The sequence below is a fragment of the Pleurodeles waltl genome, chromosome 2_2 (genome assembly GCF_031143425.1).
Source record: "Pleurodeles waltl isolate 20211129_DDA chromosome 2_2, aPleWal1.hap1.20221129, whole genome shotgun sequence".
Taxonomy (NCBI): Eukaryota; Metazoa; Chordata; class Amphibia; order Caudata; family Salamandridae; genus Pleurodeles; species Pleurodeles waltl.
In genome coordinates this window covers 635,569,821-636,665,013 of record NC_090439.1, presented here as the reverse complement: position 1 = coordinate 636,665,013, position 1,095,193 = coordinate 635,569,821, and the positions used below count along the sequence as shown (strand labels likewise).

At 45.0% G+C, this 1,095,193-nt stretch overlaps 1 protein-coding gene across 4 annotated transcripts; it reads right to left on the bottom strand.

Moving 5' to 3' along the window:
* Positions 1-128,280: 128,280 nt before the first annotated feature.
* LOC138282505 (acyl-protein thioesterase 1) lies at positions 128,281-687,048 on the bottom strand. Of its 4 annotated transcripts, XM_069220173.1 has the most exons (17): positions 686,836-687,037; positions 622,214-622,245; positions 540,187-540,252; positions 495,828-495,875; positions 480,177-480,247; positions 439,841-439,914; positions 411,161-411,262; positions 393,839-394,015; positions 239,801-239,863; positions 219,573-219,678; positions 203,617-203,704; positions 172,700-172,848; positions 172,186-172,242; positions 170,226-170,380; positions 168,702-168,848; positions 147,356-147,427; positions 128,623-128,908 (listed from the first exon to the last, which is right to left on the bottom strand). In XM_069220173.1, exons 1-17 carry the CDS (start codon positions 686,902-686,904, stop codon positions 128,900-128,902), a joined length of 1,485 nt encoding a protein of 494 aa, XP_069076274.1. In that variant the 5' UTR covers positions 686,905-687,037; the 3' UTR covers positions 128,623-128,899. The 4 variants fall into 4 exon arrangements, with proteins under 4 accessions (XP_069076271.1, XP_069076272.1, XP_069076274.1 ...); XM_069220170.1 differs by lacking the exons at positions 393,839-394,015; positions 411,161-411,262; positions 439,841-439,914; ... (3 more) ...; positions 622,214-622,245; positions 686,836-687,037 and adding an exon at positions 269,984-270,248 and having other exon boundaries at positions 128,281-128,908; XM_069220171.1 differs by lacking the exons at positions 239,801-239,863; positions 393,839-394,015; positions 411,161-411,262; ... (4 more) ...; positions 622,214-622,245; positions 686,836-687,037 and adding an exon at positions 269,984-270,189 and having other exon boundaries at positions 128,281-128,908.
* Between the last annotated feature and the right edge of the window lie 408,145 nt (positions 687,049-1,095,193).

The following is a 1,095,193-nucleotide window of genomic DNA, read 5'->3' as shown; positions in this document are numbered from 1 at the left end:
CCGTGGTGACGTAGGCAGTGACGTGGGTGCCTGCTCCGTCCTGACATAGGTGTAGGTGTGGCACGTGGCTTGTGACATCATGGGGTCACGTGTTAGCCGTGTGCCTGGGTCCTATCCCATTGTATCTAGGTCTATGGGCTGTGTAAAATGAGGGTCTTGATGGTGTGCAACCTGTTTCAGAGCCTAAAAGGACAGGTCTGGACATGTCAGACATTCAGGACCAAGTGGCTGCTTGGGAGCCTAGTCATAGGGCGGACCATTGGAAGTGCTGTCCAAACCTTCTCACTGCTGGCTAATCCAAAAAGAGGGGTGGGCAAATACTGATTGTGTTAGAGCCAGCCAATCAATTTAGAAATGCAAGCCTAAAACAGATGTAGCCCTAAGAGAACCCAGACGTGGGTTCAAAGATGCTCAGCATATGTCAGAGTCTAAAGTGACCATGCAATTAAAAAAGATTTGAAATAAACAAAACACATGCATCGCAAGCCTAAAAACAGATGTAGCTCTACGAATTCCCAGACGTGGGTTCAAAGGTGTTTAGCAGCTGGCATAGTCTAAAGTGACCATGTGATTAAAAAAGGTTTTGAAATAAACAGAACACATGCATTGCAAGCCTAAAACGGATGTAGACCTAAGAGTTCCCAGGCCATGGTTCAAAGGTGTTTAGCAGCTGGCATAGTCTGAAGTGACAAGGCAATTAAAACAGTTTTGTAATATACAGAATACAACACTGCAAACCGAAAACAGATGTAGCCCTAAGAGTTCCCAGGCCATGGTTCAAAGGTGCTCAGCATATGTCAGAATCTAAAGTGACCATGCAATTAAAAAAAGTTTTGAAATAAACAGAAGACAAGCAATGCCCCCCACTCCTAAAACAGATGTATATTTCTAAGCTCAGCCCCCCACAAAAACCTATGCATAATCAACACAGTGTGGTCCATATAAAAACACCCCCACATTCACAGGGTTCTTTTTCTGAACTACATACGGGACGTTTACAGAGAGCTTAGGTTTCCAGAGCACGTCAAGGAAAAAAATAGGAAGGGCACAGCACAGACTGGTGATGTTAAACCTCTTCTACTTAAGGTCTGCTATGTGATGCTTGTATATGTTCTATTGTAGTTTAACATAGACCTTAGCCCCAACCTTTTTAAACTATACCTCGCAGGGTAAAATGCACATGTTTTTGTACAGGTTATTTTGAGACATACATTTATACTGTGTTTAAAACAGTTGTTTAATATGTAGAGGTGTACATTACGTTTAGAGGCGTAAAAACAATGGTTGTGGTAAAAATAGAAGTGTCTAAATTTATAGAACAATATACAAGATGATTAAAATGTTTTTAATATTGTAATTCTTAGCTATGTAGTTTAGGCCAACACAATTTTATTACTCTGTTATTTTTTATAAAATAGGTTTATCAAACACTGTGGGGGTCATTATGACCCCAACGGTCGGTGGTATAGTGGCGGTAGTACCGCCAATAGGCTGGTGGTACATACCGCCATATTATGACTTTGGCGGTTTGGCAAAAGCCAAATCGCCAATGTAACACACCGCCCACCACAGCGGTAACGGCCGCCGGGCTGGAGACTACAGCCTTCACTGGGCCGCCCACGGGAATATGACCCCGCCCACCACCATGGTTTCTGTGGCCTTCTTACCGCCATGAAAACCATGGCAGTAGGCACAATCAGTGCCAGGGAATTCCTTCCTTGGCACTGATAGGGGTCTCCTCCGCCCCCCCTCCGCAGAGTCCTTATCAACCCTCCCCCACCCCCTTCCGACACCCCTCGACATACACACACCTACATGCACAGACATACACACACATACACACACACACATACCCACATTCACCCATGCATCCATACATCCATGCACGCACATATCCACACACACTTACATACATACTAGCACACATGCATTCACACAACACAACATACATGCACACTCACATCCATTCATGCACACACACATTCCACACGCCCCACACCCGCATGCACGAACACACAAACAGACACACACACACCCACACACACACACAACACACCACCCCATCCCCTGTTGGAGCACCCAACTTACCTGCTTGCAGGGGGTCCTCCGGCAGACGACAGGATGGGACGCTGCTACCAGCAGCAGCGACCGCCAGCAGAACACCGCCAGGCTGTATCATGTGTCATTATACGGTCTGTGACGGTCTACTGGCGTGGCGCTGCTGCTGGCAGCAGCGCCACCTTACCGCCATCCGCCGCCATGACCATAGCCGGAATTCCGCCAGCCTTCTGGTGGAGTTCCGGCTACGGTCATAATATGGTGGTCGGTTGGTAGCCACAGCAATGGTCTTTTAGCGGCCGTCGCCATGGCTGTAGGCGGCATTTACCACCTATGTCATAATGTGGGCCAGTATATTTTTAAAAGGTTATTAGCAGTGTCTACTTAAGGGTTGATGGTGATGTGGACAGGGTGGCGCAGGTCTCAGGAATCGCAATGTTTAGCAATAACTTATGAACCTAACAATGTAAAAACACATACTATAAATTATCTTTAGGATGCATTTATAATGTTAAGATACAGCTTGTAACTAACGTTCAAGCCTGAGTTTTGTTTAGAGGGTGTGTTGATGATTTGTAAAGTAGCACAAAGGATTAAGATGCAGACTGCAAAGAATTGAACTATATGCGGATAGTTGAGCGGCTAGGTAAAGCCTGCCTTTACAAACACTTTTTAAAATGATATTAATGTATGTTGGAGGAGGCCTGTGGCGAGATGTGGGGGTTCAATGTTTAATTTGTGCTTGTTGGTTCAGGTGCTAAGCATTTACACCTATTTTTTGAGGGTCTGCACTTATTCTGGCGGGTGGATGCATTATTTAATTTGTACTTGTTGGTTCTGGTGCTGATCATTTGCACTTATTTTTTAGGGTCTGCACTTATTCTGGAGGTTGGAGGCAATGCTTAATTTGTACTTGTTGGTTCTGGTGCTGAGCATTTGCACTTATTTTGGAGGGTGGAGGCATTGCTTAATTTGTACTTGTTGGTTCAGGTACTAAACATTTACACCTATTTTTTTACGCTCTGCACTTATTCTGGCGGGTGAAGGCATTGCTTAATTTGTACTTGTTGGTTCTGGTGCTAAGCATTTACACCTATTTTTTGATTGTCTGCACTTATTCTGCAGGTTGGAGGCATTGCTTAGTTTGTACTTGTTGGTTCTGGTGCTGAGCATTTGCACATATTTTGGATGGTGGAGGAAATGCTTAATTTGTACTTTTTGGTTCTGGTGCTGAGCATTTTCATGTATTTTTGAGGGTCTGCACTTATTCTGGAGGTTGGAGGCAATGCTTAATTTGTACTTGTTGGTTCTGGTGCTGAGCATTTGCACTTATTTTGGAGGGTGGAGGCATTGCTTAATTTGTACTTGTTGGTTCAGGTACTAAACATTTACACCTATTTTTTGACGCTCTGCACTTATTCTGGCGGGTGAAGGCATTGCTTAATTTGTACTTGTTGGTTCTGGTGCTAAGCATTTACACCTATTTTTTGATTGTCTGCACTTATTTTGGAGGTTGGAGGCATTGCTTAGTTTGTACTTGTTGGTTCTGGTGCTGAGCATTTGCACTTATTTTTGAGAGTCTGCACTTATTCTGGAGGGTGGAGGTATTGCTTAATTTGTACTTGTTGGTTCTGGTGCTAAGCATTTACACCTATTTTTTGATTGTCTGCACTTATTTTGGAGGTTGGAGGCATTGCTTATTTTGTACTTGTTGGTTCTGGTACTGAGCATTTGCACTTATTTTTGAGAGTCTGCACTTATTCTGGAGGGTGGAGGCCATGCTTAATTTGTACTTGTTGGTTCTGGTGCTGAGCATTTGCACTTATTTTGGTAGGTGGAAGCAATGCTTAATTTGTACTTGTTGGATCTGGTTCTGAGCATTTGCATGTATTTTTGAGGGTCTGCACTTATTTTGGAGGGCTGGAGGCCATACTTAATTTGGAATTGCTGGTTCTGGTGCTGAGCATTTGCACCTATTTTTTTTTTTTTTTGAGTGTCTGCCCTTATTCTAATGCCACAAACATTTATTGCGAGCAAAAGACATACAGGAAAGATGAGTGGGGGGGAGAATAAAACAAAAAAGAGTTACAATTGGAGAAAGTAGAAAGCTGCAAGAGTGAGCTGTAGGAGCTGGGAGCGGCTTTAAGTGGATTGAAGAGGTCCAAGATGGGGTTAGGATTTCTCTGCCCCAGTATTCAGTGTTTGCACATTTAATTGTAGCAGCCGGCTGATTAAGAGGAGGGGTTTGGGCGCGGTCACATTTTTATTTACAAATTAAACACCGGGGTCCCAGAACCGCACAGCACTCGGGGACCCCAGTTATTAACTTAACAGCTATGCTCTCAGAGACCGCGTGGTCTCTGAGAGCATAGGTGTTAAGTTAATAACGAGAGTCCCCTCGAGTTCTGTGTGGCTTGTGGACCCCCGTTATTAACTAAACAGCCATGGTCTCAGAGACCACGCAGCCTCTGAGACCAGATCCGTTCTGCTGATAACGGAGGTCCCCAGAGACGCACAGCTCTCAGACCTCCAACAATCAACATCGTCTCTGCTCTCAGAGGCTGCTGGGGACACCCCGCGGCTTCTGAGAACAAATCAGACGGTTTAATAACAGAGACAGCCGAGCGTGTTGCAGCTCTGCAGTTTCTGTTATTAACCCTTCTGACATGCTCTCAGAAGCCGCACGGTGTCCCCGGCAGCCTCTGAGAGCAGGCCTCTTGCCACCACATGGTGGCTTAGAAGATGTGGATGGCACGAGCTGTGGGCCTGAGGGCCGAGCCTCGTGTGCTTGGGCCCTCAGGCCCTTACAGTATCAGATAAGGTTGGGGTCCTTGGGGCCGGTGCTCCCAGGGGCCCACATGGCAGCATTTTTTTACAATGTGAAATAAATAAAATAAAAAATAAATACTAAATAATCACACACAAAAAACAACTAAACAGACAATTACTGGGGGGGGCTACAGGGCAGAGGCCACAGAGCACACTGTGTATGTGTGTGAGTTTCCACGTGTGCTCTGTGTCCTCTGCCCTGTAAACCCCAGCTCCAACCATACAGCTTATCTGTGGTTGGGTGCATTGAGCAGCAGGCTCAGTTCCCACAAACCCCCAGCCACTCACCTTAGGTCAGGGTCCTGTTGTCCTGGGTTGGTACTGAGAAAGACGCAGGGACCCTACATGCTGCCTCCACAGCCTGCAATTTTTTCGAAAAGAATGTGTGTAGGGTGTTGGAGCTGGTTCAACCTTTCTGCTTCACCCTGGAGGCTGGAGTTTAGATTGAGCTCTGCCCCCACACATAGTTCAGAGCATTGGAGAGCTAGGGCAAAAACATGGCGTGGATCATGGGATCTAGCTTCCAGTCTATTGTACTTTTATAAATTCAATGAACTGTAACGTTTTTAAATTGTGTTGAGTTATATATTTTTATAATTTGTGTAATTATATGACATTATAAAGACCATAGGTGGCATTGTGATATGAGGAGTAAAATAAGGTTACGGAGCCCTTGGAATTATATAAATAATGATTCATAGAGAGAATCCTAGAGCTTATGTTGCGGATGAGCGCCGCTCTGTGGACTTTCTTAATAAACAGTGTATGGTTTTTGAGAAAATGTGAACAAATGGCTTTGTGTATTGTACCTTCAGAGCATGGGGGGCTTAACCGATGGCATCTTGAGAGACTTTTTTTTTTTTTTTTTAATAACCTTTTGCGAGATTTTATGAGTGGGTTATGCATGTATCATTAAATGAGTTATGCTTAAAGTCAATTTTGTCTCTTTTGTACGTAGGATCCCCAAGAGCCTGCGATGTCCCCAGAGGAAATGGAGGCAATGCAACAAGATACGGGTCATCAGCCGTTCTAAACAAAAATGTCATGATTGTTATTTTTTTATTTTACCATTAATGGTTTCCTATGTGTTTGTGTGCTTTTACAGGTTATGATGCAGAACTACAGCTTGCGGTTGGTGCTCTGCAACAAATCTTCCAGGCTCAAGATGGTCCAAGCACAATATCTCAGGATGCAGCTTTTGCAGGTAAATAAAAGGAGTCCTTGTGTAAATGCTGGGAAAACCTAAAAAGCCCCCATAAACACAGCATCGAAGGTACCCTGAGGGAACTTGTATAGTCTGTGTATTACATTGTAAATGGAACATTTTAATCTTATTTTTCTCCAGGCCCCCATGCGGTACAAGCGACTCCTGTGGTAACAACCCAGAATGTGATAGGGAGCGTTAAAAAGGTGGTCCGCAAAAGGCAGTCCCCAGCGTCTAAGGAAGGTCCACCTATTAAGAAAGGTGCCTCACAATGGAACACCTCAGGTGAGTTTTTAGAAACTGTAGAGCCAGATGAATTCAATCCTTAGTGTGTCTCAAACCTCTTTTATCACCATGGTATAGGGGATATAACAACACCTAATATCGATTTTGTTATCTTTACGTCCTAGAGTCATCACAAAAGAGCTCTGGAGGAGTCAGCCATCAGGCTAATCGGACGGCGTCGTCTTTAAAGGTCAACAACATGACCCTTCAAAACCCCATGGCACCAGCTGCATCCGTGAACATCGCAGAACCCCATGACCAACTGTGCATCGGCTCTACAGACAGCGGTCATGGCCCAGGTACAGCTCGTAACTACACCACATCAACAGTAATAAAGGATATGCCTAGTACCGCAAACACTACTACAGCAACTACCTATGTGCAGGAGCTTGGACACTCTGACATTGTCACGCTTACAACCTCAGACACACACCATCCTGTACCATGTAAAACCTCCCATACTTAGGGGGGACCCTAAGTAGTGCAACAATCCTAAAATAAATTGGTTGTCCTTAAAGAACCGTAAGAAGAAGCTACAGAACCCTGAGCTACAAGCCTTGTCTTTAGACCTGTCTTTTAAAAAAGTTGTTAAGGCTTAGACTGCTCCACCTAGCCCCCAACGTTCTAAATGTTCAATGCTTTCGGAGTCTAATACAGGAGGGTCCGTCGGCGACCTAGCACCAACAACCTGTATAACTATCCCTCATAGTCTTTGGGACACACAATTAGAAAATGATCACCCCATAGAGGATCCTTATTCCAGGTATATAGGACTTCTCAAGGCAGCAGTGGGTTTGGTAGAGAGTTCTGACGCCACAGCAAAGCGCTGTGACTCTTCTAATGCGTCCACCACAGCGTTGCAATCAACAGGGTCTCAATCACCATCAGCCATCTACAACACTTCCTTTGCATCCGAGGCCTTGAGTTATTATGACCAGCATTTAACTTCCCCATGTCTGATGTCACCAGTTACACCCCCTGGAGAGTACGACCCCACCAGCCAGACACCAAGTGCCTGCGCGCAGTGGTCTTCACCCTCCTCCTCAATATACCCTGCCAGCAGAACAGGATGTACCGGTTCACAAAATCAGAGTTTTGGAACACCATCTAGCGATAATCAGGCCTCCCAAACACCTGGGTTGTTCACATTGGAGCCCTGCTTTTTTGACCCGTTCCAGTCCATCCATTCAGAAAGGTGGTAATAATGTTAACCGGGGACCTGTAGCTGGGGCGGCTCAGAGAAATGTCAATCATCCACCTAATGTCTCAAGTAATGACCCAGAACATGGCGCTTCGGACCTAATAGAGTCCAGGACACATATATAAAAGAAATACAACAATCTGTTAGACAGCTAAAATTCAGACTACATCTAAAGACTTTAAAACTGGATAAGAACGGACCCAATACTGTGCCCTACAGAGCTACTGTGAAGGCTCTAATACAGAGGTTGGCACAGTGTCGAAACGAGGTGGTCCAATCTTGCGATTCAGCAGTTGTAGACATAAGTAATTTACCAGCGTGACTATGCATTCAGGTCAACCTTGGAAATGTAGGAGCCCACTTTTATAAATACTGGTGTTCTTAGGTTTAAATATGAAAAGAAGACCCAGGATGTACTCAATAAAGCTCTACGTGTTTCTACGAGCACTCAAAAGCCAAAAGCCAAGAGAGCCAGCCCCTAACTGTTTAAAACTCCTAAAAGCAGAACCCTCAACACCTAAAACACTCTCCATAAGGCTTCAAAATATAAAGTTAGGAGAGAATATAGGCATTTACAGGGCCTCAAGGGGTAAAGACCAGAACAGGCCCAACCCAAAACATTCTGAAGGATCCCCACCCGTATTAGGAGAAATGTCAAGGCCACCTCTTGTAAATATCCCAACTATTGTTCAAATAGGCTGTGGTTGGTTGCCAAAAACCAGCTGGGTTCTTAAGAAACAGAAGAGGGTTAGTAGCGCTAGAAACCGTAAGCTTTTAATAAGCAAATTAAAGAAAGCCAGACTAAGCGTTACAAGGAGGCATAAAAATACACCAACAACGAACCGTAGTCAACTACCGTCAGATGATACACTGGGGAGCCCTCCAACGGTCCTCAAGCTGAGGATTCAGAACCGGTGTTTTTGGAAAGTGTAAGAAGGTACAGTCGTACTGTAGAGAGGTTTAACGCTACAGAGCACTATGAGGAGTTTAGGTTTGTTAACATGTACCGTCTAAACTCCTCCAATCATGGTGGTATAGCTATAAACCAGGCAGTGCAAACGCTCATAGAACGATTGTTACACGATGTGGGGCCTAATGATTTCTTTCAGATGCGTTTTCAGGGACAGGGTCTGAATAGTCCACTGTTCACAAGACGGTCATCTCGAGATGTGTTTGATGCTGTGACGTTTCTAGAAAACCTGTCTAAGCTTTTACAGAGCAAGGCTGAATTACTGGCATACGGGACCTTCAGAATCATCGCCCTCGTTGTTAGGGGTCCTGAGGGCAGTGCTTCCAGAACCTTAAAGAGCGCAATGTACAGTAAAATCATCTGCAAAAAATATTGATGGTTGCTCAACTTTAACACCAGAGCAACCAATATGTGTTTGACGGTGAGCATCGTGGGGTTGTTGGTGGACCGTGCTACCCCAGACTACTTCATTATGTCTATGACGGAGGCAGCCCATGAAGCGCTTCAACTACCACCCGACAGACTGGTTGGTTTTGGGGACCTGACCCTTTTTGAGAACTATTTTTCCATTACGGTAAAAGTTTTGTACCACAGCGGTTCTTGGAAGTTCTGAAAAACAAGACCGTTTATGTGCTACATCATGAAAACCACTTTTACGGTCTCTCGAACCTGAAGAGTTTTCTAGGAGCAAAGCATGTATGCGAACATTGCAACCACATATACAACAACCGAACCAGACACCAGTGTGAAATGCACTGTAAAACGTGTCAGAGGTACGGGTGTGTCAACGATGATGCTCAGAAAGTGCACTACTCGACGTGTAAGATGTTTTGTCAGTCGCAAGACTGCTTGAACATACACACCAACCTTGCACAGTGCATCCGTAAATCAGACTGTAGGGCTTGCGGGCGCTACAAGGCTGACGACCACGATTGTAAATGTATGCAATGTCCCAGGTTTAAAGCGTATTCTGTAGTCGGAATAGCACACGAGTGTTACATGCTTGAAGGCTTCCCCCAGAAAAAAACAGCAGACTATATTGTATTCGATATAGAGTGCACGCAGGAGACGGGTGTGCACCAGCCTAACTACATTTACGCCCATCATCTAACAGCCGATGAAATCTGGGAGTTTGAAGGCCGGTTGTGCGTGAATGATTTCCTCAACACGTTCATGCAACCGAAATACCACGAGTATACAATGCTGGCACACAACTCAAAAGCATACGACACGTTCTTTATTATCTGGGACCTGATTCATGAAAAGCTGGTCATTGAGCTCACCACCCAGGGTTCCAAACTGAAGCTGTTAAAGGTTGTGCCTTTTGAAATTAGATTCATAGACACTTTGAATTTTCTGCCTGTGAATTTGAGCAAGTTGCCATAGGCCTTTGGTTTTGAAGGATGCAAAGGTTATTTCCCTCACTTTTTTAACACATGGGCTAATCAGAATTACAGCGGTCCTATGCCTCCACCCAACAGTTATGGCATTGAGTAAATGATGCCGTCTGAAAAAGAGAGCTTTCTACAGTGGTACGATGAAAACCGTGAAAATTGGTTTCATTTTCAAACAGAGTTGAAAGTTTACTGTCAGGCGGATGTCATGATCTTGCGAAAAGCGTGCAACCTTTTCAGAGACGTTGTGGTTGAGATGACGAAACGGGTCAGGATTATCAAAACCAAATCCCATAAGAGGAAAGAAATCGTGGAATACCTAGACCCATTTAAGAACATTACTCTGGCTTCAATGTGCATGTCTTTTCATCAGCACATGTTTTTAAAACCTGAAACCATATCTCCAGTACCACCTGACCTCTATAACGGTAAACAGAATCATTACTCCACCCCGTCTATTCAGTGGCTCATGTATGTCTCGGAAAAAGAGAACATCTTCATTCAACACGCGTTGCAGGGCGGCGAATACCACCTGGGCCGCTACTACCTAGACGGGTATGTGTTAATTAATGGGGTACCGACCGGCTTAGAGTTCAATGGCTGCTTTTACTACGGGTGTCCGTGTTGTTACAAACCCCATGAGTTTAATAGTCTGCATCGTCGTACTTTGGCGAAGGCGCAGTTTATTGAAAGCAGCCGCTTTGTTTTGAGAACCCTCTGGGAACACGAGTGGTTAGACGAGCTAACAAAAGATGCGGACTTGGGCACTTTAATTAAGAGCCGGCAGTTACCATCCCCGATGGAACCCTGCAACGCCTTATTCGGCGGCCGTACAAACGCAATACAGCTGTATGGGGTCGCTGGTGAGGGTGAGAAAATACACTACTACGACCTCACCAGTCTGTATCCTTTTGTGAATAAGGTGAAGTTGTACCCAGTGGGGCATCCTAGGATAATATAGAGGAACTTTAACCCCCTCGATGAGTACTTTGGGCTCGTTAAGTGTCAAATTCGCCTTCCGCGGAAGCTTTACTTCCCGGTGCTTCCGTACAGAGTCGATGGCAAGCTAATGTTCCCCCAATGTCGAACATGCGCTGAAAATAAACAGACTAGTGAGTGTAGACATAGTGATGAGCAAAGGCTTCTGGAGGGGACATAGTGTACCATCGAGGTGCAGACGGCCTTGGAGCAAGGTACAGTCTTGGTAAAATACAGGAAATTTGGCACTTTCCACACACCACAACAAAACTCTTTTCTGAGTACATCAACTTGTTTCTCAGAGACAAACAGGAGGCATCGGGGTATCCCGAGTGGTACGTCAATGAGCCCTCTAAGCAAAAGTACATAGCTGATTACCAAGCTCACAAGGGTATTACGCTGAGACCTGAATTCATTAACGTTAACCCCGCCAGATGTCAGTTAGCTAAGCTCTGTCGCAATTCCTTGTAGGGAAAATTCACACAGCGTACCAATTTGTCAAACACATCCATCGTCACAGATCCAGTCGATCTTTTTAAGTATCTATTTGCCCCATCTTACGATGTGCCCAATTGTGAATTTTTAGACGATGAGACGGCCGTTCTATGCTGGAAATATGCCAAAGAGTACCCCCACAACGTGTAACAATGAAAACATCTTCATAGCCTGCTTTTCAACCGCTCATGCTCGACTATAGCTTTACAGGCTGTTGGATAAGCTTCAGGATCGTTGCTTGTGCCACAACACCGACTCTGTTATTTTTTTGAGTAAAGAGGGTGATGAAGATCCTCCGCTGGGTGATTATCTAGGGGATTTGACCAGCGAGCTCGAAAAGGATGAGTACATACTTGAATACACTTCCTCCAGACTCAAGACCTATAGTTACAAAACCTCTAACAACATGGTTTGTTTGAAAGTCAAAGGTATCACTTTAAACGTCAGCAATATGGTTAAAATAAATTTTGACAGTCTGAAGGGTCTGGTGCACCAGTACTCTGCATCGAACGATCACAAAAATAGCAAAACAATAGTAGTAAACCACCCTAGCATAGTCAGGTCCAAAAAAAGGTGGGAAATTACAACACAGCCGTTGTATAAAACACTGCGCGTAGTGTTTGATAAACGGGTCCTCATCGAGGACTACAAAACACTGCTGTACGGTTATTAAAAGACATTAGAGTGGCAAACCCCAACCACTATGGACACCAGGCTGCAACACCCATTCTCCTGCGTTTTAGCAGGTCCCTCAAATAGCGGTAAAAGTTATTTTATAAAGAAACTGTTAAAAAACGCTCCCGGTGTTTTATCTCAGACACCCAACAACATTGTATGACTTTATTCTTGCTGGCAAGATTTTTACACGGAACTCTCCCTAAAGTTCCCACACATCAGATTTCAACGATGACGACTTGTTACCTAAACACCTTGTAAACAGGGTTGTTGTGGACGATCTCATGCGCGAAGGCGGGGACCACCCTGAGATCGAGAGGGCTTTTATTCAATATTCACATCATTGTAATCTGAGCATATGCTACATCGTGCAGAACTTGTTTTACAAGGGTAAAAGCAGTCGTTCTATAACTCTCAACACCTCATACATGGTCTTATTTTTTTTTTTAAACCGAGACAAGCTTCAGGTATCAATTAGAGCTAAACAGAAGTACCCCGGAAACACCCAGTTTTTCATGGAAGCGTTTAACGATGCTACCGCAAAACCCCAAGGCTACTTACTGGTAGATTTAAAACCCAATACTCTAGAAGACTACAGACTACGTTCCAGTATTTGCCCCCCCGACTTCCCAGTCGCTTACATGCCTAAAACAGTCCCCAAAGCCTATAAAAAGACCCCTTAAAAATACTTTTATAACATTTACACTCTAAACCTTGTAAAATAGGGTCACTACATGTCTGCGTGGCTACAGCGTAATTTAGACCTCCGAAAAATGCTGGTCACAGCCAGCCCCTGAAAAAAAAGCTATCCTGTGCGCTGCTGCGGACGATTTAGTGGCGGCCATTTCAGAAATAGCCCTAAACACCCTAAAAGGTAATGTCCCGATAACAACGAGCCAGTTCTGCATGCTGAATAAGCGCTGCATTACTAAGAAGCTCAGCAATAAAAGGGCATTGCTCCTTTCTAAAAGGAAACTGGTAAAACAGTCTGCAGGTTTTATAGGGGCGCTGCTGGGTATAGCTATACCCCTAATAACAGGTCTCCTGTCGAGGACATGATGGAGCACTTCCAAAAAATGTACCTTGTGCCTCCCCACCAGCTGGAACAGTTGGGCCCTTCTACCGCTGACGTCTATGATATCCACTGAAACGAGATGCAGCGTCTTGATGCTGAGATCAAAGCCATTTTGAACCGAACCAATTTAAAACCACACGACAAAGTGGGGCTTTACTCAGGAGCCCTTCAAAACTTTTTACAGTATTACAAACAATTAGCATCTGAAAAAAAAAAATTGACTCTGTATACCCCTGCCTCAGAACAGCCGTCAGCAGACCCCATAGTCCCTCAAGACCCAGGCCCCCAGTCCCCATGGACGCTGTTGTCAAAGACCTTTTAAAAAATATAAGTCAGAGGTAAAATGACTGCAACTAAAGACCTGAACTCTTGGAACAACCGGGGTGAATTCGTTTACAAGGGCCAACCGGTTGCTGGATCACACATGTACGATTTGGTCAGAGGCCTCACGTACAGTAAAACCCTATCAACAAAAAAACGGTCCTAGAGTACGCGCTGCTGTGGAACTCAACATCCCCTCCACGATCGTCGGTAACGCCGAACACCGGCGAAGGCTTGAAAGTTTGAAAGATCCGACCCCTAGTGTTTTTACCATGAGTCCCACTGTGCCGACATCGCCTTTCTTTCCTCAGCTAACATTGTCTAGGAGCAGAGACTGTTGGATCCTAAAAAGAGACTGTTCAAATGTAACCATGAAATTTGAACCGTTGTACAGCTTTGTTAAAAAGGTTCACATCTCGAAAGACTAATACTTCATTTATTTCTTTACCCGTGTACATGTTTGTGCTGAAAACTGTTTGTAATAAACACTTATAACTTTTTAACAGTCGTCAGTCATCTTTTTAAAAATGTTTTTTAAAAATGTGTGGTGGGTAAATAAAAATGCATAGTCTGAATTTGTGTTTAAAATGTTTTTTTATTGTGGTAAAACCATCAGTACAAATAGAGGCTTTACAAGGCCTTACACTTTTGACAATCACTGTATTCTGTTTTAACAACGCACGACATGGGCCTAGTGTTTTCATTCACATATTTCATAACAATACCCTTGTTGTTTACTAGATCAGCAGAATACAGATTTAAAAAAATTCAAAACGTCATACCTCAGACAGTTTACTAATAAAATATATACAATGTTCTCCACATGTAATGGCTGGAGAATCCTGGACATGCCGTTTGTTATACTCAATCACGAGTGATGCTTTTTTTTTTTTTTACATATTTGAGGATTGGTTTTTTATAAATGTTATGCTCGGGGAACCACGCTAAACTGTCAAACACTATAACCTTGTCTACATCCAGAGACATGGCTGCCCAGTGTGTACCACCCTTGTAATGCGGGTCGGTGTTAAGATTAGGGGGGTGTCTTTCTGGGCCTATCTTTTCAGGTAGTACGTCGCTAGGAAATACACCTAAAAAGTATTTCTTAGCATATTTATGCCTGCTTAAGAAGTCACGTATCTCTGCAGTGTCCATTTTACAATCTTTTAATGATAGTCAAACATAAGCTGTCGGGCGTGATTGACCTGGATAACGCTGTTGAATACCGAGAATGCAACCATATTCACGTTGGTAGCCAGCGCCTGGGTAAAGAGTATTTCAACTTTTAGATTTCCGTTTTTGATCAAGTTGTAGTGGTCACCATCTCCCAGGTCAGGAGTCAGGTCAAACCCAAACAACGTGTAGCCGGCCTCATACCCCTCTCTTGAAGCAACGACTCCTGAGTCCCGCTGATGTTTCCCCGTTATCGAGACCAGACCGATATTCCCTGACAAAATTGGATGTTCCAAAACTTGGAGTGAACAGTTTTGCGGGGATAACAGCTCCCTCGTGCACCAAAGCGGCATAGTTGATGTCGTAGTCTTTGAAGTTGAAAGGGTTAGAGGTATAGAGCCCGCTAAAAGCTGTATTGTCCACAAACCCTATGATGATGAGCTTCGGTAGTTGCCCCAGAAATAGATTCTGTTGCTGGGTTAATCTAGTACCGGCTGGGATGCTGAATATCTTCAGAGCCACTCTTTCAATGGCGTACTTGGCGTTCAATAGTTGTAAAGCTTCAGTGTGGCCCAGTCTGACGCTCGGTGGCACTTTCACTCTCTTTACAAACAAGCGCGCGGACAGTATAACCAGTTTATACTGCTCTGCATTGCCGCTGATGAGACAGAACGCATCCTTGTTGCGGTTGAGTTTGATCTTTAGATCAACACCGTTGACTAAAAGCTTATCTTGGAAGAAACGGTCTGAATTATGCGCCCCAGGAGGTCAAACTGCCTACTGCCGGCGGCAAAGCTGCCTCTTTTTTTAAAACCATTGTTGCCCCCGTCCAACGCTGTGTCCTCAAAATGTGCTTCAGTATCTTTGTAGAACAGTCCATCTGAAAGCTGTGTGTCCAGGGCTTCATGACTGTAACTTAGAGTACTCTCTATGTAGGCCCTGTAGGTGTACATGTTATCACTCTGCGTAACGAGTCGATCGCCCAGGTTAATGTCCACCTGATTAAACATGGTTGCGATGGGGTAGGCGATCAGTGCCACTTTAGCATTAGCCTCGATGTTGGTGCCGTTCGCTTTTGGTATTTTGTAGACGAGGTGTAGCAGAGTGTTGTTGAGATCCAAATACATATCCGTGGACCCAGACACATAAAACCCTATCGGCTCCAGAGGCGTCAGAGCTGCTAGAGGCGCTACTTCCATGAAAAAACTGTTCTCTGTGCTGGTCTGTGTGGGTTTAAGTGAAAAAAATCTAGCTCAGATTTGGCACATTCACCCAAGGCGCAGTGTACGAAGGCCATGATAGCGGATTTAAAAAATATTCGCACTAGAGAGTGGTCTCTTCTTCTTGGAAGATCTCCTCGGTCTTACAACTCTTCTTTTGTGTGGGCCTTTTGAAGAAGTCCTCCATTTTTTATAGGGCATTGGAGGGCCCCTACACCTTGAAACCCTTTGCTTCCTTTTAACACCTGCACGTGCCTTGAACAACAACCCAGCTCCTTCCTGGGGCTGTTTGTTCATGCGCTCAGCAACAACCGACATTACAGAGCCCACAACGTCATGGGCTATGTTCGTAGCAGTCGCTGTAACGTGAGGTTTTGCAATTTCGTATCCTCTTCCCAAAAACGGCATGGCTCTTCTAAACAAACTCCAAAAGAAGCCCTCAACCCAGCCCTGCACATAACGGGGGCACCTTGAAAGTAGGGCGGTAGGTAGTAACCGTCCTGAACTCTATAATAGTCCCTGTACATAGAGGGATCCCTGTATGTTTTCATAATGGCCATTGCAATTGCCAAATAGTCACCGTCGCAGTGCGGCGTGGCCTTAAATGAAGCTTAACAATAACTTTCCTGTATTTAAAGGCCACCGGCTCTGACTGATCGTCATAGATCATGATAGTTATAGTGTCAAAATGTTTTTTCGAAATTGCCACGTAGTCGGGTTTGTGATGTTGTATATTAACCATTGTGTTATTTTCGCCCTTTTCCGGGACCCATCTCAACAACGGCGAATAACTATCCCCTATCCTCTGAGGTTCTACGATGTCGCTATACATGTAGAGTGTATAAAATCTGCCATTAATATTGGGGCACGTAGGGTCTGGATCCACCTGTCTTTTCACATGTTGTATGGTCCCTAAAACCCTTTGTAATTTACCGGTACAGGTAAACCTGTTATCGAGGTCCGGGGCTTTAAGAAACGCTTTTCTTCTAACGTTATCCAACACCAGATGTATATTCGCATACTGTTCAATGCCGGCTATGGCTCTGATGATGGCGTCGACCACCGCCGCTACAGTGGTGTAATACCCGTATGGGAAACTCACGAGGAAGCTCAAGAAGTCCTGAAAGCACTTTATATGAAAGTTAGCCTCGTGCTTTGTAAATGTATTCCATGTTCTAGGGTACTGTATCTCCGTTAGGGCCACCTCCCAGGACCCTTTCAGGTCCACCGGTTTCGCCAGTTTCACCGTATAGTTAGAAATCTGATCGTCTGGAAACATGTCTTTCGAGGCGTTGGATGGTAGCGTAATATAAAAAGGTGAGGTCTCCATCTCTGCGCTTACAGCGTAACCTCACACACCATGCAGTGAGCTGGCCAAAACCCAACTGTTACATTTCTCAGGCCACCCCCTCCATTTGACCAGCGCCTGTCTCATAGCTCCGCTGCCTTTCTTTTTTAGAACCTTTTCAACCCTGTACACCCTGTTCGGATCATAGGGTGCCTTTTTTAACTCTTCGTTTTAAAAGACTCCCATTACCCTTTCCCCGTCGTAGTCCTTCAACTTGTAAATATATACCCCTTCTTTAAGCTCCACACTTTCCACTCTGAATGTCTTATCGCTAAATGTCTGTTGGTAGCCCTTGGTGAAGACGCCCTTCAGCTTTGAAACCCAGACATGATGACCTTCGCCTCGAGGCGACTCCTGTACACAGTTCTCCACACCATTAACGAATTATGCGCCGTTACCTCCACGGGAGACATTTTGATGGTCCTATGGTAACTGGTGTGTGACGGGCCGTTGCTACCGCAAGCGGACCCGCCATATCCAGCAGAGGAGAACTACACTGCCACTTCCGACCCGGAAGCGCAGTGCGTGACGACCAATCCCCTTGCACATCTGGGTGCTGAGGGGGAGGAGAAGCCGAATCGCGCCATCACCCGGGATCAAAAGGAGGAAGAGTGGGAGCAGACGGGGAGAATGGGAGAGAGGAGGACACGGAGCGGGAATACAAGAGACGAAGATGAAGACCACGAGGGAAGCAGCAGAATCTCCGATACAGGCTGCCCAGCAGCAACCCACATCGAAGACTGGACGTCCCGAACCAGCGGCGCGGGAGGCGCCCAGCACAAGCTCCAGCCACGCTTGGGGAAAAGCGTGGCCCCTTCAGGTGCGTGGCTGGCATAAATCTGAGGGGGGAGGGAAAGACAGGGGAGTGAGGGAGTACGGGAGGAGGGAAAGGAAGGGGTTTAGTACTTTGTTTTGGGGGGTGGTGTAGCGGCACCACTGAATTATAAGGGTTACGGGATATTGTTGGCCATTTTGTTGCATTTTTTTTTTTCAGGATCCAGGAAACCAAGGCAGGGGAGAGACATAGATATACACGGAGGGTATATTTAGATATCCATCATCTGACCCAGAGAAGAGGGGAGGGAACCAGGATAGAAGAAGGGACCAGAGAAAGACTTGCCCAAGCACTATTGACAATAACTGCAAAGGAGTAGAGAAAGAGCCCCATGCGTAAGAGAGAATAGGGAGGAATACGGGCAAACAGACAGACACCCTAAAGACGAGAAGACTATGAATAGGGAAGAAGAGGTAAAGAGGACCAGGAAACCTGTATAGAGAAACCAAACGTACACCGAAGAAGGGAGAACAAAAGAGGAGAGAAAAAGGAGGAATCAGCAAGTACAGGCAACAGAAGAACCAAAAGAGAGCCAGCCTGAGACTAAGAGAGGAGGAAGGAGGAAGGAGGGGAGGGAACAGAAAGAAGTAGCACCAGGTAAAGGACAGTACACTTACCTGTATCTGTTTTCGCTCTTTTCCCCACATGCACCTCATGGGAGCCCTGTAAAGAGAAGACGAAGAGAAGAATTAAAGGAACAGTCATCATATATACGGGAAAACACAGAACTAAGTGGAAAAATCCTTACATCTAATAAAATTCACCATATCATCTGACCACTGGCTATTTGTCCTCATTGCGCCACCCTGCTACATGGAGTTATAAACATCTATAAAAGCCTGTCGAACATCCACTTTTCTGTAGGTATTGCTGGCTGTGAAATATCGCCACATCTTAGATTTTGAAGTTCTGTTAAAACGCTCTACAACTGCCTCTTTTACCTCGGTGTGCATTGCAAAATGGTGAACAGCGTGCTGCTTTAATAATTTCTGAAAAGGTTTGTTTAAAAATTCCTTTCCAGCGTCTGTTTGTAGTTTTTGAGGTACTCGACCTCTCGCGAAAATGTCCTTAAAGGCGGCGGTTACGCTGGTACAACTTTGATCATTTAACGCCTCTGCATAGGCGTACTTGGACAATATGTCTATGACTGTTAATATATACATTACGCCATTGTTACGTTTTGCTAGATCTTGAAGACTGATTATGTCCGCCTGCCACTGATAATCTAGCTGCGCTCTAACAACTGTGGCCCTCCTCTTAAAACGTCTCCTGGCTGGTTTGTGGAGTGCATACGCCTCTTCCCCCGCTAACCAAATCTTCACCCTTGATCGGTTTACAGATTCATTTTCAACTCAAGCCCTTCTAAATAGAGCTTCGGAGCCTCCGAAGCTTCCAACCACTTGTGTTTCGTAATAAAGCTTACTTAAGGCAGCCCCCGTCATGCTGTCACACACCGCAACCAAGCAATGAAAGACATTTGTTTTGTGTAAGGTCATTAATTAAACATAAAAAACAATAAATAAAAGTGGGTCAGCAGTACATAAACACCGTGTACTTGACATTTTGTGGTACATAGCTTATAGCTGTCACATCTGCTGGACATCTTGAGTCCTTTTGACTACATATACATAGTATAATACATGTTACACATATTACTCAGAACAGTTCCTTTTACTAGGTCTCAGCATCACAAGCTTTGATAATTTTATAGCTATACACTCAATAGCTCTAGACATGACTTCCTGCTCTCCCCGCCTGGACGCTCAGGATACTGACAGCATTCAATAGTTCATACAGTTCTAGGTTGTACAATACAGGACCTTTATTTGTGAAATAATCTTCAGTCAGGAGTTCCAAAGCACGGTGTAGCCCAGTCAGTGGTAAAGGTCTTAACTCACGTGCACGGTCTTGGGCCGAGCTCCAGGATTTATCCGCTGCGGGTAGCCATGGGTTGATACACCAGTTGGCGATACACACAGGGCTGTGGCACTGCAACGTAGCCGGAGGTTCCGTAATGTTGAGATAATGCAGAGTCACAGGGTGTATTTCAGCTATTCTTTCTTTAACCAGCACATATATCAATCTCCCAATACAGATGTAGCCTGGGTGTAACTCATAGACATCTTACACCGCAAAACTCTGATTCTCGTCCTAAAATGTGAATAAGTATGTAGCGTTAAGTAACACTGTTATAGTCTGCTATCCACGACCTCTGTTTTTTTTGTTTTCAAACAACTTTTGTGGGGCTAAAGACGTCATTCTTCTATTTTTATAATAAATATCACACATTCGTCTTTCTATGACCCTTTCTGTCAAGCTTTTGCCGAAATAGGTACACAACCCCTGCATACGTTTGAGTTTTGAGCAGGGCTCTCATTGACAGCTGCTGCCAAGACATTAACCATATCGACGTGGACACCTTTCTTCACAGCTGACAACCCGTACACCACCCTTAACAACTTATATACCTTGTGTGAGTCTAACCGGCTACATATGTGTTGAATTGTTCTTGCAGTGTACGACTCATATAGACAGTCGTGAGCCTCCTGCTGTGGCTCATTAATTTTATGTCTGTATCACAAGTTATAATAGTCACGTTTAAAGCATTTGTGTTCCCAACGGTCGCCGCAAAACCTTTAACAGGCCATATGGCGTCGTAGGGTATGCCCGGCGTTTCCTTTTCAAAATTGGTGCTATTGTAAGTGCTGACACATTTCTTACGCGGCTCTTTGTTCTGGCTTGTAATACTTTCAGACTGTCTGGAACAGCATAAGCAGTAAAAATTTATGTTGTTAACCTTTGGCGTAGACCCCTCTAGAGCATCTCTTTCTGCAGTTGCTTTCCACGGTTCAAACAGAAAGCAAAAGACATACTGTTAGTTAAAAGTATGATATCGGCGTGTGCACGATAATTGTCTATAAAGTTTTTACTAACCTCAGCATTTTCCCTACACTCAGCGGCTGCTCTGAAATCTTGCAAGTCGCACAGGTCTATTGGTGTATAAGCGGCTTTGGATTTTACATTTGTCGGCTGTACCATGACTGCCTCTGGATCAGGGTCCTCCTGAAAGCCCATGTCTTCATAGATCGGCAAATTCGGTGGTGCTACACCTTCTTCATCATCTTCAGTGTCGTTGAAGTTGATTGCATCATTCAACTAGTCATTCGAGGCTTCGCTGTCGCTGCTATCAACCTTGATGGGGGATACCAGTTGTGGCAAATCCTTGAGGCTGACCTTTTCTAGCTGCTGGCAAAGTTCCTCTTGAAACCCAGTAACATCGGAACCCCTTTCTTTAGGGGCAGTCTGCTGTGCATGCTCATCCAACACAAGAGGTGTTAGGGTCCGATAATATCAATTGATAGGGTTCTGGGCCCCTGAGGCGGTGGCTTTTCTGATGAGCAGATTGTATCTCTTCATATTGCCTAGACAACCTATTTCAGCAGTGGTTCACGGTTTGGCATGCTGCTCTAACCAACTCCTTATATGTATTCTATGGCTCAAAAAGGGCGTATGCCTCAACAACACATAGCGGTCACATGCTCTCCTTGATGGCTGTAATACGCCGCTGGGGTTACACGTAGTGCTAATCACATGTCACAGCTTTTGCAGCATTTGCCCACCCCTCTTTCTGGATTAGCCAGCAGTGAGGAGGTTTGGCCTGCACTCCTAATGCTCCGCCCTGTGAGGAGGCCCCCAAGCAGCCACTTGGTCCTGAATGTCTACATGTCCAGACCTGTCCTCTTAGGCTCTGAAACAGGTTTCACACCACCAAGGCCCTCATTTTACACAGCCCATAGACCTAGACACAAGGGGCTAGGACCTTGGCACATGGCTAACACGTGAACCCATGATGTCACAAACCACGTGACACACCTACACCTACAGGGAGTGCAGAATTATTAGGCAAATGAGTATTTTGACCACATCATCCTCTTTATGCATGTTGTCTTACTCCAAGCTGTATAGGCTCGAAAGCCTACTCCCAATTAAGCATATTAGGTGATGTGCATCTCTGTAATGAGAAGGGGTGTGGTCTAATGACATCAACACCCTATATCAGGTGTGCATAATTATTAGGCAACTTCCTTTCCTTTGGCAAAATGGGTCAAAAGAAGGACTTGACAGGCTCAAAAAAGTCCAAAATAGTGAGATATCTTGCAGAGGGATGCAGCACTCTTAAAATTGCAAAGCTTCTGAAGCGTGATCATCAAACAATCAAGCGTTTCATTCAAAATAGTCAACAGGGTCGCAAGAAGCGTGTGGAAAAACCAAGGCGCAAAATAACTGCCCATGAACTGAGAAAAGTCAAGCGTGCAGCTGCCACGATGCCACTTGCCACCAGTTTGGCCATATTTCAGAGCTGCAACATCACTGGAGTGCCCAAAAGCACAAGGTGTGCAATACTCAGAGACATGGCCAAGGTAAGAAAGGCTGAAAGACGACCACCACTGAACAAGACACACAAGCTGAAACGTCAAGACTGGGCCAAGAAATATCTCAAGACTGATTTTTCTAAGGTTTTATGGACTGATGAAATGAGAGTGAGTCTTGATGGGCCAGATGGATGGGCCCGTGGCTGGATTGGTAAAGGGCAGAGAGCTCCAGTCCGACTCAGACGCCAGCAAGGTGGAGGTGGAGTACTGGTTTGGGCTGGTATCATCAAAGATGAGCTTGTGGGGCCTTTTCGGGTTGAGGATGGAGTCAAGCTCAACTCCCAGTCCTACTGCCAGTTCCTGGAAGACACCTTCTTCAAGCAGTGGTACAGGAAGAAGTCTGCATCCTTCAAGAAAAACATGATTTTCATGCAGGACAATGCTCCATCACACGCGTCCAAGTACTCCACAGCGTGGCTGGCAAGAAAGGGTATAAAAGAAGGAAATCTAATGACATGGCCTCCTTGTTCACCTGATCTGAACCCCATTGAGAACCTGTGGTCCATCATCAAATGTGAGATTTACAAGGAGGGAAAACAGTACACCTCTCTGAACAGTGTCTGGGAGGCTGTGGTTGCTGCTGCACGCAATGTTGATGGTGAACAGATCAAAACACTGACAGAATCCATGGATGGCAGGCTTTTGAGTGTCCTTGCAAAGAAAGGTGGCTATATTGGTCACTGATTTGTTTTTGTTTTGTTTTTGAATGTCAGAAATGTATATTTGTGAATGTTGAGATGTTATATTGGTTTCACTGGTAATAATAAATAATTGAACTGGGTATATATTTTTTTTTGTTAAGTTGCCTAATAATTATGCACAGTGATAGTCACCTGCACACACAGATATCCCCCTAACATAGCTAAAACTAAAAACAAACTAAAAACTACTTCCAAAAATATTCAGCTTTGATATTAATGAGTTTTTTGGGTTCATTGAGAACATGGTTGTTGTTCAATAATAAAATTAATCCTCAAAAATACAACTTGCCTAATAATTCTGCACTCCCTGTATATCAGGGCCTACATCAGCATGGGGCGGGGCGACCCACGTCACTGCCTATGTCACCATTGGGCATGGTACCTCTCAAAAGCTTGATGCAAGGTATCCCCTTATACTACTTACATACACATATATATGTATATACACACACACACATATATATATATATATATATATATACATATATAAATATATGTCGGCTATTTATTATATTAAATGTATTAGATTGTGTTGTCATTTTTAGCAAACAGATGAAGACTGTGATTTTCAACCTTCAATTAAAAACTGATTTTATTATTATGTTTGTAATCTGAGTTATTTTTCTAATGTTTTGTGAATAGATAGTTGGAAGCTTTAGAACTTTCTTTTGTTGTTATGGCAGATACTGAAACAATAAAATGTTATTTGAATTATTCGATGAAAAGAACATGTACATGTCCAAAAACGCAATGTCCTATTGGCTAAATATCCAAGACAGGCTGAAGGTGTCGCAAACGACATTGGTCGACTGAAGAGTTACCCAAGCATCAAAGTGAATTGTAACTTAAGTGACCTGCAACAGTCCTCTTTCAGATTGTATAATAACTATTGCCATATTCCAAAAACTTTGCAGTGTTGCAAAGAAAAACAAGGATTGCCCTTTTGTGCTATTTTGCTGCTTGGCTAAAAGTTAGTGGAGAATACACACAAGAAACAGTTATTAGCTAAAGGCCAAAGACTACAACATGCAAAAGTGTACAAAATTGCCAGACAGCTTAAGCTTTTGCCCGACATACCATTCAAAGAGTAATTTTCCTCTGAGGCCAAGAAAAAGTCGCTATTTGATCAACTGCAGTGCAATCTTTTTTAGTAGAAAGCGGATATGACGCAGAAACCACCAAAGAGCTGAGATGGAGTTACAGTAATTCTGCCGGGGGCTATCGTCAGTGGCCCCACAGGACAGGTGTGATGCACAAACATGCAGCACGAAGAGTTCCTTGCATCTGGGGAAATGCGTGCACCTGCTAATTTACCTGATGGATCAGTGCAGTGAAAAAAGAGATATGTTTTCCACTGTCGTAGCCTGAAACCCCATTAGTACAATTAAGAAAAATCTAATTTGTTCCAACGGCAAACTACGTCAAGAGACGAGCTGTTACCAAGCAAGATGATGACAGTAGCAGCTGTGGCCGAATAGTTTCCAGCATGAACGTTTACAAACAAGTTCTCTAGTAGAGGAGTGCGCCATACCATGCTTCTTCACCTGTTAATGCCTGGTGAGACGTCGTGTGCCCCATTGATTGATACAAAAGCTTGAACACACCTGAACCATCAGAAAAGGCGGTGGCGGGGCAATTTCACTTAGGCCCCGTTCTTTCAAAAGTTCGAAGCGGCACACTATGGGAATGGATGTGGTATATTTCACAGTGCGAGGCGCTGTAGCCATAGCCCAAATTACGTAACAGGTAGTGCCTATGCTAACAAGTTGAACGACCGCGTAGGCCTTGAGAATGCGTTCCCAAAGGCGTCAGTTCAGCAAAATGACAGACATCCACGCCATTTGACCTTTGCTTCGACTCACACACCTGCTTACACATACACACATATTAAAAAACTCTCACATTTAAACGCACTCACAAAAATGCTCACGGCATACACTTAAACACATTTTTGCTTACCTTAGCTGCCAGATAGTGTCATGTTCCAACTAATTGTGCTTCATTTTTATTACACTAATAGTAAATAATAATTGAGATTAAAAAACTGAAAGGAACGTGGATCCCAAACCAATATCCATTAGGACTGCCCCTATGTTTCAGACACTGATTTTGCCACCTTTGAGGCCAGGGGTCGGAAAGGCAAGCACGATCCACCCCTAGTGACCCCTAAATGACATCCATGTGCATTCCGCATGCCCCATACACAAAGATCTCCTGCCTCACTAACAGCAACAGTAGGGCATTGGTAATGAGGCCAGGTCCAGAGACGTTTTAAAGCATAAGCAATTGCGCAGGGCCTCCACCTTCAAAGCACCCCCCCAAAAAAAAAATGAAATTTTTTTCAGTAGACCTCTTTCTAGTGTAATTCTCTATCTAAACCTCTCTCTCGGTCTGCCTACTTCTATCTCTGATTGTCTCTCTAAACCACTGCCATCTAATGGCTTTTTGGGGTTTTGGAAATACATATTTAAACTCTTGTATGTGACCCTGTTACAGTTTGACATATACAATTCTATTTTATTCCGTACAAAGGCCCCGAAAAATTATTTTGCTCTGCCCCCCGCCCCCCCCCCCCAAATCCTTAAGATGAGTCTGGCCATGTCCTATAATTCTCGTCGCCCCATCTGTGATGGATCTTGTCAGAAAACACAGTTCAGCGGAGGCTGAGGAAAACAGTTCTTAGCTCATCCTCGTGCCCCTGCACTTCTGCAAACGTTTCACTGCTACATTATTTATAGATTATGTATCTATATCTAAAGCTAAAGTCATAATCAATACTGCTAAGAGCCAATCTTGTAATAATGTAGAAGTTTGTCTGCTGCCCGAACCTATAAAATCTCTATAACATGAATGCTAGTACTGTTTTTTAGCCTGCTTGATGAGCCTGAAAAATATTTATAGATCTGATGTCTACAGACAATTGTCACTAGTTTCACCACATCAATTAGCTTCTTCCTTTATGAGATATTAAGTTAATATTTTTCCCTTTTCGTCATTTGGGTTTGGACTATGCATTCAGCATTCTTTGAAATGCATTGCAATTTTCAAATAGATTTATCTGTTTTCTGCATCAGTGTTGAAAACATTGCTGCGAACTAAGGGGATAGTATCTGCTACAGAACAGCTAATGTAGGTTTCAACATTCCTCTATAGAACGGTTCCATCCCTTCCTCTCCAAATAAACCTTCCATCCACCCCCCAAGCTTCCTAGAAGACCACAGCCCAAGATAAACTACTACCAATCAAAGTGACCCGCCATATAATTGCTTCTAACTGCGTTGCAATCATCTCCAGAGTATTAGGCTAAAGTTTGTGAGAAAGTGGCCATCACCCTCCATGTGGGTGGAAATGTGAGTGTAGGTTTGGATCAGTGAGCCCCAAGGTGTTGATCAGGTTTTCCATGTCCAAGATCGCCCCTTGTCTACAGTAGCAATGTGTAATACAGGTGGGCGGTTATTTTCTTCCAGAACAAGGCTACTGCTGTGTTTGCCATTCCCAAGCACTGGAGAGCAACATACCACTATAACTTAGAACTATGCTTATACTTGTCAGGCCTCACCGCAGTATAAAGATTTTCAGTTTGAAAGTAAGTGGGAAAGCCAAAATCCTCCTCAACGTGTGTGCTAAATCCTTCCAAAAAGGTTGTATTGTGGGCATCCCCACTGTTTATGAAGGGTACCCCATGTTTCCACAACCACTTTTGTAGTGCCTGGTGACATTCAAGTACATTCTGTGAATTCTTACAGGACTGAATTGCATATCGTGTATAGGTTTATGGTGTATTTCATTGCTTTTCACACTCGCTGAGTTTTTGCTGCGCATCCCTTCTGAAAAGTTCCCGTTCTCTGTGTGTAACATGAGTGTTCAAGTATTTATCCTATTTATTCTTATATTTTCACCCCTCAGCTGAGCTGTGCATAGTGCAGTGTCTCTACATCCTTCATGTAAAATTTGGTCTTATCTTGAATGAAAGATTTTATATTAGCACTGTAGAAAAGATCTGGGATCATCTAACAGCTTTCCTTGCTCCATTGGCTAAATGCATTTCGATCTAATATATGTGAGGAAGTCCTGTTATAATAAATAGTAGTGTGCGGGGAGAGAAAGATAGTGAGGTTAAGTCTTTCAGATATGGCACCCCAGATTGCTAAAGTTGTCCCTTTTTGGATTGAGAGATAGGCATTTTGGGATCTGTCCTGTTTTCGGAGCCAAATCAGATCCCAAAAGAGTCCATCCACTATTAAGAGGTACATGTGCACCAATACATTGTCTGTTTCCATTTTTGACCACTTGGGGTACTACCCGTGTTGAGGCTGCCCAACAATATGATTTGAAGTCTGGTATTATTTTGGAATGTTATAACATTCTAAGAGGAAGGAATGGTTTCTTACCTGTAATCCCAGTTCTCTCTCATGGGAATCTCCATTGAAGTCATAAGCACTGAATAGTCCCGCCCAAGTCGGGGATCCCGGAGCACTTTTCCATAGTATGCTTTCTTAAATGTAGATATTCGCCTTTCTTCAGGAAATCGCGTAGAAACACTTAGAATAAGAACATTATGCTGCCTCTAAAAAAAGCTACAATGGCCACATTCTGAAGATTGTACTTAGAAAAGGGTAACAGAACCCATATATATGTATTTTTAAAGCCAAATATGTTTGTAGAAAGTTTAAATCTCCTTCACAAACCCCTTTTTGCAAAAGTAGAGAGATGAAGGATTGAAGGACAGTGTTACCCTATAGGCTGACATTATGTGAGTGTAAAAGCAGCATCCGTGCCTTTAGGGGCCCAGAGACCACCAGTATCCCATCATGCACCACCGGTGGCAGTTGCTTCAGTACTTTTTGATGAGGGGTGACAGTGATAAATAGGATCAATAATTGTCCATGTCATTTCCACTGGAGATTCCCTTGAGAGAGAACTGGGATTACAGGTAAGAAACCATTCCTTCTCTCTCAGGTGATCTCCATTGATAGTCATAAGCACTGAATAGTGAAGCAAGCCCATCCCCACAAATAGCAGTGGAAAGGACAGAGGAACGACCAAGGAACCAGATCAAACAAATACATTTCTCAGGGCATAGCATCTGTTCTAGCATATGAGTCCAAACAATAATGTTTGATAAACCTGTGAACAGATCTCCATGTAGCCACCTTGCAAATTTCGGCTATAGTGACATTTCTCATCAAAACGGCAGTAGCCACTTTCCCCCTTGTAGAGCGAGCTTTAGGTCTAGCAGGCACATTCTTATTAGCTTTTTGGCAGCATAATAGAATGTAAGATACTATCTACCAGGAGATGGACTGTTTGGAAGTGGCCAGACCTGTATGGACCGGGCCATAATTTACAAATAATTGTCCGATTTACGTGTGTTTAGTGTTTTATCCAGATATAACTTTGAGACTCTTCTAACGGCTTGGGAATAGAAAGTTCTTTCCGCAGGTGTGGAAGGATGCTGAAAGAAAGTTGGTAAGGAAATCGTCTGATTGATGTGACAATCTGAAATGGCTTAAGGAAGGAATTTTGGGTGAATCCTCATCACTTCCTTCGAATGAAAAACAGTGTTAGGTTTGTGAATACAAAATGCCTAGATTTTGCTAACCCTACGTGCTGATGTGATAGCTATGAGAAAAGCCGTTTTCCACGAGAGATGTTGCAAGGACGATTTGTGAGTGGATTCAAAAAGGTCCTGCATGTGTGAGAGAACTATATTGAGCTCTTAGGGAGAAGTAAGATGTGTAATGGGAGGGTAAACTCTTTTCAACCCTTCTAAAAAAATCTTTGATAATGGGTAATTTGAAAAAAGAGATTTGTGAAGGCCATTTTCTCTAAGCAGCAACAGCTGCCAAATACATTTTATGGAAGAGAATTCCAGATTTTCCCACATTAAGTAAGTATGGGAGAATGACATCTTGTTGGCAGGGTATTGGGTCCATGTTCTTGTTAGAATACCAAATGCAAAACGTTTTCCATTTAAATGAATAGGCTGAACGAGGTGACGGTTGTTTAGCCTCCTTGAGAATGTTTTTGCATTTTTGTGGCAGGTTTAGGTGTCTATACTGAATTAGCTCAGGAGCCATACTGCCAAATTCAAAGAGGAGAGTTTGAGGTGAACCATCTGGCCACTGAAGAGCCAACCTGACTGGTAGTTTGAGATGTAGACGCACTGACCGGTGAAGAAGGTTCGTGAACCTCCATTGACGTGGCCACTCTGGAGCAGTCAAGATCAGTCTGTCTCTCAAGTAAGACAGTTTGATGAGGACCAACAGAATCAGAGGGACTGGAGGAAAGGCATTGAGAAATTTGCCAGACCAGTCAATCCAAAGGGCATTCCTCAGTGTCCGTGGTTGAAAGAACCTCAAGGCGGAGCGTGGGGATTTTCTGTTTTCTGCTCTGGCGAACAAGTCAATGTGCGGAGTGCCCCACAGCCTGAAGATGTTTTGCACAATGTCATTATAAAGGACCCATTTGTGATTTTCCTGCAGGGCTCTGCTTAGGGAGTCTGCTTGAACGTTTTGAACACCTGGGAGATGAGTTGATATGATCTGCAGGTCTCTGGCTATCAGACACTTCAAAATTGTCTTTGTCTTCTGGGATAAAGTTCTGGACGTCATTCTCCCCTGCTTGTTGAGTTAGAACATGTTTGTTGTGTTGTCTGTCTGAACAAGCAGGGATGGAGTCTTGAATGATGGGAGAAAAGTCTTCAGTGCCAGGTGAACTGCACAGAGCTCGAGGAGATTTATGTGGTGGGTCATCTCCCCTGGAGACCAGATTCCCTCGATTTAGAACTGATCCATGTGTGCTTCTCATCCCAGTAACAAGGCATCTGTTACTATGGTCTGGGAAGAAACATCCTGATGAAATGGCACACCAGAAGTAGATTTGTCAGAGAGCACCGCCCTTTCAGAGACAGTGTTGCATGAGGGGAGAGTGTGACCCTGTCCTCCCAATTGCCTGTGAGTTGGTTCTGGAGACATTTCTGAAGAGGGCACACGTGGAGACAGGCATTCTGAGTAAGAATGTTACATGAAGCCATCAAGGTGAGAAGAGATGACACTGTCCTCAATAAGGGGTGAGAGGCTTTCAGATGGATGTTAACAGTCTCTCCTCCGAAGGACAGTCTTGCTCAACTGGTGTCAATGGAGGCCACCAAATAATGCAGTGCCTGAACAGTAGACGTTGACTTGCTGTGATGGATATCCAGTCTAATCTTTGAAGGAAATCGCTTGTCCACTGGTAATGCAGATGGGCTTCCTGAGGAATCGACCCCTTGATGAGCTAATCGTCTAGGTAGGGGTAGACAAAAACTTAATGCTTCATGAGATGGGCAGCTACCACTGCCATATAATTCAAGAAATTCTGGGGGCTTATTTAAGGCTAACTGAAGCATTTTGTACTGGTAATGGTATTGCCACACAACAAATCTGAAGAATTTGCAATTATTCTTGGTTTTTGGTATATGAATGTGCATATCTTGGAGGTCTATTGAACAGAGACAGTCTCCCTGGTGAAACATGGGATAGATCTGATTTAGTGCCAGCATTCAAAACTTTTCTCGTTTTCTCCACTTGTTGGCCAGTTTTAAATTGAGAATGAGTCTTAACTAGTTTCTGGGAACTTTCATTTTCACCAGAAAGTATCAGGAATAAATGCCTGTTCCCAGTTGTTTGGGAGGAACAGTCTCCAGCGTATTCTTCTGCAGAAGAATGTTGACTTCTGAGCACAGCATCTGTAGATGGTGATTGGATGATTTTGGTAAACTTTTCAGTGGAGGATTGTTGAGCCTGAGACAATACCTATTACAAATAATATTTATTACCCAAGTGTCTTTTTTGATGGTTTGCCACTCAGTCAGAAAATGTTAAATACTTCCCCCTACCAGAGTGGGTAACGGAAAAGGGGGGAGTAAAGATGTATGGCTTGGAGACTGCTGTAGGCTTCCCCCTGGAGCAGGCTTTTGAGTTGCTTTCCCTCTACGCTGTCACTGCTGTTATTGCTGGGAAAGTCTCTGCTGTTGGGTTTGCTGGTGACCTTGGTACCAGTGATGAATTTGAACCCTCTGAGGGAAAAAACACCCTTGGTAAGGCTTGTAGGGCCTTCGTTATTCCTTTTATTTTTCAAAGCCTACTGCCTTGAGGGGCTTCATGTCAGACTTCATCCAGGCCATTTCGTCGTCCGTGTGACTGCCAAAGAGTGTGGATCCTAAGAATGGAAGACTAAGGATCCGTTATTTGGGATTCATTCTTGAGGGCTGTGAGACAGAGCCTTGAATGTCAATGCCACCCTGTGGCAGTACTCGTGGGCTGCTAGCAAGGATTAATCGACTGCAGCACTGATGATATGGTTGGAGACCATCAACCCCTCATTGCCAACCTCAAGGAAGTCCTCCCTTTTATCTCTGGGGAGGTAATTGGCAAATTTCTGCAAGGACTCCCATAAGGCCCAGTTGTTCCTGCCCAGAAGAGCCAATCCACTCGCTGCCTTCATGGTGGTAGTACCTGTACTGCATACTTTCCAGTCCACTGAATCCAGCCTCCTACTTTCCTTGTCTGGTGGTACAGTAGATAACAGAGTTGTAGAATGATGTTTTTTGCCACCAGGATGACCACAGAATCCGGGGGTGGATCGGAGTGGAAAAAAAGTGGGTCCTGCTCTGGAGGTCTGTATTTCCTTTGTAGACTCAATGGAGCAGATTTAGCTAAAGCTGGAGTAAGCAACAAATCAATCGCTGGTTTCGACATACCCAGAACAAAAGGAAGGAGAGACCTGGACACTGATTGGTTGTGAAGCGTCTCAAATATGACCACATTCTGTGGGAACTGACAACAGGATGTTTACCTTCGCAGCTCCTCTCACCAGGACCTCCTGGAAGGTAGCGGCATCATCCACTGGAGAAACCTGTGGTTGTGGAGAGTCTGAGAACGTTGTCCCTGTGTGTCTTGACTTTGTATGTGACCTAGATCTAGACCCGGATGCATGATGATGGTGAGAACGTCTGAATGATGGTTGAGACAAAGAGCACTGGGACCTGTAGCAAGATCTGCTGTGGCGCGAATGATGATGAGTTCTCAAACCTGATTGTCATGGAGAAACTCTAGGCCTGGGAAGAGGGGCTTCCACAGGTTGAGGTGGACGTGGAGGAATTGAAGCCAGTGGAAGTGGTGCCGGAGGAGGTGAAGGAGGCAATGAAGGCAGCAGTGGAGGTGGTGGTGGTGGAGGAGATGGAGGAGTAGGCATCTGGTAGCACTATCAGAGAAGATGGAGAGTACACTCTGGAGTATTCAGAGCTGGGAGATGATGAAATATATCATTGCCTTGATTGGTTTCATTTTTCTGCATGCCTAGATGTTCTTGACATTGACACATTCCTCGTTGTCGACCTTCTCCTATGTCTTGATGCTGACACACTGCTTCACAGTGGCATCAACAACTTTTTCATGACATGAGACTCAAGTCCTATCAACAAATCAGCAGGGGTATTCAGCATTATATTACTGATGGATAGTCTTGGACATTCTGGGGGTCATTCTGACCCCGGCGGTCTCGGGAGCACCGCCGACAGACCGGCGGTGCCCCGCAGGGCTTTCTGACCGCGGCGGTTCGGCCGCGGTCAGATGCGGGAAACCGGCGGTCTCCCGCCGGTTTCCCGCCGGTTTCCCGCCGGTTTCCCGCCGGTTTCCCGCCGGTTTCCCGCTGGTTTCCCGCCGCCCTGCAGAATCCTCCATGGCGGCGGAGCGCGCTCCGCCGCCATGGGGATTCTGACACCCCCTACCGCCATCCTGTTCCTGGCGGGTGCCCGCGGGTGCCCCTCTTACGGGGGCCCCTGCAGTGCCCATGCCATTGGCATGGGCACTGCAGGGGCCCCCGTAAGAGGGCCCCACAAAGTATTTCAGTGTCTGCTATGCAGACACTGAAATACGCGACGGGTGCCACTGCACCCGTCGCACCTTCCCACTACACTGGCTCAATTCTGAGCCGGCGTCCTCGTGGGAAGGTTGATTTGCCCTGGGCTGGCGGGCGGCCTTTTGGCGGCCGCCCGCCAGCCCAGGGCAAATCCCAAAATACCCTCAGCAGTCTTTCGACCGCGGAGCGGTATGTTGGTGGGGGAACTTCGGCGGGCAGCCTCCGCCGCCCGCCGAAGTTAGAATCACCCCCTCTGACTTTAATCTATTCCTTATAAATGCATCAAGATGGGATCTCTATATGATTCTTATGTGATCAGAAATTTGGGGCCAGATGTAGCAAAAGAAAATTTTGCGAGTTGCAAATTGCGAGTCAGACCGACTCGCAATTTGCAACTCGCAAAATTGTATGCAGAAAGGTGTCTCAGACACCTTCTGCGACTCGCTATGGGGTCGCAAAGACCCACCTCATGAATATTAATGAGGTGGGTTGCTATGTGCGACCCCATAGCGAGTCCCTGCACTCACAGGGATGGTGGCCTGCTGGAGACAACAGACCTCCATGTCTGTGACTGATTTTGTAATAAAGCAGTTTTTTTTTTTTTTAATTGCAGCCCGTTTTCCTTAAAGGAAAATGAGTTGCAATACATAAAAATAATGAAACCATTTGGTCCATTGGACCACTGCCTGCTCTGAAAAATTATTTTTAGTGACATTCACAAAGGGGAAGGGGTCCCTTTGGGACCCCTTCCCGTTTGCGAATGAGTTACCACCCACTTCAAGTGGGTGTTAACTGCGAATTGCTTTGCGACCGCTTTCGCGGTCACAAAGCAATTCTGCATCGCGGTGCGAATCGCAAATAGGAAGGGGACACCCCTTCCTATTTGTGAGTCGGGTTCACATTCTGCGAGTCAGTACCGACTCGCAAAATGTGAATCCGACTCGCGATGGCCGTTTTGCATGGCGCAAACTGAGTTTTTCGCAGTTTGCAACATGCAAAACGGTTCCTACATCTGGCCCATGGTCCCTAGCAGACCATTTAATTGGAATGGTGTTGTAAGAAATGTGGTTATTAGTTGCAAGGGATGTGAATCCTTCACAAGTAATAAGTTTGCAACTTCTCCTTTACTGGGAACGAAGCACCCCATTGTAATGTTTGACTCTCTCAGGGTAACAAAGCAGAGGAGTCCAGGAGCTACTGAGGGGCGGTGGTGTGTGCTAAAAACACCAGCTCACTAATATACAATAACACTCTATAAATAGTTGTCCAGTCAGTTCTTTTATTACATACATTCTACTAAATATTACACATTCAATTACAAATATGTGCAAACAGGTAGCTAGAAATAACGTTGGTGACACCATCATCACATGTCACAAACCTAGTGGGTTGTAAACCTTATAGTCTCAATACCCTCCACCTATGCTTGATGTAATGTCATAATATAAGGCATTACCAATAAGGCAGGCCTACTGGTTTTGTTGAGGTGTGTCACCACATTGAATTCACCAATGTAACACCACTGAAGTCATTGGGGACAGTACCAATATGCAATGCATGTTATGACCCACCACTGATGCGAATGTGGGCAATACCAACATTTATTATCAATCATTATATGATAACACCTTGCATTGTTAAGGATTACATTATCAATAAACATTCAATTGAATAAATGGATTTCAGAGTCTTTCTTATACTTTTACTATGCCACCAAAACAACTATAGGAGCAACAAACAGAAATCCTCACACTTCAGAGCCCAAGAGCAAAAGCTCCAGCTCCATGAATACTTTGAAATTAGAGCAAACCTCTCCTGGGTACACAGATTCAATCCCCTGGGAGAGGTGGGGTCAACATTCTGTGGGAGCGGCTGCACTCCTTACAGATGTTGGTGTTGCCTCCTCCCATTCTTTAGGTACCCCTGAAACACATATGTAAAATTTGACCCCTTTACAAGGGCATATGGACATTCTATTCTCCTTGGGTATGCATCTGTAGCGAGCAGCTTCCCACCACTCCAGGATCCTTGTGCAGACTTTTTAGATATTTTTTGTAGGCTGGGTGATCCTGCACCTTTTATGGGGCACCCTGCCATTTGTGAAGTCTGAGCAGGTCGGGGGGTGTCACTCCTGCACTGCCTGGCCAACTCCACCTCCAACTGACGCACTCTGTGCTGGTACAAGAGCTGACATGTTTCTTCTTCTGCCCGTAGGCAGAATTCCTGCTGCTGCTGGGTGGGGATAGCGAAAGGTGTGCACCGTTGCCCCCAGGCACAATCCTCACTCTCCTAGGGAGATGGGGTCTCCAGGGAGAGGTTGTTTTTTTGTTCAGCCCCATAGGATGGGGCCAAAGCTTGGTTCTAGGCTGGAGACTCCTCCCCAGGAGAAGGATATTAGGCAGATTGTGTCGACCCCAGGGGCTTAGCTCTCCCCAGATGGGCATTGTAGAGATATGTGGTGAGCTTTAAGTGGTTAAATGACAATGGCTTCAGTCCTGTAGGGCAGATATGGATGGTGTGGGGCTGCTTGTGCTCCTAGTGGCCAGCCCTAGTTACCAGAAGATTTTGTTCAGGCTTTCTGGTCTCCAAAGGTCACCTTTCCTTTAGAACTGTTTTCTGGCTCCCTGTGCCAATGCTGTCCTCTTACTAAGTTGTTTTCTCCAGCTTGAGTGGGCAACTTCCAGGGCCCCTCCACAGCCACCTAGCAGAACACCCTTTCTCCCAGGCTTGCCAGATCCCTCGCCCTCCCTGATACTTGCACGGTGCCTTTGTACCACTGGAGTTAAGGGCTAATCCATAGAAGTCCCAGGGAAATCCTCTAGGCCCCCCCAGCAGGTCTGCTCCTCACTGGGAAAAAGGGGGCCAGCACCACTGGCCTTGGAGAGAGACATCCTAGTCCTTGGGGTAGCTTTTCCTTCTATCTGGGCATTTGTTCACTTTTGTCCAGCGTTTTCTCATCTGTATCTCCTTTGTGCAGGCGTTTTTAAGTGGGGATTGAAAGCTCTATAGGCCAGACACCCTTGGCCAATACTAGGATGTCACTTCAACCACAACCTCTATCCCAACCCTCCTTCACAGCATTCTGGGACATTTCAATATCGCAACTTCAAGTTGTCTGTGAAAAAAGCTTTCCTGGGATGTTCAGCTCCACCCGTAGCTGACACAGTTGCCTCATCCCTTTCTACTAAGACTTCAAAGGCAAGCCCTGCCTGTGCTGGTCTCGAGAGTCTCACCTTCTTCCTTTTTTTCTAAGGTCCTGTGCTGTCCCTGCCCAGATGCAGTGACAAGCTAATTAACAAATGTAATTTCCTCCTCACCCCTTACTTTCCCAGGAACTCGATTAAACACTATTAACTGCTCTTGGTGTGGGGACGCCTTTGATCCTCCTGCTGAGTAATTAACTTGGCCCATTTAGAGGGGACAAAAGCCTGGAATCTGATTATCAGCTTGGCCAGGGAAATATAACGGTTCTTAAAAAGAAGTGTTCATATGATGTAAGTGACTGAGAATGTGTAATCTGAGTGCGTCTTTACCTCTAGATTGATAACCTGTTTGACCCTGTAGGTTCAAGTAGGACAAAACTGTACTTTAGTGCAGATTTCACTTATAGTGTGTAATACAGTTTAAAGATCACAGACCATCAATAAGCACTACAGATCTACACTATGAATGTCCAGTCGCATTACAAGGCCTACCCCAGTCCAGTAACAATCCCTGAAGTGTCCCTTCTGTAATAGGTTACCTGTTTGCAGATACCAGGCAGCACAAGACAGTAGTCTCACATGCCCAGCCAGCACACATATGCTTATATGTTATCTGCCCAGGGCCCCTTACCCTAGGTGTTGAGCGGGGGCCTTATCTTAAAAGGCAGACATTGGAAGTTAGTACTTTCAGTCCATTTACTGTATATTGACTGTAAAAGTCCCTATACCAGGTAGTCAAAAGCAAAAATCTAGAGGGATTAAATGGGCAAAACCTATTTGCTACAGGAGTATTGTATTAAATTAGGATCAAAGAGAAGTTCTCCAGTAGCATCTAAAATATCAGGAGAAAAATGTACTTATTGTCAGTATCCAAATGGTATTAGAGTTTTCATACTTTTTGTTGATGAGAGAAGATTAGCATAACATATACAACTATCATGTGGAACTCATTCAGGTGTGAGGAGTTGGGCAAAAAGTCCCAAAGCTCAATAACTATTTGATACAAATGCCCACATCCAGTAAATGACAGAAAATTCTAATGCACAGTGGGTATTATATTATGTCAAAGAATTACGAAACTTAGACATGCTGGTTTCATCAATTCTGCAAATCTAGTGGCACATAATGTATAATAGATAATAATATATACAGTATGCAGGTGTGATAAAGTGAATGAAACAGTGCAGACAAAGCAGTTCTCACAAAATATACAGAAGAACAAATACACAAATATACACTCAAAAAGGTCCTATAATTCACTACATTTCCCACTATTAGGATTCAGAACCAAAACTAAATGGGAAGATAAGTTGACGCTTCAACCTCATATAATATGCAAGGTCTCCTCAGGACACCATCATCAATCAATCACACCTTGTACTGTGGCATTTCATTACGCAGTGTGCTGAAATCTACTCAATTATGCCATCAGAAAAAGTACCTCCAACATATACACAACTTTCTATATCCAACTTGAAGAAAGCATACCCCAGTATCTTCCTGTGTGTGAGCACAATCAAAATATGTCAGCCGCAGAAACATATATCAAATATCCGTTCGCTGTCTCAGCAACTCATCAAGTCCATGGTGTGCATTAACTCATCTGAGCCTGTATGTCCTGTGTAACCCTTTGGATGTTACACAGGACAAACAGGTGCAGATGAGTTAAAACAAAAAAGAAACTTGTTACCAAGGACTGCCCTGAAATAGACTAAGCCTTTTCACTAACTGAGTTGTAGAATTGTAGATAAAAGCATAGAATTCTGTTTAAACGTTTGTTCCTACTTGTAAGAAATTGGGTTATTGGTGGAGAGGGCAGGAAGCCCCACTCAAGCAACAAACACAATCCTTGTCAGAAGTCACTAAATTAATTTGCACTTAACCCTCTGGTAGCGTGGTACAAAAACAGTCAGGCCTAACTTAGAAGCAATGTGTAAAGTATTTATTCAGCACACAAACAGTAATAAACTGAAAACACAAAACAAGAAACATCTCAATCCAATTTAGAAACATAGGGGGTCATTTTGACCTCGGCGGTCTTTTTTAAAGACCGCCGAGGGACCGCTGTGCGGAAGACCGCCAGTGGTGGCGGTTTGCCGCTCGGCCTATCATGACTGTTGGCAGCTCTCCGTCCTTTTACGGACGGAGAGCCGCCAACAGCCATACTGGCGGGAGGCGGGGAAGTGGAGGTTGCTCCACCGCCACGCCAACAGATCACCGCCCAGCTAATCACGTCCTGTGATTCGCCGTGGCGGTGTTCTGTTGGCGGTGTGGTATCGGCGGAGCTGCCCCCATGGCTCCCGTCCCCTCCCGGAGGATCGTCGGACCAGGTAAGTCGATCTTCCATGAGGGGAGGGGTGTGAGGGGGGTGTTGGGTGTTGTGTGGGTGCATGGGGGTGTGCGTGTGTGTGTATGTAGAGGGGGTGTGTGAGTGCTTGTATGCCTGCGGGGGTGTTGTGTGTATGGGAATGAGTGCATGTATGTCTGTGGGTATGTATGCATGGATGTGTGCGTGTATGTTTGAATGTGGGTGTGTGTGTATGACTGTGTGTGTGGATGTAGGCATGTATGTCGGCGTGTGTGCGTGTAAGTATGTAGGTGGTGCCTACGTGCGTGTAGTGTGGGTATGGGTGAAGTGATGTTGGGGGTGGGGAGGGGGGCCCTGCCACCTTTGGGGGTGGCAGGGGTGGTGGGGGGGTAGGAGAGGGAGTCGGGGTGGTGGTGGGGGGTGGGGTAGACCCCTATCAGTGCCAGGGAAGGAATTCCCTGGCACTGAAAGTGCTTATCGCCATGGATTTCATGGCGGTTCAAACCGCTGGAAATCCACAGCGGTAAGCCGGGTCCAAATACCGCCGGCAGTATAGTGACTGGCGGGCGGAACGGAGAACCGGCAGATGACCATGGCAGTAACCGCCATGGTCATAATTCCACAAAGTAAGACTGCCAGCCTGTTGACGGTCTTACTGCTGGTTCTCCGCCTTCCACCAGGTTTAAAATGACCCCCATAGTGTAAACCTTAATAAATACAATTATACCAAAATGACAAAAATCAAATCAGAAGAACTAGAGATATGAAATTAAAAAGATTTAAGTGAAAATATCACCTAAAAGGACAAAGTGCCACTCACAATAATCTTGTCAAAGTAGACTGGGGAAAGTCCCAAGTTCAGGCCGACCACGATGGAGTGCAGGTCGGATCCAGGGACCAGGTTAGTACCACTGAAGAGTTACCTTCTCAAATCTGGCATGAAGAGTTCCATTTGAGTTTAAGGAGGCTGAGAGGAGCAGGTCAAGGGTAGCTGCTGGCTGTCGTATTAGCGTGAAGAGCAGGTTGGCCTTGTGGATGGTTGTTGCAGTAGCACAATGAACCGGTCAGGTATCGCAGATGGTCGTTGCTGTAGTGGGAAGTGCAACTCTCACTTTCTCCCTGGCAGTCACCACGGGCGTCAGAGTCTTGAGGCAAACAGGCCCTTTCGTAGTCACAAAGAGCCTGAACTTCAGGATTGCACTTTTTTTTTATAAGGAGCTCTACTGACACCAGCCAAGTGACCAGAACCTGGGGGCACTTCTTGGGGATCAGGACTCACTCCAGCAGGAAATCAGCAGCATGGCTCAGGTCAAGTTGCAGCAGGTCAGCTGGGCCGTTGCAGGGAGGCCTCTGAAGCTTGTTGTGTTCCTTTAGCGCACATATAAGGTGTGCCAACTGGCCCTTGGAGTCATTTTGGGTAGTCTGGGGGTGAAGGCAAGCAGGTGCAGTCCTCCTTCAGACATCAGGGCAGTCCTTCAAGCAGCAGGGCAGTCCTCTGGCAGTACTTTTTCTGTAACTTCCACAGATCCAGGAGAGTTCTGATGAATGGCTCTGGAGGACCATTATTTATACCTGGTGGCAGCCTTTGTGTGGGGGAATTCCCTGTCCTACACCCATGTCCGGATGTAGTAAGTCAAGGCTGTAAATTGTCTGGTGGTGACAAAAGGCAGGGCAGGCCTTGTGTCAGGTTCCCTTATGTGTGATGTAGGCAACCCCTTTGAACTGCAATAGGGCTGGATACTGCCCCTCCACAATCATTCTGTCAGTATGGCCCATCCTGCCCAAACCTAAGCCTCCTCTGTGTTACTGTGTGAAGAAACACGCAAACCCCAAAAGCTGAGCCATTCACAGTAATGTGACTCCGGATCACCTGGCAGAAGGCACAGTTGTTTAGCATAAGAAAATGTTAACTTCCTAGATGTGGCATTTTCAAATTGTAATTTAAGATCCGAATTCACCATTGAAGAGGATTTTCAATTAGAATTCATGTGAGTGTAATTAGCATATCTATATCTGCTCCCAATCTAAAGTTAGCATGTATTAAATGTAATAAGGTAACCTAATTTTAATTAGTGGGAGCGATAGGCCTTACAACAGTGAGAAATGGCTTTAGGAATTTTTCACTGCAAGGATATGTAAAACTTAAGTACACATGCCCTACATTTAAAATTCAATGCTCTGTGCCCAACAGGTGTCTACTTTAGAAGTGATTTATAAGTATTAAAAAAGGAAGTTTTAGGCCTGGAAGAAGTTTTATTTTGTCAGGTCGAAATGGCAGTTTAAAACTGGAATAGTGGCAGAGTGGCAGGCCTTGTGCTAAGTTTTAAAAGGCTATTTTAGTGGATGGCAAAATGAGTGCAACTGTCCACTAGTGGCATTTAATTTACAGGCCCTGGGTACTGGCTATTTACTAGGGACTTATGGGTAAGTTAAATGTGCCTGTTAGGTACAGTCAAGCTTTAACATGTTTGAAAGAGAGCACAACCATCATAGTATTTGGCAAAATGTTCTTCTTTAAATATTTGAATTTATTTTAATCAACTGATCTTAACTGACTTTAACTGTGGGTGCCCTAGTGAAAGTGTGGCGTTTATATATTTTCTGGACACTTCGAGCTGGAGTCACTTCCGGAATTGCCATTAGTTTGACTAGATCTGCCATTTTGGTAGCGCAGGCTAGTCGTTTTGGACTAGTCTGGCCTGGTATTTAAGGGACACTGTGGTGCATACGTGCTGCGGTGGTGCTCCGAAGGCAAACGCATCTGAGCCCACCTGAGTACATTCCGGGCCAGGAGCCAGAAGCTCTGCACATTTCAAATGGGTCGAGTTTGATCCTCAAAATAATCTAATTAACAATTCCATACAGAACAACTGCAGAGAATCAATATGAGTGGATAACCCACCCTTAGCATGTCAGTATTGTAACTGGAAAAGCAGTTTCAGCAGATTCTCCACTAGTAAGGCTAAGGGTGCTAAAGCAGAGGTACACCCTCACAAATTATAAGGGTATCTCCTGAATTGCAGGTGTCTCCCCAAACACAGTGCAGTTTTTCTGTTTGTAAAGGAAAATAGGCCAGACACCATGGCCCTTATTTATACTTTTTGGTGCAAAACTGCACTAACTCAGTTTTGCACCAAAAAGTTTAGCACCGGCTTGCACCATTTCTGTGCACCAGCCGGGCACCATATTTATGGAATGGTGCAAGCCGGTGCAAAGGGTAGGCTAGAGTACAAAAAAATGACTTTAGTCGGTTGGGGCTGGCGGTATAGAAGAAGAAGGTTTAGCACCAAAAAATGACTTTAGGCAGGTTAGAGTAAAAAAAAAATGACTCTAACCAGATTAGCGTCATTTTATGGTGCTAAACCTACCATGCCACATGTCTCCTACCTTGAAAAAGGCAGGAGTCATGCCCACCACCCCAATGGCCAGCACAGGGGACAAGGGTCCGCTGGGCATGGCCATTGCACCCTGTGCCATGTATGGGGGCCCATTTCAGGCCCCCCTATGGCACTTTAAAAAATAAAATGCAATACTTATCTGTACTTACCTGGGATGGGGTCCCCTATCCTCCGCAGTTCCTCTGGTGTGGGTGGGGGTGCCCCTGGGGCGGGCACCTGTGGGCTTATTCCATGGTGTCCCACCATGGAAATAGGCCCACAGGTCCCCTAACGCCTGCCCTGACCCAGGAGTTAAAAAACGGGGCAAAGCTAGCTTTGCACCATTTTTTGACCCCCTCCTCCCTTCTGTGCACCATTTTTGCACGGGAGTATTAATATGGCATTAAGGCCATAGAGTAATTTTTTGCACAGGAACGCCTACCTTGCATCTCATTAAGGCAAGGTAGGTTTCCACTTCCAAAAAATGACTTTAACTCCATAAATTTGGTGCTAGACGGGTCTAGCACAAAAGTATAAATATGGAGTTAGTTTTGCACTGAATTAGAGTAAAAAATAAAATTATGCTAATTCGGTGCAAACAGAGTAGAAATATGCCCCCATGTTTTTAACAAAAACCTGGCTGATGAATGAGTCTACCCCAGATATTTTCATGGCCCTTCCATCTGGCTACATAATGGCAAACCAGAACAGAGAAGGTATAGGAGGAGGGGGGGTAGCAATAATATACAAAGAAGAGTTCAGGGCCACTTTTACTTCTTTTAACAAATTGGGATGTGAGAGTCTCCAATTCGCGCTAGAAGTGAGCTCAACTTTCTTTGCTTTCTGGCTTCATAATATACCGCCCTCCTGGATTACCTTCCCAATTTAGCGTAGTTCTCCTAGAATTAGTAGCAGAAAATAGCTTACAGAAATCCAATTTTACTATACTAGGTCACCTCAATTTCCACTTTGAAGAGCTGGGTTGTGAAAATGCAACACTACTGATTCAAGACATTGAAGCACTTCAAATACACCAAATTGTAAAAACATCTACCCATGAACAGGAACATCTTTTACATCCTGTGTTCAGAAATATAAATAGGTTGGTTGCAGATGTGGCCTTTCCTATACCGTGACCCTATCACTTCATAGTCCCCTTTGGGATTGAAGTCCCAAATTCAACCTAAGAGATTGTGGTTTAAGTTTAACTCAAGGGAATGGCAGGACGTGCTGAATAAAACAACTTCCAATTTGATGGGTGACACATCAGACAGATATAACAGTTTTGAGAACTGTCTTACTAACACACTTGAGCCTCAAGTTTCCCAGATAGTCCTGGGATCCAATCAAACCAAACGTAGGCCATATGGTATACCCCAGAACTGACCACACAGGGAAATATTTAAGGTTGTAAAGAATTCTTAATGAGCCTCCCTTCTTGTTCTATAGCCTCCCCCCAACCTTCTACAGAACGATGAACCTTGTTAGCAAACTTTTTCATGTAGAAAGTTAAGAAAATTCTAAACTCACTGCCATCGCCCACTGCCATTGAGATGTCTCCAGTAGGACAGAGGTTAGGCCCCACCCTGTTGTTTTTTCCTGTTTTGAGTCAGGAAGATTTGGAAAGCATCCTCAGATCTATCAGATCTGCATCTCCTGCAGATCTGGCCTTGCTGGATGTTTTCGTTATTGGTGGTCCTAACCTTTTGGCCACTCTTGTTGAAATACTTAATAATTCCCTGGAAACTAGCTGTATTCCACAAAAAATGAAGCATGTAATGGTAAGACCATTTAAAATAAATAAATAAATATCAACAGCAAATCCTCTGTTAGCAGAGAGCTATAGGCCAATCTCCTTGCATCCGGTAGCCAGCAAAATACTATAAGAGCATGTTGACAAGCACCTGTCTAGTTTCCTTGAATCCCAGCAGTTTCTTGATCACATGCAAACAGGTTTCAGGGCAGGGAGTAGCACAGAAACGGCTCTGCTGATAGCGACTGAGGAACTCAGGGCAATTTTATATCAGGGAGGCTCAGTGGCTATGATCATGCTGGACCTGAGTGCGACATTTGATACTGTATGTCACCCCACCCTCATACAAAGTACGGAGGACGTGGGAATTTATGAAGATGCCATTAAATGGCTGAAAGCTTTCATGACTGACAAATGTTTTCAAGTGTGTGATAGTGCTCTACACTCTTCGATTCAATCCCTACAGTGCAGGGTCCCTCAAGGATCCTCTCTTAGCCCCAAACCTTTTAACTTGTATGTGTCTCCTCCTGCAGAAATTGTACGTTCACATGGTTGCACCATCACGTCATATGCAGATGACACTCAAATTATTATAGCCCTCACACCCATGTCCAGCTACTCTCCTCAGGACGTCTTAAAGAGGTAACAGAGTGGATGGGTGCAAGTAGTATAAAATAGAATGACAAAACTGGAAAAATGGCACAAATGAGGTGCTTGTGGTTGGGAATGACAGAACACGAGGGATAGAAGCTTACCTGGCCAGTACAACTAGGAGAATTACCAAAACCAGCCCAGGCTGTAAAAAGCATGGGTTTCTGGATTGACGAAAATCTCTAAATGGAAACACAAGCGAAGGAACCAGCCATCTCATGTTTTGGAGTTCTAGATCCCTTAGAAGACTCCTGTACCTACTTCCTAAAACCACAAGGAGAGTGGTTGTGTAGGCTCTCATAAACTCAAGATTAGATTATGGAAACTCCCTCTTCTTAGGAAGTCCTAAATATGTGATAATAAGACTGTAAGTGATACAGAACACTGCAGCCAGAGTACTGCTCAAAATACCTAAACATGAATCAGTGGGTGAGCCCTGGAAGCGCTTCACTGGTTTCTGGTCTAAAAATAATCTATTTTAGGGTTCTCTGAATTACCCATAGGGCTTTTATGGAACAGGCCCACCTATTATCAGAAACCTACCTATTGCATATGTCCCGAAGAGAAACCTCCATTCAGGCAGTTTAAAACTCATGGCAGTACCTAGGCCCAGAAAGGGAAGTTTGCTCCTTTTCCTACTTGGCACCAAAACCGTGGAATAGCCTATCTCTGACTCTCAGAAGTCAGGAATCAGAACAAAGTTTTAGAAAATAGCTAAATACACACCTCATTTAACTGTTATTTATGTACTGTTTCTGTTATAATCCGTTGGTGGTTGTTGCATTCAAGCACTGGGAGGCCTGGTTGGGTAGCCATACAATATACAAAACTACCAAACCAAACAAGCACTTTAGTACTGGCTAAAAGTACCCTAAAGACATCAAAATCAAGTTCAACAAACAGGTGTGAAGACAAAAGGTGGAGGAATACCATGCAAAAGATGTCAAGTCTACCATGAGTCCCCCACAGTTTAAGGGAGTGAGAACTACCAGCCCACATGGAAGTTCTCATAGATAAGGCAGAAGACCCTGGAAAGACCATCAGCTTTGGCATGGGCAGTCCCACAGTGATTTTCCACCATAAAGTCCCTTCCCTGTAGGGAGATGGACCACCTAAACTGTTTGGGATTCTCACCCCTCATCTGCATTAACCATCTGAGGAGTCTGTGGCCCGTCTGACCCTGGAAGTAAGTCCAAAACAAGTATGGTCTCAACTTCTTCACTATCCAGACCACTGCAAAGGCTGCCCTTTCAATTGCACTCCACCTTTGTTACCTAGGAAGTAATCTACTGAGAAAGGCTATAGGTTGGTTTAGGCCCTCATCATTCAGCTGTGAGACCACAGCCCCAATGTCAGGCTCAGATGCGCCTGCTTAGATGATGAACTCTTTGGAGAAATCAGGGGCCTTGAGCACTGGTGCTGTGTACATGACCTTCTTCCAGGTGTCAAAGGCATTCTAGCATGTCCCCGTCCAGATCACCTTCTTGGCTGCTTCTTGGAAGTCAGCTCTGTCAAGAGGTCAACAACAGTGCCATATCCCTTGACAAATCTCCGGTGAAATGCCTCACCTCATACTGGGTCTTGGGAGGGTTCCCGAGACAGAATGGTTTGTATCTTGGGCTGGAGGGGCTGCTGCTTCTCCCCACTGACTTGGTGGCCCGTGTACACAACAGAGGCCTACCCTATCTGGCTCTTACTTGCCTTGATAGTGAGGCCTGCATTCTGTAGGGCCTGAAGCACTGCCCAGAGGTGGTACAGATGGTCATCTCAACTAGAGCTGAAGACTGCAATGTCATCCAAACAGGCGGCACTAAAGTCCTCCAGCTCAGTTTCAGACCCATTTGTTAGGACTCGCACTCACACACGCACATTCCTTTTTGCACCCTCACAACATAAATCAGCATGTATGAAGAACAATGAAACATGTCATGAATGTGTTTACAGCACAGCACTTCCCTGTAACTTGTGAGAAACACTACATTGCATGTTTGTTTATATTTCTAAAAGCAAGTGTTGTTCCATTTGTGAACTGTGTTCCAAGTGGTTTATAGAGACATCGAAATTCCTTCATATGAATCATCAGAAGTGTTTGATGACTCATCACCAGAATTCCTTCAGATGAATCATCAGAAGTGATTGATGACTCATCACCAGCATGTGTCTGATGACTCATCACCAGTCTATAAACAGAACTGCCAAGGTGTTTCCTGTGCTTGGCTTTGAGTCTTCCTTCGCTCACAGGTGTTCTTGGTTCAGATGGAGTTTCCGTGATTCTTTCTGGTGTCATCATTTCAGCGCAAGGCTTCATCGGAGCTTCCCCCTCTGGAGCAGATTACTTTTGCAGCAACTGAATTTCCGAACAGTATTCCATCTCCTTCAAGTAATTGAAAACATTCCAGGAGAAGTTGTTTCATGAGTAATCACCCTCTTGTTCCCCTCTTTTCAACCTTCTCGAGGTTAGTGATCTTTTGGTGCATTATGAAAAACATTCATAGATGCTGAGAAAACAGTGATACAAGACTATTTTCCAAAGACAGCTTGAGAAGTTTTTTTAAAGACAGCATTGAAGTTAAGTGTTGTGAACTCCTGAAAGCATCGCTCGATATCTATTCTAAATTAGACGTTTATTCTGATTACTTTTTGGAATGAGTCTATTGTGTGAAAGCGAAACACAAAAAACAAATTCATAAGTTTGATTTTATAATGATTTTGTTGTGAGTTACAAAAGCGTGTCTAATAGTTGAGCATTTAAGTGCTAATAATGATTGTGATTTTGCTGAAAGGCTCGGTGATTGCTCAATCAAACGATAATAATTATTGTTATGTTGATGAAAGTAGTTCAGTTGTTTTTTATTTGTTTTTGGTCTTAGAAATTCCTGCACCAAACCCTGAGGCAACTTTTTTAGAACAGTGGCGCTCCTTTGTGAACCAGTGTTTTTGTTTCTTTTCCCTTCCCAAATCCCTGTTCCCTCTCCCTTTCCCCTAGAGACTATTCACTCGTTCCCTGTTCAGTTCAGATACGAGAGAATAGTGTTTAGGGTTGAGGGTTTTGATTTCTTCGTTCCATGGAACCTGAAATTCAGGTGAGTGGACATGGTCTTGTCACCAGTTGACCAAACTTTGGAAGGTGGCAGGGGCATTGCTTAATTCAAAGCCCATTACACAAAATTAGAAGTGGCCCTCTGGGGTACAGAATGCCAAGCTCTTCTTAGCCCTCTCGGTCAAGGCAATCGGCCAGTGCTCTGGTGCTAAATCAAATGTACGCAGGAACTTGGCTGCTCCCAACAGGTCAATTAGCTCATCAGCTCGGGGAATGGGGTGAGCATCAATCTTAGTGACTGAATTGAGCCCCTAGCAGACCTCACAGAACTGGAGTTCTGATGTGACACTCAGTGGGGTGGAGTTGGAGACCAGAACCACTAGACTGAACCAAGGGCTGTTGGAGTGCTCAATCACTGTAATTCCAGCATCTTGGTTACTTCATCCCTAATGCTGGCCCTCACTTTGACAGACAACATGTAAATCTTGTTTTTGACATGCATGCTGTTTCCAGTGTCAATAGCATGGGTGCACCAACTGATGATGCTTGGAGTAAGTGAGAATAGGGAGGCGAACTGCTCTAGCACGTGGTGATAGTCCCTCTGTTGTTCAGAGGTCAGGGTAGGGGAGAGGACAACTTCTTTCACTGACCCATACTGCTCTTTGAAAGAAAGGAGATCAAGAAGAGACCCACTCTCCTCTACTTCATCATCTATCACAGGAGCATTTTTACCTCAAAACGTGGGGCTTGAGTTGGTTTGCATGCAGGACTCTTAGGTGGATCCTGGATGTCTTGAGGTCCACCAAATAGGTGACCTCACCCTTCCACTTCTTGTCATCATATGTCCTGGTCTATTGGTCCTTCAGGGTCTGGGACTCCACAGGCTCAATAAACCACACCGTTTGGCCAGGCTGGTAGTCCACCAGAGTGGCCTTCTGGTCATGCCATTGCTACATCATCTCCTGGATGGCTTCCAAGTTTCTTCCAGAAGCACCTTGTCTGGGACCTGAGTACCAACATGTAGCTCACTACATCTCACAGGATTTCATGGAAGCTTGCTCCCAACCCCTCTTTGACTAGACTGAGAAGTACATGCACTGGGTGGCAAAACAGAAACTCAAAGGAACTGAATCCAACTCCCTTCTCAAGCACTTCCCTGTTAGCAAAGAGAAGGCATGGTAAGAGGATGTCCCACTCATGCCTCATGGGTTGTGGTAGGCCCATAATCATGCCCTTCAGGGTCTTGTTGAACCTTTCATAAGCCCATTTTTCCGGGGGTGCTATGGTGTAAAGAATTTGTAGGTTACCCCCACATTCATCCTACATAGACTTCATGTAGGTATTTGGTACTTCAATCTGACACAACCTCCTTGGGGAAGCCCACTCAGGTAAATATCTCCAACAGTAGCCTGGCCACAACAGGTGCAGTCAACGTCCTCAGAGGAATGGCCTGCGGGTTCCCATGTGGCATGGTCCACCAAGACTCAGAAAAACCTGTTTCCCAGGGCAGACTTGGGGTCGAGAGGCCCAACAATATTGTTGCCCAGTCTCTCAAAGGGTATTCACACTATGAGGAGTGGAAGCAGGAGGGTCTTTAGTTTTTCCCCCGACTTGCCACTGGCCTGCAGGTTAGACAGGACATATACAGAATGCATCTGAGGCAGCTCACATCCTGGGCCTTTAAAATGGATAACCAATCTTGCAAAGGTTTAGGCATGTCCAAGATGTCCTGCACGGGTATGTCATTAGTCAGTCCAGTAGGAAGGCCCTGTAGCACTGGGGGACCACCAACACATATGTTGCTCCAGGCTCAGGAACTTTTGGCTCACTATACAAGAAATCATTCTCCAAATAAATCGGGTGGTCACCGTAGGTGTTGCCAGCTGCTTGAGCCTTGGATTGTTGCTGTAGGCTCTCAAGAGTAGGACATTCTCTGCTTTGCTGAATTCTACTCCTTTCAGCTGCAGGTCCCGCAGGGTAGCAATGTCCTCCCCTATAGGCTCAGGGGCGTCAGTCTCAGCCTCCTCCCTGACTATGGGAATATCAGGACTAGTTTCCCATGTCCCTTCCCTTTCCTCTATTTGGTAGGTACCTGAGACATTTTTCCAAGCTTCAGCACTTTTGGCCATGTGATCAGGGACACCCAATGAGGGTGCTCCATGTCGTTACTAAGCAGAGACAATCCACTCACAGCTGGACTCACAGCTCCCCTTAAACAATCTGAGACCAAATTCCCCTGTCCCATTGAAAGGGGACCAGAGTCATTGGTAGTGGCTCTTGTGGTTGCCAGCTACCACAACTTGGTGGAACACCCTTTGGGAATCACCTGCTTTGAGGACACCATATGACCCCGACAGTAATCATGCTGACTCCTGTTGTGTCTGTCAGAGCCTCCACCCGCTACCCCTTTATGGTGACCCACTGCCTACGATTTTTAGTATTGCTAGGAATGTGAGCCTTGCGTACCATCTCTCTAGGACACTAGGGTAAGCTGCACTGCCCCCAATACTAACTGGGTCCAACTCCTTCTGAAGCACTACACTGGCAAACCCTTGTGTCTGCCCACCAGTGGGAGGAGGCTGTGTTTTAGGACTGTGGGGGACCCCTTGATGTGTCCATACCTGTAGCACTCTTAGCATTTAGGGAGAAAAACATCCTGAAGATTTCTTTTGGTCAGGTTGGGACTGGAAGCCAATCCCCCCCCTCCTGAGGACTGTTTTTGAGGCCTTTGGAGACCTCTTTGTTTTTATTTTTATCTCCCCCTCTCTTTCTTCTGGTGGGGACCCTGTCCACTATTATGGTGATCCCTCTCAGATACCTTCTTGTGGATCCTGGTGCTGGCCAGCAGTCCACCTCCTTTGCCTGCTCACTGAGATCAGTGAGACGGAAATCTATCATGCGTTGCTGCAGTTCTGAAATACAACTTCTGAACATGTGCACTCTTGCAATCGGATTGTACAGCTCATTGTAATCAGATCACTGTCTTTCACCCAGCCACCCAGTGCCTTACAAAAGTAATCAATGTAATCCACCCAGAACTGGTGGGACAGCTTCTGGACAGCAGTGAATCCCTCATATAATTGGGTATATAGCTCCAGAGACATGCTCCCTAATCCACCCTATGCATCTCTATTGCTATTTCATGTGCTTCAAACCACTTGGATAGGTCATCCCTCCTCCAGAACATAGTGAGGCTTTAAAACCTCGGTGATGTGGACCCTTCTGTTTCCACTAGACACTGGATGTTTGCTTCCACAATTGCAGCTATTCCCAGAGATTTGTTTAGCATTTAGGGCCAGCTCCTTCAGGCTCATTTTATGAGCCCACCAAAGTTTCCTTTCAACCATGGTAATCCGTGCAGCAGCCATCTCTCTGATTGCTTCTAACTTTTGCTCTGTCACAGCCCTCTTTGCAGCAGCCTCCTCCTGGGTTACCTCTGAATTTTGTTCTCTTCTGCAGCCACCTTCGGTGTGGTCAGCTGTAGTCCGAATTCCTTCTCTCCTCTTCTGTCCTCCAGTCTCTCGGAGAGCAAGTTACGGCAGAAGATGCTGCTGTCAGGATCGCTGTCCTGTGGGCCATCCCTTCTTCACTGAAGCCTTGGTCAGGAGCCTTTCATCCTCCTCTATTTCTTCTTCCTCCTGTTCCTCAACAGCCTCATCTTCATCTTGCTCCTGTACGTTGATAGCAGTTGGTGGGCCTCCTCCCAGGCCCAGAGGGCTTTCTGAAGCTGAAGCCTCTTAGAGTGCCTTGTTACTGGTAGCCCCACTATCCCTGATAAATCCTTTCAACTCTGCCACAGTGTAGCTTTCCAAGTTGCTGCAATCTATTTCCATGCACGAAGGCAAGAGTTACAGGTGCACGAATAAGGCAGGAATTACATTTGGAGGCAAAAAAAGGTAAAGCAGCCAATCAAGGAGGATTTAAAAAAAGAGATTGAATCTGATCTGTTTATTCACAAAGAATGTTTAGTTTTGCACTAATCACTGAGTGGCACTGCACAAACACAAGTTATGGATCCCACCACTAAACACGAGTGTAAGAAATTGGGTTATTGTGTGTGTGGGGGAGGGGTGTGGGGGTGTTGCGAAAAACCTATTCAGGGAACAACCACAATCCTTGTCATGATTAACCAAAGAAGCCATTAATGTAACCTGTGCTTACCCTCTGGTAGCTTGGCACAAAAGGTGTCAGGTTTAACTTAGAAGTAATATGTAAAGTATTGATGCAGCACACAAGCAGTAATAAAGTGAAAATACAATGCAAAAAAAATCTCAAACTGTTGGACCTGCCACCCTTGGCATGGTTTGCCTTCTGTCCTGTTTTTGCTGCCTTTAAAACTCTAGCACTGGTAGCAGTGGTAAAGTGCTTGCACTCTCTCCTTTAAATTTACTTAACTTGGCTTATACCCAATGGCTTGGCTTTGCACATTTAATTTACTTGTAGTGTGGGAGCATAAATTTGATATTGAACAGCTATCCTTCATGTTGTTGTTTTGTTGTGATTTAATGAAGTCTGTAGCTGTACAGAAACTGGCTTTTGCAGTTAGAACTAGGAGGGTAAAAGGCCATGAACAGTTTATTCCCGTCAGCCTCTCCTTGAGTTTCAGAAATGAAGGATTTATGTAATTAAGAAGGAATAGTTTCTTGCCTGTAACTCCAGTTCTCTCCTAGGGGAGTTTCCATTACAGTCATAAGCACTAAATAGAGTAGCAAGCCCATCCCTACTTAAGGCGGTGGAGAGGTCAGAGAGGGTAACTTTGTTGAGTTTTAAGCAAATAGATTTCTAAGAGATGTTTGTCCTACTTGAGCATCTGCTCTGGCATCAGAATCCAGGCAGTAATGCTTGGAAAATGTAGGAACAGATCTCCAAGTGGCTGCTTTGCAAATATCTTGAATAGGGATATTTCTCAATAAAGCAGCTGTAGCTTTACTTCTAGTGGAGTGTGCTTTAGGCTTAGCTGATAGTGTCTTGCTAGCTTTTTGATAGCACGACAGGATGCAGGAAACTATCCATTGGGAAATGCATTGTTTAGAAGTGGCCAAGCCTGTACGGACCGGACCATAGTTAAGGTAGAGGTAGCATTTCAAAACTCTCCTCACATCCAGGGAATGAAGAGATCTTTCCACTGGAGTAGAGGGATTCTGAAAGAATGTTGGAAGAGATATGGTTTGCTTAACGTGAAAGTCCGAAATAACTTTAGTGAGGAATTTTGTGTGAGTTCTCATAACCACTTTGCTAGAATGGAAGGCTGTGTATGCTTTATGAGAACACAGCACTTGGATCTCTGTAACCCTGCAAACTGATGTTATTGCTACAAGGGAAGCTACCTTCCAAGAGAACTATTGCAGGGAGGCTTTTTGAATAGGCTCAAAGAGATCCTGCCTAAGATGAGAGAGTACAATGTTAAGCTCCCAGGGAGGTGAAAGACGCCTAATGGGAGAGAAAACATTTTTCAAACCTAACCTTCTATGACGGGGATTTTGAAAACAAAAGAGGTTTGTGAAAGACATTTTCTGTAAGCAGTAAGGGCTGCCAGGTGAACCTTTATAGAAGAAAATTGCAAGCCAGATTTTACCAGATGCAGTAAGTATGGAAAAATAACATCTTCCTAGCAAGAAGTGGGGTCCACGTTTCTAGAGGAACACCAAATGCAGAATCTCTTCCACTTGAGGAATATGTGGAACAGGTGTAAGGCAGCTTAGCTTCTTTGAGTATGTCCATGCAATACTGCTGCAGATTGAAGTGTCCGTACTGCACTAGTTCAGGAGCCATGCCGCCAACTTCAAGGAGGAGAGACTGGGGTGTACTATCTAGCCTCTGAATTTCGTGAGCAGGACTGGTCTGCATGGCAGCTTACGATGTGGACGGACAGACCTGTGAAGTAGGTCTGTGAATCACCATTGATGTGGTCATTCTGGAGCTATTAGGATCTTCTTGGCTCTCGAGTGGGACAGCTTGATGAGGACTGATGGAATCAGGGGAACCGGCGGAAAACAGTAAAGAGAGTTGTTGGACCAGTGGATCCATAAGGCATTCTGACTCTCGTATGAAGTACACTGTTCCAGCAATAGAAACACATAAACAACACAGGGGAACTCAATGGCCAGGAGCAAGAAAGCCCTCTCACACCCAATAGGATGTCAAGCTTCATCACTGGGCAAGCTCCTCGTCAAACCAGCACTGCAATGCCTGACGGGCTCCCCTTGAAAAAGGGGGGCTCTTAGCCGGAGATCTTTTTACCAAGAGTAGTTATGCCAAGAATGAGTGCTAACTATAGGTGTAATCAGGAGAGAAGAGAAACGTAGAAGTAAAATTGACTCTAAACCAAAACCATCATATTTAATAAGTCAGAAATAGGTTTAGGCCAAGGCTAAAAACAATATAAGGAGTGCTGATAGAGGTAATGCTCATATACACTCTCACTTGCTGTGAAAGTAGGGAAATGGATAATTTCCTATTTCCTCTGATATCTGGTTGACATGTTTCGCGTCTCAAGGGTCACAAAGGATCCAGCAACGCTTCATCAGGACCAAAAACATAAACGCTACTACTCCTAAGGATACTACATTGACCGTAGTAGGACTCAGATTAATAAGTGTGCTCCGGTCACTTACTCACACCAACCTCACAAAAGCGCGATGCTGCGGGAGCGCAGCGGACACGCGCAGAGGGTGCGCCAAAGGCAAGCCCATCTGCGTCCGTCCATGCCAGAACGGGGCCAGGGGCCTGTCCCCCTGGTCCGGTCTTGAAATTTTCCATCTCTTACTTCTTCGAAGCCCTGCTCTCGCTTAGATCCCCCTTAGTGGAAGCTTGCCAACTCTTCCCAGATTTGAGCGACCGTTTATGGCACTGCCCATTCTCCCCACATTAAAGATTCAGGTACCCTTTCTACGTTGATGCTCACACCTCCTTTCTTTTAGCTAATTGCCGGTCCCTGCCAGCCCACAAGTTGGATAGTAATCATTTGCTTACTGAGGCGGCCCCCATAACCCTGTTCCTCACTGAGACATGCCTGCATGACGCCTGGGCATTGGTTAGCGAATCGGAATACCTAGCAAAGACACTGTTGGATCATGCGCCATTGAGAGTAACACTGAATTGGGGAAGGACACGTCAGGCAGTCCCCACTTGGAGGTTCCAGGCGGAGGCATTACAGGACCAAGCATTTGCCGAATCACTGAAAGAATCTAGAAGCCAGTACTGGGATATAAATGCTATGTCCGCAGCAACACGGGCAACAGAGTGGGACGCCCACAAAGTAGTAGCACGCGGAGTATGTATGTCCACCACGTGGGGAGTGAGACGCTCTTTACAGGCAGAGATTGGTAAACTAGAGAAGGAACTCAGGGCAGCGGAAATAGCGGCAGCACTAGGGGAAATCCCCATTACTGTCCTAAAAGAAAAACGCTCAAAATATAATGACGCAGATAGCAGACTCCGCTGCCATGACTACAACTATTACTTAACCAGGTTGCAAACGGAAGGGGATAGATCAAGCAGAATGCTAGCATGGTTGCTCCGCGAAGATAGACAGCAAGCTCCAATAGGTGCCATCCGAGTGGGCGCACAGGATATGGCTACCACACAAGTAGAAATAAACGAGACATTCAGGAAATACTACTCAAACTTATACACCAAACGCACCTCATGCACTGCTACACAACTCAAGGCTTTTCTCGCCGATTCTCTCCTGCCCCAACTATCACAAACAGATAGATATATAATCGAACCCCCCATGACAATAGATGAAATAGAACTAGCCCTTGCACAGCTGCCCAGGAATAAAGTGCCTGGGGCAGACGGCCTCCCATCGGAATATTATAAAGCCCACTCATCCTGTCTGAAACCCCACCTGCTTGGAGTATTCACAGAAGCGTGGACTAACGAAAGTTTGCCCTTATCCCAAAGGGAAGCTATGATTGTGGTACTCCCTAAACAGGGCCGGGACCCCACGGATGTCAAATCCTATAGACCACTATTGCTTCTAAACACAGACTGCAAAATATTAGGCAAAATACTAGCTAACAGATTAGCTCCCCTCATGCACTTACTGGTACATGCAGACCAAAATGGCTTCATCCCTAGGCGCAACACCTTCCTAAATATTTGCAGACTACTGAGCATAATGGGGGACACTCCCCGTGACGCACAAGAGGAAATGGTGCTCTCACTAGACATTGAAAAGGCCTTTGATACGCTTGAGTGGGATTACCTACTGGCCACAATGGCTCGCATGGGAATAGGCCCCAACTATATTCGCTGGGTCCGGACACTGTATTCCAATCCAAGCGCGAGGGTGAAGACGGGAGGGGTGATCTCTGACAGCTTCTCGATCTCCCGGGGCACACGGCAGGGCTGCCCCCTATTCCCGCTATTGTTCGCCATAGCAATGGAACCGCTAGCGGCAAGAATACGTCTCATGGAACATGAATGGGGAATAATCAGGAACGGGCTACATCACACGATTTCACTATACGCAGATGATGCCTTAATATACATCAGGAACGGCCGCGCAGTTATTCCCTCAGTAATATCCTTATTGGCTGAGTTTGGAGACCTGTCAGGCCTTGTGGTGAATTGGGAAAAGTCCTGTGCGTTTCCCCTGGTAAAGAGGGCACCCAATAATCAGGATGCTCCTCAGATAGGGCGCCTTAAGTGGTGTCCGGCAACATTTAAATATCTTGGGATAAACATATACCATGACACAGAAGATCTAAGAGATGGGAATCTGGGGAGGGCACTAACCTCCATAAAAGGCTCATTACAGTTCTGGAACAAGCTCCCGCTTTCGCCGCCAGGTAAGGTGGCGATCGCCAACATGTTGATCCTACCTAGGCTGCTATACTATTTTGCGGCCTTGCCGATAACTATTCCCAAAAGCTTCTTTAGCAATTTAAACACAGCTTTGCTGCAGCTCATCTGGGGCGGTGGCAGAGCACGGGTGGCTCTAACCACGCTGCAACACCCGGTGGACAATGGCGGCCTGGGTGCCCCTAACTTTGAACGATACTATGCAGCTGCACAACTTCAGTGGGTCCAGAACTGGATCCACAGACCTGAGCATGCAGAATCCACGTGCCTGGAGCCCCGGCTGAAGGGGACCCCCCTGATAAGATGGCTGACATCTAGGATCCCCAAGACAGAACAGGTCAACCCACTACTTGCAGTTGCGCACGCATGCTGGCCTAAATTTGTGCAAAAAGGAGAGGATAAGCTTCCTTACTCCCCACACATACCACTGAATTATCTATTGGCGGGGACCACAGCCGGAATGCGAGCTGTGCGGGCGTGGAGTGAAGCAGGAATACAGACAGTGGGAGATTGTTTTGAAGATGGCAAGTTAATGTCATTTGAGGCCCTCCAGGCCCTCACAGAGATAAGCCCCGGCCAGTTCCTGACATACCACGCTATATGCCATGAAATTAGAAAAATATGGGTGGCAGGTGTCTCGGAACCGGCGATCTCCCCTGTGGTTCACCATCTTTTTCAACATAATGACCAAATAAAAATAATATCCAGCCTTTACAAAACCCTCAATAAAGCTCCCGGGCCAGAGGCGGGGAAGGCCTGGGTGAGATGGAAGGCTGTACCCCCCGCCCCGATCCCACAAGTGGACTGGCCAAAAGCTTTGTCCCACGCCCGCGGCGTGTCAAGGAATCCCAGATTTAGGTACACCCAATTCAATTTCACGCATCAAACATATCTATCCCCAGCCAGGATAAAGCCAATGTTCCCCAATTCTGAGCCAGTATGCCCTAGATGCAAAACACCGTCAGCACCCTTCTATCACATGGTATGGGACTGCCCCAATATACAAACTGCCTGGGCGGAGGTGGTAGGTGAGATATCCGAGTTAACGGGGCTCATGTTGACAGCAGACCCCGGATCCTGTCTATTGGGTCTGAGAAAAAGACCAAAAAAACAAGGATAACTGCACAAGTTTGTAGACCTAGCCTATTTAATGTACAAAAGATTAATAGCGATACACTGGAAAGCCCCCAAAGCTCCTGATTGTAAATCTTGGCATTCTCTAATACTACGTTGGGCTCGCACTGAATATCAGGTACTAAAAAGAATGGTGCGTGAGGGGCGACAACACACAGGGTGCACCATCTGGGAAAATCTGGTAACCAAACTGGAGGCCAAAAATGACGAGATGCCCCCATGAACCAGGGAACACATACCTGTAATAACTGCAATATAAATCTCTCTGCTTCCCCCACCACAGAGACATAACCCACAGGGCGCCCAGGCACTACAGCGCATACACCTCACCCCCTACTCCCTCCTGTAGTAACAATCCACCAGCTCCCTAACATAAGCTGACCAACGACGCATGGGGCGCAGCATCACCCGGGTAGTCATCCGTGCTCACCAATCTGACTGGAGCCCCCATTAGGCGGCCAGGAAACTAAAATAGGGCCCACACTGGTCACTAGCGAACACCCTAAAAGATAGATAACAAATGATAAACTCATGGCGAGTGCAGCTAGAAATGATACGGCAGAACTGGAAGTGTTCCGGGTTGTGTTTATTGGGGGGGTTTGTGATTGTTAAATGGTTTTGATATTAGATAATGCTCTGGGTGATCCTGTCGTTGAAAATTGAACGGTTTGTATTGCATATCTGATACATAAAATCAATTTTAAAAAAATATTTTTTTTTTTAAATGCCTGCATGACGCCTCAGGTCCCGATATCGTCTTAGCCTTACCTCCGGGTTACGCTATAACTAGGCTGGATAGATCCACCTCCAGAGGAGGAGGTATTGCTATCATATATAAGGAAGGCATCAAACTTACGTTAAGCCCTCTACAGCTAACTGAATGCGAGAGTCTGTCCTTCTCCATGTCCCTTAATCCTCAGTTTACCTTCTCAGGAGTCTTGCTCTATCGTCCTCCAGGGTCCCCAGACACATTTTTGAACTCCCTTTCAGATCAACTGGCTGACCTGATATGCAACAAACCTAACCTCACTATTTTAGGTGACTTTAACATTCAGGTAGACAAAGAAGAACTAGCTGTGACCAGCCACCTGTTGGCAGACATGGAAGCCCTCGACCCATCACAATTGGTGAGGGGCCCCACACATGTAAAGGGACACACTATTGATTTAATCTTTAGTAACCTTGAACTCTTGACTTCTAGCTCCACCCTCCCCCTGGCATAGTCAGATCACTTCCTTATTCCACTAAATCTAGACACCTCCACTGTTAGTGGATCTGTCCAGCCCCTATTGCAGTGTGCCAGGCAATGGCATAAATTGAACCCCACGTATTGGACCAGTACTTTGGATATTCATAAATCCATCTTTCCAAACATAAATGTGATAGGATCCAATCACTTTAATGACTGGATATCCAATTCATTAGACTCCCTACTTCCCCATAGGACTACCACTAGGGTGAATCGCAGAGCAGGTGCCAAATGGTTCACTCCCCATTTACTCCATCTTAAGAGAACCTGCAGAGGCTTAGAGAGAAAGTGGAGAAAAACCTATGACCCTACAGCAAGGGTGGAATATAGGAGGGCGATCAGATCTTACCATGCTGAAATAAAAGTTGCACAAGGGATATTTTATGCCCGTAGAATTGAACAAGGCTCTGGCTCTCCCAAAGAGGTGTTTCAAGTATTTAAAGAAATTTTACGCTATCCCACTAATGGTGACACCACTGAAGCCTTGGTAGAGCGTAGTAATCAGCTGGCCAGGTTTTTCCAGCAGAAAATTAATTATATTTATCTGAACCTGGCTAAGAGTGAGGCCAAGGTGGGGGTTCAGGCTACTCAAGCCTCTAATAATACGACCTCTCTACCCAATTTTTCTCCTCTTTCCCAGGCACAGGTTGCCTCCCTGCTATCATCCTTAAAGTCAGGCTCTCCATTGGATCCTGCCCCTCTGCCCGTATTGGCCCTGGGGTCCTCTGTTATGGTTCCAGTCCTGACAGAACTGTTGAATTCCTCTTTGACCAAAGTCCTTGTCCCCTCCCATTGGAAGCATGCGATAGTTAAGTCCTTGCTAAAAAAAAAACTAACCTGGACCCTTCTGAGTTCAAAAACTACCGTCCTATCTCACTACTCACTGTCATTTCAAAGATACTGGATAAATCGGTTAACTCACAGTTATCCAGATTTCTAGAAGACAATAATATCCTTCACACTTCTCAGACAGGGTTCAGGCCTTCCCATAGCACCGAAACAGCTCTTATAGCTGGTACGGAAGAGGCGAGAAAACGGATGGACCAAGGTTACACAACTGCAGTGATACTTCTGGCCCTAAGTGCTGCCTTCGATACAGTAGATCACAGTGTTCTGATTAGCAGGATACATGAATCGGGCATTAATGGTACAGCACTTATCTGGCTCTCTTCCTTCCTTGAGGACAGAACTTTTCAGGTCCTAGATCGGTCCCATATCTCAGACAAGTTCCATTGGAACTGCGGGGTGCCACAAGGGTCATCGCTCAGCCCTACACTGTTTAATATTTATATGGCCCCCCTGGCAGATCTGGTGGAATCCTTTGGTCTGTCGCTTGTATCCTATGCAGATGATACACAGTAATGTCTTTCTCCACAAATACTGAATTGGAGAGGCATTCTCTAGCCTCCTGCCTAAAGGCAGTCTCCGGATGGATGAAGAATAGCATGCTCCAACTCAATGGAGATAAAACTGAAATAATGATTCTGTGCCAATATCCTAGCCCCGGTACTAATCTTCTCCCTTCCAGTGTCTTTGAGGAGCTGCAGCTCCCCAAGGAATACATAAAAAGTCTGGGAGTCTGGTTGGATCCCCTACTTACGCTTGATTATCAGGCGAAGAAACTCTCCGCCACTTGCTATGGTTTGCTGAGATTATTAAGGAAGGGTGTGAGACTACTTCCTCCACTGGCCAAAAGGCTTATCGTTCAAGCGATTATCCTGTCCCGCCTAGATTATGGCAACGGCCTATTCCTTGGTTCACCTAAATATGTGACGAGGAAATTGCAGGTAGTCCAGAACGCGGCAGCGCGCCTCCTATTAGATATCCCTAGACATGCCTCAGCAAAACCGGCCCTTACATCACTGCACTGGCTCTAAGTGGAGCAACGTATTAAATTCAAATCTCTTTGTGTGATCCACAGATCACTACATAATAGAGGTCCTCCTTTACTAAGCAGGACTTGGCAACGTTTTACAAGCCTACAAGAGACGTTAGGTCAGCAACCTCTGCTCTTGCAACTATCCCTAAATTCAAAAAGACCCGGTGGGGTGGCTCCACGATGACTTACTTGGGCTCAAAACTGTGGAACTCCCTGCCTCTTAGGATTAGATTAATCAGCCAGGACTTAGATTTCCGTAAAGCACTAAAGACCTGGTTGTTTTAGAGACTCTTTCACGCCTGCCTAGTCGCTGGTTTTGGTTTCAGCGCTGGGAGGCCTCTCGGTAGCCATGCGCTATATAAATCCGGTTAACATAACATAACGTAACATAACCTCACGTCTGGTCAGTCTTGTCACATCGTCGCCCTGTGAAATATAAACAAAAATAATAACACGTATACACAAAAAAGGCATCCGAAATTGCTAGATAGCAACAAAAGTCACTATTAAATAATGTGCTAAAAAACAGCGTTAGCCTACTGACCAAAATTATTGTTATGGCTCCATAGGAGTGCACGAGCCCACAAACAGGTACGCAGTACTGAATACAATATTATGAAAATACAAAAAACAAATTTTCACTATTAGGGTCTTAAGAATCCCAAAATACACCTGTAATAGTCATAATTCTAAAACAAACAGTTGTTCAATCGTGAACACTATGATTCAGCCGAATTGAGGGGATCGTGTATATAAAATATTGTCAAAAACTAGCAGAACTCTCAAAAATCCATCACTTGTTGAAAGGAACGTGGAAAGTGTCAAACCGGTCATTAAGAAAAACCCAAAGTGTGGCAAGACAAACGATCGCCGTGTTATAAGAGCAAACATAGATTGCCATTTACAAGATCGAATGTAAGGTGCAGAAGGCAACTGTCTTGTTACCTTGTTGGCGCAGCACCAATGCGGAGACAAACTCGAAAGCAGTGTTATGGAAATACTTTAAAAGAAGAAAGAAAGGCAATCGCGAGACACTACTTACTCGCGTTGTTCCTGTAAGCAGCCAGGAACCTACCCTGGGGCCGCGTTCCTGCAACGTGCAGACCAACGCGGGTACAGCAATTTTAATAATGAAAGGAAATCGGGTTCGGAAACAGAAAGAGTTTCCGACGTTCTGATTGGTGGGGATTCCAGTAACGTGAATGATCAAATGTCATCGTATGATCCGAGAATTCCAGACACAAAAGAAGGATACTCGCACATGGGGAGGCAATGGCAAACACTGACAAAGGATGTTCCCTTAAATTAATGGTTGGAATAGCCTGAAATGGTATAGTCGACGTGCTGTGCCACTTAGTAAAGTTTCAAGGGGTCAGCTAAAAAAATATAAAGAAATGCAGGTTCAAACCAATGTGCTGACATCCATGAAAAGGTTCTAGGAGTAGCAAAAATATTTAAAAAATCATTTATGCCAACTGGTCAGGTTTTTTTAAAAGAGCAAAATGAAGGCATATGTGCAAGTAACTGCAAACATAGGTCAACACACTGAAAGCTACTACAAAAAAAGGGGAGGGGAGGGTGGAACATAACAAGAGGGTGGATAATAATGGAACCCCCGACCTCAAATACAAATGGATACTCACATCAGCATCGTCCTGAATACCCAAACCAAGTCAATGGTTTAAGAGTGTCCATGGAATGTCATCATTAAGGCCCTGGATGTGTGTTTTCAGTCTAAAGACCCAGCGTTGTTCAATTCTAAAAAGGGACCTGGAGTCATTGCTTACATGTCTGGGGCTTCAAGTACCACCCACCACAGTTCATCAGGGCCATGTCGTTCTTCCGAAAAGTGTACACTAAGTCTAGTGGTGGCACGTGCACATCTTATATTACTTTGGTGTTCATTAATCCTATTTTTAACAGGTCTAGTGGTCATACCGACGTATCGCAGGTCACATGGATAAGTGATCATGTAGACACAATTGCTTGTATTACAATTGGTGTGCTTGTTAAGATGCCATGTACCTACTGGATCCAAGTCTAGTTTCTCCAGACGTCTGGTTAGGGGACAAACGTTACATGTGCCACAAGGAAAGTGGCTAATGACAGGCGGGAGATTCCATAGAGTGGTTTGGTTTGGCATTTCGCAGCTTTTACGTGGGCAGGTATGCACCACCATATCTCTGATATTCATAGTCCTGTTGAATGCGAACATAGGTTTTTGAATACATGTCCCACCACTCAGTAGGATCGACCATCTTTTATTGATCAACTTTTTAACAGCATTTGACAAAGGAGTATATGTTGTAATACACGTCAAACGAGCATCTGACTCCTTCGCAGTGGGCATCAATAATGCATCTCTGTGGTTATTGCGTGCCCTTTTATAGGCAGAATTAATAACATGAAGTGGATAGTGCCTCTCATGTAATCTAACCTTAAAATCATTTGCTTGAGTCTCAAATGACTGTATGGTGCTACAATTACAACATAGTCTTAGGAATTGACCAAAATGTAAATTGTCGCGTAAGGCCTTCGGATGGTGGCTCTCATAAAGTAACAGACTGTTACGGTCTGTACTCTTGTAGTGTGTGCAAGAAGTTAGTTTGCCATTGTCAATCCTAATCATGAGGTCCAAAGACAACGTCGCAATTGTAGCAGTGTCTTTACCATGATGTTTCTTTGCTGCTACTATAATCACCAAGTCTGGTGTAGAATCTGTCTGGAGGAAAGCAGGCCCTTGCTGTGGAGGGTGATATTTCTTTCAAAGCCTGGATGGTACTGGCTTAACCGAAGCTGCTGTCAAGAATAGGTCCATAGGAGGTTCCGGAAAACCTGGTACTAGAGGTAGCAAAGGTCTTGATGCTGACCTGTGTTTTAGAGTTTCAAAAATGACTGATGTTGATGGTGTTGGAGACGACATAGGGATGTTAAATTTCACTACTCCCCTCACCAGGACCTCTTGAAGAGTTGTGACATCATCCACCGGTGATATGCGTAGTGGTGGAGAGACCAAGAGCATTGGGGCGTATCCTCCAGTAGAATTGGAAGACTTGTTTGTATGATGACATGCCCGAGATGATGGCGGGATCACCTGAAAGAGGTGGAAGAGCACAATGGTGTCTAGAATGACGGCACGATCTGGACAGAGACCTGGGGTGTGGAGTTACCAGTGCTGGTGGAGTTGGAAGTGGTGGTGGAGGTGGCACAGGAGGTTTAGGAGAAGACTGTGCTGGAGGTGGAGAACCTGGTTGAACTCCAGATGAAGGTGAGTACGTTCTAGAGTACTCAGAATGTGGCAAAGAACCAATTCATCTTCTCTTCCTTCTTGCCTCCTGTAGCCTAGACAACGTCAAAAGGTTTCTCTCGATGTCGACCTGCTTGTTGATCCTTGGAGTGTGCCTTGACAGCATCAATTTGGATTTCAACAGTGACAGTCTTGATGGCCTCGATGTCGATGGGCTCCTTGACGTCGTACAAGGCCGCCTGCTCAACAGTGGTGTGATCGCCATCGATACTCCTAGTCTTGACACTAATCTGCAGTGCTCCCTCGACGTCAACCCATGGATGGACGGTAAACAGGTAGGTACCATACCTCTCTCTGACATCAAAGCTCTTGACCAGGACCTATGACGTTTTTCTGCTGTTCTCTTCCTGGAACACCCTCCAGAGACAGCCAACAGAGCCCTGGTAGAGGTCTGACCCTCTCCCGACTCGGAGGTCCCACCTTCAGACTGCATCTGTTGTCTTTCTCTCCTCGGTAACATGGAGGCAAATCTTCTCCCTGTCCTTTAGGGTGCACCTAGATAATTTCCTGCAGTGGCGATAAGTATCAGGAACATGACTATCAGGGAGGCAGAGAATACACACTTCATGAGGGTCATTTTTCTGTCAAAATACCTCTATTTTCTGTCAGGAAAAAAAACAGAAAAAGCCAGAGAGAGAGACAAAAAATGTTGTGTGAAATGGTTGTCAAGTAATTTTAGTTAAAAGGTTTTAGGAAAAAAAACAAAATTGGCCGAGCTCAGTGCTCCAGGGTCCTGTCAGCAGGAGCCAGAAAAAAAGAACTGAAGCAACTGCCACCTGCTTAGCATGATGGGATACTGGTGGTCTATGGATTCTTAAAGGTGTTGCCTCCATTTTAACACATATAATGGCAGCCTATCGGGCTACACTGCCCTACTGGCCCTTTGAGTACATGATGAATAATTGGGCCATTGTAGCCTGTTACTATAGCCTGCATTATATTTTTTAACTCTTATTAAGTGACTCTGCAGGCCTTCCAGAAGAAAGGAGAACATCTGCACTTAAGAAGATATATTGTGAAAAAGTGCTCTGGGTCCCCCACATGTGGGCGGGACTATTCAGTGCTTATGACTATAAATGGAAATCCCCTTCAAGAGAAATGACGACAAACAGTAGATGTCGAAACTCACACCTGTCCTCAGCATTGTGAGAATGCAGTCATGACTTGATAAGATTCCTGCCAATATTTTAATTCAGCTTAACTTGCATAATCTATATGCATGCCTGTCTGAATCAGCTTTATCAGTACATGTCAGTGATGTTCAAATGGTATAAGTAGATTGCACCAGCTACATCTGGTAAAGTATACTTTGAAAGCTGACTGCTTTGTATTTTTTAAGTTTAAGCACAAACAATTGTACCTCCACGACTGGTTGGTTACTGTCTCTAATTAACAGACAGTTGTACCCAATTTGTGCGTTCACAAACTGAAAGCTCGTCTGGGATCCACCAAGTCAATCCAGAGTGACCAGAAGGAGCCCCAGTCAATGGGTCATTTGGTAAACCGACTGACTTCAAAGTACGCACTCGCAGAGATGATTGCATTTCCCGCGGACCCTGTCTGAGGGAGAAATCACCAGTACCCCAAGAATTGAGGTTGACGCAGCTGGATCCAAAGAATTCAGAGGCAACACAGTTGTTGAGACCTGGTAAGGGGTGCAATGGATGTGTGTGTGTAGTAATTGAGAGACAGGTCATGATAAATATTGCCTCAGGGACAGTAAAGAGTTTTGTACTATGTGATGTGATATTCCAATATGATTTTAGTGGTGAGATGGGAAGTATTTGCATTGTGACAAATATGATTCACCATTACCGTACTAAAATAATTTTCTTATTGAAGTAGTGAAAAATGGGTAGTTGTAGTAAATTGTGTGGTGTAAATAAACATTATGTAGATGAAGTACAGGCATGTCCAGTAGAAGGAACTCCAGCATGGGAGATGATGACTAAACAAGGGATGGATGGACTGAAGTTGTATTTATGGCATGAATATACTGAAAAGTATCCCTCATTACAGATTCTACTGAGTGGCACGTTTGATTATGATAAATTGAATTATCTAAGGAGATGTATGTTTGAGACAAGAAAGAGGAAAGCGAGACTGTTACAGTTTGATGTGCTGAATAGGTGGGAAAAATATCCCAGGTACAAACAGAAAGGAAGGAATGAAGATGGAAAAAGAGAAAGCAAGGTAATATGATAGAAAGAAAAGGGCTGATGAATTAGCTGAAGAGATGAGGGAACATAAAATAAAGGAGAGTAAGACATTTGTGGTATATAAACACGAACAGATGGCCTCAGCTCCTTCCATTTCAGAAGACCCTAGAAATGAACACATTTTCACTAAAAGACCGCACCCACCATCCTATCAAGCAGCCACTGATCAGAGAAGGAAAACACACGTCATATCAGAAATCTCTCATTCTGATATGCCTGCATTAGAAGAACAGGGAGACCCAATGGATGAAGACCCACCTTTTACTCCTCCTCTTCCAAATTTGCTGCTTAGAGGGGAACCCACTCCCAGTACTAAATTATTAAGACGCACCATAACACCAGATATGAGATAAAATTAAAATATTTGTTCGGAACTGCATGAAACATGGCAGTAAGCAAATGCAGTTCAGGAAGATAGGAATTTGAATACCTGTGCAAATGCAGTGAAAAACTAACAAGAAATGGGAAAGGTTATGCATTCGCTATGCATTAGTTATAATTCAGTAAGATTTAAACACGTTCAGCCGCAGGACTGGACGCTGCTCAATAATTTCATCCATTCTGACAGCGAATCTGAGACACGTTGAATATAAAACTGTATTTTCCCTATATCTTGAATGGATTGACATATACCAATCCTAATGTGCCTCTATGATGGCCCCTACGCATGAAGTACCAGGTTTTGATGCCAATAACCCTTGTTACCATGTACGTGTCCTCTTGACAAAAAAAAATAACTCATTGCCTTTTCCAAAGGCTATCCTGAGATAAGGGAAAGCCCTGAAGAATGGAATACCAGAACAGAAAAGATATTGCACATAGGCCAGTTAACATTGATTGCCCTGGACCAAATGTTTTCCTGCTTTCTCCCACCTGATATATGGAAGAAGTGCAGGGAAGAAAACTCTGAAGATGTTGACCGGCCCAAAATTAATACTACAGAAGATGCCTGCAATGCTGACGGTCAAGTGCTTGATGAAATAGCAGCCCTGCGAGGCAAATTAATGGTTAGATTGCAAGAATTAGTGCCCCGTGAGAGGTTAGATTGGGCAAAATTGAACAACTGCAAACAAGAAAAGTATGAAAATGTAGAAGCCTTCTTCTCCCAAACGTAAAAGATGTTCTCTGACCATAGTGCGATGGATGACGCTGACGAAGATGCCCAATAAATCCTCTCCAGTTGTTTCATAAATGGCCTCCAAGAATGTAAATTATCCATCGATACCTATAATCCAACATCAGGAGTAAAACCACTGACAGAAGCATTGACCATTGCCCAGTACTACAATGAGAGACAGGCACAGGAAGAACAGAATAAGGATAAGAAACACAAGGAGTTAAAGAGTAAAGTGATGGACTAGCAACTACAGCAAGGCAGAGGAAGGTCCACATTCTGGCAATAACGGGGGGTCAAAGGGATATTCTGCACCAACTTACAGACCCCAGCATGCCCAAATAGATAATGGGTCCCACAATTACAAAGACCCTAAACTTTGGAGTGCCTGTTACCACAGAAAACAAAGGGGATGCTCCATCTCATGAGGACGTGCCCAAGGAGGATACAGAAATTCTTTTAACAGAGGGTCACAACAACATCATGATAGTCCAATAATGGCCCATTTGCCTAAAACTATTCTAATGACACCAATGTCACCACTTATCAGGGACACCAACAAAACTGCTTTGACAGACAATCTAAAAGATCCCAGATCGTAACTGTCCCATTGCCTGATTATGATTTTGCCCAGTAGGGTGGCCCGGGAGAGAGGAATGGGTGGAAATTCCACTGGATCCAAGAGGGCCATATGTTGAAGCAATGGTACAAGGACAGAATGTGAAATTCCTCCTGGGCACTAGGGCCACTAATTCCTCAATTTCTCGAACAATTATTCAACATTGACCCCTCTCGGGAAAATCGTATTCATCTGTGGGATTTTCTAATATACCTGTATATAGTCCTGTCTCCGCACCACTGACCTTTGAAGTGATGCCAAAAACCAAAACATGGGAATTTTGAGCTAAAAAGTGCTAAAACGAAAGGAGACAGAGCCTACCTGCTTGTCAGTCTGATGATGGTGCATTGCTGGTCGGCCTGACTTCATGCTTTTTGGCCGCTGAACAAAATCGTGGTGAAGATTTTTACATCTGGTTTTACTCTCTTTTTTGGAAATCCAAAACTTCCAGCAAGATGAAGCTGCGAGCTATAGCCAATGAGGCCAGATATCCCTTCTGTGAGTGACCGAACAGGATTTGCTGCTGCGATGAAGAATGTAGCAAGAGTCCTTCCAGGTGCAGCAAAGCAACCTTCTGAAGTACACAGCCAGCCACAGCAGCAGTCAGGCCTCAGAGTCCTTCCACAGGTCCAGAAAGTGAACTTCAAGAGTGGATCTGAGGGTCCTATTTTTATATCTTGTGCCTTTGTTGAAGTAGGGAGACATTTCTAGAGATTTTCTTGAAAGTGCTTGGAATTTCTTGCCTCTAGTGTTCCTGGCACCAGCGTGGCTTCCAACACAATAGGCTAATGTGAAGTTCTTTGTATGAAGGCAGGGCACAGCCTAATGGTTTTCAAGTGGTGTTGTGCCCAGTTCCGTCCCATCACCCCCACCACCCCATCCTGGAGGAATATACAAAGTCCAAGTGCCAACTACACCCAGTCAGGTGACCCAGGAAGAGGCCGCAGGAACCAAATAGTTAGAGTAAGAAAATGCCAACTTTTTAAATGTGGCTTTTTCAAAATTGTAACTTAAAATCCAACTTTGCCATTAAAAAAAGTTTTAAATCAAATTTCTCAGACATAAAACATGAATTCCTTACCTGATCCCAATCAAATGTTATCAGCAAAACAGTGGTTCTTAGGAGAATAATAAATGTATAATTGATGCAGTTACCAACTCAATTGCTCAATAACACTGTTGAAGATTTTAGAAAGGGAAAATAACAAAAAGTAGCCAAAGACCATGTAATTTTTTTTTATAATATATTGTATTTTTCAATGTAGACTCATAATGTGCGTGGTGTCCTGTGTGAAGAAGGAGCCCAAACAATAAACACAATACACTTATACAAACGCTACAAAACAGACAGGTTTCCACACTGTGACAAATGACCAACTCAATAATGTGTCTACAATGTGCCCTTTTAACGATCAAAGGGGTCGAATAAATGATTCATTTGAAAAAGACAAAGACGTTTCGATCATATGGTATAAGGGACACCTGTAGATACAAGCATAAGGGGCTACTTAGTGCTAGAAGGGACAACAACCATAAGCGTTATTAGTATTGGTTGTTGACATACCTGATGAAATCAAGGACAAAACATAAAGTGCACACCACCAAAGTGCTGGTCACTCATATGGGGAGTCTTGACCGGGAACTAAGGAGCAAAGAAAACTAAGGAGCAAAGAAAATAAACAAGGAAGAATGGAAAAGTTAAATTATGCAACTGATACAAAGTAATGATTCCCTGAAGTATGGCAATCGATAAATGTTTGAAATATAGCTTCTGCTTACCCCCAAGGAGATGGAGACCCGTGCCAGTAGAGGGGTACATACACCACAGTTTGGTGTACAACGGGCATCAACACTCCAGTGAAACGCTCGAGACAGGTTACCAAAAGAACTTAGAGATGCGTCGGGCGGGCTGAAATAATCCAGCTGAGCTGCTGCTTAATCAGTCAGCAGAGTGGGGGGTTTGGCGCACAGCTTTTGAGCTCCGGAGATCCCGCCACAGATCCCAGTGGTAAACGGATGGTGTGAGCGGCCTTCGACACCTGAAAATTGACATTTTCACCCCAGTAAGAGTCAATGAGCCAATCTGAGCTATTTCGGTGTCTGCACAAACTCTTGAGATCGTTTTTTTCTTCTCCTGCGTGGTGCTTCAAAGTGCGAACAAGATGGCAGATCCACAACGTATGCCACGTTGTGCGGACATTGATCAAGGAAAGTGAGAGTCTCTACTGCACACAACTTCTGCAGAATATATAAAGAGCTTGCAAAGCCCTTAGCGGAACCTATCTGAATCACGTCGAGAAGTGCAGTATGACTGTTAAACTATACTATTCTAGCTTGTAAGTGATCCAGTGACGCTGAAGGAAACCGTCTTGGGGGCCCGTCTTGGCTGCTCCCCGTCATCTAAGTTTTTTTCTTTGTGTACTGTTCAGATTAACATAGCCTCCTGCTGGGAGCAACATACGTGGGCACGTAATGAGGCCCATATTGCACGCCGAATAATCCAACTAACTGCGCAGTAACTAATATCAGGTGCCAGATACACATATTAAGGGCACTTTTTGCTATACAGGCTAAAGCCCATCCACACATATATCTGGACCAGTCTTATTCTCGTAATAAGACGTGTATTGTGTGAGACTTCGAAGGGACGGTACCCAAATCACATTTCTTTAGGCTCCCTTAACATCGCAGAGAGTAACATGGTGGAATCCAAGGACTTTAGCTCTAAAGAAAGAGAATCCAAAACTGCACTCAAACGAACGAAGCACTCACTGCCAACTCTAGAGTCTCCGGTCAAGGAAAAAACGGATAGCTCCTCAACACTTGATGCAATTTTACGCAAACTGAACACTGTGCATGACGTAGCCTAAAGCACCAAGACCAATACTGATCTTCTCCAAGTTGAAGTAGCAGTAATTAGTAGCGACCTCAAAGAGCTCAAAATAAGAGTCACCGCCGCCGAATCCAGGATAAGCTGAGTTGAAGACTGTACCAATGAATATTCAAATGTTTTCTGATCTAGAAAAGGTGGTTGCGACTCTGAAATCCCAAATAACGGAACAGGAAGATCGAAATAGAAGAAGCAACCTCTGAATCTTTGGCCTACCAGAAGGAATAGAATTACAAATCAGCAGTGAAATTCCTTATCTTATGGATTCCTACTGTCCTTCAATTAGACTTTGACAAAGAGTTCAAGATAGAAAGGGCTCACAGGGTCTCCTCCTACAAACCGATTAACCAAACAACACCAAGAGCCATGATTTTTTAACCTCTCAGGCACCAACACACAGAACTAATTCTGGCCCAGATGAGGAAAATTAAAGTGGTAATGTGGCAATCTTGGAAAATATCCATCTCTCAAGACTACCCAAAAGAAACTGTGATTTGTCGGAAAGGCTTTTTGGCCTTAAGGAAGAGACTAACATTGATGGGTATCTTCTTCGCCTTCAATGGTCCATCCAAATTCCGTTCTTCACACAAAGGCCAAACAAAAATCTTCTCAGATCCTGCAGAGCTAATGAGGTTCCTGGACAATAAATCCGAAACTCAGATGGAAGCTGAATCCTCTAACTTCTCATCACCGAATCATACTCCAACCTGAGCATCCTACTCAGTCAATTACAACACATGATTATAGTTATAGCATATTCAATGCTGCTATACATTGTTGAAATACCTTTTGGACACTCATTACCTTGTTATATCATTTTAGTCTTTTCCAAGGATACCCTCCCACTACCTCACCTACACAGGGCTAGTACCTTGGCACTACAACCCAAAGTCTGTTTATTTTCTTTTTAGATCTTACACCACAACCATATTAGGTTGTTAAACAATAAGGTTCCTAATGTATACCTGATTCTGTCAGGAATGTCACTGTTATTGTGTGTGAACATGTATTTCTAAGATGTTGAGCCTAAGTTCTAGATGGTTATACCTCGGCTGCTGTCTATTATGTTGAAATGTTGATTCACAATCATTCTACTTATATATTGTCACCCACACACCGGCGGAAATTGTATTTGATTTCAATCCATACTCAGCCTATAGGGTCTTCAAATTATGCTCACTGGCATATACTCATCCAAATCCTTGTCATGGGTTCCAGTGACGGGCCCTGCCATGCTCCTACACGTTGTATGTGCTTCCTCCCCTTTTTTGATATCCATCTTAACAGACTCCCCCTGGTGGGAAGGGACAACATTACAAGCCTCCTAACACTACTTACTATTTGCACATTCACTTGTGGATGTCCCCTAAACCCCTCATCCTTACTTATCTTTTTATCTACCCATACTTTAATCTATTGTGGTTGACAATCAATACCTTCTTTCCCTATGTCTATTAATATAGTATCGCGAACACTAAAGAGTTGAATCATCCAGTGAAAAGAACGAAAATCTTAGAATATTGTAAAGACTTGGCAGGTGATATTATTCTCCTACAGGAAACTAAGATTGGCCCTTTCTATGAGGATAGGGTGGGTGGCTGAGGTGCTTTATACTGAAGCTTCAGGTAAAAAAAAAAAGGGACACTCACACTTATCTCCAGGAATTCCGGTCTATCAATTATATCATCCGAAGACGATGATAAAGGAAAATGGCTTCTCACTAGGGTATCCAATGGCTCCCAGGAAATATACATACTGAACATTTATGCACCGAACATTGACTATGAATTCAGGATCAGACCGGACAAGAAATTAACTGATCTCCCACCTAATTCCAAACTGATTGTGGGAGGAGATTTTAACCTCCCAATGGACACTATCCTAGACCGCAACTCTGCCGAACATGTTCAGAATACCCAAATCTCACAAATATATTATAAAACTCTGCTAATCACACACACTCAAAGATGTATGGAGGATTCATAATCCAACCAGCAATGATTTTACATTTTTCTGTCCACCCCACTCCAGTTATTCATGTATTGACTACCTCTTAGTTTCAGAAAACCACATCATCCAAAATTAACCCAATTTTAATGTCCAACCATGCTGCCGTTTCCATGACTATCATCCTAACCCCCACCAAACGGAATAACAGAATCTGGCGCATGAATGAAGATATTCTTGAGAATCCAGCAGATATAGAGAACCTGAATAAAGAGATTGACTTATATTTTAAAGAAAATAGCCACTCATTCTCTTCCCCGGTAATACTATGGGATGCATTTAATTGCGCAATGAGGGGACAAATCATCAAATGCATGTCCAACAAAAATTACCAGATCAAAATTATCACTTCAACAGCTGGCTTCAGAAATTAAAGCTAAGGAATTCACCTTTAGACAAACAAGGAACAATGTAACACTAAATTAAATCAAACAACTGAAATACAAATATAACATTATTATTAGTAAACATGCCTATCTCTAGGTCCACGAGCAAAATTCGAAACAACTACTATTTTTTAACAAAACTGGGAAAACTCTGGCCTCCACACTCAAATTTAAACATACTTCTAACATTATTTCTCATATCAACACGCACAAAGGAGTATTAAAATACAAAACTAGCGAGATTTTAGAAATCTTTAGAAACTTTCATGCTAAACTCTACACCCCACAAATTCAATGCCCAAAATCGGATTGCGAAACATTTCTCCGAAACCTCCCCAACAAAAAACTAACTGAGTCAGAAAAAACCCAACTTATCAAACCCATTGATTCCTCTGATATTGCACATACGATTAGATACATTAAATCAGGCAAAGCACCAGGTCTAGACGGGTTCCCTATCTGCATCTATAAAAATTTCAAGCCCCACTTATCGGCCATCTTAAAAACACATTGAATTACTTTATGCTTCAAAGGAAAGTGTCGGGCACCGCTGCCGAAGTGACAATAGTAGTAATCCCCAAGGAGGACAAAGACCACACAGACCCACAAAACTGTCCACCCTTTTCCTTACTCAATATGGAAGCAAACATTTTTGCGAAAATCCTAGCGACACATATTGAATCTTTCATTCCAAAACTCATAAATAATCCAGAACAGGTTTCGTTAAGGGCAGAATGGCAAGAGACAACATCCGTACCTTCTGCCACATCATGAATAAGGCAAAAATGGCAACTCTACCAGTTTCTGCAATAGCGCTCGATGCTGAGAAAGCGTTTGACAAGATTTACTGGCTATTCATACAAGCCACACTTGAGGCCCATTACTTAGGCTCTATACACCAACCCTAAAACAAGCATCCGGGCACACGACAGAGATGCCCACTATCCCCACTATTGTTCCTACTAGCAATCGATCCTCTGCTCCTTCTTATTGAATCTGCGCCAGAGATTGCTGGATTCAAATTCGGCAACCACATCTACAAAACCTCAGCATATGCTGATGATATACTTATTTACACAGAGGATATGGAGAATGCAATTCTGGCATTAATCAATATAATATCAGACTTCTCTACAGTCTCTGGATATATGTTGAATACGGATAAGACCGAGGTCTTCCCCCTAAATTCACTATGTTTTGCCGCTCACCTGGGTTTATCAGGCCTAAAACGGCAACCTAAACAACTTAAGGCCCATATTTATACTTTTTGACGCAAAACTGCCCCAACGCAGTTTTGCGTCAAAAAAATTAGCGCCGGCTAACGCCATTCTGAAGCGCCATGCGGGCGCCGTATTTATTGAATGACGTTAGCCGGCGTTAGCCGCCGGCGCCGTCTGGTGTGCGTTAAAAAAAACGGCATACACCAGGCAGCGTCGGCGTAGGGGGATATGGGGCTTGGGCGTCAAGAAATGGGGCAAGTCAGGTTGAGGCAATTATTTCGCCTCAACCCGATTTGCGCCATTTTTTTACGACTCCCAAATCCCATAGAAATGACTCCTGTCTTAGCAAAGACAGGAGTCATGCCCCCTTGCCCAATGGCCATGCCCAGGGGACTTCTGTCCCCTGGGCATGGTCATTGGGCATAGTGGCATGTAGGGGGGCACAAATCAGGGCCCCCTATGCCACAAAAAAAAACAAAAAAAACACTTACCTGAACTTACCTTAATGTCCCTGGGATGGGTCCCTCCAGCCTTGGGTGTCCTCCTGGGGTGGGCAAGGGTGACAGGGGGTGTCCCTGGGGGCATGGGAGGGCACCTCTGGGCTCCTTCAGAGCCCACAGGTCCCTTAACGCCTGCCTTTTGCAGGCGCTAAAAAACGGCGCAAAAGCGGCCGTACGTCATTTTTTTTGACCCGCCCACTCCCGGGCGTGATTTTTGCCCGGGAGTATAAATCCGACGCACATGCCTCGGAGTCGATTTTTTAGACGGGAACGCCTACCTTGCATATAATTAACGCAAAGTAGGTGTCCACGCTAAAAAATGACGCTAACTCCATGGACTTTGGCGCTAGACGCGTCTAACGCCAAAGTATAAATATGGAGTTAGTTTTGCGTCGAAATTGCGTCAAAAAAAACGACGCAATTCCGGTGCAAACGGAGTATAAATATGCCCCCAAATATCTAGGCATCTGGTTTGCTAGAGGCACTCTAGGCACACTCCAAACAAATGAAGAGAAAACTATCAGCAAGGTTAAAAACTTTTTAGACACCTGGTCACCCAAATATATATCCTGGTGGGGTAGACTTCAGATGCTGAAAATGATGATCACCCCAATCATTAACTTCACCACCTCCATGTTATCAATGCAACTCCCCCACTCCTCCTTTCACAAGATAGATAGAGGGCTAGAATCTCCTTCAAGGCCTTAAGAATGGAAACTCATGAAGGGGGCTGCAGATTGCCAAATTGGAATTTATATCAAACGGCTTTATGGCATCACAGGGTGTTGTTTGGCTACTTGACGATTTACCTGACCCCTGAGATAGCTTGAAATTGAAAAGGCAATATGAAATTGAAAAAGCTATATGCTCACCCTTCTCACCAGCCACCTATCTCTCCATGAAAAAGTTTAGACCTCCTGTTTCGCAAGAGATATTTGCTGACACTGCTTCCGCTATTAAATCATTAGACAAAGAATCACAAACACCAATACATAGATTTCTTATGGCTTCTCTTTGGCACAACCCAAAAATAAAACTAGACACTACAATTGAATTACACCGCTCAAGGGCCTAAAAAAACATCCATGTTATCTGCGACCAATATGATGAGAACGGAGATCCCACGCCCTTTGCCTTTGTAGCTGCAAAACATAACCTCTCCCCGATTGACTTCTAAAGCTTTCTAAAAATTAAAGCCAAACTCTAAACTAAACAGGGCTACAAACACAACAAATGCAACCATATGCCAACGGCTAAGACTATGGCACTATTCAGGTCACGTATGCTCTAAGATTTACAAAGCTCTTGTGGCATCTACCTCACGAGGCAGGTCATCTATGTAGGAAAGTACCCTCTTTTTGGCATGTTACCCCCAATGTCTGCCTGATGTCAGTGTGTTTTTGACTGTGTCACTGGGATCCTGCTAGTCAGGACCCCAGTGCTTATGGTTTATGGCCTGCTTCTCGGTGTGTTTCACTGTTTTCTAAATTGTCACTAATCAGTGCTAATCAGAACTCCAGTGCTCATACTCTCTCTGTTTTTAAATTTGTCACTACATACTGGTAACTCAGTATTTCATTCCAAATTGGTATGCTGGTCCCCCCTTATAAGTCCCTGGTATATGGTACCCAGGGGATCCTCATGGGCTGCAGCATTTCTTTTGCCACCCTTAAGGAGCCCATACAAAGGCTTCTACAGGACTGCCATTGCAGCCTCTGTGAAATAGTGCATGCACTATTTCATAGCCATTTTCACTGCACCAGGTCACTTAAAAGCCACCTATATATCAGGTCTTCCAACCCTGAAGGCTGGGTGCAAAGTAGCTGTGTGTGAGGGTACCCCTGCACTAGAAGAGGTGCCCCCACATTGTCCAGGCCCATTTTCCCAAACTTCGTGAGTGCGGGGATGCCACTTTAAGTGTGCACTGCACATAGGTCAATACCTATGTACAGCTTCACAATGGTAACTCCGAATATGGCCAAGTAAGGTGGCTAACAAATGGGAATTGTACCCTAACACTGATTCCAGTATTGGTTGCACAATCCCATGCACTCTGGGGGCTCCACAGTGCACCCCCCGTACTGCCATACCAGCCTTCTGAGGTTTTCACTGCAGCCCGACTGCTGCCACCTCACAGACAGGCTTCTGCCCTCCTGGGGCTTGAGCAGCCAATCCCAGGAAGGCAGAACAATGCATTTCCTTTAGGAGAGGGTGTTACACCGTCTCCCTTTGGAAATAGGTGTTACAGGCATGGGAGGGGTATCCTCCCAGAGCCTCTGAAAATGCTTTGAAGGGTACAGATGGTGCCCTCCTTGCATAATCCATTCTACACTGTTTCAGGGACTCCCAGTCCCTGCTCTGGCACGAAACTGGACAAAGGAAAGGGGAGTGACCACTTCCCTTTCCATCACCACCCCAAGGGTGGTGCCCAGAGCTCCTCCAGAGTGTCCCTGGGTTTTGCCATCTTGAATTCCAAGGTGGTGGGGCACTCTGGGAGCATCTGAGTGGCCAGTGCCAGCAGGTGACGTCAGAGACCCCTCCTGATAGGTGCTTAGCTGGTTAGGTGACCTATCCCCCTCTCAGGGCTATTTAGGGTCTCTCCTCTGGGTGTTTTTTCAAATTCGGATTGCAAGAGTCCAGCAGGAATCCTCTGCATCATTTACTTCACCTTCTACCAACGGATCAACTGCTGACTGCTCCAGGAACTCTACAAAACTGCATCAAAGAAGCTAAGATGACTTCTGAAACATTGTATCTTCAGCTCCTGCCAGCAACTGCAACAGTTTCCAGGTTGTGCATTCTCCAAGGACTGCCTGTCTTCAGCCTGCACCAGAAGAACCAAAGGAATCTGCTGTGGAGTGACAGAGTCACTTCCCTGCTTCAGGAGCCACCTCTCTGCAGCAACGACTGGTGGTTTGGGTCCTCTCTCCAGATGACAGGCATGGATCCAGCGACACGGGTGGTAGACTAAAGTGACTCCAACAGTCACAATGTCCTGCTGGCCAAATTTGATGGCGGTAAGACCCCACGCAAAACAGTACCAACACTTCCAAGACGTTCTTTGTGCACAGCACAGCTTAGGCCCCCAGCACTCTATCCTGCCATGCACAGCTTCCTGAGTGGTTTTCAGGAGGCGTGGGGATCCTTTGTGTCGAGCTGCATGGGCCTCTATTTGCACCTCCTTTGTCCCTGTGCTGTGGGGCTCCTGTGCACGCTGCCTGGTATTCTGGGGGCTTTCTGAGTTGCTGAGAGCTCCCTCTGCCTCCTTCTCCTGGCCAACCACGTGTTTTGCGTGAGCCAAGGCTTGTTGGTGGAATCCAGCTACGCAAACCAGACTGCATTCATCCATCTGGCGTGGGACATCTTCTGCACCAACCAGGAACCCTCATCTGTCTCCTTTGGTGCAATACTGACTTTGTTTTCTCAACGGTGGTTCTTCTTTTGCACCCTCATCCGGGTTCGCAGGGGCTCCTGTTCTCCCTGGACTCTTCATCGGGTCTTGGACTTGGTCCCCTTCTTCCACAGGTCTTCAGGTCCAAGAATCCATTGTTGGTGTTTTGCAGTATCTTCTGGTGCTTGCATTATCTTATATCATGACTTCTAGAGTGTTTTTAGGAAACGTGCTGTGTTTTACTCCTGCTTTCCTGGGCTCTGGGGTGGGGTATTTTACTTACCTGTGTGTTTTCTTACTCTCCCAGCGCCCATCTACAAACTACACTTGCCTAGGTGGGAAACTGACTTTCGCATTTCACTATTTTAGTATATGGTTTGGGTTCCCCCTAGGCCCATTGCAACCTATTGTGATTTTCACTGTTTGCACTATGTTCTGACTATATACTTACCTGTTTTTGGTTACTAGTGTATATATTGTGTAATTTACTTACCTCCTAAGGGAGTATAGTCTCCAAAGTATTTTTGGCACTGCGTGACTAAAATAAAGTACCTTCATTTTTGTACCAATGAGCATTATCTTTCATGTATTTGAGTACTGTGTCTACAGTGGTATTGCAAGAGCTTTGTATGTCTCCTAGTTCAGCCTTGGAGGCTCTGCCTACAGCTACCTCTAGACAGCCTGGCTTCTAGACACTGACTACATTTTACTAATAAGGGATAGCTGGACCTGGTATAAGATATAAGTACCTTTGATACCCACAAAAAACCAGGCCAGCCTCCTACAATCTATTACTTCTAAATGGTCCAAATGCCTGGAAGGGTCAATTGGAATACAGACAAAAATGTGTCTAATATAAGCATCCCTTAAGAAATAAAGTTGCCCCTTCACTGATTCAATCTAAATTTGTCACCCTGAATTTCTCACACTAGACTCCAACTAGATTACATGAGCCGGGTCTCAGAGGGAACGACAAATGTTGGAACTGTGAAACAACCCTGGGATCCCATGAACATATGTTTCTCCAATGTCCCCAACTTGCTTCCCATTGGTCATATATCTCTAACAAAATTAATAACATGTTTGTGACTCCAATTCCCATAAACTTTCAATTAATCATTTTGGGCCCTTAGAGTCTCTCAAACAGACTCAATCTGGATGAAAATGACACGGCCTTATTGGATCACCTTCAAACCATTGCAATTAAAGTTATATTAGCTGACTGGAAATCTTCCAAACATGTCTCCCTTCACACATGGTAGGCATGGGTAACATACCCAAGAGGAGCTAATAAGCTATTCCAATCACCCTCATGCTTTCAAACAACACCGGATGATATCTGGTGAACATTAGATCACTTTATGGAAAATGAAATAAATTCCACTTAATGCATTTCTTACTACATCTATACAACCACACTAGATCACTCTTTCTAGTTACACCTTCATACCAACGCCTCCTCGCCCTTTCTTTTCACTCCCTTTCCGCTCCTTCCCTTTACCTTTCCTAAATGTTATCTCCTGTTTGACTAGATGATACACCTTCTTGCAGGTAACAATCACTCTATATCTTTAAAATCACAATTGTGATTATTGGCTAGTATACTCAGTCTTCTATGTATATGTGTATTATCTTCAGGTCAACCTTGCTAGATATATGGACAATTTATATAACGCTTGTACATGGCTGTTGCGTTGTTCCCCACGTTATTATTCATATAAGTGTATCCTCTGGTCTCTGGATTACATAATTGTTGGTCTTTTTTTTAATGCCTAAATATTCCAATTAAAACGATTTGAACAAAAAAAAAAAAGAATAGTCAGCAGAGTGTAGGTAAGGTGCCAAATATTGTCAGGGGAGTAAAACTTGTTGCAACAATTCAGCCTCACCGTGTAGCACATGGCCACTGCAGAACGTGCGGTGACTGCAGTACATAAAGGGTTGTGACGAAGCTAGGAGCGTGGTGTAGGGTCCAGGTAAAAGAAAGACATCACCTTTGACTAACCTGAACCACCATGAAGCAACCTACGACCTCAGTTGCTACATTCAACGTAGAAGCACACCAATCCAGGAGTGGCTCATCTCTCGTACCCAGCACTATACAACTCCTAACTTGAAAACAACACTAACATCAAGGGAAATCAGGGAGTCAGCTATGGCAAACTACACACATTTATACAGGGATAACCAATAGTTAGTAACAGCAACCGGATGGAGGGCAGCCTTAAAAGCATGTATGCTTTAACTATAAGCAGCTACACCAGCCATTACTCGTGCCATGGCGAGAGCATAGACTGTAGTCATCCTTGAATAAATAATAGATTAATAATAATAATAATAAGTGTGTACTACATACGGTGCACCCCTAATTGCCCAACAAAGTCCAATACAAAAAAAAAAATACAACACTTATCAGGGGGCTCTTGACACGACTTTCATGCAAAAGAAACTATACTGGTTAAACCACAATGGCAATATCAGGCAAAGACGACTAGAATTAGCCTAGATCATTGCATGCAGACCACACTTGCCACTGCTCTTGTTCAGCACAAGCAGGTGCTCTCGAGCCAACCACAACCAGATTATCAGTTTACATTGACAGAGGAAGCCAGTGGGGAGAGTTTAATCGTGATTTACGCAGATGATGCGTGAGATGGTGACAGCACTGCTCACAACTCTACCAGCACAATTTGTACTTAGCTGACAGAAGGTCTTGGGTTTCCAGGCGCCTCGTCTGGTGAAACAAGCCTTAGTAAATGAAAGCTGTTTCTAATGTCAATTTTTAGCATATTCTAATGCATAGGCTCAAATGGAAGCTCCATTATTCATGCTAAAAATATATATGTTTTTTTGTTTCTTCCCAGAATCCTTGAAAAGCATTTACATTTGGGCTTAACCCACTGCAATAGCTACTGAACGCACCATTAGCGCAATATAGCCAAGGCACGTTCCAATAAATACACAATATATTTGGCCAACACGTCGGATCCATTTTTAACACTTGATGTTTATTCCTTGAACATCATTTTAAATATATTCACCATTTGGTTTCACAGTATTTTCTCTAGCTGACAGCCCAGCCTTCTTCCTTCTCAATAATAATCTTCATACAGCTTTCGGTAATGTTTAAATGTGGAAATTCTATCACCTCAGGGACCAGGCTGCTAGTTGTAGACGTGGCTCGGGGTGACACCTCCCCCCTCCCCCACCCCCCCATCCCACACAGTGAAGGATCTTTTTGAACTGGAATTGAAGATATTTTGTTTTTCTCAACTGTGGTAGCTGTGAAAACCATATGTGGCGAGCCAATCTGGGGACTATCAAAATAAGAATCATTTTGGCTGTTTTAAACGTTTACAGCCTTTCCATGCAGTCTTTCCCCTGTTGGGTTCTGCCACGCAGACAAGTAGAACACAGGCCATTTTATGATATTTTACCACATGGGATGTTGCCACACAAGTATTTTTTTAAGCAAGAAAGCATGTCATTAAAAAAAAAAAGTTATGAAATTGGTAAGGGTTTGATGTGGTAATGGACTTGTAGTGTTTAGGAATGGTCTATGTTATGGGTTAGAGTAAGGAAATGCCTCTTTTTTGTATGGTCACCTCCAAAGTGTAGGACTGATGCTGCTGGTTTTGCGACTCAAGAGTGCTCTAAAGCCTGCTAAACAGACCTCATTGCCTGTACCCTGACCCTAAAACAGAGTATGTACCCAGTTGGTATAAGCTAGCTTACTTGTAAGTCCCTAGCACATGGTACCCAGGGCCTGTAAGTTAGAGAGTCACCCCAAGAACTGCAGCACTGGTTGTGCCACTCTGGATATGACAAATGTAAAACAGTTCTCGCAGACTACCACCACAGACTTGAAAGGCAGTGTTAAACTGCTAACTCTACTTTGCCATTTAAAAGGTATGGCAATACCCAAACCTCCTTCTGTAATATGAGTCTCGCTTTTAGACCTGGCAGCTTTAGGGTGGTCACCCCTAACTTTTTGCCTGCCTCCCTCCACTTTTTGGATAATATTTTGCTGGTTTTAGGACTCTGCACACTTTACCACTGATAACCAGTGCTATAGTGCATATGCTCTCCCCCTTAAACATGATGACATTGGATCACACCCAATGGGCTTATTTAATTTACTTGTAAGTCCCTAATAAAGTGCACTATATGTGCCCAGGGCCTGAAGATTAAATGCTACTAATGAGCCTGCAGCACTGCTTGTGCCACCCACTTAAGTAGCCCCTTAACCATGTCTCTGGCCTGCTATTGCAAGGCCTGTGTGTGCAGTTTCACTGCCAATTCGACTTGCCATTTAAAAGTACTTGCCAAGCCTAAAACTCTCCTTTTTCTACATATAAGTTACCCCTAAAGTAGGTGCTTGGTAACCCATAGGGCAGGGTGTTGTGTAGACAAAAGGCAGGACATGTACCTGTGTAGTTGACATGTACCTGTGTAGTTGACATGTCCTGGTAGTATAAAACTCCTAAATTTGTTTTGCACTGCTGTGAGGCCTGCTCCTTTCATAGGCTAACATTGGGACTACCCTCATATACTGTTTGAGTGGTAGCTGCTAATCTGAAAGGAGTAGGAAGGTCATATTTAGTAAGGCCAGAATGGTAATACAAAATCCTGCTGACTGGTGAAGTTGGATTTAATATTATTATTTTAGAAATGCCACTTTTAGAAAGTGAGCATTTCTCTGCACATAAATCCTTCTGTGACATACCCGAAGCACAGGATACTCAGCCTCACTTGCATACATCTGCATTTTGAATGGGTCTTCCTGGGCTGGGAGGGTGGAGGGCCTGACACTTACATGTCAAAGGACAGTAGCCTGTCCTCACACAAAGGTCTGCCACACCCCCTACTGGGACCCTGGCAGAAAGGATTGAACTGAAAGGGGACCTTGTGCACTTCTACGCCCCTCTTTGACGGCTCCCCCACTTCAAAGGCACCTTTGGGTATTTAAACAGGGCCTCTGCCCCTACCAACTCAGTCACTTCCTGGAAAAGAGAACCTGAACCAGAATCTGCAACCTGCCCAGAAGAACTGCCTGGCTGCCCAAAAGACTCACCTGACTGCTTTCTGGGAAGGACCGCTGCCTTGCTGTTACCCTGCTGCCTTGCTGCTCTCTGGCTGTGCGGAGAAGTGCTCTCTAAGGGCTTGGATAGATCTTGCCTCCTGTTCCCTGAAGTCTCAGGACCAAAAAGACTTCGGCCCATATTTATACTTTTTGACGCTAAACTGCGCTAACGCAGTTTAGCGTCAAAAAATTTTGCGCCGTCTAACGCCATTCTGAAGCGCCATGCGGGCGCCGTATTTATGGAATGGCGTTAGCCGGCGCAAGCAGACCGGCGCTGCCTGGTGTGCGTGGAAAAAAAACACGTAGACCAGGCAGCGCCGGCGTTAGGCAAAAATGACGTTAGGGCGTCTTAAAATGGGGCAAGTCAGGTTGAGGCAAAAAAAATCGTCTTAACCCGACTTGCGCCATTTTTTAACGACGCCCATCCCCCATCAACATGACTCCTATCATTGTAAAGATAGGAGTCATGCCCCCTTGCCCAATGGCCATGCCCAGGGGACTTCTGTCCCCTGGGCATGGTCATTGGGCATAGTGGCATGTAGGGGGGCACAAATCAGGCCCCCCTATGCCAAAAAAAATTATTAAAAAAAAAAAAAAAAATACTTACCTGAACTTACCTGAATGTCCCTGGGGTGGGTCCCTCCAGCCTTGGGTGTCCTCCTGGGGTGGGCAAGGGTGGCAGGGGGGGTCCCTGGGGGCAGGGGAGGGCACTCTGGGCTCATTTTGAGCCCACTTGTCCCTTAACGCCATGCCTGACCCAGGCGTTAAAAAGCGGCGCAAATGCGCCGTTTTTAGCCACGCCCACTCCCGGGCGTCTCTTTTGCCCGGGAGTATAAATACCACGTAAAGGCCTGGGAGTCATTTTTTAAGACGGGAACGCCTCCCTTGCATATCATTAACGCAAGGAAGGGGTTCACGCTAAAAAATGACGCACATTCCGGGAACTTTGGCGCTAGACGCCTCTAACGCCATAGTATAAATATGGCGTTAGTTGGCGTTAGTTTAGCGTCGAATTTGCGTCGAAAAAAACGACGCAAATTCGGCGCAAACGGAGTATAAATACGGGCCTTCATCTCTGCAAGAAGGACTCCTTGTGCAGCGAAAATCGACACACAGCCTGCATCATGGTGAACAATTCACAGCACGCCAAATCGGAACAACGCAGCCCGACTTCGCAAGGAGAAGATAGATGCAGCGCCAGTGTAGTGACCGAAAATTAGACGCACGGCCCACTGGATCAATGCACAGCTGAGCCAGAACGATGCAGCCAGACTTCAAGCTGTGGACATTTCCACGCAACGCCCACCGGAGTGACGCAGCCCGCATCGTCCCTGGGGCATCCGAAAACCCTGCAACCCGAAGAGGATCCACGACCGAGCGCCGGAAATCAACACACAGCCATCCCTGCGTGAAAACTAAACAACACATCGCCGTGTGCGGCCCGAGAAATCGACATACACCTCTTGTTTTCCACACATCTCTTCCTCTGTGGTTCCTTGCGGAGATTTTGAAAGCAAACTAGGTACTTTGTACTTGAAAGAGACACTTATTGCTTTTAAAAGACTAAAGACACTTTATATCATTTTTACAGTGATATTCCTAAATATACTTATTGCATCTTAATCGTTTTGACCTGCATCTTTACCAGATAAATATTATATATTTTACTAAACACTGTGTGGTGTATTTTTGTGGTGTTCTACTGTGTTATTGCATGATTTTTGCACAAATACTTTACAAATTGCCTTCTAAGTTAAGCCTGACTGCTCAGTGCCAAGCTACCAGAGAGTGGGCACAGGATAATTTGGATTGTGTGTGACTCACCCTGACTAGAGTGAGGATCCTTGCTTGGACAGGGAGTAACCTGACTGCCAAACAAAGACCCAATTTCTAACATTGGTGATCAGCGATGAGGATAGGACTTGTATTTGTGCAGTGACATACAGTAGCTAAGTGTTCACTACCTACCCACAGTTGAATGTTAACTTGATTTTTTATCTTTTTCTGCAATTTCGTTTTCCACCTGACATTTTTAACTAAAATCCTTATTCAACATGTCTCTGGCTGGGTCTCAAGCAGGAGCTGAAGATTGTGACCTAGCCATGCTGGAGACATACTCTGTCAAACAGCTGAAAAGCTTTTGCAAAGGGTTGGGAGTACCAACCCAGGGTGCCTCCCGGAAGGAGGAGTACCAAATGGCACTGAGGGCCTGGGCAGAAGCCCATTCAGAGGTGGATGTTGAGGATGAGGAGCCAGAGGGCGGCCCCTCAGTGGATTTCTTGCCATTAGTTGAGGATGTTACCACTGTGATTGTTCCCCCTACCAAACCAGGGAGCAGCGTCTCTGATCAAGGCCTGACCGCAGAGGAAAGAAGATAGGAGAAAGAATTCCAATTACCAATGGCAAGGTTAAAAATTGAAGCTCAACAGGAGGAGAAGAGGGCAGAGAGAGAAGTCAAAGAGGCTGCAGCTGAGAGATCCTTGGCTGAGAAGAAACTTTTGTTGGCTCATAAACTGAGTCTCAAGGAGCTGGACATCAAGGCAAGACAGTACTGGTGGCCGCATACATGCAGGACCTGCTGGGGAAAAGAAGGTTTGTATACCCAAAAATGTGGTGACCAGTTTTGTGGTAGGAGATGACATTGATAAATGGCTAACTGCTTATGAAGTTGCACTAAGGGCTCATGGGGTTCCTGAAGAGCAATGGGGTACAGCTAGGTGGGGTTATGTGCCAGCAATTGGGAGGGACACACTCCTTACATTGGACAGACAGGATCAGAACACATACTCACACATGAAAGCCATTTTACTTGCCAAGTTTGGGCTGACCCCTGAGAAATACCGTCAGATGTTCAGGGGGCAACACCAAACAGTCCACACAAACATGGGTAGATTTCTTTGACTTTTCCAGTAAAGCACTGAATGGATGGGTGGCGGGCTGCAAAGTAAATGATTACACAGGATTGTATAATTTGATTCTGAGAGAGCATATGCTCAGTACTTGCTTCACAGTGTTGCACCAGCACCTAGTAGACAGTAAGTTGACTGATCCCAGGAAGCTTGCCGAGGAGGCCGGCCTCTGGACTAACACCAGAGTGTCCAGAATTGTATCTGGGAGGGGCACCGACAAAGGTGGTCAGGGTTCCCATCAGAACAAAGAGTGGGGAGAAAAACTTAAAAACAAGGAGTTCTCAAAAGGCCACCAAAATAGTTCCCAAGGGAATAGTGGTAACCAGGCCCAGTCTGATTCCAAAAGGAAAGGGTTCACTGACCATAAGACAGGGAGGTTTGTACCCCAATGCATAGAGTGACTAAGGGTGACTCCAAGTGCCCCAAGAGGGCACAGCCCCCACCGGAGGGCAGACACCTGGGTTGGCTAGCATAGCGCTCAGGGAGTAGGTAGTCCTAGTTGGTTTTGGGGGAACAGATATAGGTAACCCTAGTAACCCTGGGAGATGCAGAGATGGTGCCAAAAACCTACATGTTGCCAATACTTTCAAGTATAGGCAGTGGGTCACCATCAATGGGCAACAGGTGGAGGTTCTGCGCGACATACGAGCCAGCATGACCACTGTCAAGGGTCAGCTGCTGTCAGCAGAGCAGGTCCTCCCTAATACATTCCACCAAGTCATAAACGCCGACAGTCGTGACAGCCACCTACCGGTAGCTCTGGTTCCCTTTGAGTGGGGGGCGGTCTCTGGTACACTAAAAGTAGCTGTGAGTCCTGCCATGCCTGTAGATTGTCTGTTAGGCAATGACCTTGAGCACACTGCCTGGAGGGAGGTAGAGCTAAGGTCTCACTTGGAGATGTTAGGGTTGCCTGAGTGGGTCTGCATGATCACACGGTCCATGGCTGCCCGGGAGAGAAGTCAAGGGTGTCTGGAGCCTGGAAGAATGGCCCAGACAGCTGCCAAGGAGAGGGGCAAGGGGTGCGGAAAACCGGTCCAAGAAGTTCCCAAGGTGGTTGACAGGGTTTTCGAGGAGTAGGCCCCTGAGCCAACTGGGGAAGACATTGCCACCCTAGGTGACCTACCTGAGCTTGGTGGCTGGCAAGTTGAGGGTGGGCCCACCAGGGAGGAATTCTGCAAGGCGCAGAAAGTGTGTCCCACTCTTGTGGGCTTGAGGCAACAGGCCTCAGCCCAAGCAGCAGGTAAAGCCTCTGGTGATCACCTGATCTATTGGGAGAGTGATCTCCTTTACATTGAGCCTAAGGTTCCGGAGGCTGAGGCTGCATGTGTGCTGGTGGTCCCCCAGTGTTACCGGGCCTTCCTATTGGGCCGGGCTCACAACATTCACCTGGCAGGACATTTATGCCACGACAAGACCATTGCTAGGCTTGTCACCCACTTCTATTGGCCCCGGATGAGGACAAACTCAGATGCGCTCTGTAGGTCCTGTCCCACCTGCCAGGCCAGTGGGAAAACAGGGAAAAGGCTAAGAGCCCCCCTGATCCTGCTAACTGTTGTTGGCACCCACTTTGTAAGGATGGGCATCTACACTGTTGGTCCATTGGACCCCAAAACTGCCCTAGGCAACAGGTGTTTCCTGGTTTTGGTGGACCATGCCACCCACTACCCAGAGGCAATCCCTATGAGGACGGTGACTACACTGGTGATGACCAGAACTCTAATAGGGATATTTACCCGTGTGGGATTCCCAAAGGAGATTGTGTATGACATAGGCACTAACTTCATGTCTACATACATGAAGTCCATGTGGGATGCGTGTGGGGTAACCTACAAGTTCACCATACCCTATCACCCCCAATCTTATGGTCTTGTGGAGAGATTCAACAATACCTTGAAAGGCATGATCATAGGCCTCCCTGAGGCGTAAGTGGGACGTCCTCTTACTATGCTTGCTCTTTGCTTACAGAGAGGTACCCCAGAAGGGGGTAGGGTTCAGTCCCTTTGAGCTTCTCTATAAGTACCCTGTCCGGGGACCCTTAAGCATTGTCAAGGAAGGATGGGAGAAAACTTCCAAGACACCCCCTCAGGACGTGGTCAGCTACATGCTGGCCCTCCGCAACCAGATGCACTGCTTCTGAAAGACTGCCAAAAGTAACCTTGAGGCCAGTCAAGAGGTAATGAAACGCTGGTATGACCAGAAGACCACTGTGGTGGAGTTTCAACCTGGAGACAAAGTGTGGGTAATGGAGCCAGTAGAGCACAGGGCTCTCCAGTATCGCTGGACTGGCCCATTTGAAATTATGGAGTGGAAAGGGGAGGCCACTTACTTAGTGGACCGCCAATCCCCTAGGAACCCCCTAAGCGTGCTCCATGTCAATTGACAGAAGCCTCATTTCGAGATGACGGAGGTCAACATGCTTCTGGTGACAGATGAGGGTATGGAAGAGGAGAGAGAAACCTCTCCCAGACCTCCTCTCTGCCAAGGAAGGTGATGGGCCAGTGGAGGGTGTCAATCTCTCCGACTCCCTGACCCTGGACCAGCGATGTGACGGCTACCAGTTACTGGAACAGTACTCCTTCCTGTTTTCCCCTCACCCCTGGACTCACACAGCTGTCCATGATATTGACACTGGAGACAGTCCCCCTTTAAAAAAACAAAATGTACAGGTTGTCAGATAAGGTGAAGGCCAGCATTAAGGAGGAAATTGCCAAGATGCTGGCCCTAGGGGTTACTGGGAAGTCCAGTAGTCCCTGGGCCAGCCCTGTGGTGCTCGTACCCAAGGCTCCTACACCCAGTGCCAAGCCAGAACTCCGGTTCTGCGTGGACTACCGGGGTCTCAACTCAGTCACACGGACTGACGCTCCCCCGAGCTGATGAGCTCGTGGACAGGCTAGGCGCTGCCAAATTCCTCAGTACTTTTGATCTCACATCAGGGACTGGCAGATCACCTTGACTGAGGGGGTAAAAGAGAGATCTGTGTTTTCCATGCCAGAGGGCCATTACCAATTCAGGGTGATTCCCTTTGGGCTGAAAAATGCCCCGCTACCTTCCAACGGTTGGTTAACGGGGTCCTAGCTGGCAAGGATGCCTTCTGTGCAGCTTACTTAGAAGACATTGCTGCCTACAGTTCGAGTGGGGAGGAACAGCTGCTCCACCTCAAAGAGGTGCTTCAGGCCCTGCAACAGGCAGGCCTGACCATCAAGGCTAGTAAGTGCCAGATTGGGCAGGGTTCCGTGGTGTACTTGGGACACCTAGTAGGTTGTGACAAGGTGCAGCCACTCCAGGACAAAATTTAAACTATCAAGGCCTGTCAACCACCTAGAACAGAAACAGAAGTGAGAGCCTTCTTAGGCCTCACGGGATATTGCCGCAGATTTGTCAAGGGCTATGGATCCATTGTGTCACCCTTGACAGAACTTACTTCCAAAAAGCAACCTAGGTTGGTGAATTGGACAGAGGCTTGTCAGAAAGCCTTTGATTCCCTTAAGGAAGCCATGACTACTCCAAAGAATGTATTGGCAGACAGACACTTCAGAGCATGGCACAGGGGCAGTACTAGCACAACTAAATGAAGAGGGCCTAGACCAACCAGCAGTCTTTATTAGCAGAAGACTATTACCACGGGAACAGAGGTGGAGTGCTATTGAGAGAGAAGCATTTGCTGTGGTCTGGGCACTGAAGAAGCTGAGACCATACCTGTTTGTGACTCACTTCCTGGTTCAGACAGACCACAGACCCCTCAGATGGCTCATGCAGATGAGAGGCGAGAATCTTAAACTCTTGAGGTGGTCCATTTCTCTACAGGGGATGGACTTTACAGTGGAGCAGATTGACCACGCCAACGCTGATGGTCTCTCCAGATACTTCTTCCTTAGCGATGAGAGCTCCCAGGAGGTTGGGTAGCTCTCCCCACTTTCAGCTGGGGGGGACCACATGTTAGACCTGACAGCCTTAGGGTAGTCACCCCTAACTTTTTGCCTGCCTCCCTCCACTTTATGGATACTGTTTTTGCTGGTTTTAGGACTCTGCACACTTTACCACTGCTAACCAGTGCTAAAGTGCATATGCTCTCTCCCTTAAACATGATGACATTGGATCACACCCAAATGGCTTATTTAATTTACTTATAAGTAAATTGTGCTATATGTTCCCAGGGCCTGTAGATTAAATGCTATAATCGGCCTGCATCAAGTAGCCCCTTAACCATGTCTCAGGCTGCCATTGCAAGGTCTGTGTGTGCAGTTTCACTGCCAATTCGACTTGGCATTTAAAAGGTACTTGCCAAGCCTAAAACTCTCCTTTTTCTACATATAAGTCACCCCTAAAGTAGGTGCTTGGTAACCCATAGGGTAGGGTGCTGTGTAGACAAGAGGCAAGACATGTACCCATGTAGTTTACATGTCCTGGTAGTGTAAAACTCCTAAATTTGGTTTGCACTGTGTTAGAAATGGGGTCTCTAGTTGGCAGTCGGTTTGCACCCTATCCAAGTAGGGACCCTCACTTTAGTCAGGATAAGGGAGATACCCGCCCAGATAATCCTGGCTCACCCCCTTGGTAGCTTGGCACGAGCAGTCAGGTTTATCTCAGAAACAATGTGTAAAGCATTTGCACATAACACACAGTAATAAGTGAAAACACTACAAAAGGACACCACACCAGTTTTAGAAAAATAGCCAATATTTATCTATATAAAACAAGACCAAATACGATAAAAATCCAACATTCAATAAGAAAAATATGAATTCTGCAAGATTTACTCAAAATTACAGTTCTTTGAAGTCGATAGCTCCACCTGGGGCTATCACGGCGTCGTGATCAACAAAACCAACAGTTCATGCCGGCCGCGGAGTTGTGGGCCAGCTACGGTGTCAGGAAGACCCGCAAACAGTAACTTGGATTTGCAGGGCATCGTGATCCTCGCTGTGAGTTCCGGAGAGCGGCGTCACTGACGTTGCGGTATCGGTTCCGGAGTCGGTGCAGGTGTCGTTGGGCCCTTGAGGTCACACGTGTTGCAGATCGAAGTCCAGGCTCATGAAGTCAGGTGCACCGGCGTGGATGGCGTCAGGACTGCGGTGCGAAGCGGGGTGGTGCGACGCGCAGTGTCCACAGGTCAAGGTGCAGGCAGCTTCTTTGTCGTTGCTGAAGCGCTGTTGTCGGTAGGCCCAAGCCAGCGGGACGGGACGGGACGGTGCTTCGTGGCCCTCATGAGCAGTGTCCACAGGCCACGATGCAGGCAGGATGCATGGTAACGACACAGGAGTCGATGGTGCAGGCGTTAGTGGACCGGGGCTGCGGTGCAGGATGGGATGGTGCTTTGTGTACGAGCAGTGTCCACATGCCACGGTGCAGGCAGCGGCACCGGTGTCAGCAGGAGCGCGTCGTCGGGGATGCCCAGGCTGCGGTGTGAGCAGGCGATGCCGGAGTGCGGGGCCCACAGGTCGCGGTGCGAGCAGCGGATCGGTGAAGTCGTCCAATGATGGCATCAGGGAGACCAGGGTCGCGGTGAGAAGCGGGGCTTATGACTCCGTGTGGCGTCGGAAGGGCACGATGCAGGCCAGTGGCGTCGTTGGCGGCGTCGCAGTGGTTTCTTCTTCCCAGTGCTGCAGGTCGAGGAAACTGAAGTCTTTGGTGTCCCTGAGACTTCCAAAAGGAGGCAAACTCTACTCCAAGCCCTTAGAGAATTTTCTCAAGCAGGATACACAGCAAAGTTCACCCTTTGCACTCTTTTCAGGCAGAAGCAGCAACTGCAGGCCAGTCCAGCAAATCAACACAGCAAAGGGACAGTACTCCTCCTTCAGCTCTTCTCCTGGGCAGAAGTTCCTCTTGATTCGAGAAAGATTCTAAAAGTCTGGGGTTTTGGGTTTTCTTCTTATACCCAGTTCTGCCTTTGAAGTTGGCAAACTTCAAAGCAAAGTGGCAAGTGTTTGCAAGATCCTTCCTTGTCCAGGCCAGGCCCCAGACACTCACCAGGGAGTCGGAGACGGCATTGTGTGAAGACAGGCACAGTCCTTTCAGGTGTGAGTGACCACTCCTCCCCTCCCCTCTAGGACAGATGGCCAATCAAGATATGCAGGCTACATCCCAGCCCCCTTTGTGTCACTGTCTTGAGGAGAGGTATGAACAGCCCAACTCTGACCCAGACAGACAATCCACAAACAGGCAGAGTCACAGAATGGTATAAGCAAGAAAATGGCTACTTTCTAAAAGTGGCATTTTCAAACAGACAATTTAAAAACCAACTTCACTAAAAGATGTATTTTTAAATTGTGAGTTCAGAGACCCTAAACTCCACATTTTCCTCTGCTCTCAAAGGGAATCTGCGATTTAAGGATATTTAAAGGCAGCCCCCATGTTAACCTATGAGATAGATAGGCCTTGCACAGTGAAAACCGAATTTGGCAGTATTTCACTGTTAGGACTTATACAACACACTAGTATATGTGTATATGTGTATAAGTATACCTTAAACATACACTGCACCCTGCCCATGGGGCTACCTAGGGCCTAAATTAGGGGTGCCTTACATGTAGTAAAAGGGAAGGTTGAGGCCTGGCAAGTGGGTACACTTGCCAAGTCGAATTGGCAGTTTAAAACTGTACACACAGACACTGCAGTGGCAGGTCTGAGCCATGTTTACAGGGCTACTAATGTGGGTGGCATTACCAGTGCTTCAGGCCCACTAGTAGCATTTGATTTACAGGCACCTCTAGTGCACTTTACTATTAAATCAAATATGCTGATCATGGATAACCCAATCAACAGTACAATTTCTATAGGGAGCACTTGCACTTTAGCACTGATTAGCAGTGGTAAAGTGCACAGAGACAATAAACCAGCAAAAACAGACCTCAAAAAATAGGAGGAGGAAGGCAATAAGTTTGGGGGTAACACTGCAAAAAGGGCCATTTCCAACACACTGCTGTGATGCCTGCTACTTTCATAGGCTAACATTGGGGATACCCTCATATATTGTTTGATTGGTAGCTGCTGATCTGAAAGGTTTAGGAAGGCCATATTTAGTATGGCCAGAATGGTAATACGAAAACCTGCTGACTAATGAGGTTGGATTTAATATTACTATTTTAGAAATGCCACTTTTAGAAAGTGAGCATTTCTCTGCACTTAAATCGTTCTGTGCCTTACAATCAACATCTGGCTAGGTTCAGTGACAGCTCCCTTGTGCAGTCACTCAGACACATCCCAAACACAGGATACTCAGCCTCACCTGCATACATCTGCATTTTGAATGGGTCTTCCTGGGCTGGGAGGGTGGAGGGCCTGACGCTTACATGTCAAAGGACTGCCACACCCCCTACTGGGACCCCGGCAGACAGGATTGAACTGAAAGGGGACCTCCTGCACTTCTAAGCCACGCTTTGAAATCTCCTCCACTTCAAAGGCACCTTTGGGTATTTAAACAGGGACTCTGCCCCTACCAACTCAGACACTTCCTGGGGAAGAGAACCTGAACCAGAATCTGCCACCTGCCCAGATGAACTGCCTGGCTGCCCAAAGGACTCACCTGACTGCTTTCTGGGAAGGACTGCTGCCTTGCTGCTCTCTGGATGTGCTGAGAAGTGCTCTCCAAGGGCTTGCCTCCTGTTCCCTGAAGTCTCAGGACCAAAAAGACTTCATCTCTGCAAGAAGGACTCCTTGTGTGGCGTAACAGTCTGCATCGCTGTGAAAAATTCACTGCACGCCGAACCGGAACAAAGCAGCCCGACTTTGCAAGGAGAAGATCGACACAGCACCAGCATAGCGACCAGAAATCCGACGCACGGCCCACTGGATCGAAGCACAGGCGAGCCGGAACGACACAGCCCGACTTCCAGAGAGGAATCGATGCAGCGTCTGTTGTGCGGTAGAAATTTCCGCGCAATGCCCACCAAATTGATGCAGACCCTGTGACTTCGTCCTGTCAGCATCTGAAAACCCTGCAACTCAAAGAGGATCCATGACTGAGCGCCGGAAATCGACGCACAGCCATCCCTGCATGAAAACTAAACGACGCATCGCCATGTGCAGCCCGAGAAATCCACACACACCTCCTTGTTTTCCACGCATTTCCTCCTCTGCGGTTCCTTGCAGAGATTTTGAACTCAAACCAGGTACTTTGTGCTTGAAAGAGACATTTATTTCTTTTAAAAGACTAGTCACTTCATATCATCTTTACAGTGATATTCCTAAATATACTTATTGTATCTTAATCGTTTTCACCTACATTTTTACCAGATAAGTATTATATTTTTCTAAACACTGTGTGGTGTATTTTTGTGGTGTTCTACTGTGTTATTGCATGATTATTGCACAAATACTTTACACATTGCCTTCTAAGTTAAGCTTGACTGCTCAGTGCCAAGCTGCCAGAGGGTGGGCACAGAATAATTTGGATTGTGTGTGATTTACCCTGACTAGAGTAAGGGTCCTTGCTTGGACAGGTGGTAACCTGACTGCCAACTAAAGACCCCATTTCTAACATTCACCCTATAGCAGGCCTAACAAGTTCTAAGGCAGGGTGCAGCATATTTCAAGAGCAGAACATGTATTTTACCTATTTGGACAGTAAAAACGTGAAACTATCATTGCTACTGTGAAATGACTTGGGAGCCCATTGTCGAGTACAGGGTTGCATGCTGAATCTCTCAACTGTGGCAACTCTTGAACGGTGCAACAGAAGTTGATACTCTAAGGTATCAAACAGCTTGTTACGTCAAGCCCAACTTTATACTCAAGTCCAAAGTTGACACTTTTGTTGCCCAAACTCTTCTATGCCCTTAACAGCTGCACACAGGGTCTGTTCCCAAGACAGATATCTGCTTTGCAGGAAGCAGAGGAGGATGAGGGGGGGGCCTAGTAACCCATTGGCTACTAACTGCGTCCACCCTGAGGTCATTTTCTTGGTATAAAAAGGGCACCTCTGCTATCCAAAATTGATATAGATTGTAGAAGATGACGGACGGGCTGCTCTGATGCACCTAGGACCCAACAAAGAGGCTACACCAACATGGACTGCACCTGCTGAACCTGGTGGCTAGCAAACGAGAAGGGACTGTGCCTGCCATTTCCTGCTCATGGAGAGGTCCATTCCTGAGCCCAGCCGAAGCTAGAGCCTCCAAGAGTCAGTTGGCTGACCTCCTGTTTGCAGCAGAGCTAAAGAAGCCTGCTAGGGTGAGTTGGAAGCCCAAGTCTTCTAGCCACCACTCCTTGTTGCAGCGGAGCACCTGGGACCAGGACCAGACACTCAAAGTTGCCCTAGAGTCTGCTGAACCCGGGAGAGCCGCCCGAGTACAACATGGTTGCCAATAAGGCGACATCATCAAAGGGAGAATTCCCCTGTGACTGTGATATAGAGGGACTGGACATCTGCCAGGACTGAGAGGACTTTGAGGGATGTCGACCTCTGTGACCAGGATCGCCTCACTAAGCCTGAGTGCAAGACATCTACAAATACACACAATGTTCAAATAAGACACACGACTCGAAAAGGAGATCAACACCAATTTATGAAAATAGCAAGGCCCATATTTATACTTTTTGACGCACAACTGCGCAAACGCAGTTGTGCATCAAAGATTTTACCGCCGGCTAACGCCCTTCCAACACGCCATGCGGGCGCCTTATTTATGGAATGACATTTGCCGGCGCTGCGGACTGGTGTGCGCCCAAAAAAATTACTCACACCAGGCAGCGCCGACGTATTGGAAAATGGGGGTTGTGCGTCAAAAAATGGGGCAGGTCAGGTCTGAGGCAAAATTCAGGCCTCAAACCGGATTTGCGCCATTATTTTTTACACCCAACCTCCATTGACATGACTCCTGTCTTAGCAAAGACAGGAGTCATGCCCCCTTGCCCAATGGCCATGCCCAGGGGACTTATGTCCCCTGGGCATGGTCATTGGGCATAGTGGCATGTAGGGGGGCCCAAATCTGGCCCCCCTATGACACTTAAAAAAAAAAAAAAAAAAAATACTTACCCCAACTTACCTCAACTTCCCTGGGATGGGTCCCTCCATCCTTGGGTGTCCTCCTGGGGTGGGCAAGGGTGGCAGGGGGTGTCCCTGGGGGCAGGGGAGGGCACCTCTGGGCTCCTTCCGAGCCCACAGGTCCCTTAACGCCTGCCCTGACCCAGGCGTTAAAAAACGGCGCCCATCAGGCTGTGCGTAGTTTTTTAAGGCCTACCCCCTCCTGTGCGTCAAAATGACGTCAGAGTATAAATATGGGGCACAGGCCTAAAAGTCATTTTTTGGAAGGGAACGCCTACCTTGCATATAATTAACGCAAGGCTGGTTCCCCCTTCCAAAAAATGACTCACAGGGTGGAATTTTGACGCCCGCGGGGTCGGACGTCAAAGTATAAATATGGGGCAGGGTTTGCGCCGATTGTGCGTCAAAATTTTTGACGCACATTCGGCGCAAACAGAGTATAAATATGCCCCCAAGTATCTTTATATATGTTTAGGTGTTAGAGAAAAATGGTTCAGGTAAGTGCAATTTTAAATATAAATTCTCTTCACTTTCAAACGTGGACACAGTCCAATTTCTGAGATCTGCAATGTTATCCTATGGGAGGAAGAACAGCACAGAACAGTGCCCCGGGTAGCAGGCTAGAGGAGACCAGTCAGCAAGCACACCAAAGAACTGTTAGGTTTTCAGGGGGCACATCTAAGGTGCCCTCCAGGTGCATGTATTGGTAAATATAACTGATTGGCATCAGTGAGGCTTCACCAATACAAGATGTTTGTAATTGTATTTATACAGCACTTACTACCCCGGACGAGGCATCAAAGCTCTTTTTGGCGAGTAGCACGCTACTCCGGAACCCAAGAGGAATTAGTGGTAGATTAGTATAGAGAAATATGAGTACAGTATTAGTATGAGTTAATTTGAGCAGACGATATGTGAGTTTGTAAATTGGATTGACTCGAGTAATGGAGGGATAGAGGAGGGAAGAATCCAGAAGTGTTCATTGGGAGTTTATAGTAATATGATCAAACTTGGGATGAGTAAAGAAGAGATGGAGGAGTCTGTGGAAAAGGGTTAGGGAGTTCATAGTAGCAGAAGGTGCTTTGGATGAGTCAAAGGTGAGATAAAGGAGTCAGAGTGTGGATGGAGGATAGATTGATAGAGACATAGGGTGATGGGGAGAAAGAGTAAAGCTTACAAGAGAGTACATTTTATTATTTTATTTAACAATTTTTTTAAATGTATTTACTTCTTTAATTTTATTTATTTGTATTTGTTCTCTAGTACAGTAGGACTACAGTAATAAATATATATGTAAATACATAGTAAGTGAGTATATGTGCAAGGAATATAATAATAGGTCTAATATCATGAGAAGTAAAGTTGTATTGTATAAACACAGACTTTCAAGAATTTGTAATATTTGATGTTAATAAGTGTACATTCCTAACATTAATTTATCTTTCCTCAATTTTTATAGCAAAATGCTTGCTGTTAAATAGCTAAGATAACATTTGCTCATTGTGATATAAAAAAGGAAGCAGAGATTCATAAGTTCATAATATAACAACCTATCTAGAAGCTTTGCAATGACCTACAAACATGTTAAGCATAGAATATACATATATATATATATATATATATATATATATATATATATGGAAAATGTCACTTACTCAGTGTACATCTGTTCGTGGCATGTTCCACTGCAGATTCGCATGCTATGCATATTCTTCCATCTAGTGTTGGGCTCGGAGTGTTACAAGTTGTTTTTCTTTGAAGAAGTATTTTCGAGTCACAGGTTCGAGTGACTCCTCCTCTTCGGCTCCATTGCGCATGGGCACCGACTCCATGTTCGATTGTTTTCCCACAGAGGGTAAGGTAGGAGTGATAAGCGTATAAAGAAAAGGGATGTCCATGCAAATGGAATATATATATACATATGTACAAGTGAATGTTGAACTTAAACGGCTACAGGCTCCCGGGGAGGTGGGAGGGTGCATGTGAATCTGCAGTGGAACATGCCACGAACAGATGTACACTGGGTAAGTGACATTTTCCGTTTGATGGCATGTGTAGCTGCAGATACACATGCTATGCATAGAATACAAAACAGTTTTACCTCCCATAAGTGGTGGTCAACCTGTAGGAGTTGAAGTTGTTTGAAATAGTGTTCTTAGTACAGCCTGTTGGGTTGCCAACGCATCTACACAGTAATGCTTCATAAATGTATGCGGTGTTGACCAAGTGGCTGCTTTACAGATTTCGGCCATTGGCATGTTTCCAAAGAAAGCCATTGTAGCTCCTTTTTTGCAGGTGGATTGTGCTTTAGGTGTAACTAATAGCTGCCTCTTAGCTCTTAGGTAACATGTTTGGATGCATCTACCTAGCCCTTGCTTTGAAATAGGGTTACCAGTATGTGGTTTTTGGAACACCACAAATAATTGCTTGGTTTTCTAAATGATTTAGTTCTATCTATGTAATACATCAGAGCTCTTTTAATGTCTAATGTATGCAGGGCTTTTTCTGCTACAGAGTCTGGCTGTGGGAAGAAGACTGGTAGTTCCACTGTTTTATTGATCTGAAACAGTGATATAAATTTTGGCAGAAACTTTGAGTTTGTTCGAAGTACAACTTTGTTTGTGTACTTGTATGAATGGTTCATGAATAGTGAAAACTTGTATTTCACTAACTCTACTTAATTAAGTAATTGCAACTAGGAAGGCAACTTTCCATGTTAGGTATTGAATCTGACATGAATGCATAGATTCAAATGGTGGACCCATAAGGCGTGTGAGTACTATGTTTAGATTCCACAAAGGCACTGGAGGTGTTCTAGGTGGAATAATGCATTTTAATCCTTCCATGAAGGCTTTGATAACAGGGACTCTAAATAAAGAGCTGTGTTGTATATTCTGCAAATACGCAGAGATTGCAGTGAGATGTATTTTAATGGATGAAAAGGCTAGATTTGCTTTTTGTAAATGAAGCAAATAACTTACAATGTCTTCTATTGACGCTGAAAGAGGGGCAATTTGTTTAGATTGACAGTAATATACAAACCTTTTCCATTTGTTTGCATAACACTGCCTGGTAGTGGGTTTTCTTGCCCGTTTAATTACTACCATATATTCAGTAGGTAGTTGTAGATATCCTGACTTCAGGAGCCAAATCGCTAGATTGCGCATTTTGGGATCTGGATGCCTGATCAGTTGTTTTGGGTTAACAGATCTGGTCTGTTGGGGAGTTTGAAATGTGGTACCACTGAGAGATCTAACAGTGTTGTGTACCAGGGTTGACGTGCCCACGTTGGTGCTATAAGTATGAGTTTGAGTTTGAGTTTGTTTTGACACAGTTTATTGACTAGAAATGGAATGAGCGGGAGAGGGGGAAAAGCGTAAGCAAATATCCCTGACCAATTCATACATAGAGCATTGCCCCTGGATAGAGGATGTAGGTACCTAGATGCGAAGTTTTGGCATTTTGCGTTTTCGCTGGTGGCGAATAGGTCTATGTCTAGCGTTCCCCAGTGGTGAAAGTATGTCTGAAGCACTTGGGGATGAATTTCCCACTCATGTGTTTGTTGATGATCTCGGCTGAGAACATCTGCCAATTGGTTGTGTATTCCTGGAATGTATTGTGCTACTAGGTGAATGTTGTTGTGGATTGCCCAATGTCAAATCTTTTGGGCTAGGAGAGACAGTTGAGATGAATGGGTCCCTCCTTGTTTGTTTAGGTAATACATTGTTGTCTGTTTTGATAGAGACGTTCTGGTGAGTGAGAAGGGGCTGAAAAGCTTTGAGTGCTAGCAATTCTAGGTGATTTATGTGGAATGGTTTGTGTTTGGTGTCCCATTGTCCTTGAATGTTGTGATTATTGAGGTGTGCCCCCCATCCAATAATTGAGGCACCTGTCGTAAGTATGGTGTGAGGCACAGGGTCTTGAAAAGGCCGCCCTTTGTTTAGATTTGTGGAATTCCACCACTGAAGTGATATGCGTGTTTGGTGGTCTATCAACACTAGATCTTGGAGTTGATCCTGTGCCTGGGACCATTGCTGTGCAAGGCACTGCTGTAAAGGCCACATGTTTAATCTTGCATTTGGGACAACGGTGATGCATGATTCCATCATGCCCAACAGTTTAATTACGAATCTGACCGTGTTCTGTTGGTCTGGCTGAATTTGTGCTAATACATTGTGAAATGCTTGCACTCTTTGTGGACTTGGACTTGCAAGTGCTGTTTGTGTATTTAGTGTGGCTCCTAAATACTGTTGAATTTGCACTGGTTGTAGGTGGGATTTTTGGTAGTTTATGGAGAACCCTAGGGTGTGTAGGGTTTGTATTACATAATGTGTATGGTTTTGAAACTGTGTATGACCGTTGGATTTTATCAGCCAATCATCAACATATGGGAAGACATGAATGTGTTGTCTTCTTAGGTAGGCAGCTACCACTGCCAAACATTTTGTAAAAGCTCTGGGAGCTGTTGTTATCCCGAAGGGTAACACTTTGAACTGGTAATGTTTTCCCTGAATTACAAACCTAGGATACTTTCTGTGAGGCGGATAGATGGGTATGTGAAAAGACTTGAGGTCTAATATTGCCATGAAATCTTGCTGCTGTAGCAGTGGGACCACATCCTGTAGTGTTACCATGTGAAAGTGTTCTGACAGGATGTAAAGATTGAGAGTTCTGAGATCTAATATTAGTCTTAAGGTTCCGTCTTTTTTGGGAATAAGGAAGTACAGTGAGTAAACCCCTGTTCCTATTTGATGTTGTGGTACAAGCTCTATGGCTTGTTTGAGTAATAGGGAGTTCACTTCTTCTTGCAACATTGAGATATGTTGGGAGGAGAGATTGTGTGGTTTTGGAGGTATATTTGGGGGAATCTGTGTGAATTCTATGCAATAACCATTGCGGATAATAGATAATACCCAGTTGTCGGTTATAATGGGTAGCCAATTGTTGTGGAACCTTTGCAGTCTTCCCCCCACAGGTGAGGTGTGAGTTGGGAAGAGATGGAGTAAGTCACTGTTTTGGCTGTGAGGCTTGTTTTGTTGGCTGATACTTTCCCCTGCCTCTGGGGAATCGGCCTTTGTAATTACCTTAAAACCCACCTCGCTGGTATTGAGGTTGGTAGATTGACTTTGATTGTGAAGTGGATGCCTCAGGTGTTTGTGCTCTGAAACCACCTCTGTATTGAGGTTTCCGAAAGGATCCCCTGTATTGGGTCGTATACAAAGCACCCATGGCCTTAGTGGTGTATGAGTCTTTTTTCATTTTCTCAATTGCCGTATCTACTTCAGGGCCAAAAAGCTGTTTTTGATTGAACGGCATATTAAGGACTGCCTGTTGAATTTCAGGCTTAAACCCTGAAGACCGAAGCCATGCGTGTCTCCGTATAGTAACAGCAGTATTAATTGCTCTAGCTGCTGTGTCTGCTGAATCTAGGGCTGATCTAATCTGATTATTGGTAATAGCCTGCCCTTCCTCGACTATTTGTTGTGCCCTTTTTTGTTGGTCTTTGGGGAGATGTTGTATGATATCCTTCATCTCGTCCCAGTGGGCCCTATCATACCTAGCCAATAGTGCTTGGGAGTTGGCTATCCTCCATTGGTTGGCTGCCTGCGATGCTACCCTTTTTCCAACAACATCAAATTTTCTGCTCTCCTTTTCTAGTGGTGGTGCATCACCGGATGACTGAGAGTTGGCTCTCCTTGCTCTCCTTGGGGCCGCGCTTACATCTACAGACTCATGCGGCAGTTGTTGTGTAATGAATGCCGGATCAGAGGGAGGTGGTTTATACTTTTTCTCAACTCTGGGAGTAATTACTCTGGCTTTGACTGGCTCTTGAAATATCTGGTGAGCATGCTTTAACATGCCTGGAAGCAGGGGAATAGACTGGTAGGTAGTGTGTGTGGATGATAATGTGTTAAAGAGAAAATCATCCTCTAAGGGCTCGGTGTGCATGGTGACATTGTAGGAGGATGCTGCCCTAGCCAGAACTTAAGTATATCCGGTGCTATCTTCTGGTGGTGATGGTTTGGAAGGATTATGTCGGAAGGTTACCAAATGGTGGTCTGACCATGTGATTGATGTGATGTTTGGACGATAACTAGTTCAGGGTTTGCAAAAATCACATCTAGGATGTGTCCAGCAATGTGTATGAGATTGTGTACAACCTGATGTAGGTTCAATGTGACTAGTCCAGTGGTGATAGCTTTTGGATGGGGCATATTGGGTTTGCCAACCCAAATGTTTAGGTCTTCAAGAATGCATAGATTTTAGTATAATGTTACATTGTTTGAGACTGTGTCTAGAAAAGTGTCTGGGAATGTTGAATTGTTAGGTAGAGGTCTGTAAAGGAAGAGAAAGTTACAGGTTAAAGTTGCTATAGGGTTGCATCTGGTGAGGAAGGCCTCACAACCTTGTATGGAAATGTCTGTTTTACGGAGATGTATTGCTTGTTTGAATATAATAGCTAGTCCTTCTCCTCTTTTGCCTACACGTTTTTTTGTGATAGTTTGATAGCCTTGAGGAATGGCTTCATGCAACACTGGGGCCATGTCATCTCCCAACCATGATTCGGTTTACAAATAGTAAGTCAGGTTGTGTCAGTGAGCAAGTAGTAGATGTGGCGCTTGCATTTTGAGAGTGATCAAGCATTTTTGAGTAGACAGTTTAGAAAATCTGTGTTTGTGGCAGTCTCATTTTGTTTTGGAGAAGGGTGAGCAGTGTATTTTGAGCTTGTAGCAGGTGTGTTAGTTATGATAACTGTACAAGGGTCACCATAGTCCTGTTTTCCTATATATATTGTTCCTCGGATAGCAGACTTAGGTGGCATTTTGTTGGGTCTGTGTGTGTGTTAGTGGTGGAGTTGGTGGCTGAGAGGGACATAGTGAGTGTATTTGTTTTTGTAGAGTAGCCTTATTATGTAATAGATAAGGGGATGCAAAGTTGTTAGGAGTGTCATGTTTATTTTGCTTGTGTCTGTTTAGTGTGGAAGGAGTATGGGTTAGGGTGGTGGAGGAGCATGTGGATCATGTGTAAGGCTCTAAAGTGTGCAATGGAAAGTGGCAGATGAATGAACATTGCTGTGTTTGGGGGCTTGTGGTAGATGTTTGTGAAGAGTGAGAATGTAGGAGTAAAGATTGGCAGGATTTGTAATTTGTATTATTTGTGTAGTTATGAGGGTGGGGGGTATGATACAGTATGAAAGTTTGTGTTATTTTGATGTGCTGATGTGTGTGGTTTATTTTGTCTTTGTGGAATAGTGAGAGGATATATTGATGAAATAGTTAACTGTGAAGGATCTGTAGGTGAGTTAGTGCTGGTGAGTGGTATTAGAATATTGCAGGGGGTGTTGATGTGTTTTGGAGACGAGTGTATGAGGTGTGCAAGAGGGGGATGGACGAGAATTAGGGGTGTTTGTTAGTTTTTATCACTGGAAGAGGTAATATGTGTGGTGAAGTAGAATGTAAGGACTGTATGGTTGCGTGTAATTGGTGAAGAGAGGGAGAGAGTGTTTGTGGATGGTGTGATGGAAGGCTGGGTTTAGGTATCGTCATGTTAAAAGGGGGTCTGGTAGGACCAAATAGAGGATAGTGCTGTTGGTTTGTATGAACAGGGAGTGTGTGCCTGGATGACTGAAAGTAATGTATAAAGTGGTTTTGTGTTGTGTGGGTGATGGCAGGATGTGTTAGTGGGAATGGACAGAGTTGTGTTTGGTGTGAGAATGAAGGTGTCAATGTAGTGGTGGATATGTGTATAGGTGTGGTATGTGGGATTTTGTGCTAGTTGATGAGACATTACAGTCTGTGTGAGATATGTTTGTGGTGCATGAGTTGGATGCCTTTGCTAATATTGTGTTTGGATGTTGGAAGATATGTAGAGAATAGGGTCCTTTCTAGCAAATAGAAAACTGAGCAGCATTTCTGGTCCTAGGCCTGACCAGTCCCAAACAAGCAACTGCCTTTGTCCTCTCTGCCCTTAGTCTCGATGCCCAGGCTGAGACACCCTGAGCACTGGCCAAAAGAAACCTAGTCCTAACGCTAACCAATCAGATTTGCAACCCTAAATCCTAGAGCCAATGGGAGACCTAGCCTTATTAACCAATCACACCCTTAATCCTGACTACCAATCACACCACTAACCCTAAAACCACAGTTCAATAGGAATCCCAACTCTAGTACCAATCAAAATAAAAGCCCTAAAACCACGGACCAATAGGAAACCCAACCCTAGTACCAATCACAACTGACCCTTTTCCTTAAACCCATAGTGCCAGCAACCAATCACGACAACATACAAAAACAATAGAAACGTATAGGAGGGCCAAGTTAACTTAAGCCCAAGCCCCTGTGGAAGGGAGGAGGGAGGTGCTGCTCTATTCAGAATCTCCTTGGATACAGACAGGCAGAATCCACACTTCCAAGCTAGCAGAGTCTACTTTCCAGGTAGGGGGCAAATTGAAAAGCACTGATGGCTTAATAATGCACAGCATGTGAATGCAGAAAAGGATTCATTCTGTAAAACCTTTCTTCAGTGGTATAATAGGAGTATATTTGAATTTGAGAGAATAACCATCCTGAACAATATTTGTTTTCTGTTACTTTGTGCCTCTCTTGGCTATGCATTGAAATACTTTCCCCCCAACAGACTAACGGAAAGGAGGGAATAGACCCTCATTGTTTTTGCTGAGGTTTTCCTGTAGTGGCCGATGTTTGATGTCCTTCTCTCTGCCCCTAGAGGACTACCTGTGCCAATAAGGTTGTCCTTGCTGTTCATGAGGCTGCCACTAAGGGTCTTGAACTCTCTGCAAGAACGAACTCCATGTGTAAGGCTTATATAGGACCTTCCATACTCCTGATTCTCCAAACCTAGAGCCTTCAGTGTCCAAATCTGATTTCATTCAGGCCATCTCATCAATTGCATGAGAACCAAAAAGAGAATTGCCTGAAAATCTTTTGTTGTGCTTCAGATTTGAACCGTGCCAATCTCAATCAGTGACTTCGCTCAAGACATATTCCATAACAGTAGGCATGCGCTTACAGGTCAAAACCATCAGCTGCTGCACATATTACTTGGTTCAAAACCATCATGCACTCTTGCAAGATTACCTGAAAATATTTTTTGTTCTCCCTACTGAAGTTTTTTAGTGAATCTCTGAAGACAGTCCCAAAGGGTTTTGTCATATCGACCCAGCAAAGCAGTTGAACTCGTTTTCATGGAAGTGGCCGCTGTACCACATATTTTTCTACCAGCTGAGTCAATCTGTATGTTTCCTTTCCGGCAAGCACATTGGGAGAAGCTAGTGTATGTAATCTTCATGCAGCTGAGATAATTAACAAATCTAGAGGAGGTGCTGATCTTAAAAAGAGGAGCTCTTGATCCGGGGTCTTATATTTTTTAAGTAGTCTGGAAGGAGCCAACTTTGCAGAAGCTGGAGTTAAGAAGAACTGCGTGGCTGGATCTAAAATACCAAGAATCAAAGGCACTGACGTAGATGTAGTAGGTGTCTGACTGGGGGTGTTCAATTTTGAAGCCCCTCTAACCAATACCTCATTAAAGTGTTGCGGTCATCTACTGATCACACTCTAAGAGGTGGAGTCAGATCTTCCACCGTCTGTGGTGCCTTGGACAAGATCTGGATATCTTTGAGGAAATAGATAGCCTAGGTGTTTTAGAACTTATTGACAACCTAAATCTAGTATGACCTCATGACAGTGTAGCATCTTTGCTGGCCGATGTAAAAAGGACATGAGGAATCACTGGAGACTACTGGTGTAACCTCCCTTGTGGGTGAATATGCTCTTGAATACTCTGACTGAGGAATGCTGTACTGGTCTTCTTTTGAAGAAGTGAAGCCAGTCTGTTGTGTGCCTGCGAGAAGATAAAGACAAGATCAAATCAAATCATTAATATTTATAATGCGCGCTACTCACCCGTGCGGGTTTCAAGGCGCTAGGGGAAAAAAGGGGGGGGGGGTTACTGCTGCTCGAAGAGCCAGGTTTTTAGGAGTCTCCGGAATGCGGAGTGGTCCTGGGTGGTCCTGAGGCTGGTGGGGAGGGAGTTCCAGGTCTTGGCTGCCAGGAAGGAGAAGGACCTCCCACCCGCCGTGGAGCGGCGGATGCGAGGGACGGCAGCAAGCGCGAGGCCCGAGGAACGGAGGAGACGGGTGGGGGCGTAGAAGCTGAGGCGACGGTTGAGGTAATCCGGTCCCTTGTTGTGGAGGGCTTTGTGTGCGTGGGTGAGAAGTCGGAAGGTGATCCTTTTGCTGACTGGGAGCCAATGCAGGTGTCTCAGGTGTGCGGAGATGTGGCTGTTGCGGGGTACGTCGAGGATGAGGCGGGCCGAGGCGTTTTGAATACGTTGCAGGCGTTTTTGGAGCTTGGCGGTGGTCCCAGCATAGAGGGTGTTGCCGTAGTCCAGGCGGCTCGTGACGAGGGCGTGGGTCACAGTTTTTCTAGTGTCGGCGGGGATCCAGCGGAAGATCTTGCGGAGCATGCGGAGGGTGAGGAAGCAGGCGGAGGACACGGCGTTGACTTGCTTGGTCATGGTGAGAAGAGGGTCCAAGATGAAGCCGAGGTTGCGGGTGTGGTTTGCGGGGGTCGGTGCGGTGCTGAGGGCCGTGGGCCACCAGGAGTTGTCCCAAGCGGACGGGGTGTTGCCGAGGATGAGGACTTCCGTTTTGTCAGAGTTCAGCTTTAGGCGGCTGAGCCTCATCCAATCTGCGACGTCCTTCATGCCCTCTTGTAGGTTGGTCTTGGCGCTGGCGGGGTCCTTGGTGAGGGAGAGTATAAGTTGGGTGTCGTCGGCGTAGGAGGTGATGATGATGTCGTGCTTGCGTATGATGTTGGCGAGGGGGCTCATGTAGACATTGAAGAGTGTCGGGCTGAGTGATGAGCCTTGAGGTACGCCGCAGATGATCTCGGTGGGGTCTGAGCGAAACGGAGGGAGGTAGACGCTTTGGGATCGGTTTGAGAGGAAGGAGGTGATCCAGTCCAGGGCCTAGCCTTGGATCCCGGTGGAGCGGAGGCGGGTGATTAGGGTGCGGTGACAGACGGTGTCGAAGGCAGCCGAGAGGTCGAGGAGGATGAGGGCGACTGTTTCACCGTTGTCCATCAGGGTTCTGATGTCGTCTGTGACTGAGATGAGGGCGGTTTCAGTGCTGTGGTTGGTTCGGAATCCGGTTGGTGAAGGGTCGAGCAGGTTGTTGTCTTCCAGGAAGGTGGTCAGCTGTTTGTTGACGTTCTTCTCTATTACCTTGGCGGGGAAGAGTGATGGTCTTTGCTGAATGAGACGGTTCTTTATGCCCGGATGTCGATGTTGGTCTCTGCGTCGATAAAGGTTGTCTTGACATCAGCTTACTGGGATGTTTCAATGGCGAAGCACCTGTTCTTGGTGCCATAGGTCTCTATGTTGAACGCAAGTGTTCCATAAGATTTTCTGTGCTCTTTAGATCTACCTCTTGTGTACTCTTTAGTGCGGGAAGAGCATGCATAGGCAGGTTAAAGAAGGCATCCTCCCCCCCCCACTCTTCTCCTGAAGACAAAGCTGATACTCTGCCTGTCCTTTAGAGTTCGCCCCAGCATCTTCCTGCAGTGTTCGCAGTACTATCCAGAAGTTGTGAGGGTCTGGCTGGGTTTTGCTTGCCACAGTTAGGGCATTTCACAAATAGTGAAGGTATTTTAGACAGGAAAAAAACAATACAATTCCTGTCCAAAAAAAAAAAAGCTGAAAGATGTCTTTTGTTTTAAAGGATGTCGAGGAAAAAATTTTTTGAAAGCTTTCAAAGGGATTTTCTGAAGAATAAAGCAAAAAAGAAATCTGACAGACCACCCCCATTGTATGATGGGATACTGGAGCTACGGTGAAAAAAATAATCTGAAAATCCTTAAAGGTATAATGTCATTTTAATGTTCTGGCTTCATAGCCTAGGTTTTACCATGGGGCTCCTTTGGTTACTTCCATTGTAAAGGAGACGACTGACATAATTTTTACAATGAACCAAATGATACTTGGCCATATGTGAGAGAGAGAGAGGAAGAGAGAGAGAAAATGTTACTTACCCATTAAGCACCTGTTCGGGGCATGTATTGCTGTAGACCCACATGCTCTGCACACAAGCCATCCACCGCTTGGTCCGGAGTGCCACAAGCAGCTCCCCCGCGAAGAAGCATTCTTGAGTCCCTGGATCGAGTGACCCCCCCCTCCCTTTCGGTTACACTGCGCATGGACATAGATTCCCCTGCCAGACTGCTTCCCCGCATGCGGGTGAGAAGAAGAGTGTAGGGGAAGTATAGAGAAAGAGATGTCCATGCAAATTAATGTAATTACATATGTACAAGGATATGCAAATATAAAGTAACTAGAACAGTCACAGGCAACCAGGGAGGAGAGAAGGAACATGTGAAACTACAACACTACAATGCCATGATCAGGTGCTTAATGAGTAAAAAACATTTTCAATTCAATGGCATGTGTGGCTGCAGATACACATGCTCTGCATGGACTGTAAAGCAGTCCCTCCATAAAAGTGGTAGCTAGCCTGTGGGAGTTGCAGTTGATTGGAATAATGCTCGAAGACCAGCCGACCTTGGCTTGCTGACGTGCTAGTACACCCACACAGTAAAGCTTTGTAAATGTATGTGGTGTAGACCATGTAGCTCCTTTACAAATGTAAGCTATAGTTATGTTTCTGGGGAAAGCCATGGTGACTCCTTTTTTCTAGTAGAATGTGCTTTGGGAGCAATAGGTAACTAACTTTGCTTTAGCATGGCAGGTTTGTATACATTTTATTATCCATCTAGCAATGCTGTTTTTGGATATTAGATTGCCCTTAAGAGGTAGTGAAAAAGCTACAAAGAGCTGTTCGGTTTTCCTAAATTTTTTTGTTCTGTGAATGTAAAACTTAAGTGCTCGTTTAACATCTAGAGTGTGCAGAGCTCTTTCTGCAACTGAGTCCGGCTGCGGAAAGAAAACTGGTAAGCTAAATGGATTGATTGATATGGAATTGGGAAACTACTTTAGGAAGGAATTTTGGGTTTGTATGAAAGACCACTTTGTCTCTATGAACTTGGAAGAAAGGTTCATCCAAGGATAGTGCCTGGAGTCTGAGTGATGTGATAGCAACTAAGAACACAACTTTCCAAGAACGGTTCTAAAGAGGGCATGAATAAAGTGGATCAAAAGGAGGGCTCATGAGCCTGGTAAGCACAATATTGAGGTTCCAGGACGAAGCAGGAGGCACTATGGGTGGAATAACCCTTTTAAGGCTTCCCTTGAACGCTTTGATCGGGATCGGACAAGGGACAATGTTGTCTGTTCTGTAGATATGCAGCTATAGCTACAAGATATAAGTGAATGGAAGTATAAGCTAGATTTGCTTTCTGTAAGTGGAGCAAATAACGGACAATGTCTTGGACAGTAGCTTTAATGGAATTAATATGTTTTGAGTTGGCAGTACCACAAAACATTTCTATTTTGCAGCATATCGTGCTCTGGTTGTGGGTCTATGAGCTTCCTTGAGAATGTCCATACTTGCTGCAGGCAATCCTAAGTAACCAAACTCTATGGCTTCAGGAGTCATATAGCAAGGTTGAATGTCTTGGGGTCTGGATATCTGATCTGTCCTTGATTTTGAGTGAGAAGGTCTGGCTTGTTGGGGAGCTTCTCCTGGGGAACTTCTGAGAGGTCCAGAAGTGTGGTGAACCATTGCCCACGGTGAGAGATGTCTGCCTGATCCTCTGAACCAGAAATTGAATGAGAGGGATAGGTAGAAAAGCGTAAGCAAATATCCCTTACCAGTTCATCTATACAGCGTTGCCCTTGGATAGAGGGTGTGGATACCTGGAGGCGAAGCCTGCACATTTCGCGTTTTCTCCTGTGGCGAAAAGGTCCATCTGAGAAGTTTCCCACTTTGCGAAGTACATTTGGAGGACTTGTGGGTGCAGTTCCCATTCGTGGACTTGGGTCTGCATCCTGCTGAGCAGGGCTGCAAAGTTGTCATCAATCCCTGGGAGATACTCTGCCACCAGATGAAGTTGGTCTGAGAGAGTTGTGACAATTGGGGCGACCGTGTAACCCTGTTTCTGTAAATAATACATGGCTGTCATGATGTCCGTGCGGACTAAGACAAACTTGTGAGAGCGGTGATGAAGAAATGCTTTCTGTGATGTGCGGCCACTACTACTAAACACTAAAGATTCTGGGAGCAGTCGTGACTCCAAAAGGCAGGACTTTTAACTGGTAATGTTTGCCTGCAACCACAAATCTTAGGTATTTTCAGTGTGCAGGTTGAATGGGGATATTGAAGTAGGTGTCCTTTAGATCTAGGGTCGTCAAAGTCACCTTGTAGAAGCAGAATAAGGTCTTGAAGAGTAACCATATGAAAGTGTTCTGAGAGAATATGGTAGTTTAATGGTCTAAGATCCCGAATAGGCCTGAGAGAGACATCCTTTTTGGTGATGAGGAAGTATATGGAATATTCTCCTGTTCCTTGGTTTTGTAATGGAACAGGTTCTAAGACCCCTTGGAAAAGAAGGGATTGTACTTCTTGTTCGAGAAGAGTGAGGTGCTCATGGGATAGCCTGTGAGAGAGAGGGGAATGTTTGGAGGTGTGGTATTGAGCTCCAGACAGTAACCATGTTGGAAAATGGAAAGGACCCATTGGTCTGAGGTGATGTTGACCTATTCTGCATGAAAAAGTTTGAAGTCATCCCGACAAGTGTGGAGTGGGGATACATAGGTAGTAACTGTTTGAATGTGGAAGTAGAGCTGGGGGTAGTGCTGCTCTTACCTCTGCCTCAGTTGTAATTGCCTCTATAGGCTTCCCTGAAGGACCCTCGAGAGTAGAAGGCTGAAAGCTGTCTGGAATGGGGGTAGAGGCTTCTGAGGTTGTTGATTTGTAACCACCTCTGAATGTGGGGTGACGAAAAGTGACTCTTTGTGAGAACTGGAGAGCACCCATTGCTTTTGTGGTGACAGTATATTTTTTTTCAAAGTCTCAAGGGTGAAGTCCTCTTGAGGGATGAAAAGGTGTTCCTTGACGAACATATTGAACACCGCTTGCTGGACCTCTGATTTGAAGGCAAAGCATCTAAGTCAGGCATGTCTCCTTAGTATACAAACATCCCTATTTTCAGTGAAGCAGTCATGTAACTGGGGAACTCATCACCTCATTTTCACCAGTGTCCAGCATGTCTTCCATGGTCACTTCTCAGTAATAGGACTGACCAGTACAGGGGCATATCTGGTCATGCAGATATGCCCACACATATAATATTAAGCACCCTGCCTTAGGTCTGTCAGGTATGCTGCAGGGGTGACTTACAAATATCATATGCAGTGGTGGGGTATGGCACTCAGATGTGACATGTCGTGTTTTCACTTTTGTCGGCAGCAAGACAAGCACCCTACAATGCAGTCATGCATTGGCTTGGTAAGGGGTCCCTTAGGGTGGCACAATTCATGCTGCAGCCCTAGGGACCCTCTTTAGTACCTGAGGACCTAGGCAGCAGGGGTAGCATTTATTAGGGACTTACAGAGGTGCTTAAGGTTTTGCCAATTGTACGGTTTTGGGGGAAAGAACACTGTCGCTGGGGACCTGGTTGAAGGACCCAGAACAATTCAGTCAAAGTTGCATCAAATAACAGGCAAAGAGTGTGTGGGGGAGGGGCTGAGCGGGAGGGGTACTGCAACAAAAAATCCAGTTCCCTACATACACCTATAATAAACCTTATTTCCTCACAGTTAATAAGGTGTTTTTTAGGCCTCAGGCATGAGTTAGCATACAGGATAGTAAGAGATTTAACAGGATTTTAGGGTTATTGAATTTGTAAAGTAGTAGTAAGGGTTTTTTAGGGCTGGGGGTGGTGAAGAGTTTTAGCTCCTCTAGTGTAGCCAGGAGGATGTGAAGGGCTCCCGCCAGCAGAAAAGACAGGCCCAGGGCAAGTGACCGTGCCAGAGGGCTGTTCTGACTGGCTTTTGTTTTTTTAAAGCAATTTGTGGTTTATGTTTATGACCTGATGAGCTAGTTTTTGCTGTCAATTCCCCTGATATTACTGCAAACTTGCATGCAGCAAGCACAAATGCATTCAGTATTTTATACCTTGTAAAACACCTAAAAGCATGTATTTAAAAGTTCCAAATTGCCCCAATGTGCAAATGTGGGCCACTGTTTTTTTAGGGTTGCGTGCACAAGTGCTCCGTCCCTGTTGTAATTTCTCTTTGGGCTTTTAACCACGCCCATGCATGCCTGTCACTTTCATTGGTTCGTGGGCTTGCCCTTTAAAATCCGTTTTATTTCATTAGTGAAAGACATGCATACGTCATGCCTTTTCTGGTGTTTAGCCCTCCTCGAGCACACCAGCCAACTACTGAAAACATACGAGGCTCCATGTTTTCAGCCGTGTTTCTGCACTACTTTCTCTTTTTATTTTCCACACAGCGTAATTGCGTTGGGTTTTACATAGCACAATCGCGCTCATTTTTCTAATTTCAATTTATGTGGCAAGAAAAGTCTGGTTAGAACTTTACAACGCTAATAGCTTCAACTCGAGCAAATGCAAGACCCATTACAAATGCTTGTTATTTTTAGATACCTAATTAACTAATCTTGGGGGGGGGGGGGGGGGAGGGGGGAGATTCACTATTATTTTGGTGTATGGGCCTGGATTCTGTCCCAGCCAGACACTGATATGGCTTTATTTTACCTGTCTCACACACAAAACTAGCTCTGCTACAGTATAAGTCAATGGGGAAAAGGGATTTGTGATTTTATGTTTCTAAATCTCCCTCTCTCCAGTTTCTGAATGTTGGCATGTATGGTAATGTATTGTAATTACATTTATATAGCACTTATTACTCCTGGCGAGATGTTGAAATGAGTTATGGCAGGCAGCAGGACACAAAGTTAGTGGGTAATCCGTGGCTATTTTTGGATATTTGATTTAGTGAGTGTTCTTAGTGCAAACAGACATAACTGTTAAAAAAAAAAAAAAAAAAAGAATTCAGAAAATTTTACATTCATTCTTTTTATCTACCAGCTGTTGGCTGTTCCGGAACAGTGAAATTGTAATAAATGGGCAGTAGAACAAGCTAATTACCTTCGGTAACAAATTATCTGATAGAGATATTCTAGTTTCAGATTCCTCATCTTAGAAATTCCCCCAGGCATCAGACTGGATCTGGAGATTTTTCTTCGAGCAGTACCCATACGTGCCGTCAGTTGCCTCCGCCTGTCATTGGCATTGTGGTTGCCATGATGACGTTGCTGATGTATATAGGCGCCACCCTGGCGTGCGGACGTCAGGTTCTGTTCAAGACTTTCCAAGCCAGTAGTGCGGGGCCATGAAGAACACTGAGAACAGTGCACCAGAACTAGGGCCCCTAGAAATCAGTTTGCAGTGCAGGGTGATGGGCGGGTTGGTAAAGAATATGTAACTAGAATATGTCTCTACCAGATAAATCGTTACCAAAGGTAAGTAACTTGTTCATCTGATAGAGACTTGTAGATGCAGATTCCTTACCCTACAATAGATACCCAAGCAATACCATCCTCTGCGGTGGGCTGCAAAACCAAGGTCATACTAGAAAGTCTTGCAGGACTGAATGACCAAAGTAGCAGTCTCTGTGGATCGGACTGTCCAGGCAGTAATGTTTAGTATACGTATGCAGGGATGCCCACGTTGCTGCCTGGCATATATCCAGGACAGGAACTCCATGTGCCAATGCTGTGGTGGCAGCAGTTAGTCTGGTGGAGTGAGCACACAAGTCCTCAGGGGTGCTGCTTTTTCACCAAAGCTTAGCACATTTTGATGCAGAGCACCACCCAAAGCGAGATAGTGCACTTCTTCACCACCAGCCCTTTCTTCGCACCCACATATCCTACAAAGAGAAGATTCTTCACCCAGAAATCTTTAGTACGATTAAGGAAGAACTGCAACGTTCTTTTTTGATCCAGACAGTGGAGTCTCTCCTCTTCTTGAGAGGGATGTGGAGGTGTGTAAAAAGTAGGTAAGGTGATGGATTGGCCTACATGAAAAGGCGTAACAACTTTAGGAAGAAACAAGGCCCTGGTACGAAGCACCACTTTGTCAGGATGGACAGATAAAAATGGTGGTTTCGAAAGAAGAGCTTGAAGCTCACTCACTTTGCGAGCAGAGGAGATGGTGATCAGGAAAGCAGTTTTTAATGTGAGAAGCCGCACGGACAATTGTGAAGTAGCTCAAAAGGGGAACACATAAGGTACACTTCTAGTAAAATAATCTCTTACAAGAAATTATATATACATAATTGCATTGAAGATCGTTTTCCGACAAATCACAATTCATAAATATAACTTGTTGCTGATCATCGTTTAAGTCCCATTTGAGCATAATGAACGGGAGCAGAGGAAACAAATGTGTGCATCCCTTAAGGAACCTCCTAACAATGGGAGACTTGAATAAGGAAGTTTGGTCTGGCAATCTGAGAAATAGCCTTTAAGGGTGCCCAAGGCAGAGCCCTGCTGGACAAGAGAAAGGATGAACAGGAGAATCTCAGACAGATGTGCGGAAAGGGGATCAACAGACTTGCCACATATTTGTGCCAATGACAGGCGTATACCGATTTGGTGGAGAGACACCTGGCTGCCTAGATAACATTACAGACTTCGGGCAGAAGGTTGAAAGCTGTCAAATGCCGCCGCTCAATCTTCACGTAAGAAGGCGGTTCAGGTGGACAACCATCCCCTGCTACTGCAACAGAAGATCCTACTGAAGGGGCAGTCTGATCGGAGGATCTGTGGTTATGCGCAAAAGCTCTGGATACCAGACTTTGTGCCCAGACCGGAGTCACAAGGATAACTCTGGACAGAAGTGGTATTGGTGAGAAGGGTAAAGGAGGCCTGAGCTCCACTCAAAACGAAGTGTTGCCGCACAAGTGCAGCCTTGAAACTCCAACGTGCCATACAGCTGACACTGCGCGTTCTCTGCGGAGGCAAACCGATCTAACCAAGGCTCTACTCACTGCTGAAAGAGGCCTTGCGCCACCTCTAGACGGAAACGCCATTCGTGATCGACTATGCACTGATGGCTGAGTTTGTCTGCTCTGGCGTTGAGAGCCTGCCAGATGTTGAACCACAAGGATAATGCCCTGGTGTTCCAGCCACATCCAGGGTTGTAGAGCCTCCTAACAAAGGGTCCGCGAACCCACTCTGCCTTGCTTGTTGCAGTACCACATGGTGGAGGTGTTGTCCATGAACAACTACACCACTTTCCCTTTTAGAGGGGGAAGGAATGCTTTCAATGCAAGCCTGATCGCCTGGAGCTCCAAAAGATTGATGTGGAGTCCAGACTCGGCCAGAGACCAGAGACCTCTGATCTACGCCTCTCCCACGTGGCCGCCCCATCCAAGAAGTGACATCTGTCACTACTGTAAGATCTGGTTGGGGAAGGGAAAGGGATCTGCCATTCACCCAATCACGATTCGAAAGCCACCACTGCAAGTCTTGCACAGTTCCTTCCGAGATCTGGACCATGTCAGAGAGGTTTCCCTGATGCTGCTCCCAGTGGAACTTTAGGTCCCACTGAAGAGCCCTCATATGCCATCTGGCATGTGTCACCTGCACGATGCAGGAGGCCACGAGGCCCAGTAGCCTCAATCATTCTCATCGAAATCCATCGTAGAGGCTGAAACAATCAGACAGAATATTCTGGACTCGCTTTTTGGGAGGGTAAGCCCGAAACCGCACTGTTTCCAGAACAGCTGCAATGAATGGGGGCATCTAAGAAGGAATCAGGTGTGACTCTGGCATGTTTATAGTGAAACACAGCAAGTGCAGGTTTGCCGTAGTCTGCAGGTGGGAGAAGACCGTCTGGGGTGTGCTTGCCTTCAACAGCCAATCATCGAGATAAGGGAAGATAAAAACCCTTAATCTGCACAGATGAGCTTAAACCGCAGCCATCGGTTTTGTGAACAGTCGGAGGGCGCTGGGGTAAAGGACGAAGGGTAGCACACTAAATTGAGAGTGCTTGTGGCCTACCACGAATCACAAGTAGCGTCTGTGGGCAGGCAGTACTGGAATATATAAGTAAGCGTCTTGCAAGTCCAATGCTACCATCCAGTCTCCAAGGCAGACAGGACCAGAGCCAGGGTGAGCATTTTGAACATCTCCTTCGCGAGGAATGAATTGAGGGCCCATAGGTCTAGAATAGGGCGAAGGCCCTTGTCCTTCTTGGGTACCAGAAAATAGCAGGAATAACAACCATTACCTACTTCTGGCACAGGGATCCTCTCTATGGCCCCCTTGGCCAAGAGAACTGTGACTTCCTCGCAGAAGTGCCACATGATCCTCTGAGAAGCGGTTGTTAAGACTGAGGCATGGTTGAAGGTGTAGTCTTGAATGGGAGGGAGTAGCCTCCTTGGACTATTTGCAAAACCCACCTGTCCATTATGATGGATTCCCAGTGGGGTAGGTGATGGCAGAACCTGCCTTCAACTGGTCCGGGATGGGACAACTGCCTAGGAGGGGTTGGAGGCTCCAGCGGGGGAGGACTGCTGAGATCGCTGGCTCCCTGACCCACAAGCCAGTGGGATTCTGTGCCCATGTGTAGGAAGGTAGCCTCTTTCTAGCCTTGTTAGCCTGCTAGCCAGAACCCAGTGCTCATAGTGGAAACCCTATGTTGTCAGTGCGTTTGATATGTGTCACTGGGATCCTGCTAGCCAGGACCCCAGTGCTCATAGGTTTGTGGCCTGTATGTGTTCCCTGTGTGGTGCCTAACTGTATCACTGAGGCTCTGCTAACGAGAACCTCAGTGTTTATGCTCTCTCGGCTTTCTAAATTTGTCACTGCAGGATAGTGACTAATTTTACCAATTCTCATTGGCACACTGGTACACCCATATAATTCCCTTGTATATGGTACTTAGGTACCCAGGGTATTGGGGTTCCAGGAGATCCGTATGGGCTGCAGCATTTCTTTTGCCACCCATAGGGAGCTCAGACAATTCTTACACAGGCCTGCCACTGCAGCTTGAGTGAAATAACGTCCACGTTATTTCACAGCCATTTTTCACTGCACATAAGTAACTTATAAGTCACCTATATGTCTAACCTTCACTTGGTGAAGGTTGGGTGCCAAGTTATTTAGTGTGTGGGCACCCTGGCACTAGCTAATGTGCCCCATCGTTCAGGACAAATTTCCCTGAACTTTGAGTGCGGGGACACCATTACACGCGTGCACTGCACATAGGACACTACCTATGTGTATCGTCACCATGGTAACTCCAAACATGGCCATGTAACATGTCTAAGATCATGGAATTGTCAGAACGGACAATTCCATGATCCCCAGGGTCTCTAGCACAGAACCCGGGTACTGCCAAACTGCCTTTCCGGGGTTTCCACTGCAGTTGCTGCTGCTGTCAACCCCTCAGACAGGATTCTGCCCTCCTGGGGTCTGGGCAGCCCCGGCCCAGGAAGGCAGAAAAAAGGATTCTCTGAGAGAGGGTGTTACACCCTCTCCCTTTGGAAATAGGTGTGAAGGGCTGGGGAGGAGTAGCCTCCCCCAGCCTCTGGAAATGCTTTGATGGGCACAGATGGTGCCCGTCTCTGCATAAGCCAGTCTACACTGGTTCAGGGATCCCCAGCCCTGCTCTGGAGCGAAACTGGACAAAGGAAAGGGGAGTGACCAATCCCCTGACCAGTACCTTCCAGGGGAGGTGCCCAGAGCTCCTCCAGTGTGTCCCAGACCTCTACCATCTTGGATTCAGAGGTGTTGGGGGCACACTGGACTGCTCTGAGTGGCCAGTGCTAGCAGGTGACGTCAGAGACCCCTCTGATAGGATCTTACCTCTCTTGGTAGCCAATCCTCCTTTCTTGGTAGCCAAACCTCCTTTTCTGGCTATTTAGGGTCTCTCCTCTGCGTATTTTTCAGATAACGAATGCAAGAGCTCACCAGAGTTCCTCTGCACTTCCCTCTTCGACTTCTGCACGATCGACCGCTGACTGCTCCAGGACACCTGCAAAACCGCAACAAAGTAGCAAGACGACTACCAGCAACATTGTAGCGCCTCATCCTGCCGGCTTTCTCAGCTGTTTCCTGGTGGTGCATGCTCTGAGGGCTGTCTGCCTTCACCCTGCACTGGAAGCCAAGAAGAAATCTCCTGTGGGTCGACGGAATCTTCCCCCTGCTAATGCAGGCACCAAAAGGCTGCATCACTGGTCCTCTGGGTCCCCTCTCATCCTGACGAGCATGGTCCCTGGAAAACAGGAGCTAGATCCAAGTGACCCCCCACAGTCCAGTGATCCTTCAGTCCAAGTTTGGTGGAGGTAAGTCCTTGCCTCCCCACGCTAGACTGCAAACCTGTGTACTGCGTGATTTGCAACTGCTCCGGCTTCTGTGCACTTCTCCAAGGCTGCCTAGCCTGGGTCCCCAGCGCTCCACCCTGCAGTGCTCAACCCTGTGAGTTGGACTCCGACGTCGTGGGGCCCGCCTTTTGTGACTCCGGTTACACCAATCTTCTAAGTGCCTGCTCCGGTACTTCTGCGGGTGCTGCCTGCTTCTGCAGGGGCTCTCCGAGTTGCTGAGCGCCCCCTCTGTCTCCTCCTCCAAGGGGCAACATCCTGGTCCTCCCTGGTCCCCAGCAGCACCCAAAAACCTCTACTGCGACCCTTGCAGCTAGCAAGGCTTGTTTGCAGTATTTCTGCGTGGAAACACTTCTGCAACATCCAGCACGCCGTGGGACATCTCCCATCCAAAGGAGAAGTTCCTAGCCCTTTTCGTTGTTGCAGAATCTTCGACTTCTTCCACCCGGAGGCAGCCCTTTTGCACTTTCATCCGGGGTTTCCTGGGCTCCTGCCCCCCCGGACACTATCACGACTCTTGGACTTTATCCCCTTGCCTTGCAGGTCCTCACGTCCAGGAATCCGTCTTCAGTGTTTTGCTGGTGCTTGTGGTTCTTGCAGAATCCCCTATCACGACTATTGTGTCTTTCTGGGGTAGTAGGGTAACTTTACTCCTACTTTTCAGGGTCTTGGGGTGGGGTATCTTGGACACCCTGGCTGTTTTCTTACAGTCCCAGCAACCCTCTACAAGCTCCCATAGGTCTGGGGTCCATTCGTGATTCGCATTCCCCTTTTGGAGTATATGGTTTGTGTTGCCCCTAGACCTATGTTCACCTATTACATCCTATTGTGATTCTTCGTTGTTTGCACTACTTTTCTTACAGTTACTTACCTGTTTTGGGTTTATGTACATATAACTTGTGTATATTACTTACCTTCTAACTGAGGGTACTCACTGAGATACTTTTGGCATATTGTCATAAAAATAAAGTACCTTTGTTACATTTTGTTTTTTTCTTATGATATTGTGCTATATGATATAAGTGGTATAGTGGGAGCTTTGAAGGTCTCCTAGTTCAGCCTAAGCTGCTTTGCCATAGCTACCTTCTATCAGCCTAAGCTGCTAGAAACACCTCTATTCTACTAATAAGTGATAACTGGACCTGGCACAGGGTGGAAGTACCACAAGGTACCCACTACATGCCAGGCCAGCCTCCTACACCATGGCCACGCAGTGGCTGAGTAGCATGTACGGCTCGGGGACTGGTAGGGAAAGGACGCAAGAGGGGGCCCTTTCCGTGGCCACAAAAGGGGTAAAAAGCAGACTGGTCTGGGCGAGGGGCCACAGCAAGGTCGAGGGACCAGGCCATAGCCTGGGACTCCTTGAAACACTCGAGCACAGAGTCCACTTTGTCTCCAAAGAGAGGGGTGCCATCAAAGGGCATGTCCATGAAAGGCTGTTGGACATCCCCCAAAAAGCCAGACCTCCTTAACCAGGCGTGGCACCTTAAGGCCACCGTCTATGTAACCTATCTACCCAGTGAGTCAGCGTGTCCAACCCATAACGGATCATGAACTTGGCCACATCCCTCGTATTAGAAACGGCTTGGGAGATGATGGTTAGGGCCTCCTCTGGGACCTGCTGCTACACCCGTGCGACCGTATACCATAAGGAATGGGTGTACCCGCCCAGGAGGCATGCTGTGATCATGGACCACAATGCCAGACTTGAGGAAGAAAACATTTTTCCCAAGCTGATCCAGTCTTTTTGATTCCCTATCCGGGGGTGCAGATGGGAATGCACCAGATGATGAAGCCTGCAAGACAAGGTGCTCAGACATAGGGTGTTGACAGGAATTTAGGGTCGCTCCGTGCAGGCCGATGGCGGACGTTTGTCCTATTCACAGGAGACCCTGTGCTGGGTCTGAACCAGGTGTTGAGAAAGACGTGTGAGGGCTTCATTGAAGGGTAAAGAGTCCTGAAGTGGAGCCCCAGGCTGAAGCACCTAAGTCAGGAGGTAAGTACTGACTGCCACAGAAGGTAACTCGAGGCCGAGGACCTCAGCTGCTCTACTGATCGCCATAAAATATGATGCTCCTTCCGCCATAGCCATGGTAGGGGGAGAAAGCATGCCAGCGTCTGGAGAAGTATTCAGACTACTAGCCTCGCCCAATTCCTGTGCCCAGTCCAATTCAGGGTTGTCGAGCTGGTATTCCAGAGCATTCAGCGACCCATCCAAACCTTCCCTGCATTCGTACTCATAATAAACAAGCATTTACAATGCAACGGGTCTCACGTTTGCTCATGTTAGAGCTGATCGCGTTGTAAACTCCTAACCCGACTTTTCACCTATCGGGCAAAAGTGCATTTATGTACATAACCCGAAAAAGTGAAATTAACTATGTAAAGCGCTCGACTTCTGGCAAGCAAGATCGCGCTCGTAATTAAGAGAAAAAAGTCCACGAGCCCAATGGAAAACAGCGAGCCTCGCATGTTTTCTGTACTTGGTCGCTGCGCACGAGGAGGGCTAGCTACCGGAAAAGGCATGACGTCTATGTGCCTTCGACTAATTAAAGCAAGTAGATTTTATTAGGCAAGCCCACGAACCAATAAAAAACACTGACGTGAAGTTGACAGTGCTCCAAGCCCTTTTCTAAATACTAAAGCATCTCGCTGCGATAAGCATGCAACGCAGGCTCGACCCTAAAAAGGGTCAGAATCTAACCGGGGGTGAGAAGACCCCATCAAAGTTGGATCCGGCATTGAGCGATGCTGTTCTGGCTCATAGGAATCAGGATTGGGTCGACGTCGATTGTGGGCCCAAATGGCGTTCAGAGGGTCGACGTCTTTTCCAGTGCCGGGGAAAGTCGTGGTGGCACGACTGCCCTCTGCATGGATCTCAATTGATCGTGAGGGGGCCACCCGAGTAGCACCCCCATCCTATCCTCCCGGCACCAAAGGTGCTGAAAGGGTGGTCGGTCAGCCCTAAGATAAGGCACCTGGCCTCAAATCTCCTCAGCTGGGCAGGGGTGGCTCTCGCTCCAGGAAAGTCAGTGAGGTGTGGAGTGTACCCAGAAGAAGGATCCACAGACAGAGGCCTAGAGCATCAATGCTCGTCCCGTGTTGCATCAGCCGAGCGACTGGGTGAAATCAAAGAATGTTTGGCCTTCTTTGACTTCTTTTTATGACTCAAGTGTCCCAAAGATTTGGAATCAGACGAGGAGTGGTGATGGCTCTGAACAGTCTTGTGACCTTCCTCTCAAACGAGACCACGAGTGATACGGAGGCGAGCGTCGGTCCGCCATGAGCTTTAGGGACTGCTCCCTCAAAGCCTTCGGGTTCATGGCTAAGCACTCAGCACGACTTAGTCTTTCCCCAGACACCACAAGCACACAAGGTGCGGAAACCTCACCGACATCATTCGGTGACAGGAGTCACACTGTTTGAACCCGGTCTTCCGTGACCTCCCCTCAATGCACTAAAGTTCAAAAGAAATAAAATATGCCAACAAAAAGGTCGAAGTTAGTCAAAAAATTACCAAGGGTGGCTCTTCTCAGCATCGAATTGTGAGAATTGGTGCTTTATCTTTTTAAAACTGTTTATTTATTTATTTGTACATCTCCAGGGTTTTTTAGTGTTTTTGGAGTCTTTTTATAAATCTGCTGGGGGTTCTTCTTGACGTATATTTTGCTGGATTCGGCGTTTTTATAAGGGGGCTTATAAAAGGGAAGGCAGAGGAGGGCTGGAATTAAATAGCCACGGTGTGCTTTTCTAAACAGCTTTTTGAATAATTGTGTGCAGAGTGCTCACCTGGTCCTGCCGGGTGTTGCTGCCTGCTGTGAGGTTTGGGTGTGTAAGAGCCCACCTCCTTAGCGGCTTTTAGCAGCAGACCTTCTGTGTGGGCACTGGATTCGGAGGTCAGCAGTCTAGTTGTCTGCTGACGTGTATTGTTACCGGGGTCTCTGGGGGCCATTCTGTATAAATGCTGCAAGGAAAGCGGACGCGCTGAAGGCACGCCTAAGGCAAGCCCGTCTGCGCCCAGACGGGGCTGGGGGCCGGTCACTATGGACCAAAACAGCTGATTAAATATTCCAATCTTGACTTGCGCTACTTAAATAAAAACCCCAGGGAAGCTAACTGTAGGTGCTTTGACCTGGCAGAGGTCTTAAGTCAGAGTGGTGAACACTGTCCCTGGAAAGCCGCTACTCACTTAGAAGAGGTAGTTAGCTCTGACGCACGGAGGAATGTTAAGTCTCCCAGACACAGGATGGTATGGGGGTTGATTAATGCCCGTTCCCTGGTGAAACATGCTTTTGAAGTGAATTGATTAAGACTGACAATTTGGACTGTCTTTTTGTCACTGAGACATGGGCCTGTGAAGACTATTCCAGATTTCCTTACTGCCTCCACTCCAGGTTTCTCTTATGTAAGACATGATAGAACAGGAAAAAGAGGGGGAGGGCTCGCCATTATTTTTAAAGAGGAACTGAGCTGCACATTAGAGGAACAGAAGGGCCATATCCAGACCTGTGTAAGCTCTTATTTTAAAATTAAAACCCAGAACAGCCAGGACTTTGAAGGCTTGCTGTTGTATAGACCTCCTGGCCCCAAAAATAGCTTTCTGGCAGCATGGCCATCTATGGTGGAACCATTGCTGCTAGTCAAGAATGCCCTGGTTCTTGGTGATTTCAATCTTCACTTAGAGGATTTTGAGGACCCCTAGCATGGTAGATTTTATGAACTTCATGCAGAGCCTGGATTGGCTCTCTGGAGATAGCATACCTTCTCATCGAGCAGGCCATAGGCTAGATGCTATTTTTTCTAGGCCTGGCATGATCTCTAGGAGGGAATCTCGGGAAGTAGACTGTTCTGACCATTTCTTACAATCTTTTACGCTAGCTTGGCCTCTCCCTCCAGTTAGACCCTTAGTCAACATGTCCTTAAAAAGACCATGGTTTAAGATTAATAAAAACAATTTCCCTCAGGCCTTGAAAACAGGCTGGGACATGGCTGAGACATTAGGTGGCTCTAAACTAGAGAGTTTTGAATACGGCCTGGAAAGGGCCATTGATGAGCTTGCTCCCCGGACTATATCTAATTTTAATGACCATCTGACTTATTCTGCCCCCTGGTTCTCTGAGGAACTGAAAATCTTACAAAGAAATTATCGTAAGCAAGAGAGAAAATGGCTTTTGAATAAATCCTCTCTTGAAAAAGGTCCTCCGATGGAATCCCTGAAGAATTATAAAATAGCCATAAAGCTAGCTAAAATGACTTATTTTTCCAAAAAGATTAGGGGGGCCTTGAATGCCCCGAGGGAACTTTTTAAGACAGTGCGCACTTTAACCACTCCGCCTGTAGCAGCTACCCCCTTGGAGAACTCAGAGCAATTCTGTCAGTCAGTGGCTAACTTCTTCCATCACAAAATCATTAATCTGCTAAATAATTTTAGTCCCTCACTCCCTGTTGGGACAGAGGATGTGAACATAGGTTCCGTATGTACGGTTAAACCTCTGAACACTTTAGATATTTTTCAGCCGCTCTCCGTAAATGTAATTAGAGATTCTCTTCTGACCCTTAAATCAGGGGCACCTACAGATCTTTGTCCTCCTCGGGTACTTAAGTTAGCCCCCCAGATGATGGCCGAGGCATTGGAACCGGTGTATGCAGAGATTCTCCAGGAAGGAATCTTTCCGGCTATCTGGAAGCAGGCCACCGTCTTCCCACTCATTAACAAAGCAGGGAAAGATGTGACAGATCTGTCTAATCTCCGCCCTATTTCGTTACTACCAGGGATTTCTAAAATATTTGAAAAACATCTTAATCAGGAGCCGTCTGCTTTTCTACAGGAGAATGGGGAATTAGACCCCTCGCAGCATGGTTTTCGGGGAGATCATAGCACGGAAACGGCTCTGATTTCCACCTCAGATATGATCCGGAGAAGAGGTGACGGGGGTGAGGGTTCGTTTTTCGTTTTACTAGATCTTTCAGCAGCTTTTGACACCATTTCTCACTCTATTCTATGTAACAGGCTTGCCCAAGTTGGAGTAAGAGGGAAGGCCTTGCAGATCCTTAGTTCTTTTTTGTCGGACCGAACCACAACGGTAGCATGCGGGGATTATAAGGCCTCTCCTTTCCAACTACCCTGCGGCGTCCCGCAGGGTTCCTCCCTTAGTCCGACACTTTTTAATCTTTATATGTCACCATTATCTAATCTGGTGCGCTCATTTGGGGCTCAGTTCGTCTCGTATGCAGATGATACTCAGCTGATTGTGCCTATTTCACATAATATGAAGGACTCAAAGGAAAATTTGAACTGCTGTATGACAGCTATTAATAAATGGATGACCTGCAACTGGTTGAAACTTAATGGGGACAAAACAGTGATCATGTACTTGGGGGGTAAAGAGTCCCCTTGGGATAATAACTGGTGGCCACCCGTGTGCGGAGGCTGCCCTTCACCGGTATCAGCCGCCAAAAATTTGGGTATTATGTTTGACGATTTACTGTCTTTTAAACCACAGATCAATCAGCTGGTTAAGGTTTGTTTTTGGACACTAAAAACTCTCAAGAAAATTCTTCACCTTCTGGAGGAAGACCTTAGACGCCCGGTGGTTTTGGCGTTGGTCACCTCTAGACTAGATTACTGTAATTCTTTACTGCTTAATGCTAATAAGTCCTCTCTCGATAAATTACAGTCTATCCAGAATGCGGGGGCCCGCCTAACTTTAAATATGCCCCATTTTGCCTCTGCTTCTAGGTGTGTGGCATCCCTCCATTGGCTCCCAATCAGGAAGAGAATTATGTTTAAGACATTTTGCCTTACGCATAAAGCACTTCAGTCATTAGGATGTGACTATTTAAAAACTACTTTTTTGTTTTATCAATCTCCGAGACTTCGGAGATCAGCTTCTAGACTTATGATCAAGGTCCCACGCTGCAAAAAAGCGAGATGAGGAGATCGCACTTTTTCGGTGCAAGCATCCAGACTCTGGAATGGTTTGCCGCTTCCGTTGCGACAAATACGGAATCATCTGGCTTTCAGGAAGTGCCTGAAAACCTGGCTCTTCGCAAACTAATTAGCAGTTTCTTTCTGTATTCACCTTTTCTGCATTTAAGGTTTGCATAGCGCTTCGATGCTCCCGCCGGAATGCGCTCTATAAATAATTCAATACAATTCAATACAATCTGTGCCTGGCGTGGAAAGAAAAGAACTGACATCAGTGCGAGGGGGTGGTGCCTATATACGACTGCAACATTATCACGGTGATCACAACAGACTTAGAGTCAACTGACGCCACCTGATGACGTGCAAAGGTATTACTCGAAGAAAAATCTCTGGATCCAGTCTGATGCCTGGGGGAAATTCAAGGTAGGGAACCTGCAACTAGAAGTCTATCAGATTATTATTATTTTTTTTAAATAGAAAGTCTACGAACTTGCGATTGCCAAACTAAATGAACAGTGGCTGGAATGGGCTCACCCCTCATCCCATTATGTAGGCTTTGGTATTGTGCATGTGGCAAGTAATATTTTTTTTATTTTTTGTCTTTTAATGTCTTTGAAGAAATTCTCTGGAGAAGTTCTGTGGCTGGCAGCATAAAGAGCTAATTGCTCTTTTTTATCTTTCCACTTCTTATACACTACGAATGAGTGAGAGAATGAGGATGCGTGTAAGAGAGAAGAGCTCAGATATTGGAAGCATACCTAGTCCATAATATTTCAAGAAGAACGTTTTAGACAGTTAACAGTGGAGGACGGTGCCCAGGCCATAACTCAAATAAAGGACAGGTCTGAGGCAGGACTTCATATTGAAACAGCATGTGAGGAAGAGGACCATGAAAGATACTCAGGAAGTGATTTTTCAGTAGGCCATGGTGAAGAGAATCATAGACTGACACGCCAGTCTGGAAACAACCTCCTATAGTGCAACCGGGTGTAGCTCCCACTCATTGTCCTCCAACAAAAGAAGTCTGCTCCTATGGTGAGGAACCCCAACAGATGCAGCACCACCAGGAAAATCCCCATTATCTCACCCATTGCCACATTACACTCATCTTCCAACCAAGAGTCAACAATGCTACACTACCCTGTCAACTGATATTATGAAGAGTGCTGGTGTTGACCAACCAGTTATGAATAGCTTTCCCTTGTGAAGGGAGAAATGCCTTGATTGTAAGGCAAACTAATTACACCTATAACATAATTATGTGCAGATGGATGCAGAGTTGCAGACCAAAGACCCAGGGACATCATGTGGCCCAGATGGGCTCTCCAGACCAGCAATGAGGCATTTGTGAGCCTCGAGTCAGTACTGGTCTCTAATATTAGTCCTCAAGGACCACAAATCAGGGCAGAGGAATCTTATACTTTTCTTCCAGAAATGGTGCCAACTAAAGCCCTCAAATTTCAGTCTCGAGGACCAAAAATAGGACAGGTGGAATCTTACACTTTTTTCCAGAAATAGTGCCTACTAAGGCCCCTATTTCTGGAAGACGGTGACTTAAATGGGGGAAAGGGTGAGTCGGAGGTTTTAAGGAAGTAGATCCAGTAGAACACCGAATTAGATCAGTTGCTAGTGACCCCTGCCATGAACGGAGAAGTACATTTGCTGAGGTGTCTGTACTAGATGTGTAGACTGTCTCTGTTGGGATTGCTTAGTTCTGGAATAGCCCTGGATTTTGTTTTGGACTGTATTGCTGATGCAGCCTGCCTCTCCAGTGAGGACAGGTCCAGTGAACAAACCATAGCCCTGCTATTCTTGACGCATTCCTGGGAGGAGCCTGACTTTTCACTCAAAGGCTGTTCTCCACTGAAGGGCATGCCCATCAGGGTGACCTGAACATTTTTCAAAATGCCCTTAGAAACAACTGGACAAAGTGGTCAAATTTACACTGGGGGCCCATAGACCAAGTTACTGTATCTGCAGAAACCATACTGAAAGTGCTGCTTGAAGTACTCAATCCTTCAATGATCGAATCTGAAATTGCTTCAGTGTGGCCCAGTAGGCTCGCAACAACTAGTCTGACCAATTCTCTCAAAGGATTGACACAGTGGTCTACTAGGCATGTTGTATGGAAAGTGAGACTGCCAGATGCAAACATCTTCAAGACTGCTTCAAGACATTTTGACTACCTGTGTGAAAGAGCAATGGGAAAAGCAATCAAATTTAGCTTGGAGAGCAAAGCAGGCGCAAGCAGGCTACCTGGCAACGCATGAACGGCCAAGAATGAGGTCACCAGGAGCAGGTTTAATTTGCCTTTGTACTGCTGGGCCCAAAAACATGTTTGACAGGCAGCCAGAACTGGCTCCAGCACAGCCAAATTAAGTGGAAGTAACAACTTGGCAACAAAAGAAGGCAGTTGTAAGATCTATGTAAAAAAAAAAAAAATCAACGGATTAACTAGTTTAAATGCTGCTGTGGCTTTACTATAAGTTGGCTGATTAATTAAATTGGTTGATGATGTTCGACACTAGCGTGCCCATCCAATCTTATATAGGCTGACGGAGAGGGAATGGGAGCCTGCTTAGAAGCAATGATGGGTGTATTGATGGGGTAGAAAGATAATGTGAAGATTTACAGACGTTAAGGCGATCTGTGCAGAACTTGGGGGTCTCCAGTCTTAGATACAAGTAGTACATTATTTGTTCAGTCAAAGCCATTCTCGTAACATCACTCATATTTTGATTTCAATTGAATGTTAAACATTTCTGTTACTCTGTGTCAAAGATAAATTAAATTTAAAAAAATCTCAACTGACAGTATGCCTTATTTGAAAGTTAGTTTAGATGGTGACTTGATCAAGGTACCTATAGAAAATGCACACAAATAAGAACAAAAATGGTAAGAAAAGATCCACTTTAATAATATCTTCTAGTCTTGATGGGTCAATCAAATGGCAAGATCAAACAGTCTTTCACTAAATCACGAAATTAAAGAATTCATTTGTGAAAGCGCACTAGTTACAACAAGACTCATGGACAATACAGTGATCTAGTCGAATTAAGGTCTTAACTGAACAATTATTAGGTAATATGAAAGGGTACAATATGAACATGAAAGCCTGGCAATACCTATGGCAATTATTTGAAACCATATGAACATTTTTCCACTTTGTGGGCTGGATTTCTGAAACCACTTTTGCACCAGAGAAAGAAATAAAATAAACAAAAACTGGTACAAATTAATTGATAAAAGTTTAATGTTAATACACTTATAAAAAAGGAAAAAAATATTCTTACACATACACCACAAAATTGGGCACTCTTCCTACTTACTACCCATTACAGGAAGGTCATTTATGAAAGTGATGATTGCTTTAAAAACACATTTATTGGGGGTATGAATGTTGATTCAAAATACTCTTGTTCCGTTCTTAAAACTAGGTGTTCAGCCTAATTTTTTAAAGCTAATTACAAAAATGCATCCCCAGACTGGTCCGGTTGTCTTTCCATCTCATTTTAGCAGAACTGCAGAGAGAGAAAAAACATTTTATTGATGAATGCAAACACTTAACAATGGAATATTGCTTTGAGGGGATATATAATGATAGTAGTAGTTACAGTATTAGGGGAGTTGTACTTACACGTAGACAAGTTTAACAAATGCCACACTCAAAACTCATGAACTTATATCCGAATAGGTACTAAGCATGTTAATTCGCTTATTAGGCTCAGGACCTTCTTGGCAGTATTTGACAAAAACACTTTAAAACATGAACATACTTGGAGGTAGAACAATGTTAGGAAAAAGATAGAGTATACACCAAGATCTTTCACATGATGTATAAATAAATAATTGTGCGTTCTGTGACAACTGAAGGCGTTTCTACAGAACCGTAGAGGACGAAGGGCATAGACTCAACTTTTAAATAATCTGCACAAGATCCTCTTCAAAATAGTTGTTTGTACACCCCTGCCGCGGGGATGATAGATCTGGTCTATGATGGAGCATATGAGAGAGGTATGGAACAAAATACATACCAGAAATCTTTATCCGTCAACCCCAGCCTACTATCCTTGCTCCCTCATATCCCCCTTTCTCTATTACCCTCTTCACTTCCTCCAAATTAGTTTTAGGCTTCACAGATTATACACACTGTGTTTAATTACACCATTCAGTTATTTCCAGCTTCGTTTTGAACTGACGTTCTGACTAAAGAAGCCTGACATCATTCATAATGTACTGCATGACAAGCAACGCAGAACAGTCCCCTAAGCATTCCAGAGTATAGAGGTCAATCACTGTGAATATGAAAAGATGCAATCAGAGGGCGAGGAAGAGCAGGATCGGTGTCTGATCCTGGGCACACCCTGTATGTTGCTCAAACGCCTGCGTCTCCCCACACTTGTTCTCCATTTTCATGAATAGTAGGACATGTACTACAAAGCTACAATTTTCTTCCCTCTAGGTGTCAACAACGTTGGCAATGACTTATTGAACACCTCACAAAGAGTATGATTCGGAAAATGGCAGTGCCATGGACTAGGGGTAAGTTTGCAACACCCTGTGGTAAGTTATGGAACTAAATGCCAAATATTAAACTCAATGTAATTAAAAGATGCCGCCACGTGCTGGTTGTGAAGCTCGCAATCAGCCACACGAGCATTAAATGCAGATAAAAACAGTGAAAGGGTGATTACAAAGAAACATCCTAACGAAACACCTAAATGGAAAGTGAAGGGAGGATACATGCTATACAAACTGTAGGTGGTATAATGTTATCCACTATCACAATTTAAATTAACTTTCTTTGTTTTGTATAGATGTGGACTTGTGCGCATAACGAATACCCGTTTTGAACCAAAAAAAAAAACATTTTAATTTTCCAGCAGTATAGACCTATCGGTATTGTTACCCAAGTTATCTGTCTGCTCTCGCAACACATAGTAGTACTCTGCCTTAACAAGAAAAGCATTAGACACTGATGATTAATAAATGTGCTGTTTTACTATGTTTCTTTAATATTTGTTACGAAGAGATGCATTAATAAAAGATGGATTAATCAGGACAACCACATGGATTTCAATGGGTATCTAGGACCACTAAATTTAATGAGGATAATCCCTACATGTGTTAGCCATAAAAGTCATAATTTGATTATTTCATTATTATTTAACAGTAAGACGACTGAAAACTAATTCGAGAATAATGCCTAAACAGACAAATATGGTGACCAGATGATGTCTGAGCTGAATGCATATGTAGCCATCCTGATTTTCACAAAAAAGGATTAGGGCCCTTATTACAAACAGCCAATTTCGCGCTGGGAATACCGGGGACCCTGAATCTGAGTAAGGCATGTATCCCTACATTTAAATACGGACAAGTACAAGTTATAGACCTTTACCTGTGAAATAACCACAAGGACCAATAATGGGGGAAAAATAAAAATTATTTGTACCCTGTAAGCATCTGCTCATGGCTTGTTGTGCTGTAGAAGCACATGCTGCACATACTTGTGCCATCTAGTTTTGGGCTTGTGCAACTTGTTTTTATTCTAAAGATTCCTCTCATGAGGTATAGTGACTCGACCTATTAATGATAATGCTCACGGGTATCAGCTTTATTATTTAGATTGTTTTTCCTCAGGGATGGAGTGGAAGGAATGGAGCAAAGTGATACATAATATGCCCATGCGAGAATAAAGGTAAAGATAGAGAAGACATCTGCAACAACCGGTACAAATCCAGGGTGGGCACATGAGAATCTACAACACTACAGGCCAGTAACAGATGCTTTCAGGGCAAGTAACATTTTCCAGTTGTGGCATGTTTAGCTGTAGATACACATGCTGTATATAGACTGTAAACAAGTTCTCCTCTAAGAAGTGGCTGGCCAGAGAATGCTATATAGAACTGGAATAAAGTACGGAGTACAGCCTGGCCAGCATTCGCTTGTGGGTGTGCTAGCACGTCCACACGGTAATGTTTAATAAAAGTGTGTGGAGTAGACCACGTAGCTGCTTTGCAGATGTGAGCTAAGGGGATGTTACCCAAACAAAAAGACAGCAGCCCCTTTCTTACAGGTAGAGTGGGGTCTGGGAAGGATAGTTAAACGCCTGTTGGATTTGACGTAAGAGGACTGAATACATTTGACTAACAGGCATGCTGTACTGGCTTTGGAGAGAGCACAGCCCCTGTATGGCTTTGAATAGGAGACAAAAAGCTGTTGTGTTTCATGGAATTGTTTTGTCATCTCTATGTAGTACATGAGGGCCATTTTAACATTGATTGTATGGTCTGGAAAAGGGACGAGTGGAAGTTATATAGTCTGCTTAAGGTGGAAAGAGGAGAGCACTTAATTTAGGAATTTAGGGTTAGTTCGGAGGACTACCCCATCCTTGTGGGCTCATAAAAAAAAAGGCTCTTCCAGAGTAAAGCCTGCAGCTCACAGAGGAGTCTGAGGAAAGTCATGGCCACGAGGAAGGCTACCTTCCAGGAGAGAGTGTAAGGGACAACCGTGTAGTGGCTTGATTGGAGGGCCCATTTAGGTTCCACACCGGGGCTGATGGGAAAGCTCCCTGGAGTCCCTCCATAAAATCCTTAATGATGGGGACCCTGAACAGTGAGGTGTGTTCCCTGTTCTGAATGTAGGCAGCCACTGGAGCTAAGTGAAGCCTAATGGAAGTGTAAGCAAGGCCTGAGGTCTGCAGGTGAAGCAGGCAGAAGACAATGTACTGACCGGGTGCACCAAGTTGCTGAATGAGCCTGGGGAGACCATAGTGCACAAACCTCCATTTTGCAGCTTAGCAGGTTCAGCGTGCTTCCTTGAGGAAGGCTATGTACTCAGGAGGAAGGTTAAGGTAACCAAACTAAGATCTAAGGAGCCAAACTGAAAGACTGAGCTGCCTGAGTTTCAGGTGCCCAATAGTCCTCTGGTTCTGGATGCGGTAGTATAGCTGTTTGGGCAGCCTCTAGTGTGGTATCACGGATAGGACGAGGATGGTGAACCAGGGCTGCCTAGCCCAAGTGGGAGTCACCAGGATGAGGATGAGGGACATCTGATGGAGCCTCCGCACCATAAATAGAAAAAGGGGGAGAGGAGGAAAATCACAGTCAAATGTCCCTGACCAGATCACTTATAATGCATTTACCAGGGAATGCGGGTCTGGGTACCTGGAGGCAAAGCTTTAGCATTTTGCGTTTTCAGCAGTGGCAAAGAGATCTACGTTGGGAACTCCCCCAAAGGCAGAATTACAGGAACAGTATTTTTGGGTGGACTTCCCACTCATGGACTTGATGCAGCATGCGGCTCAACAGGTCTGCAAAGTTGTTGTCCATTTCCGGAAGGTACTCTGCTAGCAGATGCACTTTGGGGTGGCGTGGCCACCACCAAATGTACCGAGCCAGCGTTGGCAAATGTGGTGAGTGTGTTCTGCCTTGTTTCTGAAGATATTAAATGGCCGGCATGATAGCACAAATGAGGACTACTTTGTTGCAAATGTGGCAGCAGAAGGCCTTGAGTGCTAGCTGGGCGGTCAACAGCTAGAGGCAGTTGATGTGGTGTCCCTATTAGTTGGGTGCCCACAGACCAACCCTGGACAGTGAACTTGTGCAAGTCTGCTCCCACCTGTGGAACTGGACCAATAAAGGGCCGTCCCTGCAAAAGCTTGCTGGTTTCCCACTTCTGCAGAAAGCACAGCACCAGGTAAACACTAGATCCTCCCAGTGACCATAAAGTTACGACCACTGTGCTGCAAGGCACTCCTGCAATGGACACTTAAATAACCTGGCGTGAGGAACTACGGCAATGCAAGAGGCCATCGTGCAGGGGGGGTGCAAGACTGGTCTGTTACCTGACAACGTGCCAGAAAGAGGAAAACACCTGGAATGTGTTAACTATTATTAGACTGTAGAAGGCTTTCCCTACTGCAAAGGTGAGGAATGCCCCCAGAAAGGGCTGGACCTGTAGGGTCTGAAGGTGGCATTTTAAGGCACTGATGGTGAACCCTAGATCATGAAGCAGTTTTATGGTTGCCTGGGTGTGAGCCAAGCACTGGTGCTGCATTGAGCTGATTAGCCAGCAGTTGAGGTAAGGGAAGATGTGGATGACGGAGCACCTCAGGTGTGCGGCCATGACTGCAAGACTATTGGTTAACATTATGGGGGATGGTGGTGACCTCTAAGGACAGCACTTTACACTGATAATGCTGACCACTTACCATGAACCGGAGAAACTGTCTGTGAACGGGGTGAATCAGTATGTCAAAGAAGGCATCCTTCAAGTCGAAGGCAGTCGTGAAGTTGCCATGCTGCAGCAGTGGGATGACTCCTGGAGTGGGACCATGGGAAATTGTTCTGCCCTTGATGCACTTGCTGAGGGGCTGGAGGTCAAGAATATGCCTGGGCAACTCATCCTTCTTAGGAAGGAGGAAGTACACCCCATGTGCTGATCTAACCGCTCGGCCTATGTAGCTCTCTTTAGAAGGAGTGTGTCTACCTCATCTTGAAGGCGGTGCTGGTGGTGTGAAGTGGGCGCAGGGGCTTAGGGCAAGCACGTCATTGTTAGGCTGGGGCAGCTCCTTTGGTAGCACCAACTTTGCCCCTTCTCCTGGAGTTATTATCCATGTAACTACTCGTACACAGCAGTGGGGAGAGGTCTGCTGCCTTTGAAAAGATGTCAAGGCATCAGGACAGGGGGTGTTGGCCCCTCCGTGGTACTAAGATCTCCAAAAGAAGCCATGGGCAGAAAGTGTCTGCAAATCTCTCATGGCCTTTGCACTATCGGTCTCCCTTTATATTTTCTGCAGCTTTTGGTTAACCTGCCATCCGAAGAGTATTCCCCATCAAAGGGCAGGATGAGAAGCTGCTGCTGCACCTCTGGCTAAATAAATATTTTTATTATAACAGTTTTATGAACCCTGGTACCAAACGCAAAGCTGATCTGGGGATAGCTCTGAAGTGTTAAGTTTCCCTAATGACAGAAACAGTGTTTTTCAGAACCTTTAATTGGATGTTCAGGAGGTTAGCTCCTGTGTTAACAACATCATGAAATGTGTTGATGTCACCCACTGGCGAGGTATGTAGTGGAGAAGTTGGAGTACAGGTTGAATATGAACATATAGACATAAGAGGACTGCGAATCAGGAGGTGGTGGAGACCTAATTGATATTCTAGTCTATGGTTCTTCCTGTATTTGGAGAATTGGGACAAGGTCTAAATCAGTAATAGTATGGAGGTTAAGACATGGATGTTGTCCTTTGTACCATGGCAGGCTTTGGTGGAATGTTCAAAGGAGGTAGAAGGGTTTATAGAGGGGCAGAGGCTGCAGTCATCATTCTGGGACATTTTGCTGGTAACTGGCAAAAAAAAAAAAATAAGCAATCACCCGAACGGACACTTCAAAGAAGTTAATGACATGGCGACTGCTGATGAAGGACTGGATGTCAATGGTCTTTATGTCGAAGGTCTCGAAGTCCATGTTTCAGCCAAATGCGTCTGGAATTGGCCTGATGTTTGTGACGTTTTTTCTCCCAGTCTCTTCCTTCTCTGCAGTCTTTTTTGAGAGAATGCAAAGGTACAGTAGAACGAGCCCCCTCTCTGCCTTGCTGTTGTCTCGGTTTCTACTGTTGGGCTTTAAGGTATTCGACCTGCCCAATCGCCTCTGTCCTTTAGCGCTCTTTTGGACATCTGCAGGAAAGTACCTTCTTTTTGCCATGGTTACCCCCATTTTCTGCCTGTCAGTGTGCTTGATTATGCTCTCTCTCTCCTCTAAATTTGGTTGTTGCATACTGGTAACCCAGTATTTCACCCACATTTGGCATACTGGTGCCCCCTTATAAGTCCATAGTATATGGTACTTAGGTATCCAGAGCACTGAGGTTCCAAGGGATCCCTATGGGCTGCAGCATATCTTTTGCCACTCATAGGGAGCCTATGCAAAGGCTTCTGCAGGGCTGCCATTGCAGCCTGCGTGAAAAGGTGCATGCACCCTTTCACTGCCATTTACACTGCACCAGTTCACTTATAAGTCACCCCTATAACAGGCCCTTCAGCCCTGAGGGCAGGGTGCTGCGTACCTGTGTAAGGGCACCCCTGCACTAGCAGAGGTGCCCCCACGACCTACAGGGCCATTTTCCCGGACTTCGTGAGTGTGGGGACGACATTTTACGCGTGTACTGGACATAGGTCACTACCTATTTCCAGCTACATAATGGTAACTCTGAATTTAGGCATGTTTGGTATCAAACATGTTGGAATCATACCCCAAGGCTTTTGCAAGCACTGGTTGTATGATTCCATGCACTCTGGGGGCTCCTTAGAGGACCCCCACTATTGCCATTCCAGCCTTTTGAGGTTTTCCAGGCAGCCCCAGCTACTCAGACAGGTTTCTGCCCTCCTGCTGCTTGAGAAGCTCAAACCCAGGAAGGCAGAACAAAGGTATTACACCCTCTCTCCTTGGAACTAGGTGTTGCAGGCTTGGGAGGGATAGCCTCCAAGCCACTGGAAATGCTTTGAAGGGCACATTTGGTGCCCTCCTAGCATAATCCACTCTACACCGGTTCAGGGACTCCCAGTCCATGCTCTGGCGCAAAACTGGACAAAGGAAAGGGGAGTGACCACTCCCCTGTCCATCATCACCACAGGGGTGGTGCTCAGAACTCCTCCAGAGGGTACCTGGGTTTTGCCATCTTGGATTCCAAGCTGGCGGGGAACTCTGGAAGCATCAGTGGCCAGTGCCAGCAGGTGACGTTGGAGCCCTCCCCTGGTAGGTGCTTACCTGTTTAGCTGACCAATCCCCCTTTCAGGGCTATCTGGGGTCTCTCCTATGGGTGGTTTTTCAGATGCAGATTGTAAGACTCCAGAAGGAATCATCTGCATCCTCTACATTGGCTTCTCATCGAAGAAACTGCATCTGGACCCTCCAGGAACTCTACAAACTGCAACAAAGAAGCAAAAATTACTTCTGCAACATTTTATCTTCAGCTCCTGCCAGCAACTGCAACTGTTTCCCGGTTGTGCATCCTCAGAGGACAGCCTGTCTTCAGCCTGCACTAAAAGAGTAAAAGTAGGACCTTAAAGATAAATTGTAATTTGCATTACCAAAGGCCTTTTCATTGTACAAAAAGAAAATGGCATAGTCTTCAAGTGCTCCCTAAATCTGGTTCATAGCATGGACCAGTGTCCTCATGTTCTGTCACAGTTCTGTGTGCAACGAAATCAGACAGGCCCAAGTGGATCAAGCCAGGAGCAACTCCTTGCAACCTAGCAACCAGCACTTTGCTGAGGATTTTGATATCTACACTGAATACAGACAGTGGTCAATATCACTTTTAATGTGAATATGTATCTTGCTTGCACAGAACAAATCTATTATTTCCCTGAAAGACAGTCCTGAGTGTCAAGCTACTTGGCAAGTCTCCAAAAAACCATCCAGAAGAATATAATCAGTGCACATATTGTATACAATTGGGAGGCCATAAACTGCATCTTTACTCTCATTTAGTCTCTCAGTACTGCCATTAACTACCCGTTGGCAAGTTAGGACGGTATCCCTTCGTTCCTCAGATATTTTAAATAGTTCTGCAGCTCTGACACCTTTGTGCACCAGAGTAACATCCAACTGATGTGGCTGTGAATACAAACTCCTCAGATATCTATAAAATGTCTGTCAGATGGATTCCCGGCATACTCAAGTTGCACATTTTCGCTTGCAATATGTAGCAAGGTTATATGAAGGCATATTCCTGCCTCATCTCCACCCCATGTAGTTTTCATAAATAGAATGAGTAGGTAAATCTATGACCAGCAGAAGCCTTCAGACTGGGGCCGGGTGAGGGGGGTGGGGTGGAGTGGCTTAATTGATTCTGAAGGGGCACCAGGCACTGGCAAAGAAGCATCATGCTGATAACCGTGTTTGAATCTTTCTTCCAATAAAAAACTCTGCAATGGGCCATCACGAATATTCTGTTCATTCATACCCTGACTGGGAGTAAGCATCAAATGAGGAGGGCCGCAAACTCAGTGTGTAAAGAATCCCAGTGTGGATACACTTGTGCCTTTTAATTTTACTCTAGTTTCGATAATATTTTGTTCTAAATTGTCCTGGAACTCACAGATAGCCAGCCAGCCAGCCGCCCCCCGCCCCCAATCACCGCCTACAACAGCATTCCACACATTGGTCTTAGTACCACTCCTCTCCCATTCATTGCTCCTGCTTTGTTATTCAATGAAAAGCTGCTGTTTCTCAAGAAGGGGCAATCTTCGATTTATAGTGTTTCCTGAAAGCAGAGAGACACTCCACTACTGTTCTTGAAACAATGTATACTACAAGAGTTAAAGTTAAAGTTGAAGGGGATATCTGCTTTCTTCTCAACCAGATAAAACATTCTTAAAAGTCAAGCAGAAATTTTAACAGAATGACCCTGAAATACACCTTACTTTACCGCGTGAGGCTTAGGATTATCCAGGCAATAATATGTGTAAGGATTTGGCTGTATTATTTGATATGAACATGGGCATTACTGTGGGATCACACGTGCAAAAACTGTCTTGGGTCTCGTCAGGTCTCGTTTGAACAACCTTAAGCTCAACCCTGGCTAGCTATGGCTTTCAAGCAACAAGACTAGCACAAAGAAACTTGGTGTAAAGCATTTAACAGCACCAAACAACAGAATAAAGTCACAACACGGAAGAGCCAGGACACCAATTTATAAAAAATAGTGTATTTTGAAGAATTTTTAGAGACCTTGATAAGCAAAATCCAGCAGAGGGTTCTGAAGAAACAGATTTTAGAAGATACTATCACTTTTAAATGTAACTGCAAACAAGCATTGGTCAATAAAAAGTTTGTAAACTTTTTAGAAGTTTGAAAGATTAAGTTTGACTACTCAGCCCGGCTTGGGTGACAGAATTGGACATGACAGAGATCTAGTGGGCCAGAAAGGATACTATGGATAGTTACCTGGCCACCAGAGCATTTTTAAGTATATTTCAAAACTTTACAGGATGACCACCATAAACTTCAATGGAGTGATCCTGATGCTGAGGATACAGAATGAAAAGATGCTCAAGGATGCTCTGGTTAGAGGATGATCGACGGGGTGCCTTTGCAGTTATTCTTCAGTCCACAGGTGATGTGGGACGACTTTGGCACAGAGGTCAGGGTCCCACAAAGTTATCTTCGATACAGTTTCTGGCCAGCCAATGCCGGACTACTGGTCTCCTTGCACCGTGGGGCTAGTGTTCTACTTGGGTGATGAATCCTGCCTTCAATGGCACCCCTGGGTCCAGCAAACTCTTGTGCAACTTTTGGCTGTCAAGGATCAATCACTTTGGACGTCCAGCGGTTGGCTGGATATTAATTTCTACGGTGGCTACCAACTTGCCGGTTTGAGCCTCTTCAGCTCTTTTGGCCCTGGAGCTGGTTTCAGGATATCAACCAACTGATCCTTAGAGTCATTGCTTTGATCTGGGGTTGGCAAACAGGTTTTCCCCGAACCAGGAGCCAGAGGCACCGTCCAAACTTCACTAGCCCAATGTGGAGTCCTTGTGAGGGAAAAGCCACTCTTTGTGCGATTTCAAGGGCAGCAGGAAGTCCTTCAGTCCTCTCTCCAAATCCAATGCTTTCCGAGGGCCAGGGGGCCAGGGGTGCCACATTAATCCCAGTTAAGTGCTCTGAATGAACCACACAGTCACTAGCTAGTGGGCTACTATGGCCCTTCCCTTCTGGTGACGTGTTTCCTGCAATTTGTGGCATCTGGCATTCCCAGAGTGCACTATTCTAGCCAATCTCAAGATGTCGGGACCCCTCTTTGGTCGTTAGGAGCTTGGTAACCCACCCCAGAGGTGTGGCTCTCTGAGGGCTACATGCCCATGGGAAAACCGGTTTGGGCACTGGAATTCCCTCTGGATCCCCATCTCAAACTTGTCAACATGAACAAAAGGCAGCCTGCTCAGGAGTGTTATCACCTTTCGCCTCAAAGGCAGCTTCCCCTTTGAAGCTCACCTTTAGGGCTAACACCCCTAGAGGGCTTTCCTGGGAAAGGGGGCAACACCTCACTCTGGGGCAGCTGTCTTTGTTCTTAAGCCTGGGCGTCGTTCACATGTCTCCCCAGGTGGGCAGAAAGCCATCTGTGGGCCAGGCCCTTTGTGAGGCCACTGGCCTAGCTGGTGCACAGAGTGACAACTTTCTCACAGTTGCAGAACTTTGTCACATTCATTTGGACCTAGGCACCACATAAGGTTCAATGCCACAATTAACTTGATAGCTTACAGTACTCAGTTAGATAGTCCCATTCAGGAGTTAGCCAGACTGGGTTGCCAGTTGGTAACCCTGTGTTACCTAGTGGGGAAGTTTTCCCAAGCAAACCGACAATTTAAGTGTTCCTGTTAAGACATATGAAATATATATGTAGTACCTAAATATATAACACCCTGCCATAGGGCTCTACAGGCCTTTCTTAGGGGAGACTTGCATATAGGGTTAAGGCTTTGCCATTAGTTTAAATGGCAAAGTCAAACTAGCAGTGTAAACAATGCCCTTCCAGTCTGCAGTGGCAGGCTGGGAGCCATTTTGTCCTTTGTCACACAACACTCTACCTTACATGCCTTGTGTGCCATATACTAGGGACTTATAAGTTAGTACTTGACAATTGGGTATTGTCAATTCAACATTTACTTTTTGAAGGGTTAGAACAGTGGCACTGAGATCTGGTTAGCAGGCCTCAGTGCAGAATCTAAAAACCAGCAGCATCAGTCCAAAAATGTGGGAGTGAACACGCAAAAAAAAAAAAAAGAAGGAGGCATTTCCTTACAATATGGGACTAGTTCAAAATGAGAGAAGACTATGGCCCCAACCGAGCTGCCCAGACACCCACAAAGCAATGGAGACGGCTACTACAAAGAAGAACATTGTTGATTAACAACCCATGAGGATCACAAACAACTGTTTAGCAGGTGATCCATATTGTAGTACAAGAAGATGGCAAATTTGCTGAGGAGGCGAAACAGTTGCATAAACCACCTAAGAGCACTTTACTTGCAGGAGTGCAGTAAAATAATGAAGAACTGGTAGTTGATACTATATAATATCTTACGAGAAGAGGGGGAGCTGAATTATTGAGTTCTTTTATTTGAACTGGGATTTGGTAAAAGTACAGAAAATTTAGTAGCCATGATTACGATCGTGGAAGGCTGTTTGGTATGGTTTTTCAGTCTAAATAGCCCTGCTTTGTAGTGAGGGGGAACATAACAAGGTCATGAATGGACCCCTGAACGATTTTCATAGTCCTACTGTTTGAAATGAATGCTTGGAGTGACTAGGGAACTGGGGATAAGTAAGAGTGCGCCTGAACTTGGTTCTGGAGCACAGTGTTAATTCTTAATTACAGTTAATGAGTACCTAGGCTCTGACGGGATGTGTGAGATTGGTGGCAGAAGTGTTAAGTAAGGGTTAACTACAGCACCTGGGTGGGCACAAAGGTTAAAGGCTGCAATACGTTCAGAGTTAGATGCCCATCAGAGGAGAGGGAGGGTGAAGAAATTAAGTTCCAAGTTTTTACAATACGCAGCAGCACAACAGTTAGGGGTGATCATATCTGCGGTGTCTGGTATAAGGGGGTCATGGAAGGCTGCCAACACCACTTCGAGAATTAAAAAAGGAAAAGGTGTCACAACATCACTATGATGCAGAAAAATATATAGATTGTAACTTGGAATGTGAGGGGGCTGAAACCCATGCCTATTCGCTAAGAATAAATGCACATTTGAAGAGGTAAGGTGTAACAATAATGATGTGGCAGAAGACCCACTTCATGATGAAGAACGAATAAGCCAGAATGGCAAGGTCAGATCTACGCTGCATCATATGCTAATTTTGTAGGAGAGGTCTTGATCAGGGGTTGGGGAGGCACTCGTGTCCTATTTCAGATGCATGAAGGAAAGCAGACTTTAAGGGGAGGTATGTAATAGTATATGCATGGTCTACTGGGCAGAGTGAAAGTGTGTCTGTTGAATGTGAATGCAACAAATGGAGAAGAACAGTTTCTCAGAGAGGTACTGCAGACTTCATTGCCATATCTAGAGGTGACACTGATATGGGCAGGTAATCTAAACTGCATCACAGACAGCCACCTAGCCAGGAATCCACCCAAGAAAAGCTCCAAACCAGGCATTAAAAATACCCTTAGGGAGATCATAGAAGAGGTAGAGCTTATGGACCTTCGGAGACTACAACAACCAGGAAACAAAGTGTTCTGCTATTAGTCACCCACATATAATGCTTATAGCTAATTAGAGTATGTGCTATTTAAATGGAAAGACTGGGTCATGTATGATACTCCAGTGTACGGGAGCACACTTATCAGATCAATTCCCCTTACAGGTGTTAACTACTGATGACGGGCCAGAGCCAAAACACCAACGTGGTAACTCTGAATCAAAGCACTGATAGACCAGGTCCTTCAGAGGCACAGAGTTACCAAGCAGTTCTTTCAAAGAAACTGGAAATCGACAGAAGAAGGGGCCTGCTTTCAAGGTGGTGCACGGAGGATAATGTATGTCACAAATGTATAGCTGTAAGATGCAGTTAGAGCATGCATTAACAAAAAATTAAAGGAAGCTAACGGCTGGGGAAAGAAGTAGTGACTGTCCAAAGGAGCCTTCCACATCTAAATGAAGTCAAAAGGCAGACACAAGACACTTGGCAGGTGTTCGGTAAGTACTCAAGTGCAACTTAAAGACCGAAACATCACAGGGTGAGTGAGATGATGGGATAGCTTCAGGCTTAATTGCTGCAGAGGTTCATTGTGCTGAGAAAGCCAGATGGAACGTTTACTGATGGCCGCAGGAGCCAGTTGAGGACGTCAGACACAGACGCAGGCAGTTCGAAGGTTCATGAGGCAGCTGCATAATCGGGGTAAAGACAGCAGGTCCTCAGCGTCATAGACCGTAACTCACAAATGAGTGCCCGGTCCTCTTGGTTGCCATCAGGTTGAGTTAGACTGTTCCAGACAGAAAAACCTCCTGGTGATTTCACAAACTTATCACCAAAATGCTCAGAACGTTAAGGTGAGTCATATTTTGTTGCATGGGCATTAGTATGGGCCGCTATTGGGAGTCCCCTCCAGTATAGAATGAGGAATTACAAACTCCACCCCATTACACAGGACAAAGACTCTGGCATTCTGCCCAGGCCAGCTAAAACACACCCATATTAAGAGCCTATGGGGATTATTTAGTGTGTAGACAAGTATGCTTTTTGCCATCACATCAAAATACTAAAAAAATTTAATGTGAAAGCATGAATTTGGCAAGACAGTCCTCTTGCCATTACTATGTGTACTTGAGTGTGTATGACTCACACCTACCACATCCTCGAAGAGTCTTGGACTGCTCAACCCACACTACCGCAGAGTCAAGTACTCAAAGGGGTAGTACTTGGCCCAGTTACTCAAGACCCATAGCAGGTCAGCCTAGGGACATCAATAGTAAAAGGCTGCAAACACCCATGGTTGGGTCCAGTAACTCACTTGCCCCAAGGATCTCTAAAAGGGGTTCTCGCGTATGCACATGAATACAGCATAACAGAGGCCACATTACCCTTTAGAGACCTATCAAAGTTGGATGCAAAAAACACCAATTTCAAGACACTGCAATAGCGCTAGAAAGTGTAGATACTGAAGGAAAAAATGCAGCCTGCTACGCAAGCACTGAAAGCTGTGAAAATGTGTCAGAACCATTTAATATTTCCCTACTCAAGATGCACTCTATTGGCAGTTAACTCATTCAGTTCATTTTTAAGAAAATGCATCATGACTAACTCCCAATGTCCACCTAATCAGCCGAGGAGGCAGGTGGGTCGTTTAGGGCTTGAATGAAGACTCCTGCAATGCAGAACTAGGATTACGAGTAACCTTTTCTTCCAACTCGTTAGATCTTCCTGATAGTTAAACACTTGAAAAGGGTAGCAAACTAACTCAAGTTATAGCACGCAGCTGCTAGGCAGCAGGAAAGACTGTGAATAAGATGACATATATGCTGGCCATAGGTGTAAGCATACAGATCACTTGAAAAAGTTTCTAAATGTTTCCTGACCCAACCTAGCGTCAGTATGTTCGTCTAATTGTAGGCAATAAGCTCTAACAAATGTGTGTACAGATTTCCAATTTGCTACCTAACAAAATATCAGAGATGGGAACATACCTTAGCTATGCTTTGTTACTGCTTTAGCACTGGTGGAATTTGCTTTAAGCTCGCCTGCTAAGTGATCACTCGTAAACATGCTATCAATCTAGCAATAGAAGGTTTATAGGTTGATAAAAACCGGTCCAAGACGGCCACAATTCACAAGGAGCTGGTAGGCTCTAAGTGTTCATGTCAAGGTAGAATTGAAGTACACTTGTCTTGTCTAATGAGTGAAGGAACTGCTTGATCGGTGCTGAGGAAATTGGGACGGTGGTGAGTAGTGTAATGCCTTGATATGCGAATCAGAAACGACTTTGGAAGGAAAGAACAATGTGTCATCATCACTACCCTTTGAGTGGAATGCTGTGTGTGGCTTGATGGAAGAGAGCCTGCACTTCCCCAAGTCTTCAAACAGATAGGATGGCTACTAAAAAAGACTGCTTTCCAGGAAAGGTGTTGCAATGGAGAGTTGTGAATAGACTCAGAAAGATGGTTCCTTAAATCTGATAGAAATAGATTAGGTCTCATTGAAAGAGACAGTCTCCTTATGGGTGGGAATACTTGAGTCTTTCTCAAAGTTCTTAAATACTGAACCCTTTAAAAAGGAAATATAATTTGGAGATGCAGCTGCCAGTGCAAATGTAGACTATTCTCAATGGTCATTTGAAAAGGATTGTCAAGGATGTTTTTAAAATGTCACTTATTTTATTAGTACTATATGGTTCTTCTTCCAATTTTTTAAGTAAATTAATGGAATTGGCAATATAGTCTGTCTCAAGGATGTAAACGTTTACAAAGTTGTCGCTTTTTCTTAAAGGCCTTTCCCAAGTAAGGCGAAGATACTACACAAAATGTGACTTTGAAAGAAGTACTCAGGGGGCCCGGCGTCTGGGTGGACTACTTAGTGCTTATTATTATCAATGGATATATCCTGCTAGAGAAATGGTTATTTCAACCTGTTCTGACACCGATGTACTTCATACATCTGTGACCAGTGTCACAACTGCAGCCAATTGTTGAGGAGGGCTTGATGTCACTTATTTCCGAGGTCTTCAGTATCTTCCTCCTGTTTTGACTATCGCGGATTGAACACAGGCTTGGGCAGTGGGGCTACTAGCCTTTATGATGAAGGATCAACCAATTTTTCATTCTCTACTAACTTTTTCTATGCTGAAATGTCTACCTAGATACTGGAGCCACACAGAGTATGCCCTTTTGCTTTAGGACAGAAATTTGCCACTGGTGGCAACTGTGCCTTTTGTGCCACAATACAAGCGTTGGCAGCTGCTCTGTTCTGTTCCCTTCTCTTGGTTTTACTTCCCTTCAACTGAATCACTCTTTATGATACCTTCTAATGAAACTTAACTGAGCCATCTAGTCTGATTGTCCAGCCACAGTGATCCTCAACTTTTGCAGAGCATTTATTTTCTGAGACTGTTCCAAATCGACAAACATCCCCCTCTTCACAACCATATACAAATAAAGTGCATCACTTTAAAAAGATGTTTTTCTACCCAGCTTATGACTGAATCTATGATGAAATAATATACAGATCTGAAAGCTTTTACTTTTTAAGTTTGTGTAATGTGGGTTGACAATTTCTACAAACCTGGCACACTTCTTTAATAACAGCTCTTTATATAGCCTGGCTATCTTCCAGCTTATGGTACACCAGAATTTTAAAAAAACATATAAAAGATTTTAAAATGAGACCTTAACACAAATTGCCAAGGTCAAGCCTGGAGTTGTCTTTGCTTTATTCGCACACGAAGAAAAAGAAAACACCACAACAACCACCACCACCTCCATGAGGCTGCCGACATAGGACAATGGTAGACATTCAAAGGTGATCTTATTAGAGAGAAATCTATTGCTAATCCCCACAAGGAAAATCAGATCAGACCATATAGATGTTTAAAATACCCTAGATTGCAAAGATCCAATGCAGGGTGTAAAACTAGCACTAGAATTGTAAGAGGTTTTTAAAAGAAGCTATCTGGCAAAAGAGGTCAATTCAATAATACTGGCTGATTTAACTGCTAGGTGTAAATATAAGGCTCAATGGGTGATTAGGCTAGTGGACAGTTCTTCAGCCATCCAAGCACAGAAAGGGGTTATGGTGCCAAAGTGAGTACCCTGGAGTAAGGTCAAAAGAGTACTTCTCTTAAAATCCTAGCCATAAACTGCTGAGGAGGTGTTAAATTAAATTCAATGCTGTGCTTAAAAAAAGCACATCCATTTTCTATTCTGCCCCAAAGCTGCAGTGACTTTTGCAATTGAGAGCACATACGCAAAAGGGCGTCCTCTGTGTGGCTCCAGTATCTAAATAGACATTTCAGCACTGAAATAGTTGGTAGAGATGGTCAAACTGGTTGAACCATTGTCATAAAGACTGGTAGCCCCAATGCCCAAGCAGGTGTTCCATTCGCGATAGTCAAAACAGGAAGAGACTGAAGAACTCAGAATTAAGTGACGTGAAACCCTCCTTAATTTGCTGCAGTTTTGACACTAGTCATAGAGGTATTAAGTACATCTGTGTCAGAAGAGGTTGAAATAAGTGTATACACACACACACACACACACACACACACACACACAAACCATTTCTCTCACAGGAAATATCCATTGATAATCATAAGCACTGAATAGACAACCCATGTGCAGAGCCCCCAGCGTACTTCTTTCATAGTCACATTTTGTATAGTATCATTACCTTACTTGGGAAAGGCCTTTAGAAAAGTATGACAAAAATGTAAACTTTTGCAGCCTTGAGACAGGCCATATTGCAAATTCCATTAATTTACTTTAGACATGGAAGAAAAAACATATAGCACTGATACATTAAGTAACATCCTTGACAAATCATTTTTAAATGATAGGTGAGGATAGGCTATATTTGCATTTGGCAGCTCCATCTCCAAGGACCCAACAGGCTGTGGTCGGTTTATAGAGTAAGACTTCTAAAGCCATTCTACACATTCATCCTTGTATTGCCAAAGGGCAATTCTGGTCATGGACCAGAAATAAGGTTGCTAAAGGCAGCCTGCACTTAGATCCAGCCTAAGAATCCATCTACGGCCATCTCAAGCACTTCCTCAAAGAAATGTATTTGCCAAAGAAGTCTAAAATGAAGAAAATGCTGGATCATCAAAAAGAGGCACATAACTGCACCAAGGGACCCATTTAAAAAAGATATGGGGTGAGGGAGGAGAGTAGGAAAAAGTATCCAAGTCCTGAAAGGAAACAAGACAATAATAAGCCAGTTAAAAAAAAAGTTCAGAATTACAAGTTTGTCATTAAGAAAAAGTCACTGACAGGAGCACATGTATTAACATGTTTAATCTATGAAAAGTTGGGGGAACAATGGCCAGTGACTCTGGTAAAGGCACGCCACAAGTTCGGAAGAAGGGGAATTGTATGTAAAAGCACAAACAAATGGAAGTCATCAGAATATTCAATTATTTTAATAAAAGCAGTTCCGCAATTCTTCCGCTTGTTTGCAAAACATCAATTAACCCGAAGAACAGCAGTGCTAGATTAGCATTATTTTAAATGAACATTAAAAGTATTCTTGAATGCTTAGGCATACATTTCATGGTCAGTAAATGTTGTATGATAATTTATGTGTCCAGCCTTGTATAGAGAAATACAGACATTTGCCTTATCAGATTGCAGCAAAAGAATGTGCAGACGTCCTTATAAGTGAATCCAAGACTTCATGCAGTAATGAAATGCAAACGTTTCCCTAACTTGTGTAGTTGGTAGTAAAATGTAAATTACGGTATTTACCTTCCACCTGTTTCCACATGAATTACATAGAACAAATGTGGTCATCGGTTCATCAGCACTGCGTGTCTGGACCTGTAGCAAACAGAAGCAATAATGTGTTTCAGAACTCAGCTTTTGAATAAAATCAATCTGCCAAACATCAAAAACTTTGATCAACTTTATTTACAGTAGCCATAATGCAAATATATTGGCTTGGACTTGGCAATAACTTTGATATTATTTTGCATGCATTGCCTTATTTAGTTCAGACCATTAATTAAAGCACAGCTAAAACCAAACAAGACTTGCCTTAAAAGAATGATTTCAACCAATGTTCATACCTTCTGCACAGGAGGAAGTCAAACATCAATCATGTCTTTTTCAAAACAATACTAGAGTTCAAACACAAAGAAAAACGCCTTCACTCTCGTTCTAGGTATTGAAATAACAGCAGAGGGTAAATCTGTGTCTGCACTTGTGTTTGAATAAGAAACTGCTTAGACTTCATGGTGTAACTCTGTTTACCGATTAACGTCTGTCTTAAAATGTATTCTATTTCTAACCTGTAACAAGAAAGGCCACTTCTTGTTTGGGGAAACCTGGTCTATTTAATCAAGTAATAGGGTGGTGTTTATCTGTTTTAGAGCATATATTTTACATTGCTTAAAAATCATAGCTTCTTGTTCTGCCTGCGCTATAAAAGTAATATAAATAAGCACTAGGCTACAATGGGAAGGCTTACTTCATGGTAAATGGGGGTGTACCCCTGCCATGAGTGAGTAACTGCATGTGAAAATGGTAGTGGTCTTTCACTAAAACAAGGTATTGTCTAATTGTAACCCAACTTTAGAACCCCCTGCAAGTCCCTTGAAGATGGTACCCCGACACAGAGGGCATGGATAATAAAGAAGGTACTTAAGAGCTGCAGTATGTCTTATGACACCCTAAGGGACCCACTCACAAATTACTCACAGACTGCGTGACATGGTGCAACCTAGATTTAAGGGAGAAGCCCTTCCTCCCCTGAACACCCCCCCCCCCACCCTATTGACGTCAGCGCGTGATCGCGTGCTGAAATCATTAGAGGGTGCTGGTCGCCCTGGAAGCCATTTTCTTCCAGCGCAATCACGAAGAAACAGGTACGTTTCTCCAGCGGGTGGAGGAGTTTCACACAAAGAGGCATCTTTTTGGGGGGGTGTGGAAAGGGTTTTCCTTTCCCCCCCCAATGTCTCTGAGCATTCCTGTTGCCCAATCGCATCACGACTGGGCAGCAGGAATGCCCACTAGACACCAGGGATTCTATTTTTTTCCTTTCCTGTGCTGTGTGTGTGTCGGGGACCGGCCCCTCAGGCAAGGCATATATTTTATGGCCATTTCTGCCCCCCTTGATGGCAAATCGGCCTATTTTTAGGCTGATCTGCCCCCACGGGGAGCAGAAGCCACTTAGGCACCAGGGATAATAAGTGTGTGTGGTTATAGGGTGGGGGGCGGCCCCTTGGCAAGGGTCGCTCCCCTAAGGGTGCATATTATTTATGGCCATTTCTGGCCCCCCTTGGGGGCAGAGCCCATTGGAACGCCAGGGATTTTTTAAATTTGTGTATTTCTGTGGGGGGCGCCCCATTGGGCAACGGTCGCCCCACCCCAAGGGGGGGCATAGAACTGTTGGCCATTTCTGCCCCCTTTGGGGGCAGATCGGCCTATTTCTTTTTAGGCCCATTGCCCCCAAGGGGGGCAGAAGCCACTTAGGCACCAGGTATAGTGTTTGTTTTTTTGTTTGGGGGTTGGCCCCTTGGGCAAGGGTCGCTCCCCATGGGGACACACTACTAAAGGTATTTTCTGCACAAATTTCTAAATGCTTGATGGTGGGGTGGTTGTCAACTGGCGAAGTATTTGCATTTGTGATAAGTTGTTTTGCTCCTTTTTGTACTAGTTCAAAGCTTTTGCTTTCTTTGCTGTGGCTCATTGCGGTTTTGGCGGTGATTGACCTGCGGTTTTTCATAGTTGCAAGTTTTAGGTAAGTAAAAACAATTTACTCCAAAGGAGTATTGTTGCATGCATGAATTACATGTTTTTAGGTGGTGTACTAAATGCAGGATTGTGTGTGAAACTGTCCTTAGATTTGTGCACAATGATATTTGTGTGGTCTTATTTCTAATTTGCTTTTCTTTCTTTCTTTTTAGTGGGATATCATTGGTGATTGCTGTGTCTGTGCAGAGTAGTTGCTGGTGAGTAGGTTTTTCTGGCAAGTGGGCGGTAGCGTTTTTCAGTACGTAACTCTTTGAATAAAGCCACATTTTGTTTATTACTTATCTAACACAGGGCTGGTTGTTGGTGGTGCATTTGTCCAGTTACTTTTCGTAGGAAGGATCATGGCTAGCCGCAGGATGACTGCTCAGCAGGATGTTGGTATGCTTTTTGAGTCATTGTCCGATCATGATTATGAGACTGACTCTCCATCTGAGGCAGAGAAGGAAGTGAGAGATTCTGGCAGTGATGTTTGTCGGAGAGGAATCTTTTGATGAGGAAGCCACTCTCAGTGTTTCTCTGGATTATTTAGTACAGGATACTTGACTTATTTTTCTTTTGTGTACGCAATTAGGAACACGATGTCCTTTGTTACATTTACATTGGCGGGAGCTACCGAAAGGGTCCCTCTAGTCTGTGCCCTTTTTCCAACTCCTAAACCCACCCCCTTTTGTTCTTTTGGCGACCATGTTTTAATGTATTTTTGAATGTTTTTGGTACCATGTTCTATTTTTGTATTCAAAGATGAAATATAACATTTAGTACAAAGACTACACAACTACAATTTCATTCTGCAGCCCTCTTATTTTATAGTATTACAGTGTTTTAACACAACATGTCAATTTGGCCTGTCATATTCCTCAATCTCTTGTTATTTCTAGATAATACAAGGGATCATGAGGTGTCAAGGCAGTAATATTGGCACTTACCTATAAGTGAATTCATGATTTGTTTGCTATGTCTTACAGTCAACAATCACTAAACCTGTATATTATTATTGCTTGATAGGGACTCCACAATCTCATATTTAGACTTCTCTGGACAACAGTAACTTGTTGCGATCCCGATGGGGCCCATCCCCTAATATGAGAAGGGTAAGCACGACTATTTTAGTTAATGAGTGCATGATTTGGTTTTTATTGTTCAAGTATTTTTCAGGCATGCACATCACATAGGGGACAGGTCACCAGTGTGTGTTTTTTTTGCCCTATGCTTTTCACAGTATATATTACGAGTTGTGCAATATATATTTGCTTTACTTTCTTCTACATTCATTTTCCAGGTTCCTGCGAAACACTGCAATACCCACTGTAGGTACTGTGAAATTTAGGATTAGGTAGTTTTTGTCTGGTCCTGATGAATGGCATTAGATCTTATCGACTTATGTAGCAAGAAACATGTTGACCTTTATGTAGAAGCAGTATAGGGGCTCCTGTACTTGCTTACACTACAATCCCAGAATTTAGGGTTAGCATAGTCTTGATATTTGATTTAAGTAGGGGAGATGAGACCTTATCCTTTTCTCCCCTCATTTTTGTTTTTAATCATGACAGAGGTTTAATATCAAATAATATTTTTTTACCTCTAGCCATTTTTAACAACATTCTTTTTTTGTACCAATCCAATATACATCAACCGGCATTTTTCTACAACAAAAGAACTCCGGCAAAGAGCCCCCCTCATGGGGCCCGTCAGGCATTGCAGTGCCGGCCTGACGAGGAGCTTAGCCCAATGATGAAGCATGTCACCTATTCGTGAGTGAGGGCTCTTGTTCCATTACATTTGCATCCCAGGGACTTCTTTTGGTCCTCCTGCCCATGGGATTCTGCAGGGACTATACCTCTTTCTTTTCTCTTAACGGAACTGTGTATTCATCGTTTGTAGATTGAAAGAACGCCACTTTGCTGAGCACATTCCTCCCACGCCCAAAAAATACTTTTCAGCTAAGAAATGTAGAGTCTGTGCTCAAAGAGGTATCCGGAGGGAGACTCGAATGTACTGCCCAGATTGTCCTTCAAAGCCTGGGCTGTGTGTGGGTGGCTGTTTCAGAAATTACCACACCCAGAGGAATTACTGTGAACTACCATGAGTGTAAACTGCCTGTTTTATATTTTTATGTGTTCAGTTTCATGGTTGGCATTTCTGTCATGTAGTTAGAGCTTTTGTGTTTGTAGTTTTGTAATTATTTCTAATTAGTTAGTGGTTTCTTTGTATAAAAAAAAAAGTGATGCCATTGTGTGTGGAGTGGTGCTTTGCTGGCTTTGCTGTAATCAGGCGTCGTAGCACACCTGTGACACGCTAGAGGTCTCGGGTAGGACCCCGATGATGAAGCATGCCACCAACTTGGGTGGTGGGTGAGGGATCTTTTTAACATAACCTAAGTGTGTTTTTCAAACTTTTAGTGTTTGGAACACCACATAAGTACATGGACACAAAATGATCTATTGCAAAACTACCTGTGTTTCGGGGGGTGTCACCTCTGTTTTTGGTCCCGGTGCGGTCTTTTTCTAGGGAAACCTACAAAACCCAGACAGGTTTTAAAAATAGACACCCCAAGGAGGATCCCCAAACATTTTCTTACCCAGACTCCTCTGCAAACCTCAAAATTTGCTTTAAAAAAGCATATTTTCTTCACTTTTCTTTGTAGGATCACCGCAGCGGCACAAATTTCCTACCACCCAGCATTCCTCTCAGTCTCCCAAGAAAATAATACCTCACTTGTGGGGGTCCACAAAGCAGAGTCAGCCTAAAAGATGTATAAAGGAAAAACATGTGCTTATCAAATCGCTGTGCTCCTCAATCTCTACAGGTTTTTGGCGTTTTTCTGTTGCAGGCACCTGGGCCACCCACACAAGTGAGGTACCGTTTTTATCGGGAGACTTTGGGGGAACGCTGGGTAGAAGGAAATTTGTGGCTCCTCTCAGATTTTAGAACTTTCTGTCACCGAAATGAGAGGAAAGTGTTTTTTGGCCAAATTCTGAGCTTTGCAAAGGATTCTGGGTAACAGAACCTGGTCAGAACCCCACAAGTCACCCCATCTTGGATTCTCCTAGGTGTCTTGTTTTAAAAAATGTGCAGGTTTGCTAGGTTTCCGTAAGTGCCAGCTGAGCTAGAGGCCAAAATCTACAGCTAGGCGCTTTACAAAAAACACGTCAGATTTCAATGTAAAAATGTGATGTGCACATATTGTGTTTCCTGTCACGAGCATTAGGCCTACCCATGCAAGTGAGGTACCATTTTTATCGGGAGACTTTTGGGGGGGCGGGGCTAATGGGGGACACAGAATAGCAAAACAAGTGTTATTGCCCTGGTCTTTCTGTACAATTTTTCCTTCCAAATGTAAGACAGTGTGTAAAAAAGACGTCTATTTGAGAAATGCCCTGTAATTTACGTGCTAGTATGGGCACCCCAGAATTCAGAGATGTGCAAATAACCACTGCTTCTCAACACCTTATCTTGTGGCCATTTTGGAAATACAAAGGTTTTCTTGATACCTATTTTTCACTCTTTTATTTCAGCAAATTAATTGCTGTATACCCGGTATACAATGAAAACCCACTACAAGGTGCAGCTCATTTATTGGCGCTGGGTACCTAGGGTTCTTGATCAAAAATCTGACATCGCAAGAAAAAGTTAGAGTAAAATGTGGAGAAAAATGGCTGTTTTTTTCACCTCGATTTCAATAGTCTTATTTCAGCTGTTATTTTCTGTAGGAAACACTTGTAGGATCTACACAAACGACCCCTTGCTGAATTCAGAATTGTGTCTACTTTTCAGAAATATTTAGCTTTCTGGGATCCAGCATTGGTTTCACACTCATTTCTGTCACTAACTGGAAGAAAAATAGTAAAAATGGGGTATGTCCCAGTAAAATGTCAAAATTGTGTTAAAAATTGGGGTTTCTAATTCAAGTCTGCCTGTTCCTGAAAGCTGGTGATTTTAGCAACGCAAACCTTTTGTCAATGCCATTTTCAGGGAAACAAACCACAAGCCCTCTTCTGCTGCCTTTTTTCCCAATTTTTTTTGGGGAAAAAAACAACAACATTTTAGCTGTATTTTGGCTAATTTCGTGGTCTCCTTCAGGGGAACCCACAAAGTCTGGGTACCTCTAGAATCCCTATGATGTTAAGAAAAAAACAAAAGACACAAGTTTGGCATGGGTAGCTTATGTGGAGAAAAAAGTTGAGGGCCTAAGTGCGAACTGCGCCAAATAGCCAAAAAAAGGCTCTGCATAGGAGGGGAAAAGGCCTGGCAGCGAAGGGGTTAATAAATCCGTACTGATGTCAGTACTAGATATTATGATATGCACCCAGAGGGCACTTTAGAGGTGCTCCCTAAAACCATCCTAGTCTTCTAGTGTGCTGGATGACTGGTCTCGTCTGCCACTACAGATGATTTTCTGATCCCCTGCAGGTGAGAGCCCATGATCTCAGGAGGTTAGGAACCATCATTCCGCCATCGAGTTAATGGGCCCAGAATTGTCTTGTTTTCCTTTATCTCTTAGGGCGTCCTCGACCACCCTTTGGTGCCTGGTCCCTCCCCTCTATGATGTCAGAAGACGCCCTGGAAGTTACTGTGCGTGGTAGCCATTTGGATTATTTTTTCTTTACTTTTTCTTTTTTTGCTTTTAGTTGAGTTAGACCTCTTCCCCAACCGTTTGTACCGTTCACATTTCTGGGGAGGTGGGTGGGTTGCATGTGAATCCAGAAAATTCTTTAGGCTGCGAACTACTACTGTTAAGTAACCATTTTGTTTTGCAGCATGAATCTTTTTCTGGATTCCCATGCCGTGCATCAGATTGTGCAGTGGTGTGCCCCTTTATTTGGGTTGGCTGGGTTGAAATGATGAGCTTGCAAACCGGTGTTGCAATACCTTCTGTCCCCCTTGTGCTTCTTTATGCATTTGAATGTCCACACAATAATGTTTTGTGAATGTGTGTGGGGATGCCAGTGTTGCGGCAGCGCGGATAATGTCTATGAGAATGTTTGCCATGAAATCTAGTGTTGCGCCCTTTGTTGAGTGTGCTAGAGCAGGGATGCAGTTATTTGCTAGCTGCTGCTTAGCATGTTTGCATTGTTTCCCTGATCCATCGTGCGATAGTCCCCTTTGTGACGGGGGATCCTTTACAGGATTTGGCATATGAGAAGCAGTTGGTTTCCTTTGCTGAGTCTCTTGGTTTCCTCCAAGTAGTATATTCGTGCCCTTCTTATGTCCAGTGTATGTAATTTTCTTTCCAGTTGTATTTGTGGGTTCTTTAAGAAGACTGGCAACTGTATTATTTGGTTGACATAGAATTTGCTCACCACTTTAGGTAGGAATTGGGGGGTTCGTTCCAAGAACTACTTTGTCCTTGTGCATTTGCATGGAAGGTTCCTGTATTGTTAGCGCTTGAATTTCGCTTACCCTTCATAGCGGTGTGATAGCTATGAGGAAGGCAGTCTTTAGTGTGGTAAACCGGAGTTCAGCTTTGTGCATGTGTTCAAATTGTTTTGTCATAAGTTGTGTTAACACTGTTTAAGCTCCTCATCGTTCTTGGAGGGGAGATTTGTTTGGATCCTTCTGGAAACCTTTTTATAATAGGTGTTGAAAAATCTTTTACATATTTTTCCTCTGGTATAGGCCACGACTGCCGCCAAGTGCACCTTGAGAGAAGATTAGTTGATCCTGCTGTCTAGCAAGTGTGTGAGAAAGGTTATTACTGTTTCCTGCCTAGATGTTGCTTCTAGGGTATTATTTCTTGTGCACCATAGGAGGTATCTCTTCCATTTTAATGCATAGCTTCTTCTTGTTGGTGTTCTGGCTTCTTGTAGTATCTTCATGGTTCTGGGTGGTAGGTTTAAGTGTCTGAATTGTATGTATTCGGGTGCCATGCTGCTAGACTGAGTGTTGTTGGATCCGGGTGGAGCACTTGCCCCTTCTGCATTGTGAGTAGGTACCGTTCCACTTTGATCTTTATTATCTGTCCTGTGGACAGCTCAAATAGGTTTGAATATCATGCTTGTCTGGCCCACTGAGGGGCTATGAGGTTTGTCCCTGGTTTCCTGCCCTTCTCCAGTACCTTTGGTATTAGGGATAATCGGCAGAAAGGTGAGGCAAGTCTTTCTGACCAGTTTAGTGACAAGCCCTTCCCTTCTGACTGGTGGTGTGGAAACCTGTTGCCATTTTATGTTTTCTACTGATGTGAAAAAGTAGATTGTGTGACCCAAATCCTGAAGATTTTTTCTAGCCTCCTTTGTTTGGTCTCCCGTTCGTGTATGCCGCTTTCCTGTCTGCTTAGTCTGCCTGTCTCTATGTTGTCCTTCGCTGGTAGGTGAACTGATTGTAGGTTGATCCCTTGTGGTTTCGCCCAAGTCCATATTTCCTGGGCTAGCTTGCTTAGGGTGAACAACTTTGTACCCCCTTGTTTGTTCAAATAAAACATTGTTGTTGTAGTGTCTGTCTGGATGAGTACTTTCTTTCCTGATACTTCCGTTTGAAATGCTTTCAGGGCCAGTAACACTGTTTTCAGCTCTAGGGAATTGATGTGTTTTATGGCATCCATCTAGTTCCATCGGCCTTGGACTCAATTTGCTTGTGTGATCCCCATTCCTTGCGGGAAACGTCCGATGTGATGGTCACTGAGGGACCTGCTGTCTTGAAAGGTCATCCCCTGGTTATGTGTTTGGATGCCCACCATTGTATTTCCTTCTGTATTTTCTCTGTTACAACCACTAGATCTTCCCAACTCCTGGTGGTTTGTGACCAGTTGTTGGTCAGTCATTCCTGGAATGGTTGCATGTGGAGTCTTGCATGAGATATGAGGGGAATGCATGATGCCATCTGTAGGAAAATGGCTCCCTGTTGCAGTTACCCCCCCCCCACTTTTTGCCTGATATTGATGCTGACTTGACCGAGAAGTGTGCTGGGACCCTGCTAACCAGGCCCCAGCACCAGTGTTCTTTCACTTAAAATGTACCATTGTTTCCACTGGGTGGAGATGCCCGCCCCTCCGGCCACTGCTCTCACTTTTGGAGGCAAGGCTGAAGGAGATAATGAGAAAAACAAGGAGTCACCCACCAGTCAGGACAATCCCTAAGGTGCCCTGAGCTGAGGTGACCCCTGCCTTTAGAGATCCTCCATCTCAGTTTTGGAGTATCCCCCCCAATAGGATTGGGGATGTGCTCCCCTCCCTTCAGGGAGGAGGCACAAAGAGGGTGTAGCCACCCTCCAGGACAGTAGCCATTGGCTACTGCCCCCAGAACTAAAAACACGCCTAAATTTAGTATTTGGGGGCACCCCAGAACCCAGGAAATCAGATTCCTGCAACCTGAAACAAAAAGAAGGACTGCTGATCTGAAAGCCCTACAGAGATGACAATGTCAACACCAGGGCAGTGCATGCTCTATTGGCGACTAGAATGCAAAAACCCAGCACTCTCAAAACAACGTAATTTATGCATTGTGCTGATATGTTGTTGTTTAACCTTTTGCATTGCAGAGTTTAATCCTGAAGCCTTATTTTTAATGTTTACACAAATACTGTTCATTTGCAATGTATTGCTGCAGGCTTTCAGAGTGTGTTAGGGAGTGGTCGCTTTCCAGGGCCTTCCAGAGACTTTCCCTGTAGCATGCCTGGGTGTGGTTGTGGGCTGGGCCAAGACTCTATAAAAGGGAGCCAGCCCAGCTCCAAGTGCTCACTATTCAGAGGTCCCAGTGCAGAGTAGCAGCTACTTCCTGAGCTCCTGTCCCGGTGGCCTATTTGATCTTCCAGGCCGCTGCCCTTCATTCTTCATTGGTGATTCTTGTTCTGGGCGGTGAGACAGTGGTTGGGCTGACCTCCCGACGCCGTTAGAGAACTTTCATATTCTTGGCCTAATTCTTTAATGATTAACAGATTACTCCGTGCGCTACCATTACTTGACATTTGCACAGTGGCTTGCGAATCAGCAAAAGACGCGCAATTCATTTCATGGTGCTTTAATCTCGTTATTCATTGCGCGCTGGTATTTTTTGGCATTTACATCGTGGCTTAGGAATCGGCAAGACGCGCAATTCGTTTAATGGTGATTTAACCTTGATATTCATTGCGTGCTACCATTTCTTGACATTTTACATGGTGGCACTCGAATCGGCAAGACGCACGATTCTCTCTTCGAGCTTAATTCATGTTGTTCATTGTATGCCATTTATTCTAAGACATTTATTAGGTAATATTCGAGTTGACAAGTTGTGTGATTTGTTTCCTGAATCCATATTGTGTTATTCATGGTGCACAATCCTTTTATGGTGTTTACTATATATATGAAAATCTGCAATGTGCGCAATTCGTGTTGAAACATATTAAGAGAACACAGAAGGCCAGAGTTACTAGATGCAATATTGCATGGTCCTAGTATGCATTCTCAAAAAAGGATTCATATGATTGGTTTAGAACTTATTCAGAATGCTTTTTCCTGATTCTCATGTAAAGGAAAGTACTTGAATTTGAAAGTTTCATTTAATCCATCTTGATTCCCTTACAGGTATCCGGCCATCTTGAAACTTAGTTATTTTAAGCCTAATTCTTAGGTTGTTCATGTTTTCAGAATGACTAGGCTTAGAGTCATAGTCTAGTATTGATTTCATGAGATGTAATTTTTATATTGTGTGTTTTAACCTTTTTCTTACTACAGGTCTCCTTCCGAGCTGTTCCCTTCCTAATCCCCTCTTGAACTCTTAGTCTCTGTGATTTATCTATCAGAGTCTTGGAGCTGTTCAGTGGTGGACGTGTTGGGAACGTGCGCAGACCCCTAGGATCTGGTGACTCTGACAGACAACTGCTTTGGCCCCAGCCATACCGACCTGTCTCATGACTCGAAAAAAACTGCAATAGCAACACATCTGACAGGGACCAGCGACCTCTGAAACCTCAGAGGACTACCCTGAACCAAAGGACCAAGAAACTCATGTGAGCAGCAGCTCTGCTCAACAAAGGAAACAACTATTGCAACGTTCTTGCAACTTCTAAAGACTTCACTCTTCCCGCCGGAAGCGTGAGACTTCACCCTCTGCACCCGACGCCCCCGGCTCGAGCTACAGAGAACCAACACCACAGGGAGGACTCCCAGGCGACTGCGACCTCGTGAGTAGCCTGAGACGACCTTCCTGGAGCCCAACAGTGACGCATGCAGAGAGAATCCAGAGGCTCCCCCTGACCGCGACGGCCTGGACCAAGCACTGCACCCTCAGTGCAGGAGGGACCCTCAGGCGACCCTCTGCCTAGCCCAGTCGGTGGCTGGCCCTAGAAGCCCCCCTTTGCCCTGCCTGCACTGCTAGAGTGACCCCCCCCCTCCCCGGGTCCCTCCATTGATTCTAATACAAAACCAGACGCCTGCTTTGCACACTGCACCTGCCCACCCCTGAGGGTGTGTTTTGTGTGCCTACTTGTGGCCCCCCCAGTGCTCTACAAAACCCTGCTGGTCTGCCCACCAAGGACGCAGGTACTTACCTGTTGGCAGACTGGAACCTCTGCACCTGACCAGCCCTGAGCTGCTGGTGTGGTAACTTTGGGGTTGCCTTGAACCCCCCACAGTGGGCTGCCTATGCCCAGGAACTTAGACTTGTAAATGTCTTTCTTACCTGACAAACTAACCATTACTTACCTCACCCAGGAACTGTTGATTTTTGCACTGTGTCCACTTTTAAAATAGCTTATTGACATTTTTACTAAAACTGTGTATGCTATTGCTCTAATTCAAAGTTTCTAACTTACCTGTGTTGAGTACCTTGCATCTTATGTATTTACTTCAAATCTTGAACTTGTGGTTCTAAAAATAAATTAAGAAAATATATTTTTCTATATAAAAACTATTGGCCTGGAGTTAAGTCTTTGAGTGTGTGTACAACAAATGCTTAACACTACCCTCTCATAAACCTACTGCTCGACCACACTACCACAGAATAGAGCATTGGAATTATCTAATTTTGCCACTATCTTACCTCTCAGGGGAACCCTTGGACTCTGCGCACACTATCTCTTACTTTGAGATAGTATATACAGAACCAACTTCCTACACAATCATGCCCATCAACTTCATGATAGTCCTCACTGTCAGAGATTGTCCCTTCTCGTAAAGATGAGTTTTCTCTGTGATAGCTTGTATTCTCCTCTGGGCAGGTCTAGCATGTGCTTTTCTTGCACTGAGCCTGGCTCCTAGGAAGGTCTTTTCTTGCTGTGGTTTTGGGGATGTTTTTTGTGATTTATGCTGAACCTTAGCTTTTGTGGTGTCGTGATCACTGTTTTGGTATCCCTTTGACATTTCTTATTTGAGTGTGCCTTTATAAGCCAGTCGTCCAGGTAGGGGTGTAAATGACTTCCCCACCTTCTTAGCAATGCTGCGACTGTCCCTAGGCATTTTGTGAAAAACCTTGGCGCCGACTTTAATCTGAAGTGTAATACCTTGGTTTGGTAGTGAACTGCCTTGAGTACGAATACGAAGTATCTTTCGTGTCTGGTTCATTGATATATGTACATAGGCGCCCTGAAGGTCTATGATTTCCATGTACTCTCCTTTTTGTAGGAGTGGGATTCTCTCCTGTAGGGTTGCCATTTTGAAATGGTGAGTGTGGATGAATTTATTTATGAACCTGAGGTCCAGAATTAGCCTTGGTGTAAGGTCTTGTTTCAGTGCCATGAAGTAAGGTGAGTAGTTTCCCTTGTTTAATTCCTTTTTTAGTACTCTTTCTATTGCCTGTTTTTCAAGGAGTTCCTTCACTTGTACCAGTTCAGTTTGATTTTTTTCCTCTTTGGTGGTGGTAGGAGAGAGTACTATACAGTAGCTGTGACATACCATGTTTAAAACCCAATTGTCTGTATTATTTTTTTCCCATTGCTGTGGACTCTGCGCTATTCTGTCCCCTACCGGTGCTGTGTGTGGGTCTGGGGTATTTCTGAGTCACCCGGTCATTACTCCTCCTTGGAGCGGGGTTGGGGGGGGGAAGCAGGTGGGGGCGGGGGTGAAGCATTGGCCCCTTGATCTCCCTCAAAAGGGCTGTCTTGTGGAATTTTTCCACTGCTGGTACCTGGTCTCTTGGCCAATTTGTTGGGTACTCCCCTGGGGCGGCTGTTGCTGTTGTCATAAAGGCTCCCCTTCCTGTTGGCCTTCTGATGTCACTTACTCTTCTGAAATTGCCTCTGTATTGGAGTACACCCCGCCATTGCCTTTGCCGTTTCGTTGTCTCTTGATCTGCTGCAAGGAGTAATCCACCTCTCGGCCAAATAAGGCCTCTCCAGTGAAGGGCTTGTTTATTATGAAGGCCCGTACCTAGCGTTTGAAGCCAGATATCCTGAGCCTTGCATCTCTCCTTAGTGTTGTGCCTATACACATTTGTCTACTGCTGTGTTGCCAGCATCCAGCGCTGATTTCATGCTGGCACTGGCGATGGTTTTCCCCTCCTGTTTGATCGCTTTTGCTCTTTTCTTATCTCCTTCTGGGAGTGTCTTCATTAGTTGTTCAATTTCGTCCCACTGCAGGTGGCCATATCTGTTAAGGAGGGCGACTGAGTTCGCTATACGCCATTGTGCTGCCGCCTCTCTCTCCATCTTTCTCCTCACAATGTCAAGCCTTTAGCTTTCTCTTTCTGGAGGGGCCCTGTGGAGGTGTGTGCGTTGCTCCTCCTCCTTGCTGCTGTGACGATGATGGAGTCCGCCACTGTGTTCCCCTGATTATATTTGGGGTCCTTTGGAGAGTGCTTGTATTTCTTCTCCACCCTTGGTGTCACCCCTTTTGCTGCCACAGGTTCTATGAAGGCCTCCTTACCTTGCTCCAGAATACTGGGTAGCATGGAGAGATAGAGGTTTCCCCTGCTTGATAGCATGAGGGTTTCCAGTAGGAAACAGGAGTCTCCCTTTTCTTCCAGGGGTACTCCATATATATCTGCTGCCCTCTTCACTAAGCTTTTATAGCATGTGATGTGGTCGGGGGCAAAGGCTTCAAGGGGTAGCTGTCCACCTTCTGGACTCTCCGCTTCAAGGTCATTCTAATCGTCCTTGAAACTCCCCATTACTTAACTCCTCTTCGAAGTCGTAGAATTCCTCCTCCACCTCTACTTTGTTCCTCCAATGGTTTTGAGGTTTCTTTCCCTGTTTCAGTGCCCGGAGTTCCTCAGTATGCATGGTCTAGGATCCATGGGGGTCTCTTGTTCGTGGCTGGCCCTGAATCGTCAATTTCTTGGACGTCGGGGCTGCCTTGTGGTGCTTTTTCTAGGGGATTTTCTCCTCTGAGATTTGACATCCTTTGTCATCTTCAGCTGATTTTTTTTCTTGCCCACCCCCCAAGAAAATTAACGTCTTTCCCTCCATGGGTCGACTGCATCTCTCGTCTGATCTTCGTTGCTGGATAGGATAATTCTTTCAGCGGCTCCTGGTGTCTTTGGCTCTGCATTGCTAAGTGGAGTTATTCCCTCTGCTTTTGGCGTGATCTGAGGGTTTTGAGTACAAAGGCGGCGCAGACCTCTCAACCCTTGTGGTCCTTAGGAAGGCAGAGGTTGCAGATTTAATGCGGCCCGTTCTGGGCAAACTTATGGTGGCAGCATTTAAATGAGGTGTATTCATTTCAATTAAGGCCACAGGGAGGTGGCGGTCTCTGGAGCTGTGCGGCCCCACATATAATTGACACTTTACTCCGGGGAGTTGGTTGCCCCCAGGGTTGTGCAGGATGGGGGTATAGGGTGGCATGCAGCCATCCCCCTACCCTTCTCCCACCAACATTCATTTTGATTAAAGCCCTGGGGAGGTGGCTGTCCCCAAGGTAGAAAAATGCCCTTGGACGGGGGCTGCCTTGTGCCCCTCCTTCATTTCAATGTTTCCCCGGGACCTGGCCCACCCAGGGGCTTCATAAAAAGAAGTGTGTAAGCCCGCACTTGTTTTATCTTTTAATTTTACTGTGAATTCACAGCAATTTTTTTTTTTTTCTAAAACAAAAAAATAAAAAGGTGCTTATTTGCATTGGCGGGGTCCCTCTGGGACCCGTACACCAGAGCCAAGGGGTCAGGGTGTCCCTACCCAGGCACCTTTTCATTTTTTCCCCCCACACTTGTTTTCTGGAACTCGGCTGAAACTTCCCGCTTTAAAGTGTTGGCAGCTAATCCGAGCTCTCTGCACAGGCTTGTTATTAATCACAAAGTCGTCGCAGCCACCGAAACAAATTTGGATTTCCTTAAAAGTCTCAACAGCTACTGAAAAGATTTGCACCAAATAACAAAAAGCGCAATCTGCTTACCGAAAGCTACCTTTCTGCCAAACTTGGTGTAATTCCATCCAGCGGTTGGGGCTGTAGTCTTGTTCAACATTCCAATGGGAATTAACACGGGAATCAAGTGTTTTTTTTTTTTACACCCCCCCTAACCCCTTTTTCTCAGGCCCCACCTGAAGGATCACCCTAAAACTTTCCATGTACAAGACCTTAGAGCAGCGGTTCCCAACCTGTGGTGCGCGTCCCGCAGGGGTCCGTGACACATTCCCAGGGGTCCGCAGGCCTGGGTACTTCTCCATGCATGTTTTTACAGTCACATTCTTTCTGCAGCAGTTTTAAAAGTACTTCAAAGTTCCGTGTACATCCAGCAGTTTTCGGGAAAAAATAAACATGCCAAGATAACCAGTGATTAATGTACGTGCTGGAGAGAGATGGCACTTTTGTCTAGTGCCAGTTTTGACTCATCTAAGGTAGCGCAGATGGGTAATGTGCCTGCTACAAAGAGAGTGTATGATGCAAAGAACAGTGTTTTATGTGCACAGCAGAGTGGTTTACTGATTTTATCACAAAGATTCTTTTGCTACTGTGCACTTCCTAAGTTACAATCGTGCTCTAGCACAGTGAGCTATGAACTGCCTTCAAAGAGCTGCATGCCAAATGCATGGCACAAATTAAAAAGTTATGTTTTTCCCAGTCTTTCATTATCCTTATGCTGCTAAAAAGGTTTGCTTGCATAGAAATATATGATTGAAGTAAACGCTAACCACTGTGTTATGTTCTGAATTCTGAGTTTGTGCCTCTCCAGTCCAAACATTCTTAGAAAATGCCTACCGGTGTGGATGACATGTGAATCCTACACTTTATGTCCCCTGTAAAGTGCTCTGACAAGCAACACTGGCATGAGAGGTGCTATAGAACAAATGAATTAAACTGTAACCAAGACTTCCTTTCCAGACTACATATTTATTTATATGAAAAACCTTTCTCAGATCTTAAGTACCTAAAAAAAATAAAAACAGAAAACCGCTTAGGAAATGTAGAATCTGCCCTGAGCATTCAGCTTTCCTAAATAAAACCAAACATTAAAAAGTTAGTCGCCGAGATGCAACGCCAACCTTTCCATTAAAATGTTTTCAATTTTTGCATATTTTTTCAATATGAAAAATATTTAAATCTTTAGTAATTTGAGTATTTGTTTGCTATATGTTAGACTTTTCATCCTTGGCGTGGTCTCCCTTAAACTTTTTGCCTCTGTTCCCCAGGATGTTGATGTGTGGTGGACTCTGATTTTACTGTTTTTGTAACTCAGGGCACTTTACCACTGCTAACCAGTGCTAAAGTGCAAGTGCTCCTTTACAAAACGTTTATGTAATTGGCTTATCCATGATTGGCATATTTGGTTTACTAGTAAGTCCCTAGTAAAGTGCACTAGAGGTGCCAGGGCCTGTAAATCAAATGCTACTAGAGGGCCTGCAGCACTGGTTGTGCCACCCACATAAGTATCTCTGTAATCATGTCTCAGACCTACCACTGCAGTGTATGTGTGTGCAGTTTTTAAATGTAAATTTGACTTGGCAAGTGTACCCACTTGCCAGGTCTAAACCTCCCCTTTTCTTACATGTCCGACGCCCCTATGGTAGGCCCTAGGTAGCCCCAAGGGCAGGGTGCAGTGTATGGTTAAGGTAGGACATATAGTAATGTGTTTTATATGTCCTGACAGTGAAATATTGCTAAATTCGTTTTTCACTGTTGCAGGGCCTGTCCCTCTCATAGGTTAATATGGGGGCTTCCTTTAAACATGATTAAAGTGTAGATTCCCTTTGGGAGCCATCTGTGCTAGGAGGGATGGGAGGAGTGGTCACTCACACCTGAAAGGGCTGTGCCTGCCCTCACACAATGCAGTCTCCAACTCCCTGGTGAGTGTCTGGGGCCTGGCCTGGGCAAAGCAGGATTTCACATTCAAAAGAGACTTTACTTTGAAATAGGCCTACTTGAAAGGAGAAATTGGGTATAAGAAGTGCACCCAAAACCACAGACTTAAGAACACTTCTGTAAACAAGAGGAACCTCTGCCTGGAGAAGAGCTGAGGAAGAAGAGCTGCCCTGCCTGTGACTGTGCTTTGTGGAGCTATCCTGCAGTTGCTGCTTCTGCCAGAGTAAGAGGGTAAAGACTGGACTTTTGCGTGCCTTCCATCTTGTGAAGAAATCTCCAAGGGCTTAGAGCTTGCCTCCTGTTTGAAGTCTCAGGGACAGCAAAGACTTCTCTCTGCCAGCACTTGGAGTCTCTGGAGAGACTCCTACTCTGCCCTGTGGTGCCCATCCAGTTCCTGGGACCCTGAAAGGAGAAGCTGGCAGCCTAAAGAAAAGGAAATCCATGCACAGAGCGCTGTGGGGGAAAAAAAGATTGACACAACTGATCTGCAGCTGAAGAGACGACGTGCCGCCGGCACCGCAGCTGAGAATCGACGCTCGCAGGAAATGGCGACCGAAGAATCGAAGCATGGAGCAGGAGAAAAGATGCGCAGCATCGCCGACGGAGGCTGGGAGATCACTACCTGCGCTGCGGGGTTTTCGGATCACTGTGCAGCTGGATTTCCGACTTAAGTACTGCTGGGAGTGGAAAAACAACGCAAGGCCTGCCCGGACCCTAGAGTGCTGACCGGATCGATGCATCGCTCTCCTGCAGAGAGAAGAAACAACGCGCCCCAACCCGGGGAAAGGAGAAACGACGCAAGGTCCTGCTCGTGAGTGGAATCAACGCATCGCAAGCCCTTTTTGAGGCGCACTCGCCCGTGCAGGGTTATTTTTGACGCACCCAAGGTACTTTTTCACGCTAACAGCGTTAGTGTGTGTTTGAAATTACTTAAAGACTCTTTTTGCATTTTTATTAGTAACTTGACTTGAGTATTGTGGATTTTTGTCATGTTGGTCTTGTTTTGGTTAGATAAACATTTCCTATTTTTCTAAACCTGTGTTGTGTCATTTTGTAGTGTTTTCATTAAGTTACTGTGTGTGTTTTGGTACAAATACTTTACACCTAGCACTCTGAAGTTAAGCCTACTGCTCTGCCAAGCTACCAAGGGGTAAGCAGGGGTTAGCTGAGGGTGATTCTTTTACCCTGGCTAGAGTGAGGGTCCTTGCTTGAACAGGGGATAACCTGACTGTCAACCAAAGACCCCATTTCTAACACTATGGATGTGTGTATTTTTTTTGCAAATTGCTGTTTCAATCTTTGAAATTTAAATTGTACAAATTGCTTGGGGGTCCCCAGCTCGAGTAGTGATTCAGTGGGGGTCCTTGGGAGTCAAAAGGTTGTGAACAATTTTCCTAGAGGACACTTTTTTGGGGAAAATTTCATGAATATTCGTCAAATGGCACCAAAGATATAGCCATTTTTTTTAAAAAGCTTTTTCTATGGAAACTAGTTCTTAACTACTACAAAAAACTGTATATAAATATATATCTTTTTTTTAATTGAGAAAAACAAATGTTACAGGGACGTTGAATTTACATGGACAAAATAGAAAACTGAGCTGCTATAGTGAGAGTTATTTCAAGTAATTAACTTGTGCCCCCGCCATGCACAGTTCTCATCAATAATTTTATTACAAATGTTGCAGTGAGGATATCAATGCGGTCATAGAAGATGTGATCAATTATGTAATATGTGGGGTAATTAGCTGTGCATGGCTAGGGAGTGAGTTATAATTAACTTAGGGCACAACTGAGGCCGAGGCCAAATCCCTCCCCCCCCCCCAATGCATCCAGCCCCAAGTTGCACGCAGCCTTCGCACATGCTTGGTGGGGGGTTCTAACCCGTGCCACACGTGGCCAAAGGTGGGGTTGGCCGGAGGGCCATGCGCACTGGGGGTTGTGCACACAGGGCTTGGCCTGCGGCTAGGCCCTGTAGCCAATGCTCCATAGGAACCGTGGAGGTGGGGAGATTTGTAGATGAATTTCTGTGAACTAACCATCAGTGCCAGAATGCTTCCAGACCTCCTTATTTATTCAAGAAGAGGCCACAATTTGGCAGAAAATTTTTACTCAACTGGAGTACTTTCTGCTGGCTACCTCAATGGGTAAATGTATAGTACATATACAACACTACAGCTGTGTAAAGGTCTGGGAGGTAATGCCTCAAGTGATCTTGTGTGTCAGTAATTTTGACGATGTGACTGTTCCTCGAGCGTCTTCATACAGAAATCTGCAGTAGCATGTGTTCTCATGTAGAGAAGAGGACGTGACTACAAAGAGCTGAATCAGCACCAAACAAGTGTACTTCCTCTTAATTATATTTAGTGTTTCTTTGTTCAGTTCCTATTCCTCTGCATCAAGAGCACATATCAAGAATTGGATGGAAACGTGTTCCGCTGGCTTTTTAATAGGATTTCCATTATCCTGTATGGAGGCGCAAAGACGGTGCTTATCACTAAGGTATGTGTGTCATGGCCAAATGGGTGTGAATCTAGGTCATTTGTGGTTAAAAGCGAGACCAACTATCTCTGGTCTCAACAGCAGGTTACAAAAAAAAAAAAAAAAAAATGGATCACGGGCCAATGGAGGGGGAGCTCTGTGCTACCCCCCCCCCCCTCCAATATGTAAATAAACGCCCAGGGAGAGGGTAGTCCACTTGGACTCAAACCTTGGGGTGAGGGTGGTGAGGGGGTGCTGCATGGGCACCTTCCATGCATTTAATATCCTGCATATCCCTGGGACATAGTCCATCTGGGGGCTAAAGTGGGACCTAGCCCATTTCTGGGGCTAAACTAAGCAAATGCCGATTCTCAATTATTTTTGTGGCAAAATTGTTTTTTTACTCCTCATTTTTGACCCTTGAAGGGTCCCGGGGCTTGGTTCTCTGGGTATTTCTACCATGCCCCATTTTACTTTTATTTTCTTTATTTTCTATTTTTGGAGAACTCGGCTGAGTCCTACTCCCAAACTGACTGCCAACACTTCCTGGTTGAAGTTTAGGCATCCAATCAGATCTCAGCCAGAGATCTCTGGGATCCACAGAGGCTCCGCTTCCCTAGATATACAATTTAGTTTTTTCTTTTTTAATTACTCAAACTACTGTACCGATTTACCCCAAATAACAGAAGGGGCTCTTCCTAGACCAAGAGCTACCTTTCTGCCAAATCGGATTTAATTCCATCTAGTGGTTCGGGCTGTAGTCGCGTTCAAAATCCCTACTGGAAATTGTACGGGGGGAAAAAGTGTTTTGGGACCCCGACCCCCCCCCCCCCCCCCCCCCCCCCGACCCCCCCTTTTTTTTTTTTTTTTAACTCTGCCCCCGCTTGACAAATCCCCATAAAACGTTCAAGACAGCAGCTGAAGTGAGTGGCAAACTAGTTTTGAAAATTTCATAAAGATTCGTCAGGTGGCACCAAAGTTATTGGCAAAACAAAAAACTTTCTTTCCTACGGATTAGACTCTGGCCAAAACATGTCCAGTTGCTGTGCTTGAATGTCACACTAAATCAAAGCCAGCAAAACGAATCTGCTTTGTTTGTATCCAAATCTGAAAATTAAACTTCAGTCTTGAAAAGAAAAAAAAACGAAAAAAAATAAAAATAAATAAACACTTCAATAAAGCTTTCATAACCCAGACTATTCTAGCTACCATCTACCTCAGTCCCACTTCTCAAAACAGGTACTCGCTATCTAGTAACCAATTACTGCCCAAAAACACAAAATCTCTCCTACTCACTGCCAACATTTAGAGGGCTCATTGACCAATCATATCAAGAACACCAATGCTGCTCTTTAACGGCATTACAAAATCCACCACACACAAGGAAGTATTTGGGAGAAAAGGAGCTGTGTGTTCCTGCATATTTGGTTCCCGGACACAGAAAAGGCAGGGCATCAAAAAAGAGACGCTCCCCTTTCAAACAGACACTAGCATAATTTCTTCCAGGTAATCATTCCAAGCCACTGCTGAAAGTTATCTGCTTCAAGTGGCAATGCACCGTTAATAATTACACTAAAACCTAGCTACTCAAAATTCAACCATATAGTATGAGACACAACCCAAAAAACAATATAAAAAGCAGTATATAGCATTAAATCCGGGAACAAAGACCAGACAAAGAAGCAAACAAACCACACCTGGGTGTGAGGACAATACGTACCTGTGTGTAAGTGCAGTTCTTCTTTTTGCACTTGCCGCAGGTGAAAAGGTCTGTTTCTGTGCCTCCTGACTTGCCCATTTGGTGATCTCTGATAGCTTCCTTTGTCAAGTTTTTGCGAATCTGTTTAAGCTCATCACTGGCCATTTCCTGGGAAGGTTGGAGAAGGAGATCAGATTAGCTCTGCTTATTCTAACTACCTGAATCAGGGAAACTGGTTTCAGGGAATTAGTCAAATTCATGATTGAACAATTACATGATAAAACTTCATGTTCCTGAGACACATCCTAACTGAGGACCGCTTTATGGGCTTAGATCAACAAGGAAATATTAGAATCTAGCAGATAAACCGCTTAAAGTGCAAGAATTCATAAAACATTCCTGAAGGAGCGTGGTGTGAAGAATGTCACCTTCTCCGCAGTACCTTTTGGCCGTCAAAAGCAGGAATCCCTGGGAGAATTCAGGAGGTGGAGGTTTGAACTCTTAAATTCACCATTAGGTCGTATGAATTAGAGAAAAAAGCCGAAATCAAACACTGGGCACTAAGAAGGTGGGTCATAACTGAATGCTCTGAAAATTTTAAGTTCCTTGAGCGCAACAAGGTACAAAACACGATGGCGATGACGATTCCATTTACAGGCATTTCGTGATAACACCTGCTAACCCTTTTTTTATTGCTTGCAGTCTGTGTGTACTGCTCCACACAACAGCTACAGCATAACAAATCCTATGGAGTCTTTAAATTGAGTAAGAGTTAAGCTCCCAGTAGTTTTAGCAGCTAGGCCTTTAAAACTGGTACATGCAAACCACTGTCATAGGAGGGATCTAAAATAAGTAAATGTGAAGCATGACTTCATGATTTGAAGACCAGGTTGATAATTTGGGAAATCCATCCATGCATCCACTCCAGATGTCACATAACTGGGAGGAACTGATCAACGAAATGAAGACCTCGGACCTTGCATCCACATACTACTACCATTAGGAGTTAGAATGCAGTTGTAGAAAGTAGGAATGCCTTAACGTTGAGTTTTCTCAAGCTCCGATAATAAAATAGTCACTCAAAAAAAAAAAAAATTAAGGAGCTATGCATGGGTCAAATGATACTGTGATTCCAAAAAGGTATGCCATTAGGAACTGTAAAACTGAATATCATAACATGTATGTAGCTAATTCAAAGGTTCAAGTCAACAAAAAAATGGCCTAGGGTCACGTAACAACACATCCAATTTTCAATAAGACTGTTTACTGTTGCGACCTCAAGCAGGATGATAAACAAAAGTAAACATTAGCACCAATAATATTCTACTAACATGAACAGTTAAAACTCATAGCAGTTCTAGTTGCTCCTTGGTTAAAGAGGTATCACCCAACGTCAACTTTAAAATGAATTTAACATTTCTTGCAATTAAAGTGTAAACTACTCTAATGGAATAACAGCTCATTCATAATCAAACTCCATTCAGACAGCTGCGAAAGGATTGTAATTTAGTAACAGTATTCTGGTAATACTGTAAAGTAACTTACATCAGCTGTCATCCTCGCAAACACATCTGGTGCTATATTCCCACAAAGCACACTTCTTCTTAGATTTGGATTTTTTGCATCCTTTAGATTTGCTATTCGGCTGCGAACTCGATTCTTGTATTTTGGATCTGTGTTTTTAAATTCTTGAAAAATTGGTGCAAAGTACTTAAGGAATACAAAGGGGAAAGAGCACACCAACAACAACAAAACACAAACACTGGACATTATTTTGTGTGTGACCATTTTTATGGTTTTGGCCAAGTCCAGAATTCCACCCATATCTCCAATTACAAACACAATGGGGGAGGAATGTATGATAGAGGTTCCAAATGAAGGTATTGGATTTATTCTGACCTGCAAAGTACAAAACATAACCCAATCAATGCTGCATCCAAAGGAACGAAAAATAACTGTAAAGTGTTATTATCATCAAATTTATAACAAAGGAATGTTTGACACCAATATATTAATCAGGTTAACTTGTGACCCGACCCAACTTTCCAAAGGGCATTTGGTGTCCTTTCTACCAGCAGGTTTAGATTCTTCTTGCATGTACTAAGGAAAACAAACATGCTTATCCTATGGATTCTGATCTCATGCACAGAGGTTAGCCACAAATGCTTTCTAGGGACGTAGGATCGATATGCTAGATGAGTGTGACTCAGCCAGATGACCCCCTGCTCCAACTGAAACAGTCCAGCCTGAACTGCCAAGCCAGGTCCTCTCTGAGCCAGAACACAAGCAACCGAAGACCGGTTCTGCCAGAGTTTGGGCTCTTCAGTTGGGTGCAGCTTGGAGTTACAGTGGCGGGCTGAGCACGGGACCAACGTCAATGTTTTAAAAGTACCGTTGCCTTAAACAGCAAAATAGTTGTTCACCCAGAGATCACCTTAAGGGTACTTTTTGTGGTGTGCCATTGAATTTCTTAATTGCTATCAAACTCCCAAGAATTATGTGCCATAGTCTGATGTTTGCAGCACCTGGAGCCACAGGAAAAACAAATCTCAGCAGGTGAATGGGCCAGCACAAATAAATGACTTCTGAAGGGCAAGGGTGGCCTCAACCTGTCTCTCCAGCAGGAAATTGGTCACATGCAGACTTTTTAACTGGTGGTTGACTTCACTCCTTAATCCTGCAGTGAATGCATCGCCATATGTAAATATTTTGCAAATATATATTTGTGGCATGTGTAGCTCTAGATACACATGCTCTGCATATTCCTGCCGTCTAGTGTTGGGCTCGGATGTGTACAACTTATTTTTCTTCGAAGAAGTCATTCAAGTCACAAGGGTGTAGGGACTCCTCCTATGACTAGTACGGTGTATGGGCTCTATCGTTCAATTGTTTTCTACTGCTGCCGGGTTTGGACATGTGTCGCTGAAGGTCTGAGTCAATGCGCATGGTGCTCCTTGTCAGAGCCTTCCAGTGCTTCCAAGACCTTGGGCAGAAAAGAAAAAACTGTTTACAACTATTTTTTTTAAACTCTGTCCCGGTTCCATGGGTTCTGCGCCCAGAATCTCTTTGAGATGCGTTTCGGGCCTCACGGTATTCCCACAGTAATGTCCCAATTTCTGGTCTCACTCATTCTGAGGTTACCCAGGTTTTAGCTAGACAATGCGAAATAGGGATTTACAGAGTCCTGGTAATGATGGCCTTGATGGAGTTTTGCAAAAGATAGTTCTTTTTCTGTGGCAGGAACACGCTTTAGAAGACACGGAAGGGATGATTGTTTGAAAGAGCACATGATGTAGGAAAACACACATGCTTAATAGAACTCCCCACTCTGTCCTGACTGTAAATGCTAAAACTTCGGCAGAAATAGTAGTTCCTCTCCGAATGAAAGCGTGGACTGCAGCATAGATAGATGCCAAAGCATCAACAATAACACGGTTGCACATAAAGTCAGAAAAATGCAGTTAACAGTAGTTATTTATTTTTTTAAACAAAACAAAAAGGATATATTCCTCAATCTGAGCTCCCAGTTCTTCATCGTCGGCCCCGATTGTGATGTAGTCATCTGCAAGAGTCCGAAACAGAATGAAAACTCGCACAAGCCACCTGCAGGAGTTGTTACCTGCATCTCTCTGCAGAGACACTTTCTTTAACAGTTCACATTTGAGGAAATTTGAAGTGAAACCACAACAAGCAATGGTTGACACATGTGACCTATCAGATGGGTTTAGGTCTATTAAACCAACTAATTGTAATCCACACACAACCCCTGAAAACAAAATGTACGCCACATCTTCCACCTCACCGCTACCAATTATTCTGCTTCTACCGCACCAAAAGGATTCATTCCTGAGACAAACTGTTTGCAAACTATTAGGAAATGAGGAACGACATATCCCCACGACCCTGCTTACCGCAAACAAACCTCCCTCTCACTACCAAGTGCTAATACGGAAGTACGATTTACAGCAGTTTTCTTAAATAGTAGACCATAAAAATACACACACTGTTGTAATACAAACCTCCTGTTTTGAGAGCAACAGACAACAACTCCCTGCATTTTACTCGCACGGAGTCTGAAGTGACAGGGGCCCGTGGAAAAGAGGTGATTAACGTGTCGGAAGGAGCGGTGCAGTCTTCTCTCTTGCTGCTGGAATTACTACTGGAACTGCTAAAAGGAACAAAGAAAAGACGACTTGAGATGCAAAATTCGCAATATCTACACAATTTCAAACCCTGTGCTTTCATACCAATCTACTATCAGAATTACAATGTGTTCATGAGAACCACATAAACATTCTTACCGTTCATCAGTAAATCCATTTACTGCCCAAATGAAGCACCAGAACTGAGATGAGCATAACGTGAGGGCTTTCGTAACCACTACATCTGCCAACCTAACTTTGTCCTGCAACAGTCCATCGTCCTACTGCGTCAAAACGTGGGTTGTAAGCGCCAATGGGTAGGACATAACTGTGGAAGTGAGAAACTGTCCTTTACCACCCATCCCCCAGAGGGCTGGGAACTACTTTCAAAGTTAATAGGGTTGAACTGTTAAATCCTAATCTACGAGGAATTTATAAATCAGGAATCCTAATATATTATGCCCCATTTCCTCGCCCAAGTGCACTGCATTTGATAGCTTTGAAAAGTGCAATCGAACAAGAAAGGTCATTGCTCCCCTTGAGTGTTAGCTTAAAAGCCAAAGGTATCAAATTACACGACAAATGAAAATGTACAAGTAAACAAGCATTTGCAATGCAATAGGTCTCGCATTTGCGAGAGTTACAGCTATTGGCGTTCTAAATGCCTAAATGGACTTTTCTTGCCACAAATTGGTGAACCCTGCCACATCATTTCGTCTCCTTTGCCACATAATTCCAGTGGCCCTGCATATAACTGAAGCACTTCCATTTACCTGCTTCCTGTATCTGCAGCAAAAAATTAAACGCTATTAATATATGAAAGGCTGCAATGCTTACATACACACGTGTAAATAGACAACCGAGTCATATGTGGTGGAAATTCGTTCCTGTCAAATATGATGTTGTTGCTGACATCTGGGCAGCAGGGCCAAATCAGACTTACGTCCTTCGGAGGTCGATACATGAGGTAAAGTTCAGAACTGCTATTGTCCAAACTTAGAAATTACACAACTTCAAAAGTCAAGCAATGTGTAAATACAGCATTTCAAGGCAACATTACCCTTGCAGACATTCTTCACAGAATATTTTGCTTCGTTTGTCGAAGCGGTGTGCCCTCCTGTAGCAGGATTGTGTAGTGCGTGCACACAGTTCCTAATCTGGGCAGAATGTAAACACATAACCTGGCTGCCACGACTCCTACTCAAACATGTTACTGACAGTTGTTTAAATTTAAAAGCTGCCAGGGCTGATATGAAACAAAAATTCCTTGGGAGGGAAAGATTATACCACCAGACCCAGGTTGTACTGCACAAGACAGACAGCGGTTACGCCTCCCAGAATTGCTTTTGAAAAAACATCACAATTTATAGCAACTCATTTTCAAATATTTTGGCTAAAAACCGTGGATTTTGCAGAAGTGCCGGTAGAGGAACGGGTCACACATTCCAATATTTATAGCATGTCACATTACCCTGGAGTGATTTTTCACCACAGATGGAATGCAGTGCCTACAACAAGAACTGCCTGCAATGACTCGCTGCAAGCATTTGTGCTGCAAAGGTACTAGTGTCCAATTCATCCAGTGCGTGTCAACGGGATAACATTCAATTAACAAAGCACCACAGATACGTGCACTCAGACACTTCGGGGCTATAAAAGAAGACTTGTAAAAAATACACTCATACATTGGCACAGACATGGTGAGTATTTACAGGGGAGAGTCAACTATAAATTAATTTAGAAGGCTTCTAGAGTGGGGGTGTAGCTCTAGAAAGGAAACTGGGATACATAGAGGTCAGAGTGATGGTCGATTAATCTGGAACCAAGTTAGGGTTAGAATGTTTCATAAACGGGTTGATAGGAAAATCAACTATACTATGCTAGTGAAACAAAGCGTGTATTCCACATAGGTACATAGGAAAACCCCGCAGGCGAAGAAGTAGAACATGACAGAAACAAGAAAGTGAAACTAAGGGAACTTTTCTATCCAGTTCGGTGACCACTTAACTCAGCAGGCAGCTCTTGCTTAACCTAGTTTTCCGTGCAATGCCTAGTGGTATCATTCCCTCACAACAGATGAATCACTGTGTTGGAACACTCGGCTGTTCTGGTCGGGGCAATGCCCATGTTGAAATGTTTTACACTGTCGCGTGACTCTCCAGCTCTCACGCGCTCCCACACAACAAGCTGCAACACTATCTTTACCCACAGCACACTCCATAGACAAGCCACTCCCTGTAGATGCCACTTAAACAAGACAGAGCGAGCTGGCACTAAAAACGTTCCCCTCTGCTGCTGTTTTATGTTTGCAGAGGGAGCTGGGGGCGGGGGGGCAAAGACTGGCTGGAGGACTGTAGTGAAATAATTGTGTTTCACCACTGACTGTGTTTCACCACTGTGCATATTAGTTGTTCAATGTTCACCAGTAACACATTACATTTTGTATTCAGTTTAGCTGCCTATTGGCTTTAACATGGCGTTAGACATTGAAGTTGAGACATTGCAGATGAGCTGTGTTTTTCCACATGGTAAACCAAGCTGTGTCTTTTTTTCTGTATTTTGTTCTCACCGGACCCTAGCATGATAAATGAGCACATATTTTGTTTTTTCCCCCCCCCTCTAGTCAGCCTAGGGAAAAGAACGGGCCTTGGAGACCAGGCCAACCTTCGACGTTTGTTTTTTTCCCCCCCAACTCTGACCTACAGTACCCAGCATTTTTTTTTTATTTTTTTTTTTTATAATTATTCTCTAAGGGGGAGGGCTTTCTAGAAAGTTCTCTATTCAAAGATATAAAAAAGATGACTCTGTTCAGTAGCGTGGAATTCTGAGACTTCAGTCAGGAGCAGGCGCCAGCTGCCTGGCGTTGTCCCATGGGGGTGGAAAATCTCTCTCGCTGTTGAACAGGAGTCGTTCTTTTTGCTGGCATGAGAAAGATTAAGTATTTTGGTGGGCCCTACTATGGTGATGAATTTTGACTTTTATTCTTTGCTTTGAAGTTATGCTATAATATAATCACATATATTTGCTGTGTACATTGCAATTGAGAATCACTCTGATATATTTTCCTTTCATTGCTGTGACTGCTTTTAAATGTGTGCCTCTAACCTACTAATCTCCTCTCTCAGGAGCCTCGTGGTGAAGTAATAATAAATGTCTTCTTTAAACTAAGAAATGCATTCCAGAGATTGTTTTCAGCTCTGTCATTAGTGAAAGCAAAACAAAGACTTGCCTGAGGAAGCGTTGCTGCTCTGAAACACACCCACAGTATAAAACAAGCAGGCAAAAGCTGAAAACAGAAGTTCCTACAAAATACATAAACAGGACAGTGTAATTATACAGTAGTTAGTCCCTACTCTAAACGAAAAAAAGGAGGGTCAAAGAGGCAGAACGGACCACCAGCGAGCAAGGATTTTTAAAGGCTACTGTAACAAACAAATAAAATTGCTTTAAACCCACAGTATAAGTATAGTTAATAGTATACAAGAGGTCATACGCTTATTATGGACCTCACAATTAGGTCACAAAGCAGATCAGACAGACCTAGGACACTTATGAGGCAGAACAACAAATACTTTAGGTATTGTGAATGCCATAGCAATGTGTTGTATAGTACAATTAACTAAAGATAAATTGTAAATTAGACTGTTCTACACTACAAATAAAATGCTGCATTTTAATTGGATTCAAGTCAGTTGATATCTAGATAGGAGATTCATAGCCAGAACGAGACCACAATTCAGTCCACTCTAGTTAAGTTTTAGTGGAAATGTGGAATCAGGAGGCACCCTTTGGCATCCTGGACTTGGTCAAATTAAGTGTTCTTGAGCAACATTTAAAAAAAAAAAAAAATCTTATTCCCTTCTCTCACTCATTGGTAAGATTTGTAGTATTTAGAATTAACGTAAAAAGTGTTGAGGGGTTCCGTAGAGCAGCACCAGGATGGACAGCACTGCCACCCGGTCTGGCACTCCGCTTGGATTCTCTGCCCTGGCTTTTTGAGAGGTCATTCCTCTCTTTGCCATAAAGTGTTGTATATGGAAGGCAATCTCTGGGTGGGCCACCAAATACAGATCACTTACTGCGACCTATAGTCTATGATTAGTTTAGAAGCTGTATTGATTAGCCATATTCATAATGTGAAACTTAATCCAGCAACATTCCATCTTAAAAGCATAGAAATGAAGAGACACTGCTGATCACATGTTGCTGCCTCATTGTTTCCTTCTACAGAAAGGGTGTTGTAGATCCTTGCAGCAAGGGCAGACCTCTCTATCTGCACGTTGAAAATGTACAGCTGTCCTCGGAGTGCCATAGTAACCTTATGTCTTGCCATGCACCAGAACATGACTAGGTCAACTCCGTAGTACTCGCGGAGCACGGCACGATCGAATATCAGGATACGCTCATTTGCCTTTTGAGGGGCATCCATATTAACACTAGTTTTGAAATATACTCAACGAGATTGATAATAAATAACCATTCAATATCCGTCTGTCAACAAATGAACTTCTAAAATCGGCATCATTCTAACTGAGATCGGAGAGTCCTGAGGAAGTCAAAGGGGTATTCCCCAGACAAAAAACCTGTTGACGATGTGAAAGGACTGTGACAGGAATATTGTTGAACACAAGAATTGATCAGAAGGATAAAGAACACTGTGATATAAACTACAGATGAACATTTCATTTATGGACATTTATAATTATGTTTCCCTTTGTCATATGAGTGCCGCTCAATTGTAGTATTACTACAAAGGTGGTACCTTCTTCACTTCAAGGTCATGACTGGGAAGAGGTTGATTTGGCAAGAGTAACTAGAGAGGCACCTCTAATCAACAACCCCATCCTCTGCAGTGCAGGGGAGCATTATCTCTGTACAATGTGGTCTTGTGGGGCAGAGACACTTTGTACATAACTGGTACACGATTACACACAATACATGGGTTGGGGACCGTTCAGGATTACAGACTAGCGATTTGTGGTACCCTCCCCGCCCACCAAAACAATACTCCCCTCACAGACAGCTGAGCTAAGAGCAGGTTTTATAAACTCTGAGATCCAAGCGCATCCGAGCAGAGACGTTGTATGTCTTATGCAACCTCATCCAAGAGGTTTTATCAGCACCATCTTTCAGTGCAAAAGAAGTGTGGAGGTCAAAGCCAGGTTTTAAACCAGTCTTACTTCAATACCTGAACCCTATACTGTCACTTCAAGTCAGATCTGTTACAGAAAGACTGTTTAGTCCGCCTTGATCTGAAAGATGTGTATCTCTCTGTTTCTCTCTCAAGGAAACCACAGAGCAAGCTTTCCTGGTGGCCGGACCACATGGAGTCTTGGAACGGCAGAGCCATAGTTAGGTGTCTGCAGGGGATAGTGACAGCAAGTGAGTCTGAGGAGCGAAATGCAGCCCAGTTTCCACCGGCGACCGTTCATACGAGTTGGAACTAGATCTGCTGATCAACTGTCTGGCGCTCCTAGCCGGGCCCTCTGCCAAAAGAGTACTCTCCTACCCAGAAAATGAACTGGTGTCTCCTTTTGCTGATGGACAGGTTTTTCACAGTTCAGTGTACAGGGCAAAATCCACTGTGTTGGTAGACAGCCAAAGATCTTTGGCATTTCTATATGTGACACCAGATATCAGTCATGGCAGAGAACATTTCCAGACAGAAGGATGTGGCCACACACTGGAAATCTAGGATTTTGAAGGACAACTAAAACAGGAGGTCTGAATCAATAAAGGGAGTCCATGTTTGTCAGTTTTTACATCTCGAATGAACATGCACATGTTCTTCAGTTGGAGACCAGATCAGCTGGCCTAATCGCCTGATGCTATTCTACAGGACCGAGTGGGAAATCTGCATTACGCGTTTTAGGAAAGTGCCCTCTTTCTTGGCATGGTTACCCCATTTTCTGCCTGTTGTCAGTAGGTTTGACTGTCTACTGGGTTCCTGCTAACCGGGACCCCAGTAGTTTTGCTCTCTCTGCTAAATTGTACCTTTTCTTCCCATAATTGGCATACTGACCTCCCACCTTCCCCCTCCCCAACCCCCCCCCCCAAATGTACGTCTCCAGTATATGGTACCTAGGCACCCAAGGCATTGGAGTTCCAGGGGATCCCTATGGGCTGCGGCAGTTATTCTGCCACCCATAGGGAGCTCATGCAAAGAGTTCTACATGCCTGCCATTGCAGCCTCCGTGAAACAGGTGTATGCACCAGTTTTCACTACAGGTCACTGCACCAGGCCACTGTAAGCCACCCCTGTCGTAGGCCCTCTAAGGGTGTTGGTACCTGTGTGAGATCACCCCTGCACTAGCAGAGGTGCCACCACGAACTCCAGCCCCATTTTATTATGTACTGGCTTTAAGTCACTACCCATGTCCAGCTACATAATGGTAACTCCGAACCTGGGTATGTTTGGTATCAAACATGTCGGAATAATACCCCAATACTGTTGCAAGTATTAGAAGTGTGATTCCATGCACTCTGGGGGCTCCATAGAGGACTCCCAACATTGCTACCACCAGTCTTACAAGGTTTTCTGGGCAGCCCAGCTGTTGCCACCCCTCCAACAGGTTTCTGCCCTCCTGTTGCTTGATCTGATCAAGCCCAGGAAGGCATAACAAAGGATTTCCTTTGACAGAGGGAGGTAACACCCTGTCCCTTTGGAAAAGGTGCGACTGACTTAGGAGGGGTAACCTCCGCAAGCCACTGGTTTGCTCTGAAGGGCACATTTGGTGCTCTCCTTGCATAAACGAGTCCACACAGGTCCAGGGACCACCAGTCCCTGCTCTGGTGCGAGAATGGACAATAGAAAGGGGAGTGACCACTGTCTAGCACCACCCCAGGGATAGTGCCCAGAGCTCCTCCAGAGGGTCCCTGGGTTCTGCCATCTTGATTCTAAGGTTGGCCAAGAACTCTGGGAGCATCTGAGTGGCCAGGCCAGGCAGGTGATGTCTGAGCCCCCTCCTGATAGGTGCTTACCAAGTTAGGTGACCAATCCCCCTTTCAGCGCTATTGGGTGGGTCCTCAGATTCGGCTTGCAAGATTCCAGCAGGACTCCTCTGCAACCTTTACTTTGACTTCTGTCCTCTGCAACTGTGACTGAAACCACCAGGAACTGACAAGCTGCTTTCAAGAAGAAATGACTCTTGAGCAACATTGTTTCAGGGCTCCTGCCAGCTTTGCAACAATCTTCTCATTGTGCATCCTCAGAAGACTGCAACTCTTCAGCCTGCACAAGGAGGAGGAATCACCCTTGGCGTGAAGGAGTCACTTCCCTGCAACCGCAGGCACTTACAACAAGCTGCGTGGATCCACTCTCCTGCTGAGCTGAGTGGATCCTGCATCACAGGTGGTGGTCCGGAGTAGTCCTCTCGGTCCTCTCTGCCAGATGTCCAACTTTGGGGAGGTAAACTTTGCCTTCCCATGCAGGACAGTACCTCAGTGCACCCTGTCTCTTGCAGCGACCAAGGCTTGTTTGGATCTCCTCCAAGGGATCTTCTGGCAACGTGTAGCTCCCTCCCCCTGCACTCCATCCTGCAAAGCATGGCCTCCTGTGTGGTTTTCCTGCAGCCTGGGATCCTCTTCTGTAGTGCTGTGTGGGCTCCTTCTGTGACTCCTGTGTCCCCATCCTGTGGGTGCTGCCTCTGCTCCTGTGGACTCTCTGTGACGCTGAGGGTCACCTGTGACTCCCCCTCCTGGGCCTTGCTGGTCTCCGGCAGCATCTCTTTTCCACTAACCGCGAGTTTGCCTTTGCCAAGGCCTGTTGGTGGAAATCCTGCACCAACACCCATCTGCAATCTTCCTTCTGGCTTGGGACGCCTTCTGCATCTATCTGAAACTCTTCTCTAGCTCCTGAACTGCAGTGCAGACCTGTTCTTCAGAACAGTCGACCAACTCCTGCATCCACAGCTTGGAGGGACTCTTGGACTTGGGCCCCTTCCTCCACAGGTCTTCTTTCTTCAGGAATCCACCACTGGTCTTCTTGCAGTCTTCTCTGGGTGTCTTCTTTTCCTCCTTTTGGGTAGTTTGGGGAAAATCCATTGTTTTACTCCTGCATTCCTGGTTGCTGGGTGGGTACTGTGTTAATTACCTTTGTGGTTCTCAATTACTCCCAGCTCCCCTCTACACATTTTACTAACCTAGGTGGGGGGAACCTTGTTCGCATTCCATTTTTTTTAGTATATGGTTTGTGCTCCCCCTAGGCTCACACTACTGGTTATTACTGTTTGCACTGTTTTCTAACCTTTTCCATGCCTAGTTCTTATTGCTAGTGTATAGATTTAGTCTATTACCCACCTCCTAATGGTGGGTCACCAGGCTAGTAATTTGTGGTAATTTGTTCCAAAAATAAAGTACCTTTATTTTTATACAATGGAGTGTTTTCTTTCACATGTGTAAGTGCCATGTGAAAACAGTCGTATTGCGTGAGCTTTGCATGTCTCCTAGATAAGCCTTGGCTGCTTATCCACAGCTACCTCTAGAGAGCCTGGTTTCTACACACTGCCTAACCATCACTAAGAAGGGAGATGCGAACATGGTATAAGGTGTGAGTACCATAGGTACCCACGAGGCCAGCTTCCTACGAGCTCCCCCTCCCCCCCCCAATCCCCATTGGGGTTGAAGATCCTGAGGGTGTTGTCTCAGGTACACTGTCAGAGGTGATTCTAGTGATTTCAGTTTGTAGCACACAGTCTTGGTTCCTGGTACTGTTAGGTCGGACTTGTGATTTTCCGACAAAGCACCCATTCTTCTGGGATGTTCCGACTGACCTGCTGGGCCTTCCCCTTCCAATGGTGTCATTAGTATAAACCTCTCTCTTATTGCCTGGAGGGTTTCAGGAGACGTAGGAGAATGCCAGGTATTTCACCACTGGCTAATTACTACATCCAGCAGTCTTAGTCAACCAATACACATAGAAGGGTCTTCGGCCTGAAGGAGGTGTGTTGGTGCAACAAGCAGGATGTGGATCCCTTGGAAACATGGTGGTAAACAACCTGTTGCACAGCAGAGAGTAATCTGGTTAAGAGGTCAGTAAACAATTTTCACACTTTTTTCTGCACATCATCCAATTAAGGGTAAACCAGATTCACTCATCTCTGACACCTCAGCATACTGTTTCATGGGACGTCAATGTGATTCTGCAATGTTTGAAAAACTGGCTGGAAAATAAGGATTTATCTAGGAAGCATTTGTCCTAACTGGCGACTTTGTTCTGTCCGATTTCATGCAGGAGTGTGTCCTATATGAGTACTGGATTTTCCAAGTAGGGTATTTTTTCTGAACGGAGTTTTTCCACAATTGTGAAGCGTAATAAGACAAATTCATGCTGTATCTCTTACTGTGCTTTTACTCAAAACCATAAGTTGTGTGATGTCAAATGCTTAAATGTTTAGGAGGCATTTACCAGGGATCTACAGCAGGATGCCACTAGACAAGTGCTTATTGCCTTACATAAAGGTTATAAGCCCATCTCTGCGGCCACTCTGACCAAATATGGGTTCACAGGCTCTTGTTTAAATCTGCAATTGATATGTCACAGTTTGACCCTCATTCGGCAAGAGAAGCCAAGACCTCTACAAGCCTAGACTTTGGGTTCTCGTTTAGAGGATATCACGAAGGCGACAGACTGGTTGGCAGAATCTACTTTTAGAACATTTTACCCACAAACCAAATTATCGCGGTTACTTCTGTTGTGGGACAGCTTGAAATCAGCATAACATGATCATCCAGTTCCCCACATAGAATATACAAAAAAAAAGAATTTGTAGCTTTTGAATCAAGAATTTTCTATTCTGTTCAGGTCAAGTTGGCGAGTACTATCCCACCCAGAAGTCTGCTTTGTGATTTCTGTTTTTTTATACTATATATTATTTCTTTGTTTACAGAGAGACAGCTGACTTTTTTGGTGTTAAATTTGCAAAGAAAGAGGAGGGTACTTGTTTGCCCTTGGAATTAAGGGACCATATGAGACCTGACAGGTTGATGAACCCATGATTAAGTTAAAGATGGTAATGGGAAATGTAGTTTTGATGAGTGTAAAGCTTTCATTGGCTGCTGTGTTTTATTGCAGTAAGGATGGAGAAGCATAACCTAAGTGCTTCCTCCCTTTCCTATCAAACTCAATAGCCAATTCAAAGACAATGGAGAGAATATGTTTGCTGCCAACTGCTCTGCAGGTAAAGGAACACCACCAGGTCATAATGCAAGGGCTGCTGAAATTGGGGATAGGATAGAAAAGTGCACTTTGAACTGCAGGACTGAGAGCCCAGTATGCCCTGGCCACTACTGCACACACCACGCTATGGGTAATAGAGCATAGATCAGGCTCAATCCACTATAGCGGAATAAGGAGAGGCACTCCTTTTTGGGCATTCATTTCAACAAAACGCTATGGACTAATACCAACGCAGATGGTAGCTCTATGAGGCAATGCTGAAAGTCTGCTAAATGACAGTAGCCAATGCAGAAAGGGGTGGTCCAAAAGTCCCTTTTTAGTTCTGGCTTAACACTGTGCATGCGGTGTCGCTGTGAGGGTATTCTGTACAGTAAAGAGCCTCGAGCCCGCCCATTACTTACCATTTGCTGGCGTAACTGCCATAGCAGCCTCGAAATCGGCCACCCATGCCTCATGTCACTTCCTTTTATTTCTCCCGAGCATGTACTACCTGATATTGTTTCACTGAAGTTCTTGTGCTGCTCGAGCTGTATTCAGGGAACTTCCCCCCTCCATTTTTTCGGACAGGAATTGTTTCTCGAAAGTTTATTTTGCCAGAATTCAGCAATTCCTTCTACAGCAACAAGCAAAGGCCATGGATTATCAGGTGGCCAGGACAACGATAACTTTATTTTAACAGTGAACATCTCATTGTCATTTAACCATGTCCAATGCATGTGTTTGGAAACTGAACTCTGAAAATTGGAGGCGAAGCTATGCTTTTTCTAATGCTGCCCCCATTTTTGATTGTAAAGGGCAAAAACACTATTTTCGATACATTGAACCGTTTGTTAGGCAGTAAGATCAATGGAGGAGCACTCGTGGTATTTATTAAGGCTGCAATGCAAACATCAGCACTTACGTGCAGTTTAAAATGCTGTTGCACCCATAGTGAAGACCCTTCTCTGTTTACTACGCCGGGACTACAATATCCGACATCTCATTTAAACAGCCCCTACAAAAGTATAAGCAGCAAATGCAGTGTTAAACAATGTTGACAACGGCACGCTTTTTTTTTCCAGACGGTACTTTATTTGCAGATTCCCTTACGAATGATCAAACTCCTTTTTATGCTGCTTTGGCCAGGCTGCAGATGTGGTCGTTGGTGACTTTTGCAGACTATAATCGTATGTATTCAGTTTAGCTCCAAAGTTCCCGAGGTGACGTGTGACACCATCAAACAGTCCGTACTTTTACTCATCTACTCTTTGCACCCTGGCATTTTTTATACAAAGCAAATTAAAGGCCCTGATCAAAAAAGGAGATATGGACTGAGAGTGGGACTAACTATTTTATAAAAAAAACATAACGTGATCCGTTTTGGCTTGCGCATATTGCTATGTAAGCAAGAGTCAATGGAGCGTTGAGATAGTCAGATGATTGTGTTTTTTTTAGTAAATATAATCATTGGACTATGACATTAATCGAATATCAACCAGCTATAGAAATTATCATCCTTACATGGAGATTTGTTAAGTGCCTGGTCAGGGGTAGTTAGTAAGCGCTATATGAATACAATAACGACTATGTTGGAGAGAAAAACAAAAAGCATTGGCAAAGTCAATAGGGCTCGTATGTGAAAGCTACTTGCTTTTCTGATGTTTTATCCGTGTTGTAATGCAGTGTGGCTGTGCAGCATGGCTGACAGTGAAGTTAGAGATGTTTTAATCAGTACTTTTGGCCATGCTGCACAAACTACTCCTTTGTACAAAATCGCTAAAAGAAATTGGCACAGCCAATATCTTTTGCAAAGGTGAGGCCTAATCGTGTTGTCAATGTTTGTTGTATCGATATGTATGTATCCGCGTTTGTTGAATCATGGTAACCTGCAGGTGAGACCTAAAGTGTGACAACTGTACTCAACTGAAGCAAAATACGCTGTAGTCTTTTTTGTGGCCACTAGATGGCAGAGCACAGTAAGTATTCTACAGAGTAAACAAGAACAACGAACGTCAAAAGTAAGGAGGCAGTAATTAGTGACAAAATAAACAACGTCGAGTTCTCACTTCAAAAGACAGGAAGTAGCTGGAGAGGTTTGAGCCATCACAACTGTGCTGACACTATATACATTATAGTATATCTGTTAAGTACCATAAAAGTATACTTTTTTCCAATCTTAATTTCCCTTTTCTTGCTTTCTTCATACCCGATTGCTCCGCGATATAATATTTATGAAATACTTTGATTCATATACTAAATTATATTGCTCATTTTTCTTAAATGTATATCTATAAGTTAATTTTTTTATGTGTATATACAGACACATCATTAATGCTCATATTGTATACGAAAATTACTGAACTGATTATAAACGTTTATTATACTAAGTAAAGTGCAATTTTCTCCTTGGAAAATTTACCCTTTTCAGATAGGTTTCTTTTAAATTCCAGTAACTTAAAAATAAATATTAAATTTGGTGGAGGTGGGGAATTTATTACTCTAAGTCCCCCCAAGGCATTCGAGGATAAGGACTTCAGGACAGGGAGATGTGGTGGGAACGTTCAGGTGGTACAGGGGTAGGATAAGCTCAGACCCCGTGGCCACAGCCATCTTTGCGAATGAATTAATTAACTCCGGTTCAAACTGCAGCTCTGACCGAGAGGGTTTCTTCCTGGAAATCAGTGTGGAGTCTGCCTTAACCATCTGTAGCCAGCTAAATGCGATACGAGGCTACTTCATCCAACGTCAGACTTGGCAGGAAGGGAGAAGGTGAAGTTGTGGCCTAGATTTTAAAAAACGAGCGCTCTGTGGTCATTACCTGTGCAAAGGCGGAGAGCCAGAGCCAGTCACCCCTGGAGTCGCGGAAAGCAAGGATAAGCAGTCTGTGCTCCCTGCCATCAAGGCACTTCCAACCCAAGGCGGTATGTAACTACAGTGAGAGAAGGCCTTGGCTTCAATGGTCAGAGGGTAGCCTCGCTGTTACCGGCAGACGCATCCCAACGAGCAAAAAAATGGACTTCCTGGCCCCAAATCTTATTTAGTATGTACTCCCCGAGGACTGTCATGGCTCATATTACGTACCCAAAACGATGCGACTTGGCGGCTGGCAGACAGGAGACTGTCTGCTTCTCAGAGACAGGTCATCGTCCAGAGGCCACACTGTGGATTTTGACAGTGTGCAAATATATGCTGGGCCTCCTGCTGCTGGGTGGAATCAGTGGGCGATATGGAGAAGCGATGGCCAGAGTGCTGAACTAATAAGCAATGGAGAGCCCTGGGAGTACATAACTGCTTTTTCGATTGGTGGTGGTGGAAATAAAAATATAGACCAGAAGTTTTTTTTACTACATTGATGGGAATTTCATCAGGTAGTATAGCACCAGAACTAGTTTTAAGAAATAATTCCTTAATCTGGTCAGCAGATGGAGGCCCATAATCATTCAATTTCAGGGGGAAGGTATTGTGCTAGCAAAGTATAAATAGTAGTCAGCTGTTAGAGGTATACAGCTCAGACAGATACTTAGCCCGCGCCTCATCACAGAGGCTGGCTTACATTCAACTTTATTACCACTAGACCACCGAGTCGGACCCTTTTAACTTTTGTGGACGTCCACTGAGTGATTACTGCAATACGGGACCCCAATGAGTCACTTTTGGAAGCTAAGAACCTATGCCTGAGCAATTTCTATGATCTGAGCTTCGAAAACAATACACACTGGTAACAAAAACAAGTATACACCAAACAAATGAACAAATATTGAACTATTTGGTTTAAACCACAATCAAATATACAAAATGTTTTCACATGGTCACTTTTGCTTATTTCTATTTACCTTAAATTTAATGTATTAAATTTAATATTTGTTTTTGTAAGTCGTGGACCCCCTGAGTAGGTCTCGTGGACCTACCATAGGAGACCCTGGGAGACCACAGGTTAAAAGCTACTGCACTAGACAGACGAATATACGTCGGAACACCACATGCTGGAACCACGCATGCCTGAACAACGCAGTCGGAACAGCGACGCGTTGTTACCACTAATGCCTTTACCACAAATGCCTTAACGATTTTTCGTTGTAAAGGCATGCGTGGAATGGCATGCATGGTCCCAGCATGCAACCCCTTTGACCCCCCACCTCTAACTACCACGACTGCCCACCCAGCCCCATAAAATTAAAACTACCCCAGCCCCACTTACCTGACTGCATCCTCTCCAATCCAGAGTCTGTTTTCCTCTGCCTTAACCACGCATGTTCGTGGCTCAGAAATGCGTTGTTAAGGCAGAGGAAAACAGGGTCGCTGTTCAGGAAAGATATTGTTCCGCTTTCATGGACAACGCCCATCGTTGCTTCCCAACACAGACTCCTACAGAGCCTTAATGCGTTCTTCGAGATTGGGAGGCAGATATTAAACCCACTGCCAATTTGCTTGGTGCTTTTTGTGAGAAATTTTATCCAGCTCTTCTTTTCGGAAAACGAATTATTTTACCTCCCATTGGTCCCAAAAAAAATTGCACTTAACTAATAGTTTTCTTTCCTTAGTAAGGCTAGAGAAGAACCCTTATAAGTTAGCTTAGACTTAATAGTCTTACGATTGAGATGTTCCTGGCCAAGAAAAGTTTCAGGTGGGATTTAAACTTTATAAGTGGATCTTCTACAGGCTGAGACATATTGTCAATAGCTATTTTTGCCCCTTTACTCAAAATCAAATTTTTACCTATATTCCAGTGCATTTGCCCATTAGATTGGTTTTTAAAAAATGTAGTCCCTACCTTCGTATTGAAAGCCAGTGTTTCAATTAATAAAAATGGCAATGGTGAAAGGTAGAATTTTGTGGTCAGGATAAGAATCATCGATCATATTCATCACAAAATAAGTCAAAGGTTGAATGAGTAGTCTTTTATAGACTGGGCCCTTACTGCCACAGCGAGTGCGGTTCGCAGGAATACTTTTTCTAGTCTTCCAATGTCAATAAGACATTAGTTTTCCCTTAAAATTATAAAATAACAGGCTACCTTTGAGTTTTTTTATTAAGGCATTTGGGAGAAGGAATATTTAGGGCCTCTTTCAATAGCTGCATAGACTATTGCAGCTTGTTCAACACTTTGGCATTAAAATCATTTAGCATGACTATAGCGCAATATTTCTCCAGTTCAATTATCTGCCTTATGCATGGTAGTAATGATTTAGTCAGCAAAGAATTATTAATACCAGGTTTAATATATACCTTGACCAAAAGCAGAGCACATTTTTCTCATGTTAGAGTAGAATTCCTGGGTAATGTTTATGCATTGTGCCACATTTGAATGAAGGGTAACACAATGGTAAGACCATGTATTCTTTGTATTTAAAATGATCTATATAGTCTCATTAGCATGGACCCTCCTGGATTCTTTGGCAGGACAACTAAAGGCATAAATACAACAACAAAAATCCATTACCACCAGCAAGTCATGCCTCTCGAATGCAATTAATATATGCTTTTAAACTATCTAAAAAGACCAATTTTTGATTAAACTATGAATATCATGCCATACCACAGGCGAGGAGTTTTATTTCAGTGTTAAATTAGTTTGCCTTTCATGTATTCTGGAGAATGGCTATAACCGGTTGTACTAGCTATCCATTTCCAATTTGATGGGTCATCCTCTTTAGAGGAAACATAGGACATTTTATTGTGCTCCAACTTACAGACAGAGCTCCTACACTGCCCTCAAGAAACTATTGCTTTCACATTTTAACAAATCTTTGTGATTTATATTATAAGCAACATAATATACTTCTCTGAATGATTGTGCATCTGGATTTTTACTTTTTACAGTGGGACAGAAAGGAGTAACATTTCCTCTACTAAGGACATTTTCAAGGATCAAAGTCACTATACATTTTCAGGTGAAAGTCATCCTAGAGCACTTACCGTAGGATTATAACATAGATAAAAAAACGGTGAGTAGTGAAATATATAGTCTCTATTCATATCAGACAATCCAAAAGAGAAGATCTATTCATGGGCATGATCTGTTAATCAAAAAGTATAATAAAGTCTAATATGGATGGAATCTGGGAAAATTATCTTTTGTTCAAGGCTTGGTCTTACGAGGTTTTCTCTTTGTTTCTGGAGTCGGGACTTTAGAGTCCTGGTCATCAAGTGATTCAATTTGCTCATTTTTCAGGCTAAAATCATCTGATGGTTAAGATGAGGTAATGGGTAGCGTATGAGATAGTAACATACTCTTGTAATACTGCAAATTTGATTTTTCTCAGATGCCTTTTGATAATTTTATGATGTTTCCTTTTCTTTTTTGCATATTCCTGACCAGGATTTTCTCCTTGTCAGCAAGTGTCATTCATCACCCAGTTAAAAAAAAAAAGGAAATAAAGCACGAGATGCATTAAGATCCCTTGTAGAATTATCTTCAGAGAGACTCTTTAAACAGATTTTTCCAAAGAACAGATTTGAGAAACATTGCCAGCTTTTGTACGCCGCCTCTCAATTACTTTCCTGCACCAAGATTCTTCTACGTATGTGTCAACATTTAAGGGAGTGAACTGAGATAGATTCCTCCGGAGTAGTTGGTTTTCTAGGATTCATAAGATTACAATGATGGAGACAACGGTCTTCTTCAACTAAGTTTCGATCATCTTTACATCTTTCTTTAGAACCCTCAGCTACTGTTGGAACTAAATTACTAATAATCACAGAAAGGGTGTCTAATTTGAGATCAGGATTACTAATACACTTTCCAATAGAGAAAAGTTGGAGGATAGAACTCTTTTTCAACACTAGAGTCTCAATATTGAACACCATTACCAAGAAGATCAAGTTCTGGAGTTACAGATAACTCCATAATCATAGCCGTTTTTGAGCTCATGATGCTACTAAACAGATTCAAGATTTTTAAAAAAATGTTTGTAGGCGTTATACATGAGAAATTATGCAAAGGTGTTTCAAGGGCATTAATGGTATCAATGTCAATATCAGGCAGAGTAAAATGTGATAACTTATAACTGGAATCGCTTGTGCTACTGGAGTAAGTGCATTATCAAAGTTTGTGTTGATTCAAAATTAATTTCATTAGATTGGATTCCTTACAACCTAAAACTCGGTCTCCCTCCTTAGTATGTAAAATACGCATTTCTAGTGTGAATAATTCAGATTTTTTCTAGTGTGAATAGTTCCGATTTTAGCAATTTTTGAAAAATAAGATGGAATATATGATAGCCTCTAAGGAACACCCACATGCCAAGATTTATTTTGCACTAGTTTGGATTTTTTCTTTTTTTTTTTTTAACATGATCTCAAATTAATCTACCAGATCTAGTTTTTTTTCCCCAGTCATTGTGAGAGCAGTTATTCAGTGAAGAGCTTAAGCGATTAAACAGGCAAATCCTCTGAACGAGGATGGGAATTGAAGGCATCATGATAGGACAAACAGATTAATCTGCTGAATTACTTCACTGGTTGCCGTGAGCCGCACAGAGTTGCCTTCGCGTAAACCAATCTACTGGTAGTAGACTTCCACCTGCCTCTTCTCACACACCACTGTTGCTGCACTGTGTCCACCGGGAGCTTCTGGGACTGGTGAAGTCAGGTTGACAATGAAGGGTAAAACCAAACGGTAAAGGTGGAACACTGGGCCCAAGAGGATGTCACAGTCCTGGCGACTTACTGCTATTAACTACACGACTAGAGAAAGGAGTCAATTGCAGTAACTGTAGGCCATTCCTTCCAATTTGCTATGGATGACTCCTTAAACCTTAGTATTGTAAATATGGTCTGCGAAACGAGTTACTGGAAGCAGCTGGGAGCAAGAGTCAATTATTAGACCTCATTACCAACAATCACCTGCTGGACACTAGTAACTAAAAATCAAATGCTGCGGCGTGCCATAATCCACTCAGTGTTCTTAGCATAAGCACAGCTGGAAATAAAATTAAAAAATTAAAAAAAAGGAAAAATGTGGGCGGACGAGTTGGCAGATGAAAAGAACTGCCCTAAAGTTCTTTAAAAACAAAACAAAAAAACACAGAGGTGCCCCTGATGAGCGTATCACTCCATAGGTCGTAATAGACTACGAGGAGCTCTGGTGGTCAAAGTGCAGCTCTCACTAGTTTGCCACCCAGCCTTCTAGTCTGTTTCCTTACACTGCTCTCTGTTTCTGCCCCTATCACATTGTCACCGTCGTTCTCTGACTTCACAAAGTAAAGCATGCGGGCTTTGATGTCATAGATTCAAATCGTTGCCCACAGAAACTAGGCATAGATAGGGTAGAGAATGGCAAGGAGCAGCGTTTGCCGTCCAATGTGAGCAGCATCCTCGGTGCGTATCCGGCGTACAATGAGTGACTTTTCCTTTTAGCAATCAGCAAACGACATGGCATTATAGCAGAAATACCTACAGCAGAGGATAGTGGCAATGGATGAAGAGAAGACAGTCATACAGGAAAAGCTTGAGGAATTGGTGAATAGCTTGAGACGCAAAGTTAAAATTAGTCAAGTTCCAAAAGAGCAGAAAGCTGTACAAAGGTCTCTTCTGCAAGGTCCTCGATTCTGGCAGTTTAAGATGTTAAAAAAGATTACACAGAGAAAGGCATAACTGAAATCATGAACCATTCAGCCACTGACAAGGTGGAATGGATGCTCCTTAAACCTATACTGCAGGGCAGAGGCTTTGAGCCTAGATTCTTTATTAGAATCTTCTCTGAATGAATGTTCCTTCTGCCGTATTAAGGGTCAAAGGAAATGATATCCCTAATATATGAATACGGAAGAGACACAAGGCAGTGGTGACAATTGTTGCTGCTATTTACTTTCTAGCTTGTGCAAGTGGTGTAACAAATCACATTATTCGGGGAGTGAGGTTCTGGGGGTGTGTGGGGGTGTGTGTGGGGGGGTGTGTGTGGGGGGGTGTGTGTGTGTGGGGGTGTGTGTGTGTGTGGGGGTGTGTGTGTGTGGGGGGGTGTGTGTGTGGGGGTGTGTGTGTGTGTGTGTGTGGGGGTGTGTGTGTGTGTGTGGGGGGGTGTGTGTGTGTGTGGGTGTGTGTGTGTGTGTGTTTTTGTGGGGGGGAGGGGGTAGAAAAAAAGCCACAGCTTCAAGTTGGCACGGTTCACAGACATCTTTATGTTTGTCCCTGATGACGTCTCTTTGATTCCAACTCTCCTTGCAAAGCTTCATAAAATTTCATAAGAAGATAAATGAAAGCAAGCCCAAAGCTCTAAGCCTGACAATCCTGTCCCACACATGCAGATCTTCAACTGACCTTCACGAAGGCATCTTTCCGTTACATATGGAGATGCCTAAACCTCTAAACTGGAGCACCTGGTGAAGACTAACTATCCATCACCCACTCTCGAGTAGAGAGTTAATAGAACACTTCAGCAGTGCCACAATAAAAATGATAGCTCACCTGAAGCTGTTATTTCCGTTTCAGGTGCTTCCTGGTGAGCTTCCTTAAGCCCTTAGGCCACCACTGATCATGACCTATGCAATTTAAACAATTCTATATGCTGGAGGGGGAGAAGATTATGAATATCTCAGAAGCAGGCAGTCAGAACTCATCTTTCACAAGGAAAAGGCACAGAAGATTCCAAATCCAGGATGAAGGGCAGTTGTGTCAAAGTTGGGAGTAGGTAGCTGGAGGCCACAAAACACAATTTGAACAGATAAGAAGGGATTATTTTTTGGGACATTCTGAAAGACTTCATTATAGTCAGGATTAGCTAATCGGTGTTGCACCCCGCAATAAAGCAAGAAACAAGAGATGACAATTTGAGAGGTTCCTGCAAACGGTCTTCGACAAGCGAGGTCATTCTCCAAACCCAACAGGATAGTATAAGGGGCTGGACAACTGAAGCCTGGTGCTTCTAGGATTCACAGAAGAAGTTGGGTCTGACACGATCTGTAGATCAACTGCAGGTTATTGCACATTATTATTATTGTAACAGGAAAGAGCCCTAAAGGACTACTGAGATAGCACCTGACAAATATTTGTCCATGGTATTAAAAAAAAAAAAAAACAGACACAAAGAGTACTCTGCCAACAGTTGAATGAAACTTAGGTTCAAAGATTGAAAGAAACGTTTCAACTTTCCAGTTTGGTGTTCTAGCCTATACTAAGTATGTTCAGGTGAGGCATAAGAACACATGAAACATCTCTGAAAGAAAAATACTTTAATCTTTTTTCCAGTTAGCACACTTATTCTCCTTTTGAACACGTCAACATTTTCAAAAGAAAAGCAAACTTTACCTCCCACAAGAAAGGGCTGCCTCGTTAAATTTTCAAACATCAAATTTTTGGGGAAATACCACTAGACTGTATGGCTGGGATGGCTTTAGCTTCAAAGTTTCTTTCTGGGTAATGTATTTCAAGGAAAGAGTATCTACTTATAAAATGTACCTCTCCGTCACTGGTGTTTTCAATAAAGTAAAGTTCTAAGGTCCCCAAGCTCAGTACAGAATCTTAATAAAAAGAGGCTACAAAAAACAAATTCATAAAAATATATTTACTTCTTTACTAGATCATTTTCAGTTGCATTGAGAGGTAAAAGCACACAAACTGATTTCATATTCTCAAAGCCTTACTTAATGCAGACAGCTAAACTATTAAGTCAACAGCTAGACTGCTAGAAACTCGGTATGTTTAGTAGGTTTCCTCGTCTACAATGAAACTCCCTCTCCCCATTTCTCTTGAGTTACTTGTTTTCATCGTGCAAATGTGGTTTTCTATACTGGATCTACAAGGGAATCTAACTAGGAAAAATATAGGTCAACATCTTGACTGTTCCAAACTGGCCTTGCCTCAGATTCCCTGCGCCTGAAGTCTGCAAAAACAGAAGACAAAGAAAGAGAATTAAGTTACCCCCAATTTGGAGAAAATCTAGCACTTTCAAAATGGCTGCGCTTTGGCTGGCCAATCTATGTCTCTATTTTGGCATGAATGTAGTCTCTGTAGATCATCAAATTTTGTATTTACACTGTTAACATTAGTGCTGAGTAGACGCAATGACTTTGCAGGTGGACTGCTTTCAATGAGGTTGAGGATACATTTTAAATTTGTGGATCGCCTTGCTCCTATGACCCATAATGATCTGTGTGATCCCTGCACCACAGATGGGTGCCTATGCCTTTAAACCGCAAAGACCTTACTATATGAATACAGGGTATCTCAACCTGTAATCGCCTACAGTGCCTCTATTTGATCTTCCCCATTTGCAAACTGACCTAGGGATTCTTAAACTATCACACGCCTATCTTGTAATGATGGGTAGAGCTGGCTGTCATAATTCCAGAATCATTTGCACAAACACTATAGCCCTTATGATTATAGCAGTGTTCATATTTGTGTTCAGCCTACAAACCTAAAATCTAGATCCCAGTGGGCTTTGCAGAAACCTCAGTGCACAGGGAGTTTCGCCAGTCCATAATTTGCCACAGTGACTGGTAAACGTGGACAACCGCTGAGCACCGGAGATGCAAGCCCTTAATGTTTGGTACCCCAGGGGATGTCTCAATAGGTGTTGATCCATTGCTTAGACAAAGCTGTAACCCTCCTGTCTAGCAAAGGCATTCCCTGAGAAGAACAAGTTATTTACCTTCGGTAACGAGGTATCTGGTAGAGAGACTATCTAGCTGCAGATTCCTTACCTTAGAATTCACTGGTGTCAGCTTCGAATCTGGAATTTTTTCTGAGCAGTACCCTGCACGCGCCGTCGTCGTTCGGATCCACGCGTGTCGTCAGCGTAGTTGGAGCCGTCTATGACATCACGGTTGTCTATATAGACGCCGTCTTGGCACACGTACGTCAGTTCTTTTCCCACAACTTTCCACGCCAGAAGCGCAGAGTCACGGAAGAACCAACAGTTATGGATTGTACCTCTTTGACTGTTTGAAGTAAAAATTATTTCATGCCTTTAAGGCAAAAATGCCAAAATCATTCATATATATATATATCTATCTCTGTAGAAAAAAATATCCGCAGAGCGGGGAGGCTTGGGTGGGTGTAAGGAATCTGTAGCTAGACAGTCTCTACCAGATACCTCGTTACCGAAGGCAAGTAACTTGTTCATCTGATAGAGACTTCTAGCTGCAGCTTCCTTACCTTAGAATAGATACCCAACCTATAACCCCTGGCGGTGGGTCTGAAGGAGATTTTTATATCAGGAAGTCCTGCAAGACAGAACGGGCAAAATGCCCCTCTCTTCTCACCTGGCTATCCAGACAGTAGTGCTTTGCAAACGTATGCAAGGAAGCCCAAGTTGCAGCCTGACAGATGTCCACCACAGGTACACCGTGTGCTAACGCAGTAGTAGCAGCCTTCCCCCTAGTAGAATGATCTCTCAAGCCCTGAGGAGGCTGCTTCTTTGCCAAAGCGTAGCAGTTCTTTATACAGAGAATGACCCAGCGCAAAATGGATCGTTTCTGTATTGCCCGACCCTTCTTTGTACCAACATACCCCACAAAGAGTTGGTCGTCTACCCAGAACTCTTTACTGCGGTCAAGATAGAACGATAACGCTCTTTTTGGGTCCAGCCGATGGAGACGCTCCTCTCCCTTAGAGGGATGCAGTGGTGCAAAGAAGGTGGGCAAGGTGATACTTTGACCCAGATGGAAAGGGGTCACCACCTTGGGGAGGAAAGAGGCACGAGTTCTGAGAACCACTTTTTCAGGAAAGATAGTGAGATACGGCGGTTTTGATGACAAAGCCTGTAGCTCACTCACTCTTCTGGCAGATGTAATTGCCAAACAAAAAGGCTGTCTTAATAGTGAGCAGCCAAAGAGGACAGTTATGTAAGGGCTCGAAGGGAGCACACATAAGGAAGGTAAGAACCAGATTAAGGTCCCACTGGGGCATAACGAAAGGCACAGGGGGGGGGAACAAATGCACAAGCCCTTTCAAAAATCTCTGTACTACAGGTGATTTAAACAAAGATGGTTGATCGGGCAACTGAAGAAAGTCCGATAAGGCTGCAAGATGGGCCTTGAGAGTCCCTAAGGAGGAACCCTGCTGGGTAAGAGACAATACAAACAAAAGGATATTAGACAGAGAAGACGACAGAGGATCAATAGACCTCTCTGTACAATATGAAACAAAACGTTTCCAACGGCAGGCGTATATCGACTTAGTAGAGGGATGCCTGGCTGCCAGAATTACATCACACACCTCGGGAGGGAGGTCATAAACCATCAACTGTCGCCGCTCAATCTCCACGTATGAAGGCGCAGAGTTGTGCACTGAGACCTTCCCCTGTTGCTGTGACAGAAGATCCTCCCGAAGAGGCAGCCTGATTGGAGGACCGATGCTCATTTTGAGAAGCTCTGGATACCAAACTCTCCGTGCCCAATCCGGAGCCACTAGAATTACCTGGGCCCGGTCGTTCTTGGTTTTCTTGAGAACTCTGAGCAGAAGTGGTATAGGTGGAAAGGCGTACAGGAGGCCTGAACTCCACTCGAGCCGAAAAGAGTCGCCTAGCGATAGCCCCCTTGGAAACTCCAATGCGCAAAACTGCTGACATTGAGTGTTCTCTACGGAGGAGAACAGATCTAACCAAGGTTCTCCCCACTGCTGAAAGAGTCCTTGCGCCACCTCCAGATGGAGACACCATTCGTGATCCTCTAAGCATTTTCGGCTGAGCTCGTCCGCCCTGCCGTTCAGAGAACCTGCCAGGTGTTGAACCACTAGGGTCATGCCCTGATGTTCCAGCCATGTCCAGAGACGTAAAGCCTTTTGACAAAGGGTCCACGACCCCACACCGCCCTGCTTGTTGCAGTACCACATTATAGTAGTGTTGTCTGTGAACACCTCCACCACTTTCCCTTTCACAACAGGAAGAAATGCTTTTAATGCTAGTCGGATCGCCCGAAGCTCCAGCAAGTTGATGTGGAGCCCATATTCTGCCGGAGACCAGTGACCTCTGACCTCAACCTCTCCCAGATGGCCGCCCCATCCCAGAAGTGATGCATCTGTCACTACTGTGAGATCTGGTTGGGGAAGGGAGAGGAGTCTGCCTTTGACCCAATAGCAGTTCACTAACAACCACTGCAGATCCTTTGCAGTCCCCCGCCGAGATCTGAACCACGTCGGTAAGATTTCCCTGATGCTGTGCCCATTGGAACTTCAGGTCCCACTGCAGAGCCCTCATGCGCCATCTGGCATACTTGACCAACAGGATGCAGGAAGCCATGAGTCCCAGCAGCCTCAGAGTCCATCTCACCAAAATTCAGGATAGAGGCCGAAACATCGGTATCATAACCTGAATATCCTGGACCAGCTGTTCGGGAGGATAAGCCCGATACTGCACTGTGTCCAGAACAGCTCCGATGAAAGTGCGAGGGAGTCAGGTGTGACTTCGGCACATTTATAAGGAACCCCGGCAAATGCAGGAGGTCCGGCGTCGTCTGGAGGTGGGTGACAAGAGCCTGGGGCGTAGAAGCCTTCAGCAGCCAATCGTCTAGGTAGGGGAAGACTGAAATCCCTGACCTGCGCAGATGAGCTGCCACCACCACCATCACCTTTGTGAACACCCGAGGGGTGAGACCAAAAGGAAGCACAGTAAACTGAAAGTGCTCGTGGCCCACCTTGAACCGCAGGTAACGCCTGTGGGCTGGCAGGATAGGAATGTGGAAATACGCATCCTGCAAATCCAACGCTACCATCCAGTCTGCTTGGTCTAGGGCAGACAAAACCTGAGTGAGCATCTTGAATTTCTACTTCTTGAGGAAGAGATTGACGTCCCTTAAATCCAAGACAGGACGAAGGCCTTTGTTCTTTTTGGGAATCAGAAAGTAGCGGGAATAACAACCACTGCCTACTTCTGATATAGGGACTCTTTCTATGGCTCCCTTGGCCAAGAGAGCCGTAACTTCCTCGCGGAGCAAAACCAGATGGCCCTCCATCAGCCATTCCTTTGTCGGAGGGATGGGGGGCGGGGCCTGGAAGGGAAGGGAGTAGCCCTTCCGTATGATCTGCAGGACCCACTTGTCCGTTGTGATGGAAAGCCAGTGAGGGAGATGAAAATGAATCCTCCCTCCAACTGGACGGATGTGATCCTGCAGAACCACACTAGGAGGGCTTGGGCGCAGTGGAGGGGGGCTGTGTGGTGGCTGACCTCTGGCCAGACCCTCTGGGTCGGATGGTACCACGACCTCTTCCGGGATGTTGTGAAGCCTGAGGACGGTGGCTAAACTGTGGCTGGCATGGTACCATGCGCCTTCTGAAGCCTCGAAAGGGGCGAAAGACAGACTGCTGTCATACTGGCGCTGAAAGGCCCAAGGATCTGGCCGTAGCTCGAGAATCCTTGAACCTCTCAAGCGCTGAGTCTGCCTTTTCGCCAAAAAGGCGGGAGCCATCAAAGGGCATGTCCATCAAGGTGGACTGGACACCCCCTGAGAAACCATTTGAACACAACCAGGCGTGGCGACGTAGGGCCAAAGACAATGAAAATCGCTCTGCCCAGCGACTCGGTCGTGTCCAAACCACACCTGATCGTAAACTTGGCTGCATCTCTCCCATCCTTGACAGCCTGGGTGAGAGTGTCCCGTACACCCTCCGGGACCTGGGGCAGCACCTGTGCCAACGTATCCCATAAAGTATGGGAATAACGGCCCAACAGGAAAGAAGTGTTTAGGGAAAACATCTTCCCAAGCTGGTCCAGCCTCTTGGATTCCCTATCTGGGGGAGCGGAAGGGAAGGCACCACGGGAAGTAGAGGCTTGGACAACTAAGCTCTCCGGAGTGGGGTGTTGAGTCAGGAAACTATGGTCGCTCGGAACGGGTCTATGGCGGCCGCCGACCGTCCTATTCACAGGAGCCACTGTGCTGGGTTTGGACCGTGTGCCCAGAAGGACGTCTGTAAGAGCCTCATTGAAGGGCAACATCACCGGCTGAAGCACTTCTGTCAGGATATTCGTCCTGACTGGCACCGTAGGCAAATCTAGGTCCAAGACCTCAGCTGCCCTACGCACCACCATAGCAAATGAAGCACCCTCCTCCGTAGCCACATTAGGAGGAAAGAGCATACCAGTATCTGGTGACGTGTCCAGTCCACTGGCCTCCCCTAGATCCTCATACCAGTCCTGTTGTAAACCACATTCTAAAGGGTCCTCAGACCCCTCCCTTTCCTCTCCTGCGTCTGGCTGATCTAAATAATGCTCAGACAATGATCTGGGCCGAACTGGCTCCGTCGAAGTCAACGTCGTTCGACGTCGCTCCAGCTCCGGATCATCCAGAATAAGGATGGGGCTACCACCGGTGGGCGCCGGTGGCGGAATCGTCGAGGTCGGACCCGGTGCCGATGGAGGTCGACTGTGTGAGACCGGCGCCGGTCTGGATCCGATATAGGATCCTGGGGTTCCCAACGGCGCGGAGGCCGAAGCCGCCGGTGTCGAATCCGAAGGGGCCCCTGCTGGCCCCGAAGTCCCCTCCACGGGTGCAGCCCGCTCAAAAATGACACATGGCCTCGTAAAATTATTTTATCTGAGCGGGGGTCGATCCGGTCCCCGGAAAGGGGGGAAGACGCAGAGTCTGCCTTGGCGACAGCTCTGCAGAACCGCGCTCGGAGCGTCGACGTTCCACAGCCGCCTCGTCGGCTGACTGGCATGGCGAAGACGAAGTCCGCTTGGACTTCTTCTTGTGCCTCTTACCTTCAGATGATCTCGAATGCAAGGAAGAGGACTTGGGGCTCCGGGAGCAGTGTCGCAACCTCCTCCTACTGCGGGACCGTGACCTCCGCGGAGTTGCGCCGACTGAGGCCGAATGTCGGGCCTCAAGAAGCTTGAGGGATCTCGCCCTCAAGGCCTTCGGAGCCATGGCCCGACAGAGCACGAGGTGGAATCGTGGTCCTTCTCCAGGCACCAAAGACAAACATGGTGTGGGTCCGTCACCGTCATGGTGCGATGACACACCACATGGCTTGAACCCTGTCTTTCTCAAAGACAAGACTTCAAACAGTCAAAAAAGCTTCGACAAAACGACGAAGATGGGTAGCTCTTTCCCGAACTGCGCTGTAACCGGCAGGGAAGGAAATGAACTGACATACGCGCGCCGAGACGGCATCTATATAGACAACCGTGATGTCATTGACGGCTCCAACGACGCACGCGGAGCTGGTCGATGCACGCGGATCCTAACTATGCCGCCCGACGGCGCACACAGGGTACTGCTCAGGAAAAAGTCTGGATTCGAAGCGGACGCCAGGGAATTCTAAGGTAAGGAAGCTGCAGCTAGAAGTCTCTATCAGATATTATATCCTCTCTGCCTCAAGATCATAAATGCTATGCTTGGCAAAGGTTCTTTACTAGACGCTCTAAAAATAGGTAGCATTCGGCCAATATGAAACCGCCAGATGCCAATTAAAAAAACCTGACCTTCAGTCCTATTGCTGGTCTACTATATCTAGTCAAATTACTGGAAAAGTGCACAGCGATCCAGCTAAATGAGCGTACTGGGTGACATCACAAACTTGGCCCCTTCTAATCAGGCTGTAGATCTGGACATTACACAGAAAGAAGTCAAAAATAGTTAAGGAAATAATCTGTTTCTGAGACGAAAGTTCCTCCCTACTAGTCTTGCCGGATCCATTATTAGCATACAAGATGTCTGATCACACCACTTTCCTGGCAATACCTAATGACAGGCTCGATGAAGAAGACAAAGTATTTTATTGGTTCATAGCAGAACTCTTCCAAGTTCCAGTGTGCATCACTGTTGCCTTGGTCTTACATCACTTGTGGGCAGCATCCAATACGGTTTCTCATATCAGCCTTGTTCAATTCTACGTAACTCCCATTGCCTCCCTTCTGCTATCTTTTGGCTACGACAATGTTGTATGCACGAAACTTGGATTATCTTCTGCATCTCATCTAATTCTTTGGCTTCCCAGATAGATTTTGTTCTTTAATGATTGCAGTAGCTACCTGGATAAAGAAAACAGTTGTAAATTAACAGTTTACCCTCACTCCCTAAATAAGGCTCAGTTCTTGAATCTGTTGAATCAGTCAGGAACCTTCTCTTTCCAATTGACTACAATCTGCGCTTTTCCAAACAGTTCATTGAGATAGCTGCCATTTGAGTCTCTCTTCTCAAGAGCACAAAGGAAGATTATTACCCTGCTTCTGGACCCAGTCCTCTAAACCTAGTAGCCGCAAGGCTTGATTTCTGCAACTCTCTATATCTTGGGCCCAAAAATATCTGACCCACCACCCTCAGAGACCCTAAGGCGGTGCAACAACTCTTTAGATCTTCACTGGCTTCCTATCAAGAAGTGCTCAATTTTTAAATATTTACGTCTGGTTCAAAGAGGTGTCTATTTTCAGTTTAAACTACAAAATGATCACTCCTCCTTCATTACCCTGTTCTCCCCCATTTCTACATTCTTTACTCTCTGGTCCGGAGTGGGTTCCCTGCATCAAGTTGAGCCAGAGGTGTGGTCACTCCCTTTCTTTCTAAGCTGCCAAACAATGGAATCAATCTTCCTTGGTCTATTTGCACACCTCAAGCCTAACCACGTTCAGAAAGAAACAAACTGTTTTTCAAGTAACAACTTACTAAAGCTGTCTGTCCATATTACTCAATGCTAGAACGTCCCTTGGGGTATCAGCCACACTTTACAAATTCATAAACATAAATATCATTGGTTCAATCATGGATGAGATATGAAACAAACAAGCAAGACTACATTTCCGATTCTCTCCAATCTTACCACCAGCTTCTACATGAATGGACACTCCCTTTGCAAAAACAATACTGGATTCTTGACATAGAAGTATGTATTCAATTATTGGCTAAAATAAGCAAACCTCAAGTTAACAATCAGCAGATGCTTCTTTTGAGAAGTGGACCTGATAACTACTGAAACAGCGATCTCTCACTGAATATAGGAATGCTCTTTTAATTGTATTTCCTAAGACACCACCCCCTCGCCCCTTAAGGCCATTCTATACTTTGCTAAAGCTCTGGTAGCTGGAAATTTGACCACTGCCCACCAGTGGTGGGTGACCTAACCATCTACTCCTAGATGCCCACACAGCGCATCTACAAGAAAGCCTCTATCATATACAATACAGTACATCTGGGCACTCTGGAAACTGTACAAACAAAATCATCTCTTCCACTGACAGACTTTAGTTTGTAAACTCGAAGACTACAGAAGGCCAACAAGCTCACCACGTGGCACACCGACAGGATAACACTGGTCATAAGGACAAGGATAAGAAAATTAGCTCTTAATGCCTAAGCGATACAACAACGTTCAGGGTCGTATTTTAGCCCTGGTAGGGGCTAGCTTTTTCTGATCTTCTTGAATTATACTTTTAAGCTGATCATTTACTTGCATGTAAACAAAAAGCCTTCTCTTCTTTGTAGATACAGACCTGGGTGTTCAATACCATCATGCCATAGCAGAGTGTCTATTCCTAACCACCCCAGAGGAAGCCATCTCTTCTAGTCTCAACGACCTCAAAAAAGTCAATTCATTAAAAGGAGTAACTAGTTATCCACCGACACTGCAATAGTATTTGTAGTCTGGAAAGCAAATGGTAAACTATTCCAGCCATATGAAATACTGCCTGAAAAAATAAACAAAAACATGGAATGTTTTTTCAGTCTTGTACACTGCTCTATGAAAGCATCTCACTCAATACAAGATAGCTCTACTAGGGTAGTAGTAATGAATCTGATTTACTTTCAGAAAATTATGACTATGTCCCATCAATCCTTATGCGACCGGGAACCAGAAAAGCACAGAATAACTAGGACATTCAATGTTAAATGCAGACTGGTAGGGAGGTCCAGTTATTGATATCCATTAGCAAGTGATTTTCCCTTGGTCCAGCCCCTCAAGGGATTAAGGTAGATAGCAGAAAGAAATGGCTCATTTGGTTGAAGATACAGAGATGGCATTTATGGTACAGGACTGGCAACTGCACATTTGAACAGGACAGTCAACACTAAAATAAAAGCCAAGGATATTTAAAAGTAAGACACTGCGGATAACAACTGGTCTTAAGTGACAAACTGGAAGGTTCCGCGATTTGGTGGTTGATCAATCACCCTTATGTCAGTTTTGCGAACATTGTGCTTAGGCAAATTCAAGTGTACCCACCATCATTAACAGTCATTCAGAACCAAGCAGTACTCTTGCAACTTTAAATATTATGTGCAATAAATAGCTTGCACTGGTAACCCTTTCAAGGAAGTAGTTTTTACTTCTATGAAACTGTAACTTTATAACTGTTCTGAGTAGTTATGTTTTCTTAACCAAATCACAAGCATTTCATAATAGCATATGGGTAAAAAATGTTGGTGTACTATCATAGAAGGGAAATCATGGGTAAACATTCAACAGGCCATTCCTAGTAAAAGCATTACAATACTTTTCTTATAACATTTTACCCTGGGGCATGGCCAACTGCCCATTTTATACATACGACGTACAGCTGTTGTGCAAATGTAGGGCAATCATCATATGTTGTCAGACTACTGAGAATGGAAAAAAAATAAGCCAACTGCACTTAACAGTCATCAACAGAAAGACTACTGCATGTGAGATGAAACCGGATAACCAAACTTAAACTGTAACAGCCTAACAAATGCTTAGGTCTTGCAACAACCCCCAGACTCATCAGCAGCACTTTTAAATAACAAACCTTTCCTCTTTTGGTTCTGGACTGCTATTTGGTGGTGAAGGCTGCTCCCTTTTCTTTTCTTCAGGTTCTTTTTCTGCTGTGGGACCATCTGAAACCACCAAATCATAGCATCAACAACTGAACGTACTCTGTACACCCAGCTAGAACTGAAGCAGGGCATTTCAGTAGATCAATGCAACATGTCACAGAACATCTTAATCAAATTGTACCAAACAAAGGTTCATCCTCCCCCAATTATTCAGCACAGCATTACCTTTTTAGAGCAAATGCTGGCAATATCTCCCAGCATTAGGCAGATCATACTTAACTCTTGCACGGAAACACAAATTTAACTTTTGATAGACATTGCTGAGGCAGCTGCATTTACCAAAACACAGACCCCATTCAGTGGCAACAAACTATAACCACAGAATTATTTTGTATAAACTGAAGTGTGGACTTCAAGTTGGAAGGATGGATATGTGCCCACTATTGTTCAGTGGGAAAACCACTTCAACCACGAGATTTGCAAAGTAGGCAGTAGTATTTCCAAAAAGAATCTTCTAAAAAGATGATCAAATATTGCAAACCTATGAATTTACTGCATTGAAGTAACTGTCTTTATGTGCCATTATGTATTTTACCACCTTTTCTGGATAGCAGAAGTAGCCCTCTCAGTTGGAGCATCTTCCCTATCTAAACACTTACCAGATGCCACCACTTGAGACTGTAAGCTGACAAGCACACTTTACCTGCAGGCTTGCTATGGTCCTTGTCCCAGATTCCATTAAATTTTACCTAACAATCAAATCAACCTTTTCACCCAACTGGACTATTAATCAAGTAAACATTCTTACAAATGTTATCCCTCTCTAGGGAGAAACTCACCTTATTAACTCTGACTGAAGTTCGATCACAGCTATCTAGCTGCTCTAATGGTGCTCCACAGGTTATATGCCTGAATCGGTTCTCTTCTATTTTTCTTTTTGTAAACTATTTTAATGAATTAGTTAATTCAGAAACTTAAGTTCTCCTCCTCTTTGCATATTTTAATCATCTTACTTTGGATGGTACTTATTTATGGTAATTAAATTATTTCCTTTCGGACTATTCCACACAACCGTGTTGCTGCTGAAGGTAACAAGACTTCTCCTTCAGAGAATTTCTGAAAATGAACAATTTCTACGAGACGAACATTCAACTGTGTATGCATTTATTTCAGGGTGCTTTTTAAAATAGCACATGCAACTGAGACACAGTGGGCTCCATCAACATCTGTGTTTCAACTGACATAGCTCGATCATCAAGATCTGTGTTTGAACTGGCATACCATAATCACTATTATCATTCTGGCAAACCGCTAACAAGTCACAAACATTTTTGATACACCTTGTTCAATTCACAATTTAATCATTAAGGCACTGCACCATCGTCAACAAAATTTTGAAGCACATACAATTTCTAAAAAAAGTTAATGTAACTTATGAGTCATTCACAAAATGTAGCATACTCCATTATTCGTTTCTAGTCCTACCAGACATTATAAATTATTTGATATTCAATAAGTAAGATCAAAGCTAATACTACTGATCTTTTAAGTATAGAACACTTGTTTTATTTATATATTTATATTTTATTTAGATTGATCCCGAAAAAGAAAACAAGGCTCAGCCGACTTGAAGGGCCACTGTGATAACAGATTGAGGAAATGACGCTGCACAAGATTCAAGTGCACGTCAGCCCATCTGCCCAGGAGAAACAAGACTGACAACTGGGTCCTAGACTGCTGTTGCCTTACAGAATTGAGAAAGATGAACCAATATCATCCCTGACCCTCACCATGCCCAAAGTGAACCCTGCTTCACAGCTCCAACGATCCCAGGATGCAATTAATGTGCAGCATCTCGCAGAGGATCTGGATCAACTGACTGCAGGAATTCAAAGTGTCATTCTAACCGTTCTGATTTAGAAGAACTCAATGGCTGGATGTGCAGTCCCCCTTTTTCGTCTAGACCAGTGGTTATTGTTGCCACGGCGACTTGCTGTGGATACCCCACCAGATTTCAGTGGGTACCTCTCCAACGGACTTTCAACACCCCAACTGTAAGATTCCAAATTATCAGTACTTTACCCCTTTTCACAACCTTGAGCCATTTAGTGGGAGTTGCCCCACAGTTTTCTATTTGCCCATATTAAAAATAGGGAGTCACCAAGAGAGCACACTTCAGTATTGTCTCTGGGAAAAGTACTACAGAGAAACATGTGGGAATAAACGATATGTCGGATTCCCATATGACACCCCACCAAAAAAAAAAAAAAAAAAAAAAAACACTTATTACTGCTGCTCAGTATTTCTCAGCAGGGCTGCAGGAGCAGCTTTTCTCCTGCTTCAATGTGCATTTGGTCGGTCAGGGAGAGATTTGTTTGCCATTAGTGAAAAAAGTTAAATACAAGTTACCATTCACCAAGAGATAACCAGCCTTGTCGCGGATAACCAATTTCTAACAGGACAATTCATAAACAGGCGACCACTGCATCATATTTTTCATCCTGTCTAGGTACAATATTTTTAAAAACTTCACACCTTACATGTGAAGGGCAGCCGAATGGCTGAGAAATTTGACCGATTTCTATGAAAATCAGAAACGACCTCAGGAAGAATACTAATCAGAGTTCTCATCACCACCCTTTTCATATGGAACACAGCAAAAGTTTCTTAAAAAAAAAAAGCCAAAGTAACTGCTACAAAATGCAGCTTTCCTAGCTAAATGCTGTAAGGAGATCTTATGGACAGGCTCAAAAGGTGTACAAGTTAACTTGGAATGGATACTGTTTAATTCCTATAATGGAGATGGGAGATCTAGTAAGAGGAAACACTTTCTTTAATGACAGGCATTCTAAAGAAAGAGGTCTGTGAAGGAGATTTCCTACAGGTAGTTACTGTCGCATGGCGTAACCATGTGATACAGTCTTCATCTAGCAAGTGATGGGCAACAATTTGTAAGAAATAACTTCTTGCCAACTAGAAGGATCATAGTTGTTTTACACCAGATGCAGAACGTCTTCCATTTGAAAGTGTATGATGCTCTTATGGAAGGAGGCATGGCGTCTTGTCAAATGTCCATACAGCCCTGTGGCAAGTTCAGAAGCCAAAACTAAGAATTCAAAAACCAGGCTGTCAAATTCAATTATGAAATAGTGGACTGCCAGATCTGGCCTCGGACCTGACCAGGAGATCCTGCCTGCAAGGCAATTTTTTTTTATGGTTACTCTGATAAATTAATGTGGTCAATGAAGCACCACTGACGCAGCCACACTGGCACTTCAGATCATTCTAGTTTACAAGGGTAGAGCTTGATCAGCACAGTCAGGATCAATGTATTGGAAGGAAAAGCATACAGAAACCCCTTGTACCATTCCAACGAAAGAGCAACCCCCTTCCATCTTAGGTGATAGTACTTGGAGGCGTAGCACGGTCATCTCCGGTTTTATGCATTTGCAAACAAGTCTATTTGTAGTCAGCCAGTTGCTAATGACGCTTTGCAGCACTCCACCATTGAAAACCCACTTGTTTTCTTGGAATGATCGACCAAGTCTGCTTCTGCCACCCCAGCATATGGATCATCATGACATGCAATCTCTTGCCGTAGCCCATCTCCAGATCATTTGTGATTCCAAGGACAACAGTCTGGAATGAGCCTGAAATTAGTTATCGCCTTGTTCTTCAAGTAAATACATTGTTATTATTTTTAACAAACTGGGACTTTGTCATGAAAGACAGGCAGAATAACCATAGACCTTGCTGGAAAGTACAACAGATTGATATAAGAATTTCTTCTTTTGACCATGTCTGTTGAAACTGGTCCACGGGTGCACCCCATCACTAGGTGGAAGTATCCATAAATATTGTCTGTTGGGACATTTCGATGAAAAGGAACGCCATTCAGCAGGCTGTTCAACTCACACCACCAGGAAAACTAATGGATCGCTTACTGGGAGAGAGCGTTGGCATGCTCTACCAGCTGCCTGTAAGCGGACTTCACCCATCTTCCAGGCACTGCTGCAATGATCAAGTGAAGGCTTGGATAATGGACCAGATAGATGGAGGAAGTGATCAAACAAAAAGGGGATAGCGATCAAGCAGTTTGTAATTCTTTAAAAGTTTAGATGGAGCAGATTTTACCAATGCTGGAATCAAGAACAAGGGGAGGGAAGAGTAGTAATAGTTGTCTTGTTGATAAAAAAAAAAAAAAAAAAAAAAGCTTACAATACTTGAGCACAAATCCATACTACACAAAATAGCATGAAAGGTCCACGTTTGCATCTCTTCCCAAATGGAATAGGTCTGAGATATAATACATGTTGAGACAGTAAAGATGGAATTTCATGTGCACGGTATTGTTCAGGATGTTCCATTTCATTGTACACTAAGTATTTTTGACATGATAATGTGTTGTATGTGTCGCATCGAATCTCAGCTTTATATGAGGCCAGCAAGGTGATGAGGTAGTTTGTGCAGAAGAGCAAAATCGGTCTGTTTTAGCAAGGATTTTAACCCCTTCGCTGCCAGGCCTATTCCCCCTCAGGTGCCAGGCCTTTTTTTTTGGCTATTTGGGGTAGTTTGCGTCTAGACCCTCTTGACGTTTTGTCCACATGAGCAACCTATGCCAAATTTTTGTCTTTTTTCCCCCCAACATCCTAGGGATTCTAGAGGTACCAAGAGCTTGTAGGTTCCCCTGGAGGAGACCAAGAAATTAGCCAAAACACAACAAAAATGTCGTTTTCTTAAAAAAAATTAAAAAAATGGGGATAAAAAAGGGCTGCAGAAGGCGACTTGTGCCTTTTTCCCCCTGAAAATGGCATCAACAAAGGGTTTGAGATGCTAAAATCACCATCTTCTGGGAACAGGCAGACTTGAATCAGACGACCACATTTCTCAACACAATATTAGCATTTTTCTACCCCATTTTTACAGTTTTTTGTGCTTTTAGGGGGCGGCACCTACATTTTTGGTCCTGGGCTCAGCAGCCATATGGGAAAACCTACCAAACCCAAACATTTCTGAAAACTAGACACCTGAGGGAGTCAAGGGAGGTGTGACTTGCATGGATCCCCCAGTGTTTTCTTACCAAGAATCCTCAGCAAACCTCAAATTTAGCTTTAAAAAATAAATGGAAAAAAAAAAAAAAAACATTTTTTCCACACTTCCGTGTGGGAGTACCTCACCGGGACAAATGTCCTACCACCCAACGTTCCCCTCAGTCTTGCAGGGTAAACATTATACCTCACTTGTATAGGTAGGCCAAGTGCCTGTGACAGGGAAGAGCCAAAAACATTTAAAAATGGAGGGGGAACCAAAGCGCAGTTTCAAAAAAAACGTTTTTAGGCTGACAAGTGGGGCAGAATTTTTATTGGGATAGATAAGACTATGCTTGGTGGTAGGAATGTTGTGGATTCCTTAAGATTCCGGAAGGTTCCATAAAAAAAAAAAAAGTTGGAAAAATGTGTGATTTACAGCAACGTTGGAGGTTTGCAGGGCATTGCGAGTAAGAAAATGGTAATGGTGCAGGGTGCATGTGAAGCACACCACCCTGGACTCACCCAGAAGTTTAGGTTTTCAGATGTGTCTAGGTCTTGTGGATTTTTCTACATGGTCTCATCCCAAAGTCCAAAAAGTGCAGCCCTCTCCAATCCAAGTGGGACGATTTTGAGAGTTACCAAGCTCTCATGGCCCAAATGTAAAACCAGAACCCAAAAGAACGAGTTACTTACCTTCGGTAACGACTTTTCTGGTGGATACATTAGCTACCTGTGGATTCCTCACCTATTGAATACTCCCATTACGCCAGCAGCCAACGGAAATCTTCTTCCTAGCTTCTGCACGTCTACGAGGATGTCGCAATTGCCCACGCAACACCGTCTGACGTCAAACAGGCAATAAGAGGTCCTCGCCGACGTCAGTACCAACATTTTTTACGTGCCTGAGACTAATAGGCCATTGAGACAAACACAAATAATATTTAATAAAAATATCGTAGATAAACCTATCATTCCAAAAATTCAAGATCTTTTTTTTTTTTTTTTTAAATAAATAAATACATAAATATGTACAGTATATGTACAGTATATGTACAAGCCCTCAAATACCAAGAGGAGCACACCGAAGAACAACTTGGTTAGACCAGACAGGCAAAGGGGAGGCAGGTGGGACCGTGAGGAATCCACAGGTAGCTAATGTATCCACCAGAAAAGTCGTTACCGAAGGTAAGTAACTCGTTCTTCTGATGGATACAACTACCTGTGGATTCCTCACCTATTGAATAGAGCCCCAAAGCAGTACCGCACTCAGTGGAGGGTGCCTGAATGGTCAAACCAAGAAATCCTGCAGCACTGACCGTTGCAAAATGTCCATTCCTCCTAACCTCCGAATCCAAGCAGTAATGCTTCGCAAAAGTGTGGAGGGATGACCAAGTTGCGGCCTTGCAGATGTCAACCACAGGAACACCCCTAGCCAAGGCCGAAGAGGCCGACTTAGCTCTGGTGGAATGAGCTCTTATACCATCAGGGGGTTCCTTCTTTGCTAGAGAGTAACACAATTTAATGCAAAGAATTATCCACCTGGAGTGTCTTGTGGACTGCCCTTCCTCTCCTCTTTCCCACATACCCGATGAAGAGTCGATCCTCCAACCTGAAATCCTTCGTTCTGTTCACATAGAAGCTTAGCGCTCTCCTCGGGTCCAAGCGGTGTAGTCTTTCTTCTTCTTTCGAAGGATGAGGCGGAGGATAAAACGAGGAAAGAGTAATCGTTTGGGCCAAATGAAAGGGTGAAACACCTTCGGAAGGAAAGCAGCCTTGGTCCTCAACACCACCTTATCCCCATAAAAAGATGTGTAAGGGGGTTTAACAGATAGAGCCTGCAGCTCACTCACTCTTCTTGCGGATGTAATTGCCACAAGGAAAACAGTCTTTAGAACTAATAACCTTAAAGGATAAGAATGCATAGGCTCAAACGGTGAACCCATAAGGAAAGTCAAGACTAGGTTTAGAACCCACTGAGGCATAATGAAAGGAGTGGGAGGAAATTTGTTAATGAGACCTTTTAAAAATCTAACTACTATAGGGGATTTGAATAGAGAAGGTTGGTCCGGAAGACATAGAAAGGCTGACAGGGCAGATAAATATCCCTCGACTGTAGCCACTGCACAACCCCTCTGTGCCAGAGACAACGCAAAAGACAATATATCTGATAAGTGGGCACTTAAGGGGTCAATTTGCCTCTCTCCACACCAATTCACAAATTTAGCCCACCTATTAGCATATATAGATTTAGTGGAGTGTCGCCTGGCCGATAAGATAACATCAACTACGTCAGGCGGGAGAGAAAAGGAACTCAGGTTGCCCCGTTCAATCTCCAGGCATGAAGGTGCAGGCTCTGGAGGTGGGGGTGTAAAACCTGCCCCTGCGACTGCGAGAGGAGGTCTGCCCTGAGAGGGAGATGGAGCGGAGGACATAGTGAGAGTTGGAGAAGGTCCGTGTACCATACCCTTCTCGGCAAATCCGGAGCTATTAAGATGACTTGGGCCTGGTCTTGGCGAATTTTCCTCAAAACTCGAAGAATCAAGGGTATGGGGGGGAAACGCGTAAAGCAACTGGTCGCACCAGGCCATCTGAAACGCGTCCCCCAACGCTCCTTGTACCGGATACTGGAGGCTTCAGAATAACGGGCAGTGCATGTTCTCCCCAGTGGCAAACAGATCTATCCGAGGAAAGCCCCACATCTGGAAGATTAGACGGACTTGATCCGGATGGAGACGCCACTCGTGATCGGTCGAGAAATGACAACAGAGTATCCGCACGCACGTTCAAGACTCCGGCCAGATGATTTGCTACCAAGCAAATCTGATGGTCCTTTGCCCAGGACCAAAGCCGTAGAGCTTCTCTGCGGAGAAGGTACGACCCTACTCCTCCCTGCTTGTTTATATACCACATCGCGGTAGTATTGTCCGTCAGGACCTGAACCGACGGACTGCAAAGGGATGGGAGGAAGGCCTTGAGTGCAAGACGTACAGCCCGCAACTCCCAACAGATTTATATGAAACATCTGTTCTACTGGAGACCAAAGACCTTTGATCTCCAGGTCCCCCAGATGAGCTCCCCACCCTAGAGTGGAAGCATCCGTTATTACTGTGGCCACAGGCGGAGCTTGCGAGAACGGCCTGCCTTGGGAAAGATTGCCGTCCGCAATCCACCATTTTAAATCCGTGGCAGTATCTCTGGAGATCTTCACCGAACCCTCGAGATCTCCTTTGTGTTGAGACTACTGCTTTCGGAGGCACCACTGAAGAGCCCTCATGTGCCAGCGAACGTGAGTGACCAGCAGTATGCAAGAGGCAAACAGACCGAGCAGGTGTAGGACTTTGAGGACCGGAATGACCGCTCCACTTTGAAACATTGGAACCAACGCCTGAATGTCCTGAATCCGCTGAGGCGGAGGAAAGGCACAATTCAACGTTGTGTCCAGTACTGCCCCTATGAACAGGAGGCGCTGAAAGGGCTCTAGGTGAGATTTGGGCACATTCACTGAAAATCCCAGGTCGAACAACAACTGGGTTGTCGACTGAAGGTGATGCAACACGAGCTCCAGAGACTTGGCTTTGATCGACCAGTCGTCCAGGTAAGGGAGTACTGCTATCCCCTTCCTCCTGAGTTCTGCCGCAACCACCGACATCACCTTTGTGAAGACTCGGGGTGCTGAAGTAAGACCAAATAGAAGGACCGCAAACTGATAGTGCTGCGACCCCACTACAAACCGGAGATACTTCCTGTGCGACTCGAGTATCGGGATATGAAAGTAAGCATCCTGTAAGTCGACAGACACCATCCAGTCTCCATCGTTCAGCACCAAAAGCACCTGAGCTAGGGTCAGCATCTTGAACTTCTCCTGTTTGAGGAACCAATTCAAGATCCTCAGGTCCAGGATTGGCCTCAAACGACCATCCTTTTTGGGGATCAGGAAATACCTTGAATGACACCTCTCCTGCTCTGGAACCAACTCCACTGCACCTTTTGAAAGGAGGACTTGAACCTCCTGTTCTAGTAACAGGAGATGCTCTTCTGAACAGTAGGATGGGCGGGGCGGGATGGGGGGGTGGAAACTCCCAAAAGGGAAGGGCATAGCCTTTCCCCACAATGCTGGTGACCCAGGAGTCTGATGTTATAACACCCACTTGTGGAGAAAGTTCAATAACCTCCCCCCTACAGGAGTGGTGTGAGAAGGAATTGGTGGAAGTCTAAGGCTGCTTCCCATGTTGCACCCCTCCAGAGGAAGAGGCAGAGTGCTGCTGGGCGGCTCCTCTGGTCCGGACCCTACCACTCCCTCTGTAAGATCTATAGGAGAGAGCAGAGGCGGGTTGATGCTGGAATCTCCCTCGAAAGGAGGAGGAGGAGGAACCACAACCAAATCCTCAAAACCTCCTAAAAAGTCTGGAGGAAACAGAAGAGGAGGCCTGCAAGCCTAAAGACTTCGCAGTGGCCCTACTCTCCTTGAACCTCTCTAGAGCGAAGTCCGCCTTGGAGCCGAAAAGTTTTTCGCCATTGAAAGGAAGGTCCAAGAGGGTTGACTGTACATCAGAAGAGAATCCAGAGCTACGACGCCAGGCTTGCCTCCTTGTAGCTACAGCAGTACCCATAGCCCTGGCTACAGAGTCAGTCGTATCTAGTCCAGATTGAATAACTTGGGTTGCCGCTGCTTGAGCATCAGAAACCAGGCTCATTATCTCTTGGGGCACCTCAGTATGAGACGACTTTATTTCGTCCATCAGGGCGTAAATGTATCTTCCTAAAATACAGGTAGCATTAGTTGATTTCAAAGCCATGCTACATGACGAAAAAGCCTTTTTTGATGAAATGTCCATTTTCTTAGTCTCTATCTGAGGGCACAGCTGGAAATGATCCTGGGGCAGACCGGGCTGAGCATGAAGCCTGAACCACTAGGCTTTCAGGAGTTGGGTGCCTGGAGAGGAAGCCTGGGTCAGCAGGAGCCACTCGATATCTTCGAGCTACAGATCTGTTCACCGCTGAAGATGACACCGGCTTCTTCCAAATTTCCATGATTGGATCCAACAAAGCCTCATTAAAATGGCAGAAGTGGCTCTGCAGTTGTTGAGGCAGGATGCAACACTTCCGTTAAAATGTTCGGCTTAGGCTCCGACACCAGCAAAGGGAGGTCTAAAAAAATCAGCTGCTTTCCTGATGACAGAATGAAATGTTGCAGCCTCCTCCGTATACTCCCCAGGTGATGACAAGTCCCATTCTGGAGAGGTGTCCAGACCACTAGCCGTGTCTAAGCCATGGAGACCTTCGAGATTCCTCAATCTCTCCTTCCTCTAATGTATGTCTCCGATATTCTTGTTCCTCAAGGAGGCTAAGAGCAAGACTCCTCGGGTGTAATCTTTCCTCTATCCTCGGCGTAAACATGGCTTTCAGCAGACGTCGAAGCCTGACGCTGCTCCTCGGATCCATCAGACGCCAGATCTAACGGCACCATGGATTTCTTCGGCACCGAACGAGGAGAAGGACGGACAGAAGACTGTTCCGGTGCCGGAACCACAGGTCTACTCGGCGTCACTGTGGCTGACGCCACAGGCGCCGACGCCGAGCCCACATTTCCCATGGGAAGAAAGGGCATAAAAGGTGCCGGTCGTAACGGAGCCGCAGCACCCATATTGAAGGCCAAAGGGCCCGAAGGACCAGCCGGTCCACCACCTGGAGCCATCTGCTGAAAGATGGAGAACATCGCATTCAAGAATGCGGAACTATCGGCTCCAGGGGCTGGGAAAGCCGGGTACTGAGGAGCCTGGGTTGGAGGCGACACCGACGCCTGTCCCGACGTCTGCAAAGCTGGAGAAAAGTCTTGACGCCGAGGAACCTCGAACACAGAAGGAGGATTCACAGGCGACGTCGGCGAAGTCGGGGATGTCGGAGATGCTAACGGTGGGACTCACTTCCCAAGTCTTCCGGCGTCGAGTCGAAGGTGACCTCGGTCGTGATCTCTCCCTGCTCGACCGGCGTCGAGATGCAACGGGAGTCCCGATGACACAGATGTGACTTTGGTGAAGATGACTTGCGACAATGTCTTTTCTCCTTTTTCTTTGATTTTGCCAAATAGAGCTTTGCCTCACACTCCTTTAAGGCCTTTGGATTCATTTGTTGACAAGAGTCACATTTGTCAATGTTGTGGTTGGAACTAAGACACCACAAACAGTCAGAATGTGGGTCCGTAACCGACATTTTGCCACCGCACTCGTTGCAGGGCTTGAATCCAGACTTTCTTTGCGACATTGTAAACTGTCTCAAAGAGAAAACAGCAAAAATAACTAACTACGTCGAGTAGTAACAGTAGCTCCCTCGAAGAATAACCGTTGTTCGAATGGCACAGAAAAAAGGGAACTGACGTCGGCGAGGACCTCTTATTGCCTGTTTGACGTCAGACGGCGTCGCGTGGGCAATTGTGACGTCCTCGTCGACGTGCAGAAGCTAGGAAGAAGATTTCCGTCAGATGCTGGCGCAATGGGAGTATTCAATAGGTGAGGAATCCACAGGTAGTTGTATCCATCAGAATAATCAAACATCCTCTTGCTTGCCGTGGGAAAAGATGTTTTAGTGTGCGGGGGAGAGCTGAAAGACTGTACCCAAGGGGTTAAGAGCCACTTGGATGTTAGGTCTAGTCATTTGAACTTTATTTCCTAAGCCGAGATTGATCTTCCAGTTGTTGAGCCTAGGGATTTTTTAGACGATCCATGCAGTCAACTGCCTTGCTGAGATGCAATTTTAAGGTTTCAGTATGAACACCTTAAATACAGTGCCAGCGTTTGCACTCATGTCTATGGCAGCCTGTCTGGTAGCATTTCCCTTTTAAAATAAGGTTTGTGAAAGGGTTTGGTCACATTTTCTTAATGCAGTGCTTTTGTTAAAAAAAATAAAAATAAAAAAAATTTAAAATGGAAAAGTAATTTTCAGCCTGCTAGGAGGTAGCAACTGTAGTTTTTCTCCTTTTAAGATACATATTGATTTATATATTCTTATTAAAGTGTGCCAGGATCCCATGCATGTATTACAATGCAGTGCTTACGACTATAGATGAGGAACCCTGGGTTGGAAATTTTATTTGCTAGATCTTTCATGCACATCCAAACAGGGTGGAAAAATGATGGAAAATCGATGTAGGGTTAATAACCTTTGTTTTTTGTTTTTTCATACCCACTTATATGAAAGTCCTCACCCCACTTTTGAGCTTAAACAGTGTGGAATATTATAAAATGTAACTTCAACACTAAGGAACAAACGTAATGGAATGCAGCAGAGAACTGAAGAAAGCAAATAAGGAGGAAAAAGACTGAACTTTTCATGGTAAGTGATGGAAGCTTATCAGAGTGATTGTGCTCCATCCCATGCATGTGGCATTTATACTTTGATAAATATTTCAATGTAAGCTTTTAAAATGTCCATTCTTGTAATACTGTCAAAGCTGCCAAGGAAGTTTGCTTTCCATCATAGATGTCTAACAAGTCTTTTTCTCTACTGATGAAAAAAAAGCAATGATATAAAGTTCTTACAACAGTCCTGGCTCAATTGGTGTATCTGTGGACAGCGTTAAATATTTTCTGGATCCACAGGCATCATTCTTAATATTGACATTCATCAGTAAACTGGCTTCGGGCACCATGTCAGTTCTCAGGCCTCAGTGAAATAAATGGAGATTGCACCTTCGTCTGCCCGCTCCTTTGTGGAAGTGGACAGACTGGCACCTCCTCCAGAATGGGACACCCAAACCTGTTGCAGAAACCAGTTTTCCAGGAGGAGTGGCTTGCTCCATCTTAGTTTAGTGCAGGGCAGCATATTCTTAGATTGTCTCTTTCTGGGGGTTTGACCACAAAATGGGAAGGGTAGCCTAGTGGGAACTATTGCCCCATTGGCTAACAAGTCCTCCCAATCCACAAACAATGGCATAAAAGTGGCACCCCAGACACACAGATGTCAGAACAACGTTGAATTATCAAAAAGATAGGTCTGCAATGCTGCTCCATGGACCCAGCTAAGAGTCTGCACCAAAGAGGCAGCACCAACGACTAGACTGCACCCCCTACACCTGAGAAATTTGCAAAGAGGACTGTCTGTACAGTGGCCACTAATAGAAAAAAGGATCCATAAGTGCCAGGGCAGTAGAAGTGACTCCAACGGCTAGGTGGCTAGCCCCCTGTTCAGCACTAGGAACACAAAAGCCAAAGGAAGTCTGCACTTGAGGGCCCAGCTGCCCCAGATTGATGGCCCCCCATAGGACACTGAAGTGCCTCCTGGGAAACAGAGACCGGACCTGATTGGGTGTGCCCAAGCTTCTGTCTGTCATATTTGTGGATCTTGGTCATTCTGCAAAAGAGGGACACTCACCTTTGGACAATCGTTGAAGACTACTGTAACCAGAGACCAGTGGCAACTGGACCTCACTAAAGCAAAGTGGAAAATTGTGTCCTGACGTCAGAGACAACCCCAAAAGTTTGTGGACCCTGGGTGGCTCAAGGAGCTCATACCACATATCTTTTACAGCTCCATCCTTTTCAGCATCCTTGGAATCTTCTCCGAGTTCTCCATTCCCAGCATAATGACCACTTCTTTGCTGGAAAAGTGATCCCGGTAAAATCTTCAGTGAGGCTGCTGAACCAGGCAGGTAACTGTCTCCCTGGACTTATGTGGTCCCTGTGAGCATTGTGGCCAGTCCAACAGAGAAGTGGTACTCGTACTCGACCTCGGACTCCCAAAAAATGGTAGGCCGATTAAAAAGAGTTATTGGACTTAAAAATAATATATGGTTCCTCATGATATATTGTGATAATTTTGGTTATTTAATTTAAGAGAAAAAATACACTCCATTCGTATAAATTGTTGGAATTTTATTGTGTCACGTTTTACTTAACTACAGTTTTCGGTACTTCTAAATGCTTCTTACTTGGTCTTTGATTAAGCCTGACTGGTCTGATGCACAACTACACAGCAGGTTACTACTGTCAAGGCTGCAGAACTGGGTAAATAGAAAATTAACATTACACACACTATGTTTTCGACGAGGCATAGATACTCTAGAGCAATGCTTGAACATCATTTTCAGATCGATAAATACACCATTCTAAGAAACGAAGCATGCCTTTAGTGTTTATAAACCGGATTTGTGGTTTTAATTTTGTTAGCCAGTTCAGATTGTCGGCCATTTTAGATGGAATTACAGAGGAAACATTAAGAACAATCTTAACCTGGTCGCTTTACAAGCTGGGAGAGGAAAAAAAATAAAAATTAAAAATAAATAAAATCACTCGTGCTAAGACGATTTCTCCTTTCACTTTATTGCTTGCCTCCAAACTTATGTTTCAAATACTGTCAACATGCCTCATTTGGTTTTATGGATATTGGCCCTGTGGAATCAGCATGCAACCTTTTTCGTTGGGTCTGTTCTAGTCCAAAGCAGCAACGGCTGAAGACCCAACTGCATGCAGCGATTTGAGATTCACACCTCATTTACCTAAAATAGGTTTCTACTGTACATAGGCTCTGAAGAGCCTAATAAAAGAATCAAAATTTGTCTAGGAACGTGAACTTTAGAACATAAACCTATGTATTATGCACTTATGAACTCCTTTCACCTAGTAGGGTTCAGTCTTTCGGATTATATGTTGAAATTAAACGCAACGCATTACTTCCTATTTCTGTTTATTATATGGCTATTATCAAATAGCTAAAATAAATCAAGTAATTGCTGAGAATAGATGGAAATTACTGAATATTTTTAAAACTGATCTTCTAAAGACTCTTAAATCCGAAAAAGCTAAAGACAATGTCTGGTTTTAAGGGACCTTACTTCATAGGATGGAAAACCCACTGCTTTTCAACTATTGCTGTGCTGCTTTCTGTGCTGGATAGTTAGCCAGACTTCTATAATAGCTATCCGATTTTTATGCCATTGATTTTGACCTACCCACTGAGTCCTCTATCACTAACTCACTGATTCTGTGGATGAGCGTCTAGCAAAAAAAAAACTTTAAATTAACATCTAACATTTTGGCACCCATACAATCTTGCTGTCTTGGTTTTTATGGCATCCCACTTTTAGGTCAAAATACGTCGGGTTCCGAAATATTAAGATTCTACTATGGTGGCTACAAGACAATATTTTGAAACGTAGGGCATTGAGTTGGTGGGAGGTTGAATGGGGTCGAGGTATCATAAGAAGGGATGGTAGATCGTGCGTACAGACCAACAAAGCATAACTTAAGAACACAATTTTGTCATTTTTTCAATAACACTGTGTTGGCAAATGTGATAACTAGCTAACAAGGTGGACAACTCTGCCAAGATTCATTTTAATAAAAGTGAAAATATACATGGCCTCCATAATCATGCTAGCAGAAAAATGTGCACTAATAAATGCAGACTGACAGATGTACTACACTAGTGCAAAGGCTAAATTCTGAATGCTATTACCATGGAACGGCATAATTGGAGAAATACCTGCTTACTCCAGGTAAGCCATGCTATAATTGCTTTAGCGGGAAAGAACTCGGTCAATGAGCGCACAATACAATAATCACAGATACTGGTTAATGATGGTTACATTAAAATCAAACATCTGAAAGCCAGAATGCATAAAGAATATATGTGAATGTTCTGGTATTGATATGCTGTGTTACCACTGCTGATGGAGTGAAAAAAGTAACAATGCATTTAAATGCTTGCCTGTTGAATCACTTTTACATGCACTCATCAATAAATATACAAAGGGATTACCCTTATAAATTATGCACCATTAGAAGCATAGCTTACGTTTTAATTAAATAGATCCCCGTCACAAACGTGGTAAAATAAAATCCTGCATAAATTCATCCCACATTTCAGAAAGCTCATCTCAAAGAAATCACACATTGCTGTTTTACCTAATAGTTTCTTCCAGGATTTTATAAGAGACTTTGCCAAGGATGTAACTTCTTCATCTGTACTTTGCTTACGGATTGCATTCACAGACATTCCTATTCTTGTTGACTGCAACAGAGAAGAAACAGTTTTGCTGAAGAGATTTTGACTCCAGGTTTCAAGGGATAGAACCCTTTAAAACAGTACACATTTAACACTGATATCTACCCCGCCCTCCCTCCGTTAAGAGCAAGTGTATACTGGATGATAAGTAGAATAATGTTGAATCTGTAGTGAGAAATTACAACACCAATAAGCAAGAATAAGAGTTTGTTCTACTGCCACAAGACACAAAAGCAAATTAATTTAGGTTACTTTCAAAAGCAACTATAGCTCTGTGAAGTAACATGCTCTTATGTTTGTTTCTGCCTGTTAGAGTTCAAAACCTAATGCCATAATTGTCTTTCTGCCGTGGGCTGTTCATTTCAGGGAAACAGTTCACTGAAGTCGTGACAAACTCATCGTTCTTTGTACCGAAAATAAAGGCCAACTGCAAGTCCTTTCCAATTCTAGATAGTATATATTTTTATGCCATTGATTTTTACCTACCCACACTAACTCACTTTAAACCGGAATCAACAGATTTCATTAAGTCTAGACTACTATAGGTGTATGCCCTGTCGATGAGTGTAACAAAAAACATCTTTGAACCCACAGCTAATATTTTGGCACCCACACTAACTGCTTGTCCTGCGGATGTCCTTGCTTCTTGGAAAAGCAACGGTTTTCCCTTATTAAGTAAAACTTTGTCGGATTCCATTACACTATATCGCCAGCCGATTTCAATTAACACTAGTAGCAATGATCAATCCCACGAGTTTTGGTGCCGGACTTTATACATCTCTATATATATTAATTTTTTAAAATAAACTATGACTTTTTACAGTCTCCCGTGAGACACTGTGCCTACCCCTGACTCTCTTTCATCTAAGGAGATGGATAACATATAGTCCTACCTTTCAACTCCTAACCAGAGGACTCACTTGAGTATTGGCACTTTTTAACATGTTTTAGACTTCACTGAGTCGCCAACTCATCTTGTCCGAGAATCGCAGCTTTTTACAATTTTGCATATGCTAATAATGCACTGCTGGTGTTTATCATTCAGGCCCACTTGGACTTATCTCAATGTCAACAATCTTTTAAAGACTATCCACAGAATGGCACATCTTGGATGTGTAATAACCATCTTTTATAAAATTATGAGGAGACAGTGGTGTTTGGTGGGTCAAATTCCATCTGGTATGAGTCCTGGTGGCCCCATTCGCTCGATATACCACCGGACCCTGTTAAACTACTTCATACCATGAATTTCAATACCTTTCTGTAATACCCTGATCACCAAACTCTTAGATTCACGCGACTCAGCTTTAAGTCCTATATTATGATTCTGTCTACACTACTGGTTTCCTCTAGTAAATTGCCTGGCCAAGCGCTCCTCTCGTTGGAGCTACATTATGGGCATGTTGTATACCTGGGTCTTGTAAACTGCATGCTGTGGCATATGCAGCTGTTACAGAATGGTGCTGCTCGCTTGGGTTTGGTACTACCTTGTCCTGTACACATCAGGACTTCTAGCCTTTGATAAGTTTTCTGCCAGCAATGGTGGGCATTTATTGGATCTTGTTTAATAAGTACACGCCTCCTCCCCTTCTGAAATCTGGAGCTACTAGGATAGAGGGAAGACACTTGTCCTTCCAAAATGCAGAAGTTTGAAACAACAACTGCTGAACTCAAACAGATTAAAAAAGCAGTATGTATACAAGCTACCTGCCCTCTTGCCCGTTTTGTAAAGCCTAGTGTGGGCAATGCATTGCAATCACATTAAAAACATTTTAAAAAGCAAATAGGAGTTGTAAGCTTCTGTGCCTTTCAGCCACCCACTTCATGCTGCAAAAAGCACTAAGCCTTTTTAATGCTGTTCAAATGGTCCTGGCGTGAAGGCCTCTGCCACCTACAAGCCCAGCAGAAGTAGTGGGGCCTCTCCCAATTGCTTTTTAGCTACATGTAAATCCAAAGTGAGGGAAAGGGTACTTTAGGAAAGGACATGCAAATTTGGCAAGCACCATGGCAGGGGGTGGGTAGGAAAGATCTGGAAAGTAGTAGGGTATGTACAAGGAGGGGTTGAAGGGAGGAGACCTTTTCAGTTAGTCTGCTGCGTGACAAACTGTGGTATTGTAGCACAGTTTGTTCAGGAAGGCAGGAGGCGGACAACGGGGGTTATAGCTGGGTGGGTGGTTAGAGCTTGGTCTGAGAAAAGTGGGAGTTTTGGTTTTCTTGCTACCAGGTAATGCGCAACAGGCATTCTTAATCTGCAGATCCGCCTATCGCCATTCACAATATCATGAACACAAAAAAATTGCAGGAAGGGACAAATAGAATCATAGATTTAAAGACATCAGTGATGAATCCTGATCTCTGGGGACAATTTCTTTCCCTTATTTATTTAAATCATTTTGTTAGTAAAGGTGAGCAATGATTATTCGGTAAACATACAATAAATATTAACACAAAAAAAAAGATTTTTTTTTTTTTACATAACATTACAAACAATATTAACAAGAAACCAACTCTGAGTCATGGCGGTATCACAAAAGAGGGTTGTGCCCTCGTTCATTCTTTATCTTGTGGTCACTATCAAGAAAATCAAGTTGTGATCCACTGAAAAACAATGGCTGAGGACCTAAGCTGCACCCGGCTGTCAAATACCCATCTATTTATTGCAAACAGTATTGTATGGTGCATATCTCATTTCTCAATACATTGACTTGTAAGCCCTCAGTCTCGCATACAATGGGTCGATGCGTTTCGGCCTATCTTTAGACTTAGGAGGTAAGGGTTGTTACTCACCTCCCCCTGCAAGAACTTTAACACCTGGCGGTGAGCCTCAAAGGCTCACCCCCTTTGTTACAGCGCCACAGGGCATCCCAGCTAGTGGAGATGCTCGCCCCTTCGGCCACGGCCCCCACTTTTGGCGGCAAGGCTGGAGGAGATAATGAGAAAAACAAGGAGCCACCACTCCCCAGTCAGGACAGCCCCTAAGGTGTCCTGAGCTGAGGTGACTGACTTTTAGAAATCCTCCATCTTGCAGATGGAGGATTCCCCCAATAGAATTAAGGATGTGTCCCCCTCCCCACAGCGAGGAGGTACAATGAGGGTGTAGCCTCACTCAGGGCTAGTAGCCATTGGCTACTAACCTCCTAGACCTAAACACACCCCTAAATTGAATATTTAGGGGCTCCCAGAACCGAGGAAGATAGATTCCTGCAACCTGAAGACGAAGAACGACTGCTGACCTGAAGCCCTGCTGAAAAGACAGACACCAACTGCTTTGGCCCCAGCCCTACCGGCCTGTCTCCCCACTTCAAGAAAAACTGCAACAGCAACGCATCCCACAGGTTCCAGCGACCTCTGAAGAAGACTACCCTGCATCTTAAAGGACCAAGAAACTCCGAGAACAGTGGCCCTGTTCAACAAACCTGCAACTTTGCAACAAAGAAGCAACTTTTAAAGACCACACGTTTCCCGCCGGAAGCGTGAGACTTTCCACTCTGCACCCGACGCCCCCGGCTCGACCTGCAGAAAACTAACTCTACAGAGAGGACTCCCCGGCGACTGCGAGCCCGTAAGTAGCCAGAGGTGACCCCTCTGATCCCCCACAGCGACGCCTGCAGAGGAAATCCAGAAGCTCCCCCTGACTGCGACAGCCTGCTTCAAGGCACCAGACGCCTGGAAACCACACTGCACCCGCAGCCCCCAGGACCTGAAGGAACCAAACTCCAGTACAGGAGCGACCCCCAGCCTAGCCCAGGTGGTGGCTACCCCGAGGAGCCCCCGTGCCTGCCTGCATCGTTGAAGAGACCCCCGGGTCTCCCCATTGAATCCTATTGAAAACCCAACGCCTGTTTGCACTCTGCACCCGGCCGCCCCAGTGTCGCTGAGGGTGTACTTTCTGTGCCTGCTTGTGCCCCCCCAACCCGGTGCCCGACGAAACCCCCCTGGTCTGCCCTCTGAAGTCACGGGGACTTACCTGCTGGCAGACTATAACCGGGACACCCCTATTTCCATTGAAGCCTATGTGTTATGGGGACCACTTTGACCTCTGCACCTAACCGGCCCTGAGCTGCTGGTGTGGTAACTTTGTGGTTGCCTTGAACCACCAATGGTGGGATACCTTGGTCCCAACTTTGAACCCTGTAAGTGTTGTACTTACCTGTGAACCTAACATTTACTTACCTCCCACTGGAACTGTTGATTTTTGCACTGTGTCCACTTTCAAAATAGCTTATTGCCATTTTGCCAAAACTGTACATGCTATTGTGATAATTCAAAGTTCCTAAGATACCGGAGTGGAACATCTTTCATTTAAAGTATTGTTTGTAAATCATGAACCTGTGGTTCTTAAAATAAAATAAGAAAATATATTTTTCTATATAAAAACCTATTGGCCTGGAATTGTCAGAGTGTGTGCTCCTCATTTATTGCCTGTGTGTACAACAAATGCTTAACACTACCCTCTGACAAGCCTACTGCTCAACCACACTACCACAAAAATAGAGCATTAGAATTCTCTTTTTCCCACTATCTTCCCTCTAATGGGAACCCTTGGACTCTGTGCATGCTATTTCTTACTTTGAAATAGTACATACAGAGCCAACTTCCTACATTGGTGGCAGCGGTGGGATATAAGACTTTTCATTTGCTGGACTACTCAGCCAATACCTGATCACACGACTAAAGTCCAAAAACTGTCATTAGAAACGGATTTTTGAAATTTTAGCTATTTTTCTAATTCTTTAAAAGTCCTGCTAGGGACTTGTATTAGTCCCTGTTAGCATTTCTTTTAGAGTTTAAAAGTTTGTAAAAGTTTGGATTAAGTTCTAGAGATAGTTTTAGATTCTTAAAAAGTATCCCAACTTTTAGAGAAATAATGTCTACTGCAGAAGAGATGGTGGTGGAGCTCAACCTCACCCCTTACCTGCATCTTAGGATGTCAGAGTTAAGGACTCTCTGCAGAGTCAAAAAGATAAAAACTGGATCAAACCCTACCAAAGCACAGCTCCAGGATCTCTTGGCAGAGTTTGCTAGAGACAAACCCTCTGAAGATACCCTTACAGAGGGGGAAACTAGTGATGTGGAGTAGAATTTTCCCCCTCCACTCCTAGTTAGGGAGACCAGGGTTCCTCCAACTCTGGCTCCACAAGTGATAGTCAGAGTTGTTGCTTCTCCCACAGGGGAGTCCAACAGCTCTGGAAGCATTGAGGGCAGCCTCAATGAAGATGACCTCCTGTTAGCCAGGATGGCCAAAAGATTGGCTTTGGAGAGACAGCTCCTAGCCATAGAAAGGGAAAGACAAGAGATGGGCTTAGCTCCCATCAATGGTGGCAGCAACTTAAATAGGGTCAGAGATACACCTGACATGCTAAAAATCCCCAAAGGGATTGTAACTAATTATGAAGATGGTGATGACATCACCAAATGGTTCACAGCTTTTGAGAGGGCTTGTGCAACCAGAAAAGTAAACAGATCTCACTGGGGTGCTCTCCTTTGGGAAATGTTCACTGGAAAGTGTAGCGATAGACTCCTCACACTCTCTGGAAAAGATGTAGAATCTTATGACCTCATGAAGGGTTCCCCTTATTGAGGGCTTTGGATTCTCAACTGAGGAGTACAGGATTAGGTTCAGGGGGGCTCAAAAAGCCTTGAGCCAGACCTGGGTTGATTTTGTAGACTACTCAGTGAAAACACTGGATGGTTGGATTAATGGCAGTGGTGTAAATTATTATGATGGGCTGTACAATCTTTTTATGAAAGAACACCTTTTAAGTAATTGTCTCAACGATAAACTGCATCAGCATCTGGTAGACCTAGGTCTAATTTTTCCCCAAGAGGTGAGAAAGAAGGCAGACCATTGGGTCAAGACTAGGGTGACCAAGGCTTCCACAGGGGGTAACCAAAAGAAAGGGGTCACAAAGACTCCCCAGGGGGAAGAGTGTTGAGACATCCAAGGGTAAAAGTAAAGAGTCTTCTACAGGGCCCCAAAAACCTGCTCAGGAGGGAGGGTCCAAAGCCTCTTCACAATCCAATTTTGGGTACAAGGGTAAAAACTTTGATCCCAAAAAGGCCTGGTGTCGTAGCTGTAATCAGCAGGGACACCAAACTGGAGACCAGGCCTGTCCCAAGAAAGGTTCCACTTCAACTACTACTCCAGTTAGCACTGGAATAGCCAGTCTCCAGGTGGGATCAACAGTGTGCCCAGAGCAAATCAGGGTTCACACTGAAGCTACATTAGTTTCTGAGAGTGGGGTGGACTTAGCCACACTTGCTGCCTGGCCCCCTAATATGCAAAAATACAGGCAGCAACTCTTGATTAATGGGACTAGTGTAGAAGGTCTGAGGGATACAGGTGCCAGTGTCACAATGGTGACAGACAAACTGGTTTCCCCTGGTCAATACCTGACTGGACAAACGTATGCAGTCACCAACTCGGACAATCAGACTAAAGTACATCCCATGGCTATGGTAACTTTAGAATGGGGAGGGGTCACTGGCCTGAAACAGGTGGTAGTCTCCTCTGCTATCCCAGTAGACTGTTAGCTTGGAAACGACCTGGAGTCCTCAGCATGGGCTGAGGTAGAACTCAAAACCCATACAGCCATGCTGGGTATCCCAGAACTGGTGTGTGTCAAGACAAGGGCACAGTGCAAGGCTCAGGGTGAAAAAGTGGTGTTGGAGCCTGGAATAATGTCCCAACCCTCCAAGAGAAAAGGAAAGAAGACTCGGGAACCAGCTTCAACACAGTAAAAGAAAAAGAACCTCTCTTCCCAGGAAGAAGTTCTGCCCTTTGAGGGAACTGAGCCTATGGAGTTGGAACCTTATCAGGTTGAACTCTTAGGCCCAGGGGGACCCACAAGGGAACAGCTGTGTAAGGGGCAAGAAACCTGTCCCTCTCTTGAAGGCCTCAGGCAGCAAGCTGCTGAGGAAACAAAAGACAAAATCACTGGAATACATAGGGTCTATTGGGAAGATTGACTCCTCAACACTGAGGCAAGAGATCCCAAACCTGGTGCCACTAGGAGAGTGGTAGTGCCTCAGGAGTTTGGGGAGTTCATTCGGACCTTAGCCCATGATATTCCACTTGCTGGGCATTTGGGACAAACCAAGACTTGGGAGAGGTTAGTCAACCATTTCTATTGGCCCAACATGTCCCAGAAGGTAAAGGGGTTTTGTGCCCCCTGTGAAGCCAGTGGTAAGACAGGTGGCCATCCAAAGGCCCCCCTCATTCCACTTCCAGTGGTGGGGGGTCCCCTTTGAAAGAGTAGGAGTGGACATAGTGGGTTCACTTGAACCTCCCACAGCCTCAGGGAATCAGTATATCCTAGTGGTAGTGGATCATGCCACTAGGTACCCTGAAGCAATTCCCCTTAGGTCTACTACTGCCCCTGCAGTAGCCAAAGCACTCATTGGTATCTTTACCAGAGTGGGATTTCCTAAGGAGGTGGTGTCTGACAGGGGTACCAACTTCATGTCAGCATACCTGAAATGTATGTGGAATGAGTGTGGCGTGACTTACAAATTCACCACACCATACCATCCACAAACCAATGGTCTTGTGGAAAGATTCAACAAGACATTGAAGGGCATGATCATGGGGCTCCCTGAAAAACTCAAAAGGTGATGGGATGTCCTCTTGCCACGTCTGCTTTTCGCCTACAGAGAGGTGCCTCAGAAAGGAGTAGGGTTTTCCACCTTTGAACTTCTGTTTGGCCATCCTATAAGAGGACCACTAGCTCTTGTTAAAGAAGGCTGGGAGAGACCTCTCCAGGAGCCTAAGCAAGATATAGTGGACTGTGTACTAGGCCTACGTTCCAGGATGGCAGAGTACATGGAAAAGGCAAGTAAAAACCTTGAGGCCAGCCAACAACTCCAGAAGATGTGGTATGACCAAAAGGCTGCTATGGTTGAGTTTCAGCCAGGGCAGAAAGTCTGGGTTCTGGAGCCTGTGGCTCCCAGGGCACTTCAGGACAGATGGAGTGGCCCTTACCCAGTGCTAGAGAGAAAGAGTCAGGTCACCTACCTAGTAGACGTAGGCACTAGCAGGACCCCCAAAAGGGAGATCCATGTGAACCGCCTAAATCTCTTTCATGACAGGGCAGATGTAAACATGTTAATGGTTACAGATGAGGACCAGGAAGCTGAGAGTGAACCTCTCCCCGACCTCCTCTCCACAGACCCTAAAGATGGCTCAGTAGATGGAGTGATCTATTCAGACACCCTCTCTGGCCAACAGCAAGCTGACTGTAGGAAAGTCTTACAACAGTTTGCTGAGCTCTTTTCCCTAACCCCTGGTCAGACACAAGGTGTGTACCCATTATGTGGACACAGGAGACAGCATGCCTGTCAAAAACAAAAATTTCAGACAGTCTGACCAAGTTAAGGAAAGCATCAAGGTGGAAGTCCAGAAGATGCTGGAGTTGGGAGTCATTCAGCACTCTGACAGTCCCTGGGCTAGCCCAGTGGTCTTAGTCCCCAAACCTCACACAAAAGTTGGTAAGAGAGAGATGAGGTTTTGTGTGGACTACAGAAGACTTAATTCTGTCACCAAGACAGATGCCCATCCCATTCCAAGGGCAGATGAATTAATTGATAAATTGGGTGCTGCCAGATACTGAGGTACCTTTGACTTGACAGCAGGGACTGGCAAATCAAAATGGCACCAGGAGCAAAAGAAAAGACAGCATTCTCCACACCTGATGGGCATTATCAGTTTACTGTAATGCCCTTTGGCTTAAAGAATGCCCCTGCCACCTTCCAAAGGTTGGTGAATCAAGTCCTTGCTGGCTTGGAGTCCTTTAGTGCAGCTTATCTTGACGATGTTGCTGTCTTTAGCTCCAGCTGGCAGGATCACCTGGTCCACCTGAAAGTTTTGCAGGCCCTGCAAGCAGCAGGCCTCTATATCAAGGCATCCAAATGTCAGATCGGGCAGGGAACTGTCGTTTACTTGGGACACCTTGTAGGTGGAGGCCAAGTTCAGCCACTCCAACCCAAGATCCAGACTATTCTGGACTGGGTAGCTCCAAAAACCCAGACTAAAGTCAGGGCATTCCTTGGCTTGACTGGCAACTACAGGAGGTTTGTGAAGGGATATGAATCAATAGTGACACACCTCACAGAACTTACCTCTAAGAAAATGCCCAAGAAGGTAAACTGGACCATAGAATGCCAACAGGCCTTTGACACCCTGAAACAAGCTATGTGCACAACACCAGTTCATAAAACTCCAGATTACTCCAAGCAGTTCATTGTGCAGACTGATGCCTCTGAACATGGGATAGGGGCAGTTTTGTCCCAAACAAATGATGATGGCCTTGACCAGCCTGCTGCTCTCATTAGCAGGAGGTTACTCCCCAGGGAGCAGCGTTGGAGTGCCATTGAGAGGGAGGCCTTTGCTGTGGTGTGGTCTCTGAAGAAGCTGAGACCATACCTCTTTGGTACTCACTTTGTAGTTCAAACTGACCACAGACCTCTCAGGTGGCTAATGCAAATGAAAGTTGAAAATCCAAAACTGTTGAGGTGGTCCATCTCCCTACCTTGTAACTGGTACCCCTGGTACCAAGGGCCCTGATGCCAGGGAAGGTATCTAAGGGCTGCAGAATGTCTTATGCCACCCTAGAGACCCCTCACTCAGCACAGACACACTGCTTGCCAGCTTGTGTGTGCTGGTGGGGAGAAAATTAATACGTCAACATGGCACTCCCCTCAGGGTTCCATGCCACTCTCACACTGCCTGTGGCATAGGTAAGTCACCCCTCTAGCAGGCCTTACAGCCCTAAGGCAGGGTGCACTATACCACAGGTGAGGGCATAGGTGCATGAGCACTATGCCCCTACAGTCTCCAAGCAAAACCTTAGACATTGTAAGTGCAGGGTAGCCAAAAGAGTATATGGTCTGGGAGTCTGTCAAACACGCGAACTCCACAGCACCATAGTGGCTGCATTGAAATCTGTGAAGGTTGGTATCAAGCTTCTCAGCACAATAAATGCACACTGATGCCAGTGTGCACTTTACTGTAAAAATACACCCAGAGGGCATCTTAGAGATGCCCCCTGAAAACATACCGACTGCCAGTGTGGGCGGACTAGTTTTTCCAGCCTGCCACACACCAGACATGTTGCTGGCCACATGGGGAGAGTGCCTTTGTCACTCTGTGGCTAGTAACAAAGCCTGAACTGTAACACCTGGCGGTGAGCCTCAAAGGCTCACCCCCTTTGTTACAGCACCCCAGGGCACTCCTGCTAGTGGAGTTGCCCGCCCCCTCTGGCCACGGCCCCACTTTTGGCGGCAAGGCCGGAGGAGATAATGAGAAAAACAAGGAGGAGTCACTGGCCAGACAGGACAGCCCCTAAGGTGTCCTGAGCTGAGGTGACGGACTTTTAGAAATCCTCCATCTTGCAGATGGAGGATTCCCCCAATAGAATTAAGGATGTGCCCCCCTCCCGACAGCGAGGAGGCACAAAGAGGGTGTAGCCTCACTCAGGGCTAGTAGCCATTGGCTACTTTTCTCCCAGACCTAAACACACCCCTAAATTGAGTATTTAGGGGCTCCCAGAACCGAGGAAGATAGATTCCTGCAACCTGAAGACGAAGAACGATTGCGGACCTGACACTCTGCGGAGAAGACGGAGACACCAACTGCTTTGGCCCCAGCCCTACCGCCCTGTCTCCCCACTTCAAGAAAAACTGCGACGCATCCAACAGGGTCCAGCGACCTCTGAAGCCTCAGAGGACTACCCTGCATCTAAAAGGATCAAGAAGCTCCCAAGAACAGCGGCCCCGTTCAACAAACTTGCAACTTTGCAACAAGGAAGCAACTTTTAAAGACCACACGTTTCCTGCTGTAAGCGTGAGACTTTCCACTCTGCACCAGACGCCCCCGGCTCGACCTGCGGAAAACTAACTCTACAGGGAGGACTCCCCGGCGACTGCAAGCCTGTAAGTAGCCAGAGTTGACCCCCCTGAACCCCCACAGCGATGCCTGCAGAGGAAATCCAAAGGCTCCCCCTGACCGCGACTGCCTGCTTCAAGGAACCCGACGCCTGGAAACCACACTGCACCCGCAGCCCCCAGGACCTGAAGGAACCGAACTCCAGTACAGGAGCGACCCCCAGGCGACCCTCTGCCTAGCCCAGGTGGTGGCTACCCAGAGGAGCACCCCCCCACCCCCAGTTTGCACTCTGCACCCGGCCACCCCAGTGTCGCTGAGGGTGTACTTTCTGTGCCTGCTTGTGCCCCCCCGTGCCCTACAAAAACCCCCTGGTCTGCCCGCCGAAGTCGCGGGTAGACTGGCAGACTGGAACCAGGGCACCCCTATTTCCATTGAAGCCTATGTGTTTTGGGCACCACTTTGACCTCTGCACCTGATCGGCCCTGAGCTGCTGGTGTGGTAACTTTGGGGTTGCCTTGAACCCCCAACAGTGGGCTACCTTGGGCCCAACTTTGAGCCCTGTAAGTGTTGTACTTACCTGTGAACATAACATTTACTTACCTCCCCCAGGAACTGTTGATTTTTGCAGTGTCCACTTTCAAAATAGCTTATTGCCATTTTTGCCAAAACTGTACATGCTATTGTGATAATTCAAAGTTCCTAAGATACCTGAATGAAATACCTTTCATTTAAAGTATTGTTTGTAAATCTTGAACCTGTGATTCATAAAATAAAATAAGAAAATATATTTTTCTATATAAAAACCTATTGGCCTGGAATTGTCTTCGAGTGTATGCTCCTCATTTATTGCCTGTGTGTACAACAAATGCTTAACACTAACCTCTGATAAGCCTACAGCTCGACCACACTACTACAAAAATAGAGCATTAGAATTTTCTCTTTTTGCCACTATCTTACCTCCAAGGGGAACCCTTGGACTTTGTGCATGCTATTTCTTACTTTGAAATAGTACATACAGAGCCAACTTCCTACATAAGGTATTTGTACACACACAAAATGAAACCACCACAAAAGTATTCCACACCACTTTAGAACAAGCATTTGCAATGCAACAGGTCTCGCATTTGCTTGACTTAGAGCTATTAATGTTGTAAACTCCTAACCGGACTTTTCTTGCCACATAATTGAAAAAAGAAAAAAAAAAAAAAAAAACACACACCAGGAGCGAGATCGCACTGAAATTGAAAACCAAAAAAACAAGTGCGATTGTGCTGCATGGAAAATAAAAAGTTAAAGTAGTGCAGAAACCAGGCTGAAAACATGGAGCCTGATTTGTTTTCAGTAGTTGGCCGGTGCGCTTGAGGAGGGTTAAACACCAGAAAAGGCATGACTTATGCATGCCTTTCACTAATAAAAAGAATCAGATTTTAAAAGGCAAGCCCACAAACCAATGAAAGTGATGGGCGTGATATGGGCGTGGTTAAAAGCCCAAAGAGAGATTACAACAGGGACGGAGCGCTTGTGCGCGCAACCCTACAAAAGCATGGGCATATGTTGCCACAGAGTAGAAGGCCCTTTGTGAAAGGTGTCTGGTGATCTTTCAGTAGGCTTATAGCTCTATTTGGATATTAAACTGATACTAAGTGAACCCTTTGCTATGGCAGTGTTAACATGAGCAAAAAGAAAAAAGAATTATGAATAGTAATCACAAAATGTACCGCCTTGGAAGCCTTTTCTTGCCGGGCAATTTAGTCAACTCCACAGTATAATTTGGTCCTCTCAATGCATAACTCCGGTAGCTCTGAATAAAAGCAAGGTAGAGCTAGTGAAACCCTTGACAGATAAGTCTGAAACAACACCAGTCCATTTGCAATCAAAGGGCACGTGTGGTATAGAAAATGAAACTATTTCATCAGATGGGCACCTCATTAAAATATTATAAGACACCCAGCAATTAGGGAACAGCATGACCCGAGGATGCTTATTGGTTGGAAAATAATATATGAAAAGAGCGCAAAGGTAGGCATGATATATGCACCATCACCATACAGCCCTGTACCACTTTCACACTGTGTGTTGCCTATAGTCTCAAAACTTTTTTTTTTTTTCTTTTTTTTTTTTTTTTTTTAGGAACACACGTGTTAATATTCCATCTCTTAACATTTGAAGTGATGTTATTGTTATAAATGGGCCCATTCCTAAATCGTTTGGTGTAATCGTTTCGACACAAAAGACATGAGGCAGAATCACTCTCTGTATTCTGAGAGTGAAAGGGAAGGTAACATCCGATGGAATTTGTGTGAGTCCAATATGGGTGCAAATAGAAAAGGGAGGACATTGGTGAATAATAGAATAGCCATTTACCATGACTTATTATCGTACATACCTGTCGCGTACCACAGACAGGCCAAGTATACAATGACTTCTGTCTAAACTAAAGCCCTGAACTGGAGTACAACGTTCTTGATATATGGAAATCAAGGGCAGCCGATCAGGGAAAAGCTTTGCATTTACAGGCAAACAGGGAGCAGTTTTGGGAGAACTACAAAGACTTCTAAGCATGTAACTGGTCAGAATAGAAAAGCACCGCCTCTGCCACCTCGGAAGTGCACACCTCACGACCCGGAAGTGACTGCCCCAACCGCGGCTGGCCTCTAACGTTCTTTTTAGGGTAGAGCCTGCTTTGCATGCGCTCGCGCATGCGTATAGCAGGGAGACTCTTATGTATTTAGAAAAGGGCTCCGAGCCCGGTCAACTTCACGTCAGTGCTTTTTATTGGTTCGTGGGCTTCCCTAATTAAATCGGCTTGCTTTCATTAGTCGAAGGCACGCATATGTCATGCCTTTTCCGGTGGCTAGCCCTCCTCGAGCGCAGCGACCAAGTACAAAAAACATGCGAGGCTCGCTGTTTTCCATCAGGCTCGTGGACTTTTTTTTTTTTTTTAAACTAATTTACAAGCCCGATCTCGCTTGCCAGAAGTCGAGCGCTTTACCTACTTGATTTCACTTTTTCGGGTTACGTGCATAAATGCACTTTTGCCCGATAGGTGAAAAGTCGGGTTAGGAGTTTACAATGCGATCAGCTCTAACACGAGCAAACGCGAGACCCGATGCATTGTAAATGCTTGTTGCATGAGTGTCAACTACAGGATCAAATACATTCACAAACCTAGCAATGCGCTTTAGGGTTCGCTGAATCGCGTCTTCACTAGAAGCCTTCAGGGAGAAGTCTGCATTAGTGCCAGAGCAGTAGCTTTCTCCTACCGGCTGGACTACCGTGCAACTGGCTTCTTAGGAGTTGGACCAGCTGGGGGTGTCCATGGAGGGGAAGAGTATTAGGAAAATGGGGCAGGAGGGGTCATCACTGGCACTAATAAGCGCTTCAGCTTGCATTTTGTTTTGCAGTTGATGTAGCGCAAAGTTCCCCCAGTGCTGGAATATTTGTAGGAGCACGTGCCACAAAAAACACTAAGGGCCTGATTAGGAGTTGCACGGTACTGGTGTGGTGGTAAATTAACACCTATTAAAAACGAGTTACAGCTATTACCAGTTGTAAACTCCCAACCAGATTTTTCTTGCCACGGTAAAAGAAAAAAACAGCGCGATCGCGCTGCTACTGTTCACTCATAATGAAACCTATCGGCAAAAGTGCAATTATGTACGTAACCGGAAAAAAGTGCAATTAACTGTGTAACAGAGTCCGTATTATGCAAAGCGCTCAACTTCTGCCAAGCGAGATCGGCTGCAAAAATAGAGAAAAAGTAGTCCATAAACCTGACTGGAAACAGCGAGCATCACATGTTTTCTGTACTTGGTCGCTGCTTTAGAGGAGGGCTAACCACCGGAAAAGGCATGACGTATGCGTGCCTTCCACTAATGAAAGCAGGCAGATTCTAACAGGCAAGCCCACGAACCAATCAACGACACTGACGCGACGTGGACGGGGCTCCGAGCCCTTTTCTAATTCCTAAAGCGTTTCGCTAGCGATACGCATGTGTCGCAGACTCGACCCTAAAAATAGCCAATAGCAAGACCAAAACAACGAAGTCAACATACACAAGTAAAGATAACAATTGGCAATGATTAAAAGTAGTATAGCACTTAAAAAACATTAGCTCCAACTGGCGCTATCAAAACTGCTTGATGGAGTCCATTGGCACCACTAACAAGGGAGCCTGGTCGGCCACGGAGTCGTATAGACCTAGGTTACAGTGCAGAAACAAAGATGTTGCACAGAGTCGGGAAGTGAGGCATCGCGGGAGCCAGTGTGGCATTGGTTCCTTCAACTAGGTAGTGGAGACGAGGCTTTGGCTCCATATGGTTGCAGAGGATGTGATGTGGCGTTGGCAAGGTGTAGGTTCCTTATGACAAGGTGGGGGGTGTGGGGGGTGGTAAGAGACATGCCTGACTCATGCTGTGGAGGTAGGCGCTGCAAAGGCATCGGGCATGCATTGTAGGTCACGTCCCATGCACTCAGCGGGGACAAGAGTTACAGCGCAGGCACGCCCCGAGACGACTTCTTACAGGAGGCAAGCTCAGATCAAGCCCGTGGAGAACTTTGGAAAGCAGAATGTAGAAAACAAAGTCCAGTCCTTTCACTCCCATGACAGAAGCAGCACAACAAAGCAACAGGCAGAGTGGCAGTCCCTCCTACAGCATTCAGGTCTTCTTCCAGGCAGAACGTCGTCAGTCCAGTTCTATGTGGTGTCAGAGGTCCAGTACTTATACCCATTTCTAACTTTGAAGTAGGCAAACTTCAAAGAGAAGTCTTTGTAGTGTACAAGACCCTGCCTTTCCTTGCCCTAGCTGCAGACACACTCCAGGGGGTATGAGACTGCTTTGTGTAAGGACAGGCACAGCCCTATTCAGGGGTACGTGTCAGCTCCTCTTATCACTCTAGCCCAGGAAGACTCATCAGGATATGCAGGGTACACCTCAGCTCCCTTTGTCTACTGTCTAGAGTGAATCCACAAACAGCCCAACTGTCATCCTGACCCAGATGTGTATTCAGAAGACAGACAGAGGCACTGAATGGTTAGGGAAGAAATTGCCCACTTTCTAAAAGTGGAATTTTCAAACTCGCAGTTCAATTACCTACTTCACCAAAAGATGTATTTTTGAATTGCGAGTTCAGAGACCCCCCCCCGCCCCAACCCCCCATCTCAACCGCTATGCATGACTTTAAGGTAATGACTTAAACATGAACAGTCTCCTTGATCGAATTAAGAGAGGGGCGATCATGCAATCTGCACATGGTCATGCACCGGCAATCCTGATGTTGCAAGAGACTCATCTACTTGGCACCAAAAGGACGTTCCTGGACACATATGGCTACGATTGAGCCTATCATGCAGGGTACTCTTGAGGATCCAGGTGCACAGCCATCCTGTTACACAAGACTAGGCTCAGGGTGGTCTCCCAAATCTTCTGCAACACTCGGGAGAGATAAGCGAATCTTGAGGGCTTCCAAAAGGTACCCTCTACAGCCAGCTAAGCATTAACATTCCCCAATCACTTTTCAAATCCACAATGACAGCCCTCCAAGGATTTATGTTATACTGCCACTTGGCACAACAATCAGTGGGAGAAATCTGGATGATATCATGGACCATTTCGACTCACTCAAACCCCGGAAAGATGTTACAAACCGTGAAAGAGATGGTTACCTGGGCAAACTGTTTGGGGCGGTGCAATGCCTTGAGGGTCTGGAACCCACAGATCCAGGGTTACACTAATGCATCAGCATTCCACTGCTCACTCTCTCGTATTGACCGCAGATCCTGCCAGCCACCGACATCCTCCCATATTTTACCAAAGGGTATATCAGATCATGCTTCTTTTGCAGTTCCTTTTGGTACCTGATGACAAGCGACCTGTGTGGCGCCTCAATGCTGGGTTCGTACTGGATGCCCAATTTCCTTTTTGAGAATTGAAAGCATTCTTTGAAACTAATCAAGTGATCGTGGAGCCACCTGGGACGCCATGAGGGGGAGGGAAGAGGGGAATGACCTTGCCCTATGTTAGAGACGAAGAACAGGGAAAGAACGTTCAATTTCAGACCTTCATCCCTCCACCTAAATACCTGAATGTTGTAACCAAGTTCACCAGACTGAGAAGGTGAGGAGTCACGTGGCGCTAGAGCGGGCCTCCCTGCAACAGCTGTGCCTTTTGGAGGTCTACCTACTCTGGATTGTCTCCACTAGAACAGCATATGAACATGGTGAGGGGGCTGCAGGGAATGGCAAGTAAAGTAAGCTCATCTCCTGGTTAGCCATCAAAGATACAGAGTCCAGGTGCGGTCCTGCATACTGTTAATGATAACAGAGTGGTGGTACAGACGGCTTCCTCAATAACTGCAGTTTTCACAAACAATTAAGGATACCACTATGATGCAGGCAGCCGGCTGCAGTGAGATGGTGACTTCCAGCTGATTGCAGACTTACCCATTTCCCAACTGACCATTTAACACAGCTCTTGACACTGGAGGAAGTACCCAAAGTCCTTACTGACATTAACCCTGGTAAGAACCCAGGACCAGTCTGGTCAAACACAACAGCAAACTTTGATTCTTTGGGCATTTCTGGAAGAGGTGCTGTTTGAAGTGGGATGTTGCCCCTGGTTCAGGTCTTACATACCTGCTCTAAGGCCCAAGTGTGGGTGTTTGGAACATTATCCTGTAGGTTTCCAGTTTGCTGGGGGACTCTTAACCTTGGCTATAGAGCTGTTGGCAGCGTGGGTGTGCTGCGACACACAGGGCTGGGAATCCTGGGGAATATTGACAGAGGATCGGATTGCCCTGTATCATGATCTTTCTCTTTATGGCCGAGACAGTTTTAACAGGCCATTCCTTGGAGACTTTTTAATCTGCCTCAGGCCTGCGTGTTAGTTGACCAAATCAGTCCTGGTCCTCCTGGGGGGTGCATAAAGATGAGATCTGGCAGCCAGATCTTCCAGTACATCGCCTGAGCTTCCAATAACTGGGGGTGCATATGTCCTGGGAACCGGAGTTAACCTGGTGCCTGAACCTCCGACCACTTCCCTGCAATCCTCAGGAGGGCATGGAAAGATGGTTTAAACTGCCACATAACACCGATTATGATGAGGATGTTGATCCTCCAGAACTTACCCCTTCTTATCCCACAGCATTGGTTCTATAATCTGATGGTGAAAATATGCAGGTTCTTATAGGCAAACCAGGGCCCCAGAACTGCTTTCAGTAAATGTGTACAGTTCATATTTGATGGTGGACTCGCCATTGCAGATGTCCACCTCTACTACTGGGCTACACATTTTGGCAGTGAAAGATTGGCTGCATGAGGGGTGGGAGGACCTAGTCTACATGGACAAAAAAAGCACTGATCAGCCACAATAAACACAAGTATTCTATCCCTGGCTTGATCCTGGAAATAACCATAGTGGTATTCCAAGCATGGCAGGTGGCATCGAGCTGGACTAGGTAGGACCGACAAGTGATGACAGAGACCCCTCTCCAGGCAGGCCGATGGCTGTATCAGGTGATGCATTTAAAGGGCTTCAAGGGGTAGGACTGAATAGTTTATTAAAAGTAAGGGACATATAGGAGTGTGCCCCTACGAAGACCTCCAACCGAATTCTGCTTGCACAAGTCCCAATTTTACCAATACATGCAATTGACACATGCCATGTCGGACCATCAGGAGGTGCTTACCAAGGCCACCCGAATATAACACGCTGGAGGTATGTCTCTTGAAGAGATGCCACAGGAAGGGGGGTGATGGGAGTTCCCAAATCTATAGAGCGCTGGTGAATCATTCCCCAGATCTTCTGGTGTCGCTGAGAACACAATGGGAGGGGTGACTGGGACCATAGTGGACACAGACAGGAGAGAAGCATGTATGGCACCTTGCAACCTGGCAATCTCTGCATGCTTGAGTCTCACCCAACTGCACGGTCTCCATTATGTACATCTCAGGCCACAGAACTTTTGGAATCCCTTAAGTTGCCTACACCCACCTGTTTTAGATGCCCTGACCAGGAAGGAGACTTTACCACATGGTGTGAAGATGCTCTGTAATATAACGATATTGGACACAATCAGGAATCCTGGGAAAACCAGACTGTAGGTTTGCTGAAAACAGCCTTGGGGCATTGCTTGTTAAAAGGGACATCACCAAGCACTTAATGTCACCTGAGGCCCCACTCACCACAGATGGAGGACAGGAACAGACTGTTGTGTGAAACAAGAGAAGCCAATTTACACTGCAAGTGGTTGTCCCATTAGCATGCGAGGATATGGCGAAGTGGTGGTCTTACTATGGATTTGGCTGAAATGATCAGGGGGGGGGGGGGGAGAACATCAGAGATGGCACAATGAACTATATTCAATGGGAAGTGTCATGTCTTTTTCTTTTACACTTTATCGCTATGTGAATTTGTTATTTGTTGTAGATGCTCTAAAACTAATACAATGTTCTGGTTAAACAAAAAGCACACATTAGGCTAAATTAAGAGGTTTTCTATAATTAACTATGACATATTGAGCTTGAACTACGCTGTTTAATACAACGGGCACATTTTCTCTCCTCATATTATAGATCAGTCAGTGTACACCCAACAGTACTGAGCTATCTAGGAGATACATGGGCTACATAGCTCATGGTGACATGGTTGATAGGAGTGTTCCAAGAAATGCATGGGGTAACCTTGTAAGTACAGCAGTCACTTATTTTTCCCCTCCTTTTCTACCCTCTTTCTTTCCTTTTCCCTCCTATCTACTCCCATACTGTATAGTAGAACATTATTAATGTTGGGGAGGTGAGAGCACTCATCTCAGTCAGAGCTTCTTAATACTTGCCTGCTTTTGTGTCCTCACTTCACATAGCACAGTAACAGCATTTGAGAATGTGATTCCAGCTATTCATTTGGTGCTATCATCACACTTCTAGCATTTCTTTTTTTTATATATATAGAATTGGACATTTTTACTCCATTAAAACGGCGACCTTTCAAATACAGAACAGTAAAAGGATACGCTACCAAATACCAGAGAAATGCCCTCAACTGCGAAATGATATATATTCATTGTATAGATGCTCTTTTAAAGCCTTGCACCACAAGAAAAATAACTGAAGAGGAAACCACATCAGTCAGACAAGTTCAGTAAAAATAAAAAAATACAAACAATCATATTTACCCACAGTTTATATCCTTAAGGGGTGTATCCAATATATGAACACAATAAACTTGAGCAACAAAATATCCAACATACCTGAAGCAATTCCAGTGTCATGGGAAGATTTCTTAGCTCTTTTAACAAATCCAGGGCTCCAGCCTAAAAATTAAATGCCGAATTAGAAAACAAAAAAACAAAAAACATAAAATCAACGTATTTGTGCTATAATCAGAAGAGATTTCCATCATGAAAAAGACAGATAGCTGGTCGCCTGAAAAGATGCATTGTTTAACCCTTTTTGTCCAGGGCTGTTACATTCTGCAGGAAATAAGATGATCTGACAGCAATAAAAAATTAAAGACTAAATTAAATTTGGGTTTCTATTATCCACCCGATTTGTGTACCTTTTGCAGCTACTGGAATAAACATTTTTCCATACCTGCTGTTTAGAAGGAGCAATAAAGCAAGGGTGTAACAGTATTCTTGTTTTGCAATTTAAGTGTGGCTTTTAAAGTTTGCTTTGCTTGCTCACTTACAAGTCAGTCAGTAAAACTAATACCTAGGTGAAACTAAAAATGGCTTGTGTATGAAATCAAAGAATGCTATGCAATCACTTAAGTCTTCCTGAAACCATCAAGCATGAACCTATTTGTAGCTTTCAGATTCAAAGATGCCTTAGTAGAACAAGAACCCAAAACTCTTGTGCACTAGGTCAAATATGAAAATCTGATAAGACATCTATCCGCTGAGTCTTTACTTTAGAATCCTCCCCCAAGCACAAGTGGATCTGGAAGTGTTTTCCATAGCACTTCTGCATGACGGAAGAGGGCGTTGTGTGACTCTGCATCATGCCACGTCAACTAGATGTGACGCTGACGGAGTCCCCTGTTGACCTGCCAAATTCAGTTCAGTCTTTTCCGTGCTTGCAAAGTGGATCCGGAGCGGTTAGGGGCCATTTGTTCGCCCTTCAACAGTTTGCTGAGGAAACAGTGTGCTTTTTCTTGCAATGTCTTCGGGGGTTTAAACCACATAGATCCGCTCAAGGAAGATTTAAAAAAAAAAAAAAAAAAAAACGCAACACAAAACACTTTCAAACGGCACCAGTGATTTGCACAAAAAAAAAAAAAACTTTTTTTATATTAAGTAGGTCCTATCTATAACTACTAAGTGGCGACCACCACTAGAGTGTGTGTGTATATATATATATAAAAAAATAAAAGCCCAGCTGTAAAGAAATGGCTCCCTGTTGCAGTTACCCCCCACTTTTTGCCTGATACTGATGCTGACTTGACTGAGAAGTGTGCTGGGACCCTGCTAACCAGGCCCCAGCACCAGTGTTCCTTCACCTAAAAATGTACCATTGTATCCACAATTGGCACACCCTGGCATTCAGATAAGTCCCTTGTAACTGGTACTTCTAGTACCAAGGGCCCTGATGCCAAGAAAGGTCTCTAAGGGCTGCAGCATGTCTTATGCCACCCTAGAGACCCCTCACTCAGCACAGACACACTGCTTACAAGCCTGTGTGTGCTGGTGAGAACAAAATGAGTAAGTCGACATGGCACTCCCCTCAGGGTGCCATGCCAGCCTCTCACTGCCTATGCAGTATAGGTAAGACACCCCTCTAGCAGGCCTTACAGCCCTAAGGCAGGGTGCACTATACCATAGGTGAGGGTACCAGTGCATGAGCACTGTGCCCCTACAGTGTCTAAGCAAAACCTTAGACATTGTAAGTGCAGGGTAGCCATAAGAGTATATGGTCTGGGAGTCTGTTTTACACGAACTCCACAGCACCATAATGGCTACACTGAAAACTGGGAAGTTTGGTATCAAACTTCTCAGCACAATAAATGCACACTGATGCCAGTGTACATTTTATTGCAAAATACACCCCAGAGGGCACCTTAGAGGTGCCCCCTGAAACTTAACCAACTAGCTGTGTAGGCTGACTGGTTCCAGCAGCCTGCCACACTAGAGACATGTTGCTGGCCCCATGGGGAGAGTGCCTTTGTCACTCTGAGGCCAGTAACAAAGCCTGCACTGGGTGGAGATGCTAACACCTCCCCCAGGCAGGAGCTGTGACACCTGGCGGTGAGCCTCAAAGGCTCACCCCTTTGTCACAGCCCAGCAGGGCACTCCAGCTTAGTGGAGTTGCCCGCCCCCTCCGGCCACGGCCCCCACTTTTGGCGGCAAGGCTGGAGGGAACAAAGAAAGCAACAAGGAGGAGTCACTGGCCAGTCAGGACAGCCCCTAAGGTGTCCTGAGCTGAAGTGACTCTAACTTTTAGAAATCCTCCATCTTGCAGATGGAGGATGCCCCCAATAGGGTTAGGATTGTGACCCCCTCCCCTTGGGAGGAGGCACAAAGAGGGTGTACCCACCCTCAGGGCTAGTAGCCATTGGCTACTAACCCCCCAGACCTAAACACGCCCTTAAATTTAGTATTTAAGGGCTACCCTGAACCCCAGAAAATTAGATTCCTGCAACAAGAAGAAGGACTGCCCAGCTGAAAACCCCTGCAGCGGAAGACCAGAAGACGACAACTGCCTTGGCTCCAGAAACTCACCGGCCTGTCTCCTGCCTTCCAAAGATCCTGCTCCAGCGACGCCTTCCGAAGGGACCAGCGACCTCGACATCCTCTGAGGACTGCCCCTGCTTCGAAAAGACAAGAAACTCCCGAGGACAGCGGACCTGCTCCAAGAAAAGCTGCAACCTTGTTTCCAGCAGCTTTAAAGAACCCTGCAAGCTCCCCGCAAGAAGCGTGAGACTTGCAACACTGCACCCGGCGACCCCGACGCGGCTGGTGGCGATCCAACACCTCAGGAGGGACCCCAGGACTACTCTGATACTGTGAGTACCAAAACCTGTCCCCCCTGAGCCCCCACAGCGCCGCCTGCAGAGGGAATCCCGAGGCTTCCCCTGACCGCGACTCTTTGAACCTAAAGTCCCGACGCCTGGGAGAGACCCTGCACCCGCAGCCCCCAGGACCTGAAGGACCGGACTTTCACTGGAGAAGTGACCCCCAGGAGTCCCTCTCCCTTGCCCAAGTGGAGGTTTCCCCGAGGAATCCCCCCCTTGCCTGCCTGCAGCGCTGAAGAGATCCCGAGATCTCTCATAGACTAACATTGCGAACCCGACGCCTGTTCCTACACCGCACCCGGCCGCCCCCGCGCTGCTGAGGGTGAAATTTCTGTGTGGACTTGTGTCCCCCCCGGTGCCCTACAAAACCCCCCTGGTCTGCCCTCCGAAGACGCGGGTACTTACCTGCAAACAGACCGGAACCGGGGCACCCCCTTCTCTCCATTCTAGCCTATGTGTTTTGGGCACCACTTTGAACTCTGCACCTGACCGGCCCTGAGCTGCTGGTGTGGTGACTTTGGGGTTGCTCTGAACCCCCAACGGTGGGCTACCTTGGACCAAGAACTGAACCCTGTAAGTGTCTTACTTACCTGGTAAAACTAACAAAAACTTACCTCCCCCAGGAACTGTGAAAATTGCACTAAGTGTCCACTTTTAAAACAGCTATTTGTCAATAACTTGTAAAGTATACATGCAATTTTTATGATTTGAAGTTCCTAAAGTACTTACCTGCAATACCTTGCGAATGAGATATTACATGTAGAATTTGAACCTGTGGTTCTTAAAATAAACTAAGAAAAGATATTTTTCTATATAAAAACCTATTGGCTGGATTTGTCTCTGAGTGTGTGTATCTCATTTATTGTCTATGTGTATGTACAACAAATGCTTAACACTACTCCTTGGATAAGCCTACTGCTCGACCACACTACCACAAAATAGAGCATTAGTATTATCTCTTTTTACCACTATTTTACCTCTAAGGGGAACCCTTGGACTCTGTGCATGCTATTCCTTACTTTGAAATAGCACATACAGAGCCAACTTCCTACATTGGTGGATCAGCGGTGGGGTACAAGACTTTGCATTTGCTGGACTAATCAGCCAATACCTGATCACACGACAAATTCCAAAATTGTCATTAGAAATTGATTTTTGCAATTTGAAAAGTTTTCTAAATTCTTAAAAGTCCTGCTAGGGCCTTGTGTTAGTCCCTGTTAGCATTTTCTTTTAGAGTTTAAAAGTTTGGTAAAAGTTTGAATTAGATTCTAGAACTAGTTTTAGTTTCTTAAAAAGTATTCCAACTTTTAGAAGCATAATGTCTAATACAGATGTGAATGTGGTGGAACTCGACACCACACCTTACCTCCATCTACAGATGAGAGAGCTAAGGTCACTCTGTAAACTAAAGAAAATAGCAATGGGCTCTAGACCCTCCAAACTACAGCTCCAGGAGCTGTTGGCAGAGTTTGAAAGAGCCAACCCCTCTGAGGATGGCAACACAGAGGATGATGATAGTGACTTGGAGGGTGATTCCCCCCCACCAGTCCTATCTAGGGAGAACAGGGCTTCTCAAGCCCTGACTCCACAAATAATAGTCAGAGATGCTGGTTCCCTCACAGGAGGGACCAACAACTCTGAAATCACTGAGGATAACTCCAGTGAAGAGGACATCCAGTTAGCCAGGATGGCCAAAAGATTGGCTTTGGAAAGACAGATCCTAGCCATAGAAAGGGAAAGACAAGAGATGGGCCTAGGACCCATCAATGGTGGCAGCAACATAAATAGGGTCAGAGATTCTCCTGACATGTTGAAAATCCCCAAAGGAATTGTAACTAAATATGAAGATGGTGATGACATCACCAAATGGTTCACAGCTTTTGAGAGGGCTTGTGAAACCAGAAAAGTGAACAAATCTCACTGGGGTGCTCTCCTTTGGGAAATGTTCACAGGAAAGTGTAGGGATAGACTCCTCACACTCTCTAAAAAAGATGCAGAATCTTATGACCTCATGAAGGGTACCCTGATTGAGGGCTTTGGATTCTCCACTGAGGAGTATAGGATTAGATTCAGGGGGGCTCAAAAATCCTCGAGCCAGACCTGGGTTGATTATGTTGACTACTCAGTGAAAACACTGGATGGTTGGGTAACTGGAAATGAAGTGTATGACTATGTTGGGCTTTATAATTTGTTTATGAAAGAACACATTTTAAGTAACTGCTTCAATGAAAAGTTGCATCAGTATCTGGTAGACCTAGGTCCAATTTCTCCCCAAGAATTGGGAAAGAAGGCAGACCACTGGGTCAAGACTAGGGTAACCAAAACTTCCACTGGGGGTGACCAAAAGAAAGGGGTTACAAAAACTCCCCAGGAGAAAGTGGGTAACACTAGAAACCAAGAAAAAGAGTCCTCTGTAGGCCCCCAAAAACCAGAACAGGTGGGTGGGCCCCAGGACACAACCCAAAACAAAGGTGGGTACCAGGGTAAGAACTGGGATGCCACTAAGGCATGGTGCCACAACTGTAAACAGTCTGGGCACCACACCAAGGACACTTCTTGTCCCAAAAACAAACCCCAGAACAAGATTCCAGGGGTAACCAGTGTAGCCATGGGAGATGACTCCTCAGATGAGGAGGTCTTCATAGCCTTCAACTGGAAACAGGGCCCAACAGGTGAGTTGGAGATTCCAGAGGGAAGTAGACACTTCCACCACCTACTGGTGAATGGAATCCCAACCACTGCCCTGAGAGACACTTGTGCCAGTCACACTATTGTGCATGACAGGCTGGTGCTCTCAAACCAGTACATCCCAGGTGAGACTGCCAGGGTAAGAGTTAGCCTAGACAGGGTCACTAAGAGGCCTGTGGCTTTAGTGCCCATAGAAGTGGGTGGCACTCTTAGCTGGAGAAGGGTAGTAGTCAGTACAGACCTCCCCCTTGATTGTCTCCTTGGAAATGACTACCCAGAGGTTAGTCAGAGCTCAAGAGAGGAACTGGTCCAGTGCCAGTCCTCTCCCAAGGTTTCTGGAAGTCCTGCCTCTGCAGTAAATGCAAGCAGGCCCCAGAAGAAGAAGAAAAGAAAACAGAGTAGGAAGGGTGGACAACCTTTAGCCAAGGTTACAGCAAGCCAGGGAGATTCTGCTCCAGTAGGGGAGAACTCCAAAAATGGCCCTGATAAAGTCCAACCTGACCCACAAGAAGTCCTGGCTAGTCAGGCAACTGTTAAACCTGAGTGGGTGGCTCCTCAGCTAACAGAAGAAAGAGTGGAAGAAGGGTGTTCACTACAAGATGTGGTAACCCCCCACTCCAATACAGCAGACAGGCAACCTGAACCCAAAGAAGCCTGTAACTTAGCCCCTTCCCTTTTAGGTGAAGAGCTAAAGGTGTGGTTCTGGGCACTGACAGCTGTCAGTGGCCTCTGCTGGGTGTTAGCCTTTATGGCTGCACTATCCTTGGCATGGTGGTCTGACCCCATGCCAAATAACAAGTTAGGCCCCCTGACCCTGTTGGTCATGGTGGGGTTACTCCAGCTCTGGGTAACCTCTTTGGGTAAGCTAGGGGTGACCTTGGCTAAGATAAGATTAGCAGAGGTGGATACCTCTGACCTCAAAATAGAGAGAATGGGTGAAGACATAAAAAGCACAGACAAGAGGCAGTTCAGACTAGGTCCTATCACTGTGGAAGTGGGTCAGTTCCCCAGAGGGAATGACCTGAACAGGAGGATGTAAGGCAGAGTAGGCCCTGCAACAAACCAGCCATTTCCTCTACTCTTCCTCGCCTGACAGACTAGGAAGACTCTTCCAGCGTTGGCTGAGTCTCCTGGCCTGTGGGCTGGGGGGGGCTTGTGTAAAGAAATGGCTCCCTGTTGCAGTTACCCCCCACTTTTTGCCTGATACTGATGCTGACTTGACTGAGAAGTGTGCTGGGACCCTGCTAACCAGGCCCCAGCACCAGTGTTCCTTCACCTAAAAATGTACCATTGTATCCACAATTGGCACACCCTGGCATTCAGATAAGTCCCTTGTAACTGGTACTTCTAGTACCAAGGGCCCTGATGCCAAGAAAGGTCTCTAAGGGCTGCAGCATGTCTTATGCCACCCTAGAGACCCCTCACTCAGCACAGACACACTGCTTACAAGCCTGTGTGTGCTGGTGAGAACAAAATGAGTAAGTCGACATGGCACTCCCCTCAGGGTGCCATGCCAGCCTCTCACTGCCTATGCAGTATAGGTAAGACACCCCTCTAGCAGGCCTTACAGCCCTAAGGCAGGGTGCACTATACCATAGGTGAGGGTACCAGTGCATGAGCACTGTGCCCCTACAGTGTCTAAGCAAAACCTTAGACATTGTAAGTGCAGGGTAGCCATAAGAGTATATGGTCTGGGAGTCTGTTTTACACGAACTCCACAGCACCATAATGGCTACACTGAAAACTGGGAAGTTTGGTATCAAACTTCTCAGCACAATAAATGCACACTGATGCCAGTGTACATTTTATTGCAAAATACACCCCAGAGGGCACCTTAGAGGTGCCCCCTGAAACTTAACCAACTAGCTGTGTAGGCTGACTGGTTCCAGCAGCCTGCCACACTAGAGACATGTTGCTGGCCCCATGGGGAGAGTGCCTTTGTCACTCTGAGGCCAGTAACAAAGCCTGCACTGGGTGGAGATGCTAACACCTCCCCCAGGCAGGAGCTGTGACACCTGGCGGTGAGCCTCAAAGGCTCACCCCTTTGTCACAGCCCAGCAGGGCACTCCAGCTTAGTGGAGTTGCCCGCCCCCTCCGGCCACGGCCCCCACTTTTGGCGGCAAGGCTGGAGGGAACAAAGAAAGCAACAAGGAGGAGTCACTGGCCAGTCAGGACAGCCCCTAAGGTGTCCTGAGCTGAAGTGACTCTAACTTTTAGAAATCCTCCATCTTGCAGATGGAGGATGCCCCCAATAGGGTTAGGATTGTGACCATCTCCCCTTGGGAGGAGGCACAAAGAGGGTGTACCCACCCTCAGGGCTAGTAGCCATTGGCTACTAACCCCCCAGACCTAAACACGCCCTTAAATTTAGTATTTAAGGGCTACCCTGAACCCCAGAAAATTAGATTCCTGCAACAAGAAGAAGGACTGCCCAGCTGAAAACCCCTGCAGCGGAAGACCAGAAGACGACAACTGCCTTGGCTCCAGAAACTCACCGGCCTGTCTCCTGCCTTCCAAAGATCCTGCTCCAGCGACGCCTTCCGAAGGGACCAGCGACCTCGACATCCTCTGAGGACTGCCCCTGCTTCGAAAAGACAAGAAACTCCCGAGGACAGCGGACCTGCTCCAAGAAAAGCTGCAACCTTGTTTCCAGCAGCTTTAAAGAACCCTGCAAGCTCCCCGCAAGAAGCGTGAGACTTGCAACACTGCACCCGGCGACCCCGACGCGGCTGGTGGCGATCCAACACCTCAGGAGGGACCCCAGGACTACTCTGATACTGTGAGTACCAAAACCTGTCCCCCCTGAGCCCCCACAGCGCCGCCTGCAGAGGGAATCCCGAGGCTTCCCCTGACCGCGACTCTTTGAACCTAAAGTCCCGACGCCTGGGAGAGACCCTGCACCCGCAGCCCCCAGGACCTGAAGGACCGGACTTTCACTGGAGAAGTGACCCCCAGGAGTCCCTCTCCCTTGCCCAAGTGGAGGTTTCCCCGAGGAATCCCCCCCTTGCCTGCCTGCAGCGCTGAAGAGATCCCGAGATCTCTCATAGACTAACATTGCGAACCCGACGCCTGTTCCTACACCGCACCCGGCCGCCCCCGCGCTGCTGAGGGTGAAATTTCTGTGTGGACTTGTGTCCCCCCCGGTGCCCTACAAAACCCCCCTGGTCTGCCCTCCGAAGACGCGGGTACTTACCTGCAAACAGACCGGAACCGGGGCACCCCCTTCTCTCCATTCTAGCCTATGTGTTTTGGGCACCACTTTGAACTCTGCACCTGACCGGCCCTGAGCTGCTGGTGTGGTGACTTTGGGGTTGCTCTGAACCCCCAACGGTGGGCTACCTTGGACCAAGAACTGAACCCTGTAAGTGTCTTACTTACCTGGTAAAACTAACAAAAACTTACCTCCCCCAGGAACTGTGAAAATTGCACTAAGTGTCCACTTTTAAAACAGCTATTTGTCAATAACTTGTAAAGTATACATGCAATTTTTATGATTTGAAGTTCCTAAAGTACTTACCTGCAATACCTTGCGAATGAGATATTACATGTAGAATTTGAACCTGTGGTTCTTAAAATAAACTAAGAAAAGATATTTTTCTATATAAAAACCTATTGGCTGGATTTGTCTCTGAGTGTGTGTATCTCATTTATTGTCTATGTGTATGTACAACAAATGCTTAACACTACTCCTTGGATAAGCCTACTGCTCGACCACACTACCACAAAATAGAGCATTAGTATTATCTCTTTTTACCACTATTTTACCTCTAAGGGGAACCCTTGGACTCTGTGCATGCTATTCCTTACTTTGAAATAGCACATACAGAGCCAACTTCCTACACCAGCCCATTATATAGGGTTTTATGCGTAGGCTTCTGTGTCATATATAGGATGGATAGCCTAGAGGTATTCATATTATGTCTAATTACTTTTCCTAGGGAAAAGTCGGGTTTTATTTACTAATCGTTGCCGTGTTGTCGTATATTTCTTATTTATAAGAGCATTCTTTAAGTCTTACCCATAGGAGATGCACCTTTCCCTGTGTTGTTGCAGTGCAGGTCTCCCTGGGACTGGGTTTTCTGTGGCAATAAGTATTATTGAGTGGCATTGCCTGCTGATCTTGGTTCCACCAGTACAGAACATGTGTGGGTTTGGTTTCAGATATTAGAGCGAATAGTTTTTATAGTCATATCATTAGTTGGTTTCTCACTCAACCTTGTCCTGCGTTCATGGGGCGACATTATCCCCATATTTTCATTGTCTTTATGACTTTTCTTACTGTGGTCCTTTCCACAGTTCTTATGGTGCAAAGTATGTTATTCCTCACCTATATTCTCGCGAGTGTCCAGTCTTTTTCTCTGGTTCTAGACCAGCTTTGTTCTAGTTATAGACTTAACGGAATCGGTTGGCAGATCCTCCTTCAGGAACGTCATGACTTTTGATATCCGATACTAAAGAAAGGAATCTGTGGCTTGATGTCCCTATCAGATGAACAAGTTACATACGTTCGGTAACACTTTATCTGGTAAAAACAGGATCTAGCTGCAGAATGCTTAATGATTCTTCCCTCCTCCCCGCTCTGTGATCTGAGTTATTTTTAGTCTCAAAGATTTTCTTATGGAAATTCACTTCCTGAATTAAGATTGTGATTATTTGACACAATGGTGTCTTTTTTTTTTTTTAAGTGCACTGTGGCTTCACGTTCTAAGTGTGGAAAATATTCATGGACGAAACAGACCATGAGGGGTTTGAATGGACTCCGTCGACGTTACAGTCGGTGAACGTAGTAGATATGGAGTTGTGCAATGCCCTCTTCCAATGCCCAGGTGTCCTGTGGATAACATTTTCGAACCCTGTCTCATGAATGGAGGTGGTAGGGGGGGCGGGGAAATTTTAAAGTAAGGAATCTGTGGCTAGATCCTAGCTCTACTAGATAAGGAGTTACCAAGTTACCAAAGGTAAGTAACTTGTTCTTTCTTTCTTTAACACAGCCATTAGAAGGGAACACATTTAAGAGTGTGAATGGCCAAACAAGCCACCCACCGCTCTTTTAACAAAACAAAAAAATTGTGATTGTTGACTCTGGACGTGGGAGTTAAGTCAATGGTTGGAAGAACGAATGAATGTATACATATTTGGCTACAACAAAGGATTATTGCACAGATGATCTGATGGGCATGCTAGTGAAGTGCACACAAATAAATGAAAGAATGAATGGGAGTGATTAGAAATATTGACAAAGCATGTGGATATGACCTGTCATCAACAAAGAAAGACAGGAAGAGGCTCCCTTCCAAAGCTAGTCTAAAATTGTTACAACTGGCCACATACAGCTTTACTTGCAAATAACAGGTCATTCACACATTAACGCCGGAAACGTGAAAAGACATGCAACTAAGACAACAGTCCCAGAACTATGCCATTGGTGCTCAACATGCCAACAATGCATTTGTGACATAAAGCAAATAACCCATTTGGTAGCACTTTGTCCATTGTGAAGGTGGTGAATGTATATGTGTATATAAACAAGTGCTAATTCAGGTTCAAAACATTTTATACAGCTTGCAACCAGTAATAACCACACAAGTGGAGAGAATCATTAATTCATGTTTTTGGACTTTTTCAACCAATCTAAAAGCTTTTCAGAGGTACTGTTACAAACTGGGTCTGTAGTTGGCAGAGGTATTCACCCTGACCAAGTAGGGACCACAATCCTAGTCGGGGTAAGTCAGATATACACCCTAAATTAACCCGTGCTCACCTTCCAGTAGCTCGGCACACAGCAGCCAGTATTTTTAAGAAGCAATGTGTAAAGTATTTGTGCAAAAGACACACAGTAGCACAATAAACACACGTCAAAGACACTCCACACCAGTGTAGAAAAAGAGAATATTCATAGGAGTAAAACAAGACCAAAATGACAAAAAATACAATAAGTAGAAGTCGAGATATTAATTTTTTGAGATTAAATGTAAAAAGTGCTTAGAAGACACTAACATCAAAAGGTTAATCGAGGTTATGAAGGACCAGGACAAATCCGAAGTTCGGGTCAGCTGCGATGGAGGGTAATGCCAGCTACAGAACCCATGCAGGGTCTGCTGAAACAGTACCTAGGATGGAGCAAGTGTTGATGTCAAGGGGCAAATGTGAAGGCAATGCATCTATCCTTTCCACAGCAGTCTTTCCTGGCAGAATATCCTTGGTTCCAGTAGAGTTCTAATTTGGCAGGGTTTGGGGTCCAGTATGTATAGTCAGTTGAGCATTTGAAGTGGTGGAGACTTTAAAGAGACTTCTACCTTCCTTGGCTCCACACACTCTACAAGGGGTCATGCAGCCCTTTGTAAAGGCCCAGCGCTATTCCGGCGTGTCAGCTCCTCCCTCCCATCTAGCCCAGGAAGACCAATCAGCCTGGTGATAGGCCATCAGAATGTGAATGTGACACCCACACTCTGTGTATGACTGTCTAGACTGAATGCACAAAGCCCAACTTTCTATCTTTTCCCAACTGGAAGTTTAACTTAAAAGATGCTTCAAGGCAGGGGTGGGGAATTTGTATCGCCCATCGCCTGTGGTATCTGGATTTCTTGCAGGGACAAGAAGTTGTAATGTCCATTTTGTCCGATGGACAAGTTGACAGTAAAGTATAGTAAACCTAAACAAAGCTGTTCACCACAGCTGATCACAGCTAATAAGGAAGTATGAACCACATGCTGGAATGTATAGTGGCTTTTGACTGGCCAGATGGTCACTAGTGCAAATCTTAGCTGCGACTGGATGAGGGGGCTCAGAGGACGTTCCACCAATACAGTTTTCCACTATCCTGGGAAAAGGAAGCCCAGTTCAGGGTTACACTCTGCAAAGCTGTTGGTTATGAAAAAGTCACTGTAGAAAAAGCTTGCCCTTTCATTTTCCCCAAGCAGAAGATTAGCACGATGAAGCTCAAAGATACAGCACACTTAACAGAATTCTGGTAGCACTGGTCTGCAACACGTGGTTCTCATGCCGCTCCCTGGCCTCTCATCTTGTTAGAGAACAAGGAGAATATGACGAAGATCTTGCAGTTCTCTAGGTAAGCCAAAACACTCAGATAAGAAGCTGGCTGGCCCACTGGCTACTGCTTTAATTTTGGCTTACACACATTCCCTTTGATCTTTGCTTTCCCCTTTGCGCCTGTTTTGTGTCCCTTCACCCCCACCCCCCACAAACCCCTGGGGCTCACTACTGGTGCTGTGATGTCCCCTGGGCCTCTAATCAGGCATTTCATTTTGACAGCATTTGTCCCAGAAAATATCATTACATTTAGCACATGTTCTGGCTAATAGCGTTGATTAATCTAAAAAAAAAAAAGAGACATGTTTTTATGTTTTCACAGCACCTAGCCAAAGCACTTTAGGTAACACAAATGATAGTGCATGCAAACATTGCACTGAATCTCATATTCCGCACGGTTTTCTAGGATGGTAAGTGCTGTTGATTAAATCAATACTGTGCCCCTTGGTCGATGTAATTGTACTCATATTACAAATGACCCTGCATTTGGGTATGAATGTGGTCACCCTAACAGCCAATACCTGCAGTAGCCAGCACCTTCTGTCCTGCAAGCCAGGTGTTCTGCACCCAGCACGAGAAGAAGGAAAAAAGAAAAACAGAACGGACAAAACAGAGTCTACCACTGCACACCAGGTTTTCTGCTGGTCGATTTAACATCCTGTGTAAACCTTCATTTTAATGGAAGGTTGTCTCGAAAACCTTGCATAGGCACATTGGGGGCTTTATATGCTTTTCTGTGTATGCACAAAGCATTCTACAAAATAGGCAACCTCAGGCCCTCATAGGTCTAAAACAGGGTCCCTCAAAGTATCAGTGGAGAAAATGAGTGTTAGACCGGACAGCCTTAGGGTGGTCACCCTCAACTTTTTGCCTGCCTCCTTTCCTCCACTTTTTGACACAGTTTTTTGCTGGTTTTAGGACTGCGCATTTTAGCACTGCTAACCAGTGCTAAAGTGCATATGCTCTTTCCCTTAAAACATGGCGACATTGGCTCATACCCAATTGGTTTATTTAATTTACTTTTTAACTCCCTAGTAAGAGTCCACTATATTTGCCCACAGCCTGTAGCTTAAATGCTACTAGTGGGCCTCCAGCACTGATTGTGTCACCCACAAAAGTAGCCCACTAACCATGTCTCAGGCCTGCCACTGCAAGGCCTGTGTGTGCAGTTTCACTGCCAATTCAACTTGGCATTTAAAAGTACTTGCCAAGCCTTAAACACCCCTTTTTCTACATATAACTCACCCCTAAGGTAGGCCCTAGGTAACCCACGAGGCAGGGTGCTATGTAGGGAAAAGTCAGGGCATGTACCTGTGTGGTTTATGTGTCTTGGTAGTGTAAAACTCCTAAATTCGTTTTACACTGCTGTGAGGCCTGCTCCTTTCATAGGCTAACATTAGGGATACCCTCATACTATTTGAGTGGTAGATTCTGACCTGAAAGGAGTAACAAGGTCATATTTAGTAAAATCCTGCTGACTGGTGAAGTTGGATTTAATATTACTATTTTAGAAATGCCACTTTTAGAAAGTGAGCATTTCTCTGCACTTAAATCTTTCTGTGCCTTACAATCTACGTCTGGCTTTGTCAGTTGACAGCTCCCTTGTGCATTTCACTCAGACAACCTCAAACACAGGATGCTCAGTCACACCTGCACACATATGCATACTTAATGGGCCTTCCTGGGATGGGAGGGTGGAGGGCCTGAAACTTACATGTCAAAGTATAGTAGCCTGCCCTCACACAAAGGACTGCCAACCCCCCTACTGGAACCCTGGCAGACAGAATGGAACTGAAAGGGGGCCTTGAGCACTTCTAAGCCACTATTTGAATTCTCCCTCACTTCAAATGCACATTTGGATATTTAAACAGGGCCTCTGACCCTACCAATTCGGACACTTCTGGACAACATACCACTGGGGAAGAAACTCTGAACCAGAACCTGCCAAGAGAAGATGCCTGGCTGCCCAACGGAAACACCTAACTGCTTTGCTGAAAAGGACAGCTGCCTTGCTGCCCTTTGGCTCCGATGAGAAGTGCTCTCCAAGGGCTTGGATTGTGCCTGCCCCCGGTTTTCTGAAGCCTCAGGGCCAAAAAGACCTCATCCCTGCACAGATCTCCTTCTGCCCCCTCACAAAAAAAAAAACACGCACAGCCAGCATCGCCGTGAGGAATTCACCGCATGCCGAACCGGAACGACACAGCCTGGCTCCCCGAGTGGAAATCGACACAGCGCCAGCGTTGCAACCGGAACTTCAACGCACGGCCCACTGGATTGACGCATAGCCGAGACTGCGTAGCCTGACTTCCTGTGAACAGAATTGATGCAGCAACTGCTGTGCAACAGAAATTTACCTGCATCACCCACCAGATCGATGCAGCTCCTGTGACTTTGCTCTGCATGCCCAGGATTTCTCTGTATCGTCCCCTGGGCGTCCAAATACCCCACAACTCGAAAGGGATCCAAGTCTGCACACCAGAAATAACCGCAAGGCCCTTGCTGCTTAGAAAATAGATACATCGTCTGTGTGTGCCCAGAGAAACCGACGCACACCTCCCAGTTTTCTACACATCTCCTCCTCTGCGGTCTCTTGCGGATAATTTAGATGCAAACCAGGTACTTTGGGCTTGCAAGATACACTTATTGCTTTTAAGAACTTAAGACTCTTCATTAATTTTCTAAAGTGATATTTCAACGTGTACTTATCAAATCTTGATCGTTTTGACCTTATTTAATCCAGATAAATATTTTATAATTTTCTATACCTGTGTGGTGTATTTTTGTGGTGTTTATGCTGTGTTATTGCACAAATATTTTACACACTGCCTTCTAAGTTAAGCCTGACTGCTCAGTGCCAAGCTACCAAAGGGTGGGCAGAGGATAATTTGGATTGTATGTGACTTACCCTGACTAGAGTGAGGGTCCTTGCTTGGACAGGGGGTAACCTGACTGCCAACCAAAGACCCCATTTCTAACAATGAGTCTAAAGGAGCTCTTACAGAACACACACAGCACTGGCCTTCTCCACATGGTTCTCAAGCCAATGCCTGGCCCCATGTATTTCACAAGAGAACCAAGAGAGTATGACAGAGCTCCTGCAGTTTCCAAGATCAGCTTGAACACTCAACCGCATTGCCAACAGGAGTCCCAGAATCTCACAATGAGAACCAAGACATCTTTTAATTTCCGCTGCCCCTGCAAACACTACTAAAGTTATCTAACCCAGTGCTTCTGTTTTGTTTGATCAACACACAATTGTTTTAGGTAGTGCCTAGGAAAAGGGGGGGGGGGTAGCCTTTAAGTGGTACCAGTTTTGGAAGGTAAAGAATTGGAGGGCTTGGAAAATGAAACACTTTCAAGGTTAGAGGTTAAGTTCCGTTGTCTGGGTGTGGATAATTAAGCCATATCTACACAAGAGCCAGGTTAATTGCATGCCAACACAACGCAAGTAAGCAGAGTTGCTGCCTCAACTATACTGGTAGAGGTGACTAGTTAAAGGAGCAAGTAAGTCTAGACAGTGTTCGTGCAGCGCATAGAAAGATTGGTCTTAAAGATACAGACCATGGAAAGCAAATGCAGATGAAAAAGTAGTGTTAATGGGTTCAATAAAAAGCCTGCTGTTCCAGCTGCTTACATTGGATAGAATGAGGCCCATATTCCATCAGTAAGAGGTACTGCTTTCTGGCTGCTAACGCCTCCCCAGGCCTACAAGCCTATGGTTTGATTTGGCTTATCTTCTCAGTGCTTTAGATGCTGCATAAGAGCTACATCTTGCAATGGTGGTAAACTTTAAACAGGACCACAGAACTCAGGCTTTCACCCCAGTCAGTCAGGATGTTTTTTTCTTCTGCTGGAAAGAAATCACATGCAATGTAAATGAATACATCAAGATGAACCCTCTAGAAGCTACTTAGGCCAGGAACAGCTAACAGTGCAAATCTCTCAGGAGAGGCAGTGAGTGGGACAGAAGCGGGACAACAACATGAGAATGCACTTATGCTGTTTACTTTACAGCAGAAATCACACAGGTGCAAACACTAGAACCTGTGCTACTTAATGTACAGACCACCTTGATCTAGGACCACTCTTTCTTGCTTGCTCATCTCCTCTATTCAGCTTGAACTCCCTCCTTTTGCTCTCAGACGAATCCTCAACACTGTCCCTCATAGAACTCCAAGTTTAACACTTCCAAGCCCCATTCCTCCTCTTGCTGCCATCCCTTCACTTACTGTCCTCTACCATCCCTGTATTACTCATCGCCCCTTTCTACATGTCTACACCCCAGCTACCCCTCTCTTTTCTCCAAAAAAATCAACCTACCCTCACTCTACATGTATCCACCAAGCCATTAATGGTTCCCTCTAAAACAGCCTCTCATCTTAAGCTGAGAACTCATGGACCATCACTGGTTCCCATTGTAACACATCAATCACCAATGGCTTCCCTTGAAAACACTTCCTAAAATACCAATGCATCCCTTGCTAACCTCCCACCCACTCCCTGTGTAATCTCTTGGTCTTGACTGATCCTCTGTGTAACCTATTTCCATATGATGCGAGGGGTGTTCCATGTTCGTGTGTCAGGGCACGGTTGGATCATGATATGTTTTGGAAGACATGAACTATTGCTTCATTTTATCATCCGTTTGTTTCAGGGCCACTGGAATGATGTGATTCTGCGGCTGCATCGATTTTCGCTTACGTGTAGATTTGCCGCATTTGCAACATAATCCATTGTTTGGTGGATTATCTGCAGGTTTTAATAAAATGTGTTTCTAGCTACTATGGTTCAAAAGTTACTAAAAACACAGCAAGTGGTATCACAGCTCAGTGGAAGGTCCTTTGAAAAGGTTGACTGGTGACCTACCTGTTGCTAGTGCTATATTTGGATGATAAACTTGTACTTATGAGGTGCAGCTAATGGCCAGACAGCGTTGACGAGTTTAAAAGTGACAAAATAATGAAGTGACAGTATCACAAAATGAGCCCAATAATTTGTCCTTTCTTGCCACATATTTACTCACCCCCGGTACGTAATATAGGCTCTTCCCTCCTGCATAATTCCAGTGGCCCTACATATGCTTCACACTTGCTGTGTGGTCTCTATTGACTTGTTTTCTGGATGCTGTCCTGAGGGAGACTCTTACCCAGGTTTTTGTGGACTGACCAAACACTTGAGATGTTCTATGTTTTTAGAGGTTGGGCAACCCCCTCAAATTAATCTCATGCCATAGGTCACTCTACTGCCTACTTTAAGTCGCCTTTTTTTTCATCCTATCTACTTTTCTGTCCCTCTTTCTTCGCTTTGTTAGGTCCTAAAATCTCCACACTTCCCATCTTTCCCTGTGTTTATGGTCCTAAGCCCAAATTATGCCACTCTTTAAGGTGCTCCACATTTCTTCACCTATTCCATAACCACTCTCCCATTCCTTCCATCAAGATTCTCTACCTCCAGATTTGTGACGTATCTTTCTTCGGGGAAAAAGGAGGCTGAAGCACATCTGCAGTACACAGCATAAAGTAAAAACAATTTACAAGTTACTATGTATGGTCAACAACCCCCCAGAATTTTCTAGCTCACGCTCCAGTCTCTAGCTTAGGATATGGGGAATGTTTTGAAAAGGAGTGAGCCATTGCTGGCTTTTTCATCTGGACACAGGGCTCTTTTTAGCATTTTATCCTGCCAGCCCCCTCCTTCATGTTTTCTGGCTGAGCTTCCACTTACACCACAGTATATTTGTTCAAAGAAATGCAAGTTGTGGAAGTTGCAGATCTTGAAAGTTGACCCTTTATGCTAAACATGCAGTGTTTGGTGCCAGATAACAGTATGTAGGCATTCTCTCTGTGTTTTTCCTTACAAGCAGATCAATACAGAATCAACTATATCGATGGACAAACATCTCCAGCTTATGTCTGAAGTGGGAGTTCCAGGACTTTGTTATAAAGAAGCAATAAATAAACAAACTTCTACATTCTGGAACTGGGTGCTGTGATGTGTATTTTGTCTTTGTGTTACCAGAATATTGTAGACTTAATCTAACACAAAAATATGGTGTCCTGATTAAAGTAGGAGAATATCACACTCTCAGAGTTAATATAAAACCTACACCATATGCATTTTTGTAAACAATATTTGTAACACACTGTCTTGTCAGACAATATTATCAACAATAACCTGACATTCAGCTGTTTTCTCAAGATAAACTGCCCCGACTGAAGAAAAATTGTTGTATTAAGTGTTGTCAACTTTTGTAACCGACCTACTGAAAGCAACTGAGTTGTCCATGAAGCTAACCCCATAGCCCTCCCCAAGGTAACATTTTCATCTTAAGTTTGCTGCAGAAGCCCAAGTCTGCACAAGCCAATGGTAACAATCAGGTTTCAATTACTGCCACAGCATACATGTACTGCGTCACTTGCAAAGACAAGTTCCTGCAGCTTGTACCTTAAAACATCAGGAGCCTGTTGAAATTAACAGTATCTGTAAGAGAAGAAATTGTATTTCCTTGGCCTAAATCACATCCACTGTCACAAGTTCAATATAGCTGTTTGAGGTAAAGCAACACACCCCTCACCTCTAATTAAGACATCATGGATTTTTAGTCACCAGTCCCCCACAATGTGTCTGACAGACTTCTACAAGTCGCTGTGACACAAATTGGGGTCTTGAGCCTTTTGGAGGTTTTAATGACCAGGGACCCAGTACCTTATGCGAGCCTCCTGGCGGATCTCCCTTTTAAGCTGCTGCACACTGTTTGAGACACATTGGTAGGATTCTGTTGTATTGCAAAGAGTAAGATTGATTTTCTCCACATGCTACTAAGGGTACTAGGCTGCACACCCCAATAATGCTTCTAGCACTGCCTGAATTACCTTTAGGGATGCTGATAAGACTTCAGCAGCCTAGGCCTAAATGTGCCCCCAAATTCAAACGTGTCCCAGGGAGTGTATTATAGGGGTTTTCAATATTGTTATGTACCACAATGTCAGTGTCCACATCACACAAGCAAAAATCTTCCACACCTTGAGAGATGGTGCTTCAATCTATGTGGAGATGAAATCTGCAGAACGATCTCTTTTGAAAAAAGGAGCTCAGCTCCTTTCCTTCCCTGAAGAGCCACTAATGACATGCTTCCCTGGGCAAGACATTATACTCTAGACATACCCACAAATAACATGCTAGCTACCTCCATCTCCTGCCTGGATATCATAGTTTGTAGATACTAGCATGGTTCTAAATGATGTTTATAATCTTTGTAAATATCTTTTGCAAAATGTAGATCATGTAAATATGGAATTTGTATTTACCAGTACAATGTACACTACATATATGTATAATTTCTGATTCCCAAATGTACCTTCTTCTTTGGAACTGTTCTCCCTGATGAAACTTCCAAATATACTACCCTCGGATGGATGTCTAAAATTTTATAGTCCGCATGGTCTAAAATCACATTTACCTATTTTCTCTGATATACATATTTATTTAGGAAATAAGTAGACCAGGAAGATTTCCTTGCCTGGCGAGATTTCTGAACAATTTTGTCCCGTGGACAAGTAGATTATTTTTTTAATTGCTCACCCCAATGTTAGCCTATGGGAGGGATAGACCTGGTGAAAATCTAAATGTAGCAGTTTTTTTTTTTGTACTACGAGGATAAGTTAAACTTAAAAGTTTGTGTCCAACTTTTTAAATACACTGCCCTTGGGGCTAACCAAGGCCTAACTTAGGCGTGACTTACATGTAATTAAAAGGAAGGTTTGTACCTGGCAAGTGGATGAACTTGCGAGGTCGAAACAGCAGTTTAAATCTGCATACACAGGTTCTGCAGTTGCAGGTCTGAGATGATTAATGGGCTACTGTAGTGGGTGGCACAATCAGTGCTGCAGGTCTACTAGTAGCATTTAATTTACAGGCCCTAGGCACATATGGTGCACTTTATTAGAGACTCAAAAGTTCATTAAATATACAAATTGTGAATAAGTCAATGTCACCATATATTACAATACAAAGTACCTGCACTTTAGCAGTGGTCAGTAGTGGTAAAAAGCTCTGAATCCTTAAAAGCCAGCAAAAATGAGCCAGGAAAATAAGTTAGGGGAAACCACGCCAAGGATGCTAAGTCTAACACATATCAAGAAATGAAACTCTGCCATACAGATATGTAATACAAATATTTATGACTAGTGTGTCAGGACTAAGCAAGTTTGGTATGCATGAGTTAATGCAGCCAGGAGTCCACTGAAATACAGATGGAGACGACAACCTTGCCTTGCTATGAACACAAGGACCTGGATAGTTGCCTCTAATAGACATGAGCTGCTTGAACCTCTACCAAAGGTAACAAGAGCTAATCGAGCTTTAGGGCCAGCAACAACACAGATTAAGAGCTGGGGTACCGGAGAAGACAGCACGAGGAACAAATGAGAGACTGAGACCAGCAGAACAAGGGAGAAAGAGAGATAAGCAGTAGCACAGGATAACTGAAGACTATGCAGTCAAATCGAGTGTCCGGCCCGAATGGACCTGGCAGATGCTTCACAAGCGTCAGACTAGTAGCCATTTAGCACCTATGACCCACTGGCCGCACAGAGACAAGTTCGGAGTTCTGCTCTGCCAAAACACAGAGATGGGATCTCAATCAAGTAAGTAATCTTCTCTTATGCCGGATTAAAGGGGCTATCATCAAGCAGTTGATAAACTAATGCACAATTGGCTTTGGGGACGGGCAAACACAATGGAAAAATTAAAGGGAGGTACTAAGAGCAGTAGTAAGCTCTCGTCTAAACCTTTTCAGAAGGCTTAATGACGACTGCAGGTTTTGGACCTGGGAATGTGAAGGGACGTGCTCCAAATATCCCATACGCTATACAATACTGACTGATTCTGTAGCCTCGAGGGCCAATATATTACCAGAGTTCTGAAGGCCACCGAGAACGTTGTGAGAAGCATGCCCTAGAAGAGGAAACACTATGACAGGTCTATCAATAGCTAAAAATAACTATTGATACTCATTAAGCAAGCACTCTAAAACACCAAGTTCCTTTTAAGCCCCTTGTTTTTTTACTAGAGTACAATATATTGAAGATTTTCTTTTCCTCAAGAAAAGAGCATTTCATTGTTCACATTTCAAAAAATAAAAGTGTTCGCTTTTTAAAAATCGGTCCAATGTATAAGGGGTGCGAGGATTGGATAGTATTTAAAAATAATCTTATTAGATGTAAGGGTACTCCTTCCTGGCACTTGCAAAGTGGCCTGGAAATGCTGCAAGATGGGGCAGTCAGTTGCATACTGTGCTTCAGCCAAATCTCAGTTTGTTACTCAGTTTGCCCCTGTGAGTCACCCAGGGTGCTGTGTGGATGCATTTTTTAACCCGATTGTTTTTTAATCTTGGATACCGTCATCATGTTTTGGACTAAGTATATATTCTTTGCCAAGAAAGAAATTCCAACGTCAAAGGGTGTAATCAAGTAAATAAGAGCATGCAGGTTTAGAAAATGAAGAGTAGTCCGAGAGAAAAACATTCACAGGGGATGAAAGCCAAATATGCAATGACATACAGCAACTCTGTTCATATCATAACCAGTAAAATAAATGGTGTAATTCACTCATCCTATTTATGTTCACATTATAGCATCTCTGGCAACTGCATTAAAAAAAAACAAAAAAAAACCATTTGAATAATGAAAAAAAGAATCTAAAAATAATGCACTAAGTGCGTAATTACAAGGAGTACCAATGGGTTAGACAACTGTGTATCCCACTGCACGAGTGCGAGATTATTCAAGTGTTACATGTAGGCTACGCAAAAGCTGGATTGGTGGTTTATCCTTACACAACGAGCAGCACAGATGTACTATATGTCATTAAATAAGAAGCTGTGCATGTTCATCTTAAAAATAACGCCAGAAATATTTTCAATTCTATAGGCAGGTAAATGGCCACAAAGAAAAATGGAAATCTCTCCCTCAATTTGTTTTAAATTATTTTTCTTTTATTCTAATAAACCTAAAAACCTATCTTTAGAAGACATTTTTTAACAGCAAGTAAAAGAAGGTTCCATTAAATACCAACTTGTTATGCAGTGCTGAGAAAGGAATACCCTGTGATTCAAAATGTTCTTTACTGTCCCAATCATATGGAATCACACTGTAAATATGCATAAACGCTTACTATGACGTGATCTTAATTTTTTTTTTTTTTTAATAGTTCCATGATGTATCTGTAAAGCACTTTATAAACAAAGGGACTAGCAGCAATTTTCTGACTGGTTCTTGCCACACACACCGTTAAAAAATGTGTGTGTGTGTGTGTGTGTGTGTGTGTGTGTGTGTGTGTGTGTGTGTGTGTGTGTGTGTGTGTGTGTGTGTGTGTGTGTGTGTGTGTGTGTGTGTGTGTGTGTGTGTGTGTGTGTGTGTGTGTGTCAGCAGAGGAGCTGGTGGAGGGAGCAACAAATAAGAAGCGAGCAAATGAGTGAGACAAAGCCTATTTGTTTTACTGCCCTGTGAGCTGCAAGCTCAGTTCTTGGTAGACTCACAACAGGCTTCTGCAACCAGACAGTAGGTTTGACCTAAAAAAAGGCAGAAACTAAAAAAAAAAATATATATATATATATATAACATAACACCACCATATTGGAGTGAAGCTATGGCTAGCTTTAGTCAGCGCACCTTGAAATGCTAAAAACAAGGAGGCGTGCACTCACAGTTCTGAAATTAAACTAAAACATGGAATTCTCCAGTTATAGTTTGCTCCCCAACCATAACTTGTGCACCTGCCATGTAAACCAGATCTGCACACCAGAGCAATGCATATGACTTTATAATGTGGTTACCAATAAATAAGCAAGTTTCACACTCCATCTTTGAATTACAACACGTAAACAAAGAGATTATATCATAACCACATTCGAGCCATACATAATGAAAGAATAATGTATTTTGTCATTGGTGAGATCATTTTTAGGTCGAAGCCTAACACAGCACAGCTATCAGGTTTGCAAATACTTCTTGAGGACATCTGGAAAGCCCCTCTGAAATTGGTGGAAGCCAAAATTATGAATTGGTACATGGAATATTTGGGTCGCAGCTAGTACCATTGGGCGACACTTTTTCCCCCAGTTTCAGCATGTTACATGTAAAAATAAATTAATATACTAAAAAAATAAAAACGTGTACATACGAACTTAGGGCTATTCATTATTTTGTATGCTTCAATTCATCCAGTACGTGCTTAGCTGTTAGAGTGGAACCCCTATCAAGTATGGCAAAGCACAGGCATCACATAAATTTGATAACATAGGATCTCTTTTGATATTTAAGTTGACCACCCAGGTCCTGAACTCCTAACAGCATCAGTTTCTGAGCCTTCATATGTAGGTTTAGTGTTAAATCAATCCTAACACCTAGGAAGTAGTTGGCACTGCTACCTTGTAGCTAGCATTTGTGTAAACTATGTATTTTGGAACCATGTGCATGTTATTAGACAAAAGTTGTTGTTTCAATGTCAGCACGACAGTGCAACTGCATATATCACATCTATACCATACATTCTGGTTCTGCATTGGATACTAGGTTGAAGACCCACAGTTTCACATTGCTTCCCGGTGGAGACATACAGATGTTAAACAGAGTGGGGCTTACTTAACGCCAAGTGGTATGCCCGCTTCTTAAAACTTGATATGAAGCTTGCTTCTTCGGAGGTAAATAAAAAAAGATTTAAACCAGACTTAGCGGTACCTCATATTGACAGGGGACAAGAGATCCAGGATAATGACTACTGCTTTGTTTTCCTCAATTTCAAGGTTGGCTTGACTACCTGAAGAAGAGCAACATCCACGCTGAAACCATGTCGAAATCTATACTAGGTATGATGCTGGGTTCAACTCTTAACTATAAATGGGCTCAACTGTTTGCCAGCTGCTTCAAGATTTTTCTCCAGGACTGGAAGAAGGTCGATGGGCCTATGGTTATTCAAACACCAAAGGTCTGCACTGGACTTTTTTTTTGGGAGTGGGAGAGCGAAAGCTTTTTTCTTTGCATTAATCTGTTTGCTTAAGAATGAAACTGCACATTAAAGAATTCTAGATAACTACTGTTACCTTCCTGGGCAGCCTTAATGCAAAATACCAATAAGCACAAGAAGTTATAAGCACTTGGGATTGCAGAACACACAATTGGACAACTGTAGAACTTGCCAGAAATGCTGCGATACTAACAACATTATTGGTACCACCACACACGGGACAGGGGAACAAGCTTCATACGACAAAAAGCAGTGTATGCTTACATCACACACAGAAAAAGTACAGTGTATGCTGTAGCAGTTTACTACGTATTGATATTTGTAGAGCACAATCCTACCCTGAGAGAACAGGAGCGCTGAACAGGGGTATGGCACCCACAAGATAAAATTATTGTAGGAAGGTCAAGTGTAGACAGTCAGGAGTAGAGGAAGAATTGAAACCAAGTTGTCTTGGTCTTCTTTGCAAGGTGTTGCTTGACAGGCCTGTGCTGAGGAGAATCCTAGAGATTATACTTGCTCTGTCAGCTGAGGGATGATACATGGTAGTTTAAATTGGAGAGAGTCATGCTTTAATCTGAGACGGCTTTTGGCAAACAAGCAGAATTTAGTCTCTGTGAGGTTTGGCGTTGAGAAGTTAGTTAACATCCAACAACAAATGAGCAGGAGCAAAGATTTGACTCTGTATGTTGTTGAGTGAGGATCTGCATTTTGATTACTTCTGACATTTCCTACTGCAAAATTGTATTCAAGATGTTCAACGTAGAGGTCAAAGATAATGGGCAGAATTATGGTGTTCTGAGCTGTTCCACGGGAGACAGGGAGAGTTATCATGTGGAACCTATTTGCAGGAAAAAGCAGCAATTGGTGAGCTAGTATGTGAACCATTTCAAGAAAGTGAAAATCCTGTGCAAGTTTTCAGGATGTTGATCAAAGCTTGAGTGGGCTGAAGGCTGTAGGAAGGCCAGGCAGGACTGAGGGGCATCTTTCCTGCTGAGGATAAATGTGTTAATACTTGAAGTGTGATTGCCTCAGTACTGCAGCAAGGTCTAAACCTGATTGGTAGACATGCAGAGCAGGAGTTCGTAACCCCTTGACTTCTGTCGTGCCCCACTGAATCATTCCTGGAACCTAGGGACTCCTGGCCTCAGCAATATCTGTAACTTTAACCGCAAACCAATACACAAAATATGAAAAGAAATGCTCAAATATTGAAATATTTTGTTTCATTCACAAATATAGAAAATTTTTACAAAGTTTCAATTTTATATATACTTATTAACTTCAATGTATTCATTGTAATATTATTTCATTCATTATAACAGTTGGGGGGCCTCCTGAGTAGGCCTTGCAGACCCTCGAGGGTCCTTGGACTAGAAGTTAAGAACCACTGCTGTATAATAATATTTTTGCTGATATGCATGTATAGCTGGGTTGTGACTTGTTTCTCGATTTCTTTTAAGAATAGAAGGTGAGTGATAGGGCAGAATTTGGTATGATTGGTCAGGTCAAAGGTTAGCTTCTTTAGAATGGGAAGGACTTAGCCTTCCTCAAGAGCATCTGTTCATTTTCACTGGCTTAAAAAGAGATTGACAACGTTGTCATCTTCCGACAAGGCTGTCTTGGTAGAGTTTGAGATATTGGACAGATCCATGTGCAAGACTGGGTTGAAGGCGGGTGGTTTGATGGTGAGGTAATGAGGGATGGCTGCAAGTGAGTGGGCTGGACAAGTGGTAATGAGATTAGTATGATCTTGTCAATGTTCTTTGTGAAGAAGAGGTTGATGGTGTTGCTTTTACAGACCAACCCATGGACCGTGGGTTGTGTGAGATGACTGGAGCAGGTGTTAGACAGCTTCGTAAAGAACTTTGCTTTTCATGGTCACTGCATTGTGACAGTCCTGTAATCCAAGGCTTTAGCTGACACGAAGGAATAGCAAACACCGTGGAGTGAAAGGTACGGTTATCCATAACTTTATATTTTCTCCATTCCTTTCCTGGTTTTTCAACAGAACAAATATTTTTAATTAAGCTAAAGAGCAGCCCGGGTGCAGAGGGCCTTGGCTTGGAGGTGCACGGTTTTCAGTGGCACATAGGATTGAACACAAGTTTTCATAGTAGGAATGTACATGGTTAAGCAGTGTACCAATAACTGTGGTGTGCTAGAAAAGCTCTGGCAGGTTGTTTATTTGGTCTAGGATTTTTTCTAGATGGATGTCTGATGGAACAGGAGGTTGTTTTTTTTCCTCTTTACACAGTTCTTGATACTGAGGAGTAGTATAAGCAACGGAGAAGTCAGACGACAACTGCAAGTCTGCAGATATCTGGCAATCGATGTTGAAGAACGTTGGAAGAATGAGATCCAGAAAGTGTTGCTTTTGGAGAGGTTTGGGTAACGAGTTCATTGTTCCAGTCTATTGAAGTGTGTAAAAGGCTTGCTTTGTGTATTTGTACTGGAGTTTCCAAGAAGGTTAAGTCCCCAAGGAATGTGGGAAGAAACACAATTGTGATGAGGACTGGGGTGTCTTGTAGGATGCTCCCCTTTTATCTGGGTGGTCTGTAGACTAGATAAAAGAAGGTTGTTTTGGGAGACTGAAAGAGGGAACTGTGAAGAGCTCAAAAGACTTGCGGGTGGTAGGGTTGCTAAGAATGCAGGATGGCCAAGGTATGACTGTAAGCCCCTTTTCTGTTTAGAGTGTGCAGTCTAAGTATCATATGCCATCATCATCTAAAACAGTGGTTCCCAACCTTTTGACTTCTGTGGAACCCCACTTTATCATTACTGGAACCTGAGGACCCCCACTGAATCATTATTATAATCCAAGGACCCCCTCCACTGACTGCTGGGACCTAATCTGTTAATATTTAATTTTCCAAGCAGTCGCGGACCCCCTGTGGAGTCTTTGCGGACCCCCATGGGTCCCTGGGCCACAGGTTGGGAACCACTGATCTAAAACATGGGACATGGTGTGTGCAGAGGAAGGTGGGAAGTAGGTTTCAGTGATGATTGGTACACCAAGGCTGTGACATGTCAACTATGGAATGGACATTGCAAGTTTAGATGAACAGTATAAGATCAGTACTGCCACCTGAACTGTAATCCCACATATATAAACGAGAAACAGTATAAGGTGCAGAAATACAAGCACCCATACAACTGGTACAATCAAGTTATTGGCAGATTGTATGCATGCAGAACAGGATTAGAACAGACAGCAGTAGTGCAAGAAACGTTAATTTTGATTAATTCAGTTTTATGTTCACCTGTTAGTTCCCCTTGCCTAGGTCACTTCTTGAGCGCAATATGACAGGGGTACATTAGCCACTTCACTTCCAAATATTACGTACAATATAAACACAAGATTAGAGCGGAAGTGGCGCATTGTCAAAAAAGTATTTTAAAGAGAAAATTGCCTCTGATAAACAAGGAGAGCAGTTAGTCACTGGTATGAATGCCTGGAATGGGATAGATTCAGATTACCCCTGCCTCCCAGGTTGGTTGTGTAAGACTACAATGAATCATTTAGTGTTCATCTTAAATAGCTACTGGTTAGTATGACCTCACCATGGGCAGCTGTGGGAGAAAGAGCTACATATGCAAATTATTCTATGAAGAAAATGACAAAAATACAAAAATTGCATTTCCTCTCACTTTGGGTCAAATACACCCAATATGGCAGCTTCCACGATAAAACTGAAACAGCAATCACAAATGGGTCACAGTTCAAAAAGAAAGAAATAATAATGAAGAAAAAGTAGTAGCAAACATTTTAGGTCTAGACACAGCTATACTTGTTAATTCAGACTCTAATCCTGCCCCCCATCCCACTAAAAAACATTTAATAAAAATACACATGGGTTAATGGGTGGTGAGGGGGATGAGGTTCGGTCACTGCTCTTTGGTTACTGGACCTTTCAGTTGTATTTACATTTAGTTTCTAGCAAACACAGCCAACAGTATGTGGTAAAAATTGCCAGCCACCTTCATCTACCGACAGTCTTGCACCGCGAATGAACGCATTTTTTCCCTGCCACAGGTGCAGTTGCCTGAAAAGGAGTGTACTTAGGGGCAAGGCTAATATGCCTAAATCACTCCGCTATTTTAATTCAGTATTGCTATTTCCTTATCTGGTCCTATCCAAGACCTTTTTAATTATTTTATTAAAAGTATATTCATACTGTACTTAAATATGGCGTATGGAGGCTTTAAGCCAGCTTTCCTCATCCACTTGTCAGTTGTGTATTTCACATTCTTCTTCCGCCCATTACTGCATACAGCATGTGAAAAAGGTATGCCTACTTCAGCAGTTGGTACTATTGCACACTGAGGGACAGAAACCCATTGCACACTGAGGGACAGAAACCCGTTTCACACTGACCACATCCGCACACAAAGTAGTTTCCTTTACTTCCAGGGACAAACATAGCAATGTGTGTTTTCTGAGACCAATTTCTTTTGATCGTTATCTGTTTTTTTTAATAGATATTGGCGAGGGTCCGATATCGCTCCCAAAATAACGTTTTAGAAAAACATACCATATGTTATCCTGTGACCTGGAGCCTACTTTGTAAGATGTTCAAGGCAACTGCGTCCTTCTTCAGGAGTGTAGATTTTCCAACGACTGATTTAGGTCTCTTTTCCTTAGAATTTCACAAAGCACGTGTCCCCTCCCCATATATAAGACCGCTATCACGGAGATGCTTATAGTAGCTCTGAGAGAATGTACGTAGCCGAAGCGGACAGATAAAGTAATAGTAAAACTAACACGGGTGCAGTTTATATGCATGATCTGTCATTGAATCCAGCATGGGGAATTTCTGTCTACTAAGACCCCCTTAGTAGACAGAAATTCCCCATGCTGGATTCAATGACAGATCATGCATATAAACTGCACCCGTGTTAGTTTTACTATTACTTTATCTGTCAGCTTCGGTTACACAATCTTCGTCCTAATGTAGCCTTCATTTTATTGTACCTGAATATGCACATAAAGTTTTTACTTCGAAAAATATTCACGTTATGAGAGATGGTACGGGACAGGCTGATGGCAATGTGCAGTGCCATGCGTACAATCAAAGGTAAGAAGGACAAAGTGCCCAGTTTAAGGCTGGGGCATGAGATACTCCGTCGAGGACCGCAGCAGTCGAGCCATGCGTAAGAATGAGAGCCGAGGTATTAAGTGCATGAAGAAATGGATAAAACCTGCCAGAGGGTGCAAAGCAAAAGCTGGCGTGGACTAATTACTCACGCATGTCAGGCACATTGAAGCCTTTGCTTTATTTAAATGAACCTATTTACCCAGCTGAACCGTACAGGATACTGTGTTCACAAGGTTAATGGCGATGTGTGTGTGTGTGTCTCTCGGGGGGGGGAAGGGTACACTGTGCTGTATGTACGTATGTGATGGTATGGATGCCCCCATCCCTCCAATCATGATGGACGACTCACACTTCTTTGTGTATATAGTGAGGTAGACTCTGCATCGCAGGACATTGTGGTACCAGCTGGTGCATGACTGACCGGCAGTGACCATGGTGCACAAAAAGGTACAAGGACGGAACACCTCGCGGAGGTGCTAGGGTGCTCGTTATTAACTTCCCAACAGACAAGGTGCCCGCGCGCGCCCGAACTGCCGCCCCGCCCCTCTCCTCCCGCTGCTCACCGCGTTCTTCTTTTGGACCATGCGATCCATCTTCTTGGCGATGCGGATGATCTCATCCTCGGTACTCATGGCGGCCCGGCACTCTGGTCTTTGCTGACGGTAACTGGGTGTCAGCCGGTAACTTGGGCCAGGCAAAGCAGCGGCACACGCAGCAGCTCACCCCCCCAGGCCGCCAGGCAGCAGGGAATCCCTTACCGAAGACCGGAAATAGGCATAAGCAATCGACAGCTGAGTTTCTCTGCACAACGGCTGCAAGAAAGAAGCCAATCACAAGTGCGCTCTAGCTCAACCTACCAGAGTGAGTTTTAGATTTACAACCATTGTGTCGTCATAAACCCGTCTTTGTTGATTGTCGGACGGCGTGTGTTCGGTCTTGACTGCAGTGCTTGGATAGGGTTTGTCAGCATGGCTGCAACGAGGTGTCTGGTCACTAATACCACCATAAATTTGAGGTTCAAAAGGAGCTTTAATGTATGCACCCCAATCGGTTCCAGAGCAAACAAGCATCTGCAATGCAAAGGGTCTTGCGTTTGCTCGAGTTAGAGCTATTAGCGTTGTAAATTACTAATTGGACTTTTCTTGCCACAGAAACTGAAAATAAGTAAAACAATTGACATAAGCGAGCCAATTCAAAGCGCCGCCCTGAGTGTGAAGGAGACACAAAACGAAAAAGAAGTTCGCTGGCAAAGTTATCGGCAAAGGTGCAATTATCCATGTAACAGGTTTGGTCCCTAAGGCTGTAACAAAACCGCCCCTAGCAGGGACAAATGTAATGCACTTACCAACGAAAAGTTTTTTTAAAATTATTATTTATCATTATTAAATATAACAAGGAACAAACAAAGCAATGCACTTCAAGCAGAGAAACTGTACCGCATGTGAACAGCAGACCACCCTTGCAGATTTATAGATAGTGTTTTTATCGACAATCAAAGGATGGTTGGGACAAGGGCCAGTAAAATGTCAGAGACCAAGCAGAAATAATGACATGGAAAGAGTGGGTTCAGCATGAGCTTGCGTTGTTAGAGGTCTGAGAGGGTGGCAGGTAAGTTGCTAGTGTATTCAAATAGTCCTTTAGTGGTTGCCAAATATCTTTGGGTCTACATGACACAGGCTGTATTGAGGCGTAAAGTTCGCTATTGGTGTTACAATATGTGAGGCTAGTCAGTCAGGAAGCAATATTTGGCGCATATTTGGAGCCCCATAGAAGCGCTATCTCCCGCTTAGCCAGTAAGAGCGAAATGGCAGTAAGACATCTAATGGACTTTGACAAATCTCCAGTGTAGCCAAGAAGGTTCATAAGTGGGTCAGGACAGATAAGCCAACCTCAATGACTGATAATCGATCATACACCTCACACCAAAAACAACTAACGTTTGGACAGGTCCAAGTCATGTGGGAAAAGTCTGCCATCGGTGCATGGCATTTGGGGCAGGTGGGAGAACGGCCCGGGTCGATGCGGGCCGTATCACTGGGAGTGATGTAGGCCCTCCTTAGGAACTTGAAGTGGAATAGCTTCTGGCACTGGTTAAGTGAGATAAACCAGCTCTGCCACAGCACGCCTCCCAGACTTTTTAGGGGAGTGGACACCCCAAATCTCTCTCCCAGGACTCCCTGAGCCGAGCATCCAGCACAGGAAGAGCCTTTATACACACTTAATAGAGTTTAGATACTAATCGAGCCCCCGACCGGGGTAAGCAGTGCAAATTCAGCTGGAGCCAACGGATAAGTGGGGTAGCGTGCACGCAGAGCGCATTATAGACCAACTACAAAGTCCTCCAAATGTGTGGCGTCTGCGAAACAGGTATCTGCAGTTTGTGAAAATATATGATCGTCTGGGAAAAAGTCCCCAAGGGTATGAAGTTGAAAAGTATGTATTGTTTGCTGAACCAGTGCCTCCTGTATAATGGGTATAGAAGAATTATCAATCCAATTCAGTGATGGGGAATACAGTTCACACCAAGCCCAACTAGTTGTTGAAAGAGTTTGAATGTATTTGCAATGCAGTGGGACGCCCCCGGGCAGGAGGGCGCTCAGCGGAACAGGAGCTGACAGGGAGGGAGTATGGAAGGCAAGCATCTGGATGATACCATTGATATGAATACTGACATTGTGTCACAAGGTAGTAAAGCTGGAAGTGGGTGACCCCAAAACCACCCCGCTTATAGGGGGGAGCTAGAACCTCCCACTGAATGCGTGGATGTCTATCTGCCCAAACCGGCCGAATGATCATGCCTCGGAGTGTCACAAAAAAGGAATTAGTAAGGGGGACCAGAATGTTAAAAAAGAGATACAAACATTGTGATAGAACCACCATTTTTATGATGCTCATCCTAAAAAACAGCTGTTATACATAGGAATCTCTTCTTACTCCAAACGAGCATCCTTTTACCACAAAGGCATGTGCTTTGAGCTTAATGCTCCCAACATTATACAGAGATCCTTTAGTGGAGAAAATTCACTCTTCTCATTCTTTAACCCCTTAGCTGCTGGGCCTTTCCCCCCCCAGTGCTGAGCCCTTTTTTGGCTATTTGGGGTAGTTCGCGCTTAGGGCTTCATAACTTTTTGTCCACATAAGCTAACCACGCCAAATTTGCGTCCTTTTTTTCCAACATCCTAGGGATTCTAATGGTACCCAGAGTTGGTGGTTTCCCCTGGAGGAGACCAAGAAAATAGCCAAAATACAGTGAAAATTTTGTTTTTTCCAAAAAAATGGGAAAAAAGGGCTGCCGAAGAAGGCTTGTGGTTTTTTCCCTGAAAATGCCATCAACCAAGGGTTTCTGGTGCTGAAATCACTATCTTCCCACCTTTCAGGAACGGGCAGACTTGAATCAGAAAACCGAATTTTTCAACACAAATTTGGCATTTTACTGGGACATACCCCATTTCTACTATATTTGGTGCTTTCAGCCTCCTTCCAGTTAGTGACAGGAATGGGTGTGAAACCAATGCTGGATCCCGGAATGCTAAACATTTCTGAAAACTAGACAAAATTCTGAATTCAGCAAGGGGTCATTTGTGTAGATCCTACAAGGTTTTCCTACAGAAAATAACAGCTGAAATAAAAAAATATTGAAATTGAGCTGAAAACAACAGCCATTTTTCTTTATGTTTTACTCTGTAACTTTTTCCTGCGATGTCAGATTTCTGAAAGCAATATACCGTTTTGTCTGCTGGACTCTTCTGGTTGCGGGGATATAAAGGGCTTGTAGGTTCATCAAGAACCCTAGGTACCCAGAGCCAATAAATAAGCTGCACCCTGCAGTTGGTTTTCATTCTATACTGGGTATACAGCAATTCATTTGCTGAAATATGAAGAGTGAAAAAGAGGTATCAAGAAAACCTTTGCATTTCCAAAATGGGATCAAGATAAGGTTTTGAGGAGCAGTGGTTATTTGCACATCGCTGAATTCCGAGGTGCCCATACTAGCATGTGAATTGCAGGGCATTTCTCAAATAGACGTCTTTTTTACACACTCTCTTATATTTGGAAGGAAAAAATGTAGAGAAAGATAAGGGGCAATAACACTTGTTTTGCTATTCTGTGTTCCCCCAAGTCTCCCGATAAAAATGATACGTCACTTGTGTGGGTAGGCCTAGTGCCCGCGACAGGAAATGCCCCAAAACACAACATGGACACATCCTATTTTTTTTATAGAAAACAGAGGTGTTTTTTGCAAAGTGCCTACCTGTAGATTTTGGCCTGTAGCTCAGCCGCCACCTAGGGAAACCTACCAAACCTGTGCATTTCTGAAAACTAGAGACCTAGGGGAATCCAAGATGGGGTGACTTGTGTGGCTCGGACCAGGTTCTGTTACCCAGAATCCTTTGCAAGCCTCAAAATGTGGCTAAAAAAACACAAGTTCCTCACATTTCTGTGGCAGAAAGTTCTGGAATCTGAGAGGAGCCACAAAATTCCTTCCACCCAGCGTTCCCCCACGTCTCCCGATAAAAATGATACCTCACTTGTGTGGGTAGGCCTAGCGCCCGCGACAGGAAACGCCCCAAAGCGCAACGTGGACACAGCCAAATTTTTGAAGGAAAACAGAGGTGTTTTTTGCAAAGTCCCTACCTGTAGATTTTGGCCTGTAGCTCAGCCGCCACCTAGGGAAACCTACCAAACCTGTGCATTTCTGAAAACTAGAGACCTAGGGGAATCCAAGGAGGGGTGACTTGCGGGGCTCGGACCAGGTTCTGTTACCCAGAATCCTTTGCAAACCTCAAAAAGTGGCTAAAAAAACAAGTTTTCCTCACATTTCGGTGACAGAAAGTTCTGGAATCTGAGAGGAGCCACAAATTTCTTTCCACCTGGCGTTCCCCCAAGTCTCCCGATAAAAATGATACCTCACTTGTGTGGGTAGGCCTAGCGCCCGCGACAGGAAACGCCCCAAAGCGCAACGTGGACACATCAACATTTTTGGAAGAAAACAGAGGTGTTTTTTGAGAAGTGCCTACCTGTAGATTTTGGCCTCTAGCTCAGCCGGCACCTAGGGAAACCTACCAAACCTGTGCATTTCTGAAAACTAGAGACCTAGGGCAATCCAAGGAGGGGTGACTCGCGGGGCTCGGACCAGGTTCTGTTACCCAGAATCCTTTGCAAACCTCAAAAAGTGGCTAAAAAAACAAGTTTTCCTCAGATTTCGGTGACAGAAAGTTCTGGAATCTGAGAGGAGCCACAAATTTCCTTCCACCCGGCGTTCCCCCAAGTCTCCCGATAAAAATGATACCTCACTTGTGTGGGTAGGCCTAGCGCCCGCGACAGGAAACGCCCCAAAGCGCAACGTGGACACATCAAAATTTTTGGAAGAAAACAGAGGTGTTTTTTGAGAAGTGCCTACCTGTAGATTTTGGCCTCTAGCTCAGCCGGCACCTAGGGAAACCTACCAAACCTGTGCATTTCTGAAAACTAGAGACCTAGGGCAATCCAAGGAGGGGTGACTCGCGGGGCTCGGACCAGGTTCTGTTACCCAGAATCCTTTGCAAACCTCAAAAAGTGGCTAAAAAAACAAGTTTTCCTCAGATTTTGGTGACAGAAAGTTCTGGAATCTTGAGAGGAGCCACAAATTTCCTTCCACCCGGCGTTCCCCCAAGTCTCCCGATAAAAATGATACCTCACTTGTGTGGGTAGGCCTAGCGCCTGCGACAGGAAACGCCCCAAAGCGCAACGTGGACACATCAACATTTTTGGAAGAAAACAGAGGTGTTTTTTGAGAAGTGCCTACCTGTAGATTTTGGCCTCTAGCTCAGCCGGCACCTAGGGAAACCTACCAAACCTGTGCATTTCTGAAAACTAGAGACCTAGGGCAATCCAAGGAGGGGTGACTCGCGGGGCTCGGACCAGGTTCTGTTACCCAGAATCCTTTGCAAACCTCAAAAAGTGGCTAAAAAAACAAGTTTTCCTCAGATTTCGGTGACAGAAAGTTCTGGAATCTGAGAGGAGCCACAAATTTCCTTCCACCCGGCGTTCCCCCAAGTCTCCCGATAAAAATGATACCTCACTTGTGTGGGTAGGCCTAGCGCCCGCGACAGGAAACGCCCCAAAGCGCAACGTGGACACATCAAAATTTTTGGAAGAAAACAGAGGTGTTTTTTGAGAAGTGCCTACCTGTAGATTTTGGCCTCTAGCTCAGCCGGCACCTAGGGAAACCTACCAAACCTGTGCATTTCTGAAAACTAGAGACCTAGGGCAATACAAGGAGGGGTGACTCGCGGGGCTCGGACCAGGTTCTGTTACCCACAATCCTTTGCAAACCTCAAAAAGTGGCTAAAAAAACAAGTTTTCCTCACATTTCGGTGACAGAAAGTTCTGGAATCTGAGAGGAGCCACAAATTTTCTTCCACCCGGCGTTCCCCCAAGTCTCCCGATAAAAATGATACCTCACTTGTGTGGGTAGGCCTAGCGCCCGCGACAGGAAACGCCCCAAAGCGCAACGTGGACACATCCAAATTTTTGGAAGAAAACAGAGGTGTTTTTTGAGAAGTGCCTACCTGTAGATTTTGGCCTCTAGCTCAGCCGGCACATAGGGAAACCTACCAAACCTGTGCATTTCTGAAAACTAAAGACCTAGGAGAATCCAAGGAGGGGTGACTTGCGGGGCTCGGACCAGGTTCTGTTACCCAGAATCCTTTGCAAACCTCAAAAAGTGGCCAAAAAAACAAGTTTTCCTCACATTTCGGTGACAGAAAGTTCTGGAATCTGAGAGGAGCCACAAATTTCCTTCCACCCGGCGTTCCCCTAAGTCTCCCGATAAAAATGATACCTCACTTGTGTGGGTAGGCCTAGCGCCCGCGACAGGAAATGCCCCAAAACAGAACGTGGACAAATCACATTTTTTCATAGAAAACAGTGCCTACCTGTGGATTTTGGCCTCTAGCTCAGCCGGCACCTGGGGAAACCTAGCAAACCAGCACATTTTTGTAAACTAGAAACCCAGGGGAATCCAAGATGAGGTGACTTGTGGGGCTCGGACCAGGTTCTGTTACCCAGAATCCTTTGCAAACCTCAAAATGTGGCTAAAATACCACGTTTTCCACACATTTCGGTGACAGAAAGTTCTGGAATCTGAGGGGAGCCACAAATTTCCTTCCACCCAGCGTTCCCCCAAGTCTCCCGATAAATATGATACCTCACTTGTGTGGTTAGGCCTGGTGCCTGCGACAGTAATAGATCACACAACGGTCAATGTTGGTCCTTACGTGAGGCAGCTGTTGACCCTGGGGTGATCCATTCCTGACACAGGCACTAGGTGTAGGCACTCAAGTGGGGTAGTGTTTTTATCAGGACAGGTGAGGAGTCACTGGGTGGTAGGAATGTTGTGGATCCCAGCATATTCCTGTAGTTTGTGTGACAGAAATGCGAGAAAAATAGAGTTTTTTCTCAACATTTCAGCTTTGCAGGGTATTCTGGGTAAGAAAACTTTGGGGAATCCACACAAGTCACACCTCTGTGGACTCCCCCGAATCTCTAGTTTCCAGAAATGTTTGGGTTTAGTGTGTTTCTCTATATGGCCGCCGAATCCAGGACCAAAAACACAGGTGCCTGCCTTACAAAACCAGTTTGTTTTGCCATAGACAATTTTGATGTCTCCACAATATGATTTGGGTGGTGGAATTTGGGGCTGAACTAAATTGGTGAGCTCCCAAGAGAGCACTCTCTCTCTGCTTGCCGCCGCATTCACCTGCTCTCTGGGTTGGCCTAACCCACTATTACCCAGTTGCACGAACAGCTTGCGAAGGGACAGCAGGACTGTCCTCATCACCTCCCTCATAATGTACTGGAAGAGGAGTTATTGAATGGGACTCCTCTGACTGAAAAATCACTCCCAGAGTCTGCGCCATTGTCCTATCCCTCAGATGCTGTCTCAGTATCTGATGTCTCAGTCTCTGATCCTATGTCAGAGCGGTCCTCTATAACCCGAGTGCAGGCAGCAGTCATCCATCAAGATGCCATCTCTGCTATTGGCTAAACTGTTGCTCTAAAACACTAGCCTACGTAGACAGTCACAAAATCGATGGTGTGTGTGAGATACGTGCAACAGTAGAGGCCACCTTACCTGCGCTTCTTCCCTCAATCAGCACGTACTTTCAAGACACTCAAAAAACACCTTGTCACATACCATTCGTCACAGTCTTTAGCACCTCCTGCGCCCAGTCCAACAATCATTATTGGTGCTCCCACTCCCTCCTCCTCGGATTCCCTCATTACCACCCAGCAAAAGTGCCCTTCATCTCTCCATAGACTTTACTAATGTACTCAGCTATTTACATAAAATACAGATGTGCTCTTTGCAGTAGGCATATAAACCTTCTGCGCTTCTTTATGGCACTAAAACTGCCACTAGACAAGTCGGACCCTTTTCCCCCCAGGGAAACCACACACATATTGACAAAAGTGATGTATATATGACAGCCAACCACCTGAAACTCAACTCAAGCAAAACCGAAATAATCCTCTTTGGCCCTCACCAAAAAAACCTGGGACCCCCCATGGTGGCCCACCACGCTAGGCCCTGCACCCACCCCGCCAACTACGCACGCAACCTCAGCATCATCCTAGACTCCTCCCTCTCTATGACCCAACAAATCAACGCTCTTACCTCCTCATGCTTCAACAAACTCCGTATACTGAAAAACATTAAAATGGATCCCCACAGAGACCAGAAAAACTGTCACTCACGCACTCATCAGCAGCAGGCTTGATTACAGAAACGCCCTCTACGCCGGCACCACTCTAAAACTCAAGTGCAAACTACACGCATCCAGAACTCAGCAGCACGACTCATCCTCGACCTCCACCGACACGAACACATCTCTCCACACCTCAAATCCCTCCACTGGCTCCCCATTGACAAAAGGATCACCTTCAAGATCCTCATCCTCACACACAAATCACTCCACAACACAGGCCCTGCCTACCTCAACGAGAGTCACCTTCCACACCCCCACACGAAACGTCCGTTCAGCTGACCTCTCTCTCGGCTCTGACCCCCGCATCAAACACACCACCACCAGGGGCAGATCCTTCTCCTACATTGCACCCAAAACATGGAACGCACTCACAACCCACATTCGCAAGACCCAAAACCTACTTCTTTTCAGGAAGGGCCTCAAAACCTGGCTTTTTGAACAGTGAACCTCCTAGCCCCTTTCCCTCCCCCCCGTCCCCCCCCCAGCGCCTTGAGACCCTCACAGGTGAGTAGCGCGCTTTATAAATCTCTTTGATACAGATCTACCTATATATATATATATATAAATATATATCTACATAGATATATCTATAGATATATCCATGTACCTAGATATATCTATCTACATAGATATATATATATAGATATATACATATATATTTTTTTAGTTGTTGTATGGTTTCCTTGGGGGCCAAAATGGCCCCCAGGGAAACCCTACAACATCTAAAAAAAAAATTGCCCCCACAGGGGGTCACCCTGCCCACGGACGACCCCCTGTCATTTCATTTTTTTTTTTTTTTTTTTTGGAAAAAAAAAAAAATCCCCTGGGGGGGGGGGGGGGCGCGATCGCGCCCCCCCCCCCCCTCCCCAGGGGGCACCTACCTTTTTATTTTTTTAGGAAAATTATGCCGGGGGGCGGGGCGGCCCGTTTTCCGGGGGGGGGCCGCCCCCCAAAAGTGAAATCCCTGGTGTCTAGTGGGGTTTCCTGGCCCCCGATCGCAGCTGTGCTGCGATCGGGGGCCAGGAAACCGTTTCAGAAGGCCTCATAAGAAAGGGGAGAGTCTCCCCTTTCTTACAAGGCCTTTTCAAAATGTTTCCTGACCCCCCCGATCGCAGCTGTGCTGCGATCGGGGGAGCCAGGAAACCTGAAAGTGTTTCCTGGCCCCCGATCGCAGCACAGCTGCGACCGGGGGCCAGGAAACACTTTCAGGAAGGCCTCGTAAGAAAGGGGAGGCCTTCCCGAACGTGTAAAAGGCCGTTTTCCCCATGAAAGCAGGAAGCGGCCGCAAGGCTGCTTCCTGCTTTCAAGGGGAAAACACCTTTGCAACGTCAGCGCGCCTCGCGGCGCGCTGACGTCACAAAGGGGCGGGTGGGGGGCGGAGGGAGACACGGTAGCTTCCGTGTCTCCCGGGGGGGGGGAAAAAAATAAAAAATAAATCCTCGGGTGCGACCCGAGGATTTATTAATGCCCTTCCTGGTGTCGGCCACTGGTCGTGACCCGCACCAGGGAGGGTGTGTGGGCCGTCTTCTTCTTTAATGAGAACATATAGGGCCTGATTCTGCCGCCCGCCTCGCGGGAACCGCCATATGGCCGCTCCGCGTTAGAAAGACCGCGGAGGCCATTCAGGCTTTCCCGCTGGGCTGGCGGGCGACCGCCAGAAGGCCGCCCGCCAGCCCAGCGGGAAACCCCTCCCCACGAGGAAGCCGGCTCTGAATGGAGCCGGCGGAGTGGGTATGTGCGACGGGTGCAGTGGCACCCGTCGCGTATTTCAGTGTCTGCATAGCAGACACTGAAATACATAGTGGGGCCCTCTTACGGGGGCCCCTGCAGTGCCCATGCCATTGGCATGGGCACTGTAGGGGCCCCCAGGGGCCCCGCGGCACCCCCTACCGCCCTCCTGTTCCTGGCGGGAGACCCGCCAGGAACAGGATGGCGGTAGGGGGTGTCAGAATCCCCATGGCGGCGGAGCGCAGGATTCTCAAGGGCAGCGGAAAGTCGGCAGTACACCGCCGACTTTCCGTTTCTGGCAATGCCCAGCGGTGCACCGCCAGCCTGTTGGCGGTGCTACCGCGGTCATTCGCCCTGGCGGTTTTTACCGCCAGGGTTAGAATGACCACCATAGATTTTAAAATTACATACAAAACCAGATTGCATTTGTAGTCTGCCAGACTGGCACTATATCATCTGCTACCCACAAAAAATGAGTATTTTTTTCACTCCCTCATGTAGTTTTTTAAATAACCTTGAACGTTTGTGTATTCTAGAACTCTTCATCACAAAGTTGCCAAGTTCACAGTTTTTTTTATCAGAGCAAGGAAAATATATTTTTTTATTTTTCACCAAGTCTGTTTTCGCCATTTCTTTGAACTTTCTTGTTCTCTTTAGTAGATTCTGTCATTAATTTCACTACTTGATTTAAGTTTTGTATTCTATCATCAGCTGTTTTTCTTGCAATTTTCAAAAGTTTTATCCTAAAAACATAAGTGAATTTTGACATTGGTGCATTCCCTACAGATGTTTTGATTTTCACCAAGTCACCAAAACAAACTGTACTTTACTAAAAACATTTTTTTATCAAAATCTCGTTTTCTATTTTCTTGCAGGGCAAGTTCCTTTGTACACCATTCACTCAGACTGCTGAACTTCACACCTTTACTCCAGTTCATCCAACCAGGTCAGAGTAAGGTACTGGAAGTGTGGCCCTTAAAGAGTTCGAAAGATTTTTTCCCAGTAGATGTATGTGGAGACATTCAATATGCAATAATTTACATAAAGCACTCTTCTAAACTAGATTATTGGCTTTAGCCAGCTGAATACTTTCTTTCAAAGTTTTGTTCAATCTCTCAACAGTATGTTGGTTTCTGGGTGATATGTGGAGCTTTTCTTATGTGAAATGCCACAGTTTTTTTTAGAAAACTTTCAATCGCATTTGAGCACAATTGAGGCATATTATTATATGTAAGAATAGAATTAGAGTAACTTTCTCTTTTGAACATCTCTTATAGAAAATTTATGATGCTGTGGGGGGTAATGTCACCTGCACAGGTAACTTCTATCCACCCGGAATACAAATCAAATAGAAAAAGTAGATAAGGAGTTTGATGTTCTGCTTCCCATGGACCCACAGTATCCATGGCAACTTCATCCCATGGATGCAAGGATAGGTTCTTGAAAATATCAGATATGCATCTAGATACCAGCACCTTATCACTGTTAATGAACTGAATGCATTCTCACACACAACATTCCACCTTAGTGTCAATACCAGGTCATCAAAAACTGGATTGTGATCTTTCTTTTGTTTTGCTGATACCCATGTGTCCTTTGTGAGATAAGAATATCAGTTTGTTTCTTAAAGCTATTGGAGGTACAATTCGAGTGCTTCGCACAATATACCATCAACAGATAGCTTATCTTTCGCCAAGGCCTCTTACTTACTCAGAGAACTAGTTCTGCATGATTTAATAACATCTGTAACTGCATAAATAACAGTCATTCACCATTTCTGCATTCCATCCTCCTCAGCTGCAGCACCCAGTGTGATCTCACATACTCATTTGTTTTGTTTCTGTAAAATCATCTTCCTCATCTTCAGGTCTAGAATGCACACAGTCTGACTCAACCAACTGTGAAAGACAATCTCCATAGTAATTTCTGACTTCTTGTATATATTCTACCTCAAAGTGAGACTTTTTCAGTGAAATAATCAATCTCTGTATTTTAGAATAAACTAAATCGAGGCTGTTTTTCACAAACAATTCTTTCAACGGTTTGTGATGTGAGCGAACTAAAGAATTACCCCATACAAAATTGCTAATTTTTTCAACACCTTGCTTTCAATAATGGAGTAGTTCATGTCTCAAAGCATAAGACAGCTTGATGCACAGAACAAGTTGCTCAACACCCTCTCTTTTTTTGTAAGTAAATCTCCTGTAAGCCTTCCAAACATTGCATGTATGATAATAATTTCATCCCCTGGTACAAAACCTTGTAAACAAGGAGCAGTACTTAAGTCTTGCTTGATGGACTGAAATTCCTTTTACACAAATTTCTTCTTAGAAATACTGCTTTTTACATACTAACTTTCTAATTTCAATTGTTTTGTCCGCTTCATTTCCTGATAAAATTGGTATAATACTCTCCCATTCCTAGAAACAAAACAAATTCCTTATAGTTCGCCAGTTCTTTTAAGTTTATAATTGTGTCAACTAAATCTTTATTTTGATACCTGCTCCAGAAATGTGATCAACTAGGTAGTTCACTTCGGAAACACTGAACCTAAACAAATTTTTCTTTAGAATCAAACCTGCTTCTGTTAATCTCTTTAAAGTCTGCCTAACTCTTTTGTCATGCTCAATCATGTTTTTTCCATACACCAACAGATCATCCAGATAACATTGTATTGTTTGTAAAATCTTTGACATTACCGTTAGGGAAACAGATGCACAGGAAACCAGCCCAAAAAGCATTCTTCTATATTTGTAGGACCCTTAACATGTTATGAAGGATGTCAAACCATCAGAGGCACTATCCAACTCCACCTAATTGTAGGCTGAAGTCAAATCAAATGTTGTAAAATATTTAGCTCTTGCAAGAGCAATAACCAACTCATCAATGTTGGATAGAGAAAACCTCTCAACAATCACCTCAAGGTTAAGTATCCTTAAATCTATGCACAACTAAATATCAACACTTGCTTTCCTGGCTACCACAATGGGTACTAACCATTCTGCAGCTTCAACTGATTTAATCTCATTCATGTCAATTAACCTCTGCAATTGAACTTGTACACTTTCCTGCATGCTTAACAGAATGCGTCTGACTTTGGCAATACTTAGTACAACATTACTGTTAAGAATGATATGGTGCTTACACACTTCCAAACATCAAAAATTATCACTGAACAACTGCTTTAATTCTACAACAAGACCTGTTTTCTTTGGTTGAACTTCTTGAATTTGTACTTGCGAATTTGTATTGGAACTTCATTAGACACGTAAAAATGTTTGATGATCCCACGCAATAAATGTATTACTTTTTGATTGATACATACACTTGTCCTATAATTTTACAGTTTCCCAACTCCAGATTGTCATTGGAATAGTCCATCATCAGCCTCCAGGCTGCACATTTAACTCGCATAAAGTACCATTCTTTTCAAATTTGTCTTCAAGAATTTCTTTAGAAATGACGACTAAATGTGAACATAAGTCAAATCTCATAAGTATGTCAGAGAAGTAAATTTTTACTACTTCGGAAGGATGTTCCTGTCTGGTATTCCTACTCATACTGTCGCGTAGGCTCTTGTTATTCTAATGAGACTACTGGATTTTGAGCGGTAGAATCGCCTGCGATGTGGGAGACTGAGTCCAACCCACTGCGGGTGACACCTGTCGCTCCAATCTGGGTTTTGCTCCGCCTAGCTAGCAGTGCCTCATCTCTACCAAAGAATAGTGATGATTGGGCAGCCAAGTGCATGACATATTAGGCTTCTCAGGGAAGTCGTGGTCACTCAGGTCGCATCCGGTTCTCTCATTTACAATTTAGTCTCATATATAAATGACAAACAGAAGCAGTATATGTTTCAATAATGAGTTTAATAAAACAACTGCATCGTAGATAGCAAAGCAGGAGCTGCAATAACCAGGATGACACAACATGACAGTATTAAAATTGTGACGAGAAGGGTGAAGCATAAAAACAATGCTATCATATTGTCACTATGATCAGTGGACTATTTCCTATCTAGGTTGTAATTTGAGCACAGCATGTTAAGCTCTAATTCTGCCTTTCAAGTTCCCCTGGGAAGACATCAACCCCCATACCTGAGCAAAGGCCTGTGGTCTGCATTAGCATCTGTAGCAAAGCATTCAGCAATCAGCATACAGTTGTGGTTCCCTGACTGGAATTTCCCTCCAACATGTAAAGGACAAGGAAGTGTTTATATAATAATACAGCTGATGTTCGTAGAAAATGTCCCTACGTAAGGATGTATATTTTCTACGAATGTTGGAGACTGAACTTCTACCACGTTCACCGGCAATGTACTGAGCTGCAGCCTTGAATGAAGCACAGAGTGATCAAGAATGTCTTGTTTGAGAACAGAGTGCTGGTTTAGGCAAAAACAGTTAGATAGATGAAAATAAAACAAGACCGTAAAAAATGGTTATTGTGATAATAATAAAGCGAAGCTGAATAAAGTATATCTAGGTTAAAGTCCATCATTTTATTTTGTTTTGTGATGTTGCTTTGTGCGCCCTAAGTGGCAGAGGTATGCCCAGACGTGGGTCCCCTGCTCGCTGTGCCACTGGATTCAAGCTAGCCTGGCTGATGAAGGGTGATACCCTGAAAGCAGTCCCAGGATGCTTGTTTCCTGTCCAGGGAGGACCTGGCCTAGCAGTTCTGGCTGGACTGTTCCCATGGGACTGATTTGCATATGGCTGGGTCCAAACTTGGGTGACGTGGCAAGCAAAATAACAATGGATTAAACCCAAATCTGTGACTGGGGGTGAGTGTTTGAAAAGTCCATCATTTTATTTTATTTTGTTTTATGATGTTGTAAAGTGCACGGCGGCCTAGTGTGTTAAAACAACGTGCATGGAGCTAAAATGGCTACACAACAATACTCTCACACGGACTAGTGTCACAAGTTACATGTTTAATTTGGAAAAAAAAAAAATTGTGACTTTTTGCACCTTTTCTTTTGGCCTTTTTTTTCTTTTTTGTTTTTGCTTTCACAGCACTTCCAAAAATGACCTCTCTTTCTACACACATTGAGACAACACTAAGCACAGGACAACCACTTCCCTCATCCTCCTGGACCTCTCAGCTGCCTTTGACACCGTCTGCCACCACACCCTATGCACTCGCCTCTACGACACCGGGATCCGACATAAGGCCCTGGACTGGATCACATCCTTCCTCTCCGGCAGAACTCGGAGAGTACGCCTCCCTCCCTTCCTGTCGGAAGCCACCAAGACCATCTGCGGCGGTTCCCAAGGGTCCTCCCTCAGCCCAAGTCTTTTCAACATCTAAATGGCAACGCTCGCCAACATCGTCCGATCCCACAACCTCAACATCGTCCCCTACGCCGACGACACCCAGCTGATCCTCTCACTCACCAAGGACCCGACCACTGCCAGAACCAACCTCCACGACAGACTACATGCCATCGCCTCAAACTTAACTCGGACAAGACAGAGATCCTCGGCTCCAACCACTCTGCATGGGACGACTCCTGGTGGCCAGCCATCCTAGGAACCGCACCTACGCCCACCACCCACGCACGCAATCTATGCTTCATCCTAGACTCATCGCTCACCATGACCCATCAAGTCAACGCCGTTTCATCTTCCTGCTTCAACACCCTCTGCATGCTTCGCAAGATCTTCAGTTGGATCCCCATCGAAACAAGAAGGACTTTTACCCACACCCTCGTCAGCAGCATACTGGACAATGGCAACGCGCTGTATGCAGTTACCACAGCCAAGCTCCAGAAGAAACTACAACGTATCCATAACGCCTCCGCACGCCTCATCCTCAACATCCCACGCCGCGACCACATCTCAGCCTACCTCAGAGACCTACACTGGCTTCCAGTCACCTAGAGGATCACCTTCAAACTCCTCATCCACGCCCACAAAGCTCTTCACAACCCAGGCCCTGCCTACTGTGTTACTGTGTAGAGCAGAGCCTAGCATCTGGTTAAAGCCTTCAGTGTCATGTGCACCTCCAGTCAATACTTTATCAACAATTATCAGTTTGGATTAGACATTGCAATTCATTTCAGTGGAAATTAGAGGTGGGCAAGCCAGCAAACCCATGTAGAAAACTGAGTCCTGGTTCTGGTGTGGCTGTAGGAGCCAAAGCTTGAGTTCAGCCATCAAAATATTTAGCATTCAAATGAGGCAACACAAGTCATATAAATTGTGATAAAAACCGCTATGCCCATAATTGACCCATGAAATATGTTTATCATGGTCCTTGTATATATAGCCAATGTTATTATACATGTGGTAAGGTTATTACCTATTATGAGTGCCATTTTAGCATAATTAATTAATTCAAATCGTTCTCAAGTTCGTGACTCACAAAAAATTAGTCAATGTGAAAGAAAGAGTTTTATCTATGATCAAAATTCTCGTCAAACTAAGGATACTGTTATTAGAGCCCAGATTCCCTAGGATTACATTGTGCTATTTAGCCTCTGCATGGCTATCTCCTTCAAACTCCAATGTAGAATCAATGGGCACTGTTTTGTTTTTAGTACTACAGTGAACTTGATTAATATACTATGTTTAACAAATACATATTAAGACAATTTATTTGTTGCTAGATATGTACAAAAAAAACTAATTTCTAGGAAGTTAAATGTAAAGGAAAACAGCTGTGGCCCAAGCTTCTGGAGGTGCTGTAGTGACAAGTGAGAAGTAACGGATGGCTTAGAACTTCGGCAGTGTGGAGATTGCAAACTAGGGGTAATGTGTTTGGCAGACTGGACTCTTCCACAGGTCCATATCTCCTGGCTCTTGTCACACCATCTATCAAGGTGGAGGCCTGAACTGACAGCCTTGAAGGCTGCCCCACCAGGATGCTGGGATAGTAGGCATGCCTAAGATTGGCTGTAGGAGCAGTTACTGTTTCTGTCTGTGGGGCTGCCTGGGTGTTGCGGCCATAGACAGGATGATCACAACTTGGGCAGATGCGGCTGTGCACAGGCTAGTCTCAGCTTGGGCTGTTGCAGCTACAGATAGACCTATCACAACACACAATGACAGCTTGACTGGGCCTTGGCAATTGCTGTCTCAGTTGTCACAGGAACCATTACAAAGAGTCTGAAGGTCTTCTTGATGCTCAGGTACAGCAGATTGCATCCAGCAGTCTTCTCTTCTGGGCGTCCCACAGAAGCATTGCAATTCACTTCTTCCTGGATAGTAGGTTTGGCAGTCTCCTCTCTTTCAGCAGGCAGGCGCCGTTCTAATCACTTAAGAATAGACAGAGCTCATCTAGCAAGAGATCTGGACTTCTGGCTATGTCCCCTTTCCTCTGGGAGACTCGCCTGAGCACTCTGCGGAGTACTCTTTTCCTAGGTCTTAGAACTGCAACAACAAGTGGGGTAGCAGAGTCCCATTTTTATACCCAACTGGCAAATAGGAGCTATGTAGGCCCTGGCTGAAGAACTGATTTAGGGTGATTCTCTTTTCAAATGTCTTACTTTCCAAGCAGTTCTCCAGACACAGACTTTGTGTAAAATGATGCTTTTCACAAGAGTGTATTCTCCAACCTGGAGCACTCATCACAGAGATACGAAGAGGTGTGAGCTTTCTGCATCTGGCTGTCATCCCCTCTATGTGAAGAAGTAATCAGGAAAAAACAAAAGAACAGGCCTCACCTTGAGGTTTCCTCACCTTGCACAACAAAGTCTGCACTCCCACTCCATCCACCAAATGGCAGCCTTAAAGAAGAATAATCAGCAGCTCTTTGCTAATCATAATGCCCCATTGAATATCTAAATAAGGCTTGTCTCGACTCTGCTCACTTGCAAGCAATGGGCAAGAAGTATGGGTACTATAAAGGCACCGCTGTACTAATAAATTACAGGATTCCCATCTAGATGACAGACATATATAAAAAAAGTTTGCATTTTTGAAACATTCAGGGCTGGAAAATGAGCCATTACACGTAGAATCCAGCATTACTGAATAACTCAACGGGTCTTTTCTTTTGAAGGGCACAGTCATTTCTGTTCTAGTTGCCAAACATTTTCATTCAGCATGTCTCCCATTGTCAATGGCTGAATGCTCATGTGATTGCTTCCTACCTTTGCATTTCAGTCTGTGGTCTCTTCCCTGCAATGTTATAGCCATCAGCTGCAACTTTGTGCCAATCTGTATGTACCACCATGACCAAAGGTGTAGTGGGAGCCTGTACACAATGCAGGGAACATTCCCTTTATAACAGGCTCCTAAAATAGGTGCAATCGATCTTCTCAGGGATGGAAAAACTTGGCAGCCATATTTGTTTTTCTTGCTGCTGCCTGTGACTTTTCTGGTACCATCTCCTCCCCAGGACAGCCAACTGGAGGAATGGGGTGTCCACTCCCTGGGGCATAATAAGATTAAGATGCTGAGATTTTCACTTGGGGGAGGGGAGGGGGGGGGTTCGGGTCCCTGAGGTAAGCACACTCAGTCCCCCAGGGAAGGGAAAATGTTGCTGCCATTTTTTCTTCACTGCTGCTGTCTTCTAGCATCTCTCTCCACCCCCCAGGCAGCAATCTAATTAAGAAGTCTATGAGGCAGTGAGTGGGCCAGCTTAAGCCACTAATCAGTTATTCATCCAGCTACATTTTGCTATGCCTATACAACATTTGGGAGGCTCTGGTGGGTGGTAGGAGAATCTGTACAGCTATTCAGTGAGCAGTGGCTGAAGTGATCTCACACATTGCTTTATACGGTAGTGGACAGAAGCAAAATGTGAGTGGCTGAGTAAGTGATCAAAGGCTGAAATGGACTTACCTATTGCCCCATTATGTATGCTGTGGTCGGTGGAAGTAGAATGTGAATAGCACCATAGCTGATCAATTGTTGAAGTAGGATGACACTTTTCCCTATGATGTGGTGGTCGGAAGCAGAGGGGTACATAGTGTACATGGCTAACTTCTGTGAGTCACCAACATTCTGCAAGGAACACTTTCTCTCACCAAGAAGATTTTCCTGGCATGAGGGATTGCTAACAATATGTGCTGTGCCTTGTTGGGTGTGCTGCAACTTGAAGTAATATTTTTGTTTCATAGTTGTTGGAATTTGCCCTTTTTGCAGGGTCATCCCCGATCTTTTTGCCTACTTCCCCCTATTTTTTCTGACCTGTGTTTGTTGGCTTTAGAACTCGGAGCACTTTACCACTGCTAACCAGTGCTAAAGTGCATATGCTCTCTGTGTAAATTGTATTGTTGATTGGTTTCTCCATGATCGGCATATTTGATTTACTAGTAGGTCCCAAGTAAAATGCACTAGAGGTGCCCAGGGCCCGTAATCAAATGCTACTAGTGGGCCTGTAGCACTGGTTGTGCCACCCACCTTAGTAGGTCTGTAAACATGGCTCAGCCCTGCCACTGCAGTGTCTGTGTGTGCAGTTTTAAACTGTAAATTCGACTTGGAAAGTGTACCCGCTTTCCAGGCCTAAACCTTCCCTTTTCTTACATGTAAGGCACCCCTAAGGTAGACCCTAGGTAGCCCCAAGGGCAGGGTGCAGTGTATGGTTATGGTAGGACATATAGTAATGTGTTTTATATGTCCTGAAATACTGCTAAATTCATTTTTCTCTGTTGCAAGGCCTGTCCCTCTCATAGGTTAACATGGGGGCTACCTTTAAATATGATTAACATGTGCATTCCCTTGGGAGCGGATACACGTGTGGAGTTTGGGGTCTCTGAGCTCATAGTTTAAAAATACATTTTTTAGTAAAGTTGATTTTAAGATTGTGTGTTTGAAAATGCCACTTTTAGAAAGTGAGCATTTTCTTGCTTAAACCATTTCTGTGACTCTGCCTGTTTGTGAATTCTCTGTCTGGGGCAGTTTGACAGTTGGGTTGGTTGCACCTCTCACTAGACAGTGACACAAAGGGAGCTGGGGTGTAGTCTGCATTTCCTGATGAGCCATCTGTGCTAGGAGGGAGAGGAGAAGTGGTCACTTACACCTGAAAGGGCTGTGTATGCCCTCACACAATGCAGTCTCCAACCCCCTGGTGTGTGTGTCTGGGGCTTGGCCTGGGCAAGCAGGATTTCACAAACAAGAGAGACTTTTCTTTGAAGTAAGCCTACTTCAAAGGGCAAAATGGGTATAAGAAGGGCACCCCAAAACACAGACTTTAAAACACTTCTGGAAACCAAGAGGATCCTCTGCCTGGAGAAGAGCTGAGGAAGAAGAGCCTGCCCTGCCTGTGACTGTGCTTTGCGTAGCTATCCTGCAGTTGCTGCTTCTGCCTGTGCTAGAGGACAAATACTGGACTTTGTGTGCCTTCCTTCTTGTGAAGAACTCTCCAAGGGCTTAAATTAGAGCTTACCTCCTGTTGTTTGAAGTCTCAGAGACAGCAAAGACTTCTCTCTGCCAGCACCTGGAGCCTCTGCTGAGACTCCTACTCTGCTAAGGGGGGCCCATCCAGTTCCTGGGACCTTGAAAGGAGAAGCCGGCAGACCAAGAGTGAGAAATCCACGCACAGACTGCTGTGCTGGGAAAAGATCGACACAACTCCGATCCACGGAAGAAAAATTGATGCACCGCTGGCTTCTCGGCTGAAAATTGACACTCACCTGCAGCGCGGCTGTAAGATCGATGCACGTGGCTGGAGAAACGACGCACAGCATCGCTGACCGAGGCTGGTGAGATCGCAACCCTCGCTGCGTGGTTTTCGGATCATCGTGCAGCAGGATTTCAGACTCAAACATCGCTGGGCATGTAAAAACGATGCCATGTCTGCCTGGATCCGAGTGTGGTTCGAATCGACGCATCGCTCTCCTGCGGAGAAAAGAAACAACGCACACTGACTCGACTGGAGGAGAAACGACGCACAGTCTCACTTGTGAGTGATATAGACGCATGGCAGCCCTTTCTGATGCACACTCGCCCGTGCGGGGTTATTTTTGACGTACCCAGGTAAATTTCCACACTAACAGCATTAGCGTTGTGTTTAAAATGACATGAAAGGCTCTTTTTGTTTTTTAATTGATAACTTGACTTGTGTATTGTGGATTTTTGTCACTTTGGTCTTGTTTTATTTAGATAAATATTTTCTATTTTTATAAACCTGTGTTGTGTCATTTTGTAGTGTTTTCATTAAGTTACTGTGTGTGTTGGTACAAATACTTTACACCTAGCACTCTGAAGTTAAGCCTGCCTGCTCGTGCCAAACTACCAAGGGGGTGAGCGGGGGTTAGCTGAGGGTGATTCTCTTTTACCCTGACTAGAGTGAGGGTCCTTGCTTAGACAGGGGGTAACCTCATTGCCAACCAAAGACCCCATTTCTAACAATAGTGTTCTCTTTTAGCTTCTTTGGAGAAGTTCTCATCGTAGTGTGGAATCTGATATGTACTTTTTTGCCTTTTATTGTGACTGTTATCACACTTTACTATACTCTAACTCTTGCAGCATTGGAACCCATTGAGGTATTTCAGTTCATAACACCTACAGCATTCATTTCTAGAAGTATCTCTGCATTTTATGCAGGATATGATATCAGAGGAACAAAGGCTTAGATAGAAAACAGAAATTGTATGTCTGAGGATGACTGCTTTCCAGGCCCTAAGTCAAATAGTGTCAGAAAGCTCTGAGACAGGGTTTAATACTGAGAAGTATTTAAGGCAGAGGGTCACACTGCAGAATCTGGAAGTGATTTTTCAGTTGGATTTCCCTCTGATTTTTCCTCCAGTGAGTCTGAGGAACATGGCCATGGCAGTTGTAATGTCCCATCACAAGCACATTCTGTGAAGCTGGGAGGCAGTGGCACAGTAGCCCAATCTAGAGTGCAGGTAGGTACCGCATCAAGTACATGGAGAGTGCCCCCTTAGGAGACCCCAATTTAGTTAAACCACAAAATCCCCAATTCTCTGAAGATGCAACATGTAAATTCACTACTGCATAATTTTTACCTATTGACTACTTTTGTCATTTTCTAGATGCCAACTTTCTTGATGAAACAGGTAATAAACTAATTTGTGTGCCAAACAGTTTCCGCTAGAGCATGGAGGTCCTTTAGGGTCTCATTTTAGTGCACACCCATAGATCCCCACTTCACTTGTGGAGTTACAAAAATTCTGGGCCTTACACTCAACATGGGAATAGTGCACTGTGACAGGTTAATGTAAAAATGGAGGCTTGCAGGCGTCGTGATGGGTTCATAAAGGGTTTTATTTCTTTCTTTCCGCTCTTTGTTTTTCCTTTCTTGTTTAAGTTTGTTCTTCAGTTACCTATTGTCTGGAGTTCTTCCGAGTTCTTTCTGGTTCTTGATTTAATTTTTCTTCTTCTTTCCCTTGTTTAGGTGGTCATCTCAGAGTGGAACGGTGGAGTTAATGTGGAGAAGAAGGAAAGAGGAAACTCTTTGGAAGGTATGTTTATCCTTTTTTTTTTTCTCTTTTAAGTTGTACCTGTCCTCTTTTCCTTTCCTGTAACTCTTTCTCTCTCTTTTCTGTCTCCTGTGTCTCCTCTATCTCAGCTTTTTTTTTTGGTAGGTGTTAAGCTTCTGTTTTCTTACTCTTCTTTCTGGTCTGCTCTGCGTTCTATGCTTTTTCTCTTAACCCTTCTTTCTCTGTCGGCTGTGGTGTTGCTGCTTCGTTTTCTGTGGTCTTTCTTTACTGGCAACAAAGACTCTGGTCTCGTATTTCTTCCTCCTTCCCCGTGTTTTCTTTAGTATCTGTGTTCCCCGATTGTGCCTTCTATTGTAATTTGCCCAGGTGTTCAAATTATACCCATTCGTGCTTCTCTTCCTCCCTCCCCCTTTTTCTCACTACAGCCCGTCTCCTCATTCCCCGTTGGCGGAGAAGTCCGTATCTGAACTGGCCACGTTCTTCCCTGAACGTGGCCGGCCTCTGCACGTCTTCTCCCTCCTTAGTTGACGGAATCTTCCGTACCGCCTTCCTCCTCCTCCGATCTTTCTTCTCCTCGAGTTTCCGCCCACGTCTTGCGTTTCTCCGTCTCCCGATGCCGTCGTCCCTCCGTTCTCCTCTTCTCCTGTCAGCGTCCTGTTTCCATGACTCACGGGGCTTATAACCCCCTTGATTTCCATCCCCTCCTGGTGGCCTCTGCTTCCATGCGGCTCCGCCTCCTCTGTCACAGCGTCGATGATCTGAGAAGTGCTCCAGTAGTACTTCCACTGCGGCTCTGATCTTGGCACTCTATCACATGCACAAACCAACCATACAGTACTCCTGGTCGATTAGTAATGTTTGGAGAACTAGCAACTTTGCACCAATTAAGCTCTTGATTCTGCAGGGTATGCTGCATATCAGTGATAATTCTGCAGCATTGCCCCGGGACCATCCAGACATTCACAGGTTGTTCAAAATTTGTTTAGGCATGGAGCTTTTGTCTGCCACGTCTCTAGAGATTTATCCTCTTGGGAAGAATACAGGGGTCGATAAGTTGTTGATGTTCTACAAATGGCAGCTTCTGTCCAGGCAGTACATACCTAGCAAAAGAGCTTGTTACAGACTCATGATGTACATGTTGTGCAAGAGAATCACTGGTTATGTATATAGCCTGAGAGTTTCTACATGGAAGGATTAAAAATCCTGCAGGTTATCCACTATTAGACCTGTCAAATTTAGGCTGGTTTACCCCAACTTTTTGCCTTCTTCCCGCCTCATGTCCTGCCTTTTAAATACATTGCACCCTGCTCTCTTGGTAGTCCAGGGCCTACCTTAAGGATGACTTACATGCAAAAAAATAGGAAGGTATGGGCCTGACAAAAGGGATATTTTTCCAGGTTGACATTGCAGTGTAAAACTGCACATGCAGGCTCTGCAGTAGCAGGCCAGAGACATGATTAGAGGGCTACTTAAGTGAGTGGCACTATGTAGTGCACTTCACTAGGGACTTGTAGGTAAATTAAATATGCCAATTGGGTAGAAGCCAATGTTACCATGTTTTAAGGAGAGAGCACAAGCACTTTAGCACTAGTTAGCAGTGGTATAGTGCACAGAGTCCCAAAGCCAACTAAAAAACGAATCCAGTAAAAATAGGGGCAGGAAGGCAAAAGGTTTGGGGATGACCCTGCAGAAAGGGACATTTTCTAACAAACATCAATGTATTTACTATGTTGTTCATACAGCCTGCAATATAAGCAATGGAATGGCCATGAGCCCAAATCGGACAAAGTTTGTCTGAGCTACACATGATCATAGTAACATGTGTTTTTTATCATGGATCCGGACTGTTTGAAAAGGGCTCATGAATCATACTTAAAAGCAATGCAAAAATTCATTTAGTTGGCTAAACAACAGTGCCACCCCTCTCATAGCATGTGATAATACATTCATGGAGTCCTATTGTTAACATATTTATTAATTTGACATAACTTATTTGTCAGGCTTCTAGAACTTGAAGAGGGGGTATATGCTCTTGTAGGGAATGTCCATGCACAGTCTTGAAAAGAATCACAATCAATGTAATGACAGAGGAAGCATTGTTCATTGAACATGATTGTACCATCCAGACATCCTCTATCTGAAAGTCTGTCTGCAGAAGCATAGTGTTTGTGATGTATTTGACGAATGCTCCTCCAGTGGAAGGCCTGGTGCTAGGTGCTGTATCTATGCCTTTCCCATAAGGGCCAGCCACAACCAAGTTGTTGGCTGTTTTCCCCAGTATTTTTGTATTCTTGTGACAATATCTTTTGAGGTATGATCTGAAGGCGCTGGGGCATGGAAATGGAACTACTGCAAAGAATAAGCAACTTGATAATGCTTCAGTCTTGAGACTTCTCTATTCTCCTTATCTTGTGTTCTGCCCTCCTGTTTGGGTCACACCTTGTTAGGTTTCCTGGCCCCCAGAGATTTGTCCACAGACATATTTCTATGGGGAAAGGGCAACCAGACACATATCTTATAGGCCTTCCTGTGGAAGATAGGCATTTGACAGGCAACTGAGCTGCTAGGCAATTCACATTGAAATAGGAAGGGGCTACCCCTTTTCAAACTCCTCAAATCAATCTCCATTAATAAGAAGCTATAATAATGGGGATGTATTGTTCCCTAACCTATTTTAGAACATATGGATTAAAACAGTAATGGTTTTAATACAATCACTAGCAAAGGTAGATAAGCGTATAACAAATAAATATACCAAACATCACAATTTATATGTGGAAATCCTAGCCTACTTTTGTTCTGTAATCTATTGACGTATGTAAAACTTTTCTGCATCCTTTGCTACACCCCACTTAAGGGAAACACTTCTTGAAGAAAGAGGGCGCAGTACAACTTCAACTGGCTCAAGTTCTTCGAGGTAAAGTAAATGATGTCCATGCACTATTTATTTTGCGGAACAGGATTATTGCAGGCCACATAACCAGCTTAGCTCCTTGAGTACCATCTAGACATAAATCTACGGAAGGAGGATATACTGCACTCATTCAAGTGCACACTATGTGCTATAAAGCAATAGGTCCCAGGCTTGGGCCTATTTCAGGACCATCAGACAAAGGAAGAAATGTGCTGGCAACTTGGCCATCATGCTCCTCTTCACCCATCTGCTGCAAGTGCTGGAAAGATGTGGCTAGCAATGTGACGCGGTGTGACGTCTCTGGAGTAGTGTGGCAGGAATCCTTGGTTGGTTGATGCAGGGGTGTGATTTCATGTAGGCTCTGTGATCTCACCACAGGCACCAATGATTTCCACTCTACTTATGATTTCTTAAGGAAGTTTTAGATAAGGAATGTGCAGAATAATCTGCAGTCACTGGAGCAGTAGAGCGAAGTGGCTATTAAGAATGAGTCACATGGTAAGGTTTCACAAGATTAGTTGTCCTTTACTAGAATCACTGGTAGAGGTGAGTGTAATTTAGGACTGCAGGCTTCTCTCTTGGCAATGTGTTTTTGGAGAAGATTGCTGTTCTTTGTTATCCAGCCAGTAGGTGCAACTACATCTGGTGAGGAGCAGGAACATTGAAGGAAATAAAACAGCAAATACATATTACCCTGCACCCTCGTGAACCCTGTTCCTGTAGCGATGTTATACTCTGCAAATCTAGATTAAATATAGATTAAATCAAGTCAGTATCACAAAATATCTGAAACTTGTATTAGATCACAATTTAAATGATGGACCCTTGATTGTTTGACATTAGAAAACATAGAATATAGAACTATTATGAAGCAAAACATGGAGATTTATAAATGGTCAACTACCACAGGCTGTCTGTTAAACCTGTTTGTCAGTAAGCTGGAAGAACTGCCCAAAAAATCAGCTGTGTGTTTCAGCACAGTGAAACTATAGGCAAAATCCTATCTTAAATAAAAAGAGTGAGGCAGCAGTGAACCTGGCAAACACTGTATATGATAAATCTGGAATTTAAACTGATTTAAACTGATCAACCAATAGGACATTTTTAGAATTCCCCAGATCTTTACACAGAAGACGTAAACTGTACAGTTGTTTTAAACAATACTAGGAGTTATAAGTTTATAAGCAACTTGTAAATATGGCTACAACCATCTTTGTCATTGCAGCTGAAACTGTAGGTATGGCTGGAATGATTCTTTGGATGTTGAAAAAACATTTGATAAGGTTTAACTGGACATCCTCTGGTTTGAAATGGCTAGAACTGGATGTTGTACTAATTATGTTAATGAACACAGATGTATATAGAATCAGATCAGTAGCATGCATAGTTAATATGGGAGTATGCTGCAAAGAGATCCCTATAAACTGTGCCTCAAGACATCCCCCTACCCTTGCAGTTAAACTGTTGAGTTCAATGGACAAGAAAGAAAAATTGCTGTCTACCATAGTGAGCTCAGCATATCAGCATATATGCAACGGAACCATCCATGATTGTGAAAGCAATCGAGATAGAGGCCAAATTGTTCAGCTTTCAGACTTCCTATTGAACACAGGTATGGCACAAATATATATTAGGAAATTTAGTGAGACAGAAAGTAGATATATAGAACTAGCATCATATCTAGGGGAAAGGTATCTCACTGTGTTGTAAATATGGTTAGACCGTTATGAGCCTCTACATCAGGAATCTGTTGCTCATGTCCACAAACAGAATTCACATGCCATTGGATTTTTGGTGCTTTATATTATTATTAAAATGCACTTTCTTCCCAAATGTCCTCACTTGTTTCGTATCACGTGGCTACTAATTCATCCTGTCTCTTTTTTTTTGTAAGGATAGATTTGTCAGTGACTAGTTTTATTTTGAATTATAAGAAACCTCACCTTGAGCTGTTTGGTATCTTACACTCCCTCTAATATATGGTGGCTGAGACCCACCGGATCTAAAGTATGATTATTCGGCCCTTTGGGTGTTGATGCAGATCCTGGGTGCCCATGACTCTGATACTTGATTATTCCTGTCACACATTCCATCCTGATAATATAGTGGAAGGAGGATGTGCATGTACTGTACTACAAAGCAGTTAATTTTAAGACGCTTAACATGTTTATTCAGACATGGAGTACTTGGGTAAAATGTTTCAGCATCCCAAAGTTTACTAAATGTACTTCATTTTGGGATAATATCACATGACATAGGGCCTGATTCTAACTTTGGAGGACGGTGTTAAACCGTCCCAAAAGTGGCGGATATACCACCTACCGTATTACGAGTCCATTATATCCTATGGAACTCGTAATACGGTAGGTGGTATATCCGCCACTTTTGGGACGGTTTAACACCGTCCTCCAAAGTTAGAATCAGGCCCATAATGTCTTCGGACAATTTGGAACTAAACCATAGCAAAACCTCAAGTATATTGTTTAGGACAGCATTTTATCCATTCCATTCCTGATACATTGAGAGAGCTCCAAGAAAAATATGGCTCTCCGAAGACAAGTTTTCAGAAATATTTGCAACTTGGGGATTTTGTTTCCAAAATTGGTGCAATAGATTTAATTTAGAATTGATGTAAAGCTCATAAGGTCTGACCCCATTTTTACTAGTCCCCCACAACATCGTAGGTAATGGGAATCACCATGTTCCCACCTTTATGCAGAAACAATGCATGTCTGCCACTGTCACAGATGTCGTCTGACCTTATCTTTCTAAGAACTGTGAAAGTGTTGAGTCATAGATAGAACACATGATGCCACATCACTCTGGGACAAGTGTCTACTTAGCACCATGTAAAGGTCAAAAAGAACAAATACAGACATGTAGCTAAAATAGTGTAGTCTGAATTTACGCCCTTTCAACATATACGTTCATAAGGAACTACCTGGGAAATACACCTTGATTCACATAATCTATGTCAGACATTCCTTTTTTTAAATGTATTTTTATTTTGCAGATAAACAAAATACCACTGTGCAAGGTGCCAAGGGGGCACCCTCTTTGATGCAAACTCAATTGAAGGCACACGTATGCCAGAAATCCCTAAACTTATGTCCGAAATATGTAAGGGCTGTCACTTGACCACTTGTCCGGAGAAGTCCTTCGCCCAGATATCACAGAAGATTCTGCTAGAGACAGTTTCACCTGCCTTCCCACTTTGAAGATGCTGTATCTCACCTGATGCTGATAAGACTGAGTTCCAGAAGAAGGTCGCTACTGCTTGTAATACTCCCTGTTGTGATAAAACATTTAGATTAAAAATGTCTATCCATCTTAGTAAAATTGTGATATTGTGACTAACGAAATGGGTTTGTTTCCTTTACCATGGTACCCGTGATCCTTTTGCAGGGATAGTTAGTGGCCCAGTAGCAATAACTCTGCTTGAACTATGTATTGGGTGGGGCCTGGGGGGCTGCAATAACCTTTCTTTCCCATTCAGTGCTGATGCACAGAACTGAGTTCACCTGTGTCACCTGTGGGTGGGAAAGCAAACCCTGTAGAACTACTTCAGAGTTGCAGTTAACACCACAGGTTCTATTCCCCTTTTGCATGCTATGTAAGACAGACTCACAAGTTGAGGATTAGAACACCACATAATTTATTTCTAGACAGAGTGAATTACATCTTGCTGCATTCTGCAAATCAGTGGTTCAAAAACTGGGGGGACCAATCTCTTGGCGATTATGTGGATTATAAAGATATAGGGGGTCATTACAACCCTGGTGGACGGTGTTAAAGGTGCAGTAATACCGCAAACAGGCCGGCGGACAAAAAAAGGGAATTATGACCGTGGCGGAAACCGCCAACATAGACAGCCACTTTAACACACCGCCCGCCACGGCGGTAGAGACAAGCAGCGCGGCAGTCACCGCCAACAGACAGGCGGAAGACAATGTACCGCCCACAGTATCACAACCCGCCAATCCGCCACCTTTTCCAGGGCGGATTCACCGTGGATAAAAACACGGCGGAAACAGCTTTTGCAATGGGAAAATGCTCACCTCAACACACTCCACGAGGAAGGAGGACACCATGGAGCCGGAATTACAAATACTCCCTGCCCTTGTCTTCCTGCTCATCTACGAACACCAGCAACGGCGGCGCCAAAGACAACGGTGAGTACTGCACCTACGACATAGGGGGGGGGGGGAGGCAAAAGTCAGGGACACACACACGCAACACCCCCACCCCCACCCTCACACATTACAACACACACACCAATGCATTTCCAAACATCACAGTAACAACCCACAACCCCCCCGGAAGAATGCAAAGACAAAAGGAAATCAGTTCAAACATTGTAATGTATCAAAATACAGTTCCAAATATATACAGATATATATACACATTCAAAATTATATACATTACGAGAAGTAGTGCAGGTATGCACATATCAATGTCCGTGCACCACTGGTCCAAAAATGCATGGGCGAGGCCCACACTAGATACCTGTCCACAAACGGAGAGGACACTGCAGGGGCATCAGATAGAAATACAACAGGCACCTCAGGGGGAACGGAAGGGGGGGGCACCTCAGCCGGATTACAGCACCACGCCAGATCCACGACGGGGCTCCAAGCCCATTGATGTATCCTGGGGAGTGCAAAGCCACAGTCTCTCAAGTCTCTACAGTGGGTGGTTTTCCCACTGTACCATCCTGGGGAGTGCAAAGCCACAGTCTCTCAAGTCTCTACAGTGGGTGGTTTGCCCACTGTACCATCCTGGGGAGTCCAAAGCCACAGTCTCTCAAGTCTCTACAGTGGGTGGTTTGCCCACTGCACCATCCTGGGGAGTGCAAAGCCACAGTCTCTCAAGTCTCTACAGTGGGTGGTTTGCCCACTGTACCATCCTGGGGAGTGCAAAGCCACAGTCTCTCAAGTCTCTACAGTGGGTGGTTTGCCCACTGTACCATCTTGTGGAGTGCAAAGCCACAGTCTCACAAGTGGATAACAGTCTCCACTGGTTCTGGAGGGGGACTGGTGCCCAGAGTGCTTCATCCTGTTAAGGACAGACGGAGTGGATGCATGTCTCCACTGGTTCTGGAAGGGTATTGGTGCCAAGACTGCATCAGGCTCCCTGTGACGGTTCCTGCTGCACATGGGATAACGATGCTTGATGTGGCGGTGTTTTCCTTGTTCAGCGGTGCTTTACCATTGTGGTCTCTGACCTGTTCAGCGGTGCTTTGCCCTGTTCAGCGGTGCTTTGCCATGGCGGTCTCTGACCTGTTCAGCGGTGCTTTGCCATGGAGGTCTCTGACCTGTTCAGCGGTGCTTTGCCCTGTTCAGCGGTGCTTTGCCATGGCGGTCTCTGACCTGTTCAGCAGTGCTTTGCCATGGCGGTCTCTGACCTGTGCATTGGTGTGTGGCATGACGGTCCCTCATTGCCCAGCGGGCTGTGGCTGCCAGGGCCCTCCTGGGCACTGACTCTGGCGGTGGTCTCCTGAACAGTGACGATACTGCTGCCCTCCTGGGCACTGACTCTGGCAGTGGTCTCCTGACCAGTGACGATACTGCTGCCCTCTTGGGCTCTGACTCCGGCGGTGGTCTCCTGACCAGTGACGACGGTGCTGGCGGTGGCGTCCCGGCCGCCGGGGAGGATGGCGCCCTTCTCCGCTGTGCTGCTCTTACCAGACTGTGCAGATTTCTTCTGGACCCTCACCACCTTTGGAGGAGTCACAGCTGACTCTGCAGTCCCCCTGGGACCCTTGTGAGCAGTTTTGCCGCCAAGAGTCTTCACCCTGTCCCGTCGGCCACTTTCCAACTTGAGGTGCTTTACAGGGGGTGGACTGGCTGTGCTTTGGCTCCGTGTCATGTCTGGCTGCCCTGGTGGCCGGTGCACTCCACACACCTTGAACACGCACCACAGGTCCTGGAGTTTTTTTGGCTGAGGTGCTACTACGGGACTTATGAATTGGAGGGGTGAGGGTGGGGGCAAAGAGGTCAACTTGCTGAGAAAGAGTTGCTGACGAAGACTGGGATGGGTAGCTGGAGGGGGTCTGGGAGTGGAGGAAGAGGAGGTGGTTGTAGGAGGTGTAACTTTAGGCGTTTTGGGTGCAGGTGCAGGTACTGGAGGCTGTCGTGAGGTGGATGGATGTTGGGTGTGTGGGTGCCCGCGTTTGTGTACTTTGGGAGGGGGCGTCACAGACACACTGGGAGTGGACACAGGGGACGTGTAAATGGTAGTGGGGGTGGTGAGTGCAGGTGAGCGGGTGTGGTGCTGGGTGTTCTGGTGGGAGTCCTAGTGCCTGTAGATGTAGTGCATGAGGGTGAGAGTGTAGACGACACTGGGAGGGAGGAGGGAGTCGACGAGGAGGGGGACACAGTGGAGGCAGTGGATGTTGCTGTGTCTGTATGTGGGTGATGCTTGCGTGAGTGCCTGTGGGTTGTGTCGTGCCTATGTTTGCCTGAGCTACTTGTGTGTGTTGAGGTGTATGCATGCTTGTTTGATGGTGTGCTTGGGATAGGCTGGGGTACAGGGGATTGGGTCTGGGTGGAGGAAGTTGGAGGGGGGAGGCTAGACACGGGGACAATGGCTGCCATCAGTGCTGAGGCCAGAGATTGCAGGGTTCGATGATGCAGCCTGACCAGAATGAATGCCCTCCAGGAATGCATTAGCGTGTTGCAACTCCCTTTCTACACCCTGGATGGCATTCACAATGGTAGACTTCCCAACAGTGAGTGACCTCAATGGCCTCCTCACTGAGGGCAGCAGGGGTGACAGGGGCAGGGGCTGAGGTGCCTGGGGCGAAGGTGATGCCCACCCTCCTGGGTGAGCGGGCACGGGGCGAACGCTGAGGGGCTGCTGGGAGGGCGGTGCTGGTAGGGGAGGTGGTGGCTGTACCTGTAGAAGTGGGGGGCACAGATGGTGCCGCCACCACAAGGGAGCTCCCATCGGCGGACGAGTCCGTGTCACTGGTTGGTGATCCAGTGACCGACGTGAAGCTCCCCTCGCCCTCCGTCCCACTGGTGTATTCTGAGTCCGTGGTGTGGCCCTCCATTGCCATGTGGGATGCAGCTCCCTCGTGCTCCGGTGCCACTGTACCTCCGCCTGATGATGCTGATGCACAAAAGAACAGGGAGAGCAGAAAAGGGGGGGGACAGAAGAAAGACAGGTTGAGTGCATGGCTTACTGCTACCGTTGGCTGACAATACAGACACAGCAGCCCCCTGCACTACGCCGTGCTCTTGGCCACTACAGATGCAATTCCTGGGATCTGGCCTGCATGGCTATGGTGGACATCTGCACACATGGATGCCACAGGGGCATGTATACCTGTACTTGGCCCTCTACTGAGGTGGGGTGGAGTGGCACATGGCCTGCATTATGGAGGGGTCTAGCCTACGTAAGTCGCCCTGGCCTAGGGAAACCCGCATCCCTCCTCCCCCACCCAGACCCCTCCACTGCGCGCAAAGTCCCCAGAATGAGAGTGTACTCACCCCCTTGTGTCTGCTGTGATGCCCTCAAGCGCCCATCCAACTCCGGGTAGGCCACCGCCAGGATCCTGAACATCAGGGGGGTCATGGTGCGACGGGCACCCCTCCCACGTTGGGAGGCCATCCCCAGCTGAGCCTCCGCCGTCTTCTTGCTCCAGCGGCGAATGTCCTCCCATCTTTTACGGCAGTGGGTGCCCCGTCTCTGGTGGACCCCCAGGGTCCGGACGTCCTTGGCGATGGCATGCCAAATGTCCTTCTTCTGGTGGGTGCTGACCTACATGACATGCACAGGGGAAGAAGAAAAGTCATTACCAACTGCCCCGTCGATGTGAGTGGCCCCCATCCCTACCCTTGCCATGTGGCACATGCATTCACAGTCCTTCATGGTCGCAGAACTCTGCCCCCTTCCTTCTTACAACCAGCCCTCTCCACCCAGGCATAGCCCATACAACGTGCTCCCTGTGTACTTACCTGTTGGTCTGGAGGACCGTAGAGTAGCGTGTACTGGGGGAGGACCCGTCCACGAGCTTCTCCAACTCCTGAGCAGTGAAGGCAGGGGCCCTTTCCCCAGACGCAGCAGCCATTGTCTCTTCCAGACTGAGGTCACAGCAGCACTTGCAGTGTAGGTCCTCTCCTGTCGAAGATCAGGTATCGAGTGATTGAACAGATAGAAAATGGCGGTCACGTCCGTGGCGGTGCGTATCATCACCGCCGGCGCACTTCATCATTGGCTCCTGGGACCCATAGGGTCCAATGTTAACCAATGCAGCATTGCGCCGCGGTCTACGACCGCCTACCGCAACGGGGTACAACACCAGTGCAGATACCTCACATCCCATTGTCCCAGTTTAGAGGTCAGGCAGCCGCCATTTCAGGGGCCCACATGGCTTCATTTACTACTGCGTCACACATACCTAGGCCTACACTCAACACACATACAGGAAGACTTTTGTGTTTGGTGTCGTGTTCTGTGTATCTGTGGGTACATACCTGGAAATTTGTTGAATCTGTGGTCGCTGTTGTCCTTCCTAGGCACCGTCAGCTTTGACATTTGAGAAGATGGCGGAATCCTCCGGTGTACCGACCTCTGGTGGACCTGTTGACAATGGAGGAGCGACATTTAATCATCACCTACAGGTTTGACCGTGCCACTATCCAGGAACTATGTACCCAGTTGGAGCCAGACCTGATGTCACGAATCCGCCATCCCACTGGAATCCCCCCTGACGTGCAGGTGCTGTCAGTGCTCCATATCCTTGCATTTCCTTTCAGACAACAGTGGCCATGGAATCAGGGATGTCCCAGCCTATGTTTTCCAACGTGTTGTCCAGAGTGTTGTCTGCCCTGCTGAAACACGTAAGGAGCTACATCGTTTTCCCTCAGGTGGAGGATTTGGCTACAGTTAAAGGTGACTTCTATGCCCTTGGACATATCCCCAACATCATAGGTGCTATTGATAGCACCCATGTAGCTCTGGTCCCCTCCCCCCCCCACAGGAGTGAACAGGTGTACAGGAACCGGAAGAGTTATCATTCGATGAATGTACAGATGGTATGTTTGGCAGACCAGTACATCTCCCAGGTAAATGCTATGTTTCCTGGCTCTGTGCATGACGCCTACATCCTGCGGAATAGCAGTATCCCGTATGTGATGGGTCAACTCCAGAGGCACTGTGTGTGGCTATTAGGGGACTCTGGTTACCCCAACCTGTCCTGGCTATTGACCCCAGTGAGGAATCCCAGGACCAGGGCAGAGGAACGCTACAATGAGGCCCATGGGCGGACTAAGAGGGTGATCGAACGCACCTTCGGCCTCCTGAAGGCCAGGTTCAGGTGCCTCCATATGACAGGTGGTTCCCTATTGTACTCACCGAAGAAGGTGTGCCAGATCATCATCGCCTGCTCGATGCTTCACAATCTTGCTTTGCAACGCCAGGTGCCTTTTCTGCAGGAGGATGGTCCAAATGGCGGTATTGTGGCAGCTGTGGAGCCTGTGGACAGTGATGAGGAGGAAGCTGAGGAAGAAGACATAGACAACAGGGAGTCAGTCATACAGCAATATTTCCAGTGACACACAGGTGAGAACATTTATTTTTTACCATTACATTCACTTTCACACTTCTACCTCTATCATGTCTGTCATTCCATAGCACTATTTGGTCACTGAGTTGTACCTTTCCATTACGGTTTCACTGGTGTGGTTACCAACGTGTGTCATCTGCTTGCATCCTTCAAGGACTTGTGAGGTGTGACATAGGTATGTTGGCTTTACAATTGAAAACACATTTTGACACTGTCATTGATAATACAAATTGACCAAATCACAGACTGACTCCAGATTGTTTTGTGGTTCAAGGGTGTTTATTTAAGTGCTCAAAAATGGAGGGGGGTTGTAAAATGGTGATGGGGGACGGTGGAGGAATGTCCATGGCAGAGTCCAGTCTATTGGTCACACAGGTGCACTGCCCATATGGACATAGGAAGTGGAGCTGGGGCAGTTAAAGTATGGACAGGGTAACAAAGTGGGACAGTGGGAGGACAATCAGGGTGGTCTCATTTCCTGGCGGGGGTCTTGCCATCTTGCTCTGTCCTCTTCCTGGATCTCAGGGACCGCTTGCATGGTGGTTGTCCGTCTGCAGGGGGTGGGGTGCTAGTGTGGTGGTCCTGTGGCAGGGCGTCCTGTCCACTAGCGCTGGCGGAGGTGGTGGGTAGTTCATCGTCCATGCTAGTGTCAGGGGCCCCTTGGAGTGCCACGGTGTCCCTCATGGTCCTTTGTATGTTCTTCAGCACCCCTACGATGGTGCCCAGGGCAGAGCTGATGGTTCTGAGCTCCTCCCTGAACCCCAAATACTGTTCCTCCTGCAGGCGCTGGGTCTCCTGAAACTTGGCCAGGACCGTCGCCCTCGTCTCCTGGGAGTGGTGGTATGCTCCCATGATGGAGGAGAGGGCCTCGTGGAGAGTGGGTTCCCTTGGCCTATCCGCCCCCTGTCGCACAGCAGCCCTCCCAGTTCCCCTGTGTTCCTGTGCCTCCGTCCACTGGACCGTGTGCCCACTACCACTGCCCCCAGGTCCCTGTTGTTGTTGGGGTGGTGGGTTATCCTGGGTTCCCTGTAGTGGTGGACACACCGCTGATTGACGTGTCCTGGGTACGGAGGTATGGGCCCGCTGGGTGGGTGCTGTGCTAGTGTTACCAGAAGTTGGAAGGTCAGTGTTGGGCTGTGCCTGTGCCAGGGGAACCGACTGTCCCGAGGCCCACGATGGTCCGGGCTGGTCATCAGGATCCAGTAGGGCAGAGCTGCTGTCGTCACTATGGGCCTCTTCTGTGGGTGGAGTGGAGATGCCTGGAACCTCTGGTGTGGTGACGTTCCTTAGTGGTCCTGCAAGGATATGAGAGCATGATTATTGCATGTGTGTGTGTAATGGTGTGCAATGGGTGGGTGTGCGTGTACCCCAGTGCAAGCATTCCTGTGTGTGGGTTTGTATGATGATGGTTAGGGGGTTGTTCTGGGTATGTACAGTGAGCATGCTTTGGTGAGGGGTGACCATGCTTACTTGTGTCATGCAGGGCTTGGTGTTGGGATGAGTGGTTTGTGTTATTAGTACATTAGTGAGGATTTGGGGTGATAGGGGAGGGGGTGAGGGTGGGGGTGTGTGATAGCATGCAGGTAGGGTGGGGGATATGATAGTTAAGATTTGACTTACCAGTGTCCATTCCTCCACCGACTCCTCCGAGGCCCTCTGGATGCATGATGGTCAAGACTTGCTTCTCCCATGTTGTTAGTTGTGGGGGAGGAGGTGGGGGTCCGCCGCAAGTCCGCTGTACCGCGATGTTGTGCCTGGAGACCACAGAACGCACCTTTCCCCGTAGGTCGTGCCACCTCTTCCTGATGTCCTCCCGATTTCTTGGGTGCTGTCCCACTGCGTTGATTCTGTCGACGATTCTTTGCCATAGCTCCAACTTCCTGGCTTTCGAGGTGTGCTGCACCTGTGAGCCAAGTAGCTGTGGCTCTACCCGTAGGATTTCCTCCACCATGACCCTGAGCTCCTCCTCGGAAAACCGGGGGTGTCTTTGGCGTGACATGGGGTGGTGTGGGTGATGTGTGGGGTGGTGTAAGTGTTGATGTGTGTGGTGATGTGTAGTGGTGTGTGGTGTTTTGTGCGTGGAATGTTGTATGGGTGATGGTGTTGTGTGCCTCTGTCTGGTGGGGTTCTCTATTGCTGTGCTCTCTGTCTCTCTGGTCTTCGTTCGTGAATTCTGGTCGTAGTGGTTTGTGGGTGATGTGGGTGTGTGTTTTATATTGAATTGGGTGTGTGGGAGTGGTGTTTGTATGTGTGTCAGGTGTGTGTATTTGGAATTGTCCAATGTGGCGGTGTTTTGGAGATGTGTGTGTATTTTGAGCGCGGCGGTGTGTACCGCCAATGGAATACCACGGATGAAAGACCGCAGCGTGGATTCGTGTGTCGTGATAGCATGGGCGTGTTTCTGTTGGCGTGACGGTGGAGGAATTGTTTTCGCCAGTTTATCACTGACCTTTGGTGTGGCGGACTTGTGTGGGTATGTGAATTTTGGCGGATTCCGAGATGTGTGTCATAATAGCTGTGACGGAATTCCGCACCCGCGGCGGTGTTTTGGCGGTCTTCTGCACGGCGGTAAGCAGCTTTTACCGCCAATGTTGTAATGACCCCCAAAGTATTTTGAAATTGTTCAGAAGTAATACACTCTGAAAATACCTGACCAGTAGGATTGTAAATTAAATTCATATTGCTTCCATTGTGCTTCTGAAGATGCAGATTTGGTCCACGAGTATCCCTTATGCAGCAACACAATTGAATATTGGATATGTGGCTTCAAGAAATATGTTTTATTTGTCTCCAGTTTAGCACTCACCTACAAAGTAATGGTACTGGGATATACAGATGGCCACAGTATGAAGGAGTGATTTGTGACGATTGTTACTGCTCTGCTTTTCATAAACAGAAATTGTCTGGCTTAGGGGTCACCATAAAGTTAGTAAGGGTGGAAGGCATTTATCAGTTAAGGCAGGATTGAGATCTCTATAATAGAGTCTGGAAAAGTATTACCTTGCATCTGGGGGCCTGTCAAAGACATTTCGGACTGTGTCAAAAAATGAAAACTGACAGGTTTATTTGTAATGTTTTAACTAACTGTGTAATGATTTATATCACCTGGAATATTGTACAGTATGTATTGGTGTAGGAGGCTGGACTGGCTTGTAGTGAGTACCAAGGGGTACTTGCACCTTGCACCAGGCCCAGTTATCCCTTATTAGTGTATAGGGTGTCTAGCAGCGTAGGCTGATAGATAATGGTAGCTTAGCAGAGCAGCTTAGGCTGAACTAGGAGACGTGTGAAGCTACTACAGTACCACTTAGTGTCATATGCACAATATCATAAGAAAACACAATACACAGTTATACTAAAAAATAAAGGTACTTTATTTTTATGACAATATGCCAAAGTATCTTAGAGTGTACCCTCAGTGAGAGGATAGGAAATATACACAAGATATATATACACAATAGCAAAAATATGCAGTATAGTCTTAGAAAACAGTGCAAACAATGTATAGTTACAATAGGATGCAATGGGGAAACATAGGGATAGGGGCAACACAAACCATATACTCCAAAAGTGGAATGCGAACCACGAATGGACCCCAAACCTATGTGACCTTGTAGAGGGTCGCTGGGACTATTAGAAAATAGTGAGAGTTAGAAAAATAACCCTCCCCAAGACCCTGAAAAGTGAGTGCAAAGTGCACCAAAGTTCCCCTAAGGACAAAGAAGTTGTGTTAGAGGAATAATGCAGGAAAGACACAAACCAACAATGCAACAACTGTGGATTTCCAATCTAGGGTACCTGTGGAACAAGGGGACCAAGTCCAAAAGTCACAAGCAAGTCGGAGATGGGCAGATGCCCAGGAAATGCCAGCTGCGGGTGCAAAGAAGCTTCTACTGGACAGAAGAAGCTGAGGTTTCTGCAGGAACGAAAAGGGCTAGAGACTTCCCCTTTGGTGGACGGATCCCTCTCGCCGTGGAGAGTCATGCAGAAGTGTTTTCCCGCCGAAAGAACGCCAACAAACCTTGCTAGCTGCAAATCGTGCGGTTAGCGTTTTTGGACGCTGCTGTGGCCCTGGAGGGACCAGGAGGTCGCAAATTGGACCAGGAGAGAGAGGGGACGTCGAGCAAGACAAGGAGCCCTCTCAGCAGCAGGTAGCACCCGGAGAAGTGCCAGAAACAGGCACTACGAGGATGCGTGAAACGGTGCTCACCCGAAGTCGCACAAAGAAGTCCCACGTCGCCGGAAAACAACTTAGGAGGTCGTGCAATGCAGGTTAGAGTGCTGTGGACCCAGGCTGGACTGTGCACAAAGGATTTCCGCCGGAAGTGCACGGAGGCCGGAGTAGCTGCAAAAGTCGCGGTTCCCAGCAATGCAGTCTAGCGAGGTGAGGCAAGGACTTACCTCCACCAAACTTGGACTGAAGAGTCACTGGACTGTGGGGGCCACTTGGACAGAGTTGCTGGATTCGAGGGACGTCGCTCGTCGTGCTGAGAGGAGACCCAAGGGACCGGTAATGCAGCTTTTTGGTGCCTGCGGTTGCAGGGGGAAGATTCCGTCGACCCACGGGAGATTTCTTCGGAGCTTCTGGTGCAGAGAGGAGGCAGACTACCCCCACAGCATGCACAAGCAGGAAAACAGTCGAGAAGGCGGCAGGATCAGCGTTACAGAGTTGCAGTAGTCGTCTTAGCTACTTTGTTGCAGTTTTGCAGGCTTCCAGCGCGGTCAGCAGTCGATTCCTTATCAGAAGGTGAAGAGAGAGATGCAGAGGAACTCGGCTGAGCTCTTGCATTCGTTATCTAAAGTTTCCCCAGAGACAGAGACCCTAAATAGCCAGAAAAGAGGGTTTGGCTACTTAGGAGAGAGGATAGGCTAGCAACACCTGAAGGAGCCTATCACAAGGAGTCTCTGACGTCACCTGGTGGCACTGGCCACTCAGAGCAGTCCAGTGTGCCAGCAGCACCTCTGTTTCCAAGATGGCAGAGGTCTGGAGCACACTGGAGGAGCTCTGGACACCTCCCAGGGGAGGTGCAGGTCAGGGGAGTGGTCACTCCCCTTTCCTTTGTCCAGTTTCGCGCCAGAGCAGGGCTAAGGGGTCCCCTGAACCGGTGTAGACTGGCTTATGCAGAATTGGGCACATCTGTGCCCAACAAAGCATTTCCAGAGGCTGGGGGAGGCTACTCCTCCCCTGCCTTCACACCATTTTCCAAAGGGAGAGGGTGTCACACCCTCTCTCAGAGGAAGTTCTTTGTTCTGCCATCCTGGGCCAGGCCTGGCTGGACCCCAGGAGGGCAGATGCCTGTCTGAGGGGTTGGCAGCAGCAGCAGCTGCAGTGAAACCCCAGGAAGGGCAGTTTGGCAGTACCAGGGTCTGTGCTACAGACCACTGGGATCATGGGATTGTGCCAACTATGCCAGGATGGCATAGAGGGGGCAATTCCATGATCATAGACATGTTACATGGCCATATTCGGAGTTACCATTGTGAAGCTACATATAGGTAGTGACCTATATGTAGTGCACGCGTGTAATGGTGTCCCCGCACTCACAAAGTTCAGGGAATTGGCTCTGAACAATGTGGGGGCACCTTGGCTAGTGCCAGGGTGCCCTCACACTAAGTAACTTTGCACCTAACCTTTACCAGGTAAAGGTTAGACATATAGGTGACTTATAAGTTACTTAAGTGCAGTGTAAAATGGCTGTGAAATAACGTGGACGTTATTTCACTCAGGCTGCAGTGGCAGGCCTGTGTAAGAATTGTCAGAGCTCCCTATGGGTGGCAAAAGAAATGCTGCAGCCCATAGGGATCTCCTGGAACCCCAATACCCTGGGTACCTCAGTACCATATACTAGGGAATTATAAGGGTGTTCCAGTAAGCCAATGTAAATTGGTAAAATGGTCACTAGCCTGTTAGTGACAATTTGGAAAGAAATGAGAGAGCATAACCACTGAGGTTCTGATTAGCAGAGCCTCAGTGAGACAGTTAGTCACTACACAGGTAACACATTCAGGCACACTTATGAGCACTGGGGCCCTGGGTTACCAGGGTCCCAGTGACACATACAACTAAAACAACATATATACAGTGAAAAATGGGGGTAACATGCCAGGCAAGATGGTACTTTCCTACACAACCCCCCCCCAAACGAAGGACAATAAGACTAGCCATGACCTGATGAGTCTTCATTGTCTAAGTGGAAATATCTGGAGAGTCCATTGGAGTGGCTACTCCCAGGTCTATGTTCCACTGTATAGTCCATTCCCTGTAGGGATATGGACCACCTCAACAATTTAGGATTTTCACCTTTCATTTGTTTTAGCCAAAGTAGAGGTTTGTGGTCTGTCTGAACAATGAAGTGAGTGCCAAACAGGTATGGCCTCAACTTCTTCAGAGCCCAGACCACAGCAAAGGCCTCCCTCTCAATGGCAGACCAACGCTTTTCTCTAGGGGTCAACCTCCTACTAATAAAAGCAACAGGTTGATCCTGGCCCTCAGAATTAAGTTGTGATAGGACTGCCCCTACTCCTAATTCAGATGCATCAGTTTGGACATAGAATTTTTTAGAGTAACAAGGGCTTTTCAGGACAGGTGCAGAGCACATGGCCTGCTTCAGCTCCTCAAAAGCTTTCTGACAGTTTGCTGTCCATAATACCTTTTTAGGCATCTTTTTGGAAGTGAGGTCATTAAGAGGGGCTGCAATGGAGCCATAGTTCTTAATGAACCTCCTGTAATACCCAGTGAGGCCTAGGAAGGCTCTCACCTGAGTCTGTGTAGTAGGGGGAACCCAATCAATAATTGTTTGGATTTTCCCCTGTAGTGGTGCAATCTGTTCCCCACCAACAAGGTGTCCCAGATAAACCACCTTACCCTGCCCTATCTGGCACTTTGAAGCCTTGATAGTGAGGCCTGCCTTTTGCAGGGCCTCCAAAACTTTCCATAGGTGGACCAGGTGATCATCCCAGCTGGAGCTAAAGACAGCTATATCGTCTAAATATGCTGCACTGAAAGCTTCCAGCCCTTGCAGGACTGTGTTCACCAACCTTTGAAAAGTGGCAGGTGCATTTTTCAAACCAAAAGGCATTACAGTAAACTGGTAATGTCCTCCAATGGTAGAAAATGCAGTCTTAGGTTTAGCATCTTCTGACAATTTGGTTTGCCAATACCCTGCAGTCAAATCAAAAGTGCTTAGATACTTGGCAGATGCCAGTGTATCTATGAGCTCATCTGCCCTGGGTATAGGGTGAGCATCAGTTTTGGTTACCAAGTTGAGACCTCTATAGTCTACACAAAACCGCATTTCCTTCTTTCCATCTTTGGAATGGGGTTTTGGTACAATTACCACAGGAGAAGCCCATGGACTTTCAGAGTGCTCAACCACTCCTAGTTCTAACATTTTCTGGACCTCTTGCTTTATGCAGTCCCTGACATGGTCAGGCTGCCTATAGATCTTACTTTTGACAGGTAAACTGTCTCCAGTATCTATAGTGTGCTCACACCAAGAAGTGGTACCTGGCACAGTAGAGAAGAGTTCAGAGAATTGATCTAGGAGATTTATGCAATGGTCTTTCTGCTCAGCAGTAAGACAATCAGCCAAAACTACACCTTCCACAAGAGCATCTTGTTCTGTGGAAGAGAAGAGATCAGGTAGAGGATCACTGTCTTCTTCCTGTCCCTCATCAGTTGCCATGAGCAGGGTGAGATCAGCCCTGTCATAGTAGGGTTTCAGGCGGTTGACATGGAGCACCCTAAGGGGACTCCTGGCAGTACCTAAGTCAACTAAATAGGTGACTTCTCCCTTCTTTTCAACAATTGTGTGGGGTCCACTCCATTTATCTTGGAGTGCTCTTGGGGCCACAGGCTCCAAGACCCACACTTTCTGCCCTGGTTGGTACTGAACCAAAACAGCCTTCTGATCATGCCATTGCTTCTGGAGCTCTTGGCTGGCCTGAAGGTTTTTGCTGGCCTTTTTCATGTACTCAGCCATCCTTGATCTGAGGCCAAGTACATAATCCACAATATCCTGCTTAGGAGCTTTTAAAGGTTGTTCCCAACCCTCCTTTACAAGTGTGAGTGGACCCCTAACAGGGTGTCCAAAAAGAAGTTCAAAGGGGCTGAAGCCCACTCCTTTCTGGGGTACCTCCCTGTAGGCAAAAAGGAGGCATGGTAGAAGGTTATCCCATCTCCTGCAGAGTTTTTCAGGGAGACCCATAATTATGCCTTTGAGAGTTTTATTAAATCTCTCCACCAGTCCATTTGTTTGTGGATGATAGGGTGTTGTGAACTTGTAAGTTACACCACACTCCTTCCACATGGCCTTTAAGTATGCAGACATGAAATTGCTTCCCCTGTCTGATACTACTTCCTTTGGGAAGCCCACCCTAGAAAATATTCCCAGGAGGGCCTTTGCCACTGCAGGTGCTGTAGTGGTCCTTAAAGGAATTGCTTCAGGGTATCTTGTGGCATGGTCCACTACCACCAAGATAAACCTATTGCCTGAAGCAGTAGGAGGGTCAAGGGGGCCAACTATGTCAACCCCTACCCTTTCAAAGGGAACCCCAACCACAGGCAGTGGGATAAGGGGTGCCTTTGGGGTGCCACCTGTCTTGCCACTGGCTTGACAGGTTTCACAGGACTTACAAAATTCCTTTGTGTCCTCAGACATTCTAGGCCAATGAAACAGGGGAACAAGCCTGTCCCAAGTTTGCATTTGTCCTAGATGCCCAGCTAGGGGAATGTCATGTGCCAGGGTTAGGAGGAACTTTCTGTACTCCTGAGGAATCACTAATCTCCTGGCAGCTCCAGGTTTAGGATCCCTATGCTCAGTGTACAAGAGGTTGTCCTCCCAGTAAACTCTGTGAGAGTCACTGACATCCCCATTAGCCTGTTTGACAGCTTGCTGTCTGAGACCCTCTAATGTGGGACAGGTTTGCTGTGCCACACTCAGCTCCTCTCTGGCAGGCCCCCCTTCACCCAAAAGCTCAGCAGTGTCTGCTTCCAGCTCCTCTGGTGTAGGTTCTGCACAGGGAGGGAATTCTTCTTCCTCAGAAGTTGAATCCACTGTAGAGGGAGGGATAGTAGGAAGTGGTTTGCTTCTACTAGCCCTAGCTTTAGGGAGCACTTGGTCCATTGTTCCAGGATCCAAGCTTCCCTGTCCTTTTTGCTTTTTGGCCTGAGCCCTTGTCAAAGCAAAAATATGCCCTGGGATGCCCAGCATTGCTGCATGGGCCTCCAACTCCACATCTGACCAAGCTGATGTCTCCAAATCATTCCCTAATAGACAGTCTACAGGTAAATCTGAAGCTACCACAACTTTCTTTGGACCAGTAACCCCCCCCCAGTTGAGATTAACAACAGCCATGGGGTGGCTAAGTGTGTTGTTGTGAGCATCGGTTACTTGGTACTGGTGCCAAGTAGGTGTTGTTCAGGGTGGACCAGTTTCTCTATGACCATAGTCACACTGGCTCCAGTGTCCCTGTAGGCCTGAACCTCAACACCATTTATTAGGGGTAGCTGCTTGTACTTATCCATATTAAGGGGACAAGCAACTAAGGTGGCTAAATCAATAGCCCCCTCAGAGACTAATACAGCCTCTGTGGCCTCCCTAACAAGGCCAACCCCAACTAAGTTACCAATAGTGAGCCCAGCTACTCCCTTGGATTGGCTATTAGTAGGTTTGCTCCCACCACCACTGCTATTAGTAGGGACACTAGGGGTAGCAGTAGGGGTTGTAGTGGTAGGAGCATTGGTGCTTTTCTTTGGACAACCGGGATCTGTTGTCCAATGGCCTTTTATTTTACATAAATAGCACCATGGTTTCTTTTCCTTGTTCTGGTTAACCCCTTCGCTGCCAGGCCTTTTCCCCCTCCTGTGCCAGGCCTTTTTTTGCCTATTTGGGGCAGTTCGCGCTTAGGCTCTCATAACTTTTTGTCCACATAAGCTAACCAAGCCAAATTTGCGTCCTTTTTTTCCAACATCCTAGGGATTCTAAAGGTACCCAGACTTTGTGGGTTCCCCTGAAGGAGGCCAAGAAATTGGCCAAAATACAGTGAAAATTTCGTTTTTTTCAAAAAAATTGGAAAAAGGGGCTGCAGAAGAAGGCTTGTGGTTTTTCCCCTGAAAATGGCATCAACAAAGGGTTTGCGGTGCTAAACTCAGCAGCTTCCCAGCTTTCAGGAACAGGCAGACTTGAATCCGAAAACCCAATTTTTCAACACAATTTTGGCATTTTACTGGGGCATACCCCATTTGTGCAATTTTTTGTGCTTTCAGTCAGTGACAGGAATGGTCATGAAACCAATGCTGGATCCCAGAAACCTAAACATTTCTGAAAAGTAGACAAAATTCTGAATTCAGCAAGGGGTCATTTGTGTAGATCCTACAAGGGTTTCCTACAGAAAATAACAGCTGAAAAAGAAAAATATTGAAATTGAGGTGACAAAAACATCAATTTTTCTCTACTTTTTACTCTGTAACTTTTCCCTGCAATGTCAGATTATCGAAAGCAATATACCGTTACGTCTGCTGGACTCCTCTGGTTGCGGGGATATATAGGGTTTGTAGGTTCATCAAGAACCCGAGGAACCCAGAGCCAATAAATGAGCTGCACCCTGCAGTGCGTTTTCATTCTATACCGGGTATACAGCAATTCATTTGCTGAAATATAAGGAGTAAAAAATTGCTATCAAGAAAACCTTTGCATTTCCAAAAAGGGCACAAGATAAGGTGTTGAGGAGCAGTGGTTATTTGCACATCTCTGAATTCCGGGGTGACCATAGTAGTACGTGAATTACAGGGAATTTCTCAAATAGATGTATTTTTTACACACACTCCTATATTTGGAAGGAAAAAATGTAGAGAAAGACAAGGGGCAATAGTACTTGTTTTGCTAATCTATGTTCCCCCAAGTCTCCCGATAAAAATGGTACCTCACTTGTGTGGGTAGGCCTAGCGCCCGCGACAGGATATGCCCCAAAACACAACGTGGACACATCACAGAAAACAGAGCTGTTTTTAGCAAAGTGACTACCTGTAGATTTTGGCCTCTAGCTCAGCCGCCACCTAGGGAAACCTACCAAACCTGTGCATTTCTGAAAACTAGAGACCTAGGGGAATCCAAGGAGGGGTGACTTGTGTGGCTCGGACCAGGTTCTGTTACCCAGAATCCTTTGCAAACCTCAAAATTTGGCTAAAAAAACACATGTTCCTCACATTTCTGTGGCAGAAAGTTCTGGAATCTGAGAGGAGCCACAAATTTCCTTCCACCCAGCGTTCCCCCACGTCTCCCGATAAAAATGATACCTCACTTGTGTGGGTAGGCCTAGCGCCCGCGACAGGATATGCCCCAAAACACAACGTGGACATATCACAGAAAACAGAGCTGTTTTTAGCAAAGTGACTACCTGTAGATTTTGGCCTCTAGCTCAGCCGCCACCTAGGGAAACCTACCAAACCTGTGCATTTCTGAAAACTAGAGACCTAGGGGAATCCAAGGAAGGGTGACTTGCGGGGCTCGGACCAGGTTCTGTTACCCAGAATCCTTTGCAAACCTCAAAATTTGGCTAAAAAAACACATGTTCCTCACATTTCTGTGGCAGAAAGTTCTGGAATCTGAGAGGAGCCACAAATTTCCTTCCACCCAGCGTTCCCCCACGTCTCCCGATAAAAATGATACCTCACTTGTGTGGGTAGGCCTAGCGCCCGCGACAGGATATGCCCCAAAACACAACGTGGACATATCACAGAAAACAGAGCTGTTTTTAGCAAAGTGACTACCTGTAGATTTTGGCCTCTAGCTCAGCCGCCACCTAGGGAAACCTACCAAACCTGTGCATTTCTGAAAACTAGAGACCTAGGGGAATCCAAGGAGGGGTGACTTGTGTGGCTCGGACCAGGTTCTGTTACCCAGAATCCTTTGCAAACCTCAAAATTTGGCTAAAAAAACACATGTTCCTCACATTTCTGTGGCAGAAAGTTCTGGAATCTGAGAGGAGCCACAAATTTCCTTCCACCCAGCGTTCCCCCACGTCTCCCGATAAAAATGATACCTCACTTGTGTGGGTAGGCCTAGCGCCCGCGACAGGATATGCCCCAAAACACAACGTGGACATATCACAGAAAACAGAGCTGTTTTTAGCAAAGTGACTACCTGTAGATTTTGGCCTCTAGCTCAGCCGTCACCTAGGGAAACCTACCAAACCTGTGCATTTCTGAAAACTAGAGACCTAGGGGAATCCAAGGAGGGGTGACTTGTGTGGCTCGGACCAGGTTCTGTTACCCAGAATCCTTTGCAAACCTCAAAATTTGGCTAAAAAAACACATGTTCCTCACATTTCTGTGGCAAAAAGTTCTGGAATCTGAGAGGAGCCACAAATTTCCTTCCACCCAGCGTTCCCCCACGTCTCCCGATAAAAATGATACCTCACTTGTGTGGGTAGGCCTAGCACCCGCGACAGGATATGCCCCAAAACACAACGTGGACACATCACAGAAAACAGAGCTGTTTTTAGCAAAGTGACTACCTGTAGATTTTGGCCTCTAGCTCAGCCGCCACCTAGGGAAACCTACCTAACCTGTGCATTTCTGAAAACTAGAGACCTAGGGGAATCCAAGGAGGGGTGACTTGTGTGGCTCGGACCAGGTTCTGTTACCCAGAATCCTTTGCAACCCTCAAAATTTGGCTAAAAAAACACATGTTCCTCACATTTCTGTGGCAGAAAGTTCTGGAATCTGAGAGGAGCCACAAATTTCCTTCCACCCAGCGTTCCCCCACGTCTCCCGATAAAAATGATACCTCACTTGTGTGGGTAGGCCTAGCGCCCGCGACAGGATATGCCCCAAAACACAACGTGGACATATCACAGAAAACAGAGCTGTTTTTAGCAAAGTGACTAGCTGTAGATTTTGGCTTCTAGCTCAGCCGCCACCTAGGGAAACCTACCAAAGCTGTGCATTTCTGAAAACTAGAGACCTAGGGGAATCCACGGAGGGGTGACTTGCGGGGCTCGGACCAGGTTCTGTTACCCAGAATCCTTTGCAAACCTCAAAATTTGGCTAAAAGAACACATGTTCCTCACATTTCTGTGGCAGAAAGTTCTGGAATCTGAGAGGAGCCACAAATTTCCTTCCACCCAGCGTTCCCCCACGTCTCCCGATAAAAATGATACCTCACTTGTGTGGGTAGGCCTAGCGCCCGCGACAGGATATGCCCCAAAACACAACGTGGACATATCACAGAAAACAGAGCTGTTTTTAGCAAAGTGACTACCTGTAGATTTTGGCATCTAGCTCAGCCGCCACCTAGGGAATCCTACCAAACCTGTACATTTCTGAAAACTAGAGACCTAGGGGAATCCAAGGAGGGGTGACTTGCGGGGCTCGGACCAGGTTCTGTTACCCAGAATCCTTTGCAAACCTCAAAATGTGGCTAAAAAAACACATGTTCCTCACATTTCTGTGGCAGAAAGTTCTGGAATCTGAGAGGAGCCACAAATTTCCTTCCACCCAGCGTTCCCCCAAGTCTCCCGATAAAAATGATACCTCACTTGCGTGGGTAGGACTAGCGCCCACGAAAGGAAAGGGCCCAAAACACAACGTGGACACATCACATTTTTTTTATAAAAAGCAGTGCCTACCTGTGGATTTTGGCCTGTAGCTCAGCCGGCACCTGGGGAAACCTAACAAACCAGCGCATTTTTGAAAACTAGAAACCCAGGGGAATCCAAGATGGGGTGACTTGCGGGGCTCTGACCAGGTTATGTTACCCAGAATCCTTTGCAAACATCCAAATGTGGCCCAAAAAACACTTTTTCCTCTCATTTCGGTGACAGAAAGTTCTGGAATCTGAGAGGAGCCACAAATTTCCTTCCACCCAGCGTTCCCCTAAGTCTCTCGATAAAAATGGTGCCTCACTTCTGTGGGTAGGCCTAGCGCCCACGAAAGGAAATGGCCCAAAACACAACATGGACACAACATATTTTTTCACAGAAAACAGAGGTGTTTTTTGCAAGGTGCCTACCTGTGGAGTTTGGCCTGTAGCTCAGCCGGCCCCAGGGGGGGGGGGGGGGCAGAAATGGCCTAAAATAAATTTCTTCCCCCCAACACCCACCCCCCCCCCCCCCGGGAGCGACCCTTGCCTACGGGGTCGCTCCCCCTGCGTGACATTTTGACATTGGCGCCAAAAAACAAATCCCAGGTGCCTAGTGGTTTCTGCCCCCTTGGGGGCAGATTGACCTAAAATCGGCCAATCTACCCCCAAGGGGGGCAGAAATGGCCTAAATACAATTTGCCCCCCCAGGGGAGCGACCCTTGCCTGATGGGTCGCTCCCCATCTCGAAAAAAACAAACAAACAAAAAAAAAAAACACAACAAAAAAATTTGCCCTGGTGCCCTGAGGGTTCTGCCCCCCCCTGGGGGCAGTTCAGCCTAATAATAGGCCGATCTGCCCCCAGGGGGGGCAGAAATGGCCTAAAATAAATTTCCCCCCAACCCCCACCCCCCCCCCCACCCCCGGGAGCGACCCTTGCCTACGAGGTCGCTCCCCCTGCGTGACATTGGCGCCAAAAAACTAATTCCAGGTGCCTAGTGGTTTCTACCCCCTTGGGGGCAGATTGACCTAAAATCGGCCAATCTGCCCCCAAGGGGGGCAGAAATGGCCTAAATACAATTTGCCCCCCAGGGGAGCGACCCTTTCCTGATGGGTCGCTCCCCATCTCGAAAAAAAACAAACAAACAAAAAAAAAACACACAAAAAAAATGTGCCCTGGTGCCTAGAGGGTTCTGCCCCCCCCTGGGGGCAGTTTGGCCTAATAATAGGCCGATCTGCCCCCAGGGGGGGCAGAAATGGCCTAAAATAAATTTGAACCCCCAACCCCATCCCCCCCCCCCCCGGGAGCGACCCTTGCCTACGGGGTCGCTCCCCCTGCGTGACATTGGCGACAAAAAACAAATCCCAGGTGCCTAGTGGTTTCTGCCCCCTTGGGGGCAGATTGACCTAAAATCGGCCAATCTGCCCCCAAGGGGGGCAGAAATGGCCTAAATACAAGTTGCCCCCCAGGGGAGCGACCCTTGCCTGATGGGTCGCTCCCCATTTCGAAAAAAACAAACAAACAAAAAAAACACACAAAAAAAAAAATTGCCCTGGTGCCCTGAGGGTTCTGCCCCCGTCTGGGGGCAGTTCGGCCTGATAATAGGCCGATCTGCCCCTAGGGAGGGCAGAAATGGCATAAAATAAATTTGACCCCCCAACCCCCCCCCCCCGGGAGCGACCCTTGCCTACGGGGTCGCTCCCCCTGCGTGACATTGGCGCCAAAAAACAAATTCCAGGTGCCTAGTGGTTTCTACCCCCTTGGGGGCAGATTGACCTAAAATCGGCCAATCTGCCCCCAAGGGGGGCAGAAATGGCCTAAATACAATTTGCCCCCCAGGGGAGCGACCCTTTCCTGATGGGTCGCTCCCCATCTCGAAAAAAACAAACAAACAAAAAAAAAAAAACACAAAAAAAAAAATTGCCCTGGTGCCCTGAGAGTTCTGCCCCCCTCTGGGGGCAGTTCGGCCTGATAATAGGCCGATCTGCCCCTAGGGGGGGCAGAAATGGCCTAAAATAAACTTGACCCCCAACCCCCACCCCCCCTCCCGGGAGCGACCCTTGCCTACGGGGTCGCTCCCCCTGCGTGACATTGGCGCCAAAAAACAAATCCCCGGTGCCTAGTGGTTTCTGCCCCCTTGGGGGCAGATTGACCTAAAATCGGCCAATCTGCCCCCAGGGGGGCAGAAATGGTGTAAATACAATTTGCCCCCCCCCCAGGGGAGCGACCCTTGCCTGATGGGTCGCTCCCCATCTCTAAAAAAACAAACAAACAAAAAAAAAAACACAAAAAAAAAAAACTTGCCCTGGCGCCTATAGGTTTCTGCCCCCCCTGGGGGCAGATCGGCCTAATAATAGGCCGATCTGCCCCCAGGGGGGGCAGAAATGGCCTAAAATAAATTGCCCTCCCCCCCAGGGAGCGACCCTTGCCTAAGGGGTCGCTCCCTTTGCGTGAAATTCACGCAAAGAAAAAACTCCCTGGTGTCTAGTGGTTTCTACCCCCCTTGGGGGCAGATTGGCCTCATTAAAATAGGCCAATCTGCCCCCAAGGGGGGCAGAAATGGCCAAAATATAATTTTACCCCAAGGGGAGCGACCCTTGCCTAAGGGGTCGCTCCCCACCCAAAAAAATAAAATAACACATAAAAAAAAAAAAAAAAAAAATGGTCCCTGGTGCCCTAGAGGTTTCTGCCCCCCCTGGGTGCAGATCGGCCTAATAGTAGGCCGATCTGCCCCCAGGGGGGGCAGAAAAGGCCTTCCAGAAAAAATGCCCCCCTGGGAGCGACCCTTGCCCAAGGGGTCGCTCCCTTTTGTCAATATCATAAAAAATAAAAAATCCCTGGTGTCTAGTGGGGTTTCAAAAGCCGGATTGCAAGCAATCTGGCTTTTGAAACCCTCGGAGGGACTTCAAAGGGAAGGAAATACTTTTCCTTCCCTTTGAAGCCCCTCCGGGCCTCCCAAGTGATTGAAAAATAAATGCTTTTGCATTTCTTTTTCAATCGCGCTGGAAGCAGAGCTTCCAGCGCGACGAGGGAGGCCCCTGTGACACATCAGCGCGTGCTGACGTCACAGGGGGGGGGGTGGGGGGGGTGGGGGAAGGTCTTCCCCTTCCATCCCCGCCTTGGGGGGGGGAGGGGGGGTGCACGGGGGGCGCGCTAGCGCGCCCCCAAGTTCCCCTGTGCCATGGACGAGATGATCTCGTCCAAGGCACAGGGGAACTGTAGCCTTGGACGAGATCATCTCGTCCAAGGCACAGAAGAGGTTAAAAGAGGATTTGGGCCCACCACCCCCACCAGAGTGTTTTTGTGGGCCTGATGAAGACTCATTTTTAGATTTGTCCCCACCCTTGTCAGAAGACTTACCATCCTTCTTTTTGTTGCCATCTTTGTCACCCCCTGTATGAACATTTCTGTTCACCCTTGTTCTGACCCATTTGTCTGCCTTCTTTCCCAATTCTTGGGGAGAGGTCAGATCCGAGTCTACCAAGTACTGGTGCAACAAATCAGACACACAATTATTAAGAATATGCTCTCTCAGGATCAAGTTATACAGGCTGTCATAATCAGTAACTTTACTGCCATGTAACCACCCCTCCAAGGCCTTCACTGAATGGTCAATGAAATCAACCCAGTCTTGTGAAGACTCCTTTTTGGTCTCTCTGAACTTTATCCTGTATTGTTCAGTGGTTAAGCCATAACCATCCAGGAGTGCATTCTTAAGAACTTGGAAATTATTAGCATCATTTTCTTTCACAGTAAGGAGCCTATCCCTACCTTTTCCACTAAATGATAGCCATAGGATAGCAGCCCACTGCCTTTGAGGGACATCCTGTACAACACAGGCCCTCTCAAGTGCAGCAAACCACTTGTTAATGTCATCCCCCTCCTTATAAGGGGGAACTATCTTGTGCAGATTCCTGGAATCATGTTCTTTTGCAGGATGAATATGGGGAATACTGCTGCTGCCACCATGGGTTTCTAAACCCAACTTCTGTCTTTCCTTCTCTAGTTCAAAAGACTGTCTATCCAAATCCAGCTGTTGCTTCTTAAGCTTCAGTCTGGTTTGTTCCACCCTCAACTTATTGAGTTCCCTCTCTAACATTCTGTCATCAGGGTTGGTGGGAGGGACATTCCTAGATACAGAGGTATGATGGGAATGAACAGAAGGAGACCTGCCCCTTACAGAAGCCACCCTAACAGCTCGGCTAACAGAAACATTACTACCAGTATGGTGAGAATAAATGCTTTTGCTATGATGTGAGACAACACTATTTGTATGGTGTGGCTCATCATCATTACCAACTATGCTAGACTGCCTAGTAATGGGCAGGCTAGGAAGTTTCTTTCCTGAATCTTTTCCTGGGGGAGTCCCTGAATCAGATTGGGAACTATTAGGTACTTTTTCAACAGATGGGGCACCTATAGCCTTATCTTGTTCTCTAAGCATGTTAAGTAACAGTTCCAAGGAAGGATTCTTCCCTACACTCAAACCTCTCTCTATGCAGAGACTCCTTGCTCCTTTCCAGCTAAGGTGATCATATGCAAGTTTGGACAGATCAACATTTTGGCCTGTGCCAGACATTGTTAGAGAGAGTTAAAGTGATAGAAAAAGAGAAAAAAGTTTTCAGAACTTTTTAGAAAGACAGAAAAAAACTTTTTAAACTTTTAAGAACTTTTTGAAAGTTTAGAAGTACTTTTCAGCACTTAGAACAGAGTGAAAAGAGGAAATGCAAAACTTTTTGGCTATGTGTATATACACTGACCTTGTTTTGTATATTTTTCTCTTATGAAAAGTACAATGACAAGAGTGGTAAGTAGTCTCAAAGCACTTATCCCACCGCTGCACAACCAATGTAGGAGGCTGGACTGGCTTGTAGTGAGTACCAAGGGGTACTTGCACCTTGCACCAGACCCAGTTATCCCTTATTAGTGTATAGGGCGTCTAGCAGCTTAGGCTGATAGATAATGGTAGCTTAGCAGAGCAGCTTAGGCTGAACTAGGAGACGTGTGAAGCTACTACAGTACCACTTAGTGTCATATGCACAATATCATAAGAAAACACAATACACAGTTATACTAAAAATAAAGGTACTTTATTTTTATGACAATATGCCAAAGTATCTTAGAGTGTACCCTCAGTGAGAGGATAGGAAATATACACAAGATATATATACACAATAGCAAAAATATGCAGTATAGTCTTAGAAAACAGTGCAAACAATGTATAGTTACAATAGGATGCAATGGGGAAACATAGGGATAGGGGCAACACAAACCATATACTCCAAAAGTGGAATGCGAACCACGAATGGACCCCAAACCTATGTGACCTTGTAGAGGGTCGCTGGGACTATTAGAAAATAGTGAGAGTTAGAAAAATAACCCTCCCCAAGACCCTGAAAAGTGAGTGCAAAGTGCACCAAAGTTCCCCTAAGGACAAAGAAGTTGTGTTAGAGGAATAATGCAGGAAAGACACAAACCAACAATGCAACAACTGTGGATTTCCAATCTAGGGTACCTGTGGAACAAGGGGACCAAGTCCAAAAGTCACAAGCAAGTCGGAGATGGGCAGATGCCCAGGAAATGCCAGCTGCGGGTGCAAAGAAGCTTCTACTGGACAGAAGAAGCTGAGGTTTCTGCAGGAACGAAAAGGGCTAGAGACTTCCCCTTTGGTGGACGGATCCCTCTCGCCGTGGAGAGTCATGCAGAAGTGTTTTCCCGCCGAAAGAACGCCAACAAGCCTTGCTAGCTGCAAATCGTGCGGTTAGCGTTTTTGGACGCTGCTGTGGCCCTGGAGGGACCAGGAGGTCGCAAATTGGACCAGGAGAGAGAGGGGACGTCGAGCAAGACAAGGAGCCCTCTCAGCAGCAGGTAGCACCCGGAGAAGTGCCAGAAACAGGCACTACGAGGACGCGTGAAACGGTGCTCACCCGAAGTCGCACAAAGAAGTCCCATGTCGCCGGAGAACAACTTAGGAGGTCGTGCAATGCAGGTTAGAGTGCTGTGGACCCAGGCTGGACTGTGCACAAAGGATTTCCGCCGGAAGTGCACGGAGGCCGGAGTAGCTGCAAAAGTCGCGGTTCCCAGCAATGCAGTCTAGCGAGGTGAGGCAAGGACTTACCTCCACCAAACTTGGACTGAAGAGTCACTGGACTGTGGGGGCCACTTGGACAGAGTTGCTGGATTCGAGGGACGTCGCTCGTCGTGCTGAGAGGAGACCCAAAGGACCGGTAATGCAGCTTTTTGGTGCCTGCGGTTGCAGGGGGAAGATTCCGTCGACCCACGGGAGATTTCTTCGGAGCTTCTGGTGCAGAGAGGAGGCAGACTACCCCCACAGCATGCACAAGCAGGAAAACAGTCGAGAAGGCGGCAGGATCAGCGTTACAGAGTTGCAGTAGTCGTCTTAGCTACTTTGTTGCAGTTTTGCAGGCTTCCAGCGCGGTCAGCAGTCGATTCCTTATCAGAAGGTGAAGAGAGAGATGCAGAGGAACTCGGCTGAGCTCTTGCATTCGTTATCTAAAGTTTCCCCAGAGACAGAGACCCTAAATAGCCAGAAAAGAGGGTTTGGCTACTTAGGAGAGAGGATAGGCTAGCAACACCTGAAGGAGCCTATCACAAGGAGTCTCTGACGTCACCTGGTGGCACTGACCACTCAGAGCAGTCCAGTGTGCCAGCAGCACCTCTGTTTCCAAGATGGCAGAGGTCTGGAGCACACTGGAGGAGCTCTGGACACCTCCCAGGGGAGGTGCAGGTTAGGGGAGTGGTCACTCCCCTTTCCTTTGTCCAGTTTCGCGCCAGAGCAGGGCTAAGGGGTCCCCTGAACCGATGTAGACTGGCTTATGCAGAATTGGGCACATCTGTGCCCAACAAAGCATTTCCAGAGGCTGGGGGAGGCTACTCCTCCCCTGCCTTCACACCATTTTCCAAAGGGAGAGGGTGTCACACCCTCTCTCAGAGGAAGTTCTTTGTTCTGCCATCCTGGGCCAGGCCTGGCTGGACCCCAGGAGGGCAGATGCCTGTCTGAGGGGTTGGCAGCAGCAGCTGCAGTGAAACCCCAGGGAGGGCAGTTTGGCAGTACCAGGGTCTGTGCTACAGACCACTGGGATCATGGGATTGTGCCAACTATGCCAGGATGGCATAGAGGGGGCAATTCCATGATCATAGACATGTTACATGGCCATATTCGGAGTTACCATTGTGAAGCTACATATAGGTAGTGACCTATATGTAGTGCACGCGTGTAATGGTGTCCCCGCACTCACAAAGTTCAGGGAATTGGCTCTGAACAATGTGGGGGCACCTTGGCTAGTGCCAGGGTGCCCTCACACTAAGTAACTTTGCACCTAACCTTTACCAGGTAAAGGTTAGACATATAGGTGACTTATAAGTTACTTAAGTGCAGTGTAAAATGGCTGTGAAATAACGTGGACGTTATTTCACTCAGGCTGCAGTGGCAGGCCTGTGTAAGAATTGTCAGAGCTCCCTATGGGTGGCAAAAGAAATGCTGCAGCCCATAGGGATCTCCTGGAACCCCAATACCCTGGGTACCTCAGTACCATATACTAGGGAATTATAAGGGTGTTCCAGTAAGCCAATGTAAATTGGTAAAATGGTCACTAGCCTGTTAGTGACAATTTGGAAAGAAATGAGAGAGCATAACCACTGAGGTTCTGATTAGCAGAGCCTCAGTGAAACAGTTAGTCACTACACAGGTAACACATTCAGGCACACTTATGAGCACTGGGGCCCTGGGTTACCAGGGTCCCAGTGACACATACAACTAAAACAACATATATACAGTGAAAAATGGGGGTAACATGCCAGGCAAGATGGTACTTTCCTACAATTGGTTAACTAATGAATTGTGCTTTTAAGTATACATAGTAATCTATTCTATTATTTACACTGCTTATCTCTGGGGCAAAAGGGAACATGCAGTGGCATAGCCAATTGTTCTGGCTATTTTGAAAGCAAAAGTACTCCTTTTCAGAATGGCAAGTTTGCGTGTTTGTGTAAAGGAGTGAGTGCACGGAAACATGGAAAAGCTTGGATTGATTGTTGAGTACATGGATGGATGGCAGGTGGGTTCCAAATGCATGAATGGTTGCAGGGCGAGTTAGTACATGGACACATGGCTGGATAATAAATTAAACGAACTGACATTGAGTCACCAAAATGAGGATTTCTACATGGTACAAATAATAATTTGAAAGAGCTGGAAAGATATTTTCCACAGAATGCATTCCGCTAAAAATTTTACCATCTGTTTCAACATAGGGAAAGCTGCAGCATTTCAATGAATGGCTCAGAATCTGTTTATGCATTTTGGGAAGCAGGATGTACATAACTGATTCCGGAATTTATTAGTAGCCCTTTTTTCTTCACCTTGGAGAATAATATCATCTGCAGGGTCTGCTGTGTTGTCAGCTCATGAAGATGCTACCCTGAGACATCCAAGAGGAACAATTCAACCATAGCACTTATCTGGAAACATTTAACCTTGTATAAAGGTAAAAACAAAGGTATTCTTTGAGGATTAAGGATCCTGATGTATAAATCAATTCCAGTGCTAAACAGCATAATCAATCACATATAGTCTGCATGCCATGCAGACTTCAGCTAAACACAGAGAACAATCAAATGGCTGGCAAAATCAGACCAGTTGGCTCTGCCAATGTTTGTTTGTATATTGGTTTGATAATACGCTAATGACCAAAGGGAAAATGAATAATTATGGATGGATTATCTACCCTCGGCACATAATCCACAATTTGCAGGATATATGTTGCAGATTTCAACAAAGCATTTTTTTCCGGCTCCAACGGGTTAAAATGACTAAAAACACCACATGTGATACTACATACTGTCAAACACCTTTGAAATCTTAACTGCCAAATCAATATTAATGTGTTCAAGTGATAAAATAACAACATGGGGGCGGAGCTTGCCTTTCTCAAAGATGGTTGCCTCGTAGGTGACCTCCTCCGGCCTTGTCTCTATTCTGAATCATCCTGGCGCCACACACGCTTAATTACCACCGGACTCGTCTAAATGTTGGCCCCTCCGCATCTGGCACCCATATAGCCGAAGAAGAGAGCAGTTTGGGGTGACTGGGGAGGAACCTAATTGGCAGGTGTTGGACTTTTGCTTATGCAGGGTCATCCCCAGTCTTTTTGCCTCCTGCTTCCTATTTTTTTCTGACATGTTGCTGTTGGCTTTTCAACTCTGAGCACTTTACCACTGCTAACCAGTGCTAAAGTGCATATGCTCTCCGTGTAAATTGTATGTAATTGGTTTATCCATGATTGGCATATTTGATTTACTAGTAAGTCCCTAGTAAGGTGCACTAGAGGTGCCAGGGCCTGTAAATCAAATGCTACTAGTGGGCCTGCAGCACTGGTTGTGCCACCCACATAAGTAGCTCTGTAATCATGTCTCAGACCTGCCACTGCAGTGTCTGTGTGTGTATTTTTACACTGTAAAGTCGACTTGGCAAGTGTACCCACTTGCCAGGCCTAAATCTTCCCTTTTCCTACATGTAAGGCACCCCTAAGGTAGGCCCTAGGTAGCCCCAAGGGCAGGGTGCAGTGTATGGATAAGGTAGGACATATAGTAATGTGGTTTATATGTCCTGACAGTGAAATACTGCCAACTTCGTTTTTCACTGTTGCAAGGCCTGTCTCTCTCATAGGATAATATGGGGGCTACCTTTAAATATGATTAAAGCGTAGATTCCCCTAGAGAGTAGATGGACATGTGGAGTTTGGGGTCCCTGAACTCACAATTTAAAAATACATCTTTTAGTAAAGTTGATTTTGAGATTGTGCGTTTGAAAATGCCACTTTTACAAAGTGAGCATTTTCTTGCTTAAACCATTCTGTGACTCTGCCTTGTTTGTGGATTCCCTGTCTGGGTCAGTTTGACAGTTGGGTTGTTTTTCACCTCACACTAGACAGTGACAAAAAGGGAGCTGGGGTGTAACCTGCATTTCCTGATTAGCCATCTCTGCTAGGAGGGAGGAGTGGAGTGGTCACTCTCATCTGAAAGGACTGTGCCTGCCTCTGACAATGCAGACTCCAACCCCCTGGTGTGTGTCTGAGGCCTTGCCTGGGCAAGGCAGGCTTTCACAAGTAGGTTTGAGTCCCCTTTGATGAAAGGTGACTTCAAAGACTAAAATGGGTATAAGAAGGGCACTCAAATCTACAGACTTGAGAAACACTTCTGGAACCAAGAGGAACCTCTGCCTGGAGAAGAGCTGATAGCTGAGGAAGACGTGCTGCCCTGCCTGTGACTGTGCTTTGTGGAGCTTTCCTGCAGTGCTGCTTCTGCCAGAGTAAGAGGGCATAGACTGGACTTTGTGTGCCTTCCATCTTGTGAAGAAATCTCCAAGGGCTTGATTTAGAGCTTGCCTCCTGTTGTTTGAAGTCTCAGGGACGGCAAAGACTTCTCTCTGTTAGCACCTGGAGTCTCTGGAGAGACTCCTGCTCTGACAAGTGGTGCCCTAACCAGTTCCTGGGCCCTTGAAAGGAAAGCTGGTGGAAATCCAAGGAAATCGACTTCGGACTGACGCCGCCTGCACCCGACGCCGTGACCTTCGCTGGAACGCGACACTCTTCGCAGGCCCGACGCCGCAGCAGCCCCACTGAAGTCAGCGACTCCGGGAAGTCGCTGCACCACGTCGTGACCGACGCCGCTCGAAGTGCACGGATTCAACGTTTCGCACAGACGCAGCGATCCCCGACTTCGCGCATCGGCTTGTTTTCACTCTTCACCAAAGGTACTGTACTTGGCGGTCTACACGACTCCGTGTCCGGCACCACTGGTGTCGGCTTGTTGGGAACGACTCAGTCACGACGCCGTGTTAACATCTCATCGAAGTATTTTTGTTTCTAAGCGCTATTTTTGAGCTTAATCTCTAAAAATTCATAACTTGACTTGTGTATGTCGGATTTTTGTTGTTTTGGTCTTGTTTTGTTTAGATAAATATTTCCTATTTTTCTAAACCGGTGTTGTGTCATTTTGTAGTGTTTTCATTAAGTTACTGTGTGTGTTGGTACAAATACTTTACACCTAGCGCTCTGAAGTTAAGCCTACTGCTCTGCCAAGCTACCAAGGGGGTAAGCAGGGGTTAGCTGAGGGTGATTCTCTTTTACTCTGACTAGAGTGAGGGTCCTTGCTTGAACAGGGGGTAACCTGACTGTCAACCAAAGACCCCATTTCTAACAGCAGGTCGCACAGCTGCATTGCTGGAGGCAGTCATGGCCTGCCGTTGTGGGTACTGGTGGTCGGGCCCACTGTGGAGAGCTCAGCATTGCTCCTGAGACTGCAGTGGGCCTGCTGTGCTCTGTCAGGCTTGTGGCTGTGCTGACTACCGTAGAGGAGCTTTGGGGTCTGCTCTGGCACAACTATGTCGGCCTTGGACTGCCCCACCTGCCTAGGAAATGAGGCAGGCACCTACTGCATGTCTTTGGCCTTGGAGGTGCGGCTAGGGAGGATCATCTGAACTCCCCTCTTCATTGCTGACTCACAGGACTGCGACAAATCATAGCTGGTTGTCCGTGCGGCCGCAGAGCAGACAATGGGCACGGCCCCATCTATGCAGGACTGATGTAAACTCCAGTGAAGACTGTTCATCACCTGCTGCCAGAGGATTTCCCGAGTCCTGCCTGATGCTTATGGCTGGTTTGGCTGCCACAACAAGACGCCCTGCATTTCACTTTAGCGGATGTGTTAGTGAGCGGGATCTGCACACACTCTGCATCTCGGAATATCCTGGAGATCATACTGCAATACTCTGTCTACAAGTGGAGTAGGGTTGGACCTTTACTTGGGGCCATGTCCCATAGACAAAAGGAATGCCCTCTGAATGCAGTTAAAAACAACATCTGAGGCCTGATAAGTAACTCCAACTCTATGGTATAGTGACTTTATTTACTAATTCCAATTGGCACACTGGGCCCCCCTTATAAGTCCGTGGTATATGGTACCTAGGTACCTAGGGCATTGGGGTTCCAGGAGATCATTATGGGCTGCAGCATTTCTTTTGCCACCCACAAGGAGCAGAGACAAACCCTTTCACAGGACTGCCACTGCAGCCTGCGTGAAATAGTGCACACACTATTTCAGAGCCATTTACACTGCACCTAAGTAACTTATAAGCCACCTATATGTCTAACCTTCATTTACTGAAGGCTAGGTGCAAAGTTACTAAGTGTGAGGGCACCCTTGCCCAAGCAAAGGTGCGCCCATGGTGTCCAGGGTCAATTCCCCAGACTTCGTGAGTGTGGGGATACTATTACACATGTGAACTACATATAGGTCAATACCTATATGTTGCTTCACAATGGTAACTCCTAATATGGCCATGTAAGGTGTCTAAGATCATGGAATTGTCCCCCTCCATTCCAAATCTGGTAATAGGGAGCCAATCCCATGCATCCACGGGGCTCCACCATGGACCCCCAGTACTGCCAAACTAGCTCTCTGGGGATTGCACTGCAGCTACCGCTGCTGCCACCTCACAGACAGGCTTTTGCCCTCCTGGGGTCTGAGCAGCTCAGTCCCAGGAAGGCAGAACAAAGCATTTCCTTTGGGTGTTACACCCTCTCCCTTTGGAAATAGGTGTTACAGGCTTGGGAGGGGTAGCCTCCCAGAGCCTCTGGAAATGCTTTGAAGAGCACAGATGGTGCCCTCCTTGCATAAGCCAGTTTACACCGGTTCATGAACCCACAGTCCCTACTCTGGCGCAAAACTGGACAAAAGAAGGGGGAGTGACCACCTACCTGTCCATCACCACCCCAGGAGTGGTGCCCAGAGCTCCTCCAGTGTGTCCCTGGCGTTAGCCATCTTGTTTTCCAAGGTGTGGGGACGCTCTGGATATCTCTGAGTGGCCAGTGCCAGCAGGTGACGTCAAAGACTCCTCCTGGTAGGTGCATATCTTGTTAGGTAACCAATCCTCCTCTCAGGGCTATTTAGGGTCTCTCCTGTGGGTTCCTCTTCAGATTCAGCTTGCAAGTTTCCACCATGAATCCTCTGCAACTCCTGCTTCATCCTCTGACCGTCAGATCAACCGCAGACTGCTCCAGGAACCGCTGTAACTGCAACAAAGTACAGTGACTCTGCAACTTCTGCTCCAGCCAGCAACTGCAACAGTTTCCAAGGTGTGCATGCTCTGAGGACTCCCTGTTTTCAAACTGAACCAGAAGGACCAAATAAATCTCCAGTGGAGTGACGGAGTCACTTCCCTTCTCCAGCAGGCACCTTCTAAGATGACAACCGGTTCTCTGAGACTCCTCTCCTTACGACGAGCGTGCTCCCTGGAACACAGGTGGTGGACCCCTTTGACCCAGACTGTCCTAAGGTCCAGTTGTCCAAATTTGGAGGAGGTAAGAGCTTGTCTTCCCAGTTTGCAACCGTTCCCCTGTGCACTGCGTCATCTCTAGCTCCTGAAGCCTCTGTGCACTCATTGTAAGAATCCTTTGTGCACAGCCTGGCCTGAACCCAGAAACTAAGACAGCAGCTGTTTTTCACGACGCAGAGAAAACCTTTGATTCCGTGCACACTGACCTGTCAGTAGTTATTCAGGCAAATTATGGAAAAGCAGCGCAAAATTTTTCTGAAGGGGTGGATCGCTGGATATGACTCCTGCTCTCGCTCGCAGGCCAGACAGTCATAATGAAAATGATGGTGCTGCGGTCAATCCTCACCAGATTGCCGTGGGCAAACAGCCAAAAGTCAGTTGGAATACACTAATCCTACCATATGATATGGGTGGTCTGGAGACGTTTTATCGTGTTGCACAATGCCTGTATGCACACTACTGGATACAAGGACCTAAGGAACTACTACAACTCTTGCTTAAGAAAGAAGCTGTCACTCCCTTAGACACACTTTGCGAAGCCCATTCCATGACATAATGTCATAGACCCTCTGTCGACAACCACATACCATGGCACAGAGAACTGAAGAGGCTGGCTGTTTCTCTCTTTTACTCACCCAAAATTATGTTGGAGCATTGGATGTGGTTCCCACTGGGACAAGTGAAGGGGGCGGTGGGTGCGCTGCAGGAACTGGGACTGCATAGCATGGGATATTTCTTTTAGGGTGGCCAGATACACATGTGGGATCAACTAGAACAGCAAGACTCTAGGCAACCTCTTCTAGTGCAGTTTCACTACCATAGAGCCAACACACTATGCGCGCCTTACAGGGAGATGATTTGCGTGAACCACCTGCACTGCCAGCCTTGACCTATTTGCTATGTACAAACAGGCAGCAACACCTTATATCCCAACTGTATGCATTTTCTCAGGAAGTGCGCAGGCCTGGAGTTATTAAGGCTAGGGTGAAATAGCAAAAGGAATTAGCGGTCACCATCAGTAACAAGAACTGAGCATTCTGCTGTGATAAAAAAAACATCACACCAGCACCGACAATGCAGTATCAACCTGCATAATTTGTCTTTTGGTGCTGCATTATTTTCTCAGTCCTCCCAAATAATTTGGTCTTGTTGCGTCAAAATTCCACTTGGCTATAATTCACATTCAGTCATGAAGATTCCTCCATTCAGCATTAGACGAGGGGCCACAGAGAAGGCTCTATATCCCAAAATGAGAAGTGCATTTTGCTAATAAGACACTAAAGAATAGAGAGCAGAGACATGGGCAGATAGGTTCATGTGAAGGTTACAGAAGTCTAACAGCGGTTGGACCCTGGCCATTTACACTCTCTGGGAAGATGGAAAGTACTTATGTTTTTCTCAAGGCAATGTGGTGTTTTCAAACAAGACTGGTTAACTAGTGCCATCTTTAAGTTGTATGAATTGTATCCTGATGGTCGAAGTAGACGACCTGGTGCTGGCTTCCACTACCATAAAAATCAACTGATATTGTTTGAATCTGTAGGAGACAGTGGCTGGTCCCTTGCTGACACGAGCAAGTGTAGTAACATGTGGATGTTGAGCTGATGTGTCATCTTTAATGCTTTCACAATCAGAGGTGTGCCGTGTTCCATTCCACCAAACAAATTATAACTGTGTATGTTGGACCAATGGTTGCCTGCGTTCATACAGTATAACACAATCCAGTAGCCAGTACTAGTTTAAACATATAGCAGTCCACGGTGGATTTTTAATAATATAATTAGAATTTGGAAAATAGTGCCTCTGGTCTAAATGCATGTAATTAATTCTCCATTTGTAACAAAGATGATTGGAAGAGCACAGAGGTAAGTCTGAGCATGGAGTAAGAAAATAAGTGGAAGCACAATAACCTGTAATTTGGATAAGTGATCATCATATTTTATAGCAGAAATCCAAATCCAAATCCAACTATAACAAAAGGTTCACATGGGTCTGTAAGGAAGACGAGTACCACAAACATCACAATACAAGTGTTTTTTTCTCAGAGAAAGACTCCAGCAGCCACGGAGCCCGTTACAACCTCTTCACTTCTGTCTCTTCTTGAACCACCGTCCAATGTTTTCACATTCCATACTCCCGAGAGAGGGAATGTGATGACATACAATGCAACGTATCTTCCCCCTTCACCAACAGAAAATATAAATCAATGCATAGAAATAAAATAACATAACATATTCACGAGCAGTGCAAAAATACTGTGTAGAATACACAATCATTAAGTACTTTATGCTATACATATTCTAAAAACAAAAACATTAAACGCTTTGGGAGCAGGCACCATCCCTCCAGTAAAAGTTGCACTATGACGACCTACAGGATTGGAACTAGCACTAGGATCCGTATTTTTGACATCCACATTACACCTCCTATTAGCATTACCTGAATCTACATCCGTTAACCACTACTTGATATTGCTGGACTGTATAACGTGGACACTAGTACTGGACTTTCCACTCTTTGGACACCTAGCTAGTACGTAGCTGAATCATTAAATAGCCTAAATACTTTGAATTTCTCAGTATATATACAGGGAGTGCAGAATTATTAGGCAAGTTGTATTTTTGAGGATTAATTTTATTATTGAACAACAACCATGTTCTCAATGAACCTAAAAAACTCATTAATATCAAAGCTGAATATTTTTGGAAGTAGTTTTTAGTTTGTTTTTAGTTTTAGCTATGTTAGGGGGATATCTGTGTGTGCAGGTGACTATTACTGTGCATAATTATTAGGCAACTTAACAAAAAACAAATATATACCCATTTCAATTATTTATTATTACCAGTGAAACCAATATAACATCTCAACATTCACAAATATACATGTCTGACATTCAAAAACAAAACAAAAACAAATCAGTGACCAATATAGCCACCTTTCTTTGCAAGGACACTCAAAAGCCTGCCATCCATGGATTCTGTCAGTGTTTTGATCTGTTCACCATCAACATTGCGTGCAGCAGCAACCACAGCCTCCCAGACACTGTTCAGAGAGGTGTACTGTTTTCCCTCCTTGTAAATCTCACATTTGATGATGGACCACAGGTTCTCAATGGGGTTCAGATCAGGTGAACAAGGAGGCCATGTCATTAGATTTCCTTCTTTTATACCCTTTCTTGCCAGCCACGCTGTGGAGTACTTAGACGCGTGTGATGGAGCATTGTCCTGCATGAAAATCATGTTTTTCTTGAAGGATGCAGACTTCTTCCTGTACCACTGCTTGAAGAAGGTGTCTACCAGGAACTGGCAGTAGGACTGGGAGTTGAGCTTGACTCCATCCTCAACCCGAAAAGGCCCCACAAGCTCATCTTTGATGATACCAGCCCAAACCAGTACTCCACCTCCACCTTGCTGGCGTCTGAGTCGGACTGCAGCTCACTGCCCTTTACCAATCCAGCCACGGGCCCATCCATCTGGCCCATCAAGACTCACTCTCATTTCATCAGTCCATAAAACCTTATAAAATCAGTCTTGAGATATTTCTTGGCCCAGTCTTGACGTTTCAGCTTGTGTGTCTTGTTCAGTGGTGGTCGTCTTTCAGCCTTTCTTACCTTGGCCATGTCTCTGAGTATTGCACACCTTGTGCTTTTGGGAACTCCAGTGATGTTGCAGCTCTGAAATATGGCCAAACTGGTGGCAAGTGGCATCGTGGCAGCTGCACGCTTGACTTTTCTCAGTTCATGGGCAGTTATTTTGCGCCTTGGTTTTTCCACACGCTTCTTGTGACCCTGTTGACTATTTTGAATGAAACGCTTGATTGTTCGATGATCACGCTTCAGAAGCTTTGCAATTTTAAGAGTGCTGCATCCCTCTGCAAGATATCTCACTATTTTTGACTTTTCTGAGCCTGTCAAGTCCTTCTTTTGACCCATTTTGCCAAAGGAAAGGAAGTTGCCTAATAATTATGCACACCTGATATAGGGTGGTGATGTCATTAGACCACACCCCTTCTCATTACAGAGATGCACATCACCTAATATGCTTAATTGGTAGTAGGCTTTCGAGCCTATACAGCTTGGAGTAAGACAACATGCATAAAGAGGATGATGTGGTCAAAATACTAATTTGCCTAATAATTCTGCACTCCCTGTATTAATTTTTTTGAGAACCAAGTTTTTATTGAGTTTACAGACCAGGTATCATCCAATGCGATACAATCATCTATGGCAGAGCATCTCTGGATAATAGTAATATATGAAACAATTATTTCAAACAACAATCCCATCATGGCGTCCTCCCGTGGTAAGTCCACCACTTCCCCCACATTTTGTCATGCTTTTGGGGACAGCCATGTGCCTCATACATATCGGTTTCTCTTGGTGTGTGCACCAATTAACTCCTTGGTGCCATAATTGCATAGAGAGGGGTTAAGGATGCTTCCACAAGTGGGCAATGTCCCTTTTGGCTACCCTACAGGCCACCCCTAAAAGAAATCTGTAAATGTCCGGGTATAGTTGCTGAACCCCTTCTTCCTTTGTTCTTTCATGTTGACTTAGTTACTACCTAACAACTTCACTTATTTCACAGTATACCTCTGATCATAGTATGTTTTAGATTGTTCTCTAGCTTTATTGTTATCCTTAACATAATTAAAAAGAGGCTTATTCTTGCCTCCTATTACAGATTTATACCTGATTGTCCCTAGTAAATGGTTCCCTTCTCTTTGAGGATTTTGAAATCAATCAGTCAATCAATCATAGCATTTGTAAAGCGTAGCACTATCACTCTTAAGGTTATCTGGGCGCTGAAGGTGCTGTGTCTCTGTCGAAAAAAACACATCTTGCATCTCCCTCTGAAGTCTGCCAGGGAGGGAGTGGTTTGGAGGTGGAGGAGCAGGCTGTTCCAGGGCTTTACTGCTGTGTAGGAGAAGGATCGGCCTCTGCTGCAATGGAAGCGTGGGGGGTGGGGGGGTGCGGGTTTAGCGAGACAGAGCGTAGTTGTCTTGCTGGGATGTAGAAGCTTATTCGATGGTTGATGTCAGCCATAGGTTGTGGAGAGCCTTGTATGCAAATGTGAGGATTTTGAATTGGCATCTCTTCTGAACGAGGAGCCAGTAGAGGTTCTGGAGGACTGGGGTGACGCTTGAGCGCTTGGGAAGATTGAGGATTAGTCTTGCTGCGGTGTTCTGTAGAGTCTGCAGTCTTTTAAGTAGCTGGGAGGATACTCCGGTGTAGACGTTGCCACAGTAGAGGCGGCTGGTGATCAGGGCGTACGTGACCATCTTTCTGGTGTGGGCAGAGATCAATTTGAAGATTCAGTTGATCATACGGAGGATGTAAAAGCAGGAGGAGGCAACTGAGTTTACTTGTCGATTCATGAATAGTTGGTAGTCAAGGATGGTGCAGAGGTTTTGTGCATGGCCCGATGGAGACTTCATGCATAGTCTGATCAAGACGGCTGCCTTACCTGAAGCATGGAAACACCCTAAGATTAACCCCATGCTGAAAAATCCCTCTGCCAACCCAACAGACCTCATGAACTTCAGGCCTATCTCCCTTCTCCCCTACCTAGCCAAAGTCATCAAGAAGGCCATCAACGCCCAGCTCTCAGATTTCATCGAAGCTAACCAGACGCTGGACCTCTCACAATCTGGCTTCTGAAGCAATCACAGCACAGAGACTGTCCTCCTCGCTTCTACAGATGACATCCACTCCCTCCTCGAGGTGAAACAGCACCCCTCATCCTCCTGGACCTCTCGGCGCCTTCAACACTGTCTCCCATCGTACCCTATGCTCAAGACTCCACAACCCCGGCATCCGCGACAAAGCCCTGGAATGGATCCGTTCCTTCCTCACCAGCCAAACGAAGAGAGCCAGACTACGACCGTTCCTTTCAGAATCCACAGAGATCAGCTACAGAGTGCCCCAGGGCTCTTCCCTGAGCGCCACCCTCTTCAACATCTACATGGCACCACTGGCAGCCATCATCCAAAACCACGGAATCAACATCGCCTCCTATGCCGACATCACCCAGCTGATCCTCTCCCTCACCAAGAAACCCAGTCTCCAGGAGCAACTTCCACAACGGGATGAAGACCATCACCACCTGGCTGGAGAGACAGCTGCCTCAAGCGCAACTCAGACTCATGACCGAATCCTTCACCCTGGGCTATAGCCGATCTGCTTGGGACGACCCCTAGTGGCCCACTGCGCTGGGTACGCCCTCCACACCGACACACCACGCACGAAACCTCAGCATCATGCTGGACTCCTCGCTCACCATGAACCACCAGATCAACACCGTCTCATCATCCTGCTTCCATACACTGTGCCTGCTCTGAAAAATCTTCAGGTGGATCCCCAAAGAGTCCAGAAAGATAGTCACCCATGCACTGATCAACAGCAGACTCAACTACGGCAGTGCACTCTACGCCGGCATCACCCAGAAACTCCTCAAGAAATTTCATAGCATCCAAAACGCCGCTGATAGACTTGCCCTAAACACTCCCTGCTGCAGCCACATCACCGAGAACCTGAGAGAACTCCACACCTCCACTCCACCCAGCTGGCCCTGGCTACCGTCCCACGGATCTGTAAGAGCTGGACCGGAGGAAAATCTTTTTCCTACCTCACTGCAAAGACATGGGACACTCTGCCTCTACACCTCAGCCAATCTCAGTTGCTGCTCCAGTTCAGTAAGGACCTCAGGACCTGGCTCTTCAACTGAACCATAGCTTCCAGTCAGATCAGCAGCCCCCACCCACAAGACCCTGACACCCTTACGGGTGAATAGTCACACTACACAAACCCCTGATTGATGGAGAGGGCATTGGTCCGAGTTACGCTGGCCACCAGCTGTGGTCCCATACAGCGGCCGTGAAGCTGCTGTTGATGGGGTGTCTGATGTTCAGGGCCTAGAGTTCCTTGATGGTGTAGCGGTGGGGGGGCGGGAGGAACAGGGTCCTGGTGTTGGGCACGGTCCAGTGTGCATGGGTGCAGACAGGCTTGCCTTAGGCATGCCACTGGAATCCATTATATGTCCTGGGATGGGCCGTGGTGGGGTGGGAAGTCAGAAGTCGGGGGGCCGGAGTGGCAGTGGGGTGAAGGAGGCATTGGCAGGTTCATCAGCAGATGCAGTCAGGCTCAGGTGCAGAAAGAGCTGTCGCAATCAGGCTGAGGAATGTGGGCGGAGTTGTCGCTCCTTGGTGGTGTAGCGGTAGGGGGGTGGGAGGACCAGGGTCCTGGCGCTGGGTGTGGTCCAGGGCGTAGTGCTGCAGACAGAAATTATATGTCCTAGACTGGGCTAGGGTGGGAGGTCGGGGGAAGGAGAGGCAGTGCGTGAAGGAGGTGTCGGGAGGGGCATCAGCAGACACAATCAGGCTCAGAAATGCGGGCAGAGCTGTCGCAGTCAGGCTCAGGAATGCGGGCAGAGCTGTCGCAGTCAGGCTCAGGAATGCAGAAAAAGCTGTCACAATCAAAAATGAAGGTGGAGCTGTTGCAATCAGTCGGAGGAATGCAGACGGAGTTGTCGCAGTCTGGATGAGGAATACGGGTGGAGCTGTTGCAATCAGGCTGAGGAATGCAGGCGGGGTTGTCAGCAGGAGGGCAATGGAGCGGCTGGGGAGATGTGACTGGCCCACTGGGTCAGGCACTTCTCACCGAGACCATGCTGTGGCCTCCATTGTATGTCCTGGGAGGTGGAAGGGGCTGAGGTGGAAGGAGGGAGGCCGGGAGCAGTAGCGACACAAAGGAGGCTTCAGCAGGGGTGTCAGCAAACATGATCAGGCTCAGGAATGCGGACGGAGCTGTCGCAATCAGACTCATGTATGCAGGTGGAGCTGTCGCAATCAGGCTCAGTAATGCAGGCAGAGCTGTCAGCAGCAGACAAGAGGCAATGGAGTTGCTGGGGAGCTGCGACTCACCCAATGGGAACATTCTGTCACTGTTGATTATGTGCCGTGAGCCCACAAATGTTTGCCAACTTCCAATCTTTACAATGTTTAAAGGCCATCTGGATATTTCCCATCAATCTTCTGTTAAAGCAATCAACAGCATCATTACCGGAGGGTTGGTAAAAAGAAGTAGGTCTCCAAACAATATTATTGCTGAATAAGACATTCCCTGCATTTTCCTTTTTGCTACCATAGTGGTCACTTCCAGCAGTGTCCAGTTGGCCCTCATGCCCCTCACCCCATCAGAAATGCACAGAGGAAACAATTGTGGTGACATGTCCGCCATCCAGCCCAGCGATAGCCGTCCAGTACTTCACAATACTTGGACATGTCCATACCATATGGTAAAAATCTGCATGAGCACTTAAGCACCTAAAGCAGGCAGGAGCGGGAAGTAAGCATGCTTTGTGTAGGCAAGTATGGGTTAGGTAGGCATTGTGCAAGTAGTATGTCTGTACCAGCCACAATTTTGAAGAAATCACAATGGTGCAAGGGGGGGGTTCATCAGAGCATCTTGCCAGTCCTCGTCATCCAATTGTCCCCCCCATTTCTCCTTTTGAGCCCTAAGGTGTATCAGTTCACTAAGGGTGTTGTGTATCAGCATCCTGTAGATTCGGGAAATACCACCTTTTTGGAGGGCATCCATCAGGAGTATAGCCTCCATGGGACTAAATTCAGGAAGCATTGTATCAAGTAAGATGTGTGACTTCAATACATGCAGCAGTTGGTAGTATTTATGAAACAGGGTGTGCAACAGAGTATATGTCGTCTGGAGTTCTTGAGAAGAGCACCGTTGAGTGACTAACCAGATGTCTCCCAATTGGGAGATACTTATTGTAAGGTACACTGTTCCGAAATTGGAGCAGTGTACCTTATCATATTAGTACTGTGTTGGGAGGACGTACACTGGACCGACCAATCCTCCTCTCTTACCCCCCTCTTTTTTCGAAGATACTTATTGTATCCCATCATCGGAAACCCTCTGGGCCAGCCATCTTTGCTAACCACTTCCCCGTCCACAATGACGTGTGTTGGGTGAGCTTAGAGACCCAACTGATGTAGCAAAGTGCAGCCCACCCTATTTTTGTTCAGGACAATTCTTTTTAAAACTATTTTGTGTTTGAATCCCTGCATCTCACCAACTTTACTCATAAACATCACCCGTAAACACCATTGGGAACTCTTTACACAGTAATAATCGAAAAACATCTTCATTGTTCAACATCAAGACCTGCTCTGGACTATTGGGGTTCATAATTCTAGCTAAGCTTTCTTGGTCGGTCCACACTAAGACAGATGGACCTCTCTTGGCTGCACACAGTTTGCCCTCAGATGCCCCGTTTTGGAATGAAAATTTAACTATGTGATATCCCACAGTAGGAATAGGTCCGCCATTGAAACTTTCAGGATGAATATCTGGGGTTCACAAGTCTTTCCATAGTGTCCTGAAATTTCTTTACCAAAACATGAGTAATAATCAAATAGGGAGAGACTGAATCTGCCACTATATTCACTGGCACTCCACCAAGTATTATGAGACACACTGATTTGCTTTTAGTAGTCACATTCACCCCCAAAACATCAGAATCAATGCTAAGCACACACTGCGCTCCAGACGTATCCAGAAGGGTGCTGAAAATGCAGTCCTATGCCTGTCTGAATTCCTGAATTTGTTACTGGTGACTGCGGGGCCCAGAAAGGCAGGCAGAATCGGGAGGTGGGTTGAAACCACTTCCAGGATTGAAGACCAAGTTCACAGCCTTGCAGTACCTGGGACCTCACATGACTCCAAGTGCTCAGCAAGGCAGGACGAAGGAGTGCCACTTTTGGACTTTTTGTGTTTTTTCACTTTTGTTGGACTTACCTGAGGACCTCGACTTGGACAATGATTGATTCTGAAATTGATCTCTAGATTGGCCCTGGGAGCCCATCCAGGCCTTTGACTTCAACCAGGACTTTTTTTTTTTTTACTTTCTTTGATGCTTCGCAGTTTGGCTTCACAATTGTGGATGGCCTTCAGGTTTATCTTAGTGCACTTACCATATGACACGCAGTCATGTTTGTAGCCCAGAGACAGACCTCATGTGGGCCCATCACTGACATCAATTTGTGGCAATGATTGCAAGACGTGAATCTTGTAGCTTTTGATGGAGACCTGTCCCTTGAATGCTGGAACAATCCTGGATAGAAAACTGTAAAGTCTGACACATTAAAGGGAGCAGGCTCTGGATTTGTGAAGAAAGGCACAGAAAAAAATAACTGATATTAGTGCAGATATAGTGGCCCTAATGTCACGATGCAGAGCTACATAACAACCCTCACCGGCATGTGAGGCAGGTGTGATGAAAATGTTTTGGATCCAGTCTGGTGCCTGGGAAAATTCACAAGGTGAGGAATATGCAGTCAGAAGTCTCTACAGAAGCTTGAATTACCTAGCTCTCCAGAGAAGGATTAATGGACAAGAAGGGGAGGGGTCCCCTTGAGCAGGGTGATAACGCTATTCCACAAATCTGCCAGAAGTGGTCTTCTTTCATGCGGACAGTTTAGGGTCTAATAGGGATTCTTTGAAATAATCTTTAAAATCTTTGGGCCATATTTATACTTTTTGACGCACAACTGCGCCAATGCAGTTGTGCGTCAAAAATGTTAACGCCGGCTAACGCCATTCCAAAGCGCCATGCGGGCGCCTTATTTATGGAATGACGTTAGCCGGCGGAGCTGACTGGTGTGCGTCAAAAAAAATGACCCACACCAGGCAGCTCCGGCGTAGGGGAAAATGGAGCTTGGGCGTCAAAAAATGGGGCAAGTCGGTCTGAGGCAAAAAATCTGCCTCAACCCGATTTGCACCATTGTTTTTGACTCCCACCCTCCATTGACATGACTCCTGTCTTAGCAAAGACAGGAGTCATGCCCCCTTGCCCAATGGCCATGCCCAGGGGACTTCTGTCCCCTGGGCATGGTCATTGGGCATAGTGGCATGTAGGGGGGCACAAATCAGGCCCCCCTATGCCACAACTTACCTTAAGTTCCCTGGGATGGGTCCCTCCATCCTTGGGCGTCCTCCTGGGGTGGGCAAGGGTGGCAGGGGGTGTCCCCGGGGGCATGGGAGGGCACCTCTGGGCTCCTTCCGAGCCCACAGGTCCCTTAACGCCTGCCCTGACCAGGCGTTAAGAAATGACGCAAAAGCGGCTGGACGTAATTTTTTTTTACCCGCCCATTCCAGTGCATCATTTTTGTACGGGAGTTTAAATAAGGCGCACATGCCTTGGAGTCATTTTTTAGACGGGAACGCCTACCTTGCATATCATTAACGCAAGGTAGGTGTCCACGCTAAAAAATGACGCAAACTCCAAGATCTTTTGCGCTAGACGGGTCTAACGGCAAAGTATAAATATGGCGTTCGCTTTGCGTCAGATTTGCGTAAAAAAAAACGGCGCAAACAGAGTATAAATATGCCCCTCTGTGTCTCCCTCCTGGAATTGTGTTCTTTCACTGGGTACACTGTCTGTAATCCTGTAGGAACTGGCAGTTGCACCTTTGGGGTTCAAGAAGGTGTGGGAGGCAGTGTTGCTTGCCTAAAGGGAAGGGCCATTTGCGGCATGCAAGGCACAGCGTATCTTTGGACTAGAATGCAGAGAGGGGCCTGGCTGGTGCTTGTGGCTTTGAATGAAACAGTCAGTGTGAACATGGTGTATGATTCCCATGGATCTCGATGGGGTGCCAGAAGAGGCTATCCCCCCCACCCCCTGAGAAAATGCTGATCATGGCATTAAGAAATGGCTCTGGATATGACCCCGGGGCCAGGAAATTGTGATAAGACATAAGTGTCTTAGACTAGGACTACTTGACTGCAGACTCTAATAGTGGTCCACCGGCAGAGCCAGTTCAGAAGGCCCAAGAGGTACTAAAGCTTCAAGGATGAAGATCCTGAAGGATTTGGAAGGCACGTGGGTGACTTATCTCTAGAAGGAGATGTATTTCTTATACTTCTTCTGCCTGCTTGAGGAGTGCAAAGATAGTGACCTCAAACGGCCCCGGGCATGACACCTGCCTCTTTTGATGTCACAGGCTAACACCTTATAAAGTTTTGCCTTTATCTCCTTAATTGCCATGGGCTGCATACTGAGGAAAGACTCACATGGCGTATGAATCATGGTCTGCCCCCAGGCACCACAGGCAGAGAGTGAGGGTTGGTGATGGATATTTCCCTCAAAGTCCCTACAGGGATTGAAGCCTGAAAGCTTTGAAGGAGATATCCTAGCACTGCACTTTACATATTTTGAAGAAATGTAGCTCTCTGAAGTGCGAAAACTGTCTTCAAAGTGGGTGGGCACTATATGGCTTAGGTGGCATCACTTCAGGCTCTGACATGGAGGCAGCTCTCCCCACTGGCCCTTACTTGTATCAAAGCACTTTGATGTTTTGTGGATCCAATTTGATGCCTCGGATAATTCAACTGGAGAGAAAATTGCAGATATATGCATCCATCAGAAATAATCACAAAATTCTTATCTTAGTAGTATCCTTCTAGGCATCAGACTGATTGGGAATTTCCCCCCCCCAACAATAGCTCTCTAGCGCGGTCAGGTATCACCATGCAGCTTTAGCTGTGACTTTATCCACTGGACATGAATACATTTGACAATATTAGAAACCAACCACGTAACAAAGTTATAAATAACAGTACACAACTTGTTTGCATACCTTGCAACCTTATTTATTGCTGCTGCAAAGCTACAATAAGGTGATAATTCACTCCGTCCTGTCGAGTTTAATTGATAATGTAAGGGAACACAGCTCATCTAGGACCCAGTCTACAGAGTCGATTCCCTCGAGTGAGATGTGGAGGAAGGAAGAAAAATGAAAGAGTAAATTGACTCATGTAAAAGGAAGATACTAAATTAGGCAAGAAATATAGGTTTATGCAAAGGATCCATTTACTGGGGACAAATACATGAAAGGTGGACAAACTGAGACAGGTCTGGTGGTCTCGGACCATACGGGCTGAAGTTACTACCACAAACAATACTATCGGAATGAGGAGTTGAAACTCACAACATTGCATTGGTTCAAGCTGAGATGCCATTACTGAGGAATAATGGAAAGTGTGGGAGGAAACAAGTAAAGTAAACTTTTCAGAAAGCATGCCAAGACTGGAGATCTAGGAAACTACCACAGGGGATACCCAAAGTAACCCAGCCAAGACCTGGGTAATCATGTATATCTACAATAATGTCTCAGCGGGTATAATTTAGGACTGAATAAAGAAAAACAGGAAGTTAAGGTGGACGCAGGGAAGTATGCAAAATAAGTAAATGTTTATATAAATATTTGATTAATCATAAAAAACACTAAACAGCAACCACAAAACAAGGGGCCAAAAGATGATAGTGAACATGAAGTGCTCAAAGTGATCATGATAGTGAAAGGCTCAAGTGAAACACCAGATTTCACACACACATAATACATAAAAGTACAGAAATACAGTTGATGGGCAAATGTCATAAAAATTCAATTCGAAAAGAGTATTGCTTACTATCATATTCATGAGTTCGACCAACGAGCCCCAAATTTATCTGTAATAATATTCAATGTTTTGATCCTTATTTAAGGATCACCATCAGGTCAAAGAAGTCCTAGACTGGTGCAAATAAAGGATGTATTGAATGAATGGGGCTGCTGAAAATAACCCCACCAAAGGGAATAAGGAGAAAACTCCTCCCAGTCAAGTAATTACTCAAATTCAAGCTTGCAAACTACGGAACTATTCTGGTACATCAATCCCCAAAAGGCACAAGTTAGATTATGTGTCCAAGGGTATTCTACTCCAAGGAATAAATCACTACGAGTACACTGATTTCCTGCTCTTTGTTTTTTGATTGATCAAATAATTATTTAAACATTTACTGATTTTGCTTACTTCCCTGTGTCCACCTTAATGATAATGTTTTTCTTTATTCAGTCTTAAATCAAGACTGGAGGCCTAAACAAGAATGGCTGTTCAAAGAAACAAAAGAATATGGACAGGCAGCCAAATAGACTTTAATTGTAGTCATTGCCAGACCCTGCATTGCAGCAAACAATACAAAGTACACCTTAGACGGCTGCAACCTCATCTGTGGAGTTTCACAAGGATCCTTCCTGAGCCTCTCCAGTACATTCATGATTCCTCTAGCCAGCACCATCTGCTTCATGATATTAACATCCTTTCACACACAAATGACCCACCACTCATTTCCTCCCTCACAGACAAAATGTCCAGTACCCGGATCAAGTTCAATGCCTGCATAACTGAAATTACCCACTGGATGAAGACCAACTGTTTGACCGGACTAGGACCGACATCAACCCCGACCACCCATGCCAAGAACCTTAAGATCATTATCACCAACAAACTCGGCATGACAGCCCAAGTCAATGCTGTTACTGCCTCCTGTTTCCATACCCTAAAGAGGATGAGGAAGATTTTCAAATGGCTCCCAGTCAGCACCAGGTAATACCATCAGGTATGCAGTGGTTACAAGCAAGCTGAACTATAAGAACACACTCTATGCTGGGATCAATAAAAAACTCACCGGAAGGCTGGAGGCCATTCAGAACTTGGTGGCCAGATTCACTCTCAACCTGCCACACCGCACTCACATTCCAGCACATCTGAATTAGCTTCACTGCCTCTCCATTCACAAACAAGCACAATTTAAACGCCTCACCCACACTTTCAAAGCACTACAAAACACTGACCCAGCATACTTAAACAATCCTATCTGCTTTCACAAACCTTCCAGACACCGCCAATTGTTCGAACTCCTACTTGTACAAATCCCATGCATATAAAAAAACAGATCTGGCAGTTGAGCCGCCTCCTACACCTTTCCTAAAGCATGGAATGACCTTCCTCTATCATAGCACCCTCCTCACCACTTCTTGAATTCAAGAAGCTGAAGTAGTCCCACAGGGCCGGAGGTGTGCCTAGACTCACATCTGCCATGCGCCAGGATAACCTCTCTGGTGCTACTGCGCTCTACATTTCTGCATAACGTAACAGGATGCCTTGAAGGCGGGACTTAAAGGGCCTTCCATTTCATACCGTTGAACAAATTTGCTCCAGCGACCAGCATAGATGTATCTCGTACAGGATTCCAAGACTACCTAGATTACTTCTGCAACTTCATTGGGAAGACAAAAGGACTCACTTGCACTGCACAATCCCCATGTGGGCAGCTGCAGTGTTTGTGTATTGAGTTGAATGACCTGACCATTCTACTGTGCAAGAGCAGGGCCACTGTATGTAAAAGAGTAAGCAGTAGCGAAACACTAAGCTGAAAAAACAATAAATCCTTATTAGCTTTGCTAGATACTCCTGCAGGACTTTCAACAGAAAAGGAATCCGTGGAAATGTGCAGAGCAGGCCCCAAGACCACCTGAACCTGAAGGTGTCCCCCGGGAAACATTCAGAAGAAAGGGTATGGCACAAAACGGAGGACACTTTCCTTTCCCTTTCTGGGCCATCGTGAAGAGATCCACATATGAAAATTCCAGTCAGATCACCTCTGTCACTTGGTGGGGGCTGGGGGTGGTGGGAGAGGTAGTTCCCAGCCTTGGTCCTCCTAAAAGAGGCGGAAAGCACACACTCCAATACCAATGATATCTGCCGAATGAGTTGCTCCTGGGAAAAATCCTTGTTGCCTGGATCAAAGCCACTTGCAAATTTCTACACAAGAAAACCTCCATGTCTCTTCACATCACACTGTCGGTTGATATAATTGACAGACGTAGTGTTGTCTGACACAATCTGGATTGTGCTGACTGCAATGGATGGAAAAAAATGCCTTCATGGCAAAGTGGACCACCTGCAGTTCCAGCACATTTTTGTGCAGACACGGCCCCCACGTGCACCAAAGGCTTTCTTTTGACATAATGCCCAAATGGGTACCCCAGCCCTGTGAGGATGTGCTTGTGACTACTGTAGTCGGCACTTACGAAGGACTGAGAGACAACACACCATAAAGTTGGAGGGGGGCATGCCAGTGCAGAGCTCATGAACTGAATAGAGGATCTGGGCCTGAGGTGAGAGGCTCCCTTGATGGCTTAGCCACTGTTGCCACAAGCACTGCTGGAGGGCCCTCATTTTCTGTGTAGCATCAAAAGATCCATGAAGCCAAGAAGCCATAAGACATGCATAACCAGGAGCTGTGTGTGGCTCAGAAACATCAGAATATTCTCCCAAATATTCACGATCCCCTGAGGAGGAAAATTATTCATGTGGCTCATGTTTAGGACAGATCCATGAAGGTTAACCTCTGTGTTGTAGTTAGAGAAGGCTTTGATGATAGAGCCCAAGTAGGTGTGAAGGTGAGTCATCATGTGCTGAAGGTGTTTTTTGCTCAGCCCCAGGAACCTAACTTTCACTACCTACTTGTCCAAGAATGGAACTATATGAAGTGTCTTAGTGACTCCACCACAACTGCCAATGCTTTTGTGAAAATGTGGTGTGGTCACCAGCCCAGACAGCAAGTCTGAACTGATGGTGCTGGGATCCCCTGGTGAACCTTAGATAAACATCTCTGGGTGGAGAGAATTAAAATAGGAAAAGAGGCGTCCTGTAGGCCCACGGATGCCTCCGGCATTCAGGACCAAAAAACATGGCTCAGGGCAGAACCTAGATCAAGTTCAAAAGCCAGATTCCAGGATTGGTCTCAAGCATCCATCCTTTATTGGGACCAAAAAGTAAAAGAAGTAGTATAGCATGCCCATTTTCTTCTACAGGCACCATCTCCATGGCCCTTTTATTGAGCAGGGCAAGAACCTCCACCTCCAAAATTAAGCAGTGTGCCAGAGACCTTGTCCTGGCGGAAGGAAGAATCTCTTGAGGTAGGGTATGTGGTAGCCATTGCAGATTAGTTGTGTGGCCCAGCCCTTCATCATGATTGCATCCTTGGTGAAAAAATGCGAGACCACCTCACTAGAAAATGGTGCAGAAAGGGAGGGAGAGTCTGAGAAGTTGTGAGGTATCCGACCCAGTAGAGGATGCCAGAGACTGAGAAACTGCTGGTGACGATCCACCCTAGATCTACCACTGCTCCAAAAGAAGGGGAATATTTGTTGAAGTGTCTGGACCAGTTAGGAAGGTTGCCTGTGTAGGGCTGCATTGCCCCGGAGAAGCCCCACATGATATCTACTATTAATTGAACTGTCTTGCAGGAGAGGCTAGGCCCAACTAGTGATCCATAGCCCTGCTGTTCCTTAAGTGTTCCCTTCTCTCCAAACAGTTGCTCACCATTAAAGGGCTTGCTTGGACATCGCTTGAGAAACCAGTGAACCACATCCATGTGTGGCAGCACAGAGTGAAAGCAGTGCCTGTGGAATAAACCACGGTGTCCACAGAGTCCAGACCACAATGGAGAACACATTGGGAGGCATCCAAACTGTTGACAAAATCAACAAACGGATTTTAATATGTCGTCTGGCAGATTGATAACTAGGTTAAGCCAATTCCCAAAGGTCATGTACATATTAGGCTAGGATGCAGATGGATTTTACTGTTCAGAGTTCAAGACTGTCAAAAGCAAAGACTTTTTACACCGTGGGGTCTAGTTTCATCAGGTCTCTGGAGATTTTTTGGGAAAGGCATTTACATTTTGGAAGATGTCTGGACTACTAGACAATCCAGTGAAGAGTGACAGGACAGAAATTGTGGATCATCTGCGGCAGGTGCAGAATGACTGGCTATTTGTCTGTGGGCTCAAATTGTGTTTTTTCCATGCAGCCACTGCAATATCCAAAACAGTGACATTAAATAGAAGCAAGGACATCAAACTAAGGCAGAGATTAGCAAGAGCTCTGGCAAAATGTTAGACTTGTCTCAGTAGAGGGCAATGCCAATTCGAAGCTGCTTTTGGTATTTACACCACTTTAGGTAGTGCATTTCCTCTGCAGGAAGACAAGAGGGGCAAGGAATCTTCCCTAATGGGGAAGAGTCCAGACCACTCACATTTTATAAGTCCATATACAGGTCAGTATCAGTGTTTCTGTGGGGAATGAGGTGATCAAGTTCTGAATAAATATCTTCTGCATGGCCATAATCCTTATGCACCATTGGGGGTGTGCAAAACGTCTGTCATTTGCTTTTTTGCAAGTAGTCCTAATTTCCGAAAATTACAAGTAATAACACCAAATACTAAACTGCAGGTTGGTATTTTAGCACAATACGCATCCTCACATCCACTTTGGATGCGGGATGTATTTTGCACAAAAAATAGTGCATAAAATAAAATACAAGCACCATGAACAACTGCTGCTCACTCTCCCGCAGTCATTTTCTACCGCAAACAGCAGCTAATTACATAATGTGGCATATTAGCGTAATTCGAGGAATTTAGTGGAAAAACAGTAACATAAAATTACAGAATGCTAGCGGAAAGCAAATTTTGCCAGGGTCTAGGCACTACTAGGACATCAGAGTCAGAGCCAAACAGATCTCCATCTAGGCTAATGTCTGAACCCTAGGAAGGTGTTCCTCAAATGGCTCATCATTGACATTTCTCCTTTGCCATACAGATGATCTAAGCCGACTTCAAGGGTGGTGTAGTAACCAGCTCATATTGCAGCATCTCTCAGCACTGAAGGATGTTCTAGCTGAATGAGTGACGGTGCCTTTGGAGGGTTCAACTTTGTCTTAGGCATAATGGCCGTAGCCCATAGCGGCATAGTATCAGGTTACAAACGCCAATCTCACAAGGCCCGTAGGATCATGTTCTCCCCCTGGGCAATGGTCCCGAGGGTACGGCACCTGTTCTAAACAAGCACAGCTCCGTTAGCCAGAAAGCCCCGACTTGCACAGCGTTGGTCGATGGAGGATGGAATCTGAAGCTCTTCTCTACTCTCAATCTGTTTCAACATCTGAATTTTATCGGATGATGAGGAAGAATCCAACATCGCGAAAAGGGGTAAAGACCCAGGAGTGAGACCATTTCCACAAAGAAGAAGAGAATGTCTACTTTCTATGGCATCTTTTGTGGGAAAATCTTTTGGGAGATTGTTCCACATAAGACTATCCTGAATGTGAGGGGCATCCCTTTGGCACATTACTCTGGGCACTGACCAAAACTATCCTGCCCTCATCATTATCTGTGTTTCTATAATGACTAGCTTTTTTGGAAAGCTTCCATAATTGTTCCTGAACCAACTAAGAAGCACATCTGGGGCCAGATCCAAGAGCGAAATAATGCTGTGGAGGTTACTACATGCAGTGTGACTGAGATACGTAAGGGACTTATGATCTTCTCTTCAGAATGAAGGAGAAGATAACAAGTCGGAGGAAGGAAGCTGCTGGCATTGGAGGAGGTCATCCACACAGTCACCACCCACAGCCTTGAGTGAGGACATGAAAGCACCTTATCTACAGAATGAATATCTGCACATAATAATATAGCCACCTTCTCCTCCTCAGCCAGACCTAGATTAATGTACTTAAAAAATGTTTGTAGTCAGTAAGTAATTTTATTAGAACTTTTCCATACTTTTTCTGAGACAGTTTTAAGTTCACTAGGGTCAAATGAAAATGCTATATGTTTTAGCGTGTATATTAAAATGTAGAATGGGATTTGCAGTCCGTTACAACTTGTGGAACGTTTGAGACAGCACTGAGGCTTCAAAATATGATTCAACAATAAGAACCTATAATACAAAATAAAGCCATGGGTTTCCTTTTCAATATTCATGTTAAAAAATAAATGAAATAAAAATATTAGAAACATACATTTATCATGCTATTACTTTGACATATATCTATATGACATATAAGCTAAATGACATAAAACAATTTAAATTTTTTAACATGCCATATTACCCACTTCCTCTACTGATATAGAATCAAACATTTCAGAGAGCCACGATGATCAGTATCTGGATGAGGTAGTGGATCAGGACACTACCACCAATTATTTGCCTACACCTGTAAAGATTATAGTTGCACCTCCAAGTCCTGAAATAATAGCTACAAGCAGCTAGAGCTTCCAGACGTGCACGTCCACCCACATGACACAGAACCAACTTTTACATCCAAAGACTTAGGAGGCTAAGATACATTCCACTATGACCGTGGCTTTCTCAAAGACATGATGAGATAGTTGCAATGCCATCTAGAGAAGACATTTGTGCATATAGAAAAATCTATGTTAGGTTGTAGTGAATCTTTTCTTGTTTTAATGGGAAGCAGGAGTTAGCTTAGCCTTCTGGCTTGTAGACTCGTGCCCCTGTCACCCAGTGACTTTTACCCTACTTAGTTTGCTCTGTTTTAGCGCAATTATTTCATTATATCTTTCCAAGATGGCTGCATTGTTTTTAGTTAGGCCAATGTTGTGCCATAGTGCTAAGGCGTCACTATCAAGCGACAAAGATAAACAAACTGTAGGTATTCACATTAGGTATTTTCCCTCCATTCGCCTTCGAGGGAATTGTTTATGTAATTGCTGCCCCAAGCATGTCTTGTTATCTATTGTTTAGGAACAGACCTATGCCAGGGGTCCGATCAGATCTGTATAAATACATCTCACACAGATAGTCAGAGGGATTCCTACCAGATGCCATCAACACTATTGATGCTGCATGTCGCCTTGACGCTGGCCAAGTCTTCGTGTCCCCACAGAGTCTGATCTAGAGACCCCCTTCCAAGGTAACAAGGGTTGGGGGGCTCATCTCATGGACACAGCATTGGCAGATTAGGTTTATCACACCTAGCTCTCTTTAGGTTAGGGGTTAGGTTCATCATGTTAGGGTATTAGGACATATATCACATCTCATGTCATTTTATGTTATTGCAAGATGGTGGGGGTATTTGTACTGATGACTCATTTTCACAATTCTGTTTCTTGCACTGTTCATTATCCTAATCATTGCAACCCATGTAACTTATCTTAGATTGCAGTATTATTAATAAAAAACTATTAAGCTTTTATTGCATCTCCTTCATTGCCTGTATGTTTGATTTAGGCATGTTGTTCATTTGAGAAAGGGGTAATCTCTGTTTAACCACAACACTCTCTGAGATGTCACACTCTTGAGTCCATGCACAAAGGCTGCCACAAATCACCTTTTACTGTTGGGGTTTTTGGTGAGGTGCTGCTTGTGAGCTGGGAGGTTTGGGACTACAGTTGTGACTTGTTGTAGGATTGGCATAGTCACTTACAAACATAAGTACTGTCATCCTTAACCCCCTACTGTGCGGGCATCAGCCACTCGCCGATGCCCACACTACTTCCCTTGTGCGGGTCACGACCAGTGGCCGACACCAGGGAGGGAGGGTTAAAAAATCCTCGAGTGCAACGCACCCGAGTTTTTTTTAAATTTAAAAATAACCTGGGAAACAAGGAAGATCTTCTGTGTCTCCCCCCACCTCCCCTCCCGCCCCTTTTTGACTTCAAATCACTGTTTGTTTTCTCCACTGGAGCAGGAAGCAGCCTTGCAGCCGCTTCCTGCTCCGGTGGGGATGACAGCCCCAAATGGCCTTCCTGATGTTTGGGAAGGCCTCGTTTGAAAGAGGAAACGGGTTCCCGAACGGGTTTCCTGGCCCTCAATCACAGACACCAGGGATTTCACTTGGGGGGGAGGTCGGCCCCCTCAGCAAACGGGCCAGCATATATATTTTTTAAAGGTAGGCTTACCCCTGGGGGGGGGGTCACCCTATTGCACCTCCCAGGCATGTAAAAACGTAAAAACACATTTTTAAGAAACAAAATGAAATGGACAGAGGGTCGCCCATGAGCAGAACAAACCCCTGTGGGGGCAATATTTTTTTTTAACAGCTATATGGTTTCCCTGAAGGCCACAATGGCCCAAAGGAAACCATACAGCTGTTAAAAAATATATAGATCTATATATAGATATGTATGTATATATATATATATATATATATATATATATATATAGAGCGATCACTTTTGTCAACGTGTGTGGTTTGCCTGGAGGCTGCGACCGGCCCCCACACAAATATAAAAGTGATCTCTTTATATATATTTATAGATATATACAAAAAAGGAAGAGAGAACTCTGGGTAGTTCATGTTTAGGTGGAGAGCAGCTCCAGTAAGGAGCACCCTGCAACACCAGCAACACTCTAGATTTGCTCACCTCAAATGTCTGTTTATCTAGCAAAGTTTTTAAGCATAGGAACTGCACAGTGCTATCCACGCTGAGCTAGACAGTGACAAAGCTTTTTTGCCATTTGTACAGCAACGTCTTTAAGCATAGGTTTGACACAATGTCAACCTTGCCGATCTGTAAAATGACAAAAGCCATTTACCACTCCAGGCACAGTAGTACAGCTTTGGACTGGTAAAATACCATTCAAGCCAACCTGGAATGAATAAATGCAACCCCTGACATGTGTTTCGCTCTCATTAGAGCTCATCAGAGAGGTTTAGCTTTGTCCAGACACAAGGGAGCAACCAGTATAAGTCAAAACAAATTCCCTTTCAAGGTTAGAGTGATGCACAAACTATGCAAAAAGGCTTTTCAGGAAAAAGCTACAGAGGAAAACATGGAGAAAAATGGCTGATTTTTTTTCACCTCAATTTCCATATTTTTTTATTTCAGCTGTTATTTTCTGTAGAAAAACCTTGTAGTGTCTACACAAAGAACCCCCGTGGTGAATTCAGAATGTTGTCTACTTTTCAGAAATGTTTAGCTGTCTGGGATCCAGCATTGGTTTCACACCGATTTCTGTCACTAACTGGAAGGAGGCTGAAAGCACAATTGTGTTGAAAAATGTGGTTTTCTGATTCAAGTCTGCCTGTTCCTGAAAGCTGTGAAGATGGTGATTTTAGCACTGCAAACCCTTTCTTGATGCCATTTTCAGGGGAAAAAAACACAAGCCTTCTTCTGCAGCCCTTTTTCCCATTTCTGTTTAAAAAACTAAATCTTCGTTGTATTTTGGTTAATTTCTTGGTCTCCTCCAGGGGAACCCACAAGCTCTGGGTACCTTCAGAATCCCTAGGATGTTGGAAAAATATGACGCAAATTTGGCGTGGATAGCTTGTGTGGACAAAAAGTTATGAAGGCCTAAGTGCGAACTCCCCCAACAGCCAAAAAAGGGCTCAGCACTGGGCAGGGGGGTGGGCGGGGGCCCAGCAGCTAAGGGGTTAAGCCAGCGGTCTTGCCAAGAGCAAGAGTCAAACTACGACAAGGCATTGCGGTATGGGGCCATACTCCAAGCACATACTCAGTAAACATTGTCACCCAACACAAAAATAATGATGTATTTTAATACAGTGCAAAACACTGTTTTACTAAAATGGCACGTACATACATATATAAATACCGAAAAGAACGTCATTATCAAACTCTCCTCTTGAAATGTTGTTTCATAGGCCACAGTACCTGAAAATATATGAATCGTGCGTTTTGTAATTAAGCAGCCAGCACTGCATACAAATTGTATGTTTAAAGGGTGCTGGCTCTTCCTAATATGATATAGAAATTCTGTTGCACCCAGGAGAAAAATTAAAACATGTATTCTATTTACATGGCCTATAACCTGGGGAAGAAAGAAAAACAATCTAATTTTGTTTGCTGGAGATCTTGACAGTTTGAGGAAATTAAATGCATCCATTAATATTAAGTAGCATTGCATTCAAAAAGAAGTCTGAGAAAATGAGAAAGTGAGCTTTGTGAAACTCCTCCTATTGTGGCAACAACCCTAAGATAGCTTCCGGAGCCTAGAAAGTGAAGGCAGGAATGCACTTGGGTGTACGTGGGGACAGAGACACTCCTGTGTGTTGCCCTAGACATCAAAACTAACATAGCTGCTCAGTTTATACTTCTCATAAATCTCCTCCTCAGTCGTCTTGAATAAAGTCGCTCTGACTCTGAAATTGCGCTCCTGTCTTGGTCTCCTCTGCTGATGTGAATCAAAACCCCTCCTCCTCCTTGCCATTACAGACAGAGCGGCCATTGTGGATAACAATGGGAGTTTCCACCTTTTTTGTAGGTTGCACCCGGATTATCACCTGCTAAAACTTGATGCTAATTTGCGGGTCCTAAATCCTGGATTTGCAACTGTTAGCAATTTGAGACTTGTTAGTACATTCCAAAATAAGAAACTTAAGTTGGGATTAGCTAACGGGTAATTGCTATTTCCAGTTGCAAAAAATAACAAAATCAGTAAGATTTGGTTTGCATCAATACTTTTATGGCTGGAACCGAAATACATGTTGGGACATCCTAAACTCATCTTTTTCCACTTGCTAACCTACTTGCAACCAGTTACTGTGACGCAAACGCTTTGTACATTTGGCCCTTAGTACAATTCAAGTATCTTAAGTATTACTAGTGGGGCTATTAAGATATTATTCCTTACTATCAAATCAATACTTAGTATGTATTTTAGCAATATCTATTTTTTTTTATTTTTTTTTTTTTTTAAATCGGTAACCGAAAGCACAGTCAGACAAGCAACTTCTAGACAGTCTGTCAAAAATATTTTTATTCTAAAGAGGTGAATTTCTGGAGAATCTACTACAGTCGGTGGAAACCTAGTAAGACCTAAAACACCAAAGACCCAAAACATTCTTACAAAATCAATAAAACAAAGGTGTCCTTTTGAATTGAGTTTACAATCCCATTTCTGGCAAAGCTGTCACCTTTTCCCTATCTCCGCTTCCCACACAAATATCTTGAAGAAAGAGGTGATAGCTCTCCCTAAGAAATGAGCTAATCAAGTTGTCCAGATCGCAAATAGAGGAGAAGACCTCTATTTAAAATACTTCTTATTTCCAAAAAGAGAGAAGGGTTAAAACTGCTTTCATTCCTCTGGTTTCTCAATGTTTAAAAAAAAAAAAAAAAAAAAAATCTGGATGGTCAATCTATGGCAAATTCCCTAGATTCTGCAAGAGCAGGATTCAGTGGTTATCTTTAGAATGTCAATATGCATATTTCTATGAAATTCAGGTGTGTATGACGAGGAGAATAGCATACGCAGAACCGGTGCACTATTGCACATTGTCAAAGAGCAATGTATTAGAAAAGGAAATGTTATGTCTAATAGGGCCGATGGTATCTTGTTTTTTTTCCTGCTGCTGCAAGCTTAGAGAAGAATGCCTTACTGCAGTGGACTCTTTACAAGCAGCGGAATCGGTTTTATGGCTTACTAGAGGATACAATCAAGAGTCGCATTTCTTTCCAGTTCAATAAAAGATGGTGGGCTTATTCCCAGAACCTTTTGTGTTTTAGTCCCCATCCCCAAGCTCAGATGTGAGTCATTTCAGATATTTCTCTTCCAGGTTGGTCAGTGAAGTTCATATAAATGTGAGGTCTTGGCTCAGGAATCTGGCATGATCATAACCTTTCTGGAACTGAGGGCAATGAAATTACCTCTTAAGGTATACCTTCCAAAACTGCAGGGAAAGCAGGTTCAAATTGTACTAATCAACAGACTAAAAAAAAGTTATGTACCTTCGGTAATGCTCTTTCTGGCGGATACTCTATTCATCCGCAGATTCCTCAGCTTGTGAATACACCCTGCGCCAAACTGGATCGAGATTTGTATCTGCACTACTCCTACGTTCCACACGATGGCATCATGCGGCTCCACGTAGAAATCATCCCTTCAGGGAAATGAAGCTAGTGCCACATATAAGTGCCACTTCTGTGCGCTGATGTGTGTTTTTACCTATTTCTTCAAACGTGAATCTCAGTAAGCAATCAGGTGGGACAGTGTGCAGATCTCTAAATTGGGATATTTTACCACATGGATAAAGGAGTCTGCTCTACAGTACATGGAGGATGTGGGGCAGTGAGGAATCAGCAGTTAGATAGAGTATCCACCAGAAAGAGCATTACGCAAGGTAAATAACTTGTTCATCTGATGGATACTTCTAGCCACAGATTCCTCACCAAAGCAGGACCTCCCAAGGTGGCAGTTCTGTGGAGTGGCTCAAACTCAAACATCCTGCAGGATTGAATGGGCAAAATGCCCATCCAACCAGACTTGGCTATCAAGACAGTAATGCTCTGTAAACGCATGAATGGATGCCCACTTTGTGGCCTGACAGGTGTCCAAGACACATATCCCACATGCCAATGTAGAGTGGCTCTGTCGACTGAGTACTCACACCTTCTGAAGGCTGCTAATTGGCCAATACAAAGCAGATCTTAATAAAGAGGACTATCCATCTTGATATGGTTCTTTTGTACACCACATTACCCCTTTATGCCCATGCAAACCCTACAAAGAGCTGATCATCCACCCAATAGTCTTTGATTTTAGGATTTTATTTCCAGACGATGAAGCCTCTCCTCGTTAAACAAGGGGTGAGGTGGAGCGAAAAAATGCCAGAAGGATGATGGATTGCCCCACATGAAAATGTGTGACATTGTTTGCCAGAAATGCCACCCTATTCTGTAACACTGGACAGCCCAAAAGAATGTGGTGTATGGTGGGTGAATGGGCAGAGATTGCAGCTCACTCATGCAACGAGCTGAAGTTATCGCTATTTGAAAGACTGTTTTGAGAGTCAGTGAACACAGAGGACAGCTGTGAATCAACTTAAAACGGGTTCATATAAGAAATGTGAGAACCAAATTAAGGTCCCACTGTGGCTTACAAAAGGTTTGCGTGGGAACAGATGGATCATATCTTTAAGGAAACTTAGCACAACTTGAATCAAACTTGAACGATTGGTCTGGTAAATGCAAAAAGGCTGAAAGGGCCAGCAAGTCATCTTTCATTGAGCCCATGGCTACTCCTTGCTGGGCTAAATATAGCAGAAAAAGCAGAACATTAGACATATTTGCTTGTAATAGGTCTGTATTGTGGTGTCACAACGGATTCCAGCGTCCATCATTAACAGATTTTGTAGAGTGATGCCTGGCCCCTAGAATGACATTAACTATTTCGGTAGGAAGATCAAAGGCAGTCAGCTGTCACTGCATCATCTCCAAGCATGGAGGGGTTAAGCTGTGCAGGCTTGGGTGAAGGGCCCTACTCTGCTGCTGCAACAGAAGATCCTCCTGAAGTGGCAGACTCATGAAAGGAGAGATGCTCATGGGCAAAGGTTTCAGGTACAAAACTGTCCTCCTGGCCCAACCTCGGGCCACTAGGGTGACTTGAACATGGTTGTTACTGATCTTCACAACTGTGGACTGAAGAGGTAGCGGGGTGTAAGGCTTACAGGGGTCCCATGCGTGACTCCATGCAGAATGCTTCTTTGAGAGAGAGCTATCTTGGGAACTCCAATGCACAAAATCGTTGACACTGCGTGTTCTTGGCAGAAGCAAAATAAATTGAGCCAGAGTTCTCCTCTGGAAGACGCTCTGCACCATTTCAGAGTTTAACTAGCATTTATGATCTGCCAGGTGTCATTGGCTGAGTTAATTTGCCTTCGTGTTCAAAGATCCTGTCAGGTGGTTCACAACCAGGGAGATGCCTTGTCAACTCAGTTCCAGAGGTAAATGGCCTCCTGGCAGAGGACCCCACTATGCCCTGCTTGTTGCAGTACCACATGGTGGGGGTGTTGTCCGTAAGCACCTCGACCAGAGTCCCTTTGATTTACAATACTAAGTCATTTAATGCCAAACAAATGGCTTGCAACTCTAACAGACTGTGTAAAGGTGGGTCTCCATTGGAGGCCAGAATCCTCTGATTTCCATCTCTCCCAGAGGACCTCCCCATCCCAACAGCGATGCATCTGTCACCACTGTCAGCTCTGTCTGGGGTAGGGAGAGGCATCTGCTGCCAGTTCGATTAATGCAGAGCAGCCACCACGGCAGGTCTTTTGCAGCCTCCTCCAAAACCTGGAAGGAATCCAACAGGTTTCCTAGATGTGGAGCCAACTGAGACTTCAGAGCCTGAAAATTTGGTCCACTAGCCGGATGAAAGACACCAGGAGGACTCACAGCCACTCCCACTGAGAACCAGGCCCAAGGCTGAAAAAAATGGTATCCCTTCCCAATCCGCAGAGGCACCCTCCCAAGTATGCCCACTGTCCTGTTTGTTGTTTGCCCTTGCTATCGAGCCTATGGTGCCTGCATAGATGCAATGCAGAGGTCCAGGGATGGCAATGGGAGGGGGAGGTCGAAGACTGCATTGCCTTATATGCAGAAGTTTTGCTCTCTCTCAGCGATTCTCAGTCGAGGGGTCCCAGATGCCTTGAGATCCTCTGTCTGTGGAGGCCTTGGAACTGTGGAGTAATATGTCTAAGTCGCTGCAGGAGATGTTGCTGGTCTCACCTGGTGCCTTGCGCCACTGGTGGAACACCTCTCCTTTAAATATCGTGGTATTCACATCTCTCGTCTCCCAGACCAGATGTGGTCCCCAAGTCTTCAGCCCCTCACACCAACCTTGGATAGGGATTTGCAAAAATTTATTTGTTTACTGCTTATTCCGCTGGGGCGCATTGCCCTCTTTAAAATAATGTGCCTGCTCCGCTTGCTATCTGTATGTTTTAGCAAACTTCCCCCATAGGATCCCTCGGGCATGGTTTCACTCCCTTACTTGGACAGTGACAACCTTCTTTTGGGTAAGGAGATGACACCGAGTTGCCTTATCTTCGGCAAGGAAATCCCTACACGGCGGGGGCCTTGGCATGCCTGATCTGTATGGCTACTACCTTGCTGCACATCTGGTCCCAATTAATGAGTGGTTCACTGGGTGTTGGGACTACCCTGCACACTGCCTTACCTCCATCTTGTGGGGTTGATGATATTCTTGGTATGCTTTATGGCAGACCATAACTCTGTTATTACCTCCTGTACCCAGGCGACATTGTCCTGCTGGAAGGCGGCCTTACGTTTTATCCAGTGGGACCATCACCTCACTTGAATGTTGCCACTGTGGCAAGGTATGTGACTCCGAGAGGTGTTGAGTCTTCAGGTGTTTGCCCAGTGGGATAGAAAAGGGATCACTTACCAAGAGGATGTTTGCCAGGAGGTTAGGGTGGAGGGGGTGGGTGGTAGTGTAGATACTGTTGACCTTTCAGGAAATCCAGGAATAGTATCACCTCTCGCACACGCAATTCTTTCAGTACTTTCAGGTCAGTCATGCCCTCCTCGCCTATATCTTTGTAGACCTCCAACTCCCTGAATACAGTTCTCTAGAAGCTAAACTGCAGATGGGAAGACTGGGAAAAGGAGCAATTTCCACAATTTACTGCTATCTATTAGTTAATGCAGCTGATTGCTTCCTCATGTTGAGGCACAGATGCAAGAGTTGGGAAGGTAAGTGAGATGATGACTGGAGGGAGGCTTGCTTGGCCTCAAGAGAACTGGCGATCTCCTCACAACTTCAAACTGTTCAGGTCAACTTTTTTCATGCAACATATCTGAACCCCCACCCCAAAGACAACAGTGGATGGGCCCTACTGCCGAGGCGGCATGCGCCAGATGTAGTCTCCTCGTTACTGACTTTTTCCTTATAGTATGGTCTTTTCTGGCTTTGTCGAGCTTTTGGGGGAAGGATAGGACATCTCAGAGTTATTGTGCCGTCCTATCTATCTGGATCCTGGATCGCCCTCCTGGGTCTCCCCGTGGGAAACCACGGGCTGAAAGGGCCTTCATAGGCATGGCCTCCTTGGTGGCTAAACAGGACATCGTCCACACATGAAGGCGGCTGGAGCCCCCCCTTGCTGTTGGTATGGAGAAGGGGAGTGGATTGGTGTTCCTGCCAAGAGCAGCTGATGTAGAAAGTCTGGTGCTGCCCCCAGAAACATACTAATAGATGGGACAGATGGTGGGTATATCAACGACTATGAACATAATACTGCTATTGTTTGTGGACATTGATGGCCTATGTTGTGAATTAACACATACTGTGACAATTTCCAGGATTGTTGGTGGATGCTACTGTAATGTGTTAAAATTAATAAAATGTGGTTATTTAAAAAAAAAAAAAAAACTGGGATATTAGCCCGAATGTCTTTGATTTGTTGATCTGGACAGAAGGCCCAAAACTGTGCTGTATCAAGATCAGCTCCAATGAACGGATGTCTTAGCAAAGTAGTTAGATGTGACTTTGGCAAGCTGAACTAGAACCCCAAAGATGGTAGGTGGTTAGTTGTCATGTGGACATGGTCTACAACAGTCTGTGGTGAGCTGGCCTTCTACAGCCAGTGGTTGAGGGTGGGAGAAGACTGATATCCCAAACATCTGAAGATTGCCTCAACCACAAATATTTTTGTGAACACCCAAGGGACAATGGTAAGGCCGAAAAAGGAGCACAGAGTTCTAAAAATGCTCTTGGCCCACCTCAAACCGCAGGTAGTGTGCGTAGGACTGCAAAACAGGATTGTGAAAATAGATGTCCTCCTGTTCTAACTCTACTATCCAGTTTTCTCGATCCAGGGCAGATAAAACTTAGGCCAATGTGAGCATCTAGATCTTGTCCTTTTTCAGGAAGAAACTTAAAGGGCTGTCTTTAAGCCAAACTCTTTTCAAAGCCTCAATGGGGTGAAACTGATGGAGATACTGCTGCACAGGTGCTCAGGGAGTGTGCTGTGGCTTTACTATCTTTGAAATGCTCCAGGTCCAAGTCTGCCTTATCTCCAGGAGACTGGTGCCATCAAATAGTTCATGCGCATTAGTGGCTCCTGAACACCAAATGATCTTTGGATCTCATCCCTGCGTGATATCGACACCCGACACTGGCAGCTGATTGACCTGCCAAACAGTCAGTGATGTCCAGGACAGAGCAGATGATGTACTTCATTCCATCCTGACTGTACTGAATAGTCGGAGCTACATTGATCTTGAACTCCTCTGGGACACAGTCCCATAATGCATGGGAGTAGGTCCTAACAAGCAGGTGGCATTGATGGACCTAAAGACAAGGCTGGCTGTTGGCTCTATGCTCTTCAACTCCCTATAGGGTGGGGTCTAGACAAAGGAGTTGGGAATGACTCTGCTAACAGAGGTTTGCACTGGCAGACTCTCCGGAGTAAGGTGTTGCATAAGGAAGGCAGGATAACCAGGAGCTGCTTCATGGCAATGTGCCATTTGTCCATTCATTGGTGGGTACAAACAAGGTATGCCTAAGTACCCAAGAGGGTGCCTCTTTAAAAGGTAACCTAGGTTCCATAGAGGATTGTCCAGTAGGACCTCTGAGTCAATAAAAGGTAGTTGTAGATCCAGGACTTCAGCTGCCCTTCTTATAACTAAGGCAAAGGAGAATGGCTCTTCTGTAGAAAGACCACGTGGAGACAAAGCCCTGTTGGGGGATGTGTCTAACTTGCTGTCTCACATAGATCTATATATAAAGTGTCCTCATATTGTGGGGAAAAAAATAATCTCATATGAGGTTGGCTCTGATCGATCAGAGTCTGACCCAAAGAGTTGTTGAAGTACAGAGGGCTGGCCTCTAGGCGAAGGCATTGTCTGAATCAGAAAAAATTAGGGGCTGGGCTGGCAAGAACTGAATTCATGAGTCCTCACCATATGAGGTTGGCTCTGATCGATCAGAGTCTGACCCAAAGAGTTGTTGAAGTACATAGGGCTGGCCTCTAGGTGAAGGCATTGTCTGAATCAGAAAAAACAGGGGCTGGGCTGGCAAGAACTGAATTCATGAGCATCTTCATTCGAGGTCGAGACCAATTTGGATAGAGCTGGATAGAACTATTCGCTCCACACCCTCCTCCAGAGTCTTTGCCAGCAGTGATGCTGTAGGAACTGGCATGGAATCAGCTCTGGAGTTGGAACTGGACCCTCGGAAGGTTCAGAAGACATAGCTGGTGCAGAAGGTGGGCCGAGCAGCGCCAACCTGTCTGGTGCCCTCTGTGGATCCATGGAGACCGAAGACGCACCAAAGGGAGTCTGTAAGGTGCCGAAGATGCAAAGCATGGCTATCTTAAATGCCTCAATTTGTTGCAGCATCTCCATTGGACCAGGGAATTAGGGGTAAATTGGAATAAGCTGCAGAATCTGTTCATCTTAATGGAAGTGGGAGCAAGACCAAAAGGCACCTTGGGGTCCTCACATATTCTCAGGAGAGTGTCAAGTTTAGGACGAGGCTCACTTTGACTGCTTCTGTTTTTTCTTCAATTTTCACTTAAGACTTGGAGTGCAACAAGGACCTGTCATGGGACCAGCCCTAAGAGCACGGAGCAGAAGTGGCCTTTTTGTGATTTACAAAGTTTGACGACATACGGCTTGGCTTTTCACTCCCAATTGCCTTCGGATTCATCAGGGTGCACTCACTGTGTGTCTGATCGTAGACACCAGAGGCACACCTTGTGGGGATCTATAACAAACATCTTTTGTGGCAATCCCTATAAGGTTTAAAACCTACAAATTTAGGAGATGACATCTACTTTAGACACTGAAAAGATTCTGATGAAAAGAACTTGTCAGTTGACAAGGAAAAGAAGTAGTCCGCTCTGGATCTATGTTGGAAGACACAGAAAGGCAAAAAAACTGACATCAACATGCAGGGGTGGTGCTTATGTGCGTCTCTGGCATCACTTCCATGGCAGGACAGAATCAACGTGGAGCTATGCGGCACCCCCTGCTGCCACGCAGGAGCAAAGCTATGAAAAATTCTACGAATTCAGTCTGGCGCCTGGGGGAATTCGCAAAGTGCAGAATCTGTGGTTAGAATTATCTATTAAAAGGAAATGTTTTACAATTACATCAATACTGCGCAAGATGTCAAGAGCCTTAACAACTATGAATCTGGGCCTTCAGCAAAGAAATTGGTCTGTCAGCAGATCAGCAAGCAGAAAATAACAAATGAGGAGTGGAATCCTCTAAAACAAGGGGCACTTGGGATATTTCTCAGACAAGCCTTTAACACTTTTTGGCACACAGGAAAACAACAAATGCTAGAAATTCCCATTACACTTTAACTCCAATTACACTGAATCAAAATGGGTGTTCAAAAGATTTGGTATCCCAAAACACAAACTGCTGTTAGCCCCAAACTGGGCCTAGTGCTCTCAGTGGAATTCACAAGTGTTTCTCTGTGGCCTCTTCCTGTATTAAACATACAACTGCCTTAGTAGGAAGATTATTTTCTCCAACCAGATGTTTGCGCTTTCGCACTTGTTAGTGCGGCATTGTGGAGTGTAACTCCAACTATACTAATTGTAGCTTCTTCGACTTGCTTCCGACTGGTGTCAGTGGCGCCTTTTGTTAAACCATTCCAGAATACGCTGCTTCCAGACAATAGTTACAAAAATGTCGAAACATTTTTGTATAAGCTCATTTCCCCAAGAGAAATACATTTCATTAATATATGCACAGAATAAACTTGTTACTCAAACAAAAGAAGTTTGTTATACAACAGACTTGTGAAGAGCTAAATGTTTCTTTAATGGATACATTTGTTAGATAAGCAGTTACTGTAACCTCATCTGCTCGAGGCCCAGCAGAAAACAAGAAATGCTCATAATATTTTGTCCATTTAATTCATCATTTAAAGTGACCGTCCGATCAGTACAGCATTAGTACATTATTTTCAAAGCGTAAATGCACGTTTTCACACTTGATGGTGGTCAATCAAAAAAACAAAATTTTAAGTAATTAGACAAATTTCACTTCAAATTTCACGTTATATATCTTATATGATCAAAGCAAGTGCTAAAAATTAATAGGACTAAATTTCCGCTCTCACACACTACAAGATTAAATAGTTAGTTCTTTCACAGTTGTATTTTTCTCCTGGAGTAATGAATGTGTGTTAATGGTAAAAGGGGGGTTTCAAAAGCTGTTTATTCCTTTAGGTGTGGTGTTCTTTCATTGAATGACGACATAATAGAACTGGATCATTTAAAAGTAGAAGACACGAATCACATGGCAGTTAGTACATGGAAATAAAGTCTCACAAATGGCAGTGTGAGGGATCTTTACCATTATCAGTGCCTCTTCTTTTGATCAGGGCTCATTGTGTATGTAGGAAGTTTTTTGAAAGGTTTACGAAAATAATCAACCTCCTCTATTCTCTCTTGTGGTACCAGAATGTAATTTCAATTTATTTTCACTTTTCTTCTGGGGCACCCTTTTTTTTAATAATATAATTGTATTCAGGTTTCACAAAGAATTGAACACAAGCCATTCTCCTTGATTGACAACACACAACACCTCCAACAGGCAAGGAAAGGGAATGCAATATGCAATATGCAATACAAAGGAACAGTGCACGCAGTCGACTATCCTACGATACATAAAATCATCTCAGTAAACAAGGACATCCTCTGGATTCCGGGCTCTCTGACCTCCTCCACCCTCAATATCAATTCTATGATCTTGTCAATCAGACCAGATCTTGGTATGCTTATTCAGACAGCCTCCAGATGCTAAAACGTGCAAGTCCAAGAGAATGTAATGGTCTAGTCACTTAGCCCACCTTTTCTGAGATGGGCATACGGAATTCCCTTGCAATATATTTCTCTGCCACCAACAGCTCCATATAGAGGAAAAGCTATTTTATATCCATTTGAGTTGAGGTCTTCAGTGATATGCAGTAACTAGAGTTACTTTTGGTGTCAAGGCCCCACTCCAAAAGTACTGTAGTGCAGGACAAGACCAAATGGTGTGAAGACATTTTCCACCTAAGACAGTGTGGGGCAGAAAATCCTGTGGTAGCACTAAAGTTTAGCACAGGTGATATAAACTCTATGCAGTATTTGTAATTGTATGTGTTTGAATTGCATAGCCATGACTTACTCTAGGACAGGGACATCTTAAGGATTTTGGGGGCCCTAGGCAAAACATATTTTGTGGGTGCCCTGTTCGGAACAGCTTTGAATTTACTATCCAATTCCAGATCTTTCATGCCCTCTTCCACTAGGTCACTGGCTGGTCACAGGCACACTGGTCCAAATCGTAAATGTGCTTACATGTAATATTTAGGGATAGCAATGTGTTTTATTTTTAATATTGTAACAGCCGCAGCTCACTAATGTTACCGCAAATAATCTCTATGTCCATTTCTCATACATGAGGGCCTGTTTTGGTCTAAAATAACTTTTTAATTTTTTTTTTTATAGATTTTGCATGAAACAAATACATTGCTCTGCAAAATGCCTGTAATAGAAACATTTCACCCACATTAAAAATAAATTAAAGGAAAACAGTATTCAAAACAATCTATTCAAGAATTATTTAAGAACATCAGGGCAAGACTCTCAGCAGAACAGAGGTAGCTGAATCAGGGGTCCTCTGAAAGGCTGGGTTCCTGGGACAGAGACCAATTTGCCCATACTTTGAAATGCCTCTGCTCTAGGAGCCATACTTACATCTCCACAATCCTTGACTGAAAAACCATTGAGTGCAAATTATTCACTACGGCTCACTAGATCAAGGATATTTGTTTTCTTTCTCGCTAGTCAAGCTTCTAAGGGATTATAGTTAGGAAGTTCAGTCACAATCTTGATGTGTGTAGATGGCACGATGAAGTTGGAGGAAGCAAAAGAAAACAAAAGTGTTCCCTATGTAAATTGAAGGAGATCTTAGCTCTTCAGTGGAGATTATAGGAGTCCCCTCAATATTATCCCCCCAGTATGGAGAGGCCTATTGAGTACCACCCGCAACAACCCTCTGGGGTCGTAATGTCTCCCAGGACAGGCTCCACCCAAAGCAGATTCTCTCTTGTTAATCATTTATACCAACACAGGTCTCTGAGAGTCGCCAACACCCACCTATTCGCTGTGGGAAGAACTGGCAGTATCCAAGCCCCACAGGGATAATGGAAGAAGTAGACATTTCTCATAGCCCACCACTATTTGGCAAAAGTGGGACCTGAATGCGGAGAATACAGCCAATAGTCAATCACTGATAGATATGCAGCTCTATAGTACGATTGTACATCAGCAGTACTGAGGCCAGTCAAACACCAACTTGAAACACCTACCTATAGAAATTCTCGGTGCTACAGCACCCCACAAAAAGCTTTGAACCAATGATACTATGCGGCTGAAGAAAGGCAGAGGGATCTTAAATGGACAGTGCTGTAGTTAACAGAGAAGCCACAGGAGTGACACCATCTTGAAGATAGCAGCGTTACCCATATAAGATAGGGGGAAAGGTGACCACAATAAAATTGCAGTCTGCAATCTAGAAATCGGACTAAGCCTCTTTATTTTTGTTAGTTAATGTATATGCCATTTAGCTCTGCATTTTTACTTGCTTTAACTTATGCGAGTAAATGAGTTTCAGTCATTTTCACCCAATTCTCTTGACTATTTTCCTGAAGGTAACATTACTTTAAGAGAAAAATCTTCTGTTGCATACCAGAAACAGCAACAGTTTTTATCAGGCCAACTTGCTTTTACCCATATCATCCGTTGAAGGAGCAAGAAAGGATATATGTGGCCTTAAATCAATTATCATTTCCTCATTAGAACTACTCATAGGATAGGAGGATGACATTGTGGCAACTTTGTCAGAGTAAAACATTTCTGCATTGTTCTCTATGATGGTTAAAACGTTATAAACTTGCAGGTAAAAAAAAAGACTACCAGTAATTTTAGAGCCTGCTCAGCTGGAGGTAAAGTTTACTTGAAACAGGTTTCTCAGTTTCGAAGGGATATTCTTTGAGCTTTCTTTTGTGACAGTGGAGTTATCTTCACATGTCCTTCCTGATGAAACTACTCTGGAAGGGATTTGGCAAAAAACCCATCCGATTTAAGAAAGAGTTACTTCAGGTACTGTGTTTTCTGATGGATATGCATCTGCCCAGAGATTCCTTACCGATTCCCACCTTATCTGAGGCTATATTCCCTTATTCACCATTTGTTCTGGGTGTTAATCTCTTTAGGGAGTCAAAAGATTCTGGCAGAAGTGACAAGAAAATTAGTTACTTACTTTGAACTGCAGTTGTCCAGTATTGGTGTCTTTCACAGATTCACATGATTTAATCATTCCCTGTCGTCGATATGGCAGTCTCACTGTACCATATTAAAGCAGTATGTATCATTACCATAGTCCATAATGGCAATGAACAGTCACCTTACTAGCTTATATATGCCCTTTTATAAAAAAGGACCAAACTTGAACTATAACGAATCAGGAGACAACACCCTGTAGAATAGTCCCAAGAGAGGCTTCATGGGTCAGATTTTCGAGCACAAGTGGGAATAACATCACTCGAGCTATAAGGGGAGCCTCTCAGGGTAGGAGGGTGGATTGTATGTGAATCTATGAAAGATACCAATACTGGAGAACTGCAGCTCCAGGTAAGTAACTCATTTTCTTCTCCAGTACTGGATCTTTCATAGATTCGCATGCTTGAAACGGAATAGCAAGCACTTACTGTAAGTAAACAATGAGATGTTAACTCAGATTTTAGATTTTTTTTCTCTTTTTTGTGATTTTTATCATTATCAATGTCTTCGTCGATATGATTGTTGGATCTGTGAATGCCGGACCCATTGGATGGAATTCCGTTGCCGGAGTAGTTGGCGACAGTGTCGTCTTTGTGACTGACTGTGCTGTCGTCGACTGTGTTGTTGGTAATGTCAATGTCGACGCCATCCTCATGGATGGCAGAATCTTCACTGACGAGATAGGTGAGCTACCTCCCCGACAATGGTCTTGTAGACTAGACAGCGGTGACAGTTGTCGTCAATGACACTGCAGTTGTCGCCAGCGTTTTAGAAGCAGTTTTAGTTTTTCTTGTCAAAGGTTCCCCATACTTTAGAGATGGAGTGCTGGGTTGAGAAGAGGCCAAATGTTTCATTTTCTCCTTTTTCCAGAGGATCTTCATGATGGGTCTTTAAGGCCTTCCTGCTCTCCTCGGTTGTTCCCTGGTCAGAGGATCTGAGGAGGCCTACAAGGAGGAAGGGGCAGAAAAGCATCCCCTCCTGTACTTTGGAGGAGTCTGATGACTGCAAAATATTATGATTGAGTCAATGGATAAACTGAAAGATAATTTAAAGGCATAAAGCCTCATTTTATGTTGATATCTTACGACTACCTCCTTAGAATGGACTGGCATTCGAATATGATGCACAGCCACAAATTATTAAATTGAGGAAAGGTGATATCACCACTAAAATATATATTTTTTGTATTGTTTTGGGTGGTTTTATGTTTGTTATGTGTTTGTAAAAGTGTTTATGGACTGATACACCCAGGGACTGTAAGCAGACAGAGATCCTCCTCTATAGTTGTCTTAACCCCTTACGTGCCACAGACGTTGCTGTGTGCTGAGGACAAGACCAGCTCGCCCTGCACCCGACACACAGGCCTCCCACCCCACTCACCCGGTCAGGGATGGCAGGGGAAGTGCTTTCCCTGCCACCCCGACTCCCTGGTCCGCGATCTGATGATGCTGGCGCACTCACAGCGCGCCAACAGAATTAGATGCTGCCGGGGAAGCACTGGAAGCCATTTGCTTCCAGCGCATTTGGAGAGATAATACACTAAAAGGGAGTACTTCTCCTTGTTTTTTTTTTTTGGGGGGGGGGGAAGGGAACAGACACAGGGGGAAAGGAAAGAGTTTTTCCTTTCCCCCTGTGTCTGTTATGAATTCTCGCGATTGTGGAGCCGGAATCCATCCAATATGCCCCAGGGATGTTTTTTGTTTATTTTGGGGAGCGCCCCCGTAGGGAAGGGTTCCTCTCTTGGGAAATAACATATCTGTGTTTCAGCCCCCCCCCCCCTCCAGGGGCTAGAACAGCTGTTTCTTTGGCCAATCTTGCCCCTGGGGGAACTGGGGGGGGTGCGGGGGTGGGTGAGGTGGTCGAAACCCACTAGACACCAAGGATTAATTTTAATTGTATTTTTAGGGCTGCAACCCCTTGGGCAAGGGTCGCTGCCCTGGGGTAAAATATTTTTCTATGTTTCGGGCCACCTTCTGGTGCTAGATCGTCCATTTTCAGCTGATATTGCTCCTGGAGGGGGGGGGGGGATTGTTGTGCATGTATGTTTATTGTTTATTTTGGGGAGCAACCCCTTAGGCAATGGTTGTTCCCTTGGGGGCAATAACAGATCTGTGTTTCGGCCCCTCAGGGGGCTAGATTGGCTGTTTTTCTTCAGCCGATCTAGCCCACCAATGGGGGCGGGGGTTTGAAACCCACTAGACACCAGAGATTACTTTTAATTATATTTTTAGGGCAGCGGCCCCTTGGACAAGGGTCGCTGCCCTGGGGGGCAATACATTTTTCAATGTTTTGGCTGCCCTGGGGCTAGCTCGGCCATTTATTTGGCTGATCTGGTCCCAGGTGGGGAGGGGGAATTGTTGTGTGTGTTTGTTTTTTGTTTCTCGGGGTACCCTTTGGGCATGGGTCACCCATCCAAAAGGGGCACATGAAGGGCAGATCGGCCTATTATTTTTAGGCCCATCTGCCCCCAAGGGGGGAAGAAGCCACTAAAGCATCAGGGATTTGTTTTTTTTCCAGTTTCCTTGATGGGGGTGGCCACTTGGGCAGGGGTCGTCCTCAAAGGGGGTACACAAATGTTAGCCATTTCGGCCGATTATTAAGAAGCCACTAACGTGCCAGGGAAAATTTCTTAATGTTTGGTGGTGGGGTGTTTGTCAACTGGTGAAGTATTTGCATTTGTGATTATAGCTGTTTATTTCTCCTTTTTGTTCTAGCTCAAAGCTTCTGCTTCCGTTCCTGTAGAGCTGCAGTTTGCATAGTTACATGTTTTAGGTAAGATTTTTTTTTTTTTACTCCAAATGAATTGTGCTGCCATGCATGAATGACTTTTTTGTAACTGGTGTACTAAATGCAGGATTGTGTGTGACATTGTCCTTAGATTTGTACACAATGATATTTGTGTTCTCTTATGTGTGATTTTCTTTTTCCTTTTTAGTTGGATATCATTGGTGATTGTTGTGTCTGTGCAGAGTAGTTGGTGGCGAGTCTAGCTTTTTCAGGCAAGTGAGTGGTATAGTTTATAACTTTGTGGTACAGCCACACTTTGCTTACTACTTATCTTACACAGTGCTGGTTGTGTATTTGTCAAGTTACTTTTCGTAGGAAGGATCATGGCTAGCCGCAAGATGACCGTCAGCAGGTTGTTGGTATGTTTTTTGAGTCGTCTTGTGACCAAGATTAGGAGCAGAGGAGGAAGTGCAAGATTCTCAAAGTGAATTTCCTGTCAGAGAGGAATCATCGGATGATGAAGCCACTCTCAATGCTGGTGAAGTGCCTGTTTTAGAGGATGACACTATTGTGCCAATAGTACAGCAGCCAGCGGCTGAAAGGCTTCCCATTGGAAGACCTGACCTCTGGGTTGCCCCAAACATGTAGCAGCCGAAGTTGCCTGTCTTTACTGGTCTCCCGGGATGTAGAGTGAATATGAAAAACATTTTGTCTATCAATTTCTTTTAGCTGTTTATGGATGATGTATTTTTGGAAGAGATTGTTGAGCAGACTAATTTGTATGCTGAGCAGTACTTGAGGGACAACAGTGCTAGACTTAGGCCACACTCTAGAGCTATCCAGTGGATTCCCACAAATCTGGAAGAGTTGAAGAAGTTCTTGGGTTTAACGTTTTTGATGGGTTTGATAAGGAAGCCGTCCCTGTCTTTGTATTGGTCTACTAGTCCCTTGATGGCTACAGCGATATCTCCTGCAACCATGAGTCGTAATCGTTATTTGCTTCTTCTCCGGATGATGCATTTTGTGGATAATGCTTGAGCCTTGCCATGAGATCACCCTAATTCTGACCATCTTTTTAAGACTAGGCCTGTCCTTAATCATTTTGTAGATCGGTTTTCAGAGGTCCATGTCCTAGGCAAAGAAATAGCTCTAGACGTCTTTGGTCCTGTTGAAGGGTCATTTGGTTTTTAGGCAGTACATTCCTAGCAAGAGGGCACGTATGGAATTAAAATGTATATGCCGTCTGACATTAGTACAGGATATGTTTATAATTTCTAGGTCTACACTGGTAGGGATTCTAGTACTGACCCCTTTGGTCTGCCCACTTCCCGAGTTAGTGAGAAAATTGTGTGGGAACTTGGTAGACGACTGCTTAACAAAGGTCACCATTTGTACGTTGATAACTTATACGCTGGAGTGCAGTTGTTCAGGGACTTGTTCAGAGTGGACACTGTTGCTTTTGGCACAATCTGCTCAAACCGGAAAGGCTATCCAAGGGAGCTTGTCTGTAAGAAACTTGAGAGAGGACAGTACAGTGCCTCGCGTAATGTGTGCTGCTAGCTCTGAAATTTGCAGACAGGAGGGATGTGTACACATTGACAACCAACCATTATGTGCGTATTTCCCCTGTGGCTGTTTGGGGTCAGGTTGCAGAAGTAAGCAAACCTATGTGCATTTTAGATTATAATAAGTACATGGGTAGTGTAGAGTTGATCAAAGCTTGGAACCTTACACTGCTGTTTGTAAGTCTTACCTTTGGTATAGGAAGTTAGCAATTCATCTTTTTCCATTGGCAACTTTTAAATCTTTTGATGTATTCAAGAATAGTTCTCCAGAGTCAAGGATAACATTTGTGAAATTTTTTAGGAGTCTGTCATAGAGAGCCTTGCTGTGGTGGAACAGGCATGAGTTCCTAGCGACGCAGTGATGGAGGATGTGGCTAGATTGAAAGATCGCCATTTTCCTGATCACATTCCTCCCACTCCCAAAAAAGACTTTCCCACTAAGAAATGTAGAGTCTGTGCCCGAAGAGTTATCCGGAGGGAGACTTGGATGTACTGCCCTGATTGTCCTTCTAAGCCTGGGCTGAGTGTGGCCAGCTGTTTTAGAAGTTACCACACCCAAAATAATTATTAGGAACTACCGTGAGTGTAAACTGCCTGTTTTATATTTTCATATGTTTAGTTTTACGGTTGGCATTAATGTCATTTATTTAGTTAGGGGTTTTGTGCTTATTTATAAAAAGTGATGGCGTTGTGCATGGAGTGGCGCTTGGCTGGCGGTGTGCGTGGAGCTTGGCTGGCACTGTGAGTGGAGTGGCGCTTGGCTAGGGGTGTGCGTGGGGTGGCGCTTGGCTGGCGGTGTAAATAGTGACTTGCTGTTGGCCACTACAACACACTGCTAACACAACGTCAGTCAACCGACTCCCGTCTGGTGGTGTGATTGCTGTGTCAGGCATGTGGGTGTATGAAAGTGATGGACCCTTGAATGGGGTGCTGTCTGCTGATATGAGTGTTGTAATGTGCTGGGCCTGCGGCGTAAATGGTCTTGTGCATGTCACGTATGAAAGGTGTGTGACTGGACTGTAAAGCGGTTGGTGCCATGATGTGGCTTTACAGCTCACGAGCTGCGAGTCATTGGTTCCGTTTTTTGGCCTTTCAGTTATTAACAGTAAATTTCATTTTTGTGAAATCTCTTGTTAATAAAATTTGATCTACTGAACCATCACTCACCCTTGTGCCAAATCCAACCAGTGTGTGTGGTAAAAATTTAAAAAAACCTGCTCCGCTGTAATCAGGCGTCGCAGCACACCCGTGACATGCTAGGTGTCTCAGGTGGGACCCCGATGATGAAGCATGTCACCAATTATGTTAGTGGGTGAGGGGTCTTTTTTTAACATAACCTAAGTGCATTTGTTTTCACAATTTAAGTTTTTGGATCATCAGGGATGTGGGAATCTTGGTAGTGTGCTTGCTTCTTCTCTAGGGAAGAAGTACCAACTCTAGATTAGTGTGAAGACTGGACACCTGTTGAAGTCCAGGGAGCTGTGGCTTGCGTGGATCCCCTAACATTTTCTTGCCCAGATTCCTCTGCAAACCTCAAAATGTGCTTAAAAAAAAAAAAGAAAATTTCCTCACTGTTCTTTGTAGGATCACTGTGCCGGCACAAATTTCCTACCACCTAGCGTTCCCCTCGGTCTCCCAAATAAAATGATACTTCACTTGTGTGTGTGCTCCCCAAAGCAGAGCCAGCCTAAAAATGTATAAACAAAAATTGTGCTCATCAACTTGCTGCGATATCCCCTCAATCTTTACACGTTTTTGGCCCTTCCCTGTCACGGGCACTAGGCCTACCCACACAAGTGAAGTACCATTTCTATCGGGACACCTACCATTTTTCAGGTCACCCCATACTGGATTCCCCTAGGTATCTAGTTTAACAAAATGCACAGATCTAGTAGGTTTTCTTAAGTGTCAGCTGAGCGAGAGGCCAAAATCCACAGCTAGGCACTTTCCAAAAAGCATGTCAGATTTCAATGTAAAAATGTGATGTATCCATGTTGTGTTTCCTGTTTGGGGCACTAGGCCTACCAACACAAGTGAGATACCATTTTAATTTGGGGGATACGGGGGGGAGACACAGAATAGAAGAACAAGTGTTACTGCCCATTTGTCTTTCTCTACATCTTCTCCTTCCCAGTGTAAGACAGTGTGTATTAAAGAAGTGTATTTGAGAAATGCCCTCTAATTCAAATGCTGCTATGAGGACCCCGGAATTCAGAGATGTGCAAATAAGCACTGCTTCTCAACACCTTATCTTGTGCCCATTTTGGAAACACAAAGGTTTTTCTTGATACCTATTTCTGACTCTATATTTTACCAAATAAATTGCTATATACCCAGTATACAATGAAAACCATTGCAAGGTGCAGGTCATTTGTTGGCTCTGTGTACCTAGTGTTCTTGATGAACCTACAAGCCCTATGTATCCCCCAACCAGAAGAGTCCAGCAGACGTAACAGTATATTGCTTTTGAAAATCTGACATTGCAGGAAAAAGTTACAGAATAAAACATGGAGAGAAATGGCTGTTTTTTTCACAATTTCAATATTTTCTTTTTATTTCAGCTGTTATTTTCTGTAGGAAAACCTTGTAGGATCTACACAAATGACCCCTTGCTGAATTCAGATTTGTGTCTACTTTTCAGAAATGTTTAGCTGTCCAGAGATCCACTATTGGTTTCACACCCATTTTTGTCAGTAAGTGGAAGGTAGCTGAAAGCACAAAAAAATAGTAAAAATGGGGAATGTCCCAGTAAAATGCCAAAATTGTGTAGAAAAATGTAGTTTTCGGATTCAAGTCTGCGTGTTCCTGAAAGCTGAGGAGATGGTGATTGTATCACAGGAATCCCTTTGTTGATGCCATTTTCAGGGGGAAAAAACACATGCTTTTTACTGCAGCACATTTTCGAATTTTTTGTAAAAAAACACAAAATTTTAGCTGTATTTTGGCTAATTTCTTGGTCTCCTCCAGGGGAACCCACAAACCCTGGGTACCTTTAGAAACCTGAGGATGTTGGGAAAAAAGGACGCAAATTTGGTGTGGCTAGGTTATGTGGACAAAAAGTTATGAGGGGCTAACCGCAGACTGCCCCAAATAGCCAAAAAAAAGGCTCGGCACAGGAGTGGAAAAGGCCTGGCAGCGAAGGGGTTAAAGAATAACAATAAAAAATGTTGGTGTAGGCACATATTGGGCTTTCCAGTGATTCAATTAGGCATTCACTTGGTTAAATTGTAGTACATGTTTTTTTCCTGATATGTCAGATTTTTTCTTAAGTTGGTTTCTTTGGAGAGGGAAAGCGTGGGAGAGAACCCTATTCACTCTGACCTGCTCCTTGGGGCAAGTGTACAACATCCGCTCATAAAAGAAAAATGGGCCTAATTCCACTCTTGGAAGCACCCAAGTAGGAAGTCCCAGTCAAGGGAAACAAAACCGTTTTAAAAGTCGATAAAAAGAAATGCGCAAGGACCAATGAGAGGGTGATGATTAACTAGGGCATCATGTAGCCTATGTATACAATGTTGTTTACTACCGTGAGGTAGTGTTTGAGATACAGTTTGAGTTTATTATTAAAAAGGAAACTAGGGCGATAAGAGTAACAGACTTCATGGGGGCTCCACACTTTGGGCCTGATTCTAACTTTGGAGGACGGTGTTAAACCGTCCCAAAAGTGGCGGATATACCACCTACCGTATTACGAGTCCATTATATCCTATGGAACTCGTAATACGGTAGGTGGTATATCCGCCACTTTTGGGACGGTTTAACACCGTCCTCCAAAGTTAGAATCAGGCCCTTTGTGTATAACATCACTTTTTTGTGCACTTGGGTTCAGAAGGAGGCCTGACCTGTGCCAGGGGAACTAGAAAATGGCATTTGATGACTCACCACACTAAGTTTTGTGATCTTCAATGTAAGAAACTATATACAGGAAATAACTTAACGCCAAATTAAAACGGGCAATAAAAAAAGGTATGCCATAATGTGACAGTTATGCATAGTGGTTGGCAAGCAAATGATAGCTCGAGCCAGAAGCCTGGCTTTGCCTCAGCTGAGGTCCTTTTGGAACCTCAAGCCCATAACGAGCTTCCATGTGGCTTCTGCCTGCAACCCTCACTCTATGCAGAATGGGTGTTAAGGCAAATGCTGCTGTCTGTGGAATTGGGGAACCAGGTTCGAGTCTTCGCGTCAGCTCAACATCCTTGGACTCTGGTCAAATCACTTAATCTACCTATGTCTTATTAAAAAAAAATAATAATGTGACCTTATGTAATGAAGCAGATGCTCATGTAGGTGCTCCAATTTCTCCGGGTCGAGTTCGTGCTATACAAAGACTGCAGAAAAATACATAAAGAGGTAAAAATAAAAATAAAGCATTAACATAAAAAGGAGAAACAAATAGATACCCATTTAGTGACTGATTTTTAAAAAGTGAACCCAGATAACCTAGATAAATTGCAGCTTCCCTGCTTAAGTTCTGTGATCTTAGGTAAATATTTTGTTTCACCCAAACTCCTTTTTCTTCATTATAGTGTATCAAACCACCTTCAAATACACGAGTTCAAAATATCAGCTGTACAAAAACCCATGGTGTTTCATTTACTAGACTAAAGTGTTAATGATAAAGGGTTCACATGACATCTGTCTTACCTCTTAGTTCACTGATGGCCCTGTCAGCAGCGTGGAGACGAGGACAAGAACGGTTATAAGTTCATGTTTACAACATTTAGTAAGTGCTTCTCAGTGCAGTGCTGTGATGTAAGATTTCCATGTCAGTTGCTTATACATGTTAAAAAAATACACTCTTTTGTATTTTGAAGACATTTTATCAAATTGTACACGACGTTTGTTGTATGATTTACTTAGCAAACACTTTCAGGGCTCAGACAGATCTTGCAACTCGTGTTCCCACTTAATTTTGTGTTCGCCTTCCTCTAGTTACGCACTGGAAGAACGTGCACCCAATGAACCATAAAACTGTAGCTTACTTCAAGAATGCATCTTTCCGTTGCTACTATTCAGAAAGGAATCATTTCGAGTGTGTTGGAAAATCTCCATTCCCCTGAAATCATAAGAGCTTTGGAGTCTTAATTGCTAGTATGCGGACATGCCAAAGAGTCCCTCACCAGGTGGGTACGTGAAAACCGTTGTTCTAATGGAGTGAATATTTGGCACGTTTGTAAGTCAAACGTAGAGTACTCAAAAGTTGCAAAAGCTGTCTGAATTTCAAATTCCACATAGGAGCCTGCGAGGAGATTTCACCGCCCAGAGGTGACGCAATCCTGGCAACATGAGCCTAAGAACATCCTTGTGACAACACTTGCCAGACCTCGCTCTCACCGGTCGGATATGTAAGGTACCAGAGCCTGGGCCCTTCATAAATGCTGACGGGGGCAAACCAACAACCTGTAGCTGTGTTTCATCCATTGACAGTTCTTTAGAGCTTTTCGTGACGGTATGGTTATTGTCACACAGCTACACTTTTGATGACGGCTTTGTAAGTGGTGAAATAGGAAGCTCTTTGCCCCCCAAAAATATCCATTATAAGAAACAGTTACTGTAGGCAATGTTCTTTCTGGTGGATATGCAGCTTTCCAAAGAGTTCTTACCCTCACTACATCAACGGTGTGCTGTGAATGGTGCCGAAGCCTAGGTCCTTCATAAAAACAGAACAAATCTACAACCTGTATCTGGGTTTGCTCCATTACCTTTTGGCTTCAGATGTTGCCTAGGACTAGGTCAACTACATTCCACTAGATTTTCAGTCGCCTATTGGGCAATTCTTGTTATACAAGTTATACGTTAAATTCCTGGTGCTGATATGCTATTTCGTTTTCCACAAAGTTTACTTTTCGCTGATTCGGTGTTGCAAGTCATACAATCACATTGTTTTCCTGTTCTCAGTTATGTGTACTTTCCAACATAAGCCTCACACGTGCCTTACATCTGTCTGAATATATCCCTAGTGAGAGTGAATTGGCATTAATTGCAGCCACAATAGTCTCATTGCCCAAGGTTCCTTCGTGAAATATTGGGTGTTGTATTATGTTTGATTAAATTACATGCTGTCATACGTTTGTGTCATTTCAATAATTACATTTTACTCATGATTAGTATAAATGGTTGTAAGGAAATGCCTCCTTGGCATGGTTGCCCCCTGACTTTTTGCCTTTGCTGATGCTATGTTTACAATTGAAAGTGTGCTGAGGCCTGCTAACCAGGCCCCAGCACCAGTGTTCTTTCCCTAACCTGTACTTTTGTATCCACAATTGGCAGACCCTGGCATCCAGATAAGTCCCCTGTAACTGGTACTTCTAGTACCAAGGGCCCTGATGCCAAGGAAGGTCTCTAAGGGCTGCAGCATGTCTTATGCCACCCTGGAGACCTCTCACTCAGCACAGACACTCTGCTTGCCAGCTTGTGTGTGCTAGTGAGGACAAAACGAGTAAGTCGACATGGCACTCCCCTCAGGGTGCCATGCCAGCCTCTCACTGCCTATGCAGTATAGGTAAGACACCCCTCTAGCAGGCCTTACAGCCCTAAGGCAGGGTGCACTATACCATAGGTGAGGGTACCAGTGCATGAGCATGGTACCCCTACAGTGTCTAAACAAAACCTTAGACATTGTAAGTGCAGGGTAGCCATAAGAGTATATGGTCTGGGAGTCTGTCAAACACGAACTCCACAGCACCATAATGGCTACACTGAAAACTGGGAAGTTTGGTATCAAACTTCTCAGCACAATAAATGCACACTGATGCCAGTGTACATTTTATTGTAAAATACACCACAGAGGGCACCTTAGAGGTGCCCCCTGAAACTTAACCGACTGTCTGTGTAGGCTGACTAGTTCCAGCAGCCTGCCACACCAGAGACATGTTGCTGGCCCCATGGGGAGAGTGCCTTTGTCACTCTGAGGCCAGTAACAAAGCCTGCACTGGGTGGAGATGCTAACACCTCCCCCAGGCAGGAGCTGTGACACCTGGCGGTGAGCCTCAAAGGCTCACCCCTTTGTCACAGCCCAGCAGGGCACTCCAGCTTAGTGGAGTTGCCCGCCCCCTCCGGCCACGGCCCCCACTTTTGGCGGCAAGGCTGGAGGGAACAAAGAAAGCAACAAGGAGGAGTCACTGGCCAGTCAGGACAGCCCCTAAGGTGTCCTGAGCTGAAGTGACTCTAACTTTTAGAAATCCTCCATCTTGCAGATGGAGGATTCCCCCAATAGGGTTAGGATTGTGACCCCCTCCCCTTGGGAGGAGGCACAAAGAGGGTGTACCCACCCTCAGGGCTAGTAGCCATTGGCTACTAACCCCCCAGACCTAAACACGCCCTTAAATTTAGTATTTAAGGGCTACCCTGAACCCTAGAAAATTAGATTCCTGCAACTACAAGAAGAAGGACTGCCTAGCTGAAAACCCCTGCAGCGGAAGATCAGAAGACGACAACTGCCTTGGCTCCAGAAACTCACCGGCCTGTCTCCTGCCTTCCAAAGATCCTGCTCCAGCGACGCCTTCCAAAGGGACCAGCGACCTCGACATCCTCTGAGGACTGCCCCTGCTTCGAAAAGACAAGAAACTCCCGAGGACAGCGGACCTGCTCCAAGAAAGGCTGCAACTTTGTTTCCAGCAGCCTTGAAAGAACCCTGCAAGCTCCCCGCAAGAAGCGTGAGACTTGCAACACTGCACCCGGCGACCCCGACTCGGCTGGTGGAGATCCGACACCTCAGGAGGGACCCCAGGACTACTCTGATACTGTGAGTACCAAAACCTGTCCCCCCTGAGTCCCCACAGCGCCGCCTGCAGAGGGAATCCCGAGGCTTCCCCTGACCGCGACTCTTTGAATCCAAAGTCCCGACACCTGGGAGAGACCCTGCACCCGCAGCCCCCAGGACCTGAAGGACCGGACTTTCACTGGAGGAGTGACCCCCAGGAGTCCCTCTCCCTTGATCAAGTGGAGGTTTCCCCGAGGAACCCCCCCTTGCCTGCCTGCAGCGCTGAAGAGATCCCTAGATCTCCCATTGACTTCCATTACAAACCCGACGCTTGTTTCTACACTGCACCCGGCCGCCCCCGCGCTGCTGAGGGTGAAATTTCTGTGTGGGCTTGTGTCCCCCCCGGTGCCCTACAAAACCCCCCTGGTCTGCCCTCCGAAGACGCGGGTACTTACCTGCAAGCAGACCGGAACCGGGGCACCCCCTTCTCTCCATTCTAGCCTATGTGTTTTGGGCACCACTTTGAACTCTGCACCTGACCGGCCCTGAGCTGCTGGTGTGGTGACTTTGGGGTTGCTCTGAACCCCCAACGGTGGGCTACCTTGGACCAAGAGCTAAGCCCTGTAAGTGTCTTACTTACCTGGTTAACCTAACAAATACTTACCTCCCCTAGGAACTGTGAAAATTGCACTAAGTGTCCACTTTTAAAACAGCTATTTGTGAATAACTTGAAAAGTATACATGCAATTTTGATGATTTGAAGTTCCTAAAGTACTTACCTGCAATACCTTTCGAATGAGATATTACATGTAGAATTTGAACCTGTGGTTCTTAAAATAAACTAAGAAAAGATATTTTTCTATATAAAAACCTATTGGCTGGATTTTTAGAGTGTGTGTACCTCATTTATTGTCTATGTGTATGTACAACAAATGCTTAACACTACTCCTTGGATAAGCCTACTGCTCGACCACACTACCACAAAATAGAGCATTAGTATTATCTCTTTTTGCCACTATCTTACCTCTAAGGGGAACCCTTGGACTCTGTGCATGCTATTCCTTGCTTTGAAATAGCACATACAGAGCCAACTTCCTACAATGGTTCAGGAACTGCAGTCCGTTTCACTTTTAACACTATTTTGGAGTTGATGTTCAAGTACCACATTCCGTGCTATGGGCTTTTCCATATGCCAAGCCGCCAAGGGTATGCTTGGGATGCCTCACAGGAACCTGTTCAACTTATAGGAAAGAGATGTCTTGACATTGAAGGAGCTTAGTCACACCTGCTAAGGATTCCTTCTCCCACAGTTAAGTCTGGTTTCCTTCATTGTTTAAGCTTGCACATCATTTTGTGCTAAAATTGTTTAATTAGACACAATACATTTGATTGCAAAGGATAAACCTTAATTTCCATGAGTCTTATGAAAACAATGGAACTTATACAGCATTCCCCACACATTTGTTTCATGGTTTACACACAGGAAGGAGACCACTAATATAACATAAGCTCCACATAGCAGATAAATAATTACAAGCGTTGAGTAAAACACTATCGGAATTTAATAATTAAGCTTGTGGTGTGAATGAATAGGATGGGCATTTTTGTTTGCAAAATAAAGCAAATCATGAGTCTGACCAATAAAAGTACAATCAAGGTACAAAATATGGTTTACCCTTTAAGTCATCTTAAAATCATAGTGTGTCTGAGAAAGTTGCCCAATAATATACTTTTTGAATTAATCATAGTAAGGCTAATGTGTCCAGATGCCACAGAAAAAAATCCTTACATTGACCAATCAGGAATGTAGCAACCCACAAATGTATCAAAAAGTTAGAATGTGATGAATAAACAGGGGCAAGAGAGGCATTAAGAACATTAACACTGAAACCTGAAATAGCCTAAAACAAGTTACTTACTTTTGATAAAGCCTTGTCTGGTAGAGACTACTCTAGGTATTGAATCCTTACTTTAGAATTATTCCCAGGCATCAGACTGAATCCGGAGAGTTTTCTGAGCAGTACTCTTGCCTGATGGTCGGTGGCTCTGTGTGGTTTGCCGCAGCTTAAGTGGCGTGTGCGGTGCCTGCATATGCACTGCCCCAGCGTGTTAACCTCAGTTTTGTGACTATTTTTCTGCACCAGAATCACACAGTCATACTAAAATAGTGTGAACCAGTGTGTCAGAGTGAGGTTCTCAGGGATCTCTTCAGATGAATTTTACAGACAGCAGAGCGTGGCAGTTCGTAGGGCGGTAAGACATCTGCAGTAAGACATCTGTGGCTAGATAGTCTCTACCAGATAATGTGTTACCAAAGGTAACTTGTTCATCTGATAGAGACTTCATGCCGCAGATTCCCCTTAGAATAGGCACCAAAGCAATATCTCCACGGAGGTGGGTCTTTGAAATATTTATACTAAGATGTCCTGGAGGACCGTACAAGCAAAATGGCCACTATGCTGGAACTGGCTGACAAGGCAGTAGTGCTTGGAGAATATATGCAACAAAGCCCACATAGCTGGATGACAAATATCCAGGACAGGGACTCCGTGAGATAACGCAGTGTCACAGCCTTGGCTCTGATGGAATGAGCCCGCAAATCCTCAGAGGGCTGTTTATTGGCCAGTGAATACCAGATCTGTATGCAGAGGATAATCCACCTAGAGAAGATTCTCTTCTCTAGTGCTTTGCCTTTCCATGCTCCAACAATGACCACAAAGAGTTGATAGTATACTCCAATGTCTTTGGCTTGATCAATGGAGAACTACAGTGCTCTTTTTGGATCCTGACCGTGGAGTCTCTCCTCTTGTTTGGTAGCTTGAGGTGGAGCAAAGAAAGTCAGTGACATAATGTTCTGTCTGACATGAAAAGGTGTTATCACCTTGGGCAGGAAGGAGGCATGGATTCTGAGGGCCAAATTGTCTGGAAAACAATGTAGTATACGAAGGGTTGACTGCCCGTGCCTGCAACTCACTAACCCTCCTGGCAGATGTAATTGCCACTAGAAAGATGGTGTTAATGGTGAGTAGTCTAAGAGCGCAGCTGTGCATGGGCTGAAAAAGGTGAGCACATCATGAAAGTGCAACCCAAATTAAGGCCTGATTGGGGCTTAATGAAAGGGGTAGGAGGAAATGTGCTTTAAGCATTTCAGCAATCGCGTCAGAACTGGTGATTTGAACAGGGAGGGTAGATCCAACAACTGCAAGAAAGCAAAGATGGCCAAAAGATACTCTTTAACGGTGCGCATAGCAACGCCTTGCTGAGTGAGGGATAATGCAAACAGGCTAACCTCAGATAAGGGTGCAGACAGAGGATCAATGGATTCGGCAGCACACCAAGCCACAAATTTGTCCCATTAACAGACGTACACAGTTTTAGTGGAGGTGCGCGCCTGGCTGCTAACGTGATATCACACACCCCAGGAAGCAGGTCAAATACTCAGCTGTTGCAGCTCAATCTCCATGCATAAAGTTGTAGCGTGTGCAGGTTCAGTTGCAGAAACCTGCACTGCGACAAGAGATCCTCTTGAAGAGGCAGCCTGATTGGAGGACCGATGCTTATGGTCAGGAGTATGGGATACCATACTCTCCATGCCCAATCCAGATCCACAAGAATGACATGAGGCCTTTCGTTCTTGATCTTCTTGAGAACTCTGGGCAGGAGTGGAATCAGAGGAAAGGCATACAGGAAGCCTGAGCTCCACATGAGACAAAATGTGTCTCTGAGTGAGAGTCACATTGAAAACTTTGGCACGCAGACGTGCTGACACTGTGTGCTCTCTGCAGTAGCAATTAGATTGAATGGAGGTTCTCCCTAATTGGGGAAGGGACCTTGCACCATCTCAGTATGGAAACATTATCAGTGATTTGCAAAGCATAGCTGGCTGAGTTCTTCTGGCCTAGCATTTATTGAGCTCTCTAGGTGTTGCACGAACAGGAAGATGTCCTAACATTCTAGCAATATCCAGAGGTTTAAAGCCTTCTGGCACAGGGTCCCGGACCCGACTCTGCAATGATTGTTGCAGTACCACATGGTGGTGTCTGAATACCTGAACCAGCCTTTCTGTTGATGAATGGAAGGAAGGCTTTCAATGCCAAATGAATCACTCTCAGCTCCAACAAACTGATGCGGAGCAGAAACTCTGCCAGGCCAGAGTCTTCTTATCTCCACCGCTCCCAGATGGCCGCCACAACCCAAAAGTGACACATCTGTCACCACTGTGAGCTCTGGGTGGGGAATGTAAAGGAGTCTGCCACTGATCCAATCTCGGTTCGTCAGCCGCCACTTCAGGTCTTTTGTAGCACCGGCTGATATCTGGCCCAGGTCAGAGATTCCCCTAATGGAGAGGCCACTGGAATTCCAGGCCCCACGGCAGAGCCCGCATACGACATTGACATATTTTACCACCAGGATGGAAGAGGTCATGAGGCCCAGCAATCTCAGAACAAGACTCACCTTAACCCAGCATAGAGTCTGAAACATCTGTATAGTAACCTATCAAGGACTCACTACTCTGGAGGATGAGCACAAAATTGCACTGTGTTCAGAATGGCTCAAATGAAATTGAGCATCTGAGAAGGAGTTAGTTGTGACTTTGGCTCCATTGAGGGAAAACCCCACTGAATGAAGGAGGTCTACCATAGTCTGGAGGGGGGAAAAGACTGCCTGGGGTGAACCTGCCTTCAACAGCCAGCTGTGGAGGAATTCTAGAATCACCAGCCTCTTGCTTAATGCTTGTATGCTGGTGGGGATGCTGGTAAAGCCAAAGGGAAGCACAGTGGAAATGTTCCTGACCTATCATGAACCACAGGTAACATCTGTGGGCTGGCCCCATGGGAATATTCAATATGCATCCTGCAAGTACAGTGCTACCATCCAGTCTCAAGGATCCAGAGCAGACAGAAGCTGAGCCAGAGTGAGCTTTTTGAACTTTTTCTTTTGTCAGTAAGTAGTTGAGAAGGCGCAGGTCTAAAAAGGGACTGAGGACTCCATCTTTTTTGGCACCAGATAGTAGTGTGATTAGCAAGTACTACCTACGTCTGATAGAGGCACCCTTTTCTAAGGCTTCCTTGACCAGAAGAGTTTGTGCTTCAGAGGCAGTTGGGAAAGATGGTGGGGTTTATTCGAAAGCAAGGGCACTAACCCACTGGATAATTTGAAGCTCCCATTTGGCTTATGTTATTGTAAGCCATTGGGGCAGGTGGTGCCATATCCTGCTGCCAACCAGTTGCCCATGGTGGTGTGAGGGCATAGTAAAGGGTCATTGAGGCTGTGGCTGCTAGGTGTTGGGAGGTCCAGGAACTTGGGAGCTAACTGGGTAGACTTCTGGCTTTGGTCCCACGAGGTTTGTGGGAGCCATATGTTTCCATTAAAGGACTGAGATGTGTGCTGGATGTGGTAGCTAGTGATGAGAGGATGTGACTGATAGCCACTACCGTAGCCACGGAAGGAGGATTGCGGTTGTCATTGCGCCATGGTAAACCCCAATGACCTAGCAGTGGCCCTGCTATTCTTAAAATGCTCAAGTGCCGAATCTGCCTAATCGCCACTGAGGTGACTGCCATCAAAGGGCATGTCCATAAGGATGCCTGGATATTCCTCAAAAACCCAGCTGTCCTCAGCCAGACATCAATCAATCAACCAGATTTGTAAAGTGCACTTATCACCCGGGAGAGCGTATCCAGGTGCTGAGGATGCTGCGTGGGGCCTTAGTCAAATGGCCAGGTCTTGAGACTTCTTCTCAATTCCAGGATGGAGGGAAAAGTTCTTTGGCGGATGGGAAGGCTGCTCCAGGCCTTTGCTGTGATGAAGGAAAAGGTGCAGTCACCATAGGTGCTGTGGCGGATGTGGGTGTGTGCGGGAGGGGGAGTGAGGCAGAGAGAAGGTGTCTGGAGTGGCAGAAAGTTCAGGTGGTCGTTTAGGCATACAGGTCCTAGTTTATGCAGGGCTTTATATGCATATGTTAGCAGCTTGAATTGGCATTGTTTGTGTACCGGGAGCCAGTGGCGCTTCCTTAGGTGAGGGGAGGTGTGGGTCTATCTTGGGAGAGCTAAGATGAGTCTGGCTGCTGAGTTCTGGATGGTTTGAAGTCTTTTTGTGAGGTGTGTCATGACTCCGCCCTATAGAGCGTTGCCGTTATCTAGACAGCTGGTGTGATGAGGTCTTGTCTGACAGTTCATCTGGTGGTGACTGGGAGCCACTTGAAAATCTTACGGAGCATTGGGAGGGTGAGGAAGCAGGTGGACGAGAATGTATTCATCTGGTTCTTCATGTTGAGTTTATTGTGGACGATGAATCCTAGGTTTCTGTCATGGCTTGTGGGGATTGGCATGACGTCTAAGTACCACCATGGAAGCACTGGTCAAACCACAGCGAATAGTGAAGTTAGCAGTATCTCTACAATCAGCAATAGCATGGGAGAGTAAGGCTCAGGGCCATGTCCGAGACCCCCAGATACAACTTTTGCAACAAATCCCATACAATATGGGACAATTGGCCCAATAAGCATGTGTGTCCACAGACATCAGTGCAAGGTAGGGGAAGACAAAAATAGGTTTCCAAAGGTATCCTGTCTCTTGGATTCCGTATCCAGTAATGTGGTAGGGATAGCACCAGGGTTAATTTTGGATGTAGAGGACTGGACTATTAGGCTGTAAGGGTGCTGGGTCAGGAAGGCTGGATCCCCTGATGCAGGGTGATGGCAGCTGGAGATGGCCCTGTACACAGGGTCTGCCTGTGTAGTGCTTGGCATAGGACCTGAGCAGAACATAATTGAAGACTTCATTAAAAGGTAGTAGGGGTTCTGAGGAGGATATCAGGGGTTGGAGTACCTCAGCCAAAATGTTAATTTTGATTTCCACCATGGGTAGCATTCGGTCCAAGATGTCAACCACCCTTCGGACTACCATCGCAAAGGAGGACCATTTCTACAGAGCCACTGTGGGAGGAGAGAGGAGACAAGTGTCTGGTGAGGTTTCCAGAACACTGGCATTAGCCAGTTCCTCATACCAGCTATCATCAGCAATTGACTCTTATAGGAGGTTGGGATAGCTATAGGGTTCCCCAGGCCCCCATAATTTGTGTTCCGACAAAGGGCCTTTCAGGAAACTAACGCTCTGTCTCCTGTTCAGACCGTCTGACTCCGTATCAGAGTCAGGAATTATGATGGGGTCAGTGTGGCCGATGAGCAATGCGAAGGGCGCCATAGGAACGGACCCCGAAGGTGGTTGGAAAGTCGTGACCAGGGCCAATCCCGATCCACTAACGGATGTGGAGGACCTGACTGATGCTGAGGGTGAATCCGCCAGCGGAAAGCCAGTCAGTGCCCTTCCCGAATCCATTATGCTTGAAGATACTCCAGAAGGGTCAGCCTGCCCAAAATGAGGTGCATGGCCTCATAGAACTCATGTTGTTGGGAAGGGGTCGCTCTGGGAAACTCGGGGAAGCACTGAGCACACCCAGTCTGAGGGTCAACAGGGATGACTTGGGAACAGGGCCTAGATTTATAGCATTGTTCCTGCACCTCAACTGAAGCTCTGGACTGGTGTGGAGAAATCAAAGAAAGCTTCCACTTCTTGTGTTACGTACCTGAAGAAGCCCTGGATCAAGACGATGACTGCTGCAACCAAGCCCAAAAGCATTACCTGGTCCTCCCTTGTGACCAGGACCTGTAGCGGTTCAAAGCTGCATTTCGAGCTGCCAGGAGCTTCATGGCACGCGTGTGGATAGCCTTCATGTGCACAGCCTTGCACTCTGAGCAGTCCTTGCAGTCGTGGTCCAGCTCCAGGCACCAAAGCCACACAAAGTGGAGGTATGTCAGAAATCTGCAGTGACAGGTACCACAAGGTTTAAAACCACTTGTCTTTTTTGTGGGGCATATCTAAAAAAGCTGCAAAAAGGCACTGGTGATGGTGCTTGACAAAAGGACAAACAATTTCAGTCAAAAAGCGTCTGAGGGGAACTTCATCTGGACCCGTACTGATGGTGCAGAAAACAAAGAACTGAGGTCAGTGTGTTGGGCTGGTGCCTATATGTGCACCACGAAAGTAACTCCCAGCCCGGATGACCACACCTACCAGCATGCAAGGGGACTGCTCAGAAAACTTTTGGGATCCAGTCTGACACCTGGGGATACAAGTCTCTTATCAGATAAGGAAAACAGTGCTGTCCTCCCCCTTTGGGGAAGAGCCGATACCAACAGACCGAGAGAGGTAGAAAAAGATATGGCACTGGATCATAAAGGTATAGAAATTCTTACATGAGGCCTCACAGGAAAAAAAAAACAGATACAAAATAGTTTGTAACCTGCATTGTTTCTGTGGTATGTCAACAGAAACTACACGTACAACTGTTGATCATAAGTCTTGCCATGCACTAAAAGCAACTGGGTAATTGCATTGGCTTTAGAGCTCACAGTTTGAGTGCATTAAGACTATGGTCATGTTTTCATGTGGCTAATGACGTAATGCAAAATAATGGAACCCCCAGCAGAATTGAAGAGGTGCCCGATTCTCACATATCTGACAGACATTAATTGGACTTCTGCTGAAAAAGGGCCCCTGCTGGTTTAAGGGCACCCATGAATGATTGCTCCCCACACCCCCCCCAGGTATCCCTCTACAGATATTCACTGGACTTCTGCCTATAATCCCACCAGATATTCATTGAACTTCTGCTAAACAGAGGCCGCTGCTGGTATAAAGGGGCCCGTGAAGGATTGCTTCACCCTCCCCTCCCCCGGCTGAGGCTGCAGGGTCCCAAGTTATGCCCTTGGCAAATTAGTTTAGCCAGTAGCTTGCTGCCAATGGCATCTGTAAATTAAATCTGATTTACTGTGCAATATATTGTGGTATAATTATTTTGAGATGCAACAGCATTATCAAATGTGCAAAGTTTGTGTGCGCTCTAATCTCCCAACTAGGGAGAAAATCCTAAAAGCCTTCTTAAAAGTCAAAATCAAAATTTGCTATTGAAAAACTTTGGTCGGGCACAGTTGTTGATCGCCCACAATTGTTTTTAAGAGTGTTTTACCAAACAAATCAATGAATACCTGTATGTCCTCTGCAATAAACAAATTATTTTTGAAGCAATGCTGTGCATTAACTGCCACACTTTTTTTTCAGTTTCTTTAAAACCTCAAGATATATTTTTTCAATAACATCTTAAGTTTGTTCATGATCCAGTATGTATCAAATCTTTGTTTACTCATCAGTTAACTGTTTCAGGCAGCATGCTATATTAAGGGCAGGATACATACCCATACAATCTTTATGATAGACTTGCAGTAAACTCCCAATGGCTTCAAATGAGGTAGTGTTTTGCAGCAATACCAAATATTTCCATTCCAATTATGTAACTCCTTGCGGCATCCCTTAGCTAAATGTGCTGGACTCCTGTACCCAATTTCACTATTTTGTCTTCACCTGGATATGATCTTCGTGGAAGGATGTTGGATTTCCATCAATGATTACTGTTGGCTGAGGCAGCATTATTTTGTTTAACCCCGCTAACTGAGCAACATCTCCAGCTATGTAGAAAGATTATATAAAGTCCCAAGCAATACAATTTAAGATTAACTTTTAAAACCTAAAAATAAATATCTATGTTTAATTACATGTAACACCTTTAATAATTTTCCACACGAGCTTCTATAATCTCCATAGGAGAACATCTAGCAAGCTCATCTGTTTCCATACAGACCGCTAACAATGCAGATACACACTATATATATATATATATATATATATATATATATATGCGCAGAAGTTGGTACTTTTACTTGAAGATTGGAATGAGGCCCACACTCTGATTGGAAAATAAGTGACGGCCATGAACTCAATAAGCACTGCACATTTCTGTATTGTTTGGTGTCAATGTTTGCTCCTTGGATGCAGTAACTATTTAATGTTCAATTTGCCAGTTCCCTACCTGAAGAAAATCAAACTAAATTGCCTGACTTGGGAGGCTAAGATCCTGCCACACTGCCCTTTGGGGACTAAGCAAACTTCAAACGACAACCTAAAGCAGCATCGTTGTGGTCCATGTAGCCTGTATGGAAACCGAGTTGCAATGGCAGCAAGAGGTCAGTTTTGTATTACGTTCTGCGCATGCATGATCTAGGAACTGTACTTATGACACAGCTGTAGCTGACCTACCCTCCTCTATCACAATCCATTAATACTGGTCACAAAGCATTATTAAAATGTTGCTTAGACTTATGTGACCTGGACTGTGTTTTAAGATTTTGACCTCCCATATGTAACAAAAAAGACTTCCCCTGCGTGCCAAACTTCCCGGCTGTAATCATTCACCCTTGGGATGGATTGCTATAACAAAGCTGGGTGTAAGTGCATATTCATATTTAAAGTATAAAATACGATATCTGAGGTAGTTGTTTTCACGTATGACCAACGAGCACCTCTAAAAGAATCTTCCCAAACAACATGATGTTATTTTAAAGTAGACATTCAAAATTAATTGCTCCACATATTCCCCAGCTTTTGAGCAAGAAACATTGTATAAATATGTGTAATACTTTTCAAATAACACGTGCCAGCCTCGCTTCAGTCTAAGGATAAATTTAATTAACTATATTCACATATAAAATACTATCAAAAATCAAAATTCCTGTTTTCACTGAAGTTATGCATCATTGAATGCAAATCAGCAGTCAATATGCGAACATTATTTGATTAAAAACTTGAAAAGATCACTTCCTTCAAGAGTGCAAAACTGAGTCCTTTTTTTTACTGATATTCATCAGTGACACAGATGTAACAAAAGTTTGAAAAGAATGTTTCAGCAGTAGAAATTGGAAAAGGTTTGTCAACTCCGGGCGTCAGTGCTGGCGTACTTGTACCGAAGACGTCCTGAGTCATCTCAAATGAGAGGAGGTAGTAGTTTTTCAATGAACTGCTTCACGTCTGCCATTTCCTATTGAATAATAAAAATGCTGTATAAGAAAACAAGTCAAAATTGTATTGTTCATCCATTATTGATTTCTGAGGCACAGTCTTGAAAGTATCCCACAAAGAGGCAAAGGGGTAATGCCCATTAGAAAAAGGTCAATCCTAATTATGCTTTAGAAAGACAGGAACACACCACCCAATAAGCTTTATTTTGACTCGATAATGACTCGTCTTAATGGTAACATTGTTTTTAGTTCAAGGTGTTTTTCTTGAATATATGTTTGTAGAACTTCAGAACACAATAGGTATCGGTCCTGTACAGAGTACACAATTCAGCTGTAAAGAGTTCACTATTTAGCTATACAATGAGTACTGTTTTCCAGAACAAAACTGCAATGAAATCTATTACAGGCATTCAACATTTTTATTATTTCAATTTTGTAAAGCTCAACTGGAAACGAAATGCCACTTGATGGTTTGAGCAAATGAGCACCGGCTTCCACCCCCTTTTTCTTCAGATGCAGTGGAGCATCATAGGCATGAATACGCAACGGTCTTTACCCCTCCCTCCTCAACAACCCTCGATTGCTGACTTTAGCCTGCTACCCACACCGTGCACCCAGTAGACATGGAGGAGACAGAAGCACAAACTCGGGAGCCCGTGATTACATTTGCAACCAGCAACCAACAAGGAAGCAGGTCACAGCTGCAGAACCTTAAGTACCAAACACTGCACTCAACCCGGGCAGCGAGGGGCATGCAGTCAGTGGGACAGTGTATAGGAGACGATAAAGAAGAATTTAATGCAATGTTTTTCAAATCTTTCCACTAAACAAACAACTGTACAATTCTAGAGAAGGACTGAAAGAAACCCACCACTAAAACCTGCACACAGAGAAGAAAATCCATTCTTAGCTCCTAAAGTAAGATCCTCACTATGGGCCTATAACAATAAGATTTTTCAGGAATAAACCACAAGCTTCGTCACTTCCAGAACAGCAAGGTCTCGTCAAGGTTAATATTTAAGACAAGCAATTCGAAAGACATAATTAAACCATGCAATCCTGTGTTACAATGAATCGACGGCTGTCAGACTAAATATTTGCTATGTAATGATACTTATATAGCAAGCAAACATCTACATTTGGAAAAGAGGACCGTGTCCTATGCCAGGCACGCACACACTCACAGTCCTAACTGTTCTCACCAAGTCTAGATCCCAGCTCAGGGTCGGGCTGGCCTGTGGGGTAATCAGACAGTGCCAGATGGGCTGGTCTGAGAAGCTAGTGTGTTTGTGGACCTGTCCTATGGGCCGGAATTTACAGATCATTTTCTTGATATTACCACGAAGAAGCATAAATCCATGCGGTCTCCCATCCCCTGCAAAACACCTTTACAGCTCGTCTTTAAAAGTTCAAAACTGCTCCAATTTGCAGAATGTGGGCCACTTTTTTTAGTTATCTGATTTGCTGATGCTGGACACTCATTTTGGTGCTCAGGACTATTTTCTGTCGTAGTCCGACGCTGTCATGGTGTATCAGAAAACAAGGAAATATTTTTGTAGCATGCTGGACAGAAGAGTTTCCGCATGGCAGGAGGATAAGTGTGCTTTCACATGTCATAGCTCTCGCTTGGTGTTTGATTAGTCATCTCTCATTTGTTCATGACTGGGGGTGATGAGAGGGATACAAGCTTCTTTGTGTAGGTATTTTCCAAATCTGAAAGCAATTGTAAATGGGCATCAAAATCTTTGTGCAGCTGTGTTTCAAGGGAAGGGACCACCCCCACGTTCTATGAGCTCTAGGGAACGAGGCTAGTGCACAGTGATAACACTTTTCATTGTGGAGAAAAATATACAATGTAAAAGCCCCGAATCACAAAAGAAACAGGCGCATTTCAGATGGTGCAATATCCTCGAGGCCAAAGATCGGGCTTTCCAGAGTATTCCAGGCAATTTATTGACCAGGTGCACATTTCCAAAACCTATGCACGTAAAACAAAGACTGGCGAACTCTAGGAAAATGTAATCTAAGATATGAGTAGACTTCCAACACAATTTTGGTTGGAAATCGGGTACAATCTCTTCTATATCTATTCTTTTACTATTGTTTTTCAATTCTCTTTTGTTAGCATGCCTCACAAGGACGCTTTCGAGAAATCCTATGAGTGGAAGAGTAATGGAATAGATTTCATCTAAAATATACAGACAATGGGTTATTCAGCAGCTGGCAGTTTTGTTCTAATTCACTCATTCTTACACTGGGCACCGGTGGCATTTCTAGACTGTGGTTTCAGTTGGTTTTACATAGCTAGAAAAAAACGAATCAATTAAAGTTGGTAATGTACACTTTCTAACACTTGTTTCTGCAAACATTTCAACCTTACTCAACCAATTTCTCAACCATTCTTTACAATGAGGTACACAGAACATTTCACAAATTATCGTTCACATGAGTGGGCAAACAGCTTTTTGATATATTAAAATTACATTTAGCATTTTAGTAGAAACTGACCTGATTGCAGGAACTATGAGTCATACCGGAATAAGTCTTGAACTGTATGTTTGCTGGATTGATTATAGTTTTTAATTTCTCAACAGTCAGAGAGCCAAACATAAGAGGAACCAAAGGGTCACAATCTCCATGGCACTGCAGCACTGGAATATCCTTGTTCACACTATTTACAGATGCCTGAAAAAGGTATGAACAAAATACATAAGCAAAACTTGTGAACAATGTACACAGTTGTATATTTCACGAGGTAGATTAATCGACATGCAGAAATCTAACTTTTTTTGGTTTCTCCACCGGTAAAATATCTCCAGTGCAGAAAATATTACATTGACAGAAAATATGGGATTGTTCCCTCCCCATTCATACCCTGGAGACGTACTTGCTCCTTCCATTGACAGTAATACAATTTCAAACGTTTACAGGGTGGAAAACTATCCGAGAGAGACATGGGAATATCAACAGGCCAATTTGTGGACATTCATCAACTTGTCAGCAGTGCTTCTATGGAACGCCCACAAACTCTGTTCGGATACACAGGTCTCACCACATTGGCAGAATTTCAATATTCGCAAATTCTGCCAATCACAATTCAGTAACTGAGCAGTGAAATGCTGCTCTTGCAAATGCATTTATTTCCAACATCTATGTTGACCTTAAATGTTCCAATGGCAAGGTGAATCAATTTGCGAGAATGCAAACCTTCCATTTGAAGGAAGTACTACAAAAAAAAGAAAACACCACTCCTGCCCTCCTGGTCAAAAACGCAGGTTAAGTGCAGCCATACAAAGCTTCGAATTAGGTCTCGAAGTGAGACAATAGCAGGTCATGTTCTTAACATCTGCTTAACGTTTTTTTATCATTTGCGTGGTTCTATTTCCACTTGACCCGAGTCATGGTAGCTTTGTGCCACATTATATGGTCAGTAATGATCGGTCTGTTCAATGTAGTGTTTATTTAATTTGTACTCCTTCTACAAGTCCCCATAACAGATTTCAGGGCATATGGGAAAGAGGTGGGACAGAAAATAAATGATCAGGCTTAATGTAAGAGGGCAAGATCAGGATTTTATGTCTAATACAGACATGGGTTGATGAGGCGACAGGCCACCAGCCTTATTCCGCAAAAGGGGACAAAGGGGTACATTGAGAAGAGACTCTTAACAGTTACTCGTTGAATAGTTTTATCTCTGTAGCCTTTTTGAGGGCAGATCAAGTCGGAGTTGAGTTGCTTAAAGGAATGGATTCAGGAAAATCCAAAGAAGAGATTCCTGAACTTTGCTTTCCTCTAGAATGCATTCCTACGTATTTGGGAAATGCCAATCAGACCGCCGATGCTTAAATTGAGATTACATCTTGGTTTTTAAAGATAAGTCAATCTAAAGAAAGGACAGTCTTCTTGGAGGGATTTGAAAACAGTGAACAGAGCTTTGATTTGAATTCTTTGTTCAACAAGAAACCAATGCAATTCGTTCAGGCCTGGGGTAAGGTGGCTGCATTTCCTCGTGTTTAAACAGTCACGTTGCTGGATTCTGTATTATCTTAAGCTTCCGAGTATCATTTTTTGAAGTGTAGATATTAAGTGTGACAATATTAGGGATCTTGTAAATAAGTTACAGTAGACGTAGTGGTATTTTTAGGATAATCAGTTGGATGTTGGTATTCTTCATGACTGACAATCTGTAGATTGAATGATAGCTTGTGGTCAATATCAAGCCCCCATATTCTTTAGAGTCTGTACTGCTGAGGGAGCTGTAGCCAGCTCTGTTGATCACTAGAATGAAGACCAGAGTACTCTTTGCTTCTTACAATCAAAATCACTCCGCTGGAAGAAATAAACCACGAGAAACTATCTTTCATAAAGTACAATATGTGCCCGACTCCATTTGCTATCTTACAGCGCGATTCCTGGTTGTTTTCCATTTAGATGCGGGCTTGTGCACTGTCAGTGTATATATGAAATTGCAGTTTAGTGATCGTTCATATTAGTTCAATAGGATTAAAGAAAACGTTATTTTTTCTTCAGTGACAATCTTTCTGGTGGATACTCTATCCACCAACAGATTCCTCACCTTTGAATATTCCAGGTGCAACACTGGATCTGGAAACTTCTGACATATACCACCAGCAAGGGGCACTGGCTCAGTCTCAATGTTGAAAGTGGAGAGATGCTGACACCATTGGGAATATTTAGCGCCCACACTGGTGCCCTGATGTTTTCATGTATTTTTAACCACATCTCTCAAAGTGGGGCCTAGTGGATACCCCACCCCAAACATCATGCGGTCCTTCACAGACTTCTGAAAATTCCTCTGGTGCCGAGGGGGAGGAGGAAGGTAGCTGAACCAGGCAGCTGCTTCTCTTGTCCTTGCATTGCTAATCAAGGGAGTTTTGCTGTCGCCAAATGGCTGGGATGGTTTGCCATTGCCTGAACGGAAAGCCATTGCTGAAAGCTTTGGGCCTACAAAAGGAACAAAAGTGTTTAGTTGATGACTGCAGCCCTAGTAATCTTGCAGAGGCTCTACCTTCTTTAAACTGCTCCAGCGGTGCTTACTGACCAAAGAAGCGCTTGCAGTCAAAGGTCATATCCAAAATTGTGTTCTGGACAGCCACTCACCACCCTGTTGAGAGCAGCCAGACATGTTGTTCTCAACACCATCGAAGAACTCATGGCTCTGACAACATGGTCAGCCATATCCAGACCCGTCCTGATTATATGGCAGGAGGTGTCCTGGCCATCACTGATCACCTCCATAAAGTGGCCCCTAAACTGGTCTGGTAATTTGGGAACACATTCCCTGCCATATTCCAGTAAACAGGCAGTATTTAAGGTACACAGTGCCAGAATGCCACTGGGCATGATTTCTTCACCACTCACCCCAAGCTTTTTCGTCTTCCCGTCTAGAGGTAAATATGAAAGGCTCCCAGATTCAGCTTTGTAGTACAGGAGGCAAGAACCTCTAAGCTTTTTTTTTTTTTTGGGGGGGGAGGGGGTGGAGGAGGAGGAGGGAGGATGCCTTGAAGAGACAAGGAAGCAGGATCTCCAGGAGCTTGCATATAGCGTTGTGCCAAGGTTCAGTCCATTCCTGGCATGAGGTGGGCATAGTCTGCAGCTCTTTTACAGCTTCTGCAAAATTATTGTTAAAGAGAAGGAGTTATACAGTAATTGCAGACAACTGTAGCAACTTAGTCAGGGTGTTAGGCTGCTGTTCAACTGACAGGAGAGGAACCTCTTCAGCCCCCTTCTTGCGTATGGCGTGGGAGGATGCCATTTCTGGTGATGCTCGACCAGGAGCTGGATAGGTTTCAATGTATTGTTACATATTGAGCCCAATGGCATTCTGAAGGACCAAAAAAATCCACTGCTTCTGAGAAGGATAGGGGCTCATTACCATCAGCTTCCCCTTGGCCATCTGGAGATTGCTGGTCTTAGTGCTAAAGAACTTCATGATTTCATCCTCTTGACAGGTGACAGGAGAGATTCTTGAGGAAAGAGGCGGCTGAGATGCAACACCTTATGAGCCGGATTAGGCGTCATAATCAACGCCTAAATGAACTACTCCATCAAGAGTCCTGGTATAGGACCAAAAGCAGAAGGCATCTGGAGGAAACACCACAGCACCAGGATGCTGAAAAGAGGGGGATGATGCATAGTGGAGCCCCATAAGGTCCCATTAGACCAACATGTACATCAGAGGAGAATGTTGCTCTCCGGAACATGTCCAGTGTAGCACAAAGGAAAAGGGTTAGTTCTGTATGCTGCAAATGCCATAGGCACTGGGACAGCGTGTTGGTGCAAATAATTTAGGGAAATGATGCAACTAACTCTGGTTCTGGAGAGGAGGGAGTAGTTGGTGAAGCATAAAGTGGAGACTTGCCCCTAGTCCTCGACCTTCCAGGAAAAGAGCAGTGCTGCTTTCTTTTTGTGATGCCTCTTCTCTCAAGAACTTTTAAGAAAGAAAAGAGCGAGATGGAGATCAGGATCTCGTCCTATACCGCTGACTATCCCAGGGATCATATCTAGCACAGGCCATGAAGAGCGTGGCCTCCTGCGCCTTCATGCCCTTTGAGGTCATCCGAAGACAGAGATCACATGACAGGAGTTGTGTCTCAATCTGAGACACCACAGACAATAATAATGTGGATCAGCAATGGACATCTACCATCTGTGGCAGGGCTGAAAGCCTGAGCTCTTTGGTGGGGACACGTCTCAAACACTGCATAAAAAAAATCTACTGGAGAGCAATTATCTCTTCATCTCAGAGTTGGGGAGATAAGTGCCGGACCTGCATTGAAAGGCGCAGAAGAACACAGAACTGACATTAGGACGCGCTGGGTATAAAGAAAATACAAATTTTATCAATTTCATATAAGGAAAACGTTACTTGTAATACAGGTGTCTCCACAGTTGGAATCTTTAATGAAGTTATGGACAAATGTCTGCCCACGAGTAGGATTCCTGGTATACTTTTACCTTAGAAGTAAAGCCCTGTGCCTTGGAGACTTGTGTTGTACCATGTTATCAGAGAGGCCACATTCTCTACACCTCAAAGGCAGTTTATCTAAGTGCTCAAAACTTATTGGCACTACACATAAAGAGCCAGGTATACAGAAATAAAAAGTACAGTCTGCTAGGATTCGGTCAAACACCCAAAATAACATCATTTCTTGCTATAAAGGCTATAAAGGCAGCGCATACTGAAGCTTGTATCAGATAGCAGGATCACACTGTCAACCAATGATTCACCATTTATGATTACGGGGACGAGAAAGGGTTGTTCATGAACTAAGCAATGCTTCTCATAAAAACACAAGTAAACAATAAATAAAAACATAAAAACATGACTCCCATGATAGGGAACTAGGATTGCGCTTGAGAGGTTTTTCCTTGACCACCATGGGATCCTTACTACCTCTGTGAAAACAGAATAGAATGCCAAACGCACCTTTTCATGTCTTGTTGAGACAAAAAGATATTGTAAAAAGAGGAAGTAACTGGACACAATGTTATGATGGTTTTAACCAAAAATAGTTTAGCAGAGATACTTGACCCACTTGAGCCTTTGTTCTGGAATCAGAATCTAGGAAATAATACATAGCAAAAGTGTGAACTGATATGCTGGTAACTGGTCTGCAAATGTCGATAACACATTTTTAAAAGGGGCAGATAATCTCTGGTCATCTAGGATGCTAACTTAGCACACTTGCAGGTGGCTCTAGGGGGCAATTATCTCCACTTGCATATCCTCCTCTCAATGCCCAAATAGAAAGGGGATGGAGTTGTTTAGTTCCCACTTGTGAGGAATGCAAGTCATTCTCAGTGACAGTGTGTTTGGGTGTGAAACAGTGAGGTTAAATGGACAGGTGAGAGCAAAATTCCCTTCTGTGTTTATTTACCAAGTTCTATTTATTAATGAATGGAATGCCTTGGGATGATAATTTCGCAAATCAGTTACCCAAGTTATGTCCGTGATAATGCATGTGGACATCAAAACAAGTTAAATAGAATAGAAAATGAATATAATGAATATAATGAGAGAAGAAAAATGTACGTGGATGGACTGGGTGAAAAAATGGGCTACTTATGTGAAGCAATTACAAAAATATTTTATAGTTTAAAAAAATTATCTCACTTCCACAAAACATACATGAAATCACATTTCAATAACCATATAGTGTGTCAATAGCAAACGCTGAGGGAGTTGTAATTATTTGAGTTTTTATTTACAACTTGACAGTGCAAGAACACAGAGCCAGATCTCTTTCTTTTTTACATTTACAGAGGAGAAGAAGCTGCAAGGGGACCCCCCTACCCTTTTGCACATGAATTGCCTCCCCAACTTGAGTCAGTAAATTTTCAGTCTTTTGACAAAAGTCCCAAAACATTGATACATACCATAACGAATCGCTAGTTCGAAGGGAATGCCTAAAAATGGTCATACGCCCCGTGATTTAGCAAATCATCATCTGACGTTTGACCCATGCTTGAGCCTGATCTCAATTCCGGTTTATTTCTCCAGTCTCTACCCAATCCATGTTCTTATTGGCCATCAAGGTAGACTAAGAGGCCAGTTTAATGACAAAATGATTAGGTATGAAGATACTCTTGTCCTGTGAACAAACTTCATTTTATGAGATCTTTGTTGATATAAACTATAACAACACTTGATATACACACAGTATAAAAGTGTCATTAGGAACAGCTGAGATTTAGCGAGGCAAATATCAGTAGGGGGTTGGGTGGTTAATAAAAAAGTGAAGAGGCAGCTGAAGCAATGTACAGCGGAATAGTACAATGTGTGGTAGGAAAAAGAAGACAGAATTACGGAAGTAAATGAAGAAAGTAAAGTGGGTTGTGAAAGGAAAAGCAGGGAAAAAGAAAAAGGGAACAAAGGGTGAAAATTAATTATGAAAAGGGAAAGGAAGTAATTTATAGAAACACGAGGGGGTGAGTGAAGAGTTGAAAAGACAGGGAGAGTACAAACGTGTGGTGAGTGGGTAGAGAAAGGGAGAGGAGGGAATAAAGCAAAATAGGAGGAGAAAAAGCAAGCACAAATTGGACGCCTCGAGAAGGTGGCTTTCACTATTTAGTTTATTACATATTGTTTTAAAACATTACAACGTGAAACACACACACAAGGCAACAGATGCAGTAACCTAGAATAAGACTGTCGATGCTGTACTCAACAGGAAAGAGGCCTTTTAACTGGTATATACACCATTCCATAATCCTGAGGAGTTCCTTCGACACACTGGGATTTGTAAGCACCTTTCATAATGCTCATAAGCAGTGAATAATGTGTCGCAGAGTCACTGATCCCGGCAGAGGCAAAACAGTTGTTGTTAAAGCCCAGGCAGGAACCAGAAAGGCCAGGAACATTTATTAGATGAAGGCCCTGAAAAAGTCCTTAAGAGGCTCATATTCCATGAGCAAGAGGAAGCTGCAGAGTCCACGTTGTGAATCTAGGACCCCTGGTATTCAATAGTGATAGCGCGCCCGGTCCTTAGTAAGTAAACTTACAAGGGGACGCGTATAGGTCGATGAACCTTTTGATTCGCACGGAGTATCCTAGTCATGCGGCAACCACTGAAATGGTAGCTAACATCAATAATCAAAGAACATTTGTGGAAAAACAACTTTAAACCATAATACTAAAAAACCACAACTCAGGAAAAGGTTAACACGTTTTATTCCCTATTGCTTACAATTCTAAGTCATCTGTTAGTTCAATCTTTATTCATATCAACTCTTTATTAATTTATCAGATAATGGACATTATCTCTTGAAGAAAACATATGTAATAAGGCAACACAACATAAGCTATGAATACCAGCATTAATAATGCAAATCAGCAAATAAGTTCGTCAGTCATTTGTCACTGTCAACGTCACCCCAAACAGCCTGCCTAACCAAGATTAGCATTAGCATGTGGGTCTTCATGCGAAAACAATTTAAACAAAACATTAATTTGGAAAAAAATCTACCTAGAGAGAAAAATTCTACAAAACAGCTCAGTTGGTACCTAGAAGGAAAGGCACAACATTTGTCAGTCACATTTTCATAGCTACCTATCCAGGATGGATCAGCAACAGCTCAGCCTTCATCTTCAGGTCATCAATAGTCAGCTATAGATCAGGCTCACAGAGTATAAGCCCAACATCAGCACCTCGGACAGCGTCTCCTGACGCCATCAACCTTCTTCTCGCAGTTCTGAATCCTCACCCCTTGTCATGACTTTTTATTAGGGTCTCCCAGTCCATCCCACTAATTGCTAATTGGTCAGTCTATCGGAAGTTATGACTCTAGCCTATAGTTTTTGTTTACCAAATCTTCGTTTTGGCATATGTCTTGTGTCCCATAAAACTGATTGGTCCTTCTTGCGATGAGAACATCATCCAGCGCTCGAGGTAATGAAATTGTTGCATCTATCTCTTCAGTCAGTGCCTCTATTGTTCAAGTCCTGGGAAAGCACATTTAGCCTACACTACACATAAGTGTATCAAATTGTCTTCATCATCTCCTGTCCGTTGGTACATTGCAGAATGTTCCGGCTAAGCCGTCTGAACTCTGAGCGGTTCAAGGTCCCTTCTTCAGTTACTAGTCCTTTGCAAAGCATTCGAAGACTCCATGTTCAGAGCAAGCAAGGCCCAGTGAAATCAGGCCCTTAGTCCAGCTAAGTTAAGAATACGAATTAATATAAAACATAGGTTATACATTTCATTATGACATATTAGTACATTTCTTAGGTGTTCTTTATTATTTTCCATCTTTTTTTAGTCGTTTTAGTACAGATGGTGATCACCCCCTGAGGGCACATTTTAAAATGCGCACATTATTTTCCTACAATTAATTTCCCTATGCGTTTTTCTCATTAATCAACACACACATGAGTAATTAGAAATTTCTTAATTAACATATCTGCTCCATCAATAGGAATGCAGGAGGCACCAAATGTTTAGTGAAATGGGTCAGAAAAGGGGTGGTGGTAATGTAAAAATAAATCCTCCATAAAGGGTTATGTCAATCGGTATGGACTACCCTGCTCAAGGAGGTTGTGAGAGGCTTGACACTTGAAACTTTGTGGGATATTATGTAGAACAGTGGTTCACAACCTTTTGACTTCTGTGGGCCCCCCATGCTATAATTACTGAAATCTAGGGACCCCCACTGAATCAATATTGGAGTCCCCCTCCTAGGTTATTACTGAAAGCTGGGGACATAATCTGTTAATATTCTTTGATTTTCTAAGCAGTTGTGGGCCCCATGAAGAGGCTTTGCGGACCCTCAGGGGTCCCCGGACCACAGGTTGGCAACCACTGATGTAGAAGAAACCACAGTACTGGGAACTGGAGTCCTAGGCAGTGAGAGCACCTTAGTAAAGTAACATGCAAATTTACTGTTTGTAACATACCTCTAAATGTCCTCTTGGAGGGGACAGTAGTTCATAAAAGACTCAGATGGACTAGATCATATGTCAGCCAAGAAGCCGTCCCCTTTGTCCTAGCCTGTTAGCTGTTGGGGGCCTCTACCTACCTTCAGGTGTGTAGACCTTATGCAATGTTGGGTATCACTTTGATCCTCATTTTACTAACTAAGGTGTCCGATAGTAAGGAATCCGACTTTGAGAGTAGAATGCATTCCCATAAGACAAAGATCACCGTGACAAATCACCCAAAGTCGTTGGAGTTTCCTGATTTCAACTGCCAGAAGACTTTTGCCACTGAGAATTTCAAAAGTATGGCACACTTATCTCAAAGGGTCTTCCCTGATGATGGTGAAATAGTCAGTTTAGAAGTCTTCTATTCAGGGGGTGGGTGGAAAAGGCTGACAATTAAGAACTAAATCTAAGTGAAGGGTTGAATGTCTGAAGTCTTATCAGCTACTGGTAATTATTTCATTGTAGCGCATTTATATTTTGCTCACAAAGCAGCCTTGTCCCTGCCCCATTGCTAACAGTCCATCCAGAAGTGCTGGTCACATTCCAGCTGAATAGGATCACAAGCAATCACATACAGTGTCCAGAGTACCTAGAGCTCATTTGCGATGGGAAGGCATGGAAAGAAAAGGACCCAGGTATGAGCCTACTCACTGCACTGAGGACGTCTCACAAAAAAAAAGAAAAACGATGAGTCTACTGTTCGAATCATTCTCAGCCACACTCTGGGCCATCATTTTCTGGCCACTGAGTAGCTACCTAAAGGGAACAACCTTTTGAAAAATCGCCTTGGTCCTGTCCACAAAGAATAATCCAGTCAGAACAGTTAGGCAATGTCCTCCCTGAATAGGAACCAAAGCAACACCACACTATGTTTGGATCACTGGAGCCTCATCAGTGAGGTGCACCTTGTGTCCTATGACACACCAAGCACGAGACCCATTGATTTATGTTTCAAGATGTGAAGAGACAGACAGGACCCACTCAACTATTCAGCTTCCTTGCTACAAACCACTAGAGGTTGAAGGCATTCCGACCTAGCAAGTCTTAAGCCCATAATGATATTCTAATGCTGGTAGGTCACATGGTGCTCCAACAGTTCAGTTGTCTCTGAAGTGGTACTATATTCTCGACCGCCCTATTTTACTTATCTTAAAGTTAGTTCTTACTTCATTAAAGAGCTTAGTATCCCTAGTAAAAGTTCTCTGAAACCTCAATTGAATGATCCAAAACCACCCAGGGGCAAACCCGATCCCAAAAGGTTTTTTTCATCCTATTCCCTGTTTTTTCCCCCCTCGTTCCTCCAACTGGCATATCATTTACCAGATACGTCTGTGGAGAGATTTAGGGACATCAGGAGTTTTCTATGAGTCTGAAAACGTAGAGTCTGACATTTTGATGTTTCATCATTCAATTAGCACTTCCTCCTTAGTCTTTCCTTGATATTTTTTTTCACAGTTAAGTCTCACATTACATTACTCAGTTTGTAGTTTAATTTCACAGTACAGCATGGTTTATAAATCTTGTTGCTTTTTGTGTGAACATTTATATCCCCTATATTTTGGTTTGGTATTTCTGTTGAATAGTGGTGCTTCTAATGAGGTCAATGAGGACAGTAGAAGAAGATAATTTAATTTTAGACTGACTGCTGCAATGCAGGTCCATCTTCAGGCTTTCCACACATTTAAGGTGTGACATTTTGGGCCTTTAGTTATGTTCTTGCTCCAAAACAGAGCACCAACTCACCTCAGCACACAACTTCTTGTCTCTGGATGGTGATAATGGAATTCCTGTGGGACATAGGCCAATGAATATGCAGAGTATTTGCTGATGACCTTCACACAACGCTGGAAAGCTCTCCCATGCATCCACAACTTTCTATCTGGAGGGGACTGGGTAATCGAAGCTCTGCTGTGTGAGTTACCTGCAACTGTTCGCCATTTCAGTCTAGAGTTGACAGGAGTGAGCCTAGATAAGAGCCTTTGGTTAGGTATGTATAGTCATTAATGTACCGAACCTTGCCAATCGATGTGTGAGCTCTGGCAACTTTCAAAGGTGGGGGCCTCCTTATCCTGGTAACTTTGCATTTTCCAGATAGAAGATTGAAGGCTGTATTCTTTTATGCTTTCCACTTCCATTAGTCCTGGTGTGCTGTGGAATGTTCAGTTTAAGGAGAATGAGTATTAGTCCCCACCATCCAGATAGTGACCCTGCTTGGAGCCTTAAGAGCAGTCTACATGTTTTCAACATATTTTCTAACTCAGTCTTCCAGGTCATTGTTATATCCAACATCACCTGGACCATATTTCACACTAAATGCCTTGACAATTGTCCAGACCTAGAAGAGTACCTTCAGTTGGTAGGCTTTATGTGCTTGTGGGCACCAAACTGCTCCTCATATCCTTTCAGACAGGGGGTCGATTGGGTCTACATTTGAGAGTAGAGTAGACCACAATCTTGTAAGAGAAAGATCTCTCCGACACCTTGCTCCCCACTGCCTGGACTTCATGAAGATGCAACACATGAGATTTTTCAGACCCTACCAGATCCATATGAAAAAAGCAGTCAGGTAGCAGAAAGATAAACTCTGCCTGAAGTACAAGTTACTTACCTTCGGTAATAAAATATCTGGTAGAGACATATTCTAGTTGTAGATTCCTTACCTTAGAATTTCCCCCAGGCGTCAGACTGGATCCAGAGATTTTTCTTCGAGCAATGCCCCTGCGCGTCAGTAGCTGGCGTCGGTCGACTCAGCAGGCGTCGTAGTCACCGTGATGACATCAGGAGTAGTACATGGATGCTGCCTCAGCGCAGTGTCGTCAGTTTCTTTTAACGACTTTCCACGCCAAAGCGCAGAGCTGCTAAGAACACGGAGATTGGTGCGCCAGAGCTAAGGACCTGAAAGGGGGCAACCCTGTCCCTAGGAATCAGTTCGCAAGCGGGGAGGATGGGTGGGTCGGTAAGGAATCTGCAACTTGAATATGTCTCTACCAGATATTTCATTACCGAAGGTAAGTAACTTGTACATCTGATAGAGACTTCTAGTTGCAGATTACTTACCTTAGAATAGATTCTCAAGCAATGCTATCCTTGGTGGTGGGCTGTGAACCAAGATCATACTACAAAATCCTGCAGGACCGAACGACCAAAGCAGCCGTCCCAACAGACCTGACTGTCCAGGCTGTAGTGTTTAGCAAACGTTTGCAGGGATGCCCATGTAGCTGCCTGGCAGATATCCACGACAGGAACTCCGCGTGCTAACGCAGTGGAAGCAGCAGTTGCTCAGGTGGAATGAGCCCGCAAGCCCGCAGGGGCTTGCTTCTTGGCCAAAGCGTAGCACATCTTGATGCAAAGAAGTACCCATCGAGAGATGGTACATTTTTGCACCGCCTTGCCTTTCTTCGCACCCACATACCCGACAGAGTTGCTTTGTTGGTGCACCATGCCACAAATTTATGCCAACGACAGGCCTATACTGTTTTGGTGGAGGGGCGCCTGGCTGCCAAAATCCCAGATTTTGTGTGGAAGACCAAAAGTCATCAACTGTCGCCACTCAATCTCCACGCATGAAAGCGGAGATTGGACAGGTTCGGGTGGAGAACCGTCCCCTGCTGCTGCGACAGAAGATCCGCCCGAAGAGGCAGTCTGAGTGGAGGATAGATGGCCATACTCAATAGCTCTGGATACCATACTCTCCATGCCCTATGACCAGGATATACTCTCCAGGATGACCTGGGCCTGGTCATTCCTGATCTTCTTGAGAACTCAGCAGAAGTGGTAAAGGCGGAAAGGAGGCCGGAGTTCCACTCGAGACTAGAAGCATCTTCGAGCAAGTGTCGCCGTGGAAACTCCAACACGCAAAACAGCTGACATTGCGCATTGTCTGCGGAGGCAAACAGATCTAACTAAGGCTCTCCCCCACTGCTGAAAGAAACCTTGCGCCACCTCTGGATGGAGATGCCATTCGTGATCGGCGGTGCATCGACGGCTGAGTTCATCGGCACTGGCGTTAAGAGAACCCGCCAGATGTTGAACCACCAGGATAATGCCCTGATGTTCCAGCCATGTCCAGAGACGTAGTGCCTCTTGACAAAGGGTCCAGGACCCTACTCCACCCTGTGTGTTGCAGTACCACATCGCAGTAGTATTGTCTGTGAACACCTGCACTACCCTCCTTTTGAGAGAGGGAAGAAATGCTTTCAATGCAAGCCTGATCGCCCGGAGCTCCAGAAGATTGATATGGAGCCCAGACTCCGCCAGAGACCAGAGGCCTCTGATCTCCGCCTCTCCCACGTTTCTGCCCCAAACCAGAAGCGACGCATCTGTCACTATAGACTGATCTGGCTGAGGAAGGGAGAGGGATCTGCCGTGGACCCAATGTGGATTCGAAAGCCATCACTGAAGGACTTTCGCAGTCCCCTCTGAGATCTGGACCATGTCAGAGAGATTCCCCTGATGCTGCACTTCCACTGCAGAGCACGCATATGCCATCTGGCATGTGTCACTTAGCAGGATGCAGGAGGTCATGAGGCCCAGCAGCCTCAGAGTCAGTCTCACCGAAACCCAAGACAGAGGCTGGAAGATTGGAATCATAGCCTGAATATCTTGGACTCGCTTTTCAGGAGGATAAGCCTGAAACTGCACTGTGTCCAGAACAGCTCCAATGAAAGGGAGCGTCTGAGAGAGAATCAGGTGTGACTTTGGCACGTTTATAGTGAACCCCAGCATGTACAGGAAGTTTGCCATACTCTGAAGGTGGGACACGACTTTCTGGGGTGAGTCTGCCTTCAACAGTCAGTCGTTGAGTTAGGGGGAAGACTGGGACCCCTAACCTGCACAGATGAGCTGCAACCACCGCCATCACTTTTGTGAACACCTGAGGGGCGCTGGTAAGGCTGAATCATAGGTAACGTCTGTGGGCAGGCAGGATGGGGATGTGGAAATAAGCATCCTGCAAGTCCAATGCTACCATCCAGTCTCCTGGGTCTAAGGCAGACAGAACCTGAGCCACGGTGAGCTTTCTGAATTTCTCCTTCCTGAGGAAGTAGATGAGGTCCTGAAGGTCTAGGATAGGACATAAGCCCTTGTCCTTTTTTGGCACCAGAAAGTAGCAGGAATAACAACCACAACCTACTTCTGGCAAAGGGACCTTCTCTATAGCTCCCTTGGCCAAGAGATCCACGACTTCCTGGCAGAGAAGTGCCAAATGATCCTCTGGGAGTTGGCTGAGTGATGGAGGCATGGCTGGTGGGGCAGATTCGAAAGGGAGGGAGTAGCACTTTCGAACGATCTGCAAAACCCACCTGTCTGTAGTGATGGATTTCCAGTGGGGCAGGTGATGGCGAATCCTGCCGCCAACTGGATGGGAGTGAGGGGACGGACAAGGAGGGTTTGGCGGCTGGAGCAGGGGCAGAGGTGGACTGGGCAGACCTCTGGTTCTCTGTCCCACATCCATGTGGGATTCCGCGCCCCCGGCCACGCAGCGGCTGAACAGCATGGGAGGCACGGTGGCTGGGCAGGGGACGCAACAGGGAGCCCCTTCCGTGGCCGCGAAAAGCAGAATGCGTGGGGTGAGGGGCAGCGGAAAGAACAAGGGACCGAGCCGTAGCCCGGGAATCCTTGAATTTCTCCAGGGCCGAGTCTGCTTTGTTTCCAAAAAGATGGGAGCCATCAAAGGGCATGTACATGAGAGACTCTTGGAAATCCCCAGAAAAACCAGTAGTACGCAACCAGGCGTGGCGTCTCAAGGCCACTGACGTGGGAGGAGCGTTGCCACTCAAGGCCTGCATCCTCGGAGTCATGTGCCTCATATTTGGGCAGACCGACCACGATACGGTGCGCCTTCGGGCCCAAGGGGTTCGGTTGAGGGGCCTTCGTGTTCCCGCATCGGCGGCTTTGTCTCCGGCCACCGAGGTTCCATTCGGATCCGCTTGCGGGTCCACACCGGCGCCGGTCGCACCACTGAGACCTTTCCTGGTGCCGGGTCGATTGTCAATGCTCCTGTCGGTAGTGCCCACTACTGACGTCGACCTGATCCTTATCCCCGACGACTCTGACTCGGAGACGCCTCTGTCTTCGGCTTCTTCTTCTTCCTACCTGCATCCGAAGATTTTGAGGAAGACGTGTGGTGATGGCTCAGCGAACGGTCTCAAGACCTTCCTCTCGAGCGCGACTGGGACTTATATGGAGTCAAGCGCCAGGCCGCCATGAGCTTGAGGGACCGCTCCCTCAAGGCCTTCGGGTGCATGGCCCGGCACTCGGAGCACGACTTCGGGTCGCGCTCGAGACACCACAGACAAACCTGATGCAGATCTTTCACCAACATAATGTGGTGACAGTCCTCGCACAGCTTCAACCCGGTCTTCGGGGACATCCTTGATGCACCAAAAACTCACTAGAAAACTCGACAAAACTGTCAAAATCGGTCAAAAAGAGACCAGGGTAGCTCTCTCCGGATCAGCGCGTGGTGTAGAAATAAAAGAACTGATGTCACTGCGCTGTGGCGGCGTCTATGTACTACTCCCGACATCATCACGGCGATTACAACGCCGACGATGCCCGCGGAGTCAACCTACCGTCGCGCAGGGGTATTGCTCGAAGAAAAATCTCTGGATCCAGTCTGACGCCTGGGGGAAATTCTAATGTAAGGAACCTGCAACTAGAAGTCTTTATCAGATACAGCAGTCAGACACAATAAAACCTGGCTTAGAATGATTTGCCAGGTGCAGACAAAGTCAGCTAGGAATAATTGAGTACTTTAAGTCAATGAGGGTTTGATTGCAGGTCTGTATTTTGGATCAACAGGCTCTTTGTATCTCGGCTTGGATTTGCAGTCATGGGTGTACTTGAGGCAGTAGGTCTCTGGAGGTAGTTGGTTGTTCTATATATTGGTCCTTCCAATGTGACTAATGAGTGGATATTTTGTTTACTCTAGTTACTGTTTTGAAAACTGTATGACATCAGGCTTGTATCCCAATATAACAACATCATGGAGTAGGATCAAATTCAGATGGGCAGTTTTGCAAGGCAAACAGCTGAAACCTCAGACACAAGTGCACACCGAGGGATAGCACTTGTCAAGGATTAAACTATTAAGAACATTTATTTTATAGGACAGGTGATCAAGGACTCCTAAAGCAGAAAGCACTAGAGACATCAGAAATGGTTAATCTAAGACAAAGGTGATCTGTGCCACCTCCTACTGTTCGCCTCAATAGTTTTCAACTCCTCATGAAAATTCCACCAACATTCACTGGAAGAACAGAGTAGCAGTCCAATGACTCTGCTAACAAGAAACCTCAGAAAATGTATATTGTTTTATCAGGCATTTCACACACAAGTTTATCCCTACCAATGTAGAATTTATCCTCATCACAATAACAGCATAAAAGCAAAAATCAAATCCTGCTCATTAACATGCAGCTAGACAAATTATTCTGTTGACTCAAGGTTTAAATCTAAATGCCTTTCATTTTTTCTTTCAATAAGGAGAAAGGAAGAACTGTTGAAGCAGTAAGGTAGCGTCATACTTTTTTAAAAAAAAGCATTTCTATTTTTGTGTGCTTTTTAACATTTTGAGCAAACAAACACAAATGACAGACGGAATGCAGAATCAATCAAACATTCACCCCCAGTCACTGATCTGGGTATAAGCCATCAATTATTTTGCTCACCGAGCACGCCGCACCCCCCCACCCCAGTTTGGACCCAGCAATGTGCAAACCAGTCTTGACCCTGTTCTGCATAGGAACAGTCCAGCCTAAACTGCCAGGCCAGTTCCTCCCTGGACTAGGAACAAGCATCCTGGGACCGGTTTCAGGGTATCACCCTTTATCAGCTAGAATAGCTTGAATCCAGTGGCAAAGTGAGCCTGGGACCCATGTTTGGGCATATTCAACGCATTTAGGGCGATAAAAGGAAACAAACTGGGTTTAATCCATCAATTCTTTGGCTCACCATGCCAACCCAGTTTAGACCCAGCCATATGAAAATCACTCTTGACCCTGTTCCACATAGGAACAGTCCAGAACGAACTGCCAGGCCAGACTGACATGCTCAGTTAAGGGCACACTCCACTCCCCCACCTCACTCCCATGGCCTGGCCCCGCCCCTCCCTGCACATACTGGCTCAGCCAGCAGCAAAAAAACAAAAATATTTTTTTTCTGCTGCTGGGTCTGAGCCAGCGGGGCGTCGCTCCTCCACCATTGCGGAGAAACCGCCACTGCTGCAAAGCATGCCAGAGGAAATGAGAGGGATTAGCAGTACTAAAGACCTTTCTCAGTTTACAATTTAGAAAAGTTATTATGTTTTTCACATACTAAATTGCATACCTCCAAGATGGCATTTTCAACAATGTTAAATCATTAAAAGCTGTAAATGGATAGTATACCTGAGGAAAAGAAGTTCTCAAAGGCAACCAGCAACTGAGTGCAAGGACACCTGCCAGTTTCTGATGGGTTGTCAAAGCTGTAAAAAGAGATAGGGCTCCACCCTGTAAAAAAAGTAAAATAACTTGTTAGAAAAGACAGTCCTCTCTTTTTTTGCATGTACCTATGAACCATGTGTCCTTTCACTGTATGAAAGCATCAAGGCTAATATAAAAAGTAAGGTATCCTCCATGTAATTGTAAATGCTGTAGTAGCTCACGTTGATTAACTGAAAAAAGTTACTAACCTTTGCTAACAATATTTCTGGTGGATACTCTATATACCTGCAGATTCCTAACTACTTGAATACTATTCCAGGTGCCAGATATGACTGGAAACCTTTTCTCCATAGCTGTGCCCAGACAGTAAGTGGCACCAGCTCCGTTGGACACTAAGTGACATCCGTATGACATTGTCAACTCAAAAAAGTGCCCCTACTGCTGTAGCGATGTCAGTTTCCCATGGTTTAATCCACACCGCTGAAGCAGTAGGATGAGAATGACATCAGTTAAGATATTGAGTACAAAAGAAACTTGGAACCTTATTATGATGGCCCATAATCATACATCAAATATGGAGGTTTGAGCAATAGGTGAGGAATCTGCAGATAGAGGATCCACCAGATGGAAAATGTAACTTACCCAGTAAGCATCTATTTGTGGCGAGTAGTGCAGTGGGTTCACATGCTCTGCATACTTCCTCCATCTAGCGCTGGGTCCGGAAGGTTGCAAGTTGTTTTTCTTTGAAAAGTCTTTTGAGTCTTAAGATATAGTGACTCCTCATCTTCCTGGCAATGTGCTTGGGCATCGACTCCATCATCAGATTGTTTTCCTGCACGCGTTATGAATGGAGTGTAGTGTAAGATAATGTAAATAAAATGCGGTGGCTAACCTGTGGGTGTTGTAGTATTTTGGAACAGAGTACGTAGCACCGCCGCCTGACCTACATTAGCTTGATGGCATGCTAAAACATCCACGCAGTAATGTTTAGTGAAAGTGTGTGGTATAGTCCATTTAGCTGCTTATCTATATCAGCTATGGGAATGTTACCTTAGATGCTCCTTTTTGTACGAGTTGAATGTGCTCTAAAGGGAATAGGTAATGACCTGCTGGCTTTTGCATAGCAAGTACGGATACATCTGACACTCCATCCTGCTATAGTAGATTTATTAACAGAGTTGCCTTTGTATGGTGGAGAAAAGGCAATAGAAAGTTGTTTTGTCTTCCTAAAGGTTATAGTCCTATCAAAACAGAACATAAGTGCTCTTTTAACATCTATTGTATGTAGGGCTCTTCCAGCAACAGAATCAGGTTTGGTGAAAAAAGACCTGCAATTTAGTTATTCGATTAAGATGAAATTGAGATACCACTTTTAGTACACATTTTGGAGTGGTACAAAGAACCACTTTACCCTTGTGTATTTGGAAAAACGGTTCATGTAAGGTTAATGCCTGGAGCTATCCGAAATGCCTGAGGAAGGTTATTGCAAATAAAAGTGGCAATTTCCATGGCAGAAACTGTAAAGGACATGAGTGTAGTTGCTTAAATGGTGGGCCCATTAGTCTAGTGAGGACCACATTAGGGTTCCAAGAAGGCACTGGGGGTAGTCTTGGTGATATTATTCTTTTAAGGCCTTCCATAAAAGCCATAATAACCGAAATTGTGAAAAGAGTGGAATGATGTCTGTTCTGAAGATAAGCAGCTATAGTTGATAAGTGTAACCTTATGGAAGTGTATGCTAAGTTTGCCTTCTGTAAATGAAGAAGGTAGAGAATGATATGTTGCACTGATACTTCGAGATGTCCCAATTCTGAGCAATGCAATAGTGCACAAAATGTTTCCATTTTGCTGCATAACATGCTCTAGTAGTTGGTCTACGTGCTTCCTTAAAAATATCCATCCATTCTTGAAGTAGGTTTAGATGACCACATTTTTTAAGACTTCAGGAGCCAAATTGCAAGATTCAACTCCTTGGGATTTGGGTGTCTGATTTGATCATGGTTCTGAGTGAGAAGGTCTGGGTTAACGGGAAACTTCTTGTCTGGCACGACTGAGTGCGCTAATAGAGTGGTGGACCATTGTTGTCTGGCCCATGTGGGTGTCACAAGAATGAGTGAGAGAAGTTTGCCTGAGTTTCCAAACCAGATGCGGAAGAAGAGGAAAAGGTGCATATAACCCTGACCAGTTCATCCATAGAGCATTGCCCTTAGACTGAGGGCACGGGAACCTGGAGACAAAGTTTGGGCATTTTGCGTTTTCTCCTTTTGCGAAAAGGTCTATGTCTGGAAATCCCCAGTTTTGATAGTAGGGTAGAAGGACTTGGGGGTGAAGGTCCCACTCGTGGACTTGTTGCCATATCCTGCTGAGGAGGTCTGAAAATCTTTTGTTATGTTTTCCTGGGAGTTGTTCCGCAAATAGATACAGAGTGTGATGGATGGTCCAATGCCACATTGTATGTGCAAGGAAAGACAGTTGTAGAGAATGTGCCCCCGTTTGTTTTTTGCACATAATACATGGTTCCCATGCTGTCTGTGCATAAGAGAACTACCTTGTAGGTGAGATTAATTACAAGGGCTTTGAGTGCTAAGTGAACAGCTAGAAGCACTAGATAGTTGATGTGTGGAGTTTGATGTATGTGATGCCAAAGACCCTGATTGTGAGGTCATGCAGATGACTACTCCCTCCTGTCTGAGAGGCGACCCATGTCAAAATGATCTAGGGAATAAGGTCCAGGAATGGCCACCCATTTACAAGGTTGGTTTTGTTTCACCACTGCAGAAAGCGAAAGATGTGGATGTCTACCAACACTAGATCCTCTAAGCGACCATGTGCCTGAGACCATTGACGTTATGACATTCGTGCAACTGACGCATGTGAAGTCAGGAATGTGGTACAATTACAATGCAAAAAGCTATCATTCCTAGCAGTTTCATGACAGATTTTACTGAGACTGGGTGACTGAGACGTAAGCAAGAAATTGATGTACCCTTGCTGCATGTGAGTAGGCTATTCCCAACTGTGTGTTGAGAATGGCCCCTAGATAGGGCTGTATCTGAAGTGGATTTAAATGTGACTTTTGAAAATTGATGGTGAAGCCTAATTAATTAAGTATGTCTATTGTGGTTTGAGTATGGTGTAAACCTTGTTTAGGATGCTGTCTTGGATGAGCCAGTCGTCTAGGTATGGGCAGACATACATTTTCTGCTTGCGCAAGTGAGCTGCTACGTCTGCAAGGCATTTTGTAAACACCTTTGGAGCTGTTCTGACCTTAAAGGGGAGCACTATGAATTGGTATTGTTGTCCTTGTTTCACAAATCTGAAATATTTGCGATGTGCTATGTGTACGGGAGTGTGACAGTAGGATTTTTAAATCCACAGCAGATAAAAAGTTGCCCTGTTGCCACAATGGGATCACACCCTGAAGTATGACCATGTGAAAGTGTTCCGATTTGATGTAATGATTTTGAGGCCTGAGAACCAGGATAGATGTTAAGGGGCAATCCTCTTTGGTTATGAGAAAGTATAGTTAAAATACCATGGCTCCCTATGTTGTAGAGGAACTGGTTCTTTTGCTCCTTTTGCCAGTTGCTAGTAAGGCCTGCATGTTTGAAGAGAGTGAGATTGTCCTGTGAAAGTTTGTGAGGGGGAATGTTTGGAGGTGTGTAATTGAGCTCCAGACTATAACCATGTTGGATAATATCCAATACCCATTGATTTGTAGTGATTTTTTGCCAATTTTGAAAAAAAAAAACTGAAGGTGTCCTCCTATAGGTGTTTGGTATTCGGAGGAAAGGTGGCGTGAGTCATTGCTTGGGGGCATTAGAAGAGGTTCGAGGGGAGGGTGCTTTTCTCCTACCGCTGTATTTATTCCCTCTATAGGAGCCCTTGTAAAATTATCTTTGAGAGGATGGGTGGGGTTGACCTTTACTGTAGGACAGCGAAGTTTGAGATGTAGAGGGCTCCGAGGTTGCTTTATACTGTGGCCTGTGAAAAATACCACAGAAGGGAGGGAGTTGGAGCACCCCCATGGGTTTAACCACTTTGCTGTACTTCATCTTCTCTAATGCCTGATCTACTTGTGGGCCGAAAAGGTGTTCTTTATCAAATAGTACAATTGAGATTGTCTGCTGTACCTCCTGCTTAAAACCTGAAATGCGCAGCCATGCATGTTGGTGTAAAAGGACACTCTTATTTATTCCTCTTGCTACTGTGTCACCTGAGTCTAAAGCACAGCGGATGGAATTGTTGGATATTAATTGCCCCTCACTAACAATTTCCTGGCCTCTTCTCCTGTACTTCTCTGGGAGGTACTGGCAAAGTTCCTCAAATTTTGTCCCAATGGGTGCAATTGTATCTGGTAAGTAGACCTTGGGTATTGGCAATATGCCAGTGACTGGCCGCCTGGCCAGAAACACGCTTGCCAGAAGCATCAATGAGATTGCTCTCCTTATCAGGAGGTGGTGCATCATGAACAGCTTGTGAACTAGCTATTTTTCTGGCATTAGATACCACTAAAGAGTCAGCAAGTATGTGACCTTTAATAAAAACTGGGTCAGATGGGGAGGCCTTATATGTTTTCTCCACCTGCGGAATGATAATGCGTGACCTTGCAAAATATTGTGTGGACTTATGTGAAGTGGTAAGTGTTTCAAAAATAATATCTTCTTCAATGGGCTCTTTGTGAAGAGGCACCTGATGATATGTGGCTACCCTCCCTATGAGTTCATGAAAAGAAGCTGTATTGACTGGTGGGGTTGGTCTAGCTAGGTAGACCTCCGTGCCAGTGTCCATACATGTGTCCACATCACATTGAGCCCAAAGTCTGTGTCTGAATAAAAAGTCATAGTCACCCCGGTGTTGTGAAATTACTAAGGTGAGCTCCTTGAGGAAATGTCAAGGAGGTCACCTTGAGATGGTGGAGAAGGAGTATGAGATGGTGGAGAAGGAGTATGTGGTGGTGGTGGAGTGATTGGTGGTGGAGCCGTAGGAAGAGGCGGGTGGATCTCAACTAAGTCTTTCCCTATTCGCTTGTTTGGCTGGAGGTGTAGGTGGTTCCAGAGCCTCTTCAAAAGAAAGTTGTCACTTTGGAGAAGCATTAACAACACTTTTGACCACCACTCTCCCGGTTTGTGGCTTTATATGCAGTTGAGACTGCTTAGCATGAAGCTGTTGCTTTATCCTACGAGTATGGGCTTGGGGGATGTTCTCCAATCCAAGGCTGCAGGGATAGTGAGTTTTTTTTTTAGTGTTGAGGCGCTCTTCACTCTCAGTGCTGTCGGTGCCAAGGCAAGGAGTCTTTTTGGGGCAGAAACAGTCAGTGCTGAAAGGGAAGTTGAAGCTTTCGGTGCGGAGGCTGATGGCGTTTGGCTCGGTAATGAGGTGGAAGGTTTTTGCTTAGGTTTAGGTGCCGAGCTCAATGGCAGGGCATCCGATCGAGTCTTAATGCCTACCATGGCTTAAGGGCAGTGGCGGCTCGATAGCCTTTGCTTCCATGCTTGTGGGCTTTTTTTCAGAGCAGGGGGTGTTTTACTCATGGCTGGTTGACCTGGAGGAATTCCCTGCATCTCAAGAGTTATATCGGCTTCGGAGTCCGAATCTTGTATGGAAAAAAACCTCCTCTGCAGCAGCTGAAGCCTCATGAAGTTCCTGGTCTCGTTCATTCTCAGACATGGTGTCTTGGAGTCCGAAAATATCTGGTGTATCCTCGACTTCATGCCTCTACATTTCTCTGCAGCAGGCTCTCTGATCTCAGAGTATTTTCCTACCAGAAAGACTGGCAGGCCTTGTAGTCTTCTTCTCTATGTTCTGGCGACAGGCAGATGTTGCAGACCTGGTGCTGATCGGTCCTTGGAAATTTTGAGTGACACTTTGAACAAACAAAGAAAGGCATCCGTTCCATTAGGATTTCATTCTCCAAGGTTTGGAATGGAGACCCAAAGGGCGCGGCCCCGAGGGTCTCGATCGAAGTGTGTCAATCAAAATAAGATTTTCTTTGGTCCTGGAACACAAAGGAATAGAATGACTTATTCAATCAACAATACTGCTGAATTGGAAAGGATTCCCGAACAGAAGAAGCCTAAGACAGTCTCGAACCAGAGCTTGGTGAAAACATGATCAGACCCGACAACTGAAAAAAACAATCTGATGATGGGAGTTGATGTCCATTACCAGCAAGAGGAAGAGTGACTGTACTACTTGACTATAAAGACTTTTCAAAGAAAAACAACTTGCAACCTTCCGGACCCAACACTAGATTGCAGAAGTATGCACAGCACGTGTATCTACTGCCACACATGCCATCAAACATATTGTTACCAAGCCAAGTAACTTTTTTTTCTGATGGATACTTCAACCTGCAGATTCCTCACCAACTGAATAGATTCCAAAGCACTACACACCAATGGAATGGAGGACCTTGATGGATGGTTATACTAGAAAGTCCTTTAGTGTGAACTGGGTGGAATGCCCATTCGTCCTCTCCTCTGAATGATCAAGTAGCCACCCTGCAGATGTCACCTACAGGGACTCCCTTAATCAAGGCAGACTTGGGTCCAATGAAGTGTGCTTTGATGCCATCTTGTTGTTTTCTTTGGGTCATGGCATAAAAGAAGGTAAAGCACAAAATAATCCTCCTAGATAAGGTTATTTTCTGTACTGCTTTTCCTTTTCTGAAGCCCAAATACCCTAAGAAGAGCTGCTCATGCATAGGACGTCCTTTGTGTAGGCCACATAAAAATACACTGTTCTTTTTGGGACTAGCCTGTGCAGCCTCTCCACCAGCTTGTGGTGATGAGGGAAGGATGGTGATTAAGTGACACAGAGGGAAAGGGAGTCACTACTATCAGGAGGAAATCAGATCTTATTCTGAAGACCAACTTGTCAGGATAAAAAGTGGTAAGGGGTGGCATAACGCTAAGTGCCTGCCATTCACGGACATGCCTGACCTAAGTAATGCCAACTAGAAAATACATTTTAATTTTTAAGAGCCTAAAGGAACTGTGAAGCTGCTCAAACTGAGCTCCCATCAAAAGGGGTAAGAACCAAGGTTAAATCATACTGCAACATAATAAAATGAGTGTGAAGGAAAATATTAGTCAGACCTTTCAATAAACTTAAAACAAAGGGTTCATGTAAAGGGACTATTGATCCGGGAGGCTAAGGAAAGGTGACATGGCCACTCAATACCCCTTCAACGTACCCAGAGCACAGGCTTCCTGGGATAAAGAAACGCAAAAGTGAGATTATCAGACAGTTATGTTTTCGGGGGGTTTTCTGGTGATCTGTGCACCAAGCGACAAACCTTTGCCATCTTCCAGAATGAGCAGATTTCATAGAGGAATGACAGGCTGATAAGATTACATTTGCATGTCATCAGGCAGCTGGATACCAGTCAAGTGTTCCCACTCAATCTCCAAGCATGAAAGTGTAGGCAGTGAAAATTCCAGTGTGGATAACCTCTCCCTCAGACTGGTAAAGGAGATCCACTCTGAGATGATGACTAAGTGAGGGACACAAGAAGGACTGTGTACTACACCCTTCTCAGTCAATCAAGGTCCCAGTCTTGAAAGCTGTCTTCAGAACCCAAGGAATTAAGGGTGAGGGAGGAAATGCAAAAATTTCACTTCAATGAAAACGTGTCCCACAACGCTTGTTTCATCAGATGCTGGAGGGCACAGAATCTCTGGCAATGTGGACTTTTTTCTCACCTGGACGAAGTCAACCATCCGATCCAACCTCCCGGAGCCTTCTTCAGATACACGTTGCAGGAGACTGACTTTTGGACGGAAATTTTCATCCGGGCCAAAGTTGAAATTGGATCCGATGTCTGTGGAGCCCACCTTGGATACGCTGCACAGGAAGTCCTGGTCAACTTTTTATGTTCGGACTTTGCCACTTTTTTTTAGCTTTTTCTCTATGACTTCGGGTGACCCTCCACAGCAAGCCAATTTCAAGTCAACGTCGTCAGATTGCCTTTCCAGAAGCCCCCGGTGAAATCCTGGAAGTCTGGGGCTTTGGAGCTTTTCAGCAGGACGAACCTACAAATCAGGATGGGGTCATTGTCGACGGTTTGACTCACGACGTCAGGTCGGTCCCTTAATGGTTTAATTTTATTTTTTTTAAACAAAAGTTCTCTAATCTTCTCCAAACTTCTGGATCTTCATCTAGAAGGTCTCTGAAGGTCCTTTGGGAGACCATAGCTCACCCCAAGGATTCAGAAGCTCTGAGTTGCTCCTGGAGGGTTAGGACTCCAACTCCCAAAACGCATCTGGCTCAAACTCAAAAATGACCACTGGATAGTGGTCAGTTTCTTCAGAATTTGATGGAGGGGACTCTGGTTAGCTATTTTCTACCTGTAGCAAACAGGGAGTCCCTTCTTGAACCAGTGAAGCCAGGCAAAGTCCTTTTTGTGGTGAAGCCGGTGTGTGCCGCTGGAACAGTCCTTCAGAGTGCAGGTTCCAGATGCAGGTCAGGGGTCCAGCAGGGCAGTCCTTCTTCTTGTCTCGTACCTGGTAGGGATCTGGGGTGTGTGTGCAGCTCTGCCATATTTATCCTTGCTCCTGGGGGGCAAAATAAGGGGGGAGGGCAACTGTCCAATCACAGGCAGGCTACCACCCTCTTGGATGACCACATCCTGGGTAATGAGGCAAAAATCAATCCCAGGAAGCAACATTCCTTAAAAATCCAAAATGGCAAAATCTGAATTTTAGGGATTAGGTCTGGCTGAGTCCACCCACTGGTGTGGCTAGAATTCCTTAACATACCCCTTTCCTGCCCTCTCCTGATCTAATCAAGGGGGCACCTAGTTGTCTAAATTTGCAGGAAATTAGGGAAGTCCTGAGCTACTCCAAATGTCCTTCCCTCCTTTGAAGACCAGTTTGGTTGTTCTCCCCCATACTGTTTCACCATAGGCTGAGGCAGATATCCTTCTCCAGGGACTTTCCTTGTCTTCAGCCTAGGCCAATGCACACCTCATCAAGGCAGCCTGGCCAGGCTGCCAGAGACTGGCCAATCAGAGAAGGGCGCTACAGAGCTTAAGTTGGCAACTTTTAGGTAGAGTTCTAAAACTCTTTTCCTGAACTAGTTGTATTAAATTCAACAATGGCAAGTTGTTGGATTTATTATAACAATCAGTTTGATGCCAAACACAATGGCAAGTTGTTGGATTTATTATAACAATCAGTTTGATGCCAAACGTGAAATATTTAGCTCCTTTTAGGACTTTAGTAATTTAAAATAAAGTCTGCCCATTTTAGCCTATGGAGCCCATTCACAACAATGATGGAAAACCAAATTTAGCTATTTTTCTTCACCAGGGCTTATAAAATATATTTTATAAGGTTCCTACTTAAAGTTACACTGCACTCAAACCTGGGGACACCTTATGGGTGACATATAGGTAAAAGTTGAATTTGAAGGTAACTTTAATTTAAAAGCAGTCAGTAAGGCAGGCCTGCCTTAAAAATGACACTGGGCACCTAATCTGGGGACCCTAAACATACATGCTCTACCATATACTAAGGACTTATAGGTAGGTTAATACTGCCAACTATATTTAGCGTAATTTGCATATCCACTTCACACAGAGCACTGGCCCTGGTTAGCAGTACCCAGGGCACAGCCAAGGGTCAGTAACCACCAGTATTGATCCAAAAAGTTTGGAGGTGACCAGGCCTAAAAGGAGGACTTTCCTACAGAGATCCTACTCCCACCATGCTTGTTGACATATCACATTGGGGATGGCTGGTCTGTCAAGATCTGGACTTACGAGCTTGGAACAGAAAGAAGGAATGCCTCCTGCGCTATGCAAATCACCCTCAGTTCAAGTAGACAGAGGTGGAGGCTCTTCTGAAGACTACATACTTCTGATCTCTAGCTCCTCCAGGTGAGCTCTGCACTCTAGGGTGGAGCAATCCGTCACTATTGTGGCCCTAGCCGGAATAGAGTGGAAGGACACCCCTCTTGAAAGGTTCTCCTCCACACCACACCAAGCAAGCCTGCTGCAGTGTTCAAAGAGTCAAGAATGGGTTCCAAAAGGTTGCCCCTCATGTTGGAACCACTGCCTGTGGAGGCACTACTGCAGAATCCTTGCATGCCAGGAGATGTGCCTGACCAGGAGCATGCAAGAAACTAGCAAACCAAGAATGCAAAAGGAATACAGGGCTGGAATCCAAGGACATTCCTGGAAAGTGCATGAGTAACACATGGATACTCTGCTTCCTCAGATGGAAAGGGTCTGCCTGAGGTTGTATCTAGAACTGCCCAAATAAGCAAGAGGTGCTGAAAGGGCACTTGGTGAGATTTGGGCACACTCATCAAAAAGCCCACATCGTGCAACAAGAATGCCATTGACAGCAGTTGCAACTTCCCCAGCTCTAGAGTCGCGGCCTTCAGAAGTCAGTTGTCCAGGTTTGGAAAAATGGGAATCCCCAACTTCCTGAGATGAGCAACCATCATCTTTTTAAATACCTGTGGCACCAATGCCAGACCAAAACTGCAAACTGATATTGAGACATGCTCACCACAAACCGCAGGTACTTCCTGTGGTACTTCAGGATCTGTATATGGAAGTATATTGACACCATCCAGTCTTCGATCTTGAGCACCAAAAGTTCCTGAAGAGTCAGCATCTTAAACACCTCAGTCTGCAGGAAGATGGTCAAGACTCTGAGGTCCAGGATCAGACGAAGACAACCATACTTTTTTAGTACAAGAAAGTGCCACGAGTAGCACCCTTGCCCAATTTGCTGCTCTAGCACCAAATACATAGCTCCCTTTTTAAACAAGACTGTTACAACTTGTGGTACAGTAGAAGGTCTTCCTGCAAAAAGTCTGAGTCAGGTGGAGGTGAGCATTTTGGGTTGGGTTACTGGGGGTGGGGCAGGGGGAAAAGGGGTCCACGTAAGAGACTGTTAGAAGGGAAGGACATACCACTTTCCCATAGTCAAGGACTTACTAGTCTAAAGTTATGGCCTTCCTGGCCTGTGGAAAAACAAACACCCAGTCTCCCACCTGTTTCTAATGGCTTCACAAGAAAGCACTAGCGCTGCTTCCTTCTGGTGGAGGAAGAGGAAGTAGTAACAGCTAGATGGGTTAAATGGCTTTTTCCCTTCCACTGCCTCTGTATTGTTGACCCTTCCTGACCAGGCCTTAAAAATGGGTCCGATATTTTTGGGGGAGATTAGGAAGCACCATACTTGCCATCTCCCAAGAGCACACACCTAGCGCCCAAGCCGACACGTGGCAAGGGGGGCTCTGAAGACCAGATTTCCAGCTGTAAAGCTCTTGTCAGCTCAAGCCTCAATCTTTTTAGATTCCCCATCAGCTGATGCAGTAGGGACATTTCCAGGTATGAGCTTATAAGAAAAGGATTGAATCACAAGGCTTTCTTGGTGAGGGGCATTTCAACAGGAATGATGATCACTCAGGGATGGTCTATACTGTCTTGCAATTGAGCAGCTGTCTGCAGAAGACAAGGATCATTTGATCCAAGTAACCAAAATGCGGTCTAGGACAGCTGACTGAATGGAAGCATTAGCTCCGAACTGTGGGTAGGGGACTGCAAGACTACTAGCTTTAGTTTCAACAGTAGGCAACTCCACAATATTGGTCTTCTTTATAGCGATGGGATGGAATACCAATGCTTCAGGATTCAAAGGGTCAGACAGGTCCAGGACGTCCAACTCAGGGGATGAATCTTTGCCACTAGCCGCAGCTAGGGCTCTTGGATGTCCTTCTCAGAGTGCATACTGAACAGTTCATAGAAAGAATGGAATTCTCACAGCTATGCTTCTGGACATGTGTAACTGCGGCAGAGGTTGTGATGGCTTTGTAGCTGGGACAGGCTCCAGTGGACAACAGTACGCATTTATATTTCCAACATGCCATTGAGATAAGGCTTCAGGTGGATTCCGCCCACTAGAAAGTCTGGTAATATGGCAGAAAGAGGGCTAAGCGTGGTGAAGCTGGGGTCTCTGATGCCCCCAGCGGTTTCAGCTCCAGGGCGGAAATGCCTCAACCATCTCTGCCTTTAAAGAAGAGCCAGAGCAGCTTGGGGGACTTGCCTCTCGTGTCTGCTACACTGCCTTGCCTTCTTATGCTTTTGGTGGAAGGATCTCGACTCGGACAATGCCGATCATATATAGCCTCTCTACCTTCTTTGGCTCCAGTCATAAACAGCTTAGACTCCCATCTTTACATTCATGCTCTAGCATGCCCCACAGGATTTGGAGTGCTGGTCAGAGCTCAGGAACCACAAACAGATTATGTGGGGTAAGTAATTTATATATGCCCAATAAATTTAACATAGGGCTTGAACCTTTTTTGGAGGGAACATGTTGCACTTCTGACAGATTTTTTTTTGTGGTGAATCCAGCCCTGGAACTGCATCAAAAGGGTTAAAAGAAGGGAATAGTTGTTGGTACAACAGTGATGATGCTCTATACGATTGGTGATGTCACTGGCATGTCACTATCAACGTTCAACGAAGCCGGCACCCCTATTGTCAGGGTAGAGCTATGGAGAAAAGTCTAACACCTGGAGGAGTGTTTAAGAGGTGCAGAATCTGCCGGTAGAAGTGTGCAACAGAAAAAGATGCCATATGCTTTACTATTTTGAAAAGGAAAACATATCAAATAAGCATTAACATTGTTAATGTTGGCTCCTGACAAAGTTTCTTACTACCAATATAAGAAAAACACTATTTAGTATTCTGCAGCTTCGCATGACCCACAGCTATGCCTGCACTTGTGTAGACTAAATTGGTTGGAAGTAGGAAGGCTGCCAAAAAGGCTACCAAAGTGAACTAAATAAATGCTGGAAAGAAATATCAACCGACAACATACAGGTTAAACAAGACACTTAAATTATACTGAACTCCTAAAAAGACTTGAGCGCTAGTAGCACATGTGCCAGGCCATCAATCAGCCGGTACTCTTTCCAAGTTCTGCGCCAAATACAAGTTACATACATGTGCAGGGACACTGTCTGAAAACGTACAATACACATCCACATGATGCAGAACAGAGAACCCATACATTTATTTTACCATATTAATTTGTGGTCCAAATTTAAATGCAGAAGTGTTACAAACACTTTACATTGCGTTATAAAAGAAAAAAGAATTTCTATCAAATATCTCACAAACACATCACAGATAACATTGATCCTTTATTCCAGACACAACCAGTGTCTATGAATGTATCCTCACCGGAGAAGACAGGCAAACAGAAAAAAGAAGCGAGGTAATCAAGATACAAAGAAACACAGAGGAGTGCAATCACTCCCAGCACAAGTTGCTAAATCAGAGCTCATGATATAGGCACCCTCCCCAACAAAAGTTATGAACTAATAATAAGATATCACCTGCTCTGTAGAAGCAAAGACCTTCTGAAACATGTCAACACCCTACTCTAAAGTGTTTCTCAGTAACAATCACAACCTGATTGCCAGCAGATTCACACTCTAAGGCAGGGCTGGTTTTCACCATCCCTCTTTCTCGCCGTATACTATAGCCACCCCACTACCAATTAATCAGTTCCATCCCAATAGTTTTTCACTCAACAACAGCAACTGAAGGTAATGCTTAGCCTGCTGTAATGCCTTAGGTCTGACAAAAACCCACAAAACTTAGCCCTCTTCTACTTCATCACACATACAGACCCTAGCAACACCAGAAACGCAATTCAACAATAAAAAAATAAAAAAAACGAAATAAGCACATCTTATCTATCCCCATAACGCAACAAAGCACACTAATAACTACATCTAAATTGTAGGGCTACCATAGAGCTCCCAAACCCTTTAGATGGTAGTCATTAGAAAAACTCCAAGCCAACATAATAAAATGAAACCCTAGACAGAAACCAATCTGGCACCTGTTCCAAGCACTGGACAGAAATAACACTGGTCAATAATTGGGGCACCTTGCTAGATGCGGAAAACCAAAGAACACTCAGAATGCATTCACCTTTCAGCCTTCTCGGATATGATACACCACAACACTCCCCAACTCCCTCTAACATGTTGCATTCATCTCTGCCCACTCTATAAAATGGTTTAAACCCTTTTTTTGAAGACCACATTTTGGGGGAGGGAGCCTGCAGCTAAAACAGGGGCTAAAGGGCGACAACTGTGATGGTTGGGGCTGTTTGCTAATATTGACCAGGGGTCCATTTTACCATGGCTTTCCAAAATGGCCCATTTACACCCTTTCTGCACTTGACTCCCAGGGTAGCGAGGGTGAGTAGTCAAAAGGCTTCTCCGGAATGTGGTGTCGGGGACATAGATTCACAACTCATACAGGCAAAATAACTTACTGCCTCACCCAGTGCATGTCCCAATAAAAGGAGGAAGGACTTTAATATCACAGGAACATTAAATACCACACAAATTAATTGGGATTCAGCTACAGAACTCTACAAGAACAAATATGGGGATGTAGCCAAGTATGACATTCCTCACAATGTCTAAAGTGGTGTATCAGCACTCCTTTAAGGCCCACAATATTTACAGTGTCTTAGCAGAGATAAGAGTGTGAAGGTAAGAATGAGACATAGGTGCAAGATCACCATCAGGCTGTGCAAGCAACCACCATGTTGAGTAACCTGTAGGTCAGTTTATACAGTTCCTGAGCATAGGAGTTCTCACAGGCAATCGTTATTCCTAACTGGCAAGCTTATCTCAAGCTTAAGACCGTCTCTCAGTCTTTGATTTCACGGCATGTGTTACCTGATTGCTGGAACATGACTTGGCGTTGAGATGAATGGTGCACTCTTCGCTGCTCCACTGGCAATAGGAAGCAGCCCTGCCTCTCAGAACTTGTAGCTAGACACGAACAGCCCAGCACAGTACTCTGCAGAGCACCTGGTTGGTCATGAAGAACTTGGAACTGGAACAATGTAGCAAGGTTTGGATCCCATCTTTAAACATGTTTTTGTGAAAGGGGATTTTGACTTATGCCTAATGTGAAGCAAAATGTTTGTGGTTCAAAATTCAGTTTCTGGCTGCAGTTCAGATGGAGCTGTCATGCATGTTGATGGCTCTCACATGAGGTACTGCAGAGTTCAAGCAAGAGAAAACAAAGAATGGGCAGAGCCAAGTGTGAAGAGACTGCTCCTGGAGGGCCATCTGCCTTACTGAAGTAGCAATAAGGGAGATACAAAAACACCGACAGGCCCCGCCTAGAATTGTCCTCAACCTTAACACCACAATCTGATGACCCAGTCCACCATCACCATCATCATCAACCAAATGATTGTGCTCAGAAATAACTATTTAACAATCCCTTACTAAAAGGTCCTCCTACAATGTCTAAGGGAAGCCCTTTGCTATTCTCCCACACTTTAGTGTCTGGGGCTACTGCCTGTAGCTCCAGGATTACAGGTAATGCACTTCCACTGTCCGGATAAGGTATCTCCCATCTGCCATCTTTTGACATGTCAAACAAGTGCATATCCAAAATCGATCGCGCTCATCCCACCAATCATACAAAGCATGTGTCACACATTCCTTAGTATCGTGCCATTTCCATTATCCATGGGTTGTTGTCTGGAATATCAAGCTAGAGAATATTGTAGCTTTCATATTGAGGGCAAAAATATTAAAAGGTAAGTGCATATAGCAAAACATAAATCTTCTATTCTTAACGCCACAACTACATATTGTGTGTGTATATGTATACATAAAAACACTCTCTCTTTCTATATATATATATATATGTCACAATTTCATTTGAAGCTTTAAGGCGTATGGGATGCCCATTGGCTGCGAACGGTAACAATGCCACAATACGGAACGATTCATACTCTGTAAGTCAGACTTTGGAGGATAGTGGGGTTACCTGTTTGTGTTCCGTAATATTTGACTGCCTTTTTAGCTATGAAGCAGCTCAAGCATGTTACACCAGTGCACGTAACCAGTTCCAGCAAAACAAAGAATATGGCTGAGGATTTTTTTAAAAAGACATGAGGCATCAGTTGAGATGATATTTAAAATTAAGAATGGTGGTACAAGCAATAGTGTTCCACATAGCAATACATACGGTGCAGTGTTAAATATCAAGCAAAAATGAACATTTTTAGAGAGCATGTGACGAGAACAAGTGAGTAGATGGTGGAAAGCTCTGTTGCTTTGAAAATATTTGGAGGTGTGACATCCCGTGGGGATTACATATTTTCATTATTCCCCACGATCTTCAATCTAAACCTGAAATTACTTGATGAGTGGGCTTGTAAGGAATACTACAGATACATATCAAATACACTTGGCAGAAGCAGAAGGAATTTTGGGATAAAATCGATTCAATGGTGCAATTAAAAAATGAATCAGATCAGAATGGGGGTAAACAGTTAATTGAAAACGACTGAGGAACGTATTCAGATTTTCAGGAAAGAGGTGATGCAGCGTAAAAGAAAATTACAAAGAGATGAACATGACTATGAATCGGAGAGCATTTTAACCTCTGCAGGAATATTTGATAAAGCTAGAGCAAAGACAGCAAAAGCTTGCACTTTACAATTTATGGATAGAAGAATGGAAGAAACTGCTACTGAAGCAAGTTCGGAAATGGACTGCATGATAAGAAATGTTTGGCACCAGGCAACAAACTGTCTTTTTCCGAGCGATACAGATTGTTACGACAAGGCAACAAACGGTCAATTCAGACCTTCCAACAAAAAGGTCAAGGAAAGAGAAACGGAAAAAAACAGACAAATAAGGAAAAGATGAAGCCATGGGAACACCTGGGTGAGGACTCAGGAAACGGTGATCGCTAAAAGGATGGCAGAAGAGAACAAACTGATGGCGATTAACCTCTCCTACGGGTACTAACTGGTACAGAGATTGATGTTTTAAATTTGGGATTATCTTTACATCCAGATCCTGCTCTACATTATGCACACATTAGAAGTGATTTGTTCAAGTTTGCCCGCAAGCTGACATTACATAAAGTGCATCTAATGAAAGGGACAAAAATGGAAACAGCTGTGTTACCAAACATACAGAGATAGAACGTGGTCATTTATGATAGTAAAATCTTGAATACATTGTATGATCGAAACCATGAGATAGATCTTGCTACTGGCACTGATGTCTGTGATTCTTTCGATCTCAGTTAGAAAACTAGGCTACTAAATGAATGGAATAAGAACGGATCTATCCATACAGATTCATTTTAGACCACAAAGTATGTACCCCAACCATCCAAGGATAACATTGATGTTTTTGTGAATAGTTGTTAAAGATCTGTTACAGTTGAGTAGCCAAACACCAAGGGCCCATCGGAATTTAAACCAGGCACAACATGAAGCCACAATATTACAGAAGAATGAAAGTATAACTGTCAAATCATCAGATAAAGATGGCAATGTTATGCAATGGCAATGATGTACTAATGTCTAAAGAAAAAATAAATTGAGGAAGCTTATAGTCAAAAGTGAACGCTATCAGAAGATAGACAAACAATACTATATAGACGTACAGAATAAATACAATAGTCAACTGATGAATGGGAGGAGTTGCAGTTTCTAAAGAATGACACACCTATGGTACCAACATTATACTTACGAACTAACTTCCACAAGGATAGCTTAATCCTCCAGGGCGACCTATTGTGTCATCTAAAAGCAGTCTGTTAGAAAACATTTATTTATGTTGATTATTTGATATTCCTATTTGTACAGAACTTACCATCCAATGTGAGGGATACCAAAGACTTCATTGTGAGGATACAGAACATCAATTGGGAACCATTTTTTTGGTGTGCCTTGATGTGGAAAATCCTTATACAAGCATCCATCAGACGGATGGATTTGAGGTTTGCAAGTAGTTTGAGGGCCAGAGGGATTAATCTTTTGGAGCATATTCACATGTTAATAGATATGACATATATTTTTTTAAGTAAGAGCATTTTTATTTCTGATAACCAGTATTTCAAACAACTCCAAGGGAGAGAACTGGGCAATTGTTTTGCCCCAGCTACGCTAATTTTGTCATGGGCTGGTAGGAGGAGCAGGTGCTCTGGTCCACTGAATTAGAATATCACTGGCAAAGTAGTACTGTGTTTGAGATATATCAACAATGTTTTGAGGTCAAGCGCACAAGCACTTTGACCTGTTGTAAGTATTTTGGCCTTTTAATCATGCCCATGTCATGGCCATCACTTTCACTCGTTCATGGGCTCGCCTTCCAAAAATCACTTGTTGTCATTGGTAAATGCTTTACGTTTGTCCCGCCTTGGGTCTGTTTTTGTCACGCCTTGCAGACTGCCCTTGTTACAAGGATAATTGCACAACTGACGATATAATTCAGAATGGGCAAAATATTTATTTTTGTCTCCCTCCTTTGTGCTGCATGGCAGCTATGGCACTCACAGGCACAACAGCGTGAACGTGATCAGTGGTATTGAAGCACTGGTCACATTGTTTACAGTTACCTAATCAGAGTAATTTCTTGTGGCTCTCCCCTTAAAACACTTGAAATTGGTAAATGCTATGCATAAAACAGAAATCCTCAAAGTGAAAGCAGCTCTTCCAGCGCAGTGGAAGAGCCGATACTACAATATTCACTGCACCCAGGAAAATTGCTCCATAATGCTTTGCAGGGTATTACTTTTACAAAACATTTTTGCCCATAACTCACCGTGTGGTGGTTCTAGGACAATGGGACCACCACCAAAACATTCAGCACTCACTCTTTCTGTCTAGGTCATCTATGGGTCCCCACAGTAGGTTAGTAGAGACCCCAAAATAATAACTCCTCCCACCATTCAGTGTCTTTTTAATCATTCTCATGGTTGGAACTTTTGTTTTACAGCTGGGAATAGCCTGTGTTTTAAGGGCCTCGTTTATAATATCATTGGTATAGGCCTGTTACCCCTGAAAATATGTAATGCACTATGCCCTCCAGGGACTAAATATATGGCTACTCTGCATTATTTATGGGCATTTTCTTTTTGTACTATTTATTGCCATTTTCTTTGTGTGGTTATGCCCTCTATGGGTTAACTATATTGTTGCATAACCATGTTTCTTACAAATGCTATTTTCATAGTGGTGTCCTCTAGGGGCTGTTCTAAGCATTTCAGTCCTATCAACATATTAAAATATTTGTGGCACGGAAACTTGCCCCATAATGCTTTGCAAGGCATTACTTTTACAAAACATGTTTGCTCATAACTCAGCCTGTGGTGGTCCTAGGAGAATGGGTCTACCTTCAAAACATTGACCACAAAGTGCTCTGTCTACATTATCTCTGGGTCCCCACACTGTCTTAGTGGGGAATCCAAAAAAATAACCCCTCCCACCATTTAGTAACTTAAGCTTTTTCATTCATCACTAGAACTTTCGTTTTTACAGCTGGTAGAAGTTTTGTTTTAAATGCCTTAGTTATATCATTGTAATAGGTCTGCTAGACCTAAAAACGCCCTCTAGGGGCTAAGTATATGGTTACACTGCATTACTTTCTCCTGTTTTTTTCATGGGGTTATGCTCTCTAGGGGCTAACAATAGGGTTACATGACCATGTTTCTTACCAATATTTTTGTTATGGTGCCCTCTAGGGGCTTTTTGAGCATTACAGTCTAATGCCAAAAGGTAAATTCTAATAAAGGTTTTAATTTCTGATAAAAGTTTAATCTCTCTTACAAATATGGCCAGAATTGAGGCCAACTTAACATCCTTATTACACTATGGCTGTTTGAACACTCTTGATATGTTTGGGTGACCCTTCCAGTTTATTTTTTCTCTGTGGCGGTCATGTGTCTTTTTTTGGAGGAATTGTTTTAGCCAGCCAGCAACTCTGATGGTGGGGAGGTGAAAGTAGTATTCTATTGAAATCAGAATGGCAGATTTAAATTAGGATGCTAAATGGGAATATTTTCATTTTTTGCTGCAGATAGAGGAAGAAAGTAAATGAAGTGTTTTAGATATATGCAGGGCCACTAGAATTATATGGCAGGAAAAGACAAAATTATGAGGCAGGGTTCACCAATTTAAGAGGCAAGAAAGGTCTAGTTATCAATTTACAATGACAATAGCTTTAACTCAAGCAAAAGCAAGACCTATTGCATTGCAAATGCTTTTTTTTGTATTTGGAAGGGGCAAGAACAGGAACCAAAACAATTTTTAACAATCCTCAACAAAATCAAGTGATTCTGCATTTTTACAATGAGTTACAGTGAGGAAACCATTGATTTTTTATAGATCCAAGACTAACAGTAAAAAACAGTCTTTGGAAACAGAATTATTTGGAAACATACGATAGGAAACTCCATTTTACACGCCAAAAACAATCATCCTCCGAACGTCAGGTAGAGGATCCCCTATAGTGAATTTCTACAAGTGAAACGTAATTGTAGCTCAGAGGAAAGTTACATCATGACGAGAGACAATATAATTTAGAAATTTGGAAAGAGAGGATATCCAAGCAAGATGCTTACACAGGCTAAGGGGAGGACTGATAAAATGAGCAGGGAAACTATTCTATATTGATCGAAACAGGATAAAAGGAAAGGACAAGAAAAATAACCCAACTTGCTTTATAGTTAAGTACACTAAACAAGCAGGAAGGTTAAAGAGCATCTGAAGTAGACAGTGTGATATCCTGTTCACAGAGGTAGCTTTAAAGGAGGTTATTATTAAGAATCCAGCCATAAATATAATAATGCATACATTACCGGAAGGTATGTTGGTAAATAGTTTTTTAGTACCCTAAGGGAAATTGGGTGGATGAGACTCCCAACAGGTTATAGTATAGGAATATAACATAACTGTACATAGGATTGGCAACTTTAGCCTAACATGCACACATTTTGATGAACTGACTTGGACACTAATGCATGTAATTAATTAAGTCTGTGCCTTCCTCGTAATTGAAAGTCAAAACTAGTATGATAGTGACGATTAAACTGATCCCAGCTGGAGATGCACATTGTTATGAGATTTGTAACAAGCAAATTGGTACAATAGAGTAAGTAATGACATATAATTAAGGCATATTGTGCTCAATTTTGGGATTCATTCACTTTGTTTTGTATGAATGTGGGCGTTTCCACTGAGTGAGAAGTCATTTGTTAATGTTGATCATTATGAGGCTATTTAAACTTGTCACCAGTCATGTGATCACGACCGAGTGGGGTTGAAATGCATCAGTTTCTTTGCCACAAATTATTGGAATAACATATGTTACTCCAATAATACATATAAATATATATATATATATATATATATATATATATATATATATATATATATATATATATATATATATATATATATATGTGAAACACAGATTCCTTTATCAAATTGAAGGAATAAACCGCACTTCAAAGTTGCCGTATATGCTGCTGCTTTATTTTCTGGGCTTCAATTCGATTACATGCAATTAATGCTGCCTATATATATATATTTTTTTTTTTGCAAAAAAAAAAAACAAACAAAAAAAACAACCAAAGTCTAATGTAAAATTACAGTAATGTTAAAATGTAACGCTTTAAACTAAAACAAAAAAAAAAAAAAAAAAAAAACTACAAAAAAAAACCCCCTGAAATCATCAGTTCTGGTCAGAAACTATGGTAACTGTTACAGTTCTTCCTCAATAAGCCAAATTGCAGAGCTGATCTCTACCCTGGTTAGACAGAAGAGGCATAAAGCACACAAGCAACACTTTTCTGCTCTATCTATCTATCTATCTTCGTCCCATCTAGAGGCCCCCTTTCTGTTGGCTTTATTTAACCACAGGATTGTACTGTCTTTCGGCAATTAGCCACGACTGCCCCCATTTAAAAAAGGTGACCTTATTTTGCCTTCAAACTTTCTTCCCTCATTTCTCTGAATGGGAATGAAAAGCTTTACAAAAAAAAAAAGACTTTGCCTGCAATACTACAAGACCATCTGGACAGTAATGAAGTTTTAGCTCTTTGTAAGCTGGCTTTAGTTTTGGGACTGCAAATGAGGAGCAGGGTTTCACTTCTAATGAAATATGCCGCCTTACATAAGAGGAGGCTATTCTTGGCCTTATTTGATCTCAAGACGGCATATGACAACTATGTAAATCTCTTCCTAAGGTGTTACTAGATAAGCAGGTGTGCCTGATAAACTACAATGCAGCATATTTTCTTTACACTTTCATAATTTTGCAAGAGTGTGGTATGGATCTATGGGTGAACAGGCTAAATTCTTGGGACTATGGGGAGTCAGTCATCTGTTTCACTTTTTATTATTATTACTTTTTTTTTTATTAATGACCTCGATCAGCACTAATATTCAGGTTAAGTAGCTTGGTACAAACATCAACTAACAAGTTGCTTACCTTTGGTAACGCCTTATTTGACAAAGATTATGGACCTGATTAGGAGTCGGGCAGTCAACAGACCGCCAGACTCATGGAGGCGGTCCTGACCACCAAATTAAGAGTTTGGCTGTCGGACTGCCAAACGACCGCTGACTCTGCCAGGAACAATTTCCCCGACGGGCTGACAGAGGTCCAGGTCGGAATCAGCCAGGGCAGCATTGAATTCAGCGCTGCCTGCTAATTACAACCTGGTTCTTCTCTAGCCTTTTCATAGCAGTTTCACCGCCATGAAAAGGCTGGCAGAGACAGATGCAGGGGGCCACAGGGGTCCCCCTGCCCCGCACCCTACAGGCTATTATGAGCCAGAGACAATGCTGCTGCCACTTTCCTGCTGGGCTGACCGTCGTAATGGGCCCAGAGGGGAGGTAGCCAGTAAGGAAGTTCAGCAGACGGCCCTATATCTAGCTGCAGATTGCTTACCTTTGAATTCTCCCCAGGTGTCAGAATGGATCCAGAAGATTTTTCATGAGCAGAACCCCTGTGCACCAGTAGGTGGTATCGATCACTTCAGTGTCTGTAGTCATCCATGCCAGAAGTGATGCTGCTGTACCTATATAGGCACCACCACGCGTGCTGGCATCATTTAACTTTTCACTACTTTTTCATGCCATAAGTGCAGAGCCATGAAGAACACAGACCATAGGTGTGTCAAAACTAGGGCCCTGAAACGGCGAACCCTGTCCCTAGAAATGTCTTCACTGAACGGGGAAGACGGGTGGGTCAGTAAGGAATTCACAGCCTGATACAGTTTCAACCAGATATGGCGTTACTGAAGAGAAGTAACTTGTTCTAACTTCTAGCTGCAGAGTCCTTACTTTTGAATAGCTACCAAAGCAATACCATCCCTGGAGGTGGGTCTGCAAATCAATTTCAAAGGAGCCTGCATGACTGAACAGGAAAACTGCCCAGCCGTTCGTACCTGACTGTCCAGGCAGTAATGTTTAGCAAACGTGTACAGAGATGCCCACGCTGCTGCTTGGCAGCTATCCAGGACTCTAACTCCATGTGCTAACACAGTGGTCGCAGCTTTAGCTCCGGGGGAATGAGCTCGCAAGCCTTCAGGAGATTGCTTTTTGGCCAGTGCATAGCAGAACTTGAGGCTGAGTATGACCCAACGAGAGATGGTTCGCTTCTACACCACCCAACCTTTCTTCGCACCCACATACCCCACAAAGAATTGATCGTCCACCTGGAACTCTCAGGTTGGATCACAGTAGAAAGCAAACACTCTTTTTGGATCTAGACAGTGGAGTCTATCCTCTTCCTTGGAAGACTGTAGGGGTGCATAAAAAGTAGGCAGGGTGATGGATTGGCCTACATGAAAAGGTGTGACCACTTTTGGTAGAAAAGAGGTCTGTGTGTGAAGCACCTTTTTGTCAGGATATACAGCGAGGTAAGGCCATTTAGATGACAAGGCCTGCAGCTCACTTACTTAGTGGGTGAATGTAACTGCCCCACGGAAGGCTGTTTTCAAGGTGAAGTCTGAGGGAACAATTGTGGAGAGGCACGAAAGGAGCACACCTCAAGAAAGTAAGAACCAAATTAGGTTCCACTGAGGCACACTGGCTGGGGAAGGAGAGAAAGTGAATACGACCCTTAATCTATTAAACCAGGTTGATCAGGCAACCACAAGAAGGCAGAAATGGCAGCCAAATAGCCCTTAAGAGTGCCCAAAGCAGACCTAGACAAGGACAATGATGAAAAAAAGTACTCCAGATGGTGGATCAATAAAGTCTTTTGTGCACCATGCCACATATTTCTTCCAATGGCGAGTGTATACCCTTTTGGCCTGACTGCCAAGATGCCGTTGCAGACTTTCGGAGGAAGGCCAAAAGCTGTCAACTGCTGCCGCTCAATTTCAACGCAAGAAGGCAGAGAGTGGACAGGTTCCCTCCCCTGTTGCTGCGACAAAAGATCCTTCCGAAGGGGCAGTTTGATCAGAGGATCAATGGCTATGCTCAGAGCGCTCGGGATACCAGACTCTCTGTTGCCAGTCTGGAGCCACAAGAATGACTTGGGTCTGGTCGTTCCTGATCTTCTAGGCCCTCCAGCCATGCCCAGAGGTGCAGATCCTCTTGAAGAAGGGTCCAGGACCCCACCCTGCCCTGTTTGTTTCAATACCACATAGCAGTGGTGTTGTTCGTGAACAGCTGCACTAGCCTTCCCTTGATGGTGGGTAGAAAGGCTTTCAATTGCAGGAATATCGCTCAGAGCTCCAGCATGTTGATGTGAAGTTTGGATTCCATTGGAGACCAGAGTCTTCTGATCTTCACCTCTCCCAGATGGTCGCCCCATCTCACTAATGTGAAATCTGGCTGGGGAAGGGAAAGGGGTCTGCCCTAGACCCAACTGCGGGTTCCTTAGCCACCACTGTATGTCTTTCACAGTTCCCCCCCAAGACCTGGACCATGTCGGAGAGATTCCTCTGATGCTGCCCCCACTGGAACTTCAGGTCCCACTGCAGAGCTTGCATATGCCAACGAGCAGGCGTTACTAGCAGGATGCAAGATGCCATGAGGCCCAGCAGTCTTAAGAGTCAGTCTCACTGAAATCCAGGATAAAGGCTAAAACATCAGTGTTGTAAATGGCCCCTTCTGAAGGGTTATCCCCAAACATTTTGCCGTTCTCCTCCTATTTTTCTGATCCTCTTTTTGTTGGCTTTAGGACTCTGAGTACTTTACCACTGCTAATCAGTGTTAAAGTGCACATGTTCTCTCCCCTAAAACTTGGTATCACTGGCATACTCTGTTTTGCTTACTTAATTTAAATATAAGTCCCTTGTAAAGTGGTATACCATATACCCAGGGTCTGTAAATTAAATTCTACCAATGGGCCCGCAAGTACAGATTGTGCCACCTACAGAAGTAGTCTTTCAAACTTGTCTCAGGCCTGCCATTGCAGTGCCTGCGTACGCAGTTTACTGCCACACTAACTTGGCAAGTCAAACTAATTGTCAAGGCCCAAAATCCCTCTTTACTACAGCTAAGTCACCCCTAAGGAAAGCCCTAGATAGTCCTATTGGCAGGGTGCTAAGCATGTAGAAGGTAGGACATATATTATTATGTGTTTCCTGTCCTAGTAGTGGCAAAGAACCTATTTTGTTTTTCACTACAGTGAGTGCTGCTCCTCTCATAGGTTTGCATTTGGAATTCCCTTCTATATGTCTAAGTGGTAATTTCTAATCTGTAAGGTGTAGGGTTTTCATGTTTGGTTGGTTGGAATGTTATTGAGAAATCTGTCTTACTGGTGTAGTTAAATTTTACATTACTATTTTAGAAATGCGACTTTTAGAAAGTGGGCATTTCTCTGTGCTTATAACTCTAGTGCTTTACAGTCTTACTCCAATCCACATCTAGGGTACAGTGACAGCCGGGCTTTGTGCATACTTTCACACAGGGAGGGTAGAGGTATAACAGGATTACTGCTGCATAATGAAAGATATTCCTGGGCTGAGACAGAGGGGGCCAGGGCACACTTACATTTGTATAGGCTGTCCTGCCCTCACACAAAGGGGCTTGTTTACCCCCTACTGATGTCTGGAGTGAGGGCTGTGTGTTGAAAGGGGATGTAGTGCACATTTTAGGTTCTTTCGAAGTGCCCACTAGATCTAAGACATTTTGAGAATAGGTACAGGGGCTCTTGCCCCATGCTGGGGAGCACTTTTTGGAACCAGGTGTGGACCTCTGTCAGAAGTACTAGAGGACTGCACAAAGGACTCATCTGGGCTGCTCTTCTATTTGTTGTCCTGCAGCCTGGTGCCTCCTGGGTGGCACAAAGGATTCAGCAAGATTGCTTTTCTATTTGTTGCCCTGGTTCCAGCTGCCCCCTGACTTGGACTTGCTGGACTGCCAGGAGGAATTGCCCCTATCTTCCTGTAGGGTGCTGGCCTCTCCCTCCATTGTTGCCTGCCTTTGTGTCTCCCCATAACCTTTCCCTCCTCCCTCAAAAGTTTCTCTGGGGGCCCAGTGAATGGGCGAACTGTGTCCTGCCCCTGCAAATATAGTGTCTGGGGAGCACTATATTTGGCACTTGGGCCTGAAAGTAGCACATGGTTGAGCGATTCATCTGATTATTACTCTTGTTGGAGCCACACTACCACGTTGTGAGAGCTTTATACTTTCACCCTCCTGTTAAAAAACGAAGCGCATGGTGAGCGCTTTTATCCCTACCACAGCGCCTGGCGACCCTGGGTGGGCCCGGCAAAAGAGGACCTGCAAGCCAGCCCCGCCGCAAGGAGGCCGTCAGAGGTGCCTGGCAAGGTGGAGGTTTAGAAGGAGAAGCCGCAGGTCCCAAATGGTAGGCGGCTGGCTATGTCAATATATAGACTTGTCTCCATTTATTGTTTAGTTAAAAAACCTTAGCCCATGTCCCAATATTTAAGATTTTTGTTATAGGCAGTTCATACTCTATTAATAAAAAAAAGTTTTATATTAATGTTTTTCAAGTTGTTACAGAGGTTCGAGATCAGCCTAATAACAGTTCTAAAAAATTGTGATTAGTCACAAATTGGAGCTGTTGCAACCTCTCTATTCCACTGGAAGTCTATAGAGCCAAGAATAAACCAGGGGGCCCTTGAATGGGATTGATTATTGTAGTTATAAAATTCATACCTGCATTTGTCTTTGTCAATATGCCTTCCTAAAATACACATCTAAGCTACCAAAACCCCCATGTAACTTCTGAAAATTTAACTGGGAGTAAAAAGTGTAGCTAAAAGTGAGCAACCCTATGGGCTAAACCGAACACTGTACTTTTTCATAAGAGCCCAAGGGGTCCAGCAGCCCACAAATGAGCTATTTGTCTTCCATTGATTACCTACATTTGCAAATCTTTAATGTCTCGCTGGCTCAGAGGATATATGGTCTCACCACAACGGTACAACCAAGGCAAGTGGCGGCTCCTCCATTAGGGAGGAGGAGCGCTGCCTGCTTCCCAGCAGCGGCCGCTGCTAAAACGGAGTTTATTATTGTTTTCTGGTAAAGAGGCGGGGCACGGGGTGTCGAGCAGCGAGGAGGAGTGCTCAGCACTCCCCCTCACTGCACATGTATGTTTGGCCGGCCGGCGGTTTCGGGCCGGCCAAACACATGCGCAGTAGGGTCTCTCCAGCCCAGCAAAACAGTTGCCGGGCTGGAGAGAGCCTGCACAGGCTCCCAGTCTGCCTGGGAGCACCCTGGCTGGGCGCTCCCAGCCAATCCTGAAGCTGCTCTGAGCAGCATCAGGATTGGCCGCATGCTGGGAGCCTGTGCCTGCCTGCAGCTATGGAAGAGAGGAGCGGCAGGGCGCCGAGGTTCGAAATCAGCCTTAGAACGTTCTATCTGTGATTAGTCACAAATTGGAGATAATGCTACCTCTCTATTCTGCTGGAAGTCTATAGAGCCAAGAATAAACCGTCAAACTTATATCTACTATAAGTTCCATTGACATTGTGAATGGCAAATAGACCAAGTTTGCTTTTCTGACACATTTATTTAACTTTCCTTTTTTGGGATTTTTCCTTTCTACAATTTCTGTGTCATATAAAATGTTGTAAAACTTTGGCAATCCACAAATTCAATTCTGCATTGCTAATTATATTTGGTGTACATGACAGATGTATAACAATATGTATATTACCAAATTGATATTTAAACATATCCTTACAGGGCACACATTTTCCTTCTACTAATTATCTAAAGCAGATGAAATATGGAGAATGAATTAAATGTCACATATAATAATAACTTAGTTCTATTATCTCAATACAGTAATTTGTGTTTGAATTGTCTTTTAATTGATCTGATTTATTGTTTTATGGCGATACCTTTTTCATCTAAAAATAGACGTTCTTGATAAGGACAATTATAAATATGCCAGACTGCAGTTAGCTGACACAATCAAAAGCAGAGGCCTGTACTGTGGCTTAGGACCAACAGAAGGCATTAAGACTTCACTTCAGGCTGCCTGACCGCTGCATCACTCTTTCCTGGCCTTTACATAGTGCATACTAAGGGCACCTTGAGGACGAAATTACAGGACATACTGAAAAGTCCTGACTAATGGAGTAAATTTTCATAGTACAGACTGCACTTTGCTGCTGATTTTATACCATATAAAATACTATTAGTGAATGGCTAAACCATTTAAAAAATAAGTTTAAATGTATGTTTTGACCAGCATGAAAAGGTGTGGCGGTCTGTCAGTTTGAATTACATTTCATCATGAATCGTATTTGACTCATGTTTCATAGAAACAAATGTAGTACTCAGGATTAAACATTGCATAGACAGTACATGTAACACTGGTCTTATAGCAGGTTACCTGCGAAAATCCACCCAAAATGATTCTGTTTGAGGGAATACCATTTTTCACTTCTTGGTCAATCAAAGCTTTCACTGGAAAGAAAAGAAACAACAAACATGTAATAGAGATACAGCACTCAAAACCGAAAAAATAGCATACCATGAAGAAAGGATACATACACGAATGATTCACATTTTCAAAATATTTTAAATGGTAAAAGAATGGGGCAAATGTACCATGGAACGCTGTGGCAACAAACGAACAGTCCTGTGTTATATCTGGCAGTAGTTGTTAATTGGAATCTTTGCTAAGGTGTTAAATGGAACCTTCGTCTGGGGATTCCTTAGAGAATGTTGTGGACAGACGAAGGCGGTTAAGGCGAGGTGCGGAGGTTGGGATGTTCCTCCCGGGATAACTTTCTGTTTCCATCATAAATAAATGCCGAAACCTTTAAAATTCTTCGTGTATTCAGGCTTCCTCTGTTACTCTGGCTTCCATTTTACACTGGCGACGAGCAGCATCCCAACTCCGACGGTGATTCCTACTACTTTGTGAATGACTCTTCAGACTGTTTCTACGGCTTTGGTAACCCGGATTTATGTTTTCAATTTATATGCGCTTGCTTTGTTTACATTTTCACGTTGTGGCAAACTGCCTTCGGCCGATTAACGTTGCGGTCTCCTGGCAACGTTTTCACTCTGGAAGATGCTATTGACGTTTAGGTCTCCTGGCAACGCATTCACCCAGGAGGACGCTGTCAAGTGCAGCAAACGCATGCTTATTCTTCTTTCAGTTTGTAAGCGACGCACGTTGTGCTCTCCTGGCAACGCATTCACCCAGGAAGACTCTGTCAAGCGCAGCAAGCGCACACTTAATCTTCTTTTAGTTTTTAAGCGACGCATGGAAGTGAAGAGGTTCTTCTAAGCTCCTGGTTTCCTGGCCATCCTGTAGGATGTTTTCTTCAGAGCGCACACACACAAAAAATGTCTTCCTCCTGCCTCAAGCCTTTGTGTCAGTGGATCACATTTTCCCTGTAATTTTTCCCCATTTTCCAGTGCTCCTGTGTAACAGCCTGTCGCTCTTCTGTATACTGCCATAGGCACGCACTCATTTACATATGGAGTTTCCAAGTCTACCCTCAGCGACAGGCATGCTAACTTGCATCTTCATGACCATTGATGTACTTTAATATTACTTTTTCTGTTTTGTATCTTAGAGAGTACTTACTTATATATAGATATTTAACTATTTTCTTAGTAATATATACACACACATGTGGTTTTGGTGGTTTTCTTGTGTTTCTTTTGCTGTTTGAACAAATTCATAATGCAGAACGTAGCAGCACCTCCTTTCTTTCCACCCCTGGGGAACCTCCTATCAGGTGGAGGAAATGGAAGAAGGTTTTTGAGAGGTACTCCAGAGTTTGTGGTACCTCGTTGAGTACGGAAAGAAGAAGAACTGCCTTATTGTTACACTGTCTTGGAACTGAGGGTCAAGAGGTATTTGACCATCTTCCTGACATCCTCAACAGTGAAGCAATCAGTCTTAATGAAAATGAAATCTGCATTAGAAAATTAGATTTACACTACTTACCAAACGTTAGCACTATCTTAGAGAGATACTATTTTGGTAAAAGACTTCAGGTTGAAGGTGAAACTTTTGAGAATTACATCACTGATCTAAGACGTTTGGCCTCCTCATGCAAATTTGGAGCATCTCTAGATGAAAGAATTCATGACCAATTCATGCTAGGTTGTAACACTGATAAAGTACGTGATGAGTTGTGGTTACTGGATGATCCCCAAACTAATGAAGTGATTTCTCTCGCCAAGAGGATTGAACATTCCATGAAATGTGTTGAAGTGATGAAAAACAATGGTACCAAAGACGTTAGTGTGGTGAAAGATTGTAAATCTAAGTATAACAAGTCTGTTCACAAAGAAACAACTCAAAATACTGTAAAGAAAAAACGCTACAGGTGTGGCAAGGAAGGCCATTTTGCAAATGACAAGTCTTGTCCAGCGATTAATAGTTCTTGTCTATTTTGTAAAAAGAAGGGACATTTCTTGTCTGTGTGCAATTTAAGGAAATCTAAGCAAAATGTGAATGCTATTGATAATCACTTAGGTGCAAATGATGATACTTGTGACTTTGTGTGTGGTCAGATAGTCTTACAGGTGTCTGATAATAATCTTAGTGGTCCGTTAGACTACATTGTCGTTGAAGGAAAGAAAACAAAAGTACTGTTTGATTCAGGTGCCAAAATCACTATTATTTCCAATCCATTTTATGAGGAACAACTCAAAGGGAAGACCAATTTATTGAAACCTGATATTGGACTGTGTGCATATGGTGAGGAACCTATTGATTTACATGGCTATTTTATAGGTTTGATTGAATACAACCAACGGTATACCTCAGGAAAAACGTATGTCTCAAAAAAGGGTGACAGCATTATAAGTTGGTGGCAACAGAAGGATCTGGGAGTAATGCTATCTCCACCCATAATTCTAAAAGAGAGACAATGTATTGATAAGGTAGAAAACGTAGTAGTTGCTTCTGATCTATTGACGTATATTCGTAAAGAGTTTAGTAAGATTTTCAGTGACAAGATTGGGTGTATGAAAGGATATTCTCACAAAATTAAATTAGTTCCTGGTGCAGTACCTTTTTGCAGTAAAGATCTCAGTGTACCCTTTGCAGTGAGGAGTGAATTTCAAACTGAATTGGAGAAATTGAAGGAACAAGGTGTGACTGAGAAGGTGGAAGGAACAGAATGGTTGGCTCCCATTGGGATTGCTAAGAAAGCTAATGGTAATATAAGATTACGTGTGGACCTCCGCAGGCTCAACAAGTCTGTGGTGGTTGACAAATATCCTCTTCTGAATATTTCTGAGTTATGATCCATGGTGTCTGGGGCCAAGGTATTTTCTACTATTGATCGGACTTCAGCCTATCACCAAATAGAGTTAGATGAATCTTGCTGGAATCTGACAGCTTTTATAACTCCTTTTGGTACTTTTAGATTTGTTTGTCTACCGTTTGTGTTAATTTCTGCTGCCTTAGTCTTCCAGAGGGTGCAATGGAACGAATCTTGAAGGTCATTTGTGATGTGTGTGTTTATCAGGATGATATTTTAGTTTATGGCAAGAATACGATTGAACATGGTAAGGGACTCAGGAAGGTATTGGAGAAAATTTCTGAACACCCCTTTACTATCATAGCAGAGAAGTGCAAATTTGCTCTTGACACTATTGATTATTTGGGTCACACCATTACTGGTGATGGTCGGATACCCATGAAGGAACAAATTAACACTATTCGAGGATTGACTTCCCCTACGTCAAAAGAGGAATTGATGAGTATTTTAGTAAATTTGAGAAAGAATTTGCCAGTTCTTGCTTTAACATGAGGCTTTTGTTGAAGAAAGGGGTGGAATTTGCATGGAATGAAGAATGTGAAAAAGAGTTTATTGGGTTGAAGGAAAGTCTTTCTTAAACTCTTAAATTAAAAACAACTTTGACCCGAACTTGCAATCTACGTTGACTACTGATGCTAGTGGCAGAGGTTTGGGGGCTGTGCTAAAACAAGGAGGTTTTGGTCCCGAAAACATGGTTTCTTTTATTTCCAGAAGCTTGAAGGGTGCTGAAACTAAGTATTCTGCTATGGAAAGGGAGGCACTTGCAGTATATTGGGCTATTAGGAAACTGAAGAAGATTTTGTGGGGAGGTTCGTTTGTTGTAAGAACTGATCATAAACTTTTGTGTGAAGTCTTCTGTTCAAAAGGTATTGAGGCTGTATCAGGGAGAATCACCAAATATATTTTAGGCTTGCAAGAGTACGATTTTGTTGTGAGATATGTTCCGGGTTCAGACAATGTCTCAGCTGATGTTTTATCTAGACTGGTGTCACCCGGTTTGAATGATCAAGGTGATGATTGTTTGTGTGATGATTTGGAACATTTTGAGAGTGTATGTGAAGTTGATTACGAGATCATCTCAGAAGAAAGATGGCGTGAAGAAACTTTATCTGACAGTGTTCTAGTGGAGGTCATGAATTTGATACTGGAAGAATAAAAATCAAGGTAGTGTAGAGTGTAGGGATTTCTGGGGTGTGAGAGATCAACTAGCGGTGGATTGTGATCTGCTGCTGAGAGGAACAAGATTAATTCCTCCTTCTAATGTGAGAAGTCGTTTGATAGGCCAGGCTCATAGTAGTCTTTTGGGCATTTCAAAAACTAAGGAAAGATTACGTTCTTTCTACTGGTGGCCTGGCATGGATACTCAAACTGAAAGGGTGGTGCGAGATTGTGTACAGTGTGCTATTAGTGAGAAGGCCATGAAACCCAGAGTGCAACCAATGGTAATAAGAGATAAACCAAAGGGGCCATGGGAGGCTATTGCTTTGGACATTTTGGGACCCATTCATGGTGAGAATTCAGTGGAGTACATCATTGTGGTTGTAGACATGTTTTCGAGATGGCCTAAATTGTGTTTTACCAAGAGTATTGAAACCCAGAAGGTGATAAGAGTTTCTGAAGGATCTGATAGCTAGGGAAGGAATTCCTTCCACACTTCTCACTGATAATGGTGTGCAACTTGTATCCAAGGAAATGAATGATTTCTTGAGAGGGTGTGGTATAAAACATAGGCTGTGTGCTTGATATCATCCCGAATGTAATGGTATGGTTGAGCGATTCAACCGTGTTATTAAAGAGACCATCTCCATCACAAAGGGGAGTCAGTTAAACTGAAAACAAGAGGTAATCAAAAAGGTAGGTGTGTATAGACACACTCCACATTCTACTACAGGCCAGACACCATTTGTTCTTTTTCGGGGGTATACGTGGGGGTACGATTCTTAAGCCAAATTGGGTAAATAATCTTTTGAGTAACAGAGGAAAAGTTGTTATTGACAAAAACTGGAGACATAAAGAACAGGCAAAAGCGCTAACGAGTAAACTGAATTTTGACAGAGCGAATTCTGTGAAAAAGACAGTGACTGGGTCATGATAAAAAAAAACCTTTGTAAAAAAAATGGTGGGGGAAAATGATCATCTCCTATGAGGGTGTTGAAACTTTTCACAAATGCTGTAAAAATTGATAACGGAATACGGAACTTGAATAGAGTGGTCAAATATCGTGGTAACATTATAGGCTTGGGTAAAGCTGGTGCACGGTATGAAAGAACAGATGATTCTACGAAGAATGCAGTTTTGAGAAGATCCAACAGAAAAGTCAGGTCTCTGTCACATCTTAAGGACTACGAATTGACGTGAAAGAACTTCTGAAGTTTCTTTTGGGTTTATGTTGCTCGAAGTTAATTCCTGCTATAGGCATGTTTTTTTTCGTGTGTTATGGGAGGGAGATGTGTTATATCTGGCAGTAGTTGTTAATTGGAATCTGTGCTTGGACAGAAGAACGCGGTTAAGGCGAGGTGCGGAGGTTGGGATGTTCCTCCCTGGATAACTTTCTGTTTCCATCATAAATAAATGAAGAAACCTTTAAAATTCTTTGTGTATTCAGGCTTCCTCTGTTACTTCGGCTTCCATTTTACATCCTGACTATATTCTTTTCTTGGCAAACCTTTGTTGTTTTAAATAATAACCATATATCATCAAAAAATAACCAATGCGTACCACTGACATTTTAAACATATGCCTGCAAAATCCAAAAATGAATAAAAGGCTTGAGAAACAAGATTGAAAATAACAGTGCAAGAATGACAATCCTAATGCAGAATTAGTTGAAGGGGTAAAGATTCATCTCTGAGTTTGAGGAAATCAGTACACCACACACTATACAACATCCTGAAAAACAACATCACTGAGCATCAGTTAAGTTTTCTCCTATAAAAATAAACTGTTCAGCTACGAGAGATATTCAGCTTTGATTGTGCTACAATGAAGATGAAACAATCTGACTCCTCTTACATAAATTGGTTTCTGCAAGGAATAGTTGTCTCATTCTTTGTAGCATGGAACAAGCAGCAAAGAAGTATTCAGCAACATCACCAAAGCAACATCACAGTTGAGAAATAAAATTACTTTGAGAGGGAGCCAATATGGTTGCCGTAACACATGCAACGTAAGCCTCTACGTTACCAGAGACTCTAAACAAATAACTTAGCCCACAGGATGGGACAGAACTCTAGGAAATTGGAGATGGCAAAGCAAGGTGGAGAGGGGCCACCCCCTCTTCAAGCGGGGAATAAAGAGTGGGGCACTCAAGAGCAGGGGCGCAGCACAAAATATGGGCCAGAGGTGGACTAGGCGAGGCCCACAGAAACACAAGAGTTCTTTAGGGATTGAGCACGTTTGCCGTCATTCTAGTGAGAAAGCCTTGCTTAAGTGGAAGCAGACATTGCTCCTGGGCAGGCTGTGGCCCACTTGGCAGGGACTTGGAAACAGAGATAACAGACCCATAGCGGAGACTACAGACAAGAACACTACCAGGCAAACCATTCAGGGAAGAACTAATAGAAGTCATTAGAGAGTTTTTTCTCTACCATCAAAGGTCCAGTAGAAACACAAGAGCTACTCTGGGAAGTTTTTAAAGTTATGATACAAGGAAAAATGCATAAGCACCTGCTAAGGTCTAAGGACAATAACGAAAATGACAATTAGAAAATGAAATGAGTATAGAAAGACAACAAGCCACGACATGAACAAAACGATGCCCCAAAAATTGAGAAATTGGAGGCATCAAGAAACAGATCGGGCTAACAGCTACATGCAAAACACGGAGCACTAGCATTAAAATGGAGTCAAGGCATGCATTTCTAGAGTGGCCTGCAAACAGGGAGAAGGGGGACACACTGGTAGCAGCAATAAGAGATTAGATGAGCTGAGCCCAGCCCAACAGTCCAGGAAGCTACAAGTTTACCAAATTACATGCCAGATTATTTCACTAACAAGCCAAGATGGGCAAGACATTAATAGAGTAATTCTTAGATACAACCTGATAGCCCATGCTGGAAACAGATCTTAAAGATTAAATGCACCCCTAGATACAAAAGAGAAAGAATGGTCACTAAGCAGTTGTAGTGAGGCAAAACACAAGAAAACTATGACTTGCCTGTCAAATTCTACAAAGAATATGCGGAGATAGTGGTTGGACATGTGTAACAAGGTGTTTGAGACAGGCAAGGTCCCAGGTACTCTAAGGGAAGCAAGGGCGGAGATCATCCATATGGGTGGCACTTGATTGAGAGTCCTACAGACCTCAATCGATGATAAATGTGAATAATAAAATACTGGGGAAATTACAGGAAAAGCGATTAGCAGAAACAGTTGGACCTCTGATACATGAGGAACAACCTGGGCTGGTGGTTGGTCGAAAAACACCACCACGAGCATTAGGAAACCATTCTTTTTGCTTGTATACCCAAAATGATATGTAGCCTCAATACACATTAGGCCTTTGATATTGCAGATGGGTGCTTTATGTTCAAAGTACTCAAGGGAGAAATATTAATAAATGATAATTGCTCATCTATGGTTTAGCCACAGCCCGAAGGAAAAAAACAATAAATGACATGCTATAACTGTATAGTAACAAGGGAAAACATACAGGGATGCCCCCTGTCATCACTGATCTTCGCAGCGGTAATCCAACAGTTGGCACCAACATTTAGATCTAGACACGAGAAATGGAATTATGTTAAAAATCAAAGTAATGCTTTATCCCTCTACTCAGATGAGATACTATTGATCAGAGACTGGTGAATACAGAACATTAAGTAGAAAACAATGATCAAATTTCATTTGAACCTGACTAAATCTACGCTGTAGCCTAGTCACAGAGGTCACACCAGAAGATTTAGACAATGTCCTGCTACTAACAGGGAAGTATGTTAAGTCTCAGAAGCAGTATACGAGCACAATGTAGAAGCACTCCTAAAATCAGTCAAAATGAGCATAGAAAAGTGGTTGAAAAACAAATGTTGGTGAGGGTGTGAATAACAATAAGTAAAATGACAGTTAATCCGTGAGTACTACATATAATAGGACTATGCTGATGCAAATTCCAGAGCCACATTTTCACAGGCTATCTTTGTTAATGAGGCTTCTAATTTGGGAGGGTGGCAAGGCTCTCTGAAGAATCTCTGGCAACACTAACAATACCTTGGGAAGAAATAAGAGTTGCTGGCTCCTGACTTGAGGTCATAGTACAGAGCCTCCGTATGTAGTGCCCTAGTTCAGAGAGGATATTGTAGATACAATTAATAAGTTAGTCCGAACTACGATATAATAGCTCTGGCAGTCCCTGCTTATGCTACCAAAAAATGAGATTTGCACAATGTCGATGCATGTGCAGACTGTCACAAATATCTGGAACACAAAAGTATTGCAGGGAGGATATGTGAATATACTGTAGCTATTATCATACCATACTGGCCTGTGTCCAGCAAGCCTAAATTTACGGCAAATGGCAACAGCAATATGAAGCCCCAAAGACTGCAAGAGATGTACGAAGAGGGACGACTGATGTGGTTTGCGAGTTGTTGAATTAGATGGGTGTTTGGCAGTGTCAACTATTCCATTTGTTTTTTTCTTTGAATAATTTGTAAAGTGCATGGCATCACAAATAAAGTTACAGAAAAAGCAGACCTCAAAACCCAAAAATGGAACAAGACAGATTAGAATAACCTAGTCTTAAATTGTTTGCAGCACATTGCTGCAAGAAGGGGTAGGGAATTCCATAAGTTCGGTGCTAGATGTCTGAAGGAGTGCCCTCCCTGTTTAGCCTGACAGACCTGAGGTATCTGAGCCAGTCTACAATTAGCAGAATACAAAGTTTGAGATGGACAGTTGAAGAGGAAAAGGTGCATAACATGCTGTGGTGCTGTCTGCGACCAGGGTCTTTAAACCAAGCAGAGGGCTTTAAATTGAATGCTCTTCACAACAAGCAATCAATGAAGAGTACTTAGAGGAGACTTGAGAATGCTTAGGGATATGGCATAGAAGGTGAACGGTCCACAAGCTATGGAACATATCATGATTTTAAATGGTTTGGAGACAACCTGAAAGGATTGAATATAAAACATAAGAGGTGAACCAACGGAGAGCCTTTCTGGTGATACCACAATCCTCTAGACTCCTGAGAAGCACTGGGATGGCTGTGGTGTCAAGCAAAGCACTCAAATCCAAAAGAATGAGGCCTGTCCCCCCTATATAAAGTCTCTTTAAGCTCTTCAGTGACCTCAAGAAGCGTAGGCTCTGTGCTAAAACCTGGGTGGAAGCCAGATTGGGATAAGGGATTATCGAATTCAAGTTGACTGCTTTTGACAACCCTAAAGTAGTCTTTTTGCTTTTAGCAGCGATATTACTGTTCCACATTTCAATATCTGAGGAACAAAGGCAGAAGTAATCAATAGGTTAAGAAGCTCAATTAGTGTTTGTGATACCATTTGCCTGCTATTTTAAGTATCTAGGAGGGTGCGGGTCCATCTGGAATCCAAATTTGATCAAATGTAAGATTATCTTGAGCTTGACCTTATCGACAAGATCAAAAGCAGACAAAAGACACTCCGTTTCATGGCTACTGGTGTAACCTGCAGTGGGAATGTCTTCCAGAGACACATCAAGAAAAGCAGAGTAAGTGTCTTTTCTTATGAAAAAAATGGCCAGCTCATTACACCCAGCTGACTTTTCCTTGACAGTTATGAAGCAGGGTCCAACATGGACTGCACAAATTGGAAAATGTAGTTGGCAGAATTTTGGGAGTTGTCAATTTTCTCGCATACAACTCCAGCCGTGTCTTTCTGATAACCTTATGGTATCTATTTGTTTTGTTATATGCTGCTCTAGAGATAAGTTTGTTTGACTTAGACCAAATGTATTCCAGGATGTTGCATTTTATTCCTTTGGGCTATTAGCTGATGGTTACACCACAGTGCTGGAAGGCAGGACTTGCCTTTAAAAGCAGAAGAAATTGGAATAAGAGTGTCCAGGGCCGTGCTGATGCATAAATTGACCTTTTTCGAGCTCCTTCACTTGTACTTCTTGAGAGGGAGTGGAGGACTATAACGAATTACAGGAGGTTATGGTGTCAAGTTTGGATCACTATCTAGAGAGGCTAACCTGGGCCAGCGTATAAATAATCCTAGGACTCATTTGAATAGTCATGGGAACGCATAATGATTGGTCCAGACCAGAGGTATAGAGAGATCAACTACTAATATGAGCAAGTTAGAAAATATGTAGTCTAACATGTGTCCAGCTATATGCGTGGGAACAGTAACTAATAGTGAAGTTGAAGGACATCCAGATCTTTATGAGGTTACAGGCTGGAGTTTGAGCCTTCAAAGGGAAGACTAAGATCTCCCAAACTGGTAAAATGTATGCATTTGAGCGCAAGGAGGGAGAGTGAACCTGCTAGCTGTGTACAACAACTAGCCTCCGGACCAAATGGGCGATATTTCAAAGAAGCAGAAAAGGATAAAGTACTAAAAACAGACAAGGAAAATATGATGCCCTCACAATTAGGAACTGGGAAGCGATCTGCCTAAGAAATTAAGGAGGTGTTAAAAATGATTGCAAAACCACCTCCTATCTTTGCAGTCACGCTTAACAATACAAAACCTTCCCGAAAATGCAGAAAATGTCAGGAGTGGAGCACTCCGTCAGCCACGATTCAGTTAAGAAAAGGAAGTTGTGTTTGTAATCTATTATAAAGACAAAAAAGCCTAGCTAGTGCTTCACTAGAGAAACAATTAAGGCTAAAAAAAAGGTAAGTTCTTTTGAGTGTTGATCATTCACCGGCTGCCTGTTTTGCTTCACTAATGACCGAGCTGAAACACTAATGCGCTGACAAAAATCTCTGGAATGCCTTTCTTAGTCTAAAGACATTTATTAATTCATTCTGCAAGGCTTGTAAAGGAGATTAGAATGTTGAATGTGCACATTCAAAAATGGTCACAGCAATTAAATGAAAACATTTACAAATGATTCTGCTCTGCAAAATATATGTATTTATATTACAATGCAAAGCAAATAATGAATAAAAAAATGGATCACCCTGAGGGACGGGCAAATCTGCTTCATCTCCCTCCTAATCAGGATCAGATTGCAAGATCCCAGAATCGATCGTGGAGAGAGAGATCAATTATCCTCATGGGAAGGATGACACACCTCAGCGTCCTGAACATGTCCGAGATCTGAGTCACTCCCCGGTCCATCTGGTCTCGGCCTCTTATATATTTTGAACAAACAAGAGAGAAGAATTCTAGAAACTCCCTCCCACTGCATAAGTTTATTATTAAAAAAATGCTGGTTACTTTAGGTCAGCTTTGAAAAGAACACGTCGGGAAATGGCCAAAATCCCAAGGTGCCCTCTATGAAAACAAAACCTTTCCCTGCTGTCCAAGTACATTCTTAGCAGCATAAGCCCTTGGTGGGAAAGAACACGCAAACATGCAGAATAAAAACATGAGCACATTGTATAACGTGGAAAAATACTTGCAGCTTTTAACGCGGCAGTGGCTAATGCTAAAATAAAGTCAATAGGAAAAATTAAGTTGGTAGTCACTAATGTGACGGTGTGCTGCTAGGCTAAGTGCAACGTGGAGACAGTGGTCAAAACCCAAATTTCATTACACTGCTGTTGGTGGCAAGAGGCCAGTCAGCCCAGGGACATATTTAAAATTGGGGAGAGCTTGTGTCTGCATGCAACAGCAATAGTCGAACGCCACTGGTGGAGCTGTTCAGGGGCATACTATAAAAAAATATATGGCTTTGAGTAGGGGTCCCAGCCCCTGCTTCCGTTTGGGTGCAGACAGGCTTGCAGTGGAACGTTCGAGCATTGGGTTTATTTTTATGAGGAGTGGGCCAGAGACCTTGTGAAATAGACCTGAACAGTCAAATCCAGCACCCTCCGCAAAAAAAGGCTCCCAAGGTCCACCAACGTCCTTACATAAGCAATGGAAAAGTTGGCTGGAATTTCTAAGCAGAACCAGTCACACACAAGGGAACCAGAAGGGAACATATTAGTTTCCCAAATATACAAAGCATGCTTACTGAAGAAAACAAAAGATCAAATATGCTGTAGGAACCTGGAACAAGGACTGGTAAAAAGATATCAGAACAATGGCAAATATATATACATATTTTTATAAACTGTCAAAATGTCACCAGGAATGCAAGGATTAAACTTAACTATCACTGTTTACACAGGACGTACAGGACTCCCAAATTCATGCAAAGGTTCAGCCCAAAACACTGTGCAAAGTTTCCAAAATATCCAGGACACATAAGCACACACATAGGCACATACACACATGGTGGGCATTCTGGCAGGAGGTGACACAAACATTAGATGTCTTAACAGGCACTATATCACAAAAAGTATCCACCTCCCCGGAAGTGATGCCAGGGTGCTATTGGACACAGATCCATAGTAAATAGTTTTGTGCCAGTGTGGAGCTCTCTACCTGGAATCTCATTAACATGGCCCAGAGGACTCCATTCCACAAAAGGAGTGGGGGTGGGGGGAGTCATTGAGGGATCTGAGGTTAGATAGAGTATTCCCCAGAAAGAGCATTACCGAAGGTAAGTAACTTGTACTTCTGATGGACACTTTAAACTGCAGATTCTTCACATTGTGAATAGATTCCAAAGCAGTACCTTCCCTTAGGGTGAGTCCCTGGAATGGCAAAGACCAGGAAATCCTGCAGGACTGAATGGGCAAAGTACCCCTTCCACCAAACCCGATTATTCAAGCAATAGTGCTTTGTGAACATGTGGACCAATACTCACATTGTCACCTGGCAGATGTCCAAATTTGACACATTACATGCCAGCAAAATGATAGCTTTTGCTCCTGTGGGATAAGCCCATAAGTCTTCCCGTGATTGTATTGGACAATTCATTTAAAAAATGAACAGTTTCAGCACAGTGTTGCCTTTTTGTGCCCCACAATACAAAGAGTTGATTCGTTCAATCAGATGGGCCCTGGTGCGATCGACGTAAAAGGTTAGAGTTCTCTCTGGGTCTAGGTGATGAAGTATCTCTTCCTCCTTAGATGGATGAGCCGGGGCCAAGAAAACTGGAAAGGTAATAGAATTCCTGATGTGGCAAGTATTAAGAGGAACCCTGCTTTGGTCCTTAGCACTAGCTTGCTAGAAAGAACATGGTGTACAGTTGATTAACCGAGTTGTTGCAGCTTACTCATGTGATGAGCTGATGTTATTACTATAAGGAATATGGGGCCACATGTATGAAGGTTTTTGCACGTCGCAAACAGCGAATCGGGCTGTTTGTGACGTGCAAAATGCACTTCCCCATGTACAAACCCAGTTTTGCGATTCAGTAAACTTTTTACCCAATCGCAAAACGGGATTCCGACTCGCAATTAGGAAGGGGTGTTTCCTTCCTAATTGTGACTCGCAATCCCATGTATGATAGTTTTATGACCACGAATGCGGTCGCAAAACAATCGCAGTTAGCACCAGTGACACACTGGTGGTAACCCATACGCAAATGGGAAGGGGTCCCCATAGGACCCCTTACCCTTTGTGAATGTCGCTGAAAACATTTTTTCAGAGCAGGCAGTGGTCCAAAAATGAAACAAAAACGTTTCATTTTTTGTTTTTGAAATGCATCTCGTTTTCCTTTAAGGAAAACAGGCTGCATTAAAAAAATAAAAATAATAATGCTTTATTTAAAAGCAGTCGCAGGCATGGTGGTCTGCTGTCTCCAGCAGGCCACCATCCCTGTGATGGCCGCCATTCCCAGGGGGGTCGCAAATTGTGACCTACCTCATGAATAATCAAGAGGTGGGCATTTGCGACCCCCTTGCGAATCGCTACTAGTGTCAATGACACTATACTACATTCGGATTTGCGACTTGCAAATTGCGAGTTGCTCTGACTCGCAATTTGTGAGTCGCAAATCCGAACTTTGATACATGTAGCCCATGATCTTTAATGTAAGAAACCACAGAAAGTAGGTGTGCCTAGCCGATATTTGCGTGCACATCAGGTATGCAGTAACCCGAGTAAGACCCCAGGGCATCATGAATGATGTTGGAGAGAACAATAGCCCTTTTACAAAAGACATTACAACAGGTGACTTGAAACAAAGATGGCTGATCAGGTAGGTGTAAAAAGGCTCAAAGGGGTGACTGGTAACCTTTAACTGTTGTAGCAACAGAGCATTGTTGGGTTAAAGGTAAACAAAAAAGCTGTTTACCAGACAACTGGGCCTATAAAAGCTGGACTTTTTGGGAAATACACCAAACAACAAACTTCTCCGAGCCTCCAGCATAGACTGTTTTAGCAAAGGGACACTTGGTTGCCAAAATGACATGTACTACTTTGGAAGGGAGATGAAAAGCATTCAGCTGTCACCATTCCGTCTCCAAGCATGGAGGGGTAAATTGTGTAGGCTCAGGTGCAGAACTCTTCCCTGCTACTGCAACAGGAGGTCCTCCCAAAGTGGCAAAAGTATCAGATTCCAGATGCTCATGGCCAAATGTTCAGGGTACCACATTCTCCTGGTCCAATCCAGAGCTACCTGGATGTTTTGTGCTCAGTTGCTCCTGATCTTCTTCAGAACTTTGGGCAGGAGGTATGAAGGCATACAAAAGTCCAGAACTCCAATCCGGATGCAAGGCATCTCTAAATAGGAACTGTCTTAGGGACTCTAAAGCACAAACGTTTGGGCAGTGCATGTTTCTGCAGTGACAAACAGATCGAGCCAGGGTTCTTCCATTGATGGAAGTTGCCTTGTGCCACCTCTGTGTACAGCCATCATTTGTCATCTGCTAGACAATGCCAACTGAGTTTGTCCACCCTGGTGTTTAAAGATCCTGCCAGTTGTTGTACGACAAGGGAAATGACCTGACATTGGAGCCAGTTCTAAGGGTGTGGAGCCTCCAGCACAGTACCCACAACCCCACTCTGCCCTGCTTGTTGTGGTACCATCGGGTAGAAGTATTGTTCATGAGAATCTGCAACCATTCTTCCTTGATTGTCGGGAGAACGGCTTTTAGAGCCAAGCAAATTACCTGCAACTCAACCATGCTGATCCTAAGGCAGGTATACACCAGAGACCAGTCTTCTGATCTCCACCTCTCCCAGACGACCTCCCCAACCCAGCAATGATTTATCCGCCAGGACTGTTATCTGCAGGTGGGATAGGGAGAGGGGTCTGCCACCAGTCAAGTTGAAAGTCCACCAGCCACCACTGCAGATCATTTGCCTGGCTGTAATCCAAAACATTCCCTAGATGCTGAGCCCCCTGGGACTTCAGATCTCACTACAGTGCCCACATGTGCAACCTGGTGTAGTCCACAAGCAGGATGAAGGAGGCCATAAAGATCAAGGATTGAAATCTAAATGTCCTGGACTCATTGAGGCAGAGGCAAGGCTCAAAAGAACTACGTATCCAAGATGGCTACAATGAAAGGGAGTCTCTATGAAGGACTCCGGTGTGATTTTGGCATGTTGTTGGATAGTCCCAGGCATCTCAACATATTAGTCGTCATCTTGGGGCATAGGAAGACTGGTATTCTCATCCTCCAACGATGGGCAGCAACCATTACCATCACTTTTGTAAACACCTGAGGCGCACTGGCAAAAGGGGTGCACTGAGAAATGAAAGAGCCCTTCGCCTGCCTAAAACTGTACGCAGCACCTATGGGACTGCAGAACAGGAATGTGGAAATAAGCATCCTGCTGATCCAAAGCCACAACCAAGTTTTCTGGATCTAGTGCTGACAGAACTTGGACTAGGGTGAGCATGCAGAATGTGACCTTCCTGAGGAAGAAGTTCAGAGGTCAGGGATCTAAATGAGGGAGAAGTTCTTTGTCCTTCTTCACCACCAGGAATTAACAGGAGTGACAACCAGGCCAGACTTCTGATGCTGGCACCCTCTCTATGGCTTCCTTGTCCAAAAGAGTGTTAACCTTCTCTTGCAGAAAGGTCCTCAAAGAGTTATAATGTAGAAGGCATATTTGGAGAGGTTGGGAGGATGGGGGGGTAACCATTTTGGAGAACTTGAAACACTTACCTATCTGATGTGATGCTTGCTCCTTAAGGTAGATGCTAAATTATGTATGGGTAAAAGCAGAGATGAAGAAACATTTGTGTTTTCTGGGACATAAACTTGCAAGGAAGCCTCTCAGGGAGATCCCCTGGCTTCAATCAAAATATCAGCCAATCTATTTGCTACTTTTCTCTACTATGGAAGTAACCCAAAGGATTAAAGACCAAGTAGGTGTCAAAAGCCTTACCCAACAGCCTGCATGATTTACCCCACTATTGGGCAACCCATCTTTCATACCTGAAAGATGGATTGGAAAGGGAAATATTTAACAGGTGGCAGGAAGCACAATGTACGAAATTGGGGGGCATGTTTAAGAAAGGAGTAATAAAATCATTTGAGGAACGAGATGTATGGATTGCAGGAGTTGGAATGCTGTTGACATAAAATCATCACTGGGTACTTAATCCAGATATAAACGCAACAGCAACAAATCCCTTGATGCCATTAGAAAAGATTCTCCAAACTATGTCAAATGTAAATATTTAACCGTAGGATATACAAACCTCTATGAGATGCAGGGCGGGCCGTCAGAAATAAATAAGTTACTTACCTGTAATGGTGGTTTGCAGTCTAAAGCTCTTCTAGATTCATGTGCTGTGCAATTTCTGCCATGTAGTGGTTGGAGCCGAAAAGTCCTACTTGTTTTAACCTTTTGGTCTCTCTTGGAGATGGGTGTGTCTGGTGAAACCAGATCCCTCGAAAGTAGGCTATTAAAACCCTCTTTGTGTGTTCAAGCCTTAGGATTATTTTTTACTGCATGAGATTGTGTATAGTTGTATGGTATACTTTCTTTACCTCTACGTATGTCTGTACCGCAAGGTGGCATTTTTTATATTTAAATGTCTTCCAACTGAGGGAGTGTAAAATGCTGAAGCAGTGTTCTTGGACTCTGAGGTGATTTGGCATATTATAATTGAAGTTAATGGCAATATGTTGTCATGAAGTCCTGATATTTTATTTCCAACAGTTTCCCAACATGAGTGATTGTTGCTTTAGAATGTAGATGTTTATCTTGCAACCTTTTAAAATATTATCTTTGCCTTAGTTTATGTGTGATCATGTGCTCACAAACCCCCTACTGCTGTTGGACCTGTTCCGCAGCAAGTGTCCTGCCACATCCTCTTACTGATCTAAGAGTAGAGTATTTTAGTTTGGCAGTGTGGTATGAGTCAGTGTATATGGACTGTTTCCCCTTTGTTACAGTACATCAAATTTGATCTGTACCGGTACACCTTACCTTTAGTACTATAAAATGCTATAATGTATATATATTATACACCCCCCTATATACACATACATATATTCCCTATTTTGTTTTTATTTTGCTCATTCCTTTGTATGTTTGCAACAGAAGAGCAATCCAGTTATTTTTGGCCTTATCTTTCTGTTGTTTGATACTAGTCTGTAAACATTATTCTATGAGAACATGCAAATGCTCGCCTTTATGTGGAGTGTGGTATATTTGGCCTCTCTGAAGAACTGAAGCAGTCCAAAATATATATGTATTCATTGACTGTAGTTATTTGAGATTTTTTTATTTACTGTGTCTTCCTTCACTGTGGACAGCTAAGTAACTTGTTTCTTTTGCAGCATGAAATCTCTTCTAGGGTCACATGCATGAAGGAGGGAGTGAAGTTTGAATAGTGACAAATAAATCTACTATATTAGACATTTGCTTGTATGTGTATACAACTATAACTGTAAATGCACCTATATGGTGCTTACAACCCCGGACGAGGCATTGAAATAGTTTTATTGCCGAGTAGCACACTACTCCAGAACTGAAGATTAGTAGTTAGTACACCACAGTTTATGGAATATGATTAGCGATGACTAATAACCACTGCGCCACTGACCTAAAGAGGATGTCTGTTTATGTACCTAATAAGCATGAAAAAAACTTTTTATATTTAGTTCCATTTCTGTGCTCTCAATATCCTTTAACTGTATTTGCAATTGTTGTATGCAGATTTCACTATTCCCAACCACCAGTATGTTTTATTCTCTGTTGTGTGACTGTTTTTGTAAGTAAGAGTAAAAAAGATATTGTATACCTACATGACTCAAAGTTTCATGGTTATTGTCCTGTGTGTGGGTGTCAGGACAACCATACATTTGCTGGGTCTTTATTGCAGTCAGTGGATCACCAGTGATGGGTGTCTGCTGAAATGGTTTTCCCCCCTAAACTGTTGGTGAGGTGGTCAATATGCCTTCTGTGCCACTCTTCCTTGAATAATCATAAGGTGGTGTCTTTATAAAGTTCGACTTGAAGTTTTATCTTGCCCCTAAGACAAATTAGACAGTGAATGATTTTCAGAGTCATTATGTATGATGTGTCCCTACATTTGAGCCTTGTTTGGATGTTGTGATGTGGTCCTTAACATGTACTCAATCGTCAGATGAAGCAGAGTCGAGGATTGCTTTTACACAGACTTGATCATGCTTGGATGTCTCGCTGTGGAAACCTTTCGCTGACCTGATGGGCGCTTTTAACCATGTCGCTCCTCCATGGAAGTTGAATCGTGGAGACACAGACACACACACAAAGTTGTCTTTTGAAGTTGGGTGATGTCCCATTTTTGTGTTCTTTCTGTTGTAATGTGACCTGGGAGACGTTGCATTTTTACTTCACCAACGAATGTCTCTCTTGTATCTTTAGTGCCCATAATTCTGTTACCTTGGTGTATGACACCGTTGTGGAGCACACCTTAGCACAAGACACTGTTTGCTGTTAAGAGTTTTAGTTATATTTTTGTGCTATAGCAAAGTTAGTCTTTAAATAGTATGGGTAATATTATTAACCATTCATTACCACAACTTTGGTGTGATGAAGCGAAATACCGGGCATTATGGTGTGTATTTGAACCTACGATTGCCTCTGCTATGAATATCATCCGCTTTCGCATTTGCATCATGTAGGAATGCAACCCCAAACCCTTTTGGGCTTTGTCTGTCTGGTCGGTACTCATCAAAGCTGCACAGTAGCAGAAGAAAGAATAACCTAACTTTGGTACTGTGCGTTCATACCTGGATGTTTTGTCCCAATCCTAGGCACTTGTCACAAGACAAAGGGGGTTATTCTAACTTTGGAGGAGTGTTAATCCGTCCCAAAAGTGACGGTAAAGTGACGGATATACCACCAGCCGTATTACGAGTTCCATAGGATATAATGGACTCGTAATACGGCTGGTGGTAAATCCGTCACTTTTCCGTCACTTTTGGGACGGATTAACACCTCCTCCAAAGTTAGAATAACCCCCAAAGTGTCCCAAGGTTAACACCTTCCGCGAATTTGTGTGTAAAACCTTGAAACTAAAGTTGCACATTCCATACTGTTTAGATTAAAGCAATGTAAAAAGGCTTCGTGTACAGGGATTCTTAGGGTTCTGTTGGGTAATCAAATCTCTAGTGGAATTTTCTGAGAATGTGTTGTAAAAAAGAGAATATTTACCCGTAATTAGTAGTCGTAAAATCGTGTGACGATGTTGATGTATGACTTTCTCATAAACTGCTCTTGAAAAAGTTGCACTGTTGGAGGTTGATATTGTCAAGGGTTCGTGCTAGCAGTAAGCCAATAAGAAATCTTGTTTTCCTGTCTGATAAGGGTAGATAGCAAGAGTGACCCATATCATGTCTTGTTACATGTTTCAACACATCATGGTATGGCTGCACACAGTGTGGAAAACAGACCTTCTTTATCACACTGTAGAGATGTATCGTATGCAGATCCTCATGTTATCGTTCTTGCATGGATAGTACATGCAAGCAGCCAATAGTTAATTTCATAAACATGTTATCCCTGTATTTATTTATGTTATATATTTGGGTAAATTTACCCTTAGCACTTCCTATCAGATATTACTCTGTGTTCAGCCTTCGTTACATATTTATACCTTTAAATGTAATTTATAAAGATAAGTGACACAGGAAAATCATGGTGCAAGGTAACTGATTAGGTCTTGTGTGGCATGCACATACTATACCTTTATGTTTTAGGCCTTGTGGTGTGCACAAGAAATGGCTTATATGATATACCCCATAAACGTTGTCCTACTGCAATTAAATTGTGGAAATCTTCTGAAGTGCTTGACCTCAACAGTGTCCCCTGATGGAAACTATACTATCCTCATCCTTTGAAATAATGGCATACATTTTATTTTATCTTATTATTAGTATTATATTTAATATAGCCATTGATTTTCTTTATTTTATCCTTTGTAACTCAAAAGGGCTGTAAAAGTGCAGGACTTCTGATCCCCAATTTGTTAGCCGTATTTAAGGTTGTGCCAGCCCTATTAACTTGCCCCCTGTTTTAAATTTAAGAACTGTATATGGTCAATGTCAGTTTCAGCAGTGACACACAATGGAGTTATACTTCTGAAAAAGCAAGGAGAACTGTCTGTATTAGTAAAGACACCATGGCCCTCATTATGACACTGGTGGTAAATCCAGCTTACCGCCACGCTGACGGCCACCAACTTACCGCTGCGGTGGCGCATGTCCCTTCACGATATTATGAGACACACACCGATCCGACAAAATACAGCCACATACACAAATCCGCCAGCCCAAAGACAGTGATAAAGTGGCGGTCCCAAAACCCATACTGTTACGCCAACAAAACAACGCCCACCACATTATGACCCACAAATCACCACGGCGGACATTCAACGGCGGTAAACCATTGGCGGTACATACCGCTGCGCTCAGAATGGACACCCACATACAAAACAACACTATATTGGCCAATACAAGAAACACACACCTGACACTCATACACACACCACGCCCACACACCCGCACCACTATAAAACACACACCCACATTACCCACAACCCCTTACAAACAACAATTGCCGCCAGGAGACTAAGAAGAGGAGCACAGAGACAACTAGACACACACACACCACTTACACCCATACACCCCTCACGCACTCCGCATCACACACCCCACATTACCCAACACACCCTCACCAACATACATCACACAACACCCATGGCACCACAAAGGCACCCCCGTTTCACTGAGGAGGAGCTAAGGGTCATTGTGGAGGAAATTGTCAGGGTAGAGCCACAGCTCTTTGGAGCACAGGTACAGCCGATTTTCATTGCAAGGAAGATGGAGCTATGGCAGACAATCGTGGCCAGGGTCAACGCCGTGGGACAGCATGCAAGAACAAGGGATGACATCAGAAAGAGGTGGAATGAACTATGGGGGAAGGTACGTTCCATAGCAGCAAGACACCAGCTCGCCATACAGCAGACTGGCGGTGGACCCTCACCTCCTCCCCCACAGCATGGGAGGAGCAGGTACTGGCAATACTGCATACTGAGGGACTTGCTAGAGTTACCAGAGGACTGGACACTGTTAAGTCTATATTTACTATCTATCACCCCCCCATGCCTGCATGCCATCTCACACCCACAGCCTCACTCCCATCACTCCACTCCACTCCATCCCACCCACACATCTCACTAATCCCAATGCCAAGACCTGCATGCCATACCAATGAATGGACACCCCTCCCAGTCCTGCATGGACACCCATTAAAGCATGCACAGCATAGGAAAACTAACCATTCCACAATACGTCACCATACAAAAGCAAAAGCTGGCAGGGTAACACCAACCATAGAGGGGAAACTACGGAAGTACAAATGTCATACATTTGAAGCATAATACATAATTTACATCCCCAAAGGTACCCCAGCCAATGTCAATGAAGAGGAGGTGCCACCACTATCCAGCCTCCCAACAGAAGAGGCCTCCAGTGATGACAATAACTCTGGACTTCAGGATCTGGAGGAACTACCTGGCCCATCAGGGACCACTGGACAGTCGGTCACCAAAGCCCAATCACAGACTCTCCCCATCAGTATCCAACACCACAGCACCCACCCAGCGTACCCACACCTCTGTACCCAGGACATGTCAATCAGCAGTATGCCCACCTGTACAGGGACCCCAGGCCACACCTCGCCCACAAGACAATCAGGGACCTGGGGTCAGTGGTAGTGGGCACCCCGTCCAGGGGACAGATGCACAGGCCAACAGGGACACTGGGAGGACTGCTGTGCGCCAGGGGGAGGACAGGACCAGGGGACCGATGTAGTGAATCCTACTTCGTTTTAAGGGGATAACAGGAGTTAGCTTAGCCTTTGGCTTGCAGACTCATGCCCCCGTCACCTAGTGACTTTTAACCTACTTAGCTTGCTCTGTCTTAGTACATTTAATTATTTATTTCTTCTAAGATGGCTGCCTTGTTTAGAGTTAGGCCACTTGTTATGAGTTACATTATCAGTGTCACCACGCTAAGGCGTCAAGATCAAGCACCAAAGACAAACAAACAGTAGGTGTTCACACTTAGGGATTTTCCCTCTCTCTACTTTAAAGGGATTGTTTATGTTAATTGCCGTCCCAAGCATGTCTGTTATCTATTGTTTGGGAACACACCTACGTCAGGGGTCCTTTAAGATCTGTATAAATATATCGCACTTTAGACAGATAATCAGAGGGATTCCGACCAGAGGGCATCGCCACCATCGCTGATATTGATGCTGCAGTCGTCTTGACGCTGACCCAGTCTTCGTGTCCCTGCGGAGTCTGAGATAGAGACCTCATTCCAAGGTAACGAAAGTTGGGGGCTCCTCTCATGGACATGGCATTGGCAGATTAGGTTTAACAAACCCAGCTCTCCTTTAGGTAGGAGGTTAGGCCTTTCGCATTAGGGTATTAGGGCATATTACATGTCTTTTCCATGCATTGCAAGATGGTGGGAGTCTTTGTAATAATGACTCTCGTCTTCACAATTCTGACTCTTGCATTACTCATTATCCTAATCATTGCAGCCTATGCAACTTATCGCAAATTGCAGTTATGTTGAATAAAAACTATTGAAACTTTACTGCATCTTTGTCATTGCCTGTGTTTGCATGAGACATGATATATCTGTGAGAAAGGGGTAATCTCCGTTTAACCAGGATACTCCCCAAGATGCCTTACTCTCGAGTCCATGCGTAAAGGCTGCCACAAATCATCATTTATTATTGTGTTTCTGGTGAGGTGCTGCTAGTGAGCCGGTAAGGTTGGGACAACAGTTGAGACTTGTTGTAGGAAAGACGTAGTCGCCTACAAACAAAAGTACTGTCATCCTTTAACCAGCAGTCTTGTCTAGAGCAAGAGTCCAAAATACGAGACCGACTCTCCAGGAGGCACTCTCCAAGATCCTGGGAACCTACCAACATTCCCAGGACACGATGGGCCAGATCCTTGACAACCTGCAGAACAGGCGGCTGCAGGAGGGACAGTATCAGTGGCTCAGGAAGGACTTGCAGGCCATTAACAACACCCTGATCTCCATAGCAGGGGTGCTGGCAGACATGGCCAACATCATGAAGTAGGCACACCAGCGGGCCCTTCCCACCAGCCCTCCGCTAGTGGGCAGGATGCCCCGCCACAGGACCCACAGCCCACCAGCATCCCTCCCCTGGTAGAAGGTGAACCACCCTGCAAATGTTCCTAGCGACCCAGACAAAAGCCAGAGACACTTGCCAAGACCACCTCCAGGAAATGAGACTCTCCTGATTGTCCCCCTTGTGTCCCACTCAGTCACCTTGTCCACCTTGAACTGCCATTGCTCCCCTTCCTATGTCCTCCTTGGGCACTGCACCTGTGCTACAGACTCAACCAATGCCCTGGACTTTCCTCCATCATCACCCCATTCAATTGCACCGTCCCCCAATATCTTAGTTCTACAATAAACACCCTTGGACAAACTTCGACTACTAGTATTTCATGTATTGCAAATTTGCATTCATTGAAACAGCTACATGCATTGCAAATTAACTGTACATAGTGAGACCACAGAAGGAATGACCTGTTGCTGGCTGTTGTGATCACATCAGGACATTGTTGTCAGCTCACCAACATCTGTAAAATGACAATCCATAGGTAGCAGTAAGTAGAGGAAACAAGTGGGTAATGCCAGCATGCCAATGCCACACAGAATACAATAGTAATATAAATGTGAAGTTTCACTGTCTCACCTGTGTGTCATTAGAAGTACTGATGGATCACTAATGTTCTGTTGTCCACATCCTCATCCTCTGCCTCCTCATCCTCACTGTCCTCAGGGTCCACTGCTGCCACAGGGGCATCTCCAGTCTCCTCCTCATGCAGAAAAGGTACCTGGCGTCTGATGTCCAGGTTGTGGAACATGCAGCATGCCACTACTATCGGGCAAACCTTTGAGTGAGTAGCACAGGGATCCACCTGTCAGAAGGAGGCACCTGAACCTGGCCTTCAGGAGGCCGAAGGTTCTCTCAGTTATCCTTCTGGTTCACCCATGTGCTTCATTATAACGTTCTTCTGCCCTTGTCCTGGCATTCCTCACCGGGGCCAGCAGCCATAATAGGTTTGGGTAACCAGAGTCACCTGCAAATATTGAGGGACAACAATTAACCACATACTATCCTATTTGGCCAACAGCATAGGCATACACCAATATATATACTGGGTAGGGACCAAGGCCACACCCTGTCCCTCTGTAGTTGGGCCATCACATTTGGGATGCTGCTATTCCTCAGGACAAAGGCATCATCCACCGACCCAGGATACTTAGCATTGACAAGGGAGATGTACTGGTCTGCCAGGCACATCATCTGCACATTCATGGAGTGGAAACTCTTACGATTCCTGTACACCTGTTCATTCTGCCGGGGAAGGACAAACGCAATATGTGTACCATCAATCGCCCCAATTATATTGGGGATATGTCCCAATGCATAAAACCTGGCCTTCAAGGTGGCCAAATCTTCCACCTGGAGGAAAGCAATGTAGTTGCACATCTGTTTTATCAGGGCGGACAAGACTCATGGCAGCACTATTGAGAACATTGGCTGTGACATTCCTGCTGCCAAGCCCACTGTCACTTGGAAAGAACCAGCTACCAGGAAATGGAGCACTGATAGAACTTGCACAAGAGGGGGGATCCCAGTGGGATGTCAGACAGCTGATATCAGGTCAGGCTCCAACTGGGCACACAGCTCTGTGATTGTGGCCCTGTCCACTCCATAGGTGAGTATTATGTGCCTGTCCTCCAGTGTAGCTAAGTCCACCAGGGTTCTGTACACGGGGTTATGTCTCTATCCCCTACTCATCCGCGGCTGTAGGTATCTAAGGGACACAAGAGTGAGTAGGCTGTCACAATTTGAACATCTATACCACAACAGCAGTCCACATTGTGCAATCATGTTTTGGGACAGTGGAATTTAAAAGTATGTGCTTTATACCCTGTGATGCAGCAATTATCGATAGGCCTGTTCCTCCACCCCCCTCAAAAATGGCGACCACCTGCCCTGTGCTGAGGGACAGGTGGAAGTGAGGTAATTCTGCTGACGTTGTGCGCCGTGGCGACAGGCGGTCGTGAAACGCTGTGCAATTCTTTACTGGATAATATTGGGCCCTACTGGGTACAGTGGCCAATGGAGATGTACGCCGGCGGTGACGGTATACACCGCCACGGACGTAACAGCCTTTTTATTTCTCAGTCATCACTTGTTTCCTCAACTTCCACAGGGGAAGTCCTACACTGCATGTGCTGCTGTGACCTGTGTCTGGAACCTACCCAGGCCCGTGTGATTGGGGAAAAGGACCCAGCCTTCACTTCTGAGGAGTTGGGATGACTGGGGGATGGGGTCCTACCCCATTACGGACTGCTGTATGGGCCTCCAGACCAACAGGCGAGTAGACTGTGGGCACGGTTCATGTGGCATGAATGCATGGAGTTGTGTGTGAAGGCATTGTGTATGGATGGGTGTTTTTTTTTTTCTCTTGGCGGTGTACACGTTGTGAGCTGGCCTATGTGTTTCGCAATGTTGATGGGATTGGGTATGGTGGGCCATGTGTGTGACAGGCTGGACTGTTTGTTTATTGGTGTTCTCCTGTCTGAATTACCTCTGCAGGTCAGCGCCCATCAAAAGAAGGGATTATAGCGTGCCATCGCCAAGGAGGTGCGGACCCTGGGGGTCTATGGTAGGCGGAGCACCCACTGTCGCAAAGAGGACCAGAGACGCTGGGCACAGAAGACTGCAGAGGCCCAGCTGGGGATGGCCTCTCAACGAGGAAGGGGTGCCCGTTGAACCCTGACCCCCCCTTATGGCCCGCATACTTGCGGTGGCCTAACCTGAACTGGATGGGCGCTTGAGGGCATCACAGCCGCCAAAAGGGGGTGAGTACAGTTGGTATAGTTACAACCTATGGCTGGTGGGGTGGTGTTTGTGTGTTAGTGGGTGCCCCTAAGGCCAGGCCAGACATAGCAGCGTAGGTCCTCTGAAGGGTAGGGGTTGCATGGTAAATACAGGTAACCTAGCTTGTTAATATTCACATCTAGGCAGGGCTGCATGGCTCCCAGGTGTGCTGCAGTTGGCGGTGTGTGTTCCTCTTCATGCCTTGGTGACTAGCCATATTACTGGTAGTGCAATGCATAGTGCGTAGGCCTGTTCCCTGTGTGTGAGGGTGCTGTGTATGCCAATGGTGGTGTTGGTGCAGTCACTGACCCAGTGTATCCTTTGTCTCTCTTCCCTCCTTTCTTGTTTTGTCATCCTGTCCTTATGTGCATTAGCATCATCTGGCGGAGGAGCAGAGTCATCAATGACCGAGGGATCTGCATCCCACAGGACCCAGGAGGCAGAGCTCACCGACGCCAAGGGAACCAGTGGGATGGAGGGCAAGGGGAGCACCATGGCAAAGACTGGAGGAGACAACACAGATTCAGATACCTCCTTCGATGGAAGTTCCCTGGTGATGGCAGACACCTCTGTGACCACCCTAGCTGCAGGTACAGTTGCCACCCCGTACTAGCACCACCCTCCCAGTAGCCCCTCAGCAAGTTGTCCGTGCCCGCTCACCAAAGAGGGTGGGCATCTCCTTTGCCCCAGGCACCTCAGGCCCTGCCCCAGTGAGCCCTGCTGCCCTGAGTGAGGAGGCTATTGACCTCCCGAGAGCCATCTCTGTAGGGCAATCAACCATTGTGAATGGCATCCAGGGTCTGGCATCCCAGATGCAGCAATGCAATGCATTCCTGAAGGGCATTCATGGTGGTTTGGGGGCCCAACAGAGATCGATTCAGGCTCTGGCCTCCTCTATGATGGCAGCCATTGTGCCTGTTTCTACCGTCCCCCCACCAACTCCCATTTCCTAGGCCCATTCTCCTCAACCCCAACCCATCTCAAGTACACAAACAGACGAGCATGCACGCAAGGCAACACCCAAGAGTATCACAGGCAAACACAAGCACCACACTTCTTCCCACAGGCACTCACACAAACATCATACCGTTGCAGACACAACACTATCCACAACCTCCACTGTCTCCCCCTCCTCCTCCTCCAACTCCACCTCCACCTCAGCTCCCTCCCAGTTACGTCCACACTCACACCTGCATGTACTACATCAACATCCACTATCAGCATCACCACACTAGGCAACACACACCTCACTGGCAGACACCTCCACAACATCCATGCACACATCCCCTGTGTCCTCTCCCACCGTGTCTGTCCCCCCCCCCCAAAGGACACAAACGCAAGCACTCAGACACCCAACAGCCATCCATCTCACATCAGTATACAGCCCATGCACCTGCACCCAAATCCAGCAGACATATACCTCCGACAACCACTCCCTAATCCTCCACTCTCATTACTTTTCCCTCCTCCTGCCCCAATGTCCCTAAAAGGCTTTTCCTTGCCCAACTTGACCTCTTCCCTACCCCTTCTCCCCTGTCCTGCACATATGGGCAGGGTACCAAGGACACAGCCCAGCACCTCAGCCAAACAGTCCACAGGGACAGGGGGTAGCACCACCTACTCGTGGTGGTAAGGATAGAAGAACTACGACACTGAAGGGGAAGGAGCCAGCACCACCAGGGATTAAAGGGAAGAGTCCTGCACCAGCTGTGAAGAAGGGGAAGGGACCTGCACCAGCTGTGAAGAAGGGGAAGGAGCATACACCAGCTGTGAGGAACGGGAAGGAGCCTTCACCACCAGGCAGAGAGGGGAAGAGCTCATCCACCCCTGCCAGGAAGGGTAAGGGATCCCCAACCCATGAACTGGAGGACAAGAGGCACTCTACGCCAGTGGAAGCTGTCAGGCTAACACCGCCACCACCACCAGGTGTCAAAGGGCCCCCACCGCCAGCTGTGGATGTACAGCCATCAGTGAGTGCAGGGGCTGCCCAGGAGCCCCCTCCAACCACCACCACAATGCAGCCATCACTGAGTGCAGGGGCTGCACAGGAGCCTCCCCCAATCACCACCACCATGCAGCCATCACCACCGGTGGACGCCATGTAGTTCCCCCTCCAGGGGCTACTGTGCGAGATGCCCCCTCCAGAACCAGTGGGCAAGTCACCCACTCCAGAACCTGTGGCCTTGCACTTCCCAGGAAAAAGCAATGGGCATGTTGCCCCCTCCAGAACCAGTGGGAAAGACACCCACTCGAGAGACTGTGGCCTTGCACTCCCCAGGACAAAGCAATAGGCATATTGCCCCCACCGGAACCAGTGGGCTTGTTCCCGCATCCGGCTGAGGTGCCCCCATCCCCCTGAGGGGCCTGCCTATTTGCAAACTGATGCCCCTGCAGTGTTCTATCCGGATGTGCTCAGGATCCGAGTTGGGCCTTAGACTGTGCCCTGTGGCCATGTGGGCCCTTTGAACTTTGGAATGGGCAGTGTCCTTTTTTTGTACATGTGCACATATCTGTTTCATTGCCAAATCAAATCGTTAATTTAGATGTTGATCTGATTACAATCACTTTAGTCAATTCCTGTTGTCCTTGCATTATTCTGCCTATTTTCGGTCACAAATTATTTTTCTTGTGCAGCTGGTTGTGTGTATGGTGTGTGTGTGTGTGTGTTGTGCATGTGTGTCACTGTTGTTTTCCTCCCTCCCTCCCTTGTGTGCTAGGCAGTCGTACTCACCGTCGTCTTCGACGACGTTGGTGTTGCAGGTGGAGCATAACGTAGAAGATCATCAGGAGAACTTGCAGTTCGGGTTCCATAACGGTGTGGTTGTTCCCTGTGTCTCCAATGGTGAGTCCTTTCACTTAAGAGCTCTGTTTCCGCCAGGGTTTTGCTGGCGTTGGTACCGCCCTGGAAAAGGTGGCGGTTTCCTGTGTCTTAATATGGTGGGCGGTACTTTGTCTTCTGCCTGGCTATTGGCAGCTACCGCTGTGGTGGCGGTTGTGTCCACCCTAGCGGATGGTGTAGTACATTAGATGTCTATGGGAGATATCACCGCATGGTCATAATTTGGCGGTAATTAGCACCAGCCTGTTGGCGGTATTAGCACCACTTGATCACCCACCGCCAGGGTCGTAATGAGGGCCTACGTGTAACAGCACCATGTGGCTTTTTTAATTGCCAGTTAAATCTGTGTTTATGCCAGTACAAGCACAAATTAGTTTACTAAAATGTAGTTTGCCTTGAAGTGCTATGCAAAAGAAACACAAGCCTTTGTTTCACTTTGATGTTTACATGGAGTACTCTTGTGTTAGAGAAGGAAACTGAAAAGCATGGGTCCAAATGTACATTAATATGTGCTTGCACAATTATGTATACTGTCACGTGCCTATATCTAGAAACATTTACACATTGAGAAATACACATGCATGTCGGGTGAAATCTAGTTCCCCACTTTTTTGTTTAACATATATAAAAATATACCAAGCCTATCCCTTCCATTGTTTTTCAGTATTTGCTGGTAATCTGTAAATTCAGCAACTACATTGTTAATGAAGAACATAGAAGACTCTTAGAAGACAAGCATTAGCAAAGCCAATAGGTTTCGCCTATGCAAAATCTATTGCCTTTGTCATTGTCCGTGTCATAGAGCTTTTTTTTTTTTTACTTTAAGTTATATTGCACAGCAGCTTAAATGCTCTGCAATATGTAAACAGATTGACAAAGTTAATAGAATTTGCATAGGCGAAATCTGGTGGCTTTGCCAATGCTTGCTTTATTAAAAAAAGACTTTGCAAGCACATAGTGTTTCAAAACACAGCTTTAAATATGTGTATACTGAACTTATATCTTTAAGGCAAAACAATGTGTGATTGTTAAGATTGTACGCAACAAACTGATTACTCTTGAGACCATAGTGAAACTGGGACCATCATACTGTTATGACACATAAGGCAAAAATAATAATGAAGAAAAATGTAACTGCACAAAAATTATTTCAGAAATTATGTCGGAAGGGAGGGTTCTGTGATGTATTTTTGATAACTACAAAGCAGGGAAACAAATTTACCAATGTTTCTGAATAGATATTTGAAGTTCCACAGGGTTTAAATGGTTGACACAGTGTTTACCATTAAGGACGTATTGGGATAGGGCTACTTTGAATTCAAAACCACACATCTGTTCAGCACACTAGACACCTAGGAGGCACTTATTGGCACCATGTTAGCAGAACACAGTGGAGCCTGGAGTCCCAGCTTCTCAAAAAAGATGGTCCTGATTAACAGTGGAAGGGCCAAAGCTGCAATGCGGGCAGACTGTTGAAACACAATGGCATAGTACTGTTCATGGATCATAGTAAAAGTAATGGTGCTTTCAGAAACGGTGAATGCGATATGCTTCCATGTGGCTCACCCTTTGTGCACTTCCTTACCCTGCATTTCTCATAATTTTAGATGGCTGTCTGTGAGCAGTTATAGGTAGGGGCTAAAACAAGCTTCATAAAATGCACATCACACTTCAAAGAGCCAAACCGCACACAGACTAGCAGCTAGAGCTACTCGGAGAAGCACAGGACAAATGTAACTGGTGCTCTTGTAAAGCGAAAGCATTGTAAAGCGTTTCGAAGTAAAAGCACAGCAGAGAGTGGGAGGAGGGCGGGAGTGCAGGTGCCATGCTTGTTCATTAAATTTAAAACAAAAAGTACCTGCTGAGTGAAGTCGCCAGTAAGACACTGGACAGTATCCAGTGGCCACTGACTGGAAAGAGTACTTGGTCCAAGCTCCAGCAAAGGTATGGATGGCAAAAGCAGAGCAGGAAGTGAAAGCAGACGATGTGCAGGCCAATTAAAAGTATGTAAATCAGAGTGATGTTGGACTAAACCAATGGTAAGTTCAGGTATGTAAGGGGCATGTTTAAAGCCCCTCTTAAGATTTTTTTTTTTTTAATTACCAAGAGAATTCGCAAACATATCGTGCAAGCATGCGCCATGCAGGTAAAATCTAAAAGCAAATGGGCCATTCAACTGCTCCATAGTTTCTGTTCTGGCCTAGCTAGAACTCGCTTCCCTTTATAAAACTGTTCTGTGCCTTCTGTCTTTGAACAGAGCAGGAGAATGTTTGTATTCCTTTTCGATAAGAATGGCTCCTGCAAGTCCAATTGATTTATGATGCTATCAAACTCTTTGTGAAGGAGCCTCTTAATGTCTTGTGCAGAAAGAAGGAAATATGGCAGTGCACACCAATGCCAGCCAACATAATAAAGTTACTAGGTTAACAAACGTATTCAACACACATCAAACATTCTTTAACGTTAACTTAAAACATTACACTGACCAAATCAGTTAGCTTTAAAATGCAATTAAACAGTGCTTTACAGAAGCTGCCACTAGGCATCACTGGCCAAATAAACACCAAAATATGTACAACTGCAAATAGGTTATAAAGCCTACCTTCGCTGTGATTATCCTTATTCTGTGGTAAAGCAACTGCCCTGCTGCTTTATCACAGATTTTTTTCTCTGTAAACATTCTACAAAAATATGCATTTGCAAAAGGCAGAAACAGACATTAATTGCTGTTGGAGGGTTGCAGAAAGTATTGTCTAAGCGCAATTAAAAAAATATTTATGGCTAGCTGAAAGTGGCTCGAAATCTCAAGCATGCAAAATCATGATGGTCCCCTCCAGCAACATTATTCCTACTACCTCTGTTAATGTTAGAACAGTTACTGGGGTTTTCTTCCCTCTTTCTCCTTATGCAGCATAGCAGGCACTTCTGAGCTCCATAAAGAAAAATCAATCTGAAGGTGTGGCCACACATAGGGGGCCACGTCTACTCTCAGGGGATCTGGTTTCACCAGGTACACCCATCTCCAGGAAAGAAAAACAAGCATTTGCAAAGCAATGGGTCACGCAGCGTTGTATACTCCTAACCAGACTTTTCCTGCCACATAAATTGAAAATGAAAAGTAATACGGTTTCACATAAGCGAACCGATTAAAAGCGCTACAGCATCATTATGAAGCAGCACACAAAAGGAAAAAGAAGTTCACTTGCAGTCAAACAAATCTGCAAAAGTGCAATTAGCCATGTAACAGGGGTGATGTCCAAGGCGGTAACTAAACCACCCCAAGGAGGGACAAACGTAAAGCATTTACCAATGAAAATAAAGGATTTTTGAAGGGCAAGTTCATAAACGAGTGATAGTGATGGGCATGCGGTGGGCGAGCTTAAAAGCCTAGATACATAACAACACGTCAGAAAAGCAGCGCTTGCGTGCTGGTATGCTCAACCTAAATAAAAATAAAATAAAAAAAAGGAGCCTGTATGGGAGTCCATGACCCCTATACTTAACTGCTTATAAAGCTATGGTGCCCACACAATGTTTACCTGGGGCCGAATTTCTGTGCCTCGTCTCCGATTTAAAATAAGACAAATGTGAAGGTAAATGCTTTGTGTCCGACTAGAAGACTTGAAGGGGATCTTCAGACTTGGAATTTCCTAGCCAGCAAATCTGCTCTGCACTTCTGGGATAAACTTTGGGCTGCGGCAGAACAACAAGTTTCAGTCCTCTGTGCCAGAGAAGTAGTATCTAGCGGGTTAAGATGGCCAGCGAGGGTTAGAAATAGCTGTAAAACTGTAAATTGGGAAATTTAAAGATACGGGCCGCCTCATCTTTCGACAGGGGATCAGACAGAAGCCTGCAAAGGGGGGGTGGGAGGAAATCAAGGTTTACTGATGCTATTTTCTATGAAACCTTCAGCTAGTTGCAGGATGGAGTCTTGGGATAATCACTGGGTGTATTCCTATATATCTACGTTGCCTAATCCCAACTTGCAGCTACTGATATTTTGTTTCACCGCAAACCTTTGGTTTTTAAAGTATGAGAAATTTTGTACCCTTTTAGACGTGGATAATAACTGTACTTGTGGTTTATGCTCCAACAATCTTAATGTTCGTATATTAGAGACTGTGTGCATTTTCGTAGTATTAGATGACAGATTTTTAACCCACTTAAAAAAAAAACAACAACAAAATTTACCATTGTAATGAGGCACTCTCCCTTCTTTTAAGCAGAGTTCTTAGACGTGATGTGTTTAGCGATATTTTTTAAGAACAGTCTTGGTATAGGAAGGTTCATGGTATTGGTGACAATGTTTAGGTCTAGTAACCTCCATGCTGGAAGTGTATCTTCTTTTGTGCAATGTTAGAAGTGGTTTCTGACCTTTTAGCCTAGATTGGAAGATACATGGTAAGAATGGTTCCCACACTTTCTTATTGGTGTTCTTTGAGCTGTGGTATATAAAGGCTGGAGTTTTAAAACAATGATTTGTATAGGTTGGGGTTTTCTGGATTTAAACAGTGTATATGTTGTGTTTATTGTGCTATGGACAAATGTGTGAATAAACATTTTCTGGCTGCCTACGTGGTGCCTTAGAGCACTTGAGTTGATGGAGGGTGTCCTCTGCAGTCAGTAGCATCAGTTACGATCCCAAGCTCATCAGTCGCCAGGTTGACAGCAGGTCTGTGTGCCAGTCAATGGTTTTGTTGCAGATACATGGCCTACATAGGGCATCCACTGGTCAAGGGAGCCTTGTGATCGCCTACTGAACCGGGCACAAACAGGCTGGCACTGAGTGCGGATGGGGAGGTGTAGGCTCTGTTATCTGGTGCGAGAGGTGTTAGAAAACGTGTGACGACGTAACCCCATGAGAAGTGCTGTGCACACAACAATTAAATGTCAGGTTTTTCTGGGGTTCCAAGTGTGGATGCCAATGCATCAAGTGCTTTGACATCAAGTTTACTAACACCAACAAAAACACAAGATATGCTGAGAGGCAAAGAGGGCACCCGCTTTACATAATCATCATGCGTTCAACATCACTTCTACAGTTGTAAATGCAGCATTTTTTTAAGGTCGCAACGTCATGTAATAACCATATTACATTGCTTGGTACAGAGCATTATAAGTGTCATACTGCACAGATTACTACAGTGGATTAAGGGCGTAGTGCTTACGACCACTGACACGTTCGGCTTGAGGTGTATAGAACTTAGGTAGCAATGGTTGAAAATCCGCATGCCACTGATATAAAAACATGCGGTAACACAGGGGACCTGGACTGGGGGTAGAGATTAATGAATGCCCCCTTGGCCTTATTGGGGGTCTGGAATGATTCAGATGCCATTTCATACCCACAGAGGTTGACTCATTTGGCGTCCCTTCTAGCCACACGAGCAATAGCACGCAGATGGGGGGTTATGGGTGGCGTCTTTGGGGCCCCCCCAGACAAAGAGTGGGAGAAGGAAACTGACTCATGTTGTTTACAAGAAAAAGCACTATATGCAGGAAGAGACTGCCCAAAGAAATTCGAAAGAGTTTTGAAAGAATGGATGTACGACAAATGAATATTCCGATGCAGGCGACCAGGAAGGGTGGGTATGGGATGAGGGCAAGGTAAAGGGAAAAGATGGTTTGTTTATTGTACGTTATAAGTTTTGGGTAGGGAAAAAATACTTTACCAAAAGTGAATAAATAAACACCGAGTACCCATCATCACCCATAACTGGAGGCAGGGAAAGCTGCCAGACACCGCCTACAGGATAGGCTCGTCAGCAGCAGCTGAGCGCACAAACCTCTCTCTGCTGACTTCAGCACCGTTCAAAAACCAACGAAAAAGCCAAAGTCTAAAAACCAGGAAAGATACTATTTAAAAAACAAATCACTTATAATCAGTAATTATAATCCCTTGCAATTACAGATCCCGGAAGAACAGCTTCCTCTGAAAGCGACACTGCAAATGTGAACAAGCGAGATCACGCTGCGAAATAAAAAGTAGTCCACAAACCGGACGGAAAACAGCGAACCTCGCATGTTTTTAGTACTTGGTTGCTGCACTTGAGGAGGGCTAACCACCGTAAATGACGTATGCATGCCTTCCACTAATGAAAGCAAGCATATTTTAACAGGCAAGCCCACGAACCAATAAAAGACACTGACGTGACATGGACGGGGATCCAAGCCCTTTTCTAACTACTAAAGCGTCTCGCAAGCACATGCAACGCAGGCTCGATCCTAAAAACTCACTCTACGGTATTCTGAAAACATGCCTTGTAATGGTTTTTGAAAGTCAGTCTTTCGCTTGCCACAACCAAGGAAGAGGCCACCGTCCAAATGAGCAAGTGACTCATCATAATAGTATTAACTAGAATCAGAAAAGCGCCTGCTGCAGACTCTAGAAATGTAATCAAACTGCTAGTCATCGGCTAGGTCCTCAAAAGGTAGCTCGGTAGTGTTTTATTATGCATGCCAACGTCTAGGAACACCCAGTAGGTAATCTATTGGTATTTACTTTCTAGCACTTTGCCCTTGAAAATGTAAACAAGCGAGATTGCACTGCGAAATAAAAAGTAGACCACAAAACGGATGGAAAACAGCGAGCCTCGCATGTTTTCAGTACTTGGTCACTGCACTCGAGGAGGGCTAACCACCGGAAAAGGCGTGACTTATGCATGCCATCCACTAATGAAAGCAAGCATATTTTAACAGGCAAGACCACGAACCAATGAAAGACACTGACGTGACATGGACGAGGCCCGAGCCCTTTTCTAACCACTAAAGCGTCTCTCAAGCGAAACGCATGCACAATCGCATGCGACGCATGCAGGGCCCTAAAAAGGTTAAAACATGTAGGACCTTCCAGCGCCAACCACTAGATTGCGACATATGCATCGCATGTGAATCTAATCAAGATTTCATTCTGCAAAACATATTTTAGACTAAATGGGTAGCAACATTGCAAATCTTGAGAAAACACATATAGAGATGCACAGGGACTGGAAACTGGCACTTCACACGGTCTCGTTTTCATGCAATAAACACAATTATATCAAAGGAATTATGAAGGCCATGCAGGAATAGAGGAAGGATAATGAGCCCTTATCTAGAATAACATGGTGGGCAAAAAACTATGGGGTGGAATGCAGCCCCAAGGCATGACCAGGAGTTAGTATTAATTCAAGTTCATCCTATTGTTTGCTGAGCTTCATGTGTGCCTAGGTCTTGGCAACTTCCTTTCTATGAGATTGTTGAGAAAGTAGAGGTTAACAATAGGCCAAAAGCGCACCCGTACCTTCGTGCAAATATTTTTTATTTTTTTAAACGAAGAGGCCTAAAAGTGTTTTAGTAGGCATGAAAGCAGAAGGAGTTCTTCGTCACATTTGTTGTGTCTGAAAAGAAAAAGAAAAAGGAAGACTGCTTATGCTGGAACCAGACAGGGCCGTCAGTGTTTTAGACACTTATATGATTACTTAGTTTCAGATGTATCCAGCAGTCAGAAAGAAGGAAAAAAGTAGACAGTAGCAGAGGTGGCAAAATAGGTTAGTAGGGAGGTGTGATCTTGTCACTTCTGGATGGCACTGTAAATTGTGGCGTGGAGAGCTTCATAATGAGGAGCTGTTTTTTTCAAAACACATGGATCAAACAGTATACATTGAATATTTCCTTGATTGGGTGCTCAGAGAATGAGTTTGCAATAGTTTGCCCTTTTCGCGCTTTCAAAAGCATTGATGTATCTTCACTGATGTAGCTTGAAAACAGTTTTTGTACTGTAACACTGCTGTTACAGGCTGCGGATGATGTTTCAGCTCTGCTGATTTCCCCCATAACCACTAGCTGGTTGAGCTTGATGCCAGGCTCAGGTTTTCTAAATATGTTTGTTGCTTGGAAAGGAAACATATATGATCTATTATAATTGAAGTAGATGAGCAAGTTTTCAACGTATGCCTAGAGGGTAGATTAGTTTTGTCAGCGCTGTACAATGACTTAAATACCTCTGAGTTTAACCTACTGACTTCTATATAAGGGATGGGCCAGCGTTGTTGTTGTTTCAGATAGTGGGTTTGTGTATTAGGCTACCACAAGATTGGCAGTTTCAACATTGTGGGTGAATGAAATTCATGGTATGGCAGTATGGGAGGAGCCACACCCCACATGTTGGAAGCACAGGGTCTTCAGGTTCTAGTAGGTCAGCTGTGTGATTTGAATCTGGCCATCAGCCCCCAAATTGGTTTCACTATCAGATTTGGTTGGTTTTGTAACTATATATGAAGTACCAGTCAGTCATACAATGCCTCTAAAAAGGTTGTGCTATTAATAGAGATGGTGATAAATCACTGCTGCAGTGAAGGGGCTAATTGATTTATGCAGCAGAGAGGAGCTATGCACTTGAAAGAGGAATACATTAGGTTGGGGTTGTTTGTATAGGGTAGATCTGTGACCTATACTGTAGCGATCCCACATCTTGTGTAAGGGATTCTATTCTTCAAGTTTATAGTCCATGGGCACGGGGTTATCAATAAAAGTGAAAGATGTTTCCAAACTATGCTTCAATTAGGACACCTATTTGGCATCTGGAACTGGAGATAATGCAGAGGACTTCCAGAGTGATTGTCAAGGGGAAAAAAAAGAGTCTTAAGGCAGAGGTTTCTGTATGTACTTAACTGCTGTGGGTGAGTGAAGTGTAGCAGTAGTGTTGTGGCTTAGTAATGGTGAGCGGTGAGATGTATTGCAATTAACAATAAGTAAATTACCTTTTGTAACGTTCTTTCTGAAGGATACTGTACCCACAGATTACTCATATTGTGAATCTCTCAAAGCACCAGATTGGAAAGCCTGCAAAAGCCTAAACTACATTATTGAATGTCTTCTTATATACATTTTACCTATGATGCCATAGGTTGCCACCATATTCATTTTAATAATCATGTCTACCGATTATCTTCCCTCAATTCTTTCATGCCTCCTTTTGAGCAAATTGAAGAAATATAAATTATGATGATGCACCACAATAAACTGTATTAGAAAGTCCACTTCTTTAGTTTGAATCCATTAAAATCTTCTCTTTATTCTCTTTTTTAAATTCTTAAGAGCAGCACATATTTATAGCATAGCAAACAGCCAACAGGTTTCGTCCTTTAGAAGAGGACTTCTTCAGGGCTATTCAGTCTATTCTATTTCAGTTCGCCATATTCAGACAATATAATCCATCTTGCAATAATGTCAAAATCCTCCACTGTCAGCACCTTCATTAGCACCCAACAAGGTAAAAGCGAACCTTGCTCCAGCTATTGCCAGGACATGAGAAAAAAAAGTAAAAAAAAGTAAAGTGTACTCATAATAATGCAATCCTTCATAGTTTATTGTCCTTTCTAAATTTAGTCCCTAGACTTTACTTCTTTATATATAAACTCTAATACCTGTTGCTGAAGCCTGCCAATTGATTCATCCAGGTTCTGTGTGTATGGTGTTCTATTACTTTCTCATAACAGATATTTATTATTTGCGGGCCAGTCCCATGAAGAGCTTGGGTTTGTGCTCCTAAATGGCCTTCAGAGTCACATGAATGGGAATTACGATCAGAGCTCAGATACCATAGACAGATGTTAAATGGGCTAGTGATGGACAGTCCCTACAGGGCTTAAAGGCAGACCTCTTACTGCACTTTGTGGGTTTATAGGAAAAACTCTTGAATCTCAGAAGAAAGCGATCTCTGGATCCGTGTCAAAAGGCATGGAAAAATTTGACTTGACATCACTGCTCTGGGATGGATCCTATATGGGTTCAGCAACGCCATATGATGCCACTTTCAGCATCTAGATGAAGCCAGCACTTCATATTGGTGATGTGAGAGCTTTGGAGTTTCTGGATCCAGTCTGACACCTAAGATAATTCTACAGGTAAATAATCAGCAGGTATAAGTATCCAGCAGAAATCAAGGTACGGGAACATATGTATCCCTGACTTGCAAAATACAGGCTGCCAATACTGACATGTCCTTCGTAAACACCACAGCGCCAATGTCAGCCCAACAGGCAAGTCATGAATTGGAAGTGGTCCGGCTCCACTACAAAACACACATATATTCTGTAGGCCTCCACAATAGGCACATGAAAGTACGCACCCTGTAGGTCTAATTCCATTATTCAGTTCTCCAGATCAAAGTTCTACAGCACCTTAGCCAATGTCATCATTTTGAACTCCTCCTTTGTGAAACACAAGATCAAGTCACTGAGCTCCAGAATCCAACTCGAAACGATAAGGTAGTAGGTAGGAAATGCCAGAAAGCAGAAACTATGCAGAAAGACTATAACATCAGAAAAGGTTGGTCTGGCTTCAAGATATCTAGTAAGTAAGAATTGTAACAGGTTTGGTAAACAGACACGGATTGGTTCAATTGCTACGAAGTTGGTTTTCTTTGAGGTCCTTTTGCAAATGTGAAATGATGAAGCACATTTAATTAGTCTAGAACGGTCACTCAAGACATTAGGAGAGTCTGAGGATTGTTTCAGGGTAGTTTTATTATTAAATTTGCATACTTTATGACGCAGAGACATACTGCTTTTAAGAGCTCTATTTCCACCCAGGAGTTAGTTTTCTTGCAAAATAAATGCGAGGGGACAGGTGAAGAATTGTTTATGTAATGTAAGCTGTCATCTATATACACTGCATGTTTCTAATGGGACCCACTTCCAGGAAAGCAAGAATTGGGGTGATATGACAGAATTTCTTTCCACCTGAAACGAGGAGGGCTGCAAAGTGGAAGGCTTCAGACGTGACTTTGGAAGATGTGTTATTAGAGATTTTCAGTAATCAGTGTTCGAGAAGATCATATGATTGTACTCAAGTGAGAGGTCAAACATAGATATACAGATGATGCTAGTGAGCAGGCTTAACGGGAATCTGGAGTTTCAGGCTTTAATTTAACTGCTTGTTTAGGTGGAACCTGGAATCGAGGATACTGGAAAGATGATGCCTTCATGATTCTGGGAAGCCATACCTGTTGGTAAATATCAATTTGCTAATGGAAATATTTTTGGTCCAACTCTCTGTAAAACAGCATGTTTTTCCATTGAAGGAAATGTTTTTCACTTTCACCACGGCCGACAACTTACATTAGCCAAATAGCTGAGGCCCTGTAAGGTTGTGCAATTGTTTTCCTAGTTTTTGTTACAATGTGAAAAACAACATTTAACTGAGCATATATCAAAGATGCCGCTTTCTAAAACTTGCCGTTTGCTGCTGCTTGTTTGATTCCGTTGCTATCTTCTTGTGCATCTGGTGACAGTCCGTAAATATCAAACCTTGAAGTAAAAAAACAGGAGACCGACATAAGTGGCGCACTTCAGTGAATTTATCAGAAAGTAATGTCAACATGGGGGACCGAAAGTCACAAGGCATAGTTCACTAATACATTTAAATTAAAATTCACAAGGGTTAAACATTTCAGTTTCCAAGATACAGTCGTTCCTTCAGAGCCCTGCGCTAGGAAATAGAGGATTTCGCTGATACAAAGTTATGTCATGGGAGACACAGGCCAGCAAAACATCTCTACTGGCCCTCTTGGGCATTGTAATTGTTCTTTTGCAGCTCAACAACAGACTCGGCACGTTTTTTTACCAAGTACAAAGCTAGATGTATTTACATGCATATGCGCAACGGCTGACTGAATACAGGGATAAACAAAAAGCACAACACTCGAGTGAAACAAGGGATATGTTTTAGAAAAAAATGACGATCTGCTATTACACAGAAAACAATAATTTTTTATTTTTGCCAACCAATAAAACGTAGAAAAGTGGTTTTCCTAGGAAATTATTTATGTAGGGTCGGACTGGACTATAGAGCAAACAGACAAGCCCCGATGGGCGGGCCTGACATATCAGAGTGTGGGACATTTTCTTTTTTTTTTAAAGTGTATTCTTTTTTAAAGCAGTTTCTAGGCCTGTTTTATGGCCAGGTGGGCCAGTTTTTACTGTTGATTTCTGTAGGAAATCGGATATAAACTGAGAAGGGTGACAAATCCTTGTCAGTGTGAACCACAAAAGTCACTAAATAAATCTGTGCTTAACCCTCTGGTAGCCTGGCACAAACACAGTCAGGCATAACTTAAAGGCAATGTGTAAATTATTTATGTATTACTCGTGAATAAAGTGAGTAAATAAAAAAATAAAAAGTGAAAACACAAGAAAACCTCCAAAACAATTTAGAAAAACAGAGAATATTCTAATAAATAAAACACCACAACAACACAAATCCAGTCAGTAGAACTTGAGCTATTGGTTTTTGAAAGTTTAAGGTAACAAAATAGCACTGAAAGGCATAAAGCACCAACTGCATATATCTGGTGCTCCGGACCGGGCAAAGTTAAAAGTTCAAGCTGACCTGCTCTGCGAAGACAACACTTGCAGTGATTGGGGGGAGAGGTGGGGCAGTGAGTGTGTCAGGGGTGGGGGTCTGGGCTCATTCCAACAGAGGCCAGCAGAGGGGACCAGGTAACACCGAGTTGGGTCTGGTCAGCTGGAAAGCAGGAGAGGAGAAGCCTCGGGAACCTTGCTGTGCCCCTGTAGCTCAAACAAAACTGACCCTGTGAGTCATTATTGGGGTCCTGGGTTTAAGGCATGCAGGTCCAGTAGTCCTTCAGACAGCAAGACAGTTTTTCTGAATCTTCTCAGGTCCAGGAGAGTTCTGCTATGAGGTTCTGGGGTCACCACTTTTGTGCCCTGTGCCAGACTGTGTGGGGGGGCTCTTCTTTATCTAACCCTAAAACTGGTTCTGGTCAGTTCTTTCCTTTTTCCTGGGTCTGGCTCTAGTCTGTCTAGAAAATCAAAGGGCAGGCAGATCCAAGTATGAGCTCAATTTTCCAGTGACAGGGCAGACGTCTTCTGAAGTCAGGAAGGTACTAAGTACAGCCCTCAAGATACCATTTGAAGGTCAGGGAGGGGTAGGTACAACCCGCTCTTCCAAGGCCATTCTGTTCCGGCGAGGGACACCATACTCACAACTCAGGGTCCTTGTGTCCCCTGTCTGGAAAATACACATTCCACCACAGGGCAGCTATAACCAATCATATGACCCTTGACACTGGAAGAAAGGCACATTTGGTTTAGGCAGAAAAATGGCAACTTTCTAAAAGTGGCATTTAAGAAATAGTAATTGAAAATCTAATTTTAACATTAAAGATGATTTTATTACAATTCGAATGAGTGGAAGAAGCATTTGTCTAGCTGCTCTCAAACTGAACGTATCACTTATTAAATGTAATAAGGGAACCCAGTGCTAGTTAATTGAAGGCTAGCCTTGCCACAGTGAAAAACGACTTTGGGGATTTTTCACTGCCAGGACATGTAAACCTTAAGTATGCATATCATACTTTTTAAATACCATGCACCCTGCCCTATGAGTTGTTACGGCCTACCAAGGGGGTGGGGGGGACTTAAAAGTATCAAGAAGGTTTAGGCTTGTTAAAATGTTTATCTTGCCGAACGAAATGGTACTTTTAAAACTGCACAGGCAGGCTGCATTGGAAGGCCTGAGACATATTTTACAGTCCTACTATAGTGGGTAGCACAATGAGTGCAGCAGCCCACTAGCAGCGTTTAAATGTACAGGCCCTGGGTACCTGCAGAACAGTTTGATCAGGATTTATATGTAAACTGATTGTACCAATCAGGTGAATATCAATTTTACCATGTCTGAGTGGGAGAGCGCAAATATTTACCACTGGTTAGCAGGGGTAAAGTTTGCAGAGTTCCAAGGACAATAAAAAAAAAACACAGGTTCAGCTAAGGAAGGCAACAATCTTGGTTGACCTTGCAGAAAACACCAGGACAAGCATTTTCTCTGATATTAACAAAAGAACTGCCTGTAGCAAACACAAATCTCTGTAGTGTCCCATACCTTGCAAAACACCCATACAGTGTGTCCTTACAAGTTCCAAACTGCCCATATTTTCAAATGTGGGCCACTTTTTAATTTTTTTTTTTAGCTATAGTGGTAGTTAATGGGAACCACTTTAATTTTGGTGACAAATCCACAGCTCACATTTTTGTACCCACAAAGTTACATTTCGAATTTTCCTGTTGATGCTCAATTACATTTTTGTAAAACTTTCAAGAAAATTACTTCCTCTTACAACCTCCTGTGCCACCCTAAAGAAGACGCAATCAAAATATAGTTGAGGCACAAAACGTGCCACAGAGGGATTTTCAAAACCTAATGGCATTAAACTAAACATTACCTATGATGGGAATGCGCCAACAAGATTTGAAAAGTAAATACATGGGGGAAACCATCAACATTATTGAGACATTTGCAAATACAATACTACACTTTAAATTAAATAATATTTCGGTACGGCAAAATGCAAGTGTTTTACTAAAATTGTTGAGCATGGTACAAATGTGAGGGCATTAGAGAATGAGCAGACAAAGCTTGTGCCTCGATAAAGATGTGGCTGTGGCTCTAAAGAGATGGGGCAGCATTTAACAATACTTCGATTTAAATTCTGTGGTGTAGATATGTATATTTCTTCCTTCTGTTCTCATCTCTGCCTTGTCAGCCTTGTGACTTCAGAGTTCAAAAGATGGACAACAGGATGGCTCTTCTGAGACACATATGAGGGTGTCATTGTTAATGCACTCTAGTTCATATTTTTATTTTCATGGGCTTTCCTCTGGGTAGTTCCCCGTATTTTGAAAGTTGTGGCAATACAATATTTTCAAAAATAACTTAACGAATATCAGATATTGGATACGTTGGAAGATCTAAATAAAGGTCCTATCAAGTAAAACTGCATCTAAATAATCATAGATTTCTGAAGTGATTTGAATGTTTCCGTGGAACGTCTGCAAATATTCTGCTAAATGCTTATTTTCACTCTGTGCTCTCAGTAATAGTGTTCCATGCTGATGTTACACTGGAGGCTTCTGACTAACTTCAGTATGGAAAAGTACAAAGACACGGTTGAACTACCCGTTGGTGCTTCTTTCTCATTATCCCAACATTCTAACATCTGGTTATCAACAGTAGACAGCCTTGAACATAGATGGCCTTCAGGTAAGCTACTCTATCCCCACAAACCCCTGGATCGAAATTGGCTTTGGCATGCCTATTTTCTAAGGTGTAAATGCAATAGGTGAAGGTCTTATTTTCAGAGATGTGTATTTTGAAGGAGTTTATTTTGGTGCATTACTTCAGGGGAAATAATTTCGGATTTATACCTTTATATAGTCGTATTACTTTAGATACTTTTAACTGGCTGACCCCTTGCCACCGTAAACTCAATCCATCGCTGATTCCCTCGTAGCCCATGAACACCATCCATTTATGCCCCCCAATACTCCCTCACCACACCCAAACTCCACCTATCGTTGACCTCTAAGAACTACTCACCACATCCAAATGTCACTCACCCTGTCACCAAACTCAACCCATTCCTGAACAATAAAACCCTTTTCTAAACCACTGAACTCCACCCATCGATGAATCTTTAAACCCCTTCACTACCCCTAAAACGCACCCATCCCTTATCACCCCTACACACCACCAATCCCTGACCTCTTAAAACTCCTAACCACCCCTAAACTACACCCATCCATGAATCCTAAAAAACCTTTCTACATCTAAACTCAACCCATCCCTTAACCCTAAAACTTTTCCTGTCCGTAACCTCTACCTAACCTGGACTCCTAAAACTCTTTGCTTCCCCCAAACTCCACCCATTCCTAAGCCCTTCACCACCCCAAATATTATACATCACTGAACCTTAAAAACCCTCACCAGCCCTACGCTCACCCATCTGTGAAACCTAAAAACCTCCCAGCATCCCTGCACTCTAAAAATCCTTCACCACCCCTACACTCCACTCATCCATGAATTCTAAAAGCCCTCACCACCCCTACATTACACCTCTTTCTGATCACTAGAAACCCTTTCCACCCCAAAGCTCCACCCATCCCTTATTCCTAAAAACAACTTTCTACAGCTGACCTCCACAAATCCTGGACCCCTAAACCCTCATCACAACACCCATTCATGAACCTACCCACTACCGCTAAAATCCACCTATGTTTAATGTAATTTTTGATTGTTCCTTAAAATCGTCTTTCCTTTTAAATGTTTTCTTTCATTTTCGATTTGTGTTTCCCTAAAATTGTTATTCTTTAACATTGGATTTCCATGCTTTGGTTTCTTCCAATGTGATTTCTCAGTTTTCATTTTTCTATTAATTCCCAAATATCACAGAAAGACGTTATCATGGAATGGGAGGAGGGAGGAAAGTGAGAAATGTATGAAAAACTATTGTATCCACCAGCAATATTTTTATCTAAGTTATCTAATCTTCTTCTGATGGATACTTCATGCCGATGCCTAACCTTATCAAAGAGGCCCAAAGCAGTCAGGAGGACTGAGTAGAAACGATTAACCTCGGAAATCATACACCACAGCCCTGGTGAAAGACCCATCACTGTGTGCCTGAGCAAAAGTGCCCCTTGTAAGTGCATTAAAAGCAACCATAGCCCTCACAGTACACACGAATGCTAGCAACAGGGTCTTTCTTAGCCCAGGTGTACCATAAAGAGAACCCAACATGAAATTGTACACTTAGTCGCCTCTTTGCCTTTCCTGGCTAGAGAGAAACTTACTAAGAACAGATCATCCAGCAAGCCTGCATTGTACAATAAATGTAGCAGAAGACTGCACACCAAACGTTCAGTCTACACAAATGTTTGTCTTCCTTCGAACGGTGATTACACAATAAGATGGATCATGGACTAGAACGTGTGAAACACTGACATAACCTTAAGTAGGAAAGATAGTTAAGTATGGTAAACCAGCCATTTTGGGGAGAATATTGTAAATGATGGACTGTTTTTCAGGGCCTGTAACTCACCAACTCTATGGGGTGAAGTAAATGCCACCATAAATAGTCTCAAAAGTAAGCAGAGAGAACAACTGTGCATCAGTTTGAATCAGAAAGATCAGCACTAAATATTAGTCCCACAGAGGAACAATAAAGAGCTTGGCAGGAATCAGATACAACAGACCTTTTAGGAATCGAGCTGATAGTGAAAAACGAACATTGGCCAGGAAAGCACTAACAGTAAAAAGGTCAGCCCAATATTCTCTCATGGTAGACTGTCAAACCTTCATGAGCAAGGGAAGGCACTAAACGCAGAATGTCACAAAGGTGAACTTGATCCAACAGACAAACTTGATTCAGCATCTCACATAGACTGACTTGGCAGCAGGTTTTCAGGCAGTAAATACAACATCCTCTATTTTGGTCACTTCAAAGAAGGCCTCTAATTGACATCGCTCAATCTCCAAGTGAGTAGATGAAACATCTGAGGATTGAGTGGATAACTGGTCATTCTGCTGTGGAAGCACATCTTTTTCTGAGTGGGAAGGAAAAAGATCGCTGGATGCAGAGTTCCCACAGATCAACATACCAAATCCTCCTCACTCAATCCAAGGGAATATGAGTTAATTGCATTGATCCTCTCGCACCTTCTGAAGGACGTCTGGAAGCTGTGGCATTAGAAGTAACACACAGACTAGGAAAAACGTTCCACTCAGGAGACTCCCACTGGAGGGGAGCTCATGTATGTCACTTCTGGATGGAGCGGACAATTAAGAACTTGCATAACACACCTGAGAGAGTCAGCAAGAAATCCTCCAGGGATAGGTGGATCGCCTTTGACTTTCGCAAATCAATGAGCATGCGCAGTTCTGACGAGGGCCAAAGGCCTCTCACAGTCATCTGCACCACTTGAGCACCCCCAGCTTATGAGGAATCATTCTTAACTGCAGCATCCTGTAACTGTGGAGGACTAAAGGGAAAGCCCACATCTACCAGTGATAATCTGGGAGAACAGAACAGAAAGTCTCCACACCAGCTGACAGACTTCTCTGATGCTGTTGTCACTATCTCCTGAGGTACAGCTTAACGTGGAAACACCAACAGCATGTACAAGGCCAACAAGCCTACCAGGCAAAGGACCAGCACAACTGTGATCTGTGCCAGACTCTGAAATGTGGGAATGATACTCCGAATAGCTGAGATTGTCTGAAGTGGAGGGAAATTTCTCATGTAAGTTGTTTCCAGGATAAAGTTCAATCCTGAAGCACGTGCGAGGTTGGACTTTTTTAGGGTAACGGAGAAATCTGGGCAGTGTAAAACAGGTATTCTATGCAGCAGATGGACAATGCCACAAAAGCGAGCACTTTAGTCAAGACTTGCAGGCCGAAAGGCAGAATCACAAATTGAAAACACTGAGTATCCACCACGAGCGAGAAGATTTGTATGAGCTGGCAGAACTAGAATATAGAAGAAGCTGTCCTGGAGATCCCAGGATACCATCTAATCCTGCACATGCAGGAACTGAAGGATCTGACTCAGCTACTACATCCAAACTTGTCCTAATGATCAAAGAGAATCAAGAGCCTCACGTTCAGAATCAACCCAAGGCACCCAACCCTCCCCCTTCCTGCCATTCCCCTTGGGAACCAAGAAGCAAACTGAGTATATTCCAGTGCTCCTCTCGTCCTATTGGACTACTATAGCCCCTTTGTGTAAAACTGCAAGAATTTCCACCTCCAAGATGAGGTATGCACTAGAGAGTACTTTTTGCCTACGATGAGCGGTACAGGGTGGGAGACAGAAAGGGGGGGGCATGGCATTTTTGGATAAGCTAAACCACTGATGCATCTGGTGAGTCCCCAGAGCCACAGGGGATAGACTTCTCACCCTAAGACGCAAGGGCTAACTACGTTCAGTGCACAAACCTTGAATTAGAAAGCCATTTGAACTGCAGCCATAATATGAGCCCACAAAGCAATCCTATGCAGGCAGTGTTTTCTGGTTACTGTCCAACCGGTTAGAGGAGTTCAGGGACAAAGTGGCAATCCAAACAGACTTTCTTTTATGAATAACACACAAAGAGAGCACAAAGAAGCAGGGACATGCAATTAAAAATGTTAAATTTAAAATCCTCAGACCAGTGCATAAAGCATTAACAGTAACCAAACAATGCAAAAATAAAAAAACAGTTAGGCATATAATGGTCACCGAAAACAAAGTGAATGTTTCTACCATTTTTAGCAAGTTTCACAGATTGTATCTAATATTCACAAAAAAAAGGGTTTCAAGACACTAAGGCTTCTAAAAGAAAACATGGCACAATAAAAGCCGACTCCAGCCACTTCTTGACATTCAGCTTCCATCTTTGTAACCAATAAGCTTACACTGCAAGAGGAAATACTGTACTGGCTATACCCATTAACAAACCAAAATACAAGTCAGTCTACAGAGTAGTCTGCCATGACAGCCTGCATTTTTGCATGTGCTCTAGGAACTTCACACTTTCAAACAGAGATAAATAAAAGCTGACAGCAAGCACACAATGAAAACAGACCAACTAAATGAGAATGGCCATGGTATTCACGAAACCACCTGAGAACAGAAACAAAAAAAATGAGGACAACATCTACCACAAAGCTGTGGAGTTAAGCGAAATGTACACACTTGTGGATAGGCTTTTGTGATATGTTATGCTACCTTGTGAGTGTTTGTACAAATCTGTAATGAAGTTTGTGATGGTGCTGGAAGAGTGAGAGAGAAATGATGAATGGGCTTATCATGTGATCTTGTGCACTAGTGAGGAGACCTTCGTCCTCTCAGTTGAACAAAAAAAGGAGTCTACTAAAAGACTAAATGAAAGAGTATGAGCATCCACAATCTGAGTCAGACTGAGAACACACCTTCAATCAGTTGACAAGAATCTAGCATAAAGAGATTATCAAGCCATGTCCTAAATCTCCTGAGTCATAATGTAAAATCAAGGAGACAAAGAATATTTAGTACATAGAAGATGGTTTAATAGAAGCTTCCAATAGGTCTTTTTTTATCAATTTAAGAAGGGACAGGTTTAAAATCCAGATCTCAGTAGAAAACTTTAACCCAGCAGCCTCGCTTGTCAGTCTATTTTTGATGCAACAATTTGATATATATTTTTTAATTATTTTCTGGTGTTAAGAAGGGACGCAAGGAGCAATTTACAAGGATGTACGCGCTTTTGAGATGCGAGGTAGACCAGCAGTAAACCTGATGTTTGTGAGAAGAGTAACAACTGTTTATCTTGCAGCAGAGTTTACCATACTATCATTTAATGCTCCTATGTTCTTTAACTAGTGCAGTGTAGAAAAAGGTACTTACCTTCAGTAAATCTTTCTGGAGGGCTATCTACCCGCAGATTCCTCACCTTTTGAATATCCACAGATACCAGACTGGATCCAGAAACCTTGCAATAGCTCTCCTCTGCCAGTGGCTCAGACTCCATCTTGATGTCTGATGAAGCACAGGTGTGACCTCACTGGAGCCATAAAGTGCCTCCCATGTGCCCCATTGTAATTTTCCTTTTTCCATACCCTTCAATGCAGATTCCGAGCTGCTCACCGTGCTTGTTTCCTGTTCCACGTCTTCCAATAATGTTTTTCTAAAAAAAAAGTCTGTTCAGTGCTTTAGGGGTGTCACCTCCTTAGAAACTTAGGGTTTAAGCCCTGCCGATGCTCTCAATGACAGATGTCAAGCTAAGACTCCCACAAGCTCTACTTTGGTGTTTATGCCCACAGAATGACCTTAAGTTGTGTGACAAGTTCAGCCTAATGCACACCAAAGCAACTGATGAGTGGGAGGTAAAACTGTTCAAGACTCGGACAATAAGTGCTGGTTGAGTTGAGGGTGCATTCTTCTCCATAAAAGTTCTCAAAGGAGACACAGAGGAAATACAAAAAGACAAGACAAGAAGATTCCTCTCCCATCTTTCCTTTGAGATGTAGTTTGCCTCAGGCTCTCCACCTCCAGCAGAAACCTCCTTCACGCCAGAGCTTGTGGCTATCACACTGGAAGATCCTCCATCAACACCAGGCATGGCTCCTTTGCGGACGCTGGCCCAAGCGCCGTTCTGGGCATCAATGCAGATGACCTTCCCAACCTACCAGGAATTTCTGGCTCTAGGCACTAATGTGGTCCAGCTCCTATGTGTCATGATGGCATTATTTCAGAATGCTATGGTTCCCTCTGGTGGGCCTGAAATCCCAATGGAACAATGTGAGTCCCCAATTGGTTACAGCCAGCAGTTTCTGTCTTGGCACCAGCTGGTCTCAATGTCATGCCATTTTATGCTCCTAAAGCTTCAAATTGAGTTGTCCCAGCTCTTAATACTTTGCTGGTGGGTCCTGCTCCATACTCCAGTGCTGGCTCTTCCTCAGGATCCTTCTCACAGATTCTGAAACGGTACAGAAGGAAGTGCAATGTATTACAGAACAGGCCAGTTAGAGAGAGTATCCAGTCTGGCCCTGCGCCCCATGACAAGAATACGAGCAATCATTGGTAAATCTACTGTGTTCTGATTCCAAGCCAATGCAAATGCTACTAATTGTCCTTCATGACAAGGATGACAGCACCGAGGCAAGCATATTGCTCCCTCCTGCTGATTCAGATAAGGGTCACTATCTGGCATTTCAAAATACCAACGGTTTAGACACCTCACCAGATGTGTGCATGGAGTGCCTTTGGGGACTGCACCCCAAGAAGAGGCTTTAGTTTATCCAGTGCTAAGGAAGGCGGCTCATGTTGCAGCTTCCTACAGTGGAATTTAGATTGAATATCTTGACTGAGATGCAATAACCTTCTTTGGCAGTGAACAAGGCCTTCCTTTCTTTCAATGATGCACTCATGAAGCCCATAAATGTGGCATGGGACAAGTTGCTGTTTGTTTATTGCAGCACTTTACAGGATGATTAAAGACATTACAGGCCAAATCAGGTGACCCAGACTTCTTATTTTTAAATCCACCCACCAGAAAGTTTTACAGTGAAGGCATCTTCATGTTGTAAGCAAAATCCAGTAGATTTCCTACAGGCATCTCCTGACATGGAATTGAAAAAGTTAAAAGCAATGGGAAACAAAGGTGTTTTCAACTGGGGTATGGCCCAGAGATCTAGGAACGCAACATGCCGCCTTGTCAGGTATGCACATAGGCTGCTAGAGATAGCAGACATTGTGATGCCTAGTATGCCTCACCATCTGAAGGAGAACTTTGTAAAGGCAGTCAGGATGCATCCTGACAGAGCTTGAGATCAGGCTTAGGGATCGGTTCACTCTGTGGCCAGGGTCATGGAATCCTCTGTGGCACTAAGGAAGAATTCTTGGCTGTGCCCTGAGGGCTTTTCAGGCAATGTACAGACCACCTTAATGGACATGCCATGATTCCCTCCTTTTCAGAGACAAGCCAGATTCTGCCATGGAACGCTTTAAGACTGGCAAAGAAAATATTAGGCTTTCAGCCGGTCTTATCCTATATGTAAATTCTACAGGCAGCCCCACCCCTCCCAGCTTATCCAGCAGCCTAAGCAGCTCCTCTGACAATGTAGAGGTTGCTGAATAAATAAGGCTGGCTGGCCCAACAACCCTTGCACAACTTGGGAAGCACATTTAGTTCCCACTTAAAGGAACACCTTTATGGGAACATACACAAACAGTTGGTGGGAGGATATCAACCTGTCTACAGGCTTAGAAGGCCATAACAATGAATTGACTTAAGATGATTACAAGAAAATGATATGCCTTACTCTTACAGTTGCTCCACCAAAAATCCCTCCCCTCTCAGTCATGTCATTCAGAGTATCACCTTCAGATTCTGCAACACAAGGTTGTGGTCATGTTGCAAAAAGGAGCAGTGGAGGAAAGTGGGCAGGGGTGCAACTCTTGGTACACTCTAGTTGCTAAGGTAGGACAGCAGTCTACAGACACTCATACACCTCAGGCTCTAGAACGTTTACCTCTAAAAGAAAAGTTAAAGTTGGTATTCTTGGCCCATGTAGTACTGGCACTGGATGCCAGAAACTGGATGGTGTTCATCGGCTTACTGAATGCTGATCTAGCGGTCGTAAAGGAGGAAACTCTGATTTTGGTAGGTTCAAACAATTACCAGTCCTCTCATTCGGACTGCCACTGGCACTTCAGATCTTCAAGGTGGTGGTAGCGGTTGAGGCACACCTGCAAACATCTGGGATCTCAGTGTTCCTGTAACTTGACAACTGACTGCTCAAGGTAGGCTCACCACAGCTGGTGCTGGGCCACCTGAAGACCACAGCATTCCTTGTGTTCAACATGGGCTCTCAATCAACTTGTCCAATTTGTGCACAGAACCCTCTCTGCACCTCCTGTTCGTAGGGGACATATTGAATGCAACATCCTTGTGAGTCTTCCTTCCTTGCCAGAGTATTTGGAACATTCTGAATAGTATTCCAGTCCTAATGGTTCTTCCCTTGCTAGATGTGTTGCCTTTCTTCATTTACTGGCCATGCATGCACACCGACACAAGGGCTCTCCACTGGTGCCTTTGCATGCACACTGGCTTTAGCACAGGAGCAGACTGTTGGACACCATCAGAATCTCCCTGGACACTGCAACAGGCTTGCGTTTGTTGCTAGTAGAGTAGAACCTCACACTATGTCCTTTCGCCCATCACCAGAAGTGGCCACAGTAGTGACAGACATCTACCTAGTGGTGTGGTGCCTTACTGGAGAAGCTGGAGATCAGAGGCCTCTGGTCTCCAGAAGAGCAGGTTCTGTACATCAAACTATGTGAGCTGTGGGTGATTTCTCTGGCCCTGGAAGATTTTCTGCCCTCCCTTTGCAGCCAATCTGTCTGGATCTTTTCAGAAAACATAAATGGAATGTGATATGTCAACAAGCATAGGGTTGTGGGGTCTCACCATCTCAGCTGGGAAGCTCTGAGACTATGGCCCGAGTGCAAGAGCACGGGATCCGACTTGCCGCCAACCATCTGGTAGGCTCTTTGAACAAGCAACAATTGAAAAATGGAAGGGAACAAAGAACAACTTGGTTGCACTTGGCATAATATCCCTATATGAGATCCAATGAGAATGATTTATAGAAGCATGGGGAAGTGCAACTGCTTCCATACAAAGACAGACACTCATACGGAAAAAGAATATTATGTTTAAAAACAAATATATATATATATATATATATATATATATATATTTGTATTTATTTAGCCTCTGAAATCCCGGTTAACCATTTCTGTGAAGTTTTAGAACAAATGAACCTTGGGCAGTGTAAAGACGTGCAAAATAAATAATAATATCCCTCTCAAGCTGGCTTCAGACCAGGTATTTTCGAAACACAATTCTTTACTTCTGCTGACCTTGATTAACAAATACAAAAATATGCATGGCGGTACTACACTGTCTTCATCAACTTTGCCCATGCCTTTGATCTGTACATTGAAACTTAGGAAGAGAATGATGAGCAAATAACTCCCTTTGCCACTGAACAGGGTGTGTATGTAAGGGTAGCATATATGAGCCCACCTGGAGAAACGTTTAATTTTGGTGTCAATACTGGACTTCATCCAAGGGAAAGTATCTACACAACATTTTCCAAAGTTTAGGACATTCATAGTATGATAGCTTGCTTCACGACAAAGATACAGCTCGGTTTTAATAGACCGCCGATGGCAAGTGTACTGCGAAAATGTGCTTTTAAAAAAATAAATATACAAACTTCATTTAAGGAAAACAAAGCTACTACCTTTGCAAGGATAATTTGTAAATAAAGCATTTTAACAACAGATTAGAATTAGTTAAACAGTGCCTCTCTTGGCATAATTTCTAAAGAAAAATTGAATACAATTCTAAAGGGTATGGATGGTACCCCAAAACTGAACTACGGTCATTTGTTTTATTATAAATTTGAAGGTTGAATATGTGCTAGGTACATATGCCTTGTGAAAGTAAAACGCGATCTAGAATTTCAGGTGGAAGAGAGTTGTGGCGTAGTTTGGAACTCTATGACAATATTAAGCAGTCACCCCAGGGTAGGAGTAGTTTGTATGAAATGTGAAGGCCCCATAAACAAGGGGCTTCAAACAATCACTGATCAGGTTCTAAGTTGTGACTGAAAGGGCCGATGTACATCTTCATATTATGTCACACATTCCATTATGATTTGGCTAAGAGATATCCATTAAACTAACCAGTACTGAAAATAAGTGGCAGGCTTTTACTTTTAAATGCAATACCGATTCCAAAAGCCAATTAAACACTGTTAAAAAGCAAAGGCATTTGTTTTGTATAGAAAACCAGAATTGTTACTAGGTGTTGCAGAGTAGACTGTCTTTTTGTGTACTTAAATACAATCTATGTAAAATTGAATACAATGTGCAAAAAAGTCTAGTATATTTTAGTAATGAGAAATTTGATGAATAAGCGATTTCGACAACCATATGGAATTGCAAATTATATAACCATGTAAGATTATATAAAAAGAATTGTAATTTAAATGTTACACAAAAAATCTTAATGAGATTAGCCAACAAAGCTCTTTGCACTTAGTCCATCGAGAACCACAAGTATATTAGTTAGGAACCCGAAATGGCTTTTATAACGGAAAATTCAACACTCATGAACTTACACTTGTAGATTCATCTACTCATGTGTAATTACATCACCACTATAATTTTACGTGTAATTAAACATCATAGGTGCCAGTTTCGGCTGAGCCAGTGTGGAGACACCGGCAAAAAGTGTGTGAACACCCACTAACTTCCACGTTTGTGTTATTCACACCCTCATAACAGTCATAAATGTAACTCTATAATAGGTACACTTCTTTTCAAGGTGGAAGGGGGCAGGACCAAACCCAAAATTTGTTTACGGGAGGAGTTTCTCAACAAATAACAAGGCTTTCCCAGTGCATACAAATAAGCAAGTGGTAATGCACTAATACATTTACCCATCCACAAATGACATACACTCCCTATATGTCTTAATGCACAAATGTTTATACATGTCAGTACTCCAAAAAGCTGCAACAGTATAAGCTGCCCAGGAGTCCTGGTGGAATTCTTAGACACTTTTAAAGTGAAACTACTCTGCTTGAATGCATGTGATGGTCACGTGCAAAAGATAGTCATGGAATGGTGAAACACAACAATTAAAACTCAATACTAATCAGGGTGCACTGATTTTGCACACCTTTTGAAATGACCTCCTTAGCCACAGAATAATGAGGGACATGACTTTTAAGGTCTAGTAGTTAGCAGGGAGAGAAACCACTATACCCTGAAGAGTGGTATGAATCAAGTCTGCAGCACAACATTATTTGTAAATCTAAACTTAATGAATTAATAACAGCATTCTTGGGGAGCACTTCCATTTCTACGTAACCAAAAGATGAAATCCAGCCTGCCCATGTATCATCCAGGTCTATTCCAACCTAATATTTTTTGTGTTTTTTATTCTATTGTAGAAGACAACTATTAGTGTCATCATCTCTTACAACCAATTCATGATCTTGCTCTAGAGATACACATGTTCAAGTGGGACTCATTCTTATATATGTATATTTGTGGATCATTAGCCCAGCTTACATTTTCTAAAACTTTCTCACATCTATTTAGTTAATTCTGTCACTTCCAACATCTGTAACAAAAGCCCATTTAGTCGAACATCTATGCCATTATTATAACCACAAATAAATACAATCATATTGCCACCAAGATACCGCAAACATCAGTTGTCTGAGACCAGTCCCCATTCAAAAATCTAAGTTTTTAAAGTGTTATGTCTGAAGTAGATTTACAGGTGGAGGTCTGCTTGGGGAGAAATGTTTAGCAATTACCAGTAGGAGACATAATTGTAAATGCTTGATCGCATAAATAACTCTTCAGCATCTACAAAATGTACGCATTAGGTTATATTTCAAAACAGTCTTTTTTTCTTCATTGGTATAAAATGAAGTACTTGAATCTGTACATTATTCCCCCAAGATCATTTAAAATCTACTCACCAAGATGGCATTGCCATGTTCATGTTGAGAGTAACAGGGGCCACTGGCCTAAAAGAGAATAAACAAACTATTAAATAACCAATGTATTAAACTGAAGAACAAATAAACCCCAATTAGTTCTTGAAAATGTGACCTTTCGCAGGATTCTTACTCCCGAATTATCCATACTGTATAGAATCAAGTAGAAACACAACTTACACTTGAGGGTTCTGGATGGAGTAAGATGCTAGCAAACTCAACATACTTTTATATAACTAATTTGAAAGAATATAAACCACAGAATAGTAAAAAAATAAAAATAAAAAAAAATTAAAAAAAAAGGCAAATACTGATAGGCCTGCAACTTTTATTACTCAACCTTAGCTTTTCTTTTTTTTTAGCAGATTTTCACAATTTAAAGAGTAAGTGAATTATACGTTCTGAAGGACACCCCAATTCTGTAGGGGCAATCCTTTGACAGATCAAGCTTTATGAAAACAACATGCTTAAAATATGAGCAGGCATCTCTCAAAGAACAGAATAGTCATCATATAATCCAAGTGAACTACTCTGCACCTACACATCAATCTGTTTTGCAACGTCGGTCCTGGCTAGAAAACTGAAACAATCAGCTATTCATGTAAAACCATGCCCAAACCTACAATAAAAGGTAACGCGCTCGCAAAATAAATACAAATATCGAAATGCTCCATTCAACCAAGGAAGACTCTCTATTGTGGTAAAATATGCGTTTTTTCTTTAAATAAACAGTCTCTCAGCACCCAGATAACTACAGATGAAGTTGACGTTCTTTTATTGGCATATTGTTTTAATCAAATAGCGGCACGTGTATAGTCACTAATGTGAATTTATCAAAGCTAATGGTTATGTCTTGAAGATCGCAAAGTAGGATCATACAAAAAAGATAATCTATTCTAAAATTCCACACGTCCAGGTAGAAAGTCCTGAGAGTCTGGAAAAAACAACAATAGGCCATAAATAGCCAAACAGTCGTATTGTAGTTGCACCAGGGGTCTTTCACAAATGTTTCAGGGTCTTACCCTTTGACGCTTTGCAAGCTAATATTCTCCCTTTGTGTTATTTTTTAAAGTCTTCCAATTTTTTGGAGAATGTACCATTTTGTTCTTTTCTACTCAAGTTTCTGGATTTGTCCTTCTGCCTCAATTACTCCATTACCGGCCAAATCTACATAAGTTCTCAGTGCGGCCTTTTTTCTCGTAAGTCAAAAGGCAATGTACCTAGCTCCTAGGAAATACTGGCTTTGTGTTCTTTCCTTAACTCACTTTTGAAAGACTGTAAGTGATGAGGTCTGCTTTTGTCAGCACCATGCTGGTTGGTTCTCCTGTAGTTTGATCTTAGGGTTGCCTCAACTTCTGGGGTACCCTCACTGCATGTTCTGGTCAAATCATAAAAGCCTTTGAGTATCCTTTGTGTATCTTTCTTCGTGACATAGAACGGGCTGTGTCTTTTGATACATTTACTGCATATAGACCCTTGGCCCACATTTTATATGCGTACTCTAGAAGCATAGGGCCTCAAGGCTTTAAACACTGAGTGATTCTTTTGGGTAGTATAATCCAGAACACAGGTCCTTCGTTTCATCTAGTATCATATAACCTGGGCACTGCACATCCTGCAGGAAAAATTAAGTTTGGGCTAGTAGACTTGCTTCACAGTTTGCTTTCAGTTGGCCATTTCTTCCACATGGTGACAAACTACAAATATGTTTCTGTTCCAGCACTCATGTTTTCATGGGGTCTGTAAGCTGGTTTCTGTGCCCCTGGAAACGCAGCACCCAATAGGGACAGATTCTTGACATGTAGGATGCTCGCCTTTCCACCACTCCACGCCCTTAGGTAGTTTCTCGATCTGCCACACTTCTCTTATCAATTGCGCAGTGGTTCAGTGCCAGTCTGCGCCCTTCTTGGGGGCGCCTCCCCTTAGTTTTTCTTCATTTGTCTTCAAGACCAAGGACATCCCTGTCAGCACACCTCAGGCCCTGGGGCACATAAATCAGGTAGAGGTGGGGTTTCTTTCCATGCTTCCTCACTCTTCAGGGTTCAGGCCGACACTCAAGGCTCACACATACTGTGTGCACCATCTTGGCATCCTCTTGCCTTGGGGAGCCTAAAACAGCAGAACCTTCCTACTTTGCTGACTTTTCTCTTCCCCTCCACCATTTCGCAGATCCCCTTCTTCACAACGGCAAATGTTCTGGCTCCAGTCTCTGCATCTCCAATACCTTCCCACAAGGATATCCCTGCAGAGATTTCAGAACATGTCTATCTTGTTCAGCATCACAGCTCCACCTCCTAAATTTCTCTTTTGACTCATTTGTTTATTCAAAATGTTGCATTTTGACCATATTTTTGCCTCCATTTATACTATTCTTATTTATGCTCCTTTCACTCAGCTACAAGCCTAAAATCTCAGGAAATGCTGATCTTACAATCTCATTTGTATTCTGTATTTTGTTGGGCTATAGTGAGCGGTCACAGTTGTGAAAATACACCACTTCGCAGATGCTGGCAGTACCTAGGGACTATGCTCCATGCTAAAGATAAACCTATGGGTGCTCTTAATCTATCACCTGCTATGAGCGTTTTTCAGAATCCACCACTAGGGCAGGACAACTAGTAGGTTTCAAAATTGTAAATAGTTAGTGGATCTCTTCTACAGACAGCTTACAATTCAGCTCCTTACAGTCTCGCAGCATACCATCCACTCATTCCATCACCAGCTCAAGCAGAACCTACGGTATCCATCATTACATTACATTATAGGTCTTGTCCCATTCAAGCCTTGTGGAAACCCATTCTGGTGAACGCTATCACATCATATTTGCTCTCATTTGTCAAAATAAATGACAGTCATGTTAATAAAACAAACCTGCTGCTATTAAGTCTTTTTCAAGTACTGCTTCCAAACAGTCTACAAACTGGCGCCACATTTGTCCTAAAATCTTATCTAACAAAAGGTCCAGGGTGACTTTCAATTTTATGTCGGATCAATGACCATCTTCAGTGATAAGTTCATTAAGGACAAGTTGCTGGATGTAGCATAACTTCTAACAAAGATCCCGGAAATGGCTGAAGAAGCAAAGTATTTTGGGTCCCTGATTCCTGTGGAAAATCTTTCTGGTTGGACACAGGGGGGTAATAATATTTCTGGGTTATGCAATGGTGCAGTATTGGCAGAGAGTACGTGTGGCTGAGGAAGGGCGCTTTGGAGAGCCTTTCCTCAAGGAATTTGAGAAATAGGTATCAAGCTTTGTGTCAGTGGATAAAGCCAAAGTCTTTATTTTTATGATTTTTAAGAGACCAGGAGTGGAAAAGGATGCTCTGCTGCCCACTGCCCCCATCAAGATCCGAGGAGAGACAGAACAACAAGAGGGGTTAGTGCCAAGACCAAAGCAGCGTCTGGAGGTTTTTTCTCCTCCAAAAGGGCCAACAAAGGACACGGTTCCAGGGGTTTCTACCTGGGTGCCTCAGCTTCCTCAGGGGAATAACTCTGGTAAGTCCTATGCCGCCATAGGAGAGAAACTGGTACAGTTTGCTCACAAGTGGCAGGAAACAGCCAAGGATACTAAGGCAAGGGTGGAGACCAAGGCCAATCATTTTCTTAAATGAGGCCTCCGAGTTGACAAAGTAGGAGGTTTCAGAACTGGAGCAGAAAGGAGCAATAGTTTGCTTAGTGGGGCATCCACAAGTCTTTGTAACCAACAATTTTCTTGTGAAGAAAAATGACAAGGGTCATCAACCTGTAATAAATCTCCAGGAGTTCAACAACTGCTTGGTCTTCAGTCAATTCAAGATGGAGGGATCCACATTCTCAGAGAGGTCCTCCGATCAGGGGATTGGTTGACACACCTTTGCCCGAAGGACGCCTACCTGACAATCCTCACATTCCTCCCTCACCACAGGTTTCTGCAATTTCAATAGAGATAATTGGTGTTCTAGTTTTAGGCCCTCCTGTTCAGTCTGTACCGGCAACTTAGTGCTTTCCAGAGGTACTGAGACCAGTGGCATTCCTCCGCCGAAAGGAGTGAGGCTGATCATCTAACCTGACAAATACAAGTCAAGGATCAGTATGCAATTCATCACACTCAACACTCCACATGGTGATCTGTCTCCCCCAAGGTAGGAGCATTCTGAAGGATGCTTAAGGCCACTTTCACTTCTGATCATGCCACATCATGGGGAGGAGGATTAGACAATGCTGGTCAATTTTAAGACTTTTGGGACATGTTGAGGAGTTCATCAGGAACGCTTGGACAAACAATACGGCAAAATGTTACAGGACCAACTAGAAGCAATGGCAGCATGGTATTTGGAACAGGGTTTGGATCCCTTCGTGTCTGAACTTTCAAATGTCCAGAACTTTCTCTCAACAGAAAGCAGATTGTACAGGTCAATAAATTCCTTCAGATTGGATATTTCAGTAGGTTATACTTTGGTGGAAGATGCTGAAGTGGTGGTGGGCATCCTGTCGGTATGTAAATTGTTGAGTGGTCAGCCTCCACGCTTAACAAACCTAACTGGAGTATTCCCATCTATGGAATGTGAATGGGGCTCAGAATCGTTTATAATAATGGATATCTAACAAGAAAGGCATTAACAGGTAGGATGGCAACACTTATTTGATATGAAGAAAGTGTCAGATGGTTGAGGTCTTTACTTATAAGGTAGAACATTCATCCCATATAGAGTCCCGTTTACCATTTCCAGATGTACTAACAGTAACACTAGAGTGATTCCCTACCCAGAGTTAAGGGCTTGCCAAATTTCTTTATCATAAAATGCAGTAAAGCTTATGATACCATGTTCGAAGAGGTCAGATTATGTGGAACACAACAACTATTCAATACTTTGAGAAAAACCCTTTTTACTACTACTACTACTACTACTACTACTACTACTACTACTACTACTACTACTACTACTACTACTACTACTACTACTACTACTACTACTAAAACACGATGGGCAATGAGGATGATGCAGGCATTGAAGACAGATATGTCCAGGTTCGGTACCCACTCGGCGAAAGGGCTATGGCCTCTACGGCTTCCTCCTTGGGTGCTCGATACAGGTTATGAGGATGGTGGACTAGTCGTCTTATTCCACCTTTAAGCATTTCTATTTCAAACCAGTGGGGGATGTACGTACCTCTGCATGTGGTAAGAATGTTGTGAATTAACATAATCCTTGTCTCTATTCCTGGCAATGGATTAAAAAAAAAATTTAAAAAAACTTTCTCAGTCACCATAAAGAAAAATTTCGGTAAGGATATGGAGGTGAGGACTGTCGCACCCACCAGAATCACATATTTCAATTCCGACATTATGAACCTCCCAATGATTTACATATTAAGTAAAATATTTATGGTATGTGGCATTATTGAATTTTCCATACAGTTTTGCATTGCTGTTTGTAATCTGACTGTTTATGCGTTTACAATGTGATGATGGTGTGAGGGGGAATTAAGGTAATGTTTCTCTTACACTTGTGTTCTTTTACTATAACAGCAATGTAGTGTTTTCTTGTTTACTATTACCCTGACTGCTGTTTGAGAATAAAGTGGAGATCAAAGGCATAACCTTTGTCTCCGTGACCTTAAAAGAACTGAAACATACCCTGCAATAGCTAGGACATTTTTAATTCTGGTTCTGACTGCCAATGTTAACCTATCTGGGATCACCTCTCCGGTCATTTGCAAACCGTCTAGAAGGGTGAAGATGGTTGCCTCCTGGTCTGGCTTGATGTTTAAGGGCCAAGTGTGTTTTAGATACGGAGGACATGTACTTACGGTGACAGCAGAGTGCTGAAAACCTTCTTTCTGCAATGGCAGGAGTTTTGCACCAGTTATGTAGGAACTTGCATTGTAGAAGTTTTGTTCAGGCTTCTCTCCTGCGCCTTTTATGACTGTTAATTATTCTGTTCTATAATTCTATCAGCTGTTACCTAAAGTGCAGGATTCTATTTTTACCAATTTGAGAACATGGTTTGATTCAGGAACTAAGTACCAACTGTGATGATTAGGAGGCTCAGAAGTATATTTAGAGATCTTGGAATCTCACACCCTTACTACATATTGGAAAAACGCTCTGGTTCGCTGGTAGTGTTTTCTGGCTCTGTCAAATAAGGTCAAATGCTTTAAGACTATGGACAAAAATCCCTTTTCTTACATGCAAGGCACCCCTAAGGTAGGCCCTAGGTAGCCCCAAGGGCAGGGTGCAGTGTACGGTTAAGGTAGGACATATAGTAATGTGTTTTATATGTCCTGACAGTGAAATATTGCTAAATTTGTTTTTCACTGTTGCAAGGCCAGTCCCTCTCATAGGTTAACATGAGGGCTGCCTTTAAATATCCTTAAAGCGGAGATTCTCTTTGAGAGCAGATAAAAATATGGAGTTTGGGGTCTCTGAGCTCACAATTTAAAAATATATCTTTTAGTAAAGTTGATTTTAAGATTGTGCGTTTGAAAATGCCACTTTTAGAAAGTAGGCATTTTCTTGCTTAATCCATTCTGTGACTCTGCCTGTTTGTGGATTCCCTGTCTGGGTCAGTTTGACAGTTGGGCTGTTCACACCTCTCCTCTAGACAGTGACACAAAGGGAGATGGTGGTGTAGCCTGCATATCTTGATTAGCCATCTGTGTTGGAGGGGAGGAGTGGTCACTCACACCTGAAAGGACTGTGCCTGCCCTCACACAATGCCGTCTCCGACCCCCTGGTGAGTGTCTGGGGCCTGGCCTGGACAAGGAGGGATCTTTCTGCAAACACTTGAGACTTTGCTTTGAAGTTTGCAAACTTCAAAGGCAGAACTGGGTATAAGAAGCAGACCCAAAACCCCAGACTTTTAGAATCTTTTGGGAATCAAGAGGAACCTCTGCCCAGGAGAAGAGTTGAAGAGCTGAAGGAGGAGTACTGTCCCTCTGTTGTGTTGCTTTGCTGGACTTGCCAGCAGTTGCTGCTTCTGCCTGAAAAGAGTGCAAAGGGTGAACTTTGCTGTGTGTCCTGCTTGAGAAAATTCTCCAAGGGCTTAGAGGAGAGCTTGCCTCCTGTTGGAAGTCTCAGGGACACCAAAGACTTCAGTTTCCTCGACCTGCAGCACTGGGAACAGTGTGTTTTGTGCTGCCCAAGAGGAGAAACCACTGCGCCGCCGCCATCAACGCCACTGGCCTGCACCGTGACCTGCCGACGCCGCACGGAGTCGCATTGCCCCGCTTTGCACCGCGACCCTGGTCTCACCGACGCAGTCATCAGACGACTTCACCGAGCCACTGCTCGCAACGCGACCTGTGGGCCCCACACTCCGACATCACCTGCTCACACCGCAGCCTGGGCATCCCCGACGACGTCGCTCCTACTGACACCGGCGCCGCTGCCTGCACCGTGGCCTGAAGAGCACGAAGCACCGTCCCGTCCAGCAGCCCCAGTCCACCGACGCCAGGACCATGGCTCCAGTGTCGTCACCAGGCATCCCTGCCTGCACTGTGGCCTGTGGACACCGTTCGTGAGGGTCACGAAGCACCGTCCCGTCCCGCTGGCTTGGGCCTACAGACGACAGCGCTTCCGCGGCGACGACGCCACTGCCTGCACCGTGACCTGTGGACACTGCACATTGCACCGCCTCGCTTCACACCGCAGCTCTGGTCTCACTGCCGCTGGACGCCGCCACCGAGCCGTTGCCTGCACCGTGACCTGTGAACACTGCACGTCGCATCGTCCCGCTTCGCAATGCAGCCCCGACACCATCCCTGCCAGCGCACCTGATTTCATCAGCCCGGAGTTCGATCCCCGAGGTGCGTGGCTTAAAGGACCCGACGACTCCTGCACGACTCCTGCACAGAAGCCAGTGACGCCGCTCTCTGGAGCTCACCGCGAGGATCACGACGCCCTGCGAATCCAAGGTACTGTTTGTGGGTCTTCTAGATACCACAGCTGGCCCGCGACGCTGAGGCCAGCCTGAACTTTTGGTTTTGTTGTTCACGACGCCGTGATAGCCCCAGGTGGAGTTATCGACTTCAAGTAACTTATTGTTAAGTACATCTTGCAGCATTCCTATTTTATTACTGTATGTTGGATTTTTTATCGTATTTGGTCTTGTTTTATATAGATAAATATTGGCTATTTTTCTAAAACTTGTGTGGTGTCCTTTTGTAGTGTTTTCACTTATTACTGTGTGTTATGTGCAAATGCTTTACACATTGCTTCTGAGATAAGCCTGACTGCTCATGCCAAGCTACCAAGGGGGTGAGCAGGGGTTATCTGAGCGGGTATCTTCCTTATACTGACTAGAGTGAGGGTCCCTACTTGGACAGGGTGCAAACCGACTGCCAACTAGAGACCCCATTTCTAACAATGAGCATTCCTATAATAGTTGCTATAGTCTCTAGAACTTTGCTACTTTTAAATCTCAGACATTTACGCTTCTGTCTCACTTGTTTAAAGGTTGTGTTGCCTTAGGCCTTCCTTAACAGAGAAATCCAATAAAAGTAAAAGTTGTGACACATGTCATCCAGCATCGCCATTTGTCCCAATAATTGGCTTGGAAATAGAGGTGGGTAAAGCAAGACACTGGCAACAAGCAACACAGCTGTTTTCTCAAAATGTACTGCAGAAATAGGCAGTTACAAATATTTAAAGTTGAACAGGATACACGAGTCAACTATAGGTTTTCCTACAGTAAAGCAACGACAGCATCTACAAATTAGCTTGAATAAAGATTGGAAGGACTGCATGTACGAGAAGCCACATTTTGAACCACTCAGCTCTTTAGCTGGTATAAAGTAAAAAAAAACGTTTTAAATGACTTTAAAGATGTAAAATCCAATTCCTAGATAAGTGTAACGGCCTAAGGATGACTATCAATGAGGTCCTCAAGAAAAAAAAAAGAAATCAAGAACGTCTGATGATACTGATGTTAATGTTCTTAATCTTGGTGCAAGCACTAATAGAAAAGTGCTAAAGGAATGATGATTTGGTGAGTATCAAGTGTTGGCAGGAAGTGAACTATAGAACATACCTCTTACTGCGTAGGACCTGTAGTCACTATGTTAATGCTCTTTTGAAGACTTGAAGGAGTTGTCTGTACCCCTAAATTGTAACAGGTGTAAAGATTGATACTTTCTCTGTTCAGCAAGTAAGGTGTAGATGACGATAAATGACAGATGGTTGAGTGGAGTTTGGGAAGTGATGTAGTGACATACATAGAGTCAAAGTGATAGAGAGGGAGTTTTGCTTTCACACCACTTGTATCTACCCTTATGTATTTGTTGATATTTGTAGCCTTGCTCTTCCTCAACACATTTTATTTCATTCTTGATTGACAATCTTTACTGGTCTCTGTCTATATCTTTAGTGGTTTCACTGAGTGGTCAATTCACACTCCGCTGTCGGTATGGGTCCATGTTTGGAAACGGCAATCTGCTCTGTCTAGTGTATTTTGCATTCAGAATTTTCACCATGTAAGGTGGTAGGGTGTCCTAGGGCTCCTTGTCTGAATTCCTTTGTCTTGCCATGCTGTTTAGTGAAAGTGCAACCAGGCTGGTTCAAGGAGATTAAACCTACAGTTCTTCTATCACAATTCAAGATACATTTCAGCAACTGTTTCCTTTTTTGTCATTTTTATCTTAGAGAAGTCAGGAGTAAGATTTAGTGGCCCATAACTTGTAACAGGCAGCATGCTTCTTGGCCATGTGGAAGATCACCTGTGTATGCAGAGGTCTATGAAAACATTTAGCATTATCTGATCCTTTGAATCAGATAACTTTCTAGGGATAGCTTAACTCTATATTAGGCAGTTTTAGGATTCACTATTCAACAAACACCGCAGTGTTATCCCCCACAATTTATCATGGCATAGCAAGAATTTGACATTGTTCCTCTTATTTCGGTCTTCAAGGTCAGTGCTGGATATTTCTGCAGAGTGACCCTGGTTTAGGAACTGTGGTTTATCAGCAGAGCCGTCCTTGCTCAGATAGAGCCCTAGGCGGAAAGACAGTTGGTGCACACCCTGCAACTAGTGAATAAAATGAGACAGCAAGGTGCCCATTTTGTGTTTGCAGGTTACTCATATTAAAGCAGTCACTGGTCTCTTAGCTCAATCACACTAGCGCCAAGTTGTTGGTTGTGCAGAGGACGTGTTGGTGCGTGACGACAGAGGGGTGGTGACAGAAAGAGTTTTAATGGGGTGCAAAACTGCACCTGTGGCAAATAAAATAAAAGCAGTTTAATCAGAATCACTGGAACCAAGTAAGAGGGGCAGACGCTGCTGTCTGCAGGACTTTAATGCAGACAGCTTTATACGTCCCTCTGAAGATTGGCACCCTGGGTATGGGTCCAGCCCACTCATGTCAAAAGTCAGTCCTGTCTGAGGTTAGATTCTAAATTCCAGTCCACCAGAAGAAATATGTTTGTTGTAAAAGTTAGAGCCCTGTGACTTCTTAGTACAATTCAGATGTCTTTGGCCCTCTGCGAGCCATAGAGTTTTTAATCAATGTGACCTTTTGCATTACACTCCTTATTATGGCTAAGGTGCTGCAATCCTCTACCAAAACAGGCTGGTATTCTGCCTGAAGCAGTCCATCACCTCTCTGAAAATGATGGAGATACTGATGACATGTGGCTTGAGGACGAGGGTCCCAATACTCCCACATTATCCAGCAAAATGAGACCACCAAGACAAAAAAATGTTCAAGGAAAGCGCAACAGCATACCCGAGCTCAAGGTAGGCAGCACTAACTGAAGCTTCAGGCAAAAAACTGCACAATACCTTTTACCTATGTGAAGAAGATTTCTGACAGCTGAACTCTTATCTTCAGAATGATTGAAAGTACATGTATTTATATTAGTCACTGGATTGTATTAGTGTTCTTTAAACTGAACAGGGCTCACATATGGTGCTTGGCAGCTCAGGAAGTTCTTCATAGCCGATACATGGGCTATATGTGCTCTGGCGAACCCTCAAAAATGAGGGCAATTGCTTATAATGACTTGCCCTCGTCATATTTTTCCCTATGCATGGGCTATTACTCTCACAACCTTACCAGCTGCTTTTGAGACCCAATGTAAGGTTTATAGCAATACAAACTAGCTGCAAGTCAATGTGCCATCTCCACAAATGTATGCCAATACATCAGAACTGGTCCCAAACTTATGCTGAGAAAAATACTTTTAACCACCGACTGACTGAGGAGAGTCCTCAGAAAGCTGCTTATTGATTGAAGTTGCACCACTGATATGTGCAATCTGAAGACTCGATGGGCTCACAAATATAAATAGCAGATCCTTGGATAGATTGCCGTCTTCAAAGGCAACAGATATAAAAATTCACCAGTTTAACTGAATAACATGCACAGTTTCTGTAGAGCTGTGCTGAAAAGAAATCATAGCTAGTTCGAAAATTAGGCTAAAGTCAAAGGAAAAATGGCAGACCTGAGAACAGCAGACTCCAGGAGATCAGAACAGAGGCAGGGTAAACCATTGCAAGCAGACAACAATGGGGAATGATTCAATCATGTGAATCTATGAAAGCACTGAGATGAGGAATATCATCCTTATGGTCTTTGGCGCATCCACCGGGTGCTGTTGTGTTGTTGTACTGCATGTAGTGGCATTTACAGGCCTAAAGGTTCATCATCACGTCATAGTGAAATCGGTAAGGCATTTCACTCTTATTTGCACTGGGATTCCCTTTGAATCGTGCTTTGTTGGGATTCTTTTTTGCTTTCAATTAAAATGAAATTTACCTGTGTTCACTGGTGCGAGCCAGCTCGACGGCATACTTCACTAGCACAAGCTCATCTAGCGACATACTTTCTATGAGACCGCATTGTAGTGCGTGCCGGACTCTTACCACACGAGGTCACAGTAAAGTATGTGCTTTATTTTCACCTCACTATGGAAACATCGCAGCAGACAACAGATATGGGGGGGGAGGGTTGAACCTCCATTCTTAAGTTCTGTCAGGATCCTTTCCAGCTTCTGCATTCACCTATGAGGCAGTAGTGATGAGCAGCTTTGTTGATTTCTGGTTCAGTTGCTCTTTTGAGGGATATCTCTGGCACCAGCAGTAACCTTTAATAGTTCCTGTTATTTTCTTTTTTTTTCTTTTTAACAGTGATTGCTGTTTCTTGTTTTGGAGTACCTGGGGAACAACGCCATTTAGTGTCATCAGTCTTCATCACGTTTGTCTATAGTGCTGTTCACATTATTTGGGATGCATTTTGGTGTCAACAGGCACTGGCACGCTTATACAAGGAAGATGTCCACAGCACTTGCACAATGGCACCCTTCAAAAAAAATAAAAAAGAACGAACATGCTACTGTGATATTTACTACAGCATCAGAACTTTTATTTTCAGCACCATCAGTTTTTTATTTCTTCTTTATTTTTAGCACTATAATTCTTATTGACATATTGTTCTTCACTTTATTTCTTGGTGCAAATGGTCATTTTGTTGAGGGCTATCATGCACACTGTAACCTCACAAAGTCCATTTCTTCAAGACCCTGGAAATCCACGATTAAGATGGCGTCTATGGTTTCGAACATTCAATGTATATTTAGGTGCCACTGACCTTCTTATACTACTATCTAGGGGTGCAGGGGTAAAATGTTTTTGTTCACTTACCTGAGTAGGTTTGTGACCAAGATGACGAGTTGAATGAGTATGAGATAGTAGTTAAACAAACATTTGAGGAAAAGGTGAATTTAGTTGTGCATCCTCACAATTTTTGTACATGTGTGCAGGCTCCTAAACCAATCAATCAGTGATATGCACAGTGCTGCTAATCACCCATAGGGTCTCAAGGCACTGTTTGTGGGCATGCTGCTCAGTTGAAGAGCCAGGTCTTGAGGTCCTTCCGAAACTGCTTCAGTGAAACGGTCTCCCCGAACTTGAGAGGTAGTGTTGCTAAAAATATAGAAAGTTCACAAAAGAATTCTAAGCAGTTAGATGAAGGGTGTTGAATTACACATGTTGCTAAAGTCAATATTCAGGGCAAATCTGTATACTCACACCACATCAAAACATTCCTGGCAAAATACGAGTTTTAATAGAGGAAAGAGTGTAGTGTGTTCTTCTAAGCCCACGTTTTTTATTTGTTTAGCTTTTCATTTGTCTTATTTCAAGAATTGTGCAGCTGTCACACAAACATGCTGGAAGTGCAACGAGGTGTAGCATTTTGGGAAGATGCGTAGAGATAGTAGCTGCAAAAGTAAGGAGTGTTCAAGATCAAGACTTGTGTAGAATGAGCGAAAATATTGATGAAATTAGCATCAAACTGGATGAGCTAGTACTGCCATTAAAGCACAGACTGTGCAATGTTTTGCATAGTGTTATACACAAATCGTCACAAAGTTTGAAGAACATGCAAGATGGTGGCATTAGTGAACCAGTGGACACCTCATTATGGATTTCTCCTGTGGGTTTGGCTAAGAAGTAGTCTGGTGAGTTGTGTCTATGTATTGATCTAAGATGCCTCAATAATGAAATTTGGATGGAACATTTCCCTCTTCCCCGTAGACTTGAAAACGATTGTAAGACAATCCAAGAGGTTTTTGAACCTGGATCTTAGTGAAGCTTACCATCAGGTTGTAGTAGATGAAAGATCTCGTCATCTTACATCATTTGCTACACCAGATGATACATTTCAGTTTTGTCGCAGGTCATTTTGACTTGCCTCAGTGGCATCTGTATTTAAAAAAATCATGAGAATGTTTTCCAATGTAGCAATATTTCAAGTTGACATTTTAATGTTTGCTGGAACTGAGAATGCATTAGACATTTTGCAAGAAATTGGTGTCACCATCACGGATGATAAATGCATGTTTGGTGTGTAAGAAATATAATATTTGGGTCATGTTCTTTCGACTGAGGAAATTAAATCCAAACCAAGTATTGTTGATGGCACTCTCTGGCACCACAGCCTCTTGACAGAGATCAATTATGCTAATTTCTTGCACTTTGTAAACATTTTTCACTCTTCATAAAGATTTTTTGGGTATGACAGAGTGCTTCAGAGAAATGCTGAAGGGATCAGGGTTTATATGGTTGACTGTGTGTCAAGATAATTTTTATTTGATTAAACAGAGCATTGTTTCTGCTTCTGCAATTCAACCATATGCGGAGGGGCATGGCAGCTGATCCCAGGGATTATGGCATGAGTGCTGTTTTTATTATTCTGATGGTTGCAAAGAAGTCAATTATGGATCTGCCTATAGAGCGATGATAGAAGGTGAAACCAGGTACTTTGTAATCGAGAAAGAGATGGGGGCCTGTGTGGTGGGGTATTGAGAAGTTCAGACTGTATGTTTTGGGAGGAACGTTTTATATGAGAAGAGATCACAGACCCTTGTGGATATTTAGTCTGGTAACAAAATAAAACGAAGCAACTGCCAGAATGGCAAGATTGGCTACTAAACTACTTGAGTTCCATTTCACTGTGGGGTATATTGCAGCAGTAAAAATGTAAGAGCAGTTTCAATGAGTCAAACAATGAAATTAGAACATGATGATAGTACATAAAGGATGATGGCCATATATATATATATAAAGAGAGAGAGACAAAGCGTGAGCAGGCAACAGTAGAAATGTCTACAATTTATGCTTGGAGTACATAATAATCATTGACATATGAACATTTACTGCATATACTCTTCTGGTATCTCCCCAAATTATGTTTTAATGTGTTGGTTAGGTCTGAGGTATGTTTGACAAATGATTGTGGACTTGTGTCAATGAATGTTGTTGATTTTTGTTAACATGATGTGTGGAGAAGGGTCTGTTTAGCCTTGAAGGAAAACGTCTGACTGCACTGTGATAGATTAAGTTAAATTATATGATTGAATCACTATTGCACACAATCAAATGGCAAAATTGTGTGGATAATAAGAAAAAAGAAAAATGTTTGGAAAAAACAATTAATAAAAGTTAATAGAAAAAAGTAAGTTGTATGTATATTACATACTGGGCTCAACATATATGTTTTGAATAATGACCAATTATTTGACGTACGCAGATGTAATAGTGTTGGGTAGGCGATTAATGGTTTTGGTCTGATTTAGATGACCCTAGATCAAATCCCCCACCCCCGGTATATATATTTTTCAGGGGCCCTCTTTTTCTTTCTTTAGACGTGTTTACAGCACCTTTCCTCCGAGGTAGTGCAAGCGTACCGTTATGTTGTTTCTTAATTTTCTTTTTCGCCATCTATAGATATTTGTGTGAATGATCAAGTGTGGGTGTAGTTATCTATTTGTGTATTGTTTAGCTGGAATAGTTGATGACAACAGTATTGCAGGTGCTGCTATACATTTTTCTATCATGGAGAGCATTAAAACGTTTCAGTTTAGCAATGAGGATTTTTCAAAACTTCTTGGCTTGGCCAGGTCAACTCAGGAGACAAATCTATAGTAATATCAAAAGTACAGAATGATGAATGCAACAAGCTTCTTTATCTGAAACAGAAAGCTAAACAAACTGATTAACGTGCCAACTTCATGTTACTCTACCTTAAGGCAGACATTTTCCCAATAGAATTAGGAAAGGGGAATGTCTCCGGACTATTTGTCAAAAGCAGAAAGTTCCTTGAGAAATGGTCTTTGATATCAAACTGCTGCTCCTGAGATTAGACGGTTCTTATAATAGAAACAACAAAGGAAGTAGTGGTCATTTTGAATAAAGAAATCGCAGAATTATAAGAAAAATGAAAGAGAACAAATGTGCTAGAAGAAGCAATGAAAATAGAAGAGGTCAATCTACAGCTGGACGCATCTAGTGATTACCTCATCAAGAAAAAAGACAAACTTAAAAATGATATAACATTTTTCACGAAGAAAGGGTTTATCCCTATCTTTTGGAGAGTTACTACGACATACCCAGGGACGGTTCACATGCAACAGTCAACTATGTTTAGACTAATAAGAAAATTATTTCTTTTTCAGATGCTTCTGAATCCGAAGGAGAAATGCAGTTCAAACCAATTTGATTCCTACGGCAACAGACGTGGCCAGAATGAGAGACCAAATTCCAATACTTGTTTTTTTAAGATCCAGAAGGGACAACTACAGAATGAGATTTCTGAATCCATCAATGGGGGATATATCCAAATATTGACCCCCTCACAACAGTATTTGCAAACCAGACAACTGCGATATTACAGGAATTAAATTACATCCCCATATTCAATTAGCCAAATGTAGCCACTGACCAATCTACCAAAGCTATGTTAATTAAGGGACTTTCTTTTGTTCCCAGCACCACTATGGACAAACACACGAGGGACCTTTTTGCCTTCTTTAGGCGTATTAGACAAAAAGTTTGTTTGTTTCTTAACCTTCATAATAGGACTTGCATTATTATTGATATGAATTTATTTAGGTCTTGCTATACGTTCTCCATTCACAACTGTGCTTTTCAATTTATCCTGCCTGTGTATAAGTCCTACATTCATTCTCCGGAGGACCTGTATCTAATCTGGATTGTGCTTAGACCTTTTTTTCTATAGACATTCATCATTTATTTTTCTATCTGGTCCATTCTATTTTATATGGGGCTGTTAATCCATAGGTGTAATGTTCTCCCATACTTTCCTGTCTTTTTTTTATTGTTTATTTTTCTGAATTTGTCCAGATCCATGTTTGTGCATTTAGGGATACCCCATGTCCTTTAAGGGGGGGGGGGGACTACAATATATTTCATCTTTCTTATGTTGAAGGCAATGTTCCCTCTAATTGTTTTACCCTATGTGCAGCAACAGAACGTTCATGAGAGCATTTTTTTCTTGCTGTGTGCGGAGCAGCACGTGGAGGTAAGACATTATTAGTGCATGCAAAATACTCTACTTCTATGTGATAAAGTGAGGGGCAAAGGCACCCATGTTACATAAAATGGTATTACACTGTACATTCAAACTATCTCTGCTTAAAAGCAAAATATTTTCAAGACTGTTCTCAAAACAATCAGCTATCAAAATCATTCAAAATCCTCAAAATTCTCAAAAGCACATACCTTTGTAGCAGAAAACTAATTAATCAGAAAGAGCCACACATTTATCAAAAGCTCTGTAGAATATGTAGATGGTAAATTAGAAATTACAACTTTCTGAAAATAAAAAGGATCACAGCACCAATACTGAAGTAAACCCATGTAGAAGAAACGTCAGCCATGATACATTTTGCGAAGGATGCCTGGTGAACTCCTAATGGTCAATAGATTATAGTTTATTTTTTTTGCTAAGTCGGATTTCTTTCAAGAAATGTGGTATTATACATTTGTGCACTCCGTTGTATCACCAACAAGCTAATGGGAAAGTTGAAAGATTCAATAAAGTTTGGTGGAATGCATTCAAAGTGCTATCACATCTAAGGTGAAGTGTAAAATTGTTATCAGAGATTTAGGGAGTCATTACGATTTTGGTGGATGGAAAAGCCCATCTGCCGAAATCCCAAAGGGGAGGTTGCCATCATTGTGGCTGCCTCCCCGCCGGGTCCATTATGAGTTTCCAGCATTGTCTCCGACTCATAATCGAGCCGGCGGCAATGCTGTAGTGCGCAGGGTGCACCAGCACCTTCGCAATGTTGTCTTCAAAGAATTGAGATAGTACTGGCCAGGAGGGCCCTGCACTGCGCCCTGCACCCCATCTCCACCAGCCTTTTCATGGCAGTGGTACCGCTGTGAAATCGCTTGCAGAGAACAAAGTCGTAATCCCCAGCAGTGCTACCTTGATGGATTAGGACCGCCAGCAATGCTAGGGTGTCAAACGCAGGTGTTGCTAGCGGTCCGACCATGGCGCTACTGCTGCGGTCGTAATATGGCGCTCAGACCACCACCGCAAACCTGGCTGTCACGAGACCAGGTTCATAATCAGGCCCTTAGTGTGGGCATATACAACTGAGCCACATTCAATTACTGGTAAAGTATAATTTGAGGTCATAAAATGTAGGGAGGTAGTATTGTCTTAATCTCCATTCTGGATGGGTAAGGTTTTGAATCCAGAGTGTAAGAAAGTCGAATCTGCAAGCGATGGGCATACTGTTGCAAGGTGTGAGAAGGCAGTGGGCTTAATTGAGCAGAAATATTTTGAGGAACAAGTTGGAGGCAAGTAATTGGGTTTGCATCAACGATTCGTTGCTTTGAAGTATACTACAAGATTTAGAGATCCAATTTGAGTAACTGAAATGAGAGACAATGGGGTTTGTGTGTCTAACGGACAATAGTGTAATGGGTCGTGGGTGGCCAAAGTGAGGATGGGTGGCTTTAGTGGTGTGGTGAATGTAAGTAGAAGGAAGAGCAAGGAATGAAATAATGGTAATCAAGATATGGTTCCTCAGAGCGTAGAAGACGTAATGTTGCAAAGAAGTGGAGTTAGAAAATTACCTAGGAAAGGCTGCGATTGACATCACGGTGTGTGACAGATAAATATGCATGAAGATTGATAATATTTTACCATTATGATGTTTTTTTTAAATTACATTTTAGCGTTAATGTAGTTTACTATTGGTGTGTTTTTATAAACTGGGCAGACTTGGTTACTGGGTTTTTACAGTGATCAATTACAAAACATTGGTGAATGGTGACACAAATTACTGAGTCATACAGGAATTATTATTATATTGCAAACAGGAAGAAAACTGAGTTGTGGGCTATTTATAAAGTATATGCCATTTCACTGTCAAGGGACAAGAAGATGTCTGCAAAGTAAATTAAGAATGGTCTATCCCTGCAAACATGATTCCAATATTTTATCAGTTTTGTCTGTGGAGTTCTTTATATGGAGAAATTATATTATATGACACCTAATTCTGTATCAAAGTAACTATTACTCAAGACATCCATAATTATGAAATTCTCTAACTACTATATAGAGTTTGAAGTCCTCCTCACAAATGCTTACAAAATAAACCTCCCTGTAAATTTGTGGCTCTTTGATATATTCATGAATAGTATTGTGATACCCCAGTCTAATATGCCAATACCTGGGCTTCACATCACTTCACAAAAACCTCAAAACATCAAGATGAAGTCAAGCACATAATTCTCCACAAGTGAGGAAATCAAGCACATCATCTTCCTCAAAAGAGGGTTTATGGCCCAATCCCTGCTCCACAGGAGGATGCTCTATTAACATGCACTGTTAATATTCATTACTTGCTAAAGGCACAGAGCATTCTTATGTCCCACAACATTTGTTGGGATGAGAAGCTGACCATTTTTTTCTTATTGCACTCTACCATACAGAGTGTACCCACAGAGGTTGCAAGCCATAAAATCTACATTTCTGACAAACACAAATACAATATATTGGGTGAGGAATGTCCCTTGAAGAGTATACAGGAGTGTTTTCCTGCCATGACTGAACAAACACTTGTGTACCTTGTACCCAGACATTTAATTTGGCCTTAGTCTCACACTAATCTGGCATACGTGTAGATACTTAGGCCTGTCCCTGACTAGGTTAGGTCCTGGACTTACCCTGTAACCTCGAGGTGGGCAGAAGCATGCTCCATACTGAACACAGGAATGCTATCCTGGTTTAGCTTATCAGATGGTGGATGCAACACACTGCAGTTTTGAGATTAAGACCTTTTTTTCTGTGTTACTAAGAGTGTGGCCTACAGAGCCATCTGTTGTACATTTTCAATGTTACAGGTATGGACAAAACCTCGCAATTGGAGTTTCCGCCACAAAAAACACTACCAAAGCTAAGGAAGTTGTCTTCTGATTAATACCTCTAACCACAGATTCACCATTTTGTGAACAAGTACTGACGCAGTACTCCCCATGTGGCAGGTCTGTGGAAGAGCTTAGACTAGAAAGTCCTGCAGGACCGAATGGGCAAAATGCCCCTCAAAACAAACCTGACTGGATGGAGTGACTCCCATGTTACAGTTTGGCAGATGTCCAAAACAGGCACTCCACATGCCAGCGAGGTAGTAGCAGCTTTTGCTCTGGGGGAATGACCCCGCCGGCCCTCATGAGGCTGTTTCTTAGCCAGACCATAGCAGATCTTTAATCAAAGAATAGTTCACCTGGAGATGGTCTGTTTATGCACTGTTCTTCCTTTCTTAACCCAGAGAAACCCAAGAAGAGCTGATCCTTGGTGTGCTCAATTAAGAACTAACTTTCTTACGGTATAGGGAATGGATCCATCGCCTTGGTCTAGGCAATTAACTCTCTTTGGATGGATGAGGTATGAAGAATGTCAGCAGTGTTATGGACTGCCCAATGTTGAAAGATGTTATAAACCTTGGAAGAAATGCCGCCTTGGTCCTTTGCACCAATTTGTCAAAGAAGAAGGTGGTGTATGGCTGGTGGACAGAAAGTGCTTGCAGCTCACTCACATCATGAATTGACATGATCACAACAAGGAACACTATCTTCAGTGTGAGCAGTCTCAGGGAACAGCAGTGCATACACTCGAATGGAGTACACATTAGGATTATAAGAATCAGATTGAAGTGCCACTAGGGCATCACAAGGCCTTTATCAAGAACATCTGAACCAGCTCTATAAAAAAAGAGAAAAAGGAAAAAAATGGTATCACAACATGTGACTTAAACAAAGAAAGATGATCAGGCAACAACAGAAAAGCAGCTTAGGCCTGCAAATAACCTTTAGCTGCTGCCAAAGCAAGACTTTGCTAGGCTAAAGACAAGGAAAAAGAACAGACAACTGGGCCTGTAAAGGTTGAATATGCTGAGAACACCACCAAGAAACCAACATATCTCAGTGTCCCACATAAATGGTTTTGATGGAGGGAAGCCTGGCTGAACAAACAGTAAACTGTCAATGCTCAATCTCCAAGCATGAAGGTGTACGTTGTATGAGCTTGGGTAGAGGATCTTGCCCTGCTGCTGCAAAATAAGATCTTCCCAAAGGGGCAGACAGATGTTCATGGCCAGAGGTTCTGGGTACCACACTCACCTGGCCCAATCCAGAGCCACTAATTTCTTGGGCCTAATCATTGCTGATATTCTTTAGAGGTTTTGGCAGGAGCGGTAGAAGTAGGAAGGCATAGAGGGGTCCCAACTTCTAGTCCAACTGAAAGGCTTCTCCGAGGGAAAATTGCCTTGAGAACTCCAACAAGCAAAGGCTAGGACACTGTGTTTTTGGCAGTGGTGAAAAGATTAAGACAGGGATCTGCCCATTGTTGTAAGAAGCCTGTGCCACTTTGGAGTGTAGCTGCCATATGTAATCCGTTAGGTGCACAGGCTGAGTTCACCTGCACTGGCATTTAAAGATCCTGGCAAGCGTTGTTCGACCAGAGAGATGCCCTGTTGAGTAGCAGAAGTAACAGCTAGTAGTGACTTTTGAAGCTGATAACCTTTCAATGGCTCCTTTCTCCAAGAGAGGGGGGGGGGGTGAGTTGGTAGCTGTAGGTTGGGGCACTGGGGATTGAGTAGTTTGTTGCCCCTGAGGTCCTAGCTGCTGGCAGCTAACCTCAAAAGGACGGGGAGGTTTCTAGCTGTAGAAGGAAAGTTTGATAGGGCCTCTGGTGGAACCCTCTTCTGAAGCCTTGACAGGGGCAATATTGTTTGAACTGTTGCATAGGCAGTGCAAGGTCAATAGAGCACTGTGTTGCTTTGCTTTTTTCTTTTTTTAAAGTGCTCTACTACAGAGTATGCCTTATCCCCAAAGAATAAAGTAGCCATCAAATGTTATGTCCATGAGGGACTGTTAGGCATCACTGGTGTAGACAATTAGTCATATCCATGCATGATGCTGAAGCACCACGTTGGAACTAACAAATTCCCAACCCAGACATTCAGTAATGTCAAGCCCTGATCTAATAACTTACTTTGACTTGCCTTGACTAAGCTAAATTATTTGCTGGAGGTTGGTGCATAGGTCATCTGGGACTGCAGGAAAGATCTTGCTCACCATGTCTCACAATGCATGCGACTAAAGCCTAAGGAGGCAACCCCTGACAGGCCAAAGGGAAGACTGGTAGAGAACATTCTTTCCCCAAATGCCCACATACATTTCAACTCTCTTTATAGTGGAGTGGTCAGGAAAGCATTTGGGTTGAGTTTGCTGGTGTAAGTCTGAACCACAAGACTCTTTGTTGTTGGGTGCTGCAGGAGGACTGATGGGTCACCTGGAGCTGGTCGGTCTCATCAGGCTATTTGCCTGCTGACAGGGGACTGGAGGCAAAATACAGGCCCAGGTGCCCAAGAGGGTGTCTGTTAGGGCTTTAATGAATGATTCTGACAAGGTCTGACCTGGCTACAGGACCTCAGTAAGAACGTTCATTTTAACCTTCACTAGTGGAAGCTGGAGATCGAGTTCTAATTACCATGGCGAAGGAAGCCGATTCCTCGGTAGAAGGGGCCTGGTGGGAAACTAAGTTCATGTCTGGAATGCTGTCAAGACCACTGGCATCATGGAGGTCCAGAAGTAAGCTCTCATCACTGCAGATGTTGGAAATGATCCTTTTTGCAGGCTTAGCCCCAAATCTTTGGCTTCAGACCTCCTGTTTTTGACAATGAGCTGCATTTCTTTTTTGCTGGCTTTAGGACTTTGAGCACTTTACCACTGCTGACTCGTGCTTAAGTGTAAGTGCTCTCTGTCTAAAATGTATTGGGGATTGGTTTCTCCATGATCGGCATATTTGATACACTAGTATGTCCCTAGTAAAAAAAGAAAGGGCACTGTGTGTGCCCAGAGCCTGTAAATCAAATGCTACAAGGGGGTCTGCAGCACTGATTGTGCCACCCACCTGAGTAGCCCTGTAAACATATCTCAGGCCTGCCATTGCAGTGTCTGTGTGTGCAGTTTTAAACTGCCATTTCAACCTGGCAAGAGCACCTACGTACCAGGCCCAAACCTTTCATTTAACTACATGTAATTCAACCCTAAAGTAGGCTTAAGGTTGCCCGATGGGCAGGCTGCAATGTATTTAAAAGGTAGGACAAGTACTCATGTTTTACAGGTCCGGATAATGAAATTCTGCCAAATTTGGGTTTTCACTATTGTAAAGCCCATCTTTCCGATAGGGTAACATGGGGAATGCCTTGAAGTATCTTAAGTGCAATTTCCCATTGGGAGCAAATAGAGATATGGTGTTTGTGGACTCTGAACTCACAGTTTAAAAATACATCTTTTTGGTGAAGTTGGTTTTTGTATTTTAAGTGTGAAAATGCCACTTTTAGAAAGTGGGCATTTTCTTATTTAACCATTCTGTGCCTCTACCGGTCTGTGGGATACACGTGAGAGTCAGGATGACAGTTGGACTGTTTGTGAATTCACTCTAGACAGTCACACAAAGGGAGCTGAGGTGTGCTCTGCATTTCCTGATGGGTCTTCCTGAGCTAGAGTGGTGGGAGGAATAGACATTTGCACCTGAATAGGGCTGTACTTATCCTCACATAAAACAGTCTCCAACCCCCTGGAGTGTGTCTGGGGCCAGGGCAGAGAAAGGCAGGGTCTTGTGCACTACAAAGACTTCTCTTTTAAGTTTGCCTACTTCAAAAACAGAAATGGGTATAAGTACTGGACCTCTTACACCACAGTGTTAGAATCCTTCTGGACTGAGGACTCTCTGCCAGGAAGTGGTACTGGGTGCAGAAGCAGGGACTGCCACTCTGCCTGTTGGCTTTTGCTTTGTCTGGCCTGCTTCTTGCTGCTTCTGTCCTGAGCGCGAAAGGACTGGACTTTGCTTTCTACATCCTACTTTTCAAGGTTCTCCAAGGGCTTGATCTGAGCTTGCCTCCTGTTAAGAGTGTTAAGAAGTCTCAGGGACATCAAAGTCTTCATCTGCCAGTGCATGGACTCTTCTGCTGGGAGTACTGACTGCCAAGTGGTTCCATTTCCAGTCCCTGGGCCCTTGGAAGTGTAAGCTGGTGACCTTGAGGAGTAAATCTATGCACTGATGCGCCGCCGCCACAAAAAAACAAAACAAAAGAAAATGCTGCGCTGTCTTGCGGTTGCAGAATCGACTCTCCACACTGTGTGTGTACAAATACTTTCACAATGTCTCTGAGATAAGCCTGACTGCTTGTGCCAAACAAGCGAGGGGGTGAGCAGGGGTATCTTAGCTGTGTGGCTCCCTTGCCCTGATGAGAGTGAGGGTCCCTACTTGGACAGGGTACAAACCACTGCCAACTAGAGACTCCATTTCTAACAGTAGAAGTATGGTTCCTCATTGCCACTATTGTTATCCTGTGGCTGCGGATCTATGAGGCAAAGGAAGTATGGCAGATTCTGAATGCTGTGGGATAGGTTGAGGTAGGAGCAACTTTAATTAAGATTACGGCACGCTCAATTCAGAATTCAAAAGGACTAGTGGTTCAGCCTTCGGTGTCATCACAGCCGGCATCCAGGCATGAAGGACCAGCACGGAAGTTGGAGTAGGTGTCAGACCCAAAGCGGTATCGAAAGACATTATGGCCAAGATGGCAGAGAGAGTAGCTCCGCCATGGTCTGGTCATAACTCGCCAGTAAGCCTGTGTATCTCGAGTTCAGTTGCTCGAATACCAGACCTGAAGATTACCCCCCCCCCACCACCCACTGGCAAAGTCCAACCAAATCTGTGCCGTGGGCACTCGACACGGCCTCAGAATCACACTGGCAGCAAAGCAAGTTTGCAGTAAGCATGGGCCCAATAGCACAAAGCACAACAGAGCAGTGGCACAAAGTTTGGGGGTGCGAGCCCTGGGAATATAGCAGCTGGAGCACTAACCAGAGGTAACTGACCTGCATTGCAGCTTTAGACCTGCTCTCGGAGCTTGAGGTTAGCTGTTGTGTGGTGCAGAGGGGTGGTTTCCCTGGTGGTGGAGGATCAGGGCCCAGAGCCTCCAGATGACAGAGTGAGGCTTGCCGGGGCTACTGGGAGCGGCGCTCTCCCAACCAACGACCATCCACTGCCTGGTGCAAGACACGAGGCTGCAGCTGCAAGAGCTGACGGAGACAGATTGTCCTTGCGACCTTAGCCTTTGCGAAACAGGAGCCAGGGGCTGCCTCTCATGGCCAACACACAAGATTAGGTGAGCAGCGGCCTTGCCCGATTGCGCTACCCTAGGACCTGCCCAGCACACGGCCCCTACTTCAGGGTCACAGCTCAACGCCTAAAACTACTTATGTATGTATGTATGTATCGAGTATTTATAAAGTGCATTCCGGCCCGAGGGCATCGAAGCGCTAACTGGGTGAGGCAGGATCTACTACCAAGGAGACTCCAAAACTTATTGCGGGAAGAGCCAAGTCTTGACCCGTCTCCTAAATGTTAGATAATTGTGTTCTTGCCTTAGATCCAGTGGGAGTGAGTTCCAAGTTTTAGCAGCCGCAATGGTGAACGCTCTATCTCCCCACTTCGCCTTCTTGGTGCGGGGAGTTTGGATTCGATAGGCAGAGGCAGATCGCAACAGCCTATTAGGTCTATACCATTGCAGCTTGGTGGTTAGTGCCTTAGGCCCAATCCCATGGACAGCCTTGTGAGTAATGCAGAGAGCCTTAAAAGAGATCCGCTGGGCTACCGGAAGCCAATGTAGATTTCTGAGGCACCTCTTAACAGAGGCCCCGCGGGGCAGTTTCAGTAAAAGCCTAGCAGCAGTGTTCTGCATCAACTGTAGCTTATTCAGTGATTCTTTATCCAAGTTGAGCAGAAGCGCATTCCCGTAATCCAATCTGGAAATGACTAGAGCCAGAGTAGCAGTAATTCTGCAGGATTGTGGAATAAAAGGAAACACTTTCTTTAATTTCTTCAGAGTCCACATGCAGGTCTTGATTATCTGATTGACCTGAGGTTTGAACGACAATTGATCGTCAAACAGTAATCCTAAATTCCTCGAGGTAGACCCTGGCACAGGGAGAGTGCCACACTCTTTAGGCCACCAGATGGAAGACCAGTGTTCCCTCTTAATCCCAAAGCACAGAATCTCAAAGCACTTATGACCCTGAAGGCATCTGTTGTCCCACACAGTGGGCCTGTACCTCATGAATACTTGCAAACAGCTCCACTGGGCTTTACTGTGCACCATGAGTGGTTTGTTGGAGTCGTAAGGGCCTCCCTCCACCCCCTACTGTGATCGTGCCTTCCACCAAGAAAGGACTTATTTACTTGGCGCTAAAAAACACAACCTAGTTTGATCAGCAACTCTCACTACTAAAGAGCTAAAAAATTGTGCAGCTAGAACTGGGTCTCCGTGACTTGGTGCACGTGCAACGAGGTTCCGAAGCAGCACAAATGTCCCACTGCTTCATCCTGGATGGAGCTAGGTTGGACTCAGAGGTGGGAAATCAGATGGGCAAGGCTAACACCCATTGTGAGAAGCCAGACCTAGACTGAAAATGTGCAGTGGACCTCTGCAGAGATACTGCTGTGACATGTCCCCATGCACACGGCACGAATGTGCAAGTAACAGAAAGTCTGCTGAGCCACTGGGCAGTGCCAGTGCCAAGAGGACCAATCACACGAACCTTGCACTACTGGTCTGGAGCAAACTCCTGGGTAAATACACTAAGAAGCGGGACATGACAGTAGAGCGCAACACTGGGAAAAGGGTGGAAACCCACCATCTGAGTGACCAAGCACTGTGGTAGAGTGTCCCACTCTGCAGGATATCCTTCAGAGGATCAACACAAACAGGGAAGTCTTGGAGACCAAAAATGATACATTAGGAGCCGAATTTGGAATACTAAAGGATGACCATCACCATCTAGCAGAAAGCGCCTCTATGGAGCGAAAGTTCTCAGAACTCGCCCCTGAGCTTTGCGAAGTCAAGGAGAAGATGACAACAATGGAAAACAAAGTTCATATATTCTAACAACGAGCGGAGGATGGAGAAAATCGCTCCCAATGGAATAATGTACTGATCATCAGGCTTCCCGAAAAGGTGTAGGTCAGGATAGGATATCCTAGAGAACTGGATCAGAGAATTACTGGTCCCGAAAATGCTGCAATGTTTCCGACAATCGCAATGAACCCTCACATGGATGACACCTGACGATATAGGTCCTGAAGGATCATACTCCTATCCTTTGCGTGAACGCTGAAGTGGGTGGGGGTTCAGGTCCCCAAGTTGTGGGCCGAACTGGTTACTTGTCACACCTGCTTATGTATTGTGTTGGGCTCACCCACTATGACTTTAGATTTCATGATGGATTGGACCGGGAAGGTGCATTTAACTCTCCTGGGGTTTGGGAGTTCACTTGTTCTATGCTGGGATACATATTGCTCATGGTGCACCAGGGAACACTTCTTACTTCAGTTCAAATGGGCTCTGGGTAGTCTCACTTATCTCCGATCATGGGAGCCAACTAGGGTTCCCTAATACAGGTTAGGTTGATTACACCCACACAATACAAACTAATATCTTGGAATGTGAGGGGAATACACACCATGTCCAAACTCTATAAGGTCTTTTCCTTTCTGGTCAGACAAGGAGCGCAAAAGAGACTCCTCTAGGTGACCCACATCATGAACAAAGAGGGAGCTGCACTACACTGCAGTTGGCAGGGCCAAGTATATTACACAAATTACTCAGCATTTGCTAGAGGAGTGCCGATTTGGATTCGTCCATGGGTGCCATTTCAACACAGTAGCCATATCATAGATCCTGATGGTCGATACATTACAGTAGCGGGCCAAGTGGACGGGAGGGACATTACAATAAATGTCTATGCCCCAAACTCAAACCAGGAGGGAATTCTGACAGACCTATCCAGACTCCTTGCACCCTACCTAATGGGGGGAAATAATCATGAGGGGGGACTTTAACTGTGTGGAGTGACTAACTACAGACGATCGTTCACACCCACCATTGGGCAACTCACCAGTCTTAAGAACGTTCAGCTTTTTTTAATCACATGGCAAAAGGACTAGGGCCTGCTAGATTCCTGGTGGACACTCCTCCCCCAGGGCAGGGACTATTCCTTCTTTTCATCACTACATAATGAACACAATTGACTAGATACCTTTCTTTGCACCCCAGAGGTACACAGGTACACCACCAGATACACGATGTAGAATACCTATCTAGGATGTTATCGGATCACAGTTGGTCCTGCCCCACCTGCAATGGGGGGGGGGGGGGGGGGACATTCCTCCCCTTGCCCCCACATGGAAATTGTAACCTGAGGCCCTAGATGACCATGTTTAGGGACCAGATAGATCAATGTATAAGACAATACTTTGAAGATAACACAGGGATTGGGACTACTAGGGGAAAGGAGAGAGCAACGTTCAAAGTAGTACTAATAGGTGCAGCATTGCAACCAAAAAAGAGCAGACGGGGAACCTGGCCCTGCTGGAAGCAAGAGAGGAAGCAGCTGAGCAAACTGCAAGACTTCGCTCTTTGACTATAAAGCCTACATGATTAAAGCACATGCATCATGCAACAAAACCGGTCAGCTTCTGGCTTGGCTGGCAAACCCTACATAAAGAGGCACTTCCATAGTTGAGTTTGAAATGGATTTCGGCGCAAGACTGTATAGACAGATAGATATTAACCAGGAATTTCACATTTACTATTCAACCCTATATAAAAGCAGGACTCTAGTCTCTGCAGAAGAGATAAGGGACTACTTGTCACTACTGAACTTTCCTTCCTTATCACCAGAGGAGGCTGGGGAGTGATGTAATGTTGCAGGAAGTAAAACGCCAGGAACCAATAGTTTACCGGTGGAGTTCTATGCCACTTGTGCAAAACTGTTAGCTCTGAAACTTGTAAATCTATATAAAAAGACTAAGACCTTGGGAATACTGCCTGATACTAACAGGGAAGCTCTTGTGGTACCTTTACCGAATCCAGGGAAACCACCCCAGGACATGAATGTATCGCCCCCTGTCCATATTAAAGGAGGACTATAAGATCCTAACTAGGACACTAGCCTCCAGATTCCTCCTGTATATGACCAAATTGATCAACCAAGATCAAGCGGGATTCATCTGGGGCCGCAACACAGCCTTTTATATTTGTTGATCCTAGAAAAGATCCCAGACACGGATGCACGGTCTGCAGTTTCACAGTAGATAGTGAAAAAGCATTTGATAGTCTGGAACGGGGTTACCTCTATAAGGTCATGAAAGGATTTTGCCTGGGTGAGGGATTCTTGCACTGGACCAAGTTGCTGTATTCTGTCCCTAGAGCTAGGGTCAGGACTGTAAACACATTTCAGTGAACTACGTGGTTAAACGCTGAACCAGGCAGGGGTGCCCACTTTCGCCCTTACTCTTTGCGCTGGAACACCTCGCAACTCGAGCCAGAAACATACAGGGTTAACAAGGCCCAGTGGTGCTAGGTGAGCAACACTTTATAGAGTTCTATGCCAATGACCCGCTGCCTTTTTTTTTTTTTTTTTTTTAACAAGACCGCAATAGGGACCTCATAGGAGCCACACAGCTCTTAGATCAATTTGGGTCTATATCGGACTTAAGGGTTAACTGGTTGAAATCTAGTTTGTTCCCTGCTCGGCCGGGGGCAGGGCCCCTGCCATCTCTGGTAGTCTTAAAATGGGAACCTACCTGCATAAGCAACCTAGGGAACAGAATTTAGCACACTGCTTCAGATCTTCTGGACGGTAATATCCAGAGAGCAATCAGGAATTTACCACAGAATATGAATTTCTGGAGTACGATCATAGGCAGAGTAGCACTTCTAAAAATGATTGCGATACCCCCTTTACTTTATTATTTCCCAGTCTTACCCACTAAAATACCCCAGGCGTTTTTCAGGGAGCTTGAGACAGTGACATCGCCTTTTTATGGGGGCTCAGTCAGCAGGCGGGTGGCCTAGCTACCTTACAGAGACCCACCAGACCTGGGGGCCTCGCACTATCAGACTTTGAAACCTAATATTTAGCAGCCCAATTGCAATACTTCACACAATGGATAGCGTGACAGCAGCGACTGGATAGTACAAAGTGCCTGGATACCCCAGATAGGATCACACTCAAAGCTCTTGCTTTGCTTAGGGGGATAGAGAGATGGAACCACTACGGAATCCGAGGTGATTGTGTATTGCTAGTGCAGGTGCCTACAAAATACAAGGACAATAGCCCCAAACACCCCAGAACTGCCAATAGACATGCTCACAGTCTTCCCACATGGAGGAGGTTGGAGCGATCGAGGAGTGGAAAGACGTAGGGATCACCACGATCGGGACCATCAATAGGGAGGGAACGCTTCTCTCATTTGAAGAATTCAGAGTTGAATATGACTTGCACCCCAGACACTTCCTTTTACTTAGGGCTTTAACTGCTGCACTGCGAAACATTGGGGGACGGGGATGGTGGAACCTCCCACTCATAACACCTGCTCTTATATACCGACAGCAGCAGGGACGTTCAAAGAAGTCACTTGAATAAACAGAATAAGGGGAGATAACAACCAATCACTACTATCTACTACTATCTCAACAAACCAAGTGGGAAGCAGACCTTAGGTCCCTCAGATGACAAAAGCTGGACGATCGTTCTAGAATGGGTGCCTAAAATCTCTCAAAAAGCTACAGTCAAACTAATCAATTTTTATATAGCGCACAGGTCATACCTCACAGCAGGACGTATCAATATATTTTTCAACTTGACTGACACAAAATGCCCAAGATGTGGACTGATAGGGGCTGAATTTTTCTGTATATGGGCTTGCCCCACCCTTGTAACGTACTGAAAGGGGGTCATCAATACAATGCCCAGGGTGGTGGATAACAATATTCTATATAACCCTGCCTATTGCCTGTTGACCAACTTCCCACAAACGGCTAAGACGAAAACAACAACTAAGTTCCAAGACCTAGGGTTCCTCCTGGCCAAAAGAGAAATAACTTGAAACTGGAAATCACAAAGAGGACTGACCACTTGGAGGCAGAAGCTAGAGAGATGGGCTGGCTATGAGGGAGAAGTTTCACTTTGTAAAGCCCACAGAGATCGGCACCAGGCCAGAGCATGGGAGGGACTGGGGGAGGACCTGAAGCATCCAGATACTCCACAGTCAGGATGCCCGCCCAGCAGCCCCCGGATGACTGACATCATAGGATAATTGGGGACTGACATAAACCTAAGGGACAGGTGCCCCTCGTATACACTCTGATATACCCTCACACAGAAAACAGAGCAAACCGTGATCTATAAGATGATGCACCTACAGAGCACCTCACATCACCCTGAATGTGCAATGGGGAGGTTGGAAGGGAGGGTTATGATTTGATGGCATTGTAGAGATAATGCAAAATATATCATACTGCCTATTTGGAATCTGCACTTGAACTCTCAACAATGCTATTTGTTAGTATGCAAAACTAATAAAAACTTTTATAAAAAAAAAAAAAAAAAAAAAAGAAGACGTAATTGCATCTGGTATGGATTCACCGATGGTAACCTGAATTCTGATGCAGGGTGCCCAAAGGCATTGCGGTGGGATCCAGACGAATACCAAAAATTTGCAGCATTTCGTTTCTGAAGGTCTGTGCTTGCTGCAGTATTGCTGATGGACCCAGGAACTCTTGCTGGATTGGGACTAGCACAGGGGTCTATTTCACAGTGGACGACCGAGATCTTGCGTCTGACTTCCAGGCAACATCTCCTGACCAGAGTGGCAGGAACAAGGGGAGCCATATTTCAACTTCAGGTGCTCCTTATCGGACTTGTCTGAAGACTTTGAGTGGGATGAAGATCTCTCTGGGGAGCAGCCTTGGGACTGAGAGCATGTCTTGGACTTCAATCAGGAAAAAGCCTTCCTATGATGCTCAGCGACACACAGTTTGGCCTTGTGGTCCCAGATGGCCTTTAGGTTCATCTGAACGCACTTGTCACACAACTTTGAAATGTACAAGAAGCTGAGACACCAGAGATAGACTTTGTGCAGGTCTATCGCAGGGCACTGCTTAGGCAATACTTCAGGATTTGAACCATGCTGTTTTGTGGAAGGGGTGGGGCGTGTCTCTTGTACACTGGTAAGAATTTGTGTAAATGTTTTCTATCAGGTGACAGAAATTGAGGGAGTGAGCTCTGGATCCATGTTGAAAGGCACAGCACTGGAGGGGTGCCTTGGGAAAGTACTCTAGTGTGAAATGGCACTGAGGATAAGTCTGTTGGCGGTACTCCAAGCAGAGACCTAAATCTTCCCATGGGACCTACAGTGAACCATAGAGGATCACTGCATTCCTGTATATTGCCATCTTGTCAAGCAAGAACTATGCCATCTTGTCAAGCAAGAACTAAGCCCTATGCTGGAAACTTCAGGTATGGTGGAATAGGTGCTGGTGCCACAATTGACAATGGTTTTGGTGCTGACACAGGAGTTGATGTGAACAGCAGAGGAACAGGCCAAGAGGCATGCAAGGCATGCACCAAAGGCAGTGACACTGTTGGCAGAGGGTTTTGGTTGGAGTAGACAAGCTCTAGATCCAAGGGGGAACTCTGCAGATGAAGAGGAATTACACGGTTACCCACCCCAAGACCATATTCAATGCTGAGGTAAATCGCCGTCTCTTCTTGTTATGTTTCCTCCCCCTTCTCATACAATGACAAGGGAGGGCAGAAAAGAGCACAACTTCAAAGTCAAACTCAACTGATGTTCGGCCAGATGCTCCTGGCACACGCACATTGAAGAGTTTAGCCTCGCAGATGTCAATGGCCTTACTGTGCATGAGCCCAATCTTTGAGCTTAAGAGTCATGCTTCTGCTTTGGGCACCACAGGCAGAACTTCTGGGGTGTTAGATACGGACATTAGTCTGCTGGCAGCATTTGCAAAGCTTAAACCCTGACTTCTATGGAGGAATACATCCCATATGCACAGCATAATAGGACTTTTGAAAAGAAAATAATTAAAAAACATGAACATTCACAGTGAACTCTGCATCAGTGCCAAAAGCCGCAAAAAAAAAGGAACAGCGAGCAGTAGTGCAGCTATATAGTTCCAATGATGCCACGTCTCCGCTGCTTCCAGTGCCGAGATGGAGCAAGCACTCCCTACCGGCAGAGGAGACTAAGCACCAAAGTTTATGGACCCAGTCTAGTAAATAGGGATATAAAAAATATGAAGAATATGCAGCAGAAATATCCCTCAGAATCACAGGATGTTGAGCAGAGTCTTGCATATGAACATGCTTTCCCAGTTCCAAAGATGGCTGCTCTAATCGCCAGGTCACATCTCCTTTGGTGTTTCTACTAATAACCCTGGACAGCAGCATAAATGGGGTAAGATGCATTTATTTCTGTAACTACAGAGTCTGTAATTGAAGGACTCCATGCCTGTATTACTCCAGGCTTACCCTAGTTTTCTAATAAGGAACAGAAGAAAATGCATGCAAATGATTGTCTGTATACACAAATAATTTAGTGACTCCTTTAGATACTACTACTTTAATATGTTGTAGGATTCATGTAACAGGCCATCATGTTTCAATTGCTTGTATTCAACGAGGAAGACAGCTTGAGAACATTATATTTGGTGGAATATCTATCTGTCTAGATAATACTGCCAGTTCCTTTATACCAAGTGAAGGTATTGTACCCAGAGATTCAGAATTTTTTTGCCCATTTTCCGCAAAAACATTTAACTTTAATGTTATTGTCAGAGAACCCTAATTAGCATTTCAGATGTGACAAGATTTCAGAAAGGCTGCTTTACAGGCTAAATCTTGCAGTGTCACCCAAGTTGCAGATGGATCTCTGGCAAGGTGTTTTCATTTACTATAGAGTACTCTTACAGCAAAGGCCTTGTATTTTAACAGATCCAGAGTGGGGACACCCTTTGACAGGAAGTCCTATTGGCCTTAGGTCAAGGTTGGTAAAAGTTAGACCCTAGTGACTTTCATTTTGGATTCAGCAAAAGAGCCATGTAACTGCATTCAGTCTACACAAGGCTAAGGGCATTGTGCCATCGCTGTTCTTTAAAGTAGATTGATATCCTGCAGAGCCTCTGTCAGTCAACCTCCTAGATAATTGCAGGGGCCTGCACTGCTCAAATTAAAGTTTACCACCTAGCATATCTTTTTGGCCTTATTTGTGTGCCTACCAAAAAACCATAATCTGTTTTAGATTGATTGGTGACCAGGGTGTTCACTAAATCATACGCATGTAGTTCATTTAAAGATACAAGTTATTCCAAACTTTACTTAGAATGGTAGTATAGTTATGGTGGAGATTACCTGGCCTTTAGAAAGGCAGAGGCAATGTCTACAAAGTAAATGCTAAACAATGCTAAACTAAAAAGGTGCCAAGATACACCCATGCTTAAGCCTACTTTTGGTATGTAAGAGTCTTGAGATGCAGGACCCATCACCCACCTTGACTCTGACCGACTCAGAGCAAAGAGATCAATGGGCTCTAAAGAACAACTAGTTACCTTTGGGGATGTCTTATCTGGACTATCTAGCCCCAGATTAATTATCTTAGAATTATCCTGAAGCGTCAGACTGAATCTGGAAGTTTTTTTTTGTGAGCAGTACCCCTGTGCGCTGGTAGGTGGCGTCATATGACTCCACGTGGGATGTTCTGTGCCAGAACTGATGTGCGCAGTTAATATATAGGCGCCACCCCAGTGTGCAGACATCAGTTTCTTTTTGTGCTTTCCACGCCAGGAGTGCGAAGCCACGATCAACTGACCACTGGTGTGAAAAACTAAGTCCTTGAAACGGGAACAGCCGAGTCCCTAGAAATTAATCTGCAGAGCTGGGCGGATAGGTGGATCAGTAAGGAATGTACAGCTAGACAGAGGCTCTACCAGATAAGGGGTCACCGAACTTATTCATGTAATAGCAACTTCTAGCTGCAGATTCCTTACCTTAGAACCAATACCTAAGCAATACCTCCCCGAAGGTGGGTCTGCGAAACAGTTTCACACTATAAAGTCCTGTAGGGCCGAACAAGCCAAGTGCCTGTTTCAACAGACTTGACTATCCAGGCAGTAGTGTCTTGTAAATGTGTGCAAAGTGGCCCACGCTGCTGCCTGCTAGATGTCCAGGGCTGGAACTCCGCATGCTAACAAAGTGGTCGCTGCCTTAGATCTTGGCTGCTGGTAGCCTTCTGAGCACACAACAAGAATGCTCATTGGAATGTGTCCCTGACGTTTTTCTGGGGACATGGCTGCCACATACAAACGTGAACCACCAGCCTGAAGAAGTTGCAGAGGGCTCGTGACACAGCGGGCAGCGTACTGCAGTGAGGCAGCCTACTCTGGAAGCGACTCTAGAGGAGGGGCGTGAGGCCTAACTGCTGTGTGGTGAAGAGGGGTTCAATATCCGGTTGGAGATCCACCCGAAGGCCCCTTGGGGAAGGCTCACTTAAGTACTCCTGTGACACAGATGGGTCTGGGGTGCTGTTGACTCCACACCTGGTGGCAGACTTTTGCATGGTGAGGGTAACACTGTGGCATCTGCCCCTACATTGCATGTGGCATGCCATCTTTTAGATGGGTGGTGACTCCCCCCAGGAGTGTAATCTGCAGTGACAGGAGCTCTGGAGCAGACATTAGAGGTGAGAGCTACTAGACTGTTTGCTATGCACTCCACAAATACTATAACCCCCAAGCTTGGATAAGTACCTGGCTGAGAGGAATAGACTTCCTGGAGTGGTCGCAGCAGAGGCTGACTACAAGGCGCCACATAAGCAGTTGATGTGGATACCTCTCTGTGATTAACACTAGGACAATCATGGCAGGCCCACATAACCATAAAAAAGCCACCTCCTTCAGAGACCTACTCATTAAGTCCACAAGTAAAAAAAAAATAAAAAGTAGATCACCATGGGGAGGCCACCCCCTCAGCACCTCTTGCAACCGATGGCGACAACACAGATGGATGGTGGCGAGCCAGTCACATGTGCCTTTCTGAAGACCCTTTTTGGAGCCTTGCTTGCTGACATAGCAACCCTTAAACAGGACATAACTGCGGACATTAAGGGCCTCATGAGAGAAATTAATGAGTTAGGGGATCCAGTATCCAGCCTTGAACAACTTTGAACAAGAAAACCTATGTTACGTGCGCTACATTACCAGGAAAAACAAGTCCAGAAGGGCCGATATAAGAATTAAGGGAGTTCCGGTCCACACAGCTGGGGGGGGGGGGGGGGGGGGGGGAATATGGAGGACTACGCTCACAGACTCTTCCACCACGTTGCCCCAGATCTTGCTCCTCAGGACATCATGCTGGATCGAACAGATAGTGCGGGGATGCCTGCTACATCCCCTGGCCAACCCCATGATATTTTAACCTGGTTACACTAATTTCAGCAAAAATAAACCATTATAGCATCTGTATGAGACCGCAACCCCGTAGACTTCAAAGGTGCCAGAGTCTGGTTAAATTAAGACCTTTCCCTTATCACTGCCTGCTACCGCCCGCCACAGAGTTATTGCAAAAGAAAGGTGTGCACTACCACTGGGGTCATCCTTTTCGCAGCACCTTCATCTGTAACAATGAGATACGCAGTGTGTGTACCTTGGAAGAAGCACAAGCAATACTACCTACTGATGCCGGCAGGATGAAGATGCGTCTCACTCACCCGCAAGGAGTCCCTCATGTTTCATCAATAATCTCCAGGCGCTCTACGAAAAAGAAGAAGGAGAAACCAACCAGGCCCACCGAGGTGGCGAGCCACAGTGAAAGAGCAGCTCTCCTCCGCCAACTTCAACTCCACAATCGCATCTCCGACCTTGAAAGTGATTGACCGTTGACCTCATTACTATCATGGTACTTTAGGGCCTTCCACTGATATAAGTTACTGTTCACTTTTATGATGGGAAGGATAGCGCATTTGGGCCCCACCTCCACCGCGCAGGGTCGATGTATATACTGATGGTGGGGTCTCCTGCTCCACGGGAGGATACCTGCTCCGTCTAGAATGTCACGGACCCCAATCTAATTGTTTGATGTGGTTTTTGGAAAGACCGCTTTGGTTCTATTGTTTCCTCTTGTTCCTGCCATTTAATGGTACTCTTTTCTTCCTTTTTCCCTACCTATCACTTAAGGTGAGATATAGCTTGAGTGTATCACTTGATTGTGGGATGTAGGTCAGCCGGGCCCAGACAGCACATGGTTTTTTCACAGATACACAGTCTTACACTGTATTTCCAATGGTTGACATAATTAGCTAAAATGTTCAGGGCATAATGCACCTGCAAAGCGCTTAGTATACTTGTCTATGATGCACTAGTCCAGATGTGATATCTGTCTGGTTCAAGAGACACACCTCTTTCAGGCAGATTGGAAGCGCTTGCGATTCAGATGGTTCGATCAACAATATTTGTCCTCTGGCACAGGTACAAGAGCAGGGGTGGCGAATCTTTTAGCCTCCTATTTCCTGGCAGGGTGACTCAGATACAGGTTGACATCCCCAGTAGGCTATTATCACCTCAAATTACATTAGGATAATAGACTTTCACACTTGCCACCCTATATGCACCAAACGACCACCAGGTGACCTTTATTCTTGAGGCACTGGGTCGGGTGACGACTACTACAGATGTCCTAATTGGAAGAGATTTCAACTTAGTCCTTGATACAGGACTGGACAGGTCTGTACAGTTCGTATGACAAACGGGTGCGTTCCGTGAACAAAGTCTGGAGCAACTGACAATGTATGGGCTTACCAATGTATGGCATAATCGCCACTCCACAGAGAGGGATTATACATTCTTCTTGGCTTCGCACCAGACTTATGCGCAACCAGACCTATATCCTGTAACCCCCGGCTTTTGGCATCCACCACTACAATCGAAATAGGAACAGCAGTGCTTTCTGATCATGCTCCACTTCACATCACCGTATGTCTATTAAGCTGTGTAGGAAGCTGGCTCTGTATATACTACATCAAAATGAGATATAATGTGCACAGAGTCCAAGGGTTCCCCAGAGGCTTACCAGAGGCTAAAGTAGATAATACTAATGCTCTCTTTTGTGGTAGTGTGGTCGAGCACTTAGGCTTATCAGAGGGTAGTGCAAAGCGTTTGTTGTACACACACACACAGACAATAGAAGGAGCACACACTGAATGACTTAACTCCAGACCAATGGTTTTTATATAGAAAAAATATATTTTCTTAATTTATTTCTAGAACCAAAAGATTCAAGTTGCAGGTAAGTACTTCAATAAATTCGTATTTCACACATTTATCAACAGTACCTTGTTTGAAATCAATGAATTATACAGCCTTTGAAATATTGGCAATTATCTTTTTTTTCATAAACAGTTCCTGGGCGGAAGAAAAGTTAGATTGATTTGCAGGTAGGTACAAAACTTACAGTTCCAGTCCCCAGGAGTTAGGAAGTTCACAGGTTGGGGTTCAAGTAAACCTCAAACACCCACCACCAGCAACACGGGGCCGGCCGGGTACAGAGGTCAAAGTTAACGTGGGCTCCTATAGAGACTGGGGGCACTCAGAATCAGGCCTGCCTGCAGATAAGTACCCGTGGCTTCGGAGGGCAGACCTGGGGGGGGGATTTAGAGGAGCACCGGGGGACCACACGTAGGCACCAAACATACACCCTCAGCGGCACTGGAGCGGCTGGGTGCAGGTTGTAAACAAGACATTGGGTCTCCAATGATTATCTATGAGGGGACGCTGGGGGTCACTCAGATGTTGCAGGCGAGGTCCAAGGGGTTGACTCGGGCAAACCACAGGCTAGACAGTGAGGAGGGTCACCTGTTTAACGTAGCTGCACTCTAGATGGTTGGGCCACCTGGACACGGGCCGTGGGTGTCGAGTGCAGAGTGGCCAGGACACATTTAGAGTGGTGCTGGAGTCCTTGGATGTTGTTTCTTCTTGGACAGGGCCGCTGTCCACAGGGGTTCTTGGCCCATTTGGGTGCAGGGCAGTCCTCTTGAGCTTGGCAGAGGTTGCTGGTCCCGCTGGATGTGTACAGGTTCTTTGAAGCAGGAGACAGGCCAGTAGGGCTGGGGCCAAGTCAGTTTTCGTCTTCCTTCTTTTCTGCTGGGGGTTCAGCTAAGCAGTCCTTCTTTCTTGTCAGGTCACCATGAATCTGGTGAGCTGGGTTCAGGGAGGCCCTTAAATCCTGGATTTAGGGGCGTTTCAGGGGTCAGAAGCCAGTAGCCAATGGCTACTATCCCTCAGAGTGACTACACCCTTCTTGTGTTCACTCCATTTAGGGAGAGGGGGCACAAACCTAACCCTATTGGTCCCTGTCCTCCAAACCAAGATGGAGGATTCTGCAGGGAGGGGGTCACCTCAGCTCTGGACACCTTAGGTGTGGTCCTAGCTGGGGTGGTCACTCCTCCGTGTTTTCCCTAATTTCCCCCCGACTTGCCACCAAATGTGGGGCCTTGTCTGGAGGGCGGGCAACTCCACTAGCTGGAGTGCCCTGGGGCACTGTAACCCAAAGCTTGAGCCTTTGAGGCTCACCACCAGGTGTTACAGTCCCTGCATGGGTGAGGTGTGAAGCACCTCCACCCAGGACAGGCTTGGTTTCTGACCACAGAGCGCACAAAGGCCCTCACCCCATGTGGTCAGAAACTTGTCTGAAAGTGGCAGGCTGGCACAGACCGGTCAGTCCTGCACTAGTAGTTTGGCTAGCATACAGGGGCCATCTCTAAGATGGCCCTCTGGGTGCATTTTTCAATAAATCCCACATTTGCATCAATGTGGGTTTATTTTGCTGAGAGGTTTGATACCAAACTTCCCAGTATTCAGTGAAGCCATTATGGAGCTGTGGAGTTCATAATGACGAACTCCCAGACCATATACTCAATATGGCTACACTGCACTCACAATGTCTAAGAATGGACTGAAGCACTGTAGGGGCAAATTGATTGTGCAGCTATGCTCTCACTTGTGGTATAGTGCACCCTGCCTAAGGGCTGTAAAGCCTGCTAGAGGGGTGACTTACCTATGCAATAGGCAGTGGTTTGTGGGCATGGCACCCTGAGAGGGGTGTCATGTCGACTTTGCCTTTTTCTCCCCACCAGCACACACAAGCTGCAAAGGCAGTGTATATGTGCTTGGTGGTGAGGGTTCCCCCAGGGTGGCATAATACATGCTGCAGCCCTTGGGGACCTTCCATGGCCACAGGGCCCTTGGTACCATGGGTACCTTTTACAAGGGACTTAACAGTGTGCCATGGGTGTGCCTATTGCAGAAACAAAGGTACAGATTTTGGGAAAGATCACTGGTGCTGGGGCCTGGTTAGGAGGATCCCAGCACACTTTCAATCAAAGCTGGCATCAACATTAGGCCAGAAGAGTGTGTGGGTGTGTGTGTGTGTGTGAGGGGGGTGCGGGGGGGTGTAACCATGCCAACAATGGCACTTTCTTACAAGCCTTGTTCCCAAACACCACACCTGGCATCTTAACCATCAACTCTTAACTAGTGAAGAACATGTCACAGAGTTAACAAGCTCGATTGCTGATTTTCTGCAAAATAATGATCACCCAAACACGCCCATCACACTGCTGTGGGACACATGGAAAGCTGTACTTCGCAGCCAGTTGATTGCTCTGGTGGCACGCTTAAACAGAGAAAGATGAGATAAAGACGGCCACACTTAAGGGGTGAGTGACAGAGCTAAAAAAGGAACACAAACGGTCGGGCTCTCACACAATACGCCGCCAACCGACTACAGCTTCAGGCGCTAGACATCGGCAGAGCAGCATACGCCCTCTTACACACCAAGCATAAGTATTATGCAGGGTCGCACATCGATTGCAGACTAAAGCTGTTCGACAATGGATAACTGAGGTTGAGGGGCTGCCAGCCAGCCGCCTAGATCAAGATGTACAAATTGCTCCCTCTTTCGAACAATTTTACACCAATCTCTACTCCACTGAAGAATTAGCAGAGGACAATATCTCTTCAGATCTAGCACATGCCCTTTGGAGCACCTACCTTTACCAGATGCATTATGTTTATATCAGAATATTCGTGAAGATGAAATGCTGTCAGCTATGTCCAATTTGCAGTCTGGCAGGGCACCAGGACAGGATGGCTATGCCCATGAATTTCTACAAACTTTTTGCGGCCCGCCCGGCCCCTACACTCACTTGACTATATAACTCCTTTAGCACCATAGGATCAATTACAGACACTATGAAATTTGCCACCATCAAAGTGTTGCCCAAACCCAGTAAGGGCCTGGTGCACTGTTCCTCCTACTGGCCAATTTCTTCACTTAATGTGGATCCCAAGATTTTTACCACCATTCTGGTGAACCAGTTAGCTCCATATATGCATGGCCTTATTGACCCAGACCAAGCGGGGTTTATTTCAGAGAGGAACTTCAGCGATAATACAAAGCGCATATGTCACCTTCTAGACAAGACCCAACTCTCCCGAATACCAGCCTTATTGTTATCAGTAGATGCTGAAAAGGTGTTTGATTGGGTACACAGGCCTTTTTTTGTTTGCAATACTTCTAAAGGTTGGCTTGGGTGAGCAGTTCAGATGCTGGGTTAGGTGCAAATATAGCGTTCTTAAGTCGATGGTTCTGGTGAATGGTCGGACGTCCTCCCCCTTTAATGTTGCCCAGGGTACTAGACAAGGCTGCCCCTCAACACTTTGCACTTTATATGGAGCTCACTGCAGAGGTACATGTAGGGACCCCACAATAATGGGCACCCCAGAGGGAGAAATGGCTTCTTACTAGAAATTCGATAAGCATCTGCTCTCGGACATTTATGCCTTTATTAACACAGCGCAGGCCCCAGTCATACCCTCAGCACAAAAGCGCTGGGGGAAACAATGAGAACGTACCTTCACAACTAAGAAATGGTCAGACGTTCACAAAATGGCTCACTCCAAGGGTTAATTTTTGGTATTACACACCTGCAAGTACTGCTCAGTGGAAGAGGGATGGGGATGCCCACTGCTTGCTGGGCTGTGGTCATGAAGGCACCCTGACACACCTTCTTTGGCGATGCCCGAAGCTTCAGTGCTGTCGGGCTGAGGTCTTTGACTGAGGACTTTGACAAAATGTACAACACTGAGCTTCCTAGGTGTCCAAGCTATATCCTTTTGTGTCTCCCAGATGCTTTATACTACTCTTTGAAATCTACATGTTGGCTCTTTGGATCTTTGTGCTGCCGAACAGGTCTTGGACACGATGGGTCACTGACTAAATACCCAGTCGATTAAATTGTACAAAATCTGGGATTTACTTGGCATGGAGAAATAAATACCCTTGGTTGAACAAAAATTGTCCCAATTTGATAGAACATGGGGGCCCGGCTTGAAATTCCTTCCATGGGAATTTTTTGGAACCAATGTGCCCTGCCTATTTATGCATTTCTCCCCCTCAGTCCGCCCAAAGACTCGACCCTTGCTTAGCTCTAACAAAGAGCCAATGTGTCACTCTTGTTAGATTGCCATCATTCGGTCCACATTGCTATTCTTACAAAGGTCACCTAATTAGCTGAATAAGTACTTTGTTTTTCCCCTCTACTATATCTCTCTATTGTTGACCATCCCTTCTTTCGATTGTTCCTCACCAGCGAGTGGATGTAGGTGAGAAGTTTTGTAATGTTTCTTATCGGTCTTTAAACTCAATAAACAGATTTAAACCTGTTAGACCTGACAGCCTTAAGGTGGTCTCCCCTAACTTTTTGCCTGCCTCCCTCCACTTTTTGGACACTTTTTGCTGGTTTCAGCTAAGAAGAAAATATAAGGATTGCAATCCATGGCGGCAGAAGAGTTGTTAGTGCAGATGGAAGCCGCAACCCTAAATATGAAGAGATATTTTACATGTGGGTGTCTTATAGGACAGGGTGTTCTAGGGGAGAAATTAGTTTTCCAGCAATGACAGATCCACGGAGCAAGGATTTGTGGGAAATGCTGGTATTTGGAGCAGCGTCATGCCAAGTAGGTGTTGGTGGTTAAGTGCTTCATTGTCCACAAATAATAAGGAGAGGAGCAGTTGGAAATTGCCTCTCTGCAGGGTCACCCCCAAACATTTTGCCTTCCTCCTTTTCTTTTTCTGAACTCATTTTTGCTGGCTTTAGGACTCTGGACACTTTACCACTGCTAACCAGTGCTAAAGTGCATGTGCTCTCTCCCTAAAAACATGGTAACATTGGCTCATACTCAAATGGCATATTTAATTTACTTATAAGTCACCGGTAAAGTGAACTATATGTGCCATGGGCCTGTAAATTAAATGCTACTAGTGGGCCTGTAGCAGTGATTGTACCATCCACATAAATAGCTCCTTAACCGTGTCTCAGGCCCGCCATTGCAAGGCCTCTGTGTGCAGTGTCACTGCCACTTTGACTTGGCATTTAAAAGTACTTGCCAAGCCCTAAACTCCCCTTTTTCTACATACAGGTCACCCCCCAAAGGTAGGCCCTAGGTAACCCATAGGGCTGGGTGTGTTATATGTCCTGGTAGTGGAAAACTCCTAAATTCATTTTCCACTATTGTGAAGCCTGCTCCTGTCATAGGATAGCATTAGGACTACCATCATATCCTGTTTGAATGGTAGATTCTGATCAGAAAGGGGTAATGAGGTCATATGTAATATGGCCAGAATGTTAATAGAAAATCCTGCTTATTGGTGAGGTTGGATTTTATATTACTATTTTAAAAATGCCTATAGAAGGCGGGCATTTCTCTGCACTCAAATCCATCTGTGCCTTACAGCCTGTCCCCAGTCAATGTCTGAGCTGGGCTGGCTGACAGCTCCCTTGTGCATTTCACCCAGACAACCACAAACACAGTGAAGAATCGTTGCAACGCCTGATGTGCAATACAAAATGTCACGCATCACCTACCGGATTGACGAAAACCCTGTGACTGCGTCCTGAATGCCCAGGATTTAAACATCACGACCCTGGGCATCAAAAAGATCCCTGCATCGCAGTGAGGAACCAAGACTGTGCACCGGAAATCGACGCAAAGGCCTTTGCAGCGTGGAAAGAAACAACCCAGCCCCTGTTCGACGTTGGAAACTCCACACACCCTATTTTTCCACGCATCTTCTCCTCTGCGGTCTCCTTGCATGTAATTTTGGACACAAACCAGGTACTTTGTGAAACCATGAGACAGCTGTTGATTTCTAAGATTTAAGACACTTTTTTAATCTTGCAAAAGTGGTATCTCAACTTGTGCTTATTGAATCTTTATTGTTTTGACCTTAATTTAACCAGATAAATATCATATATTTTTCTAAACCTGTGTGATGTATTTTTGTGGTGTTTTCATTGTGTTACTGTATGATTTATTGCACAAATACTTTACACATTGCCTTCTAAGTTAAGCCTGACTGCTCAGTGCCAAGCTACCAGAGGGTGGGAACAGGATAATTTGGATTGTGTGTGGCTTACCCTGACTAGGATTGTGGTACCTATTTGGACAAAGGTGTATACCTCTGCCAGCTAGAGACCCCATTTCTAACAGGAGAATGGCAATCCCTCTTTCACTTTAAAATTACAGAATTTAGACAAAATATAAAATAGACAAACTTACGCATGTGGGCATATATATTTTATGTGAGGGCTTTTGATGCCTGCCATTGCTTCTGCCCATCCATGCCTGTTAAAAAAATATAAATTGTAGGTTAAAGGCACATTAATGTAAATATTTCCTCACAATGCTATTTCTGCATATTACATTGCATTAGAATGATCTAGAACTAGAAATAAGCACAACATCAGAATCACACAATGACACAAACTTTTCTCACGTATTTGAATATATATATATATATATATATATAGGATAAAGTACGTTTTTAGCAGATTTCACACCAGCAAAGATATTGTAGTGAAGTATACGATGTAATTCCATATCAAATCCAATGCTAAAATGTGCTAAAATGTGCTATCAGGAAAATACTTTACATGGTTCAAAATAAATAATTTAAAATTGATGACTGTGGAGATGGCATAAAGCCACCAGTCCATACATTTGCTGATATTGCACACCCTTGCTATTTTTAAAGGGGGAAATATGTATTGTGAAGGCCAACAAGCTCAAAATTGCATACAGTTATCAAAGATGTTTTATAAGATGTTTTAAAGTTTAAGTGCAAGGTCCAAAGTATACAAAAACTAAATTATTACACTCCATAACCACAACCAAGGTTTATCTTGAGAGAATCTGTTTCCTTTGAGTGTGTCAATTTCAACTTTGTCCAGTTCCACATCCATCTATGTGGAAGCTAGACAGTTATGGGGTATCTTCTCCATCCCAGGAATTCATGGTTATTGACATACAGCTCAGTTTCCAAATTAAAAAGAAAAGTATTTAAAGTAGGTGATATTAGGCACTAGGTGATCTACATTAGAGATGTCATTGTATCTGAAATACAATAGATAATGTGAAAATACCAATAGAGAAAAGAAAGAAAAGAAGGAAGACAGGATAAGAGTAGCAAAAGGTGCAGATGAGGTTGCTATTAAGTATCAAATGATCGAAGGAGGTGAGGTTAGACCATGTACAATTTCCTTCTTTATTTGTTCCATATATTTATCTAATTTAATCCATTATTTAGATGTGAATATCACATTATCTTGAGAGTCACCACAGCCACCATGTGTGTGCCGTCCGCTAACTTGGTTTCTTCCAGCCCTACAGCACTGTCTTCGAGGAAACACTGACCAACAGATCTAATAGCAAGGAGATATCTTGGTAAAGCAAAATAGACTTAATTTTTAATCTCTCTAGTGAAGAACTGGGTTAGGTAATGTTTAACAGCCAATTCAAATATGAGAATTGTGAGGCAATCAAAAATGTAATAATGAACCATCATTAACTTTTTGTCCGAATTCTAATTTTAACTTTCCGTTAATGTTACTTTATGTTATTTATATGTCTGTGGATATTTAAGGAGCGATCAATCCCTCTTGTTTTATGGCAAAAATAATTTACATTAGCAGGCAATTGTTACAGTTCAGTTTTGTAATGGTTACTTAACACCTAAAAACAAACTTCTACATTAGATAGCCCATATTTTCAATGAATAAAACAGAAGGCAAGAGGCGTATCACCATATAGTAAATCTTCAGCTGATTGATCTCCTATTTTACTGCAATTGTGCAAGTTTACTGTCTTCCCATTCATTTTAATTATCTGATATATCCATGTGGGGGGTGGAAAAGGGATGCTATATCCTCCATTTTGTTATTTAAGTTGTATTTCTGCAACCTCAAGGCCTGAACTTTCAAGGTTTACTAAAATCGATTTTAGCTTTACACAGGGTATAGACATTTAATTTGACAAGTGGGATCTGATAGGAACACCGTAGAGACTCACTTGAATCAGAGAGACCTCTCTGACAACAATTCATTTAACAGATGGTGGAACACTCCCACCAACCATAGAGAAGGCGTGTCCCCAATTTCACCATAACATGGAAATAGTCATACTTTACAGGAATGTTAACTATAAGCTCTGGTTGAACTTTATTGAAGATTTCCCCTGCATATGCCTCCAGGAGACCTGGCTATAAATCCTGTCCATATAAACGGCTACAAGACATTCCACACACCAGCTGTACACACCAGTCATGGTGGGCCAAAAGGAGGTTTATGCACATATATTTCTAACAAGTCTTGGCTACAGAATCTAAAATGCAAATTACGAGACCACACTACCAAATGATAGAGTGTAATTTGGATCAGAATATCCACCTAGTAATTATCAATTTTTATAATAATGCACCAAAAGAGAAGTTCTTAAAATTTTAACAGAGATGGGAGAGAACATAGAGGAAATATGTGCAAATAATAGACAAGAGACTTTTATTATATGGGGCGGTGATTTTAACATCCACCTTTGTAAAGAACCTTCGGAAAAGGTGTGTGGCTGGGACATTGAAGAGACTGGCCCAAAGCCCCATTTTTCACATACCATCCAAGGAGATGCGATGAACTCAGTGGCCCAAAAACATAACCTGTCTTTTGTAAATGAATTACATTCTAAAGAACCACTGTTTAAACCAACATTTAATGGAAGGGGTGCGGACACGGTGATTGATTATGTTTTAATGTCAACCCACTTTGCACACTATTTTATCAACCACACAATTTATGACATTGCATTAAGCGACCATTTCCCTCAGAGTTTGGAACTCCTATTAACCGCCTCCACATCGGTTAAAGATGATAAGGCCACGACGGTAAATAATGTTGTATTAGCCTCAGGTAATGGATATGTACTGAGATGGTCCCAGATAGATCCACAGGTTTTATTGAAACACCTATTACGTGAATATAATCAATCGTTCGAAGACGCCCTTAGTGAGGACACGGCTCCCGGCAAATATGTAAGTGCCTTTCAGCAGATAACGCAAGGAGTGAATGAAGCCCTCATCGCTAGGTCGGGAAGGGCAGGAAAAAAAAAGAGAAAGTGGCTGGTTTGATCACGACTGTACAAAAGCACACACAAAATTAAAAAAAGCCCTAAGTGCCCCAATAAGATGCCCGACTGAAATACCAATCTGTAGACAGGCATACAAGATGGCCATAAAAAAGAGAAAATCTGTTGTGAGAAGAAACTTGTGGGAAAATCTACACAAAGCTAGCCTCGAGAAGGATAATATCCTCTTCTGGAAAATAATAAACACTCCGGTTCTAGGGAATAGAGATATGCCGAGAATGGAAACTGCAATCTCGGAAGAGGACTGGATCACGTATTACTCCAAAATATATAGTCAACCCAGTGACATAGACCCTCCGGTCTCCCCAAAGGCCCCAGATTCCTGGGAAAGCCCATGCTTAGCTGTTCAGCCTAGAGGAAGTAGTGGAAGCCATAAACACAAGTAAAGCAGGAAAAGCACCGGGCCCCGATGGAGTCCCAATAGACTTATATAAAGCAAACACAAATCTATGGGGCCCTCTAATGACGCAGGTACTGAGGGCCTTCTGTAAACAAGGCCCTCCATCGACGTGGCGAGACTCTATTATTATCCCTATATATAAAAAAGGTAGAGCAAGAGTAAGGTATGGGACAAGAGGGGAATGCACCAGGCCTTTTGGCATTCATAGAGGGGTGCGCCAAGGCTACGTCCTAGCCCCACTCTTGTTCTCATTATACATAAATAATTTAGAATGCGCACTGACAAGCAAATGCAAAGATCTTCCCCAAACAGGCAATCGTGCTGTCCCTGTACTGCTTTATGCAGATGATGCAGTACTTATGGCTAGGACACCGTTAGCCCTCCAAAAACGTAACTACCTGTATAACCTTTATGACAGATCTGGGACTTACAGTCAATCGCTCTAAAACTTTCACAATGAATTGCGGTAGGAAAATGGGTAAAACCTACAATATTACCATCCACAAGGACAATGTGGTGACAGCCCATACTTTTTCATATCTGGGCATAATGTTTGACAATCAGGGCTCTTGGGCACATTGTCTGAAAACAAAAAAATAAAAGATTATTAAAACAACTGCGGCCCTGAAGTTTTTTTCAAAAAAGCTAGGGGGGAATACCCCTCCGAAAATATGGTAAAAATCTACAAAGCTAAGTGTATTGCGGCGGCTATGTACGGAGTGGGTATTTGGGGGTATACTAACTGTAACCTGATTCAGACTGTGGAGAACGACTTCCTCAGATACTTACTAATGGTACCAAATGGTACTTCATCATATATTAGTCACACGGAATTAGGGGTTCCTTTTGTAGCTGATCTGATAAAGATACAGCCATTATTATTATTATGGCAAAAAGTGTGGACCTCTGAGCACACTGGGTTAAACAAGACCATTTTATCAGATTGCATGAGGCTAACATACTCACAAAGAGTTCCCTGGTTGAGATATATTATGACCTTCTTTGGAGACATGGGCTGTAAAGACTATTATATGAACCCAGAATCACTGGAAAATATATCCAGGAAAGAACTGAGGGCTTTGACATTGAAACACCTGGAAGAACAGCGATGAGAAGTTGAATTAAAAAAAACTAGCGTCATATCTAATCAACTAATTTTGTCCACGGAAGCCATGCAGCCTTACTTAGCAAATGTGACAAACCCTCAACATCGTTTCGTCCTTACAAGACTACGTTTAGACACTTTCCATCATCTAGTAACCTTCCCGATCATGAATGACTGGAGTACACCTCTAACACTTTGTCCTTGTGATGCGAAGTCAGCCCAATCCACGATGCACGTGGTCCTCTTCTGTACATTTTGTGACAAACATAGAAAACGTCTATTATTGCCTTTCTTAAGATTGATTAATTTGCGCCAGTGTCGTGATGCATATTTTAGTCTACAGGTTTTATCCTCTACTGAAATGTGTGGAATCCTGGCAAACTTTCTATGTTTAGTACTGAGTGTAAGGAAGACTATGGGCGTATCGGACTAATTTGATTGAAATGTGTGGAATCTTTGGTAAATTTTATTTTCAGGATTAGCCGCAAGGACGTTCATGGGCGTACTGGCCCAAATTCATCAAGGTTTAATTATTTGTATATGGATAATTTAAGGACTTGTTCTAACACTTTATCATCTATTTTTATTATTTTACATATTTATTGTGTTTATATACATAGATGTGTTTTTTACTTGATACTTTTATGGCTTGTTGAAAGCCGAATAAATTTTGTCTTGGCTTGACTTGACTTGACAAGTTACTTTATCCTGGATTACTGTTTTGCTTAGTTTTATTTATCAAAACTAACAAAATGACCAACCTTACCACTAACAATATAAGTATAGTGTATAGTTCTGGCTTATAAACTAAAGTGCCTGAATTCTTCAATCAATTCAATCAATCATCCTTCTGTCAATGCTCTTAATCGGTTAGCATTCTTGTACTCACCAGCTCATCCATGAATGTCTGCTTCTTTTCATCCACCCATAGCTTCATTCTTGCACTCACCCATCCACAGTTCCTTATACGAACTCACCAATCATGAGGCGTCTTCAGTTATCAGTCAGACCTACTGGCTTTGGTGCAATAGTGCTTCTGGCAGTGTGCAACTGCTGGTGTGCGAAAGGGTATAATAGTGCTGTCTGTGTACGAGTCTGCAACTCTGGGGCATTAGCAGGTAGGTTATGACTGCTGCTCTATGAGCAATGTGAGTGCTATTGGTAGAGTGAAAGGTCTAGTTTGTGAGAGGTGTGAACATGCTGTTGATAAAATGAGACTGATAATCTATGGTGAGTGTGCTTTCACTAGTGTGTGACTACTAGTGGGTGAAAGAAGTTAGAGTGCTTCAGGCAGTGTGAGACTGCTACTCTGGTGGTCTGGAAGTGCCGTCAGAAGTGAGAGACTGACTGTATGGGAGGGAAGAACAAATGTTTCTGGTAGTATGAGGCTGGTACTTTGTGAGGGATGAGTGCTTCCTGGAGAGCTTTTCTGCTAGTCTGAAAGCTGTAAATGCTGACAATCAATCATGGATTTGTAGAGCGTGGCTAATCACCCACTGGGTCTCAAGGCGCCTGTTTGTGGGCATGTTGCTCAGTCGAAGAGCCAGGTCTTGAGGTCCTTCCTAAACTGCTTCAGTGATGCGGTCTGCCTGAACTTGATGGGTAGCGTGTTCAATGTCTGGGCTGCTAGGTAGAAGAAAGATCTTCCTCTTGCTGTACTTTTCCGGATCTTGGGGACAGCTGCAAGGGCGAGCTGGGAGAAATGGAGATGTCTGTTAGGTACGTAAAAGGTGAGGTGTAGTGAACCCTATCTTCTTTTAATGGGAAGCAAGAGTTAGCTTAGCCTTCTGGCTTGTAGACTCGTGCCCCCGTCACCCAGTGACATTTACCCTACTTAGCTTGCTCTGTTTTAACACAATTACATTATATCTTTCAAGATGGCTGCATTGGATACGCCAATGTTTTAGTTTTATGCTATAAGTGCCACATCGCTAAGGCGTCAATATCAAGCGACAAAGATAAACAAACTAAAGGCATTCATATTAGGTACTTTCCCTCTTTGCGCCTTCAAGGGAATTGTTTATATAAACTGCCATCCCAAGCATAACCTGTTATCTATTGTTTAGGAACAGACCTACGTCAGGGGTCCAATCAGATCTGTATTAAAAACTTCTCACACAGATAGTCAGAGGGATTCCTACCAGATGCTATCGCTGCTATCGATGGTCCACGTCGTCTTGACGCTGACCCAGTCTTCATGTCCCCATGGAGGCTGATCTAGAGATCTCATTCCAAGGTAATGAGGGTTGGGGGGCTCTTCTCATGGACACCACATTGGCAGATTTGGTTTATCACACCTAGTTCTCTTTAGGTTAGGGGTTAGATTCATCATGCTAAGGTATCAGGACATATATCATATCTCATGTCATTTCATGTTATTGCAAGATGGTGGAGGTCTTTGTACTAAAGACTCTTGTTTTCACAATTTTGTTTCTTGCACTGTTCATTATCCTAATAATTGCATCCCATGCAATTTATTGTAGATTGCAGTATTGTTAATAAAAACCTATTAAGCTTTTACTTCATTTACTTCATTCCCAGTGTGTTTGATTGAGACATGTTGTTCATGTGAGAAAAGGGTAATCTCCGTTAAGCCAAGACACTCCCTGAGATGTCGTACTCTTGAGTCCATGCGTAAAAGCTACCACAAATCACCTTTTAATGTTTGGGTTTTTGGTGAGGTACTGCTTGTGAGCCGGGAGGGTTGGGGCAACAGTTGCGGCCTGTTGTAGGACTGGCATAGTCCCCTGCAAAAATAAGTACTGTCATCCTTAAACCAGCAGTCTTGCCTAGAGCAAGAGTCAAACTACGACAGAGGCAGTGGTTGAGGTATGCCAGTCCTATGTTGTGCAGTGTCTTGTAGGTGTGGATCAGGAGTTTGTGTGTGATGCGCTTGTTGACTGGGAGCCATTGTAGGTCTCTGAGGTGGGAGGAGATGCAGCTGTATCGGGGGATGTCCAGAATGAGTCTGACTGCTGCATTCTTGTCTCTTTGTAGTCTTGATTGAAGTTTCCTGGTGATGCCAGCGTGGAGTGCAATGCCGTAATCCAGTTTGCTATTGGTGAGTGTGTGGGTGACTGTCTTTCTCGTGTCGGAGGGAATCCACTTGAAAATCTTCAGCAGGATTCAGAGAGTGTGAAAGCATGACGAAGAGACAGCGTGGACTTGGTGGGTAATGGATAGAGAGGAGTCCAGCATGATGCCCAGGTTGTGCGTGTGGTCTGTGGGAGCAGGGGCATTTCCCAGAGTGGTGGGCCACAAGCAATCGTTACAGACAGAAGGGGTGGAGCTGATTACAAGGATCTCTCTTTTGTTTGAGTTGAGCTGGAGGCAGCTGGCCTCCGTCCAGGCGGCGACTGCTCTCATCCCATTGTGGAAGTTTCTCTTGGCCTGAGCAGAGTCATCGGACTGGGAGAGGATCAGTTGGGTGTCGTTGGCATAGTAGACAATCTTTAGCCCGTTTGTTGTTTGGTATCTTGGCAAGCAGGGCCATGTAGATGTTGAAAAGCGTCGGGTTGAGTGAAGATCCTTGGGGCACTCTACAGCATGTGTCTTTGGGTTCTGACTTGAACGGTGGTAGTCTGACACACTGTTCTTTCAGTGTGGAAGGACCAGATCCAATCCAGAGCTTTATCTCAGATGCTGGCGTCATGCAGTCTGTTGCAGAGAATGGAGTGGGAGACGGTGTCAAATGCAGCGGAGAGGTTGAGAAGGATGAGTGCAGCCGTGCTTCCGTGGTGCAATATGATGCATAGGTTGTCGGTGGCTGCTAAGAGCGCGGTTTCCGTGCTGTGATTGCTTATGAATCCGGACTGAGATGAGTCTAAGATACAGAGTGTCTCAAGGAATTTGGTGAGTTGCTGGTTGACGGCCTTCTCCGTTATCCTTGGCTGGGAAAGGGAGCAGAGAGATGGGTCTGTAGTTTAGCTCCCTAGGGTCAGCAATGGATTTCTTGAGTACCGGCTTGATTTCGGGGCGCTTCCAGTCTGAGGGGAATGTGACGGTCTTGAAGGATCGGTTGATGATTTGGCAGACCTGTGGTGCTATAGTGACCCTGCCCAGGTTGAAGATATGATGAGGGCATAGATCCAGCGGTGCTCCAGAGGGGATGGAGTTCACCATTCTTTAGGTGAGGAGGGTCCAGGAGCTCAGTATCTGGTGAGGTGCTAGTTCCGTGGTGGTGAGCAGTGTCGGCAGGTTGTGGTTCCTGAAGCCTTTGTAGATGTCCTAGATTTTTGGGTGAAAGAAGGTGGCGAGGTCGGTGCAGAGGTCTTGGGATGGATGAGGTGACTGTCCTGGTAGTTTTCGAACTCTTTGACAATGACGAAGAGCTCTTTGCTGTTGTGAGTGCTGGCGTTGAGGCGTGCTTGAAAGGTGGCTTTTTTAGCAGCTCAGATGTTCTGGTGGTGGAAGGTGACTGCATTTTTGTAGGCTGTGCGGTCTTTGGTTGATTTGCTGATCCGCCATTTGCGTTCCAGTATTCTGCTGGAGCACTTGGATTCCTGTAGGTCTGCCATAAACCATTTAGGTGTTTTGCTCTGTCGATTTTCTGCGTTTTTTCTTAAGGGGCTATGATGTTGGAGCAGTTCGATAGACAGCTGTATAGGTTGCGTGAGGCTTCGTTTGCGTACGCTGCAACCATATTGAGGATGTTTTACTTTTCCACTATATGGGCAGTTCCCCTCATGTTTTTGTTAAGGCCGAGGCTGAAGGCATGGTATGTACTTATTCAATGATAGTCTTACTTCTGAAATAAGCAACGCTGTAGCAAGGGTTCCTAAGCAGAGTCCTCTTTCTCTATTTGAGAGCTCTGACGGTCTGCTTTCTGTAATGAGGCTGTACAAAGATTTCAGTGGTGGGAAGGAGGTCCAGGGGTTGTGGCTAAATGGCTGAATGGCCCAGGCTGTCCATTTACTTACTTTCAAAAACACTTACTAATTGATTGCAGACTAGTGATCCCCAACCGCTATCCAACAACACTGATCACTGACTCACATATATGTGCACAACCTGTTATGTTTATCATTTACTGTTTATTTCAAGCATCAGTTGCATACGAGTCTACGCTACCTCACTGGACCCCTCTTAATGCTAGTTGACATTCACCTGCTGTACCAGGACTCGGCCTGCAGCCTCAAATAAAGAGCGCTTTGCAGCAGTTGTAAGCAACCGTTCTCTCTCATAGACAGCAGTCCCAATGCACCAGGCCCCAATCTCCTCCATCTCCCCTGCAGCATTTACACATAATGCTAATGTGCACCAAGCAGGGCACATGTGCGGTACAGTGAGCTTGATTCTCCAATTGGCAGAATTACCACATAACACACATTTCCTGAAGAAGATATACACACAAACTAACAGAACAGCACCTCCAAATAATCTGAGTGAGTCTGCGTTTGCCGTGGTCAGCAATAAAACAGACTGCAAATCAAGCATTTCTCCCATCACTTTTCAGTTCTTAACCCTTGGCTGCCACAGAATCCCTCAAAACAAGCTTCCGGTAAAATCTATTTTTCCCATTATCGCTAACTCGATCCAGTCTATGCAACATTTTCAACTGCAATAGATTCAGGCATTCACATATTGCAACCTCTCAGGGGCACAATAGCTTGTCTACTCAATCAGCCTCTTCTAATGGATTCAGGACATTACCCAATCTGGCTGTTCTGGTACAATTTACCAGGCACATTAAATATAATACATCTGTAAATCCCAAATATGGGTCCAGTCTCTAAGCTCTGTCAGAATTCAGACCTCTAATTTGGAAAGCTTTGCGTCAAGCAGTTTTCAGTCTTAGAAACCTTACTTGTCATGCAGCACTGGCAAATATTTTTACAATTATTTCCAATTCAGTGAATATTCTTTCTAATCTGCTCAAATAACCTCATTTTGGTTTGCTCTTGAAAATTCACAAACTTTCAAATGCCTGTCAAATCCTATTCCTTTAAACATTCCTTGGTCAGAGATCTCTACAAGTACTGTTCTGTCACCCTGTAATATCTACAACACACTGCTGAAATGTTGCTTCTAGTAAGAACAGGAATGTGCCCTGAAGATCAAATCTATTCTCATCCATGTCTTGTATAGTCTGCCAGGACTGAGGCATTTTGGGCATGACTGGATCTTCTGCCTGGTACCCCCAGGGTAGCTGCTGCCACAATCTCTTTACCGGGACACGGCAGCAGCAGTCTTTGCTTTCAGTGCTGCTGTCCCTTGGCAGACAGATGGGTGGTTTCTTAGACGCATGATCTGATTTCTCAGGCAGAGGAAGACAGCAGTGGCACTGACCACCACGCTGGATACTGTTAGGGTGAGTGCTTCCCATTCATTATTTGACATTTTTGGAAGGAAGGAGGAGGCAGTTTGCTTTGCTTCTTCACAAATTGAGAGATCATGGTTGATGAGATTCTTGCGGATACTAGATGGTTTCAGAGTGGAATTTTAAGAAGCGCCTGTACAGCAGTCCCGTAACAACAAATACAACCCAAACCCTTACATTTCTTAGTGGAAGAGTACATGATACTGAATCAGGCAATTGTGGAGCTGATGTCAAATATGTCACTGAAAGATCCTTTCTTCACACAAGTGGAATTCTGGTTTGAGTTCTTTGGTCCTAAAGAAGAAGGGACTTTGCATTATTATAAACTTATGGGAATGAATGCCAAATTGGTACACAGGCATTTCAGGTATACAACATACATCTCCTTCAAGACATTTTGCTGCAAGTGGGCTGGATATCAGAATGGATTTTCAAGATGGCCACAATACCCTTACAGATGGTTTTCTATAGTTTGCCTGACAGGATGAAACATGGGAATTCAAGTGCATCCCATCTGGTCTGTCGTCAGCAGCTTGGTACTTTACAAAGTATTTAAGAGCTACCTCAGTACATTTCAGGGCAGAGGAGCTTTAAGGGATCATTTAATTAGAACACATTTTTTTCGGTCCAGGAATGCTGTTATACCATGTCCAGAGGGCAAGAAACCTCTTACATGAATTAGGATTTTAAATTAAAAATCAATTTGGAATAAAGCAATCTGGTCTGTCAGCAGCTTGGTACTTTACAAAGTATTTAAGATCTACCTTAGTACATTTCAGGGCAGAGGAGCTTTAAGGGATCCTTTAATTAGAACACATTTTTTTCGGTCCAGGAATGCTGTTATGCCACATCCAAGGGGCAAGAAGCCTTTTACATGAATTAGGATTTTAAATAAAAAAATAAATTTCGAACAAAGCAATCTGATTTCCAAGGCAACAATGGATTTCTTGGATGTCACTGTGGATTCGGAGAATGATATCTTGTTACTCATGATAGTCTTCAACAAGGAACTGATGTACATTCAGGATATCGGGTGTTGGGGTTCTCTGAAGATTCATGCCAGTGCTGTGGACTTAGTGGACTCATTATTGCAAGCAATTTTTCCTAGATCTCTCCACTGTCAGACTGTAAACCTGCTGAAGATTTTGCAGCTAAGGGAAGGCTTCTCATATGCGGATGTGTCAGTGTACTACGGGAGACCAAGTATGAGATCCAGTGTGGTGGTGAGATCAACATGGAGCCATAGAACAGTCGAGGCATTTTTGTGTCAACTTCAGACACAGATTGAGATTGAGTAGGATGCCAGCAGGTTTGACTGAATCATCTGCTGTGGAGAGTTATTTATCAGGAGAAGGTTCGTATAGTTTAAAAGGTGAGTAATGTCTCAGCAGTAAAGTAGGTCAACAGCTTGCGAGGAACAAGAGGTAGGAGAATGGTGAAATTGGATAAATGATTTTCCCTTGAGGGAACTATCCATGGTGGATTATCTGTTAAACAAGACAAAGAGAAGCACCCCTTTCTTCACCAAGAGGGACTACAACTGATGGCCTAGTGAATTTAAGAGGACAATGGCAACTTCCTTGACTTTCTCACTAGGCCACGGTCTTCACCGACAGGCTTTGGCCATTTAAGCATGTAAAAATAATATATGTCAGCCTGATCTCGAATTGCCAATGGTGTTTGGAAAATTTGGTTGATTTCATGGACAAATGATGAATCTGTTTTAAATGACCGTCCCCACATGGCAAACTAACGAGGTATCCATTTGTCAAGCCATTCCACTACTAGATCCCTACTGCAAAGACAGGGTGTTGCACTGCAGTTGTGCTGCCGAAGCACTCAAGGGCACAAGCTGGCATATTGTTGCAGCTCTGTTTGTTTATTTTCTTCTCTCCATTGCCTCTGTTTTAAGCCACTGTGTACCCTACGGGAGAGGTCCAAATCTAGTGCTGTCTCAAGATCACAAGGGTCAGCCCAAGTAGCAATCATGCTAGTTCCACTGAGTTGAAACTCCTCTGCTCTACATGTTATTGAACGCCATGCGCCATTAACTTGGCTGTGACCGCAACTATTGCAACTGTCACATGTCTATCTCCAACTACATCCTAGGTGTGACAATAATATTTACTGTAAACAGTATCACATTCAGACAAGGCAGGATAACTCTCACTCTACTTCCAATACGTCTCCAAATGTATTTCATCTATGAAAAGGTTTTCGCAGATGAGGAGCTGCAGCTCAGATATTATTATACTATTCCAATGCTATATAAAAACTGCATGGAGTACCTTCTTATACATTCATGTGCTTGTAGTTCAATGTTCAAAGAGTTCTGAATTCCACAATTAACTATTTCAATGTTTTAATTTCAACATATGTAGGCTCTAAACACACGAGAAATGCTAAAGGACAAAATAATGCTAAAGAGGCTTGCGAGGCTGCAAGCCGAGAGGGGCGGCGGCAGAAGACTTAGGGCCAACCACAGACCACCTTGGACAGGCTGCAGAGGCACCGGGATGATGCTGGTCAAAGATAGTGGTGAGGCGGGGAAGCAGGGAGGACAGACAAGGCTCAGAACCACGGGTCCCACCGAGTGGGATGTAAGCGGCCAGCATTAGGACGGTGCAGCTTGCTACACGATGGGCCGATACACCGCATTCTCTCCTCCCCTGACCCTGCTCACTCCGTTTTTGGCACGGGTCGTGTTCCCTGCCCACGGCTGTCTCCCACTGCCTCCAGCTTTTGATCAGGTGGCAAGGTGCAAATTGCAAATAGCTGCAAATAAATGAGCACCAATTGAGCCAAAACCAGGTTTCTGCTCTTACCTCCGCCACTACCATTAGAGCGCACGTTTAAAGTTATTTAAAAAGACTCGAAGCTGCCGGAAGTAAACTCCTTTGCCGGGACTGAAGTGTGCACAAAGCGTGTTTGTGATGATTGGGCACACATGTGGAAAGCTTGCCGCAGTGGCTTAACCCATGGGTCCCTGCTTTAGTGCTGCAAGTGGGGATAGTCCAGATTCCATCACAAACACCATTAACTCCTTATTAGCAGCAGTTAAAATCTCTCACCTGGCAATCCCATAAATTAGAAATACAAGTGGAACACATATGCTAGCCCAAAGTGTGCTAACGATTGATAGGAAGATAGACACCCTTAATGCAAAAATAGACCACTAGATAAACCAATGTAATGAGGGGAGTTTGGCAGTCAGCAGTGTAAATAATGCAATAATTAAGGAACTACCTGCCTTGCCGGAAACTTTTAGCCACATTGGTAAAACACTGCAAAATTATCAATAAGAGTAATATACAATAAGGTGACCTCTTGGTCCACACAGAGCCGAGGGTAATGAACGACACTGTACGACTGATAACAGGAGAGTAAGGTTGTAAAGTACCCACAGTACCAAGAATACAAGAAGCTAGCAATGATAAAATGGCAACTGAAATCAACAACAAGACACAACACTATAAACAAATTACTTAAGCGTACTCGTCTGCAGTGGAAGTTGAACAAGGGTTAATAAAAGTGCTGCCCCCCGATAATCTCAATTCAATAGAGTGCACAGAGGGTACAACTCCAAATATCTGACACGCAAGTGGGACCAACATAGAGGCAATGAAGGCCAAGTCAAGCTAAATGTAGACAAAAGAAGAAATTACAGAAATCACTTAAAAATAGCAAAAGATGGTCTAGGTAAAGCTGAAATGGGTAAAGAGAAATCCCATTGCAACTACCACCACCAAACAAAACAGAGAAATGGGGTGAAAACGATAAAGAAAATAGTTCAATGAGCGATTAGAGATCTATCCGATATTTCAACAAAAAAACAGTGCCTCGTAGTATATATGAACAGCCTACACTACCTAAACAAGTTGCAGAAATGGCAGAAAGGCAATACCCTCAATAAGTGCTGGACCATAACCACTTCAAGCCAGTCCTGGGGAAAAGGATTATGACACTCTGGCAACACCCAAAATGATACAGAAAGATCGAACAGAAATATATTCACAGGCGGTGATCGCTCGTATCAAAGGCACTGCTGTTAAGCAAGAAAACTCTTATCAATCTGAATGTGCACCTGTGCCCAGGTGACCTATCAGGAGGTAGTACTAGACTTGGGCATAAACAGGCTGGGGGTACATCATCTTATCTCCCAGCGAAACAACCCAGTAAGGGTGGCAGAGAAACATAGGCGTAAACACTCTTACTCATTGTATCACATGGTGAAAAGTGGCACAGTAACATCCATTATCGCTCAACAAACACATAGCATAAGGAGGCAGCTTCAGTAGATCAGAGAATTAGGCCGCAGGCCACCTCTTCTAGGTTGATTGAGACTACTCAATGTGCAGGGCCATGGACAACAGACTGAGCATAATGCAAGAATAAACTGCCAATTTCCTAAGCCTCAAGACATTGAAGACACAGAGGAATGTTTGTTAACTTCTACAACGACAACCTTGATGTTTACTCCAGAATTCAGACACATTATACATCTTTTACACAACATACCATAGCTTTCTTGTCTTACATCGGCACAACACATACCTGGGAAATTTAAGACTTGGCCTTAGATCAACCAAAAAAGAATCCACATTAACAGAGTGGCCTGATCACATTATTGTTGAGAGAATTCTTGAGAAAGTTCACCAATTCAAAGAATGGGGCATGCCTGTCAACAAGCCAGTGAAAGAAAAATATCTTGTGTATTATCATGTAGGCGTCAGCTTTCATTGTTAAACAAAGAAGTATCCTGAGAGGAACACCACAAATAACTCTTTCGTCTTGGGATGAAAAGATCACATTGCAAACGTGAAGGGGTACAGGTGGCAATCAAGCTATTGAGAAGCCAATAGTACATTCAAGTCCAGGTCAGTATGATTGGGCTTGGCTCTCTGCAGCCCTTCTTTCACAGGGGCAGATCAGTCTTTAACTGGGAAGGGAAAAAGGCAAAATCGACAAGAACCACCATAAAGATAATCAGCCTGAAAATGGCAGGTATAGCATCTCTTATGGAGAATACAACAATGCTAGAGTAGCTACACACCAGTGATATACTATGCCTAAAAGAAACCAGATCAACAGCATAAATACTTATTCCAGGGTTCCAATCAATTCACACAGCTGCACATAAGAAAAAGTTGTTTGGCAGACTTATGCGGGGTCTTGCTATATATGTGCAATTAGATCCACAGCTGAAAGTAAATTTATGGGATGATTCACCTTGGGACCTGCAGGTAGTTAGCATAAAGGGAGTGCCATTAAATGGAAAAACCCACTCTGATTGCAGTAATAAACTCAAATGTCAATCCAGACTGGGCAGTAAAAATGGCCAATATCAAGAATATTACACCACAGATAACAACCTTTCTTTGTGGGCATCCAGGGCATGAGTGTGTGGTGGCAGGGAATTTTAATCTACAAGATCTGTGTCAAACCAAGCGAGCCCATGGGGATCCCTCCAGAGCTTTCTTTGAAGCCTGCTTAAGTGAGTTTGAACTGGGTTCGACTGACCAAAAAGGTATAAAGGTGGTGATAGCCATAACCAACTTTTAAAAACATCTCCACATTGGATTATATCTTTTTTTTTTTTAATACCCAGATTTATTGTGGAATGTATCTTTTAAAGCAAGGACCTGCTAAACAGATGCATAAACTATCAGTTCCTGGACAGACCTGAAAGCGTTCATAATCCTGTATCCATAGTAGTGATCTGAGTGCTAAGATGCACAGGATATACAAACTAGCCGGCAACCTGCTCTCAACTAACAATGGCCAATTAACAGAAAGAGTTGAATGGGGCCAAGCCTGCATGGTTAAATATTCACCCTGGACACTTGCCTACGTCTTCCCGACTCAAGTAAAGGAGATAAACTTAACTATGAAACTCTGGGGATTAGTGCTAAAAAAATCTCTATGAGGCATTAACTACTACTAGGCAGGACAACCTGCAAATTGGGGACATAAGAAGGATCACACACCCATTCCCCGAATCCAGAGAGCACTTAGAGCGTAAACAGCACTGCCGTCATGTAGAGCAGCAACATAGAAGAGAGAAGAACATCATCACGGAAAGTAAGATGAGAGGCAGGAAACAACATAAAAAACTAACTTAGAAGCTAAAGCAAAATCATATAGAGGAGCAATTGGAACATATATACGCCTTGTTACAGCTAACTAAAACCACCGAATTTTGGGGATATGTCAATGGTCTGGCAAATCTGACCTCCAGCAGGAATAGCTCTGGATCAGCCCGTGAATGGAAGGTGTACATGAAAAATCTATATGTGGACTCGGTCAATGCAAAGACTACCAATAGGTCCTAGTTGGGTAACATGCAAGAAAGCATGGAATCCAACCTATTGACAGTCACTGAAGACATCACTTTAAGTATACTGAAAAGGATCGGGAGTGATAATGCTTCCGGACCAAATGGCCTGTCTGGGAGTATCTTTAAAGAAGATTGGGCCTTTTGGGACCCCCATATGTTTAATTTGTTTAACAAATGTTTTTATTTCTCCTTCATTATAGACTCATGGAAAGGTTCTATTCTGCATCAAATCCACAAACAGGGGGAATACTTCCTGACCCGGCAACTATAGGCTAATAGCCTTGCTGGATGTAGATGACAAGTCCTTTGCAAAAGTGCACCTACTGAGTTTGAAGCCTGAATAAACAATATCATATCAATGTCCCAGACAGGATTTAGACCAAGCTCCTCCACTATGGATAACGTGATTGCTTGCTTTTATCTGGGCGCCAAGGAACAGGAAATTACTTCTCCGCCACTGTATGCTTGCTTCATAAATTAAGTTCAGCATTTGACGGTATTGACGGCAACATTCTTTAGAAAAAGATAACACAAATTCATGCTATGGGAAAAATCTATACTAACAAAGGGCTCATGCAAGGCTGTGTCATTGCCCCCAAGTTGCTTAAAGTATATACAGCCAACCTGGGCGGTGTATTGCTCAAAGGGAATATATTCCCACCCAAACAGAGACATACTAGATTTACTGTTATACAGTATGTCGATGATTTGGTTCTACTTAAAGTTGCATTGGTATGAGAGGCCCCTAGATTTACTCCCCTCCCCTCGTATAACACTGTGAATGCTCTACAGGCAAATGCAGCTAAGACCAAGGTTCAGATTTTTTGGCCAAAGAACCAAAAAAACACGAAGTGGAATGGAAACTAGGCCCGCTACAGATAGCGACAACCAGCAAACACAGCTATCTTGGAGTAAGGCTCTTAGAAACTGGTAAACCTCTGATACAGGCCACCAAACTGGGAGATAAATCAGCTAAGACCGCCTATGCCTTATCCAAAATATATCACAAGTTACATAGTTCCTCAGCAGAGGCAATCCGGAGAGTCATAAGAGCAAAGATATTACCCACAATAAACTATGGCCATCTTGCTTTTCCCGGCAGGCTCGCAGAGCCACTAAAGCGTTGCCACATAGCTTCATACAAAAAAATATTTAATATCCCAAAACACACTTAACACACATTGATCCGCCTTGAGTTTAATATAACTATGTTTCACCACCGGGTGATCAGGGTGGATCCAGATGCTTTCTGTGAGGGGCTCTGAAAGTACTATTTCATAATAAAAACAGTGCATGGTCTAAGTATCTGGGCAGTGCCCAGGCTTCACCAAACCTGGCCTCGACGTACTTAACAGATGCACACATCACAATGGTCCAATTAAAGAAAAACCTCAAGGAGCAAGGTAGGAAGGCCTCAAGAGAATCAGATATTGAATCAATCAGGAAATTCAGAGCAGCAGAGGGTCTATCAATCTCACATGAAGCCACTCTTTGCCAACCAAATTTAAAAGCATCCACTGGAAGACGTGCGTTTAGGAATATATTGCTGACTAGGTTCTTAACAACCCCCATATTGGAATATATGTCTCATTGGAGGACCCCCGCCTACAGTCAAAGACAATGCAGGCTGGGTAAATACCATGCACACTCAACTGCCCATATCGTATGCTAGTGCACTGGTCTACTAAACCAGAGGCCAATGTATCTAAGGCCATTATCTGTCCAAAATAGGGTAAGAACATGCAAAGAGATGCTGCCGTATGTGTATTCTGCAGTGTCCCAAAGGAACTGGCATAGTTTGGCAAGTTGTTCGCTGAAGCAGCCTGGCTACATCAGGAAACCAAGAGTAGAGGCTTCCTGAGAACCCTGAGCCTATATTTCAGCACTCATAGGACTAACAAGGGGACTGCAATTATTAGAAGTGTGTGCTAAAGGATTGCTCCTACTCCTACAAATTGTAGGTGTATATTCAGGATTGTGTAGAGCCACAGGATTATGTCCAGACAACCGGGCAGTTTTACACTAATCTATCAAGCACATTGTGTATAAGCATTTGGCACTTCAGAGCAGAGCGGTCTTTACATAAAATAATTGAATTTTGCGTTAGTATGGCGTCCACGTACCTGCCTGGAGCACTCCAAACGCAACTCTAGCACTGTTCTAGTACTGTTTGACCAGTCTCAACCCAACACCTCTAAAAGGCTCACTTTTAAAGGCTAGGACATATATAGAATGCATCTGCACTTCCACATGACACTTTTTATTCATTCAGTGGCACCGTGTTTCTGTTTTCATGATGCATTTCCTTATCTAGTCTTGTATTGCTCATTTGATATTACCTTTTTATTTGTTCAGTGACACCTTGCGGACACTACATTATATTGCTGTTGTGATGCATTATTTTATCCTGTTTGTAAATATTTTAAGTAATCATGCAATAAAGAGTACATCACACAAAATAAATAAATCCAACTTGAGGAGTGAACAGTTTTGTTACATGTTCTTGCCGTGTGGAAATTTCAGATCAATTACAATCTGATCCTATTGCAAGAAGTAGTCGACATACAACTTATTTTACAGCCCCAACTACCATAGAGAAGAATCTAGTAGCATCTTGCAACTACTTATTAGAAACTAATGGTATCTATTGCTAACTGGATTTACCCAATAGAATTTCCATTGTATTTTCTACTTCAGTGGTTCTTAACCTTTTGGCTTCTTTGGACCCAAACTTCATCATTACTGGAATCTGGAGACCCCCTACATCCGACTTAATAGCTACTGGAATCTGGGGACCTCTAACTAATTATTGGAAGCCAGGGCCCCCAGCATAAACAATTTAGATTTTTTAAAGCACAAAACAGTACACAAATGACAAACTACTATTTAATTAACAAATACAAAAAATACACAATTTTAATGGGTGGGTAGTAGCTGGTGTAAATTCAATTAAGGTAACGAATTATTCCTACTATATTATGTTTGATGCAATTGTATTGTATCACACATCACTCATCTACATTTTAGCCTCTACCTTCAAATTACTTAACATTTACAGGTCATTTTAAAGTGTTCAACTTTACATTTTGCTTCTTTATTTATATACACTTTTAATTGGTATTTAATTTTCTAAGCAGTCGCGAACGCCCTGAGTAGGCTTCATGGCCCGAGGGGTCCTGCACCACGGGTTAAGAACTACTGGTCTCCTTGATTCATTTTTTGCAACACTCAAAAACCTGCAGGCTGTACTGTATCCAATTGTGATTTTCATTACGATGACATCTGCAATTTCCACAACAGTTCCGGGCATAATACTAGGCTTCTTATTGTGAGTTTTGAAAATCAATGTCCTTTTTATAGCCTTGGCACAGCTCTTCACACTTCCAGCCTTAAAAGTCGTGAAGACAACGGCAGGAAGAAAGAGTAGTTTATACTCCCGCTCTGTTGAGGGGTCAAATGTCAGAAAAAGGGTAAACCCTGGGATTTTATTGGGGAGGGTGTGTAATAGAAAGCATGATTTAACTTCGCTGTCGGTATTAGACCTCCGTGCACCACCGGAGTTGTTGACAGAAATTGTCCCTTCAAAATATAGTCATAAAAAATTCACAACATTTACGAAAAATGAGAAGATTCCTTTATTACAATAAGAGGCAAGATACCAAACTAGGACTTGAAATGCTTCAAAGAGCAGCGTGTCCCCAGGCATAAACTAAACTGCCAAGAGTTCAGTTCAGAATGTACAAACCAAAGAAAAATGTTTTACTGTAACTTGGGGCCACATGTACAAACACATTTTCCCATTGACACAGAATGGGAAAAACCCTTTGCTACATCTGGCTCTTGATCTCAATAACAAACATTAGTGCGATTCCTTAATTACAAGAAATCACCTTTACAAACACAATCCCTTAACTGCAATACAAATTAATTTGTAAGCAACTAGTCTGAAAGAAAGATCATTTTACATTCTAATTGTTTAAAACACCGATTCCAACAGACAGCTGCAAGGGAGGTAGAAGAGATGAGGTTCACAGAGAGGGAGATAAAAACTGGAGTTACTAGCCTGCTCCTTTCGAGCAACAGAGAAATTACAACATCATGCGAATGACAAGTTAATCAGTTCTTAACCCCTTCCCTGCGTTGGGCAGTCGGCCGTCTTAGCACCCACCCACAGAGTAAGTGCTGCCCCCCGCCTGCCACCCTGGTGCATCCACCCACCAGGGATGCCAGCAGAAGTGCTTCTGCTGGCACCCCCTAGACCCTCTGGCGATTTGATGATGTTGGTGCACCAGCATCATCAAAACCCACCTGGACCATGCTGGACGCCACTTGCTTCCAGCACGGTGGAGAAAAATTGGAGGGTTTTGGGCCAGCCAAAGTGGCATTGGGGGAAAGGAAACAATGCCTCTTTGGTGTGCCTTCCTGCTGCATGATTGCACATGACGCCTCGTTCGTGCAGCAGGAATGCCCACTAGATGCAAGGGATGTTTTGTGTGGGCAAAATGTTGTTGTGGGGAGCGGCCCCTTCCGCAAGAGTCACTTCTCTTTGGGGAGCAAGTATTTTGGCCGCTTTTGTCCACCTTGGGGGCAGATCAGCCTTTTTCTTTTTAGGCTGATCTGCCCACCATTAGGCACCAGGGATTTATTATCCATGTATTATTTTTGTGTTTGGGGCGCAGCCCTTTGGGCAAGGGTCGCTCCTCTTTTGAGGGTGAATATTTTGACCATTTCAGCCCCCCTTGGCACCAGATCGGCCATTATGATTTAGGCCCATCATGCCCACTAGACACCACGGATTTCTTAATGCTGTAGAGTTTTGTGTTTGGGGAGTGGCCCCTTGGGCACCAGAGATGCACTGGATGCCCCTCTCTCCAAAGAAGTGGTGGTGGTGGCGATAAAACACATTAAAAAAATGCAAAAACCCCAGGCAGCGATAGACTACCCACTGAATTTTATCACAAACATACAGATCTCCAAGAGGATGCTTAAGGTCTATAACGAGGCATTGCAAAGCTGCACACTGCTGTCCTCCCTACAAGAGGCAGTGGTAGGCATGATCCAAAAACCAGGGAAAGAACCCACATTGCCCTCGGCCTTTAGGCCGATATCCTTACAGAACATGGACATGAAAATCCTCATTGGAGCCCACCCGGACCAGTCGGGGTTTATCCCACAATGGGATACTCTACATAATTTGAGAAGGTTGGTGTATATCACACCTCGCAGCTTATGACAGACGAGTATATCTTGGCGTTCCTAGACATCAAGCAGGAGTCTGATTCCCTACATTGGGACTACCTGTGGCGAGTACTCCAGGAGATGGATCTGGGTGCTGGACTCATCCACTGGATCTGCCTCATTTACTCAGATCGATATGCCTGGTGCAATCTGGGAGGACAATATCGATGCCTTTCCAACTCATGAGGTGCATACAACAGGGCTGCCGCCTCCGCCGCTCCCATTTGCCATAGCTATAGAGCTCTTACCAGAGACCCTGAGGTTAATACTGGGCCATGCGGCATTGAGCTCAGGGAGACCCCTCATGTGGTCTCCCTATATGCGGATGATGTCCTAGTATATTTGCGGCAACCAATCTATTTAAAGCCTATCCTTTTCAACATCATGCAGCAGTTTGAAAAGATCTTAGGACTTAAAATTAACTCAAATAAGTCCAAACGATTCATACTGGGTAGACTGGTGGAGACCCCAGTTGAGGATCTCCCTGGTGTGGGCTTTTCCTGGGAACTCTGTGAGGTCCGCTACCTTGGTATATACTTGACTCATACAGTCCAACCTATCTTGAGCTAAATACTTGTTGAATGGTGGAGAGGATTCGATCCGAGACCCAATTCTGGAAAGAACTATCATTATCCCTGAGGGGTAAGATCGCCATCACCAAAATGATAATACTTCCCCGATGTCTTTACGCTCTGCAGAGCACGCTTTACGTGATTCCACAACGGTACCTTCAGAAGTTGGATGGTCTGATGGTGGAACTACTCTGGGGACCCAAGTGCAAACATGTCAGGCTAACCACCATAAACAGACCATGGAAGCAAGAGCGACTTGACGTCCCCCATCTGCAACTCTATTATATGACAACCAATTACAGCACGCAGTGCATGGGCTAGTCTCAGATGACAACTTAAGGAGAGGGGGATTTGCAGGCACTGCTGATGATGGGGTGAAGGACTCCCCCTCCCCACATCATCTGCGTGGTGGAGGAGGTGTGGGAGGAGATAGTTCAACGAGTTATCCATCATGCTTCCTAGGCCTCAGCCCCGGAGATGCCTCTGTGGGTGACACAACCTTTCCTGCAAACTCTATATCTGTGCAGAGGTGGAAGGACGGCTGGTGTGAAATTATGGGGAACCTGTACCCGGAGCAAAGCTTTCTAACCAGGGAGGAAGCCAGTGCCACGATCTCCCTAAGGCAGGACAGTACCTCCAATACATGACGATCTTGAGCATGGCACACAAGATATGTCTCTCTTTCCCAGATGAGCTGGCCAGGTCTAGCGTTCTATCGACCATGACAACATGGAGGGGCAGCAGACTGGTATCCCACCTATACTGGGCATTACGCACTGATCTACCACAAACACTGCTACTCTTACAGAATAAATGGGAGACCATTATCGGAGAGCCACTATGGAGGGTCACGCTGCAGGTGGTCTACCACCATCGGTCGCCAGTGTGCCCCCGGTGTGGAACGCTGCCATTAGACTTCGTACATATGGCCTGGTCTTGCTCCTACTTATCCTCCTACTGGAGAGAAGTGCTGGATAGTATTAATAAGGCCTCTGGATGGGCAGTACAAGTAGAGATTCTACCTGTCTTACTTGGGCTGCTTCCAGCACCTGCTGCAAAACCACCAAGCAGGAAATTCATCCTCCTTGGGCTAGTTTTAGCAAAAAAGACGTCCAGCCATCGCATGGCTATCACCGACAACTCCCACTCATGCTGCATGGGTGCAAAATATGTTTGAATGGGTGAGTGCAAAAGAGATACGGATGCGCCATGTTCACAGAAATGAACTCTTAGAGGAGGACCTGCGTGCCTGGTCGACCATGCTGTCTGATCTGCAGGAGGAAAAAGACCCTCCTGAGTCTGATGAAAGAGATGCCTGATTGATTGGGGGCTCTGAGAATAGACACAGAGGGAGTGCATACGCCAGGAAACACTCAGACTAGCAGGCAATGGGATATGCATACAGCCATCAGATCTCCTAAATAGACTCCACATTCTGATCACTACGCGGGCAGACCATAGGGTGCCGGGGTAGAGGGAGTTATAAGTTAAGTATTGATTGTTCTGTATTATACAAAGTGATCATGGTTTGTTTCAGGTCCCTATCCTGCTGAACACTGGGAACTACCACGCAAGACGCTGTATGATGATGCATCCTATATATAGTATGGGTCCTGTGAAACCTTATCGTTGGCCCACCTTTATGGCTAACCGACTATTGTTGCTCAAATGGCTTAGTTCTAATACCCGAAATAATGTATGACTGAGTATGCAATGCTACTCAATCCGGAGACTCATGCTGTAAAAGTTATGCAATCTTTGGAAAAATTAACATAGTTTATTGTAAAAAAGGTGTCTTGTTGCATACTTCTGGAGATGGATAATATGTCTGCAGTGAGATAGCAACAGGGTAGGAGGCACAAGTTTCAATAACTTGAAAGGACTACTGGCCCTTCTACCTGGATAGGCAGATGCCTTTAATTGCAGACAATCTTCTTGAGAGGCAGAATACTGAGGCAGACTTGAACTCCAGGTTTATTCAGGATGCAAGCAACTGGAAGCTGGATCACAATTTGTTCTTGGCATTCATACAGAGATGGGGGGGCATCTTGTGAGACAGACCTCTTTGCTTACAGATTAAATAATCAGATTCCAAGTTACTTCAACTGGACACCAGACATAGAACTCAGCACAGTGGACACATTCCTACAGGGCCTGACAGGAGAACAGATATACATCTTCCCCACATTCACCATGACTGCAAGTGTTTCCGCTCAGGCGAGATGTTAGGTATTGGATTCCATTCTGATAACTCCTAAGTGAAGGCCACAGGGATGGTTCCAAATTTACCGGGGGCAGTCATAGGACTTTCTTTGTTCTTCCTCGCCTTTCTAGAGATTGTGTTCAATTGTAGGGGACAGTCATCTTTTGGAGATGGAGTGTTCTCCAAGGTTGATGGAATGGAAGATTACAGGGGATGCTGGAAGATGCAGGATCTTTCAGAGTTTGCTTCAGGCTTTACCCAACAGCTCCAGGCAGAAGGAACTGTCAAAAGGGATCATTCAGCATGAGAGGGTGATGGTTACATTATTGTGTGAAGACACTTTTTTCAATGAAGGCTTGAACTGTCCAAGTCTTAAATTGCTGCCATACAGGATGGTAAACATTTATATCAGTGATTTCTTATAGAAATTGCCCAGTGAATGACCAAGCTGGAGTAGCACCCATGGTAAGTTGATGAGGGGGGATTCATCTCTTTATAACCCTGAAACCAAGATATTCCATTCTGTGAGATGTTAGTAAAGCCTTGAATCTGTTACTGCCCTGGAATTATGTGTTCCTGTCCCAGAAAGACTTTTCTGTTAATTTAGCTGTTTTATTCGGCTTGTTGCAGAAGGGTGTATGATGTGAAAGCATTAGAAATTTCAGGACGGATATTTACCCCGTATATGGATACCTTAATTATTGACAGAAGACACAAATGTGTTATATATGAAGCTGGTGTAAATGTGTGACGTTCTGGAGGAAACTCAAAAAAGGGTGCATTACTTCAAAGGCTTTCTCCCTTGGGGACAGTCTGAATGATATTAAGAGCACCGCAGACTGGTCAGCTTGTTTTAAACCCACTGATGAATCTGTATTGTTAGTGTTAAGTTAGCTTTAAACATGCATAATGTTCCTAACATAGAATATTACATTTCCTAGCTATCGAAACAGAAATTTCCATTCTATTAAGGTCATGGAGGAGAGTAGTATCCCACCCACAGATCTTTGGTCTGAAGCTCTGACCCTACCAATGGATATTAAGGTATAAGAGTAAGTAATCACACTTGACGATTAACTGAAGATGGTTTGAATGTAACGACCGACATGGAATTAAGTAAATGTTTTTAATGCTTGTCAATTATTTATATTAATTTGGGGAACATGACAGTGGGGTTACATTATTTTCTCTTAGGTACAGATCTGAAGAATAACCATTGAAACGAATGGCAACAGCGATTATCTCACAAGAAGAAGAGGAAGGGAGAGATTACAGAATGGAATTTATAAGGGAATATGAGGGATCATGGCTAGAGTTGGATGGACTTTGATCACTTTGTAATTGTTGTTAAACTTTTACCCTAGTTTCTTCAGAAACGTAGTTAATGTTTGCATAAAAAAACTGAACTTGCGAATGACTCCTCATTATTAAAAAGAAGAAAGATGATGCATAATTCTTACTGCTATGTCCTTAACAGACTCAAACCTTTGCTTCATTGGATAGAAAATGTTATATTCTCACACACCTGGCAGGAAAGAGAGAGAAGGACCCACAGGTTGTAAAGGGACGGAGTTGGGAAGTCCTGAAGAAATGCAAGACCTATACACATTTCAAGATATTCAGCTGCAACTGTTGGCAGGAAAAGAAGGTATAAAAGTATGAAACGGTGGCATCTTTGCTATACAGAAACATTTACTGCTGTCCCAGCAGTGACTCCTGCTTCTAAATATACTGAAATTATGCATCCAATTTGAAAGGTTCTCCATGCTTGGGATACTGCAAGTCACCTTGGAGTTGCATAACCCTACAAATGAACTTGCTTTTGGCTCATTCCTCTGTCTGGTCATGGAACTGTCCTAAATTAATCTCTGCAGAGACAGTGTTGGGTGTCATCGGAGACTGCGACATACAAGCCAGATGAAGAGAAAGGCCTGAAGTAAGTTGGCCTTGGACTGGACCATGACAGGAAGGAGGAAGAGAAAAAGAGGGTTCCTTTTCACCCCGCAATTAAATTCCACGCCAACGTAAAGAAAAAGACAGGTGCTATTGAATCAGCTGTGCAGGTGTTGCAACAGAAAAATCTTCTGCAGCGAAAGAGACATATACCCCTGCCTAGAGTGCCCAACTGTACTGCTGTCTGGATCCCTAATTCTTATTTTTTGTGATAGGTAAACACTGGTCATGTTTGTGCCATGACATAGGCCTGTCTCACAAATTGCGGTCTTGTTGGACCAAGAAGGGTGCCCAAAGCACCTCATAGTGGTGGAAGGTGACAACCTTGCCCAAGTGTTCAGTCCCCTGTGTCACTGGAGAGAAGCCTACAGGCTTACTCCCCTCTTAAATAAATGCAGCTGCTGTATGCTTAACTCACTCTTGGCCCCATCAGGTGGATGTGGAGTGCTGAGCAGCGTAGGAGTAGTGACCCGCATTGGATGTACGTGTGCATGGGAAGAGTACAGTACAGGGAGAGAGCAGTACTGTGTAGTACATTAATAGTTAGTGCATGTACTGATTGTATGTATACCCTCAAATAATAAATCCCATGAAAGATGCAGTGCATGTGCAATGGAAGTATGTGCTGGCTGTATGTGTGCTTGTGCGAAGTACAATACATGAATAATGAAGTGCGGTGCAGCAAGCACATGATGAGTGTGTGTGTGCTGGTAGTGTGTATGTGTGAAAATAGCACACCCTGTTACAATACAGAAAACCTACAGGACTGATCAGTGTGCGCAGACAATGTGTGTGCTGAATGTATGTGGGTCAGTAGTGGTACAATGCATGGAGGTAACAGTACTGGAGAGTATGTGTGTTTTGAAAGTACACAGAAAGTAAAGTGTGCCTGCAAGAGTACATTACATGGAGAATTCTTGCTTCCATTTTGGGAAGCTCAGGCCTGCCTGGTGATGACATGAGGAATCCCTTCGGACAGATTTGTGTATGATGCGTTCCTGTTTGCTGGGCGGGCGGATACTGGAGGAAGACACTCTCCCTTGACACTTTGAAAGGCTGCTCTTTAATTCAGTAATAGAGCACAAGGAAGGAGCCTGGACACATCTCAGGAAGGAGATGGGATTGATAGGGGAATCATAAAGCGCAGGGCTGGGAGCCTGGGATTAACCTTTTGATGCACATGTCACTATGGCTGACATCCATTTGTGAACTCTAGTCACTCCTATTAACTGTGTTGTGGGATAATCAGCTTGTCTTGCCTGCTGTGACAGACAGCCTTTCAAGAGGAAAGAAGAAAAGGAAAGATGAACACTTCAAGGAAGTAGAACCTAAACATAAAACTTCAAACACTCAGACCCTAAATCATATTTGGTGTTTGGAAATGGACTAAAGAAAGGGCAGGCTGAGACCGCAAAAACTGCTCATCTGCCAAGCAGCCAGCCAGGCTGTGCGAGAAGAGGAAGCTTTGAAAGACGTCTGCCTTTGACCGGGACTTGAGGCCAAGGCCTGCTAGTGTCCCATCTGGATGAGGAACCCTAGCAAGAGGGCTCAGTAAGTGAGGTGTGAGGAAATAGCTGTGCACCAACTGGGTTGGGCTGCAGCAGGATGAGATAGAACTAAATGTCTTGAAGTCTTTAATCCTTTAATTGCATGTTTACAAGAGACCTGGACATGTACTGAGTTTATTTCTGCTGTCTATTTTGTATTTTCTTCTACTGCAAGGTGTGCTGAAAGGGGGCATATCAGTGGAGGGGTGACAACTGTACTCAAGAATTTGGTTAACTGGAACCAGAACATTTTTATTCATACTTCTAATTTATATCTTTGCCTGAAATTGGCTTTTCAAGATGCAAGAGAAAGTCCCTCCTCTTTTTTTATTGGCCTGTATGTATATTCCTCTGAAGGAAACCATCTGATTACCTTGTAAGTTCATTCTTCACTTTTGTTTACAACATTAGTGTTGCAGAAGACTGCCTGGTGATAATTTTAGGCGACCTAAATGTAAAAGTGTCTAATTCCACCTCTTCCACGTTTTCTAATGTTGATAAAGAAGAGGTATGGTCTATTCCGGAGATCATGCTCCCAGAGAAAATTCGAACGGATAAGCAAGGTTATCAGTGGAGGGGTGACAATTTTACTCAATTTTGTTAACTGGAACCAGGAAAACAAGAACCACAAAATTTGTATTGTAGTGTGGTTAGTTTTACGTATTCATTGCGCTTTAGCTTCAGGCTTTAGGCCTTTGTGCATTTTGCCCTGAATATATTTTATTCATTTCCTAATAGCTTAGAGCCTCTGTGCACTTTGCTCTACATGCTTTTTATTAGGCTTCGTACTGTTATTTTTCAAATAGCCAGTTCTACGGTGTTGTTTTTTATTCATATCACACTGTTTTGCCTACTCTGCACTAGAGTTCTCCATAACATATTTACTCTGTGCTTCAGTCAAGGATACAGTCTGGTACATTGCCGATAGACGTGGTAAGAGTTTAGACTCGGCATTCCTGCGTAGGGACATTTTGTGATCTCGCTGACATGTTAGTTATAAAATCACTTCCTTGTCCCAGTACACGCAAGAGGGAGATTCCGACCAGGGAACCACAACTTGACTGCCTCGTTGCAGATGCTGAACCAAGATCACAGGTCTTTGCTCAGGTATGAGGGCTGATATCCCCATAGTGATTCTAATAGGCAAGCTAGAAGCTTAACATGCTGTGCTCTAGATAGAACAAGCAGAGGGAGAGTAGAAACTGTTTGACAATATGATAGCTTTGTTTTTATGTTTTACTCTCCTGGTAACTATCACAATCCTACTGTGTTGTATCGTTCTGGTTATTGCGGCTCACGCCTTAATATCTAAAATACAGTCGTTTTATTAAAACATTATATAAAACTTATACTGTCTTTGTCATTTGTATATGAGATCATATTGGAAATAAGAGAGTTGGTTTGGATCTGAGTAACCACGACTTCCCTGAGAAGTTCCAAAGATGTCATGCGCTCGGCTGCCAAATCATTCCTTCCACATGGGAGAAATGAGGCACTGCTAGTTAGCCGGAGCAAAAACCGGATTTAGGGTGACAGAGTTCTTTACACGTGGGTCAGACTCAGTCCCCCACACCGTTATCGATCCTGCTACCTAGAAATCCAGTAGTCTCATTTAGAATAATGAGAGCCCACGCGACATGGCGCCCAACGTTTGGTCTGGCTCTGGCTCTAATGATTAGGTCCGACTGATTCTCTTGGTCTCATATATATTTTGACTCCTCGGTTCCGTATACGGAGACGTCCGTGGGGCTGAGGGTTTCCACCGCCACGGCATAGGTGCTTCCTATTGCTTAGTGGTCGGTTGTTCAAGCTTGAACTTTGAAAGGAAAAAACCCCGATATTGGTGTGCCTTCTCTGACCTGCAGCCGTTTTTTATAAAATGGCGAATCCTAATGTAGTGAACATAGCAATTAATATGCAACATCCGCTCACAGGACATCTATTGACACATGGACTGACAGTCCAGGGGGGTCCAGTCACTTTTGTGGTGGACGCCCATGCAGCCTATAGAACGGAACTTTTTTATTCTTGGGTCGCTTTTCCAGCAGTGGATGGGGGAACAAATACTTTTCACGAATACACAGTTGCGAATGCCCCTGGACAATACAGGGCTTACGCTTATTTAGAAATACCTCTATCTTATCAAGAACACCACAATTGGCTTGATGGCGCCCTCCCACACACAATAGCACAAGTAAGGTTAGGTCCACTGAGTAATGATGGTCCTACCTGGCCTTTATTGGCTACATATACACCACATCCTGCGGTTGCTCGATTGGCAGTGGTTGAAGTTCGTCGTTTATATACAGAATTAACGGCTACATATAGACGATTAGTTCAGTTTGTGATGCAGACATTAAATACGAATGCAGCGCGTGCTGCTCCAGCGCACCCACAGGCGGTGGTTCCGGGTCTTAATCCGAGACTCCGTTTTGGCTGGCGCAAAAAATTAATACGCTGGAAGCAGTATTTCCCCATACGGGACCTGAGGATAAACATAGAATTTTGACGATGTGTTTGCCGTACGGGATGGTTCCTCCGGTGGACCTTTGTAATACCTGGGGCACGGTGTTTGCCGCGCTCTACACTACGGCACACGGTACACCGACATTAGCTAATTTACCGGACGTACTTAAGCAGATTCAGGAAGAATATGGGGCTGCCCCTGCCTTGGATTTGGGCATGCAGTTGCTGGGCAATTTTGCCACAGTTTCTTCTATTATTTTGAGTAATCTCAAAGGAGAGGCAGTAGCACTAGCAGTGCGTATGCGTCTTCGGGATGTTCCGCTGCTTCAACAGGAGCGGGAGCTTCCGAGAATAATAGCGGAAACATATTCTAGTATTGGTCGTGATAGCCTAGGGGCTGGACCACAAAAACCCCAGTTACAGGGTAAAAATAATAAAGATAATGCTAAACAGCAACAACCTGAGGGTTCGAAAAAGCGCTGGGAAAAGAAACAGCAAACACCTAAGAAGGATGATGGGCAGTCTCCGCAAACGGAGACCCCACAGAATAAGTATAATCTCAGGAATAGGGATACTTTGAAGACGCCTGATAGATATCAATATACTGATACACGCCAATCTCGTTCCTTTCAGGACTCCTCGGAAAAGAGAAGTGAGAGAGGTGGGCGGTCAGAGCGGAGGACGGAGTATGTGAAACCGAGACAGGATTCACAACGCTCAGCTGAGGTTTCTATTAAACAAGAAGAGAAACCGCTGCAACAGAAACAGCAATTCAAAAAGAAGAAAGTGGCAGCTGTCTCAGTTAGACATGCCGCTCAAGAAGAGAGTTCTCTTGACGAACAAGACATGGGCGTTAGCACTGTTAGACAGCGCGGCAGAGGTCACAATAGTTCGCCGGAGTCTTCTAGAGCATCTGGAGGTGAAAGCAACTGATGACTTCATACAAGTAGAAACGGCGGATATGCGTGTCTCTGATCCTGATGGAGTATATGAAGTAACTCTGCGATTGGAAGGGGACATTGACCGTGTTATAAACGCCATTTTTTGGGACCATGTGGTAAAATCATATGATGTTCTGTTGGCCGAACAAGATTGGCCACCTGACTTTGTTCGCGACTGTCCAGTTGGGGAGGAGGTTATTACACCTTCCTTCTCACCACTTGTTCCGAGAGAACTTGCGGAGTCCTATAGTAAATCATGGGCTCTAGCACAGGCTCCCGCCTTGTATAGAAATAACGTGGGGTGGGACAAACAATCACCTTATCATGTAATACCGATAAAGGGAGAATCTCAGCCACAACCGCAATATCCTATCAAATTTGAAGCTAGGGCATCGGTTAGGAAAATTCTTACAGAATTGGAGTATCAGGGTGTTATTGAGCCCTGTGTCTCGACGATGAAGAATCCCTTGTTTCCGGTTGCTAAACTGGACCATTCATATAGGATAGTGGTGGATTACCGACATTTGAATAGTCATACACGCACATATGCAATACAGAATTCACATAGCGCAGCGCTTATGAATAATATAGTGCGTAAAAAATACAAAACAACATTGGATATCTCGAATGGATTTTTCTGCCAGAATATAGCGCCCGAGAGTCGGGACTATACCTGTTTCAGTGCGTTTGGCTCTCAGAAACAATTTTGTCGTTTGCCTCAGGGGTATAAGAATAGCCCAGGACTGTTTTCGGCTCGTGTAACTGAAATGCTGCATGAGTTCGACCCTGAAGCATTATCATATGTTGATGACATATATCTGACAGATGATGAGATTCTGCAACATCTAAGGCGTGTATCGCGCATTGTTGTGGGATTTGCTGATATTGGCTATAAGTTCAATTTTAAGAAATCAAAGATTGCTTTCCTCAGCGTCATTTTCCTGGGATATGAGTTGTCGAGTGAGGGCAGGAGCTTAGCGCCACATTTTTTGGAGAAATGTGCTTTATTGCAGCCTCCTAATACGGTTCGGAAGCTCCAGTCATTGTTGGGGTTTCTGAATTTTGGCAGAACTTATATTCCTGAATATGCAACGCGTATAAAACCATTATACGAGTTGATTCGCCCGAATTTTTCGAGTAAACTTTGGACGATTGAACATACACACATACTGCGAGAATTACAGAGTGATCTTTTAGCAGTTAAACACTTACACACTCGGGACAATAAGACACATTTAGTGATCAGGGTTATACCTGGGGCTGTTGGGTTTACTTATGTCACCTTTAATGAAGGGGAGACTGTCCGACTGCATAAAAATCTCACTTGTATTCTGCTGCAGAGCAACGTTTTGCACAAACTGAGAAAATTCTCACTGCAGTACAGATGGCTGTTATTAAAGAAAGACCGCTGGTCCAGGGTCAACGCATTGTTGTCGTTTCCCCGGTTCCGGCCTTAGAGGCTGTTACCAAAGCGAGTGTTCCTAATTCGAAGGCTCTACACCCGCGATGGATACAATGGGCTACGTGTTTGACAGCCACTGATGTAGATTATGTATATGACCCTAAACTGCAGACTCAAGAATTTCTTCAATACGAAATAGAATACCCTGTTCCTGCTGGTACATTGCCTATTGACCAATATGAAGTGGTCATGTATACCGATGGCTCTGCGCAACCGGCGGTTGGGACTAAACAACAGTATTCTGCTGCATGTGCGGTGGTGAGCGGCACTATGGAGGGGGAAGTGTTCTGCCCCCGACATACTTATACTAAAACCTTGGGAGATTGCACGGCACAGCTGGCTGAGCTCAAAGCTCTATTGTTAGCGTTGGAGCATGCAGATCCGGCACTTTTAACCTTGCTGGTCTGTGACTCCTACTACTGTGTGCAGTCTTTCAACGAATATTTACACTATTGGAAGATGAATGGGTTCAGAGATTCTAAAGGCAACACCATTAAGCATAAAATGTTGTGGGGTAAGGTTGCGGATCTAAAGGAAACGCTTCCTAATGTCCATGTTGTGCATACACTTGGACACCAGCGCGTTGGAATACACGTTGCTGGGAATACTTTGGCTGATGAAGCCGCGAAATCGGCAGTGGCTGTCGCCACTGTGGCCGCAGTGACTCGTTCGAGTTCAAAACCAGACACAGAAATTTCAGCTGCCATAAAGGCTACAGCTGATGGCACGCCTTTTCCTAAAGGATTTCCTTCAAAATATAGTTACTGCTTGAATGGTGCGCTACATGCTACTGTTACCATTCCAGGCATTGGTGTACGTGAAATTCCCAATAAAATTGAGAGACCTCGATTGATTTCTGCAGCACATGAGGGGGTGGCTTCTGCACATGCTGGGGTGGCTGCCACAATTTCACTTTTACAGGCTCGTTACTGGTGGCCTGGTCTCTATAAAGAGACGAAACAGTATGTCCTTTGTTGTGACATTTGTCAACAAATTAAGACATCGTCGGCTAGACGCCCGCAGCAGACGCCCCTTCTGATTTCAAACAAACCATTACAGTGTGTGTACTTGGATCATTGTGGTCCGCTGACACCAGATAGTGCATACAAATATATATTGGTTGCTGTAGATTCGTGCTCCAGATTTGTATGGGTATGGCCACAACGCTCGGCTGACGCTCGCACTGTTATTAAAGATTTGCGCATCTTTGTCGATATATTTGCAGTTGCGGCTTTTCATTCGGACCAGGGCCCTGCTTTTGCCTCTAAGGCATTCAGGGACACCATGGCTTCGTTGGGGGTCCAACTCCAATTCTCGTCTCCATTTCATCCCGAGGGAAATTCTGTCGTGGAGCGTTTAAATCGTGATTTAAAGCAGTCCTTAACGGCCAGAGTTATAGGTACGGGTCGTGGTTGGCTAGCCCACCTATATGGAGTACAGAGAGCACTTAATAACTTGCCTAGAAGGTCACTGGGGGGTCGTACTTCATATGAGTCCCTGTTTGGAACACGAATGTATGTTCCTGATCTAGATGGTCCTGGTGTGGAGGCGGCAGATACGCCCTTTGACATAAATGATCGTGTCACTGTTTTGCAGGATTTACAACAATTCCGTGAAGATAACTCTTCTGCCAATGCTGCCTCCTCAGGAATTAAGGATGAGCCAGTAACACCTACTGGTTGGATACCCAGGAATGGGGATCTGGTGCGTGAAAAGGTCGCAGTTAAAAAATAATTTGGTCCTTATCGAGAACCTGTCCCTGTGTTAGGGGTAAGCGGCACGAGAACTGTGATTTTACCGCCGCTGCGAGGGGCCAAAGGAAATCGCTTTGTTTCCATTGATAATGTCAAGTTACAACATGTGGCCGATTCTGCACAGCAGACCAAGAGGGACACCCAGTAGTTCCGGAATCCCTCTCACTACTGGGGATGAGGTCCCGCTGCAGGTGATTTTCACCGACACTGTTTCCTCTCCGAGCTTGGGGAGGGTGGATGATGATCTTGCGATCGTTCCACCGACGGCGATTAATATGGAATCTTGTGATCAAATTGCTGTACGTTCTACTGATGTTTCTGAACATGTGGTTTATAGCGTGCCACGGCGGGAGCCTCCGTCTGCTTCTTCGTTCAGAGTTGCACCTTTTGCTAGAACTGCTTCTGGCTGCTTCAACGACGCTGATAATGATGGGTCCGGCTCCTCGTCTTCGATGTCTTCTGTCCACGACGGCTGCTGGGATGGCTTAAACGAACATATTTTGTTTTTCCTTGGAACTATTTTTGGCTATTTTTGGCCGTGATGACTATATTATTATGGTTGGGATTTGTGGTTACTTTTTTTCTGATAATACATGGTCATTTTCTTCCTGATCGATCTGACATTGAGCACGTGGAGACTGTGTTGAAACCACATTTTTCGTCTCATATGGTTCGAAGAGACTTGTCCACAGTGAACATTTCTGCTATACCAGTTCCGGATGGAATTGTGTGGGATAAAGTAATGTTTGATATATATGGTCCCACTGAATTAATTCAAATACCGTATGTCCTCAAATTATCTATGAATGATATTGTTATACCAGGCATTGTTTCTGATGATTGGGATGTGAAGACAGTAGATTCTATGCTAACGGATTTGCAATATTATACTGTCTATGACGATGAAGATGCTTACCAGTTTAGAGATAATCATGGTGACATGTTTTGTTACAACTATTATGGACACCACTTTATTCATAAAGCTAGTAGCCCTAAGTCCATGTTTAATTATGTGCAATGGGAACATTGCTCGACTCCTCCACAAGGGAGTTCAAAAACGTATTATGACAAATTTTCATATTTTACTGGGCATGATCCGCGTAATGCTAGGTCCTACTATTTTAAAGTTACACCGTATTCTAATAAGCAAATGTTATTGACCGATACTAAATTACTCTATTCTAATTTGTTTGTATCTAAACTGTCGGTCGAGGGATATGAATACTGGTTCAAAACTGTTGACTTGAAAAGTGTTTGGGGTACGAAAAATTGGCAAATGCGAGGCAGGGACACGTTATTTAGAGCATGTATTATCCCTGTGCAGATGATTTTCCTCAATGACACAGTACAACAGACTAGCTGTTTGGGCTTAGCGACGATTAAGGATTTAACTTTGCCTAGTATACCTGTCCCTTCTAAATTAAAAAATTGGCAGCACTATGTGAATGTTACTTTCAGTGACTTTACACATTGGGTCCAGAATGGTACACTTAACACTTCATCGTTACATCCAGGCGGGTGGTTATTATGGCCTATAGACACTAATATGTGTCATCAACGTTTTGTCACCTCTTCAGGGGGGTTCAGGACTAGTAGGGCAGACCATCGTTACGTTTCACCAGAACATGCTGATATTATAACTACATACAGTGTGGGGAAGCTTTGTCAGCAATGGTTGAAGTCCTCCACGCTGGATGCAGTTAAGTCACATCTCATGTTACTGTCTAATAATACTGATTTACAAGATTTTTTGTCAGGTCCCAGATTACCACGGAAGAAAAGGTTCTTATACGAGGTTTATAATGAGATTTGGAAGCTTTCACAACAAGAGGCTGCAGCCCGGTTGAGGCAGATTGATCAAGCAAATCTGATGCAGACTTTGTCTGTTGTTGATAATGGCATGCATACCCTTTCTGAACGTGTTTACACGATTGACAGCATTGTGTCCTCTGCTATAGACATTATTAAATCGGACATGTCTTCTTTATATCATGGTCAGAGTCAGACACGATCCATCATGCAGCTGGGTTGGACTCTTCAGACCTTGAAGGCGGGTCGCGTTCCATGGCAGCACGTTCGTGCCAAGGAGATCTTTATCTCTTTTAATTTGACTCGTCAACAACAACTGATGGCTAAAAAGGAAGCGACATATGTTATGTTAAATATTGAAAAATTAGAGAAACTGCCTTTCACGGTAGCTGAGATTCCGTCAGCTGAATGGTTGATCCATGGGGTTATTAATTTGCCTATCTCTACTTTGCAATTTACTTCGTGTTTGAAGCACATTCCGGTGGGTAGATATGAACTATTGGGAGACAGTTACATACACGAGGTGTGGGACCTTCCCTTTCAGTACAGATGTGTTAATGGTTTGAAGGAGGTTTTTCTTAGCGGCAGCGAATGCGAAGCTTCTGTCAGCCATTCAATGGTTTGTAAACAGCTGTCCTTGCACGGGGCGTGTAATGCTTCGATTGCTAACTTAGCTTGTTATCTGAAGGGAGTTCCAGTCCCGGTTATTAAAAACACTTTCCAGGTGCTTTCTAACGGCAGTTACATTGTTCTTAACAGCGAACGCTGCTGTGGCATGCGTGCCGGAATAGTTTACATCGTCGTTGTCAACAAGGCCGTTACGTGCTGTGGGAATGTGTTGTTTCCCCCCACTCAAATTAGGGAGGTAGCGGACATCTGGCCTCATATTGCTACTTCCAAGGTTGATTTCGACAAGTTGAGTCGGCTAAAAGCTTTATTGTTTCAAAAGCATGTGGCCCTTACATCTGCTAGCGAGACCTACGCAGTTCAGGTGGCAAGGTCATCGGCGGAGATACAGTCCCTTTTGAATACTAACTTTCCGACTCACTTCGGTGAACTTGTGGGACGTATATTTAATGCATCCAGCACTGCTGGTATTGCACATTTTTTCAAAGTCGTTGGTGTTGGTTTTGCTAATACCTTCTCTTCCATATTCGGTTTGATACCTTCGGCTATACATTCTATTTTCGGAAGCATTTTTGGGGGTTTCCCGATTACTTTGGCTTTATTGGCTGGAGTCTTGCTGTTATTGCTATTTTTTCGCAATGGCTGTCCCGTCACGACGAGATCCTGTACTGCTGCTCCCATCAGCGCAGCTGTGTCGTGAACGCATGATGCGGCATTTTGGAGCAACACTCCTGGGACATTTGGAGTGCGACTGGTCTCTGTCATTCAGACCGGTTTTGGATTGTGTGCAACCCGTGTTTCGGTGCCTTTGGTGCTCGTTTGAACATGCACTGGCTCTCTGTCTCTCATTGCAGCGCCCTCCAATGGTCGATACTGATCTGTTGATGTTCCCGATGAGGGCTCATTCCCAGACTTGTGCACTACGGATGCGCTTGCTTCGTGAGGCAGTTTATGAGATTCCCTTCCTGGAGGAAGATGGTATTGTCTCTTTCATAGGCCCTGCACGCACCCCGAGTGGTTTTGGGGCTTTGGATCACACCTGCTCCATGGTACTTTGTGGCGTGGATCTTCTGATATTGACATATATCGAGGTGGAGGAACTCCTACGTTCTATTGCTTCTGTCTGATGATTGGATTTTTACAAAATTGACACTATATTGAATTTTGTTGTGCTCACATGTTACCTAAATTTATGACTTTATTGTCTTCTCACCTTGTCGAAATACTTGTTTTAGATTTGGTTTATATTTAGGGCATCCTTTTATGTTATTGGAACCACTTGCTACCGACAAGGGGAGGGTGTAGTGTGGTTAGTTTTACGTATTCATTGCGCTTTAGCTTCAGGCTTTAGGCCTTTGTGCATTTTGCCCTGAATATATTTTATTCATTTCCTAATAGCTTAGAGCCTCTGTGCACTTTGCTCTACATGCTTTTTATTAGGCTTCGTACTGTTATTTTTCAAATAGCCAGTTCTACGGTGTTGTTTTTTATTCATATCACACTGTTTTGCCTACTCTGCACTAGAGTTCTCCATAACATATTTACTCTGTGCTTCAGTCAAGGATACAGTCTGGTACATTGCCGATAGACGTGGTAAGAGTTTAGACTCGGCATTCCTGCGTAGGGACATTTTGTGATCTCGCTGACATGTTAGTTATAAAATCACTTCCTTGTCCCAGTACACGCAAGAGGGAGATTCTGACCAGGGAACCACAACTTGACGCTGACTGCCTCGTTGCAGATGCTGAACCAAGATCACAGGTCTTTGCTCAGGTATGAGGGCTGATATCTCCATAGTGATTCTAATAGGGAAGCTAGAAGCTTAACATGCTGTGCTCTAGATAGAACAAGCAGAGGGAGAGTAGAAACTGTTTGACAATATGATAGCTTTGTTTTTATGTTTTACTCTCCTGGTAACTATCACAATCCTACTGTGTTGTATCGTTCTGGTTATTGCGGCTCACGCCTTAATATCTAAAATACAGTCGTTTTATTAAAACATTATATAAAACTTATACTGTCTTTGTCATTTGTATATGAGATCATATTGGAAATAAGAGAGTTGGTTTGGATCTGAGTAACCACGACTTCCCTGAGAAGTTCCAAAGATGTCATGCGCTCGGCTGCCAAATCATTCCTTCCACATGGGAGAAATGAGGCACTGCTAGTTAGCCGGAGCAAAAACCGGATTTAGGGTGACAGAGTTCTTTACACGTGGGTCAGACTCAGTCCCCCACACCGTTATCGATCCTGCTACCTAGAAATCCAGTAGTCTCATTTAGAATAATGAGAGCCCACGCGACAGTATTCATACATCTAATTTATGTCTTTGCCAGAAATTGGCTTTTCAAGATGCAAGTGGAAGTTCCTCTTTTTTTATTAGCCAGTATGTATATTCCTCTGGAGAAACCATCTGATTACCTTGCGAGTTCATTCTTCGCTTTTGTTTTCAACATTCGTGTTACAGAAGACTGCCTGGTGATATTTGTGGGCGACCTAAATGCAAAGGTGTCTAATTCCACCTCCTCAACCTTTGTTAAAGTTGATAAAGAAGAGGTATGGTCTATTCCGAAGATCATGCTCCCAGAGAAAATTAGAACAGATAAGCAAGGTTTTCTTTTACACTAAACCCTTGGAAAATATGACTGGGTTATTTTAAACAGAAGATCGCCAGTGGGTGTAGTTGCTTCTTATATCTTTCAGACACCGTTTACAGTTTCCTTGATCATATGATGGCGTCTCTTCAAGCGCTTGGGGCTTATGAGAATCTGACAGTATTTCCAACTGATATGAGTGATCAGAGTTTAGCTGGTACGTCATGGCCTTTAGCCTCCAGGAACATGTTCTTGGAATTCCGCTCTGGGAAAGATCTGCTTTAATAAGTCAAATGGTGATTCCTTTTGGGCAGCTAAAAATATTGCAACTTTAAGTGTACAGATTAATGGAGTCTGTGCTCACCTTACATGTTCTTAATTGGGATTATCCTTTATCTTTCTATAAATCCCAAATGGATGAATTTCGTAAATTGAACTCTAAGCCCAAGGGCACTCGCCGGTTGAAAAAATGTAACCCTAAATCAAAGGCACTAAAATAAGTAGCTGCTGTTTTCTTCCATTACATAGCACGAAATGGAACACCTTAAATGTACAAGACGTCAACCTAAAGCCCAAGCATGCATGAGGGATTGCGACCTAAACTGATGAATTTACGAGAGAACGCGATTTCCGGAGATTCACAGAAATATTGGAAATTGATTGTCTAATATTGTGACGATAGGGTGAATGCTAATGCAATTCTGATTCCTGAAAAAGTCTGCGTGGGTTACATCACTGAGCTGTATGCAGGTAATACTGAGGCAGTTGACCCTTTGGTGCTCAATGTATATGAAGGGATGTTTGCTCTGTATGTCAAGATGGTGGTCGCACTCAGAGGACTCCGGACCCCATCTCCATCTGCCACCATCACGCTGCGCAGGGCCCCCGCAAGATTGGGACAGGCGGTCCTGCCCAGACACGGGACAGGCAGCAAGCTGAGAGAGGGCATCTCTCCCTGGCTGCCATCGAGCTGTGGTGAGGAGAGGCGGCGAGACCTGGACGGCGGGCGCAGGTCCTCGCTGGTCGTAGTGACCGGGCGGAGACAACGAGGCCCTGAGTGGTGCTGGACCCGGGCTGCGATTGCGGCCCATTGGAAGGTGTCCCCGGCCCTGCCTGGACTTGAGGCGGCATTGTGACGCTTGCTGTTGGACGCCACTCCCCTGTAGAGCCCGGGGGCAGTCTGGGGCCCAGCAGAGATAGGACCCACGTGGAGGGGATGGGGCCCTGTGGGCCGCATGAGGCCAGCCCCAACAGCTGCAAAGAGGGACAGGGGCCTAGGTGGCCCGTGATGGAGTAGGCCAGCCCCTGCCCGCAACTGTATGGACCAGGCCACGGCGGTGAATGGAGGTGCCGGCTGAAGATGGAGTGGAGGTGGGCAAGGCCCTGAGAGGTGCTGGGCTCGGGCTGTGATCGCACAAGGTACAGAGGAGGCGGACGCCGGTGGGAGGCGCTGGACCTTGGTTCCATGAAGCCGAGGCCCTGGTCGACATCTCGTTTGGGAGAGGAAAGGAAGATCGAGACCTGGGGCCCTGGGTGTGGCTGACCGTGGACAGGTGGCGCACTGAGGTCCCGGGGTGATCAGGGCCGGGGCTAGAAGTAACCACTGGAGGTGCCCCTAGAGACGAGACGTGCTGCCCAGCCCGCGCCAGGGGGCGATTGATGTCCATGGGCATCTGTAGGGAGTGCGGCCGCTGCTGACGACGGAGTGCTAACAGTGTTGCCCCGGAGACCCCACCCAAGAGACTGATCCTATTGAGGACCACCGCGCCCGTTACTGTACCTGTTATTAGCCTACCAGCGTCATGGGGCGAGATAAGCAGGCAAAGCCCTCGTCCTCCAAGCCCCACAGTGATAAGTTTGCGACCCCGACCGGGGGTCCCGGGAGAGATGCATCTGGAGACGCTGCCCAGGCGGAGAGCAATAACGGCGATACTGATAACATCTTCCAGGCCATACATTCATCCCAGGCCGTGGTTGAGAATAAAATAGAGGAGTTAAGGCTTGATATGTCCCTGCTGAGGCAAGACCTTAAGAATGCATTGGTGCGACTTATGGAAGCAGAAACGCGTGTTTCTACAATGGAAGATGAGATCCGCGACCTTAAGACGAAGGTGTCTTGTCTCACGCGCACCCACAAATTGCAACAGCGTGCTGACGATGCTGAAAAACGCTCAAGAAGTAATAACCTGTGTTTTGTGGGGTTCCCGGAATCCTCAGAAGGCCCGGGCCGCTGTCTTTCTCAAAGACTAGCTTAAATCATGGATGCCCCAGGACAAATTGTACCCCTGGTTTACCATTGAATGGGCACACAGGACCCTCTCCGCCAGGCCCCCGCCGGTGACACCGCCGTGGGCGATCATTGCTCGCTTCCTCAACTACAGAGACAGGAATGCCTTACTTCCTGAGACTAGAGCGCAACCGGAAATCCGATGCCAAAATGCGAAGATATTGATATTTCCAGACTACTCCCGGGAAGTTGAATCTAAAAGACGCTCCTATGAACAGGTCAAGCAGAAACTAAGGGAACTGCAACTGAAATATATGCTCTTGTTCCTGGCACAACTGAAAATGCTGCATTCCAGTAGAACTTATTTCTTTGACACCCCAGAGGTGGCGTGGGAATGGGTAACAGAAGAGCCCCGCTTCGGGGAGATATTGGAGGGTGGGGGTGTGAGGGTTTCTTCTTGTTCCTCTGGGGATTTTTTGGGCGACAGATGCTTCTTCAAGTTGGGAGGGGAAGTATAGGGAGAAGGGAGATGGGAGGGTTATACGTTACATGATTGTTTGCTACATTTCGGTTTGTACATTGTTTTCTACCCCTGAATGTCACGAGCGGGAGGGTGCCCTCTGACACCTCAAGCACTAGGTACATGCACGATCCCTGGCTATTTAGAGCCCCTGCGCACAAACCCCCCCTCCCCAAACACTCCATGACTCGAACAGGTGTGGGGTCCCCCCTCCCTTAATGCCACATGGCTCCCACTAATATAATCTCATGGAACGCCAATGGTCTCCTGAATAAAATTAAACAAACAGCTGTTCTGTGCTAGACGCAACACCTCTGTCCCTCAGTTCTATTCCTCCAGGAGACACACAATGGTCTGCGGGCAAGGCCGCAATTCGTGGCCATGACAAGGGCCTACTGGGACGACAGGAGAGAAAGAGGCGGGCCCAGGTCGTGTCCCTGGAGACCCGGGCACTTCAGCTAGAGCGTGAGCTGCTTAGGACCGCAGGGTGGTGGGGAGGGAGGGGTTCAGGGAGGAGAGGAGTCCGAGCGGGACCCACGGTGGAGCAGGAAACGCTGCAGTTAAATTAGGTAGACATGCCAACTCTTCCGGCTCTGGTCAGCCGGGGACTGGACGATCCCATAACCGTAGAGGAGATTGGGGAGGCTATCACGAACCTGAGACCCGGGAAGACCCCGAGTCCGGACGGGTACCCGGCAGAATATTACACAAGATTCTGAGACCTTTTGCTGCCGCATCTGCATGGCCTTTATACAAAGACACTGGAGAGAGTGGCCTTCCCTCCCGACTTGGACCAGGCCATGATAGTGGTGCTGCCCAAGTCCCAACTCCCCTCTACATTATGTACAGACTATCGACCGTTATCATGTATAAATAGCGAAATTAAGATCTTCGCCCACATACTGGCCCCCTGCCAAAAGACAGTCATACGACACTTGATCCATCCTGACCAATGTAGCTTTATCCATACCTGCAGCACTAGACACGGTTTACCGAGGCTGCAAGTGGCCTTGGCGCACAGGAACGACCTCCGTCTCCACTGGCCCTCCCTCTTATTGATTTCGAGAAGGCGTTTGATACTGTGGATTGGGGTTACCTAGATAGTGTCCTTCGTAGGGTGGGTCTCAGAGGCCCCTTTCGACACATGGTGCGCCTCTTGTACCGGGCACCATCTGCCCATGTCTCGGTGAAGGTGAGGCTTTCTGAGGTGTTCCACATTGGGAGGGTCACGATGCAGGGTTGTCCTCTGTCTCCTCTCCTCTTTGCCCTCACCAAAGAGCCGCTTGCACAGATGATTCGCAGTGACCCTTTCATAGAGAGGTGGCGATGGGGGGAGGGGTGTTGTGTGAGGACCGCATCGCGCTACATGCAGACGATGTTCTGCTCTATTTGTCACGGCCGGAATTGAGCAGACCCCGATGCCTTCAGTTGTTGCGCATCTTTGGGGAGGCCTTGGGCCTTAAGGTGAACGTCGGTAAGTACCTCCTGGCCCCATTCTCGGGGTCCCGTGATCAAATTGATTGGCAGCAGACCATCCCAATCTGTTGCTTAAGCTTAACATACTTATGCTTAAAAGTGCCGCTCAAACCGAACTAAACATGGGTCCTTTACCTCGCCCCTCCCACCCGGAAAGTGAGGGCGGGTTGGGGTGCTGGCATATGCTGCCGCTCAATGAGATGAGTCGCATTGCCCTCTACAAAATGCTCATTCTACCCAGATTCCTCTATATTCTCCAAAACATACCACTCTGGCTCTCTCGCCAATGGTTCCGACAGATGCATACCATGGCTCACTCCTTTGTGTGGCAAGAGGGCCGGGGTGTTTATCATGGGACACATGCTAACGCAATGTCTCTGAGGGAGGCTTAGCCATGTCCAAACTACATGGTACTATTTAGCTGCGTGCCTGCTCATCATTAATGAATGGCTAACAGGGGTGGGATGACCCAACCTATCGTCTTGAGCTATCCGCAATGGGGTTTCCAAGCCTTATGAATATGGAAACCCTATCACCAAAATCACTAGCCAGGTTTTCTATGGATGGAGAGTCACCAAGAAACTGATGGGGTGGGGGGGCCGAATCACACGAGAGTTTGCCAACGTAGAAGGGTTCTCAAAGTGGGATAGCATTGGCATACCAACAGTGGGAGATATCTCGCAAAGAATGCACATGATGCCCTTCCAGCAACTTCAAGAAACATATGCTCTAACCAAGACACAGTTTTATAAATTCTAGCAGCTCCGGTACACGTTGAGAACCCATATCATCAATGGCACTCTCCTACCGGAATTTAGCCCACCTGAGGCTAAGGTGATGATGGGGACCATGGGAGCTGGGTGAATTTCTCGACTCAACCGCGCACTTGTGTTAAATACCGCGCCATCCCTCCCGCCCCATGGGCTCGCTGGGAATACTGGATCGGTCCCCAGAAGGACAAAGACTGGCAGGACACACTGATGTCACTGTGATTCCTTAAAATCACGACTAGGCTGCACTTGGTGCAAATGTACTACCTACACTGTACCTACCGGACCTTAAGCTTTTCCAAGCTGGGATCAAACTGGACCCTTGCTGTAACCAGTGCGCAACCTCACCAGCAGACTTTTTTCATGTGGTGTGGTCCTGCCCTCTGATCCAACAGTATTGTGCACAAATCCTAAACAAACTCTCCACACTGTTAGACATTTCACTGGCCTCCTTCCCCAAGATGGCCCTGCTGGGTGTGATGGAGGGGGTCAGAAACTCCTGAGCGATCCGAACACTGCTGGGCATGGTACTACTGATTGCAAAGAGAGACATTGCTAGACTGTGGTCCTCTAGGACTCCTCCATCAGCACAACTGTGGAAGAGGGGAGTGGACTTGTGTTCCCAAATGGAGAGACCCGTTTATCAGGCAAGGGGTGGGGGTGGGAGGGCAAGTACCATAAGATATGGGGTAGATGGCTGGGACTTGTGTGACTGCAATCAATACTTACTTGGGGATTATTATGGATCTGTTTACTTGTACCTCATAATAGAATGTGTAAGAGAGAATTTGGGGCATGTCTTCCTGACGTGATATTGTTATTCAAATACTCAATAAAAGTTGGTTATCAAAAACAAAAACAAAAGAATGAAGTGGATGTTTAATTGGGACCTGGGCTTGGACTAATTAGAAATAGTTGATTTGTATCTTTATCTTGGTAAGGTCTTCCCTAAGAGTAAGCAGGATAATCACCATTTAGAACTTTGTTCAAGCAAAGACCTTTCTCAGGCAAATGCCCTTAATAAATTATATAAAACTTGTGGGAGGTGCTATTTTGGGAATGTCCTGTCGTTTACAAGGTTAAAACTTCCTCTTCATTTTGCTATGCTAGCGTGTGTTGGATATGAGACTTTGGGACTCTTTTGAGAAGAGTGAACGACAATTATTTCGTTAGCTATGTAACATGAATACTCTGGCAGCCCCTCATGCTCTCAGTCTAGAGTGTGTTTTTGTGTCCTCTTATTCCTGGCATTTGGCTGGTGCGCTGAGTTGGAGAACCTCGCTCTTGCATGCAGAGAAGTGTACACTGCGGGCAGCTTTAAAGTGTGAAATGTTCTCTCTTCAAAAAGAAGAGTCGGCTTTTTATAGTTCCTTTGAGCAGGCTAAACACATTTTTGGGCTCAACTTGAATGTAGGTTCCACTATGTCTAAATATACTTTAAGGAACCTTATGAAAACACACATTGCCCACAGTAGATCAGGGCAGAGACATTTCTTTATGCCAGTCAAACCTGCCGAACCTAGTGGGTCAGGAGAGAATCTTGGAAACCTCAGCCTTATTTAATCCGGAATTTGCCTCAGGAGGTCCAAAAGGTTACACTTCTATTTATTTTATTTAGAATGGATTTGCTTACTCTCCATACTATTATTGGAATGTGGGTAAAGTCCCGAAAGAAGAAATAATGTGTGAGCACTGCCAGCTGCATATTCAAGATCCTAATCATGTACTTTCTAAGTGTACTGCGTTACTAAATGCACGTCGTCACTTTCTGAGGCCTCCTTTTTTTAAACGGAACACACGCACTGCCCTGGAGGATCGTTCTAAGTCAGTACTATTCCCACCTAATGAAGCATTCTGTAATAAGATCTATTGTTTTAAACATATATTAGTTACCCTGGGTGCATCATTGACTGTCTGTGTGTATAATGCCACTGTCCTTTTGTTAGGCCAGCAGTTGTCAGTTTACTAGGGATATATTTAATTGCGTAACTATGGGACTCTAAACTTGCAATATGTGCACATCTTAGGTTGCACTATGCATCCCATATTTTATTTTATGGTCAGTGCTCTGCACTGAGTAATACATGCCGCTATTGTTACAGAATGCATGTCTTCACTTTCCAATGCCTGGGTCTTTTAAATACAACTTATGAACTGCATGGGTGGCCCCCAAGTCAATAACGCTTCCAACCAATAGAATCTTTTATAATAATTCGGTGTTTACATTTACTGGCCTGAGCTGTATAATGACATTGTCTTCAGGATAGTTGGGTGGCAGTTAGTCAAGTATGGTTATGTTTTATTGTTGTATCTATAAGATTTTACATTTGTATATCTTTTGTTATACTAGGTATGACATCTTTCTCTATGTTCAGTGCTGTTTACTGAAGAACACATGTCCCCTTAGTATTGAGGTACTTGTTCAAATGTCACGGGTCCTGTTCTCTCCTTTAATTTTGCTTTTTAAATATGTATTATTTGTATATTTCATATTGCACCATGCACAATGCCACTTTACAAGTCTGCAATGTTTCCACTGAATGACGTGTTCTGTAGTATGATCCAAATGATCCATCAACTTGTTCATTACTTTTTAAACATTTGGTTTTAAATTGCAATTTATGTAAATGCTGGAAAGGTTCTTTTTTTATGCTGAGCCACAATTTTTAAGTTCTGCTGTATCTTTTTTTTTAGGGTCGAGTCTGCGCCGCATGCGCTTGTGCATGCGTATCACTAGCAAGACGCTTTAGGTATTAGAAAAGGGCTCGGAGCCCTGTCGACGTCACGTCAGTGTTTTTCATTGGTTCGTGGGCTTGCCTATTAAAATCTGCTTGCTTTCATTAGTCGAAGGCATGCCTACGTCATGCCTTTTCCGGTGGCTAGCCCTCCTTGAGCGCATCGACCAAGTACAGAAAACATGCGAGGCTCGCTGTTTTCTGTCCGGCTCGTGGACTACTTTTTCTCTATTTTCCAAGCGCAATTTCGCTTGGCAGAAGTCGGGTGCTTTACACAGTTAATTGCACTTTTTCAGGTTACGTACATAAATGCACTTTTGCCGATAGGTGAAAAGTCGGGTTAGGAGTTTACAACGCTATCAGCTCTAACACGAGCAAACGTGAGACCGTTGCATTGCAAATGCTTGTTTTAGTTTGTAATAAGTTACAGACCTCCGTTGTAGTTCCTCATCATAATAAAAGTCTTGACTTGAGGAGTGATAAAACTGCTGTGCACCAACTGGGTCTTTTCTCATGTGTAGGCTTTTGTCCCCACGACCCCCGTACGCTAGGAGAGTGCCACCAAGGAGTCAGGCATGTGCTAAGTGCTGTGCCGGACTTGCCAAACCGGTACAACAGTATTGTGGCGACCCTGTATGACAGAGGAGACTATTGCCAAATTTACTGTTGTAAATGTGCAGAGACTCATAACTGCTGAGGTAGAGGTGATTTGTAAAATACCTCAGCAACCCCTAAGCCACGAGGGGCGGCTGTTACCCTGCCAGGGGTGATGTCAGAGGAAAGACCAAGGCTGCTTTGGCAGGTCGAGTGTGCACAGAGAGAACTGCCCCCGCTGTCTCCTTGAGGAATGTGGAGGAAACCACAGACTATGTCACACCCTCACTGAGCTCCAGTCGGGTGCGGAAGGACCGGATATGACCCCTTCTCTTCCAACGGAGGAAGGATTGACTGACAGCATCTTTGCAGGTTGGGAGCAGTTTGGATCACTGGAAAGCTGGCACCACTGCTCAAGGAGTGTGCCCTCGCCTGTCAAGGGCTGTCAGATGGGCCATGGGCAGCCCAACTTCTCCAACCAGGATCAGAACGCTCGGATGCCCACAATCAGGGGACTCGCTGAAAGCCACCATGCAGCTGAAGCGGATAAGATTTGAATTGGGCTTGATAGGCCCTGGCGGACTCGCTGCTGACAGTGTTTTGGCACTATATCCACTTTTGACTAAGGGACAGAGTTAGAGCCAATCCATCTGGCTGTGGACTCTAAAACAGCGTCAAGTCGAGTGTGTTCCGTCTGCTGTATTTAGATGTACTGCAGCTAAGCCTCTGCCTGCCACGACAAAGTGCTCAACCTAGGCTGGCAGGTTCCCGACGACCATATCTAGATGGTTACAGTCCTGCAGGCAGTGTACTGGCAGTGGATTGCTGACAAGAGGGAGAAGGTCGCTTGACCCAATATACATCGTACTATTGCAGTGGCTATGGAATAGTGGTAAGTGACACACACACACTGTACCTTCGCAATGTATGTCCACCTGCACAAACACACTACATATGCAATGTTATCCATATGGGTCCAAACTGGGGTGGCATGGTGAGCAAAAGAACGATGGATTAACCCCAGATCTGTGACTGGGGGTGAGTGTTTGCATTGTCAGCACTCCGTCCATCATCCTTTTGTGTTGTTAAAGTTGCACTAAGTGGGAAGGGTATGCCCAGACGTGGGTCGCTTGCTCACTGTGCCACTGGAATCAAGCTAGCCTGGCTGATGAGGGGTGAAACTCCGAAACCGGTCCCAGGATGCTTGTTTCCGATCCAGGGAGGACCTGGCCTGGCAGTTCGGGCTGGACTGTTCCCATGAGGAACAGGGTCAAGACTGATTTGCATATGGCTGGGTCCAAACTGGGGTGGCATGGTGAGCAAAAGAACGATGGATTAACCCCAGATCTGTGACTGGGGGTGAGTGTTTGCATTGTCAGCACTCCGTCCATCATCCTTTTGTTTTGTTAAAGTTATCCATTGCCATTCCAACACCACACAACACGGAATGCCAAAAACACACATTGCCCCATGTCCATAACACAATAGACATTGACACTGCACCCACACACAACAGAACCACAACAACCTGCACAACTATACACTCATCTCCACAAACACTCACACACAAGCACAACTGCACACATCACAACAATGACTGTTTAATGTTGCACACAGCAACACAATACACACCCAAACATACACAACAAACAGCAGACCTATATGGAAGTGGCACACATACAGGCACAACCATATCACCCACTCCAGCTCCCTCTGCTTCAATCAGCCAATTAAGAAGCACACACACATACACGTATTGACTCACAAACACAACTAGAAGCACAACATCACAGGTACAGTTCCACTTGCAATATGCACACATGGAGATAGTCAACGGGTGTGAATGTAAAGTCACTGTGGTGCTAGCATTCATCTGACAATAAATACTGACACCAAAATGACAGCTATGTATGTGTGTGATGTGCCATGTACCAGTGTGTGCCCATCCATGACCCACACAAAGGTATTACCGACATATGCATGTCACTGTAATTGAAATAATTACTGTGACATGTATATGACTGCAGTGGGCCCGAGCTCATATGCGGTGACCACACAACATACACAACCAATGCAGGTTCCCTACCTTTCACTGCAGTGACAGGGGGTTGTGTTTTCTCTATTGTCCAGTGGCAGCAGCGACGGAGGGTGATGTTTAGTTAAGTCCAGTCTAAAACAGAAACGTGGAAAAAGGTAGGTGTGGTGCCCCTTTTCTCTCCAATCTGCCAACTCAGGTGTGGAGGTCAGACAGCCACAGTTGGCTTGGCGGTAATGCACCTCCAAATCTGCTTGGCAGCAAGGGTGGGTGGAGTCCCACCATCTTCCCCTATTCCTAATTCTGCAGTCACGGTGGCCGGATATTCTTGGTGGAGTCGGTGGGACTCAGGCGGTGCTCCGCCTTTGGTCCTGCCAAAATCTCAATCGGGCAGACGGACCGCAAATGCGATGGACAGGTTTTCTGACAAAATACTGGCAGCAGGACCTCTACCTTCAAGGTCTAAATCAGGCCCTAAGAGCCAAAGGAGAATTAACTCTCGAGCTTGGCATTCATTGGATGCGGCCACCAGTGAATTGGGAATAACCCTGATCACATTACAAGGAAGAGCGTAAGACATTCTACAGAGGGAGTCTTTGACTGCACGTCCACAGGTACCATTGAGAGTCAAACGTAGAAAGGGTACTTGGCCCAGTTGCTCGGGATCCATTGTAGGTCGTGCCAAGGGTCATCTGGAGTAGAAGGTCTAAACCATCATGGCTGGGCAGTAACACCGGCGTACCCTATGACTCATGATTTGAATTGGGCCTGTTAGGCCCTGGTGGATTTGCTGAACACGGTGCTTCACCACCACAGCCACTTTTGACTCTGTTCCTAAAGAGTCAAAGGAGAATGAACTCAAGTTCGCCCTAGTAGTAGGCCTTCCATAGATGCGGTCACCAGTGAATGGGGAATAATCCTGACCAAGTTACAAGGAGGCGGGTAGGACAGGGATTTGGCGGACACGGTATAGCCCTGAACTCAAGGGGATTGTGTTATTGCAGATCAATGTTGTTATTCCTTTGCATGTGTAGAGTTAGAAATAAAACACTTCTTTTTCTTATAAAATCAAGTATTGGACTACACATTGAGTTATTGACAATACTGTGTGCATTTTGTATTAGTAGTCATGTTCACCAAACTGAATCTACATTCTCCTGTGTACGACTTTGACTGCTCCCCCAAAGCTACCACTGAGAGTCGGGTGCAGAAAGAGTACTTGGCCCAGATGCTCGGGATCAATAGTAGATCGTGCCATGGGTCATCATGAGTTAAAGGCCTCATCCATCACTGCTGATCAGTAACTCCTGCACGCCCCATGACTCTCTGAAAGAAGTTCTAACAGCGGGATATGAGGACCAAGCTGGAAAACCATTGCAGAATGGTCGTAACTATGAAACAGTATACACTGGTGTTCAACAGGCTAGTACAAAAGCTGGAGGGGAGAAAGGCAGAAGCTACAGAGGATCTAAAATTCTCAAACCTGGCACAATAACTGTGATAACAGTCTGAAGGACAAAACGGAAGGCAGGAGAGGCCTGCCGGAGCCTCAACAACAGGTAACAGCAGCAATGGTAGTGAAATCCTTTTGAGTCCCCAAAAGCCGAGGTACGCCAGAGAAGGGGCTGGACAATATTCTGGTGATGAGGATGTCAGAGAAGTAGAATTCTAGTTTCTTTAATCACTAATCTTTTTGTCACTGTGTTGTCCCTTTCACCACCTACATTTTTGTTAAAGCTGCTGAGTTTTGAAAACTGAGACCAGGCTTCTATGAGACTGCTTAATCAAAAAATGTTGGTGGTGATATACTTTCTGTGATTATTGTTCAGCCTTTGAAATGGAGTGGAAATATGGATTGGGCAGGAAAGCAAAAGGTAATTTTATAAAAGAATGATGGCATTTGTGACCAGTTTGGTTGCTCCTTATTGCATTCAATAAACTTATATTAATCAAAAATAATCCACAGACACTTTAAGAACAGAACAAGGTGGGACAGATGAGATGTATTCCCTACCTGACGCCCTAACCAAAATCCTGCTTAACTGACAGCTATATGGAGAGAAATATCTCCAGTTCAATCTTGAATCTCTGGAACTAGGACAATGTCAAAAGCAAGTGAAACAAGTCTTCTAGGCCTCCCTAGAAAATCCTGTTTGCCACCTTGGAACTTTAATTCTGTAGCTGGAAGATGCACAATATCATGTGGACTGAAAAAGCTGCTGTTGATATAACTAAATCCAGTGCACCAGCTGCAGCAATTGGTGGTGAGGGAAGCCTCCTAATTTGGGATCTGAAAACGTTTGGAGTCTTATTTATTAAGGGAGCAAAGCAACAGAACATATTAAGAAAAGGTTGTGATTTGGGAATATGCTTAACTGAAAAAGACCTAATATGAGCACCTTTATCTTGCCAGATTTTACTGTTCTAAGCTTTTAGGAGCAATGTTCGAGGCTACAGCACGACTGGAAAACTGGTTTATCTAATCTCATAGAGGTGTTCTCATGTAGACGTTTCAGACTTGATCTGCTGAAGATTTTACTTCTACAGAGAAGTTTTAAAGCAGAAACTGTTTGACAAGCACCACCAACCAATTTTTAAGCAATTGTTGTCACACAGGGATCTGACGCAAAGGATGCGCAAGTCTCGAACTACTGCACTCCATAAATGAATAAACATTAGATTTTTGAGTTCCAATTATTTTCTTAAAATTAGGGGCTCTTTTTTCAATAATCTTTCATTTCTACATCCAAGTTTCTTAATTTCAATGCAGGCATCTTTTTAATAAGTTCTATTTCAACCTACTTAGTTCAGAACTTATCTTCTTTTTATTTCTTTACTTGATTATAGCTTTCGTAGTTGCACACATATACTTTAGGAGGAAAACCCCACTGCTAATGCCAAGCTTCAAGGTTCACTAGTGCTTTCTCAAAGAAACCAGTTTAACTTTGGAGGATCAGGCTGTTTGGGCCTATTGGGAGCTCAGCGACATCCATCTATTAACACAATGTCATAGAATCTCACTTGCTCTTTGAGAGTGAACATTTCCAGCCTTAGAACAGTTATTTCTTTAACTTTCCCATAACGACTAAAGATAGCAAAAAAATAAAGAATCCTGCATCACTTCAGCCACCACTGACAAGTGTTTATGTTGCTAATTTGGCCCATCCTTCCAAATTCCGAGCAGGAGATCAAGTTTTGTGCGTTCTCGTGAATAATCTATCTTCCATGCTGGTCCTTTCAGTATTGTTTCAATTTAATTATTGGCAACCATTAACCTTCCCAAACCTTTCTGCTTATAATCTTTAATGCCCAACGTCTGAAATCTGCAGTCTTTTTCATTTGTTCTTCAGAGCCATTCATTTGTTTTGGTCTATAGAACTGATTTTAATAGCAGTCCAACCTCAAGAAATTGATATTTTCCAACATAAAGACATGAAGAGAAAAATACTCAGAAGCTGATCAACATTTCAGACTAAAGGGAAATGGACAGTTCAGGAAGCAGATTTTTGCATAAACCTTTTAGAACATAGCACAATAGACCTAACATGTAGATCATTCATGGAAGATTTGTGGAACAAGAAGTCATAATTTACACAGATATGATCCACATAACTTTCGAAGCAAACACAGTAGATTTTAGCACTGGCCAAGGTACTGACACTTGGGACACAACATCCTTAAGTATGCAATTAGTAGAATTATATTAGAAGGATCTGCACAACAATACTGTCCTCTATGTTTAAAAAACATGGGTACAGAGAAAATACCACCGGTTATGCATTTTGGGTCCTGTGGGTGAGTGAAATCCAAGTGGACCTCTACTGTGAATAAAATACTATTGACCATTTTCACATGCTTATCCACCAATCCAAAAATGCAAAAGGATCAGGGTAAACCCAAAGATACTTACAAGGGAGCGGGGAAACAATCAGAGACATAGACCTTGCATCAGTGAACTTAGCATCATGATTTCTGAGGTAGTGGTGTTTAATTACTTTTGGCTTCTCACCTGAACATCGCAAACTAGCCTATGATGATTGGATTACTCATCCATGTGATACTAGGTTCTTTACTCTTGCCAACATGGAAAATATGGAAAAAGGCCAAAACGTTGCTTACCTCCAAGGTGAAGTGTGCATCAGCTGGCCTGGGATGGTGTCACTGCAAAAATGGGGTGAGGGCTGAATGTTTGTTGGCATCCCAGCTCAGGTAGGAAGCCATATCCACTAGAACAGCTGTCTGCTCGATATTAGGTGAATTACTGATTCCATAGTAAGTATCACAAAATTATTTGCAAGCGTCTTCTAATGTCTCTAAAGTTCTGATCATACTGATAAATCAACAGCCGAGACAATCTTTCAGAGTCCGGTTGCACTACCCTGTATGTCACAGGAGGAATGTGACCACGGTAAGGCCGTATAACTCACGAAGAGTTCTCAAAAGGCATACAGTACATAATGGTCTATCAATGAAATTCTACAATATGGTCAGACCCACACTGACTTCCGTCCTCAGTACGGTGTACAGTGTTTCTGAACTTACTGGGAAGTTACTGCCTGGATTTGCTAGGGTGTCAGTGTAGCTGCTACCTAAGCAAGCAACACCATATTCTCTGCTCTAGCTACCAACTGATCTCCTTACAGTTTTCAGTCAGCAACACGCTCCTGGGTAAAGTTCTTGCTGACCGCCTGCTCTTAGTGTAGAAATCTAAAACCTTGTTCCCTTTTTATTTCCAAGGTGAAGTCATTTTTTTTTTATTTCGGTTTTATGACACTGGGGATTACTACTGCAGTCAGCGAGCACCCGAGTCTGCCTTATGCAGACAACATTTTTCTTCCACTTTACTAACTGGAAACTTCAATTTCCTGTACTCACAGTTGATCGTTAATTTTCAACCTTCTCCAATGACAAGGCAGCTGGAAGAAACGTGAGGTCCTTGCCGTGACAAATGCTTATCTGAGTGAGACTTTTCATTCATTTGAGTCCCAAATATCCTTTTACACCTGGGGGGGGATCCACATAAACAACAGGATTCCCAAATATGGCCAGTGAAGACATCCAACTCCTCCTGGAGTCTACCAAATATGAAAAAATGGGCCAATCTGAACTTACCCTTACAGGGGGTTGTACAAGCAGTCAAGAAGACACCATCACTCTGATTTAGCTAACTCTTCAGACAAACTGATTAGCAGCCTGAACTGAGCTTGGATGTAGACATATATTGCGGACAGTGTTAATAACATTTTTGGGTTGTTTGTAGACACAAGTATTACCTTTGTATTTTCTTTCATTACTACTACTTTGTGTTTTTTCCTTCTTCACTTGAGGCACATTGCATGAATGTTTTGGCTGAATATTATCACGGTAACATCTTGCAGACTCTAGTAAATCCTTTGTATTGCGACAAGAATTGTGGCGACCATTATATGTAAAAGCTGTGAGACTGACCTAAAGCCATTTCATAAGGAATCGGAAGCTGTTATGAGGTTCTCTAACAGCTTCAAGAAGTTTTTCCTGCCAATTCTGCAGTTGGATGAAGTGGACTTTTCCTAGGACCCACCAAAATGTCTTAAAAAAAAAAAACCTCAATTATAGCTGACCTAGATTCCTGCATCAGTATGGTAGGTTTAACACAATGTGTCTGGAGTTATGGGTTGTTACATGATGCTTAGTTTATGGCTTAGTAAAACAGTGTCCTGGAATCTTATTGGTGTGTAGAGATCATGGCCTTTAATAATTAATCTAGAATGTGCCTGTAACAGTAAATGATTTTTATAACTAACGTTAACAGACATGTCTGGTACCATATTCGCTAGATTCTATAAGTTAAAATATTTCTCCGCTCCTGCAACTGGAATAGTGGATACTCCCCCTTTCCGATCCAACGCGTACTTCACAAAAGCAGGGGTTCCTCAAGGCTCTGTCATCTCACGCATGACTTAACATCTACATGAATTAATTATTGGCAAAGATCAATGAATTTCAGCTCAAATGCTAAAACTAAGCAGATGACACACAAATACTTCTGAAATTGGAAAGGGCAAAATACATTAGAAAGTAAAAAAATCTTCAGTTGCCTCAGTCGTTGGTCAGTGAATGACATGGCGCCACCTCAAATTGGCCGAAAGGAGCAGGCGGAGTCCACAGTGTGTGTGACCTCCCTACCCTTTACACTCACAACTGTACATGGTTATGCAGTAGTGGCAGATGCGCTGACTGGAGATGGGGACTGCTACTGGTGGCAGCGGCTCAGAGTTGGCTTGGTGTTTGGCATTGCAGAGTCCCTGCGGAGCCCCGGCAGCTTCATTGGTGGCAGCATTGGTTACAGCGTGGCAGAAGAGGCGATTAGAGAAGAGGAGAGCAGCTGCTCTGGTTAGGAATTAACCCACAGGTTTTGCTCTCAGGCGGTCCAGTGGCCCTGGAGTGGAAACGCTTTCAACCGTCAGCTAATATAGCTTTGCAGGCCCAGAGGTAAGGTGGTTGACGTCCCAAGAAGTCTGGGTTGAGCGCCCAGCTTAAGGGATTTCAGAGGGCTGTGTGTAGGTGTGTGAATGAGCACTCCTGCTTGGCTGTGTGTATTATGAGGCAAGTTCACTCTAAACGGCCAGCTGCGACTCAGTTTTCTCACAGTTCCCTCACAGCCCAGAAATTAAAGTGACGGGCAATACAAGGTTGTTTGGCTTTTGTGGCTTGCAGAATTGCAGGATGCAGAGACTGTCTGGAAATGTCAGAGATCCAATACAGAGATTTATCAAGCACAATCTGACCAGTCAGCGCAGTTTGACCTTAACATGACAAATTCTTCTGTGACAAGCTTATTCAGTGCAGTTCAGTCTAATGGCGTGCAGGATAATGTTCAGAGGGGCAATCAGATTGAAGTAGGCTTGGTACCATGCCAGATAAATGACAACGGCGAGTGCAGTACAGTCACTTTCCCTAGCCTAAATCAGGCTAAAAAGGTTAAAGACTATCCAGTGTTCCACAAATCAGTAACCAGCCAGGCTGATAAAGGAAAGAAAATCAACGCTCAGCAGAAGAAAGCGGAGCTACTCAGTAAAGCCAGTGAGGAGAAGGGACATAGCTGCCAAGCAGGGGGTCCAACCTGTCAGACGTTAGGTCATCTGAGCTCAGTAACGATTCAGGCTGATTGAACAGCTTTTGCTGTGCGAAAGCCTTTGGACAGTGAAGGCCAAGGTCGCGTTTTGTTTCTAGAAAAAGCTTGCTCTCATGGACTGTGCCAACAGCCCTAACATAGACTCTTAATTCCTCCCATTTGCAGCCGGAGATGCTAAAAGGTCAATCTAAAACAATACTGTTAGAAGTAAGGAAACTTAAGCAGCCCCAAACCCATGAGATTGAGTTGATAAATCAAAGACTGAACAAGATTGAGCAAAGTCTTGAACAGGTCCCACAAAGACTACAGGAAGCGGAGCAAAGAATTTCAGATCTAGAGGGCAAGGTGATGTCATTCAGCAAAATGGTTTTGATTGAGCAGAAAAAGGTCTGGCGACTTCAAAATAAACTGGAAGATTTTGAGAATTTGTGCAAGGTGCTTGAATCACAAGTCTACGGGTGTACCAGAGGGCAGTGAGTCACAGGGTTCGGTCCAGAATGTGTCACAGCTAATAGACTCATTGATCAAAAAGTATGTTTCCTGAAGCCCCTGAATATCTCACAATTATGCGGCCACATGGCGTGCCTGCACAGTATTCTCCAAGATACAAGATATCCACGAACAAGCCTGGTCAACTTTTGTTTTTGCTGGTGAAGAATACCCACGTGAGGGTGTTTTCAGATCTTTCCATCACTGTCATGAAGGCGAAAAATATTTCAAGGGCTTGTTCGAGAATTTAAACTTTTCGGGGTGCAAGCCTCGATAATCCAGCAATCCAAGTTAAAGGTTCTAGCTGATGGTCAATTTCATGTTTTCACAGTGGTAAAGGAGGCTCAGGCTCTCCTCTCAAAAATGCAGAAAGCATAAAACGTCAATGGCTAGTTGTAATTTGTATTTGCTGGGACAAGAGAAGAGTTCCCTGTTTCTAGGGAGGTTAATAATTATCAATTTCTTTCTTCCTGAATTGTTTTTTTTTTTTGCACAACCTTCGACGCCAAGAACATATCTTCTAGCACCTGAGGGCCTTCCACTGGCTCCCGATAGAAAAACGAATCACCTTTTAGCTACTCACCCACATGTACAAAGCCATACACAATGTCGGATCGGCCTACCTGAACCACTGCGCCTCCTTCCACACCCCAGCCAGATCCCTCCACTGCGCTCAGCAAGCACTGACCACCAAGCCACGCCTACGGAAAACCACCGCTGGATGAAGGTCCTTCACCTACCTTGCAGAAAAGAGCTGGACAACCTACTCCTGCACCTCAGACAAAGCCCTTTGCTCACCATCGTCAGGAAGAACCTCAAGAGGTGGCTCTTGGAAAGAGGCTCTATCTGTCCCCCTGCACCTTGAGACCATAACGGGTGAGTAGTTATGCTATACAAAAACTGATTGATTGCGAAGGGAGGTGTTCACATGGGACACCGTGTGCAGTAACACGGCATCCAATGAGACTAGGTAACCTTATGTGAGGGGGAGGTGGGATATCCCCAGGTCCAAGAAAGGGGAGGGAGAAGATAAATTTTGCAGGGTAAAGAAGTTTTGTATTATTCACACCTAATTTGGATTATTGAGAAACAAGTGTGCAATAGCGCAAGGTACAAAAGGGTGTGATAATAATGTCAGAATTAGTTAGAAATACTGGATAAAAGGATCAAAATAATTTCCTGTAATGTCAATGGGTTGTCAAATAGACGGAAGAGTGAGCCTTTGTTGAAATGGCTAACCTCTTTTAATCTGGAGGTTATTTTTCTTCAGGAAACGCATTTTAAAAGTAATATTCATTGACATTCTATGCTTCTGCTAGTGCAGCAATACGGAGTGTGGCTATTTCTTTTCTAGCTTTATAACCTGGCAAGTTAAGACAGTTTTGTGGGACAATAAGTGGAACTGGATGAAAATTAGGGTGGCTAATCAGATGTTTTCTTTTATTTCTATGGCCCCCTAACTGATGATACGGAGGCTCTTGAAAAAATCTTTAATTTGGCAATACAGACAGAGGGATCTTTAGTATTTGGGGGGGGATTTTAATTTTATTCAAGATGTAAGGTATGATACAGCTAAAAGCGGTAGGAGGCAGTTAAATCCAAGCTACTCAAAATGTTTAAACGGGATCTAGCTTTGGTGTATCCCTGGCAATTGATCCTTCCTAATTTTTCCCAATTTACTTATTATTCACCAAGATTCCAGTCTGCTTCTCGCTTAGACTTCTTTCTTTTGACACAGTCATTAAAAAGGGGTGCTGCTGAGGTCGGAGCTAATCCTGGCCAGAGCAACTCCACCTAACAAAGAAAGAGGCAAAAAAGACTATTTATCCAATAGCCTTCTAGTTTTAGCATGAGTTGCTACGTAGTTTAAACGAAATAGTTGTGAAAAATAGTTTGTAACCAAAATCCCTAAATACCTAACAGAATGTTGTGTGATCAGCTGCAAAACATCAGGAAGCTCAGAAAGAGACCAATTAAACAATAACATCCCTGTCTTAGCTGGATTAACTTTATAACCTCCAATTCACGTGAAGTTGCCAATTTCCATCATGGCATAGTGGATATTAGATTTATGATTTGCTGTATCCTGCTCAAATAATAATTATTTAAAAAAACACTTCAAATTGAACGCTTCCAAAAACTGAAATACTCACATGTGTTGATTGGAAACGTTATGACCCACCCTGCATCTGGCCTGGCGATCTGGGCCACCTCAAAGTATAAAAGGAAGTAAGAAACCTTGGAATTATCCTGGACTCTAAATTATCAATGAATGCCCAAGTGAACAAGTTAGCAAGATCAAGCTTCATTACTATGTAAAATCTGCGATACATCTTCCCCCACCTAGGACTGTCATACAATGCCCAAGCAACTATGTCTTGCACTGTCTAAAATTAATTAAGCCAATGGCCTCTACCAGGGATCATCTTTATCAACTATGAAAAAACTACAACAAATTCAGAACTCTGATGCCAGAATACTCCTGCAAAACCACAAGCCCACATCTCTCCTGCCTTGAAGGCCTGTACATTGGTTACCGGATGTTTGAAGAGCCACCTTCACCTTGCTTTGTAACACATCATACAGGACCATTTTTTCTTCGTCAATCAGGAATACAATCACTAAATATATACACAACAAAGGAACCCCTGCTCAAGATTGGCACCTTGCCTGAAAACCCCAGCATGCAAGAAAAAAAACATAGGTGGTAAATATTTCTCTGTTCAAGCAGTCAAACTATGGAATTGATTACCCCCAAACAAGAGCCAGGGATAACTATTTTATCTTCAGAAGACTACTCAAGAGTTGACTCTTTCCCACATGGCTACCAAACGCAAACACAAGTGTACATCATGTATACTACTTATAGTTGAAATCTACTGATATTCTTAGGTCTGCTTAATTTTTTTTTCGATATATCACTTATTGTTAAATATATATATATATATATATATATATATATATATATATATATATATATATATATATATATATATATATATATTACCACCAGAACTCCTTCAATTAGAGATTCCACGCTGCATTAGTTAGGCCAGCACACAAAACCAAAGTGTTTCGACTAAAATTCTTGATCAGAGTGGAGTGCAACGTGAAATCTCTAATCGAAGGAGTTCTGTCGAACTCTGTCACCTGCACCAGCACAGTGTGTGCTGTAATATCGACTTATGGTGGAGGAATATTTATATATAATCTGCAATCTATCTGAGGTGGAGCTTAACGATGAAGATATAAACAAATCTTAAACTGGGTTTGTCGTATTGTGAAGCAAACAATTTTGATTACGCACAAAGTAGGATAAATGTGTTTTTGTTTGTTAGAAAGTTGAAGTTAATGAAAATACATAAAATTAAAAAGGATCGACCGACCAAAGTAGAAATTGGTGAAAGAATAGGTGAACATGATAATCTTCTAATTGATGATATCTTCCTGATGAAAGAACTATGGGGATTGAAAGACAATGCTACACAATCCATGGATGAAGCAGCAGTAGTTGAATGATTGGAAGCAGAAGGCATACAGATGAGCGAAGAAGGAGGTTCACAACATAAACAGAGATCCACAGTTATACCTCCATACTGTGGAGATTTGATTGATCAGCTTGCGGAGACGGTGACTTCAGAGAGTATGATAACAAGGAGATCTGGTTAGTTAAAAAATGATGTTTTTTTCAAATGTCCAAAATGTAAGGCATGTAGGAATGGAGAAAATATCAAGACAGTTGATATGAATGATAAAACCATACATAAGATTAAGGGAGTGTACACTTGTAAAAGCAATTATGTTATATACACTCTCAAGTGCAGCTGCCCTAAGATGCATATAGGTAGCAGAAAATTACAAGTGCACTAACGCATTTTGCAACACCTGAGAGCATTTCAAAATAAAGATGATACCTATCCAGTAGCTAGACATATTCAAGAAATACATGGAGGAGATATAAATAACTTAAAATATAGTGTGATAGATGGGATACCGTAGAGGAGAAGATAGAGAGAAGAAGTTAAGAATTCTAGAGTCAAGATACATACCAGCATTCAATACAAAGGAACCAAATGGATTACATAGGAGTGAAGAGCTGTATATACATTTAAAGAGTTAGATTGTATCATGGTTTGATTTTTGTATATTGGTACATTTATTATATGATATGTTAAAGTGATTAAGTAACTATGATTAAGCATAGTATTGATTGAATGACTGTTTCTCAATAGCTTGATGGACCATGTTGATATTGTTGATTTTAATTATTTCTGCCACAAACTCACTCTCACATTAGTAAATTTCTGTACTAACTGCCCAGATGAGTCAGTAGTATATTTGAAACAAATTTGATGTTAAATATTTAAATAATATACATTTTACAATGATATATTTGTGACTGTGAAGATCTCTTATTAATATTCGATATGGCCGTTCGGCCCCCTTGGGATACTGTGTGGCAATTATCATCGTTTTGACTTTTCTTGAGCGGTTTTTCGAACGAAGTGTTCGATAAGAGATAAATTGTATTTTTATTATACGATATGGCAAATATAAAGTGAAAGACTTTGGTAATTTCAGTGTATTGATTTGAATATATGTATTTTGGTTCGAAAAGATCCTAGATGATACGATCATGTGATGTAATATAAACAGTAAACAAAGATGGAGCCCAACAAGCCGATGAAGGCAGTAATGCCGAAACGCGTTCCTGTTGTGATTGCACAATAAATTATAGAGAGTACACGCTCTGGAGTGCTGACCCTCTGATTTATAGTAAGAGGAAAGTGTTTATTTTAGAACGCAGTTGCGCACGTTCAAATCTAGCACCACCAGCGATCTGGCGCGGAGCGACCACGCCAAATTTGTGTGTTATAAAAAAAAAAATATATATATATATATATATATATATATATATATATATATATATATATATATATATATATATATATATAATAATATCACTTACCCAGTGTACATCTGTTCGTGGCATGTTCTGCTGCAGATTCACATGCTATTCATAGTCTGCCATCTAGTGTTGGGCTCGGAGTTTTACAAGTTGTTTTTCTTCAAAGAAGTTTTTTCGAATCACTGGATCAAGTGACTCCTCCTCTTCGGCTCCATTGCGCATGGGCATCGTCTCCACGTTAGATTGTTTTCTCGCAGAGGGTAAGGTAGGAGTGATAGAGTAAAGAAAAGAGTTTTTCCTCCCATAAAAGCGGTGGTTAGCCTGTAGGAGTTGAAGTTGTTTGAAATAATGTTCTTAGTACAGCTTGGCCCACTGTGGCTTGCTGCACTGCTAACATCTACACAGTGATGTTTGGTAAATGTATGTGGTGCTGACCAAGTAGCTGCTTTACAAATTTCAGCCATTGGTATATTTTCTAAGAAAGCCATTGTAGCCCCTTTTTTCCTTGTGGAATGTGCTTTAGGTGCAACTAAGAGCTGCCTTTTAGCTCTAAGGTAACATGTTTGGATGCATTTTACTATCCACCTTGCTAAACCTGGTTTTGAAATGGGGTTACCAGTATGTGGTTTTTGGAATGCCACAAATAACTGTTTAGTCTTTCTAAATGATTTTGTTCTGTATCATGTAATGCATTAAGGTTCTTTTAATATCTAATGTATGCAGGGCTCTTTCTGCCACAGAATCTGGCTGTGGGAAGAAGACTGGTAGTTCCACTGTTTGATTGATATGAAACAGTGATACAACCTTTGGGAGAAATTTAGGGTTAGTGCGAAGTACGACTTTATGTTTGTGTACTTGTATGAACGGTTCTTGGATTGTGAAAGCTTGGATTTCACTAACTCTTCGCAATGAAGTAATTGCAACTAGGAAGGCAACTTTCCATGTTAGGTATTGAATCTGACTTGAGTGCATAGGTTCAAAGGGTGGGCCCATACGTCGTGTGAGCACTATGTTTAGATTCCATAAATGCACTGGAGGCGTTCTAGGTGGGATGATGCGTTTTAACCCTTCCATGATGGCTTTGATAACAGGAACTCTAAATAAAGAGCTGTACTGTATATTTTGCAGGTATGCAGAGATTGCAGTGAGATGTATTTTTATGGATGAAAAAGCTAAGTTTGCTTTTTGCAAATGAAGCAAATAACATACAATGTCTTGTATTGATGCTAAAAGAGGAGTAATTTGTTTAGATTGACAGTAATGCACAAATCTTTTTCATTTGTTGGCATAGCACTGCCTGGTAGTGGGTTTTCTCGCTTGTTTAATTAGTTTCATACTTTCAGTTGGTAGTTGTAGATACCCAAATTCTATTACTTCAGGAGCCAAATCGCTGAATTGAGTATGTTGGGATTTGGATGCCTGATTTGTTGTTTGTTTCGTGTTAACAGATCTGGTCTGTTAGGGAGTTTGATATGTGGTACTACGGACAGGTATCATAGTGTTGTGTACCAGGGTTGACGTGCCCACGCTGGCGCTATGAGTATCAGTTTGAGCGTGTTTTGACACAGTTTATTGACTAGAAATGGAATGAGCGGGAGAGGGGGAAAAGTGTAAGCAAATATCCCTGACCAATTCATCCATAGAGCATTGCCCTTGGATAGGGGATGTGGGTATCTGAATGCGAAGTTTTGCCATTTTGCGTTTTCGCTGGTGGCGAATAGATCTATGTCTGGTGTTCCCCAATGTTGAAAGTATAGTTGAAGCACTTAAAGGTGAATCTCCCACTCGGGTGTTTGTTGTTGATCTCTGCTGAGAACATCTGCCAATTGGTTGTGTATCCCTGGATTGTATTGTGCTACCAGGTGAATTTTGTTGTGGATTGCCCATTGCCAAATGTTTTGGGCTAGGAGGGAGAGTTGGGATGAATGGGTCACTCCTTGTTTGTTTAGGTAATACATTGTTGTCTGTTTTGATAAGGATATTCTTGCAAGTTAAAAGAGGCTGAAAAGCTTTGAGTGCTAGGAATACAGGTAGCAACTCTAAATGATTTATGTGTAACTGTTTGTGTTTGGCGTCCCATTGTCCTTGAATGTTGTGATTGTTGAGGTATGCTCCCTAGCCAATCATTGATGCATCTGTTGTAAGTATGGTCTGAGGCACGGGGTCTTGAAATGGCCGCCCTTTGTTTAGGTTTGTGGAATTCCACCACTGAATGTACATGCATGTTTGGCGGTCTATCAACACTAGACCTTGAAGTTGACCCTGTGCCTCTGACCATTGCTGTGCAAGGCACTGTTGTAAAGGCCGCATGTTTAGTCTTGCATGTGGGACAATGGCGCTACTGGATGCCATCATGCCCAATAGTTTCATGACGAATTTGACAGTGTGCTGTTGGGCTGGCTATATTTGTGGCAATATATTGCGAAACGCTTGTATTTTTTGTGGACTTGGGCTTTCAAGCGCTGTTTGCGTATTTAGTGTTGCCCATAAATACTGTTGAATTTGCGCAGGTTGTAGGTGTGATGTTTGGTAGTTTATGGAGAACCCTAGGTTGTGTAGGGTTTGTATTACATAATGCGTAGTGTTTTGACACTGTGTATGACTGCTGGATTTTATTAGCCAATTGTCGAGATATGGAAAGACATGAATGTGTTGCCTTCTTAGGTAGGCTGCAACTACCGCCAGGCATTTTGTGAATACTCTGGGAGCTGTTGTTATTCCGAAGGGTAACACTTTGAACTGATAATGCTTTCCTTGAATCACAAACCTGAGATATTTTCTGTGCGCATGATGGAGTGATATGTGAAAGTACGCATCTTTCAGGTCTAATGTTGCCATGAAATCGCATTGTTGAAGTAGTGGGACAACATACTGTAGTGTTACCATGTGAAAATATTCTGAAAGGATGTAAAGATTGAGGGTTCTGAGATCTTATAATAGCCTTAAGGTTCCGTCCTTTTTGGGAATGAGGAAATACAGTGAGTAAACTCCTGTTCCTACTTGATTTGTGGCACTGCCTCTATTGCTTGTTTGAGTAATAGAGATTTTACTTCCTCTTGCAACAGGGCAATATGTTGTGTGGAGAGGTTGTGTGGTGTAGGCGGAATATTTGGTGGAGTTTGTGCCAATTCTATGCAATAGCTATTGCGGATAATTGATAATACCCAGCTGTCTGTGGTAATGGGTAGCCAATTTGTGTGGAACCTTTACAGTCTTCCCCCCCCCACAGGTGAGGTGTGAATTGGGAAGGGATGGCTCAAGTCACTGCTTTGCCTGTTGCGAGGCTTGTTTTGCTGACTGATATTGTCCCCTGCCTCTGGGGTACTGGCCTCTGTAAGTACTTTTGAATCCACCTCATTGATATTGAGGTTGGTAGGCCGACTTTGTTTGTGAGGTGGATGCCTCAGGTGTTTGGGTTCTAAATCCACCTCTGTATTGGGGCTTATAAAAGGATCCCCTGTATTGTGTAGTATACAAAGTATCCAGGGCTTTTGCTGTGTCAGAATCTTTTTTCATTTTTTCAATGGCTGTGTCCACCTCTGGGCCAAAAAGCTGTTTTTGGTTAAACAGCATATTGAGGACAGCCTGTTGTATTTCAGGCTTAAATCCTGAAGACCTAAGCCATGCGTATCTTCTTATCATTACAGCAGTGATGACGGTTCTAGCTGCTATATCTGCAGAGTCTAGGGCTGACCTGATCTGGTTATTGGAGATGGCTTGCCCTTCCTGTACTATTTGTTGTGCCCTCTTCTGCTGTTCCTTGGGGAGATGTTGTATTATGTCTTTCATCTCATCCCAGTGGGCCCTGTCATATCTAGCCACCAATGCCTGAGAGTTGGCTATCCTCCACTGGTTGGCTGCTTGAGATGCCACCCTTTTTCCCGCAGCATCAAACTTTCTACTCTCCTTGTCTGGTGGGGGTGCATCCCCTGATGACTGCGAGTTTGCTCTTTTTCTGGCTGCGCTTACCACTACAGAGTCTGGAGGCAATTGTTGTGTGATAAAGACAGGATCAGAGGGAGGTGCCTTATATTTTTTCTCCACCCTAGGAGTAATTATTCTAGTTTTAACTGGCTCCTTGAATATTTGGTCAGCATGCCTTAACATGCCGGGAAGCATGGGAAGCGACTGATAAGTCGCATGTGTAGAGGAAAGTATATTAAAAAGGAAGTCATCCTCTAACGGTTCAGTGTGTATGGCGACATTGTGATAGGATGCCTCCCCAGCTATGACCTGAGTGAAGCCTGTACTATCCTCTGGTGGTGATGGCTTAGAGGGATAGCAGTCTGGAATGTTATCCGGAATGGGATCTGGATCATAAAGATCCCATGGATCCACATTGTCCTGCTGTGAATCGAATGAGTGTGCTGGAGATTGCATAGGTGTAGGACTAGTAGGGGGAGAGATAAGTAAATGAGGAGAGTGAGGAGGAGAAAATTGAGGATAGGAGGTTTCTCTTTGGTTCTTGGCACTTTAGCTGGTGGTTGAGCAGTGTCCAATTCTTCCTGAAAGGCTAATTTCCTCTTTGGCTTTAGAGGAGGTGCTGTTATAATTCTGCCAGTGTCTTTATGGATGTGAATCCTGGCTTGCCTTTCATCTATTTCCTCCATTTGTGAGTGTTCCTCAGTCAGTTTATGGCTTTGAGTACTTGTGAAAGTCCATGTTCCTCCGTGTAAATTGGCTTTTTCGGCTCCGAAGCTGTTTTTTTCGGTATCGAAAAAGTCAGGGTCGATGATGGTCTCGGCTCCAAAAACGATTTTGGAGGTTTCGACTCGAAGGATCGATGTTTGGTGGACTCTGAGACAGAGCCTCGGCTCGAGTCCGGTGGCTTGGTCGTGGCCTTTTTCGGTGCCGAAGTTGTGGTTTGGTCTTTTTACGGGTCGAGCCATGGCCTTCCGGCAGTGGCGTTCCCAATGCCTTATGTTTGGGCTTGGCTGGGACAGGGGGGGGAGAGGTACTCATGTGCTGTCCTGCCGTGACCGGTCTGTCATCCTCAGACTCCTGCTTGGAGTTGGATGATCAAACGGAGAAAGCCGCCTGCATAATCTCTTCTTCCTCGACGTTGAGACGTTCAGTGCTCTTGGATGCCATCTTGAGTCTCCGTGCTCTTCTGTCTCAGAGCGTTTTCTTGGAGCGGAAGGATCTGCAGGCCTCGCAATTTTCTTCCTGATGGTCTGGGGAAACGCAAAGATTACAGACGAGATGTAGGTTTGTGTAGGGAAATTTAGCGTCTCACAGAGGACAAAAGCGGAATGGGGTCTGGTCCATGAGGGTTCCAGGCGGTTGGCCCGACCAGGCCAGAGTTGGGCAAAGGGCAAAAAAGATGTTTGACCCGACGGTACCGAAGTGTCAATGGAAGATGGAACACGATCTAAACAATACCAATGACAATTAGAGAGTTTTGAAACCTTTCCGAACTATCGGAGCGAAAAGAAACACGTCCGAACCCGATGGTGGAAAGAAAACAATCTAACATGGAGTTGATGCCCATGCGCAATGGAGCCGAAGAGGAGGAGTCACTCAATCCAGTGACTCGAAAACACTTCTTCGAAGAAAAACAACTTGTAACACTCCGAGCCCAATACTAGATGGCAGACTATGCATAGCATGTGTATCTGCAGCTACACATGCCATCGAACATATATACACACACACACACAAAAAGACTTTTTATGCTTACCATGTATATTCATCACTGCATAGTTTTCATGTAAGATTCGATGCTTAGGGGATCTCTTTTATTTATATATCATAATAATAATGATGGACGGAGTGTTGAAAGTTTTCAAACACTCACCCACAGTCACAGAGCTGGGTTTAATACATTGTTATTTTGCTCGCCAAGTCACCCCAGTTTGGACCCAGCCATATGCACATCAGCCTTGACCCTGTTCCCCATAGGAACAGTCCAGCCCGAACTGCTAGGCCAGGTCCTCCCTGGACATGAAACAAGCATCCTGGGACTGTTTCAGGGTATCACCCTTCATCAGCCAGGCTAGCTTGAATCCAGTGGCGCAGCGACCAAGGGGCCCATGTCTGGGCATACCCCTGCCACTTAGGGCGCACAAAGCAACATCACAAAATAAAATGATGGACGGAGTGTTGAAACTTTTCAAACACTCACCCCCAGTCACAGATCTGGGTTTAATCCATTGTTCTGCAGTTCGGGCTGAACTGTTCCCATGAGGAACAGGGTCAAAACTGATTTGCATATGGCTGGGTCCAAACTGGGGTGGCATGGTGAGCAAAAGAACGATGTATTAAACCCAGATCTGTGAGAGGGGGTGAGTGTTTGCATTGTTCAGCATTCCGTCCATCATCCTTTTGCGTAGCTAAATATGTAAATATGATCATAATTGTATCTGTATGTGCTCCATAACTGAAATAGTGAGGACAACTAAAAAAAAAAAAGATACAAAATACACAAATAAACTAGATTTTACCTACAGCAACTGCTAAAACTCTGAATTTTTAACTATCTATCCATACTTGCACATACGGAACTTTATGCACTATAATTTTATATTTAATATTGTAATTTATTTGCTGCCTATGCTTAGATGGTCAGGACATTAGCTGTGTTTTTAGGATGCCACTGTGAATTTCCTGAGAAATATTCTGTCTCACAAATCCGCATATATATGATAGTGGAAGCTCTCGCACTGATGCTAACCATGTCTGCCCCCACTTCCCTGTTAAAGGCAAGGGGTCTTACATAAGAGTTTATAGGGCAGATATGCACTTTAAATAGAAGACATTAGATATCTGCCAGTTTTTGGTTCATTTCCGGCGCCTGCCAAACTCAACAAAACTCTGGGTTCTTGATCATGTTTGTTTAGTAGAACATATTACCGCTTCAACAGGTTCCACCCCAAGGATTTTTTGGGGGCCGGAATCTAAGAAATGTGTTAGTTCCGCAACTGTAGTGGGACCAGTCTCTCTTTCTACCTTAGCTGCGTATTTAAATCAGTTCCTCCAGAAAGTACACTGACATCAGAGGATGAAATCAGGCACAGCTCACATCGAGACACTATGGCTTCACTGATACCTTAACATTTCTGTGGGTTCAAAAGCTCCTCTCTGTGTACAAGACCTTGGTAATTAACTCCACATCTGAATTGTGGAATGAGTTAAATGTGTAGTTGGGTGCAGTAGCCTTTTGTTACCTTTATCTGACATCCATAACAATGTTAATTTAATTCACTTTTACGAAAAAATAAATGTGGAAAACTGAGGGTGTAAAATCATTACTTACTTGTTAGTAATCATAGCAGAAGTTGTAGACATAAAACAAAAGCAATTTTCCAGCTTCATTACAAGCTGATGGATCACGGTACTAGCTCACCTAGTACCAAAGTGCTTAATCAGTTTGAAACTCTGAAAACCATAGTAAGAGGCACCCACATGCTGATTGAATCTTTGCAGTTTGGGAGGTGTTCTCACCTGTAAAAGATTTTACTACTGGCCATGGGAGGCTCCTAGATGAAACCCTCTGAGAGAAGGACAAAGTAATTGCTTATGCAAGAGCAAAATAAGGGTTTACTAAGAGCTTCAAGGAGCTTTGTCTCCACCAAACTGAAACTCTTCTAAACTTTGGAGATGCTGTGGTGGAAAATACATGTTCTTACAAATACAGTGGCAAAGTCCTAAACTAGCACAATTTTGGAAAAAGACTGCACTCAAAGCATCTCTCAAAAGGAGGAGAGTCCATATTGCGTGCCTCAATTAAAAAAAACTTCAATGATCAGGAGGTTGTCAGGCTACAGCATCGATGGAGGGGGCAAATATTCACAACTGCCTACTCAGCATACACGAGAGGAGTCCTGGATAAGACATGAGGTTCCTTTCATACGTACTCATATTATAAAGGATAAGTAGAGATTGGTCTTTGTAGTGGGCAGGGTGGACGGGCAGGAGGATCTCCTGGACAGCACCTATGCCCACAGCCATGACCAGATCGTCCTTCTGGACTGCCTCCCACTGAAACTTTGCCAAACAACAACATGCCAAATGCTTCTGAATAGTGATTATAATTGTTACCGATGTCCTACAGGACCATTCCACACCAGTGTGAGGAGTAAAAACTATTAAAATGGCGAAGTGGTTCACTGACTGCATACATAGCTGGGAGCTCATAGACATATGGGGCTTACACCATGGAATGACAAAGAATTACTTGTTCCAAATCTAGCCCCCATATTATATATGTGCGACTCAAAAGGGTATTAAGCTCAAGACAGTTGGGCCTGCCCCTGGTGCAGCTGGAATACCTGGGGAGAAAGATTTCTGATCATAACCCCCTTATAGTGACGTGGCAGGTGGGATGCCCCCCATCAACAATGCCTGCCTGGAGACTGCAACCCAGTGCCATGACTGACCCTTCCTTGCGAGAATCCCTGTGGGCTGTAATTTCAGACTATGTAGAGATGAATGAATAAACAGCGTATTCGACTTTTATTGAATGTGAAGCTTTGAAGGTAGTAGCGAGAGGACGCAGTCTGGGCAAGACTGTAGGGATATGGAAGGAACTGAACTTGGAGCTGGTCCAGCTGGATAAACCAGTCCATGAGCTAGAGTTGGAAGTGACAACGAACCCAGAGGCGAAGAAGAGACTGGAAGATAGCAAGGCAGAGTTTGCGAAACTCATTATCAAGCTCTAGCATCACCATAATCATCTATACACCAACAGAGTACAGAAGGGGGAGGCCAGACCAGGGAGACTACTGGCTTGCTTGTTAGACCGGAGTCGAGAGGCACATCCAGGATACCAGCAGTTACAGAATTTCGGAGCATGGCAAATTCAACACTTTCTTTGATTATTTTAAGGAACTATATACCCCTCTGGAAGAGGCTACCAGAGAGGAAATAGAGTCTTTCCCTGACAAGGCCTCAGTCATTGTACTTGGGCAAGAACATAGGGAGGCACTGGGTGGCACTATAACCGAGACTAAGACAGAGGGGCTATTAAAGAGTTGTTGAAGTGAAGAGAGACCAGGGCTGGATGGGCTTCCAGACAATTTCTATCACCCTTACTGTGACCTAATCCAACAGCTGGCTTTAATGTATGCTGCAACCCTTGTGAAGTGAGTTTTCCTTGAGACATGAGAGGCACTTGTGGTTTCCTTGTTGAAGCCATGTAAACCTGTAGATACTGTCCGTTCATATCAATCACTCTCCATGTTGAACCTTGATTTTCAAAATTCTAAGCAAGGTATCTACAAAATGCCTTTACTAACACTGATCCATAGTAATCAAAGAGGATTTATACACGCAAAACATGTTTCATAATCTGAGGCTACTGTAATGTATCTTGGATGAAACGTATATAGAGGCCTCCCCCTGGGAGCTGGTTGTGTCTGTGGATCTGGAGAAAGCATTCAATATGATATGGTGATGCTTTCTCAAAGCCACAGTCATTATGGCTCATATGGGCCTGGGAGTACAATGAACCCCTTGGACTGAGACGCTTTAGCCTATCCCCAGAGCATGTGTGTGTATGTATGTATGTATGTATATATATATATATATATATATATATATATATATATATATATATATATATATATATATATATTATCCATTGCAATAGAAATTCTGGCAGTATGCCGATAACACTTTTTGTTTTTTTAACGGAGAGCAGATATGACTCAGACCCAACTGCTGCTCAGAGACTTTGGTGAAGTCTCTGGAGTGAAGGCTAATGACTCCAAAACTTGCATCTTTCCAATATCCCTGAAAGGAGAGAGGCCTAATATAGAGAATCCGGAATGCTATGGATCCCTTGTACTTTTAACACCTACGGATTACTATATGGCACTCCCCTGCTGATTTCTGAGATGGAAAACTGGGGTTGTCATTACGGGCACGCAAGGGCTCAATGGAATTCTGGAGATCACTCCAACTCCCAATAATGGCGAGATCAGACCTAAAACAATTATTCTGTTACCCAGGATACTCTATATCTTTGTCAGTCTGCCAGTGTGGGACCCTGGGAGTGGTTTTGGTAAATTATCTCTTTGGAACAGGATTTGACATGGGGAGGAAGAAAGCTGCCCTAGACACACTTAGGTATCTAATAACTACAGAGTCCTCAGTATTCCCAATTTAGAATTATGATGCAGCTACAATGGACTGCACAGTAGCTGGACTGAGAAGCGAGCGCAGACATCGAATATGTTGGCAGAGAACCAACCCAGGGAGCCCACCACTCTTGCTGAAAAAGACATCACCACCACCAGAAAAAGCCAACATTACTGACTATAGCCTTGAAATGCATCAAACAGACTGCAATTGCTCCCTATTCTCCCCCTGCAATACTACTTGTGGGTATGCCAAGTGAGGGGAAAGAGCAGGGGGGTGGCAATTCCTTTTTTTTTTTAAAGCCCAATAAGCATAATGGACTGACCATGGCCTCCTCACAGTAGGGGACTATTATCTAAATAATCTGGTCATGTCTCTAGAACAGCTGATACGAGCCTTTGGCCTGGACCTTGGACAGTTCCTGACATGTGGGGCTTTAACACGAGCATTCCAAAAAGTATGGGACCTGAGAACGGAAAAACCGCACAACCCAATGTCTTACACACATTTCTGACAATAGGAAATGGTAGGCACTTAATTACATGGCTGTATAGAGCACTCAATGGAATTCTACGGAAAGGACCACTACAGGAGAGGTATAAATGGGAGGAGGACTTAGGGCATGAACCTAACAGACGGATAGTGGGTTACTGAAACAAGAGACTGACGTTTACCCAGAAAACAGGGTATTCTATATGGTGGGGGACCCTACACCTTGCCCCAGATTTTCCTCTTCTGCTTTTCATTTCCTTCGTTTGGTATGGAGTAGCCGAAACATGCAGACCTACTGGTCAAATATTTTCACAGTTAGCAGAAACCCTAGGCAGCGACATAGAAGTGACACCAGAGATTTGCTTACTAGAGGGTTTCATAGGCCAGAGTCCAAACAAACATTAAATACACTTTTAGACCTTGCTCTGGTGCTAGCTAGAAAAATGGTTGCTAGAACTTGGAAATCAAAACAGGACCCGGCAACACGAGAAGTACTCTTTTGAGAAGAAGCATGCATAATCCGTAGGAGACCCCTGTCTGATCTATGGGGAGATGTCGTCTAAACTTGCATAGACTACCCCAATCCAGCAGGAACTCCTACGGAATTCCCCGATAATTCTGCAGACAGTTCTCAAGAAATGGTGAAAGGAGACACTCATGAGCAGTAGTCTTGCATGTCTCGACATCCTCTACCGAGGTTAGTTGGTTTGAACTCTCAAACTCCCTACAGCAGCCCATACATTTAAAGACACTGCAATGTAATGAACTATGGACAAGGGCCATAGTGTGTGACTGTTTTGTTATATATATTTGCTTTTTTTAATGAACGTCATCCACACGTCTCATATGTCTCTAAAATATCTATATATATATATATATATATATGTAAGACATTTGTACTATTGAAACTATCTGCAAAATCTGTGCAACATAAACAAAAGCATTAAAAAAACTGCACAAACAAAATACCAAAATTCCACTTCCACAGTAATAAAAGGTTATCCTGTTAAAAAAGAAATAGACATTCACAAACTGTATCTTCTCTTTGACATGTGAAGTGAAGAACTGATCTTTCAACGTCTAGTGGCGGCAGCCAAGTAAGCAGTGGTGGGGTTTGAGTGGGTATGTCACTAGTCTCAGTCTACAACTTGCTGTGATGAATATGGAAGTATGGAAAGTAATGAGTTTGAAAAAGTGACCTGCACTACACAGGGTGTCAATTACACATTTTACAGATGTGGAGCAAGCTGGCTGAACTTGTGACCGAATATATGCAGGCCAAAACAGCCAGAAGAAAATGGGCCTAATAAACAGACATAGAAGACAAGCACCCTCATGAATAGTGTTCATTTTACATTGTGTGTCTGAAAGGTGGCTGTGGAAGAAAAGTACTGGAAAACATACGTAACTGATTACAGAAAGTTACAATTTTCAAAGGGCAGGAGTGTATGTTAGGGAGACTGCCGAAGGTATTTTAAACTTAGCAATAAGGTGGATTTTTGAAATCATGGGCAGAAGGTACTGGCCATGTTCACCTTCCTGTTTGAGTGGTATGTGGCTCCGAACTCAGAAATATGTTGTAGGCCATAAGCCAGGACCCCAATTTTAGGCCACTGGTACCACTCAGGGGTTGGTTTTAACATTATATTTTTGCAAGGTATGGATGCCTAGAGATGGAAACTATGTGATAGCAAGTCATCACACTCTGCCTTTTGTCTGATATTATTGGATTAGCAACCACAGCCGGAAAAAAATAATGTTTTTCATATTTTTGATAAATAGCACACAAATTCATCATAATATGTAGAAAAATAAATTCCACCAGATTGGTTAAATTAAATATAATTTAAAAATAATTATGATTATTAATTGTAATAACAAAATAGTTCTCAAAATATAAAAATTCATTGTATTCCTCATATATTGATATAGATTATGTGCATCATTTTCACTTACAATTTCGAATAATAGTTGACAAATCCTACATAGGCAATGTATGTCGTGAGTAAACACACACAATTTTATCATTCACATTCATCGTCATCTTCTGAGTAGGTGTCGTCATTCTCGGATTCGGTTTGCTTCTCACAGGCGGAAGTCTGCACGTCAGTGCACTTGAGGACATTTAGACAGCAGACCCATGTTGGCAGTTTGCAGTTCCTAATGCAGTTGCATGCTAGTAGATCTAACATAGGCTGAGGTAATGGCTGCACCTCCATCCAGTCACCTACCAGTTGCTCTGCTCCCTCATGTTTTTTCAGCTTCCACCCTCTCCCTATTGGACTAGGTGTCTGTTGGTCTTTTCGAAGACATGTCTTGAATATTGCGGCTTGATAATTTCCATGTTCAGTGTGTTTCTTCAGACAATCCCATCGAGAGACTAATGAGACCATGTGGCCCAACAAATGGATTTATCCAGCTTTGAACCTAACAGCTCTCGTAACAGTACCTTTGTCTTTTTTCTATTCAGGACTTATGTAGGTCTGCACGAGTAAGATCAGATTTATTGTTACAAACCAATTCCCTTATATGACACAAAAAGGAAGTTCTGTGTTCAACCATCATATATTATCTTTTCACAGCACCAGCATGTTAAGGTTGAACCTAGTCGTACCACCTGGAGTATGTGTGTCTTTGTTGACTGTTACCTCTATTGTTCGATCGACCGGAATTCGTCCAAACGGACGAACATCTGACAGTTGAATTGAAAAACATCAGTTGATGAAGTTGTGGTGTATCTCTGGATGTTTCACTGCAAGTAATGTAATTTCAGCATAGTATACAGGAAGATATCTAGCGTAGTTCATCCTGTCATATGCAAAACACCATGGACACGTATGGTGGTAAGATGTAAATGCCAATTTCCTTCTCAAGCAGCAAGCAACAGAGCCAGAAAGACATTTTCAACAATATCCACATATGACAACCAAAATGCAGAGAGATCTCAATTGGCGTGACAAAGATGTTCCAGGAACACATCCCAAAAATGTTTTATTATTAAGTCAGCATTCTGCAAGAGGTCATCTAATCTCTATTGGTATAGGTATTTTGCAAAGTCATTACATCCTCACTGAAGGAGTAGACTACCTGAATGTGCTCTTTGGAATTCTTCTTCACCCAGGGGATAAATTTCAACCAAGCCAGTCTCAACATAGCTTCATATATGCACTTGTGTACTCAAACTGCACAAATGCACATACGACCTTCAAGTACTGATGATATTGATCCTTCTGCTATCATATCTGCTTCAATGCAAAGGTCGTGAAGGCCAGCATTTTGGGAGCATTTACCAAGAATGGACATGACATTGCAAATGGAGTGAAAGGTGCCCATTCCAAGAACGATTCTGTTGTACATTGCTTTATGCTTCCACAGGATCTCAGTTGCTTTTGCTTAGACAGCTTGAGTCATGACCACTACAACTTTCACAAAATGCAGTGATTTCCTTATCAGCTTGGACGGTTTAACATTTTTAGTAACAGTTGTCAACTGAGTTGCAGGGGCATTAATGGTGGGCAAGTAGCCAATGGATTCCTGTGATATACTAACTAGGTCTCTAGTACTGATGTTAAATCCTGTCCAACTTTGAATTATCTGTGCAAGGCTCCCTTCTTGTCTTTTAACAACCCAGATTATGTTCTTATTTTTGTGAAAGCTTCAATTGGGCAACACATTCTGGCATGACTTCGGTACTTGTCATCATAGCTGAGGCCCAACTCGTTCACCAGAAACATACATGAACAATTCTTTAGTATTTGCGGTGGTCAATGTTCTTTGCTTTTGTTTCGCAATGCTTGGGAAAGGAGCTTTAAAAGGTTGTAGTCAAAACAACTTCAGCTGTACAGCTACACGCTGACTCAATGAGTTGTTCCCTTCCAGTAAGACTCTCTTCCAGCCTATCAATGTTATTCCATGCTACACTGGTGAAGAAAGGAGGGTGAATGTCAACTTGAAAAACAATTTGCCCATTTAAGGAGCAAGTTTCTGAAGACACAAGGCGTTCTCATTTCTTTTCAGTTGTGAGTACGAAATCCCAGGTCCAAGTGTGTTTAGAGTGCGAATTATTTCAACATTGCCTGCCAGCGTTTTTACGGTGTATGGGAGCAGCAATTGCTTGGGGGGGTTTCTGCTGGCCATTTGCAACTACATATGTAATGTCCTGACTGAATGATTTCATAAGAAAGGTGACCCTTTTGGACAGCTTTGTGTTTTCTGGATCTCCAGTCAGAAGTCTTAAATAGAAACCGTTTAAGGTAATCAGGCACTGTAAATTAATTTTCATCAAAGTCTGACGAATGATACAGTCGTGGTGTTGATGTTAAGTTTGTTTTAATCATTGTTCTTATGTGCAATGGTGTTTGATCAATGATCTTGTACAGGTTTGTTGGCTTAACCTTTAAAACTGATAATTCTCTTGTCAAACGCTGGCTTCCTCTTACAACATCCCGTAGCATGACACTATCAGGTTGGGCCAATAATTTTCCTTGGATAATCGGGAAATATGTGGAGGCTGTCACCGAACTCTGAGTCTAATTTTCTTTTAATATGCTTCTTTGTTGATTTGTCTATTCTCTCCATTCCTCTGCGTGTCATGAGGGTTTCAAGCCTTTCAGTGAGAGTTGTCACACGCATTACCTCTTTGTTAGTAGTAACCACAGTTCTAGTGTATTGAAATAGTACAACCAGCTGGTTTGTTCCGGGTTGCTCACGTTATACAGCGCAAGCTTAAATAACCCCCTACCGCATCAACACGCCGTCTACAGGCGCGCGGCAGGGGGTAGGTTTCCTGACGAACCAAGGACCAAATGAAGTAAGCAAGGGACCACGGTGATATTTGTTGTATTTTCCGATCATAAGGGAACATTTATCTCTCACGCTATTTGCTTCATTACTTGCATGGTGCCTTTAAATTTGTTTTATTTTTACCGGGCGACCACCATGAATCATTTAGATCCTGTTACACTTGGTTAGACACTAGGTTTCCTCATTCAGATGCAAGAACGGACGTGTGGCAATATGCATGAGGCCCTCCTGGGACATTTTTAGCATACACTACTTATATAAACAGGTCATTATGTGGCCAAGATAAAATATGTGTGTGTTTGCTATGTATGTTTTTTGGCAATATGACCCTTATATACTGACAGGGCAACCTATTCTTAAGATGACTGTTCAGTCAATAGCAGTAACATCTTCTAGGTTAGAGACATTGCCACCTAGTGCATTAGAATACTTTCTCTTTCCATGTAAACGGCTTTTTAACAGACACTAGAAATGTGAACACATACATCTCTGCGCACAAGTGTGTCTAACATCAAACTCTACAATATAAGTCAGACAGGTTTACTCAGACTTGTTCGGCACTATGTATTACTATGCGGTTTTACATTATTACATACCATTATTATCTTTATCTAGTTCGTTCTCCTTGGTTGATGCTAGCGCAGACCTAGGGAGCCCAATCTCTAATATGGGATGGTAAGCATCGCAAAACCTTTATATCTGTATTTATTACACACTGATTAAGGGTGGTTGTCACTATAATTGTTTTTAATTGTGTCTTTTTCTGTGTTGACCACTGGCACTAATTGTACCGTGTCTTTTTGATTATATGCAGGGCGACTGTACTGACCAACTGACTTAGACATATTCTGTCTTCCACACTGTAAGTGACTTTTTGTGCACTCGATTCATTACTGACACATAGGAGAAGTAGTTTAATAATCAAAGGCTTTTTTTGTGGGTCCTGAAGAAGCGTCACTGGATCACTTTGTGACCAACCATAGACGCGAAACATGTTGACCATGCAGGATTAGGTGAACTACCTTCCCTGAGCATAGAGTGTAACGGTACATTGTCTCCAGTAACACTCTTATATTTTTGTTTTTAATCTTGGCCTGAACCCAATCTCTATCACATTAAAACAATGACTCAGGTTCAGAGCTAATTTTAAGAGTCTTCTTTTTCATTCTATACTCTCCTTTCCTTACTCAGTCTCTTTCCCAGACCCTCGTTGCTAGCGAATTAACAATGGTTGAGTGCCACCCAGAATGGTGGGAGGCCCGCCAGGCATTGCAGCACCAGTCTGGCGAGGAGTAAGCCCGATGATGATACCTGTCACCCTAGTGGGTGCTTGAGGGCCCTCCTAAGAATACTCAGTATAGATTCGCCATTTTCTAATTTGATCAGTTTTCTTGTTTTCCCTCTCTCTTGTGGAACAGTGCACCTATTTCGATATTACAGGTTCAATTTGGGAGACTGTGCACTGGACCAGTAATCTCCCAGTCCCTACCTTTAGTTTATAGATATTGAAATAGTTCAACACATGATTCATCGCTCATATTGTTTTTTTTTTGCGATCATCGGTTTGAACGATAGATGCATGAGTTTCCTCTTCTGCTTTAACCCTTGTGTAGTTCCTATAGCGAGATGCTTGATAATGGGATTCTGCAGCCACTATGTCCCTACTACAAACTGCTAAGATCTTTGAATCACAATTAATGGTTGCACACTCTCAAAGTCTTTTGTCAACTCTAATCATTGATGGTCCCTTGTAGCATTTTATCTTTAACAAAATGTACACTCTTCAGCACGCACGTCTGATTTTAATAATGCTTTTCCTTTTAAGCGTTTACTTATGCACACACTTGTTCCAGCATCATCACTGACAGCTGCTTCAGCTTTTCGCTCAATAGTCTGTAAATCTGTCCTCATAGTAAACAGGCTCCTGCACTTCCTGTGGTAAAAAGCTTGGGGAACCGTGTTGCTTTTCACAGTTCTCGTAATGTCAGTGGAATGTGATTTCTTACTTAAGCTGCCCCTAACATATTTTCCATGATGAATAGTCCTGCGGGCTTGTCAACGTAACTCCATGTTGGACATTTGTTCATAAATTAATTGTAAATAATAAAATTCATAATCATAAAAATTATGAAAACATTTCCATTTACATCAAGGTATCTTGGGAGTGGAGTGGTAACTCACAGAGTTATGACTTGCTATCACGTATTTTCTATTTCTAGGTGTCCATATTTTGCCAATAAATCATATTGGAACCCATTCCCCCAAGTGGTACTGGTAACATGGTTGGCTCAAGACCTAGTTAAAAAAAATAATCTTAAAAAAGACTTGGTGCCAAGGTGGTGTGGTTCCGCTGTGTTGTAATTGAAGGAAGTCATTTCCCAATTGTGCTGGTGTTTATTTCATCAACCTGTAATTGGTGAAGATACTCTGCACTAAAACAATTCAAACAGGAGACGTCGGTCCCAGGCAGACTTCAGTTGTAAACCCTTCAATACATCGAGCCCTCTCACCAATTATAAATGGATTAATTCATTAACTATGTTGAGTTTTGAGAACAAACATCTTTTATGACAAAAACACTCAACAGCTAATCCCAATTACAACCAATTTAGAATTTTATTAACAGGAGAAGCAGTGCCCTCAACTTATCACCAAAGTGAAGCCGGTTTCACAAACCTGCGAGTTAAAGTGAATGCAGAACAAAAACCATGTTCATAAAGTTTGCCAAACAAGACCCTATTTCCCATACTCTCTTCGGTGCCCCCAACATTAGCAGTCCACTTTCCCCGTCAGTTTTATTCTGGTACACTACACAAGTTTATTCATAATATATAAAATTGCAAGCATTCCGAGTGGTACTAGAAGTGAGCACATTCTAAATGCATACTCTGCTACTAAAATAAGTAGCAATGAGCCGGTTAAATGTACCAAATGAACATTACAAATGGGGCAGAATTCTGCTTGCTTGCAGTTATCAAAGGGCAAAAGCAACCACAAAGTCTATTTTACAGTGCGTGCAGTATCCGTACACAAGCAAAGGCTCGTCCTTGTTTAGGCGAGCAACAGAAGTGTTTTTATTTGTACAACAGTGACCGACACAGGCGGTGTTATGTCACACAGAGTATAAAAGGAACAACCGCGAACATGGCCTTATAATGGCTCGAATAATCACAGCGCAACGCTAAATGTTACAAAGGCATTTTATTAAGTTCTTCGAAAATAAAACAGTTTTCCAAAAAAAAAAATTATACTCGTTATAAGCATTCTATACCTCAAAACTATAGCTTGATGAATTGCTTCATAGTCCCCATTAATATTGGTCAAAAAGGAAGCAGAAACTGGCAGATCTTGAGTAAACCAAATAACAAAAAATGGGAGCTGAACAAATTATCTCTGCGATTGTACTTTACCACACTCGTGAAGCAAACTAGGGCGTTTGGTACTTAAAAGCAGACATTTTACTGTAGGCAATATTAGCATTCATGCTAACTACTGGACAATTACATTTCATTAAGAGAGCCACGCCAGTGCTGCTTTACTCACCCAGTATCTCCTAAACCATGAAGGAAGATCACCTACAACAAAAAGGGAGAATAAGTAAGATTGCATACCAGGCTGCCAACTATAAAAAAACAAAACAGATTCAAAAGGAGCAAATGAAGCTCAGAACCAAATAGTCGTTCTGTAGATTTGCATCTCCATTAAGAATTTGGCTTCCCCAACAAAATGTACCAATCTGCTCTTATACAAGGTATCCAAGTTAGTTCATAAGAACAAGTTACTAACCTTCGGTAACACCTTATCTAGCTGTAGATTCCTTACTGTAGAATATTCCCAAAGCGTCAGACTGGATCTGGAAATTTGCAAGTAGTGCCACTGCAAACAGGTTAGTAGGTCAAAAAGTCCAGCAGGACCGAACGGGCAAAGTGTCATCATGATGGACATGATTATCCAGTAAGTAGTGCTTGGTGAACATGTTCAAGGACGCCTACATTGCTGCCTGACATGTCAGGACAGACACTCCGGAAGTGGTCACAGCCTTTGCTCTGGTTGAATGAGTACACAAGCCCTCAGGGGGTTGTTTTGTGGCCAATGCGGAACAGATCTTAATGCAGAGCACTATCCATCGTGAGATGGTCTATTTCTGCACTATCCTCCCTTTCGCAACGCCAACATAGCCTAAAAAGAGTTGATCACCCACTCGTAGTTCTCTTGTGCAGTCAATGTAGAACAAAAACTCTCTTTCTGCTGCCAGACAGTGGAGTCTCTCCTCTTCATTAGAAGGGTGAGACGGAGCAAAGACAATATGCAAGGTGATGGTTTGGTCTACATGAAAGGGCGGCATACCATTCGGAAGAAAGGGCGCATAGGTCCTTAGAACCAGCTTGTCTTGGTAAAAGGTGGTCAAAGGAAGTTGTACAGAGAGGGCCTGCAGTTCGCTGACCCTCCTGGATGATGTTATGGCCACTGGAAATGCTGTTTTAATAGTCAGCAAGCAAAGTGAGCAGTTGAGTAAAGGCTCAAAGGAAGCGCACATGAGGAAGGCATGGACAACCAGGTCAAGATCCCAAAGAAGCATTATAAATGCAGGTGCGTGTGTGTTAAAAAAAAATATATATATATTAATAATTTTTAGTCCTTTCAGGAACTTATTCGGGTGACTTGAGCAAAGACAGTCGATCCTGAAATCGTAAGAATGCTGAAATGGCAGACAGATAACCTTTAATAGTGTCCAGAACATAGTTCTGCTGGGCCAAAAAAGGTCAAACAGCAGAACCTGGGATAAGAGTACATAAAGAGGGAATCAATCTTTTTGGATGCACACCATGTTACAAATGTGTCCCAATGGAAGCCATATACCATGTTGGTGGAGAGACACCGTGGGCAGGGTTCTGTTAAAATGTATGTTACATTTATTAGTTTCCCTTTCTTTAACATGTTTATGCTGAGTAGCAATAACACTGCTAGAGTAAATACGGTTAAGGTGGCCTGATGTTCATTCAGGGAAGTAAACTGAGGTTTTTGGTACCAAGAAGAGACCTAGGAAGGAGTGTATGACAGCACCATCCACATGTAATATTTTTATTAATTATGAACCAGATCATCTTTTGGCTGTAAGTAAACTCCAGCTAAACGTACGATTCCCTGTTCGAAATTGTTGGTAACCCCATGGATGACACTGTAGATTTTCTTTATTGAGACCCTAGATACAACAGCAGAGGTAACTGGTCTGGCCAAATAGAAAAAAAGCATGTCAGTACTGAAAAACATTTATGTTCTTTCTTTTCTTTCATTGTAGGACAGCAAAATGGATTGTAGCCCTTTATCTGCTCCCTTGCTAGTAATTCAGGCCAAGGTGATACTACTGATCTTTTTGGGTCATACTTTGGGACATAGAGAGCAAATTTTATTCTTACAAATTCCTGTTAAGAAAAGAGTTGGGGGTGTAGACTGTTGAGCCACACTTTTGGCAAATTCATTGTCTTCCCCAAAAGAAAAAAAACATTTTAGTATGAGCTGAAAGAGTTAATGGGCTTGACAATCTGATTAAATTACCTTTGCTATCTTAGATATGGAATTCCTTCGCCATTTTTGATTGAATAAATATAGGTTGGAGACAAAGAGTGTAACCAAAATTATAAACATTTAAATAAAGGTCCCTTTTTACCACCAAGGTAATGCAAATTATTATAATAAAATGTTTACTTCAAAGTACTGTGTTACATACTGCCAACATGAGCTACCTGTCAGAGAAGACTACTATCTGGACTATGCAAAACCTTCATTTTTCCTTCTAATATATTCAAATCTTTTTGGGTATTTTGTCTCTGCCGGACTCTCCAGGGCAAACATTGCTGTATCGTCTGTCTGAACAAGCAGGGAGATTTTCATAATCGCAAGAAAAAAAATAAAATAAAAAAAAAAAAGGTTCGAGGGCCAGACGAACTGTGTCTTTAATTGGTCCATGTGAGCTCCCCATCCTTGTAGAGAAACACCTGTGTCTAGAGTCTGTACTGAGTGAGAGATCATGATGGAATGACTTTCCTTTAGTTAAATTAATCAGATTGGTCCACCAAGCAAGTGACTGAATTGCCGATTTTTAAGAGTCAGTCTCTTCTCCCAGTTGTTTAATAACTTATTCCATTGGTCCTCTAGGCATGGCTGTGGAGTTTTCTTGTGATGCCTAGCATGAGGGACCAGGAATATGCAGGATGCCATCAACCCTAATAGAGATGGCATTTGTCAGGTCATTTCAGACAGATAGATGGCAGTCTCCCCTCCGAAAGATACACTTTTGCAGATTGGGTATCCATTACAGCACAGAGGTAGTGAATCCTGTGCACTGGGTTGTTGTGCATTTGTTGGAGTTCAACCGTAGGCCCAAATTGCTGAAAAAAATTGTTTTTCTTTCAGATGTGCTTCAAGGACAGCCATACATTTTGCAAATGTTCTTGGTGCTGACTTCAGACCAAGTGGCAGGACTTTGTATGGAAAGTTATTGTAGACTACTACAAAATAAATACATTTTTATGTCTTTTTTTTTGTTTTTTTTAAATAACAAGTCAGATTTTATCAGGTCAAGCTAAATTTAGAACCTACTTGCCTGTTCTGGTGAGTTAACAAAGAACAGGTTTTCTGTGTTCTGCTCATTCTGAAAGCAAGGAAGCATTAAAATGAATTTGAATCTTTTTTAGCTTGTCACATTTGCTCTGTGTTCAGAGTAAGAGGTCAGAAGTCAGTTGACTTCTCCAACTGCAGAGTTCAAGGACTTTGTAAAGTGAACTGCCTGACCTGCTGTACAGAGTGTGAAATGAGAGGCTTCAGGGTGATAGACTGTTCCTATCACAACATTTAAACTAAATCACCAGTACAAACATTTCAAAATATATTTCAGTAGTTATGAAAGCCCATTTTTGGTACTTCTGTGAGATGAAAAAATATTTTAACAGGATAAAAACAAATCAAAATACTTTAGTTGGTGATGTAAAAATGATACAAAAGTTTTCTGAATGCCTTCATAGATTATTTTTAATATATAGTTTTATCAGTAAAGCTGCAAATTTGTGGGAACGTTTAAGGCCATTTGAATGGGAAATGTACTGTCTGTAAATGACAGTGTGCTACCACATCATGCTTTAGTAACCTATTTATTAAAAGTATGTGTATAAACATGAACTGAGAAACACTCCTGCCCCTGCCCTGATGGCAATTCCAGGAAACTAAGAGGCAAGTTAGGGATCAAGTGTACACTATATGTGGGTTAGTTTCTTATTATATATGGAGTAAACATTTAGTGTAATCAAACAAGAGTTTTTTGTACAGCAGAAAAAATTAACTCACATATTTGAAGGTGCACTCATATGTGAGAATGAAGAAAAAGGTGGCTCTGCAAATCAAATACTTGCCTAGGATTACACAATTAGTGACCAGTTTACAGGTCAAGTACATTTCAGTTAGGTCGATTAAATTATTCAAGTTAGTTGACCTGCAGGTCTAGTAACATTTTAATGATTTTTCAAGGCCTGAATGGGCACATGAAAGTAAGCACCTTGAAGGTGTATAGCACACATTTAGTCTCCTAGATGAAGCGCAGGGTAAATTGAGCGTAGTGCACGCATTCTGAACATTTCTTTCATTATGAATTTCTTCAGAATAGATTCCCAATCTTTTTTTGTTAAACGGAATTACCTTCACTTTTCTGTAGCAATGTTGACTTCCTTTGCCAATTGATCCAGTTGTTAAGCCAATGTTCTATCAGGTGGGAAGGAAGAAGGAGGGCATTAGTACATCCATTCTGTACAATAGACCCATTTGATGTTTGCTCTGCATCACCACTCTTGAAGGTAGTTGGATATGCTTTCCCCGAATAGAGTGAGCAACGTGAGGCTAGCTGGAATTAGACAGAGCTGCTTAGCAGGTCTCAAGCAGAGCGGGCACTACTGGCAGCAGAGGCCTTGAGGATGTTTATCGATGCAAGGTCTTGAATGTGACAGACATTAAGATTGCAGGAGTAGGCATTAGAATGTTTAATTTTGCACCACATCTTACTAACAGATTATTAAATGCCGTAAGGTCATCTACTGGTGACAGCATTCTTGGAGGCATTTTATGTCAAGGTAGGAGAATACATTTATGGAAGATTATGATCAGCTGATCCAGGATGAAGTATGACTTCCATGCAGGGATAATGGCTCTCTGCTACATCTTCTAATGGAACTCCTCGACTTAGAGTGAGAATATGAAGATCTTACCCTCAACAATGGTAATACATAGAATATCACACTCTGTATATCATAACTGCCATATTCCTTTTCCTTGTAGCACTTGCAAGCATCTTCAGGAGGTGCCTGCCTCCTGTTTTTATCTTTAAGCGCCATCATGAAAGGCTTATGTCTATTTTATTCATTTTGTGTGTTGTTATTCCTTCTCCCTTTTATTTTAATTAGATTTCATTTACCAGCATTCACACCACACAAGGGAGCTTGCGGTAGTGTAGGAGGGGTTGCTGGACCCCTGTTTGCTTTTTTAGTTTCCCTCACTGTTTACTGCTGCATTGTGCTGACTAGAGCTTTCCATCACAACCTCCGACACGCCCTACGGATGCAGGGCTTCAAAAGAAGCCACTTTGGTGCACTGAAGGTGCAACAAAGGCAAGCCTGTCTGCCCCCTTCCATGCTTGGGTCACAATCAGCACCAGCCCCGCCGGTGGTTTTGCTCCCTGTGAAAGCAATTCTCTGAGGTACACCAGAGAAGAACTTCTAAAGTACAGTTCTTCAGGTAAGTAATGTCCAGGTAACATTCGTGACCCTCAAAACCTGCAATTAAAATCTGAAAGTACGATCTGTATTTTTGCTTTAATTAAGACTAAACTCAGGGACACCATTGTACCCAGCTCTTTTTACTCTGATATAGCCAGCCCCTTGCAATCTTTTCTCTGTGCACGAATCAATGCCAGGTCACTGATTAAAAATAAGAAATTTTTGGCCGATTTTCTGGAATCCCACTCAATAGACCTTACGTTTATAACAGAAACTTGGGCTGTTGTTGCCTCTGGGCCGGACCTAGTTACTGTAATACCTTCGTGTTTTTTAATTTCTAGGTTGGATCGCATAATCAAAAGAGTTGGGGGCTTGGCAAAAATTTTGCAGGGCTGGCTGAAACTTTCCTTTTCAGCAGTACTGCCGTCTTTTGCATGTGAAGCCCTCTCCTTTAAAATGGAGCTCAACAAAAACTAAACCTTTAATGGATTATTGGTTTACAGCCTTCCAGGTCCCTGAGCCACCTCTAACTAGGCTTGAAGACAGTTAATGGAAAATAAAGTGAATTTTCCAGTTTATACTGTCCTTGGGGACTTCCATTTTCATTTGGAAAGCAGACTACACACAGATATAGCCGGTCATCTGCTTGATGGAATTTGTTCAGATAACCCATACCTATAACTAATGGAATCACTTCCACTTACTCAGTCAGACCACAGTGCAGTTATGTTTGATCTAAGAATACAAGTTAAATCTTCAACAACCAATTTAGACCACTAACCTATAACATGCGACTCTTGGCAAACATAAGTGTAAATGCCCTAAAAAAAAACTCACTACCTCGATCTTCACCATCTCATGCTCTTCAAATTTCCACAGCTAGTTACCATCAGTGGATAAGTACCACCTTAAATCAATTAGTGACAGCGAAACATTTTAAGACCTGTAGAACCATTCCATCAAAACCTTTGTGCTTTGACAGTCTTAGAATTAAAAAACAATTGTGCTGTAAGCAAGAACGTAAGTTGAAAACTAGCTGTGACAATACTGAAAAACAGATGTATAGATTGACCATTAAAAGCTACAAAGCTCATACATAAAGGCAGAATATTGTACTCCGAAGATTTAAGCATCCAAAAATTCTTCCAAAGAATTGTTCACCACTGTAAAAGAGCTAGAAAATCTCCCGGAAGAAAAGAGTTCCTGTGCTATTGAAGAGTTCTGCAGCTCTCTCACAACCTTTTTTCCAAGCAAAAGTGAAACATGTGTATGACACTTTCATGGGTAATAATCAGCAGTCGAATGGTCCTCATTTGGACTACTGTCTTCTTAGTAAGATAAATTAAGGACAAGTTCCAGTCCTTAGGTTATTCATTACCCACCAAATAACATGGCATTACTGTCCTTTTTTTCCAACCTTATCCTTGAACAGGTTCAGATATTACTCACCACCATTAAATCCGATTCCCTGTTGGAACCATGTCCTGGTCAAATCATACATCTGTTCCCAGAGGGTATCCTTATATCTTTGTACCATTATTTTTTATAAAAATACTTATTGTAATCTGTAATAAACAGTGCATCAACAGGTGCCCACTACAATAATTAGAAAATGGCAGGAGAACATTTCTTTTACAGGAGGCTTTACATACTATTATACCTACAGACTACCAATAGCCACATTATCTTAGTACCATTATAATCAGATGTTCAGTTTTGGCTATTTTCCCAGAGAACGGGGTAAAAAAACATAAATCTTGCCTCTCCTAACAAAACAAAAAAAACAACAATCGTGAAGGCTCTGATCCGAGTTTCCGTTGATGATCAAGGGTCACCTGAAGACTTGTGGAGGAATAAAGGGACCATGACGATAGAAAGTAAATTGGCATTCATGGTCATTTTAGTAAGCTTATACCCAAAATGTTCTATCAAATCAACAGAGATGAGATGTCCAAGAACCCTACACAGCATGGCACCGTCTTTATTGTGCTTCATACTTAGGAAAATATATACCCAATCCGGTGCCTCGATATCTCCCTGTAATTGATTCAACAGTTCACACTGATCTATTATTTTTATACAAATCCTTTAGAATGATGCATACCAGAAGGGCTTGTAGTTTGAGAGAGTATTTTTTAATATTTTCTCTACCAGTAACATTTTGTGTACTGTGGAATAGGTCACTGAAGTTTGGCACTGTCTTGAACTAGCTTGATTCACAGTGCATGAGATACATGGCTGCAATGGGTAAAACGTTTGCAGAGTTGAGGAAATGTAGTTAGTGTACTTCTGGTCCCTAAAGCTTGCAGAAATAAATGTTTATGTATGATGCAAGACATCAGCCAGGTGCCCAACATTAGAGTGGGGGTACCCTTTGGAGTGAAGTTGTTTATATATCTGTGTTCGTTTCCACTCCAGCATGGCCGCCAGAAGTTAGCTCTGTGTATTAGAGCTACCATGTCTACCCCCTGTTTCTGAATAAAGATTAGAGTGGGTTAAGATTATATCTATTTGCAGATTATTATTTTCTGCTGCCCTCACTAACATCTACTATTTTTGACACCGATGAGCGCATTTGACAGCATTCCTTGTTTTGACATATGAGCAATACACCTACATTTAAAGATGGCTGCCGTCTTTTCCTGGATTTCATGTAGATTTATAGGCGCACTTAGTCCTTTTTCTATGTTTTTTCCGAACACATGCTGCTGTGAGACATCCAGTTTAGATTATAAAAGCAGCGTCCATTGGGGTTGCCGAAGGCTTGACAAACTTGTTCTACCAAGTCACAGGACGAGCTGGCAATCTATGCAGTGATTACTTCTGAAGGTAAGTTTAGTTAATCACTGGTCTTATGGAGAAAGTAGGTTTTGACACTGTTGAGGACAGGAGAACTTTGTTGGTGTTGAAATAGTGTTTGAGGTTCATACAGTATTTTTATTCCTGTTGTTTGGTCTTTGTAGAGTCAACTAGTTCCTCCTACCCCTGTAATTGGTTTTTGAAGTTTGTTGTCAGTGGTTGGCATTTTGAGGTGGGATCTGCATGAGTAATATATAGGCTATTATCTATTATTGATATATATTTTTCATGGTGTTTTAGACTTGCTTGGGTGCGCACTTGGATTTGGCACATTAATTTAGTTTTTTTCTTTGATTTTTTTCGTAACATTCACGTGGTTTGATGGTTGTGTTGTTTATTTTCTTTGTCACTTTGTGGAGTGGTGTTTGTCACGGGAACGGACATGACAATCTCCTTTATAATTGCAATATTATTAATTGAGGTATTTGTTCCTATATGTAGTGAGACACGGTGTATCAGTTTACATCATCCTTCCACTATGCCCCGATGAAGGTGGCGCTTGTATTTACAAACTTCAGATTTTGTTTGTCCACCGAAGCGCGCATCAGCTTTGAGGATAAGGATGACCTTGATGAATTCCAAGATTCTGGCCGTAATGAGCTTTAGGCCTTGATATTAAGGATTATCTTGAAGAATTTTGAACGTGTGTCTTGGATGAAAATTGAGGATTATGTTCGTGAACTTTGAGATTATGACAAATATACAAAGTTAATACTGGACAATATTTATTTTTGTGTATTCTTTCTGATTACTCTTTATTCTGTGTTAATATATTTTTTGACCATTAGCTTTTCTATGTATTGGAAACTCATATGAAAAACTGTCATTTATTTAAATTGGATTGTATTCAGATTAGGAGCCATATTATAGCTATGATTATGAGCATGGCCTATAAAGATTATTGTCTGTAGTTGTTTGCTTATATTGCTATCATTAATTTGTTTGTCCGGTGTTTCTAATCTTTATTTCCTTTTTTGACTCTGTCTTATATTGTTGTCTCTCTGTGTTGCAGTTGAATTTGTTATTGTTCTCTATTGTAATTCAGATGATTGAGTTTCAGGTTTTGGTATGTGGGGGGGAATTGTTTCTTTATATATGTGTAGTAGTTATTTTTTCTAGATTTCTTAGTGTATATTAATAAAATTATTTTTCTGTTTAGAATATGTATTGATACTGGAATAATTCATATGTGAGATTCGGATGTGAGAGTGTTGTGTGTTTACTCTTCTTGTAGTGCCCCTGATCACTCTCCATATTAGATTGGGACCCCCGTTTAAATGTCCTTTACCATACGCTTGATTTAACCACTAAACCAGATCAGCAATGACGTCTACCTCCAGGACAAGACTACCCGTCTAGCTTCAGAGTACAGTACACCAAGGAGACCACTGTCCTTCGTGTAGTGGACTAGGTCACCCAGCTCACCATTAAGAATGTGTTCCAACTAAAAATCCTACTATATATCTCTGCAGCCCTTAAAGAATCAGCCAGGAAACACTGATCAGCACACTGGAAACATACATGGGTTTCTCAAATGCATTTTTCCAGGTGTTCTCTTTCCACCTGACTAACTCATCCATATGGAATCCAGCCCCTGGTTTAAAGAGGGTTCACTACATCATCACAATACTGATGAAACATTAAGGGAGAAACTATAAACTTGAATTTCAAAGAGCCGGAAAAGACTATATTTTGTAGTGCTTGGACATTAGGAGTAAATATCTCATCTTTCCCAGTTTGAATCTGGAGTTATATGATCAAGAGGATGGGGTACTTTCTAGCAACATTTTAGGAGATTAATGCTTTTCAAATAATGGTGAATAAACAGACGTAATCCCTCCATCCAAAGTCCCAACAGTTTAATGTACAGACTGAACAGAGATGTAGGCTTTCTTGGCAGGATCCAAAATGACATCCTCAATTCTTACCTGTTGCTCTGGAAATAGAACAGGAAAAGGAATCAAGTTTTTTTTTATATGTTGACACTGGGATTTGAACTACTCTCCAATGATTATGGTATGGGTGGAGTCTGGAGGAAGCCCGAGAGAAGCGGCTGTTTTACGTGCACCCACACCACACGTTTACATAAAGGTCATTGTGGACGACACTTTGTTAGATGTGAAGGCAGCTCTTGGCATTAGCCTTGATGGTTGCAGTGGTGCCTATGTATTCTGTTGGCCTGGGGAATAGCAAAAGCTAGCAAGGGATCATGGCCCCATTGTGCGTGCATGATGTCTGCAGCTAGCAGTAAGGCATGCTCTCCATCACCCAGATTGGTGGGCTTGCAGGCACATTTTCAGGGAGAGGACAGAGGGCTCATTGCTTTCTGACGTTTTGCTTAGGTATTGTAAGGTCAGTTGCACCATTGTTATCTTCTAATCTGTCTATTCCTTGTCTTGGCATGGCTTTATTAAAACCTCCCTAAGGACACGATAAATTATACAAACTAAACAAACCAGAATCAGGCTTTACTTGTCCATTTTAGACGTTTTGTACTGTAAAATACAGTAGTACCAAGACAATGTTTATTCTAGTGTCCTAATAGCACATTACTTGGTTTTAGCCATTGTGAGCCCATATTACGGGGATAACAAATGTAAACGATTTAGTACTGTTTAGTGGGAACAAAATGAACATAATTAAGATGAACCTCCCTATCTTTCTCATTCAGTCTCGCATAGTGACACTTTGCAAATCGCCAGAAGCTCATTAAATCAACAAGAGGGACACTCATCAGAGCTGAAATTACTACTCTGTTCATACTAGAGAAGTTAATGAAGAGATGGAAGGTGGATAAGAAACTACACTCACAGGCTCCTGCCTCTTCTTCCATGCTCACAGGAGGGATTGCAGGGTGGCTAGGGATGCAGGTGAGGTGCGCTAGGTAAGCTATTACTCCATTTATGGAATGGAGGAATCTGAGGAACTCCAAAACAGGTACCATGTAACGACACTCACAGAGTTGCCTCCTAGAAGCAAACACGTAATCCACCTGTAATTTCCAAACTCAAGCCTTGCATCACCAGTCCCACTACACTTAAAATTGTCTGTATTGTTATCTTGAAGGGGATCTGGCACAGGACAAAGGCCCAGTCTAAGAGAATAACAAAGCCACTAAGAGTCACTCTGGTAGAGCTGGGTTCAAGGAGATGGTCCTCTCTCCTTGAACCGGCAAGGCAGGTCACAGGTAGGAGGCAGTCCTCTGAAGAACTAGGCAGGCTTCAAGAAGCAGGGCCATCTGCTGGGATGCAAGGTACTCCTTCTGTAGTCTTCCACAGATCCAGGAGTGAAATGAAGAGTTGGTCTGAGGGTCTGCCAGCTTTGAAGTGGGAGAACCTCCTTCCTAAACTATCCCCCCGCCTGAATATTTGGGTTTTGAAATTTCCTTACTTCCCCTGCCCAAGCAATGAGGGGTCGGGGACGATAAGAGACTGGTGTGAATTACTTTGCGAGTGTGTTAAGGCAGGCCCTTTGAAGTGCAAGTGTGGAAGATGACAGCTATGCTCCTCCCATTTTTAAAAGATGCCCCATCTTTACAACATCTAATCCACCTTTGTTTTACTTGTTGGGAGTAATACACAAAGACCAACAGCTAGCTACACTGTCACATGACCCAAGATACAGGCACCAGGCACCAAATGGTTGGGACAAGAAAATGCCAGCCTTCTAGAAGTAGTATTTTCAAAATTGTGACTTAAAATCCAACTTTACCTTTAAAGAATTACAGTTGATTTGAGACCAAAATTGACATTGCTACCTGCTCCCAATCAAAAGTAATCATGTATTAAATGTAATAAGGAAATCTAATGTTATCCCTTGGGAAAGGTAGGTCTTGCTGTAGTGAAAAAATTATTTAAGAGTTCTTCAGTAACAGGACGTGCAAAATTTTAAAGTACATGTTCAACTTTTTAAATACACTGCAACCTGGTTTGATTTGATATCCCTGCAAGGTGGGGTGGGTAGTGTGGGTGAAAATGGAGGACAGCAGAGAAAACAGGAACCTAAGCAACAGTTTGATATGTTCTTGGGCACCATTAAGAGAGATGAACCCCCAACCCAAAATATTACCAACCATGACTATCACACAGAATTGAGTAAAGCTGTGACCTGAAATGTGAGGTGTCTTAATGATTCTCGCAAAGCACAGCCGCCTACCTCAAAAGGCACAAAGTAGATACTGCACTCATCCAAGAGACAGGTTAGCACCATCACATGGGAAGTTGAGTACAGCTTGGTTAGGGGGGGGGGACATGTCACTATGCATCGTACAGAACTAATTCAAGAACACTGGCTGTTTGGATTAGGTGCAAGTGAAAAAAAAACTGCAGACCCAGAGGGGAGATATCTAGTAATACACAGTCTACTGCCCACTATATTATGACATTGTTCTCAAAATGTACCAAAAGGACACACATGCTCAAGGATGTGGAGCAGAGACTTCCACATAATAGTCAAAACAAACTAGATAGATCTGCATCAGCCAAGGCCATACTAAACATTACAGAGGCAGAATACCTAGTAGGAGCTTAGAGATTACTGCATGGTCTGGGCAAACAGTTCATATTTTACTCATGTGTCCACAGAATTCACTTACAAACAGATTAATGGCTTGCATCCCGGGACATATGCCATCTTATCAGCAACTGTAATCATCGAATGTGCATAGTTTCGATCACTGGTGCTGGAACTAAAACTTTTCCACACAGTCTCACTGCACCAGACAGTGGCGTTTCACATCTGGTGCCCTTCTAGTGTGGCATTTAGAGGTAGGAAAAAGGCTTATATCAGCTCCTATTCTATTGTGAAATAAAAGAATTTGTTTGGGACCAGCACAGGGACTATTCAGGAAGCCTTTAAGGCCTACATCAGAGATGTGTGCATATCAAAACTGTTAGGTGTACTTAAATCAACACAAAACCTCTCAGATTCATCAGAGAATGAATGGCATCACTTGAAACACAAACATGCATTATCTGCTAAGAATGCACCTTAGTAACTATCCAAAAGAAACTCATGGGAGTTAGGAGAAGAGGCAGAACAAGAAGTTAAACATTACGGATTATGAACTGCCCATCATAATGGATCAAGGACCAAACACAATAGTTACAAATTAAACGTCAAAGACCTCGCAGTAGTCTTTAGAGTAAACTATGACACTACTATACATTAATTGAACATTAGGCTCTCTCTTCACTAGCAGGCTGAATACAGAGTATGAAAATGTTGACATGATCCAGATTCATATACCTCTCTATCAACAGTCCAGCTACCAAAACACAATCCTTCCTCACCTGAAAATATTAATGCTTAAATTAGCATGTGCAGGCAAATTACCCAGGATTAATGGGAAACCCAGAAGTTATCACAGAGGCCAGAGGAGCCAGCAGCTCCAAACTGAGACCAACTTTTATCTGGATAAGGTGCGCTATGTACGCATCTGGTCCCATAGAAACAATGATATGTTAATGACAAGCTCAGAGAAAACAGTGGCAAGGATGAACACAGTACAGTGCACTATTAATGTGTGCAAAAGCTTGCATGAAGATAAGGCTTGCCAATAATTTATTCCCTTAAACGTTTGCTATTAGACAACTCATGGACTCCCTTGATCTTAGAACTCTAAGATAAAGAACAGCTTACCGAACTAGGACTCACTCATTTTGGAGGGCTTTACTGGTGGGGACATTTAAGGAAGCAAAGCAACATAAAGGAGAAAAACAATTCTTAGCCTGCTAGATACTTTCCTGTCCTATAGAATCTGCAATACATTTTGGTTGATACAGGAAAGATATCCAGCTGAACACACTTCACTACAAATTCTTACATGTACAGTGGATGCTTCAAATCTAAGGTATATTTACTACAATATACAGAGCGGCAACCAAGGGACCTATTGCTACCATAGGTACAGCTCGTAGTGCTCAGGATGCATATCTAGGTGAAAAGTTAACAATCAATGGAACTTCTGCTACATGGAGATACAGAAGATATCACTGAATGGCAAGCATAGGCCACTAAACTTTCAATTATTACATCAAACATATTGCACTTCTGTTAGACTGCTCATGCCTGATGTTAAATGTGCTAGATGTTCACACCACACTGCAGATTTCCTTCACCTTTCATGGGAGTGTACGCTCAAAGCAGCATTCTGGGTTAAAGTATCTGAAGGGTTTAAAGAAACGGTAGAGAACAGCTCAGTCTTGGGAGCGCACTTTAGGATGTGGCCAATCTCAGAAAGTGCTCTTTCAACACGGACCTGGTACAGCCAGCGTTTGAACAACAACTTACAGAATTTTCCTTCCTGGCTTGTTTAAGGTATTTAAGAAGGAAACTGGACTACTGGGGTTAGACAGAACTTATTCCGGGAAACGGACGCCTTTGCCTGGTCCCCATTGAGAGTGGTTTTCTCTTTTTCAGCAGTCATCTGGGTTCCCAACTTGAAGTTGGCAAAGAGATGATGTCCCTATCATGCCCCATGGTGATGCATCTTTTATTCTGTTTAGCTTTGCATTGTGCTTGAATATATATTCAATATATATATATATATATATATATATATATATAGTGGTGTATTTTCATTGCTTGTTTCTATGATCATTATTATTCTACTGCTGTGATTATTTTTTGGAAGTGCACTTGTGTGCTGCATTAGATATTAGACATACATGCCTTCCCTGTACGAACCTTAAGAAGTGCCTTAATAAATTACTCAGACTAAGAGCTCTGCATTGTTGCGTTTCCTCTCAGTCTGAAGTACAAGCAAAACACTAGTAGTGCCCCGTTTTAAACTCACACAATTTAATTTCCCACATAGATCTTACATTTCACAAACAATGTTACAAAAGACATATCTGTCTCATACAGACACATGACTTAGATGTCAGAGGGGTAGGAGGATGTAAGGATCCACACAGCAAATACTGTGGTGAACATCAGCAGTTTATATCCCAGAATACATTCAAACTTCACGTTCTAAGTTATTTCTTACACAGCTAGATTTCTAAAATCGCCACTCACCTCTCTCATACATAAATAAAATGCAATTTGGTCAAAAAGAAAAAGAAACATATTACACAACATATTAAAAAATAGAATTAACTATTCTTAAAGTAGTACGTAACAAACATTGCTAAGGAACGAGGAGTACATAAAAAATATAATGTGGCACCTAAGGGATGTGCGAACATAAGAATTTATACAATGGCACTGCAAATAATTATGCATCAACACTTTAAGTACTTATACACTGACACTTAATGTGGTTATTCCTCCCCCAGGTCTCCCGCTGGACAACTGCACACTCTCCTCATGCTCCATAATGATCCACATTCCAGGGTCACCACACTCCATTTTACTTCCTTCACTTTGACAGGACTAGATAACTTACTGTCCTCCTTCCTGACCATTCCATCTTTTCTCATTGCCACCCAATCATCCTTTCTTACGTTCCTATGCTGGGATTTCCTTCCTCCCTGGTTCTCTTCCTTTAAGGGAGATGAAAAGTGATACTCCCATCATGGAATGTGGATTAACTCTGTATGGCTAAATTAACTTACTTAACTCATCTTTCCCTGGTAACCCATTGGCCAAGGACAGTTGAATGTTCTCCATAATTAGGCAACTGACCCAATCAACTAATCCATTGGCTTTGGGGTCACCCTCTCATGTTTGACACCCATGCTTTCCAAAAACTCTTTCATATTCTTTTAAATGAACTGTATCCAGTTGTCTGAAATCAAGGTCTGAGAAAAAACCTCATCCATAAACACACCTTCCAAAAATCTAATGACACTTTCAGTATCCATGAATCACAAATCTAGTTTCAAACTATCTAGTATGGTAGTCAATCAGGACAACTTTGTGCCTGTGGATTACGCCTAAACTGGCCACAAGACCAAGGAAATCAATGACCACCCTTACCTTCACGGCCTATCGGGTAATTCCATACATCCCAGAGGGTGCTGCCTCACAATCTTCGTTTTATCACTATTGGAGCATGCACAACATTCCTTCACTATACTTTCAATAGCTTCAGCCATTCGGGCCACCAAAAAGATTGACTCACACTCCTCTTAGTCATATTACGACCCAGATGTCTTTCGTGTGAAATTTTGATTATTTTCTTTCTAAGTTTTTCAGATGGAATAATCTGGGATCTTCACATTAGATTCCCTTCATGCAAACTTATTTCATCTCTCACATTGTGGCAAGCACCAATTCCATTTTACAAGTTACTTCATAATCCTAGCCTGCAATCAAACTTCTTACCAAATATTTCAGTTGTACATTCTCCTCCATTGATGCATGCCACTCTTCTTTGCTTAAAGGTATTTTTTCTCTCTCTTCTATTACTACTTTCACATCCACCTCTTGCTCAGGTTCATCAATGAGCATCCTAGATAGACAGTCTGCCAAATCATTTTCCAAGCCTTTAACATACTGAGCCTCAGAATTTTATTCTAGAACAGGTAACATTCACCTCGAATTCTAGGGGTTACATTTCCCTCAAGGTCTTTCCTCCTTGACCTTAAGTGGCAATCCCCATACATAGTACCCAAAGTGCTTTATCTCCCACTAGCACACCATATTCTCTCTCAAGCACGGAGTACGAGGTCTCTGCCTTCTGAAGCCATCTTAATGCAAACCCAAGAATTTTGTTCTGACCATTCTTGATTTGCGTTACCACAGCTCCTATCCCAACATTGCTTGCATCAGTTGTTATGCAAGCCTTTGCAGTGACATCCAAATGCCCCACTGTAGGAGCTTGCAAAACATCCTCTTTAACCTTATCTAATGCTACATCACAATCTTTGACCCACTTGAATTTGACATTTGTTTTCATTATCAGTCTCAATGATTCAACTATTTCAGTAACACTGGCTCCAACCTTGCAGCAATATTGTGCCAGACCTAAAAATGATTTAAGTTGATCTTTACAATTCGGTTTAGGTGCATCTCTCATAGCCATTACTATACTTTTTTGGTCTAATCACTTCTTAAGAAATGTCATGCCCCAGGTACTATAAACAAGCTTTTCTTGCCTGGCATTTCTCCTTTTTTTATTGTCAGATAATACTTTGTTAATTGTTCCATTACTTTTTCCATCAACTGATCGTGTTCTTTTCCATTCTTCCCCAATATTAGGATGTCCTCCTAGAAGCACAAGACATCCCTCGAACCATCAGATATATGCTGCATCATCCTTTGAAACACTTCTGAAGCCGCCCCAAAACCAAAAGGCATCTTTCAATAGTGATGGGCCCCTATCATAGTGACAAACGATGTAAGATGTTTGAAATCCTAATGAAGGTCGATTTGGTCATATGCGGCAGACACATCACGGACGCAAAAAAACTTCACCACCTCCCACTGCTGTCAACATCTCAGAAATATTTGGGAGGGGTTATCTGTCTACTCATATTTCTATTGAGGTCACCTAAGTCAATGCTCGGATGAATTTGTCTACCCTCCTTTGGGACCATTACTATAGGCACCACCCACTCTGAAGGTTCAATTGGCTCCATTATTAGTTGTTCCAGTAATCTAGGGCCCTATGTACGAACACATTTTCCCATAGACACAGAATGGGCAAGACTGCTTGCTACATCTGGCCCCTAGTTCTTTTTGCAAAGGCACCCTTATCAAGTGTGGAGCGTTCCTCACTTTGTGGTCGACTGCGGGTGGCACCTTTCTTCAGTGAAATTTTATGTGAGAAGCCTTTTAGCTTGCCCGGCTTCTCTGTTAACACATCAGAATACTTCTCCGTCAAATTCTCATTATACGGCTAATACGTCTTCATTTTGGTCATCACACTTTGTACTTCGACCGTCATAACTGGTTGAGTGTTAAGATCTTTTTGATGGCACCAACCCAACAAGTCTGAACCTTTCTTGGTTATGAACACAAGGCCTAAGTTTGCTTTCTTTTCAAATCCAATTTCCATCCATTTCATTCAAATAATTTCTGTAGTGCCCCTCCCCCCCCCCACATCCCCATAGCTCTGATGTCTGATTTATTCCACTCCACATCCCCCATTTCTTGATGTAGGTATATTTGGATGTTAATGTGGACAAGCTTCTTGTGTCCGCCAGGACCCTTACTTCAGAGCTGTGAACATTCAGGTTGCAGTGAGATTGTTCTAGCCCATCACTGCTGTCCTTCTCTATTTATCTTTCCTCATAAATTGCATTTATCGTTTGTTCCTGACCAATCAACTCTTCTATAGTGAGTACTTGTTCATGTACGCTCTTACGTGTGTCATCACTTTTTGCCTCTGTGCCCACATTTATGACATATTACGTTCCTGGCAGCAAACATGGTGCTAGATCTTATATGCCCTGCTGCTCCATACTGTTAACATTTTATTTCTCTGGAGTTCAAACCCAGAAGGGTGGAATGAATTTGTACTTTTTCATTAGACTTTGCTTAATGTTGAATTTATCACTGGATTTCGTTTTTTTGCATTTCTTATTCTGGTATCCTTATTTCTGATATTTTGGTGTGATGGTCCTTCACCAATTCACTCACACAATTTGTATCCATTTCTCTAATCCACATTTGGGTATGTTCTAGCCCCTTGGCAATTTGTATGGCTTCTTCAATTGTTGGATCTTTGATTAACTACTTTTCCTCCACTCTTTTATTGTTTGTGCACCACACAATTTGGTCCCTAATTAAAGTATCACTTACATTTTCAAACTGGCATTAATGACAAACCTTGTAATGCGCCACATAGGATGCAATGTCCTCATCTTGTCACTAAACCCTAGAGAAAAAAAACATGTGCTGCCCTAATAGAATATTTATTTTAGATGTAAATTGTGCATCCAACATTTGCAAAGACATCTTATATATTAGCAGGTTGCCCATCTTCCTCAGAGAGGTTTCTGGTAAATCTTCATATAGAGTGTGACATGCTACACCAAGGTGGTGGAGCAAAATTCCTTCCCATCTTTTGGGACGATATTTGTCAGTGCCAATTGCAAATATGTAGGTGTGTTGGACCTGGCCGTTTATGTAGGGTCATTCTCAAACTTTTTTTCTTCCTCCTCCCATTTCTCTGGCCCTCTTTTTTGTTGGCTGACTGCTGATCAGTGATCAAGTGCATGTGCTATCCCTTCTAAACTTGGTATGATTGGCTTACACCTAATTGGCACATTTAGGTTATCTGTCAGTCCCTTGTACAAAGGTATCCCCTATAAACAGGGCCTGTAAATGAAATGCTATTATTGGGCCTGCAGCGCAGCTTGAGCCACCCACAGAAGTAGCCTTTCAAACCTGTCTCAGGCCTGCCAACGCATGGCCTGTGTGCGTAGTTTACTGCCACATGGCATCTAAATTTACTTGCCAGGCCTGGAACTCCCCTCTTACTACATCTAAGTCACTCCTAAGGAAGGCCTGAGGTAGCCCAATGGGAAAGGTGCTGTGTAGGTAAGAGGTAGGACACGTGCCTTGTTGTGTGGCTTGTCCTACTAGTGACAAACAGCCTATCTGGTTTCTCACTGCTGTAAGTGCTGCCTCTCTGGTATGATTGCATTGGGAATGCCCTGACATATGTATATGGCGTATCTTTTGATCAATGAGGAATAGATTTGGTATGTATGTTTCGAATGATAGTCAGAATTCCTCCTTATTGGTATAGGTGGATTTTTATTACCATTGTAGAAATGCCACTTTTAGAAAGTAGGCATATCTCTGTGCTGATCTCTCTAGTGCTTTTACGGCCTAACTCAAATACATGTCTTGGGCAGAGTGACAGCTCCACTTAATGCATACTTTCCAGACAGCCATCACACGGGAAGGGCTAGGTGTGACAGAAGAGGCATATGCATACAGATAGTCTTCCTAAGCTGGGGAGAGGGAGGGTGGTTCACACCTTAGATGTGAATACGTTGCATCCTGCCCTCACACAATGGACTGATTACCCCCTACTGATGTCTGGAGATAGGAGACAGGGATTGTTTGAAAGGGTGTTGTGCTCGACTTGAAAGGACTCCTTTGAATTTACCCCCTGAACAAAAGCATTTTGAGTATAAATAGAAGGGTTATTGCCCCCTGATTTTTAAAGCAATTTTGGAACTGGCACTGAAACTCTGCTACAGCGACTGCTGGATTGAACAAAGAACTCATCTGGACTGCTCTTCTTTTGTTGCCCTGCTGCCTGGTGTCTACTGGGTGGCTCAAACGACTCATCTGGATTGCTTTCCTGCTTGCTGCCCTGCTGTCAGCCTCTTCCCTGACTTTGTTCCAGTTAAGGCATTGCTGGTTGTGGCGAGGAGAAACCATCACCTATTACTTGTGCTGGCTTGTTGTCTGGCTGCCAGTGCCTCGTCTCCCTTTTGTGTACTCCCAGTGGGCAGTGTGGGAACGTTAGTCCTACTGCTTCTGGCCCAATGTGAGCTTTAGCTCTTCACTCGCCTGAGGCGGCAGTGTGAGCGTGTACTCAGCACATGCAGAGCTCCGACCTCAATTCAGCGGAGCACAAGAATAACGTTTCACTTTGGGTGTCCAGAAGAACGTGTGGAAAGCGCCCTGCTGAAGGAATCCTGAGGCAGTCCCCAGTGGTATCCGGAAGGTGTGGACAAGGTGGTCATCATCTAGTGCCCCTGGGACATAATGAGGCACTTACATTCACAGTTGAGGCACCGAGTGCCAGGCGCTTCCCTCAGCCAGCAGACTCACCGCCACAGGGCCCGAGAAGAAGCAGGGAGGGCCTGTGATGCCTGTCGGGAGGCCCTGAAGGGCCCCTGGCACGCTACTACCTTGCAGGCTGAAGGTGGCGGCTGCAACTCTTGCAGCTGCCTCAGAGGATTTCCCACAAGGGGGACCAGGAGGGTCTACCCACAAGCCTGAAAGATGTGTGTGCCCCCCACTACTACCCTTGGGGTGGGGGGGGGAAGTCTACCTTTCTTGGTGACATTCCTGGGAGGGGTGGGGGGGGCACGCCTTGTTGGATTTCTTGGGACTACACACCCGGAGCAACAAGGGGTTGTCCCAGCACAGCTCAGACAAAATTACAGTATATGAGCTAATAGCTCCATGTGTCCTCATTTCATAACCAGCTGTATTCTCAGTATACTGGAGCCATCAAAGAGCCACATCATTCTGTGGGCAATATGTATGATGTCTATGTCACATGTGTAGCTGCACAATATTCAGGATTTTGACACACTTAGGCTAATGACATATGATGTTGTTTTAGGTCTAATGTATATGGACAGGACTTGCATAGTATGTACTATGCTGATGAGCTGTGTCATGATTGGTCTATAATTTATGCCCAGTACCTGGGATTTACGATGTTCTTGGTTTATAACCTACTTGTACAATATAAGACCTATATTTTTATATAATTACGTGTGGAGTCTGTTTTGTGGTGTATTTTACTGTCTCACTGGTGTGAGTGTGTTGTGCAGACATTCTTACATATTGCCTCTGGAGATAAATCGGACTGCTCTGTGCCAAACTACCAGGGGTGAGCACAGGTTATCTTTGGTGTGTAACCCATTCACCCTGACTAAAGTGGTGGTTTCTGCCTGGCTGAGATGCATGCCCTAGCCTAACAGAAACTCAATTTCCAACAGCGAGGCAAAACACATTTTTGCACTGTTTCCACAGTATTGAAGAATCCCCGGAGTAGTCAAGAATGTAGGAGGAGGAGCTAATCCCTGATCGTCCATATTAAAGTAATGTATGTACTCATAAGGTTTTGTATGTTATGTTTACAACCTGTGAACGGAAAGAAGGGTTAGTAAATATATTAAACTGATATAATGGACCAAAATAAAAAATTACCATAACCAAATTACAAAAATAAATATACCAATTGGTTACAAAAAGGTATTTTTTCCTTTTATTGATAAATATTTTCAAGTGTTTTCAGAATTGTCTTTCTTCCTTGTTTACCAATGGTGTTTCTGAGATGCTTTCCTTTAACTGTGACTCAATCCATTAGTATTAGAGTTTGACCATTGGGTGTAAGACTTCCTTTGTTTGAAATAGAGGACGTAGCTCTCAAAGAGTTGCTGACTTGGAGCAGTCTCAGCACACTTAGTAAAAGAAGCACACTTTAGATTAATGTTATTATATTCAAAATATGGGTGACTAAAAGTGTTTCGTTGAGTCAATGCAGTACCTTTACAAGCGCTGGAGAGCGCGCATAGAGCGTAATGTTTTGTTGAGAGGAGCGTGAACAGCGTATGAAGTGGCTTTCACCATTTAATATAATATATTATTATTACTGCTTTAAACACAGTCATTCATCTCGCTAGTCAGATGATACTGTCTATTTAATCAGCTAATCCAGGGGTGGAGGTCTTGACTATGTCTGTCACCTACACAGACTTCACCTTGTTACCAATTACGTGAGAACCCACATAGAATTTTCTGGGTTGAACATCAGTATTTTGTTCTGTCCAGTAAATCACGTCCAGCTCACAGCTTTTCAGCTTTCTCCTCCGAGTCCACATCAGGTATATCCCAGAATACATTCTTACATCACATTCTAAATTCTTTCTTACACAGCTAGAATTCTACTATCTCTGCAGAGGAGTTAGGGTGTAACTGGATTTTCTTTTTCTTTCTTAAACCAGCGATCTGGACATGTCCAATGTCTGCTACACACTGGGTAGACCTAGTACATTGGGAGAGAAAGGTGATAACACAAATATTGCTTACTGGCTCTGTAGCTGCTGCCATGGAAGGGGAGGTTCATCACAAGTTTACAGCCCTGTGCTTGCTTATGAAAGAATCCACAACAACAATACACTGGTTGCAGTACACTGGCGCAAGACAGTCTTATGGAGTAAAGATGCACTTGAATGAGCAGTGGAACTGAACATTGGAATAAAATGGAATGAAGATCCAAACAAAGGACTTACACTGACTAATGACCGCTTGTACCAACATGATGCTTTACCGCCATGATCCTGAATGATAGAGGCTAGTGTAGTGACATATAGAATGTATCATATGCTATATTGCTGTACTTACTGTGGGGAAATGCACTGGGAGCGGAATGACAGGCCCAAGATGCTGTGCCTGCCCTCTGCTTTTTAGGTCTCAGCTAGACAGCACATGCGCGGTCTCGGATACATGTTGTAAACAATTCAGTGGGCCTCAGTCCACCCACAGGCTTACCATTTGATCACTCCATCGTTGCGCTTATATCTTTTATTTGTCTTGGTCCATGGCATGCACAAGTCATGCCTCTTCATGTGTCTAGCCTTCCCACAGAGTATGGGCCAAGTACTTGTGTCCATCCACTGATCCCATTTTAGGAGCTATTTCTTCTTTGTCTTTTGAGCGCTTCACACCAGTGCTCGTGTTTTGCCTAAGTGGCGTATTAGCACTGTAGGGGTACGTTGGCGGGCTGGTGTGCTCTGACACAGCTGTAAGATGCAGCTCATTGGCGCACACACCCTCAGAAAGGTGCACTAAGACCCTGACGAGCACAGGCTTTTTGTATTTTGTTTTTTATTAACAAACTCTTGCATTCTTTAGATATAAACATGTTCACTTTTCTTCTCAATGATGCACTGGAATCCATCAGGAACTGCAAAGCTGCTGTGATTTCTCACTCACGTCAGCTTCTGATTTGTCCTAGTTGTGACTTTCCCCAATGTTAGAGGGGACACAGCCTGGCTGTGCAGGACAGAAAGCGTGCCCCTATCCTGCCAGGTGAGTAACTAAATCCCCTGTTACTGACAGACACTAGAAGTCTACTTAGAAACCACAAATGACGGCTTCTGTCAACTCGCGCATGCAGCAGACTGCGAAGAACATTCTATGCATAATTTGACAAGGACTGTGTTTTAATTAAAGTGCAAATAGGGTCTACTGGAATATAAGACACTGTTCCCCATCAATAACTAGCCATCACAACGAAACCTGCTATGTTTTAGGCACAGTGCCTAGTGTTAGCGAACAGTTTTAAAGAATTAAAACATTTATCACATATTTTTCAGAATAACTTTGTACTGAGCATAATGCTGAGGCATATTCATCTTTTCGTTTAAGTAGCTACCTATACACTACATACACTTATTTTTTAAATGTAAATACTAAGGGGGACATTATGAACAAGGTGGGAATCCCCACTGTGTTCATGCTAGCGGTCTTATCACTGACCACCAGCCCCTTTGAGGCCCCGCCGGCCGAATAATAAACACTCTGCTGGGCCGGGACATTGCAGACAACTCCACATGGCGCCGTCGTCAATGTCAATGTGCGGCTAGTGCAGCAGCACCCATCGCGCAGATCACTGCCCGTAAATTGGGCAGTGACCTGCGCGACGAGGCACTGCACGGGGGCCCCTGCACTGCCCAAGCCAAGTGCATGGGCAGTGTAGGGGCTCCCAGGGGGACCCTGGAGCACCCCTTCCCCTGGTGGGTGAATCTGCCAGGGAATAGCTGGCGCAACAAGGGTTCTTTATCTGCAGCGCAGCGCTCCATGCAGCGCTGCCCTGTCGGATGAAGAATTCCACCATCGTCAGGGTGCCTGTCGGCGGTAGCGGAAGGCCGCCTGTGGCGATCCCCACTGCCTTCATTATGTGGCGGTCGAGACCGCCATGCCAGTGGCGGTAAATTCCACCGGCATGGCGGTCTCGACCACCAAGTTTATAATGAGGGCCTATGTTTGGAAGGAATTAAAACTTAGAAATTCGTGTCTACGTAAAATGTTGTGCCTTTTAAGATTTAGTTGTACCTATCAAATTTTAATAAGTGAGGTGCTATAGGCATGATTTGCTCAATAAACCATGTATTAGCTATTGGAACAGCCACAAACTGCAAGATTCTGAAAACGATAAGGCAATTTTATGTTCTATTTTCAAAACCTTTTTGTTGAGCACGACAAGACCCCACCCACCCTAACATAATTATGTTTCATGTAATCTATTGATCTGTCTTTCAACCTCCTTCTATGCGTGACTTTGTTCTCAATTAACAAGATATTAAAATCGTAAACTTGAAGCCAAATAAATTCCTTGGCGAAACAGGAGTATGGCCTTATCTGCCCGAATTATCGCAATATGCATTCCAGTTCATATCCATTACACTTTTCTGTTCCCGTCATTATAAATAGGAACCAACACACTTTAGCAAGTGCCATTTCAGGTCTCGGCTAGACAGCGCATGTCCGGTCTTGAAAAGACATGTATACAATTCACTGGGCTTCATTCAGCCCGCCCATAGGATTGACATTTGTTCCCTCTATCATCGCTCTGATATTGTTTATTCCCACTGGTCCTTGGCGTGCATGAGTCATGGCTCTTCCTGTGTTTAACCCTCCCCCTGAGCATGGACCAAGTACTTATGTCCATCCACTGCTACCGTATTAGGAGCTATTTTTTTTCTTTAACATTTGAGCACTCCACACGAGTGCTTGTGTTTTCACTCGGCGGTATCCTAGGAGTACCCATCCCTCCTAAGGTCTTGCTTCCAAGTATTTTGATTAATGCTGGTGGCATGCCATGTCAGAGGTGCTAATGCAACAATAAAAAATGCTGTATATACAGTTCTCTGTGACGCATAGGAAGTAGGTCTTTTCTATGTGAAATTCAAAAATATTTTGCTTTTCCAATCTACTGGTTTTATTAAATGTAATTCAATACAGCATAACAGCTAGAGCAGCGCACTTTAAAGCTGGGGAGACAGATTTGAGTCTCCAGAGAAAGCTCTACCTCCCTTGATTCTGGGCAAATCACTAAATCTCTTGGTGCCTAAAAATGAATGGGTCCGCCTGTAATACAACTGGTACTAATGTAAAGCACTCTGATACCTTAAGGGTCGAGCTCGATCTAAATAAAAACTGCTCCAAAAAAACAAAACAAAAATCACACACACACACGCAGGTAGCTTGTTTAGGTCAGTTCCAATGCACTGTAGTAACAAGATGTCTGCTTTATTGTGACTGCACTTTGGAAGCAGTTTGCTCCCATTTGCTTTCTGTACCCATAGCTGTGAGGACAGGGGTGGTGAAGGAAAGGACTTATGGCCAGATGTAGCAAACTTTTTGCACGTCGCAAACAGCGAATTGCGAGTCACAATTCAGAAAATACGAACATCTGGCCCTTAGTTACTTATAGGAAGCTGCTCCAGAAGATAATTCCTACTGACCGAAGATGATCACTTACTTCCCCCCCTGGGTTGCGGACATTTGTTCTAGCAATTGCTGTGAGGCAGGCTGCATACCATTGACCAACTTTACATCTCCACATTCAGCCTCCTGAGACCGCTGGCATCTTTTCCAATATACTCAGCTTTCTCAAACTTTAATGGGTGCATTCTCTTTACATAAATGTCTAAAGTGTTCACCAAAGTGTCTCTTGTCACCAGTCAGACACAAGCTTTCGTCACCTTTGAAAACTGCGCAAGCCGGAGCATTGCCTTTCTGCACACATTACTGTTTACACATGTGAGCGCTGAAAATAACATTAATAATTATTACATGTATGTCCATATTTGTTATAACATATAAAATGTATTAGCATAGAAAAATAAAAGTGTGACTCAATGTGTCTACTTGATTGGCCACCATCATGTACGGAGTTATTCACTAATAATGTATTAATTGGCCACCATCATGTACGGAGTTATTCACTAATAATGTATTAATATGTATTAAGAGCTTTTATATGTTTGAAAATGCATTACTCTGTCATACTTACAGCTAAATATTATGAACTTCACTTGTGCTAACTAAAAGGCCTCAAGTTAGCAAGGCCACAACTAAAACTGAATGTCTGCCAAATACTAAAAGTTGCAACGTTAGAAGAACGATCTCATATCCGCTGTATAACAAATCCTTTGTTTGAATCTCAAACTTGTATTAATGAAATGGAAATGTGTAACCTGAAAATGTTTCTACATCACTGTAACCGCTGATTCAAAGCGTATTGTAAATGAACAATCGACCCACTGATAAGGGACGGAAGGTTCCACAAGTTGATTCTTATTGTATCGACTGGATGTATTCAAATGAAGAAGAACCAATCACTAATGTGCAGATATCTGTCTAGTATACATTTCTGATATGTATTAAAATTTTAAACGGACAATTATCATCGCCAGATGCTTCTGACCAATGGAAAACGTGGGACAACTTTAACTTAACCACACTGTCCTTGGAGCTTTGGGCAGTCTTTCTTTCGTAGATATTATTGCCATGTCACTCTGACACTTTGACACTTACCAGCCTATCTACTGATGGTCTGGTATTTTATTATTTTTGTGCCATTTCTCATGCTGCATGTAATGATGCTGGTGCTTACTTTACTGTTTACTGCTTAAAACTTGTAGCACTTTTCCTGATTTGCCTTAGACATTAACCTTAATGTCTCAGGGAACTTAGTATCCCAATTCTGAACTATTGCCCTCCCTTACTCCTCTCTTGATGCTGATTTCCTCCTGATGAAGACAACGCTGACTGCTGATCCTTAAGGACAGGTATAAAATTGCAATGTTTATCGTTGATATGTCTTTGTTTTCTAGGTACCAACTGCTGCTTTTGACAGAGCCATAGCCAGATGTTTTCTAAATTTGGGTTACTAAAACTGTTGCATGAAGCCCAACATACTAATGCTAATCTGGAGTTGGTGAGGTGTTTCCCCTATTCAAAAGTCTTTTGACAATGAACTGACAACATTCAATTGTGATCAGATGTACGTTATTACCCTTGCTCAATTACTATTGCTATTGATTTGTACTGTTGCTATTGAAGGCTCACTTATTGTAGCTTTGATAAAACTAGGACTATTTAGGTGTTTCGGTCAACCTGTGTTGTTTCTATATCTTTACCATATGGCTTTGAGACTAATTTACTTGATCTTAGCATTGTTAATACAGGGAAATAAACATTTTAAGTGATACTAAAAAGGTGTGGTTATTTGTGGCTGAATGGGTCATGGTGCGTACAATTACTGACTCTAATGAACTGAATTGTTTACTTATGGTGGTATTTATATGATGTGATGGTGTGATCATCTTAAACAAGTCAAAAGGTTCATCGGCTTAAGGACACGTCTCCTTACTAGTTATCATAACTAAACAGATAAGGTTTGATGCGCTCCCACACATTGCACGATTGCCCTGTACTGTGTGATGTTGAAGCACTGAGTACACATAGCTATAACACAATAACTACACCAACAGCTCTTAGATTGCCAAGCTCTATTGGGTTTGCCAATGCTTGTTTTCTAAGCCACAAAAATGATTAACTTGCTGTCTTACTGATTTTCTGAGTAATAAATACCAATGCAAAAATTTTTCAATCCACTATTATTTTTCATATCAATTCCAGAAACGAGGCATCGAGCCGTGTGCCAAATAGTTTGGATTATATTGAACAAGAACGTTGACCACAAACGACTAGCACTCAAATACACAAATAGACGTGTTTCATGTGTTCATCGATTAATTACCACCATTAACACGACTATGGGGGGGGTGGGGGGGCGGCATCTCCCAGTTTTAGGCACATAAATACTGAACTAGTCTTGTCTGTGACACAGAAATGGCTTGATTAAAAACAAACAGTTTCCCTCTCAAGACGCCGCGCTTTTCCAGGAACTTCATGTTTATAGCCAATACATCAGACACATGTTCTGCATAATCCAGAAAGCAGGAACCAATTCATTTGAGACACGGACACAACACAATCAAGGACAAACGTAATATGTTCATCTCCTCTTACACTAAAGACTGTAGAATCGAGTTAAAGCTGCTTATTATTTAGGAGCACTGGTAACAGGCTCACAGCAAACACAATAATCCAGAGCACGTGACGTACCACCGTCCGTCTGGCTTGAAAGACGTGCAATGCTGACGACAAGCTACTCACAATAAACTTTCGCTATCACGGGATTTGCCTAGACCTTGACTGTTTGAGAAGCTCGGTAACAAACATTTAAGACGGAGCCTAACTAAAATGTAAACATGCACTTACATTTGTATTTGTAAAGATACTGTGCCTTTATTGATTAGGATTTGTTTTAATCAAACTAACAAAGATGACATACTGAATATTCTTATTCGGATCTCAAAATGGATGTCACATTTAATTACTTGCATAATGTCCAATGACGATACCACGTTTATCAATAGAGAAAAAAAACACAAGTGGGCATTAACAAAGTATAAAAATAATTAACTCATAAGATGACAGTGACAGTGGAGGGAGGAGTAGGGGGTAAAATATGATTCTGAACTTAGAGGTGGGTGCACAGGGGTGTGATTTCAATTCGGATTTAAAAGTGCCAATGGGAAGGTTCTAAGTGGTGCAAAGGAAGCATACGGGAGGGATGCATTTACCATTAACATATCTATGTTATGTTAATGCATTAATGAAGCAAAGTAATGCTGATTGGGTCCTAAGTGAAACGGGTGTTAGTTCCACAGAATAGGTTCACAGACTGAAAAGGAACGACCTTCCATCTTAGCTCCAGCAATGCTTGCAACGGAGACAAGGGGAGCAACAGAAAACCGCAAGGAAAAAGAAGCCATACATCTACTGATGTGTAACTAAATAGATAATGGGGCCAGTTTCCTGAAGGTCTTGAAAACAATGCAAATAATTTTAAATTGTACTCTATTTCACTAGCAACCAATGAAGACATTTGAATAGAAAGGTTGCCAGAACTCTTTCACGAGAGTATAGCGGGAGGCCAGTTGTTGCGTTCTGAACAACTTGTAGCCTGTCTACCACCGCATTTGGTGGATTACCTAGAACTTTTAAGTACTGGGAGTCCATGAACTGCAAAACTTGTTTTGTGATTAATGTGATAAGTTGTCCTTGCAACAAAATATATATTGGTAGTACCACTTGCAATTTGAGAGCCAAAGCACAAGAGCATATTACCGCAATCAGAAATGGAGACAATAAATATCCAATGACTGGCCATTATAGCAAGGAACACCCTAGTAACAATACTTTCTGGTGTCCTGGCACTGAGCATGTCCCTTTAAACCAAAGAGGAGGTGACAGGGAGCATGAGCCCAGAAGGAAGGAGTCCTTGTGGATATGTCATTTTTGTGCGACCTGGCCAGGACACAATACCGAATTACATCTTTGTATAATACTTAAAAAGTATGTGCCTAAAATTCCTTGAATTATGAATAAGGTGCTGACAAGTTTATGTTAATGGGTGGAAGAAGCGCAGAAGAGGCAGGATGTAGAAGATGGAAGAGCACCATCTCTGACTTTTTCCCTCGGAGGCTAAGCAGAATGGAGCAAAGTGCAGACAGACAAGATGGCAGCAATATAGTTCTATTTCCGACAGCTTCCTTACATATTCCACAATATCGGCTGAAGGAACTACAAAGCTGTAGAGTTGTTGCATCTGTGGTCAATACAGCCATTTTAACATGGGGATATGGAGAGCAACGAGGTTCAGTGTGGCACCAACATAATCTTGAGATGGCAAGAAGGGAATTGCCATCAGCCAAAAAAAGAAGTGTAGGAACACGTAAATCCCCTGAGTGAGCTAGTCTTAACAACTTTCCTCCATTCAAGTCCGCCTCCATGTGACATTTAGGCTTCTCTCGCACAGCTTTAGAACATACCCCTATTGTGTATGGTTCTTTGAGTTTCACAGTGAGAGAAGTTGAACTTGTAAATTGCCTGATGACCAGGAGAAAATATCCAGTGACCGCCACACACGTTTTCAGAAGGTATTAACAAGGGAAACATGTAGCAATATACGAGCTGGAAAGCTTTTTATGTTGCTTATCTCAAACCATTCACCCTCCTGGAGCATAATCCAGACTTGTAAATAACACCCCCACTGATTTTCACTTTCTTCGTTAATACTCAATTTCCTCTTGATACTGTTAAAAGAAAATAAACAAGTGCACTTCAGAGTACTGCTTTAAGCCACTGCTCCTAATAAAACCTTTTCAGGGCCTCATACTTCTTTCTTAGCATAGACAACGGCCATTTCTGCCACGGCAAACTTGCATGACCCAATTAACCACAACTCTATTCTTGAGCTTTGTCAATCCTGTGTCATGAAAGTTCCTTGCTCTCCACTTTCTCAACCATTGTTCTTTTGCATTCTCACCAATCAACACTTCTGTTTACAATCAGGGTTAGCTCTAGGAAGCCCTCGATAATAGCATGCAAGCAGATCAATGGCAAAACCAATAACCACTGCCAAAGCCTTAAGAGAACCAGTGGCTCTACCAATTTCTTGTCTTCATGCTGTACAGCATCAAAGCAAAAGCTATACGAATGATGAGCAGGCTGACATGCTTTATGGGCCATGTTAATTTGTAGGTGCTAGCATGCTGTAGACAACCATGCACGCATTCAAAATAATGTAGACCAGAGGCCACGTCATCACATTTTTTTATTTTTTTTAATTGTTAATAGCATCTAGGAGTGGGTCAGGGAGGGCAGCAACAGCACCAGTTGTGTGTGTGGGGGGGCTAAACGGGCACAAAAGCACAAGGACAAGAGAGAGTAATATGAGCATGGGGGCAAAAGTGCACAGGGAGAGCGATGAAGGGGGCACAGTAGGTTACATGCGAGAGCTGAGGTGGTTGACAAAAGCAAACAGGTAAGAAAAAGTGACAGAGCCAGAAGGGAGAGATGAAGCACACGTGGAGACACCTTGGAAGCGCATGCACTCTCGTGGCGTACTTCAACAAAAAGAAACAAGTATCGACAAAGCCAATAGATCTGTCGTTGGCCACCAGCTTTCTGGCAATTTCTTTTTTTTTTTTTTTTTTTTTCATGGTTTGGTAAAACTTTATTGAATGGGAATAAGCCAGGTACTCATCACTCAAAAAAAAAAAGAATAATAGTAAATAAACACTTCCTATAGCAAAAAAACAAAAACAAAAAAACATGCACACTTTTTGTCTTAAAAAAACAAAACAAAGAAAAAAACAATACACACACACTGCCACAGTACGAACATTCTGGCACTGAAGGAAACTACTTTGTTTGTGGATGCATCCTTATGAAAGGGCGGTATGCTGTACCTCACAGATGAATCAGCCAATGGCTGAAGTTAGCTGATACACCGCCCCTTAGTGCAAGCTGGAGTGGGTGGAAGAAATAGTGTGGCTGACACCAACCACAGACTAATGGATGAGGTTTGGCTGAAACCCCTACAGGTAACTATGCTAAATAAGTAACTATGCTATGCACATAGTTTTAGTGAAATCAAAAGGTCTTGGCTAACACAGACCTACAAATGAAAGAGAGAGAAAGAAAAAAGAAAAAACGAAAGAGAGAAATAGAAAGACAGAAAAAGAAAGGAAGAGAGAGAAAGAGCGAAAGAAATGGACAACTTAATACAGAACAGTTTCAAATGGATACAATCTGGTATGCTGAGAAACAGCAGCACTCAGAAAAGCTAAACATTTGAAAATAAATTTACAACAGTATTGGCAGGAGATGGGATGTGAAAGATGGAATGTGCAGCAGGGGTGTTCTGCTAGATCATCAAGCTCTAAACACAAAGGCGACACTAAAGTAATTATAAAGTACAAACAAATACTGGCACTGAAAGGAACTAGCTTGTGTGTGGATGTGGTTCTTGAGGGAGAGAAAAATGCAGACACTCAAAGTGAAGTTAACCAGTGGCATAACTTTGCTGACCCACTGCCCCCTGTTATATGCTATATGTTTGGAAAAAAAAATGTGAATGACACAACAGACCAATGGAAGAGGAAAGGTGGCTAAAAGCCTCTGTATGTAAGTATATTATGTAAAATATACAGGTTTTGGCTAATGGCAGACATAACAAGCATTTGCAATGCAATGGGTCTCGCATTTGATCAAGGTAGAGCTATTAGCATTGTAAATTCCTAACTGGACTTTTCTTGTCACATAAATTGAAAATTAACAGTAAAACAGATGACATAAGCAAGCAGATTCAAAGTGCTCTGGCCGGCATGAGCGTGAAGGAGAGAGACAAAAAGAAAAAGAGGTTTGCTCACAGTCAAACGTTTCGGCTATAGTGCAATTATCCATGCAACTGAGACAGTCTGCAAGGCGGTAACAAAACCACCCCAAGGGGGGACAAACGTAAAGCATTTACCAATGATGATAAAAGATTTTTGAAAGGCAAGCCCAAGAGCGAGTTAAGGTGAAGGGTGTGGTTAAAAGCCCACAATACTTACAACAAGTCAAAGTGCTTGCACGCACAACCTAAAAAGTAGATCTTAAAACAAATGTTGGTAACTGTGTTCAGATGGAAACAGATGCTGCAATCTTGATTGGATGATGATAAATGCTGGCAATGATCATGAAGGTTTATAAGATTTAAAATAATGTGGCATAAACAGAGTAATAAAATTCCCAAACAAGTACGTTGATTGTATTAGCTGATGATCCATATGTCCATTATTTCAATATGCAAATGTTCTCGTCACAGTTTCTTTATTTCTAAAAGGGAATGGGGACATGTAGAGCCCACGCCTGGAAGCAATCAGCTGTGCCCTCTGCTTCTAATCTAGTGCTTCAGAGAATGTTAGGGGATACGCCAGTTTCACAGATAACCAAGGCTGATGCAGGAGCCGGCTTCACGCCTAGGGTTCTGACAATAAATGTATTTAATTATCTTAAAATATTCATGCTTCCTCCTAACCCAGATTTGTCGAAAACAGATCAGAAACAGATTTATGAGCAATGATCACACGTATATTATCTCACAACAGTTGCTGTGTTCATTCAACTAATTTTACTCCTGCCCCATCCATTCTAACTGGGTCACAATTAAACTTTTCAAAGCTCTGGGGCTGTCAGCAGGAGGGCTATGATACAAACATGGCTATTCCAGACACAGGGTTGAGCTCTTACTTATGTGGGCAAGGGGCAAATTGTTAGAGATTAAGGGTAGTTGTAGAATGCAAACAATTTACATAAAAACACGTTTGAAAAAATAAACCAATAGGCATACTCTCGTAAGCATGTCTCTGACTGTATTTATATCTATCGATGCATGTCACACTGTACATGAGGGAAAGTGAAAGGTTGCTCTCTGAGGTGTGGGAGGAAAGTGAAAGTTTTTTTAGGTTGAGCCTAGGCAGCATGCATGCACTGTCTCTCGACATGCTGACATCAGTTTGTGGGCTTTATGCCCGCCCATAGGCTTGTGATTCACTATTTCCTTTGTCACTCTTGTAGTCTTTGTTTCTGGCATGCATCTGTCATGCCTCCTTTCATGTTTATCCCTCCACGAGCACAGCGACAAAGTACAATCTTCTTCTGCTGCGTTTATTATCTGTTTTGTGGGACTTTTTTGTGTTGCTGTTGCACCTCAGCGACCATTAATGACAAGCTTTCTTCATGAAAACAAGCGTCTTTTTTTTTTTTTGCAGTCTCACTGCAGCAACCATCAATGACTAGCTTCCTTCCTGAAATCAAGCATCCACTGATTCTATGTCAGGAACGGAGGCTTCGGATTATGCTTCTCTTTCTTTACTGAATGAAAACACAGCAGCCAAAGAGTTAAAACATTAAAACTACAACTCCCATAAACATTTGTAGTCCAGACTGCCCAATCCCAGGCAAGCCTCAGCTATAAGTGTCACCATAACAACGGAACTTCCTCTTTCTTTGCTGCTGCGCAGCCGAAGTTAAGTCCCGTTTTTTTCCATCTAAGCTAATTTCTAAGGTATTGTCATTTATTTGCGGTATCGGTCTGTGGAGCGGGAGCGGGGCTGAACGGCGCCAGAATAGGCAGCGGTTTGCATAACCACTTGCCTTTAATATTCGACGCGCGATCGGAGGCGCTTTTGGCCGCCCTCTGATCGCGCGCCGCATCTAACACTGTTTGCCGGCCACGCGGGAGGATTCTCCTTCGGATTCCCACGGCGCGGCTTCAGAGGAGGATTACCGGTCTCCTTGGAGACCGGGCTGGCGCTGGCTTCTGAAAGAGAGCAGTCCGCTCTCTGTTTCTAGTTTTTTGTCTCCTCGTGGCGTCGCGAGTCGGAGCTGAATTTTTCTTCAGTTCACGACTCGTGCTGATCGCGAGTGGAGATAAAAACGCGATCTGCCCCCAGAACGCCCAACGGGGCGAATAAACGTTGCAGGCTTGGCCTAGGTCAGCAGGTGCTCCCTCCACTGGATTTGACCGAGTTAAGAGCTATTTTTAGACTCTTTATATAAACTGATTATCTACCTGCCGGGGTTTCCTCCCCCCTTCAACTCTGTCTGTCTCCTACCATGGCTTATTTTGCTGAGGAGGAAAAATACTATCAGGAAGAGATTGAGGCTCCTGTACCTGAACAGATAGAGGAGAGATTGGTCCAGGCTCTCAGACACCATGTTCAGGACTCTGTTAACCAGGCCTTAATTAAGGCCCTGAAACCTTTTACTGCTCCTTTGGTCCGATATGGACGGAGAGAATTGATGGGGCCTATCCCCACGGGATCAGGGGCCAGAGAGCCTTCCCCCAGAGAGACTGGTTTGTCCGCTAAGGGTTCTTTGACTCCGCTGTCTTCAGCGGAGATTCTGGCCCAAATGGCATCAGCGGTGATCAATGACCACGAATATAGTTCTGACCTTCAACCTCCCTCTGAAAACTTCATTTTCCCTTCGGGGACACCTAGAGAATTTTCACAGTCCTCTGATTCCCACTCAGATTCAGATATCTCTGAGCCCAAAATAGGGGGCAGGCGCAAACGGAAAGCCAAACATGCTGCTGACTAAGTTACCCCTCATGGGAACTTGCTATTTGACCCAGAGAACATTGTTCATCCCAGATCCACGGACTGGGTGCCTTGTGCTGAGGTGGCTCATTACATGCAGGATAGGTTGTGCAAGGGCTTCGATAAAGATATTCGTAGCACTCTTCGATCAGAATGTCCCCGGCCCTCCCTGCAGGGCAAAGTGGCTGATACTCCAGAGCTGGATCCAAGTGTGGCAACTTTCTTAAAGAAGTTCACTAAAGACACCAAAAAAGGCCTTGACTGTGCTGGAAAGGGTGTCAGGATAAGATGCTGGATCTGTCCGGCCCCATTACTAAAATTCTGGAGTTGGCTGTTCAGGCTAAAGAGACTAACACTATTCTGATCGTTTAACAGTAATGGAATGGGCTCAGAGGCCCATTTGCCTCCTCGGAAACGCGAACTGCGCCATGTCTACTGAGCGCAGGAAATCGTTCCTTATGCGACTCAATCCAAAATTAGCTGAACTTGCTCCCTCTGAGCCGGGCCCCTTGGCCAACGGTCTCCTTTTTGGGGAGAAATTCGTCAAAGATCTGGGCAAATATGTCTCAATGTTCACGGCCCTTGACAAGGCCCAATCCTCCATGAAACGGATGTTCACAGGGGGCCTTTTTACCAGGGCCGGACGTTACAGAGGTCGAGCGTCAGGCCGTGGTTTCCAGCAGACCTCCCCCAGTTACGCCCCCAGAGGTCAAGGACACTATCAATACTCCGGATTCTACCCTTCCAGAGGTAGAAGAGGCCGTGGCCGCGGCTTCAGAGGACGAGGAGCCGATCGCTCTCAAGACTCCAATAACTCAGGTGAGAATTATTCATTTTTCGGAAGTAATCCTTGGGGGAAGATTGGAGCGGCACGCCCAGGCATGGGCCCGTATCTCTCAAGACTCTTGGGTCCTTCAGACAGTCACGGGATTCAGGTTAGACTTTTACTCCAGACCGGTCCAGACTCAACCCCCCCCCCCCCTCTCCATTTTTCCCTAGCAGAAAAACGTTTTATAGACGCAGAAATCAACAGCCTCCTCCTCAAGGAGGAAATTTCTCCCTCGGTACCCCACTTAAATGGTTTTGTCAGTACAATTTTTCTGGTCCCAAAGAAAGAAAAAGGTTTCCGCCTAGTGTTGAATCTGAGGGACTTCAATCAATGGATAGTCTACCGTCATTTCAAGATGGAGGGTATCCACATGTTACGCGACCTAGTTCAAGAGAAAGATTGGTTAGTGCGTTTAGACCTCAAAGATGCTTATCTATCGGTCCCAATTTATGCCCCACATCGGCGCTTTCTTCAGTTCCAATGGAGGCACCAATGGTTCGAGTTCAAATTCCTTCCCTTTGGCCTTTCATCCGCCCCGTGGTGCTTCACGAAACTTCTTCGCCCGGTGGCCCAGTTTCTTCGAGAACGAGGCGTTCGCCTCATTTATCTTGACGATCTTTTGATCATGGCTCAATCCAGAGAGCTAGTCCTGAGGCATCTCTCGTGGACAATTCAGATCCTTCAAGACCTAGGTTTCTTAATCAACAGCGAGAAGTCTGTGATATCTCCAACACAATGTATAGAATTCTTAGGTTTTCAAGTAGATTCAGTTCTAGCGCAGCTGCGGTTACCCCTGAAAGCGAACTGCTATCAAGAAAGAGTTACGGAAAGCCCTTGCCTCTCCGACTATATCCTTACGGATCTTAGCCGGGTTGGTGGGGCTTCTGGCCTCCTCCATCCAGGGGTTCTTTCCAGGTCCATTACATTACAGAGCCCTTCAACGCCTCAAGATTTCACATTTACGCAAGGGGCTGTCCTATGCGGACCAGATTCCGCTTTCAGAGGAAGCCAAGACGGAGATCGTTTGGTGGCTGACTCATATGGAAGCGTGGAATGGCAGAGCCATTTTCGCCTCCTTACTGGAGATGGTCATAGAGTCGGATGCCAGCCGTTGGGGCTGGGGGGCTCGTTGTGGATCGGTGGAGACGGGAGGACGGTGGTCCTCGGAGGAGTTGAGACTTCATATCAATTGTCTGGAGCTCCTAGCGGGGTCCTTTGCGATCCGGTCGCTGTCCCCCAACAAAGCCAGTTGTTGCATTCTTTTGAGAATGGACAACATCTCAGCGGTGAGATATATCAATCGGCTGGGGGGAACCAGATCTCATCTTCTAGCGGAGATAGCCAGAGAGTTTTGGCACTTTTGTCTTCAGAATCAGATTCATGTGATAGCAGAGTACCTTCTGGGATGCTCCAATGTGGTAGCGGACTGGAATTCGCGCTTCCTCAGGGACAACAGCGATTGGATGCTACACAGATCTATTTTTCAGAGCCTCTCAAAGAGATGGGGTCTCTGTGTGACGGATTTGCTCGCATCCCGGCGTGGAGACTTTCAGGAGACGTTGGCAAGTGCCGGGAGTTTCAGGGGAAGCTTTGTTCTTTTTGTCCCAATCTTGGGATCCTTCCACCCACAAACGATACGAAGCGTCCTGGAAGAGATGGATGGGTTGGTGCAGTGAACGGAGTATTGATCCCTTGGGGGCCCAAATTCCCATGATTGCTAATTTTCTCTCCGAGCTGGCCTCGCAAGGTCTCGCTTACAGGACAGCGAATAACTTTAGGAACGCTATTTCGGTGGGTCACCCCCATATGGATGGTAGGCACGTGGGCGAGCATCCTTTGATATAAAAAATTCTTCGGGGTATTCGGATGGTTAATCCCCCTCGGGCTCGATATTCGGTTTTATGGATGTTAATATTGTTCTTAATTTTCTTAAGACTTGGCCGTGTAATGACGACTTGTCGCGTAAACAATTGTCGGCTAAATTAACAGTTCTGTTATGCCTTATCTCGTGCAGACGTGTCTCGGATGTTAAAGCCCTGGATTTGACAGGTAGAGTATTCACTCCTACGGGAGTGTCTTTCTCAATTTCGAAACGTACAAAAACTGCATCCAAGTGTATTTCTTACCCTGCTTTTCCGCATAATCAAAAATTGTGTGTAGTACAATGTTTGAAAACGTATGAGAGTTGTACGAGAGAATTTCGCAGGGATTCAGGAGGCCAACTGTTGGTTTCCTTGCAAAAGCCTTACGGACCCGTCTCAGCTGCCACTTTGGCCAGATGGGTTAAGTGATTGTTGGGAGAAGCAGGTATTGATACTTCTATGTTTGGGGCTCACTCCATTCGGGGAGCTATGGCTTCCAAATAAATCATTTGGAGCGAGTTCCAGACTGGAAGACATTATGTCAGCGGCAGATTGGTCCTCGGACAATACGTTTAAAGTCTTTTATCATAAACCTATTGTTGACATAGCTTCTACAGTGGTAAATCAGCTTTAAACTAGCATAATCCAAAGCCTCCGTTCCTGACATAGAATAAAAAAAAAAACTAGCTATCGCGTCAAGAATTTTCAATTCTATTAAGGACACGGAGGCGAGGATTATCCCACCCATAGGAGATTACAGGTTTGTAATGATAATTAAATGATTGCGTTCAATTGCATATTGTGACAATAATATATGTTTAATGTATTTCCCTCCCTTGACACTTTTGGATTTCCGAGAACACTACTGGTTTGTTCTTTTTCTTTAGGAGCAGTTGCTAAAGGCGAGTGAGTGTCTTTTATCCTGGAGGTCGGAGTGCTATTACCTGGAGGTTTTGTGTTTTCATCTTCATGGTCCCCTGCGAGATTAGGATCGGAAGTTGGTTCGTCTTCGCAAAGAAAGAGGAAGTTCCGTTGTTATGGTGACACTTATAGCTGAGGCTTGCCTGGGATTGGGCAGTCTGGACTACAAATGTTTATGGGAGTTGTAGTTTTAATGTTTTAACTCTTTGGCTGCTGTGTTTTCATTCAGTAAAGAAAGAGAAGCATAATCCTCGCCTCCGTGTCCTTAATAGAATTGAAAATTCTTGACGCGATAGCAAGCTAGTCAGTGATAAAATAAATTCTAGCTATCATTGCAAATAGATTTTTTTTTATTTTATGCAGTTTTATATAGCGCAAACTCGACCCAAGGATACTTGAGTGTTTTGTATGAGCACCAATCACATTACACAAGGACACATTCATTTTGGTGGGCACAGGGAGATTAAGTGATTTGCTCAGAATCACAGGATGCTGAGCCAGCACGGAGACTCAAACGTGGTTCCACAGCTTCAAAGTCGACAGCTCAGACCGTTATGCCACAACCTCTCCCCAATAATGTTTAAGACATCCAACAATGTCTACAATTTTCGTGAAATCAAGAATGCTGTCTCCCTGATGAGGGTGTAAGCTTCCATTACTGGGTGACATTACCTAAAATAAGAGTCAGTTGCTGCAGCAATTACTAACTCTGCCTGGTGAGGTCAGGGAGGGTGAAGACAATGGCGGCAAAATAGTAAAGGTGCCCTCGCGGTTCTTCAAATAAACTTTTTCAAATGAGATGTGGGAAGTGAGTCATGCGATTGGTCATCAAAGGACACGTGACTCATGAACCGATCACAACTCTTCCCCCAAATACAAGGGAGCTCTGCGCTTCCTGGAGACCCATCTATGTGATTTGCTAGGCTGACATAATTTAAAAAGAAAAAAAGGAAAAGTAGACATTTCTCGTAACATCAAACTTTACTATTACCTTTATAATGTACATTTTGGCTGTGCACCAGAAGGCGGCAGGCACTTCCCACGGACTAAATGCATTTGCTATTTCCACGATTCAGACACAGAATGTTCCAATACCTTACTTTAGTTTGGATGTTCTACACAAAGTGTGATTGTGTTCAATAGGCCTTCAAGACCGCTGCAAAAGCGTAAGATTTAACTTCACATTCATAAATGGAAACTGTGTTCGTTATACAGGGCTTTTGGAAAGGCTGAAATATGTTGCACATTATATCAATGAGATTCAGAAAAAAATAAAATGTGACGTAACTGGTTCAGCATGAGGCAGCGAGCGGTGTGTTTTTACTCGCCTTTCACGCCTCCACAGTGGAGTAGTGCCCTCTCATACAACTACAGGTGTGTTCCCTGAACAGATGTTTAATGAGCCTCGGGGTTTCAGCCGGTCTCCAATAAGTGGGCTAAGGGACGTTGCTGTAATTAGTACAGCAGGTGCAGTGGTCCCAGAAAGCACGGTTTTGCGGACCAGACCGAACCTCTTGCCTGTCCCCCGCCTAAAGGCTCTCATGCCATTCCCCGAAGTCCAAAGTATTGAAGTTAGGGAAATAAGTGGGGGTTGGCTGCAAGCAATTGCCACCAGAAATGCAGAGAAAGTGTACCAGGTGCCACTGGGAGAGGCAGTGTGACCCCCAGTCTACTCAGTCTGACAACTCTCCCTCAGCACAACAACAAACATTTATATATAAAAAAATAAAAATGTACGTTGTTTATTTTAACTGGTACTTTGTAGGTTTCTATATGTCACCAACAGCTGCAAGGTTACCACAAAAGGCTGCATTATTTATTGCACCTGGCTTAATGAAGTGTGGTGCCCCTTTACAAAGCATCAAGTGCATTGGTCCTATTGTGTCCACTGAAGTGAAACAAGACTAAAACTCCCCGATGCCACCACGTTGTTAAATGAAATACTTGAACCGGAAGCATTGTCTCCTGTGAGACAGTCTGCTCATAACCGTAGTTTGAGGCCATGCCAAGATAAAGCATGGCATACTGATTAAATTGTTATTCTTAAATGTGTAGAACAGAGATTGAATATGCATTAATCACACCACAGCTTGTTTGACTCTACCAGCGCTGGAAAGAGGAAAAGATGGAATTGACGATTTCTCTGTGATTTACAACACTCCTAGGTGCTTGTGAGAGCTTTGGAGGGGGAACAAAGACTTTAGGCCAGAGAGAAACGACAGTCAGTCCCAAGTTTTGAAATAGAAACTATTTTTTTGAATCTGCAGATTATACAGTAGATGATCGTTTGTGACAAATACGCAAATTTGTATTCATGCAGAAAACATCATGGCTGCAGAATCACATAATTCCAAAGGCACTGCATATGGTATATGATGTCCCACCCAATTAAATGTAGACACTACAAAAAAAACAATGTCCTCACACTGATGTCTTTGGCTTAACGTGCAAGCGCTTCAGCTATTGGTGTACAATATTCAAGTGCACCTGTAAACAGTGTGTGGAGTTTTTCGTTTCATTACCACTAAAACCCACAAATCCTACTTTGAGCTTTGCAGTTGTCCCACCTCAAAGAAGCTAACATTTTTGGATCCTATGTTCGTTGTCTCACAATTCCACACCTTCCACTATGTAGGGGCCATTGGCCTAGGAAAATTGTGGGAATGTTTCCAGACACCTTGCTGCCTAGTGGCCCCTTTAATCAGTTCTGACTGTTAATCTGAGGCGCCTAGCATAGCTTTTACCATTGGACTTTTGGGTCCCCCTGAATCTCGCAGTTTCTTTAAATCTCTCTCTTCAGACATAAATCTCCGATTTAGGAATATTTTTCACATCCCAAAAAGCGTGAATCATTCCACTGATATTGTGCTATGTTCCATGTGTATAATACCAAATCTGTGTCACACACACACACACACAACTCATTCTAAGGCAGATGGCTCATGATTTTCCACATGAGGTGCACGTTCAAATATTCCTCAAGTTTTCTGTTGCCACAATGATTCAAATCATGTTTGACACATCCGACCAGTTCCAGTTTTTTGTCAGGCAGCACTTTGGCTCCGGGACTTTCAGTGTAACTTCTTATTAGTTTGTGCCTACAAGTCCTAGATGTTGTTGGTTAAAACAGTCATGGCTACTTGAAGTGCACACCAGAGTTGTAACTATTACAGGCCATGTGTCTTCCTATCTTAGGGTTACCAACCGAATGAATTTCACTGTACAACTTTTTCATTCGCTGACTTTCGTTTTAGGTTTCGTTTTCAGGCGCACAACAAATTGGTTCAATTAAAGTGAACCAATACCACAGTTCCCAAATTACACTGATCTATTAATTGAAAGGAAGAACGGATTACTCAGGTGGCAGCAACCAGCATCACATCAAAACAGCAGATGGTTTTGTAGAAAACCTTTTTTTAAAACCTCTTACCATCAAAACTCAAAACCAACACTTTGTTATGAGAGAATAAATAATTGTTAAAATGCTGAAATAATAAAATAATACTGAAATTGACTGTGCAAATTATCCTGCATTACTTACCATATTTGTCAAACCTGAGCATGATTTGGTCCTCCATTGCCGTATAATTCCAAGGACCCCGAATATAAACATATTCCGGTAACCCATACATGGGCTTTTGTTCAGACAGCCAACAGAAGTACGTAGCCAACTAAAACACCAAACACTACTGTTTACAAACTCACACACTAAAAGGTTACAGCACTCTCTAGACAGAACCTCTTTACCATAAAGCTCACAAAACAACATCAAAGCTGCTAGACATGGGGTCTCTAGTTGGCAGTCGGTTTGCACACTTTCCAGGTAGGGACCGTCAATCTAGTCAGGATAAGGGAGACACCCAGCTCAGATATCCCCTGCTCAGCCCCTTGGTAGCTTGGCACAAGCAGTCAGGCTTATCTCAGAATCAATGTGTAAAGTATTTGCATATAGCACACAATAATACAGTGAAAACACTACAAAAGGACACCACACCAGTTTCAGAAATATAGCCAATATTTATCTCTGTAAAACAAAACACAAACAAGAAAAATCCAAAATACAGTAATAAAGATATGAATTTTGCAAGAATTATTAAAAAATGCAGTTCCTTGAAGTCAATAGCTCTGTCTGGGGCTATCACGGCATCGTGCACAACAAATCCAACAGTTCAGGCCAGCCGTGGCGCCGCCGGCCAGCTACAGTGTCGGGAAGACCCTCAAACAGTATGTTGGAAATGCAGGGCATCGTGATCCTCGCAATGAGATCCAGAGTGCGGCATTGCTGGCGTGGTTCCGGAGGACGGCGCAGGGGCTGTCGGGCCCTTAAAGTCACACATGGTGCAGATTGAACTCCGGGCTGATGGCGTAGTCAGGAGTGGTGGCATCAGGACTGCCATGCACAGCGGGACGATGCGACATGCGATGTCCCCAGGTTATGGTGAAGACAGCGGTGTCAATGTTGAAGTGCTATCGTCGGTAGGCCCAAGGCGGCAGTGCAGAGCTGGGCGGGCTCCATGTGGCGCCCACGGGTCAGACAGGGGCATCGGTTGACGACACTGGAGTCAATGGCGCTGGCGTCTGTGGACTGAGGCTGCGGTGCGGGACGATAATGTGCATTGTGTACCTCACGAGCGGTGTCCTAAGGCCACGGTGCAGGCAGCAGTGTCGGTGTCAACAGGGATGTTAAGGCTGCGGTGCGAGCAAGGCGATGAAGAGTGCGGGCCTAAAGGTCACGGTGCAAGCAGCGGCTCGGTGACGGAGTCGGTGAGACCAGGGTTGTGTTGCGACATGCGCACAGCTCCGTGTGGCGTCGTCAGGTCACAGTGCAGTCAGCGGCGTTGTTGACAGTGTTGCAGTGGTTTTTCTTCTGTGGCAGCACAAAACACACAGTTCCTAGTACTGTAGGCAGATTAAGCTGAATTCTTTGATATCCCTGGGACTTCCAACAGGACGCAAGCTCTACTGCAAGCCCTTGAAGAAACTTCACAGGCAGGATATACAGTAAAGTCCAGTCTTTGGCCTCTTTAAGGCAGAAGCAGCAACTTAAGGCCAACCCAGCAAAGCACATACAGCAAAGGGGCAGTACTCCTCCTTCGGCTCTTCTCCTTGGCATAGGATCCTGTTGATCCAGAAGTGTTCTAAAAGTCTGGGGTTTTGGGTCCACTACTTATACCCAGTTCTGCCTTTGAAATGAGCAAACTTTAAAGGAAAGTCTCTGTTGTTAACAAGATCCTGCCTTGCCCAGGCCTGGCCCAAAACACACACCCGGGTGTCGGAGACTGCACTGTGTGGGGGCAGGCACAGCCCTATCAGGTATAAGTAGCCACTCCTCCCACAACTCTAGCCCAGATGGCCCATCAGGATATGCAGGCTACATCCCAGCTCCCTTTGTGTCACTGTCTAGAGGGAATTCACAAACAGCCCAACTGTCAGTTTTACCCAAATGTGGAATATACAAGCATGCAGAGGCACAGAATTGTTAAGCAAGAAAACGCTCACTTTCTAAAAGTGGCATTTCAAACTGACAATCTAAAAAACAACTTTACCAAAATATGTATTTTTAAATTGTGGGTTCAGGGACCCCAAACTCCTATTTCTATCTGCTCTCGAAGGGAAACCACACTTTTAAGGATATTTAAAGGCAGCCCCCATGTTAACCTATGAGAGAGATAGGCCTTGCAACAGTGAAAAACTAATTTGGAAGTATTTCACTGTTAGAACATGTAAAACACAGTACATGTCCTACCTTCTAAATACACTACACCCTGCCCATGGTGCTACCTAGGGCCTACCTTAGGGGTGTGTTACATGTATAAAAAGGGACGGTTTGGGCCTGGCAAGTGGGTGCACTTGCCAAGTTGAATTGGCAGTTTAAAACTGCACACACAGACACTGCAGTGGTAGGTCTGAGACATGATACTCATGTGGGTGGCACAATCAGTATTGCATGCCCACTAGTAGCATTTGATTTACAGGCCCTGGGTACTTCTGGTGCACTTTACTAGGGACTTACCAGTAAATCAAATATGCCAATCCTGGATAACCCAATCACAAATACAATTTACATAGCGATTACTTGCGCACTGGTCAGCAGTGGTAAACAGCGCAGGGACTGTAAACCAGCAAAAACAGATCAGAAAAAATAGGACGAAAAAGGCCCAAATTTGGGCGCTAATCCTGCAAAAGTGACATTTTCAACAAAAGCCAAATAGTTAGAAAAGTGCTTTCAAATTAATGGCTCCTCATGCACCAGACCAACATACACCTTCAAAAACACACAGGCAAGTATAACGTTACACACACATCTTACTCTAAAACCTAACAAAGTACCTACTGTAGCACTATAGTCACATGCAAATAATGTTTCTTTCTGCAGTCCTGCATCCTAATTCGAAAAACATATTTTATATTCCTCAACTGGGTGTGAAAGACTGATCTTTACTTCTGATGGTCACCTCTCCTTTTCACTTTCAAATGTCTTTGTCTTTCCTTTCCATCAGTCTACCAGCACATGCTACCTTCCTGTACATCATCACTGGTCCACCTCTTGCACCCCCTGGTGCCCCTTCTACTCGTCCCGCTATATATCTCACTCATACTTTCTCTCACCGCTTTCTGTCACTTTCTCACACACTCTTCTCGCCTCTCTTATATGGTTACCTTCAGGTACAGCTTCTTTCCTGTACCTTTTCAAGATTTCCATCCCTCAAACCCACGCTATCCTCTTCTTCTTAGGGTGCCTTCTTGTGTACACAGGTACTTCCTCTTTATGCATCTGTAGCCTGCTCTCCCCTTCTTTCTCACACACACTTTCACCTCCTCTGTCTCAAGTTAATTGACCACTTCCTAAACAAACTACCTATCCCCCTCTATCTTCTTTTCTATCTATTCTGTGCAACTCCACCCCTATCTATTCACCATACCACAAAATTTCACTGCACAAATACACTACACACCACACAATAACACAACTAACAATTCAAATACAACCCACATAATTCACTATATAGCATATACAGTCACTACACTCCAAAGCAAAACACATAAGAAAAATACATTGTCATTTACAATGCCAATAGCTCTAACTCTCGCAAATGCAAGACCGATTGGATTACAAATGCTTGTTTTGGTAAGAAGCCATATTGGTTTTAGTGAACACTTGAGCCTTAATTACAAGTTGTTCGGCGTATTCTGACCTGTGCTTAAACCCCTATTTACGTATGGGTCAGAATTATGAGTTGGTAGGTATTTAATGCAGCCGATAATTATGGGATGGGTTTAAATTTCGGCAGGTCAAACCTGCTAAAATTTGACATGGGACAGTCATACGTTAGTTACTTTAGCATGCAGATGTTGGTGTGTTAAATACCAAAATCTGCATGTTATTCCCCACCAACTCGTAATAGGTGTTAGTAAGCCCACCCAATAAATAGCGTTCCCCCTAGTATTGTTATTTGTCATGTGCAATAATAAAACATAAACTCGTAATCAGGGCCTAACTTGTAATAGGTGTTAGTTATCCCACCCGATAAATAACATACCTGGTGGTATCGTTATTTATCAGGTGCGATAAATAACACCTAAACTCATAATCAGGCCCTTGGCCTCCACCTTGTGAACAGAATAGGTTTAGGCAAGGACGCTGATACCACTGACCATGTTGCTGAGGTGTGCCAGATTGTGTAAATTGGACCTGTGAGCAGAAATGTGCACCTCCAAATGAAAACTAAGTTCCATTGTGATTGCCATGTCTAACTGGGAGAAAGAACTAAAAGAGGAGTCGAATGTTTGCTAAATGGGTGAGGTCCCTCAATGCATGATTGGAGAATGCATCTGGCAGTCGTACGAGAGATAATTCATTCAGAGGCTGAACATGCTTTTGCAGAAATTGCACGGACATTGAAGGTGCAGATTATTCAAAGCGCACTGTCAAGAGTTGCTTCGGAGTGCAGCTCTACTATGTTTGGATAGGTTCTTACTGTGTCTCCCAGGGCCGTACCTGTTGGATCTCCAAGAAGTGCAAACCTTGCAAAATAGTCGCTTAGTCAGCCACTATCAAAACTAATCGTCTTGGCTCTAGAGAGAATGGTGAATCACGAGGAACACGCCCAAAAGTACTGGGTAGTCCCAACCAAAGGATTTCAGGTTTCAAGGGTTTTATTTGGCTTACTACTATCCCCTAAAAGATGGTCCCACGAGTGGATAGAGAGTAACCACACTGAGATTAACATGCACACTCATCCTTGCAAACACCGGCCCTCCCCCAAAAACAGGGGTCCCAAGACTATGTTCTCCAGGTGGTTCCTTTAAATTTGACATGGTTATGGGAAGTGCGTTCTCTCACTGTCTCTCTTGAGAAGACTGCAGGGTTAATGGCTCCTAATAACATTGAGCAGAAAAGCTTGAGGGCAGTCAGGAATTTAAATCCAGCATAGATAATGTTGAAAAAGCATGTATGTTGTTCGCAACATGAATGTTAACACATTTTCAGCTGTGTGGTGTTTCTCATAAATACGATGTACTTTCATAGCTTTGATGGAGCTACCCTACCATACCATGAGTTTCCACCTCCGAACCAGTAACCGTGATTGTGTGAATTATGATTAAATTAAGTGTAGTGTACATTGATGTGGACATTGGTTTATAGAAAGCTAGCTTCATGACCACTCAGGGCACAGTTTAAAATATAATCAATCAATGTATCCTGGATTAATGTTGAGATTGGGGGGGTAGTATTTCATCAACGAAGAATGATAAACACCACCTCAGAGTGCAACAGCTGGCAGCTCTATGGGCTACCTCGGGGGCAGTCACTTATACTGCTATTCCAAGGTGGGAATATATTAAACAACATCCAGCATGCCGCTACACTATCCTAAAACCACTTAAAGATGACAATATAAAACTACAATATCTCGGGACACTCTGACAACGTATCTTCCAACTCAACTGTGAAGGTCTACGAAGTGCAAAAACCTTGGCAACAACTTCCGTGTTGATCCCATTGCCTACCATCCGCCCTTGCAACAGTGTTTTACAATTCCAGTTTCTGGTATACACTATTAAACAGATTTAAGAGTAACCAATAGCTTCATATCATTTAGATTTCATCCTAACCCGTATTTTACATCAAAGCAAAACTGTAAAAAGGGCCTACCATCCGCCCTTGCAACAGAGTTTTACAATTCCAGTTTCTGGTATACACTATTAAACAGATTTAAGAGTAACCAATAGCTTCCTTTCATTTAGATTTCATCCTAACCTGTATTTTACATCTAAGCAAAACTGTAAAATGTTCTATGACTATTTAAATCCAAAATACATATGCACACGAGGTATAAAATTGGCAACAAAATTCATAGTGGTTTCAACATATTACCTATGAAAAACGTTTCTTCAAACATCATTCTTGGCGTACAGTGTTCGATATGGATCTAAGCGCCCCCTCTGTCTAACAACTGCCTGCTTATATCAGATCTAATGAAAAAATCATTTTTGGTACCTAGGGAGTTTCCACCCTTTTTCTCTTTAGTTGATTGAATGGACAAATTAATTTCTACCACACTAAACTCTAAAGACATGAAGACGCTCATTAGAACGAAACACGTCTATCACTTTTTACAGAGAATTAAATAAAGGAGACGTATTAATTTAACCACTTTAGCCATGCCTATACTTCGGATTTAATGGACTTTTGTTTAAGTGTCACCTGGTTCAAATAAACTGTTCTTTCTGCTTCTGCAGCAGCATCTTTGCCAGATGGTACTTTTCATGGTGGGCACTGTCTTACTACATGCTCTGGATGTGCAACAATTTTTGATTTAGCTGCTATGCAAAAAGTTCAGGGACGTGGAATTCCCATCGCCTGACGCCCAGGACATATTGTTTGGGGTCAAGGGCATCAAGTTCTCATGTTTATTTTGTCCTTGGGACAAGTAGGCCCAATCCCCTGTAGCACAAACCCTTTGGCTGCCAGTTTACAGAAAAAAGAACTATCAGCAGTTGAGGTATTATGTGTCCATTGGTTAATGCTGTTTGAACTTTTATTTATGGTTCATTAATGAAAAGCCTTTATTATTAGGGCAAGCACTGTAAATAAACATTTTAAGGTCACAATGTACTACTGGCAGTGATTCCAGTACAAAAAAAAAAAAAAGGTGTACACACGTTTGAAAAGCTTAACAATATGAGGCTAAGTATAATGATCCTAGAATGCTCTCTGATTAGATGCAAATGTTTACAGAAGCTTGTAAGCAAGAGTTATGATCATTTGCTTTCAAAATAAAATCTTCAGAAAAAAAATCAAGTAGGAAATTGTAAGTGCTATTTCTTTGAAGCATCACTTAGTTAAATAAATGAGTTGATGCATGCTAGCATTTCCAAAAAATACTCCTAATGGAAAAATCAGTGCAACCATTTTCAACAAGATTATGGTAAGCATGAAAATAAACAACTGATCCATCATTTTTTTAGTCTTTTGGTTTTGTCAATGCGTGTTTAATTTTGACAAGGCTTTTGTAACACTTTGTTGTTGTGGGAGCTGCCAGGCACTCACCATTGTAACAAACAATGGCAAAAAGAAAAAGAAAAGCTTTGATATAAAAAAAGCACACATTTCCTCCAGTGACATAACAGAGGCCCCGCAGCCTCCCATGAAAGCTCCCCCCCCCTCAGCACAGCACCTGCCCTGAGTGAGTCTGGAGAAGAGGGCCCCTTCATCTTCTTTGCAGGAGGCCCCCTCCAGTTTCTCTACGCCACTGATTGCAACAGTAGTTCCTCGCACTGAACAAAACTACTTTGTGTGCCAATATGCTCCTTGTGGAAGAGCGAATGTAATCACTAACAGTAAAGCCAGGCGATATAGAGAAATAGAAGTTTAATAAAAACAAAATGTATTTGTTAAAGCCAGACCTAATTAGGGATCCTATTCTTAAAGAAACTCACAGAAGTGCACCCATGGTATAGGTCTTTGAATTAGTGGTTTTCATGAATTCACAAGAACTTACAGAAGTAGACCAGGAAATCGGACTCCTCAAAAATGTTTGTGAACTGTATTTTAGCACCAGCAAATATCCATGTGTAGATTTGCTTGTGTGAAAATATTTGAGCATTTACAAGTTCACTTTACCTCCAACCACTTTTTTCCCAACCCTGAAATAACTTCAATTTCTGCCATTGTCAGGAGTAAATTTCCAACCTTTCTCATTATGGGAAAAGATTAGAGAAGAGCTGGTGAAAATCCTTAAAACATGCAAGTTAGTAGGTCTGCAGACTTAAAGTCATTCCAACCCAGGAGCTATTGCTTACCGCTTCCTCCAGCCCCCAGTATGTAGATTTGCAGAAAGGTGCTGAGAGAGCGTAGTTTAAATATCATATATTATAGACATGAAACGCTTACATTTGGCAAAGCAATATTAATAAATAATAATTAAAGTGCATTAATAAACGTGAAGATTTACTCATTTATGAACACTAATAATAATAATAATAATAAGATATATGCATTATTACAATCAAAACTGTATTCATTAAAACGTGTATGTCTTAAGTTAGCATGAGTTACGAACTAGCTGTGTAACTCTCATTTCAAAGCTTATTTTTCCTGCTTTTTCTGTGTGCGGACTCGCGAATGATTATGACCCAGCTATTGTTCTTTCTGTATTAATTCGAAACATGAAGAAATCTTCCCATCCGCATGCTAGCAGCTTTTAGTATAAAAGATACGTGCTTCGAAACAGTAATGGACACTCTCAAGGGCGATGAGACAAGGGGAAAAGAACTCCTGACCCGAGACGTGTGCCAAGATGGTGAAGTAACCCCGGACGTACCACCTACGAAAAATGCTGATTATGAAGACCAATTGAGAAACAATTCTGTATCAAGAAATAACAAATACATTACTTAATGAATAATTTGATTGGTTACCAATGATGGGGTGTAGGTATTAACCAATAGAATTTTGGGGGAATGGATTACGAAAAGGGGATAAAAACTCATGACACAAGAGACAAGACGCATTAGGTAGGGAATGATACCGATTGCATCCAGAAACTCTGTCACTCTATTTGGTGATTTGAGACTTAGACAAAATTATCCTAGCCCATAGACTGCCCTGTTATACTTTCCTCCACATGAGGAGAGTGTCCCTTGATTCTATTTAGATAGATTGACGGTGAACCATCTGATGTCCTGAAGACGAAGACAGATCCTGTATGCTGACTTAACTCGAGGAGGGTAATTATTAATGCTAATAGAATCTATATGCCTTTCTTTCTAGGTACCAACTGCTGTATGTTTAATTAGGTATCTTAGTTAGATGTTTTCCAAATTGATGTTCTAAATTGTTTTGCATGAAGCCCAACATGCTAATGCTAATCTGAGGTTAGATGAGGTATTCATTTGACGGACGGAACTGACGTGACTGACATGTAGCTATGCTGAACTGATATTCTGTTGTTTATCACGCACTATGGTCTATTCTCTTCTAACGTATCTATCCTAGGATTCTGATCATTGCATTGTTGAAAGTTCATCGTAATTGCCACTTTGTGATTATGCTTTTATGCTTCTTGGTTTGAGATCAATACGTTTATTATTAGATTGTAATCAATAGGGAATAAATTCACAAAATCTTCCTTCAAGGTGTGGTTATTTGAGTCTAAGAATTAATAAATACGCCTAAGGTTCATTATTGTGAAATATATTTAATGCCTGGTAATTTCGTCTTACGGAGACTCACCACTGGGTCAAAAGGTTCATCGACCTAAAACGAGTCCTGATGTGTATAAACTGACATAGAAGGACGCGTTAACAGTTCTGGTAGCAGAGCGACGGTTTGGCCCTTGGGGGCCCTAGGACGGAGTTTTCAATGTTAATTTTGTTTTCTGTGATAATGAAATTTGGCAAAATGATGAGTGGCTAGGTTCACCATGGGCTTTCCTGGGATCTCGGAGCCTGCCTAAGATGAGTTGGGAATGTTCTCGGCGCCATAGAATTGGGGGGTGGGGGTCTTTGCGCTTGCTCAAAGCTTATGCAACTTGCAGGAGATTGTGAGGTTGTGTGTATTTAGGCCAAAATAAGTGTCGTTTAGTAGGAGTGGGCGTACTCCAAAGTATGAGAGTAGGGAAGTCGGCGTACTTCATGTGAATGCAGCGCTTATTGTTCAAAATTATCCACGTGGTTGGCAAAAGTACAGGCCTATTGAGGTCTAAGACTCCGGAGTAGGATGAAAAATATGGTTTATGTTGTAATCTGTGCGATTTAATAGGTCAATCGGGTGTGGTTGACAAGTCAAGTTTGAGTCACAACGTATGTGTGAAACCTTCGATGGAGATTTGACAAGTTCTAAAGTGCACTAGAAGGAGTCATTGACAAGTCGAGAGTAGGATTTGCGGGTCAAATTCTGCTTGCGTATGAGGGATCTGAGAAGGAGAGAGTAGCGGCCGAGGCTTCAAGTGAAATCTCTGTAAAGTTCTGAAGCGAATGTGTTACCCTTCTCGTAGTAAATCGTCAGAGTTGTGTTGTCATTTAAAGTGTCTGCAATAAATCGCATTAGTTTGTATGAGTTGTAAGAATTTAGCGAGGTGTGGACAAGCCGCAAGACTTTGTCAGCTGCAGTGTGTATGAGTGTGACGTCAGTGGTGCCGTGCTGGGATAGGTCAGATGTCGAGAGGGGTCGCGCACGGATTGGCTGCCGTTCGTGAGAGGCAATAGGGTGAGCAAAGGGCAGGTGAAGAGTGTCCTGGGAACTAAGCCGTTTTCTGATTAAATATAAAATAAAATGAATTTTGTTAAGGCATTCAAAAGCTCTTTGAGGGGAGATGTGTACATTGTCGCAACCGACGGGGAACCTACACCACCGAGGGTACTCCAGCTTATACAGTTATGGAGGAAAAGGGTGTTGCACCTTGCTTGTGGTTAAAACAATGGCGCAAGTTGACAGAAAAAGAAGGGTGTCTAGCGTTTCCGGAACATGGGACGTTCAATCAAAAAGTTTTAGAAAACTTGAGGTGGATGTTAAGCACACAAAAACCACCTCCGAGACCAGCACAATACGAGGCTCTAGCGATCTGGGATCTGATGGCTCTTAAACATAGGCAGGAAAGGTTTCACAGGAGATTGACAAGAGCAGAGAAATCCTATGCAGAAGCAAGGTGGGACAACGAGAATAAGATGTGGAGACGGGGAATAGTAGATGGGTTAAAGCTATTTCCAGCGATAACACAGGGAGAAGAGACACAGGGAAAGAAAGCTTCTTGTAAAACTAACAAAGACTCAGACAAAGTTAAAGAACAAAAAAGGACCTTGGAAGAAGAGGATGATTCACAGGATGAGGAGTTTATGGATAGGTTACTACATGACCGACCACCACCTTATGCGGTGAGTGACAATGTTCCGAGCACTAGCTTGGATCCTGGGAACCAGACACAGGAGAAGGGAGTTACTGATACGGTACAGACTAGCGATACAGCTTTGATACAGAATGGTGACAGTGTACCTACTGCTCCAGACATACCGATACAGTTACAACCTCCACCACAGATAAAAAGAATTTATCCCGATGTTCCAGAGCTCGAGACTACTACGAACTTAGTGGTGCCGCCAGACCCGATATATACAAAACCAAGATTGGTTCAGATCGAGTCAACCCCACAGTTGGTGTCACAACCGCCACAACTGATACCGGGGTATAACCCAGTAGCGGGTCCTTTGAAAGAACCTGCACCAGGATTTTTAGAGCAGACTTATGGTGTTGCAGCTCCTAGAAGCCTGGGATCAGGTCAGACACCTGCCGCAATATCACTACCTATCACTGTTGGTCCCCCAGTACCATTATATGCCCAAGAGAGAACCAGGACATGCGAACAGGGAGTCATGACCCATGAAGTCATAAGAGGAGGGTCTATTAGAACTCCACAAATAATGGCCCAGGCAGGACAAGTCGGCGAACAATCAAGACCCTTAATGGACCTCAGTCCAATAGGGGCACCTCTTGAGGCAATGCGACAAGCAGGGTTGGGAGTCTTGACTCCCCACACTATGAGTACAAATACCTCATGTACCCCAATGATACATACAGGGAACATTTCACTGCAGGGTTTTACAGTACAACAGTTAAATGAGTGGTTAGAGAAAACTTGTACATCACAAAAGGCTACAGCAACAACAGTAACCGAAGTCAATCCCGAAAAAGGAAAACAAGATGAATACCTGAATCTGGTACGGCTAGGTGCAGAAGCTGCTGAATTGGTGGAAGGAACAATGGGGGTGAATAGGTTAGAATCTTACACTGAGGCAGAACTGAGGTACTTATGCCCTAAGATTTCTAAAGAAGTGGGAAAAATACATCAGAGATTAACGAATTTGGCAGACAAATACAATATCGACATTGGGAACACGAAACATTTGAAACGAAGTTACAGATTAGACTTCGACACAAAAGATTTTGAACACATGAGATCCGCAGGCATGAAGACACACCTGAAAGAATTGCTGCAGAATGCGCAAATCTGGGGAGCATTAGAGAAATGGGAAAACCGATGGGCAAAGAAAAAAGACAAAGGGAAGAGGGATAGCCCAGGGTCTATTGAAACAATGACCACACTCAGTCTAGATTCAGTAAAAATCCTGCCCATGAGAGAAACAGCTGGTGGTGTTTTAGTCCATGTGCCATGGTCCAGGGGAGATATTTTGTCTTTTACAAACGATTACCCGAGGTTGAGAGAAAAACCGATCGAGTGGTATCAGCAGACAGATAGATTTGTGAAGCTCGCAAAATGTCTTTGGGAGGACTTGAATACTTTGTTTGAGATTATTGTTCCACCAGATTTGTGGCTTGAGTGCAAAAGAGGGGTAGATTGGCCCACAAAGGAACCGGCAAGGGATAAGGCGACAGGAGCACCTTCTGGAGAGGTGATGAAATATTATCATAAAGTGATTGAGTTTTTTAAACAAAAGGTGTCACCGAAGGTGACCGATTGGCAGAAAATCGACCGGACTTTGCAAGAGGTTAAGGAGTCAATACATGCCTATTATGAGAGGTTGTTAAAAGCATTTAAACATTACAGTGGTACTGAAACGATTGAGCCGAAGGACATGAATCATCTTGTGTTCAGATTTGTTGAAGGGCTGAGACCAGAGGTTGGTCAGATGATTAAGAACCATTTGATTTGTTGGCAAGCTAAACCGATTGATGAGGTGTTGCAGTATGCGAAATACTGTAGTGATGAAATTGAGTTAAAACAGAAAAAGCTGAAAGAAAAGGTGATGGTGATGCAGATAAGAGCTGCACAGGCTGGAATTCAGGGAAATGGAGTTCAGCAAATGATGCATCAGCAACCGCAAATGAACGGTGGGTTTCAGGTACAGCCGAGAGGTAGAGGTCGAGGCTTTGTGAATCGTAATTTGGACATGAATAATGTTGTCATTCAAAATGATGGGCAAGTAGTGAAGAGGATGTCACCATGTCACGCGTGCGGGGGCATGGGACATTGGAAGCGGGATTGTCCAAATATGGTGCATGATGGTATAGTTCAGCAGAGCAGGAATGTTGGGGCACAACAGAATCCACGAGGTCCAAGAATGAGACAACAAAATCAGAATTATCAAAATAATTCGGCGCAGATGCCAGGGGTACAACCAATGCAACAAATGTTACTGCCGCGTTTTCAAAACGTGCCCATGCAACCAATGCAACAGCAGATTCCTATGGTGCCTAGACAGCAAATGCAGTTACCTCTAGCCCCGATGGGTCAGCAACAGGTGATGCTTCCTCAGCAGGTCACATCACAGGTCAGGTGTCGAGTCAAAACAACACTGTACAGCAATTCCCATTGCGAGGTGAAAATGAGACGAATGACGAATGGTCAGATGACAGTTCAGACAGTGAAGAGTGTAGGCTCGCAGCCTCATTAGAAGTAGATCAGAGAGGCCCATATGTAGAAGGAAAAGTAATGGGCTATAAGGTTTCATTTTTGGTTGACACTGGAGCTACACGCTCTACAGTCCGCAGTGTGGAAGTACCAAGGTTACCTTTATCAGGACGCACAATACGAGTGGTTGGTGTGGCTAATCAGTATTTGACAAATCCAATTACCGATCCAGTACAGGTTGAAATTGGAAATTTCCAAGGCCTGCATAGGTTTGTCGTATGTGACTCGAGTCCAGTATCCCTACTGGGAAGGGACTTACTATGCAAAACTAAATGTTCAATTACCTGTTCCAACGATGGAATAGAAGTTCAGACAAACAGTGATGATGAAGGTGATGAGGACCAGCTCATAGGAGGAGGGGAGACGAGCGAAGATTACCCTCTAATTACCTTATTCCCAGTGTTCACACTAACCGATTTACCTGCTGACCTACAAGGGTCCGTGACAGAGAGAGTGTGGGATTTGACAGGAAAAGAGGTTGGATTAATTAAAGGAGTTAAACCAGTCAAGGTGCAGATAAAACCAAATGCAGTATTCCCACAAGTACCACAATATCACATGACTCAAGACGTACTCATCGAAGTGACACAGATAATTGCAGATTTTCTTAGGCAGGGAGTTTTGAAAGAAGTTTTGAGCAGTCCATGTAACTCACCTATTATGGGTTTAAAAAAGCCCTGTGGGAAGATTCGGATTGTGCAGGATTTGAGAAAAATAAATGAAATTGTGATAAAATGCTGCCCTGTGGTTCCTAACCCAGCGGTAATAATGTTCCAAGTTCCTTGCGATTCTGAATGGTTTACCGTAGTAGACCTATCACAAGCATTTTTCTCAATACCACTGCATGAGGAAAGCCAATTTTTGTTCAGTTTCAAATTCCTAGATAAGGTGTACAGTTGGTGCAGGATCCCTCAAGGGTTTTCTGAATCGCCATCTATCTTTAATCAGATCTTAAAGAAGGATTTGGAACCTCTTGTACTGCCTTTTAATTCAACTCTTGTGCAGTACATTGATGACTTGTTGATTGCATCCAAAACCAGAGACAGTTGCAAATATGATACCATTGCATTATTGAATCATTTGGGAAGAAACGGGCATAAGGTGTCACCTAAGAAGCTGCAGTACTGTCAGAAATAAGTAAAATATTTAGGGCATCTAATTGAGAAAGGATCCCGAAGAATATCAAAAGGAGAGAATAACAGCTGTAATACAAATGAATCCCCCAACAACAAAAAGAGATGTCAGAATGTTTTTGGGAATGGTGGGTTATTGCCGCCAATGGATACCCAATTTCTCAATCATTGCAAAACCCTTAATAAAATTGACAGGAAAATATATTAAAGATGAGCCATATACAATCACTTTGACAAAAGAAGAACTTGAGTCATTCTTGGAGCTGAAAGAATGTATGTGCAGGGCCCCAGTATTAGGGATGCCTGATTATGAAAAACCTTTTCTGTTGTTTTGTCATGAACGTGATGCTTGTTCTTTGTCTGTTTTAACACAGGTCCACGGAGATGCAAATCGCCCTGTAGCATATTTTTCAGCTACTTTGGACCCTGTCGCAGCAGCCCTACCGGGTTGTTTGCGAACAGTTGCAGCAGTTGGTCAAAGTCTTTCCCAATGTGAGGGCATAGTAATGGGATACCCTTTGACAGTTTTGGTTCCACATTCTGTTGAAATCCTGTTGACAAGAACGAAAACACAGCACATGACAAATGCACGACTTACCAAATATGAGACGATTATTTTGGGATCACCGAATGTTACACTGAAAAGATGCACAGTACTGAACCCGGCAACTCTGCTTCCCAATGAAAATACAGAAATAAAAGAAGGGGAAGAATTTGAGCATGATTGTCTTGAGGTGACTGACCTCTGTACCAAACCTCGCCCAGACATACAGGACACCCAATTAAAAGAAAATGATTGCATTATGTTCGTGGATGGGTCCTGTGCAGTGTGTACAATGTCTGGCATAGTCGAAGCCTCCTGGCTTGAAAGAGTATTTTCAGCACAAGTGGCAGAATTAATAGCTCTTACAAAGGCCTGCCATGATGCTGTAAATTTGAAAGTTACAATTTATACTGACATTAGGTATGGATTTGGAATTGTACATGATTTTGGTCAGATCTGGTCACAAAGGGGTTTCATGACCTCTTCCGGATCACCTGTGAAAAATGGAGAGCAGATAAGAGATTTGTTACATGCAATTCAGTTACCTCTTGAAGTTGCCGTGGTAAAGTGCAGTGCTCACATCAGATCACAAGACTTTGTGTCAATGGGGAATGATTATGCAGATCAGGTAGCAAGATTTTGTGCATTAAATTGTATATCATTCAAAGAACAGTGGGAATTGCTACCTCAGCCTGAAAATGACACAACTTTGAATCTAGCATTACAAGTGGTTGATACCTTAGATGAGTTAAAGACACTACAAAGCCGTGCTAACAAAGAAGAAAAACGTTCCTGGCAGAAAATGCAATGTACACAAAGAGCAGATGATATATGGGTCTCAGATGATGGAAAGTTGGTTTTACCTAATAGTCTTCTATCACAATTTGCCCGAATATATTATGGGCAAGCACATTTAGGAAGAGACGCCATGATCAGATCTTTTAAAGTTGATTGGTTTAATCCAAAATTCAGACATGCTGCAGAAATTACTTGTCACAGATGCATTATCTGTCAACAGATGAATGCTGGAAAAGGAACAGTGGTAAATTTGAGCCACATTGGAAGAGCTGGAGGTCCATTTAATAGAATACAAATGGATTTCATTGAAATGCCTGTTTGTGGAGGATTGAAGTACGTGTTGGTGATTGTGTGTGTTTTCAGTCATTGGATTGAAGCATACCCTACCCGTAGAAATGACAGTCTCACAGTTGCAAAATTATTACTGAGGGAATTAATACCACGATTCGGGTTCCCGGTTTCTATAGAATCAGATAGGGGAAGACACTTCGACAATGAGGTGATCAAGCTTCTGTGTGCAGCACTCAACATCGAGCAGAAATTACACTGTAGCTATCGCCCTGAAGCATCAGGACTAGTTGAACAGATGAATGGTACCTTAAAATCAAGAATAGCGAAAATGTGTGCAGCAACAAACATGAAGTGGCCAGATGCATTACCGCTAGTACTGATGTCCATGAGAAATACACCAGATAAGAAAACAGGACTGTCCCCCCATGAAATCCTCATGGGTAGAGCAATGAGGTTGCCAGCGGTACCTGCCAATGCACTAGTGAATATTACAGATGATATGGTGCTGGATTACTGCAAAAATTTAGCTGACGTAATACGCTCTTTCTCTCACCAGGTGGAAGCTAACACGTTACCACCAATCGGCGAACCAGGACACTCTCTGCAAGCTGGAGATTGGGTGGTTGTCAAGAAACACGTAAGAAAATCGTGTCTTGAGCCGCGTTGGAAAGGGCCATATCAAGTGATATTGACGACCACTACTGCTGTGAAGTGTGCCGGGGTTCCTAACTGGATACATGCCAGCCACACAAAGAAGGTAACGTGTCCTGTTGAAGAGGAACTTGAAAATTCCAGTACAACAACTTCGAGAGAAGAAGTCTCAGAATCAGAGATCAGTCAAGAAAGATCTGAGACTACAGGAGAGCCCGCTGAGAACAGCCGCGTTCCTCACACTATCAGAGAGTTCGAGAGAGGTGATGGAGTGCCAATCTCAGTGGAGGCAGCAGGAGAACAAAGACAAGGAGAGGTTCTCCCAGAAGCAGACGAATACAATTCAGAACTAGAATACAGTATTGAACCAGAAGGAGAGAGAGACGGAATAGTGACAAATACAAATCAAAACGAATCAGACTATTCTGATCGAATTCCAAACCTACTGAGAGAAAACACCATATCACAAGAAGAGGGTGCTGTCCAGCGTCCTGAAGGAAATCACCGAAACAAGACACATAGAGGTGATGCATGGCCAGAAAAGTCGCCTTTTAGAATAAGAAAATTAACAAACGAGACAATAATAGAAGAGAGTGATACCTCACAAGCAGATGATCTGAGTGAAGGAGAACAGCAAGGCGAACGAAGATTAAAAAGAAAGAGAATAGCAAATCGAAGGTACACAGGTCCTGAATGGGCATATGCTACAACCTCTGAGTGGCAACAAGAATTCTTAGCATTCTGTTTTGATCGAGAAGTACCTGGCCAATACTACGGTACCTGAAGGAAAGCAATAGGAAAACTATACAGAAAATATATCAAAAGGAAAGAGACTTTATAAACCTACCGGAAAGAGACAATCAAACCTGGATTTGACATCAAGAAACCTGATTACGACAAGCTGCTAACCTGAATTGACAAAAAGGGTCCTAGAGTGAGAGAAGACGCTGTAAATACGCATAAAGAGTTTGCCATCTTAAGTTGATTGTTGATCTGCTATTCTGATTCTATACAAACATGGCTTATAGCAACAAAGGAAGTAAAGTGTGTGGTTGGTTAGGACTTATGATAGGTGTTGTATGCGCAATAATGATTGTGGGAGTGATTGTGGGAATGCCGTGGAGAGAGAGTGAAACTATTAATGCAACTTCAAAACCTGAGACTACCATTACAACTAATAAATTATCACCGTGGGAGAAATTCGAACAAGATACTAAACATCTTCATGAGGGAACTAATACGAAGAGGGAACTTTCTACTAATGTCTTCTATCGCTTTTAAAATGAGTATGTGGAAACTATGGATACGAAAAAAATTTATGTGTGTACTAAAATTCCTTCATCTGTGCAGGAGGGGGTTACTTATCATAGTCTCCCTCTTACTTATGGAATTAGCTGTAGCTTGTTACTAAAGAGATTCTATAATCAAGAGCATGTACAATACTTCTATTCGAATCTGGATGTTGTGTTTTCTTTTGTGCCTGTTATTGAATTCTTAAATAAGCTAGCTAAAGAACATGATATTAAACTAGTTAGAGGATTCTTTGAGCGAACACTAACATTTGGAACTGCTTATGCACACCGCAACAATTTAACGTGCTTACTGTCTCCTGTAGAGAAAAGCTTTTTAGATCACACAGATGATAGACGCAAAGCACTAAAAGAGAAATTAGAAAAGGGTTTAGAAAAACGTACTTATGCAAATGATTATGCTTTCACTGCAATTAAAACACAAGGCAAGTTAGCTATAGATGCATTACACGTAGGTAGACTATGTAAATACAGACCAAAATCTGATCAAGACAATTTGTTTGTGGGTACGAGTGAATGTAGGCATGTGTTTTTGTTTCAGAGTAAATGGACCTTCATGTTAAATGAACAAGACCCAGCGATTCCTGGAATCTATTACATCTGCGGGTTAAATGCATATTATCGTCTCCCAAAGGGATGGTATGGGACATGTTATTTGGGAATAGTTTTCCCAAAGATATACCAGATTGATGACTTAAAACAAATACCTAAATCTTCTGAAATACAACATTCTAGAAAAAAACGAGAATCAGTGGCGGCTGTCATTGGTGACATATTTGGAGCAATAATCCCATCAGTTGGGGTTATCTTAAATTCTATGAAAATTCAAAAGTTGTCTACTATTGTGGATAACATGCTGACAAACTTTACAGGAGCAATATTATTAATGGATACTGAACTTGCTGCAGAAAGAGCTATGACTCTTCAAAATCGGCTTGCTTTAGACATTCTTTTAGCAAAGAATGGAGGTGTGTGCAAAATGCTTAATGAGCGTCACTGCTGTTCCTATATACCCGATAATAGTAAGGAAATTAGAAACATGCTTACTAACCTGACTAGAGATAGTACAGATTTGAAGGAACTGAAAGAGCCTGGAATTTGGGAAAAGTTTGGAAAAGGAATTGCCCGGGTAGGAAACTGGTTTACCAATATTTAGAATGGTGTTCTTGCAAAAATTATGTTGGGCCTACTAATTTTTTTAATTTGTCTATTAGGATTATGGGGAGCATGCAAAATTAACAACAAAATTAGAAGAAACTTGTCAAAAAGAGTCAAACAGAATGAAGAAAGTGAAAGAGAGAAAATGTTCAATGAAATATGGGAAAGTTCACATAAAGTGCAAGATGTTGAAATGCGTATTATGCGCAAGGTGAAAAATTGAAAATCAAGAATTGTGTGATGACGTGCGTCATCAGAGGAGGGACTGAGAGAGCGTAGTTTAAATATCATATATTATAGACGTGAAACGCTTACATTTGGCAAAGCAATATTAATAAATAATAATTAAAGTGCATTAATAAACGTGAAGATTTACTCATTTATGAACACTAATAATAATAATAAGATATATGCATTATTACAATCAAAACTGTATTCATTAAAACGTGTATGTCTTAAGTTTGCATGAGTTACGAACTAGCTGTGTAACTCTCATTTCAAAGCTTATTTTTCCTGCTTTTTCTGTGTGCGGACTCGCGAATGATTATGACCCAGCTATTGTTCTTTCTGTATTAATTCGAAACATGAAGAAATCTTCCCATCCGCATGCTAGCAGCTTTTAGTATAAAAGATATGTGCTTCGAAACAGTAATGGACACTCTCAAGGGCGATGAGACGAGGGGAAAAGAACTCCTGACCCGAGACGTGTGCCAAGATGGTGAAGTAACCCCAGACGTACCACCTACGAAAAATGCTGATTATGAAGACCAATTGAGAAACAATTCTGTATCAAGAAATAACAAATACATTACTTAATGAATAATTTGATTGGTTACCAATGATGGGGTGTAGTTATTAACCAATAGAATTTTGGGGGAATGGATTACGAAAAGGGGATAAAAACTCATGACACAAGAGACAAGACGCATTAGGTAGGGAATGATACCGATTGCATCCAGAAACTCTGTCACTCTATTTGGTGATTTGAGACTTAGACAAAATTATCCTAGCCCATAGACTGCCCTATTATACTTTCCTCCACATGAGGAGAGTGTCCCTTGATTCTATTTAGATAGATTGACGGTGAACCATCTGATGTCCTGAAGACGAAGACAGATCCTGTATGCTGACTTAACTCGAGGAGGGTAATTATTAATGCTAATAGAATCTATATGCCTTTCTTTCTAGGTACCAACTGCTGTATGTTTAATTAGGTATCTTAGTTAGATGTTTTCCAAATTGATGTTCTAAATTGTTTTGCATGAAGCCCAACATGCTAATGCTAATCTGAGGTTAGATGAGGTATTCATTTGACGGACGGAACTGACGTGACTGACATGTAGCTATGCTGAACTGATATTCTGTTGTTTATCATGCACTATGGTCTATTCTCTTCTAACGTATCTATCCTATGATTCTGATCATTGCATTGTTGAAAGTTCATCGTAATTGCCACTTTGTGATTATGCTTTTATGCTTCTTGGTTTGAGATCAATACGTTTATTATTATATTGTAATCAATAGGGAATAAATTCACAAAATCTTCCTTCAAGGTGTGGTTATTTGAGTCTAAGAATTAATAAATACGCCTAAGGTTCATTATTGGTTATTGTGAAATATATTTAATGCTTGGTAATTTCGTCTTACGGAGACTCACCACTGGGTCAAAAGGTTCATCGACCTAAAACGAGTCCTGATGTGTATAAACTGACATAGAAGGACGCGTTAACAGTTCCAAAATAAGAAAATTGCAATAGCAGGGATTAAAATTACAAGTATTCAAGCCCTACTATAGTAGTAGCCCTGGCATAATCAGAGAGGCCATTATCAGAGCTCTTACATAAAGAGATTGCTGTCATAATTTGTATTTGCACTACATGGCATCAAAGGGCCAACTAGATCTTTTTACAGGACAAGTAGATTTAAGACAAGTGGACATTTTTATTAAATTCCACCCCCCAAAATGTATGGAACAATGAAAGAGACGTTCTTTAAAATAATGCCGGACAAGTGAGCGCAACTATAATTGAACAGTCCGTTTTAAATTTAGGTATAATTGTGCTTCTTGCTGGAGGACGGGATTAAGAACAAGAGGCAGTAAATAAGAAGCCTAAATGGACGTTGTGCACAGTGCGCGGGATGAACTGCAGGTCGGTGCAGTATATTAAGATACTTAAAAGTAAAATACAAGGAAAAGTAAGGTCTGTGCTGGTCGTGTTACGCGAATAAACGTCATAGGTGCACTATAAACAGTGAAGGGCGCGTTGTTGAGGTAGCCGATATGGCTTACTTACAGGAATGCTCCACAAAAGAGCAGGGTCATCACGGAACAAGCACAATATCGCAAGGTTCGAAAAGCGCAGGCGAGGTGATGATAATCGCACAACTAGAGTTGTACTGGTAAGGGTTTGGCAAGAGTAATCAAACTACACGAGGTCACTTGGGGAGGGTACTCACAGCGGCAGTGGCCTTCTTGGCTGCAGGCACGATGGCGGGGAGCGGCGCGGACATGGTATTGCCACACATGCACCGGACGGGACGAGTGGTACGTGGGTCAGGTTCTGGGCGGAGGTCCCGCTCCGGCAGAGCAAGACTCGAGCAGTGACAGCGGCTCCCGCAGCTGCAGCCCCTGCTTCAGGGTCACACAGGCTAGCCGCACGTCACGCCCACAGCGCGCAGTCTCGTGGCACGGCCAGTCCTTCCTCTATGTCAGCACCGCAGCCCTAGAAAACATCTGTAACTCACAGCGCCAGACCCCCACCCCTCGTTTGGCAGTAGCCCGCCCCGTGCCCCGTTCCCCGACATGCTCACCTGCTTGTAACCGATTGTGATTGGCTTCGGAACCTCTAGCTTTGGTGGATTGGCTAATGCTTGCCTTCTCGTCATGGCTGTTTTGGCTCTCCGTCTTGTGATTGGCTAACCCACGTGCCTACCCCAGTGGCTGTGTGGGATTGTCAGTGACACACAGTTGACAGATGGAGTAGCAGCTCAAATCTAGGTTACCATGGAGTCTGTTGGCTCATGAGCGCTCGAGCTGTGAAATACACTTCCCAATGCAGGAGAAACGTTTGCTCCTAATGGTGTACGTGCAAGTTTCAGCTGGAACTCGCTTCAGATATTTTTTCCATTAGAATTTAGTAACAAAAGCATAGTTGTGTGTCACTGGCATACCGGTCGTTCTCTAGAATATAGAATTCGGGTGAAGTCAGGAGTTTAAAGGGGTAATCCGATTAGGTGAATGGGGAATTTACTCGAAAAAAACGAATGACGCCTTCCAAATGCAGGAGAGTTGATACGTATGAATGATAGGCTGGTTATAAATATGGTACCCTCTCAACGACAGTAGTTCTTACACGATTTCTGAAATAATTACTAGTAACAGTTTTATATGTTTAAGACTGGAAGAGAAGCCACGAAACTTCTACGGAGTGTAAAATATTCCACAGATTCAGGTACCCAAGTTAAAAGAGAAAAGGTAACAAAACTGGTGCACTTCATCTGTGAGGCATAGCTGGGAGAAGGGTGTGGTAGCGGTCAGGTCTTATGTTGAATGAAAAATGTTCTAGCTTACACAACAAGAATTTTCAATTCTATTAAGGACACAGAGGCGAGGGTTATGCTTTTTTTCTATGCTTTATTCTATCCAGCAGCCAATAAAAAGAAAGTTTATTAAAATAGTGCAAATCCCAATACACCCACTTTTCATTACATGACCAACTATAGAGACGGACCTCTATATAAGTTACTGACGACAGAACACTTCCTCTTTCTTTGCTTTATGAGTGAGACAGTTAACAATGAAAAATTCCATATCAATCCAATTTTTTTTTAACACAAATAATATCTTCAGCGCAAACAAGAAACTCTTAATGAAAACTGGTATCTGAACGTAGAACTGAATTCAAAACAGGAAATCTAGAACAACTGTCCACGTGTTCCTCCTTAAGTAAAAAACCGACATCATCAATCCTAGGAGGTCTTGACAATTGGCCCAATCCAAACAACGATCCACTTCTAAATGGAACACAGAACCATCGCCGAAAAAGATGACCCATCCAACCATGGAATTCTTCAGTTCTTTTTCGGATCTTAACCTAGAAATCCAGACAAATAAAGAAACCATAATATCCATCATGATATAAACAGCCTTAATGTAGATGAACCTCCTATTGAAATACATCGCAATACAGGGTGGGTTAACAATATATCACAATACACAAGAAGATCCAGTACTTAACTTATACGAAGAACTGCAATACGCCTTAGAGTGGGATAATCCTTGCCTCTGTGTCATTAACAGAATTGAAAATTCTTGTCGCGTAAGCTAGAAAAGTTTTAATTCTGTCAGGACCGGCGGCTCTGATTGTGCTTGTTTAAAGCCACTGAAGTGATGATTGTGCTTGTTTAAAGCTGATCTACCACCACTAAAGTGATATCCACAATGGATTTGTAATAGAAAGCTTTGAATGTCGACTCCATCGACCAGTCAGCCGCCTTCATAAGATCCTCGAGTCTGACTCCCAAAGTGAATGATTTACATGCCATGGCTCCTCTGACTGAATATGCTGCAAAAATGAAAATGTCAACTCCAGCTTCAGAGAGTAGCCATCATATCCATCTAGCCAAGGTGGCTGCTGCCACTTGGTTAAAAGGTTTCTCAAGAGCAATGAGCATTTGCCCTCCAGGATCTCTCCTGAATTCACTTGTAGCCGCTGCATAAGCTTTTAAGCATTGAACCACACACAAATTAGAGTTATGAGGAAATGCTGGGTAAGAAAAGATATAATGCTAGTTTTAGTTTGTCTAGAAACAGAGAAAGAATCCCCTTCTGGAGAAAATATTCAACCAGCCAAATCAAGCACTCTGACATCTACAACTCTTTTACAAGATATAAGACACAAAAGCATGGTCAGTTTGGCCGATAATTGTTTACGAGAGAGGTATTTATTCTCTGGCCACTTCACATCAACATCCCAAAGGGCAGAATATAGGGCCTGAGGCGGATAAGTAAAATAAATGCCCCTCATAAGTTTACACACAACAAGGTGTTCCCCTATTGGTCTACCTGAAACAGGTAAGTGACCCGCTGAAATAGCTGAGCGATAGTTGTTAATAAATCTTCAGGCAAAGCCGAAGGCTGTCAATGAAGCCATAAATTTAATCACCAAATTGACATCCGCCTTGAAGGGATAGGAATCCCGCTCTGAACACCAATGCATGTGTGCTCTCCGTCCCAATGTGAGACTAGAAATAGGACTGCGGTCGCGTACGCGGCTGCAGTCCGCTTCCACTCCACAAAACGCTAGCGCGCTGAAGCGCAAGGGAAACAAATACAGTCAAGAGCAAACACCACAGAGGTAGCTCAACAGCGCAATGCAGCTCAAGTATCACGTTCACATTTGCAAGTATAAATAGATAATCATAACAGAAGGTAAAGGCACTTAACTGACTGCGGGAGTAGCAAAGAAAGAGGAAGTGTTCTGCAGTCAGTAACTTACACAGAGGCCCGTCTTTATGGTTGGTCATATGATAAAAAGGGGGTTATTGGAATGAGTACTGTTCTAATAAACTTTCTTTTTATTGGTTGCTGGATAGAATAAGGCATAGAAAGAGAAGCATAATCATGGCCTCCGGTCCTGACATAGAATTGTGGTGCTGTGTGTGAAGACTAGAGCGTGCGATCCACACCTGGCGCAGCGACGTGTGTGCAACTTACTCTTGTGGTTGTAAGCAGAGGAGTATGTGGATAGGTTGCAAGCATCATAATATGTAAATCAGACAATGCTTGTGGGACAGATTCAATATTAGAACACTGGAATATTGGGAGCTCCATTGGAGACAATGGAGTGCTCTGGGCTCTTACTAGCTGATAAAAGCCAGGAGCATCAGCATTCCAATGTTCTTTGTGCACAGCAACAGCTGTGAACAAGGACCTCACGGAGTATGAGGGGATCTTAACCCCTTTGCTGCTGGGCCTTTCCCTCCTCCTGGTGCTGAGCCCTTTTTTGGCTATTTGGGGTAGTTCATCCTTAGGCTTTCATAACATTTTGTCCACATAAGCTATCCTCACCAAATTTGCCTCCTTGTTTTCCAACATACTAGGGATTCTAGTGGTATCCAGAGTTTGTGGGTTACCCTGGAGGAGACCAAGAAATTAGCCAAAATACAACTAAAATTAAATTTTTTCAGAAAAATGGGAAAAAGGGCTGCAGGAGAAAGCATATGTTTTTTTTCCTGAAAATTGCATCAACAGGGTGCTTGAATCACCATCTTCCCAGCTTTTAGGAACAGGCAGACTTGTATCAGAAAACTACATTTTTCAACACAATTTTGGCATTTTACTGGGACATACCCTTTTTCACTATTTTTTGTGCTTTCAGCTTCCTTCCAGTTAGTGACAGAAATGGGTGTGAAACCAATGCTGGACCCTGGAAAGCTAAATCTTTCTGAAAAGTAGACAAAATTTTGAATTCAGCAAGGGGTCCTTTGTGTAGATCCTTCAAGGTTTTCTACAGAAAGTAACAGCTGAAATAAAACAATATTGAAATTGAGGTGAAAAAAAGACACATTTCTGGCCGGGTTTTTGTCTATAATTTTTTCCAGCTATGGCAGATTTTTAAAAACAATATACTGTTACATCTGTTGAACTTTTCTGGTTGTGGGGATATTTAGGGCTTGTAGGTTCATCAAGAACCCTAGGTACCCAGAGCCAAAAAATGAGCTGCACCTTGCAATGGGTTTTCATTGTGTACCGGGTATACAGCAATTCATTTGGTGAAACATAAAGATTGAAAAATAGGTATCAAGGAAACCATTGTATTTCCAAAATGGGCACAAGATAAGGTGTTGAGAAGCAGTGGTTATTTGCACATCTCTGAATTCCGGGGTCCCCATATTAGCATGTGAATTTCAGGGTATTTCTCAAATAGACTTCTTTTTTTCACACTGTCTTACATTTGGAAGGAAAAAATGTAGAGAAAGACAAGGGACAATAAAACTCATTCTTCTATTCTGTGTTCCCCCAAGTCTCCTGATATAAATGGCACCACACTTGTGTGGGTAGGCCTAGTACCCGCAGCAGGAAACGTAACATGGACACATCACATTGAAATCTGACTTGCTTTTTGGAAAGTGCCTGCTGTGGATTTTGGCCTCTGGCTCAGCCAACACTTAGGAAAACCTACCAAACCTGTGCATTTTTGACAACCAGACACCTAGGTAAATCCAGGATTGGGTGACTTGTGGGGCTCTCGTCAGGTTCTGTTAACCAGAATCCTTGGCAAACATCAAGATTTGGCAAAAAAACACTTTTCCCTCACATTTTGGTGCTGCAAGGTTCTGGAATCTGAGAGGAGCCACAAACTTCCTTCCACCCAACATTCCTCCAGGGCTCCTGATACAAATGATACCTCACTTGTGTGGGTAGGCCTAGTGCCCCCGACACGAAATGTCCCAAAACACAACATGGACACATCACATTTTCCCAAAGAAAACGACCTGTTTTTTTGCAAAGTGCCTAGCTGTGGATTTTGGCCTCTAGCTCAGCCGGCACATAGGAAAACCTAGCAAACCTGGTCATTTCTGAAAACTAGACACCTAGGGGAACCCAGTATGGGGTAACTTGTGGCACTCTCACCAGGTTCTGTTACCCAGAATCTTCTGCACACCTCAAAATGTGGCAAAAAACACTTTTTCCTCACATTTCAGTGATAGAAAGTTCTGGAATCTGAGAGGAGCCACAAATTTCCTCCCACCCAGCATTCCCCCAAGTCTCCTCATAAAAATGGTACCTCACTTGTGTGAGTAGGCCTAGTGCCCGTGTCAGTAATGGATCACACAACGGTCAATGTTAATCCTTACATGACGACAACTGTTGATCCTGGAGTGATCCATTCCTGACGCAGGCACTAGGTACAGGCACTCAAGTGGGGTAGTGTTTGTATCAGGACAGGTGCGGAAACAAGGGGTGGTAAACATTTTGTGGCCCAGCATAATCCTGTAGTTTGTGTGACAGAAATGCAAGAAAAATAGAGTTTTTATTCAACATTTCACCTTTGCAGGGTATTCTGGGAAAGAAAACTTTAGGGAATCCACACAAGTCACACCTCTGTGGACTCCCCTGGGTGTCTAGTTTCCAGAAATGTCTGGGTTTGGTAGGTTTCCCTATATGGCCGCCGAGCCGAGGAACGCAGGTGCCTACCTTACAAAACCAGGTTGTTTTGTAATAGATAATTTTGAAGTCTCCACAATACGATTTGGGCGGTGGAATTTGGGACTGAACTAAATTGGGGAGCTCCCAAAAGAGCACTCTCTTTGTGCTTGCCACCACATGCACCTGCTCTCTGGGTTGGGCTAACCGTCTATTGTCCGCTGCACAGACTGTGCTTGCGAAGGGACAGCAGGACTGTCCTCATCACCTCTCTCAGAATCACTGGAAGAGGAGTTGTCGAATGGGACTCCAACCGAAAAATCACTCCCAGAGTCTGCACCATTGTCCTAGCCCTCAGATGCTGTCTCAGTATCTGCTGTCTCAATTTCTGATCCTACGTCAGAGCTGTCTTCTATAACCCGAGTTAGGCCTTGAGCAGCAATCATCCAACGAGATGCCATTTCTGCTACTGGCTAAACTGTTGCGCTAAAACACTAGCCTACGTAGGCAGTCACAAAATTGCTGGTGGGTGTGTGTGTGATGCGTGCAGCAGTAAATGTCACATTCGCTTCTTCCCTCAATCAGCACGTTCTCTCAAGACACTCAAAAATACAAAAAGACAAATTATTGCTTCACCTGTCACATACCAATCGTCACAGTCTTTAGCGCCTCTGGCACCCAGCCCAACAATCATTATTGGTGCTCCCACTCCCACGACCTCCTACTCTGATTCCCTCACTACCACCCAGCAAAAAGCAAAAGTGTCCTTCATCTCTCCATAGCCCCCATTGCACATACATTTCATTTGTATTATAGTGCAGGTAATGGCTGGATTTACTAATCCAATCAGCTATTCACATAAAATACAGATTTGATCTTTGCAGTAGGCATATCAACCTTCTGCTCTAAGACACGAGCTGTGAAACAACTGGTGGCGAACATATATATAGCTGTGATTAAATGTTTTAAGCAGCATTCTGGAGTGCAGGCATCTTTCTAGAGTGAAAACAAGAAGGAACCTTTGATTTAATTATAGTGGGTCCTGTGCCCACTTGCCCAGCATCGGCTGGTTGGTGGAAGTTATCGGCAAACGTGGGTGTGGTTTCCCTGGGGGCCGATGGGGAAACCACACACGCATTGACAAAAGTGATCTCCATATATATATATATATATAAAAACACTCCTTTTGGCGTTTCCTTTCCACACCAAATCGTCAACGGTGCCAGTCCCCTGACGCGCGCCACCACGTCTAACATCCAACACTTTCCTTTAGTTTGATAAGGATAGACAGCACTCCACGGGCATTTGGGCTTGAAATTTATTTCACAAACAGGAACGCGTTTCGGCGTTACCGCCTTGGTCAACCTGAGGGTCGCCATCTTGGCTCCCTTTAAATATCATGTGATTGTAACAAGCAATACCACGGTGCACAAAAGACAAAAACTACAGTGCAAATAACAAATCATAACAACACAGTTTCCCATTGTTAAAAATCTTACTTTCATACCATACCTCCCTCAATGAAAAAAAAAATGTTATGATTTGCTATTTGCACTGTAGTTTTTTTCTTTTGTGCACCGTGGTATTGCTTGTTACGATCACATGATATTTAACGGGAGCCATGGTTAGCAGTGGTAAAGTGCCCAGAGTTCAAAAGCCAACAACAACGGGTCAGGAAAAATAGGAGGAAGGAGGCAAAAAGTTTGGGGATGACCCCGTCAAAAAGCCAGGTCCAACAAGCATGCTCACAGTGTACACACCTGTTTGTCTGGAGGACCGTACAGTTGCGTGTACTGGGGGAGGAACCCATCCACTAGTTTCTCCAACTCCTCTGAAGTGAAGGCAGGGGCCCTTTTCCCAGACACATGAGCCATTGTCGCTTCCAGACACAGGTCACAGCAGCACTTGCAGTGTAGGTCCTCTCCTGTTGAAGGTCAGGTATCAAGTGAGTGAACAGACAGAAAATGGCGGTCACGTCCGCGGCTTTGCGTACCGTCACCGCCGGCGTACATCGTCATTGGCTCCACGGACCAATAGGGCCCAATGTTAACCAATGCTGAATTGCGCTGCGGTCTTCGACCGCCCACCGCAACGGTGTACAACATATTTGGCGTGCCATCGACAAGGAGGTCCGGACCCTGTGGGTCTACCACAGACGGAGCACCCACTGCCGTAAGAGATGGGAGGACATTCTACGCTGGAGCAAGAAGACGGCGGAGGCCCAGCTGGGGATGGCCTCCCAACGTGGGAGGGGTGTCCGTCGCACTATGACCCCCCTGATGTTACGGATCCTGGCGGTGGCCTATCCGGAGTTGGATGGGCACTTGAGGGCATCACAGAAGCCACAAGGGGGTGAGTACACTCTCATTCAGCTGACTCTGCATGCATTACGAGGTGTCTGGGTGGGGGAGGTGGGCAGTGGGTTCCCCTAGGCCGGGGCGATCTTGGTAGGCAGGGTCCCTTGTGAGGCAGGTTATGTGGCACCCAAACCCTACTAGTGGTAATAGCCATCTACACCTAGGCAGGCTCCTGTGACTTCCAGGTGTGCAGAAATTGGGCTTAGGCCTCGTACACCATGGGCATGTGAAAAATATAGGAACTATAAGTGCATCGCGCAGTGCAGATGGCTGCTCACCGTCTGTTGTGCCTGCCAACGGTAGTGGTGTTGCATGCACCGAACATGTCTTTCTTCTGTCTTTCCCCCCCTTTTTGTTTTGTCTCCCTGTTCTTGTGTGCAATAGCATAGTCAGGTGGAGGAGCATTGGCACCGGAGCAGGAGGGAGCTGAATCCCACTTGGCCCTGGAGGGTGAAGCTACGGAGTCTGAACCCACCAGTGGGACCGAGGGCGAGGGGAGCTCCACGGCGGGGACAGGAGCAGTGGCCATCAACAGCGACTCCTCCTCTGATGGGAGCTCCCTTGCGGTGGCGGGCCCCTCTTTGCCCACCGCATCAACAGGTACAGCCGCCACCCCCTCTACCAGCACCGCTCTCTCAGCAGCCCCTCAGCGTCTTTCCCGTGCCCACTCACCCAGGAGGGTGGGCATCTCCTTTGCCCCAGGCACCTCAGGCCCTGCCCCAGTCAGCCCTGCTGCCCTCAGAGAGGAGGCTCACTGTTGGGCAGTCTACCATTCTGAATGCCATCCAGGGTGTTAAGAGGCATTTTCAACAAACAAATGCATACCTGGAGGTCATTCATTCTGGCCAGGCAGCCCAACAGAGAGCATTTCAGGCTCTGACCTCAGCACTGATGACACCCATTGTCCTTGTGTCCAGCCTCCCCCCTCCACCCAGACCCAATCTCCTGTACCTCTGCCTATCCCAAGCACACTATCAGACCAGCATGGACACACATCAACACACAAGAGTGGCTCAGGCAAACATAAATACCACACATCCCACAGGCACTCACACAAGCAACATACCCATGCACACATACCAACATCCACTTCCTCCACAGTGTCCCCCTCCTCCACGTCTCCCTCCTCCCTCTCAGTCTCGTCTCCACTCACACCTGCATGCACTACATCCTCAGCCACTACCTCCATCACCAGCACGGCCATCACCACACACCGCTCACGTGCAATCACCACCCCCACTACCATTCACACATCCCCAGTGTCCTCTCCCAGTGTGTCTGTGAGCCCTCCTCCCAAAGTACACAAACGCAGGCACACACCCACCCACCCAACAGCCATCCACCTCACAACAGACTCCAGCCCATGCACCTTCACCCAAATTCAGCAAACGTACACCTCCTACAACCACTACCTCTTCCTCCACTCCCAAACCCCCTACATCTTCCAATCCCAGTGTGTCTAAAAAACTCTTCCTGGCTAACATTGACCTCTTCCCTACACCTCCCCCCCATCCTTACCCTAGGGCCAGGCTTTCCAGGTCCCAGACCAGCGCCTCAGCCACCACATCCCCAGGCATAGTGGTGCCAGCAACTGCGGGGTCATGAAGTGCGCCAACCATCAGGGCTGCCAGTGTGCCACATAGCGAGGTCAAGGACATTTCGCCACCTGCCAAGGCAAAAAAGGTGCCCCCATCCTGGAGGGAGAAGCCGAAACCACCAGCCACCAAGGGGTCAGCAAAAACGAAAGGGGATAGTGGCAAGACAACTGCGCCACCATCCAAGGTGGGGAAGGGCCAAAAACAGAAGGGCACGTCAGGAGAGGGCATGGTGGCACAGACTGAGGGGCCAGTGTCACACCTTCTGTCCACGTCCACCCCAACCTGTACGGCAGCGAACACCGCCACCTGCAACGCCTCCAGCACGTCTACAGCTGCTATACAGTCGCCAGCCTCTTCCCCGGTGGGCAGCCGTCCGAGGCTGCAGGAGACATCCTGCTTTCTCCCTGAGCAGGTGCTGACACATGCCCCGCCGCCACAGACCCTGCCGCCAGCACCGTCACCACAGACCCCGCCGCCAGCACCGCCACCACAGACACCGCCACCAGCACTGCCACCACAGACCCCGCCGCCACCACCGCCACCACCGCCACCACAGACATTGCCACCAGCACGGCCACCACAGACCACGCCACAAGCACCGCCACCACAGAAACCGCCGTAAGCACCGACAGCGGCCCCGCGATGTCCTCGGACAGTGGCACCACCGCTGATATGCCTACCATCCCTAGTGGTCAGTCGTGTGAGGCTGGTAGTGAGTTCCAGGACCCTGGGCAGCTTCCATGAAGGATTACTGTCATCACTGTTGGCACCTGCAGGTGGAATGCGAAGCCGCAGCAGTGTAGGGTATGTCCCTGCCTCCATGGTGTATCATGCTACCTGTACCTCACCAATGTCGTGCCACGCACACCCAGGTGAGTGAATTGTACTGGCCACACTGCACGTGGAGCACTCTGGGCAACATGCCCATCTCCAGAACCAGTGGAGAGATACATCCTCTACCTCAGTCCTTGGCAGGATGAAGCATTCTGGGCTCCATGCCCCCTCCAGAACCAGTGGAGAATCACATCCACTACGCCAGTCCTTGGCAGGATGAAGCACTCTGGGCACAATGCCCCCTCCAGAACCAGTGGAGAATCACATCCACTACCTCAGTCCTTGGCAGGATGAAGCACTCTGGGCACCAGGCCCCCTCCAGAACCAGTGGAGACTGTTATCCACTTGAGAGACTGTGGCTTTGCACTCCCCAGGATAAAGCAGTGGGCGAACCACCCACTGGAGAGACTTGAGAGACTTTGGCTTTGCACTCCCCAGGATAAACCAGTGGGCAACCAACCCACTGGAGAGACTTGAGAGACTGTGGCTTTGCACTCCCCAGGATTCCTGCTATGGGCATGGAGCCCCCTCGCGCAGCAGTGGCATCGTGCATTCATCTGGCTGAGGTGCCCCTCCCCCCCCTCCCCCTGAGGTGCCTGTTTCATTTAGATCTGATGCCCCTGCAGTGTTCTCTCCGTTTCTAGTCTGGTATCTAGTGTGGGCTTTGCCCATGCATTTTGGGCCCAGTGGTCCACGGACAATGATTGGTGCACTATCCGGACTTGTGTGGTTGGTGTACATAATTGTATTTACTGGATTTTGAACTTTGATAGTGAGATTTCACATTATTGAATTCATTCAAATAATTTCCTTTTGTCCTTGCATTCTTCCAGGGGGTGGGGGGTGTATGTGTAATGTTGCTGCATGTATTTGTGTGTATGGTGTTGTGGGTGAGGGTGGGGGTGGGGGTGTTGCGTGTGTGTGTCACTCTCTTTTCCCTCCCCACTCCCCTGTGTTGTAGGTGCAGTACTCACCATGGTCGTCGTCGCAATCTTTGGTGCTCCTGATAGAAGAGAAGGAAGGCCAGCATCGGCAGTATCTGCAATTCGGGCTCCATGGTGTCCTGGTTCCTCGTGGGGTGTGGAGAGGTGAGTGTTTTCCCTTCTGTGTACTGTTTCGGCCATGTTTTTGTTTGCATTGGTTCCGCCCCGGAAAAGGTGGCGGATAGGCCTCTTGTGATACGGTGTGCGGTACTTTGTCTTCTGCCTGTCTGTTGGCGGTTACCGCCGCGGAATTTGTTTTTACCGCCGTGGCGGTCGGAGTGTTAAAGTGGCTGTCTATGTTGGTGGTTTCCGCCATGGTCATGATTCCATTTTTTTTCCGCCAGACTGTTTGCGGTATTACCATTGCTTTAACACCGACCGCCAGGGTTGTAATGAGGGCCCTAATGTCATGAGAAGCATATCAGTTTCCCAACTCCCATAAAACACCTGTTGCAAAAATTCTGTAGTGTCTTTTAAATATGAAGGTAAACTTGTTACTAATGTCTCTAGAAACACTTCATTATACTGGGATGCAGACTTAAAAAGGCTCGCTTGTATCGCCACAATAGGTCTGCCAGGTGGCTTTTGCTCATTTTTGTGTATTCTGGGAATCAAATAAAAAACAGGGAGTCTCGGATGGTCCACCTTTAAAAAGTTAAATTCCTAAATATTAATTAATCCTGTTCTTTCCACAACCACAGATTTTTATCAAATTTAGTTTTTACATTATTAAAATATTCCATGTCAACTCGTTTATAGAAAGTGCTATCATTGAGTTGTTTATATGCTTCGTCCATATAATCTCCTATTGACCAAAGTACAACATTACCTCCCTTATCTGAACATCTAACTGCAGTTTATGGGTTATTTTTATGCAGTGCCTTAATATAACTCGTTGTAATATATTTCAGTTTATCTGTTTCTTTACATCTTAATTTCTTCAATTCTTGAGTTATTGTCTCTGCAAACTGATCTATAAGATCCCCACTATATGCTGGCGTTGTCTTTGATTTAGGTTTTAAACTTGAACCTCCTTCTTGATCAACGTTCACACCTTCACACTCCAGTCTTTGTATGATTTGATTTTCATCAATAGATACAGATGCATTTTCTTCTAATTCCCACAATTCCTTCATCAGGGCAATGTCCTCTATTTATAAATTTTGCTGTTTGTTCATCACATCACATATGGCCATTGATTTCAATTTCTCAATTTGTGTATTTTCATCAATTTTAGTTTTCTTACGAACAGAAAAAGGTCAATTCTGGCTTGCACATAATCGAACTTGTTAACTTCACAGAAAGATAGGCCTAAGGACAGATTGTTTTCATCCTCTTTATCTAATTCTATTGTCGATAAATTCAATACTGTTTTATTTCCATCAGTATCGTTTGTTGCTCCAAGTCATCTTCTCTTGTTCTTCTGTATGTCCTTCTTTTACCACCTCGTCTCTTCTTCCTCTGTCTCTTACTTTTGTCTTGCCTCTTCCTCGCCATGGTCTGTGATTCGTTCTCCGATCACGCCTTAAAAAATCAAATTATTCTTGCAGAGTAGTATGTGTTTTCACTGTTTTTCATCTGCATCAGTATCAGAACTTTCACTCATTGTAATATTACTCTCTCCCATTTTAGCATGTTCTTGCACTCCACTTAATCTTTGTCTTCTCCAATAATCAAATTTCCTAACAAATGTGTAAATTTGTCCTGTCTCATAATCGACCTTGTCTCTAATAAATGTATATAATTTTTTTCGAATAATGTCTTCTTCCATTTTGTGCAATCTATTTTCCATGGCTTGATTTAACGTTTCCACCATTTTGTTAAAAGACAACAATTAAATTTTTTCATTCAATATCTCAATTTGCTCAAGTGTTGTATCTCTATCTCTTTGGGCATATTTCAATAATATTTTCATCATTCCCATTGAGCTTTTAGCGTTATGTAACACCCATTCTTGCAATAATTCTGGGTCTGGATTATCATATGTTGGAAAAATCATTCTTCTCATGCTTCTAGGGATCCTTTCAGCATTCAAATTTCTAGTGAGAGACTCACATTCCCACCATTTGTTGATGTCTTGTTTTTTAAATTTTTCAAGTTCTTTAAATATTTGATCAATGTCTTTGCTATTATTTTCTTCTTGGTTTTTTTGTTGATTACTCGTACTTTGCATGGGTTTAGAAAAAATTAATTCTGCTCTTTGGGCCAGATGTATGAAGAAATGGCATTGCGAATCGCAAATAGCGATTTTTAAGAAATCGCTATTTCCGAGTCGCAATAGGCCATGTACCATAATTGCGATTCGGAATTAGTGATTTCTTAAAAATCGCTATTTGTGGTTTGCTTGTCCCAATTACCGAATCGCAATTTGCATTTTCGCAAAGTGCGATTCGGTAATTGAAAATCGCAAATTTCGAGAAAGCACACCTGGAGGAGCCTGATGACATCACAAGCAGGAAGTGAGTCATCCCAGGCAGTTTCAGGTGCCACACCCAAACCAGCATTCAGAGAGAGCAGCCCAGCCACACTGAGCAACACTCTGAAGGAGGCAGCACACCTGAACAACCATGGACACCTCAGCCCAAGGAAAGGAGAAGGGAGAAAGAAAGCGGAAGCTCAAATTTAGCGAGCAAGAGCTGGAGGTGCTGACAGAGGAGGTGGTCAGGAGCCATGACTGCCTTTTTGGTAAAATCTCACTCCAGGTGCCGGTGAGTGAGAAAAGGAGACTCTGGGCAGACATACAAACTAAGATCTGCGCTATTGGAGTGGCACAGCGCTCGGTCGAAGAAATTAAGAAGAGGTGGTATGACCTGCAGTCCCGTGCCAAGGAGAGGGTGGCAAGAAGACTGCAGGAGGCCAGGAGCACAGGAGGCGGTCCACCCACAGTCACCATCCACCCCGTTAGAGGACGTAGTGGAGTCCACACTCCTCCCTGAAGCAGTGAGTGGGGTCACAGAGATAGACACCTCCGGCACACCAAGTACCGGCAAAGGTAAGTGCAATATTGGATTGTAACCCCATATGTGTATGCACAAAAGCCCCTTAGGAATTAGCAAGTAATGTAAAACATTGTGAGAAGTAGTCCATTCCACATCTTAGAAGCAGCACAACAATGCATTATGGGAGTGGCAGTCCACAACCCAGAGATGAAAGTAGCACATACAATGTATTTAAGGAGAGCAACACCCAGACGAACACAACACCCACAACACAGTGAAGAGAAGTACCTGTACCTTTATTACCATTGTGTGCCCTTACTTGCAACAAACATAACTGACATACTGCATATTGTCGTTGCAGGTGGGCCAGGCCTAGCAGCCACAGCTTAGGGGAGACTGACACCCATCCAGCCTCAGACTCAAACACGAGTGGGTCTCTCACCATTGCGCCACTCCTACGCAGGCCCAGGGCACTGCCAATGCCAGAGCTCAGTCAGGACTCGGATGAGCAGCAGGAAGGGCCACATACACCAGCCCCAACTGGCAGATGCACCGAGATGCAGGAGGCCAGTTTGCAGCAGACCACAGCACCCCGCAGGATGGTGACAAATGCCGGTGCACAGGCGTATGAGGCAGGTGAGGGAACCTCCTTCTTTGGTGGGCTGGTAGTAGCTATGTTGCAGCAGCAGTGCCTGCAGAACAAAAAGATCACTGGTTTACAGAAACAACTGCAGCAACATAATGCCAACATGGGGGGCCTGCATCGCCAGCTGGAGTGCCTGAATGTGAATATAGAACAGCTGCATGAGGGACAGGTGCAGGCATCGCAGGACACAAGGGAGCTCACTTCTGCTGTGCTGGAACTATGCCAGGAGCTGCGCCATGACAGGGTGAGCCACCACAGGCAGGAGCGACGATTCATGAACATGTTCGGGGGATTCTGTCACTCTGTCAATAGGCTAGCTAATTCAACCTCACTGATTGCACGTCGTGCAGTGGCTGCACAGGTGGAGGCAGCACACAGCAGCAGGGATGTAGCTCACGGACTTGTCCAAATCACCAATGTGATAGACAACATCATGGGACACAGGTCAGCCACACCTAGTGAGCTTGGACTGGGGTATACGGAGGACACTTCCAGCCTCAGCAGCCTAGCTGTACCCGCAATGAACACCAGACGGCGCAGTGCCATGCACAGCACTGCCACTGAGGCAGACAATCGAGGTGCCAGTGAGGCAACTGGGCACCCGAGTGGTGTGCGTGGCCGCAAGGAGTAACTGTAGCGGCCAGAGGGGTAATGAGTACACTATGAAGTAATAGTGCATTACTCTGAACTTCTATTGTTTCGATTTTTTAACTCACTTTTGTTGGTATTCGTTGGACTAACATTACCTAATAGTAAGGTAATAAATTTACTTCACTATAGGTACATTTGTCAGTGCATTTGTCTTATTCATACTTACATCTGAAATGGTTGTGTGTGATGTCAGCACACCTTTGCCTTGCCTCTGCATCACTGGTCCTGTCTGCTGGCTGTAGGGGTGGTATGGGATCATCATCCTCATCAGATTCAGTATTGCATATTTCTACAGGTATGCCCCTGGTGGTAGCTATATTGTGCAAGATTGCACAAGTAGCCACTATTCTACATGTCGTCACTGGGCTGTACTGTAGTGCCCCTCCACTTTTGTGGAGGCACCGGAAGCGACTCTTCAGCAGTACAAAGGTGCGCTCCACCATGTTGCGGGTCGCCCTGTGTGCTGCATTGTATCTCCATTCAGCAGGTCTTGCAGGATTTAGGTAGGGCGTCATCATGTAGGTGCGCACTGCGTAGGCACTGTCTCCTGGAAGGGACAGAGGGTATATTGAGTAACTGAGCCATCTGACATCAGCACGCCGTCAATGCGCCAGTGTACAGAGTGTAAATACCTAGTAGATATCCTTCTCCAATCTCCCCAGCTAGCAGTCTTGTGTGAATGCCGCTATGGCGAAAGATGTATGAATCATGTGTGCTCCCTGGGTACCTGGCCACGAGATCAGTTATGATGTAGGATGCATTGCACATCACCTGTATATTCATTGAATGTTGGTATTTATGGTTGCGGTACACATTCTCTGTGGCTGATGGTGGACAGATTGCAACATGTGTCCCATCTATGGAACCTAGGACATGGGGGAACTGTGCTATCTGTTAGAAATACATTTTTGTCTGCTGTATATCCTGTGGGGTGTGGGGGAATCTGATGTAATGGTGTATCCTACTCAGCATGGCGTTGATAAATGCATTGAAAAATCTGGAGAGGGTCCTCTGTGATACCCCTCCAGCTGCTGCTATGACCCCTTGATAGCTCCCTGAGGCGAGTAGGTGGAAGGAGCATAATACCTGCACATGGGTGGGTATGCTATGAGTCCTTTGTGTTCTGCGCTGCAGTATGGGTTGCAGCTCAGCTATCAGATCAAGTATCATGGCTGAGTTCAACCTATACCTCTCAAATATTTCCTCCTCAGTCTGATCAAAAAGTGTAATGCGCACTCTGAAAATGCGCTCCTGTCTCCTCCTCCCTCTCCTCAAACCTGCCAAGATCCTCATCCTCCTCGCCATGACGTAGAGTGCAGCCATTGTGGGAGAGTCTGAGGCATTCTGGGCCTCTTTATATAGGTTGCACCTGGTTACCAGCTGGTTTCACTTAGTGGTATTTTCATGTGCAAAATGCAATTCTGCGAAAAATCGCAATTTGCGAATTTTTGATGCATCGAATTGAGACTTGGATTTTGCGAATAGCATTTTGCGCCTCGCAATTTCCTACTGGAAATACCGAATCGCAAAATGCGACTCGCAAAACCAGGTCGCAACGCAAAAAATCTCAATTTTTGCATCGCAGACCACGTTTTTGCATTCGCAAACGGCCGAATTTTGTGATTCGCACCGTTTGCGAATGCAAAAAAGTTTCATACATCTGGCTCTTTGTCTCTTATTATCATATATGGACTGGATTTTGTTGGCCATCATATGCACACTAACAGGGCACACAAATCTTTACAATCTTCGTAACAGTAAACTGCGCACCACTTCAATTAATACCGTGGTGCCCGGTTCTGCTTTTACTGAATGAAGCCTGCTTACATGTTGTCAAATGCTGTCTCACTATTGTGCCCTCCAACGCAAAGTGAACCTTCAACCGACCGCCGGTATCACGGCTAAGTCCATCATAGCGGGGGCACAGGAGTAACATTATAAGCACTAAATGCGGCGTGCTCTTCTGCTCCAGACCGCCAGGGGTGCCAGATGTAACACGCGCCTCCTCGTCTAATGTTGCCACTATCCTCCAGAGTTCCTACAAAGAATACAGCACTCTGCAGTTATTTGGAATCAGTTTATTCACTCACAACGGAACGTGTTTTGGAGTCTACCGCCTTTGTCAACCTTGCGGTCGCCATTTTGAAAGCACTTTATATACCCTGTACTCATCCACATAATTCAAATCACTTTAGGATCTCAAATACATTTTAATGTTGTTTCCAAATTCCTCTTCACTCCAGGATTTCAGTACTTCACATCAGATTAACAACTTTGGTTCGTATTCCAGACCACATCAAAGTAACTGCTTCAATTCAGATTCCTGCCAACACGTGTTTCGTCTGGGAAATCACCAATAGACTTCATCAGATTAATCTGCAGATTAATTATTCTCTCCACATCGAATTGTTGTTCCATTTCCATTCTTATTTCCTTTTCCTTAGTCAAATATATTGTATTGCTTTACAGATTCTCTTGAGCCTCTAAATAACTTATGCATATTTTCCCCTCATATCCGGGTTCTGTATTTCTTCTCCGTCTTCGTAGCGAGTACACTTCCTTCTGTGAAAACAGAAAAGGAAATAAGAATGGAAATGGAACAACAATTCGATGTGTAGAGAACGATTAGTCTGCAGCCCTGATGAAGTCACTGAAGCAGTTACTTTGATGTGGGCTGGAATACGAACTGAAGTTGTTAATCTGATGTGAAGTACTGAAATCCTGGAGTGAAGATGAATTTGGAAATAAATCGTAAAGACTATAAAAAAATGGACAATGGTGGGATGTGTGCCTTACTGTGTATAATTTCATAATATTTGAGTGCCACCATGAATCCCAAACCAGTGAAGTACGTCACACATCGGAGATATTGCAAAAATGGGTTCACCCACAATGTTTTGGTAAGTCAGTCTCAACTCGCCAGTTCATTATTTATTTATTCAGACCTCTTGCATCTTGTGTTCTGATTGTAGCTTGGAGCAATGGAGGTTGAGTCTTTCAATGCTCCATCTTTGTCTCTTTCGTGTGAATTATTCAGATTTAGTAGCTTCGGTATTTGGGAAAAGGCATGAATGTTTATGATCCTTATCATCTTTGGGAGTGCATTATATAGTCTGCATGCATTTATTGAGAAGAAACATCTACCTATCTTTTTTGCATGAGAGATTTTATTACAAGACCCGGAGGCTCCTATTATGCTATCTTTTCTTGCATTTATTTGAATAGCAGCCAAGATAACTCCATCTCACAGCATACTTAGATAAAACAACTACAGTATGTTGTCATAAAGAGTAAACAGCCAATCACATAAAGGCTATCCTATAAATGTCTTGACTGGGAGCAACAGGTCCTCTTTTCTTGCTGCTCACAGGCAATATAAGTATATTTACACATATCTCTCTTATTTGCTTATATAAAATTGTGATATTTCAAATAATTATATACATTGAAGTTTCTCTGAGATTATTCTGCTGTTTATATAGTAATAGTATTTTCACCTCAGTTTTAGTGTTTGTCCAATGTCTTTTTCTCTGCGCGCTAATCGTTATTCTTCAGAGGGGCTGAGACGATTCTCTCACAGCCGTATTGGGTTGCGTCCTTCTATCTGCATTCTTTGGCTGTTGTAGCTGTGCACTGCATACGCAGTTCTCCCTGCCTGCAGACTCAGACTACGATGATGCGTTTCTTCTGTCCTGTCGTCTGTCCCCGAAGGCCCGCCTACTTACTTCAACAACATGCCTTCAGTTCTTTCTGCCAACTTGGTTCACACCTCTTGGCATACGCATTTCAAGTAATTGTTTTTCCTGGCCGATGATTATTTTATGCTTCATTTTTCAAAGACTTTTGAGTTCAACAGATTAGATATTTTATTATATTACATATATATTGTGATATTTGAACAAACATATACTTTTTGGTTGCCCTCATTTCTTGATTTTTTTACACCATATATTAAATAATGAAGATGTATTCTGAGGATGAGGAGGCTCAAATATTTAAAGACATTTTAAATTCTTTTATAAAAGATTCAGTACAACAGGCTGTATCTGATTCAATCTCGAATATTTCTAAGACTGTTAAAGTCATCTAAAACTAACACTAATAACTGTTCTGATGCACTACTTGATTTTTCAGGTCAACCGATGTTTGATCCTACTCTTAGCCGTCACCCAAATTCTACAGAATGGTCTCCTTATAAGCATTTGTCCCTTTATGTCCCTAACAAACTAAGACAACCTTTAGACAAGATTTCCCATGACCAACTTTGTTCTGAATGTCCATGTCCTTTTTTGCCCAATAACATTACTGCCTCTCCAACCATATATCCAAATATGCTTTTATTTTTTGCAAAATTTGGAAAAGACCCCAAAAAAGGGTTAGACAGAGCCTACACCAATTCCCAGGATAGATTACTAGATCTCACAGTTCTCCTTACCAGAATCTTGGACCTGGCGGAAAAAGAAAGGATTAGGGGCACCAAAGTGAATCCTATAACTTTGACTAACTGGGCCCATAGTGCGATCTGTCTTTTAGTAAGTGCCAATTCGGGCATGGCCCATGGCACAAGAATGACACAAAAGCTTACTTTTGAAGATTGATCCCCAATTAAGCAATTTGGCAGTCAAAGAAGCGAGTCAGGAGACAAATGGTTTGCTTTTAGGCAATTCATTTATCAAATAACTCAGCAAATATGTGGCCACTTTTGCATCTATAGACAAAGTGAAATCTTCTTTACAAAAGAATGTTAACCATCAGCTTTTTGGCAGGGCCAGCAGAGGCAGGAAGAGCTTTGTCAGGCGATATATACCTCAAGGGGTGCATTTAATCAGACCAGAGGGTCCTTCGGATGGCAGCAAGACTATAAACAATTTTATCCTCAGAAGAGCTGAAGCTTCAGGCAACGTGGTTTCAGAAACACAGGAACCCAGAGCTCAGGTAACCATCCTATTTTCTGGGCATCCTCCAGTGGGAGGATGAACAAGCTTATTTTTCCCTGGTTGGAGCATAATAACCTCAGACTTGTGGTTTTCTTCAGACAGTAGAGGGCTATTGCATAGAGCTTTATGCTACACCAGTTCAGGAAACAATGTCAATACCCCTTTTTTCCAAAGGAACTAGAAGTTTGAATGTCTCAAGAGATCCAATTCCTTCTTCACAAACAAGCTATAGAGATTTCTTCCCCTCATCCATCAGGCTTTGTAAGACCAATATTCTTGCGTCAGAAGAAAAACAAAACATTTCAACCAGTAATAAATCTAAGGTTATTCAACAATTATGTGGTTTATCATCAATTCAAAATGAAGACAATTCTCTATCTCAGAGATTCTTTGTTGGAGAAAGACTGGATGGTGCGCCTGGATCTTCAGGATGCATATCTTTCAATTCTGATTCACAATTCCTTCAGGAAATTTCTTCAAGTTCAATGGAAAAACATATTTTATCAGTTGAGAAAGCTTTCCCTTGTGACTGTCTTCGGCTCCTTGGTGTTTCAGCAAGGTTTTGAAACCAGTCATAATTAACATGTGTAGGAGGCTGGACTGGCTTGTAGTGGGTACAAAGGGGTACTTACACCTTGCACCAGGTCCAGGTATCCCTTATTAGTGTAGAGGGGTGTCTAGCAGCTTAGGCTGATAGAAAAGGTAGCTTAGCAGAGCAGCTTAGGCTGAACTAGGAGACGAGTGAAGCTCCTACTATACCACTGGTGTCATATGCACAATATCATAAGAAAACACAATACACAGATATAGTAAAAATAAAGGTACTTAATTTTTATGACGATATGCCAAAGTATCTCAGTGAGTACCCTCAGTATGAGGATAGCAAATATACACAAGATATATGTACACAATACCAAAATATGCAGTAATAGCAATAGAAAACAGTGCAAGCAATGTATAGTCACAATAGAATGCAATGGGGGGCACATAGGGATAGGGGCAACACAAACCATATACTCTAGAAGTGGAATGCGAACCACGAATGGGCCCCAAACCTATGTGACCTTGTAGACGGTCGCTGGGACTGTAAGAAAACAGTGAGGGTTAGAAAGGTAGCCCACCCCAAGACCCTGAAAAGTGGATGCAAAGTGCACCTAAGTTCCCCAGAGAGCACAGAAGTCGTGATAGGGGAATTCTGCAAGGAAGACCAACACCAGCAATGCAACAACGATGGATTTCCTGATGAGAGTACCTGTGGAACAAGGGGACCAAGTCCAAGAGTCACGATCAAGTTGGGAGTGGGCAGAAGCCCAGGAAATGGCAGCTGTGGGTGCAAAGAAGCTGCCACCGGAAGGTAGAAGCTGTGGATTCTGCAAGAACGACAAGGACTAGAAACTTCCGCTTTGGAGGATGGATGTCCCACGTCGTGAAGAAGCTTGCAGAGGTGTTTCCATGCAGAAAGACCGCAAACAAGCCTTGCTAGCTGCAAAGGTCGCGGTTAAGGTTTTTGGATGCTGCTGTGGCCCAGGAGGGACAAGGATGTCGCCAATTGCGTGAGGAGACAGAGGGGGCGTCCAGCAAGACAAAGAGCCCACTCAGAAGCAAGCAGCACCCGCAGAAGTGCCGGAACAGGCACTACGAAGTGGAGTGAACCAGAGCTCACCCGAAGTCACAAAGGAAGGTCCCACGACGCCGGAGGACAACTCAGGAGGTCGTGCACTACAGGTTTAGAGTGCCGGGAACCCAGGCTTGGCTGTGCACAAAGGAAATCCTGGAAGAGTGCACAGGAGCCGGAGCAGCTGCAAATCACGCGGTACCCAGCAATGCAGTCTAGCGTGGGGAGGCAAGGACTTACCTCCACCAAACTTGGACTGAAGAGTCACTGGACTGTGGGAGTCACTTGGACAGAGTTGCTGAGTTCAAGGGACCTCGCTCGTCGTGCTGAGAGGAGACCCAGAGGACCGGTGATGCAGTTCTTTGGTGCCTGCGGTTGCAGGGGGAAGATTCCGTCGACCCACTGGAGATTTCTTCGGAGCTTCTAGTGCAGAGAGGAGGCAGGCTACCCCCACAGCATGCACCACCAGGAAAACAGTCGAGAAGGCGGCCGGATCAGCGTTACAAGGTCGCAGTAGTCATCTTTGCTACTTTGTTGCAGTTTTGTAGGCTTCCAGCGCGGTCTGCAGTCGATTCCTTGGCAGAAGGTGAAGAGAGAGATGCAGAGGAACTCTGATGAGCTCTTGCATTCGTTATCTAAATAATTCCCCAAAGCAGAGACCCTAAATAGCCAGAAAAGGAGGTTTGGCTACTTAGGAGAGAGGATAGGCTAGCAACACCTGGAGGAGCCTATCAGAAGGAGTCTCTGACGTCACCTGCTGGCCCTGGCCACTCAGAGCAGTCCAGTGTGCCAGCAGCACCTCTGTTTCCAAGATGGCAGAGGTCTGGAGCACACTGGAGGAGCTCTGGGCAACTCCCAGGGGAGGTGCAGGTCAGGGGAGTGGTCACTCCCCTTTCCTTTGTCCAGTTTCGCGCCAGAGCAGGGCTGGGGGATCCCTGAACCGGTGTAGACTGGCTTATGCAGAGATGGGCACCATCTGTGCCCATCAAAGCATTTCCAGAGGCTGGGGGAGGCTACTCCTCCCCAGCCCTGAAAACCTTTTTCCAAAGGGAGAGGGTGTAACACCCTCTCTCTGAGGAAGTCCTTTCTTCTGCCTTCCTGGGTCAAGCCTGGCTGGACCCCAGGAGGGCAGAAACCTGTCTGAGGGGTTGGCAGCAGCAGCAGCTGCAGTGAAATCCCGGGAAAGGCAGTTTGGCAGTACCCGGGTCTGAGCTAGAGACTCAGGGGATCATGGAATTGACTCATGGGGATCAATTCCATGATCTTAGACATGTTACATGGCCATGTTCGGAGTTACCATTGTGACGCTATACATATGTCGTGACATATGTAGAGTGCACGCGTGTAATGGTGTCCCGCACTCACAAAGTCCGGGGAATTTGCCCTGAACAATGTGGGGGCACCTTGGCTAGTGCCAGGGTGCCCACACACTAAGTAACTTAGCACCCAACCTTTACCAGGTAAAGGTTAGACATATAGGTGACTTATAAGTTACTTAAGTGCAGTGGTAAATGGCTGTGAAATAACGTGGACGTTATTTCACTCAGGCTGCAAGGGCAGGCCTGTGTAAGAATTGTCAGAACTCCCTATGGGTGGCAAAAGAAATGCTGCACCCCATAGGGGTCTCCTGGAACCCCAATACCCTGGGTACCTCAGTACCATATACTAGGGAATTATAAGGGTGTTCCAGTATGCCAATGTAAATTGGCGAAATTGGTCACTAGCCTGTTAGTGACAATTTGGAAAGAAATGAGAGAACATAACCACTGAGGTTCTGGATAGCAGAGCCTCAGTGAGACAGTTAGTCATAACACAGGTAACACATACAGGGCACACTTATGAGCACTGGGGCCCTGGCTGGCAGGGTCCCAGTGACACATACAACTAAAACAACATATATACAGTGAAATATGGGGGTAACATGCCAGGCAAGATGGTACTTTCCTACACAACCCCCACCCCAAAAGAAGGACAATAAGACTAGCCATGACCTGATGAGTCTTCATTGTCTAAGTGGAAATATCTGGAGAGTCCATCTGCATTGGAGTGAGTACTCCCAGGTCTATGTTCCACTGTATAGTCCATTCCCTGTAGGGATATGGACCACCTCAACAATTTAGGGTTTTCACCTTTCATTTGTTTTAGCCAAAGTAGAGGTTTGTGGTCTGTTTGAACAATGAAGTGAGTGCCAAACAGGTATGGCCTCAACTTCTTCAGTGCCCAGACCACAGCAAAGGCCTCCCTCTCTATGGCAGACCAATGCTTTTCTCTAGGGGTCAACCTCCTGCTGATAAAAGCAACAGGTTGATTCCGTCCCTCAGAATTAAGTTGTGATAAGACTGCCCCTACCCCTAATTCAGATGCATCAGTTTGGACAATGAATTTTTTGGAGTAACAGGGGCTTTTCAGGACAGGTGCAGAGCACATGGCCTGCTTCAGCTCCTCAAAAGCTTTCTGACAGTTTGCTGTCCATAATACCTTTTTAGGCATTTTCTTAGATGTGAGGTCATTAAGAGGGGCTGCAATGGAGCCATAGTTCTTTATGAACCTCCTGTAGTACCCAGTGAGGCCTAAAAAGGTTCTCACTTGAGTTGGAGTTGTAGGGGGAACCCAATCTATGATAGTTTGGATTTTCCCCTGAAGTGGTGCAATCTGTTCTCCACCTACCAGGTGTCCCAGATAAACCACTTTCCCCTGCCCTATCTGGCACTTTGAAGCCTTGATAGTGAGGCCTGCCTTTTGCAGGGCCTCCAAAACTTTCCATAGGTGGACCAGGTGATCATCCCAGCTGGAGCTAAAGACAGCTAAATCATCTAGATATGCTGCACTAAAAGCCTCCAGCCCTTGCAGGACTGTATTCACCAACCTCTGAAAAGTGGCAGGTGCATTTTTCAATCCAAACGGCATTACTGTGAATTGGTAGTGCCCTCCAATGGTTGAAAATGCAGTTTTTGCTTTAGCATCCTCTGATAACTTGATCTGCCAATACCCTGCAGTCAAATCAAAGGTGCTTAGATACTTGGCAAATGCCAGTGAATCTATTAGCTCATCTGCCCTGGGTATAGGGTGAGCATCAGTTTTAGTTACCTGGTTGAGACCTCTGTAATCTACACAAAATCTAATTTCCTTCTTTCCATCTTTGGAATTAGGTTTTGGTACAAGTACCACAGGAGAGGCCCATGGACTTTCAGAGTGCTCAACCACTCCCAGTTCAAGCATTTTCTGAACCTCTTGTTTTATGCAGTCTCTGACATGGTCAGGCTGCCTATAGATCTTACTTTTGACAGGCAAGCTGTCTCCAGTATCTATAGTGTGCTTACACCAAGAAGTGGTGCCTGGCACAGTAGAAAAGAGTTCAGAAAACTGACCCAGGAGATTTATGCAGTGGTCTTTCTGCTCAGCAGTAAGACAATCTGCCAGTACTACACCTTCCACTAGAGCATCTTGTTCTGTGGAAGAGAAGAGATCAGGGAGAGGGTCACTCTCTTCTCCCTGTCCTTCATCTGTTGCCATGAGCAGGGTGAGATCAGCCCTGTCATAGTAGGGTTTCAGGCGATTGACATGGAGCACCCTAAGGGGATTCCTGGCAGTGCCCAAGTCAACCAAGTAGGTGACTTCTCCCTTTTTCTCAACAATAATGTGGGGACCACTCCATTTGTCTTGGAGTGCTCTTGGGGCCACAGGCTCCAAGACCCACACTTTCTGCCCTGGTTGGTACTGAATCAGAACAGCCTTCTGGTCATGCCATTGCTTTTGGAGCTCTTGGCTGGCCTGAAGGTTTTTACTGGGCTTTTTCATGTATTCAGCCATCCTAGATCTTAGGCCAAGTACATAGTCCACTATGTCTTGTTTAGGAGCTTTTAAAGGTTGTTCCCAACCCTCCTTTACAAGTGTTAGAGGACCTCTTACAGGGTGTCCAAATAGGAGTTCAAAGGGGCTGAAGCCCACTCCTTTTTGGGGTACCTTCCTGTAAGCAAAAAGGAGGCAAGGTAACAGGACATCCCATCTCCTCCGGAGTTTTTCAGGGAGTCCCATTATCATTCCTTTGAGAGTTTTATTAAACCTCTCAACCAGTCCATTTGTTTGTGGATGATAGGGTGGGGTGAACTTGTATGTCACACCACATTCCTTCCAGATGGCCTTTAAGTAAGCAGACATGAAATTGCTTCCCCTGTCTGATACCACCTCTTTTGTGAAGCCCACCCTGGGAAAGATTCCTAGGAGGGCCTTTGCCACTGCAGGAGCTGTAGTGGTCCTTAGAGGAATTGCTTCAGGATATCTGGTGGCATGGTCCACTCCCACCAGATAAACCTATTGCCTGAAGCATTAGGAGGGTCAAGGGGGCCAACTATGTCAACCCCTACCCTTTCAAATGGAACCCCAACCACAGGCAGTGGAATAAGGGGTGCCTTTGGAGTGCCACCTGTTTTGCCACTGGCTTGACAGGTTTTACAGGACTTACAAAATTCCTTTGTGTCCTCTGACATTCTAGGCCAATGAAACAAGGGAACAAGCCTGTCCCAAGTTTTCATTTGTCCTAAATGTCCAGCTAAGGGAATGTCGTGGGCTAGAGTTAGGAGGAACTCTCTGTATTGCTGAGGAATCATCAATCTCCTGGCAACTCCAGGTGTTGGATCCCTTGCTTCAGTATACAAGAGGTTGTCCTCCCAGTAAACTCTGTGAGAGTCACTGACATCCTCATTTGCTTGTTTGACAGCTTGCTGTCTTAGACCCTCTAGCGTGGGACAGGTCTGCTGTGCCACACTCAGCTCCTCCCTGGCAGGCCCCCCTCCACCCAAAAGCTCAGCAGTGTCTGCTTCCAGCTCCTCTGGTGTAGGTTCTGCACAGGGTGGAAATTCTTCTTCCTCAGAAGTTGAATCCACTGTAGAGGGAGGGATAATAAGGGGTGCCTTTGGAGTGCCACCTGTTTTGCCACTGGTTTGACAGATTTTACAGGACTTACCAAATTCCTTTGTGTCCTCTGACATTCTAGGCCAATGAAACAAGGGAACAAGCCTGTCCCAAGTTTTCATTTGTCCTAAATGTCCAGCTAAGGGAATGTCGTGGGCTAGAGTTAGGAGGAACTCTCTGTATTGCTGAGGAATCACCAATCTCCTGGCAGCTCCAGGTTTTGGATCCCTTGCTTCAGTATACAAGAGGTTGTCCTCCCAGTAAACTCTGTGAGAGTCACTGACATCCTCATTTGCTTGTTTGACAGCTTGCTGTCTTAGACCCTCTAGTGTGGGACAGGTCTGCTGTGCCACACTCAGCTCCTCCCTGGCAGGCCCCCCTCCACCCAAATGCTCAGCAGTGTCTGCTTCCAGCTCCTCTGGTGTAGGTTCTGCACCGGGTGGAAATTATTCTTCCTCAGAAGTTGAATCCACTGTAGAGGGAGGGATAGTAGGTAGTGAGTTACCTTTACTAACCCTAGCTTTAGGGAGCACTTGGTCCATTCTTCCAGGATCCAAGTCACCCTGTCCTTTTTGCTTTTTGGCCTGAGCCCTGGTTAAAGCAAAAATATGCCCTGGAATGCCCAGCATTGCTGCATGAGCCTCCAACTCCACTTCTGCCCAAGCTGATGTCTCTAAATCGTTCCCTAGTAGACAGTCTACAGGTAAATCTGAGGCAACCACAACTTTCTTTGGACCAGTAACTCCCCCCCAGTTGAGATTCACAACAGCCATGGGGTGGCTAAGAGTGTTGTTATGAGCATCAGTCACTTGGTACTGGTGACCAAGTAGGTGTTGTTCAGGGTGGACCAGTTTCTCTATTACCATGCTAACACTGGCACCTGTGTACCTGTAGGCCTGAACCTCAACACCATTTATTAGGGGAAGTTGCTTGTACTTATCCATATTAAGGGGACAAGCAACCAAGGTGGCCAAATCAATGGCACCTTCAGAGACTAACACAGCCTCTGTGGTCTCCCTAACAAAACCAATCCCAACTAAATTACCAAAAGTAAGCCCAGCTACTCCATTGGACTGGCTATTAGTGGGTTTGCTCCCACCAGCACTGCTATTACTAGGGGCACTAGGTGTAGCAGCAGGGGTTGTAGTGGTAGGAGGCTTGGTGCTTTTCTTTGGGCAACTGGGATCAGTTGTCCAATGGCCTTTTATTTTACATAAATAGCACCATGGTTTATTTTCTTTATTTTGATTTGAAGAGGATTTGGGCCCACCACCCCCACCAGAGTGTTTTTGTGGGCCTGATGAAGACTCATTTTTAGATTTGTCCCCACCCTTGTCAGAAGACTTACCATCCTTCTTCTTGCCATCCTTGTCATCCCCTGTATGAACTTTTCTGTTCACCCTTGTTCTGACCCATTTGTCTGCCTTCTTTCCCAATTCTTGGGGAGAGGTCAGATCAGAGTCTACCAGGTACTGGTGTAACAAATCAGACACACAATTATTAAGAATATGCTCTCTCTCATGATTAAGTTATACAGGCTTTCATAGTCAGAAACTTTACTGCCATGTAACCACCCCTCCAAGGCCTTCACTGAATGGTCAACAAAGTCTACCCAGTCTTGTGAAGACTCCTTTTTGGTTTCTCTGAACTTGATCCTGTACTGTTCAGTGGTTAAGCCATAACCATCTAGGAGTGCATTCTTAAGAACTGTAAAATTATTGGCATCACTTTCCTTAACAGTAAGGAGCCTATACCTACCCTTTCCACTGAAAGATAGCCATAGGATAGCAGCCCACTGCCTTTGAGGGACCTCTTGTACAACACAGGCCCTTTCAAGTGCAGCAAACCACTCGTTAATGTCATCCCCCTCCTTGTAAGGGGGAACTATCTTGTGCAGATTCCTAGAATCATGCTCTTTTGCAGGATGACTATTTGGAATACTGCTGCTGCCACCATGGGGTCCAAACCCCAACCTCTGTCTTTCTTTTTCTAAGTCAAATGCTTCCCTGTCTAGATCCAGCTGTTGCTTTTTAAGCTTCAGCCTGGACTCTTCCACTCTCAATCTATTGAGTTCCCTTTCTAACATTCTGTCTTCAGGGAGGGTGGGTTGGGCATGCCACAGAAGAATGGTGTGAATGAACAGAGGGAGACCTCTCCCTAACAGATGGCACTCTAACAACCTGGCTTACAGAAGTAACACTCCTACTGTGATGAGAACTCACATTAGTACCAGCCATGCTAGGTGGCCTGCTAAGGGGCAGGTTGGGAAGGTCCCCTTCTATCCCCTTTACTGGGTATGCCCCAGAATCAGAGTGTGAACCATCAGCCAATCTCTCACCAGAGGTGCCAATAAAGGTCTTATCCTGTTCAATGAGCCTATTGACTAACAATTCTCTTGAGGGATTCTTCCCTACCCCTAAACCTCTTTCAATGCAGAGACTCCTTGCTCCTTTCCAGCTAAGGTGGTCATAAGCAAGTTTAGTCAGATCAACAGTTTGACCTGTACCAGACATTATAGAAAAGGTTTAAGGGACAGAAAAAGAAAGAAAACGTTTTAGGACTTTTTAAAGAACAGAAAACAACTTTTAAAACTTTTTAAGAACTTTTTGAAAGTTTTAGAGGCACTTTTCATCACTTAGCAAAGGAGTAAGAGAAGAAAAGCAACACTTTTTGGTTAGGTGTACATACACTGAACTTGTTTTGTATATTTTTCTCTTATGAAAAGTACAAAATGACAAAGTGGTAAGTAGTTGCAAGTACTTATCCCACTGCTGCACAACCAATGTAGGAGGCTGGACTGGTTTGTAGTGGGTACCAAGGGGTACTTACACCTTGCACCAGGTCCAGGTATCCCTTATTAGTGTAGAGGGGTGTCTAGCAGCTTAGGTAGCTTAGCAGAGCAGCTTAGGCTGAACTAGGAGACGAGTGAAGCTCCTACTATACCACTGGTGTCATATGCACAATATCATAAGAAAACACAATACACAGATATATTAAAAATAAAGGTACTTTATTTTTATGACAATATGCCAAAGTATCCCAGTGAGTACCCTCAGTATGAGGATAGCAAATATACACAAGATATATGTACACAATACCAAAATATGGCAGTAATAGCAATAGAAAACAGTGCAAGCAATGTATAGTCACAATAGAATGCAATGGGGGGCACATAGGGATAGGGGCAACACAAACCATATACTCTAGAAGTGGAATGCGAACCACGAATGGACCCCAAACCTATGTGACCTTGTAGAGGGTCGCTGGGACTGTAAGAAAACAGTGAGGGTTAGAAAAGTAGCCCACCCCAAGACCCTGAAAAGTGGGTGCAAAGTGCACCTAAGTTCCCCAGAGAGCACAGAAGTCGTGATAGGGGAATTCTGCAAGGAAGACCAACACCAGCAATGCAACAACGATGGATTTCCTGATGAGAGTACCTGTGGAACAAGGGGACCAAGTCCAAGAGTCACAATCAAGTCGGGAGTGGGCAGATGCCCAGGAAATGCCAGCTGTGGGTGCAAAGAAGCTGCCACTGGATGCTAAAAGCTGTGAATTCTGCAAGAACGACAAGGACTAGAAACTTCCCCTTTCGAGGATGGATGTCCCACGTCGTGAAGAAGCTTGCAGAGGTGTTTCCATGCAGAAAGACCGCAAACAAGCCTTGCTAGCTGCAAAGGTCGCGGTTAAGGTTTTTGGATGCTGCTGTGGCCCAGGAGGGACAAAGATGTCGCCAATTGTGTGAGGAGACAGAGGGGGCGTCCAGCAAGACAAAGAGCCCAATCAAAAGCAAGCAGCACCCGCAGAAGTGCCGGAACAGGCACTACGAAGTGGAGTGAACCAGAGCTCACCCGAAGTCACAAAGGAAGGTCCCACGACGCCGGAGGACAACTCAGGAGGTCGTGCACTGCAGGTTTAGAGTGCTGGGAACCCAGGCTTGGCTGTGCACAAAGGAAGTCCTGGAAGAGTGCACAGGAGCCGGAGCAGCTGCAAATCACGCGGTACCCAGCAATGCAGTCTAGCGTGGGGAGGCAAGGACTTACCTCCACCAAACTTGGACTGAAGAGTCACTGGACTGTGGGAGTCACTTGGACAGAGTTGCTGAGTTCAAGGGACCTCGCTCATCGTGCTGAGAGGAGACCCAGAGGACCGGTGATGCAGTTCTTTGGTGCCTGCGGTTGCAGGGGGAAGATTCCTTCGACCCACGGGAGATTTCTTCAGAGCTTCTAGTGCAGAGAGGAGGCAGGCTACCCCCACAGCATGCACCACCAGGAAAACAGTCGAGAAGGCGGCCGGATCAGCGTTACAAGGTCGCAGTAGTCGTCTTTGCTACTTTGTTGCAGTTTTGCAAGCTTCCAGCGCGGTCAGGAGTCGATTCCTTGGCAGAAGGTGAAGAGAGAGATGCAGAGGAACTCTGATGAGCTCTTGCATTCGTTATCTAAATAATTCCCCAAAGCAGAGACCCTAAATAGCCAGAAAAGGAGGTTTGGCTACTTAGGAGAGAGGATAGGCTAGCAACACCTGGAGGAGCCTATCAGAAGGAGTCTCTGACGTCACCTGCTGGCCCTGGCCACTCAGAGCTGTCCAGTGTGCCAGCAGCACCTCTGTTTCCAAGATGGCAGAGGTCTGGAGCACACTGGAGGAGCTCTGTGCACCTCCCAGGGGAGGTGCAGGTCAGGGGAGTGGTCACTCCCCTTTCGTTTGTACAGTTTCGCGCCAGAGCAGGGCTGGGGGATCCCTGAACCGGTGTAGACTGGCTTATGCAGAGATGGGCACCATCTGTGCCCATCAAAGCATTTCCAGAGGCTGGGGGAGGCTACTCCTCCCCAGCCCTGACACCTTTTTCCAAAGGGAGAAGGTGTAACACCCTCTCTCTGAGGAAGTCCTTTGTTCTGCCTTCCCGGGCCAAGCCTGGCTGGACCCCAGGAGGGCAGAAACCTATCTGAGGGGTTGGCAGCAGCAGCAGCAGCAGCTGCAGTGAAACCCCGGGAAAGGCAGTTTGGCAGCACTCGGGTCTGAGCTAGAGACTTGGGGGATCATGGAATTGTCTCCCCAATGCCAAAATGGCATTGGGGTGACAATTCCATGATCTTAGACATGTTACATGGCCATGTTCGGAGTTACCATTGTGACGCTATACATATGTCGTGACATATGTATAGTGCATGCGTGTAATGGTGTCCCCGCACTCACAAAGTCCGGGGAATTTGCCCTGAACAATGTGGGGGCACCTTGGCTAGTGCCAGGGTGCCCACACACTAAGTAACTTAGCACCCAACCTTTACCAGGTAAAGGTTAGACATATAGGTGACTTATAAGTTACTTAAGTGTAGTGGTAAATGGCTGTGAAATAACGTGGACGTTATTTCACTCAGGCTGCAAGGGCAGGCCTGTGTAAGAATTGTCAGAGCTCCCTATGGGTGGCAAAAGAAATGCTGAAGCCCATAGGGGTCTCCTGGAACCCCAATACCCTGGGTACCTCAGTACCATATACTAGGGAATTATAAGGGTGTTCCAGTATGCCAATGTAAATTGGTGAAATTGGTCACTAGCCTGTTAATGACAATTTGGAAAGAAATGAGAGAGCATAACCACTGAGGTTCTGGATAGCAGAGCCTCAGTGAGACAGTTAGTCATAACACAGGTAACACATACAGGGCACACTTATGAGCACTGGGGCCCTGGCTGGCAGGGTCCCAGTGACACATACAACTAAAACAACATATATACAGTGAAATATGGGGGTAACATGCCAGGCAAGATGGTACTTTCCTACAACATGCAAGCACAAGGTGTCAGATTACAGGTTTATATAGACAATTTCCTTCTATTACATATCTGAAAAACGTCATAGCTCTTGTTCAAAGCTTAGGTTTCCTCATCAACAAGGACAAGTCGGAATGACATCCGACTCGGCAGATGAAGTTTCTAGGTTTCGTAGTAGATTCAGACAATTCACTTCTTTAGCTTCCAAAAAAAGGTTTGTGATATCAAAAGAGATATAACTCAGGTGTTGAATCAATCCAGTCTAACTCCTCTCAGACTATTAGTTTGAACAGTAGGCCTTCTGTCTTCCTCAATTCAAGCCATTTTTCCAGGACACCTACATTATCAAGAGCACTACATAGGCTCAAGAAATGCCATCTTCAAAATAGTCTCCGTTATAGTGACATCATTCCTCTAGATCGGGACTCTCACTCAGAACTCATATAGTGATTGGATATATAAGAGTATGGAACAGAAAAGCTATTTTCTCTGGGGTGCAAGATGTGGCCAGTGCTTGACGGGGTGGTGCATGGTCGCAAGAGGAATTATCGTTGCATGTCAGATGTTTAAAGATGCTTGCAGGCCTTTGAGATTCAAACCTTTGTCAAAAACAGGATCAATTGTTTCATTCTGCTTTGAATGGACAACCTATCAGCCGTTTGGTATATAAAGTGTCTGGGAAGCACAGGGTCAAAACCTTTAGCTGAGCTAGCCAGACGTTTTGGGAGATTTGTCTTCAGAGAAAGATTTCAGTCCAAGCAGAATATTGTCCAGGGAATATGAATACTACTGTATAGTGGATTGGTGCTCCAGAGAACCGAGGTATAGAAGATAGTGAAAAAACTGACAGTCAGGGAGAGTTGGGTGTGGGTGAGAATTGGACAGTGAGAGAAAACATTCACTGTGAAAAAGGTGTGCTACTTCAAGATGATGCAAATAGAGGAATGCTGAAGAAGGTGACGTTCAAGAGTTTCACTTAACCAGCAGGTTTGGAAGAGAAATTAAATGACCTTCCTATTTTAAAGATTATGGCCCTCATTACAACCCTGGCGGTTGGTGATAAAGGGGCAGTAATACTGCCAAAAGGCCGGCGGTGAAAATTTTTAATTTTGAACACGTCGGAAACCGCCAACACAGACAGCCACTTTGACACACCGACCGCCATGGCGGTAGCAACAAGCACCGCGGCGGAACCGCCAAAAGCCAGGTGGAAGACAACGTACCGCCCACTGTATTATGAGAGGCCAATCCCCCACCTTTTCCGGGGAGATACCAACACCATCAAAAGCACAGCAGAAACAGTAAACAGAAGGGAAACAACTCACCTCTCGACACTCAAGGAAGAACCACAACGCCATGGAGCCCGAGTTGCACAAATTTCCCATGCTGGTCCACCTCCTCCCACACCAGGAACATTAACAGCGGCGACGACGACCACGGTGAGTACAGCACCTAGCACACAAGGGGGGGGGAGGAAAAAGAGAGTGACACGCACACACGCAACACCACCACCCCCAACACCATACACACAAACAGATGCAACAACATTACATATCCAGCCCATAACCCTCAGGAATAACGCAAGGATATTACTTAAATAGTTAATGTATGATTACTTGCATCATTTTATTCATTATATTGTGAACTGTATTAGGTCAGATTATTAATGTACTTTATATTAGAGTTATAGATTGTTATAATTCCATGTAATTTGTTTTTTAATTTTTGTTTTTATTTATGTAAAGAGGGAAGATGTGCTGTGTTTATTCTTGAATCTAGCCACATACTAATTGAAATATAGAATAGTAGAATGCACATATTTTATAACAGCAGCAGGTCCAGACACATTCCTTCTGTGTCAGTTACTCGCTGGAAGCAGTATTGATCGTATGTGTTGGCCTTTACTCCCTTGAACTCAATAAATACTTGGTTCACTTACCTGGATTCCAGTATTACTTAACAGAAGCTCAGAATGGCTTCTAAAATTTGAAATAACAAGTGGATATCCACGGACTGTACAGAAATTCCAACAATCTTTGCTTGGTGTGCCTGGTCAGCGATCTTGGAAGGGATTTCTCAGACATGGCAAATAGTATCAACACCCCCTAAAATTCTAACTGATTCCAGGGCACCCCTGGGGGTTATTTATTTTTTGAAAAAATATTTCAACATTGTAAATTGCCTCTAAATTTGTCAGCAGCTTTCCTTGGGTGCAAGGAGGTGCTGTGCCCTTGAGAGGATGACCTGTGTTCTGGCTCCAAGGACGTGATTGAGCGGACTACTCTGTCACAAGCAGATGTAGCTAATACCCAGGCCTGTACGCTTTTGTTGTCTCCCCAGCTAGACCTTCATCACAGTGGGTCCTCGTTGACATCACAGTGTCAAATGTTGCTGGACTGTCAGGACCTGCTTGGCAGGGCTGCTGGGGCTTTTCATTGACATATGACATTTGGGGTGTCCTTCAAAGAAGGGACACAGAATGCCAGAACAGTTTGTGCTTATTCATGTTCTGGTTGCTGAAGGCTCAGCTTTTGTCCTATCAGACTTCTGTGTCTGAGTTTGGTGGGGGTACAGTGATTGTCTAAAACAAATATTTTGTGTTAGATGTTCCGAACACACACACGCACAGCCACCAGAGCCCAATTTTAGGGTGACTGAAGACTTCTGTCATCTTGAAAATGCCCAAAGTGGGGACTGTTAGCCCTGGGAACCTTTAACCCTTTTGTTAGAGCACCCCCAGGGTTCATTTCCTCTTACTAGCTTGTGCCAGGCAAAATGTTGCATCTACAGAATATTCCTGGACCTGTGGAAGATCAAAAGAGGACTTCTGTATGAGACCTGAGAATACAAAGCCTGGAAGACTAGACTGGCTCTCCCTCTTGTACCCAGGACACAAAACTAGACTCTAAGTGACATAAACTAACCTCCTCTGCTTGCCACCATGCGGGCCTCTAAGTGCATCCTCTGTGGTCGTGTTGGGCTTTAGAAGTGTACTTCTGTTGTGCATTGGGACATAAAGGACTAAAGTCAGAGGGTAAAATCTTTGATCAGGACAAACTGGGGTAGTGTACCTGACTGTGCTCCATCCTGGGCAGCATTACATTCTGCTTAGGTCCTGTTCTACTGCAACCCTTGGCATATCTTGGCACTTTTTCTACTTAGAACTTTAAAAAATCATATCTCTGATTCCCAGTGTTGGATTTTTGTCATTTTGGTGTAATTGGATTTATTTAATGTTGCTCTATTGTTTAGTTTGTTTTGGGTTTTTGTTAATTTGCATTTCGACTTTATTACAGTCTTAGGATTGTATAAAAAGTTTACACATTGGCATTAAGTTAAGCCTGACTACTCTATGTCATAACTTCCCGGGAGTGAGCTCAGGTTTACTTGTTGACTTTAGTGGCTTGCCCTGACAAGGATTGTGACTATTACATGAGGTGGGGACTTACCCCTCAACTAATAATCCAGGTTTCTCACAGTTGGAATTCCGGAATTTCATCCAAGAGAAAAGGTATTTATCTTTATCACATAATTGTTCTGCACAATAATGGGATGGTGAGACTGGACCTGAAAGCCACCTAACTCATGAAACCTATTTTCAAACTTCGCCATCATTTCCTGTAGTCCTGTGTAGGTGCCAGTCTTTTGAATTTGTAACTCTCCTTTTCGGGTTCTCTTCTGCTCCACTGTGTTTCATCAAAATCTTGAGGTTGGTGGTGGAGTTCATGAGATCCAGGGGCTTGAGGCTAATGGTATTTTTAGACAGTATTCTCCTCATGGTCCAATGTCCGGTAAGACTATGGAGGTACCTTTGACACATGATGGCCTTCCTTCAGGATCTAGGTTTCTTCATCAATTAACAGAATTCAAACTTGGTGCCAGCCCAAGTGGCACATTTTCTGAGCGTTGGGATCCTTCCCAACAACTCAAATCTGCTAAGTTAAATTGAGGAGGTTCCTGGTGGGGGGCCACATCTCCCTCAGCCACCATGCCATGCTGGTGGTTCTTCTAGTAGTATTGCTTCAGGCAATCTTTTAGTAACCCCTCCACTATCAAGTCTTTGAGAGGCTGAATGTATCCCTCCTGCTCAGAGATGATAACACTCTCACAGTAAGCCATAACAATGATGCAGTGGTGGGTGGATCATATGGAGGCATGGAATGAAGGTCCATTGTTGGTACTACTCTGGAACACATGAGGTGTAATCCTTCTAGGTTGTGGAGCAAGGCGAGGTGATGAGTTTACAGCAGTAAAGTGGTGTGAGGAAGAATTGAGACAGCATAGAAACTGCTGCATGCTCATGGTGGAGTCTTTCACAATCACCTGTTTGGCAAAGGGCAGAGTAAGATGCTGTGTTTTGTTAAAGATGACCCACACCCCACTGGTTAGGCACATAAGCAGATTGGGAGGTACTCTCCTCAAGAGACTGATGAAACTGTCTGAGGTGGTTTTGGCACATTTACATAGACAGCTAAATATGAATAACAGCAAATTACCTACTGAATTGGCAGACTACCTTCTGGTTCGTCAGGAATTGGCAGTGAACTGGAGTTCCAGGATCCTGTTTTTTTGGTCCTTGTGGAGAGGCAAATTTTAACATGTATAAACTTTGCCTCTGACTCTGAAATGGAAGGAGAAATTCCTACCTTTTCGAAAGGAAAATTTAAATTCTATTAAAGACACTAAAATATTTATACTGAAAGCCCGCCCACGAAATTGTCATGAAAGGGTTCCTAAGATGGACTCATGATGCTGTGTTGTAACTGCACCTTTTGACAGTTCTTTATGGTCTCTGCATGATAGTAGATGTTATAAATGTAATTTTCTTATTTATTGAGGGGGGAAGCAGAAAGAAGAGTAAGAGTAGAGTCGTTTTAAGAATTTACACAAGCTGGCTTTCATGAAAAATTATGTAATAGATTTCTCGATAGAAAGTTGTGTGACGTTTGGAGCAGCCTGTGAACTGGGTTTTGGGAGAAAGTTAAAGCAAACTGATTTAACACAATGTACACAGATTCAACCTTAAGGCCCCCTGTATTACTTGTAGGACATAAAAGGAGAAAATCTTTGAAGAAGGGAACGCGTCTATTAAATCTCCGGCTTGGCAGAATTGTGTGAAGGCTTTGCACAATGTCATCCAAAGTGTTGTAGAAAGGGGGGGGGGGTTACTTCAACTGAAATTAAATTAAATGAGAATGTTAGAGATGTGTTCCTTGCTTTTATTAAAAAATGTAATGAAAATAATTCTGAGGCAAAAATCAAGTTTTGTTTGTAAATCAGAGCTTCAAATATTATTTCTAGTGCAACACTAAGCTTTAATTTCTGAAACAACTATCAGCAAAGTAATCACGATATTGGCAAGATGGCCCACTAGCGGCTGACAGAAGACTGAGGTCGAGCTAGCTCCAGTGCTGGCAGGAGTATATAATTCAATGTTCACTTGCAGCAGTTCGTGTCTCCTTCATTTAAGTAATATTGCCCTCAGCAGGTATATCATTTTTTTATTGAAAATAAGGTAAAAATGACAAGAAGGCTCAATAAGAGGCCAAATAGGGCTGAATCAGTGCTTAAATTGAGCTGGTGGTTCCCAATGCACAGCACTGGCACTTAATTTTCAACACCAGTGGCGGCTTGTGGGAGGGAAAAGTGATAAGGCGGCACAGGGAGGGACTGAAATAAAATAAAAAATAAATTAAAAAACATACCCTAATTCCGCTCCGCGCTGCTCCTCCGCTCCTCCGTCTTCGCTCCAGGCTGCAGGCACAGGCTCCCAGCGAACCCTGCTGCCAATCCTGACGCTGCTCAGAGCAGCATCAGGATTGGCTGGGAGCACCCAGCCAGGGGTCTCCCAGGCAGACTAGGAGCAGGCTCTCTTAAACCCAGCAATACAGTGCCGAGCTAGAGAGAGTCCTGGGCGCATGTGTGTTTGGCTGGCCCTAGACGGGTGGCCAAACATTCATGCGCACTGAGGGGAGTGCTCTGCACACTACCCTCAGTGCTCGACACCCCCAATGCCCTGCTCCTTTTAATACAAAACAATAATAAACATAGTTTATTATTGTTTTGTATTAAAAGGTTTGCAGCTGGTGCTGATGGTGGGGGGGGAGGGGGGGGGGGGCGACGCTCCTCCGCCCTAGCGAAGGAGCTGAACCTGTTCAACACTGAGATTTATGAAAGCAGCTATGTGGTGGCGTTGCTTGTCTAATTTTGTGACGAGCACAACGGCAGTTGTTTACTAATTCTATATGCATTAAAAATGACTAATACCTGCCACCCAAAGCTATAAGAATAGCTTGGGTGGCTGGTATTAGTCACTTTTAATGTATAAAAAGTTTGCATTGTCATTAGTAGGTGGTGCCATCTGTAGTGGTCCCCTAGCAAGGGCCCTGACACTTATTTTTTCACCAATTAAGTACTAGGCTGAATTCGAGAGGTTTTAGTTCCAGGGGCTTATGGCATCATACACTTATTGTTTAGTACAGGGCAGATTTTTTGGGTGGCAGCTTGTTACATTTTGATGGCTGATATTGTGTGGATGCTGGGAAAGCTTTCGACCTGCTTAGCGTAGACTTGGTTTGGTTGGTAAATTACCCAAAATGGTGTTCTTAGTCCAGTTCATGTGGTTGCTCGCTAATCTGTTTGAAGGTGCTACGGGAAAGCTGATAACATGTAATAAATTTACTGGTTCAATTGATTTTACTAGGGAGGATGCCATTGGTGCTCCCCCCCATGTTAATTGCCATCCTTAGTTAGTCCTCAGCTTTTTATTAGGCTTTACCCAGAATTACATGGACCTTGATTGGAGGTTGACGAGCTAACCAAAATTAAAATCACACACAGATGGTGTGTGATATTTAGAGCTAAGTCCTGACAATTTTACGAGGGTGTTTACCTCTATGAACATGTTTGACCAGGAAGCTGGATATACAAAAATCATGAGAATATAGGGATCCTGATGCTTATTGAGGATGAATCTTATGTCCCTGCTGCTTCTGCTGTCAAGTTTTCTAAACTTCTGGATGGATCTCTTGGGATATGGTTATCCACAGATATCTCTGCTCTCAATGCTCCGAATTAAATGTGTCGACTGATGAAAACCAGGAGCAATTCAAAAATTGGTTGCAGCTGTCTATTTTCCAGTTGGGTAGGGTTTATTTAAAAAAGATAGTTATCCTTCCAGGTTTTATTTTTGATTCTTAGAGGGAAGTTTTGTTCAAGAGTTAATTTTCTGACTTTAAAATTTATTTGGTCAATTAAGGTCATCAGTATTATTAGGAAAAACCTGTGTTGCCCAGGTTAGGATGGTGACTATGTACTTCTAGACTTTGAAGTCTGTTTTTACATGGCCTCCGCCTCATACCTTCAGAATTTATTAGAGGCTCATCTGGCTGAATTCTATAGCACAATATGTTTGCAGGATCTGACGGGAAGTATGCACTTCAAGGGGTTTTGATGGAGTTTTTGATAAAGATCTTGCATTTTTACAGATTTGTGTTCTAATAAGACTTCCCTCCTATCATTCAAGAGTCATGAATAATCTCAATATAGCAGAAAAATTATCTTTTGAACTGGATGACAGATGAACAAGTTCTCATGGTGCTTTGCCAGCTGGTTACAGATGCCCAATTTAAATAATTTTTAGTGCTACAGCAACAGTTTGCCATTCTATGCAGCAGCTATTTTCATACACATTTTCAGTTTCATATTTGATAGGGCACAATACTCTTTTCTAATGAGTGTTTCAAAACGGTTGAGCATCTGAATTATCTCTACCAACATACCTGGTCTTGGCGCTAATGTTCTTATTTTGATTTAATGTAATTAATGCTCAAATCTGTTAATTTTTTAAAAAGATTTTATTACCATTGAGGCACAAAATGGCAACAAACAAACATCAAGATATTTGCCCTCATTATGACATTATGACATTGGCGGTCAGCTGACCGCCACACAACTGATGGCAGCAGTACTAGCCAGGCTGGCGGTGAGGACCGCCAAATTATGAGCATGGCGGTGATCCCTCCCATAGACAGCCAAAGTACCACCTGAACCGCCAGTGTGGTCCAGCCACGGCGGAGCATGGCGGTTCCCATCTTCAGGCTGGCAGAACACCATTCCACACCCACTATAATATGACATAGCAGACTGCCTGGATTTCCAGGGCGGGATGACCGCCACGTAAAGCCTGGCAGAAACAAATCATATAAAGGAGACACATACCTCCAGGGACACAGATGAGTCCGCGGCCGCCATGGAACCTGAACTTGAAGCCCTGCTGATGAGGTACCAGGCGATGGAAGTCCAGGAGCAGCAATGCTGACGACGGTGAGTACAGCGCCTTGCACACAAGGGAGGGAGGAGAGAGTGACACACCCACATGCACAACACACACCATACACACATACTACAGACTGAGAACAATCTGATGAGAAAATCAACAACAACATAAGCCAGAAGCAAAGAAAGCCAGGACACATCCCTTTGGTCCAACCACTGTATTCCGGTGGGAATAGCGACCACATTAAAATATTACAACTATATACACAAAGGGCCATTAGCCAGTCCAATGTTGTGGTGACTGTGGGCAAGGCTGTACAGGTGGCAGGATCAGGGACTGATGATGCAGTACTTGCAGGTGTGAGTACTGATGTGACTGTGAGGGAGGAGGAGGGGGAGACAGTGGAGGCAGTGGCTGTTGTTGTGTGTGCACCTGGGTGTTGGCTGTGTGTGTGCTCGTGGTGTGATCTCTGGTGCCTTTGCTTGTCTTTGCGAGTCCTGTCTGTTGTCCTGGGTGCATGCTGGACTGATTGTGTTCTTGGGATGGGTGTTGGGAGAGGGCTTTGGGACTGGGAACAGGCAGTTGGAGGGGGGACAGAAGAACCAGGGACACTGGCTGCCATCAAAAAGGAGGCCAGAGCCTGAAACCATCTCTGTAGGGCAGCCAAGCCACCGCAAATGCCCTCTAGGTAAGCATTGTATTGCTGCATCTGGGATGCCTGCCCCAGGATGGCATTCCCTATGGTTGACGGCACTACAGAGATGGATCTCAGGAGGGCAATAGCCTCTTCAGTGAGGGCAGCAGGGCTGACTGGGGCAGGGCCTCAGGCGACCTCAGGCGAAGGAGATGCCCACTCTCCTGGTTGAGCGGACATAGGCAAACGGGTGGGTGGCTACTGGGAGGGCATTACTGGTATGGGGGTGGTGGAAGATGATGTAGCTGGGGTGGTCCCGATAGGTCCGCCACCACCCGGGAGCTTCCGTTGGAGGAGGAATCAGAGTCAATGGTATCAGCTCCTGTCTCCCCGTGGTGCTTCCCTCACCCTCCAACCCACTGGTCCCCTCGGCAACAGTGGACTCTGCCTCCTGGGTCCTGTGGGCTACAGCTCTCCTGCTAGCCAGTGCCCCTGCTCCTTCGCCAGATGATGCTAATGCACACAAAGACAGAGGAAAAAACGGAGGGAGGGTGGGAGAGAAAGAAAGGGAGCACAGGGTCAACAACAGCAATAACAACACATATGGCATACACATCATAATGACTCAGACCTAACTACCATCTGCACACCTACTGGGACTCACTAAGCCATGTTTGCCATGGTATGCCAGCTACCTGTCATTACCAAATGTACATACCACTCTTTATTGCTAAGCAGGACTCTACAAGAGTAGCTAAACAGGCATAGTGGGTCATCCACCGACTAGAACCTTGCACCCATACAACATGCAGCCATCAAGAAAGAATTACACACAGTGTGTACTCAACCCCTAGTAGCTGCTGTGCTGCCCTCAAGCGCCCATCCAACTCAGGATTGGCCACCGCCAGTATGTGGGCTATTAGGGTGGTCAGGGTCAGACGGGAACACCTCCCTCGTTGGGAGGATGTCCCCAGCGGGGCCTCCGCAGTCTTCCGGGCCCAGGGTCACAGGTCCTCCCACCTCTTTCTGCAGTGGGTGCTCCACCGGATATATACCCCCAGGGTCCGCACGTTCTTGGCGATGGCACGCCATAACCCTTTCTTCTGATGGGTGCTGACCTGCATAGGGAACACAGATGAAAGGACACCATGAACTCAACACTCCATTCTGTTACAGCAATGGCTCACATACTGCATAGATCCCACATTAACTTCACACACTATTTGTTCCTCTGCGTGCACATTGCATGCAGCAAAAATTACAATCTCCAAATGACACACTGCCAGCACACACATACATCTACACATAGCTATGTCGCATCCAAAGTACCCAAAAGGGGCTCACCTGTTGATCTGGAGGCCCATACAACTTCCTATACAAGGGTAGGACCCCATCCACCAGCTTCTCCAATTACTCCGATGTGAAGGCTGGGGCCCTATCCTCTATATCACGAGCCATGCAGACACAGGACACAGCAGCACACACAGTGGAGGTGTTGATGTTTTGAGTGTCAGGAATCAAGTAAAGTGGGATAGAAAAAATGGCAGTCATGTCTGCGGCGATGAACACCGTCACCGCCGGTGGTGATCATCATTGGTTCCTGTGCTCCATAGACCTCCATGTTAACCAATGAGGAGTTGCACAGTGGGGCAGACCGTCTTTCACCATGATGCCAAACACCGGTGGAGCGAGGTCACTTCCACCTGTCCCTGCATCCAGGATAGGCAGTTATCCATTCATATTGCTAGTATTCATTGCGGGCTATTTCATGTGGGTCATAGTTACTGATGGTAGACACCAAGGCAATTCCAGTCCACTATATACTTTGGTTTGCTTGTAGACTCTGGCACTCAAATGAGATCTCATACCAGTGTGCTTGCAGATGAGTACTTGACAGGACATTTAAAATGGGATGCTACTAAATCACGTCACACAACTCCGTCTACATCTGTGAGACACAATGTCCAATGAAAAGTATTACTATTTTTGAGGATGTCCATTTGCATGTAGAAAACACCAGTGCAAATTGCAATCACTGTTGGAGTATATCGGATGTGACTGCTCTGTGTACTGTGATACTGTGTGCCCATCCTTCCTGCAGTCACACACATCTCATGTTTGATTTACTTAGATACCAACCACTGCGGAGGAGTAGGAGGCAAGCACCCGTATACGGACCCCTAGTGGACTTGGCTTCACCGGAGGAATGGCACATCATAATGACCTATTGTTTGGACAGGGCCACAATTACTGAACTGTGTCAACAATTGGAGCCAGATCTGATTCCTGCTATCTGTAGCACTACAGCAATACCCCCTGCAGTACAGGTACTGTCAGTGCTCCACTTCCTGGCAAGTGGTTCTTTCCAGGTGACTGTGGGCTTGGCTATTGGAATGTCAAAGCCAATGTTTTCGAATGTGCTTAACAGAGTTTTGGCTGCTTTGCTGAAACACATTAGCAGCTTTATCTCATTCCCCCAGAGTGAAGATTTGCCTACTGTGAAGGCTGCATTTCACAACATGGGACACATACCACATGTGATTGGGGCCATTGACAGGACCCATATTGCCTTGGTCCTTCCCATGACAAATGAGCAGGTCTACAGGCATAGGAAGTGTTACCACTCAATCAATGTCCAGATGGTGTGCCTTGCAGATCAATACATCTCCCACGTTACTGCCAAATTTCCTGGATCTGTGCATGATACGTATGTATTGAATAGTAGCATCCCACATGTGATGGCATGACTACAGAGAGAGAGAGAGGGTGGGTCATAGGTAAGCTTGAGTTTTCACTCAACGTATATCACTGTATGCCACCTGAAGTGGTACTCTCTGCCATTGTACATGAGTAATGTGTTTCTCTCACTACTTCCAGGTGACTCGGGCTACCCAAACCTGTCCTGGCTGTTGACCCCAGTGAGAAATCTGAGGACAGGCGCAGAACATTGGTACAATGAGACATATAGATGTACCAGAAGGATCATTGAATGTACCTTTGGGCTACTGAAAGCCAGGTTTCGGTGCTGTTTTGCTTTCACTAATGACAGAGCTGAAAACAATCTCTGGAATGCACTTCTTAGTTTAAAGAAGACATTTATCATTACTTAACCACGAGGTTCCTGAGAGAAGAGATTAGTACGTTGGAGGCACACGATGAAATGTAGTCACAGCAAGGAAAAGAAAATATATCAAAGTGATTCTCAATTGCAATGTACACAGCAAATATATGGGATTATATTATAGCATAACTTCAAAGCAAAGAATAAAAGTCAAAATTCATCACCGTAGGGCCTATCACTGCTCTTCATCTTTCTCATGCCTGCAAGCTGATGACTCCTGTTCAACTGCGAGAAAGAGATTTTCCACCCATACGGGAAGGTCAGGCAGCTGACGTCCGCTCCTGACTGAAGTCTCGGAAAATTCCTCTCGCTGCTGCCCAGGGACACCTTTTATAGATTAATTATTCAAAAAGGCTGGCTTGTTTAGGTAAACCTTCAACAACACACTATGAAGGGGTGAGAGGAAATGTTTTTCTGCCCAACCTCCCTGTAACTGTATAATCCACACTAGAGGACAGAAAAAATATGACTGGTGTAAAGAACCCAAAGGGGTTAAACACCCGTGTGTAAAAACAGCCTTCACTCACAAATTGTGGCATGCTTCATCATAGGGCCCTGCTAACACACTCCGAGATATATCCACTTCGGAGTGGAGCAGTAAGGGTAGGGAGACATGAAACACATCAGGCGTAGACAACAAAATAGCACAGGGACCAAAGACGAACAACAGAAAAATATAAACTGTCTCAGGCTGATCACTCCTTCTAATTTATTCCAGTGTCGCCTGGACAGGATTAAAAATGTATCAAAGGTGGTGTTACCAGGAACTAATTACCTGTACACCCCAATGTCTGTAAAGGGTCAACATGTTTCAGCCACTTAGGGTTGCCAACTGGGGTCATTAGGACTTCCTCAGGACCTTTGTCCTGTCCCGTTGTTTGTCTGTACCCCTACCTGTTCTTTAGTCAGGAGATTTAGTCATCCGTGTTTTTGAGACAATTTCTCATAAATCTACACACTCTGTTATCAAGTTTTCATTATTACTCGCCTTTATCAGTGCCGGGTGGGAGATCACCACCATGTAGTCACACATGCTTCAAGGGTATGGTGCTGCTTTGTGTGTCGCTCCCCGGCTCCGTGTAGACCTTGACTGGAATGTGTCGAAAGTTGGCCACTGTTTCGAGACAAGCCCCTCAAGGTCAGACTGTTTTCTGCACTACAGAAAAACACCAAAATATGTGCTTCCTTATCATGCTATCGTGTACGGTGAGAGAAAAACACAAGCTTTGTTTACCATGTGGGAAAACACAGCTCATCTGCAATGTCTCAACTGCAATGTCTAATGCCACGATAAAGCCCATAGGCAGCTAAACTGAATACAGAATGTAATGTCTAATGCCACGTTAAAGCCAATAGGCAGCTAACCTAAATACAAAATGTAATGTGCTACTGGTGAACATTGAATAACTAATATGTGCAGTGGTGAAACACAACGTCAGTGGTCAAACACAATTAATGGCATAACAGGTGCCTCCATGTAACTGGTGGATCCTTAATCTATGCCCCTGGGAAGGTCTGCCAGATTGTGGTGGCTTGCTGCATGCTGCACAATTGTGCCATTCCTGCAGGAGGAGGGGGGAGACAATGCACCTGTGGCAGCAGCGGACACTGAAGACAGTGATGAGGAGGAGGAGAAGGATGTGGACAACAGGACACATCTGATACAGCAGTACTTTCAATGACACTCAGGTAAGACAGAACGTCCGTTCATACCTCCATTACAGTTAAGTGCTGTGTGGCTGCTGAGTTGTGCCAAGCACAAATGTGTGCATTATGTGACCTGACATTGTTCCATCTGTGAGCCAGTGTTATGGTGATAGTGAACAAGCTTATTCTGCCCAAGCAATGTGCCAGCAGTTCAGCTTTCTGAGATACATGCCCACATCAAACTGTGCCCTAATCCCATACAGTACTTAGCATATGTTGCTAGGAATGTCATGTGACTTACAATATGCTCACACAACCGCTCTGTGACTTCAATTTCCCTGACAGTGTGGCCAGGTGGTCCGTAGGATGGACTGGCATTCTGACCACATGGCATAGCTAATACTGAGGGCCTGAAATAGGTTGTTTCTCCTCACATATGGTGTCAATTGCTATGCAAATTACAGAGTAAAAGTGAGGACCTGAATGTAGGCTGTTATGTTACAGGGGCTCATGTTGCTCTGATTCCTTTACTTCTCATTTGACTGTCACTAATGCTTTACCTTTTTGCAGATGTTGGTGTGGTCACAAATGTGAACTAATGTGATGTCTACAGACTGCTTTCACATATTTGGTGGATGGATTCACACTTTACAGGACATTTGCTCAGGATAATACAGTTCCAGACATTGCATATTGTTGCAAACAAAGCACAAAAAGTTCAGTTGTGTTCAAGGGTGTTTATTGAAGTGACAAAAAGGAAGGGATAGTGCCATAGAGTGGGGTGATGATGGATGAAATCATCAGTGTAGTGGGTCAGTTGGTTTATAGCACAGGTCCAGTATCCATGAGGTCATAGTGAAAGGAGCAATGGCAGTCCAAAGTGAACAAGGTGTCTTAGTGGCACACAAAGGAGACATTCAGGAGGGGCTCATTTCCTGGCAGTGGATTGGGTATAGGCTACAGTCTCTGGGTCGCAGGGAACGTTTCCGGGGTGGTTCTCCAGCTGCAGAGGGAGGTGTGCTGGTGGCCTGTGAGTCTTGTGGCAGGTCCTCCTGTCCACTAGCTGCAGCAGATATTGAAGGCTGGTGAGTACACTGGCTAGTGGAAGGGGCCACTGGTGTGTTGTGTACTCACACATTAAGTTGGCCATGTCACCCAGCACCCCTGTAATGGAGGCCATGTTGACATTTAAGCCATGAACTCTTGGTGGTGTTCCCCCTGCAGCCGCTGGTTCACTTGCTCGCCCCTGACATTGGCTAGGGTACATGTGATTGTGTAAAAGAATTGTCAGTCATTGTCAGTTTCATATTCAGCATTTCTGGCTTTCCCTATGGGATGGGTGTTGTCCTTCCACCTTTGGTGAGTGTATGGTGATGGATTGTGGGCTTGGTAGTGCTACATGCTGCCCATGCCTTACTGTACTAGTGGGTAGGCCATGCAGGGGTACACAGTTGAGGGTGGTTATGGGGGTGGTTCTCTGTATGGGATGGAGTGGGGTGAAGCGAGTCAGGGTGAGGGGGGTCACATGTCAGGCATGCCAGGAAGCTATCGGTGGTGGTAGGATAGTGATGGTGACTTACCAGTGTCCATCCCTCCAGTGATTCCATTGAGGCCCTCTGGATGAAGGATAGCCAAGACTTTCTCCTCCCATGCTGCCAACTGTGGGGGAGGAGGTAGGGGTCCACCACCAGTCTTCATAATGGCAAGATGGTGCCTGGAGGCCACTGCACTCACCTTACCCCGTAGGTCGTTCGACCTCTTTCTTATGTCGTCCCTTGTGCATTTATAGGTTCCCACAGAGTTCACCTTGTGCACAATCCTCTGCCATAGCTCCATCTTCCTGGCAATGGATATCTGCTGGACCTGTGCACTAAACAGCTTTGGCTCTACCCTGACAATTTCTTCTACAATCACCCACAACTCCTCATCGTGAAACGGGGGTTCTTCTGTGGGGAAATCCTTATTGTGTAGTGTGTGTAGTGTGTGTGTTGTGCAGAGGGTGTTAGGTGTTGAGGTATGGTGTGTGGTGTGTGATACATGATGGGTGTATAGGTGGCTGTGGTTTGTGTGTGCAGTTCCGGAAATGTTTGGGCTGGCAAGGTGTAGCAGTATTTTCGTGTTTGCAAAGAATTATGAGTTGTGCGGGGGGTTTATAGTGCTGTTGGTGGGTGTGTACGGTGTGTGTACATGTGTCAGGTGTAGGTTTTTCAATATGGCCAATGTTGGCTAATGTTGGTGTGGTGTGGCCAGATCTACTGTGGTGGTCCACGCTGCCAATGGATGACCACGTTTGAGTGTCTGCTGTGGTGATTTGTGGTCCATCATTTTGAGGGTGATGGTTTGCTTGTGTAGCGTGGAGGATGGTGGGTCCGACAGTTTTTCGCTTCTGTTGGGTTCTGGCGGAAATGTAGCTGTGGCTGGTTTATATCGGTTTTGTGTATGTATGTCATAATGTGGCAGGTGGATTGCCGCCTCCGTGGTGGTCTGTTGGCAGCCGTCACCATGACAATCTTTGGGAAAGACCACCAATGTCATAATGAGGGCCATAGTGTACATTGGCAATGAACTCAGTTCCTGTTCCACTTCACTTCCATCCTACATCGTAGCAAGTAATCCCCTCCTGTAGCAGCTACAGATAGACAAAATGTCACAAACATTACCCATACTTAGGGGGTTATTCTAACTTTGGAGGAGGTGTTAATCCGTCCCAAAAGTGACGGAAAAGTGACGGATTTACCACCAGCCGTATTACGAGTCCATTATATCCTATGGAACTCGTAATACGGCTGGTGGTATATCCGTCACTTTACCGTCACTTTTGGGACGGATTAACACTCCTCCAAAGTTAGAATAACCCCCTTAGTGTCCACAGCAATTCTTTCAAGGTGGCATAACTACAGCTATATAAAAGAATAGGTAGACAATGGTAGAATACATAGTAGCAGGGATACATAAACTTGCATTTCTTAACAATTCAGGAATTCCCATTAGACTGTAACTGCCATCACATGGTTAGGGAGTGTCCCTCTTCCCCTGCTTCCCAGGTCCCAGATCCACCCAGACAGGTTTGAAATGGTCCCCAAATATCCTGGGGTTGGCTACAGGGGGGAAGTAGTTCACCATATGTGTCTGACTGCACATTACAGTATGTCATTTTCCTTATCCATTCCCGTAGTGTTGCCAGTGCCCCTATCCCAGTGCATAGCTACATGTCTCTTTGCCAGCAGTAACCGTATTGGCATCAGGTGCCTAACAGCAGGTGGCAATTGTTTATCATAAAATAGTAGCACATCTAGAGGATTGGGTTCCAGTGGTGTGTCAACAATAACACTAAATTCACTAAAGACTGCGTGCCAGAAGTCATGTGTGCCTGGGCACCCCCGAGCCAAGTGTAAAAACCAGGCTGCTTCCTCTGAGCATCTGGGACACACTGCACCATCTCAGAGTCCAGACCTGTATAGCCGAGCCAGAGTGTAATACATCTGGTTAAGGTACTTAAGGTGTATTAATCTATGCCTGCTATTGAGAGAAATGGTTTTAGTTACTGAGCAACAATATGTCCACTGTTTATCATCTGTTAGGATGCCCAGATCATTCTGCCATGTCAACCGGGCCCTAGACATGCCCGGCCTGCATGCCTCCTGTGTAAAGGTGTAGAGCCTCGATATGACGTGATGAGCTGTTGAGCACTGTAAAATGATATCAGGGCAGGAACAGTTGGAGGTTCGAGCAACTCATTCTTCAGGACGTCACGCAACCCGGCACATGCTCTGTGATAATAGAACTGCAACAAAGGGATAATATGTACCTCGAACTGCCGCACCTCCTCCCAGTCTTGGAAGTGGCCATCAACAAACAGGTTCCCCATAGTATTGATAGCTAAAGCCTGTAGTGCTTTGATAGCACCTTCCTCCTGCATCAGTGGGACCACTTGCACCAAGCCAGAGGCACTACTGGAGAGTACATCGAGGAGCCTGCCTGCCGTTCCAACAGATGATGCCAGGCAAATACTGTCATGTTCAGAGAATCTAATATCCTGCACCGCTGGATCGGACGCCCAAACAGAAACCAAGGCAAGTTGCTCGGGCCCCATCCCACATTCCAACCGGACATGCAGTAGGTCAGATAGGCCATGCACCCAGTAATGTGTGAACTGAGACTGCGCAACCAGTCGAGCACGCTAAAGCCTCTCATGTCATACAAGAGGGTCAACATGTGCCAACCCACTCTGAGCTGCTTCCCTGCCAAGCAAACTGACACAGAAGGACCCTCAATCTGTCAAAAACTGAGCGAGTTAGGATGATCAGCACATTCAAGAACAAAAACAAAAACCACGGCAGCACCACCATTTTCATAATAGCCACCCTCCCCGCGAGGGAGAGAGGCAGCTTAATCGAGTGCTGAACTGCTTCAGACAGGAGCGGCACCACCTTATCATAATATTCTTGTAACACTATTGCCAGGTGTGAGTGAACCTGAATTCCCAAAAAACACTCAGGGGGTCATTCCGACCCTGGCAGTCCATGACCGCCGGGGCGGAGGGCAGCGGAAGCACCGCCAACAGGCTGGCGGTGCTTCCTGGGCTATTCTGACCGCGGCTGTAAAGCCGCGGTCAGAAAAGGGGAACCGGCGGTTTCCCGCCGGTTTTCCCCTGGCCCAGGGAATCCTCCATGGCGGCGCTGCGTGCAGCACCGCCACGAGGATTCCGACCCCCTTCCCGCCAGCCTGTTTCTGGCGTTTGTCACCGCCAGAACCAGGATGGCGGGAACGGGTGTCGTGGGGCCCCATCACAGGGCCCCATACAGATTTTCACTGTCTGCTTGGCAGACAGTGAAAATCGCGACGGGTGCCACTGCACCCGTCGCACCCCTGCAACTCCGCCGGCTCCATTCGGAGCCGGCTTCCTCGTTGCAGGGGCTTTCCCGCTGGGCCGGCGGACGGCCTTTTGGCGGTCGCCCGTCGGCCCAGCGGGAAAGTTGGAATGGCCGTTGCGGTCTTTTGACCGCGGGGTGGTCATTCGGCGGTAACCGCATGGCGGGCGGCGACCGCCACCCGCCGCAGTCAGAATGACCGTCTCAGAGTCTTCTGTCCATTGTAACGGGTACTCCATGGGTACTGGCCTAATGACGGCGGTAAGGGGGAACACCACTGTGACCCAGCGTGTCCAGCGTGATTCCCATACAATACCACTTCCTGTAGGACTGTTGTCAAATTGCGCTCTGGATCCCTGTAAGGTATCATCTGCGTTTACTATAAGAGTGTAGCATGGGAGTCGCAACCCTCTATGCGAGTGGTACTCCCTTAAGGTGCAACCCAACGGTTCAGCAACCAAAGCATATAGCAGAGGAGAAAGGGGGAATCGGGGGAGTTACAATACCATTTAGCTGAAACAGTGCCACTGGTTGAATGTAGAGAACTCTAATTAGTTGGAGAAACCTGTTTCCCACACCAACACAGCGTAAAACTGCCTGCATGAAGCCCCATTCCATGAAGTTGAATGCCATTTTTGTATATAAAAAGACAGCAACCACCCTCCCCTCCGGGCCTATATGCTGTAGCACACCAGAAAGAGTTTGGAGATCAAATGTTAAATTACAGGGCACCTGGTACCGGGCGCGACACCAATGTGCTGTACGCTCACTCCATTATGTAGATATCAGAAAAGGTTTCACATCCCAACAGATCAGTCAAGAGCTGCTCCACAAACCACTTTAGGTTATCAATACGGACATATTCCGCTATGCCCACAACGCGCACTTTGTTCCTATCGGAGCGGGTCTCAAGGTCTTCTGCCTTAGCCTGTAGTACATGGAGGAGTCTATCTATCTTCTTCTGCAGCACTGCCATTGTGTTTTGTTCATCCTCAGCTGCAGACACCCTCCACTCCACTTGGTTGAGACGTTCGGCATGCTTATCAAGTCTTTCAGACATATAGTCCAATCTGTACAATAGGGCATCAATCTTCTCATCGATTTTTATGAAGCGATGCTGTATGGAGACTAGTATTTGTTTCAGATCCACATCAGAATCTGTGGGAACTCCCTCCAATGCCCTGTCTGGTGACTGTACTCCATCACAAGTTTGAGGGGTCTTCTGCAGATTGAACCGCAGCTTTGTCTGTACTCTGTCCGTCTTCCCCATGGTTTCACTTCCCAGTGCACACCAATGCACAGCTTCTTCACCTGTACCATTGGCGCTCCTACTGCACTTCTCAAGCACTCTGTGTAACTCTCCTGTGGGAGGCACAATGGAGGGATTCTCTGCTAATGCCCAGGTTATCGGTACCTTTTGTGGTGATCATAGGGTCCTCAGCCCGTCTGATGCCCTCAACTTCCGTGGTCTGCGCTGACTCAATATGGTAGCCTCTACACTGCGGGAGGGGGACACAAGTATGAAAGTCAACTCCCCAGGGGTGACCCCCATGAGGTTCTCCCCAGTGTGCTGTGTCCATACCACTCTGATCTCCTAATGCCACACCTAATCAACTGTCTATAGCAGCTTCATGGGCCCAAGTTTGCCTTACAGGGCACCAGGTAGTTAGGTCAGACCCCTCCCTTTGGGAGCCCAAACCATCACGGTCCAGCAGTTAATCCATGTCTGGAGTCTCTCCTCCACTGGTTCACTGTCACATCACCTGGGGAGAGAGAGCATCAGGCCAGTGCCGTGGGCCAGGGGATTGTAATGAGCTGGCCATAAAGGACGCAGAAGTCCACCCATAACCCAGGGCTGCCTTTTCACTTGTACTCCAGACCCCCGTAAGTGTGTGTTTCCAGGCAAGTACCTTCTTCCCCCGAGTCCGCATCCCACTCCAATATGGACACGGCCTGCCGCAATGGTGCAGGCTGCACCTCCTCATGCAGCCAGGCCTCCTCCTCCACAGCACAGTTGAGCTCAGCTCACCTCTGCTCTGAGTCACAAGGTTTTACGGCCCACCACTCCGCCCAGGCACACTCATTTAAGGCAGGGCAGGGGAGGGGTGCACAGCAATGGAGTCCCTCAGAGCCCTATTATTAAATACATTACTCCGCTGTCGATTTCCCACTCAGCCACGCAGACCTCCAGACAATGCTTGTCCGGGGCAGGTGTTGCACCAGGAAGGCTGTGCCGCAATTCACAGTCCCAGAAGAGCTGTGGCAACAGATGGAAGGCTAGGCACTTTCACCAGCCATATTGATGACTGTTCCGGGTGCCTTTGATGCTGTTAGTGTGCAGAGGGTGCCAGGATCTTGTCGGATTTAGTCCTCGGCCAGAGGGGCACTCGACCTATGCGGCTACTTTCTTGCACAGCAAGCTCCACTCCCCCAATCTGTAACTTTCTCTGTTATTGTTTTAATCATTATTGTTTATAACAGACTCCTGTACTTTTGCAGAAAGCGCACCCACAACTGACTAAAGCCTGACCTAACTGTTAATCTGCACTTGGCAACAGTGATCTTATGTTTGTGGTGTGTCCAGCACGGGACAAATTCTGTCAGGGTTTTTTTTACCAATGTAGGGAGAGGTTTGAAGATGTGTAGGCATATTCCTCCTATTGGTATGATGCTCTAAGAAGGCTTGGTTCAGCAAGGCCAATTTAAGAAGCGCTTTTTAGTCCATATCCTTTAAGCCTTGAGCCATGTTTCTTTTTGGCCATCTAACATCCTTAGATTATATAGATTGCTTTACATTTATTATTTATCTTAGAAGAGTGCAATGTAGTTAGTAAGTACAAGGGTGTCATACACTTTCCCTTTTCCACTGTTGTATACATATGTGTAAGTATTCTGAGTACCAACTCAATAAAAAGAAGTTGCGTTGGTTCACTTGAAGTATCCCCAAAACTTTGTTGACTACTAAATTCATTTTACAGTACCATCTTATCTGATAGAGACTTCTAACAGCAGATTCCTTACCTCAGAATATTACCCAGGCATCAGACTGCATCCAGGGACTTTTGAGCAGTACCCCTGCACACCAGTAGATGGCAACGTTTGGCTCCGTGTCAGAGTTGTCCATGCTAGAAATAATATACCCATTACCTACATAGGCGCCTCCCCGTCGCACTAAGATCAGTTTTGACCTTTTTGTTCCAGATACTGCTGATCCGGTCAGAGCTATAATCAGTCATGTTTTTTGACTGGCTTTTTTTAAAAACATTTTGTCAACACTTTTTTGAGAGATTTTCTCTTCTAGTGTGACAGAAAGCCCCCTAAGAAAACAGCTGGTTTCAAATCATGTGGTGCCTCCCATTGACAGATGTCTGTGACAGGCTCACACTTGGTATGCTTTTGGTGTTTGGAGAGAGACGATGACTCCACGACCTGCAAGAACTGCTGCTCCATGCATCGGAAGGAGCTGAGGAAGTGATCTCTCAAGCTCCTCGCCACCTGATGATGGACGACCCAACAACCCTCAAGATCACAGTCTTGTGGAAAGTCTCTAGACCATTTGTGGAGCCACCTCTGGTGATCGTCCTCACACTCAAAGTCGTCTGGGAGGTCAGGTAATTTCCACAAACATAAGAAGTTGAAGACGTCTTCATTGAGCTCGTCTAAGTCTTCTGATAAGGTGCAGGAACGTCAGCACTCCAGGCCTCATGCTTTGGTGGTGCCTAAGTGAGGGTCCGCTCTGCACTTCCCTGAATTTCCCTGAGCTTGTGCGAGCCCTGCCAAGCTTAAGGAATTTTATGAGACCACGTACATCATATTTGGCAGGCCTAGCCCCGCTGGAGTGCCTTTGGGCCCCAGAGGCTTGGAACGTACCCCCAGTGGATCTTCTCTGGTCTGTTCACTCTCAGAACCATTTGGGCCCCATAGATCACTTGTTGGATCCAGAGCATAGCCACTGGCCAGACTGAGACCTTCCTCTGTACTCACTCAGCACTCACTCCAGTGCTGACACCCCCAGTGCAGCCAACACACCACAGCAGTTCCATCCCATCATCATTTTACACTCTGACACTGAGCTAGACAGGCATCAGCTGACGCCGGTTTAGGCACTGACTTGGAAGATGTCCTCTGGTTCAGAACCACTGCATTTTGCATTTGACAGGCTTGGAGAGGGATCTGTGGACCCTTATGGATACTAGAATTTCCTAGATATCAATGAGGAACTGCCAGAGTTCAGTGGGTTAGACATCTCACCTCCAAGCCTTGCTTATTGACATGCCTGTCCGTGGCTCTTGACTTTTTGGAGAGAAGGCAGACTCAACACTGGAGCACTTAAAGGACAGCAGAGCTATGGCCATGTCCTTGGGCTTGTCTATGTCCCCTCGTCTTCCTCAGTCCACCATCCGCTCCTTTGGTGGCCAGGGAATGGGCCCTAGCCACACCCATACCCTCCCAGCCACCATGGCAAACAGGCTTCCCAGCCTTTTTGTGGCTGAGCATGCGGGTCCCAAGGACCACATGGGACAGGTAGCCATAGGGCAGGCCAGCCCACCACCCAGGCTGGCAGCTGTAGCCTCCAAACACCTTTAGTTTGCCCTCAGACCATCACGGGCATCTACTGGAGGCAGGTTATGTCATCATCAGCACCACTGGCGCTAAGCAACATTGGACCATTGGGTTTTGCAATTCGTACAAAAGGGATACTCCATCCCCATTGTGACTACCCCTCCACCCATGCCACCCACTTATGACAGACTGAGGGTCACCTCTGTTTTGCTCCACTAATGACCAAGCTGAAACACTCATGCACTGACAAAAATATCTTGAATACGTTTCTTAGTCTAAAGAAGACATTTATTAACCCTAAAGGAGATTAGCATGCTGAAAGTACACGTTTAAAAGTGGTCACAGCAATGAAATGAAAACATGTACAGATTATTCTCCACTGCAATACACACAGCAAATATATGTATCTATATCACAATGTGAAGCAAATAATGAATCAATAAAATGCATGACCATGAGGCATGGGCAAATCTGCTTCATCTCTCTCCAAATCAGCATCAGATCACCAGATCCCAAAATCGATTGTCGAGATTATCCTCACGGAAAGGATGACACACCTCAGCGTCCTGAGCATGTCTGAGATTTGAGTCACTCCCCGGTCCATCTGGTCTCGGCCTCTTATATATTTTGAATAAATAAGAGAGGAGCATTCTAGAAACTCCCTCCCACTGCATTTTATTATTAAAAAAATGCTGGTTACTTTAGGTCTGCTTTGAAAAGAACACGTAGAGAATTGGCCAAAATGCCAAGGTGCCCGCTATCAAAACAAAACCATTCCCTGCCGTCCTAGTACATTCTTATCAGCCTAAGCCCTTGGTGGGAAAGAACATGCAAACACACAAAATAAAAACATAAGCATATTGTATAATGTAGAAAAATACTTGCAGCTTTTAACGTGGCGATGGCGAATGCTAAAATAAAGTCAATAGGAAAAATGAAGTTGGTAGTCACTAATGTGACGGTATGCTGCTAGGCTAAGTGCAATGTGGAGTCAGTGGTCAAAACAGAAATATCATTACAACCTCTCCTTGCTCCGTCAGAAAATGCTGGCTTTCTTGGCCAAGGGAGCCATAGCGAGGGAGCCAGCAACAGAAGTAGGTTGTGGTTGCTATTCCCTCTACTTTCTGGTGGCCAAATAAGATGGAGGCCTTCATCCTATCCTAGACCTTCGCCTTCTCAATCTCTTCCTGAAAAAAGGAGAAATTTGAGGTGCTCATGCTCACACAAGTTCTGTCTGGCCTGGACCTAGATGTAGCATTGGACTAGCAGGGCACATATTTCCACACATGCATCCTGCATGCCCAGAGACGTTTCCTGCAGTTCATGGCCACAAGCACTTTCAGTTTGCTGTGTTCCCTTTCAGCCTTACCAGCTACCCTTGGGTGTTCACATAAGGGATGGCGGTGGTTATAGCTCATCTGCAGAGGTCAGGGATTCCAGTCCTTCCCTACCTTGATGATTGGCTGATGAGGGCCGGCTCACCCCAGGCAGTGATCTCCCACTTCCAGACTACAGTGAACCTTCTGCACTCGCTGGTGTTCACTATCAACATGCCGAAGTCACATTTGACTCTCTCTCAGACATTCCCTTTCATAAGAGCTGTTCTGGACATAGTGCAGTTTTGGGCCTATCCTCCCAAGTGATGAATCCAAGATAGTCAGGCTATGATATGGATGTTTTGGCCTCTATCCTAAATTTCAGTGAGAATGACCCTGAGGTTGTTGGGCCTCAGGGCCTCCTGCATCCTGCTTGTAACTCCTGCCCATTGGCATATGCAGACTCTGAAGTGGAACCTAACATTCCAAAGGGTGCAACATTAGGGGAATCTGTCTGACATGGTCCAGATCTTAGAAGAAACTGTGAAAGATCTGCAATGGTAGCTGACAAACCGCATTTGGGTCAGCGGCAGTCCCTTTTTTCTTCTCCAACCAGAGCTGCCTGTGGTGATAGATGCTTCAGTTCTGGGATGGAACGGCCATCTGGGAGAGGTGAAGATTAAAGGACTCTGGTCTCCACATCAGCCTGTTGGAGCTTTGGGCAATTCACTTGGCACTGAAAGCCTTTTCCCTTCAATCAAGGGAAAACTGGTGGAGGTGTTTACAGACAATACCACCGCCATGTGGTAGTACAATAAGCAGTGCTGTAAGGGGTCGTGGATCCTTTGTCAAGAGGCTGTGTGTCCACGGGCATGGTGGGAACACCAGGGCATTTCCCTGGTGGTTCAATACATGGCGGGTTCTCTGAACAAGGCGGACAAACTCAGCTGAAGATTCCTAGTGGATTACAAATAGGCCCTTATTAAGACATTGGCGATAAATTCCGCTTACTGCCACGGTGACGGGCGCCAACATAGTGCTGCGGTAGCGAATATCGGTTCGCCATATTATGACACACACACACCAATCCGACAGGATACTGCCCATACACAAATCCGCCAGCCCAAAGGTCAGTGTTAAAGTGTCAGTACCAACACCCATCTCGTTACGTCAACAAAACAACGCCCACTACATCATGACCCACGAATCACCACAGCAGACGTTCAATGGTGGTAAACCATTGGCGCTACACACCGGCACACTCAGAATGGACACCCAAACACTAAACTACACTATATTGGCCAACACCAAAAACACACACCTGACACTCATGCACACACCACACCCACCCACAGCGCTATAAAACACACACCCACGTCACACACAACCCTTTACGAATATGTATGGTGGAGGAAATATTCAGTGTAGAGCCACAGCTGTTTGGAGCACAAGTACAGCAAATATCCATTGCCAGGAAGATGGAGCTATGGCGGAGAATCATGGACAGGGTGAACGCCGTGGGACAGCATGCAAGAACATGGGATGACATCAGGAAGAGTTGGAATCGACTTACGGGAAAAGGTACATTCTATAGCAGCAAGGCACCAGCTCGCCATACAGAGGACTGGGGTGGACCCCTACCTCCTCTCTCCCAGCTCATAGCATGAGGGGAGCAAGTCTTGGCAATACTGCATCGTGAGGGACTCACTGGAGTTGCCGGAGGACTGGACACTGGTGAGTCAACATTTACTACTTATCATCCCCCCATACCTGCATGCCATCTCACACCCTCACCCTCACTCCCATCACTCCACTCCACTCCATCCCACACACTGTACACACACATGTGACTAACCCCAATGCCCAGCCCTGCATGCGCTGGACAGTTGGTCACCCCAGCCCACTCACAGTCCACCACAGAACCTCCCCCATGAGTATCCAACACCACAGCACCCACCCAGCATCCCCACACCTCTGTCCCCAGGACACGTAAATAAGCAGTGTGCCTACCTGTACAGGGACCCCAGTCCACACCTCACACCCAAGACAATCAGGGACATGGGGTCAGTGGCAGTGGGCACACCGTTCAGGGGACAGAGGCACAGGGGAACAGGGACACTAGGAGGACCGCTGTGCACCAGGGGGAGGACAGGCCCAGGGAACCGACTCTCCAGGAGGCACTCATCAAGATCCTGGGGGCCTACCAACAATCCCAGAACACGATGGGCCAAATCCTTGACAACATGCAGGAGAGCAAGCGGCTGCAGGAGGAACACCATTAGGAGATCAGTGAGGACCTGCAGGATCTCAACAACACCATGATCTCCATAGCAGGGGTGCTGGCAGACATGGCCAACATCATGAGGGAATTGACAGCACACCGGCGGGCCCCTTCCACTAGCCAGTCTACTGACCAGCCCACCACTTCCGGTGCAGCTAGTGGGCAGGAGGCCCCTCCACAGGACCCACAGGCCACCAGCACCCCTGCAGAAGGTGAATCACTCCGTAAACGTTCCATGTGACCCAGACAGAAGCCAGGAAATGAGATTCTCCTGATTGTCCCCCTTGTGTCCCACCCTGTCACCTTGTCCACTTTGAACTACCTTTGCTCCCCTTTCTATGGCCCCTTGGACACTGCACCTGTGCTACAAACAGACTGGAACAATACCCTGGACTTTCCTCTACCATCACCCCATTCCATTGCACTTTACCCTCAATTTTATAGCACTACAATAAACACCCTTGAACAGAACTTGACTAATAGTATTTTATGTGCTGAGAATGTGCATTCAGGGGAACAGTCACATATGGTGCAAATGATGTGAACAATGTGATAGCATACAATTAATGACCTGTAACTGTCTGTAGTAATCTTATCAGGGCTCTGTTGTCATATCACCAACATATGTAAAATGACAGGCCATAGGTGACAGTGAGTTGAGATGCAAAGGAAGTGAATGCCATCATGCTACAGTCACACAGATGCAATCAATAGTCAGAACAATGATCAGTTCCACTGTCTTACCTGTGTCATTGGAAGTACTGATGTATAACTGATGTTCTGTTGTCCACATCCACATCCACATCCTCATCCTCTCCCTCCTCATCCTCACTGTCCTCAGGGTCCACTGCTGCCACAGGGGTACCTGCAGTCTCCTCCTCCTGCAAAAAAGGCACATGTCATCTGAGGGCCCGGTTTTGCAACATGCAGCATGCCACTACTCTCTGGCAGACCTTCCTGGGTGAGTAGCACCTGTCAGATGGAGGCACCTGAACCTGGCCTTCAGGAGGCCGAAGGTCCTTTCGATTCTTCTGGTTCGCCCATGTGCCTCATTATAATGGTTCTCAGCCCCTGTCCTGGCATTCTTCACAGGGGTCAGGAGCCACGATAGGTTTGGGTAGCCAGAGTCACCTGCAAGTACCGAGGGACAAACAGTAGCCTAACACAATGCTATGGGGATAACATCTGAAGGCATACACTGACACAGAGTGGGTGGGGACTGTGGCTCACCTATTGGCCACACGCTGTGCTTCTGTAGTTGGGCCATCGCATTTGGGATGCTGTTATTCCCCAGGACAAAGGCGTCATGCACCAACCCAGGATACTTGACAGTGACGTGGGATATGTACTGGTCTGCCAGGCACACCATTTGCACATTCAGTGAGTGGAAACTCTTCTGATTCCTGAACACCTGTTCATTCTGGCGGGGGGGACAAACGCAATATGTGTACAGTCAGTCACCCCAATAATGTTGTGTATATGCCCCATTGAATAGAATCCTGCCTTCACAGTGGCCAAATCTTCCACCTGGGGGAAAACAATGTAGCTGCACATGTGTTTTACCAGGGCAGACAAAACGCTTGCCAACACGATTGAGAACATTGGCTGTGACATTCCTGCTGCCAAGCCCACTGTCACTTGGAAAAAAACAGTTGCCAGGAAATAGAGCACTGATAGCACTTGCACAAGAGAGGGGGATCCCAGTGGGATGACGGATGGCTTATATCAGGTCAGACTCCAATTGGGCACACAGCTCTGTAATTGTGGCCCAGTCCAGTCTATAGGTGAGTATAATGTGCCTGTCCTCCAGTGTAGCCAAGTCCACAAGGGGATTGTCTCCTCCTCCTATTCATCCACAGCGGTAGGTATCTAAGGGACACAAGAGTGAGTAGACTGCCACAATTTGATCAATGAAACCACAACCTAAGTGTACATGCAGCATCAATGTGATGGGACAGTGGGAATGGCAATGTATGTGCAATTTTAGGCAATGAGGCAGTTATGGTTTATCTGATCGTTGTCCACCACCTTGAAATGGCAACCACCTGTCCTGTATCTTGGGACAGGTGGAAGTGAGGTAACTCTGCAGACGCTGGGGATTGTGGCGGAAGGTGGTCTTGCACCTCCGTGCAATTCCTCATTGACTAATATGGGGCTCTATGGAGTACAGTGGCCAATGGGGGTCAGCGCTAGTGGTGACGGTGTACACCGCCACGGACGTGACTGCCATTTTCTAACTAAATTCTCACTTGTTTTCTGACTTTCCACAGGACAATACCTACACTGCATGTGCTGCTGTGACCTGTGTCTGGAACCTACAGTAGCCCGTGTGACCGGGGAAAGGGCCCCTGCCTTCACTTCGGAGGAGCTGGAGCGACTGGTGGATGGGGTCCTACCCCAGTATGGACTTCTGTATGGGCCTCCAGATCAACAGGTGAGTACACCCTGGGCATGATGCATGTGGGAAGGATGCATGGAGATGTGCGTCAAGCATCGTGTAATCGGGGGGATTGTCTAGTGGTAATGTACATGGTGGGCACTGGACAATGTGTGTGCCAATGGTGATGGAAATGGGATTGGTGGGCCATATGTGTGACAGGCTGGATTGTATATGTAATGGTGTCCTCCTGTCTGCATTCCCTCTGCAGCTCAGCGCCCATCAAAAGAAGGGATTATGGCGTGCCGTCGCCAAGGACGTGCGGACCCAGGGGGACTACAGCAGGTGGAGCACCCACTGCTCAAGGACCTCAAGAACTTCCGGCCTATCTCCCTGCTCCCCTTCCCAGCAAAAGTAATCGAGAAGGCTGTCAACAGACAACTAACCCACTTCCTTGAGGAGAACTGCACCCTGGACCCTTTCCAATACGGATTCTGCAGCAACCACAGCACCAAAACCGCCCTCATAGCCGCCACCGACGACATCAGAACCATACTGGACAGTGGCAAAACCGCAGCCCTCATCCTCCTGGACCTCTCGGCTGCGTTCGACACCACCTGCCACCACACCCTATGCTCATGCCTCAGGAATGCTTTAATCTGCGACAGACCCATGGACTGGTCACCTCCTTTCTCACTGGCAGAACCCAGAGAGTCCTCCTCCCCCGATTCTGCTCAGAGGCCACCGAAATCATCTGCGGTGTACCCCAGGGTTCGTCCCTCAGCCTGACCCTCTTCAACATCTACATGGCCTCGCTCGCTAACATCACCCGATCCCACAATCTCAACATCATCTCATACGTCGACGACACCCAGCTGATCCTCTCCCTCACTAAGGGCTCTGCCAAGACCTACCTCCACGAAGGAATGAAGGCCATCGCCGAATGGATGAAGAGCAGCTGCCTCAAACTCAATTCTGACAAGAGACACGATGGAAGTCCTCATCTTTGGCTCCACCCCCTCCGCATGGGATGACTCCTCGTGGCCTGCCACTCTCGGAACCACTCCACGCACACAACCTAGGATTCATCTTGGACCCCTAACTATCCATGACCCAGCAAGTCAACGCCATCTCCTCCTCCTGCTTCAATACCCTCCGCATGCTCTGAAAGATCTACAAATGGATACCCATCGAAACCAGAAGAACAGTCACCAAAGCCCTCGTAAGTAGCAAGCTGGACTACGGCAATGCCCTCTACGCAGGAACCACAGGCAAATTCCAGAAGAGGCTGCAACGCATCCAGAACACCTCCGCACACCTCATCCTGGACATCCCCTGCCACTGCCACATCACAGACCACCTGAAAAATCTGCACTGGCTCCCAGTCAACAGTAGAATCACATTCAAACTCCTCACCCATGCTCACAAACCACTGCACAACACCGGACCAGGATACCTCAACAGACGACTCTCCTTCCACACCCCGACCTGGCATCTCCGCTCCACCAACCTCACAACCGTCCCACGCATCTGCAGAACTACAACCGGCGGTAGATCATTCTCACACCTCGCCGCCAAAACGTGGTACACTCTTCCCACCCACCTGTGCCAGACCAAAGACCTCCTTACCTTCAGGAAACTTCTCAAGACCTGGCTGTTGGAGCAGTAGCAGCACCTTCTCCCCCCTCCCCTCCTAAGCACCTTGAGACACTCACGGTGATTAGTGCGCTTTACAAATTCCTGATTGATTGATTGATAGATTGACTGCAGGAAATGGAGGGAGGACCTAAGACGCTGGGAACGGAAGACCGCAGAGGCCCAGCTGGGGATGGCCTCCCAACGAGGAAGGGGTGCCCGTCGGAACCTGACCCCCCTGATGGGCCGAATACTGGCGGTGGCCTACCCAGATCTGGATGGGTGCCCCAGATCTGGATGGGTGCTTGAGGGCATCACAGCAGCCACAAAGGGGTGAGTACAGTGGGCGTTTCTACAATAAGTGGTAGGTGGCATGGGATCTGGGTGGTGCGTGTGACTTAGTGGGTGCCTCTTAATGCCAGGCCAGACATTGCAGCATGATCCAGCTCAAGTGTAATAGGTGTAGGGTAAATGCAGGTAACCTACCTCATTTGCATTCCAAGTCATTCAGGGCTTTGTGGGTCCCAGGAGATGTGCAGTTGGCAGGGTTTGACCCTCAACTTGGTGTGGTATCTAACCAAATCAATGCCAGTGCAATGCATAGTGCTCAATCCTGATTCATGTGTGTGATTGCGCTGTGCATGCCAACTGTGGTGTTGGTGCTGTAATTGACCCAGTGTTCCCTTTCTCTCTCTCCCCTCCATTTTTCTTGTGTCATCCTGTCCATGTGTGCATTAGCATCATCTGGCAGAGGAGCCGGGGCACCGGTGGCAGAGGGAGCTGCATCCCACAGGACCCAGGAGGCAGAGTCCACTGATGCCGAGGGAACCAGTGGGATGGAGGGCAAGGGGAGCACCACGGCGGAGACAGGAGGTGACAACACTGACTCAGACACCTCCTCCGATGGAAGCTCCCTGGTGGTGGCGAACACCTCTGTGACTAGCCCAGCTGCAGCTACAGCAGCCACCCCCATACCAGCACCACCCTCCCAGTAGGCCCTCAGCGAGTTGCCCTTGCCCGCTCACCCAGGAGGGTGGGCATCACCTTCTCCCCAGGCACCTCAGGCCCTGACCCATTGAGCCCTGCTGCCCTGAGTGAGGAGGCTATTGACCTCCTGAGATCCATCTCTGTGGGACAGTCAACCATTGTGAATGTCATCCAGGGGCTGGCATCCCACATGCAGCAATGCAATGCATTCCTGGAGGGCATCCACAGTGGATTGGCAGCCCAACAGAGATTGATTCAGGCTTTGGCCTCCTCTCTGATGGCAGCTATTGTCCCCGTTCCTACCGCCCCCCCTTCAACTACCACTTCCCAATCCCATTCTCCTCAACCCCAACCCATCCCATGCACACATACAGACGTGCATGCACGTCCAAAGTCTTAAACTACCTTATTTTTAAATATAAATCACCCCTAAGGTGTGCCCTATGTGCCCCCAGGGTTGGGTGCCAAGTAACTATAAGCAGGGACTTTATAAAAATAGTTTTATAACCCCTGGTGAGGTAAAACAGCCAAATTCGTTTTTCCCTTAATTACTTATTTACTGTTTTGTAATTGTTAGATGCTTTACAAACTTATCTCCTAAGTTAAGCCTTATCACGCGTTGCTAAGCTACCAAAGGTTGAGTTGGGTTTAATTTATTGAGACCTAAATGGACCTAAGCGGAGGTTAGTGGCCTGTTGCTAAGTGAAGGTACTTACCTACCCTCACCAATAATCCACTTTCCAACAAACCCCCTGAGGGTTTGCATGCTTCAATAAAAGAACAAATGGAAGCCCCTAGTAGTTGATTTGAAGTCTGGCATCAGGGGACAAACTAACTACATGAGTGATAAGATATCCCACATGATCTGTATTTCTTCTGTATTTGCCAGAAGTGCTGGATCCAGAACAAAACCCAACAACTTAGCTTTATGTTTAAATCTTTTTTTTAATTTTTTAATTCTTTTTTAATACACATTTCGTTCTTTTTTACTTATGCACATTATAGAAACATTATATATATTTCTTTAAAATAAGTCATTACTTTTCCTTTTGTTCTGAGTATTTGTACATTGATTACATCCAATTTTTACATAGATATATTTTCAATAAAAAGGGTGAGCTATAGCAACATATGCATATACACCTTAATCCACTCCATCCATGAATCCACTCACTACCTTACACAATGGTAGGGGATCCTATCTAGTTTTAATGGGAATCAGGAGTTTAGATTAGCCTTTTGCTTGCAGGACTGTGCCCCCGTCACCAAGTGACTTTTAACCTACTTAGCTTGCTCTGTTTTAGCACACTCATTTAATTATTTCTTCCAAGATGGCTGCCATGTTTATAGTTAGGAAGATGTTTTAGTTTTACGTTATCGGTGCCACTCTGTAAAGGCATTATCATCAGCGTCAAAGATAAATGAGATACGTAGGTATTCACATTATGTACTTTCCCACTTTCATGTGACAGTAACATAATGTACCCTTTCAGGGAATTGTTTATATAATTGCTGCCCCAAGCATGTCTTCTTATCTATTGTTTGGGAACATACCTGCATCAGGGGTCCTACCAGATCTGTATAAATACATCTCACGCAGACAAGATAACAGAGGACTCCTACCAGATGCCGTCGATGCTATCTATGCTACACGTCGCCTTCATGCTGACCCACTCTTCGAGTCCCCACAGAGTCTGATCTAGAGACCTCATTCCAAGGTAACGAGGGTGGGGGCACTCTTCTTATGGACATGGTACTGTCAGATTAGGTTCATCAAGTTAGGGTATTAGGGCCTATTTTACATCTATTTCATATTACATGTTACTGCAAGATGATAGGGGTCTTTGTATTCATGACTCTTGTTTTTATCATTCTGTTTTCTGCATTATCCTAATCATTGTAGCCCATGCAACACATAGTATATTGTAGTCTTGTTAATAAAAACTATTTAAACTTCACTGCATCTCTTTTATTGCCTGTGTGTATGACTGAGACTTGTTACTCATGTGAGAAACGGGTGATCTCCGTTTAACCACGACTTCCCTGAGATGTCGCACTCTTGAGTCCATGTGTAAAAGCTGCCAAAAATCACCTTTTATTGTTTGGGTTTTGGGTGTTACAAATGGGGTTCCTGGTTGGCTAGGGTATGCACCTAAGCCAAACAGAACCCACCCATTCTAGTCAGGGCAAGGGAATTATACACCCAAGGTAACCCCTGCTCACCCCCTTGGTAGCTTGGCACGAGCAGTCAGGCCTATCCCAGAGGCAGTGTGTAAAGCGTTTGCACAACACACACAACAAATGTGTTGTACTATCCCTACCACAAAGAAAACACAACACCTAGTTATATTAAAATAAACTGTATTGTACACATCATTATTAGACCAACATGTTAGTACTACCCTGCTACCTAAGCAGTTGTCAGAACATTACACAGTACTGTTACTCTGCAGAAACCAGCAGAAGTCACATATAACACACAGGTTACTTATTTTTGGGCTACATAAGCAGTAGTCAGGAAAACATTGCTACAATATTGCATATGTCACAAGATCCTCATAAATGCCCATACCAGGAACATTGGGAAACACATGGGAAGTATTAGGAATCATATTAGCATACATGCACATAATAGGAACCTTAGCAACACATGACATGAGAAATACCTTAGCATGGGGAGCCTAACCCCATCACAGAACACATGCTTGCTGTGGCAGGGGGAGCCTTGGGCAGGCCGGGGACCTCCGTTGAGGGTCACCACCACGGCCTGCTTATCAATCTGTGGGGCCGAACAGCAGGGGCCTCACCGACTTTTGAGGGGGCCAAAAGCATTGTGGGAGAGTTCACGCCCCTACTGCAGTGACCGGGGGAGAGGGACTCACCCTCACCCCATGTCCTGCTTTACTGGTGGCAGCCACCCATGTCCTCGCAGCGGCTGTACTTTGAATGACCTCTGGGCATGCCGAGGACCTTCCTGAGAAGCGCGTCTGGGGCCACTCCTTCCGTCACTTTGGGCGGCTGCGCTTTGAATGCCTCCCTAGATTCACAGAGTGGCCATTTCCTCCCTCTCTGTGGTGGCTCAGCCGCAGGAAATCCAAGCTCCAGGAGTGGATACCTGCTTGTGCCCTGGGGGTGCCTCTTGACAGACTCCTGTGCTCCGGGTGCACCACCTTCGTGCTCCTGCTCCTGTCTTCATCTCTGTCATGCCCCGGAGGAGCACTTTCAACGTGGTCAGATTTCCAAATGCTCGGGTTGCGGCGTTGATTTCAGCACTCAGACAAGCGCTCATAGGGCATGATGGGCCTCAAAAGGAAAGAGCTTCTTCAGGTGCTATATTTAAAGCAAGAGAGCACTTCTCCAGTTGCTATGTAATAGAAAGGAAGTGCTCCTCATGCGCATCAAACAGGCAACTGCAGGAGTCAGGGGCCACAGCACCCAGCCCCTGGGGACACTTAAGTGGAGCGCAGGGTGGCAGGGCCCAGCAGCAGGCCAGCACAAGGGGGATGCAGTCAGTGGCAGTTCCTCCTAGTGACCCACAGATCACAGATCAGTGCAGCAGCGGCAGTCCCAGACGGAGCCTGGTGAGTCCCTCCAGCAACATTCTTTGTCCAGTTCCATAAAAGTTACTTGTGTGTCTTTCATGGGGAAAACTCCCCTGTACTTATACTCAGTTTTGCAAATGTTTAACAAAGGGGGGGTGGGGATGGTTCCAACCAGTTACAGCTGGTTCCAGGAGTGTCACCTCTCTCCTCCAGCACAGGCTCCAGATATCAGTTGTAGGTAAGCAAGCCCTTTGTGTGAGGCCAGGGCACAGCCTTTACAAATGCAGGTATGGCCAGAATGGTAATACAAAAACCTACTTACTGGTGAGGTTGGATTTTATATTACTACTTTAGAAATGCCACTTTTAGAAAGTGAACATTTCTCTGCACTTAAAATCAATCTGTGTGTTACAGCCTGTCTCCAATCCACGTCTGGGCTGGGCTGGGCTGGTTGACAGCTCCCTTGTGCATTTCACCCAGACAGCCACTAACATTCACACTTGCACACATCTGCATATTGAATGGGTCTTCCTGGGGTGGAAGGGTGGAGGGACTTGACACATACATTTCAAAGGCTAGCGGCCTGCCCTCGCACAAAGGACTGCCACACCCCCTACTGGGACCCTGGCAGACAGACCTTTACTGAAAGGGGACCTTGTGCACTTCAAAACAACTCTTTGAAGTCTCCCCCACTTCAAGGCACTTTTGGGTATATAAACTGGGTTCCAGACCATATCAACTGTGACACTTGTTGGGACAGACACTCTGAACCAGATCCTGCAATCTGCCAAGAAGAGCTGCCTGGCTGCCCAAAGGAGTCAACTGGACTGCTTTGCTGTGAAGGACTGGTGCCTTCCTGTTGCCCTGCTGCCTTGCTGGCCTCTGGCCCTGCTGAGAAGTGCTCTCCAAGGGCTTGGATTGAGCATGCCTTCTGTTTCCTGAAGTCTCAGGGCCAAAAAGACTTCGGCCCTCATTCTGACCCTGGCGGTCTTTGACCGCCAGGGCGGAGGACCGCGGGAGCACCGCCGACAAGCCGGCGGTGCTCCAATGGGGATTCCGACCGCGGCGGTAAAGCCGCGGTCGGACCGGCACCACTGGCGGGGTCCCGCCAGTGTACCGCGGCCCCATTGAATCCTCCGCGGCGGCGCAGCTTGCTGCACCGCCGCGGGGATTCTGACCCCCCCTACCGCCATCCAGATCCCGGCGGTCGGACCGCCGAGATCCGGATGGCGGTAGGGGGGGTCGCGGGGCCCCTGGGGGCCCCTGCAGTGCCCATGCCACTGGCATGGGCATTGCAGGGGCCCCCGTAAGAGGGCCCCTACATGTATTTCACTGTCTGCTGCGCAGACAGTGAAATACGCGACGGGTGCAACTGCACCCGTCGCACAGCTTCCACTCCGCCGGCTCGATTCCGAGCCGGCTTCATCGTGGAAGCCTCTTTCCCGCTGGGCTGGCTGGCGGTCTGAAGGAGACCGCCCGCCAGCCCAGCGGGAAAGTCAGAATTACCGCCGCGGTCTTTCGACCGCGGAACGGTAACCTGACGGCGGGACTTTGGCGGGCGGCCTCCGCCGCCCGCCAAGGTCAGAATGAGGGCCTTCATCTCTTCCAAGGAATGCCTTGTGTGGTGAAAATTGATGCCGAGGCTGCCGGAACCAATGCACAGGCTGCGTTGCGGTGAAAGAATCACCACATCACTGACCCAGAACGACGCTGCCTGGATCTCCGAGTGGAGATCTATGCAGTGCTAGCATTGCGACTAGAACTTCGACACACAGCCCACCAGATCAACGGATTGCCGAGCCGGAACGTCGCAGTCGGCCGTCCTGCATGAGGAATTGACGCAGCGCTGCCATGCAACAGAAACTCGGACGCATTGCCCACCGGATCTACTCAGCACCTGTGACTTCGCCCAGCACACCCAGGATTTGCACGCATCGTCCCTGGGCGTCAAAAGACTCTACATCGCAAGGAGGATTCAAGCCTGCATGCCGGAATTCGACGCAAAGCCCTTGCCGTGTGGAAAAGAATCAACACATCATCTGTGTGCACCTGGAAATCCAATGCACACCTTCATTTTTTCAAACATTTCCTCCTCTATGGTCTCCGTGCATTTAATTTTGACGCATACAAGGTACTTTGTACATACAAGAGACAGTTGCTGATTTTTAAAGACTTACGCCTATTATCATTGCAAAAGTGAAATTTCAACCTGTACTTTTCAAATCTTGATCGTTTTGACCTTAATTTACTCAGATAAATATCTTATATTTTTCTAAACCTGTGTGGTGTATTTTTGTTGTGTTTTCACTGTGTTATTGCATGATTTATTGCACAAATACTTTACACATTGTCTTCTAAGTTAAGCCTGGCTGCTCAGTGCCAAGCTACCAGAGGGTGGGCACAGTATAATTTGGATTGTGTGTGACTTACCCTGACTAGGATTGTGGTCCCTAGTTGGACAAGGGTGTATACCGCTGCCAACTAGATACCTCATTTCTAACACTCGCCTAGAGCAAGAGTCAAACTAGGACAACAATACATCATCTCTCATTCCACATTCATAGCATTCCTGGTCACATCTCACATTCTCCACAGAACACAATGGGAAAAGATCTTCAATTTCAACTGCTGTTGGGTTGCAGACTAGGATCACTCCCAAAACCAGTCAATGCATGTTTTGGTGGGTATCACAATGCTTCTACATCCACTTTCTTCAGGACTCGCTAATAGTTGCTGTTTTTTATTTGGTTGACCAGTGGGAGGGTTCTTCAACACCAACAGCTTATATATTCAAGAGGTGACGAATCATTGTCATCTCCTTCACTGTTATTCTGATAGAGGAAGGTGCCAGCAGGTTAAGTTCATCTAATCTTCGACCCACAAGGATTCCTTATAATTTATCTCCTCACAAAATTTAAGACAGTCTCCATGCTCTTTACAACTTCTTCAATGGGGCAATTCCCTAACGTTCCACTACTGCAAAGCCATCTCTCCCATAGGTCAACATTCAGATTATTGTGATGGATAACCATTCTGTGCCTCTACCTATCTCTGAATACATGTCTGGGGTGGGTGACAGCTGGGCTGTCTGCATTCCTTCTAGACAGTTGGACACAAAGGGAGCAGGCATATGACATTTGCATCCTATTGGGCCATCGTCCAGCTGACGGGCTCCCCCAGCTAGATTGAGAGGGAGGAGGTGTCACTTGCACCTGATTAGGGCTGTGCCTATCCACACATAAAAAGCTGCATAACGCCCCTGTAGAGTGTCTCGAGCCAGGGAATGAATGGCAGGGACATTGTGCAGGTCAAAGGTCTCTCTTTAAAGACACAACTAGGTATAATTACTGGATCCCTCACCCCAATCAGTACACTTCGGGATCAGTGGACAATCTGGCAGAAAGATAGACTACTCTGCTGCCAGGAAGGACTGCCACTCCGCTGAACTGCTTTGCTTTGTTGGTCTTTTGCCTAGTGGCTTAGGGCTAGTTTGCCTCTCTACATCCTCCAAGAACTTAAGTTACTCCAAGGGTGAGTTGGTTTGCCTCTTTGTTTGAAGTCTCAGGGCGTTCACAGACTTCCTTCGACCCTGCTGGACACTACCAACTGTGAGTGCTGCCCTGCTAAGAGGTGCCTATCCAGTCCTGGGCCTTGAAAGTGGGCTTTGCAGCTGCTTTTCTACAAAAATCAACACATCGCGTTGTTGAGCCAATTGGCACCACCACATTCCTCTTCAATGTCGATGGAACACTGCTGAGGACAAGGACTTTGCATCGCTGACTGCGCAGCTCCGGATTGATACATCACCACCAGCCCCGTGCATTGCCTTCACAGCTGCGCAGCTCAATGGCGATGCATCGCCTCATTGCAAAGGGACGACGCCACACCTTGAGGACATCACATCAATGATATTGAAATCTGCCTGAACTTTGGATTCCCCCCCCCTCCACAGTCTAGTACGTTCTAAAGTAACCCTTAAGTGCTATTGATCTGTAAGCACTATTTTGTAGTTTATTCTTTAAAAAATCATATCTCATGTTCTACTTATTGGATTTTTGTCGTTTTGGTCTTGTGTTACTCATAGAAATAGTCTTTATTGTTCTAAACTGGTGTGGAGTCTTTTTTGGTGTTTTCACTGTGTTACTGTAATTTACGTGATGCACAAATGCTTTACACTTTCTTCATAAGTTAAGCCTGACTGCTTGATGCCAAGCTACCAGAGGCAAATTTTGGGTGTGTATCTGATTTGCACTGACTAGGATTGTGACCCCTACTTGGACAGGGAGCATACATCTGCCAGATAGATACCCAGTTTCTAACAAACTCCTATTCAGTAATATCAAGCACCACAGGAGCAGTGCACAGCAGGTTTAAAGGAACAACTTGTTTGAATGTGCTCTCCCTATTACCATTGTATTGATTCACTCTCCTCAGACCCATTTTTCTGTTTTACATTTTAAATTTGCCACCCCAAATAAATATTGTGGAGTTCCCACAATGCCTCAATCTGCCACTCTCAATCAGAGTCCATCAGATAGATATGTTTTTGTTTCAGTTGACATTTAATTATTTTTCTTATTGTTTAACTGTCAGCAAATTGACAATATGAATAGCTGTCAATATGTTAGCCTGTTCCATAAGGTGATACCAGACTAATCTTCAAAAGTAGAGTATTGATATGTCTGACCTATCACAAGATAGGCCACCCTATATCTAAGGTTTCTAGAGAATGCACATTGTGCTAGAATGTGAGGTGTGTGGGTCTTACACACTGTGCTGTAGTGTGAGATCTTTATTGTACCAGGCATGCGCTGGCCAGTCAGATGCCCATTAATTGCATGGTGCTAAGCATGACGTAATTGTGTGCATCTTCTGGCTCGCCTTCTGTATTTATGTGTCAGTACATCTGACATGGAGAGCATGATGAGGTGAGTATACTATCTCTTTGTGTTTGATGTGCAACAGACAGATGATTTGTTGAAGAAAGTGGCTGAGCCGAGTAACACCATCAAAACTATACAGCTTCCACCAATGATCATCCTATCATGTGAATTGACTTTGCTGCATAGATGACAAGGATATATCCAGCTGCAGGTGCGTATCCTAATGCTACATAGACACCGTCTTTAAGAAAGTGTTACATGGTCAAAAGTATTAGGCTCTTTATGTGGCTAATGTGGTAGTTAGGGAATGTAAGAGCATTGATTGTGAGACCCTACAATTTATATGCAGGTGATGTATGCAGAAGTATGGCTCAAACTCTGGAAGTGCAATGAATAATGGTGGTGAAAGTCTTTGGGCATTGTGGACTGGATGCGGTTAAGGCATGGCCAGAACCATGTGTCGAAAAACATGTAAGGACATTACAAACATGTACTCAGTCTGATGACTGATGAGTCGACTAGCTGAGGCAGGGCATACTAGTTCCAGCTAGATGTGGTGTAGCTAGTTACATTATTGTGCTCTGTGCGGGTGTGTCAAGACCAGATCTGGAGTCTAGCAAGAATTTCTAGTCACTCCACAATCCGTGACTCAAACCCTGGTGGAATACAGGAACTAAGGAAAGACCAATGAGAATCAGGGAAAATGGAATTGTAAGGGAGATACATGGATTCTGTGTATACGTTGGAGGTTGGAGAATCCCTCTGCTGTTGTCTACTCTGTGCTTTTGAGATCTTTCAGTAAAAAGAATAATTTAAATAAATCACTAAACTGTTTATGTTTAGGAAAACCTGTAAATAGGGAGAGAATCCAATTTACTAGAGAAATATGTACTTGCAAATGTATATAAGACTTCCTTCAACCCCCACCTCTTTCCCAGAGGAGGAGGGCATTGGAGTTTCAAGTGAGGCAATTTGAACATGTAGACGAGGATGACATCCAGTTTTAGAGATTAAAAAAAAACTTGTAATAAGTGTTATCACTGGCGGCCCTCGTGGAGCGGCACCCAAAGGACGTGCTGCACCATTTCAAGGCAGGATCACTGGCAGGTACTTGAAAAGGTGGTGTGGGAGACCAGGTCAGAAGTTAGGTTTTATATGGTGTGAAATTGTGGCACCACACAAGCATGAGACGGTAAACGCATTCACTACCATGAGGTGCCTATTGAAAGTGAACAAGGTAGTTTCCTAAATGTGAACATTGGAAGGATACAGTCAGACAATCAAACTGATGGTAAAGAAGCTATGCGCCAGGGAAGGGACAAACACAGGAAAAATTCAAGCAATTAAATAAGAAGCAAATGAGAGTGAAAATAAAACCATCCAATGATAAACAATCCCACTGTAAGTTTGTGCTATGGGCCACAATATATTGTGATATACAGATTTGTAGAGCACACTATCACCCAGGACAGTATCCTGGCGCTCAGCAGGTGTGAATTTTGGGCATAACTACGGCCTAGTGAGACTACTCAAAAATCAAAATCTTCAGATTTTGCAGAATTCAAGAAATAAGGAGGAGGCTGTTATGTGTAGTGTCAGGTTGTTCCACTCTTTAGAAGTGATGTAGAAGGCTCAACCACAGTATTTGTGTTTCCATATTTAGGGCATTTGCCTAAGTAGGAGTCTGGATGAGCTGAGGTGTCTGGAAGGTTTGTGAAAGCAGATGCAATTGTTGAGGTTTACTGGGCCAGAGTTATGTAGTGCTTTGAATGGATTACTTTTTCCTCCTGATACTCAATGTAAAGCTGTCTGATAATTCAGACCCACCAAGAGTGCAAACATGCAGGATTATGGTGAAGACACCATTATGCAGAAGGTTCATTACTACTTCTAACTTTAGCCTCTCTCTTTCTGATAAATCAATACAACAATTCAGCCAAAGTTCGTAGCTATTGAGGTCTTGAATCTCTGGTCTCTAGGTTCACTTGTGAGAGAAAGGAAAAGAAGGGGCAAAAGAGAAAGGTAGATATACAGAAGGAGCCTGGCACACAACTTTCAAACTGAGAGAGTTACAGTTAGACACATTAAAAGTTAATGACTTTTGGTTATCAGAAACGGCACAACAGGAAAGGACTATAGGTTATTGTGGCCAATGAGATGGCGAATCCTTTGATGCTTGTTGCTCAGCCAACTGGAGTGCTAGTATCATGGAATATTGAATATCTTTCCTTGACTGACTGAATGCACTTGTGTCAGGTCTGGCACTGCAGCCTGTGGTGCAGATTTAAATTGCCATTTTGACCTGGTAAAATAAACCTTTTGCCAGTCCTAAACCTTAATTTTTAACACTTATAAGTCACCGAAGGGAGACCCAAAATGCTCATAGGCAGGGTGCACTGCATTTAAAAAGTAAGACGTGTGCATTTAATTTTTACTTTGTCCTGGCAGTGAAGAACTCCTAAAGTCATTTTTCACTGCTGCAAGGCCTATCTCTTCCATTGACTAAACTGATTTCCCTTTTATATTTAACAAATGCTAACATTGAATTGGGGGGCAGGTACAGATATGCTGTTTAGGCTCAAATGAATGGTAATTTTACCATTTATTTATTTAATTGTTGTTAGCCTATCCGGCCATAACAATAATCACACAATAAATATCAATCCATCACACTCGGTAAAAATCACATTAATAAAACATCTCAGTAGAAAAGGAAACTGTGCTTAAGTTATTGATTTAACATGTGCCGAAATGTATCTGATTTACCCTACATTATCATAAAACATAATATATAACCATAATTTACATAAAAACTTAACTTATTCTAAAAAACGTTATAAATCTAATATTTAAATATCTTGTTCTGGCACAAATCATTTGGGACCTTGCAGTGTCTGCCAAACGTTTAATGGAAGCCCGAGGCCTAACCCAGTTTTACACCACCCTGCACCGATTTCCCAAGCTGGATAGCTATGGGATGACATAAGCGGTTATGCCTGTGCCAACTGTGGGTGCATTGATGAACGTAACTTCCATGCTCCCAAGATATAGGTTGAAACCTTTGTCACAATGTGTTTCTCGTCTGATCGCATACATAACACTTCCGCCTCCTTGCGCTTCCTAACTCCGTAAGATCTAAAAAGTGGGCGTAAATACAATTTGCGGAGTTTAAGTGTAAAGTGACATAATAAAAGGAAGTGGGAAAGTGTTTCTGGGCCACCATGAAGACATGGACAACATTCTAATCTACCCAGAGGAACGGGTTGCCATCTGTTTACCACCGCCGTCACAGGTAGTGTGCCCATACGGAATTTAAAATAGAGAACCCTTTTTTCCTCCGGAAAAATATTGTCTATGAATATTGCTGGTTTAAGTTCTTGGTTAAACAAAATGTAGCGCTTAAATAAAGGGCTAGGTGACTCACACATAATCTCAGACTTTTGCTCCCAATATGCCTTTTTTATGACAGCTAAACTAGGCCTTCTGATTTTTTCTGGATGGAGCCAGAGGTCTCCCTGGCCGATAGCAGCCAGGGTAGTTGAGATATGTTTGAACCAGGGCAATTTCCGATGGCTTTGTAGCTTCATGATGTCCTTAAGTACGTCTCTATATGGTTTAAGTTCCTCTTTTGACCAAATACGGATCCAGTATCTTACTGGAGCCAGAGCAATGTAGTCCTCAACCTTTCTCATTTGAAGATCAAGTCTTATTGCGTTCATTGGTGTAGCATTGCCTAAACAAAGTAATCGGCGTAAAAATTTATTCTCGGTTACTTGTATTGATGGCTTCTTTCTGAATCTCCAGATCTCTGCGCTGTAAAGTGCTGCAGCTCTTGCTTTTTTTTTATATGCAAGCAGTGCAGAACTCACAGAATGGTTGCCTGTAGCTTTTGCAAATCTGAGTACTGCTCCAGCTTGTTGGGCCAAGGAAATACTACTTTTATAGATTTGTGGTTTCCATGTCTGTTTTTCGTCTAATCTGCAACCCAGGTAATCATAAGTAGCCACTCGGGCCAAAGGCTTGTTGTTTGCCCTAAAAGTCGATTGCATCGTCTGTTTTTGGTTAAGAATCATAAACTTTGTTTTCCCCTCGTTGATTACCATGCTCCTTGAGGTACAAAATGATTTGAAACCCCTGAGTAGTCGATGCATTGCTATCTCCGTTCTTGCTAGTGGTACAGCGTCATCAGCAAAGAGCAGGATAGGTATGCTTTCATTGGCTAGTTTTGGCACATCCAGATTTAATTCCCTCAGGACTTGACTTACTTCATTTATATAACAATTAAATAAGGTTGGGGCCAAAACACAGCCTTGTTTTACACCTCGCTCGATTGGAATTTCTGCCGTATAATCATTTCTCGTGGTGTATCTGACCCTGGCAGTATTTCCTGTATGCAATAGAATTAACAGCCTTAAAATGTTTCCTTGTATGCCCATTTCTGACAATAATTGCCATAGAGTTTGGCAGTTTACGCTGTCAAAGGCTGTTTGAAGATCCACAAAGACCAGATATAATGGACAATCTTTAAGGGTGGCATATTTAGCGCAGATCATGTTTAGCTTAAAAAGTTGATCTGTTGTACTTTGGCCTCTCCTAAAACCAGCTTGGTGTGTTGATATTAGATCTCCATCCTCTAACCATTGGTCTAGGCGCGACTGAATCATTTTGGCAAAAATCTTTCCAACACTATCAAGCAGTGAAATAGGCCTGTAATTGCTCACCATATCCCGAGGCCATTTTTTGTGAATTGGAACAATTATTGATTTCTTCCAAGAGGTAGGGATTACCTCGTGGTGCCAAACACTGTTAAATAGACGGGCTAGAGCAGGTAACCATAACGCTAGCTGGTTACGGTAAGCGTCTAAAGGGATGCCGTCTGGGCCTGCAGCCTTATGCGGCTTTTGGAGGAGGATAACTTGTTTAATCTCTTTCTCACTGAATTCCGGTATTAGCTCCATTACACATGGAATGGCATAGGCTACCTGCATGGAATTTGTGCTGGGGAATTCGTTAGGGACTAGTTCATTCTGGGTTTCATTTGCTAATCTAGCAAGCCAATTTGAAGGTACTGCATAAGTCTTTTGAGGTGGAAATACCTTAGTTGATCTTTGATTTCTGCCTACCAGCCCTTGAGTGAGAGTGTTTGAGTTATTGGTGCTCCCGGATGCCGTCTTGGCCACTTCCTGGTACAAGGCGGTAAAATGCTTTACCCAAAGTTGTGGGTTGATATTCAGTTCTAGATTTTTCGAAGGACCTTCGCATCCCCACCTGACTATCTCCCAAAACTTTTTGCAGTTCCCTGCCGATATTGCCTGCAGTAGAATTTTCCAGAGTTTATGTGGGAATATCTTCCTTTTGTATCTCAGTAATTTTTTGTACTGTTGCCTGCATTCATGAAAATATTGCTCATTGAAGTCGTTCAAATGCCGGTTCTTTAGTGCTTGTGATAAGGTCTTTTTTAGCTTCAAACACTCTTCATCGAACCAGCCCTCCGTCATTTTAGGATTAATTTGAAGATGCTTGGTCTTTTCCTTTTTTGTTTGTACTAGCAAGTTAATAAAATTATGCAGGAGGGGTGAGGCTTCGTTAACTGGTAGGTTTAAAAACGTGCTAAGTGATAGCAACCAGGTTTGACTAGGTGCACTTGTATAAGGTTCATCCTCATTTGACCTTAATATGTTTTTCCTATTTGGTCTCATGGTTATTGTTAAGCTATTTCCATTGAATGGAGACTCAGCCTTCCCTGGGCTCGTGTCCGGATGGACTATCTCCATTAGCAGTGGGTCGTGATCACTCTCAATCCTGTCCCTTATTTCCATATTGATGACATAATGCCAGGCTTCGATGTTTATTGCCATGTAGTCGATTATACTTTGCCTTTTTCCAGTTCGAAAGGTAGATTTAAAAGTTCTATCTGAATTTGTTCTTCCGTTTAATGTGCGGATTCTCCTTCTATTAATGCTTCAAAGATTAGTTCTCCTTTCTTGGAGTCTTTACAACGTTGGGTGAGAGGCGTTGGAATATTCCAAGCATGGTCTTCCTCTACTACTTGTTCATCCCAGAGGATAGAATGAGGTTTAGTGTTGAAATCACCGCATATCAGTAGAACTGTTTTACAAGGCTGAGGAGAGCGGTTGTTCGTGTGACCTAGTGCTGGGTTCCTCCAACCCTTAGTTCTTTTATTTAGGATATGTTCCTTAAGGAGCCGCACACCTGGCATGACTTGAACCTGGCTGATAGGAGGGAAATACACGTTTACTATTTCGAGTGACCACTCCTCATATTTTACTGCAAGCGTCTGGATTTCCTTGCTTAATACAGCATGAGTTACTACGGAGTTTCCCAGTAGTGAAGTTCTGATCCAAATGATCAGACCTCCCGATGGTCTTCCTTTTTTTTGCTTGATAGCGGGTGAGTGGAAAGTGGAGAACCCATCTAGGTCAATAGCATGAATAGACCAAGTTTCTTGGAAACAGCTGATGTCTTGTTTTTTAATGAATTCAACCCAGTCCTTATCTTCCATTTTGTTTTTTAGGCCTGCAATGTTCCAGCTTAGAATTTTTAATATGGGACTAGTTTTATCTTTTGTGTTCAAGCCGTCCATTTTTTGCTACAAGCTTCTAGATGGTTGCTCTTCGCGATTCTGTGACTGTGGAGGATTGCCCCTGCTGTTTCTAGGGGAATTAGCCAACAGGCAGAACCTCATATTACTCAGATTTATTCGTTCAGGGAGTTGTTGTTTGGAGCTAATTGCTCCCTGGAGTATCGAACCAGGATTGCCTTTTACCTTTTGCCTACCCAACATGTTTTGGTTTGAAGCTTTTTCGAGAAATATTGTTGGATATGGTTCCTTTTGTGGAATAGCAATGGATATTCCCCAGGTCTTCATCATGTTAGAACATTTTACGATCTGTTCTGCTATCCAAGGTGAGGCCCAAACTGTTTCGGTTGATTCCCCGTTCTCTAATTCTTTTTTTGGTATGAATCTTACTGAGAGGAGGTCTTTAGATGTTACATTCTGTACGGCTGGCAGGGAGTTGACCAAATGTAGGATGTTAGACCTGTTCAGGATGTCGTGACTTCCTCTTGAAGAGTACTCAGGGATAAACGTGATCATGGCTTCAAGCTCTTTAGTTATTTCAGTGCAGATCTCAGTATGCCCACCACCTCCCTGCGACCGTCTTCCTTGGAGTTCATTATCTTCATTTTGTCTGTCATGAGTGGTAACTGCCCGACTAGTCAATGATCGTTCTACCTGGCATTTTTCCCTCCCAAGTTGCAACTCTTTGTACCTATGTTCTTCATAAGGTTGCCTTTTTGGAAGCCAGTTATCCCTTTTTCCTTTGGTTTCCAGGTCCAGTGCTGGGCGCGGTAGAGCAAGTGAATCAGTGATCCACCCAGGCTGGTTACTGAGATTGTAATTTCCAGGGCTAACCTGAGAGCAATATTTTACCTTTGTCCGGGGTGCAGGAACCGGGGCTATTGTGTTGTCCACGCACATGGTTGTTCTTATACTTTGTTTGCTTCCTATGTGCTTTGGGGTCTCTGCCCTTCTGCTTTCACCTATGCTGTTATCTTGTTCTACCCCCTCAGTGATGGAGTTTGGAGGCTGCTGGCATTTTCCATAGAGATCTCCTACTAAGTTTGAGTAATGTACCTGGGCTGAGTGTTCTATGTTTATAGCTGAGAGGTACTTATCGATGCCAGTACTTGATTTTGTTGTTTCTGGGCTCCCCTTGGGTTGTCCATTGGCTAGGGGGTCGTTTGCCTCATTTGCCTCGTTTGTCCCCTGATTTGTTCCAGGATCTTTTTCAGACCACCTTCCTTTATCTAAGTCATGCCCAGATGCTTGGTGTCCCCTGGGGCCAGTGGGTATACGATTTATATGGGAATGGTGAGTGCAACTTTTGTCGCATAGTAATCCAGGATTTTTATTTATAAAATTAATGACTTTGTCAGTAGGTTTCTCAAGACTCTCAGACTTAATGCTTTCATCTCTTTGCTGCTGTTGGGCAGTCTCATCACATGTGTTCCTGATTTCTCCTATTGGGCTTATCTGTTGTAGCATGTTTAAAACCTTTTTTGCTGGTGCTTTTTTATTTCCTCTAGCTTTCTTCCATGTATTTTTCCATCTGCCTATTGGTTGAGGCCTTTTACTCGGGGTCCTTTTTTCTACTATATTTGGGGCTTTGGTTCCAAGTTCAGGACTTCCGTTGGTTCTCTCCATCTTGTCTGTCTGATTTTTTGCATCTGGGCAATTCTCTCGTCCTGGGCCAGAGTGCCTTTCTCTATCTTCTCTGTCTGTTGGCCTTTCAATTAATCTAGATTCTGTTTTTCCTGACTCGTAATTGCACACCTGTGTGCTTTTGAGGCTATGTTTGCAATCTTCGATTATGTCTTTGATTACTTTCGGTACTTCCAGTAATTTTTCCAGCAGTGGTCCACAGGCTTGTCTGTCCGTCTTGTCCATCTTGTCAGCCGCTGCCTGGTGCAACAGGTTTTCCCTTATTACGCCCTCTACTAGGGCCATCCTGTAATCTATAGATTGTATTGAGGTTGTAAATTGTTTAATCAGCTCAAGTTGATCGTCAAATTTTTGAGACTGGGCCATAATCGTTGTTGCAATTGAGCCCAGTGTTGTACATATAACTTTCATGATGCTAAGAATTGGTTGATCTAATGAAGGGTCATCTCTGTTTCCCCAATTTTGCCCACTTTGCTCGTTGGTTATCTGGCCTCCTAGGTTATTATCTTCCTCTCCTCTGTGGCCTTTTATTATGCTACCTTCCAGAAAGTTTAGATCTTCTGATGTTATACTGTTTAGTTGGGGGTCTATATTGCCAATAACGGAGTTGTCAGGCGAGGACAGCTCCAGACTGAAGGAACTACTATTGAGTCTGCCCAGCATTAAATTAGTTAAATTAGTTTTTACAATTTGGCTTTCGCAGTGAGGCTGTGGCGCTGATAGTTTATGGGTCTGTTTGGATGGTAATTGATCTATTTCCGGACCCATTGTATTCTGGAGTGCTATAAATTCTGCTTGGGCACATCGTGGAGGAAATGTTAATGAGAGATTCCCGGAGTTTGATAGTCCCATTTGGGGTTCAGGATAAAGTGATTCGTTGCTTTTTCTTTGCTCTCCCGAAAAATTGCCCCACTTTGGGAAGTTATTTGACTCCACTTCGCCATCCCCAAGGGGGTTATTCATTGGGCAGGATAGTCGCGATAAGCCAGCCAGTTGCTGCTGGAATAGGCGAGTGTCCTGGAGCCCGGTCTCTGATAGCTCCAGTTCACCCCCCCCCACATTGCTGCCACCCTTTTCCCCCGGTGGCTGTAATGGGAGGTCACTGGCTTTGGAACTTTGCATTTGCAGCTGTTCGGGGTTTAAGTTCACTTGGTTATAGTAGTTAGTAATAGTGTTTATTTTTAATCTAGTTTTCCTTACTCCTGTGATTCCACCCGGGCCCGGGTACATCGGTGTATACTGTTGTCTCCTACACAGAGGACTTGCAAGGCCCCCCACAGTTTCTCCTGCGTACAGTAATGCACACCCCACGTCATCGTAGTCAATATGGGCTGGCAGCCGAGGCGCTGACACCGCTTTTGGTGTCCCACCCAACACTTCTCCAGGCTCGCGTTCGCTTTCGTCGCCAGGAATCCCGATTTGGACACCCTCTGCTGTGTCCTCTCCTAGATTTATGAACCCCCCCTGGGGTAACTGGACGATTCTGGGGTCCTGGTCCTGGTCCTGGTCAAACCCCAGACCTTGTGAACTATTGAGTTCCTGCTCTGATTTTTGGAATTTTTGGAATTTCACTGGGTGAACGAGCACTTCGTTGGCCTCCCTGGCCTTCTTTGTTTTTCCTCTTGTCCCAACCATCTTCGAGGGCTTCTCCGTTCACCGTTCGCTCCCCACCCACTTGGCTCCTTAGTTCCTTACTAGCTTCCTTCCTTACTTAGTCTTTAGGATAGACCACCAGCCGGACCACCAACAACATCCACCAACAACAACGCCAGGTCCAAGGCCAAGGCTAAAGCTAGGGCTAGAGCCGAGGCTGGGTGGGGCTGGGTGAGACGACGCGACTAAGCACCAGGGGCCGGAGCCGAGAGTAGAGACGGAGGGAGGATCAAGTGGCCAAGAAGTGTCCCATACGACAGGATCTGAACAGAGACCCCCCCCCCCAAAAACAGCCAGACCAGCTGCTCTCCTGGTCTGCTCACCTGGTCCGGGCTGCGTCTGCGTCTGCAGGGGGTCCACAGGGGGTCCGCAGGGGAGGCAGAAGACTCCCTCAGGCTCCCTGTGGCTCCTTGTGGCTCCTTGTGGCTCCTTTCTGGCTCCTCTCTGGCTCCTCCTGGCTCCTCGCACCCCAATCCGCGCCAAGACCACGACGCTGGAAAGGAGCCCTCACCCTCAGCCGAAATACTGCCGGGGGTACACACCGGCCGAGGTCGCCGCAGCAGCAGCGGTGGTACGTTCACGGCTCACCCTCCGCGGCGAATCCAAGACGCGAGCCACCCGGCACCTGCGTCCTCCGACGTCGTCGTCCTGAAGCGAGCCGGAAGCCTCTGCGCGGTGATGCTCGGTGAGAGGGGTTTGTGCCTGGGATAGTTTCAGTAGAGCTGGTAATTTAAAATCCTCTTCAATTGTTAAATTAGATTTTAAGTTTAGAAAGGAGTCATGTCCTTGTCCTAACCATTTGTGTGTTCTGTCTGTTCCCTAGGTCACATGATTGGAATGGCTCTGCTGTTAAGGTTTAGGTATTCATTCCAGACAGTGAGACTAAACTCTGTGTACCTTTAGAATCCCTGGGATGAAAGGACGCAAATTTGGCATGGATAGCTTACGTGGACAAAAAGTTATGAAGGCCTAAGCACGGACTACCCCAAATAGCCAAAAAAGGGCTCAGTACTGGGGGATGGGGGGGTGGGGGGGAAGGAAACAGCCCAGCAGCTAAGAGGTTAAAGAACAAAGCAGGACAGAGTAAACAAAAAAATCATCTTGTTGCTACTTAAGCGAAGAACTTAACATTGCTCTCTTTTCTTAAATGTGTTAAGCTCCTTGTTACTCTCTTCTCTTAGCTGTGTTACACTCTTTGCTTAAGTGCTTCCACCAACAGTTTGTCCGCGCATGTCAGAGTGCTCTTTTCCCCATCCCTAAATCACCCAGTGGGACGTGTTAAACTCCATTGGAAAATAGGGAAGGAAAACAGCCCAGCAAAACAGAGGCTCCACCTGTGCATGGCTTAACAGCTCAGCTTCATATGGATGATGTCAGGCGTTTGATACCCCTTGCCTGATGCCAACTTTTAAGCTGGTCACAGTGAAGTTTTGTACTTGTGGATAGGGTTCATTTCAGGCTTCTGCCTGAGACAAATATGCAGAAAATGAGATAGGGTCCACACAAAGATGTAGCCCTTAGCAAATGCTCATGTGCTCTCTCGGTCATAAAATGTTGTGCTTAATAATCGATTAACACTACTTCTTTGCTAAGAATCTCATTTTTTCTCTCGCTAGAAATGCCTTTGCTCTGTACAGTGGTACCTGAACCTTTCAATGAAAAAAATTACTTTAGAGAAATGTTTGAATTAACTCAGTTTGTAATGAAACTTTCCACTCTGGAAGTAATCTCACCGTAGCTGCTGTGTAATTGTGAGGGTGGAGACCAACTGGAAACCCTCTGGATACAGACGTGAAAACTGTATGCTGCTTCTGCTTCTCACCTCCGCTCTCCCCCCATGTCCGAAATTAAAGGTAGAGCATTAACATTTTATGTGAAATGGGAAAGAAAGAGATAACAATCTAGTGGCTGAATTGCACATCGTGAAACCTGAAAAACTATCAATCCTGGCCTAACGCTTGATCAAATAGTGTGATCCTAGATAATTATTTGATTTCACTATGCCTTCTTTTTCTTTATCATCACAGATGTGACCATTTTAAAATACAAGTTCAGGAAGTTCACCTCTCCTGCTTTTAGTGGACTTTAATGTTGCTCCATGTATAACACCTTAAGCCACATTTAGGGTTCGCATGACAACTGACACGTATTTTTGTTTACTCACTTTGTCCACTACTGGCATCATCATCAGTGGTATGAAGAGGGGTCATGGATAATTCTAAGAGCACCTTAAAAAAATTATCACTTTTAATAAATGGCTCTCAATGTACTGATATAATCTAACATGCTATGGTGAAACGCTTCCATATGTTAAAGAAAATATATATTTTTAACTTTGGGGAGACTTTATGAGAACTGGCTCAGCTCCCCCTCAGCTCTCGCTTCTAATTTATTGAAACTCCCACCACTACTTGATAGTACTAAGAAATCAGTATTCTCATTTTATCATCTTTGGGTTATGATTTCCTTTCACACCATGAAGTAGGGTTTGCTTGCTTCCCTTGCTCTGTTCAATTTGAGGCAGGCAGTTATGTTTCACCATTTTCAAAGTTCACCAGCCGCCACTTGGTGAAATCATGAAGATTTGGGACCTTTGCGACCCACGAACAGTGCCATTCACACCCAGCCTCTGCTGCCCACAATGACCATCAATGTGTAGCTCTGGTGAACCTGACTCTTCATGATATAGTGACCATCAACGACGACCAGCAATGCAAGATCTGTACTCCACACTAAAGCATCAACAGCTCGCAGTGATCACCAACGCAAAGAATCAGAATCAGCGCTCCATGACATCTGATTGGATATTTATGCTAAAGTGATGACAGCCCATGTCACCAAGTCTACTACTGGTGCAACAGTGATGACCATCCACGATGCTATACCCGCTCTTCGCACCCTCCTCCACCTGAAATGTACCTCTGTGCACCAGACTTTTCAAGGTAATTTTTTCAGCAGGACTAACCAGATCTCTGTATCTGCCCCACGTTCCTTCGTGGACAGCCTGAACTTGTGACTTTCCCCCGGTCTAGCATGACCAAATGACCACGAGTGGCGGTTTGTGCTCTAAGGCGCTATGCTTACATAGAACATTGAAATAGCATATCTCTGGATCAATTGATCGGATTTTTGTTGTTCTACTCTCGTTTTAATTGTTAAAATGTGCTCTCTTTTTCTAAATTAGTTTGGGATTTTTATTATGTTGTGTTTTCACTGCTCGTGTGCCACATAAATGCTTCACCCTTTGCCTCTAATTTAAGTCTAACAGCTTTTATGTCAGGCTACCAGAAGGTTAAGCAAAGGTTATTTTTGTGACTTTTGTGGTTCACCTTGACAAGGACTGTGGTTGATGCCTGAGTGAGGCCTCCACCCCCCAACTAATAACCCAATTGCTTACAGCTTAGAAAACACCTAATATCTGACTGGGTCTCATGAGGCTGATCTTGCATAGCCTATCTACTAGTGTTTAGCTTTTTCCTGAAGATTGAGATTAAGGGCAACAGAATGACATCCATCTACAATGAAATCCAAACTAGGAGTGGGTGCATCTGTCACAAGAGCACAGGAATTGATAAGAAGGCTTTATCTTTAATCTCTAGGTTCTCACTTAGATGGCGGACTGTACTCTTGTGGTAAGATATGGTTAGTCAGATAGTTCAGACATTTATAGGAAAGGCAAGCTATTTTAATCTGAATATCATTGAATATCACAAGAAGCCAGCTTAGTAACCGCTTGGCTGATGGTACGTGACCTTTTTTCATGTTTTCCAATTTACATGCATGCTGAGCCCTCTGCCAGACATGGTTGCAATGATACATGGAGCTTCTTAGTACTATCAATAATGTAATAATTTTGTGACTTTGTATTCCAGGTTTTTCAAAAATTACATTTGACAGGTTTGACAGGTTTCCACAGTCCTTGACCAATCCTGGATTTATGACAACCGTCCCTGTGTGCCTGGTAGAAAAGGGGAAGCATATACAACTCCATGATATTCATTTCATAAGCTTCGAAAAGCTATAGTTCTGCCATAGATTTTGTAGTTTCCTGCTCCACATCAAGCAGGGCAATCTTGGTGCAGTGAAAGAGTGTGAGTGCGAGAGGAACTTCACAAGGCAGGCCTCTGCAGTGAAAGTGCTAGGCTGAGGAGACAACCAGGCATGGGGATGATATGGAGAAGCATCACAGACTGGAGGCACCCTGCAACTCTTTCAGTACTCATGTGCACCCTTGTCCAGAGCTCACTTTTGCCCTGATACCATGAACCCTAGCACTTAGGTGGTCATTATGACTTTGGCTGTAAAAACCGCCTACGGCCGCCTTGATGGCCGCCAACATAGTGCCATGGCGGCTACAATCCGTCCGCCAGATTATAAGCACTGCATGACTTCTGCCACAATAAGGGTGGAATTCCGGCAGTGCTCATGCTGGCGGATGGTGGTAAGCTGGCGCTGCTACCACCTGCACCGCCCCGCCAGTAGAACTCCGCCAGCCGTATTATGTCCATCAATATGGCCTGGTGGGGTTCTGCTGGTGGAACGCTGTTGGCGGTAGCAGTGCCCTTCCCTGCCGGACAACCTCCTTGACAGAAAAGGTAAGTCGGACATCTGACAGGGGAAGGGTGTGGAAGGGTGGGGATGTTGTGTGTGTGTGTCTGAGTGTGTGAGTGCGTGTGTGAATTTGTCTATGTGTGTTGTGTTGTTTGCGTGGTTGTATGCGTGTGAGTGAATGCTTGTATGAATGGTGAAGTGAGTGCGTGTCTGCATGTCAGTGTGAATGTGTGAAAGAATGTGTGTGAGTATGTTTGGAAGTATGCATGGTCGAATGCGTGTATGCCAGTGTGTGTATGAATGCGTGTATGCCAGTGTGTGCATGAATGCATGTATGGCAGTGTTAGTGAATAGGTGTATGCGTGGTGCGTGTGGGTGTCTGTGTGCTTGTATGAGGGGAGGGGGTGGGTTGATGGGTGTTGTGACTGTAGTGGTGGTGGAGGGAGGGGGTGATGTGTGCGTGTGGCTGTGGGGGGTGGGGGCAGTTGTGTGGTGTGTGAGTGTCTGTGGGTGTGTTCGTGTATGGGGGTGGGAGTGTGTGTGAATGTATCAGAAGGGGTGGAGGGATGAGTGAGTGGACCGGAGGAGGTTGGGGGTGTTTGTTTGTATATTGGGGGTGTGTGAGTGTGTGTTTGGATTTGAGGTGTTGGGGGTGTTCGTTTGTGTATCGGGGTGGGGGTGTGTGTGAATGTATCAGAGGGGGTGGGGGTGAGTTTGCGTATCAGGGTGTGTGTGTGTATGTTTGGATCGGGGTGGGTGGGGGTGTATTTGAATGTCGAGGTGGGGGGTTAGTGTGTGTGTATGGGGGGTGGGTGAAGGGGTGAGTTTGGATGGAGGGGGTTGGGGGTGTCAGGTGAGTGTTAGGGGGTTGGGGAGCTGACTACCAGTGACAGGGAAAGAATTCCCTATCACTGGTAGGGCCTACCCTCATGGTTTTCATGGCATTGCTAACACCACAAAAACCATGGTGGTAGGCTGGCTCATAATGCCATGGGCGGCTCTGTTGGCTGTTGGGCTGGAGATGGACATCTCTGGCCTGGCGGCTCATGCTGCTGTGGTGGTATGAGTGGTAAATTGGCAGATTGGCTGCAGCCAACCAGCCAATCTCATAATGTGGCAGCATGTACCGCCAGCCTGTTGGCGGAACTACCGCCACATTAGCACTGGCAGTCAGAAGACTGCCAGGGTCAGAATGGGGGTCTTAGTGCCTTACAGCTTCTTCACAAAATGAGCAGATGCCACTGCTTAGGTTCTCAACAAATTGGGTCAGCCGCTGCTTTGTGGCTGTTTTCAGAGCCAGTGATCAACATGACAATGGGCACCGTGGCAGTAAGATAGTATTATGAAAGTTCTTTGGTAGTGATTTAGACCTCAGGCTATTAATTCCTATAGGATCCAACATCAGGCCAGCAATAATCAACAGGGGACAAGCAATGAGCAGAATTATATGTGTCTTACAGAGTCACAGCAGAGTTACTGAATAGATATGTGCAACAGGGCAGTGGAAACAAAACTTGAAACAGATATTAGCCATCGCTGCATAGCAAAATATTACAATGCATTAAAATCCAAGTTTGCACTTGGATGGCTAGCTTTCTACAGCTAGGAATTGTGAGATACTTCACTAATGGTCATCTCTATAGGTCTGCAGTGATGAAACTGTAGGTGGTAACTCCACTGCTTTCTTTTGCTCTTGAATAATGAATGAACCTGGTCGATGAAACCATGCACAGTATGGGCAATTGCGTAAACATCCCAGTGGCAGGGACCATGATTTTCTTTCTCAGTGCTGTACTCCTCCACCTAACCACCCACCATCATGATGGGAGCTGGAACTCCAGGAGTTGGGCTGAGGCCACACTATGCAGCTTTTGATCTTCTTCCCACTCTATATACACTGCATTTTCCTGAGCTGAGGGCTTTCAGTCTCCTGAGTAGATACTGATCCCCACCGCCTCTGATGGTAGAGAAGCAAATTGCATCCCTTTGAATAAGTGCCACATGTGGGTGGCTCCCCATTAGAACATTAGAATCAACAAGCTCGAGGGCAGGCATGGTGCCCAGAATAACAATGGATTAGATACAAGGCTGACGCTAGATCGACAGTAGTAGAAAACAGTCTTTCCTTTTGTCTAGATGTCTCATCTCAGTGGACTGGTCAATTCCCTCACTTCTCAAAACAACACCCTCATTCCATATGAATACTGCAGTCTCCACCCCATTCTGTGCCTTTCTTTTCCAGCAGAAACTCCCTAAATGGCAGTATCTAACACATTTCAGGACAACTTAGATCTTCACCACCTCCGCCAACCTCAACAATCAGGGTTTCTCTTTTGCTGTAGTATACCGACTGCCAAAATCCAGGTAATAGATGATATTCTATGAATCGCTAGAATGGTGAAAAATGTCTCTTAGAGCTGCTTGATCAAATAATGGTCATTGCCACAATAGAAAAACAGGTCCTACTTGAAACACTCTCCACTCAAATGGACTTCATTAACATGGTCTTATATTGGTTCATCTCATATCTCTTTAGAAAGCAACAATTTCTAAAGATGCACCAACTTCTGTGTCCTGTGGAGGTCCCAAGGGTTTTACTTTCACTGTCAGTTGTTCAGCCTATATGTGGAGCCTATTGGACTGCTACTCAGTCACCAAGACATTGCTATCAACCAGTTTGCTGACGACACCCTGTAGTGTTGTTAGCCAACTAGATCTTTAAATTCAGATCTTACCTAAACATCACTGGAACCTCGATGTCTGCAGAAACTAGATGCAACAAATTCTCAGTATTTCCTCATAAATGAGGGAATACTCAAAAATACTCAAGCCCCTAATCCAAGATTGGCTTAATAATATAAATTTAGATGGCTTCTCCCTCACCATTCTTCCTCTGCTAACCCCCTGGTCTTTGGGCATTTACTTTTCTCTAATCTTGAAGGCTCACATCTAGAACAAGGTAGAAATAGCATTGTTCCAGCAGAGGCGTAACCAAACATGAGGGGGCCCCCCTGCAAAGTAACTTGAGGGTGCCCCCTAACCCCTGGACCCAGTCAGGGGCCTGCCACCTGTGCACAGTGTACTGTGTGTAGGTCCCCCCTGGACCTCAGTCCCCCACTCACCTCAGGGGCTGTGGGGGCCTTTGTTATGCCACTGGGTTTCAGATTATATTATTGTACACATTTAAGTCCTTCCTGGTTCGTATGAAATTCTAGTTCAGAGTCCCGAGCTTTGCCATATCACACTTATAGAGAGGCAACACACAAGTCAATAGGCTCCTAAAATCCTTATTGAAACCAATCAATGTTGTTCGTCACACATCAGCACAAGTAAGCATGAACCAACAAAAGTTCACACACATTTCCCATAGCTTGAAAGAGCTGTTTGCCTTCACCTCCCTGCAAGAATACACCCCAAACTATGTTGCATGACATTTAAGGTAGTCCACTTAAGTAATCCTGAGTACCCTGGATCTAAACTCGACATTTCTGGAGGTTGGACTACACCTCTGGCCTAGTTGAAAATGCAAAAGACTCACAAGAAATGCACATGACAACAGGCCCACTGTGTATATGGACGAGACTCTGGAACGAGCTTCCTCTGCAACTCAGACTTGCTGCTAAGTTGGAGCAATAGATGAATAGTCTCAAAACTGACCTCTTTTGAAACTTACTATGATTCTAAATCGTATTCCTTTTCTCCATCACCTCATCCCACTCATGTGTTTGTTTCTGAGCTCTTCTCTTTATCTATGCATTTCTTGCACTTAAGCTCTCATTGTAAATGTAACCTCGTGTCACTGTATCCTTATGTGAGCTCCGCATCCTGTTGTGTGTAGCATTTCACTGCCCTCTGGGGCTCAGTGTAAACTTTATAGGTAACTCCAATAAAATGAAGAATCCCAGGTTCCATGGAATCCAACAGATATCACTTCATATGATGTCCTCTGGTCCCTGCAATATAGCTGTGTAGTGGTTTAATGGTACCCTGACTTGTTTAGTACGGAGGGGTCTACGACCTCCATGTTGTGCTACGGAGTCCACTTGCCTGTGTTCTGACAGAAAAGCGGGAGTGGCTGTATGATATTTGTGTAGGAAAGAGAGGGCCACAGTGTTCCTAAGGTGATGTTGGAAATAACTTGCTGTGGTTTGGTTGTGTCCTCCTAGTAAAGATTACCTGTGGTGTATGTGTCCAATATCTCCACCTTGATATATAATATGCCATTGTGGTAGCCTTATGCGATTCAGAGGTTTCTTTTTAAGAAATATTTGTTTTGCACTAAGCAAAGTGGAGGCCCTGTAATTATTTTTGCTTCACTTGGCAGTCCTGGGGACCAAGGGCCTGATTCTAACTTTGGAGGACGGTGTTAAACCGTCCCAAAAGTGGCGGATATACCACCTACCGTATTACGAGTCCATTATATCCTATGGAACTCGTAATACGGTAGGTGGTATATCCGCCACTTTTGGGACGGTTTAACACCGTCCTCCAAAGTTAGAATCAGGCCCCAAGTGCCGATGAGGGGAAAGCTCACAATGTACTTGCAGCACATGCACTGGTAACCTAACCACAGTAAGCGCATCTAAGCATGCACTCAGGCACGTGCTTAGGTGCGCCATCTCCTCTTTACAAGGTGTGCGCTCCTCTATCTCTGTCTTCGTGGAAATGGGAACAACGTCTCTTCCTCGTTGCCAAATATGATCATTCGTGAGAACCGGGAGCGGTAATACCCACATTTCGTTGGCAGTGTTTATTTAGAAGCATTTAGATAGCGGATGTTTGCTGCTCTGCTTCCAGTTTTTGGGGGCAGGCTCTGTTTTTGTGGCAAGCCTATGTATCCTGGTACCACCTGCCACCATTGGTGCAGTGGTGCTCTGACCCTGCGCTTCTTTCAACAGTGCTGGCTGGCATAATGCCGAGTACGATCTCGCATTTCCCTTATTTTAGTCTGAACTCGTTCGTCTCTTACAATTGTACCACCCAGTGCTTAATTTGTAAATAAAAACGTCCCGGTGCTCTAATCCCTTCTCTTAAACACGCGGCTGCTGCAATTAAATGTGCGAACACGGAATACTGAGGCGGCGTAATCCTGAAGCCATCTCAGGCCTCTTCAATCCATTTAAAGCCACTCCCTGCCCCTTCAGCTCTTTCTGTTGCCTCCCATTGTGACGCTTTTTTCGTTTTTCTCTTCCTCCATCTTTCCCATGTGTATCTTATGCTCGCAGCAAATGGTTGGGGCAGAAGAATAAGCGCCGGCCCTAAAAAATAAGTGCCGGTGCTCAGCACCGGAAACAACAAGCACAAATTAAGCACTGGTACCACCCTCTTTCTAGCTAGGGCCAAAGTTCAGCCTTGCATCCCGCCATTGTGAACAACATTCGATCTACTTATTGCCCATGGTGCAGTCAACCTGCTGCCACCTAACTGCCAAGCCCACAGTAAATAGTGGCAAAATAACCAATACAAAACCAGGGTTTGTATATAGTAATGATAAATTAATATTAGTACAGTAACAGTACAGTTGATTACATGCTGATTTCAGCACTATGAGGTAACTGGCAGCTATTCGGCCTTCACAAAAGCTCTTTTGCCAGTATTTGTCTCCCAAGCAATTGTGTTCATTATGTAACTCAGTAACAAGCTCTGTCTTGTTGTGGGTTTGATATAGCCTTTTCTTTTTGGCTTTTCCAGGAGCCTATACCATTTCTATGGTGACCATTTACAACCCCTCTATAGGAGTACGGACTGCATTGCACGTGCGCAATGTCAATAAATGTTGTGGCACTTGCCTTTCTGTTAATGTCTTTTTTAACCTGCTTACCTGGTGTTTATTTGCCCCTTTGACGTAATGTGTGGGACCAGGAACAGATTAACACCAGACTTACCGAAAAATGTTTATTTTTTAAACTTTCTTGATTATCAGTGTATAATGCAGTAAATGTGGACAGCGCAAATCCAGTTTTTCTCTTATAATGTGTATCTCAAAGCTCAACCCCCATAACAGAGCCCCTCCTCTTCCACATCGTCTCTTGGCTGCACCTAGCCCTTGTCCTCTGTCTCTCTTATTGTGGCATACTGCACCTCACCCTCACCCATTGCCACACTCTAAATAAATCACAGCAGCTCCACTGCTATCATGACTGTCATTCCGATTCCTTTGGTGCATTCCATACTTACTAAATAAGCAAGAAGGAGTGCACAGGGAGCGACCTGAGCGTTTCCTCTTCAGGGTAATGACATCTTGTAATCGCAAATAGACAGCTTCCCTCTTTATAGCAATTGCTTCTACCCAAGGATATTGTGATGTAACGTTTCGCTATCAGTAAAGCCACCCCTACCAGACCCTTATCAGTCTTTGGTATCTCCTGAGTCAAGACAACCACCACAACTATCGACGTTCTAGGTACTGGTCCTTCAGATATAGCTTCAACCTCATGGGCAGTGTCGACCCAGAAAGATCTAACATAAAAGACAAACACATGCATTAATTTTCAGCAGCTGCACTCATAGGACCAGCATTAGACCTCCAATTAAACTTTCTCTGCAGGCATTTGGGGGTATTATACACCCGATGTCGTTACTTAAAGTGCAACAATGTAAGTATATTGTTGCAGGATTTAAAGTTAGTTTGCCTAAATAGGTATTGCCATTGGGTACAAGAGATGAGGAGTCTTGACTGCTCCTGTGTCCTACTCTTATCTTTTTCATTATTGATAAATCTCAGCAGCCTTCTGTATGACGTCAACACAATTTCCCTTTGACGTTTCATTCCAGTATCCTACTCTAAAATATCCAGGGTGCGAGGTTGTCCCCGAAATTAAAGCAAAGAGCCTCCATATTTTAATTCAATTCCTTTATTCGGTTCAAACAAACCATAAAAACACATAAAGTTAAAAAAACATTAAGAAATATGGCAATATTACAATTACACTGCAGAACATACATACAGAAACAGCTAAAAAATACACGAGTAGCAAAAGAAACTCAGTATAAAACACATGGGACCAGATGTAGCAAAGGTTTTTACCCATTCTGTGTCTATGGGAAAAAGTGTTCGTACATATGGCCCATGATTACTACAAAAGCCTTGAGCGAATATCGTCTCTCAAAGTGCGTGGTACATAACAAAGTAATTAAAATCAGACATCACAAGGCAAAAGCATCCAGGCTGGCGCCGAGTATCCATAATGCATACCAAGAAAAAAAGGCTCAGCACCTGCCCCGGGGCTAAATAACTCAGAAGGCGTCAGGTCAGCTGCAACAATGGAGTTTGTCCGCACTGCAAGGCATACCTAAGAACAGCAGCCACGCCTATACAGACTTTCAAGGTAGGGACTTTCTGCAGATTTAAGAGAGGCGGAAAATATCTAAAAACAGAAGCACCTTAGAGGAGCGGGATTAAAAACCTTCTAGTATAGCAGCAATAGAACCTACAGAAAAAAACATGAAATATGCCAGAGTCTGTATGCAGTGCTCATCACAAGGGTAAACCAGGATCATTTTGGGGCCAAACCGACCCAAAGGTAAAGAGAGCTGACCCCTAATCTGGCCAAACCTAAATCTGGTCATCAGTACCCTATCACTAGTTTTGAGTACCATCTCCAGATAGAGTTCCAGTCCAAAGGTGGTTGGAACCAGCTGATACTCCTTACTAGCAAGCTTCTTCAGCTTCAGCACTTCTCTCTCTCTCTGTTCCTAAAGTCCCTAAAGTTGAACTTGACTAAATTTTTGTCCCTCAAAGTTTTACTATCTGGCAGGGAAAAGGGGTCGGGCCCGCCAAGCCTATGACAGGTGTCCCTGGCATACTTTAGCCAAGAGATAGAAAGGCCCCTGTCGCAGGAAAGGCAGTCCCGAACACTCTCCATGTTTACGGAAGCTTCTGGATTGTACCATATGGAGCACCATAACAGCAGTGGGGCCAGAAGGATGTCGTCAGCTACATACAGAAGCCCAAGTTCTTCATGCACAGCATATGTTGATGACCTAGGTCAGACACCAAAAATATGCCTATAGACTCTGTTCTCCTCATCCTGCAGGAATTTCACAGATTTATGACCACAGAAACCAGAGTGATTAACGATTGGACAGTTGGTTGTCTTTTCCAAAATGAAGTGAGGCTGGGGGAATGAGCACCCCACCTTTCCAGGACATCACTATTCTTCAGTGCACCAACCAAGATTTAATTCTGTGTCTCTATGGTTACACACAGACCTCTGCAGCGCATTAACTAATAGAGGTTTTATAATGTACTACACTGCATTTCCCACTGAGTAACAACTTTCTTTTATTTATTTTTCATTGAAGCTGTCTGTTATATTATATGTAGCTACCTGATGGTGAACAACCTAAAAAACCTTCCAGAAAATTTTGGGGCTTATTTATGAGAGGTTTGCACTGCCGGAGCATCCTTTTTTTGACGCTCCAGGAGCACAAGCCTCTCAATCGTACCTATGAGGTGACACAAAGCCATCCTGCATGGCTTTGCATGGTCTCATAGATATGGAGTAAGGCAAAGCAGTGCAAGCTGTTGAGTTGCCTTACCTGTGTCAAGGAGGCGTTCCATGGGTGTTGAGGTCCGTGTTCCCACGCAACACCCCTGGATTTTGATGCTGCCCAGATTTACAAAATTACGTAAACTGGGGCAGTGGCAAAACCTTAAGCCTCCCCAGAGCAGGTGTAATGAGAAAAAATGTTTTAATGTCTCCTCGTTTTTCCTCTTTCCATGTGTGTTGCATTCTGCAGCACACATAGAAAGAGGAAAATGCTTCTCTGGATAGTTTTTGTGCAGGAAGGGGGCCCTTCCTGCACAAAGACAATCCTGCCTAGGTTGGCGCTAGGCAGCAATTTGTGCGCCAGCTCTGGAGGAAAGGACAGAAATGCACTCTATTTCATAAATACCATGCATTCCAGCCTTTTTCTATTGCCGTAGGGCAGTGTAGCAAGAAGACTGCCAGCGCTGCCCTAAGCCAATTCTTCATAAATGAGAACCTTTGCTTTTAGCCACACCTTTGACCACACCCCCACACTCACTGACCTTTGGTTTGCTAAACACTGTTTAATATTATTTCCTTAAATTAAAAATGTTTTGCTGTGGGAATTGCAGACATTTATGTTTTGTTGATGATGAGGAGTACCAGGTTCTAGAAATGTTTGTCAGGATGGAGTCCTTATGCCTAAAAACCTTTGAAGGGGGGTCCTGGCATTCGGAAGTTTGAACACCTCTGTTCTACAGCCTAGTGTGACCCTGAATATACATTTAATAACTACTTATCTATGCTTCTGTATATTATGTCATCATACTGCAAGAGCAAAGACAGAGCTAGAGGCTGCAGATAGTGCTGCAGATGGTGGAAAAATGAGCAGCCTACGGAGGCATCCTGGTCAGACAGAGGTGGAAATTAAGTCGAGCCAATGAGATTATAGCACACCTTGGTGCCTGCTGTGTGTGACTAATATATATTCAGCAATGTATCTGTAGCTATATTATCATGATTTTCCCCAATTAAGTCCTATTTCCCCCCAGACTTTCACCCGGAGTTTTTGACTGCTTCCAGCAGCCAAAATCCATGGGTGAAATCAAACAGATCTGTGATGTTCCCACAGAGCTCACAATTCCGATGGGGCTGTTGAAGCAGATATGCTAATTAGAAATTATTAATAAATGCTTATGTGTTTTGGTTAACAAAAAAGTTCATAGAGAAATTAATTGTAGAGAAAATAATGTGCACGTTTGAATTTGTGCCCACGGAGAATGACAGCCACTTGTACGAATTTGTACTAAAATGATTAAAAATGCATGAAATAATGAAAATGTGTAATAATAATGTAGTAATGTGCCATAATGAGATGTATAACCTATGTTTTGCATTATATTGTAGAGTTAACGTAGCCAAAGTTGTGGCCTAGTTTTTGCCAGGCCTCATGCAGAAGCTGAAATATTAGAGCATGCTGGAGGAAAGTGACCATGTTAAACTAACCTTGAACCACCCAATGTTAAAGTCTGCTTAGCTAGAATTGTCTGCACTGTACCAACGGACAGGAGATGATGAAATCAAATTGATGCAATAATGTGTAGAGTAGACAAGATGTACTTTCCCAGGACTCAAACAATAGAGATACTGACTGAACAGGAAGATGCAACATTTTCGATACCTGATGTGCCGGATGATGAGGACATCGTACAGTGAACCAATCAATGAACTGAGAACGGTGAAATACTAGAATTCATAGATTTGTAGAATTTAATGTATTGGGTAACGTCACATATGGTGATTAATTGACCAATTAGGAATTAGGGGGATGGACTGAAAAACTCTAATAAAAAGTCATGACAAGGGGCTAAAACTTCAGATGCGAGGGGTGAAACGCTGACATCAAGAGAGGCGGTTCGAGATTCTGTTATTGGGCTTATGCACCTGAAAGCCTGATGCGTTGCTGATCAATTGATGACCTGAAGACGAAGACTGACTTTGTTGCTGATTCATTCTGTGAATAGGTAGCTATGACAATGTGACTGATTAACCTTTGTGCCTTTTCTTCTAGGTACCAACTGTGCTCTTTTATAGTTTGTCTTCTAGTTAGATGTTTTCCAAATTCACGTTTTCTAAATTGTTTTTCACATGAAGTCCCAACATGCTGATGCCAATCTGGGTTATGTAGGATCCTTTGGGTGATGTTGACAGTGACAAATGATTGACGAACTGGTTGCTGAACTTTGCTATTAATGTCGATATATTCATCTTTGCTGGCTTATGCTGAGGAATTAGAGCACAAGTTTTCTCAAGTTCTGAATAGATTGTGCTATTGGTGGTCGCTAATAAACTAATTCTGAGCTGATTGAATAAAGTTTGAGTTAACCTCATGCACTAGAATTGTAACTAATAGGGAAATAAAAATTGTTAAAACGTATATTGAGTTGTGGTTATTCATGAAATGTTGATATAATTGTCTAACAGTTAATGATTCTCTTAGTGGTTATTGATCAGTTATATTGAATATTGATAACATTGATAACATTGTTCACTACATGGCTAGGATACGCCATGCGATCCAAAAGGTTAATCGGCCTATATGCGTCCCCTTGTAAGTTTACTTACCAAGGACCAGGTGCGCTAGCAGTTTTTGGTAGCAGCTTGATGGTTAGTTTCCTTGGAGAACTAGTTATTTGGTGATTAATGGTTATGGTGGTAGTTTAAGTGAGGGTTAGTTGTTCATTTTACGATGTTTGAATTTTTGTTTTTCGTAATGGCAATTGTAGCAAAGATGATGTTCCCTTAAGCCCAGAAATGGCTAGTAAAGTTGGCTATGTTCTTGGCTTATTTGTGATAGTGTGAAAATGGTAGGCTGCACTTGCAGACGCTATGCAGACCGCAGGTGAATTGAGATGTATGCAAGGTAAAGTAGGGAGTTTGTGTACTCCAGTTGAGGTTTAGTAGGAGTGTGTGTACTCCAAAGTATGAGAGTAGGGAAGTTGTTGAACTTCATATGTGTGTGGCACTTTTTCCTCAAAAATTGTCCACGTGGTTGTTGGTGATGTACGGACCCTGCGCGGACTAAGACTCTGGAGTATATTGACTAGTGTAGGAGACACTTGGCTATATGTTGTAATCTGTCTGGTTTAGTAGGTTGATTGGGTGTGGTCAACAAGTCGGTGTGTGAGTTAAGTGAGTAAGAGACATTTTTGACTGAAATTTGGCGAGTCCTCTGTGCACCAGGACAGACCCATTGATCAGTTGAGAGTGAAATTCGCGGGTCGAATTTTGCTTGCGAATGTGGGAGACTGAGAAAGAGGAATAGCTGCATGAGTGAAAGTGCCATCAGTGAAAATCCGTAAGGTCTCTGAAGCGATTGTGTACCTTCCTGTAGTAAACCAGCAGGTTTGTTTTGGTTATTGGTTTTGGTTAATGCTCGCAATAATTTGCATTAGTTTTGTGTGATTCGGAGATTAGGAGGACAAGCCTCAAGACTTTGTCAGCCACAGTGTGTGAGTCTGGCGCCAGAGTGAGCCGCGCTGGGATAGGTTGGTTAGTGAGAAGAGTCGCAAGTGGATTGGCAGCCGTCTGTAAGAGGCAATTGGTTGAGTAAGCGGGTGAAAGGAATCTTGGGAGTAAAAGTAATTTCCTTATTGAATTGAATACACAAAAGATAGCAAAGATGACGTTTTTCAAAGCGTTCAGAAGTGCCTTGAAGGGTGATTCTTACATTAAGGTGACAGTTGGGGAGCCGACCCCACCGGAAAATTCTCCGACATTCATTGTGATGGAGGAGCGAGGTGTCGCGCCATGTCTTTGGTTAAAGCAGTGGTGCAAATTGACAGAGAAACAGGGAGCTTTAGCGTTTCCAGAGCATGGAACGTTTAATTTGAGAATTTTGGATCAGTTGCGAATGACATTATATGAGACAAAGCCACTTCTGAGACCAGCACAGTTTGAGGCTTTAGCGGTTTGGGAGCTTGTAGCCAGACAGCAGCAAGAGATGAAGTTCCAGAGAAGAGTAAGGAAGGTAGAGAAGTCCTTGGCAGAAGCAAGGTGGGGTTGGGAACAGAAGAAGTGGAGAGTGACAACATTACAGGGTGTTAGGATGTTTCCTTCTATTACAGAGGAAGATGAGTCAGAAGAAAAAGAGGATACTGACAAGAATGAGAAGAGTTCAGGAGATAAGAAAAAGACTTATGTAGAAGAAGAAGATTCAGATGTTGAGGATCTTATTACACAGATTTTGAGGGATCGACCTCCGCCATATGCGGTGCATGAGAAAGGTCCAAGTACTAGTTCTGTCCCAACTGCTCCAGCTCCAGTGACGGGAACAGTGGGACTAGTGCAGACAAATAACAGGCAGGTACAAGGGGTAGTGCAGAGTACTCCTAATACAGTGACTACTTCAGTGGTCCAAGCACAGATGCACCCACCATTGATACAGATATTTTATCCAGATGTGCCAGTTATTGAGGCAACTTTGAACTTAGTGGTGCCGTCGGAGCAAGTGCTTCCGAGGCCAATGCTAGTTAAGACTGAGCCAACTCCAATGTTGTTGCCTCAGGCACAGCCACAGGGTTTGCCGAAGTTCACGCCAATGACAGGGACACATGCAGATGTGACACTAGTGATGAATCAGAGTATGGGAGTAGCCCTTCCAGAAAATGCGGGTGTCAGAGCGGCATCGGATGCAATATCGTTGCTAATTACAGTTGGACCAGCAGAACCATTGTTTGTGCAGAAGAAATCGAATGCAGAAGAACAGGGTAAAATGTCACAGAGCCTTGTGAGGAGAGGAGTGAGAGATCGTGTACAGAGGATATCATCTATGGGTCAGACCTTTGATGAATCTAGACCATTAATGGATCTTAATCCACTTGTTGCACTTCCAGATGCGGTAAATGGCCCGAGTGCAAGTCAGAGCCTGAAGCTTTTGACACCACAGACTCCAGGTGCAGTGGTACAACAAGGTGCCATTGCCAAATGCAAGTAACATCTCATTACAGGTATTAACAGCACAACAGTTAAGCAAGTGGTTAGATAGTCTGAATACTCCTCGAAATGCATCCAAGGGTGAAGAGCAGATTGATCATGTAAGGCTAGCTACAGAAATAACTGAACTAGTCGAGAAATCAATGGGAGTGAATAGGTTAGAAGAAAAGCTGAGGTACATGTGTCCGAGGATTAGGAGAGAAGTGGGCAAGATACATCAGAAATTGGCAGATCTGGCAGACAAACATGACATAGAGATTGAGAGAACAAAGCACATGAAGAGAAGTTACAGGTTAGATTTCAAGGCAAAAGACTTTGAACACATGAGGTCAGCAGGGATGAAAGCACATCTAAAAGAGTTATTGAAGAGTGCTCAGATTTGGGGAGCATTGGAGAAGTGGGAAGGCAGATGGGCAAAGAAGAAGGATAAACGGAAACGAGATTCACAAGATGGGTCTGAAGGTGTACAGAAAGAAAAGGATCCAGTAAAATGTTACCGATGAGGGAAATTCCAGGAGGGCAGTTTGTTTATGCCCCATGGCAAAGGAGTGAAATTCTGTCATTCACAAATGATTATCCAAAACTGAGAGAGAAACCGGTTGAGTAGTACCAGCAGACAGATAGATTTGTGAAGCTTTTATAAATGTCTTTGGGAAGACTTGAATACTTTGTTGGAAATAGTGGGTCCAGCTGACTTGTGGGTTGAGTGTAAGAGAGCAGTGGATTGGCCGACGAGTGGACCGGAAAGGGATATTGTTACGGGTGCACCCTCACCTGAAGTGATGAAACATTATTATAAGGTGATTGAGTTCCTGAAGATGAGAATTTCACCTAAAAATTTTGATTGGCAGAGTATTGACAAGACAGTGCAGGAGGCGAAAGAGTTAATACATACCTACTATGAGAGATTGTTGAAAGCGTACAAGGAGTACAGTGGTAAAGAAGCGATTGAGCCGAAAGACATGTTGCACTTTGTGTTCAGGTTCGTCGAAGGATTGAGATCTGAAATAGGGCAGATGATTAAGAGTCATTTGATTTGTTGGCAAGCGAAACTGATTGATGAGGTGTTGCAGTATGCAAAATACTGTAGTGATGAGATTGAGTTGAAGCAGAAAAAGTTGAAGGAGAAGGCGATGGTGATGCAAATTAAGGCAGCTCAAACAGGAGTGCAAGGAGCTTTAGTGCAACAGATACTGCAGCAGCAGGGAACTGTCGTGTTCCAACCTCAGGTGAGAGGTAGGGGTCCTGGAGTCAATATGACTCGTGGTCTGGATTTGAGTACTGTAGTGGTTCAGAATGATGTGCAAGGGATGAAAAAGATGTTACAGTGTCATCTGTGCGGAAACGTGGGACACTGGAAGCAGGAGTGTCCGTTGACAGTGCAGGATGGTGTTGTTCAGCAAAGTGGTGATGTCAATACATTTCAAACTGTGAAAGTCCCTAGAATGAGAGGACTTAATCCGAATGTTCAGAATCAAATGCAGAATTTTCAACCCATGCTGCAGGTGCAAGTGCCGCATGCACAAGTGACAGAGTTACAACCAATGCAGCAGCAGGTTCCTATGGTACCTAGACAGCAAATGCAGATAGCTCAAGCCCCGATGGGACAGCAACAGATGATGCTTACTCAGCAGGTCACAGGTCAGAGACAAGACAGAAATAATGACACAGTGCACCAATTCCCATTACATAGTGAGAATTAAATAAACGATGAATGGATGAGTATTAGTTCGGATGAAGAGCCGTGTATGCTTGCAGCGTCCCTAGAGGTAGATCAGAGAGGACCCTTTGTGAAGGGAAAGGTGATGGGTCACAGGGTCTGATTTCTAGTGGACACGGGAGCTACACGCTCTACAGTGAAAAGTGCAGAAGTTCAGAACTTACCTCTTTCAGGTAGAACAGTTCAGGTTGTGGGAGTAGCGAACAGACAGTTGACAAATCCGATCACAGATCCAGTACAGGTTGAGATTGGCAACTTCCAGGGACTACATAAGTTTGTAGTTTGCAACTCAAGTCCAGTATCTCTACTGGGAAGGGACTTGTTGTGCAAGACCAAATGTTCCATTAGTTGTTCAACTGCAGGAATACAGTAGAGGTTCAGACTAATAGTGATGATGAGGAAGAACAGACACCTGAAACTGAGAAGGAAAATATTAATGAAGAGTACCCGTTGATTGAGGTTTCCCCATGTTTACTGTGAAAGAATTGCATCCAGACTTGCAGGGAACAGTACAGGAGAATGTGTGGGAGCTGACAGGTAAAGAAGTGGGCTTGATGAAGGGAGTGGAACTGATTAAGATTACTTTGAAGCCAAATGTAGTGTTTCCGCTGCTTTCATAGTATAACATGGCACAAGATGTTCTGATGAAAGTGGAGTAGATAATTGAAAAGTTTCTGAAACAGGGGGTTTTGAAAGAAGTATTGAGCAGTCAATGTAATTCACCGATAATTGGCTTGAAGAAGCCGTGTGGGAAAGTACGCATTGTGCAGGACTTGGGAAAAGTGAATGACATGGTGGTCAAGTGTTGTCCTGTAGTACCAAACCCAGCAGTGATAATGTTTCAGGTTCCATGCGATGCAGAATGGTTCACAGTGGTTGACTTGACTTGTCACAAGCTTTCTTTTCTGTGCCTCTTCATGAGGATAGTCAGTTTCTTTTTAGTTTCAAATTCCTAGACGGAGTCTACAGCTGGTGCAGACTTTCACAAGGTATCCAGAGTCACCGTCTCTGTTCAATCAGATCATGAAAAAGAATTTGGAGTCATTGGAACTACTGTACCAATCAACTCTAGTGCAGTAGATTGATGATTTGCTAATTGCATCCAGGACAAGGGATGAGTGTAAGTACGACTTGATTGCCCTGTTGAATCATTTGGGAAAGTTTGGACATAAAGTGTCACCTTTGAAATTGCAGTACTGTCAGAGGTCAGTAAAATACTTGGGACACCAGATTGAGAAAGGGTCAAGGAGAATCTCCAGAGAGAGGATTACAATGATATTGAAGAGAAGTTCTCCAGCTTCACAGAGAGATGTCAGAATGTTTCTGGGAATGGTAGGTTATTGTCGTCAGTGGATTCCAAATTTTGCTGAGATTGCCAAACCGTTGCAGCAACTGACACATAAGGAGGTTACTGATCCCATTACGTTAGCTGAGGATCAGATGAAAGAGTTTACTGAGTTGAGAGAGAGTTTGTGCAGAGCTCCAGCGTTGGGAATGCCTAATTACACGAAGCCATTCACATTGTTTTGTCATGACCGTGATGCTTTTTCTTTGTCTGTTTTGGCACAGGTCCATGGAGGGTGCTTATCGCCCAGTAGCCTATTTGTCAGCTACCTTGGACCCAGTCGCAGCAGCTTTATCAGGTTGTCTGCGTGCAGTTGCTGCAGTTGGTCAAAGCCTTTCTCAAAGTGATGGAGTAGTGATGGGATACCCTTTCACGGTAATGGTTTCTCCTTCTGTTGAGATTTTACTGACAAGGACGAAAACGCAGTATTTGACTGGTGCAAGACTGACAAGGTATGAGACAAGCATACTAGGTGCTCCAAATGTAATATTGAAAAGATGTACAGTGCTGAATCCATCAACATTGCTCCCAAGTGACACTGTTAAAATCGAAAAAGAGGAAGACATCGAGCATGATTGTCTTGAGGTAACTGAACTGTGTACAAAACTGTTAGAAATGGGGTTTCTGGTTGGCTAGGGTATGCACCTCAGCCAGGCAGAACTTACCCACTCTAGTCAGGGCAAGGGAGTTACACGTCCAAGATAACCCCTGCTCACCCCCTTGGTAGCTTGGCACGAGCAGTCAGGCTTAACCCGGAGGCAATGCGTAAAGCGTTTGCACAACACACCCATACATGTGACGCAATATCCCCACCACAAAGGAAACACAACACCAGATTATATGAAAATATACTGTATTGTACACAACGTAATTATCAGACCAACATCACATAATAGTACTATCCTGCTACCTTAGCAGTTGTCAGAACGTTACACATTAGTTACTCTGCAAACTTGCAGTAGTCACACTTAACACACAGGTTACTCAGTATTCTGCAACATAAGCAGTAGTCAGGAAACACGTAATCACATTAGAACACTTGTCATAAGAATATCATAAAACGCCCATAGTAGGAACATTAGAAAACCTATGGCAAGTTAGGGAAACATATTAGCAAGTCACGCCCATAAAAGGAACATGTGCACACATATGTAAAAGCATCATAGAACAGGTAGGCAATATATCATAATAGCAAAGTCTGTAGAAAGAACTTTAGATTAGGAACATATTGGTCCATTTAAAAGTACCTGTCTTGATGGGGAGGCACTTCCAGTGCCTAAAACAACTAATGGGGCCCCCGGCGCTCCTCTGTGCAAAAACGGGGGCCTCCCTCAACATGGCAGACCGAGAGGGGCGGCACGCACCCTCTCTGAATTTTTGACGGGCCCCTTCTGGGACCGGTCTCCACCGGCCCTCTCCAAGGGGGGGCCCAAGTCAGGGAAATCCTTTAAAGGGGGAGGGAGGCGCCTCGCGCTCCCTCCTGGCAAAGATGTAAAAGATCGTTGCAGGGGTCAGGGGCCACAGCACCCTGCCCCTGGGAACAACTAAACAAGAAGGAGCACAGGGCTGGTGGGCCCAGCTACAGGCCAGCACAAGGGGTGCAGATGGTGGCAGTTCCTCCTAGTGACCAGGCAGGTCACAGGTCAGCACAGCAGCAGCAGTCCATGGCGGTTTCCTGGTGAGTCCATTCATCAGCGTTCTGTGTCCAGTTTCAAGTTCCAAGAATGTTCAAATTGTGGGGAAAATTCCCCTGTACTTATAGTCAGTTCTTACAGTGTTTTACAATGGTAGGGAGAGGAGGTTCCAGCCAGTTTCAACTGGTTCTGGGAGTGCCCCCTCTCTCCTTTCAGCACAGGCTCCAAACATCAGTGGGGGGTTAACGACCCTATTGTGTGAGGCCAGGGCACAGTCTTTACAAATGCAGGTGTGCCCCGCCTCTCCCTTCTCTCAGCCCAGGAAGACTATTCAGCATGCAGATGCACCTCGGTGACACCTCCACCCTCCCTGTGTACAGGCTGTCTGAAAAGTATGCACAAAGCCCCAACTGTCACTCTGCCCAGACGTGGATTGGAGTCAAGCTGCAAAACACCAGAATTATAAGCACAGATAAATGTGCACTTTCTAGAAGTGGCATTTCTGTGATAGTAATAAAAAATACACCCACACCAGTAAGCAGTATTTATTATCACCATCACAACCATACCAAACACGCCTACGCTACCCCTCATAAATCAGACAATACCCCTTACACATAAGGCAGGGCATTTCTAATGCAATCCTATGAGAAGGCAGCACTCACAGCAGTGAGACACCAAGTTAGGCTGTTTGTCACTACTAGGACAGGCCATGCAATATGGCACATGTCCTGCCTTTCCACATACATGGCACCCTGCCCATAGGGCTAGCTAGGGCGTACTTTAGGGGTGACTTACATGTAGTAAAAGGGGAGTTCTGGGCCTGGCAAGTAAATTTAGATGCCAGGTCCCTGTGGCAGAAAACTGCGCACACAGGCCCTGCGCTAGCAGGCCTGAGACAGGTTTGAAAGTCTACTTCAGTGGGTGGCTCAAGCAGCGCTGCAGGCCCACTAGTAGTATTTAATTTACAGGCCCTGGGTATAGAGATACCACTGTACAAGGGACTTATAGGTAAATTAAATATGCCAATTAGGTATAAGCCAATCATACCAACTTTAGATGGGAGAGCACCTGCACTTTAGCACTGGTCAGCAGTGATAAAGTGCTCAGAGTCCTAGAGCCAACAGCGAAAGGTCAGAAAAACCAGGAGGAAGGAGGCAAAAAGACTAGGGATGACCATGCGTATGGCCAAAAGTCCAACACAACCCCCTACCAGCCAAAATCCAGGGGAGAACAATCAATACCTTGATGTACTTTCCTGATTGGGGCGATAGAACAAGGACCCAGGCCCACAACAGCAGGGGCATGTTCCAGTTCTACGCCTTCCTGACTCCACTGGGATCTCTCTGTCAATGCGTCCCAGGCAGCCTAGACCAACCCACTGGGATTCTCTAGCTGCCAATGGCCAGAACCAGGCCCCAGGCCGTCTAGGAGCCTCTGGTCTCTGAAACCATAATGAGTGGGGGGTGGTAGCCCCAGGTGCAAAGCAACCTGTCTCCACTCCATTTCCGATCAGTTCAGGGGCTCTACCCTGCCACTGATCCACCAACCTAGGGTCCGCACCCATAGGTTCTACAGGGGCTAGAGGCGAGGCTCTCCTCCCTCTACCCCTCCTTCTAGGATCCCGCCCTCCTCTCCTAGGAGGGGTATCACCAGAATCCACACTTGCCAGGGTGCTGGGTACAGCAGCCCTGCACAACTTTCTCGCCAGCCCAGGATCACTACCTGGCGACTGACCACCCAACCTAGGGACGACACCCTTGGGTTGCTCCGGGGTCCGGGGCGGGCTTCCCCCTCCCTGAACCCCACTTCCAGAGTCCTGCGTCTCCCCACCTCGGGAGAAGCCACCAGAAGTTTCACACGGGGGGATGAGCACACTAACCGCCCCCCCAACCAGGTCAGAGTTTACCCCCTAAACCTGTCTATCTAGTCCAAGGACGACACCCTTAGACTGGACCATTGCCCAGCGAACCAGGACTTCCTTGGGAGCACACCTACCCCCTACCAGATCAGAGCTTACCCCCTGAATCTGGCAATCCAACCCAGAGTCACTACCCTGCGGTTGAACCACTGCCTGGCGCACCAGGACTTCCTTGGGAGCACAAGTACTCCCCATCAGGTCAGAGTTTACCCCCTGAACCTGATCATCCAACCCAGAGTCACCACCCTGCGGTTGAATCATTGCCTGGCGCACCAGGACTTCCTGGGGGGCACACCTACCCCCCACCAGGGAAACACTTTCCCCAAGGGCCACACAAGGGTCTGGCTGGCGCAGGTCTCCTGACCTCTGCCCATCGGACAGAGTCTGGATTCCCCCCAGCCCAGAAATGGTCTCACCAAGGTCATTCCTGGGGGGCTCTGCTCTCAGAGCTGACCCCTGACCCTCCAGGTTCTCCACTGGGGCCCGCAGCCCCCTCTCAACCCTATGCCTGGATTTCCGCCTCCTCCGCTGTAGAGCGAGACTACCAGACACCAGGACCGGCGGAACGCTATCACCAGCCACCCGCCTAAGTCCTAATGACAAAATGGGATCCTTCTGAACAGCTGGCCCTACGGCACAGGTTAGGCTCACCTCCTGGAGTTCACTCATGGAACCTTCAGGGGCCTGGGACGGTATCTTGGGCACCTTGGGCCTCAGCCCAGCCCCATTCCCTCTCCTCAGAGACGGGACATGGGGTCCCTCACCCATCCCAGTCCACTGGGACCTACCTGGGACACTCCATTCCTTTCTCACCACACCTTGTTGGGAAACACCTAGACCACTCTCATTAGGAACACCCCCTAATGCCACACCAGTCCCTCTGGTACGCAACCAGAAGTCTGCCTCCTTTGTGAGCTCCCTGGGGTCAGAGAGCTCACACACTGACAAGTGTTGGAGTAACTCTGAAAAACAACAACGAAACAGGTGCTCTCTGAGAATCAGATTAAACAGCCCTTCCAAATTGTTTACTGTGCTACCCTTCACCCATCCATCTAGTGCAATGCAGCAATCCTCCACAAACTCCTCCCAAGACTGGTGGGACAGTTTCTTACCACCCCTAAACCTTTTTCTGTATTCCTCAGGGGAAAAACCATACTTCACAATCAGTGCGTTCTTCACAGCGGAGTACCCCTCCCTGTCACTCTCTTCTAGAGTCAGTAGGGCATCCCTCCCCTCCTCAGGAATAAAACTCCCTAGGCCAGTTCCCCAATCCTTCTCAGGGATCCTGCGCTCTACCAGAGCCTTCTCATATTCCTTTAACCACTGACGTATGTCACCCCCCTCTTGGAACCTAGGTACCAGATCTATGGGTATGTGAGGAACATCTTTGCTACAGCACTGTACATTGCTGCCACCACTGGACTCCACCTGCAGCGCTGGTGAGTCCAGAACCTTCAGACTGCGCTCTAGAGCGAGTCTTTCTCTGGCAAAGGCCCTCTCTGCCTCTGCCATTCTCTCCTGTACTAAGGCCTTCTCTACCTCAGCCCTTCTCTCCTCAACAGCTAGGCGCGCTAACTGCAACTTCAGGTCTCTCTCTTCCCGCCTATCTCTTAGCTCATCAGGCGTCAAGGAATGAGAGGTAGCCCTGCTTCTTACACTGGACCCAGCAAGGGACTCCCTATCACTGGAGCCTTCCCTGTCAACTGGCGTCCCCAACCGGTCATTCTCACCCTCCTGATCAGTCTCTCTACCACTCTCTAGGGATGAGGTCTGGGAGCCCTCCCATTGGGAACCCTCGCTACACTCAGGATCCTCTGGGTACCCCCTACGCACACTCCCTCCCTGGGTAAATGTCACAAACCTTTCAAAGAAATTCAGAGATCTCCTGAGGTCCCCTTCTACAGGCAGCCCTCTCTCTCTACAGAACCCCTCTAATTCCCCCTGCGTGTAAAACGGCAGGTCCTCTAAATCAAAGGTAAGCCCCATCTTGAAAAGGTACAAATAACTCAACTGTGACAACCACAATACCCAAGCGTGAGAACTGAAAACAGGAAAAATGACCAAAGAGAGAAAGTTAAGAGAAGCCAAACATGTGATGGTCTAAACGCAATCCTTGTAGTGAAATAATGAGTCACAATGGTATTGTGCAAGCGCAAGTCCTATCCTCACCGCTGACTTCCAATGTTAGAAATGGGGTTTCTGGTTGGCTAGGGTATGCACCTCAGCCAGGCAGAACTTACCCACTCTAGTCAGGGCAAGGGAGTTACATGTCCAAGATAACCCCTGCTCACCCCCTTGGTAGCTTGGCACGAGCAGTCAGGCTTAACCCGGAGGCAATGCGTAAAGCGTTTGCACAACACACCCATACATGTGACGCAATATCCCCACCACAAAGGAAACACAACACCAGATTATATGAAAATATACTGTATTGTACACAACGTAATTATCAGACCAACATCACATAATAGTACTATCCTGCTACCTTAGCAGTTGTCAGAACGTTACACATTAGTTACTCTGCAAACTAGCAGTAGTCACACATAACACACAGGTTACTCAGTATTCTGCAACATAAGCAGTAGTCAGGAAACACGTAATCACATTAGAACACTTGTCATAAGAATATCATAAAACGCCCATAGTAGGAACATTAGAAAACCTATGGCAAGTTAGGGAAACATATTAGCAAGTCACGCCCATAAAAGGAACATGTGCACACATATGTAAAAGCATCATAGAACAGGTAGGCAATATATCATAATAGCAAAGTCTGTAGAAAGAACTTTAGATTAGGAACATATTGGTCCATTTAAAAGTACCTGTCTTGATGGGGAGGCACTTCCAGTGCCTAAAACAACTAATGGGGCCCCCGGCGCTCCTCTGTGCAAAAACGGGGGCCTCCCTCAACATGGCAGACCGAGAGGGGCGGCACGCACCCTCTCTGAATTTTTGACGGGCCCCTTCTGGGACCGGTCTCCACCGGCCCTCTCCAAGGGGGGGCCCAAGTCAGGGAAATCCTTTAAAGGGGGAGGGGGGCGCCTCGCGCTCCCTCCTGGCAAAGATGTAAAAGATCGTTGCAGGGGTCAGGGGCCACAGCACCCTGCCCCTGGGAACAACTAAACAAGAAGGAGCACAGGGCTGGTGGGCCCAGCTACAGGCCAGCACAAGGGGTGCAGATGGTGGCAGTTCCTCCTAGTGACCAGGCAGGTCATAGGTCAGCACAGCAGCAGCAGTCCATGGCGGTTTCCTGGTGAGTCCATTCATCAGCGTTCTGTGTCCAGTTTCAAGTTCCAAGAATGTTCAAATTGTGGGGAAAATTCCCCTGTACTTATAGTCAGTTCTTACAGTGTTTTACAATGGTAGGGAGAGGAGGTTCCAGCCAGTTACAACTGGTTCTGGGAGTGCCCCCTCTCTCCTTTCAGCACAGGCTCCAAACATCAGTGGGGGGTTAACGACCCTATTGTGTGAGGCCAGGGCACAGTCTTTACAAATGCAGGTGTGCCCCGCCTCTCCCTTCTCTCAGCCCAGGAAGACTATTCAGCATGCAGATGCACCTCGGTGACACCTCCACCCTAACTGTGTACAGGCTGTCTGAAAAGTATGCACAGAGCCCCAACTGTCACTCTGCCCAGACGTGGATTGGAGTCAAGCTGCAAAACACCAGAATTATAAGCACAGATAAATGCGCACTTTCTAGAAGTGGCATTTCTGTGATAGTAATAAAAAATACACCCACACCAGTAAGCAGTATTTATTATCACCATCACAACCATACCAAACACGCCTACGCTACCCCTCATAAATCAGACAATACCCCTTACACATAAGGCAGGGCATTTCTAATGCAATCCTATGAGAAGGCAGCACTCACAGCAGTGAGACACCAAGTTAGGCTGTTTGTCACTACTAGGACAGGCCATGCAATATGGCACATGTCCTGCCTTTCTACATACATGGCACCCTGCCCATAGGGCTAGCTAGGGCGTACTTTAGGGGTGACTTACATGTAGTAAAAGGGGAGTTCTGGGCCTGGCAAGTAAATTTAGATGCCAGGTCCCTGTGGCAGAAAACTGCGCACACAGGCCCTGCGCTAGCAGGCCTGAGACAGGTTTGAAAGTCTACTTCAGTGGGTGGCGCAAGCAGCGCTGCAGGCCCACTAGTAGTATTTAATTTACAGGCCCTGGGTATAGAGATACCACTGTACAAGGGACTTATAGGTAAATTAAATATGCCAATTAGGTATAAGCCAATCATACCAACTTTAGATGGGAGAGCACCTGCACTTTAGCACTGGTCAGCAGTGATAAAGTGCTCAGAGTCCTAGAGCCAACAGCGAAAGGTCAGAAAAACCAGGAGGAAGGAGGCAAAAAGACTAGGGATGACCATGCGTATGGCCAAAAGTCCAACACAACCAAGGCCTGATATCAGAGATACTAGATTGGAAGAAAAGGATCAAATTGTCTTTGTTGATGGCTCATGTCTCAGAGATGGTACAGGGACATTGAGAGCAGGATATGCTGTAGGCACAATCACAGGTACATTAGAAGCTTTCTGGCTTTGCGGTGTATTTTCTGCACAATTACAGAATTGGTAGCTCTTACCAGAGCGTGTCATGTTTCTGCAAGACTGAGGGTCACAATCTATATTGACAGTCAATATGGATTAGGAACCATTCATGATTTTGGTCAATTGTGGTCGCAAAGAGGTTTCTTAACCTCTACTGGTACACCAGTAAGAAATGGCGACAAGATAAAAGAGTTTTTGTATGCAGTACAGTTACCTGAGGAAATTGCTGTGGTAAAACGCAGTGCACATCAAAAGGCACAAGATTACATCTCATTGGGAAATGGATATGCAGATCAAGTCGCAAGGTTTTGTGCATTGAACTGCATATCATTCAAAGACAAGTGGGAATTGATGTCAGAAGAAGATAATACATGTACAAGTTTTGCATTGAAAGTGATTGATACTCTGGAAGAGTTGAAAACATTGCAAAGTAATGTTGACAAGGACAAAAAATGTCTCTGGGCCAAATTAAAATGTGTCCAACGTCTTGATGAGATATGGGTTTCTGAGGAGGGTCAGATGGTCCTGCCCAATAGTTTATTGTCGCAAATGGCCCAATGCTACCATGGCCAGGCCCACATTGGGAGGGATGCTGTGGTTAGATTGTTCAAGATCGACTGGTTTAATTCTAAGTTTAGACAGGCAGCAGAGGCAGTTAAGGGACAGTGGTGAATTTGAGCCACATTGGAAGATCAGGAGGTCCATTCAGCAGAATGCAATTGGATTTCATTGAAATGCCTGCCTGTGGAGGTCTGAAGTATGTGTTGGTAATTGTGTGTGTTTTTAGTCGCTGGATTAAAGCATACCCTACAAGGAGGAATGACAGTCTCACAGTAGCAAAGTTGTTGCTTAGGGAGTTGATACCACGTTTCAGGTTTCCGATCTCTTTAGAATCAAATAGGGGAACTCACTTCAATAACAAGGTGATTAAACTCTTATGTGCAGCACTAAACATTGAGCAAAAGTTGCATTGTAGCTATCGCCCTGAAGCATCAGGACTGGTGGAACAGATGAATGGTACCTTGAAATCAAGAATTGCAAAGATGTGTGCAGCTATGAATCTGAAATGGACAGATGCATTGCCTTTGGTGTTGATGTTGATGAGAAACACACCTGACAGGAAGACGGGACTGTTGCCCCATGAGATCCTCATGGGCAGAGCAATGCGATTACCAGCAGTTTCAGCCAATGCACTTGTAAACATTACAGAATATATGGTGTTGGACTACTGCAAGGGTCTGGCTGATGTGGTTCGCTTGTTCTCTCAGCAGGTGCAGGCCACCACCCTGCCACCCATCCACAATCCAGGGCACAACCTGAGAGCCGGTGACTGGGTCGTTGTCAGAAAGCATGTTCGCAAGACCTGTTTGGAGCTGCATTGGAGGGGTCCTCATCAGGTGGTGTTAACAACTACGACAGCTGTGAAGTGTGCAGGACTCCCGAACTGGATACACGCGAGCCACACAAAGAGAGAGGTATGTCCACCGGATCATGAAGAAGCGTTGTTAGAGCACCAACAATAGGGAAACAGGTCGCTGCACCTGAACCAGAAAAAGAGCCAGTACAGCCTGAAGTTGAACCAGAGCTTGTGGAAGATGGTTCCATTACCCCTGTAAGAGATGAAAGTGAAGAATTACAGGAGGGTGCAGAAGAACCAATCTTGACGGATATAGCAGGAGAGCCTAGCTCGGCAGAGGTTCTCCCAGAAGCAGACGGTGCAGAAAAGCAGACAGAGCAAGTGCCAGACCAAGAGGGGGAAAGAGTTGAGACGGGTCAAAGTCAAGGTGATCCGACTTCTCCTGAGTCCGTTGCAGGCCCATCAAGAGAAAACACCATAGAGAAAGAGAAGGAGAAGAGTCCAATCTTGAGAAGAATATTGACAGAAAGAACAAGAAAAGGAGATAATTGGCCTGAATCGCAGATTTGGAAGAAAAAGGAATTGGTTACAAATGAAACAATAGAGGAAGAAGTGGATACTACGAGAAAAGAAGAATTGAGTGAAGAAGAAGAACTAAGTGGTGATCAAAAGTTGAAAAGAAAGAGAATAGCAAGTCGACGCTACGGAGGTCCTGAATGGGAGTATGCAACTACCAATGAATGGCAACACAAGTTTATGTCTTTTTGTTTTGATAGAGAAGTTCCGAGTCAGTACTTTGATGTAACCTGAAGGTGACCAAGGAGCTGAATTGTTGAGCTAATCTAAAAAAAAACCTTGAAAATAAAACTGAAAGAGACATAGATAACCTGATTTGACATTGAAAACCGGATGTGACAAGCTGCTAATCGATTTTGACAAAGGAAGAGGGTTCCTGGATGTGAAACTGAACTGTGAGAGAAGAATTTTTCTTCATTTTTTATTTTTACTGCACTTTATATAAGAGTTACTTCTGCTTTCTGATTCTTTACAGATTATGGCTGAGCTAAATAAACAAGATAGAATTGCTAGGCGTTGTAGATACATGAGTGTTGGATTGGCAGTTATGTGTGGAATAATGTTTATAGTGATGATTGTGGGAATGTTTGTTCATGATATGAAAAGAGCTACTATTACTTCTGATCCTAAAACTACTACACTAACAGCTTTAGAGAGGTTTAAGTTAGATGAGACAGATTTGCATGATTATAATAATACACAAGGAGAGCTTTCTTATAATGTTTTCTATCGCTTATTGAGTGAGTATGTTGAGACAGTGGATACGAAGAATTGTCTTGTGTGTACGCAAATTCCTTCATCAGTCGAAGAAGGGGTTACGTACCATAGTCTTCCCTTAACTTATGAAATAAGCTGTAGTTTGCTACTAACGAGGTTCTATACCAAGAGTATATACAGTATTTTTATTCTAACTATGACATGGTGTTTTCATTTGTTCCTATTATTAGATATCTGAGTAAAATAGCTAGGGAGCATGATATAGTACTAGTTCGAGGATTCTTTGAGCCTTCACTAACATTTGGGACAGCTTATGCGCACATTGTGACACTCTATTTTTGGGAACGAGTGAATGTAGGCATGTGTTATTGTTCCAGAGTAAGTGGACTTTTATGCTGAATGGTCTGGATCCTGCGATTCCTGGGATTTATTATATTTGTGGACTTAATGCTTACTACTGTCTTCCAAGAGGATGGTATGGGACATGTTATTTGGGGATAGTTTTCCCTAAAATGTATCAGACAGATGACTTAAAGAAGTTTCTGAAATTGACTGAATTATATCATAAGCGACAGAGGAGGGAAACCTCTTTTGCTATTGTGGGAGATATCTTTAGTGCAGTGATTCCTTCAGTAGGAGTCATTCTGAATTCGATCAAGATACGAAAGTTGTCTACTATTGTGGATAACATGCTGACACATTTTACAGGAGCAATACTCCTGATAGATACTGAATTAGCCGCGGATAGAGCTATGACGCTTCATAAAAAGTTTGCATTAGACATTGTTTAAGCAAAAGATGGCAAAGTCTGTAAGATGATTAATGCTAGGCATTGTTGCTCGTATATTCCGGACAATGATAGGGAGATAAGAGACTTACTCACTACTCTGACTACCTCAAGTAAGGATTTGAAGGAATTGAAGGAACCTGGTGTTTGGGATAAGGATGGAAAAGGATTTGCTTCAGTGGGAAATTGGCTTTGTTAAATTTGGAATGGGGTGTTATTAAAAATCATACAAGGAATATTAATTGTGATTGCTTGCATATTAGGAATATGGCGTTCATGTAAATTATGTCAAAAGATAAAATTGAAAAGATCTAAAAATAATCAGAGGAGGGAAGAATGAAACAGAGAAAAAATTTATAGGGAAGATTGAGGTGGAGACAAAATACAGCAGAAACTGAATTGTGAAAATAATGGTGAAAAGAAAGGTGTGATGACATATTTAGTCATCAGAGGAGGGACTGTTGAAGCAGATATGCTAACTAGAAATTATTAATAAATGCTTATGTGTTTTGGTTAACAAAAACGTTCATAGAGAAATTAATTGTAAAGAAAATAATGTGCACGTTTGAAATTGTGCCCATGGAGAATGACAGCCACTTGTACAAATTTGTACTAAAGTGATTAAAAATGTGTGCAATAATGAAAATGTGTAATAATAATGTAGTAATGTGCCATAATGAGATGTATAACCTATGCTCTGCATTATATTGTAGAGTTAACTTAGCTGAAGTTGTGGCCTAGTTTTTGCCAGGCCTCATGCAGAAACTAAAATATTAGAGCATGCTGGAGGAAAGAGACCATGTTAAACTAACCTTGATCCACCCAATGTTAAAGTCTGCTTAGCTAGAATTTTCTGCAATGTACTGATGGACAGGAGATGATGAAATCAAATTGATACATTTATGTGTAGAGTAGACGAGATGTACTTTCCCAGTGCTCAAACAATAGAGACACTGACTGAAGAGGAAGATGCAACATTTTCGATACCTGCTGAGCCTGATGTTGAGGACATCGTACAGTGAACCAATCAATGAACTGAGAACGGCAATATACTAGAATTCATAGATTTGTAGAATTGAATGTATTGGGTAACGTCACATATGGTGATTACTTGACCAATTAGGAATTAGGGGGATGGACTGAAAAACTCTAATAAAAAGTCATGACAAGGTGCTAAAACTTCAGATGCGAGGGGTAAAATACTGACATCAAGAGACACGGTTCGAGATTCTGTTATTTGGATTATGCCCCTGAAAGCCCGATGCGTTGCTGATCAATTGATGACCTGAAGACGAAGACTGACTTTGTTGCTGATCCATTCCGTGGATAGGTAGCTATGACAATGTGACTGATTAACTTTTGTGCCTTTTCTTCTAGGTACCAACTGCGCTGTTTTATAGTTTTTCTTCTAGCTAGATGTTTTCCAAATTAACGTTTTATAAATTGTTTTCGCATGAAGTCCCAACATGCTGATGCTAATCTGGGTTAGGTAGGATCCTTTGGGTGACGTAAACAGTGACAAATGAATGACGAACTGGTTGCTGAACTTTGCTATTAATGTCAATATATTCATCTTTGCTGGCTTATGCTGAGGCATTAAAGCACATGCTTTTTCAAGTTCTGATTAGATTGTGTTATAGGTGGTCGCTAATAAACTAATTCTGAGCCGATTTCATAACGTTTGAGTTAACCTTATGCACTAGAATTGTAAATAATAGGGAAATAAAAATTGTTAAAACGTATATTGAGTTATGGTTATTCATGTAATGTTGATATCATTGTCTAACAGTTAATGATTCTATTAGTGGTTATTGATGAGTTATATGAATATTGATAACATTGTTCACTACATGGCTAGGATACTCCATGCGATCCAAAAGGTTCATCGGCCTATACGCATCGTCTTGTAAGTTTACTTACTAAGGACCAGGCGCGGTAGCAGGGCCAATAACTTCTTCGCAGCTTGAGGGCAGTTCTGGGGTAAGTACATAGTTTACATACATACATTGAACCCTCAGCGTGCATGCTGGAAGAAAATCATGCGCCTACAGGAATAGATCTTTGAGGACACCAACAAATATGTTTTGCATGTGTGAAAGGTAATAGGGTGTCTGTAAATGTTCTGGGCGCCAGATAAACCGTCATAAATCTGAACAAGATAGGGTCAGACCTGGGCTTAATATGGAGCAATGATTATAAATGTTGCATGGGGGTCAGACGCCAGCTGTGATGCTGATGTGCTGATTAAGGACAACTAAGACGAATTATTGAAGTGATAGGAGAAGTCAGTGAAATTGTGGCTTAATTTTCCATTGTCAGTCACGAGCAGGCTCTTCCTCATAAAAATGGTGGCGCTTCCAGAATTGCTGTATTATTTTTTGACATTCTGGTTATGGTATCCAATACCTCCTCTCGCCAGCCTAGAGGCAATTGTGTTATATTGATGTGTGCTAGAGGTTTGCCTAGAGTCTATTGGGGTACGCTTATGTGGCCCTAGGTCAAGGGTGCCCTGGTTGTGCCGAACTTATGGAGCTACTACTTGACTGTGCAGGCTCAGTTTAATAATTACTGCCTTGCTTAGCAATCTCAGTGACCTCATATACAGATGGAAAGAGCTATAAAGTACCCAGCTAAGATTACAGGGAGTATATTCAGCAGAATCCTAAGGTCACTCAGAGAGATGAGCAGTTAGAGCATGGTAAGGGGGCATGGAAGAAATTGACTATTATACAGGGACTGTACTTGGCCTATTCTTCTTTCTTGTCCTAAATAAATATAAAGGGAGTGCCAGTAACGTTTGAACTAGGTTATCATAAACCTGTGACCCAAATAGATATTAAGAAGATGGATGACTTTTTTGGGATTCTTTTTCTTAAACATGTTTTATTGATTTTCACATGAGCAAAGGTATTGCACAATAAATTGACATTAGCCATAAAGCGCAGTGTATCATTATTAGCAATGTGAGTAAGCAAGTGTTCCAAGGTTACCACAATTATGAAAACTGTGTAAGAGGAAATGATGAGAGCAGGACTGTCTGGAGCAGCTCTGATTCCGGTCCTTGCCACCAGTGAGGACACATAGAACACATATGCTTATGCTGCGATGATCAGGGAATAAGAGGAATAGTAACATAGTGGCCGGCGGTATCTCAGGAGCATCACAGTTCTCATAAATGGGAGTAATCCTGTCTCAGACCCCTTATTCTATCATGTTTCCAAGGGCATTCCCTGGGCTTTGTATATCATGAGTTCCCTAATGGCACAATGGTTCATTCCATTTACCAATGTAAGCAGGGAGGGCTCATTTGCAGCACCTCACCTACAGGCAATATCTCTTTTGGAAAATATGCTACCCATTCCTAATTGGAGGTGGCCACCCATTGTGCCTCCTCCAGCAAGCCCAGGAGGATCATCTTAAGGGTAAGCCCCAATGGTCTACTCAGCAAATTGGATGACATCCCCTCTATCCAAAACTGTCAGAAATTGGGTTATTAGTTGAGAGGGGTGAGAGACCAACTCAAGTAATAAAAACAATCCTTGTCAGGGTGAACCACAAAAGACACCACATAAATCTGTGCTTAATTACTTGTGGTAACGTGGCACAAAAGCAGTCAGGCTTAACTTAAAGGCAACATGGAATGTTATTTGTTCAACTTTCAAACAGTAATAAAGTGAAAACACAACACAAGAAAAATCTGAAATTAGTTAAGAACACTAGAGTAAATGTTAATAAGTTAAATGACACCCACATAACAAAAATCCAACAAGTAGAACTACTTTATGGATTTTTGAATTTATAAGTAAAAATAGCGCCAAGAAACACAATCCTCAAGTTGCAGTTATCTGGTTGTGCTGGACAAGGTCAAAGTCAAAGTTTCAGGACGTTTGCAATGGAGTGCAAGTCAGATAGGAAGACCAGGTTCGTCTAGGTGGAAAGTTCACCTCCTAACTTAGTCCATTTCCACATGAGGAGCCTCAGTTGGAGCTTTGCATTGGTACTGAGGTCACTGACAGTATAAAGAGCTCTGCCGTGGTCACAGCTTTGTGTTGGCAGAAAACATGTGGCAGTTGTTTTCAATGCAAAGAACATAGTGTAGATGAAGTCTGAAGTCTGTAGCTGAGAAAGTTGAGTCAGCAATCGTATACAGGTCCTGCTTCAGGTGAGTTAGTGTTTAGCATGAAAAAATCATCTACGTCCTGTCTAAGAGCTGTGCTAAGTCATCATATGTTAATCACGATGCATTAAGTCTCTACCTGCCCGTGGTTTCTCGTTGCAAGTATAAAAGCATAGCAATAGGTGAATGATCAGCTCTTCTCATAGACCAAATAGTTGTTACTGCATCTTGTGTGTGTCTATGGTGGGAAGGAGAAAGTAGTCTATACGTGAGAATAAATCATGTGCACTGGATAGAAACCTAAAAGGAATGTCAATCTTGTGGTTCATAGGGCATATGTCAACCAACACCAGAGAGGCTGCCCATTTGGGAAGCTTGAGTGGTCTCTGTACAGGTGATTTGTGTGGGTGCCAAGTGTCTTACAAGGGGTTTGTTAGACTGGACAGCCTTAGGGTGGTCATCCCCCAACTTTTTGCATGCCTCCGTCCACTTTTCTGACACAGTTTTTTCTGGTTTAGGACTCTGTGCACTTTACCACTGCTAACTAGTGCTAAAGTGTATATGTTGTCTCCTTCAAACATGGTAACATTGGTTCATCCCCAATTTGATTTGATTTACTTATAAGCCCCTAGTCCCTAGTAAAGTGCACTACATGTGCCCAGGGCCTGTAAATTAAATGCTACTAGTGGGCCTGCAGTGTCACGGTCTGCACGATGCTTCTCACCTTTGATGGAAGGGTTTGAAAGAGCACCCGGTCTTCTGCTGGTTGTGGATAGACCAAGATAGGGGTGACCTTTTCTAGTAGTCACGATGCTGCTTGACAGAGAAACACCAAGACAGACCGTACCCTCCAGAAGGAGTCCCAGAGTAAAAAAAAAAAAAGAAATGGGAAAAACCTCTAACACAGACATTCATGTAACAGAGGAAAAAACAGGATTGAATGCTGGAAAAAAAGAAGAAAAATGTGCAATCAGAGGAGCAGGAACTGGAAAACAAACGACGAACAGGAGCGAAGATCACCACCAAGAGGAAGTGGTTGCAATGCAAAGCAGCTCAGGACTGAGTGACTTATATACAGGAAGACAGGAAGTGACAACACAGGAAAAGGAAACAACACCATCTTGGATTGGGAAAAGGCCCATAGAAAAGAATGGGAAAAGAGTTGCAGTATAAAAGATAAAACTGGCATGCTGGGAAAAAGGAACAGAACAAGACAACATGGATCCCTGCAAGAAGACAGCTGGGAGACCAAAAAGAAGAAAAAGACAAGAGCACAGAAAAGACAGAAGAAAAGAAGAAAAATAAAAAAGGAGGTAGTCCACCACCGAGAGGAAAGAAAAATATTGCAAGGACAGGTAAGAATGACGCGACCAGGAGCATGAAAAATGCTTCCTGGCACGCATCGCAAAAGCAGGACAAAAATGCAGAGGACGGCGGTTCGATAATCGGAGATGCTGTTCGACCGCCGTAGTAAAGAGAGATGCCGCGGTTGAGCGCAGCGTCACAGTAGGTCCCCTCCCCGAGGCCCCAAGTTTGTCAGGGTGACGGGAATAAAAAAGGAAAACCAATCGGGGGGCATGAATGGAGGAGGCATCCTCCCAAGAGTAGTCACTGAGGGCATAACCCTTCCAGTGGATCAAAAACTGCAGTTTGTTCCGAGAATATCGAGAATCATAGATTTCCTGTACTTCATATTCAGTATGGCTGTCCACAGAAAGAGGAGGAGGTCATTGAAAATGTCAGTCGAATGGATCAGAAATTAAAGGTTTTAACTGGGATACGTGAAAAACAGGATGAACTCTCCAGGTATGAGGTAACCGTAGTTGAACAGCGACAGGATTCAATACTTGCAGGATCCGAAAGGGTCCATAAAAACGAGGTTCGAATTTGTTTAGGGAAAACCGAGAGGGCAAAAATCTGGAGGAAAGCCACACCTTGTGTCCTACTTGATAAGAGGGTTCCTTCTGACGTTGGCGATCTGCCTTTCGTTTCATTGCTTGTTTAGAGGCCAAAAGAGTGCTATAGATCAGGCCTTGGATTCGGCGGATTTGCCGTGCAAAAGAAGGGACTGTAGGCACAAGCAAAGACTTACTAGGAATAGCAGACTTGGCCCTAGGATGGAATCCCTTGGTGCAATAAAAAGGTGTTGCTCCGGTTGCACTATGAACTGTATTGTTATAGGAGAATTCCGCAAGGGCAAGAAAATCCGACCAATTGCTTTGAGAGGCATTATAGTAACATCTCAGGTATTGTTGGAGTTCCTGATTCACACGTTCAGTCTGACCATTGGTTTGTGGATGATAACCAGAGGACAAGGACACGTCAATGTTTAACAAGACACAAAAGGCTCTCCAAAATCGTGACACATACTGTGGCCCTCTATCAGGAACGACTTCTTGCGGAAGACCATGGAGACGAAAAATGTCTTGCATGAATATGCGGCTCCTTTCATGGGCCGTTGGTAATTTCTTTATTGCTGTAAAATTAGCCATCTTGGTGAAAGAATCAACAGTTACCTTGATGACATGGTTACCAGAAGAAGACGGTGGGGAACAAATGAAATCTGTGGAAAGGAAAACCCAAGGAGCTGGGGGAACGGGTAAAGGCATCAATAAACCTGTTGGTTTTGTTCTGGGTATCTTGGTCTGGGTGCATACAGGGCATGCTGAGACATAGGTTTCCGTATCGTTCTCAAGGGAAGGCCACCAAAAAGATTGTTGAAGCAGTTCCTGGGTCCTCTTGATTCCTCGATGCCCAGCCACGGGAGAATTGTGACACATTTGCAATGCCTTGGTCTGTACCTTTTTAGTAGGTAAGAAAAGGTTTTGTTGATGATAGAAATAATCCTTTTCTTTTCGTAAAAGAGGTGTCACTTTATTCCACTCTTCAAGTGGAAAGAGCTGGTACTCCGATTTGACACGATCCAGACAAGATTGAGTAACCCCAATGATTCTAATGGACTCAATGATATGTGGAGAGGAGGTATTTGCGATGTCAGGGTTTCGACAGGATAATGCATCTGCCAAGAGATTCTGGGACCCAGGTATATAACTTATCACAAAATCATATTGGCTAAAAAAGAAAGACCATCTTGCTTGCTGACTACTATGGCACTGGAAGCTTCAAAGACATTGTAAATTGCGGTGGTCATTCCTGGCTTCAAAAGGCTCTCTAGTGCCCATCAAGAAATGTCTCCATTCTTTAGATGCTACTTTGAGAGCAAGTAATTCCCGTTCCAGTACTGAGTAATTGTGTTCAGCTTCTGACAAAATGTGAGAGAGATAGAAGATAGGGTGTTGTAATCCATCATCGTCTTGTTTTTGAAGTAGGACCGCTTCTATGGCTCTTTCAGATGCAGCAGTCTCTACTATAAATCTTTTAGTAGTAACAGGATGGCGCAAAATAGGTGCTTGAGTGAAGGACTTCTTTAGCTCCTGAAAGGCCCTCTCAGCATCTTCGGTCCAGACAAACCCCTTCTTCGGGATTTCTTTTTTAATAGTCTGGGTTATGAAGCTTTGTTGGTGGGCAAAATCCTGAATAAATTGTCGGTAGAAGTTCAAAAGCCCAAGAAAACATTGAGTTTCCTTTATAGAAGAGGGAGAAGGCCAGTCAAGGATGGCTCTTACTTTGTCTGGGTCCATAAATATTCCTGTTTGATTAATACTGAACCCCAAATAATTTACTTCGGTCTTGTGGAATTCACACTTCTCTGGTTTGCAATATAATTGGTTCTTTTTGAGTCTTTTCAAAACCTGTAGTACATGTTCAATATGTTGCTCAGGATTACAGGAGTATATCAATATGTCACCCAGATAGATTACTACATTGTGGTTTAACAAGTCAGAAAATACAGAATCCGTGAATCGTTGGAAAACAGAAGGTGCATTGGTTAACCCAAAAGGCATAACACGATATTCATAGTGTCCAAATGGAGTACGGAAGGCTGTTTTCCATTCATCTCCTTCCTTGATATGCACAAGATGACAGGCACCTCTTAAATCCAATTTGGTGAACATTTTGGCTTATTCTATGGCTTCCAGTATATCCTGAATTAAAGGTAAGGGATAACGATCCTTGATTGTTATTTTATTGAGTCCGCGAAAGTCAACACATGGAAGCAGATCTTTCGTCTTCTTGGGAACTAAGAGAAGAGGAGCCCCAGCAGGAGATGAGGAAGGAGTAATTAGCCCATTTTTTAAGTTGTCATCCAGGTATTTTTTGAGTACCTTCTTTTCATGATCTGTCAAAGAGTACATTCAACCAAATGGAACTATCTTGTTCGGAATCAGAGGAATAGTACAGTCATAGATTTGATGAGGAGGTAAGATGGGATGACTAGGTTTCTGAAAGATGCCAAAATATTCCTGGTAACAATCTGGTACCCCTTGAATCATATTTATAGCATTATCGGAATTCTGAGAGGACTGATAGAATATTTTGGGAGACCAATATGAGTTGGTAGAATAGCAATTTTGCTGACGAAACTGAGATGTTAAAGATATTGTTCTTGTTTCCCAATTGTATAGGGGTTGTGCAGGGTTAAGCAAGGTATTCCTAAAATCATCGTGTGATTAGGCAAGGAAATAAGATCAAAAGCAACATGTTCTTGGTGCCTTCCAACATTTAAATAGAGTATAGGAGAATAAACACCCACAGGCCCAGAGGTTAAAGGGGAACCGTCTACTGTGTGTACTTGCTCCAGGGTTTCCTTAGGAATACGTGGAATCCCCTTATTCTTAGCCCAGGTCTCATCTAAATAGATACCGTTAGATCCACAGTCTACAAGAGCAAAGAGTTGTTCTTCCTGACCTTGTGAACATTGTAATGTGACCAAAAGGATAAACAAGGTAGACATAGTTTCTCTGGAGGAACATATTGATGGTACCTCAGCTCCTTCCATCTCCTTCCTCCTTACAGGGGACAGGAGTTGGCGTTTCCTGAAAGTCTGGAAGGACGAACAGGACAACATTGAATCTGATGGCCAGCCTTGCCACAGTAAAGCAAAGACCCTTTTATTTTCTATGCTCCTTTTCTGCCTCAGATAACGGACCAGGAATGAGATCAATCTGCGTGGGTTCTTCAGTTGAGGATGGAGAAGCTTCAGAATGGACTTCAGCAGTTCGCCGACTAATGGTACGGTTCACTCCAGGCTGATATGGTACTCACATTTTTCTTCTTTCCATCTTACACTCTCGTAATCTATATTCAATGTTCATGGCTTGGTCCATTAATTCCTTCATGGAACGGGTTGGAGTAGAATGTACTAAGTCATCCTTGACTTCTTCACGCAGTCCTCGGCGGAACAAAGTTACAAAGGTGCATTCCACCCAGGTGATTTCGGCTGCCAACTGTTTAAAGTGGGTTATATATTGCAAAATGTCCTATTTGCCCTGCTGTATATCACATAAAGCCTCCTCTACCGCTACTTCCAACCCAGGCCTTTCAAACATCTGCTTGAAAAGTTTCAAGAAGGCAGGATAATTATTCAGAACGGGATCTTCTGCAGAAACCAAGGGAGTTGCCGAAGCTAATGCAGGGCCAGACAAGGCACTAATCAGATAACCCACCTTAGCCTTATCAGAAGAAAATTGTAACAGACGGAAGGCAAAGAATATCCAGAAACTCCTTTATCTTATGAGGATCCCCAGAATATAGAGGTGTAGCAGCAGACACGGGTGGCACATCCATTGAACGGGAGAACAGAACTTGTCATAGTGCAGTATTTTCCACCAACAATTGCTGTAACTCTAGAGCTTGTTGTTGGACGGTCTGCAGCATGGCTTGTGCATTTTCCACTACGTCTCCCTGTGGTCCTTCCATGGTCTCGCAGTGCAGATTCTTTGGGCGTTGAAATCTGTCACGGTCTGCACAATGCTTCTCACCTTTGATGACAGGGTTTGAAAGAGCACCTAGTCTTCTGCTGATTCTGGATAGATCAAGATAGGGGCGACCCTTTCTAGTAGCCACGATGCTGCTTGACAGAGAAACGCAAAGGCAGACCGTACCCTCCAGAAGGAGTCCCAGAGGAAAAAAAACAAAAAATGCGAAAAACCTCTAAAACAGGAACTCCTGAAACAGAGGAAAAAACAGGAATGAATGCTGGAAAAAAGAAGAAAAATTTGCAGTCAGAGGAGCAGGAACTGGAAAACAAACAACGAACAGGAGCGAAGATCACCACCAAGAGGAAGTGGTTGCAACGCAAAGCGGATCAGGACTGAGTGATTTATATACAGGAAGACAGGAAGTGACAACACAGGAAAAAGAAACAACACCATCTTGGATTGGGAAAAGGCCCATAGAAAAGAATGGGAAAAAAGTAGCAGTATGAGAGAAAAAAGGCATGCTGGGAAAAAGGAACAGAAAAAGACAACTTGGATCCCTGCAAGAAGACAGCATAGAGACCAAAAAGAAGAAAAAGACAAGAGCACAGAAAGGACAGAAGAAAAGAAGAACAAGAAAAAAGAAAGGAGTCTACCACTGACAGGACAGAAAAATATTACAAGGACAGGTAAGAACGACGCGACCAGGAGCATAAAATATGCTTTGTGGCACGTATCGCAAAAGCAGGACAAAAACGCGGAGGACGGCGCTCCGATAATCAGAAGCGCTGTCCGACCGCAGTAGTAAACAGAGATGCTGCGGTTAAGCACGGCGTCACATGCAGCACTGATTGTGCCACCCACATAAGTAGCCCCTTAACCATGCCTCAGGCCTGCCATTGCAAGGCCTGTGTGTGCAGTTTTACTGCCACTTCGACTTGACATTTGGAAAGACTTGCCAAGCCTTAAACTCCCCTTTTTCTACATATAGGTCACCCCTAAGGTAGGCCCTGGTTAACCCATAGGACAGGGTGCTATGTAAGTAAAAGGCAGGACATGTACATATGTGTTTTATATGTCCTGGTAGTGAAAAACTCATAAATTTGTTTTCTACTACTGTGAGGCCTGCTCCTTTCATAGACTAGCATTAGGACTGCCATCATATACATTTTGGGTGTTAGATTCTGATCTGAAAGGTGTAACCAGGTCATATTTAGTATGGCCAGAATAGTAATAGAGGATCATCCTTATTGGTCAGGTTGGAATTTATGTTACTGTTTTAGAAATGCCACTTTTAGAAAGTGAGCATTTCTCTGCACTTAAAACCATCTGTGCCTTTCAGCCTGTCTCCAATCAACGTCTGGCCTCTGCTGGTTGACAGCTCCCTTGTGTATTTCACCTGGACAACCACAAACACAGGACACTCAGGCACATCTGCATTCATCTGCATCTTGAATGGATCCTCCTGTGCTGGAAGGGTTGGAGGGCCTGAGACTTACATTTCAAAGGCCAGTAGCCTGCCCTCATCCAATGGACTGATAAAACTTCACTTGGTACCCTGGCAGACAAGCCTGGGCTGATAGGGGAACTTGTGCACTTCACAATTACTCTTTGAAGTCTCCCCCACTTCAAAGGCATTTTTGGGTATATAAACTGGGCCTCTGACCCAACCAACTCAGACACTTCTGGACCTGCACCCTGTCAGAGGAGCTGCCTGGCTGCCAAAAGGACTCATCTGAATTGCTTTGCTGAGAAGGACTGCTGCCCTGCTGTTGCCCCCCTGCCCTGCTGACCTCGGACTCTGCCTTCCCCAAAAGTGCTCTCCAAGGACTTGGATTGAGCTTGCCTCCCGTTTTCTGAAGTCTCAGGGCCAACAAAGACTTCATCTCTACAAGAAACACAATGTCTGTCGAAAATCGATGCATGACCAGCGGAAATTGATGCAAAGCCTGCATTGTGACTGAGAAATCATCACACAGCCGAACAATGCAGATCGACTTCCCAACTGGAAATTCAAAGCAACACCTGCCTTTGCGACGGAAAATTAGATGCTTCGCCTAATGGATCGACGCAGCACCTGTGCCTTCTTCCAGCACGTCAAGGATTTTCCACGCATAATCCCTGGGCGTCAAAATATCCCCGCATTGCAGTGAGGAACCAAGACTGCTTGCCAAAAAATGACACAAACCCCTTGCAACATGGAAAGGAATGATGCATCGTCTGTGCCGCGTCAGAAAATCCGACGCAACACCTAATGTTTTCACGCATCTCCTCCTTGCGGTCTCCGTGTGTCGTTATCTTTGACACATACCAGTTACTGTGTGTAACAAAGAGACAACTGTTAATTTCTAAGGATTGAGACCCTTTTAAACCTTTTAAAAGTGATATTTCAACTTGTGCTTATTGGATCTTTGTCGTTTTGACCTTCATTAATTCAGTTAAATATCATTTTTTTTCTAAACCTGTGTGTGTATTTTTGTGGTGTTTTCACTGTGTTACTGTATGAGTTATTGCACAAATACTTTACACATTGCTTTCTAAGTTAAGCCTGACTGCTCAGTGCCAAGCTACCAGAGGGTGGGCACAGGATCATTTTGATTGTGTGTGGCTTACCCTGACTAGGATTGTGGTCCCTACTTGGAAAAGGGTGTATATCTCTGCCAACTTTTCTTACAGGGTTCATAATCGTGTTTAGGATTCCTCACATGACAAAGCTCCCTGCAACCTTTTGAGAGAAAATGGAGGTCAGCCACTGGAGAGTACGCTTGTGTAGGTTTAGAGGAATATATACTGAAAGGCATGACCAGCCCTCTCCATTTTTAGACCTTGGTAAAAGGAAGCATCTGCTTATTTTGTCAGCCTCATTCCCCTGCACCGCCAGTGGAAAGGTACAATGTAAGAGGATGGTCACTCAGGAGCCAGGGGTAAAGCCAGCATGGTATACCCTACTATAACTGTATCTGCCAAGGAAGGTGAAATTGATACCTAACAGGTGTATCTCCTACAAGCGTAACACATGTGGAGAGTAGTGTTTGGCAAGATGCATGACTGCCCTCTTTTGATACAGTCATTAAGGCCATTTACATTCCAAGATATAATTGTATATCCAACATGTGTCATCCTGCTTTCTGAACTTGCTATGAGTTGTAATGGGTTACTGTGTGAAGGACCTGCACTGCTGATTGTAATATTGCTGGAAGTAACACCCAACTCCAACTTCCGCTCACCCTATACTTCATCCCCTGAAGCATCTGTCGACCCATCAATGATACAAATGAAAACACCTCTAATAATATTGAGCAAACTAAGAATCTGAAATAACATGGGACCTTGTTTGAGCATTGAGATACATCTCCATGTAAGCAATAAGTAAAAGCACACCCAAACAAAAGTTACATAACAAGGGGAAGGAGCTAATGCATCGTGAGGTCTGTGGTGGGCTCATCTCCATCTGTTACAGGGTGGGACATCTTTGGGCTGTGAGTTGTAGTATCAGCTGATCAATTTAGGTGTCTTCTACCTCTGTCTCTGTGAGGCAACTGTCTCCCGGACCGCAGGTCGTCCCCAACCTGCGAGGAGGTATCAGAGCAGAATGGTCAGCTTTATTGGGATTTTGTCGCTCCTCGATCCAGTTCCATGCTCTTTCTAGTGTTCCAAAAAAATAGCCTTGTCCTTGTAAATAACCTCAAATTTGGCCAGGAAGAGAAGCATATATTTTACTCGTATCACTTGTATTTTCTGTTTTACTTTGAGGAACGAGCATCACTTCTGTTGAACTTTAAGAGTATACTCTAGGAATGTCAGCACCGCCACAGGACCACAATGTAATTTACACAATTTTCGAGCAGCTCTCATTTTCGCACCTCTGCCTACATGCAATTATCAGCCGCGCAAGTGCCCCAGATGGAGGGTGCTGAGCCAGGGATCTATGTGTCCTCTCAACTAGGAAGCAGTTAAAGACCTCCTTCTCTGGGACCCAGGATGTCAGTAAAGTTGTGATGAATTGAGTGGTTGATTGACCCTCTGACCACTTAGATATGCACACAATTAGATGGTATTTCATTGTCACTATTCTTTGGCATCCTCCGCACGGGCTTCATTTTGGCCGATTTGGTGGTCTGAGATAGTTGACTGGAATGTTTCAATAGAATCCTCGACTCAGATATTCGATCCTCAACCTCTGAGACATGATCAACCGCACTTTTGAAGTACTGCCAAAGCAGAGAGTGGTCGGCACTTTGTTTGCTGACCCTACAGAGGTGTGTGCAGGTCTTGTTGTGCCCTTAGCCTGTTCACCATGCCCTGAACTAGGCCTGGTGAATTTGTCAGTCATCCCTGTGAGGTCTGCTGCCTCTGCTGGTACTTGTCCATCATTAAGACCACCAACAACTATCTCTCCAGCGCTACAAAGATCCACTCACTGCAATTTATCTGTGAATCTGGTCTTTCCCCCTTGCGTCAGAACACCAACAATAGGTCATATCCCACTGTGCTGCAGAGAAAGAATTACCAGCAAAAATCTCTGGGGCGGGGTAGCGATTGGGTGCACACATACCGTGGTCAGTATGTGAAGAAAGCATAGTGTGAGTCTACGGTCCCCACCAGTGGGGAGAGAGTTATGCTGGTGCCCCAAGACACTAAGTTCCAAGACTACTGTCCACAGTGGGGTGGTGGGGTCACCATTGTGCTCAATGTCACATGCACCCTAAGTGAGCAGGTACGGCCGCAGTACTGCCTCACAGCATGAGGCCTCAGTATCCGAGGATGTTATTGCTCACACCTCCTTCTGTAAAACAAGACTTGCCATCTGTCAGTTTGCCAAGGGACTTCAGGGTCGAATCGCTGTCCCTGCTAGTACAAGATGCTGTAGAGTGGGCCTGGAAATGAGTACCTGGGGTCCATGAGTGCAACCAACAGTGGCTTTATTACTTTTACTCTCTGCACGTTTTGTGACCCTGCCCGTTCCCCATAACAATCATTTATACTTTGGGACTGATGCTACATCATTCAAACCATTGGTGCTTTAACAAGGAGGGGTGGGTTAACAATCCACCTTCAATTAAACATAGGATGTGGTCTTCCATCCAAAAGCAAACACTACATTCCTTCCCAACTCCAAAAAAGAAATAAACATATCACAAGGAGAAAATACACTTCCACACAGTACCAGCAGGATTCTGCCATAGTGTGAGTGAGGGCCCCCTTCACTCTGTCAGAAAGTCAGCATATGGCCTGGATGGATCGGTGTTGAATCTCAGGTGATAACATTCTGCCCCCATTCTGGCTGACGGTCATATTGGAGGTGCACCTACCGCAGTCAACCACCAGGATCTACTGGGTCCTGACACAGGAAGTTCTGGACGGCCAGAGACACTGGCATGGACTCTGTCCCTGAGGTGTGGACACCTGTGATTGAGCGGTCTGGTGAGGTGTCAGTGGACAAGGCCTCATCCCAGGGTTAATTGTTGATAGAACTGTCTCCCAGTACTTCAGCAGGTGAGGAGGCAGGTACGTTTTTGAACTGGGACACATTTCTCGTGACAAATTTGCCATTCCTTTCAGTTGTCACCATGGTGCCTTTTACGGCTGTCACCGTCCAAGGATCTGCCTCAAACGGCAGATGGAACTTCCTACCGGGATGGTGGTGTTTGACTAGCACTGTGCCATCTATCTGTATGATGCTCTTTTTAGCTCTTCGTCTCTTAGATGCATAGCCACTGTTGCGAGTCCTCCTCTCCATTGAGCAATTTGAGAGACCCACTTGCGTGGTCCAGGAGAGATGGTGTGGAATGGAATCAGTCACTGCTCTCCCGAAACACAGTTGGCTAGGGGCAACCCCTGTAGTGACGTGGGTGTGACCCAGTACTCTCAGAGGATGTTGTAAATGGCACGCTCAACATTGTGACCTTCTGCCGTTGCTATACAGATAGTTTTGGAAAGGGTCCTCACAAACCGCTCTACTTCTCAATTGGCTTGTAGCCACCTGGGCGTAATAGGTTAATGTCTAGTGTTCTGGGATTGCAGGAATTCAGCCCACTTTTGGCTGTTGAATGGAGGTACGTTGTTGGTGCTAATCTCTCCAAACAGGCTGTGCGTGGCTATCATTTACTCCATTTTTGGAATGACTTCAGACGCCGACATGGTCGGAACAATCTCTACTTCGGGATATCAAGAGTAATTGTCTATTATAATAAGCATGTGGGAACCTGCCAGGAGACTCCCAAAGTCAGCACTGGCCTGGTGCCATGGGGCAGTGTGGCCATCTTTGGTGATGACAGGAGCTAGAGTATCAGGCTGACCGGTCACTTGGTAGACAAGGCAGCCCTTGACGACTTCTTACACCTGTTGATCAAGGCCCACAAACCATACTTTGCTCCGGAGCCTGCTCTTCAACTTTATGACTCCTTGGTGGGCGCCGTGAGCCAACAGGACAGCACAGGGACTCAGACTTTCTGGAAGTACGAGGCGGGGACCTCGCAAAAGGCAGCCCTCTTCCCTGACAGAGAGTTCATGTGGACACGGCAGAGTGCCTGCAAGGTGGACCTGGCTTCGGTAGTGTGGAAGGTTGCCCGGCATTGCAGTGGTTGCCAGTTTTTGAGTGGGTAGCCTCGACAGCTATTTGCAGGCAGTTGTCTTGTCCAGTAGTCTCTATTGCCTCTGGGAGAGGTATGGGAAGTGGTCTGGCATGGTCCAATATCAACATGACATATTCTTCAGTGCCCTGCACCTGTTCAGTTTTTTACGTTTTGGCCGGAACGCATGTCATGATAGGAAATCAGCAGGGTTGCGTCTGCCTAGTTGATACTCAACAGTGAAATTGAACTCTTGCAGTTGCAGAATCCACTTTTCAATCCTCTGGGGTGGTTTTGAGGATGACCCCTTGAAAAGTAGGAGTAGTGGCTTGTGGTCCGTAAGGACTATGAACGACTTGCCGTACAGGTACAGTTAGAAATGCTGACATACCCAATAGATGGCAATAGCCTCTCTCTCAATCTGGGTGTATTGTTGTTCGGTGGGCGTTAGGGTCCTGCTGGCATAGTCTACCGGTGCTCACTCCCTACAGTCCTGTCTTTGAGCTAGCACGGCACCCAGTCCAGTGGGGCTGGCACCGACTGCCAGCTGAGACTCGCACAGGGGATCAAAATACACATGTGTAGTACTTGCTGAGAGAGCATCTTTGGTATTTTGGAAAGCCCTTCTTTGTCTTCACCCCACACCCAAGGGTTGTTTCATTTTTGTCAAGTCTTGCAGGAGGCTGGTGATGTCAGACAGGTTCGTCATAAAACACCCACAGTACGTTACCATGCCTAAAAAACTCTGCACTCCTGACACAGAGCTTGGGAAAGGGGCTTCTTGAATGTCTCTCACCTTAGCGGGGTCCTGGTAAATTCCTCTCTCAGAGAATCTGTATCCGAAGAAACACGTCAGTACTCAGGAACGCACATTTTTCTCAGTGAAGAGTCAGACCACATTCCCTTAGCCTAATGAATATTGCTTGCAGGTGAGTTCAATGACTCTCAAGTGTAGGGGCGTTTCCCAAGATATAATTGCTCACAATTAGGACTCCTGGGAGATCATGTAGGACCTCCTTGATGGTATGTTGGAAAACCTCTATGGAGCTGGAAAGGCCAAAGTTTAGGCGGGTGTATCTCCAGAGGCCAGTGTGGGTGGAAAAAGTTGTGATTGACGGGAGTCATGGTGTAGCGGGATCAGCTGATAGCAAGACCGGAAGTCCATTTCTGAGAACCATTTTGAGCCGGAGAGCTCCCTAATGACGTTGTCGATGATCGGGGTCAGATGCCTCTCTGATAGTTTGGTTTGGCAGTCTCATGTCCACACACATGTGTACGGAATACAGCTGCTTTGGCTTTTTTAGGCAACAACTATTGAGGATACCAACGGTGTCGGTACTGATACCTTTTTGATGATTTCAGACTGCTCCAGGAGCTGCATTTCATGTTCCATTTCAGGCAGTGGTGGAAAGCTCTCCGTCTATGCCTGAGGGCTACCAAGGTGGTGAACGGGAGAGAAGGGCCTTGCAGGCACCCAATGCCCTTGAAGGGCACTGCAAATTCTTCTCAGAGGTCCTCCAGGGTGCTAGCCTGGACACTAAATGCAAACTGGACTAAGTTCAAATTTTGCGCAATCTGACAGCTAAGCAAAAATCTGGAACTCTTCTGAGATACATAGATCTTTGTTTTGAGGCTCAGGGTCTCATGAGCAATATTTATTGTGAAGATGCCAGCCATCCGCAGTGGTTGGGCGTTTCCAAAAGCATAGACTCGTACCCTGGCGGTTCGGAGAACTGGAGGATTAGGAAGCGGTACATATCTGCGGCCATGAGGTTGATTGATCTTCTTGTGTCGACAAGAGCTGAGACGGGGTGTCTGTGCATTACCACTCAACACGTGGGTAGTTTCCAGTGGCTGGTACTATTAGAGTCTGCTGTTTGTACCACTTGAACCACGTCCTGGCCATCATCCATGTCGCTGTTGGAAGACGTGGCTGGAAGAGTAGTAATCACCCTGACTGGTTTCCTGGAGCTGGTTAGCACTGTTCTCAGTGCCAAGTGACATACCTTCGAGAAGTGGTTCAATTTGCAGCAGGCACTGCAAGTCTTTTCTTTGGCTGGGCAGCTATTTGGGTGAGGCAAAGGGCCTCCGCACAATCTGCAGAGTTTGTCCCTTGGTTTTGGCTTGGGATGCTCGGCCTTAGATCTGGTGGCCTCTTTAAACATTGTGTTGACAGGCTCTGTCTTAATCTGGACTGGTGATGTCTGCTCCATATGAGCTGCCTGTGCTTTTGACAACTCTTTCGAGCATCCGAGGGTGAGGATGTCCCTCATACTCATGTTCGGTTCCTAGAGGATGCACTTGCGAAGCTTTGAGGATGAGCACCCTTGGATGAATTGAGCTTTTACTTCATCATCTTTGTCAGGTAGCGTACAGGTACTAGCTAGCTCTCTTAAGTGGGTATAGAAAATGTCCACTGATTCAACGGGTTTCTGGTGTGCCTGACGCAGTAAAATCTCTTGTAGTCAAGGTTGGCATATGGTTCAAAATGCGCTGTGATGGCATTCTTTAGTGAGGTGTATGTGCGGGGAGTCACTTCAACTACTCTCTTGGAGATTTTATGAATGTTCGCTCCCCCAAGGTGCAAAAGCAGTGGGCATTTCCTCTCATCTTCCACGCCAAGGGCCTCATAGTAGGTCTTGAGGTGTTCAACTTGTGCCTTTCAGGGGGCTGCTTGCGTGGGTGGAGCTCCTGTGGTTGTGAATAGTTCGATGGCTGGAATGCTGGGCATTATGGATTGCCCCTGGCAGGTGGGGATGCTCTTAGGGTGGACAGCTAAACACAGTGATGGGCACTACAAACTGCTGGGGTGGCTCACTTTGCAGGCACTGTACAGTCTTAGTGCTAGGTCTCAGCTGTGGAGCTCTAGCTGCACCATGTATTTGTTGGCTGGCCTCCCAAGGAAAAGCTGGTGCAGCAGGGTGGTGGGGTACCTAAGGCTGGAGCAATGTCCTTGCAGTGGCAGGTCTAGAGCTAGGCATGGGCGGCAGTCTCACCTCTTTAAAGTACTGGGCAGGGTGTCCCTGTGCATAGGCTGCAGGCAGGCAGGCTGGAAAATCATGTGGAGCGCTTCCTACCTCTCAGAGGAAACATGCTGGCAGCTGGAGCTGGCGTAACACGTAGGTCTGAAGGGAGATAGACAGGAGGCTCCAGAGGGCATGGCTGTGGACAGGCAGGATGTGGCCAGGTTCCGCAAGTCTGCCCTGGGGTGATCACACGGCTACTGCAGGCACGGGGTGGTAAAGAACAGGACTCTCTTCTGGTAACAGCATGTCATTGCACACCACCGGCCGGTGGCAGGTACAGTGTAGCTTGGTGCTGGCAATATCCGCATTGTGGGACTTCTGTCAGACCGGACTAGGCACAGCTGAGGGTGCTGGCATGTGCAGGTCCTCTTCCGGCCTCTGAGGCAGCAGGTGCGGTGCAGAGGGCAGCTTTGACGACGCAGCGAGCTGCAGGGATACAGTCGGTGTCAGAGGCATGCAGTAACAAATACGTGGCCCCCTCCTCATCGCCAATGGATTGCTAATCCATTGTGCTCTGCATGTGTGGGTTCAGATCCCACCTTTGTCGCCAATGTAGAGTGGGCCTGGAAATGAGTACACAGAGCCCACAGTGGCACCAACAGTGGCTTTATTACTTATACACTCTGCACGTTTTGTGACCTTGCCCGTTCCCCATAACAATCATTTATACTTCGGGACTGACACTACGTCAGTCAAACCATTGGTTCTTTAACAACGTGGGGTGGGTTAACACTCTGCCCCTCAGTTAAACCTAGGATGGGATTGATCATCCAAAAGCAAACTCTACAGCAACAACAGCACTGCACACAGGCATTGAAAAAAGGGGGGTCGCTACAACAAAGCTGTAGGCCCTATCAATCAGGGAGGAGGCATGAGGGCCACATTTTTCAATAGCACCGTCCTCTGGACCTGGGGTCCCCAAAGCCCACTCAGGTCTCAACTGTGCCAGGCAACCTTAGATGAGGTCCTCACCAATTCTGTGGCCTGCCCCTTCTCATCTGGGCCCCATGATAATGTCCGCTCTCCTCACCTCTTCTCCACCGCTCAAGGTTATTATGCCATGCTGCATTCCCTCCTTTATTGGCTTCACGTTCATCAGGGCAGCCCAGCCAGGACACAGCTCCTCTCCTGCATGACCAGCCAATGACAGCTCTGCAGCCACAGTATATCCCTGCCTCCCCGCCCCCGCAAAACAATGATTGTCCCAGCAAGGCACCATAGAACTTCCCCGCTCCTCCCACAAGCTGCTCAGTTTGCACCAGGCCACAGGGCTGATCCAGGTGCCACCTGAGACCAAAAAATCCCCCGCTTTAGACAGCTATCTCCGGGGTCAGATCGGCAATAAAAGACCTCCTTTCATTGCTCCCACACTAGCAGGTGGCATACCCATCCTTGGGATGCTAGGATAGTGTTGGATGTCGGTGGTTTAATACGGAGTTCAGTGAAGAGCATACCAGCACTTTGAATGCCAAGCTGAGGGTGACTGATTTTTAACACTGAAGATTTTTAAGGAGAGGAGTGGACAAAAAATATAAGATAGTTTTTGTATTTTAGAATAAAAACAAGTTGTGAAACAGAACTTTGGCCCTCTGGGGGCAGCGGACTGCAGGCACCAGCATCCCTAGCACCAGGGAGGCTGCCCTTGTTACATTTTGTGCCAGGAAGGCGCTCTAATCCCCTGCATTATTCCTGCAACATGTGATGGATCTTTGCTCAGCGGTGGCCATGGACTGCAGGCACAAGCATCCCTAGCAACAGGGAGGTTGCCCTAGTCACGCTTCATGCCAGGAAGGCCCTCTAAACCCCTGCACTACTCCTGCTGTGCGGGACGGAACTGTGAGTCGGCAGGGCTGTGAACTGCAGGCACCACCATCCCTAGCAGCAGGGAGGCCGCCCTTGTCACGCTTCACGCCAGGAAGGAGCTGTTAACCTCTGCACTACTCCTGCAACATGGGATGGAACTTAGGCTTGGTGTGGGCCATGGACTGCAGGCACTGGCATACCTAGCAGCAGGAAGGTCACCCTTGTCATGCTCCTCACCAGGCTCTCTGCCTGCCTTTAGGTATCTATTCTGGAGTGCTCTGTGTTTACCACTTGAAGAACTTGCCCATGCTCAGATTGTTTCCCTTGCCATTGCAGAAGTAAGGGGATCTACAATCAAAATGGGCAAATGAAAGCTGGGTCCGTCCAACCTAGCTAAACCCAAGGGTTTCACCCTGGACCGGTTCATGAAACGTATTTGTGTGTGTTATAGATTAAAAGATCCAACTTGCGAAGCTGTGGTTATCTCTTGTTACTGATTGTTCAGTTCCATCGATTCACTTGCGTCCCAGAGTAGCGGGCCTGGCGGTCTTACTTCAAACTACAGTTATCCTTTGGCCAGCTTACCCTCCTGACACAGATCCTGCACCTGACAGCCAGTCTTCATCCAGCGAAGTGTAAAAAGCAAGGCAAGCAATCCAGACCTACCACTTCTACAGTGGATCCTTCAGCTTCACAATCTCATGATCTTTTCTGCCCTTGGATCCCTCTCTGTCGGACTTTGACTTTAACACCCTCCTCCCTCATACATCTGAACTATTGACTAAAGCTTTATCCTCCCGTCTTTCCCAAGTTCTTGAATGCCTGTCCATAATTGAAAGGAAGCTGACCGAGGTTCCAGGTTCCAGAGATGTTGTACATAGTGGGTGGTTTCTCATTCGGACTTAGAGTCTGTGGCTTTATATCATGCAGCCCCATGGATGATAACCAGGCTATGCAACATCTTTGCTCATTTTCTTGTCCGTTGCCACATGATGTTCAGTCTGAGGGACCTTACACCTATCAGCCCTATGTGCTATCAGCACTTCCAAACCCTGAGGGTGCTCAACACTCTATCCGAAACCAGGCTAACACTGGGGGAGCTCATCGGTGCTGCAACTAGCCCCTAGTTGTTTGCCCGTATGTTGTGGTTTTAGCTAATGTTCCAAACTTTGAAGCCCAGACAACGGAAAGCACCAAACAGCTAATGAACAAAGTTATGCACTGGTTTCATTCTCATCTACAATGTAAAGCTAACTTGCTCTCGGATATCAATCTTGTTGAGTGGCTTGGCTGGGCATCCTGGATAAGGAGTTTGAGGGTGACTGTCTTGTTGTCAATTTTGCTAATCCATCTGTGGCTTGACAGCTGATTCTTTCCTCTTACCTGGGTCTTGACAGGCCAAGTGATGTGAAGGTTTTGCCATTGGGCTTGTTTTCCAGAGATGTGGGCCTGAATGTTGATGCACCGAGGCACAGGCTTGTCCCTTTGCCACCACATACTGCATCTTATTCTGTTCCCACCACTAATTGCTTCTCAGCTTTTTCTAGGGTTGGTGGCATTGACAGATGTCACAGCCTGCCTTGCCATCTTTCAAGAACAGTAAAACTAGAGGCAATGTATCTCCTAACGTGTCCAACCTGTAATGTGTTACTGATACAACTAATGAGGATGCCGACAATTGTTACATGAGACCCCCCCTTCCATCTTTCTTCATTCTGTTAACAAAGTTAAAATGCTGAGCTAGAACTTTGTGGGTCTCACAGCCAAATTCAGTATGAAGAGTTGGATGAACTTTATTTCAGCATTGATATTGTTATTTTTCAGGAGACTTGGGCCACCAAAGATCTGTTTTTGCAACTTTTTTTTTTTCTGTTCCAGCAACACCTTCTGCAATGGGTAGGGCCGGGGGCGGGCTCAGTTAGTGGTTTAAAACGTCTCTTAAGTGTGCTATATCACCTATCGATACAATTAACAGGCTTTTTCAGGTGTTTTCTGTTAAGAGGCCCACTACATTAGGTTTTGTTCTTATTAATTTTTATAATGATCATTTTTTATGGTAATTCCAACTTTATGTTCTTTTTTGACTTCACTGGGGAGGTGGAACTTAGTTTCACCCATTCAGATACTGTTGTGAATGTTATTTTAGAAAGGGAATTTAATGCTAAACTAGGCAGACAGGAGGACAACACAGCAGGATCTGATTTTTACATATTTATTCCTTACTCCCTGGAAGTTCCAGCAGGTCCTAGTTATTGTAGAGGGTCAATGCTACTTTACTACATACTCAAACATAATCTCTGTAATACACTCTTATGTGTGGCACAGCAGAGCCAAGGGTCCCCACTTTCTTTGGTGAAGTATTTGACAGCTTTGAGACCTCGGAACAGGAGACAATCTCAATCCAAGCCCTTGGAGAGCACTTGAGGAGGAAGGCGGAGTCCTTCCAGCAGCGTCAGGGGTAAGCATGCAGCAGGGCAACAAGCAGGCCAGCAGTCCTTCCAGCAAAGCAGTCCAAATGAGTCTTTTGGGTGGCCAGGCAGTCCCTCTTACAGAATCCAGTTGAAGGTCCAGAAGTGTCTGATTTGGTGGGGTCACAGACCCAATATATATATACCCAAAAGTGATTTTGAAGTGGAGAAAACTTCAAAGAGCAGTTTTGAAGTGCACAAGTTCCTCTTTCAACCCAGCCCTGTCTGCCAGGAGCCCTCTGGGGGGTTATCAGTCCTTTGTGTGAGGGCAGGCCACTGGCCTTTGAAGTGTAACAGAAAGCCCCTCCACCTTTTGTGCCCAGGGAAACCCATCTGTATGCAGATGAATGTAGATGCAGCTGAGTGCTCTGTGTTTATGGCTGTCTGGGTAGAATGCACAAGGGGAGCTGTCAACCAGCACAAACCAGACGGGGATTGGAGACATGCTGTAAGGTGCAGATGGCAGTAAGTGCAGGTGAAATGTCAACGTTCTGAAAGGAACACACTTAGGGGCAACCCAGTATTCAGCTAGGAACTGGGTACAGACAATGTCTAGCTTAAAAATGCTCAGATAGGAATTGCTTAGATATCCTTTGTGTACATATTATCCAGTCTTCAATTAATGAGTAAGAGAACTCCATACTGTTCAAATCCAATATATGAATCAATAGGATTCAGGAAGTTAAAGAAATGACGAACAGATACAACGTTTGGCCTACTCATAAACGACAACACTGTATATAACCCCCCTAGATACCCGATTGAATCAAAACAGAAGATCCAGGAAGGGGTTATAATTCTCCTCTTGACACAATCCTGCACAATAATTGCCTGGTTTTCAGTCCCACTTCAAGCAATATCATGGTCATTCAATTCAGCTTGTCAAATGAGAAGGTAATGTTGACGTTTCGGACTGTGGTGGCAGTCAGAGGTCCATCAGACCATCATCAGGACTCAGTGCTGTAAAATAATACCTACACATAAGGAAAATTAATTATAAAACAGTATTTGCAATCTGCCAAATCACACCATGTGTACCGCTTGTTGATTCCAAGAAAACACCACAAATACCGGTGTGGATACTACTATGAGCCACCACCTACATGACAAAGAAAGTTCAAAAAGTACTCCATAGGCTAGTCTCTTGTAACCAGCACCTTAACCATGCAGCGTGACTCCTACCCTGAAAAGTGGTGCCACCCCAATCCAGGATCCTTGGAATTACGCCTGAAGAGGCACTGACAGCCCATCTGTAGACACAGCAGAACCAGTACATCTCTGCTGTGTGGGGCAACCTCAACCAGTAACACAGTTTCTTACACTGTTGTTCAGAAGTGAGGATTTTGACTTGTGTTTGTGCAATGCCATACAGTAATTTTGTGTTACACTACCATCCCAAATAAATAAGTTAAGACCATTTCGAGTTTCAAACTTTCTCCTTGATTGACTTATTTTGTTTTTCGCAAATCTACTCTCATTGCTATCTGACTGTCTGTGACCATGCCAGCAGTAATGGAATTCGAGCCAGCCAAATTGGAAATTTGCACTGTGCTTGAGCTCAAACAGTTCTGTAAGGAAAGAGGGCTCCCAACCAAAAATAATATATGAAGCTGGAGCATCAGAAAGCTCTGAGGGCCTGGTGGGAGGTCCACCAGTTACTGACAGCAACAGAGGATGGGAACGAGTAGAATGATGTGAAGGAGCTAAAGCAGGGCCTGGATTCCAGCCCTGCAATGCAGCCCTCGGGGAGGGGAATGGCTCATCTCCTGAACTGGAGCTCCCTGCCAGAGCAGGAAGCAAGAAATCGCCACATGGCCTGTCCCCAGCCAGAGGGGCTGGCAGACAGGAAGGCAGCGAGGGAGTTTCAGGCCTGTAGCATGTTGGCCTTTGTGTGTTTCTCCCAGACAATGAGACAAAGTGAAAATAGGTGTTGGCAGGATGAGCCACTCTGAGTTAACGAGGGGGAGGAACTGTCACATACTACACTTTCACTTCACAAAGGCGCTGCTTTCACAAATTCAAATAAAGGTTTGACACCAGTCTATTGTGACCCCTGACAATCTGGAGCAAGGAAAGGGAGGCAGGACATTCCAAGCACCTCTGGGGGATGGAAACATCCGTACGTTTCTCCTACTTCAAAGTGGGCACCAGGTATAAATATTGGACTTCCAACCCCAACTCTTCAGTTCACTTTTGGACCTGTGGAAGATTCTGCCAGGAAGAAGGGCTGCTCTGTTGAAGAAAGTATTGCCACCCTGCTGGAGTGGTGCCCTGAAGGACTACTGCCCTTTTGTGCTGACTTCTTCACCTGCTGCCCTGCTGCCCTATTGCCTGGGTGAGAAGGCTTGGACCTGCAACCTGTACACAGGACCACCTGAGTGACACCAAGGACTAGTCTTGTAACCATCATTCTGCAACTGTGAGTCCTACCCTGCTAAGTGGTGCCACCCCAATCCTGGACCCGTGGAAATTGGCCTAAAGGTGCTCTACCAGCCCATCTCTGGACCCAGCAGAAACGGCGCATGTTGTCTGCCATGCAGCACAACCCCAAGCAGAACTGACGCACCACCTCTACTGCGTGGACTTTCCTGACTCCAGGACTCATTGGAACCACTGCTGCAAGTCTCATCCCCGATGCAGGCCCTTGCTTCACAAGCCCTTTTGTCAATGTCATCCTTGATGATGACACAGGACTCGGCTTCACAAGGCCTGCAGCCTCTTTGGAACTGGCTGGTGCACGATGCACCCTTGACGCAGGACTTTGCATCACAAACCCCCTTGTTGATGGCCTTCTTGATAACAATGCATCACCTCACAATGCAGCCTCACAGCTCTTCAGAACTAACACTGCATGGCACATTTCCAACCAGGACCTTGTATCAACTCGGCTGCACAATGCATCCTTGATGCAGGATCTTGCAGTGTTCGGCACCTATGGTTTAAGATGCTCTTGTTTAGGGAAGTGAGCCTAAGTGGGTCCCTGTATCCAAGCAGTGCTCTTTTGCATTTGGCCTGAACTTGTGACTTTGTCCCGGTCCGGGGTGACCAAGAAACCACAGTTGGCACTTTTTGGCACTATATTCACTGAAATCTTTAAACTTGCTTATCTCCAGTTCTACTGATGGGATTTTTATCTTTTTGGCCTTGTTTTATTTATTACAATATGCTCTATTCTTACCCATTGCCTCTAAGTTAAACCTGACTGCTCTGTTCCAAGCTACCAGAGAGTTGAGCATAGGTTAATTTGGAGTTTGCTCGCTTAACAACAATTCTGGTTGTGGCTTGAGTAGAGTTCCTTCCTCCTCAACCAGGAACCCACTTTTGTTTAAATAAAGTTAAAGGGGAGGAAAAATGTAAATATTGCCCTACCCCTAAGCCATGCATCCCTGCCACGGGCAAACAAGGTACAGCACAGCAGGCTCAGTTCTACGTAGTTCCAAACAGTTTCCACAATCACCCATATATGAAGGCCGCTGATACAGCCTGCTAATAAATATAACATGTAAATGCATGCCCTGTGTGGGGCAAGGAAAATGCCAAACATGCCAAATCAGCTGATGGCTGCATTTATAGAAACAAGTGGTCATAAGAGGACAGGCACAGGGACACGGGTTGGTGGAGTCCTACCTGAAGGGAGAGAGAAATGCGCCCAGACCCTTTCATATAATTCTAACTGATCCCTGAGCTTATAAATAGTGTATTCATGAAGCTCTACCATGTGCAATTTCGTAAGCCACTCCTGGCCTGTCAGTACCATAGACTGCTGCCAGTGGCAGAAAATACAGAATGTAGCTACTAGAAGGGAAGAGGCTAGCCATTGTTGGGTGTGAGTCTATATGCCAGTCATGTAACAGAGGAGTGCCGGGTGGGAGGAGGGATTCAGTGTCAGCAGACTGTAGAGCAGTAGATTATCCCACACTTCCACCCACTAAGGCTGTAGGAGCATACAGGACAAAAGGACATGATGTAACTCACAGCGAGAGGCTTTGCAGTTCCCACACCTGCCAAGAGTCAACAAGTGTACTTGATGTAAATTCTGCAGTGACCAGTACAAGTCATTAAGGATCTTAAACTAGAGAAACTTCAGATGTGATTCCCCAAGGACTCTATCATGATTGAGAACTAGAGACACCCAGCCTTTGGCAAGTAGTGTCTGCCCAGGCGCACCTGCCAATGCAGTGTGGTCATATAAAGAGAGGGCCTAGAGTGATGGATTTTATCACCCCATATAGCCCTGAAACTACTCCCTTAAATCAACTCCAGAGCCTGAGAAACTGATGAATCGGAGAAACTGGTAGTGTCACCGATTACAAGAGCTAATTGGCGGTATTTACAATTGTTCGATGCCAGTAAGCTCATTTTATCCATAAGCACCTGAAAGGTTTTGAAAACGACATCCTAGAACAGATGATCCATGTATTGTATCCCATTATTATACCAGGACTCTCAGTAAAGTGGTTTGTTGTCTATTCAAAAAGATACATTATATCACCTTGAAGCCTTGTCATGAAGAAAGAAGGAAAGACCCAAGATCTTATGGACAGGGGGCTACAATAGAAGAGATGCATGAAGTTTTTTTTTTTTGTAATAGAACGATGTGCGGGAGATAAGTTGACCAGATAAATGTGTTCGGATATACCAAGACATGACGTTCAGTCCTAACTCTTTAAGGTTGTTTTTTTTTCTTTCAATTGACAATTTAAAGTTAAGTTTGTTTAATTTTTAGAAGGTGGCACTGTGAGGCATTGTGCTTGTGTGTTAGGTACAAATGCTAGGCATGTATGATTTGCAATTGTTTTTGCTGTAATTTGCCAGTTTCTATGTTTCTTATTTTCTCAAGGAAAGTGGTACGTGGTGATCTTGTGGGTGTGTCCTGCACATTGAGTGTATGCCTCCCTCACTGCTTTGCTTGGAATTGTTCTATAGTGTTAAATATGTTGCAGCATTGAAAGGTTATGTGTGGAGTGGAGTGCATGATGAGGCTTTTGAGGCACTTAGAAGGAGATTTTAGGAGGGAGGCTGTTCACCTACTATTGGGGTTTACCTGTAGGAGTTTTCAAGGAAATGATGAAAGGAGATTACAAGTACTTGACCGTTCTTGACTCCTTTAGTGCAGCAGGTCATTCCAAACTCTTTTGAAGACCTCTGTGCTGAAGCTACAGTAGAACAATGTGGAATGAACTGAGAAACTCATACTGTGTCAATATATCTTTCACTGAACATGCCAGATTATTTTTTCCTGGAAGTAAATAATGAATGTGAGAAAATGCTCCTTTTTGCATGGTAACCCTCATTTGTTTGATTAATTTTATTGTGCACTGCTGTCCAGTGCCCAGCCTACATTCCCTGACCCCTAAAGCACATAGGAATTGGCTAATCCCTTATTGATCTATTCCATTTTCCTATAAGGCCATAGCATATAGTGTAGAATCTGCACCCATGGCATTGAAAGTTAAATGTCACCTGTGGACTGCAGCACTTATTGTGCCATCCAGAAGTGTGACAAAGGAAATCCTGCTGGGCAACCTGGTAAATTATGGGTTTTTTAACAGGTAGACACCTTATTTTCAAATATTAGTATATCTCCCCTCTATAAGCATTGTACCCCACAATGTAGGGTGCATGGTATTTGGAAGTGGGCCTTGCAGAAAATTAATATTACCATGCGCTTGAGTGACAAGGCTCTAAAAGCTGTTTTCACTGCAGCAGGCCTAGCTGTCCAATGTAGTAACCAGAGTACAGATTAAAATACTAATATTGCAGCTTGTGCATGGGACCATCTAGAAAAATATCTACACTACTATTTTTAATAGTTATTAAAAATCTAATTCAATGAAGTTGGACTTTTGATACATGAATGGAGAGAAACTTTTAAAAAGTTACCCTTTACCTTTCAGAACTGTCAGAACACTAATTCGCGTTGACTCTCCCGCTACTCCCAGCCAGTACTCATCCTTGAATGAAGTGTGAAAGAGGTGTGAAATACCTCCCAGGACCATACAGTAGGTTGACCTGAATAGACAGAGACAACTCATCTGAGCTCAGTAGAAGACTGTTGACACCACAGTGTGTAATCCTGCCTGACAGGCCTGCTTGACACACATGTAAAAGGTTTGTACTCCTTCAGGGGAACAAATAGGATGCTGGGACAGTTCTTGTGTATACCCTGTCTGGTAGCTGAAGGACTCTGTTTTTGTTCTACCTGACTTCTGTCTCTGGGTTTGCTTTGGGTACAGAGCCTCCTTAAAGTGGATTTTAGTGTTAGATGTGCGAGGACACTACAGTTTTAATAGTACACTTCCAAATCACACCCACAGCCTCAGAGCCAATGTTTAGTGTGGACAAAGACCATCACCATCTTGGATTCCCCTGACACATTGCATTTTGGGACTGTTTGCAGTAATGCAAGCAAGAACTACTACAAAATTAGGTAGGCCAGGGCCTGGAAACCTTTACTCTGTAGGTCAGAGGGAAAATCAGAGGACCAGATTTATGGAGCCCGTGTGCTGTTCCAACGCCACATTAGCGTAATTATTTTATGCTAATGTGGTGTTGGAAGGGGAAAAATGCTGCGCCATATTTACAAAGTGGAGCAATGCTTGCAGTGCACCACTTTGTAACTCCTTGTGCCACATTATGCCTGTGCCAGGCATAATGTATGCAATGGGGGCATTGTGGCGCTAGAGGGGGCCATAACAATGACACAAAGGAATCTCTGAGATTCCTTTGTGCCATTTTTATTTGCATTTTGTAACGCTTGCTAAGTGCAGGCATTAAAAACAAGCTCCCATTGATTACAATGGGCCACTGGGTGCTTTGCAGGATTAGCGTCATAATGTTTGACAGTAATCCTGCAAAGAGTTGGACTAGCGTAAAAAAGTATGATGCTAGTCATCCAAACTACCGCCATGGTGCGCCGTATTGTAAATATGGCGTTACAATGGTGGTGTTAGGGGGTGCTGAGGGGCGTGAGAAAAGTGGCGCTGCACCAGATGCAGCGCCACTTTTCATAAATATGCCCCAGAGTGTCTTACGGTGTTCCTCATCCACATGCTGATGAATCCTACAAGGCTGGACCCTCATTGAGTCTTACTCAGACCACAGCTGAACTTGCAAAAGGATACCAGACAGATAGAACTTGCTGCAGTTGGCATCTGTCACCTGTGACAATCAAAGGTGGTTGGACCCCTTCCACTTGAAATCCTGGGACAGAAAGATCTCCTAGGATCATAAGGCTGATCCCCTTAGTGGCTCCAGGAACATAAAAAGCTGAGGAGGACATTCTTCTAGAGAATTCCAGCTGACGCTAGTGGGGCCAATCTAATCAGTGTATCTGATCTGTGCGCCATTGCGGTCTGCCTCAAATACTGCCTATGTCGCTGTCTACCATGACCAATGATTACCATTGGCACTTTGAACTGCTAATTTCACTTTAATCTTAAAACATTATGGGGGTTATTCCAACTTTGGAGGAAGTGGTAATCCGTCCCAAAAGTGACTGTAAAGTGACGGATATACCACCAGCCGTATTACGAGTCCATTATATCCTATGGAACTCGTAATACGGCTGGTGGTAAATCCGTCACATTTGGGACGGATTACCACCTCCTCCAAAGTTGGAATAACCCCCTATATCTCTGGTTCTCCTTATTGGGGTTTTGTCATTTTGCTTATTAAATATTTCTCCATTTTTATAAATTGGAGTGAGATTTTTATTGTGATGTGTTTTCCATTTTTTATTGTTTTGGTGTGTCTAGATGCTTTACACATTTTCTCTAACTTACGCCTGTCTGCCCTATGCCACAGCTACCATGTGTTGAGCTCAGGTTTAAATTACTGAAATCTTTGACTGGATCTAACACAATAGTGACTTTATTACTTGTAGTTGACACCAGTTCACCCTAAATAATAAAACACTTTCTCACAATGACTGTTTCTAAAAGGTGCCATTATTCTTATGTATTGCCCGTTGTCCATACCTTCCATGAACAACTAATTAGGGGAAACTGTTTTTTCCAAAAACTGTCCATCTAATACCAGGATAGTATCAACATCTGTAATGTGGTTAAATCCCATTACATTTTGACATAATTCATTACAACAATGTATTATCTCCAATAAGTAACTGTGCCTAAAATCTGTTAGCCTCTTTCTTTACACTGGCATTTGTGTTCTGACTTTCAAAATAGTCATTTAATCCAATGCGTTTCAAAAACATGTTATGTTGCTACATGTGAAAAATTTCGAAATCAATGCAGCACAATTATCCTATATATAAACATAAACGCTGCTACGAAAAAACACAACTTGCACAATTTTTGTGATTTACACTCAAAAGGTTAAAGTCTGATTTACAGCATCCATCTAATCCATTAGGGTGGGCACTCCTCGTGGACATTGTGACATTACCAGTGGGTAAGTAGGGCAGTGGGCCCTGCCTTCTATCCCCTAGTAAACTGCAAACAGGGAGTGCACACTGCGCCAGGAATACTACTCACTATGGAGCATATTTATGAGAGGGGTTGTGTCGCACTTTACCATGCAATGTGGTGTGCAGTGCAAGCCCAAAATGCAATTTATGAAGTCACACATGGTTACCTTGCGTGGCCCTGAGTGGCTTCATGAATCTGGAGTAAAGCATTGCAGCACAAATTGCTGCGTTATGAATCTCTGCTCCAGGGAGGCGTGCCATGAGTGTTGTATGGGTGTTCCCATGCAACAGCCATGGATTGTGACACATTCCCAGATTTACCAATACTGGTAGACCTGGGAATGCATCAAAATGCTATGCCTGCCCAGGTGAGGTGTAACAAGAAAACATATTTTCATTTCTTGTTATTTCCTCTTTCTATGTGTGTTGTGGTCTGCAGAATGCCTAGAATGAGGAATATGTCTCAGGGGATTTTTTTGTGCATGGAGGTGCCCCTTCCTGCACAAAATCAATCCTCCTTACAATGGTTGCACTCTTGCCCTATGGTGCAAGGCTGGCTGTGCTGGTGCTAGGCTGCCAAAAAGGTGCCAGTGAAGGATCAAAAGTAGGAATGCGCCATATTCTTTTAAATATGGTGCATTCCTGCCCTGTTCCTGTGACGCAGGGCAGCAAAGTGACTTGGTGTGCTGCGCCACTTGGCCTTAAATATGGGTTAATTAAGGTACATAAAAGTATGTGAGAATTCTCTTTCACATTAAATGGAAAGAACAAGCCTTGGCAATGCCAATAGGTCTGGCTTTAAAGGAATGTTGTAGGGTAACATGAAGTCAATAGCATGTCAAAAGATTTGTATTTTGGTGGAAGCAAAGAACAGTAGAATAATATTAGTGTAGTTTAAAAGGAAAGTGACAGTTGCACTGTCAAGCCAGACCTAAAAATACATGTAGGTTATTATCTAAGACATGTTAATAGCATTCAGATGTTATGTGTGCGGCCATAAAAGGTCAAGCTTGGATAAATAATCACAGCTGTGTGGATGGCAAGCTTTTTTTCGTGAAAGCACTAGGGGTTAATTTGTAAATAAAAACATGTTGGTGCCCAAAGCTCTGAAACACACGGCTGCTGTAATCAAATGTTCGAGCACAGAATAATGAGATATTACTAAACCCATCTCAGGCCTCTTTCATCTATTCACAGCCACCCTTACCCCTTCAGCTTACTCTTGCATCTTTCTGCTTTCTCCTTTTGTGATGTTTTTCCGTCTTTCTCCTCCTTCGGCTTTCCCATTTGTGTCTTTTGTGTGCAGCATGCGCGGCTAGCATTTGATAGTAAAAGGGGTGGGGCCATGGGCCATGACGGGGACAGAGGAGGAGTGCACTCCCCCTCAGTGCACATATATGTTTGGCTGTCCGTCTTCGGCTGGCCAAACACACATGCGCACTGTGCTCTCACCAGCCTGGCCCTGTGTTGCCGGGCTGGAGAGAGAAGGCACAGGCTCCTCGTCTGCCTGGGAGTGCCCTGGCTGGGTGCTCCCAGCCAATCCTAATGCTCCTCTGAGCAGCATCAGGATTGGCCGAAGGACAGACTGGGAGCCTGTGCCTGCAGGAGAGGAGCGGCGTGGTGTTGGCAGCAACGGCGAGTGAAGGTAAGTGCATTTTTTATTTAAAGAACCCACAACCACCCCTCGCACCGCCCTGCCCCTTCAAAGACCCACGAGTCGCTCTTTGTTCACAGTAAATGCCTGATGCAAAAAAGTATGTGCCGGCCCCCAGAAATAAGTACTGGAAAGCACACAACTTCTGCCCAATCAAAATATGTACTCCTGACTTGTGGTGTCATATATTTGTCTGCCAACAGCTGCCTTGTCAAGCTTGACCATAAAAAAAACCCTCACCACGCTAAGTGTGGCTTCATAGAAGTCATCCGATTGCGGGCTAGTGCCGATATAACCAAGAACATCATGAACTAGGCACGGGAGCGATAATAACTGAACATCTCTCAATGCAAGACATTTCTTCTCCTATAAATAAAGAGGAATAAGAGCTCCATCTAGTGGCCATTTTATGGTTAAATGGCTTGACTACAAAGAAATAGTATTTATTCGCCGTACAAACGCCTACCAAGTGCCTCAGAAATGCGGAGCAGGTAATACAAATGCTTGTAACGCGCGTGGGCTCCGGGTCTTATGTGCAGTCGGATTAACCTCCATGTGAATTGTTTTCTTTTCGCTGTTTTTCCTTTTCACAAGTATCAGATGCATTTGGTTGTGAATAATCAGCGCCAAAAACACCTCTAATCGTCTGACGAAACTTAAATGTGTCAAAATGGTATTTCAGACCAGTTCTTGCACGTACCCTCCATGTAGGTGGAAAGTCCTCTGTATCTGGCATTAGTATTTCTTTTGTGACATTTCACGGCACGGCAATGTTAATTAGTCATCATCTGCATGGCATTTTCGTCCACCACTATGGCACCTGAGCATCTCAGATGATCAGGTTCTTAGTCTGTATCAGGCCTCATGCTTTTCAGTATAGTAATGGCGTTCGTTGTAATGTCGTACATCCCGTGGTAAGCATGCGCAGTCATGGCAAACTCGCAGGTGCAGCCATGACGAACTCGCAGGTGCAGCCATGACGAAATAGCACTGTTATTAGTTATGGTAATTTACTGGGTGCATTCTTCTCTGAAATTAGTGCCCTCCTAAGTAGGTAGTGGCCGATGGTAGATGGGAAGGCCGAGGGTAGGAGGGCCCTACCTGGTAACTATAACATTCCTGTAACCTTTGTTTTTTTTTAGTGAATTTCTATGGCTTTTTGAACGGAGCTGGGGTTGGCCACAGCCAACCCTCTGCAAGCATTCAGCCCCACACTACGCACGGCCAAAGGCTTTGTGTGGTGGGGTTGGCTGCATGGCCTGCACAAACCCCTTGAAGGCAGCCATTCGTCATGCATGGCAGAGGTTGGCCGCAGTAAGCAACCCCCTGCATGCATCAGCACCAATTTGTGAAAAGCCACAGGCCAAGCCCTGCAGCCAAGCCCCATAGGCATCCAATCTGTCACCAATGCGATTGTTCCCCAAGCGCTGTCATACAGAAATATGCAATACCATGAATCCTCATGCAGAGAAGACAAGACTACAAAGAGGTGAATCTCCACCAAACAAGCATACTTGCTGTTAATTATATGTAAACAGTGCTTCTATTTTTGGTGGTGATGTGCTCATATTCCTCTGCATCAAGAACACACCTCTGAAATCTGCAGGAAATGAGCTCCGGGGGCTTTTTAGTAAGCTGTCCATCATCCTGGAAAAAGGAGGGATGAAGTTACATACCACTAAGGTATATGTTGTGGGGCTTGTAGGTCACTTTACATAATCCTAGTGGATGATCTCTGGTCTCAACAGCACATTACAAAAAAGAAGCTACTCATTAAAGTCACTATATAAGATATTGTGTTTGATAGAGCAATGATGCAAACACCTCCATGTCACATTTCAAACGGGGATGCAGGAGAAGCCTGAAGGCCCTCCGCAGTCTCTCCCACCTCCGTACCTCCAGCAGAAGCTGATACTGCTCCAGCACACAGGGAACAGCTAAAAATGCTGCTCCCCTGGTGTGGGAGCAATCCTTTCATCTGTTTTCCTTCCCGCTGATGAAAAGTCCACTCCCAGTGGGAGGGAACAGTTTTCCTGTTACCGCCCGCTGGGAGCAGGCTTACAGTTTGCTCTTGCTTGGCGGGACCTGTCAAAGCTCCTGCCAAGCAAAAGCAAACTGCCATCTCCCGAGGGTGGGCACCTTGAGAGACAGGCAGTCCCAAGGGCCATGAATAGCTCCAGAAGGGGGCCTTGTGGCTCCCCATCCTTTCAGTTTGAATGGACCAGCCCCTGGGAGGTGGTACTCCCTGGGGCCAATTGTGGTCACCCTCCCCTTTATTTTGATTTCTGCCCCCCGGGAGGTGGTGGTCCATGGGGTCGTACATGGCTAAGGAGGGGCATCCTCGTGGGCCCACTCCAATTGTTTAATCAGGCCCTGGGGAGGTGGTGGTCCCTGGGGCTTTAAAGAGCCACAGGAAAGGGGTCCGTGTAGTCCCTCCAGTATGCAAGTCAAACCTGAGGAGATGGTGCTCCCCAGGGCTCTAAAGAGCCTATGGAGGGAGGACTGTGCAACCCCTCTCCAATATGTAAATAAAGCCCCAGGGAGTTGATGGTCCCTGGGGCTCAAAAGAGCCTTAGAGGAAGGTCACGTGCGCCCCCTCCAGACTTTTTAAATATCCTACATGCCCCTGGTACCTGGCCCACCCGGGGCCTTAAAACAAAACAAGCAAAGGAGACCTCGCTTGTTTTTTTTTTTTCAATTTTGCCACAGATTTGTGGATCCTCTGTGATTTTGCAGCAAAATAGAAAAATAAACTTTTTTGACCCATGGTGGGGATCCACGGGGATCCCAACACCAGGGTTAGGAGGTCAGGGTATTTCTACCCTCCCCCTTTTCTTCATTTTCACAGTTTCTTTGGGACTCAACTGAGTCAGAATCCCAAATTGGCTGTCAACACTTCCTCACTGAAGTGCTGGCAGCCAGTCAGATCTCAGCATGAGATCTCTGGGATCCACAGAGGCTCTACGTCCTTAGATATACAATTGATTTTTTTCATTAGTTACTCTAAAACTACTGAACGGGTTTACACCAAATGACAAAAAGGGCTCTTTGTGGACCAAGAGCTACCTTTCTGCCAAATTTGGTGTAATTCCATCTAGTGGTTCGGCTTGTAGTTGTGTTCAAAATCCCTATGGGAAATTGCATGGGGAAAAGCATTTTGGACCCCCTCCTTTTTCTCAACACTGACTTGACTAATCACCCATAAACTATCGAGATACCAGCTGAACTGAGTGTCCTACTAATTTTGAAACATTTTGTAAACATTTGCCAAACGGGCGCCAAAGTTATTGGCCAACAAAAACACATTTCCATGGAAACTAGTTCATAACTATAACTACCTGCTGGCGACTACTAGTAGGTAATATGTTTTATCTATGTATATGTATATCTATGTATATGTATATATATGTATGTGTGTGTCTATAAATATATATATATATATATGTATATCCCCAATATATAGTCCTTGTCCCTCGCAAAGAACTTCTCAGACACTCTTGGTGCGGTTTGAAAAAGGTAAATTTAATCCACACAGATGGTCCTCACCCAACACGTTTCAACCGTAGCATTGTCCACTATAACTCATGCCCTCGCCATGCACTGCTAATTACCAAAGATATTACAGAATTCATGAAAACTTCTTTAACATCCTTAAATAAAACATTAGCAGTCACATTTTTGAAGACAAACCTGTGCGTGGTGGAAGCGCAAGTTATAGTTACTTGAAAGAACTCTAACCATAACTGCTGAATTTCTATGGGTTTGTACAAGTAAATTCAAAACCTAACTATAACGTCCCTGTAACTTTTGTTTTTTTCAGTGAATTTCTGTGGTTTAATGTAAAGTAATTTTAATTACTGTATGTTATTCCAACCCCAGCCGTGCACGGCATTTGGCCGTGCTCGGCGGGGATTGGTTAAATTGGCCTGGACTTGCAGCCAAGCCCTTATAACCACCCAACCCCATGCCATGCATGGCCTTTGGCTGTGCGCAGCGCAGGTTGGCAACAGGGCCTGTCTGTCAGTGGATGTGTGAGTGGATGCATGAGTTTCTGAGTGGGTCTGAAAGTAGGTGTGTGAGTCTATGAGTGGGTCTGAGTGGATACTTGAGTGCCTGAGTGGGTGTGTGAGTGGGTGCATGAGTCTCTGAGTGCATGTATAGGTGAATGAATTAGTATATGAATGAGTCTGTGGTTTTTCTTTCAAATGTTTCCATAATCGCGAATATTTTGCAAATAAATCACAGAAATTTGCGCTGTGTTGCAAAATTATATTAAACCTATATTTTGCCCCTAAAGCACACCTATATCACACCCCTGGGATCAGGGTACCTTCACCCTGAGTCCTTATGCCACTTTCAATTTCCATTTTTCACCCCCGGGGGACCATGTCCAGTGAAATAAAATGACGGTCACAACTCTCTAGTCAGGTTACATTCAGCCAATTGCAACGCTTCTTTTTGCATGCGTATTCGCGATCGTTTGTAAATTTCATGATTAATCACGGCCAGAGATATACAAAATTATTTCCCTTTAAATATCTCTTAAATTACTGAATGGATTTACACGAAATAACAAAAAGTACAATCTGTGTACTAGCAGCTAGCTTTCTGCCAAATCTGGTGTAATTCCATCCAGTGGTTCAGGCTATAGACAAGTTGACTGGTCCTATGGGAATTAACATGGAAAATGCAATGTTTTTTTAGCCTCTTTTTCTCGGCTGCCGAAACGTCCCGTGCACAACAAGAATCACCGGGCCACTTTTTTGGAAAAGTTTGTGGAGATTCATCAAATGGTGCTAAAGATATAGGCAAGTCAAAAAACGCATGGTCCTAACTATAACTACCTACTGGCAACTGTATATACTGTATACTGTATATATATATATATATATATATATGTATGTGTATGTATATATAATGTATATGTATAAAAAATATATATATACATACACCTCACACACACACACATATCTATCTATCTATCTATCTATCTATCTATCTATCTATCTATCTATCTATCTATATATATATATATATATATATATTACAAACCTAATACTTATAAATTCGTAGCACTCCAAGAGAGTTAATCCTTTTATTATTATATTCCAGCACCAATTCCACCACCAACACGTTTCAACCAACAGGTATTTCACACTTACCTGATATATTCTTGTAATTTCATTGTAAAGGCATGCATTGTAAAGGCACATGCGTGTTAAAGACTTCCGTGGTAAAGGTAATAAGGCAATGCAGGGTAAAGGCATTGCATGATAAAAGATGTGTGGTAAAGACTGCATTGTAAATGATGTTTCCCCTCACCAGGTGGCTGAAACATTCAAATTGCCTTACGGATCTCTGCTTGCTCTATGAGATGTATGGCCATTCAGATCATGCACACGGAGGGGCAGCGTCATAGCACTGATGCAATTTGATTTATTTTAAACTTGCAGAGAAATCTGATACCCTAAGGGTATCCTGGCTCAGAGGGGTAGAAATGGCAGGACTGAGGAAACCATTTATTTGATGAAAATGCTTTAAGTTTTTATGAATATTATTATAATCTGTGTATGATAACAGATGGAATGAAAGAGTGTTTCACACTGGGGCTGACCTCTCCGAGGAAGAATCTCCCTCCCTTCCCTGACTGTATGAAGGAAAAAGCGGTATGAAGGGCCTTTAAAGCTGATCCAAGTCAATCAATCAGTCAGGGATTTGTAAAGCACACTACTCACCCATGAGGGTCTCAAGGCACTGAGGAGGGGAGGGGGGAGACGTTGGAGGGGTGCTGCTTCTGCCTGAACAGCCAGGCCTTGAGAAGTTTTCTGAAGGCAAGGAGGTCTTTGGTCTGATGCAGATGGGTGGGAAGAGTGTTCCACATTTTGGCGGTGAGGTGTGAGAATTATCTACCGCCAGTTATAGTTCTGCGGACGCGTGGGACATTTGCGAGGTCAGTGGAGCGGAGATGCCGGGTCGGGGTGTAGAAGGAGAGTCATCTGTTGAGGTATTCTGGTCCGGTGTTGTGCAGTGCTTTGTGAGTGTGGGTGAGGAGTTTGAAGGTGATTCTCTTGTTGACTGGGAGCCAGTGCAGGTGTTTCAGGTGGTTTGCGATGTGGCAGTGGTCGGGATGTCCAGCATGAGGCGTGCGGAGGCGTTCTGGATGCATTGCGGCCTCTTCTGGAGTTTGGCCGTGGTTCCTGTGTAGAGGGCATTGCCATAGTCCAGTTTGCTGCTTACGAGGGCTTGGGTGACTGTTCTTCTGGTTTCGGTGGGTATCCATTTGTAGATCTTTCAGGGAATGCTGATGGTGTTGAAGCAGGAGGAGGAGATGGCGTTGACTTGCTGGGTCATGGATAGTGAGGGGTCCAGGATGAATCCTAAGTTGCGTGCGTGGTTGGTGGGAGTCTGAGCAGTTACGAGACTGGCAGGCCACCAGGAGTCATCCCGCGCAGAGGGGGTGGAGCTGAAGATGAGGACTTCCGTCTTGTTGGAATTGAGTTTGAGGCAGCTGCTCTTCATCCATTCGGTGATGGCCTTCATTCCTTCGTGGAGGTAGGTCTTGGTGGAGTCCTTGGTGAGGGAGAGGATCAGCTGGGTGTCATCGGCATATGAAATTATATTGAGGTTATGATATCGGGTGATGTTAGCGAGCGGGGCCATGTAGATGCTGAAGAGGGTCGGGCTGAGGGACGAAACCTGGGGTACGCCGCAGATGATTTTGGTGGCCTCCGAGCGGAATGGGGGGAGGCGGACTCTCAGGGTTCTGCTGGAGAGGAATGAGGTGATCCAGTCCAGGGCTCTGTCATGGATTTCAGCATTGCTGAGGCGTGAGCGTAGGGTGTGGTGGCAGACGCTGTCGAACGCGGCAGAGAGGTCCAGGAGGATGAGGGCTGCGGTTTCATCACTGTCCAGTATGGTTCTGATGTCGTCGGTGGCGACGACGAGGGCTGTTTCGGTGCTGTGGTTGCTGCGGAATCCAGATTGGGAAGGGCCCAGGGTGCGGTTCTGCTCTAGGGAGTGGGTTAGTTGTCTGTTGACGGCCTTCTCGATGACTTTTGCTGGTAAGGGGAGCCGGGAGATAGGCTGGAAGTTCTTGAGGTCCTTTGGGTCCGCCTTGGGTTTTTTGAGGAGGGCATGGATCTCTGCGTGTTTCCAGCTCTCCGAGAAGGTGGCTGGCTCAAAGGAGCTGTTGATGATCTTCTGTAGTTGGGGTGCGATGACAGAGCTTGCTTTGTTGAAGATGTGGTGAGGGCAGGGGCCAGATGGAGAGCTAGAGTGGTTGGTGTTCATGATTTCGATGGTGTCGTTGTCGTTGACGAGGGTCCAGGAGAGCAGGAGGTTTGTCGGAGGTAAATCTGTGGTGTTGGTGGTTGCTGGAGGGGTCTGGTGCTGAAGCTGTCGTGGATGTCTGCAATCTTGCAGTGGAAGTAGGAGACTAGGGAGTCGCAGAGGTCTTGGGATGGCAGGATGTCGTTGACGTTGGAGTATACTAATACATTTTCTTCTTGCAAACCCTGAGATTATGTAAATTGCAGTATTTGCAACACAAAAAGTGTTTTTTGAATGTACTAGAGCCACTTAGAGGTTTGGTAACTTGTAGACAATCATAAGCAATCGCAACTTGGAAGGGGATTATTCAGGTTGTCCCAAGCAAACAGTGATTTCTTATGGTCCTTTTTGACCAGAATACAGTGTCAAAATATTAATATTTTACTGACACCTTAGAAGAGGTGGTAACCTGTTTGCGGACGAGAATGTGTCATCTGGGGACCAATTCCCCTTTGTGAAGGGTTCAATATTTTTTAGGGGTAGTCAGTGGTCTTTGACTGACTTCCTCCCCCCTCAAAAATTTTTTTGTAAACACATACTGTGTTCCTTATAGAAAATGAGTTGAATTAAAAAAAGATTACTTTATTTAAAAGCAGTCACAGACATGGTGGTCCGCTGATCCAGGCGGCTATCCCGGTGATAGTAGACAATAGCTGTGGGTTGCAAGTTGCGACCTACCTCATTTATATTCATGATTTAAGTCGAATTCCAGGCCACTGTGATTTCTTATTTTGTGAACTGATCTATTTGTACAAAGGTTTGCAAAATACCATTTGTTTTTGCTAAATCTTTCGGCCGAATTTACGAGAAATTGCTGCAGGGCAGTGCAGAAAGTCATCTTCCTGCACTGCCCTCCATCAAAAGGAAAGGGCAGGAATGCATCATATCTATGTGATATCATGCATTCCTGTCCCTTTCAATTGCGCTAGCACCATTTTGGCTGTCTAGCACCAAAGAAGACTCGCTTGCACCATAGTACAAGGGTGTCTGCATTGTCAGTAGAATTGTTTTTGTTCAGGAAGGAGCAACTTCCTGAAAAAAAACAATCCTGGGAGGCTTTTGCTTCTTTCTCTGTGTGCTGAAGAATGCAGCACATATAGAAAAAAATAATAAAGAGAAATTAAGATATTTCTCTTGGTTATGCCTCCCCTTGGTAGGCGTAGGGTTTTGATGCAGCCCCAGGTTTACAGACCCTTGTAAATATGGGGATGCGTAAAAATTCATGGATGTTGCGTGGGAAAACCTACTGTAACGCTCATGAAATGCTTTACTGGAGCAGACTAAGGCAACTCCTTGCCTTACTCCAGATCTATGAGGCCATTCAAAGCCACACAAAGTGGCATTGCATGGCCTCACAGATATGGTTCAGAGGTTTGCGCAGCTTCTGCGTCACTAAAAGTGATGCAACAGCAGTTCAAACCTCTCATAAATATGCCCCTTAGTGCGCAAATTGTGACAACTTTTAGGAAATCCACAATCCAATTGAAAACCAGTTGCGGTTCTCCATACAAATCTATGTCTCAGAAACTTTGAACTTTCAGTGGCAAGGGGGCTAATGCCACAGTGTCATATGGACTGGAACTTTCAGCTGCATTCTGCTTCCCTTTGGAAACCACTGCAACTTCACACAGTGGCTGAATTATGATTAATCGGGGTAAGAGTGGGTAAGCCACGATATAATTAGTTGCCATGATCGCATCAAGTACAGATTACTGTTCACATAATTTCTCTCGGTTGCTCCAGTGCTAGAAGAGATATAATCTTTCTCAGTGTTACACAAAGGATAAAAAAGGTGGATGAAACTAGCCTAATGTGGGGTAACAGTGAAAAATCACGATGCAACAGAACTCCAGATAGCTGGCCTTAGTCGCAGAGATGGAGATGTTGTCCCAGGATGTACCCCCCCTGTTGTCTCTCCATATGGTAGGGTTCCCAAGGATCATTAACTCAGTTTAGCGTTCATTCAATTTCAATGTGTTATTCCAAATCTAGCCAGCTGCTGGTGAGAGACATGCAGAAAAATATTTTACTGCTATATCATATTTGGCGTACAACCCCAAAATACAGTACATGTTGTCAGTGTAGCCAAATGAATGAATAGTAGTAGCCAAAGAAGCCATGGAGAGGGGGAACAAGCACTCAGGACAGATCACCAGGGAACCTCTGATGTCAAAGTGTTAAAGGCAGATGGAAAATGAGGCCTTTCATCTTCTTGTAGAAAATGGCATCAGCCATGTTAATGCTAGATCTCTTAAAATAGGCTTCAACTATCTAGTGGCCAAGATGGTGTGGTCCACCATGTCAAAGGTGGCCGAGAGGTGCAGTGCAATCAGCATCCAGTAATACTTGGTGATCATCCTGAGCAGCCACAAGTAACAACTCAGTTACACGGGCCAGTTGAAAACCGGACTGGGCTGTGTAAAGAGTTCTGAGTTTTAAATAAATTTGCCAGTTATTGATTGACAGCCCTTTCGTGAACTATAGCTCTTCCAGGCAGGCATTATATTGGCCAATAGTTTGTAAGCACTGATGCAGCATAAGCTGCTGGTTCCCTGTGTAAGGGTTGACTATTGTTTGTTTGAGACGTAAATGGATCTCAGCCCGGTCTTATGACAGATTGAGCATAGAGGTAGCGCAATAATGTCAACAACCCCTCTCAGGTGGATGAAAAGTGGTGATCCCGAGGACAGCTTAAGCGCAGTGACATCAACCTCTTAGTGAGTTGATCAGATGTACGATGCCTGAATGCAGACAACCTTTGGTAATCCTAAGCCTCCTGCATAGTGGGAGGGGTGGACACGGTTGTGACAGAAAAAGTCCCAAACCTACTAGGAGGGTGTAATGTCAGAGGTAATGCTAGCCTAGTTTCGATAAACTGCGATAAAGACCTTTAATGGCAGCTTTGTACGCTTTTAACATCAGTCTATAAGAAAACTTTGGTTCTGCGTTGCAAGTCCTGGGCCGTTCACATGCTGCCATGACCAAAATCCATTCTGTCAAGGATCTAACCCCTAGACATTAAACTTGGATTTTTCACCAAAGTGTTTCATATCAGCCTAGTAGATGAGATGAGTCATTATTTATGAACACAGAAGAAAACATGATTGGAGATTCCTCCATAGCTCCTCTCCGGTTTGCTGCCATATCCCTCTTACTGATAAGCTTAGGCCAGTGGAAGGACTGACTGCCCCAACCAGAGCACCTAGCTCCTTCCTATGAACCATGAAATAGAGGGCATACACTGTGCCCCTTGTGTTCTTGAATGAGTTCTTCCTATTTGCTGACAGTGCAACATAGTCCGAGATTTCAGCTTGGCTCTCTGATATGAATGTCTGAATGGACAGACAATGCACAAAGTCCCATTGATTCACCCTCTTCACTGACCTCATATTCAAAGGACACATTGGCAGAAAGAGTAGGGCAGCATGGTGCCAACTCTCTTTCTTGAAGAATGTGAAACCCTAGTCCCTTACCTCCAATGTGAAACCCTTTCTCCTGAAAGATGAATTCAGTACACCAAGGCATGCCCAAGTCCTTTCCCCCCTGGAGGGAGGCACGGCTCTGTGCAGTAGTCAACCAGACACCACCCTAGTACCACTGAAAGACAATCTACAAAAGAATGGTATGTCTCTTCAAGGATCTGAAGAAATATGACAAAATCATCCCAACATTAAAGAAACTACACTGCTCCCCCTTCAGTCCTGTTTCATCTTCAAGATCAGTTGCATTATGTACAAGGCCACCAGGAATAATACCCCAACATACCTGCCCAAGAAAGTATTTACTTCCGGAGGACATTACCACAGGAGACCAAAGGATGCTAGAAAGAACAACATGGAAGACACACCTTTGTCATCCATGCACCCAAGATTTTGAATAGCCGGACAATTATCCAAAATTCTTAATTTGTGACTCGCAAATAGCGATTTTGTGGGAATTGCATTTTGTGTATTGCAAATAGGTATGAACTGTGAGATTTCCTAATAACGATTTCTGTGGATTCGAAATCGCTATTTAAGAAATGGCTAATTTGTGATTTCCTAATAACAATACATAATAAACAATTGGCAGCATGGTTGAGTACACCAGGAATATATGCCACCTCAAATGAAAAATCCTGTAGGTCAATTACCCATTGTATTATTTTGGAAGACACTGCATGAAGCCCTTTCTTAATAAAAATCTCTTTTAATGGCTTGTGAATGCCTTGTGATCAGTCTTGACTACAAACAATTCACCCCATACAAAATTCCTAAATTTCTTTAAGGCCCAAAGTACAGCAAGCGCCTCTCTTTCTATGAATGAATAATTGACCTAAGTATCCTTCAACGACCAACTTGAAAATTCAAGTGTTACACCCTCATCTTTTGTGTTCTGCAAAAAACTGCCCCAACCCCTTTCATGCATGCATCTGCAACAATATATGTGTCATTCTCAGAGGCAAAAGCTTGCAAATGTGGTGCCTCTTGCAAACATTTCTTAGTCTACATAAATTCTGCCTCACATTCATCCGACCACTCAAAGTTATTTCCGCATTACTTGCATCTTTGCCAATAACTCTGGAATAAAATTATTTTAAAATTCTAGCATTCCAAAATAGGACAACAACTTGTGTTTATTTATGGGTTACAGCATTTTGTTAATTGACTCTACCATTTCTTTCTTTGGATGAACTCCCTCTGCTGACAATATGTGTCCCAGATAACAATTTTCATGTACACCAAATTTACATTTTTTACCTCTCAATGTCAACGCTCTCTCCGTAAAAAGAGCCAAATACTTGCTTCAACCTTTCAGTATGTTCTTTCTATGTATTACCACACACCAGCACAACATCTTGAAAGCATGTCACTCCATCAATATCACCCAGTAAACGTTTCATTATCCTTTGGAATACTGCTGATGCAAAAGGTATACGTATACATTTATACATCCAAATGGAGTGATAAATGCTGTAAGATCTTGACAGTCTTCATGCTGAGGTGCCTGATGATAAGCAGATGGCAGGTCTAAGGTTGAATAACGCTTGGCTCCACCAATATAAGATATCAATTCAGGCATATTATGTGTAGAATGGCAATCCACAGTCACTGCTTTGTTTAAGGCCCTCAAATCAATGCACAACCAAATCTCACTCCTGGGTTTCTTTGCCAACACAATTGGACCCATCCATTTGCTAATTTCCACCAGCACAATTACTCCTTGGTCTACTAATTTATCAACCTCCACTTTCGACCTGTTACGTATACCTAACAGCCATCTTGTTACCTTAGACACAACAGGTTCAACACCACCTTCTATTTAATTTTGTGCAAAACACCCAATCTTATCATTGAATACTGAAAGGAGATTACCAACAGCCTTCATACATCCATCTTCCACCATGCATACTTGTACTTGTGCTTGTATGTGTGGATCAAGATACACACCAAGGTCTCTTTGTATGGGCCAACCCAAAAAAATCACAGTTTTCAGAGATATAAATTTTCCATCGTGATATTCTGCTTTTTAAATTCCAGATTGGCATAAAAATAGCCACACATCAGAATTTCCTGCCCACCATAGCCACGAGGGTTTACATCTGAAATGCTTAGGCCTGCATTGTTACCATTCAGGTGGTTATATATTTTTTTTATTATTATCGATAAACTTGAACAGGAATTGAAAAACATTTTCATATCTTTTTCATTCAATTTCACCATATCACAAGGATTTCCACAAGACATACTACACAATTGCATAACTATATGATCACAACAGTCATCTATTGCCATCGTTTTCCTTTTCTACATTGTTGATTTACAACATTAAAACTTTTTCCACATTTGTCACATGTAGCTCTTTAAGCAGGACTATCTGTATTATTAGCCAAATGTCCTTGTTGGTCGCACCTAAAACACATACCTTTAAACTTCCCATTCTTTAATTTTAGTCTCTTTTCATTATCCCTGCCTTGTTTCTGCTTTGGCCCTCCCACCACACTCACTAGTGTTTGTGTTTTTGTATTTGAATCCTCGCTTATCTCAGACAAACATGCTAACATATGCTCAACCCGTTTTGCTATAATTAATACTTCTGCCAAAGGTGGTTCATCCTTTAACCACAGCTTTTCTCTCAAGCTGCCATCCTTGAAATTCAACAGGAATTGGTCTTGAATATGCTCTTCACAAAATGTGCCAAATTTACAAGTAGCTGCCATTTTCCTTAACTTGGTTACATTGGCCCTCATTAAAACAATGGTGGTAAATGCTGCCTACTGCCGTGGCGACGGCAGCCAAAAGACCGTCGCTGCAGCTAACAGCCGTCCCCTAAATAATGACCACAGCCAGTTTTCCACGACAAGAAGGGTGGAAATCAGTGGTGGAAATCTGGCTGTGCCATGCTGGCAGATGGAGTTAAGGTAGCGCTGCTACCACCAGCAGCGTCACGCCACTAGACCACCGCCAGCCATATTATGTAGAATAATACTGCCTGACGGTGTTCTGCTGTCGGGCGCTGCTGGCGGTAGCAGCGTTCCGTCCCCTTCCGGAAGACCCCCTAAATCCAGGTAAGTTGGGTTTCTGACAGGGGTGGGGGGTGTTGTGTGTGTGGGTGTGTGGGGGGGTATGTGCATGAATGTGTGGGTAGGTGCGTCAATGCAAATGTATGTGTAGTGTTGCTTTTGCATGTATGCATGTGTGAGAATGCGTGCATGAATGGATATGTGAATGCGTGTCAGTGAGAATGTGGTATGGATGTGTGCATGAATGAATGGATGCATGCATGTATGAATCCGTGTATGCCTGTGTGAGTGAGTGTGTGTATGCGTGGTGCATGTCTGTGTGTGTGTGTGTTGGTGTAGGAGGCTTGGTGATTGGAAGGATGGAGCGTGGATGGAGGGTGGTGGTGGGGGGCGTCTGGGGAGTGTTTGTGGGGAGGGGGCCTCCTATCAATGACTGGGAGGAATTCCCTTTCACTGATAGGGCCTACCACCATGGTTTTCATGGCGTAAAGAACGCCACGGAAGCCATGGCGGTAGGCAGGGCCAAAATGCCTGAGGCGGTACAATAGTGGCCGCCGGGCTGGAGATTGTTATCTCCAGTCCGGCGGCTGCTACCGCCATGGCGGTCGGAGTGGTACATTGGTTGGCTTCAGCCAACCCGCCAATGTCATAATGTGGCAGTATGTGCTGCCAGCTGTTGGTGATACTACTGCCACATTATCAACCAACCGCCGGGGTCAAATTGACCCCATATTCTTCTAAGCTCTCCCTCTCAAAATAGAAATGTTCCAAAATAGTACATAGTGCATGGTAAATAGTGTAAATCAAGCTTCTTGGCACATATTTCCAATTCATTTAAGCCAATGCATCTTCTGTACTTAATTTTGATATCCCTTCAAATACCTCTTGACCTTCCACCCCCAAACAATGTACTAAAAGCGCTACCTTCTTGACCATAGTGAAAGTATTTGGACACACCCGAATGTAAATCAGCAATACATTTTTCCAATATGACCACTCCACTGATGCCTCCCCAGGGGTTGTACGACGGAACACCGAGTTCCAAAACAACTAGTGCCTTAACAACGAGGTCGGAACACCGACCTCGTTGTTACTACTAATGATTTTACCATGAATGCCTTAACAACGATTTTCGTTGTAAAGGCATTCCTGATAAAAGCATTACTAATAGGCACCATTGACCCTACATCCCTTACCCCATCCCCCCAACCCCACCCCAAAACCTAAAACCCCCTGACCCCCCACCCCCTCCCCAAAACCAAAAACACCCCACCCCCCAACCCCGCCCCAAAACCTAAAACCCCCTGACCCCCCAGAAGCATTAGCAGTCAGTGGAAGAGATGAGGAAACACTGGCCTTGAAATTTCTTTTGGATAACAATCCCTGTCTCTTTATCCGTGAAGTCCTCTTTAAACCGCATCTCATCCTGCCCAGTGTGTGATAAAATACACATTTACAAAAAAGAACCTTCTTGAAAGAAAAACCCACTAAGCTTAAACCACCCTTTGTAGTGGTCTGTAAGGCCAAATTAATGTGAGCAGTATTATTGATCCAGTGTTTTTTTAGACTAATAAACCATATAATTTACGCATGCAATCTCCCCAGGAGTGTACCTCAGCGACCCACCAGTGTTGTTCACGGCATTGTGCAGACATCAACCAGCCTCATCTGTGATATTGAAAATCTCATCACTTTCAAAGTGTGAACCAGGCTCGGTCTCTGGCAGTCGGTTGTTAGACATGGGTTACAAGGGGCGAAACAGGACCACAGCAAGCAGGAAGTCTCTTGCTGGTTCTGTGAGGGGCAGTAGGAAGGTCAAATATTCTTGGGAGCCGGAGGACAAGGGTAGTCTGCTCATGAAATAGAGTGTGGGCCTGGACAATAAGAAGTGGCACCAGCAGTAACAAGGAAACTGCTGCGTGTGCCAATGCACAGTTCGTGGGGCTGGCTGAGGTCCAATCAGTAACTCAGGCTCACTCAGAGACAGAGCCATCAGTACAGAATCCTGTGAACATTCTGCCCATTGGCTGCATGAGCCCGCAAAGGGCAGAAAAAAGAATTAGGTATGAGAGGATGTGATCGGAGTACATGACATCCTGTTGGCTCAACAGCTGATATGCGCAAGTATTCTGAGGCCTCGCACTAATGCAAGGAAATTCCCAGAATGTGTAGGTCTAATCACCGATAAGTGACACTTGGCAGGGTTGTCTATTATTTCCATTTTTATGGTTGGGAGCGTAAAGCACTCTGTCCTTGTTGTAATCTCTCTACGGGCTTGTAACCAAGCTCATGGCACGCCCATCAGTTTGGTTGGTTTGCCGGCTTGCCTTTTAAAATTTGCTTGTTTTGATTAGTGAAAGGCATGCCTATGTCATGCCTTTTCCTGTATTAAGCCCTCCTTGAGCACACCGGCCAACTACTGAAAACATATGAGGCTCCATGTTTTCGTATGGTTTCTGGACTACTTTTTCTCTTTATTTTGTAGGCAGTGCAATCTCGCTGGGCAATAGTCACACGCTTTGCATGACATCAACCCTGTTACATAGATAATGGCACTTTTGCCGGTTACATGGATAATTGCACTTTTGCGATACATTTCACTGCACGCAAACTTCTGTTTCCTTTTGTGTGTCTACTTCACGCTCATGGCCGCCGTCAGCTCGCTTATGTGAAACTGTTTATCTTTTCATTTTTAGTTTATGTGGCAAGAAAAGTCCTGTTAGGAGTTTACAACGCTAATAGCTCTAACTCGAGTAAACGCGAGACCCATTGCATTGCAAATGCTTGTTATTGTTAGGCAACAATGCCAACTTCCTAGAATGGCCGACAAATGCTGTGCCCATTTTCTATATCAAGTTGAGCATGTCACCTAACATTTTGTGTTGCGGTGACTCGGATGTTTTCACATCCGATGGAGTTTGTTATGCTCTGTATCACGACGCATCTGTCCTTTGACTTTTTCTGTCTTCTCAGCAATTGTTATTGGCAATTTACCACAAGAAAAGGCTCTTCAGTTATTCTCCCAAACAAATCGTGAACTTGGACCGCTCTGCAAATCACTGCCTCCACGGCCTCACTCCTGGCTGCTTCAGCAACTTAGATGCGAGGTTTGCTGAACCTCCTTAGCTTGCCACCATTGTGAAATTGAAATAATCCATTCTAATAGTTGATCAACATGTATGATCTTTATTTAACAGACCTCATCCATCACTTCTCCCTAGTACTTTCATCTCTTGGAATCTCCCTTATACAAGGTTCCAGTCGCCCTCAAGTATCTGTTACTTACAACATCACAATACAACTCGGCTTCTTACTCATAATGCAAATGAAAACTTTGGATAAAATTACACATTTTTCTCAAATTTCTGTAAGGGAAATGTCTGGAGTCTGTAGGGATCCACAAATCTCATACCTCTCAGCATTCTCACTCGTCTCCAGATACAAATGGTAAACCACTATTTAACATATTAAAATGTAACAAAATCTTTATCAAATGCAATTCAGATCTTAATTTCTAAAAGATTTAAGGAAACAAGCAAATCTAAATATCACGGCTGATAACACAAAGATTTTGTGGTGAAGAGGTGTGGATTATTCTTGGAATACTCAAGACCAACTCTTGAGCAAGCCAGGTTTACTACAAGAATAAGTCACAACAAAATCTCAGTGAATTGGGCCTGTAATCTTTAGACTTATTTCTACATAAAAATCCCCGTACAAGCTTTGACAAAGATAGTGTTTCTTTAGCTCAAGAAGAAATACATATACAGGAATATATTCTGGGCTTCAATCACAGAAATATTGTTGGGTATTACCCGGCTCTGTAATTTAAGGTCAGAGATTCTAAAACTAATATCTATTCCTAAAGGAAACCCTAGAATTTTATTTCTTCAAGGTGTATGTTTTAACAATAGTCTGTAGCCTGTAGTTATTTTTTTCAGCAACACTGTGAACCCATAAACAGATCGTTTTTTTTGCCTAAGCAGTTCAATCTATCCACAAAAACTTCATATGTGAAGCATGTTAAAGCTCCCTTAAATTGGCAATCAAAAATACTTACAAATATAATGGATTTATGCAGGGGATAAATCGTGAGCATTTAAGAGATGCTGAGCATCACGAAGAGGGCGTACTTGCAGGAAGCATTGGCAAAGCCGTTAGGTCTCTGCTCTAAAAGGCTGAGATATCAAATGTGTCAATGCTTTTTTAATTGCCATTATGTTCCAATAAGCATTACCGACTTTTGCTCAACCAGGGAAGCTGCACCTACAGTGCGAAATCACGAGTACCTACGACTCAAGTTCTCCATTTAAATTACTGAGGAGAGAAGTGGCAGACACATTCAAAGGCAGAGAGGCCCCGTCCTTAATTTGAGCTGGTGGTTGTTGGTGGGTGGGGGCCACCAACACTCATTTGGGGACTGGCACTTATATTGGCTCATCAGACATTTCCTGCGAGCAAGAGAGGGAAAAACACAGAAAAGGGGAAGAATGAGGAACTGAAAGACAGGACGTGTCTGGCAGTAGATTTCAGCGGCCTGAGGTGGATTCAGGGCTACCTAGCCTTGCTGTTTGGCGCACTGACATTTAATTGTGCTGGCCATGGGCTTCTGAGCAGCGTTCTGGACACTGGCACTCATTACAAATTAAACACGAGAGGGGCCCCTCCTCTGCCCATTGAGTACCCAAGAAGGAATGAGAAAGAAATCACTTTATCAGAATGGAAAGCAAACAATACAGTGACTGTTCCTGCCCTGTTTTGTGGGGTTATGCAGAGCCAAAAGGGAGAAAATGGAGTCTTGAACTGAGCAGCTCTCTGCCGAGGCAATTTACATAGTCTGCAGGAGAGGGGATGGTTTGCACCTCCACACATATCTCTGACATGTGGAGGGAAGAGGATTAAGCATAAGAGAGACCAGTGAAACATATGCATCTCCACAGACTGCTGAAGATTAATGAAAGAAAACACTGGCAACAGTGGTGGCTGGCAGCACCAGAGAGTGATGGGGTGGGCAAATGAGTGGTTGACTACATGCATATATATACAGTAATTAAATAAAGAAAATAAATAGGCACTTACCTTCCTGCACAAACGTCCTCTTTGCTCTGGTCCAATTTTCTTCTTCTCAGCTCCTCTGCCTCCAGCAGGGGAGCCTCAACAACTCCCCTAACCAGTCCTGGTGCTGCTCTCGTACAATTAACCAGCATGAGAGAAGCACCAGGATTGGAGAGAGCGGCCTCTTTCAGCACTCTCAAGAGCACTGGAGGCCTGTGTTTTCTCTATGCCAGCTGTCTAAGACAGCTAGGTTAGAGAGGTTTAAAATGTGATGTCTGGCTGGCTGTCACAAGACAGCTGGCTAAAGAGATATGCTGGGGCTTCTGGTTGTTTATCAACCCCCATTGATATGGTGGCTGATGGTGTCTATGGTGGCTGACCCTGAGTCAACACTGAGAGGGGTGCCTCAAATGCCTGGCATCCTTCACCATCACGGCCTGTCCTGGCCCTGCCACTGCAGAAAATGGGGGCTCGGACGTGCTATCCCGGCAGCCCTGGACGACCAACAGATGAGGCCAAAGAACAGAGGCAGTAGAGGTGCCTTCTAGGTGCACATATTTCCCCACTTGGCTGGTGTGGCCCTGAGTGTTCCGCGCAGCCTGCACGAGTGACAGACTGCTGATGGCACCTCCAGGAGGAGTGAGTGAAGCTGTGTGCCCCACTGCAATGTGCTACTTTTGACCTTGAGGTGCGGTGGGTTGCTGGTTCCTACCACCTCTGTGCTCTTTGCCTTAGCGTGCTATGGCCCGCTAGTGAGTCCTGTTTCTGCCCTGCAGCGTCCGTGACTCCTTGGGCTCCAACTCTATTGGATTGCTGCCTGAGGCTTCCTGGGGACTAGTGCAGTGGCAGGGTGGACCTGTATTTATTACTGTGGAGGCCTTTTGACAACCTGTTCTTGAAGAGGGCATAGTAAGTCTTGTCTTTCATGTCTGGGGGCCCCCAAGAGCCTACAATACAGGACGTTACACACAGGGGCAATGAGAAAGACACTCATTGATGTGGCTGTCTCCCCGACTTGCCATAATTAGGATACAGCCTCCATATTGGCCACGGGTAACCCCCATTGCCTAGCACAGACCCCCTGCTAACTGTTCCCTTGAGAGGCACCATCTCACTATGGACTAGTGATCTCCTTGCTCCTGACTGTGGGGTAAGGGGTGCCCTATGTAGTGATTTGGCTGCATTATAGAGCTCTTGACTGTACAGCAAAAACACGATGCAAGTGCTTATGCTGCTCATGATGTCTCAACCCACCCTCCGATGCCCGGATTGTGGTTCTTGACACTCTGTATTGTGCCCTGATCTCTGTGCACAGTCATCCTTTACCTGGGGACTCCGGAGTCTTAGCATGGAAGGAGAACTTCTTGACTTCCACTACACATGTTAACATCTTCCACAGATGCCTCGGTTCACTCACGGGGCACATTCTTGCCTTCTCTTACCAGACACACCTACAACTGTCGGCCCTGGAAGCATCTGGCAGCTGCCTGTTCTTACTACCCTCTTCGCGTTGCATCTGAGGCCCCCTGATATGGCCACCATGATGATGAAGACTAAGGTCATAAACCATTGACTCACAGTACAAACGAGCTGATGAAGACCCTTTAACTATGGACTGGACCCTGGACACTCTGCACCACCTTGAAGCAACTCTTCAAACCAACTCTGCTCAATTTAATAAGGTGCTGCAGGCCATTTTAGACACTCCCTCTCTTGAGGACCGGATCAACATAGTCTCACTGGAGGTGAATCTGTTGAGGTATGACCACCGCAAGCTGGCTATAACAGAGTATGCCCTCACCATGATGAGACCTACGGTACAAGAACTGCCTACATGACTGAAGACCATGGGGGAGGAGGTGGCTATTCTACCCCAAAGAGCAGAGGCTGTAGAGGTGCCTTCTGGTGCAACAACATCTGATTCCTAGAATTCCCTGAATGTCCCGAGGGCCCCAGCACTGAGCTATTCTTCGAAATCTGGCTGATGTTGATGATGCTTGCAGATAAAGTGCTGCAATTCATTTCCATACAAAGGAACATCGGATACTGGGTTGACCACCCACCAGGTGCTCCACTGTGTCCCAATATAGCTCGAATTCTTAACTACTGAGACTGCGACTTGTTGCTACAGCAGTTCTGTGCTAGCGGTCCCTGGCATTACCACAATGCCGTAATCACAGCGTACCCTGAATTTACAAAGGAAATACAGTGGCTTTGTAGATCCTTACTCTAAAGTCAAACAATGCCCCAGTGAAATGGACCTTAAATATGTGCTCCTCTTCCCGGCAAATCATAGAGTGATCAACGGAGAGACAACTCACATCTTCCCCTCACCGGAGGATGTGTAGACTAGGCTGCATGCTAAAGGACTGGTACAGGACACACCCTGGGAGTCAAATCTTGGGGAATGGTTGGTGTCTAGGTCTCAACGACGGAAACCTAGACCCATCAGGGCAAAGCCATCCCTGGATCAGGTGGCAGTCGGACAGGCACAGGTGGTGTCAGAGGTCTCACAACACAGCACAAACTCCTTCGCTCCTCTATGCAATGAGCGCCCATCGGAGTCAGGATCAGACTTGGGTATATCTGTCTCATCGACCGCTGGCGTATACTCGGACCTGAAAGTCACCTCCTGGTCTGCAGATGACTTGTAACACAGGTATCATAGGCTCCGGCATGAACAAACTGATTCCTCTTAATTGCTACTGTGTCTGACCTTACTGAATGTAAGCTGCAAGACAAGGGAAGGCTGGATGCTGCTTCCACCATTCTGAGCCCAATTCACAGGGTAGGTGGACATTAGCATTCCTGCGCTGCCCAAAGAGACTCCAAAGTAGACATGTTTAGATTTTTTTTCTATACTTTTTTTGCATTATGGTTTCTGTTGTTGGGTGATTTGATGGGGACTTGAATATCAACTGACCTGCGAGGAATATGGTTTTTGTATTCTGTTTGTTGTTTTAACTTTGCGTATGTGAAGCCACTGCACACATACAGAAATTAGTGGCAGGTGTTTAGGAGGGAAGAAAACACTGTACTATCAACTTGTCAGTGACTGCAATTGTGCGATATACACTTCATTCCGCACACTACCCGACATCAAGTGTATACGCCACAGGGGATGCATACTTGCATCCTTAACAGACACTATAATGTGGTGACGTGGAATGTGTGTGGCATGAAAACTCCAGTTAACCGTTACTGATTCCATACATATCTTAAGCAATGGCACACCCACATTGCTCTGCCTCAGGAAATGCATTTCACAGCCACGGAGCTCAAGAAGGTCTTGGATAAATGGAACGGTCAGGTCTATGCTACATCCACCTCAGTGTTCGCCTGTGGGGTGCTCATATGGATCAAACCTGGGGTTCCATGTGTTCTGGAATGTCACAGTGCTCATGCAGGCCGGCAGACACGTGGTACTGGAGGGCCACCTCGAAGGGGGGCAGATGACACTTGTGGGGATTTATGCACCCAACTCCAATCGAACAGACTTTTTGATATGCTCACATCCGTGCTATTTCGTGACCCCACTGCAACAGGCCATTGGGGTGGGGATTTCAGTTGCGTGTTGAATGTGGTCTGGGACCGCCCTAATCTCCCCTTGAGAGGCACAGAAGGTGCTCAGACGATGCAGCACTTCCGTAATTGGCAAATGCTGAGACGCCTACACAATGTGTGGTCACTGGGTCATCTATCGGACTGTAAATATTTGTTCTATTCCCCGGTTCACAATCTCCACACCAGACTCAACTTGATTCTCTGCACCGACCAATTGGGCCCATAGGTCAACCTACCTACGCTCTCAGACCACTGTCCACTGCAGGTGATCTGGCAGTGGGGCGTACATGTGTGTGAATTACTACTTGGTGCTTGCAGACTGAACCACTGTCAGACCCCCCCTTTCAGAGAAGATGCATTACCTAATACTCCACTCAGAGCTACGAAATGGGATATCCATAAGGTTGAGGTACAGGGACATTGCAAGGCTGACAACTGGTGGGGTTCGCTGGGGACTATAGGATGAACTATTGGCAATAAAAAAGGAACTGCATCCACTGGCGACAGCAGTAGCTGCCTGGGAGATGGTATTTGAGCGTACCCGGCATTTTTGCACTCAGTATGAGGATGAGATTAGGTCGACATGATTACAAGCACCTACTGACTATGCTACATGCAGAGGGTGACCACTCGGGCAGATTAATGGTGTGGCTGGTCAAGGGAGACCAGCAGCACACCCCAATCAGAGCTATCAGATGAGATGATGGCTCGTTGGCCACTACGCAGGCTGATATCAGTGACACGTTCTGTGACTGCTACTGGACTCTGTACGGAGCTGTGGATACCCTCACCACCGACCTGTTACACGGTTTCATGACTGAAGTTCCATTACCCCGACTGTCCCCACTTCAACAAAGCACAGCTTGAGCAACCCATTTGGCTTGAGGAGGTCAGGACGGCTGCAGCTGAAATAGCTCGAAATAAGACTCTGGGCACAGACAGGCTGCCTGTTGAGTATTATTCCACATTCTCTGTCCTGCTCACTCAGACCCTCTTGGAGGTGTTCAACGAAGCCAGACCACGTGGCCAGCTCTTGGACTTGTAATAGTAGTTCTCCCTAAACAGGGATGCAATCACCTGAATGTGCGATTGTACCACCCAATGACCCTCATGAACCTAGCCTGCAAGATCTTAGGAAAGATGCTTTCAAACAGGCTGCTCCGATGAGCAGTGTTCTGATCGATGACAATCAATCTGGATTTATACCAGGTCACACTACATTCCTCAATATATGCCAGCTTTTATGGTCCATATATGACACACCCCCAGAGGCATATGACAGGATTGTGGTGCCTCTTGACATCAAAAAAGCCTTTGATACCCTGAATTGGGAATTCCTTTTGACAAAGCTGCAAAATATGGGGTTCATGGTGGGATTTATAGGCTGGATTCGTATCTTGTACTCAAAACCGATGGCTAGAAAGCATACGGGTCAATTGATATTGAACAACTTCCCAATCCTGAGAGGCACTAGACAGGGATGCCCGCTGTTGTCATAGCTATTTGCGATCACCATGGAACAACTTGCCTGTTGCCTGAGGCTGCGGGAACGTGAGTAGGAGATCCAAGAACTTGACATTCATCACATCATATCTCTCTACGCTGATGGCCTGTTAGTTTATCTGTGTGATGTTGGGACCTCTCTACCAGGCATAATGTGTTTATTAGATGACTTTGGTGCTGTCTCTGGTCTCAGTGTGAACTGGCCCAAGACTTGCCTGTTTCCTCTCGCTCTGACCCCAGAACCTCACACAGCCATCTCCCCTGAACACCGACTAACATGGTGCTACAACACATTTAAATATCTAGGTATCCAAATATATCACATTGATAGAGCCTTCAGGGAGGGCAATGTGGACCGTGCAGTACAATCAGCATGTCGATCTGACCCATTTTGGTGCTCCTTGCCTCTTCCTCCGCTAGGGCAGGCGGAAATAGCTAAGATACTGGTACTTCCCAGACAGTATTTCTTTTCCGCGTTACATATAGTGCTCCCTAAACTTTTTTTTAAAACTCAATGGCCTCTTGTTAGCTTTGTTTTTGGGTGCCCGATTGCCAATGGGGGGCTCTAGCCATAACACAGTGCCCACTGCTTGAGGGGGTATGGGTGCACTTAATTTTGAATAATATTATGCAGAAGCACAACTGCAATGGCCAATGCGTTGGCTGGATGTTACTTTGGGTGCTGAGCGGACAACTGTCCGCTTTAGGCTTAGCGAATAGGGAGTCTAAACTGGGCTGATATACCGTACCTACACACCCCAGCAGTGTTCAAGCCTGATGCTGATGGTGAGTTCATGCTGGCATGTGTTTGTTCATGGACAGCACACCGTCATCCCTTATTCCCCATTAAATACTTTACATTAATTACCGGGCATGCAAGCATTGGCAGGCCGACCCGACCTGGCACCGTGGACAGTGACGGCGAACGATCATGTGGCGGATCTCTTCCATGAGGGTACCCTCATGTCCTTCCCGGGTGTAATGGATATGTCTGATGTAGGAAGTTGGCTCTGTATGCACTATTTCAAAGTAAGGAATAGTATGCACAGAGTCCAAGGGTTCCCCTTAGAGGTAAGATAGTGGCAAAAAGAGATAATACCAAAGCTCTATTTTGTGGTAGTGTGGTCGAGCAGTAAGCTTATCAAAGGAGTAGTGTTAAGCATTTGTTGTACATACACAAGCAATAAATGAGGAACACACACTCAGAGACAATTCCAGGCCAATAGGTTTTTGTATAGAAAAATATATTTTCTTAGTTTATTTTAAGAACCACAGGTTCAAATTCTACATGTAATACTTTGCATGAAAGGTATTGCAGGTAAGTACTTTAGGAACTTTGAATAATCACAATAGCATATATACTTTTCAAATAAAACACATATAGCTATTTTAAAACTAGACACAGTGCAATTTTCAACAGTTCCTGGGGGAGGTAAGTATTTGTTAGTTTTTGTAGGTAAGTAAACCACCTACCGGGGTTCAAGTTTCGGTCCAAGGTAGCCCACCGTTGGGGGTTCAGAGCAACCCCAAAGTTACCACACCAGCAGCTCAGGGCCGGTCAGGTGCAGAGTTCAAAGTGGTGCCCAAAACACATAGGCTTCAATGGAGAAGGGGGTGCCCCGGTTCCAGTCTGCCAGCAGGTAAGTACCTGCGTCTTCGGAGGGCAGACCAGGGTGGTTTTGTAGGGCACCGGGGGGGACACAAGTTAGCACAGAAAGTACACCCTCAGCAGCACGGGGCGGCCGGGTGCAGTGTGCAAACACACGTCGGGTTTTCAATTGGAATCAATGGGAGACCAAGGGGTCTCTTCAGCGATGCAGGCAGGCAAGGGGGGGGCTCCTCGGGGTAGCCACCACCTGGGCAAGGGAGAGGGCCTCCTGGGGGTCACTCCTGCACTGGGGTTCCGATACTTCAGGTCCTGGGGGCTGCGGGTGCAGGGTCTTTTCCAGGCGTCGGGATCTTAGAGTCAGGCAGTCGCGGTCAGGGGGAGCCTCGGGATTCCCTCTGCAGGCGTCGCTGTGGGGGCTCAGGGGGGACAACTTTGGTTACTCACAGTCTCTGAGTCGCTGGAGGGTCCTCCCTGAAGTGTTGTTTCTCCACCAGTCGAGTCGGGGTCGCCGGGTGCAGGGTTGCAAGTCTCACGCTTCTGGCGGGAAACGCTGTTGCCTTTAAGTTGCTCCTTTAGAAACAAACTTGCAGTCTTGGGTGAACAGGGCCGCTGTTCTCGGGAGTTTCTTGGTCCTTTATGAGCAGGGCAGTCCTCTGAGGATTCAGAGGTCGCTGGTCCTGGGGAAAGCGTCGCTGGAGCAGTTTTCTTCCGAAGGGGGGAGACAGGCCGGTAGAGCTGGGGCCAAGGCAGTTGGTGTCTCCGTCTTCTCTGCAGGGTTTTTCAGCTCAGCAGTCCTCTTCTTCTTAGGTTGCAGGAATCTGTTTTCCTAGGTTCTGGGAGCCCCTAAATACTCGATTTAGGGGTGTGTTTAGGTCTGGGAGGGCAGTAACCAATGGCTACTGTCCTTGAGGGTGGCTACACCCTCTTTGTGCCTCCTCCCTGAAGGGAGGGGGGCACATCCCTATTCCTATTGGGGGAATCCTCTTTCTACAAGATGGAGGATTTCTAAAAGTCAGAGTCACCTCAGCTCAGGACACCTTAGGGGCTGTCCTGACTGGCCAGTGACTCCTCCTTGTTTTTCTCATTATCTCTCCTGGACTTGCCGCCAAAAGTGGGGGCTGGGTCCAGGGGGCGGGCATCTCCACTAGCTGAAGTGCCCTGGGGCATTGTAACACGAAGGTTGAGCCTTTGAAGCTCACTGCTAGGTGTTACAGTTCCTGCAGGGGGGAGGTGTGAAGCACCTCCACCCAGAGCAGGCTTTGTTTCTGTCCTCAGAGAGCACAAAGGCTCTCACTGCATGGGGTCAGAAACTCGTCTCTCAGCAGCAGGCTGGCACAGACCAGTCAGTCCTGCACTGAACAATTGGGTAAAATACAGGGGGCATCTCTAAGTGCCCTCTGTGTGCATTTATTTATAGATCCAACACTGGCATCAGTGTGGGTTTATTATTCTGAGAAGTTTGGTACCAAACTTCCCAGTATTCAGTGTAGCCATTATGGAGCTGTGGAGTTCGTTTTTGACAGACTCCCAGACCATATACTCTTATGGCTACCCTGCACTACAATGTCTAAGGTTTTGTTTAGACACTGTAGGGGCATAGTGCTCATGCACATATGCCCTCACCTGTGGTATAGTGCACCCTGCCTTAGGGCTGTAAGGCCTGCAAGAGGGGTGGCTTACCTATGCCACAGGCAGTGTGAGGTTGGCATGGCACCCTGAGTGGAGTGCCATGTCGACTTAGTCATTTTCTCCCCATCAGCACACACAAGCTGGCAAGCAGTGTGTCTGTGCTGAGTGAGGGGTCCCTAGGGTGGCATAAGACATGTTGCAGCCCTTATAGACCTTCCCTGGCATAAGGGCCCTTGGTACCAGGGGTACCAGTTACAAGGGACTTACCTGGATGCCAGGGTTGTGCCAATTGTGGAGACAATGGTACATTTTAGGTGAAAGAACACTGGTGCTGGGGCCTGGTTAGCAGGGTCCCAGCACACTTCTCAGTCACGTCAGCATCAGTATCAGGCATAAAGTGGGGGGTAACTGCAACAGGGAGCCATTTCTTTACACAAGCCCCCCCAGCCCACAGGCCAGGAGACTCAGCCAAAGCTGAGAGAGTCTTCCTAGTCTGTCAGGCGAGAAAGAGTAGAGGAAATAGGCTGGTTTGTTGCAGGGCCTACTCTGCCTTACATCCTCCTGTTCAGGTCATTCCCTCTGGGGAACTGACCCACTTCCACAGTGATAGGACCTAGTCTGAATTGCCTCTTGTCTGTGTCTTTAATGTCTCCACCCATTCTCTCTATTTTGGGGTTAGAGGTATCCACCTCTGCTAATCTTATCTTATCCAGGGTCACCCCTTGCTTACCCAAAGAGGTTACCCAGAGCTGGAGTAACCCCACCATGACCAACAGGGTCAGGGGGCCTAACTTGCTATTTGGCATGGGGTCAGACCACCATGCCAAGGATAGTGCAGCCATAAAGGCTAACACCTAGCAGAGGCCACTGACAGCTGTCAGTGCCCAGAACCACACCTTTAGCTCTTCACCTACAAGGGAAGGGCTAAGGTACAGGCTTCTTTGGGTTCAGGGTGCCTGTCTGCTGTATTAGAGTGGGGGGTTACCACATCTTGTAGTAAACACCCTTCTTCCACTCTTTCTCCTGTTAGCTGAGGAGCCACCCACTCAGGCTTAACAGTTGCCTGACTAGCCAGGACTTCTTGTGGGTCAGGTTGGACTTTACCAGTGCCACTTTTGGAGTTCTCCCCTACTGGAGCAGAATCTCCTTGGCTTGCTGGAACCTTGGCTAAAGGTTGTCCACCCTTCCTACACTGTTTTCTTTTCTTTTTCTTCTGGGGCCTACTTGCAGTTACTGCAGAGGCAGCACCTCCAGAATCCTTGGGAGAGGACTGGCACTGGACCAGTTCCTCTCTTGGGCTCTGACTAACCTCTGGGTAGTCATTTCCAAGGAGACAATCAAGGGGGAGGTCTGTACTGACTACCACCCTTCTCCAGCTAAACATCCCACCCACATCTATGGGCACAAAAGCCACAGGCCTATCAGTGACGCTGTCTGGGCTAACTCTTACTCTGGCAGTCTCATCTGGGATGTACTGGTTGGAGAACACCAGTCTGTCATGCACAATAGTGTGACTGGCACAAGTGTCTCTCAGGGCAGTGGCTGGGATTCCATTCACCAGTAGGTGGTGGACGTGTCTACTTCCCTCTGGAATCTCCAACTCACCTGTTGGGCCCTTTTTCCAGTTGAAGGCTATGAAGACCTCCTCATCTGAGGAGTCATCCCCAATGGCTACACTGGTTACCCCTGGGATTTTGCTAGGGGGTTTGTTTTTGGGACAAGAAGTGTCCTTGGTGTGGTGCCCTGTCTGTCTACAGTTGTGGCACCATGCCTTAGTGGCATCCCAGTTCTTACCCTGGTACCCACCTTTGTTTTGGGTTGTGTCTTGGGGCCCACCCACCTGTTCTGGTTTTTGGGGGCCTACAGAGGACTCTTTTTCTTTGTTTCTAGTGTCACCCACTTTCTCCTGGGGAGGCTTTGTACCCCCTTTCTTTTGGTCACCCCCAGTGGAAGTTTTGGTTACCCTAGTCTTGACCCAGTGGTCTGCCTTCTTTCCCAATTCTTGGGGAGAAATTGGATCTAGGTCTACCAGATACTGATGCAACTTTTCATTGAAGCAGTTACTTAAAATGTGTTCTTTTATAAACAAATTATAAAGCCCAACATAGTCATGCACTTCATTTCCAGTTACCCAACCATCCAGTGTTTTCACTGAGTAGTCTACAAAATCAACCCAGGTATGGCTCGAGGATTTTTGTGCCCCCCTGAATCTAATTCTATACTCCTCAGTGGAGAATCCAAAGCCCTCAATCAGGGTTCCCTTCATGAGGTCATAAGATTCTGCATCTTTTCCAGAGAGTGTGAGGAGTCTATCCCTACACTTTCCAGTGAACATTTCCCAAAGAGGAGCACCCCAGTGAGATCTGTTTACTTTTCTGGTTACACAAGCCCTCTCAAAAGCTGTGAACCATTTGGTGATGTCATCACCATCTTCATATTTAGTTACAATCCCTTTAGGGATTTTCAACATGTCAGGAGAATCTCTGACCCTATTTATATTGCTGCCACCATTGATGGGACCTAGGCCCATCTCTTGTCTTTCCCTTTCTATGGCTAGGATCTGTCTTTCCAAAGCCAATCTTTTGGCCATCCTGGCTAGCAGGAGGTCCTCTTCACTGAGGCTATCCTCAGTGATTTCAGAGGTGCTGGCCCCTCCTGTGAGGGAAGCAGCATCTCTGACTAACACAGTTGGAATCAGGGATTGAGGGTCCCTGGGTTCCCTAGTTAGGACTGGAAGGTGGGAATTCTCCTCCATGTCACAAACATCATCCTCTGGGTTGTCATCCTCAGAGGGGTTGGCTTTTTCAAACTCTGCCAAAAGCTCCTGGAGCTGTTGTTTGGAGGGTCTTGAGCCAATTGTGATTTTCTTTATTTTGCAGAGTGACCTTAGCTCCCTCATCTTAAGATGGAGGTAAGGTGTGAGGTCGAGTTCCTCCACATTCACATCTGCACCAGGCATTATGTTTCTAAAAGTTGGAATACTTTTTAAGAATCTAAAACTAGTTCTAGAATCTAATTCAAACTTTCACAAAACTTTTAAACTCTAAAAGAAATGCTAACAGGGACTAACACAAGGCCCTAGCAGGACTTTTAAGAATTTAGAAAAATAGTTCAAATTGAAAAAATCAATTTCTAATGACAATTTTTGGAATTTGTCGTGTGATCAGGTATTGGCTGAGTAGTCCAGCAAATGCAAAGTCTTGTACCCCACCGCTGATCCACCAATGTAGGAAGTTGGCTCTGTATGCACTATTTCAAAGTAAGGAATAGTATGCACAGAGTCCAAGGGTTCCCCTTAGAGGTAAGATAGTGGCAAAAAGAGATAATACTAATGCTCTATTTTGTAGTAGTGTGGTCGAGCAGTAGGCTTATCAAAGGAGTAGTGTTAAGCATTTGTTGTACATACACAAGCAATAAATGAGGAACACACACTCAGAGACAATTCCAGGCCAATAGGTTTTTGTATAGAAAAATAACTTTTCTTAGTTTATTTTAAGAACCACAGGTTCAAATTCTACATGTAATACTTTGCATGAAAGGTATTGCAGGTAAGTACTTTAGGAACTTTGAATAATCACAATAGCATATATACTTTTCAAATAAAACACATATAGCTATTTTAAAACTAGACACAGTTGCAATTTTCACCAGTTCCTGGGGGAGGTAAGTATTTGTTAGTTTTTGTAGGTAAGTAAACCACCTACCGGGGTTCAAGTTTCGGTCCAAAGTAGCCCACCGTTGGGGGTTCAGAGCAACCTCAAAGTTACCACACCAGCAGCTCAGGGCCGGTCAGGTGCAGAGTTCAAAGTGGTGCCCAAAACACATAGGCTTCAATGGAGAAGGGGGTGCCCCGGTTCCAGTCTGCCAGCAGGTAAGTACCCGCGTCTTCGGAGGGCAGACCAGGGGGGTTTTGTAGGGCACCGGGGGGGACACAAGTTAGCACAGAAAGTACACCCTCAGCAGCACGGGGGCGGCCGGGTGCAGTGTGCAAACACACGTCGGGTTTTCAATTGGAATCAATGGGAGACCAAGGGGTCTCTTCAGCGATGCAGGCAGGCAAGGGGGGGGGCTCCTCGGGGTAGCCACCACCTGGGCAAGGGAGAGGGCCTCCTGGGGGTCACTCCTGCACTGGAGTTCCGATCCTTCAGGTCCTGGGGGCTGCGGGTGCAGGGTCTTTTCCAGGCGTCGGGATCTTAGAGTCAGGCAGTCGCGGTCAGGGGGAGCCTCGGGATTCCCTCTGCAGGCGTCGCTGTGGTGGCTCAGGGGGGACAACTTTGGTTACTCACAGTCTCTGAGTCGCCGGAGGGTCCTCCCTGAAGTGTTGTTTCTCCACCAGTCGAGTCGGGGTCGCCGGGTGCAGGGTTGCAAGTCTCACGCTTCTGGCGGGAAACGCTGTTGCCTCTAAGTTGCTCCTTTAGAAACAAAGTTGCAGTCTTGGGTGAACAGGGCCGCTGTTCTCAGGAGTTTCTTGGTCCTTTTAGAGCAGGGCAGTCCTCTGAGGATTCAGAGGTCGCTGGTCCTGGGGAAAGCGTCGCTGGAGCAGTTTTCTTCCGAAGGGGGGAGACAGGCCGGTAGAGCTGGGGCCAAGGCAGTTGGTGTCTCCGTCTTCTCTGCAGGGTTTTTCAGCTCAGCAGTCCTCTTCTTCTTAGGTTGCAGGAATCTGTTTTCCTAGGTTCTGGGAGCCCCTAAATACTCGATTTAGGGGTGTGTTTAGGTCTGGGAGGGCAGTAACCAATGGCTACTGTCCTTGAGGGTGGCTACACCCTCTTTGTGCCTCCTCCCTGAAGGGAGGGGGGCACATCCCTATTCCTATTGGGGGAATCCTCTTTCTACAAGATGGAGGATTTCTAAAAGTCAGAGTCACCTCAGCTCAGGACACCTTAGGGGCTGTCCTGACTGGCCAGTGACTCCTCCTTGTTTTTCTCATTATCTCTCCTGGACTTGCCGCCAAAAGTGGGGGCTGGGTCCAGGGGGCGGGCATCTCCACTAGCTGAAGTGCCCTGGGGCATTGTAACACGAAGGTTGAGCCTTTGAAGCTCACTGCTAGGTGTTACAGTTCCTGCAGGGGGGAGGTGTGAAGCACCTCCACCCAGAGCAGGCTTTGTTTCTGTCCTCAGAGAGCACAAAGGCTCTCACCGCATGGGGTCAGAAACTCGTCTCTCAGCAGCAGGCTGGCACAGACCAGTCAGTCCTGCACTGAACAATTGGGTAAAATACAGGGGGCATCTCTAAGTGCCCTCTGTGTGCATTTATTTATAGATCCAACACTGGCATCAGTGTGGGTTTATTATTCTGAGAAGTTTGGTACCAAACTTCCCAGTATTCAGTGTAGCCATTATGGAGCTGTGGAGTTCGTTTTTGACAGACTCCCAGACCATATACTCTTATGGCTACCCTGCACTACAATGTCTAAGGTTTTGTTTAGACACTGTAGGGGCATAGTGCTCATGCACATATGCCCTCACCTGTGGTATAGTGCACCCTGCCTTAGGGCTGTAAGGCCTGCAAGAGGGGTGGCTTACCTATGCCACAGGCAGTGTGAGGTTGGCATGGCACCCTGAGGGGAGTGCCATGTCGACTTAGTCATTTTCTCCCCATCAGCACACACAAGCTGGCAAGCAGTGTGTCTGTGCTGAGTGAGGGGTCCCTAGGGTGGCATAAGACATGTTGCAGCCCTTATAGACCTTCCCTGGCATAAGGGCCCTTGGTACCAGGGGCACCAGTTACAAGGGACTTACCTGGATGCCAGGGTTGTGCCAATTGTGGAGACAATGGTACATTTTAGGTGAAAGAACACTGGTGCTGGGGCCTGGTTAGCAGGGTCCCGGCACACTTCTCAGTCAAGTCAGCATCAGTATCAGGCAAGAAGTGGGGGGTAACTGCAACAGGGAGCCATTTCTTTACATCTGACATGGCTGCAGTGCACTTCTTGACATCACACTATTTACCATACAGTGAGAACCACTTGGGGAGTTGGAGAGAGGGAACGCCTCAGTCATCCATCCTACATGCATTAATAATGCCTGGTGGAGTATGTTGCACCATCTTGCCACTCTATGTGGCACTGATGACTACTGACCTGGTGGATGTGGGGAAGGCGTTGACTTGGTGGATTGACGTGCTTCCCCATCCACTGAATGATAAGGCCTGGGCGAGAGTTCTCCAACACATGAAAGAGGTGTCTTGGAATCCCCAATTCTGATTTACACAATTTAATTGAACACATCAGGCATACCCTCTCCCTTCAACTTATCAAGCGCATATACGCTGCATTCACACCCGAATGCCTGAGCTGTAAGCTTACAGAGACCGGGTTCTATGACATGGTTTGGGAATGTCCTCCATTACACTTAACATGGCCAGAAATAATGACCATTACAGTGGACTTAACAGGTTATGCATAGACAACCACCCCCGAATCTTGCCTCCTCAGCTTTGCCCCAAAGTCAAGGGGGAAAACACCTGCATCAATTTATTGACCTGGCATTTTCTTTAAATGGCAGATCACAATGCAATGGAAAGCTCCCATAGTCCTGAAAATTCTAAATGGTTGACTACTCTGCTACAATGGGCACGCGTGGAATCAAATGTACTGCACTCCCCGTGGACCAACAGGTTGGCATGGGTGAGGGGGTGACAATTGGGACAAATATATTATAAACATTGAAGCCAAGAATGGTACATGCCTACCTCAAAGAGTATACTCTACGCCTACAAGACTATCACTGTCATAACGCCCCACTGGTCTTCCATATTATGGCAGCTCAGTGGGTAAGGGATGCTAAGAGTTTACATCGGACCTTGCCCCTCATGTTAACCGACACCTGCAGCTACACCCAGGGGGTAATTATGTTTGCTATCTCCTGGGCCTCCTGCAATTCCCTCCTCCTTTCCCCCCACAAGAACCTTTGTAAAGAAGATATTTTGTGGAATGTCCCTGTTTCACTATATATGTGATATAATTGTGGTTATTTTCATGCCTGTGTACAACACCTCTGTGGAACCATGATGTACGTTATTTACTTGGGTCCACTTGTTGCGAAATAATAAAAACACATTTTAAAAGATGTGCTGCAGCCCACAGGGCCACAACCCACTTTCCAGTCAATGGGTGCAGTTTTTAAACCGTATACTATGGCCGTCTAAGAGAGTTAAATATACCAGTCAGAGATTGGCCAATTTCTACATTGTAGGGATCAAAGCACACACAATGGGCACTGTACAGCAGTGCCCCAGTGTGCAGAGTTTAAAAAACAACAATAAAGCTCAGCAAAACTTGGGTGATCATGCAAACGGTTCATTTTGTCACATTGTCACACTCACGCTCCCCTGGTCTCCCTCACCGGCCACCACCTATGGCAGCAGCAGCATTCTACCAACTATAGTGATAATGTGGGAAAAGAAGCATGGTGGCATATTTGTGCTGTTTTAGGTGTATCTTAGGAATTCTCTCCAATGGGTCTTGTTGAATTCTATTATGTGGCCTGTACTTATTGGAAGTGTAGTTACAAGTATGATGATAGCCAAATAAATAAAATATTTGTGTGCATTGTACATATACAAAATAAAGATGACCCAAATAGAGTTTCAAAAATAAGAAAGCACTAACGTAATGGCCATTGCAAATATTAATAATCAGTTTCATGGTGAGGTACAAATCTACTGGTTCAATATGGAACTTTCAAGAATGTTTGATTTAAAAACCTTTCTTGTTTTGGTATTGTCAAAGGGCCCACAAATCCCCAAGGATTAAAACCAAATATGGTGGCAGCTACTCTTTTAGTCTATAGAGCTTTAGAATAAATGCTACAGAATAACTGCCAAAGTAAATACCAAATTTATAAGTACTTTTGTTCGACTGTGCATTGAGTGTATACTGCCCAGGGAGACATGGCCCTTCTAACTAGTTTCTTAGCACCTGAGCGTTTTGCATTCCCAGTACTGAGCCTTTTTTAGGTCAAAGCCGACCAGGCAATTCTGCGGTCTCATTGTGAAAAGATTTCTTGTGGGCATTCTGAAAGCTTCCATGGGAATGCATTCTACCCATTCCGTACCATTGGCTTTGTGGTTTGTAACTCACATTTATTTTCTGGCTATTTGCTGGATTTATTTGCTTTAGGCTGTCTAGCATTTCCTCGTCTACTCCACTCTGCGCCTCTCAACTCCACACTTTGCCACTCCACTCTATGCCACTCCACTCCACGCCTCTCTACTCTATGACACTAACTTCTAGCCATACTACACAGCTGGTGTACAATATGGCTAAAATACACTGGCAAAGCCAATGCTCTTGTATAGGCTAGACCTACTGGCTTTGCCAGTGCTTGTTTTATGTTTGGGGCATTTGGCGCTTAAGCATTCATACCTTCATGCACGCGTAAAATGCATGTGTTGTATGCTTCAGTACACATACATGTAAATGGATAGTTAGATGAATAATATCGATGGGTCAGTGGGTCAAGTTAGACAGAAAGACAGCACCAGCCTTTGAGTGCAGCCCCTCCTCGATGGTGTTATGTGCTCTCCCCAACAACATGTAAACACTTTCGAGAACACATACATCACAGATTTACAAACCTATATTCAAAGCTTCCATTTGTTGATAACCAGAATTGTAATGATGCAACCAAAGCACCAACTGCACAAAGTTGTTTTTCAGTAGGTGGCGAGGGAACTAGGCCGCATGTTGAGAGAAGACATCCCTCTCAAACCCAAATACATTCTCCTGAGTGGCCCAGGCAATGTAGACATCCCCCGTGCTAAATTCTGTTCTGTAATCTGGGCTAGTGGTGGCCAAGCGAGAGGTGGCACAACATTGGGGAATGCCCGAAGACCCTACCTTGGGGGAGTGGAGGAGGGACAAGGACCTTTACATGGCAGCCAAAAAAACCTACAGGGGAAGGGAGTGCCCACTCAAATTCTTCAGGGTACGGATTTCGCTGTGGACGCGGTGGGTCCCCCAACCTTATCGTATTCCCTAATACGTACCTCAATGTCATCTCATTCACAAATGGACTTCATCGTTTTTGAAATTACTTCTTGTCCTCATGTACCTGACCTACGTAAATAGATGTTTATGTGCTCTTGCTTCCTCTGATGTTTTGCAGCTGTTTCGGGTGTGGGTTTGGGTCCTAATTTGTTACTTCTTCTTTGATATAAAAACACAATACAGATATATTTTTTAAAGTGACATTTGTGACTCATACTCTGATAAACAATGTGACATATCTGTTGCAAATAACTGATGCTCTACTGTGAAAGTATTCCCAGTATTCGCAAAACAATCTTGTTCTTCAAAAGCCAGTATGTTGACAAATATGCGTCCTAAAATGTTTTTACTAACGTACATCAGCTTTAAGGATCCAGTAGCCTCACAAATGTGTCATCACATGCCTTTATCTCTCGCTTGCTTCTATCTCCTGGGGATATCTATCAGGTGAAGACTACATGTCTCAGGAACCTCTCGTTTACAGCTGCTGGATTACATTGAACAGAAGAGTACATTCTGGAATTGTCAACCTTTCATTCCTGTCAAGCCACTTGAGCTACGACATCTGCAAACAATAATTTGTCTAAACAAAGTCCTCACTTTGACGAGGTGTATCCTCGCGAGCTTTCAGTTCGCACCACGGGTTGTTTATTTGCTGTTAGTATTCTGGTTATTTGCTGCTGTGCAAGACGCACAGCACATGCTTTGCAGTCCTAACAATCACAACTTTGGCAACAGTTCGTTCTAGTTTGAAGCCACAAACTGATCACTTGGAACTGCAATACTTGACACTGGACAGAAAATGCAGTAAATAGGCCTTCGGTTCAAAGGCAACTCTATAACCATGTGTATGAGGTACAAATACATCTAAGACTTTTTTTGCACACTGAACTCAAAGCTGTTTTGCACACTGTGTGTTTGAGCATAACATAAACAATACTTCAATCGCCACTGTTCCTGTGATCCACAGGACTTCTTCAAACGGTCTCTATTTCTTCCTTATTTCTTTGCTTCTTGAAGTATTGCTACACCCTCGCAATGATTAGGATGGGTGGAGCTGGAATGGGAGGGACAGGGGAGCAATGGGCGAGATGGGAGGGGCAAGGGGTGCAGAAATAAAATAGAGAGGGGCGCGGGACCAATCCATAGAGCAAGGGGGAGGGGTGGGGGAAGAGTAGAGGCGGAAGCAGCAGACAGGAGAGAGAACAAGAACACATGCACTCCCATGGAGTGCTTACAAAAAAGGAAAACATTATTTACATTAATTTGAACAAGGTCATCAGTGAAAGGTTATAAGTCAACAAATCAGATTACTGTAAAACCAAAAGCTTCAAACAAGTCATACATGAGAATAGGGAAGAAAACCATAGCATCAACAGCAGACACCTGAGGTAGACAACAGAACCATTAAACTGCATGCATGGGAATGTCCCAAAGCCACCTCGAAGTGCATGTTATGTGCTGGAAACAATATCTCTTAACAGACAGATTTGAGCTGTCTGTGGGCAGAGACCTACAGAGGCATAAGGTTGACACAAATTTCACAGATGAATGCAGAGATAAACATAGACAGACAAGAGAGGGATATGGGAGGCAGATGGGTACATTCACGGGAAGGGTGCTGGGAAAAATAGATTATACTATGGAGTGGTGAGGGATACCAGAAGATATGCATGCCCTGGCACCAGAGTGTATATTTGAAGAGAAGGACTGAAAATTATGTGTGATACGGCATATCGAATAGACAGATGTACACAGGTTAAAGAACAACACACAAAAACTAACATAAAAGGTGCAATTATGTTTTGCCTTGTTAAAATTTAATCACATTAAAATCTACAAAATGTTTGCTATGCCAGCCCCCAATAGGGCAACGTGTCAGCAAAAACTGGACTATCAATCTATGTACCTTTTAAATCCATTTACAAAGTGATTTCGATCAAAAAGCACTCTATTCATCATCCTTGGTCAAATTCACACGCTGTGCATTGCAAGTATTTCAGCACATTAGACACAACATTCACAATGGATAAAAATAAAATCGAGTGGAAGTACAAACAAGAGGAAGTTAATACATTTATCTACCATAGTAAACATTTTTTTTGTAATTGAAAATGATTTGGTTATCATTTGTGAGACCACACAAATAAACACGTTAATGAGTAAATAACATTAGAAATGTTGGAACCAAAGACCAGTAACAATATAATCGACTAGACATGATTCTGTGATGATGTTGGGAGTCTAAGTATTCGGACTGTAGTCCCGTTTCGTTGTGTTTATTTAAACTCTACGATCTCACCCAAGAAGAGATGTGGGTTCTTCCTAAGTGCACCAGAGTACAAATATGACAACCACTTGGGTAGCTGTGTGGAAATAGGGGTGCCAATTTTACGTTTACCTAAATGCATTTTTATTCACACAATTTTGATTAAGAGTCGAATTAACAATTGAAGGAGAAGATCTCTGTGCTGTGCACTCTTAGGGCCTCATTTACTAGGAAATGATGCTGCGTGGCGCTGCAAGCCAGTTTGCTGTGCTGGGCTGCATCATTTCGAAATTACAGGGATGCGTCATGCTTCCAGAAATACGACGCATCCCTGAACTTTTCTCTGCGCTGGCACACAAACTGCTGCCTAGCACCAAAGCAAGCACCCTTGCACCATTGTGCAAAAGTGCCTTGTTGCAGGGATGATTGTTTATGTGCACAAAGGGACACATTTCTGCACATAAATATTAAATATTGCATTTTCCTCTATCTGTGTGTGTTGCAGACATAGAAAGAGGAAAAATCGGGGAGAAATAATGTTATTTCTTCTTATTGCGCCACTTTAATGCTGCCCTATGTGTGAAAGCGGGCCATATTTACATGGCCTTGTAAGTATGGGCCAGCATACTGCACCACTGAAGGGACAAAGAAATGATGCTCCGGTGGCGCAATGTGCTGCTAGGGCCTTATAAGTGAGGCCCTTAGTGCTCTGTATTGTAGTCTAGTTTGCATGCTGGAAGACTGATGCCGTCATTCCTAGTTCAAACATATAAGCCATAAGGTACCATATCATAAAAGTGCTCTGAGGGCGCAACGGACCTGTGTGTCCACTTTGCCCGCCTCGGGGGCACTTTAGTGTTTGCAGAAAGGGCCGCAGACATTTGTGCAGCCCCATGCAAATGAGGGAATTCCTTTGCCTTGTGTCCGCGCCGTATTATAGATGCGGGCGCAGAGGCAAAGAAGCTGTCAATAGGCGCACTAAAAGATGGCGCACTGTCAGTGCGCCCCCGTTGGCAGCCCTCTGGAGAGGGGAAAAGTGGTCCTATGAACCCCCAGACATCCCCTTGCAGGTGGGTGCAGTCACTCACTGCACTCGCCTGGAAGGGGATCTCTAATCCCCCTTAAAAGTGCAGGTAGGGTACCGCCCGCACAGTAAAACATGGAGCGGCTTTAAAGCAACTGAATGTACTGCCCCCTAGGCAGTATGAGTTTGCAGCTGCCCTGGGGTCAGCACATTCATGCTATTATGGTGCATTCTCCTTGTTTGCGCTGGACACGCCTTTTAAAAGGTGTGCCTGGCTCAAACAAGGAAAATGCACAGTATGTGTGATATGGCCTCAGGAGTCACTGGATGATCATCCAACTACCGTGGAAGCCATTCTTTCATCATCTGACATATTCAAGTCATTGGCATCACTTGCCCCAGAGGACTGGAGGAATATTCACAGGCTACTGCTGAGTGCTGCCGTTTTTGTGTTTTAAGTTGAATGACCTATGATTTGAGAAGGATTTGCTTATTATTTGATAGATATTCCCTACAGTATTTGCCAGCAAGTAAAGCTGTGTTAGGAATGTTCTGTTCCTGAGTTCCTGGTACCGTTGTAGCTGCCTGACTGTACATCTCCTACCATCCCTGAAAACCTGGGGGTTCAAAGACCCCTGGAGACCTTGGACAACCTGCCAAGCGGAACCAACCAAGCTGCGTTGCTGCTGGGCCCAATTTCATACAGTCTTTCTGTCCCTCTTAATTTCCTCACTTGAATTGCTACAGCTTCACCAGAAAGCACATCAAGGTGGTGGTGAGACACACATCTAGTGACTCACCCCTCCAGCCTCTCCTAACAAACCACTAAACTTCAACATAGGTACCAAGATTCTCCAAGTCAAGGTTCACACCTTCAGCCAACTGGCTTATTTAGCCAACAGTACTTCCTTGCTGAAAGTTTTTCAGCCTACATTTTAATATTAAAAGTGAAACTATTAATGCCAAAACGCACGCATGCATGCATTGTTGATTTAAAAGCCAGAAAGGGCCAAATTGATTTTATGTTAGCTGAGGCAACTTGCAACTATGCTTAGATTGTGTGACTCCATCCTATACGTCAGTTTTTGCCTTTTGCAATTTTGATTATTTTCCCCTTCCTCCATTACACCTAACACTGATGACTTGAAAAAAATCATGATTCCTGCACAGCTGTAAAGCCCTACAGGTTTCTAGGGTCAACCGTGAGTAGCAAATCCAGCCCAGGTATTTTTGCTTTGCATTCTAGGACTTGTAGTCCTGTTTTCAAATAGTAAAATGAGGGCTACTAGTCCCAGAATGCAGAGCAAACACTTGGACTTGATGAGTTACTTAGACATGTATCTGGACAACTTGACCTGCAGCCACTTTTTCCTGATGTCTTCTTCACACTTGCGCACGTTAGAACAATGAGGAACCTTAAAATTCAGAAGTAAATGTCTGCAGTTGAACTCATATACTATCTTCCACGCACCCTAGGGCACACCTCCAGGATCGGGGTAATAAATAATCATCTCAGGCTTCTAAATGGCTATGGATTAGGGTTGCTATCTGGCTGGTTTTCTAGAAGCAGAAACATTATTTAAATGCCACAGGCAGTGCAAAAATGTGAAAAATCACCTAAAGCGGATATTTTTCCTCCTCATCACTACAAACTTCAAACAGAAAATATTACAAGATAGCACTTTGAAACCTGCTCTAGAGCTGCCTTAATGATTACCCAACTGATAAATAAAGTGCTGTATAAATTTCTTGTAGTGAAACTCCACAGGCCTCTGCAGATGAAGTGGAAATTTTCCTGGTAGAGAGATCTTGAATGTTTCTGGAACAAATTCTCCCTCAGATCTGTAGATCTGAGCAATTACCTGCCTGGCCCACCTACGTAGAGATGAGGTATAAATCTTCTGCCCTTACTTAGCAGAACCATAGGATATTATTAGGAAATTCTCTGTATGGAACACCTTAGTTTTATTCAATTATACTAATAAACCTTTGTTGACATTTATTGCAGAATCCCAAGCTTCACCTGAGGCTTCCTGGAAGACTGGACAAATGATCTCCTCTTTCAAATAAAATTTAGAGTTTATCTTAAGAGTGAACTTAGAGCCTGGATGGAGAAATATCCTATCTGGAAAAACATTTTGGTAAGGTTAGTAAATGACTAGAGCCACCGGCTCTCCCGGTCTCCTCGTTCATGGTAGAGGAAGAAGGAATGCTACTGTAGCTAACAACCAAGAAATTGAAGCTGAATGTATTGGTTCAAATGGCTTCTACTGCAGACCTCTGGGAACTGCTAAATCCCAAATTGAAACCTGGATAGAAATTGAAGGCCTTTTTAACCTGAACCTCTTAGAAAGCATAAATAACAGAGGAAATTATGGCCCTAAATTACACTTTGGTTCCCTAAATACCTGCCCACTGAGCCTGTGGGGTAGTTGGATAAAGATAGTCATCCACCCCTTAAAAATTCTAAGATCAGGAAAGGGTCACAACAAGTAGGATCAAACTTCTCCTCTGCACAGCACTTGGCAAAATTACCCAAATTTGTTTCATAAGGGAACAATGTAGAAGAGAAGCCTGGATGGCTACAGCTATTTCTGCAGAATATTCTGACGTTTAAAGTTATAACCTTTAAACTTCAAGCCGGAAGACAGAGTTGTGGCAGATGGGAATGACTGAGACATGGGAATTGAATAGGAGAAGGAGCCAGCAGAAGATAAAACACTTCACTCATTGCTAATTGAAGAAGAACGGTAAGCAATGAGTGGCACATTCAAAATGGTGCAATTATAATGACCTCCATGTTCAAAATGCTGCGATTATAATGACGCCACCTGCTCTTCCTGAATCTTCTGCACCACACTTGGGAGAAGAATAATGGGGAGAAAGGTAAACAGAATTGCCTTGGGCCAGTAAATGGGCACTGCTGAGGCCTGAAGACACCATGGGCCTGATTCTAACTTTGGAGGACGGTGTTAAACCGTCCCAAAAGTGGCGGATATACCACCCACCGTATTACGAGTTCCATAGGATATAATGGACTCGTAATACGGTAGGTGGTATATCCGCCACTTTTGGGACGGTTTAACACCGTCCTCCAAAGTTAGAATCAGGCCCCATGTTTCCATACAGAAGTTGGGGAGTACAGCATTAGGTGTGGATACGAAAAGGTCTAAATGGGATGATACTGAAGAAGACATGTTGCGACTCATGCTGTCTGCATGAAGATTCTCTCTGTCTGAATGAATATAGCTTTGAGGCTTTAAAAATTACCTTTTGCCCAACTGCAGATTTTTTGAGCTACTCTGTCCAGCAACTTGTTCTTTGGTCCTTCTTGACAATTTAAATAACTCTTTGATACTTGCTTGACTGTTCTGGTTAATACATTCTTCCCTTCCAAATATGGTTGAAACTTCAGCAGAGCTTTCCAAATTGCTGAGAGTTCCTTCCAGTTGGAAGAACGAGCTCTCGCTAACCAAGGCCAAGCTTCTTTTGGCTCCAGGCCTTGGAGAATAGCTCCCCATCCACAAAAATTGACATCCATTTTCAGTAGTATGGGAATTGGATATTGGAGAGGAACACCTTTCCCCAAGTTGGATTGAAACTACCATTGGAAATCCAACCTTGCATTGTAGGAGGAGACAGTGGAATAATTGTCTTGACATCTTTGCTCTCCGGAGCCCAGTGGGACAAAAGGTGAATCACAAAGGCTCATGACACCTAGCTGATCCTCTCCCTCACCAAGGACCCTGCCACCTCCAAAACCAGCCTCCACAAAGGAATGAAGGCCACTGCAAATGGATGAAGAACCGCTGCCTGAAACTGAATTCGGACAAAACTGAGGTCCTCATCCTCGACTCCACCCCCGACTGCTGGTGGCCTGCCACAATGGGAACCGCACCGACACCCACCGACCACGCACTCAACCTGGGATTCATCTTGGACTCATCGTTATCAATGACCCAGCAAGTCAACGCTGTCTCTTCCTCATGCTTCAACACCCTCCGCATGCTTTGGAAGATCTACAAATGGATCCCCACTGAAACCAGAAGGACAGTCACCCAAGCCCTCGTAAGCAGCAGACTGGACTACAGCAACACCCTCTATGCAGGAACAACAGAAAAGACTGCAACGCATACAGAACGCCTCCGCACCCCTCATCCTGGACATCCCCCGCCACAGCCACATCACAGCCCACCTGAGAGACCTGCACTGGCTCCCCATCAACAAAAGAATCACGTTCGAACTCCTCACCCACGCTCCCAAGGCACTGCACAACACCGGACCAGAATACCTCAACAGAGGGCTCTCCTTTTACACCCTGACCCGACAGCTTTGCTCCGCCGACCTTGCCCTCGCCACCGTCCCACGCATCCACAGAACGACTGCCTCGCCGCAAAGACATGGAAAACTCTTCCCACCTACCTGTGTCAGACACAGGACCTACTTACCTTCAGAAGACATCTCAAGACATGGCTGTTTGAGCAGTAGCAGCCCCTCACCCCCCTCAGCACCTTGAGACCCTCACGGGAGCGTAGTGTGCTTTACAAATACTCAGATTGATTAATTGATTGATCTGAGGTACGGGTGCCAGGGATATCATATTTATGCCCAGAAAGTGCCATTGGGGTCTCAGAGGTTACTAGCCAATGGGCTACTAATGTCCTCCCCACCTGATGACAACTTCCTGCAATGTGTGGCATCTAGCTATCCCAGAGAGCACTATTCTGTCAACTCCAAAGAGAGCAGAACCCCTCTCTTGGGATGTGGAGCTTGGTAGCCCACCCTTCAGGTGTGGCTACCTCAAGGCTACATGCCCACAGAAAAAAAACTTTTTCCCAACTGGTCTTTCATTCCTGCACTGACACCAAACTGTCTACCTCAACAAATGAATACCCTGGGAGTCATTCACACTTCTTCCCAGGAGGGCAGAATGTTGTTTGTAGCCAACATCTGCAAATGGCCACTGGAAAACCTTGACAACAGAGTGGCAACTTTCCAAAAGTTGCATTTCTTAAAGAGTTACATTAAATTCGACTCATCCATCAAATCATTTTTAATTTAATGATTATTTTGATACCTTGAAGTATCAACTTTAGTAATTCTATTCAGAAGATAGCACAGCTGAGTTATCAGCATGTAACCCTGTACTCGCCAATGGGGCTACTAACTTTTCCACAGTAAAACATGAAAATTTGGAGTTTTAAAACATATAAAAATGCATTTCCTGCTTTTTATTATATAACACCCAGCCTTAGGAATTGATAGGTCTGCTGTAGGGGTGACCTATATATAAAAAAAAAGAGGTTTGGGCTTTGCCGTTAGTCTGAATAGCAAAGTCAAGTTAGCAGTTGAAAACTGCTTTGCCACTCCGCAGGGGCAGGATATGAAAAATGTTTTCACGTTGTCACATCCAGGGTGGCACAATAAGTGGTGCAGCCTTGTTGGGACACGTTACCTTACAGGTTCTGGGTTACACTGGTACAATATACTAGAGATGTATACCTAAGTAAAGTTTAAGCAATTGAGTATAAGCCAATCAAACATATTCCTTTAAGAGTCAGAGCACTGGCACTGAGGTCTGTTTAGCAGGCATCAGTACAGTCCCACAGTCGAAAAACCGGCAGCATCAGTTCTCAGGTTTGGGGTGATCATGCAAAAAGTGGCATTTCCTTACAGTGGATAAAAGTTGTCTGGGATGTAAAGCTCACCTCAAGAAGTGAGGACTGATGAAGGGATAATACAGATGATTTTATATGACGTTCTGTTAAAGTATCATGTTCGGGCCTATGCAGACTTCTAAAACATGAACAAATATATATATATTTTTTTTTAAAGGTGGCAAACCTATCAGGGCTTTACATGGTACCACTCGCCTACTTTGCAATTTTTGTATGGGACTACCTCGAAAGTGTTTTTAGTTGCCTGGGGATTGCAGTGTATTCAGCGCTGAGTTATCTCTTTTGCCAGCTGAAATGGCCTGCTTTTACCGTGCGGGGCTTGGAGAAATGTAGTAACACATTCAAAGAGTTTAGGATTTGGAATTGTTGGGTAGAGAGTGGTGGTAAAGTCCCACCTTCACTGGTGCATAATAGCAGTAGTAAATCGGGAGAGATTTGATTTTGAAAGAAAAGAGTAATCATTTTATAGAGCTTAAGGCCACATGTACCATCTAATTATTGGACACAAAGCCTGTGATTCTCTAAATCACAGGATTTGTGACTGCTAAATGGCTTGTACAAATTTACTGAATCCATTTAGCGATTCAGTAACCAGTTGCCGAATCGCTATATGGGTTTAGGAAATCATAAGGAAGTGCTATTTGGATGGGGCGTGACTAGAGCCTCTTTTTCCAATAGTGATTCCTCATAGTATGTATTAATGTTTTGCAAATGAATTCCTGTCTCAAAACAGTAAAACTTTACCATCTCCTCAAAGTAGATGGTTGCCCATTCACAAACTGGAAGGGGTTCCAAGGGACCATATGTATATATGGTCCCCCAACCATGCACAGTTTTCTCATCAATATTTCACTGCAAATGTTGCAGTGATATTATTAATGATGTCATAGAAGATGTCATGAGTGATGTAATATGTGGGATAATTACTAGTGCATGCCGAGGGTGCGAGTTATAGTTACCTTAGGAAATGGATTATTTTCAGTGAATTTCCAAGCTTTTAGAAATTGTATTTCCTAAGTAAGACGTCCCTGCAACGTTTTTTTTTCTTCAGTGAATATCTGTGTTCTTTAAATGCTATTATGTAACTATAATATCCCTGTAACCTGGGTGTATGAGTGGGTGTGTGAGTGGCTGTGTGGTCATGTAAGTGGGTGTATGAGTGTGTGGTGGGTGTGTGAGTGCATGTATGACTGGCTGTGAGGGTTTGTGAGTGGGTGTGGGAGTGGCTGTGTGAGTAGGTGTGGGAGTGGCTGTGTGGGTGTGTAAGTGGGTGTCTGAGTAAGTATGTGAGTAGGTGTGTGGGTCTGTGAGTGAGTTTATGTGTTTTTTTTGATTGGGGTCTGAATCCGCCGATCTGCCCGAGTCCGTGAGGATCCGGTTGGATCCGTGGATTCTCGTGTGATAAAAAAAAACATTTTTGTTAAATTTCTTAACGATGAATGGTCCCTCACAGACTCCTCCATTAGTCCCAGTGGGTCAAGGTACCTCTACCCTGACCCCTTCTATCACTTTTCAATGTTATTTTCCCCACCGGAAACCGAGTCCAAATGAACAAAATGGCAACTTTCCTCTTAGGTTGCGGGCAGCCAATCACAGCATTGCTGTTGGCACGTGGATGCACGAATTTCAAGGAGGATCCCCGGAGGATCTCTGGAGGATCTGCATCTCTAGATATCTATATTTCCTTTTCCTTTAATAACTATAAAGCTACAGACCAGATATACACCAAATCACAAAGAGGGCTCTTTTTGGACCAAGAGCTATCTTTCTGCTAAGCTTGGTGTAATTCCGTCCAGCGGTTCAGGCTGTAGTTGTGTTCAAAATCCCTATAGGAAACTGCATGGGGGTAAATCGTTCTGGGACCTGCCCGTTTTCTTGGCTCCTTTCATTCCAAAACTTTCAACATCTCAACTGAACTGACTGTCGTACTAGTTTTGAAAATTTCATGAAGATTTGTCAAATGGTGGCAAACTTATTGGCAAAACAAACAATGCTTTTCCTATGGAAACTAGGTCTTAACTATAAGTATCTACTGGCGCCTGCCAGTCAGTGAGGCAGAGGTTTCTCATACGGAGAAACTAGTTAATAGATTCTACCATTCATTCTCTAAATAAGAGGTTGTTTCAGACAATTCGATTTTGGTCTATTATTCCTCCTGCTTGCTACAGCAAATACTTAGCCTGTGAATATTTCTCTACTTTACTGAACCTAATTATCTTTATTATCTGAATTATCTAACAATTTGCGGGCTTGCAACAATTTAGATCTGCTCACGGTTCCTTTAGTCTAATTGTACTGTTAAAAAAAGATTATCATATAAATCTGCCTCCAAGGACACTGGCCTCTACTCCATAAGAGTAGTGTAACAACTTAACACATTCTGGAGACTGAACAGCTGGTGCACTTTCAAGGATCCAAATAACTAACGCACCTGACCACAAGGATTTGTAAAACAAAAGGGAATGGCCATAGGAATTATTTTTGGTTAAAGCTCACCTTCAACCTCATTTCAAAACCAGTCTTGGAGCTGCCAAAACAAGCATGAAGATAATTTTGCATTGTTTTCAAATAAGCAGGGTCCCCAGCGACCTACAGAACATTTGAAAATAATGTTTATGCCTTAAAATGCTTTTTCCTTTCTGACTTCACTGTGTCGTAAGTGTATGTGGGCAATTCTAAACAGTACACTTTGGGGCATATTTATAGGCCCCTAGAGCCACCTAGCGCCACATTAACATAATTTATTGTGACGTTAATGTGGCCCAATGTGGCAAAATCCCTGCATCGTATTTACAGGGTGGCGCAATGCATGCATTGCACCACTCTGTAACCCTTTGCGTTACTTAATGCCTGTGCCAAGCATAATGTATGCAAAGAGGGTGTTCCCCATCATGGGAGCAGGAAAATTAGCCTAAGGAAATTTATTGGATTTCCTCACGCCATTTTTTATGGCACTTTTAACGTCTGCTCAAGAGCAGGCGTTAAAAGGGGCCTTCCCTTCTTTAGAATGGGGCCCTATGTACTCTGCAGGGGTAGCCCCAATATTTTGGCGCTACCCCTGCAGAGTACATCAATAGCGTCATGAAAGATGATGCTATTGCCCCTTACCCTGCCCGATGGTGCGCTGTATTTTAAATATGGTGCACACATGGTGGTAGTACGAGAGTGCTAAGGGGCACAGTGAAAGTTGCGCTGCACCGAGTGCAGAGCCACTTTCCATAAATCTGCCCCTTTGTCTCTGCATCCAGTTGGGCATAAAACAGATACAAAGTAAGTAGGTTTACCAAATGTCTGCCTCATCGGGGACACCTTATTCCAGTTCAGTTTTATTTTGGCAAATGATTGCTTGCAGGCATCTCTGCCTAATTTATCCAGTTAAAAAAACACACCTACTACTCCTAGAAATTTTGGGTTGTCAAAGGGGCACACAGGACTGGCAAATATCATATCTGGAAAATTGGAGCCATCAGGTAATTTTAGAAGTATGAAACCAAGTCTAGAAAGTGAGTCCTTTTCTTAAGCTCCTAGGGCTGATTGAGAGAGCGAGACAGTATTCTGTGTGGAATGTATTGTTTGTAAAACGTTATGGCCCTCATTACAACCCTGGCGGTCAGTGGTAAAGCGGCGGTAAGACCGCCAACAGGCTGGCGGAAAAAAAAATAGAATCACGACCGTGGCGGAAACCACCAACAGAGACAGCCACTTTAACACTCCGACCGCCACGGCGGTACTAACAAACAGCTTGGCGGTCACCGCCAACAGACAGGCGAAAGACAATGTACCGCCCACACTATTATGACAGGCCAATCTGCCACCTTTTCCGGGACGGATTCAGTGCGAACAAAAACACGGCAGAAACAGGACTTGGAAGGGAAAACTCTCACCTCTACAGAGCCCACGAGGAACCAGGAAGCCATGGAGCCGGAACTCCAAATCCTCCCTGCGATTGTCTTCCTGCTCCTCTACCAGGAGCACGACCGACGGCGGCGACGACCACGGTGAGTACTGCACCTACGACACAGGGGGTGGGAGGGAAAAGAGAGTGACACACATACGCAACACGCAACACCCCCACCCCCACCCTCAGCCACAACAACACACACACAAATACATGCTGAAATGTTACATTCCCCCCCACCCCCCCATCCCCTCTGGAAGAACACAAGGACAAAAGGAAATTATTTGAACCAATGTAATCAAGAAAAATCCATTAGTCAAAAATTTCTATACACTATTAACAAATATGTACACCAAGAATTCAAGTCCAGGTACTGCACCTATATAGTCCGTGGATCACTGGGCCCAAAATGCATGGGCAAGGCCCACAAAAGATACCCAATCCAAACAGAGAGAACACTGCAGGGGCATCAGATCGAAATAAAACAGGCACCTCAGTGGGAAGGGAAAGGGGGGGCACCTCAGCCGGATGAGTGCACGACGCCAGCTCCACGAGGGGGCTCCATGCCCATTGATGTATCCTGGGGAGTGCAAAGCCACAGTCTCTCAAGTTTCTCCAGTGGGTGGGTTGCCCACTGCTTTATCCTGGGGAGTGCAAAGCCACAGTCTCTCAAGTCTCTCCAGTGCGTGGGTTGCCCACTGCTTTATCCTGGGAAGTGCAAAGCCACAGTCTCTCAAGTCTCTCCAGTGGGTGGGTTGCCCACTGTTTTATCCTGGGGAGTGAAAAGCCGCAGTCTCTCAAGTGGATAACAGTCTCCACTGGTTCTGGAGGGGGCTTTGTGCCCAGAGTGCTTCATCCTGCCAAGGACCGAGGTAGTGGCTGTGATACTCCTCTGGTTCTGGAGGGGGCTTTGTGCCCAGAGTGCTTCATCCTGCCAAGGATTGAGGTAGTGGATGTGATACTCCACTGATGGTGGGGCAACATGGAAGCTGCCCAGGCCCCTGGAACTGACCACCAGCCTCATACGAATTACCACTGGTGATGGCAGCCATGTCTGCGGTGGTGCCACTGGCTCAGGATGTGGCATTGCCACTGGCGGTGCTGGCGGCGGGCTCAGTAGCGACAGTGCTTGCGGCGGTCATTGGGCAGCGGTGCTGGTAGGGGGCTCACTGATCTTGGTGCTGGCGGCGGTGTCATGAGCGGCGGTGCTGGTGGGGGGCTCACTCACCTCGGTGCTGGCGGTGGTGTCATGAGCGGCGGTGCTGGTGGCGGGCTCACTGACTTTGGTGCTGCTGAAGGGCACAGTGTATGCGGTGCTGGTGAAGGGCTCAGTATCTTGGGTGCTGGCAGCGGTGGCCGTCGCAGCAGTGCATGTGGGGGTGCCGGTGGCGGCCTTGTCCGCCGTGCAGATTGGCGGCGACTTGCCTTTCTTTTTCAGGCCCTTCCCCACCTTGGATGGTGGCGCAGCTGTCTTGCCACTCCCAACTGTTGTCTTGGCTGAGCCCTTGGTGGCAGGTGTTTTGGCCTTCTCCCTCCGGGATATGGGCAACTTCTTCTGTTTTGGAGGTGGGGGAATGTCCTTGGCCTCGCTCCTTGGGACACTGGCAGCCCTGCTGCTTGGGGTACTCCAGAAGCCGGTTACTGCTGGCACCACTGTGCCTGGTGATGTGGTGGCTGAGGTGCTGGGTTGGGACCTGGAAAGGCGGGCCCTAGGGGACGGAAGGGGTGGGGGAGGTGAAGGGAAGAGGTCAAGGTTTGACAGGAAAGGTTTTTTAGACACATTGGGACGGGTAGATGAAGGGGGTTTGGGAGTGGAGGAAGAGCTAGTGGTTGTAGGAGGTGTCCGTTTGGTGACTTTGGGTGAAGGTGCATGGGCTGGAGGCTGTCGTGAGGTGGATGGCTGTTGGGTGGGTGTGTGACTGCATTCGTGTACTTTGGGAGGAGGGCTCAAAGACACACTGATAGAGGACACAGGGGATGTGTGAATGGAGGTGGGGTGGTGTAGGAAGTTGGCTCTGTATGTGCTATTTCAAAGTAAGGAATAGCATGCACAGAGTCCAAGGGTTCCCCTTAGAGGTAAAATAGTGGTAAAAATAGATAATACTAATGCTCTATTTTGTGGTAGTGTGGTCGAGCAGTAGGCTTATCCAAGGAGTAGTGTTAAGCATTTGTTGTACATACACATAGACAATAAATGAGGTACACACACTCAGAGACAAATCCAGCCAATAGGTTTTTGTATAGAAAAATATCTTTTCTTAGTTTATTTTAAGAACCACAGGTTCAAATTCTACATGTAATAGCTCATTCGAAAGGTATTGCAGGTAAGTACTTTAGGAACTTCAAATCATCAAAATTGCATGTATACTTTTCAAGTTATTGACAAATAGCTGTTTTAAAAGTGGACACTTAGTGCAATTTTCACAGTTCCTGGGGGAGGTAAGTTTTTGTTAGTTTCACCAGGTAAGTAAGACACTTACAGGGTTCAGTTCTTGGTCCAAGGTAGCCCACCGTTGGGGGTTCAGAGCAACCCCAAAGTCACCACACCAGCAGCTCAGGGCCGGTCAGGTGCAGAGTTCAAAGTGGTGCCCAAAACACATAGGCTAGAATGGAGAGAAGGGGGGTGCCCCGGTTCCGGTCTGCTTGCAGGTGAGTACCCGCGTCTTCGGAGGGCAGACCAGGGGGGTTTTGTAGGGCACCGGGGGGGGGACACAAGCCCACACAGAAATTTCACCCTCAGCAGCGCGGGGGCGGCCGGGTGCAGTGTAGAAACAAGCGTCGGGTTTGCAATGTTAGTCTATGAGAGATCAACGGATCTCTTCAGCGCTGCAGGCAGGCAAGGGGGGGGATTCCTCGGGGAAACCTCCACTTGGGCAAGGGAGAGGGACTCCTGGGGGTCACTTCTCCAGTGAAAGTCCGGTCCTTCAGGTCCTGGGGGCTGCGGGTGCAGGGTCTCTCCCAGGCGTCGGGACTTTAGGTTCAAAGAGTCGCGGTCAGGGGAAGCCTCGGGATTCCCTCTGCAGGCGGCGCTGTGGGGGCTCAGGGGGGACAGGTTTTGGTACTCACAGTATCAGAGTAGTCCTGGGGTCCCTCCTGAGGTGTTGGATCGCCACCAGCCGAGTCGGGGTCGCCGGGTGCAGTGTTGCAAGTCTCACGCTTCTTGCGGGGAGCTTGCAGGGTTCTTTAAAGCTGCTGGAAACAAAGTTGCAGCTTTTCTTGGAGCAGGTCCGCTGCCCTCGGGAGTTTCTTGTCTTTTCGAAGCAGGGGCAGTCCTCAGAGGATGTCGAGGTCACTGGTCCCTTTGGAAGGCGTCGCTGGAGCAGGATCTTTGGAAGGCAGGAGACAGGCCGGTGAGTTTCTGGAGCCAAGGCAGTTGTCGTCTTCTGGTCTTCCGCTGCAGGGGTTTTCAGCTGGGCAGTCCTTCTTCTTGTGCAGGAATCTAATTTTCTAGGGTTCAGGGTAGCCCTTAAATACTAAATTTAAGGGCGTGTTTAGGTCTGGGGGGTTAGTAGCCAATGGCTACTAGCCCTGAGGGTGGGTACACCCTCCTTGTGCCTCCTCCCAAGGGGAGGGGGTCACAATCCTAACCCTATTGGGGGAATCCTCCATCTGCAAGATGGAGGATTTCTAAAAGTTAGAGTCACCTCAGCTCAGGACACCTTAGGGGCTGTCCCGACTGGCCAGTGACTCCTCCTTGTTATTCTCATTATTTTCTCCGGCCTTGCCGCCAAAAGTGGGGCCTGGCCGGAGGGGGCGGGCAACTCCACTAGCTGGAGTGTCCTGCTGGGTTGGCACAAAGGAGGTGAGCCTTTGAGGCTCACCGCCAGGTGTGACAATTCCTGCCTGGGAGAGGTGTTAGCATCTCCACCCAGTGCAGGCTTTGTTACTGGCCTCAGAGTGACAAAGGCACTCTCCCCATGGGGCCAGCAACATGTCTCGGTTTGTGGCAGGCTGCTAGAACTAGTCAGCCTACACAGATAGTCGGTTAAGTTTCAGGGGGCACCTCTAAGGTGCCCTCTGTGGTGTATTTTACAATAAAATGTACACTGGCATCAGTGTGCATTTATTGTGCTGAGAAGTTTGATACCAAACTTCCCAGTTTTCAGTGTAGCCATTATGGTGCTGTGGAGTTCGTGTTTGACAGACTCCCAGACCATATACTCTTATGGCTACCCTGCACTTACAATGTCTAAGGTTTTGTTTAGACACTGTAGGGGTACCATGCTCATGCACTGGTACCCTCACCTATGGTATAGTGCACCCTGCCTTAGGGCTGTAAGGCCTGCTAGAGGGGTGTCTTACCTATACTGCATAGGCAGTGAGAGGCTGGCATGGCACCCTGAGGGGAGTGCCATGTCGACTTACTCGTTTTGTCCTCACTAGCACACACAAGCTGGCAAGCGGTGTGTCTGTGCTGAGTGAGAGGTCTCCAGGGTGGCATAAGACATGCTGCATCCCTTAGAGACCTTCCTTGGCATCAGGGCCCTTGGTACTAGAAGTACCAGTTACAAGGGACTTATCTGGATGCCAGGGTCTGCCAATTGTGGATACAAAAGTACAGGTTAGGGAAAGAACACTGGTGCTGGGGCCTGGTTAGCAGGCCTCAGCACACTTTCAATTGTAAACATAGCATCAGCAAAGGCAAAAAGTCAGGGGGCAACCATGCCAAGGAGGCATTTCCTTACACAACCCCCCCCCAAACGAAAGAGGATGAGACTAACCTTTCCCAAGAGAGTCTTCATTTTCTAAGTGGAAGAACCTGGAAAGGCCATCTGCATTGGCATGGGCAGTCCCAGGTCTGTGTTCCACTATAAAGTCCATTCCCTGTAGGGAGATGGACCACCTCAACAGTTTAGGATTTTCACCTTTCATTTGCATCAGCCATTTGAGAGGTCTGTGGTCGGTTTGAACTAGGAAGTGAGTCCCAAAGAGGTATGGTCTCAGCTTCTTCAGGGACCAAACCACAGCAAAGGCCTCCCTCTCAATGGCACTCCAACGCTGCTCCCTGGGGAGTAACCTCCTGCTAATGAAAGCAACAGGCTGGTCAAGGCCATCATCATTTGTTTGGGACAAAACTGCCCCTATCCCATGTTCAGAGGCATCAGTCTGCACAATGAACTGCTTAGAATAATCTGGAGCTTTGAGAACTGGTGCTGAGCACATTGCCTGTTTCAGGGTGTCAAAGGCCTGTTGGCAGTCCACAGTCCAGTTTACTTTCTTGGGCATTTTCTTGGAGGTGAGTTCAGTGAGGGCTGTCACAATGGATCCATATCCCTTCACAAACCTCCTGTAATACCCAGTCAAGCCAAGGAATGCCCTGACTTGAGTCTGGGTTTTTGGAGCTACCCAGTCCAGAATAGTCTGGATCTTGGGTTGGAGTGGCTGAACTTGGCCTCCACCTACAAGGTGTCCCAAGTAAACCACAGTTCCCTGCCCTATCTGGCATTTGGATGCCTTGATAGAGAGGCCTGCAGATTGCAGAGCCTTCAAAACCTTCCTCAGGTGGACCAGGTGATCCTGCCAGGTGGAGCTAAAGACAGCAATATCATCAAGATAAGCTGTGCTAAAGGACTCCAAGCCAGCAAGGACTTGATTCACCAACCTTTGGAAGGTGGCAGGGGCATTCTTTAAACCAAAGGGCATAACAGTAAACTGATAATGCCCATCAGGTGTGGAGAATGCTGTCTTTTCTTTTGCTCCAGGTGCCATTTTTATTTGCCAGTACCCTGCTGTCAAGTCAAAGGTACTTAGAAATTTGGCAGCACCTAATTTATCAATGAGCTCATCAGCTCTTGGAATTGGATGGGCATCTGTCTTGGTGACAGAATTGAGCCCTCTGTAGTCCACACAAAACCTCATCTCTTTCTTTCCATCTTTGGTGTGAGGTTTGGGGACTAAGACCACTGGGCTAGCCCAGGGGCTGTCAGAGCGCTCAATGACTCCCAATTCCAGCATCTTGTGGACTTCCACCTTGATGCTTTCTTTAACATGGTCAGATTGTCTAAAGATTTTGTTCTTGACAGGCATGCTGTCTCCTGTGTCCACATCATGGGTACACAGGTGTGTCTGACCAGGGGTTAAGGAGAAGAGTTCAGGAAACTGTTGTAGGACTCTCCTACAATCAGCTTGCTGTTGGCCAGAGAGGGTGTCTGAGTAGATCACTCCATCTACTGTACCATCTTTTGGGTCTGATGACAGAAGATCAGGGAGAGGTTCACTCTCTGCCTCCTGATCCTCATCTGTTACCATCAACAGATTGACATCAGCCCTGTCGTGGAAGAGCTTAAGGCGGTTTACATGGATCACCCTTTTGGGGCTCCTGCTTGTGCCCAGGTCCACCAAGTAGGTGACCTGACTCTTCCTCTCTAGTACTGGGTAAGGGCCACTCCATTTGTCCTGGAGTGCCCTGGGAGCCACAGGCTCCAGAACCCAGACCTTCTGCCCTGGTTGGAACTCAACCAGTGCAGCCTTTTGGTCATACCAAAACTTCTGGAGCTGTTGGCTGGCCTCAAGGTTTTTGGTTGCCTTTTCCATGTACTCTGCCATTCTAGAGCGAAGGCCAAGTACATAGTCCACTATGTTCTGTTTAGGCTCATGGAGAGGTCTCTCCCAGCCTTCTTTAACAAGGGCAAGTGGTCCCCTTACAGGATGACCAAACAGAAGTTCAAAGGGTGAGAACCCTACTCCCTTCTGTGGTACCTCCCTGTAAGCGAAAAGCAGACATGGCAGGAGGACATCCCATCTCCTTTTGAGTTTTTCTGGGAGCCCCATGATCATGCCCTTTAATGTCTTGTTGAATCTCTCAACTAAGCCATTAGTTTGTGGATGGTAAGGTGTAGTGAATTTATAAGTCACTCCACACTCATTCCACATGTGCTTTAGGTATGCTGACATGAAGTTGGTACCTCTGTCAGACACCACCTCCTTAGGGAAACCCACTCTGGTAAAGATACCAATGAGGGCCTTGGCTACTGCAGGGGCAGTAGTCGACCTAAGGGGAATAGCTTCAGGATACCTGGTAGCATGATCCACTACTACCAGGATATACATATTTCCTGAGGCTGTGGGAGGTTCCAGTGGACCAACTATGTCCACACCCACTCTTTCAAAGGGCACCCCCACCACTGGAAGTGGAATGAGGGGGGCCTTTGGATGCCCACCTGTCTTACCACTGGCTTGACAGGTGGGGCAGGAGAGGCAAAACTCCTTAACCATGTTGGACATATTGGGCCAGTAGAAGTGGTTGACTAACCTCTCCCACGTCTTGGTTTGTCCCAAATGTCCAGCAAGGGGAATGTCATGGGCCAATGTTAGGATGAACTCTCTGAACAGCTGAGGCACTACCACTCTCCTAGTGGCACCAGGTTTGGGGTCTCTGGCCTCAGTGTACAGGAGCCCATCTTCCCAATAGACCCTATGTGTTCCATTCTTCTTGCCTTTGGACTCTTCAGCAGCTTGCTGCCTAAGGCCTTCAAGAGAGGGACAGGTTTCTTGTCCCTTACACAGCTCTTCCCTTGAGGGTCCCCCTGGGCCTAAGAGCTCAACCTGATAAGGTTCAAGCTCCAAAGGCTCAGTTCCCTCAGAGGGCAGAACTTCTTCCTGAGAAGAGAGGTTCCCTTTCTTTTGCTGTGTTGCAGTTGGTTTCCCAACTGACTTTCCTGTTCTCTTGGTAGGCTGGGCCATTTTTCCAGACTCCAGCTCTACTTTTTCACCCTGTGCCTTGCATTGTGCTCTCGTTTTCACACACACCAGTTCAGGGATACCCAGCATTGCTGCATGGGTTTTTAGCTCTACCTCAGCCCATGCTGAGGACTCCAGGTCATTTCCAAGCAGACAGTCCACTGGGATATTTGAGGAGACCACCACCTGTTTCAGGCCATTGACCCCTCCCCATTCTAAAGTAACCATTGCCATGGGATGTACTTTTCTCTGATTGTCAGCGTTGGTGACTGTGTAAGTTTTTCCAGTCAGGTATTGGCCAGGGGAAACCAGTTTCTCTGTCACCATGGTGACACTGGCACCTGTATCCCTCAGGCCCTCTATTCTAGTCCCATTAATTAAGAGTTGCTGTCTGTATTTTTGCATGTTAGGCGGCCAGACAGCTAGTGTGGCTAAATCCACCCCACCCTCAGAAACTAGAGTAGCTTCAGTGTGGACCCTGATTTGCTCTGGGCACACTGTTGATCCCACTTGGAGACTAGCCATACCAGTGTTACCTGGATGGGAGTTTGGAGTGGAACCTTTCTTGGGACAGGCCTTGTCTCCAGTTTGGTGTCCATGCTGTTTACAGCTATGACACCAGGCCTTTTTGGGATCAAAGTTTTTACCCTTGTACCCATTGTTTTGTGAAGAGGCTCTGGGCCCACCCTCCTGTGCAGGTTTTTGGGGGCCTGTAGAAGACTCTTTACTATTTTTAGTTTTGGTTGTCTCATCACCCTTCTGCTGGGGAGTCTTTGTGACCCCTTTCTTTTGGTCACCCCCTGTTGAAGTCTTGGACACCCTTGTCTTGACCCAATGGTCCGCCTTCTTTCCCAATTCTTGGGGAGAAATTGGTCCTAGGTCTACCAGATGCTGATGCAGTTTATCATTGAAACAATTACTTAACAGGTGTTCTTTCACAAATAAATTGTACAGCCCATCATAATTACTTACACCACTGCCTTGAATCCAACCATCTAGTGTTTTCACTGAGTAGTCAACAAAGTCAACCCAGGTCTGGCTCGAGGATTTTTGAGCCCCCCTGAACCTAATCCTGTACTCCTCAGTGGAGAATCCAAAGCCCTCAATCAGGGTACCCTTCATGAGGTCATAAGATTCTGCATCTTGTCCAGAGAGTGTGAGGAGTCTATCCCTACACTTTCCTGTGAACATTTCCCAAAGGAGAGCACCCCAGTGAGATCTGTTCACTTTTCTGGTTACACAAGCCCTCTCAAAAGCTGTGAACCATTTGGTGATGTCATCACCATCTTCATATTTAGTTACAATCCCTTTAGGGATTTTCAACATGTCAGGAGAATCTCTGACCCTATTTAAGTTGCTGCCACCATTGATGGGTCCTAGGCCCATCTCTTGTCTTTCCCTCTCTATGGCTAGGATCTGTCTTTCCAAAGCCAATCTTTTGGCCATCCTGGCTAACTGGATGTCCTCTTCACTGGGGTTATCCTCAGTGATTTCAGAGGTGTTGGTCTCTCCTGTGAGGGAACCAGCATCTCTGACTATTATTTTTGGAGTCAGGGTTTGAGGGACCCTGTTCTCCCTAGATAGGACTGGTAGGGGGGAATTGTCCTCCAAGTCACTATCCTCTTCCTCTGAGTTGCCACCCTCAGAGGGGTTGGCCTTTTCAAACTCTGCCAAAAGCTCCTGGAGCTGTATTTTGGTAGGTTTGGGGCCCATTGTTATTTTCTTTAGTTTACAGAGTGACCTTAGCTCTCTCATCTGTAGATGGAGGTAAGGTGTGGTGTCGAGTTCCACCACATTCACATCTGTGCTAGACATTATGCTTCTAAAAGTTGGAATACTTTTTAAGAAACTAAAACTGATTCTAGAATCTAATTCAAACTTTTAACAAACTTTTAAACTCTAAAAGAAATGCTAAACAGGATCTAACACAAGGCCCTAGCAGGTCTTTTAAGAATTTAGAAAACTTTTCAAATTGCAAAAATCAATTTCTAATGACAATTTTGGAATTTGTCGTGTGATCAGGTATTGGCTGAGTAGTCCAGCAAATGCAAAGTCTTGTACCCCACCGCTGATCCACCAATGTAGGAAGTTGGCTCTGTATGTGCTATTTCAAAGTAAGGAATAGCATGCACAGAGTCCAAGGGTTCCCCTTAGAGGTAAAATAGTGGTAAAAATAGATAATACTAATGCTCTATTTTGTGGTAGTGTGGTCGAGCAGTAGGCTTATCCAAGGAGTAGTGTTAAGCATTTGTTGTACATACACATAGACAATAAATGAGGTACACACACTCAGAGACAAATCCAGCCAATAGGTTTTTGTATAGAAAAATATCTTTTCTTAGTTTATTTTAAGAACCACAGGTTCAAATTCTACATGTAATAGCTCATTCGAAAGGTATTGCAGGTAAGTACTTTAGGAACTTCAAATCATCAAAATTGCATGTATACTTTTCAAGTTATTGACAAATAGCTGTTTTAAAAGTGGACACTTAGTGCAATTTTCACAGTTCCTGGGGGAGGTAAGTTTTTGTTAGTTTCACCAGGTAAGTAAGACACTTACAGGGTTCAGTTCTTGGTCCAAGGTAGCCCACCGTTGGGGGTTCAGAGCAACCCCAAAGTCACCACACCAGCAGCTCAGGGCCGGTCAGGTGCAGAGTTCAAAGTGGTGCCCAAAACACATAGGCTAGAATGGAGAGAAGGGGGGTGCCCCGGTTCCGGTCTGCTTGCAGGTGAGTACCCGCGTCTTCGGAGGGCAGACCAGGGGGGTTTTGTAGGGCACCGGGGGGGGGACACAAGCCCACACAGAAATTTCACCCTCAGCAGCGCGGGGGCGGCCGGGTGCAGTGTAGAAACAAGCGTCGGGTTTGCAATGTTAGTCTATGAGAGATCAACGGATCTCTTCAGCGCTGCAGGCAGGCAAGGGGGGGGATTCCTCGGGGAAACCTCCACTTGGGCAAGGGAGAGGGACTCCTGGGGGTCACTTCTCCAGTGAAAGTCCGGTCCTTCAGGTCCTGGGGGCTGCGGGTGCAGGGTCTCTCCCAGGCGTCGGGACTTTAGGTTCAAAGAGTCGCGGTCAGGGGAAGCCTCGGGATTCCCTCTGCAGGCGGCGCTGTGGGGGCTCAGGGGGGACAGGTTTTGGTACTCACAGTATCAGAGTAGTCCTGGGGTCCCTCCTGAGGTGTTGGATCGCCACCAGCCGAGTCGGGGTCGCCGGGTGCAGTGTTGCAAGTCTCACGCTTCTTGCGGGGAGCTTGCAGGGTTCTTTAAAGCTGCTGGAAACAAAGTTGCAGCTTTTCTTGGAGCAGGTCCGCTGCCCTCGGGAGTTTCTTGTCTTTTCGAAGCAGGGGCAGTCCTCAGAGGATGTCGAGGTCGCTGGTCCCTTTGGAAGGCGTCGCTGGAGCAGGATCTTTGGAAGGCAGGAGACAGGCCGGTGAGTTTCTGGAGCCAAGGCAGTTGTCGTCTTCTGGTCTTCCGCTGCAGGGGTTTTCAGCTGGGCAGTCCTTCTTCTTGTGCAGGAATCTAATTTTCTAGGGTTCAGGGTAGCCCTTAAATACTAAATTTAAGGGCGTGTTTAGGTCTGGGGGGTTAGTAGCCAATGGCTACTAGCCCTGAGGGTGGGTACACCCTCCTTGTGCCTCCTCCCAAGGGGAGGGGGTCACAATCCTAACCCTATTGGGGGAATCCTCCATCTGCAAGATGGAGGATTTCTAAAAGTTAGAGTCACCTCAGCTCAGGACACCTTAGGGGCTGTCCCGACTGGCCAGTGACTCCTCCTTGTTATTCTCATTATTTTCTCCGGCCTTGCCGCCAAAAGTGGGGCCTGGCCGGAGGGGGCGGGCAACTCCACTAGCTGGAGTGTCCTGCTGGGTTGGCACAAAGGAGGTGAGCCTTTGAGGCTCACCGCCAGGTGTGACAATTCCTGCCTGGGAGAGGTGGTAGCATCTCCACCCAGTGCAGGCTTTGTTACTGGCCTCAGAGTGACAAAGGCACTCTCCCCATGGGGCCAGCAACATGTCTCGGTTTGTGGCAGGCTGCTAGAACTAGTCAGCCTACACAGATAGTCGGTTAAGTTTCAGGGGGCACCTCTAAGGTGCCCTCTGTGGTGTATTTTACAATAAAATGTACACTGGCATCAGTGTGCATTTATTGTGCTGAGAAGTTTGATACCAAACTTCCCAGTTTTCAGTGTAGCCATTATGGTGCTGTGGAGTTCGTGTTTGACAGACTCCCAGACCATATACTCTTATGGCTACCCTGCACTTACAATGTCTAAGGTTTTGTTTAGACACTGTAGGGGTACCATGCTCATGCACTGGTACCCTCACCTATGGTATAGTGCACCCTGCCTTAGGGCTGTAAGGCCTGCTAGAGGGGTGTCTTACCTATACTGCATAGGCAGTGAGAGGCTGGCATGGCACCCTGAGGGGAGTGCCATGTCGACTTACTCGTTTTGTCCTCACTAGCACACACAAGCTGGCAAGCAGTGTGTCTGTGCTGAGTGAGAGGTCTCCAGGGTGGCATAAGACATGCTGCATCCCTTAGAGACCTTCCTTGGCATCAGGGCCCTTGGTACTAGAAGTACCAGTTACAAGGGACTTATCTGGATGCCAGGGTCTGCCAATTGTGGATACAAAAGTACAGGTTAGGGAAAGAACACTGGTGCTGGGGCCTGGTTAGCAGGCCTCAGCACACTTTCAATTGTAAACATAGCATCAGCAAAGGCAAAAAGTCAGGGGGCAACCATGCCAAGGAGGCATTTCCTTACAGGTGGTGACTGCACGTGAGCGGTGTGTGGTGATGGGCGTGCTGGTGATGGAGGAAGTGGCTGAAGATGTAGTGCATGCAGGTGTGAGCAGAGACGTGACAGGGAGGGAGGAGGGAGACGTGGAGGAGGCAGTGGATGTTGGTATGTGTGCATGGGTATGATGCTTGTGTGAGTGCCTGTGGGATGTGTGGTACTTATGTTTGCCAGAGCTACGCTTGTGTGTTGAGCTGTTTGCAAGCTGGTCTGATGGTGTGCTTGGGATAGGCTGAGGTACTGGGGATTGGGTCTGGGTGGAGGAAGTTGGAGGGGGAAGGCTGGACACAGGGACAATGGCTGCCATCTGTGCTGAGGCCAGAGTTTGAAATGCTCGCTGTTGGGCTGCCTGGCCAGAATGAATGCCCTCCAGGTATGCAGTTGTCTGTTGCAACTGCCTCTCTACACCCTGCATGGCATTCAGAATGGTAGACTGCCCAACAGTGAGGGATCTCAGGAGGTCAATGGCCTCCTCACTGAGGGCAGCACGGCTGACTGGGGCAGGGCCTGAGGTGCCTGGGGCAAAGGAGATTCCCACCCTCCTGGGTGAGCGGCCACGGGGCACACACTGAGGGGCTGCTGGGATGGCGGTGCTGGTAAGGGGGTGGCGGCTGTACCTGTAGATGCGGGGGGCACAGAGGGGCCCACCACCACAAGGGAGCTCCTATCAAAGGAGGAGTCGGTGTCGCTGGTCTCTGCTCCAGTCCCTGCCGTGGAGCTCCCCTCACCCTCCGTCCCACTGGTGAATTCTGACTCCGTAGTCTCGCCCTCCAGGACCATGTGGGATGCAGCTCCCTCCTGCGCCGGTGGCACAGCTCCTCTGCCTGATGATGCTAATGCACACAAGAACAGGGAGAGCACAAAAAGGGTGGGGGAAAGAAAATAGAAAGACATGCTCAGTGCATGCAACACTGCTACCGTTGGCGGACACTACAGACACAGCAGCTCTCTGTACTACGCCATGCACTTAGAGTTCCCTAATTTATCACAGGGACATGGGATACCTGGCCTATGCCTGATTGCTGCACACATGGAAGTCACAGGAGCCTGACTAGGTGTAGATGGCTCTTACTACTGGTGGGGTTGGGGTGCCACTTAGCCTGCCTCACAAAGGGTCCTTGCCTACAAGGCTCGCCCTAGCCTAGGGGAACCCACAGCCCACCTCCCCCACCCAGACACCTCCTAATGCGCGCAGAGTCAGATGGATGTGACTGTACTCACCCCCTTGTGGCTGCTGTGATGCCCTCAAGCACCCATCCAACTCCGGATATGCCAGGATCTGGAACATCAGGGGGGTCATGGTGTGACGGGCACCCCTCCCACGTTGGGAGGCCTTCCCCAGCTGGGCCTCCGACATCTTCTTGCTCCGGCGGCGAATGTCCTCCCATCTTTTACGGCAGTGGGTGCTCCATCTGTGGTGGACCCCCAGGGCCCAGACGTCCTTGGCAATGGCACGCCTACAGTGAAAGGTGACTTCTATGCCCTGCGACATATCACCAACATCATAGGTGTCATTGATGGGACGCGTGTGGCCTTGGTACCCCCCGTAGGAGGGAACAGGTGTACAGAAACCGGAAGAGCTACCATTCTATGAATGTGCAGATGGTGTGTTTGGCTAACCAGTACATCTCCCATGTGAATGCCAAGTTTCCTGGCTCAGTGCATGACGCTTACATTCTGAGGAATAGCAGCATCCCTTATGTGATGGAGCAACTCCAGAGGCACCGTGTTGTAGTGCTTTCCTCTTATTTAGTTTCTAAGCACTAACATAACACAACAGAAATGCACTTCTGAGGTCAAAGAAGACTTTTATTGTTGTTAATTCTTCCCCAACCACAATATTTATGAATGACGAATTAGTAGCTTTCAAGTCCGCGTTAATCAAACAAAATATATCAGTTTGCAATATACACAGCAGGTTATATTTATAAGATATTGAATGCAAAGCAAAACAAATACTTCACCGTGTGGGAACCTATCTACAGCTTCATCTTTCTAAGGTCTGCAAGCTGATGACCCCTGTCAGCCGCGAGAAAGAGAGATTCATCTACCCACACGGGATTGCTGGCAGCCTGCGCCAAGCTCCAGCACGAGGTCCGGCAGATTCGAATCTGACTCTCTGCAGCCTGTTACATTTGTTACAAAGGTGTGCCCCCTCCTCTCAGACCTGGGAAACTGAGCAAGCCTTTTGGAGACTGGCCAGGTCTCCAAGACTACTCCTGTTCCCAAGCTCAAGCGAAGAAAAAACAACACCCATGTACTCTCTCTTATCATGTCTAGTCTACTGTGAGAAAAACATCTTGGTTCTCTGGTGCAAAAACACAGCTTGGAAAAATACAGCTTGGATTCTCAACTGCAATGTCTAACTCCACGTTAAAGGCAATGGGCAGCTAACCTAAATATCAAATGCAATGTCATGTTAAAGGCAATAGGCAGCTAACCTAAATATCAAATGCAATGTCTAGTGTCATGTCAAAGCCAATAAGCATCTAAGCTGAATACAAAATGCAATGTCTTATATCATGTCAAAGCCCATAGGCAGCTGAGCTGAATACAAAATGCAATGTATAATATCATGTCAAAGCCAATAGGCAGCTGAGCTGAATATAAAATGCAATGTATAATATCATGTCAAAGCCAATAGGCAGCGGAGCTGAATACAAAATGTAATATGTGATATCATGTCAAAGCCAATAGGCAGCGGAGCTGAATACAAAATGTAATATATGATATCATGTCAAAGCCAATAGGCAGAATATCTAATAGCATGTCAAAGTCAATAGGCAGCTAAACTGAATACATCATGTCAAAGCCAATAGGAATGCAATGTCAAAGCCAATAGGCGGCTAGACTGGATCCAGCATGTCAAAGCCAATAGGCAGAATACAGAATGTAATGGCTAATGCAATGTCAAAGCCCATAGGCGGCTAAACTGAATACAGAAAGTAATGGCTAATGCCATGTCAAAGCCCATAGGCGGCTAAACTGAACAAAACATACCATGTGCTACTGGTGAACATTGAGCAACTAATATGCGCAGTGGTGAAACACAAAGTCATTGGTCAAAACAAACTCCATCAAATGGCAGTACATTCCGCCCTTTGACCAATGAATTTTTGTTTCACATATCTCCTGTTTCAAACAAAAACAAAAAACATCGGCACAAAACAAAAAAAAAAAACATTATCAGCAAGTCAAAGCAATCCCTGTAAAGCAATAGAAGTGAATTAACACATTGATCTCATAACCTTTCACATCAGATACATCTATACAGAAAAGACTGGGCAATTTTTTATACTCTGAGTGAGTCTCTAATTCAACAGTGTTAGCAATTTGATGTGGCATGAGTTCTACTCATGTAAAAGATGCACGGCCCACCTGAAAGGTTTGCTGGAAGATAAGCAAAAGTCAGAGTTCCATACGAGAGGGGAAAAAAAAAAAAATCACAGCTTAGTTCCAGTGGAAGAATGCAATCAAACAAGTTGAACTTGAACTGAAGGCGCAGTTTGCGCAAAATGGATCCATGGTGCTGGCACTTTACTCAGCCAGGTTCAGGTTGGGGATTCGGTCCCTTCCCCAACCCCACACGCACACACCGGAAGGGGGACCACACAGCACACTCAGGGACAGTGGCGAAACGTGGTAGGATCTGCAAAAGAAACAAGTATGACTTTTCTTGCAAATAACATTTTTCATTTAAACTGCACCCTTCCTCTTTCTTTCCCTGTTTTATGATCAGCAGGACGTTTTGGGGGCCCTTTGTTATATTCACTGCAGGTTCTGGAGGGTCACTTAGGGCTTCAGCCCACACATCAGCACTGAGGTTTTTATCTGCTGCGCCACAGCTTCCCTTTTCTTGCACTGTCAGAAGGGCTGGGGCAGACTCCTTCTTTAACAAACCTCCATTCACTGCATTTTTGTCAATTTGGGCCATTCTGTCTCCAATTTGTATGAATGAATCAGATTCTTTTCTAGGTATCAGCATAATTTCGATTTTTCCTTGGTAATCTGCAGCAATCACTTTCCCTAAAACCTGATCAATTTGCCATTTCTGTCCTGGTAACTTTCCTCTCCCCAACTGCTCTGTGACTGCTTGCATGACAGATTGCTTTTGTGCGTGCTGCACAGTTTTTATCAAATCTAGGGGAATGTGCATCTCTCTCATCTCTGCCCACCTGTAAGTGGCTTTTTCTCTCTGCTGTTCACATTTCTGGGGCACCCACTTAGCCATCCCCACTAAGGCAGAATTCTGGGTGTACACTTCTCTCTCTGAATTTTTCTCATTAACATCTGCAAGGTAATTGAACCAGTTAGGTGCTAAAACATTAGCAATGGACCAAAAATCAGCGTAAAAATGACACATCTCACGTAGCTCTTGCTTTAAAATCTGACACACATTATACAACGCTGTTCCTTCTACTGTGCCAGAAAGCAACATTTCAGTCAATGAATCATTAGTAAAACAAACATGCTTTTTATCTTCAGTGGACACGAATTCAAATGGTGCACTCAACTTCATTGATAACTCTTTTACCTGTGGTACTCTAGCCCTGTCTTGCAAGTACCAGATCCATTGTATGATTCTAGCTAGGGGCACTATTTTCTTTCCTTGTTCTTGAATTACATGTACATAAGTACTTCCTTCTTGCACTGCGCAGAAACTTAAAGTCTGCATTATTTCATTTGCCAAATCACAAGCGCGCAGCTGCATATAATTTTTCACAGTGACCATATACAAAAGTGTTAGGATTTCTCTCAAATGAGGGCTATTCTTTTTCCAAAAATCAAACAAGCTAATGAAACTCGGTGTCTCTTTCTCTAAAATCTTTCGTTTTACTTGTGCATTTTGCAACGGTAACTCGTAAATCACATTCTGGTCTCTCTCGTCCGTGTTATCAGTTAAGGAATGCATTTTGTCTGCCAAAAACCCTGGCTCACACAAAAGCTCAGTGCAGCTCGGAGCTGTCTTAACCCCCTCATTACTGGAATGGGACAAGAAAGATTCTTCAAAAACAGCCTTTTTATAACTTTCAGTCGGGCTAATTTGCTCCCGTAAATTCCTATTTTCATGTTCCAACTTCCTACATTTCTCCTGCATTTCTCTGTAAGCAGATAAAGGTATCCAGACCTTTCTGTCATCATTACTTCCAAAAGACACGTTTTCTACATATGTACAACAAGAATTATTTCTCAAAGCATTATCAGGCCTTTTAGCTACACATGCATTTTCTTCTGTAATTCCCCAAACAGAAAACAATTCACAGTTTTTCTTAGCACCATCAGGCAGTTTATCAACACATGTCTCAGACATGGTCTGCCGTGCTACTGTGATTCCCCAAACAGAAAACAATTTCTGTAATTCTCCAAACAACAAAAAACAATTACACTTTTAAAGTGTGCACTTAGAAATCTACCAACTCGTCAACACCCTCTTAATCACCTCTTAATGACCGACCCCACGACTCCTGGTACCAATTGTGGTGCTTTCCTCTTATTTAGTTTCTAAGCACTAACATAACACAACAGAAATGCACTTCTGAGGTCAAAGAAGACTTTTATTGTTGTTAATTCTTCCCCAACCACAATATTTATGAATGACGAATTAGTAGCTTTCAAGTCCGCGTTAATCAAACAAAATATATCAGTTTGCAATATACACAGCAGGTTATATTTATAAGATATTGAATGCAAAGCAAAACAAATACTTCACCGTGTGGGAACCTATCTACAGCTTCATCTTTCTAAGGTCTGCAAGCTGATGACCCCTGTCAGCCGCGAGAAAGAGAGATTCATCTACCCACACGGGATTGCTGGCAGCCTGCGCCAAGCTCCAGCACGAGGTCCGGCAGATTCGAATCTGACTCTCTGCAGCCTGTTACATTTGTTACAAAGGTGTGCCCCCTCCTCTCAGACCTGGGAAACTGAGCAAGCCTTTTGGAGACTGGCCAGGTCTCCAAGACTACTCCTGTTCCCAAGCTCAAGCGAAGAAAAAACAACACCCATGTACTCTCTCTTATCATGTCTAGTCTACTGTGAGAAAAACATCTTGGTTCTCTGGTGCAAAAACACAGCTTGGAAAAATACAGCTTGGATTCTCAACTGCAATGTCTAACTCCACGTTAAAGGCAATGGGCAGCTAACCTAAATATCAAATGCAATGTCATGTTAAAGGCAATAGGCAGCTAACCTAAATATCAAATGCAATGTCTAGTGTCATGTCAAAGCCAATAAGCATCTAAGCTGAATACAAAATGCAATGTCTTATATCATGTCAAAGCCCATAGGCAGCTGAGCTGAATACAAAATGCAATGTATAATATCATGTCAAAGCCAATAGGCAGCTGAGCTGAATATAAAATGCAATGTATAATATCATGTCAAAGCCAATAGGCAGCGGAGCTGAATACAAAATGTAATATGTGATATCATGTCAAAGCCAATAGGCAGCGGAGCTGAATACAAAATGTAATATATGATATCATGTCAAAGCCAATAGGCAGAATATCTAATAGCATGTCAAAGTCAATAGGCAGCTAAACTGAATACATCATGTCAAAGCCAATAGGAATGCAATGTCAAAGCCAATAGGCGGCTAGACTGGATCCAGCATGTCAAAGCCAATAGGCAGAATACAGAATGTAATGGCTAATGCAATGTCAAAGCCCATAGGCGGCTAAACTGAATACAGAAAGTAATGGCTAATGCCATGTCAAAGCCCATAGGCGGCTAAACTGAACAAAACATACCATGTGCTACTGGTGAACATTGAGCAACTAATATGCGCAGTGGTGAAACACAAAGTCATTGGTCAAAACAAACTCCATCAAATGGCAGTACACGTGTGTGGCTATTAGGTGAGGACCAGGACCCTATACAGTGTGAATAGTTGTCTGGGTCTGGGGTTGTCCCTAAGGGTTAGTGTGTGTCTAGCAGTTGTCCCTCGACATTTGCAGGTGACTCTGGCTACCTCAACCTGTCATGGCTACTGACCCCAGTGAGGAATCCCAGGACAAGGGCAGAGGCACATGGGCACATGGGCGAACTAGGAGGGTTAAAGAGAGGACCTTCGGCCTCCTGAAGGCCAGGTTCAGGTGCCTCCATATGACAGGTGGTTCCCTTTACTACTCACCAAAGAAGGTGTGCCAGATCATCGTGGCCTGCTGTATGCTGCACAACATGGCTTTGCGACGACAAGTGCCTTTTCTGCAGGAGGATGGTCCTGAAGGAGGTGTTGTGGCAGCTGTGGAACCTGTGGACAGTGAAGAAGAGGAGGCAGAAGAAGAGGACATAGACAACAGATACACTGTGATCCAACAATACTTCCAGTGAGACACAGGTAAGAAGACATCACTGCCTCCTACATCTGATAAAATTGTTCGATCTCTCATCTGTCTGTCACTTTCACCCAGTGTATGGACCCTAATTTGTCACTTTCCCTTTCGATTTCACAGATGCGGGTCCCACTGTGTGACCTCTGCTATGTTACCTCATGGTCTAGAGCTGTGTGACATAGGTATGTTGACAATAGAATGGATATTGCTGTTTCCCGCAGTTATTGCAAATACACATTTGTGAAAGCACAGACTGACTCCAGATTGTTTTGTGGTTCCAGGGTGTTTATTTAAGTGCTAAATAGTGGAGGGGGTTGTAAAATGGTCAGGGGTGATGGTGGAGGAATGTCCATGGCAGAGTCCAGTCTATTTGACTCACAGGCGCATTGTCCAAAGGGGCATAGGAAGTGGAGCTAGGGCAGTTTAAGGATGGACAGGGTGCTGGTGTGGTGATCCTGTGGCGCTGCCTCCAGTCCACTAGCGCCTGCGGAGGTGGTGGGCAGTTCATCGTCCAGGCTAGTGTCAGGGGCCCCTTGTTGTGCCACAGTGTCCCTCCTGGTGTTCACGAGGTCCTTCAGCACCCCTACAATGGTGCCCAGGGTGGTATTGATGGATTTGAGTTCCTCCCTGAACCCCAAATACTGTTCTTCCTGCAGCCGCTGGGTCTCCTGAAACTTGGCCAGTACCGTTGCCATTGTCTTCTGGGAATGATGGTACGCTCCCATAATGTTGGAGAGGGCCTCGTGGAGAGTGGGTTCCCTGGGCCTGTCCTCCCCCTGTCGCACAGCAGACCTCCCAATTCCCCGGTTTTCCTGGGCCTCTGTCCCCTGAACCAGGTGCCCACTGCCACTGCCCCCAGGTCCCTGTTGTTCTTGGGGTGGTGGGTTAGCCTGGGTTCCCTGTAGTGGTGGACACACTGCTGCTTGATGTGTCCTGAGGACAGAGGTATGGGCCCACTGGGTGGGTGCTGTGCTGGTGTTTCCTGAGGGGGGAGGCTCTGTGGTGGCCTGTGACTGTGTCAAGGGAACTGACTTTCCCGAGGACCCAGAAGGGCTGGGCTTGTCATCTAGATCCAGTTGGACAGAGCTGCTGTCATCACTGTGGGCCTCTTCTGTGGGTGGAGTGGACATATCTGGAACCTCCTGTCCGGTGATGTTGGGTAGGGGTCCTGCAGGGGTGTAAAGGCATGATTATTGCATCTGTGTGTGCCATGGTGTGCAATGGGTGGGTGACCGTGTACCCCAGTGCTTATATTCTTGTGTAGGACCTTGTGTGTTAGTTGTTTAGGGGTCTGTGTGGGTATGTGTAGTGGACATGCATTGGTGATGGGTGTCCATGCTTTGTTGTTGCAGTTGAGTTGGAGTGATGGGGGTGAGGGCGAGGGCAAGGTGAGGGATGTGATAGCATGCAGGTAGGGTGGGGGATGAAGTAGTGAAAGATTTGACTTACCAGAGTCCATTCCTCCAGCTACTCCTGCAAGGTCCTCAGGATGCAGTATAGCAAAGACCTGCTCCTCCCATGTTGTTAGTTGTGGGGGAGGAGGTAGGTGTCCGCCGCCAGTCCTCTGAACCACAATGTGGTGTCTTGAGACCACGGAACGCACCTTCCCCCATAGGTCGTTCCACCTCTTCCTGATGTTACCCCGTCTACTTGGGTGCTGTCCCACTGCGTTGACCCTGTCCACGATTCTGCACCATAGCTCCATCTTCCTAGCTATGGTGGTGTGCTGCACCTGTGATCCGAATAGCTGTGGCTCTACCCGGATGATTTCCTCCACCATGACTCTGAGCTCCTCGTCAGAAAACCTGGGGTGTCTTTGCCATGCCATCTGGTGGTGTGGGTGATGTGCGAGGTGGTGTGTGTTGTGATGTGTGGGGTGATGTTTAGGGGTGTGAAGTGTTTTGTGCGTGGATGTGTATGTGTGATGGTGTTGAGTGCCTCTGTAGCTGGTGTGGTCTTTGCTTTGCTGTCCCTCTGCTTCTGCCAAATTTTGGGTTGTAAGGGTTTGTGGGTAATGTGGGTGTGTGTTTTATATTGTATTGGGTGTGTGGAAGTGGTGTGTGTATGTGTATCAGGTGTGTGTATTTGGAATTGTCCAATGTGGTAGTGTTTTGTAAATGTGTGTGTATTTTGAGCGCTGCGATGTGTACCGCCAATGGAATACCGCAGTTGAAAGACCGCTGCGTGGATTTGTGGGTCGTGTGGGCGTATTCCTGTTGGCGTGACGGTGGAGGTTTTGTTATCGCCAGTTTATCACTGACCTTTGGTGTGGCGGACTTGTGTGGGTGTCTAGATTTTGGCGGATTCTGAGCTGTGGGTCGTAATAGCTGTTGCGGATTTCTGCGGCCGCGGCGGTGTGTTGGCGGTCTTCTGCACGGCGGTAAGTGGGATTTACCGCCAATTTTGTAATTAGGGCCTATATTTTTATATTATAACCAGTTCAATTTTATGAGAAATATAGTTTAGAAGTCTGTGGAAATCCAGAAATTCTTGGGCATTACCTTTCTGTGTCATAAAAATTTCATCAATATAACAAAACCATAATATACTACTATAAAAGTGAAATATTGAATATTACAGCCTGGGTGGCACACCAATATTTTCATCATGGTGCCATTATGTTGTGCCCCCTGAATATCAACAATATTGATGAAACAGAATATCAAGGACAGAATATGAAAATAAAATATTGACAGGTAAGTAAGTCTAGATTTTCTATGCCCCCACATTTATGTACCAGCACGGTATATGAGTCTTCAAGGTACATATATGTGGAGCTAGGAATAGTAAATCTGTATTTCCCTATATGTCTTTGATATTAGCATGCCACAATATTGTTAGTGTTGATATCTAGCAGTACAATATATTATTATTGTCCAGTACATTGTATTAACTCTTGGACCACGAAAGAACTATGTTAGAAGGAAGAACAGGATACAGTAGTTCTGGTAAATCCGATTTTATTCTATTCACTAGTATAAACACCTCCAAGTCACTTCACACAATGACAGCTCTAACAAACATTCTAAACTAAGCGCCTGGCCCATCCAATAGAATGGTGAAGCTGGGGCTAAAAGAAATGGGGAATTGGCGCAGGGGAAGAAACGTACTGTATCTTTATCGGAGCCGTAAAGAGATTTTGGCTCTGGAACGAAAAGTTTGAAACCTTTTCTCAGCCATAATCTTTTGGGGCCGCTACATAGATGACATTTTGTTAATATGGCAAGGGCAAGAATCGGTACTCCAACGTTTTCTGGAATTGTTAACACCTAACCGATGGAATATAGATAAAACCTATCAATATTCTAGAACAACGATTGAATTTTTGGATTTAACCTTATACATAAAGAATGATCAGCTACAGACTCGTCTCCACAGAAAAAAGACTGCGGCAAACTCTATTTTACATCCTTCCAGCTGTCATCCACCAAGTATCATACGTAACATCCCGGCAGGAGAATTTAGGAGAGCAAGACTAAATTGTAGTGAACTTACAGACTATGAAAATGTGTCTACAGAAATTAAGCAACTCCTCTCCACTAGAGGTTACGATATTTGCGATCTGAACAAGACAAAGAAACACTATGCCAAATCTGACCGCAATATGAAGCTTTACAAGCCCAAAATTGATGATAAGAACCCTGTGATATGTTTTATCACGGACTATCACAATGGTCACCATTTGATTCGTAAAATACTTCACAAACATTGGTATCTCCTTCAAAACAATCCCTCTATCAATCAACATCTTTTACCATATCCCCAAATGGGCTTCAGAAGGGCTTCCAACCTTAAAGATAAAATCGGCTCTTCATTTTACCTGGACTTACCTTCAACACAAAGTGCATTACCAAAACCCAATGGCTTCTATTGCTGCACGAAATGTTCCATCTGTAAATTCGGTCTTTCAAAATCCAAAACTGTTCTGATTAATGACCAAACTTTCAAGATTAGAGACTTCATTAATTGCGAAAGTAATAATACTGTCTATATCATTATTTGTCCATGTGAAAAAGCATATATTGGAAGCACGATCTGAGCATTGAAGATCAGGATTCAGGAACATTTTCGTAATATACAGAAAAATGACACTAAACAACTGTTGGTGGAACACTATCTGGAATATCATCCCAATTACCGTATTTTCTCATTCAGTGGTCTTAAACAGCTGAAACCCCATCATAGAGGGGGTAATCTGGAACTCCAACTACGCCAGTATGAAAGTCGCCTCATAATCCGCTATGACACCGTATGGAGAGGTCTCAACAAGGATCCGGAATGGCATTATTGGCTTTAATTACCATTGCTATGTTTTTTATACTTTTTATGTACAATGAAACTTATATGTTTTGTGCACCTTTGACTTGGTTTTTCTCATTATAATGAAAAATAATTACTCTCCATATCATTCATATGTCTATCCTTCCCAACATAATCTTTCATTTATATTCTCAGAGTATCTGTACTTTTTCCGTTTTCATTATTTGCTTTTTTCTCTTTTCTCTTTATTTTTCCAATTTTATTCTTTTCCTTTCCCTTGTAATATATGGTGCCTTACATTATGATTATTTACTCCCTCTTCTTTCTTTTCTTCTTCTTCTTTTCCTTCGATTTTTTAATACGAGCATGGCGCTCGTAATCTCATATTTTCACAGGATCACCTTAGAAGCACTTGAATATGTAGATAAAACCTATTAGGAGCGTTCGATCAGCTCACAAAATACACTATCTAAAAGAAACACGGGCATCTGAGCCCATTTAAATATGGTGACCTTTTTTCTTCTATAATTACACTTGCCGGCCATAATAGTGAAAACGGACTACACAAGTCCAGGTCAGTCCCCTTTTTAAATGCGCACATGCAGCGGAACACCGTTTCAAGATCGCGCCCAAATAAGAAGCGTTCTCTGCAACTTTCTGCCGTTCAATACGAGAAATCTCTTCTATTTGGTATTCGGGTAAGCTTTCTCTACTCTGACTTGGAAAACCTTTCTTTTGATAACAGGGCTGCCCGCAATTTAAATAATTTCTATACTTCACCCGTAAGCCTCATTCATTATGTTGAGGACTTGGACTATCACTTAGTCAGAGCTCGTAAGCCTATCCTTGGACATCAGTGCTGCCTGTTTTTTAATTTCTAAACCATACCTCTAAACTTTACTTATAATGTTGAGTACTCGGGTACTCACCAATTTATGATAATATTTTTTGGGGAAAATGGATAATTGCAATTTAATAACTACTTAATATATTTTTTGTTCTTGTTAAAATTGGCTCGTACTTCTTTGATTTATCTTTCTCACCAACTCTATAACATTAGATACTAGTTTTTTGCACTATCAGCTAGGAATCTGTACAAATGTTATATTTGTCTCTAAATCAGGAGACGATTTCTCCTAATTTCCTTAATTAGTCAAATGCTTTCTCTTCAAACTCAGACCAATGATCATGATGATGTGATGAAAAAGCCCCAGGTGGAACTACCGTAGGGGGCGAAACACGTGTCGGCTGTTGCAATCTGTTCTACACTCTTTGAATTCATTGGATTTACTTTACCACATTTGTCGTCATTTGGCTTATTTTCTGTCCTTTGCTCCAAATTGGATTTATGAAGTTCTAATTAAAAACGACTCTGACTCAATTGGTGAACGTGGGTTCTCATTCCTTTACTTGTGTTTGACTAATTTACTAAAGGGGCTATGGTCCATACCCCTTAAACCTCGAGTTCCCACTCAATTACTCCTTCTAATTGGGCATTTAACAGGAAGGGAATTTTTGGACCATCGATACTTTAGAAGAAACATACCATGTTTGTTATACAAAATTATATGTTACTCAATATGTCATGTGTACTGCCTATCTATCATAGACAATAGCACTATAAGATGTAGATTAATTACAACAACCTAGTTGACCTTCCCTGAAATTAAGCTTGTTACTTTCTTGTCATGCAAATGTCTGCAGGAAGCACATACCACACTGAACCAACTTGCTTAATTCTATACGTCACTTTCTCGGGTCTATGAACTGGTCAGTGCACACACGTGCCTGGACACACACATGTGGATAATACAAACCGCTCACTCATGGTATTTGATTTTCACATATGGCGGTGGACGCACCTATCGGAGAATTAATAACTATATTCACGTTTCTCTCCAACTTTAAAGCCTTGAGAAAGCCTCCGGCAAAATAACCATGAAGGGGGTGAAACATGTGTCAGCTGTTTCACTACAATAACTCAACAATACAATCAACTTATATCAGTTTATGATCCCTTTGTAAAACTGGAATCAACTATCATTTATGAACAATGAAAGATTGACAAATAAAAATTTAAATAATAAAAAATATAAAGAGCAAGCCAAAAAGAACCTCTGTGCATTTACTTTAATCAACAGATAGATACACTCAATTCTCTTTCCTTATCTGACTGTATAGAGGCTAAGTGGGTCCAAACCTCAAGAGAGATCTACCCTCCAAAACTGGGGTTGTCTTCACAGGATGCGAGTGCTGGAACCTGATGCACTATAAACACAAAAGGCTAGTGTGAAGTTCTCTGTGTGTGTGCTGAGACAGTTCCTTTGAAGTGCAAGTGAGACTGTACAGAGCTCTGCTCCTACCATCTCATCAGGATTGCCCATCCTGTCATAACCCAGGCCTCCTTTTGTGATACTCTCTGGGAAGATTAAACAAAGGCCAACTATCTAGTCAAGTGACCCAGATGCAGGCTGAAGGCGCCAAATGGTTAGGAAAAGAAAGTGCCAACTTTCTAAAAACCATTGAGGAGGGTTTCAAATTACAATTAATTAAAGACAAAACTTAAGCTCCCCTCCAGTTCCCAATGCACAGTTAAACCATACTAAATTTGATAGGGTAGCACAATGTTACCCTATGTGAATGGTATGCCTTGAAGTAGTGAAAAATGAATTTAGGGGTTTTTCACTACCAGGGCATGCAAAGCTTAAAAGTACGCCCAACTTTTAAAATACACTGCACTTTGCCCCATTGGCTTTTTAGGGCCCACCTCGTGTGACTTATATCTTTTAAATAGGACGTTTTAGACCTGGCAAAAGGTTTATTTTGCCAGGCTGAAATGAGTTTAACACTGCACACAATGCAATGATAGGTCTGAGACATGTTTTAGAAGGCTACTTGACTGGTGCAAAAAGTGCTGCAAGCAACTAGAAGCATTTAATTTACAGGCCCTGGGTACATGTAGTACCATTTTTTTGGGACTTATAAGTAAATTAAATGTACTAATTGGATGTGAGCCAATTGTACCATGTCTAAGTGAGTGAGCACAAGCACTTTAGCACTGGTTAGCAGTGGTAAAGTCCACAGCATGCTAAAGTCAACAGAATCAAATTCAGCAAAACAGGAGGAGTGAAGGCAACAGGTTTGGGTAAAAATCATGTCAAGGATGTCAGGTCTAATACACACCATGCCTATTTCACCGTACAAACACAGCAATCACAACCACTACTTCCTCGCCACCTCACAGATGTGCACCATACCACTCCAGCACTGTTCCTCCCCACAGTACTCCCTAACCTCCCAACACTGCGCTATGACCTTGAACAATTATGGTTACCCAATTGAATGATTATGATTATCCAATTAAATTGCACCCTGTTTATGACCCTCGCATGGAAGAAAGGCAGTGTTGTCAGTAGGCCACACCAGATGTAAACAGCGAAAGCTTAACGCTCTGAGCATTCTTGCAGCACATAACGACTGTAGTATCCCAAGAATTCCCTCTACAACATATATTCCAACTGAACACCAAAAGGTTTGTATTACTAAAACGCCGGATCTATTACCTATGTCAATGCATGCTGCATTTATGAGTGAATGTTTCTATGAGGCATGTGCATGCACTCATGTATTGCTGCAGAGCATCTTTCAAGTCACCAGCCCTTTAGTGTCTTGACAAAAAACTATTGATTTAAGACGTACATTAAACATGGATGCTCTTGTGATGGTGAGCTACAGCACGTCTGGATTAACTATGCCACAAAAACATCATTTATATGGCAATCACTGCAAATCAGGGCAAATATGAGTAAAGCTGCAAAAGCAAGCTCTGAGAGCTGTTGAATGGCAATGGAGGTAGTTCCCATCTGAAGACAACCGCGTATACTTAAGACCTCTAGACCAAAATGTTTTATGTGTAGAGCTAAGAACTTGTTTCTTAAAGTAAGACTAATTAATTTAAGAAACTCCACTAAATAGCTATTAAACATCCTAAAGCAACAATCCCCCACCCCCACATACCGGCTTCAGACATTTAGGTTCCGATAAATATGCTAGCGATTGGCACAATGTATACTCACACGTACAAATATGCATGTATCTCCTAATTGTTAATGATGTCTGGTCGGAAATCATTGACAAGTGTGTGGCTGCAAACAGCAAATTGCAGTCTGATAGCGACACCTGCTGGGGCACAGAAATTTGCCTCCGTGTAGGAATCCAAAATGAAAAAGTTTTATGTCTCTGCACAGACAAATGCTTATCTTTTGCTCAATTTTAGAGCAGCAAATATGTTCATTACGTTGCTAAACGCACAATGTAAGGTTGATTTAAAATATGAATCGGTATTGGCTCAAAGCACAAAGTAACGGAATATAGGTATGGAGAAATACTTCATCCACGTGATGAATATAGTAATTGTGATGATTTTTGTTACACGTGCTCTAATGTTTAATTATCTGACTTGCTCATGATGCGATTGTTGTGTGATCCGTCTGAATTGTGCACTGCTCATGGATTTGCTTACTGAGCCTGTAGAAGCTAACTTGTCATGTAGCCAGGGACTGGCTATTGGTTGCACCAAGATCAAGACGTGCTTTGCGTATCAAATAGTTCTTTAACCCCTTCGCTGCCAGGCCTTTTCACCTCCTGTGCTGAGCCTTTTTTTTGGCTATTTGGGGCAGTTCGCGCTTATGCCCTCATAACCTTTTGTCCACATAAGCTATTCACTCCAAATTTGTGTCCTTTTTTTCCAACATCCTAGGGACTCTAGAGGTACCCAGAGTTTGTGGGTTCCCCTGGAGCAGACCAAGCAATTAGCCAAAATGCAGCAACAATTTCGTTTAAAAAAAAAATATGGGAAAAAAGGGCTGCAGAAGAAGGCTTGTGTTTTTTCCCCTGAAAATTGCATCAACAAAGTGTTTGCAATGCTAAAATCACCATCTTCCCAGCTTTCAGGAACAGGAAGACTTGAATCAGATAACCACATTTTTCAACACAATTTTGGCATTTTACTGGGACATACTCCAGAAAGCTAACCATTTCTGAAAGATAGACAGAATTCTGAATTCAGCAAGGGGTAATTTGTGTAGATCCTACAAGTGTTTCCTACAGAAAATAACAGCTGAAATAAAAAAAAATGAAATTGAGCTGAAAAATACAGCAATTTTTCTCCATGTTTTACTCTGTAGCTTTTTCCTGCAATGTCATATTTTCAAAAGCAATATACCGTTATGTCTGCTAGACTCTTTTGGTTGCAGGATATATAGGGCTTGTAGGTTCATCAAGAACTCTAGGTACCGAGGGCCAATAAAGGAGATGCACCTTACAACGGCTTTTCATTGCATACCGGGCATACAGCAATTAATTTTATGAAATATAAAAAGTGAGAAATAGGTACCAAGAAAACCTTTGTATTTTCAAAATGGGCACAAGATAAGGTGTTGAGAAGCAGTGGTTATTTGCACATCTCTGAATTCTGGGGTGCCCATACTAGCATGTGAATTACAGGGCATTTCTCAAATAGACTTCTTTTTTATACACTGTCATACATTTGGAAGGAAAAAATTTACAGCAAGGCAAGGGGCAATAACACTTGTTTTGCTATTCTGTGTTCCCCCAAGTCTCCCGATAAAAATGGTACCTCACTTGCGTGGGTAGGCTTAATGCTCGCGATAGGAAACACAACATGGGCACATCACATTTTTACACTGAAATCTGATGTTTTTTGCAAAGTGCCTAGCTGTAGATTTTGGCCTCTAGCTCAGCCGGCACCTAGGGACCCCTATCAAACCTGCGCATTTTAAAAAGCAAGTCACCTAGGGGAATCCAAGATGGGGTGACTTGTGGGGCTCTGACCAGGTTCTGTTACCCAGAATCCTTTGCAAACCTCAAAATATGGCTAAAAAAAACACTTCTTCCTCTCATTTCGGTAACAGAAAGTTCTGGAATCTGAGAGGAGCCACAAATTTCCTTCCACCCAGCGTTTCCCCAAGTCTCCGAATAAAATTGGTACCTCACTTTTGTGGGTAGGCCTACTGCCCACGAAAGGAAATGAACCAAAACACTACCTTGACACATCCAAATTATCAAATACAAAACTACCTGTTTTTGTGAGGGGGGAGGGTGGGGGGTGCTCCTGCGTTTTTGGTCCTGGGCTCACCAGGAATCTATGGAAACTTACCCAACCCAGACATTTCTGAAAACTAGACACAGAGGGAGTCCAGGGAGGTGTGACTTGCGTGGATCCCCCAATGTTTTCTTACCCAGAATCCTCAGCAAACCTCAAATTTAGCTAAAAAATCAGGGGGCCTAAAATAACTTTGCCTCCCGGGGAGTGACCCTTGCCTAAGGGGCCGCTCCCGATATATAAAAAACAAAAGTAAACATAAACAAAAATATATCTGTGGTGTCTAGGGGTTTCTGCCCCCCTTGGGGGCAGATCGGCCTAATTATAATAGGCCGATCTGTTCCCAGGGGGGCAGAAAAGGCCTAAAAATATTAACCCGCCCCCTGGGGAGCAGTCCTTGCCCATGGGGCCGCTCCCCGTATGCGCAAGTATATAAAAAAAAAATCCTGGTGTCTAGTGGTTTCTGCCCCCCTTGAGGGATATTGGCCTAATAAAAATAGGCTGATCTGCCCCCAAGTGGGGCAGAAATGGCTTAAATACAATTTCCCCCCCAGGGGAGCGACCCTTGCCTAAGGGGTGCCCCCCACCTCTAAAAAACGAAGAAAAAAAAAGAAGAAAAACATTCTGTGGTGCCTAGATGTTTCTACCCCCCTCCTGGGGGCAGATCGGTCTAATAACAATAGGCAGATCTGCCCCCAGGGGCAGAAATGGCCTAAAATAACTTTGTCCCCCCCGGGGAGCGACCCTTGCCTCCCCATATATAAAAAAACTAAGTAAACATAAACAAAAATATATCCCTGGTGTGTAGGGGTTTCTGCCCCCCTGGGGGGCAGATCGGCCTAATTATAATAGGCCGATCTGTCCCTAGGGGGGCAGAAAAGGCCTACAAATATTTAATCCTCCTGAGGAGCAGCCCTTGCCCAAGGGGCTGCTCCCCTTATGCGCAAGTATAAACAAAAGAATTCCTGGTGTCTGGAGGTTTATGCCCCCGCTAGGAGCAGATCAGCCTAATAACAATAGGCCGATCAGCCCCCGGAGGGGACAGAAATGGCCTAAAATATCTTTGCCCCCCCCCCCCCTGGGGAGCGACCCTTGCCTAAGGGTTTGCTCCCCTTGCGTGAATTATCGTTCAACAAAAATCTCCCTGGTGTCTAGTGGTTTCTGCCCCCCTTGGGGGCAGATTAGCCTCATAAAAATAGAAAAGCAGAAAAGGCCTCAATATAATTTGCCCCCTAGGGGAGTGACCCTTGCCTAAGGGGTAGCTCCCCACCTCCAAAAAAACAAGCAAGCAAAAAAGAAGATGATCCCTGGCGCCGAGTGGTTTTTGCCCCCCAGGGGCAGATCGGCCTAATAACAATAGGCTGATCTGCCCTGGGGGGGGGGGGGGGGAGTGGGGGCAGAAAAGGCCTTGAAAAAAATTGCCCTCCTGGGGAGCAACCCTTGCCCAAGGGGTCGCTCCCCTGATGCCAATTTCCTTATTGGAAAAAATCCCTGGGGTCTAGTGGGCATTTCAGCAGCCAGATTGCTTCACAATCTGGCTGCAAAAATGCTCTGAGAGACTTCAAAGGGAAGGAAAGCCTCTCAGGCCCCATCACATGATGGGAAGCATTTATCTTCAGATCGCGCTGGAAGCTAAGCTTTTAGCGCAATGGGAGGTGGCCTTTGATGAGGTCAGCGTGCGATTGCGCACTGACGTCATCAGACGTAACTGGGGGGGGGTGGAAGGGGAAGGGCTTCCCCTTCCATCCCTGCCCTGGGGGGGGTGGGAGTTAAGCTAGCGTGCCCTCTGAGCTCATGTGCCAGGACGTAATGGTTACAGAAGGGGTTAAGTATGTGCCCCAGATTTTTGTATTACAGTGGTGATAGTAGCGGCTCGCAGTGTGCGAAAGGGGCAGGCGGTTTGGGGGGAAAAGGGGGATAACCATTAATTTAAATTAAAGAAAAAATAAAGGAAAACAATGAAAACCACTTGCCTTCCCTTGCCACCGCGTTGCTCCTCTCTGTAGTATCAGCCCTCGTCGGTGCCAGCCCACCCTACACCGGTTGTGCAGGGGGTTTACCTCGGTATGCCCCTCATGCGTGTGCCAAGTGACGGCGCCGAGGCATGACGTATCCGAGAGGTTAAAAAGCAATGAGGGAGGTGGGAAAGGCAGTCCTTGTCGCAGAGACCAGACTATCAATAAAGTGTACGTTTACCTCTATCAGTGGCTCGGCGTCATTCTTTCCGCTGCCGCCTGCCAACCTTACACTCTCTGCACGCAGGCACAGGCTCCCAGCCTGCCCTGTGGCCAATCCTGATGCTGGATAGAGCAGCATCAGGATTGGCTGGGAGCACCCAGCTGGGATGCTCCCAGGCAGACTGGGAGCCTGTGCACGCTCTCTCCAGCCCGGCAACTGTGATGCTGGGCTGTAGAGACCCTACTGCGCATGTGTATTTGGCTGGCCTGAGACGGCTGGCCGAAGATACATGCGCAGTGAGGGGGATTGCTGAGCACTCCCCCTCATTGCTCGTCATGCTTGTGGCCTCTCCCCTTTACCAGAAAACAATAATAAACTTAGTTTATTATTGTTTTTTGGTAAAGGTTTAGCAGCTGCCACTTCTAGCGGGGGCGAAGATCCTCTGCCTTTATGGAGGAGCCGCCCCTGAGTGGTGACCAGGCTAGCAGCGTCACCAGTGTGCCATGGGCCCAAGTGCAAAGATAGGAATGCCTGTGGCTGCTCTCTGAATCATAAAACAAAGCAATGATCAGAGTTCACTGTGTCTCCGAAGGCTGTGGGTCTCTGTGCCTCTGCACCTGCTGGGCCAATTGAAGCTACGTCCCCCGACCAGACCCTTGTTTCAAAGTGTGCGCGCCATGGAAGAGTTTTGAGAGTTAGACTTGTGGGGCTAAAGGAAAATCGTGGCTGAATGAGATGTATTTAAGCAATGGAAATGAATAACAGTGTCATTATGATACCCCTTTGAACTCCCAATATGTTAGAACATATTTTGTCAGATGTACCATGCCTCCAAGTCACAGTTCTCAGGGTGAAGGGGCTGGTGGGTCTCACTTGCAGGCGTTCTGGGCAGAATAATATTCAGAATAATATACAGTGCTGTCTTGTATTACAGATAAAACAAAGTAATTAATTTTGAGTGTTTGGAGTGCGATGCTGTTCTCTGGTGTCCTGGTTCTAGACGTACCAGAGATCAGCTGAATAGAGAGACAAAGAGTTAAGATTTTAAGTTTTTTTTTGTGGAACTTAAGATGGTCAAAGATCGATTTGGGAGATGGTAGAAGCAGTCGCCCTGGCGAGATCAACTGGGGTTGGTAACCAGGGCTGGTATTTGCCCAGATAGAATATAGTGCCTCAGGCAAAACCAAAGTTGACATCCTCTCCTTACCCTGGGGTGTGTGGATTCCTGTAGAAATATTCCATCCACCCCTTTGCTTGTGATGAGGGCACATTCTCATAAAACACCCTTACTCCCAGCTCCTCTCTCACCTCATCTGAATCACCCACTGATATGCTACTTCCAGGCACCAAATTGAAGGACGCTGGCCTTTAACTATTGAACTTTGTCAGGGGTGCAATTAGGCCTTATCTTTAGGGGGGCTAACATGTGAAACAAAGGGACGTGACTAACACATCAGTCAATGGGTGCGAATCTAACATGGCAGAAAATGAGCAAGGGGTAATGCTCAAGCTAAGCTGAGAAAAAGAAGTGACATATTCTACATTTGAATCTGGACAACAATTAGAGCTCACGTTTGTTAATTTGATGCATTTATATGCTTTTGACCTCTGAAAAAGGGACAGAGTGTACTGAAAATTTAATTAAAAGGCTACTTTGATATATTTTACCACAAAGCACTTTAGTAACACAATTCAACCAATTTTCATAATGTCTGCAAAGACAACTGAATCACCATTCTGGGGATGCAGTTGTAACTGGCAAAGTGCCAAATATTTTTAGCAGGTATTATATGTTGGGATAGAAGTCAATGTGAGCATGACTCAAGATATCCATTATATTTACGGGCCTTTCTTCAATAGGTATCTTCAGTCATGTCATTACCCATATATCATACTCATTTTTTAGATCCTCATGTGTACCAGGTAAATCATCTTCATTTAAGTCAAGAGCATCCTTCAAGTCTTTAAAAAACTCCTTTTGACAAACCTTGGTACCAGATACTGCTTTGTGCATGCCTTTTTCACATGCTGACTGAATATCTCTGACAATTCTTTCAATACATTTTCTATAAATGGTGAAAATATTGAAATTCTATAGTAGGCCTTAGGATCGCTAGTCTTGTAACTGTCCCATTGTGTCTGCCTGCCAGTAAGGCGTGGCATGGTTAGAGGTTTCCCGGCTGTGGTTTGGACTTTCACAAACATTTCATGAAATGCTTCTTCAACTTTGTCTATGCTTTCTTGAATCAACTGTTTGACTTTTTCAATCTGTCCTGTGCACTCCAATATATCTGTATTAGGATTTTGGAGTGCAGCTGAAACCGAAAGCAGTTGCCCAGACAATTGTGCCAGGATGTGTAAAGTAACAATGAAGTTATGGGGCTGAACAGCTGTGAGAAACTGCTCAGCCTTGGAAGATGCATTGTGAGCTTGCCAATCTGAGATCTCAAAGAGTCAACCACAGATAGGTACACATCAACAAAACAAACAACTGCTGCATTCCTTTCAACCCACTGTGTCTCACATAAAACACTAAACAGTTTATTTTTCGTATCTGCCGAAGTAGCAAATTTTGCCTATAGGACAGCCATTCGTTTTGCAGAGCCTCTTACAAAATTTGACACTTCTTTAAGTGTTGAAAGACAATTACGGAGTTCCTGTATATCACATGAATGTCCAACCACAAGGTTCAATGGATGGCTTCCACAATGTACATAAAATGCCTTTGGCACACGCTCCGAAACTGGTGCTTGTGCACCTGTAACACCACTTTTCATTGCAGCACAACCATTATATGTTTTCCCACGCATACGATCAACATGCAGGCCATATGTTTCTAAAGAAGTGAGAATTTTCTTTCCATTTCCAACCCATGTTCCATCCTGAAGCTCTTCAAAGCCAAGGAACTCCTTATACATAGATGACCTTCTATTAAACAGTTGCTCTATAGTAGCACTGTCAGTTGTTCCATCTGCTAAAATGGCAAAACATCTAGCATTGTTTGCACGTTCCACCACTCTATTTCTCATAAGAATGTTGCAAGCAGAGATAATCTCATTCTGAATCTTCCAACTTGTGTAGATTGCATTCAAAAGACATGTTGCCAGATGCCATGACAGAACTTCATCAGCAGCTTGAAGCGTAGGCACAGAGCAGCACAAAAAGTGACATCATTCTCCTCAGGTTCCTTTGATGTAGTGGAATGTCCACTGTCTCTGTGTCCTCGAGCATCTTGCCCTTGTGTGGCACAATGCAGTATTGATTCCCCTATTGAGCAAGTCTTTTTCTGTTTTCCAAAATTATTTTCTTCCAGTAGCTCTTGATCATGGTTGCATGGACAGCTACAGACTTCCCCTCAAAAAAAGATGAGAACTTAGCTGCTGCTGTCATACTCTCTTTGTGATACATGGAGGAAGCAAGGGAGCGAAAATCACTTTCTGTACTATTCCATTTTGTCAAGGGCTGAAACACTATTTTCCCCACAGCTTGATGAGAACCTCTTCCAACTTCTTTTGTGGGCACAGAGTACACACATCTTGCACAAGGCGCCTTCATAGATTTTCAACCATTCATGTTGAAAGCGATATGCTTGATTTCCCTGCTGAACTGCTGGAAACTTGTATGATGTCTCTGGTGTCCAGGAAGAGTGCACCAGTTGATAGCATAACTCACTTGGTTTTGATGATGAAACTGTGCTGAGTCTTGAGACATCTATGTGTTCTCCTACATCTAAGATGTATGAACTCTTTGACTGTTTCAGACATGGACTATTAGCAGTTGGCACACTAGGTGTTATATATGCATCAGACCCAGAATCAAGCACAGATACATATTGTTCTGGAGTATATCCAGAAGATGCAGGGGAGATTCTTCATCTAACACAGAACATGCTGTCAAAGGGTCTTGTGTGGCTAACCGATGAGCGAAAAAATCCTCTATCTTTCCCGTCCATCATTTTGTGTTCCAAAGCATCTGGTGTCTGCCATCCTGCTGCGTGCGGACAGTGATGTCTAGTGAGATATACAAAAATAATACAAAAGTCCTCAATTCAATTACTACATCATTACAAAAGAATTGAGGGAAAACTATAATACTGTAATTTTTGACAATAAACAACAACAAAAAACAAGAAATGCTAGTTAAACATCCAGTATCTCCCTAAATTACCCCAATCCTTTTAAAGAAGTAAGCTAGAAGTAACCTGATTTTCTGTGCCACACACTTCCCAAAGGTCTAAACTTCACACAAACGGCAGGAATTTCTTATAATATGAACAGGTCCAATGCAAATCAGCCCCAAATGATTGTACATAACCATCTGGTTTTATAAATAGAAAATTACAGTTTCCCGTTTTCGAAGCAAATACTTCTGCCCTCTTGGCTTTCAATATATGCATATCTTTGACCAAATGAAGGAAGAGGCCTCAAAAATACTTATGCCCAAATTTATTAAACTTTCACGCGCTACAACGTAGCAGACAAAAATGCGGCGCTGCCTTGCGTGAAAGGGAGAGAGGAGAAATGTGGCATATTTACATAAATATGACACATTTCGCTTGTATCCCTGAACTGACTCACTAAGCGCTGCGTGGTGCCAATGCAGACACCATGGTGCAAGGATACCAGCCTTATGAGAAGGATTACCTTCCTTCACAAAAACAGTATGTAAAGGCATATTTCTCTTTCTATGAAAAAGGAAATGACAAGAAGCAAAAAATATATTTCTCATCGCTATGCCTGGGTCTGTGAGGTGCACCTTTTGGATGCAGCCCCATGTTTACTTACCTTAGTAAATACTGGATTGGGTCAAAATCCATGGGAGGATGCATAGAATGCTGTAGCTCTATCCATGGAATGACTTGCCAATGCAAGGTAACCTAAATCAACTGTATGTGCTGCCTCACGTTCCAGCACCAGATGATGGCTTTGTGTTGTTTAATAAATCCCAGTTAAGGATTTGTGTTGCCTTGTGACAACTTGCATCATGCAAGGACAACAGAAGAGCTTAGTAAATCTGGGCCTTAATGTTTTAAGTCAGTGGTTCCCAACCTGTGGTCCGGGGACCCCTGGGGGTCCACGAAGCCTTCTCCGGCGGTCCACGAGAGCCTAGAAAATGAAAAAATATTAACAAATATTGACAAATTAGGTGCCCAGCTTCCAGAAATGACTCAGGCGGGGTCCCCGGATTCCCATGATGATTCAGTGGGGGTCCCTGGGTTCCATTAATGTTAAAGTGGGGGTCCACAGAAATCAAAAGGTTGGGAACCACTGGTTTAAGTCACAGTATGATGGGGTGTGGGAATGGCAAGTCACAATTGAATGCTGATGCAGCGTTTTCTTTCTCCCAAGATAAAATAAGGATCAAACATTTGGGTAAAATTACCCCAAATCTATAACATGTTAAGCAATAAAATATTTGTTATTATCATCCAACATTGAGCAGTTTATGTTAAAATGTCAGTGGAAACAGAGTATGCCATTGACCCAGGAATATGGAAAGAAATTCTTAGTATAACACATTTAACAAAGTACTTGGCATTGACATATTATAGGCATATTAGAGGCTTGACACTATCATACTAGAGGTAATGCTTGGCACTAGCTTACTAGACATGTAGATACCTATAATACCTGGCATATGGGACACAAAGGGTGTCGTGAACCTCCTTGCTTTAGAAGCTACAGAGAGGGTTGGGATCCTTTATGGGCAACTTGGCAGATAAAAGCTCATAATTAACACTAAAATGAAATAAATGAAGGATGGGTTGCTAGAAAGGGTAAAGAAGGATGGGCAAGTGAATGCATGAATGGGTGAAATCATGGACGGATAATTAGGCGAAAGGATGAGGAATGAAAGGATGATGAATGGGGTGAAAGGATAGATGAGTGGGTAAAACGATGGGTGGGTGAAAGGATTGATGATGGATGGGTGAAAGGATCAGATGGATGGGTGAAGGATGGGTGGGTGGGTGGTTGAGTTAAAGAACCGGTGAGTAAAAGGATGGGTCGGTGAATGAAAAGATGGGTGGGTAAAAGGATGAATGGATGGGTCGATGAGTGATAGGATGGGTGGGTAAAAGGATGAATGGATGAATAAATGGACGGGTGGGTAGGTGAGTGAAAGGATGGGTGGGTAAAAAGATGGATGGGTGGGTGGTGAGTGAGTAAAAGGATGGGTGAGTGGGTAAAAAGATGGATGGGTGGGCGAGGGAAAGCATGGGTAAGTAAAATAATGGATGGATGGGTGAATGGAAGGATGGGTGGGTCAAGGGATGGGTGGTAGAGTGGATAAAAGAATTGTGGATGAGTGGGTGAAATGAGTACCTAGGTGGATGATAGAATTGCATAGTAAATGGAAATCTGAGAGGATAAATGAATGGATGACAGAAGGATCAATTGATGGTTGAAAGAATTTATTGATGCATTGATGAGTCAAATAATGTATGTTTGCGTGAATGGATGTATGGATGGATGCATGTATAGATGATGGATGTGTGAACGGATAGATGGATGAAATGGCCAATGGATGGATTTAATGGTAAAAGATTGAATATTGGATGGAAGAATGTAAAGGTGAAATGGTTGATATCAACAGGTAGATGGAAGGGTGAAAGGATGAATGGATAGAAGTGTGCATGTAAGAAAAAAGGAAGCTGTTCTAGGGAGGTTCAAGCTCATATGCTTCACTTGCTTGGAGCCATCAGAGCTTTGGTTTCAAGTGGGGGTATTTTAATATTCTGGCTACTCCCTTGTGTAAATCCCACAGCAAAATATTAACACAGGCATAGTAGATGTAATTTGTGGTGTAGCTTGGCATAATTGGCATAATACTGAAACCCATGGCAAAATGCTGACGCTGGCAAACCAGAAGTACTTGTTGGCAGGTGCTTTACTTGTGTAAAAAGGATGGAGCTGACCTGCTGGAGTCAATTCTTGGTATAAAGGGCACCTGTGGGAAAATGCTTGTGATAGCAGATTGGAAGTAATTTTTGGCATATACAAGGATGAGATATGCATATCAGACTGATGCAAACATGACAAACTGCTAACCCTGATATACTGAAGGTTTGCTGTTATTCTCTTTTATGTGGCAACAATTCTATGGCTTGCTGTATGTAAATATAGTGTCTGTACTCTACACTGTTATCAAGCTACAAGTTGGCAGAAAAGTGGTGCCAGGCATGCATCCAGACTGGATTAGTTCCGTTTCTGTCTAGCTCAGGCTAATTATGGATTTTGCCCACAGTTATACAACCACTGACAAGAACTACAGGCTCGACTCATGTGCTTCCTCTTGGGACATCGAGCCCCAGTGAAGCAAACATTCACATGAGGAGATGTGGCCTAATTGTATGTGGCCAGCCTTGACTCCACACCATTTGAATCCAGGGCAAAACAGTTCACGTCCTTTGAAAATAAAATGTACAGCTACTCTGAGTTTGTTGGAAAGCTGTCTTATGACCCTGGACCAAGATTGTGGTGTGGAAAACTACAAATAAAGTGGCACGTTCTAACATCATATGCCAAGACAAAAATAAAACATTAATGCTTGCTATAAGAAAGAGATACCTATCTAGTTGCTAAATAGCACAGAATGACACAAGAAAACTTTAGATTAATCACAGCTTCACTGCTTCACCAAATTGTGTGATCCTAGGCAAATAATTAATTTCACAGTTTTTTTTAACTTTAATATATATATGAGAGCACTTAAACTAGTCCACTGCAGTAATTTAACAACCTGGTGAATTATGGAAATGCTTGGGTCCATTCCCTTCATTTGCACTTACACAATGGTGGTGGAACAATTTTCAGAGTGGGGGGCTGACATCAGGGTTACGTCACTGAAGTCATAGCACAGTGAAAAATGTAAGCTTCATGATAATAGCATGTAGCAATTGAGTTGCACTCATTCAGCAGAAGAGTAGTAAGGATGTGTCCTGTTGCCAGTGGTGCATGTTGTAGCACATTATTGCATATATATTACTAAAACATGGTGTGGTAGCACACTGCCATTTACAGAAACCAGGGCCCAGATTTACAAAATTGTCATGCAGCACAGTGCAGCAGCCACAAATGCTATAGCGAGCTGCATGTGAAGGCGAGGGCAGGAGAGCACCATATTTACAGAAATATGCCTTTCTCCTCCCCTCTCCCTAGCGCAATCACTGATTTTAGCTGCTGTGTCCCACACACACACCTTTGCGCCATAGTGCAAGGGTGTGTGAGTGAGTCTAGCATAGGCTTTGTACTAGAAGGGTACCCTTCCAGTACAAAATACTATGCTTACACACATTTTAAACCTTTTTCTACTTTGCATGTGTGCTGCACAATGCAGCATGTATGCAAAGTCGGAAAAGAAAGGAGAAATCAAAACATTTCTCCCCTTAATGCCTGTTTTCAAATGGCATTAACGTTTGGCACAAAATCCTATCTACTAATGTTCGTATATAGGGGTTTGCTTCAAACAACATGGGTAGCTGCATAGGAATGCCCATGTGACACCTTGCCATGTGATGCCCATGTGACACCCCCTTGGCGCTAACTAATGCAAAGCTTTGCGCTGCTTTGATTTACTTTTAGGGTACTTTCCAGTGCAAAACAGGTTTTGCACTGGAGAGTAAATTAGTAAAAAACATTTTGTGCTGGTTAGTGTCATTTTTGTGACACTAACCCAGCGCAAAATGTTTGGAAATCTCCCCCTACATTTTCTAATGAAATGGCCATTTGAAGATACATGCAGTTTTGCTGATTGATCTATATAGCACTTAAACAATAATGTGTGGAAATCGGATTTCACAATAATCATTTGTGCATCACCAAGTAAAGTGCCTTGATTGGTTTTGATCAAATTGAAATTGTTATTATCATATTTCCAAATCACAAAAAAATACACTTTATTTGTGTTTGTATGACTGCTGATATTGAATATTTTGTACAGTTAATTTACATTTATTTAAGCTTTGCTGTGTTTTAGAAACCCATTCTACAGACTTAAGGTTTACAGTTCCCATACCCCTGAAAGATTGTGACATATTTCACATTGCAAAATCCTTCCACTTGGTTCACAGTCAGAGAAAGAAAAGCAAATACCAGTCTCCATGTTAGAAGACTAAGCACCAAATTGACAGAAGACATAGGCCCTCATTATGACCTTGGCGGTAAAAAACGAATACCGCTGTGCTGACTACCGCCAGCATACAGCCGTGGAGGCAGACATTCGTGTGCCACATTATGTCACAGACATACAAAATCAACAGAATACAGCCACAACCACAAATCCGCCAGACCCACTGAGCACGCTAAACTGTCAATACTACCACCAATGCCGTTATGACACCAACACTACACCCTCCAAATAATGACTTACCAATCACCATAGTGGACATTCAATGACAATAAACCATTGGTGGTGAACACCGCCGTGGCGGATACGGCCACCCAAAGACAAAACAAGACAACATTAGTTAGAACAAAAATACACAACTGACACAATTACACACACTCCACACACCAACCAACAGCACCATACAACACACACCCATATCACCCACAATCCTTTGCTAACCCGAAAATACTGCAATAGCTAGTCACGCAAATCACAGAGACAACTTCACACACACACCACAACCACCCATTCAACCGTCACGCACCACACACCCCACACCCTACCACATTACTCAACACCCTCTGCACATCACACACCACACAACACCCATGCCCCCACAAAGGCACCCCCATTTCACTGATGAGGAGTTACGGGCCATGGTTGGGGAAATAGTCAGGGTAGAGCCACAGCTGTTTGGTGCACAGATCCAGCAGATCTCCATTGCCAGGAAAATGGAGCTATGGCAGAGAATAGTGGACCAGGTGAACTCTGTGGGACAGTGTAGGAAGTTGGCTCTGTATGTGCTATTTCAAAGTAAGGAATAGCATGCACAGAGTCCAAGGGTTCCCCTTAGAGGTAAAATAGTGGTAAAAAGAGATAATACTAATGCTCTATTTTGTGGTAGTGTGGTCGAGCAGTAGGCTTATCCAAGGAGTAGTGTTAAGCATTTGTTGTACATACACATAGACAATAAATGAGGTACACACACTCAGAGACAAATCCAGCCAATAGGTTTAGTATAGAAAAATATATTTTCTTAGTTTATTTTAAGAACCACAGGTTCAAATTTAACATGTAATATCTTGTTTGAAAGGTATTGCAGGTAAGTACATTAGGAACTTTGAATCATTTCAATTGCATGTATACTTTTCAAGTTATTCACAAATAGCTATTTTAACAGTGGACACTTAGTGCAATTTTCACAGTTCCTGGGGGAGGTAAGTTTTTGTTAGTTTTACCAGGTAAGTAAGACACTTACAGGGTTCAGTTCTTGGTCCAAGGTGGCCCACCGTTGGGGGTTCAGAGCAACCCCAAAGTTACCACACCAGCAGCTCAGGGCCGGTCAGGTGCAGAGTTCAAAGTGGTGCCCAAAACGCATAGGCTTCAATGGAGAGAAGGGGGTGCCCCGGTTCCAGTCTGCCAGCAGGTAAGTACCCGCGTCTTTGGAGGGCAGACCAGGGGGGTTTTGTAGGGCACCGGGGGGGACACAAGCCCACATAGAAATTTCACCCTCAGCGGCGCGGGGGCGGCCGGGTGCAGTGTTAGAACAAGCGTCGGGTTCGCAATGGAAGTCAATGAGAGATCAAGGGATCTCTTCAGCGCTGCAGGCAGGCAAGGGGGGGCTTCCTCGGGGAAACCTCCACTTGGGCAAGGGAGAGGGACTCCTGGGGGTCACTTCTGCAGTGAAAGTCCGGTCCTTCAGGTCCTGGGGGCTGCGGGTGCAGGGTCTTTTCCAGGCGTCGGGACTTAGGTTTCAGAGAGTCGCGGTCAGGGGAAGCCTCGGGATTCCCTCTGCAGGCGGCGCTGTGGGGGCTCAGGGGGGACAGGTTTTGGTACTCACAGTCGTAGAGTAGTCCGGGGGTCCTCCCTGAGGTGTTGGTTCTCCACCAGCCGAGTCGGGGTCGCCGGGTGCAGTGTTGCAAGTCTCACGCTTCTTGCGGGGAGATTGCAGGGTTCTTTAAAGCTGCTCCTTTGGATAAAGTTGCAGTCTTTTTGGAGCAGGTCCGCTGTCCTCAGGAGTTTCTTGTCGTCGTCGAAGCAGGGCAGTCCTCAGAGGATTCAGAGCTCGCTGGTCCCTCTGGAAGGCGTCGCTGGAGCAGAGTTCTTTGGAAGGCAGGAGACAGGCCGGTGAGTTTCTGGAGCCAAGGCAGTTGTTGTCTTCTGGTCTTCCTCTGCAGGGGTTTTCAGCTAGGCAGTCCTTCTTCTTGTTGTTGCAGGAATCTACTTTCTAGGTTCAGGGAGAGCCCTTAAATACTAAATTTAAGGGCGTGTTTAGGTCTGGGGGGTTAGTAGCCAATGGCTACTAGCCCTGAGGGTGGGTACACCCTCTTTGTGCCTCCTCCCAAGGGGAGGGGGTCACATCCCTAATCCTATTGGGGGAATCCTCCATCTGCAAGATGGAGGATTTCTAAAAGTTAGAGTCACCTCAGCTCAGGACACCTTACGGGCTGTCCTGACTGGCCAGTGACTCCTCCTTGTTATTCTCATTATTTTCTCCGGCCTTGCCGCCAAAAGTGGGGGCCGGGGCCGGAGGGGGCGGGCAACTCCACTGGCTGGAGTGTCCTGCGCTGCTGTGACAAAGGGGTGAGCCTTTGAGGCTCACCGCCAGGTGTTACAGCTCCTGCCTGGGGGAGGTGTTAGCATCTCCACCCAGTGCAGGCTTTGTTACTGGCCTCAGAGTGACAAAGGCACTCTCCCCATGGGGCCAGCAACATGTCTCTAGTGTGGCAGGCTGCTGGAACCAGTCAGCCTACACAGATAGTCGGTTAAGTTTCAGGGGGCACCTCTAAGGTGCCCTCTGTGGTGTATTTTACAATAAAATGTACACTGGCATCAGTGTGCATTTATTGTGCTGAGAAGTTTGATACCAAACTTCCCAGTTTTCAGTGTAGCCATTATGGTGCTGTGGAGTTCGTGTAAAACAGACTCCCAGACCATATACTCTTATGGCTACCCTGCACTTACAATGTCTAAGGTTTTGCTTAGACACTGTAGGGGCACAGTGCTCATGCACTGGTACCCTCACCCATGGTATAGTGCACCATGCCTTAGGGCTGTAAGGCCTGCTAGAGGGGTGTCTTACCTATAATGCATAGGCAGTGAGAGGCTGGCATGGCACCCTGAGGGGAGTGCCATGTCGACTTACTCATTTTGTTCTCACTAGCACACACAAGCTGGTAAGCAGTGTGTCTGTGCTGGGTGAGGGGTCTCTAGGGTGGCATAATACATGCTGCAGCCCTTAGAGACCTTCCCTGGCATCAGGGCCCTTGGTACCAGAGGTACCAGTTACAAGGGACTTATCTGGGTGCCAGGGTGTGCCAATTGTGGAATCAAAAGTACAGGTTAGGGAAAGAACACTGGTGCTGGGGCCTGGTTAGCAGGCCTCAGCACACTTTCAATTCAAAACATAGCATCAGCAAAGGCAAAAAGTCAGGGGGTAACCATGCCAAGGAGGCATTTCCTTACACAACCCCCCCCCAAACGAAAGAGGATGAGACTAACCTTTCCCAAGAGAGTCTTCATTTTCTAAGTGGAAGAACCTGGAAAGGCCATCTGCATTGGCATGGGCAGTCCCAGGTCTGTGTTCCACTATAAAGTCCATTCCCTGTAGGGAGATGGACCACCTCAACAGTTTTGGATTTTCACCTTTCATTTGCATCAGCCATCTGAGAGGTCTGTGGTCAGTCTGAACTAGGAAGTGAGTACCAAAGAGGTATGGTCTCAGCTTCTTCAGGGACCAAACCACAGCAAAGGCCTCCCTCTCAATGGCACTCCAACGCTGCTCCCTGGGGAGTAACCTCCTGCTAATGAAAGCAACAGGCTGGTCAAGGCCATCATCATTTGTTTGGGACAAAACTGCCCCTATCCCATGTTCAGAGGCATCTGTTTGCACAATGAACTGCTTGGAGTAATCTGGAGCTTTTAGAACTGGTGCTGTGCACATGGCTTGTTTCAGGGTGTCAAAGGCCTGTTGGCATTCTACAGTCCAGTTTACTTTCTTGGGCATTTTCTTGGAGGTGAGTTCTGTGAGGGCTGTCACAATAGATCCATATCCCTTCAAAAACCTCCTGTAGTACACAGTCATGCCAAGGAATGCCCTGACTTGAGTCTGGGTTTTTGGAGCTGCCCAGTCCAGAATAGTCTGGATCTTAGGCTGGAGTGGCTGAACTTGGCCTCCACCTACAAGGTGTCCCAAGTAAACCACAGTTCCCTGCCCTATCTGGCATTTGGATGCCTTGATAGAGAGGCCTGCAGATTGCAGAGCCTTCAAAACCTTCTTCAGGTGGACCAGGTGATCCTGCCAGGTGGAGCTGAAGACAGCAATATCATCAAGATAAGCTGCACTAAAGGATTCCAGCCCAGCAAGGACTTGATTCACCAACCTTTGGAAGGTGGCAGGGGCATTCTTTAAACCAAAGGGCATAACAGTGAACTGATAATGCCCATCAGGTGTGGAGAATGCTGTCTTTTCTTTTGCTCCAGGGGCCATTTTGATTTGCCAGTACCCTGCTGTTAAGTCAAAGGTACTTAAGAATTTGGCAGCCCCTAATTTGTCTATTAGCTCATCAGCTCTGGGAATGGGATGAGCATCTGTCTTTGTGACAGAGTTGAGACCTCTGTAGTCCACACAAAACCTCATCTCTCTCTTTCCTTCTTTGGTGTGAGGTTTGGGGACTAAGACCACTGGGCTAGCCCAGGGGCTGTCAGAGTACTCAATTACTCCCAATTCCAGCATCTTGTGGACTTCCACCTTGATGCTTTCCTTAACTTGGTCAGACTGTCTAAATATTTTGTTTTTGACAGGCATGCTGTCTCCTGTGTCCACATCATGGGTACACAGGTGTGTCTGACCAGGGGTTAGGGAAAAGAGTTCAGCAAACTGCTGCAGGACCTTCCTGCAGTCAGACTGCTGTTGGCTAGAGAGGGTGTCTGAGTAGATCACTCCATCTAGGGTTCCTCTGTGCATTCTCTCCTGTGTCCTGATACAGCCCAGTGTTCAAGGATTGCAAAGAGACCTAGGTAAGGAGCCCAAAGATATTTTCTAGTCAAATAGTATTAATTGTTCAAAAAGTGTTTGTTTTACTGTGGACTCTCTGTGTTTTTCAGGCAGCCTGGCCTCTTTTAAAGTGGTGTTTGTTTCAAAATCGTTTTTGCTGTGACTGTGTGAATTCCCTTGCTAGTTTAGTGGCTCCCCCCCCCCTTTTTTCCACCCCCCCTCTGCCCCCCTTTTTTTCACCCCTATTCTTAGTAAAAAGACTACATAGATCTTTCAGAGTGTGGTTTTAGGAGACTGTTTTTTAATCTGTTTGTGTGATTTAAATTGTGCTTAAAAGCTGTCTGCCCCCCTGTATTTTTTGCCTTAAAAAGCCCGATTTTTAGAGTGTGCGCCCAGAACTATTGCAGTGTTTGTCTCTTAAACAATCTCCCCCTTACCTGAAAAGTAGACTCTGCTAGCTTGAAAGTGTGGATTCAGCCTGTCTGTATCCAAGGAGATACTGAATAGAGCACCAGTAGCCTCCCCCAGGCCCCAGGGACTGGACTTAGCTGATTGGCTCCCTGAGTCTCTGCTGCACCTGAGACCCGCCCCCCCCCACCTGCTCTGGCTCCTTAAGTTTGTGGAGGGAAGGCCAAAGACAGGCACCTCCATTTTGTGTTCCTCTGTGCATTCTCTCCTGTGTCCTGATACAGCCCAGTGTTCAAGGATTGCAAAGAGACCTAGGTAAGGAGCCCAAAGATATTTTCTAGTCAAATAGTATTAATTGTTCAAAAAGTGTTTGTTTTACTGTGGACTCTCTGTGTTTTTCAGGCAGCCTGGCCTCTTTTAAAGTGGTGTTTGTTTCAAAATCGTTTCTGCTGTGACTGTGTGAATTCCCTTGCTAGTTTAGTGGCTCCCCCCCCCCCTTTTTTCCACCCCCCTGCCCCCCTTTTTTTCACCCCTATTCTTAGTAAAAAGACTACATAGATCTTTCAGAGTGTGGTTTTAGGAGACTGTTTTTTAATCTGTTTGTGTGATTTAAATTGTGCTTAAAAGCTGTCTGCCTCCCTGTATTTTTTGCCTTAAAAAGCCCGATTTTTAGAGTGTGCGCCCAGAACTATTGCAGTGTTTGTCTCTTAAACAATCTCCCCCTTACCTGAAAAGTAGACTCTGCTAGCTTGAAAGTGTGGATTCAGCCTGTCTGTATCCAAGGAGATACTGAATAGAGCACCAGTAGCCTCCCCCAGGCCCCAGGGACTGGACTTAGCTGATTGGCTCCCTGAGTCTCTGCTGCACCTGAGACCCGCCCCCCCCCCCCACCTGCTCTGGCTCCTTAAGTTTGTGGAGGGAAGGCCAAAGACAGGCACCTCCATTTTGTGTTCCTCTGTGCATTCTCTCCTGTGTCCTGATACAGCCCAGTGTTCAAGGATTGCAAAGAGACCTAGGTAAGGAGCCCAAAGATATTTTCTAGTCAAATAGTATTAATTGTTCAAAAAGTGTTTGTTTTACTGTGGACTCTCTGTGTTTTTCAGGCAGCCTGGCCTCTTTTAAAGTGGTGTTTGTTTCAAAATCGTTTTTGCTGTGACTGTGTGAATTCCCTTGCTAGTTTAGTGGCTCCCCCTCCCCTTTTTTCCACCCCCTCTCTGCCCCCCTTTTTTTCACCCCTATTCTTAGTAAAAAGACTACATAGATCTTTCAGAGTGTGGTTTTAGGAGACTGTTTTTTAATCTGTTTGTGTGATTTAAATTGTGCTTAAAAGCTGTCTGCCCCCCTGTATTTTTTGCCTTAAAAAGCCCGATTTTTAGATTGTGCGCCCAGAACTATTGCAGTGTTTGTCTCTTAAACAATCTCCCCCTTACCTGAAAAGTAGACTCTGCTAGCTTGAAAGTGTGGATTCAGCCTGTCTGTATCCAAGGAGATACTGAATAGAGCACCAGTAGCCTCCCCCAGGCCCCAGGGACTGGACTTAGCTGATTGGCTCCCTGAGTCTCTGCTGCACCTGAGACCCGCCCCCCCCCCCCACCTGCTCTGGCTCCTTAAGTTTGTGGAGGGAAGGCCAAAGACAGGCACCTCCATTTTGTGTTCCTCTGTGCATTCTCTCCTGTGTCCTGATACAGCCCAGTGTTCAAGGATTGCAAAGAGACCTAGGTAAGGAGCCCAAAGATATTTTCTAGTCAAATAGTATTAATTGTTCAAAAAGTGTTTGTTTTACTATGGACTCTCTGTGTTTTTCAGGCAGCCTGGCCTCTTTTAAAGTGGTGTTTGTTTCAAAATCGTTTCTGCTGTGACTGTGTGAATTCCCTTGCTAGTTTAGTGGCTCCCCCCCCCCCCCCCCTTTTTTCCACCCCCTCCTCTGCCCCCCTTTTTTTCACCCCTATTCTTAGTAAAAAGACTACATAGATCTTTCAGAGTGTGGTTTTAGGAGACTGTTTTTTAATCTGTTTGTGTGATTTAAATTGTGCTTAAAAGCTGTCTGCCCCCCTGTATTTTTTGCCTTAAAAAGCCCGATTTTTAGAGTGTGCGCCCAGAACTATTGCAGTGTTTGTCTCTTAAACAATCTCCCCCTTACCTGAAAAGTAGACTCTGCTAGCTTGAAAGTGTGGATTCAGCCTGTCTGTATCCAAGGAGATACTGAATAGAGCACCAGTAGCCTCCCCCAGGCCCCAGGGACTGGACTTTAGTTAACTTGCTCCTTATATAGGTTCCTCGTGGTTGTTGCATATGCTGTTATGATAGGTTCTTTTTGGGAGATGGTGTTTCATTGGTTGCTAGCTCCAGGGATGCATTTATGATTGGTGGATAGGGCTGGGATTCTGATTGGCTGTTGATTCTAGGGCTGTGATTGGTGGATAGGGCCAGGATTCTGATTGGCTGTTGGTTCTAGGGCTGTGATTGGTGGATAGGGCTAGGATTCTGATTGGCTGTTGGTTTCTAGGGCTGTGATTGGTGGATAGGGCTAGGATTCTGATTGGCTGTTGGTTCTAGGGCTGTAATTGGTGGATAGGGCTGGGATTCTGATTGGCTGTTGGTTTCTAGGGCTGTGATTGGTGGATAGGGCTGGGATTCTGATTGGCTGTTGGTTTCTAGGGCTGCGATTGGTGGATAGGGCTGGGATTCTGATTGGCTGTTGGTTTCTAGGGCTGCGATTGGTGGATAGGGCTGGGATTCTGATTGGCTGTTGGTTTCTAGGGCTGTGATTGGTGGATAGGGCTAGGATTCTGATTGGCTGTTGGTTTCTAGGGCTGTGATTGGTGGATAGGGCTTGGATTCTGATTGGCTGTTGGTTTTAGGGCTGGGGCTGTGATTGGGGGTCAGGAAATAGGGCTGTGACTGGTGATTAGGGCTGGGTCTCCCACTAATTGGCTAAATTAGGGTTTAAAAATCGGATTGGCTAGGGTTAGGACCAGCTTCTTATTGGCCAGTAGGGCTATAAAAGGCTAGGATTCAGGGCTTCTGAGCCCGGGCGTCAAGGCAAAGGGCGGAGAGGACAAGGGCAGCTGTCTGTTTGGGTCTGTTCGGGACAGGTAGGGACTAGGGACTAGGGCCAGAAATGCTGCCCAATTTTCATTCTCATTCCACCAGAAATGGTTTCTGCCCCAACACATCCCTCAACATGCAAACACATTATCTGCAAAGATATCCAACTCATGCATCACAAACTAATTACAGACATATTGCATTGCCCCACCACCCAACACAATACCCTACATACAACACATATACACATACACCCCATAACTATTACAGTCAAACACCTTCATACTCACAGCAAACACTACTCTATCCCCTCCCACTAACACTACCTGCCACCGCCCACACAATACAAAACTACAACATACAACTCTCTCAGTTTCAGTCTCCCAGATACACACTCTCTACACATACTAACCAAAAACACTATCCGCTGTTCGCTTCACACAGACCGCCTGAACTCATAACAATGCCAAAACCCTGCCTTCAAACACATCATCTACACACACTCTTCCCCTCTGCTCACCAATTACACACAACCATACAATTCCCACATTTCACTCCACCACACATATTACCTCTTCCAGTAATCTCAACTAATACTTATCTCCCTGACACACATCCATCACCTCATATACACCTCATACATTCATCTCCAAAACACATCAACACCCCATCTAACACTCAAATTCCACTTAACAGCACTAACTCGCATACAAGTCCCTCACCAAAAACAACTACACCAATAACCCCTCTCATTATTCCACAAAAACAATACCAACCACAAACATCAGCACATCAAAGCAACACAAACTTACATTACACTCATCATCATACCCACTCTCACCCCCAAGACTACACACAGGATACAAATTCCACCCTATCTCCACCCCTACCCCCCCACTCTTCACAAACACCTACCACAAGCACCCCATCCCAGCAACCTTCATTCAGTCGCCTCTCCTCCATTGCACAATTTAGAGCCTTACATCATGATCCACATGCTCCTCCACCACCCCTAACCCATACTCCTTCCACACTAAACAAACGCAAACATAATAAAAAACATGCCACTCATAGCAACCTCGCATCCCCTTGTTTGTTTCATAATAAAACTACCCTACAAAAAACACTACACTCCTCATGGCTCTCTCAGCCACCAAGTTCACCACCCACACACACAGACCCAACAAAATGCCTCCTTAACCTGCTGGAAGAGGAACACTATGTTGAAAAGCAAGACTATTGTGAGCCTCAAACAGTTAACACAACTAGCAACACTCCTGCTTCAAGCTCACATTATACTACTTACCCTTCTACTAAACAAAACAACACTACCACTAACACACCCTATCTAAACTGCCAGCTCATAAATGCTCGATCACTCTCAAAAAACAAGCACCACATCTACGACCTGCTCACAGACACACAACCTGACTTACTATTCATTACGGAAACCTGGTTGGGAGATGACATGGCACCAGTATGGCACGAAGCCCTTCCTCCAGGCTATCAAACCATCACACAAAACCGTATAGGCAAGAGAGGAGGTGGACTAGCTATTATATTCAAACAGGCAATAAACCTCAGTAAAACAGACAACATCTCCATACAAGGTTGTGAAGCCCTCCTTACCAGATGCCACCCTACTCCAACTTCCACCTGTAACTTTCTCCTCCTTTACAGACCTCCACCTAACAACTCCACTTTCCCAGATGCCTTTCTTGACATAGTCTCAAACCTTATTACACTATACTCCAATCTATGCATTCTTGGGGATCTAAACATTTGGTTTGACAAACCCAATATGCCCCATCCAAAAGCTATCACCACTGGCCTACTCGCATTGAATCTACATCAGATTGTACACAATCCCACACACATCGCTGGTCACATCCTAGATGTCATTTTTGCTAAGCCTGAACTTGTTACTATTCATAGCATCACACCAACCACCTGGTCAGACCACCATCTGATAACTTTCCGACAGACAACTCCACAAATCAACACACCCCACAACCACTTACATACATACACCTATCGACCATGGAGAAAACTCAATATGGATCACTTAGAAACACAACTAACACCAAAGACAGATCTAGATACAATCAATTCTGTACCTACACTTTATGAGTGGCTACAGGAAGCTTTTGATGTCCTAATACCACTCAGAAAAACTAAACATGACAAAAGAAAACCAACACCTTGGAGAAACACAGAACTTAAAAAGATTAAAAAACAAATCAGAAAGTTGCAGCGGACCTGGCTCAAAACAAACAACAGTCAAGACAAACTGCAGCTACACAAACTTAACAGGATATACAAATCATCAATCAAAAAAGCTAAAAAAAGATACTACTCAGACAGAATTCTAAATGCTCAATCTACAACCAAGGAATTTTACAAAATTCTCAATGAATTTCGAAAACCCACATGCATGGAAGGAAGTCATCCCACCACTCAAGATTTCACAAACAAATTGGCAACTCACTACACAACCAAGGCAGACACACTGGACTCCTATTTAAAACAGAAGAAAACCATCACCACCAACCCCTTTACTAAAATACCCTTTAAGAATAAACCATCCCAACCTCTACAGTCCTTCAAACAAATATCCCAGGATGAATTTATGAATTTGGTCAAAGCAAGCAGACCTTCTGGTTGCCCTTCTGACCCTTGCCCACCACAGATCTTCAAGAACATCCTGCTATCTACTTCCGCTGCCACACCTGTAAGAAGAATCATCAACAACTCTTTAACTTCAGGAACTTTTCCTACAGACCTGAAAAAGGCATACATACGACCATTATTAAAGAAAACAAATCTAGACCCGCAAGACCCAAACAACTACAGACCTATCACAAATGGACCTTTCCTGGGCAAATTGATAGAAAGAGCAGCATTCGCCCAGATGTCACAATTCATTGAAGACAACTCTATACTTTCAGACTTCCAAACTGGATTCCGCCCAGGAAGAAGCACTGAATCGGCACTCATGGCAATCTGGGACGATCTTAAAAACACAGTTGACCGAAATGGAGTTGCTGCACTACTTCTCTTGGACCTCTCAGCTGCCTTTGATACAGTTGACCATGACACCCTAACTCAAAGACTCCACGAAGCCGGCATACAAGGGATTGCGCTCGACTGGATTACTTCCTATCTCCAAAAAAGAGCAAATATCATCCACTCACCCCCCTTCTCATCCGAACCCTACCTCACAAAAACAGGGGTCCCCCAAGGGTCAATCATCTCACCTTTGCTTTTTAACATCTACATGATATCTTTACCAGAACTGATCAATAATTTCCATCTCACATGCTACAACTATGCAGATGACACACAAATACTACTTCAATTAGAAGACCCCAAAAACATTGAAAACTCTCAAATCTTCAGTTGCCTCAGAGCCGTTGATCAGTGGATGACCTGGAGCCATCTCAAACTAAATACCTCCAAAACTGAAATACTCACATGTGGTGACTGGAAACATTATGACCCTCTGTGCGTCTGGCCTGACGATCTCGGACCACCTCCTCAATTATCCAAGGAAGTGAAAAACCTAGGAATCACCATGGATTCCAAACTAACTATGAATGCCCAAGTAGACAAATTAGCACGCACAAGCTTCATCACCTTAAAGACTTTACGACGCATTTTCCCTCACCTCGGATTTCCACACAAGGTGCAAGCTACTATCTCACTTGTATTATCCAAACTGGATTATGCCAATAGCCTCTACCATGGATCATCTCTATCTGTTATGAAAAAACTACAACGTATCCAGAATTCCGCAGCCAGGCTACTACTACATATAAAGCCGCAAGCCCACATCTCCCCTGCCTTGAGAGCACTACACTGGCTACCCGTTGCCAGAAGATGCACTTTCAAGCTGCTTTGTATCACCCACAAAGCTATACATGGAACAGGACCGCTTTTCATCAGAAAGAAAATTACCAAATACATCCAACAAAGAACCCTCCGCTCAAGACTGGCACCCCGCCTTAGAACACCACCATACAAGAAAAAGACTGTAGGTGGTACATCCTTCTCCGCCCAAGCAGCCAAACTATGGAATTCATTACCCCCAACTATAAGAGCCACAGATAACTTTCTTGTTTTCAGGAAACTACTCAAGAGTTGGCTCTTTCCTTCATAACCACCTTTTTCAAACAACTATGAACTGCATATGCCTATGGGGATAATTATTTTTTTCAGATTATATGTATATTTCTATTGATTTATAGTTTCTTTGGAAACTAAAGCAAGGCTGTGCGCCCAGAGATCCCATAGCAGAAAAAGATCTAGAATCCTTCCTGGAGGTGAACTGATGATGTACTGGAGCGTAATCTGTATCTGACTGTGACGCGCGGGTTCTATCTCCCTCTCCTGGAGACACAGAGTAGAAGGTTCTCCCTTTATAAAGCACCTGTAAGCTCCGCCCGCTGAGCCACGCCCGTCCACCCTCGAAGTAAGTAAAGGAATTCCCGCCTTTTACCAGGATGATGGACAGCTTTCCAAAACGACCCCAATGCGTTTACCGCCGATTCCGGTGGTGCGTTGTTAATGCTCAGAAGCACGAGGACATCTCCACAAAGACGCACTAGTAACAATCACATTGCCAAAGGAACACAAGGTTGCTGGAGACGTTTTCCCCGTGGCCCATCACGTACCCTTAGTGTACAATATAAACTGGGCGTATAAAACATGCTAGGTTACGCTTACTAACATACTCGTAGAAAATACTCTGGTTGGGTAGGCCACGATGCTCATTTTACAGAGGCTAAACCTCAAAGGAAGCACTTGCAATTATAATCGTAGCAGGTGCCGCAGTTGAAGCTCAGCTTCAGGAAAGGACAAGCCACCCTAACTCTTGGGCTTGGCAAAGATAAAGCACGGCTGTGCGCTCAGAGATCCCATAGCAGAAATGATCTAGAATCCTTCCTGGAGGTGAACTGATGATGTACTGGAGCGTAATCTGTATCTGACCATGACGCGCGGTTTCTATCTTCCTCTCCGAGAGAGACAGAGTAGAAGGTTCTCCCTTCATAAAGCACCTGTAATATCCGCCCGCTGAGCCACGCCCCGTCCACCCTCGAAGTAGGTAAAGGAATTCCCGCCTCTTACCAGGATGATGGACAGCTTTCCCAAAACGACCCCACTGCGTTTACCGCCGATTCCAGTGGTGCGTTGTTGATGCTCAGAAGCACGAGGACATCTCCACAAAGACGCACTAGTAACAATCACATTGCCAAAGGCACACAAGGTTGCTGGAGACGTTTACCCCGTGGCCCATCACGTAACCTTAGTGTACAATATAAACGGGGCGTATAAAACATGCTAGGTAACGCTTACTGACATACTCGTAGAAAATACCCCGGTTGGGTAGGCCACGATGCGCATTTTTACAGAAACTAAACCTCAAAAGAAGCACTTCCAAATATAAACGTAGCAGGTGCCGCAGTTGAAGCTCAGCTTCTGGAAAGGACAAGCCACCGTAACTCTTGGGCTGGGCAAAGATGAAGGAAGGCTCTGCGCTCAGAGATCCCATAGCAGAAAAGATCTAGAATCCTTCCTGGAGGTGAACTGATGATGTACTGGAGCGTAATCAGCATCTGACTGTGACGCGCGGGTTCTATCTTCCTCTCCTGGAGACACAGAGTAGAAGGTTCTCCCTTTATAAAACACCTGTAAGCTCCGCCCGCTGAGCCACGTCCCGTCCACCCTCGAAGTAAGTGAAGGAATTCCCGCCTCTTACCAGGATGATGGACAGCTTTTCCAAAACGACCCCAATGCGTTTACCGCCGATTCCGGTGGTGCGTTGTTGATGCTCAGAAGCACGAGGACATCTCCACAAAGACGCACTAGTAACAATCGCATTGCCAAAGGAAAACAAGGTTTCTGGAGACGTTTATCCCGTGGCCCATCACGTACCCTTAGTGTACAATATAAACGGGGCGTATAAAACATGCTAGGTAATGCTTACTGACATACTCGTAGAAAATACTCTGGTTGGGTAGGCCACGATGCTCATTTTACAGAAACTAAACCTCAAAGGAAGCACTTACAATCATAATCGTAGCAGGTGCCGCAGTCGAAGCTCAGCTTTCTGGAGGTGAACTGATGATGTACTGGAGCGTAATCTGTATCTGACTGTGACGCGCGGGTTCTATCTTCCTCTCCTGGAGACACAGAGTAGAAGGATCTCCCTTTATAAAGCACCTGTAAGCTCCGCCCGCTGAGCCACGCCCGTCCACCCTCGAAGTAGGTAAAGGAATTCCCGCCTCTTACCAGGATGATGGACAGCTTTCCAAAACTACCCCACTGCGTTTACCGCCGATTCCGGTGGTGCGGTGTTGATGCTCAGAAGCACGAGGACATCTCCACAAAGACGCACTAGTAACAATAACATTGCCAAAGGCACACAAGGTTGCTGGAAACGTTTACCCCATGGCCCATCACATACCCCTAGTGTACAATATAAACGTAGCAGATGCCGCAGTTGAAGCTCAGCTTCTGGAAAGGACAAGCCACCCTAACTCTTGGGCTTGGCAAAGATAAAGCAAGGCTGTGCGCTCAGAGATCCCATAGCAGAAAGATCTAGAATCCTTCCTGGAGGTGAATCTGATGATATACTGGAGCGTAATCAGTATCTGACTGTGACGCGCGGGTTTCTATCTTCCTCTCCGGGAGACACAGAGTAGAAGGTTCTCCCTTTATAAAGCACCTGTAAGCTCCGCCCGCTGAACCACACCCCGTCCACCCTCGAAGTAGGTAAAGGAATTCCCGCCTTTTACCAGGATGATGGACAGCTTTCCAAAACGACCCCAATGCGTTTACCGCCGATTCCGGTGGTGTGTTGTTGATGCGCAGAAGCACGAGGACATCTCCACAAAGACGCACTAGTAACAATCACATTGCCAAAGGCACACAAGGTTACTGGAGACGTTTACCCCGTGGCCCATCACTTACCCTTAGTGTACAATATAAACGGGGCGTATTAAACATGCTAGGTAACGCTTACTGACATACTCGTAGAAAATACTCCGGTTGGGTAGGCCACGATGCTCATTTTACAGAAACTAAACCTCAAAGGAAGCACTTACAATCATAATCGTAGCAGGTGCCGCAGTCGAAGCTCAGCTTCTGGAAAGGACAAGCCACCCTGGCTCTTGGGCTTGGCAAGGATGAAGCACGGCTGTGCGCTCAGAGATCCCATAGCAGAGGAAGATCTGGAGTCCTTCCTGGAGGTGAACTGATGGTGTGCTGGAGCGTGGTCTGTGTCTGACTGTGACGCGCGGGTTCTGTCTTCCTCTCCGGGAGACACAGAGTAGAAGGTTCTCCCTTCGTGGAGCACCTGTAAGCTCCGCCCGCTGAGCCACGCCCCGTCCACCCTCGAAGTAGGTAGGGGAATTCCCGCCTCTTGCCAGGATGATGGACAGCTTTCCAAGGCGACCCCACTGCGTTTGCCGCCGACTCGCGTGGTGCGTTGTTGATGCGCAGGGGCGCGAGGACATCTCCGCGGGGACGCACTAGTGGCAATGACATTGCCGGGGGCACACAAGGTTGCTGAAGACGTTTTGCCCCCGTGGCCCATCACGTACCCTAGTGTACAATGTGGACGCGGCAGATGCCGCGGTTGAAGCTCACCTTCTGGAAAGGACGGGCCACCCTGGCTCTTGGGCTTAGCAGGGATGGGGCGGGGCGGGGCTGTGCGCTCAGAGATCCCATGGCGGAGGGGATCTGGAATCCTTCCTGGAGGTGAGCTGATGATGTGCTGGAGCGTGGTCTGTGTCTGACTGGGATGCGGGGGTTCTGTCTTCCTCTGCTGGAGACACAGAGTGGAGGGTTTCTCCCTTTGTGGAGCACCTGTGGGCTCCGCCCGCTGGGCCACGCCCCGTCTACCCTCGAGGTAGGTGGGGGAGTTCCCGCCTTTTACCAGGATGATGGATGGACGACTAAGTATTTTTTACCCATGATTCTAATTATGTATGGTATGTCCAGATGTGTGTGTATAGTCATGTGTGTGTGTGTATAAATATATATATGTATGTGTATGTATGTGTATATGTTGTTTCTGTGCCTGGCATGTTTCTATGAATTTCTGCTCTCTTTTTATCACACTTATCTACTCATCACTCTTATGTCATGTCTCTATCAAACTATCCTCCATTCTCACTCGGACTCATCCCAAATCCCTTCGACCACTTTCATCTCCTAAATATCTCTGCCTAAGCTCATCCCTCCACCCCCACATCTAACTCACCAAACCTCACTCTACCTCTGTGACCTCCCACACAACCCTACTAAATTCTCCTGCATTCATCTCACCCTGCTACTATGCTCTCCCTAACCCTTCCACATCCTCTTTCCCCTCCGCCCCCCTTTTATTCATCTCAAGCCTTTGGATTGAGTAAATGAAGGATAAACTCCCAATTAACACTTCTGGATTTCTTTCCTCCTCCACCCCTCCATTACTCCAGTCAATCTAACTAACAAACTCTCATATCCGCAACTCAAATTAACTCATAATAATACTAAAACTGTACTCCTTATTAAATTATACTAATCCATCACTAATTCTTGTTGGGTACCGGAGTAGCGTGCTACTCATCGAAAAGCGCTTCGACGCCTCGTCAGGGGTAGTAAGCGCTATATAAATACGATTACAATTACAATTACAATTACAATCTACTGAGCCATCTTTAGGGTCTGATGAGAGGAGATCAGGGAGAGGTTCACTCTCAGCTTCCTGGTCCTCATCTGTCACCATCAACAGATTTACATCAGCCCTGTCATGGAAGAGCTTAAGGCGGTTCACATGGATCACCCTCTTGGGGCTCCTGCTTGTGCCCAGGTCCACCAGGTAGGTGACCTGACTCTTCCTTTCTAGTACTGGGTAAGGGCCACTCCATTTGTCCTGGAGTGCCCTGGGAGCCACAGGCTCCAGAACCCAGACTTTCTGCCCTGGTTGAAATTCAACCAGTGCAGCCTTTTGGTCATACCACAACTTCTGGAGTTGTTGGCTGGCCTCAAGGTTTTTACTTGCCTTTTCCATGTACTCTGCCATCCTTGAGCGAAGGCCAAGTACATAGTCCACTATGTCTTGTTTAGGCTCATGAAGAGGTCTCTCCCAGCCTTCTTTAACAAGAGCAAGTGGTCCCCTTACAGGGTGGCCAAACAGAAGTTCAAAGGGTGAGAATCCTACTCCCTTCTGAGGCACCTCTCTGTAAGCGAAAAGCAGACATGGCAGGAGGACATCCCATCTCCTTTTGAGTTTTTCTGGGAGCCCCATGATCATGCCCTTTAATGTCTTGTTGAATCTCTCAACAAGGCCATTAGTTTGTGGATGATATGGTGTAGTGAATTTATAAGTCACTCCACACTCATTCCACATGTGTTTTAGGTAAGCTGACATGAAGTTGGTAACTCTGTCAGAAACCACCTCCTTAGGGAAACCCACTCTGGTAAAGATACCAATGAGGGCCTTGGCTACTGCAGGGGCAGTAGTCGACCTAAGGGGAATAGCTTCAGGATACCTAGTAGCATGATCCACTACTACTAGGATGTACATATTTCCTGAGGCTGTGGGAGGTTCTAGTGGACCAACTATGTCCACGCCCACTCTTTCAAAGGGGACCCCCACCACTGGAAGTGGAATGAGGGGGGCCTTTGGATGCCCACCTGTCTTACCACTGGCTTGACAGGTGGGGCAGGAGAGGCAAAACTCCTTAACCTTCTGGGACATATTGGGCCAGTAGAAGTGGTTGACTAACCTCTCCCACGTCTTGGTTTGTCCCAAATGCCCAGCAAGGGGAATATCATGGGCTAAGGTCAGAATAAACTCTCTGAAACCCTGAGGCACTACCACTCTCCTAGTGGCACCAGGTTTGGGATCTCTTGCCTCAGTGTACAGGAGCCCATCTTCCCAATAGACCCTATGTGTTCCATTTTTCTTGCCTTTGGACTCTTCAGCAGCTTGCTGTCTAAGGCCTTCAAGAGAGGGACAGGTTTCTTGTCCCTTACACAACTCTTCCCTTGAGGGTCCCCCTGGGCCCTAGAGCTCAACCTGATAAGGTTCCAGCTCCATAGGCTCAGTTCCCTCAGAGGGCAGAACTTCTTCCTGAGAAGAGAGGTTCTCTTTTTGGTGTTGTGTTGCAGCTGGTTTCCCAGCTGACTTTCCTTTTCTCTTGGTAGGCTGGGCCATTTTTCCAGACTCCAGCTCTACTTTTTCACCCTGTGCCTTGCACTGTGCCCTAGTCTTGACACACACCAGTTCAGGGATACCCAGCATGGCTGCATGGGTTTTCAGTTCTACCTCAGCCCATGCTGAGGACTCCAGGTCATTTCCAAGCAAACAGTCTACTGGGATATTTGAGGAGACCACCACCTGTTTCAGGCCATTGACCCCTCCCCACTCTAAAGTTACCATAGCCATGGGATGTACTTTAGTCTGATTGTCAGCGTTGGTGACTGGATAAGTTTGTCCAGTCAGGTATTGGCCAGGGGAAACCAGTTTCTCTGTCACCATAGTGACACTGGCACCTGTATCCCTCAGGCCCTCTACACTTGTCCCATTAATTAAGAGCTGCTGCCTGTATTTTTGCATGTTAGGGGGCCAGGCAGCCAGTGTGGCTAAATCCACCCCACCCTCAGAGACTAATGTAGCTTCAGTGTGACACCTGATTTGCTCTGGGCACCCTGTTGATCCCACTTGGAGACTGGCCATTCCAGTTTTAGCTGGATGGGAGTTAGAAGTGGTATCTTTCTTGGGACAGGCCTTGTCTCCAGTTTGGTGTCCAGACTGACTACAGTTTCGACACCAGGCCTTTTTGGGATCAAAGTTTTTACCCTTGTACCCAGGATTGTTTTGTGAAGAGGCTCTGGGCCCACCCTCCTGTGCAGGTTTTTGGGGGCCTGTAGAAGACTCTTTACTATTTTTATTTTTGGCTGTCTCACCACCTTTCCCCTGGGGAGGTTTTGTGACCCCTTTCTTTTGGTCACCCCCTGTGGAAGTTTTGGACACCCTAGTCTTGACCCAATGGTCCGCCTTCTTTCCCAATTCTTGGGGAGAAATTGGTCCTAGGTCCACCAGATGCTGATGCAGTTTATCATTGAAACAATTACTTAATAGGTGCTCTTTCACAAATAAATTGTACAGCCCATCATAATCATTTACACCATTTCCTTGAATCCAACCATCTAGTGTTTTTACTGAGTTGTCTACAAAGTCAACCCAGGTCTGGCTCGAGGATTTTTGAGCCCCCCTGAATCTAATCCTATACTCCTCAGTGGAGAATCCAAAGCCCTCAATCAGGGTACCCTTCATGAGGTCATAAGATTCTGCATCTTTTTTAGAGAGTGTGAGGAGTCTATCCCTACACTTTCCTGTGAACATTTCCCAAAGGAGAGCACCCCAGTGAGATTTGTTCACTTTTCTGGTTTCACAAGCCCTCTCAAAAGCTGTGAACCATTTGGTGATGTCATCACCATCTTCATATTTAGTTACAATCCCTTTGGGGATTTTCAACATGTCAGGAGAATCTCTGACCCTAGTTATGTTGCTGCCACCATTGATGGGTCCTAGGCCCATCTCTTGTCTTTCCCTTTCTATGGCTAGGATCTGTCTTTCCAAAGCCAATCTTTTGGCCATCCTGGCTAACTGGATGTCCTCTTCACTGGAGTTATCCTCAGTGATTTCAGAGTTGTTGGTCCCTCCTGTGAGGGAACCAGCATCTCTGACTATTATTTGTGGAGTCAGGGCTTGAGAGGCCCTGTTCTCCCTAGATAGGACTGGTGGGGGGGAATCACCCTCCAAGTCACTATCATCATCCTCTGTGTTGCCATCCTCAGAGGGGTTGGCTCTTTCAAACTCTGCCAACAGCTCCTGGAGCTGTAGTTTGGAAGGTCTGGAGCCCATTGCTATTTTCTTTAGTTTACAGAGTGACCTTAGCTCTCTCATCTGTAGATGGAGGTAAGGTGTGGTGTCGAGTTCCACCACATTCACATCTGTATTAGACATTATGCTTCTAAAAGTTGGAATAATTTTTAAGAATCTAAAACTAGTTCTAGAATCTAATTCAAACTTTTACAAACTTTTAAACTCTAAAAGAAATGCTAACAGGGACTAACACAAGGCCCTAGCAGGACTTTAAAGAATTTAGAAAACTTTTCAAATTGCAAAAATCAATTTCTAATGACAATTTTGGAATTTGTCGTGTGATCAGGTATTGGCTGAGTAGTCCAGCAAATGCAAAGTCTTGTATCCCACCGCTGCCACCAATGTAGGAAGTTGGCTCTGTATGTGCTATTTCAAAGTAAGGAATAGCATGCACAGAGTCCAAGGGTTCCCCTTAGAGGTAAAATAGTGGTAAAAAGAGATAATACTAATGCTCTATTTTGTGGTAGTGTGGTCGAGCAGTAGGCTTATCCAAGGAGTAGTGTTAAGCATTTGTTGTACATACACATAGACAATAAATGAGGTACACACACTCAGAGACAAATCCAGCCAATAGGTTTAGTATAGAAAAATATATTTTCTTAGTTTTTTTAAGAACCACAGGTTCAAATTTAACATGTAATATCTTGTTTGAAAGGTATTGCAGGTAAGTACATTAGGAACTTTGAATCATTTCAATTGCATGTATACTTTTCAAGTTATTCACAAATAGCTATTTTAACAGTGGACACACTGCAATTTTCACAGTTCCTGGGGGAGGTAAGTTTTTGTTAGTTTTACCAGGTAAGTAAGACACTTACAGGGTTCAGTTCTTGGTCCAAGGTGGCCCACCGTTGGGGGTTCAGAGCAACCCCAAAGTTACCACACCAGCAGCTCAGGGCCGGTCAGGTGCAGAGTTCAAAGTGGTGCCCAAAACGCATAGGCTTCAATGGAGAGAAGGGGGTGCCCCGGTTCCAGTCTGCCAGCAGGTAAGTACCCGCGTCTTTGGAGGGCAGACCAGGGGGGTTTTGTAGGGCACCGGGGGGGACACAAGCCCACACAGAAATTTCACCCTCAGCGGCGCGGGGGCGGCCGGGTGCAGTGTTAGAACAAGCGTCGGGTTCGCTATGGAAGTCAATGAGAGATCAAGGGATCTCTTCAGCGCTGCAGGCAGGCAAGGGGGGGCTTCCTCGGGGAAACCTCCACTTGGGCAAGGGAGAGGGACTCCTGGGGGTCACTTCTGCAGTGAAAGTCCGGTCCTTCAGGTCCTGGGGGCTGCGGGTGCAGGGTCTTTTCCAGGCGTCAGGACTTAGGTTTCAGAGAGTCGCGGTCAAGGGAAGCCTCGGGATTCCCTCTGCAGGCGGCGCTGTGGGGGCTCAGGGGGGACAGGTTTTGGTACTCACAGTCGTAGAGTAGTCCGGGGGTCCTCCCTGAGGTGTTGGTTCTCCACCAGCCGAGTCGGGGTCGCCGGGTGCAGTGTTGCAAGTCTCACGCTTCTTGCGGGGAGATTGCAGGGTTCTTTAAAGCTGCTCCTTTGGATAAAGTTGCAGTCTTTTTGGAGCAGGTCCGCTGTCCTCGGGAGTTTCTTGTCGTCGTCGAAGCAGGGCAGTCCTCAGAGGATTCAGAGGTCGCTGGTCCCTTTGGAAGGCGTCGCTGAAGCAGAGTTCTTTGGAAGGCAGGAGACAGGCCGGTGAGTTTCTGGAGCCAAGGCAGTTGTTGTCTTCTGGTCTTCCTCTGCAGGGGTTTTCAGCTAGGCAGTCCTTCTTCTTGTTGTTGCAGGAATCTACTTTCTAGGTTCAGGGAGAGCCCTTAAATACTAAATTTAAGGGCGTGTTTAGGTCTGGGGGGTTAGTAGCCAATGGCTACTAGCCCTGAGGGTGGGTACACCCTCTTTGTGCCTCCTCGCAAGGGGAGGGGGTCACATCCCTAATCCTATTGGGGGAATCCTCCATCTGCAAGATGGAGGATTTCTAAAAGTTAGAGTCACCTCAGCTCAGGACACCTTACGGGCTGTCCTGACTGGCCAGTGACTCCTCCTTGTTATTCTCATTATTTTCTCCGGCCTTGCCGCCAAAAGTGGGGGCCGGGGCCGGAGGGGGCGGGCAACTCCACTAGCTGGAGTGTCCTGCGGTGCTGTGACAAAGGGGTGAGCCTTTGAGGCTCACCGCCAGGTGTTACAGCTCCTGCCTGGGGGAGGTGTTAGCATCTCCACCCAGTGCAGGCTTTGTTACTGGCCTCAGAGTGACAAAGGCACTCTCCCCATGGGGCCAGCAACATGTCTCTAGTGTGGCAGGCTGCTGGAACCAGTCAGCCTACACAGATAGTCGGTTAGGTTTCAGGGGGCACCTCTAAGGTGCCCTCTGTGGTGTATTTTACAATAAAATGTACACTGGCATCAGTGTGCATTTATTGTGCTGAGAAGTTTGATACCAAACTTCCCAGTTTTCAGTGTAGCCATTATGGTGCTGTGGAGTTCGTGTAAAACAGACTCCCAGACCATATACTCTTATGGCTACCCTGCACTTACAATGTCTAAGGTTTTGCTTAGACACTGTAGGGGCACAGTGCTCATGCACTGGTACCCTCACCCATGGTATAGTGCACCCTGCCTTAGGGCTGTAAGGCCTGCTAGAGGGGTGTCTTACCTATACTGCATAGGCAGTGAGAGGCTGGCATGGCACCCTGAGGGGAGTGCCATGTCGACTTACTCATTTTGTTCTCACTAGCACACACAAGCTGGTAAGCAGTGTGTCTGTGCTGGGTGAGGGGTCTCTAGGGTGGCACAATACATGCTGCAGCCCTTAAAGACCTTCCCTGGCATCAGGGCCCTTGGTACCAGAGGTACCAGTTACAAGGGACTTATCTGGGTGCCAGGGTGTGCCAATTGTGGAATCAAAAGTACAGGTTAGGGAAAGAACACTGGTGCTGGGGCCTGGTTAGCAGGCCTCAGCACACTTTCAATTCAAAACATAGCATCAGCAAAGGCAAAAAGTCAGGGGGTAACCATGCCAAGGAGGCATTTCCTTACAGACAGCATCCACGAACAAGGGATGACATCAGGAAGAGGTGGAACGACCTACGGGGGAAGGTATGTTCCATAGCAGCATGGCACCAGCTCGCCATCCAGAGGACTGGTGGTGGACCCCCACCTCCTCCCCCACAGCTGACAGCATGTGAGGAGCTAGTTTTGGCAATCCTGAGGGACTCACTAGAGTTGCCGGAGGACTGGACACTGGTGAGTCAATTTTACTACCTATCCCCTCATACCTGCATGCCACCACCACCCCTCACCCTGAAACCCATCACTGCACTCCATCCCACACAGTGCACTGCCACAATTAACTAACCTAAATGCTGAGCCCTGCATGCCATACCCACTGCATGCACATCCCTTCCAGCCCTGCATGTACACCCATTACCAATGCATGTACAACATGGAGAATTAACAATCCCACAATACATCACAATACACCAACAAAGGTGGCAGGGCAACAGCAACAATATAGGGGAAGCTAGGGATGCAGAAGAATATGTCACAGACATGTAGCATAATACACCACTATCATCCCCACAGGTGCCCCAGCCAATCTCAGCGGCGAGGAGGTGCCACGGCTACCCAGTACCCCAGCAGAAGATGCCGTCAGTGATGACAGCAACTCTGGAGTGTTGGATCTGGATGAACTCCCTGGCCCATCTGAAACTACTGGTCAGTCAGATACACCAGCCCACTCTTACTCCACTACAGAGCCTCCCCCTCAGTATCCAACACCAGAGCAGCCACCCAATGTTCCCAGACCTCTGTCCCCAGGACACATCTATCAGCAGTGTGCCCACCTGTACAGGGACCCCAGTCCACACCTCACAGGCAAGACAATGAGGGTCCTGGGGTCAGTTGCTGTGGGCACACCGTTCAGGGGACACTGGCACAGCACCAGGGGGAGGACAGCCACAGGGAACCGACTGTCCAGGAGGCACTCACTAATATCCTAGGGGCTTACCAACACTCCCAGGACAAGAGGGGTCAGGTGATAGACATCATGCAAGAGAACCAGCGGCTGCATGAGGAACACCACCAGGAGATCAAGAAAGAATTGCAGGCCCTGAAAACCACCATGGTCTCCATAGCAGGGGTGCTGGGTGATATGGCCAACATCATGAGGGAGTACAGATCACACCAGCGGGCCCCTTCCACTAGCCAGTCAACTGACCAGCCCTCCACATCTGCTGCAGGAAGTGGACATGAGGCTCTGCCACAGGACCCACAGGCACCAGCACCCCTCCCCCTGCAGAAGATGAACCACCCCGCAAACGTTCCCTGCGACCCAGACAGACAGCAGAGACACTTGCCAAGACCACCACCAGGAAATTAGCCCCTCCTGAATGTCCCCTTTGTGTTCCACTGTGCTACCTTGTCCACTTTGAACTGCCATTGCTCCCCTTTCAAAGGCCCTTTGGACACTGAATCTGTGCTACAAACAGACTGGACCACTACCCTAGACTATTCCCAACCATCAACCCACTTTATTACACTTCCCATTGTAGAACAATTTTCAATAAACACCCTTGAACACAATTTGAGTAATAGTGCTTTATCTACAGGTAATGTACAATGTATAGCACTGTAATGAGCTGCATGATCCTGTGTAAATGTCCTGTAACATTTTGGCCCATCCAACAAATATGTCTCAGCAGTCTGTACACATCACAGCAGTACACTGTTGGACCAAAACCAACATCTGCAATAAGGGTAGATACAGGTGACAGTCAGGTGGGATGCAAAGGGAATGATTGGCATCATGCTGCAGTCACACAGTACAACACTAAAATGTAGTATTGCTTAGTTTAACAGTCTTACTTGAGTGTCATTGGAAGTACTGCTGGATCAAAGGTGATCTGTTGTCCACATCCTTCTCCTCTTTCTCCTCACTGTCCTCAGTGTCCACTGCTGCCACAGCTGCATAGTCACCCACTCCTCCTGCAGATAGGGTGCATGCCGTCTGAGGGCCAAATTGTGCAACATGTAGCTCAAAACAACGATTCTGCAGACCTTCTCATGGGAGTAGCATAGGGATCTACCTGTCAGATGGAGGCACCTGAACCTAGTCTTCAGGAGGCCAAAGGTCCTTTCTACAATCCTCCTGGTACTCCCATGGGCATCATTAAACCTATTTTCAGCCCCTGTTCTTGGATTCCTAACAAGGGTCATGAGCCAGGACAGGTTTGGATAGCCAGAATCACCTGCAAGAAGTAAGGGACACTTCTTGCAGGTGATTCTGGCTACCCAAACCTGGCATGGGCCAGTGACTCCTGAAAGCATACAGTCACAAACATTGGGTGGGGACAAGGCTCACCTATTAGCCGCACTCTGTGCCTTTGTAGTTGTGCCATCAGCTGTGGGACACTGCTATTCCTCAGGACAATGGCATCATGCGCCGACCCTGGATACTTGGCAGTGACGGCTGAGATGTACTGGTCACCCAGGCACACCATCTGGACATTGAGTAAGTGGATACTCTTCCTATTCCTGTACACTTGGTCATTGGCCCTGGGGCGGACTAAGGCAATATTGGTCCCGTTGATGGCCCCAATAACATGAGGTATATATCCCATTTCGTAGAATCCAGCCTTCACAGTGGGTAAATCATCTACCTGGGGGAATGCGATCTAGCTGCATAGGTGTTTGAGCAAGGCAGACAAAACCCCTGCAAGCACAATCGGCAGTGACATTCCTGCAGCCAAGCCCACTGCCATCTGGAAGGAGCCTGTTGTCAGGAAATAGAACACTGAAAATACCTGCACAAGAGGGGGAATTGCTGTGGTGCTACGGATAGCAGGTAGCAGATCAGGCTCCAGTTGTGCACACAGCTCAGTGATTGTGATCCTGCCCAGACGATAGGTGAGAGCATGATGTGCCGGTCCTCCAGGGTAGCCAAGTCCACAAGGGTTCTGTACATGGGTGCTTGCTTCCTCCTATTCCTCTGCAGTGGTTGGTACCTAAGGGACCCAAATGTAGAAAAGGAGTGTCAACAGAAATCATGAACACACTGCAGTGCACGCAGAGCATGTTTGTATGTTGGACACTGGAACTGTGTAGGTGAGTACATTTGACCACAATGACGCACTAAGTAATCTGTACATTTGTACCACCATTAGAAAATGGCACCCGCCTGTCCTGTATTCAGGGACAGGTGGAAGTGTCCTCCCACCGCTGGCGTACTGGCGGAAGATGGTCTGCACCGTTGTGCAATTCCTCATTGGCTAACATGGCCCCCTATGGAGAGTAAGGGAACCAATGATGATCAACACCGGTGGTGACGCTGTTGATCGCCATTCCTTGTGACGCCATTTCCTTTCTAACACTCCACTTGATACCTGACTTTCCATAGAACGACATCTCTACTGCGTGTGCTATTGTGACCTGTGTCTGGAACCTGCCATGGCTCATGCTACAAGGGAAAGGGCCCGAGCCTTCATGTCAGAGGAGTTGGAGTGCCTCATGCACGGGGACCTACCCCAGTATGGCCAGTTGTATGGGCCTCCAACATGAGTATGTTGCATGGGACATGACTGCATGTAGATGTGTGTGTGTGCTGGCAGTTGGACTGGTGGGGGGTATGGCTGTTGGCAGCGTCAATGCAGGGGTACGGGTCATGTGTGTGCCTGATGAGGGGAAATGCTTTTTGTGGGCCATATGTGTGACAGGCTGGCTTGTCAGGATCATGGTGTACCTCCTTCTGTGTTTCCTCTGCAGTTTAGCGCCCATCAAAAGAAGGGATTATGGTGTGCCATCACCAAGGACGTGCGGACCCTGGGGGTTTATAGCAGGTGGAGCACCCACTGCAGGAAACAGTGGGAGGACCTGAGACGCTGGCCCCGAAGACCATGGAGGCCCGGCTGGGGATGGCATTCCAACGAGGGAGGGGTGCCCGTTGGAACCTGACCCTCCTGATGGCCCGCACAATGGCGGTGGCCTACCCAGAGCTAGCTCAGTGCTTGAGGGTATCACAGCAACCACAAGGGGGTGAGTATAGTGTGTATGTCAACCTCTGTTACCTGGCATGGGATTTGGGTGCAGGGTACTAGTCAGTGGATGCCCCAATATGCCAGTTCAGATATTGATGTGTGGCCCAGCTGAGGATGATAGGGTGTAAAGTATGTGTTAGATTGCTAGGTAGGTGCCTTCCCATGTCGGGCAGGGCTTAGCTGGTCCCAGTCGGTGTGTAGCTGTCAGTGTTTGGGTCCTACCTGCGATGGTACTTAGCCAATGGTATGCCAGTGTGGTCCATACTGCCCATTTGCAGTTTCAGTGTGTGACAGTGATGTGTCTGCCATCTGTGCTGTTGGTGCTGAGATTGAACCTGTGCTCCCCTTCTCTCACCCCTTTCCTTTTGTCATCCTGTCCATGTGTGCATTAGCATCATCTGGCGAAGGAGCAGTGGCACCAGCAAGTGAGGGAGCTGCAGACCACGTGACCCAGGAGGCAGACTCCGTCCTGCATTGCCCAACTCACTGAATTGGACTCCGACTTCGTGGGACCCTCTTTTGTTGTGCTGAGACGACCGCTGTGCTCAGATCTTCTGAATGCCGGTTCAGGTGCTTCTGCGGGTGCTGCTTTCTTCTGCATGGGCTCTCTGTATTGCTGAGCGCCTCCTCTGTCATTTCCTCCAAGGGGCGACCTCCTGGTCCTTACTGGGCCCTGGCAGCACCCAAAACCTTCAACCGTGACTCTTGCAGCTAGCAAGGCTTGTTTGCTTTCTTTCTGCGTGGAAGCAACTCTGCATCCTCCAGCACGCCATGGGACATCTTCTGAGCAAAGGAGAAGTTCCTGGCACCATCCGTTGTTGCAGAGTCTTCGGCTTCTTCCACCCGGCGGCAGCCCTTTTGCACCTTCATCCGGGGTTTAGTGGGCTCCTGCCCCCCGGACACTTGCATGACTCTTGGACTTGGTCCCCTTCCTTTGCAGGTCCTCAGGTCTAGGAATCCATCTTCAGTGCTTTGCAGTCAGTTGTTGTCTTTACAGAATCCCCTATCTCGACTTTACTGTCTTTCTGGGGTAGTAGGTGTAGTGCTTCACTACTTATCTCGTTTTTAGCACTTACATAACATATCAGGAATGCACTTCTGAGTTCAAAGAAGACTTTTATTGTTGTTAATTCTTCCCCAACCGCTATTTTGTAAATGACGAATCAGTAGATTTCAAGCACACGTTAATGCACAGTTTGCAATATACACAGCAGGTTATATTGATAAGATATTGAATGCAAAGCAAAACAAATACTTCACTGTTTGAGAAACTATTTACAGCTTCATCTTTCTAGGGTCTGCAAGCTGATGACTCCTTGTCAGCTGCGAGAAAGAGATTTATCTACCCACACGGGATGCTGGCAACTGGCGCCAAGCTCCAGCACGAAGTCAGGCAGATTCGAATCTAATTCTCTGAAGCCTGTGACATCCGTTACAAAGGTGTGCCCCCTCCTCTCAGACTCGGGAAAACTACGCAAGCCTTTGGAGATTGGCCAGATCTCCTAGACTGCTCCTCTTCCCAGGCTCAAGCAGGGAAAAACACCCAATGTACCCTCTCTTATCAGGTCTAGTCTACTGTGAGAAGAAAACATCTTGGTTCATCTTGTACAAAAACACAGCTTGGAAAAATACAGCTTGGATTCTCAACTGCAATGTCTAACTCCACGTTAAAGGCAATAGGCAGCTAACCTAAATATCAAATGCAATGTCTAGTGTCATGTCAAAGCCAATAGGCAGCTGAGCTGAATACAAAATGCAATGTATAATATCATGTCAAAGCCAATAGGCAGCTGAGCTGAATACAAAATGCAATGGATAATATCATGTCAAAGCCAATAGGCAGCTAAGCTGGATACAAAATGCAATGTCTAATATCATGTCAAAGCCAATAGGCAGCTAGACTGAATACAGCATGTCAAAGCCAATAGGCAGAATACAGAATGTAATGACTAATGCAATGTCAAAGCCCATAGGCGGCTAAACTGAATACAGAAAGTAATGGCTAATGCCATGTCAAAGCCAATAGGCGGCTAGGCTGAACAAAACATACAATGTGCTACTGGTAAACATTGGGCAACTAATATGTGCAGTGGTGAAACACAAAGTCATTGGTCAAACAAAATTAATCAATGGCAGGACATTCCACCCTTTGACCAATGAATTTTTGTTTCACATATCTCTTGTTTCAAACAAAAACAAAAAACAAAAAACATTAGCACCAAAAAACATTATCAGCAAGTCAGATTTGAATGATCAAAACAATCTCTGCAAAGCAATGAAAGTGAATTAACACATTGATCTCATAACCTTTCACATCAGATACGTCTACACAGAAAAGACTGAGCAATTTTTATACTCTGCATGAGATTATAGTGTCTCTAATTCAACAGTGTTAGCAATTTGATGTGGCATGAGTTCTACTCATGTAAAGGTGCACGGTCCACCTGAAAGGTTTGCTGGAAGGTAAGCAAAAGTCAGAGTTCCATACGAGAAGGAAAAAAAAACACAGCTTAGTTCCAGTGGAAGAATGCAATCAAACAAGTTGAACTTGAACTGAAGGCGCAGTTTGCGCAAAATGGATCCATGGTGCTGGCACTTTACTGAGCCAGGTTCAGGTTGGGGGTTCGGTCCCTTCCCCGACCCCTCACGCACACACCCGAAGGGGGACCACACAGCACACTCAGGGACAGTGGCGAAACGTGGTAGGATCTGCAAAAGAAACAAGTATGACTTTTCTTGCAAATAACATTTTTCATTTAAACTGCACCCTTCCTCTTTCTTTCCCTGTTTTATAATCAGCAGGACGTTTTTGGGGCCCTTTGTTATATTCTCTGCAGGTTCTGGAGGATCACTTGGGGCTTCAACCCACACCTCCGCACTGAGGTTTTTATCTGCTGCACCACAGCTTCCCTTTTCTTGCACTGTCAGAAGGGCTGGGGCAGACTCATTCTTTACCAAACCTCCATTCACTGCATTTTTGCCAATTTGGGCCATTCTGTCTCCAATTTGTATCATTAAATCAGATTCTTTTCTAGGTATCAGCTTAATTTCGATTTTTCCTTGGTAATTTGCAGCAATCACTCTCGCTAAAACCTGATCAATTTGCCATTTCTGTCCTGGTAACTTTCCTCTCCCCAACTGCTCTGTGACTGCTTGTGGGACAGATTGCTTTTGTGCGTACTGCACAGTTTTTTATCAAATCTAGGGGAATGGGCATCTCTCTCATCTCTGCCCACCTGTAAGTGTCTTTTTCTCTCAGCTGTTCACATTTCTGGGGCACCCACTTAGCCATCCCCACTAAGGCAGAATTCTGGGTGTACACTTCTCTCTCTGAATTTTTCTCATTAACATCTGCAAGGTAATTGAACCAGTTAGGTGCAAGCCATGTGGAAAAACAAACAGCTAAAACATTAGCAATGAACCAAGAATCAGTATAAAAATGACACATCTCACGTAGCTCTTGCTTTCAAATCTGGCACACATTGTACAACGCTGTTCCTTCTCCTGTGCCATAAAATAACATTTTAGTCAATGAATCATTAGTCAAACAAACATGCTTTTTATCCTCAGTGGACACGAGTTCAAATGGTGCACACAATTTCACTAGTGACTCTTTTACCTGTGGTACTCTAGCCCTGTCTTGCAAGTACCAGATCCAGTGTATGATCCTAGCTAGGGGCACTATTTTCTTCCCTTGTTCTTGATTTACATGTACATCAGTTTTTACCTCTTGCACTGCGCAAAAACCTAAAGTCTTCATTATTTCATTTGCCAAATCACAAGCGCGCAGCTTCATATTATTTGACCATATACCAAAGTGTTAGGATTTCACTCAAATGAGGGCTATTCTGTTTCCAAAAATCAAACAAGCTAATGAAACTCAGTGTCTCTTGCTTAGTGCAAACAGTAAACAACCATAAAATCTTTCTTTTTACTTCCTGTAGGCGGGCGTTGCTCGCCTCGCCTACGAACAGGCAGACCTGGCGTGTAGACGACGCCTTCCCCGATCTCCGCCCACGTCGTCAGGGAGACGCGTGGGGGCGGAGACGGCAATCGGCACCCGATTTCCGGGTTGCCAGCCCTTTAAAAATGGACGGCGCCGCGAGAGAGAGGCGCGCGGCAGAACCGGAGCGGAGGGAATTCCTTGGAGACCCCAGCGAAGGCGAACAGGAACCGAGAGCAGATTCCAGCAGAGGGGAAACGGCTGGAACGTCGAACACCGGAGGACACGAAGTAGCCTGCCACGGCCCAGGAGGGTCGTGGCTCAACAAGGTTCGGGCCCTCTTTAAGGGCACTCAGACTAAGGGGAACGAAGGGAAGGGGGAGAGGGAAGGCGAGGAAGGAAGGGAGGGGGGCAAGGAAGGACACCCAGGACCCCTCCCACTCACTCTTAGATAAGGGGAAAAAAAACCTCCCTCCTCCACAAAAATCCTTAGTTATCTGCACTTAAGAAAGCACCTCCCCGAGTCATTAGAGTTGTTAAAACCCCTCACTACCTCCCTCACAACCGCCCCTCTCCCCTCACTACACACAGAGACCCAAAGACTAAAGGTATATCGTCCCACTTACCTGCTGTATCCTCTGTTGTTCTTTTGAGGGAAAAACGCAGAACAAAGGAAGGACCTCTGAATCTCGCCACCTGACAGAGAGAAGATTAAAAAAACCCTGAGGACCCGAGCCTTCCCCAAAATAGGAAAAGAAGAACAAGAAAAAGGAAAAGAAGGACACTATCCTATTTGTATTTACCCTCTTGCAAGAACCTGAAAATAAACAAGAAAAGTCCCTACAAAAAAGGGTTAAAAAAAATCTGCGTCCGTCTTCTCTGTATCCCCGACCATCGCCCTACGTCCCTCACAGTGGTGTCAGAAGTGGGATTATAAAAGGGCCCCAACGGGGTACAGAGTCAGCGATACCATGGAGGATAAACCAGGTCTCGAGGATATGATTAAACAGCTTGCAGAGGGACAGCGCCACCTCCAGTTAGTGTGGGAAGCACAACAAAGAGAGGCCAAGGAGGACAGAGAGGCCCTACAGTCCGCTCTAAAAAGTCAGGCGACAATTATGGCCAGTAACCAATTGGTCCATGAGACGGCATTAAAAAGACTGACAGACACCATCGCTGCCAGCAAGGTGCATCCCAATGTCCCAAGTTCGGTGCTACAAAAGTATCAGGAGGGGGAAGACCCTGATGCTTTTTTCACGAATTTTGAAAGAGTCGCTTCCTCCGCCCAGTGGCCCGAAGATAGATGGCGCCAATATGTTGCCCCCCTCTTAACGGGCACCCTTCAATCTGCTTATCAGGCGGCCAACCCAGGTGGCGTCACACCATACGCAGAGATAAAGAAAAGTATTCTGGAGCGTGTGGGACATGACACCGAGTATTACCGGGCCAAATTCCGAAAGGTGAAATGGGGGCCCAATGAAGACCCACGGACGTATTATTACCGGGTGAAGGACTTGGGATTAAAATGGTTGGGACCCATAGGGACTGACCGTGCGGATGTTATCAAAATAATAATCCTAGAACAGTACCTGGATTCCCTACCGATTAGCACCCGAAACTGGATAAGGCAACACCCCAAAATAGACACGGAGACGGCCGTTGAATTGTCATGTGCCTACCATAGATCCGGGGAGGTTAAACATCAGCCAACCGACCCATGGGGAAATTGCCTATACCTTCACCTCCATTTCCTCCCAGACGACGAACTGAGGAACCCGGCCCCTCAAGAAACGTGGAAAGAAGTTCCATGCACCAACCCCAATGCTTTAGTTGTGGGGAGTGGGGTCATATCGCCCGCGGATGTCCAAAAAAACATGAGGGGATAGAACCGATGGAAATAGGAGTCACGCGGGGTCGAGTCCTATGCCTGGGAAAAAGTGATGTATCCTTTAAGTACCCCCTTAAGATAAATGGGATTCCGGTCCTCGCCTTGATTGATTCCGGATGCAGTCAGTCGGTGATTCGCCGTAGTATCATACACCCGGCACCAAAGACTACTGACCAGTGGGTCACGATATGCTGTATTCATGGGGACCGGAGTCAGTATCCCCTTGCCAGGGTAGAGGTTGGATGGAACACGCACCTAGACCCTCTCTCCGTGGGGCTTATGGATAAATTAATAGAGGAGTGCGTTACTGGAACTGATTACCAGAGATTCCACGAGATTCTTGATCAAACCCGGAAACACAATCCCTTAGACGAATGGTGGGGTAAAGCCCCATTTTGGAAGGACTCCATAAGTAGCCCACCCACAAGGAAAAAACTGACCCGGCGAGAAAAGAGAGCAGAGAAACAAAAATTTGCATCCATGCAGGAACAAGAAGAAAAAAGGAAACTGGTGGCTAATATAGACACTGCCCCCATGTCATTCCGACTGAGTCAACACGAAGACCCTACGCTAGTGAATGCCTGGAAAACCGCTAAGGCTACCCCTACTGGGGAGGTAGGTCCTTACTTCTTGGTACATAAGGACTTGCTGTATAGAGTACTCACTAGCGCCAATAGGGAAAAGAGACAACTCGTGGTCCCCGAGCCCTACAGGACACAGGTTCTCTTCCTAGCCCATAATCAACCAGGGGGAGGTCATTGTGGCCGAGAGAAAACCGAGGAATATTTACTAAGGCGGTTTTACTGGCCCGGGGTATATGCACATATCAGACGATACTGTGCCCAGTGTCCAAAATGTCAGTTGGTAGAACCAGGAGCCATAAGAAGAGCCCCCTTACGGCCACTTTCGATTATTGATACCCCCTTCAAACGTGTTGGTATGGACCTAGTAGGGCCGCTTCTACCATCCAGTAAGGGTCACACTCACATTCTCGTCTTAGTGGATTATGCAAGTAGATATCCAGAGGCTATTCCACTCACTAGCATCACCACTAGAGCAGTAGCACAAGCCATGATAGCATTCTTTGCCCGAGTGGGGTTTCCTGAAGAACTGCTTACGGACCAGGGAACACCGTTTGTCTCGGGACTAATGAAACAGATATGTAAGTCCCTAGGGGTTCTTCAAATCAGGACATCAGTATACCACCCACAAACGGATGGTTTAGTGGAGCGATACAATCGTACGATCAAAAGCCTTTTAAGAAAGACAGTGAGTGAAACTGGGAAGGACTGGGATCAAAAACTTCCCTTAGTATTATATGCAATAAGAACGCACGAGCAATCCTCTACCGGGCATAGCCCGTTTGAACTTGTGTTTGGGAGGCAACCTAGGAATCTATTAGATATGGCAGCAGAATTATGGGAGGAGGAGAATAACGAGGAACGACCCATCCTAGACTATATCCACAAATTAAAGAGCCATCTCCAGACAGTGTGGGAGGATGTGAGACAACATTTAGAAAAGGCACAGGACACTCAAAAGCATTACTATGATCGGGGTACTAAGCTACGGGTTTTACAACCTGACGATAAGGTATTAATCCTCCGTCCCACCTCAGAGCATAAGTTGATAGCCAAATGGCAAGGGCCATATTGGATAATAAGAGCAGTCACCCCAGTTACCTACTTGGTAGAATTAAACACCCAACCCAAACGGAGCCAAATTTATCACATAAATCTATTAAAGAAATGGGAAGAACCCGAAAGGGGAAATCCCACACCGGCACGGGCATGCCTGATCACCCCGAGTCAACCACTAGCGTTAGAACTATGTCCTCTCTCCCATCTAGAACCCCAAAGATTTCCCAGGGTTAACGAGTCCTTGTCAGAGATAGAGACACGACAAATAATGAAACTAATCCAAAATCATGCCCATTTCTTCTCAGAAGTGCCGGGGAAAACTTCATGGGTCTATCATCAAATACGAACCCCGAGGGAAAAATTGTACGTCAACGTCCTTACCGCATCCCCGAAGCGAGGAAAATCCTTATAGAGGACGAAATAACAAAAATGTTATCGCTTGGGGTTATTGAAACATCCACCAGCCCATGGTGCTCTCCTATAGTACTGGTGCCGAAACCGGATGGGTCGGTCCGTTTCTGTATCGACTTTCGAAAACTCAATGAGGTATAACTTTTTGATACCTATCCCATTCCCCGGGTGGACGAGGTGTTAGAAAAAATCGGACAAGTCCGATTTATGACCACTATTGACTTGACGAAGGGATATTGGCAGATTCCCCTAGCTCCCGCAGATAAAGAGAAAACAGCGTTCGTTGCCCCTTCGGGGTTATACCAATTTACCGTTCTCCCCTTCGGCCTTCATGGTGCCCCGGCCACGTTCCAGCGATTAATGGATCGGCTGTTACGTCCCTTTCATGACTTCACGGCTGCATATCTCGATGACATTGTCATTTTTAGCTCCACCTGGTCAGACCATCTTCTACACCTAGGGAAAGTATTCTCAGCATTAGCAGAAGCAGGCCTTACCGCCAACCCAAAAAAATGTGTCATAGGACAGACCCAGATATCTTATCTTGGTTATGTCATCGGTAAAGGGGTACTGAGTCCACAGAAAGATAAAGTAGCCACCATTAGACAAATACCACTTCCAAAAACTAAGAAAGAACTCCGTTCATTCCTGGGACTGGTAGGTTATTACCGGCGGTTCATTCCTCAATACTCGACCATTACAGCCCCTCTGACTCATTTGTTAAAAAAGCAGTACTCAAACACCCTGCCCCCTTTTTCCCCCGCACAGCTCAGTGGATTTCAATGGCTTAAGGAAGCCCTGGCTACGGAACCCATATTAAAATGTCCGGATTTCTCCAAACCTTTCCATCTTTTTGCCGACGCCTCGAATGTCGGATTGGGAGCCGTATTAGCACAGCCAGACGAACAAGGGTATGATCACCCTATTGTATACATCAGCAGGAAGTTGTTACCTAGAGAACTCAACTATCCTACCATTGAGAAGGAATTCCTGGCCATAAAATGGGCAATAGAGTGTTTACAATATTATCTCCTGGGGCGTCCTTTCATCCTTTACACAGACCATGCCCCCTTAACATGGTTGTCATCCCATGAGGATACCAATGCCCGAGTATTACGCTGGTTCCTTGAATTGCAACCCTTTATATTCCAGGTCCGACACATACCTGGGGCACGGCAGTGTCCCGCTGACTTTCTATCCCGCTGTCCGGACTCCACGGTACTCAACCAGTCCCGTTCTTGGGAAGGGGTGTGTAGGCGGGCGTCGCTCGCCTCGCCTACGAACAGGCAGACCTGGTGTGTAGACGACGCCTTCCCCGATCTCCGCCCACGTCGTCAGGGAGACGCGTGGGGGCGGAGACGGCAATCAGCACCCGATTTCCGGGTTGCCAGCCCTTTAAAAATGGACGGCGCCGCGAGAGAGAGGCGCGCGGCAGAACCGGAGCGGAGGGAATTCCTTGGAGACCCCAGCGAAGGCGAACAGGAACCGAGAGCAGATTCCAGCAGAGGGGAAACGGCTGGAACGTCGAACACCGGAGGACACGAAGTAGCCTGCCACGGCCCCAGGAGAGTCGTGGCTCAACAAGGTACGGGCCCTCTTTAAGGGCACTCAGACTAAGGGGAACGAAGGGAAGGGGCAGAGGGAAGGCGAGGAAGGAAGGGAGGGGGGCAAGGAAGGACACCCAGGACCCCTCCCACTCACTCTTAGATAAGGGGAAAAAACCCCTCCCTCCTCCACAAAAATCCTTAGTTATCTGCACTTAAGAAAGCACCTCCCCGAGTCATTAGAGTTGTTAAAACCCCTCACTACCTCCCTCACAACCGCCCCTCTCCCCTCACTACACACAGAGACCCAAAGACTAAAGGTATATCGTCCCACTTACCTGCTGTATCCTCTGTTGTTCTTTCGAGGGAAAAACGCAGAACAAAGGAAGGACCTCTGAATCTCGCCACCTGACAGAGAGAAGATTAAAAACCCCCTGAGGACCCGGGCCTTCCCCAAAATAGGAAAAGAAGAACAAGAAAAGGGAAAAGAAGGACACTATCCTATTTGTATTTACCCTCTTGCAAGAACCTGAAAATAAACAAGAAAAGTCCCTACAAAAAAGGGTTTAAAAAAATCTGCGTCCGTCTTCTCTGTATCCCCGACCATCGCCCTACGTCCCTCACACTTCCTTTTGCAACGGTAACTCGTAAATCACATTCTGAGCTCTCTCGTTCTCGTCCGTGTTATCAGTTAAGGAATGCATTTTGGCTGCCAAAAACCCTGGCTCACACGAAGGCTCAAAGCAGCTGGAAGCTGTCTTAACCCCCTCATTACTGGAATGGGAAAAGAAAGATTCTTCTAAAACAGCATTTTTATAACTTTCAGCATTATCTTGAATTAATGTATTCTGGCTAATTTGCTCACGTAAATTCTCATTTTCATGTTCCAACTGCCTACATTTCTCCTGCATTTCTCTGTAAGCAGATAAAGGTATCCAAACCTTTCTGTCATCATTACTTCCAAAAAGCACATTTTCTAAATATGCTTTATCACAATAAAAACTATTTCTCAAAGCACTATCAGGCAGTTTAGCTACACATGCATTTTCAAACATTGTCTGCCGTGCTTCTGTAATTCTCCAAACAATAGAAAACAATTCACAGTTTTTCATAGCACCATCGGGCAGTTTAACAACACATGCATTTTCAAACATGGTCTGCCGTGCTTCTGTGATTCTCCAAACAGAAAACAATTTCTGTAATTCTCCAAACAACAAAAACAATTACACTTTTAAAGTGTGCACGTAGAAATCTACTAATTCGTCAAACCCCTTAACCGCCTCTTAACCGCCCCACTCCTGGTACCAAATGTAGTGCTTCACTACTTATCTCGTCTTTAGCACTTACATAACATATCAGGAATGCACTTCTGAGTTCAAAGAAGACTTTTATTGTTGTTAATTCTTCCCCAACCGCTATTTTGTAAATGACGAATCAGTAGATTTCAAGCACACGTTAATGCACAGTTTGCAATATACACAGCAGGTTATATTTATAAGATATTGAATGCAAAGCAAAACAAATACTTCACCGTGTGAGAAACTATTTACAGCTTCATCTTTCTAGGGTCTGCAAGCTGATGACTCCTTGTCAGCTGCGAGAAAGAGATTTATCTACCCACACGGGATGCTGGCAACTGGCGCCAAGCTCCAGCACGAAGTCAGGCAGATTCGAATCTAATTCTCTGAAGCCTGTGACATCCGTTACAAAGGTGTGCCCCCTCCTCTCATACTCGGGAAAACTACGCAAGCCTTTGGAGTTTGGCCAGATCTCCTAGACTGCTCCTCTTCCCAGGCTCAAGCAGGGAAAAACACCCAATGTACCCTCTCTTATCAGGTCTAGTCTACTGTGAGAAGAAAACATCTTGGTTCATCTTGTGCAAAAACACAGCTTGGAAAAATACAGCTTGGATTCTCAACTGCAATGTCTAACTCCACGTTAAAGGCAATAGGCAGCTAACCTAAATATCAAATGCAATGTCTAGTGTCATGTCAAAGCCAATAGGCAGCTGAGCTGAATACAAAATGCAATGTATAATATCATGTCAAAGCCAATAGGCAGCTGAGCTGAATACAAAATGCAATGGATAATATCATGTCAAAGCCAATAGGCAGCTAAGCTGGATACAAAATGCAATGTCTAATATCATGTCAAAGCCAATAGGCAGCTAGACTGAATACAGCATGTCAAAGCCAATAGGCAGAATACAGAATGTAATGACTAATGCAATGTCAAAGCCCATAGGCGGCTAAACTGAATACAGAAAGTAATGGCTAATGCCATGTCAAAGCCAATAGGCGGCTAGGCTGAACAAAACATACAATGTGCTACTGGTAAACATTGGGCAACTAATATGCGCAGTGGTGAAACACAAAGTCATTGGTCAAACAAAATTAATCAATGGCAGGACAGTAGGGTAACTTTACTCCTACTTTTCAGGGTCTTGGAGTGGGGTATCTTGGACAACCTTAGTGTTTTCTTACACTCCCAGCAACCCTCTACACACTACACTAGGCCTGGAGTCCATTTGTGGTTCGCATTCCACTTTTGGAGTATATGGTTTGTGTTGCACTATGCCTATTTTATCCTATTGCATTCTATTGTGTTCTACAGTGTTTGCACTACTTTTCTAAGTGTTTTACTTACCTTATTTTGGTTTGTGTGTATATTTTGTGTATTTTACTTACCTCCTAAGGGAGTATATCCTCTGGGATACGTTTGGCATATTGTCACTAAAATAAAGTACCTTTATTTTTAGTAACTCTGAGTATTGTGTTTCTTATGATATTGTGCTATATGATATAAGTGGTATAGTAGGAGCTTTGCATGTCTCCTAGTTCAGCCTAAGCTGCTCTGCTATAGCTACCTCTATCAGCCTAAGCTGCTAGAACACTATTAATCTACTAGTAAGGGATAACTGGACCTGGCACAAGGTGTAAGTACCACAAGGTACCCACTATAAGCCAGGCCAGACTCCTACAACCTGCACCCAAGTCCAGCACACCTTCTCCTCCTATAACCACTCCCTCTACCTCCACTCCCATCCCTCCTCCCACATCCCACCCCATTGTCCCTAAAAAGCTTTTCCTTGCCCGCCGTGACCGCTTCCCTCCCCTCCTCATGCCTGTAAGAAGAAGGTCACCCCCTAGGCCAGCACCTCAAACAACCAGTCCGACACAGCTCCACCCCCAAAGTCTCCAGCTCCCACTAAGGGGCACATGAGTGAGAAGCTGGACCCCCACACCATGGACACTCCTCCCACCCAAACGGAGGGCTAAAGTGCTGCCCCTTCCCAAACAGACTGGCAAGACCATGGGATCACCTCCAAAACCGAGGGCCAATGAGGCCCCAATGAAGACCTTCCCCAAGGAGGCCCCACAGAAATAAAAGACCAAGGAGGCTCCCCAAGACATCCAAGGCCAAGGAGGCCCCCCAGACATCCAAGGCCAAGGAGGCCCTCCAGAAATCCAAGGCCCAGGAGGCCACAGAAATCAAAGGCCAAGGAGGCCACCTAGACATCCAAGGCCAAGAAGGCCCTCCAGAACGCCAAGGCCAAGGAGGCCCCCAGAAATCAAAGGCCAAGGAAGCCCCCTCAGACATCCAAGGCCAAGGAGGCCCCCAAGACATACAAGGCCAAGGAGGCCCCCCAGAAATCAAAGACCAAGGAGACCCCCTGACATCCAAGACCATGGAGGCCCCTCAGAAATTCAAGGCAAAGAATGCCTCCCCAGACATCCAAGGCCAAGGAGCCCCCCCCCCCCCAGGAATCCCTGGACAAAGAGGCCCCCCAGAAATCCCTGGACAAGGTGGCCTCACAGAAATTCCTGGACCAGGAGGCCCACAATATTGTGGTCATGGAGCAGAATCCGGAACGAGAGGCCAAGGAGCAGCTTTCGGAACTAGAGGCCAAGGGGCACCATCAATAACCACTCAGAACCAGTGGGCAGCCTGCCGCCTCCACAACCTGTAGGCAAGATGCTCCCTCCAGAACAAGTGGGCTAGGAGCCCCCTCACAAAGAGTTGCAACCCCACTCACTCCCATGCTCCCTGAGGTGCCTGCCCATTTCCAACATGATGCCCCTGAACAGTGGAGTCCCGATGTTGTCAGGAGTCAAGTTGGTGCTTGGACTTTGCCCTGTAGGCATTAGTGACTTTGGACTGGCTTTTGGGCCTGCATTTATTTATTTATGCAGTTGTGCATGTTTTTGCATTGTACAAATTCATACAAAAGGAATACAGTTGTTGGAACTGCGTATGTGTCCTACTTTTATTTCTGTTACTATTTATTCCTGTGGATGTGTTGTGTTTCTGGGTGTGTGGTGTGTGTATGGTGTGTGTTGTGCGTGTGTGTGTCACTCTCCCCCCTTCTCTCCCACCCTTGTGTGCTAGGCAGCTGTACTCATCATTGTCGGCGGCGTTGGTGTTCCAGGACTGTCATGGTGTGGTACAACGTTGGGAATACTTGCAGTTCCGGTACGTTGGCGGCCGCAAACTGCTGTGTGTCCCTGGAGGTGAGTGGCTTCTTTTAAATGATGTGTTTCTGCCAGGCTTTTGGTGTCGTTGCTACCGCCCCGAAAATCATGGTGGTGTGCTATGTCATTATATGGTGGACAGACCTTTGTCTTCCGTCTGCCTGTAGGTGGCTACCGCCGTTCTCGGTGTTCATACAGCACTGGTGATTGGTGTGGTAAATTGGCTGTCTATGGGAGGGATCACCGCCATGGTCATAATTTGGCAGTCATTACCGCCAGCCTGTTGGCGGTGATACCGCCACATTAACCCTGATGGTCAGAATACCGCCAGGGTCATAATGACCACCATAGTCTGGCATTTGGCCTCTAATTTTTATCACACAACAAATACAATCTGATACAATCATAATATAAAAACACCTTTATTTATTTTTCACTTTCTGAATGCCAACACAGGTATTTTGGGGGTGCTGCAGCACCGCAGGCACCTTGGCTTCCGGTGGCTATGCATTAAAAGGGGGGATGTAGGGGTGGGTAGGATGCTGCACAGCGCCCCTAAAATAACCATGTTGGAATTCAGAGGGTGCATGAGAAATGATAATCCATTTACGTTTTGATGACATAATGTTACATTTGCTGCGCTTTAAGACAGATATGCCACTCTATGCATTCTGCAAAAAAACACAAAACTTGACAATAATGTGATTGTCTCAAAGTTCCAATACTCACTTCTTCAGCTGGTGCAGCTCCTATGCATCAACATCTCACAGAAAGGTGCCCCTGGCCCTCGCAGAGCAGGAAAACAAGCTCTTGGAAACTTGCTATCTGCCCTTTTGATTATATTTTCTGGTGTCGGGTTGGCCAGCAGCACTGTCCTCATGGCATCCGGCCCCTCCCAAAGGTCTTGTTGTCCAGGTGCAGGCCAAGTGTCTCCTCGGCTCAACTTGCTCTGTTTCCTCATCACTGTCCTTGGATGCAAAAAGAAACAGATCCATGGCACTGTTTACCATTTGTCTGGTGAGCAGCACCATGGATGTCTATTTGCAACAAGTGCAGAGACAGCCTGTCCTGGGATATGACGCCATCAGGATTCCTTTATAAAGGAAAAGCTTCACCTGCACTAGCAGTCCCTTTCACCCTGCTGGGCACACCTTCCCACTCCCACCCCATGCTGCACAGCACTTCCAATGTCCTGAGGTGAAATCCCTGCCTTCCGGCAAGGCCATCACCCACCTGCAGCCAGTCCCCAAAGAAAACAAAAGGTGGGGGAAGGGGGGAGGGAGGGTTGCTCACTAAAAGAAAATCCTCTAGATGCGAAACATCTCGTTAACTGAAGTACAGCTTCAGTAGGAATGGAAGAGGAAAGGAATTCTTTCACGTTTATTTACTTCCGGTAGAGTCAGCTGAACCTGGGCAGCCCGGGCTGAAGAAGACGACGGGTGGGTTGCAGACCTTCTAGCCCAACGGGCATTGCGCGCTTGACATTTGTTTGAGGTGCACAGTGGACACCCTTGCTTGCTTTTAGTTGCAACTACTCGTGTTCTGTTGAATTGTTCTAGGATGGGAGGCCCTGCCCAATCCCTGAGAATTGTGTTGATAAATAGGACACGAAAAGAAGGATTGAGCAGGCCTTTAATTGGGATGAAAAAAAATGGAGGGTCTTTCAAAGTGGCGTGATCAATGTAATAAAAGGCATGGCTTAAAAACACTTAGGTAAAAATCTGTGCTTTGCGTAGGTGCACTCAACCCGTATTTGACTACTTCTTCCGGTCAATTCATCCAGATGTATAATACAACAAGTATTGTTACACATACAAGCCAGGGCTATTGGCTTTGTCAATGGTTGCTAGTTGCATAAGATAAATAAGCAATAACAATGGCTTTGGTGCATAAAATATTGAAAATGGTTCAGTTTGGAAATGATGAGACTGTGAAAAAAATATAACAAGTCTCTTTGAAGTTACATCAAAGGCAGGTCAGGGTGGCACTGCTGCAGAGTTAAGATGGGGAGCCCGATTGGGACCTATCTCAGAACTGCTTTCTAGAACTGCCGGCTGGACCCCGCTCACTTAAAGCCCTGGAATTAGGAGCTTTACAGGCAAGCTGAAGGCTGTAACCTTGGAGAGGTCAAGATAAAGGCCCTCATTCTGACCCTGGCGGTTTGAAACCGCCAGGGCAGAGGGCCGCGGAAGCACCGCCAACAGGCTGGCGGTGCTTCATGGGCAATTCTGACCGTGACGGTAAAGCCGCGGTCAGAAAAGGGCAACCGGCGGTTTCCCGACGGTTTACCCCTGGCCCAGGGAATCCTCCATGGCGGCGCTGCTTGCAGCGCCGCCATGGGGATTCCGACCCCCTTCCCGCCAGCCTGTTCCTGGCGGTTTACACCGCCAGGAAGAGGCTGGCGGGAACGGGTGTCGTGGGGCCCCTGGGGGCCCCTGCACTGCCAATGCCACTGGCATGGGCAGTGCAGGGGCCCCCTAACAGGGCCCCATAATGATTTTCAGTGTCTGCTTTGCAGACACTGAAAATCGCGACGGGTGCAACTGCACCCGTCGCACCCCTGCAAATCCACCGGCTCCATTCGGAGCCGGCTTCCTCTTTGCAGGGGCTTTCCAGCTGGGCCGGCGGGCGATCTTCAGCGGGAAAGTTGGAATCACCGCCGCGGTCATTTGACCGCGGTGCGGTGTTTGGGCGGTTTCCGCCCGGCGGGAGGCGCCCGCCGCCCGCCGGGGTCGGAATGACCCCCAAAGTGTATTGCTATAGTAGGAGCACAATGAAGTGGCCACACATCTGTGTTCCACAGGTAACAGGTGCAGCTTACTTTATGAGTTTTGAACACGCCACAACCAATTTATTTATCTCGGGGTAAAAGATAGTTAAGTGTTGAAAGCACTTCTAGATTGCTGAGGTTAGCAACAGGATTCTCGAAAAATCAGAAAACCACCAGCCACCATGCTGGAGATAAAATAGTGGGACAGGCACCCATTACAAGGACATCAATTTTGTAAAACTTTAGTTTCAAGGCATTGGCCTTCATTAGAGTGGCATCTGCAAGCATCCGAGTTTGGAAGTTGAACATGGAGTGAACTTTAGGACTGTCCAGATGGATCAGAAGTTAGGCGTTGTCAGTGTATGTGTACAGCAAGAACCGTAACATTCTAATAAGTTTGACTAAATTGCGTGACATAAGCATTAAAAAGTCAGCGGCAGAGAAATCAACCTTATAGGCCACCATATTCCAAGGTGTGGTATTGCAAAAAGGAGGAAGAGGAAGGAGGAACTGTCAGGTCCTGTCAAATAGAAAGGACTTCATCTACACAATAGCCAAGAATTTGATAACGAGATAGGGAAACCTGTGGATTGGGTTTGGATGGTTGACTATGACAAAAGCTGCATACGATCTAGAGCATTCAAGGCTGTGACACCACCACCATCCATACGCCTACGAATATAAAGTGCTGTCAAAAAAGTTTCAGTGTAATGGACGAAGCAGAGGCCCAACTGAGTGGGTTAAAAAATGGAAGCAGTTTCAAGACAAGCAAAGTTAATGTTGTAATTACTTACCTGTCATTCCTTTGCTCTGATGCTATTCCTCCTCGTTCCACTCCTTACATTATGAGGAGTGACAACCACCTAATCAATCAATCAATCAGGGATTTGTAAAGTGCACTACTCACCCGTGAGGGTTACAAGGTGCTGAGAAGGGGAGGGGGGAGGAGGTGGGAGGGAGGTGCTGCTACTGCTCGAACAGCCAGGTCTTGAGAAGTTTCCTGAAAGTAAGGTGGTCTTTGGTCTGGTGCAGGTGGGTGGGCATGAGTGTTCCACATTTTGGTGGGGAGGTATGAGAATGATCTACCGCCGGTTGTAGATCTGCAGAAGCGTGGGCCAGTTGCGAGGGCGAGGCCGGTGGAGCAGAGATGCCGGGTCGGTGTGTAGGAGAGTCGTCTGTTGAGGTATTTCGGTCCGGTGTCGTGCAGTGCTTTGTGAGCGTGGGTGAGGAGTTTGAAGGTGATTCTCTTGTTGACTGGGAGCCAGTGCAGGTTTTTCGGGTGGTCTGTGATGTGGCAGTGGTGGGGGATGTCCAGGATGAAGCATGCAGAGGCGTTCTGGATGCGTTGGAGCCTCTTCTGGAGTTTGGCTGTGGTTCCTGCATAGAGGGCATTGCCGTAGTCCAGTCGGGACTTGGGTGACTATTCTTCTGGTTTCCATGGGTATCCATTTGTAGATCTTTCGGAGCATGCGGAGGGTGTTGAAGCAGGAGGAGGAGATGGCGTTGACTTGCTGGGTCATTGATAGTGAGGGGTCCAGGATGAATCCTAGGTTGCGTGCGTGGTCGGTGGGAGTCGAAGCGGTTCCGAGAGTGACAGGCCACCAGGAGTCATCCCATGCAGAGGGGGTGGAGCCGAAGATGAGGACTTCCATCTTGTCAGAATTGAGTTTGAGGTAGCTGCTCCTCCTCCTACAGATTGATCACTAACCCACACTGCAAACCACCAATCAAATCAATGTTTAATCAATGTTTTAACTTCCTTGTCTTTAGCACATAAAACACAGCCTATTCCCAGCTCATGCCTAACATAATTAAGCTCTGTAAATACACCTCTCCAATTCCAACAAGTTAACCTGTCTAAATCAACCAATGGGAGGGAGAAAAGTAATAACAGGAATAAGGAAGTATAGAATCAAAAAAGTGAGCTGCTGGTAAATACTTAAGATATTACCGCTTTGTTCACTTGTTCTAATCATGACATTTAAAGGAATACACAAGGTCAAGTAAAGGTCAAGTAAAGCCAAAATGAACTAAAAGATGAATAACAAAAAAGCACCCACTCATCCTATTATACACAAACATATTCATATGAAATACCTCTCATGTATATTACTTCATAGCAGAGAAATCTTTAGAATCAAAGAATTCAGTAGAACACTACCTATGTTACAATCTGTAATGTCTGCTAAAGGTTGAAGGAGAGGCCTAAGCAGCTGATCTGCAAATTTCCATAAATAATCATCTTGATATTCTGCTCAGGAAGCAGTCATGCCCCTTGTTGACCTTCTCTGAATCGCCAAATGACAAAGAATTGCCTGCATCTAATAAGCTCACCAAAACAAGGATAGGGACCAATGACTCAGGCTCTGAGTTGAAGGCTTGTACCCTTTCTTGACCAGAAATAACTAAAAGTGCATCTGATTTTCGAAGATATGCACTATTTGAGGGCAGGTTAAAAATAAAGATCAGCTTCCTCAGGAAAAAAGGTGAGGGGCACAATTCTGGTGGAATAATTTACCTGTCTAAAGGAAAACATCATGAAACCACAGAAACGAAGAAGGGTTCCAATCTTAAAACTATTCTATCAGAACAAATTATGGGAAAGGATGCTTAGAAGAAGACAGTCTAACTCACCCAACTTATTGGATGCTGTAATTACTGCCAGAAAAAAAACTTCAAGTTAGATGTCTTAGGTTAGCTGACTCTAGGGTTCAAATCAAGGTTTTTTCCAAACTTGGAACCACAGCAGCCCCCAAACCACAGGTTAAGAACCACTGCTTTAGAAAATCCACTGAGGAGACATAACATAAAGGAAGCATAATCCTTGAATTCACCCTGAGATTCTCTAAAAGCTTTAATTGAAACCCATTGAACTGTAGGGATATCCACATTCAGATCTAACTGAAAATCATTCTGAATATTGAGAATATTCAGGGAAAATAATTCAGGAATGCATATAGCTATGATGAAGAGATCAACGCCATGTCATTATTGTAATAATTTGGATCACTAGAGATATGAGTGCTGGTTGAATTCAAATTGAGTGCAGTTTGATAAGCAAGGGCCTAATATGAATGTACAATGTACTATATGAACACTCCAAGGTTCAATGTGCATGTAGGAGCACAAGCTCCATAGAACAGTTCCACAACCTTTGATCATTTTGAAGATCCAGGGTCCGATCAATCACATCAGATCACAATATCGGTGACTGAGAAAAGAGGAAGAATGCATGCTTGGTTCAGTCTTGGAAGTAGACCACAGTGGCCCATATGTAGAAGGAGAGATAAACAGCCATCTTGCGTCCTTTATAATAGACATCGGTTATGCACATTCTACTGTTAGGGCTGAGGAGTTTCCAAACTTACCCCTTGTGGGAGAACAAGTCCAAGTTGTGAGCACAGCTAAAAAACAGACCGTAAATCCTGTTTCTTTTAAAGTCTCTGTGAAGATTGGCCGCTTTAAGGAAGACTATCAATTTGTAGTCTCTGACTTCAAACCTGTGAGTTTATTAGGTAGGGATCTGCTTTATAAGCTCAAATGTGTTACCTATGGTACACCAAATGACGCTCAGCATCAAACACATGAGGAAGATGCAGATTTTAAATTGAGCAATCCGATAACCATTTTTATGTTATTCCCTATTCTGACAAAGTAAGATTTGCCTTCGACTTAAAGGACTCTGTAAAGGAGGAAGCCTGCAATTACTCCAGCAAAGAAACTGGCCTGAGAAAAAGGGGTGAACCTGCAAATATAACCTTCAGATAGGATGCTGAATTTCCCCGGCCCCACAATATCACCTCTCACCAGATGCAGGGGCCAGAATGACCCCCACAAAAGAACATTTATTAGGCCATGGAACTTAACATGAGGCTTTGTTGAGATTAATCAAAGCACAATATTATTTAAGCAAACACATAACATTAATATATTAGTATAACCCATTAATACATTTTATTCTACCCATGCATTATTTAAACTATAAATGTGAATTTTTTATTAATTTTCATATGCTTTATGGGGCTACTCAAGTGGGCACATTCTCCAAGGTACACATTATTTTCTATATTAGCCTAATTCATGTACATTTCTTAGCTATTAATCAAAGTATATTGATTAGTATTTAATTCAGCTTTCACAATGGCCACCACATATGTCCAAAGGTCGAATTCCGGGCAACCTCACCCCTCAAAAAGAGAAGACAAAGAGTGCACTTTAGGGTCTCAAGATGATCTTGAGACAGGAGCCGAGTCTGTGGTGCACAAACTAAAAGTAGCCAGTGTCACAAACTCAAGAAGTTGTAAGTGCAGACTTCGAACCTGAAGAAGGGACAAGCAGTGTGACTAGAAAGGGGTCAAGAAACGAAAGGTGTCAAAGAGTGGGGAAAGACAGAGAGTTTCTGTGTCTAGAGAATGCTTTCCACACACCATCAACAAAAGGAAAGAGACAACTGAACAGCGTAATGGTGACATTGAACAGCCAGTAGTCAGAAGATCAAAGAGAACTCAGGTGCATAGCCGAAGGTCCTCTGCTCCTGAATGGACATACTTTGCTGAAAGAGAAGCTGACTTGAGAATATATGAGATTAATGACTGACATATTGTTTTTTAGAAATGTCCATGATTAGAGTTGCCACATTTTGACTTTGATTGATTAACTTTTGTTTGACTGAACTGTATTAAAACTGGGAATTTCTGAAGATCAGACTGTTATATTGAAATTTGTGATGACTTGGGGGTCCAAGCTCCTGAAGAAGAGTAGGGTTGTCCTTTTAGAAACAGATTGACAAAGGGTTTATCTTTGAAACAGCTAAACTTGACATTCATCAAGTTAAAAGTTTTGCAACTTTGGACAGGCAGGAAGGCAATTGTGGACTGCTTGTTTTTTATTAGTTTTGACGCTTGCATTTCCTTTTCGTTTTGAGTCATGAGAAGCCATGTTGACCCTTTAGCAGAACCAGCACTGAGTATTAGTGGTCACCGTATCAGTCATTTCTGTCATGTTAATGAAATGCTTGCTAATAGGCTTGAGTTCCCCTGCAGAGCTAGTTGCATGTCCTACCAATACTCCTTTAGTACAGCAATCCAGAGGAGATTCTACCTTAAATGACAAAGAAGAGTAGCAAAAGTAAAAGTTTCATTTGGAGCATCTGCACACTAACGGGTCAGAAGGTCCATTTTCAAATAAAGATTTTTCAAAGTTTTTACATGGTTATTCACAATTGATGGATGTTAAAGGAAGTGATTTGTGTACTTATTTGGCAGGTTGGTAGATGGTGGTATGAGTTATCTCCATATTCCACTAACATACAACCTATGTCATAGCATTATCACTAGTATGTTTATATACAAGGTAGTTTAGGTTATCATTTTTTGGATGGTGACAATCATGTAAACAAGGTACTTATATTTAGAGCATAGAGTTGATAGGCTGCAGTTAGAAATGTAAAGGAATGGGGATACCTTTCAAACACAAATACTTAATTCTACTATAATAAAAAGAATCTTTCTTTCAAGATGGACTGGGATGAAAAGGATTTTATGGAAGAATTGGAGGCAAGAATAGAACAGATTTCAAAGAATAAAGAGAATCGCAAGGCTGCCAGTTGGGAGAAGGAAGAACAGGAGTTAAAAGATACAGGTGTACATCCTTGATTGAGTTTGGATATGTTAAAGGAAGGGAATGTATGTTTTATAAGAGTCATACAAAAGGTTAAGAACCTGCTAAAGGTCGGATGGATTAAGGCCCATATTTATACTTTCTTAGCACCGCATTTGCGCCGCATTTTGACGCAAAAACGGCGCAAACTTGCAAAATACAATTGTATTTTGCAAGTTTGCAACGTTTTTGCGTAAAAAAATGACGCAAATGCGTCGCTAAAAAAGTATAAATATGGGCTAAGTGTGTACACGGAGTAGAAGGTAAAAAGGAATAAATTGTGGCTGGAAGGGAACCCGCGGTTCCTGCAGTTTATTTACATGTAGGACTAAAGCTTATTTTCAGTTGCCTTTTAGTTGGGCATGTAGTTGTTACATAGGGTTAGGTATATCATATGGGTAAAATAAAAGACCTGAGTAAAGTTGCACATGGAAAATCTGTTTATAGTGAATCAAAAATAGTAAGTGATATTCCTGGTAATATGATTCCTTCTGTAGGTGTGATATTGAATGATGTGAAAATTAAAAAAGCTATCCTCATTAGTCGACAGGCTGGCAGATAATACAGCAGGTGCATTAGATGTAATACATTAAGAATAAGTTGCAATGAGAGCTATTGTTCTTCAGAACAGGCTTGCTTTAGCTATTTTGCTTGCAAAAAAGGGCAGTTTGCAATGTTTTGAGAGTCTAGCAATCCTGCACTTGTGTATCAGATAAGAGCAAAGAAATCAACAAGTTTGTGTAGAATAATACCAGTCTGCTGAGAGACCTGAAGGTGCTATAAGAGACTGGTGCTTGGAAAGCAAGAAGTGAGTTTTCTAGTGGACTTTTCAGTGCTATATTAAGACCCTTATTAACTGTTGAAGTTTGTGTGATCTTTTTGTTCTTGACTGATTAAAGGAGTAAATATAGAACAGAAAGGGAGAGAGAAGTCAGCTAAGGGTAGAAGTCTGAAGTGAAAGGGAGAAGAAATGAGAAGTGGAAAAGATACAGGCCCTCATTACGTCTTTGGCGTATTTTTTTAGGATTGCTGAAGTCGCTGCAGCCAGAGGACCACCAGTGTTGGGGGTCATGAGCCCGAAAGGACTTCTGCCCATTTACAGGCAGAAATCCGACTCATCGGCCCGGCCAACGCAGTTGAAGAGGTGATTCCACCACCAGCAATACCATGACAACAAGACTCTGCCTGCAGTTTTACAATATATAATATGGCGTGGCAGAGTCCTGTACGGCAGTTGGGTGCTGGCAGTGGAAAAGGCCAGGACCAATCCCCCCCTGGACGACCACCTCTCCAGAAAAGGTAGGTTGAACCTCCGAATGGGGGGAATGGAGGGGTGTTGAGTGCCTGTGTGTGGTGTGTGCGTGTATGTGTGCCTGAATGGGTGTGCGTGTGTACATGTCTGTGTGCGTGGAGGGCGTGTGTGTGTGCATGTGTGTGGATGAAGGGGGGTGTGGATGAGTGTGGATGAAGGGGGGGGTGTGGATGACTGTGGATGAAGGGTGGGTAGGTGTGTGTGTGCATGAGTGTGGATGAAGGGTAGGGGTGTGTGTGCATGAGTGTGAATTCGGAGGGGGGGTGCATATATGCTGATGAGTGCTGGGGGGTGCATGGAGGTGTGTGGACATGTGTGTGTGTATGTGCCGGAGACAACAATGGGAATTCCTGTCACTGGGAGCATGACCACCAGCATTTTCCCGAAAATGCTGGCAGTCTGCTGAGTCGTAATACCGATGGCGGTCCGACCTCCCTGGAGGAACGGGCGGCATTTCAGCAGTTTTACTTCGGCCACACTGCCGAAGTCGTAATATGGCAGTCTTCACCACTAGCCAGCAGCGGTAAGACCGCCACGGCGAGTCTGGAGGTCCAAGGACTGCCAGACTCGTAATGGAGGCTACAGTGTTTTGCCTATACAGAGTAAAAGGACCTGGAGGAATATCTTTGTAAACAGAGACAGTCTACAATGGATTTCTAAAACTGTTATGCAGGAAATTGGTGGATGTTTTATGTAATAGATAGGAGAGCCCTCCGAGAGGGTAATGGGGAAGACACTATCACCGTCATTCATTTGCTCTGAATGACATGTTAATCTGTAATCCGCATAACCATTGCTCACATGATGTACACTTTATTTACAGAGGATTTATCCACTATTTCACATATTATTTCTCACATTATTTTACATGTTGTTTTATACTCAGGTTTAGTAAACTGAATGTATCATACATTTTTGATTAACCTTAGTTAGCACATGTGCATCTTAATATTGTTTTGTGGAGGCTTAGTTGCCTTCCGCCAATCTTTTTAAAATAAACGTTGCATTTTCGCTTGCTGTGCCTAACATCTTTTTAGGCATCAGACTCACCTTGCGCTCATTTACAAATGAGCATTCTCCCTCCAATAAACAACGAACTCACTGAGTAATGTATTCTAGTCAAGGACCCACATTACCAGTGACAACCTATGAAACTTCAGTTTGCATTTACCACGTCAACATACTGCGGCATTATTACCATCCAGATGCGAACTCATCTGAAAATGAAAAAGCAAATCCAGAAAAGCCATGCGAAACAACTGACTTAGGCAGCAATTACTATTACCTAACTCCATGAATACAAATATTTGAGGACGAGCGCTTCCCTTACATTGACATTTCCATGTGACTTAAGTCAGTTCTTCTCCATTCACATTCAGTTGCTGAGAGCCTGCATGACCGCTCATTCGAGCGAGGGCTTTCTCTTCTCCTTGCGTTTCCAGCAGACATTGTGGTGAATACTATGAAAATCAGAACCTCTGAAATTCACCTGAGGAGAAAAGGTCCATTGATTCTGCCATACTATGCGGTCATCCCTGTGTTCTGAAACTTCTCCAAGCCAGCTGATTACTGCAGAACGACTCAACCTCTGCCTAAGTAATAAGGAGGCCGAGGGAGACACATAGGTGTCATGAAGCCAGTGCCTTGCATTCGGCTGAAAACTAGGGTATTTGATGTAATACTGGTTACAGGATTATGATCAGTCTGTGAAAACAGACTATAAATAGGATGTGCTGGGGATACTGGTCATGTTGTGTGCTGGACGAAAGTCATACAGGCCAGAAAAGTGGATTTGGTAGGTGCTTTATAGTGTGGGATATTTGGGATGACTTATATTGCCCTGACTGAAACAAGAGAGTGGACAAAGAGATAATGACTGAATGACTTATCATCAGACTTTGCCCAGCAGAGGGATGGGGTGGACGTTTATCAACCTTTTGAGGTCAGTTCTATGCTTTTTTAAGAAGGGAATGACAATGGCTTGTTTCAAGCTAGGATGATTTGTAGCAGTTGCCAAAAAGTGATTGAAATAGTGGCACATGTCAGGCACAATTACAAAGGTAGCTTTTATGAGCTGAATGTAGAATACTGGTCCTGACTTTGTTCTCCTGTATATATACAACAAAGGCAAGAATACGCTCTGTTATCTAAACTTCCTGGGTACTTAAGCCTTTTACAGCAGAAGAGGACAACTTTATGCTCAGAGTGTGGGCATCACTTGGTGTGAGTCTTTGCATCTACAACAGACACACTATAAAATACACTTGGAGTCAAGACAGACCACAAGACTTCAAGGCACCCCACATTTCTCATGAGACTTGCAATAGTTGTAGCATCTTGGATTCATGAGTATGACTTCATAATGTTTTGCAGTGCACTTTGCCAAGCAATTGAAATACTTAGGGGAATATTTATACTCCGTCTGCGCTGATTGTGCGAAAAAAGTTTGACGCACATTCAGCGCAAACGTTTCCCCGTATTTAAACTTTGATGCCCGAGCCCGCGGGCGACAAAATTCCACTGTGTGCGTCATTTTTTGGATGCGGCAACCTGCCTTGCGTTAATCATATGCAAGGTAGGCGTTCCCGTCCAAAAAATTGCTTAAACGGCAGTGCGTCGTATTTATGCTTTCGGGCAAAAATGACGCACAGCCGGGAGGCGGAGCCAGAAAATGACATACAGCCCGATTTGCGTCAAAATTTATCGCCTGGGTCAGGGGAGGCGTTAAAATGTGGCAAACACACCTGTATTTAATTAGAACACACAGAACAAACAGCAGAGCAGCAGAGCAGCAACAGGGAGACATGGAGGTGATTCTAATCCAGCGTGCATGCAGAAGCAGAGCCCAGCAGCAACAACAGCAGCTACCACAACACCAGCAGGGACCCCAAAGGCAGCGCAATAGGCAGGAGAGGATATTCCACCCCAGAACCACCCTTCAGGGCCTCAGGGAACACAACATCATCCACAGGTACTGGTTGAACTGGCAGGCCATTCAGCAGCTGCTGTGCAACATTGAACCGCAGTTGGCCCCCACTTTGGTGACACTCCGCACCATCCCAACAGAAACCAAGCTGCTTGCTGTACTTCATATGCTGGCAAGTGGCTCTTTCCAAACAACTGGTGCCCTGGTTGGCGGAATATCACAACCATCATTCTCCGTCTTTTTGCCCAAAGTACTGGATGCCATCATTGGACTCACACCCCGCCACATCTGCTTCCCTAACACACTGCAGAAGCAGCAGGAAACAAAACAGGGGTTCTACCTCATCAGTGGCTTCCCACACGTCCTTGCTGCAATCGACTGCACACATGTACGCCTTGTGCCACCTGCTGCAACTCAACACCTCTACCGCAACAGGAAGCACACACATTCCATCAACGTGCAGGCCACAGTCGATCACCAGGGATTGATCACCAACATCGTGGATAAATATCCTGGGAGTGTCCATGACTCATACATCTTCCGTCACTGCACCATCAATGAACACTTCCAGGATGGACGGTATGGCAATGGACTACTTGTTGGTAAGTACAAAAACCTACTTATATACACACTGCACAGCAACCCTCTAGGACACACAACAAATACACCACAACAGCAACATGTGAACAGGAACATACTGAGGTCGTGACATCGCTAGCCATGTTTCTTAGGTCACCATTGAACCTGTCACACATTGGAAATTACTGTACAGCCTAATGTTAAGACGTCAAAGATCACAACGTGTGGAGTGGGTTGCCCAAATGTCACCTTGCAAAATGTAAGTGTCCCAATGACCTTTAAATTAATCCATTGCCTAAGTCAAAAGGTATGGGATGTCCAGGGTACAGTGATATGAACGTGTTAACAACACTGTCAATTTTAACTGTGTATGGAACTATCATCTCATCCCCAGTGAAGACACACGGACACCTGTCTCACAAGTCACAATTCTAGGGAGGGCACACTGTACTGCAAATCCCAAAACATACTGCTGACAAACGGTTAGCAGACAAACACTTGTTCAGCCAAGGAAAGAACACAATGCAGATGGTACATCCTACAAGCCTAAGATGCTACATTATTACACAAAAGAGTCACAGACAACACAAGACAACTACTGCCATGAAAGGTCATTTCAATAGTGCCAGCTACATCAACATGATCCCAATCATTTTCTCTTGCAGCTGATCAGGGGTATGGCATCCAGCCATGGATTATGACACCATTTGGCAACCCAAGTACTGCTGCAGAGCGTGCCTACAACGATGCACATAGGAGGACACGCAGCATTGTCGAGAGGACCTTTGGCATCCTCAAGTCAAGGTTCCGGTGCCTCAACATCACTGGTGGTAGCCTCCTATATTCCCCGGAGATGGTCTGTAGGATCATCCTAACATGTGCAATATTGCACAACATTTGCATCAAAAGGAACATTCCCCTCCTGGAACCAGAGCCACACATGCCTGAAGAGGAGGAAGAGGAGGATGCTGGCCTGCAACATGAGGGTGAACTACAGAACACGGCCGCTGGTATACGCAGGCGGCAACAGATCGTCAACAATTTCTTTTGAATATGATCACCTTCACCACTTTAGTTAACAAATTTAAATAAACACCTATTATAATCACCATATAATGGACTGGCTATTCCTTTTTGCACACCTTCATCTCTACTTATCAGAATAAGAGTGTTGCCTCATGGAGCATTACTGATATACTGAGTTGGACACTGAACCTCCCAGAGATAATGTGATGCCTAACATACAATGGTCACATACACACACACTCTTAATGACATATATCATGTACATTTCTCCTTTGAAGGCCAACAGCAGAGGACCACAACTATTTCACACATACATGTTGAAATCAAGGTCCAACGCAGCATATGGCACACAACTAAGACACCATCACTCCATAAGGGGAAAACAAGCCTCATACATGAGGCAGTCAATGTGCTTTGGCATCAGTAACAGGAATGCCTGACCAGACCCTTGACAGCAGTAAGTCCAACTGCATCCAATATTTGCAAGGACTGTCTGTGACCAGAGTGCCATAGAAGCAGAACATAGACAGCACAAGTGCCACACATATGAGCAGCATTGCACACAGGACATTCCATGTACATGTCAGCCCATTTACTAACTCCTGACACACCCATGCACCTGGTCACAACCCTTAGGCCCTTAGAATGCAAGTCTCACCTACAGGACTGGTGAGAAACAGATGCAGCCCACACCTGTGATCACCTCCATGCACACCTCCCATTTCAAAAAGCACTCCCCTTGCTGATGCCTGGAACAGCATAGGAGTTGCCATTATGTCAAATACACCGTTAAGCATTGATACTAATTAAGCCATGTAACACAGCCACTGGGTTCATTTGTCACCTTCAAAAACACAGGACATACACAGTTTGACATGTCAGCTCTCTGGTTTGTCCTCCAAACGATCTTAGTGAGACCACTGATTGTGTAACTTGTGAAATTGCTGGATCCTGAATCACCTTGGATTCTGTCAGCCTGACTGGCAACTGTCTGTGCGTCACACTAAAGTATCCCTGTGTCTACATATGTACCACACTTGCATTAGCAAACCTCTCATTCATCAGGGGGTATTGGGCATGGGCTTCTTCAATGCATACACAAATACATTGTATAGCATCATCTGCCTTTTAACTGTACCATTTGAGTTACATCCTCTTGGAAAAGCAAAATTCATGGCCCATCCCTTGTCTGGGTTGCACTTATGCATGAATGACAAAGTGTGACAGTGTCCCAGGGCCGTAGGCAGGGATTGGGTACGGGGCTTTCAACACCACCAGCAACCTCTGATAATGTCCATGAATTATACACAAATGTCAGGACCATGACAGTTCAAACACAGAATCACAGTGCTCACAACATAGTGATGGGCCGTGTGTGGTTAATAGCTGCGAGAATAATCAGCACAGAGGCTATGATGTTCCCAGATGCAGTGGGAATTGCAGAGGCTAACCTGTGTACAAATGTTTTAATGACTCCTGCCGGAACATGACACCTGAGACATTATCTCACTCAGCACACCAAGGTTGCCCTGTTGACTGTCTCTTTACACGTCTTTAGTGACAGGGTGGGACCATCGACATGTTGGTTCACATGTCCACATCCACTTTACTCACATTGATCAACTAAGGATACTCAGTAGATACAGGAATAGCTGCCAATGACTCATGATGAGTCCAGGACCGAACTGTGACAAATTACACCCCAAACAATATACAGGATCATCATTGGACCACACACATGAACAAGACACCTATGTGCAATTGATCACTGGAAATATGTGGACACGTGCTGCCTCGTATGCTGGTCCACCACAGCCACTTGATAGTTGGGGCTCACTTCTATGGCCTCAACTGTGGTGTCATCATACATTTGAGATTCACCCTTGTCTGTCTGTGCAAACAACATGGTACCCACTTCCTCAATGCATGTGTATGACTCACTGTGGGATTCACCAACTAGTGTCTAGGAAGCTCTTACCAATACTCTAGGACATAGGATGTAGAAAATGTGGACCATTGACATGAACAAGCGTCTGCCATCCATCTGGTGCATGCTATGTCACATGTGGTGTCTACGTGACCCTAAATCTTGGAAGTCCACTTTACGGGTGTTGTTACATGTATGACTAACACATGCCCTTTCTCATTTCCACACTGACTTGCATCTAAGGATTGGACACATGGACGTAACATTCATACAAGCATACGTACAGAAATGCTTCATGTAATACACACACACACTTGGTCAACAAATACATTAGTTGTAAAAAGCACACACTTTGAGCCCAAGGCATTTAGGTATTGTACATATGTGCGTCACATTGCTATCCTCTCCTTATGCCAAACATGAACAATTTCTGCAACACATATATGTAGGCCACACTTCTGACCAACTATTGCGTCAGCCAACCGTAAAAATACTGTGAAGGGAGTAGCAGATCATGGTCCGCTGCAGTATGATGTCACACATGTGAACATACACCATCAAAACCATAGTGTCTTCAAACAGCCTATCTCTGATGTGTCCTAAATGTAACATAACCAAAAACACAAGAAAAATTGCCCAAAACCAGTTAATGCACTGTAATTTTGACATTCCTAGCGTTATGCATAATTTTTTGTCTACCAAAACTGTATTTGCGTCATTTTTTGTGACGCACAGGAGTGAAATTTAGCCCGCATCCAGATATTTGTACAGGCCATGTACTATTATGTGGATGCGGGCTAATTTTCACTTCTGTGCATCAAAACAAATTACGCAAATACAGTTTTGGTTAAAAAAATGATGCATAACGTGAAAAAGGCGGGACTTTTCATACAGGAAGTGATGTAATAGGATATCCTGTTTAAAGATCATGTACAGTGGGTGTACTTTCACTTTCACTTTGCAGTCTATGATCCTTCTAGACTGTGTGGCTGTGTAGAGAGTGTTGTCCTGAGATTTTGTGCTTTTCTGTCCTGTGTGCTATCTGTAAAGTCCATTTGTGAAATAAATATTGTTGCCGTATACTGTACTACTGTGTTTTGTCTACATTTGTCCATTTACCTTGCCTAAGGGGTTGCTCCCCTTGCGTGAAATTCACGTAAAAACTCTCTGGTGTCTAGTGGTTTCTGTCCCCCTTGGGGGCAGATTGGCCTCATAAAAAAATAGGCCAATCTGCCACCAAGGGGGGCAGAAATGGCCTAAATATAATTTGCCCCCTAGGGGAGCGACCCTTGCCTAAGGGGTCGCTCCCCACCTCCAAAAAAAAAAAAAAAAAAAAAAGAAGATCCCTGGTGCCTAGAGGATCGGCCTAAAAATAGGCAATCTGCCACCACGAGGGGCAGAAAAGGCCTTAAAAAAAAATGCTCCCCCCGGGAGCGACCCTTGCCCAAGGGCTCGCTCCCTCATGCCAGTTTCACAAAAAAAAAGAAAATCCCTTGTGTCTAGTGGACGTTTCAAAAGCTGGATTGCAAGCAATCTGGCTTTTGAAACGCTCAGAGAGACTTCAAGGGGAAGGAAATTCCTTTCCTTCCCTTTGAAGCCTCTCTGGGCCTCCTCCACGTGATCGAAAGAGAAATGCTTTGCATTTCTCTTTCGATCGCGGAGGCCCTCTGTGATTGTCAGCGCGCGATGTGCGCTGACGTCACAGGGGGGTGGAGGGGGTCGGGGTGGAAGGGATTCCCCTTCCATCCCTGCCTTGGGGGGGTGGGTGGTGAGCACATGGGGGGAGCGCTAGGTGCAGGACGAGGTGATCTCGTCCAAGGCACCCGGGAACCGGTGCCTTGGACGAGATCACCTCGTCCAGGGCACCGTAGGGGTTAAACTGTTATTTACAATAATATCACTTACAGGCTTTATCACAATTAATGCTTGAGAGGAGATACAATTTAAAAGCAAGTTGGAGTTTCTGACTCTCCCAAGAATGTCTTAATATACAATGTTCAGTTCAAACTCTAATGTATAGATTGTGCGCTCCAAAGTCCTTTGATGTTCTTTATACAAAACTAGTCAAGAAATACAGATGAGAAGACCTTCAGTTCTGAGGTGAATAGGTTTGGAGCGTCCACAAGTGACAGTGTCCGGAGCACTAGGACTTTTAGAAATGTAGAAACAAATAATGACAATTTCCAAGAACTCAGTCTTGGATGAATCTCAAACTTATCTATGGGTTAGTGTGCACTAACCTGAAGACCAAGGCCCATATTTATATTTTTTTTAGCGCCACATTTGGGTCATTTTTTGACGCAAAAGTGGCGCAAACTTACAAAATACCATTGTATTTTGTAAGTTTGTGCCGCTTTTGCTTCAAAAAATGACACAAATGCGGCGCTAAAAAAGTATAAATATGGGCCCAAGTACTTAGCCTTGTCTTTAATTCTGCAACTGGAATCTGAAGGAATGCTGGAGACTGTGGTGCAAAAAGCCCAAAAGAAGGTGGAATCGTAGCTCTGGACACTGGAAACGTTGACAGGCTTAGGATCATGGGATCAACAGGAAGATTTGGAAGACTATAGTGCTGGAGGGTTCCGGGTAATTCAGAAGGTGAGTCCTGGGAAGATGCTTGTGCAAGACTGGAATGAGTCCAAGCCCAGATTCAAGTTCAGATGGGGTATTTATACACCACAGGAAACACTGTTCCAGAAGGTGCAAGTGGCTGTTAGAAATAATTAACCATAGTAGGCAAAACCAAAGAGCATTATGGTTAGAGTCAAAGGGTCATGGCGAATTAGGCTAATTAGCTAGGAAACATGTGGTTCTTTTGCAGGTGCAATACTGAGTGAACAACGGTACAGGAGGTATGGGAGGGGAACTATGGGTTGCAGGAGGTTGTGTGACACACATTGGAGTGATAACATGAGCCCTGTGAGTAAAGCCCACAGCACAGAGGGCACAAGAGGGGGTTGTAACAGGAGTCAGGACAGAAGGAGGAATAGGAGCAGTGATGCTGGAAGCACTGGTGTCAGTGGAGGCATTAGTAGAGCACATTTCATCCAGAATGTCAATAACTTTGAAGAGTTGCTAACTGATACACTGGACGGCATGGAACAATGCTGTCTGATCCACAGAGAGGTTATTTGTAACCTCTAGTGCTTCCTCTGGCACCAGCATTGGCAGGATTGGGGCTGGGGTAGAGATGCCTAGGATGAAGGAGTCCCCAGTCCATTTACAAAATGGATGCTGGCTTTGTACTGAGAACAGGCATGGGGGTAGCGCTGGTGGTGGGCACAAGAACAGATATTGTGGCCTGTGTTATTTCAGCTGCCACAAGGGATGGCCCAAGACAGAGGTGTCCGATTCAGATCTACTAGTGGCCTCCTGCCATCACCCTGTTCATCACTGGGTCCCTTGGTGTCGGTGGCTCCACCTTCTGATACCCAATATAACCCAGTGTCTCTCCTGCTGGTCCTCTGAAGTTTGGTCAGTGTGTTTTTTGGTTGCTCAAGGAAGCTGAAAGTTGACATATATACACATCAGTTACATACTACAGAGGTCAGCAGCAAAAGGTTCACATCCAATAGGTACAAAAAGTATACATTTTCGCATACAAACCTCAATAAAGAACACACAGTGGGACTTCATAAAGGACCTGAGTCTGATTTTGGCAGACCAATTGCTCTTTCACAAATCTCATGGAAATTCTCTCTGCCTTATTACAAGCGCATTATGTTATCTAGCACTTTTAATGGGGCTCATGCTATATCTGTCACATTTCTGAAAGACTACCATTTGCAAATCTCAAAATCATACACAATGTCTGTAAATGAACTAATTGTAAGTAAAGGTAAAATGCACAATTTTACTAGCTATCCAGTATCAAACAGTATGCCACATCTATACAGTTTTGGGTAGGGGACATATTTTGACCAACATATTACAACTTCTGATTGATTGAATCTTTATTTGATTATTTGACATAATAATAAAATATAAGACAAATTACATAAAATGTCATAAATAATTTCAATGATTAAAATTAACAAATTTAATGTACATACAAAAAATTAAAATTGAAAAGGAGCATACCATAATTTTCATCATTTTCTATCAGCAAAGGTTGCATATTAAATATAATAAAAGACCCTCACTTTCACAATGCATACATTTGATCGTAACCTCCTATCCGTTTCCCAACTCCAACACAATCTTAAAAAAAAAAAAAAACATTTAATGGGCTACTAAACATTCATAATCTTGATTTAATATACAGCTTGTTGGAAAGTGGATTATTTGTAAGGGCAGGTAAGTACCTTCATCTAGCAATAGGCTACTAACCCCCACTTAGGTTTCAATAAATTAAACCCAGCTCAACCCTTGGTAGCTTGGCCATGAGCGACAAGGCTTAACTTAGGAGACAAGTGTGTAAAGCATTTAAAAATCACAAAACAGTCAATAAGTAAAACACAAAGCAATTAAAATCCAGCACCAATTTATAACAATAGATTATATTTGTATCTTTAAAATGACACTAAAATGATTAAAATCAGATAAGGGGAACTGGGGATATGAATTTTTAAAGAATTAATGTTTTCTAGCACATAAAAGCATCTAGCGCTCAAAGGGTTAAAAAAGGTTACACTGGAAAGGGACAAAGTCGAGAATTCATGCCACCCACGAGGTACCACTGTCACACTTCCTTTCAGAAGTGTTTCTTGGTTCAGGAAAGTGGTCCACAGCACCAGCCAAGGGTTCAGAGGCTTGGGGTCTAGGACTACAACTCCCACAATGCACCTCTTCAACTTATGGAGTTGCTCCAAGTGTCTCCAAACGTCTGGATCTTCTTCCAGAGGTCCTTTTTGGGTCCTTGAAGTGTCCACAACTTGATCCAAGGTCCCAGAAGCTCTGAGTTGCTCCTTGGGCATTGGGACTACAAGTCCCAGAATGCATCTGGTCAGAAGCCTCAAATGGCCACTGGACGCTGGTCAGCTGGGCTCCGCTTGCAGGACTTGATGCAGGGGACTCTGGGCAGCTCCTTTGTACCTGTAGCAAACAGGGAGCCCCTTCTTGAAGCAGTAGAAGACAGGCAAAGTCCTTTTAGTGGTGAAGCCCAAGTGTGCAGCTGGTGCAGTCCTTCAGAGTGCAGCATCCAGGTGCAGGTCAGGGGTCCAGCAGGGCAGTCCTTCGCCTTCTTTGTCTTGTTCCTTGTAGGGATCTAAGATGAGGGTGCAGCTCTGCCATGTTTATCCTTACTCCTGGGTAGAAAGCAGGGGGGTCCTGGTTGTCCAATGCCAGGCAGGCTCCTTCTTCCTTTGATGACCACTTTCTGGGAAGTGTGGCAAAAATCAATCCCAGGGAGCAACATTCTTCAAAAATCCAACATGGCTGAAAATTATTTTTGGAGGTAGATATGGCTGAGCCCACCCACTAGTGTGACTAAAAATCCTAAATACACCCCTCTCCTGCCTTCTTCTAAGCTAACCAAGAGGGCATCTAATTGTCTGGGGTTTCAGGGAGTGGGGGAGGTCCTGAGCTGCTACAAATGTCCTTCCCTGCCTTTGAAGACCAGTTTGGCTGCTCTCCCCCATCCTGTTTCACCATCTGCTGAGACAGATCTCCTCCCCAGGCACATCTTTGTGTTCAGCCCAGGCCACTTCACACCTCATCAAGGCAGCCTGGCCAGGCTGCCGGAGGCTGGCCAATCAGAGAAGGGCACTACAGAGCTGAAGCTGGCAACTTTCAGGTAGAGTTTTAAAACTCTTTACCTGAACTAATTATATTAAATCCCACAACTGCAAGTTGTGGGATTTATTATAACAATTAATTTGATACCAGACTCAAGGTATCTGGCACTTATGGGGACTTTGTTAAATAAAATAAAGTCTCCCCATTTTAGCCTATGGAGGCCATTCACTGCAGGGAGGGAAAAACAAATTTAGCTTTTTTACCATACCAGGGCTTATAAAACAATTTTTATAAGGTCCCTGCTTATAGTTACATGGCACCTAACCCTAGGGGCACATAGGGCACACCTTAGGGGTGACTTGTATGTACAAATAAGGTAGTTTAAGACTTTGGAAGTACTTTTAATTCCAAAGTCGAATTTGAATGTAACTTTAGTTTAAATGCAGCCAGCAAGGCAGGCAAGCCTTTACAATGACACTGGGCACCACAGCAGTGCACCTATGGGTGCACTACCTATGCTGGGGTCCCTAACCCTACATGCCCTACCATATACTTGGACTTATAGGTAGGTTGATACTGCCAATTATACTTAGCTTAATTTGCATATCCACTTTACACAGATCACTGGCCCTGGGACTGGTAAGCAGTACCTAGGGCACAGCCAAGAGTCATTAACCTGTCCAAAAAGTTTGGGGATGACCAGGGCAAAAAGGAGGACTTTCCTACACAGCTCCTTTACAAAATGAGTAACCAGCAAAAGTGGTTAATTGATCTGATAATAACTGTAGGTAAAAGAATGCTGGGCAGAATTGGTGAAAGCCCCTCAGCCCCTTTAAAAGAGGAATTAAATATTCATACTGTAAAAAATCATAAAATTAACAAAACAACATCAGGTGCTCCAGGGTCTGATAATAACACCCAATACAGGGACAAACCTCTAACTTGCTTGGATCAAACTGAGCAGGTGGAAAACAAATCAATGAGTGAATGGACCCTAGCTTAAATTTTGTTAACAATGATCTCTTCCACTGGTGAGTTAGAAAAAGAAGATAACGCTCAGTGCCTACGACTATTTGAATAGATAAAATCGACTTTGTGGTTGTCCTCATAAATACCTCTGAGCCCAGTAATTCATTAAAGTGCTTCAGTAGCTGCTCCTTTACTGACTTCCTATCCCCTTTACTAAGGAGATTTGGTTTGAAAAATAGATCCAGACAACCCACGGGCCTTGCCACTGTCTTAATAAGACAAGTTAGATATGCTTGAATGTGGTAGGAAACTGGTTTATGTGTGTTCTGTCATGTTTTTGAAGGTCTATCCCATTTTCCAATTTAAAATCAGGCCCATATTGATATCTCTTAACTTTGAAATATTGTTGACAGCAATGTTCCACATGTGGTGTATGCTGGTAGCCTGTGCCTAGAATTCACATTTGAACATATCTGCTAACACATTTACAAGACTATATAGACCTAACCTCAATCTAGACTTGCCTATGGGTGAAGGCCTAGGTCACCTTTTGACCAATAGTGTGTTAATACAGTTGGCCAGGACCTTGTTGCCCAATACAAAATGCAGCCTGAAGTAATGGATAAGGAATACTATCTATGTGCCAGAATATTAAGAGCACAGTTGTGGCAACACTTCATGCTTATTATAGATATGACAATTTCCAAAGCTTTTTACTTGCACCACAGGAGTGTGAGCCTTGTAAACCACCTGGTAAAAGGGCAGCTTCCAACGTCTTTGAGGGCATACTTCATGAGATAGCACGAAAGTTACAAATATGTGATTGCCAATAGGCATGATTTATAGTTTGATGATTGTGTTACTGTATAACAAATGTTGTGGATATCATGTCTATCTTATTACAAGGACATTATGGCCCTCATTACAACCCTGAAACCGCTCAGACAGACAGCCACTTTTACACACCGACGGCCACGGCGGAATCAACAGCACCACGGCGGTAATCGCCAACAGCCAGGCAGAAGACAATGTACCACCCACTCTATTATGACCGGCCTATCCGCCACCTTTTCCGGGCCGGTACCAACGATATCAAAACCCTAGCGGAAACAGATCTCAGAAGTCAAAGGACTCACCTGTGGAGACTCAAGGATCAACCACGACGCCATGGAGCCCAAGCTGCACATATTCCCGATGCTCGTCTACCTTCTGCTGCATGATGAACATCAACGCCGGCGAAGACGACCACGGTGAGTACTGCCACCTGGCACACAACGGAGGGGGGAGGAAAAAGAGAGTGACACACACACACACAACACGCAACACGCAACACCCCCACCCCCAACACCATACACACAACCAGATGCAGTAACATTACGTATTCACCCCCTACTCCTCAGGAATAATGCAAGGACAAAATGATTTGAAGAAAATGAGTGTAATATGATTAAATACTATGAATAAGTGCATCAAAATACAAACGTATATACATATTTACAAGTTTAGTGACACTGCCCAGTCCTCAATGTCCGTGGGCCACAGGGCCACAACACATAGGCCAAGGCCCCACCTCACTCCTGCAAGAACACTGCAGGGGCATCAGGTCGAAAATAGACAGGCACCTCAGGACGGGGAATGGGAGGGCACCTCAGCCGGAAGATGGTACAACACCACTGGTCCTGGAGGGGGCAACATGTCCTGTGCGATGTCCTGGGGAGTGCAAGGCCACAGTCTCTCAAGTGGGTGACTTGCCCACTGGCTCTGGAGGGGGCAACATGCCAATTACTGGATACCTTCTTCAACTGGTTCTGCAGGGGCCCTTGTCCCCGGTGTGCTTCTTCCTGGCAAGGATGGGGTGAGTGGATGCCTTCTTCCACTGGTTCTGGAGGGGGTCTGCCCAGTGTGCTTCATCCTGGGTAGGATGGGCTGGGTGGATGGCTTCTTCCACTGGTTCTGGAGGGGCCCTTGTGCCCAGTGTGCTTCATCCTGGGAAGGATGGGGTGAGTGGGTGGCTTCTTCCACTGGTTCTGGAGGGGACATTGTGCCCTGTGCTGCAGATCTTGGTGAGTGCAAGGTCACAGTCTCTCTCCTGGGTGTCAGACTCACAGGATTTGCAGGGCCCAGACCGTACAACAGCCCATGGATGCAGGACTACACACTGCCCGCCGGCAGTGACGGCTGCTAGTGGTGGCAGTGGCGGTGTAGGTGACGGTGCTGCCAGTGGTGGGGGGAGGCTCCAGCCCTTCCCCTGCAGCCTCGGACGGCTGCCCACTGGGGCTGCTGCTGGTGGCAGTGCTGGCAGTGGTGGGAGGGAGGCTCCAGCCCTTCCCCTGCAGCCTCAGACGGCTGCCCACTGGGGCTGCTGCTGCTGGCAGTGGTGCTGGTGGCAGTGCTGGCAGTGGTGGGGGGAGCTCCACCCTTCCCCTGCAGCCTCGGATGGCAGCCCACTGGGGCTGCTGCTGCTGGCAGTGGTGCTGGTGGCGGTGCTGGCAGTGGTAGGGGGAGGCTCCAGCCCTTCACCTGCAGCCTCGGACGTCTGAACCACCATGGTTGGTGGTAGGGGCTCCAAATGAGTCCCAGCACCAGGCCTCCTGTCCTTCCTGCCTGCTGCTGCAGGGCCCTTGCCCTTCCTGGCATCAGCCAGGGATTGCCCCTTGCCCTTCCCTGTAGCAGCTGGGGTGCCTCCTTGCCCTTCCTTGATGCAGCTGGGGGTGCCTCCTGGCCTTCCTAGTCGCAGCTGGTGGTGCCTCCTTCCCCTTCCCTGTAGCAGCTGCTGGGGCCTCCTTACCCTTCCTTGAAGCACCTGGCGTAGACACCCTTTCAGTGTGGCTGCCTGGTGCCCGGGATCCTCTCCCACCTGCAGTAGCTATCACCCCTACTGTGGCCATGGACTGGGTGGCTGAGATGGAGAAGAAAAGCTTCTTGGGGACATTGGGGCAGGAAGAGGGTGAAGGTTTGGGAGTGCAGGAAGAAGAAGTGGTTGTCTGCTGATTTTGGGTGCAGGTGTATGGGCTGGATGCTATAGTGAGGTGGATGGCTGTTTGGTGTCTGAGTGCTTGCGTTTGTGTACTTTGGGAGGAGGGGGCACAGACACAGTGGGAGAGGACACAGGGGACTTGTGCATGGATGTGGGGGTGGTGACTGCCAGTGAGGGACGTGTACAGATAGGCGTGATGGTGGTAGTGGATCAGGATTTTGTGCATGCAGGTGTGAGCGTAGCTGCTACTGGGAGGGAGGTGGATGACGAGGAGGAAGGGGACACAGTGGAGGCAGTGGATGTTGGTATGTCTGCATCTGTATGGTGCCTGTGTGTGGGTGCCTGTGGAATAATGTGTGGTGCTTGTGTTGGCCTGAACCACTCCTGTGTGTTGTCCGGGGTGCATGCTGGTCTGCCTGTGTGCTTGGGATAGGTTGGGTTTGAGGGGAATGGGATTGGGTAGAGGAAGTTGGAGGGGGGAGGCTAGAAACAGGGACAATGGTTGCCATCAGGGAGGAGGCCAGAGCCTGGATTGATCTCTGTTGGGCAGCCATGCCAGAGTGAATGCCCTCCAGGTATGCAAATGAGCTGCCAGCCCCTGGATGGCATTCACAATGGTTGACTACCCAACAGAGATCGATCGCAGGAGGTCAATAGCCTCCGCACTCAGGGCACATGGCCAACTGGGTCATGGGCTAGAGGTGGTTGGTGAGAAGGAGAAGGCCACCCTCCTGGGTGAGCGGGCACAGAAAACATACTGAGAGGCTGCTGGAAGGGCGGTGCTGGTACGGGGTGGCGGCTGGACCTGTAGTTGGGGTGGGCACAGAGGTGTCCGCCACCACCAGGGAGCTACCATCGGAGGAGGTATCACTGTCCGAACTATCCCCTCCAGTCTCCTCCGTGGTGCTCCCCTCTGTCCCACTGGTGCCCTCATCGTCAGTGGATTCAGCCTTCTGGGCCCTGTGGGATGCAGCTCTCCCCGTCGCCGGTGCCTCTGCTCCTCAGATGATGCTAATGCACATAAGGACAGGATGACAAAACAAAATGTGGGGGGAGAGACAAAGGATACACTTGGTGAGTGGTGGCAACAACACCACTGTTGGCGTACACAACACACTCACACACAGGGAACAGCCCTACCCACTAGGCAATGCAATGCTAGTCACCAGCCCATGGACAGGGATACCTAACACCAATTGCAACATACCTGAGACCCACAGACCTCTGCCCAGTAGTGGATGCCTACTAGTTTGTTTGGAGGAGGTTTACATCAGACCCTGCCCAACATGGGACCTACCCTGCAATGTCCGGCCTGGCCTAGTGGCACCCACAGGCCTACATCCCTCACCTGTATGCCACCCCAGCATGCACAAGTAGTATATTGGGGCACTGTACTCACCCCCTTGTGGCTGCTGTGATGACCCCAAGCACCCATCCAGCTCCAGATAGGCCACTGCCAGTATGTGGGCCATCAGGGGAGTCAGGGTTCGACGGGCACCCCTTCCTCATTGGGAGGCCATCCCCAACTGGGTCTTCGCGGTCTTCTGTGCCCTGCGTCTCAGGTCCTCCCACCGTTTCCGACAGTGGGTGCTCCACCTGCCGTAGACCCCCAGGGTCCACACGTCCTTGGCAATGGCACGCCATATACCCTTTTTCTGATGGGCGCTGACCTGCAGAGAAATACACATAGGCAAAGGTATCAGTCAGACTGTCCTGCCTGTTACACTCATGGCCCACCATAGCCCTCACATCCCCTTACGCACAGACATGGCCCACCATACATGCAGCACGCTGCCCAGGGCCCTTCCACCAACCCCCTCCTACACGAGGCCCTCACACACAGCACACCATGCATTCATGCCCCATGCATCGTGCTCACAGTGTACTCACCTGTTGGTGTGGATGACCATACAGAATTCTGTACTGGGGTAGGACCCCATCCACCAGTCTCTCCAACTCCGCAGAGGTGAAGGCAGGGGCCCTTTCCCCAGTGACACAAGCCATGGTCGGTTCCAGACACAGGTCACAGCAGCACATACAGTGTAGGTCCTCTCCTCTTGAAGGTCAGGTAGCAAGTAAGTGAACAGATAGAAAATGACGGTCACGTCCACGGCGGTGCGTACCGTCACCACCGGCGTACATCACCATTGGCCACTGTAACCCATAGGGGCCAATAATAACCAATGAGGAGTTGCACGGCGGTTCTCGAACGCCTCCTGCAACAGCGCACAACGTCAGTGGAATTACTTCATTTCCACCTGTCCCTCCATACAGGATAGGCGGACGCCATTTTGGGGTGGGGGCAGGCCATGGCTCCTAACTGCGTCACAGTACACATAAGCACAAGTTAGTCCCTCCAACTAAATACAGTTAAAATCACAACATGCAATGAAGTGTAGTGGTTGGAAATATGAGACACTGACCTGTTGCTCACTGTTTTGCCCCATAAAGTGCTACCACTGCGGATGAATAGGAGATGGTGACATCCCCCCACGTACAGGCCCCTGGTAGACTTGGCAACAATGGAGGACAGGCACATCATCCTCACCTATAGACTTGGCAGGGCCACAATCACCGAGCTGTGTGCCCAATTGGAGCCTGACCTGATATCTGATATCTGTCAGCCCACTGGGATCCCCCCTCTTGTGGAAGTCCTATCTGTGCTCCATTTCCTGGCAACTGGCACCTTCCAAGTAACAGTGGGCTTGGCAGCAGGAATGTCTCAGACAGTGTTCTCACTAGTGCTGACCAGAGTGTTGTCTGCCCTGATTAAACCCATGCGCAGCTACATCGTTTTCCCCCAAGAGGAGGATTTGGCCACAGTGAAAGCTAATTTCTATGCAATAGGACATATCCCCAACATAATTGGGGCAATTGATGGTATGCATATTGCATTCACCCCCCACCCCCCGGAGAAATGAACAGGTGTTCAGAAATTGAAAGAGCTTTCACTCAATGAATGTGCAGATAGTGTGCCTGGTGGACAGGTACATCTCCCACATCAATGCAAAGTATCCTGAGGAATAGCAGCATCCCATATGTGATGGGCCAACTCCAGAGGCACAGGGTGTGGCTAATAGGTGAGGCCTGGTTCCCACCCAGTGGATGTTGGTGTATGGGTATAGTGTGGGCCCTAAGGGTTACTGTGTGGCTAACAGTTGTCCCTCGATATTTGCAGGTGACTCTGGTTACCCCAACCTCTCATGGCTACTGACCCCTGTGAGGAATCCCAGGACAAGGGCAGAGGAATGTTACAATGAGGCACATGGGCGAACAAGAAGAATTATAGAGAGGACATTCTGCCTCCTGAAGGCCAGGTTTTGTTGCCTCCATCTAACAAGTGTATCCCTGTACTACTCACCCAAGAAGGACTGCCAGATCATCGTGGCATGCTGTATGTTCCACAACCTTGCCTTACGTCACCAGGTGCCTTTTCTCTTTTCTGCAGGAGGATGAGGCTGGAGATGGCCGTGTGGCAGCAGTGGACCCTGTAGCCAGTGAAGAAGAGGAGGCAGAGGATGAGGATGAGGACAACAGGAGTGCTATCATACATCAATGACACACAGGTAAGACAGTGTAACTTAAGATTTAATTGACTGTTTTGTGATTGACATTGTTACTGGCAGGCTGATTTTCCCATTTCTATGGCCACTCACTGTACGCTTTGGCATCTATATTTGCAGATATATGTGCCCCACTCTCGCTCCTGGTGTGTTGACTGCAGCCAAATACAGGTCAATCCTATGTATACATTACTGTACGGTTGAATTGCAATGTGTGAACCTTGTTAAACAAATACGTACTGAAATCATTTGACATACTCCATACTTGTATTTTTTCAAAGGGTATTTATTTAAGTGCTAAGAAGTAGAGGGGGTGTGCAATGAGCTGGGGTGATGGTGGTGGAAAGTCCAGGATAGAGTCCAGTCTATGTGGATCACAGGTGCATTGTCCAAGGGGGCATAGGAAGGTGAGCAATGGCAGTTCAAGATGGACAGGGTGGGACACAAGGGTGACAATCAGGAGAGTCTTATTTCCTGGTGGGGGTCTTGGTAATAGTCTCTGGCTTCTGCCTGGATCGCAGAGAACGTTTGCGGGGTGGTTCTCCTTCTGCAGGGGGAGGGGTGCTGGTGGCCTGTTGGTCCTGTGGCGGGGCCTCCTGTCCACTAGCGGCAGCGAAGGTGGAGGGCTGTTCATCAGTTTGGCTAGTGGTAGGGGCCCGGTGGTGTGCCACTCACTCCCTTATAGTGGTGGCCATGTCTGCCAGCACCCCTGCAATGGTGACCAGGGTGGTGTTGATGTCCTTCAAGTCCTCCCTGATCCCCAGGTACTGTACCTCTTGCAGCCACTGGTTCTCCTGCATCTTGTCCAGTATCTGGCCCATTGTCTCCTGGGAATGGTGGTATGCTCCCAGGATCTTGGTGAGTGCCTCCTGGAGAGTCTGTTCCCTGGGCCTGTCCTCCCAGCTTCCCTGTTGTCCTGTGCCCCTGCACCGTGTGCCCACTGACCCCTGGTCCCTGATCGTCCTGTGTTTGTGGGGTGGCCTGGGGTCCCCTGTAGTGGTGGACACACTGCTGATTGACATGTCCTGGGGATAGAGGTATGGGCCCTGGGTGGGTGCTGTGCTGGTGTTTCTTGAGGGGGAGGCTCTGTGGTGTTATGGGCCTGTGCCTGGGTAACCAACTGTCCGGAGGTCCCTGATGGGCCAGGTTGGTCATCTTGATCCAGGCAAGCAGAGCTGCTGTCATCACTGTGGGCCTCTTTTTTTTGGGGGGGACTGGATGTTGCTGGCACCTCTTCCACAGTGACATGAACTGGGGGACCTGTGGGGATGTAAATGCAGTGTTATTGTTTCTGCGTGTGACATCTTGTGCATGGGTGTGTTGCCCTCTATGGTTGTTATTGCCCTGGCAGATTAGCCTTTGTGTAAGTTGTTATTTGGTGGGCTAAGTGATTGTCTCTAGTGTGCATGCAGTGGTGATAGTTGTCCATGTAGATCTGTGAGTGATGTCCATGCATTGGTTTTGCATGCAGGGCTTGTTATTGGGATGGGTAGGTTGTGATGGTGGGGTGTGTGGGAGGTGGTGGAGCGATGGGAGGGAGGGTAAGGGTGGGGGTATGTGATGGTATGCAGGTAGGGTGGTGAAAGTAGTAAAGAGTTGACTTACCAGAGTCGAGTCCTCCTCCTACTCCGGCCAGGCCCTCAGGATGCATGTTTGCTAAGACTTGCTCCTCCCATGTTGTTAGTTGTCGGGGAGGAGGTGGGGGTCCACCGCCTGTCCTCTGTACAGCTCTTTGGTGTCTTGCTGCCACGGAAAGTACCTTCGCCCGTAGGTCGTTCCACCTCTTCCAGATGTTATCCCTTGTTCTTGGGTGCTGTCCCACGGCGATGACCCTGTCCACGATTCTCCACCATAGCTCCTTCTTCCTAGCAATGGATGTCTGCTGCTCCTGTGATCCGAATATCTGTGGCTCTACCTGGATGATTTCCTCCACCATGATCCTTAGCTCCTCCTCAGAGAACCTGGGTGTTGTTGTGGTGCCATGAGTGTATTGGGAGTGGTGTGGCTGAGGGTGTGTGGGGTGATGTGTTGGGTTGTGTGATGTAAGGTGCGTGGATGGTGTATGGGTGATGGTGTTATGTGGCTCTGGTTATGTGGGTGCTCTTGCTGTCTTTCTCTGCTGGCAACTATTGGCAGTCATAAAGGGTTGTGGGTGTGTGTTTTATATTGGTGTGGGTGTGGGGGTGTGGTGTGTGTATGTGTGTCAGGTGTGTGTTATTTAAATTGTCCAGTGTGGTGTTGTTTTGTATTTGTGTGTGTATTTTGAGCGCAGTGGTATGTACCGCCAATGGTTTAGCGCCATTGAATGTCCGCCGCGGTTATTCGTGGGTAATAATATTGTGGGTGTAGTTTTGTTGGCGTAACGGAGTGGGTTTAGATACCGCCACTTTATCACTGACTTTTGGGCTGGCAAACTTGTGTGTGTGGCTGTATAGTGACGGATTGCTATGTGTGTTTCATAATATGGGTAGCGGTAATCCACTGTGCCGGCAGTTTGTTGGCAGCAGTCAGCATGGCGGTAAGCGGATCTTACCACCAATGTCAGAATGAGGGCCTATATCTAAAGGCATGAGTAATAATGTGTTCACAATATTAGTCAAATTTGTAATTCTGTAGCTGTCTGCCATACTCTATATGTGGCCCCAAAGTTTATTATATCCTACAGCACTTTTAATATGAGCTCCTTTATATTTTTGAATATATTCATGTTATATTGCAATCAGAAAAATGGAAATACTGGTTAAGAACTACATACTTGTTTTTCACATGACTATACATACCCTCTTGTCACTGGTCATGGCCTTGGACTGCCCATCCATGTTGGGACAGGCTGCTCCAAAATGTGCTGCATGATGGGTTTCAGTGACCACTGCACCCCCTTCTTTTGCTGGGAGGACTTCCAAAGAGGTGAATCCACGACTTAAGGTAATCCCAACATTTCTGGCAGTGGATGATGCAGCACTTGAGGAGCCCCCATTGGCACTCTTTCCTGTCAGGGGTCTAGCAGGGAACTAGCAGAGTGAGGAGCCAGAGGACTAGTTGTGTGACACTGGGACAAGAGTGGATACTGGATTTGTATGAGGTTTCTGATGGGGAAAACAAACAACAAAGTGCCAAAAGGATGGAAGGGAAGCGGGGCAGGTGCAAAGGACTGAAGCAGGTTGGCATAGGCCGCGAATTGGGCACTGGAAGTCTGCAGGAAAAACACAAATACACACAGCAGAAATATAAAGCCGTGAAACAATAGACAAACTATCATAAATTAAAGTGTATCTACTCCTTGGAAATTATCTCGCTGTGAGGTGAAAAGATCTTATGCCAAAGCAAGGAGCAGATTAATCTCACAGATTTCTGGGAGACATCCAGCAGCTCCTATGGAGAAGGTATGTTGGGTGATTCTCAGTACCAAAGGCACAAGCCTTGGAATCCAACTGGCACCCTTGGCAGTAGTACAAGTCCAGTTAACAATTCAAGACAGAACAACAGGAAACAGAACAAGGAACATCAGAACAGAGGAACAAACCAGCAAAGTTCTGCACTCAAACAAGGCAAGATGAAAATAAGTATACAAACAAGAACACAAAATACAAGGCAGGTAGTCTGCATATAACAGTGCAGATCAAGAAGAGTATAGACAGTGTAGAAACTCAGAAAAATCAGAGGCAGGAATCCCTAAGAAAAGAGATATATTTATTTATTAATGTGACATGGGGACAGCTGACTTAAGAGTCAACTCCAAGAGTCCGAATAGCGGAACTCCAATACAATCTTTTATTTCTGCAAACCACAAAAGGCATAGCTAGGCATTTCATTGATTATACAATTAAACTTAAGCACATGATCATTTCTTGAACATTACAGTTAAGGTTCCAGTTAAGGTTTCATAACATCCATACATGAGGTCCAATGAAATGACAGATGAAGACATTACAAAACAATGGCCTACGTGCCCCGCAGGAAAACAAATAGAAGGTTTCAACATAATAGTACGTGCTCAACATAATAGATGTTCTAATATTTGTTGTTTCAGATAGCACGCAATAGTACATCATGAATGCTGTCTTCTTGGCAAGCCTTGCATCATGTTGCATTCAGAGCATAAAATGAGAAAAACAAATAAACATGGTACATCAGGATCATGAACTTGAACAACAGGCTTTGCTATCATTGAGCATTGGAGAGTTTAGCAGAACAAAATGGATTCTATACTCAATGGAAATGCAATTCCAAAATAGGAGACTATGGCCCTTATTAAGAGTGTGACAGTCTTGAGACCATCCCACTCACGGTTGGACTGCCGCCAAAGTGGTGGTCCGACCGCCATATTACGACCGCAGCAGAGCCGCCACGGTTGGACCGCCAGCACCGCAAGGTTGCCAAGGATCGACAGCCTTGCGGTGCCAGCAGTCTTAATCTGGGGATTACAAGTCCCCTCTCCACCGGCTTTTGCATTGCGGCTCCACCGCCATGCAAAGGCTGGCAGAGACGGGGTGCCAGGGGCCTCATGGCATGGGCAGTGCAGAGGCCCCCATGGATAGCCCTGTCATGTTTTCACTGCCTGAATTACAGGCAGTGAAAAGCGCAATGGGTGCTGTTGCACCTGACTCACCACAAAATTGTCGCCAGCTCGATTACAAGCCATCATCAATGTTGTGGCCTGTTTCCCGCTAGCCCAGTGTGAAACTCGTAATAGGGCCACCGGGCAAAAAAACGGAGTGGCAGTTTTAAGTCTGAAAGAGTTTGGTGGGCAGCCTCCGCCCCCGCCAAACTCGTAATGAGGCCCTATGATTTATGGCTAACACAGTAACAGAGATGCCGGAAAACAAGGAACAGAAACAGGAAAATATGAACTATGGCTAACACAAGAATATAGATGCAGGTATCAAGGGACAAAGAGTGCAGACAGAAGACTAACTATTGGCAACACAGGAACAGAGATGCTGGAAAACTAGAGACTTGGTACTATGAACTATGGCTAACACAGGAACAAAGATGCAGGAAAGGAAGGAACAGAAACAGAAGACTATGAACTATGTCTAACACAGATACAGAGATGGAGGAAAACTGGGGACAGAAAAAGATACTACGAATAGCCCAAACCAGGAAAATAGATAAGGGATAATAAGGAATCAGAATCAAAGGACAGGCCTGTAGTAACAGCAGAATGAACACAGAGCACAGGAGCCTCAACAGAAGTGAGTTGCAAAATGGCACACTCTGCACGCAGAGTGAGCCAGGTTCGAGGAATTAACAAGGTGCATGGAATCAGCAAACCACCAATATAGGGAAGGCTGAACTGAGGCTTGTAGGAAAGAAGACAAGGAAACCAGGAGACACAAAACAGGCAATAAGATAACCTGGAACAGAATGTGGATTGGAGCAAACATGGAAACGGGTTCAGAATAAAGACATAAAGGGTTCAAAATAACCGTAGGATCCAGGAACAAATCTAGCGAACAAGAAACCACCACCAGGACATGATCTAGGAAGTGTCTGAAGACAAAGCAAACTACAAGGTCCATGATGCATCAGGACAATAGAGTGACAGTCTGAACTGGAATACAAAGTGTATCTGGCAAGTCAAAGTGTAGAAGTGTATAACCTCTTATTTAATAATAAAGGCAGGAGTTCAGAGGGTCTTTGTGAGCGCCGCCTAGTGGCAGGATGGCAGACTCCTGACACTTTCCTGGCATAATTTATACAACACTCTAAGCCTGAAAGAGTATTGTTTTGACTTTTTTTGACTGTGTGACCCTTTTGTGTTGGCAAAGCTAAACCTCTATGAAGAGCTGTAATGACAGTAAAACACTTGTAAGGGGTTGTTTTTATTCATTTCAGGTTAGCTAGATGCCATTTTAACAGTCCAAAGCTGTAGTACGGTGCCTGGAGTGGTTAAAGACTTTTGTCATTTTACAGCTCGACATGGATGGCACTAGCTAATCCTATGCTTAAAGACATTGCTGTAGAAATAGCAAAAGACTTGTCCCATTCTAGCTCGGCATGGATGGCACTGTGCTAATCATATGCTTAAAAACCTTGTTAGAAAAACAGACATTTGGGGTAAGCAGATTCAGAGTTTTGACTGTGTTGTAGGGTGCCCTATATATAAAGTGCTCTCCACCTAAATTTGGACACTACCCAGAGTTCTCTAATTCCTGTCTTGCATAATTTATGCAAAACTCTAAGCCTGAAAGGTTATTGTTTGTATAGTTTCACAACCCCCCCACACACATACACATATGTACATACATTGGAGTTGGTTGTCTTTGATTGTGTCACAACTGTGATGGATTTATCTTGATCTTATTAGAAGTATTTGTTACTTATGTAAGTTGTAGTAAGGTGGTTGGGATACCTGTTATGTTGTGAGGGAGTAACATGTCAAAAAAACTTACAAATAATATTTTTGTGTTTTAATGTAGTTGTGAAAAGTGTATGTTAGTTTTACATTGGCCACCACTCAATGCTGTCTGATGCCACTAAGGACCATACTCTGGGCCACATTTAATACCTTTTGGACAAGTTACTCCATTACAATACGACACCTGTCTTGCTTTTTATGATATGCTTCGTGTTAGACCTGCCATCCTCTGTGTGGTTTCCGCCTAACTTTTTGCCTTCACACTTGTTTTTGCTGACTCTGGTCACCTTACCGCTGCTAACCAGTGCTAAAGTGCTTGTGCTCTTTTCTTAAAACATGGTAACATTGGCTCACACGTAATTGGCATAATTAATTTACTTGTAGGTCCCTGGTAAAGTGACACAACAAGTGCCCAGGGCCTATAAAGTAAATGCTACTCATGGGCCTGTAGCACTGCTTGTGCCACCAACTTAAGTAGCCCTGCCATTGTAGAGCCTGTGTGTGTAGTTGTGTGTGTAGTTTTACACTGCCATTTCTACCTGGGAAAGTAAACATTTTGCCAGTCCCAAACCTTCCTTTCTATTATATATGTCACCCCTAGTGTAGGCCCTCGACAGCCCAGGGCGAAGGGAGCTATGCATTTGAAAAGTAAGACATGTACTTCTATGTTTTACATGTCATGGTAGTGAAACACCCTTAAATGCGTTTTTTACTACTGCAAGGCCTATCGCTCCCATAAGATAACATTAGAGTTGCCTTATTACATTTTATAAGTGTGATTCCCAAATGGGCAGAGATATGTTTGGTGTCTCTGGAATCACAATTTAAAATCCTACCTTATGGTGAAGTCGGATTTTAAATTGCAATTCTGAAAATTACACTTTTAGAAAGTTGGCATTTTCTTGTCTAAGCCATTTTTTGCCTGCAGCCTGTATCTTGTCATATCTTGTCACATGACTAGGGGTAGTTGGCAATTGGATTTGTGTATTCCTCCTAGACAACCACACACAATGGAAGCGTATGTGTGACTGGATGGGCCATCACTGGCAGGGTGTGAGTAGTGATATGGCCATCGCCTCCCTTACACTTAAATAGGCTGGGACCTACCTTCGTACAAATGGCTTCATACCCCCTGTAGTTAGTCTGGAGCCAGGCACAGGAAAGTGGGTCATCTGTCCACTTCAATGGCATGCATCTAGATGCTTCTCCCTACTTCAAAGGTACAACTGCGTATAGAAGAAGGACCTCAGACACCAACTCTTCAGGACACATCTGGACCTATAATACTCTTCCAGGAAGAAGGACTGTTTTGCTTCTGAAAAGACTGCCACTCTTCTAGACTGCTGCTTTGAAAGACTGCTGCTCTGAAGGACTGCTGCCCTGGTGTGCTTGCCTGCTACCCTCTTGCCTGGGTGAGAGTGACTGGACCTGCATCTCTTGAACCTAGAACCCAAAGTGACTCCAAGGGGTAGTTGGCTGGCCTCCTAATCAGAAGCCTAGGGATATAACAGGCTTTCAAAAACCTTGAACCCAGCATCTGGACTTTGACATCTGTGAGCCTTGCCCTCCCAAGTGGTGCCACTCTAGACCCGGGCCCTTGGAAGTGGATCTGAAGGGGCTTCTGCCAAGCCCAGCTGTGGTCGTCATCAGAATTGACGTGTAGTGACACGAAGTCCTGCAAAGCCTCGCCGCACAGCTGTCAACCTCATTGGGATTGATGCCAGGTGGTGCAAAGCCCCACAAGGCCTCGCTGCACAGCTGCCAGCTCATGAGAACTGATTCAAAGTGACACCAAGCCACGCAAAACCTCACCACACAGCTCCCTGGGAGTGACGCAAAGCAACAGCAAGCCCCGCAAAGCCTCGCCACACAGATCCTCGGAACCAACTCTGGACGAAGCTGACAAGGATTTAAGGTATTGTGTTAAGCTCTCTTAAGTGGGTCCCTGTAGCTGGCCCACGCTCCATCATGATCTTGTGATTTTGTCCCAGTCTGGGCTGACCAGATAACCACAGTTGGCGCTTTGTGTTTTTATGCCTTCTTTTCACTGAAATATTTAAAATTCCATATCTCCAGTTCTACTGATTGTATTTTTGTTGTTTTGGTCTTATTTTATATATTAAATTAAGTTCTATTGTTCTAATATGGCGTGGGTTCTTTTTGTGTGGTGTTTTCACTGTGTTTGTGTTTGAAGTGTTGTACAAATACTTTGCACATTGCCTTTAAGTTAAGCCTGACTGCTCTGTGCCACGCTACTGTAGAGTCATGTGAGAATGAATGACTGAACCTTATTAGCTCCTGAAGTACTTCATAGAGCTGTGATGTAAGTGTTAGAATGTGGTGAAGTGAATACAGGTTTAGAATATTGAGTTTGCGGTTACACGCATTTGAATTAAAGAAGTGTAATACTTTGGCGGGTACCCAGGTTGGGAAGGATGCTACAACTGGTGATGAGATAGGGGATAAGTATCCCAAAGAATGACAATGCTCTCCCAGAGAGTTTGCCGTGGCCCAAGCAAACTGCTTGTGCGTGCCACGTGTAACTTTGTCACAGTGCAGAATCGACATTGGTGTATGTGAAGTCAAAGCACAACTCCAGTTGGTGTGAAGCATTTGAAGAGAAAGAAAGCTTCACTGAGAAGTCTATGCATTGTTGGCTAGGAACCTTCTAGCAAGGCCTTACAGAGAGGTACTACGCTACTACGCAATATAAAGCTATACAGTGAATGGAGTAATAACGCTAAAAGCGATCAGAACATATACGGAAAAGATTGCTAGCTGACAGAACAACTTATAAGAACACTCACTGTCATTACAGTTACTGTAGCCTCTGGCAGAAGAGCTCTATGACCTCAGTGGCAAGCAAGGAGCCCCAAACAGAAGCACACATATACATGGTGGGTGGAAAGCAACAACAAAGTTTCTAAGCACTTGATGGAAATCGTCCTGGTACAAGAGTATTGTGATTAAATATTGATTAGATTGAAGAAACAGGAGGGCATAATTAAAGCTAGGAAAATGCCGACGTTTTATTGCAATAAGGCAGATTATAAGCAGGGGCAGAATTTTACTTTTGCGAAACGTTTTGATACATTAAGCAGACAAGGATTCACAGAAAACAACAGAGGAACACAAGACAACAGGATGAGCAAGACTGGTGCTAAGCCAAGCTCGGAGCTAGAGACTGAGTGGGAAGATGAGAAGCAGGAGGCAGTGGCTTAGGTGGATTAAAAACTATAACACTTGTAGACAAATTGTATTTTTTAAGGGTGGGTCAAAGACAAACCCTACAACCAAGAACTCCGATATTTCAGGCAGACAAAGGAAAAACCAGAGAAGGCGACAGTGCTGGGGGCACCACAGAAAAGCAAAAAAAAAACAATTGACATGGAAGAAAAAGTAAGTTCTGAAACAGCAACAGCAGTAGGTAATTTATCAGATGTGGAGCTGAATAAGGAGGAAAAGCAATTTTTATTCTTGGGATTAGCATACTGCCCTGAGAGTGAACTCAACTTCTGCCAGACTGGTAAGTACATTAAAAAGTTATAATTGGACGAATTTTACTTGCAGAAAACCAAGAAAACTACATCTTTAGGAAAAGCAAGGGATAAGAAGCCAAAGTTTCTGATCTACAACCGATGAGAAAACTCCAGGAGTTGGCAAATTAGACTTTTTGTATAACTGAAATGGTGACAGATCAACAGATTATTGATTCTATGTATTTGGATGTCTAAAGAGTAGAAAGTACACCTTTCAAACCTGTCTCAACGTTCATACCTACCACTCCCAGGTATGCCATTAACACATTCAATTAGTGTGTCAGAGAGAATCTGAAAACAATGTGCTTTAAACAAAGTAATGTGAAGAAGATTAAATTTAACAATCAACAAAGAGGTTACCACACTTTTATCAGGAAATTGTGCTCATAGAAGGAAGTTGTGATCCACAACTCTGACAAGGGCAGAAATATAGTGTTGAGGTCACTAAAAATGTATATTATCGAAGCCTACTGGCAATTGAATGATTCAAGTTGCTTTGCCTTGAGTGATAGAGCAAAGTTGGGCAAGGTTCAAAATTCAGTATCATGTAGAATTAATTGATAGGAGGAATGCAGGACTTTTGAACCAGGATGAGTGTCTCTTTCTGAGGAAGGACCACCCCAAAGCACCTATCTTCTACCTGAGACCTAAAATTAAAAAAAATGTGATGCAACTGCCAGTCAGGCTAATCACTTCAGCAAATGACAGCTTATTTAAAAATACATCAAAATATGTGTACCGTTTCTTACAGGATCATGTATGCAATCTGCCTTATATGGGAAACATACTGGTGATTTTCATAAGAGAGTGTATGATATACCTTGCAGAGATGAGTATATTTTGATGACACTTGAAGTAACATCTTTATATACTAGCAGAGAGCATGGTGATGGCCGTAGGGCAGTGGACCATTTTCTTTAGAGTAGACCCTTGATTCTGTAAAGCATACAGTCACGTTGATTGAAGTGATCAAATGGTGCCTCAACAATAATTACTTTCTTTCCAACAGGGAAGTGTATAAGCAGATTAATGGGATGGCGATGGGCACACGTTTTACTCCCTGATATGCTTGTTTGCATATGGGCTAATGGGAGGAAAAGGTGCTCATCAAAGTCTTGTCTTTAGAGAATAGAGAACATTGTTGAGGCACTTAATCAGAATTATCTCAATCTACACTTCACAGGGCACATCAGTGACAAGTAGGAGGAATATTCAGACCTGCAGATATATGTGCAGAATGGTAAGTTAGAGCCCAGACTTTTTAGTGAACCCACAACAGACAATTCTACTTTTCACGCCAAGAGCTTTCACCTCAAACACACCATATGGTGAGCTGTTACATTTAAAAAGGAATTGCAGCACCAGTTGTGACTGGGAGATCAACAGAGATCAAGCAATAGAGAGGTTGTCACAAGGGGGCTATTCTAGAGAACTAATAGATTCAGAAGTCACTAAAGTGGAGTTGCTAAGTCGTGAGTCATTACTATTCTCCTAAAGAGAACACAGGCAGGAAAGGTCTTTGATTAGAATGATCATCACTTTCAGGACAATTTGAGGGCAATCCATAGAAAACACTGGCATTTGACAGATCCAATATTGGGCCTAGCTACTTACAGTTCCCCACTAGTCAATTTTTGCAGAGCACATTCCATGAGGGATTCCCTTGTGCAGAGCAGACCGGAAGTGAGGGTAAACAGAAATTGGTTGCAACAGGCTTCCGAAAATGCCACAGGTGCAAAGCTTGTATTCTTAGGGTGGATGTAGCAGAGCTAATGACACAGTTTTCCAGTAAACCCTTTCTAATTACTAGATCTTATAACTGCAGAACAGATCATGCAATATATATGTTATAGTGTGCATGTGGCTTACTTTACGTTGGCACCCAAAAACCCATACCCACCCTCAACCCTTATATTACACTTATTACTCAAAAACCTATACTCACCCTACACCCTAAATTTACCCTTGCCACTTAAAAACCCATACTCTCCCTAAACCCTAAAATTAGGCTTGCCACCCAAAACCCCATACGCATCCTAAGCCCAGCAAGTACCCTTGCCACTTTAACACCCCTACCTACCCTAAATCCTAAAATTACCCTTGCCACTCAAAAACCCATATCCACCCTAAACCCTACAAGTGCCCTTGCCACTCAAAAACCTATACCTACCCTAAATCCTAAAAATACCCTTGCTGTCTAAACATCCATACACACCCTAAGCCCTAAAAATACCCTTGCCATCTAAAAACCCATACCCCCCCATAAACCCTAAAATTTCCCTTGCCATCCAAAAACCCCAAACCACCCTAACCGCTAAAAAACCCACTTCTCATGCAAAAACTCATACCCACCCTAAATCCTAAAACATAAAATTCCCTTGCCACCCAAAAACCCATACCCAGCTTAAAACCTAAAAAAACCCTTGCCTCCCAAAAGCCCATATCCACGCTAATCCCTAAAAGTACCCTTGCCACTCAAAAACCCATATCCGCCTTAAGCCCTAAAAGTACCCTTGCCACTCAAAAACTCATACCCACTCAGACCCCTAAAATTGCCCTTGCCACCTAAAGACTTGCCACCCAACTGTAAATCCTAAAATTACCCTTGCCAGCCAAAACCCCATACTCACACTAAACCCTAAAATTACCCTTGCCATTCAAAACCACATACCCACCCTAAAACCTAAAAGTGCCCTTTCACTCAAAACCCATACCCACCCTAAGCTTAAAAACGACTTACCAAGCAAAAACCCATACCTACCCGAAGCCCTAATATATATATATACAGATATATATATATATACACACAGATATATATATATATGTAAAATTTCACTGAAAAAAACAAAGGTTTCAGGGACGTTCTAGTTAGGTTCTGAATTTACTCGTACAAAACCATGGAAATTCAGCTGTTATTGTTAGTGTTCTTTCAAGTAACTATAACTCGCGCCCTCACCATTCACAGTTGTCTCATCAATAATTTTATTGCAAATGTTGCAGTGATAATATGAAAGATGGGATAAAATATGTCATCAATCATATAATATGTGGAGTATTTAGCTGTGCATGGTGAAGGTGCGAGTTATAGTTACCTCAGTGTGTGAGTTATAGTTATCTGCAAGAACGGCTGAATTTCTATGGTTTTGTACGAGTGAATTCAGAACCTAACTATAACGTCCCTGTACTCAGTGAGTTTCTACGTTTTTTTAACATATAGTAATTTTCATTACTATAAGTTATTCCAACCACCGCTGCACATGGCCTTTGGCAGTGCATGGTGGTGGTTGGCCTGGCCTGTGGCCAACCCCCTATAGGCCTCCAACCCTGCACCATGCACTCCCTTCATCTGTGCGCAGGAGGGGTTGCATGCAAGGGCTGTCCTGCAGCCAGTCCCTGCGGCCAACGCCCCTACCCCATGCTGTGCATGACCCTTTGGCTGTGCACAGCGGAAGTTGGCCGCGGCTGCTTTGGGTGTGAGAATAGGCGTGCGACGGTGTATCTGGGGTGAGAGTGGCTGTCAGAGTCTCTGTCTGGGTGTGAGAGTGCATACATCATTGTTTTAGTGGGTGCGTCACTATGTGCGCAGGTCCGTGAGCGGGTGCATGATGGCTTCAGTGGGTGTGTGTGAGTGGGTGTGCTACAGTTTGAGTGGGCGTGTGAGGGGGTGCGTAACTGACTGAGTGGGTCTGTGAGTGGGTTTGTGAGGGTCTGACTGGGCTGTGAGTGACTGCATGAGAGTCTGAGTGGGCCTGTGAGTGGGTGCGTGAGTGTCTGAGTGGATGTGTGAGTGGGTAAAAGATTGAAAGAGATAGAGAGAGAGTAAAAGGGAGAGAGATAGTTTTTTAGGCTTTGATATCTGGCATACTAAGAATGAAATGGTTCTGGACAAATTAAAAAGGAAAATGTATTTGTTATTTAAAAAGAGTAAGAATACCTTTCAGTATGAGCATTAAAGACTTGTAGTTTAAAAAAAAAGAAAAAAAAGAGGGTAACAAGTCTAGCTGGACTCAAATCCCCACCATTTGCAAATGTAAGTACACGTTTCCAATATAAACTCCTGGGCCCCTTTAACTAATATCTGGAGCCGCATCGATCTGGAGGCATCCTTATCAGGAAAATGCTCACCAGTTCCCTTTAGTGAGATTTCCCCTTAGTTGCAGAAATTCTCCAAAGGGGCCAAATAGGAGTCCATGCCCATCCAGGCTCTCAATAGACTCCCAGTATCTAGTATAAAGATTAGTATCAACCTTTAGAAATGTGTACTTACATTTGCAAACTGCGAATTGTACTACTTTTCCCAGAATACCCCTGTATGAATAACAGGAGGGAAATAATTACAGAGACATACGAAACCCGTCAGTGATTATGATCACGTGATATGGATGGTTCTGAGAATAAGGATCCACAGACCCCGCAATTATTTTAAAAGGTCATTTTTAGTATATAAGGGTGTTTCTTTTTCATATTGGAATCAGGGTGCACCTATATGTAAGTATATAAAAGTTGCCCTATAGTTGTTTTACTTTTAAATTTGTGATTTTACATTTCATCTGGAAATGCACATCCATGAAGGGAACCTTGGATTTGAAAAACAAACCTTCTCATTTGATTGGTTGCATTTGGAACACGCCCTATAACTGTTGCAGCCACACCTTACAGTTCTCATTTCTAGAACACTGTAAATGCAGTTGTGAGCTCTATCCTCTCTGTTTTGTTTTCTAGTTTTAGAGATTTGGGATACTATTAATATGGCTGGTGCATCTTCTGAAGAACATCCAGAGGAAGACTCTAGCATTGAAGAGGAGGAAACTAGAGGAGCTCAGAAGAAGTCAAGCGAAGTGTGGCAGTTCTTTTCAAATGCTGTAGGAAGAAAAAAAAGTTTCTGCAAAATGTCTCACATGAACCATCTGTGGCAAACAGCTCTCCAGAGGTATCACCAAGAAGTATTCTCACAGGACATCCTCAGTGTGGAAGCACCTTCACACTATCCATTAAAGAACATACAGGAGGATGATGAGAGACAGGGATGCTTGTAAAGGGACCTCATCTTCAGCTGGTGGACAAGGGCAGGCAACAACTAACATATTGTCCCATCTGTAGCGTGAGAATTAGGAGGCACAGTGACGTATTCTGCAACTTGCCACATCCTCTTTTCTGCAAAGGAGTTATCCATTGCAGAGCTTTTAATGCTGTTTGCAACCACCATTGCTAGTTTTCTTTTGTCCACAATTTTAAAATAATGTTTATTATTTTTATAGACTGAAGCACACTGCTTCTTTGTTTATTCTTGGCTGGTTTGTTTTACAACCAATTTTTCTCAAAAAACAAAAAATAAATTGTTACAAAACCTTTAAAAACCCCAAAAAGGTTCTTGGTAGAACCTTTTCATTTATTCAAAAAAGAGCTGTGTCTGTGTTATTTACTGATATGATATGTGACAGAGTATAGTACAGTGTGTTTCTATGTGTTACAGCATACATAAGTGTGTGTTTGGGTATGTTAGTGTATGCATAAGTGTCTGCCTGTGTGTGTCAGTGTATGCATCAGTGTGTGCATGGGTGTTTCAGTGTATGCATCAGTGTGTGCCTAGGTGTATAAGTGTCTGCGTCAGTGTGTGCCTGGCTGTGACAGAGTGTGCATGAGTGTGTTTTGGGTATCTCAGTGTGTGCATCAGTGTGTGTCTGGTTGTGTCAGTGTGCACCTGGGTGTGTAAATGGTTGCATCATTGTGTTCCTTGTTGTGTCAGTGTATGCATCAGTGTGTGCCTGGATGTGTCAGTGCATGCATCAGTGTGTGCCTGGGTGTACCTAGGTGTGTCAGTGTATGCATTAGTGTGCATGGGTGTGTAACTGTGTGCATCAGTGTGTGCATGGGTGTGTCAGTGTATGCATCATTGTGTGACTGGGTGTGTCACTGTGTGCATCATTGTGTGCTTGGGTGTGTGATTGTATTGTTTGTTGTGAATTAGTGCTATTTGGGCCTTTTTTCTTAGCTTCTGACAGTTTGCTTTTTCTATACATTGTGTTCCTTGTTTTTGCAGACTTTCTGGACTCAGACCGGCTTGTGGGCGAGGTTGGCAGTGTTTGCACCCAAACCTCCCTCGTGGGCTTGCTTTGGGGCAATGTAGTGCTCCCTCAGTGCCTACTCCTCCCTAACATTGCTGTGGTCTCACGTTGATGGCCGAAGCTTCCTCTGTCAAAGCTCGAGAGGGACCTGGGTGTAGGCATTCCTCCTATGTGCTTCCTGTTGGGCTTATACCTGGGGTGTTCCTGCACAATTCGTGCTCCTGGAGACCCTTTCGCTCAAAGACAGTGCACTGCCAAGTCAGATTTTCTGTAGTGCGGGGTGGACTTGGGCTTCCTCCTGTGCTCCCTTCTGGACTTGAGGCTTGCGGGATTTTGCCATGTCTCTCCGTGTTGTGGCCACTTGTGCGGGCTATTATACGTGCCATCTTTCTCTGTGGCCAGTTGGGGGTTGGTGGAGTGTTCGAATGTTTCGCCTACCCGCCTTCAGCACTCTGTTGGCCTTGGGATTGGTACGGGGGTACTGTCCCTGGCAATGTAGATAAACTCAATGGAAGGATGAGGGTACTGTGTTTTAATTTCCAGGGCTAACCCGAAATTATTGGTGCCAAATAACCATCCGAGGAGACTGTGAAGCTGGTTTTTCAGAGTCCATGGTACAAAACTCTGGAAAATATTAACAAAATAAAGTGAGGCACATTCGATGTTCGCATTTTTTAAGAAAACTATACATTTTTTTTGCAATAATATGACTACAGTTTCACTCGATGTCATCCAAAATGTAAAGAAATAACAAATCTAGTTCCTTTCTTTTATAGTTTAAGGTTTTGATTCTAATATTAGTAACATTTAGTATAGTAATATCATGCACGTTTTGGTAATGTATTGCTGCCACTGCTTTTTTCATTGCTTTGAATCTATCCTGGTGGTGTCTGGGAAATCAGATCCTAACAGTGTTGTAGGTAAATCCAAGTTTATACATCTGTGCAGTGCTTGATTTGTCATTAAAATAAGTGCAGGGGCAACTGTCGTCACTCACTTGCACAAATTAAACGCTGCGTGTGTTTAAGTGAACTAAGAGACACTAGGACGTCGATGACGGAGAATTTGGTTGCCACCTTCCCAAGAGGAAAACACTGGCCATTTGTTCATGTTTTAGGAATCTGCAAAGGCCCCGAACAATTGTGACAAGCATCCTAAGTATCTGTTCAGCACGGAGTTGTATGTCTAGTTGCTAAATCCCCATTTCAGATTTCATCGCGCAGGGCTGCGCTGTCTATCTGTCAGAACACCCGACGCTCGGTAATTCGGTAATTCGTAGGATGTCTGCACCTCTTCATCTGTTACCTCGCGGGCACATCTGTCTTGAGTTTACAGAATTCTCGCCTCAGTTTACCTCCCCCTACCTTTCAAGACATTAAAAACAGATTACTTTTAGCTCCTCGATGGAAATATAGGACTGACAGACGGAGCAGGTAAAATACATCGAGGAAGCAGATTATAGAATCTGACAGTTAAAATGAAAGAATAATGAGCCAAGGATTGATTCTATCTATAAGGCTTCAGTGCAGAAGTGAGGCATTAATGCAGCTAATACTGCAGGGTTGACATTTTGTAGGAGGAAAAAATCTCCTTTTAAAATGCACAAAAGAACAATTGCTTTTTCAATAGATTATGCGAGTGTAATGAGACGTTTTTCTGTGAAACATTAAGACAGGATGCTCTGTAAAGTCAATTTGGGGTGTAATTGTGTGCTAGACGTGTTGTTTTATTTGTGTTCATAATAAAAGAGGATTTTCTATTCTTGGAGCATGATGTTAGCAGTAATAGCATTACACCATAAAGTTGTTCATCAATATCCATCGGCCCGTCATTCAAAAAATCTTTTGGTATGATTGCCATTGTTTACCCCAGTGAGTGCATCTCTCTTGTCAGAAGGCAGATACACTCACGTTCCTGTTTACTTTTTGTTTTCTGTCCACTTTTAACGCTGAGGTGGCTGTTGTATACTTAGATTTGTAAAATTAATTTTTACTGTCCTGAGCTAACCATCTGTATGCTAATATGCTTTACTTGTTTGAATCCGATGTTTAAATATGACTGCACAGAGCCCTCGAAGTCTTGGTACAAGGGCTTGGCGGTCCCTAAGAAGAGAGAGAGGGGTCTGTGCAAGTATGACTAAAGATAGTCAAGTGCACTTGAATAATCCTTCCTTCCAATGACTGTCACCCCTGTTGGTGCTCCAACTCAATTAACATTAAGAAGGGTCAAATGCTCAAATAATCAGCCAAGGCCATTAAAGCAAACTAGGTTTCTTCCTCTTTTTAGTTTGAAGATTTATTCAAAAATCAAATTAAGCACTGCAGAAAGTAAAAAGTTAGTTAGAATAAGAAGCCAATGTATTCATATATACAATAATGAAAAGTGCCTTTAAGAAATTGAGGGCCAGATTTACAAGGCCCTAGCACCACCGGAGTGTCACTTTTAGTGAGTCTCCAGTGGCACTGTGAAGTGCACCACATTTACAAGGTGGCACTAAGCCACTTTTTGTGGCTTAACGCCGCCTTGTAAATGTCGGCCCCTCAGATGCAGTTTTCTGCATCAGAGGGGTGTGCAATGGGTGTTGCTATGGGCGTTCCACTGCAACACACATCAATTTTGACGCCGCCACAGATTTACTAGAAGGAATAAATCTGTGGCAGCGCCTAAATCTAACGCCACCCTAGGAGTGGTGTTAGCATGGCTCAACGAGGAGGAATACTTTTATTCCTCCTCGTTTTTTGCTTTTTTCCATGTGAGCTGCATTCTGCAGCACACATACAAAGAGCAAAAGGCCATAAATGGTTGTTTATGTGCAGGAAGGTGTCCCTTCCTGCACATAAACAATCACTACTCTCAACGCAGAGACCCTTGCACAATGGTGCAAGGATGCCTGCAATGGCGCAGGCTGCTTCATTTAGCACCGGCACGGGGAAAACACAGGGGTGCGCGGTATTCTTGTAAATACAGCCCTGTGTTTCAAAACTGGTTTTGCATGGCACTGCTATTTTTGGGGCAGCACAGCGCTGCATCAGTTTCTTGTAGATCTGGCCGCAAGTAACCACGGCACATATACCTGATCTTGGAAGGCAGACATTGGTGGTTAACACACTCGGTACATTTACCCTGAATTTACAGTGAGTTAGTTTCAGGTAATGAGATTAACCTACAGCAAAGGTCCTAAATATAGGTAGTCATGTGGTAAATCCATTTGAGTTCTCCACAGGAGACAGCTTAGCCATTGGCTTGCAAGCCTATTGCTCTTCTTACCTAGTAACCTTTTATCTACTTAGCACTCTCTGTTTTATTTCATTCATTTCATTATTTCTTTGGCACTTCCCAGCTGCCTACATTTCATAAGAAATGTTTTGCTTTTGCTTATCACTGCCATTCTGAGAAGGTGTTATTATTATCAGTGATGTACGTAGGTATTGTCATCATGTCCCTTTCGCACTTACGTTTGACAGGAACATAATGCACACTTGTTAGGGATTGCTTATGTAATTGCTGACACAAGTCTGCCACATTATCAGTTGTTTGGTAACATACCTGCGTCAGGGATCCTTCATGATTGGTATGAATACACCTCACATGGACAAGGTCATTAGTGGGGTTCCTTCCAGATGCCATCTATGCTGCACGTCACATCACTGCAGAACTCAGGCCCTCATTACGGGTCTGGCGGTCTTGAGACTGCCAGACTCGCCGATGTGGTCTCACCGCTGCGGAGCCGTCGGTGAAGACCGCCATATTACGAGTTGTGGGGTTTGGCTGAAGCCAAAACTCCACAACTCCGCCTGGCCTGACGGTGCGGTTGCACAGCTGCATCCAGCGGTGACCTCCTCCAATCCAGAGGCAGTCCTCAGGCTGCCATCCGGATTATGAGGTTGCACACCACCAGGCTTTCCGTGGCAGTCACCCCCCACGAAAAGCCTGGCGGTCACGCACCCGGCGACAGGAATCTTCATTACTGTCACCGGCATACACACACACACATGTCACCACACATCCCTCCAACCCCCCATACACTCACAGGCACCCCCACCCCTTCACGCATGCATGTATGCATTCACACACACACCCGTTCAGCATACACATATATGCACTCAGACACACCCACTCACTCGCATTCATCTATACAGACACCCTCATACACATGCACATACATGCACATACACTCGCAGACACGCATGCATTCAGCACCCCCTCTGCAAACACACACACGCCCCCAATCACACCACACCACACCACCTTTCCTTTTAGACACCCACTTACCTCTTCCATCGAGGAGGACGTCTGGGAGGGGATGGGTCCTGGCGGTCTTCCCTCTCCGCCACCACCACGCCAGCAGGACACCGTCGAGCCATATTACAGCTCGTAATACGGAGGGTGGAGTCATGCTGGTGTGGCAGCGCCAGCGAGGGAACAGCCACTGCACCGCCGACTGCCCAAACGAATGATGGAATGCTCTCCATCTCAAAACTGGCAGTGAGCAGCCACCAATCGTAATATGGCAGTCTGCTGACCGCCAGTACTGGTGGTCGAATAGCGGTTTCGGCTTTGTGAGGGCCCTAGTCTTTGTGTCTTCACAGAGTCTGACCTAGAGACCTCATTCGAAGGTAACAAGGAATGGGGGGGCACTTGTCATGGACATGATACTGTCAGATTAGGGGTTATCACACCTAGCTCTCGTTGGGAAAGAAATTAGGTTTTGTTCGTTAGGAATTTCATAATTTATGTTTATTGCAATTTGGTGGGGGTTTTCATATTCACAACTCTCATCTTCACGATTTTGCTTTTATTATTGCTCATTATCCTAATCATTGTATTTTACCGGTAGATTGCAGTCTTTTCAACAACTATATTGAAAACTCTCCTGCAGCTCCTTCATTGCCTATGTGTGTATGAGACTTATTGCTAACGGGGGAAAAGGGTAACTTCAATTCCACCACTACTCCCCTGAGAAGTGGCATTTAGAGTCCATGCGTAAGGCTGCCAGAAATCACCTTTACTATTTGTTTGGTGAGCTACGGCTTGTGAGCTGGGATGGTTGGGCTGACCGTTGCGACTTGTTGTAGGAGTGACTCAGTCATCTACAAACAGAAGTGCTGTCACCCCTAAACCAGCAGTTTCTTTAAGGAGCGAGAGTCAACCTACGACACGGCACCCCAACCATGGTGTTTTGGCACAAATTTATTGATATCCTGAGTATCTGTCTCACACACAGCAGGTACCCTAAGCACCATTATACAGAGACATCTCTGGTCTTAGGGGGAATCCTTAGCTAAATAAGGAGCACATATCTGGGCTGTAGGTTGTTCAAGCTTGAACATTAAAAAGGTTTTTCCCATCTGATGTTCCTTCTCTGTACCCATAATTCACCTGGCTAATGTCATAGACGTTCCAGACACATATTAACACAACTTCTAGTAGCCTATGGCTTTACCGATGAGGGCGGGGATGTCACGTTTATTGTAAAAGCTCATGAAGCGAATGAAACAGAAACATTTTGGGCCTAATTTTGACATTGGCGACCCCTATCAGTGACAGGGAAGAAATTCCCTGTCACTGATAGTGCCTACCGCTATGGTTTTCGTGGTGTTAAGGAAGCCACGAAAACCATGGCGTTAGATGGGGTCATAATCCCGCAGGTGGAACAGTGATGGCCGCCGGGCTGGAGATGGATATCACCAGCCTGGCGGCTGTTACCGCCGTGGCGGTTGGAGTGGTACATTGGCCAACCCGCCAATGTCATAATATGGCGATAGGTACCGCCAGCCTTTTGGCAGTACTTACCTCCATATTAACGCCGACCGGTGGGGTCGTAATGGCCCCCTTTATTCCTTGGTTACCTTTACTGTGGATGACACATACACATTTCACACAAATCAAATAGTGAATGTACCATAGCGGTACCAGGCTTACCGGTATCTAGTATATAGTATCTAGAGATACCGCTTTCTTATCAAGAACATCAAAACTGGTTCCATGGTGCCCTACCACATCTAATGCAACTCATGAGATTAGGTCACTTAAATAATGACGGACCAATGTTGCCCATATTTGCCATGTATACACCGCATCTTGGCATACAGGCAGTGCAAGTAGCTGACATACGCACACTTTATAATGAGCGAGTAGCACTTCACAGCCAGCTAGTACAATTCTCTATGCAGACCTTGAATACTGACCCAGAGCGGGCTGCACCAGCTGGACATCAATTGGTCGTTAATGGGATTAAACCACAAACAGTACATTCTATCATGGGCAAGGCACCCACGGAAAGTGAGAAAATTGAGAAAATTGCGTTCTGGATAGCACAAAAAACTAACCAGCTGGAAGCAGTGTTTCCCCATTAACAATGTGCTTGCCATTCAGAATGGTTCTTTCAGTGGATTACCATAAGGGGTACAGTCTTCGCTGCAATTTGCACTACCACGCATGGTACCCCAACACTTGCCAACTTATCAGAAGTGTTAAAACAAATTCAAAATGAACACGGGGCTGCTCAAGCCCCAGATTTGGGGTTCAAACTGATGCGCAACTTTGACACGGTCTCCTCAATAATACTAAGTAACATTAAAGGAGAAGCAGTAGCTTTGGCTATATGCCAGCGGCTCCTGGAGATTCCTCAATTAGAACAGGAGAGTCAACTACTGAAAATTATTTCTGAAACCTATACTAGTATAGGACGGGATAGTTTGGGAGTCAAGCCAAAAAAACTTGAAATTCAGAGTACCACCCCTAAGTACTAAACAAGCACAAGAGGGATATAAAAATGCTAGGATAAACACAGATAAAATAAAGACAGAAGAAGTCAGGGAGCAGATTCTCCACATCCAGAGAGCTCCGAAAGGAGCTATAATCTCAGAAGCAGAGAACTTTAAAGACTCTGACAGATATACAGATACACGTCCCGCTTGTTCCTTTCAGGACACACCGGAGAAACGGAGTGCGAAAGCAGGTCGGTCAGAGCAACTCATTGACTACGTGAAGCAGAAAAAAGACTCAAAGCATTCCTCAGACAAGAACAAGGACAGATTTCCCCAACAGAAGTCCAAATTTAAAAAGAAAAAGGTGGCTGCTATAACTGCAAAATATGCCAGCAATGTTGAGGAAGTTGTTGAGGAGCAAGACGTGGGCAGAGACTCTTCGTCATTAGTGTCTGAAAGATCATCTGGATTTGAAACCAACTAATGACTTTCTTGTGGTTGAGATTGCATATGGGCACGTCTTCCACCTCGAGAGGGTTTATGATTTAAATATCCAAATTTAGGGAGACATAGAGTGCACTGTTAGCATACTTTTTTTGGAAGAGTTTAATTGTGATATCCTATTGGCAGAAAAAGATTGGCACCCGAGTACATCCGCAAGCTCCCACATGGAGAAGATGTCATTTTGCCTTCTTTTTCAAATCTTGTTCTGGATGCAGTAAAGGATGCCTATGCTGTTGACTGGGTTTTGGCACAGGTCCCCGCACTGTATCACAACCATGTAGGGAGGAATAAGGATCCCCCCTATCATGTAATACCAGTCTCAACCCCAATATCCAGTCAAATATGAGGCTAAAGCCCCAGTGAGGAAAATCCTCACTCAACTCGCGTACCAGGGTATAATTGAGCTCTGTGTCTCTGCAATGAATAATTTGTTATTCCCATTGCAAAACCAGACCATTCACATAGAATAGTCTTAGATAATAGACACTTAAACAATTGTACACACACATATGCAATACATTCATGGCCATTGGCCTCAAATTTAATTTTAAGGAAACAAAAATAGCCTTTCTCAGTGTTTTGTTCCTGGAATACGAGATCAAGGCAAGAGCCTGGCCCCCCGGCCCTGCACTTTCTGGAAAAATGCACTCAACCTCAACCACTAAATGCCAAATGCCATTAATGAACTGCAGTCGTTACTGCTTCTTTAACTTTGGCAGAACATACATTCCAGATTATGCACAACACATAAAACTACTCTATGGTTTAATTCACCCAGATTTCTCAAGCAAACAGTTGAGCAAAAGTGTATCCTTAGAGGGTAGCAGCATGACATGCTAGAAGCAAAACACTTATACACATGTGACAACAAAACAAATGTGGTCATCTGAATAATTGATGGTGCCATCAGGTTTACCTATGTCACCTTTAATGAGGGTGACACGATACCCATAGCATACAACTCACATTTGTACTAAAACGTAGAACAATGTTTTGCACCCACAGAAAAGATTCTGACTGCCGTAAATATGGTTGTCATAAAGGAGAGGCCACTTGTCCAAGGGAAACACATTATTGTTGTTACCCCGGTGCCAGCCTTAGAGGCTGCCACCAAAGCAAGCATTCCTAACGCTAAATCAATACACCTACGGTAGATTCAATGGGCAACCTCCCTGACTGCCACTAATGTTGACTACATTTTTGACCCAAAACTTCAAGCATAAGAATTTATCCAGTACAAACAGGAATACCAAGCACCTACTAACATCCTACGACTTGACAGATACCAAATTGTCATTTCCACTAATGGATTAGCACAACCAGCTGTAGGTACAAAACATCCATACTCAGCCGCTTGCGCAGCTGTGAGCAGCATCCACCCTTGACATACCTACATGCAAACCCTGGGGGACTACACCACTCAGCTGGCTGAGCTTAAAGCTCTTATCTTGGCACTGAAAAATATGGATCCAGAACAGCTCACATTGATTGTGTGTGATTCATACTGCTGTGTCCAGTCCTACAATGATTATTTCAATCACTTGTGGTTGAACCAGTTCAGAGACTCAAAGGGGAACACCATAAAACATAGAACTCTGTGGGGGAGGGTGGCTGATCCAAAGGATAAGCTACCAGACGCTCATGAGGTACATACAATGGGCCATTAATGTGTAGGAGTACACATTGCAGGAAACACTATGGCTGATGAAACTTCCGAATCCGCAGAAGCTACGGCTTCTGTTGCTGTAGTGACTCGTTCTCATGTGTTCGCTGCTGTGAAAGCTTCGGCTGAGGGTTGTTTCTGATGACTGGGATATTAAAACAGTTGATTCTATGCTGTCTGAGCTGCAGGATTACACTGTATTTGAAAGTGAAGATGTGTAAATGAACAAAGTGAATTATGGGAAAATGTTCTGTTACCGTCATTGGGAACATTCCTTTCTGCACTGAGCTAACAGACATCGAACAGTATTTAATTACACACAATGGGAACACTGCTCAACTCCACCTGTGGGGAGCCCCAAAACATATGTAGATAAATTCATATATTTCTCTGGGCATGACACTACAAATGCAGAGTCATATTATTTTAAATTAGCACCTTTTAAAATGTGGAAGATTAATCTATTCAGATTCCTTTGTTTCCTGGCTTGCTAATGAAGGTTATCAATACTCGAAGAACACTATTGATGTGAAGAGTCTATTGGTAACACGAGATTGGCAAATTCAGGGTAGGGAGGCTCTGTTTAGAGCATGCCTTATTCTTGTACACATGATAATTTTAAATGACACAGTTCAGCAAACATCCTGTTTAGGATTAGCAAAAATAAAAGAAATTAACGCACTAGGTATTCCCACACCAGCCAAAATCACCAATTGGCAAAAATACTTAAATGTCACTGAATAAGAACTGAATGCTTGGGTCCAGAATGGTTTAAATACTTCCATGCTTTCAAGTCCCGGTGGGTGGTTATTTTGGCCTTTGTGCACAAATGGATGTCAAGAACGTTTTGTGAATTCCTCATGGGGCTTCAAGATTAGCTCGCCAGACCTGCACTATCTCTCAGGTCAAAACTCTGGTATAGTTACTACATGCATTGTGGGAAAAGTAGCAGTTCAAGAACTTCTTAGTCTCCAATCAGAGCAAGTAGACTTGCAGTATTTCTTGCTATGTCCAAGAAGACCCCACTCTAAATGATTACTGTATGGCATGTACAGTGAGATCTGGAAGCTTTCTCAAATGGAAGCAGCTGCACGTTTAAGACAGATGGATAAAGAAAATATGGGAAAAGGCTTTAGCTGTTGTTGATAATGGCATGAACACTGTGTTCTGCAGAAAATATACCCTTAATAATATCATGTCATCTGCGACTGACATAATTCAGAATTACATGTTCCTTTTACAACAAAGTCAAAGTCAGCTGCGTTCCATCATGTAGTTGGGTTGGACATTGCAAGTTCTGAAAAATGGCTGTGTCCCTTGGAAATACATTAACAGTAGTGAATTGTTTGCTGCTTTTAATTTGTCCAGGGAGCAATGGATAATGGCTAAAAAGGAAGCAAGTTAGAGCATGATTAACATTGAAAAGTTTAAAAAGCTGCCTTTCACTGTAGAAGAGACACCATCAACAGAATAGTTAGTATATGGGGTTATAAATCTGTTGATTTACACCTTTTGTTTCACAAAATGTTTGAAACATTTTGCTGTGGGCAGATACGAGTGGCTAGGAGATAGCTATTTTAAGGAAGAGTAGGAGTTGTCTTTCAAGTTCAAATGTATGAACAGCAAAGTAGAAGTCTTTCTGAGCGGAAGTGAATGCAAGACTACTGTTAATCATTCAATGATTTGCAAGCAGGTGTCCCTTCACAGCTTCTGCAATGCGGAAGTTGTGAAATTGACATGCTTTAAAAAGGGTACTCCCATCCCTTTGATTCATCCAGAATTTCATATACTTTCAAATGAAAGTTTTGTGGTTCTGAACAATCAGAATTGCTGTGAAGTAAGGCCGGGAATTGCCTAAGCAATATACGTTTCTCAAATTGTAACTTGTTGCGGCCATGGTTTATTTCCCACACACAAGAGATAAGGGGAGCAGACATGTGGCCTCACACTGCTACTGCTAATGCAAAATTTGACAAGCTGAGCAGACTAAAGGTGCTATTGTTTAAAATAAAAGTGGAGTTGACATCGGCCAAGGAGATGTACAATCTCCAGATAGCGAGATCATCAGCCGAGATACAATCCTTATTAAATACCAACTTCCCCAACCACTTTGGAGAACTGGTCTGCAGAATTATTAATGCCTTGAGCACTGCAGGGATTGTACACTTTTTTAAGGCTGTCACTCTGGATTTGTTTCCACCTTCCAGACCGTCTTCGGAGTCATTCCTTTAGCTATCCATTCACTCTTTTTGAGCATGCTTGGTGGATTTCCTATAAATTTGGTGTTGACTGGTGGAATATTGCTACTGCTATTCCTGATATGCAGTGGTTGTGCTTTCTCAGTTAAGCGGAGTGATGGCGCTACCAACAGCCCAGCTGTGTCGTGACCACATGATGCAGTACTTTGGTGCTGTGTTGCTGGAAGAACTGGAGCATGATTGGTCATTGTCATTCTGGCCAGTCCTATGGTGTGAGTCCTAAGGTAACTATAACTCACATCCCCGCCATGCACAATTTTTTCCTAAAATATTTTACTGCAAATATTAAGTTGATGTTATCAAGGATGTTATCAAAGATGTCATTGGTTCCAAAATTTGTGGGGTAATTAGCAGTGTATGGCGAGGGTGCGAGTTATAGTTTCATTAGGGCACGAGTTATAGTTAGTTGAGATAACTCTAACTATAACTGGTGAATTTCTGTGGTTTGGTAGGTTTAAAATGTGAGCCTAACTATAACATCCCTGTAACCTTTGTTTTTTTAAGTGAATTTGTATGTTTAAAAAAAATTATATTTCCTAACTGTAACATCCCTGTAACCGTTGTTTTTTTCAGTGAATTTCGATGTTTTTTTAGCATATAGTAATTTATATTATTATACGTTGATCCAACCACAGCCACACACGGTCCTTTGGCTATGTGCAGTGGAAGTTGGCCACGGCCTCTCTGGGTGTCAGAATAGGTGTGAGAGGGTGTATCTGGGGGTGAGAGTGGCTCTGGCAGCGCCTGGGTGTGAGAGTGCATAAATCAGTGTTTTAGTGGGTGCACCAGTGTCTGCGCTGGTCTGTGAGTGGGTGTATGAGGCTGCCAGTGGGTCTGTGAGTAGGTGTATGAGGCTGTCAGTGTTTCTGTGAGTGGGTGTGTGAGATTCTAAATGAGCCTGTGAGTGGGTGCTTAACTGTCTGAGTAGGTCTGTGAGTGGGTGCGTGAGGGTCTGACTGGGGCTGTGTGTGTATGCACAAGGCTCTGAGTGGGTCTGTGACTCGGTGCATGAGTGTCTGAGTGGGTCTGTTAGTGGGTGCGTAAGGGTCTGAGTGCATGTGTGAGTGGGAGAAATTGATTGAAAGTCAAACAGAGAGAGAAAGAAAGTGTGAGAGAGAGTTTTTAAAGCTTTGATAAAGACAAACAGAGAGAGAAAGAAAGTGTGAGAGAGAGTTTTTAAAGCTTTGATGTTTGATATACTTAGAATGAGACATTTTTATACAATTTAAAAAAAATGTTTATGTAATTTTTAAAAATGTAAATAAAAAAAGAGGGAAGGGAGTCGGCTGGACTCGAACCCTGAGTACTCATTGTGAAGGTTTGCGACCCTCATACTGAGCTGTTGCTTGCTTTTTTTCTTCATTTTGTTTTTCTTTTAGCTCTTTATGGGCTATCTGGGACTGGGAAGGAAGACAAGGGCTCCCCAGTGGTCTCTCCATATTTATTTATTTAAATGCTTTTATTTTATTTCACAAAAATGCCATACAGGCTATCTGGCACCGCGGGGAAAGCCTTCAGGCTTCCCTCGCGGTGCCATTGCTTCAGCAAGCACAGAGCTGCAGTAACACCAGCTCCCTGCCTTCTGATGCATTTCATCTCTGTTCCCTGCACATTTGGAGGGGACAGAGATGAAAGCTTTGTTTTTTGTCAAAAACCAAATTGTTTGGTGTGGCATGGCTGCAGCTACAAAGCTGCAGCCAAGTCACAGCAAAGAGTTATATCCCAGGTGGGCATCCCGGGACATAGCAGGAGCAGTGTCAGGGAGACCAGATCCTCGGGGTCTGCGCACGTTCACAACATGTCCACCACTAGACAGCTCCAAGACTCTGATAGATAAAATCACAGAGACTGAGAGAGTCCAAGAGGGGAAAAGGGGATTAGGAAGGTAACAGCTGGGAAGGAGGCCTGTAGGAAGCAAAAGATTAAACAACACAATATCAAGATATAATCACACTGAGGTTCATAAAAACTCTCTGTTGAATCTAGGGTTCAATGATACTCTGAACATGAAATAACACTCTGTTGAGTCTAGAGTTCTATGGTACTCGGAACATGAAGTAACACTCTGTTGAATCTAGAGTTCAGTGGAACTCGGAACATGAAGTAACACTCTGTTGAATCTAGAGTACAATGATACTCGGAACATGAAATAACACTTAGACTGAAGAAACATGAATGGCCTAGAACTAGACTCTAATTAGGCCTCAAGATATCTAGGTACCTAGAAAAGAATCAAGAATGGTTAGTACAATGTTTCATATGGACTTTTCATGAGGTGTTACATACTGTCTAGGAATACAAGAACCTTCTAGAACAATGTCTCAGAATGTCTCAGAACAAACACTGCCTCATTACATGAGGACAAAAGGCAATCCAAACATTCCCTGGAAAAACAACAGGAATTGTACTAAGGAATTAACATGCACATAAAATGTAACATCTTGAATTTAACACCTCAGGAGAAAATTCAAGGGCCCTAGATAATTGTGTGCACTTCAGGAAACACTACACATCAAAGTTTTAATTGCCAATCAAATGATCGCGCACATAGTAAGCGATCTGAACATCAAAATTTAAATGCGGGAAATGAATCACGCACACTGCCGATTCCAACAAGTACATGCAAATGCCATGTAATGATCGCCAACACTGTAAGTGATCTGAACATCAAGATTTAAATGCAGAAAATGAATCATGCACACTGCCGATTCCAACAAGAATATGCAAATGCCATGTAATGATTGCACTCTGCAAGCGATCTGAAACATCAAGTTTTTAATGCGGGAATGAATTACGCGTCTTGCCGATTCGAATGCCACCATGTAAATGCCAAGAAATGGTCGTGCACAATGATTATCAAAGTTTTAATGCAAGGAATGTATCGCGCGTCTTGCCGATTCGAATATCATCATGTAAATGCCAAGAAATGGTTGCGCACACTGATTATCAAGAGTTAAATGCAAGGAATGAATTGCGCGTCTTGCCGATTTGAATGTCACCATGCAAATGTCAAGAAATGGTTGTGCACAATGAAAATCAAGAGTTAAATTCAAGGAATAAATCGCGTGTCTTGCCGATTCGAATGCCACCATGTAAATGCCAAGAAATGGTAGCACACAATGAGTATCAAGAGTTAAATGCAAGGAATGAATTGCGCGTCTTGCCAATTCGAATATCACCATGTAAATGCCAAGAAATGGTGGTGCACACTGAGTATCAAGAGTTAAATGCAAGGAATGAATCGTGTGTCTTGCCGATTCAAATATCAACATGTAAATGCCAGAAACCAAGAGCACATTCACAAGAAAAAATCTTCCAACATTAAAACTAGGCCCAAGAACTCGAATGCCTTCGAAAACGGAATTGGGGGCCCAGCCCGACCTCCGTCTTACCGCCCTGATCAAGGATCACCAATACAATGAAGGGCAAGGCCTGGAAGATCAAGGTAGGCCTCCGGAACAGGAGCTCAGGAAATTGCTGCTGGTCTGCACCGGGACCTCTGAATAGTGAGAATGTGGAGCTGGGCTGGCTCCCTTATATAGAGTCTGGCCCAGCCCACAAACCACACCCAGTCATGCTGCAGAGAAAGCTTCTAGAAGGCCCTGGAAAGGGACCACACCCTGACACACTCTGAAAGCCAGCAGCAATACATTGCAAATGAACAGTATTTACAAGCACCTTGAATATAAGTCTTCAGGATTAAACTCTGCAATGCAAAAGGTTAAACAACAGCATATCAACATAATGCATGAATTACGTTATCTCATAAGTGCTGGGTTTTTGCATACCAGTCGCCCGTAGAGCGCGCATTGCCCTTATGTTGACAAGCAGGCCCTGGGGAGTGTTGTTCCCCAGGGTGATCATTGGATCCTTGAGGGTACCGTACACCCTCCCTCCTACAATTAGGGCTCCGGGGATGTGGTGATTCCTGGGGCTGATGGGGGTCCAAAACAGAACCCCTGTAATCATTTTTACATATGCCAAGGGGAGGTGGTGATTCCTCGGGCTGTGGAGGGCACACCCCCCCTGCATATTTGATTACAGCCGAGGAGAGGTGGTGTTCCCCAGGGCAGTGGGGGGCACACAGCCCCCTGCACATTAATCATAAGCCCTGGGGAGGTGGCAGTCCCTTGGGCAGCAGCAGGGGTCCCCCTGCATTTTTAAGCAAATGCCCCTGGGACTTGGCCCACCAGAGGTTTTAAAATAATGAAGCGCATGAGCCCGCTCTTCCTTTTTCAAAAATTTTACAGTGGATTTGCAGATCCACCACAACTCTGTCCATAAAATGAAAAGAAATAACAATGCTTTTTAGACCTGGGGGTCTCTTTGGGACCCCACTACCAGAGCTAAGGGGTCAAGGTGTTCATACCGTGGCCCCTTTTATTAACTTTTTACTTTTTTTTGGGACTCGGCTTTAGCCAAGTCCCATTTTGGCTGGCAACACTTCAACGGCTGCTGTTGTTGAAGTGTTGTCAGCCAATCAGATCTGGTTTCCCCTTAATTTCTCAAAAACGACTGAACTGAAATATACCAAAACAAAAAAGGACACTTTTTGGACCAGGACCTACCTTTCCGCCAAATATGTTGTAATTCCGTCCATTAGTTTCGGGGCTATCGCGGTTCAAAATCCCTATGAAAAAATGAATGAGTAAAACTTGATTTGTGACCCCCCTTTTTCTCAGCCCCCGCTGGACAGATCACTCGGAAACTTTCCAGACAGCAGCTGATGTGACTGGGAAAGTTTTGTGATAGACATATATATATATATATATATATATATACATATATATATATATATATGTATATATATATATATATATATATATCTAGTTGGAAAATGGGTTATTGGTAAGGGCAGGTAAGTACGTACACTGGGCGATAGCCCACTAACCTCCACTTAGGTCCCAATAAATTAAACCCAGCTCATCCCTTGGTAGCTTGGCAACGAGCAACAAGGCTTAACTTGGGAGACAAAGCGTAAAGCATTCAAATATCACAAAACAATAATTAAATAAAACACAGGAAACAGTTTAAAAATCCAAAACCAATTTATAAAAATAGGAAATATTTGTAGCTTTAAATGACACCAAAATGAATAAAATCTCATAAAGAGAACCGGAGATATTAATTTTTAAAGAATTAATGCTTTTAGCGCTTAGAAACAGATAGCACCAATCTGGTCATCTGGTTGCACCTCGACAGGGGCAAAGTAAAAGTTTAAGGCCGACCGCAATGGAGCCGTGCTTGGCTACAGCCCGCGGCAGCCCTCGGTCAAAAGTTTTCCTTCGGACTGAGGCCCATATTTATACTTTTTTTTACGCCGCATTTGCATCATTTTTTGACACAAAAGCGGAGAAAACCTACAAATTACAATTGTAATGAGGCCCTTAGTCATTTTCTTGAAGATTTTCTTCAGTGTGAAAAACTCGCGAGTTCAATCCGACCTCCTGGAACTCTTCCTCGGATACGCGTCGCAGGATCCCTTGGTGGAGATTTTTACCTTCGGACTTAGCCGTTTTTTCAAGATGAAAATCCCTCGACCGGGGCAAACCTGAATCTTGATCTGACGTCCTTGGAGCCCTCTTCGGATACACTGCCTGGGAGGTCCCGGTCAACTTTCTTCGTTTGGACTTAGTCTCTTTTTCTGAGATTTTCTTCACTGGGACAAACCTGCAAATCAGGTCGGGTCGCGGTTGAGGCAAGCCGGTTAGAGTTGCTGCGGCGGGTCGGACCCCTTTATGGAGCTTTTTTCGAAAAGTTCTCCAAAGTTCTCCAAGCTTCAGGATCTTCTCCCAGATGTTCCTTTAAGGTTCTTTTGAGGTCCACAGCTCACCCCAAGGTTCCAGAAGCTCTGAGATTCTCCTTGAGGGTGTGGACTACAACTCCCAGAATGTACCTGGCGCAAACTCCAATTTGGCCACTGGACTGTGGTCAGCTGGTCAGTTTCTTCAGGAGCTGGTGCAGGGGACTCTGGTTAGCAATTTTTCACCTGTAGCAAACAGGGAGTTCCTCTTTGAACCAGTTGAAGCCAGGCAAAGTCCTTCTTGTGGTCAAGCCCAAGTGTGCACCTGGTACAGTCTTCCAGAGTGCAGTGTCCAGGTGCAGGTCAGGGGTCCAGCAGGGCAGTCCTTCTTCTCCACTAGTTCTTCCTTGCAGGGTTCTGAGGTGTTGGTGCAGCTCTGCCAGTTTTATCCTTGCTCCTGGAAGAAAAACTGTGGGGTTCTGGTTCTCCAATAAGGTGTAGGGTCCTTTCCTCTGTGATGACCACTTCCTTGGAAGTGTGGCAAAAATCAATGCCAGGGAGCAACATTCTTCAAAAATCCATCATGACTGAAACTGATTTTTGAAGGTTACATCTGGCTGAGACCACCTACTGGTGTGGCTAAAAATCCTAAACACACACCTCTCCTGCCCTCTCCTAATAAAATCAAGGGGGCACATAATTGTCTGGGTTTGCATGATGTGAGGGAGGTGCTGGGTTGCTTCAAATGTCCTTCCCTGCCTTTGAAGACCAGTTTGAGAGCCCTTCCCCCTTCCTGCTTCTCCATTTGCTGAGGGAAATTCTCTTCCCCAGGCACATCTCTTTGTGTTCAGCCCAGGTTACTTCACACCTCATCAAGGCAGCCTGGCCAGGCTGACAGAGGCTGGCCAATCAGAGCAGAGCACTGAGGGCTGAAGATGGCAACTCTTTAGGTAGAGTTTAAAACTCTTTACCTGAACAAGTTATATTAAATCCAACAATTGTAAGTTGTGGGATTTAGTATAACAATATAACAATTAATTTGATACCAAACGTTAGGTATCTGCCACTTAAGGGGACTTTATAAATTACAATAAAGTTTCCCCATTCTAGCCTATGGAGGTCATTCACTACAATGAGGGAAAAACAAATGTGGCTGTTTTACCTCACCAGAGCTTATACAACTATTTTTATAAGGTCCCTGTGTATAGTTACATGGCACCCAACCCTAGGGGCACATAGGGCACACCTTAGGGGTGACTTGTATATACAAATAAGGTAGTTTAAGACACTGGAAGTACTTTTAGTTCCAAAGTCAAATTTGCATGTAACTTCAGTTTAAAAGCAGCAGCAAGGCAGGCCTGCCTTTAAAATGACACCGGGCACGTCTACAGTGCACCTATGGGTGCACTACCTATGCTGGGGTCCCTAAACCTACATGCCCTACCAAATACTAGGGACTTATAGGTAGGTTAATATTGCCAGTTATAATTAGCCTAATTTGCATATCCACTTTACACAGAGCACTGGCCCTGGGACTGGTAAGCAGTACCCAGGGCACAGGCAAGAATCAGTAACCACCGCTATCTGTCCAAAAGGTTTGGGGGTGACCAGGGCAAAAATGAGAACCTTTCTACACTGCTCCTGACAGATGAAAGGTGATGGGTACTAACCTACACCCTGGTAGTCCTCATAAGCTAAGTGGAAAAACCTGGAAAGGCCTTCTGAGTTGGCATGTTCAGTCCCAGGTCTATGTTCCACTGTGAAGTCCATCCCCTGTAGGGAAATGGACCACCTTAATAGTTTTGGGTTCTCCCCTCTCAAATGCATCAACCATCTGAGAGGTCTGTGGTCAGTTTGTACACAGAAGTGAGTTCCAAACAGGTATGGCCTCAACTTCTTCAGGGACCAGACCACAGCAAAGGCCTCCCTCTCAATGGCACTCCATCTTTTCTCTCTGGGGAGTAGTCGCCTGCTGATGAAGGCAACTGGCTGATCTTGGCCCTCTTCATTAACTTGTGCTAACACTGCCCCAGTCCCTCCTTCTGAAGCATCTTTTTGAACTATAAACTATTTGCTATAATCAGGGGCCAGTAACACTGGTGCTGAATACATAGGCCCTCATTCTGACCTTGGCGGTCTTTTCGCAAGACCGCCGAGTTACCGCCGCGGTAAAGACCGCCGACCGCGGCGGTATGCCGCTGCGCGTATTCCGACCGCTGGGAGCGTTCCGCCGGAATACCGCCAGCAGCCACACTGGCGGTCGGCGGGAAAGTGGAGACTGGTCAACCTCCACCGCCACGCCAGCAGAACACCGCCCCCAGATTTACGACCCACATTTCTGTGTGGCGGTCTTCTGTTGGCGGTCTTCTGTTGGCGGTCACGTCCCTATGGCTCCCGTCGCCTCCCGGAGGACCAACGCACAAGGTAAGTTGATCGTCCGTGAGGGGAGGGGGTGGGGGGGTGTTGTGTGATGTGTGCGTGCATGGGGGTGTGCGTGTGAGTGTGTAGAGGGGGTGTGTGAGTGCGTGCATGCGGGCGGGGAGTGCTGCTGTGCCTATGGGCAATGTGTGTAGTTCGGCGGGTGCGCATGTCGGCATGTATGTGTGCGGGTATGTGTCCCCGTTGTGTATGTGTGTGTGTAGGGGGTGTGTATATGTGCATGTTGGGGGTGTGTGCATGTCGGGGTGCGTGTATGTGCATGTCGGGGTGGGGGTGGGGAGGGGGTTCGTACCACCTCTGGGGGGTGGCAGGGGGGTGGAGGGTGTGGGGGGAGGACTCGGGGGGCAGTGGGGGGTGGGGGAGACCCCTATCAGTGCCAGGGAAGGAATTCCCTGGCCCCGATAGTGCCTACCGCCATGGTTCGCATGGCGGTTCCCGAACGCCAGAAACCGCGGCGGTAAGCAGGGTCATGATACCGTTGGCGGTCTTGGGTCGACCGCCGGACCGGAGTGCGCAGACTCCAGCCCGTCGGTCATGACCGCCGTGGCTGTCGGAGTGGGGAAGTGGCGGTCGGTCGCGGCGGTGACCGCCGCGGTCAGAATGCCATTTTTAATACCGCCGGTCTGTTCGCGGTCCGACCGCCGCCTCTCCGCCGACCGCCAAGGTCAGAATGAGGGCCATAGTCTGCTTCAGAGTGTCAGATGCTTTTTGGCACACTGAGGTCTAAATGACTTTCTTGGGCTGTTTCGTTGAGGTAAGCTCAGTCAGAGGGGCCACTATGGTCTCATAATTCTGAACAAACCTCCTGTAGTACCCATTCAGGCCAAGAAAGGCCCTGACATGAGTCTGGGTTTTAGGAGCCTCCCAATCCAGGATAGTCTGGATCTTGGGCTGGAGAGGTTGTACATGGCCTCCATCAACAAGATGGCCCAGGTACACAACTGAACTTTGCCCTATCTTTCACTTGCTTGCCTTGATAGTCAGGCGTGCTTGAAGCAGGGCCTGAAGCACTTCCTTGAGATGGACCAGGTGGAACTGAATTAAGCTATAGTGTCCAGATAAGCTGCACTGAAAGGTTCCAACCCAGACAGGACTCTATTCAGCAACCATTGGAAGGTGTCAGGAGCATTGTTCAGGCCAAAGGGCATCACCTTGGACTGAAAGTGTCCCTCTGGTGTGTAAAATGCTAACCTCTCCTTAGCTTCTAAGCTTAGGGCAATCTGCCAGAATCCTGAGGTCAGATCAAATGTGCTCAGGAATTTGGCAGCCTCCAACCTATCAATGAGCTCATCAGCCCTAGGTATGGGGTGGGCATCAGTCTTAGTGACTGCATTTAGACCTCTGTAGTCCACACAGAATCTCAAATAATTTTTCTAACCCTGGGGATTAGGTTTGGGTTCCAGTACCACTGGACTGGACCAAGGACTGTCAGAGGGCTCAATTACCTTGTGCTCCAACATCTTAGCCACCTCAGCTTTGATGTTGGCCTTGACCTGGTCAGACAGCCTGTACAGCTTGTTCTTGACAGGTAAGCTGGCACCAGTGTCAATATCATGGACACACCAATTGGTGAGTCCAGGGGTCAAGGAAAACAGACTAGCAAACTGCTCCAAAACATTTCAGCAGTCTTTTTGCAGCTGGTCTGTCAACTTGGGAGAGAGTCCCACTCCCTCCACTGACCCATCTTGTGCATTTGTGGACAGGAGGTCTGGTAGAAGGTCCTTCTCCTCTTCCTTCCCTTCATCAGTGACCATAAGCATGGTCATGTTTGCCCTGTCCTGGTAGGGTTTCAATCTGATGCATTCAAGATCCTATGAGGATTCTTGGGGGTGCCAAGGTCTACCAGGTAGGTGACCTCACCATTTTTCTCCACAATTGGATAGGACCCAGTCCATTTGGCCTGAAGTGCCCTGGGAGCCATAGGCTCCACAACCCACACCAACTGACCTGGGTGATACTCAGGTATGGTAGACTTCTGGCCATGCCAGAGCTTCATGAGCTCTTAGCTGGCCTCAAGGTTGCTGCTTGCATTCTTTCTTGTACTCAGCCATGCGTGACCACAGGCCCAGCACATAATCCAGCACATTCTTCTTGGCTTCTTTGAGAGGCTTTTCCTATGACTGTCTCACCAAGCATAATTGGCCTCTTACAGAGTTCCCAAACAGTAACTCAAAGGGACTGAATCCAATCCCTTTTTGTGGCACCTCTCTGTAGGCAAACAGCAGGCATGAGGGGAGAACATCCTATCTCCTCCTGAGTTTGTCAGACAAACCCATGATCATCCCCTTCAGGGTCTTGTTAAATCTTTCCACCATCCCACATTGCTTTCAGATAGGCAGACATCAAATTTGTGCCCCTATCTGAGACCACCTCTTTTGGGAATACTACTCTGGTGAACACACCAAGTAGGGCCCTAGCCACTGTGGGAACAGTGACTGTCCTGACGGGTATTGCCTCAGGGTACCTGATGGCATGGTCCACAACCACCAAAATGTACCTGTTGCCTGAGGCAGTTGGTGGGTCTAGGGGACCAACAACGTCAATCCTCACCCCCTCAAATGGAGTTGTATCAAGGGAGCCTTTGGCTTGCCCCCTGCCTTGCCACTGGCCTGGCAGGAGACACAGGAGCTGCAAACCTCCCTGACCTTTTCTGACATTCAGGGCCAATAAAAATGGTTGACCAGCCTGTTCTAGGTCTTGATCTGTCGCAAATGTCCAGCTAAGGGGATATCATGGCTTAAAGTCAGGAGGAATTCTCTATATGTCTGGGGGACCACCACTTTCTGGTTTGGGGTCCCTTGCCTCGGTGTAGAAAACTCCATCCTCCCAATAAACCTTGTGGGTTCCACTGGTATTCCCTTGTTCTTGCCTGGCAGCAGTCTGCCTTAGGCTCCCAAGAGTGGGACACTCTCTTTGTCCCTGGCACAGTTCTTCTCTGGTGGGCCGACTTGCCTCTTGCAGTTCGACCAAGTCAGGCAGAGCTTGCAGGGGAAGAGGCCCTCCCTCAGAGGTCAGATCCTCCCCCTCAGGTTTGGATTCCTCCTGACTCTCTGTACTTGTTGGAGCTGGCAAGCCAGGCCCAGTGCCCTTTCTCTTTTTCTTGGAGGCTTGGCCCATTGTTCCATGGTCAAAGTGTCCAGCACTTCCCTGTTGTGCTGCCTGTGACCTGGTCACAGCACACATCCATTCAGGGAGGTCCAGCATCTGTGCATGCATGGACCCTTCTTTCCACCCCTGACCATTCAGATGGTTCAAGATCAGTTCACAGCAGACACTCTACTGGGAGGGCAGGAGCTACAGCTACCTTCTTAGGGCCAGTCACACCTTCCCATTCCAGGCTCACCATAGCCATGGGATGGAGTTTGGTTCTACTATCTGCAAAAGTTACTTGGTGGAAGACACCAGGTAAGACCTGTTCTGGAGAAACCAGCTACTCTGTAACCATTGTTACTCTGGCTCCTGTATCTCTCAGAGCCTCCACCTCAGTCCCATTGACTGTAGGCCTCTGCCTATACCTCTCCTTGTGGGAGGTCAGGTGACCATATTTGCAATGTCCACCCCACCCACACATTCTAAGGTGACCTCTGTGAACCCTGATCCCAGCCCTGGGCCAACTTCCAACCCATCCCTACACTAGCAAACCCATTGGATTTCCCACCAGTGGGGGGCTTCTTGGAGCAGATAGCATCTCCTCTTTTGTGTCCAGGTTGATGATACACAAAGCACTTGACGCTCTTACAAGCTCCTGAAACTTTCCTGCCTTAACAGGATCATAATGCTTCCCCTGATACCCCTTCCCCTTAGAAGTGGCATGGCTCTGGGCTCCCCCACCACGAGAAGTTTTTGGGTACTCATGTGAGGACTCCTTAGGCTTTTTTAATCTTTCACTTGTTTCTTCCCCAGAGAAGAACCATGTCCTCCCTGTTTCGGATCACCCACTTGGGGTTTCTGGTTAACACTAGTTTTTAACCAGTGATCTGCAGCCTCCCTCAGCTCTCTGGGGTTGGCCAATTAGATACTTTTCTTGGGCACAATTAGTTAGAAGGTGCTCCCTCAGAATCAAATTGTAAAGCTCCTCAAAGTGACTTTGTTGCCCTGCATCCAGCCCTCTAGTGCCTTAACTGAGATGTCCACAAAATCCACCAAGGACTGGGTGCTTGTCTTTTGGGTGTCCCTAAACTTGAGCCTATATTGCTCTGGGGTCAGACCAAACGTTTTAGTTAAGCACCTCTTCATGCTATGGTATGAATTTGCCTCCTCCCCACTTAAGATCAGTAGCCTATCCCTCCCAGAGTTGGGGACTAACTTCCAAAGAAGTAAACCCCAGTACTGAGGCTTAATTCTCCTCATCCGAAGGGCCTGCTCGAAGGTCCCACAGCCACTTGGCTATGTCATCCCACTCTACATAGGCAGAAACCACCCCCTTGGGTAGTTTGGGGTAAAAACCCCCACCCATGGACATCTCAGCTTCTTTGTTGCTGCCACCATCTCTTTTCTTTTCCCTTGCCCACTTTTTCTTTTCTAGGGCCAGCTTCTCTGCCTCCAAAGCTATAAATGCTACCTGGGCCTCCAGCTCTCTTTCCCGAAGGGACAGGTTCTCTCCTTCTGAAGAGACCCCCTTTCTCTTACTAGCTTTGGGTATGACCCTAATGACTGTGTGTAGTGAGGACCTGTCTTCCTCCTCCTCACCTAGTCTCAGATGCCCTCCCTCCCCTGAGTGGTTGGAGCTAGCATTCTCCCATGCTTCTTCCTCATCTGGAGCTTCCTCTGGGCCTACTTCTTGGGCCTCAGCCCATGCTGTCATGGATTTAACCATGACATGCTTCCTGAGGTTAGTGGCTGCAGACAATCCCCATCTCAATACACAACCCCCTAAGCTTGACCACTGTCATTGTGGGTAGGCTAGCTAGATCAAGCTCCATGGTTCCCTAGTTTTGTGTCAACAAAAACTTTTTGCAAAAATTGGAAACAAATTTAGAAAAAATAAATAAATAATTGAAATTAATCCAAATCAAAAATAAAAAACTATTTTTGCACTAGGACAACTTAAAGGATTTTTATTTTGCTTTACTTTAATTAAAACTCTAATGTGATACTGAACACAAGTACAGGATCCCACCACTGTGCACCAAAAATGTTGGAAAATTGGTTATTGGTAAGGGCAGGTAAGTAACACTTAGCAATAGGCCACTTACCTCCACTTAGTTCCAGTTAGGTCTCAATAAATTAAACCCAGCTCAACCCTTGGTAGCTTGGCAACGAGCGACAAGGTTTAACTTCAGGGACAAAGTGTAAAGCTTTCAAATATCACAAAACAGTAAGCTTTTTTTCATGAAATTTTGAAAACCAGTTTGCCACTCACTTAAGCTGCTGTCTTGAAAGTTTCCGGGTGATTCATTAAGCAGGGGCCAAGAAAAAGGGGGGTTCTAAAAACCTTTTTTTCCCCATGCAATTTGCCAAAAGTATTTTAGACACAACTACAGCATAAACCAATGAACCACTGAATGGAATTACACCAAATTTAGCAGAAAGGTAGCTCTTCGTCCACAGAGAGCCCTTTTTGTTCTGTAATGTAAATTCATTAATTAGTTTTTGAGATATTAAACGAAAACCAATTTTGTATGTGTAGCAGTGGGAACCCTACATGAATCCTTCCAATCGCATGCAGAGATCTGATTGGCTGCCAACACTTCAACCTAGAAGTGTTGGCAGCCATTTTGGGACTCAGACTCAGCTGAGTCCCAAACAAAAAGGTAAAACAAGAGAAAAAAGGGAAAGGGAGGAATACCCTGACCCCCTAGCCTTGGTGTTGGGGTTCTCCTGGGACCCTGCCCGGTAAAAAATCATTTTTGCTTTTTTACTTTTGCAAACAATTGCAGAGGATCTGTGAATCTGGTGAAAGTGTAAAATAAAACAAGCGCAGTCTCTCATGCTTGTACTCAATTTAGCCCCCGGGTGGGCCAGGTCCTCCGGCATGTGACAAAATATAAAAAAAGGGGACTTCTAGGGCTTGTTTGAGCCCCTGGGTCCATCACCTCCACAGTACTTATTTGATATATTGGAGGGGGCGCAGACCCCCTCCTTGGGCTTGTTTGTGCCCTTTGACCACCACCTCTCCACGGCTTGACTTTTAGAATTGGAGTGGACCACCTTCGTGGGCCTGTAGATGCTCTGGGGACCACCACCGCCCTGGGGCAAAATTAAAAATGTAGAAGGGGCGCAGTACAAACTCCCGGTTCTCGGGACCACCATCTCCCCTGGGCCAGAAACATAATTTCAACTGGGGGTCTGTGCAGCCCCACTCCTGGGCCAGATACAGCCCAGTGACTGCCACCCCCTAGGGCTGACTTCTGATATCTCTTGAGGTGCCCACCCTCTGGAAATAGCTGTTTGCTTTTGCTTGGCGGGAGCTGTGACAGCATCCCCCAACCAACCTGTAACATAGCTCCCGCTTGGTAGGAGCAGAGCTTTCATCTGTTTCCCGCAGGCCAGGCCCCACACCCAACCCCTGTAGTGGTGGTTGGATTAATGTAAAGTAATTAAAATTACTTAACATAAAAAAAAACGTAGAAACTCACTGAAAAAAACAAAGTTTACAGGGACGTTATAGTTAGGAAATAGAATTTAAAAAACATAGAAATTTACTTAAAAAGCCAAAGGTTACAGCAACATTATAGTTAGGTTTACATTTTACTTGCACAAAACCAGCAGTTCTAGGTATCTCAATATATCACAAATAACTATAATTTGTGCCCTAAGGTAACTATAACTTGCACCTTCGCCATGCACTGCTAATTACCCCAGATATTACATTACTGATTACATCTTCATTGACATCATTGATAATACCACTGTAACACTCGCAGCTAAATAAATTATTGAGGAGAAAACTGCATTTCTTGGGCATGTATATATATGTATATATTATTTTGTTTTTTACTGAAGTTCTTTCTTCTGCACCACTTTCTGTCAAAGGTGAAACAATTCAGAAGCAGTGTGAAAGGTTGGGCAGCACAATCAGGTCAGTAAGCAACACCTTATTTATTTCTTCTCATCCATAGTGCCAAAGGTGCAAGTCTAGCGACGTGTTTCGGCCAGAGCCTTCAACTGGGCATAGTGTTTATTAAAGTGCAGCATGGCTATATCCACAACTGTATCCTAGGATCATCTTTGGCAAAGTACTCTATTCACTATTTATGGGCACAATCCTTGACATTTATCCAACATTATAAACATCACATCTCTGGTTTCAATAATTTGGCAGTCTACCATAGGTTACTTCTATCTATCTATCTATCTATCTATCTATCTATCTATCTATCTATCTATCTATCTATCTATCTATCTATCTATCTATCTATCTATCTATCTATCTATCTATCTATCTATCTATCTAATCTAGTGACGGCCATCAATAGATAGTTATAGTTAGGACCTAGTTTCCATAGGAAAAGCGTTTTCTCCTTGCTTTTATCTTTGGCGCTGGTTGAGGAAACTTCACAAAATTTTCCAAAAAATACAACACTCACGTCAGCTTCTGTCTGGAAAGTTTCGGGTTATCCGTCAAGTGGGGGCTGAGAAAAAGGGGGGCCCCAAAACAATTTCAAATGGGATTTTGAACAGGAATAAAGGCTGAACCGCTGGATGCAATTGCACCAAATTTGACAGAAAGCTAGCTCTTGGTTAAGAAAGAGCCATTTTTGCCATTTAGTGTAAATCCATTCAGTAGTTTCTGAAATAATAAGGAAAAAAACAAATTTGTATATAGAGGGAGGCAAATACAATGCAAATACAATGTTAAAGGGGGGCTGTGCTCCCCCTCGTGGAGCATTAGATCGCTCTGGGGACTGCCACCCTCAGGGCTGGCTCCTGTTATGTCCCTGCCTCCCCCCAACTGCATATTTACCCAATGAGGTAGCACTTACTAACTAACCAGTAGAAAGTTCTGCAGTTGGGTAGATATTTTGTGCAAACTGTGGACTCTTGTTGGATGAAGGAGCAGGTGAAGTTACGTTCTAGCCATAATTTCCCAGAAATTAAACCTCTACGAGAAGCACTTACAAATATAAACATAGCAGTTGCCCCAGTTGAAGCTCCACTTCTGGAAAGGACAAATGATCCTAACTTCTGGGCTTGGCAAAGGCAAAGCAAGTGTGTTTCATTTGCGATTCTATATTGACAAACAATCTGAAATCTTTTTTGAAGGTGAATGCATCTTTCACAGTCACTCTCACACCCAGAGACACCCTCTCACACCTATTCTCACACCCAGAGAGACAGGCCCTGCTCCCAACTCCCACTGGATTTATTATTTCCACTCATTTGAGTCCTTTCATGACATATTTAGCTCCTTCCTAACCTTACTTAGGCTTATGGAAATTATTCCCATTATATCCTGTGGAGCTAAGTATCTACAATGGGGGAAAATGAAAGGTGCAGTTTTTCCTTATCAGGGCATATAAAACATATTTTGTAACGTCCCTGCTTATAGTTACATGGTACCCCACCCATGGAGCATCTAGCGAAGACCTTAGGGTGACCTATATGTAATAAAGGGTAGTTTATCACTTGGGAAGAACCTTGAATCTCAAATTTGAATTTGCACACATGTTACTTTTTAAAGACATTCTGCACGGCAGGGCTACTTTTCAAAATGACAGCAGGCACTAGAGTAGTGCACACTCCAGTGCAGGAAATCTACTGGCCCTCTAATCTTCCCTGCCCTATCATATGCTAGGGACTTATAGGTGGTTTAACTCCCCCTTGCCCTATTACCTACTAAGGACTTACAGGGTCTGCCATTGCCAATTGTAATTATAACATTGTGCCATTTGACCATATACCTTTTATTCAGAGCACTGGCCCTGAGCCTGTTTAGCAGAGCCAAGATCACAGTCAGGGTCAGTTACCACCAGTATCAGTCAGAAGCATTGGGGTGAACATGCTAAAAGGGTAGATTTCTCACAAGGTCCCCCCTCCCAAACAAAAGTCCTCATCAGCTAAGTGGAAACACCTGAAAAGCCCATCTGCATTAGCATGGACCACCCCTGATCTGTGTTCCACACTGAAGTCCATCCCCTGCAGGGAAATGGACCGCCTCAACAATTTAGGATTCTCCCCTCTCATCTGGATGAGCCACTTGAGAGGTCTGTGATCAGTTTGAACACACAAGTGAGTACCAAACAGGTATATTCTCAGCTTTTTCAGGGACCAAACCACAGCAAAGGCTTTCCTATCAATGGCACTCAATCTTTGCTCTCTGAGGAGCAGTCGCCTGCTGATGAAGGCAACTGGCTGATCAAGGCCCTTTTCATTTACCTGTGCCAACACTGCCCCAACACCATACTCTGAAGCATCTGTCTGAGCCTCAAATTTATTTGTGTAATCAGGGGCCAGCAACACTGGTGCTGAACACATAGCATTGTTCAGATTGTCAAAGGCCTCTTGACACTCTGGAGTCCATATGACTCTCTTTGGCCTCTTTTTAGAAGTGAGTTCTATTAGGGAAGCCTCAGTGGTCCCATAATTCTGAACAAACCTTTTAAAATAACCAGTCAGCCCAAGGAAGGCCCTGATCTGGGTCTGGGTTGTAGGAGCAGTCTAATCCAATTTTGTTTGTATTTTATCCTGGAGAGGTTGTACATGGCCTCCACCTACAAGGAGACCCAGGCACGCGATTAAACTCTGCCATATTTGACACTTACTGGCCTTAAAAGTCAGTCCTTCCTGTTGCAGGGCCTGAAGCACTTCCTTCAGATGGGTCAGGTGATCCTCCTAAGTAGAACTGTACACAGCTATACCATCCAGGTAAGCTGCATTGAAATGCTCCAGCCCAGACAGGCCCATGTTGACCAACCTTTGGAAGGTGGCAGGGGCATTCTTTAAGCCAAAGGGCATTACCTTGAACTGGTAATATCCATCTGGTGTGGAGAATACTGACCTCTCCTTTGCTCCTTGCCTTAGGGCTATCTGCCAGTACCCTGATGTCAAATCAATGGTACTCAGGTACATAGCAGCCCCTAACCTATAATCAATGAGCTCATCAGCTCTAAGTATTGGGTGAACATCAGTCTTTGTGACTGCATTCAGTCCTCTGTAGTCTACACAAAACATCAAGTATTTATTTTCCTGTGGCGATTAGGTTTGGTTACCAGCACCACTGTCAACAGGCTCATTTACCCATAATTCCAGCATCTTATCTACCTCAGCCTTGATACTGGCTCTGACCTGGTCAAATAGCCTGTACAGCTTACTTTTGATAGGTAGACTGTCACCAGTGTCAATGTCATGGACACACCAAGTGGTGAGTACAGGGGTCAGGAAGAATAGAACACAAAACTGCGACAGCACCTGCGTGCAGTCCCTGTGCTGTTGCTCTGTCAATTTTTTAGATATTTAGACAGTACAACTCCTTCCACTGACCCATTTTGCACATTGTGGGAGAGGAGGTCTGGCAGTGACTCTGTTTCCCCTTCTACACCTTCGTCTGTGACCATCAGCATGGTCATGTCTGCCCTGTCTAGGTGGAGTTTCAACATATCTACCTGCAGGACCCTGTGAGGGTTCCTGGAGGTGTTAAAGTCTACCAGATAGGTAACTTCACCCTGCTTTTCTAGTATTAGATTGGGCCTAGTCCACTTGTCCTGGAGTGTGCAAGGAACCACAGGCTCCAACACCCACACCAATTGGCCGGGCTTGTACTCAGACATAGAAGTTCACTAGTCACACCAGAGCTTTATGAGCTTTTGGCTGGCCTCCAAGTTCCTGCTTGCTTTGTAGATGTACTCTGCAATGCAAGATCTCAGGCCTAGTAAATAGTCCAGCACATTGTCCTTGGCTTCTTTGAGGGGCTTTTCCAACTACCCACTCACCAGACACAATGGTCTTCTTACAGGGTGCCCAAACAACAATTCAAAGGGACTAAAGCCAACCCCTTTTTGTGAAACCTTTCTGTAGGCAAACAGTAACCATGGTAGGAGAACACCTCATCGCCTCCTAATCTTGTCAGACAAACCACTGATCATTGCTTTCAGGGCCTTATTGAACCTTTTCACCAGACCATTAGTCTGGGGATGATATAGGGTGGTGAACTTGTGGATAACACCACATTCATCCCACATTACCTTCAGATAGCTGGACATGAAATTCATGCCCCTATCTGAAACAACCTCCTTTGGGAAACCCACTCTGGTGAACACACGACTGAAGGTGCAGTGAATCTTCTGAGGGGAATTGCCTAAGGGTACCTTGCGGCATGGTAAACTACCACCAATATATATCTGTTCCTTGATGCAGTTTGGTGGGTCTAGGGAACCAACAATGTCTATCCCCACCCTTTTAAATGGAGTCCCAGCCACTGACAGTGGTACCAGTGGAGTGTGTGGTTTGCCACTTGCCACTGGCCTGAAATGTTGCACAGGGACTACAAAATCCTTCCCTTTGGCAGACACGTTGGGCCAATAGAAATAGTTTACCAACCGGGTCCAAGTCTTATTCTGACTCAGATGACCTGCCAAGGGGATGTCATGGCTCAGAGTGAAGAGACATTCTCTGTACTTTTGAGGTACCACCAGAATCCTGGTGGCTCCCTCCTTGAGGTCTCTAGCCTCAGTATATGGGACTCCCTCATCACAGGAAACTTTATGGGATCCACTTGAATCACCCTCTTCTTGCCTAGAAGCAGTCTGCCTCAAGCTCTCAAAACTGGGACACCCTCTCTGTCCCTGGCAAAACTCCTCTCTAGTGGGTACACCTGTTCCTGTCATTTCTGCCACGTTGGGTAGATCTTGCAGGGGTTGAACACCACCCTCAGAGGTCAGATCCTCTTGCACCTCTGGAGTATCCTGGGTTGGCTTACCAGACCCAGTGCCCTTTTTCTTGTCATTGGATACTTTGCCCAATATTTCAGAATCCAAGTGTCCAGCATTTCTCTGCTGAGCAGCCTGTGGACTGGTAACAGGACATACTCACTCAGGGAGATCCAGCATCCTTGCATGGCCCATTCTATCTACCCCTGACCAGTCAGAAGCTTCAAGATCATTTCACAGTAGACACTCCACTGGGAGTGCAGGAGACATAGCTACCTGCTTAGGGCCTGTCACACACCCCTTCCAAACTCACCATTGCCATAGGATGGGTTTGGGTCTGCTGTCTGCATAGGTTGCATGGTGGTACACATCAGGTATAATGTGCTCTGCAGAATCCAGCTTCTCTGTGACCATAGTCACACTGGCTCCTGTGTCTCTCAGAGCCTCAAATTCAGTCCCATTGATTTTAGGCATCTGCCTATACCCCTCCATTCTGTGAGGCAAGTTGGCCAGAGTTGCAATTTCCACTCTACCTCCGAACACTAAGGTTGCCTCTGTTAACCCCTTCCAATCTCCGGGACAAATTCACCCCCAAACCTACACTGTCAATCCCTGTGGACTGCCCAACAGTGGGAGGTGTCATTGTGCAAACAACATCTCCTCTTTTGTGGCCTGGCAGGTGACAGTCAAAACACTGACCTGCCTTCATCAGGTCACAAAACTTTCCTGCCTTTTTTTGGATCACAATTCTTCCCCAAGTACCCCTTCTTCTTCAAAGTGCCATGGCTCGGGGTCCCACCCTCTTGTGAAGGTCTTTGTGGGCCTTGTGAGGACTCCTTCTGTTCTTGACATTCTTTCTCTTGGGAATTCTCCTGGGAGAAGACCTGTCTCCCTTTCCTTTGGTCACCTCTCTGGTGTTGATTAGACACCACCGTTTTCACACACTCATCAGCCGTCTTCCCTAGTTCCCTAGGACTAAACAACTTTGAGTCAACTAGATACTAGTGTAACTTCTCTTGTACACAATGAGTCAGGATGTATTCTTTAAGAATCAAACTATACAGCCGCTCATAGGTACTCACTTGGTTACCTTTAAGCCTGCCCTCTAGTACCTTCACTGAGACATCTACAAAGGACTGTGTGCTTACCTTTTGGGGGGTCTTTGATCTTCACCCTGTACTGTTCTGGGTTCAAACCAAATTTCTTGACCAAGCGTTGCTTCATGTAAGAGTAAGATTTTGCCTCGTCCCCCTGAAGGGTCAGGAGCCTATCCCTCCCAGCTATTAGAATCAGTTCCCACAGGAAAGAACCCTAATACTTTGAGTGGACCTCTTGCATCTAAAGGGCCCTCTTAAATGCAGTCAACCATTTGTCAATATCATCACCCACCGTATTACTTTGGGGAGCCTAGTGCGACTCCTAACGTCCTTGGTATCTCAACACATTCTTCATTGTCACTGTCACCATTCCATTCCTTCTCTCTTCTTCCCTTGCCCACCTCTTCTTTTCCAGCTCTAGTTTTTCCTTTTCTATAGCTAAGGCTTCCAACTGAGCCTGAAGCTTTTTCTCTGCAAGAGACAGTTTGGGTTCTCCTAAGGGAGAGCCTTTTCTCCCCCCTAGCTCAGAGTATGTACCTAGTACTGGAAGTGATGGATAGGGTATCAACCTCCTCCTCCAAGTGGAGGTAGTTGGAGGGGGTTACCTTTCCCCTCCCCTTCATTCTCTCGATTTGTCTGTGCCCAGGCCTCCAGGGACCTAATCAACTCAGCCTTCCTGATCTTGTTGCTATTAGGTAACCCCCTGGACCTACACTGAACTGTAAGTTCAGCCACTTTGAGTTTGTTCAGTTTAGACAGATCAAGTCCCATGGTATGCCTAGTTTTGGCTCAACCAAGCTCCATAATCAGAAACAGAACAAATTCAGAAAAATCAAAAGAATGGTCCAAATATACGTTTTGGTCCAAATTTCAAAAATCCAAAATCAAAAGTTTTGTTCTAAGTCAATTTTGTGGATTTTTACTGATCCTGACCCTCTTTACTGTAAGGAGTTATTCAAACACAAGTCCACATCCACACCGCTGAACACCTATTATGTTGGAGGCTGGTTATTAGTAGAGGTAAGTACGCACCTACCACTAGCAATAATGCCCCCAGACAGTGCTAGGTCAAGTCACGGTCTCTAAACATTGGCCCCTGGCTCAACCACTGGTAGCTTGGCAACGAGCAGGCAGGCTTATCTTAGGAGACAGGTATATAAAACATTTAAATGCAACAATAGAGTAAATAAGTAAGAAACAACACACAATAAAAATCCCACACCAATGTATAAAAATAGGAAATATTTTTATCTCTAATCACAAAACATAAAAAATGCAGTGAAAGTAGTGCTTAGTAGCAACTAGCTCTCAAAGGGAAGGTTGCACTGGACCAAGACACAGTCAAGAGTTCCAGCCGACTTTTACACTTACTTTCAGAAGTATTTAGGGACTACAATTCCCACAATGCACCTCACCAAATTGTTGCAAGTCTACCGCACGTACTCCAGGCTGGGGATTTTTGTGGAAGCTGGTGCAGGGAAGCTGTTTAAACATGTTGCTTTCAGGAAGTCCTCTCCTGAATCCTTTGAAAAGCAAGACAAAGTCCTTGGTACTGTTGCTCCAGTGTGCAACAAGAGCACTACTTGAGCATGCAGTCAGCTTGGTTGCAGACTAGGGTTCCAGAGAGCAGTCTTTTTTCTTATTGTGGTTTCAGGAAGCAGAGCTGAATTTCAATGCAGATAAGCCACTTTTATTCAATCATCTTGGGGGACAGTCAATGGGTATCCTGATCAAAAGAGCTGCAGAATGCCATCCAGAAGCATTACAACTTCCTCCAAAAGGTGACATCTTCTTGTCCCATAAAGCACTGCACTTTAACATTCCAAGATGGATGGTTTTCCTCTACAGGAGCAAGACCTGGCTAAACCCACTGACTGGTGTAGCTTGTTTCCATTACCTCCTCCGGACACCTGCAAATTCCTTTCCTAATCCATCTGTGGGGTTGTTTTGCTTTCACTGATGACCGAGCTGACAAAAATCTCTGGAATGCACTTCTTAGTTTAAAGAAGACATTTATTATCACTTTGCCACGAGGTTCCTGAGAGAGTAGATTAGTAGATTGGAAGCACACATTTAAAAATAGTCACAGCAATGAAAGGAAAATATCAAAGTGATTCTCAACTGCAATGTACACAGCAAATATATGTGATTATTATGGCATAACTGCAAAGCAAAGAATAAAGTCAAAATTCATCACCATAGGGCCTGTCACTGCTCTTCATCTTTCTCATGCCAGCAAGTTAATGACCCCTGTTCAACTGCAAAAAAGAGTTTTTCAACCTCACGGTATGTCAGGCATTTGACGTCCAATCCTGACTGAAGACTCGGAAACTTCTCCTCGCTGCTGCACAGGGACACCTTTTATAGATTAAATAATCATGGGGAAAAAGCCTTATGGAAGGCCCTTCCCTCTCAGATGTGAATTATTCAAAAAATGCTGGCTTGTTTAGGTAAACCTTGACAGGAATGTGTTGCAAGCTAGCCATCTTTTGAGACACGCCCCTCAATGTCAGACTGTTTTCTGCACTAAAGAAAAACACAAAATATGTGCTTCCTTATCATGCTATCGTGTTCAGTAAGAGAAAATACGAAAAACACAAACTTAGTTTACCATGTGGAAAAACACAGCTCATCTGCAATGTCTCACCTGCAATGTCTAATGCCACGATAAAGCCAATAGGCAGCTAAACTGAATACAAAGTATAGGTGGTCATTACAACCCTGGCGGTCGGTGTTAAAGCGGCGGTAAAAAAAATTGCAATTACGACCGTGGCGGAAACCGCCAACAAAGACAGATCCACGTGGGGGCTCAATGCCCACTGATGTATCCTGGGGAGTGCAAAGCCACAGTCTCTCAAGTCTCTACAGTGGGTGGTTTGCCCACTGTTCAATCCTGGGGAGTGCAAAGCCACAGTCTCTCAGGTCTCTACAGTGGGTGGGTTGCCCACTGTTCAATCCTGGGGAGTGCAAAGCCACAGTCTCTCAAGTCTCCACAGTGGGTGGTTTGCCCACTGTTCAAACCTGGGGAGTGCAAAGCCACAGTCTCTCAAGTGGATAACAGTCTCCACTGGTTCTGGAGGGGGACTGGTGCCCAGAGTGCTTCATCCTGTGAAGGACAGAGGTAGTGGATGGATCTCTCCACTGGTTCTGGAGGGGGACTGGTGCCCAGAGTGCTTCATCCTGTGAAGGACAGAGGTAGTGGATGGATCTCTCCACTGGTTCTGGAGGGGGACTGGTGCCCAGAGTGCATCACTCACCCCGTGACGGACCCAGTTGCGTCAGTGCCCCTGCCGCTCATGGGCTAGCGGTGCTTGAGTTGCAGGTGCCCTGTTCAGCGGTGCTTGAGTTGGCGGTGCCCGGTTCAGCGGTGCTTGAGTTGGCGGTGCCCTGCTCAGCGGTGATTGTGTTGGCGGTGCCCGGTTCAGCGGTGCTTGAGTTGGCGGTGCCCTGTTCAGCGGTGCTTGAGTTGGCGGTGCCCGGTTCAGCGGTGCTTGAGTTGGAGGTGCCCTGTTCAGCAGTGCTTGAGTTGGCGGTGACCTGTTCAGCGGTGCTTGAGTTGGCGGTGCCCTGTTCAGCGGTGCTTGTGCTGGCGGTCCTTCATGGCCCAGCGGTGCTTGTGCTGGTGGTCCTTCATGGCCCAGCGGGGCTTGTGCTGGCGGTCCTTCATGGCCCAGCGGTGCTTGTGCTGACGGTCTTTCATGGTCCAGCGGGGCTTGTGCTGGCAGTCCTTTATGGCCCAGCGGGGCTTGTGCTGGCGGTCCTTCATGGCCCAGCGGGGCTGGGGCTGGTGGTCCTTCATGGATCAGCGGGGCTGGTGCTGGGGCTGGCGGTACCCTCCTGGGCAGCTGGGCTGGGGCTGGCGGTGGCCTCCTGGGCAGCTGGGCTGGGGCTGGCGGTGGCCTCCTGGGCATCTGGGCTGGCGGTGGCCTCCTGGGCAGCTGGGCTGGCGGTGGCCTCCTGGGCAGCGGGGATGATGGTGGTCTTCTCCGCCGTGCTGCTTTTACCAGACTTGCTGGGTTTCTTGTGGCCCTTCCCCACCTTGGGAGGTGTCACAGCTGACTCCACATTCCGACTGGGACCCCTGGGAGCGGCTTTGGTGGCTGGAGTCTTCCCCCTCTCCCGCCGGGCACTGGCCAACTTCTGATGCTTCACAGGTGGGGGACTGGCTGTGCTGTGGCTCCATGCCACACTGGCTGTCCTGGTGGGCGGTGCACTCCACATACCGGTGACTACAGGCACCACTGGTCCCGGAGATGTTGTGGCTGAGGTGCTACTTCGGGACCTATGAGACGGACGGGGTGGGGGAGGTGTGGGAAAAAGGTCAAGGCTGGACATGAAATATTTCTTGGACACACTGGGACGGGTAGCTGGAGGGGGTTTGGGAGTGGAGGAAGAGGTGGTGGTTGTAGGAGGTGTACGTTTGGTGACTTTGGGTGCTGGTGCATGTGCTGGAGGCTGTTGTGAGGTGGATGGCTGTTGGGTGGGTGTGTGGCTGCATTTGTGTATCTTGGGAGGGGGTGTCACAGACACACTGGGAGAGGACACAGGGGACGTGTGAATGGTAGTGGGGGTGGTGACTGCACGTAAGCGGGGTATGCTGGTGGGTGTGCTGGTGAGGGACGCAGTGGCTGTAGAGGTAGTGCATGCAGGTGTGAGTGTAGACAAGACTGGGAGGGAGGATAGAGACAACGACGAGGGGGACACAGTGGAGGCAGTGGATGTTGGTGTGTCTGCATGTGTGTGTTGCTTGCATGAGTGCCTGTGGGATGTGTGGTGCTTATGTTTGCCTGAGCTTCCCTTGTGTGTTGACGTGTGTGCATGCTGGTCTGATGGTGTGCTTGGGAGAGGCAGAGGTACAGGGGATTGGGTCTGGGTGGAGGAAGTTGGAGGGGGGAGGCTAGAGATGGGGACAATGGCTGCCATCAGTGCTGAGGCCAGAGTTTGAAAAGCTCGGTGAAGGGCCGCCTGACCAGAATGAATGCCCTCAAGGAATGCATTAGTTTGTTGCAACTGCCTTTCTACACCCTGGATGGCACTCAAAATGGTAGACTGCCCAACAGTGAGGGACCTGAGGAGGTCAATGGCCTCCTCACTGAGGACCGCAGGGGTGACTGGGGCAGGGCCAGAGGTGCCTGGGGCGAAGGTGATGCCCACCCTCCTGGGTGAGTGGGCATGGGGTGAAGGCAGAGGGGCTGCTGGGAGGGCGGTGCTGGTAGGGGGGGTGGCGGCTGTACCTGTAGATGCGGGGGCACCGATGTTGCCGCCACCACAAGGGAGCTCCCATCAGAGGACGTGTCCGTGTCGCTGGTGTCAGCTCCTGTCCCTGCCGTGAAGCCCCCCTCGCCCTCCGTCCTACTGGTGAATTGCGAGTCCGTAGTCTCGCCCTCCAGGGCCATGTGGGATGCAGCTCCCTCGTGCTCCGGTGCCACTGCTCCTCCGCCTGATGATGCTAATGCACACAAGAGGGGGAGACCACAAAAAGGGGGGGGTGACAGAAGAAAGACATGTTGAGTGCATAGATTACCGCTACCGTTGGCGGACAAGACAGACACAGAAGCCCCCTGCACTATGCTGCGCTCTTGGGCTCCCCTGTTCAATTCCTGGGAAATGGCCTACAAGGCCGTGGACGACATCTGCACACATAGATGACACAGGGGCATGAATAGCTGTACTTGGCAGTCTACAGAGGTGGGGTGGGGTGCCACATGGCCTGCCTTATGGAGTGGCCTTGCCTACGGAACTCGCCCTGGCCTAGGGAAACCCACAGCCCTCCTCCCCCACCCAGACAACTCCACTGCGCGCAAAGTCAGCAGAATGAGAGTGTACTCACCCCCTTGTGTCTGCTGTGATGCCCTCAAGCGCCCATCCAACTCCGGGTAGGCCACTGTCAGGATCCTGAACATCAGGGGTGTCATGGTGCGACGGGCACCCCTCCCACATTGGGAGGCCATCCCCAGCTGAGCCACCGCCATCTTCTTGCTCCAGCGGCGAATGTCCTCCCATCTTTTCCGGCAGTGGGTGCTCTGTCTGTGGTAGACCCCCAGGGTCCGGACATCCTTGGCGATGGCACGCCAAATATCTTTCTTCTGGTGGGCGCTGACCTACATGAAATGTACAGGGGAAGAAGAGAAGTCATTACCAACTGCACCGTCAAAGTGATTGGCCCCCATCCCTACCCTTGCCATGTGGCACATGCATTCACCGTCTTTCATGCACGCAGCACTCTGCCCCCTTCCTTCTTACATCCAGCCCTCTCCACACAGGCATAGCCCATACAACATGCTCCCTGTGTACTTACCTGTTTGTCTGGAGGACCGTAGAGTAGCGTGTACTGGGGGAGGACCCCATCCATGAGCTTCTCCAACTCCTCCAATGTGAAGGCAGGGGCCCTTTCCCCAGACACTCGAGCCATTGTCTCTTCCAGACCGAGGTCACAGCAGCACTTGCAGTGTAGGTCCTCTCCTGACGAAGATCAGGTATCGAGTGATTGAACAGATAGAAAATGGCGGTCACGTACGCAGCGGTCATGTCCCCGGCGGTGCGTACCGTCACCGCCGGCGTACATCGTCATTGGCTCCTGGGACCGATAGGGTCCAATGTTAACCAATGCAGCATTGCGCCGCGGTCTCCGACCGCCTACTGCGACTGTGTACAACGCCAGCGCAGTTACCTCACATCCCATTGTCCCACTTTACAGGTCAGGCAGCCACCATTTCAGGGGCCCACATGGCTTCATTTTCAACTGCGTCACACATACCTAAGCCTAGTCTCAACACACATACAGGCCACCTTTTGTGTATAATTGGTGTTCTGTGAAAACTGTGGGTACGTACCCCTGAGTTGTTTGACTCTGTGCTTGCTGTTGTCCTTCATAGGTACCGTCTGCTGGGACATGTGAGGAGATGGCGGCATCCTCCAGTGTACCGACCGTTGGTGGACCTGTCGACAATGGAGGAGCGACATTTGATAATCACCTACAGGCTTGACCGTGCCACAATCCAGGAACTGTGTACCCAGTTGGAGTCAGACCTGATGTCAGCAATCTGCCATCCAACAGGAATCCCCCCTCAAGTGCAGGTGCTGTCAGTGCTCCATTTCCTTGCAAGTGGCTCTTTTCAAACAACTGTGGCCATGGCATCAGGGATGTCCCAGCCTATGTTTTCCAATGTATTGTCCAGAGTGTTGTCTGCCCTTCTGAAACACATGCGGAGCTACATCGTTTTCCCCCAGGTGGAGGATTTGCCTACAGTGAAAGGTGATTTCTATGCCCAAGGACATATCCCCAACATCATAGGTGCCATTGATGGGACCCATGTGGCTTTGGTCCCCTCAAACAGGAGTGAACAGGTGTACAGAAACCGGAAGAGTTATCATTCTATGAATGTACAGATGATATGTTTGGCAGACCAGACATCTCCCATGTGAATGGCGTGTTCCCTGGCTCAGTGCATGATGCCTACATCCTGCGGAATAGCAGCATCCCTTATGTGATGGGTCAACTCCAGAGGCACCGTGTGTGGCTATTAAGTGAGCACCTGGAAGCAAGTCAGTGGGAATGGTTGTCTGGGTCTGGGGTTATCCCTCCAGGTTAGTGTGTGTCTAACAGTTGCCCCTCACCATTTGCAGGTGACTCTGGTTACCCCAACCTGTCATGGCTACTGACCCCAGTGAGGAATCCCAGGACCAGGGCAGAGGAATGCTACAATGAGGCTCATGGGCGAACTAGGAGGGTGATCGAGTGGACCTTCGGCCTCCTGAAGGCCAGGTTCAGGTGCCTCCATATGACAGGTGGATCCCTATTCTACTCACCAAAGAAGGTGTGCCAGTTCATCGTGGCCTGCTGTATGCTTCACAACTTGGCTTTGCGACGACAGGTGCCTTTTCTGCAGGAGGATGGTCCAGATGGCGGTGTTGTGGCAGCTGTGGAGCCTGTGGACAGTGATGAGGAGGAAGCAGAGGAAGAAGACATGCACAACAGGGACTCAGTGATCCAGCAATATTTCCAGTGAAACACCGGTAAGAATACAATCCTGCCTACTACATGTACTTTTACACTACTACCTCTCTCCTGTCTGTTGTTTTCACCCAGTGTATGGTCACTAAGTTGTCACTTTCCCTTACGGTTTCACAGATGTGGGTCCCACTGTGTGACATCTGCTTAAATTCCTCATGGACTAGAGCTGGGTGACATAGGTATGTTGACATTACTATTTCAAATACATTTTGTCATTGTAATTGCTAATACACTATTTTGAAATCACAGACAGACTCCAGATCATTTTGTGCTTTAGGTGTGTTTATTTAAATGCTAAATATTGGAGGGGGTAGTGAAATGGTGAGGGGTGATGGCGGAGGAGTGTCCATGGCAGAGTCCAGTGTATTAGTCTCACAGGTTCATTGCCCATATGGGCATAGGAAGTGGAGCTGGGGCAGTTTAATTATGGACAGGGTGACAAAGTGGGAAAGTAGGATGACAATCAGGGTGGTCTCATTTCTTGGTGGGGTCTTGGCATGTTCCTGGATCTCAGGGACCGTTTGCGGGGTGGTTCTCCCTCTGCAGGGGGTGGGGTGCTGGTGTGGTGGTCCTGTGGCGGGGCGTCCTGTCCACTAGCCCCGGCGGAGGTGGTGGGCAGTTCATCGTCCATGCTAGTGTCAGGGGCCCCTTGTAGTGCCACAGTGTTTCTCCTGGTGTTGAGTACTTCCTTCAGCACCCCTACGATAGTACCCAGGGTGGAGCTGATGGTTCTGAGTTCCTCCCTGAAGCCCATATACTGTTCCACCTGCATGCGCTGGGTCTCGTGAAACTTGACCAGTACCGTTGCCATCGTCTACTGGCAGTGGTGGTATGCTCCCATGATGGAGGAGAGGGCCTCGTGGAGAGTGGGTTCCCTTGGCCTATCCGCCGCCTGTTGCACAGTAGCCCTCCCAGTTCCCCTGTGTTCCAGTGCCTCCGTCCCCTGGACCGTGTGCCCACTGCCACTGCCCCCAGGTCCCTGTTGTTGTTGGGGTGGTGGGTTATCCTGGGTTCCCTGTAGTGGTGGACACACAGCTGATTGACGTGTCCTGGGGACGGAGGTATGGGCCCGCTGGGTGGGTGCTGTGCTGGTGTTTCCAGAGGGGGGAAGGTCTGTGGTGGCCTGTGCCTGTGTGAGGGGAACCGACTGTCCCGAGGTCCCCGATGGTCCGGGCTGGTCATCTAGATCCAGTTGGACAGAGGTGCTGTCATCACTGTGGGCCTCTTCTGTTGGTGGTGTGGACATGTGTGGACCCTCCTGTCCGGTGACGTTGGGTAGGGGTCCTGTATGGGTATAAAAGGATGTTTGTTAATTCTGTGTGTGTAATGGTGTGCAATGGGTGGGTGACCGTGTACCCCAGTGCTAGCATTCCTGTGTGGGAGCCTGTGTGATGGTGGTTTAGGGGGATGTATGGGTATGTGCAGTGGCCATGCTTTGGTGATGGGTGTCCATGCTTTGTAGTTGGATGCAGGACTTGGTGTTGGGATGTGTGGTTTGTGATGTTGGGACATTTGTGAGGAGTTGGGGTGCTGGGGGTGAGGGTGAGGGTATGTGATAGCATGCAGGTAGGGTGGGGGATGTAATAGTAAAGCTTTGACTTCCCAGAGTCCATTCCTCAACCTACTCCTGCGAGGCCGTCAGGATGCAGAATCGCCAAGACCTGCTCCTCCCATGTTGTTAGTTGTGGCTGAGGAGGTGGGGGTCCGCCGCCAGTCCGCTGAACCGCCAGGTGGTGTCTTGAGACCACGGAACACACCTTCCCCCTTAGGTCGTTCCACCTCTTCCTGATGTCCTCCTGATTTCTTGGGTGTTGTCCCACTGCGTTGACCCTGTCCACTATTCTGAGCCATAGCTCCATCTTCCTAGCTATGGAGGTGTGCTGCACCTGTGCTCCGAATAGCTGTGGCTCTACCCGGACAATTTCCTCCACCATGACCATGAGCTCCTCCTCCGAGAACCTGGGGTGTCTTTGCCGTGCCATGGGGTGGTATCGGTGATGTGTGGGGTGGAGTGTGTGGTGATAAGTGTGGTGATATGTAGTGGTGTGTTGTGTGAGGTGTGTGGAAGTTGTGTGGGTGATGGTGTTGTGTGCCTGTGGATACTGTTGTTCTTGCTGGTGGTGTCTCTCTGGCCTTCTTTCTGAATTTGTTGGCGTGGGAGTTTGTGGGTGATGTGGGTGTGTGTTTTATTTTGTAATGGGTGTGTGGGAGTGGTGTGTGTGTGTGTCTCAGGTGTGTGTATTTTGAATTGTCCAATGTGGGGATGTTTTGTAAGAGTGTGTGTATTTTGAGCGCGGAGGTGTGTACCGCCATTGGAATACCGCGGATGAAAGACCGCTGCATGGATTCGTGTGTCGTGATAGTGTGGGAGTATTTCTGTTGGCATGATGGTGGAGGATTTGTTTTCGCCAGTTTATCACTGACTTTGGTGTGGCGGACTTGTGTGGGTGTCTGAATTTTGGCGGATTCAGAGATGTGGGTCATAATAGCTGTGGCGGAATTCCACGGCAGCGGCGGTGTGTTAGCGGTCTTCTTCACGATGGAAAGCGACTTTTACCGCCAATGTTGTAATGACCGCCATAATGTCTATCGCCACGATAAAGCCACTAGGCAGCTAAACTGAATACAAAATGTAATCTGCAACTGGTGAACATTGAACAACTAATATGCACAGTGGTGAAACACAAAGTCAGTGGTCAAACATACTTTTTTTCACTACAGGGGTACAGGGTGAGAGGGCAGGCCTGGCTGCATTTCTTTCTGTCTGGCTCCCTTTTGTAGCCTCAGCTACATTTACCCAGCCCCCTTTCTGGCCTGGCCTCAGCATTTGCCTACCTCCCCCATCAGATAGCCTCTGCTCAAGGCAGGCCACTTATCACCTCATCAAAGCAGCCAGGCTAATCCTGTTAGGGCTGACCAGTCAGGAGAGATCACTAGCGACTGGAATTTGGCTTACAGCAAAGAAAGTCTTATAACTTCGTTTCTATAATAGTTATGATAAATTCAGCAAGGGCAAGTTGTTGGATGTATCATCACCATTCATTTGAGTCATTTCATGACAGATCTAGTGCCCTCCTAGCCATACTTAGGATTTTGGAAAATGTTCCCATTTTATCCTGTGGAGTTAAATATCTACAATGGGGGGAATGAAAGGTGCAGTTTTTTCCTCCCCAGGCCATATAAAACGTTTTTTATAATGGCCGTGCTTATAGTTTCATGGCACCCCACCCATGGGGCATCTAGGGGAGATCTTGAGGATGACTTATATGTAACAATAAGGTAGTTTATCACTTGGGAAGTACCTTAAATCCCAAAGTCGAATTTGCACACGTTTTACTTTTAAAAGACTGTCTGCAAGGCAGGACTGACTTTCGAAATGACAGCAGGCACCTCAGGAGTGCACACTCCAGTGCAGGAAATCTACTGGGCTTCTAAACCTCCTTGCAATATTATATACTAGGGATTTATGGGTAGTTTAACTCCCCCTTGCCCTATTTTCTACTAGGGACTAACAGGGTTTTTCATTTCCAATTGGAATGATAACATTGTACTATTTGACCATATACATTTTATGTGCAGCTGTGGCCCTGAGCCTGTTTAGCAGAACCCCAGGCACATTCAGGGTCAGTTACCACCAGTATCAGTCAGAAACATTGGGGTGAACATGCTAAAAGGGTGACTTTCTTACCGCATATCTAAGAAGGTCTGCTATTACTTCAATAGAAAAGCATCAACACTTAGCATCATTGCTGCTATACATTCAACAGAACAACACTACGAATGCTGAGGAGCACCACTTTATTTTTCATGGATAGTGCAAATACGTCTCAGGCAGCTATACTGTTCATTGACAGTACTGGAAGTTCTCAGCAATGCTATCGTAGCCTGATAGGAGAGTATAAATAACCTAACAGAAGAGTATAAATACTCAAAAAACTGTCTTGTACTTTTCAGTGACAGTATCACTGCTTAAAAGGGTTGCTAGAATTATCCGGACAGCAGCTACATTCCAAAGTACATCAACCACACAGTTACTGTAATTGTTTAAGCACTTTTCAGCAGGGCTGTCATAGTTGTATCAATAATTTTCAGAGGAAATGCTACACTTTTCATAAAAAGTATCAAGCCTTCTTTGCAGGCCTGCACGACTTTTCACAGAAATGCTAGCTCTTTTCAGCAAGGCTGCTTTATATTCCATAGACATTTCATCGGCAGTACTGCTACGTCTCACCCAGGCTACAGTAATTATCATGAACAGAAACAATCCTTATTTGCAGGCGGCACATCTAAGGATCCTTTATAGCTTTCAATTGCTCACAAGTTTGACTTATTTTATATGTTTTTTAAAATATCCCAGTGATTTAAAGAATTGCTGCAGACATTTTTGTTAGTGTGAAAGCTTGTTGTTTGGCTCTAGACATGCAAACACAATCTTTCCTGGGACTGGCAGAATGAGTTCAAATTGAAAATTGATAGGAATAATTGGATATATATTGTGCTGTGCAAGGCCAAGCTACTACAGAAAGGCACTATAAAAAAAGATGTTAAATGCCAATCAGGATGTGGATGGCCTATCAGGCATACCTAGCTCCCTTTGTGTATGGCTGTCTGGAAGAAATGCACAAAAGCCCAGCTGTCACCCATCCAGATGTGTCTTCAGAGACAGGCATGAAGCACTGGATGATGTAAAGTAAGAAAATGGCAACTTTCTAAAAGTGGCAGTTTCAGAGTTACAATTTAAAATTCGACTTCACTTTAAGTTGTGATTTTCAATTGTGACTCCAGAGAACTCTTCCCAACTGGAAATTACACAAATAAAAGGTAATAAGGGAATCCTGATCTTACCCTTTGTGAGAGCTAGGCCTTGCTGAAGTGAAAAACGAGTTTAAGAGTTTTTCATTACCTGGACATGTAAAGTACATGTCCAACTTTTTTAATACACTGCACCCTGCTCTTGGGGCTGTCGAGGCCTACCTTGTGAGTGACTTAGATGTATTGAAAAGAAAGTTTGGGCCTGGCAAGAGAGTTACCTTGCTAGTTTAACATGGCAGTTGAAAACTGCACCCACAGGATCTGCAATGGTAGGCCTGAGTCATGTTTAGAGTGATTCTGAAGTGGGTGGCACAATCAGAGCTGCAGGCTCCCTAGTAGCATATCATTTATAGACACTGGGCACATATAGTGCACTTCACAAGGGACTTATAAGTATAAGAAATATGCCAATTGTAAATAAACCAATTGTATCATATTTTAAGCAGAGAGCACATGCAGAGTCCTAAAGCCAACAAAAACAAGGTCAGAAGAAAGAGGAGTAGGAAGGTGAAAAGTTGGGGATGACCCTTCAGAAAGGGCCAGGTCCAACACAGGTGAATCCACTGTCAGGTCAATACTAGATTTGGAGAGAGCTGCTTTCAGCATGAGAACAGCTTCAGGACTGGTAGGAACAGGCTAACCCAGCGCTCATTTTGAGGCTCAGGCTTGTGCCAGCAATACCCGGGCGGTTTGTCAACCCTGGGATTGCTGAGTCTACAGTGCGCATGTCGGGCTGGTCATAGCTAAACAGTCGGCCAACCTGACATGCGCACTGTATGAGGCAGCAGTGCTCCTGCAATTGCAGGATTCAGCCCTACCACATCAGCCCCACCCCATCCCCTCACGCTTGCACTGGTGGAAAAATTAAATTGCATTATTATGGCATTTTATTTATGTTTGCCTGCTGAGCTTGCAGCAAGTGGGGCAACGCACCTCATCTCTTAAAGAGGAACTTGTCCTGGATGTTGGTGAAGAGAGGAGACATTCGTCAGAGCATCTTAAAGTTTTTGACAATTAATGCATATATAAAGGTGAAGAGTGTTAGGATGTACAACAGATAAGACTGATGCTAGCCAGGTGTGTTAGCTTCTTCCCCAATCCATCGTCTTCTAATTACAGTCAACTTTCTCAGTCTCTAGGGTGATATTTTTTCCACACTCTCATTTATTATATGGAAAACATAAACCTTTCAATAGAGCATTGTAAACGGTTCTTCAGATGGAAGCTATATAACCAGTTTTCTATTGCTAAACTCCATCAGTCACTTTACAAATGATAGACCACAATCCCACACACTTTCAACATACATTGCGTATTCAAATAATGGTGGCTACTATACTATCAGACACTACCATCGTCCCAACTTCAGCACCAGTAGAGCTGCAAAATTGTCCATAGCCTTTGTATTTAAGGTACAAGGTAAATAAGAAAATCAGAGATGTAATATTGAATTCAATGTCACTTTTCATTCTAGTTTACGTTGTCAGTTCAGACAGTACCACTGAGATGGGAACATTTCTCAAAAGACTACATTTCTAATCTGGAAAAACTGCAGAACATTAAATACTGCTTGCAGGTTTGATAGATCCCTGGATTGACTCACGTTTAGATTCTTTGAGTCACTCTTCATTTTGCATTATTTATTTCAACAGCATGGTATTCCAGAACTGTTTTGTCTAGTACTCTCTCATATGAGGAACTTTGAATAGCATACCAAAGCAAAGCCATTTGATTTGACCATCTATCCAAGCTGATCATTGAAATACCCCAGTGTAGGCACAATGTCAAATGCTATAGTGCTATTACTGCCTTCCAATCATATCCTTTGATTATTTTAAACTCTACACTGTACTTCTGTTAGCGTGTCAGACCTTAATAAGTAAACTTACAAGGGGACGAGAATAGGTCGGTGAACCTTTTGACTCGCAATTAAGAAGTTCTTACCATAGCTCCAGTACATAATCAATAATCACAATAATCAACAGTCACTAGTTAATCAATAAAATCAATAATCAATTGAGTCAGTAAATGTCAATCACCAAGACCTTTTAGCCATGAATAACTACACCTTTAGTAAAGTTTAGATTAATCTCAATATCAAATGAAACACATACCAAAACAACACTGGTTGTCCAAAGGAGCAGAAGAAATGCAGTCTAATCAAGGCTTGAACTACGACATATACTAGAGTTACAGTGCAAATCAATAGCAGAGTCAGCTGTGACAAAGTTATAACATACATGAAATTCAGCAAAGTAATTCATCAAACATTACTGTAGTCCCTGTGATCATCAGAGATTTGTGAGGGCCCTTAACTAACATCAGATTAGCGTCAGCATATTGGACTTCAGGCAAAACAATTTAGCAACACAAATTTGGCAAACATCCAGCTATCGATCTATCACAAGCAGACCCAGTTGGTACCTAGAAAGAAAAAGCAAAATATGCATAACAGTCACAGTTTATCATTGTATACCTATCCTCGGTATGGGTCAGCAAAGCAGAATAAGTCTTTGTCCTAAGGTTATCAGTCGGTCAGCAAGGCATCAGGCTCTTGGTCAGATATGAGCCCAATGTCAGAATGTATATCTCTCTCTCTTGAAGTCTGTAAAATCTCTCCCTTTCCTAAAGTGTCTTCTTCTCCTCTTGAGTCTCTCTCTGAAGTCTCTTCCCTCTGCAGCTTTGTTATATCAAAATCACCTAAACTATCCCTTAATTCCCTATTGGTCAGTTAATCGTATGTTCATACTTTGTCCAATAATATTTCTATACCAAATCTATGAATTCTACTATTTCACCATTCACATACAGTTGATTGGTCCACTTTACGATGTTCTCATCATCTGGCTTGTCAGGTAACAATATTGTTGCAGATTCAGCTCCAGTCAGTATCTTTATTTTTCTTGTCTTGGGAAAGTTAGGCTCACTCCCATTACACATAAAAAGTTACATTAGCAGGAACATCACCTCCTAATAGTCGGTTCTCACGAAAAGCTTGCGTTAAGCAATTTTAACAAGACAATTGATATTTTACAGGTTAATTCACTCAGTCAGCATTTTTTTTAAAGGCTAAGAAATACAGCTTCTGCATGAGGCCTGGCAAGATAGGCCAAGACACTTGCTAAATTAAGGCCCACAACTAATAAGCTAAAGCACACTTCATAACCCTTAATATAATATATTACTGCATTAGTCTAGTTCATATTCGATATTGCATAAGTATTAATCGTTAATTAGTACTTTTTGTGAACACTGGTGGCCATTCTTCGAGGTCACATTTTCAAATGAGTCCATTATTTTTCTACGTTATTTCATTTTATAGATAAACTCATTATTCCAAATATGTAAACTGTCATTAATACATTTTATTAAAGACACCTGCCCTAGCAATCCCTCCTCTGATGACTAAATGTGTCATCACACTAACTATTGTCCACAAATTTCTGCATCAACTAGAACTCTTACAATTCAATTTCTTCATAATTTTGTCTTCTCCTTGAGTTTTCCCTATAAAATGTTTCCCTTTTCTTTTCTTCCCTCCTCTGATTATTCCTAGACCTTTTCAATTTAATCCTTTTACATAATTTGCATAATCCCCACATCCCCTATAGACAAACCAAAATTAATATTCCCTGTAATAATATTAATAGTACCCCATTCCAAATGTTACTGGTGGACAGTTTCCCACTGAAACAAACCCTTTGCCAACCTTTTCCTAAACACCTGGTTCTTTCAATTCCTTTAAATCAGCACTTGCGTTAGCCAGGTTAGTACGTGCTAGAAATGTGGTCTTTGGTTGGCAGTCAGGTTACCCCGTGTCCAAGCAAGGACCCTCACTCTAGTCAGGGTAAAAGAGAATCACCCTTAGCTAACCCCTGCTTACCCCCTTGATAGCTTGGCATGAGCAGTAAGCTTAACTTCAGAGTGCTAGGAGTAAAGTATTTGTACCAACACACACAGTAACTTAATGAAAACACTAGAACATGACACAACACAGGTTTAGAACAATAGAGAATATTTATCTTAACAAAACAAGACCAAAACAACAAAAATCAACAATACATAAGTCAAGTTATCAATTAAAAAGCAAAAAGAGTCTTCATGTACTTTTAAACACACACTGTTAGTGTACAAATGTATCTTGGATGCGTCAAAAATAACCCCGCACGGGCAAGAGTGCTTCAAAAAGGGTTTGCGATGCGTCGATTTCACTCACAAGCGAGACCTTGCGTAGTTTCTCCTTTTGTCAGGTCGGGGTGTGTCGTTTCTTCTCTCCCCAAGAGTGCGATGCGTCGATCCGGTCAGCACTCTTGAGTCTGGGCAGGCCTTGCGTTGTTTTTACACACCCAGCGGTGCTTGCGTTGGAAAGCCAGCCGCACGATGATCCGAAAACCATGCAGCACGGGTTGCGATCTCACCAGCCTCCGTCAGTGATACTGTATGTCGTTTCTCCAGCTCCGTGCATCGATTCTTCAGTCACGTTGCAGGCGAGCGCCGATTTTCACCCGCGAAGCTGGTGGTGTGTCGATTATTCAGCCGCACGGTGTTCTGTGCGTAGATTTCTTCCTCCTAGGCTGCCAGCTTCTCCTTTCAGGGTACCAGGAACTGGGTGGGCACCACTTGGCAGAGTAGGAGTCTCTCCAGAGACTCGAGGTGCTGGCAGAGAGAAGTCTTTGCTGTCCATGAGACTTCAAACAACAGGAGTCAAGCTATGAATCAAGCCCTTGGAGATCTTCACAAGATGGAAGGCACACAAGGTTCAGTCTTTGCCCTCTTACTCTGGCAAAAGCAGCAACTGCAGGATAGCTCCACAAAGCACAGTCACAGGCAGGGCAGCTCTTCTACCTCAGCTCTTCAGCTCTTTTCCAGGCAGAGGTTCCTCTTGGTTTCCAGAAGTGTTCTAAAGTCTGTGGTTTTAGGAGACCTTCTTATACCCATGTTCTTCTTTGAAGAAGGCCTACTTCAAAGCAAAGTCTCTCCTCATTGTGAAATCCTTCCTTGCCCAGGCCAGGCCCCAGACACTCACCAGCGGGTTGGAGACTGCATTGTGTGAGGGCAGGTACAGCCATTTCAGGTGTAAGTGAGCCCTCCTCCCCTCCCTCCTAGCACAGGTGGCTCATCAGGAAATGCAGACTATACCCCAGCTCCCTTTGTGTCACTGTCTAGTGAGAGGTGCAACCAGCCCAACTGTCAAACTGACCCAGACAGGGAATCCACAAAAAGGCAGAGTCACAGAAATGGTATAAGCAAGGAAATGCTCACTTTCTAAAAGTGGCATTTTCAAATACACAATCTCAAAATCAACTTTACTAAACGATGTATTTTTAAATTGTGAGCTCAGAGACCCCAAACTCCACATGCTCCCAAAGGGCAGCTACACTTTAATCAGATTTAGAGGTAGCCCCCATGTTAACCTATGAAATGGACAGACCTTGCAACAGTGAAAAACAAATTTAGCAGTATTTCACTGTCAGGACATATAAAACACATTACTATATTCCCTACCTTAACCAAACACTGCACCCTGCCCTTGGGGCTACCTAGGGCCTACCTTAGGGGTGCCTTACATATAAGAAAAGGGAAGGTTTAGGCCTGGCAAGTGGGTACACTTGCCAAATCAAATTTACAGTTAAAGCTGCACACACAGACACTGCAGTGGCAGGTCTGAGACATGATTACAGAGCTACTTATGTGGGTGGAACAACCAGTGCTGCAGGCCCACTAGTAGCATTTGATGTACAGGCCCAGGGCACCTCTAGTGCACTGTACTAGGGACTTACTAATAAATCAAATGTTCCAATCATGGATAAACCAATAAACCATACAATTTACACAGAGAACATATGAACTTCAGCACTGCTTAGCAGTAGTAAAGTGCTCAGAGTTCAAAAGCCAATAGCAACAGGTCAGAAAAAATAGGAGGCAGGAGGCAACAAGATTGGGGATGACCCTGCATAAACTCAAAAGTCCAACAGTAAGTAAGTCTCTTATCTCTTTACTACTATCTTGTATATACGAACAACAATGCCTAGAGTTAATCATACTACAGACTGCCATCCTTCGCTAAAAGAATGTCTAAAGCAATATGATTTTGAAGAGTCATAGCTCTATCAGAAGCTAATTCAGTATCTATCAGAAGTATAGCCCCTGAAAAATTTGTCAGCATGTTATCCACAATAGTAGACAACTTTAGAATCTTAATCGAATTTAGGATGACTCCCACTGAAGGAATCACCGCTCCAAATATATCTCCCACTATAGCAGAAGAGGACTCCCTCCTCTGTCTCTTATGATGTAATTCAGTCACTTTTGGAAACTTTTTCAAATCCTCCATTTGATAAATCTTTGGGAAAACTATTCCCAAATAACATGTCCCATACCATCCTCTTGGAAGACGGTAATAAGCATTAAGTCCACAAATATAATAAATCCCTGGAATTGCAGGGTCATGTCCATTCAACATAAAAGTCCATTTACTGTGAAACAAAAACACATGCCTACATTCACTCGTACCCACAAATAAAGTGTCAATGCATGATTTAGGCCTATATATACAATGCTTCCCTATGTGTTGTGCATCTAAAGCTAATTTCCCTTGCGTTTTAATTGCAGTATAAGTAGAATCATTCTTGTAAGTCCTTTTCACTAAGCTTTTTTCTAATTTCTCCTTTAACGCCTTTCTCCTATCATCTGTGTGATCTAAAAAGCTATTCTCTCTGGGTGTAAGCAAGCATGTCAGATTGTTGCGATGCACATAAGCTGTGCAAAACATCAATGTAGGTTCAAAGAACACTCTGATACTATGGCCCTCATTACAACCCTGGCGGTGAATCCCACTTACCGCCTTGCAGAAGACTGCCAACATACCGATGCGGCCGCAGAATTACGCTACAGGTATTACGACCCACAGCCTGGAATCCGCCACAATACAAACACCCACACAACTCTGCCACACCAAAGGTCAGTGATAAACTGGCGAAAACAAAACTGACACCGTCACGCCAACAGGAATACGCCCACACTATCACGACCCACGAATCAACGTAGCGGTCTTTCAACCACGGTAATCCGCCGGCCTCAAAATACACACACATTTACAAAACACAACCACATTGGACAATTCCAAATACACACACCTGATACACATACACACACCACGCCCACACACACAATTCAATATAAAGCACACACCCACATCACCCACAAACCCTTACTACCAGAATTTTGAAACCACGCCGGAGAGATACACTACCAAAAACAACAACAGCATCCACAGACACACAACACCATCACTTACACAACATCCACGCACCTCAAACAACACACACCAACACCCCCTCACACATCACAACAGACACCACCTCACACATCACCCACACCACATCATGGCACCTCAACGACACTCCAGGTTCTCTGAGGAGGAGCTCAGCGTCATGGTGGAGGAAATCATCCTGGTAGAGCCACAGCTATTCGGATAACAGGTGCAGCAGACCTCCATTGCAAGGAAGATGGAGCTATGGCACAGAATCGTCGACAGGGTCAACGCAGTGTTACAGCATCCAAGAACTAGGGATGACATCTGAAAGAGGTGGAACGACCTACGGGGGAAGGTGCGTACCGTGGTCTCCAGCCACCAGATTGCTGTACAGAGGACTGGCGGTGGACCCCCACCTCCTCCACCAACATGGGAGGAGCAAATCTTGGCTATACTGCATCCTGAGGGCCTCGCAGGAGTAGCAGGAGGACTGGACTCTGGTAAGGCAAATCTTTACTACTATATCCCCCCCATCCTACCTGCATGCCATCACATACTGCCACCCTTACCCTCACACCCATCACTCCAACAACCCACAGATTCCCCAGCAACACAACCCACACATCCCAAAACCAAGCCCTGCATGTGACACCAATGCATGGACACCCATCACCCAAGCATGTCCACTACAGAGACTCACTCATGCCCCAAAATCACCAATCACACAAGGACCAAGCCAATAATGCAAGCACTGGAGTACAGGGTCAACCACCCATTGCACATGATAGCACATCCACATACAATAATTATGCATTAACACCCCAACAGGACCCCTACCCAATGTCACCGGACAGGAGGTGCCAGACATATCCAGTCCCCCCACAGAAGAGGCCCACAGTGATGACAGCAGCTCTTCACAACTGGATCAAGATGACCAGCCCTGCCCATCTGGGACCTCGGGACAGTCGGTTCCCCTGCCACTGTCATAAGCCACCACAGAGACTCCCCCCTCAGGAAACACCAGCACAACACCCACCCAGCGGGCCCATCCCTCTGGCCCCATGACACGTCAATCAGCAGTGTGTCCACCACTACAGGGAACCCAGGCAAACCCACCAACCCAAGAAAATCAGGGAGGTTCAGGGGACAGAAGCACAGGATAACAGGGAAACTGGGAGGGCTGCTGTGCGACAGGGGGAGGACAGGCCCAGAGAACCCACTCTCCACGAGGCACTCTCCAATATCATAGGAGCTTACCATCATTCCCAGGAGATGATGTCAATGGTACTGGCCAAGTTTCAGGAGACCCAGCGGCTGCAGGAGGAACACTACCTTGGGATCAGGGAGGACTTGAAGTCCATTAACACCACCCTGGTCACCATTGCAGGGGTGCTGGCAGACCTCGCCAACACCAGGAGGGACACAGTGGCACAATGAACAGCCCTCCACCTCCGCCGGTGCTAGTGGACAGGAGGCACCACCACAGGAACAACAGGACACCAGCACCCCACCCCTGCAGATCACGAACCACCCTGCAAATGGTCCCTGACATCCAGGAGACTGAGAACATTGCCAGACCCCCGCCAGGAAATTAGACCCCCCTGAATGTCACACATCTGTCCCACTATGTCACCCTGTCCATCCTTAAACTGCCATTGCTCCACTTCCCATGCCCCTTTGGACAATGCACCTGTAAAACAAATAGACTGGACTCTGCCATGGACATTCCTCCACAATCACCCCAGCCCATTTTACAACCCCCTCCATTTATTAGCACAGGAATAAACACACTTCAATCACAAAACAATCTGGAGTCAGTCTGTGCTTTCACAAATGTGTAATTGCAATAACTATGGAATATAGCAATGTCAATTTACTTGTTCACATACTAATGTAACACAGCTGTAGGCCAGCAGTAAACATAGCAGAGGGCACAAAGTGGGACCCAAATCTGTGAAATGGAAAGTCAAAGTGACAAGTCAGGGTCCATACACTAAATGAAAATGACACACTTATGCTACTTCCAACAATAGAATGAGATGTGGGAAGCGGTGGCATCTTCTTACCTGTGTCTCACTGGAAGTATTGCCTGATGATGTTGTTTCGGTTGTCGATATCCTCTTCTTCTCCCTCTTCTTCTTCACTGTCCACAGGATCCACAGCTTCCACAAGACTACCATCTGACCCATCCTCCTGCAGAAAAGGCACCTGGCGTTGCAAAGCCAGGTTGTGCAGCATACAGCAGGCCACAATTATCTGGCACACCTTCTTTGGTGAGTAGTAGAGGGATCCACCTGTCAGATGGAGGCACCGGAATCTGGCCTTCAGGAGGCCGAAGGTGCGTTCGATCACCCTCCTAGTTCGCCCATGTGCCTCATTGTAGCGTTCCTCTACCCTTGTCCTGGGATTCCTCACTGGGGTCAGTAGCCATGACAGGTTGGGGTAACCAGAGTCACCTGCAAATGTCGATGGACAACTGTTAGATACACACTAACCCTTAGGGACAACCCCATACCCAGACACCTAGGTCAACTGTATTGGGACCTTGACCTCACCTATTCGCCACACACAGTGCCTCTGGAGTTGGCCCATCACATAAGGGATGCTGCTATTCCTCAAAATGTAACCGTCAGGATACTTGGCATTGACATGGGAGATGTACTGATCTGCCAAACACACAACCTGCACATTCATCGAATGGTAGCTCTTCCAGTTTCTGTACACCTGTTCATTTCTGCGGGGGGGGGGACAAACGCCACATGTGTCCCATCAATGGCACTAATGATGTTGGGGATATGTCCCAGGGCATAGAAGTCACCATTCACTGTGGGCAAATCCTCCACCTGAGTGAAAACGATGTAGCTGCGCATGGGTTTCAGCAGGGCAGATAACACTCTGGACAAGTCATTTGAGAACATTGGCTGAGACATCCCAGATGCTATGGCCACTGTTGTTTGAAAAGACCCACTGATCAGGAAATGGAGTACAGACAGGACTTGAACTAGAGGGGGGATTCTTGTGGGATGGCGGATAGCTGACATCAGGTCTGGCTCCAACTGGGCACACAGTTCCTGGATTGTTGCACGATCAATTCTGTATGTGACCAGGATATGTCTCTCTTCCATTGTCTACAGGTCCACCAGGAGTCTGTACAACGGAGGATGCCGCCATTTCATCACCTGCCCCAGTGGACGTGCCCTATGGAGGAGAATAGCGAGCAGAGAGTCATCCAATACTGAGGTATCACAATGTTTTATTTTCAGAAACGTAATCAATCCGCAATGTGCCAGTATCTGTCTATATTCCCGGCCTAAATAGGTGTGACGCAGTGAACATCCATCTCATGTGGCCTCCTGAAATGGCGTCTGCCTGACCTGTAAGGTGGGGCAAGGTGATATGAGGTAACTGCGCTGGCGTTCTACACCGTCGCGATGGGCGGTCGAAGACCGTGGCGCAATTCTGCATTGGTTAACATTGGGCCCTATGGGTCCCAGGAGCCAATAACGATGTACGCCGGTGGTGACGGTACGCACCGCTGCAGACGTGACCGCCATTTTCTGTCTGTTCACTCACTTGATACCTCACCTTCAACAGGAGAAGACCTACACTGCAAGTGCTGCTGTGACCTCAGTCTGGAACCGACGATGGCTCATGTGTCTGGGGAAAGGGCCCCTGCCTTCACTTCAGAGGAGTTGGAGAAACTAGTGGATGGGGTCCTACCCCAGTACACGCAACTGTACGGTCCTCCAGACAAACAGGTGAGTACACTGTGAGCATGCTGCATGGGCAATGCCTGCTTTGAGTGGTGTGGATGGAAGATACATGGGGGGGGGGCTGAGGCCTGCATGTGCGGATGGGGAGTGTATGTGCGTCAGGGTAAGGGTGGTAACAGGTGGGCAATGTGTATGACAGTCCAGATGGGTAAGTCATTTTCTTTTCCCCCTGTACCATTCCTCTAGGTCAGCGCCCACCAGAAGAAGGGTATTTGGCGAGCCATTGCCAAGGACGTCTGGACCCTGGGGGTCTACCACAGATGGAGCACCCACTGCCATAAAAGATGGGAGGACCTGCGCCATTGGAGCAAGAAGACGGCGGAGGCCCAGCTGGGGATGGCCTCCCAACGTGGGTGGGGTGCCCGTCGCACCATGACCCCCCTGATGTTCTGGATCCTTGCGGTGGCGTATCTGGAGTTGGATGGGCACTTGAGGACATCACAGCAGCCACAAGAGGGTGAATACACTCTCATTCAGCTGACTCAGCGTGCATTACGAGGTGTCTGGGTGGGGGAGGTGGGCAGTGAGTTCTTCTAGGCCAGAGAGAAGTTTGTAGGCATGGTCCCTTGTGAGGCAGGCTATGTGGCACCCCAACCCCACCAGTGTTAAGAGCCATCTACATCTAGTCAGGCTCCCGTGACTTCCAGGTGTGCAGCAATTGGTCTTAGGCCTCGTACCCCATGGTCAGGTGAAATTTCTAGGAACTGTTAGTGCATAGCGTAGTGCAGAGGGCTGCTCCATGTGTGTTGTGTCCGCCAACTGTAGTGGTTTTGCTTGCACTGAACATGTCTTTCTTCTGTCTTTCCCCCTCCTTTTTGTGGTCTCCCTGTTCTTGTGTGAAATAGCATCATCAGGCGCAGGAGCATTGGCACCGGAGCAGGAGGGAGCTGCAACCCACTTGGCCCTGGCGGGCAAAACAACGGAGTCTGAAGCCACCAGTGGGACGGAGGGTGAGGAGAGCTCCAAGGCAGGGACAGGAGCAGACAGCAGTGACAGTGACACCTCCTCTGATGGGAGCTCCCTTGAGGTGGCGGGCACCTCTGTGCCCACCGCATCAACAGGTACAGCTGGCACCCCCCCTACCAGCACCGCCCTCCCAGTAGCCCCTCGGCGTGTGTCCCGTGCCTGCTCACCCAGGAGGGTGGGCATCTCCTTCGCCCCAGGCACCTCAGGCCCTGCCCCAGTCAGCCCTGCTGCCCCCAGTTAGGAGGCTATTGACCTCCTGAGATCCTTCACAGTTGGGCAATCTACCATTGTGAACGCCATCCAGGGTGTCAAGAAGCATTTGCAACAAACAAATGCATGACCTGGAGGGCATTAATTCTGGGCAGGCATCCCAACAGAGAGCATTTCAGGCTCTGGCCTCAGCACTGATGGCAGCAATTGTCCCTGTATCTAGCCTCCCCCCTCCAACTTCCTCCACCCAGACCCAATCCCCTGTACCTCAGCCTATCCCAAGCACACCATCAGACCAGCATGCAAACTCATCAACACACGAGTGGCTCAGTCAAACATAAGCACCACACATCCCACAGGCACTCACACAAGCACCATCCCCATGCAGACACAGCAACATCCACTGCCTCCACTGTGTCCCCCTCCTCCACGTCTTCCTCCTCCCTCCCTGTCTCGTCTCCACTCACACTTGCATGCACTACATCCTCAGCCACTGCCTCCATCACCAGCACGCCCATCACCACACACCGCTCACGTGCACTCACCACCCCCACTACCATGCACACATCCCCAGTGTCCTCTCTCAGTGTGTCTGTGAGCCCTCCTCCCAAAGTACACAAATGCAGGCACACACCCACCGAACAGCCATCCACCTCACAACAGCCTCTGGCCCATGCACCTTCACCCAAATTCAGCAGACATACACCTCCTACAACCAATACCTCTACCTCCACTCCCAAACCCCCTCCATCTTCCTGTCCCAGTGTGTCTAAGGAACTCTTCCTGGATAACATTGACCTCTTCCCTACACCCCCCCCCCATCCTTCCCCTAGGGCCAGGCTTTCCAGGTCCCAGCCCAGCACCTCAGCCACCAAATCCCCAGGCGCAGTAGTGCCAGCAACTGCGTGGTCATGGAGTGCGCCACCCATCAGGGCTGCCAGTGTGCCACATAGTGAGGGCAAGGACATTCCGCCACCTGCCAAGGTGCCCACATCCCAGAGGGAGAAGCCGAAAGTACCAGCCACCAAGTACCAGCCACCAAGGGCTATCTTGGGATAGTGGCAAGACAACTGCGGCACCATCAAAGCTGGGGAAGGGCCAAAAGCTGAAGAGCAGGTCAGGAGAGGGCATGGTGGCACAGACTGAGGGACCAGTGTCACACTTTCTGTCCACGACCACGCCAACTGGTACGGCGGCGAACACCTCTAGCTGGCCCGCCACCACAACCACCACCACAACTGCCACCACAACCACCACCTGCACCGTCACCTGCACCCCCGGCATGTCTACAGCCTCAACGACAGTCCCCAGCATCTTCCCCAGTGGGCAGCCATCCGAGGCTGCAGGAAACGTCCTGCTGTGTCCCTCTGCAGGTGCTGAGCCATGCACTGCCGCCAGCACCACCGCAAGCACCGTCGCGACAAACACTGCTGCAAGCACCGCCACCGGCCCTGCCGCGTCCTCAGACACAGGCACCACCGCTGACATGGCTACCATCCCCAGTGGTCAGTCGTCTGAGGCTGGAGGAGAGTTCCTGGACCCTGGGCAGCTTCCATTAGGCATTTCGTCCATCACTGTTTACACCTGCAGGTGGAAGGCCCAGCCGCAGCAGTGTGGGGTATGCCGCTGCCTCCATGGTGTATCATGCTACCTAAACCTAGCAAACCCGTGGCACGCACACCCAGGTGAGGGAATTGTACCGGCCACATTGCACCTGGAGTACTCTGGGCACCTGGCCCCCTCCAGAACCAGTGGAGATCGACATCCACTACCTCTGTCCTTGGCAGGATGAAGCACTCTGGGCACCAGGCCCCATCCTGAACCAGTGGAGAATGACATCCACTACCTCTGTCCTTGGCAGGATGAAGCACTCTTGGCACCAGGCCCCCTCCAGAACCAGTGGAGAGATACATCCACTACCTCTGTCTTTGGCAGGATGAAGCACTCTGGGCACAAAGCCCCCTCCAGAACCAGTGGAGACTGTTATCCACTTGAGAGACTGTGGCTTTGCACTCCCCAGGATTGAACAGTGGGCAACCCACCCACTGTAGAGACTTGAGAGACTGTGGCTTTGCACTCCCAAGGATTGAACAGTGGGCAAACCACCCACTGTAGAGACTTGAGAGACTGTGGCTTTGTACTCCCCAGGATTGAACAGTGGCCAAACCACCCACTGTAGAGACTTGAGAGACTGTGGCTTTGCACTCCCCTGGATTGAACAGTGGGCATGTGGCCCCCTCGTGGATTTGGCGTCGTGCACTCATCCGGCTGAGGTGCCCCCTCTTTCCCTTCCCCCTGAGGTGCCTGTTTTATTTCTATCTGATGCCCCTGCAGTGTTCTCTCCGTCATGTTCGGGTACCTTGTGTGGGCCTCACCCATGCAGTGTGGGCCAAGTGTTCCACAGACTTAAATGGAGCAATACCTGGACTTCTATTCTTGGTGTATATATTTGTTAATAGTGTATATATATTTTTGCGTCCTGGATTTTCATAGATTACAATGGTTACACTCATTTCCTTTTGTCTTTGCATTCTTCCGGGGGGGTTGGGGGTGTAACTTTGATGTATCATGATGTATTGGTGTGTGTTGTCGTGGGTGAGGGTGGGGGTGGGGGTGTTGCATGTTGCGTGTGTGTGTCCCTGTTTTTTCCCTCTACCCTCCCCTGTGTCGTAGGTGCAGCACTCACCGTGGTTTTCGCCGCCGGCGTTCGTGCTCCTGGTAGAGGAGCAAGAAGATGAAAGCTGGGAAAATGTGAAGCTCTGGTTCCATGGCGTCCTGGTTCCTCGTGGGGTGTGTAGAGGTGAGCGTTTTCCCTTCGAAGTCCTGTTTCCGCCGTGTTTTTGTTCGCTGTGAATCCGCTCCGGAAAAGGTGGTGGATTGGTAGGTTGTGATACTGTGGGCGGTACATTGTCTTCCGCCTGTCTGTTGGCGGTGACCGCCAAGCTGTTTGATTGTACCACCGTGGCAGTCGGAGTGTTAAAGTGGCTGTCTATTTTGGCGGTTTCCACCACAGTCGTAATTCCATTTTTTTTACCGCCGGCCTGTTGGCGGTCTTACCGCTGCAATAACACAGACCACCAGGGTTGTAATGACCACCTTTATGACCATTCTTTCCCAAATGGTTTAACAGGGCAATCGTATCATACTTGCACTCGTCCCTTGTCTTGGACGCAATCAGAAAGTCATCAATGTACTGGACCAAAGTCGTTCGGAAAGGCAATTCCAATGACTCCAAATTCTTTTTCAAGATATGATTGAATATAGGAGGTGACTCTGAATACCCTTGAGGGATTCTACACCAGCAATAGACCCGATCCAGGAATTTGAAACAAAAGAGAAATTGGCTATCCTCATGAAGAGGCACAGAAAAGATCGCTTGTGACAAATCAATGACAGTGAACCACACTGCATCACATGGAATTTGGAACATTATGACAGCTGAATTGGGCACTACAGGACAGCATTTGACCACAATCCGAACCTTCCCACAGGGCTTCTTCAAACCCATTATTGGTGAGTTACATGGACTGCTCAGCACTTCTTTCAGAACTCCTTGTTTCACAAAATCAACAATTATCTGGCCACTTTCATCAGAATATCTTGTGGCATTTAGTACTGCGGAAGTTGGGGACAAACTACATTCGGTTTTATGGTAACTTTGACTGGCTCCACTCCTTTAATCAAACCTACTTCTTTTCCTGTCAAATCCCACACCTTCTCTTGTACTGTTCCCTGCAAATCAGGATGGAGCTCTTTCACTGTGAACTTGGGAAAAAACTCAATTAAAGGGTACTCCTCATTTGTAGTTTCACACTATGTTTCTGGGGCTTGGTCTTCCTCATCATCACTATTTGTATGAAGCTCAATTCCATCATTTGAGCAAGTAATCAAACACCCTTTCTTACACAGCAAGTCTCTTCCCAGTAGGTATACCAGACTTGAATCGCAAACTACAAATGTATGCAGTCCCTGAAAATTGCCAATCTCAACTTGAACTGGGTCTGTAATTGGGTTTGTCAAATACTGGTTTGCTACCCCCACAACCTGGACTGTCCTTCCTGAAAGGGGCAAATTCAGAACCTCTGCACTTCTCACTGTAGATAGTGTAGCTTCCGTGTCCACCAAGAATGAAACTCTGTGACCCATAACCTTTCACCTCACATAGGGTCCTCTCTGATCTACCTCTAAAGAAGTCGCAAGCACACATAGCTCCTCATCTGAACTGTCACTCGTTCATTCACCATTTATTCCATCCTCACTGTGTAAAGGGACTTGGTGCACTGTGTCACTATTTCTGCTTTGTCTCTGACCTGTGACCTGTTGAAAACTCATCATCTGTTGCTGCTGCATCGGGGCATGAGGTATTTGCATTTGCTGTCTAGGTACTATGGGGACCTGCTGCTGCATCGGCTGTAACTGAGATACCTGTGCACGGGGCGTTTGCACCTGCTGTATGGGCTGGAAATGTTACATCTGATTCACATTATTTTGGAAATTTGTGTTAGGACCCCTTAGTCTTGGTCCTCTCACATTCTGGAAGGAATTGATGTCATTACTTTGCTGAACAACAACTTCCTGCACCATCATCGGACACTCCCACTTCCAATGTCCCACGGCTCTCCAAATGTGACACGGCAATAGCTTCTTCATTCCCTGCACATCATTCTGAACCACTACAGTATTCAAATCCAGACCACGATTCATATTACCTCCATAACCTCTACCTCTCATCTGGGGCTTCTGCTGTTGTGGCATCTGCTATGAAAAAGTCCCTTGCACTCCTGATTGAGCCGCTTTAATCTGCATCACCATCGCTTTCTCTTTCAACTTTTTCTGCTTCAACTCAATCTCATCATTACAGTATTTCGCATATTGCAACACTTCGTTAATCGGCTTCGATTGACAGCAAATCAAATGATTCCTAATCATCTGGCTAATCTCGGGTCTCAATCCTTCCACAAATCTGAACACAAAATGTAGCATGTCTTTCGCCTCAATTGTTTCTGTACCACTGTAATGCTTGAATGCCTGCAACAATCTCTCATAGTACGCATGTATCGACTCCTTTGCTTCCTGTGCTGTCCTGTCAATTCTTTGCCATTTAATATTTTTCTTGATTTCAGAAACTCAATCACCTTATAGTAATATTTCATTACTTCAGGAGACGGTGCACCTGTATTCTTGTCTCTCTCCAGCTCACTTGCTAGCCAATCTACACTCCTCTTAAAATCGACCCACAAGTCAGCTGGAACCACTAACTCTAGTAATGTGAGCAAGTCTTCCCACAAACACCTCACAAGTTTCACAAACCTGTCTGTCTGCTGATACCACTCTACGGGCTTTTCTCTCAATTTTGGATAATCATTCGTAAATGATAAAATGTCACTTGTGCTCCAAGGGAAGTGAACAAAATTTCCCCCTGGAATCTCCTACATTGGTAAAATCTTTACTGGATCTTTATCTGGCTGCACATTCTCAGTCAGCTCCAAAGAATCCCTTTTTCTCTTGTCTCTTTTCTTTACTCATCTGCCTTCCCATTTGTCTAATGCTCCCCAGGTCTGAGCATTCTGCAGTAACTCTTTAAGGTGTGCCTTTATTCCGGCCGACCTCATGTGTTCAAAATCTTTTGCCTCGAAATCTAATCTGTAACTCCTCTTCAAAAGTTTCGTCTTCTCAATCTCTATGCAGTACTTCTCTGGTAAGTCTGCTAATCTCTGATGCACCCTGCTCACTTCTCGTGATTTTTGGCACAAATATTTCAATTCTGACTCTCTGTAGGGTTCTAACTTATTCACCCCCATCGTTTCCTCAATGAGTTCACCCGCTTCCATGCTTAGTCTAGCAGAATTCAAATACTCCTCTCCTTTACGGGCATTCTGTGGGGTATTCAGCTTGTCTAAACATTTAGTCAATTGCTGAGCTGTCATTCCCTGTAACAAAATGTTACTCCCTTTGATTGGGGGCGCCTGCTGTACCACCACATTTGGATTCTGCAGTGTCAATAATTTCAAGCTCTGACTTACATTTGGTCCTATCACAGCATCTGAAAGTGCAACAAGTGGACCAAAGCCTAGCAATGATCTTGATCCATCAAATGTCTGACCCACAGGAGAGACTACCTGAACCTGTTCATTAGTTCCTCCCCTCATTAAACTCTGGGTCATTGCTCCCTGTTCACTTACAGTCATTTTCTTTTGTGCAAACAATGGTACCGCTGGACCAACAGTAATCGGTAGCGATATAGCATCCGGGCTGCTCTGGCACCTACACTCTGTGGGAGAGTAACTCCCATATTTTGATTCATCATCGGAGTCAAGTCTGACTGTGTTCCTGTCACTGGTGTAAATCTCGGCATCACCTGCGGCTGCACTTGGGGCAACAAAATCGGAGTCGGCTCAGTGAGGACAAGTATTGGTCTTGGTATCACCTGCTCCGTGGGCACCACTAAGGGGCATATTTATACTCTGTTTGTGCCAGATTTGCGTAATTTTTTTTTTACGCAAGTCCGGTGCAAACTCAACTCCATATTTATACTTTGGCGCTAGACCCGTCTAGCACCAAAATCCATGGAGTTTGAGTCATTTTTTAGACTGGACACCTACCTTGCGCTAATGATATGCAAGGTAGGCGTTCCTGTCCAAAAAATGACTCAAAGGCATATGTGCCTTATTTCTACTCCCACATCAAAATGACGCACAGGAAGAGGCGGGCCTTAAAAAATGCCCCCCAGCCGGGTTTCTGCCATTTTTTAATGCCTGGGTCAGGGAAGTGTTAAGGGACCTGTGGGCTCTTTTCCATGGTCTCTGACCTTGGAAGCAGTCCACAGGTGCCCTTCCCTGCCCCCAGGGACACCCCCTGCCACCCTAGCCCACCCCTGGAGGACACCCATGGATGGGGGGACCCATCCATGGTGAGTGCAGGTAAGTGCAGGTAAGTATAATTTTTTTTTTTAAGTGCCACAGGGGGGCCCAACTTGGGCCCTCCTAAATGCCACTGTGCCCAATGGCCATGCACAGAAGTCCCCTGGGCATGGTCATTGGGCAGGGGGGCATGACTCCCATCTTTGCTAAGACAGGAGTCATTTCCATGGGGATTGTGCATCAAAAAATGGCGCGAGTCAGGTTAGAGGCAATATTTTTTACTCTAACCTGAATTGCACCATTCTTTGAGGCACAACCCTCAGTCTTCCCTACGCCTCCGCTGTCCGGTCTGCGTCATTTCTTTTGATGCTGACCAGGCCGCAGCGCCGGCTACAGTCATTCATTAAATATGACGCCCGGCTGGCGCGTTGGAATGGCGTTAGCTGGCATTTAACTTTTTGACGCAAACCTGCGCTGACGCAGGTTTGAGTCAAAAAGTATAAATATGGGCCTAAGTTCGAAGTCGTCTCTAAATAAGGCACATCAGGATAAATTCTCTGTATCTGTAGCGGCTGCATCTGTGTCTGAACTACAGGAGAAGTTGGCATATTAGGACCACTCTGTACCGCATTTGGTGACAGGTTAGCATTAGTCTGCACCGGACTCGCTGTTCCATTAACCTGTGTCGGGGCTGTTGGAGGAGCACTAGTACTCGGATCACTCTCGCATATTGTATACGGTCGTGGTCGATCCCTCAATAACTGTGTAAGGAACTCATCATCATCCAATTCGTCCTCTATTCCTGAAGTCTTTCTAGCTCCCTTACTTTTGGATGGACTTCTATTCGTCTTCCTAGTTGCTTTCTTTACTTAATTCTCATCCTCCTGCGTAATTGCTGGAAACAACTTAATTCCCTGCAAAGTCTCTGTTCTCCATATCTTCCGATCCCAATCCCATTTAGTCTCTGCTAGAGTCTTTTCTGCCTTTCTCATCCTTCTCTCAAATTTCATTAGCTGTTGCTGTCTGGCTACTAGCTCGCAAAACGCTAATGCCTCAAACTGTGCTGGTCTCGGAAGGGGCTTTGATTCATATAACGCCATCCATAAATGCTCCAAAACCCTCAAATTGAACGTCCCATTTGTAGGAAATGCTAAGTTCCCATCTTTCTGTGTAAACTTGCACCATTGCTTTAACCAAAGACATGGCGCGACACCTTTCTCCTCCATCACAGTGTAAGCCGGTGAATTCTCTGGTGGTGTAGGCTCACCTACACTCACTGTGATATACGTATCTCCCCTTAGGGCACTTCTCAACGCTTTGAAAAACTTCATCTTTTCTACTTTTGTTTATTCAAAATCAAATCAGGAAATGACTTTTAATCCCAAGATTCCTTTCACCTACGTTCTCAACCAATTGCCTCTCATGGACGGCTGCCAATCTGTGCGCAACCCTTCTCCCTAACCGACCTATCCTAACGCGTCTCCAATGACATCACACTCACATGTACTGCGGCTGACAAAGTCTTGCGGCTTGTCCTCCTAAACTTCAATCCTCACAAAACTAATGCAAAATATTGTGAGCACTAATCAAAAACCAAAAACCAAAAAAAAATCTGCTGGTTTACTACAGGAAAGGTAACACAATTGTTTCAGAAACCTTATGGATTTTCCCTGATGGCTCTTTCCGCACTTATAGCTATTCCTCTTTCTTGGTCTCCCAGATTCGTCAACTCGCAAATTTTACTCTCAACCGATCAATGGGTCTGTCCTGGTGCACATAGGACTCGCCAAATCTCAATCAAAATTTTCTTTCGCCCACTTTAACTCACAAACTGACTTGTTGACCATGCCTGATCAACCTACTAAACCAGACAAATTACAACACATAACCAAGTGTTGCATATGTTTTTCAATATACTCCGGAGTCTTAGACCACGCAGGATCTGTACATCAACAACCACGTGGACAATTGTTGAGCACAAAGCGCCACACACATATGAAGTTTGACGACTTCCTTACTCTCATACCGCGGAGTACGCACACTCCTACTACAACTTCATTTGGAGTACACAAAGAGGGTCATTCTGACCCTGGCGGGCGGCGGGAACCGCCAAATGGCCGCTCCGCGGTCAGAAGACCGCGGATGCCATTCTGGCTTTCCCGCTGGCCCGGTGGGCGACCGCCAAAAGAGCGCCCGCCAGCCCAGCGGGAAAGGCCCTGCAACAAGGAAGCCGGCTCCGAATATAGCCGGTGGAGTTGCAGGGGTGCGACGGGTGCAGTTGCACCCGTCGCGATTTTCACTGTCTGCTAAGCAGGCAGTGAAAATCCTTATGGGGCCCTGTTAGGGGGCCCCTGCACTGCCCATGCCATGCCCCAGGGGCCCCACAACACCCATTCCCGCCATCCTGTTTCTGGCGGTGAAAACCGCCAGAAACAGGCTGGCGGGAAGGGGGTCGGAATCCCCATGGCGGCGCTGCAAGCAGCGCCGCCATGGAGGATTCCCCCAGCCGGGGGAAATCCGGCGGAAAACCGCCGGACCCGGCTGGGCGACCGCGGCTTCAAAGCCGCGGTCGGAATACTAAACGAAGCACCGCCAGCCTGTTGGCGGTGCTTAAGCCGGCCTCCACCCTGGCGGTCATAGACCGCCAGGGTCAGAATGAGGCCCAAACTCTCTAAAACCCTCACAAACCTCATAATTAACCTGCGATTTGCATAAGCTGTGCAAGCGCAACCTATTTCACTCATTCTATCACTAGAACGCTGGGAACATCTTCAAACAACCATTAGCAGGATCCAGGATCTGGGAAAGTCATTTATGGGCTTACGGGAACATCATTTTCTCTCCAATTATCATTATTGAAAATCAAAATCCAAATCTCAATAATACTGAACTCTCAAAAGGACTAGCTTCAAACTACTTCAATCTCTGGGAACACCTGCCACTGTATGTTGCACGTCTATGGTTTGTTCCTAAGGAGACAAACCATCTGTCTCTTACAGTCTTTGTTATCACTCTGTACCAGACATCTATGGCAAGCTCTTAAGGAGACAAAAAAATCAGTCTGCTAACATAACTGTTAGCACGTCAGACCTTAATAAGTAAACTTACAAGGGGACGCGAATAGGTCGGTGAACCTTTTGACTCGCAATTAAGAAGTTCTTACCATAGCTTCAGTACATCATCAATAATCACAATAATCAACAGTCAATAGTTAATGAATAAAATCAATAATCAATGGAGTCAGTAAATGTCATGCACCATGACCTTTCAGCCATGAATAACCACACCTTTAGTAAAAGTTTAGAACGTTTATTTCCCTATATTAACAATGGTATGGTGATGTATATTTATCTCAATATCAAATGAAACACATACAAAAACAATAATGGTTGTCCAAAGTAGTGGCAGAAGAAATGCAATCTAACCAATAGAACCATAACACATTCTAGAGTTACAGTGCAAATCAATAGCAGAGTCAGCTGGGGCAAAGTTGTAACATACATGAAATTCAGCAAAGTAATTCATCAAATATTAGTCCCTGTGATCGTCAGTCATTTGTGAGGGCTCTTAACTAACATCAGAGTAGCATCAGCATGTTGGACTTCACGCGAAACAATTTAGCAACACAAATTTGGAAAACATCTAACTATGGATCTATCAAAACAGCGCAGTTGGTACCTAGAAAGAAAAAGCAAAATATGCATAACAGTCACAGTTTATCATTGTATACCTATCCTCGGTATGGGTCAGCAAAGCAGAATCAGTCTTCATCATCAGGTCATCAGTTGGTCAGCAAGGCATCAGGGTCTCGGTCAGATATGAGCCCAATATCGGAATGTATATCTCTCTACTTAAATCTATAAACTCTCTCCCTATCCGAAAGTGTCTTCTTCTCCTCTCAAGTCTCTCTCTGAAGTCTCTTCCCTCTGCGGCGTTGTTATATCAAAGTCACCTAAACTATCTCTTAATTCCCTATTGGTCAGTTAATTGTATGTTCATACTTCCTACAATAATATTTCTATACCAAATCTATGAATTCTAATATTTCACCATTCACATACAGTTGATTGGTCCACTTTACGATGTTCTCATCATTTGGCTTGTCAGGTAACAATATTGTTGCAGATTCAGCTCCAGTCAGTATTTTCATTGTTCTTGTCCTAGGAAAGTCAGTCTCACGCACATTACACATAAAAAGTTACATTAGCAGGAACATCATCTCCTAACAGTCGGTTCTCACGAAAAGCTTCTGTTAAGCACTTTTACCAAGACAATGGACACTTCACAGTTTAATTCACTCAGTCAGCATTTTATTAAACGCTAAGAAATACAGCTTCTGCACGAGGCCTGGAAAAATAGGCCAAGACACTCGCTAAATTAAGACCTACAATTAATAAGCTAAAGCATACTTCATAACCCTTAATATAACATATTACTGCATAAGTCTAGTTCAAACTCGATATTGCATAAGTATTAATAATTAACTAGTACATTTCGTGAACATTGGTGGCCATTCTTCGAGGTCACATTTTCAAATGCGTGCATTATTTTTCTACGTTATTTCATTTTATACCTAAACTAATTATTCATAATACATAAACACTCATTAATACATTTTATTAAAGACACCTGTGCTAGCACTTCCAAGGTTTGTTTGTAATTAATGCGCATAAGCATTTTAACATTTCTTGAGTTTCAGAATTGATTTCCAAAGCCAATCTTATATCTCTGTATTCCACTTTTCTCTCCAAAGGCCAATTGCATTTTATGAATTCATCTATTCTGATTTTATGATCTATTGTGTTTAATGAACCCATTGACTGTATTGTTAAATCCAGTCAACATTTCATTATTTCCCCAGAACTGAATTCACAAGCCTAATACGCATTTCAAGCTACAGCCCAAAACCGAACAGCCTAAATTTTTGCTTTAAATTTCCTGGACCATGCACTAAGACTGCAGTATTATTGCCATGAACTCCAGATGGAGGTCCCCTCAAGGGTCAAGGAATGTCTTCCTGCAGAAGTAATGTATCAATGCAGATGAGCAGGCTAAGGCATACACCAAGAAAGAACAGACACAAACAGAGTAAAACACGGGAACAAGAAAGGGAAGGCAAAGTAGCGTTAACGTGAACAGACAGGGAACAGAACCAGTAATGAACCATCACACTTGGTAACCACAAGGGTTGTACACAGGTAAGACTCAGAAATCCTCACAGCAACAGGGAATGTCAATGTCACTGTGGAGATTACTCATACAAACTGTCACCCTGTGAACCCCATAGACAGGAGGCTACAGAAGTGACTCTGTATTTGAATATTGGGACACAAACAAGGATTCTACTTATATATACAAAATAAGCCCCTATGGCTCCAGCAGGAAACACAGTGACTATTCCTAAGAAAGTAGAAATGTTACACTGTCACGTTTCAGGCATTTAATACTACAAGTATCAAGACAAAGCACTGGGCAGGAATCTCCTCCTGAAACCAGGATTCAAACAGTGTTAAAACGGAATACACTTACACAGAGGTGAGGACAAAACAGTACACTTCCCGAACACAATAACCTAAGAGGAGCACACAGAGCAAGCACTAGAAAGTAACCCAATATCTGTAGCAAATAGAAAGGAGCATGTAATTCAAGGAACAGCTGGAGTATAAACAAGAAATTCAAGCATACAGATTCTACAAACTGTAACAAGCAAGAGACTGGAACTTCAAGGTAACTAGAGACCACAAGGAAACACTGGAAAAGAGAACATAAACAAGGGAAAAGGGACAGATGTACAAACCTAGGGAACAGTGATATCCTAATTGTGATTATCTCCAAATTGCAATTAGGAAATCGCTATTCCTAATGTATGAAACATTTTATTTTAAAATTGTGACTCTTAGTAGGTTGCAAATCGACCTGCCTCATCAATGTTAGCGAGATAGGTCTCAATTTGGAACCCACTAGGAAGTGCCAACATCACAGGGATGGTGGTCTGTTTGGGTCACCAGACCACCATGTCTATGATTTCTTTGTAATAAATCAATCTATATGCAGCCCATTTTCCTTAAAGAAAAACGGGTTGTGTTTACTGCCTGCTCTTAAAATATATATTATCTAACATTCTTGAAGGGAAGGGCTCCCATGAGGAATCAATATTTGGAAGGTACTCTCTAAACACACTCCTTCCAAATACCAAATAGAAAATGTGATTTAATAACAAGTTACATAATTGCAATTTGCCTTTTGTACATTAAAATAAACTTTTTAGCTGTTGCAAATAGTTCAATTCTGTGAAACAGGCTGTTTTTTACTTAAAAAACCATTGCACATCTGGAATAAAATCTAGGAGACTGGGATGATGGAGCTATGACAAAGAACGTCATAGAAAAGGGAATTAATAGCAGGAACAGAAAGAACAACAGCCGAGGGGCTACACCTCACTGTAGCATGAAGTCAGACAATGATGTAAAGCAAAAGCAAGGCAGGACTGAGAGAAATCTGCAGCACACTACACAAAAAAAGGACACAGGCTCTGGCCAAAGACAGGCAGGAACTTGACAAGAAAACAGGCAAGCAACAAGAGGTTTTGCACACTGAGTGTAAACTTCAATGCAAGAACAAGGAGCTTCAGCAAATGTTATCTTATAGGTAGTTTCAGTCAAGCGCAAGCCCAGAGTGGAGTCACGAGTTAGGCTGCGCAAGACTATTCACATGTGTGCATTTCCAGTCTCTCACAAGTGCTGGAGGAGAGAATCCAGTGCTGAGGAACTGCGGTACTATTACCATTGACAACAATGCACAGTGGATACTGGGCCTCTGTGAATACTTGGCCCTGCATTATGGAACCTGCAGTCCATGGAAGAAATTGTAGGTTTTCCAGTGTGTCCAAAATTGAAATGGGAAGCAGCAGGAGTCATTTATGGCCTTTGGATGAGTTTTTGTGGTGATTTCTAGGCTGCAGTTGGTCCATGTACAGCGTCCCACAGAAATGGAGTGATGGAATCGTAACAATTATGTCTGTAGTTTATATGCACACTTTTCAACTACACTTGGCATGTTATCTATTACATTATGAAATCCATTTGCATTTTTCACAGCTTTGTTTTGTCGTCCAGCCTTGCATTTGTGCATTGTCAGTGTGGTTTGGTTTCCTGACATTTTCTGGACCACTTATTGAAGTAGATTTAAATAATAAAAGTAAAACAGGTTTGTTTATCATGCTCAAAGTGAAGTAAGATTTGCTGTAACAAAGTGTCATAGCGCATGTCAAGAGTTTCACCATAACCCGCATGCTTTATTAATTGACAAGTAAAATCCTTTTTTTTAATACATGCAGAGCAATTCTTTTAAATCATAGTAACGCCTGCCTGCTATCAGAGACAATCAGGGGGGCCAAGCATTAACGTGGACGGGCCGGGCCCTGCTGGCCCACCCCTGTGCCTATGGTCTTGACTGTGCTGTGATTTTCCTGCTGATTTTTTAAGAGCTCGTAGAGATTCAGACACAGCTGGGCAGAGAGATGTCGTGGGTCATTCCTACATCTTGAGTCCCTGCCGTCTTCACTTCGACAGTGCTTCAACTTCAGCACCAGTGTTGTTATCTCAAAAACAAAGAACCCGACGGGATACTACAGCTCCCTTCAGCCCACTTCTCAAAGGTACCCTGACAGGAAGATGGAATGGGGGAGCAGACAAGACTCATTTACTTTCGTTGTTCGCAAGGACAATACCCAGGTTCTTCTGCAGTCCGGTGGTATTTGATGCAGTTAGCTGTTCCTAGGCAGTGGTGAGTTGTAGCATTCTGCTTCTCAATGAGTGGCTTTTGCATAGGATCCATATGGAGTTGGCACCACCACTGATTCACAGTAACAGTGGCCACAGCATTCATTACTCCCTGTAATGGAGTCCTTCTAAGTTATCGAAGACAAATGCCTGAAGCAGGGTCTGCTAAAACTGAGTTGTAGTAACTGGGAGTAGTTTTCAGGGGTCCTAAACAAGACCTGGCAGTTACTGCTTGTCTTTGAAGCTCAACATGGAGTCTGGCTTTGTTTCAAGGGGCTGCCTTAAGACGTGATCACTTATAGTTATTGTTGCCATAAGGTGATGGTATCTTCGTTTCCTTTAATCAGTCTGAGGTGTTTTAAGTTTAAAGAAAACGTTTATTGATAATAAATGCAATTATTCAAAAGATATAAATACATTTGATGACATGAATAAATAATACAGTAACAGTTCAATTTCATGAAACACACTTATTTACCAAACCCAAAAGTTATATTAATACTTTAATACTTTAAATTGCAAATAGATATGCATATATTTAAATATATAGTTGTAGGGAGTTATGAACAATATAATTAAATACAATAAAATGTTAAGGAAAACAGTTCATGGTGGTTTAGAAACCTCTTCCTTTCTAGGAAAATGATTACACGAAGAGTAAGCCAAAAAGTTTAGGTAATTTGTAACAGGGATCCACAACATATCTCTTTTAATAGCAAGGGATAAAGGAGAAACATAAGCTCTATCCAATCTATGATTATAAAATAAACCATACCACCAATCTTGAAAGGATAATTTAGAAGAGTCCTTCCAATTTTTCGTAATTTGTTGAAAAGCAACAGCCAACAATAAATCTAAGATTAAGATATTATGGCCCTCATTACAATCCTGGCTGTAAATGCCGCCTACCACTGTTCTGACGGCCGCCAACATACGGTGACTGCGGCGGTATTCCGCTACAGGTATTATGACACACTGAGAAATCTGCCACAATACAGACACCCACACAAGTCCGCCACACCAAAGGTCAGTGATAAACTGGCGATAGCAAAACCCACACTGTTACACCAATAGGAATACGCCCACTGTATCACGACTCACGAATCACTGAAGCGGTCTTTCAATCGCAGTAAACCATTGGTGGTGCACACTGCCGCGCTCAAAATACACACACATTTAGAAAACACTACCACATTGGACAATTCTAACTACACACACGTGACACATATACACACACCACACCCACACACTCACACCACTATAAAACACACACCCACATTACCGACAACCCCTTGCAGTGAAAAAAATGGTAGCAAACAGAGAGAGACAAGGCAGGAGCACCCACTCAATCAGAGGCACAAGACATCATCACCCATACACCATCCATGCACCTCGCAGCATACACCACAACACATCACCCCACACATCACTCCACACATCCTCACACATATCACTCGCACCACATCCATGGCACCCCAAAGACACCCCAGGTTTTCTGAGGAGGAGCTAAGGGTAATGGTGGAGGAAATCATCCAGGTAGAGCCACAGCTATTCGGATCACAGGTGCAGCAGACATCCATAGCTAGGAAGATGGAGCTATGGCAGAGAATCGTGGACAGGGTCAACACCGTGGGACAGCACCCCCGAACAAGGGATGACATCAGGAAGAGGTAGAATGACCTATGGGGGAAGGTGCGTTCCGTGGTTGCAAGACACCAGATAACCGTACAGAGGACTGGTGGTGGACTCCCACCTCCTCCCCCACAGCTAACAACATGGGAGGAGCAAGTCTTGGCAATAATGCATCCTGAGGGCCTTGCAGGAATAGCAGGAGGACTAGACTCTGGTAAGTCATATCTTTACTATTATATTCCCCACCCTACCTGCATGCCATTACATACCCCCACCCTTACCCTCACTCCCATCACTCCATCACCTCACACATACCCCACCATCACCACCCACCCATCCCAATACCAAGCCCTGCATGCAACACCAATGCATGGACCCCCATCACAGACCTGCATGGGCACACATCACCACAGCATGCCCAGTAAATCACCACTCACACAAGGCCAAGCTGACAGGGAACTCCCAATCATAGAGGGAAACACACCCATGCACAATATGGCCCACACAGATACAATAACACAGCATTTGAATCCCCACAGGACCCATACTCAATGTCACCGGAGAGGAGGTGCCAGCTACATCCAGTCCCCCCCCAGAAGAGGCCAACAGTGACGACAGCAGCTCTGCACGCCTGGATCTCGATGACCAACCTGGCCCATCGGGGACCTCTTGACAGTCGGTTCCCCTGCCACAGTCCCAAACCACCACAGAGCCTCCCCCCTCAGGAAACACCACCACAGCACCCACCCAGTGGGCTCATGTCACTGTCCCCAGGACACGTCAATCAGCAGTGTGTCCACCACTACAGGGACCCCAGGCAACCCCACAAACCCAGGACGACCAGGGACCTGGGGTCAGTGGCAGTGGGCACACGGTTCAGGGGACAGAGGCACGGGACAACAGGGAAGCTGGGAGGAATGCTGTGTGACAGGGGGAGGACAGGCCCAGGGATTCCACTCTCCATGAGGCACTCTCCAACATCATGGGAGCATATCACCATTCCCAGGAGACCATGGGCCAAATACTGGCCAAGCTGCAGGAGACCCAGCGGCTGCAGGAGGGACAGTACCTGGGGATCAGGGATGACCTAACAAAAATCTACACCATTCTGGTCACTACTGAAGGGGTGCTGGCTGACATGGGCAAGACCATGAGGGAGGCAGTAGCACAACAACGGGCGCCAGACACTAGTCAAACTGAGGAACAGCCTTCCACCTCCGCCAGCGCTAGTGGACAGGAGGCCCCGCCGCAGGACCAACAGGCCACCAGCACCCAACCCCCTGCAGAAGGAGAACCACACCGCAAACAGTCCCTGCGATACAGGCAGAAGACAGAGAACATTGCCAAGACCCCGCCAGGAAATAAGACTCGCCTGATTGTCACCCTTGTGTCCCACACTGTCACCCTGTCCACCTTGAACTGCCATTACTCCCCTTCCTATGCCCCATTGGAAAAATGCACCTGTAATACCAAGAGACTAGACTCAAACTGGACATTCCTCCACCATCACCCCAGCCCATTGCACATCCCCCTCTACTTATTAGCACTAAAATAAACATCCTTGTGTAGGAAAGTACCATCTTGCCTGGCATGTTACCCCCATTTTTACTTGTGTGTCAGTTTGTTTTTGCCTGTGTCACTGTGAGCCTGCTAGGCAGGACCCCAGTGCTCATAGTTTGTGGCCTATATGTGTTCCCTGTGTGGTGCCTAACTGTATCACTGAGGCTCTGCTAACCAGAACCTCAGTGTTTATGCTTTTAAAATTGTCACTGCAGGCTAGTGACCATTTTCACCAATTCTGATTGGCACACTGGAACACTCTTATAATTCCCTAGTATATGGTACCTAGGTACCCAGGGTGTTGGGGTCCCGGGAGATCCCTATGGACTGCAGCATTTCTTTTGCCACCCATAGGGAGCTCAGACAATTCTTACACAGGACTGCAACTGTAGCCTGAGTGAAATAACGTCCACGTTATTTCACAGCCATTTTACACTGCACCTAAGTAACTTATAAGTCACCTATATGTCTAACCCTCACTTAGTGAAGGTTAAGTGCAAAGTTACTAAGTGTGAGGGCACCCTGGCACTAGCCAAGGTGCCCCCACATTGTTCAGGGCAATTTCCCTGGACTTTGTGAGTGCGGGGACAGCATTACACGTGTGAACTACATATAGGTCAATACCTATATGTAGCTTCACAATGGTAACTCCGAACATGGCCATGTAACATGTCTAAGATCATGGAATTGTCCCCCCAAGCCAAATCTTTTATTTGGGTGCCAATTCCATGCATCCCCGGGGCTCCCACTGGGTACTGCCAAACTAGCTCTCTGGGGTTTTCTCTGCAGCTACCGCTGCTGCCAACCCTCAGACAGGTTTCTGCCCTCCTGGGGTCTGGGAAGCCCACTCCCAGGAAGGCAAAACAAAGGATTTCCTCTGAGAGAGGGTGTTACACCCTCTCCCTTTGGAAATAGGTGTTAAGGGCTGGGGAGGAGTAGCCTCCCCCAGCCTCTGGAAATGCTTTGAAGGGCACAGATGGTGCCCTCCTTGCATAAGCCAGTCTACACCGGTTCAGGGATCCCCCAGCCCCTGCTCTGGCGCAAAACTGGAGAAAGGAAAGGGGAGTGACCACTCCCCTGTTCATCACCACCCCAGGGGTGGTGCCCAGAGCTCCTCCAGTGTGTCCCAGACCTCTGACATCTTGAATGCAGAGATGTGATGGCACAATGGAGACCTCTGAATGGCCAGTGCCAGCAGGTGACGTCAGAGACCCCTCCTGATAGGCTCTTATCTGGTTAGGTAGCCAATCCTCGTCTGAGGGCTATTTAGGGTCTCTCCTGTGGGCTTCTCTTCAGATAATGAATGCAAGAGCTCACCAGAGTTCCTCTGCATCTCCCTCTTCGACTTCTGCCAAGGATCGACCGCTGACTGATCCAGGAAGCCTGCAAAACCACAACAAAGTAGCAAGATGACTACCAGCAACATTGTAGTGCCTAATCCTGCCAGCTTTCTTGACTGTTTCCTGGTGGTGCATGCTCTGAGGGCTGTCTGCCTTCATCCTGCACCGGAAGCCAAGAAGAAATCTCCTGTGGGTCAACAGAATCTTCCCCCTGCTAACGCAGGCACCAAACTTCTGCATCACAGGTCCTCTGGGTCCCCTCTCATCTTGACGAGCATGGTCCCTGGTACACAGGAGCTGGATCCAAGTGACCCCGACAGTCCAGTGGTCTTTCTGTCCAAATTTGGTGGAGGTAAGTCCTTGCCTCCCCACGCAAGACAGTAATCCTGTGTACTGTGTGATCTGCAGCTGCTAGGGCTTCTGTGCACTTTTGCAAGGATTCCTTCATGCACAGCACAGCCCAGGTCCCCAGCACTCTGTCCTGCATTGCTCAACTTGCTGAGTTGACCACCAGCTTCATGGGACCCTCTTTTGTTGCGTTGAGATGACTGCCGTGCTCAGACTTCTTGAATGCCTGTTCAAGTGCTTCGGCGGGTGCTGCCTGCTTCTGCATGGGCTTTCTGTGTTGCTGAGTGCCCCCTCTGTCTCCTCCTCCAAGGGGCGACCTCCTGATCCTTCCTGGGCCCTGGCTGCACCGATTATCTCCAACAGTGACTCTTGCAGCTAGCAAGGCTTGTTTGTGGTCTTTCTGCGTGGAAACAACTCTGCATCCTCCAGCACACCGTGGGACATCTTCTTGGCAAAGGAAAAGTTCCTGGCACCTTCCGTTGTTGCAGGATCTATGGCTTCTTTCACCCAGAGGCAGCCCTTTTGCACCTTCATCCGGGGTTTAGTTGGCTCCTGCCCCCCCTGGACACTTGCGTGACTCTTGGACTTGGCCCCCTTCCTTTGCAGGTCCTCAGGTCCAGGAATCCATCTTCAGTGCTTTGCAGTCAGTTGTTACCTTTGCAGAATCTCCTATCTCGACTTTACTGCCTTTCTGGGGTAGTAGGGTAACTACTCCTACTCTTCAGGGTCTTGGGGTGGGGTATCTTGGATACCCTTAGTGTTTTCTTACACTCCCAGCGACCCTCTACACACTACACTAGACCTGGGGTCCATTCAAGGTTCGCATTCCACTTTTGGAGTATATGGTTTGTGTTGCCCCTTGGCCTATTGTGTCCTATTGCATTCTATTGTATTTTACAGTGTTTGCACTACTTTTCTAACTGTTTACTTACCTGATTTTGGTTTGTGTGTATATTTTGTGTATTTTACTTACCTCCTAAGAGAGTATATCCTCTGAGAAACATTTGGCATATTGTCACTAAAATAAAGTACCTTTATTTTTTGTAACTATGAGTATTGTGTTTCTTATGATATAGTGCTATATGATATAAGTGGTATAATAGGAGCTTTGGATGTCTCCTAGTTCAGCCTAAGCTGCTAGAACACTACTAATCTACTAATAAGGAATAACTGGACCTGGCACAAGGTGTAAGTACCACAAGGTACCCACTATAAACCAGGCCAGCCTCCTACACCTTGGAACAAATACAAATCTGGAGTCTGTCAACTGATTTCAATATGTATTAGTACAATATTCTGAAAAATTGCAATTCATATGTACAGTAATATATACATTGGTATGACCTTTAGTGGGCAGCAGTAAACATACCAGGAGCCAGAGTGGGGCACAGAGATCTGAAACTAGAGATGCCAAAGGGTACAGTAAGTGGCCATAGATATAGGGAAACAGGCTGCCTTGTACAATGTCCAACAGATAACTGAAATGTTAAGTGAAGTTACAGTGTCTTACCTGTGTGTCACTGGAAGTACTGCCGAATAATATTGGTTCTGTTGTCAACATCTTCTTCCTCTGTCTCCTCTTCCTCACTGTCCACAGGCTCCACCGCTGCAACAAGACCATCTCCAGGCTCATCTTCCTGCAGAAAAGGCACCTGGCGCCTCAAGGCCAGGTTGTGCAACATGCAACATGCAACGATGATCTGGCACACCTTCTTGGGTGAGTAGTACAAGGCTCCACCTGTCAGATGGAGGCACAGCAACCTGGCCTTCAGGAGGCCGAAGGTTCTTTCTATAATCCTCCTTGTACACCCATGTGCCTCATTGTAACGTTCCTCTGTCCTTGTCCTGGCATTCCTCACTGGGGTCAGTAGCCATGAGAGGTTGGGGTAACCAGAGTCACCTGCAAATATCGAGGGACAACTGTTAGACACACACTAACCCTTAGGGACAACCCCATACCCAGACACCTACTCATACTGTGTGGGGACCGTTGGCTCACCTATTAGCCCCACCCGGTGCCTCTGGAGTTGGCCCATCACATATGGAATGCTGCCATTCCTCAAGATATAGGCATCTTACACAGAGCCAGGAAATTTGGCATTCACGTGGGAGATGTACTGGTCAGCCAAACACACCATCTGGACATTCATTGAGTGATAGCTTTTTCTATTCCTGTAAACTGGTTCATTTCTCCGGGGGGGTGGGACAAATGCCACATGTGTACCATCAATGGCACCAATGATGTTGGGGATATGTCCCAGGGCATAAAAGTCAGCTTTCACTGTGGCCAAATCCTCCATCTGGGGGAACACTATTAAGTTGCGCACGTGTTTCAGCAGGGCAGACAACACTTTGGTCAACACGTTAGAGAACATTGGCTGAGACATCCCTGATGACATGGACACTGTTGTTTGGAAGGAACCACTTGCCAGGAAATGGAGCACTGACAGGACCTGTACTAGAGGGGGATACCTGTGGGTTGGCGGATAGTAGACATCAGGTCTGGCTCCAATTGGGCACACACTTCTTGGATTGTGGCACAATCAAGTCTGTAGGTAATGATAATGTGTCTGTCCTCCATTGTTGCAAGGTCCACCAGGGGTCTGTACACCGGAGGATGCCGCTATCTCATATTCTGCCTCAGCAATTGAAGCCTATGGAAGAGAACGGTGAGCAGAGGGACATATTCACACTTATGTTGCACTAATGATGAATTGTTGACTTTACAGAAACAGCATGTGAACTCGAGAGTCCATTGATGTGCCCATGTCTGCTGTGACGTAGTTAGGTGCCATGCCCTGTGCCCCCCTGAAAGGGCAGCTGCCTGACCTGTGAAGAGGGACAAGTGGAAATGAGGTAATTGCGCTGGCGTTGTGCGCCATCGCAGTAGGCGGTCGATGACTGCTGTGCAAATTCACATTGGTTATCATTGGGCCCTATGGGTTCCAGGAGCCAATTGTGATGTACGCCGGCGGTGACAGTATACACCGCCGCGGACGTCACTGCCATTTTCTATCTAATCACTCACTTGCTACCTGGCCTTCAACAGGAGAGGACCTACACTGCAAGTGCTGCTGTGACCTCGGTCTGGAAGCGACAATGGCTCATGTGTCTGGGGAAAGGGCCCCTGCCTTCACTGCGGAGGAGTTGGAGAAACTGGTGGATGGGGTCCTACCCCAGTACATGTTACTCTACGGTCCTCCAGACAAACAGGTGAATACACTGTGAGCATGATGCGTGAGCCATGAATGTATGGACTGCTGTGTGTATAAGCCACATGTGGGGGGGGCAGAGGACTCCTGGCCAGAGTGCAGCAAGTAAGGTGGTCAATGTATGTGCGTCAGGGGATGTGTGTGATCTGGTGGGCAATGACTATGATGGTCCAGACGAATGACTACTTTCCTTTTCTGCTGTCTTGTCCCTGCAGGTCAGCGCCCATCAGAAAAAGGGTATTTGGCATGCCATCGCCAAGGAGGTGCGGACCCTGGGGGTCTTTGGCACGTGGAACACCCACTGCTGCAAGAGGTGGGAGGACTTGCACCGCTGGGCAAAGAAGATGGCGGAGGCCCATCTGGGTCTGGCCTCCCAACAAGGAAGGGGTGCCCATCGCACCATGACCCCCCTGATGTTCCGCATCCTGGCGGTGGCCTATCCAGAGTTGGATGGGTGCTTTAAGGCATAACAGCACCCATGAGGGGGTGAGTACTGATTCTGAAACCTGACTTTGCGCGCGTTAGGAGGTACCTGGGTGGGGGGTGTGGACTGTGGGTGCCCCTAGGCCAGGGTGAACATGACATGGTAGGTCCCTTGTTGGGCAGGCTCAGAATCACTCCTACCCCAATAGTGTTGGCGGCCATCTTCTCCTGGGCAGGGTACTGTGGGTTTGAGGGGTGCAGCTAATGGCGTTAGGCATTGAACCCCATGGGCTGGTGATTGTCCTAGTAAATGGTTGGGCATGGCCTAGCGCATAGGGCTGCTCCCTGTGTGTTGTGTACGCCAACGGTAGTGGTGTTGCTTGCATTGACCAAGTGTATCCTCTGTCTCTCCTCCCCCTTTTTGTTTTGTCACCCTGTCCTTGTGTGCATTAGCATCATCTGATGGAGGAGCAGAGGCACCGGTGACGGAGGGAGCTGCATCCCACATGGCCCATGAGGCCGAATCCACCGAGGGTGAGGGCACCAGTGGGAGGGAGGGTGAGGGGAGCACCACGATAGGACTGGAGGGGAGACCACAGACAGCGACTCCACCTCAGATGAAAGCTCCCTGGCGGTGACGGACACCTCTGTGCCCACCCCAACAACAGGTACAGCCGCCACCCCCCTACCAGCACCGCCCTCCCAGCAGCCCCTCAGCATGTTTCTCCGTGCCCACTCACCCAGGAAGGTGGGCATCTCCTTTGCCCCAGGCACCTCAGGCCCTGCCCCAGTCAGCCCTGCTGCCCTCAGTGAGGAGGCTATTGACCTCCTGAGATTTCTCTCTGTTGGGCAGTCAACCATACTGAATGCCATCCAGAGTGTAGTGGGCATTTGCAACAAACAAATGCATACCTGGAGGGCATTCACTCTGGCATCGCGGCCCAACAGAGATCATTTCAGGCTCTGGCCTCAGCACTGATGGCAGCCCTTGTCCCTGTGTCTAGCCTCCCCCCTCCAACTTCCTCTACCCAGACCCAATCCCCTCAACCCCAGCCTATCCCAAGCACACCTTCAGACCAGCATTCACCCAAATCAACACACAAAGGTGGCTCAGGCAAACATAAGCACCACACTTCATCTCACAGGCACTCACACAAGCACCATCCCCATGCAGACACACCAACATCCACTGCCTCCACTGTGTCCCCCTCCTCCTCTTCATCCACCTCCCTCCCAATATCGTCTACACTCACACCTGCATGCACTACATCC

Coding starts and splice junctions, on each gene's coding strand:
- LOC138282505 (XM_069220173.1), bottom strand. CDS start 686,904: ATGTGTGGCAATACCATGTCCGCGCCGCTCCCCGCCATCGTGCCTGCA. Junction 411,263..439,840: donor TTTTGGGTGGATTTTCGCAG/GTAACCTGCTAT, acceptor CTTTTTTTACAG/GGTGGAGCCCTATCTCTTTT. Junction 394,016..411,160: donor TGAGAACTTCTTTTCCTCAG/GTATACTATCCA, acceptor TACCTTTTTCAG/GCATCTGTAAATAGTGTGAA.